At 41.1% G+C, this 808,869-nt stretch overlaps 2 protein-coding genes, 6 long non-coding RNA genes, 2 other non-coding genes and 5 pseudogenes across 41 annotated transcripts, besides 40 other annotated features; 7 read left to right on the forward strand and 8 right to left on the reverse strand.

Moving 5' to 3' along the window:
- Positions 1-1,085: 1,085 nt before the first annotated feature.
- On the reverse strand, positions 1,086-7,033 carry LINC02845 (long intergenic non-protein coding RNA 2845). The gene is made up of 3 exons (XR_928471.2): positions 6,873-7,033; positions 4,691-4,746; positions 1,086-1,336 (listed from the first exon to the last, which is right to left on the reverse strand). It is a non-coding gene; the product is annotated as a long intergenic non-protein coding RNA 2845 (long non-coding RNA).
- Positions 6,907-22,022, forward strand: LOC107986897 (uncharacterized). Its single transcript, XR_001745730.1, has 3 exons — positions 6,907-6,990; positions 16,468-16,562; positions 21,450-22,022. It is a non-coding gene; the product is annotated as an uncharacterized LOC107986897 (long non-coding RNA).
- RN7SL563P (RNA, 7SL, cytoplasmic 563, pseudogene) lies at positions 11,423-11,711 on the reverse strand (annotated as a pseudogene).
- Positions 73,815-74,315: an enhancer, noted in NCBI's record as "OCT4-NANOG-H3K4me1 hESC enhancer chr8:102472256-102472756 (GRCh37/hg19 assembly coordinates)". NCBI's record gives its function as "activates a minimal SCP1, AML or CMV promoter by ChIP-STARR-seq in naive H9 embryonic stem cells {active_cell/tissue: H9 hESC(naive)}" and the evidence as "EXISTENCE:reporter gene assay evidence [ECO:0000049][PMID:30033119]".
- Positions 74,468-74,762: a silencer, noted in NCBI's record as "tiled region #9085; K562 Repressive non-DNase unmatched - State 22:ReprW". NCBI's record gives its function as "represses a minimal TATA promoter and a strong SV40 promoter by Sharpr-MPRA in K562 cells {active_cell/tissue: K562}" and the evidence as "EXISTENCE:reporter gene assay evidence [ECO:0000049][PMID:27701403]".
- Positions 74,745-106,492, reverse strand: GRHL2-DT (GRHL2 divergent transcript). Of its 5 annotated transcripts, NR_186784.1 has the most exons (3): positions 106,435-106,492; positions 105,607-106,097; positions 105,044-105,417 (listed from the first exon to the last, which is right to left on the reverse strand). It is a non-coding gene; the product is annotated as a GRHL2 divergent transcript (long non-coding RNA). The 5 variants fall into 5 exon arrangements; NR_186782.1 differs by lacking the exons at positions 105,044-105,417; positions 105,607-106,097 and adding an exon at positions 74,745-75,404 and having other exon boundaries at positions 106,237-106,492; NR_186785.1 differs by lacking the exons at positions 105,044-105,417; positions 105,607-106,097 and adding an exon at positions 88,465-89,571.
- Positions 106,226-294,987, forward strand: GRHL2 (grainyhead like transcription factor 2). Of its 4 annotated transcripts, none has more exons than NM_001440447.1 (16): positions 106,226-106,576; positions 157,028-157,223; positions 166,502-166,569; positions 172,206-172,599; positions 184,126-184,181; positions 187,455-187,611; positions 191,195-191,306; positions 212,844-212,938; positions 233,326-233,484; positions 245,424-245,511; positions 246,013-246,152; positions 250,684-250,715; positions 257,918-258,012; positions 263,201-263,286; positions 278,241-278,305; positions 291,813-294,987. In NM_001440447.1, exons 1-16 carry the CDS (start codon positions 106,557-106,559, stop codon positions 291,823-291,825), a joined length of 1,776 nt encoding a protein of 591 aa, NP_001427376.1. In that variant the 5' UTR covers positions 106,226-106,556; the 3' UTR covers positions 291,826-294,987. The 4 variants fall into 4 exon arrangements, with proteins under 4 accessions (NP_001427376.1, NP_001317522.1, NP_079191.2 ...); NM_001330593.2 differs by lacking the exon at positions 291,813-294,987 and adding an exon at positions 280,376-283,513 and having other exon boundaries at positions 106,226-106,636; NM_024915.4 differs by lacking the exon at positions 291,813-294,987 and adding an exon at positions 280,376-283,513.
- Positions 106,244-106,772: an enhancer, noted in NCBI's record as "H3K27ac-H3K4me1 hESC enhancer chr8:102504685-102505213 (GRCh37/hg19 assembly coordinates)". NCBI's record gives its function as "activates a minimal SCP1, AML or CMV promoter by ChIP-STARR-seq in naive H9 embryonic stem cells {active_cell/tissue: H9 hESC(naive)}" and the evidence as "EXISTENCE:reporter gene assay evidence [ECO:0000049][PMID:30033119]".
- Positions 114,753-115,729: an enhancer, noted in NCBI's record as "OCT4-NANOG-H3K27ac-H3K4me1 hESC enhancer chr8:102513194-102514170 (GRCh37/hg19 assembly coordinates)". NCBI's record gives its function as "activates a minimal SCP1, AML or CMV promoter by ChIP-STARR-seq in naive H9 embryonic stem cells {active_cell/tissue: H9 hESC(naive)}" and the evidence as "EXISTENCE:reporter gene assay evidence [ECO:0000049][PMID:30033119]".
- Positions 115,045-115,214: an enhancer, noted in NCBI's record as "active region_27729". NCBI's record gives its function as "activates an Ori minimal core promoter by ATAC-STARR-seq in GM12878 lymphoblastoid cells {active_cell/tissue: GM12878}" and the evidence as "EXISTENCE:reporter gene assay evidence [ECO:0000049][PMID:35858748]".
- Positions 130,003-130,052: an enhancer, noted in NCBI's record as "active region_27730". NCBI's record gives its function as "activates an Ori minimal core promoter by ATAC-STARR-seq in GM12878 lymphoblastoid cells {active_cell/tissue: GM12878}" and the evidence as "EXISTENCE:reporter gene assay evidence [ECO:0000049][PMID:35858748]".
- LOC100131593 (SAP domain containing ribonucleoprotein pseudogene) lies at positions 142,204-143,378 on the reverse strand (annotated as a pseudogene).
- LOC124901995 (probable ribosome biogenesis protein RLP24) lies at positions 175,712-176,275 on the reverse strand (annotated as a pseudogene).
- Positions 248,108-248,402: a silencer, noted in NCBI's record as "tiled region #9664; K562 Repressive non-DNase unmatched - State 21:Repr". NCBI's record gives its function as "represses a minimal TATA promoter and a strong SV40 promoter by Sharpr-MPRA in K562 cells {active_cell/tissue: K562}" and the evidence as "EXISTENCE:reporter gene assay evidence [ECO:0000049][PMID:27701403]".
- Positions 257,088-258,287: an enhancer, noted in NCBI's record as "CDK7 strongly-dependent group 2 enhancer chr8:102655529-102656728 (GRCh37/hg19 assembly coordinates)". NCBI's record gives its function as "activates an origin of replication core promoter dependent on BRD2, BRD4, P300/CBP, MED14 and CDK7 cofactors, with strong dependence on CDK7, by STARR-seq in HCT116 cells {active_cell/tissue: HCT116}" and the evidence as "EXISTENCE:reporter gene assay evidence [ECO:0000049][PMID:35650434]".
- Positions 257,088-258,292: a biological region, named in NCBI's record as "CDK7 strongly-dependent group 2 enhancer GRCh37_chr8:102655529-102656728".
- Positions 257,464-257,963: an enhancer, noted in NCBI's record as "H3K4me1 hESC enhancer chr8:102655905-102656404 (GRCh37/hg19 assembly coordinates)". NCBI's record gives its function as "activates a minimal SCP1, AML or CMV promoter by ChIP-STARR-seq in naive H9 embryonic stem cells {active_cell/tissue: H9 hESC(naive)}" and the evidence as "EXISTENCE:reporter gene assay evidence [ECO:0000049][PMID:30033119]".
- Positions 258,213-258,292: an enhancer, noted in NCBI's record as "active region_27731". NCBI's record gives its function as "activates an Ori minimal core promoter by ATAC-STARR-seq in GM12878 lymphoblastoid cells {active_cell/tissue: GM12878}" and the evidence as "EXISTENCE:reporter gene assay evidence [ECO:0000049][PMID:35858748]".
- Positions 260,696-261,196: an enhancer, noted in NCBI's record as "H3K4me1 hESC enhancer chr8:102659137-102659637 (GRCh37/hg19 assembly coordinates)". NCBI's record gives its function as "activates a minimal SCP1, AML or CMV promoter by ChIP-STARR-seq in primed H9 embryonic stem cells {active_cell/tissue: H9 hESC(primed)}" and the evidence as "EXISTENCE:reporter gene assay evidence [ECO:0000049][PMID:30033119]".
- Positions 269,870-270,730: an enhancer, noted in NCBI's record as "OCT4-NANOG hESC enhancer chr8:102668311-102669171 (GRCh37/hg19 assembly coordinates)". NCBI's record gives its function as "activates a minimal SCP1, AML or CMV promoter by ChIP-STARR-seq in naive and primed H9 embryonic stem cells {active_cell/tissue: H9 hESC(naive and primed)}" and the evidence as "EXISTENCE:reporter gene assay evidence [ECO:0000049][PMID:30033119]".
- On the reverse strand, positions 300,329-738,694 carry NCALD (neurocalcin delta). 24 transcript variants are annotated; one of them, XM_047422316.1, is made up of 10 exons: positions 738,024-738,048; positions 642,797-642,883; positions 634,024-634,076; positions 529,596-529,645; positions 466,359-466,457; positions 359,618-359,780; positions 335,000-335,138; positions 333,039-333,435; positions 306,578-306,683; positions 300,329-303,193 (listed from the first exon to the last, which is right to left on the reverse strand). In XM_047422316.1, the coding sequence occupies exons 8-10, from the start codon at positions 333,414-333,416 to the stop codon at positions 303,096-303,098; spliced, it is 582 nt and encodes a 193-aa protein (XP_047278272.1). In that variant the 5' UTR covers positions 333,417-333,435; positions 335,000-335,138; positions 359,618-359,780; positions 466,359-466,457; positions 529,596-529,645; positions 634,024-634,076; positions 642,797-642,883; positions 738,024-738,048; the 3' UTR covers positions 300,329-303,095. The 24 variants fall into 24 exon arrangements, with proteins under 24 accessions (XP_047278272.1, XP_047278273.1, NP_001035718.1 ...); XM_047422317.1 differs by lacking the exons at positions 335,000-335,138; positions 359,618-359,780; positions 466,359-466,457; positions 642,797-642,883 and adding exons at positions 393,711-393,766; positions 500,928-501,014; NM_001040628.2 differs by lacking the exons at positions 335,000-335,138; positions 359,618-359,780; positions 466,359-466,457 and adding an exon at positions 393,711-393,766.
- Positions 314,721-314,800: an enhancer, noted in NCBI's record as "active region_27732". NCBI's record gives its function as "activates an Ori minimal core promoter by ATAC-STARR-seq in GM12878 lymphoblastoid cells {active_cell/tissue: GM12878}" and the evidence as "EXISTENCE:reporter gene assay evidence [ECO:0000049][PMID:35858748]".
- Positions 339,964-340,023: an enhancer, noted in NCBI's record as "active region_27733". NCBI's record gives its function as "activates an Ori minimal core promoter by ATAC-STARR-seq in GM12878 lymphoblastoid cells {active_cell/tissue: GM12878}" and the evidence as "EXISTENCE:reporter gene assay evidence [ECO:0000049][PMID:35858748]".
- Positions 363,861-365,060: an enhancer, noted in NCBI's record as "BRD4-independent group 4 enhancer chr8:102762302-102763501 (GRCh37/hg19 assembly coordinates)". NCBI's record gives its function as "activates an origin of replication core promoter dependent on BRD2, P300/CBP, MED14 and CDK7 cofactors, and independent of BRD4, by STARR-seq in HCT116 cells {active_cell/tissue: HCT116}" and the evidence as "EXISTENCE:reporter gene assay evidence [ECO:0000049][PMID:35650434]".
- Positions 379,591-379,680: an enhancer, noted in NCBI's record as "active region_27734". NCBI's record gives its function as "activates an Ori minimal core promoter by ATAC-STARR-seq in GM12878 lymphoblastoid cells {active_cell/tissue: GM12878}" and the evidence as "EXISTENCE:reporter gene assay evidence [ECO:0000049][PMID:35858748]".
- Positions 379,831-379,890: an enhancer, noted in NCBI's record as "active region_27735". NCBI's record gives its function as "activates an Ori minimal core promoter by ATAC-STARR-seq in GM12878 lymphoblastoid cells {active_cell/tissue: GM12878}" and the evidence as "EXISTENCE:reporter gene assay evidence [ECO:0000049][PMID:35858748]".
- Positions 400,819-401,365: an enhancer, noted in NCBI's record as "OCT4-NANOG hESC enhancer chr8:102799260-102799806 (GRCh37/hg19 assembly coordinates)". NCBI's record gives its function as "activates a minimal SCP1, AML or CMV promoter by ChIP-STARR-seq in naive H9 embryonic stem cells {active_cell/tissue: H9 hESC(naive)}" and the evidence as "EXISTENCE:reporter gene assay evidence [ECO:0000049][PMID:30033119]".
- Positions 401,366-401,912: an enhancer, noted in NCBI's record as "OCT4-NANOG hESC enhancer chr8:102799807-102800353 (GRCh37/hg19 assembly coordinates)". NCBI's record gives its function as "activates a minimal SCP1, AML or CMV promoter by ChIP-STARR-seq in naive H9 embryonic stem cells {active_cell/tissue: H9 hESC(naive)}" and the evidence as "EXISTENCE:reporter gene assay evidence [ECO:0000049][PMID:30033119]".
- Positions 455,212-455,301: an enhancer, noted in NCBI's record as "active region_27736". NCBI's record gives its function as "activates an Ori minimal core promoter by ATAC-STARR-seq in GM12878 lymphoblastoid cells {active_cell/tissue: GM12878}" and the evidence as "EXISTENCE:reporter gene assay evidence [ECO:0000049][PMID:35858748]".
- Positions 460,560-460,609: a silencer, noted in NCBI's record as "silent region_19433". NCBI's record gives its function as "represses an Ori minimal core promoter by ATAC-STARR-seq in GM12878 lymphoblastoid cells {active_cell/tissue: GM12878}" and the evidence as "EXISTENCE:reporter gene assay evidence [ECO:0000049][PMID:35858748]".
- Positions 461,043-461,147, reverse strand: LOC124902079 (small nucleolar RNA U13). The gene has a single exon (XR_007061210.1). It is a non-coding gene; the product is annotated as a small nucleolar RNA U13 (small nucleolar RNA).
- Positions 485,382-486,366, reverse strand: PDCL3P2 (PDCL3 pseudogene 2; annotated as a pseudogene).
- Positions 505,489-506,032: an enhancer, noted in NCBI's record as "NANOG-H3K27ac-H3K4me1 hESC enhancer chr8:102903930-102904473 (GRCh37/hg19 assembly coordinates)". NCBI's record gives its function as "activates a minimal SCP1, AML or CMV promoter by ChIP-STARR-seq in naive H9 embryonic stem cells {active_cell/tissue: H9 hESC(naive)}" and the evidence as "EXISTENCE:reporter gene assay evidence [ECO:0000049][PMID:30033119]".
- Positions 516,489-516,538: an enhancer, noted in NCBI's record as "active region_27737". NCBI's record gives its function as "activates an Ori minimal core promoter by ATAC-STARR-seq in GM12878 lymphoblastoid cells {active_cell/tissue: GM12878}" and the evidence as "EXISTENCE:reporter gene assay evidence [ECO:0000049][PMID:35858748]".
- Positions 516,549-516,598: an enhancer, noted in NCBI's record as "active region_27738". NCBI's record gives its function as "activates an Ori minimal core promoter by ATAC-STARR-seq in GM12878 lymphoblastoid cells {active_cell/tissue: GM12878}" and the evidence as "EXISTENCE:reporter gene assay evidence [ECO:0000049][PMID:35858748]".
- Positions 521,731-537,008, forward strand: LOC124901996 (uncharacterized). 2 transcript variants are annotated; one of them, XR_007061036.1, is made up of 3 exons: positions 521,731-525,421; positions 526,653-529,357; positions 536,921-537,008. It is a non-coding gene; the product is annotated as an uncharacterized LOC124901996 (long non-coding RNA). The 2 variants fall into 2 exon arrangements; XR_007061037.1 differs by having other exon boundaries at positions 525,377-525,421; positions 526,656-529,357.
- Positions 525,377-525,496: an enhancer, noted in NCBI's record as "active region_27739". NCBI's record gives its function as "activates an Ori minimal core promoter by ATAC-STARR-seq in GM12878 lymphoblastoid cells {active_cell/tissue: GM12878}" and the evidence as "EXISTENCE:reporter gene assay evidence [ECO:0000049][PMID:35858748]".
- Positions 549,606-550,107: an enhancer, noted in NCBI's record as "NANOG hESC enhancer chr8:102948047-102948548 (GRCh37/hg19 assembly coordinates)". NCBI's record gives its function as "activates a minimal SCP1, AML or CMV promoter by ChIP-STARR-seq in naive H9 embryonic stem cells {active_cell/tissue: H9 hESC(naive)}" and the evidence as "EXISTENCE:reporter gene assay evidence [ECO:0000049][PMID:30033119]".
- LOC104054148 (uncharacterized) lies at positions 598,219-608,637 on the forward strand. Its single transcript, NR_126152.1, has 5 exons — positions 598,219-599,163; positions 600,988-601,726; positions 605,822-605,992; positions 607,970-608,455; positions 608,515-608,637. It is a non-coding gene; the product is annotated as an uncharacterized LOC104054148 (long non-coding RNA).
- Positions 598,354-598,543: an enhancer, noted in NCBI's record as "active region_27740". NCBI's record gives its function as "activates an Ori minimal core promoter by ATAC-STARR-seq in GM12878 lymphoblastoid cells {active_cell/tissue: GM12878}" and the evidence as "EXISTENCE:reporter gene assay evidence [ECO:0000049][PMID:35858748]".
- Positions 677,582-691,177, forward strand: LOC124901997 (uncharacterized). Its single transcript, XR_007061038.1, has 3 exons — positions 677,582-677,667; positions 680,093-680,139; positions 691,095-691,177. It is a non-coding gene; the product is annotated as an uncharacterized LOC124901997 (long non-coding RNA).
- Positions 679,877-680,455: an enhancer, noted in NCBI's record as "OCT4-NANOG-H3K4me1 hESC enhancer chr8:103078318-103078896 (GRCh37/hg19 assembly coordinates)". NCBI's record gives its function as "activates a minimal SCP1, AML or CMV promoter by ChIP-STARR-seq in primed H9 embryonic stem cells {active_cell/tissue: H9 hESC(primed)}" and the evidence as "EXISTENCE:reporter gene assay evidence [ECO:0000049][PMID:30033119]".
- Positions 694,811-694,980: an enhancer, noted in NCBI's record as "experimental_100837 CRE fragment used in MPRA reporter constructs". NCBI's record gives its function as "activates a minimal promoter by MPRAs in K562 erythroleukemia cells, with activity observed for the non-introgressed 8:103093337 variant allele {active_cell/tissue: K562}" and the evidence as "EXISTENCE:reporter gene assay evidence [ECO:0000049][PMID:34662402]".
- Positions 711,608-711,767: an enhancer, noted in NCBI's record as "active region_27741". NCBI's record gives its function as "activates an Ori minimal core promoter by ATAC-STARR-seq in GM12878 lymphoblastoid cells {active_cell/tissue: GM12878}" and the evidence as "EXISTENCE:reporter gene assay evidence [ECO:0000049][PMID:35858748]".
- Positions 711,778-711,827: an enhancer, noted in NCBI's record as "active region_27742". NCBI's record gives its function as "activates an Ori minimal core promoter by ATAC-STARR-seq in GM12878 lymphoblastoid cells {active_cell/tissue: GM12878}" and the evidence as "EXISTENCE:reporter gene assay evidence [ECO:0000049][PMID:35858748]".
- Positions 721,680-721,899: an enhancer, noted in NCBI's record as "active region_27743". NCBI's record gives its function as "activates an Ori minimal core promoter by ATAC-STARR-seq in GM12878 lymphoblastoid cells {active_cell/tissue: GM12878}" and the evidence as "EXISTENCE:reporter gene assay evidence [ECO:0000049][PMID:35858748]".
- Positions 726,272-726,773: an enhancer, noted in NCBI's record as "NANOG hESC enhancer chr8:103124713-103125214 (GRCh37/hg19 assembly coordinates)". NCBI's record gives its function as "activates a minimal SCP1, AML or CMV promoter by ChIP-STARR-seq in naive H9 embryonic stem cells {active_cell/tissue: H9 hESC(naive)}" and the evidence as "EXISTENCE:reporter gene assay evidence [ECO:0000049][PMID:30033119]".
- Positions 737,504-737,693: a silencer, noted in NCBI's record as "silent region_19434". NCBI's record gives its function as "represses an Ori minimal core promoter by ATAC-STARR-seq in GM12878 lymphoblastoid cells {active_cell/tissue: GM12878}" and the evidence as "EXISTENCE:reporter gene assay evidence [ECO:0000049][PMID:35858748]".
- Positions 738,064-738,123: a silencer, noted in NCBI's record as "silent region_19435". NCBI's record gives its function as "represses an Ori minimal core promoter by ATAC-STARR-seq in GM12878 lymphoblastoid cells {active_cell/tissue: GM12878}" and the evidence as "EXISTENCE:reporter gene assay evidence [ECO:0000049][PMID:35858748]".
- Positions 738,695-739,218: 524 nt separating the features above from the next.
- Positions 739,219-739,302, forward strand: MIR5680 (microRNA 5680). The gene has a single exon (NR_049859.1). It is a non-coding gene; the product is annotated as a microRNA 5680 (primary transcript).
- Positions 746,438-746,939: an enhancer, noted in NCBI's record as "H3K4me1 hESC enhancer chr8:103144879-103145380 (GRCh37/hg19 assembly coordinates)". NCBI's record gives its function as "activates a minimal SCP1, AML or CMV promoter by ChIP-STARR-seq in primed H9 embryonic stem cells {active_cell/tissue: H9 hESC(primed)}" and the evidence as "EXISTENCE:reporter gene assay evidence [ECO:0000049][PMID:30033119]".
- Positions 746,940-747,439: an enhancer, noted in NCBI's record as "H3K4me1 hESC enhancer chr8:103145381-103145880 (GRCh37/hg19 assembly coordinates)". NCBI's record gives its function as "activates a minimal SCP1, AML or CMV promoter by ChIP-STARR-seq in primed H9 embryonic stem cells {active_cell/tissue: H9 hESC(primed)}" and the evidence as "EXISTENCE:reporter gene assay evidence [ECO:0000049][PMID:30033119]".
- On the forward strand, positions 768,337-768,519 carry LOC112268018 (ATP synthase subunit ATP5MJ, mitochondrial-like; annotated as a pseudogene).
- Positions 770,843-771,052: an enhancer, noted in NCBI's record as "active region_27744". NCBI's record gives its function as "activates an Ori minimal core promoter by ATAC-STARR-seq in GM12878 lymphoblastoid cells {active_cell/tissue: GM12878}" and the evidence as "EXISTENCE:reporter gene assay evidence [ECO:0000049][PMID:35858748]".
- Positions 804,622-805,239: an enhancer, noted in NCBI's record as "OCT4-NANOG-H3K27ac hESC enhancer chr8:103203063-103203680 (GRCh37/hg19 assembly coordinates)". NCBI's record gives its function as "activates a minimal SCP1, AML or CMV promoter by ChIP-STARR-seq in primed H9 embryonic stem cells {active_cell/tissue: H9 hESC(primed)}" and the evidence as "EXISTENCE:reporter gene assay evidence [ECO:0000049][PMID:30033119]".

The raw sequence follows: 808,869 nt of genomic DNA on the forward strand, positions 1-808,869 counted from the left end.
ACTTTACTTTGCTGTACGCCAATGTCTTTAACTTTTTACATTTTAGCACAACTTTGACTCTACAAGTTCCCCCAAAATGTTTTGAAACACAAAATAATGAAAAAAAAGACCCCAAAACCAGTCAAGTGGAAATACTGGCAACAATAGAAGAGCATGGGGTTGTGGGGTGGAGGCTGGCAGCTGAAAGAGCAGGGAAGGCTATGGAGGCTGTGACAGATGGGGGTGTCATGAGGTGGGAAGGAGAGGCAAGATGGAATGTAAGAATTACACGTGTTTTGCCACACACATACACATGTAACACACATACAAACAGATGAATCCACAAAACCCCACATAGAGCAACCCAGAATATGGTAGGCCCGGTTTGAGCCTTTGCTATTATCACTACAGAATTAATATGTATTAAAGACTCATAAGAAGATCCTTTGAATGAAGGAATAAGGAATAAGGAGTCTTGTAGGAAAACAGTCATCCAAAGAGAGGGAAGTTAGACTCTTCTAGAGTCAGAAAAGGAGAATGGTTTAAATGTAGCACATCTGTCATCAAGCTGTTCTTTCAGCTCAGGACTGAGTCTACGTTCTAAAGGAAGGGAACTGGGCAAAAACTGAATGACCTCTTCTCACAAAAGGTAATATGTGACAATGGGAGCACCATCCAGCTCTACATGGGAACCCTTGTAATGAACGAAGGTAAGGGACTTATCATAGCATGTAGGCTTAGATGCATCCATCTGCAGTGGGCATAGCTTCAGATCATCAGAGGGTTCTGGTATACCCTGGCTTCTGATACATCTGCAGAAAGTGGGTATCAGGGGCTCCACAAATAGAAGAAGAGGTGTTAGCATCAGTGGAGACCCCATGAAGCTTGGGAATATCAAAGACTGTGATGCAGGCATCTCTCCAGGAAGCTGGAGCAGCACAGGACGGGAGGAAGAGAGTGGATGTTGTGTAGCCCATGTTCATGAACACATGTGAGATGCTTGCTGGAAACAGCTGGGAATGTGGTGAAGCCTGACTTTAAAGGAGAGAAGTCTACAGTTTCTTGTGTTAGTTCAGGTCCCCCAAAAAGTAGACACTAAGTCAGGATTAGATGAGCAAAGCATTTATTGAGGGCACTGCCTGTGAAGGAGAAGAAGGAAGAAGCCAACAACGCTGGGAAAACCATCAGACCATGATGTAGGTCTGACCCCTGTGAAGGAGGATTAAGTAGGAAGAGTCTCAGACTGTAGCCTTATTCCAAGAAAGTTTCAGCCAGGCTTCTGGGGAGTTCTTGAGGCAGCATCTCCTGGTTGAGGAGACCCAGGTCCTGCAGGAACGCCACCATGTTCAATCATTGGCTGGGAAGAGAACATGAGAAATCTGGCCTTGGTACAACGTGCAGAGGGACAATGTTGGAGCCATCAGACAACATCCCACTGCAGGAGATGAAGCAGCTCCTCTTAATGTTCATCACAGTTTCATGCTAGCAGATGGGACCCAAACAGGGAAATACTTGTTATAGTTTGTGAAGCCATATTTTGAACCCTGGATCTGTGCTGATCTAGATGAAGAAACTTGGGTTGCAAAGGGTTAAACTTTTTGGAACTTAAATAATTATACTCTTAGCTTTCAGAAATCCTTCATCCAGAACTATAACCTTCTTCCTCTGTGATACCCTTCTTCCTTGTGATGCCTATAAACTGAGGCATGTCTAGAGTGGGGTATATTAGAACGCATCAAAGAGGTCCTGGAATTGCCAACAGCTTGTGCAGAGGTCATCAGAATGAAATTTTTCTGGTCTCGGTATATTGAAAGATAATAGATTGCTTAAATGTGTCTAAATGTACATATGTTGGCTAGCGAGACAGAGGTGAGGATATATGAAAGAACCCAGGTAACAGATGAGAAGCAATCAACACCCCCTACTCCAGCCACTCAGAAATGCCAAGGGTTTGAAAGTTGTCTGAGGATTCAAAAGTTGTCTAAATAATAGAAAAACTGCTCAGCATGTCCAAAATTCCAGAACATTGGTGGCCCCTCCCCTAGAAAGGATTTTAACGGACTGAAAATCTGGCCAATATGCATTTACGATGACACCATTTGTCTGGACTGTCAATTCAAGAATTATTTGTTAAACTAGTGCTTCAGCCACAGCAGGTTGAGCATGTTTACCAACACACAGCACCCCGGGGGTTACCCCTGGAAAGTGAGAGAGGTAAACATAGGGCAGGTAAAAGGAAGTGCCTAGGTGGTGGCAACTTACTGAACCTGTTATATCAAGAGGTAAAGACAGCCAAAAACATAAATAGCACCTCTATTAAAAAGCTGAGATAAGTTTATGCCTGATAGATCACTAGCTGTGATTTAAAGGTGTTCTTCTTTAATCTTTTGAGGGTGACATCAGAGAGATTATCCTGTTTGTCCCACAGCATAATCTACTGGGGCCTCTGTAAAAACCAGATTGCTGGATCAGATGTACAGTGGTTATAATTTAATGATTCTCAAGTGAATGAATGAATGTGAGGAAATTCTAAGGCAGCCATTTGTACTAGGCTTAGCTCATCACATTTTTATTTGTGGTGCAGGGCTCTTCAGACAAGAAGACAACTTCATGAGCACTGCCCACGCATCTTTACCTGCTTGGCTCTAGGGCAGTTCCCTTTTATGCAGGGTATTGAAGCAGAGGCTGGAGCTCCTGGAAGAACTGAGGTTGTCTAAACCCTATCCCAACTCAAAGAAACAGGTAGCTCTGGTTGGAGGGATGGGGGTTTGAGAGATGAGTGGAAACCGCAGGTGACCTGTGTCCATCCTCCTTCTCTGTCCCCATTGAAATCTCCAAGGCCCCAATTCAGGGCATGATGTGAGAACCACTGTGGCCAAGGAAATCAGTCTACTTAGAGTTGGACTAGATGACTAGTGGTGTCCTTCCAGCCCTAGGACTGCATAGTTGGCTGTGTGACTCATGCCACATATGTCAGTCTGAGTTCTCTGGTAAACACAGATTGACCTGTCTATAAGGCAGCATGGTGAGCTGGATAGAACATGAGCTGTGGAGTTAGAAGGCTTGGGCTCCTCTGGTCTTGACTCTGACATTTTCCAGGTGTGTGACTTTGGCAAATAACTTCTCCAAGACTCAGTTTTTTGGCCTTTGAAATGGGGAAAATAACATCTACCTCAAATAATTGCTGGGAAGCTTCAGTGAGATGCCCACATGGTCTTGGCAGAGACAGGACAGACCTGCACACACACACATTCTCTAGGAGCTCTTGTCTGGTTTCCGACACTCTTTTGTATCTTGGCTCCCCACATTCCCCTTAAGGCTTCTGCCTTTGGCCACCCACTTTGTTTATACCTTTGGAGCCCAATATCATTGGATCCTAGAGACACAAGCCTTATAGTCACCCTTTAACTCAACCTACAACCATGAGTGTAAGGCACCAGGACACTCCTCAGACTGTCCTTGCAGACTCTAGCTGCTGGAGAGGAGATTGGTTGGAGTCTCCAGGCCCCAAGGCCCTCTTGGTTTCTGGCCTAGCTCAGAGTTGGCTTTTCTGCTGGAACTTGGGTTCTGAGCCTTCCCAAAACTGAGAGAACATGTCGTGGCTTCACGCTCCACACTCCAAAGCTTTCTGCCATTTAGATCCAGGCAACTGAATTATTCATCCCAAATAAGCATTGGTTCCGACCACAAGCCACTGGGGGAAGTTTGCAGAGAATGGCATGTACAGAGAGGACCAGACATTAGCTGGGACCCAAGGGTAAGAAGACAGATTAGGCTCACCCCAAATGAGCCATGACTGCATAGAACAAAAGGAAAAGGCACAGAGGATCCACTCCTCTAGCTAGGCATGATGGCATGCATCTGTAGTCCTAGCTACTCAGGAGACTGAGGTGTAAAGATCCCTTGAGCCCAGAAGTTCAAGACTACAGTGAGCTATGATCGCACCATTACACTCCAACCTGGGTGACAGAGCAAGACGCTGTCTCTAAAAAATAAATTTTAAAAGAGAGTGAAAATCCACTCCAGCTATGAGCCTGGAAAGCAACAAAATTTTAAGGAGGAAAGAGCAGTGGCCCGAGAGTCGAGAGAGCTAAGCTCCTATCTGGCTTGACTAGAATCCAGCTGTGAGTTACAGCTTCTTGATTTCCTCATCAGTAAAATGAAGAGATTAGATGAAGCAATTCTTATAGGAATGAACCTAGGAATACAGGGCCCTGAATTTCCTGCATTATTTATTCTCTAGTGTCCCACCCATACAGGCACATGGGGAAATGGATGGAAAGCCAAGTCTACCAATCTGGCTTACTTGGCAGAAGAGATCCTCAGTTCTTAAATCTAGTGGAAAGAATACCTTGGACTTATCACAAAATGTGTGCTAAATAAGGCGCCACTGATACCTACAGTACATGTTTTTATAATTCCTTAATCTCAGGAGACTGGCTCCCTTCTCTTCATTGTGAAGGAGTCAGCAGGTGTGAAAGGGTGCAGGGTACCAAGTTATAGAGAGAGCAGGTTTGTCAAGCCCATCGGAGTGGAAACTGGGTAATTTGATCTGGGAATATTAGATAAGCAAACAGATCTGTTAATGGTAGAAAACAGTACTGGTTCCACAAACTAAGAAGGGAGATTGGACCAGACATAAAGTCACCCTTTCCTCCTCAGAGGCAATGGTTTCTACCTTATTATTGATAAATATGAGACTGGCATTTACCTCTTACGTGGAACATGAGGCAGTATGGTGGCAGTGAGTTCCACATGTCGAGAAGCCTGGCAGCAAACAAGAATAACAGAATTTAGCAGAAAGAAGGTGAGCAAACAAGAAGCAAGAACCCCAGTGATTCTGAAGTAGGGAATCCAGGGAGCACCTTCTGGGCTTGCCTGGAGGGTTTTGGGGCAGGCAGGATTGGCCCTGGAGTCCTTCTCACTGGCGTCTCACTTGGCCTTTCTAATGTGTATGAGGAACTTCACTGGATCAAATCACTTACGTAAAAACTTTTTATATTCTGTGTGCCACATAAGCATCTTATATCAGCCTTCCTGTGTTGAAGGCTGTCTTCAGAAGCTTTCTAAAGGCAGAACCAACCAATTAATGATGATGATGATGATGATGATGATGGTGATAATGATATCTAAGTGCTGGAAACTCTCCCAAGCACTGTAAGTATATTTTTTCATTTAATCCTCACAACAACTCCTTGAGGTAACTATTATTATCATTATTTTACAGTAGAGAAATTGAAGCTCAAAGAATTGAAGGAATTTACTCATGGTTACAAGGCTACTTGGTGGTGAAGCTGGGACTCCAACCCAGGATTATTTGCACCCAAATCCATGCTCTCAGTTAATATGCCATACAATGCAGCCAACAGTGAACAGAAGGCATTTGATGAACACTTACCAGTGACCAACATCTCTCAAGCACTTTACCTCTAAAATCTCATTTAAATACAGTAGTCCATAAAGTAGGTGCTATTATTATTGTTCTTATTGGCATTACAGGAGAAGACAAGGAGGCTTGACAGGTTTAGCAACCTGTCCAAAGTTACATGGGAACGCAAGCTTGTCGCATTGCATTCCCTAGATTTTGGATGCAACCCTGGGCAGCTTGTCACTGAGTTAAACTGAGACAGTAACGTCCTGACTCTCACTGACTCTGCAGCACCTGTATTGTGTGTTGTAAATAATCCAATTTTCCAGGGTAAATCCTATTTGGTAAGTTCAATTTTATTTCATTTTATTTATTTTATTTCATTTTATTTTTTTGAGATGGAGTCTCGTTGTGTTACCCAGGCTGGAGTGCAATGACGTGATCTTGGCTCACCGCAACCTCCGCCTCCCGACTTCAAGCGATTCTCCTGCCTCAGCCTCTGGAGCAGCTGGGATTACAGGTGCCCACCACCATGCCCGGCTAATTTTTTGTAGAGTATTTTTAGTAGAGAGAGGGTTTTACCATTTGGCCAGGCCGGTCCTGAACTCCTGACCTCAAGTGACCCGACCGCCTCGGCCTCTCAAAGTGCTGGGATTACAGGCATGAGCCACTGCGCCCAACTTTCAACTTTATACTTTAACTGCCTAAGGCCCTTCCCACAGGGGTAATGTTTGGTACGTAGTGGACTGCCAACAGTTTGGACATTGGAGCAGTTTCATCTCACCCCTACTTATGCTTGGGTTTGGAATATTTATTACGCGCTACCGGGAACTTCCCAGGCAAAGGCAATCTGCCCTGTGTAAATTGAAGGGGGAGGAGCTTTATCCCCACATGGAACTTTGTCTAAAGCTTTTCAAAACTGCTATGTTGCCAATGCAACATTTATTTTGCTCCTATTTAACCTCTTGCCAGGAGGTTAGTAGGGGCCAACCTCAGAACAATGCTGGCTCTTATAAGTTGAGCCTCTGTGTCATAAAGGGCTTTAGGATTTCCTAACACTAGACCTCCATCTGACGAAAGTTCTAGTCTAGTCCAGGCTTCCTGTCCCCAGACGTTGTATTGCCTCACCCCTTCCAGATCTGCACTTTTGAAAAGACCCACTAAAGCGTTTCTAATGTCCACCTCCATTTCCTTCAGCAATTGTGGATATAGGCTTCCTGGAGTGTTATCAGTATGAAGAATCTCGAGCAATTTCTGATGTAATCTACCCCTTCCCAAATCCTCCTCACCAGCCCATTGTCATTTGATTCCAGATTAAGAAAATATCAGTTCTTCCTCACAAATGGTGTGGGGTGCTGGAAGGGTTTCATGATATCTTTGTCCTTATCTGTTGTAGAACACATTATCCTTTGGCATTTGAGGAAGAAATTACTTTTGCATCCTTAATCGTGGCTTATTGTTAATTGTTTTTGTTCCTTTGTATGCTTCAAAATGGCTATTTGCCTCTTTCTTCCTATAACTATACCTTGTCTTTAAGAACCAGGACCTTGGCCAAGTCAGTTCACTCAGCATTAATGTCCTCATCTATCAAGCAGTTGGATGAGACCAGGGGCCAGCAACCTTTTACTGGAAACGGCCAGATTGTAAGTATTTTAGGCTTGTGGCCCATATTATAGGCTTGTCTCCATGGCAACTACTGAACACTGCCATTGTCGTGTGAAAGCAGCCGCAGACAATACACAAACAAGTGAGCCCGGCTGTGTTCCAGTTCAACTTTATTTATGGACACTGAAGTTTAAATTCCACATAATTTTCATGTTTCCCGAAATACTATATTTTTCCAACCACTAAAACTTGTAAAAAGCCATTCCTAGTGTGTGAGATACACAAAATCAGGCAGTGGTCCAGATTTGGCCCTGGACAAAATGATTTCCTCCTTATTCAAAGTATCATGACACCCCAGAGCCAGAGGGGGCCTTAGAAACAGACAAGCACGGTCACCTTGTGAGCTACAGAAGGAAACCGCAGCCCAGAAAGGTGAAGTGACTGACACACACCTATGTAGCTGGCAGGGCAGTAGAAGCTGAAGTCAGGCCAAGAGCCTGACAATAAAGTCTACGACAGTGCGTCCCTCCAGCATTGTCAACACATACGCTGGGCTCCATTTATTAGCAGAATGAGATCATTTTAGAGTTACAAGTTTGGGAATGACTCTTTACTCCTGCCTGGAAATAGCATTTTATATCTTTGTATTTCAGTAAAAACATGATTGTGAGCACTTTGTCTGAATGAACATAGAAACTCCTCACTTTGGTAAAACTCCAAAGAATTTTTGTTGTTTATGATTTTTTTGTTGTTATGATTAAGGCCAAATTAGACAACAGCTTAAATCAAGCCAGTGCAATTTACAGAAGCCCAGCATTTTTCAGGCTAGTCAAGTGATATAGAAAACCAACATTTGTGATACTTGAACTGAAAAGAATTTAAGTAAATTTATCTTGAAAATTTGGGGGGATGAATTGGACTAAAATATTAGATGGAAGAGTAATCACAGACACACACATACACACACACTCATACACACACATACACTGAAATACACACACACACACCTACACACATACACTCATGTACACACATACATTCATACACACACATACACACACGTACACACACTCACATACACACATACAGACTTACATACACACTCACATACACACACACACAGAAGGGAAAATTTTGGTTCATCCCCCTCCAAAGACTGGTAAAATTAGCAAGAATAAATTGAACACTAGGTGAGCGTGGTGTAGTGTATGCCACCTCTGTTCTCCCAGGAGCCCTACAAGGTATTAGTGATAAATAATTGTTTATTGCAACAAGATGGAGTCAATCACAGTGCAGGCACCTTAAACTATGAGGCTCCATTTTAACATCTGTCAGTCATCATCCAAATGGATTGACCAGGAAACAAGATAGATCACTGCAAAAGCCTGCTTTCTGCCCCACTCCCCTTTTGCTTGCTAAAAATGGAGAAAGTGTTTTGGAGGGCTGTGTGTGTGTGTGTGTGTTGCTGTGGGGGTCAGGCAGCTGCTTTAAAAATTCAGTGCTTTTCCTTCCATTTTGGTGACCAGAAGGGTGGGAAGCAGAAGTTGGAGACAAGAAGGAATTTCATAAAAACAGCCCATCAAAACAAGTTTTAGGATGGTAGTGGAGGGAGGAGATCACCCAGAAAAAGACGGTTCCAGGAATTCCCATCTGGAACTTGGTTTATACTTCTTGAATATTCACACTGTTTCTTAACTTCCAGGAAAGTCTCTGCATTAGCAGCCAACTCTGGCAAGCACTGTCTAGGGATCCAGGGAGATTTATTGCAAAGAGAGAGATGAGAGATGCCTTGTGTAGCTTTTCAGATGGACCACATCTTCTCATGTCATCATGCAGGCTCACTCTCCTTCCTGAACCCTTCCCTGAGCCTTTTGCACTCACACCTGGGAAGAAAGGGGATTAGAAGTTCCAGCAAAAACAGCCGCAAATGATGCGTGTTAAGGCCTCTATCTACCAGACAGGAAGGCGGCAGCATAACTAGTCAGGCCCTTGTGATTCGGGGATTCAGCAAGAGGCACTAAGGCTCCCAGACAAGAGTCTAAGATCCACTGTTATTTGTGGAACCCTGATCCTGCAGGTTGCTAAGCCATTTTCCCCCGTTCCCCAAACTTTGCAGGAGCTTAAGGCTTCATCACGCAAAAGGAAAGGATCCCTGCTTTACACTTTGCAGAGTAGGAAATAAATGGCTTAGCTTTCCTTCTAGGATAAAGAAGATTTGGACTTGGTCAGTCATCTCTAATATAATGGCATGCCTTCCCTGTTCCCTTAACTACACCCACCATGCAGTCCATTCCTGAAAAGGAGATTCTAGGCGTTCCACATCTATTGATACAGAAGTCCTGTGCTTTCTCACTTTCTGCTCGCCTAACTCTGTTCTTGGACGTACTGAATTCCTAACCTCTCGGTATTGTCTTCCTTTTCCTACCCACTTCTAATCTTTGGACCTTTATTCATGTTTGTTTATTCACTTATTATTGATTTCTACCAACAATATGAGTGCTGTCATGTGTAAATGCTGTGCCAAAGATGTATGTGATGGAGAACAAAACAAAGAAGGTTCCTGTGCTCTTATGATTTACAGCCTAGCAAGGAGGAAGACAGTCAATAAAGAATTATCCAAGCACTTACAGCCTTCTGAAGTGGTGAGTGCTGTGAAGGCTAGTGGCTCACTAAATATAAATAGAAAGCCTATTAGTGCCAGGCTGAGGACAAACAGGGAACAAGACAGAGCCCCTTCTCCCATCCCTATTTTCATGGAAACAGACCTTTAATCAAACAATCACACTCATGAATGGTACAATCTGAGTATCTAACAGGGGAGCTTAACATATGCCTGAGAGTGATTGGGTGACTTCTGGGAGGAAGTGGCACTGAAGCAGAGACCTGCAGGTCAGGTAAGAGGTGATGGAGCCCTGCTAACTCTCTTGGCTTCTCTGCCATGTACCCACCAGTAGGTGTGACTCCGGGCACCTCTCCACGGATGTGAATTCTGCACCTGCCTTTTGCCTTTATCTGGTCTTGCCAATAGACCACACAGACTAGTCCAAATGCTCCCTAGGACTACACCAATGCATGAGCCTACCTGACCAGCATCCCTGGCCCCTGACAGTGGGTATTGACATGTGGGACTGCCGTGGCTTTGCTTACCACCTAGCGTGGGCCCTGCACACAGTACCACTCACTAAATAGTAATATTGAATATAAAGTAATTAATTTCAGTTTATTTGATAACTGGCTCCAGTTGTTGATGGGTGGGGCCTCTTCTCAAATTATTCCCACATTCCTTTGCTCTCTAGGAAGAACTTCCTGCCAGCACGCTGCTACCTGCCTTAGTTATTACTATCCACAAACACAAGGCCAATCATTGTATTGTATTTTAGCTCTGGGGTGGGTGTCTCACTCATTTGGTGAACCTGAACCCCACAGCAGTCCACTCTTCCTTGGCCTCTGTTGAAGCTGGAGGAACAATAGGGCTCCATTAGTTTGTCTGTAACAGCAGAAAGGACAGGGAGTGAGCAGGTGCACAGAAGCATGGCTGCTTACTCAGGGCAGAGCTTGGGTGACAAGTCCTCCTTCCCCCATCACTGTTTATTCTTTTCAGTTCTCACTTGCCTGAAGCATTGGCTGGGCTCGGTGAGCTAAGAAAAGTATTGAGCCCAGAGGAACACAAAGTTCTTGCTCCAGTTGCCCCAGTGGGTCTCTGAGTAAGCCATTTAATGACCTGTTGTTCCTCACTGTGAAAGAAGAGTCATAGGACAACCTTTAAACTGGCCTCCCTGGGAGGTGGAGGGGAATCCTCATTAAGGTAATTTGAAAGTATTTAGCAAAGATGAAGTTCAGGGTCAGTGCTCAGTGTGGTTCCTAATAAAACCCTCGGTACTTTCAGAAAGAGCAATGCTGAGGGAGGTCCACGTGCCGAGAGAACAGGCACAAAAGAGGACCAGGAAGGGGCAGGGCCTGCCACAGGAGCCGGCCACATGTGCCCAGCCTTTTCTTACATTTCAGAGATTTCATGGCAGTGTTCCTGCAATGGGAACAGGCTGAAAAATCTGATCATGCTCAAGTAGTCACCCAGTTCTCATCTTGGGCTTTATTGTGGGACTGTAATTGGTGTCCCTGGCCAGAAGGTAGGTGTCCTCTTTGATTTTAACAACTACTTCCTCTGATGGCCTTCTTTGGCCCCAATTCTTGAGTGAGTATTTTCTTCCTTTTGGACATAAAATCTGTGATAACTTGGGAACATCCGGGAAACCACCCCAGCTGCTTGGGTGTGAGCTTCAGGAAGAAGAGTTGCATTAAATTGTCTACATGATATAGCCACATTTTAGAATTAAAATAGAGAAAATTAGGGGGAAACATACATGGTCCCATTAACCTAACACATTATTATTATTACCACTTTGGTGTATTTTTCCCATCTTATTCCCAAATGTGTTTTGGGTTTTTTTGTTGTTGTTTTTTTGTTTTTTAAGATATGGGCTCCCACTGTGTTGCCCAGGCTGGAGTGCAGTGGCTATTCCAGGTGCGATTGCATGACTGCTCAGCACGGGAGTTTTGACCTGCTCCGTTTCCAACCTGGACTGGTTCACCCCTCCTTAGACAATCTGGTGGTCCCTTGATGCTGGGAGGTCACCATATTGATGCCATGATTAATGCAGACACCAGGTAGACATAGCTCACGACAGTCCAGAGCACCTAGGCTCAAGCGCCCCTCTTGCTTCAGCCTCCTGAGTAGCTGGGACTACAGGTGCACACCACCAAACTCAGTCCAAATGCTTTTTTTTTTTTTTTTTTTTTTGAGACAGTCTCACTCTGTCACCAGGCTGGAGTGCAGTGGCGCGATCTTGGCTCACTGCAACCTCTGACTCACTGGTTCAAGTGATTCTCCTGCCTCAGCCTCCTGAGTAGCTGGGATCATAGGCACGTGCCACCATGTCCAGCTAATTTTGGTATTTTTAGTAGAGACAGAGTTTCACCATGTTGGCCAGGATGGTCTCGATTCCCTGACCTCATGATCTGCCTGCCTCGGCCTCCCAAACAAATGCATTTTTTTTACAGTGCTATCATAATGGGCATTAAAATCAGTGTTCTGTTTTACTTTATGTTTCTATCTAGTCATCATAGAATCTATTTGAAGTCTAGATATTATTTATTGAAAAATAGATTGGATTTATCTTAATTGTTCCTTAGATTTTGCATTTTCTTGCATCCAGTCTTTCACTAGTGGACTGGCACTGGACAGATCAGTGTTGTATGAGATCCATGGTATAGTTCTAGGAAAGGGCCTGAGTCACGTGGCAGGGTAGCTCTCTCTGCTGAAGCTGGCTCGTATCAAGGGTGTCTTCTTGGGCCTGAAGCTAATTGCATGTCAGTCAGGCAATGCTCCATATCATAGATAAGATTCTGGTTGCAAAAATCAGTATCTCAGTAGAGTTAAATTTACCAAGAAAGGGATGTTTGTAGTAAAGACAAAGAGGTATTTGATGGCATAGAAGAGGGTCTCCAGGCAGGCCTCAGGGAGGGCCTGGACTTGCAAAGCCATCAGAAGCCTGTCCCATTTCTCCTCTGTACACACATCTGCTTCATGCTCTCTCTATATATATAGTTATATGTATATACCTAGTATCTTCTGGAGGCCAACCCTGTTACTACTATGAATGATGTATCCCTCCCCCTGTCCAAGACCAGCCCCTCCAACTGTGCCCTGCATCCTATTCCTTCTCACCTTCTCAAGGACATGACTCCTGAAACTCTCCCCTCCCTCTCTTGCATCTCAATTTCCTCCATCATTCATGTCATTTTGCTTGTCGGCAAACACGTTCTAGTATCTTCCAACTTAAAGCAAATAACAAACTACCCTTAGCCCCATGCCCCTCTCCATTTAACATCCAATCTCTCTGCTCCTCTTGACTGACCTCAAAAATCTCAAGAGAATTGTCTGTACTGCTGTCTTCATTTCCCTATCCTTCCTTCTCTTCTCAGTCTTTCTAGTTGGATTTGCATCCTTCCAGTTCCACTAAAATTTCTCTGGTTAAGATCACGATGACCTACATCTGCCACGTCTGTATCCTCCTCTAACCCAGCCTTTCAGAAATATCCCATATGGCTGGCTCTTCCTTTCCTGAAACATTCTCTTCTCTTGGACTTGAGGATACCGTGTATACTAGATGCTCTGGTGTGCTACCGAGATCCCTGCTGCAGGACCAAGGAACTTGTTGCTCTGGCTGCCAGCTTTGTTGGTGACTGACAGCTCAGGGCTAAGTCTATCTCCAGGAATTGCCCTCAGATGGAGGAAGCTGACTTGACTAAACTTACTCCCCTGTTGCAAGAATAGCCTGCACCTAAGGACTGGTTGATACCGAGGTATGAGTTCCAGCTCCCCCATCTCAGTTTGGGACAATTCTAAAGGATCATGCCAGTTCCAGAGCTGCCCTTTGGATGGGCTGAGGCTCCACTGTAATGGGATCACATTTCAAGCCTCTCTCTGTCCCATCCTGCTCCCCTTACTTCCTTATAGGTGCTGTTCCTGTGGCTTTCCCAAATCTCTCTCTCTCTCTGTCTCTCAAACTTTGTTCCCAGGGACCTGCCCTAATATACCGAAGTCTCCTGGTTTTCTTACAATCTCATTTTCTGTTGCCTGAATGTCTCATAAGTTCATTTAACTGATTATTTTTTCTGTCTCAACAACTTTAAAATACCTCTTAAATTTTTTATTTGACTTTATATTTTGACCAGCTTAGGTTCATAGAAAAATTGAGCAGAAGGTACAGAGATACCCCGTCTACCCCTGCAGCCACACATGCTCAGCATCTCCCAATGTCAATATTCCTCACCAAGTGGTACATTTGTTGCAATCAATGAACCCGCATTGGCACATCATTATCACCCAGAGTCCCTAGTTTACATTAAGGCTTACTGTTGATGGGCAATCTCTGGGTTTGGGCAAAGGTACTATGGCATGTATCCACCATTACAGTATCATAAAAAGTATTTTCACTGCCCTAAAAATCCTCTGCACTCTGCCTATTCATCCCTCCCTCCCCTAACCTTTAGCAACCACTGTGACCTTCTCCAGACTGTTATACTATTGAAATTGTACAGTATATAGCTGTACAATTTCACATTGTCTTCTTTCCCTTAGTAATATGCATTTAAATTTCCTTCATGTCTTTTCATGAAAATACATTTTTCTTTCTCCCCCTCACTCCTTCTGTTCTCCACCTTCTTTTCTTTGTTTGTATTATCTGGCTGTTACACAGGTGCTAAATAGAGAGCTGATAAGATAGTGGTCCCACTCCCTAATGGTTTTTTTTAGTAACAACTACACTTGCCAATGACTGTGTTCAAGTTTTCTGAAATCTAAGGGAGAAGGAAATTACAGAATGGATTTTATCCACTGGGTCAAGTGAAATTAATGCAGCAGCAACTGACTCATTTATTCTTCCATAATTAAGTAAATAGAATTTACCCATGGGTGCAAGTCTGAAGACTTGATACACCAATCAAACCAGTAATTGTGAAATTATGTATGTACTTTGCTACTATTTTGTTGTAAGTACATTTCATTCTTTCTCTTGATTCAACTCAAAAATAAAGAAATAAAAGACCAAATGTTTGGATTTGCCACAGCTGTAAACTTCTCACTGCGGAAGGGGGTAGTAGAGCATTTTTTCACAAAGAGCTTCATCACCTGAGACATCAAGAAGAAACTGGATTCCTAGACAATTGCATCCAAATGAGATTACCTAGATAATCAGAAATTACATAATGTACATTTTGTATCCTGTTGCATATTAAATGTACATATACAACCAATGTTGGTCTCTTAGTTTGACAAACATACCGTGGATAGGTAAGATGCTAACATTAGGAGAAGCTGGATGAAGAGTATAGGAGACCTCCATGCATTATCTTTGTGACTTCTCTGCAAATCTAAAATTGAGAGTTTAAATAATACAGTTTCATAGGTAAGCTCAATTTGATTCGTCAGCTGTTGAGAGAACGTACCTCAGTGTTGTTGAAATTGGGTGTTTGGTGACTCCAGCCCTTCAGAGGTTAATGGTGAACACTGAAGTCAGAGAAAAGGTCTTTGAGCAGTTAATAGCTTTTGTAAACTTCTCATATATAAGGCAGAACTATCTTCAGGCCTGCTGGCAGCAGGTGTGCATGAAAATACTGAAAAACTGGAAACTGCTGAGAAACATGGACTACAGCAAGCAGGAAAGGAAACTACGAAAGGAGGCTACCAAAAAGTGCACAGCTGTTTGGGGGACATTTGGTATAGCGGAGAACGATTCTATACACTTTAAGAAGTGAGGCTGAATTGTAACACATATCTCAATGGAGGGCATTCATAATGATGTTCTTGGATGACAAAGAAAGGTTCAAGCTATTTTTGGCTTAAGCAGGAAATACTGCTTAAAATTTCTGCTCTTTTCTGCTCGGACACCTTCAGAAATGCAATGCAGATGGGAGAGAATGGGCTTTGCAGTTGACATCCCAGCCCATCTGACCTTGGGCAAATTCCTTAGTCTTTTGAGTCTTAGTCTCTCCATCTATTAAATAAAAATAATGATACATATCCTGTAAAGATTGCTGTGAAGATGCCATATTAGAATCTTTATAAAACAGCTAGCAAAAGCCTGGCACTCAGCAGGTGTGAAAGGTTCAGGGAGATAAAAAATGCACTATCTGAGATTAAGTCCAGCTGCTCAGATCACCTCTCTGGCTGCAGCACTTTAAGCCCCCCTCTGCATTCTGTCTCTGAGGACAGGATGGATCTATGTGGGTCAGGTCAATGACATTGACAGGTCACAGTGATCAGGATGAAAATTATCTGGTGAAAAGCCAATAGGTTATTAAAAGCTCTGGCATCTTTGTGGTCCTGCCTTTTAGGCTTGACTTTGTGTCATCTTCCCTCTGCCTCCTTTCTCCCTCCTGGAGACCCCATGAGGCTAGTAGAGTAGACAGGTCTGGGGCCCCCACTGGCCTCCAGCTCCAAGAAGGTTGCTCAGGCCAGCTCTGCTCTGAACCTTCAAGAGAAGCACTTTTTCAGTAGACAGAGTTTTCTTTTGAGTAATCTTTCCTGATTTTTCTTACCATAAAAGTAATAACCTCTAGAGGGCCAAGATCAGAGGTAAGGAAGCTATTAGCCTGGTCTCAACCTAGGCCCACTGGGCCTGCCTATTCTGGAAAAGAGATTCTTCTGCTCCATGAGGTCCATCCTCATCCAGGGCCAAAGGTCCCAGCTGGTCATCTGCACAGCTCCCAGAATCCTCAGTGTAGGCAGCTAGTGGAGGGTTCTCTCATGACTAAGGGTCCTTTAGGCCCCTCCTACCTGCAGTCATTACTTGACTCCCTAGAGGGTAATCTTTTACCTGCTCTGGCTTTTACGACCAGTCCATATCCCTGGTCTGGGCTGAGCCCTGGCTTCTCAGTGTCCCCATCCCCATACTGTCCTCTAAGCCATGCCTCCAAGGACCTGATATTGGCCTATTGCTTTGTGTCTGTTTCAGTTCCCTGGTGAGAAAAGCATACCCTACATCATAGAAAAGTCTCTGTTCAAAAGGACTCAAAGACAAGAAATGATGCTCAAACAAGAAGGTACCAGGTATCATTAAAAATCATAAGTATGGGCCAGGGATACAGTGGCTCATGCCTGTAATCCCAGCACTTTGGGAGGCTGAGGTGGGTGGATCATGAGGTCAGGAGTATGAGACCAACCTGGCCAACATAGTGAAACCCCATCTCTACTAAAAATAAAAAAATTAGCCGGGCATGGTGGCATGAACCTGTAGTCCCAGCTACTTGGGAAGCTGAGGCAAGAGAGTTGCTTGAACCAGAGAGGGAGAGGTTGTGGTGAGCCAAGATCATGCCACTGCACTCCAGCCTGGGCAACAGAGTGAGACTCCATCTCAAAAAAGAAAATCATAAATATGAGCTGTCATGTGAATCAAGACATAAATGATGACAGTAGTCACGCATATTTTTTCTGACTGTCCTTGCATGAGTTGGAGATTTAGAAAACAGAACTTTTTGAATTTGGCCTGTTTTCCTTGAAAGTGCCCATCTCATTCTAGCTCTTGCCTGGCTATTGATTTCCTGAGGCCCTGCTCATATGTCCCCACCTGCCTCATCCTGGGACTTAGATCTGAGGAGATCAGCCACTTCCCCACACACTTAAAACCAATTTGCGGCTGCCGGGCCCTCATTTGTGATCACAAATGTACTGTGTCCTTTCAAGTCTAAAAATAGGGTAATAATAACCCATAAGATTTTGTTGATAGCCAGTGTCCTGGTTTGAACTACTTATAAAACAGAAGGCAACATCCAAACAAACTGAGCCATGAAGTTGTGGGTCTCATCTCCTAAGGAACTGGTGACATTCAGCTCATCTCCTTTCTTGGAAGGAGGGACAGGTTCCCTCACGTCCTCCCCTCTCCCCTGTCAGTTCTCTTCCCATAGTTTAGTGGCTTCCTTACTCCTGACAGCCCCTTTCATTTGCCCCTTTCCTATCAGGTTCACCCTTCATGGTGTGACCTGTCCTCCCCTCCAAACGGTTGTTGAGCACTTTGGCCCCCAAGGGTACTCTTGCCAACATCCCAACATCTACCTCGCATTAATCAGAACCAGACTAGGCATGGTAACTAGTCCGGAAGGGGAGAGTGAATAGACATTTTTTTTTCATTTTCTCTTGAGGCCTAGTGTGGATAAATGATGCAGGAAGATGAGAATTCTGTCTCAGCCAAGCAGTGGGCAATTGTCAGTGCACATCGGAAAGGTGAACCCAATGAAAGGCTTTGGGACATCAAGCCCCACAAGCGAAATATGAACCTATAGGAGAAACTAACTAGAAACATGAAGAAATCACTGTGTACAGTTCAGATGCTAAAAAATAGGGCAAACCAAGGGGAGAACACATTTGTCTTCAGCATTCCTTTCTTCACCTTCCTCCATGCCTTCTTTACCAGGGCTCGAGCCCCTGCTTGGCTCTATTCCACTTGCCTGAAAGCTGGTCCCATAAGCTCGTTCTCACTATGGGAATAGAGAACCCCAAACATTTGGTAGTGCTTGAATCAGAGGAATGATTAATGGAGAATTGAAAAGATCCTTAGTGTTTATTTATTTAAATTGAACATGGCCCAGGGAGATGGAGAGTGGGACTTAGTTACTGCAGGCTGACTGCTGTTGGTTTATTCTGTGTACCTAGTTGGCCCAAAGAAAGGGGGCAGCCTAGACACTTGCAGAGACATTCTGGGCTGCCAAATCATGAGGGTGAGACTCTCTGAATCCTTAACCATCTTCTTTTCATCTTCAGATGCTTAGATGCCTGAATAAAGGCAAGGTTCGACATGGTGGAGATACCATCATGGCTAAGACTCTTCTCTGTCCTTGAGGATCTCATGGTCGAGCAGGAAGCAGACAGAGAGGTTCATTTTCTATGAATGGTTCAGCAGGACTAGCTCAAGATAGGACAATCATGGGAAGAATAGAAAGGGAGACAACCAGATGGAAAAGGACTATCGGAGGGTCCTCTTCTCCAAGTTATCCTGAGCCTGGCTCAAGAAGTCATAAGTCCTGCCCATCTGAGCCTCCAGAGCTCCACCCAGGTGGGAGGATGGAATAGGGCAGAAACCCAGCTGGTCCCCTTCACCTTTCTTGGGGAAGCATTCTTTTGGGAACGTCACCTTCCCTTCCCACAAGTCCCCCCTGCCTTTTCAGTACATAATCCTTAGGCTTCCTGGCCCTAAGGCCTGCTGTGATTCTGTTGAAGGCCAATTGACCCTCTCCTCGACACTTGAACTAGAATTCTTTAGGGAGACACCAGGGCATTTTATCAGAATGTTCTATACAAAGGCTGAGCAACAACTGTGTTTGGGTAACATTACCAGGCTGTCAGCACCAGCCAAATGCTTGGTCTATGGTGGCCAGAATTTGGAAGATGGATAAATCCATCATGCCTCCCTCCTTTGTCTACATTGGCCTCTGGACAAAATGCAAGATCCTGCAGTTCCTTGAACTGTTATCCTACAAATACTCCATGCTTTCTTCTTGATTCTTCCTTTCACTATCACTACTGACCTTCCTTTCATGTGCCTTTGGAAACATTTATTTATGGGGATCAAACTCTTCTGCATCCGCTACTTGATTTGCACAAAACTTCCTCTCCTTTCTTAGCTAAAACCTGGCTCTCTCCCAGGGACTACTTTTTGCTGTCCATTTAGGGGAAGATGGCTCCTCTGCCTCCCCCATTTGCTGCCTCAACACTCTCAAGCAAACCCCTCCTCCTTTCAGACTTGTGGCATTTGATCTGGCTCTCTGGGACTCATTGAGGTCATCTGTAGATTATCCACTCATTTCCTTCCAGTCATTGAGGACTTTGTCTTCTGGCTCACACTTTTCCTTTCCCCCTAAATTCTACCATCATCACAGGGAACTGCCACATCACATGTCTAAATAGCTTTGTAGACAACCCATTCAGCATCCTAGCATCCAGGTTTCCGACGTCCTCAGTCCCAGCAGTCTTTCCCGTACAGTTTTAGTAGCCTGCCTTCAGGACACACTGGAGAACTTCCATCCCTCTTCCCTCCTTCACTCCTTCCCTCTTCCCTCTCATCTCCCTCTCTCCCTCCTTTCTTTCCTTTCTTCCTGCCTTCCCAGATTTATTGAAAGTCTCTGCTGAGCACTGTGATCAGCATAAAACTCCAACAGCAGGAGACAAAAAGGCAAACTCATAGGTGTATCCAAGTGTTCTTGGTCTGGGATAGTAGCCCCTCAGTTGTTCTTCCTCATCTGTGTGGAGCCAGAGTGCCCACCCAAGTTCTAGCGTTCTTGTCCTCCCCTGCCCTCTCTATTATACTCACTTCCTGGTGCTATTATCTGGTCTGAAGGCTTTACGTATCACCTTATACTAACACCTCCCAAATTTGCATTTCCAGCCTGAACCTGTTCCCTAAGCTCCAGTCTTGTATGTACAATGGATGGCTTGACATCACCACATAACATATCTCAAAACAAATTCTTCATTCTCAACTTTCCCGTTTACCTCCCCATACCTCCAATGTGCTCCTCCTCCAGGTTTCAGCTCAGTAAAATGGCAACTCCCTCCTTCCAAGCTCAGGAGAGAACCTTGGGGTCATCCCTGTCTCCAATCCTTCTCTCACATCCACTTTCAATCCATCAGAAATCATGTCGATTCTACCTCCAAGATACATGCTGAATCTGACCACTTCTTTCCTTAGATTTACCACCTCCACCTTGCCCAAGTCACCTGCATCTCTCACTTGGATGTTTGCAGATGCCCCCTGACTGCTCTATGGCACCCATACTTGCCCTTCTGCAGTCTATTCTCAACACAGCAGTCAGAGGGATCCTGCTATGACCTGAGTCAGGTCCTCTCATTTTACTACAAATGCTCCCATGGTTTCCTGTCTCACTTGCTGCGGTGGCCTTCAGGTCATGATCAGCCCAACCCAACCTCACTGCCTTACTTCCTGCTGCTGCCTCCTCATGGCCTCACCAAGCATACTCCTGCCTCACAGCCTTTGCCCTTGCTCTTCTCTTGGGATAGGACACGCTTCCATCAGAAATTTACTCAGCTCCTCTTTCCATTCCTTCATGCTTTTACTCCAGCGTTGCCTTAGCAGGAAGGTCTGCCTTCATCACCTGATGAGACCAAACAACCAGCTGAGCCCACCTCCCAAAATGTCTCCTGCTTTATTGCTCTCCTTACCACCTATTGTTGTCTAAAATATGCACTTATTGGCTTGGTTTTGGTCTCATCCACTAGAATGCTAGCTCGATGAAGTCAGAGGCCATGTCCCCTTGATTTACAGCTGCACCTCCAGGGCCACGGACAGCAGGCACTCAGGGGATGTTTTTGAATGGCTCAGTGGATAGAAGTTAATTGGGGCACTGTAAGGAATCGTGAGGTGCAGTGGTCATCTAGATCTAAAATTCTCATTTTCAAGCCTTCCTTATCCATGGAATCCTTCATTTAAGTGAAACCAAAGAGTTGAAGGGGCAGAGGACAGTTGGGGAATCTGGAAGCCCATTCATTGGTTTCCCCTTTCATTTTGCAAGGAAGTCCCCAACATACCTTGGCTGAACCTGTAGGGTCTGAGGAGCACAATTTGAAGACCAGTGATCTAGGAGATAATATTGTGAGTTTATAGTGGTTTAGAGACTGTTTGTCCTTTGGCTATGATTTTAGACACATTATATGTGTTCTTTTACGACGTTCTCTAATTAAATACCTTTATCTCAAAAGAAGTTCACCCTCCTTCTGAGGAAATAGAATTTATTTTGTAACAGTCAACTTTATGATGTAGTTTTCTGGAACACAATGTAGTAAAAAGCAGGGACTTTTTTTGGCAAGGCATCATTAACAAGGATCAAGGAGAAATGCTTACATTTGACTTTTTGGTAATCGGTGAAGAATAAAAGAACTAGATATTCATTTTCCAACAAACATTTATGAGAGACTCTCTTGTGCCAGGTACCTGTGGGTGCTGGAGATTCCACTGAGAACAAGGATGGGAGTCATTGTTCCACGAAGCTTACATTTCAGAGGGCCAAGAAGATAGAAGACACTATATGAATACATGAATTATTTATTTTCAAATACTATTGTATTCTGTAAAGAAAGTAAATGAAGACTACGTCATAAAGACTGACTTTGGATTTGTCAAATAACCATAGACTTATTCACTGTTCATTGTCATAGAATGACATTGAACTTATTCCAGCTAATTTCCAGATCTCAAGGCTGAATAGTAAAATCCAGTGTTCGGGATGATTGTCTAGAGAAGCTGAAATATTACATTATATTCCCTATCCTCATTTTTGAGAAAGAAGGGAGTAAAAATAGGCAGGAGAGAGGAAAAAAGGAGGAAGGGAAAGATTAAGAAACTATGTTCTAGAAAAACATTTTACAGGGTAGAGAAAATCTCATCAACCAAAGCATGCCCCTACTAAAGAATTCCAGCTAGTCAAAAATTCACTGTCCATATTAAAGCTGTGTCTTATTGCTTTGACTATTTAGCTAGAAAAACTAGGAAATAGTGTTTATATTTAGAGTCTTTACTTTTTTTTTTTTTTTTTTTTGAGACAGGGTCTTGCTCTGCTACCCAGGCTGGTGTGTGGTGGTAAGATCATAGCTCACTAGAACCTCGAACCCCTGGGCTCAAATCAGTTCAGCCTCAAATCCTTCCACTTCAGCCTCCCAAGTAGTTGGAATTACAGGTATGACCCACCATGCCTGGCTAATTTTTAAAACATTTTTTGTAGCAACGAAGTCTTGCTATGTTGCCCAGGCTGGTCCTGAAATCCTGGTCTCAAACATTCATTCCACCTGGGGCCTCCCAAAGTGCTGGGATTACAGATGTGAGCCACTGTGCCCAGCTATTTATTGTATTTATTTTTCCTGATTTTAAAAACATTACCTTCCCTTTTTAATAGAGGAAATTCCACAGTGGTTTTTATAAATATTGTTTTGAATTCAAGTATATATCATTCCATAATCTAGTTCCTTTTGGATTCACAAATGACATCCTTATCATCTGTGGTCTTTATATAACTGGGAATATGTCTGTAAAAATGACATATTTGTAAAAATTACAAAATATTTTAGATCAAAGTGATCCAATTTATTTCAAATGGATTGAAATTATCAGTGACTTTAAAAAGAGTTCTGGGTACATCCTGGACCATATAAATTGCTTTGATTTTTCTGGATTGGCTAATAAGAGGAAAATGCTTCCTTCTCAGAGGAAATCCAATCATAGCACATGTGACCCAGGCAGGCCCCACAGGATTTCGATGCTATCTTCTTCCCATCCGTAAATACAGTTTTTAAAGTCAGGGATAAGGACATAAGCCTGAGCTTTAGGTGAAATTGAGGCTTCTCTAAAGCAAATTTCTATCATATTGGAGTCCATGATGAACACCAAGTAGTTTCTGGAATGTTCCTGATGTGGTGGCAGCAGTCTAGGCAGATATAAAATCAGAACAGTGTGACTAGTAAAATGCAGAGTTTTAAAATGTGGTTCCAGTGGAGATGCCTGAATGATGGTTGGGATTTGGTTCATCCTCTCCTCTACCATCAGACACTCACATAATAAACACCATACTATAAAGAACTCTGCTTTGATCTCATTGTATGTTGACATTTTTTGTATATTTTACCAAAAAAAAAAAAAAGTAGACAGATTACACTGTTAGAATACAGAACCCTCTCCTGGAGCAATCAGAACACCTCTATCTAGTATAGCTGTACGTTGGCAAGAAGAGTAAACTGTTATCTCCACAAAGAAGCTAAGTCTTGGTCATGGGGAATGGGCTTAGAGCTTCCCCACTGAGTCCACACCTGGGACAATAATAAAAATAAGAAGACAATGGCAACAATTGATGCCAACACCTATCGTGCATTGAGTGCTTGCTCTGTGCTAGGCATTAAGGTATTATGCTTAGCACATTACTGGATTATCTCCATGTATTCTTCCTCAAACCTGTGAGGTCAGTACTATTGTTATTCTGAAGTTTAAGATGAGGAAACTCAGAGTTAAACTATGTGTCTTGCCCAAGGTCATTTAGGACTCCTAAGTGACTGATATTTGAAACATAGTCTATCTGATTGCAGAGCCCAAGTCCTTAACCACTAACCTCTACACAGTCCAAGGTCAATGAATGTAACTGTCATGAGCAGTAGGGGTTGGGTTAACTGCCCGATTCAGAGTCAGAAATATCAGGTCTGCTAAGAAGACAGTGGACAAAGAATACAGCAATTTCGAATGTACTCATCAATTCATTAATGATCATTTTTACATGCTTGCTATTTGTTCAGCTAAGCTATCTCCTCTCATGAGCTCTTTAACTCATTCAGCAAACATTTGCTGAGTGCTTTATCCTGGGGATAAAAAGATAAGCAAGTCCCTGTCCCCAGAAGCTCCAGCCTAGTAGAGAAGTTGTGCTGATAGATATCAAAGAAAATCGTCACTAACCCAAGCAAACAAAGGAACAAATCAAACCCCACCAACCCTGGGGGCTAGTTTCTTTTGGATTCTTTGGACTGCTCCCTTACCACTTACAGAGCCTGGTGTGAGAGGGAGCTTGCCTACGCCTGTGTGAGGGAAACGGATTTCTAAGCTCCTGTTGTTGATGTGTGCTGCCAAATGGTGCAGATCTGCAGGAGACGGCACTTTATTATTTGTTAGCGAGTTGTGGTTATTCAAAGATAGACCCAGATCTTAGTTAGTGGAGGGAATGAAGACTGAAGCTGCTCTACACGAGTACTTAGCAGGAATTGGAGTTGGCAAGTGGAAAGAAGACAGGCATGTATTGACGGGCTTCCAGGTGAGACAAGCTCTGAGACAGCACAGAAATTTAAGGGGTTCTCTGGAGGGATAGAGCTGAAGGCAGGCAAAGGTTGATAGAATTTTTAGGACACTATTATTTCACACATGCTTTTAAATTACTTCCTGTATTATAATTGACTGCAATTGAATTTTTTCTCCCCGAATCTTTAGTAAATGTCTGACATGCTGGTGTTTCTTGAGGGAAGGATTGGGAAGAGCTGCTTTGAGCACCCAGGAAGCAGCAGGGAAGATGAATGCAGAAATGAGACCTGCAGCCCACATGTGGTCACAGAAACCTTGTAGAGGGGGGCTCAACTTGCCAGGCTACGATGGTGATAAGGTGTGTGGGGAGGACCAGGAGTCAGGCCAGAGCTGAGAGGGCGGAGTCACCTGCTGAAGCAGAAGCACTTCTGAAGTCTAGTTGACTGAGGTTACTCTAGAGACAACTTGGGGCAGAGGAGGCAATTTGAGCTGTAAACTAGGATCTGTGAAGCATCTGGCATGTGCCCGGCACATCAGTCACAGCAAAGTGGGAGAGAGGAACACAGATGCAGACCATTTCAGTGGGATCCAATAAGTGCAGAGAGCACAAAGGGGGTCCTTCAACAACTGCGAGGGCTCCCTGGATGAGACTGTGCCTAGGTTGGGCCTTGAAGGATGAGCCAGAGTAGCCCAACAGAGAAAAGGGGCAGAAGCATCCAGGCAAATGGAAGAGAGAAACAGAGCTACACGGGTGAGGAATAGCAAGGACTGTGGGAGGAATAGCCAGGAGCACTGCAGGGTTGAGAGTCAGCAGGGCTGTGGGAGAGATGGGAGGAGTGGGTAGAGGCCAGGTCATGGCAGGAAGGTGTGTCCTGGGGAGGTTGGCCTTCTCTCAGGCTCTGTCCCTGAACTCCCTGTAAGATGTTAAGAGCAGGACTGGGAATCTGCTACCCGGAATGCTGAGGATCATTTCCCTGTTTCTCTCTCTGGTTCTCTGCAAGTGTCCATTCCACTCTCTCCCACGATATCTGCATTCTCTGGTGTGCATTACATGCAGAAGGCAGAAGATTGCCAGCTAAATCTCTGTGTTTTTACCTTGGTCTCACCATCTGGCCATTGCTTGTCTCCTTTCCTCTTCTCCCCTCTCTCTGCTTCTCCTTTTCCTCATTCTCTTCCTCTTTTTCTCCTCCCTTCTCCTCCTCTTCTTTTTCTTCTTCTTCTTCTTCCTCCTCTTCTTCTTCTACGTCTTCTTCTTCTTCCTCTTCTTCTTCTCCTTCTCCTCCTCCCCTTCCTCCTCCTCCTCCTTCTCCTTCCTGTTCCTCTTCTGTCATTCTCTCTCCTTTCCTCCCCTCAACCCCACCCCACACCCTCCCTGGGAATAGGCTCTGATTGATTCTCTGTGGGTCAAATGGACATCTGTAGTCCAGTCGACCAGGCCCAGGGTGCAGGGTCATGACTGCCTCTGCCATGCGGTTGATGAGCATGACTGCCAGGAGCCCACTTCTTGTGAATGAATGTAGGGTGGGAAGTTAAGAGGGTGTCGCAAACTGGGCAAACTCCCCAGAGCAATCTCTTCTGGAAAGGGCTGTCTCTGTTACTCCTTTGTATCTGCACATTTCATATAGTGCTGAGCACCTCTGTGTGATTCTTAGAAGCTGCAGACTGGTTGATCGATTGCAGAAGCATCTTCACATCAGGAAAGAAAACCTACCAGAGCAAGGATAATAAAATCAGTTACAAGGCAGTATTTGAGGACCACGATTTCTCAGCATCCTCAGGTAGCCCTGGACACAGAGCAGGCTAATCGATGGATGGTCTCAATACTGCAGCTCCAGTGTTTTTCTGTCTTCATCCCTCCTGTTTTCCTGCCCTTTTACTTTCTACAGTTCAGAGTACAAACCTCCATTCTTCATTAGCACTTCACTCTGTCCCTTCCAGTCTCCCCATATCAGGGTCCTAGAGGGAAAGAAGAAAAGCAAGCAGTGGGCAGCACCACAAGACCTTAATCTGGTTTTGGCCTCAGCGCAATCTACCTCTGTGACCTTGGGCCAATTATTTGATCTCTCATAGCTTTTATTTTCTCAGCTATTAAAAAAAAAAGAGGCTATGATGGTTTGCAGTTGTTTCCAGGAGCCTTAGGAATCTGCAGAAGTGTTTGATGGGCAGCCACAGGTAGGAAGGTTCATGAGAGACTCATTCCTAACTTCAACTGACAGGGCACCTAAGATTTTACAGTAACAGGTTTAAGATTGAGAGCTCTACTGCAAAACAGGACCAGTGGATCTCTAAGGCTCTTTTTTAATATTCCTTAAGAATTTTGTTAGGCAGCAAGGAAAGTGTTAAAAGAAGCCTTTAAAAGAGAATGGTCTGCTTTTCTCTCATATAAAAGAAATATGGAGTTCAGGGTCAGGCTGGCTGCCCCATAATATCAGCAATGACCCTGGCCTCCCTCTTCCTTCTTAATCCACCATCTTTAGCCCTGGCTTAGCATTGGCTACTGGCTTCCATTCTCACACTTGCTATATATACATACATATTTTTGAGACAGGGCCTCGCTGTATTGTCCAGGCTGGAATACAGTGGTATTATCTCAGCTCACTGCAGCCTCTGCCTCCTGGGTTCAAGTGATTCTTTTGCCTCAGCTTCCCGAGTAGCTGGGACTAAAGGCATGAGCCACCAGGCCCGGCTAATTTTTGTATTTTTAGTAGAGTTGGGGTTTCACCATGTTGGCCAGGCTTGTCTTAAACTCCTGACCTCACGTGATCTGCCCACCTTGGCCTCCCAAAGTGCTGGGATTACAGGCGTGAGCCACTGTGCCCGGCCACCATGCTTGCTATATATTTACTGAACACTTATCTATATGTGCTTGAATGCCCACATACACAAAAATCCAGAGATCTCCAGGAATTTCTCCAAGCACCCTGTCCGTGAAGTTTTCTATAGGCAGAGTGAGAAATTCTCACCCCGGGGTACTTTCCTACTTTGTTTATATCTGTCAAGCATTATGTTTAGCACATTGTGTTATATGTCATCTCTCATGTGTCACGTGGACCTGGGCTCCATGACAGTGATACCGTGTCTCACTCCTCTTTGGGTTCCTGGTGCCTAACCCTGTGCTCAGCATCCAGCAGACATGGCTGGGTGGACGGGTGAGTGAACGGATGAGTCAATGCATCATTCCGTCTTCAACGTCCCACAGCCCGTCTCTAACAAATGAGAATTGGATTATTTGGTCACATTGGTTCCCAAGGAGGAACAGGACACAGCCGATTATCTATGGGTCTGGAGCTCCAGGAGAGGTCTGAGCTGGAGATCGATTTGGGAATCCTTGACTATATGTGCAAGTTAATTTCTGGGGCAGACTGAGATCACAGAGTGGGCCAATGGAGGAAGGGAAGGCTAGGGAACGCCTCTAGAAGTGAGTAGAGGCTGGGTGAGGTGGCTCACGCCTGTAATCCCAGAACTTTCGGAGGCTGAGGGAGGTGGATCACTTGAGATCAGGAGTTCGAGACCAGCCTGACCAACATGGTAAAACCCCGTCTCTACTAAAAATACAAAAATTAGCTGGGTGTGGTGGAGCACACCTGTAGCCCCAGCTACTCAGGAGGCTGAGGCAGGAGAATCACTTGAACCCGGGAGGCAGAGGTTGCAGTAAACCGAGATCGTGCCACTGCACTCCAGCCTGGCAACAGAGCAAGACTCCATCTCGGAAAAAAAAAAAAAAGTGAGTAGAAAAAGAGGATGATGCAAAGGAGGCTGAGAAGGAATGGAAAAATTGGAAGAGAACTGAGGCAGGAGAGGGCTTCAGAAGGCATCATGAGCAACAGCATCAGAGGCTGTGATGAGGGCAATGGGTCCACCTGCTCTTCCCTGCCCTGCCCTCCTGACCGGCTTCGAGAGCTAAAAGACACCAGCTGCACCCAGACACTGCTCCTCATGCTCAGCACCCGGAAGGAGCACATTTCCCAGAAGGCCAGAGATATCTATTCCCCCCACACAGCCACATTCAACTGTCACAACCACACCTCCTCCATTATAAGGTAATTTTGTATATAGCAAAAGAAATTACAACTAAAATATATAAATATATGTAAGGCATGGAAGGCACTCTTGCTTCCATGCTGGTGTAACCTCTTGGTTACACCAGTGTTAACCAAGTGTATGCCAAGAAGCACTGATTATAGGGATTGTTAATAAATATGCTGAGAAAAACAAAACAAAACAAGAGTCTTGTGGTTAAGTGAGAACCAGGAAGTCAGAAGCAGCTGGCTGAGCCAAGGGCTGGAAGATAGAAGCTCATAATCAAGAGCAGAAGAAGAAACTCTGGGATGCAGCCTCAGAGCATTAGAGCAGAACAGCAGCCCACAGTATAAAAACCACGACAGAGAGAAATAAGATGCTAAGAGAGCACTGGGGAGGGAGAGATGATTCACACCAGGGAGACGTAGGGCCGTTTCCCAGGTCTGCAAGCATGCCTAGCATACATTCATATGGCGTGAATGACTTAGAGGGGATTTGAGCTGCACTTGGAAGAATGGCAGATAGGAAGGTGGGAAGGTCATTCTGGGCAGAAGAAAACATTTGAACAATAGCTTGGAGTGTGGGGTTAGTTGTGGCCGCCAGTAGTTGGAAGTGGGAGTGTGAGGCTTTAGTCCTTGCACTCTCAGCCTCTCCCCAGGGAAGGAAGAACTACTTTTAGGCTTGTGCTGTTTCAGGGTGCAGCCCTGGAATGAAACTGGACCTGCTTCCCATATCAATGCCAGCTTTTGACTGAGAGTGGGCTGAGTCCTGGGCCAGGCAGCCCAAATTCCCACCTGGACAAAGCAGACACCCAAACTCTCCTGGCCCGGGCCACCTGCATGGGGCCTGCTGGGCAGAGCTCGGAAACTGTGTCTCCATTGCTCTCAGCTCAGACTGTCTCCATTACGTTAAGCTGCAGGCCCCCAGGCAGGGCCCCCGCTGCTTTGTCCCTGGCTGCTCCTCTGAGCCAAGAACGACAGTGATGCCAGTGTCTCCACTGCTGCAAAGGTTCTCATTTTGTTCTGAAGGACAGTACCCCCAACGACTGGCTGTGCGCTCTGTCACCTATCGGATGTCTTCCGCTCAGTCCACACTGCCAGGTCAAGGGAGCAGGAGCTGCTGTGTCCTTGGTTTACAAGACTTGAGAGCTCTTCAGTAGGAGGGAGTGTATGAAAAATACATAGTAAGGATGCCTAAGGAGAGTGCAGAAGCCCAGCACTGAGCGTCCTGGAAAGACTTCAAATAAATCTGCACATTCAACATAAAAAATAAAACAAAAATAGACAGCTTTTCTCCAGTTCCATAGTCACCTGTGAGAGACTGATGAAGGCTAGGAGACATTCATTAAAGAGTGAGAATCATTTTCTGGGTTCCTTCAGTGGTTAATCTTTCACTTTTTGGCAGTTTCTAAGTTCATAACAGTTTTTATGTCTATGAAATCAATTACCTCAGTCTGCAAGTCCCCGTGCACTTATTGTGAAATATAATGAAAGCGTTGATAAAGGTGTTCAGAGAAGATGAATACATCTGGTGAAATACAAATCTAGAGAAATAGGTTGGTGAACTCCTCCATCCCAGTTACTCCTTCCAGTGAGTGAATACTGCTCACGAGAGTGAATAGGTATTTCAGCAGCAAGACAAGAAGATTTCCCAGGCTGCAGTCTTGGCTCTGCTATCTATCTGATGATCATTATAGGTTGACCTATCTAACTCAGTTTCCTCATATGTCCAATGAAGACAATCACATATGCCTTAAGAGTAGTTGTGAAGATTCAGTGATATAATGGCTGTAAAGCACTTAGCACAGTGCCTGGCACAACTTATAACTCAATAACAAGAAGACAAGGAATCTAATTTTAAAATGACAAAACAGTCTGGGCAACATGGTGAAACCCCAACTGTACAAAAAAAATGCAAAAATTGGCTGGGCGTGGTGGCAAGTGGCTGTAGTCCCAGCTACTCAGGATGCTGAGGTGGAAGGATGCTTTGAGCCTGGGAGGTTGAGGCTGCAGTGAGCCAAGATTGCACCACTGCACTCCAGTCTGGGAGACAGAGTAAGACTCAGTGTCAAAAAAAAAAAAAAAAAAAAAAAAAGAAAGACTGGAATGGACATTTCACCGAAGCTACATGAAACTCTAATAGGTGCACAACAGATGTTTAACATTATTGGTTATTAGAAAAATGGAAACTGAAACCACATTAAATACCACTTTCTGCTCACTTTAAAGTCTATAATTTTAAAAATAGACAATAACGAGAGCTGGAGAGGATGTGGAGAAACTGGAACCTCCCTACATTGTTGGTGGGAATGTAAAATGGTATAGCCACCTAGGAAAGCAATTGGGAAGTTTCTTTAAAAGGTTAAGCAGAATTGCCAGCAGCATTTCCACTCCTAGTTATCTGGCCAAAAGAAATGAAAGGATATGTCCACACAAAGACATATGTTCATGACAGCATTATTCATAATAGCCACAAATTGCAAACAATCCAAATGTCCATCACTCAGTGACTGGATAAACAAAGTGTGGTAATTCATATAATGAAATATTACTCAGCAATTAAAAAGAGCAAACTACTGATACATACTACCGCATGCATGGACCTCAAAAAGATTTTGCCAAGTGAAATAAGCCAGAAATTCATTTACGTAGCATTTCTGGGAAATACAAATCTATAAAACAGAAAGCAGATCAGTGTTTGCCTGTGGCAGGTGGGTGAGACTGGAAATTCTAAGTGGACACGAGGCAGTTTTGAGGCTGATGGAAATGTTCTAAAACTGGATTTTAGTTATGGATGCACAACTCTTTAAATTTACTAAAAGTCACTGAATTAAACACTAAGATAGGCAACTTTTACAGCATATAAATTATACTTCCACATAACACTTTAAAAATTGTTACAAAGATTATATGGCAACTCAAAGAAATTGTGTGATATGTTAAGTAAAAGCAAAAAGTTAAGACAAAATACAGCAAAACCCGTAAGTATTTAAAATACAAAGTACATAAATGATTACAACCATGAATGAATCAGAATAAAGATGAGGGCTGGGTGCAAGGGCTCATGCCTGTAATCCCAGTACCTCGGGAGGCTGAGGTAGGAGGATCGCTTGAAGCCAGGAGTTTAAGACCAGCCTGGGCAACAAAGTGAGACACTGTCTCTATAAAAAAATTTTTTTAAATTTAGGCAGTCACGGTGGTTCATACCTGTAATCCCAGCACTTTGGGAGGCTGAGGCGAGAGGGAGGATTGCTTGAGCCCTGGAGTTTGAGGCTGCAGTGAATCATGATTGAGCCACTGCACTGCATTCCGGCCTGGGCAATAGAGCAAGAACTTGTCTCTTAAAAAAAAAAAAAAGAAAAAAGAAGAAGAATAAAAATGAAAGAACAATGGAGCCATAAAAGTTGCCATATCAGTAAAATGGAGAAATTTTTTGGTCTTTTAACAAAATATTATTTAATCATTTTATTATATTAAAAAAGATATACTGAGGCAGATTTTTTTTGTGTGTTCTGTCTTCTAGCTTGCAGGAAGTGGAGAAGGAGATAATTGCAGGTCCTTGTTTTTGAGTTCTTTTCTTCTACATTGCTAGAGAGCTTTACAGACATTAGCTCATTAATCCCCAACAATTCTTGAAGCAGACAGAGAATAATATCAGATCCCCACCTTGCTTATTCCAGCTCATTTAAAGGCATGTTGTTTTTGAATTTATTATGAGGATTTTATATGAAGGAGTTATAATCCTATTTTATGTATATACATTGTCATATATATATACACACACACCAAAAGAAATGGATTACACTTTAACTACCTCCTCTGAACTAGGTTATTTCTCCCCCTCTCCTATTGTTTTCTTAGCCCTTCCGAACTAAAGCTGAGGGGTCATGTTACCTTAGCCTCCAAACAACAAAAAAACAAACACCAAGCTTGCTAAGTGCCTCTGTTGGGCTGAAATGGGAATTTCTCTTTTTGAGGTATCCTTAAGTTATCTGGACAGTAGAAACGAATGTTTGGGCAGCAGCTTATCTAGCTGATCAATGGCATTTCACTTGGCATTGGTTAGGTTCTACTTTCTCTCCCTCACAAACAGGTGAAGTCCCATGTTATGGAACAAATGATTTCTAAATAACAAATTCTGAAGAAAGCCCTTGTCACACATGCATTCCACTTGTGCTGTCCCCTTGACTACAATTCCCTGTCCTACCTTATCTGACAAGTGACCTTTCTTGATCTTTTTAGACCTAGTATTTTTTATTTTTATTTTTTATTTTTTTAGGCGGAGTCTCGCTCTGTCGCCCAGGATGGAGTGCAGTGGCACGACGTCGGCTCACTGCAAGTTCCGCCTCCTGGGTTCATGCCATTCTCCTGCCTCAGCCTCCCGAGTAGCTGGGACTACAGGCATCTGCCACTATGCCCGGCTAATTTTTTTGTATTTTTAGTAGAGACGGGGTTTCACCGTGTTAGCCAGGATGGTCTCGATCTCCTGACCTTGTGATCCACCCGCCTCAGCGTCCCAAAGTGCTGGGATTACAGGCTTGAGCTACCGCGCCCGGCCTAGACCTAGCATCTTTTATAACCATTTACCTTTTTCTCCTTTACTTTTCTTTGAGTACTCCCCTTCCCTACATCGTAGAGCATCTTCCTTCCTGTGCTCTCATGGTACAGATTTCTATTTCCGTCAGTATCACCCTGTGTTGTAAAGAACATGGGCCTATGCGCTTGTCTCCTCCTCTTAGATGTGAGTTCACTGAAGAAGAGTTAAGTCATAATCGTCTTTGAATCCCAGCACATCCTGATGATGATGATGATGATGAATGTACAGGTTTGCTAGCGCTGCTGGAACAAACACAACAGACTGGGTGGCTTAAACAACAAATTTATTTTTTCACAGTTCTGGACGCTAAAAGTTCAAGAGCGGCACATTGGCAGGACTGATTTCATTCTGAGGCCCCTCCCCTTTGCTTGTAGATGGCAGTCTTTCCCACATGTTCTTCACATGGTCTTCCGTCTGTGTGCATCTGTGTCCTCATCTCCTCTTCTTACGTGACATTGGTCAGATTGGATTAGGATCCACCCACTTGACTGCATTTCACCTTGATTACCTCTTTAAAGGCCCTATTTCCAAATCTCCAAATACAGGCACATTCTGAGGTAGTGAGGATGAGGACTTCCACATATGGAAGTAATTTGGAGGGGAGGGGGCACAATTCAGCCCATCACAGTGGTGATGAAGATGATGATAGCATCTACGATTTATTGAGTGCTAGCTATACTCTGAGCATTTGACTTTCTACCTGCTATCTCTTTTAGTCTTCGATAACCCTAGGTTACAATCAATACTATTGTCATTTTTGGTTTATAGATAAAGAAGGAAAAAAAGGAAGGCTTACAGAGGTGAAGTCACTTATCTAAGGTCAAAGAGCTGATGTGTAGTGAAAATGGGATTCAATCCCAAGCTATTTTGCTTCCAGAGCTACCCTCTAAATCACTCTACTCTACTACCTGGGACATAATAGGTACATAGAGCATGTTTGAAGAAAGAATGAGCAAGGAAATGAATGAAATAATGAATACCACAGCCACGTAACATTTAGATTCAGTTGCACCACAGACTGTTGCATAGTTCTGAAAACCTACAAAAGATATACATGTAAAAGTTTGATAGATGATTATCCTATCCTGAAAGATAAGTTTATTCTTGTCTTCTTTTTTTTTTTTTCTTTTGGGATGGAGTCTCACTCTGTCACCCAGGCTGGAGAGCAGTGGTGCAATCTCGGCTTACTGCAACCTCCACCTCCCGGGTTCAAGCGATTCTGCTGCCTCAGCCTCCTGAGTAGCTAGGATTACAGGCGCACGCCACCACACCTGGCTAATTTTTTGTATTTTTAATAGAGACAGGGTTTCACCATGTTGGCCAGGCTGGTCTCGAACTCCTGATCTCAAGTGATTCACTCACCTTGGCTTCCCAAAGTGCTTGGATTACAGGCGTGAGCCACTGTGCCCAGCCCTATTCTTGTCTTCTAATACAGGCAGGTTAGAAGGGATTCTATCAAATTTAAAATTTAGCACTTTTTGTTTAAAAAAAATAAAATGCGATTATACAATCAAAGAACATTAAAGCTGGTAGAAGTTTCACAAATCATTTGTTTCAGGCCAGGCACAGTTGTGCACACCTGTAGTCCCAGCTACTCAGGAGGCTGGGGCGGAAGGATCGCTTGAGCCCAGGAGTTCATGGCTATAGTGCGCTATGATCATGCCTGTGAATAGCCGCTGTTCTCCAGCCTGGGCAACATAGTGAGACCTCATTTCTAATAATTTTTTAAAAAGGTATAATAAATTAAAATTTTAAATAAAGAAAAAATCATCTGGTTCAAACTCCTTTTTCTACAAATGAGGAAATAAAGGCACAGTGATAGTAGCTGGCTTGCCATTACTGTATTAGACTGGTGAAACATTATTAACTATGCATTATTATTCTCATTATTTATCCTCACTGTGCTCCTAGGTGTGGAGTAATCAAATTAGGTTTTTCTTTGCCCCAAGATCATTGTAGAGTAGTTGGGGTGTTAGACAAATGAGGAGACAAGAGAAGATATTAAATCAGCAGTCCTTCAAAGCAACCCACCAAGTTCCATTTTCCTATTTGTCATTTTTCCCCACTGCAACTCACCCAAAGTAGAGAAAGGAGTATTTTATTTCATAAACTGGCTGAGAGGAGTATTCCTTAACCATGGTTAAGGAAAAGCAAAATTCTGCAAAATTCCCAGGAAGATTAAGTATGTCACGGGATGGTGACAGGGAACTGACCTGTGTTCATAGCTACACAGCTTTTGGCATCATCTGCTGGGATGCTGGGCCCTGCAAGCAGAATCTTGGAAAATCACAAATAGAGACAAAAAGAAATTGTTTAGCCCAACTTCCTCAGATGAGAAAATGAAGTTGCAGTAGGTAAAGTGACTAACTCAGGATCAATCAGCCAATTAGTGAGAATATTGGAAACAATGGGCCTCTTCCACAGATAAATTGGGCAGGTTTTGTAAAGTTTCACTCACACCCAGCAACTTCCATAAAGTCAGGCAGTGTTTTCCAAAATGTACTCTGCATACCACTAATGGTTACACAAGACCTCTTTAGCTCTTTTTAAAAAGCAAGCCAACATTTTTTTCTTTTAATAGTTATGTATTGGCCAGGTGTGGTGGCTCATGCCTGTAATCCCAGCACTTTGGGAGGCTGAGGCAGGAGGATTACTTGAGCCCAGGAGTTCAAGACCAGCCCGGGCAACATGGAGAGACCCTGTCTCTACAAAAAGTTAAAAAGTTGGCCGGGCGCGATGGCTCACGCCTGTAATCCCAGCACTTTGGGAGGCCAAAGCGGGTGGGTCACGAGGTCAAGAGATAGAAACCATCCTGACTAACATGGTGAAACCGCTACTCTACTAAAAATACAAAATTAGCCAGGCATGGTGGCTTGTGCCTGTAGTCCCAGATACTTGGGAGGCTGAGGCAGAAGAATTGCTTGAACCCATGAGGCAGAGGTTGCAGTGAGCCGAGATCGTGCTACTGCACTCCAACCTTGCGACAGAGCAAGACTCCATTAAAAAAAAAAAAAAGTTAAAAAGTTAGCCAGGTATGGTGGTGCATGCCTGTAGCTCCAGCTACTCAGGAGGCTAAGATGGGAGGATTGCTTGAGACTGGGAGATCAAGGCTGTAGTGAGCTGTGATCATGCCACTGCACTCCTGCCTGTGACAAAGCAAAACCCCTGAAGAAGGAAGGAAGGAAGGAAAGAAGGAAGAAAGGAAGGAAGGAAGGAAAGAAAGAGAGAGAGAGAGAGAAAGAAAGAAAGAAAGAAAGAAAGAAAGAAAGAAAGAAAGAAAGAAAGAAGGAAAAAAAGAAAGAAAGAGAGAAAGGGTGAGTGAAAGGGAAAGAAGGATGGAAGGAAAGAAAGAAAGACAAAGAAAAAGAGAGAGAAAGGAAAAAGAAAGAAAGAAAAAAGAAAGGGAAGGAAGGTAGGAAAGAAGGAAGGCCAGTCAGGTGCGGTGGCTCATGCCTGTAATTCCAGCACTTTGAGAGGCTGAGGCAGGCAGATTGCTTGAGTCCAGGAATTTGAGACCAGCCTGGGAAACATGGCGAAACCTCATCTCTGCAAAAAATATAAAAATTAGCTGGGCGTGGTGTCAAGCACCTGTAGTCCAGCTACTTGGGAGGCTAAGAGGCTAAGGTGGGAGGATTGCTTGAGCCTAGGAGGTCAAGGCTGCAGTGAGCTGAGATTGCACCACTGCACTCCACCTGGGCGACAGATCCAGACCCAGTCTCAAAGAAAGAAAGAAAGAAAGAAAGAAAGAAAGAAAGAAAGAAAGAAGGAAAAAGAAAGAGAGTCTTAATAACAAATTTTATACAAAAATACTCTAGGTTAAAAAAACAGTGAGTTGATTTTTTAAAATACACTCAATAAATAATATTATAGACACAATGCTATGATAATATTGCAAAAAACATGAAGCGGTAGAATGCAAAATATTAAGGTGTGGGACACACTGAACAGGGATAATTCTCTCCTTTTTATAGATTCATGAATGGGTGGTGCATGGAGAGGACATGGGATTTGCTCATGAAGAGGATGAAAATATTTTTACATATAGTTCAGGGATTTGGCCTTACACTGTAGCAACCCTATTCCACAAACACTAGGCCTGCTTGCTGTTTGACTGGTCATGGAGTTTTGATGATTTTGGGGTTGCCATCAAACAGAGCTTTCTCCTCCTTTCAATAAATATTGTAAATACATTGTGAGAACAGCAGTTGTCTTAACATTTTATTGACGTACTTACATGTTTAGTGCTGAAATGATAAATCAGAAAATCAGAAAAAAATCCCACTGCAAATGTTCTCATGGTAATCTGTCACTTATCAGATCCTGGTCTTTTTTTTTTTTTTTTTTTTTTTGAGACAGAGTCTTGCTCTGTCACCAGGCTGGAGTACAGCAGTGTGATCTCGGCTCACTGCAACCTCTGCCTCCCAGGTTCAAGCGATTCCCCTGCCCCAGCCTCCCAAGTAGCTGGGACTACAGGCTCATGCCACCACATCCAGCTAATTTTTTTGTATTTCAGTAGAGATGGGGTTTCACCATGTTGGCCAGGATGGTCTCGATCTCCTGATTTCATGATCTGCCCACCTCAGCCTCCCAAAGTGCTGGAATTACAGGCGTGAGCCACCGTGCCCGGCCAGATCCTGGTCTTTTATCTGAAAATTGGCAGATTGGACAGCAACCAGTCTACACTTGTTCTCTAGAGCTGCTGTTCTGACATGTTTACTGCGAACAAATACATTTTGTTTTTATAGGGTGAATAATATCCTGAAATGGCACCTTAGGCTTCTCATTGCCCAATTTAAGCCAGTCCAACATATCCTCAGCCTTTAATTCCTTTCTTTATTTTAAATGTCTCATTAAGTCCTCAAAATTCACAAAGTTGAGTAATGAATGAAGGTAAGGCTTTTCATGGAGATTTTCTGTGGCTGTTGTTGTTGTTCACAGAGTTCTCACCTTAAAGATTTGTATCTGGAACATTTGTAATCAACTAGCAGAGGCTTAATCCCCCTTCAGAGGAGGATCAAGCATTAATCTTCAGATTTCAAGTGTGTGGGTCCCAAACTCTGGGCCCGGAATCCTTAGTCCAGTTGCCAGAGGTCCACGGGTAATCCATGAAACCTCCCACTCTTATAGCATGTAGTAATGTTTTCTCTGAGACACTCTGTCAAAGGAGAATTCCAAAACAAGTTGGAAAGATGTGAGCCCAGCCCTGGGGCCAGAGCTCTCAGCCATGTGAGTGGTAAGCAAGACTACAGTGAATTACAAGCAATCCCTGGACCGGCTTTCAAATCTTCCCAGGGAACAGCATGTCCCAAGGTCCTTTTAAGGCAGTCTACCCTCTCTTGTGTTAAATGCAGTTAAGACATCTTCCTGGTCTTAGAAATATATCCTCCTTCTTAACTCCTGAATCAGCCTTGGTCAGAGGCCATGAGACCATAGTAACAAAGAATTTACAAGTGTTCAAACTGAATGCAGGCTGCAGTTAGGGGCACCCAGGTAAATACAGCTCCAAGCTTGAGACAGATCTTATGTGCCTGCTACGTAGCAGGCACTCATCACAATCCTTGGTGTCTCATCCTCACCTAGCCCAGCGCTCTCATTATGCCCTGGCTCCCCATACTCTCTAGTTTCACATGAGATATTCTGGTTCCCAAAGTGGAAGTTGCAGTTTTTGTCTGTTTTCTGCTCCTGGATGACTCTCCTCCTGCTCTGATCTGTAGTTCCCAACAGGCCTTTGTTCCTCCTCACCTCTTTTGTTCAACTCTCTTCACTTCTACTGTCACCTTCTTCCCATCCCCATGGCCCAAAGTGCCCCTTTCACCTCTTCTTTAACTGGACACAGGGCTTTTCAGTTAAAACACTTCAGTGCTAGCTCAGGAATTCTACACAACACACTTGAAGATCCAGTTGCTTAAAGTTGACAAGTTGACATTCTGTGTTTACCACAGAAGGAAAACTTCCATATACTTGTAGGGGATCTTAGGGCAAGCCATTTCCATTTTTTTTTTTTTTTTTGAGACAGAGTCTCACTGTGTTGCCCAGGCTGGAGTGCAGTGGCACAATCTCGGCTCACTGCAACCTCTGCCTCCCGGATTCAAGCAATTCCCCTGCCTCAGCCTCCCAAGTAGTTAGGATTACAGGCACCTGCCACCATGCCCAGCTAATTTTTGTATTTTTAGTAGAGATGGGGTTTCACCATATTGGGCAGGCTGGTCTCAAACTCCTGACTTCAAATGATCTGCTCACCTCGAATGCCCAAAGTGCTGCGATTAGAGGTGTGAGCCACTGCGCCTGGCCCAGGGCAAGCCATTTCCTAATGAATTGTGGTTGGGGATATAGCCCTTGGAGAGTATCTTTAAAAACTGTAAGAAAGCCGGGTGCGGTGGCTCACACCTGTAATCCCAGAACGTTGGGAGACTGAGGTGGGCAGATCACCTGAGGTCAGGGGTTCGAGACCAGACTGACCAAAATGGAGAAACCCCATCTCTACCAAAAATACAAAATTAGCCGAGTGTGCTGGCTCATGCCTGTAATCCCAGCTACTAGGAGGCTGGGGCAGGAGAATCGCTTGAACTCAGTAGGCGGAGTTTGCGGTGAATGGCGATTGTGCCATTGCACTCCAGCCTGGGCAACAAGAGCAAAACTCTGTCTCAAAAAAAAAAAAAAAAAGGGGTGGAGCCAAGATGGCCGAATAGGAACAGCTCCAGTCTACAGCTCCCAGTGTGAGCAACGCAGAAGATGGGTGATTTCTGCATTTCCAACTGAGGTACCATGTTCATCTCACTGGGGAGTGTCGGAAAGTGGGTGCAGTGCACCGAGCATGAGCCAAAGCATGGCAAGGCATCACCCGGTAAGCGCAAGGGGTCAGGGAATTCCCTTTCCTAGTCAAAGAAAGGGGTGACAGATGGCACCTGGAAAATCGGGTCACTCCCACCCTAACACTGCACTTTTCCAATGGTCTTAGCAAACGGCACCCCAGGAGATTATATCCCATGCCTGGCTTGGAGGATCCTACACCCACGGAGCCTTGCTCATTGCTAGCACAGCAGTCTGAGATCAAACTGCAAGGCGGCAGCAAGGCTGGGGGAGGGGTGCCCGCCATTGCCGAGGCTTGAGTAGGTAAACAAAGCGGCCGGGAAGCTCGAACTGGGTGGAGCCCACCACAGCTCAAGGAGGCCTGCCTGCCTCTGTAGACTCCACCTCTGGGGGCAGGGCATAGCCAAACAAAAGGCAGCAGAAACCTCTGCAGACTTAAATGTCCCTGTCTGACAGCTTTGAAGAGAGTAGTGGTTCTCCCAGCACGCAGCTGGAGATCTGAGAACAGACAGACTGCCTCCTCAAGTGGGTCCCTGACCCCCGAGTAGCCTAACTGGGAGGCACCCCCCAGTAGGGGCAGACTGACACCTCACACAGCCGGGTATTCCTCTGAGACAAAACTTCCAGAGGAACAACCAGGCAGCAACATTTGCTGTTCACCAATATCCACTGTTCTGCAGCCTCCACTGCTGATACCTAGGCAAACAAGGTCTGGAGTGGACCTCCAGCAAACTCCAACAGACCTGCAGCTGAGAGTCCTGACTGTTAGAAGGAAAACTAACAAACAGAAAGGACACCCACACCAAAACCCCATCTGTGCATCACCATCATCAAAGACCAAAGGTAGATAAAACCACAAAGACTGGGAAAAAACAGAGCAGAAAAACTGGAAACTCTAAAAATCAGAGTGCCCCTCCTCCTCCAAAGGAACGTAGCTCCTCACCAGCAACGGAACAAAGCTGGATGGAGAATTACTTTGACGAGTTGACAGAAGAAGGATTCAGATGATCAAACTACTCCAAGCTAAAAGAGGAAGTTCGAACCCATGGCAAAGAAGTTAAAAACCTTGAAAGAAAATTAGATGAATGGCTAACTAGAATAACCAGCGCAGAGAAGTCCTTAAAGGACCTGATGGAGCTGAAAACCAAGGCATGAGAACTACGTGATGAATGAAAAAGCCTCAGTAGCTGATTCGATCAACTGGAAGAAAGGGTATCAGTGATGGAAGATCAAATGAATGAAATGAAGCAAGAAGAGAAGTTTAGAGAAAAAAGAATAAAAAGAAATGAACAAAGCCTCCAAGAAATATGGGACTATGTAAAAAGACCAAATCTACGTCTGATTGATGTACCTGAAAGTGACGGGGAGAATGGAACCAAGTTGGAAAACACTCTGCAGGATATTATCCAGGAGAACTTCCCCAATCTGGTAAGGCAGGGCAACATTCAAATTCAGGAAATACAGAGAATGCCACAAAGATACTCCTCAAGAAGAGCAACTCCAAGACACATTTAATTGTCAGATTCACCAAAGTCGAAATGAAGGAAAAAAATGTTAAGGGCAGCCAGAGAGAAAGGTCGGGTTACCCACAAAGGGAAGCCCATCAGACTAACAGCTGATCTCTTGGCAGAAACTCTACAAGCCAGAAGAGAGTGGGGGCCAATATTCAACATTCTTAAAGAAAAGAATTTTCAACCCAGAATTTCATATCCAGCCAAACTAAGCTTCATAACTGAAGGAGAAATAAAATACTTTTCAGACAAGCAAATGCTGAGAGATTTTGTCACCACCAGTCCTGCACTAAAAGAGCTCCTGAAGGAAGCACTAAACATGGAAAGGAACAACCGGTACCAGCCACTGCAAAAACATGCCAGATTGTAAAGACCATCGAGGCTAGTAAGAAACTGCACCAACTAATGAGCAAAATAACCAGCTAACATCATAATGACAGGATCAAATTCACACATAACAATATTAACCTTAAATGTAAATGGGCTAAATGCTCCAATTAAAAGACACAGACTGGCAAAATTGGATAAGAGTCAAGACCCATCAGTGTGCTGTATTCAGGAAACCCATCTCATGTGCAGAGACACACATAGGCTCAGAATAAAGGGATGGAGGAAGATCTACCAAGCAAATGGAAAACAAAAAAAGGCAGGGGTTGCAATCCTAGTCTCTGATAAAACAGACTTTAAACCAACAAAGATCAAAAGAGACAAAGAAGGCCATTATATAATGGTAAAGGGATCAATTCAACAAGAAGAGCTAACTATCCTAAATATATAGGCACCCAATACAGGAGCACCCAGATTCATAAAGCAAGTCCTTAGAGACCTACAAAGAGACTTAGACTCCCACACAACTTTAACACGCCACTGTCAACATTAGACAGATCAATGAGACAGAAAGTTAACAAGGATATCCAGGAATTGAACTCAGCTCTGCACCAAGCGGACCTAATAGACATCTACAGAACTCTCCACTCCAAATCAACAGAATATACATTCTTTTCAGCACCACACCACACCTCCTCCAAAATTGACCACCTAGTTGGAAATAAGGCACTCCTCAGCAAATGAAAAGAACAGAAATTATAACAAACTGTCTCTCAGACCACAGTGCAATCAAACTAGAACTCAGGATTAAGAAACTCACTCAAAACCGCTCAACTACATGGAAACTGAACAACCTGCTCCTGAATGACTACTGGGTACATAACAAAATGAAGGCAGAAATAAAGATGTTCTTTGAAACCAATGAGAATAAAGGCACAACATACCAGAATCTCTGGGACACATTCAAAGCAATTTAGAGCACTAAATGCCCACAAGAGAAAGCAGGAAAGATCTAAAATTGATGCCCTAACATCACAATTAAAAGAACTAGAGAAGCAAGAGCAAACACATTCAAAAGCTAGCAGAAGGCAAGAAATAACTAAGATCAGAGCAGAACTGAAGGAAATAGAGACACAAAAAACCCTTCAAAAAAATGAATCCAGGAGCTGGTTTTTTTAAAAGATCAACAAAATTGATAGACCGCTAGCAAGACTAATAAAGAAGAAAAGAGAGAAGAATCAAATAGATGCGATAAAAAATGATAAAGGGGATATCACCACCGATCTCACAGAAATACAAACTACCATCAGAGAATACTATAAACACCTCTATGTAAATAAACTAGAAGATCTAGAAGAAATGGACAAATTCCTTGACACATACACCCTCCCAAGACTAAACCAGGAAGAAGTTGAATCTCTGAATAGACCAATAACAGGCTCTGAAATTGAGGCAATAATTAATAGCTTACCAACCAAAAAAAGTCCAGGACCAGATGGATTCACAGCCGAATTCTACCAGAGGTACACGGAGAAGCTGGTACCATTCCTTTTGAAACTATTCCAATCAATAGAAAAAGAGGGAATACTCCCTAACTCATTTTATGAGGCCAGCATCATCCTGAAACCAAAGCCTGGCAGAGACACAACCAAAAAAGAGAATTTTAGACCAATATCCCTGATGAACATTGATGCAAAAATCCTCAATAAAATACTGGCAAACCGAATCCAGCAGCACATCAAAAGGCTTATCCACCATGATCAAGTGGGCTTCATCCCTGGGATGCAAGGCTGGTTCAACATATGCAAATCAATAAATATAATCCAGCATATAAACAGAACCAAAGACAAAAACCACATGATTATCTCAATAGATGCAGAAAAGGCCTTTGACAAAATTCAACAACCTTCATGCTAAAAACTCTCAATAAATTAGGTATTGATGAGATGTATCTCAAAATAATAAGAGCTATCTATGACAAACCCACAGCCAATATCATACTGAATGGGCAAAAACTGGAAGCATTCCCTCTGAAAACTGGCACAAGACAGGGATGCCCTCTCTCACCACTCCTATTCAACATAGTGTTGGAAGTTCTGGCCAGGGCAATTAGGCAGGAGAAGGAAATAAAGGGTATTCAATTAGGAAAAGAGGAAGTCAAATTGTCCCTCTTTGCAGATGACATGATTGTATACCTAGAAAACCACATTGTCTCAGCCCAAAATCTCCTTAAGCTGATAGGCAACTTCAGCAAAGTCTCAGGATACAAAATCAATGTGCAAAAATCACAAGCATTCTTATACACCAATAACAGACAAACACAGAGCCAAATCATGAGTGAACCCTCATTCACAATTGCTTCAAAGAGAATAAAATTCCTAGGAATCCAACTTACAAGGGATGTGAAGGACCTCTTCAAGGAGAACTACAAACCACTGCTCAATGAAATTAAAGAGGATACAAACAAATGGAAGAACATTCCATGCTCATGGGTAGGAAGAATCAATATCATGAAAATGGCCATACTGCCCAAGGTAATTTATAGATTCAATGCCATCCCCATCAAGCTACCAATGACTTTCTTCACAGAATTGGAAAAAACTACTTTAAAGTTCATATGGAACCAAAAAAGAGCCTGCATTGTGAAGTCAATCCTAAGCCAAAAGAACAAAGCTGGAGGCATCATGCTACCTGACTTCAAACTATACTACAAGGCTACAGTAACCAAAACAGCATGGTACTGGTACCAAAACAGAGATATAGACCAATGGAACAGAACAGAGACCTCAGAATAATGCCACATATCTACAACTATCTGATCTTTGACAACCCTGACAAAAACAAGAAATGGAGAAAGGATTCCCTATTTAATAAATGGTGCTGGGAAAACTGGCTAGCCATATGTAGAAAGCTGAAACTGGATCCTTTCCTTACACCTTATACAAAAATTAATTCAAGATGGATTAAAGACTTAAAAGTTAGGCCTAAAACCATAAAAACCCTAGAAGAAAACCTAGGCAATACCATTCAGGACATAGGCATGGGCAAGGACTTCATGTCTAAAACACCAAAAGCAATGGCAACAAAAGCCAAAATTGACAAATGGGATCTAATTAAACTAAAGAACTTCTGCACAGCAAAAGAAACTACCATCAGAGTGAACAGGCAACCTACAGAATGGGAGAAAATTTTTGCAATCTACTCACCTGACAAAGGGCCAATATCCAGAATCTATAACGAACTCAAACAAATTTACAAGAAAAAAACAAACAACCCCATCAAAAAGTGGGCAAAAGATATGAATAGACAATTCTCAAAAGAAGACATTTATGCAGCCAAAAGACACATGAAAAAATGCTCATCACTGGCCATCAGAGAAATGCAAATCAAAACCACAATGAGATACCATCTCACACCAGTTAGAATGGCGATCATTCAAAAGTCAGGAAACAACAGGTGCTGGAGAGGATGTGAAGAAATAGGAACACTTTTACACTGTTGGTGAGACTGTAAACTAGTTCAACCATTGTGGAAGTCAGTGTGGCGATTCCTCAGGGATCTAGAACTAGAAATACCATTTGACCCAGCCATCCCATTACTGGGTGTATACCCAAAGCATTATAAATCATACTGCTATAAAGACACACGCACACGTATGTTTATTGTGGCACTATTGACAATAGCAAAGACTTGGAACCAACCCAAATGTCCAACAATGATAGACTGGATTAAGAAAATGTGGCACATATACACCATGGAATACTATGCAGCCATAAAAAATGATGAGTTCATGTCCTTTGTAGGGACATGGATGAAGCTGGAAACCATCATTCTCAGCAAACTATCGCAAGGACAAAAAACCAAACACCGCATGTTCTCACTCATAGGTGGGAATTGAACAATGAGAACACATGGACACAGGAAGGGGAACATCACACAACAGGGCCTGTTGTGGGGCGGGGGGAGGGGGGAGGGATAGCATTAGGAGATATACCTAATGTTAAATGACGAGTTAATGGGTGCAGCACACCAACATGGCACATGTATATATGTGTAACTAACCTGCACGTTGTGCACATGTACCCTAAAACTTAAAGTATAGTAATAAAAAAAAGTAAGAAAATGGTGTGAAAATACATGTTTAATATATAAGAATGTATCTTGTGCTACGTTTTTGGTATCATCATTAAGAAGTAAGAAGCCTCTTAAGAGAGGCTTGTATGTTTCCTGACCAGTTCCAAGCTTCTGCTAAGTAGTCAACAGATCAGGTGAATTCATCTCCCCAGCTTAGCTCACTGTCCCTGGTAAGGACATGTGGCAGAGATAGCCCATCTGCAGGCCAGGGAACTGTGATGCAGTCTGGTTCAATGGCTAAGCCAGTCAAATCCTTTTCTTGGGGATTTAGCAAAGACATCCAGAGGGAAGTTAGTTCCAATGGCTGGACCCGGGAGATCACACAGATTTGGGTGCTGAACAGCCATTTTGGGCCATGTGTAGACAAATAACAAGAAATACTGAACTGGGAAGAAAGAGGATAAAAGAGGCAATGTACAGACAGCTACTTTGCTGTAAGCAGAGGAGTTGGAAATGTGAAAGAGTGTAGCATGGAGCTGCCTTGATTCCTGCTTTTCCTGAGGCTGGGTTTCTTAGCTTTTCCAGGGCTCCCAGGCATACATGTCCTTTCAATAAACCTTACTTTTTCTGTAACAATTTGAGTGAGTCTGTGTTCCTGATTAAAGCCACAGTAGATCCTCTGAGGAAGGTAGTCTTTATGGGCACTAAGCAGGGTGCCCATCAGAGCTCTCTCTAAGGGCAGATTGGTTAGTGACCACTTCTCAGTATTGGCTTGGACATCAGCCCAGGGGATGCAGCCCTCTTACTAGATATGTCTAATGTTACATGACCAGTTCCTGGATTCTGCTGTGGGAAGTTCCAACTTCCAGGGATAGGATCCACTACTGAGGTTGGTAAGGGGACTACTTAGGAAAGAATCAGTTCCAGCCATTTGTCTACCCTCAGGTTACTCCACTTAAAATAGGTCCTGGCAAAAGGAACCTGACTGGGCCAAGTTGGGTCTCATGCTCAACTCCTGGGGGGAGATCGGGTAGCACAACTTGATTGGCTTTCTCAGCAAGAAAGACTGCCCTCAATGGAAAAATGTAATTTCCCTAAAGGAAATCGAACCATTGCTTTCAGAATAAAGGGAAATGGACTCTAGCAAGTAAAACAACAAATGCTCACCACGGTGGTGGAACTGAGATTCAAACAGTCTTTCTACCACTTGCCAATCGGAGTAGTAACAAACGTGTCTTTATACAGAAACAAAATCCGTCTCCCTCCAACTTTGCCTTATTGGTCCTGGTTTTCCAGCTTGGAGTCCCACAGCACCAGCCTATTCTTTCTGCCCTCTGACTGTCCTTCAGTTACATGAAGGCAGTTAGCATACTCTCTCTCCTTGATCCCCCGGCCCTGGTCTCAACTCCTAGCTTTAAACATTCTGGTTCCTTAAACTCTTCCTCATGGAATGTGGTGTGAGTTAGCTTCTCCACTCTGGTTGTTCTTTTAAAAACCAGCTTCAGATTTTGAATTTTCCCACTTCAAATGTGGTGACCAGAGGAACCCAGGGGCAACACTTCAGGTATGTTTTGTCCCAAGTAGAGTAGAGCAGAGCATCTCAGAATCTTAAAACCCTAAAGATCAAACTGTCATTTGTTTCCACATCCTGTCTGACACAGGTGCTAGTGCTGATGGCTCCAGTTCTGTATCTTGGCATTGCCATTTGTTAGCTGCGTGACTCAGGTAAGTTATTTGACCTCTGCAAGCAGGTTTCTTTACCTGTTACCTGTAATCATAGTACATATTTATGGTCACTGTGCTTATTAAATGAGACAATGCCATGCAGAGTGTTGGGCACAGTGTGTAGCCCACTGAAGGCCCTCAATATACTTTTATTTTATTTTATTATTTTTGTGATGGAGTTTCGCTCTTGTCACCCAGGCTGGAGTGCAATGGCGTGATCTCCGCTCACTGCAACCTCCAGCTCCTGGGTTCAAGCGATTCTCTAGCCTCAGCCTCCCCAGTAGCTGGGATTACAGGCGCCCACTACCACGCCCAGCTAATTTTTGTATTTTTAGTAGAGACGGGGTTTCACCATGTTGGCTAGGCTGCTCTTGAAATCTTGACCTATCTGCCTTGGCCTCCCAAAGTGCTGAGATTACAGGTGTGAGCCACTGCACCGGGCCTCAATATACTTATTACAATTACCATTTATTATTATTCCTTTATAAAATCCACCCCAAGTAAGTGGCTATCCAGCCTGTCCATAACCACTGAAAGAGGATCAGCCAGAGGAGTCATGTCTGTCCTTTAGAGTTTGCACAAAGGCACACAAGGGATGGATCAGTCAAAGAACACAGCATTCAGGATTTATCTACACTACTAGAAGGAAATATTATCAGGGAAATGACAGCAGGACTTCGTGGGAAGATGTGGAACGCCACAGGGAAAGGAAAAGGCTTTGGGGTTCTTTCCTCTGGGAGGTAAAGTGCAAGCTAATTTTGCTTTGGTGTTTTTTTGGGATTTGCAGGAAGTAGTCATTATGTCAGAATCCATGAAGATTGAGTTCCAATTATCAAGGGGTGAAAATCGCCAAGCAAATATTTGTCATTGATAAGATACTTCATAATCAGAGTGGCTTCTCACACCCATAGTAAGCTCTGCTGGCAGGGCTTTCGAACTTGAATTCCCTGCTCCGACACTAATTAGACAAATAAAACAAAGCAGGCCTGGAGTAAATGTAGCATATGCCCTAGAAAATGCCCACTGTCCTTTGCCTCACTACAACATTGCTACTGAAGGTGTCTCAGCATGGCTGGGGAGTGGTAGAGGTTAAGGTCATTGTCTCTGGAATGATAATCAGTGAAATAAAAGACAAAGACATGATTTAAAGTGTGTGAACCACTGAGAGGTCATCAAGGAGATAGTTAAAAGAACAGATTTTGGAATCAAATATAATAATTAGACTTCATGAAGTCTAATCTGTCCATGAAGGACCAACTATACCTTGTCCATCATGGTATCGTAAACCCCTGGCGTTGTGCCTGAGTCAGAGCAGGAGTTCAAGAACTATCATTGATGGAATGAACTGTCTAGTTTCAGATCCTAGCTCTGCCACTTATAACAGTATGACTGTAGGCAGGTCCTGGAACTTCTCTCTGCCTCAGTGTCCTGGTTTGTAAAATGGGATCATGAAAACACCTGCCTCAGAATCGTTGTGAGACTCAAAGAGAAAATGCAGACAGTTCAGCATAGCACATAGTAAGAAGCCTGTAACCTCAAGTTGTTCTTGTTCTGACTTTACATTATTATTATTACTATTGATTTTTTTTTTTAAGAGTGACAAGGTCTTGCTCTGTTTTCTGGGCCAGAGTGCAACGGCATGCACACAGGTCACTGCAGCCTCAACCTCCTGGGCTCAAGCGATCCTCAGCCTCCCACGTAGCTGAGACTACAAGCACTTGCCACTGTGCCCAGCTCTAGTATTACTGATTTTTAAATAAATTCTGGTAAGTAGTCTGTAAAATAATAACCTTCGTATTACACAAATAAAGAGTTAAGTTGCCACAGCAACACCTGTTTTACCACTAGCAGTAATCAACAATGAGACTGCTAAGTTTTTGTTTGCTTGTTTGCTTTTTGCCAGTCAAATTTTAAGATCCTCTTCTTTGCTGTAATTAACTCTTCGGACTGGCGAGGTGCTTTCAGTGGAATCACCAGCTGCTAATTCTTCTTTGCCTCTCCCATCTCACTGCTGGGACTTCAGTGATGTGCACCCTGGACTGCGTCTTAGGGCCTCAGAGCCTTGAGAGGACACAGAAGAATGGAAAGTACCTACCATTTAATTGGAGCTGACAATTTCGGCTATGAAAAGAAACAATGTAAAAGAAGAGGGGGTTTTATTTTTTAGAAAACTAACTTGGTAAATTAAAGAAGAAAAGATTAATTACTTGGAAATTTTCAGAGTTTTGAGGATGTTTTAGCAGTGTTTCATATTACGTTATAATTTTCAAGTCCCAGTCTCCCTGAGTTTGACTTTTGTCTTCTCACCAACCATGAGTATGATATAGGGTAATTCAGCTGATACTATCAAAAAGCCCTTTGAATTTAAAAGGAAGTCACGTTAACAGAGGTGGGTCTGTGTCTATGTGTGTGTGTGTGTATATATATATACACACACACACACACACACATTTTATATATATATATATATATAATATTATCCTAATCTATTTTTTTTTGTTTTTGTTTTTTTTTTTGAGACAGAGTCTCACTCTCTTGTCCAGGCTAGAGTGCAGCCTCAGCTTCCCAAGTAGCTGGGATTACAGGCATGCACCGCCACACCTGGCTAATTTTTATATTTTTAGTAGAGATGGGGTTTCACATGTTGGCCAGGCTGGTCTCAAACTCCTGGCCTCAGGTGATTTGCTGGCCTTGGCCTCCCAAAGTGCTGGGATTACAGATGTGAGCCACCAAGCCAGGCCCCTAATCTATTCTTTTATACATGAAAAAAGAATCTGCTTATTTACAATCACTTACTTTTTAAAATTATGTTTTACCAAAATAGTACTTTTAATTTTTTTTTTTTTTTTTGATGGAGTCTTGCCCTGTCACCCAGGCTGGAGTGCAATGGTGCGATCTCTGCTCACTGCAACCTCCGCCTCCCGGGTTCAAACGATTCTCCTGCCTCAGCCTCCTGAGTAGCTGGGATTACAGGTGCATGCCACCATGCCCAGCCAGTATTTGTATTTTTAGTAAAGACAGGTTTTCACCATGTTGGTCAGGCTGGTCTCAAACTCCTGACCCCGTGATCCGCCCTCCTCAGCCTCCCAAAGTGCTGGGATTACAGGCTTGAGCCACCGCACCCGGCCAATAGTACTTTTAACTTTCAAAATGTACACATCATCTACAATTTATTGAGGAAAAAAAACCAGTATTTTGCCTTTTTCGGTGTCTTCTGCGGCAATGCTGAGAGAAACAGCCAATATTTCTGGACAATCTCAAGCAAGGCATCACCCTTCAAGAAGCCTGTCTTCTGCTCTCGACAATATTATGGCCTCTTTAAAAAGGAAAAGAAAAGAAAAGAAAAAAAGCTGTCCGAGGAGGAGAGGGATGACTTTTCACATCTATTATCTTTGGCATTTTGTACCAGTCTGGGGTTTCTCAAGTCTTGAGACAAAAAGCACACATTCATTTTAGACATTAAAAAAAAAGTTCTGAATGCCTTTGCAGTTTCTTCCTTGAGCTGTCTTCAGGGAACTATTTATTTTGCTTCTTTACCTTGCAAATAGCTAACGGCTTCCAGCCAGGGCTCAACCCAACCCTTTTGTGCCCTGAAGTCATCGGTGCGTCTTTAAAAGAAAACCGATTCTTTGGAATGCTGTGCGTGCACATGCCTGTCGGACCCAGCAGGCCCCACCTGCAGAGCAGGTAAACCAGACCCTCCTGCCGGCCTCTGCAGCCACATTCCAGCCAGGCAAGCTCTTACTCTCTAATTGTTACCTGTCAAACAGGTCACCCAGGCACTTGGGTCTGGTCCAAACATGCGCATGTTCCCACGAAACCCTAAACCTGCAAACCTTTGACCTTTCCATAGTTCCGAGTTCCCTCGATTATTTCAGCCAGGGCTGATTTAAATCCGAAAGATGACTTTTTAACAGCTTCTTTTTCCTCCCTCACCCTGGATGGTAAGGCTGATCGTGCGCTGTGTGGGGTTTCTGGACTAGCACACTGTGGCAATTCAAGATGGCGTGAAGGCAGAGGTTGGGGGAGTGAGGGCCCCTAAAATGAAATCCACTCAGGGAAGCCGTGAGCTGTCCACCCTGATCGCATGGAGAACAAATCCCCTAGGGTGGATAGAAACAGAAGTGACTCACAGTGAAAACTCTCTTCCTCCCCTTTCTGGCCCTGGGCTGGGCATGGCGACTGTGCTGTGAGCTCAGTCCAAAACTTGCTACAGGTAAGCCTGTGGGCAAGTCACATGGGTTGTCTGGGCCTTGGTTTCCCCTTTCGAGGAGGGAGAAGGAGGGAGGTCCCCTGTGTAAAGTCTCCCAGCACCAGTTCAATGTTCTTTTCTCCTATTCATGCCACCCAAAGTAGGGGGATCATGTCCCAGAAATGCTCGTGCCTTTCACCAGTGTTATAGGGGTCCTTTGCCAGGGGACCTTCAACCAGCTGAGGGCATGTGTCTAGGGACTGCCCTCAAGTGTGGAAAATACCTGGGCTTCCTTCCCCTTCCTAGGGACATGTTGGTAGAATACAGGCCCGCTTAACCACAGCTTCCCTTCTGGATTTCACCTCATGAGTTCATACTTTTTAATTGAGAGGCCATTTTTTTCAACTGTTCCAGCAGTGCTGTCTACCATGTTTATTCTACCCATAACAAATTCAGAATCAAAACTACAGGCTCACTGAATCGAAACACTTCATTTTACGAGCACAAAAACTGAGGCCTAGAGAGGAGGTATGAGTGGCCAGATGTCTCTCAGCTGGTCAGTCTCCTCGCTTAGCCGACCGTGGGAGGTGGTGAAAATTGCAGGCTAGCAAAATCATTGTCAGAGAAGTGCCATTGGAAGGTGCTTCCACGACTGCTCCGTTTAGGGAATTTCAAAAATCCAGGCAAAGAACCCAAGCCTCTCAAGCAGGTTTCTGACAGTGTGGGGCTGTCAGGCCAGTTTGCTGGGGATCTTTCTTCTCTTGGGCCGGACAGGTTATTCTACCAAGAGTTCAGGATCGCTCTGTGCAGAGCAGGAACTGGCACTTCCTACGCTGTTTGTCCAGCTGAGACTTGTCCGCCAGAGCCAAACTGGCCGGCTGGACTGGCTCCCGGGAGCGAAACTTCCTCGAGGCGCTGGGGTGGGGAGGCTGTAGGCTGCAGGCCTGCTTAGCGCCCTTCTCAACAACTGCTGTCATCAGGGAGAGCGAGCAGAGTGCGTGCACTCCGGGCGGCGAAGCCCCAGCAGAGGCCTGCCTGGCTGTGCTCTGGGTGCCACTCATTCATGAGGGCTGCGCTGCGCTGCGGGCACCACGATTCCCACGGAGGGGCTGTAGGTACTTAAGGGGCCCTCAGACGTCAGGACAAACGGACACTTCTCTTTGTGAAGTTGTCCAAGCACAAGAGGCCACAATGTGGTTACTACTTTTTTTTTTTTTTTTTTTTTTTGAGATGAAGTCTTGTTCTGTCGCCCAGGCTGGAGTACAGTGGTGCGATCTCGGCTCACTGCAAGCTCCGCCTCCCGGGTTCAAACGATTCTCCTCCCTCAGCCTCCTGAGTAGCTGGGATTACAGGCGCACACCACCACGGTGGTTACTACTGTTTATACAACATAACTAATTAGCATGATTTTCCTGCTTCTGAACACAAAATTTTCCACAAATACTAAACTGTTTTGCCGTCAACTTTGATTCAACCCCAAAGCTCCTCATTTTAATGCTTTTTTCTGGCTTACTGCACCATGGACTAGCTGTGAAACACAGAGCAAGTTACATCAACTCTCTAAGTCTAAGCTTCCTTATCTGCAAAAGGGGAACAATTGTCCTATTTCCCTAATAGCATCATTGTGTAGAATAAATGAGATAAAGTTCCCTGACTGGTATGGGGCCTCGCACATAAAAAGTCTTTAATAAATGTTAGCTATTTTTGCTCTTGTTGATATAAAACTTATTAAAATATTGACCCACCTGTCCCAGTTTCAGAATGGTATGTCTGACAATCAAAAAGTAACTTCAAAATAACTCAAAGTTGGCTGGGCGTGGTGGCTCATGCCTGTAGTCCCAGCTACTTGGGAGGCTGAGGTGTGAGGATCCCTTTAGGCCAGGAATTCGAGACCAACCTGGGCAGCATAGTGAGGACTCTGTCTCAAAAATAAAATTAAAATAAATAAATCAAAGTTAAATAAATCAAAGTGCTTTACTTGTCATTCTCCAACACCGTGAAGGGAAGGTTCTGATTTCCTCAGAGGCCATAGCAGTTCCCTGTCCATGCAACACCTTCAATTCTAGGCTGTTTTCCCTGCCATTCCTCACAGTACTTACTGCCTCTACTTGCCATTTGTTGGCATGGAATCAGGGATTTTAAATAGACTTTAGCATAAAAGAATACAAAGCGTGATTAGAAAAGGCTCTCTGAAGCCGGGCGTGGTAGCTCACGCCTGTAATCCCAGCACTTTGGGAGGCCGAAGCGGGCAGATCACCTGAGGTCAGGAGCTCAAAACCAGCATGGCCAACATGGTGAAATCCTGTCTCTACTAAAAATACAAAAATTAGCTGGACATGGTGGCATGCACCTGTAATCCCAGCTACTCAGAAGACTGAGACAGGAGACTCGCTTGAACCCAGAAGATGGATGTTGCGGTGAGCTGAGATCGCGCCACTGCACTCCAGCCTTGGGCAACAGAGAGAGACTCCTCCGTCTCAAAAAAACAAAAACAAAACAAAAAGCGAAAATGCTCTCCGAAGGAGAGAATACTTTTGGATTATGGTTTGAAGTCTTTTCTACCCTTGGCTCAGTGAGTTCAACTGCCTTCATAGCAGTGGCTGTGTCAGTAACTGCTCCTCTCTGACCTTTTTCTTAGCCCACCATGCTGATGACAAAGCAGGCTTTCAGAGACAGGCAAAGAATCCAAAGACGGACAGAATCCACTAACTAAGTGACCAACTCTCAAATCCTCAAATGGTGACAGTTCTTTTCAATGTCATGGCTTTTCTAGAATAGGAATGGCCCAAGGCCACCCACAGCCTACATCCTGGCCACTAGGGATGGGTAGGGATGCACTAGTCAAGTGAGAAATCCTGGACATCTGACCCAGGGGTTAGTAAGGAAGTAAATCAGTTAAGGTCCTGAGAGGTACAATGATATTAGGTTGATGCAAAAGTAATTGTGGTTTTGCACCAACCTAATATAACCAACAAATATTTGCTGAATCCATGCTGACTGAACTCACCACACCTAATAAATCACAAATCCCATCATCTCTACCTCCTAACTCCCTCTCAAATCCACTGACTGCTCTACATCCTCATTGCTTTGATCCCCATTTACGGCAGCAATATATTGCATTTGAATGAAGACAACAGCCTCCTACTTGGTCTTCTAGCAGTGGTTTACGTGGTTTTTGGTAGTCTCTGCTGAGGTTTATCTTGCCAGTCTCCCCTCTAGACTCTCCCCATCCCTGATCTAGGAATGCTGTAAATGCTGTTCCCTCTGCTTGGAAGACTTTCCTCCCCTAACCCCTACTCATCCATCAGGTCTCTCCTTAGCCATCTCTCTCTCTCTCTCTCTCTCCTTCATTCCTTCATTCCTCTCTCTCTTTCTTTCTCTCTCTCTCTTCCTTCCCTCCCTCCCTCCTTCTGTCCCTCTCTTTCTTTCTTTCTCCTTCTTTCTTTCTTTCTTTCTTTCTTTCTTTCTTTCTTTCTTTCTTTCTTTCTTTCCTTCTCTCTCTCTTTCTTTCTTTCTTTCTTTCCTTTTCTTTTCTTTTGAGACAAGGTCTTGCTTTGTAGCCCAGGCTGGAGTACAGTGACACGATCTTGGTTCACTGCAACATCCACCTGCTGGGCTGAAGCAATATATATATATTTTTTAGCAATATTTTCATCTCAGCCTCCCAAGTAGCTGGGACTACAGGCACTCACCAACACACCTGGCTAATTTTTTTTTAGTAGAGATGAGGTTTCACCATGTTGCCTAGGCTGGTCCCGAACTCCTTGGCTCAAGCGATCCGCCTGCCTTGGCCTCCTAAATTGTTGGGGTTACAGGTGTGAGCCACCACACCTGGCTGACATCACTTTCTACAGAATGTCTACACAGTACCAAAACTGGGATATGACCTTGTTCCCTCCAACCCAGTGTCTAAGCAGCAGGATGCCAGGCATGGCTTCCACCTGGTCACCGTGGCACACCATGCCTAGCATAGTGCTTGATCCATCATAGCTGCTCAACATGTGTTTTCTCACTTAATCAGTGTAACCATCCTAGAATATCAGCATGGCCATGCCCACTTGACAAATGAAGAAACAAGTTTAGAGACATGAAGTAACTCCCCCAAGGTCATCCAGCTAGTATAGGATAGAGCCCACATTTTAATCTGGGTCTCTGGGCTGCTGAACCCTGTGCTTTTAACTTCTACAAGATGCTGCCCCAAGAATATTCAATTCACTTCATAATTAAATGGAGGTCAGACAGTTAGTTAATGAGGGCCTGAGTCACTAATGAAAGAGATCAAAAGGTCTGGCTCCCCTGAAATTCAGATTCAAGCAACCGTCTGACTACCCTGTCAGTATTTTTGCTTTTAGTTTCGATGCTAGCATTTAGAAGGTTTCATGAGAGAATAGGGTCTAGGGGACACAGTCCTCCAGATGCAAGAATGCAGGGAGTAGCTTAGAGAGAATGCCATCCTGAGACGAGGAGGTAGAGCTCAGGGGAGGCAACCAAGAGAAGCAGCCCAGGTGTATGTTAAGGGAACAAGAGAATGTAATACCCCACCTCCCCTGGGACCCCAGACCTTGGAGCTCAGAGGAGAGAAGGTAAACTTGATGCCAAACAAGGACTGTCCTGGGCCCAGTGATGGTTAATGACATAGCAGAGGGGGCTTAAATTTGGGGTGCTGGAAAGGACATGGAATGAGTACAAACCAAATACTGTCTAGTGTTTCACTCACGTGTTCCTGAGAGGAATTCAGATTAAATGTTTGAGTTAGAGCAGAGAAGGACATGAGGACATCAGATGATCCTGTCCTGCCCCAGAAGAGAATGAGAGTCTACCTCATTTGGCCAAGGGCTTTGGTGGGGAGTGAGCATGAAGAAGTCTTCCCACCTCCCCTTTTCTCAAACTAGCTGTGCCCATCTGCACCCTCTTCCTGCAGGCCTCTCGCCATATCTCAAAAAATTGAGGAAATCAAAAACTTTCTGCTCTCGGCGGGGCAAAAGGACACCAAATCTGTCAAAATCAAGGGAAAGAAGAATAATGTGAAATTTAAAGTTTAACACAGCAGATACCTTGCTTATTACAAAGATGAAGCAGAGAAAATGAAGGAGTCTCTGCCTCTGGGGGTTTGGTAGTAAGGTGCTGAAATGAACCAGACACATTGATTTGAACTGTATTAACATTTTTAAAATCAAAAAGAAAAAAGTATGAATAGAAACAGACAATTAACACTAAGCATGGCCGGGCGCAGTGGCTCACGCCTGTAATCCCAGCACTCTGTGAGGCCGAGGTGGGCGGATCACTTGAGACCAGGAGTTTGAGACCAGCCTGACCAGCATGGTAAAATGCTGTCTCTATTAAAAATACAAAAAGTAGCTGGGCATGGTGGTGCACACCTGTAATCTCAGCTACTTGGGAGGCTGAAGCTCGAGAATCACTTGAACCCGGGAGGTGGAGGTTGCAATGAGCCAAGATTGTGCCACTGCACTCCAGTCTGGGTGACAGAGCAAGACTCTGTTTCAAAAGGAAAAAAAAAAAAAAGACTCTTAAGCATAACAGTAATCACTTGTGTTGTTTTGGGTCCTCCCTCTCCTGCCTTCTCTTTGCCCCACAACCATTGCCTCCTGGATCTTTGGTTTCTGCTGAAGATGAGATTCAAGGCCCTGGGCAAATAAATAAGATTAGAAACTTACAGAAGGTAGCAGGTTTATTGAACAAATGATATGAAAAAGGAACGTCTTCCTTAAACTAGTCATCGTAAGTCCTTTCTAGACAAAGCAAGGTAGGTAGAAAATAATGAAATAAAATAAAAATTAATATTGAAATTAAAAAGGGAAGGGTGATGATGCTGTTTATAAAAATTCTTTGAATATAGAAATATAGAACTTAAACCTACTGAGTCATCAGTAGCACCCATTGGGTCAGCTAAAGAAAAAAGCGTGTCAGCATATACACCATGGAATACCATGCAGCCATAAAAAATGATGAGTTCATGTCCTTTGTAGGGACGTGGATGAAATTGGAAATCATCATTCTCAGTAAACTATCGCAAGGACAAAAAACCAAACACCGCCTGTTCTCACTCATAGATGGGAATTGAACAAGGAGAACACATGGACACAGGAAGGGGAACGTCACACTCTGGGGACTGTTGTGGGGTGGGGGGAGAGGGGAGGGATAGCATTAGGAGATATACCTAATGTTAAATGATGAGTTAATGGGTGCAGCACACCAGCATGGCACATGTATACATATGTAACTAACCTGCACATTGTGCACATGTACCCTAAAACTTAAAGTAAAATAATAATAAAAAAAATAGCATGTCAGAAGGGGAAACATTCATTACAGAAAGAACAAATGATGATCTTCAGAAATCAGTTTGGCCTTTAAGAGTGAGCATTATATAAGAATGCAAAGGCCGTATCCCACGTGGAAATCATTGCTCCTGTTTGTGGAAGCAATGTGTTTAAACTTGAATGTCAGAAAACTACATGAATCAACAGTGACTGGGTGAAGCAATTGAAATGCATCCAACTTCCTACCTGTAAAAGGTAATAATGTTTCACAATTATGTATGATAATAACCTTTGATGGCATGAGAACACAGCAAGGCTGAAAAAATCGTGTAAAATGGAAGTGACTTTTTGAAACTGACTCTCCTGAAATTCAAATTCAAGCAAACGTCTGACCACCTTCTTAGGAGGTGGGGGCTCCTTGAGCGATTGCTGTTTGGACCACACTAGATTAGCCTTTTTTACTCAAAAGTAAAAAGTACTTAGCCATAAGTACTCAAAAGACATTTTGAACGCTGTGTTCTGAAAAATATTTTTACAATGATTAAAAAAGAAGTTCAGATGCAGATGCACATTTTTTATTTTAGTTTAGATGCTAGCCATTAGAAAGTCTTATGAGGGAATGGACACACACTCGTACACACACACACACACACACACACACACACACACACACACACACACACAACACAGAGGCTTTGTGCTGCTCAGTTACTTCAACTGAAAGTCCTTCCATGGAAAAAGTCATTGAAGATCCACCTGTGTTCAAAGCACAGGTATACCATGGGATAAAATTGACGAAAAATAGCCAAGAAAAAATAGCAGCTCAACTTCTCTTCAAAAGAGGGAATGAAAAGTTACGCTGTTCAGATTCCATTACTATATGTAAATATACAGAATAAATTCAGAGAGTATAATTCCTATGCTAGCAAAATTTCAAAGAAACTTTGTAAATTAATACCAAAGGAAACATTTTTTACCAGTCTATTGTGTGTTCTAGAACTTGCCGAGGGCTTTGTGAGATACAAAGGAAATAAGACATCGTCAAGTCCCTCCAATTTAAATCTAGTTGGGGCCGGGTGCGGTGGCTCATGCCTGTAATCCCAGCACTTTGGGAGGCCGAGGTGGGCGGATCACCTGAGGTCGGGAGTTCGAGACCAGCCTGGCCAATATGGTGAAATCCCGTCTCTACTAAAAATACAAAAATTAGCCAGGTGTGATGGCAGGCACCTGTAATCCCAGCTACTTGGGAGGCTGAGGCAGGAGAATTGCTTGAACCCAGGATGCAGAGGTTGCAGTGAGCTGAGACCGTGCCACTGCACTCCAGCCTAGGCAATAAGAACAAACTCCATTTCAAAAAAAAAAAAAAAATCTAGCGGGTAGACAAAACAAATGTACCTTAAAAGATGAACAGTTCAGGCCGGGCGTGATGGCTCACGCCTGTAATCCCAGCACTTTGGGAGGCCGAGGCGGGCGGATCACGAGGTCAGGATATCGAGACCACCCTGGCTAACACAGAAACCCCGTCTCTACTAAAAATACAAAAAAAAAAAAAAAAATTAACCGGGCTTGGTGGTGCATGCCTATAGTCCCGGGAGGCTGAGGCAGGAGAATGGCATGAACCCAGGAGGCGGAGCTTGCAGTGAGCCTAGTTAGCTCCACTGCCCTCCAGCCTGGGCGACAGAGCGAGACTCCGTCTCAAAAAAAAAAAAAAGATAAACAGTCCAAAGCAATGGGTGAGGGGGAAGGAGGGTTGTGTGGCTCAGATGCCGGGGGACAACATGTGCTATGGGACTAGACAGAGAAGGATTCACAAAGTAAGTGAATCTAAAGAAATTACCTGGGGTTATAATGTCCAGTTCTGGCCAGGATGCCCAAATAAATAATCATCACAAGGGTACTTGATGAATATCTCCAGAGCTTGTTACACTTTAGGGCTTACCATCTGCAAAGTGCCTTAGGTGTGTTATTCCATCTAACTCTTACACCAACACCAAAGGGGGTCCCTACTACCATCCCTGTTTTTCAGATGAAGAAGTGAGGCACAGAGAAGGTGCTCATCTTTCCTTAAGTGACAATATCACAAGCAGCCTGCAATATTAACTGCTATACTAGCCAGAGAGTAAATGCTCAGTAACTGCAGAGGCTTCTGGTCAAATGGAAAAACTATCACAAGTCTCAGTGTTAACCTACATATTTCTGCTATAGTAACAACTACTTTAAAACACAGAAATCTGGTTTGGAAATCTCGTAGATATCAGTGCATTATATAACGCAGCTATTGTACAAAGGATTTTCAATGAATTACTACCACTCAGGATGTTTGCCAATGAAATGTTGAGGTCTTCTCAGCATTCCATTCAGCTTATGATGCTGATTGTAACAAGCAGAGTTTTGGCAAAATGTCATTCTTTCCTAAATTGGAATGTCTGATTCTGCCTAGCTTTGTTAGTAGAGGTTAGGTTTAATGCATGCAACTGGATTTCATCTTTGGCCATATTTAGCCTGGAAGAAGATCTGTTAAGAGCCACCGAAGTTAGTAGTCTTTTACCTAATGGCATTTAAAACAAGCCAAGACATGGCTACATTTCACAGAGTTTTTGCTTGAGGTGACCCAGTGGTCCCTGCTAGTGACTGCCCTTCTGTTAAAATTCAGCCTGAAAGGGTATCAGGATTAAATGAAACTAAGATCCCAAGATTCCCAGCTTTTTTTGTAGCATTAGGAATCTGATTGTTTTCTTGCTGCCATTCGCACATATTGTTTGGGCTTATTATTATAGTCAAACAAATACAAAACACTTGGACTTTTTTGCGTATGTTGCATACATATGTTGGAGTACGTGTATCTATTATACAGAAACACATAAATAATGAGACATAAAATATATATCTTATAGGCCAGAGAGACGATTTTTATCGCAGATAAATTCTCATTCTGGTCCATAAGGAGACATAAGCAAGGATGATTACTGCAGAGCTGTAGTGTTGGGGAGCTGGAAGCAATGTGGGTGGATGTCACTGGGGGCATGCATGGAAAATGTGGGAGAGCACAGACTGGAATACTTTGCAGCAGTTAGGTGCAACTGACTGGACGTACTCACAGCAACATGGATGGAGTAAAACATTAACAATCAGAATGAGTCTTGAAGACAATATATCTACATAAATTAAAACTGCAGGTATAAAAAGTGGCAAAACAGGCCGGGCGTGGTGGCTCATACCTATAATCCCAGCACTTTGGGAGGCCAAGGTGGACAGATCACGTGAGGTCAGAAGTTCGAGACCAGCCTGGCCAACATGGTGAAACCCCATCTCTACTAAAAATACAAAAAATTAGCCAGGCATGGTGGCAGGTGCCTGTAATGTCAGCTCTTCAGGAGGCTGAGGCAGGAGAATCCCCTGAGTCTGGCAGGCAGAGGTTGCAGTGAGCCGAGATCGCACCACTGCACTCCAGCCTGGGTGACAGATCAAGAGTCTGTCTCAAAAAAAGAAAAAGCAGCAAAACATGTTTGTGTAAGAATGCATATAAACACATGTATGTACCATAATTCATCAAAGACATTAGAATGGTTGGTTGCCTCTGGAGGAGAAACAAGAATAAAGAGGCAATGTATAAAACCAGAAAAGAGTCTTGCATGGGCCAATGAAGCCACTGTGCTTGAACTGATGAAAAAGGCAGACTCAACTCTCTGCACCTGAGGTCCAAAAAGCAGAGAAGAAATGCATGCAACTCAAAAAGATTTTCATCTTGGGTGCTCAGCCCTGTGGCTCCTGAACGAAATGTTTGAGAGGGCAGTTAATGGTTACCAGGTGGGTTTCCTAAGCACTTTGGATGTGCTTGGATGCTCTTTAGGCCAGAGGTTCCCAGTCATGGCAGCACATTAGAGACGTGTGGGGACATAGTAAAAAATGCCACTGCCGGGCCCCACCCTCAGAGATTCTATTGTGCCTGGGCATCAGCATGTTTCAGAGCCTCCAGGTGATTCTAACGTGCTGCACCCAGGACTGAGAACCATTGATTAAATTTCTGCATTTTTTTCCTAGTGGCAAATGTTGCATTCTTTGGCATTTGAAAAGAGACTACTGAAATCAAGTTATTTTCCTTTAGCCAAACATTAATTTCATTATTAACAGAGAGCACCCAAAATAGCAAAATTAATTTATTCATTTGATCATACATCCAAAACTTTTTGCTGGGCCACTGTGTGTTTAGGCTGGGCACTGCATAATTCTATGAGGTGCTTCCACAGTGTAGTCTACGCAAATGGAGCCCCCTGGAGTTACTCAGTGCACAACCTGCCCCATAGTATGTAGCAGCCGGTCTGAGGGTCCACTGTGTGTCATGCATTGAACTCAGTGTCTTGACTATACTAGTGAACAAGATGATACAGTCCCTGCCCAATGGACCTTCCAGCTTCTAGGGAAGGCAGTCACACATGTGACTCTTGGGAAGTGTGACTGTGCTGTGGAGGGAGGGGTACTGCAGGAGCTCATGTTAGGGCTCCTCACACAGTCTGGAGGGGGCAGGGAGGGCTTGCTGGAGAAATTGAAATTTGAACCAAAACATGACAAATGAGTACTGGAGCTGGGGGAGAAGAACAGTGTTGTACACCCAGAGGAAGCATCCCTGACAAGACAGGGAGAGGTTACTGTGCTCCTAACACAGCAAAGCAGCTGCATGCAAAATGGGACTTCAAAGGAAGACAGGGCCTGCTGACACAGGGTCTAGTGGGCCAAGTTAAGAAGTGTGGACTTTATCTCATGGGCGATAAAAAAGGAAATAATCATAGATGAGGCTTGAAAGAACATTCTGGAAACAAGTGGAGTTGGGCGGCAGGGAGCTGAGAGTGGATGCGGGGGCTAGTTATGGGACTATTGTGCAGATCTGGGTAGGAGAGGGTGGTGGCTTGGATGAGAGCAGAGGTTTGGGGAGGGAAAGAGGTGGACACATGTGAAAGGTGTTTGGGAGAAACAGGACTGGAGAGTGCCTGGATCTGGGGCTGGGGGAGAGAGCTGGCACTAGACAGAGTCAGTTGGGCATTTGTTGAAAAAAGGCACAGAGAAGAGAGGAAGTCCTGGGTGGGAGGTCGGGGTGGGGAAGATGGTGACTTTGTTTTGGACATGTTGCTTTTGAGGGGCTGGTCTCACAGGCTGAGCTCCTGAGAAGTAGGTTCTGAGACAGAGTTTAGAGAGTAGGGTTATTTCTTAAAGTGCTCTCTCGAGGGCATCACAGAAAATGGGAGGAGGACACAGAAGTGCAAAGAGGGAGATGTTGAGCTGCAGGGCAGGCCTAATGACAGACTTGGCTCTGGCAGAGAGTACTCCTCAAAAACAGCCACATCAATGTGTGTTCTCACAGTGTAATGCTGGCTCTCCTCCATGGAGGGGTGGGGTTCAAGTTCCATACCTTTGAAACTGGGTGCAGTTTTGTGACTGTGTGACCAGTGTGATGTGGCATGACTTCTGAGGTCATATCATAGAAAGGAATAATAGCTTTCACCCAGCTCTCTCTCAGGTGCCTTTAGTCCACAAGTAAGAAGCCTGGCTGTCCTGAAGCCTCCATGCTGGAGAGGGCACATGGAGAAACCACACACACACACACACACGCGCGCGCACACACACACAAAGATGCCCAAGGAGCCCAGTGGCTCCAGCCCCAACAGTTTGTGTGCCCAGTCCAGGCACCAGACCTGTGAGTAGTTGGGTTTTAGATGCATCCAGCCCCAGCCTCCAAGCCATCCCAGCAGACACCAAGTGGAGCAGAGACAGACTAGCTCTTCGTTTTCTTCCCTCACCCCAACCCCTGTCCAGAATGCAGATTCATGAGCAAAGTAAATGTCATTGTTTTAAGCAGTTACATTTGGAGGTGGTTTGTTACACAGCTTTACATAACCAGCACATCAGCTCACCCTCAGGGAGCTCTGGAGCTAGGAGAGCCTTTCAGAGCTGTTCCAGGTTGAGCCAAGACGGCTGAGCTTCTATATTCCTGCACTGATCAGTGATTGAATATGAGCTTCCCTAAGAAGTGACATGACCTTGGACAAGGAGGTTGTTTCCAGTGGAGGCAATCCTGGATGATGACAGCACTTCCTGCATCTGGGGGCAAAAAGTCCCTTCCTGAAGGGGGAGTTGAGTGGCACATCACTGTGACTGCTATGGCCAAGGAGACAGCAAGTCAACTACGTAGCAGGAAAGTAGCTATTCAGGCCTGGAGTTTGGAAGGGCATGGTACTGGGAAATACCAGTTTGTATAGCTCGATGTGTTTCATCCTGTGGTCTGAGAACTGAGAGCAGCCTGCATCTGATCATCCTAATGCAGCCTCCCTGCCTGACCCAACAAATCAGTAGTCAGGATTATTGCCCAATCATCCTCATGCCCACTAACATTGAGAAACTCTGGATGAAGATGACATAAAAGCCAAGGGGGAGTAGATAAGGCATCCAAGGGAAACTACATAGGATGAAAAGAGAACCCCAGAGACACCACCATTTGGGAAGAAGATAGAAGTTGCAAAGGAGATGGGGTGAGAGTGAGGAACAGATGTGGCTTCCAGGGGGGGCAGTCAATAGTAGCAAGTGCAGAGAAGAGATCAAGTAGGGTGAGAATGCTGGAGTGTCTGTGGGATTTGGCAACAAGGAGGTTATTGTTGGCTCTAGCCAGGGCAGTTGGGGTGACTGTTGTAATTTCATGGTGCAGCCTTGGTGATATTTATCCTGAGCCTTTTGGCTGGGGCCTCTGGTGCAGAGGAAGGGACTAGAGCTGAGAAGGACCCCAGAGGACTTGATGGGATTGTTTAGGATGGGCACTCTGCTCAGAGTAAAAAGAAAGGGACTGACTAAGCAGAGGCAATGCAAAGTAAGATACAAGAAAGTAAACGAGTGATAAGTTAAAAGGAAAGGAAACAGCCCATCAGGGGAGACTAAGGACTAGCTAAAGGAGCTAAACCCAGAAGACTGTTTATTAAGCAAGTACCCATGAAGGTTTACACAACCAAAACAAGGCAACCCAGTGGAGGCCCTTACTAGAATAGTCACTTTAGTAGCCAGGAGAGCAAATGTGTTTGGAATCAACCAACTGGGATGTAGTTCCCAGCACCACAAGGCAGTATCTCCTAGGAAGCCATCTCATTTTGAGCATCCATTTCCTTATCTGTAAAATGGAGATGATCATGCCTAACTTGCTACTCTGCTGCAAGGACTGTAGCTCATTCATTTGTTCAATGAGCGTTTACTAAGCAATGCCACATGCCAGACACTACACTAGACACAGACTATATAACGGCAAACAGCAGAGACCAGGCCCACACCCTCCTGGAGTTTGTCATCTAGTGAGCAAGGTAAACATGAAATAGATTGTGACAATAGTAATGATGTCATGACATTTGTGATTAGTGCTATACGGAAGAAGAAAGACAAAGTATATTAGATGCCAAATAGTGCTTGGGACATGGTAGGTGCTCAGAAAATGGAATTTACAATCATCCTTACCATTGGGAGGATGTTTAATGGGACCATGTTCAGCAGAATTGTGAAAAGAGATACTTTATCTTTATCTTGTCTCTGCAGATTCTCTTTCTCTGCTGTTTTTCTCTTCTGAGGCAGTATGAAATTTCATTTTTGTCTTATTAAAATTTGTGGGTTTTTTTTAACACCATTAAATACTTGCAGGAAGAAGTGAACATAAAGGTGCTTTTCTTGTGAGGGTAATCGGTATAGTATATTGGTGCCTCTTTTTTTAAAAAAAATTTTGGAGCAAGGTTGACACAAAACTGACTCATTTGGCAGGAAAGTTTGCCAATATGAGTTAAGAGTGAGTCAGAGAGACATTTTACAACTTATCAGCCAGAAGAATCACTGATAATGACCTTTGTTGCCATAGCAAGTTCCTGTCAGCCATGGGATTTGATACTCTCTCCAACTCCATAACATATATTAGCTCCATTCTACAGCTGAGGAAATCAAGACTCAGAAGTTTTCAGCAGCTTATCCAAGGTCCCAGAACCGTGGCTTGCCCCAGGCCTTATTTTTCCCAAAGCCCTGTCCACCTCATCAAACTGTCTCCGGAAGAAGAAAGAGCCAGAGGGGTGCGAGATGCCAGTAGCCCCTGTGAGAGGCCAGCTATGGGGCCTGCATTTTACCCCGGTGACCACACAGTCAGAACAGTCACACTTACTTGCAGTGGCTTCGGGTCTCTCACACAGTCATCATTTGAAGTGCAGGACAGTGTGACCAGGCTCTGAGGGAAAGGTGAAGACAGCATGGCAGCCCGGTGAGCCAGGCCTGAGGATGCACAGGCTGGGGCTGGGCCCAGAAAGAGAACTGGGCAGGTATAATAGCCACAGGCTTGCCAGGAGCATGCATGTGCAGACAAGAGAGAGTAGGAGTGTGTGTATGTGTGTGAGGGAGAGAAAATGCGTGCCTGTGAATGTGTAAATGTGTGAGTGTAACGTGAGCTTGTGTTTTTGCACATGGATATGTCTGGGGGTGAATGTGTAAGAGAGCATGCATGTGTATGTGCGGGTACGTGTCTGAGAGTGCCTACATGTGTGCATGTGAAGAGTCCACCTGAAGAGGTTCAGAGTTAAGGTGATTTGCTGCCCTGGGTCACTCTGAAGTATATCTGTTCCCTGTTGACTAGGATGCTACAACCGCTTATAATGTTTTTTAGGGGGAGTCCGAAGAAACACAGTCCCAGAGTTACCCCGAGTCTCTAATCCCCCAGGAATGAAATCCCTGCACCCCAGCAGCTATCATTTAGAGCCTTTCTCAATTAGCAATCATAACGCCTAAAGCTTTGAACAGTTGTTGTATGTTTATCTTTCTCTTCAAGTTCACTCTGTTGGCTCTCATAACCAGCCAAGTTCAAACAACCTTCTGTCTGGCAGCCACGAAGACAGCTCCCCCAGCCCCCACCCCAAAGCAGTTATAACCAGACAGAGGTTGGAGCAGATTTCCATGATCTCTGTGTGTGTTCTGCTGCTTTTTTAAAAAACTGAGCTTTGTGATGTGCCTATCTTCATCAAGGATTTGCGGTGGCTTACAATATTAAAAATACACATCCAGCAGAAATACTTCAAAAACTCAGATCAAAACTCAATTCTAAAGAAGAGAAAGAGGTTCCATTGTGTGTGTTCTGTTGCTTCCCTTATGGTAAAATAAAGCCATGAGAGGTGCAACATTGGGTAATGGTTAAGAATATGCCTTGTCTGAGCAAGGTGGCTCATGCCTGTAATCCCAGCACTTTGGGAGGCTAAGGTGGGTGGATCACTGAGGTTAGGGGTTCGAGACCAGCCTGGCCAATGTGGCGAAATCCTACCTCTCCAAAAAAAAAAAGAGAGAGGAAAATATGCCTTTAGGAGTTACACACTCTGGCTTTTAATTATTGTACTGTTTGTTTTCTCTAAGCCTAAGTTTACTCATCAATAAAACAAAGACAATGATAGCCCTACCCTGTATGACTGAAGAATGGAATAAGATAATGTATATAAAGTGCTTAACACAGTGCCTGGAATACAGTGAGCAGTCAATTTAGCTAGGTGGTTGTTATTTTCACTGCCATGGTAGGATTTGAATGATATCCACGTTGCATCTCTTTTTGGTGGTATGCAGAGATCCAGGTGGAAATTCCCCCTCTCTTCTGGTCCGCTGGGAAGAGAGGTGAAATGAATACGGTACTAGAGCCCCATCATCCAGTAGCCAAGAGCAGATGTGTGGCCTGACTTTGTGTATGGCAGCAGGGTTGTTTAGGCTGCATGAGAGAGTACGTGATGGGATTTCCTTTAATTTTCTGTTTTTCAGTTTTGGTTTTGTTTGCAAGCTCTGCTGGGCATTTGCATGGGCTGGATTGGCTTGCAGGCTCTGTGATCACTAGGAATAGGGCTGAGCTGAGCCAAGGTGATGGCTTGTGTTCAACTGCAGGTCAGGTGTGGCTCCCTGGGGCATAGTCCTGGAAGACCTGTGGGCCTCCTTCTAAGGCCTCCTTGAGTTCTGTTGATCTTTGAGGAACAACAGATCTTAAGGGCAACTAATCTCAGAGAACATGGTAGCCTCTTCAACAGACCCAGCCTATAGCATAAACACCTCCATGTGGGTTTTTTACTCAACCCGAAATATCTAGACACACAGTCATCACATGCATACATTCCTGATGTCTCCATCAGGTGGGTGAGAGGTGATCTGTGATCTCTTTAAATGTAGTGAAGTGCTCAGGACAGTCCCACTGAGCCTTCCTACCCACTCAAGAACACTGCTACCTTCTATCTTCCCCTTGGCATTACCTCAGTTTCCCAGATTTCTGAGGCAAGCACCCTCTGTACAGGCCTGTGTGGGGAGTTACCCCAGGAGCTATCAATCAGATCCCACCCAGTAGTATTATCCATGTAGATGTCTGTCTCGCATTCTCACCCTCCACCCAACAAGTTGGATTCAAGGGTTGGAGCCGCCCATTGTCTATCTATGCATCCCCATCCCCACCTCCAACTCCAGGTCTCCTTTGTGCCTGGCACTGAGCAGGTGCTGTATAAATATTTGTTGAATCAGGGCATGAGTATGAAAGTAAGTGAGCAAAGGAAGGGCGCATTTCACAGAATGAGAAAATAGTAAAGCAGAAGTCAACCCTGCCAGTCTTTAGATTAAGCACCCATATAATACAGTCACGGACACAGAGGCCAGGACTCCCCTAAGCGGTGGAAGATCTCAGTGGCAGGACCAGAGTCCAGATGTCCCATTCTTGCTGTGACCCTGGGCTGCTGCGTGTTCCCTCTCTCAGTCTTCATCTGTCATTCTCAGAGAGAGACTCCAGAAAATGCCTGAGAAACAGCGGAGTCCACTTGGGTCTCTGTCAGCCCCACCTCTCATTGAAGTCAGTAGTTCATTAACCAGGATATAACTTGGGCTGGCCTCATTACAAAACCAAATCAATAAATATTGATTGAGTGCCCCCTATGTGGACAACCAGGTGAGAATGAGGGAAGACAGGAAACAAGAGAAGAGAGAAGCCTTGTGCATATCTGCCTTACAAATGGTTGGTCTGACACCGCAAGTCATGTCCCTAACACAGTCCAGAGGACATAGCAGGCATGCCTGTGGGCTTTCAGCACTAAAGATAAGGGGAGATGGTGTCTCTTCTGGCTCCAGAGAAAGCCCCTTTCCCCCTCAGGTGAGAGGGAGAGGAAAGAAAAATGTTATGTAAATAATGAGTCCACAACTACACCCTGTTCATGCACAAAATTCCAGGAATGATTAAACCTGACTGTGGCTCCAGGATAAATGAAATTTAGCGTTCCAATTGCCCTGTGCACTTACACGCACACTTTCTCTTTCTCTCTCTATGTCACACTGACACACACACAGTATGTTGGTGCGTGTCTATCAGCTTGTAACTGGCCCACAAGGAAGGCAGTTCTTCTGATGAGAAGGTGATACTGGGAGCCCTCAAAGACGCCCACTGTCCCTCCTCAGCCACTCTTTCATTGTGTCCTGGGCACATCGGTTAGCTGCTCCAGGCTTCTACTTGTCCATTTTAAAAAAGGGAATACTACCAGCCAGTCGTGGTGGCTCACACCTGTAATCCCAGCACTTTGAGAGGCCAAGGCAGGAGGATCACTGGATCACTTGAGGTCAGGAGTTCAAGACCAGCCTGACCAACATGGTGAAACTCCATCTCTACTGAAAAAAATACACACACACACACACACACACACACACACACACACACACACACACACAATTAGCCAACATGGTGGTGCTCACCTCTGTAATCCTAGCTACTCGGGAGTCTGAGGTGGGAGAATCGCTTGAGCCAGGTAGGCGGAGGTTGCAGTGAACTGAGATCATGTCACTGCACTCCAGCCTAGGTGACACAGTGAGACTCTGTCTCAAAAAATAAATAATGAAATAAATAAAATAAAAAAGAGAATACTCCTGAGACACATTCCTCCTGGGGAAAAAAGAAAAGAACTATAAATATCATTATTTATCTGCTTTACACTATGCTGTGACTATAATCGTGCTTCATAGATATAAATACTCCTTAGAAGTTGAAATACGGTATGCCTCACATAGTCCAAGTATTTTTCAAAGGCCAAGTCCATCCTTCAATATACCACTTTCAATGGTGGATAGACCAACTGGACAGATCAACAAGGAAATAAAAGACCTGAATAACATGTAAAACAACTAGGCCTAGCTGCCATTTGTGGAACCCTCCACCCAACAACAGAAGAATGCACATTCTTCTCAAGTGCAAATGGAACATTCTCCAGGATAAACCATGGGCTAGGCAACAAAACAAACCTCAATACATTTTAAAAGATAGAAATACGGGCCAGGCGCGGTGGCTCACGCCTGTAATCCCAGCACTTTGGGAGGCCGACACAGGCAGTTCAACTGAGGTTGGGAGTTCAAGCCTAGCCTGACCAACATGGAGAAACCCCAACTCTACTAGAAACACAAAATTAGCTGGGTGTGGTGGTGCATGCCTGTAATCCCAGCTACTCAGCAGGCTGAGGCAGGAGAATCGCTTGAACCCAGGAGGTAGAGTTTGCAGTGAGCCAAGTTCGCACCATTGCACTCCAGCCTGGGCAACAAGAGCAAAACTCCGTCTCAAAAAAAAAAAAAAAAAAAAAGGAAATACTACCAAGTGTGTTCTATGAACACAGTGGAATAAAATCAATAGTAGGAAAAAAGTTGGAAAACTCACAGAAAGAAATAGCCTGACATGAATGAAAATGAAGATGCAACATATGAGAACTTACGGGAAATATCTAGGGCAGTGACTAAAAGGAAATTTATAGCTCTGAATGTTGACATTAAGAAAGGACAAAAATTTCAGATCAGTAACCTAACCTTCCACCTTAAGAAACAGGAAGACAGCAAACTAAATCTAAGGCAAAAAGAAAGAAGAAAATTACAGAGACGAGAGCAGAAATTAATAAAATAGAGACTAGAAAAACAATAGAGAAAAATATCCATGAAACTGAAAGCTGGTTCTTTGAAAAGATCAACAAACTGACCAAAAGTCTGCCAGGTGCTGTAGCTCGCACCTGTAATCCCAAGACTTTGTGAGGCTGTGGAGGGAGGATTGCTTGAACCCAGGAGTTCAAGACCAGCCTAGGCAACAAAGGGAGACCCTGTCTCTACAAAAAAAAAAATACAAAAATTATCCAGGTCTGGTGGTACACACCAGTAGTCCCATCTACCTGGGAGGTTGGGGCAGGAGGATCCTTTGAGCCCAGGATGTCCAGGCTGCAGTGAGCCAAGATCGCATCACCACAGTCTAGCCTGGGTGACAGCGAGACTCCACCTCAAAAAATAAAAATAAAATAAATAAAATATATTGACCCAAAGTCATTCCTAAACAGAATTCACTGTGGATAGGGCCCTCAGACAACTTACTCATGCTTTACCATGGCCAAGGAGGTTGAGGCTTCGAGAGCTGGTGGTGTGGCCAAGGCAGAGGTAAGATTGGAAACCAAATGTCCTGATCTCCACCTGAGGCTTCTGACACTCTCCCTCCTCATTTAACACCTAATAGCAAATCAAATGCTTGTATGTCCACTTATATTTGAAATGCAACAGGAAAACCATTGGAGAGAATTTTACCATTATGTAAGATAATAAATATTCAAATAAGTCAAATCATTGTCTACTATTTTGTCTCCAACATAAATCAAAAAGTATTTATTTTTATTTGCTTGAAGTAGATTACTCTTCCAAGCAAGCTTGAAGTACATTACTCTTCCAAACGACCTATTTTCTCTGGTTGTTTAAGAACAACCGAGGACCGCAATAGATGTGGCAAAAGAGAATTTGAATAATGTGCCTATAAACAACTATTCTCCTGCAAATTCAGGTAGTTCAAGACCAGCCTGGCCAACATAGAAGTATTTTATATAAACTCAATTAATCTTCTAAAAAATTCTATGACATAGTTGCTATTACTGACTCCACTTTACAGACGAAAAAACTGAGATGGAGAAGTTAGGTAATATGTCCAAGGTCATAAGCAGCTGAGCTGAGCATCATTAAGTCTGTGTTCTTAACTATGCCACATAAACAGCCCCTTGAGAAACCCAGATTTAAGATCTGGCTCTATCAACTATTGTTTATGGTGATGATGATGATTTTAGCCTCTTTCTTTTAAATTCCTACTTATTTCCTCCAGCTGAAATCCTCTTCAGGAATTAGAGCAATTAGGAATCATAATATGATAAAATGTTAGAGCTGTGAGGGACCTTGGAAACCATATAAGCTAAGCCTCTATTTTACAGATGAGGAGACTAGGGTCTAGTGTATTTACATAGTTGTTGGGTGGTTGTTAATGATAGAAGAACGATTTACATATGGTACAATCAATCCAATAGCTCTGGTTTTGTAGTGACAGACCTCCAAACAACAAATTTATTTTCTAGATCTTTCTAAAATAAATTCTGGATCTTTCTGTAAAGGAAAGAGCCTAGCCCAAGTGTTCTGAACCCCGGCTGTCTATCAGAATCACCTGAAGAGCTTATAAAAGATACTCAGTGCCAGGCATGGTGGCTCACACCTGTAATCCCAGCACTTTGGGAGGCCGAGGTGGGCAGATCACTTGAGGTCAGGAGTTCAAGGCCAGCCTAGCCAACATGGTGAAACCCTGCCTCTACTAAAAATACAAAAAAAAAAAAAAAAAAAAAAAAAATTAGCCAGGCACAGTGGCACATGCCTATAATCCCAGCTACTTGGGAGGCTGAGGCAGGAGAATCACTTGAACCAAGGAGGCAGAGGTTGCAGTGAGCAGAGATCGCGCCACTGGACTCCAGACTGGGCAACAGAGCTAGACTCTGTCTCAAAAACAAAAACAAAAACAAAAAAAAACAGAAGACACTTAGGCCTAGGCTCATAGAACCAGAATCTCTGGGGGGACAGAATCTGAACTGCATGTTTTTTGACCACCCCAGGTAAATCCCATATACAGCAAAGGCGGAAAACTACTTGCTTAGCCCATATGTGATATACTCAGGTCGGGTGCGGTGGCTCAAGCCTGTAATCCCAGCACTTTGGGAGGCCAAGGCAGGTGGATCACGAGGTTAGGAGTTCGAGACCAGCCTGACCAAGATGGCGAAACACCAACTCTACTAAAAATACAAAAATTAGCCGGGCGTGTTGGCGCATGCCTGTAATCCCAGCTACTTAGGAGGCTGAAGGCAGGAGAATCGCTTGAACCTGGGAGGCGGAGGTTGCAGTGAGCCGAGATCACACCACTGCACTCCAGCCTGGGTGACAGAGTGAGACTCTTGTCTCAAAAACAAAAACAAAAACAAAAAAGTGATATACTTTTGCTGCTTGGCCAAACTAACACTTTATTTTGTCAAGGAGTCCGTTGGTGATTGTGGAACAGTTTTTCATTCCATAGGTAGTCCTTCCTAAGTAGGGTTTGGGCATCTCAGAAAAACAAAGTTAGTTAAGTGTTTTCTCAACCTACTGAAAAATAAAAGTAATTATAAAAGAAAAATTAGTGTGACTGTTGGTGTCTTGAACTCTTTTGTGAATAAAAAACCACTTCATGGCATGCAGCCACTTCCTGGTATTCCATAAACAAGACACTAAGTTTCAGAAGGTGAGGGTGGTAGAGGCAACACAAGCTTTTGGAAGTAATTGGCATGTGTCTGTCTAATCCAGTAAAGCCTTGCAGACCTACCTGATATCCACACTGATCTTGGCCTTGGCCTTCCCTCTCTCAACATGCAAAGCCATTCCTCTCCCAGGCCCACCATGTGGCCCCTAAGTTAAAACCAAGCTAAAATGGAAATATATTTAGTTGTTATAAAAAAATAAAATGTGGGCAGTCTCCCAACAGAAATAATCAGCCTGCTTGCCCAGAGGGCAAGTGCTAATGTATCAGAGCAGAGGAATGAAGTGGGGAGGAAACAGAAGGCTGTCTCCCAAGCCTGGTCCCTAACACCCTGTGCACTCAATAAACAAACAGCCATTTGAATCACTTTGGTTCTCCTTTTTTATTATTCTGCAGAATGATAAAGACCTAAAGCCTGTTTATATAGTGTTTTCATGGCTAGAGTTGTATAAAACTGCATTTTGTCAGTTTGAATAAGTCCATTTGAATGAGTCAAATTTTTTAAAAGCCTCGAGATCCAACAGAGCTGGAAGAAAGTAGGGGTGGGGGTTAAATGGTTCATTTGAGATGTTTGCCTTCAGTAACATGAGAGGGAAAGCAGAACAAATGGGCAGGACAGGCAAGGAGGGGCACGGGCTAACACCAACTCTGAAGGACACAGAGAACATGTTGGGATTCAACACCCACTCTAAGGCAGAACTCCCTGAAGCCTTGTGAGTTAATGAAAGCTCTTTGACAAACAACAATGGACAGGAACTAAAGCATCAGGATCCAAGGGAAACAATTATACATGGAAAACATAGTTGAAATGCTTCTTATACTTCTAAAGGAGAAACAAAGTGCGTGCTAAGAATATTGAATGTCTCAATGAGTTGTACCTAGGATCAGCTTGATATTGATGAGAAAATGTCAATAAAATGATCACAACATCACATTACGATCTTACCTTAGATTCTGAAATCTGTGAGTCTATATGAATTGTTACTCTACAGGCCCTGGTTCTCTCTTTTTTGCATATTTCATAGCACACAGGAAAACTCAGCTGTAACAACCTTCTATTCCCCCCACCCTCTCCACCTCTAGTCTTCCTTTCTAAGGTTTGGTCCTTCTGCTAATGACAAAGGGGGCACCAAGAGGGAGGGCTTTTCTCCCCAAGATCCTTTTGTTCCCAGCATGGGCTGGAGTCAGGGAAGGGGCAGGCTCACCCCTGTCAGAGACGGAGCATTGCAAACAGGAGCCTCTGCTGTTTTCCAAGTTGGAAAACCCTCCTGATGAGCCAGATCGTAAGCAGAGATAGGGATACCACTGGCCAAAGTTTCTCAACCACTCTTTATTTTTGGCTTGCATATTCACTGTCAAAGATTCTCATTGTTAAGAAGCAGTCTGAAGCCTTTTTATACGCATTTAAGCAAAGTGATGTGCTTTCCCTAATCCCTAGGAGAAGGGAGGAAAACCAATGTGTATTAAATTCTTAATACGTGCTAGGTCCCTTAAAAACACCATCATTTTAAACTCTGTCATTTGTGATGCAGTGAGGTCAGCATTATTAGTCCCCTTTACACAGATGGTTTCAAGCCCAACTGTGCCAGGCTTTTGAATTTTGCTCTTGTTCTCTGTAGCATGCAGCCTCTTTCTCTATTTTCTCCTTTTGGCCCATCATTCTCTTACTCAATTCTCTTGCCTTCTTTCCTAAGGGGAGGTTTTACCAAGGACAACATATTTCCCACACACTCTACTTATTCCCAATGACAGGGCAGTTGCCCCTGGATGAGGCTCCCTGAAGGCTTTATTAAAAGCTTGGGAATTTCTGATCTGAACAATTACAACCTGATGGTGTTTTACGACCAGAAGAGAGGATAAACCATAGTCCATTCCATGATATTTCAATCTTGCATCTCTCCTCTAGCTGTTCTTATGCTCCTTCTTGATAACAGGATGGCATTTCAGTTCCATCTTCGGTCATAAAGGCTCTGGAATGAAAGACAGCCAAGTCAAAATGCAGTGTGTGGCTTTTCATCGGTGACTTCAGTTTTCACATTTCTAAATTGAGGATAATCATGGATTGTTGTGAACAGTGCAAGAAGCAATGTAAGTAAAGAGCTTAGTATGGTGACTGCTCATAGAAGATGCCTCAGTAAGCATTTTCCCTCGTTTCCCTCCTTCTTCATCCCTGGAAATTGGAGACCAAGCGGGGGTGCAGAATCATATGTCTGCCAAGGGGATACAGTCGTGTTACAGGAAAGGGGTCCCGATCCAGACCTCAAAAGAGGGTTCTTGGATCTTGAGCAAGAAAGAATTCAGGGTGAGTCCATAGAGTAAAGTGAAAGAAAGTTTAAGAAAGTAAAGGAATAGGCTGGGTGTGGTGGCTCACGCCTGTAATCCCAGCACTTTGGGAGGCCGAGGCAGGCAGATCACGAGGTCAGGAGATCAAGACCATCCTGGCTAACATGGTGAAACCCCGTATCTACTAAAAATACAAAAAAAAGAAAAAAATTGGCTGGGCTTGGTGGCGGGCACCTGTAGTCCCAGCTACTTGGGAGGCTGAGGCAGAATGGCATGAACCCAGGAGGCCGAGTTTGCAGTGAGCCGAGATTGTGCCACTGCACTCCGGCCTGGGCAACACAGCGAGACTCCATCTCAAAAAAAAAAAAAAAAAGAAAAAAAGAAAAAAAAAGAAAGAAGAAATAAAGGAATAAAAGCTGGGCATGGTGGCTCATGCCTGTAATCCCAGCACTTTGGGATGCCGAGGTAGGCAGATCACCTGAGGTCAGAAGTTTGAGACCAGCCTGACCAACACGGAAAAACTCGTCTCTACTAAAAATACAAAATTAGCAGGGCGTGGTGGTGCATGCCTGTAATCCCAGCTACTTGAGAGGCTGAGGCAGGAGAATCACTTGAATCTGGGAGGTGGAGGTTGTGGTGAGCCGAGATTGCGCCATTGCACTCCAGCCTGGGCAACAAGAGCAAAACTCTGTGTCAAAAAAAAAAAAAAGTAAAGGAATAAAGAATGGCTACTACTCCATAGACAGAGCAGCCCCGAGGGCTGCTGGTTGCCCATTTTTATGGTTATTCCTTGATGATATGCTAAACAAGGGGCTGATTATTCATGCTTCCCCTATTTAGACCATATAGGGTAACTTCCTGATGTTGCCATGGCATTTGTAAACTGTCATGGCACTGGTGAGAGTGTATCCATGAGGAAGACCAGAGGCCACTCTCGTCACCATCTCGATTTGGGGGATTTTAGCCGGCTTCTTTACTGCAACCTGTTTTATCAGCAAGGTCTTTACGACCTGTATCTTGTGTCAACTTTGTATGTCATCCTGTGACTTAGAATGCCTTAACGGTCTGGGAATGCAGCCCGGTAGGTCTCAGCCTCATTTTACCCAGCTTCTACTCAAGATGGAATTGCTCTGGTTCACACAGTTTTGACAGTCTGGCCTCCAGTTCAGCCATCAGCAGGCTGTCGGGATGGTGAGGAAACTGAGCAGGTCAGTGGCTATGCATGTGAGGCAAGTCCTCTAGTCTTTGCCCTTTCCTCCAGCTCCAGTGGTATAGGCCCGGGATGACCACCTCACAGACTTCACTGATCATGTGACTAAGAACGGGCGGTAGACATTGGGGATTGTGGGAAGAGAGCTGTTGGGGCTACCAAGACTGGAGCTTGTATAAAATCCAACCATGGGAGTGAAATGGAAAGAATGTGGGTTTTGAATTCAACCAAAAATGCTGGTGTTTGTCTCCACTATGTATCAACTTTATCTTCAGACCTGTGATTTCACTTCTCCATCCCAACATTCACTGAGCTGCTAACACATGCCAGGCACCTTCTTACTCACTTTTTAAAGTTTTTTTATTTTTGTGGGTACATAGTAGGCATATATATTTATGAAGTACATAAGATGTTTTGATACAGGGCATGTGGTGTGAAATAAGCACATCATGGAGAATGGGGTATCCATCCCCTCAATAATTTATCCTTTGAGTTACAAACAATCCAATTGCACTCTTTAAGTTACTAAAAAATGTACAATTGAGTTATTATTAACTATATCAGGTACACTTTTCATATATAGTTTTTGTATATAGCAGGGCTTACATTCATAAACATTCTGGAAGATGTTGTCATATCCCAGTCTATTTTATGCCACTGCTTAGCATTTACTTGCTTAGCAAATAGCTGAGCCATATACTCACCCTCACATTGTTTATATTCCAGAGGTAATTTGAGGTGTAAGTGGGTTATCAAGCCTAGTATATATTGTCTTCAATAAATATCAGTTCCCTACTCCTTTAGCCTACGTCACTTTATTGTAGGCCATAGAGTTCAACTATTAAGTTGAATGACATAAAACTGACATTTAAAAAATCAAAAATGGTAAAATTATTGCAGAAATAGTAAAGCCCATACTAAAATTCATATGGAATCCCTAGGGACCTAAAATAGTCAAAAATCTTGAAAAAGAAAAACAAAGCTGAAGGACTCACACTTCCTGATTTCAAAACTTAGTACAAAGTTACAGTAATCAAAACAGTATGGTACTGGCATAAACACAAACATATAGGCCAATGGAACAAAATAAAGAGCCCAGAAGTAAACCTTTATATGTATATATGGTCAAACAATTTTTGAGAAGAGTGTCAAACCCATTCAATGGGAAAAGGACAGTTTTTCAACAGACGGTGCAGGGAAAAGTGGCATATCCACATGCAAAAGAGTGAAGTTGGACTCATCTAACACCATATAAAAAAGTCATTTCAAAATGGTTCAGAGACCTAAATGTAGAACTTAAAACTATGAAACTCTTAGAAGAAAACATAGGGCAAAAGCTTCATAGGCCATGTGCAGTGGGCTCACACTTGTAATCCCAGCACTTTGGGAGGCCAAGGTGGGTGGATCACCTGAGATCAAGAGTTTGAGGCCAGCGTGGCCAACATGGTGAAACCCCGTCTCTACTAAAAATACAAAAATAGGCCAGCGCGGTGGCTCACGCCTGTAATCCCAGCACTTTGGGAGGCTGAGGTGGGTGGATCACCTGAGGTCAGGAGTTCGAGACCAGCCTGACCAAAATGGTGAAATCCCGTCTCTACTAAAAATACAAAAATTAGCTGGGCATGGTGGGGGGCGCCTGTAATCCCAGCTACTCAGGAGGCTGAGGCAGGAGAATCGCTTGAACCTGGGAGGCAGAAGTTGCAGTGAGCTGAGATTGCGCTATTGCACTCCAGCCTGGGTGACAGAGTGAGACTCCATCTCAAAACAAAAATTAGCCAGGAGTGGTGCTGGGAACCTGTAGTCTCAGCTACTTGGGAGGCTGAGGCAGGAGAATCACTTGAACCTGGGAGGTGGAGGTTGCAGTGAGCTAAGATCACGCCACTGCACTCCAGCCTGGGCACAGAGTGAGACTCTGTCTCAAAAAAAAAAAAAAAAAAAAAAAAATAGCTTCATGACATTGGACTGGGCAGAGATTTTTTGGATACAACATCAAAGGCACAGACAAAAAAAGAAAAAAATAGATGAACTTCGCAAAAATTTTAAAATTTTGGGCATCAAAAGGCACTATCAACAGAGTAAAACAGAAACCCACAGAATGGGAGAAAATATTTGCAAATCATATATCTGATAAGGAATTGATACCCAGAAATCTTAAAAATTAATAACAACAACAAAAAACAACCAGATTCAAAAATGGAGAAAGGACTTGAACAGACATTTCTTTAAAGAAGACACACCAATGGCCAATAAGCAAATGAAAAGATGCTCAACATCACTAATCATTAGAAAAATGCAAGTTAAAACTATAGTGAGATACCACCTCACACCCATCAGGATGGCTAGTATCAAGAAAACAGAAAATAACAAATGTTGGCAAGGATACGGAAAAACAGAAACTCTTGTGTACTGTTGGTGGGAATGTAAAATGGTGCAGTCACTGTGGAAAACAGTTCCTCAAAAAATTAAAAATAGAATAACCATAGCCATTCTACTTCTGGGTATATACTCAAAAGAATTGAAAGCAGAGTCTCAAAGATGTATCTGTATATACCCACGTTCACAGCAGCATTATTCACATTGGCAAAAACATGGAAGCAACCCAAGTGTCTACCAACAGAGGAATGAATAAACAAAATGTGGTGTTTTCATATAATGGAATAGTATTCAGCCTTAAGAAAAAAAAAGTCTGACATGTGCTATAACTTGGATGAAACTTCAGGACACTATGCTAAGTGAAATCAGCCAGTCACAAAAGGATAAATACTGTATGATTCCACTTGTATGAAGAGGAGTAGTCAAAATCATGAAGACAGAAGCTAGTGTAGTGGTTGTCAGGGTTGAGGGGAAAGGACAATGAGAAGCTATGGTTTAATTTGTACAGAGTTTCAGTTTTACAAGATGAGAAGCGTTATAATGATGGGTGGTGGTGATGGTTGCACAACATTATGAATGTTTTTAATACCATTAAATCATATGCTTAAAAATGGTTAAGATGGTAAATGTTATGTGGTTTTTACCACAATTTAAAAAAAATACATTTAAAAGTGGTTAAATAGCAGCTATTGTATATGTCCTAACATAATATGGAAGGAAGAAGGCTTTCTTTAATATAATGCAGAAATAGCCGGATGTGGCGGCTCATGCCAGTTATTCCAACACTTTGGGAGGTCGATGTGAATGAATCACTTGAGGCCAGAAGCTCAAGACTAGTCTGGGCAACATGGCAAAACCCCTTCTCTACGAAAAATACAAAGATTAGCCAGGCACGGTGGTTGCACCTGTAGTCTCAGCTACTAGGGAGGCTGAGGTGGGAGGCTTGCTTGAGCTCAGGAGGATGAGGCTGAAAGTGAGCTGTGATTGTGCCACTGCACTCTAGCCTGGGTGACAGAGCGAGACTCTGTCTCAAAAAATAAGTGAATAAAAATAAAGCAGAAATAGTAACAATAACCTACCAGTGGAAGCTTGATTAGATTTGTTTTTCTTGACTTCCTAGGAAAATGATTCCATGCCTTGCTTTGTTAAACCTGGCTCTAAAAGCAAGGCGTCAAAACAGACTGTTGAACGCTCACTGAGGTAGAAAACCAAAGCCCACAGCAGTGTCCCACATTAGGAGCCAATGGGTGAAAATGAGGGATTGGAAAGGTGAAACAGCAAACGGAGGAAGGCTGACTGGCGCGCTGCCTGACTGGACAGCCTGACACAGCCACCAGCCTCAACCCGGGTCAGGGAGACCTGTGGGGCCCTGTCTCTTTCCCTGAAGCCAACAATAAAGTGACAGGCACCCAAGAGAATATACTGCCTGTCTGAACCCAGATGAAGCACCGTCAAGGGGGATTGCCAGAAAAACGTACTCTGTCCAAATGTAAGTTCCTTCCACAAAAATTGGGCAGCTTCTAGAATTTAACTCTATTAGCATCTCAATACCTCCAAACATTTGATTACCAGAGCTCATCAATAGCTGCTCTCAAGGGCAATTATCTATCATTATCAATGTATTGCCTTACCCTTTTAATTAGGATGTTAATGTCCAGTGTAAACAAAGCCTTCTTTGCTAATTTCAGCTGTGCACAATGAAAAGCCCTTTTTTCTTTTCCATCCCCTAGGGTTCTGTGGACTGAATTTACTCTAGTTCCTGAAGTGTGGAAAAAGTAAACAAGGTTTTGTTTGGATTCCAACCTTAAGTTTCTCTGGACTAAAACCCAGCAAAGTGGCAGAAAGTTATCCCAAAGAAAAAAAAATTGTCCCTGAGGTATGAAAATAATTTCAGAGAATGTTACGAAAACAAGCAAGAAAATCCCCACAAATCCAGAGGTTTTTTTAATAGTTAAAGAGATGAGAGGGGAAATGTTTGGCATATTTTCAATTGCTTTGTATTACCACAGAAAGGTAAACAATTTTAAAATCATGTTAAATTTTAGCTAAACAGGTATTCAGGTCATTAACAAAGGGTTCCTATCCAGATTAACTATTTCATACGGTTATATCAATTTCTGACACAGGGACTTAAAACAATCAATACAAAATTTCTGAAAGAAAGATGAGATGAAACAAATATCAGAAATTTAAAAATACATGCACATAAAGAAACAAAAATCATCTACATAAGTGATCTTAATATTTCTTTGTTGTCCTAGCGATCCATGGAGTGGTCTGGTTAGTGAAAATTGCCTTATCTCTGGGGAATGTGCTAAGCGTTCCCAAGGTACTGGTGTCCCTCACTGGACACAGCCAGCTTGACTCTGGAAGAACCGCCTGGCACAAAGCAATCAGGCAGTGGGCGTTCCCTTTGACAGGCTGGCTGTCTTTACATAGAACCTACTGGAAACATCACATCTGCCTGGCCTATTTTGAACATTGTTTTGAGGCTAAAATGGGGCAAGACTCATTCAATGGTTTGAAAGTTTAGGGGAGAAAATAATTTGAAACAAAAATGTCACAGTTCAGTGGTTAGATTGAGTGACTGTTGTATCCTTTCTCTCAATGTTGATTATTGAAATGAATTCTATTACATTTATAGTAGAAAAAATTAGTAAATGGAAAAACATATGATGCTACATAAGGTAACTTTATTTTTTATTTTTATCTATTTATTTTTTTGAGTCAGAGTCTCTCTCTGTCACCCAGGCTGAAGTGCAGTGGCACAATCTTGCTCACTGCAACCTCTGCCTCCCAGGTTCAAGTGATTCTCCTGTCTCAGCCTTCCAAGTAGCTGGGACTACAGGTGCCTGCCACCATGCCCGGCTAATTATTGTAGTTTTAGTAGAGACGGGGTTTCGCCACGTTGGCCAGGCTGGTCTCGAACTCCTGACCTCAGGTGATCCACCCGCCTTGTCTCCCAAAGTGCTGGGATTACAGGCATGAGCCACTCCGCCTGGTCCATAAAGTAACTTTTAAAAATCCTATCTTGGCCGGGCGTAGTGGCTCATACCTGTAATCCCAGCACTTTGGGAGGCCAAGGTGGGCGGATCACGAGGTCAGGAGATCGAGACCATCCTGGCTAACACGGTGAAACCCCATCTCTACTAAAAATACAAAAAATTAGCCGGGAGTAGTGGCAGGCGCCTGTAGTCCCAGCTACTCGGGAAGCTGAGGCAGGAGAATGGCATGAACCCAGGAGGTGGAGCTTGCAGTGAGCCGAGAGTGCGCCACTGCACTCCAGCCTGGGTGACAGAGCAAGACTCCATCTCAAACAAACAAACAAACAAACAAACAAAAATCCTATCTTGATTGCCCCACTCAAGGAGGTTTTTTTTTTACAATGGTTAATTCTTACTCCAATTTCCATTTGTAAATAGAGGTCTGGTTAATAAAGGGTAAACACATAAAGGCACTCAAAAAAATCTATAAAACCACTTCCATCTACCATCATCAAAAACTGATTGTTTTTTCCTTTTCTGTCTCTTATCAGCAAAATCCTTGAAAATTGTCTTTGATATATTTCTTATAAATGCCAAAAATACATTTGAATGTGCAAATATGTCTTTAAAAACACATTTTTCTTTGATTATAAAAAGTAATACAAGCCTACAGAAATTTTAGAGACTATAAAATAGTACCACCCCAAAGTATCACCCATAAACCTACAAACTGGAGTCAGCCATTGTCAATATTTCTGTGTAATAGGCAATTTGTCCCCAGACAGGGAGCCAGGATGGCTGGGAGAAACCTTGGCTTCCCAGGTTGAGGGGAATGCATGACAAAGCTCAGCTGAGTTTGCCACCAGACCTATTATGCTCCTTATAATGTAAGTGATTTACTTGAATATTACATAAACTAAAGGAATATGAGTGTGAAGACAAACAGAATTGTTCTTTTGCTTGTTTATTTATTTATTTAGAGATGGAATCTCACTCTGTCACCCAGGCTGGAGTGCAGTGGCACGATCTTGACTCACTGCAACCTCTGCCTTCCAGGTTCAAGCGATTCTCCTGCCTCAGCCTTCTAAGTAGATGGGATTATAGGCGCCCACGACCACACCAGTCTAATTTTTGTATTTTTAGTAGAGACGGGGTTTCACCAAGTTGGCCAGGCTGGTCTTGAACTCCTGACCTCAAATGATTCACCCACCTCGGCCTCCCGGAGTGCTGGGATTACAGGCTTGAACCACCATGCCCAGCCAGAATTGTTCCTTCTATGCAAACTAAATTGAATGCTTTAGAAAGACTCCATCAAGGTAAGATTTTTCGAATCAAAAGTGTTCTGCACTCAGTGGGCATTGCAATTGCCTGATTCCAGATCAAATGACACCCTTCCCAGGCACTACAGGCCAGTGTTCCAGGACGGTAGTGGGCAGGATTGGGGCAGGTGGCTGAGGCAGACACATGGGCCATCACAGATGCTCTCTTCAGCCCAGTAAATCAGGATCTGGAAATGAACACTGTGTGGACTTCAGCTCCCCACCATTTGAGATAAGATCACTCACTCATCTGGAGAATCTCCAAATCTAGAGGACTGAAGAGACTCCTAAGGGTGTCTGCTAGTTCCATACACTTTTGAGTCTACCCCGGATCTTTTAATTGAGGAATCTGTGGATGACATTGATTAATGCTTTAACTAAACACCAGCTTGTCTTCCCCTGCCACCCCCGGGAAAGTGCCCCACCTCTCTCCCCTACCCCACCATTGGCTTTTCCTTTTGGTTTTCCTGATTTGAAAAGTGCTGGAGGCAGTTTAGGAATGAGAGAAAAACCATCCACCAAAGCTGTGTTGGTCCAGGACCCCGAGGCAGAAATACTTCCAAGTGTGGGATGGAAGGGAACATTGAGACAGCATTCACAGATGGGGCTGCAGTGGGGTGCCAAGGCTGAGGGACATCTCCGTCTCTCCTGGGTGCCTGTATCAGAAGCTTCCGAGCTACTTTCCAGCAGGCAGAATGAAGGGGACAGGTAGCAGCCAGCTCACTTTCCATCGCGGTAACTGCCCCAGTGGTCTGAAGTGGCTCCTGCAGTAGACTCCACTACCTTTGCCTATCCAGACAATTTCCCTCTTCCCAGTCTTGATGTGGGGGCCCTACCCTTATTCCATTGGATGCCTTCTCCCTGGGCTCTGAGTATTGAACTAGGAGCAGAAAGTGGCGTGACAGTGCCCTGTGCCAACCATCAACTCATCCCCATGGAGAGCCAGAGGAACAGCCCCAGCTCCTGTTCCTCCTGAGCCCTGATATAAAGGTTCCCCTTTGATTCTGTCAGCTGCCCATATACTTCTATAGAAATCCATTTCTGGCCAGGCGCAGTGTCTCACACCTGTAATCCCAGCAATTTGGGAAGCCCAGGTGGGTGGATCATTTGAAGTCAGGAGTTCGAGACCATCCTGACCAACATGATGAGACCCTCGTCTCTACTAAAAATACAAAAGTCAGCCAGGCATGGTGACAGGCATCTGTAGTCCCAGCTACTTGGGAGGCAGAGGCTGCAGTGAACCAAGATTGCACCACTGCACTTTAGCCTAGGCGACAGAGCGAGACTCCTTCTCAAAAAAAAAAAAAAAGAAAGAAAAGAAAAGAAAAGAAAAGAAAAGAAATCCATTTCTGATTAAAGTAGCCAGAGCTATTTTTTTTTCTCTGATTGTAATTAAAAAATCCTAAAGGACACAGCTCACAGCAGTATGTGTATATATGTTTGTGTGTGTCTATGCATATGTGCATATACGCACAGTTTGTGTTTTGCCCTCAAAGCACAGCCTGGGTCTGTGCATTTTTACAGTCAATAACTCAATAAAAACATCAATTCAGTTTACTGCATACATTCCTTTCACTAACATGTAGGCTACTAAACTAGGTACAGAAAATACAAAAAGGAATAAGATGCAATTATACAAAAAGGCATAAGATGCAATTACCTTGCTTCAAAGCACCCCCTGCCCACGTTCGGCCAGGAGAAAAATCAGATACATTTATTACACTGTTTTAGTGAGCACCTAGTGAATTATCAGCCCAGCCCTTCTAAATTAGTGATCTTGGTGGTGGTGGTGGCAGTGAGGTGGGGGGGTTGTGGGGCAGGGACAACCTGTCCCATGGAATCAATACAATACCTTATGATGTATTGCCATTGTGATCAGCCCAAGTGGGTTTCTGTGTTTGCAATCCAGAGTTTTAACTTTATGCTTTTTTCAAAGCATAAATCCCAAGTGCCATGGGAATCCAACCTAGAGAATGACTAATTCTCTAGGGATGAGAAGAGGCCTTGTAAGGCTGCCCGTAGGAGGTGACATTTCATTCCTCTTTCATGCAGGACCACAGAATGTTCCTTTACCTTTCCTGTTGCTATCTCAGGTCTTATTCTTCATGCTGCGCTACTCCAAGTTTAGCATGGAATTCTCTAGGTGAGATTCTTTTAATTCTATTTCATAATAGAAAACAAATATGTGCAAATGTACGTACCTCTGTTTTTATAGGTAGGGTAACTTCTCCCAAGATACTTACAGAATTAGGTATTCCAGTATGGGCATGTTTTGCTTTTATGTGATACTGCATTCAGTAGCTTCCACTTCTACGTTCCATGAATGTAGAACATATTACCATCTTGGATTAGGATGTGAAGCAAGTCTGACATTCACAGTGTTCTTCATAGGAACATCCCCAGCGGTCACACTTAAAGAGTTTTACCAGTGCAGGCTTACACGACATACACAGTCATAAAGCCAAATCTTTTCCTGTCATGGTTGCCATGTCTAAGAATTCCGAGGTTCCCTCTAAATTCTCATTAACACCATTCATTCATAAAGCTAACTAGAGGATATTGTTTATATCTGAACTCTCATCAAAGAATAACACATCATTGGTAATTTTATTTTATTTTATTTATTTATTTTCTCGAGACAGAGTCTTGCTCTGTCACCCAGGCTGGAGTGCAGTGGCATGATCTTGGCTCACTGCAACCTCCATCTCCTGGGTTCAAGTGATTCTCCTGCCTCAGCCTCCTGAGTAGCTGGGACTACAGGCACCCACCACCACACCTGGCTTTTTATTTTTATTTTTATTTTTTATTTTTAGTAGAGACGGTGTTTCACCATGTTGGCCCCGCTGATCTCAAACTCCTGACCTCAAATGATGCACCCACTTCGGCTTCCAAAATTGCTGAGATTACAGGCGTGAGCCACCGCACCCAGCCCATCACTGGTGATTTTAGAGGACTTGTCTGATTTGAAAATTTAGGAAGGGAAACGGGACATACTTATGTTGGCTTCCAGCTTTCCTTCCTTCTTTTGAACAAAATCTGCCTATGGGTTTGGTCTCACATAGTGTCAGTTTGCAGGTTGGGGACTGGAATTCTGGACTTCAACATGCAGGCTCAATTCTGCTCTCTTATGAAGTCACAACCTCAACTGTACCTCTCTCAATTGTATTTGACATTTGTAATTGTCTTTTGTAGTTGACATTTTGGCCTCCACCTTTAATCTTTATTTTGTTTCTCACCATGTTAGAACATAGGTAGGAAAAAAAGAGTGCAATTTATTGGGGGTCCCCTTGGAGACTCCAACAAACTATTTCTCTAATTTTTCCAGCCCTGTCTTCAACATGCTGAGTTACATTGTTTCTCAATGCTGGTTGGGGAGGATATATTTTGTTTTCTATGGTCAATAGATACTTTTTTTATAAATTCACCATCTGTAACAGGCTTAAATGTCCTGACATCAAATTTATAACTACATTGTTGCAGCAACTTTGCTTGTAAAAACAAACTCTTGAAGTGGCTATCCTCTTTCAGTTTGGTAACATTTTCATTCTGTGTTGTTTCATTTATCCTACCTCTTAATGTAGTTTTAAAAATGGCAATTGTTCATTTGTGTTCTTTAAATACAGTGATTCTTTACATAATAAACACATAGCAATTTTCTTTATTTTCATAGAGAAAGAGGATCTCTTGTAATTTCTTAAAATAGGTGATCCTTTTAGTGTGGCCTTTTTCCCCATTAATGATAAAGACATAGCTCAGAAAAAAATGTTAGAAAAATAGTAGAAGAGTGATTTTAAATGGCAGCTGACACCCAGCCTGAAGATTGTGGAGATGCAGAGCGTGGTAGAGACGGAGCAAATAGGAGGTGTCTATCTTTGCTTAAGGCCATTATTGCCATGTGGGCCCAGTGTTGTCAGATCATGTGGTTTTTTTTTTTAAAGAAGATAAAATCAGACTTTTAAGTGACATTTTATTTTAAAAATACTGTCTCAATTTTAAAAAAAGAAATCACTAAAGATATCAACAAAGTACATTTTAGGGCAGAATTCCCTATTCCCTCCCCTACCCCCAGGCTGCCAGTTTGTCTTTTTTTTTTTTTTTTTTTTTTGAGACGGAGTCTTGCGTCTCGCTCTGTCGCCCAGGCTGGAGTGCAATGGCATGATCTCGGCTCACTGCAACCTCCGCCTCCTGGGTTCAAGCGATTCTCCTGCCTCAGCCTCCTGAGTAGCTGGGATTACAGGCACGCACCACCACGCCTGGCTAATTTTTGTATTTTTAGTAGAGATAAGGTTTCACCACGTTGGTCAGGCTGGTCTCGAACTCCTGACCTCAGGTGATCTGCCCTCCTTGGCCTCTCAAAGTGCTGGGATTACAGGCGTGAGCCACTGCGCCCAGCCTAGTTTGTCTATTATCAGAGACAACAGAGGGCCTCTAAGGTTGTTTGGCATAGGTGGCTGCCTATATCATAAAATCTGTGGCAGGGAGGGTTGGGGCCCCTCTTAGGGACAGGCTGTCTTCCTTTCAAAGAGCTGAGATGCCTGCAGCAGGGAACGGAGCGGGTGGGGACAGTGGGCAGATCCTGGCTAAGGACCCATTTTGCATTTTGCCTGGGGCAACTCAGGCAGCTGGTGACTCACTGGAGAATTTTACTCTCAGGCTGTTCTTTCTCTCCCTCCTAATCTGCCTGTTCTCGCTGATTCTATTTTTTAAACCAGAGAATTTCAGACTCAGTTGAGATTCTGTAGATTGGTAAATTGGTAAATTCCTACCAGCTGAAGGACACAGCTAGACAGCTGAGACAAGGACACAATCGATTTAACCAAAAAGGCAAAATGCCTTGGATGAAAATAGAGCAGCCAGGAAAAACAAGAAAGGATTGCATTTATTATGGAAACATATAATCATTAAAGCATACCAAATATCTTGTTCGAAGTAGCATGCACTAATAAAAATAAAAGGAAAAGATTAAAAAAAGGAAAAAAAATCCAAAATAAAAGACCTATGAAACACTTTAAGCTCTCCTGTTAAGACTGATTTGACGTTCTAACAGGATGCATACTTAGCTACATATTACACAATATCCTCACACCTATTTTATTTTTATAAGCATCTTGTTTGAATAAGGTGTATTTAAAACAAGTTTTTTTTTTAAGCTTTGGAAACTACCCATATTGGGTAGGCAGTCTTTAAGACAGCCCCTGAAGATTCTGTGTCTCTCGTACATTTTTTTCTTACACTGCACCAAGATTGGTCTATATGAACAATAGGAAACAGCAGAAAGAATAGTTTTTCACTTCCAAAATCAGGTTATGAAAGATGCTGTGACTTCTGTTTCTGTCTCTCTCTTTCTCTCTGTCACTTGCTTTAGGGGAAACCAGCTTTTGTATGTCGTGAGGATATTCAGACATCGATGTGGAGAGCTTCACAAGGCCTATAATTAAAGCGTGCCCAACAGTCTGTGGAACAACCATGCGATCCTCTGACCTTCAGATGACCACAGCCCCTGCTGGTAGCTTGACCATAAGTTCATGAGAGACCTTGAACCCTGGCTGAGCTGCTCCTGGATTGCTGACTCTTAGAAACTATGTGGTATGTTCAGTGTTTGTGTTTTAAGCTGCTAAATTTTGGGATAGTTTGTTACACAGCAACAGACAACAAACATACCATTGTTTCATTTTAAAAATGCTTACTTAGGCGGAGCACAGTGGCTCACGCCTATAATCCCAGCACTTTGGGAGGCCGAGGCACGTGGATCATGAGGTCAGGAGTTTGAGACCAGCCTGGCCAATATGGTGAAACCCCGTCTCTACTAAAAATACAAAAAAAAAATGAGTGGTGCGTGGTGATGGACGCCTGTAATCCCAGTTACTCGGGAGGCTAAGGCAGGAGAATTGCTTGAAACCAGAAGGTGGAGGTTGCAGTGAGCCGAGATCACGCCATTGCACTGCAGCCTGGGCAACAAGAGTGGACTCTGTTTCAAAATAAATAAATAAATAAATACAGTTAAAAAGAAATAAAATGCTTACTTAGTTACAAATACATACAGAACTCTTAAAATTGTTACTTTTGGTGGGGCGTGGAGGCTCACGCCTGTAATCCCGGCACTTTTGGAGGCCGAGGTGGGCAAATTACATGAGGCCAGGAGTTTGAGACCAGCTTGGCCAACATGGTGAAACCCATCTCTACTAAAAATACTGGGTGTGGTGGTGCACGTTTGTAATCTCAGCTACTCAGGAGGCTGAGGCACAAGAACTTCTTGAACCTGAAAGGTGGAGGTTACAGGGAGCTGAGATGGTTCCACTGCACTCCAGCCTGGGTGACAAAGAAAGACTCTGTCTCAAAACAAACAAACAAACAAACAAAAACAGCTGAAAAATGCAATATTTAATGTGCAGAGCAGAGCAGTTCAACTGGTGCACAGAATCAGTGAAGGGGAATATTGGGGAGTAAGATTGAGAAAGGTAAATTGATGTCCTTTTATTCTTGGCCCTTAGTGCTGGGACGAGCAACCAGTGAGCCAAGCACCAGGTGGTTGTTAATTGTCTAAATCAAGATCCAAACCAGGTCCACAGATTACATTTAGTTCTTTGCCTTTTAAATCCATTTTAATGTAGGTTCTTCCCCTCTCCAACCTTCACATATTTTCCCCCATGCCACTGACTTGTTGCAGTAACTAACTCTGCTGCCTGTAGGCTTCCCAACATTGGAGATTGTTTTCCCTTGGCTCTTTGGAGTGCCATTCAACTTGTTTTCTTATCTCCCTTATTTCCTGTAGGCATTAGCTCTAGAGGCTTGATTCAATTCATCTTACTTTTCAGACAAGAACACCTCAAAGGTAATGCCATGGGCTTGGCCATGTTGGTCCTTCAGGAGGCCCATCAGGTCTGGTGATGTTAAGATTGATCAACGGGTTTAGGTGGTGACCAACTCATAGCTCATTCTAAAGTTTCCCATCAACACTTCGCCATATTAATTTCATTCATTGATAATCACGGCTGATTTTTGAAGAGTAATCTCTGATACAACGATACACTTGGTCCATTGGTCACAATTTACCTACAAAAATTCATGTCATTCTTTGCCCTGAATCCCCAGAAGCTACAGCTTCCACTCATGGCTGTATCTCCAAGCCTTAGACAAGTGTTTCTCAAACTCTAATGTCCATACAAATCTTGTGAAACTGCAAGTTTGATTCAGGAGGTCTGAGGTGCAGCCTGAGATTCTGTACTTCTAGCCAGCTACCAGGTTATTCCAACAGCAAACTGGTCTGCTGCTGCACTCTAAGTAGCAAGCCTTTAGTGCGTCTCTAACATCTGACATCCAGGCAGGAGACAGAAGGAGCTGTAGGTCACTCTGAGAGATCCTCCCTCATGACTGAAAGGCCAACTGCCTAAGAATTAGAGAGGACACCTGAATTAGGTAACACTGTAGGGCTCTCTTCCTGGCAAATTTGCTGTCTCCCAACCTGGAAATCTACTACGTGGGACCAGTCATGGCCTCAGATGCCTCCTTCACTTGTCTTCTGCTGCTAATGCCCGAACACATGACAAGACCCCCCCCACCAACTGGGCTGGAACACCTAGATCTAGCCATGTCCTACTCCCCACCCCACAAATATCTCTGCCCAGATCTCTGCAACTAGAGATAGACAAAGTACAGTGGGAATGTACCGTGCTCTGGTTGTCTCCAAAACCTAGTATACTGAGAAGGGCATGAACCAGAAACTGTCACAGAGGCCTGTCTAATATCTCTGTAGTACCCTGAGAAATGTCAGGGCTTTTTGCCAGGACCATGTAGGAAGAGCTGACACCACCTTATGCAGGGGAGGGAGGGGCCGTGCTAAGACCAGGTCAGACAATAAAAGCAAATTATCCCATCAGCAAATGCTGCAGATGATTGTCCTAGGTTTTTCACTGTCTGAATCTTATGCTCCCATTTGGTTTTCACTCATTCACATCTCTTGGCTTGAGATCCTAGATTCCTGGTCCAGTTTTCTTTTTTCTTTTCTTTTCTCCTTCTCTTCCTCTTCCTCCTCCTCCTCCTCCTCTTCCTTCTGCTTCTTCTTCTTCCTCCTCCTCCTCCTCTTCTTCCTCTTCTTCTTCCTCTTCTTCTTCTTTCTTTTCTTTTCTTTTTTTTTTTTTTTTTTTGACCGTATCTCCCTCCATTACCCAGGCTGGAGTGCCGTGGTGTGATCACAGCTCACTGCAGCCCAGGCTGGCCTGGTTCTGTTTTGATGTCTCTTTTCAGCCTCCTTAAGTTTTCCCTCCAAATGTCCTTTCTGGTATTTTTGACCTGCTCTCCAAATGTTTAGACATGGCTTAGGTGGTCAAATTTGTGACTGGGGCAAGGGTTGGGAAGGGGTCCCAAGGCTTGGACAAGAATGATTCTCTTCAGTCTGTAGCTCTGCAGACCTCATATAAGGCTACACCCACCTCGATTCTTCTTATGTGGAAGACCGCTGGGGATGGGTTCAGGCAATTGGGGTTAGAGGAAGGTTGCAACTGGTATGTTAGGTTGCCACATGTGTACTGAGGAATTGCTGAAGGTTTTCAAATAGGGTGGAGGAAGTTTCATGATAATAGGTTATTTGAATATGTTTTTCCAGTTTGAGACATTTCCAAGATGTTGAGGCATCAACAATAAGCATATTTCATTAAAAATCTCAGAGGGAGCATTCTGTTCTGCTGTGGCCCCAGCCATGGTCTCTGGGTTCTCATTTTGGCATTTTCCCTTGGATAAATGTTATCTCAGTTTATTTATAGCTCATTTAGCCCATCAAAGCAATAATAATAATCCCCAAAATAGAGAGAGATGCTCTGATGATCAATAGGTTACATAAAAAACATTTTTGCGCAGAGTGAAAGTCAAGAGGGTGCTATTATTAATACAACCTCCCACAACCACCCTCTCATTCTCTGCATCTACCCAGTTTGTGTTATTTCCTTCAAGACCTTTCCTCAAGTATTTTTCCTCTCTGAAGCCATTCCTGACTCAATCTACCACATCTGTATACAGGAACAGGAACAACTTCATATTCAAGTCTAGGAGGTGGTGTGGTATAGGCTTTGAAAAAGGGCAGATCTAGGCTGGGCGCGGCGGCTCACGCCTGTGATCCCAGCACTTTGGGAGGCCGAGGTGGGTGGATCACGAGGTCAGGAGATCTAGACCATCCTGGCTAACACGGTGAAACCCCTACTAAAAATACAAAAAAATTAGCTGGGTGTGGTGGCGGGTGCCTGTAGTCCCAGCTACTCGGGAAGCTGAGGCAGCAGAATGGCGTGAACCTGGGAGGCAGAGCTTGCAGTGAGCCGAGATCGCACCACTGCACTCCAGCCTGGGCAACAGAGCGAGACTCCGTCTCAGAAAAAAAAAAAAAAAAAAAGAAAAAGGGCAGATCTAGATTTGAATTGTAGCTCTGCTACTTACATTATCCAAAGTGAAAGTCACATTTATTATCTGTACTATGAAACTATTAATATTGTGGTATCACTGTTGGGTTTGTAAACATTATTTCATTTTATTATACATAATTTTTTGAGGTGGGGTCTTGCTATGTTGCCCAGACTAGAGTGCAATGGTGTGATCACAGCTCACTGCAGAGCTCAAGCAATCCTCCCTCCTCAGCCTCCTGGGTAGCTGGGATTATAGGCATGCATCACCATGCCCGGCTAATTTTTTTTAAATTTATTTTTAGTAGAAACAGAGGTCTCGCTGTGTTGCTCATGATGGTTTCAAACTCCTGGCCTCAGGTGATCCTCCCACCTTGGCCTCCCAAAGTGCTGGGATTACAGACTGTGCTCAGCTGCTGTTGGTTTGCTTTTGTTTTTGTTTTGTTTTTTGAGATGGAGTCTCACTCTGTCACCCAGGCTGGAGTGCAGTGGTGTGATCTCAGCTCACTGCAACCTCTGCCTCCAGGGTTCAAGTGATTCTCCCTGCCTCAACCTCCTAAGTAGCTGGGACTACAGGCATGAGCACCTGACTAATTTTTTGTATTTTTAGTAGAAATGGGGTTTCACCACATTGACCAGGCTCGTCTCGAACTACTGACCTCAAGTGATCCACCCACCTCGACCTCCCAGGGTGCTGGGATTACAGGCGTGAGCCACCATGCCTGGCCCTGTTAAACACCTGTCTCTCACTTCTTTCTTGCTAAGATAACCCTGATTTGTTCAACTATTGGGTGGAGATTTTTTTTATCTCATGGACAGTGCTTCCAGCTCCTGAACCATTCTTGTCATGTGACCCAATTCTGGCCAATGAGATACAAGCGGAAGTCTGATGAGCGCTTCCGGGTAAAATGTTCATCCTGCACTGTCTACCTTCTTTATGCCTTTAAATTTGACTATGCAAGGACATGATATTTTCTACCATGAACAGTAGACTAGTGCAAAAACACTGATTCAGAGCTGTGAATTATGGAGTTGTTGATCTAATGTCAGCAATTGCCTCCCTCTGTCCCAGGCTCCAGATCTCTTACCGTGCAAGAGAAGTTAAACAGTCTTGGCAAAGGTCCTACTAGCCCTGCTAGCTGGCTGCTCTTTGGTTTGCTGTAGAAAGCATCCTTAACCCTTATAATTACCATCTAATAGAGTACTGTTGAGATTTAAATGAGGAAACCAGTTCACCTGGAGTATAGCAGAGGCTCCATAAACGTTTCTGGAATTTATCTGCTCGACAATGTTGATGAAGGTGCTCAATGTGATGCCTCACTCAGTTGAAGTTCCCCAACCATGGACTAGTTGTAGAATGGGAAGGGTACTTGTAATTGAGAGTGTTTGTCACTTATTCATTCATCAGATATTTACTACCTGCCAGCTATGCACTGGGGAGATGATGGTGAACCAATAATAGGCATGTTAGTTGCCTTCATGGAGCTTAGAGTCTAATGGTGGGAGATGGTTGGTGATCAAAGACCACACAAGTAAATGTTAAATTACAACTGTAATTCAAGAAGAAAGATGTTGCTCCATACATAAATTATGGAGAGATGTATCTTTCCAAAATACCTATCTCTCATCGGGAGAGTCAAAGAAGTTTCCCTGAGGAAGAGATGATTGAACACTGACGTGAAGGAAGGTTGGGAGCTAGTTGGATGAAGGAGGGAAGAAAGTAAGAGTTTTGAGGAAACAGATCTGTAAATGGGCAAAAGAGTGGATGGTATGTTTGCAATTTGTACTTTAATTTCTTAAATTAACTTTATCTTGATTAAAAGTGTGTGTATATGTATATATGTGTGTATAAACTATACATGTATATAAAACTATATATGTAGTTTAAAAGTCAAGTGATTACATTGATTAATAATACTGAAAATAATATTGTTTATAATGCATGCCTCACTCCTATCCATTTGCCAGTCCTGCTTCTTAGAGGCAATTCTTTCTTTCTTTTTCTCCCTTTCTTTCTTTCTTTTTCTCTCTTTCTTTCTTTCTTTCTTTCTTTCTTTCTTTCTTTCTTTCTGTCTGTCTGTCTTTCTTTCTTTCTTCTTCAATCCTCCCACCTTTGCCTGGGACTACAGATGCACGTCACCATGCCTGGCTAAAGGTTTGTATTTTTTTTGTAGAGACAGGGTTTCCCCATGTTGCCCAGGCTGGTCTTGAACTTCTGGGCTCAAGCAATCCTTCCACCTTGGCCTCCCAAAGTGCTGGGATGACAGGCGTGAGCCACTGTGCTTGGCAGCAATTCTTTTTCATCATTTGAACTTTCTCTTAAAAATTCTAACATTTACTCCTGCATTTCCAAATAATATGCTGATTTGCTAACCCAGAACACATTTCCAATTCCTTCTTTCTTGCCTGCCTTAGGGCTTGGAAAAGCTTGATATCCACTCTTCCAGCCACTCTTGCAGATAGGGGTGACTGTGTGATCCAGTCCTGGCCAATGGGACATCAGATGAAGATATGTTGGAAGCTTCTAATATCAATGCTGGTATTGCTTTTTTTTAATGAATACCATAGCTGAGGCTAGCATCACTCCTCCCTCCTTCTTGCTGCCTTAAACACAGATGTAATGGTTACAGTTGAAGGGATTATCTTTTGCCCATAGGGAAAAGGCCAAGAGAATCTTGGAGATACCAGAATTGACATCACTGAACATCAGTTCTGAAGCCAGTGTTGCTAACTTTGAGACCATCATTTATTCAAGTGAGAAAAACTAAATTATATTTTTCCTAAAAAACTCTTAGCCTTGATTTACTAGCAGCCCAACACATTCCTAACTAACACTAATGCTGCTACTTCATGATTTTTAAATTGCAGGCAGCAACTATGGACTTACTACTATGGCAGCTGGTTTAACTCTTCCACAACCCTCCACTTCCTTTTTATCCATACAACTTCAGTACCTTTCTCCCTTTACCTTTCCAATTGAGTTTTATCACCAATTTTAGCAAATTATCATTCAGTAATTCTATTACTATGACCATATGAATATTATTCAGTTGAGCCAAGTATGTATTAAGATTAATATGATTATATTTCCATTCTTGTACTTTTTTTTTTTCCTGGAGCTACTGAATGCTAAATATCTCCTTCATTTTCCCTGTACCTATTGATAATATTTTCTGTACTCACAAAGACTATCAATATAATTTCCTACAATCTTAAATTTAGTAGTTGGATTCTCCCCCTCTATTTCATCCAGAGACCTCTGTTAAAGGAGAAGTTTAGTTACTCTCTAAGCTGGCTACAAAGCCGTCGTTCTCTGACTTTCCTTTTTTTTTTTTTTTTTTTTTGAGACAGGGTCTCACTCTGTTGTGCAGGCTGGAGTGCAGTGGCACAATCTCAGCTCACTGCAGCCTCTGCCTCCTGTGTTCAAGTGATTCTCATGCCTCAGCCTCCCAAGTAGCTGGGATTATAGGGGTGCACCACCACACCTGGTTAACAGAGATGGGGTTTCACCAGTTTCAAGATGCAGCCTCAAACTCTTGGCCTCAAGTGATCCACCCACTTTGGCATCCCAAAGTGCTGGGATTACAGGCATGAGCCACTATGCCCGGCCCTTCCTCTTTTTCCGTTGGCTACCCTGTTTTCTGAGTCTTAAGACTATTCCTTTTTTTGGTGTTTTCCCATGTTTTAATGAAGGATATCATCCAACACCTTTCTGAGAAAGAGTGCATGACAGGCAATTTTTGACACCTTGTGCTTCTGAAATTAAATTTTATTCTACTTTTATACTTCACTGATAACTTGTTTAGGCATAGAATCCAGTATTTAAAGGCATTTTTCTAATCTCTTCAAGCTGGCAGTATTGCTAAAAAGTCTAATATATTCTGATTCTTGACCCTTCATGTGCAAGCAGTTTTTCTTTGCTTACTTCATTTTATTTTCACTCTCTGGAAAGTTCAGTCAAGAAGTTTAATAATCACTTCAATTTATGCCTTTCAGAATTCACTGGGCTGAGCATTAAGGGGGTCCTATCAATAAGAAACATAATGCTTTATTTAGTTCTTAAAAATCATATTTTATCTTTTCTTTAATAATTTTCTCCCATTATTTTTTTCTACTCTTTCTGAAACATCTGTTAGCCACATATTATTGTTTCTTAATTGACTGTACACTTTTCTTTTCTTTTTATTGTCCATTTTGCTGTCTTTTTGTTCTACTTTCTGGGAGATTTCCTAGATCCTGTCTTTAAACATTCCATTAAAGACTCTATTTCAGCTTTCCTATTTTTAATGTTCAGAAGCTCTTTTGACTCTCTGATATTTGTTTTTGTTGCATTTATTTATTTATTTATTTATTTATTTATTTATTTTGAGACCGTGTTTTGCTCTTGTTGCCTAGGCTGGAGTATGATGGCGTGATTTCGGCTCACCACAATCTCCGCCTCCCGGGTTCAAGCGATTCTCCTGCTTCAGCCTCCCAAGTAGCTGGGATTACAGGCATGCGCCACCACGCCTGGCTAATTTTTTGTGTTTTTAGTAAAGACGGGGTTTCTCCATGTTGGTCAGGCTGGTCTAGAACTCCTGACTTCAGGTGATCTGCCCGCCTCGGCCTCCCAAAGTGCTGGGATTACTGGTGTGAGCCACCACGCCCGGCCTTCATTTTTAGTTTTTTGAGACAGAGTCTCACTCTGTCACCCAGGCTGGAGTGCAGTGGTACGATCTGGGCTCACTGCAACCTCCGCCTCCTGGATTCAAACAATTCTTCTGCCTCAGCCTCCCAAGTAGCTGGATTGCAGGGGCCTGCTACCACGCCCAGCTACATTTTGTATATTTTGTACAGATGGGGTTTTGCCATGTTGGCCACGCTGGCCTCGAACTCCTGGCCTCAAGTGATCTGCCCACGTCGGCCTCCCAAAGTGCTGGGATTACAGGGGTGAGCCACTGCGCCTGGCCCTTTGTTGCTCTTAAATAGTACATTGTTCTTGTTTCATCGGTGTGTTATTTGTTTACGTATTAATTATATACTCTTTATTCCATCCCTGTACTATCAGTTTTTCTCAAAGTTATTCTTTTAGTTAGACTTTTGTTCTGGTGTTTTTACTTCCTTTTGGAGGCTTTTCTCAAACACTGATGATCTCTGACCTCATGTTTATATTTAAGTGTGGTATAAGAAGCTCATTAGAGGCTCTGTGTGAGGGTGGAACTGAACGACTTTTTTGAAGGGAGATATGGTAGACAGCAAGCATCTTTCTTCCTTTTTTTCTCATTCCTTTCCTTTTTTTTTTTTTTTTTGAGATGGAGTTTCACTCTTGTTGCCCAGGCTGGAGTGCAGTGGTGTGATCTCAGCTCACCACAACCTCCGCATGCCTGATTCAAGCGATTCTCCTGCCTCAGCCCACCGAGTAGCCGGGATTATAGGCATGTACCACCGCGCCTGGCTAATTTTCTATTTTTAGTAGAGACGGGGTTTCTCCATGTTGGTCAGTCTGGTCTCCAACTCCTGACCTCAGGTGACCCGGCTGCCTCGGCCTCCCAAAGTGCTGGGATTACAGGCATGAGCCACCGCACCCGGTTCCTTCCTTTCTTTTCTTTCTCCCTCCCTCCCTCCCTCCTTCCCTTCCTCCCTTCCTCCCTTCCTTCTTCCAGATTGGGGAACACCTACACATTCACATCTGTAGATCTTTTTCTAGGACCTTGTAATTTATTTAAAGAAACATCTTCTGATCTCTTGCCTTGGGGGAGAGGCATGGGTGGTGGTGGTATAAACTTGGCTCCTGGCTTACTAAGCTGGGTGGAGGAAACTATGAGATGATATCTCACTGATTAGCATACGATCTTTCACTTGCTCTCCTTCTTGTAGGTCCAGTGGCTCTCTCCTGATAGTTCCCCTGATGTACCCAAGTGGGAAGTCCTCCTGGTTCAATTTCACTACAGTACACTTTGTCTCCTGCTAGCATGGAGGAGGGATGGAGTTTTGGGCTGAACTGTATCTCCCTAAATTCAAGTGTTGAAGTCCTAACCCCCTCATACCCCAGAACGTGAGTGTATTTGGAGATAGGGCCTTTAAAGAGGTAAATAAGGTAAGATGGAGTCAAATGGGTGGGCCCTAATCCCATATGTTTATAAGAAAAGGAGATTAGAACACAGACATGTGGGCTCACAGTGAAATGACCATGTGAGGACCCGGTAAGATGGCTGTCTGCAAGCCAAGGAGAGAGGACTTCAAAAAAAGTATCTCTGCTGGCACCTTGATCTTGGACCTCTATCCTCCAGAACTGTGAGAAAATAAACTTTTGTTGTTTAAACCACACTATCTGTGGTATTTTGTTATGGCAGCCTGGAAAACTAATATGGATGGGAGCTTACTTGCACTGGGTGGAGGTGGTGGCCTAGGGGCCTAGGGGCCTAACAGCTTTGTATCTGGCTTTTGAATCAATCCCTCTGGCATCAGCCCTATCACTTACTCCCACCTTCAATGATAATCAGACACTTGATTTTCTAGGCCAAGCTTGTCCAGCCCTTGGCCTGTGGGCCACATGTGGCCCAGGATGGCTTTGAATGCAGCCCAACACAAATTTGTAAACTTTCTTAAAACGTTATGAGATTTTTTTTAAAGCTCATCAGCTATTGTTAGTGTTAGTGTATTTTATGTGTGGCCCAAGACAATTTTTCTTCTAATTTGGCCCAGAGCAGCCAAAAGATTGGACACCCCTGTTCTATGCCTTTCTGATGTTCTACAGGCTAAATGGTCATGATCCTCAGTGTCTGCATATGATTAAGCTCATCTGTCTCAATTCTGCTAAATCAGTTTTTACTCCTTCAGTCACTTTCCAATTTCCCAATTTTGTTGTCATCTTTAATACTTTCATCTCCTTCCTTACTCTTCTATCACTGAGGATTCAGGAAGGACTAGAGGGCCAGGATGTGGTGGCTCACGCCTATAATCCCAACACTTTGAGAGGCCAAGCATTGCTTGAGCCCAGGAGATTGAGGCAGCCTGCAGTGAGCTAGGATTGTACCACTGCACTCTAGCCTAGGTTATAGAGTGACTCCTTGTCTTAAAATTTAAAAAAAAAAAAAAAGATGAAGGAATAGAGATAAAGATACATGCTCAATGCTGTTTTAACAGGGTAGTGCTTTCTGTGAAAGGGTTACCTATGGCCAGTTCCAGCAACAGAAACACTTGCTATCCTTAATAAATATACAAACCTCAGCTGGCTGCTGGCTGAAAAAGAGGCTCCAAACTGCAAGGCAACTGCCATTGAATGTTCAGTTGGTTAAGTTATACATCCTTAGGTGGATTTCAAATTCAGGCATCCAGGTATATTTTATTCTTCTCCAGGTTCCTTCTTGGGGATAATAGTCAATTTAATAAATTAGTGTTTTTATAGTGCAAAACAACCTAGGAGGAGATAGTACCTGTCATGGCTTCACAACAGATTCAATGGCAGATCTGCTATACTGGCCCCGCATATGATGACATATGGTGGAAGACGGTCAGCAGGCAGACTTGTTCAACTAGATCTGCAGCCCTTTAAAACTGGATTCTGGCTGGGCGCGGTGGCTCATGCCTGTAATCCCAGCACTTTGGAAGGCCAAGGTGGATGGATCATTTGAGGCCAGGAGTTCCAGATCAGCCTGGCCAACATGGTGAAACCCCGTCTCTACTAAAAATACAAAAATTAGCCGGGCGTGGTGGCAGGCACCTGGTGGTGGGCACAGCTACTCAGGAGACTGAGGCAGAAGAATCACTTGAACCTGGGAAGTGGAGGTTGCAGTGAGCAGAGATCACACCACTGCACTCCAGCCTGGGCAACAGAGCAAGACTCTGTCTCAAAAAAACAAAAACAAAAACAAACAAAAAAACACAACTGAATTCTTCTGCCCAGATGCCATAGAATGGCATCGTTTTCCCCAAGTCTCACTATAATAAGAGATTCATCATAATGAAATGACAATTTAGCATCAAATTCTAAATACTTTTTACAATAAGAAAACGAGATTAGCCATCTTAATAGATGCTAAAGACCATTACTTAAATGATAATCAAAATAACACTATTTTTCCCCAGGAATTTAATTAGAATTTTTACCTCATAAATAAATAATTTCATTAGAAACAGCACTATCTTGTTACCAGTTTTTATATGAACATTTGCTTTGTTGCTGCCTCCTAAAATAACCATCAAACTCTAAACTGTGCTGAAACTTCCAAGTTCATGATGCATACTGCAGCAGATTCCAGGATCATTATTTTGAGGAGCTAACTACTCCAACTAAGGACAGTGGCCAACCATTAAATAAATAATCACTAGGTTGAGACTGGAAGAATCCACACAGGTAAAATCCATTATTTACTCTATGGCTGTCTATTGCAAAACTGCATGTTCAGCATAATTTAGGATGATGGTCTTCAATGGCTAAGGGTGTGCAACTTTATGCTGTCAGAATACTGTACTGTGTTTCTCAAATTTTAAGACGCATCAGAACCACCTATAGGCTTGTTAGAAACACAGGTTCTTTGAATTTCTGATTCCATGGGTCTGGAGTGAGTTGGTGAATCTGCATTCCTAACAATTTCCCAGGGGATCTGATGTTGACAGTCCATCCAGGGACCACACTTTGGGAACCACTGCTGTACTTAAGTGTTTATGAATAAAGATATTTGGAGACAGAGTAGTAGAGTCTCATGGTGAGCGTGGCAGAAACTTTCATATTTATATACTACTCTTCTGCCAAAGGAATCAAAATATTTGGGTAACAGGTAATTTCATGGTTGACAATTTAAAATGGTCCTTTCGAACATTTTCCTTTGCTAATCTAACCAATGAATACAGCAGTAGTTAGCCAGTAGGGGGACAACAAGCTATCTGAACAAAGTTGAGTTATTAGATACCAAAGAAGAAGAAAAGATTCTTGACTATCATAAACCAACAAAAGGAATGGTTTAACCATAAACACTGGGTTTCTTTGCACAGACAATTTGGGACAGTTTGGTAAAATCTTTTGTATAATTTTGGAAACGGACTTCAGATTAAACGATTAAACACACATATTTATCTTCATTCTCCCCTGAAAAGGATAGTAAAAGAACATGAAGGGATAAATCCAAAGGGGCAAAGAAGATAGAGGAGGAGTCATCAGCAAAAGCTATATTTCAACACAATTCTGAAGAATAGAGAGGGTCGATGGAGGAGTGAAAACTAGTTTAACAGAACAGTGAAAGCTACACTCTAATATGGCCATAGTGGTCAGTACAGAAAGAGCCCAATTCCCTACAAAACCCTAGAGTGGTCTGGGCCTTGGAGATGACAGAGATCACTAGAAGAAAATGCTGATGAGGGGCCCCAGGATCCCGGAAGGGTGAGGGAGAGGTGAGCAGCTAAAAGCAAGAGGCCAGGTCAATGTTGGCACTTGGAGTTGCTGGAGTCTCAGGTGCCCTGTCCCACTCCTCGCAGTCAGCATGAGAAAGAGGAGAGAGGCTTGTCCAGCAGGCACAAAGAAGGGCAGGAATAAGGCAACTGCCGGAAAGGAAAGAGTGTGAAAGATTGCACCCTAAGCAGTTACTCATCCAGACCTCTTCCCCTGAACTACTTCCAGAACACTGGCAGCCAAGTGAATGCCTCCTCAGGCAAGAGATTATAAGATATTTCTCATGAGAAACTGACAAGCCCCAAAGAAAAGACATCTAGCTTCTGACATTTGAGGTATCTTCCCATGAAAAAATGAGCTTTCATCTGATCACCATACAGCAAACCCACCAGTGAGCAAGCACATTTTTCTCACCCACATATAGAGTTTCTGGTGAGGTTTCTATTACCTCATTCCTACTTATGAAAGGAGAGGAAAAGGTTTGCAGACAGTTGATGAAAGCCTCTAACGTGATGGGACGAAAACAAATACATGAGAAGGGAAGCTAGAGAAAGCCAAGACAAGGCAGGAGGCAAAGAAAGCCCTACAGTAAGTAAATACTCTCAAAAGATAGAAAAAACTAGTGCGACTGTGACATAATCACTAAATTCTCTTTATAACAGACAGCATGAAATGAGCTCTTTAAATAGTTGAGGTAACAACTGCAGTAGAAAGTAAAGCAAGAAAATATCTTCCAAAATAGGACAAAAGGTGAAGACATGTGCAACAGGAAAAAAAAAAAAAAAAAGAACATTCTGAGATTAATCCAGTTTAAAAAATAAATAATAAGATTGAATAATAATTGAGAATTTAATAAGTGCCTGGTAATGTTCTAAGTGGTTCAGACATATTAGTGAGATAATTACTATTATAATCTCCATTTTATAGATGAGGAAACTGAAGCACAGCAAAATTAAGTGACATTCTCAATAGTAACACTGGAAGCTAGAAGATAAAAGAGCAATTTTTGCCTGTAATCCCAGCTACCTGGGAAGTTGAGTCAGGAGGATCACTTGAGTCCAGGATTTTGAGGCTGCAGAGAGCTATGACCATGTCACTGCACTCCAGGTGGTGTGACAGAGTAAGAACTTGTTTTTAAAAATTTAATTAATTAATTTTTTTAGAGACAAGGTTTTGCTCTGTAGCCCAGGCTGGAGTGCAGTGTCATGATCTTGACTCACTGCAGCCTTGACCTCCCTGGGGTCAGGCAATCTCCTCTCCTCAGCCCCCTGAGTAGCCGGGACTACAGGTGCACACCAGTATGCCTGGTTAATTTTTGTATTTTTTGTAGAGATGGGGTCTAGCTACATTGCCCATGCTGATCTTGAACTCCTGGACTCAAGTGATCCTCCTGCCTTGGCCTCCCAAAGTGCTGGGATTACAGGTGCAAGCCACTGTGCATGGCCTAAAAATTTTTTTTAATTAAAAAATTAAAATAAATAAGTGAAAAGCAATTTCTATAAAATTATGAATGAAGAAATTCTGGTAAGAATTCTACACTTGGTCAAACTCTAGTAAAAGTAAAAGTTGAATAAAGACATATTCAAGTATGTAATAACTCAAATTTTTACCTTCTGTACCCTTTCTTGGGCTGTTACTAAAACATGTGCCATGGAAAATGAAGCAGTAAACCAAGAAAGAAGGCACAAAACACAGAAATGGGGGTTCTCACACTACAGATTAAGGAGTGTCCCAGGCCGGGCACGGTGGCTCACACCTGTAATCCCAGCACTTTGGGAGGCTGAGGCAGGTGGATCACCTGAGGTTGGGAGTTCTAGACCAGCCTGACCAACATGGAGAAACCCCGTCTCTACTAAAAATACAAAATTAGCTGGACTTGGTGGTGCATGCCTGTAATCCCAGCTACTTGGGAGGCTGAGGCAGGAGAATCACTTGAACCCGGGAGGCAGAGGTTGTAGTGAGCTGAGATCACACCGTTGCACACTAGCCTGGGCAACAGAGAGAGACTCTGTCAAAAAAAAAAAAAAAAAAAAAAAAAGAGTGTCCCAGGATGACACTTGAGAAGCGGATCCATAGAGCAACTCATCTCCACTGAAACAGTAGAACAATGAATTTCTGGAGGAATTGTTTTCAGGGCAAAATTGGAATTGATTGTTTGATCATTTGGAAAATAAACATGATAGTCATTTGATAGATCAGTTGTAGAAAAATATCAGGATGGGGCATAACAAACTAAGTAAATAGATACAAGGTTTTATAAGGAAGAAAACAAGAATAGTACACTATTGGCTGTGTTGTCATTGCTATTGGCATAGTCACTTACTTAGCTCCTAAACTGTGAAAGTGCTGTGTTGGAAGGAGAAGTTGCTTGGCATGAAAGAGCTAAATCCTAATCTGAAGCAACAGGTAGTCAGAGCACAACATCTATTGGCAAATCAAGAGATGGCAGTACAAATTATTTAGAAATAGGGAGGTAAATGACAGAAGAGACAGATAAAAGCAGAATATGGCTGCCTCTAAAAAGGAGAGGAACATGATAGGTATTGCATTATCTTAAAATATTATATTAAAATAGTACCTGCATTGTCTTAAAATATATTATTTCTTTAAAGTGTGTGTTTATATTGTTTTTTAAAAATACAATTTTGAAATTTATTGTTGAAAATGGACACATGGAACAAACCAAACCTTGTTTTATCATGTAATTTTCAGAAAATATGTGATCCATAAAGATTAAAAGAAAGTTGTATTAAGTCTGGCAGCTTTAGTATTAACTTGAAATAAAATATGGCAAGCTTTCCACGTCCTCCTTTATTTCCACAATCCATATGTACGAGCTAGATTCCAGTCAGAACTTCCACAAATACTTCACTCTTTGGTAGCAGCGGTTATAAATTACGCCTTTGCTAATTTGCGTTGTTCCCAACCAGGAGAAACATTACCACAAAAAAAGTCAGTTTCATCCTGCAGTGTTCCCGCAGCAACCATATTAAGCTGGAAGAATAAAGCTCCTTTGTAGTAGTAGCGTCTATTGAATTACAATGTAAATGTTGATGCCTGCCTGGAAACGTCAAATGACAACAGGTTTACAGAACGAATTCAGTGGTTGTTTGCAGCTCTGGAATCCCAGGCTGCAGAGTTGAGATCGAAGAGGTGCGTCTGGCCATCTTAGCGTTCATTCAACCAAATCTCCTCACTCCATCAAAACCACGCCACTCCCCACCTGCCCAGCTCGTAAAAGGATGCTCACCTGTTTGAAAATCTGTAATATATCTGATGTCTTTTACACAGCAGGACACGAAAAAGTGTTTGTTGTGGATAAGAGTGTTAAAAATTCAATTACGCAACAGACCAAACTTTGTGCTTCTTTCCCCCTCTCAGCACAAAGTAACTTTAGTCCCGTCCTCTTCTGCCACTGTCAAACAGCCCTGTTACTGTGGGCATTAAATGCCTTGTGGCGTACTGCGCATTTGATTCTGGTTGACTTGGGATACCTGAGCTCGGCTCTCATTAGCTCTTCCGCTCGACCCACAATCCCTAGTGTTTGCAGGTGTTGCATTCCCCCAACCCCTTTCTTCTCTTCAACCAGTAGCCTCCACCTTCCCATCCCTGCTTTGGAGAAGGAGGAAAACGCAGCTTGAGATCTACTCGAAGAACTGACCCTCAGCTCTCACAGGCTGCCGCCGAGCTGCAAGCATGCCGCCGCTCCACTCGGGTAAACTTCGGAGTGAGTTACCTGCACTCGGAGAAGGGCCTTACCTGAGCGCGCCTCTGCCAATGGCAGCTCACCTGAGGGAGCTCCCCAGCCAATCATCGCGCAGCTCGTCCCTCGGGCTTGTACCCTTTAGTGAAAGAATTCAGCTCCTTGCGAGAAAGTTACCTGTGGCCGCCCAAGTCCGCCACTTTCTGCTCTGTGTCTGCCCATTGCCACGATCCAGGAGGACTCCGCGCCGCCCGGCCGCCTCCGAGCTCGGGCCCCATGTGAGGGGCCCCCCCTTATCCCACCTTTCCGGCTAGGTGAGGGCGCGAGCGGGCGAGCGAGCGAGAGTGGTGAGGGGGGACGGAAAAGCAGAATTACCTGTAGCTCTTGTTCTGCCATCTCGGGCGCTCTCACACACCTTCACCTGCACAGACTTGAAAGTCCAGTTTCACCAGAGGCTGAGGCTCCAGGAAAAGCGGAGCAAGTTCATTGGATCAAACATGTCACAAGAGTCGGACAAGTAAGTGGATCACACGCGCCGGCTGCTGCTACTACTACCACTTTGGGCTGATGGCAACTGGTTTGTTATGTTTTTGTTTTTAAGTTGCTATTGTTGGTATTTTTCTTTCTTTTTTCTTTTTCTTTTTGGTGGATCCAGACTTTTCCGCATTATGTTTCTACCCTGATTAAGGGGAGAAACCCTACAACAATGTGAATATTTAATATCCCCTTTGGGCCTTGATAGTAAAAGTGGGTTTTCCTTTTCCTTCTTCCCTTAGGAATGGTCTCAGCTCCCGCTCCTGGATGAATACTTGGATATTGCCAGAGGTTTTGGTAGATGGGCGCGGGAGGCCTGCTCTTCCCTCTCTGTTTTAGCTGCTCCCACCGATCTGGCGTTTAGGGCCATTTGGAAGTTCAGCTGAGTTCCTTCGATTTGTCCAAAGGGCCTACTGGAAAAGTGGGGCTTGGCCGCTTTTGTGTGACCGCAACAAAGAGCTTTTATATGAGGCAGAAACGGCCATCTTCTCGCACCGGGCAGGAGGGTGGGCGTGAGTGCGCGCCCGCGTGTGGCCCCGATGGGAGGCGAGGCGCTGGGAGGCCGGGGGGCGCGGGGGCGGCCGGCGCCGTCCCCCACTCCCTCGACATCCCGCCTTCCTCCCCCCTCCCCCGCCTCCCTCCCCCGGGTCCGCCCCCGCATTGTTTGGCCACCTTCCTCAGGTGCCCGGGGGGAAAGGACGGTTCGCGAACTGGGGGAACTCATGTGAGGCCTCGAGTTAGGGCCTCGGCGGGGCGCGAAGGGGCGCCTGCCACTGAGCGATTCACCCGCGCCCCCGACGGCGTCTGCACGCCCCTCGAGCTCGCGGCCCTCCACGCAGTTGGCCGCCACCTCGGACGCGGCAGGCGGGACTGCGTGGGGCGCGCCGAGCCTTCTCGGGGTGCTCTCGCCGTCAAGGCCGAGGGCTCGGGGCGGCGGGAACGCTGGGCTCGCGTCCTTCCCGTCCCGGACAGGCACTCCAGACGCGTCGGGGAGCCACAGCCTGCGCGGCCGGAGCCGCCCGCGGGTCACTGGGCCCGGTCCGGCCGCGTCCTGACGGCCTCCCCCCTGGCCGGCCCCCGCCCTCGGAAGGCTTTGTGCGAGCCGGGGGAGGTGGGGCCTGGGCGGGCGCGGGAGGGAGCCGGAGGTGGGTCCCGCGGCCTTTCTCGGGATTCGGCGGGGACACTCCCTTCCCCCTCCTCTCGGGCGCGTCCGGGCCTGGGAACTGGCTGCGTCCTATTGGAAGTGCGCGGGGCCGCCCTTTTGCTTTCCCCGGTAACTTTGCCGTGGCGTTGCGGCCACCCCGAGGGGACCTTCCTGAAGGTGTCTCGCCGGAGAGGGCCGGTGCCCCAAGGCCGCGGGCCGCTGGGCCTGTCATGGAGAAGTGGCGGGGACCCGTCCCAAGTTGAGGGACCACGAGGGAGGAGTGGGAAGGCCCTGCGGACCTGTTCAGGGGTGGAGGGGAAGGACTAGCCTCAACATAAAGCCGCTGGCAGGTTAGGCGAACCTAAGAAAATGCGCTGTCATACTTAAAAAGCAAAAAACTGCCAGATAGTTGTACCCCGTTAGCCACCGATGAGGAATTAACCGAGTACAGCATACCGGAGGGGAAGAACTAGCGTTACCAACACGGGAGCGGGTCAGAGGCAGGGTAGGAAGAGGAGAGTGTGTGGTTGTCTGAGAACACCCCCAGCTCCTCCCCATATCTCTCTAGTCTTCAAGGAAACACGACTCGAGTTTGAAATTTTCAGTAGCCAAATCCGGAGGCGACAGCAAGTTTTTGGGGTTTGTTTTGATCTTTGCCTGCGTCAAAGATGATTGCAAATCTAATTTAATTAATCGCGCAATTAACATTTAGTTTGCTTAGTTTTGTGATACAACAGAACTCGAATTCTGAATGAAAACGGGTCGGTCTTTATTTTCACCAGTTATACTTAGCAGCAATAAGAACAATGTGTTTACCATCAGAAATAAGTACTGAGCGCCCGCAATCTGGTTTCACCACACGCATCACCTGGTTTTTACAGGTGATAAGTATCTGGGATTACATATGCTTGCATTTAATGAACGTTGCTTTTATCTAGTCGTGGTTTCCAAGACGAAATTTTGTATCCTGGGAAAAGTAATCGTTACAATGGTGCAAGGAGATAATTCAACTGGTTTGTTTCTCTCTCATTGGGCTGTTGAAAATGCTTTAAGTCAATACATGACTTCTGGATCATTTTTGCGAATTCTAGCCTCGTTTTCTTAATATTCTAAGGGAGCCCCGGCAGGGGTGGGTCTGAAGCTTATGCAACTATGTGTGTGACATGGGGTGGGGACTGTAAGTAAACGGGCCCCTGGGTACAGCGTGGGGCTTCCTTCCTGAGCAAGTGAGAGGCTTCATCAGCCTCATGGAAAATCCACCTTACGAGGCCTGCCTGTAGTTTCTGGAAATAACATGAACGAACACACACTGGATGTTCTTTCATAATCCCATTGAGATTTAGGCAATCTTTGGGATTGCACAGGAAGATATTTCTGGTTAACAAGTCTGGACTGAAGTAGCATCGTCTTTTTTATGGTGTGGACTTTTCAGATTGAAACGTTCTGCTTTTGATGTTCTGCAGTGTTGATGCTATCGCCAATTAAAACAAAGTATTTTTAGGACATTTTGTCTTTGTACATATTTTAAAATTCTCTACTCCATCTTAAATTTTATGAAGATTTAAGATCTTTGTCAGCAAGCATGTGTACAAGTGAAGCAATGCTAGATTAAGAAACTCTTATTTTACTGCCAAAATGTATAAAATATATTTAGAGAACGTGTAGGTACTATGTGATTTGATACTCACAGGTGTTTTTCATTAGGTAAGTGTATTTTCTGGTTACCTACTATTTGTAACACATTCAGATAGGCGTAATAGAGGCATGCGAAGATGGATAAGATGAGCCCTGTTCTCAGGGGGCTTACACTGTAGTGGAAAGCAACTCATGGACAGACATACTTCTAATAAACACAATGCTTAATAGTCACAAAAAATACAACAGTTACAAAAATGTTTTTAAAAATACAATACAGGGGCCAGGCGCGGCGGCTCACACCTGTAATCCCAGCACTTTGGCAGGCCGAGGCAGGTGGATCACGAGGTCAGGAGTTCATGACCAGCCTGATCAACATAGTGAAACCCTGTCTCTACTAAATATACAAAAAATTAGCCAGGTGTGGTGGCAGGTGCCTGTAATCTCAGCTACTTGGGAGGCTGAGGCAGGAGAATCCCTTGAACCTGGGAGGCGGGGGTTGCAGTGAGCTGAGATCACACCACTGCACTCCAGCCTGGGTGACAGTGCGAGACTCCATCTCAAAAAAAAAAAAAAAAAATACAGGTCATGATAAACTGCCTCTCCCTACTCATCGCATTTTTGCTTATGATAATTTCAGTCATTTTGTGTGTTTTTTGTTAAGGAGTCCTGCTATTATTCAGAAAATGGCTGAAGTTATAGGTCTCTCATGTGGATAACATTTCAAGTAATGGGATGACTCTACATTTTAATTAAACTCTCTAGTCTTTAGTTTTATAAATGCATATGCTTGTTTACATTTGGCTATGCAAAATTTCTTTTAAGGTTAGAAACGTCAAGAATTTATCATATCTTTTTCAAACCAATACATATACCCATTCACTTTTTGAAAGAATATGCCTTGAATGCCACTATATACTTGGCATTGAGATTCACTGGTGAATAGAACTTAGTCCCTGCCTGCATGGTGCTTACTGTGTGTGTGTTGGGGGTGGGGGAAAAGGGGCAGGCTTGTTGACACTAAATCAACAAAAAAGTAAACATATATTTAATTAGATGATGATAAGTGCTATGAAGGAAAGCAAAACCAGCTGGAGGGATTGAGAATAATGGGGAGGTCTTTTGTATAGGGTGATCATGGACAGCTTCTCCAATGAGGTGAGCTTTGAGTGGAGGCCTGAGTGAAGTGAGGGATCAAGCCCTAAGATACCTGGGGTAAGAATGTTACAGGCAGGTGGAAGAGCAAGTGCCAGGGCCCTGAGGTGAGAGTGTGGTTAGCATGGTCTAGGACCAGAAAGGAGCTCTGTGTGGGTGAATCAGAGTCAGAGATAACGGCACCATCAAATAAATTAACATGATCAGTTCTCTACTTAATAATCTGGACAGTTGCACACTCAAAACAGTCAAAATTATTCTTGTAAGTGGTCTTGGTAATCAAGAGATAGTAATACCTAAGGAGTAAATGATGAACCTTCAGTCTTGTTTCTTTCCCTGAGTATCACCAGTTTAATGTTGAGGGGTCCAGAGTTCTGTTCCCTACAATGGATTAAATCTTGTACACTCCTTGATTCAGAGATGAATAAGTGCACACACTCTGGAGGATCCCTGGGGATTGAAACTAAAGAGAGACAAAGTACAGATAGTGTTTCCTCAGACACGCCCACCTCCCTAAAACTTGTAGTGTAACCTACTACCTTCAGCTACCATCTCCACTCCTTAACATTAGGCTTGTGCAAGGTAAAATTTGCCCTTGCTGCCTTCCTCTTGCTCTTGTTCAGTTTCTATAAACTATATCCATCAGAAAACATGGATTTGTCCACTGTGTCTGGAGGAACACTGCATAGCATGTGCTTTAGTGAGTTTCCCATTTTCAATGAAGTAAACTGACATACAGGCAAAGTTAACCTAACTGAAAAACAAGTTGTAGATGATGCACATGCTTAAAAATAGGAATCTCCACAGGAATTTCTAAAATCATTGCATCTCAAACTCACCTGAGTTTAAAACATATAAAATATCATCTGAGGCACCCTGGGTCCCAACCCAGCAGTGTTGAATCAGATTCTCCAGGCGAGAGCACAGGGAATTTCCATCTAAACAATGTTCCAGGCATTATAATTGCCTTAAATAGGGCAACACTGCTTCAAATTAAACTTAATGTTAGTTTACATAATAGATGCAATTTATATGCAACTTTTCAGGTGTATATCCAATGTGTAAGTGAAAGAAATCTGTGGACTTTTACTTTATGCTACCTTGGATGAACAGCTTCAGATATGATTTTAACATGGATATAAGACTTCTTAGGCCTGCCCTAGATGTTGTTTGCTTTCATTGTTTTGCTGAACTGCTGCTTCTGGAAGAAAGGGGTCTTTTTGAAGGGGAATATGTTTCCAGAGCTGCAAAAGAACTGATTTGAAGTGATGTCACCCACATGGGCCTCCATCAGGCCTGCCAAAGGTCTAGCTAGGGTTTCTGGCTGAATCCCACTCATGTGCGAGCTGGTGTTCAATTTTTATTTATTTACATTTTTATTTATTTATTTATTTTTGAGACAGAGTATTGCTCTGTTGCCCAGGCCGGAGTGCACTGGCACAATCTTGGCTCACTGCAACCTCCGCCTCCCAAGTTCAAGAGATTCTCCTGCCTCAGCCTCCCCAGTAGCTGGGATTACAGGTGTGTGCTGCCACGCTCGGCTGATTTTTTGTATTTTTAATAGAGATGGGGTTTCATCATGTTGGCCAGGCTGGTCTCAAACTCCTGACCTCAAGTGATCCACCCACCTTAGCCTCCCAAAGTGCTGAGATTGCAGGCATGAGCCGCCATGCTTGGTGTTCACTTTTTTGAGGACTGTTGTTTCACTGAATTCAGATTCTATTTTGTAGCGCAAAGTCAAAGGTAAAGAGCTCTAGTTTGATGCTGGTCTCTGGTGAAATGATTTGATAGGATGATGATTGCAGTTTCATTTCTAAGGCTCATGGTAGCTTGAAGTATTACTCTGATAAGATGGTACTAGATCTTCTGTTGGCCTACAGCGAGGGTCTGTTTTAAACTGACTGCAGGGTCTGGGCCATTCAAATGATCCCAGTGCCACCTGACTTAAGGGAGATTAGGAGTAAGTATTAGAGCAATCAATGAAAAGCTATGTCTAGCAATTTCTACTAGGCTCAGGAAAGTAAAAGGAGAATTTAGAAAAGTAGTTGGATAAAGCCGGGCGTGGTGGCTCATGCCTGTAATCCTAGCACTTTGGGAGGCCGAGGTGGGCGGATCACGAGGTCAGGAGATCGAGACCATCCTGGCTAACACAGTGAAACCCCGTCTCTACTAACAATACAAAAAATTAGCCAGGCATGGTGGCGGGCACCTGTAGTCCCAGCTACTTGGGAGGCTGAGGTGGGAGAATGGCGTGAACCCGGGAGGCAGAGCTTGCAGTGAGCTGAGATTGTGCCACTGCGCTCCAGCCTGGGAGACAGCAAGACTCCGTCTCAAAAAAAAAAAAAAAAGTACTTGGATAAATCAAACATACACAGAAGCATTTAAACAACATTAACAGTACCCAATCACCTGAAGAAGTGTTTGTTTCAAATGTACAGAAGATTCAAATCAGATTTTTTGGATGTTAGGTTGTTAAATTTACTTTTTAAAAAGTTTTAGATAATTCAGGCAACTGCCTCAGTTCCTCTTTATGGCTTATGGTCTAACTATAGACATACGTTTCTGGTTAAAAAATTAACTATGGTTACATAGTATTTTTCCCCTTCCTTACTTCCTCCCTTATTTAAACTAACATTTTCTTCTTGTTCCCTCCTTCCCTTCTTTCCTTCCTTGGTTTGTCTCCCTAATGTCACTTTCCTGGTTTTTTTTTCCTCCCATATTAACTTGGTGAGAACTGCACAGCTTCTGCGCATAGAGATAACGGTGAGTCTGATTTTAGGTGCTGCTATAGTTAGTGAACTTTGCTGCATTCTTTCAGTATTTACAGCATCAGCAGCCCATCCTTGTTACCTGGGCCAAGAGGTAAGATCATTGCAGCAGATGATGTCAACTAGGTTTAACCTTGGAAAAATTTGAAGTCATTTTTAGTATAAGAAAAGCCTTACCCTAAGTTAGAGTTCTCACTCATGATCCCTGGCATTCACTAGGGTACTGATACTCTCTTCCTTTTAAAGAGGTTTTCAATGACTCTTGTTCAATTATAAAAACTAGGCCTGGCCAGGCGCGGTGGCTCATGCCTGTAATCCCAGCACTTTGGGAAGCCGAGGCAGGCAGATCATGAGGTAAGGAGTTCGATATCAGTCTGGCCAATATGGTGAAACCCCGTCTTTAGTAATAACACAAAAATTAGCCAGGCATGGTGGCACGTGCCTGTACTCCCAGCTACTCAGGAGGCTGAGGCAGGAGAATCGCTTGAACACAGGAGGTGGAGGTTGCAGTGAACCAAGATCGCACCACTGCACTCCAGCCTCACTCCAGAGTGAGACTCTGTCTCAGAAAAAAACAACCAACCAACCAAACAAGAAATAAAAACAAACAAACAAAAAACAACAACAAAAAAAACTAGGCCTAACCTGATAAAGGGTAGTGATTGGTTTGGCAAACTTGTCCAGGGAAAATTCCTTAATGAGCAGCAACAGGCTGGATAGGAATTTTTGCTTTGGCCCAGGAGGACTGGTGGGTTGCTTAGTAACAACAACATGTACCTGGGAGTCCCTCAGATAGCTTCACTGGTCTTCAAATTTAGGCCTCCAAATTTCAGATTCACCCTACCATCTACCTGCCTGCATAGTTTCTTCCTTTGGATTAATTCAGGCTCTTCAGATCAGTTTTGTTTATTTTTCCATTACCAGGAGAGCACATTTTATGTTGTAAGTTTCTTATAATGGTAAATGGTAAACTGTATTATAATAGGTAATAACAAAAGTGTATATATATATTTTTTTGAGTTGGAGTTTTGCTCTTGTTGCCCAGGCTGGAGTACAATGGCACGATCTCGGCTCACTGCAACCTCCGCCTCCTAGGTTCAAGCAGTTCTCCTACCTCAGCCTCCTGAGTAGCTGGGACTATAGGTGTGCGCCACTATGCCCGGCTAATTTTTTGGTATTTTTAGTAGAGACGGAGTTTCGCCATTTTGGCCAGTCTTGTCTCGAACTCCTGACCTCAGGTGATCCATTCACCTTGGCCTCCCAAAGTGCTAGGATTACAGGCATGAACCACCACGCCCGACCGAAAGTGTGTTTTATGCTGTAAGTTTCTTACTGGAAATGGTAAAAAAAAAAAAAAGTACTGGATTATAATGGGTTAAGTGGGATAGAAATAAGAAAGCATTCCTTTGGGGATCTCTACCTCCCATCCCCAATTATACTGGGAAGAGAGAAGTGTTTCAGCTTCATGAGTTTTGGTGAGCAGTAGTAATATTATTTGTAAAAAGAGCACCTTTTGATTTGCCACATACAATACTAATCAAATAACACATTTTAAGAATTCTTATAGGAAGTGCTAGAAAAGCTGGTGCATTTCAGGAGATTTCAATGTATATTTTGAAAATAAGTCAGGGTTCTGGAGGTTGTTCATGCATTTGAATGGGCATTCAGTGGAAAGCAATCAATGCCTGTGGTAGATGAAGTACCTTATTTTACTTTGTAATGAACATGGCAATGAACTTTGTGGGGAGCACTTCACTTTCACTCCCAAGGAAATGCTTCCTTTACAAGTGTGAATGCAGATACCCTCCGGAACAGAAACGGAAAGCAAGAATTGCTTGTGGCTTCTCTTTATTTTGGCGCCAGCCTTTCATCTGAACTCTGAATATACAAATATAACTAACCCTGAGAGCCAGAGTCCCTTCTTTTTTAAGGCCCATGAATTTAGATCAGGGTTTTAGGAGACAAGGAAAGGCTGAAGTGAAGGAGAGAGGAGTGGAGAAAGGAGAGGACAGAAGGGAGCAGGAAGAAACTGCTTAACTACTGTTAAGTTGCCAGTGTTTTCTCAGTGGAGTGTGAGCGGCCAGCAGGGGCTGCTGCCGGGGCCTAGGGTGCGACAGCATGTGGCTGTTTGGCCTCCTAGATAATTGGTTTTGGTTTTAATTTGCAATCTAGAATCCTAGAGCTAGAAAGAGCCTTAGGGATCATCCAAATGCATCGTAGGGCATGTGAGTGAGCAAGTATAGGATTTTGATCTAAAAGCCTGGATTGAGAAGAAATGTAAGAAGAAATCTTACATTTTTTCTTCTGTGTTTCATTTTGGGATTCTAAGTATAAATTGAAAATTTGGAGTTTTGATTAGTTTGAAAAAACATGCTTTTTTTTTTTAAGAAAGATTGAGAGCAAGATTAGCACTGCATGTTTACTTCTTAAACCATGAACGTGAGTCTGTGAAATACCTGGTTAAGATTCTGATACCATTACTGGGGAGTTAAAATTGACTTTTCTTCCCACACTCACCCCAAATCATTGTTTTTTGGTTCTCAGTTCAGTGAGTCCCATAAAATAACTGCCTTCTGTACTTCTTGGATCTAACTTTTCAAAGAAACAAGGAACAAAGGTAGCTTTTGCCTCTTTCCTGCATTGCCAATAAGATAATTAACATAAGATCAGAAGATTCTTCTTTCATTATTTTTCATCTGTAAAATGGAATTGAACTAAATGATCTCCGTGAATAATTACCTGCTCCTATATTCTGTGTCTCATTTTCTCCCTCCAGAGGGGTCTGGGCTGGTGGTGGCTCACAGCAGGGGCCATGAACATTAGCAAGACAGGAGGTTACAGGCACAGTGGGACCTGCTTCTGCTCCCAAGCCCCCTCACCTCCTTCACCAAAATCAACGGTGGTCTGATTCAGATGGCAGACTTTTGGAAGGCAGGAGGAATTCAGAGGATCACATGGAATTCAGAAGGGCAGCAAGGCAGTGAAATCAATGGTTTAACTAGCGGACTCCCGCACAGCCTTGCTGGGATGGTAGAAAAGTGGTACAAGAAAATCAGATAAAATGGGCTGGCAGGGACGCTGAGAACTTCTTCCCAGAGACAGCCCAGGAAGTGTTCATTCTGGCAGGCTCATGGAGTGAGAGTGAGGCAATATAAGAATGAATGGAACATTGACTAAAATTTAGTAAGCTGAAAACCTTAAGTAGGTGAAAGGGATGACCTCCTCCTCCTCCTCCTCCTCCTCTTCCTCCTATTCTTTCTCCTCTTCCTCCTCTTCCTTTTCCTCATCCTCTTTCTTCTCCTTCTCTTCTTCTCTGTCCCCTTCTCCTTCTTTTTTTTCTTTCTCCCCCTTCTCCCTTTCCCTATTACTCCTTTTAATAAAATGTAATTCACAGACACCCACTGTCAAAAAATATTGCCAAGTGAATAGTTTAGTAAATGTTCAGAAGAGATTTCAAATAATATAAGGATAAGAATAGCAGCCGCAGTTTCACTTCAAGGATAAGGTAATATATTATTTCACTTCAGGGCACACAATGATCATTTATTTAGGTCGGGAATAAAATCTCCTCTGGTATCCTACTGTGTTATAGAATTTAAAAGTCTCTGAAGTCGACTTTTTCTGAAGTCAATTGCCCCTGAAAGGTTCTCATGTTGGAGGGAATTTTGATTAGGTCACAGGACATTTATGTTTCCTCTGCAAACTAGGATTTTTAAGTTGCTCTGGAGTCCTGGTGTATACTTTTAAGAATATGTGTATCTTACATATTTTGGAAAATAATTTTAAAAAGAACAAATACCTCAATAGAAAGGTGGTCAAAGAGCATGAGTAGACAATTAGTAAAAGCTGTATAAGTGGCTAATAAAGACAGAAAATAATATTAGCTGTAAGCTGTATTAGTGATAAGAAAATACAGATGATATAACAGAGATATTCTAAGTTTCTCTGTCAAAGTGGCTAAAATTAACAAAACCGGGTTCGGGTAAAATATATTTTTGGAGTATTATAATTTATCATAAACTTTCTGGAAGGCAGTTTGGCAAAACTGGTTGAAATGGGTCTACCCATTGATAACTAAATTCCAGTTTCAGGGATTTGTCTTAAAGACATAACTAAAGATATAAAGTGCCACATGATTTTTAAAAGTGAAAAATCAGTATAACCCTAAAAGCCTGGCTATCAAGGGTTGGTTTAGTAAATCATGGTTTAGTGAGATGATGGGACACTATGCAAGCATTACACATCACATTAATGAAAAAATCCTTAATGATAAGAGAAAGTGTTCATGATGTATTATATCAGAATGTTTATAGGCATAAAAAGATGAAGAATAAAGAATTCAGAAAAAACACAAAAAGTTAACAGTGGTTTTCTCTCTTAAGTATAAAATAAAGGTACTTTTTTGTCTGTTAGTGTTTCTCTGTGTTTTCCTATTGTGCTGATGTGAGCTTGCACTGCTTTTGTAATTAAGGATAAATTTTATTTATGCATTTATGTATTTATGTATGTATGTATTTAAAAAAATTAAAGGTTGTATATAAAAATAGTTATTAAGTGGAGACACTTAAGAATAATACACACTTCTCTAAATAAAACGGAAAAGCCTACTTGCTGCTTGCTTGTTGCAGGTAGAATTGACCCGATCCCCTGCAGAAATCCCTGCCCTCTCCTCTCTGTCCCAGGAATGCCACGCTGCCCTTCACGCTGGCATGCTGCCTGTCGGTTCTGTGCTATTCCTTAGTGACCTGTAGATTCATTATCTGTGTCTCCACAACCTTGTCCTTTTAGATTTGCATATGTGTTAAGTCCAATCATTAAATCCAGTGATTTTTCAAAATAGCAAAAGTAGGTGTATAAGTTTCCAACATGTGTATAATTTGAAGCTGAGGAATGACTAAGAATGAAAGAAACTCAGTTTGTTCCACTCAGTGGGCTGCATGTGCCTATGGAGTTTCACTTGAAGCAAACTCTCTCGAGGCAAACCTGCTGGCCTCACCACCTCAGACCCCGCCTGAATGTTCATGGGAGAGACTTGGTGTTGGGTCCAGTTTTGAGCTTTTTTGAAGGGACAGGGAGAGCCTGGAATATGACTTCCTTTAAAAACAAAAGGTAGTTGTAGGCAAGGTCGGGTTTTTTTTTTGTATTTTCTAGAATAAAAATTTATATTTTTTTTAGAGTATAGACTTGCTTCTCCCTGGAGGGCCACACAGTGACTCATCTGACTGCTTCTGCAAGCTGGTGCATAGATCATGCCAGACCAGCTTGGGTCTGCTAGTTAAGCTGCAGGAGATTGCATCATAGGATTTACTGCACGCGTCTTTAATGGAAGTGTTGTCGCCAACGTGAACTTCTTTGCTTATCAACCTATCCAAGAAGCATCCACAGCAGGGAACAAAAAGTACCTGATGGGAACTTGCTGGGGAAACTGGCCTCCCAGAGTCACTGAAGTTGCCAACATTGCATTAGGAAAAAAAAAAAAAAAAGAGGAGGCTAAAAATACAACAACAAAAAAAAGGTGGAAATGAACTTTTGTAAAATGTGAGCAAAACCAAAGCAATCTTCGGCTGCGGAATAAACACAGAGGTGGTGAAACAGGAACTAGTAGGTATACATTTTGGCCGTGTGCTCAAAAGTGAATTTGCAATTGCCCCTTCTCTCCCACTCCCAACTGGCCCTCCCCTCCCCCATCCTTTTCTTCATATTGTATAGAAATTCTTCAAACCTCAAATACTATATCTAATATTTTTAAAAAATCATGATGTTCTTCGGATGTTAAAAGTCTAAATGGGCCGGGCGTGGTGGCTCATGCCTATAATCCCAGCACTTAGGGAGGCCGAGGCGGGTGGATCACCTTAGGTCGGGAGTTTGAGACCAGCCTGACCAACATGAAGAAACCCCATCTCTATTAAAAATACAAAATTAGCCGGATGTGGTGGTCCATGCCTGTAATCCCAGCTACTCGGGAGGCTGAGTCAGGAGAATCTCTTGAACCTGGGACGCGGAGGTTGCAGTGAGCCGAGATTGCACCACTGTACTCCAGCCTGGGCAACAAGGGTGAAACTCTGTCTCAAAAAAAAAAAAAAAAAAAACAGTGTAAATAAAGGCACCTATCCTTACGGGGCTTGTGGGAGGGTTGAGGGAAGGACTACAGTCTCCTTTTATCTTGTGTTTATCTTTAGTTTTAGCAAACATTCTATAAGGTATGTTTTGTATCATATTCAGCCACATGAAAAACACAAATTTGCATTTCGATTTTGTTCACAAAATTTGGGACACAAGTCGTTTATCACTTTTAACATCCTGAAGTTGAACTGGTGCAGCAGTAGTATCGTTATGCTTGTTAGCCTTCATAATCCTTCCTAAGCAATAAAATACCCATGTGGTCGAATCCCAGGACACGTTGAATTACAAGCTCCAAGTTTTTCCGCTGCAGCGTATCCAAGTGTGCTTGGAAAGAAGAACAAAATTAAACATGCTATTTAGAGCTTTCAGGGCTAACTAGATTTTGATGTTGTCATTGTAGCAAATAGTTCTAGAGTGTGGAAGAAGTTGAAAATGTTTTTATGATACAGAGATTTTTATTGTACTGCATATTTAATGAATTATTTTATAAATTGCTGTTGTGAAGCATTTGTGAATGACCTGCCTCCTAGCTTTCAATGCTATTGCCCAGGCTGACTTTTATTGCAACTGTTTTATGATACAGTTTTGCATTGTATGTGTTTACTTTTTAAAGAAGCATTTCCTGGGAGGTTTCTTTTTCTGGTTATGAAAATAATATATGCTTATGGGGAAAAATTGGAAAATAGAAACAAGTATCTAGAAGAAAAATCACTCATAATTCCAGCACCCTGTTAATACTTTGTCTTTTCTTACAGTTTCTAATATGTGCATGCATAGTATATCAATGTGGTTTTACAAAGAGTGTGCAAATTATGATTCTCTTTTTTACATCATTCATGCCATTCTGCATTTTCCACTTAATACTATACTATTGGTACTTTACCAATCCCTTAAGTATTCTCGTACATAGCATTTAAAGGTGAAATCTACCACCTCCTATTTTTAATATTTATGTTGTTTTGACTTTTCAGTATAATAAATCATGTTTATATGTAAAGGTTTTTATCTCCGGTTATTACTGTAGAATAGATTTCTGGAAGTATAAGAACAGGAGACATAAATATTTTTAGGTCATTGATACATAATTTGAAAATGACTCCTAGAAAGATTTTAACAATTTGTGTTCTACCAACAGTGTTTGAGGGTGTCTTTTTCTCATTGTCTCACCAGTAAATGACAATTGTAATTTGTTTATTTGCAAGGCAAAAAAAAAAAAATTGCAATTTGATAGTTAAAGAGATTAAACATTTTCTCAGATTTTTATTTTGTAATTTGTATTTCTTTTTAGTGAAGCTCTTGCTTTTACCCTGGCTACTACCTATGATTGTGTTATGTTCTGGAGGAGAGGGAACTTGGCTGAGGGGGACTTTGGGGCTGAGATCCAGCTGTGCTCCCCTCTGGCGTCTACCCAAAGTTGTACCTTCCAACATTTGTACAGTTGCACCCTATGGGCTAACAGAGGCCTGTTCTTATTTTTCATTTATTCAAAAATAAATTGAGATACTCATATTTTTATCATTGACTTGTGAGAGCTCTTTTTGCACCTAAAACTATTAACCCTTTTGTTAAAATCCTGGCTATCATTTCAACTTGTTACTTTAATTTCAAGATTTAAAAATGTTCAGAGGTTTAAATTTTTAAATGTCAAATATTTTGGTCTTATGTATGTGTGAGTACTTTCATTCCTTTCACATATGGAAAGCTTGAGATTAATCTATGGATTTTACTCATTAAATTTTTTTCTTTCATTTTACCCTTTTTTTAGTGTTATTTAAAATATTCTATAAGAGGTAGTTAATTTATACTTAAATGTAAAAGTATCAGAAAATAACACTTTTCTACCACTCAGAGATGTTAATACTGTTAACAATTTGAAATCTATATTTTTACTCCCTTTTCTGTGCATGTATATACAATTACACTATGTATGAAAAGATAAGATAGTGATTTATATACTGTTTAGTAACATTTTTTAAATTGATACTTATTACAGATAGCTTTCCATGACAATAAATATTTTTAATGGCCCAATAGTTTTACACTGGGTAAAAATATCCAAATTAACCATTTCTCCTTTGTTGTATATTTAGATTTTTCCCTGTTTTTTACTACTAAGGTCAATACTTGAATGATTATCCCTTTTTTTTTTTTTTTTTTTTTTTTTAGACAAGAGTCTTACTCTGTCACTCAGGCTGGAGTGCAGTGGTGCAGTCTCAGCTCACTGCAACCTCCGTCTCCCGGGTTCAAGCAATTTTCGTGCCTTAGCCTCTTGAATCTCTTAGCTGAGATTACAGATGTGTGCCACCATGCCCAGCTAATTTTTGTATTTTCAGCAGGAATATTGGGGTTTTGCTATGTTGGCCAGGCTGGTCTCGAACTCCTGGTCTCAAGAGATCCACCCGCCTTGAACTCCCAAAGTGCTTGGATTACAGGCGTGAGCCACCGTGCTTGGCCTTGAATGATTATCCTTATCACTAAATTTTGCACACTTCTTAGTTATTTCTTTGAAATACATTCCAATGAATAGAAATTCCTAATCAAAAGGTACGCACTTTTTGAAGACATTTGGTTCATATTTCCAAATTGCCATCCATATATTTTCTCCTAATTAACACTCCCACCAATGGTGTATCTGAGAGTAGAATTCCACATTCCGTCTCTAACAATGCATATTATAATCCTCTCTTTAGTCTTTGCCAATTTGGTAGATTAAAAATGGTACTTGTTCTGAATTGCATTTCTTTCCATTTACTCAGGTTTTTTTTTTTTTTTCATCACGGGAGAGCTTTATCTTTGTTTGCTTTAAATATATAGAGAGTATTTTGAGATCTTGAAAGTGCTTAGGGTTTTGTACAGAGTTCAGCTGTAGAGCATTTATAGTCAGTAAAAAAGAGTTTGTTAGCAGAGTGTGGAGCCATGATCTCTTCTCTCAGTACGTCATTGGGTCTGAGAACAATCCCCAATTCACAGCCCTCATTCCTTTGCCAATGAAAGCAGTGACTCAGATCAGCATTTAAAGTCCCCTGATCAATGACCACAAATTCAAGGTACCTAGTCAAGGGTGAGTTCGGGATGAGTTCAGGATGAATACATCCAAACGACAACAAATGAGTGGCCACCACATAAGCCTATTTGACTATATGATTTATAGAGTGCCTATAGCCAGACACAAAGCTGGGCACCAAGCTAAATGCAGAGACCCCAAAGATGAGACAGTTAGGTCAAGGTTTAAGATTGTAATTAGAAAAAACATAATTTAGGAAAAAAAAGCAATTGCACATTTACCTTCCATTCTTCAGATAATTAGTTGTGGGAAATGTGGAGGCAGGTCCAGAATGAGGCAAGACAGTGTGAGTCTTCAAATTTTGTACTTTTATTTCGATTTCAAAGGTCTGCCACTATTTTTCATTTCTCAGGCTTGGTCAGGCTTTCATCCCTTCCCTGTTTGTTTGTTTTCCTTTCTTTCTTTCTTTCTCTCCTTCCTTCCTTCCTTCCTTCCTTCCTTCCTTCCTTCCTTCCTTCCTTCCTTTCTTTCTTTCTTTTTCTTTCTTTCTTTTCTCTCTTTCTTTCTTTCTTCTTGTGTGTGTGTGTGTGTGTGTGTGTGTGTGTGTGTGTTTTGGCCTATTAGTGGTTAAGAAACACTTTGGTTGTTTATCTAAATAGTAGGGCTATTTAAAATGAAGTCACTTTTCAAAGATAAGGCTCCAGGGCCCTGCAATTAAACTTCATATTAAAAACCTTTCCTAGAGCTGCGGGTTAAAACATCTGTCACATGCATGTTGCTTATAATGTTAAACATAACATCTGTGGAAAATGGCAATTTATGGAAGTAATTTGGTACTTTTCTAAACTGAGATACAACATTAAAACATGTAGGGCAATTAAGAATTTGTCTTAAAAGTGTTGATGGCATTAGAGCCAGCTGCTTTAATCAGGAGCTCATTATCTGGTTTGTGAATTATTGAGGCTATTTTCTTCAATTTTCCTCTTATGGTTAGCCTTTTAGATATATATATATTTTTTCCTCTACAAATCTTGCAGAGAGGGCATGAACAGAAAAATTCAGCTTAATTAGTTTGGCTACTGATTAAGGGGAAAACATACTTAATTCTAGTAGAAGGTTAAACTTACTATTTTAAATACATTCTTAGATTATCTAGGATTTCATGTGATCCAAGCTATATCTTCTCCTACTTTTTTTTACAAAATGTTCTTGAAGCTGTAAATATAAGAATTGCTTGATTAGGAAGTCAACCACTTGCAAGCAACAAATAATGGTTCTCCTCCATAAAACCTATAAAGCACTTAAGTAAATGAAGGGTAATCTTTAAGTAATTGGTTGTATTGCATATTTTTATTTATTTATTTATTTATTTTGAGACAGGGTCTTACTCTGTTGCCTAGAGCAGAGTGCAGTGGTGTGATTTCGGCTCACTGCAGCCTTGACCTCCCAGGCCCAGATGATCTTCCCACCTCAACCTCTTGAGTAGCTGTAGCTGGAACTACAGGCTCACACCACCATGCCCAGCTGAATTTTGTATTTTTTGTAGAGATGGTGTTTCACCATGTTGCCCAGGCTGGTCTCGAACTCCTGGGCTCGAGTGATCAGCCCACCTCTGCCACCCAAAGTGGTGGGATTACAGGCATGAGCCACTGCAACTAGCCATATTTTTAATTTTTTGCAAACTAACTCTATAAGTATTTGTCCATGAGTTTTATGACTTTTTCAGTAAATATTTTAATGTCAGCAGAGCATTATATACAGTGGATTTATCATCATTGACTTACATTTAGGTTACATGTAGGTTGTTGCTAGAGTTTTCACTATTATAAAGTCATAATTCTATACAAATCCTTAGGCATAAAATCTTTCAAGATTTTTATATTCCTGAATTAAGGGCCAGTGAGCGAACAAAAAAGATTTTTTGATCATTTCCTAGAATGAATTTCTACAAGTAGAATTTCCTAGCTTAAAATTTACAAATATTAAAAAATATATGTTATTACACAATAACTATCAATTTAGTGAGAAAAAAGATAAACTTCCCTTTTATATTTCTCTCCTACCACTTTCAATAGAACTTTAACAATTTTTGTGGATATTCTTCCAGATGTTTTTCTAGGCATTGTACCACATATAAGTGCGCATGCATTTGAGAGTTTTAAAATTTTTCACTTGTCGGCCGGGCGTGGTGGCTCATACCTGTAATCCCAGTACTTTGGGAGGCTGAGGCAGGTGGATTACTTGAGGCCAGGAGTTTGAGGCCAGCCTGCCTGGCCAACATGGCGAAACCCCGTCTCTACTAAAAATACAAAAAAATTAGCCAGGCATGGTGGTGCATGCCTGTAATCCCAGCCACTCAGGAGGCTGAGGCAAGAGAATCGCTTGAACCTGGGAGGTGGAGGTTGCAGTGAGTGGAGATCGTGCCACTGCACTCCGGCCTGGGCAACAGAACAAGACTCCGTCTCAAAAAAAAAAAATTTTTTTTCACTTGCCTTATTATTTACAAAAATAATTTTATACATGTTGTTTTATGATTTTGATAGTTCCATATCAATAATACAGTCACTTCATTTTTTGGGTTGCATGATATTTCACATGAAGAATATACAAGTGACTAAAGGACAAATTCATAGAAGCGGAACCTTTGGGGCAAAGGCTAAGCATATTGAAGCCTTTGATAGATTGCTCTCCAAAAATGCTACTTGAATTTATAATCCAATCAATAATGGTCAAATATGCTTATTGCTGCCTACCATCCCAGCAGTGCATCTTATCAGTCTTTTTCAACCTCCATCTCCTGGGTTCAAGTGATTCCTCAAGCGACGCCTCAGGCTCTCGAGTAGCTGGGACTACAGGCGTGTGCCACCACACCTGGCTAATTTTTGTATTTTTAATAGAGATGGGGTTTTGCCATGTTGGCCAAGCTGGTCTTGAACTCCTGACCTGGGGATCTGCCCGTTGCCTTGGCCTTCCAAAGTACTGGGATTATAGGCATGAGCCACTGTGCCCGGCCTCATCTTGTTTTTAGTTTTTTTTTTTTTAAATATCTTCTAGGTTTTATGCCTTGCTTAAGAAGGCTTTCTCTGCTCTAAAATTAAATACAGACAACTTTTCCCCCAAGCAAATTTCTCCTAAATTTTATTCTATCATTCTATTTATTTTATTCTTTTGTGGTTTCACATTTCCACTAAAAGCTTTGATCCACCTGAAATTTATTCAATGAAGAAATGAGGTGAGGTCTTTACATAATTGTTTTTCTAGATGGCCAAACTATTCTGCCAATGCCATTTATTAAGCAATACATAATATTTCCCTCACTTGTCTGAAATCCAGCCTTTATTATAGATTAAATTCCTTTGTGTATTTAAGACTATTTTTTAACTCTTCAGTGTGTTACATTGATCTATTTATGCCTATGAAGCAACTATTTATTTAAGTTTATACAATGTTTTAATATCTGGAAATGTTGTGCCATCTAATTAGTCTACTTTAAAAAAATCTCTCTGGTTATTTTGCCTTTTTTTTTTAATGCAAACTGGAATCAGCTTCTGTAGTTCTTAAGAAAACCTGATTTGAGAGTGAGGAGAAGGGAAGGGATTCATTAAACTTTATGAATAACTTTAGTATAGAGTTGATATCTTATTCACATCATGCATTCCTATAAAAACAAATACGTTTTGCTCTATTTATTTAAATCATCTTTGATGTTCCTCAGTATCATTAAACATTTTCTTCATTAGAACTTGCACTTTTATTATATTTACTTTTAAAAGTTTATCCAAAAATATGTTATCTTTTTGGTACTATTTTAAGAAGTATCTTTGCTTATTAAATATGTTTTATTTTATTTACATTTTGAGACACAGTGTCACTCTGTCACCCAGGCCCGAGTGCGGTGGCATGATCTCAGCTCACTGCAACCTCCGCCTCCCGGGTTCAAGCAATTCTCCGGCCTCAGCCACCCGAGTAGCTGGGATTACAGGTGTGCACCACGATGCCTGACTAATTTTTGTATTTTTAGTAGAGACGGGGTTTCACCATGTTGGCCAGGCTGTGTTTTGATTTCTTAAATCTTTCTCTTTTATTACGCTGGTCGGGATTGGCAGAGGATGCTTTCAGTATTTCACTGTTGAGCATAATGGTGCCGTTGGTTTCTTGGCTATTGTCTTAGTGCAATCAGACTGCTATAGCAAAGTACTGGGTGGCTTATAAACAACAGAAACTGATGTCTCACCGTTTCGTAGGCTAAAGGTCTGAGATCCGGGTGCCAGCACAGAGGGGCTCTGGTGAAGTCCTTCTTCTTAGCTGGCTAGTTTCCTGGCCTCTCCACCTCTAAATGCCATCACATTAGGGATAGTATTTCAACATATGAATTTTAGGGGTGTACAAACATTCAGTTTATTGCAGCTGTTAATAATTTTTATATTTTTTTCCCCTTGTTTTCTTAATATAGTGATATCAATCAATAAATTTCCTAATTTTTTTTGAGTAGTTTTGCATTCCTGGGATAAGCCTTACAGGGTCATGTTGTTGTTGTAGTAGTTGTTTAAATAATAGGTTCAGTTCATCAATATTTTTCTGAGGATTTTATGTCTGTATTCATCACGATCCCACTACTTACTGGGGTTGTGGCCTTGGGTAAATTACTTAATTTCTCTTAGTTTCTCATCTATAAGAAGGGAATAATAGTGAGAGATCTTGCCTCCCAGCATTATGGTGAGGTATATAACCCTTAGAACAGTCTGTGAGACATGGTAAACACTCAGTAAATGTTCTCATTGTTGTTATTGTAACTGACACGGGTCTCCTCTTTCCTGGGTGTGTGTATGTGTCTCTGTGTATGTGGGTGCAGGCTATCGTTGTGCTTTTTTTTTTGGAGATGGAGTTTTGCTCTTGTCACCTAGGCTGGAGTGCATTGGCTCGATCTCAGCTCACTGCAACCTCCACCTCCTGGGTTCAAATGATTCTCCTGTCTCAGCCTCCCTAGTAGCTGGGATTACAGGTGCCCGCCAACACACCCGGCTAATTTTTGTATTTTTAGTAAAGACAGGGGTTTCACCATGTTGGCCAGGCTGGTCTCAAACTCCTGACCTCAGGTGATCTTCCCACCTTGGCCTCCCAAAGTTCTGGGATTACACACGTGAGCTATCGCGCCTGGCCATTGTGCATTTTGATATCTGTGTTATACCAGCTGATTTTAATGAGCTGGGAAACTTTCCGTGCTTTATTATGCGCTGCAACAATTCAAACAATGTTGAAATTATCTATTCCTTGAAGGTTGCTGGGCCCATGAAAGTCCTTGACTAACCTTTCAATGTCTTCTATGCTCCCTTTGTGTATCTGCCGAGGCTTTCACACTAAGGCGAAGTTTCAGCATTTATGTTTTACAGGAAGTCATCAGCTTCAGGTCTCCCTTATCTCACTGGGTCTGTCTTCTCACCCTTTCTTCATCAGATTTTACCTCTCCTGCTATTCTCTTCACCCCAGCCCCACTCTTACACACATACACATACATTTACATGCTCATACCCATATGTGCACACACACAGGACAGTTCAGTGCTTTTATGAATACTTGGCTAGAAAAACTGGAGCCACAGTACATTAGACTTACACAGTGATTCCTGTGGATAGAACTGGGACCAATAAGTGAAAACAAAGAGACTTTGTCTCAGTTTATGTATGTGTTAGTCCAGATGCTCCAAGAAGCAGACACCATGATGAGGTTAAACATGCGAGGATCTTACTAAGGGAATGCACCTGTGAGGGAATGGAGTAGGGGAGCTACGCAAGGGAAGGAGAGCCCCCAGACTCTGAGGCAAGCCCAGCCCAAGGGCTGGAGAGGTACCCAGCAGTCTAAGAAAGCTTCCTCAAAGCCCTAGGAGTCCTTTATTTTGTGCCATCAGAGGAGTCCTGCATCTGCCATGGAATCTGGGTCAGTACAACCTCTGGCTGGGAGCAGCCCGTGGGAGGCCTGGCTGCAGCTGGGCCCATGGGCAGCTGCTCTCCCGGCAGCTGGAGTGCTGCAAGGTGCCTGCTAGTGGCTGCCACAAAGTGAAAGTTTCCTAACAACTCGAGCTTTCTGCCAGTGGAATGAAGAGCTTTTTCAGGTAGTGACTTATTTCCAGAGATGTTTAGGCAGACGAATGTTAGGATGGGGCTCTCTGTTTGAGGGAGAAAGTCTCAACCTTTAAGTTCCACTTCCATGCTCACTTTTCTCTCTCCTCCTCTTCTCCTTCCTCCTCTACTCTCTGTCCTTCCCCCTTTCTTCTCTTCCTCCTTGTTCTTTCTTCTTCTCCTTTTTTCTTCTTCCTTTCCTTTCCTTTCTTTCCCTTCCTTTTCTTCTTTCCTTCCTTTCCTGCTTCCTCCCTTCCTTCCCCCCTTCATTTTCCTTCCTTCCTTCCTTCCATCCTTCCTTCCTTCCTTCCCTTGTTCCTACCTCCCTCCCTCCCTCCTTATAGGGATCACTGCAATGAGGTCTTGAAGTAGGAAAGAGAGAATAGACTCAACTCCCTCTCTCTTTCTCTCTCTCTGTCTCTCTGCACACACACACACACACACACACACACACACACATTAATATTATATATGAGGTTGGGGTGTGGCCATCACTTTTCCTACTTCATCAGCTTTTCTTACAAATTTAAAAAATGTCTTATGATGCTTACATTCCACAGTTCAACATCCTCTTCCCCTCTCCCAGCCTGAGAATGTCTTTCTTCCCAGAGTCCTGTCTCATTGTTGACAAGTTCAGGAACTACAGGTTTACTTAAGTCACGGATTCTGTCCTTGTTACAATATAGTGAGGAAAAAGAAAATGTAAAATGGGACCAGGAAGCCTATGTCTCTCCTGCCATTTCTGCTCTTTCCACCCTTCAGAGTCTGTTGAAAACCAAGACGTGTTGCATGCTGGGCACTGCATTTTCATGTTTCAGTGAGAGGCAGCTTAAGTGTTTTCACATGGAAGCCTTTCTCCCGTGAGGCATGCCCGCAGTGCAGAGGTTGGATGGGGGGTGATTTCCAGGATCAAGGAGATAGGGTGTCCAGGAAAGCCTGGGGATTGCACCTAAGAGGTCAGCTTGACCTTCCTCTTCCCTTCCTCTCTGGCGAGTTTCCCATTACAAACTCCTCCTGTCTTTTGCCAGCTGACTGGTGTTGGGGCCACTGTAGTCTACCAAAGACAGCTTAAGAATATTGCACTTTACAATAATGTTAATATCAAGCTCTTTCATAGTTACTGTACGTAGTGTGTCACAGGCACCCCTCTAAGCACTGTCCATGGATAACTCAATTCTCGAATGACATCTGTGAGGGTTCATGAGAAAATGGGAGCGCAGGTTGGCTCAGTAGCTTGTCAGAGGTCACAGGGCTGACAGGCAGCAGAGATGGAACTTGAACCCTGTGGTCTGACTCTGTGGTCTATGAATGTAACCTCATGCTTCACTGCCTGTTTCCTGAAAAGGGACCAAATGGGGTTTTGATCTCCTGCTTCTCAGGAGGTCCGGTGCCCATTTGCCTACTGCCTCCCTCCAGAAACCTGGTGGTTTAGTGGTTGACAACTGACAACCACAGACTGCCTCTGGGCTGCAGACATGTTGCAAATGACCCACATAATATTTTCTTAAAATATAATTTTAATTTTTATCAAAGAAGTATATTTAGTTCAAAATATCAAATCATACTTAAAACAATCTGTAAAAAATAGTAGTTTCCCCTACTCTTCTCTCTGATTCTGATCTCCAGCAACTGTACTGGATTTCTTTTTACCTCTTTTCCTTTTTTTTTTTTTTTTTTTTTTGAGACAGGGTCTCCCTCTGTGGCCAGGCTGGAGGGAGTGCAATGGTGTGATTATGGCTTACTGCAACCTCGATCTCCCAGGCTCAAGGGACACTCCCACCTCAGCTTCCCAAGTAGCTGGGACTACAGGCACATGCCACCATGCCCAGCTAATTTGTAAAGACTGAGTCTTACTATGTTGCTCTGGCTGGTCTCAAACTCATGAGCTCAGGCAATCCTCCTGTCTTGGCCTCCCAAAGTGCTGGGATTACAGGCATGAGCCACCGCACCCGGACCTATTACTTCTTGTTTACCTCCATATGTCTCAGAAATAAATACTGCTATTTCTTGATCTATCATTTTACGTATTATCTATTCACTTCCAACCATGAAGATAAAGGTTTGGCTCTGCCACAACCCACTTGCATGAATCAATTGTTTCTTCACTTATTGCCACCATCTGAAACCTGCTTGCATGGACTTTTAAGGCCAGTGAAAAGCCTGGGCATTTGAAGGTGTGGCAGGGTGGAAAACTCACATACCTTGGTTAAATGTTCTGGATCAAGTTCACTCCATATCTGCAGGACAGCATCATCCTGTTCCTGTGGTGGGATGCCTTTGGGTTTTAGGTCAGTCCTCTGCTTGATCATGGAGTCCTGGGGCCTCTGCTTCGATTGAGGACCGTCGCTTTGGCTCTTCACATCTCCCCTTTCCACCTTCACATCTCCTAGTCACTAGGGCTAAAAGTAAAGGGAAGCTGGGGATACTGGAGCCATGTCAATAACTCACAGTGGAAAACTCTTATGGAACTTCATCCGGGGCTTTCAGCAGTCTTCTCCCTGCCCCCTTCCCAGTTTTCCTTCCTTCAAAGGGTCTTACTGCATTTATCTCCCATTTTGTTTTCAGTTTTGCTAAGTTCCTATTCTCTGCTGAGGATGATTCATGGACGCCTCCTTCCACTCAGCCTAACCCCTCTGGATGGACCAGTACCCCCAGGACAACAAAGAGTGCAGGGAAAGTGTCCAGGCAGCTGCCACAATAACATTAAGCAAGCCACTAATGGCCACCAGCGCAAAGGGCTGTGCTGTCAGTCTAGTGGACTCTTTCTGCTAACAAAATCAGGCTGCATTTTGTATTTGATTCAGCTCTGCAAGACACTTTCCTTGGGCAATATTCCAACAGTTGTTGGGGAGTCTGTGTAGTTAAAAAAATTCTCACTTTCCTCAGAGACAATGTAGACAAGATGAGGCTTTCATAGAGCATCAGACAATATAAAAAGTACAACACTGACCTTTGTTTTTTCTTCAGACTTTCATGTCCGTTTGCAGTCATTTGATGCAAGCATCACAAATGTAATTAAGCAGCTATAGTTCCTAGAAAGCTTTAAGGCTTTATGCTTCTTGCAACCCTACCTGACTTTCTAACAGGATTGCTTGGCTAGCACCTGCTTGATATGAGTGAACCTGGGAGAGAGAACTCCACATTTTTGTGCAGCAGTGACACCAGATAGAAGAGACAGGCAACTCGGGCTCACCAGCACCTCGCTTATTCCCACTACATCACATGGCCAGCAGGAGAGCCCATGTAACTGCAGGGTTCTAGAAGTTCTAGAGCTTTCAGGCTCCACACACTCTTCCCTCCTGTAACACAGCTCACCCTTCTGATCTGAGACTTCGTCCACAGTATAGCAGCCTTTTCCTAAACTCTTCTGTGAATCTTCCCCCATATCACATACTTCCCTGCCTCTAATAATCATATCCTCCACCTCCTTGTGACTTTCCCTATTAGAAAATCATTAATCCAGCCTGGTCAACGTGGCAAAAACCCGTTTCTACAAAAAATGCAAAAAATTAGCCGGGCGTGATGGTGCATGCACCTGTAATCCCAGCTACTTGGGAGGCTGAGGTAGGAGAATCACTTGAGGCCTGGAGATCGAGGCTGCAGTGAGCTGTGATTGTGCCACTGCACTCTGGCCTGGGCAGCAGAGTGAGACCGTGTCTCAAAGAAAGGAAAAAATAAATAAAATCCCTAGTATAGGGATGGGCAGCCATTTCCAGGGTACCAGGAGTAGTACCCATACAGGATCACCTCCTCACTTGTAGGAACTCCACTTGACTTCTGGTGTGTTTGGTTACAAGAATATAATACAACCATTCTGCAGTGCCTGGTCTTCAGCTATTTTTGCCATTGCCTCCCTGCTCATCACCCATGCCACATGTTTTCTTTCTATGCACTGATCAATGTCCCTTCAACAGAACGATTCACTCCAAGTCAATGAGTTAGCTCTGCAAGTATGAGATCGTTCTGTGCTGCTTCTCTTTTCTCCCATACTAGAAAGACCCCCAAGTTCTTTCCATCTCTGCTAAAGTCTGAAAGTGGAGGTAATGACATCTCAAAGAGTTTTCTAAGGTGTTGTCTACTCCTTTGGGCTTCTGTCCATGTTGGGAGGATATTAGCAAGCACTCTACGTAATTTGTTGATTTAACTTCTGTCTCCTGTGCTGCTGTTTGTGAGGCACATTGGTATGAAAATCTTCCATTTCCCCCACTGGCCTCGTCTGTTGGAATGTATGACATGGGGCTGTGCAGTTGACAAATTTTTGAGATGTCTGCACACTCACATACACACATACACAATTTCTGTCCATTTTTGTTAGGTTTTATGGGAGAGTGGGTTTGTAATGCAGCCCTACTCTAATGCCTTTCACCTGAAATCTCTACTCATTTTTAGGTGTTTCAAGTTTTGTAGTCAAAGTTATCACTTTTTCTTCATTGATTTTTTTTTTTTTAATTTTAAGAGATAGGGTCTTGCTATGTTGCCCAGGCTGATCTTGAACTCCTGGCCTCAAGTAATCCTCCCGCCTTGGCTTCCCAAAAGTGCTGGAATTACAGCTGTGAGCCACTGTACTTGGCCCTTCATTGATTCTTCTACTGTTTTTATGTTTACATAGCTATTCCCAAATCCAAGGTCAGATTAAATATTCATCACTTATTACTTGAATTTTTTTTTAAAGGGTCTTGCTCTGTTACCCAGGCTGGAGTCCAGTGGTGTGATCATAGCTCACTGCAGCCTCAGACTCCTGGGTTTAAGCAATCCTCCTGCCTCACCGCAGAGAAGCTGGGATTACAGGTGTGCCACCATGACCAGCTTTTTTTTTTTTTTTTTGTATGGTTGCATATGAAACAACAAAAAACAATTGTCTGGAATTTATTTAAATCATCTCAAGTAAAGGTTTAATTTAAATAAGCTAACATACAAATGACCTTCATCCACATCACACACACCCCACCCTAACCCTAAGTGTATTGCAAACACACATATGTACGTATATATGAAGATATATGTATATGTGCATGTATATTCACATAACATATGCATATACAGATAAAAGGCTTTCTCCCCCATCTACTCACTGCTAATAATCAATTTAAAAATGAGAATATTTTAAAATCCATGCACAGATCCAGGACTAGAGGACTTGAGTGCTTATAATTATTGTCTAATTATTGAAAAACAAATAATTAGTTCTTATTTTCCTAATAGTTCCATTAGAAGCCCATCTAAATTTTAATCAGGCAAACTCAAGTTTAATTGGCTTTTATTATTTCCAGCATTTTAATTTTAGATCAAACTTATCATAAAGTCAATTTGTTTGCCCTATCTCCTTTTCTAGAAGGGACATCTTGTGTAAGCAACATATTTTGTATGGATTTTATACAGACTTTCCCATTACTTTCTTGTGGAACACTTGTAAGTTTCTAATCTATTCTCTTAGCTTTAAAGACAGAGGTGGAGTCCAACATTTCTACCATAGAGTATCTCTGTTACACAACTTTGGAGGAGATTATAGACTGATTCACGTAGTATGTGAGGTTACAAATTGAGTGAGACATAATACCCACTTGCACAAAGATGTAAAATTTAAGACAGTTATCTGAATAAAGAAAATGGCAGAAAATAATGACTGCCTTGAAATAAAGAAAAGGGCTACAGAATCTTAAGGAAGACCTTATAAAGATGATTTTTCTCATTATGCAGAAAGTAATCCTTAGTTTATCCTTCCTGGGCCATTTCAGTAACTGCCTTGTTGGTCTCCTACAACCTCTTTTCTGTTCAATCCCACGCAGCAGACAGGGTGATCTTTTAAAGGTCACAAGAGAACATCTTGTGTTTTTAAAAGATCACCCTCTGTATGGATTGAACAGAAAAGAGTTTGATCAAGATGTTCCCTTCCTAAAGACCTCACATGAGTACCCTGTGCACTTAGCATACAAAATGTAAAATCCTAAAAGTGAATTACTAATCCTGGCATAATCTGGCCTCTGCTTATCTCTTAAGTTTCATCAGACACTGCCCTCTTCCTTCTTGAAACATTATGGTCCAGCTATACTGCCCTTCATTTAGTCCTTCGATTGGGAGAAGTTCCAACCTGCCTCAGGGACCTTGCACATGCTGTTCCTGTAATGACATTCCTTCCTCTTTTCCTTGAGAAATTCCTCCTCCTTCTGCAAGTCTCAATTTGTGTTTGAATACTTTCACAGTAACCCCATCCTAAGCAGCCCCATCTCAATCTAAATTAGATCCTCCATCAGTCTGAGTTCTTCGTGATGAATAATCTAAGATAGGATTACTCATGCAATACTTGTATTAGGGGAACCACCTGTGAGAAAAAAATACAGAGGGAGCTGGCAAAGTGGGGGAACTGTCAGACAACAATGTGAGTCTGACTTGGAGTGAAGAAGAGAGGGAGGAAATGTTGAGCAGAAGCTTCCAGGGCTGCTGTGCAGTCTAAAGAAGATGCAGCAGGGCCATGGGGTGGGGGTGAGGGTCTTTGAGTCAGAGCCAGCCATCAGAGGAGTCCCTGTTCCCCAAGAATGTGCCGCTTTGGTAGTCCTACCACACATGATCGCTGGCTGGAAGCAGCCCATGGCGAAGTGTGGTCTCCACACAAATGTGGTGATAAATTTCAGTGACGGGCAACAGGATCTTTGGCCCATGATGCTTTCTGTGGTTGGAGGTGTTGTGAGGTGCTCCTGGCTACCACATGGTCCCCATGATATTTTCTCTTGTAGCACCCTGTACTTTTCTTCATTAACACTCGTCACATCTGCAGTTGTATATTCTTCTGTCAGAGCTTCACCAGGGCAGAGACTGGGTCTGTCTTTTTCATCGCTGTATCCCAGTACTCAAAGCAGTACCAGCTCACAGTAGGTGCTCAGTTAAGACCTGTCGAATGAATGTGATCTTAACTTTCATGGTTTTTAAGTAGCAGTGTTTCCGTTATTTAACAAGACATAACTTCCATGATAAGATTTTTTATTACATCTTTATACTTGGACTTATATACCTAGGGATTAGGGCCGATTATAAAAAAAAGTTTTAAAAATGTAATTTTTTGTTAGCTTTTAGAGAACGCTGTGGTAATAAGCTGACTTGAACTAATCAGTTCGTAGATGAAATGCTCCTTAATAGGAGAGACTGTGTCTGGCTTGGTCAACACTGCCCCCTGCACCTAGCTCAGAGCCTGTAGTACAGCAGGAGCTCAATAAAGGTTTGTTCAATGAACTGAGTGGGAAATTTAGGGCAGGGGTGTGAATGGAGGAAGAAAACTTTGGTAGGAAGCTGTTTGTAATTTTGGTTTTGTCCTCATGGAAGAGTGCTTATATGTTTGCAAAGCACTAAAGATTTTTTTTAAATATATATTTTTATTATACTTTAAGTTCTAGGGTACATGGCCCAAGTGTGTGATGTTCCCCTTCCTGGCAAAGGACTAATGATTAACCAACAGTATGCAGTTGGTTCTTCATATCCAAGGTTCCAAAACTGTGGGTCTAACCAGCTGTATTTCAAAGATAGTCAGAAAAAAAATAATAACAATAATAACAATAAAAATAATACAAATGAAAACAATATAACAACTATTTTCCTAGCATTTACATTGTATTAGGTATTATAAGTAATCTAGAGGTGATCTAAAGTATATAGTAGGATGTGCATGGGTTATATACCTAAAATACCAGGCCATTTTATATACGACACTTGAGCATCTGTGGGCCTGGAACCAATCCCCTGTGGATATGTGTCCTCCAGCAATTTGTCCTTGAATTATTTCAGTGTTAACAAAATAACTGTGTAATCCCAGGGAAATGGTATAACCTCTCTGGACTTCAGTTTTCCTATTTGTAAAATGAGAAGTTTGGAGTGGATGATCATGAAGATTTCTTTGCAGCACTTGTGTGCTACAGGTCTATTCATAAACACAAAAATGAGTACCTCAGGCCATTGCCAAGCCTTACAAATACAAGTATGTTTATACATATACATATACATATATATATATACACACACATATACATATATATATATAAACATCTATATCTGAGTTGTTTTGGAATTGAAGTTGCATGAAATATAACTTGCTTTTTTTTTTAACTTTAATTTCTAAATAGGCCTTCTGTTCATATACTGATTGGGACCACAAAGTAGAAATCTATTATTCTTTGTTTCTTTTTTTTTTTAGATGGAATCTCGCTCTGTCACCCAGGCTGGAGTGCAGTGGTGCGATTTCTGCTCACTGCAACCTCCGCCTCCCTGGTTCAAGTGATTCTCGTGTCTCAGCCTCCTGAGTAGCTGGGATTACAGGCACCCGCCACCATGCCCCGCTAATTTTTTTTTTATTTTTCGTAAAGATGGGTTTCACCACATTGCCCAGGCTGGTCTCAAACTCCTGGCCTCAAGTGATCCACCCACCTCGGCCTCCCAAAGTGCTGGGATTACAGACTTAAGCCACTGCGCCCAGCCAACATCTATTATTCTTACAAGGAATGAAAGGGGATTTTTTTTTTTTCCATACAGGTGAAGAGAGAAAGGTGTACAATAAAAACCTCTTTCCTTGGAGAGGGGAACTGCATAAAGATGACTGTGACCATGCTTTTATGTATGAAGCAGAGGAAAGGAAATCAAGAATGTTGGATGCTATGGAGAGAAAACACCCAAAATTATTAGTTCCCCACTACCACCCGTCCCAGCTTGTTTCTTCAGTCCAGTACTTTTATATCCACTGAAAGTTTTTTTTTTTTTAAGGGGGGTGGGGTCTCACTGTGTCACCCAGGCTGGAGTGTGGTGGCACATCACGGCTCACTGCAACCTCAATCTCCAGGCCTCAAGTGATCCTTCCACCTCAGCCTCCCAAGTAGCTGGGACTACAAGCATGCACCACCATGTGTGGCTAATTTTTTAAATTATTATTTGTAAAGATGGGTTTTTGCCATGTTGTCTGCTTGGTCTTGAATTCCTGGGCTCAAACGATCCTCCCACCTCAGCCTCTCAAAATGTTAGAATTACAAGTGTGAGCCACTGGCCCAGCCTTCTTTTCCATTTATATTCAGTTGCATAAGCTATATATATATTTAAAACCACTAAATAAAGACAAATCACGCACCATCCCACCTCCAAAAGTTACTTGTTTTGCTTTCTTCTGGTTCATAACCTTATTTGTTTTGACTCACATACTTATTGGTTTAACGCAGTTGCTACCATAATCACCAATCATCAGGTGCGTAATAGAATGCCCCACCATTTGGATTTGTCTTATGTTTTCTCTTCAAGATGTGCCTCTCTCAGGGTATAACTTGGTTAAGGTAGTAGCTGCCAGGTTTCTGCACTGAAAAATCACTGTTTTTCTCTTTCCAAATAATTGAATCACTTTGGATTGTTTATATTTTTCCAGAAATGTTCCCATTTTGTCTGTTTTCAAATATTAGCATAAAGTGATTCACAAAATTGTCTTTTTTCAGAAGAGAATTGTCACATCTAAAATTGTCTTCCTTTTCTAATATTTGATTATCTTTGCCAGTTTGTTAGTTTTCTTTGCCATTTCAAAGAACCAATTTTCATCTTAAATTGTCCTTTCTGTCAAGTCTTTACTTCGTTAATTTGTTTTATCTTTATTACATCCATCTTTCTAAGTTCTTCAGGTTAATTCTTTTATTTTTTTCTAACACGTTACATGCTTAGCTCTTTAACTTTTTAGCCTTTGTTCCCATCTAACATAAGCAGTTAAAGTATGAAATTTGCCTCTAAGTGCTGATTTATCTATATCCCACAACATATAGTATTTTATCATGGAGTTCTAATTAAAAAAAAAGCTTCCTTTAAGAGCTGTTCTTTGACCTGTGAATATTTAGAAAACTATGTTATAATTTCAAAACATATAGTCTTTAAATTTCATCTTCTTTGCTGTTGGTTTAAAATTTAACTATGTTGTGGTCAGAGAATTTGGTTTGTATTATAAGAGTTCTTTGAAATGGGTAGAGTCTTGCTTAATGGCCTGATATTAGGTCAGTTTTCTTATGTATCATGGGTACTTAAAAAATAATACTGGCTTTAAAAAAAAAATCCAGTTTGAAAGTATTTATCTTTTGAAGGTAGGGTTAACCCATTTTCATATATTATAATTGCTGATATATAGAGTCTTGTTTTTTCTATGCCATACCATTATTTTTATTTTTGTTTATTTTTGTTGCATTGATCAACATATCTTTTTTTTTGAGATGGAGTTTTGCTCTTGTTGCCCAGGCTGGAGTGCAATGGCGCGATCTCGGCTCACCACAACCTCCGCCTCCCAGGTTCAAGCGATTCTCCTGCCTCAGCTTCCTGCGTAGCTGGGATTACAGGCACTGGCCACCAGGCCCAGCTAATTTTTGTATTTTTAGTAGAGACAGGGTTTCATCATGTTGGTCAGGCTGGTCTCGAACTCCTGACCTCAGGTGATCTGCCTGCCTTGGCCTCCCAAAGTGCTGGAATTACAGGTGTGAGCCACTGTGCCTGGCTAATATATCTTTTTTCATTATTTTTCTCTGGTTATTTTCTAGAGCAGTGCTTCTCAAATTTTTGTTCTCAGAATTTCTTTAATACTCTTAAATTATTGAAGTCCCAGAAGAGTTTGTATTTATGTGGGTTATATCTATTGATATATATCATATGAAAAATTAAAGACAGTAAATTTTAAAAAATACTTATTTATGGCTCAATTAAAATAATAATTGTAAACCATGTGATAGTTATAAAGCATATTAACATATTGTTTTATTTCATTATTATGCTTTTTAACCTTTTTTTTTTCTTTTTGAGATGATATCTTGATATATTGCCCAGGCTGGTCTTGAATTCCTGGATTCAAGCCATCTTCATGCCTCAGCCTCCCAAGTAGCTGGGATTCCAGGTGTGTACCACCACACCCGGCTTGAAATAACATTTTTGAAATGAAACATAACTGGTTGGGTGTGGTGGCTCATGCCTGTAATCCCAGCAGTTTGGGAGGCCGAGGTGGGTGGATCACTTGAGGTCAGGAGTTTGAGACCAGCCTGGCCAACATGGTAAAACCCCACCTCTACAAAAATTACCAAAAATTAGCTGGGTGTGGTGGCACATGTCTGTAATCCCAGCTACTCGGGAGGCTGAGGCAGAATGGCTTGAACCCAGGAGGTGGAGGTTACAGTGAGCTGAGATCATGCCCCTGCACTCCAGCTGGGCAAGAGAGCAAGACTCTGTTTCAGAAAAGTAAAACCCAAACTAAAATTTTCAAAACATACGAATTTAATGAGAAGAGTAGTGTTATTTCACATTTTTGCAACTTTCTTTAATGCCTGGCTTAGCAGATGACTGCTAGATTCTCACATCTGCCTCTTCATTCAATCTATTACAAAATGTTATTTTGGTTAGAGAATCCTGCTTCACACTGATAGTTGGAAAAGGAAAATATATTTTCATATAACTATATATTCTTTGATACCTCACCAAAATTCAAAACTGGTAGTTTTTAAAGGTTAATTGCAATGTGGAAACTGAAATCATACACTGAACTTTCTCTGTTACATTAAAATCTATAGGCTTGTCTTGCACTTTGAATAGAACTTATATTGTGTGTTATTCTATAACATCATGCATTGGCATTTGGAATTATTGGTTGACTGAGTTATTTGGATTTTCCAAATGTTAATGTGCTTCATGATACATTAGCAAAAAATTATATCCATTAACCTCATCAGAAAATAAAGTACTAGAAAGTTATCAGTAGTGGTGGATGCAAGTTTCCAAAAATTTTCTTTTTTTCCTTTTTTTTTTTTTTTTTTTTTGCTTGAAAGCTCAAATTTTACCATTGGCAACAAATACTGTCTGTTGTTTTCTGTGAAGTGATAGACTCTCGCTTGGTTTATTTTTGAGAAGACATCAGCCAAACACTCAAGTCTGAACACGTAGTTTGTCAATATGTCATTCTTTCAGGTAAAAATGGAATCCCTTAAAAAAAGCAGCTAGTTTCAACTCCTACTCAAAGCACTGCACGAGTGCTTTTCCTTGAGGCAATTGCTGTATTTCGGTATGCAGTCAAAGTGCTTTACACGTACTTCCTGCTTTGTCACACAGAATATTAAAAAGATTGGTACCCAAAGTGTGAGGTTAATAAAATTAATATTCTATACTGCTTCATGAAGGACATTCTCAAGTGAAACTAGCACGTATTTGCTTGTTTGTTTGCTTGTTTTGTTTTTATTGTATGTGATGATAAAAATATAATACCTCAAGTATAGTTTAATGCCGCTGTCTTTATTCATGTCAGAAGCTTGAACTTTTGCCCAACATTAGTTTTATACCATTACTACAAATGTCAACAGAGGGAATAAGGCACATATATCTCAGTATTATTAGGGAAATAGTTTTAAACTCATAAACCCTTGAAAGTATCTAAGTGATTTCTCTAGGTGTCTGCACACCATACTATGGAAATTGTTGCTCTTTAATTTCTATATCCTATCTTTATCCTAGTAATTGTTACCCTTGAACTTTTAATAAGCATAAACTTATCTTTTCTATCAATATCAGGAGTTAACCATTATGTATTACTCTCCTTACGTACAAAGCAAAATCAACATGCTTTTTATTTTACCTCATTATTACATAAAAAATTTTTTTGTAGAGACAGAGTCTTGCTTTGTTGCCCAGGCTGGTCTCAAACTCCTGGCCTCAAGCAATCCTCCCACCTTGGCCTCCCAAAGCACTGGAATTATAGCTATGAGCCACTGTGCTGGGCCCACTACACCTTTTAAACAACTCTTCTCCTGTCACCTCTCAGGTGTTTTATTTTAGTTTGGTATTATATTTAAGAATTCTTTCTTAGTGGCATACATTTCATTTCTGTGATCAGAAATCAGCTACAATTAATATTTTACTGACTTATTTGATATTCTCTGATGGCTGTATCAATTTTCTTCTTTATCCATGCATCTCTTTCTTTACTTTGGCTGAAGGGATAAAGTTTTCAAAAGGGATATATGAGTGGAATCGTTTTTGAATCTTTTCACGACTAAACAGGTATTTTATTTTGCCATCACACTTTATTGATCTTTTGCTCTGTTTAGACTTTCATGTTCAAATCCCTTTCCTCTTGTCTAGCAGCATTTAGTGATATGGATGAGAAGTTTATTGGCTGGCAGTTTCTAGTTCTGTTCTGTTGAATGTTACTTAAGTTTTTTCCCAGTATTTGTAGCATTTTTAAATTTAATCTTCAACCCAAAAATGTCACCAGGATATGAATAGAAGTGCCACTTTTTCATTATTCTTTCCAACACTTCGGTGCCTTGCCAATACTCAAGTTTTTTTTCAGCTGTAAGACATTATTATTCTACTCTATTCTAGTCTTCTTTTGTGTATTTGTTTCTTCCCTTTCATCCTCTTCACTGCTTTCTTCTGTAACTCTTGTTAAATTGAACTTTATACCTGTAATCATCCTGCATACCTTTTAACTTTGTCTTATGATTTTTTGTTTGTTTAAAAACTGGACAATGCTTTGATTGCTCAGTTTATTAATTCATTTTGTGCTGTCTTTCCTATTCAGTCCTCGTACAAACTTTTATTTTTATTCTAAAAATCATGTAACTTGTTTTGTGGTTCTTGGTTTCTAGTAGCCTGTGCTTGTGTTGTAGGTGCAGTAGCTTCTTTTTACCCCCGTCTCTTTTCAGATTTTTTTTTTTTTTAACTAACAAGCAAAAAATCAAAAACAAAAACACAACAGCTTTAAGTTGGAACATCAATAAGTCAAATTGCTGCTGGAGTTCCCACATGTAGCTGGGGAACATGTGCCCTCATTGCAAGGCAGGAGGTAGGTACGTGACTGTGCATTTAGGTATATTTGTGACCGAGAAGAATCACAGAAATGGAAACCACTGGAGAACAGAAAGCAGCATGAACTTTTCAGCAGGCAATCCCATAGCGCGAGGCTCTTTTCCTATTCTTTGCCTCTGTATCCTCTGTGTTCCTTCTGGTTCCAGCTGAACCAGTGATAATCCCAAATCAGTCCTTCCTCCTTTTCAGTTTCTCATCATCTTCAGACTTTCTGGAGATTGAAGAGCCATTCAAACCAAATCTTTGAGCTCTTTCCTTTAGCTTATCCAGGTTCATGATAGGTTTGTTGTTAGATGACAGACCTTTTGTTGAAACTGAAGAAGTCCCAAACCTAGCTGCCCGGGCAGTTTTCTTACTTTACAAGCTCACGGGTACATGGACTTGTTCAGCCCTCTTCTGCATTCTCTCTCCCTGTGGTATTTCAGATGTAATTTTTACCACTTTCTTCTCTGCTTCCACGTCAACAGTTTTTTCAGGGAGTTCTTCCTCTTTGACAGGGATTTCTATGGGGCTTTGTTTCTTCTTCCTCTGTTTCATCTCCCAGTACATCTTCATTTGCCTCTTCAGCATGCCCTGAAAAATATGCCTGGAGCCAGCACTTTGGGAGGCCAAGGTGGGCGGATCATGAGGTCAGGAGTTCGAGACCAGCCTGGCCAACATAGTGAAACCCCATCTCTACTAAAAATGCAAAAATTAGCCTGGCATGGTGGCATGTGCTTGTAGTCCCAGCTACTCGGGAGACTGAGGCAGGATAATCGCTTGAACCCGGGAGGCGGAGGTTGTGGTGAGCCAAGATTGAACCACTGCACTCCAGCCTGGGCAACAGAGTAAGACTCCCTCTCAAAAAAAAAAAAAAAGTGCCTGGAGCCTTTTGATGGCATCTTGTTTCATTTCCTTGGTCTCCAAACCACAAGGAAGACATTCTTGCTTTAGTTCAGCAATCTTCCACTTATGGTGCACCACCGTCTTGGTCGCCATCTTGTTACCCCTCACTCCAGTAGGCCCCCACCCACTGCCTCTCAAGTATCTTCCTTTTAACATTATTTTCTGTATTTAGCATTAATTATTTTCCTCATAAATAACCTTTTTTGCTCATCTTGGGGCTTCTCTTTTACTCATGTAAGGTTTCCTTAAATTTCCTTACATTCTCAGTTCTCATATTAAAAGTGAAGAGTTAGACTGAAGACCTTTCAGCCCTGGCAGGGGGCCGCTCTCTTGATGGAAGCTCTGGCCACAGGCTCTGAGGATGCCTGGAGGGTCCTTTGTATATATACAAGTGAGGCCCAGCAGGGTAAGCTGGGGGTTAGACACACGAAAGGACTTTCCTGTTGCTTTAAGCTCATGTTTTTTGTCTGTTGCCTTTGTGGCAGTTTGAAGTTACTCTAGGTGTTTTACCATGTTATTTCTCTCTCTGGCCCTAGGAACCCCAAAGGCGGACTCCTCTGTATTTAAGAAGCCAACTAATGTTGTAGTTAGTTCCATTGGGCACACTGTACAGGAACTGGCTTAGCCATAGGCACTGAAGACTTGAGTTTTCCAAGCTCAGAGAGAAAAACAGTCCTCAAGCACACATTAACCCCTCCTGCACCAAAGGTGGGGTGCAGCCTTCTCAACTCTGGCTTTTCCTTTATTCCAGTCTCTTCTGCTTTCTATCCCCTAGAATTGCATTAACATTTCTTTTCCATATTGGCTGTAAACATTAGAGGTAAACCCATGAAATGGTGTTTAAATGGAAATCGGTCCTGCAGGCTTGTAAAGTGCTTTTGTGCTTTCTCTCTTACTGCTAGAGATTCAACTGCTGTAATTTCCTCAGAAAAACTGACTCTCTCTTTAATTCTCAAAGCTAATTTGGTTATAACATAATTCTTTCCTTTAAAAATCATATTTTTGTTTGCTCTTAAATATAATAGTTCCCTTATTTCCCAATTCTTTAATCTATATTTCTGTTACATGAATCATTTGCTATCATTTTTCTGCAGGACATTTAAAAATAGATGACCTCTAGTTGTATTATACTAAAGATAAATTAGGACTTGCTACCCATCACCCCATTCAATTCATTCAATAAATATGTGTTGCCTGCTTTCCTGCCTGATATGTACTCTCTAGATTGTTCCAGGACCTTGGAATTCTACAAATAATGTAAACTTGTTGTCTTTCTTCAGGGAGCTTACAAACTCCGCTTTTGCATAATTTCTCTATTACTCTGAATTTGGATATCATCCTCTGTTATATTGGTCTTTTGTATCCTGTCTGTTTATGAGTTTTCCCTTTTCAACTAACTTTTTTCTAATTGTGAAAATAGAGCATGGTCAAGAGTAGGAAATAGAGAAGGATGCATAAGAACTCAGGCTCCGAGGTTGTGCGTGGTGGCTCACACCTGTAATCCCAGCACTTTGGGATGCTGAAGCAGGTGGATCACTTGAGCTCAGAAGTCCAAGACCAGCCTGGGCAATGTAGGGAGACCTTGTCTCTACAAAAATAAAAAAATTAGTCAGGCATGATGGACCACTCTGGAGGCTGAGGTGGGAGGATCACTTGAGCCTGGGAGGTTCAGGTTGCAGTGAGCCATGATTGTGCCACTGCACTCCTCTAGCCTTCTAGCCTGGAGGACAGAGCAAGACCTTATCTCAAAAAAAAAAAAAAAAAAGAGAACTCAGGCACTTGGATGCAATGCTGATCTAATGCTGACTGCTACCTGAACCTGGGCAAGTTACTTAACACTCTATTCTCAATTTACTCATCTGTATGAAGGGCATGATATCCATATCTGACTCTAAGTTTATTATTAACATAACGAATACATGAGTTAACCCATGTGAGGGGCTTAGAACATTAGCTGGCATATAGTGGATGCTCAATAAGTAGTATGATGGTATTGTTGAAGATTACTTGACAAGTCAAAAAGTAGAAAGGAGAAAATAAAAATTCACCTATAATCATTGTCAACATTTTAGATTTTGATTTACACACACACACACACCACACACACACACTAACCAATTTTAGTCATTTCATAAGTTGCCATCTCTACAAATTCTCTCCATTTTTAAATTCTTTTCTTGTCCTCTTCCTTTCACTTTCTATTGTTATATCCTTCTCATTGTTTCTAGAGCTCAGTGGGTTACCTTTCCTGTAGCTCTTTAGTTTTATTTCCAATCCTTTTACTTAATAGGTGAAGTAAGAGCATGCTTAGGGCACTACAAAGCTGGGGCTCCCGAGAGGGGGTGGGGGAGAGAGAGAGAGAGACCATGCTTCAAGTAGTAGATCAGTATATTTTGCAATCAGTATCTAAAACGAAACCATCTTAATTTCAATGGACATAAATTTTGTTTTACAGTTTATTGTTTTTAAAAACTATGCACTTTATGTGGTGGAGGGCATTATAATATTTTCACTGAATTAATTGAATCTTCTCTTTCCCGAGCATAGCCATCTTTAACGTGAAGCTATCAATATCGTCCTGGGCTTATGGATTCATTTCACTTCTAACATGGAAAGTATCTGTTATCTCTTGTGATTTGCCTCTAGCAAGCACTAAAAGGAGGGATATTGCTGAAAGCAACTAGCAGTCAAACAATCATTTGTGGCATTTAAATTGTGACATTAACCCTGGGTAGGAAAATTGGTTCATTAATTTCCATTTGAAAGTCTTATTCTGTTAATGGGAAAAAGGCCAATATTCCAAAAGAAAAAAGTAGTTATCACATTTTGAACCTTTGCTCTTTCATTTTTGGTCTGAATATGGTCATTTTTCTGCTAGGGAGATGAAGTGATTACTTAAGTCAGTAATCAGCCGTAGTGAATCAGCTACAAGAAAATGAGACCAATCTCAAGTGCTCAAGACTCAGAATATAAACTATTTAGAGAGTAGAATTCAGCTGGCCGCGGTGGCTCATGCCTGTTATCCCAGCACTTTAGGAGGCCAAGGTGGGCGGATCACGAGGTCAGGAGTTCAAGACTAGCCTGACCAACATGGTGAAACCCTGTCTCTACTAAAAATACAAAAATTAGCTGGGCGTGGTGGCATGCACCTGCAATCCCAGCTACTCGGCGGGGGGGCTGAGGCAGGAGAATTGCTTGAACCTGGGAGGTGAAGGTTGCAGTGAGCCGAGATCATGCCACTGCACTCCAGCCTGGGGGACAGAGCGAGACTCCATCTCACAAAAAAAAAAAAAAGAGAGAGTAGAATTCATGTGCTCTCAAGATAAAGGCTATGCTTGTGTGTGTGTGTGAGAGAGAGATAGAGAGAGAAAGAGAAAGAGGTGGGGGAGAGGACAGTTGAGACAGAGTACATAGCATGAAATCCTGGAAATTATATAAATGTTTCATTACTTCTTCTTAAGGAAAGGGTAGTGGGTAGAAATTTCTTTTTGCCCCAAGTCAAGTCAGTTTTGGGAATGATGGACAACAGGTAGACGAAAGGAATTCTTAATATCAGGCCTTTGCTGATTGAAGTTTAGCCTTCCCCTCCAGTTACCTCAGGTCCAAATGTAAATATCCTTGGTTTCCTAGGTCACATTTAAGGAGAATAGAAGAATGAATCTCCACTTTTTTTTTTAAATTTGAAGGGGAGAGTTAAGAGGGAGGAGAAAGATAGTTCAAATTGGATTGATGCTTATTAAATTAAATTTATAATTATGCTTCCTAAAATCAAGGCAACTTACATTTGCATAGCACTTTATAGCTCAAAACCAACTTTACAAATATGCTGTGAATTGATTTTATGAAAACCTGAAGAATGCAGCTCCTCCCATTCTCTTATTAATATTTTAAGCCATAACTTTTACTTCAATTCCTCAATGGCAATGGAGCTTTTATTCATTCATTTAACAGATGTTAATTGACTACCAAGTATGTCGCAGGCACTGTTCAAGGTGCTTGTGATATATTCATGAACAAAACAACCCCAGCCCTGTGGAACTTAGGTTCTAGCGGAGGTAGACACACAAGGAACATTGACCATAATAAAAAAGTAAGTTACATTGTGTTTAAGGAGGTGATGGCTGTTATGGAAAAAAGAAAGAGTCGAGAGCTGGGTAAGGGAGATAGAAAGTTTTAAAGGAATTGGAAATTCCAGCATGGGTGGAAGCAGGTTGCTGCATTAAATAGGGTAGTCAGGTTAAGTCTCATTAAGGTGAGATTTGGACAAAAGCTTAAAGGAGATGAGAGAGCTAGCCTTAGGTATTTGGGGGAAGAACATTCTGGGAAGATGAAACAGCTGAAGTCAAGGCCTTAAGGTGGGACCAGTGCAGCAAGATGAGAATGAGTGAGAAGGAGAGTATGGGGAGAATAGACTGTAGAAGTAAGGGACCCATGATCCTGGGGGACCTGGTAGGTCATTGTAACAACCATCACTTCTATTCTAAAGGAAAAGGGGAGTCATTACAGAATTGAGCACGAGAGGGCATGATGTGATTTTGTTTCAATGGGATTTCTCTAGATGCTGTTTTGTTGAGAATAGACTGGAAAGGAGGGAGCGGGTAATCATAAAAGCAGGGAAACCTATTAGGAAACTGTATTCATTTTCTATTCCTGTGTAACATACTATCTCAAAACTTAGCAGCTAAACTAGCATACATTCATGATCTCATGCACTTTCTGAGGAATCTGGGAGCAGCTTAGCTGTGAGGTTCCGGCTCAGGGTTTCATAAAGTGGCAGTCAAGTTGTCATCTGGGTTCATAATTGATTCAAGACTTGACTCAGACAGGAGAGTCTACTAGGCTCACTCACCTGGTTGTGGGCAGCCCTCAGTTCCTCACCGGCTGTTTGTCAAGGCTTCAGTTCCTTGCCAAAATATGCCATGATATGGTAGTTTGCTAGCACAAGGGGATGGGGTGGGAGTAGGGGAGAGACTTACAAAGATGGAAGCTGCAGAGTTTTATTATCTAACTCTGTGGTAATATAATATCACTTCTGCTATGTCCTATTGGTCATATAGACCAACCCTGGTCCAGTGTGGGAGAGGACTCACGAGGGTGTGAATTCTAGGAGTCAAGGATCAATGAGGGCCATATGGGAGGCTGGCTACCACAGAGACAGTGCAATAATCCAAGTGCAAGATGATGGTGGCTTGGACCAGGGTGCTAGCAGTGGAGGTAGTGAGAAGTGGTCAGAGTCTGGATATATTTTGAAAATAGAACCAATGGGATTTTCTAATGAAGTGGATGTAAGAAAATGAGGAATCAAGTATGACTTCAAGTATTGCAACTAGAAGGGTAGAGTTTTCACCAACAGAGACAGGAAAGGCTGAGGGCAGATAAGGATTTAAAGTGTTGTGTGGTGGTGATTGAAGAGCAGATGTTTGGCTTCCCTATATTATTTATCTTGCTCTTCTCTAATCCTCATCACGGCCCAATTAGAGGGCACTACTCTGTGTCTAGTGCTCTGCCAGGTACATCACATGCATTTCTCTCATTTAATTTATCAGCTCTTTCACAAATGCGAAAGCTAAGATCCAGACAGGTTGAATCACTTGTTCTATGTGATAGGGCTGGTAAAGTTCTATATGATAGGGATTTGACTCAACGACCATCTCCTGTGGTCACATTCTGGATGTATTTTGTAGCTGTGTTACCCTGGACAACTTAGTTAACCTTTGTGTGTGTTAACATTTTCTACAAACAATCTGACACACTTTAGATGTAAGAGCCTAAGGCCAGTCTGAGTGTGTAGGTGTGTTAATTTACTCAGGGAGATGTGTGTGTGTGTGTGAATGCACTTGGGGATGAAGTAGAGTTTCGTGCTTCTAGAAGAAAGCCAAAGACTAAGCTAGAGAAGAAGGTTTTCCAGATCCCAGGGTGAAGCCAGGCTGTTGTGAATCCAAGGCAGGACAAAGGCCAGTGACTGTGCATGGGAGCTGCCGGGCTTTTTATTTGATGGAATGCCACTGTTTTGGTGTCATTCTTGGATCTGACAGCTCAGTGACAGTTTTCCTTTTTCTCTTTCTTCTTTTTTCTTTTTTTTGAGACAGAGTTCACTCTGTTGCCCAGGCTGGAGTGCAGTGGCTTGATCTTGGCTCACTACAGCCTCCGCCTCCCAGGTTCAAGCAATTTTCCTGCCTCAGCCTCCCAAGTAGCTGGGATTACAGGCGCGCACCACCACACCTGGCTAATTTTTTGTATTTTTAGTAGAGACAGGGTTTCACCAAGTTGGCCAGGCTGGTCTCGAACTCCTGACCTCAGGTGATCCACCCGCCTTGGCCTCCCAAAGTGCTGGGATTACAGGCATGAGCCAGTGCACCTGGCCTTCAGTGACAGTTTTCTTTGCATAGTCAGTCATCTTTGCATGATACAAATTAAATGGTAGATTATGTAATAAATAACACATAGGCTGTGAAAATTTTTAGCAAAGGGAGGCCCTGAAAGATTAAAATAGGGAAAATCCTGGAAAATTTTCTGGAGGATGGGATGTTGCAGCTGGACTTTGATAAGAGCACAATTTAGACAGAGAAGCAGGAAGGGAATTTCAGGCAGGGGAACAGTCTGAGCAAAGGTATAGAAGTAAGAATGGGCATCTTTAGGAAGCTGCAGAGAAAATGGCTTAATTCCTTAAATTAAATAAGTACAAGGAAGTAAATTTTGAAAAGTAGGTTGGAACCAGATAATGGAAGACCTTAAATGTCAGACAGAGGATTTTGGACTTGATGTTATAGGCAGTAAAGAGTCATAGTATACTCTGAAAAAGTTATGTTCTATGAAGATTATTTCACTAGCCTTCAATATGGATCAAAGAGGGGAAAGTTGAAGGCATGAAGAGATAAGACTGGAGCTGTAATAATAAATACGGTGATTGACTTCATGTAAGGGATAAAGAGAAAGAATAATAGCTAGCATGTATGCAGCTTTTATAGTGTGTCAGTATATTTAATTCTGACAAAAATAGTAGGAAGTGAATATCATTATTCTGTCTACATTGGGATACTTCTCCATTTTATAGGTGAAGAAACTGATACACAGAAAGGTTAACTAAGTAATCCAGGGTAACACAGCCAATAAGTGGTGCAGCCAAGATTTGCACCCAGGCAGTCTGGCTTCAGAGTCTGAATATTAAAACGGTACATAAGGTTCAGCCTTGAGTGACTGGGGACAGATAATGATGAGGAGTGCCTGGTTGAGAACTGATGATTAGCTTAGTGTTGAAGACATTGATTTTAAATTGACAGCAAGATTCTTTTTTTCTTTTTAACTTTCATTTTACATTCAGGGGTACATGTGCAGGTCTGTTATATAGGTAAACTCATGTCACAAGAGTTTGATGTACAGCTTATTTCATCACCCAGGTACTAAGCCTAGTACCCAATAGTCATTTTTTATGCTCCTCTTCCTCCCCTCCCCTCACCCCCCGCCCTCTGGTAGGCACCAGTGTCTGTTGTTTGTCTCTTTGAGTCCATTTGTTCTCATCATTTGGCTCCCACTTATAAGTGAGAACATGCAGTATTTGGTTTTCTATTCCTGTGTTAGTTTAAGGATAATAACCTCTGGCTCCATCCATGTTCCTGCAAAGGACATGATCTTGTTCTTTTTTATGGCTGCATAGTATTCCATGATGTATATGTACCACATTTTCTTTATCCATTCTTCTATTGATGGGCATTTAGGTTGATTCCATGACAAAAGGATTCTATGTAGAAATACAGAAATGGTTCTCAGGTACTATATATCTGTTAGTCATTAAAGTAGAGCAATGAAAGCTGTAAGAACAATGATGTAGAGAAATAAGAAAAATACCAAGGAATGGTCAGAGTTAAAGAAAGAAGAGGAGAACAGGTAGAACAGAAATTAGGAAAGAATGGTTGGCTAAAGAGAAGAACCACCTTAGCATAGTGTCTCACAAGTAAAGCAGGATTTTACAAAAGCAAAAAAATGGCCAAGAAAATTCAAGGAGTTAAGACCTGAAAACAGTCCATTGGACTTTGAGCTGGTTATTAGTAGAATTAGTTCTATGGAGCGTACTACTACTATCTAACTATTATCTGTGGAAGATCTATAATGCACCAAGCACTTCAAATGTAAATATCTGAGTGATTCCTTTAGAATAATATTATAAAATATCATGATACAGAGGAAGAAATGGAAGCTCAAAGAGACACCTGCTCATCAAGGAGATGAGCAACTCATCTAAATTCACTCATTGATAGAGCTGAGATTTAAACCGAAGTTACCCAACTCCAAAAGCATCCTCCCCCTATATCAAGACAAAAATTCCATAAAACACAAACAAACCAATGTCCTTGTAGAAATGGATATGAGAAGTTGATTAAAAGTAATAATTTGTGTGCATACTTCACCATCCTAATTTTTTCCTTTGTTATTTTCTTTTTTAAAAAAATTTCTTTTCTTTCCTTTGTTTTTGTTCTCTACAAACCCTTGTGTCTAGGGCTGATTTTCAACAGATCACAGTGAGGGAGCTGCCCTGTTACATAAGAAGCCCTGACCCGGAAGCAGATCATCCACTAATGGTTTAGAACGGGGTTTCCCATGAACATGCATTGCGTGACGGGCACTGTCCTAGTTTTTGTTTTGGATCCCAAGTGTCTTTATAAGTGGATTTGTGTCTGGATCTGTTGACCATAACTGCACATATCTTTAGACGGGGAAAATGTTATGTGTTAAGCTTCCTCTGCTTCTCCCCAGCAAAGCATTCCTGCATTTGACTGCTATTATACTCAGGGGAGCATGGAGGGGGCTGTCCAGGCAGAATGATCTGGAGCCTTGGAGACTGGCTGGTCTTGGTCTCAGTGGCACAGCTGCATGGTCCCTTTCATCACTTCAGCTGATGACTCATCTCTCAGCCATCTCCCAGCATCCACACAGAGAAGTCATGGATTAAAGAAAACGAACAAGAAAAAAAAAAAGTTGTCTGTGTGACATGGCCTTAGCCTTGCTGTGATTGCTCTGGCGATCCCCAAAATTTTCCTCCAAAGCAGGACCTTGGGATCGAGTTTACAGTTGCTGTTTACCGTTCTGTGTTTGAGGCTACCCAGGACATAGCCCACCTAAAGCTTCACAAAGGATATTTAAGAAGCGGACCAGAGCAGAATTAGAATTGCCCTTCCAAAAGAGCAATGATAAAACAGCTTCAGAGTGTTCCTAACTGTGGTGAAAGTTGTTCTGTGAAACTTTCCTTTCTTTACAAGTCTACATTTTTGCTCAGTGTACCAGAGAGATTATTCTGTTTTTATTAAATTAAACTTCATTCAACAGTGCTGTGTACCAGAGAGATTATAATTTGTGAAGAGAAAACCAAATTCATTGCATAGTTAAAGGGAAGAGCATAAAAGGCCCCTGTGGCTGCCAAGAATGTGAAAAGAAACAGCTAATAATGTTGTGATTTCCCAAAATACTTTTTCCACTGATCACGTAAGGATTCATCAACAATTTCATTTTAGGGGAAAGGCTGATGGCGCTCTTAAATTTATGAGCAAAGCTTTGTGCTAGGAAAGATGAAATCAGCAAGCTAAGAGACTCAGCAGGAGGGAGTAGGGATTTCAAGAAGGAAGATTTAGGGAAAAATCCCTCCAGTGAATCAGGACACATCTTAGTGTAAATCGAGACTTGGCTCTGATCCTTCAGCTTGGTGCTTCCTGCTAAACTTTTGGAATTTAGCCAGTGTTATAATTAACACCTCACCCCACCTGCACTCCTCCACAGCAATGTGTGCGTCTCTGAGGCATGACAGAGTAAAATCCTCATCCTTTTCAATGGTGTGATCACTCCCAATAACATGAAGTCCTTCCTGCAGGACTGGGCATTTTTGGAAGTGTGCATGCCTGTGCCTTCATGGGCAACGACTGAGGTTCCAAATCCTCTGTTTTACTCTCCAAGTGGAGGCTGCAGACCAGGCACCGAGGGTGGCCCCAACTAATCAATCGTGGGGGGCCGGTGACATTGTCACAGCCAGGGCCCACCACCTCTGCTACCTTCTTAGTTCTTTCTGGAGGCCTCATTATAGAACCTCAGGAGTCCACCAGCATATCCTGTCTCCAAATCCAACCCTGCATATTTAGAAGTTTTCTACATGGAAATGCTATTTTATCATTAGATTAAATATGTAAATTTTTCTAATGGACTCTCCAAAATAAATACAAATATGCTCCTTTTGTAAGAAAATCCCATTATTCTGCACTACCAAAGTATCCTTCACTTTAAAAAGCATTTCCCACATCTCACCATCTCAGCATTGACCAGCACATTCCTACCTATGCTTCAGCTTTGTTTAGAAATGTTGGCCCCTTATTTGTCCTGTCATTAGGTTAGTCCCCTCTGTCGTGTGCCCTCACAGCACCACCCATGTCCTTTCTCACACGCATGGCCCTGTGATAGTGATATTCTCTCTCTCTGGCAGGTACGTGGGGTAAAGAACATTATGTCACGTGCCACTCCATCCTTAACAACCAGCACAATGTCTGGCAACTATTGGGCTCTCAATAAATATTTAAAGAATATTGTTGAATGAACAACTTCAATTTCCCTTCAATTAATGATTATCTTTAAGACTTTTAAATTATACTCAACTTTACCAAAAATTGATATATCCACAAATTTTATGGGAACATAAAACTGTGCAGTGATAGTCATACCTGTTATTTGCAAAGTACTATGCAGTTTGCAGAATCCTATTTTATCAATTATTTTATTTGATCTTCATAAGCACATTGTAAGGTAAGTAGGCACTGAATTATTTAAGAAAGTGAACGTTAGACATTACCCAGCTTCTCACCACTGTAAATGGTGAACAAATACTTACTTCTAAGGCCTATACTACTTCATGTCACCACAGTGCCTAACAGTATGGTAGTAAGCCTGCCAACCAGGGTGTTTTCTCATGTATTCCAAGAAGCCTGATTATACCCTTGTAATCTAACTCATTTGCAATTGAGTCAATGTTCTCTCTTTCCTTCCAATCAGTTTCACCAAACCACTGGCTCAAAGAGCCTGACTCAGAGGCCTAGCGACCGGAATTCCACTCTGCTAAACGTGCATTTCCCATCTGCCCCACCCCAAACATATCTTACCAATGTCAGTGTCTTTTTTTCTGACCTGACACAAAAGCATGCATCATGACAGCACACAAAGGGCCCTTGACACACTTTTCATTGTGAGTTCACGCCAGTTCTCCATCACAAAGTGAGCTGAGGAACCATCTACCATTAGGAGATCCCATAGGAATGTCAGCAAAAATAGACCTCTTTTTTTTAGTCTTTTTTTATTTTCCATTTTATTTTATTTTATTTCTATATTTTTCATTTCAATAGCTTTAGGGGTACAGGTGGTTTTTGGTTACGTGGATGCATTGTATAGTGATGAAGTCTAGGCTTTTAATGCACCTGTCACCTGAATAGTGTACATTGTACCAATGTTTATTATATCACTCTGTTTGCCTTTGCATACCCATAGCTGCTTAGCTCCCACTTATAAGTGAGAACATGTAGTATTTGTTTTTTGTTGTTGTTGTTCCTGAGCTACTTCACTTAGGATAGTGGCCTCCAGTTCCGTCACTGTTGCTGCAAAAGACCTCCTTTCATTCTTTTTTAATGGCTGAGTACTATTTCATGGTGTGTGTGTGTGTGTGTGTGTGTGTGTGTGTGTGTGTGTGTGTACACCATGTTTTCTTTAACCACTCATAGATTGATGGGTACATATGTTTTTTTCCATATCTTTGCCATTGTGAATTGTGCTGTAATAAACATACAAGTGGAGGTGTCTTTTTAATATAATGACTTATTTTCCTTTGGGTAAATACCTAGCGATGGGATTGCTGGAAGTAGTGGTAGATCTACTTTTGGTTCTTTGAAAAATCTCCATACTGTTTTCCATAGAGATTGTACTAATATACATTCCTATCAACAGTAAATAACTGTTCCCTTTCCCACATCTGCACCAACATATGTTGGTTCTTGGCAAAAAGGGACCTCTTTTATGACTGCATGATCATCAGAAGTCCTTGGCAGTTGAATTTCTATTGATTGATGTTGGTGTTGCCTTTGCCAGCCTTGTCACATGTCCCTGCCATGTTACGATGTGCTGACATAGGTGTTAACTGAAATACAATGTCTCATTGTTCCATGTTGGTTCCATTTCAATGAACAAGCATATGAGGGCTAGGAGAGAAGTGACCAAACCTCTGCAGGCTCTGTTATTTGATAGCCGAGCACCCAGCAGGGGAAATGCTGAGGACTGTCATGGTCTTTGGGTACTTGAGTCATCATACTCACCTGAAGACATTGCCTTGTTTGTCAATTGCTGCTTTATGCAAGGCTGGCTTGGTTAGGATTGATTGACTCCCACCCATTTCTGTTTCTACTGTAAATTCCCCGTATAGACTCCCTCACTTTCCATGATGGTCTTTGTAGCTTGTAGTTTTTATATCACCTAAATATTGTAGAATTCTGTTGTAGCACAGGATCTACAATAGAGTCCGTCTCATTACTGCTGTTCCATATCATTTTACACAGCATTACCTGAATACACTGTGTTTGCAAAGTAGCTTACATTGCCTTTTACATTGAGACATGGGTTGGTCTATAATTTGCTAGTAATTTCAAGTATAGATTAAACTAGATAAAACAGTTTTCAATAATCATTAGCATATTGATTACATTCAATGTCTTACACATATTTATAATGAGAACTCAGAGAATTAAATGAAACCTGCTCTCTCTTAGGGTTCCATTCTTGCATTCATTAATAAAGAATAATTAGGCCAGGCGTGGTGGCACATGCCTGTAATCCTTGCACTCTGGGAGGCCCAGGCACATGGATCACCTGAGGTCAGGAGTTTGAGAACAGCCGTCTCTACTAAAAATACAAAAATTAGCCAAGCAAGGTGGCAGGTGCCTGTAATCCCACTTACTTGGGAGGCTGAGGCAGAGAATCCTTGAACCTGGGAAGCGGAGGTTTCAGTGAGCCGAGATTGCACCATTGCACTCCAGCCTGGACAACAAGAGTGAAACTCCGTCTCAGAAAAAAAAAAAAAAGAATAAATAAATAAAATTACTTGGCCCCTAGAATGACTGGATACAGAGCTCTGAGTTTGAAGAGGACCAATTGTTTTAGTCAATTTTGTGCTGCTATAACAGAATACCTGACCCTGGGTAGAAATTTATTGGCTCACAATTCTGGAGGCCCAGAAGTCCAGGATCAAGGGGCAGCATCTGACCAAGGACTTCTTGCTGCATCATCTTATGGGGAAAGATGGAAGGGTAAAGAGAGAGTAAGATGGAAAGAGAGCAAGAGGGGGTGAAGCTATTTCAGTCACAATGAACCCACTCCTTTGATAATGGCATTGATCCATTCATGACCTAAACACCTCTTAAAGATGAGTGGGCTCAACACCATGTGGGAGCCCTACCTTCCAATACCATCACAATGTTGACTAAATTTTAACTTAGGTTTTGGAGGTGATGAACATTCAAACCATAATACCAACTTATACTACTGGTACTACTTTTTAAAGACTTATTACTTCTCATAGACAGTAAAAAAATAAATCAGTAGTTGTCACTTTAACTTTAAACTTCTTCCCTTCCTTCTCCCCCATTCTGGGGAAATAAAAATTAATGTTTGTAGTCATGTAATATGTATATTATTAGGGGTAAAAAATTTGCTCTCTCTGAAAATGAACCTCACATTTCTCTTGTTTTTACAGTAATAAAAGACTAGTGGCCTTAGTGCCCATGCCCAGTGACCCTCCATTCAATACCCGAAGAGCCTACACCAGTGAGGATGAAGCCTGGAAGTCATACTTGGAGAATCCCCTGACAGCAGCCACCAAGGCCATGATGAGCATTAATGGTGATGAGGACAGTGCTGCTGCCCTCGGCCTGCTCTATGACTACTACAAGGTAGGTCCCCAGCCTCCACTTTTCTCTTCTTCCTGCTCCAGGACAACCCTTTGCTGGTGGGAAGAAGGAACAGATTGTTTGTCCCAGGCCAGGGAACTAATAGCATTTCCAAAGTCAATATAGAATTCAGCCTCTTCCTGTTCTCCTTGCTCCCTGCTTCCCCATCTACAAAGCTCAACTTTATCACCCATCCAGAGGAAGTACTCATTTTGGGATAATATTTTTTGTGTTCCTTGTTCACATGCATAAATATTATTTGCATATTATTCTTACCATATTACAAATACTTCCTTGTTGCTATGTTTACTTTAGGATTATTATTTTTGCTGAATGAAGTATATTACATTGAGTGGCTTTATTAGTCCATTTTCACACTGCTGATAAAGACATACTGGAGACTGAGAAGAAAAAGCGGTTTAATTGGACTTACAGTTCCACATGGCTGGGGAGGCCTCAGAATCATGGCAGGAAGCAAAAGGCACTCCTTACACGGCAGTGGAAACAGAAAATGAAGAAGATGCAAAAGTGGAAACCCCTGATAAAACCATCAGATCTTGTGAGACTTATTCGCTATCACGAGAACAGTATGGGGGAAACTGCTCCCACAATTCAAATTATCTGCCACAGTGTCCCTCCCACAACACATGGGAATTATGGGAGTACAATTCAAGATGAGATTTGGGTGAGGACACAGAGCCAAACCATATCAGTGGCTGTACCATAATTTAGTTATTGCTCAGTGGTTGAACATTTAGGTTGCCTCTAGATTTTTCTATTTATTAGAAACATTCAGGGTTTCTAGATTTTTCAGTTTTATAAGGAACATTCCAGTGAACACTTTCGTGGAAGACTTTTGCAGGAATTTCAACACCTAATTTTGTTACAACCCTAACTTTCTCCATTTGTTTTGATGAGTAGTAAATTTTTATTTTGAAAAAGTCTTAAGGCAAAATAAATGTAATGCACTTATATTTCAAAAATATAATTGCCATATACTACCTATAAAATAGGAGTATTTCAGGAAATCAAACAAAAACAATGATTTTTCTCAAGCATAAAGAACTATGCCTGGTATGACCTGCTCCTTTTGAATTATTAAAGTATAAAAAGTTGACCAGTATTTACTGAATGAGATTTATTGCCTGCCTTGATTGTAAACACCTTTGGCTGATGCTGGGAATTGGCACAAATGTGAGGATGGCTGTGTTTATTTTGCTGGTTGGGCACAATGAACTCTTATTAACTCTTATTTTAGAATAAGAACTGAATCCCACCTTCCCTTCTCCCTCCATCATGGAAAAACCACAGAGTTCAGCAAAATCATGCAGGAAAGATAATTTCCCTTTTAGTAACCTTTGGTCTTGCTTCCTGTTTCTTTTCTGCTTCCTACTTCCTGTTAACTTCCAGCAGCCTCCACTTTGCAAGCTATTGTCTCCTGTCTCTCCCCTAGAACAGTTCTCATGCTTTCAAAAAATCTCCCACCACCACCTCTGGCATTGCCACCACACCTATTCTTCTGCCAGAGTTTTCTAAAATTACACATTCCTTTCCCACCTTCTTTCCCATTAAAACACTCAGGAGGGATTCCTTCTTGGGGAGATGATTGAAAACAAAGCGAGGCTTTATCTAAGATGAAGAGCAAGGTATGAGTGGCAGGTGCAAGTGACTGACAGGTAGGACCATCCAGGGTATTTTAAATAAGGATATTGCTAACTCAAATAAATGCATCCTTTATAGTTAAGAAGTGCTAGAGAAATATATGAAGGGCTTTCTATTGGTCTAGGCTTTCTCCAGTCTAGGCTGACTTTCCCACTTATCAAGAGAGCCAGCATTGGCAGATTGTGACCACCCTCTTATGAAGGCATAAAACTCCCAGCAGGACTCCTGACATAGCAAGAAGGACCTTAACTTTGGGGGACTTGGGCTCCAGATGAAAGGATGCTTTAAGGCCTAAACTACATTGCATGTAACTAAGGCTATTTTCTCTACAGTGAAGGGGAATTCCTGAAAAAAAAAAAAAAAAAAAAAAAAAAAAAGTCTGAAAACCAAAATGATTTCATGGTAGGCTTTTTATTCTTCTTCTTCTTTTCTGGCTGTGGTTGTTTTATAGTTTTCATTCTTTCTGATTGAGGATCTCATCTGAGAAATGCAAGGATAAATTCTAAATGTTTCAAATTGAAAATTTTCAAAATGTATTGAGGATAGTTGGGAAGCACAGAACTCATCAAATTAGGCTGCTTCGTGTACTGGGCCACTTCTTGAGGGCTTAACTGTTTTTGGTCTCATCCTTAGAAAGAAATTGAAAAGTGATTTTCTTCTATGATGAAAAAATAGTCAAAACTTGACAGTTGTATTGATCTTCAAAATCTATAAATATATCTTTAAAGTGACCCTGATTTGATTATTCAGATCATTACAACTTCTCTTTGTAACATTTTTTTTTTTTTTTTTTTTTTTTTTTTTTGAGATGGAGTCTTGCTCTGTCACCAGGCTGGAGTGCAGTGGCACGATCTTGGCTCACTGCAACCTCCACCTCCCGGGTTCAAGTGATTCTCCTGCCTCAGCCTCCCAAGTAGCTGGGATTACAGGCACACTCTACCATGACCAGCTAATTTTTGTATTTTTAGTAGAGATGGGGTTTCGCCATATTGGCCAGGATGGTCTCGATCTCTTGACCTCGTGATCTGCCCTCCTCAACCTCCCAAAGTGCTGGGATTATAGGCGTAAGCCACCGTGCCCAGCCTGTTTGAAACTTTTATAATGTTAAATTAATATGTCAGTTAATAGTTTTCATAAGGCTTTGAAGAAATATATTGATTATATTTAGGAGAAATATGTTGTTCCTATTCTTTAAAATATAGATTTTATTCTGTTATTGTGAAATGGATATAATTTCATATATCTGTATTTGATGACAATTCTTTTTTTGTGTTAGTGAGAAAGAGAAGCATATCCTGAAACAAACATAATTAGTAATTTTTTTTTTTTTTTTAGACAGAGTCTCGCTCTGTTGCCCAGGCTGGAGTGCAGTGGCATGATCTCAGCTCACTGTAACCTCTGTCTCCCGAGTTCAAACAATTTTCCTGCCTCAGCCACCCAGGTAGCTGGGATTAAGACATGCATCACCGCAACCGGCTAATTTTTGTATATGTATTTTTAGTAGAGACGGGATTTTGCACATGTTGGCCAGGCTGCTCTTGAACTCCTGGCTTCGAGTGATCCACCGGCCTTGACCTTCCAAAGTGCTGGGATTAGGCGTGAGTCACCAAGTCCAGTCCATAATTAGTAATTTATGAAGGCAATATATTTTATTTCCCACAGATGCAGAGGATAATTAAGTATTAGTAAATATGGGTGATTAAGTACTAGTAAATATGGTACCCAGATTACTTGTCCTCTTATGCTAGCATTTAAAGGAAAGTTGAAATATTGCTTTCTGTAACTATTCTGAGATACCAGGTAGGGAGTTTACATAAAACTCAAGTTGCAGCCAAGTCTAGAACTCCTTCTGTTGAATTAATATTTCCAAGACTGTGTGGACTACTAGAGTTACATAGCTTCTTTTATTTCACATGAGCTTTGCTATACTTTTGCTTGAAACATTTTAGTGTTTCTGGAAATAATTGGTCTTATTTTCAAACACTGTATGTTCAAATGATCATTTTGAAGCCCTTTTCAGTTGCCTGGGTGTTCACAGCTTATATATGTTGGTGTTAAAGTTATAACAAAGTTAAATGTCCCTTGAGGATAGACCTTTTTCTGTAGTCAAGTGAAATGTTAATGAAACACAGCAGTCTGTTTTTTTTTTTGGTTTAAATGCGTGTAAACTCTGGGAAGTTAAATTATTGTAAAAATTGCTGCCATGTTATCATTCACATTTTATAGACTTTGTATGCCTCTTCAGAGGATGAATTGATTCTATTTTTGTCAAAGAAACCATTTTTCCTCACTCCTGAAGTTGGAGTATATCACCCCTGTGGGGACAGTCATGGACTCTGTCCACAGGGAGGAGTTCATGAGCTACACGCAGGCACTCCAGAAATGGTGGTCCCTGTCCTGTGAACGTGGCAAAGGCATACCTTTGCATAATACTTCATAAATTTCAAGGTCTTTTCACCTACAGTTGATAACTGTCACCACAGATCATTGCAGTGAAGTCCATCAGGTTTTACATTTTATAGTTCATGCAACTCAGTGGGATTTACCCAAGATCACAGGACAATCCTGTATGTTTCCTAATAGCCATTGTTTTACAATGTCCACCATTTACAAAATGCCCTTTTTTGAATCCATTTAAAAATTTTAAAAGTATGCATTTGGAGCTTAATAAGTTGCTTACTCATAAAGTGGTGTTTATTTTTTAAAATCCAAATATATAGAATCAGTCATAATTTAGAGACTAAAATTCTAGCCCAGTTCTCTATCCAGTTTAAACTACTTACCAGTAATAGCTCCACAGTTGTGCGACCTTTCCATGAATTTCAGGCATGACAGAAAAATGTGACAGATTCAATTAGCCAGATATTTAAAAAATGTTTTGACTTACTTTATGTAACTTTATTTTCCTCTTGAAAGAGCTGGTTTATCATCATCTGGTTCCAGCTGTAGTGAAAAATAGGCTTCCCTGGTCAGTTGGTTTCTATCTGTTCTATTGACCAGTACTGCTGGAAACCAATTTGTTGGTTGATTTGTTTGTCCATCTATCCATCTATCCATCTATCCATCCATCCATCCACCCACCCACACACACACCCACCCAAAAAATATTCACTAAGTAGATATGACCTCCCAGTAATGGGGGTAAATATTGGATATCTAAAGGCAGATGATATTCGGTTGACCACCTCAGAGAGATCACCGACAATCACAGTCCAGGACAAACACATTGCTATAAACCTATAACCATGGTTTATGGAGGTCAATGCTCAAAAAGGGGCATGTTCCAAGAGCAGTGGGTTGACTGACAACCTCCCAGATAATTCACCAGCTTTCCAGAGGAAGCAATGCCTACTCTGCCACAGAGTAGAGGATGATCTGTCACATGCACAGACCAGGACAGAAAGAGAGAGAGACAGAGAGTTGGTGAGGGGAGTTCATAACAAGGGTAAGATGCCTAAGATGATTCCTGGATTAATCAAGGCAGAGAGTACAGAATAAAGGCTCTGAGGAGAACAATAATTAAGAGTTGAGTTTGATGTGCCTGCAGGATGTCCAGGTAGGGACATCTAGGACTCAAGGGAAGAGACCAAGTTCAGAGTTCTCAGTTTATCTAAAGATGGTTTGTAAAGCCAAAGTTTCAAAAAAGAGCATGGTTCAAAGAAGAGCAAACCCGCAGGTTAATAACCACCTTTATGGTATTGTGCCTAGCACCTTAAACCGAGCACAGCTGTCAGCACAGAGCTCACATCAGGGGCTCTTGGCAACAACAGCATTCACTTCCATGAATCTTTGGGAGTCGCTAACATGTTTCAGTGTTTGGAATCCCTATTCTTCTATTTCTTTGGTCCTGCCCTTTCCAGGCCATTTTCATTGATCAATTGATTCTTTCAATAAGTATTTAGTGAGGGCCTACTACATTCCAGGCATTGAGGACATAACCATGTACAAGGTAGGCATAGAGACTGCCATATCATGGACACAGAAAATTAGATGGGACTCAAAGTATGGGCACAAGTTAGCCTGGAGAAGGCATGGGTGGTAGTGTGGGGGTAGGAGGGGTGGGGCATGTTCTAGGCAGAGAGGACTTTGTGTCATGGCTCTTTTATGAGAAGGAGCATATGCATGGTCGTAGATATAGTTGGCCCAAGTGTGAGAAGCAAAAACAGGGGCTGCCTACATTGAGATGGGAGACGTATTTGAGACTACCTACCTGAGAGTAATGGGAAGCACTGATGGGTTTTAAGTATAATAGCAACACGACAAGATCAGACTGCATTTTAAGCAGACCACTCTGAGTCTTCCTAATGGATCCAGAAATAATTCACAGTTATGAAATGAAGGAGAGGAGAGACCAGTTAGCTGATTCAGCAGCCCAAGCAAGGGACCCTGGAGGCTGAGCCTGGAGGCTGGTGTCCAGGGGCAGGGGATGGGTTTCAGAAGCACAGGGGACTTTGTGCCACCTGGTTGGAAGGGGAGAGGGCGAGGGATGCTTGACAGTCCAGAAAAATGTGATGGTGCCATAGCACACAACAAAAGAAGTAAATCATCTGTCCCTGCTTCAGAGGCCTTTCCTCGTCTGGCCTTTGCTCATCTCTGAGGCCACATCTCCCCCAACTCATTCCTCACGTGGGACATGCCTTCCTTGTTCTGTCCTGCCCTCTAACCTTTTTATAAGCAGCCCTGGTGGCTAGAAAGCCTTCTCCATCCACCTGACAAATTCCTACCATGGCTCAGCCCCTCTGGGGAGCTCTGTCCTCTAGGCTTCCAGAGAACCCTGTCGGTAGCACAGTTTTATCTCGTATCATGGGGTATTAAATTTTTAAAACACTATAGGAATAACTATATTTTAGGAAAGAAACTAAGTGCTCTCTAGTGGGGTGGGCGAGTCATAAACTCAGGGTATAGTGGCAGGCAGAGCTGGGGAGGCAGGTCTCCTTTTTTCTATATATGTATAGTTTTCCAGTTTATTAAGTTTTTAATCTCAATGCCAGTGGAATTTCTTTCTCCTTTTTTCCCTCTTTTATTATTTATTTTTATTTTTTTTAATTATTATACTTTAAGTTCTGGGATACATATGCAGGTCTTTTTTTTTTTTAAAAAAATTATCATTTCAACTTTTGTTTTAGATTTGGGGATATGTGTGCAGGCTTGTTACATGGATATTTTGTGTGACACTGAGGTTTGGGATACGACTGTGCCCAGCACCCAGGTAGTGGGCATAGGACCCAAAAGATAGTTTTTCAGCCCTTGCCCTGCATCCCTGCCTTAGTAGTCCCGTGTCTGTTGTTCCCATCTTTATGTCAATGTGAACCCAATGTTTAGCTCCCATTTATAAGTCAGAACACGCGGTATTTGGTTTTCTGTTCCTGCATTTATTTGCTTAGGATTATGGCCTCCAGCTCCACCCATCTTGCTGCAAAGGACATGATTTCATTCTATTTTTACGTCTGTGGGGTCTCCTTAAATACTTACTTCTTCCTTAATGCCTTTAAAAAAATTGTCATAAAAGATATATAACATAAGATTTACCATTTTAACCATTATTAAGTGTCCAGTTCTGTGGCATTAAGTACATTCACACTGTTGTGCAAACATCGCCACCATCTATCTCCAGAGCCTTTTCATTTTCCCAAACAGAAAACTCTGTACTGTTTAAACAATAATTCCTTTCTTATCCTCCTACCTGCTGCTCCTCTCTGTTTTACCTTCTGTCTGTGAATTTGAGTCTTCTGGAGTAACTCATATAAGTGGAATCATATAATATTTGTCCTTTTGTATCTGGCTTAGTTTTTTTAGCATAGTGTCTTCAGGGTCCCTCCATTTTATAGCATGCACCTTAATTTCATTCTCTGTTAAGGCAGCATAGTATTCCGTTGTATGGCCATGTCCCATTTTGTTTTTCCATTCATCTGCTGTTGGACATTTGGGTGGTTTCCTCCTTCTGGCTACTGTGAATAGTGCTGCAATGAACACAGGTGTGTTGAGTATTGAAATTGTATGTTTATCTGTCATCTCCAATAGATGATGAGAACTATCATTTATCTCATTTCTATCCAGTGTTTAGCAATGCCTGGTATAGTATACACTCTGAAAGTTAACATGAATGATTTATAATTGATTTATTTTATTTTTTATTAACAAATATAAAGTACCAGACACTCCAAGTGCTTAGAAAATTAAATTAACTCATTTAATTTTACTAAAAACCTGTGAGATAAGGGACTATTGTTATGCCCATTTTTCAGATGAGGAAAGTGGGACAGAGTTTACTGAGTGGTAGAGATGAGATTTGAACCCAGGCAAGCAGGCTCTAGGTCTGGACTCTTGGTCACTCTGCTCTGTCCCCACACTAAGCCAGGTATCTGGGCTTGTGTACATAGTCAGGTAAGTGGAAATCACAGGAATTGCTAGAGGACTCCAGTAGAGGGATGATTTTCATGAATGTTCTTTCATCTCAAGAAAGCAAAGGCTGCTTTTTGGGTGCAAAGGAGTTTGGCTAGAAGGAAGATCTGGAGATAGAGCAAAAAAAAAGAAAGAAAGAAAGAAAGAAAAATACACAAACAAAAAATTCAATCAACCAACCCAATTGAAGCCTACTTATTCATGTGTTTGAAAACAATGGCAGAGTAAAGTATCTAGGATGCAGTAGACGATTAGATGATGGTCAGAGACAGAGCTGGTGGGATGGCCCTTCTTTCAATGAGCACTTTTTCAATATTTTTCAGGTAATATGTTGGCATTGGGAGTTTTTTTTTTTTGAGACTGAGTCTTGCTCTGTCGCCCAGGCTAGAGTGCAGTGGCGCGATCTCGGCTCACTGCAAGCTCCGCCTCCCAGGTTCACGCCATTCTCTGGCCTCAGCCTCCTGAGTAGCTGGGACTACAGGTGCCTGCCACCACGCCCAGCTAATTTTTTGTATTTTTAGTAGAGACGGGGTTTCACTGTGTTAGCCGGGATGGTCTCTACCTCCTGACCTCGTGATCCGCCCGCCTTGGCCTCCCAAAGGGCATTAGGAGTTTTAAGACAATAATGAAAGTGTATTTAGAAACAAAATTGTGGAAGCAAGTCCACAAGCTGTGTAGGAAGGTGGACAAAGGGGGGCCCAGGTATACTGGATGCTTCCCCCAGCTACTGGCTCAGTATGGCCCGCCCCGTGCCTAAGCACTCCCAACCACGTCAGCACTTAAAGTTCTCATCAGAGGGGAGGGTAGCTCCCTGTTCTTTATGGTGACACTTGTTGTAACTCTATTATGTTTTTGTCTGATCAAAGGCACCCAAGTCTAGATTCACCTCTGCTCACATTGCTCCTCTCCCCTCTTACACTCCCAAGGTGGGGAGCGCATGAGAGGTGCTCGGGTCCAGGGAGAGTCACCTAGGCCAGCAGTGAGCAGCCGAATCATGTCTGTTGTGGCCATATGTTTATCACCAACACTTTGTCTCTGGCTCCATAATCATTGTCACTCAGGCTACTAGCCTTTATCATCTCCTGGTGATAGCAACTTTTCCACCATTTCCTGGAGAACATTCCATTTTGGTTTCTTTGCTTATGCCGGTGTCCAGCTCTGAACATGGTCATGGTTGCCTCTGTGTATGTCTGACTGATGGTTGGTGATGTTTCCAGGTTCCTCGAGACAAGAGGCTGCTGTCTGTAAGCAAAGCAAGTGACAGCCAAGAAGACCAGGAGAAAAGGTAAAGGAATTTGCCTGGCCCCCAGAATAACTCTATGTTTTCTAAAAAACAATGTTATTAAACTGTATGTTTTGTTCTTGAGAGGAGATGGGGTCAAGAAGCTTAGCATCATCTATCTGTCTTTTGAGTCTGGACCAATGCTAGATCTCTCAATGAGGAGAGCAAATTGCATGTTTGGTTGTGCATCCAAAGGGTCTCTCCACCCTCTTCAGATACCCCTCTTCAGATTCCAAGGAGGCTTAAAATCCTGAGTCAGAGGTGAGATGCTGGTAAGATAGCCCATTGCTGGGATTAACTTTTCTGATCAATCCTATGGCATTATAACTGCAATTAGGCCCCTCAGGAAGTGAGACACTTGAAGGATTGCTTTTGATGATCAGGGAAGGGGAAAGAAAGGAGGTTGGGCTCTTTCTCAGCCAAGGGAGGCATAGGTGGAGGCGACTGTAAGGGCTATCGCTGTCAGGGTGAAGGGGCAGGACAGCTGCAGGAGATCACCATGGAACACCCCTTGTCTGCCCTCCTCAATCAAGAACCAGCTGAAAAGCAAGGCACAGTCAGATAAATTAAGATTCAAAAGGGGCAAAAAAATCAAAAGCAGCTTTATTTCTGATGAAGCCAATTGGAGAATGTGACTTGGAATCTGTAGCTTGTAACATTTCAGTCCTGACTTAGGTAAGTGTACCCATTCAGTCCCAGGCATGACTTTGTACCGTTTATGGCACAGCAGGGGTGACTGGAGGGTGAATCCCCTCTCTTTAGCCAGGATGATCCAGAAAAAGAGACAGGACCAGAAGGGACCGAATCACCCTGCTCAGCTACTTCTTTCAAACTCATCCACTTCTTTTTTTTTTTTTTTTTTTTTTTGAGACGGAGTCTCGCTCTGTCACCAGGCTGGAGTGTAGTGGCACCATCTTGGCTCACTGTAATCTCCGCCTCCCAGGTTCAAGCTATTTTCCTGCCTCAGCATCCTGAGTAGCTGGGACTGCAAGTGCGCACCACCATGCCAGGCTAATTTTTTGTATTTTGGTAGAGACAGAGTTTCACTATATTGGCCAGGATGGGCTCTATCTCCTGACCTTGTGATCTGCCCGCCTCAGCCTCCCAAAGTGCTGGGATTACAGGTGTGGGCCACCGCACCTGGCCCAAACTCACCCACTTCTTTCAAACTCACCCATCAATAAATCTCTTCCCCTGCAGTGGGATGGAGAGAAGCCATAGTGTTTTTCTATTGGAGGTTCTTCCATATGGAAGTAAAATCCCCTACTAGCACATGTGTCAGAATCTGACCTGGCCTTGATAGGAACTGCTTGTGACATTACAGTCTTCTGTGATTAGCAGCAGGGGCCTCTCCACCAACCAGCAGCCATATGCTGTGCAGCATCTCCAGGGCGCAACCCCAGCAGAACATGAAGGCTGCCTGCATCTGAGTCACTGTTCCATTAGGGATCTCCTGAAGCTCCACACTGCCCTGGAGTCCTGGGACCTCGCTGGAAGAAGAGGCTGACACTCTTCAGGCCCTAAAACTTTTCCTTGACCCAGCCAGTTTTATTGAGTTAAACTTGTGCTATCTGCTTAGTCCTGTGCCAGAATTATAGCAGGATCAGGGAAAAACAAGTTTAAGCCATGTGCTCTGTCTACCTTTCACATCACAGACAAGTGAGTATCTCTTAGGACAACATTACAAAGCAACAGCTGCTCATTGTATTTTAATGGTTACTTTTGTGATTTTCATAGAGCACTTTAAAAAAAAACTGCAGTGAAGTATAGACTAAACTACCTTATATAGATTAATTATGACTTAGAGTTTTCATTGAATATAATTTGGAAGGATGTCATTGTGATCTGCAGCATATTCATGAATTAAGTTGCTATATGTTAATATAGTATCATTACAACTGTTTGTATACAGAAGTTGCTACCTGGAAAAATAACAGAATCTCAATGACATGATCCGAATTTTCTAAAAAGTATGTTTAACACACCATTATTATCATTGCATTTTTCTTGTATTATAATATTTGGTTCAATTTTAAATTATATTGCAGGTAATTTCTGTCTCACAATAATTCTTAGTTTTAATTATTCATTTTTTAGATGTATTTGTGAAGTTCTCTGGTATTAGCTTCAAAAGCTAAAACTGTTTAACAGAGGCATAGTTACACATTTTAGGTTGGTGCTGAATCTGTTATTTTCTGGTGGTATGATAACAATATTCAACTAGATTTATACAATTCCATATCTTGCTTATTTGTTTATTAGGACACCAAATCCAAAAAATATTTTGACTTGTATTCTTTCTTTAGAATTCCTATGTTTTGCATGAATTAAAGAATTAAGAAACTTTGCCCCAAATGGACTCTAACTATACAGAAGTTGGTTAACTTTAAATATTTTGGCAAAGCCAATGAGACTGTGTGTGTGCAAAGCCTGGGGTGGAAACTGGGTAACAACTTTGTAGCCAATAAATGTAGACCAATTTATGTACTCCTAACCTGTAGGGGCTTATCCCCAAGTATTAATGGTTATTTCTTCACTCAAGGATCTGGGCTGACACGAGTTCGGGAAATCCTGGGTTTTGACTAAACAGGTGAAGGAATGCTGGAACCTTTACTGGGTTCATGATGTTTGCAACCCAGTCACGGTGGTCTCGTTATGGCAATTTTGTTTGTTTTTTATTACTGATTTCATGATGGACTCTTTTTTTGTGTGTATGTGAGGAATATCTATTAACATTCCATGCAATGTTTAAACAATGAGGTTTAGGACATGGTAATGTAAATGGGTGGTCTGGGTTTTGGCATCCTCCAACTAGCTGGATTCAGATGAAACATAAATTCTAAATTTTCACTCTTTCTTATATACAGGTTCACTCTATTGATTTGATCACGAAATCAGGTCATTACTTAAGGCTAGAAAGTGTGCAGACTTGTGATTTTACTCCTTAGGAAATTATTTTCTAGACTTATTTCTTCTACACATAAAGTTTTAGATATCTTAAATATTTTTCTATTTGCTGTGTTCATGTGGAGAAATTCTTTTTGCAAGTTTCACTTTGAAGTTTCATCTGAAAAATCAAAGCTGAAAATATCAAGTCCTGCTTGGTACTTAGGCAAGCTCAAAGGCTAATGGGCTTCCTTCTTTACACACAGGAGCCAGAAGAGCCCAGTTCTTGGAAGAACATTTTTTTTTTGAGATGGGGTTTTGCCCTTGTTGCCCAGGCTAGAATACAATGGCATGATCTCAGCTCACTGCAACCTCCGATCCCGGCAGGTTCAAGTGATTCTCCTGCCTCAGCCTCCTGAGTAGCTGGGATTACATGCATGTGCCACCACGCCTGGCTAATTTTGTATTTTTAGTAGAGATGGCGTTTCTCCATGGTGGTCAGGCTAGTCTCGAACTCCCGACCTCAGGTGATCCACCCACCTCGGCCTCCCAAAGTGCTGGGATTACAGGTGTGAGCCACCAAGCCCGGCCTCAGAAGAGCAAATTTTAAGAGAATAGCCCTCACAATGAGAGATGCCACAAAGCCCCAGAAAGCACATGCTAGATAAAAACAGAAACAAACAAACAACGCAGGCATCAGAGAGGGGGCAAAAGATGTATTTTCTCTCCACATTACTCAGAAGAATCCGTAAATTAGTGAGAGGTGGCCCCAAAATTGCACTGACCAGAGGGACTTGGCTAATAAAATCATTTTGCTGTCAACAATAATTTTCCATTAATGAGTTCTTATTTGTTTCTGCTCTCTCCCAGACTTCTTTAGTATAGATGAAAGTATTTTATTCTAGTCTGGCAAGAATTAATATTCTACATCCTCTCCTTTCTCTCTGTACCACCCAGGAGGTCTGAGATCTGGGAGATCTTGTTTTACATAAGCCAAGCTACACCACTTCCTTAAGCCCCCAAAGGAATTCAGTGCTAAGGACGTCAGTGAGCTCATGTTCTCTCTCAATTTGGTGAAAATACTTGAATGATAAATTCTCATTATTTTATTTCTCCTTTAAGGTGCCCACAGAATGGTAAAAAATATCCTCCCCACTCCCTAGTCCTTCAAATTACCATGTTTGTCCTAGTCCTTCAAATTACCATGTTTGTCCTCCTCCTGCTTTTTTCTTTTTGTGTTTTAAAACTAACTTTTTGGTAAAAATTTTCAAACACGTACAGAAGTACAGAGAATAGTGTAATAAACCCCCCAAATACCCATCCCATTCTCCAGTTCAGCAATGATAAATTTTTGCCACTGCTTAATATCTGCTTGATACTGACCTTTTCTCTCTTTCCTTTTCTTTTTTTTTTCAGATTGCAATAGTATTTAAATCCCTGTCATGTCATCATATTAGTTAACCTCTAACTAATTCTGATTTGTGTGTCTAAAAAATAAAAAAGGACATTTTATTACATAAGCTCAAAATCATTATCACCCCTAACTGAATTAACAATACTTTTTTTTTTTTTTTTTTGAGACAGAGTCTCGCTCTGTCCCCCAGGTTGGATTGCAGTGGTGTGATCTCGACTCACTGCAACCTCTGCCTCCTGGGTTCAAGTGATTCTCCCACCTCAGCCTCCCGAGTAGCTGGGACTACAGGCGCATGCCACTGTGCCTGGCTAATTTTGTGTTTTTAGTAGAGATGGGGTTTCACCATTTTGGCCAGGCTGGTCTGGAACTCCTGACCACAGGTGATTCGCCTGCCTTGGGCTCCCAAAGTTCTGGGATTACAGGCGTGAGTCACCGCACCTGACAACAATACTTCCTTAATATCGCCAAATCCCAGTCCATATTCAGTTGTCTCAAAATTCCCATTGCCTGATAATTGCCTTTTTGGTTTGTTCAGGTCAAGATCCAAACAAGAGCTGCTTCTCATACTTGATTTTTATGACTTTTAAGTCTCTTTTAATCTAGAACTTCTTCCACCCTTCCTCCTTTTTTCATGCCTTTGACTTGTTGACAAATTTAGGTCAGTAGGATGTGCTGCATTCTGGTTTGTCTGATCGCTTCTTTTTGATGTTGTTTAAGTCATTCTTTGTGTTCCTGTATTTCCTAAGAGGTGAAAGTTAGATATGAAGGTTTGATTAGATTTAGGGTTAGGTTTTGTTTTGTTTTGAGACAGTTTCATTCTTGTTGTCCAGTCTGGAGTGCAATGGCGCCATCTCGACTCACCACAACCTCTGCCTCCCGGGTTCAAGTGATTCTCCTGCCTCAGCCTCCCGAGTAGCTGGGATTACAGGCATGCGCCACCACTCCTGGCTAATTTTTTGTATTTTTTTGTTAGAGACGGGGTTTCACCATGTTAGCCAGGCTGGTCTTGAACTGACCTCAGGTGATCCATCCGCCTTGGCCTCCCAAAGTACTGGGATTACAGGCATGAGGCACCGCGCCTGGCCTCGTTTTGTTTTTGTTTTTTACAGTGAGACTGAGTGCTTCAGGTTGCATGATACCAGGGGGCGCATGGCTCACTCGTGGTCCTACTTCTAGTGACGCAAGGATCCCATTGCGTTTCGTTGTGAAGTTTGCCAGCCCCCTGTCCCTTAATGGCATTAACATCCAATGATTATTGCCTGCATTGGTTATTCTATTAGGCGTTGCCGAATGGTGATTTTTCTAATTCTATCATGTTGCGGGGGGTTTCAACACACAGAAACTGCCTTGGCACCAGTGAAGCCCAGAGTAATTTGAGTGGAGGAGAAAACCGAGTGCAAGTCCTAAAGACTGTTCCAGTGAACCTTTCCCTAAATCAAGATCACCTGGAGAATTCCAAGCGGGAACAGTACAGCATCAGCTTCCCCGAGAGCTCTGCCATCATCCCGGTGTCGGGAATCACGGTGGTGAAAGCTGAAGATTTCACACCAGTTTTCATGGCCCCACCTGTGCACTATCCCCGGGGAGATGGGGAAGAGCAACGAGTGGTTATCTTTGAACAGACTCAGTATGACGTGCCCTCGCTGGCCACCCACAGCGCCTATCTCAAAGACGACCAGCGCAGCACTCCGGACAGCACATACAGCGAGAGCTTCAAGGACGCAGCCACAGAGGTGAGTCCCAGGCTCCATCGACGGCCAGAACCCAAACCCAGAGCCCCTAGCTAATTTTTTTCTATTTCCTTTCAAAGTGTGATAAATGAATTAAACAGCAAGTTTTAGCTTCAATTAGTTTTTTAAAAGATGTGTTTGTTGGTAGTCTGGCATTCTTTCTAAACAGGTATTAATAAACCTGTCGATGTGTATGTGTATGGAGGAATATTTCTATTTTTCTTGGTTCTTAGATGATGGATTTCTTTGTTTTCATTTTAGTCTTAAGACTAAATATTTATGAGAAATTAAGAGATGTTTGTGTGGAAACTTCTGCTTTGTAAAGTTTTCACCTTGATCTTTTCTAGTTTGTAACCTTCCAAATGGTAGGTAGCTAAAGGTAGGGCTTGTCCATTCTTTTTTAAAAAACAATATAACTTTGGCTGGACGCGGTGGCTCATGCCTGTAATCCCAGCACTTTGGGAGGCCGAAGTGCGTGGATCGAGGCCAGGAGTTCAAGACCAGCCTGGCCAACATGGTGAACTCCTGTCTCTACTAAAAATACAAAAAAAAAAAAAAAAAAAAAAAAAAATTAGCCAGGCCTGGTGGCAGGCACCTGTAATTCCAGATACTTGGGAGGCTGAGGCGGGAGAATCGCTTCAACCCGGGAGGCGGAGGTTGCAGTGAGCCGAGATCATGCCACTGCACTCCAGCCTGGGTGACAAGAACGAAACTCCATCTCAAAACAAAGCAAAACAAACCAATAAAACTTTAAAAAACCTTGTCTGATGGAATACTCAAGAAGGAGAATTTGCGTTATCAATAATCAAGTGTGTGTATGTGTGCATTCTTTCTACTTTACAAATAGAGAATATGTATTCTTCTCAGGAGCTCATAGGACTAACTTTGCTTGTTTATTTTAAATTCAGAAGTTCTAAGTGCACAGTTGAGAATTTTGGTAATTGTATACAATTGTGAAACCAACATCAGAATCTAGGTATAGAAAGTTCCCTTGCCCTGAAAATTTCCTTGAAGCTCTTTGCATTTGAAGCCTTCCCTGCTCACCTTGCATTTGGCGAGCGTGGATCTGCCTACTGTCACTATAGTTTTACCTTATCTAAAATTTCATGTAAATGAAGTGATAGAGGATATAGTCTCCTATGTTGCCTTTTATTGCTTAGCATAGTTTTGAGACTCATTTATGTTCTTGCTTTTTTGTTTGTTTGTTTGTTTTTGAGGTGGAGTCTCACTGTGTGGCCCAGGCTGGAGTGCAGTGGTGAGATCTTGGCTCACTGCAACCTCTGCCTCCCCGGTTCAAGCGATTCTCCTGCCTCAGCCTCCCGAGTAGCTGGGATTACAGGTGTGCACCACCATGCCTGGCTAAATTTTGTGTGTGTGTGTGTGTGTGTGTGTGTGTTTTTAGTAGAGACAGGGTTTCACCATGTTGTCAGGCTGGTCTTGAACTCCTGACCTCAGGTGATCCGCCTGCTTCGGCCTCCCGAAGTGCTGGGATAGTGGTGTGAGCCACTACGCCCAGCCTTGTTGCTTGTTTTAGTAGTTGTTTTTTAAAGTTGCTGAGTAGTATTTCATAGTGAGTGTATACCACTATAGCTAGTCACTAGTTGATGGACATTTGGTTGCTTCCAGCTTTTGGCTATTATGAAAAATGCTGCTGTGGACATTCCTGTTTATATTTCAACATGGACATATGCTTTCATTTCTCTCGGGTAAATACCTAGAGCTGGAATTGCTAGGCCATGTGGCTCATGTATGTTTAACTTCATAAAGTACTACCACACGGTGCTTCAAAGTGGCTATACCATTTTGTTCCTACCAGCAACGTATGAGGATCCCTGTTTTCCACACCCTTGCCAAAATTTGGTAACTTTTAAACTTCAGCTCTTTTAGTGGATATGTGATGGTGTCTCATTGTGCTTTGAATTTGCATTTCTTTATGTGTAGTGAGGTTGAACATCATTTCATGTACTTATTTGGCCCTTCCTATAACTTCTTTTGTGAAGTGTCTATTCAAATTATTTGTCCAATTTTTAAATTGGGTTTTCTTCCTTTTATTAAGTTGTAAGAGTTCTTTATATAATGTGAATATAGGCCCTTCATTAGTCACATATTTTGCAGTCCATTAGCCTTTTTGTTTTTTTAACTATATCTTTCCATGAGCGACGGCATTTAATCTGATTAAGTCTACTTTATTAATGTTGTCTTTTATAGTTTATGCATTTGTTATATCATTTAAGAAATCTTTCCCTAACCCAATGTCACAAACTTTTTTTGTTTGTTTTTTGTTTTTCTTTAGATGTTTATTAGTTTCATGTCTTTCATGTAGGTTTCTGATTCATTTCGAAGTAATTTTTTTTTTTTTACTTTTTAAATGGTTTTATGTGCAAATAATGAACAGATGTTGTACCTATAAATTCTACTTTCCAAAAACAGGAGCTTTTTAAAAGAAAACCACATAATAACTTTTAAAAGGCACTGGGATTCCTCTGCTTCTAGATCATTGCTAGGCTAGAAAAATAAAGTTTGTTCTACCAGGAATCACAAGTTAGAACTAAGCATTCTTCAAAGTGGAAATTCTAGACTATAGTGTCATTCCAGGCAAAGATTATTCATTTCTCATCCCCAACATCCACAACTACCTATCAGAAGGGTTAAACCAGGTCAAAACAGTCCAGCATAATTAGGCTTCATCAAACAATGTCATTATGCTCTTCTAAGATGCAAATAAACCAAGCAGGAAATACTAAAATCAAAATAATATTTGACACTGTCATACAAATTGTTAGTTCCTTGTTGTATCCCCCTTCTATAACATTAATAAAGGGAACATTTTACTGCAAAGAATATTTTATTTTATACATCACTAGCCATGAATTTTTGCCATTAGTTATTGTACAAATGCTGTCTAGTGCCATTATCCAAATGGCATAACCATTTTACATCCACAATTCACTTCTATAGTTTTAAGTAGAATTTTCATGATTTATGTAAGTACATCTATCAGTAAAGATTTAACACTGAGATGCAATCTAACATCTGTAATATCTGATGTTTTGTAGATGGCAATGTAGGAAAGATATATTTTAATCACTTTTCATTTAAGTGACCTTATGTAAAAAATAATAATTTAGCAGTTCCAAGTCTCCAAAGGGCATTTTCAAATGTACATAAAAGAAATGGTTACAGAGATTTTTAAGAAGCATCTTCCATGTCCACATCCTCTTGTAACTGTTGTACCATTTTCTCTTCCAACTACTTCCCTTTGCCTGCAAGGGGGGCTCAGATAAGATGGATGTTTTGCTTTACTTCTTTGATATCCTGAACTTTTGTAGCTCTTTATTTTTCTTCGATCTGTTCATTATAAATTTAGCTTGGCGTTTCTGTTTGATTTCTTCAACTCTCTTCATTGAATCAATACTTTTATTCCATAGCTCTCACTGGTATTCGATAGGTTCATTTCTACATTTTTCAAATTCAAATGAATTATACGCCGTAAGCCCTTTACCAGCTGCTTTCAGGAATGCTTTGGTTCACCTAGCTTTGGAGGATTGTGCTTCTTTTTAAAGTTTTTATGACATTTAGATTTGCAAAATCTGAACACCTTGCAATTATTGTGGACAAACGTCATGCCGTGGCCAGGGTAGATGGGCCCTGAACAAATATAACACTTCTCAATATGCATATTGAACCCGTGTGGGTCCCCACCAACCAAACACCAAGCTTGAGAGGTGATGTAATTTTTATATATGGTGTGAGGTAAGGATTGAGACCCTTTTCTCCATACTGATATCCAGCCATACTGGTTTCGTTGTGGCACCATTTGTTAAAAAGATGATCTTGTATTCATTGAATTGCCTTGGGATCTTGGTAAAACAGCAATTTGTGATATAATTGTTGGTACCTTTTCCAACTTTTGATGTAGAATATGTAATGTGTATTTTTATTAGCTCAGATCAGCTTCTTCACTGTTTAGGAGCACTGCCTCTGCATTCAAGATGGGGGTCATTGGTTCTCTACTTTTCAGCCCACCTAGGCCAATAAAAGACAATGGCAGAAGGAGAGAATGTGTGGTTTTCCAGTTTCCTAAAGAGAAGTGAGTGTAGTGGCAGCATGATAATATCTTTAGCCTGCTGCCTATTTAATTTCCATTGGGAAAAATGCAGCTGCCTGAGCTTGAGATTTCATCTTTAAGTAATAATATTTGAAAATAATGAATATTTGATGGGTACTCACTATGTGCTGGGCATCATTCTAAGGATATATAAGCCTCACAAAAGCCCTATGTGGTAGGTACTATTATTGTCATCTCTATATTCTAAATGAGGAAACTGAGGGATAGAGAGCATAAGTATGCTCATGGTTATTTAGCAGTAAGTGGGAGGGATAGGACTCAACCTAAGCTGTCTGGCTTCAGGACCTAAATCCTTAACCATATGACTACACACTCAGAGAAGCCTGGGGCCTTCTAATTCTCAATAGTTCCATTGCTTAAGACAGTGATTCACCAAAATCTTTTTAAAAACATTTGACTGTCCTTGGTCCATCTCAGATTTTTTTTTTTTAATCTTTCAGGTGAGCAAAGAGTACAAAAGGTTGATGAGCAGGGACTGGCTCTCTGCAAAGTTGCAGAGAGCAACTGTTGTATACTAGGACATAGAAGTTGCACTAGCAGCCCTGCCACTCCTGGCACCAGTCATTTCTGAGTGCCTGCTGTATTCTGTGGAATCAGGGAGTGATGAAAGTGACATATGATAAATTCCTTGTCCTTAAGAGGCTGTCATATTTCTTGGGTTCTGGTAGCTTTACAATCAAACTTTCAATGCTCTTGAAATTTAAAAAATGGTCTTAAAATTATCTTTCTTAGCTTCCTGCATCATATTGCTTAAAATAGTTAGCAAACTTATTTTTTTTTTGTTTTTTTTTGTTTTTTTGTTTTTAAACTGAATGAAGGATCTTGTAGAGTCTTTGGTATTGTTGATTATTTGATTTGCTCTTAAGTAGTGAGGGGTGCTTCTGTAGAAGAAAATAACTGAAATTATCACTCCATGATCCCATGTGAGGTACATGTTTTTTCACCAAAAGATTGCCACTGATGTATTTTCTCACACAGTGTAGAAATATTCCATTAGTCACAGAAGAGTGTATGGATGTGGTCCAATGTCAACGGAATCATCATGCTATTTGGGGGATGTGTTATCAGTTATGTTTGTTGTTTGTATTGTAGATAAAGAGGCTTGTGAAAGGAAGCTATTGTATTTTGGGCTTTATTTTGAAGTAGATGAGAAAGTAAAGAAACTTACCAGAAACGAAATATAAAGACTATTCCCACTGATTTTGGTTGAGCTGCTGTCCTTGTCTTGGAAATCAGTGTTTACATGGCATGTTGTATTTCAGCCTGGTGTAAATTAAATTGAATATCCTACTATGATCTTTAGCTATTTCATTGTCAACTAGTTATAAGATTAAGTGATTTCAGAGTAATTTCACCAAGAAAATTTCATTAAGGAAAATTTGTCTAAACTCACTTATTCTAGGCAAACTATTAAAATATCTAGAACCCGGGTTGAATAATCAAATTTATTTTGCCATTTGAGACCAATTCTTCTGTGTGTATGTGCACGTGCATGTGTGCACAGTGGTAGCAGGGAAGGGAGTAGTTTGCTTTAACTCAGGCTGGGATTTTTGAAAAGACAGTGGTAGCATTAAAAAGTGCTTTAGACTGGGAGTGGTGGCTTGTGCCTGTAATCCCAGCACTTTGGGAGGCAGAGGCGGGAGGATCATTTGAGCCCATGAGTTCAAGACTAGCCTGGGCAACATAGTGAGACCCTGTCTCTACAAAAATACAAAATAAAAAAATTAGCTAGGTGTGGTGGCATGCACCTGTAGTCCGAGCTGCTTGGGAGGCTGAGGCGGGAGGATTGCTTCAGTCCAGGAAGTTCAGGCTGCAGGAAGCTATGATCATGCCACTGCACTCCAACTTGGGTGACAGAGCAAGGCCCTGTCTCCAAAAAAAAAAAAAAAAAACCACTTTAATGGATGAATTTTAGCTAATTTGATCTATATTTTATTCCACATCCTCTTTGTAATAACATTTGGCAAATATGTGTTGATTTATACTGGGTATTAGGCACTGTGGTGATGTGGAAGCTTAGGGCAAAATGCATACTGGTTTCTGCCTTCTAGAAGCTTACAATCTGTCTGTATGTGTGAAGGGAAATAATGCTAGATGCCATTTATTGAGTTCTACTCTGTGCCAGGCACCATGGCTTACTCATTTTACTTCTTATCCTTACTGTCATCCTGCAAGGAAGGTGCATTATTTTTTCCATTTTACAGATGAAGAGACAGAGGTTCAGAGAGGTTAAGAAACAAACCAAAGATCATGCCACTAATAAGCAAAGAGTATAGTTGATAAATATACAATGGAGTGGTATTTAAGACCAAAAATATTTTAAGAAACATTTAAAAATTAAAAGATGGAAGGATTTTTATCAAAAATCATATAGATATATAATCATAATAAATCAAAATGGAAGGAAGAATTTGTTTATTCTGTACTACAGTTTTCTATAAGTCAGTTAACAATAGTTTCTGGTTTAGGAACAAAGCAACATCAAGATCTCAGTGATTTAATACAATAAAATATTATTTCTTGCTAATAAAACACTGATGCATGTCTGTACAGTTCTCTTCCAATTAGTGACTCAGGAATCCAGGGTCCCTGCATCTTGTGACATTATCATCTCTATGTGTGGTTTCTAGTGTCTCCCCAGCAGAGGAAGGGAGGCCATGGAGATGGCATACTGACTTGTAAAGTCATACTTTACTGACTTTAGTCATATTGACTAGTTGACCTGGAAGTGGCGCAACTGCACCATCTCACATTTTGTTGGCTAGAACTAGCCACCTGATCAACATAACTGCAAGAGGGCCGAGAAGTTTAATTCTCCCATTAGTCCTCCCATGTGCTCAGGAATTGAGAAGAACTATTTATAAGTGAACATCGGACAGCTCTACTGTGTATTTCATAACTCAACTCCAGGCATGTTATTTGTAGAATTAACATAGTTTGCAGAGCATCTTGAAATGAAAGCAAGTAATGACTATTTGTCATTATCTGGATAGATGTATGATCATTAGTCCATTGATTTTATATTCATCTAGTCTGAAACTGGAAGTGATCCTGGATCTAAACCCTATCCAACTTAATTGATTGACAGCTGGTAGTCCATTATCCTCCACACATTTAAAGGACAAAATCTCAAAAATGTTGATTCATCTACTACATTGGAACATGGCCTCACTTTGGATTAATGCACACAGTTTTATTATGTTTATCTTAAACATATGATGCAGTGGCTATGGTAACACCAAATTTCTGTCACTTTGTTAATGTGTTTTAGCACCAAGTAAAATTTTAGAAATTCTCTGGGATACACATTTTATACCTTAGGAGGATTTAAATCTATATGTAGTCAAAGTTGATAAGACTAGATCACTCATTATTTATATTAACATGGCATTTACTCACCTCATGCACAGAATGTCTATGAATGTCCCAGTTCTGTTAAAGCTGTTATTTAACTTTGCAGCACCATTTGACACTGTTGATCACTCCTCCCTCTTGCAAATGCTCTTGGCTTCATGTCCACAGCTTCAGTTATCATCTGTGTCCAAAAGACCTTCCAATTTTACTCTCCAGCCCGGTCCTCTCTTCTGAACTAATATTTATTATAATGTAATAATATTTATGTTATAACTATAATAATATAAATATAATAATATTATTATATATATTATTATAATTAATATAATTATATTTATTATATCTAACTGCCCGATTGATTTTTTTTACTTATCCCAAGTCTAACTTATGATCCTCCCCCATACAACCTTATCCATGTTTCTCTGGAAACATTGCACTCTGTTAGGAACATTAAGGTTGACTGCCAGTGATGCCAATTTTCCCTTTCTCATAGCAGTGAATTTGATGAGCTCATATAGAACTTTTGCTCTTCTTCAGAATGCCTGCACACAGTTTGTAGTTTTTAAAATATTTGATTAGCGTTTTTTCCTACTTTACCAGAAGCTTCATGAGAGCAGGGACCTATTCTCCTTTTGTTCACCACTGTGTCTGTAGCACTGAGCACAGTGCCTGATATAAAGTAAATGTTCAATAAATATTTATTGAAAGAGTGAATGGGTAAATGATGGGACCTAAAAAATTGTGGCTAATCAAAGACAAGAAATGGTTTAGCAATTTATGATTTCCCTACAGTTAAAGAATCATTGTCTTTTTGAGACATATTCTTACCAGATATCTTGTCTTTGCAACCCAAGAGAAAGAACAGAATTCCAATATTTGAGATTTAAATATGTTTACTATTGCCTAATGTCTAAGGTCCTTTAAGAGTAATCTATCAAGTATATGTTAGCATACCTTCTTTACTATCATTTTTCTGAGTTCAAATTTACAGATGCACTGTATCAAATCACAGTAAACTACAGTGATGTTGGCTGTCTGACTGCCTTTTGGCATCCTACAAATTATATTAATAGGTCTCCGAGCAACTGTGGAAACTTGATAACTGTAGCCAGAATGACCTGAGCATTTTGATTCTAATTCCTAATACTAATTTACTTACAGCCATGTAACCCATCAATGTAATCAGGTCTCATCTAAAGGATGGTGATGTTTTCTAGGTACACTATCCATTTAATTCTTTTAAAATTATAAAGATAATGTAACAGAATTGAAGAAAAAATTTTAAGCTTAATGAAAAGTAATATCTATGTTTGTAACATGGTAACTACAGTAGTCACCACTACTATAACATGGAACTGTGAAAAATGTTTATTTCTTCACAGTTCTTGTCCTCATGCATTCATGCATTGAAGTGGGATTCTGTATTTCAGCCAGAATGTAGTTGAGTCTTTCTGAGTCTGAAGATTTGTAGTATCATACCTTCTCATGCCATCTGGGGGATTAGAACCACAGAATTTACAAGTCCAATATGCTTTAGGAGGTTAGCCTATCCTCAGGCTGCAGAAATCTATGGCATGGATGGTAATTCATTCTTGCCATGTTTACTAATGCTGATTCACCTGGTTTTTATGGATTACTGCATATTCCTTCAAGCAAACACTTTGGAAATGCATCTGTGTCTCCAATAGTTTTTTCATCATATTACCCTCCTACTCCAAAATTTTCTAATTCCTGACCATATTAAATGTAAATACATTTTCCTAAATCAGCCTGTCCAGTAGAGCTTTCTGCAATGATGGAAATTTTTTTTAATACTATCCAATGTTAGTCACTAGCCAATGTGTTAATGTAGTACTTGAAATGTGGCTAGTTGACTGAGGAATCAGATGTTTAAATTTATTTCAGTCTAATCCACTTAAATTTAAATAGCACATGGAGCTAGGGGCTATCATATTGGGCAGCAGGACCTACATTTTCAAGTCCCTGCTAAATAACCAGGCAAGGCCTGTGTCCTTGGCCTCATGTATGCACCACATTTGTACTCATCGTTTTTGTCTTGACTCATGGTGGCCCTCCCTTGCTTGGGTTACTTTCTCTCAGTTCCTTCAGTTAATCCAGGCTGTCTTTGACTTCCAAGGGTCAGAGCGAAGCTCACCAGCTCTATGAAATCCCCCTATAATTTTGCTGATCTTCCTTTCCTGGTAATGCCCAGTCCATGCTTTTCCAGTCAAGACACATGAAAGAATGAATGATTCAACATAGACTTTCATATATAGCCATTTTCTGTATTTTAGTTTTTTTTTTTTAATGTGAATTTATTCCATCCCCTCAACCAATTTTTATCTCTCTGAGGCCAGGGCAGTGTTATATATAATTTTGTGTTTCTTCTGGCACCAAAGCAGATTGTGAAGCCCCAGAAAATTCCCATTGAATGCTTTGCTGATTACCTAATTTATTGCAAAAGAAACACAAATCTGTACCTTTGATTCTCTGTCATGATTATTTATTCAGCCAACAATTATTTGGGCAATGTTCCTGGGATTCATGTGGGTAAAATTTGAAGGGAAGATAATCTTCTTGAATTCAAGAAGTAAGATTGGATAAAAAGAAGGATCATAAATATGTATGGAAACTGTGATATAAGGTATGCTGAGTTCCAGAGATGATGGTTAGGAGTTGTGAGGAAGTTTGGAAAATAGCTGTGGTAACATTTTTCCTTTAGAAGGAAACCCTTGAAATGCTGGTCAAAGAATGTAAGTTTATTGCACAGAAATGAGAGGCAGGAAGGTTATCTCTTAGGAAGAGACACTTGAAAAATGGTCATAGTGAAAAAACAAGATACGTGGTCAATGAAATGCTTTTTCATCAGTATTCTACAATATTCGCTTCCGATCAAGAATTAGGGCTTTTGGTCGTCTACTTTTGAAAAGGTTCTAAGATGCAGCAAAGCACATCCTATATGCACTGTACATACAATTGAACATCTTGAGACCCAAGCTTCTTTGTGTGTAATACTAAACTTAGTTTCCCCAGAAAACCTACTCTTAACAATATTGTGATAATGAAGATCCTTAGAGAAGGGCACTGAATAGGGTCAAATTATTACTTTATAATAGTATTTATACATGTACATAGTGCTCACTATGTACCAGGCTCTATTCTTAGTAACTTCACTTTTTTAAGAAAATAGGGTCTTAATAGGCACTCCAGCCTGTCGCTCAGGCTGATCTGAAGTGACGTGATCGTAGCTCACTGCAGCCTTGAACTCTTGGGCTCAAGCGATGCTTCCGCCTCAACTTTCTGGGTAGCTGGGACTACAGGGATGAGCCACCACACAAAGCTAATTTTATTTTATTTTTAGTCAAGACAGGTCTTGCTTTATTGTCCAGGCTGGTCTGAAACTCCTGGCTTCAAGCAATCCTCCTGCCTTGGCCTCCCAAAGTGCGGGATTACAGGCATGAGCCACCATGCCCAGCCTATTCTTAGTACTTTTTAAAACTTATTTAATTCTTCTAATTATTATAAATAGAAATTTTATAGATGAAGAAAATATAGCATTTGCCTCATTTTATATAGGTAACAGGTAAAAGAGCTAGAACTTGACCCTATACAATCTTGCTTCAGAAACTATGTTCTTAACCATTCTACTGTATTGCTTTTTGCTGCGCTATATGACCTCTGTGTAATTCGTGTTCTGTTACTTCAGAATTTATGACATTTGGAATAAGTGTTGGAGACAATAGCAAATGGAAGAGATGTATTATCTATTTGAGGAAACAGCTTCCAGTACCTCAAACTCTGTAGGAACACCTGCAGACACGTGAATAACATACAAAGCACAAATGTATTTTCTGTTGAGTGTAGCTCTCAGTGAGGAGGTGATAGGTGAGTTCTATGACTACTTTTGCTGTAGTTGAAAACATAATATCAAATACATAACTTTATTTTCTAATGAGAGAATAAAATAGTTTGGATACATTTATTATTATCATTTTTGCATAATGACTTACCTATTTGTTTTAATTCCGATGACTCATATTTTGCAGAAATTTCGGAGTGCTTCAGTTGGGGCTGAGGAGTACATGTATGATCAGACATCAAGGTGAGTTACCAGGAGATGCATCCTTAGAAACTGATTAACTGATAAACCTTTAAATGTACCTTCGAGTTATACCTTTAAACCTTTTTTCTTTGTAAACTTGTACAGAACAGTGTGATTTCCTTTGCCTCAGTGCTTTTTTCTTTATACAAAGGACTTCTATATCATTATTTCCAGTCTTGGACAATTTTCTGGGACCTACACCCCTTTTCTTCCTTCTGTTGGCTAGACATTCTTTTGTAGGTGTTCCTCTGAACCTCATACTCATGTGCTTCCAGCCCAACAAGTGTAATATGAAGCCCCATCTTTTTTCTTCTTTCCCTCCTTTTCCACTTGTTTCACACCTGGTGTTCTGCTTTTATTTCCTATTGTGGCTAATGATGTACCCATTCTCCAAGCCACCCCAGCTAGAGGTAAAGGATCTGGCTTCTTTCCTGTTGGACTTTCTCAGCACTTGCTAAATGCTGAATTGTCTGTTCCACCTGTCATCTCCTTTCCAAGTTACCCTTGTCAACTTTCTCCTGAGCTATTGCAATACATTGGATCTCCCTGCCAACACTTCTTTTTTATTCCACTGTGCACATAGCCAGCTACCAGCTATCATGCACTCAGGTGCCTTCCATGTGCAGCAGTGTGAGTAGGGTTGGGGATAAGATATAATCTCTCCTTACAAGAGGTCCACACTTTTGGAGGAGACAAATGTGATGACAGACAAATTGAAAAACATTTGCTAAGAGATGAGTCCTGCTACAGAGATATATAAAGAGCTAAATGGACCTATAGGCCTGCACATGTGTGTGGGAGTAGGAAGGTGTGTGGGGTTGAGGGCAAATATTCACAGGAAGTGGCATTTGAGCTGCATCTTGAAGGATTAATAGCAGGTGTTTTCTAAGGAAAGAAGGAAGATTAAGAACATTCCAGGTAAAAGAGTCATGTTTTAAGACCTTGGTTATGATCATGTCTGAAGACAGGAGAGAATGGCAGCTGGGCGTGGTGGCTCATGCCTGTAATCCAGCACTTTGGGAGGCCGAGGTGGGAGGATCACTTGAGCTCAGAAGTTCAAGACCAGCCTGGCCAACATAGTAAGACCCCATTACATAAAAAAAAAAAAAAAAGAGTGAGAGAGTGGCAAGAAATGAATTTATCTCCCCCATTTACAAAACTTACTGAAGATTTTATCATTTCAGGCAGAATTGAACTCAAATTCCTTATGAAGGTCATCAGGGCCCTCTATGTTTTGGTCCCTCTTTACTTAAAATCTCATCTCCCACTATGTTTCTTGCCCCTTTGCTTTTACACATATGGCCCTTTTCCATTCTCCTGGTTTCCTCTTAAAGTCCTCTGGTTCCAATCTCAGGCTCCCCACTCATCCTCCCCAGATCATCTTATTTAGAATTCCTGGGGGCAGGAAGCGGGAGGCAAGGAAGAATGGACTTGAAATTGCCTTCTAAAATGTGGGAATAGGAGTCTAATTTGCGTGCTGTAAATCCAAAGCACCATGTCAGCAGCTGCCAGGCCAGTGGGAAGAGCAAGGACCTACCAGTGACTTGACCTCGTTTCTCTTTCCGCTGCTGCCATGGTCCAGCAGAGCGAGCATGTCTCTTAGCCTCTCCTTAGCTGTGAAATGAGGAAGGTGGGCTGAATCTTGGGTTTTTATCCTGTGTTATGGGCAGGCTTGATGGACACAAATCCCTGAAATTATATTAAAAATCGTTTATGTTCATAAGTGCCTTTATCTGGGAAGGAAAATTCACTGCTTTCTTCATGTTTTCAAAGCAGTCTGTGCCCTAGACAAGACGCAAGCTAGTGGTCTAGGTGATTCCTAATATCCTGTCCAGGTCTAAAATGTTATGATTCAATGGTACTGTGTTGAAATTGCTTTTTCAGACAAAATGACAATGGAATCAGTTCTGTTTTGAATGATTTATTTCCCAACTTCTTTTAAGACACATATTCTGGAATTTGCTTAGTTTATTAGCTTAAGCCTAAGATTTTTTATCATAAAACAGGAATATTATTCTGCCCTTCAGATTTTCTTATTATAAAAGTTAAAAAATAAATAAAACATTACAGGAATATTTAACATAGAAAGCAAGAGCCCCCCATAATCCTGTCAGGAGGCCATTTTCAGAGATAAAGTTTGAGTCATCTTTGTGCCCAGCCTTCCAACGACTATGAAATAAAAGAGCTAAAAAAATAAACACAATGGAGAGTTTCTGATGATCTAGAAAATATGTGGTGTTTGTTATTGGATTGTCACTGTGAGCCGTCCTGCAGTATAGCAGAAATAAATATTTCTGAATGAATGTGTTAAACAAAAAATGATTGTGGTTCATACCTGTTGTGTTATTTTAAATAATTGATATACTCTTCGAAGTTGGGAAAAATCAGTGTTTTTCCTTTGTAAATTATATCATGTTTTTTAAAAAATGTGAGGGACACTATTTAGAGCAGGGATCTGCACACTTTTTCTGAAATGAACTAGAGAGTAAGAATTTTAGGTTTGGCAGGCTATCGTCTCTACCACAACGACTCAACCTTGCTGCTGTAGTACGAAAGCAGTCATAGACAGTATGTAAACAAATGAGTGCAGCTGTGTTCCAATAAACCTTTATTTACAAAAACAGGCAATGAGATGGATTTGGCCTATGGGCCATCATTTGCAAACTCCTGATTTAGAACAACCCTGCCATGAGTTCTTCCGCAGGCTTGAAAACAAGAAGCAAAATACAAAAAGTACTCCCTGTTATTAGGGAACTAGATTCTCAAGTGAATGTTTGAGTTTTGGATTTTCATGTTTTGAGATGTTTTATAGTAAGATACAGCTATCTGTAACACCTTGGTTAGACAAAAAAAAAAAAAAAAAGGTTAGGTATATACATGAATTGAACAAAATTATTTATTTAGTTGTTTTGTTGTTAGGGTAAAAATGGCAAATTCTATTAATTCTTAAGCTTCAAGCATTACCTAATTGCCAGCTAAGATCTACCAGGGGTTCTCCTGGTAGAGCTGTTTTTTGCACAATTGGCCAGGCACATCGTGGACTTTATCCCCTTCCAAACCATCTGGTTTATGGGCCACTGTTAGAAATGTTGTATACATTGTACTAGCAATGACCTTTGATCTGGTCTCATCTCTTTTGCCATATGCTGTGTTTTGTCTCTAAAACAGTAAACATTGGTTAATGTTCATGTGAAATGCTATGATGTGAAATTGGTCAAAAGAGCAGAAATGTCCAAGTGAGTGGATCTGACCGCTGTTTGTTTTCTTTCACAGTGGCACATTTCAGTACACCCTGGAAGCCACCAAATCTCTCCGTCAGAAGCAGGGGGAGGGCCCCATGACCTACCTCAACAAAGGACAGTTCTATGCCATAACACTCAGCGAGACCGGAGACAACAAATGCTTCCGACACCCCATCAGCAAAGTCAGGGTAGGGGCCACATTTCTCAGATAAAGTACAAAGGAATCCGATGAACGGAATGGCTACCTCACAGCCTTGTGGAATGGCATGGAAAAAAAATAAAACCTTCAACATAAATAATTCTAGAACGAATGTCAGAGAGTTGGGGCAAGAGCACTTATTGGCTCGTAGTTGATCATTGTAATCAGTAACCAGTAAACCCCAGGGAAGGGACATGGTTGGAACATGCTGTCTGACTGTATCCGAGGAATTTTCCCGCTTCACTCACTGCTTATGTGCTTCCTCGTTGTTGTTATTTTCAATCAATTGATCTTAATTTTTCAAGTAAGTAGCTGTAAGTCAGAACCCCTCTGTGGGTGAGAAAGAGCTTTGTTCTATTCTGTAAAGGAAAATGCAGTTCACTCTGAATCCCTGGGCCTGGTGGAACTTGGTTTCAAAGCCTTCTGCAGCCCAGGGCTTTCTCAGGGTTCCAGAGATGAGGCACGATCCCCACCAGGAGTCACTTGGGGGAGTTTTCAGATTCATGAGTATTATTTCTACTTGTGGGAAATGAAACTGGCTCTCCCTTCTCTGGAAGCCTGCCAGCTTCTGGCGTACTTGCTACTGCCAAGAAGGGAGAGGCCCGGTAATCCTTCTCTACTGAAAAGGAAAATTATAGCACAGCTCTGAAAAGAGGTGGAAGGACTTTCCTGATCTGTTGTAAAATGATTTATGGTGTTGGGTCCATGATGCCCAGCCCACCTTATTTTAGTCACAGCTCCCTCCTCCTACCACTTCAGAACACTTAAGAAGGGGGCACATGGTGTGCCTACAGCGCCACAACTCGGGCATGCCGCCAGTGCAGGTGGGGCGCAGGTTCCACGCAAGGCTGAGCTCACTGCAGTGAGAAAGCTGCTGGTGTGCTGTGTGCCCATCAGGAGAATTAGTAAATTCTAATGCTGTGGTCAAGACTGCGGTGAAGAATATGCCATCACAATAATAATAACAAGAGTCATAAAATAACAATTTATATTTATTATCTTCAAGCGCCAGGTATTGTATTAGGTGCCATCTGTCTAGTAACTCACTGAAACTGACAACAATCCTATGAAAAAGGCACTGCTGTTTTTATGATATTACAGATAAGGAAACTTGGTGATAAAGTTTCAGAAACTAGTAACCGGCCAAGGTTACATAGCTAAAAGGTGAGGGAACCAGGATCTACCCCAGGGCGTCGGACTCCTGAACCCAACTCTCTTTACTGTGAGGTTGTGCTGTGTTGAGCAGCATGGAGGGCTGAAGGCAGGGAAATGTTAGCCTGGATGTATTTCTCTCTGGATATATTTCCTATAAATTACATCCTCCCCCTCTTGTATATGAGCATCTGGTAAGAAGACACTGAATAAATTAGCTTTTTTTTTTTTAAGCCTTATAAATTCCAAGTGTTAGTATAACTCATATACACCCTCTTAACATCATTATCATCAACCTGGAAAAAATGGTGGGTGGTTAGTATTCTAAGGTCATGACAACAGTTTGGAGTACAGGGACTTTCCCAAGAATTCTACTTTGCTGAAATCATGAAAATAATTTAATAAGAAAATTTTATTTCTTTATGTTCCATTTTGGCTAAAGTGAAGAGTCCCCCCTTTCTTGGAAGGACTTCAACCTCCACCCTTGGAGACTAAGTTGGCGCCTCTCAGAGTGGCTCTTTCTTACTCCCCGGCTCTGGAGCAGGAAGGAGAAATGTGTTTGTCACCTATCAGCATTTATTTCTGAGAACAGTGTTTCATTCCAAGTCAAAGCATGTAGGGCGTGGTAACAACAGTTTCAAACTGCGTTTTCCTTTATCATTGAAGAAATGAATTTCCATACCAAGAATATGCCATTATTTATGCTAATTTAGACACTTGCCAGAAAAAATATTACTTTAAATTTTATTTTTATTTTGCGACAAATAAATACCAGGAAGCCACGCAGTAAACTTTGACACATAAATGGAAAAGTTTGAGGCGTGGCAGAGGGTAGAATGAAAAGCTGGCTGAGCTGGTAGTTGCACCAGCACAGAGAATGGTTTTCTTTGTTGTCATGTATCCAGTGCCTCTGAAGATCTCACTGCTTGTGAATTCGAAACGATATGGATACATATTTCTAAACAGTTTTCCTAACAAACATCTGCTTTCTTGTGTAAAAATTGTTTACACATACTTTAGGCAAGAGCCAGATTTCAAAGTGACAGCCAGCCACCGGCATGTATTTGCTGTCTGTTATTCGTCAGGTGCCAGGGTGAATGGCAGACACTGTTTCTGTCCTTGCTAAGTTTGATGTTAATTGGGAAGACATTGCCATTGGCTGAATAATGGTAAATAAGTAAATGACTACTAATGTGTAAACTGCTACAAAGGAGAAAGTTGTTTTGGTTTTGGTTTTGGTTTTTGAGACAGGGTCTCTCTCTGTCACCCAGGCTGGAGTACAGTGGCATGATCACTACTCATTGAAGCCTCAACCTCCCAAGCTCAAACGGATCCTCCTGTCTCAGCCTTCCAAGTAGCTGGGACTTCAGACGTGCACCACCATGCCTGGCTTTTTATTTTATTATTTTATTTGCAGACATAGGGTCTCACTATGTTCCCCAGGCTGGTCTTGAATTCCTGGACTCAAGAGATCTTCCCCCCTCAGTTTCCCAAAGTGTTGGGATTACAGGCATGAGTCACCCGGCCCAGCCCTAAGAAGTTCTTAAGGAATGAGAGTCCATGAAATATTTTTCAGGAATAGTAGGAAAGTGCCTAAGAAGTGTTTTGGATGTGGAGTGAGAGGAGGAGTATTCCTGATACTGTAATTAAAGGGTTTTTTTTTGGAAGAGGGTTGTTTTTGGTACTGTCTCCATTTCATAAGTGACGGTGAATTAATGTGTATTTAGTTTAATGAGGCTGTTTATAATTTAGAACTGAAAAGAGTTTTGAATTCTTATTTCTGCAAGATATAATTAGTTTCTCAAGCTCATTTTTAAAGTGCATCCACTTTAGATTTAAATAGATATCATAGTTGCTCTTGCGTTTTTCAGTGTATGAAATATCTGTAGTTTAGATCTATGTTCACCAATATGAATTTGTCTTTCAGCATTTTCCTCATTTCCTTAGTATTTTTCTCATTAATTTTGATATTCCAGCCTGAGCCACTTAATTAGACCACAAACAGATGTTTGCTTCTTTACAAATGGCATCACATTTTATGTTTAAGGAGTAGAAATTTCAAAAGAATGCTTGTTTCCAATACAAGAAAAAAAAATTTGGGGGGGGTTTCTGCTGACCTCACAAAATAATACATTTGCTGCTAATTGGTTAATCCAGTTGTTTATAACCTCCTGGTAAAACTGATGTAGGACTCTTTTTTTTTTCCTTCATGCTTCAAAATGAATTTGAAAGACAAATTCATTTTTTAAGTAGGTCCATTTTATAACAAAACGGACCATACAGCCAAGCTTGTCTGGGCTTTTCTAAAGCAAGAAAAGCAACATGACACAAACACACCTCTGGTAGAACTTCCAGAACTGGAGACTGAGGCAACAGAGGCACTGAACAAAAAGTAAGCTCCACGATTCTCCCCTCTGCAGAGTGTGGTGATGGTGGTCTTCAGTGAAGACAAAAACAGAGATGAACAGCTCAAATACTGGAAATACTGGCACTCTCGGCAGCATACGGCGAAGCAGAGGGTCCTTGACATTGGTAAGTTGACCTTGACTTCCCTGTATAGTCCTCGATAAACTGACATGTTGTCTCAATGCCAAGGGGAGCCTGGCGTAGTAATCACAGCTGGAGCCACAGAGCTCTTATGATGTGCCCGGCACTAGTCTATGTCAGGACATTTAGTGCAGATCAGACTGAGTAACCAAAATCAGGCTAAGCCGAGAGCAAAGCGTTTTCTATTCTATGAAAGTCAACTGTGTCTCATAAAATCATAGTCATATAGTTAGATTTGCAATGACCATTTCAATTCCTAAAACGTGTTTTCATGGCCTCCCCGTTTGAGCCTAGTAGGCAGTCAGCAGGTCAGATGAACTCTTATCCCTGTGACATAAATAAACTCAAGCTCGTGTGACCCTAAAGCCATTTGGCAAAGGTCATGTGACTACACATTAAGTTTCTAGTTCTCTGTCCAGTGTTCTTTCCATTTCAACACATGCCTAGTGTAAGCAATGCTAGGTGGTCACGCAAGTGAACCATTTAAAGAAGGAGTGAATCTGCCAGGAGTCTGTGTACCCCTAAACTTGAGGTCCGTTCTGTAGAGACCAGCAGCCCCCTGGATGGCACATCACTCGGGGTCCAGTCTGGAAGGCAACACTCATGCCCAATAATTCACTGGGCATGAATTCATTGCCAAGGTTGGAAAGGCTGAAGGCACAATGAGACAATCCAGCTATTACCTGCAGGGCTGGAGAATCAAAGGGAGGAGGAGGTGGGTGTTGGAGGAGCCACCCAGCAGGAGCTGGGACCACAGAGAGAGCTGTTTTCCAATGGGAGATGAAAGCACAGCAGAATTGCTGCCAGAGACATTCTCAGTGCCAAGAGGGAGGAGAAGAACTGTCCTGGCTTCTCTCTGCCTCGTGATCTCCTGCCAGTGCCTCCCATCGGCAGAATTTAACTCGGAGTCAGAGGGCACATTACCGTGGAAAGTGCAGTTTGCAGAATCAACCTCTGAGATGCAGAGCAAAGTAGGGGAAGTCAGGGAATAGATCTTAAAGCTTCCAAAAATTACTTAAAAACAGACAGTAATGTATGTGTTTCCAAATAATTTTACCACTGTTTCCATAAGAAGTAAGTCATTTCTCATTTGTAGACTTCATTACCCCATTTTGCTGACTAAGATGCTTCAGTCCAAATGAGTGTGGGCTAAGTGAAGGTTCCCATCCTGCTGGGTATGAAAAGGTATTACTGAGCCTTGCAAAGGACAATTACTTTGATTTCTTACACATTGCAATGAGGACTTTTCAGATCTTCCATTTCACCCTGGCTAGGACTTCTTGACCACACTGGCAGAGTTTAATGACTAGGATAGGGTGAGAGGCTCACTGTAGAAGACAATGAAACTAGTTACTGGTTTTTCTTGCAAAATAGTTAAGCCGCTCCTCACCTCCGCATCACACACATACACCTATTGTATTAACTAGTCAAACATATTTATCGAATAAACAAGGAAACTGAGGCCTAGGAAGTCTCACTGGCCCATATCACATGACTCCCCCTCAGATAATTAGTGCAAGAGCCGGGATAAGATCTGTGTTCCTGACCTGAGCTGATAAACTAAACCAAGACCTGGTGACTAGGACGGGGATTGGGGATACTTGCCTTAACCTGTTTAGTTAAATCTGCATAGAGCAGAGGAACAATTTTATTTTATTTGAAAAGTTAGCCTTATAATTATTACCCAAGAAAATGAAAGGAGCAATTAAAGAGAAATATGGAGTAGGTCCAAATAAGGCAAATAATAAAAGCATTTTACTGGCATACCTGTTGATCCAACTTTGATATTGTTACAGGGTTTACTTTTCTGAGACTAGAATGATTTCTCAGATCTTGTAAAACTTCAGATCTTCTTATCTTCTTTATCATCTCTTGCCTGCCTTCAGACTTTTCTTTCTGTATACACATGTGTCCCCATAGGCACACACATGCTTTATCTCTGAGATTTGTGACCTTTACTAAGTAGCTTCATGGGTAGCTGGGCTACTTGCTTCCAACCTGAGAACAAGGCATTAAATCCATCAGTTAGCTTCAATGAGACATGAATTTTCTGAGCACAGTCTCTACCCCAATCTCAACCTGACATCTGCTCACATAGAGAGAGAAAATATGCAAAAATCTCATACAATTCATTCTTCTGCTAGATTAAAAAAATCAAATCATGCATTTCTCTGCCAGTGGGTTGTAAACACTATTTCCCACATAAAGGAGCACCGATGGTGTCCTGGCACATATGTCTGCCTGTTGCACCGTCATCTGCTTTAACTCTGGAGTGTGATATTGAGAAGGTTTCTGAGGTCACTCTTTGTCTCCACTAGGACTATCATGGAGGGTTATCAGTGCCTGCAGAGGGTGAAGGAAGGCAGAGAGTGCGTGGGCCGTACATTTGCTAGTTTTGGTTAGGAACATTCTAATGGCCTAAAAAATAAAAAAGTATCCTGAATTATTTAATGCATTTCTTTTTTGAAACCCCCGTGAAACTGGAGGTTAAACTCAGGGCTCAAAAGTCTCAATTCCCAAATCTCCACCAGCATCTATGATCTGCAGGTTCAACCAAGTCAGCCAGGCAGTGACCCTGAGGCTGGAGTTAGAGACCGAGATGAGGGCCCCTTAGCTAAAGCAAGGGTTCTTTTTTTTAAATTGATACATAATAATTATATGTACTTATGGAGTACCTGTGATATTTTGATACAGGCATACAATATGCAATGATCAAATCAGGGCATTTGGGATATCCATCGCCTCAAACATTTACCATTTCTTTGTGTTCAGATTATCTCAAATCTTCTCTTCTAGCTATTTTGAAATATGCAATAAATTATTGCTAACTCTAATCACTCAGCTCTGCTATTGAATGCTGGAACTTATTCCTGCTCTCTAACTGTGTTTGTACCCATTAACCAACCTCTCTTCATCCCTCCCTCCCCGTCACTCTTCCCAGCCAGGGTGACCTCAAGTGATCTGCCTGCCTCGGCCTCCCAAAGTGCTGGGATTACAGGCGAGAGCCACTGCGCCTGGCCAAAATAACCCATTTTCTTGTTTAAAAGCCAAGATGCTAAGAGGGAAGAATTTTACGCAAGATCACACATGTGATAAGTGGTATGTAGGTGGGATAGAAACCCAAGAATGCCAAAATGTGCACCATTTTTATTTTTATTTATTTTATTTTATTTATTTATTTATTTTTGAGACGGCATCTTGCTCTGTCACCCAGGCTGGAGTGCGGTGGCATGATCTCGGCTCACTGCAGCCTCCGACTCCCTGGTTCAAGGGATTCTCCTGCCTCAACCTCCTGAGTAGCTGGGGCTACAGGCACACGCCACCACGCCCAGCTAATTTTTTGTATTTTTAGTAGAGACGGGGTTTCACTGTGTTAGCCAGGATGGTCTCGATCTCCTGACCTCGTGATCTGCCCGTCTCAGCCTCCCAAAGTGCTGGGATTATAGGCGTAAGCCACTGCGTGCCACCATTTTTTAAAAAACAATTATTCGAAGCCCTCTCTCCACCATATACTGCCTTTGTATTCCAGCCTCTAGCCAGTTCTTGGCACCCACCAGGCCCTGTCTACATGGAGAGAGACTGGTTCACAGACATCCTGATTCTTTGGTCTGTGCCTTCCTCTCCAGACATGGAGGACGTTTTGCAGTCTGAGTGGTGGACTTCTTGGCTGCTGCTAGTTCTGACATTGGTGGAAGCCAGTTTGATATGCGGTTCTTGTACATTGGGTCGTAAACTGTTTGGCAGGAGTTGGGGGCAGGGGAAGAAAACATTAGCAATGAGCTCTAACTTGAGGTAAGTAAACCAAACAAACCCAGGCCCAAGTAGATTCTGCTGCTTTTCAAAACACATAAGCAAAGTTCTCTGAGTCTCACAAGTTCACTCTTGTGAGCTCCTTGAATAACAACAATTATTCAAGGTCATAAATAAGTTTACATTCTGCAGTCCCAGGAGCATTCCTATGTCGGTTATACCTCTTGCGTGGAATCTCTGCTTAAATTAAATTTGTCATTTGATTTTCTCTGAGTGAGAAAGCCCCTTTAAAAGAAGACTTGGAGTTAGTGATGGCCCCATATTAGTTAGTTAACACCGGTTTGAGGAAAAGCACAGTTATTCCACATTCGTTCTGCAAAAGTTTACTGAACACCTACTATGTGCCAGACCCTTTGTTAGGCACTGGCAATACAAATGTAATTAAGGCAGAGCCCTGTACTCAAACTGCTCAAGACTAGGGGCAAGAAGATGACTAGCTAAGATATCACGTGGTAAGTGGCAGCATAGAAGAGCGCTTCCCAGAGAAGTTTCTGAGACTCATCTGAAAGGATAACTAGGGCATGTGAGGTCAAAAAGGTAGGAAGGGTGCTGCAAGTTGTGCAATAGCACATTCATAGATACAGTAATCAAGACAAAAAAAGTGGGACTGAAGCTGGGCGCAGTGGCTCACGCCTCTAATCTTAGCACTTTGGGAGGCCGTGGCAGGCAGATCACTTGAAGCAGAAAGTTCCAGACCAGCCTGGCCAACATGGTGAAACCCCATCTCTACTAAAAATATAAAAATTAGCCGGACGTGGTGGCGGGCACCTACAATTCCAGCTACCTGGGAGACTGAGGCAGGAGAATCCCTTGAACCCAGGAGGTGGAGGTTTCAGTGAGCCAAGATCACACCACTGCACTCCACCCTGAGCAACAGAGCAAGACTCCGTCTCAAAAAAAAAAAAAAATGGGACTGACAAATTATTTAATAAAGTCTGATAACACTATTAGCCAAGGTGGAAGGGGTGGATACTCTCATGCACGCTAGTGAGAGTGCTAGTTGATTTGTTGATTTGACCCATGCAGAGAGTAGGGTTAAGGAAGGGAGTCCTCAGTACATGGGGCTGTGGAAAGGCTTGTATTTTTTAAGGGCATCTTAGAATGGCAGGGAGATGAAGCATAGATGGAATTTTCTGGTCTCAAACTCTAAAAGAAACCCTGATTAAGCTGTTTCTATGTGTCACAGGCTGAAGCCTTGGGTCCCCAATGGAGGCTGACTGAGCCCAGGAAGGATTCTAGGGGTCCACAGACCCAGAAGGCTCTGAGTGTTAGAGGTTCATTGATTCTTGACACCTCAGTCCTGGTGGCAAACCTCAGAGCTGCAGGTAGAATGTTAGGGAAATGCTATTTGAGTTCCTCTGCGACCACCCACCTCAGCGTCTTTGCAGAGGAACGTCACTAAGCCAGAAGTGGAGCTCAGAGTTTCTTGCTCTTTGTTGCTTTAACAGTATCTTGGCTCCACAAAGTCTTGTTTTACAGTTTTATTGGGGAGATATTCAAGTGTGTGTGTGTATGTGTGTGTATTTATACTTTTTTATACTGAGGTTTAACATGAATATCTTGTTTAGCCATGTTTTTCTGTTGTTGAATGAAGCAGATTTTAGAGATCCAAGATGTGTAAGAGAGGGTAATAATAGAAATTGTACCTGCAAATTGCCATTCATCCAAGTGGCTGTGTTACATTTGCTCATCAGCCCTCCCAGAACTTTAATAAGGACAGACAGTGGAGAATGTGCGGAAGTAATAATCAAATAGAATACTGTGACAAAATGAACTTTCTCTTGAATGAGTTGCAGTGCTTGATGTTGGAGGCTTTAGATAACCACTGGGGATTTTTGGCAGGTTTGTAATGGGATATCTGTATTTCAGGGAGGTAATTCTGAGCCAGCATGTGGGATGGATGCAGTGAGGGATGGACTGGCAATGGAAAACCAGCAATAGCCAGGTGAAAGACTGGGATTGAAGGCATGAATTGCAAAGGAGAAATACAAAGTTAACCCAGGAGTGAGAGACAAACTGTCAAGCTGATAGAGCCTTGATGACTGATTGGCTGTGGGGGATACAGGGGAACAAAAGGATCATGAAGAAAAGCACAGCTTTGCTAACTGGTTGGATGCCCTCCCCAGAGGCAGGTGAGACAGAAGGAGCAGCAAGGCCAAGTGTTGAGGGAGTGGAGGTTGGCCAGGTACTGAGTTCAGCCAGGGGCATGTTGATTTTGAGGCACCGTCTACACATAGAACAGGCTGGGAGTTTCCCAGGACTTATTTGCACAGTGGAGTTATCCAGTTTTGCACAGTGTGTGAGCCATTTAAAAAATATTTAAAATGGATCACAAATAAAAAAAGTTAACTAGACTAGATATCAGTCCAAATCTCCTCAAATAGTGGATAATTCCAAAACCACGTTCTCGGGAAGGCATATTTTTCTATTTGTTACCTTTCAAACAGGGAAGGAAAATTAGAAGAGGTTCAACAACCAACATTAACTTCATAGAGTGAAAGCCAGAAGCTACAACAGTTAATTGGTAGCACACTCATATATAACTTCTCCCTACAGAAGAGAACTAAGAATTCCTTTACTACTTTCTGGTGCAGATGTTCCAAAATAATGCACATAACAGCTCTTGTGCTTTCAGAACGGGCAGTACAGGTTGTGATGTAGTGAGCCTGATTCCACAAACACATCCAAATAAACATCATTATAGTCACATCCAGTGTAAGCATTATTGACACAAGGTTGTAGTTAATTGTGAAATAAACTGTATGCTCTTTATTCAATCTCTGTCTTCAATGTTGGTTCACAGTAATCTTTCCTGTATCAGGATTTATTAGTTACATTATTAATATTAATCCTGTAGATTTCCATGGTAATTAGCAGGCAATTATAGTACAATTTCAGTTATTAGCATATGATTATAGGATTTTTGTCTGTGTCCTAATAGAAATCTATTTCTTAAGAGTCAATGTTTAAATTGTGCTCTGCTGAAAGTAGTTTTATATTAAAGTCACACTTTTTTGAAAACTTAAGTTTTCAAAATGAAATCAAAGCATTTCTTCACGTTTGATTCTCCATAGTTCTCTTTGAGGGCAAAGGAAGCCTCTTAAGAGACTCTTGATCACAGACTTTAGTTGACCTCTGTGGATGATTCAGCATGGCTATCCTGTTAAGGTCTAGAAGCTCTTTTTAATCTGGAGTCATGCTCCACTTTCAAACAAGAATCATAATTAAACAGTTTATTTAAACTGTTAAAAAAAAAGAGTTTTTTTTATTTGAGTTTTTTAGAGGAAGCTGGCTTTGGATGAGCCCTACAAGCATGCTTTCTCAGTTTTTATAGCCAGTCCTGGGCTGGGCTACTCTGAGAGCTATGCAGAAAAGTGGGAGGGTGGAGATTTAAGGTGGTGTGTAGGAAGAGGTGACGTCCACATGTTGGGAAGTCAGGTAGCCAGGTGGCTAGGTGGTCAGGTGGCTAGGTGGTCAGGTGGCTAGCTGGTCAGGTGGCTAGGTGGTCAAATGGCCAGGTGGTCAGGTGGCTAGGTGGTCAGATGGTCAGGTGGTCAAGTGGCCAGGTAGCTAGGTGACCAGGTAGCCAAGTGGTCAGGTAGTCAGGTGGTCAGTTGGCCAGGTAGCCAAGTGGTCAGGTAGTCAGGTAGCCAGGTGATCAGGTAGCCAGGTGGTCAGGTGGCTAGCTGGCCAGGTAGCTAGGTGGTCAGGCAGCCAGGTGGTCAGGTAGCCAAGTGGCCAGGTGGCCAGGTGATCACGTAGTGTGAATTTGTGGCCCAAACAGGCCTGGGAGACAAGAGCACCAGCAACTCCCCACTTTCTTCAGCAGGGCTTCCCACCATCCCACCTAGTTTAGTTCTCTGGTTCTCTGGAGGGCTGTCCTTTTCCCCAAATTATACAGATTTGCTCTCTCCCTACAGTCTGGAAAATGTAGGTCTTCCCTCCTTTAAAAATAACTCAAGTAAATAGGATTTCATTTTTTGATGTTTTTCTAGGCTGTTTCCATACTTCTGAATAGATATGAAAAATAAATTTGATTACAAACCAAACCAAACCTCTTGAGAGCTCCCAAATTAAAAAAACAAAATCCAAGGGCTGGTGAGAATTAAGGCTGTAGTTGGAGCTCAGTCAGAAGAGCGAGCTCCATCCCCACGTCCTCCATAGGACCAGATGAGAGGGGAACTCTGGGGTGTGAGCCAGCAACAGCCTCACTTGCAGCTCCAGATCCTTCCTCTGTTGCATCCGCCCTTGCTGTTATCACGAGTTCATGTGCAGTGTAAGACATGCTCTGTTTTCTAGAGACGTGCTAAAGCTGCAGTTATGGAAAACTCCTTTTCATCTCAACCTTGATTAGAAACAGTTATGTGATAAAAGTACGGTAGGCTGTGAAGGTTAATTAACTTAAAACACTGTAAATGCAAGTGTTCTCTAAAGTTTAATATTTGTTTAGGCAGAAAATAATTTTCAATCATAATTGAGCCACTGTGGGTTTTCAGTTACTGGATACCTGTCTCAGGATGAATCCTGGAAACTCATTCTGTTGAGGCTAGTATCTCGGGAAAATCCCTTCCGCTGTGTGTGTGATGGGGGTGGTCCTCGGGCTCCCTCTGGTTCCCTCCAGGGAAGGGTCAGGATTCTATCCCCAGCTCCAGTCCCTGATCCCTGCAGACTCTCTTTCAAGCTATTGCTGGGCCCTCTTCTTTCCTTCCACCTCATGTTTCTTTTTTTTTTTTTTTTTTTTTTTTTGAGACGGAGTCTCGCTCTGTCGCCCAGGTGGGACTGCGGACTGCAGTGGCGCAATCTCGGCTCACTGCAAGCTCCGCTTCCCGGGTTCACGCCATTCTCCTGCCTCAGCCTCCCGAGTAGCTGGGACTACAGGCACCTCATGTTTCTTAAAAGAGGAGCCTACACTTCCTGCCCGACATCTTAAACTGTCACCCATTTCTCAATCCAACATAATCTGTCTTTTATTAATATTTTAAAATGACAGATATCTTTTCACCCTTCACTATTTTTTCCTACTTACTTCCAACCTCTTGTTTGACCCATCTCTGGGGTTCTCCTTGCCTAGAATGGCCCTCTCTCGCTTCTTCACCTGGAAGACATCTCACACCTTGAGACCTTGTTCCCTGTCCCCACTTGGGTAAGATCTTCTTAATCTTCCCAGGTAGAGTCCACTGTTCCCTCTGCAGGCTTTGGTTTAGATCTAAACAATAGCACTTGGCAGTGTTTCACTTGGTTTATTCATTCATTCATTTATTCATCCTACTAGACGCTGAACTTTTTGAATGAAGAGAGGATTTTTTTAACCTTGAATCTTTGTATGCTTAGCAGCTGGTACAGAACCTGGCAGAGAACAGATGCTCAACCGATGTTGCATAATCGATGAGCACACTGCCATGTGTGGTTTTGTGCGTTTAGGTGACAGTGACAGTAAGCAGGCCTGTGCCTGGTTCACTGAGAAATCTGACTGGGGTTGGACTCTCCTCTTTCATGCTGAAAGAATCATTTCTGGTAGTATTTTTCTGATACTAGAAGACTAAATATGCCTTTAGTACTTCCATTTCTTATATTTAAATATATTTTATTGTACTATAAACATTTTGATATAACTTAAATACCTCTGAGACTTAATTGCTAGCCTACAAACATAATATATATACTCATAAACAAAGGTAAATGTCTCCTTTTAAACTTAACTAGAAATTATTTCTGTTTTCCTGAAACAGACGTGGAAAATTGTTGAAGGGCAAATTTTTTAAAACAAGTAGGTAGATGTGGAATTAAAACTTACAACGAATGTGTCCCTTCGTCATTTTCCTTCACTGCTCCTCGGAACTCAGTTTATCTGGTTCCAGCACATTATTGTTTAATAAGCCTTTTCTGATATTTCTCCTACTCCTGGAAATGTTAAAGCCATGAGCAGTTAACCAGAAGGAATGTTACAGAGAAGATAAAAGCAGACGATGGATGCTTGAAGAGACCTCTGAGAGTCTGTTTTAATGACAGGGTAAAGCTGTCCTATAGAGATACTGGTTTAGATGATGAGATTTCAAAATCAAAACACACACACATACTCACACGCACAGATAACTGAAACCACTGATAGACCTGCTGTGTTTAGTGCTATACAATGCTATATTTCCTATCTGTCATTTTTTTAAATACACATTTACTGGACATTGAGTTGTTTTTCCCCTAACCGGTGGGACTTTTGTTATATCCATAGCTATAACATCATTCTTTCATCTCCAATGTGGAATTTATACTTTTATTTGATTTCATGTTTTCTGTTTGGGACCTCATTATTTTCTTTTTCAGATGTGCATTTAAGGAAACTTCAGGCACTCTCATAGTATTATAGTTTTTAATATTATTGGATTGGCTTAAAAATGACCAAAAAAAAACCTAGAGATACAATTAGATAGTTCATGAAATCATATGTTTCATGAACAAAACTATAGAGCCGGTCTATTCAGCCACCCTCTAGCATTTGCTAGAAGTTTCTCTCCCTGTGGCCTTCAATAGAAACAAATATATGTCTTTGTAACATCCACAAGAGTGAAATTAGGCAAATTTAAAGTTTTTCTTCCTTGTTTACAAAACCTAAAACTTGCCAAGTTTTTTCAAAATTAAATTAAACTCTTTGAGGTTGTAGAAGCCAAAATAAGGTAAAGCTAATCTGAAGAAAACTCTTTGAACAGGCTTCAGGAATGTGGACCACCACTAGTTTCTCTGCTTTTGGAAAGACATGTGTTGAAATAATTGAGTGCTTAATAAATGAGAGTCTCGTCATTGTTTAACAATCCTGTGCCATAGGTGCTGTAGTGTCTCCATTTCGCAGATAAGGCAGCCAGCTTAATGAGGTCATGTAGTTCTCCAAAGGTTGCTGTGGACTCAAGTCCACTCACACATACAGTCTGGGGTCAGCATTAGAACAGTAAACTGTAACGGCAACAGCAGTTTCCCTCCCTAAGAGAACTCAAAATCCTATTTTGACATAATATCAAAATCCTCTAATAATTTCAGAATTGATGAAAAATAAGTAAAAGTACACAGGACTAGCAACATGAGTCATTCAAGTAGCAGTTAATGCAAAAATCATTCCTGCAACAAACTAGAATAGTGCATGAGCCACTTCCCAGTGGCTCCCCACCCCCTTAACACAGGTAAGAGGTTTACCTTCCTACGTCACTTAACTCATTCTGTGTATGTGATTTGGGCAGCCAGGGGTAAGTGGGAAGCTTGAAAATGAACATTTATCTTACTGTATTTTGAGTTGCTTAAGTAATTGGGCTTGTAGTTCAAATTTAGTGAAAGATAATCCACTTGAAGATTTATAGTCTTTCTTCTGCACTGCCAATTACCAAAAAGTTATTTCTAGTGTTTGAATCTATTCAGTCTGCAACTCTGAAGTACAACTATAAGTGTTTGAAAATTATTTCTCACACTGAGGGTTGTTAGACACTAGAATGAGGCTGTGGAATCTTATAGAACAGACATTCTTGAGTCTCTTGCCAATAATATAAAATACCACCACTTCAGAAACAGTTCAGTTTCCTTTTATAAATTATAGTCGGTTTAACCAAGTGTTATAGTTTCTGGATATGTCATCTGGGGTGGGAAAAGATTAGGGAGCTTTGTGGTAGAAGGGGCCCTGTTTGTCGGGGTGATTACTGCTGATTAACCACTTTGGGCAGTAACTTCTAATCCTACGTGCCTATAACTTCTTGTCTCCACATGTACTCCCAAGAGTGTCAGTATATTAGACAACAGCATGAAGAATGGAAAACTGGCATATGCTTGAGTAGTTCATGCAGTGTTTTAAGCATGTTACTTACCAAAGCACAGTTTGCATTTTCATTCATTCAGAAAACTGTCAGAAACTGCCAGGTACTTTTGTGTGATTTACAAATTAAATTTGTGGACAGAGACAAAATGGTTATAGTTAAAATCTCCCTGAGCCACATGGACTAATGAAATGAGTTGAATGTTAAGCCTGTCTGAGTTACTAAATCTGGAGCTATGTGCTGTGGTGCAAGCACGGGCACGCGTGCATGTGTGTTTATGTGTGTCTATGTACAGGATATGACCTATTGTCAGTTTGAAATCAAGTTTGTTAGTCAAGACCAACATTCTTAAAAAATGAAATCAGACAGAATAAAAAATACTAGCATACACAGAACATAGTAATAGGTTACAATGTCAAATGTTCATACTCTGTGCTTATGGTCAGTACAACTTGAAAGCTGTAACATTGTCTATATAATTCCTTCTCCACAAACAGGAGGGTGAATCAAGCACATGTAAAATATTAGATGTAGCCTAAAGAGAAAGTTCTAAGAAACACAAATGGTATCTGTGAGGGTATTATACTAAGCCATGGAGAGTAAATAGTAATAATATTACTAATAATTATGCCTTTAATGATATATTAATAGACGGGTCACTCTATGCTGGTCACATATGTTTTCATAATTTCAGTTGTTATTGTCCTGGATTATGTATGGAAAGGTGCTCATCTGGCTGTGTAGCAGAGGAGTCAAAGGCCTCTGGCATGTATGTAGATGAATTTCGTAAGTTCTAATCCCAGCCTGGCCCGTTACAAACTGACTGTGGGGGATGGGAGAGTACTTACATGCTTGCCTGTTTCCTATTCTATGAGGTGGGAATAATAATAATAAAAAGATACCAAGAAAAACTGTCTGAGGTAATACTTGTGAAGTATGTATGTTTAGCACAGGGCTCTCAAAAAATGGTGGCCATTATTATTATTTGCTCATGGACCAGTATTTCAATGATGGAAATACTTTAGTGCCTCTAAAAATCAGCTCTAGTGTTAACACACTTAAGGAAACCCAGTCAGGTCACCTCTGACTCTGTAAAGCATTATAAAGAAAATAATGAACTCATAAGTGAGTTCTTGTGAGTCATTCAGGTTTTAAGAAGCCACTGCTTTGATTTTGAAAACAGACAAAAAAATCTCAGAATCTACTTGGACTAGGGTTCATTTATTCTGCCTGTTTCAAGTCAGAGCAAATACTCCTGGAATGACCCTCTCCTGTTTCCTGAGTTTGAGCCGATCCTATTTGGCACTGCAGACAGGGAGAAGTGGATGTTTGAGGACAGATGGGAGGTGCAAAGTGGAGACAAGTATTGGTCCCACCTTCCACTATGAGACTAGCAGGGCCCAGTTCTCTTAGCTATTGTCTCTATTTTGTAGATTAGGAAATTTCAAGTTTAGAGAAGTTGAGTTAACTCACCGAAGGTCTCGGGGCTTGGTGGGAAGAGGGACGGAAAATTAAATTCAGGTCTGTGTGTCTCCACCACCATGTTCCTTCTCTTTATACCTTGATTGCCACCCTTAGAATTCTAAGCACCACGGCCCCAAATATATAAACTATGTCGAGCTCTCAGCTTTTGTTAAAAGCATCTTATTAGGCCATGGTGTATGTACCTTGAGTCGGCATTTGTGCCCAGAGCCATTTTCAGCATTCCAGCTTCATTATTTCACTAGTCCAGACAGAATCCGCACCTTTCAGAAGAGAAGCAATCTTTATATTAATTATGCCACTCCTTTTAATCTCCAAAAATATATACAAAAATAATTAAAAGGGGTAGTTATAATTTACCAAGCGTGTGAAGCTCAATTAAGGTGGAGGAATTAACACTGCCTTTGACGGGATTTCCAGAATCACACTTGCCCCTACAATCCATTTGAAGAAAGCTCAGCCTACAGAAGTCTGAATTTAAAAACCTATTAACAGGCCAGTGATTATATGCAAAAGATAAAAAATAAAAAAATAACAAAAGGATTCACCATAACAATTCAAATAGAATTGGATCCTATAATTTCTGTGCCAAATATAGCTTGCCAGAAACACAAACACAAAGCATTGCACTTTCACACATCCTCAGCAGCCCTTTGCAGAAGCACTGCAACGTTTATCATCATTTCCCCAACACTGACACCTCTTGTTTTCTTAGAAAGGCTAACTTTGGAATTTTTCTTTCGATCTTCACAGTGCTTGCAGTATGTGGAGATATTTTCTTGTTTGTCTCCTCTCTACTGAAGCACCCCAACCTTGTCCTTCTTGTCAAGGAATTTGCAATGATCCCAAAATGTCCAGTCTCTTTGCCTCATCAAGCTTACATTCCTTCAGTGCTTCCCAAGAAACTAGTAGCCATTGTAGGACATACTATGATCCCAATATCTGCTGACAATGTGTTGTTGAATTTGCAAGACAAATATGGGCAGTGGTTAAAAGTGTGGCTTTTTGCATCAAGCAGACCCGGATTCAAATCACAGGTTGGCTTGTTACCAGCTATGTGATTTTCCACAAACAGCTGAACTTCGCTGTGGGAGGAAGATGCTGATTCCTGCTTCATAGAGTGGTTGCCAGGATTAGCAGAGGTGATAAAGGCTTCACATAGGCTTGGCATGAGCTTGTAAGTTCTCTGTTTGTGGCAGTTATTATCCTAAGGGCATTTGCATTTTAATGCCAGGAGATGACAATGTCTTTATCCAAAGGATAGAGTGTTTCAGGATGAGCTTCCAGGCATAAGAATAAGTAGACATCCTGGAGCAGGTGGTGCTTGAATCTTACTGTGCAGGTAACTGCCTGTCCTCCCATATTGGTATTTAGTCCTCCTAAGAAGGGAAATCTGAGAAACGAAGGGGAACTGTCACATGGACTTCATTGACAGTTGACGTAGGACCTTAATGACAGGTACAGCACTTTCTTTCTTTCTTTTCTTTTTTTTTTTTTTTTTTTTTTGAGACAGAGTCTTGCTCTGTCGCCCAGGCTGGAGTGCAATGGCACAATCTCGGCTCACTGCAACCTCCGCCTCCCGGGTTCAAGCAATTCTCCTGCCTCAGCCTCCTGCATAGCTGGGATTACAGGTGCCCACAACCACGCCCGGCTAATTTTTGTATTTTCAGTAGAGATGGGGTTTCACCACGTTGGTCAGGCTGGTCTCAAAGTCCTGACCTCGTGATCCACCTGCCTTGGCCTCCCAAGTTGCTGGGATTACAGGCACGAGCCACCATGCCCGGCCAGATATAGCACTTTCTAATACTGTGTGGAGTGAACCAAAGGCACCAAAATAATCCAATAATGAAGTTGTTCCTTTTAATTATTTTGGCATTTCCATTTGCCATCGAACAATATTAAGTGTGGTCCCCAGACCAGCCACATCAGCTCTACCTGAGACCTTGCTAGAAATGCAAATTCTTGGCCACATTCTAGACCTATGGAATCGGAATCTCTGAGAGTGGACAGAGAATCTGCATTTTACCAAAGCCCTCCAGGTGATTCTGGTGCACTGCAACATTCGAGAAGCACCGTTATAGAATCCCTCAAGCCTGTAAGCCATGGGAATTTGGAAACACTTGTTCTGCTTTGGGAGGATCCTAGCAGACCCCAGAGAATTTCCATGTGTTCCCATACACTTCACTCTGAGATTCCAAGGACACACACAGACTTAGAGAGGACCTTGAACATTTTGGCTATATCTCTGGCAGCACATGACATTAACAATGAGATTAAGTTCATTCTTATTTCGTTAGAAAGACTCCCATTTTTTCTACCCATGGTTTTATTCTTTTTGTTGTTGTTGTTGTTGAGATGGAGTCTCTGTCACCCAAGCTGGAGTGCAATGGTGTGATCTCGGCTCACTGCAACCTGTGCCTCCCGAGTTCCAGTGATTCTCCTGCCTCAGCCTTCAGAGTAGCTGGGATTACAGACACTTGCCACCACGCCTGGCTAATTTTTGTATTTTAGTGGAGATGGGGTTTCCCCATGTTGGCCAGGCTGGTCTTGAACTCCTGACCTCAGATGATCCACCTGTCTCGGCCTCCCAAAGTGTTAGGATTACAGGCGTGAGCCACCACGCCTGGTTGGCATAATTTTTTTAAACCTGTTTCAGCCAATAATAATATTGTTGCATCATGCCTGTTTTGGGAAATATTAAGCCATTTTCCTATTTGTTCACTCATCCTCGCCAGGTAGATGTTAGTATTGTGTTTACAAACTAGTATTTAAAATATGTAGTTTTTATGTTGCCTTGTCACTTTTTTTAGGGGAAAAAAGTCCATTTGAAATTCAATATGTTCACAAAGATGTATTTTATAATTGTGTTTTATAATTCGTTTAAAGCGGGGTGATTATTTTTCAGCTATGGTAACTATCATTGCAAAAAGAAGCCATTCACTCAGATCACATGAGTTCTAATCACAGGAAGGAATCCCAGACGTAGGAGGTTGAGTGGGACCCTCAAAAATGATATGTCCTCGTCCTAACTCCCAGAACCTGTAAATATGACCTTATTTCAGAAAAAGATCTTTGCAGATTGTGATTAAGGATCTCAAGATAAGATCATCCTGGATTAAGGTGGGCCCTACATCCAATGACAAATCCTTAAAAGAGAAGGGGGAACAGGCTGGGCATGGTGGCTCACACCTGTAATCCCAGCACTTTGGGAGACCGAGGCAGGTGGATCACCTGAGGTCAGGAGTCCAAGACCAGCCTGGCCAACATGGTGAAACCCCATGTCTACTAAAAATATCAAAAAAATTAGCCAGGCATGGTGGCAGGTGCCTGTAATCCCAGCTACTCGGGAGGCTGAGGCAGAGGAATCGCTTGAACTCAGGAGGCAGAGATTGCAGTGAGCCAAGATTGCACCATCGCACTCCAGCCTGGACAATAAGAGTGAGAGTCTGTATCAAAAAAAAAAAAAAAAAAAAAAAAAAAAAGAGAGAGATAGTGAAGGGGGAACAGATGCAGAGACACAAAAGGGAAGGCCATGTGAAGACAGAAGCGGAGATCGGAGATCGGAGTCACACACCGCTGGCATGGCACAGCTTGATTTCAAACTCCTGGCCTCTGGAACTGTGAGCAAAAATATTCCTGTTGTTCAAAGCCACCATGTTTATGGTAATTAGTTATGACAGCTCAAGGAAATTGGCACAGCAGCTCATTACTATGCCTTTTCCTGACTACAGCTGTCAACATTTACAACATTCGGGTTTGAGAAACTTTCTTGAGGAAATAAGTTGAGGAAGGCTCAACACCAGGTTACTGAGTTTCCATTCCTACCGTGGGCCGTAAACTCTTAAGCATACAACACTCACCCAAGGACATTCACCCAGCTTTCAGAAACCAGAGGCACATCTGTTACCATTTTATTTGTCGGACAACTATGCATGTGGAAGAAGCCACATTGGTGTGCATCAGCTGTTTAGTCCCTTGGAAGACTTTGAGAGTCGTGAAGTGGGAGCAGAGCTATTGTACCACCTGTGGAGACTGAACACAAAGGGTAGAGATGAGCAGACATTTCTTGTATGGTATAAGGCTAGAGAGGAGTGCATGACATTAGTCTCTTAGTTATCTTTCTTGTTTAGAATGCCTAAGGATCCATCCATTCATTCACTCAACAAACTTATGGAGCACATCCTATGAGTATGATATTAAGAACTGAGAAAGCAGCAGTATTTAAGATAAGTTCCTTGCCCTCATATAACATATATAACTAATGAGAAATGTTGGTGATAAATAGTAAACGAATAAATAAAATACTTGTACATGCCATGAAGGACATATACAAGGTAATGGAACCACCCAATAAAAAGTAGTCTTACTATCCTTTTGTTTTGGGCATACAAAAGCAGATTAAGGATAATCGTCTTGTTCATTTATTTATCTATATACTTATTTATATTCTGTCTCTAGGACTGAAAAAGCCAAAAGATCAGGGACCTAGTTTTGTTTCTTGCTCTTTCTCAAGCATGAGGACACTGCCTGGCACATAGAGGGCTCACAGTAAATATTTCCTCAATACATTTGTTGATTAAGTGAAGGTGATAGAAACTGACAGGGACCTTGAACAAGATTAGAGTATTTTATCTGTATCTATATTGCATTTGTTTTTGAAATTCTTTCCTTATTTGAGCTAATACAATTTTAACAGAAGACATTTTTTATGTGGAGAAGCTATAGGAAATAAAACCTCATAATGTTGTAACTCATGAGAGCTAGGATACATGTTTGAACAAATTTTCTTGGTTTGTCTTTATTTCTAGATATGACATTTGCTTTCTTTTTTACAATTCACCTAAAGGCTGCTTATTTTTAAATGTGTATTTAAAACTTCAAAGTTGCGAGACTATCTTTTAGAATAATTAGCTATAAAGAATCAAGGACTTCAGTTGATCTAAATTCAACAGTCTTCTTTTCTCTTCAAAATTTTAAGAGTTTGGCTGGCCTGCTGGAAGCACAGGTTTATATTTAAAATCATCCCAAGTATAGTCGTATAACCTTATTCTAAATTTGAAAGATATAAAATTGTTTTTCTTTGTTTTTTGTTTTCTCTTTTAGCTTTAACTATTTATTTCAAAATCAGTAAGGAAACTGAATACCCTAAGAAAAAAAAAATGGGCAAAGGACAGAACAGGAAGTGTTTCAATAAATAAATGCATTTTTAAAACAAAGAAAAGGGCTGGGTGCCGTGGCTCACACCTGTAATCTCAGCACTTTGGGAGGCCGAGGCGGGTGGATCACGAGGTCAGGAGATCGAGACCATCCTGGCTAACACAGTGAAACCCCGTCTCTACTAAAAATACAAAAAATTAGCCTGGTGTGGTGGCAGGCACCTGTAGTCCCAGCTACTCAGGAGGCTGAGGCAGGAGAATCACTTGAACCTGGGAGGCAGAGCTTGCAGTGAGCTGAGATTGCACCACTGCACTCCAGCCTTGGTGACAGAGCAGGACTCCGTCTCAAAAAATAAAAATAAAAAAAATAAAATAAATAAATAAAACAGAGAAAAAAGTGAAGAAATACAAAGAGTCAAAAACAAAATGAAAGATGGTTCAACCTCTTTCACAATCAATAAATTACAAATTAAAATAATGAGTCACCATGTTTTGCATATCAATTTGGAAGGAAACATTTGGAGGAAACGAGAACACATGCATATGCGCTGTTACTGTGAACGTCAATTGTTTCAACTTTAGCAGGAACACTTTGACAAAATGAATTAAAAGCCTTAAAAATTTTTTTTCCTTTGACCTGCTACTTTCACTTCTAAGAATATATATTAACGAAATATAATTAAGCATATATGAATTTTTAGCTGTATAGATAATTAAAACATTATTTGAAATAGAAAACTATTGGACATCATCTGGCCAAGACAAGCAAAATAAAGTCCTGGCACATAATTCAATTTAGTAGTATTTGGCCATTAAAAGTAATTTTACACCAGTTTATTGACATGGGAAGATGCTGATGATGCATTAGGCAAAAATAAATAAAGAAATAATTGTTACAGTATTGTATAAAATATTTACATATTTTTGAGAAAGGTAGGCAGAGAGAAAGATAGGAAGGATGAAGTGTACCACAGATCTGTTTATAGTTGGTTATTTGTGGGTGAGAAAATTGTGATTGCTTTTAAATATTTTTCATATTTGTTCATGGTCTCTGACTTTCCTGTGGTGGCCACACACGCTTTTATATTGAAGTACGTGCTTTATTTAAAATGTAAACATGTAGTTTGGCTTTAAAATTTCCATAGGGGGAAACCATAGAAACACAGCAAAGGACATTAGTAAGCAGTTTCCATAAGGAGACACCTAGTTGGCTATCCTGTGTGAGAAGAGATGTTTGAACTTAAAAGCGGTAGAAGAAGTGCAAATATGTTGTCAGTGGAATGCTGCCTTGTGCTCATCAGATTAGCAAGAAAGTAGAGAGAAAAAGGGAAATAGAGTTCTGGTGGGAGGCTGCACTGGCTGATCCATCCTGGAGAGTGAATCTGGAGGGCTGTTCTGGAGAGCACATTTAGTAACTTTTTATGTGATCAGTCATCAGTTCAGCTCCCAGGAGTATGAATTTTTATCACAGAGATGTCTGTACCAGAGAGCAGAGACCACTGAAGGGTCCATCTCTGGGATGGGAGATAAGTAAACTGTGGCGACAGTCCCTGGAGCCACAGTTAGAAATAGGCATGCAACTATGCTGCTATAAAGACACATGCACACGTATGTTTATTGCGGCACTATTCACAATAGCAAAGACTTGGAACCAACCCAAATGTCCAACAATGATAGATTGGATTAAGAAAATGTGGCACATATACACCATGGAATACTATGCAGCCATAAAAAATGATGAGTTCATGTCCTTTGTAGGGACATGGATGAAGCTGGAAACCATCATTCTCAGCAAACTATCCCAAGGACAAAAAACAGAACACCGCATGTTCTCACTCATAGGTGGGAATTGAACAATGAGAACACATGGACTCAGGAAGGGGAACATCACACATCCGGGTCTGTTGTGGGGTGGAGGGAGGGGGGAGGGAGAACATTAGGAGATATACCTAATGCTAAATGACAAGTTAATGGGTGCAGCACACCAGCATGGCACATGTATACATATGTAACAAACCTGCACATTGTGCACATGTACCTTAAAACTTAAAGTATAATTTAAAAAAAAAAAGAAAAAAAGAAATAGGCATGCAACGAGCAGTGAGGTTAGATCCGAAAAGGTCTGTAGTCTGGATTGCCAGATGAAATACAGAGTGCCAGTTAAATTTGAATTTCTGATAAATAATGAATACATTTTGAAGATAAGTATATCCCAAATATTTGCCCAATCTGGCAACTTTAGTCATGGAACAACAGAATTTATGAAAATTAAAGCTATATACACAGGCAATTCAAACCAATATATTCCGTAAGAATATATATAAACACATTTATAGCTATTGCATTTGTGGGAAGGATAATAGGAAGAAAAAGAAATACATAGTAACCAAATAAAGTCATAAAATAAGAGAAGGCCTTGAATAGACCAACTATGATTAACTCAACTCTCCATACCTAAGTCCAAAAAGATTTTTTTTTTTTTTTTTGAGATGGAGTCTCACTCTGTCACCCAGGCTGGAGTACAGTGGCATGATCTCAGCTCACTGCAGCCTCTGCCTCCCAGTTCAAGGGATTCTCATGCCTCAGCCACCTAAGTAGCTAGGATTACAGGCATGTGCCACCATGCCCGGCTAATTTTTATATTTTTAGTAGAGACAGGGTTTCACCATGTTAGCCAGGCTGGTCTCAAGCTCCTGACCTCAGGTAATCCTCCTACCTCGGCCTCCCAAAGTTCTGGGATTACAGGCATGAGCCACCACACCCGGCCCCAAAAGGAAATTTTAAAAAAGCTTTACTGTGGTCTCCTGAATTTTTTTTTTTTTTTTTTTTTTTTTTTTTACTAAAGTACTGATGACACTGCCTGGCTGATAAACAGAATATTCTGTTCTACAAAAAATTCCATATGAAGTACCCTGGTACTTCTAGCAAAATTAAGTGGCAGAAAAGTGAGCAGGAGGGAGAGTGGGTAGGTGACGTAGGGCTTGGGAGAAAAAAGAAAACCTTAATAATCTTATAAAACTAGTAAAAAATGAAACTAATGAACAAATTAGCTAAGAACATTGGTTTGCTTAGTTTTACTCTTTTAATAGAGGAACACGCTTACATTCTTATAGAGTAAGTATTAGTAAAAGAACATCAGTGAGCACCAGTCCTTAACTGTTAGCATGGAGATAGCCTGAAAAATAAACGAAGTTTAAATTTACCCATTGGAAAATGATGGTTCAGTACATGTCACTGAGTCACTCTTACTCCTTTAAAAGCTTGTTCTTTTTTTAATGTTACAGCCGATTACAAGGAGAGCTTTAATACGATTGGAAACATTGAAGAGATTGCATATAATGCTGTTTCCTTTACCTGGGACGTGAATGAAGAGGCGAAGGTGAGTGACATTGATTCATTGTTTATACCTCTTAATATGTGCCCATCCTCAGCAGTTTATTCTTTTTTAAAAGCCTGTATCAGTAGCCTCCTATTAAAAAGAAATGAACCTTTCATCTTTTGCCTTTGTGGAGGGTAAGGGAGAAAAGGGAGTGTGCTCCTCTGTGGCTTCCTGTAGAATGTAATGAGCCAAGCTGCGTGTCCCACCCAAATCCTTCAGGCCCCAAGCTTCATTTTAGCACTTGGAGCTGGGAAGATGGGGCCTGAAAACCTTTTCCCTCTGCAGTGCAGATTCCCCCAAAGGCGTCTCTGTGCAGCCTCCTCTAGACACAGAGAGAGGAGCTCAGAGCTGATGTCTTCGTAGGTAAGCTACTGGGTAGACCCCTGACCCCATAGCCCCTTCCAGGCTTAAGCTGGTTGAAGGATGGAATACAGGAAGCAGGCTGCAGGTCCCTGAGCTCTACTGATGGAGGTGTGGTCACCACTGTGACCTTCAGCCACTTGTTTAATGTTGGCTGCTTAACTAACCTTTTTCTGTTTTTTGGAGTGCCCACATGGTTAAGAAGTACAAAGGTAAAATCTGTGGCGAAGTGAGCCCTGAGAAGAGACGTCCACCATTGCAACGGTTTGGATAAAAGAAGGCAGAGTCATTGATACCTAGATTTGCTTTCCAGCCACGAGTCTCTTTGATTTTATGAAAACCCCAAACCGTTCTGCTATGCCCACTCTCCTTTCTGTGTTCCTTAGCTTCTGATCCTTGATTCTTATTTTGCACTCATGGGAAGGTGCCAGATGAAACCTAAGCTTGTTTTTTGCTTTGGTTCTGGACCATCTAGGAGGGTGTTAGAAGAGTTTGTCTTCAAACTAATGAAAAGGTCAATGTACACTGCTCTGGTCGATGCTTTATTGTCTGCGAGCAGGGGGAAGGCTGGGTGAGAAAGGAAACGGGTTGGGAGTTTGCAGGCACGGCCACAGAAGAAGAATTGCCCAGTGTCTCATTTCACTCAAGTATAAAACAATGTAGAACAGGCCTGAGAAAGGCGGCCCAAATGGGCAAGTGGTGATAGAGTGCCCGTACAGCCTGGAGAAGTTTCCGTGGCTCAGTGCCTCCCAGAAAGGAAGCAGGCCTTGCCATGGGGTGTGAGGTTGGTCCCACACAGAACTGTAGGCAAATGTGTCTCTAAGGTCCACTCCTCCTTCATTTAAAGTTTCCTGCCCAAGCCATGTGCTTTCGGCACTTTGTTAACCTCCTCGGCTACCCGAGCCCCGTTCTCCCTGCCCCTGCCCTCTCCTGAGAACATCGTGCTCCTGTGCTTAGGGCTGTCTGCACCTTTCCCACATCCCTGCCTAGTGCCTCCTTATTCCAGCCAATTCCTTTCTCATCGTTCCCTGTTCTCTCAGAGGCTAGATTGCTGAACCTGATCGGTAAGAGGCAGTCTGTGTGACGGCACAGGACTAGGATGGCCACTGAGTCATCCTGAGCAAGTTATCTGACCTCTCTGGGCCTCGGTTCTGGCATGCAGACAAACACACAGATTTCCAAATGTCTCTGCTGCAGCCAGCATCATGCTGAGGGCATAAAGCATGATGATCCAATGCTCTGGGGAGGGAGGCCTGGAACCAGTAACTGAGCAACAGTGTGACCAGGGAGAGGCAGGGCCTATGTCAGAGTCCTTGGGAAGAAAATGGGATCGTGTAACTGGAAGTGTCTTATCAATGTTAAAGGACCAGGCATGGTGGCCGATGCCTGTAACCCCAGCACTTTGAGAGGCCAAGGTGGGAGGATCCTTGAGGCCAGAAGTTCAAAAGTAACCTGGGTAAAGTAGGGAGACCCCATGTCTACAAAATAAAAAATAAACATTAGCTGGGCAGGGTGGCATGCATCTGAAGTCCTAGCTACTCAAGAGGCAGAGGTGGGAGGATTGCTCAAGCCCAGGAGGCAGAGGCTGCAATGAGCCATGATCATGCCACTGTACTCTAGCCTGGGTAACAGTATGAGACTGTCTTAAACACACACACACACACACACACACACACACCCCACCACCACCACCACCACCACCACCAACAACAACAACAAAACAAATGTTAAGGCAAGCTATAACTATGAGCTGTAATCATTACCATAATTTTAATTATCATGCAATCTGTGATAATGAGTGCTAGTGGGTGAATGCTTTAACTGTTCTGCTTCAATAGGGACCTTTTATAGAAAATGCCTAACCTGGAAGGTACAGTTTAATGATGGAAGCTTCAGACTCTGCAGTAAACCAATGAGATAGTTAATGTGGAGTTGAGTTGATCTTCCAGCCCAGTTCATTCCATACCACTCATTCACCATAAGCAGGAGCTTACTTTCCTTGTCTAAATGTGTGTGCCTGTGCTTGTGGGTGTACATGTGAGTGTGCATGTGTATGAACATGCATGTTGCTCAGAGCAGTCAAGTTTAAGCTCACATACGCTTTGAAAAATGGCAGTGGAGGATATTTTATATTGCATTGTTTTATATTGCAAAATTTTTTTAACTTCATTAATAATATTTTAAGTGATTATTACTTGGTCGCAGCAATTGTTTGAGGTTTGGGTTAATCAATAAGTAATGAAAAAAGTTCCAAATATTTTTCTCCAGACTACTGAAGAGCATTTAATGTTTTATTTTACTTTAAGTTCCTGGATACAAGTGCAGAACGTGTAGGTTTGTTGCATAGGTATATGTGTGCCATGATGGTTTGCTGCCCCTATCAACCCATCATCTAGGTTTTCAACAAAGCAAGAAGTAAAAGCCTTGCATGCATTAGGTATTTGTCCTAAGGCTCTCCCTCCCCTAGGCCCCCACCCCTCGACAGGCCCTGGTGCGTAATGTTCCTCCTCTGTGTCCATGTGTTCTCATTGTTCAGCTCCCACTTATGAGTGAGAACATGAGGTGTTTGGTTTCCTGTTCCTGTGTTAGTTACTGAAGAGCTTTTAAAGAGAAATCATAAAAGTTAAATCTACTTCATTAGAAAGGCTGAGAGGATTTTTTTTGTCTGCGGAGCCTAAGGCATTTCTCTAAAATATCATTGATTTTATAATAAGCAGACTACAAAAGGCAAAATTGCATGATTGTTGACAGAAAGGTTTTCAACAAAGCAAGAAGTAAAAGGCATCCCTCTCACAGTGGAAGTGTTTGTGATGTTCATGTTGTGGACTTATCTATCAGGAGCAGTTGCATTTGCATTCAAATTCCCGTTGGTAACGTCTGCACAGAAACTTTCACAGGCTTCAGGGCAGCAGGCCCTTTCAGTATCACATGATATTTTGGTTTGTGTGGCCAGAGGACACAAACCTGTGGCCTACAGCCTTTTGATGGTCCACAGAATGCATATATGTATGTGTGTATTATGCATTTTTGTACTTCTGTTTAGAATTTTAACTTTTTTTTGCCCACATTAGATAATCAGAAGATTATTATTTTTAAAAATCCAGGTTTTTAAGTCTCTTGGATAATTAAAGATTCTGGCAACCATTAGGCCTGAGTGTTTGCAAGGCTCTAATGAGGTACTGGGCTCTTTCTTTATTGCTTTCTCTAGCATTCTGCATTCTGGAACTTTCCCTACCTAGCTTTGGCGAACATTTGAGTTTTCATGCCCAACTATGTCCCCCAGGCAACTGATATGCAGTTTAGCTCTTCACTGCCTTTCAGCATTCAGGAGGGTAGGCTGAAGCTGTAGGTAGGTTCAGTCTTTCTGCCCCGGAGCTCAGAGGAATGGGGCGAGTAAGGCCACCAGCATTCCCTGGCTCCCTGGCTCCTTTGGCCTGGTCCTCATGGGGCTGCAGTGGCAGCAGGCCAGACACTGATTTGTGTCCCCACTGTTGAAAACAGAATGTGTGACATTCTTCTGAATGCTCACAATAGTGGTAAATCTTGATCTTTCAAGATGTTTAAAAAAAAAACACCAGAAACCACCTTGATCCAAATGTGAATACATATCAACAAGCTGGATAATACCACTTGAGGATTAAGAATGAGGTTTTTTTTGCACCAAGTTTTATATATCATCTTTGAAGCTGGCCATATCAGAGGAGACCTTCTAAATATGCTTTAAAGCCATGGCAGCATCATTGGAGAAACCTGTATGTCTTCCCAAGATGATTATGTTAAAGGATAGCTTTTATTTGGATATTTAAGTTTTGATGCATTTATTTAAAAAACAAAAAACAAAAAACCAATCCGGTATTTGGTATTCTTGCCACAGATCTGTAATCAAGACCTGATAATAAGGTTTATGGATTTCTCCAAAGCATACATTTTCTTTCATTGCTGACTTACATTTTATTTCTACCTCTCATTTAGCATGAACAGAAAAAAAGGAAAGACATGAAACTCTAATCATTTAATTTAATTAAATTATAGGAAAACGTTTGGCCAGGGAAGGTGTTAAAGCTATTAGTTAAAATGAGGTTTGGGGATTAATTCCAGATTTGCAGTGTCCATTGCAGGCGGATTCTGGCAGAACTATTGCAGAGTTCTTCAACCCAAAACCCGTTTTGCTGGTTGTGAGACAGAGTCTTTCTGCACAATGACACATGCAGCAGGAATAGTCTCCAACAGGATCAGCTTTTGCCCTCAGGGTCTCTGCAGGCTGGAAGCCTGTGTAATGTGAACAGGCGTCCCTGGGCTTCTGATATCTAGGAGGACAAGGTTCTGAGTGTCCACACTGTCACTGCTTGGAAATTGATGGCGGGCAGGGCCCAGTGTGTGGCAGCAGAAAGAGCACTGAAATGGAGTTCAGACCTGAACTCCAGATTCTAGCTAGATTCTAGGCCAGATTCTAGCCCTGGCACTCGGGTAGCCAGCTTTTTACTTCCCCTGTTGAGTTTTTTTTTTGCAAAAAAAAAAAAAAAAGCCATAAAACAATGGGAAGTGTGTTTGTGTGTATGTGTGTGCATATGTGTATGTGTGTGTGTAGATTAAGATCCCATCCATATGATCCCAATGGGAGGACTTCTGTGTCATATTCTTTCACATGACTCCCATTTACAAGAATTTTTTAATTTTCTTTCTCTCCTTACCCAAACACCGATACCTAAGAAGTAGATTTGTTGGTCACTAATCCCTAAGATGAGGAATTCCCACGCAAGACCCTAGTGAGTTATTAAAGGGCTGTGAGCTCAGATTCCTGGCACCGAGCACTGCCTTTCTCTAAGTGATGACATCACCCCCAGAGCAGAGTGCAGCAAACCCTAATTACAGGCTTCCTTTCCTCCTAGATTTCTAAGGAGAGTCTTGAAACTGGGCCCCTTATTTTTGTCCAGGGCTGTTTTCTCTGTTCGCAGTGATTTTAAGATTAAACCAATCTTGGTGTGCTACAACGACCTCTGTCATGTGACCACAGAGAAGAATTACTTGAGCATTAAAGATGCTGCTTAGTGCTTTGTGCTGACTTTCAGGAACACTTTTCCTTTTTGGATCTTTTCACTGGAACACCGTAACAATTTGTCCATGTCTCTATGCTTCACCCTTCCTTGGTTTATTATACATAAGATTAAAAAAAGCCTTCTTTCCATGAAGCTTTTTTTAAATTGCTCTGCCTCCAAGCCTTTTAGAATGACCTTAGTTCAGGATTCAGTGAAAATGTTCACTACCATCACACTAATCATGCTGACAGATAAGTCTACTACTGGCCATCTCCGATCTTTATGATTTTTAGAAAAGTCTATTATAATTCAATAATATGAAACTCTGATCTCCCAGGGTTGTTCTTTGCTGCATTCTAGCCCAGTGCCTCTGCTTTCAGAAGCAGACTGATTACTTTCCTGAGTGATGTCTATCCTGCTCCTCCTTCCCGCTGTGTGTTGAGTTGCAGGAGAGGACTTAGGGGTATTGGTTTGTCTAGCCTTCTGCTTTGCCAGAGCATCAGCAAATGTTCTTCCTGCATTTTGGGATTAGGGAGGACCTTCCAGACAGGAAGTTGTTGCAGTTTTAGAAAGGGCCAAGGACACAAGTAAGGCATCTGTTTTTATCTCTGTTAACAAATTTTCCTAATGAGATTGGAGGTGGGCAGGGCTGAGACCCAATGGAGGTGGGGAAGGGAGCAAAGAGCCTAAGAGACATCATGGATAATCTTCTTGGGCCTTTTAGATTCTGATTCCACTAAATATTACCTCTCAACATATCAGGCCCTGCAAGATTGGGCAAATGGAAAAAGTTAATTTAGAACCCAGGGCCCTATGAGTCCAGAGCCCATGCTGTTGACTCTCCCAATAGAGAGAAATCTGATTTTTGTTTTAAGCCAAAGCAAGCTATGATTTTCCTTCTTTAAGCAATCTATAGGGTACAACCTGTTTGTATCCAGAAAGAAAGAAAATGAATGGCTGACTCCATTTCCTTGAGCAAAGCCGTTCAATCAGGCCACCCTGCTTTTGCCACCTGCCCTGTCCTCACGCCACACTTTCTCCTTCCCCACAAAGATGGGCCTGCTGGTGCAGCACTTCCAGCACATAGGGCTCTCTCTATCCACGTCTTCTGTTGCCCTGGTACATCACCTGTCCATATCGTGCATATCATTGACCGGAACTGATGTGGGAGTGAAAACTCCTTGCACTCTTCAACGGAGCATTTGCATGCTGATTAGCCTAACACTAGTGAGCTCCTCTGCATAATTCTTACCTCGCTCCAAAGATCAGTGCATGCTTTCAATTACAGTGCTGAGACATATCAGTGTTTTCTTCTCCATGCCTTTACACATCTATTCTTCATTTCCCCCATCTCTCTCTAGCTCCTTTCCCTGGCATCCTGAATTTCATTTTTATTCATTTACATGATCTCTGCACACCTTTCTTTAGTATATTTTTTCTGTTATGAATAGTGGAGGCAATTCCTTGTTCTTTTTTTGAAAAACCATGCAAGAAGCACAGCACTGAGAAATTTCCAAAGCAAGAATGAGGATTATGATCAGAGAAGATGAAGCTTGCAGGAGGCATACAGTGACCCTCCGCTCTACATGTGCAACTTAAGAAATTCAACAAACAAATCCTCACATTTACCAGGGTGGTAATTGGAAGTGACTACTTACACATAAGCCAATGTTCCTTTTATAGAGAGATTCCTCTAATCTTGGGTCTCTTTGGAATGCTTCAAATGCATTGGATTTACAAAAGAGATGTGCATGTAATTTTTGAAACTGTGGGAAAATGCAAAGTGAGGAGACATGTTGATATTTCCTCTGGGCCCTATTTGCATTAATAGTTTTGCCCCATTGCCTTCCTGTTGGATTTTGCTTTAATACTGACAAGGAGGTATCATCTAAGAACTGAGAGCCAGTCTCAGGGAGGTAAACAGGGATGTGCTAAGATGAGTTGGCTGGTGAGAAGAAACTAAAAGTGCAAGTTGAAAGTAAAATGTTCTCATCTATATTTGTAAATCCACTTTAAAGGGAGAAAATGAAGTTGATTTAATGTCCCAGCACTGCCTGACAGCTGCCCTGGACTTAAGAGTGCATTTGATGTGGCCTGGGTCATGGTGACTGCAGTGACTGGCTTCATGTTGTGAGATGTGACTAGAGCCATCATATAGGCTGACTTACTATTTCTATAGAAAACCCAGCTCTCTTCCTTCTCTCACTTCCTCCACTCACCTCCTCTCTCAGTGTTGTCTTTTCAAGGTGAGCAAGCCAAGCCTAGCTTTCTGCTCCAGCAGCTGCTACTAGAGAGGAAAAATAACTCTATGTCCTCATTATCTCAATTTTAGTAGCTTAAAAGATAAGATGGTGAGAACTGCAGGGCTTTGGCCATAGCTTATGAAAAAGGAGTAAATTGGAGAAAACATAGGTGTTCTCACTTCTCATACGCTGCAAATTATTCAGTCTCTTTGGGTGAAAAATGTTATGCTAATTGAAAGGCTGGCTTGTATTCGGTACCAAATCATGGCAAATCCATCAACTTGTCTCAAATGTGTTCTTTTTTCTCCTTTCCCCCTTCCCTCTATCTCTCTTCCGGTTCTTTTTGGTCTAAACTGCTTAACCAGTTTTTATTGAGCCTCCATTGTGTGCCAAGCACAGTTCTTTTGAAAATTAAAGTTTTGATAGTCTTAACGGATCATGCTTTCCAAAGGGCTGTTCCTAAATGGATGGCGTTCTTAATCTGCTGACCTCCACTGCTGGATACCAAAGGAGAAGGGAAGATGTGTAAACACTGTTTTTCAGGATGCAAATGGAAACCAAAGGACTGTCTGAAGGAGACTACACTCCTGAGTGCCCTGTGGGTTCATGACCTTGCTTATTCCACAGCCTGCACCCCTCAGCGGCCCAGTGCTTTTGTCTGGGGAGTTCTCTTTCTGCTTACAAGACAGTCTAGGATGATATGGGGTTGATAGATATTCATGATTAAGAAAAAGTTATACTCCAATTTTTTGCCTAAATTAATGTATTGGCTGATTTTAAACAGGCGATCTTGTGGAAAATTACAGAATATTACAGAACATATCTCATGGTCTGAAAAGTAAAAATAGGGCTGGGGGGCACTCCTGGGAGGGGTCTTGAAAGATTGAATTGCACACTGCAAAGCAGGGCAAATGGCATTTTTTTATGTGTTTGCTGAGGTGTGGTGTGAGTAAAGGAAGCCTTAAAGGAGAAAAGTAAACATTTGCTGGAGTCTTTGGTATTGAACTTAAACAAAGCCATGCCTTTGTTCCAGTTTTATAAGGTAATGGATGTTAGGAAAAGCTATAAAGCTGGAGTTAATTCATATATAAAAGGAATAATCTTTGGAAGGCATCTCACCAAAGGTATCAATGGCTAGATCTTTGTTAGAATGTGAAGTATCCATGGTTTCTGGACTGAATTTTGCTTAGGACTCTGTAATTAACATGTACAAACTATTGTATTGTGCAGAGAATTAGATTGCATACTTGGATTTCATAAAATGATTGTGTGTGCGTGTGTACACAATGACTAATATTTGTTCAGTGATTACCATATACCAGGCACTCTGCCAGGCAATCTATATGCATTATGCAATATTCATATTTTTAAGTAAATAGCAGTTTCCATTTAACTAATGAGGAATTTGAAGCCCAGAAAAGTTAACTAGCTTACCTGAGGTTGCACAGCTGGCGCCTGGTAGAGCTGGAATTCTAACCTTAGGCTGTCTGGTTCTGAAGCATGTGCTCTTTCCATGGCACCTTTTTGTTTTGGAAAGACCTAGTAGTAATATCTCCTTTATTATCTCTGACAAGGGAATAACCATTCCTGTGAAGCTGCGCACCCACTGCATATCAGGCACTGGGCCAGGCGGTGGAGGGTCCTGAACAAACAAGCCAGGCAGAATCCCTGCGCTCAGAGAATGTTTGGACTAGGCTAGCAACTGAGACACAGATGTAAATAATTGTAATACAAGGTAGGTAAGTGACAGTGGGTCTATGGGAGATAAAGTGCTAGAAGAGGTCTGAAGAGAGAGGCAGCTCCATTTTTTATTTTTCTACATTTTATTTTTTAAAATTTCAAGTGAAAAGTTGAAAGACTAATACATTTGATACCACTTACCCTTTACCTAGATTGACTCATTGTTAATATTTTGCCAGATTTGCTTTGTCTCTGCTCACTCTCTCACACACACACACACACACACACACACACACACACACACACACCTACACCTCATTTCTAAGTACTTCAGCATGTAGAGAGGTCCTCTTTCTGTGGGATCAGGAAGACACAAGGAAGGACGTGGCATGTAGGGTGTGTCTTCAGGGTCAGGTGGACTTAGACATAAGGAAGTTGGAAGAAGAGTGTATGGTAGGGAACAAGGGGGTGTCCAAAGGTGCAGAACCTGGAAAGCACAAGGAGAGAGGGCACTGTGCCACTCAGGAGAGTGTGACACTCAGGAGAGAAGTTAGTGTTAATTGTAAAGAGGGGATGATTGAAGTCATGAGAAAGGACGAGATTGCTGGGGAGAGAATTGGAGGGTGGGCAAAACAGGGTGAAGTATAGGACTTATACATTCTCCATTTAGAAAATGTAGAGGGAGGGGAGCTGGAGAAGGAAGGGGTGGTGAGTAAGAGCAGAGAAGAAGAACAGGGAAGGAAGGAAGGGGAAGGAGAACGAAGAGGACAAGGAGAGGGCCACCAAAGTCCAATGGTTTAGGCAGTGGTTGCTCAAACTGTGGTCCTCAACAAGCAGCATCAGTGCTGACTTCGTAGATTGTTAGAAACACAAATACTTGTCTCCCAACCCAGGTCCACTGAATTAGAAACTCTGGGGGTGAGGCCCTTTAACCTGTGTTTCAGCCAGGCCTCCTGGCGATTCTGATGCACGCTAAATTAGGAAACGCCTGATATAAAGATGCTGCTAAGAAGGCTGCCCTTGATTTAAAGAAAGCAATTTCAGAAGTAAATTTATACACGCACATGTGAACAAAAGCCACGTAGAAAGACATTCATTGCAGCATTATTTATGACAGGAAAACACTGGAAACAACCTAATGTTGAAGAAATTGTCATTCCATATTTCATACTTTTTTAAAGGGAGAGAGAAAGCGATCTTCGGACTTTATTGTTAAGTGAAAAAAAGCAAGATGCAGACCTGTGTGCATTTTATGCTACCATTTGTGTAAAATAGGAAATGAGGTGTATTTGTATTTGCATAACATGTTTCTAGAAGGATACTCAAGAAATTGTTGGTTGGCTGGGAAACAAGGAAGGGAGGTCATTTTCACAGTTTACCCTTCTGTGCCTTTTGGATTTTGCACCATATTCAGGTGTTAAAAACTCAAAACAAGTTTTAAGTATTAAACATGAACAGAAAAAGCTTCACATAACAAATGCCGAAAAAGTCGAGTGAATGAATCTTTCAGTCTGTACTTAAATTCTTCTTCTGCCTGGGAGCTCGTTATTTCACCAAGCAGCCCAATCTCTCATTATGCACATCCCTCATCCTGATGTGCTGCTTCGCAAGATCTGCTCGAGTGACAGAGCAGAGCAGGAGAAACTGTTGTAGTTTGAAGAGCAGTGAAGGTTTCTGCCTGAGAGACTTCCCCATGCTCTCCCCAGCAATACCTGGGATTCAACCCCTCCCAAAGTGCTGTGGGGAGAGAGATTTAATGTTTTCAAATCAATTCTCCTTAATTAAATGTTTGTTCCATTAATGCAAATCATAACTAATCTACCTTTGGATCATTTGAAGTTAGCTTCACAAAATCCCCAGGGAGAGAATCCAGCTGGAAGGTAGCAATAGAAGGAGGAAGTAGTAATCCTACAGGAAGGAGGGCTTGAACTGGGGGACCCTGGGAATGCTAAGGAGGCCACCCAGGCAGGAGCATTAGGGAGGTAAAATGGAGAGGGCTTTGTTGATTCTGTCATGGGGGTGAGAGCTTGGAGTTCAAGAACAGGACCAGCTGAGAGACTAGGTGTCTGAAAGGAGAGAGATAATGTTGACGATAGTAAAATTCTTTCGATTTTCATGACACTCTACCGTTTAAAAGTATTATTTCATATAAGTGTCACAGTACCAACGTAGGGGCTGTTATACCTATTTAAAAGAAGAAAGTGAGTCCCAGAAAGGTTAGACAATGAGTCCAAGGCTGTAGTGCTAGGGTTTGCACCAGGCACACCATTTTGAGCCTCTTGGCAGATGTTTTTTTCTGTCTTTGCTTTACTCTCGTTATAATCGAACCCAGGTTTGACTTCTCACCACTTGAAAGCCAGACTCAAGAGACAAGGGTTGGTGGAAGGAAAAGCAAGTTTATTCAGAAAGCCAACATAACCGAGAAGATGGTGAACTAATGTTCTAAGGTACCATCTTAAGTCAGTACAAACTTTAGGCTCTTTCGATATTAAGGGCAGAAGGATAAGAAGAGGATTGAGATCAAGAGGTAACCAGCGACTGCAGACATCTGGACAGCAGTGAGTGTCCGAGGAGGCTGGGAACTTCCTTGTCCTTGGTCAGGTCACAATGCTCCTAAAAATCTTTAACAAAACATAGTTAGTTGTTTACATACTTCCCCATTCATCCCGGGATTAGTTTTAAAAGCTACATGACTGCTGTTTTCACATATTATGTCAGTGCTCTGAAGTCGTCCTTGCCTATGTGCACGAATGGGTAAAGACTCCTTAAACAAAAATGGAGTTAGTTATGTTAGTTCTTTTGCTTTCTTATGTTACATCTTCTCACCCACCACCTTCAGAGAAAGCTCTTTCTTCCTCTCACAAAACTTCACTTGTGAGTTGATCTCCTTTATCCCCTGATTCTGAGGCTCTTGACTCCCACAGCCACTCCTCTCTGGAGCCTCTTACATACCTCATCTCTTGTCATGTGGACACCTCCTTCATCTCAGAAGTGCCCCGCTGCTTGGACAGCTGCCCACTCCCAGTACTCCCATCCCTCCCTTAGCTGAGGTGCTTCTTCTCCATCTCCTTGACCTGTCTCACTTGCCCAGCAATCACCTTCCTCTCCTCCCTTCCATTGGTCTGGCCTCTGGAAGTAGCATGGATGCTCTCTACTACTGAACACAATGGCCTTTTCTCAGTCCTCATGCCCCTGTCCTCTCTATAGCTTGGATGTCGGAGGCTGTGGCCACAGCTCTATCTGCCTTGGCCTCAGAGATGCACACTTGGCCTCATTCAGTGCTTATTACTGGATCACAGTGATAAAAGCAGATTGATTTGCCTTTTTCCTCACCACTCCCTGCCTTTCAGGTTCTTTCTTCACCTTCCAGATATAAACCCTCCTTTTCCATTAGGGTGATCTCTCCATTTTTTCAGAGGCAGCATGCGCTTTCTTTCTCTTCCATCTCTCTTTCTCCTGTCTCAAGACTCCTACAGGAAATCTTCCCTGGCTGCATTGTTGAGCTCTCTTCTTCTTCTTTCTCTTTTTTGAGATGGAGTCTCGCTCGCTCTGTCACCTAGGCTGGATGGAGTGCAATGGCGGGATCTCAGCTCACTAAAACCTCTGCCTCCCAGGTTCAAGCAATTCTCCTGCCTCAGCCTCCCCAGTAGCTGGGATTACAGGCATGTACCACCATGCCCGGCTTATTTTTGTATTTTTAATAGAGATGTGGTTTCACCATGTTGGCCAGGTTAGTCTCGAACTCCTGACCTCAGGTGATCCACCTGCCTCGGCCTCCCAAAGTGCTGGGATTATAGGCGTGAGCCACCATGCCTGGCCTTCTCTCTTACTTCTTAAAGCAAGCAGAGTCTGGAGTATTCAATTTAATATCTAATTACGTACCTTCTACAACAGTGAATACTGTTGGACCCCCACCATTTCCTTGAGGGCAGGGCCCTGCCATAGATAGACTTCTGTATTTCCCATGGCCTCTATATATAGCATCTTCAGAGTGTGGATGGATGGATGGATTAGATAGATAGATAGATAGATAGATAGATAGATAGATAGATACATACATACATACATACATACATACATACATAGATATTGATGAAGATATTCATGCTGAATATATAGTTGATGCTCAATTTATGATTGTTGATTGATAGATAACATCCAGTCAGAGCAGTTAACTCCACTATATTAAATTGACTTCAGCTACTCATATTAATCTCTGCTCTTAGGAGGTATTGTTTATGAAAGCAAGAGCATAGATAAAGTTGTATTTAGAAAAATAATTTATCTTCTCTTAAGTAGTTGGACAAATATTTGTTGACTGTCTACCATGGGCCTAGTACTGGGAATAGAGTGAGCTTGAGGAAGGCAAGTACCCTCCTCTTAAGGGCTTTTCAGAATCATGGAGCAAACAGACAATTAAACACTAAACAAATAAATAATAAGATAAATTCAAATAATTGTATGGGCGATGAAGAGAGGAGAAAAGAGAAATTTGACAGACTGTGCCACTGGTCAGGGGCCAAGGGTTTGAGAGGAGGAGGAAGAGGAGGTAAAAGGCAGCTCTCCATGGGATGGTCAAGGCAGGTATTTCCGAAGAGTTGACATTGGACTGAATCTGAATGAGAAGGAGCTGGCAGTGTGGTGATCTGCAGGGACAGCACAGAAGGCAGAGCACACAGCAGGCAGCGAAGCCTCTGAAAGGAGAACAAACAAAAAGTGAGCACTGGAAGAATATGGGGAACTACAGTAGAGTATGTGAGTCCACCAAGCATGCATCTGCGTGTATACATACATAACCGCAGAATTGAGAGGAAAACATAAATATTTTATCAGGAAGAAAGGAAGAAATGAAATAAAAAAATTTGAAGAGTACTTTCTAAAAGTGCTATATAATTGTACGTTTTATGAAATCTAGGCATTTCTTATGTCCTCAACAAAACATCAAGATCCCTGGGGGCGGGTAGTCTGTCTTGCATCCCGTATTCCCATCTCCCAGCACAATGCCAAGCACAGAGAGAAGATATTAAATCACTATTTGATGAATACATGCATAAAAAAATAGATGGTTACCCAAAGCTGAGATTTCACATTTTAATATTGTCTACTTTTAGTCTATCTTCCGTCTCAATTTGGCATTGCATCTGCACACAAATACAATCCTATCAAAGTGGAAGAAGAAAGGTAAAATGTGAGAAAGCTGTCTGTAGAAGTTCTAAAACCGAGAAAGGAACAGAGTGGAGAAACTGGCAAGAGCACATTTATATAGTTATATATTGTTTGTGAAAGGAAAATGTGTTCTAGTGTTAAAATGATTATTTCTTATGTATACCTTGTACCTGTAATTTAGAGGCTTCTCCTGTGCAATTTCTTGGAAAAGAATTTTTTTTTCAGTCTCGATTATCAGGATATAAGTAGCTTTCTTAGTCTTTAAAAAGAAACATCTTAAAAGTGCAAAATACAGTTGCTTAAAGAGGAAAATAAATACATTGTACCAAATCACAGACGTTACAATTTTTTGAATCCCAAATTGCTTTCTGAATCAAAGGTAGGCCCATTTATTTTAATGGAAAGCTCTCAGAAAAAGCTTTAGGAGTTAATAATCAAGTTAATGTAGCAATTCTAAAGCTCATTGATTTGTGCTTATTTTAATAAATCTTACTGTATGCATAATGTACAACTGAGGGGTATTATAATTTCAGCAAAGTCACTTGTCTTGGGTAGAAACCACAAAATGGGAATTGTAATTCATATGTAACAAATGATTTTGTAAAAAAATGCCAATGTTATGAGACTGCTTCTATTTCTGGGAAAGATCTTGGTACATTTAGAAACAATCTTTATCTGAATCAATCTTTGAACTGATGACAAAATTAAAATTGTATTTATTATCTGCCTAAATACACCTGATCTAATGAATTCTTTCTTAAAAAATAAATTGTGTGCTATTAGCATTATAGGAAAACAAGTAAGAGAGGTTTTAAAAATATTATATGAGCATTTGTAACTTTCTTAACGCTTGGGAGACAGATAGATTGTTCACGGCATTTATACATCCTTTACATAATCAAGGCTTCCACCGAAGTGAAAAATAACTTTCTGTGCTTGACATTTGGATGAACATTTGGTAGAGGAAATTATACCTTTTCCTTAAGCCCCTCTAATACATATTTACAAACAAGTGCTTTGTAGATACACTTCCAAGTAATTTGCTTTCACATTTGCCTGCTGTGCATGGAGCTGAGACATGGTTGGGTTTGCAAGATGAAACAAATGAATGCTTATCACTTTCCAAGCTAAGGCTTTAGTTAATGTCTTTCCATGATTTCCCAAACTCCTGCCCACCCCCAATTTCAGTTAAAGTTCAACCATTTGGGTTTTGAGTGCAGCACAGCGAGACTATGATTGATACCATCAAGGTACTGAAACTGTGCTTTGCCAGTGGGTCAGGCAGCTAGGCAAGAGGAAACAATGCCAACCCTATTATAAATTCCTTCCCTTATAGGTTCACTGGGAGCTGACAACACAATGTAGCAGAAAAGGCAGATTCTTGTGTTGTTTACTTTTAATGGAATTAGAGAGCCCATTAGAGCTTCTACTAAGGACCTCTCTCTATTGAGAGAACCTAGCCTAAGTGTCTCCCGGTGAAGTCTGATGTGTGGTAGCTCATTTGACCTTTAAAGACCATCTCTACTGGGTGGTTGGTTTTTATAACTCCTCCAGGGAAAATTTAGACTATGTATTATAGCATATTGCCAGTAAGCAGTTATTTCAGTGGATCTGGTGGGTCTGTCCCACTTAAATGGCCCTTGTAAATATTCACAATCCATCACGTCGGCTCTTAGTTGAGACTTGAGCTGATAAGGCCACATTTAATATTGCTTCCTGCCTGTCTGAGTGTATGTATGTCCACTGTGATTGACATGTGGTTAAATCACTGAGCCAACCATGAATCTCAATAGCTTAGGAAATATTCATCAGAACACTTTTCTCCTCTGGCTCCTGTAGTTCTAGGCAGGCTTTATGAGGGAGTGGAAAATAACCAGTCTGCGTTAAGACTCCTGTGATTATGGCCACCAGCAGGAAGATCTCTATGAAGCACATGGCCAAAACGATGAACAACTGCATAGCTCACCAGAGTGATCATTTGCTTTGCTGACATACAACTGCATTTTATACACTCTGGCCAAGATGTTTTTCAGGTGTTCCCTGAAAATTATACTTTTTTTTTAACCTAAAGTTTAGTGTTTGATGAAGCTGTTGTTATCTTTAGAGCACCATCGTATATTCTCTCTCAATCTTCCCTCTGACTTCTGTGATTGCAGGAACCATAACCAGTGCATCTATGCTAGTGCCTAGCACAGCTTCAGGAACTTGGTAGGCGCTTCAAAAATATTTGTTGCATAAATGACTGTTAAATAAAAATTCTCTGCCATTAGGGCTTCTCCAGGGACAGCAGACAGCATTTTCTGTCTCTGTGATTGTAGTGGGCAAAATACTTACACCATGGAAAATCAGTAGGAGAATCGGACATAGCATTTTTTCTTTCTTTCTTTCTATCTTTTCTTTCTTTCTTTCTCTTTCTCCCCTCCCCTCCCCTCCTCCTCCCTCCCTCCCTTTCTCTTTCTTTCTTCTTTCTTTCTTTCTTCCTCTTTCTTTCTTTTTCTTTCTTTCTTTCTCTCTCTCTTCTTCCTTCCTTTCTCTCTCTCTCTCTTTCTTTTTGACAGAGTTTCACTCTTGTTGCCCAGGCTGGAGTGCAATGGCATGATCTCGGCTCACTGCAAACTCCACCTCCCAGGTTCAAGAGATTCTCCTGCTTCAGCCTCCTGAGTAGCTGGGATTACAGGTGCCCACCACCATACCCAGCTAATTTTTGTATTTTTAGTAGAGATGGGGTTTCACCATGTTGGCCGGGCTGGTCTCGAACTCCTGACCTCTGGTGATCCACCCGCCTAAGCCTCTCAAAATGCTGGGATTACAGGTGTGAGCCACCACGCCCAGCCTGTGTGTTCTTTCTCAGTAGTCTTTGTCACTCAGTTCCTGTGAATCACCTGACATTTGCATCTTTAGTCATTCTCTTTTTCTTTACTGTTCCTCAGTCCTTGTCAGACCCCTGCTCTAAGCCCAGTGAATGTGTGGGTTTGTATTTCACTAGTGTTCTCCATGCCCAGGGCTCTGTTTTGTCTTCCTGGGGCCTCTGTGCACACCTGCCTCTCTGTACACACAACACAGAGGACCACCCTGTGTTGGTCACTGCTGGATCACTCGTCCATCTCCCTCTTGGACTGTCAGCTCCATGAAGCAGGGGTTTGAGTTTCTTTTCTATCCCCTATATCTAATGTTGTGTTTGACCCATTGTGGGCTTGTGTGGATGTTTACAGACTGAATGAATGAATACATGAATTAAAGAAATGAATGAAGGAAATGAATGTATTGGCAGTTAGATCATCTTTTTTTAAAAGCAACTTTTAATGGTATATATTTAAGACACACATCATGATGTTATGGAATACATGTAGATACTTTATCCATCATCTCACATCCAATGTCTCACACAATTACCCATTTCTTTTTGTTTTTGGTAAAAGCAGCTAAAATCTACTCATTTAGCATTGATTCCATATACAGTACCTTTTTTTTCTTTTTCCCCTGACTTCCCATCTACAGTACAATTTCATTACTGATGGTCCTCGTGTTGTACCTTAGTTTGCTAGATGTGTTGGCATAATTAGATCGTTGTTGGGCACTTGTTTTCAGGCAGTGGCTGGCAGCGTGAGAGCCCAGGGGTTAGGGCATAGGGTTTCTGTAATCAGCCTGTCACTAAGCCCTGTCATCTGGCCTGATTGGTGTGGATGTGGTACCCCACTAAGACATTCCTCAGTGCCAGTTGAGGAGCTCAAAAATAAAATAAAAATGAGGTTTATAGAGATGTAGCACTACAAATGAGATGCCTGGATTGCCAAAAGCCTACAGGCTTTGGGTTTGAAATGAACTAGATCAGGTCTAGTAGTTAAATCAAAAATTCAAAAGGCTTTTATTTTATTTATTTATTTTGAGATAGGATCTCTCTCTGTCACCCAGGTTGGGAGTGTAGTGGCGCAGTCTCAGCTCACTGCAGCTTCAACCTCCTGGGCTCAAGCAATCCTCCCATCTCAGCCTCCCAAGTAGCTGGGACTACAGGGATGCACCACCACACTCGGCTAATTTTTAAACTTTTTGTAGAGATGGGATCTCACTATGTTGCCCAGGCTGATCTCAAACTCCTAAGCTCAGGTGATCCCTCTGCCTCAGCCTTCCAAAGTGCTGGGATTACAGGCATGAGCCACCACGCCCGGCTGAAAAGCCTTTAACATGCAGTCCGTTTCTCATGGTTTTGCTTCCTTGAGGGCTGCTCTCCATAGTGTCGCTGTGGTGTGAGGGACTTCAGGTCCAAGGCTTAAAGGTGAATGGAAAACCCAGGGAATCAAATAAGATAAGCATTAAATAGTACATCTAATGAAATAGTTTTCAGAATACATAATTTTACAATTTTAAAGCAATGAATAGTTTAACATTTTATTTTAAATAAAAAGAATACATGTGGCATCAAATGAAAATAGTACCAAGAGTATAATATAGTGTGCCTGGATCTCCCCAGAAACCACCTCTTAATCATCAGTGTAGTTACCATGTAAACCTGGGTGCTACACTGATACCTCAATTCCGTGATAAATCACTCTTAAATGGTATCAATGGACTGCCATCCACTATTTAAAATGAGGAGAAATTTAGCTCATTTACACTCCTCCCTCTCTTCTTACCAATATTTTATAATAAAATAATTATTTTTAGTTCTTTTGTTGGTCAGCACTGTAATCTTAGTAATTTCCTGGAGTTTCCATTTTTTTGAATTCATGTGATTTCTCTTATATCTCTTGATGCGCTGTGCTGTAAGGTGAGGATGTTGATGCCTTCACTAATTCACTATATTTTCTCTCCTGTTTCAGATCTTACATTTAACAATCTTTTACTTTTTCACTAACCTGGAAGTATATTTGTATCTACATTTTGTCCTGCAGGGAGGGATCCTAAAGGGAAAATTGAAATCTGAAATTAAGTGACTTGTGTAAGGTTTCTTAGCTGGTTAATGTTACAGCTGGAGCTAAAACCTGGGGCATTTGACTCCCAATCTCGTAGGCTTTCTGCAGATAAACTCAGTGATTCGCTCATCTAATGTTTATTGAGTGCTTATTTTCCTCCAGGCACTAGGTACCAGTAATACAAAAATAATAAGTGGTCTCAAATTGCATGCTTCATAATCATGGAACAAAGACAGATATGTAAACAAATAACTAGTTTCAATGCAATAATGTGCAAAGGAAGGTGTTATCTGATTTTTTTTTTTATTCCACAGGCCAGAGATTAGAATAACTGGTATAACTATTAGAAGTGGCAACTTTGATATGTTGAGGAAACAGTGTTTTACCCAGGCCACTTATGCAGGTTTAAAAAATAAGTAAGACTTGGCCAGGCACGGTGGCTCACGCCTGTCATCCCAGCACTTTAGGAGGCTGAGGCAGGCGGATCACGAGGTCAGGAGACTGAGACCATCCTGGCTAACACAGTGAAACCCTGTCTCTACTAAAAATACAAAAAATTAGCCAGACGTGGTGGCAGGCTCCTGTAGTCCCAGCTACTCGGGAGGCTTAGGCAGGAGAATGGCGTGAACCTGGGAGGGGGAGGTTGCAGTGAGCTGAGATCACGCCACTGCACTCCAGCCTGGGCGACAGAGTGAGGCTCTGTCTCAAAAAAATAAAATAAAATAAAATAAGACTTTGCTGATATACTTCCAGGAAAGCAGTTTAAATGGTCTGTTTCAAGATTAAATATGAAAGCAGATTTTAAAAATAATGTATAATTATAAATTATATGTTTTATGCTCAGCATGTTTTTATGTGAAAAGAATATCAAAATATTCTTCAGTTGTCTTTATGGGGTTGTTTAGTATTTTGACTTAAAGTCTAAAGTTTATGCGTTTATTGTACATTCTTTTTATGTTGACTTGTGAACTTTTTCTTTCTCTTTCCCTCAGATTTTCATCACCGTGAATTGCTTGAGCACAGATTTCTCCTCCCAAAAAGGGGTGAAAGGACTTCCTTTGATGATTCAGATTGACACATACAGTTATAACAATCGTAGCAATAAACCCATTCATAGAGCTTATTGCCAGATCAAGGTCTTCTGTGACAAAGTGAGTAAAGATGACAGTTTTTTATAAAGGTATCTTTTTTATTAGATATTACTTTTAATGGCATTTCTTCCTTGTCACCTTTGCTTGTCTAGTGGTGTCAAAATATTCACTTTACTCATCACAGTGGGAGTGGTAATCTTCTATTCTCAGTTCCTGTTAGATATCTAGGAAGTCTTCAGTCAACTATTTTTTTTTTTTTTTTTTAGTTTATCATTTTTATCACTAATTTAATGACTGACTGTTTCTTAGTCAGCTCAGGCTGCTATAACAAAAAACCATAGACTGGATGGCTTAAACAACTGAAATGTATTCCTCAAAGTTCTAGAGGCTGGAAAGTCCAAGGTCAAGGTGTCAGCTAATTTGGATCTTAGTGAGGGCTCGCTTTCTGGCTTGCAGACAGCTGCCTTCTCACTGTGTCCTCACATGGCATAGAGAGAGAGCACGTGCACAAGCTCTCTGGTGTCTCTTTTTCTAAGGACACAAATTCTATCATAAAGACTCTACCCTCATGACCTCATCTAAACCCAATTACCTCCCCAAAATTTCATCTACAAATACCATCACATTGGGAATTGGGAGTCCAACATATGAATTTTGGGGGTACACAAACTTTAGTCCGTAATACATTGTGCTATAAGTTTGATCCAATTAGATAGCTCAAATAACAGATTAATATTCTTTACTGGGCATAGACCCTGTCCCAGAGCATATCAGGGCATCCGTTATTATTTTGTGGGTTAAATGGGACCTCATCTAGGACTTTTTGGAATGGAAATAGCACTTATAAAATAAGTTCATTAGTACATATGCACTTAGTAAACATGTACTTTGAATCTCCCTGAATCCCACCCCAAAAGAGTTGAAAAATGTGAACAGCAAAACTTAAAACCCTATGATTAGGTGACAGAAGATCCTCACAAATCCCAAATATGAATGGGACCAAGCATCAACAATTTCAAAACCTGTGTGATATCAGCATTTGTGAGGGAAAGTAATGGGGCCACCTGATAGCCAAAGAACAGGAAACCTACAAAGTTTTCCAAAGTACTCACTGGAAAGTGAAGTGGGCTGTCTCAGGAGAGCATGTGAGACTCGGGTGGGAGGGTACAGATCTAGTGGATTCTAATTTGCCAGTGAGTGCAAGAGGACTGAGCATTGAAATGTTTTAGGCTCTATGAATTCTGAGAAGTCAGAAACTAAAGTTCCCTTCTAAGACAAAATCCTGCTTTGGAGAAAAAAAAAAATTATCGGAGTAAAGTCTAAGCTGAGTTGAAAAAAAAAGGTGAAAAGGAAAGAGGTCAAAATAAAAATGAAGAGGAAGATGGGACGGGATACAGAGTAGGCAGATCTCAGAAAATCTGACTATATTTGTATCACTCTGTGAACACACCAGATGGGCATCCTGGGAGCCATGAAGCTAGAAGAAATCCTGGCTCACTCATTTCACTTGAAAATGACCAACAGAAAAGAAAAAGCAGTTGAATCCCATACAATGTTTCATGAAAAAAGAGATTAAGATCAGACTGACTTCCCCATGAATAATGAATGCCTATCAAAAAGGCCCACAAAACAGGTGAAAACTGTAGCCTAACATTTCAAAATAAGCTAAATGAAATTAAGGAAATAATGGAAGTTATGAAGATCAATGTAAATCACAATTTGAAAAAATCAACTTGAGATGTGTAGAAAATAGAATGACTTGAAAAGAGATGAGATGGAACTCAAGGAATTTAGAAATAAAAGATTAAAATAGATTAGAATTAAAAACTATGCTAGAAGCAACACAAGAGTAAATAAATATAAAAGATAATGCTCTAAGAAAACAAGCTGGAAAACAATAAAATTTTTAAAATCAGAGAAAATGAAAGAGGTGTGAGAGAAAATACAGATACAGAAGAAAGATAAAGATGTAATATAGGCCAGGTGCGTGGCTCACACCTGTAATTCCAGCACTTTGGGAGGCCAAGGTGGAAGGATCACATGAGTCCAGGAGTTCGAGACCAGCTTAGGCAACAAAGCGAGACCCCTGTCTCTACAAAAAAATGTAAAAATTAGCCAGGTTCAGTGATGCATGTCTGTAGTTCTAGGTACTCAGGAGGCTGAAGCAGGAGGATTTCTTGAGTCCAGGAGTTTGAGGTTACGGTGACCTATGCTCCAGCCTGGGTGACACAGCAAGACCCTATCTAAAAAAAATAAAATCCAATATACATATAATAGGAATCTTTGAGGAAAAAAAAGTAGGGGGATGGAATACTAAAAATACATTGCTTTAAATATGCATTTAAATACATATGCTCTAAGGAAAACTTTAAACAGAAAGCATATGTATTTAAACAGCCCACCACCCACTTGGGAAAATTGATCCAGTATAACCAATACAAAATAGTTAAGCTATTGGACTTTTTGAAAAAAGAAAATAATATTCTTTGGGCATCTAAGTAAATAAAATAAATATTAAATCACTTATAAGGAAAATTTGATTATCAAACTTTTCAACAGCAACACCTTGTCAGAAGACAATGATATTTAAGGTAATCAAGTAAAGAAAATGTGAGCCAAGGATTTTATATGTAGCCAAATTGACTTTGAAGTATAAAGACTGCAGGCAGAAACAAAATAAACAAACCCCCAAAATCCAGAGAATATTTCTTCTCGGGGACTCTAGTAGTCAACAAACTTTAGACAAGCAATATTACTGTAAAGACATTGATAAAACGATGGGTGGTGAGCATTCAGGATCTATTTACCTGTAGATCTAATTCTAAATGATGGTGGAGACAGTGTGACAGTATATTCTGACAAGGTATAGACATCGTACAATTATTTTAAAATTGGGAAGGATAGGAGGGGTATATGAGAAATAAGTTGACTAACTGCTTACAGAGATTAACTGTAAGTGAAAGGATAGTACTTCATATTAGATGCTGGGAAGAGAGAGGAACAGGGAGCAGATATTAGTAGCCAGTTCACTATTGCCCAACACTCTTTTTTAAAATTATTTTTCCGTAAGTTATTGGGATACAGGTAGTATTTGGTTACATGAGTAAGCTCTTTAGTGGTGATTTGTGAGATTTTGGTGTGCCCATCACCCGAGCAGTACACACTGCATGATATTTGTAGTCTTTTATCCCTCAACCCCCTCCCACTTTTCCCCAGAAGTCCCCAAAGTCCATTGTATCATTCTTATGCCTTTGGGTCATCATAGCTTACCTCCCACATATCAGTGAGAACATATGATGTTTGATTTTCCATTCCTGAGTTACATCACTTAGAGTAATAGTCTCCAATCTTATCCAGGTCACTGCAAATGCTGTTAATTCAGCCCATCACTCTTAAAGGTGCTGCAGTCAGTTGTATTAAAGGTGTATGTACTGTTAACATGTCCGAGAGTTCTGGTTTAGCAGTGGCAGGAGAAAGCAGAGATGGTAAGGAAAACAGAAAGAAAACGCATTAACAAGAACTGCACAGGGGTTAGGGACATGTGGCATAGCAGTAAATATCCCTAAAGTCTCAACGGCCTTTCAGGCCATGATGATTTCAGTTAATGCCAATCTTCCAGCCATCACAGCAGCACAGCAATCAATAGGACAGTTTCCATGACACTGGTAGGACAGTAGGACAGTACACAGTAGAACAGTTTAGGACAGTTCAGAGTACACAGTAGGACAGTTCACAGTAAGACAGTTCACGGTACCCAGTAGGACAGTACACAGTAGAACAGTTCACAGTGCACAGTAGGACAGTACACAGTAGGGCAGTTTACAGTACACAGTAGGACAGTTCACAGTAAGACAGTTCACAGTACACAGTAGGACAGTACACAATAGGACAGTTCACAGTAAGACAGTTCACGGTACCCAGTAGGACAGTACACAGTAGAACAGTTCACAGTGCACAGTAGGATAGTACACAGTAGGGCAGTTTACAGTACACAGTAGGACAGTTCACAGTAAGACAGTTCACAGTACACAGTAGGACAGTTTACAGTACACAGTAGGACAGAACACAGTAGGACAGTTTACAGTACACAGTAAAACAGTTCACAGTACACAGTATGACAGTACACAGTAGAACAGTTCACAGTACACAGTATGACAGTACACAGTAGGACAGTTTACAGTACACAGTAGGACAGTACACAGTAGGACAGTTTACAATACACAGTAGGACAGTACACAGTAGGACAGTTCACAGTACACAGTACACAGTAGGACAGTACACAGTAGAACAGGTCACAGTACACAGTAGGACAGTACGCAGTAGGACAGTACACAGTACACAGGACAGTTCACAGTAGGACAGTACACAGTAGGACAGTACACAGTAGGACAGTTCACAGTACACAGTACACAGTACACAGTAGAACAGTTCACAGTACACAGTAGGACAGTACACAGTAGGACAGTTTACAGTACACAGTAGGACAGTACACAGTAGGACAGTTCACAGTAGGACAGTGCACAGTAGGACAGTTCACAGTACACAGTACACAGTAGGACAGTACACAGTAGAACAGTTCACAGTATACAGTAGGACAGTACGCAGTAGGACAGTACACAGTACACAGTAGGACAGTACATAGTAGGACAGTTTCCATGACACAGCAATCAGTAGGACAGTTTCCATGACACTGGTAGGACAGTAGGACAGTACACAGTAGAACAGTGTAGGGCAGTTCAGAGTACACAGTAGGACAGTTCACAGTAAGACAGTTCACATTACACAGTAGGACAGTACACAGTAGGACAGTTTACAGTACACAGTAGGACAGTACACAGTAGAACAGTGTAGGACAGTTCAGAGTACACAGTAGGACAGTTCACAGTAAGACAGTTCAGAGTACACAGTAGGACAGTACACAGTAGGACAGTACACAGTAGAACAGTTCACAGTACACAGTAGGACAGTACACAGGACAGTTTACAGTACACAGTAGGACAGTACACAGTAGGACAGTTCACAGTAGGACAGTACATAGTAGGACAGTTTCCATGACACAGCAATTAGTAGGACAGTTTCCAAGACAGTAGAGAAGTTTCCATGACAGTTTCCAGAGGCCTGTTAACTCAATAGACACAGTTGAATAGAAATGGTGAAATATTGAAGGTACAGACAGCATAAGCAATTTGCCCAGAGACACACAGTGGGAATGCAGAGTAGTTAGATGGAAATCTAGGCCTGATTTCAAACTCATTCTCCTGGAATTGATAAATAACTTTATACATAAAATACCGAAATGACAACTGGCCATTCAAAACCTCAACAAAGAGCCAAGGTAGGCTTTAGAAACAAAACCGAACCAAAAAAATCAGCTTATGTCTTTAATTCAGCATATTAAATATTAAGAAAACATTTTCAAATGATGTATAACAGATAATTTTTTAAAGCACAAATAAGGAAGCATTTAAATAATTTGAATTCCCTTACTTTATTTCAGATATTCCAGGGGAGATTGTAGAATCCCCCTCCATGAATCCCCTTCTTGGAAATAAAGAATAAAGTTAGAGATGAAGAGAAAGAGGGGGAAGAATTGAATAGAGGAACCTGGCAATCCATTCATATTCACTTTGGTAGTTGGAAATGAAAGTGAGAGACAGGGATTAAGGATTCTCCTAAAATTATTTTACGTTATAGTGTTAATATAATAAATAATAAGAAAAACAAAGAATAAAAGCATGCAGAATATACAGAGGATGTTATATTGTTGTTCACCCATGTCCTAGAATGAGAGGGACTTTAAGACACTAAGAGGGCAGAGACAATTATTGATTGATTATACCTTTTGTTTGAAAATATTTTTATACATTTTCATTCAGTTATTTTAAATTATAAAAGGGAGAGGGCGAAAAAGAGGATTATATGGATTTTTCCAAAGCAGTTGTTTCCTGAAGTCATGTTAAGAGGGTAATCTGTGGCAAGGAGATAAATGGTTGGGAGAACCACTTATTTGTGTGAACATGTTTGTAAATATGCATAAAAACTGGGAAGGACTATGTCAACAAATACCTTGCCAATCAGAAAGTAGGTGGCATTTCCAATAGCTCCTATTTTACGTATCGGTCAGTAAATATCAGTGCTAAGTAAAAGAAAATGGTTGGAGAATGTTGGGTAAATGATAAGCATTTATTCCAAGTGAGTAGTGATGTCAAGAGGTTCTAGCAGGTAGTTACACATCCTGATATTAAGGGTTGGAGTCGGGGATGTCAGGAAAATCATAAGGAAGAAATCTCACGAGTCCTGCAGGGTGTATTCATCGTAATTACTGTCAATTTCTTTAACAAAGTAGACCTGAAATCTTTTGCTGTAATTTGTCATCATTTTTGAAGCTCTAATTTCAAAATCCAGGTAAAACTAATTCCTGGGAGATTAAAAAGAGATATTAAAGTTTAATTTTTATACTTTTCAAATGGGTGTGTAAATACAAATGCCCACTTTGACTTATCCTGTCAGGCAAAAGAGTTGAGGGCTATTCCATTTTAAAACCATACATTTTCTCATCACAGTCTATAGTTTTCAAGAGATGGAATTCTGCACTATTTACAGTTCTCCAGCTTGATTTCTAATTAATCAATCAATTAATCAATTCTAATTAATCTCACACCTGTGAGACTGCAGCTGAAAATAAAGGGCTTCCCTAATCATTCTTGGTATTAAGATACTTCTATTGAAATGCATGTGTTAATACATTTTAAAAATTCAGGATCTGTTTATATAGCTACATACATAGATACCTATGTGTGTATCTTTATGCTAACATTAAATTCTTTCACAATCTTTCGTGAAGGTTTTGTATTACTGCAAACAATAGCTACATATTGTGGAAATACGGAGAAATAAAGCCACATTCTTAAAATACATGTAGAGGAGCAACTTAAGTGTTAAATAAAAAACAAAGACAGCCATCACCTCTCAAGTGGTGGCAAAAATGATCACAATATTGGCAGGAATTTTCCAGATATATTTTCCAAATTTAACACTCTATAGTGAACATTTAGATGGAGGGAATTATTTTCAAATGACAAATTTAGTATCTGTAGCAAATTATTCTCCTCTGGAAGAACTAGACTTTTGCACTTTAATAACAGTAGAAAGAATATTTTCTAAAAGTCTGAGGTCACAAAGAATCATAGGAAGAGGTGGAATACTCGGAAGGTCTTGCTCAAGGAATGTTTTCTTTACTTTAATGGAATGTATCGAAGCTTCCCGGGGTCACTGTGAAGTCAAAAACTTTATTCTAGAAATAAGAATTGTGGTTCTCTTGAGTGGATACTATCAAAACTGTTTTGTCATGCTGATAGCTGGGCATTCTGGGCAGGAAATTTCTTTTGTAGAAGGGCCACCATCTGCTGTATAGATACTCTATGTTTTATGTTAATTCTTTGGGTTTGGCATATGAAAGAATGCCTGAAAAATAAGCAAGTGATTTTGCTAAAATTCTACATTGAACATACAGGCTTACCTCGTTTTATTGTGCTTTGCTTTATTATGTTTCACAGAAAACAAATTTTTACAAATGGAAGGTTTGTGACAACCCTGTATTGATCAAGTCTGTCAGCTCCATTTTGCCAACAGCATGTGTTCTTGTCTCCGTGTCACATTTTGGTGATTCTCTCAACATTTCAAACATTTTCATTATTATTATATCTGTCATGTTAATTTGTGATCAATGATCATTGGTGTTACTATTGTAATTGTTTTGGGGCACCTCCAACTGCACCCATATAAGATGGTGAACTTAATTGATCAGTGTTGTGTATGTTCTGATTGCTCCACCAACCAGCTGTTCCCTAGTCTCTCTCCCTCTCTTCCTTTGGTCTTCCTATTGCCTGAGAAACAACCATATGAAACCAAGCCAATGAATAAACCTACAACGGCCCCTGAGTGTTCAAGTGAAAGGAACAATTGCATCTCTTTCACTTTAATCAGAAGCTAGAAATAATTAAGCTTAGGGAGGAAGGCATATCAAAAGCTGACACAGGCCAAGAGCTGGGCCTCTTTTATCGGTTAGCCAACGTGCGAATGCAAAGGAAAGTTCTTGAAGGAAATTAAAAGTGCTACTCCAGTGAACACACAAATGATAAGAAAGTGAAACTGCCCTACTGCTGTTGTGGAGAAAGTTTTAGTGGTCTGGATAGAAGATTAAACCAGCCACAACATTCCCTTAGGCCAAAGCCTAATCCAGAGCAAGGCCCTAACTCTTTTCAACTCTATGAAGGCTGAGAGAGATGAGGAAGCTGCAGAAGAAAAGTTTGAAGCTAGCAGAGATGACTTCGTAACATTCAAGCAAAGAAACCATCTCCATAACATAAATGTGCAAGATTAAACTGCAAGTGCTGATGTAGAAGCTGCAGCAAGTTATGCAGAAGATGTAACTAAGATCATTGATGAAGGTGGCTATACTAAACAACAGATTTTCATTGTAGAACAAACAGCCTTCTATTGGGAGATGTCACCTAGGACTTTCATAGCTAGAGAGAAGTCAATGCCTGGCTTTGAAGCCTCAAAGGAGAGGCTGACTTTCTCGTTAGGGGCTAATGCAGCTGCTCTCTTAAAGTTGAAGTCAGTGCTCATGTACCATACCAAAAATCCTAGGGTCCCTAAGAATCTTGCTATATCTAGTCTGCTTGTGCTCTGTAAACAAAACTACAAAGCCTGGATGACAGCTTATGTGTTTTTGGTGGGCTTCATTTTAAGCCCACTGTTGAGACCCACTGCTCAGGAAAAAAAGATCCCTTTTAATTGACAATGTTCCCAGTCACCCAAGAGCTCTGATGGGGATGTACAAAAAGATTAATATTGTTTTCATGCCTGCTAACACAACAACATCCATTCTGCAGCCCATGGATCGAGGAATAATTCTGATTTTCCAGTCTTTTTATTTAAGAAATATGTTTTGTAAGGCTGTTGCTGGTGTAGATAGGGATTCCACTGATGGTTCTGGGCAAAGTAAGTTGAAGGCCTTTTGGAAAGAATTCACCATTTTAGATGCCATTAAAAACATTCATGATTCATGGGAGGAGGTCAAAATATTAAAATTAACAGGAGTTTGGAAGAAGTTGATTCCAGCCCTCACGGATGACTTTGAGGTGTTCAGTACTTCAGTAGAGGAAGTAACTGCAGATGTGATGGAAACAGCAAGACTAGAACTAGAAGTGGAGCCTAAAGATGTGATTGAATTGCTGCAATCTCATAAGAAAACTTGAACATATGAGGAGTTGCATCTTATGGATGTGCAAAGAAAGTGAGATAGAATCTACTACTGGTGAAGAGGCTGTGAACATTGTTGGAATGACAAAAAAGAATTTAGAATATTACATAAACTTAGTTGATAAAACAGCAGCAGTGCTTGGGAGGATTGATTCCGATTTTGAAAGAAGTCCTACTGTGGGTAAAGTGCTATCAAACAGCATCACGTGTTACAGAGAAATCTTTCCTGAAAGGAAGAGTTAATTCATGCATCAAACTTCATTTTTGCCTTATTGTAAGAAATTGTTACAGCCACCCCAACCTTCAGCAACCCTCACCCTGATCAGTCAGCAGCTATTAACATCAAGGTAAGACCATCTATTAGCAAAAAGAATACAACTTGCTAAAGCCTCAGTGTGTATTTTTTTTTTTTTAGCAATGAAGTATTTTTAAGTTAAGGTATGTACATTTTTTAGACATAACGCTATTGCACACTTGATATAGTATAGTGCAAACATAACCTCTCTATGCACTGGGGAACAAAAAAAGTGCGGCTCTTTTTATTTCAATATTTGTTTTTTTATGGGGGTCTGGAACTGAACCCACAGTACCTCTGAGGTATGCTTGTATATAAATCTTGAAACAGATTAATTCTTGTCCCTTTCCTCATAAATAGTACAAAATAAAACATTAACTCAGAAATCAAATTCCTTGACCCAACTTGGGGTGTTTCTGGGGGCAGCTATAATTTATACAGGTTAACAAATATCTAAATTTTATTTATATTAAATGTTATATTGTACAGAGTCCCTAGCACATAGAAAAATGCCTTACATGGACCCAAGAAAAAAATATTTCCTATCACAGACTTTAGTATTTTGAAGAACCCCTTTGCTTATGTTTCACATCCAATTGAAGATCGTATCTGCGCATTTAACACTTCATTTTTTGAAAATATGTTTTCTAGCACAAAACTGTATAAAACCTTTATATATCATGAAGAGACTTCCCAAGCAGATAGTTTTATATTTTATGCCTCTTTTGCTGTGAATTTCCATGATCTGCAAGTGTCAATGACAATTCAAAACTTCATATGAAGCACTATAAAATCCCCCCCTTTGGTAATAAGTAAGATAATTATTCCATTTGGTAGTTTTTAAAATATAAAAATGCATAATTAAATGATCTGGTTAAAATATTCAGCTATTTCAATTCTATTATGTAAAGCTCTTAGAAATTCCCTGGCACAGAGTTAGCTATTATTACTCATTCTCCAAAAATTAGTTTAAAAGCCATAAGGCATCTCTTTTGTGAAGCCTTCATTGACCATAAATTCTCACTGTGTCATGGCGTCATGCTGGCCAGAATTGGGAATCTGCTTTTCTACAAAAGCCAATTTGATAAACAAAAAATATATCTCATTGTTTTGTAATAATTCAAACCATTTGTGCGTCTTTTTCTGTGAATTGCCTATTTCATGACTCTTGTCCATTTTTCTATCAGTATGTTAGCTGTTTTTAAAATTTGAACCATTATTTATATATTAAGGATTTGATATTTTATGTGATATTTTATTGCAAGTATTTTCGCCAACTTGTCCTTTGTCTTTTGATTGATTTGTTTGCATACAGAAGGATTACATTTTTGTATTGTTAAATCTATCTGTTTTGTATGTGATGATTTGGGGACAATTTCGGAAGGGTGAAAGGTTGCTGGCCATTCTGTGCATTACTGCTCCCTAAATATGCCACCACAATGGGCAAGAACTGTAAATGTGAATCTGAAACTTAGGGAAGGAGTTTAGGTTGGAGATGTTGATCAGAGTGTCACCTGCCTAGTGCCTTGTGAAAACAAAGACACAGGTTAATTCTTCCACAGCAAGAGTAGAGATAGAGCAAGGAAAAGGAACCCACGTTGGAATGTCTATATTTGGGGGATAAGGAGAAGAAAATGAGTTCTCAAAGCTCATATAGAGAAATAACCAAAGAGAAAAGATAGGGCATCATTATAGGCCAGGAAGTAAAGAGATATAAGGTGGTGGTCAATTGGTTAAGTAGGGTGCGATTTGGCAATTTGGCAAGAGGTGCCCATGAAAAAGCCAAATTGCAAAAACAGAGGAGCAAAAAGGAGTTTAATAGACTAAACATTTTTCTATTTGGTTGAATGAGCACCATCTCTAAGAACATATGGAAATATTAAAACAAAAACAAAAACCATGCTTACATGTACAAAGTGGTCCTACATCTTGTGTGGTTTCCTTATGGCTTCTTTCATTTCCACCACTGTAATAATTTTTTAAAGCTTAAAAGGAAAGCAAAGGAAACATTTTATAGGGAATTCACACTTTAAAGCCCTCTCCATGCCTAGGAATAAATTTAATGGGTCAATGATTCATCTTCTGACATTTTATTATAATCACTAAAGTCACTTAATGGATTTCACTGGTTTAGGGAACTGGGTTGATTCTTTCCATATGGATTCAAAACTGAATTTCTTTAAATAGGAAAGATACCAAAAAAGGAGAGAAAATCTGGGAGAGGTGGGATCCCTCACAGGTCACAAATGTGGTATAGACTTATGAGTGGTCTTGGCTTTCAGAGCCAAACCCAACCTTGCCAGAGGAATGGAAATGGGGCTGCTTGGTTACCTCCTCCCCTGTATTGTTTCATATCCTCATGACTTATGTGTGACATGACTTTTGCATGCTCTGCTAATATGCCTGGCATTTTCTGTATTTGTTTTTTTCCTATCAGGGAGCAGAAAGAAAAATCCGAGATGAAGAGCGGAAGCAGAACAGGAAGAAAGGGAAAGGCCAGGCCTCCCAAACTCAATGCAACAGCTGTGAGTTTCACTGAGACTAATGTTGCTTTCTAAAGACTCCAGGTGGGCTGTGTCCACTGGGGGAACAGGTGGAAGAAGTGGGTTGCAGGTAAAACTGCATACATGCAAGGCATGGTTTGCTTTCCCCTGGCAGTGGAGACAGGGTGATTGATTATCCCTGTGAAAAGCAAATAGAATCACATGAGCACAGTGTGTTTGAGCTAGGAAGGACTTTGTAATAATGTGGAGACCAGCATCCTCCTTCTGCAGACAAGGAATCTTGGGTGCATGAAAGGACAGGAGGGTGTGAGGGGCCTCGAGCTTCACCTCAGCAGTGCTCACTTGAAGTCTACGCTCCTGTTTGTTTTGCTGGGATGAGGTGGTGGGAGGTGTTGAAGTGTGTTCACATCTATGGTATTCAGAAAGCTTCATATGAGAAAATCGTGGACTTTAGGACTTACAGTTGAGAGTTCTTAGTCATATATGACTCTCTCATTTATGAGTTTGTGTGATCCCATCCAGCCTCTGATGGGAAGTTGGCTGCCATACCTTTACAGAAGAAGAGTGACATCACCTACTTCAAAACCATGCCTGATCTCCACTCACAGCCAGTTCTCTTCATACCTGATGTTCACTTTGCAAACCTGCAGAGGACCGGACAGGTATGACCTACCAGCTAACGCCCACCTCCCATCCATCCACAGGGCAAGTAGGGCTTTAAGATAGAAGCATTTCAGACAGTGTTGACCTCAAAAATAACTTACCTTCCATTCACTAGAGAAAAAGTCAATGTCATTCCCTATAGTAAATGCATTTTTATAGAAAGGAATGTCTCAGGAGAGGAAACTAAGTCGAAGAGGAGAGTAAGCTGATATTAGTGAAGCCTTGACAAAGCGTGGAAGAGGAAGAAAGTGAGAAGGCTGATAACCTGTAAGAAGTTTTGTTCTGTCAACTTTGTCATGGCCAGGATTATCCTGAAACACAATAGAGCTCCACCTAATGGTGAGAAGTTGAACTGCACCTGTAACTGCATAAAGTTGCACAAGAGGGAAGTCTCCGCTTAAATAAAACTCATTCAACAAATTTTCGCTTAGTAAATAAAAAGTTCCCATTTAATAGGTAAATCATTTCACATCAAAAGAAAAATGAGGTTGTAGGCAAGCCCCCTTAAAAAAATTCCTGTCTTCTAGTTATATCTACAAGTGAAACGAAAGATCTCAAACTAACATAAATGTCCAATAATTAACTCATTATGGTAGCTCAAGTTGATGGAATATTATGCAGTCACTAAAATTTTAATTATGGAAACTACATAGCAACATGGGACCTAGTTATGATAATGTTCAGTGGAAAAAAATGTAGAATAGTAATTTGTGTTCATATTATGATCCCAAATATATAACTGAATTTGAAGGGAGCAAGAAAAATTGCAACACTTTTTACAGGGTTATGAGATATGGCTGATTTTTTCTTTTTATTTTTAGTATTATTTCTGTTATGTGATAAACAAAAAATTGTGTGAAAAAAGAAAAAATAATTATTTCCTTAGCATTAACCAGAATTGTTTTTCACCAAATCAATTGGGTTTTAATGAATTTTTGTATCAATTAGTTTTCTTTTAAACCCAAAGTCCTTTGAGGAAACATCTGTTTTGAGAAACAGGAGCATACTGACACATTTAAGTTTTTCTTGCATTCTAAGCATGCAAACACTCAATGGAATTGACCTTGGTGTAGAAAGAGAAATCCCTACTGGCTTTACTTTCTCTTTTGGATGTATTTTGTCCCCTAGTATTCTGTGTTCTTTTATTAGATTCATGAGACAGAGCAACTCTACAACCACGGCTTTTTTGTTGTTATTCATGACCCAACATGGTAATAAAATGCCTATAGCTGTTTCTTAAAACACATCAACACTAAAAACCCATTTAACATTTTCATCCAGTCTTACTTGTTGGATAAGAACAAGGACACAAAGTAGGGAGGAAGAATTTTATAATTTATCAAGATAAGCATGCCAGTACCTATTTTTTTTTTAATTCCCAAGACCATGGTGATGATTTGTGTCTGCACTGTCTGTGCCCCATGGGATTTTATGGGGCTAGGTTTCCACACCTTCCAGAAGAAGGGATAGTTGAGTTAAATTGTTCTTATTGTTTAGTTTACTGTCATAACTCTGGCCTCAGTTCCATGTCAAAGCTGGCAACCTGACCTGTTCTGTTGGCAAGATTTCTCCAAAATATACAAAGTGTAAATTAATCTGAAGAGGAAAAGTGGCCTTACCTAGCTGCTCCTGACTGTCAGTCCGCTGACCTCTCCTGCCCCCGGGTGTCATAAGCCCGGCTGTCAGCCTGAGGTGGAATCAGAAGGAAAAGTGCAGACTTTTCAGTCTGTTGGTTTCAGCATTTGCCAGGCAGTCCAATCAGCACCCCCCTGTATATCCTGCCTATATATCCCCCTGTATATCTGGAGGCCTTCCTCAGAGCTCTCAGGCTTCTCCCATGGCCTTGGATTTGGAGATGAGGGGGTCAATGAAGAAGCCTGCCCTGAGCTTCTGGCAAAAAAGGAACACACTCAGCTGTCCCTAGAACAACCTGTGACTATCCTGTGGTTGATCAGCTGGCTTAGCTGAAGGAAAGGAGCTTGGACAGTGGCTAGGGACTTTCAGACTGCCTTTTCTCAAAAAAGTTAGATGCCTGGGAGATCCTTCCAAAGACAGGAGGGAAGAGGCAGTGCCATGGCCTTAGATTTGGGGATGGAGCAGAGATTGGCTAACTTTGACCTGCAGAACAAGAGCCAGCAGTGGCAGGTCAATGGATATGGCTGGTTTCCCTTAAGTGGGTAGAAAGAGAAAGGGGAGCAAGAGAGACGCAAGGATTGGTGTCCATCTCAGAAACCGCCGCAGTCCTGAGACTTGCTAAAATTAGCTGCAATGCAGTTGTGCACAACTGCGGGGCCAGCAGCCCTGTGGTTCTCATGGCCAGTGAGGCACCCTCAAGCTATGCTGAAGCTATGGGGCAGCAGTCCTTGTTCACTCAAGGACATGACTTGGGGAGTGGGTATTTCACTCTCAGGCCACCTGCCCCCCACCCCACTGATGATCTCATTGATTCACTTGTGGATTGAAATATTCTTCAGACACTTATCAAAACTAGTATGAAGGAATAAATCCAATGTGCAGGTGCTATGGAGCCCTTCAGTCTCACTCGCCTGATACTGAAGCCCTGATATTCAGGCTGTTTATGTCTGGACGCCTTTAAAGGTCATGAGATTAGGCGAGATTGGGAAAAATGGTGGGATGCAGCGGCATCATCTTTTTAGATAATGTCTACTTTGCAGGCATTAGCCTTCCCCAAAGTACTTGAACCCAAGGAGGACTCCTCTCTCACACACTCAAAAACCATCTCTTGCACTGTTGTTTGTAAAAAAACTTTTCCCACATCACAGGAGTTCTTGATAAGGATTCGGATTCCTGAGTTCCATCCTTCATCTTTTGAGTTAAAATTCCCCAAGTAAGTTCCAGGAATTTTTATTTATGATAAAGTCTCCAGATATTTCTATGCACTCTAAAGTTTGAAAAACATGCTCTAAAAATTAAGTTAGTGCAATGGGCCCAACAGCTGACATGGAAGAAATAGTGGGTCTTTATGGGCAAGGAGGAGAAATGACAAAGAAGGGACAGTGATAGGACAGTGATGTAGAGGCCATTCAGGAGGGTGGGAAAACACCTAACAGAAGGCTGCTTCCATCTTTTAGTCACCAACCAACTTTGTAGAGGCCAGCAGTCAGGCCAGATAGATACACTATGCCATGTTTAAAGAAAGCAGCAAAACACAAGCCAACATGGGGAACTTTATCAAAATAATCCAGTTGCATGGCCAGTGGAATGCCCCAGCCTCCTTCACTTAGGTGGGTTACTCTATATTCATTAAATTAGGCAGTCCTATTCCTAGTACATCCCAATGACAGTTGCTCTGAATGCCACACTGAGACTTGTTGTGGGGAGAAAAAACTTACCTCCACTGTTTTCTGTTTAAGAAGAAACTAAATAAACAATACAACAACAGCCATTAAAAAATTAAGAGGAAAAATTCCTGTAGAAATCTGAGCTAATGACTAGAATGACTCATTCCCAGAGAGTTCCAGGTAACCAGTCTTGTTTTGTAACTAGGTCTAGGCTTGGCAGCATCCCAGGAACTGCCAAGAGCCTTTGAGAGAGTTTGCAGGGAGGTTGTCTATCTAGACACAGCTGTTTCTCACCCAGGCAGGGGCAGGGACAGTGACTAATATACTAGGATCAGAGGCTACTTTTGAGTTAATATGTAAATGTCTGATACTAACTCAGGTATTATTCTTCACTCAAAGGCAACAGTCCTGACACACACAGATAAAGATGACAAAAGACCCACAATTAGTGTTTACAGATAATTGGGTCAAGAGGACATATATGCACAGCAGATGCCCTCTGGGTTTCTCCCATGGTTCTATAAAATAATAAGGATGCTTCATAATTTCTTTAATCTGATTCTGCCTTCTGCCATGCCAACTACCTAAAGTCTGTCTTTGGAGATCTTCCTTCTGGCCAGGAACACCTTCCAGAGCTAAATGACCTTTCCTGGCCTGAAGACTGTTGACTCCCAAATTTCTGTGGTTGCGGGATGCCAGGATACCCCGGGCCCCTTTGGGGAGTAAGTAGACAGGCCTAGTTACTGTCACACTGCCCTCTTACCCCACTCTCCATCCCGCATTTGGTCCACAGACAAGCTGACTCCAGACACTGTGCTACACAGGGGGCAGGAAAGGACCCACCCTGCAAAGCCAGAGCCTTTGTAAACAATGGATTTTAGATCCCGCCAAAATGTCTCCTTAATGTCAAAAGGAAGATTTGGCTTAATGCCATAGTTAATCTAATCAGACTGACTTTAGCTAGAAATAATCAGATTTCCAATTTTATTTTATTAAAATCTAGGAATTAACCCCATGGAGATTATAAGGAACTTAAATATGCATTTCCTTAGAAATACACACACACACACACACACACACACACACACACACACACACTGTTATTAAACAGATTAGTCTTTTGCCTTTTTAAGAGACAGTTTATGCCTTAGGAAAGTCTGTACATCACGTAATATTTTTTCCATTTCTTGTCTCTGACCTACAGTAAGCCTATTGTTTTGTTCCACAGGTGTATTACAACACGGATGATGAACGAGAAGGGTAAGACACTCAGTTCTTTCATTTCAACACTCCAAGTCAGCTCATGTCAGTGGTAATGGCTCTTCCAGCACTTGGTAACCCTAGGCAGGAAGTGAAACCCTCCTCTCACCTCAGGACTCAGAGCTGAGAGACGCTTGATTCTGGGGACCATCTGGGAGGGAGGCTGGGGGCTGGAGGAATGAATAGCTTTCTACTTCCAGGATTCTTTCCCCACCCGCTTCCTCCCTAAGACCCACCCCTTTGAATAACTAGCTGTTTTTCTAAGGGACCGATCCCTTCCATTCCATCCTTTCATCAATAATCCAGTTGGTGAAATCTTCTCAGTAGTCCTTCTTACCTATTGTTTGGCCCCAACACAAGATCAAGATGAGCTTGAGGCAAGAGTCAAAGATGACAGCCTACCCTTCTTCCAGTACTGCCTGGGATGCACACACAACTCTCAAAGCCCTGTCCCTGAGAAGTTAGCCTGGCAGGCCAGTAGTGAGGCTGGTTTGAATACCAGTTGGACTGAGAGCCTTTTCAATCGTAGGTAAGAGACAGTCACAGAGACTCCCAATGTCTCCACATCCTGAATGTGGTCCTGCAGGCTTTTAGGAGCAGCCAGATCTTCAAAGTGCTTTCTATCCATTAATTCAGTTTGTAGACTCAGAATTTTAGGGCCAAAAAGAAACCTTAAGGTCATTTAGCTGACCTCCTCTCGTAGATCATGGTAATAGCTATACCACCTCTTTGACAAGCAGTCAGCCATTTTCTACATGAAAATTCCCAGTGATGGAGAGTTCATGTGTGTGAGATAGCTCATCACACTATTGGACGATTCCAGCTCGTAGGGAGTTCTTTTGTCTGTTGAGCTGATGTCTACCTTCTTTTGACTTCTACCCGTTGGCCTTAGTTCTGCTCTCTGGATAAGTCTCATCTTCCCTCGTCATTCAAACACCCCTTTCCTCCCTGCAACTGTTCTTGGTAAAATACAGTTTTACTTCTCAACATCTTAATTTCCCTCCAAGGTATAGTACTAAATTTGTTAGTAGTCTCCTTAAAATTGGCTGGGTCAGAATAAATATATGTTCTGAACCACATAAGTTGCAGATTATATTGGGAGATTTCTTCTTAGGACCTGGATGCTATTTTATACTCAAAGCAATCTAGAACTACATGCATTTTCAATAGCTACTTTATGTTCTTGGTTGCGTTACCTGTGTGTCACTAAAATCTTTAGATGTTTTTTCTTCAAACTACAGTCAAACCAGGGCTTCCCTATTCTTATATAATTAATATATTTACTTGCAAAACATTTCACAGTTGGCAAATTGGAGCAGATATTGCTGAGTTTATTCCTAGAGCAGAGGTTGGCAAACTATAGCCAGAGGACCAAATCAGGCCCACCGCCTATTTTAGTATAGTCTGCAAACTACAAATGGTTTTTACATTTTTTCAATGGTTGAAAAGAATTCAAAAGAAGAAGAATATTGCATGACATGTGAAAATTAAATAAAATCCAAGTGTCCTTAAGTAACGTGCTACTGGAAACAGCTGTGTCAATTTGTTTATGTATTGTCTGTGGCTTCTTTGCTGCTACAGCAGCAGAGTTGACTAGTTACAACAGAGACCATATGGCCTGCAAAGTCTAAATATTTACTGCCTGCCCCTTTACAGAAAAAGTTTGCCACCTTCTATCCTAAAAGATAGAAAATCTCAAAGGAGTCAAATGATTCCCTAGCTAATGAGGAGCAGAACCTCATCCAGCACTTAACCTCTAAATTCTGAGTTCTAAATTTTCTAAATGCCTAATTAGACTGTTCTTTTTATCTTGGCACATAGATAATACATTCCCAGCGGTTAGAATGAACATAAATGACTAGCACTGTCAATTCTAATCAGTAATTCCCATGTTTAATGAGGCACAATGTGGCGTCACAGAAACAACATTGACTCTGAGCTCAGGAAGCCCAAGTTCCACTCCTGGACTGCCGCCTACCAGTGTGAAGCCTTGGGCCAGCTCCTTGATCTCTGGGCTTTGGTTTCCTTAATTTGACATTGAGCATCTTGCGTAAGATCTCGAAGATTCCATCCAACACTAACATGCTATTGTTCTCATGGGAAAACTTAGTATTATGAGTGAGAAGGGCCTGAGATCCTGAATGCTCCTTGATGTGCAGGCCTCAGTTGTAAATCTGTCTCACCTCAAACTGTCCTTCCTTGCAAGCTGACTGCAGTTAGATGGCCATCGACCTACTTGTAACTCCATTGGTTTGACTTCTCTGTGTTGGCTCACCCTGTGTTATTGTACAAACTTGAGGCCCAAGGTCTGCATCTTTTGCTCTTACACATCTCACTAGAGTTTGAATGAGTGACATGAACAGCATTGGAACCAGAGTTAAGACATGGTAGGTGTGTAGCTATTGTGATGTGTAAAAGTAATAATTAACATTACTGGATACCTTGGCTAGGCACCGTGCTAAGTGCTTTATGCATGAACTCATTGAATTCCCCCAGATTTCCCATGACTCCCATTTTATAATGAGGACACTGAGGCTTCAAGAGATTAGGAGACTTGTTCAAAGACACACAGCTGGTAAGTGATGGAGGCAGGATTTAAACCTGGGTTTCACTGCATTTCCCATCACTGGCTTTTAGCCATGATGCTCTACTGTGTAACCCTCTTAATTCTTGACCTGTGGCTATAAAGTATGTATTGAGAGACAGGCCCTCCCTGAGATAACTTTCCAGCCTTGACAAAGGCACACCCTTGGTTCATTCCTTGGAGTGTAGGACCTAGATTGTGACAAGCCCAGATGAGTGTGTCTGGCAGAGGGGAGCAGATCTGAGGCCACCATATGTGTTCACCTAGCCCTAAGGAGTGCCAGCTTCGCTGGTATTTGTACAGCTTCCATCAGGACTGCTCATTGGCCACGTTCTTTCCTCTCCCTGCCACGTTGATTAATACTCACATAAATTAATGCTCACATTAGTGTTCAAGTATGCAAATGAGTGCTTAAAATCATCACTCACACAATGACCAGACTGAGGATATAACACACAAGAGCCCCTCTCCTGGTAACCCCACAATCATGCAGATGTGTTGACTTCTCTGCATTACCAGTCTGGTAGGCAGGGGATATGACAGTTAGAAACAGTCTTTCAGACAGCAGTTCTCAACACCAGGTCCCTTGCTGCACAATCGAATCACCTGGGGGTTTAAAAAATATCATGCCAGTCAGCCACAATTTGAATCTGGTTTTGATCTTAGAAGTTCTTAACTTAAAATAACAATCTTTTAGAGTCTCAGTTTTCTCATCTAAAAATAGCAGGATAATAATAGCCACCTGCTAGCGTTATTATAAGCATTAATGTATAGAATGTCCTGACACACAGAATTTGATTTTTTTTTAAATCATAGCTATTGTTATTGTTAAGATTCCTATTCAGACCATGAAAAAAATGATACTTAATTGAGAAATGGAAGAGAGGGAGATAGAGATGAAAAGAAAGAACAAGCCAAACAAATAATTTTCTGTAGAGAATGGTCCTTTAATGTGGAATTTATGGATGTCTCTTATGGAGAAAGAGGGGCAGGCTTTAAACTCCCCTGAAATAATATGCAAGTTGATATGCAAATAGCATGCATGATGATAAATTCTATTTCCATTATTTCTGGAGATCTGGTCTTCATCTACATCTGACCTCTGGTTTCTTGGAAACCCCTCTTGCCCTGATCCTCTGTCCCCAGTGGGCCCCGCTGAGGTCCTCTTTTTCCAGCTTGCAGCAAGGTCCCTTCAAGTCAAGCAGCTCTGTGGCTTCTACACTGCATTTGGGGCAGTAGTATCCTTGGTAGGGTTGGGTGATCATGTGTTCAGAGGTCAGTGGTTTCTCTTCAAGATCTTACCATTTCCAGGCTGCTTGGGATGCTCAGACCTCAACTCTCTCCAAGACTTTATTTTCTCCCATGCTTCTTAAAGGCACACCACATACCATGATCTCCCTTGGAACCACCATGTATAATCTCTTCAATGGTTTTTCAAGTCTTCTTGGCTGGAACATTGGTCTGCCACAAGCTATAACATTTTAGCAGGAAACAGAAATATCTGTATTACCTTTGAAAATGATTCCTCTGGGGCCTACTGACCTAGTCATGACTTGCAATTTTGAGCTCATAATTCAGTAACAGTTACTAAATCTATGTTGTGTGTTTTTTGTTTTTGGTTTTTTACTGATTCTCTCAAATGATTTATATTAAACATCTTAAACTAGCATTGATTAAAATCATTTTGGGCTAAGTTCTTCCCCAAAGAGTAATTCATTGAAAATAAATGGATTCAGACCCTACTTTATAATGTGAAAGACTTTGTGCAGATTTGAATATAAGATGACCTGTTTTCTGAGGATAACATGGGCAAGGGACTTCCATTTAGGTAGGGCATTCATGGTAACCGCATACATAGGCCACAAGCAGAATTGAGAAATAGGCAAACTACATCTCCGTGGTGCCTGCAACCCCATTCTTTCCTCTTCTTGAGCACCTCCTCAGTAGGCAAACAATGCCTAGTGAAGTTGACCCTGGAAGGTAGGCTGCAACATTGCCTTTTACAGGTATGGCCAGAGATCCATGGTTCAGACCTGACACCTTCCCACTGTTTTTCCAATGAAACTTAGCACTACCTTTATACCTCAGGGACTTGATTTCCCTGAGTTGATCCTACAAGGTAATGGCTGAATGTGCTGCCGGGCCTAGAATCATTCTACATAATAACCACCACATTGTGCCAGGGAGATGGAAATTGATGTCAGAGAAAGCACCCTTTTCTTGCTCTCCAGTCCTTTTGTGGTACATTTATCCCTCAGTATCTGTGGAAGATTGGCCTCAGGACCGCCCACGGATACCAAAATTTACAGACTGAAGAGTCTCTTTTATAAAATGGCATAGTATTTGTCTATAACTGACACACATCCTCCCTTAAATCATCTCTAGATTATTTATAATACCTAATCCTATGCAAATTCTGTGTAAGTAATTGATATACTGTATTGTTTTGGGACTAATGATAAGGAAAAGTCTGTACATGTCCAGTACAGATGCAAATTTTTTCTGAATTTTTTTATTGTGGTTGGTTGAAGCTATGGTTGTGAAACCCACAGCTACAGAGGGTGGGCTGCAGTTGGACTGGGCATCAGGAGACCTGAAATTTGCTTTCTACATCTGTCAAATGGGGCAGTCATATCTGCCCTTCTTTTCTTGCCTTGCTTTGAAAACAAATGAAACAGTTGAATTTGAGCCACATAAACTTATTCACTCCTACTGAGTTTATAGATTTGAAAGTGTGAAAAAGTATTTTTGAACTCCCAAAATAAATGTGGTTTATCCAAGATGTTATTTTAATGGCAGAGTTTGTCATGGTTCAGAACAGGGTGCTATCAAAAGTCAGCAGAACTGGAAAAATATAAATAAATCTTGCTTGGTGAAAAAGAAAGTCACTAGCTTAGGAACCCTCACACAGCATGATGGAGTGTCTGGTGGTATTTCAGGCTATTTACCTATGATTAACCTACTAGTCACTGACTGCTGTGAATGGGTTTTTTAATCTTCTAGCCCTGAGGCCATGGTCACTTTAGTTCCAAGACGTTACACAGTAACGTGACCTGCTTTTACGACAAGGTAGTAAGAGGAAGGCAGAGGGAACACTGCCCTAAAAACTTCAATAAGTTACCACCTTCAGCTGGGATCTGGGTTTTAAGTTTTTTCTCTAGTTGTTTCCATAGTTTGACTTACTAGGAAATAAATTCAGAGGATGCTGACACTGAAGAGCATTTCTCACACCCTTCCTCATTATCTCAGGGTTATTGAATAGCTTTATCATGAGGTTGCTCCCTCAAAGGTGCTTCTCTGAATAGCCTGTTTCACATATTAGTTGCATTGCCCTGCATTTGACACTTAACTCGTTGTACCTTTTGTCATCAATGAAATGGGATACAATTTTCTTAACAGCCTCCTTTTAAATATAAGGAGACTGAGGCCCAAGACAGTTGAGGAACTGGTCCGGGCTCCTACAGCAAATTGTAAGGCAGGGATTTAAACCAAGGTAATGTGGTCTCAGAATTCCTGTCTTAACAGTTCTGCTGAGCTACCCATCTGGCATTTCTTCACGTGCCTGGTCCCTGGAGGCTTGGCCCTTAATCCTGAATATTGAAATCTCAAAAGATCAAAAGCCCTGAAGTCTAAAATCCCTCATGTCATATTTTTGGGATTTCAACATTCAGGATCATGGCATCTGGGATTGTGTCTTTCGGGATTGTGATCAGCACCGGGTCCCAGGACTTCAGAGACACTAAAAATTTCTAAAAACCTGCATCTGTTCCCTTGAAGGTTTGAAAAACAGTAAGATTCCATTCGGGGACATTTTCTCAGTATCAATGACTTCTATCCTCTTAGTTTCTGTTTCTCTCAAAAAAAAAAAAAAAAAAAAAAAAAAATCCTCCCCTTGCTTAGGGCACCCGGGAGACTAAGGAAGGACAGTGACTGTGGGAGGAAATGCAGAAACATCAGAACCAGCCGAGCTGGGGACATGCAAGGCCTCAGCACCGCAGGCTTCTGGGAAAGGGGACTGCAAACCTCTCCCGAGAAGGAGCAAAGGCCTGGGCAGCCAAGGTCTGAGTGTGTAAGGAACTTCCACCACTGCAGTCTCATCTGCTGCGGCCAGAGGGAGAGGTGGAATGGCAGGAAAGCCACATCACAGAACTCATGTCAGGCTCACAGCATTTCCAGATTTCTCTGCTGTTCCCCCAAGGGGGCTGGCAAAAGGGGGCAGGCCACCCAGGCCTCAGCTGGTTGGGAGGGGACGATGTGACTTGGACACCATGTGGACACCAGGGATTTACTTCCCCCCAGCCCCGATCTTGAGCAGAAAGAAGGGATAGGTGTAGGACGGAGTGGGTAAAATCCACTTTTGAAGTCTCACCTTTGTGGATCCATATTCCGCAGTGGGAAGCACGTGTTAAGTCCATGCCCTAAAGATAGTGGTGTGTGTGCTGCTTCAGACAGGGATTGCTTGGGACCTGCAAGGGGAAGAAGGAGGTTGGTGAGTAGATCCAGTTACGGAGCATAGGGACGGTATAAGCAAAGGGAAAGACAGAAACGGACACACATGTGAACGTGTGTTTTGACACCTTGCTGGTTTTACTTAAGGATTTCTGCTTATCTTTTCTAGTGGCAGTGTCCTTGTTAAACGGATGTTCCGGCCCATGGAAGAGGAGTTTGGTCCAGTGCCTTCAAAGCAGATGAAAGAAGAAGGGACAAAGCGAGGTATCTCTCCTGCTGGGGCATGCCCTCTCAGAAGGGATGCGGGGTGTCTCTCCCAAGAAGAGCTTGCAGCCCTCTTGCCCAGGCCCCCATGGCTCTGTGCCAGCCTGGTGACTTTCTCTTCACACAGGAAGTCCACAGTCTTCTTCTTTGCTTTAAACTCTGTCCTTTCAACACCTTAAGAAAACATTTGTCATTCCTGGGTGCTGGTTCTTTCCTTTGCCTTGGGAGAACGTAATGAATAAACAGACTCATCCAGCAGCAAGGTACAAGGTTAAGAACGAAACTCTTGCTGCGTGTGTGGACAGTCATACCTCATAAGAACTAGTGATTGAGCCTCATTTGATACATGCAAACTATTCATCTCACCCAAATAAATGAGCCTCAGGTTTCTGTGGCATCACCACTTACTCATTTTCTCCCAGTCAAAGGTCTTATTCTGCTTCACCAAGAGGGTAAGAAACAAAGCTTGACTGTGCCCATGTCTTGCCCAGCATGTCAATGCCATACAGGATTCCATGCCCTTCCTCGGAGTAAGAGGAAAGTGTGTGGGTGCACATTCCCCTCAGTATCCTGCTGCAGCCAACACTGAGGCTTCTATAGACCCAAGACCTAGCCAGTACTGGATTTTTTTTTTTTTTTTGAGACAGGGTCTTGCTCTGTCACCCAGGAGGTAGTGCAGTAGCACGATCATGGCTCACTACAGCGTCTACCTGATGACTTTCAGCTATCCTCCCACCTCAGCCTCCTGAGCAGCTGGGACTACAGGCATGCACCACCATGTCTGGCTAATCTGTCTAATGTTTTATAGAGACGAGGTCTCAATATGTTGCCCAGGTCTCAAACTCCTGAGCTCAAGCTATCCTCTTGCCTCAGTCTGCCAGCAGTACAGAATTTTTTTTTTTTTTTTTTTTTTTTTTTTTTTTTTTTTGACAAAGTCTTGCTCTGTTGCCAGGCTAAAGTGCAGTGGCGTGATCTCAGCTCACTGCAACCTCCACCTCCTGGGTTCAAGTGATTCTCCTGCCTCAGCCTCCCAAGTAGCTGGGACTATAGGTGTGTGCCACCACGCCCAGCTAATTTTTGTATTTTTAGTAGAGACGGGGTTTCACAATGTTGGCCAGGATGGTCTCGATCTCTTGACCTTGTGATCCGGCCGCCTTGGCCTCCCGAAGTGCTGCATGGACTTTTAATGAGTCAGTTCACCATGTTAAATATGCCCGCCATCTGCATAGGCTTGAGTACTTTGTTATTGAGAAATTTTATTTTTTTCCTGTTTGTTGTAATGGGATTTGCACTGTGGTCAAGAGAACCCGTCTGTAGCCTGCCACAGCCACCTGCAGTTTTGTGACCTTGGAGAGGTTCCTCACACTTCTGCTCCTCGGCGTCCTCATCTGTAAAAAGGAGATGGCAGGAGTGCCTACCTCATAGAGCTGTGTGAGGACTGAGGAGTTAATACCTGGGAGACGCTTCAGGCAGGCACCTCCCACATAGGCAGCACTCCGTGTTCGCTGTTGTAACTGTTAGTTTTATTATTAGTAACTAGTTAAGTGATATTATCATAACTGTGGATAAGTAATTAGTGCTTCAGAATGGAAACAGCATAAATGCATAAATGCTACGTTAGAAACATTTAAAGGTTTACAAAAATTTCTTTAAAAAAAATTTTTTTTTGAGACAGAGTCTCATTGTCACTCAGGCTGGAGTGCAGTGGCGTGATTTCAGCTCACTGCAGCCTCTGCCTTCCATGCTCAGGCGATCCTCCCACCTCAGCCTCCTGAGTAGCTGGGACCACAGGCACATGCCACCATGCCTGGCTAATTTTTTGGTAGAGATGGGGTTTCACTATGTTGTCCAGGCTGGTCTCGAACTCCTGAGCTCAAGCAATCTGCCCGCCACAGCCTTCCAAAGTGCTGGGATTACAGGTATTAGCCACCATGCCTAGCCAAACCTTTAAAAAATTTTCTGATTTCACAAACTCACCATCAAATATTCCAGTACATTTGAACCTCATTCTTGGATGGCTTTTCTATAGAGTCAGGGCAGTAACATGGAAATCAAGAATCACGGAATCACACAGGCGAAACTAATTATGGCTAGCCTTCATACAGAGTGCTTGGAGGTTAATCCAAAGACTGTTTTTCAGATTATTTTGAGATTGTGAAACCAGCACAAAAATTGCCTCTAGAAATTGTACTGGGCTGTGGCCTTTGAAACATCTGAATCATAGACACATGAGGGCGCTGTAACCTTCCAGCAATAACGGGCACTTTCCTCGGGAGTGATTTTTCTTTGGAAAAGGTCAGTGGGGTTACTGGGCCCCTTGCTTGGAGCATCCACTGAGCTGGTCTTTGACAAATAGGGGAATAAGGCTCAATTACTTTGCCTATTTGTTTATTTGTTAGAAGTTCTCCAAGAGAGAGAATGAACATAATTATTACCAATGCCACGATTATTGGTTTTTGCCTTTGTGGCAGGGTGTCTGTGTGGGAGTCCCTTGGGGGCTGCCCATGTGGCCACCTGCCTTTGGCTGCACAATGCCTGGGATGCATGATGGTTGTTCTTGCGACTATCAGCAGAGTGATTACTTCAGTTGCTCTGCCACAGACACAGAGTAATGAAAGCTGGCTCCCTGGGAAAGCTGTGGGGGTGGACTGTGAGCCCAGCACACCTTGTGAGTTGCTGTCAACAGGCCCAGCAGGGGAACGGTGGAGCTGCCCTGCCTGGTGCCACTCCAAGGCCCATCAACGCGGCTCCCTTTAACACTTTCCAGCCACACCTGAAGCAAGAAGAGCAGCCATATCATTTCAAAGACCACGATTTCAAAAGAGGAGATTTGTAAATCCAGTGGAAGCAGTACTCATAATAGAAAATGGTTTGGGGGACCAGGCGTGGTGGCTCATGCCTATAATCCCAGCACTTTAGGAGGCTGAGGCGGGTGGATCACTTGAAGCCAGGAGTTCGAGAAACCCCCTCTCTACTAAAAATACAAAAACTTAGTCGGGTGTGATGGCACATGCCTGTAATCTCAGCCACTCAGGAGGCTGAGGCATGAGACTCACTTGAACCTGGGAGGCAGAGGTTGCAGTGAGCTGAGATCACGCCACTGCACTCCAGTCTGGGTGACAGCGAGACTCTGTCTCAAAGAAAAAGAATATAGTTTGGGGGTCAGCCTGCTGGAAATTCCTTTTTTTTTCCTGTTGGGGGCTGCAGAGAGAATTGTAGACTATTTATCTGCAGCAGCAATCAATGGCTTTTTTCCTTGACTTTAATTTTCCTTATCTGGATGTAACTAAGGTCCTGTATTCTAATTATTTTTCCTTGTACCGCTAACATTGAGTCCTCTTATAATAGCCATTAGGTCATTAGATTATTTTAGCTGAAATGAAGGCTATAAAATATTCCTTCCAAAGAACTAAATTTGGAAATCTTTGGAGACACATTCTATTTATTTAATTGGTGTTTTACTTTTATATTTGGTAAAAAGAAGAGACTCGGCAATACCTGTTCATTATTTTCTTTTTCTTTTTCTTTTTTTTTCATACACTAACTGAACATCCACTGGCTGCAGAAAGGAAATGCAGGCAGAAGCCACATGCACCCGTGTAGACTTGGCCTTTGTGAAGCAACCAGCTTTAATGAAGTCCCCCCAGGATTGGGAGGAGGGGGAGGAGGGGTGGGAGTTTGGATGAGAGCTGATTTCATTTTCTAGTTTCAACTTTGTTCTTCTGGTTGATGGCTCTGTTGGTGTCTGAGTGTCGCTGGTACCCAGAGTTGGCAGGGTTTTTTGCCTTGTGCATTTTCCCTAGATGGCCATGGAGCTTCAGCCTTAACCTTCTTCCTTCCCTCTGAAGGAAGAATCAGAGGCCACATCACTGGGAGGAGGGAGACCACTCAGTGGGGATGAGGGTGGCCTCTGAATGACAGTTCCAAGTTTATTCTGGGAGCTGAGCTGCAACACAACTGCTGTAAGGATGGGGACAGGCAGAAAGGGCAATGGTGGCAGAAGGAACATCAGCCAGCAGCTGTCACGTCTGTGGGACCCTGGGGGAGTGTCTCAGCCTCTCTGAGCCTCAGTGTGCACATCTTAAAAGATAGCCAAGACTTCCCTATCATCTCTCATACTCTCTACGTTCTGAAATTCAGAATGTTATTTTGCAGAGAAATAAATAGAAAAGCTGTACTCCACTTCACTGAGGGCACTAGAACCATGACAACTGCTTCCCCCACTGATCGAGGACGGGTGCTTGCTGTGTGCAGGCCCTGGGCTAAGCGTGCCACATGGCTTTTATTTCATTTAACCCTCACAGTAGCTCTGCGAGGCAGATGTTATTATCCATGTTTCGCAGAGAAGACCAAGGCTCGGAGAGTTTAAATGAACAAGGCCCACAGCAGGGGTTGCACTCTGGGGTCAAACCCAGCCCCGTGGGACTCCACATCCTAAGCCTGCTCCTCCCCTTGTCTCGGACAGTGCCCCGTCTCCCTCCCAGGCCTGTGCAAGTTTGTTATCTGCCTGGAGTTTGCTCTCCCTCTTCTCCCTTTCTCCCCACTGCCCCCATCTCATCACTTGCCTGCATTCACGCACACACAATTCACAACTTGGATCTCTCCTTCAAGGGACCCTTCCAGGAACTTCCCCCAACCCCTCCAGGTCACGGCCAGGCCCCTATAAGCACTGTTTCCTGACATTTTCCTCCATAACCCTGTGTCTAGTTGTCTGCTTATTTGAGGAAAGCCTGCTTCTCTAAATGGACTGCAAAATCCTTAAGGACAGGGGCTGTGATTTAACTAACACTGCCACAACCCCAACTCCTAGCACACATAGCCTATGGGCCCAGGTGGGCATTCAGTAATATTTGTCAAAGGAACAAATAACACAGAGGAAAAGAGGTTGCAAAAAGAGATGCGATGTACCCCTCAGGAGAAATTCCAATGGGAACATTTGTGTCAAAGCATCCTACGGCCGGGTTGTCGGTTTATCTCATCTAATCACTCCTTCACAGTCCCTAGCCACAGGTTGTTTATGGAGATGTCTCAGTCACCCTTGTTGAATGTTAGTTATCTGGACCAGGGTTCTGAGGCTTCGCAGGAGGTGCCACTCTCCAACACCTGTGTGACAGGAAACAGTCCCCTGGAGCAGCTGTGGAATTGTGCAGCCCCTCGGTCACGTGGCTCTCTTGCCCATCTCTTCCAGTGCTCTTGTACGTGAGGAAGGAGACTGACGATGTGTTCGATGCATTGATGTTGAAGTCTCCCACAGTGAAGGGCCTGATGGAAGCGGTAAGCCATATACTCCTTTCAGCCTCCAGGAAACCTGCTGTGTTCTCTCTCCTCTGGAATCCATGTACTAACGTGCAGCCACCGAGATGGCTTCAGAATGAGCTTTATACAGAACAAGAAAAACCTAAGATTTGTGGAGGCATTGATCTCGCTACTGTCAAGGCTTATTAGCATCTTGAGGAGAAGGAAACTGAAAAACTGCCAATTCCCTGTCAGTTTAAGGCTAATCACAGTTAGATGCTATGGAGGAAGGTGAAACTGAGTTCTCACTTGTCTCTCGGTATGAAACCGAATTAGATATGATTAACTCCCAAATATATACAAAACAAAAACAATTAACAAGTGTTTCACTGGCCGTGATGGTGTAGTCCAAAAGAAATATGATCTCTTGGTTAAGAAAAAAAAATAATGCAGAATTATAGTGATTTGCAGTAAGACTTTTCCCTTCCTACCCATGGTCTTGTCTAGTATTACCCAACTTGGGCTCACAAGAAGCTATTTTACATTTTGTTTGTATGTTATTCACCTGAATATAACCTCACTAGAACTCTACTTTGAATACACTCCCTTACTCCCTTCACTCCCAACTGCTCCCCCACTGGACCACTGCCCCATACAACTATATTGTAGAAGATTTGTTTTTTTATAGTGATAGAGACAACAGGACTGCCAGGAACACAGTTCAAAATTGTTGGTTGGTTTGGAAAACTGCTACATTGGAGCAGCATCTTGGGTTATGAAGCTAAATGTTAAACTATATGGGATAGTTCCTGTAAGTGGAATCATACCATTTCTTTCATTTGGGATACTCTTTTTTGAGCTTCCTTTGTGTTGTAGTAATCGGGACTTCACTCTTTTTATGATTAAATAGTATTCCGTTGTGTAAATATACCACATTTTGTATTTCCACTTATCAGTTGATGGACATTGGAATTTTTCTACCTTTTGGCTATTGTGAATACTGCTACTATGAACATTCATGGACAAGTTTTGTTTGAATACTTGTTTCCAGTTCTTTTGGGTATGTTCCAAGGTGTGGAATTGCTCAGCCAGATTCAAAAAGCCACATGTGGTATGATTCAATTTATAGGACATATTGAGAATAAGCAAATCCATAGAGACGAAAGGCAAGTTAGTGGTTGCCAGGGGATGGGGGTAGGAGGTGGAACAACTGCTTAATGGGTTTTCTTTGGGGGGGATGAAAATGTTTCGGAATTAGATAGAGGTGATGGTTGTACAGTATTGTGAATCTACTAAACAGCACTGAATTATACACTTTAAGATGGTTAAAATGGTGAATTGTGATATCTATCTATCTATCTATCTATCTAGTATTCATTGTTCACCAGAAATTTTTAAAAACTGTACCAATGTCATCACGCTGCCCTCTGTGATCTGTTATTAACAAGTCCCCAGGCAATTCCGAGTGGAGCATCAAGGACCTCCGTCTAAGAAACACACTGATGGAGGATTAGGTCATCTTTTTTCTTCTATAGGATTTTTCCATAGTATGGAGTTTGTTGTTACTGGATCTGCCTCACATTAAGGAAAAACAAAAACAGAAATCAATGCCACAAAAATATGATCTATATATATTGAAATAAACCAAGATTTTCAAAATGAGTCTAAGATTGCTAGGGGATAGACTAAGCTGGAAGCTCATAAGCTGGAAAAGCTCATAAAATATTCAGACCTCTCTGGACAACTTTGGATAATTTCATACTCCAATCTGGCCTTTAAGACTATATTACCAAAACTGACTTAATGGGGACAGTGATATTTGAAAACCACAGAAGCAGTTGCTTAAATGCATATTCTCTGACTTCAACTCTAGAGATTCTGATACTTCTGAATTGCAGGTAGATCAGGGAAGGGAGGAAGTGGGGATCAGGAACTTATATTTTTAACGAGCTCCTGAGGATATTCTGAGATGAGCTAGGTGTGAGAACCTCTGATCTAGACCATTTCTGAATGGATTCATTACACTCCGAGTCTTCCTTTTTCCTTGGTGTCTTTTCTTTACCTTCCATGGCATCTGACCAGTTCTATAAGTGTTCTGTGGATGCAGTTGGAATGGACCACAGTGGAACTCAATGTCACCTTCGATCCCACCTAAACAGCAGCTCAGCAACCTCTGCCTACCCTCCCCGCCTCAGCAGCATCTGGCTGTTGATCCCTTTTAGTGGGAGCTCATTACACCTGCCTCACTTTGGTTAGCTGAAGGTACAGTGTGAGGGGTGGGGATGTATCCTTTGACCCTGTAAGCCACAGAGAGGTCAGGTTCCCTAGGCTGGCTCTGGTCAGATGTCTTATGGCAATTCTGATTTCATCTCCCCTTTATGTCTAAAAAGAAAAGGTTTCATTGAAGCACCAACACAGGCTATCTCCTTGCTTCCTAAGTTATGCAAATGGGAAAGCTGTGCAAGAGAAGTTCCTCCAGGATCCTCGGGTGATGCAGTCTGGAATGACAAAGCAGCCCCGGCAACTTGGGGGCAGCCATGAAGGACAGCAGGCTCCGTGTAAGCAAGGGCATAAGCATGCTGTGAAATGAAGCGGTAGAATTGTCAAGAACAGTGGCTCCTGCTCACTGTAGTTGTACCCTAAGTTTATTTGGGATCTGGGTGGGGTAAGAAAGGGTTTCCTTTCAGGGTGTGGGTTCTCTTTAGACCAGGGCCTTACTAGTGCACGACACTTTACCATAGTGACACCAGTGCACCCTCGTATATTGGTAATATGCATGTGTATAATATAAATATACACAATATGACATATTATATATCTATATTGGTATATACAAATGTATATTGGTAGTGTGTGTGCGTGTGTGTGTGGTGTGTGTGTATGTGTGTGGTGTGTGTGGTGTGTGTGTGTCTGATGTGTGTGTGGTGTGTGTGTGTGTCTGGTGTGTGTGTGGTGTGTGTGTGTGGTGTGTGTGTCTGGTGTGTGTGGTGTGTGTCTGGTGTGTGTGGTGTGTGTGTGGTATGTGTGTATGTGTGTGGTGTGTGTGTGTGGTGTGTGTGTGGTGTGTGTGTGGTGTGTGTGTGTGTGGTGTGTATGTGTGGTGGTGTGTGTGTGGTGTGTGTGGTGTCTGTGTGTGTGTGGTGTGTGTGTGTGGTGTGTGTGTGTGTGTACTATACAGACAGTATAGCTTAGGGGTCGGCATATGGGCTTGGCCTCAGAAAACCTGTGTTCAAATTCTGGCTGTGCCTCTTGCTAGCTGGACAAGTTTCTTAACCTCTTCTTCATTGTTAAAATGGAAATAATAATACTACCTAGCTCGTGGGATTGTTGTGAGACAACAACAAATGAGACAACAGAGATCTGAAACTCTGCCTGGCCCCTGGTATATACCAAGTCCACAGTTAAATTAGCCTTTGTTACTAAATCATTGTTTGGGTAGAAATCCTCAGATTTTGGATTTCTCAAGTGCTCCTTTTCTACTGTCCAAAAGGCAGAATGTTATTTTTGCTCGATTCCATTATGTAATATCCTATGAATTTGAAATTTCGGAGGAGGCACAGCATGGGGCTGTGGAAATGGTGCAGGTATCTGCATCCGAAACTCCGAAGTTGTGTGGGGAGGTCCTCTCTCCTGAGCCCAGAGGCAAAAAGCTGCTCCCAAGAAATGATCTTTATGCCCCACAGTCCAAAGCCCCACATTAAACAAAGTCTCAAGACAAGAAGGCAATGTGACCCTGGCCCCCATGTTTTGTTTTGACTTTTAATTTCAAAATAATATCATTGTGGGGGGGCTTATAGTTTTTAACAGCTGAAAGTTATATAGACAGAAAAAATGCTCAGTGAGTAGAAAAGGGAAAAACCTTAACTTTTAAGAAAACGTGATTAATCAAGAGATATTATGCTTGACCTCAGGCCATCACTTTGAACTCTGTCACTGGTTGAAAATGGCTTCCCATAAACACAAACATAGTCCCCTACTCATTACTGTGGACCTAGGGCATTGCTTATCTAACTGGGCCCGTCAGAATCACCTGGGGTACCTTTCAAAGATGCCATCCCACAGATGGATCACTTGAGGTCAGGAGCTCAAGACCAGCCTGGCCAACGTGGTGAAACCCTGTCTCTACCAGAAAATTAGCTGAGTGTGCTGGCATGCGCTGTAGTCCCAGCCACTTAAGAGGCTGGGGCAAGAGAATCACTTGAACACAGGAGGCGGAGTTCGCAGTGAGCTGAGATTGTGCCACCACACTCCAGACTGGGAGAGAGTGACTCTGTCTCAAAAAAAAAACAAAAACAAAAACAAAGATGCCATCCCAGAACCCCACCCATGATCTTCAGAATCAGATTCTATAGGGGTAGGCCCGGGAATCAGCACTGATAACAAGCTTCCTGGTTGAATTGAAGCCCATTAATGTGAGAGCCACTAGCTGGTGTGTACCTTGGCGGGGAACTGGTATTAGAGTCTGATTCTGCCCTAAGGTCCTACATGCATTATTCACTTAGGATGGTAATAAGTCACCTTATGACACTCTTTTGGTTGCACATTCTGCGAAGGTAGTTTTAAACCAAGACGTGGCCCTACAGACTATTATTTCATAACCGCATCGCAGCGGATTTTAGGAATTGGCCTGGGTCTAGGCTACCACCTTCATCAAGGGCTTGGGAAGACTAAATGCTCTCTGTTGAGAAAGGAACTCATAGTCTTCCAGGGCCAGCAGAATTCACAACTCCAAATGTAAAAGTATGCCTTGTGTGAGTCTTGCAATTGTTTTGGAAATAGAAACACCTGCTTCATATCAATATTCACATTGTTTTGCTCTCATCCTGGACTAATTATTGAAAGGTTGATTGTGCCTCAACTTCCTTATCTATAAAATGAAGTCATCAACAGCATTAAATGAGCTTAACACATATAGTCAGTAGATCTTAGCTGAGCAGATGATGGCAATGATGTTGATGATGCAGCTATTTCCACATTAGGGATATTTGGATTGCTTCCCATTGGAGAACCTGCTGTTATTGCCCCTACTGAACACCCAACTCCCTATCCTCAGCCAGGTGTTATTTAGGTGTAAAAGAAAGTCTGAACTGGAGAATAAGGAGCCAAAAAACGAACAAAGAGTTTTCTTTAAAAAAAATAATTTTTGGCAATTGGTGGTGAAATGTGGATTTGTCATCTTGATAGAATAGTGTTGCCACCCTTCCTTCCGAGCAACTTAGGATTGAGTCAGAAGGTGTCACATCAGGCAGATTTGTTGAACAGTTTGGCAATGGTGACAGTGTTCCTACAGCCTACAAGGGTTTCCTGGAGTCTGTAATTTAAGCCACTTGATAGGTTGGAGTTCTGTTGTTTAAAAATTGGGCTGTTCTTATACTCAGCAGACATTATATTCTTCCTTGAGATAGTATTTTTGAGTTTGTCTTCATTAAAGAAGTCTCCAGGCCAGGGGTAGTGGCTCACACCTGTAATCCCAACACTTTGGGAGGTTGAGGCGGGCAGATCACCTGAGGTCGGGAGTTCGAGAACAGCCTGGCCAATATGGAGAAACCCCGTCTCTACTGAAAATACAAAATTAGCCAGGTGTGGTGGTGCATGCCTGTAATGCCAGCTACTCGGGAGGCTGAAGCAGGAGAATCCCTTGAACCTGGGAGGCGGAGGTTGCGGTGAGCCAAGATTGCGCCATTGCACTCCAGCCTGGGCAACAAGAGCGAAACTCCAATCCTAAAAAAAAAAAAAAGAAGAAGGAAGTCTCCCTGTAAGAGTGAGGTCAGGACACTGCCATAAATGCAAGTGCAGCAGCATGAGAGGAGAGGGTAGACTGGGGAACTTGACTGACTTGGTTCAAATCATAACTGTGTAGTCTTGAGTACGTCCATTTTTGAATGTTTGGTTTCCTTCCTTGCAACATGTGAAAAATGCCTACCATGAAGAATAGTTTTGTTTGTACTACCCTTGACCTCTTACTGTTTTGGAAAGAACTCTTGACCACAACAAAGAGGAATGTAATTATGGCTTAATCTATGCCAAGCTGAGTCACTTTTCTGGATTATTCTTCTTATTCAGTAGTCCTAAACCCCCCAGACCTTCATTTCACCTGCCAGAAAATCATTATCTCTACAGATCTATACACCCAGCTAGAACAAGAAAAAAAGTTCTCTATCATCAGCCAGATGTTACTAAATATTCCCATACTTGGTATCATTTGGAGAATATAGACTATTTTTCTTTTCATTTGCATATTTAGTATTACATCAATCAAGCCATCCACATAACTTTGATGATTCAATTTGGCTTCTTTATTGTTATAATTAGGTTTTAAACTGCCTTAAAGACAAGGAATTTGGTGGTGGTGATGGTGGTAGTGAGATGAGTTTCCAATTCTTTTTATCTGCATTTCTAGTGATTTTTACCTAGTAATCTTGCAAATAAAGCATCTCTGGCCACTGTAGCTTCTGGCTAATCCCCAAGGCCAGCAGGGCCACTCATACCTCAGGGCCTTTGCACTTGCTGTTCCCTCTGCCTGAAATGTCCTTCCTCCATATGGACAAGGCTCACTTCTTCCAGGCCGCTGCTCACATGTTGCTTTATCAGATGGGCCTTCCCAGCCCACCCACGTAAATAGCATCTTCATCGCTCTCTGTCATTCACAGCACTTATCACCACTTGACGTAGTTATATTTGTTCCATGTTTATTGTTTCTCTCTTCCCCAGTTGAATGTCAAGTTCATGAGATCAGGGGCTGTGTTTCTTTTCCGTGGTGTATTCCCAGAGCCTTCAGCATAAGTTTTGTTGACTGAATTGGGCATCTGCTGTATGTATACCCCTAGACTGAGTGCTGTGGGTGGTGTGATCTTCACATGCCCTGCTACATTGGATTTTTATAATATCCCCATGAACATGGCAGGTAAATAGCATCATCACTACTTTACAGATGTAGAAACTGAGGTCCAGAGGGGGTGGTTTCCAAAGGGCTGACAGCTCCACAAATTGATAGAGCCAACTTAAGTCCTCAAGCAACTTAAGCCCAATTAGGGAGACATTTACATCTGAAAAGTTATCACAAGAAGGATAAACATTCCCATTCACAGCTCACCACATCTAAAGAGATCAGGCAATACTAAGCCATCAGGCAAGAAGTAGTCTGTGTGGTGTTGATCCCATGTAGTCAGACAGCTGAGCTGGGCGAGTTACTCAACCTCTCTACACTCCAGTGTCATCACTTCTGAAATGAGAATAATAATATGAGATAATATTATGAGGATAATAAAATGGGATATAGGATTGTTGTGAGGATAAATGAGTGTGTATACATGGTGCTTAAAGTAACACACAGAAATTATAAATTAATATATACTGGGTGTGTGTTCATGTGTCTGTCTGTGTGTCTGTTAGTGTATTTTATGTGTCTAACAGACACACACACACACACACACACACACACACACAGGCAATGACCGTGAGTGCTATGAGGTGGAGAGGCAGACTGTGTTTCCCCTAAGGTGAAGAGGCTAGAGAAAGGGATAGGGATGTTCTCTCTCAATGAAGCTAGCTGATGTCTACAAAGAAAAAGGTCGCTCATGGCCTTAGTAGCACCCAGTTTTTGTCCAACTGTGTCATTCATGTGTGGAGGCGATTCATGGATCATACCTGGTTCTCCTGAAATGTCAAACACGGCCACCTAGGCAGCATTTACAAGCAAGAGTCCACTGCTTTTTTGATGTATATCTTAAGCGCCCCCAGTGAATGAACAGCATATAACTCCACATAAAAATCATTAAACGTAATTGACTTCCAGAGCAGGCAGTTCTGTTGTATGCCTCTGGAGAAGGCTGGCTGAATTGGAATTGGTCTGTACCTTCTGCCTATCATGTACATGAGGTTTTTGGGCAAAGAGAACTTTCCACAAAATAAGTCCAAAAATTATAGATCATCAGACAACCAATAACATATTGATGAGATATCTCCAAGATCTAGAATCATCCTGGGTGTCAAGGAAGTCTTTGGGGTTTTTACAAATATTGATAATGCACTTTTTATAAAATGCACTTTTTATAAAAATGCATGCTCAGTTGAGACAACTTGAAAAACACAAAGAAAAGGCCGGGCGTAGTGGCTCACGCCTGTAATCCCAGCACTCTGGGAGGCCGAGACGGGTGGATCACGAGGTCAGGAGATTGAGACCATCCTGGCTAACATGGTGAAACCCCGTCTCTACTAAAAATACAAAAAATTAGCAGGGTGTGGTGGCGGGCGCCTATAGTCCCAGCTACTCAGGAGGCTGAGGCAGGAGAATGGTGTGAACCCAGGAGACGGAGCTTGCAGTGAGCGGAGATCCCGCCACTGCACTCTAGCCTGGGCGACAGAGCGAAACAAAAAAAAAAAAGACAGAAAAAGAAAAAAAGAAAAACACAAAGAAAAAAACCCAAGCACTCCAAATCACCCTGTTCCGACAGAACGATCATGTGCCACACGTTTTCCATTCATAGAAGGAAGGATTGTTGTGTGGGTGATCTCATCCAGCCCCTGGGCAGAAGGAATTTTCTGCCACCCCTGACAGACAGCCAGCTTCCTCTGAATGATGATATCCTGCCTGGTCTCACTTTCCAGGGTTCTGAATTTGGCAAAGCGCATCTCCCTGACGTGCATGCAGGCAGGGAACACTGTCCCAGGGTGGCACATTTGCAAGCTGCCTTTGATGCTGAGAGTTGCACTGAGAGCAGGACTTTGCCCTCCTGGAGGCAGAGGTTTCTGCCAGTTGCTTCTTTGTACAGTTGCTTCTTTGTACTGGATGGGGTCTGTGAGTCTTGCCCCCAAACCATCTCAACATATGCCCATTTTCTCTAGCAGTTGAGAATCTAAAGCCATCTGCCAGGTTGTTCCCTTTCAAATTCTGTCTCTGCCACTTACTAGCTGAGGGATCCTGGGTGAGTTACTTACTGACTGGAAGCCTCAGTTCTCTAATCTGAGAGACAGCGCTCACAAAAGCACTTATTCCATTGTCATGATGTGAGGACTAAGCAAGTGAATAGATGCAAAGCTCCACATGCCTGTGTGCTGGGGACCCAGTGACTCAATAAATGCTAGCTATGGCTGGTGCCGCTGCTACCCTAGATTTTATGCCCTTACCCAGTTCTGACTTACATCAGTTGATTTGTGAGCCGAGGTGTTCCCTTTCATGCTTTGGGGAGCTGGGAATCAAACCCCCAAAAAGAGAAAACCCAAGCATCAGATTCACTTTTCTTTAGGAACAGGGGGAACTAACAGATATAAGCTGCTTGATGTTGAGTGGAAAAAAGTCCCTATTTTATTTTTCCATTTTATTTTAAAAAGAAGTTCCAAGTAACCCTAACCAAAGTTCAAAAAAAACCAACTCTTGAAGGGCAAGGAAGTCAGAATGGTAGTTAGGTACAAATAATGTAATCTATAGGACTTCCGAGTATGCAACAAGCTCTTATACACAGAAAAATGTTTATCGGGGTGCTTACCTTTTTGTGCCATGGATACCTTTGGCAGTCTGGTGAAATATATGGACCCTTTACAGAATAATGTTTTTAGATGTATAAAATAAAATACATAGGATTATAAAGGAAACTGGTTATATTGATATTTATCATCAAAATAATAAAAAACCATGCTTATGATATAGGAAACATGTGCTCCTTATTCATGCATTAAATATGATCTATGGGTGAGACTAATAACAACTGTAATTTCAAAGTATGATGAATGAATGTCATCAGCATTTTGGAACATCTGCAGGATTCTAATATGACATGAAATATCTGTGATTTCCGTTGTTAAAAAAGACACAGGTATTGCTAATGTTACTTTGTGTTCATACTTGAAGAAAATGCTACATTCCAGTTTGAGGTTAGTGAAAATAAAGATGAATGTTTTCCCCATCCAAGTTCATATATATACTGTTTGGGCATCTGTAGACCCCCAGGTTAAGATCAACCATGCTGAGGAAATGGCAGCTCTAGAAATGATGTGGAAGCAGGTTGTCCTTCAAGGATTTTTTCCAGTCACCAGCTCTGTTAACTGGGTCATTCTAGAATCCCAGGGAATGGGGAAGGTAGTGAGCTGACTCCTGAGAATTGGCTATGTCTGGGGTTCTTTTTCCTTCATCCCTTCAGCAAATCTTCGCTCAGAGCCCTCTGGATGCAGAACCAGCTCCCCTTGGCAATTCCCTTTTAATTTGCATGTGCAAGTATGGCCACCAGGAGACATGACAAACAGTGCAGATGCCAGGCATGGGAGGAAGAGAGAAAGAAAGCATAAATTCTTCAAAACGGCGTTTTGGGGGAGGAGTGATGAAAGCTATGTCAACTGTACATTATTGAGTGTCTCGCCAGATTTGGAAACAGCATTAACAGCATTAAGATGTTCAAGGAAACTTTCTAGTGTTCATTTAGACAGATACAATATCTTCTCAAGGAGTCGCTAAAGGAATTTGATATTCTAAAGAGATGGTGAGCTGCTATACAGCCAGGGTTACGTAGAAGTATTTCAAAGAGGTTAAACATTTCTGGAAACTTTTTTTTTTACCTAACCATCTACTAGATTTGTTCAATTCTTAAAAAGGTCTATTGAAATCTCTCACTATAATTGCATTGTTTCAAGGTTTTCAAGTGAATCTCCCACAATAATTGCATTTTCATTTTGCAATAGCAAAGCACTTAAGCAAAAGTTATTACATCTGTAACAATTACCTATAATAATTTTTGCTTAAGTGCCATGTTATCAGATGCATAAAGTTTTATGATTGCTGTAGCTTCTCCGTCAATAGTGCTTTTTATCATTATATCATATATCCATTCATATCCATATATCATATCATTATATCATATCCATTCTTAACCTCATCAACCTTAAATTATACCTTGTCACTCCTCTTTTGCCTTGTTTGCATTTGATTGGTATGGTCACCCATCAGTCATCCTTCACTCACCACATTGTCTTCAGTGCTTTTCTTTTAAACACCATATAGCTGGGCTTCTTTCTTTATCTTTCTCTTTATTTATTTATTTTCTTTTATACTCACTGAGACACTCTGGCTTTTGCTGGAAGAATGAAGTTTATTCTCATTTGGTGTAATAACTGATACACTTGATTGTATTTCTTCCATCTTTTTGTTTATTATTTCATTTTGTGGCTTCTTACTTTCTCTTTAGTTTTGCAGTCAGATTCTAAGTTGTTGTATTTCAACTTTTAAATTTGAAAATTATTATTTACGTTTCCTAAATTTTCCAAATTCCTGAAGTAATTCTTCACTACTATTTGAAAATAAACTTCCAACTATTTTCTCCACCAGTGCCTTCCAGCTCCGCTCCTCCCTCTGTGAGATGAGACTTCAGAGCTGTATTTTCTCCCTTGCCTTCCCTCCTCTCACTAAAATTAGCCAGTTGAAATGCCTACCCTCTCCCCATCAACTTCCAACTTCCAGATTTTGCAAAAATAGTTTAATGCTTTATTTCTAGAAAACAATTAGATTTTTCTTTGTCCTTTTTACTTCAAGAATATTTAGCACATACATTTCACATTTGCAGTCCACATAACCCTATGTGCCGAGCTTGTCCAACCCACGGCCTGCAAGCTGCATGTGGGCCAAGATAGCTTTGAATATGGCCCAACACAAATTCGTAAACTTTCTTAAAACATTATGAATATTTTTTTGCAATTTTTTTAAAAAGTCCATCAGCTATCATTAGTGTTAGTGTGTTTTATGTGTGGCCCAAGACAATTCTTCTTTCAATGTGGCCCAGAGAAGCCAAAAGATTGGACACCTCTGCTATATATACTCAAGTTTACAGCATGCCACTGGTGGCTTTTTTTCCTTCCCCTTTTCTCTAGTTTGGTGTCTCCATTTGGATGCATTTGCTATTTGGATGGAGCTCTTTTGTGAATCTAGTGGTCCCTTGAGGTCCTGGGGAGGACTAGTTCCAGGACACCTCCCCCAAACTCAAATCCACAGATGCTCAAGTCCCTCATGTAAAATGGCATAGATATTTGCCTGTAACACACACACATCCTCCCATGTACTTTAAATAATCTCTAGATTACTTATAATACGTAATACATTGTAAAGGCCATGCAAATAATTGTTATACTGTATTGTTTTGATTCATATTACTTTTTGCCATTGTACTTTTATTTTTCATTTTTTCTAATATTTTCAATCCATGGCTGATTGAATCCAAGAATGCAGAACCTGGAGATACTGAGGGCCGACTGTATTTTTTCAAATGAGATATTTGGGTGAAATACACTGCTCTTTCACCCTGATAAGTGAGAGATAGCTTGTTGGTGTATGGGATTTATGGAGTGAAATACTTTTTTCCTGTAGTCTGTAAGAGTTCCTGTCCACTGTCATTTGGTTTCTAGTGTTGAGATGAGAAGACTGAAGCCAGGCTTATCTTTTTTGGAGGTAACTTGCTATTTCTGTCCAGGAAGTTCCAGGATGTTTTCAAGTCTTTCTTCTTTTCCGTCATGATTTCCATCTATGCTCTATCCTTTTGCTTTGCGCTTTGAAATTGTTTTTGACTTGATATTTTCTGACACTATTGAGATTGCTAAATTGACCACCTATCCTTTCATTTGCTCAACTTCAAAAAATGTTTAGATCAATAATCATATTTGTATATCAGAATTTTGCATGCGTGTGCTCCACAAGTCTTCTGTTTTTCTTAAGTGCTCTTTTATGTTCTGTTCGAATTGATGCCTCCAACAGAAGTTCTGCCAATTTTCTTTGCAGTTCAAAGGCCCCCACTGGATGTGTTGTTTTTCATCCTTGGCTCGTTTGGCTCAGGTGTGACTGTGAGGTAATCTCATCAGTGATGGATTAGTGATGTCTGTCAGGCCCGCTACTTGGTCCCAGTCTCCTTCTGCTCGCCCAGCTCTCTGCTCACCTGTTCCATGCCTTTGGGCCTTATTAGGGGATGGGGAGTTCTTCCCGTGGGGTGAGATAGATGGAAGGGTGGGAATCTGTGAGTCTCTGTAGAGTGAACTCTTCTTAGGATCCAAAGCTCCTCCAGCTCTGCTCTAGACCTCTTCAGCCTCTCTTTCCAGCCTCTGCTAGACTTTCCAATAATCCACATTTCAAACTTCACCTTTCTCAGCTGCCTGTGAGCCCCACCAGCTGCTGGGCTCAGAAGGGGCAGACAGAGTTGATTTGGGAGTAGAGAGGGTATGAAAGACATTTAGGGCAGGGCTTTCCCGAATCCATCTGTAAACTGTTACTACTTTATATTTATAAAAGTGAAACACAATGATTGTAAAAATAAATAGAACAGAATTTTTCAAAATAAAAAGTAAAAGGATCTCCTTGTTTCTGTCCATTCTTCAGTGGTAGTCCCTGCTAATATGTTGGTGGGTCCTTCAAATATTCTCTATGTACTTACATATATATACATATATATATTTAAAAATACAAGTGGGATCACACCATAAACACAGTTTTGCAACTTGGTATTTTCTCCTCAATATGTTAAGAATATTTTTGTTAATGTGAATTCATGTAGGCTTTCCACATTTCTTTTGATGACTGCATGATTTTTAAGTGTGAATTATCAAAATGTGTTTAACGGATGTTTGTTATACGCAGTTTTCTCTATCCTAAACAGTGATGCTTTGAAAATCTTTGTGTGCATCTGAAGGTATTTCTGTAGACCTGATTACTAGATATGGAATATGTGGGTCAAAGGATATATGCATTAAAAATTTTAATAGCTTCTGCCAAATTTCTTTCCAAGAGGTTGAGCATGTTATTCTTGCATCTGAGAGTAACAATATGGAATATGAGAACTGCTGTTTCTCATACTCTGGCTGATGCTGTATTATCAAGTTTTAGTTTTTTGTTAGTTTGAAAAATAGGCCGGGTGTGGTGGCTCACGTCTGTAATCCCAGGACTTTGGGAGGCCGAGCTGGGTGGATCACGAGGTCAGGAGTTCGAGACCAGCCTGGCCAACATGATGAAACCCCATCTCTACTAAAAATACAAAAATTAGCCAGGTGTGGTGGCACTCACCTGTAGTCCCAGCTACTCAGGAGGCTGAGGCAGGAGAATCACTTGAACCTGGGAGGCAGAGGTTGCAGTGAGCCGAGATCATGCCACTGCACTCCAGCCTGGGAACCAGAGCAAGATTCCATCTCAAAAAATAAATAAATAAATAAATAAATAAATAAAAATAAAAGTAGTATCCTACTTTGCTTTAATTTGAAAATTTTAAATTATGACTGTGTGGTGCATTTTTTTATATGCTCATTGTCCAATTATTTTTCTTCCGTGAATTGCTTCTTCAGGATTTTTCTTCCTTTGCCCATTGAATTGCTGATCTTTTTCTTGATTTGCAGGAGTTCTTTTTAACTTAAGGAAGTTAGTTCCATGTCTGTCATTTCTGTTGCAAAAATGTTTCCCAGTGTATTTTTTTGTCTTTAGCATTTTAGTTTTTTTTTTTCTGTACTGCGTTTTTAAAGTTGTGTTGTTTTTATTAACCTTTCGACCTTTTTCTTTAGGTTTCATGTCTTGCTTAGAAAGATCTTCCTTACTTTAAGATGACAGCTGTCCAAAAAATTAACTCATGGTTTCTTCCTCTACTTTTATGGTTTCATCTTTCACATGTAAATCTTTGATCTGTATCAAATGTATTTTGGTGTAAGGAGTGGAGAAGGAATCCAATATAACTTGTTAAATTTTTTTCTAGATGGCTACTATTTCATCCAACATCATAGTTACAGTCCATCTTTTTCTGACTGACCTGGAACGCTACTTTTATCATAGATTGAATTCCCATGAGGCTGGGTTTTTTGTTGAATGATTTAAAGTCTATCCAAAGGGAGAGGCTCATAAATGAGTGTTTTGAGAGTTCGACTCATGAGTGAAGAGCACTCTATCCCTGGGAAAATGTCCAAGGGAGTGAAACTGGAACTTTCCCCCTTGCCTCCAGTTGGGCGTCCTTCTGTGCTCATCTGCCTTCTTGTTATTGGTATTACAGATATCTGAGAAATATGGGCTGCCCGTGGAGAAGATAGCAAAGCTTTACAAGAAAAGCAAAAAAGGGTAAGAAAGAAACTGAACTTAAATTGACTTTCAAATCAGATAAATCCACATGATGCCTTAAAAATAAAATGATGCCTGTCTTTTGTTAGGTCTGTTGCCCACTTTTCATAAAAATTGTGTCCTTCTTCCAGAGAATTGCAGAGGAGATTGCATTTGGAAGATCTTTAGGAGAGAGGGAGGGAGGGAGGCAGTGCACTGGCACTATGTCAACTGAGATGCCTATTTCAATGACAAGACAAGCAGGAAGACCACAGAGGTCTGGAGGTGCTGTGGACACTGGGGAGAATGGCAAAATCACCTTTCTGCAGGGAGTGGAGTTTATAGGGAATCACGTATGGCCCTTGGGGTTGGTTTCTGGGTGGCATACTAGGAACAAAAAATGGTTTGGAACATAGGGGATTCCTCTAAGGTAATTATCAAGAAAATGTTCTCAAATGATCATTGGACCTGTGTGTTCTCATTGTTAAGAACAACAGGTCATATTTACTGGGTGTTCAGTAGGTTTGGGGTCCCTTCCTAAGTACTTTACATGTATTCCTCTATTTAGTTCTCACCACTTTATGAGGTGGAATCTCTTATCGCTGATTTATTGATGAAGAAAGCAAGCCAGAGGGGGCTTAAGCATGTCGCCCAAGTCTCATGTTCAGTAGGTAGAGGACAGATTTGAACCCATCTGTGTCCTCAAAGCTCAAGTGCTTAGCTTCCACGTTCTGCCGTCTGACTTTCTGTGTGGGCTTCCTATGTGTGACGGTCTAAGAGTAGGGGCCACAGGAGCTAGTGGAAGTGCCAGGAGAGGGTATCTGTTGACTCAGCTTCTGGGGTATTTTCCTACAAAAGGCAGAAGATGAGTCAACTCTTCTCCGGATCACTTTCATAAAGGAAATTGGATTATCTGGGAAGCTCAGGCTTTCTGAGTGATGAGTCCTGTTGGTTGATTGGAGGATCTGACAGGAAACCCTTTCCACCTGAGCTCTTGTTGGAAGATTCACTAAAATGCACGTTATACTTCTTGCCGAGGTCAATGTAGTAGGCTGGGTGTATTACTGACAGTGAGATTTCAGTCGTGTCTCACAGTCTTATTGCCGAGCAGAAATCCTCAGTGCAGAGGTACATGCTGATGATAACATTTTGCTTTCATCAAGCTCTGTATCAGGTGTTGTGCTAAATGTTTTTATCATAAAAACAATCCGTTAAAGCTAAGTGACTGTTCTTATTTTTACAGGAGGATAAACTGAGGCTCTGAAAGGCTAAACAGCTTGCCTGCTGACACATAACTGTAAAATGATAGAGTCAGTCAGTGGTTCATTCTCAAACCAGCATCTGTCTGACTTCAAATCATGAAATTGGCTTAAGGAAATTATGGAAGTCTCTGGAAGCTGTTGGCTTTCTTAAAACTCTATCAGGGATAGTTAGCCACAGGAGTAGGTCACAGGTGGTAAAGTACAAGTGTCAGAATGAGGTAAAGCTAATTTCAAAATCAAGCTCAGCCATGTGCTAACTGAATGAACTTGGGGAAACAATTTAACCTTGTTGAGGTCAGTTTTCTCATTTGCAAAATGGCAATGACACCTACCTTCACAGTTGCTGTGAGAACTAAACACAAGGTCATATTACATGCTCAAAAAAGGGTAGCTGCAATTCTTGCTTGTTTTCCTCTTCCTCCTAAGAGCAGAGGCAATGCATTTTTAAAAATGCATTTTCAAGGGCAACATGGTTTACTGAAAAGAGTTAGAGAGAGAGCCTAATGATTTAGGTTCTGGCCCTGGTAATCAGTAACTGTGATTCTGGGCTTCCTAACTTCCCTGGGCCTCAGTTTACTCATCTATAATGCAAGCGGTTTGGGTTGAATGTTAGTTCTGAGAAATTGAGGCTTTGCTTTCCTCAAACTAGTTTTTGGGCAAAGAAAACAGAATGAGGGTCTTTCCCTGCCTTGTGTCCTCTCTCCTCCACTCCTCCCAGCCTCCACCACAAAAGAATGGCTACGAGAACCCCCAGCCTGGAGCTCCCCTTGCCCTGGGCACATTGTTCACGGCGTCTTTGTTTTTCACACCCCTCCCCCCTCCATGGCAGCATCTTGGTGAACATGGATGACAACATCATCGAGCACTACTCGAACGAGGACACCTTCATCCTCAACATGGAGAGCATGGTGGAGGGCTTCAAGGTCACGCTCATGGAAATCTAGCCCTGGGTTTGGCATCCGCTTTGGCTGGAGCTCTCAGTGCGTTCCTCCCTGAGAGAGACAGAAGCCCCAGCCCCAGAACCTGGAGACCCATCTCCCCCATCTCACAACTGCTGTTACAAGACCGTGCTGGGGAGTGGGGCAAGGGACAGGCCCCACTGTCGGTGTGCTTGGCCCATCCACTGGCACCTACCACGGAGCTGAAGCCTGAGCCCCTCAGGAAGGTGCCTTAGGCCTGTTGGATTCCTATTTATTGCCCACCTTTTCCTGGAGCCCAGGTCCAGGCCCGCCAGGACTCTGCAGGTCACTGCTAGCTCCAGATGAGACCGTCCAGCGTTCCCCCTTCAAGAGAAACACTCATCCCGAACAGCCTAAAAAATTCCCATCCCTTCTCTCTCACCCCTCCATATCTATCTCCCGAGTGGCTGGACAAAATGAGCTACGTCTGGGTGCAGTAGTTATAGGTGGGGCAAGAGGTGGATGCCCACTTTCTGGTCAGACACCTTTAGGTTGCTCTGGGGAAGGCTGTCTTGCTAAATACCTCCAGGGTTCCCAGCAAGTGGCCACCAGGCCTTGTACAGGAAGACATTCAGTCACCGTGTAATTAGTAACACAGAAAGTCTGCCTGTCTGCATTGTACATAGTGTTTATAATATTGTAATAATATATTTTACCTGTGGTATGTGGGCATGTTTACTGCCACTGGCCTAGAGGAGACACAGACCTGGAGACCGTTTTAATGGGGGTTTTTGCCTCTGTGCCTGTTCAAGAGACTTGCAGGGCTAGGTAGAGGGCCTTTGGGATGTTAAGGTGACTGCAGCTGATGCCAAGATGGACTCTGCAATGGGCATACCTGGGGGCTCGTTCCCTGTCCCCAGAGGAAGCCCCCTCTCCTTCTCCATGGGCATGACTCTCCTTCGAGGCCACCACGTTTATCTCACAATGATGTGTTTTGCTTGACTTTCCCTTTGCGCTGTCTCGTGGGAAAGGTCATTCTGTCTGAGACCCCAGCTCCTTCTCCAGCTTTGGCTGCGGGCATGGCCTGAGCTTTCTGGAGAGCCTCTGCAGGGGGTTTGCCATCAGGGCCCTGTGGCTGGGTCTGCTGCAGAGCTCCTTGGCTATCAGGAGAATCCTGGACACTGTACTGTGCCTCCCAGTTTACAAACACGCCCTTCATCTCAAGTGGCCCTTTAAAAGGCCTGCTGCCATGTGAGAGCTGTGAACAGCTCAGCTCTGAGTCGGCAGGCTGGGGCTTCCTCCTGGGCCACCAGATGGAAAGGGGGTATTGTTTGCCTCACTCCTGGATGCTGCGTTTTAAGGAAGTGAGTGAGAAAGAATGTGCCAAGATACCTGGCTCCTGTGAAACCAGCCTCAGGAGGGAAACTGGGAGAGAGAAGCTGTGGTCTCCTGCTACATGCCCTGGGAGCTGGAAGAGAAAAACACTCCCCTAAACAATCGCAAAATGATGAACCATCATGGGCCACTGTTCTCTTTGAGGGGACAGGTTTAGGGGTTTGCGTTCGCCCTTGTGGGCTGAAGCACTAGCTTTTTGGTAGCTAGACACATCCTGCACCCAAAGGTTCTCTACAAAGGCCCAGATTTGTTTGTAAAGCACTTTGACTCTTACCTGGAGGCCCGCTCTCTAAGGGCTTCCTGCGCTCCCACCTCATCTGTCCCTGAGATGCAGAGCAGGATGGAGGGTCTGCTTCTAGCTCAGCTGTTTCTCCTTGAGGTTGCGGAGGAATTGAATTGAATGGGACAGAGGGCAGGTGCTGTGGCCAAGAAGATCTCCGAGCAGCAGTGACGGGGCACCTTGCTGTGTGTCCTCTGGGCATGTTAACCCTTCTGTGGGGCCAAAGGTTTGCATCGTGGATCCAGCTGTGCTCCAGTCTGTCCCCTCCTCCTCCACTCTGACTGCCACGCCCCGGACCAGCAGCTTGGGGACCCTCCAGGGTACTAATGGGGCTCTGTTCTGAGATGGACAAATTCAGTGTTGGAAATACATGTTGTACTATGCACTTCCCATGCTCCTAGGGTTAGGAATAGTTTCAAACATGATTGGCAGACATAACAACGGCAAATACTCGGACTGGGGCATAGGACTCCAGAGTAGGAAAAAGACAAAAGATTTGGCAGCCTGACACAGGCAACCTACCCCTCTCTCTCCAGCCTCTTTATGAAACTGTTTGTTTGCCAGTCCTGCCCTAAGGCAGAAGATGAATTGAAGATGCTGTGCATGTTTCCTAAGTCCTTGAGCAATCATGGTGGTGACAATTGCCACAAGGGATATGAGGCCAGTGCCACCAGAGGGTGGTGCCAAGTGCCACATCCCTTCCGATCCATTCCCCTCTGCATCCTCGGAGCACCCCAGTTTGCCTTTGATGTGTCCGCTGTGTATGTTAGCTGAACTTTGATGAGCAAAATTTCCTGAGCGAAACACTCCAAAGAGATAGGAAAACTTGCCGCCTCTTCTTTTTTGTCCCTTAATCAAACTCAAATAAGCTTAAAAAAAATCCATGGAAGATCATGGACATGTGAAATGAGCATTTTTTTCTTTTTTTTTTTTAACAAAGTCTGAACTGAACAGAACAAGACTTTTTCCTCATACATCTCCAAATTGTTTAAACTTACTTTATGAGTGTTTGTTTAGAAGTTCGGACCAACAGAAAAATGCAGTCAGATGTCATCTTGGAATTGGTTTCTAAAAGAGTAAGGCATGTCCCTGCCCAGAAACTTAGGAAGCATGAAATAAATCAAATGTTTATTTTCCTTCTTATTTAAAATCATGCAAATGCAACAGAAATAGAGGGTTTGTGCCAAATGCTATGAACGGCCCTTTCTTAAAGACAAGCAAGGGAGATTGATATATGTACAATTTGCTCTCATGTTTTAAAAAAAAAAAGGTAAATGTAACTTAATAGTTTTGTAAATGGGAGAGGGGGAATCTATAAACTATAAATACAGTTATTTTATTTTTTGTACATTTTTAAGGAGAAAAAATAAATATTCATAACATAAGAGTAAAACAACAGTGTCTGGTGCTTTCTGTGCAGCCAGTGTTGGGGATTTTTACCTTGTTGGAGAGAGGTTTCCATGTGACGTGGGAAAATTCTAGCTGCCCACCCTGCCTTCAGGTCCTGGGCTTCAACAGAGCAGGGATTTCCTGGTAAAGTTACTTTGCTGTGCTTCACCCCAGTGTTAAATGTGAAGAGGGCTGAAGAACTTCCAGGGCTTGTGTGTGACCACGGCAGGCTCCCCAGGGTGGTTATTCTTGGCCAGTCCCTTTGGGCAGGGAGTTGGTTCTGTTCACTTGCTTCTGCCCATCCTCACTCCCAGGCCCACTCGCCCGCCCTTGAATTCCCACAAAAGCTTTCTGCTTCCTTAGTTCACCTGCACCAACCTCTGCATGGAGGCTGAAACCATGTGGCTCTAACTCCAGTTTTCTCACAATCTCTTGCCCTGGAACCCACAGGCTCCCTAAGATCTGTTGGCTCGAATGTGAACACCTGGATGCACTATCCCAGTATCTGCTGGGGTTTCCTTGGTGGGTACCACTCTGTGGAGCCACCCACACTCCTTTAACTGCTGTCCATGATTATCTCCCAAGAGCAGCTCTGTTCCAAACAAGTAGCATTTCTACATTCTTCTACATCTTCCCATCTCTCTGTCTATACATGTCCACAGCTTTCAAATCTTGGCTAAACATCATTTGCCTTCAGGAAGCCTCCCTTGACCAACTTCAACCCCAGCAGCATCTCCAGCAGCCTCTGTGCCTAGACCAGGGACTGGGAAGTGAGGGCATGGAGGAAGCGCTCATTGCAGAGTCTTCTGGAGAGATCCTGGGATTAGAAATGGGCTCCAAGGCTTGTTGTCATGACTGTGTTCCACAGCCTCATTAGGAGGTCTTGGTGCTCTCCCCAGCTGTCCAAGTAGGTCCAGCTGAGGATACGAGCTGGTCTCCACATCTCCTGAGGCAGCCTCCCCCTTGGCCTGTGGCAGCCACGGTCCTGCTGTTAGGTGCTCGCCATGTGTGCCAACCAGTTCCCTGGAATGAGACGCTGGTTGGATAGGCGATGACGGTTGTCAGTGTCGTGAAGTTCAGTACCAGCTCTTGTCTCCCACTCTCTACACTGATTCAGTTCGATTACTCTGGACCTGATGTTTTGCCGTGTGCTGGAGAGAGAGGCAAGTTAGACACAGTCTGCCCTCATAGGAGGTGGGGTGCAAAAGGATAGTGATCTGGAAACTTTGGGGACTCAGGAATTCTATAGTGGGGCCTCTGATCAGCCAGAAGCAGCAAGAAAGAGGAAGAGGATGGTGAAAAGGCACCAAGGGGGGTGGAGCCAAGATGGCTACATAGGAACAGCTCCGGTCTACAGCTCCCAGCATGAGCAATGCAGACGACGGTTGATTTCTGTATTTCCATCTGAGGTACCGGGTTCATCTCACTAGGGAGTGCCAGACAGTGGGTGCAGGACAGTAGGTGCAGTGCACCCTGCGCAAGCTGAAGCAGGGCGAGGCATTGCCTCACTCGGGAAGCGCAAGGGGTCAGGGAGTTCCCTTTCCTAGTCAAAGAAAGGGGTGACAGACGGCACCTGGAAAATCCCACCCTAATACTGTGCTTTTCCAATGGGCTTAAAAAATGGCACACCAGGAGATTATATCCCGCACGTGGCTCGGAGGGTCCTACGCGCATGGAGTCTCGCTGATTGCTAGCACAGCAGTCTGAGATCAAACTGCAAGGCGGCAGCGATGCTGGGGGAGGGGCACCTGCAAGCTGGGGGAGGGGCACCTGCAATTGCCCAGGCTTGATTAGGCAAACAAAGCAGCTGGGAAGCTCGAACTGGGTGGAGCCTACCACAGCTCAAGGAGACCTGCCTGCCTGCCTCTGTAGGCTCCACCTCTGGGGGCAGGGCACAGACAAACAAAAAGACAGCAGTAACCTCTGCAGACTTAAATGTCCCTGTCTGACAGCTTTGAAGAGAGCAGTGGTTCTCCCAGCACGCAGCTGGAGATCTGAGAACGGGCAGACTGCCTCCTCAAGCGGGTCCTTGACCCCCAAGCAGCCTAACTGGGAGGCATCCCCTAGTAGGGGCAGACTGACATCTCATATGTCCGGGTACTCCTCTGAGACAAAACTTTCAGAGGAACGATCACGCAGCAGCACTTGCAGTTCACCAATATCGACTGTTCTACAGCCACCGCTGTTCTGCAGCCACCGCTGCTGATACCCAGGCAAACAGGGTCTGGAGTGGACTTCTAGCAAACTCCAACAGACCTGCAGCTGAGGGTCCTATCTGTTAGAAGGAAAACTAACAAACAGAAAGGACATCCACACCAAAAACCCTTCTGTACGTCACCATCATCAAAGACCAAAAGTAGATAAAGCCACAAAGATGGGGAAAAAACAGAGCAGAAAAACTGGCAACTCTAAAAAGCAGAGCACCTCTCCTCCTCCAAAGGAATGCAGCTCCTCATCAGCAGCGGAACAAAGCTGGATGGGGAATGACTTTGACGAGCTGAGAGAAGAAGGCTTCAGACGATCAAACTACTCCGAGCTACAGGAGGAAATTCAAACCAATGGTAGAGAAGTTAAAAACTTTGAAAAAAAATTAGACGAATGGATAACTAGAATAACCAATGCAGAGAAGTCCTTAAAGGAGCTGATGGAGCTGAAAGCCAAGGCTCGAGAACTACGTGAAGAATGCAGAAGCCTCAGGAGCCAATGCAATCAACTGGAAGAAAGGGTATCAGCAATGGAAGATGAAATGAATGAAATGAAGCGAGAAGGGAAGTTTACAGAAAAAAGAATAAGAAGAAACAAACAAAGCCTCCAAGAAATATGGGACTATGTGAAAAGACCAAATCCATGTCTGATTGGTGTACCTGAAAGTGATGGGGAGAATGGAACCAAGTTGGAAAACACTCTGCAGGATATTATCCAGAGAACTTCCCCAATCTAGCAAGGCAGGCCAACGTTCAGATTCAGGAAATACAGAGAACGTCACAAAGATACTCCTCGAGAAGAGCAACTCCAAGACACATAATTGTCAGATTCACCAAAGTTGAAATGAAGGAAAAAATGTTAAGGGCAGCCAGAGAGAAAGGTCGGGTTACCCTCAAAGGGAAGCCCATCAGACTAACAGCTGATCTCTCGGCAGAAACCCTACAAGCCAGAAGAGAGTGGGGGCCAATATTCAACATTCTTAAAGAAAAGAATTTTCAACCCAGAATTTCATGTCCAGCCAAACTAAGCTTCATAAGTGAAGGAGAAATAAAATACTTTACAGACAAGCAAATGCTGAGAGATTTTGTCACCACCAGGCCTGCCCTAAAAGAGCTCCTGAAGGAAGCGCTAAACATGGAAAGGAACAACCGGTACCAGCCGCTGCAAAATCATGCCAAAATGTAAAGACCATCGAGACTAGGAAGAAACTGCATCAACTAATGAGCAAAATAACCAGCTAACATCATAAGGACAGGATCAAATTCACACATAACAATATTAACCTTAAATGTAAATGGGCTAAATGCTCCAATTAAAAGACACAGACTGGCAAATTGGATAGAGTCAAGACCCATCTGTGTGCTGTATTCAGGAAACCCATCTCACGTGCAGAGACACACATAGGCTCAAAATAAAGGGATGGAGGAAGATCTACCAAGCAATTGGAAAACAAAAAAAGGCAGGGGTTGCAATCCTAATCTCTGATAAAACAGACTTTAAACCAACAAACATCAAAAGAGACAAAGAAGGCCATTATATAATGGTAAAGGGATCAATTCAACAAGAAGAGCTAACTATCCTAAATATATATATTTAGGATATATATATTTGCTCCAATACAGGAGCACCCAGATTCATAAAGCAAGTCCTTAGAGACCTACAAAGAGACTTCGACTCCCACACAACTTTGACACCCCACTGTCAACATTAGACAGATCAACAAGACAGAAAGTTAACAAGGATACCCAGGAATTGAACTCAGCTCTGCACCAAGAGGACCTAATAGACCTCTACAGAACTCTCCACCCCAAATCAACAGAATATACATTTTTTTCAGCACCACACCACACCTATTCCAAAATTGACCACATAATTGGAAGTAAAGCACTCTTCAGCAAATGTAAAAGAACAGAAATTATAACAAACTGTCTCTCAGACCACAGTGCAATCAAACTAGAACTCAGGACTAAGAAACTCATTCAAAACCGCTTGACTACATGGAAACTGAGCAACCCGCTCCTGAATGGCTACTGGGTACATAACGAAATGTAGGCAGAAATAAAGATGTTCTTTGAAACCAACGAGAACAAAGACACAACATACCAGAATCTCTGGGACACATTCAAAGCAGTGTGTAGAGGGAAATTTATAGCACTAAATGCCCACAAGAGAAAGCAGGAAAGATCCAAAATTGACACCCTAACGTCACAATTAAAAGAATTAGAAAAGCAAGAGCAAACACATTCAAAAGCTAGCAGAAGGCAAGAAATAACTGAAATCAGAACAGAACTGAAGGAAATAGAGACACAAAAAACCCTTCAAAAAATTAATGAATCCAGGAGCTGGTCTTTTGAAAAGATCAACAATATCGATAGACCGCTAGCAAGACTAATAAAGAAGAAAAGAGAGAAGAATCAAAAAGATGTAATAAAAAATGATAAAGGGGATGTCACCACTGATCCCACAGAAATACAAACTACCATCAGAGAATACTACAAACACCTCTACGCAAATAAACTAGAAAATCTAGAAGAAATGGATAAATTCCTCGACACATACACCCTCCCAAGACTAAACCAGGAAGAAGTTGAATCTCTGAATAGACCAATAACAGGCTCTGAAATTGAGGCAGTAATCAATAGCTTACCAACCAAAAAAAGTCCAGGACCAGATGGATTCATAGCCGAATTCTACCAGAGGTAAAAGGAGGAGCTGGTACCATTTCTTCTGAAACTATTCCAATCAATAGAAAAAGAGGAAATCCTCCCTAACTCATTTTATGAGGCCAGCATCATCCTGATACAAAAGACTGGCAGAGACACAACCAAAAAAGGGAATTTTAGACCAATATCCTTGATGAACATTGATGCAAAAATCCTCAATAAAATACTGGCAAAACGAATCCAGCAGCACATCAAAAAGCTTATCCACCATGATCAAGTGGGCTTCATCCCTGGGATGCAAGGCTGGTTCAACACATGCAAATCAATAAATGTAATCCAGCATATAAACAGAACCAAGGACAAAAACCACATGATTATCTCAATAGATGCAGAAAAGGCCTTTGACAAAATTCAACAACCCTTCATGCTAAAAACTCTCAATCAATTAGCTATTGATGGGACGTATCTCAAAATAATAAGAGTTATCTATGACAAACCCACAGCCAATATCATACTGAATGGGCAAAAACTGGAAGCATTCCCTTTGAAAACTGGCACAAGACAGGGATGCCCTCTCTCACCACTCCTATTCAACATAGTGTTGGAAGTTCTGGCCAGGGCAATTAGGCAGAAGAAGGAAATGAAGGCTATTCAATTAGGAAAAGAGGAAGTCAAATTGCCCCTGTTTGCAGATGACATGATTGTATATCTAGAAAACCCCATCGTCTCAGCTCAAAATCTCCTAAAGCTGATGAGCAACCTCAGCAAAGTCTCAGGATACAAAATCAATGTGCAAAAATCACAAGCATTCTTATACACCAATAACAGACAAACACAGAGCCAAATCATGAGTGAACTCCCATTCACAACTGCTTCAGAGAGAATAAAATACTTAGGAATCCAACTTACAAGGGATGTGAAGGACCTCTTCAAGGAGAACTACAAACCACTGCTCAAGGAAATAAAAGAGGATACAAACAAATGGAAGAACATTCCATGCTCATGGGTAGGAAGAATCAATATCGTGAAAATGGCCATACTGCCCAAGGTAATTTATAGACTCAACGCCATCCCCAACAAGCTACCAATGACTTTCTTCACAGAATTGGAAAAAACTACTTTAAAGTTCATATGGAACCAAAAAAGAGCCCGCATTGCCAAGTCAATCCTAAGCCGAAAGAACAAAGCCGGAGGCATCACGCTACCTGACTTCAAACTATACTACAAGGCTACAGTAACCAAAACAGCATGGTACTGGTACCAAAACAGAGATATAGATCAATGGAACAGAACAGAGCCCTCAGAAATAATGTCACATATCTACAACCATCTGATCTTTGACAAACCTGAGAAAAACAAGCAATGGAGAAAGGATTCCCTATTTAACAAATGATGCTGGGAAAACTGGCTGGCCATATGTAGAAAGCTGAAACTGGATCCCTTCCTTACACCTTATACAAAAATTAATTCAAGATGGATTAAAGACTTAAACGTTAGACCTAAAACCATAAAAACCCTAGAAGAAAACCTAGGCATTACCATTCAGGACATAGGCATGGGCAAGGACTTCATGTCTAAAACACCAAAAGCAATGGCAACAAAAGCCAAAATTGACAAATGGGATCTAATGAAACTAAAGAGCTTCTGCACAGCAAAAGAAACTACCATCAGAGTGAACAGGCAACCTACAGAATGGGAGAAAATTTTTGCAACCTACTCATCTGACAAAGGGCTAATATCCAGAATCTACAATGAACTCAAACAAATTTACAAGAAAAAAACAAACAACCCCATCAAAAAGTGGGCGAAGGATATGAACAGACACTTCTCAAAAGAAGACATTTATGCAGCCAAAAAACACATGAAAAAATGCTCAACATCACTGGCCATCAGAGAAATGCACATCAAAACCACAATGAGATACCATCTCACACCAGTTAGAATGGCGATCATTCAAAAGTCAGGAAACAACAGGTGCTGGAGAGGATGTAGAGAAATAGGAACACTTTTACACTGTTTGTGGGACTGTAAACTAGTTCAACCATTGTGGAAGTCAGTGTGGCGATTCCTCAGGGATCTAGAACTAGAAATACCATTTGACCCAGCCATCCCATTACTGGGTATATACCCAAAGGATTATAAATCATGCTGCTATAAAGATACATGCACACATATGTTTATTGCGGTACTATTCACAATAGCAAAGACTTGGAACCAACCCAAATGTCCAACAACGATAGACTGGATTAAGAAAATGGGGCACATATACACCATGGAATACTATGCAGCTATAAAAAATGATGAGTTCATGTCCTTTGTAGGGACATGGATGAAACTGGAAACCATCATTCTCAGCAAACTGTTGCAAGGACAAAAAAACAAACACCACATATTCTCACTCATAGGTGGGAATTGAACAATGAGAACACATGGACACAGGAAGGGGAATATCACACTCCAGGGACTGTTGTGGGGTGGGGTGAGGGGGGGATAGATAGCATTAGGAAATATACCTAATGCTAAATGAGGAGTTAATGGGTGCAGCACACCAGCATGGCACATGTATACATATGTAACAAACTTGCACATTGTGCACATGTACCCTAAAACTTAAATAATAACAATAATAATAATAAAAATAAAGAAAAGGCACCAAGATGAACATCACCTGCTTGATCCCTGGCAGCAAACACCCCTCATAGACCACTGAGGAAAGAACTTGATGTCTGTTCTGCCATGGGTTGTAGGTGTAAGCTACTTTGTAATTGTTTTCAAGGCATTGGCTGTGAGCTTGGGTTTCCTACTTCTTTGCTAATAACCCCGACCATCTCCACCCCCACGCCTACCTCCAAGATTGTATATAGTGCTTGGTTCTATGTTCGGCTGCCACTAAACACTGAACAGGAACCAAATAAAGTGATTAAATACTGGTATTGGAAAAAAAAAATACATCTTGAGACAGTGTCTTTACCTGTCTGTCTTCATGAGGATTATGTATTGGTAGCAGAGGTGAGTATTTAATAAGAGTTAGAAGGCCCCACTACCCCTGCATTTTGAAGTATTTTCACCATTTCTTTTAAGGAACTATACAATGTCAGCCATTTCCTGGAAAAGTGTTAGAAAAAAAGTCATGAAATAAGGCTGGGATGCTCTCAGAATAATCATTGTGCGCATTCCCAAGGGTGTCTGGGACCATACATTTTATGTTAGCACCCAGTACAGCAAGTGCCCAGGACCTAAGTCCTGGACATGTGGTCAGCGTTCACTGTAGAGAACCCTGCTTGAAATGAATAGATCATTGGTGATACCCTCAGCCTGAACATCTTTCCCTATGCAATAATCTGTCTTAGGTGGATTTGACTGATATTCTACTGACTTACAAAACATAAGACTCAACATTTTTTTCTCTGTTTCTTCGGCCACCTCAAAAACCAGAAAATTTCAGTAAAGTGTTCAGCACACTTCCGGCGAAGACAAGCGAGGGAAGAGAAGGAGGTCCGGAATAGGAACAGCTCCAGTCTACAGCTCCCAGCGTGAGCGACGCAGAAGACGGGTGATTTCTGCATTTCCATCTGAGGTACTGGGTTCATCTCACTAGGGAGTGCCAGGCAGTGGGCGCAGGTCAGTGGGTGCGCGCACCGTGTGCGAGCCAAAGCAGGGCGAGGCATTGCCTCACTTGGGAAGCGCAAGGGGTCAGGGAGTTCCCTTTCCTAGTCAAAGAAAGGGGTGACGGAAGAACCTGGAAAATCGGGTCACTCCCACCCGAATACTGCGCTTTTCCGACGGGCTTAAAAAACGGCGCACCACGAGATTATATCCCGCACCTGGCTCGGAGGGTCCTACGCCCACGGAGTCTCGCTGATTGCTAGCACAGCAGTCTGAGATCAAACTGCAAGGTGGCAGCGAGGCTGGGGAGGGGCGCCCGCCATTGCCCAGGCTTGCTTAGGTAAACAAAGCAGCCGGGAAGCTCGAACTGGGTGGAGCCCACCACAGCTCAAGGAGGCCTGCCTGCCTCTGTAGGCTCCACCTCTGGGGGCAGGGCACAGACAAACAAAAAGACAGCAGTAACCTCTGCAGACTTAAATGTCCCTGTCTGACAGCTTTGAAGAGAGCAGTGGTTCTCCCAGCACGCAGCTGGAGATCTGAGAACGGGCAGACTGCCTCCTCAAGCGGGTCCTTGACCCCCAAGCAGCCTAACTGGGAGGCACCCCCCAGCAGGGGCACACTGACACCTCACATGGCAGGGTATTCCAACAGACCTGCAGCTGAGGGTCCTGTCTGTTAGAAGGAAAACTAACAAACAGAAAGGACATCCACACCAAAAACCCATCTGTACATCACCATCATCAAAGACCAAAAGTAGATAAAACCACAAAGATGGGGAAAAAACAGAACAGAAAAACTGGAAACTCTAAAAAGCAGAGCGCCTCTCCTCCTCCAAAGGAACGCAGTTCCTCACCAGCAACGGAACAAAGCTGGATGGAGAATGACTTTGACGAGCTGAGAGAAGAAGGCTTCAGACGATCAAATTACTCTGAGCTACGGGAGGACATTCAAACCAAAGGCAAAGAAGTGGAAAACTTTGAAAAAAATTTAGAAGAATGTATAACTAGAATAACCAATACAGAGAAGTGCTTAAAGGAGCTGATGGAGCTGAAAACCAAGGCTCGAGAACTACGTGAAGAATGCAGAAGCCTCAGGAGCCAATGCAATCAACTGGAAGAAAGGGTATCAGCAATGGAAGATGAAATGAATGAAATGAAGCGAGAAGGGAAGTTTAGAGAAAAAAGAATAAAAAGAAATGAGCAAAGCCTCCAAGAAATATGGGACTATGTGAAAAGACCAAATCTACTTCTGATTGGTGTACCTGAAAGTGATGGGGAGAATGGAACCAAGTTGGAAAACACTCTGCAGGATATTATCCAGGAGAACTTCCCCAATCTAGCAAGGCAGGCCAACGTTCAGATTCAGGAAATACAGAGAACGTCACAAAGATACTCCTCGAGAAGAGCAACTCCAAGACACATAATTGTCAGATTCACCAAAGTTGAAATGAAGGAAAAAATGTTAAGGACAGCCAGAGAACAAGGTCAGGTTACCCTCAAAGGGAAGTCCATCAGACTAACAGCTGATCTCTCGGCAGAAACCCTACAAGCCAGAAGAGAGTGGGGGCCAATATTCAACATTCTTAAAGAAAAGAATTTTCAACCCAGAATTTCATGTCCAGCCAAACTAAGCTTCATAAGTGAAGGAGAAATAAAATACTTTACAGACAAGCAAATGCTGAGAGATTTTGTCACCACCAGGCCTGCCCTAAAAGAGCTCCTGAAGGAAGCGCTAAACATGGAAAGGAACAACCGGTACCAGCCGCTGCAAAATCATGCCAAAATGTAAAGACCATCGAGACTAGGAAGAAACTGCATCAACTAACGAGCAAAATAACCAGCTATCATCATAATGACAGGATCAAATTCACACATAACAATATTAACCTTAAATGTAAATGGGCTAAATGCTCCAATTAAAAGACACAGACTGGCAAATTGGATAAAGAGTCAAGACCCATCAGTGTGCTGTATTCAGGAAACCCATCTCACGTGCAGAGACACACATAGGCTCAAAATAAAAGGATGGAGGAAGATCTACCAAGCAAATGGAAAACAAAAAAAGGCAGGGGTTGCAATCCTAGTCTCTGATAAAACAGACTTTAAACCAACAAACATCAAAAGAGACAAAGAAGGCCATTACATAATGGTAAAGGGATCAATTCAACAAGAAGAGCTAACTATCCTAAATATATATGCACCCAATACAGGAGCACCCAGATTCATAAAGCAAGTGCTTAGTGACCTACAAAGAGACTTAGACTCCCACACATTAATAATGGGAGACTTTAACACCCCACTGTCAACATTAGACAGATCAATGAGACAGAAAGTTAACAAGGATACCCAGGAATTGAACTCAGCTCTGCACCAAGTGGACCTAATAGACATCTACAGAACTCTCCACCCCAAATCAACAGAATATACATTTTTTTCAGCACCACACCACACCTATTCCAAAATTGACCACATACTTGGAAGTAAAGCTCTCCTCAGCAAATGTAAAAGAACAGAGATTATAATAAACTATCTCTCAGACCACAGTGCAATCAAACTAGAACTCAGGATTAAGAATCTCACTCAAAGCCGCTCAACTACATGGAAACTGAACAACCTGCTCCTGAATGACTACTGGGTACATAACGAAATGAAGGCAGAAATAAAGATGTTCTTTGAAACCAATGAGAACAAAGACACAACATACCAGAATCTCTGGGACGCATTCAAAGCAGTGTGTAGAGGGAAATTTATAGCACTAAATGCCCACAAGAGAAAGCAGGAAAGATCCAAAATTGACACCCTAACATCACAATTAAAAGAACTAGAAAAGCAAAAGCAAACACATTCAAAAGCTAGCAGAAGGCAAGAAATAACTAAAATCAGAGCAGAACTGAAGGAAATAGAGACACAAAAAACCCTTCAAAAAATTAATGAATCCAGGAGCTGGTTTTTTATAAGGATCAACAAAATTGATAGACCGCTAGCAAGACTAATAAAGAAGAAAAGAGAGAAGAATCAAATAGACACAATAAAAAATGATAAAGGGGATATCACCACTGATCCCACAGAAATACAAACTACCATCAGAGAATACCAGAAACACCTCTACGCAAATAAACTAGAAAATCTAGAAGAAATGGATAAATTCCTCAACACATACACTCTCCCAAGACTAAACCAGGGAGAAGTTGAATCTCTGAATAGACCAATAACAGGATCTGAAATTGTGGCAATAATCAATAGTTTACCAACCAAAAAGATTCCAGGACCAGATGGATTCACAGCCGAATTCTACCAGAGGTACAAGGAGGAACTGGTACCATTCCTTCTGAAACTATTCCAATCAATAGAAAAAGAGGGAATCCTCCCTAACTCATTTTATGAGGCCAGCATCATCCTGATACCAAAACCAGGCAGAGACACAACGAACAAAGAGAATTTTAGACCAATATCCTTGATGAACATCGATGCAAAAATCCTCAATAAAATACTGGCAAAACGAATCCAGCAGCACATCAACAAGCTTATCCACCATGATCAAGTGGGCTTCATCCCTGGGATGCAAGGCTGGTTCACTATACGCAAATCAATAAATGTAATCCAGCATATAAACAGAGCCAAAGACAGAAACCACATGATTATCTCAATAGATGCATAAAAAGCCTTTGACAAAATTCAACAACCCTTCATGCTAAAAACTCTCAATAAATTAGGTGTTGATGGGATGTATCTCAAAATAATAAGAGCTATCTATGACAAACCCACAGCCAATATCATACTGAATGGGCAAAAACTGGAAGCATTCCCTTTGAAAACTGGCACAAGACAGGGATGCCCTCTCTCACCACTCCTATTCAACATAGTGTTGGAAGTTCTGGCCAGGGCAATTAGGCAAGAGAAGGAAATAAAGGGTATTCAATTAGGAAAAGAGGAAGTCAAATTGTCCCTGTTTGCAGATGACATGTTTGTATATCTAGAAAACCCCATTGTCTCAGCCCAAAATCTCCTTAAGCTGATAAGCAACTTCAGCAAAGTCTCAGGATACAAAATCAATGTGCAAAAATCACAAGCATTCTTATACACCAACAACAGACAAAGAGAGAGCCAAATCATGAGTGAACTCCCATTCACAATTGCTTCAAAGAGAATAAAATACCTAGGAATCCAACTTACAAGGGATGTGAAGGACCTCTTCAAGGAGAACTACAAACCACTGCTCAAGGAAATAAAAGAGGATACAAACAAATGGAATAACATTCCATGCTCATGGGTAGGAAGAATCAATATCATGAAAATGGCCATACTGCCCAAGGTAATTTACAGATTCAATGCCAAGCCCATCAAGCTACCAATGACTTTCTTCACAGAATTGGAAAAAACTACTTGAAAGTTCATATGGAACCAAAAAAGAGCCCGCATTGCCAAGTCAATCCTAAGCCCAAAGAACAAAGCCAGAGGCATCACGCTACCTGACTTCAAACTATACTACAAGGCTACAGTAACCAAAACAGCATGGTACTGGTACCAAAACAGAGATATAGATCAATGGAACAGAACAGAGCCCTCAGAAATAACGCTGCATATCTACAACCATCTGATCTTTGACAAACCTGAGAAAAACAAGCAATGGGGAAAGGATTCCCTATTTAATAAATGGTGCTGGGAAAACTGGCTAGCCATATGTAGAAAGCTGAAACTGGATCCCTTCCTTACACCTTATACAAAAATCAATTCAAGATGGATTAAAGACTTAAACGTTAGACCTAAAACCATAAAAACCCTAGAAGAAAACCTAGGCATTACCATTCAGGACATAGGCATGGGCAAGGACTTCATGTCTAAAACACCAAAAGCAATGGCAACAAAAGCCAAAATTGACAAATGGGATCTAATGAAACTAAAGAGCTTCTGCACAGCAAAAGAAACTACCATCAGAGTGAACAGGCAACCCACAAAATGGGAGAAAATTTTCGCAACCTACTCACCTGACAAAGGGCTAATATCCAGAATCTACAATGAACTCAAACAAATTTACAAGAAAAAAACAAACAACCCCATCAAAAAGTGGGCGAAGGACATGAACAGACACTTCTCAAAAGAAGACATTTATGCAGCCAAAAAACACATGAAAAAATGCTCAACATCACTGGCCATCAGAGAAATGCAAATCAAAACCACAATGAGATACCATCTCACACCAGTTAGAATGGCAATCATTAAAAAGTCAGGAAACAACAGGTGCTGGAGAGGATGTGGAGAAATAGGAACACTTTTACACTGTTGGTGGGACTGAAAACTAGTTCAACCATTGTGGAAGTCAGTGTGGCGATTCCTCAGGGATCTAGAACTAGAAATACCATTTGACCCAGCCATCCCATTACTGGGTATATACCCAAAGGACTATAAATCATGCTGCTATAAAGACACATGCACACATATGTTTATTGCGGCATTATTCACAATAGCAAAGAGTTGGAACCAACCCAAATGTCCAACAATGATAGACTGGATTAAGAAAATGTGGCACATATACACCATGGAATACTATGCAGCCATAAAAAATGATGAGTTCATGTCCTTTGTAGGGACATGGATGAAATTGGAAATCATCATTCTCAGTAAACTATCGCAAGAACAAAAAACCAAACACCGCATATTCTCACTCATAGGTGGGAATTGAACAATGAGATCACATGGACACAGGAAGGGGAATATCACACTCTGGGGACTGTGGTGGGGTGGGGGGAGTGGGGAGGGATAGCATTAGGAGATATACCTAATGCTAGATGACGAGTTAGTGGGTGCAGCGCACCAGCATGGCACATGTATACATATGTAACTAACCTGCACAATGTGCACATGTACCCTAAAACTTAAAGTATAAAAAAAAAAAAAAAAGACCTTGTCTTATACCTTAGGATCATCACTGCAAAAATAATAAAATCAACTAACATTCAAAAAAAAAAAAGTCAACACATATATATATATGTGTGAGAGATATATATCATATCTCTCATATCACATATTACATATGTGAGAGATATATGATATATATATCATATATGTAAGAGATATGTATCATATTTCTCATATATATATATGATATACATGGTAAAGAGTGCTCTGCAATTGTTGGATATAATGTTCTATAAGCCAAATTAGGTCAGTTTGGTTAATGTCATTCTAAACTTCTGTATCCTTTTCTTTTGTATGCTTTTTCTATTAGTTATTGAAATTGGTCATAGCCTATGATTGTAGATTTGTATATGACTCCTTTAGTTCTTTCAACTTTTGCTTTATACAATTAAATTTTGTGCTAATTAGGTATTGAAAACTTTGTGATTTTATAGCTTGCTATGGACTTAACCCTTTTATGACTTTGAAATGTACATCTTTATATTTTGCACTTCTACTTAAGATCTACTTTTTTCACTATTAATTTAACCATATAATTTTTCTTTTTGTTAATATATGGTAGACTTATTTTTGTCTTTATACTTTTTAACTATGTATTCATACATATGCTTACAATGTTACTTCTGTAAACAGAATAAAACTGCATTTTTTTCAAAAAAAAAAAAAGACATTTATGCAGCCAAAAAACACATGAAAAAATGCTCATCATCACTGGCCATCAGAGAAATGCAAATCAAAACCACAATGAGATACCATCTCACACCAGTTAGAATGGCAATCATTAAGAAGTCAGGAAACAACAGGTGCTGGAGAGGATGTGGAGAAATAGGAACACTTTTACACTGTTGGTGGGACTGTAAACTAGTTCAACCATTGTGGAAGTCAGTGTGGCGATTCCTCAGGGATCTAGAACTAGAAATACCATTTGACCCAGCCATCCCATTACTGGGTATATACCCAATGGACTATAAATCATGCTGCTATAAGGACACATGCACACGTATGTTTATTGTGGCATTATTCACAATAGCAAAGACTTGGAACCAACCCAAATGTCCAACAATGATAGACTGGATTAAGAAAATGTGGCACATATACACCATTGAATACTATGCAGCCATAAAAAATGATGAGTTCATGTCCTTTGTAGGGACATGGATGAAACTGGAAACCATCATTCTCAGCAAACTATCGCAAGAACAAAAAACCAAACACTGCATATTCTCACTCATAGGTGGGAATTGAACAATGAGACCACATGGACACAGGAAGGGGAATATCACACTCTGGGGACTGTGGTGGGGTGGGGGGAGGGGGAAGGGATAGCATTGGGAGATATACCTAATGCTAGATGACGAGTTAGTGGGTGCAGCGCACCAGCATGGCACATGTATACATATGTAACTAACCTGCACAATGTACACATGTACCCTAAAACTTAAAGTATAATAATAAATAAATAAAAAAAAAAGAGAGAACCACCAAAGCAAAAAAAAAAAAAAAAAAAAAGGGAAGGAGGTCCATTCTTTCAAAGGCAGTTCTTATGCTCTCCTTTCTACCTTGACTGAGAGAACACTTGGACTCTTCCTCAGCTGGTGGGTACCGAACTAGGATGTGTGGGGACTCAGTTGGGTTGGGGCAGCAGAACAATGTCCTGAAAATAGGAGCCTCAGGTTTGGAAATTTGCTGAAAATTCCCAGGTTGCTGGTAGGCAGGCTCCTGATGAGATTGGAGACGCCCAGCCACCTTCTCAGGATCAGACTTGTGTTATTCATGCTCAGGACTCATGGTGTCAGGGCCATCACTGGTCCATAGTGGCCAACTGTGTGCAGTAGGAAGACTCCCTCGAGGGCAACTCTGCCCCCACACATGGTCTAGTTGGCCCGTGAAGTTCTCCCACAGCTAACACTCAAGTTAGCAAGATGGCAGCTCCTTTTCTCTACAGTAACGGCCTCCTGTGCTGGAGGCAAGGCCAATGACAGCAACAGCCAACACCATGATTGGAACTGGCTTTCAGAGTGTAGGCTCTGCCTCATGTCATCTTTTTCACTGAACCTTCTCAGGCTGAGAGGGGTGAAGAGGTTATTTATTTCCTGAAGCTTACCCAGATCCCATTGAAGGGGAGGTTGCCTCAGTTTCTCCCTTTATTGTACCTAACATTTGGACTCTAGTTTGAGGAAGGAGAGGATATGGGAAGGAAGTGTAGACCATGGAGGGAGGGATGTAAGGAAGCCCATATGAAGACCAAGGATGCCTTTGGACAGAACTTTGGGGTCAGCAGCCTCTCTCATCCCCCCTCACAAACCTTGGTTCCTTGTGTCACTCTAGGCAGGAAAAATACCCAGGAGGAGGCTAGTATCAGAAGCTAGAGCCTCAGTAAGGCACAGATTCAGCTGGGGCAGCAGTTTAGGCATGAAAATCTCATGAAAATCATGTTAAACCAAAAACATGCTTTAATGCCAGGCAAGAGCTACACAGTCAACTGATTTACGGGCCACTCCATAGGCTATGATTTATAAATTATATATTATTAAATCCACCGTGGGCATACAGATGGGATGGGACAGCACCCCCAGCTCCCTCCCACTCTGAATGATGTATGAACAGTTGAGCACTCTGTAGAATCCTTCAGGTCGTAAGCCACTTTATTCCAGTCCCTTGAACATCACAGGCTGGTTTTATTTGGGACAGAACAGGTTTTATTTCCAAAGGTCCCTGAACACAGCAATGACAATGAACAGCCCAGCAGAGGAGTGACATAAACCTTGAGGCATGCAGTCTTCTGGGTGCTGTGGAGTCCCTTGGCCAAACTTGAGTGCACTGGATTCGACATACAAAGACCTTCCTGGGAAGGAGAAGGAGAAAAACAACCTCCGAGAAAATACAGACAGGGTCAGTGGCAGGCCAGGACAGGGACTATTTCTATACATTCTGGAAGTGTCGGCATTCATCAGCCTGCATGTGGCTCACTTTTCTTTCTGGAATAGCCGGAGACCTCTACTCCTCACTCCAGCTCTAGGTTCCAAGGAACAGAGTGGGTCTGGCTCAGCGAGATGTCATGACTAAGGGCAGAGCCCAGGCAGGTTTCTCAAAACATTAACTGATTCCACCTACCAAAGGAGAATCAAAGGAAGGAACTAGGACTTCGATTCAGAGCAGGGAAAAGTGGGATGCAGCTCCTGAGCACTGCCAATAGGGCATGCTAGGTCTCCTCACCCAGTCTGCCTTCTGTGTCTTAGGTTAATTCGCTATTTTCCAAACACAGATTTTAACACTTGGCCATGGAGGAATTTGGCAAGTTTTGGTACAGAACCACTGTGAGGAACTGACCCCTGGAGGAAGACTAGGATTATTTTTACAGAGTCTAGGTCTCAAAATTTCACCCTATGGATTTGGTTCTTTTTGGTCTACCATACAAATTTGGATTTCTGCTGCCAATTACAGCAGACTCAAGTCATATATAAAAACCTGGAGGTTAGCATGTCTAGTCACATTTTTCTCCTGGTCATGATGTCTCTCTTTCTGTGGTTCCTCTTCTTTGGCAAGTGGCTTGGCAGCAAATATACCCACTAGGGACCTCTCTGCCTTCTCTTAGTGGCAAGTTCCCCATCAACAACCTTGAGAATTTGGGCCTCCCTTTGCTAACTACTTGCAAGAGTATGACTCGCCTGTAACCAGCAAATTTTTACTCTTAGCTTTCAATTCAAATTAGTGTGTCTGAGGTCACCAGACCAAACAGCAACTCAGACTTGTGCTGTCACTTCTGGAAATAGAAGTCTGCATTCAAAGAGCACGGCAATGGAAAATACTTTTGGATTCTCCATAGGGGGGCCTTGGAAACCACAGACACACTTGCCCATGTCTTTATGATGAATTTGATGACTGCCCAACCTCTGATTCTTTAACAGGGGCAGGGAAACTGAATATTCCAGACCTGGCTCCCTAACCATGCACATAGATTAAACCACTGGGAAGTTCCAAGAATGTATGTGATGTTTTTTCGAGTCTGCAGAGTATTGATCTGCTCAGAAAAGCACCATGCCGCCAGTCTAATGCTGTCAATGGGCTGCTGGGCCTGAGAGGGAAACCACCCTACTGGTCCCCTGTCATACATGTTAACATTCCTGTGCTCCAATTGTCCTGTCCCACTACCACCTGCTCTGCATCTGCCCTCTAGGCATGGCCACTCTGGAAATGCATTCAAAATTAAAGTTGGGCCCTAGTCAGGGTTACTTTGTATTTTTATGGAATATATAAAATATACTTGTCGATTGGTACATTTGTGCAAAGACAGATATGACTTCCAAACAAGACAGACATTCATTATAGTTGTCTTACTTCACAATAAGCTACTAAAAACAGTCTTCTGGAATAAGATTGTATTAGTGCTCACTAAACATGCATTTCATTTAAACAAGGCAAAACACTTAATTTGGTCTGCATTACCCAATATGTTATATACAGCCGTCTTTTTATTTTATCACAATAGGCAACAAGATGGGTCTGGTTTTGGAATATGTTACCATTTGTGTTTAATTTCCAAAGACACGCATATTAGCTCAACTAGTGTAAACCTGTGAAAAAATAGCTGAGCCATCTTTTTCCTCTCCTCTGTTAATTTATCTTGAAATGTTCACAGCTTAGAAACTACAGCCTGCTGGGGAAGAGAGGGGAGTGGGCCCCCATGGGGAAATGTCCCAGCTCGCTGGAATAGCCTCACCCCAGAGGGTAACTTGTTCTTGGGGAATCCAGCATCCGGTGCCATCCATCACCCCTACGGCACGTGTGACAACAGATTCAGGTGGGGAGTTTTGTCTTTCAAACAAAAGCCCCTTGAAGCTTGCAATAGAATCACAGGACTGGATGGGTTTCCCTTCTTTTGCCCCAACCCCCGAGTCTTACGTTTTAGAACAGAGACATTAGAATAAAAAAAAATAATAGTAACGATTAAAAATCATCAAACAATGAACACCACGAAGTCTGTCCATGCTCTCCACAAGCACACTGGGGCTCTGGGCATTCCCACGAAGCATCCACGACAAAAGAAGCTGAAGGCGTCACGGAGGAAGGCGCATCAGACCGCACAGGGGACGGCATCACCATTGATATTGTTTGGCAAAAAAAAAAAAAAATTGTTAAAAAGAAGAATCAAAAGGGAACACAAGCAGCTCTACAATTCGATTGGTGGGCGCAGGGCTCAGAACTGGCCGGCACTGCTCGGGTCGCACTGCAGGAGGCGCACAATGGACGGGTCGCTTTTGGCTCCTCGGATGAACTCTTCCAGGGAGAGTTTTCCTAGGAAGCAAGAGGACAGGTGAGTGGTGGCTGGTGGCAGCTGCATGAGCTTACACCCTTCCCACTACTGCGTGCTGGGCAGTGTCGATTCACCTGCCTGCAGCCTCACTGCCACTGTGACACACAGCACTCACCTGTCCCGGGGAAGAGCCCAGTGGAATCTCCAGGAACACTGCTGCCTCATTCACCATGGCATTGCCAGCACTTAGGACAGTACATGTGGCAATCAAACGCCGCTGCCTGAGAGCCCACTGTGTGCCCGGCCCTGGGCCCGGGACTGGGGAGAGGGTGGTGGATGATGCTGACTTGGTCCCTGACCTCCTGGCTCCAGGCGCCCTGGAGAGGCTCACTCAGCATTTGTAAAGCAAGTGGCCCTCCTGCATTTATGAGAATGAGCTGGGCCCTGGCAGCACCCGGTTGGTTCCCATAATGTTCCCTGGAGCCTTCTGAGCCACTTCGTGTTCTTCAGGCCACTCTGTGTTCTTAGGTTTGCTGCAAGAGCCCATCCTATCTTGGGGAAGAAGCCGTGGACGTAAGTGTTTGTTCATACACCACGGGAAGACAGCTGTGCCTCCATCTGAGGTCAGGGAAGAGCAGGGTATGTTCAAGGCAGAGGGTAACCCATGGGTTTCTGCCTCTCAGTTAGGGTGCTCTCCTGCTACCCTGATGTGCTGGAGGAGGGAGGCTCAGCAGCCTGGGCTCCCACTCCGACCCCGGTGACCTTTCCTTTCTGCTTACTCTGGAGCACGTACAGAATTCTCTTCCAGGAAGGCCTGTCACTTGTGGAGAGGAGGGGAGGGGGTGGGGTAGGAGTTGGGGGACTGCAAGGCTTTTCCCATTCCTGGTGCTTCCAGAAGGACCCTTCCTCTTTGTCTACCCCGCCCCTGGGAGTGAAGTGACATGCTCGATTGGTAAATTTGGGAGGAATTGCTGGGCATCTCCGCCCAGCTTTGCCCTCCCTTTTTCTCTTGAAAGGAGCTGCCCCAGAGAGGATTTATTTCCATCTGCTCCTCCAAGGGCAGCACCCGGCCTGCCTGGCTCTGCACGCCTGTGGGTTTTTCAGCACGTCCTTGGACTCTCACGCTAAGCCATAGCCTCCAGTATCTATCTTTTGACCTCTGTCCTCTTTTATTTCTCAACTTACTCCAAACCTGACAGGAGGGGGCCTCCCCCAACAGAAACACCAACAAACATATCTTCTCCTCAGCCACAACTCCCTCCCCGCCAGAACCTAGTTCTTGTTTAATGAAACCCACTTTATCTCCATGAAGGAAAAAGATAGGGATGCATTTATTAATTTATTTTTAATTTGTAGAGCTGATCCCCTCCAAGCTCTGTGTGCTGGCCATTTTTTATGAGCCCAGCCCTGCCCACATAGTAGTTACAATGGTAATGACTTCCTCCAGCTTGGCAAGGCATGAGGGAAGGGAGACAGGCGTGATCTCTGAACACTTTGCAGTCTCTCAGGGGTCGGCTCTGGGAGGCACCAGCTGGAGGTAGCAGGGGCAGACCTGGAGCTCGGCATGACGTCTGGCTTTCTTCACTTAACTGTCTGCATGATTCAGAGTTGGCTCCTAGGAGAACTTGCCTGAGGGCCCAGATTTTTCTTTTCAAATCGGAGGCCAGAAGTTAGATTCCAAGAGCAACAGGCAAGCTAAATCTAAGGGTAGGAGACTCTAGGTGAGGACTGCTCTGCTCTCGGCAGGGAGGGGTGCAGGTGTCCTCAATCCTGGGGTCCAGCAGCCAAGCACTGAGCTGAAGCACCCAGTCTCCTGGTTGAGCTAAGATTCCTCTGACAGCTGTGAACTTACAGCCCCTCTTCCTCCTTCCTTCTACAGCTCCCACCCCCCTCTCCCAACCCTAACCTTTGAAAATTTAATTTAATTTTAAACATGAGGTTTTCCTTTGGAAAGGCACAGGTCTTTAGCAGTAAGTTGTGCTCTGAGAATGCTAACTCAGTCAGGGCTCTGCAATCCCATAGCAGCAGAGTCCCAGTGGAAAGACCCTAATTCATTGCCTGTGATCAACACACAGTTAGGGCTTTAGGGCTTTATCCTGTGACATCTGATCTTCTCCCATCCTTCAGCCCTATCCTGAAGAGCTGTCTGGACCTAGAGCACAGCACAAACCCATTGTGCTCCCTTGAGTACCAGTAAAACCTGCAGTTTAACATCAGCAAGTTAATTAACTATTAAAATAATCCCGTGCTTGTTTAGTCACAACTATTCATTGTGAATCAAAGCAAATAAGGGGACATAGGATGTTTCCAAATGGAATGGCACCTTTGTGGAGGAAACAAGCAAGCAGACAGGCCCATACCACACAAACCCAGATTCTTAGGCAGCTGTACCTGGGCGGGGGATAAAAGGAGACAGAGGCTCTCTGTACTGCGAAGCCGCCTTCTGCTGTTCTATAGATCAGCGCCAGGTGGGGGACCCAAGTGCCTGTGCACATGGTTGACAAGAATTGCCGAGGCCTCTGAACAGATCGGGTGAGCTGATAATAACAGCAAGAGCTACAGAGCCGGGCCCTGAGCTGAGCTCTTTAAACTCAAGTATAACATTTAAATAGGGTTGCCAGATCTGGCAAATTAAATACATGATGCCCCGTTAACTTTGAATTTCAGATAAACAGCAAGTGACTTTTTTAGTTGGCTAAACAATTGTTAGGCTAATCCTAACAACTGTTGCTGTTTATCTGAAATTCCAGGATAATTGGGCCTCCTGTATTCTATCTGGCAATTTAAGATCTAAAATCCTTCTGTTCTTAAGTTGGAAATGCAACCTTCTTTTTCACTTCGTTGGGTTTGAATTGTGGGTAGCACCATCAGGGTGGGAACCTGCTGGGCACCTTACTCCCTCACCACTACCCCGGGCACCCCAGTGACTATGGGAGCCCACTGTCTCTGGGAAACACAACATCTCAGTGCATGCACAGGAGACCCCAACAAAACCCCTTTGGCAGGCTGGAGTGAAAGCTGTCGGCATCTGGGTAGGATCACAGAATAACAACCCTCTCCCCATTTTGATGAACTGGACTGCAGGGACCCAGCCTGCTATAGCCTAGGCCTGTCCCAAGGATGGGTCTGTGCTAACAATGGTTTCTTGGTTCCTTTCATTCTTGCCCCACAAGATCCATTCTGTTTTCTTGGAGGTAGAAGTTGACCTACAAGGAGGATAGAAAAAACTAGAAATAAGGCATTTCCCCCAATTCTGGGCTCAGCTCTCCTGTGGCCACCTGGTCCTCTCCCCTCCTACCCACCCAGGAGGCTTGGAGGATGAGCCGCTCACATTGAAGGGCCTCGAGTGGCACTTCCCAGTCTGGACTCTCCAGTCCTTCCAGCAGCCCCCATCTGAGCAAAGCAGTGTAGCCCCCGCCTCCTACCGTCTCTATTGGTGTCCATCTGGCGGAAGATCTTTTCTGTTCTTTTCTCTGGGGTTGACTCATCTTCAGGCATTTTCATTACAGAGGAAACCATCTTATAGATTGCCTGGGGACAGAAGCGACATGGTGGTAAGACAGAAAAACAGTATGGCACACAATAGACCTATCATTAAACCTCCCAAATGCGGGCTGAAGGGAATGTCCCCATCCGCATTGGACCTAGTCCTACCCCTATTGATTGGTATAAGATGTGGAGGCACAGGTAGAAGAAGCCGGGCCCACAAAGCTTGTTCTCCTCCAGTGAGGACCTTCAGGAGGGACAACCAGCAGGAAGACCCAGTAGACCCCTGTGTCTCCAATGTTTTTTGATTGTTTTTTGAGACAGGGTCTCATTCTGTCACCCAGGCTGGAGTGTAGTGGCACGCTTACGGCTCACTGCAGGCTCCATTTCATAGGCTCAAGCAATCCTCCCACCTCAGTCTCCTGAGCAGCAGCTGGGACTAGAGGTACTCCCCACCACACAGGGCGTTTTTTTTTTTTTTTTTTTTTTTTTTTTTTTTTCTGTACAGACAAGGTCTCATTATGTTGCCCAAGCTGGTCTCGAACTCCTGGGCTCAAGCTTCTCCTCCCTCAGCCTCCCAAAGTGCTGGGATTACAGACATGCGCCACCTCTCCTAGCCGTCTCCATTGTTTATGTGCATACAAATCCCCTGGGAATCTTGTTAAAATGCAGAATCTGATTGGGTAGTGTGGGGGAAAGGGGTGGGGCTGAGAGTCTGTATTTTTAATAAGCTCCGGTGTGATGCTGATGCTGCTGTTCTGAAGACGCTGCTTTGAAAAGCAAGGTTCCCACTTTGAGGAGCAAGGCTGCAGATGACATTCTTCAGGCTAGAGAGGCAAGTGGATGCCTATCATGGACCCTTGAGAGTCCACAATGACTCCTCAAGGATGACAGACATGTAACACTCTGTAAGTGCATGCCACATGTTTCCCCAGGCAGACTTCTAGTCCATTCCAGTGCTTTTCTCCCTGTGTGTGACAATGGTCTCAAGTTCCTTCTCAGCAAGCTTCCAGGCAGTCCTGAGATGGAAACCACCTGCCATCAGAGCTCTGAATTATTATGCATCCTCAGGCCTGAGCTAAACTGGGTACAGCTATGAGATCTGATGGGCGAAAGAGGATTCTGTGGAGTTTTGTAAGCACTACTGAAACTATCACCCCATGCCTGTGACCTCCACATGGGACTCAGTAAGGGCCCTTTGACCTCTGTGGTCAAAGGTAGTTTTTATTTGGGAAGAGGAATGAAAAGTCATTGTTTTTATCCCCAGATCATGACTTTGCTAATCAGAGTCACTTTGGGCATCTTGGCCCTGGGGACAATTTTTAGAAAAAATAGATTTTGCCAGGGAGTAGGCAGAAAATTTCAGAGAGTTCTGGAGCTCTAGGGGCAGCAAGGCAGGTGCAGAGGACAGAGAAAGGAAAGCAGCTGAGGGGAGTCGCCTCCAAATGGGAAAGGTGAGAGCAGAAAAAGACACTGAAGCTTCACCTGAGCTGCTTTACAGTCTTGCTCAGGACCAACCCTGCCAGAAGTTCCTAACATGTTCTGGATAAGGTAGGGTAAGTACTCTAATCTCAGTCAAAATAAGAATGAAAACAGACTCACCCAGTGTGCTGGCCCTTAGGCTGATCCCATCCCTCAGGGATGCTTCTGGACAGGCTCCCTGAGTCTGTCTCAAACCCACCCAATGTGCTTACTGAACTCCATAGCTGACTCTGCAGCGACTTGGTCTGGGAGGTAAAGCGCAGAGTTAGGGTGCTGTCTAGGATTATGGGTGTCCCTGGGGTAAGCTGAGCCATTTCATTCCCAAGAAATGCTCACTGAAGTGTGCTCTGGAGACAAGAGGGGAGCCATCGTCTGCCCTCCTCATCATGGTCCCCTGCCTGCTGTCATCCCAGCCCAGGTCTGCTCCACCAACTGTGCTGGGGCTGTAGTGCCATGTGCCTCACTGCCGGGGACACGTAAGTTCTTGGGGGAGCTAGGAAAGGCCGGAGAGATGGAGCTGTTTTTGCAAATGGGAGAAGAGAGGCCCTGAGATTTAACACGCCCAGGTGAATATTTAGTAACAGTAGACAGCAGGTGTCTTTTCACACCAGCAAAAGTCTTGAGGTCTAGCAACCTCTCCCCAGCTTGCTTTGCTCCCACAGTGGAAGCTTTTCGTAACTCTTGACATAGTCAAAATGGAATCGGCACCAACTATGAAAACATGCACACCCCTCACATACATTTCAAGCTCATATGATCTAAATATTTGGTGAATTCATAAGCCCAGGAATCTTAGGACAACAATAACACAACATTTAGAAATTGGCATCCCTGCAGATCACATTAGCACAACCTCCTTAAAGGAGAGCGCATGGAGCTGTTTCAGGAGTTGCAGAGGTGTTGCGGGGAAGAGCACTTACAGACAAGGGATAAGTTTATTTTTGCCAGAAGTTTTAAGGGGGCTGTGTATTTATTCATTATCAATCTTCTTTGGGGCTGGATTGTTCCTTCTCCAAGTCTGTTCTGGCCTCAGTAAGTTTGTCTCACGTGGTCCTTCTAGATGCCACTGGCTTTGTGCCTGTGACTGGCCATAGGAGGTGTCTCCCAGCTCAGATGCTCCACAAAGGCTGTTGTCAAGAGTCTGACAACATGATACGCTCCTTGGTGTCCTGGACCAGCAGCTTTGTTTATATTCTTCTCTCACCTGAGTGCTCACCTACCCCATCTCCCCTCCTCCTTGGACTCTTACCCATGTGTTAAGAGCAGATCAAAATGTTACCCTCCTCCAGGAAGCCTTCCATCATCTTCCCTTCTTCTATTGCTATGTGCAATCTCCCTCCCTCTGTGCTAGCAAGGGGCTCCAACCCAACCTCTCTCATATCACTTCCTTCCATTTACCTTGAATTCACACCCAGAATGTTCTCCTTTTAGATGTGAGGGTAGCAGTCACATCTATTTTTTGAATCCCTGATAGTACCTAACATAGGGTCTTGAATACAGTCAACTTCACTTAGTTTAAAGAATTTATTCAGGAATAACTGTCCCCCAGTTGCCCTCTCATTCTTTCCCTCTCTCACCTTTATTCTGCACTGCTCCAATTTATAAAGTTCCCCTTTATCCTTTTATATGTTTTTTTTAGTTTCCTCTTTTCTTTTTCTTCTCTCTCTCTTCACATAATTAAACATATTCATGTGAAACCCCTTAAAGACTTAATCTGTCAAAAGATTTGAGCTTTTCCCTTAGAAACCATGCAAACCCACCCACCATTGCAGACGATCTCAGAGGTTTGGGTATTTAGAAGCTGATCCATAGACCCCAGGTCATGGAAATCCCTGCTCTTAGGTGACTGCCTCTTCATCCATCCACTCACTCAGTCATTCATCAAATATGTATAAGCAACTAATGTGTACCAGGTATTGACATTGACCTAATCCTTTCCCTCATGGTTTTTGCTGTGAAATAAGGCAGACATTAGTAAAATAAAGAAATACATGTAAAACCATTGTTGAGAAAAGTGCTAGAAAGAAGAGTGCATGGCTTCTGTGATGATATAGTGGGAGAGTTAGGTTTTGCCAGGAGGGTTAGGGTAGGCTTCTCTGAGGAATGATGATTGCACAAAGACGTGAAGAAAGCATAGGGCTTAAATAAATCAGGGGTGAGCAAAACACCATGTGGAAGCCCAGAGTGGGAGCGTGGCAAGGAGGTCAACAGAGTGTGGGGGCGTTCAGTACACAATGTGGCTCTAGAGCAAGCAGGGAAAGACCACTGAGGCCTCACAGTGTTTAGGGATCTGTATTTCTCCAACGAGCAACAAAAGATGGAAGTGACATTAAATTTGATTTTCCTATTCACATTCATTTCCCAAATTTACCTCTCTTCCCTTCCTTACTTGCAGTCAGTGGTGTTCAGAGAATTGAAAAGTAGTCATTTGCAACATACCAGAATCTCTGGGAGACAGCTAAAGCTGTGTTAAGAGGGAAATTTATAGCACTAAATGCCCACATCAGAAAGCTAGAAGGATCTCAAATCGCCACTCTAACATCACAATTAAAAGAGCTAGGGAAGCAAGAGCAAACAAATCCAAAAGCTAGCAGAAGAGAAGAAATAACTAAGATTAGAGCAGAACAGAAGGAAACAGAGACACAAAAAACCCTTCAAAAATCAATGAATCCAGGAGCTGTTTTTTTGAAAAAATTAACAAAATAGACCACTAGCTAGACTAATAAAGAAGAAAAGAGAGAATAATCAAATAGACACAATAAAAAATGATAAAGGGTATATCACCACCGACACCACAGAAATATAAACTATCATCAGAGAATACTATAAACATCTCTATGCAAATAAACGGGAAAATCTAGAAGAAATGTATAAATTCCTGGACACATACACCCTCCCAAGACTAAACCAGAAAGAAGTTAAATCCCTGAATAGACCAATAACAAGTTCTGAAATTGAGGCAGTAATTAATAGCCTACCAACCTAAAAAAGCCCAGGACCAGATGGATTCACAGCCAAATTCTACCAGAGATACAAAGGGGAGCTGGTACGATTCCTTCTGAAACTATCCCAAACAATTGAAAAGGAAGGACTCCTCCCTAACTCATTTTATGAGGCTAGTATCATTTTGATACCAATGCCTGGCAGAGACACAACAAAAAAAGAAAATTTCAGGCCAATATCCTTGAAGAACATCGATGGAAGAATCCTCAATAAAATACTGACAAGCCAAATCCAGCAGCACATCAAAAAGCTTATCCACCATGATCAAGTTGGCTTCATCCCTGGGATGAAGGCTAGTTCAACATATGCAAATAAATAAACATAATCCATCATATAAACAGAAACATATAAATGACAAAAAACACATGATCATCTCAATAGATCAGAAAAGGCCTTTGATAAAGGCCTTCATGTTAAAAACTCTGAATAAACTAGGTATTGATGGAACATATCTTAAAATAATAAGAGCTATTTATGACAAACCCACAGCCAATATCATACTGAATGGGCAAAAGCTGGAGGCATTCCCTTTGAAAACTGGCACAAAACAAGTATGCCTTGTCTCACCACTCCTATTCAACATAGTTGGAAGTTCTGGCCAGGGCAATCAGGCAAGAGAAAGAAATAAAGCATATTCAAATAAGAAGAGAGGAAATCAAATTTTCTCTGCAGATGACATGATTCTATATTTAGAAAACCCCATCATCTCAGCCCCAAAACTCCTTAAGCTGATAAGCAACTTCACAAAGTCTCAGGATACAAAATCAATGTGGAAAAATCACAAGCATTTCTATACACCAACAATAGACAAGCAGAGATCCAAATAAAAATGAACTCCCATTCACAATTGCTACAAAGAGAATAAAATACCTAGGAACACAGCTAACAAGGGAGGTGAAAGATCTCTTCAAGGAGAATTACAGACCACTGCTCAAGTAAATAAGAGAGAACATAAACAAATGGAGAAACACTCCATCCTCACGGATAGGAAGAATCAATATTGTGAAAATGGCCATACTGCCCAAAGTAATTTAAAGATTCAATGTTATTCCCATCAAACTACCATTGACATTCTTCATAGAACCAGAAAAAAAAATTTAATTTCATATGGAACCAAAGAAGAGCCTGTATAGCCAAGACAATCGTAAGCAAAAAGAACAAAGCTGGAAGCATTACATTACCTGACTTCAAACAATATTACAAGGCTACAGTAACCAAAAGAGCATGGTACTGGTACCAAAACAGACATATAGACAAATGGAAGAGAACAGAGACCTCAGAAATAACACCACACATCTACAACCATCTGATCTTTGACAAACCTCACAAAACAAGTAATGGGGAAAGGATTCCCTATTTAATAAATGGTGCTGGAAAACTGGCTAGCTATATGCAGAAAACTGAAACTGCACCCCTTCCTTACACCTTATACAAAAATTAACTCAAGATAGATTAAAGACTTAACTGTAAAACCCAAAACCATAAAAACCCTAGAAGAAAACCTAGGCAATACCATTCAGGACACAGGCATGGGCAAAGACTTTATGATGAAAACGCCAAAAGCAAAAAAAGCCAAAACTGACAAATGGGACCTAATTAAACCAAAGAGCTTCTGCACAGCAAAAGAAACTATCATCAGAGTGAAGAGGCAACCTACAGAATGGGAGAAAATTTTTTTCAATCTACCCATCTGACAAAGGTCTAATATCCAGAATCTACAAGGAACTTAAACAATTTTACAGGAAAAAAAAAACCATCAAAAAGTGGGCAAAGGATATGAACAGACACTTCTCAAAAGAAGACATTTATGCAGCCTACAAACATATGAAAAAGCGTATGATCATTAGAGAAATGCGAATCAAAACCTCAATGAGATACCATCTCATGCCAGTCACAATGGTGATTATTAAAAAGTCAAGAAACAATAGATGCTGGTGAGGCTGTGGGGAAATAGGAATGCTTTTACACTGTTGGTGGGAACATAAATTAGTTCGACCATTGTGGAAGACAGTGTGGCGATTCCTCAAGGATCTAGAACCAGAAATACCATTTGACCCAGCAATCCCATTACTGGGTATATACCCAAAGGAATATAAATCATTCTACTATAAAGACACATGCACATGTATGTTTATTGCAGTACTATCTACAATAGCAAAGATATGTAATCAACCCAAATTCCCATCAATGATAGGCTGGATAAAGAAAATATGGCACATATACACCATGGAATACTATGCAGCTATAAAAAGGAATGAGATCATGTCCTTTGCAGGGACATGGATGAAGCTGGAATCCATCATCCTCAGCAAACTAACACAGGAACAGAAAACCAAACACCACATATTCTCACTCATAAGTGGGAGCTGAACAATGAGAACACATGGACACAGGGAGGGAACAACACACACTGGGGCCAGTTGTGGGGTGGGGGTCAAGGGGAGGGAGAGCATTAGGACAAATATCTAATGCATGCAGGGCTTAAAACCTAGTTGATGGGTTGATAGGTGCAGCAAACCACCATGGCACACGTATACAAACCAACACGTTCTGTGCGTGTATCCAAGAACCTAAAGTAAAATTTTAAAAAAAGAAAACTAGTCATTTGTAAATTATTTAATAATTATGTATTGTCCACTATGAGCTAAGCAGTGGAGATACAATTGTCAACAAGACTGATATGCTCTCTATTTTTATTTATTTATTTATTTATTTATTTATTCATTTATTTATTTATTTTTTGAGAAAAGGTCTCATTCTGTTGCCCAAGCTGGAGTGCAGTGATGCTATCATGGCTCACTGCAGCCTTGATCTCCTGGTCTCAGACAATCCTCCTGTCCCAGCCTCCTGAGTTGCTGGGACCAAAGGCATGCACCACCACGCCCAGTTAATTTTTTAAAAAATATTTGTAGAGATGGGGTTTCTCTATGTTGCCCAAGCTGGTCTCGAACTCCTGGGCTTCCTGCCTCAGTCTCCCAAAGTGCTGGAAATACAGGCGTGAGCCACTGTGCCTGGCCGCTCTCTCTTATTTCATGTCTCACAATCTTCTAGCACAGGACTTGGGAGGTCTCATATGTGGCACAAAAAGCACCTTATTTTTCAATGATCCCCATTTAGATGGGTATAGTCATCCCAGTAATGCCTTGATAGCTGTTATGAAAGCCCTTGCCTAGGCTACCTCTGGGTCCCCTGGTGGCAAGTAAAACCCACTGGTCTGGAGCACTCTTTGGACCTTTCAGCCTCTAAGGTTGTGGCCCACGAAATTCTTCTTCTTGGGATTCTGATGAAAAATCAACTGTGTAATAATCTAGGGGTTATTCCCTTAACACTCCTGAAGAAATGAATGAAAGCTCAAGCAAGCACATGAATGTATGTGAAGCTCTCACACTCAACGGAAAGTCTTCCAGTCTTGCTATTCAGTATTAGGCTAAAGGAGTGGGGTTGGCACAGAGAAACGAGAATCAGTTAATACAACAAACAACTCCCACTACTTCCCCCACAAAATGAACGGCGTCCGAAGTCCCCGATGTGAACATATGTGCAAGCAGGGCTTCTGGAATGGGGTGGGAGGCACCACGTCTGAGTGTGTTGTGGGTTTGAGGAGGAAGTGGGGTCTTCTTTAAGAGGCTCACAGATGACTCTTTCGTGACACTCAGATCAGATGGGAATTAGTGGGTTATTTACAAAGCCAGGCCTATGCCAGGGGTGGTACAAGAACGGTGAGCAGAGAGTCGAGGTGACGAGTCCCAATGGCCCCCAGAGTGAGTGGGTGACAGCCCTGCAGAGCCACAGTGGCAGGATTGTCTGTCCCTTTGCTCCCTTCCCACGGCATCAACAACCGAGAGCTGATTGTATCAGAACTTTAAAATCTGGGACTGCATAGCACAGAGGAGAAAAATACAACCCCAGACAGCCATCTGAGACAAATCATGTCTTTTACTAGCTTCAGTCCCCACCCCTTCTACATTTAATGGGATTAAACCGTGAAGAGACCAGGCTACTTCCCTACTTTATTTTTAGCAATGTCAATGAGAGGTCTAGCAGGGTCATCCTGTTTTCAATTAAACTTGAAAAGTCCTTTTCTTGTCTCTGGGTAAATGCAGAGCTTTGGGACACCCAGGAGCCCAGCCCTGACTCTGCCCCAGCCAGGCTTGAGACAGCTCCCCAGTGTGACCAGAGCCCCTATCAGCTTCCTTGTGGTCTACATATATTTATTTTTAATTTTTCTCTTTGAAGGAACAACCTCTTGGGATGTTGGAAAGAGAGGACTCAGGTCTGGGAAGGGAGGACTCAGGTCTGCATTGATCAAGGTTGTGCAATTAACTGAGGGCAGGCAAAATTCCAAGAGTTAACACTCAACCTGTTTTCTGAAGGAAACCAGATATTTCATCACAAAATGTAGGGTGTTCTAACAGGAAACCAGACACCCACGTCTCTCTGACAGCAGACTACGGACAACAGAAGTTTGGCAGCACCTGGTTGTCCTTAGACTTTCTCACCTTGCTTAGACTAAGCACCTTGCTTAGAAGGATATTACATATCAGGAAAGGAGAAGAATGAAAATATTTTCAGGAAATACTTTTAAAATAGAATGAACACCTATATATCTGGAATAGCATAAGTACTTTCTCATTTAGAGCTAGAAGAATCAATTAAATCAGTAATTGTCATATTTTTGTAGTATTCTTCCAAGGTGCTTTAAGCATTTTCACAGGCAGAGAGAGTGTGAGAGACAAGCAGGAGCCCCACGCCTTTTCAACCGAGCAGTTCCATGTAAGATTTCACGTAAGATTTTACTCAGAAAACGAAGCAAAACAAAACCATTTTTGCTGCTGAAAATGGAGTTTGAACCACTGAACCACTTTGTGTACTGGTCCCTTTGTGATAGTGTCATTCTTTTTTTTTTTTCTTTGAGACAGGGTCTCACTCTGTCTCCCAGGCTGGAATGCAGTGGCGTGATGATAGCTCACTGTAGCTTCGGACCTCCTGGGCTCAAACCATCCTCCCACCTCAGCCTCCCGAGTAGCTGTCTGAGACCACAGGCATGTGCCACCACACTGGGTAATTTTTTTTTGTAGAGACAGAGTCTCACTATGTTGCCCAGGCTGGTCTGAAACTCCTGGGCTCAAGAGATCTTCCTTCCTCAGCCTCCCAAAGTGTGGAAATTACAGGTGTGAGCCACCATGCCCAACTAGATACTATGATTCTTAAATGGAATGAGAATGTCCAAGATCTGTACACTGTACTCTCTGCACACTAGGGGAGCTTACTATTTAGAATAACCCAGCACTATGCCCTTTTATAACTTGAAGACTTATGGGAAGTTAGATGTAGCCTTAACATGGGAAGAACTTTATGTTCTGTGGTGCGCAACGGCAGAAGAGCAAGAGGCTGCTCCGCAGAAGTGGCCTCATGGATATTGGAGATACAGAAACAAACGCTGAACAATCACACATTGACGATGCTATAAAGGTGTCTCCCAATGTGCTTTCCAAGAAATGTCAGCCTTCCAAGATGTGTTAAGATCAGAGAGATCCCATCATCAAAACAGTATTGGGAAACACTGCTTATTTTATCCCCTTCTCAAAACATCACAATGCACACGAACATATTAAAGATTCTGGTAATTCCTGCAGTAAGAGGCGTGTTGAAATCTATTTAACCCAGGTTTTCTCAAACTGGTTTGACCAGAACCCTTTTGTTACAAAACATCTATGAACAGTTTATGAAAGTAGTGCCTCAAGAAAGTTCTATCTGTGCCAGGACTGACTCTTATTCTGACTCCCTCTTCATCTGGGCTGCGTTCTCTGTTCCTCTTTTTTTTTTTTTCCCCCAAAACAAGTAGCCTAGAATGCTTCTTCATGAGATTTGTCTTCCCAGTGGTTTCTAAGTTTTTTCAAGACAGAGATATTGTAGATATTGTCTTATTCATCTTTGTATGTTTTGGAGTCTAACACTTACTTTATTCAACAAACATTTGTGGACTTTATGAATAGCACAAAAATGGTGCTAAATCCCTTGGCATCAGCACAGCCCTGCCTTGAAGGAGCTCACAGGACAGGTGGCAGCAGGACAGGTCAACACAGAAAACATCAGCATGAGATTAGAGAGTGTGGCTTCTGGCCAAGATAGAGTCACAGGGATTGAATCTATCCCCTCCCACCCGAAGCAGCAGCAACCACAAACCCAAAAAACAATGGACATGAAACAACAGTTTACCAGACGCTGGGAATTGGGCAACGAAGGACAGTGATCCCTGAGAAAATGAAAACATGAGAGCTAAGTCCTATGTTGGCCCCAGCTTAATGCCTTGAGAGGGTTTCCAAGCCACAGTGCCAGGAGCAGGGACCTATGTGATACCTGGTGGACTCACTGATGGGCAGATGGCGCTGAGAGTTTGGAGACACTAAAGTGGCTAGTGATCACTGGACAGAATAAAAGAGAAGAGAGAGTGGCACAGAGAGAACTCCAGAGAGCTGTGGCAGGTCTCCCTCAAGTATTCAGCACAGTCAGTCTACACAAGACTGACTACACACAAGACAGTCTACACAAGTCCTGGGAAGAAACTACCCAGGACTGGGAAAAAAGAACCAAGTGAAAGGATTAGAGGAAAGACTGCCTGGCCCTCCCACAAGGTCAAGAACCGTGCCTGTTTCCATCAGCCAGAGGGAGAGCCTCATGATTTGTGGGGCACTGGCTAGTCAGAAAGGTCTGGCCTCAGTAGTGGGAATAATCAGTCCTAGCTGAGTGCTGCTCTCGTGTCAGCTAATGAATCTGAAAAGCAAGACCTGGAAAGTTCAAACTGTTTCCAAGTAATTTAACTGTGTCTCGGAAGAAAGTTTAAGAACATTTATAGAGCTATAAAAATATCCAGCACTCAACATGGTAAAATCCTGTTGAAGAGACCATAAAGTAATTATATCTTTTAGTGGAGTGGTTCATGATTAGAAAACAGCAATCTACTTGAAATTAACAACAACAAAAAAGAAAGCATTATTATGATGGAGATCAACAACAGAGTTAAATGCATAGGACTGGGGTGTGGGGGGCAGAGGAGACACCTCCACTGAGTGAGAGGGAAATGTGGTAAGAGTGTACTCTAGGATACCGCATGAGAAAAGGCTGTGGGATGTGAGAGGCCGCGGTGACTTCTGGTATCTGCCAGCTGACACGTAACTGAGGCATGGAGAATTCAAAGATCACAAATGCGAGATGAGTCTTGAGAGAGATGGGGACCCAGTCACAAAGGCTGTTGTATGCCTCGTTAAGAAATTTAGACATCATTTAAAGTGAATGGGGGCCGGGCGCGGTGGTTCATGCCTGTAATCCCAGCACTTTGGGAGGCTGAGGCAGGCGGGATCAGCTGAGGTCAGGAGTTCAAGACCAGCCTGGCCAACATGGTGAAACCCCATGTCTACTAAACATAAACAAAAATTAGCCGGGCATGGTATCGGGCACCTGTAATCCCAGCTACTCGGGAGGCTGAGGCAGAAGAATAGCTTGAACCAGGAGGCAGAGGTTGCAGTAAGCTGAGATCGCGCCATTGCTTTCCAGCCTAGGCGACAAGAGCGAAAACTCCGTGTCAAAAAAATAAAAAATAAAAAATAGGCCGGGCGCGGTGGCTCATGCCTGTAATCCCAGCACTTAGGGAGGCCGAGGTGGGCGGATCACAAGGTTAGGAGTTCGAGACGACCAGCCTGGCCAACATGATGAAACCCCGTCTCAACTAAAAATACAAAAATTAGCTGGGCATGGTGGTGCGCACCTGTAATCCCAGCTACTCAGGAGGCTGAGGCAGGAGAATCGCTGAAACTCAGGAGGCAGAGGTTGCAGTAAGCTGAGTGCAGTGAGCACTCCAGCCTGGGCAGCAGAGCAAGACTTCATCTCAAAATAAATAAATAAATAAATAAAATTAAAATAAAATTTAAAAATAAAAATAAATAAAGTGAATGAGGAGATACTCAAAGATTTTAGGCAGGAGAGAAACATGGTTAACATGATCATATTAGGTCTTGAAAGATTACTCTGGCATCAGTGGGGAAAACCGAATTGGGGAAGGACCTGATCGGAGGCAGGAAGAGCTGTTAGAAACATGTTGTGAAGATCGTATTTTCCAAAAACGGCCAGAACAGGCTTTCTAATCCCACACAATCCTCCAGAACCTCGCCACTGCCTTTCTCGAGGTAAACTCTAGGTCCCCTCCCCTTGAGCCTGGAGGTCTTGGTGAGCCATAGAGACCTCTGTGACTGCCTGGAGTAGGGGTGGACAGGAGAAGTGATGCTCTGTGACCTCCAAAGTCAGATCATAAAAGGAGATACAGCTCTGCCTGGTTCTCTTTCTTGGGACCTGCAGTTTTTAAGCCCTGAGCTGCCATGTGAGGAGTCTGGCCACCCCAAAGCCACCATGGAGGAGAGAGACTACACAGAGGCACAGAGGGAGGTCCCAGGTCCAAGAAGCCTCAGCTGCTCCAGCTCCCAGGCAATTTCGAGCCACCCCAGCTGATGCTGCATGGAACAGAAATGAGATCCCACTGTTCTGCCCAAGTATCAGATTCATGGGCTAAATAAATGATTGTTGTTTTAAGTCAGTAACTTTTGTGTTGGTTTCAATATGCAGAATAGATAACTGGGGAAAAGTTATAATAATATAGATTAGAAATGTGAAGCCTGAAACACAGTAACTCGAGAATGTCTGTTTAGGAGAGTAAAGGCCTCTTTGGAGGGAGTCATCTGAAACTGCCTTTTGCAGAGCACTTCACATAAGATTGGAAAACTATTAATTGCTCATATCTAAAAGTGAAGAGTACCACCACTGACTTGAAATGAGACAGTGGCAGAAGGAATGCACAGGAATGAAAAGGTTAAAAAATACCAAAGAGGCAAATTTAATAGCTCTGGTGACTGTCTAAATGTGGAGATAGATGGTGGAGGAGTGCCAAAGATGTCTCTGACTTGATTAGAGGATAGATAGTAAGACTATTTAAAAAAAAAAAAGGGAGTGGTGGGGAGGTTTGGGCAATGATGAATTTGTTTCTGGAATATTGGCTTTGTACCAGTGCAACATCTTAATAGAGAGGTCCATTAAGAGTTGGACACAGTAGAAATGAAGATCTGGAAGCAATTTGTTTCTTCATCCATAAAATTGGGCTAATATGGTTGTTGTGAGGATTAAATGAGATAGTGCCTTTGTACTAGGTTGAACAATGTCCTGCAAAAATCCTTGTCTATCTGAAACCTGTGAATGTGACCTTGTTTGGAAATAGGGTCTTTGCAGATGCAATCAAGTTAACATGAGATCATCACGAATTTGAGTGCTCCTTAATCCAACAACTAGTGTCTTTATAAGAAGAGGGAAAATTGGACACAGACACACAGGGATAACACCCTATGATGACGGAGGCAGAGAATACAGTGATGCAGCTACAAACCAGGGAATGTCAAGGATTGCCAATAAGCACGAGAAGCTAGGAAGCACTCATTCATGTTTGCCAGATACCATACTTGATTTGACTTAAACTTTTAAGCCATAGTGTGATTTGCAATAAGATAAATCCCCTGATAAGAAAGGGACAAACCCAAAACATCCAATAAGCAAGCACTAAAGTCAGTTCTTGGAGGAAGTCACTAGCCTAAGCAATTGCATTGAAGAGTTTCTTCCAGGAAAGAAATCTAAGTTGCATTCCAGAGCCACATCTGTGGCCCATGCTCATAATTGAGAATTACTCAGGGTTTGGAGCTGAATTCCCAGGGGGTAATGTAAGATGAACTAGAAACTCTTCCCCTGCCCCCTCCTTTTTTTCCCCCAGAATCAGAAGACCACAGTGTTTCAGGTCTCCAAGGCCCATATTAAAAGTGACAGAGTGTCTATTTAGAACAGTCTTTGGGGGAAAAAATGCAAATGGTACTCAGAATGTGCTTCTAAAAAGAATATAAGGAAGTCTCTCTGGCCCTTATTTTGATCCTCTGTGGCAGAACTACTAACAGCCTGGTTGTCTGAATTGGTCAGGTGGGCAGTCTGGAAATGAGTGTGGATTAGTCTGTGTGTTCATCTGGTGCCCGAGGAGGATAAGCTGTTTTTGCATGGCTACCCCCATCCCCATAGCTCCCCATCCTCATCTGGCTGCTGTATAGATATGTATGCCTTATTCATCACAGGGGTGAATCAGAAAATTTTTTTCCCATACTGCTAAAAGTAGCAAAACCAAACTTTCCTGTTGTGGGTTGCCAGTATATTTCCAAATGCCTTCCTTCAGGTTTCACTCATTTAAAAGGTGTGAAGTGTATACTGGGGTGTTTTTAAGTTCACCTTGCCTTCATCAGAAGATGTCAGTTAACCCTGAATCACAACTAGGAGAGAAAGTTTGACTCTAAAACAACAGATATGTAGCTGGGCATGGTAGCAGGTGCCTGCAATCCCAGCTACTTGGGAGGCTGAGGCAGGAGAATCTCTTGAACCCAGGAGACGGAGGTTGCGGTGAGCTGTGATTGCACTACTGCACTCCAGCCTGGACGACAGAGCAAAACTCCATCTCAAAAAATGGTAATAATAAATAAATAAATAAATAAATAATAAATAAATAAATAAAACAGGTATGTGGACTCCAAGATTTTTGAAACAATCATTATTCTAAGTAGTAAAAGTGCTGATTACAAATTATTCTAACCTCGTCTTTAAAGTCAGAGCCCTAAGGACTGCCAGGAGTAACGTGATGTCAGCCTTTGGATGCTTTTCGAAAGGCTCTAACTTGAACTTAAGAACAAACCCAGACAGACTGTCCCCCAAACAGTCTCAATGCATGATGTGTGACTGTGGGCTCAGATCAATAAGGTTTGGGGAATTCCTGGGGCCAACTACATTCTTTCCTGGAAACATGATTATTTCTTTAATCTGAGTCCTGTGAACATCATAGCTCAGAAGTTTTAGCTTGTTCCCAGAGGGGCTGATCTCTGCCGGTAAAGACAGCAGGTAGAGAAGCTAGGGGTCCTAAAGTCAAGAATATCTCTTCTGTGATTTCCACCAATTGGAGATTTAGTGGGACACCTCCCTTTTCTTTGTGAACAAACATGTTATAACAAAATTTAACTGAAAGCTTAATGGAAGATTCTATCCATTACTTTCTCCATTGAAGTGGAAGTGAACTCCCTTCATTTAGTAGGAAGACATCCTGTCCCAGCTCTGGAAATTGTGGCAATAATAATGGTAGCCAACAATTATTGAGTGATAGCCCATGCAGGTGCTGTTCTAGGCACCTTACTTGTAATGACTGATTTAACACTTACAATCATCCATGAGTTAGGTGTTTCGATTAGCTGCAATCCACAAATCCGGAAATGGATGCCAGAGATGTTCAGTAACTTGTACAAGGGCATGTAGGTACTAAGGGAGCAGAATCATGACTGGAAGCCAGGTACTCACCCTGGGGTCTCTACCCTTAATACATGGATCCCTCCACCCCTCAAGATCCCAGAGCACATCTAAGCACTCACAGCAGAATCAGTGACACCGCTGTGTTTGTAAAAGGAGAAGTTGAGCTTGCTGCTCAAGAATAGAAAATTGTGACTCAAGGAGATGGGAAATAAGGAAACGGGAAATTTTAAAAAGGAGAGGAAATATCAATCTGCTTTGTCCAAGATGGCTACTCTTTTTAAAAATGAAGGGTGTCCAGGTTCTTGGCATCTTAAACAAAGAATTGGATAAAACACACAAACAAAGCAAAGAAGGAATGAAGGGACTTATTGAAAATGAAAGTACACTCCACAGTGTGGGAGCGGGCCTGCGCATAGGGGCTCACAGGCCCCATTACAGAATTTTCGAGAGTTTAAATACCCGCTAGAGGATTCCACTGGTTACTTTGGGTACGCCCTACGTAAATGGAGAGGATGAAGTAAAGTTACAGTCATTTATGGTGTACACCCTACGGAGAGGATATTTCCTGTTACAGCTGAAGTGTGAATTGGCCTTATGTTCCCTGCCTCCAGACTCTATTTTCCTGCCTCACCCTCACATGCCTATTCTTCCTTTGGTTCCTTCTTTATCTTTGCTTCAGGTACAGATGGTCTAATGTTGTCTAAGCCTATCATTTTCATTGAGTTGTAAGGATAAAGAATGCAGCGTGTATACATATAGTCAATGAGAATCCTGTAGTTAAAATTTGGCCTTTCAAGGGTCTTAGTTACTTTTGAGAACAGAAGGGAGGCAAATGTAATTCCATTTTCTTCCTACATTAGCTCCCCGGGAGTGCTGTGGTCCCATTGATGGATCCATAAGGTCAACATTCCCTCCACCCCTCAAGATGCCAGAACACATCTAAGCATTTATGGTAGAATCAGTGATGCCACTTGCTTGCTTGGTTGATCCCTTCCTCAGACACACAGCCTGTGCTGTGATGGGTGTGGGTATTCACACCTGTCTCCAGCAGAGCTGAGGGACAGGAACTACGTTGGGCAGGAAGAATTCTTCCTCTTGAGTGGTGGGTTGACCTCAGCCACCAATGGGAGGAGAGAATCTGCTGTAAGATGAGGAAAGGTCAGGGTTCTGATCTGGCCTAAGATTCCTGAGAGATGATTTTTGATGTGATAATAAAATATTGAGCCTAAATCATGTTCCTAAATTTGTCACTTATAAATAAACACATGAGGTTCCTGGGCAAGACAGCCAAATAGGAACAGCTCCAGTCTGCAGCTCCCAGCAAGACCAACGCAGAAGATGGGTGATTTCTGAATTTCCAACTGAGGTACCCAGTTCATCTCATTGGGACTGGTTAGACAGTGAGTACAGCCCACGGAGGGTGAGCAGAAGCAGGGTGGGCTGTTGCTTCACCTGGGAAGTGCAAGGGGTTGGGGAACTCCCTCCCCTAGCCAAGGGAAGCCATGCTGTGAGGAATGGTGCACTCTGGCCCAGACAGTATGCTTTTTCATGGTCTTCACAACCCGCAGACTGGGAGATTCCTTCAGGTGCCTATGCCACCAGGGCCCTGGGTTTCAAGCACAAAACTGGAGGGCCATTTGGGCAGACAACACGCTAGCTGCAGATGTTTTTTTTTGTACTCCAGTGGTGCCTGGAACACCAGCGAGGCAGAGCCATTCACTCCCCTGGAAAGGGGGCTGAAGCCAGGGAGCCAAGTGGTCTTGCTCAGTGGGTCCCACCCCTAAGAATCCCTGCAAGCTAAGATCCACTAGCTTGAAATTCTTGCTGCCAACACAGCAGTCTGATGTTGACCTGGGATGCTCCAGCTTGGTGCAGGGAGGGGCGTCTGCCATTACTGAGGCCTGACTAGGTGGTTTTCCCCCTCACAGTGTAAACAAAGCCACTGGGAGGTTTGGACTGGGCAGAGCCCACCGCAGCACCACAAAGTTGCTGTTGCCAGATGCCTCTCTAGATTCTTCCTCTCTGGGCAGGGCATCTCTGAAAGAAAGGCAGCAGCCCCATTCAGGGGCTTATAGATAAAACTCTCATCTCCCTGGGACAGAGCACCTGGGGGAAGGAGCAGCTGTGGGTGCAGCTTCAGCAGACTTAAACATTCCTGCCTGACAGCTCTGAAGAGAGCAGCGATCTCCCAGCACAGTGCTCAAGCTCTGCTAAGGGACAGACTGCCTCCTCAAGTGGGTCCCTGACCCCCGAGGCTCCTGACTAGGAGATGCCTCCCAGCAGGGGTCGACAGACACCTTATACAGGAGAGCTTTGGCTGGCACCTGGCCAGGTGCCCCTCTGGGATAAAACTTCCAGAGGAAGGAGCAGGCAGCAATTTTTGCTATTCTGCAGCCTCTGCTGGTGATACCCAGGCAAACAGGATCTAGAGAGAACCCCCAGCAAACTCCAGCAGACCTGCAGAAGAGGGGCCTGCCTGCTAGAAGGAAAACCAACAAACAGAAAGCAATAGCATCAACATCACCAAAAAGGACAACCACACAAAAAACTCCAGCCGAAGGTCACCAACAGCAAAGATCAAAGGTAGGTAAATCCATGAAGATGAAGAAAAACCAGTGCAAAAAGCCTGAAAATTCCAAAAACCAGAATGCCTCTTATCCTTCAATGGATCACAACCCCTCGCGGGCAAGGGAATAAAACTGGACGGAGAATGAGTTTGACAAATTGACAGAAGTAGGCTTCAGAAGGTGGGTAATAACAAACTCTTCCGAGCTAAAGGAGCATGTTCTAACCCAATGCAAGGAAGCTAAGAACCTTGATAAAAAGTTAGAGGAGTTGCTAACTAGAATAACCAGTTTAGAGAAGAATATAAATGACCTGATGGAGCTGAAAAAGACAGCACGAGAACTTTGTGAAGCATACACAAGTATCAATACCCAAATCGATCAAGCAGAAGAAAGGGTATCAGAGATTAAGGGTCAACTTAATGAAATAAGGCATGAAGACAAGATTAGAGAAAAAAGAATGAAAAGGAACGAGCAAAGCCTCCAAGAAATACGGGACTATGTGAAAAGACCAAACTTAACGTTTGATTGGTGTACCTGAAAATGACAGAGAGAATGGAACCAAGTTGGTAACACACTTCAGAATATTATCCAGGAGAACGTCCCCAACCTAGCAAGACAGGCCAACATTCAAATTCAGGAAATACAGAGAACACCACAAAGATACTTCTCGAGAAGAGCAACCCCAAGGCACATAATCGTCAGATTCACCAAGGTTGAAATGAAGGAAAAAATATTAAGGGCAGCCAGAAAGAAAGGCTGGGTTACCCATAAAGGAAGCCCATCAGACTAACAGTGGCTCTCTCTGCAGAAACCTTACAAGCCAGTGAGGGTCAATATTCAACATTTTTAAAGAAAAGAATTTTCAGCCCAGAATTTCATATCCAGCCAAACTAAGCTTCATAAGTGAAGGAGAAATAAAATCCTTTACAGACAAGCAAATGCTAAGGGATTTTGTCACCACCAGCCATACAAGAGTTCCCAAAGGAAGCACTAAATATGGAAAGGAAAAACTGGTACCAACCACTGCAAAAACAAACCAAAATGCAAAGACCGTCAACACTATGAAGAAACTTCATCAACTAATGGGCAAAATAAACAGCTAGCATCATAATGACAGGATCAAATTCACATATAACAATAATAATCTTAAATTGTAAATAGGCTAAATGCCCCCAATTAAAAGGCACAGACTGGCAAATTGGATAAAGAGTCAAGACCCATCAGTGTGATGTATTCAGGAGACTCATCTCACATGCAAAGACACACATAGGCTCAAAATAAAGGGATGGAGGAAGATTTACCAAACAAATGGAAAGCAAAAAAAAAAAAAAAAAAAAAAAATAGCAGAGGTTGCAATCCTAATCTCTGATAAAACAGACTTTAAATCAACAAAGATCAAAAAAGACAAAGAAGGGCATTACATAATGGTAAAGGGATCAATGCAACAAGAAGAGCTAGCTATACTAAATATATATGCACCCAATACAGGAGCACCCAGATTCATAAACCAAGTTCTTAGAGACCTACAAAGAGACTTATACTCCCACACAATAATAGTGGGAGACTTTAACACTCCACTGCCAATATTAGACAGATCAACAAGACAGAAAATTAACCAGGATATTCAGGACTTGAACTCAGCTCTGGACCAAGCAGACCTAACAGACATCTACAGAACTCTACACCCCAAATCAACAGTGTATACATTCTTCTCAGCACCACATCACACTTATTCTAAAATTGAACACATAATTGAAAGTAAAACTCCTCAGCAAATAAAAAAGAATGGAAATCATAACAAACAGTCTCTCAGACCATAATGCAATCAACTTAGAACTCAGGATTAAGAAACTCACACAAAACTGCACAAGTACGTGGAAACTGAACAAGCTGCTCCTGAATGACTAGTGGGTAAATAATGAAATTAGGCAGAAATAAATAAGTCCTTTGAAACCAATGAAAACAAAGACACAATATATCAGAATCTCTGGGACACAGCTACAGCAGTGTTTAGAGGGAAATTTATAGCACTAAATGCCCACAGTAGAAAGCAGAAAATATCTAAAATTGACACCCTAACATCACAATTAAAAGAACTAGAGAAGGAAGAGCAAACAAATTCAAAAGCTAGCAGAAGACAAGAAATAACTAAGATCAGAGGAGAACTGAAGGAGATAGAGACACAAAAAAAAACCATAAAAAAATCAAGGAATCAAGGAACTGTTTTTTTTTGAAAAGATTAACAAAATAGATAGACCACTAGCCAGATTAATAAAGAAGAAAAGGGAGAAGAATCTAATTGACACAATAAAAAATGATAAGGGGGATATCCTCACTGATCCTACAGAAATACAAACTACCATCAGAGAATACTATAAACACCTCTACACAAATAAACTAAAAAATCAAGAAGAAATGGATAAATTCCTGGACACATACACCCTCCAAAGACTAAACCAGGAAGAAGTTGAATCCCTGAATAGACGAATAACACATTTTGAAATTGAGGCAATAATTGATAGCCTACCAACAAAAAAAAGCCCAGGACCGGATGGATTCACAGCCGAATTCTACCAGAGGTACAAAGAGGAGCTTGCACCATTCCTTCTGAAACTATTCCAAACAATAGAAAAAGAGAGACTCTGAAAAGGCCTTCAATAAAATTCAAAATCCCTTCATGCTAAAAACACTCAGTAAACTAGGTATTGATGGAACATACCTTAAAATAATAAGAGCTATTTATGACAAATCCACAGCCAATATCACACCGAATGGGCAAAAGCTGGAAGCATTCCCTTTGAAAATTGGCACAAGACAAGGATGCCCTCTCTCACCATTCCTGTTCAACATAGTATTGGAAGTTCTGGCCAGGGCAATCAGGAAAGAGAAAGAAATAAAGCGTATTCAAATAAGAAGAGAAGAAGTCAAATTTTCTCTGTTTGCAGATGACAGGATAATATATTTAGAAAACCCCATCATCTCAGCCCCAAAACTCCTTAAGCTGATAAGCAACTTCAGCAAAGTCTCAGGATACAAAATCAGTGTGCAAAAATCACAAGCTTTCCTATACACCAATAATACACAAACAGAGAGCCAAATCATGAGCAAACTCCCACTCACAATTGCTACAAAGAGAATAAAATACCTAGGAATACAACTTAGAAGGGACGTGAAGGACCTCTTCAAGGAGAACTACAAACCACTGCTCAAGGAAATAAGAGAGGACATAAACAAATGGAGAAACATTCCATGCTCATGGTAGGAAAAATCAATATCATGAAAACGGCCATATTGTCCAAAGTAATTTATAGATTCAATGCTCTTCACATCAAGCTACCATTGACTTTCTTCACAGAATTAGAAAAAAGTACTTTAAATTTCATATGAAACCAAAAAAGAGCCTGTATAGCCAAGACAATTCTAAGCAATAAGAACAAAGCTGGGGGCCGGGCACGGTGGCTCACGCCTGTAATCCCAGCACTTTGGGAGGCCGAGGCGGGTGGATCATGAGGTCAGGAGATCGAGACCATCCTGGCTAACAAGGTGAAACCCCATCTCTACTAAAAATACAAAAAAATTAGCCGGGCGCGGTGGCGGGCACCTGTAGTCCCAGCTACTCGGGAGGCTGAGGCAGGAGAATGGCGTGAACCCGGGAAGCGGAGCTTGCAGTGAGCCGAGATTGCGCCACTGCAGTCCACAGTCCGGCCTGGGCGACAGAGCGAGACTCCGTCTCAAAAAAAAAAAAAGAACAAAGCTGGAGGCATCATGCTACCTGACTTCAAACTATACTACAAGGCTACAGTAACCAAAACGGCATGGTACTAGTACCAAAACACCATGGTACTGGTACCAAAACAGATATATAGACCAATGGAACAGAACAGAGGCCTCAAAAATAACACCACACATCTACAACCATCTGATCTTTGACAAACCTCACAAAAACAAGAAATGGGGAAAGGATTCCCTATTTAATAAATGGTGTTAGGAAAACTGGCTAGCCATATGCAGAAAACTGAAACTGGACCCCTTTCTTACACCTTATACAAAAATTAACTCCAGATGGATTAAAGATTTAAACATAAAACCTAAAACCATAAAAACCCTAGAAGAAAACCTAGGCAATACCATTCAGGACATAGGCATGGGCAAAGACTTCATGACTAAAACACCAAAAGCAATGGTAACAAAAGCCAATGGGACCTAATTAAACTAAAGAGCTTCTGCACAGCAAAAGAAACTATCATCAGAGTGAACAGGCAACCTATAGAATGGGAGAAAAATTTTGCAATCTATCCATCTGACAAAGGGCTAATATCCAGAATCTACAAGAAACTTAAACAAATTTACAAGAAAAAAACAACCCCATCAAAAACTGGGCAAAGGATATGAACAGACACTTCTCAAAAGAAGACATTTATGTGGAAAAACAAAACATATGAAAAAAAGCTCATCATCACTGGTCATTAGAGAAATGCAAAGCAAAACCACAATGAGATACCATCTCATGCCAGTTAGAATGGTGATCATTAAAAAGTCAGGAAACAACAGATTCTGGAGAGGATGTGGAAAAATAGGAATCCTTTTACACTGTTGGTGGGAACATAAATTAGTTTAACCATTGTGGAACACAGTGTGGCGATTCCTCAAGGATCTAGAACTAGAAGTACCATTTGACCCAGCAATCCCATTACTGGGTATATACCCAAAGGATTATAAATCATTCTGCTGTAAAGACGCATGCACATATATGTTTATTGCAGCAATATTCACAATAGCAAAGACTTGGAACCAACCCAAATGCCCACCAATGTTAGACTGGATAAAGAAAATGTAGCACATATACACCATAGAATACTATGTAGCCACAAAAAAAGAATAAATTCATGTCCTTTGCTGGGACATGGATGAAGCTGGATACCATCATTCTCAGCAAACTAACACAGGAACAGAAAACCAAACAGCGCATGTTCTCACTCATAGGTGGGAGTTGAACAATGAGAATATATGGGCACAGGGAGGGAAGCAACACACACCGGGGCCTGTTGGGGGGTGGTGGGCAAGGGGAGGGATAGCATTAGGAGAAATACCTAATGTAAATGACGGGTTGATGGGTGCAGCAAAACACCATGGCACATGTATACCTATGTAACAAACCTGCACATTCTGCACATGTATTTCAGAACTTCAAGTATAATTTTTTAAAAAAGAAAAAATTATAAAAAAATAAACACATGAATGTAAAAATGTTCATTTGAGGTCCTAAAAATAAATCTGCATATGGTTTTGCTTATTCACCCAGATGTTGATCCAGCACAAAAATATTTTCTTTAAAAAGGAACGCAACTGCATTTTGGCATATGTGGTAGACTGAACGACGGCCCCCAAAGATGTCCACATCCAAGTCCCTGAAACCTGTGAATACGTTAACTTGCACAGGAAGACAAACTTTGCAGACGTGATTACATTAAGAATATTGAGATGGAAGGAAAAATTCCCCTAAATTATTCACATGGTCCCAGTGTAATCACAGGATCTTTTTAAGTGGAAGAGAAAAGCAGAGTAAAATACACAGAGGATGGCAGCCTGAGAAGGACTCAATCTGCTGTTGCTGCCTTTGAAGATGGATGAAGAGGGCCATCGGCCAAGGAACTCGGGAAGCTTCTAGAATCGGGGAAAGGCAGGGGAAAGGATTCTCCCCAACAGCCTCCAGAAGGAACACACCCCTGAGGAAACCTTAATTTTAGCCCAATGAAACTGATTTCAGACTTCTGACCTCAAGAACAATAGGATAATAAATTGTATTTTTAAGCTACTGGCTTTCTGAAACATTGTTATAGCCACCAGAGGGGAACTAATTTGGTATGATTCAGAGCTACACAGAATCCACAGTAGTCCCATAAATTTTAGAGTTTTTTCCTACCAATGTTATGAAATACAAAACAATTTCAGCTTGTCACTACAAACAATATTCTGTGGATACTAAAGCTAAACCACAGGAAGCGATGTCAGGGAAGAGCAACTAGAAAATTTATGACTTGGAGTCCTATACCCCATTCATTGTCAAGCTTAATTAATTATAAACTTGTTTTCACCCCAGTCTTCACCCTGACCAGTTACTGGTGTTTGTAGGTAAACAATCATAAATTTGTATTTTTCATTAAATTGCTTGAATTTCTGAGTCGTGGAGGGACGGGATTCAGCTAAGAATTTATGTATCAACACTTGTTATCAAGTTACAGGTGTTACTCATATTAACAAATAGAACTTTAATTTGTTGACGGTTCTCCTGGTCCACAGCTTGCCCCCAACTCATCACTTTCTAAGAGATATTTAGAAAGGCACAAAACAGAAACTTGACAGTGACTGCTCTGAAGCAAAGGAGCATTTTCCTGAGTGCTGCAGACCAGCTACAACAAAGAAAAGACGGCCAGACAAAGGCACAAAGCTTCCTGCGGCAGTGACAAGGCTTGAGGAGTGTGGGTTTTCAAAAAGGGAGGGAAAAAACAACAACAACAAAAAATAGAATGGGAAGCTCTGTGAGATCCTACAGTAAATTCCAGTTTATCCAGAATAATTGAAAGCAGGGAGATTAGCATAAGAATGTGGCAGAATACATGAATTGTCAGTTTGCAAAGTAGCAGAATAGAATAACATAGCCCTTAATATGAAAATGGTTCTAAGTTTAATTTAATCTCTTTGATGATTTGGAAGTCACCTCGGGATGCTACAATATTTCCTTTCTGTGATCATGAATATTAATCATCAGGACTTAGCACTCTAGGAAACAGTTTAAGAAATTCAAGCTTTCCTTTGCAGTCTTCTTAAGAGCCATGAGTGTCTGAGCATTTTGTAAGGAATGGGTGTCCTTACAATTATAGCCTGGAAACACTGTGGGCCTGTGAATGGACTGAGGTGCTTTACAGTGAAGAAAATGCCTCTGGGAGGCTGAGGCACCTTCCTTTTATTTATTTCATTTCATTTCATTTATTTATTTATTTTTCCAAAGGACATTGCCCCAAAGCACCTTCCTTTTAATGATCACTTTTTACATTCCTTAGCAAATGTGGTGGAGTGAAGTCAACAGGGGCTGGGTGGGGGTCAATTCATACCTTCTGCATATTCTCTGCAATTCTCTCTGTCTCTTTCACAAACTGGATTCCACAGAAAAGGGACAGTGTCCATTTTCCACCCTATACTATTTGTTCAGGGCTGAGTTCTTAGCAGGGAGTGTTGATTTCATCAGCCCACGAAGACTAAATGTTCCTCCCTGCCTCAGCGTCTGCATCTTCATCAGTACTGATCACAAAACCATTGACCAACAGCAGCCAGGACGACTGGGCAAAAGTGTTGAGCAGGAGCTAACATGGTGCTGTAAACCAAAAAATAAAATTCTAAGGCTCCCCCAATCATCTGAATGAACCACTCCTCTCAGCCAAGGGCATTCTAAAGTTAATCTGAAAAACATGCTCAGGCCATGATGGAAGGGGTGTTGGAGATGCCTCATTATACCCTCCTTCCTCTTGGAATTCAGGAAAAGCCCACCAGCATTAACAGCAACACAGATTTTACATCTGATAAGAAACATTTCCAAGCTATTTTCTCTGAAGCCTGCTACTTAAGAGTCTTCATCTGTATGGTAAAACCTTGGTCTCCACAACCACTAATCATAATCTAGACATTCCTTTTTATTGATCGTAACTCTTACAACCAATTGCCAATCAGAACATTTTTAAATGCACCTATGACCCGGGAGTCCCACTAGTCTAGTTTTTCAAGAGATGCCGACCAGTGTGGATTTTTATGTGCAGTCTCCCCACACTGTAATGCAGTTTAAACTGTTCAAACATGCAGGGTGGGCCAAATGAAGTGTCCTGGTGACTCACCAGTTTGCAACCTCTGCACCGTGCTATACTGTGCACCTTCCAATTCTTACTTGAGATACATGCCCTTCTTTTTTTAAAGGGCTCAGTCTACGTACCTGCACGATCTCTAGCATCTCTGCCTTGCTGATATAGCCATTTCCGTCCAGGTCGTACATGCTGAAGGCCCATTTCAGCTTCTGCTCCAGCTTCCCCCTCGAAGTTACACTCAAGGCGATGATGAATTCTCTAAAGTCTATTGTCCCATCTCCATTTGCATCGAAGGTGCGGAAGACATGCTCTGCAAATTTGGAAGCATCCCCATAAGGGAAAAAGTTCCCATATATTTTCTTAAACTCTTCCATTGACAAATGTCCACTGGGGCAGTCTCTCAAGAAGCCTTTATACCATTCCTGGATCTCATGCTCTGTAAAGTCTGTGCTTTCCAGCAAGTCCTGCATGACCTCCGGGCGCAGCTTGCTGTTCTGTTTCCCCATCCTGGCGGCAAGAATTCAGCTGCAGATAGAAAAGAAAACATATATAATTTGTAGAGCTGCTCTTTAGGGCTGCATTTTATAATTTGTAATTGTTCCTTTGGGAAGAAGAAAAAACAAACAAATAAACTCTATACGAGTCCAGTAACACTGTCTAGGTTTTGCAACACACTGGTCAGCCAAACAAAATAATAGAAAGATAGGCCAGTAGAGGATGCACAGCAGAATTATCACTGACCAGAAAATGAATACTTCTTTTATACAGAGCCATCCTGAAAGCAAAAGGTTCAGAGAGAGCGTGAGGTAGAGGGAAATGAGGGCAGGGAGAGAGGGAGAATTAATTGCTTAGTTAATTTTGACATCAATTTGCCAGAGGTTGAGCTTAAATTTAAGAAGGCTGGGGTTCTGATAGCTAATCCAAGTATTAGCAGGGAAAATTAAAGGAAAGGAGGAAGAGAGAGACCAAGGGAAAGAATTTAGCAGGTTTTATTGCTAGAATATTTCCAAGTAAAATGCTGCTTGGATACCTTCTGAATATTATAAACACAGACATAAAGACAGAAAATGGAAGCAAACCTAATACCACCAAACTCCAACATGCTAGTTCAGGGATTTAAACGCATGGAATAAATCACTGACAATGTTGGGTTTTGATAGTAAAGATGATGCTTCATAAAGTTATGTCATGATTTTGGCTTATAAAATAGGTCAAATGTTTCTCTTTAAAATACAAATAACTTTGCATTTTCTTATCATGGCAGTAGCACATAGTTATAGTAACATAGTAAAAGAGTGATACATAGGGAAAAAAAGCAGTATCACTTCAAATACTAACCCTGAGAGATAACAATTGCTAGCATGTTGATATGTGTTCTTCCAGACTTTTCGTATGTGTACTTAAATATGCTGTTAATATATGTTTCCATAACAAGAATGCACACCTTTTTGTTACCTATTTTTAAACTTAACATGGTGTGGAAAATAAAGGTAACTTTTACTAGGTGGGGAAATACCTGTAATTATTATTGGCCTTGGGGGAAAATGCCACTTTTATATTTAAAGCTACTCCCTTAAAGAATGATTTATTTTCCTGAGTATAGAAAGCACCATTTCTTCAAAACCAAACTGAAGTTATTTTCTCAATGTATAAAAAGTGCTTCTCATTTATAGTGCTTTTGCACTAGAGACAAACTGCCTCAACATTTGGCTCTCAATTACCAGTGTGTTTCTGGTTCTGTGGATGCAGAATAAGATGTGGCCCCTTTTCCCTAAGGGCACCTAGCTGTGTGTGCAGGGGATGGTGGTAACAGTGAGGGGACGATATGACAGATATGCTACAGAATAGAGAGTGGATTTGGTGAAAGTACCTGGAAAAATGCCCAACCCAAAGGGGGCATGGGTGCTCTCAGGGAAGCTTTCTTGGAGGAGGTGATATACGAGATTAGTTCCTAATTCCCAAGGTATATGATTGAAGTGTGGTCAAGATAAACCCCATCTCAAAAAAAAGTTCTGCACTTGTATTTTGCATTTTTCGTCTATTGGAAAAAAAAAACCTGAAAGCAAAGCTTAGAAAAATTACAGAATACCTGAAAGACAGCATATCCCCATTTTAATGATTGCCAATCTTCTTTGCGATTTCACGCATTCTGGGGTTTGTTTCTGTCTCCCTCCTGCTACACAGTCAGGCCCTTGAGGCAGAGTCTCCACTGGGGTTGCTTCGTCTTCCTAGAGCCCACCGCAAATGGCATTTGGTGAATGAATGAATGAAGGCATGACTGAGAAAAATGACTGATAGGAAGGTAACTACAAAGTGGAAACATGGAATAATTTTGGAAAAGGAGGCTCACTGCCAGAAGCACGGGGGCTTGGTTTTCAGAACGCTATTTTACACACTGAAAACTATCTGGTGGTTAAGACTTGAGCTTAGGATCTCTTATATTGAATTTAGTGAGGCCTGTCTGGTGGCCTCACTAAAAATAAACTTCTACGGGGTGGTGTTTGTATCTCACGCTACTCAAACTGCTTGCATAATACTCATGGTTCAGATAATGACCAGCAATCCTCATTCATTGCCAAGTTTATTGATTTTGTTTTCTGACTTCTGCACTGGAGGCAAAACCTGCCCTGCTCATATGCAGGTGTCCAAAGTGATGGGAGTATGGGGCACTTCACCTATGAGTATGGCCAACTGCTGTAGGAAGGAACTTACTTTTTGGGTTCCCCCTGCCTTTTTTTTTTTTTTTAAGACTCTGTCACTCAGGCTGCAATGTGCTGGTGCAATCATGGCCCACTGCAGCCTCAAACTCTTGAGTTTAAGCAATCCTCCTGCCTCAGCCTCCCAAATAGCTGGTATTACAGGTGTGTACCACCATGCCTGGCTAAATTTTTTATTTTTTGTAGAGATGGGGGTCTCACTTTGTTGCCTAGCCTGGTCTCAGACTCCTGGGCTCATGCCGTCTTCCAAATTGCTGGGATTGCAGGCATGAGCCACCACGCTTGGCCCAGAGTTCCCTCTTTAGGCAGAATCAAGCAAACACCATTTTATGCAAAAGCAAAATTCAACTGCAACTCAAATGGAGAACAAATGGAATTTATAAATTGAACAGTCTAATATCTTTCACTTCCCTCTGTGTCCTTTTTTTCCCCTGGAGATTAAAAAAACAGAGTTACAGAGGCTGGTTTGTATTAGAATTGTAAAGCTGTCATTTAGTTGCTAAGTTGGCAATTTGCCTGAGGCCAGAATTCAGAAACATCCGGTAATACATAATACCCGGCTTTCTAGAGCTCTGAGACATTTTATGGAATTTACAAGTAATTTCAAGTTTTCCTTTTGGGGAGTTCTTTAGAATATATCTCTTTGGTGTGGTTTTCAATCAAATCACCATTTTTACAGTTTGTGCAAATTGCTGCTTGCCTGGCCTTGGGGAAAAATGCCATTCTGATATTTAAATCTACTCTCTTAAAGAATGATTTATGTCTCCAATGTATAAAGCACTGTTTCTTCACAACCAAACTTAAGTGCCTTTCCCAGTGTTTAAAAAGTGCTTCAAATTTATTAGCTGCTTTTGCACTAGAAACAAATTGCCTCAACATTTTAGCTAAGTCTCCCACTGAGACTGATCTGTGTGCAGCTATTTTTTGGTAAACAGTAATTAAACCACATTTACAAATTCATCAGCACAGAAAGGCCATAACACAAACAAGTCAGAAAAGCATGGAATAAGTTATTGGGAAAACGAGTGTTCACAATTAAGCCTAGAATTCATCTACAAACACTTTACTAAGTATGAGGACTAAACTTGAGACACCATCTGGACTTGGTTAGATGGTACAACACAAATCTTAGGGGACATTTGACAGAGTTTCATTCCTTAGGTGGTGAGGAGGAAGACAGAGGGAAGCCTGACAATACCTTTTTCTTTGGGAAGACAGGAATTTCTGCCCGTTTGAGTCGAAGGGATGGGGCAGGATAACATTAGGGAAATGCTACAGTAATTGGCAGTTAAGAGAAAAACAGTTTGGAGACAAAAATTGCACCTTGGGTCAAATCGTTTTCATAACTCCAGTCAGTCATTAAAACATTTATTTTGTGCTAGTTGAACATAGGTATGACAGGCTGTCTTTTAATAATTTTTTCTCTATTAAGTTAATTGCAGTATTATTTCACCGTCGCCATTTACATTTACTTTTCAGGTATCAGAGACTTATTGCTTTAAGTAGCAAATTACCTAAATTATGAACACATATTTTCAAAACACAAAATTGAGTTCAAAATTACCAAGTGTATATATACTGTGCAGAAGATTAAAAAAACTGAATTAGCATATATTTCTTTTCTAAAGTTCCTATGAAGAACTTACACTCTCCTATACTATCAATCCATTCTGTATATTTAAAATAACATTTGTTTTTATTTAAATAGTCAAAAATATAATGGCTTACACTTTTGTAAGACTAACCAATAAAAAAAGGACTCCAATTTTAAACCAATCCCTGAAACCAAAGCATCAAATATTTTAATATTAGTTCAATATTTCTACATAGCACAATAAGGTTTTCGCAAACAGTAACTCAAAGTTTTGTCTTTATTTTTAATCACGGGAATGGCCTACAATTCAGATAAGCCCACAAATTCATACTATCTTATAAACAGCAGTAACATTAATATAAACAATGTTAATTCAGTTATCTTAGGGGCCTTACCATATCATTAACCTATTTACAGAACAAAAATGTTTCTATGAAAGCTAATATATCTTTTCATGTTTGTTTGTTGTTAAGTGTGCTACAACAGAAATAGAGGTAGAATCACATTTTTCTTAAGTAACACTCTATAAGCCAATTCTACACAATTAAGGCATTTTTGCAATCTAAAATAGTAATGCTAATACTGCTTCAGTAAACTAGATTTACTAATTTAAGAATCCTAAGAAATTACGTATATGTGACTTTCAGACATCCATGTTAAACTACCAACTAATCAAGTTGTGGAACTGTTGTTCTCTGCTCACACTTAACATTCTTGAATGACCATAAAGTGGATAATGCTAAAATTTTTTCTAATCACAGTTTTTCTTATAAGTGACTATATGATATTTTACCATTTCTAAGAGGAAAAAATGAGACCTACTTGGCAGTCTGCATAGGCTGGTGGAAACTATAATCAGAGTGTAAAGACAAATCTTCAAGTGACTCAAAAAAGTTTGTAGATAACTCAGAATATAATCTGTTGGGAACTATGACACGTTGGCCTCCTGGATGTCCTGTTGGATGAACACTGGAAAAACACTAGAATAAAAATGCTTGGCTTCAAAGCCTGGCTCTATTGTTTACTAGCTGGTGGGTAATTCACTTAACATTTTGGTTCTCCTCAGTTTTCTCATCTGTAAAATGAGTTTAATGATATGAGTTCATCTCTTATTGATTCCATGTGAGAGTTAAATGAGACAGTCAAACATGTAAAGCTCTGGCATTCAGTCAGGGCCAGACGCTGCCATAAATGAAAATGATGCCTTATCCTAGATGATCTTTCATGTGACATCCTATTAAACTTTCACAACCTGTGTGATAGGCAGGCAGGCTTTCTCTATCTCATAAGCAAATAAATGAAAACTCAGAGAGGCTAGGTGACTTATTCCAGGTGACACTGCTTGTGAATGAGAGAGCCTAACTGTGAGTGTGGGCTGCTGCTTGGTTGCCCAGTGGTTTTAGCCCTATGCTCTACTAGCCCCAAGGACAAAGCATTTATAGAGATTAAGACAACAATCCATAAAAAGTCAGAAAGAAGTAGTGAAGAAGAAGGAGACAACCTCCTTTTGGAACTCATTTATTCCACAAACAGGCACTAAGTGTCTACTGGGGGTGAGGCACTCCTAGGCACTGCGGAATTCAGCAGGGAGCAAACAGGCAAAGCCCCTGTTTTCATGGTGATGTGGACAGGAGGCAGGGAAATACTGGGTAGAAGAGGGTGGTTCCCTGGCAAAGGCCCCACCCTCAAGCCTGGAAACCATGACCCTAAATAAGAACAGTTATCCCTGTTTTCCCACCCAAATGTTACATTTTTGGCCTGCACTGCTGCCCATCCTGTGCCTATATAAACCCCAGATCTCAGCTGGCAGAGAGACAAGCGGCTGAACATCAAGGGAGAAGAAGCAACTGAGCATCACAGACTGTGGATAGACATGGCTTAACTTCAGACAGCATGACTTCAGAGAGAAGCCTGGCCAGAGATGGTGGGCTCCGAGGAAAGATCACCTTCTTCCTGCACCATCCCCTTTCCAGCTTCCCTTCTGGTGAGAGCTGCTTCTACTGCTTAATAAAATCCTCCACATTTATCACCTTTCAAACTGTTCATGTGACCTGATTCTTCCTGGATGCCAAACAAGAACCCGGGTACCAAGAGGGCAGGGTGTAAAAGGCTGTCACCCTGACTCTCCACTGAGCTGGTTAACACTTAGCCATCCGCAGACAGCAACTGCTAAAAGAGCATTAATTGTAACACACCACTAGACACTGCTGTGGGGCTGGAGCCCAAAAAGGCTCACTTCGGCCCCACACCTTCTTGCCTGCATGCTCCCCATCTCACAAGGGGTTTGAGCATGGCGTCCAAGTAAGCAAGCCACACCCCTGTTGCAAGTCCCACAGAGGGGTCAAGGGAGCTCTCCCATCTCCGTGGCACTTATAGTCTAGTGGCAATAGACACACAATACATAAAATAAGTAAGTGAAATGATAGATGAAGACGTGCCATGGAGAAGAGTAAAGAAGAGAAGGGAGTTGTGGAATGCCTGCAGTGGGTGAACGGGTGTTGGAATTTTGAATAAGAAGCCAGGGAAAGCCCCACTGAGAAAGCAACACTGGGAAAAGACCAGAGGAAGTGAGGCAGGTCGCCATGGAGATAACTGTAAGAAGACTCTTTGAAGAGCAAGAACAGTGAATGAGAGGGGTCTAAGCTGGGAGGCAAGCCTAGCAAGATCCAGGATGTGGCTGGAGTGGAGGGCATGAGGTGGGGGAGGAGATGACATCAGCACCATCATGAGGGACCAGGTGATGTGGAACCTGGAGGTGACTGTAGGGACTTTCTGCTTTCCCTCTGACTGAAGCTGAGCCAGTGTAGGGTTTTTATCAGAAATGTGATAAAGCTGATTTATATCCTAACAGGACCACTCTGGCTGCTGTGTTGAGAGTAAGCTAAAGAGGAAAAGGGCAGAGCCAGGAAGACCAGGTATGATGTCCATGCAATGATCCAGGCAAGAGGTGATGGTGGTGGGAACCAGGGTGGTATCAGCAGAAAAGGGGCACCTGGTTGTATTCCAGGTACTGCTTGAAGGTAGAGCCAACAGGCTTGGTTGATGGTTCATATGTAAGATGTGAAAAAAGAGAACAGTGCAGCATAGCTCCAAGGTTTGGGCCTAAGAAACTATAAGGATAAAGTTAACATTTATAGAAATGGGGAAAATGCAAGAGAAGCAGGGCTTTTGGATGAGGCATGAATATCATTATTTAGTTGTATACGTGTTAACCCTGAGATGCCTATTACACATCAGTTGGAGATGTCAAGCAGGCAGTTGAATATATAAGTCTATAGGTAGAGGAAGAGGTTCAGTGAGGCGATATAAATTTGGTAGTCATCAGTATATAGATAGAGTTTACAGCCAAGGACTGAATGAGTGCACCAGGGACGTGAATGTGGATAGAAAAGCACCAAGGAAGTGAATGTGTATACTGTTTCTACGCAAACACCAGATGACAGCACCAAAGAAGTCAATGTAGATCAAGGACTGAGCCTTTGATCACATGGCATTTAGGCTCTGGGAGATGAGAAGGAGCCAGTAAAGGAGAACAAAAAGGAATGACCAGCGAAGTAGGCAGACAAACACAAGGAAGCTAAAACCATGCCCTCTTCAGTGTTGTGTCCTTCATGCCCAGTTCAAGACTGGACATTGAAAGGTCTCAATATAACGAAACAAGTAAGAATTGGAGCTCTTGGTATTTTCTCTGAATCTTGTGCTCTCTTCAACCCCAACTTTCCTCATCTCAGTGAAGAATACCATCTTCCACCCAACTGCTCTCTCTAAAGCACTGAGGCTCATCTGAGATTTCTTCCATTTTTGTTCCATCAGCAAGCTGTTGGATCTGCATCCAAAATTTGTCTTAAATCCATTCACTTCTTGCCGTTTCCATTGTCAGCACCTCAATACAAACTATTATCTCCTACCTGATCTTCTACAACAACTCTCCTCACTGAAATCTTACTTTTCACTCATCTTCCCACTCCCTACTCCTTGCCCCAATCTATTCTCTACTCAGCCTCCAAGAGTAATGAGTAACCTTTTATAAAATATTTTCATTTTTTAGAGACAGGGTCTCGCAATGTCACCCAAGCTGGAGTGCAGTACCTATTCACAGGCAAGATTGTGGTGCACTAGCATGCTACAACCTCAATTTCTGGATCAAGGAATTCTCCTGCCTCAGCCTCCTGTGTAGCTGCGACTACAGATGCACATTACCATGCCCAGCATAAAAGTATCTTCTTAAAAACACTTATCAGACTATGTCAATCCTTTGCTTAAAGTTCTATGAAGTCTTCTCATGCACTTAGAATAAAGTTAGAATTCCCTCTTTGGCTCACAAGGCTCTGCGTGAGCTGGCCCTGGGCCATCTCTGACTTACCTCTCAGTTCTCTCTCTGCTCCAGGCACCTTGGCCTCCTGGATGTCCCATCTTTTACCTCTTAAGGGCCTTTGCTTTGATCCTGCATTTCCTTATGTGACTGCGCACCCTTTTCTATTAGACACTGGCATCCTGTTATTCAGTAGTTTACACTGGGAAGGGGAATGTGAAATCTCTCAACTTATTTTGGGTCACACCCAGTCTCCTAGAGATCAAAAAATAAATCTGGAGTTGATATTGACTGCAGATGAAAAAGGTAAAATATATCCAAAGAGAAGACACCAAATCACCAACAAGGAACTACTATCAGGAATCTAAAATAAGAACTTAAGTTTCCACTAAAAAAGAAAAATCAAGGAATGACAACTAAAAATGACGCCACAGCAAGAGGAAATGGTGGCTAGTGAACAGGCTTTCAGGATGAGCACGTTCCCTTCTTTACTTTGTGTATTCGTGGAGGGAAAGATTTGCAGCCTTGCATTTCTGCGATTCCTCATAAGGTTCTGAAAGCTCCATGACTTAATTCCTCAGAGCCCAGAGTTAGATTTTCCAGGGCAAAGGACACAACTCATCCTGGACAGCCTGATTAACTTCAGAGGAAAAGCCTCAATGCAAACTGCACCAAAGTCTCCTAAAATGGAATTTGCAAGAATCGAGCAGCTAAAGACAAGCTTGGCTGCAACAAGGAACCCAGTAACCACAGGGATTCCTGAAAGAGACCAGTTTCATTAAAATGTTTGCCTAGGGCGGGGCGTAGCTCATGCCTGTAATCCCAGCACTTTGGGAGGCCGAGGTGGGCAGATCACGAGGTCAGAAGATCGAGACCATCCTGGCTAACACGGTGAAACCCCATCTCTACTAAAAATACAAAAAATTAGCCAGGCATAGTGGCACCTGCCTGTAGTCCCAGCTCCTTGGGAGTCTGAGGCAGGAGAATCACGTGAACCAGGGAGTTGGAGGTTGCAGTGAGTCAAAATTGCACCACTGCACTCCAGTCTGGGCAACAGAGCGAGACTCCATCTCAAAACAAAACAAAACAAACAAACAAACAAAAAGCACGCAAAAAAAGTTTGCCTAATTTGGGGCATGTAATCTTGTCCACTAACAGTTGCTTTGAATTTTCAGCCAATGGAATGTCTAGATTGTGGAGACACAACTTAAAAAATGTTCTTAAAATATAAGGAAGAGAACTATCAAAGTTGTGGATGAAGAGGAGTATGTGTTCATTTACCATGACTTAGACATCAGATATTTTAGCTGCCTAAATTTTACTGGTGACTAAAATCCCACAAATTCATTTCTAGGTCAATTGTCTTTGATTTTCACTAAGGAAAAATAAGGAAGACTAAATAAAAACCCGAAGAGCACATTGCTTCAGAATTTTTCTTCAATGGAACCAGTGGGAATTTGAAAGAAGACTATACATACAAACTTCATATTTATATATAACAGGCAAATTAGGAAATAAAACAGAGTAGTACATCAGGAAAAAATTAAAAGAGGGAGAATTAAAGAGTTATATAATAATCTCACTAACTTAGTCTTTATCTTGACCAAAGAATATTCTCTCCTCTCGCCTCTGCTAAGATGAGCCAGTGTAAGGAAATGAGACCTATGCCCTATTTGGATCACAAAATGGCTTTGCTGGAATTGCCCGAAATATGTTACAAAGCCATTGCCCCCAGTGAGGCCTCTTCCCAGCGAGGCTGGGCATGTGAGCTCATATCTCCTATGTGAAGGGTCATGGCCTGGGGTTCCCAGCCACACACCTTGTTCTCATAACCCCTGCAGAGACGTGACTGGGTTTGAGATGAGAACTGAAATGGTACAAAAAAATCTGGTGAGCAAGAGGCTCACTAGAAACAAATGTACTCTTCTTTTGCATTCCCTACAGCATGAGATAAAGCCCAGGAAATCATCTTGTCTTCTCCAGGTGAGCAGAGGTTATAGTCTCCAAAATATCAGAGACCTTGCTCTACTAGAGTGTGCATTTCAGGCTGAAAGGGGCCTGGCCTGGGGGTTTTTCCAAGTTTTATTTTTCATAAAGTGCAACCACATTACTGCCAATAAAACATACTTCTGATAAGAATCTGAGCAGAACCTCGTCTAACAGCAACACTTTCCCCCTCCTCCAAATATGGAAATACCATTTTTTGTTTTGCGGATTACCAAAGTATTACATCATTATTGAAAAAATCTAAGTAATAAAGGGATGTAAAAATGAGAAAGTGAATATCTTCATTCCGATCCGATAGCACTCCATAAAAAGACACTATTAACAGTTTAAATCATACGTATCCCCTTAGACATTTAAATGCATATGTATGAAACCCATATACTCTAACTATAAACAGGATCATTCTATATTATTCTTTAACCTTCATTTTCACTTAAAAGAATATTGGCTGGGTCCGGTGGCTCATGCCTCTAATCTCAGCACTTTGGGAGGCCGAGGCGGGCAGATCACAAGGTCAGGAGTTCGAGACCAGCCTGGCCAACATGGTGAAACCCCGTCTCTACTAAAAATACAAAAATTAGCCAGGGGTGGTGGTGCAAGCCTGTAGTCCCAGCTACTCGGGAGGCTGAGGCAGGAGAATCACTTGAATCTGGGAGGTGGAGGTTGTGGTGATCCAAGATCGTGCCACTGCACTCCAGCCTGGGCAACAGAGCGAGACTCCATCTCAAAAAAAAAAAAAAAAAAAAAAAAAGAATACTGTGGAAATTCCTCCATGTTATACATATAGATGTAGCTCATTTACCCTTTCAAATTGCTAAATTTTCATTTATCGATGGATTCAACAAATAATCAATTGAGCACTGCCCTTGTGCTAAGCATCGAATTAGGTAACAGACACAATGGTTCATAATGTGAGGCTTACAGCCCTTTGCTATTCCATTATGTGGAATTTAGTTAACTAATTCCCCTTGATAGACATTTAGGTTGACTCCACTTTTCTTTTATTCACTTGGTCATGGTTCCCGTATCCCTTAGGTAGAATTTATTGCAAAGAGGTTCTTCATGTCATTGGCAAGAACTTATTCTTGTACATCTATTGCCACTAGACTGTAAGCACCTGTTTTAATGGTGCTTATGGTGTAGTGGCAATAGACATACAATAAACAAAATAAATAATTGAAATGGTAGATGAAGATGTGCCACGGAGAAGAGTAAAGAAGAGAAGGGAGTTGCAGAATACCAGCAGTCAGTGAACGGGTGTCGGAGTTTTGAATCAGAAGCCAGGGAAGACCCCACTGAGAAAGCAACATTGGAAAAAGACCAGAGGAAGTGAGGCAGGGCACCATGGAGGTAAGTGTGAGAAGACTCTTTCAGGAGTGAAAACAGTGAACGAGAGGGCTCTAAACTGGAGGCGTGCCTAGCGTGATCCAGGATGTGGCTAGAGTGGAGGGTATGAGGGTATGAAGGAGATGACGTCAGCACCATCATGCGGGGCCAGGTGATGTGGGGCCTGGACATGACTATAGGGACTTTCAGCTTTCACTCTGGACTGAGGCTGAGCCAGTGCAGGGTTTTTAGCAGATAGAGCTGATTTATATTGGCAAGAACTTATTCTTTCCAATGACATGAAGAACCTCTTTGCAGTAAATTCTCCAATAAGCCAGTTTCCTCTAAAGCCGTTATAACCCAACTACACATCTTGCAAGCTTACATACCCCCTAAGATGAGAATTAAATTGGAAATGGAGTTGGAATTCCACGCCTCACTCCCCGCCCCCCATGGTCTGCCTGAGTTATAGTGACAGACATGTGAGTTTGGCATTTGCTATTCGAGAGCTTAGGAGGGCACACCCACCCTGCTCTTAAAAGAGTGCACTGTTGTAACCATGTAAATACGCTCTCTCCTGTTTCAACCTAAAGACATATTTTACCTCAACAGCACCCTACATCTTCTATTGCTTGAAATTCAACTCCTGATGGCATCTCCTTTCCCAGCTACTCCAAGTCCATCTAATGTCTAAGTCTGCCTCCACTCCCTCCCAGGTTGCCAGCAATTGGAGGGGTACTTTCACTGCATGCTTAAAGGGCCCATGAGAAAGTGGACAGAGGCCTTACTAAATGGTCACATTCCAGGCCTACAGAAACTCCAAGGCTGTCCCAAACAAAGAAACTGTGGGAGTGTCTGAAGTCAAAGGCTTCAGATGAAGTCCACATGTCTCTTCACCATCAGACCACCTGGCCGTCAGACCATTGCAACAGAGCTGCCTGTTTTGGCTGCCTTGGGAGCCAGATGCTGGACCAGAGCAGGCTGCATCCAGGGAAGAGGAGGGTGCTCTGGGGCCTCAACAGCCCCTCAAGGCTGCCATAGGTTAAAACCTTACTCTGGGAAACTTCTGAGGAATTCCTTTTGCAATAAATGTCCGCTTAACTAGGGTACTAAATATTATCTTACTTAAAACTCATTATTACTACTTTGGGTTCTGATAAAACCATAAAACAAAACAGTCGGCCCTCATGGACTGGGGAGGCAAATAAATCCATCATGGTGATCCAGGGCTCATCACTTAACTTAGCAGAGGAGGTATAGGAGGAGCTCAAGTCCCCATTTTTAGATATCCTCTAGAGGCCACAAATTCATTCGGTAAATTGACTCAAGACCCTCCATAGACTCTAAGAATAGTTCATAATTTTTTTATTTATTTGGCACACATGTGTTTAACATCTACAGCTTCCTGGTTTAGAAAGAATCTTTTTGTAAAAATAGTATCCTACATAGGACAGGGAAATAACAGGAATCTGAGATTCTGGTTGCAATTCAGAGTATTTCTTTTTCTTTGCTTTTTTTTTTTTTTTTTTTTTTTTTTTTTTTGAGACAGGGTCTTGCTCTGTCTCCCAGACTGGAGTGCAGTGGCACGATCTCAGCTCACTGCAACCTCTGCCTCCCAGGTTCAAGCAATTCTTGTGGCTCAGCCTCTGGAGTAGCTGAGACTTCAGGCATACGCCGCCACACCCGGCTAATTTTTGTATTTTCAGTAGAGACGGGTTTTTGGCATGTTGACCAGGTTGGTCTCAAACTCCTGGCCTCAAGTGATCTGCCTGCTCCAGCCTCTCAAAGTGCTGGGATTACAGCCATGAGCCACCATGCCCAGTCTGGAGCATTTTCAATAATATTTTATCCTCATGATTTCACTGTAGAATTGATGTGAGATATGCTATATCTTGGTTTTTCTCCAAGGATAAGGGGTGTAGAGAAGCTAACTGCCATGATAAATTCATGCAACTCACGGTCCCAGGGGTGTAGAACCAGAACCATCCTCTTCACCCTCACCCCTTCCATGTCTCTGGCTGGATCACTTTCAGGGTTTCAGTGGCTGCTTCTGTTGGAAGGTACTATCCTGGCCAACATGGCTAAAAGTATTAATGTTTGTCTATCAAACTTACGAAAATATTAACGTTTATTCATCAAACATATGTACAAGTGAGAATCCCATTAATTGGTGAACAGAAAGAGAATATGCAATAATTTCTTAACCTCTTGCATCTTTTGCTCCCCCCAGCAAGGTGTGTAGAAAGAGAATTGGACTTGGTAGCAGAACAACTCCACTGAAGTTCTAAATATGGTGCTGTGTTATGTGACCTTGGGCAAGTCCTTGAACATCTCTTGGTCTCATTTGCTCTGCAGTAAAATAGGCACAATAGCACCCTTTCCATAGGGCTGTTTTGGAGGACCAAGTGAGAAAGGGGGGAAAATTCATTTTTCCCAATGAATAGGGAAAAGGTCAGCATCATGGCCGGCATCTAGCAGGTGCTCGCTAAACATGGACTATTCATCTGAATGAGATAAAGGTTCAGTTTGGTTGGGTTGTTTACAACGATGAGCCCTCCAGAGTTGGGGACATTCTCCCCATTGTTTTACTTCCACAGAGAACTAGAAAGAAAAAGAGCATGAAAGTGATAGATGCAAGAAAGAACGAGAGAACCACTGTTGGCTTCCAGCCCGACTCCCCTCCTCAGATTGCTAGCCAGGGGTGAAAGACATCTGTGGATGTGCACCCAGAGTGGACTGCCAGACCCCCACTGAGGGTTTTCCTGCATGGAAATCCTTATTCTAACCTGAAATTAAGCAAAGACCCATTAGAGAAGCAGTTGAAGGTGAGCTGAAGGCTGCTTTTTGTTTTGTTTTGTTGTCTTTTTTCCTGGGGCTGAGGAGGCTGTGGCTCTGTATACAGATCCCACGAGCCCCGCTTGAGTGTCACTCATCAGTCACAGCAACCGTGTGATGCTTGGCTGTGTTGATGGCCTTCTCCAGGAGGAGCCCCAGGGCTCTCTTATGTTAGCAGTGCCCCAGGAGCAGGGAGGAGTTGCTTGGATCACTGCCTCTAGTTGGTCTTGTGACCTCTGCCTCTGCTCCATCAGATCTGTTCTTCACTCGGCAGCCATTCTCAGGACCTGAAACGCCCTCCTTTCCAACTCAACCTCTCCCATTTTCTAAACGTTCTCATTGCCCTAATTCCTACACACTCACCCTGCAGATCTCACTGAACATGCCCTCCTTGGGGAGGCCTTCTCTGACCACCCGGAACATGACTTGCTCCAATCACATCTTGTGCTTAGGAAAAGCATTTACTACAATTGGAATTATTTGCACAGTTATATGCTTAAAATCTACATCTCCTGCCAGATGCTAAACTCCACTGTAGGGGGATTCTGTCTTGTTTCATATTGTATCCCTGGCACCTAACGCCATTCCTGACAGATGCTTAATAAGCATTTATTGTCATTGACAAATTGACAATTTGTTGCCATTGACGAGCATTTTATTTTGCTGTGGCGCCAGCATCCCACCTTCAGGCTTTTTGCTCTTCTGGATAAATGCAGGCACCTCTTCCTTGTTGGACACAGCTCTAGTTGCAAGGGATATATTCCCTAAATGACCCAGGCCATTCATTCAAGGAACTCCTGCTGCAGGAATCAATGCTTTGTGGTAAAAACCACACCACATTTCTTCAATTACCAGGCTAATAAATAAGGCAACAACAACAACAACCCACAGTGTTTTCTAACTCCATTCTGAATCTCAGTAAAGAAATCTGTGTCATTACCATGATGTTCCTTAAGCAGAATCTGCATTGATTAGATTATCTGCATTGTGAGTTTGCTCTGAATGGGTCCAAAGCAGCAAGAAAATACTGATTTTGGATAAAAGAGGACGTAGAACAACTGTTGCAGATTAGAAATTAGGAGGTGCCCCAAAAAGCCATTGAAGGAAGGGAAGAAGAACAAGAGGAAGGAAAACAAAAGGAAGGAAGCAAGGAAGGGAGAAAAGGTAGATGGGAGGATGGATGTTGGGGTGGAAAGCAGGATAAAATGATAGATTGAAGGGAGGATAGGAAGTAACAAAGACTGAGGAAAACATAAATCAGGTAATAAACAAAACCAATTAGTTATGTCTGTGATTACCAGCACAGGGAGCCGATCTATTAAACTGACAAGAGAGAAAAGAGCATGGAAAGTTATAAGCAACCAGTCCTCTGGCTAACCTTGCCAGCTGTATAAGAATCTGTATTAAAGGAAGCTTTGCTCCTACCACTTTACCAAGCCCGTAGAAAAAGCAGCACCCAACAGCATCCTCGGGACAAAGATGGGTGTGTCCTGAGATGGTGGCAGGAAGGTGCTACCAAAAGACAAATGTTCCACCATCCTCTTCTCTTCCCCAGCCTCCCCTCTCAGGTCTGCAGGGCTTTTAAGGGCTCATTAAAGTTGTCATATAAAAATGCAGGATATCCAGTTAAATTTGAACTTCAGATAAACAATGAATACTTTTTTAAGTATGTCCCAAATGTTGATGGGCATACTTACACAAAAAATCTGTGGTTTATCTGAAGTTAAAATTTAACTGAACATCCCGCATTTTTATTTGCTAACTCTAGTAATCCACATCACTGAGTATATTATCCCCTCCTTCAGATTCCTTTGTGTTCATGGCTGAAAGAAGGCCATGTGTTTATATTTCCACAGTCTAAGGATTCCATTTGCATCAGGATTATATTGATCTACGCTGTGGCCAGCGGAGGCTAATATTATGTCTGAGGTGAGGAGTGAGGCTCCTTCTTCTTCCTTCTGAGTCACCGTTGATTCTCACTTCCATCCAATCCTGTTCAAACATCAGGCCTCTTGTAATAAAAAGTTTGACTCAATTTTTTGATGCTTGACTGCTCACAGCTTTTGGACATCACCCGTTCCTCTTCCTCCTTGTGCCCTACACATCTGGGCTAGCTGATAAGAAAAGGTGCTCCTTCCTCGACACCAGCGGGAGACTCAAACCAGGCAAGCCCCCGTTCCTATGCAGGAGCCCTCATTCTGTATGTACCCCCTAATGGCAATAAAAACCCCGAGCTGTCTCTTTTCCTCTTCTCTCAAGCCATCTTGGGACTAGTTTGGTAGGCTTGTCCTGCTCTGCTGAGAAGCTCCCATTATGTAAGTAGAAAACCTGTTCGTATCCCTTTAGTGTATGTATAGCATCATCAATCTTGATATCTGAACTAAATTTTGGATAGTGGTCCATTCTGTCTAAAGAGTGGTCACAACACCTCTCAAAGTCTTTCCCTAGTTTATTCATGTCTCAGCAACCACACTGCAGGGACAGGAAAGGAACAGAATTCCTATTTGTGTTCCTACTGCATGCCAATTACACTGCTAAAAAGTATATATATTCCCTATTTATACAGCAGGTGTGGAGATGCCCTAACTATACCTGCTGGTGTTTCCACATCATCCTGGAGGCTCAGAGTGTTGTCTTAAGGGCACAGAGTTAAACCTGGCCATGTCCGACAAAAACACCACTTTCCAGGCCCAGCCAATAGGATACCCCGTGGTGAGTGGAAATGGTAGCTATGGCTCAGAGTTCAGGGAGTAAAGAGACTCCAAAGAGGTAAGAACCTCTGGGGTTTTCAAGGCCCATCAATCACTAAACAGACCAAACCAAGTGGGGTCTGGGCGGAATAAGAACAGACTCAGAGAAGCCCCACAGCAAATGGCCATCCAACTCTGGAAAGGTCTTAGTGCTGTTGAGGGCAACTTGTCACCCATTCCCAGGCTCTGGCTGGACAAGAATTATATTTTCAGAACAAATTGGATGCCACTGAGAAGTAACAAATACAGCATATTGACTGATTGAGTGCATTAATTCTTTCTTACCCAGGGGAAGAAATGATTCTCAGTTGTTTTATTGCTGTGTTTAAAATCAGCTTTTCACAAGAATGTAAGAGAGGTGAGAAAGAGGAATAAACTAATTTTTAAAAAACACAAAACCACCTTTATTTGTCATAAGGAAAAGAAATACAGCCACAAGGAAATCCTTGTCTCTCAACAGTTCTTTTTTTTTTAGACAGGGTCTCACTCTGTCACCCAGGCTGGAGTGCAGTGGCGCCATCGTGGCTCACCAGTGTCACCTCCTGAGTAGCTGGGACAACTGGCATGCACCACCACACCTGACTATAATTTTCTTCTACTTTGTGTAGAGACAGGGTCTATGTTGCCCATGCTGCTCTCAACTTCATTTCCTGTCACTGCTACCATTTCTTAATCCAAGCCTTCACTGTCTTCACTGTCTCCCATCTGAACTCAAAAATATTAACTGCTCAGCCTCTTTAAGGCTCCCCACCTGTTCAAGTCATGTCCTTTCTCAAAAATCTTCCACGGTTCCCTACTGATGACAGATTAAATGCCAAACCCCATAGCCTCGTACTCAGGGCCTCTCAAGGCCGCACCCCAACCTGATTGGAGTCACCAAACTCCTCACCCTAGCTTGACCTTGACAAGTGTTTTTATTGCCTCTCCAGCCCTATAAAGGAAGCTCGGAGGAGAATAAAAACAAAACATTTTGTAAACATGGATGTGTTTCCCAAAAGTTAACATTAAAATTCCAACTCTCTCCTTCTCCTTGGAGTCTTCCTTGGTGTTTAGGTGGAGATGGTCACTTCCATTCGGTGTCTTTCCTCTCCCCAGGGAGCACTGAGTGCACCTATGGAGTTTTGCTGTGCTTCCCTCTGTAGCACTGAGAAAGGCGCTGGCATGTGGTAAATGCTCAAGAAACGATGGCTCCATTCTATTGCATCTATTTCGTATTGACTGTAGATGCTGTTACATTGCTTTTGTCATTTTTAAGAATTCCATGAACCAGAGGGCAGCTGAACTATTCAAAAATATTGGTGTTAGGTGAATAGCAAGGTAGCTGGCAAGTATTCCTGGCAATCATTCAGTTGGTAATAATGAAAGATCGTACCTTTCCAAAGCTACTGTCTGTGGTCATCTTTTCAGAGAGTCTTCTTTCTGTATCTGGGAAACTGAGACTTTCTTTATACAGGTCCAAAGTTTATCAGCAATGGTACCGGTATTGGTTTTCTCCTTATGTTTTGTTTTTCCTAGGAAACTGAGAGTAGTCTCAAGGGACTTTTTTGGTGATAGTATACTCACTACAAAGCTGGCAAACAATAAGAAAAAGTCACCCAGCCGGGCGCAGTGGCTCCTGCCTGTAATCCCAGCACTTTGGGAGGCCAAGGTGGGTGGATCACCTGAGGTCAAGAGTTCGAGATCAGCCTGCCCAACATGGCGAAACCCCATCTCCACTCAAAATACAAAAATTAGCTGGGCGTGGTGGCAGGTGCCTGTAATCCCAGTTACTCGGGAAGGTGAGGCAGGAGAATCGCTTGAACCTGGGAGGCAGAGGTTGCAGTGAGCCAAGATTGCGCCACTGCACTCCAGCCTGAGTGACAAGAGCGAAACTCCATCTCAAAAAAACAAAAAAAAAAAAAAAAAAAAGAAGAAGAAGAAGAAAAAAAGAAAATATCACCTAGAACACGGAACGCCAAAAAACGCTATCTGCGGTTGGCTTGCTTACACAGGAGACATGATAAGGCACAATGGTTAAGGACAGGCTGTTGGCATCAGAGGACCCTGAATGCCAGTGCTGGCTTCAAGACCTCGTGGCTGTGTGACCCTGAGGAACTCATACTTCTCTGTGCATCAGTTTCCTCAACTGATGCATCGGGGTTTTTGTGTGGATCACGTGAGATAATGCAACAGTACTGGCAAAGTAAGCACTCAACAGTATCTTAATCACCTTCATCATCTTCATCATCATCATCATTCTTGTCTCTCTGACTCTATGTCCTTCTATTTCAAGTTACCTCCCTCCACTTGAGCTTCACTTGTCTCTTTCCTCAAACTTGCCTGGCATTATCCCCCCATTTAGGGTACACGTGCTGTTCTCTGTGCCTCAAATGCCTCCCTACTCCCATATCCTCATGGCTTGAATGTCTCCATCCCCAATATTCTCATGGATCCAGGATCCTCTCATATCTTCACGGCTTGAATATCACCCCCTATGTCCTCATAGTTTGGATGCCTCCCCTCGTGTCCCTGTGGCTCCAATTCTCCCCACCATGTCCTCATGGCTCCTTACCTCCTCATTACCTCCTTCAGGTCTACCCCAGTCTCCCCTTCTCAGTAGTGTCCTCTCTTACCCCCCCAGTTAAAAAAATAATACCTGATCCTCCTTCTCTACATTTTGGGTTGCCTTAACACTTGCAATTCTAATATACTAACAGTTTTATTTAGTTTAGTGTCTATCTTTCCCTGTGTGATGGTTAATATTGAGTGTCAACTTGATTGGATTGAAGGATGCAAAGTGTCATCTCTGGGTGTGCCTGTAATGGTGTTACTAAAGATTAACATTTGAGTCAGTGGACTGGGAGAGGCAGACCCATCCTCAATCTGGGTGGGCACCATCTAATCAACTGCCAGCATGGCTAGAATAAAGCAGGCAGAAGTTGGAAGGACTAGGCTTGATGAGTCTTCCGGCTTCCATCTTTCTCCCCTGCTGGATGCTTACTGCCCTGGAACATCACACTCCAAGTTGTTCAGCTTTTGGACTCTTGGACTTACACCAGTGATTTGCCAGGGTCTCTCAGGCCTTCAGCCACAGACTGAAGGGTGCACTGTCGGCTTCCCTACTTTTGAGGTTTTAGGGCTTGGACTGGCTTCTCTGTTCCTCAGCTTGCAGATGGCCTACTGTGGGACTTCACCTTGTGATTGTGTGAGTCGATTCTCCTAATAAACTCCCCTTCATATATGCATCTATCCTATTCGTTCTGTCTCTCTAGAGACCCCTGACTAATACACCCTGCTAAAATGGAGGCTTCATGAGGCCATTGATTTGGGTCTGTTTTGTTCACTGCTATAACCCCAGTGCCTAGAACAAGGCCTAGCAAGTAACAGTTGCTTAATAAAAATCTATTGCCTGAATGAAGAAATTATTAAAACCCAATTTTGTCTCAATTCTAATTTGACCCCTGTTCCCTCTACTCCTAATCTCACCATACAGATTATAAAAGAGTTAAATTAGCAGAGGACACTGCTTTTAGAATCATGTACAGGGTCTCTTTTAAACACTCACTGTTACCACTAACATCTGCTGAACTAAAAGTGTGTGCAGGCACTAGACCAGCTGCCCAGTGCTATGGACTGAAATAAAGGCCAGTCCCTTCTTGCATGAGTCCATAGGACTTTCACATACACTATTTCAGCAGATCCTTGAAATATCATGAGAAAGGAAGAAGGAAGATTAATTATCCCAATATTAACAAAGTGGAGGGTGAAGAATTACGGGCTTACCCAAGGTTTTATATGTATAGCCAATAAGTACCCAAGGTGGAGGAGAACACAGATCTCTGTACTCCTTCCACTCTGCAGGGTATCTCATGGTAGAAAGCAGAGCAGAGGCTCAGAAAGGATGTGTGTATATTTGTGTGCTTAAGGAAAAGCTTTCCTGTTTAGCTATTTACTATCTGGTTACTATTTCCATGTCTTGTTAAGAGAAAATGAAAATGGAAGCTTAATCTAAAGAGAGGAAAGATGAACATATATCCACAAAGTGGTTTAAAAAAACCCAAACAGACAGACAAAAAAACCAACAAAGCCTCCCCACATCTCTATAAGACAGGTTCTGTGTGCCAGTAGGCAAACCACCTTCTATCTAAAGCTGTCTGTGTGTGCCTGGCTGGGTTTACTCACATACCATGCTGCACACCCCCATCCATCCCCCTTCCCAGCAGGAACCACCTAAGATTTTTCCTGCTCATTCTAAATGCTAATAAGATAATTTAACTTCTATTCAACTATCTTTATTTTTTCTAGTCTAATTACAGCAAATACTGTAAAAACAAACAACTCTGTAGAATCAGTGTAAAAAAATTGTATTCCCCAAATATTCTAAAGTTGTTCAAAATAGCTTGTAGTATTTTCCTGGACTATCACTATTCAGGCTAGGGACAGCTGAAGCAAGGTCAGGTAGATCCTACTCCCTGCTAGCCAGGCCAGGCCAAGGAGAGGAGGCACCCGGAATTCTGCATCCTGTATCCCTGTGTACACACACAGTAAACCACTTAAAAATACACATGCTGCTGAATCGCAAGATGTGCTAACTCCATTAAAAGAAATTGCAAAGAAAATTACATTCTGCTTTTTCCTGAATAATGTGACTTCTGGCCTTATCTATTTAATCTTGCAGCACAGACAAGCTTATTAGTACACATAGCTCAGCAGTTATGATGTCAGCAAACACAGCTCCATAGAGGTGATCTAAGAAGAGGAGACTTTACAGCTATGCGTTTATCATGTGTAGCTAGCAAACACCTTAAATTTATACAAATGACATACAGTATATCATCAGAAGCACAAATATAGTCATGTAATAAATGGCTGGGACTGACAACCTAAGCCTTCCTCATTGAAGATACAGCTAAAGTTTCAAACATGCTTACTCCTATAATCAAATTCAGCTTTATGGATGGGATTGAAACAAAAATGATTACAGTGAAAGGAAAAAAAAAAAGGAGGGGCTAGGTATGGTGGCTCATTTTCCCAGCATTTTGGGAGGCTGAGGCAGGAGGATCACTTGAGTCCAGAAGTTCGAGACCAGCCTAAGCAGCATAGGGAGACCTCATCTCTACAAAAAAAAAAAAAAAAAAAAAAAATTAACCAAGCATGGTGGCATGCATCTGTGGTCTCAGCTACTCAGGAAGCTGAGGTGTGAGAATCACTTTAGCCCAGGAGGTCAAGGCTGCAGCAAGCCATGATGGCACCACTGCACTCCAGCCTTGGCAATACAGCGAAAGCCTGTCTCAAAAAAAAAAAAAAAAAGAAAAGAAAAAAAAAAAGGGCCGGGTGCGGTGGCTCACACCTGTAATCCCAGCACTTTGGGAGGCTGAGGTGGGAGGATCACGAGGTCAGGAGTTTGAGGCCAGCCTGGCCAACATAGCGAAACTCTGTCTCTACTGAAAAAAAAAAAAATTAGCTGGGCGTGGTGGTGGGCACCTGTAATCCCAGCTATGTGGGAGGCTGAGGCAGGAAAATCGCTTGAACCCCTGAAGTGGTGCACCACTGCACTCCAGCCTGGGAGTGAGACTCTGTCTCAAAGAAAAAAAAAAAGAAAGAAAGAAAAAGGAAATTCATCCACATAATTTTATTGAAGAAGAAAGCAATAAAGGAAGGATGCTATATGTAAGTATTCCATTTGAATAACTGTGAAGATAAATTTGCTAGTTTTCTCTTTCCATTCATCATGAATTATGATGTGCAACAATGTATAAAATGATACAGAGCACTATGCTAATCCTGAGTCAATTGCTTATTTCTTTAAGAATAGCTTTTTCCATTATAAGAAAATTATGCAAATATAGAATTTGACTGTATTCATAGAGAAGTGATAATAAAAGAACATAGAAGCACAGTAAAATACTAGAATTAACACAACAGTGATCAAATCTGAGTTGAATCCATTTTTGTTTCGTAGCAAAAAATAAAAATTTATGTATATAGTTTGATAAACTGATCCTCATTAGATTACAAGGATTTTTTTTTAAGTTTAGGTTCCAGGATACGGTACAGAACGTGCAGGTAGGTTTGTTACATAGGTAAATGTGTGCCATGGTGGTCTGCTGTGCCTGTCAACCTATTGCCTAGGTATTAAGCCCTGCATGCATTAGCTATTTGTCCTGATGCTCTCCCTCCATCCAACCCCTGGACAGGCCCCAATATGTGTTGTTCCCCCTCCCCTGTGTCCCTGTGTTCTCATTGTTCAGCTCCCACCTATGAGTTAGAACATGTGGTGTTTGGTTTTCTATTCCTGTGTTAGTTTGCTGAGGATGATGGCTTCCAGCTCCATCCACGTCCCTGCAAAGGACATGATCTCATTCCTTTTCATGGCTTACAAGGATTCTAAATATATATTTACATATGTATTAAAGAGTGTATTTTAAAATATTTAAATTTATTCCCAGTAGATCAAATAGCAGGATTGAAAAATTAGAATGAATATCATTCCTAGAATAAAGGCCATGAGCTATGCACTTTAGCACATGAGAGATGCTTGGAATAGTGTCTTTACTCAGGAAGATTCCATCTCCCTTTCAGTTATTTCACAAGAATTTCCTGAAAACTCAGTGTGTTCCTGGATATTACAGTAGGTCCAAAGCATGATATGGGATGGAATGGCAGGGGAGACTGGTCAGCTGGTAGAGCAGATAGAGGACTGCTTTATACAAAAGTTGTGATATCTATATTCAAATAGCATAATCTAGTTAAGGCAATAACACGTTACACATGAAACATTTAAGTCTACAACAAAGGTAGGAGTTCTCTTCACTATGAGATTGGGTTAAGGAGCAATTAGAATTGTTGGGTTTTGCCTTTAACCTAACCTATTAAGAAAGGTAAAGGTGGTTTTATGGGCACAGGGGGATGTTGACAGGTGAGTACAAAGGGAAAGTGATACTTTCCTCTTGAACTTTCCCTGCCTTTCATTCCCTGGACTACCTCAAATAACACTGAGCTGTGAGTGACACTATCAATTCTGAGGCTGTTTTCATTATTCACAGATGCCAGAAGAAATAGGATGACAATAAACCAATCTCTTCATGAATTTATGAGGACAGATATCAGAATCGAATTATAAAAATGTCCTGAGGATGAGGCACACAGCAAAGCTGTGACCAAGTTTTGTCTGAAATCTGCTCCTAATTGCTAAGGGAGCAAAGGACTGAGTAACCCCCAACACTTGAGTAACCACAGTAAGTGGGAAAGGATCCCTTCGGGCCAAGGCTCGGCTGGGAAATCACAGAGGTGGTTTGGACAGCGTGTGAACTCCTTTAAACCCGAGAGAAGTTAAGAAGGCACTGAGATGTAAACAGCCCAGAGCCTTGACTTGGAGAAGTGTCTTCCAAGGAGAATGCAATTTGTTGGTGGAACGAACCAAAGACAGATCGACAGATCAAGGCTCAGGCCCTGGGCCATCATGCTACCTCTGATAGCCCCTTTCTCCCTTCCTCAGCTCCTACCATCTTTGGCATTCAGGGTCCTCATGATCCTCCCCAAAGACTCCAGTCCAGCCCCCTCAGTCCCCTGGTGCTCATCTACTGCAGGCAGGGAAGCACAGTCTACCTGTATCAACCTAGATGGGAATCCCAGCTCTGTCTTCCCAGCAGACTATCCCTGACCTCCACCTCTTCCCAAAGCAAATATATTTTTAGCTTCTTGAAACCAGAGCATTTTAAACATCTCCAATTTCAAACAGAACCAAATCCTTACATGTGCATAATTCAAAGTTCACTTGGGTGATTATCATAGTCAAAGAAACAGTTCCAAAGTAACGGAGAAGTCTCCATCTCTAGCAAGACACGTAGTGCTGGCAGATCTTAAAATGAGTTTTTATCTTTTATCTTCTTTCTATCAAGTTTTAAAAGTCTTAGGATCTGAGTTTCAGGCTGTGCAGAGATCCAGTTTCACTTCTAGTTTATCTACCATATATCTTCATTGTCAAGATCAAGCTTAGTCAGGCAAACTACCTATGGAAATTTCTACTAAGCACGTGTCCCTGCCATGGGAGCAGGAAGCTATTACAATCGGCAGGCTGTTACAGCAGTGCTGCTTGGCCCTTTATACTTCCAGGCACACAGAGAAAATGACACTATGTATGCAGTACTCTGGTAAGTGGATGAGAATGCTGAAGGCTCCAGGAAGCCGGGTACTCCTGCTGCCTGGAAAGCCAAGGGATCAATAACACCTCATTCACAGCTCACCTGGGATGAGAAATCCTGACTTAAATAACCAAAATAAAATTTAATAATCGTATGGTGAGGAAAGACTGCTGGTGCCTTTGTAGGAATCAAAGCAGTGGCTTTGAAGCATTAGTCTTTGGATCTTCATGTCATCATCAAGCATTTCTGGGGGGTAGGGTGGGGGGGACTATTCATTTCACCGAGAACGTCCTTGATAAAGCAGTAAAAATTAAAATTTTATGAACTCTCAAAAAACGTAGTAATTGCAGAAAAAAGAAAATCCAACAAACCTATTATGCATGCTCCACCATTGATTCAGAATAACTCAATTGCTTTTTCTTAGATAATAGAGCCACTTTACCATTTTAGCCTGTCATCTCTTATTGTTTAAAATACACATAAACCCAGACGGGTGATGTTCAGTGCCCAGCCATCACGCCCTGGTGAGCAGCAGTTTTCATTATGTGGAAACGGGCTTTGAAATGCAATGACTGAGATGTAGGGGGAGAAAATCTGTCCACAGAAGATTTTCTTTTCATTTCCCAGCTTCCCTCATACTGTGTCAGGTTTTCTTTGAAGACAAAATTAGATGTACTAGAGCCAAAGAATATTGCACGGTGGTCTTTCCAAGCATTGTGGAGTGACTCGAGTTAATTAGAAAACTTTATAGACAGGACTTGGTTAAGACAGTTCTTTTCTGGGAAAAGACTTAATTACAAAGTGATGTCACAATGCAGTGAGTGGGCCCTGCTTCCCTAAGTCTGTTCTGTCCTGCTATTTGGCATCACCACAATCACCTGCAATGTGATACGTCTCTAACTCATCCAAGGGCCTCCTAGTGTGCCAGTCCTAATGTTCACCCTCACTTCATTACTGGTCACCTGCCTAGCAATATGCTAAATGTTTTTTGCACATTATCTCATTTAATCTCTGTAACAACTGTAAGAGAGAGTATCACTCACCTCACTTCACAGATGAGGACACTGAGGTTTAGGGAGATTAAATAATTTATCCAAGATCTGGCAGACAGTAAGTGGTGCAGTCAGATTTGAATACAGGCACACCAGACTCCAAGTCTCTGCTTCGATCATTACGCACCACCATATCTCATTTAAAGAAAGAGAGCTGGGAATGAACACACATTTGTGTAATAGTGTACAGTTTTACAAAGCACTTTCATACCCAGTGTCTTACTTAATCCTCCACAATCATTCTATGCACTAGTTATCATTATACCGCATGTTACAGATTAAAAAATATAGGCTTGGGGAGAGAAAGTCATTGAGCCAGAATTCAGGCCTCCAGTGAAAAGATGAAATTCGGAAATGCTAAAACATGCAATTAAGTTTCATAATGGTAAGGAATGAACATAGACATCAAGGTCCAATATCTGGATTTGAGTTCCTGTTCTGTCACTTACTAGTTAGGTGACCCTGGGCAAGTCATTTAATCTGCTGTAAAATGGGCAGAATAATACCTTATAAGGTATGGACCAAATGAGGTACTGCATGTACAAGTGTTGCAGAAATTATCCAGTGTAATACAAATACTAATAGCAATAGCAACAACAATGGTTATGATACATATATATATATATGTTAGTGCCATAATTTCATGTTCACTTCAGCCTCTTCAGGATGGAAACACAAGAACACATTCAAGGCAGAGCTTCATAGCTGCTCATATTGATTCAGATTCCTGTGTTGAGATTTGAAATTCAGGTCTTCAAATGTGAAGCAAAATATTTTCCTTCAATGTTTGCAAAATGAGCTTCCTTGTTTTTTCATCAACCAAAACCAGTACCCCAAATGATCATCACCATGCATCTCTGAAACGTAAATTTTATATTAATTATAATTATATAATAATATATTACATTTATGTCTTTAACTGGATAAATGTAAATTTTACATAGATAAATCTTTGAATAGTAATAATGATGACCTTATCGTTAGCTAAGGTTCATTTCTCACTTGGATCTTTCACTAAATTCCACCAAAAAGATGTCATATCTGGGATGCCATGCTACCCTGATGGAATTACAACCTGGAATTGTTCCTCTCATTCTCATGGTGTTAGGGCAAAGATGTTCCAATCAAATATGTGCTGAGTAAGAGATATGGCCCAATCTCAATTATGCCATCACCAACACTGCCCTCAAAGCAGCCAACTCTACGATATCCAGTATAAGTGGTTCCAACATGAAACCCAGTTTAGACACCTCTGCTTTGGAAAGTTCCCGTGGCACACAGTCTGTTGGACCCACACCCAGCAGCTCTTTTCCTGCCCCACACACACAGAGTCCTGATGTCCTTCTGGCGTCTTCTCCTCCTTCCCACTGTGACACAGGCAAAATCTGGTTGGTCTAAGCCAATGATAGTGGTTGCATCTTTTTGCCAAGAATTGGTTAGGGGAAGGCTAATGAATCAGGAAAGGACAGCTGCTAGAAGCCTTTGGGGAAAGAGTCTCCTTGCTAATAAGATGGAACACAAGGAAGCGAAACAGCCTTTTCCCGCAGTTTGATGATATGGCTAAAATTGTTATGGTCATCTTGTGACTGCAAAGCCTTAGGATGAAGTGCCCCTGAGGCTGTGAGAAAGACAGATAGAAAAATCATGATGATATCATTGAGCCACCAGTTGGGCTTCCTCCCATAACTTTCAGTAGTGTGAGATAGAGAATAAATTTTCTCTGTGGCAAGCCAAGGTTGGAGTTTTTCAGACTTGTACCTGGAAGCATCCCAACTGGGACACCATGGAAACAACCACAGTTGCACTTCCCTACAGATTATCTCCTCTTTAAGCCTACTTTCCAGGGTTCCCTTTTTACACTGAGCTTGAGGAAAAGTGATTTTTTTTTTTTTTTTGAGATGGAGTTTCACTCTTGTTGCCCAGGCTGGAGTGCAATGGCACGATCTCAGCTCACCGCAACCTCTCCCTCCTGGGTTCAAGTGATTCTCCTGCCTCAGCCTCCTGAGTAGCTGGGATTACAGGTGCCCGCCACAACACCTGGCTAATTTTTGCATTTTTAGTAGAGACGGGGTTTCACCATGTTGGCCAGGCTGGTCTCGAACTCCTGACATCAGGTGATCTGCCCGCCTCGGCCTCCCAAAGTGCTGGGATTACAGGCATGAACCACCGCACCCAGTGGGAAAAGTGATTATTATACACTAATAATGGAATGAGAAAAGCTCTGATTTGAGTGAATTGCCACCATGGACTCAGACCTTCCTCCTCTAATGAAATGAGACATTTTCCTTTCAGAAAATATCCCAAAGGCTCAGGTTTGATCCCAGAGTTCAAGGGAGGCCTGGTCACCTGTCTTTTTTTGTGTCCCCATGGCTTATTAAAAAGGGAGGAAAAACAGATTTATAAAAATGGTGATTTAATCTAAGCATTTACGTTTAGCAGATTTATGACACAAGTAAAAATTCAATGCACTACAATTAGAATATTCACAAGCAAATTGTAGGATCATAAAGAATATTAATTCACAGTGCACCCTAGGTGCTGTGGTCTAGGGACCCAAGTTTAAGTGGCTTGATTGTCAGCTCGTTCATCAATCTCACCAGTATAACTCTGAGTTGACATAAAAACTTAGTGGAGAAAGTGACAAAAGTGTGGTCCTTCGTGAATATGAGGCCTTTCTCCATCTGCCTCCCACCCTGCCCATGGTGGGCTTGGCTGGCCACTGTGGTTTTTTGTGATTGAGCATATTCCTATAAAAGCACTCCCCATGAACCAGTGCTTTACACACACTAACTCATTTAATCATCATAACAACACTCTGAAGATGGTCTTACCATCATCCTTATTTTACAGATGAAGGATGAGGCACAGAGAGGTTAAGTGAGTTATGCAAGATGACACAGCAAACAAGTGGTAGAGGCAGCATTAAAATGCAGGGCCATAACCACAGAACTCTCGTTCTAAACCAGTACATTATGCAGTCTCTGTGCTGATACAATCATAAAACTATGGGGATAAAGAGAAGCAGATCTGGAGAACAGAACCAGGTTAGGCTCTCTCAAGGCCAGGGGGTGTGTGAGGTTTGTTGGTGCCACAGGATAATCACTGTGCAATATGAGTGTGGTCTCTTTTGCTCTTCTTACCCTGGAGCATGTGTGCATGCGCGGTATGTGTGTGTGTTTTCCATATGTAATTGTGCAGCAGCATCTTGTCAGTTTCATGAGTTTAATTCTGTGTGCTTTAAAAACTCCTTCAACAAAACTTCCCGAAGCCAATGCTTTGCTTTCTAACACTTATTTCTAACCAGGGTTCCACAGTGGATTAGAAATAAATCCTTAACATAATTACATTAGCCTGAAATAAGTCCATTTGTCTTTTTCTTTTAAAACAATTTTGCTATAATCACTTCAATTGTTTCTAAATTAAGCCTCATAAATGGCTCTGCAGAATGGATAGTCTCCATGATCAGAAGTGCTTCTCCAAAGAAGCAAAAACTAATCCTGGAAGTGACCTCTCACAGAATTCCCATTCTACTTTTTGAATAGGATTTAAAAAAGGGCTGACTGCGGCAAGAGTTCTGGGGGCCTCTGGAACCCAGTCTGACAAGAAGACTATTACAGAATAATTAATCACAGACCAAGATGTACAGTAGATCTGGGTGAGAGCCCTGCTTTTCCACTAAGTATATGACAGGCTAGCTATATATACTCTTGGAGCCTCAGTAATCTCACCTGCAAAATAGGGATAATAATGAGTACATGATATACAAGGTTGTATAAAGAAACATTCATAAAACCCTTAGCTTGGTGTCTATGCATATACAGAGGAAGGAGGAAACTACTGCCCTTCCCCCTACCCTCTATTCAGGTCACTTTTCAAGAGGCACTGATATCACTGGGTGAGCCCTCCAGTCCACTGTTTGCCAGAGGTGAGAACTACAGGTTGTTAAAGTCAAATATATTCCCTCTATCTCTCTCTTTCATCTGGCTCTCAAGATATGCAGAAATCCGGCACCCTCTTCCTCATCCCTTTTACTTCCACATAGTACAGGGCTGCTGTCTCTTCTGGCATAGCAGCTGGATGGTGGTGTACTTGTCTGTTCTCATGCTGCTAATAAAGACATACTTGAGACTGGGTCATCTATAAAGGAAAGAGGTTTAATTGACTCACAGTTCAGCATGGCTGGGGAGGCCTCAGGAAACTTACAATCATGGTAGAAGGGGAAGCAAACATGCCCTTCTTCACATGATGGCAGGAAGGAGAAGTGCTGAGCAAAAGGGGTAAAAGCCCCTTACAAAACCATCAGATCTCATGAGAACTCACTCACTGTAACGAGAACAGAATGAAGAGTAACTGCCCTCATGATTAAATCACCTCCCACCGGGTCCCCCCCCCATGACACGTAGGGATTATGGGAACTACAATTCAAGAAGAGATTTGGGTGGGGACACAGCCAAACCATATCAGGTGGAAACACTGGAATTTAACCAAAAGGGTGGAAGAGGCCGCATCTGGGCCTTGAGTCCAAACCATCCTCTTGACTTGATCACCGGAGAGGCCCACCCTGGTTGTCCAACTGGTGATAAAAGGTACTTTGATTTCCCAAGGTCTGTATATTTGTAGCCCCCAGAGAAACCCCCAGGAGAGAAGGGCGACTGGCAGAGCAGGATTTGGATATTTCCAGGTCTCTGGCTACAACATGACTCAACCACTACATGGAATAAAATGGCAACAGGCACGCCAAAAAGAAGTGTCACTCACCTAAACAAAGACTCCACTCATTCCTCCAAGTTGCTTCAGTTCTAGAGACAAGGACACTTTCATTCTCCTTTTAAAAATTCCCTTTTCTCCCTTTAAAGCAAACAGACAACACTTGGCCTGGAGCTTTCTGTCAGACTCTCTGAAGTCCCTCCTGCCTAGGAATGTCCGGGGGAAGTGAGAAGCCCCTACCCTCATCTTCTGCCAGGTGATGAGCAGGCCTGCCTTCTCTGGGAGATGTTTGCACTTGGCCCTGGGAAATCAGAACTCTAAAGAGGTCTCCACCTCTGATGACATGCCTTCTGCAGAGTGGCTCTCGTTTTCAGCAAGGAAGTCACACTTGCTTTTAGGGTATATCGCCTAAAAGGTTTTAGGTATGATAACAGCTGGATTTCTCTTTTCCATCAGAAATACATCCAAGTGCAGAAATGACCAGTGTCATCACCTTTTATATCACTGTTACAAACCACACATAGCTCAAAGGTAGAAACAACCCAAAAGTTCATCAACAGATGAATGGATAAACAAATGCGGCAGATACATACAATGGAATACTATCCAGCCTTAAAAAATGAAGCTCTGACACATGCTACAACATGGGTGAACCTCGAAGATATTATGCTACATGAAAGAAGCGAGACATAGGAGGACAAATATTGCATCATTCTACTTATATGAGGTACCTAGAATGGGCAAATTCTTAGAAATGGAAAGTAGAACACAGGTTACCAGGGACTGGGATGTCGGGGCGTGGGGAAGGAGATGACTGGAGAGTTAGTGTTTCACAGGTACATAGTTTCTCTATGGAATGAAAAAAGTTCTGGAAATGGGTAATGGTGACAGTTATACAACATTTGAATATACTTAATGCCACTGAATTGTATGCCTAAAATTAGTTAAAATGGTAAATTTTTTGTTATGTTTACTTCACCATGGAAGGAAGGAAGGAAAGGAGGGAGGGAAATGAATCGCCCAGCTGTCCAGGGATAACATCTCCATGAAAGGGGAGGGCCCAGAATTCTACCCTGGCTTCCCAGCAGCCACATGTCACTGGGGCAGAACTTTCCTCAGTGACTGAGAAAAGATCAAAGACAAAGGAAACAATGATCTTCACAAGACCTGGCAAAGAGCACTTACTAAGTAGTCCTACTGAAAAATAATGGACTCCACAGTGATTTCTGCTTATTCGGGAGACAGCCTGCCCCAAAGGTGGGGGTCAGCCATGACTCAGCTTTCAAAGGCTGCCAGGCCCTTTGACCAGATGATAACCACATAATCCTGCTGTATTCTTCAGCACATGGTTTATGACCACGAATATTATTTATTTCCAAGTTAGAAGTATAAATTTATCAGGCATTTCCAGAAAAAGATTATTTCCCCCAAACAATGGCATGTTTTGGCTACTGTAAATATAAAACTTAATTCCATTACTTCTGCTCATTAAATATATATTTTAAAGTTTCCGATTTTATTATGCCATTAGAAACAGGTTTTCTCTTAAATATTTTGTATAATATGGTCATTTTCTTGGTCTTCTAAATGATCCTTGCTAAGAATACAATAAACAGTAAAATATATATAATTCATCCATAAAAAATGCAACTTCCAGCTATAATTCAGTGAAGTTGAATAGAAAGCATAACTTACATCTGCTTCTTTATTTCTAATAACTGTAAAAATAACTAAAATATTCTAGAGGTTATAGTCATGGAGACAGCACCACTACCTTAAAAAAGTAAAATATAATTTGTTGAGGAACATCTAAGTGGAAGAATTAAAAACTAACAGAGAAAAACAAACCTAACCAAAATAATTAAATTCTAGTTTCTCTCTTTTTTCAACTTGGATTAGTCCATAACAACTTAGTGGCCTGAAGTAACCACAACAAAGAGTGATTTCCAAACCTGGCAAATTTTAAAAGCTTAGATGAGTTGGAACACACAAAAGATAACCTATGTATCAGAAATCCAGGAGTGGTGGTCAAATAACATGAAATTATCTTGTGCTCTTTCATCCCCAAATTGAGTTTTCTTAAGCTTTATTTTCACCAAGTAAAGTGTTTGGACTAGGTTCCAATGCTAACGGACCATAAGGTAGAAAAAGAAAGCTGGTGTGATAAATAACGGATAAATAAGGTACAGCCCTGCTCTGCAAGAGCTAGCAATCTAGTGCTCAGCAATATAATGTGAGCTACAAATGTCAAATGATGTATGCAATTTGAAATATTTTAGTCACCACATTGAAAATTAAGAAGAAAACTTTATTTAACCAAAATGGAATTTCAACATGTAACAATTTTAAAAGTCACCAATGAAATATTTTACGATCCTCTTTTTTTGTTCTAAATCTCTGAAATTCAACATGTATTTTATTCTTACAAGCCATCCCAATTTGAATTTCAATGCTCAATTTCACGTGCTCAGTAGCCACATGTGGCCAATGGTACCATGTTGAACAGGAAAGATAGCGGGAGGCACAGAGAATATACAAATAATTCAAATGCATGACTGTCTCTTATTAGGGCTATAAAAGAGACATAAATAAAACATCCAGGGCACCTTCAAAGAGGTGGTTGCATCCGAATTGAGTCTTGAGAATCTTAAAGTTAAGAAATGGTATAATCGGGCTTGAATTGTATAAAGGGCTGACTGGTGGATGAAGGGAAGATCAGATGGGTGGGATAAGAAGAGAGAGAAGGAATCAAGAGCGTAGATGGGAGATATTGAGAACCTGGACAAAGGCCAATGTGAATTTAAGAGGTATTTTTAAGGTAGAATTAGGAACTGGACCTGTAGAGACAATATATGACACTGCTGGTGGTTACCCACAACCATTTCTCTTCACTTTCCTGTTAACAAAAACTTGATTTCGTTCAGGAATTTTACACCCTCTACAATGTCATGTTTTTAGGGAAGATGAAAAGATCCCCAGTCCCCAGAGAATAGATATTGATTAGCGTAAGGCAGTTACAATAACTTTATCTTACCATGGACTGGCTTGGGAAGGGACTTGGGATCCAATTTTGGCCAATAGGACAAGTCAGTCTGCAAGGGTAGGGGTGGGGTTCCAAGAAGGGCTTCTTAGATCTTAAGACACAAGGAAGGGATAGTCTCTTTCTGCGTCTAGTGCGTGGTGTGGTGAGGATGAAATGCCTGGAACTGATGCAGCCAATGTATCACTCTGAGGTGGGTGAGTCAACCAAGAACTGAGATTAGCAGAGTGGAATTATGGACTCCTGATGGCATTATTAAACCACAGAATTAGCCAATCCTGGAAGCACTCTACCTCTGGACTTCTTGTTCTGTGAGATAACATATGATTTAAGATATTTTGGGTTATCTCTTATTTACAGTTGACAGCATCCTAATAAATAGGAAAAGAGAAGGATCCAGACAATGCCCCAACCACTGGTAAGAACCGTGAGGTCTTTCCTTTGCACAGCATGTCAGAGCCTGTGAAGTGCTTTCACCTTATGTCCTCATTGGACCCTCCTAACAGCCCTGGGGGGTGTGTCGACAGGTACCACTCTCTGCTTTCACCTGCAAGGTAGAGCCCTCTCCCTAGCTTTCCTTTGCATTTCCAGCAACCAGTACAGTATCTGGAATAATAATTTTAGCTATCATTTAGCTATCATTTCTTGGGCTTTTTCTGTATGTTGGAAACTGTTGGATGTTTCCTATACAAAATCTGACTTTATTCTCTCATTTACAATATCTTACAACAGCTCTACAAGTTGGGTATTGTCTTAGTCTATTGGTGCTGCTATAACAAGATGTCATAAACTGGGGAACTTACAAACAGCAGAAATTTATTCCTCACAGTTCTGGAGACTGGGAAGTCCAAGATGAAGGTGGCAGCAGATTTGATATCTGATATGAGGGCTGGTTTCCTGCTTCATAGAGGGCAACTTCTTGCTGTGTCCTCATGTGGTGGAAGGGGCAGTGGTCTCTCTGGGGCCTCTTTTATAAGGGCACTAATCCCATTCATGACATAATCACTTCTCAAAGGTCTCACCTCCCAATACCATCACCTTAGGGGTTAGGATTTCAACATATGAGTTTGGGGGATGCAAACATTCAGACCATAGCAGGTGTTATCACCATCTAACAGATGAGGGAATTGAAGCTCAGGAGGGTTAAGTTCAAGGTCTCCAGGTAGTGACAGAGGTACAACCTGAACCCAGGTGTCTCTCTGTAAAGGCTGTGTTCTTTACCACCAAGATACACTCGGCACAGGGCCAGTCCATATGTTTATTGAATGAATGAATGAATGAATAAATGAATGAATGGATGGATGAATCAATCAGTCAAAAAATAAATGGATGTTCCAAGAGATTAAGTACCTTACACAAGGTCACTCTGCTAAAGAGCGATCCAGACAGGTCTTCTAACTCCAAGGCCAGTGCCCTTCCTAGCACATCCTATGACTATACTATCACTTATTTGGTACTTGGTTAGACACCACCTTGGATGGTGACTGATAATTTCTTTGTGTGTGAGTCTCATCTCTGCAACTAGACTGTCAATTCTTTGAGGTGGCACCATCTTATTTTGTTTGTAGCTAACATAGCAATCAGAATAATGCACTGTTCACAGTTAAAGTCTTGATTTTTAAAGAAACTACCTTCAAAATACAAATGACTCTAACTCCTGGTTTGCCCTCAACAGTCCCAGTTGATACCGCTGCCCCAACTTCAGTATTAGTAATGTTCCTTTTTACTCTCAGAAGTATTCCCGTTTGGACAATCAATTATATAGTCACCTTAATCATGGTAAACAAGAGTTCAATTTGGCCTGTTTCAGATATGCTCTGTCAACCACGCCCAGCACAGCTGTCTTTGCCTAAAGATGGATCCAACAGCCATCAGGGTTCATGATCAATGCTGGGACACAGATCATTTTCATGCTCATGACTCTTCCTTACCTCTTTCCTCCACCATTCACCCTATCTTCTCCTGTCTCTCAAAATATCTTCTTTTTTCTATTACTGCTTTACCCTCCAGCAGCTTTTCCAGCCCGCATCTCACATCCTAAGGCTTGCAGGCAGAAACCAGGGAATAGGTTTTAAAAAGCCAGGGAAATACATTGTAACATTGCTCCTACAGCCTCACTGCTGTTCTTGGCTGAAATCCTTTCCAACATAAGATAACACTCCTTTGTAAACAGCAAAATAGGAGAAAACAAACCTTTTGTGACTAACCATTTACTTTTGGCTTCCATGTCCTGTGTGAATATGTATGCATTGTGAATGTGGGGACACACAGTAAATCAGATGACTCTTTTACCAGTGAAAACATATAGTGGTGACAAGAGATTCTCAACAGGTTAAATGCTACTATGAGCTCACTTTGAACCACTTCAAGTTCTGGAATCATGACTGATGTGGGGAGAATAAGAAGCAGAACAATTCCTAAACACACACTGTGTGCTGAGCTGTCATCAGACGGGACCTGCCAGAGATTAAGTTTTTGTCCATCTCCCTTCCCCCACCTTTTTTTTTTTTAAATCAAGACAAATGTCAGAAAATCAGATCAGAAGTGGCCTCATTGATGAGTATAAATGTACCGCTAGTGGCTCCATTGTCTATGGAGATAAGTGTTTCAAGGTCCTTTATTTTGAGGATTTAACAGAAAAGCTGGTTCACTGTTTTGGTGAAGGACCTTGGGAGAAAGCTTCCATGAGGTGACAGATCATTAAGAGGACTTCACTCAGCACAACTGGGGCTGTCCTGAGACCCAAGATGTCACTGTATAGGTAAACTCTCCTGGCTGGCACATTCTCTTGGCCTGAATGGTCAGCACGACCAGCTAGGATTCCCTGCAACAATGGATAGGCAATGAGTATCAGACTGTACCTGGCCCGTGTTCAACAGCGCCACTGTGTGGCAGTGAAAAGCAAGTGCAGGGTAGACCAATGAGACCTCAGCAGTCTATGCTATGCATTTGGAAGTCAAGGGCCATCTTTGCACGGAATAAGCCCTGGAGATTTCAGGACAATTAAGAGGAGGAAAAAGAACAAGACAGAGATACTGGTTTGCCTGCTAATGAGGTATATTGGATTTCCGAAGAATTAACTAAAATAAGAGGGATGCAACTTTACCTGCACTGCCGTTTGTGAGTGGTTCTCACCAGTTACAAATGCACCTGACAAGAGAATCTGACTGGATGAGATTTTTCTGGTAAGAATATGGCTTGATATACATTGTATGTCTTGTTTTGCAATTATTAAATTTATCCTATTAGAATCTCTACTATGCAGTACATAAGGAATTGACTGACTTTTTCACCTGGCAATGAATAATGCCACAGTACCATGACCACCTTTCCAACATGGGTGTGGCTGAGAACTTCTGGAAGGATGAACACAATCAAAGACAATACTGGCTCCCTTCTTAGTCTCTTATGTCTCTGTCTTTTCTTTAAGATTTATTATTCTTTAGGAACAACATTTTTCCAATAAGCAAAAACTATTTCATGCCATAATCCTTTTTTCTTCCTCTTGCTTCCTCCTGAGTTCCATGTCAATATTTACACATCGCTGCTCACTCCTACTGTTTACCCACCATGGCCTTCAGATCCTGTCCTCAACCTCTCATCAAATAACCTCACATTTTCCATTATTCACTAGAACCTCTCATAACATTTCCATTTCAACAGAAAACAACTTTCTAAGGTCAAGTACTAGTTTCTCTTTTAAAAAGAAAAGTAACTGAACATTCAAGGTGCTATGGCAAGCCATGAGAATACTAGGTAAAGCTATGTGTTACTTTCCAACTGTTCGCTCCATTGTCCTTATCTCTCCGGAACTTAAAACAGAGCATGTCCTGACCTCTGAGGGCTGCAGAGACAACTACTCATAGAGGGCCAGTCATCTCTAGTTTCTGTGACTTTCCCCAATGAATAAGAAGGAGGTAGAGAAGAGCAAGAAGAAAAATGGCTGTCATTCTTTTTATTCCCAGGTCTAATGAAGTATTTTGAATTCCAATGTTCCAAAAATATTTCATTTTTTTCATGAATTTGTGAAATAATTTTTCACTTGGCCTTCTTCATCACCCCAGTTCTAGATGGTAGGGTTTTTTTTTAATATCAATTTTACCTAAAAATTTATTATAGTGTTTCCCCTTTCTCTATCCCTGTATTAATTAACCTTGCCTCCACTCTACCTTCATTTATACCTAGCAAAGTGCCTGGGACACAGTAGGCCTTCAACAAATATAGTGAAGTAAATGTGAACATAATTTCTTGTTTGCACTACTGTACTCATTTCCTAACCCAACCATCAGAGAGGCTATTTTAACAATTTTTTTAGAGCCTCCCACCTCCCAAGTAGCTAGGACTACAGTTGTGTGCTATCACACCCAGATAACTTTTTATTTTTTGTAGAAATGGGGTCTGGCCATGTTGCCCAGCTGGTCTCAAACTCCTGGCCTCAAACATTCCTCCTGCATCAGCCTCCCAAAGCACTGGAATTACAAGTGTGAACTACCATACTGCCTGATTTTTAAACTCACATCTCTTTATGCCACTTTCCTGCTCACCAATACCAATAAATCCCCACTGTCTTCAATGTCATGTCTGATCCTTCAGTCTAATACTACAAATGGCTTTGTAATCTGGCCCCAGCCTGCCTTGCCTAAAGCACTTGACCCTCTCTCCACCCGCTCCTGCTCCAACTCCACAGAAAGGCAGGCCCTTCTTAGCAGGCCCCAGCTCTCCCCCTCCATAGGCTGTCTCCTGCTGACATCCCAGTCTCCACTGTTCCTACTCATCCTGCCTGGATTCCCACCAAATAAAGCCTGAAACAAGTGCTTACTTTCCAATGACAAATCACCATTGATCCTGGGTGACAAATACTGTCTTGAGCACTTTATATAACACTGCAGTATTTCCTTGAATCCCAATACCAATAAAAGCTATGTATTAATTCATTCAGTAATCTGTTCCTCCCATGAATTATGGCAGATCCAGGATTTAACCCTATATGTCTGTCATCAAAGACCAGGTGCTCTTACTCACCACATCCACCACATGTCTTCTGTCCCCATGTGTCCTGACTCTAGGCATGCACCTCTCATACCTCTCGGACCTGTCTATGGTATTCATTACATTGCAAGAGAGTTCTGTCTACAGATTAGAGTTCCCTCACAGGATTATGAACACCTCAATAGCAGGCCTGGTGTTTATATATCTGTTCATCTCTAGTGTCTAGCATAGTGCTGGGACACAGGATGTGTAAAATACTTTTTTTTTGTAGTTTAATTTGAATCTGTGCATCCAATAATAAGAAAGATCCCAACCTACTTAAATTGGAGAGTTGCATCACATGTAGATCTTAGAGCTCTTTTACTACAAAGTACAAATCCAGTGGCCCAATTGGATAATAAGGATGCTGAATCTCCACTTGCCATCCCCAACTTACTTCATACATCAATATTTTTAACTCATTTATAGGAACCTGGCATTGTGATATTCGTGACAACCATCTATAATTCAACCAGCCAAGCACACCAGCAGAAACCGCCCACATTTTCAATAACAGCATTGCTTAATCCGAAATGCTTTTTGGAAGACAAAGAAGCATTCATAAAATGGAACAGTAGTGAATGTTGATAATGAGAAAGTTTTATAACAAAGTGTCTTGCTGATTTATATAGTACTTCCAAGCCAATGGCTAGAAGAAATTTTGATAAAGATTCACTCTCCTAAGCCTAGGCGACATGCCAGAAAGTTGTCAGTGTCTTCGAAGACAAAGAAACTGAGAGAGGGAGAGGGGGAAAAGGAGGGAAGGAAGAAGAGAGTCAGGGAAGAGGAGGAGGAGGAAAGAGAGAGACAGGGATTGCTTTTAATATCTTGATACACCAATGGGGAAAATTGTATGCAGTAAAATGAGGAAAACATCCCAGATTATTTTCTGGAAGGACTTGTCATCTGAATTCAAAGTGGGTCTTGAAGGTATCCCAGGGACCTGCCTGCTGTCAGGGCTAGGAGAGCAATGTTCTCTTTCCTGCAATTATTTCAATTCTGCCACACAATAAGGAGTCCTGGGGGCCAAGGAACAGGGAACTGCATTACTAGACATACATCCCTCAAAGAAGACCAGACAAAATTACCAAAGTTTCAGGTGACCAGACTGAATTTCCAGGAGCTACAGTCACTTCCTTTGTGCAAAAAATATAAAAATGTACAGCTACTCCCAAAACTTGACGAGAGTAGTAACATCTGTCATTCGGGGCATCAGATAAAAATGTATCATCAGTAAGGGCACATGGCAGGCTTAGGTAGAGGGAGAGACTGGGCTGATCCCTGATTAAACAATACCTAGCACTTACTCTCCCTTAGTAGTTCAATTAAGGGCAGTGGCGCTTGCATTTAGACACTGCGGTTCCCAAGGCCACACCAGACCCCAAGGGGTTGGTCAAGTCAAAGATGGTGGGCAATAAACAAGCTGACCCAAGGTTATGGCTCCAGTCCCATGAGCCTGGTTTTGACATGATTCTCCAAGGGCTACTGACTGATAATACACAGATTAGGTCTGGTTAGAGAACATCTCTTCCCATTTCCTCCAGCAGAACACCTCAGATATTGACAATTTGTCACGCCAAGAACACATAGACTGAATTTTCCACTCCTCCCACGCTGTTTGGCTGGCCTGGCTAGCAACGGGCTTTATTTTTACAATGCTTATCACTCTGCAGCTTTACCTCCAGGCCAGTGGGCTCTGAAGCAGCTGGAAACCAGAGCCAGCTGGGGGCCCTCCACTGAGCAGCCACCACTCAGAGCAAGCAAGAAGAAAAGGATTGCCACAGGCCATACTGCAAAATATTCTGGGAAGGACAGATGACAACAGGAGGGGGAAGGGACCTCCATTCATCCTAAAGTAAATGCAAACTGACGTCTGGATTAGGGGTGGCTGAGGTTCCCAGAGAGCGTCTGGCTGTCTTAACTAAATGCAGCAAACCTCTTGCTAATTCAGATAGATGAAGAAAAGCCAGCGTGCATTCGTGAAATTCCAGAACCACAGCGCATAGGCTGTTTCTGTCAAGTCCATACAGCAACTCAGCTTTAAGTTAAACATAAGTTTTCAAGTTGAGGTGTGGCTATAGCCTATGTTATTGAATCTATCTCACTTGCCATAAGCAGTAGTAATTTACATTCAAATAGTTAATGAAGTTAAGTCATGCAAAGGTTTGCTTTCATGAATATAATAACAGCACCCCTTATACTCTTGTTTATTATATTTATTTACCCAGTTTGGCCTTTCTTCAAAGGCATCATAGAGATAAAGCCAAAGCCAGGTCAGGTCAAATCATAAATTTCAAGTTAGTAGAGTGCAAATGGGTGAAGTTTTCCCTTTATAGTTAGAAGCCCTGTGTTCTATCCACTTCCTCCTGGGAGCTGTGAAAAGTTTGAACAGATGTTCACATTCGGGTGGGGGCGGGGGGAGGGATGCTTTACTGCTGCTCTATTGACTTCCTCCAGCAGGATCCGTTTCCATGTCCTTATGGACTAGAGAGAACAATTCCACCAGCTTAACTGCTACCTGGGGGAGGGGCAGCCTGAGATCCTGGTTCCCATGAATCATGATGAATTAAGAAAGGAATGTGGGATGCCATGAAAACACACTTAGCTCTGTCTTTTAGTTCTCAAAATTAGGTCAGCAACTTTGCCGGAGCAGTAGCTTCATCTTTGGGTGCTTTAACGAGGCATCCAATCATCTGGAACATGAAGCCATTTAGTCAAAGTTTATTTTTTGCATCTGTGTTACTACAGCAGCCTCCCCCAGCTTAGAATGAAGGGCGTGTGAGCATGGGGAGAACCCACTTATGACTATGTTGCCCTGTGACATTTTTTTTCCTGCAGTGTTTACCCTGGGATTGAATAGTGTTTGGTTTTGGCAGTATAATAAAAACTCTCCAGAAAATCTCTTGGATGAAAGTGCATTCACCAAATCACCCAATCAGGAAATATTTATTAAGAACTTATCATTTGAAGGCACTGAGAGTGTAAAATGCAGCCCTACCCTTTAAGACCTTATTATTTAGTTGGAGGTGACAGCAGTATTTACAGATATGGCTAATCAGGGACTTATTTGTTTCCCAGTATTCAATCTCCCCTTCTTCCTTTTAGTAATGGAATCCAGAGCTGCGCACGCAGCTACCCTACAGACTAGGTTTCACAGATTGGCTTAAGCATGGCCAGGTGACTAAGTTCTGGCCAATCAGTTGTGAGTAGAAGTGAAATGTACAACTTCTGGGTCATACCTTAAAAAGAAACCACTTACTCACTTTTTCTCTTCCCCCGTTTCGGGGCCTCGAATGTACATGTGGGAGTATAATCCAAATTCCACTATCTGAGGAGAACAACATAGTAGGGAATGGTGGAGCAAAACTATGGAAGGAGTTGGGCCCCTAATGACCTTGGGAGCATAAGGGCAATTCTTCTCCCTTAATTCTTCAGCTGAGATGAGAGACAGCAAGAGAAAGAACCCTTCTATCTTGTTTAAGCCACTATTACTTAGTCTCTGTTAAATCAGCTGAATCAATATCCCGACTAATATATATGCATTTTCCCTAAATAGACCAGGAGCTTCTGGATACCTCTTTATTTCCCCAACCCCCCCACAGAGCCTTCATAAAGTAGGTGCTCACCCCATATTTGTGGATCATAATACAAAGATCTAGCTAATAAAAATTCCATTTTGCTCTGGTGAGATAATTTAATACTATTATATGTACTATAAAAAGATAAAAGGGTTAACTGTAAGTTCCTTATAAAGGAAATCTCCAAAATGATGTCTGGCTTGGCTTAAGAGACTTAGGAAAAGGCAAGAGGAACATAATATTAATCTATTAATTTCTGAAAGGTGAAAATATTTCAAAACAAGGAGATTTTATCAGATGGCTGACACAGAGATAAGAGAATAAACCTTAGCTTATGGTCAAACATGATTATATAAATCAGCACTGGTCTACAGACACTGCTATCTGGACAAAGTCTACTTTTTTTTTTTTTTTTTCTGTCACCCAGGCTGGAGTACAGCGGTGTGATATCGACTCACTGCAACCTCCATCTCCCAGGTTCAAGCAGTTCTCTCCCTCAGCCTCCCAAGTAGCTGGGGTTATAGGCGCTTGCCACCACGCCTGGCTAATTTTTGTATTTTTAGTAGAGATGGGGTTTCGCCATGTTGACCAGGCTGGTCTTGAACTCCAGACCTTGTGATCCACCCGCCTTGGCCTCCCAAAGTGCTGGGATTACAGGCATGAGCCACCACGCCCAGCCAAGGCCTACTTTTAATAAAAAATGGACAATAGATGCTCAACTGAAGAAACTTACCTAATATCAGCACCTCTTGCCTATGATTCTGTTAGGTACTGTTTTAGGATAGCTTTACTACTTATTAACTGTGGGACCCTAGCAAATTACTTAATTCCTTTAAGTCCCAGTTTCTTTATCTCTACAATGGCAATTCATCCAACAAATATTTATCGAGTGTATGTATACTACATATCAGGCACTGTGCTAGGCATTCTGTCTCAGGCAAACAGAAAAATTAATAAAATTATATGGAATATTAAAAAACAATAAATACTATGGATAAAGTTAGAGTAAAGGAGACCAGGAATACCGGTGGCAGCAATTCAAATATGGTGTTCTGGAACAGGGCTCCTTGAGCAATGATTGTGGCTTAAATTAGGGTGGCAGCAATGCAAGTGGCAAGCTATGGTTGAAGTCTGGGTAGGTGTTGAAGGTAAACAAAATTTTCTGACAGGTTGTAACTGAGATATGAAAGGAGGAAATGACTCCAAGGTTTTTGGCTTGAGCTAAAACTGGAAGGGTGACGTTGGTAACCAATGACAGGGAAAGGTACAGAGTCACATTTGCCCAAAAGATCGACAGTCTAATTTTCAGACGTGCTGTGTGTGATCGTTCATCTTATGTGTCAACTTGATTGGGCCACAGGGTGTCGGATATTTGGTCAAATATTATCCTGGGTATTTTATGAGGGTGTTTTTGGATGAGATTACCATTTGAGTCAGCAGACTAAGTAAAGCAGTTGTCTTTCCTAATGTGAGTGGACCTCATTCAGTCAACTGAAGGCCTGAATGGAACAAAAATCTGACCCTCCTCCAAGTAACAGAGAATTTCTCCTGCCAAATTGCCTTCAAACCATGACATTGGCTTTTTTCTTGCCTTCAGACTTGAACTAAAACATTGGCTCTTCCTGGGTGTTGAGCCTGCTGGCCTTTGGAATGGAACTACACCATCACCTCTCCTGGGTCTCCCGCTTGCCAAGTCACCCTGCAGATCTTGGGACTTGCACACCTCCACAATCAGATGAGCCAATTCTTTATGACAAATTTCTCTCTCTCTCTCCACACACACACACACACACACACACACACACACACACACACACACACACCCCCTATTGGTCTGTCTCTCAAGAGAACCTTAAATAATGCACTGAGCTTGGGATGCCCATTAGATATTCTAGTCGAGTAGTAGGTGGACGGATCTGAGTCTGGAATTGGGACTGAGTTGAAAACTGGTACTATATATTTGGGAATCACTGGCACAAAAACTGTATTCAAAGCCATAAGACTGGATGTGCTCATTGAGGGAATCAGTATTGATAGGAAAGAGGAACAATTACTGAATCCTCCAACATCTAAAGATCAGAGACTTTGGCTGCAGACATTGAGAAGGAGCAGCTGTCGAGATAGGAGGAAGCCAAGAAAGTGTGGTGTCATGACCAAGGGGAGTATCACAGCAAGGAGGAAGGGGGGATCCCCTGTACCAAATGCTGCTGTTGGTCACTGCCACTGGAAAATGCCATTGCATTTTTAGCAATATAGTGGCCACTGGTGACCTTGACAAGAAAAATAACACTGGAGAAGTGGCACCAAAGTCCCATTGGAGTGGGTTTAGGATGAATATGAGGAGGGAAGTCAGAGGTAATGAGTACAGCCCCCTTTGAAAGACCTTTGCTTAAAAGGAGTGCAGGAAAATGGGATAGTTGTTGGCAGGGAAAAAGAGGTCAAGAGAAAGTGTTATTTTTGTTTTGTTTTTAAAGGGAGCACTACCAGCATGCTAATAATGTCATTAGCTGCCATTTATGGAGCACTTCACTGTGGTGGCAGGTGCTTTGCATGTGACACTCAATTTAATCCTCCTAATAGTTTTGCAATGTAGACATTAACATCTTTATCTTTCATGCAGGGAAACAGATGCTGAAAGAACATGAGAAACTTTACAAAACCACAGTCAGAAAGTGGCTGTGTCAGGATTTAAACTCATGTTGTTCTAACTTGAACACAGGGACTTTTTACTACTACAGTCTATTGGCTCCCATGATAGAGTCTGCTAATCATAGAGCCTGCCTCCTGCGGCAAGATCAGGCATGTGAAGGTACCAGGCAAATATGAATCTTCAGGATTCTCATCAGTATGTAGGAAGCTCCTAATCGTATAGAGCAGTATGCAAAGAGATTTGTATCCTTCTGTGGCCCCAACCTTTAGGAACAAGATGTATAATACAGTTATCCTAATATAGACTTCTATACACGGCACTCCAGGCAAACAGAACTTACATCACATCCAAGGAGGGGAACGAACAGTAGCATGCAAATTCTATTTTCAGATTAAGCAGGGGAGTGAAAAGAAGTCCTGTCCTTTTTTACCTAGCACACTGGTGTGGATCCAAGGAGCTTCATAAATATTTGCTGTTCCTGCAGTTGCTGCATTAAACTGAGCGGGGCAATGTTCCAGAGAGAGAATGCCTTGGGAAGGCTCATCACTATCCTTGGCAATGAGAACTACTGGGGTCTCCGGCTATTGTCAAACCCCGACATGTGCAAAAAACATCAGATTAAACCAAGAATAAATCCATCTGCAATATTACAGATTCCTTTAAAAAACATGCATAATTAAAAATTTTCTTCTTGGTGAAAAGTAAGATGCTCCTGGAATCTTTGTTCATGCTCAGAATAAGATTTGATTATCTAGCTTATGGGGACTCCTGGGCTGAAGACAGGTGGGTGTGTGTATGTTGGGGAGGAGTAGGAAGGGGGAGAGAAAGTATCTTCCAAACTCAAAGCAACTGGCAGGGACCGCAACAGCGAGCAGGTCAAGAGCATAAGGAAACTCCCTCGTTAAGCACCAGGGTGCCCTGGAAACAGCCATTTCAATTAGTGCCAGACTGAGCTGAAATGAAGATTAAGAGGTCATTTCAAACAATAGCTCAAGGATAATTTGCTTAGCATACAGATCTCTACTACCATATACTTCTGCTCTGCAATGCAGCATTAACCTCATTTACTGTTTAGTTCTACAGGGCACATATTACTAGTCAGAAAGCCCCCTTGTTTCTCATATAGAAAACTCTACTGAAAGTCTCACGTGCACATGTCATTCTCAGTGGAGGCCACTGATGATGTTGTCCCACATGCTCTTTATGGTCCCTTGCCCGCAACCCACCAACATCTCCTTATTTTCGTTATTCTTAACTTTTAGGGAAAGTTTCTTTTTGGACAAAATAGCTCACATTTAGTGTATTCACAAAAGTGTCCTTTGAATTTTTTCAGAGGTCCCCCAATCATATCTGAGTATGACATGGGAAAATGTTAGAAGCCTGCCCATCAGGAGAAAAAGAAGCAGTAAATTCCATTTTAAATTGGAAACAATTGGCCTTCATTTATAATCTTTAACATGTTTTTCTTGATTACAGGAATAATACAAGCTCATTGAAAACAAATTCGCCAGACAGAAAAACATAAAAAATACATGAAAAATGTCTTGAAATCTTATCCCTTAAAGGGGATGATTAACAATTTGGTGTATATCCTTCCAGATTTTTCTTATATATGATACATACATATCAGAGATCCCTAACCTGAGCTTCTAAGTTGTGTGTGAAATTTTGTGTGCATCTATACATAAGTGTTTTAAAAGGGACCATAACTTTCATCAGTTTCCAAAGAAGTTTCTTTGTTTGTTGTTTTTGTTTTTGTTTTTTGAGATGGGGTCTGTCTGTCACCCAGGCTGGAGTGATCTCAGCCCACTGCAACCTCTGAATCCTGGGTTCAAGCGATTCTCATGCCTCAGCCTCCCGAGTAGCTGGGATTACAGGCGCATGCCACCATGCCTGGCTAATTGTTTTGTATTTTTAGTAGAAATAGGGTATCATCATGTTGGCCAGGCTGGTCTCGAACTTCTGACCTCAGGTGATCCGCCCACCTGGGCCTCCCAAAGTGCTGGGATTACAAGCGTAAGTCACTGCGCCTGGCCCCGCAAAGAAGTTTTAAAACTATATATGTATACATACACATAATATACACACTCCTGTTTAATTTACAACAATTTAATCATACTCTATGTATAGTTCTGTAACTCATTTTTTTCCACTTATGGACATCTTTCCATTTTAGTAATAGTTGTTGTTCCTGCTATCATTTTATTCTCAGTTGAGTTTTCCCCCTTCAGGTACCAGAACCTAGAGCTTAGAGACAGGCAGACCTGGCTTGGCCTCCTGGTTCCACCACTTACAATCTCTGTAAGTTTGGCCAGTTACATAGACTTTAGCAGTCTCAGTTTGGTTATCTGTAAAGTCAAAATAATAATAGATGTACTAGAATTATAATAAAAATACTGCAAGTAATAAGTAACAAAATGTATTTTAGGCAGTCAGCACTTAAACAATAACTGGCATAGAGTAAATATTCAATAAATAAATACTAGTGTTTTTCATTGATAGAATCCATTGACTGAATGGAAACACACACATACACATAAAACAACATCTGGAGAAGGTTTTTAAAATCAGGTCTTAGGATGACAATAAAGTAGACTATTGAGAATGAAGCTGAAGCCACATTCTGGGATAAGACGGTATTTTCCATTCATTGGGAGTAAGCAAGCAAATGATGATTATACAGCTGCATATGTTCTAATGGATAAGGTGTCAGCCCTAACCATGATGGCTAAGGAAATTGCCTATGGACTCAACTGATCTGGACTTCTCTCCTCTGGACCCTAACCCTCTTCTACGATGTTGAGAAGGTCATGATCCTTACCATTCCATGTTGGGATTTGCCCAGGTTTTACTACAAGTTCTTAGACTTTGCATCTGCAAATGCTGCAAGTTCAATGTAAATGCAGAATTCCACTTTCCCTGCACAATGCTAGCTGTCAGCCTCATGGATTAACTGGGGAATGGCTTTGCCTGTGGCCTGACCCACAGCTTTCTCTGCCCTGCTTGTGGCCACTCTTCACTCCTGGTGTTTGTTCTCTGCAGGTTAGAGCAAGAGTAGGCCTGTTGAACTACTCTGCCCATAGTCAGTAACTGGGCAACAGCTATATGTCAGGCGTGTGCCAAAAACTTTGCATATTTTATTTTCCTAATCTCACAGCAATTCTGGAAGTTATCATCTCTGTTTTTCAGATACAGAAATTGAGGCATAATTAAAATAAGGAACTTGGGCAACATTTCACATGTAGTAAGGGGGAGACTCAGCATTTGAACTGCTTCAATCTAGAGCCCTGTTACCTATAAACTCTACCACAATCAGCTTTTGATTCTGAGTGGTGAGCTATAATACATGTTACATTTGCAAGACTCTGGTGGAAAAGAAGAAAATGTCAGTCTAGTGCCCACCAGAAATTTCCCTCAGACAGAGCAGAGTCCACAGCACCAGCAGATCTTATTCTCACAGGAAGTCTGGCTGCAGGATGGCATGGTCACACCAATAGTCTATATCTGCAGGTCACAGCTGTAATTAACTCCTTCAGAGTTGTAGGAGGGCGGCCAATGAGAAAACCAGTCAGAAAGGGTAAATTAGCCTGGTGCGGTGACTCAGGCCTGTAATCCCAGCACTTTCGGAAGTGGTGGCCGAAGGGCCACCTGAGGTGAGAAGTTCGAGACCAGCCTGGCCAACATGGTGAAGCCTCATCTCTACTAAAAATACAAAAATTAGCCAGGTGTGGTGGTGCATGCCTATAATCCCAGCTACTTGGGAGGCTGAGGCACGAGAATTGCTTGAACCCGGGAGGCGGAAGATGCAATGAACTGAGATCGTGCAACTGCACTCCAGGTTGGGTGACAGAGTGAGACTCCATCTCAAAAAACAAAAAAACAAAAAAAAAAAAAGAAAGAAAGCAAGAAAGAAAAAAGAAACTTTAAAAAAAGAAGGGGTAAATTAATTTATCTATGATCTCAATGTCTGTGGTAGGCAGAATAATGGTCTTCCAAAGATATTCACATCCTAATCCCTGAAACCTGTGAATGGGTTGCTTTGCAGGGAAAAAGGGATTTTTGCAGAACTGATTAAGAATCTTGAGGAGGGAAGGTTATTCTTATTCTGGATTATTCAGGTGTGTCCAGTGTTATCACAGGTTCTTTTAAGAGGGAGGCAGGAGCTTTGGAGTCAGAGGTGAGGTGATGGTGGAAGCAAGGTCTGAGTGCTGTGGGCTGTGAGCTAAAGGAAGGCAGTCAATGTCAAGAAGCTGGAAAAGTCAAGAAGACAGCTTCTCCCCTAGACCCTCAGAGGGAAAGGCTGCTCTGTTGACCTTTAGGCTTCTGACCTCCAGAACTGTAAAATAATCAATTTGTTGTTTTTAGGCCACTAAATTTGGGATGATTTGTTATAGCAGCAGTAGAAAACTAATACAATGTCTACTTCTTGTGTTCTATAACCATAGTGTCCAGTATTAAACTTGACGTTCTATGCTCAATTTATTTATATCCATATAATGTCTCCTAGTATTTCAAACAGCTCATTAGTGATGTCCTAATTGCTCTAGTTCTCCCTCTTCATAAAGAAAATGAATTATAATATACTACCTATAAGCTTTTAAGTGAACATACTCTAGATATTTCCAAACCTAATAGACCATATTCCTTTCCGTTGGAAAATAACCTAGGCGTGCCATCCTCGAAGTGGCTCACATTGATTCACTGACCCACAGCTTACAAAACTAAAACCAGCAGGCATGATTAGAAGTAAATGCACATTTATTTTCTTCTTTCTTTCTTCCTTTTTTTTTTTTCTTTTTGCTGAGACACTGGCGAACATTTCCAACACTTACCTGCAACGGCATCTTTCACCAGCTCAACTGTATGAAGGTTAAAAACTCTTCCTAATTTTGATTCTAATAAATGACTTGAAGAAAAGTGTGTCCCTGTTTGTTTACGTCTATAAATTTAGAAGCACTGTGAAATCTCAAACAAAATTAGCCTGGGGATGCGGAGAATCAGGTAACCTAATTAACAAAGGCTGAGCCACTTACATTCTCAGGACTCTGGATCAATGCTGGCCAGCCTAACTGAAGGGAGAGCAGACAAGCCCTGGATGGGAGAACCAACAGCTCAGAGACGGAATTCTAACATGAACAAAGATCATTCACAGATTGATGAAGCTTTTGTTGTTCTTGGCATTGAGCATAAAGAAAAGAAGAGGCCTATAGTTGTAAAAGTTTCCTAACACCATCATTATTATTTGAATAAGCCAGGAAACATCAGATCCCAGAAATGCATCCTTTGTGGCCATATATTTCAGGAAGAGAGCTTTGATTTTCAGAAATCCTGCTGCATGGCCCTGTGCTCTCCAACTGGATACCAAAATAACCAATGTTTTCATGCAGGTACTAGACTGGTTTGAAGAGCTAAGGAACATTAGTTGGTTCTCTTGTATTATTCATTTCTAAAAATCAAGAGCTCCAAGCAGCTGCATATGCTTGACATACTAGACTAACCCCTTAAAGAAATGTCAGCAAGAGATGATGTTATAATCAGTAGCAAGATTATTGTAAATTTTTTTTCTGGATTTTTCCCCATTATCTAAAATCTCCTTATAAACAGATTCCTTCTTACTCTCTGATGGTAATGCTTTAAACTGAATAAATGATTTCAAATGACAGATTGACTATGCAAACTCCTGGGGGGGCTTCCTGCAAAGAAGAAGCAGGCTGGCAAGTAGTTGCTACTTCTTTACCAGGAAAAAACAAAGTTAGAGCGAGTGGCTTGTCTGTGTGTGCCAGCTGTCATCTGGGACAAGCAGGACTCCTGACACACTTGGCAAGTAGCACAGACTTCCAAGTCTTTCTTTCTCTCTCAAGGCACAGGGCAGAGACAGCCACAGTCAAGATTTCCCAAAAGTCATGATTTCAAATGATTTTATTTTCAACACAGTGATTTTTTAAATTTAAAACTAAATGTGGTTTCATCTTTATGCGGGTTGAAGACTGTTTATATAAATACATTTTTTAAAAAATAGATAAAATCTTTAGGCCGTATTACAATGCAGGGTTAAGAAAATATGGCCATTGTATTTTATGCATTGTTATGTGTGATAATAAGGTTTAAATTTAATGCTTCAATTCAAACACATCTTGCAACTAAGAGGGTTCAGACAAAATTAGTTCACTTTCCTTGCTATTGTAGCTGTGGATCTAAGTTCCAATTCCCCACCCCTATATCAAAGTTACTTTCTTTTCTTTCTACCTACCCCCTCCAAAAAATAAAAATAAAAAAAGAACTGCTATCGGGTAGGTGCAGTTGGATGAAACCCACAAACAATAACAAGATATGGCGCCCACACAAGGCAGAGCCTTGGCTAGGACTGTGTCTGACATGACCCTCTGCAGAGCCTTGGCAGGGACCACTCCAGCTAGCATCATGGTACCTCCAGATCAGCAAGTTCAGGGTGGAGGTGGGGTGGACAAAAATTCCCACAAAATGCATCATTCCTAGGATGCAGGAGCATGAAGCATAGAAGAAAAGCTTTGCTTATTTAGAAAACTGCTCAAAATAAATATTACTCAAGATAAAACAGTCAAGGAAAATAGCCCATTCTTGTTTCATCTGTCTTCTCCATTTAAACTTGCAAAGTCTGTGGTTATAAAACATGCTTGGGGGCAGGCTTTACTGCCATATGCTTAGATATTCACAAAGGTTCAGACCAGGTACTACAGGGCCTACCAGGACATCAACAAATGCATCTAATGCCTAAGGAAATTATTAGGATTATATTTTATATTTGTGAAGAGTTTAATTTTGGCAAACCATTTTCATGACTGTTTTGAAGTGAAATGGGCAAGGTTATTATGAAGTCATTTTGGATCAGTGAGAAAAGAAAGGCACCAAATCAGGACAATTTATGCCTTATTATTCTTAGTTTCATACAAAATAGCCTAAGAAAACACATCTCCCCAACAAGTTCAGGTCAGTTGGGTACTTAACCCTGGATATACGCAAGGTACTATCTATGTCAGCAATTAGAGCTTGGCATGAACTAGGTTATCCCATTCATTCAATGAATAATTATTCCACAAATAGGCACTGAGTCGCAATTATGTGCCAGACAGAATATGATCAAGGCAGGCCTGGGCCTTCCACTCAGTTTACAGCTTCATCTTGTGCCTCTACCTGAGTGGTAGGGACCTGGGAATGAGGCCACATCCCACAGAGAGTTCTACACACCCCTGAGACTAGACTTGGGTCTAGCCTAAAGGCAGAAGCTTTGAGTTGAAATGGCAAAAACTGTAGGAGTTGGGGATTCTAATGCCAAGAAGGGTCCCATGGTCAAACTAGTTTGGGAAACGTGTCTTATCATATCCTCCTCTTAGAGGTTTACAAGCAAATTAAAAGGACTGAAAAGTCTTCCAATTAAGAAACATGCTAACTTTCATTCATCTAGCAAATATGTTTATCCTGGAACAACCCTAGAACCAGCCTTCTGTAGGATCCACTGTGGGAAATGCCGACAGGCCCACAGTCTTAGAGCAGAATCCAAGGACTCTGATTTAGAAATCGTATCTTCCTAGTGGCAAACACACTTGTCAGAATGGCCTGTTAAGATTTGGACTTCAGGGAACCCCTTGGCTTAGCGAACTCTCCAAGGAGGCAGAGAACAAAACAACTCTCTACCTGTTCTCTAGCATGCTATTCCTGAACCCACTGCCCTCAGCCCTGGACACCTTCCTTGGTTTCTGGGTTATCAATTCTCTTAGGACTTGGCTCCATAATTTCAGGCTTTGATTGCTTTCTGTGTTCTTTGACCCAAGTCTGGTCACAATGCCATTTGGCCTCCTGGTACCTGTTCTCATTCTTTGGTCCAAGGACATATCATGGGTCCCATGGCTCTACTCTACTATTCTGAAGCCAAGGGCCTCCCTTCTAAATTGTTTTCCATGAAATCTCTTGCTTCTGGGACAACATTTGGTTCACCATCTTAAATCTAACCTTATATTTCCTTGTGAGAATGGGTTACCTCAAAGGAGAGGGTCATGGTCCATCCCCATTTTAATAGAGAGAATTTAATGGTGATCCAGTGACCCCAGAAAGGGGTAGGAGTAGACCCTAGTATATTATATCATATATTATCTCATCTTATTGTCCCCAAAAATTATGAAGTAGTTGCAATTTTTTACTTCTGTTTTCCAAATCAGGAAATGAATCATTTGAGAGACTGTAACTTGCCCAAGCTTCAGTCACAAAGCTTTAGTGATTGAGCCAGGATTTGAACCCCGGCAGTCTGACTTCAAAGGGCATGCTGCTCTGAATCAAGAAGCCTCCCTTGATTTTCCATTCCATATCAGGGTCTACCAACTCATCTTCAAGAAGCCCTGCCTGGGAGCATGGCACTCTTGTCCAGTCATGATCCTGAGGCAGCCTAGGGTTCTCAGCTGCACCCCTCCCTCACCAGTCAGTTCAGCGCACAATACCGTGGGTTTGTTCTTCTCTCCCTGTTCCTCTGCCAGAGCAATCTAGCTCTACTACAGCTCAACTGCTAAACCACTCTGTGCAAATGTTCCCTCTCTGATAACAAAATGCTGTAAGCCAGGCTAATTGTATAAGTTTCCAGAAGGTTCCACATGCAGGGGCTCTAATAGTAGGATGGTGGAGACCATGGGTGAAACTGTGGGGTCAGATTTAGAATTTTGCCAGGACCAGGATTCACAACCCTCCCTGCACCTGAGCATCACCTAGGAAGCTTTTTCCCCGCCTAATTCAAAAGACCAATGCCCAGGCCTCATACTTGACCAAATGAATCAGAACTCCTGTGAGAGAGGCCCCAGCAGTGGCATTTTATTAAAGCTCTCTAGCTGATTCTTATGTGAGACTAGAGTTGAATATTCCTTTTCTAAACATAGGACTAGTTATATAAATAAAAACACATTTCCTAAATGTTGGCCTATGTACCTCCCATTGAGGCTATTTCCCGCTGAAAAACACGTGCTTTCTCAGAGTGAAGAGGTTTAAGAATCATGGACACGACTCTGATTATTATGTGCTCTTGGGCCAGAATCAACTTTACTAGGACTTTGTTTTCTCATTTATTAAAGAGGACTAATGTTAACATACCTTAAACGTAGGTAATGAAAAATGACTAATTCAGTGGTCATGGAGTACCGCTTATGCAAAGTTAAAATGCTGCTATGACAAGTAAGGGGATTTTGGTAATTTGTCTCTTAAGCATTGCCAAGAAATCTCCAATAATTATAAATAGGGATCTAGAATGGAATTCAATGAATCATACACCATAGACTCACTAATTACCTGTAAATGGCTGCTATTCTCTCCTTCTGCTAGTATATTTCCTCTGGAGAGCAACTTGGGAATATGAATCAAAAGAATACAATATCTTGAAATTTCTTTGGCACATTCCCACAAAGCCAATGCTGTCTTGTTGGCCAACTGTTTTCCTTGAAACAGGTGTGCTTCAGCTTAAAGAAGGCGGAGACCTACTATGAAAGAAATAACTGAACAAAGTATTCTTCCACTTCACACAGCTTTCTTAAAATAGAAACTTCCCTTGTGCATAGTTCATTAATTTATTACCCTTGAGGAGAAAAAAAAATCACAATGATGATGTAACTCTGAAATGATCAAGTTAACCATTGGGGAAATGTGATTTAATTTCTGAAAACTTTACATTAACTCATGTGTGATTAGAAGAGAGGTTTACTCCCATGAAGGTAGAAAGAGCAAAAGAAAGAGACATATTTAGGTTACAAGGCACAACTTTCAGCGCCTGCTTGTCACATCTTGTCTCACAAGTGATGGAGTGCATGGGCAGTGAGTCATGGCGGAGGCAATAGGCGCCATGAATGTGAGAAGATCTACCCAAGGCATGTCAGTCCCACTAGCTGGGCTCTCCGCTTCCACATTCCCACATGGCCCAGCACCTAGGTCAGCCTTGTTTGCATAAGAACCATTTAACAATGGCTCTCTCTATCTACTATAAGCTGAATGCTGCACTAGGTCTTCTAGGAAGACAAAGACAAAGGCAGCATGCTCTCTGCCCTTTAGACTTGTCAACTTAGGGTGCCCAGATATCCAGGTCTGACAGCCTCAATCTTTTGGGCAGCCCTACTAAGGGGATCTGTGCCAGTTCTGTTGGGAGCTTCGTGGATTAGTCCCATCCTTAGGTTGCTCCTCACAAATAGGAAACTTGCTCAGGGTTGTTTTCCCAGTTGTGTAGTGATCTGGACTGAGAACTTCCTACTGGCATCGGATCTCTTTGTCACCAATGGCATAAATCCACTACAGGAGTTGTTAGTGATGCTATATGGTTCATCACATTGGGCTCGGAGTACAGATTATGACTTCATAACTTACTGTCCCCTAAAGGCAAGAATTGCCATCAAGGCCTAACATAGTGCCTGTATTCCAGCACTACTTGTTAAATTCAAGGGCACAGAACTTGCCTCTCATGTTATGTGCCAACCGCACATGTGCTTGGCTAAAATTTCTGGTGCTTGGCAATCTGTCCACAGCTCGAGATACCTATAGAGATTAGGAGGTACAGGAGGCTCTCAACGTTTAGCTGGTGTGCGTTAAGAATCACCACAGGTTTTATAGAGGCAGATCCCAAGCCCCACCTCTGTAGATTCTGATTCAAAAGTTCTGAATTTGGCCTTAGGAATCTGCCTCTTTCAACCACACTGCTGTGGCTCTGATTCTGATGCCAGTGACTGGAGGGCCCTGTGTTTAGACATTATACCTCTCCCCTCAGGCTTCTGGGAAGATTCCAACCAAGAGCCCTGGGGGATCAGTTTGGGCTGGTGCTCCTCTCCACTGACCCAGCAGCTCAGATCCAGATGGAGGTTGGAGTAATATGAGAACCTTATCTTCTCTGCCTGTGCAACCTTCATGCAGCCATTTCTCTCCTGGTGTCCCTAGTCTTGACTTCATCAAGGGCTGCTGAGAACGTGTCCCTTTATGCCACTGACTTTACACTTAGCATTCCAAGACCTCACTAGCCTATTAGGATAACCTAGCATTTCACTGATGGTTGCCAAGGTGGCTCCTGAGTCATACAACTGAGAATATCCTGTCTTATACTGTCACACTTCTAATGCTAGTGGCTTCATTCTTAAACAAACCCAGTTTGATGCTGAGAAGTTGGGGATGTGATGGGTACGCCCTTGGAGTCAGGGTCTCTGCCTCATCAAGTGAGGAGTGAGATCCTTGGGAACAGCATGAACCCCAGACAATCCTGTTATAGACAAACAAAAGAACTCCACTGAGATGTCTTTAGTAATGTTCTAAAACCTGAAATTAATTATTCCCAAAGACAAGAGATGAATGATCAGACTGAAAATGGCTAAAATGGAAAGAACAAATGGCCTGTGATCAAAAGCACATCCCTGTGCTTACCTGGGATAATTCCCAGCAAATGTGCCCCTTAACTCCAATTTCAGGAAAGACAAACCCAGTCTTTCCTCTAATGTGTCATTCATTCTTTCACTCACTGACAAACACTTATCAGGTACCTGCTTTGTGAATAGAATAACACATCTAAAAATTACAAGACTAATTTCAATTAACCAGGAATTAACAGCCTGCTTCCTTTTGACAACCAGTAATTTTTTTTTTAATATTAAGTTTGCAGAAATAGGAGGCAAAGCACTCCAACCTCTGGGGAGGACTTTCAGATGGTGACTGGAGTCGGAGGCATTGGAGCAAGGAAGTTCTACCAAACATCACAACAAGCAGCAGAGCTTGTTGGCTGAGGGGGTCATGCTTTATCCATTCCAGCAGGCAACAGGGGCCCAAGGACAACTTGAAAGCTCCATTCTAAGCTGTCTGTGATTTCATAATGTCCCTGTGAAGTGAGGACTTAGTACAAGTAATGCTACTTAATACAAGTATAAGCAGATGCTTTAATGTACATTTGCAAAGAAGACTGATGTAGGTTTTAAATCATGATTATATAGAACCATGAAAGAGCATTTACTGACACCTATTGAACTGCGGACGCAACCTTTCTGCTAAAACAAAACAGCTCTATTTAGACCTGCACTCACTGAACTGGCAAAGATAAGAACCCTGTAGTCAGACTACCACTCTGCAGAAGAGGATACAACAGAGATTAGAGATTTTCTTTGGATGAATTAATAATCAACAGCCCTTTGGGAACAATTTCCACCAGTCTCCCCCCAAAAGACATGTCCCAGTTTGCCACTGGGCCTTCATCCATACTGCTCCTTCTGCCTGAAACACCCTCCTCCAAAGCTTCACATGACTAAAAAGGAGGTCACTAGCCCCATCAGCAAAGAAAGACAACACACCTGTTTCCCAGGTCAACATCAAGCTTGCTCATTTCTTTGTTCATTCATTCAGTCCCTGAGTTATTCAGTCTGTGTTGGGTACTTAATCCCAGTCCCCGTGGGGTGCACTGAGGACACAGATATGAAATGAGACACCATGTTTACATTCAGAAAGCTTGTAGCTTAATGGAGAAGACAGACAGAAAATTGTAGAACTGTATGGTTAGTGGTCTAATTTAGGTTTGTATTTGACAGGAGTACTGGGGAAGTTAGGAATGGGACTCAGTGGAGTCCTGAAGAATGATACAGTACCTGGTTGAGGCAGATATTGTGGATCTGATGAATGGAATTGGCTCATGTGACCCACCTATTTTCACTTTGTTCTCCTTGTATAAATGACCCATATTGATCATATGGTCAATCAGGGTTGGGGGTGCTGTCTGGGCCATGAAAGAAGGAGAAATAGCCTTATAAAAAGTAAGGCATGTACCATGGCCTCGTGCCAATCATACATCAGCACACTGGGGCAGCCACTCTGATGTTAATAAAATCTCTCTTCAAGATGGCAGACTAGACATGACAGTCTGCCTATTCTTCATTCAAAAATTCCAACTAAGTGGTGGAAAATGTGTATGAAAAAGAATAAATCAAGAACTGGGATGGAAATCAAGAAAAGTTACCATCAGCAGACAGAAATTTTAAGAAATTTATAGAAAATAGCCAACAGATATGTTTGGATTGAGCCAACAAAAACCACAATGTAAAAGAGATTTTAGAGAGAGCTAATGAAGAGATGAGAGCTGTTCTTCTCAACAGAACCCTGAAGAATTCAGGTCTGGAGCCATAGGGAGAAGGAACAGTCAAGGCAATTAATAAAAAGACTATGAAGAATGTTGTTTTCCATCTCTTTCTACTCCCCTTTAAGATTTGTACAGAAAGGCAGTACATAAAAGTAGTTCATCCCTAAAAATAAAGCCTTCCTGGTCCTGGCAGTCAGGACAGTCACAGGCTTGCCTGTCTGCTTCCCACTGTCACATGTGCCTCCTGTGAGCCGAACTGCCAGCCTTTCCATTCAGGAAGAGAAGTGTGGTGGAAAACCATTCCTACGTAACTGCCAAAGAAATCCCTCCAGTCACCTCTACTAGTCAGCACAGTCGTTCATTCATAAATATGATTGGGCCAGTCAACCCAGCCCTTCATTTATAAATATGATTGGGCCAGTCAAAAGTTACTGGTTATTGAAGGAAAACATAGAACATATGAAAGAAGGATCCAGAAGAGCAACAGAACATCTGATACTAAAGGAAATGGAGTTGGAACAAAGGACAAAGAAGGTAACTTTTTTTTTTAAAGTAATACTTTTAGGGATATTTGAGAGAAAAGTCTACATTCATAAATATAAAAAATGATTTTACAAAGATGCTCAGTGGAAAGTCTGAATAATTGAAATGAAATGACTCAAAAATAAATTTGAGATCCAGAAGACAAAATTGAGAAAATCCTCTGAATGCACATAAAAGGGAAGAAAGAAAATATGGGAAAAAAGTTAAGACCATAGAGGAGAGATCCAAGAGACCTAACATCTCCTAGAGCTAAGGGACCTAGTATCGTTTCCATAGTAAGAGCTACTAGAGGAGAAAACAAAGAAAATAGAGATGAACACTTCAAATAAATCATAGAAGAATATTTTTCTGGGCTGAATAAACCTTGAATCTTTGGATTTAAAAAACCTGAAGAGGAATAATAATTTAAAAAATATCTGGACACTTCCTGGTAAAATTTATTACCTCCAAGTACAACAAGAAAATCCTAAAAGTTCATGGGAGAGGGATGGGGGATGGAGCTACCTATAAAGGAATCAAAATCAAAATGGCAGCAGACTCTGCATCTGCTTTCCAGGTTGCTAGAAGACAGTGAAACAAAGTCCATAAAATTGTGATGGAAAGTAATTTGGCGTCTATTTTTCAATTATGAGGGCAAAATGAAGATCTACAAAGATACAGCCCTTCTTCTATTATTTTGAAAAAAATTAAAAATATGCTCTAGCAAAATTGAAAATGAGTCTAAGAAAGGGGTAGATGTGGAGACAATGAAAATAATCCAGTTGTGATGGAAAGAAATTCTAGTAGAAGAGCTTAAATCTAGTCCACATTAAATGGTAGCACAGAGGGCTTAGTAGAGAGCATCTTCAATAAGAAAGAGGTTACCATGACTAATAATTAAGCACCAACAATTAAACTATGACATGCCACATATGTACTGAAGATTTTAGTTTCTCCAGGTCAGAGAAGACAAAGATAATTAGAAACTTTAGAAAAATAAATATACATAAAGGGCAATTATGGCCCAAATATAGCAAACTAAAATGTAGTATGTGTTTAAACAATTTGTGGAATGTAAAAAACACTGGTATTAGAAGCAAACAAAGTTAAGCCTCTCTGGTCAAAGGGGAAGGTCACTAGATGCAGTGGTTTACGACTTCATGAACTATATTCCTTACGGATTGCCCTTTTTTATATAATTTTCACCAAGAGAACAATCCTAAAGGTGGGATTAGGTTTTGAATTCTGTTTTAAAACCCCTTCTCCCAACCAAGGGTATTTTTGTTTGATTATCTGCAGTCTTTTCTGTCTTCCTGAGACAGTTAACTAAGCTTTATTAACTAAAAATATAAGCCTGTACTCATTATGAAACAATGTTTTTTTAAGTTAATCCTCAATCTCTTAAAGTTTGATCTTTAATTTTTAATAAATTAAAATTAGTTAGAAACAGTAACTCTTACTTCAAACAGCTGTGTGAAGTTCAAATCCTCAATTTCATTTCAGAGTTCTTTTTCTTCTGTTGAAATAAAGTAAAATTAAACGTAATGCTTTTTAATTTTAAAATATTAGTAGTTGTTACTTTGGACAGTAAAACATTAAGAATGATGTTTCTTTTCTTTTTCATATTCTTCTGTGTTTTCCAAATGTCCAACCATAAACATATATTGATTCTATACTTAAGTTATTTAAAATGAATATGAATAGAAGACTAACATAAGACTATCTGGGTATATTACTAGGACTAGAAAGTCTCCCAGGTTGAATGGCTGGTTAGTTGAGTGATTATATAAAAATTGCACTGGGTTAAGTAAGTGATTTGGAACACATGCTTCAGCCTACCATCTCCTTTCCTTTAACATCAAGAACACATTCCCAGTGTTGTAGGTCTAAAACATCTGTCATGAAACAGATGTTTATTTTTTTGTGTACATTTTGCCCATGTGTTTAAACCTAAGAAACTTCCAATTAATTTAGGACTTTTAACAGATATTTTATTAGTTGAATAGCTTATGCAAGAGAAGAGGAAGGACAGGTTTATTTTAAATTCCCTCAAAATGTCCCTGTTTAAAAACAGAAGAACAGTGGTTGGCAGGGGCTGATGGGGAGGGGTGAATAGGGAGTGAGTTTAATGGGGTTGGAGTTTCAGCTTGGGAAGATGAAAAAGCTCTGGAGATGTACAATAGTAATGGTTGCACAACAATGCGAATGTACTTAGTGAACTGAAACGTACACATAAAGATGGCTAAAATGGTAAATTTTACACGCATATTTTACCACAACAAAAAAAGTCCCTGTTAATTTTAAATCCAGACATGATATAACATGATTTCAGTGAAAACTTTCCTTTTTTACAGTATTTCAAAATCAGTGTCTTTTAGTTAACCTGTAGCATAACTAAGTTTTGTGCTGTTTGTGACTCTAACAAAATACCCCTCCTGATGGGGATGCTGATGGAACAGTTAATAAACTCTTGGTTCATTAACAGTATAGTCCTTGGCTATAATCCGTAGGCTGTTTTGACAGTCTGAGGAGAAAGAGAGTTCTATTTCTAAATAGTAACAGATCGACCTTTAAAAATTGGAAGTTGATCAACATTTTTCAAGGTGGGCACAAACAGATCTAATGACAATTTCTTTTGCAAAGTGGAATTTGGACCAAAGATTGCATCTTTAATGGTTAAATAGCTTCTATTTTGTGAAATATATTCTGAATATACCAAAATATATATATATACCCTGAGAGAGAGAATGGTTTGCTTTAACTACCCCTGGCAGTTGGGCTTGTACCAAGGTTGGTACCACGTTGTCCCATTCAACCTGGGAGACTTTCTAGTCCTAGTAATATACTCAGATAGTCTTATGTTAGTCTTCTATTAATATTCATTTTAAATAACTTAAGTATACAGATCTTGTACCAAGAGCTCAGGGCTCACCAAGGGTTCCCTCACCATTCCCTCCTGAATAGCTGGGAGGTGACAAGGAGCACAACATGGGCAATGGCCTTGGGGCAAAGGCCTCTCGACACAAAAACCAATTTACAAACCTTCACAATTGCCAGCAGCAATAGCAAGTGATGTTTTGTAAGTGGAAAACATACCTTTCATTCACCATCAGAGACTGAAATAAATGACTCAACTGGTTTAAAATCTTTATGTGATCAAATAGTTAAAAAACATATCACCGATTCAATTTCTTCTGGTGTTGGACCTTAGGGACAGTACTAATCTGTGTGCTACTAGAGTGAAATTATCATCAATATCAACGCATTACTCTTCACTAGAATGATTAACAGATGGTGTTTTTGTTGGCTACCCAGGGATTTGTTTTCTATTATTCTTTGTATTGTACATATATGTTATATACACTTTTTTGCATGTATAATTTATAATATTTTTCTTAAAGATGGCATGCTCTGGTTAAGAACATTCTGATAGTTGCCAGACACTTATATTGATGATCAGTATTCAAAGATTTCAGGTGTAATGTAATGCAATGCACTCATAACTTACAACTAAAATTTCACTGAACACAACCTAATTTTTCATTGGTGACATGATTCAAAGATTTTTCAGAATAATGTGCAGTGTCTCAGGGGTTTCAGTATATATATATTGTATGTTTTATATATATATAAATATACATATAATATATATTTATATAAATTTTCATTGTATACTCATTATAGTATAGTTTTATAGAAAATGTTTTAAAGGCTTGACTTGTTCATTTGGTTTGGAACTTATATGAGTATGACTTTGATGAGTAATAGGTTATATGTTTAAAACTATGAAGTTACACAGCTTTGCCTACGGATATAACCCAGCTAAAGTTAAAATGGCTACTCACACCTACGGAGGGCAAAAGATAATTCACATTTCTTAAAATTTAAGAAGTTAAAACTTTTCTATGAGAAAAATGGACAAAAATACTTAGCACATATTCAGGGATTTAAATGAGCTGTGTAAAGAAACAGAGTCACTAAAATATTCTCACCCCACTTAACATGTACATCACTTCCCTGCTCCCAGCTTTCCCCAGCTTCCTAGTGTCTATCAGATCAAATCCAGCTTAAGTGGATAAATCCTAGATCCTCCATGGACCCACCATATAGATTATATATTTTTTCCTTTTCCCAACCATGTTCTTGACTCCAGGTGGGGAGGTGTCCTATTTCTGTCACTAGAATGTTCTCATCATGCTTCTCAATGAAGGATTATCCTTTCACTTTTGCTCCTCATGCCAGACGCTCTCTATCCTTTAGGCCCAACTCAAAGCTCACTTCCTCTCCAAAGTCATCTCAATGCCATATATCCTCTGGGGTTAATCTGTTCACTAATCACCTAACAGAGATGTAAAGAGGAGGCACTGTATGTCCTGCATGATGCTGGGCACTGTGGGAAGTTGTAGCCAGTGTGGAAGACGTAGCTCTGGCCCTCAAATGCAGATGCCATCCAGCCTTCCTAACTAGACTGTTACCTTTTCAAAGACTGGCTGGTCCTATATTACTCATGCAGTATCCTACTTAGCTGAAATATCTTGGATGAGATGGGATATATCCCGGTTATTGAAAAGTCTGGGTGATTGCACCACATCTGCCCTGTGTCTATGGTAAGCAAATGAGGAACAGCTGGAGAAACCTTAGCAGTCCTTGGACATGAAAGGAATATTTTCATAGGCACTTAACTCTAGGGCTCACTGTACAGAGTTAACAAATGCTGAATGAATAAATGAATGAGAGTCTTCTTAAGGGAAGAGGAGTAGACTATTAGGATGGGGTGAAGTTTAAGTAAGTGAGAAGAGAGTTGGGGCATTGATTTCTCTACAGCAGAAGGGAAAGGGATGCCTCTTTGAGTAAGGACACAAGGACCACATTTCTGAGGATTTCAAATGCTAGATTTGACCAACACATGGAGCCACAGACCAATGGGACAGCTGCCATTTTGGCAATTTTGTTAAGAGGCATAAGATTTTGTTGAATTAGCTAAATTTTACCTGGCTAAGGAGAATACCCTAGCTTTACTACAAACCAGTAGAGCAGAAAACATTGCCCTAGAAGCATAGGAAATGGGCCAAAATAGTGTCAAAGATACAGCAGTTTCTAACAATAGAAAAGTAGGCAGCAATTTAGACAGAGTAGGTATGGGAGAGGGAGACAAAGTGGACAAGGAGGACTGAGCATGTCCTATGATGGTCTAGGACAGATGATACGAGTACTGCCATCCACACTGCACTCTCCTGCAGGGAGGGTCCCAGTCAGTGGGGGCCAATGAGCGAGATCTTGCTAAGGCATGCAGTCTGGCCTCAGTGTAGCCCAAATCTTTTCCTAGAACCAGCAACAGCATTAACCTGTAGGACATTGTTCCAAATTTCCAAAAGCTCATTTGTAATTTGGTTGGTAACAGAAATATATTTTCCTCCAGAAATTAGGTTAGGTTAGGCCAAATCACAAAAGTCTATTTAATAATCCATATGTACCTGAAGTTTAGCCCTCTACACAGGCATTTCACTCATTTCTAATTACCCAAATGTCCCAGTTACTCTGATTGCCTAAGAAATTACCCCCCCACACCCCAAATCTTACGGGCTTAAAACAGTAACAACTTTTATTTTGTCCATGAAACTGCAACCTGGGGCAGAGCTCAGCAGGGATAGTGCATCTGTGATTCCCTGGCATCAGGAGGGGGAAGGAAGACCTGATGACCGGGCCTGGAGTCATCTGACAGCTTGCTCACTCACATGCCTGCCAGTTGATGCTGGATGTCGGCTGAGACTTTAGCAAGAGATGTTGGCTGAAATACCTACTCTTGGCCTCTCTATGTGGTCTGGGTTTCCTACAATATGGTGACTGGATTCTAAGGGAAAATGTCAAGAAGAAAAAGAATAGCAAGAGAGAAAAAAATTGTATTCTTTTTATGATCTATCCTTGGAAGTCACCTAGCATTATTTCCACTGTACTCTATCAGTTGGACCAATCATAAGCCCATTTAGGTTCAAAGGGAGGGGCAATAGACTTCACCTCCTGATGGAGAGGAGCAAGATTCTAGAAGAACATATGGTAATGCAGTGGCTCATGCCTGTAATCTCAGCCCTTTGGGAAGCCAAGGTGGGAGGATCTCTTGAGGACAGGAGTTCAAGACCAGCCTGGGCAACATAGTGAGACCCCAAGTCTATAAAAATAAAAACAAAAATTTAGCTGGGCATGGTGGCATACGCCTATAGTCCTGGCTACTCAAGCAGCTGAGGTGGGATGATTGCTTGAGCCCAGGTTTGAGGTTACAGTGAGCTATGATTACACCACTGCACTTCAGCCTGGGCAACAGAGTGAGAACCCATCTCTAAAAAAAAATTTTTTTAATGTGGTAATGGATTCAATTGTAAGGCTATTTTTGAATACAATCTGCCACAACATATAACATTAATTCTGGGGAAAATACAATATATAATAGTAAGTCCTCACAACATCATTGACAACAAAACCAATTATTTTTTCTCATTAACATTACAACAAAACGATGTTGAATGAAATGACGGTATTTGAGGCTCTGCTGTATATTCCAAGTTGAAAGGCAATATAGTATAGTGAATAAAGAGCCAGGACTCTGAAGCCAAATGCCTAGAGCTCTATTGTATACTTGTGTGACACTCAGCAATTTGTTTAAGCTCTCTGTGCCTCAATTTCCTCATTTATAAAACTAGAATGTTGTTAAAAAATAGTTACTTTGAAAAGAACTTTGAAGACTATCCAGCTTCCTAAGTGTTAGCTATTATTATAATACTCTTCCAATTCTGACGGATTCTTCCTGCCTCCTCGGGGGATGGTGGTGGCAGCACTACCAGAAGTAGAAGATTAATAACAGCAGTTCACATTATTGAGTACCTAATACCTGTCAGTTTCTATGCCAAGTAAATTGACTCAAAAATCCAAGAGGGATGCCCTAATATTATTCACATAAGAAAACTCTGATTTAGGTAACTTGCTCAGAGTATCACTAGCAAGTGGTAGAAACAGGCCCCTGATCAGTTTAACTAGATAGAAGGAGCCTGAGTCCCTGGAGGACTGTGTGGAGCAGAGCCCTTCGCCCAATCCTGATTTCTGGGTGAGTGAAAAATGAACAGTGTTGGATTATGCCATTAAGATTGGGGGCTATTTATTACAGCAGTGACCCTGTCCTGACTGGGTTAGTACAGGGAAGACGGGAGAGATATTTTTGGAAATATCACTAATTTAAAGACTCCTTTCATAAAATACAATGGTTTTCATTATTTGTATGAAACAGGGTATTTGCATAAAAGAAAATACTCTCTAGGTCGGTCCCTACCAGTCTCATTTGTCTTCTGAACTAGAGGACAAATAGCCTCTGGCCAACTGGGAATAGGACTGAGCATACCGACCTGGAATCCCTGACACTGATGGGAACAGATTGCTCACAAATGAGGCCGGCTGTTCACCAGCTGCAGAATGTCTCTTCTGGGGTTTCACTCTGGTGTAAAACCTAATGGTTCCCAGGTTGTTTGTCTGTTTTGTTTTGATGTTCTGTTTTGTACTGTTTCCTTTTAGAATTCTCTTTTGGACTGCAGTGGCCAGTGTGGCTGTGGGAAAGAGAACCCCAGTTAATAGTACATATAGGTCTCTGGGCAAGTTCTCTACATAGTTAGACTGCATATTCCATGATGGAAGGGACCTGCCCTGTCTTGTACCTTATAGCAACCCTGGGGTCTGGCTCAATGCCTGACACGTAGTATGTGCTCAAAATTTGCTGAATGCATGAAAGACTGAATGTTTGAATAAAAGCTCAAGCAAACAAAAGCCAGGGTCCATAAAGGCCCTTGGGTTCTCTATGCCAGCAGCATATCTCACTTGAGGATCCCATCAGGGGAGGACCTCACATGCCTACTATAATACTGTGAATGCAGTAGTCCGTTAATAAATGTTCGCCAATTGAGTGACTGTGCTGCACATGATCCATGATAAGATGTGGGAAGGTATAGGACGGGGAAACTTTTGTGAGATGCTATTTTTGATCTCCAACGATATTGTAAATATGGTCGTCACAAACCTGATCATGGTTTGAGTTATATGAATCATATCAAAGTCTGTGGGAGTCAGCAGAGCAGATAGCCAAAGAACACAACAGTTTTCTTGACATTTACCTCTAATAGATAGGGCTTAAATTCATTAAAGCAAACAAAATCCAAAATCATCTTTTAAAAAAATTCATCCTTGCATAAAAGCAATGTGCAGCCTTTGGTCTTCCTGCAGTCACTGGGAGAGATTCAGAAAATGTGAACAATCCTCCCATGAAGACAGGCAACAGCTGGAATGTCTTTCAGGCTAGAGATTTATTTCCTACAAATCAAATATAAAACTGCATTGTGACCTGAGAATATTCTGGTTTACATTAATGTAAACTAAATTTTAAAGGGATGCCGTGTCTTTATTTAAAGGCACTTATGAAAATACATGCAAAAAACCCCCTAAAGTTCACTACTGAGATAAAAAGGGCAGACTGTTTTTAGTTTGGCTCCAGTGAATTTCAATATTTATCATATAATTTTTATATCAAAATCTTAGTGAACATTAACTTTTATGGTATCACTTCTGAAAACAATAAAAAATACTACATTTTGGAATGCTATTTCTAGTTAGATTTCCATCATGAAGCACCAGTTAAATAAATGTGGATTTTATGAAAAATAATGGCACATTCCTTTTTGAAAAGTTTCAAACACCTGGCTTGAGAAGCAAACAGTACAGCCTGGAGTCAGAGATTTTAAACTTTTTCCAAGTTTCTTTATCAAGTTGCTAGAGACTCAAAGCTCCCAAGGCAAGTGTTCTTTTCTAATCCAAAGAATAAGAAACGTTTGAGAACATCTCTTTCGTAATTCCTTTGAGAACACACGAAGACAAATTGCTAAGCTTCCATTTCAAATGCGAGGGATTTGGATTGAATTTAAACAACAGCTTGTGCAAAATGTCATAGCTCCCATTCTCTTACGCGGAGACAGTGGGTGTTGATGTCATAGAAAGGATGACTTTGGACATTCTGAATATAGGGCTGTGACGGCAGCTGACCAACTGCAAAGTTACGCTGTTGGTTTGGAGAGGAATATCAGGCACTATTTTCTGCACATTTAAAGAAACATGTTGAATGAGACAACTACTTACATAAGTCACACTAAACAATACTATTAATACCCCCTGTATTGGTCTTAAATATCCAATAAGCCAAATAAGGTTCTGCATTCAGATACTTGGGAAGTGTCTCCACTTCCAGCTTAATTTCAAACATGCCTCATCCTAGAGACCTCTGTCAGATAAACCTTTAGGGCTCTCTCTTGAGTATCTGGAATTAACATGACAATTGATCAATTCACACGTGTATGTGCTTTACATTAAGCTGGAAAGCCACATGCATTCTTTAATGCTTGCTTCAAATGCTATGAGCACATGAACTACCTTCTGTGGCCCATGGTTTTAACTCGCATAACTTGTACTAACACTATGAGTTTTCCTCTTAACCCCTGTCTAACCAGGTAAGGGTTTCCCAATCCAGGGGACATAAGACTGTTGTTAATGGATCTCAAGGAGGAAAATAAAAGAAAGTTACAATTTGGTAGCTATGTGAACATATTATTCCTTTTCATGCAGAATTTAGAGAACATTGCAAAATTCACACACTCGAAGAATAAAATCCGATGCGGTGGAACCGAATGTGGAAATGGGGTGATGGGTTTTGTCCAGTGCAGTTCTATCACCTTTTGGCATCACTAACGTACATATCAATTGACTCAGGGGTGGATAAAATTCAAGAGGGCCTGGGGAACTTGGTTGGGAAAAATATTATATCTTTAGTTTCACTAACCTCAAACTGAAATTTAGTATTTCCTTCAATTAAAATGTAGGCCACAAGCCACAGCACCTGTGATATTGTTGCCAAGAGAAATCACAGATATTTTCACCTCATTTTACAGTTGTTGTAGATATCCTGAAATATCTTTTATGCTCACCATTACTTCAAAATTATGGTAGTTATGGTAGTTATTATAACTGCTGTTAGTTTGTATTATGTAATAATGTGTTACTAACAAAGCATGTATCACAATTTTGTAAAATTTAGTTAACGTTTTTCAATGAATGAAAGTGGTTTGATTTGTAAACCTGCATACTTTATTTTATGCATGTAAAAACATAATTCTGAGAAAAGTACATAGGCTTCACCAGGCTGCCAAAGAGGTCCACAGCACCAAACGGGTTAAGAATGTCCGAAACTATACACAAAATATTTAATAATGCAACAGCCAGGTTTCTAGAGTACCTCGTTCCTTGCCAGCATCTTTTGAAGCTGCAACAAACATGACCTTGAAATCAACATAGTCTCAATGCTGTAAAATGATTCTGATGACAGTCTTTTTTTCTCTTATTTTCCCATAGGAAAAGACCTGTAGATTCTAGAGCATCTCTGCTTTCACAGCATAGGTTGTTTTCTTTTAGTGATAAACTTCATCATTGAGATTTTGCCATCAACGCTGAATTATTCTCTTGTATTTCATACCGCTGAAATATAGTCTATTTTGAAAGAGCATTGAATACAATTATTATAAGACTTTAATTTAAAATGTCATAGAGACAGCACCAAGAAAATCTCTGCTACCTGGAAAAACTATAATGATAATTCCACATTTTGAGTAAAAGAAGTAAATGTCAAAGTGTACCTCATCAAAGATAGTGCTGTTAAATGACGGTGCTACTGGTCTTATCTGTGCTCAACTGAAATGTTACATATAAATTATCATTTTTCTAGGGGTGTTAAGAATATGGCCTCTGGGTTATTATAATTTTGAGATCAATTAAGTGATGAGATTATGTCTCAGTAGATGTGCCTGGAATGAAAGCACATTAGACTTTTGGAAAATCCTCCACGGAGACCCTGACCAAAAACAGACATGTCAAATGCCAGCAAGTTAAATGAATATTCACTCATTGAAAGCTACTGAGAAATTATTGATATACCCACAGTTATTCACTTATTACTGTAGCTAAATACTGTTCAAAATTTTTCACCTCCAAGAGTAAAATAAATGCTATTAGAATTCTGAAACTAATAAAGAACATAAAAATTAAAACAATATATTCTTGCACTAAATTACGATATAATTCACACACTGTGAATATATGGTATTCATATATACAGTTAAACCAGTTTCTTCTACTAATTAAAATACTAGCTGTATTACATGTAGTGCTCTAAAATTTGCCCCTTTTTCTGTTAAACTTGTAAGATTTAGACACCTGGTTATAAATCTAGACTTTGGCTAACTTCAGTACTACAGGTATTCTTTAAATTAGAAGCTCCAAAACAATTCAACCTGTATGTCATGAAAGAAAATCTGAAATTACTAAACTTGGGAAGGAAAGGAACTACAATACAAAGAAAACAATTTGTAGTAAATAGTATTATAGGAATAAAGAGATAAAAATTCTTATTAATCACAGTTATCAAATTATTCATTTAAGATCCAGAGCAAATTGTGAGTGACTACTTCTATCTGTGTTTGAGTTAAAGTAGAACTTGTGTCAATGATACTTTTCATTTTAGGGCTATTGTTTTTTTCTTTAGGTAATTATGACGATTTTTAAAAATAACAACAGCTTACATGACTCCTTAGTAAAGACCACCTCATGCCATTCTCTTCACAGCTGAATTTTCAGGGGAGGATACTGGAAATATGCACTTTGCTCTAACAACCAAAAAGCAATTGCATGCACACATGTAAAAGGTTCCACCCCAACTTCCTTGGCATATTCCCGATTATTTCTCTCTAAACAGGAAACTGTTGACAATTTTTCCTGGTACTTTCAGAATACCAAAGGTTTTACTTACAAGCAAAATCCCAACTTTTGTTTCAGTTATAATGTTATTTCCCGTGGTTCCTATTGTTGCTAAATATGAATGCTGCAAACAAGATAGAAACCAAATTCCAAACTATTTTAGGCTGATTCAGAATTGAGTAGCAATTGTAAAAAGAAAAGTTAGAAACACATTGCAAGGCTATGCTGGAGTTTTTAAACCCAAAACAATACTGAAGGGAGGATTCCTGGAATTCAAGAGAGAATATTTGGCTCAAGCTGCAAAATCCGTATGTCTAAATAATGTTATGTTAGCAAGTGTTGAGCAAGCAAGACGATTATATTTTAACCTACTTCACAAAACATTAATCCAAATTTAACCAAATTCCAGAGAACCTGCCTGAAATTCACAACTAGAAGCTGCTTCACATTTTCCCCTTGGTACAACAATAATTGCTCATGAATACAAACTTGTAGGAGGTAAGAGAGAGGGGAAAACCACAATGAGCTATAAAAACATCTAACTATTGTATATAAAGCAAACTAATTACCTCACTCAGAAGAAGTGCAAGATTTAACAGTCCATGCTCTGCAGCCCCTGGAAACAGCAGTAGCAGCAGCAGCAAGGTCCAGCATCCACCAGATTCTCACAAGCCTTTGACTGTGTGGACTCAGCCACAGACTCTGCCTCTAGCTGACGTCAAAGTCCCTGTCACATGGCCAGATGAAAGCCAAGAGATCATTGGTTGTCGTAGCAACCACAGACCGGCTCTGAAATTATTTCAATAGGTCATCTGTCACTGTGGTGTGTGTGTGTGAGAGAGAGAGTATGTGTGTACGCACACACCATAGAACCATCACGGACAGCTCCTTGACAACCTCAACCCCCGAAGTTGTGACTCCAGAATGCCTACAACTTTCCTCTTTAAGGCTTTGGTGTCTTTTCTCTACAGTTACTTGCAGGAAAATATATGCCACCCTGAAGTTCTCATTTGTTTCACTACCATCAGCATGAAGCATGTCTCTCTCTCTCTCTTTCTCTATAACAAAAGGAAAGAAACTGAAAAATTCTGGAGTAGTTTTCTTAGCCAATTAAACTTATTTGCAAGCAAATATATAAAAACAGAAGCTCAGGGGGAGGGGTTGGAAGAAAATGTATTTTAAAAACTATATCAGAGTCTACATGGATATACTGAGACCATGCTTGTGATGGAAAGAAAAATAAAAAACAGTGGCTTGGGTTCATGACAGTGGCTTATGACTCAGAGACAGGTAAGACAGTCTAATGATCCTGACACCAAGTAGGATGTAGACATCAGATAACATAAATTCAGGATTCCTGTACTGTAAAATGTCTAGGTAAAAATGAGGACCGAAGGAGTTTCAAAACAGTGTTACTTTAAAATAACCATGTGAGTAAGCTGAAAACTGTGCTTTGGGGCCATACGGGTGCCAAATGCTCCCCTCTTGAGTCCTCTCATCCACACCCCTTTGCTGAGACTCAACATTGAGTAAACAGGGCCAGTGTTCCACAAACACAAAGTGTAATGAAAGCCCAGAGCCATAGAATGAAAGGGTTATCTCACATGTTTTCTAACATCAGCTTTATTTCCTTTACGACGACCCTAGCTTACTTTTAACTCTGCACACGTGCCTATTTCCCAGTTAATTCTCTTTCTTAATTAATGGGAAGCCGATTAAACAAAATCAATGAAACTCACAAGAAGGTACTCTGAAAAAGACATTCAGAAAATGTATGCCCAAACAAAGGACAAGGAGTTAAAAGGCAGGGGAGAAGAGACTGCCCTCAAAACCCTAAGGACCTTTATATGCTAGGCTTATAACGACTTCTATTCTGTTTCTTAAAATAAATAAATAAATAAAAAAGAGTAGCTCTGGGGTGCTACAAAATATAAATGGAACCTAAGTCAGCCAGGCAGATTACATTTGTGTCACTGTAAAAGAATGAAATTTCTTTAGTAGAATCAGAAATTGCTTCTTTAATAATAAGACTAATGTTCAAATCACTTGGTCATAGAATCGTCCTACTCCATCCTCCTTTTCATCTTCCTTTATTTCTGTCCCAGCCCCAATTGGGAGAAAAGATAGATTTTTATTTAAAAAGTTATTTTCCTGATGCGATTAGCTGTGGCACTGCAAAACCGAAATCAAACTATAAGGAACTTTCCTCCTTTAATTTCAGATTAATGACAGCTGGGAATTTACCTGTTTGAACAAGGACAATGGAATCCAATGTCTACCTAAAGCCTCACTAGGGGCAGATTTCACCAACAGCCACAATTCATAAACTGACAATTTGTTCCAATTATTGTTCTGCTTTTATGTTCAGAAATGCACATCATACAAATGAGGGAACCGGAAGAGGCAGAGAAACATACCCTTCTAGCTTTCCCTGGACCCACGTTCTCTGAGCTGCTTAATTTACCATCTCTCTGGCTCTAATCCATAGCTGCCTAATTAATTCTTCCTCCTCTTTATGCAGCTTTAGCATTTAAGAGAGAAAAACTGCAGTGCCACATTCTGCTAATAGGTGATGTCTTCTGAAATAAGAAGTTCTCAGTTCTAAAAAAAAAAAAAAATGCCTAAAATTCAGGACTTTAAATGGATTAATTTGAAAATTAGCAAAAAACCAACACTTTTACTTTGACTGGTTTAGCATTTTTAAGACTAAGTATACTTTATACTGCCTTGGGCAGTATTAAAATATTCAGTGAACTATTAAAATATTCAGTGAACTGGCTGGGCATGGTGGCTCACGCCTGTAATACCAGCACTTTGGGAGGCTGAGGCCGGTGGATCACAAGGTCAGGAGATCAAGACCATCCTGGCTAACACGGTGAAACCCCGTCTCTATTAAAAATACAAAAAATTAGCCAGGCATGGTGGCACATGCCTGTATTCCCAGCTACTCAGGAGGCTGAGGCAGGAGGATCGCTTGAACCTGGGAGGTGGAGGTTGCAGTGAGCCAAGATCATGCCACTGCACTCCAGCCTGGGTGACAGAGTGAGACTCCGTCTCAAAAAAAAAAAAAAAAAATGCAGTGAACTGACCTTCAAAATGAAAAGTGGGTGCATGTAGCCCTTTTTTTCTACAACATGCTTCAACCAGAAACTGAAGAGAGAGATTAAGTAATTTGCCTACCTACTCATTTTCCTTTGCAAACTACCTAGGTTTAGAATTTCCTCTTAGAGTGAAGGAAGCTACCAGTCTTCTGTGAGGTTGAAGGCATGATGGTGATCTCTTTAGAGCTCAGATTCCTACCAATTTGGTTAATTAACCCAAATGTAGTTGAAAGTATCACAGGAAATACACATGAGAGCTTTCTCCAATCACAGCCCACTACACTGAAGAGAATATGTGCCATTTTATTTTCTAATTGACAAGTCATTTTTTAAGGTGAAAATGATTCACCAAATTTAAAAATATCCATTCAAAAATAGTTCTGCATCTTATTTTTCACTCTTTGTAAAAATGTCAAGGCTGCCTATTATTAGTTTGACCACTTTGCCAGAAATAACTGGTAAATGCCACTAAACAAGCAGTCTGACCTGGGCTCACACACCTGAACTAACAGGTGGTTTGGGTCATGCAATTCTAACCAGTCTTTTGTCGATGTTTGTACATAGGGATGTTGCTGTCTCCTCTGTCTTAACGTTAATGGGCAGGCCTGGACCTACTGTTTAGAGCTACTGGGTTCAAATTTCATCTTTTTATGGCTGGACCTTGAGCAAGCTACTTAAGTCCTCTGAGCTGCAGTACCTACATCTTAAGGTTGTTTGGAGGATAATAAAGTTAATATATTATAAAATTCTGACACCTTGCCACAGGGTAGATGGCTCAAGTGTGTATGTCATTTCTTCTTTATCTGTCTGACTCTGATAAGCCTACAAAGATCTTCAGGGAAAGGATGAAATCTTATTCATCTGTACAACACTACAGTTAGCACACAACCCAGAACACAGTGAATCCTCAATCCATGTTGAATGACTCAACTATTGGGAAATAAATGTTGAAGAGTAGAAAGAAATGGTTCCTTTTTCTTCCTACTAATAGGGAAGAGAGCCTCTCTCCAACCCCCAACCTCAAAAAAAGGAAAAGAAGAAAAAAGAAAGAACAAAAATGTTGAGTTATCATAAACTTTTCTAAAACTGGATGGCTCCAAGTAAATCAAACTTAACCCTACTCATACATAAATAAATAAATATTTGTTATGAGTACATGTAAGTTATATGTGGATGTATTTAACGGTTCTTGCTGTTGATGTTGGAAAATTTTTACATTAACTGACATCGAGTGCTTACTACATGTGGAACATTTTTCTAAGTACTATACATTTATTAAATCATTTACTATAATAATCCTATGAGGCAGGCACTATTCCATATTTCACAATTGAAGAAACTGAAGAGAGAGATGAAGTAATTTGCCTACCTACTGCATAGCAGAGCCAGGATTTATACTCAGGAAGCTTAGCTCTGTAAAATTTTGGAAATAATTTACATTTGATATGCTTTTAGAAAAAATTGAATTATTTCTCATGTTTGTTTTACACTGTAGGGTTGTTTTTATTTTTAAATTTTTTGTGAAAGGGAGAAGGCCAACTTGTCTTTTCTTCATCTTGGAACTCTAAAGATCTTAATCTATCTTTGGCCTACAAAGTTCTATGGCAAGAAAATAATCTAGTCAGAAAAATTTGAATCAAGGAAAATGGGCAAAGTAAACTAGAGAAAATGTCCTGAATACAACTATGCCTAAATTATTATAGTCTTAGCTGAAGCAATATTTAGAATGCACAGGCTTGGGTGAGTTCTGTTTCCCACTATGATGAAGTAGCATGTGTTCAAACCAATACTCTCACTGAAATAACAAAAATAGCTAGCTAGATATATATTTTTAATGGCTGGAAGACATCAAAGAGTGGCAGAGGCAGCAAAAATTTTAAGTGCCAGGGTCTCAGATAAAAGGAAAATATATTGAGCGTCTTATTCCATTTGGACTGCTATAACAAAATACCATTAACTAGGTAGCTTATAAACAACAGAAATGTATGTCTCATAGTTCTGGAGGCTGGGAAGTCCAAGATCAAGGCTCCTACAGATGTGGTCTCTTGTGAGAGCCCATTTCCTGCTTCCTAGATGGCGCCTTCAAGCTGAGTCTTCACATGGTAGGACAGGCACACAGGACGAAGACAGCTATTTAGGGCCTCTTTTATAAGGAAATTTATCCCATTTATGAGGGCACTACCCTTATGATCTAACAACCTCCCAAAAAGGCCCACCTCCTAACACCATCACTTTGTGGGTTAGGGTTTCAACATATGAATTTGGGGAAGACACAAACATTCAGTGAAGCACTGAGGTATAGACTCTGCATTTCCCACTGCTTTTCTTCTTAAATTATTGGATGATTCTTAAGTGGTGTGGGGCTTTTAGCATTCTCAGAAGCTGAAGAGAGAAAAATTGGAGTACAAATATTTAAATGCATTCAAGACTTGAGGGACTAAGATTGTAGACAGAGAGAAAAAAATGGAATCACAGAGAAGATATTCCAACAATCTGTACCGTTTTCCCCTTGAAGCATTTCCCAATTCCTAAACGGCATAAGACAAGAGGACAAGAAGTGAAGCACAAAATGCAGCAAAGAGGCTAAAACAGAAAGGCAGAGTTTGGCAGTCGTGTAGTGACAGGGAGACCAAAATTATAGTTCAGATTCTCCAAGGAGTTGGAACCTGGTAAACCTAAGTTTTCATATCTCAAAACTGAAAGGCTAAGTCCTAGAAGAAATGAAAAACAGGAAATAGATGAGGACTCACAAAAGCCAGGATCCACCCTAGAATCATTACACTCTCTAATTGGATCAAGATAATTTTCCCCCTTTCTGACTACCTTCCAGAAAAATCGACCCTCTTTAAAGGAAGATGACATCTTTCAGAACCTCTAAAATTTTTCATACACCATTTTCAATTCAATCCCAAATCACTAAGCATGCCAGGAAATAGGTCTAACTGACCACAATCTCTGAGGAAAAAATAGGCAATATAGGTAGACTCAAGTTATTCATTTTCTGTAATCATCAGACAGGGACTTTAAAATAACTCTAATTTGTATGTTCAAGAAAATATATGGCAAACTGGAGAATCCTCACGCAAAAATGAAATTTTAAAAAAGGAAAATATTAAAATTAAGTCACTAAAAAATACAATGGAAGGTAAAAGTACAATAGATGGGTTTAAGAGCAGAGAACATACACAAAAAAAGAAAACTAATGAAAGAGACAGATCAGCAGACAATATCTAGACTGAAGCATGATAAGAAGAATAGAAAATACAGAAAAATGTAAGAGACATTGGAATATGATGAAAGGCTAATGTGAATTTGAAAGATGAGAGAAAAGGAGCATAAAGAATAAGCAATATTTGAAGAGAATGAAGAAATTTTCAAAACTTACAAAAAGACACCGTGAAAGGAAAATATCTTGGGCCCCCAAAATCACGAAGCTGAAAGGAAAATTCAAGCTGGAAACTGCTCAGGCCAAACCTGTCTCCCATTTTATTCAAAGTCATCCCTCTGCTCACTGAGATAGATGCATTTTCTGATTGCCTCCTTCGGAAAGGCTTATCAAAAACCCAAAAGAATGCAACCATTTGTCTCTCTCCTACCTGTGACCTGGAAGCCCCTCCCTACTTTGAGTTATCCCCGCCTTTCTGGATGGAACCAATGTACTTCTTACATATATTGATTGATGTCTCATGTCTCCCTAAAATTTATAAAACTAGGCTGTGCCCTGATGTCCTTGGGCACATGTTATCAGGACTTCCTGAGGCTGTGTCATGGGCATGTGCCCTCAACCTTGGCAAAATAAACTTTCTAAATTAACTGAGACCTGTCTCAAATGTTTGGGGTTTGCAACGCAAAACAACAAATTTAAAAAGTTCTATATACCGCCAAAAGGATAAATAACTATAAAGAAAATCACACCTAGAAACCTCATAATCAACCTGCTAAAAACTAAAGACAATGCCAAAAATCTTAAAAACAGCAAGATAAAAACACCACATTAACTTTAAAGGAGCAACAAAAGACTTTTCAACAGAAACTGTCAAATCCAGAAGATAATGAAATAATAAACTTTGAAATGACAAAAGGAAAAAGTGCAAATTTTTTATTATATATACAGAGAAAATGTTCTTTAAAAATGAATGTGGAGGCCAAGTGTGGTGGCTCATGCCTGTAATCTAGCACTTTGGGTGGCCAAAGCAGGCAGATCACGAGGTCAAGAGATTGAGACCATCCTGGCCAACATGGTGAAACACTGTCTTTACTAAAAATACAAAAATTAGCTGGGTGTGGTGGCCTGCACCTGTAGTCCCAGCTAATCCGGAAGCTGAGGCAGGAGAATCGCTTGAACCTGGGAGGCAGAGGTAGCAGTGAGCCGAGATCATGCCACTGCACTCCAGCCTGGTGATACAGTGAGACTCCATCTCAAAAAAAAAAAAGAGGAGTGTCTTCTGTTCCCAAGAAGACTACAGACTGCAAAAAATAAATTAAATAAAATAAGAAACAGAGCTTCTGAGACCCATGGGACTATAAAAAAAAATCTTTTATGTCTTCAAAGTCCTAGAAGAAATTCAACACAATTCATGATAAAAACTCACAGAAAAATGAGTGAGAGGAATGTCCTTATCTTGATAAAAAGTATCTACCAAAAGTATACGGCTAATTTTATACTTAATAGTGAGAGTAAATATTTTCTCCTTAAGATTAGGAACCAGGTAAGGATGTACACTCTCACCACTGATTCAACAGCATGCCAAAAGTTCTAGCCATTTCAATAAGGTAAGGAAAAAACTTAAAGGCATACAGTTTGGAAAGGAAGAAATAAAACTGTTTCATTTGTGGATGAAATGATTATCTATATAGGAAACCCCAAGGAATCTGCAAAACAAACAAAACTTCCTGTAACTAATAGATGAGTTTGAAAAGATCACAGGATACAAGATAAACCTGAAAATCAATTGTATTTCTCTACACTAGTAATGAACATGTAGAGACTGAATTTTAAAATACAGTGCCATTTACAACTGCTCAAACCCAAATGAAATAAGTATAAATCTAACAAAACAGGTACAGGACTTGTATTCTGAAAACTACAAAATGCCAATGAAAGAAATCAAAGAAGGTTCAAATAAATGGAGACAGATGCCATGTTTATAGATTGAAAGATTCAACATAGCAAAGATATCAACTAACCTCTAACTGATTTACAGAATTAACACAATTCTAATCAAAATCTCAGCAAGATTTGTTACAGATATATATAAAATTATTCTGAAATTTATTTTGAAAAAGAAAGGAAATAAATAGCTGAAATAACTTTGAAAAAAAGGAATAAAATGGAAGCCATCAGTCTAGCTGATTTCAGAACATATTATATAGCTACGATGATCAAGACTGTGGGATACTGGCATAGGGACAGACATGTACATCAATGGAACAGAATGGAGAACCCAATAGCTCACCACATAAATATGACCAATGGATTTTTGACAAATCTGCAAAGGCAATTCAATGGAAGAAGAATATTTTTTTCAACATATGGTACTGGAACAACACCAAAATCATAATCTACAAAATAAGTAATTGATAATATAGACAAGGACCTGTTAAGAAGATGAAAAGACAAGCTACAGGCTGGTGGGGAAATATTTGCAAATCAAATATTTGACAAAGGACTCATATCTAGGACATATAAAGAACTCTCAAAACTCAACAGTAAAACACACAATCCAACTAGAGAATAGACAAAAGACATGAAGAGACATTTTATCAAAGAATATACACAGATAACAAACAAGTATAAAAAAAAATTTTCAACATCATTAACCATTAGGGAAATTCAAGTTAAAACCATAATGAGATCAGAATAGCTAAAATAAAAAATAGTGACACTACCAAATGCCAGCAAGGATGCAGAGAAACTTATTCATTCATTGCTGGTGGGAATGTAAACTAATAAAGATACTATGAAAAACAATTTGCCAGTTGCTTTGAAAAATTAAACAAGTTACTATCATGCAACTCAGCAATTGCACTTGGACATTCCAGAGAAACGAAGACACGCTAACACAAAAACCTGAACCTGCTTGCTTATAGCAGCTAGCTTTGTGACAGCCGAGAACTGGGAACCACCCAGAGGCTTTGGGTGGATGAATGAGTAAATGAACTGTACTATATCCACACAATGGAATACTACTTAGTACTAAAATTGAATGAACGACTTATGCATACAAAAGCCAGCATGAATATCTAGAGAATTTTACAGAGCAGAAAAACAAGTCTCAAAAGTTCACACACTGTATGAATCCACTTCCGTAACATTCTTGAAATGACAAAATTATCGAAATAAAAAATAGATGAGTAGTTGCAAGGGGTTAAGGAGCAGGTAGGGAAGCCAGGAAAGTACGCTGGCTATAAAGGGTGGCAAGTAGGACCCTTGTGCACTGGACACCTTCTGTATCTTGACTGTATCAATATCAATATCCTGATTGTAATTTTGCACTGCAGTTTTGCAAGATGTTACCTTTGGAAGAAAATGGGTAAAAGGCATATGGGTTCTCTCTGTATTATTCTTACAACTGTATGTGAATCTACATTTATTTCAAGATAAAAGTTTAATTAGAATTTTTAAAATGAAGGTGAGATAAAATATTTTCAGTAAAAAACTGAGAGAATTAATTCCAACAGAATCACACCAAATTTCTCAAGAGTCATTTAGGCATAAGAAAAATGATTCCAGATGGAAACACAGACATATAGAAAGGGTAAATATATAGATAAACCTAAAGAAATACTAATTTTATAAAATTAGAATGTTGTGTGGGATATAAAATAAATGTAGATTTCAAATATAGACTATTAGCACAAAAGTAAAAGAGAGGAATAGAATTAAAGTGTCCTAGGACTCTTGCATTCTTGTATAAGTACAAATAGTCCCTTATTAGGTACAATGTAATCCTTGCAGTAGCTACTAAAAATAAACAAACAAACAAAAAAACTAAAGAACATACTGCTAATAAGCTAATAGAGGAGAAAAAATAATTTTAAAAATTACTTGATTCCCAAAAGAAGGAGGAAAAAAGAGCAATAAATAATAATAGAAAGAAATGGTAAGATTAAAGATGTAATCTTAAACATATCAATAATTACCATAATATATAAACTGACCAAATATTGCAATTAAAAGAAAATAAACATCATACTGTATTAATAGATATATTCTAACTCTTTGCTGTATGCAAGAGACACACTTTGAAATCAAGAGTACAGAAAGGCTAAAAGTAAAAAGATAGATACATATATATCACACAAACTCTACCAAGACAAAGCTGGTGTAGCAATATTACTATCAATACATAATACTTTATAGCTACTAGAGGCTGAGACAAGAGGATCACTTGAACCCAGGAAGTTGAGGCAGCAGTGAGCTATGGTTGTGGAGGAGAGGAGAGGTGGGGAGGGGAGGGGAGGGGAGAGGGGAGGAGGAAAAAGGAGAGGGGAGGGGAGAGGGGAGGGGGAAAAAAGGGGAGGGGGGAGAGAAGGGGAGGGGAGAGGAAGGGAGAAGAGGGGAGGGGAGAAGAGGGGAGGGGAAAGGAGGGGAGAAGAGGAAGGAAAGAAAACAAGGAAGGAAAGGGAAAGGATGAAGGAAAGAAAAGGAAAGGAAAAAGGAAAAGGAAAAGGGAAAGGGAAAGAAAGAGGAAGGAAGGAGGAAAAAGAAAGAGAAAGAAACAAAGAAAGAAAGAGTATAGCTATAGTACTTTATAGAAATATAAGCAAGAAGTGCTACTAAAGATATAAATACTTCATAATTTACCTTTCCAAATATGTACACATTTAATAGCATCAAGATAAATTTTAAAAATCACAATCAAAGTCTTAATTTAAAACATCTTTCTTGGTAACTTACACAACCAGCAGAAAAAAGTAGAAATATAGATTTAAATTACAAAATTAACCAATTTGACCTAATTAATATATTAGTCAATATTTGAAAAACGGTGACCTCAAAAATTGCAAAATACACATTTTTTTTTCAAATGTATTCACCAAAATTGGCTACATGCTGGGCCACAAGTAAGGTCTTGACACATTATAAATGACTGAAATCACAGAGAATACTCTTTGCAAACAGTGGATTAAAGCTAGGAATCAATATTAGAAAGACAAATAGAAAATCCCTGAATGGAAATTAAGCAATGCATTTCTCAGTTGTCCATGGGTTAAAGCCACATCTCTATGATTTACAAGCACACTTACTTTTTTTTTTTTTTTTTTTTTTTTTTTTTTTTTTTTTTTTTGAGACGGAATCTCCCTCTGTCGCCCAGGCTGGAGTGCAGTGGCACTATCTCGGCTCACTGCAAGCTCCGCCTCCCGGGTTCACGCCATTCTCCTGCCTCAGCCTCCCAAGTAGCTGGGACTACAGGTGCCCGCCACCATGCCCAGCTAATTTTTTGTATTTTTAGTAGAGACGGGGTTTCACCCTGTTAGCCAGGATGGTCTCCATCTCCTGACCTCGTGATCCGCCCGCCTCGGCCTCCCAAAGTGCTGGGATTACAGGCGTGAACCACCGCGCCCGGCCAGCATACTTCCTCTTATTGTGCTTTGCTTTACTGTGCTTCACACATACTGTGATCTTTACAAACTGAACGTTTGTGGCAACCCTGCATCAAGCAAGGCTAGCCGTGCTGTTTCTCCAACAGCATGAGCTCAAATCATGTCTCTGTGTCACATCTGGGTAATTCTTGCAATGTTTTTAAACATTTTTCATCTGTTATGGTGATCAGTAATCAGTAATCAGTAATCTTTGACGTTACTTTTGTAATTGCTTTGGGGCACCACAAACCATGCCCATAAAATATGAAAAACTTAATTGATAGATGTGTGTGTTCTGACTGCTCCATTGATTGGCCTTCCCTCATCTCTCGCCCTCCCCTGGAGCTTCCCTATTCCCCGAGATACAACGTTAAATTAATAATCCCACAATGGCCTCTAAGAGTTCAAGTGAAAGGAAGAGTTGCATGTCTCTCACTTTAACTTAAAAGCTAGAAATGATTAGACTTAGTGAGAAAAGCGTGTTGAAAGCCAAGACAGGCTGAAAACTAAGCCTCTTGTGCCAAACAGCCAACTATACTGCAAAGAAAAAGATCGTGAAGGAAATTTAAAATGCTACTACAGTGAACACACGAATGATTAAAAAAAAAAAGCAAAACAGCTTTATGTTCATATGTAGAAAGTTTTAGTAGCCTGGAGAGAAGATCAAATTAGCCACAACATTTCCTTAAGCCAAAGTCTGTTCTTAAGCCAGTCCCTAACTCTCTTCAATTCTATAAAGGCTGAGAGAGGTAAAGAAAATGCAGAATAAAACTTTGAATCTAGCAAAGGTTCATGAAGTTTAAGGAAAGAAGCCATCTCCATAACATAAAAGTGCAAGATGAGGGCAACCCGCTCGGGTCCCCTTCCACGCTGTGGAAGCTTTGTTCTTTCGTTCTTTGCAATAAATCTTGCTGCTGCTCAAAAAAAAAAAAAAAAAAAAATGCAACATGAAGCAGCAAGTGCTGATGGAGAAGCTGCAGCAAGTTATGCAGAAGATCTAGCTAAGATCATTGATGAAGGTGACTATACTTCAAAACAGATTTTCAATGTGGATGAAATCGCCTCTGATTGGAAGAAGATGCCATCTAGAACTTTCATAGCTAGAGAGAAGTCAATGGCTGGCTTCAAGGCTTTAAAAAACAGGCTGACTCTTTGTTAGGAGCTAATGCAAGTGGTAACTTTAACTTGAAGTCAGTGCTCATTTACCATTCCAAAAAATTGTAGGGCTCTTAAGAATTATGCTAAGTCTACTCTGCCTGTGCTCCATAAATGGAACAACAAAGCCTGGATCACAGTACATCTGTTTACAGCATGGGTTACTATGTTAAGCCCATTGTTGAGACCTACTGCTCAGAAAAAAAGATCCCTTTCAAAATATTACTGGTAATTGACAATGCACCTGGTCACTCAAGAGCTCTGATGAAGATATACAAGGAGATTAATGTTGTTTTGATGCCTGGTAACACAACATCCATTCTGCAGCCCATGGATCAAGAAGTAATTTCAACCTTCAAGTCTTATTATTTAAGAAGTGCATTTCATAAGACCATAGCTCTTAAAGTATATAAATAGTGATTCCTCTGATGGATCTGGGCAAAGTAAATTGAAAACCTTCTGGATAAGAGTAATTATTCTAGATAACATTAAGAAGATTCATGATTCATGGGAGGAGGCCAAAATATCAATATTAACAGGAGTTTGGGAGAAGTTGAGTCTAACCTTCATGGATGACTTCCTATAGGGGTTGAAGACTTCAGTGGAGGAAGTAACTGCAGATGAAAGTGGTTTCTTGAGATGGAATCTACTTCTGGTGAAGATGCTGTGAATGTTGTTGAATGACAATAAAAGATTCAGAATATTACATAAAGTATGTTGACAAAGCAGCAGTAAGGTTTGAGAGGATTGATTCCAATTTTCTACTATGGGTAAATGCCATCAAACAGCACTGCATGCTACAGCAAAATCCATGATGAAAGGAAGAGCCAACCGATGTGGTAAACTTCACTGTTGTCTTATTTTAAGAAATAGCCATAGCCACCCCAACCTTCAGCAATCGCCAGCCTGATCAGTCAGCAGCCATCAATACTGGGGCAAGACACTCCACCAGCAAAAAGATTAGAACTTGCTGAAGGCTCAGACGATCATTAGTAATTTTTAGAAAATAATTTTTTATATCACAGTAATTTGTGAAAATGCATTATTAGCATTTTTAGAAAAATTATTTTCTAAAAATTAGCAATTTTAGAAAATAATATTTTATATTCCAATAACCTATAAAAATGCATTATCTCTAAATATATACTATTTATAACTATTATATATAATTATATCAATTATATATTATATATAATTATATCAATTATATATTATATATAATTATATCAATTATATATTATATGTTACTATATATAGAAATATATATATTTCTAAATATATACTATTTATAACTGTAATATATAATTGATATAATTAATTATATAATATATAACAAAGATTATTATATAATATATAATTAATATAATTAATTATATAATATATAACAAAGATTATATAATATATAATTAATATAATTGATTATATAATATATAATTAATATAATTAATTATATAATATATAATTAATATAATTAATTATATAATATATAATTAATATAATTAACTATTATATATTAGTATAATATAATTATCATATAATATAATTAATAAATTAATACCTAATTATATATAAATAATTATAATAAAATATAATGCTTTTAAAAACATAATGCCATTTCACACTTAATAGATTACTGTATAGTATAAACATAACTTTTATATGTACCGAGAAACCAAAACATTTGTGTGACTCACTTTATTGCAATGTTCACTTTCACTTTATTGCAGTGGGCTGGAATCAAACCTGCAATACCTCTGAGAAATGCCTGTACACTGCAACCTATAAACATTTTGAACTGAATGACAAAAATATATCAAAACTTACATGCAACACTACTTAATGACTCGGCATATATATGTTTATGTTAAAACTGAGGTTCTACTTTTGAAGTGGCACTTTGAAAAGCTCCATGGACCTGTTCCCCAATGACTTAAGTATAACTTGTGAAAATACTTTTTAAAATCATATATATAAAGTCCCTAATAATCCTTCTAAGGGCATATAGACAATGCAGAAACATTCATTCAAGAAAATATACTAAAACTCTGAAAGAACACTGAGGATCTGGAGCACTTGAATTAAGATCCAGTTCCTCCTTAACCCTCAGCTCAGTTTGATAAAAGCTCCTCCCTTGAGAAGATGTGGCCAATAAGTCTGGCCTCCTTTTCCCATTAGCTCTCAGTCAAGGAATATAATTATCTCCTTGGAAAGGTAGGACACCAGCCTTTCTTCAGCTCTAAGGTTAGTGAGTGCACCCAAGAGGTTGGAGACTCCCTTGTTCTATCTATCCTCCATTCATAAGGCAGAGACTCTACTCTAAGCACAGCAGATCAAAAATACCAGGGCTCGTATTGCCCTCAATGCAGCTTGCTTTTAGAGTAGAGGTTCTATGCCAGGGAAGGCAATTTGAGAAGACTAGAGTCTACTATCACTGCCTCATGCCTAAAGCAGTTATTCAGAAATTTTTCCCAGATGGAGAGGCCGTCCATAAGAACAGAGAGCTCTGAAGCTCTCCCCCAAAGGAGCTGACTTTATTTGTAATAGAGTGTGTAAAAGTTCAAGTTTAAGGGTGCTCTCAAAAACAATGGAGATTTTGATGGTAAACAATTGAGAGGAGGTGGATAACTATAGAAGAGCAAAAGCTAACCTGCAGACCAGCTAGTTTATCAAAGAGAACTAGGAAAGGAGATAGCTAAAAACATCATTCCTGGGATGAGAACAAGCCTCAAATATCAACCGCCAGAACTTCACTGGATGAATTTAATTGGATCAGACTTAAATAATTTATGCCCAAGAGCATTTAAGAAATACTAGAAAAATCAGCAAAAAATTAGTGGAGCCTAACAGCTGGGTGTGATATCAAATGAAGCAGACCATATAACAGAGAGACTGGGAAAGAGACGGCCAAATATAGCTCTACCAAAACCAGTCATTCCAGGGTGATGTGAGTATGCCCAAGGCTGTGCCCTCTGAAAATAAATAGTGAAGGCTTTGCAGTGTAGGGAAAATAGACCTCACTAAAATAGTTTAATCAAGTCATTAAAAACAACAACAAAAAACCCCCAAGCAAACAGCAACAGAAACTCCAGAGAAGAGAGAAGAATCAGAATCCCAAATTCCTATACTATATTACCTTAAAGGTCCAGCTTTTAATGAAAAGTCATGAGACATCCAAAGAAAAAGGAAAATGTAACTCATACACGGGAAAAAAAGCAGAGAAAGAAACTATCTGTGAGATGATTTAGATGTATTTTAGAAAGATTTCAAAGCAGCTATTATAAATATGTTAAAAGAACTAAAGAAAATCATACTTTATGAAGTAAAAGAGGCTACAATGACAATGCCTCATCAAATAGAGAATATCAATAAAGAGATAGAAATTATATTAAAAAACCAACTGGAAATGCCAGAGTTTAAAAGTAGAATAACTGAAATGAAAATTTCACTACAGAGAAATGATAGTAGATTTAAATGGGTGGAAAAAAGAATGAGTGAGGCTGAAAATAGTTTGGTAGAGAACATGCAATCTGAAGAGCAGAAAGAAAAAGAATGAAGAAAATGAACAGAGACAGCCTCAGAGAATTATTGGACATCAATATGTGTATAAAACACATGCACCTATGCACACAATTCCCAATTTAAATAAAAGCATTAATGTACACATTAAAGAAGCTAATGAACTCCAAACAGGATAAACACAAATAGATCCACACCCAGACATATCATAGTTAAAATGCTGAAAGACAAAGACAAAAAAAAAAAATTGAAAGCAGCAAGAGAAAAATGGCTCATTACATGTAAGGAAACCTTAATAAGATTAACAACTGACTTAGCAGAAACAATGGAGGCCAGAAGCCAGTGGGATTACATATTTAAAGTGCTGAAAGAAGACAGCTGTCAACCAAGAAGCCTATATCCAGCAAAACTATCTTTCAAAAATGAAGGCAAAAATAAAGATATTACTAGATAAACGAAAACAGACCAAATACATTGATAGTAGATCTACTTCACAAGAAATACTAATGGAAGTTCTTCATGCTTAAAGCAAGTGACCTCGGATAAAAAGAGTATCAGAAAAGGTAATTGTGTAATTATAAAAGATGTCACAAATGCATATTTCTTCTTCTTTCTTCTCTTGGCTCATTAAAAAAGCAATTGTATAAAACTATATATATAATTGTATATTGGAGTTGTAAAGTACAGAATTGTAAAATATTGTTGTAAAATATTCAACAACAACAGCACAAAGGAAAAGGGGGAAGAGCAAAGCTGTATTAGAGTAAGAAAATAACACCATATGGTAATTTGAATCCACAGGTATAAACAGAGAACCAGAAAAGATGCAGAAACATAGACCAGAAAAATTAAATCATTTGCCCAGGATCAAAAAGCCAAAGAATTTTGATACTAATTCAACACCTTATTAATAGGGTTATCTGGTTTTACAACCCAATAGACATAGCAAAGTAGAATAAAGCCAAGGTGCTCAAGAAAGCAAAACCAACATCTGAAAGGCACATACAAACTGTTAGAAGCAGACACAAAAATCTTCCAAATCACCATCACTTGCAGTCATAAAGGGTTACAGCAAAGTTACTGAAATACTGGTAAAAATAGCACCCTTGCATTGTGCTTTATAATTTACATAGCACTTTCACAATTCTATTTTCTTTGACCCTGAATTAATAAAAGCATTTAATTTTTAAAATGGCTGATAATCCATGATTTAAATTTCTATCTCATAGTTGGGAAAAGAAGAGCATCATAAAACTAAAGAAAGTAGAAAGAAGGAAATAATAAAATGAGAAGAAACTATGGAATGGAAAACAAGGTATAATAGAGAAAAATGAGAAGATAGAAGTTGGTACTTTGAACAAATTAATAAAAGTAATAACTCCTTAGAAGAGTGATCAAGAAAAAAAGAGAAGTCTCAAATTACCAATATCTGTAATAAAAAGGGAACATAATTACAGATCTTACAGCTGTTAAGAAATAACAGATTTCACAGGCTCTAGAAGATACCTTAGTGGTCACCCAGTCCTAACTACCTTTCAGTGAAGAAATCCCCTCTAGACTGTCACTAAGGAGTAGTAAGCACCTGCTGCTTGAATACTTTCCAGTAACAGTGAGCTCTCCATTACAAAATGTCAGGTCTTACAATTGTGGAACTACTCTAACTGTTAGAAGGTTCCTTATGATGAACCAAATGTCTCCTCCCTAAAACTTTACTATAAGATTTAAGTTTTTCTCTTTGATACTATGTTCACATGGCTGCCCTTCAGAGATCTCAAGGAGCGGCTATTACATCTGTGGCAGCAGTTGCTAATTGTCCTCTAATATCCATTTTCTCTTTCTTCCATAGATATAGAATCTTTAGCTTGTTAATAGCTGCAAAGAATAAAGACATTTCCTAACTCCCCTTCTAGCTCTGTGGCTTTATGATTAAGAACAGGCCAATGGGATGTAAATAGATATGTCATGTGGTAGCTTCCAGAATTTTCCTTAAAAACAAATAGGCAAACAAACTTGTCTAAGACTTTTGCCCCCTTTTTATGTTAATTCCTTTTACCATTCTACTGCTTGGGACCATGAGTATGGTGACTACCACTGTAGACCATAAGGAAGTGGGCTGTACACCCTAAAGATGGATGGCGGGGCTGTAAGCTGGAAGAAGCTTAGGTTCCTGAAGACTTCTTGGAGAAAAGCTGCCATTTCAAGGCTACATTGCTTTTCTATGGACTTTTACATGAAAGAGAGAGAGGGAGAGAGACAGAGAGAGAGAGGGAGAGACATAAAGAGGGAGATTTCCATTTTATTTAAGATACCACTATTACATGCCAAACCTATTCCCAACTGTTAGCATGTCCACCATCAAAAACATCTTGTGCAAGTGAAATATCACATGTTTAATAAGCTGTGGAATGTTATAAAATTTCCAGGAGTCCCTAAAGAAGAAAATAGAAGTGCGTTCTAAAAGCATTGCAGAAGAAATACTGGAAAACAGCTCTTTATTTCTCTGAGTATTAAATTAGTAAACTTTAATATTTGGTAATGTTCATGCAAAGACTGTTTAAAGTCTTCCTGGACATGGAAGAGTCATATGGATTGATGTCTAAGAAAAAGAAGAAAAGAGACATCAAAATCACTACAGGAGTAAAAATGGCCTCTTCTTTCACCCTGCCTGCCTGCCTTTTTGCAGTTTGAATGAGGTAAATAATTCTTTTCTCAGAGAGAAAGAGTTTCTCACAGGAAACTAAGGATTTTGTTTTCTAAGAAAATGGTCCACAAATCACCTCTTTATATTTAATCTCCCATATAAAAGGAAAGTTACAAAATATTATTTTTCCATCAACAGCATCCAGTACAATTAGCACAAATGTTATAATAGAATCTGTGTTTTTGCTCTTTTTTAATTTCTATTTATTTATTTGAGACAGAGTCTCACTCTGTTGTGCAGGCTGGAGTGCAGTGGCATGATCTCAGTTCACTGCAAACTTCATCCCCCGGGTTGCAGTGATTCTCCTGCCTCAGCCTCCTGTAGCTGGGATAACAGGCATGCGCCACCACACCCAGCTAATTTTTGTATTTTTAATAGAGACGGGGTTTCACCATGTTGGCCAGACTGGTCTTGAACTCCTGATCTCAAGTGATCTGCCTGCCTCAGCCTCCCAAAGTGCTGGGATTACAGGTGTGAACCACCGCACTTGGCCTGCTCTCTTTTTTTTAAAGATTGTTTCAAGACCATGAATCTCTCTTTGCTGTCAGGCTGACACTACTGTACATTTATAAATCTGACTTTTATGAATCATCACAAATTCTATTTCTCTCTGTTCCAAAGAATGAGGAAGTAGGGCTGAGCAGAGTGATAAATGTAGATTCTTTCCATGTGGTGCCTGTGTTGACAGTGCAACGCCTATAAACAAGAACAGAGAAGCAATTCTAAAATTGATCTCCAGCTTAAAGTCACACATTTTGTTGAGTTTCTGTGCAAAATGTTGGCACCAAGGACTCTTGCTGTGTTATAATAGAGAGAGTATAAACTTTGAAGTCAGGCACACTCTGAATTAAACATGGACTCCCCAAATATGACTTTTTATCTCTGTGACTTTAGGACAATTTACTTAACCCCTTTATGCCTTGATTGTATTGTCTGTAAGTTGGCAATATTTGTAACTACCTTGCACGGTGGTTATAAGGAGTAATGTTCAAATTTAGCAGTGTATCTCGTACAGTTAGACTGAAAGAGCTACTCTCTATAATTAAGGAGAATAATTAAGAAATGTGCTATTTAAGGTCCAGTTTACCCTAAGTTATGCTTTCTAAAAAATGGATCTGCTAGAAATGTGATTTTTCTGCTTCCACTCAATTCCTTAGTCAGTAAATTAAAACAGTTCTTAACATCAGGAGAATTATGAATTTATATTTATATTTTCATAGCCCAAATTTCCATTTAGTAGCATCTGATGACAGTATAAACCACAGCCTAGGATAATATTTAGCCTATTAAATTCATTTTTTTACAAGAGAGAGGAAATAGGACATTAGTTTATTACTTTGCTGATATTAGCATCTCTTCTAAAAAAGCTTTCCCTAAAAAAGCACACACCACATACTCCAAGAGCTGCTAATGCCTATTTCTTTTTTTAATGCAAAAGCTTTTCTATCATAACCCTTACACAGATTTATATAAATCAATGTTCTAACACTGTAATAGAGGTGAATCTTGCTTTAATAAAATCAAATATATAAAAATCCTAATGCAGAAAAATAATTAATTAGGACATTTAAAGCATAACTATCCGCTCCTGGGAATATTTTAAAAAATCAATTTCAGAAAAAAAATGTTTATTATGAATTATCAGAAAGTCACTTGAATAAAGGAAGCAGCCATCAATATTGTTCCAATAGTCAGACTACTGATTTCAGTTGTGTTTGGGCAATGTGATAAGCAGATTCATGCTCCCCTGTACCTGCCCCCCATGTGTCCTGTCCTAATCCCTGGAACCTGTGAGTATGTTATCTCACATGTCAAAGAGGAATTAAAGTTGCCAATCAGCTGACCTTAAAATAGAGAGATTATCCTGAATTATACAGTGAACCCAATGTAATCACAAGAGTTCTTTAAAGTAGAAGAAGAAGGTAGAAATAGGGCAGCATAAGAGGGTCTTGGACCACTGCAGTTGGCTAGGAAGATGGAGGAAGGGGCCATGAGCCAAAGATGTAGGCAGCCTCTAGAAGCTGGAAAAGGAAAGGAAGTTGATCCTCTCCTAGAGGCTACAGAATTGAACAAAGCCTGCCTACACCTTAGCCCAGTGAGACCATTTTGGAGCTCTGAACTCTAGTACTGTAATACACTAAATTTGCATTGTTTAAAGCCACCAAGTTTGTGATAATTTGTTATAACAGCAATAGGAAATTAATACAGGCAACAAATGCGTGCTGAGTGCATGGTCTGAGCAAGACTTTATGAAAGAAGCAAAGATAAGCACTTAAAACGGTAATAGGGAAGAAAATGGGAGAGAGTTTAAGTATCCCAAGAGAAGTACAGCAAAGTGCTGTGGGGCCTCAGGGGAGGGAGATGTTCCTTCCAGCTGGGAGTGAACCCATTACGGAAAAACCTACTGCAGGGTCTTCACAACAGGCCTCCCAGAGGTAAAAGGTTGCCTAGTTGGCTTTTGGTAGTTTCTGTCAAGTCCTCTGATTCTAGAATTTCTATTTACAAAAGGACTTAAATTGCATGGACAATTTTCAAGAACTAGCCCATGTGGCTTATATCAGAGAACGTGCTAAACACAAGCAAGAAAAGAAATCAAAGAACTGCACTGCTCTTTTTCTATCATCTACAATTCAAATCTAGCATTGCAGAAAAGATTTGTTCTCAGAATGGAGTGGGATGGTTAATTTACACAGCTATCCTGGGAACCTGTCCTGTTAAACCTGCCTTGAGGCTATGTTGCTTTTCCATACTCTTATCTGTGGAAAATGACAACATCGGTTTTCTAAGTAGTTATCAACCAAAGAACCAAATGCAAGTTCTCTCTTAAGAGGCAGTGTGGTCATTCAAAGGGCACTGGGTAGAGACTCAGGGATAAAATCCAGCCCCTTATTACTATCACCAAAGCAGTCTATGAATCAAGCTCATCACCAAAGCAGTCTATGAATCAAGCTCATCACTAAAGCTTTTAGGGCCTAAATTTTTCTACATCCAAAATGAGATGTTCAGTTATTGAGTTTTCCATAATGTAAAGTCAATATCCTCTGAGCTCAGCAACTTAACTAAAGAGAAGTGAGAGCCCAGACAGTCTGGATCCACTTTGTGTCATGGCTGGGAAGGACTAAAAAAAAATTTCCAGAACATCAAGACTTGACACTGGCTTTTTCTCCAAGCAATTTTTCATAAGAAACTTCACCGTGAAATCCTCAGTTGACAGTAAAGAGAGTCAAAACAAAAATGGGAACTGAGAGGCAATAGGGAGTTACCCTCATCAGAGGAAAAGAATAATGGATAAAACGAAGATGTATGACCCATGAAGTCTGTCCACTTGGGATTGAGTAACAATGGAACCTTCTAAAAGAATTAGGGGCTTGAAGTCAGATTCCTACGAGCAGGAGTTCCCAGTTACAGTCTCTGAACTCCTCAGGGCCTCTGTAGTTCCTACAATTCCTCTTTAGATTCTCTGAGCCACCTCAGTATCATACCAATAATTCCTCTTTTTTCCTAAGCCAGTTTGAGTGGGTGTTCTATCACTTGAAAGCAAATGAGCACATACAAACACAATCAGCACATCTTTGTTCTTTACTGAATTAATGCCACTGACTCCTGAAAATGGAAAAAAAACTTGGAGATTTTCCACCTCAGTTCATTTGTTCATTTTTTCCTTTGAAAATCTTCAATGGGTGCTTTCTGTGTGGCAGGCAATGTGCTAGGCTGGGGGAGATAGCAGTGAACAAGAAAGACACAGACCTTGGCCTCATGATACAGTTATTGAAGAATTTAAACATTTAATAAATAATGAGTGATACAGAAAGATAGCTACTGGTGCTTGTCCAGGAGGATCTAACTCAGTCTTGAGTTTTACAGAAGGGCTCCCTAAGGATATGACCTTTGAGTCAAGAAGAAAGAGGAATGAGCCAGATGAGGAGTTGGGAGAAGTGCTGAGCAGAGAAAAAGGTGTGATTAAAACCACTGCAGCATGGCATGTTAGAGGAATTGAAAAGGATACCAGAATTCCAGAATGCTAAGAAGAGTAAGGAGCACATGATGAACTGGGCAAACATGGGACAGCTTAGGGAGGGTTTTGTAAGCCAGTGTATCAAGGAGGTAACTGAGTTACTTGCTCAAGGATACACAGCTAGTCGGTGGCAGATTGAAACCTATGTCATTTGATTTCGAGACCAATTTAAAATATTTTAAGTAAAGTCCTTTAAAAATTTTCCCCCATTTCTAAAGGTAACACATACTCATTATAGAGTGAACATATTTTCTATTGGCACAAAAACCACTATGTAAATGCCCCCCAGGTTTTGCATTACACAGCTTGCACAATGTACATGGAAGGCTTGAATGACATCACATCATCACCCTCAGAAAATAGAACATCTGCAGAAACTAGACATCTTTAAAATGGCTTTTATTATAGGATTTGGTCCAGATTTTGCCAAAGAAAACTCTCAAGATTAGAATTCATGGTGAAAATCTGTCCATATACATAAAAGACCCCCTATCCTTCCCCACATGTCAGATGCTTGCCCATTTTTACTACATAAAACTGCAGACTTGAAGATAATCTGGTGATTATACTCGGAAAAGTATCTCTGGAAATGTTATCAAAATAAATAATCTGAATAGGCCTTTATATATTAAAGAAATTGAAACAATAATTAATACCCTTACAAAATAGAAAACACCAGGCCCAAATAGGTTCACTGGTGAATTCTACCAAACATTTAAGGAAGAAGTTATACCAATTCTCAATGATCTCATTCAGAGTACAGAAGAAAGCAGACTTCCTAACTCATTCTATGTGGCCAGCATTATCCTAGTACCAAACCCAAAGACATAACAAAAAAACTATGAACTAATATCTTTCATAAACATAGATGCAAAATCTTCAATAAAAAATTAGCAAATTGAATCCAACAATATATTTTTAAAATTATACTCCATAACCACATGGGATTTATGCCAGGTATGGTTTAACATTCAAAATCAATTAATGTAATTAATCGCATCAACAGGCTAAAAAAGAAATATCACACGATTATATCAAAAGATCAAAAAAGCATTTACAAAATTCAACACCTACTCATGATTAAAAACTCTCACTAAACTGGGAATAGAGGGGAATGTTCCTAACTTGACAAAGAATATCTACAAAAAACCTACAGCTAGCATCATACTTAAGATGATAAACTCACAGCTTCCCACTAAGAACAGGAATAAGGCAAGGGTGTCTCTACTCATTTGCAACATCATACTGGAATGACGCAATAAGAAAAAGAAACAAAAGGTAGACAGATTGGGAAGGATGAAATAAAACTTTGTTTGCAGGTGACATGATCATCTAGGTAGGAAAGCCAAAAGAATCAAAAAACTCCTGTACTAATAAGGGATTATAGCAAGGTTGCAGGATACAAAGTTAATTACTTTTTTATATACCACCAATGAACAAACAAAATTTGAAATTAAAAACACAATACCATTTACATTGGCATCCTCCAAAGTGAAATACTTAGGTATTTCTAACAAATATGAATGAGATCTAACATAAATCTAACAAATATATATGAGATCTTTATGAGGAAAACTATAAAACTTTGATGAACAAAATCAAAGAACTAAATAAATAAAGAGATATTCCATGTTTATGGATAGGAAGACTCAATATTGTCAAGATGTCAGTTCTTCCTAACTTGATCTATAGATTCAAAGCAATCCCAATTAAATTTCCAGCATGTTATTTAGTGGATATTGACAAACTTATTATAAAGTTTATATGGAGAGGCAAAAGACCCAGAATAGCCAGCCAACATTGAAGGAGAAGAACAGAGCTGGAGGACTGACATTACTTGACTTCAAGTCTTACTATAAAGCTACAGTAATAAGACAGTGTGGTACTGGTGAAAGTGGACAAATAGATCAATGGAACAGAATAGAGACCTCAAAAATAGACCCACATAAATACAGTCATCTGATTTTTGGCAAAGGAGAAAAGGCAATACAATAGAGCACAGATAGTCTTTTCAACAAATGGTGCTAGAACAATTGGATATCCACATACAAAAAATAAATCTAGAAAAAGGACTCTTAAAACTCAACAATAAGAAAAGAAACAACTTGATTAAAATGTGGCCCAAAGACTTTAACAGATATCTCACCAAACAAGATATGCAGACGGCAAGTAATCATATGAAAAGATGCTTCACATTAGATGTCATCAGGGGAATGTAAATTAAAATGAGATACTACAACACATCTATTAGAACGCCCAAAATATGGAACACTGACATCACCAAGTGCTGGTGAGAATGTGGAGCAACAGAAACTCTCATTCACTGCTGGAATGCAAAACAGTACAGCCACTTTGGAAGACAGTTTGACAGTTTCTTACAAAACTAAACATACTCTTAATATATGATCCAGCAATCACACTCCTTGGTATTTACCTAAATAAGCTGAAAACTGATGTCCAAACAAAAACCTGTACACAGGTGTTTATAGTAGCTTTATTCATAATTGCCAAAACTTGAAACAACCAAGATGTCCTTCAGTAGGTAAGTGGATAAACTGTGGTACATCCAGACAATACAATATTATTTAGTGCTAAAAAAGAATGAGCTACAAAACCACGAAAAGACAGGGAGGGTCCTTAAATACATATTACTAAATGAAAGAAGACAATATGAAAAGGCTACATACTGTATGATTCCAACTATAAGACGTTATTTTAAAAAGGCAAAACTATGGATACAATAAAAAGATAAGTGGTTTCCAGAGGGTCAGAGGGAGGCGGATTTACATAGATGGAGCAGAGTATTTTTATGGCAATGAAACTATGCATATGATACTGAAAGGTGGCAGAATATGCACCCCAAAATATTTCACTGTGGTATAAGGATTATTTTGAGAAAAACACACTTATAAAACAGTATGCAAGAAGGAGACTCTAATCTCCCTAATTTCTTCCTGAAAACAGGAGATAAAAACTACCATGTGAAAGACGTCCTCTCTGTACCAAAAGAAAAGAAACATTCTGTGGTGGAAAGTCATGGCTGGAAGAATTCTATACAAACAGGCCTTGTAAAAATAATTCACATCTTACTTTTGCTGTGCCCCCCGCCAACATAATTTAGTTACTTTTTCACAATTGCCTGTCTTTGTTCAACCTAATGTAGAAGCATTTATGTTTTGTCACTTCTTTGGGTCTTCATTTCCTTATGAGGAGGGCTCCTGTGTCATATAAAACTTGAATTAAATTTGTATGTTTTTCTCCTGTTGATCTGTCTTATGTCAATTTAATTCTTGGGACCAGCTAAAAAACCCTAAGAAGCAGAGGTAAAATGTCCCCGCTACAATACTATGATGGTGGATTCATGTCATTACACATTTGTCCAAACCCATAGAATGTACAACACCAGGGGTGAACTGTAATGCAAACTATGGACTTTGGGTGATTATGTGTCAAAGTAGGTTCATCAGTTGTAACAAATGTGCCACTGTGGATGTTGACAATGAAGGAGGTTATGCATGTTGTGGGGGCAGGGGTAAATGAGACATCTCTGCATCTTCCTCTTAACTTTGCTATAAACCTAAAACTACGCTTTAAAAAGTGTCTTTAAAAAAAAAACGAAATCAGCACATCCCCTGCTCTCTTCACGGCTTGCCCTTCAGAGTGTTTCTATCCATTTTAAGCCCAGAAGATGATATTTTCATCACACAAGCCACAGAAGCCATTTAGGATGTTCCTGCCTCTCTTTGCACTTCTGGCCAGTCCAATTCCTTGGTTGAACCCAAACCGAGCCCTTCTGAGAATGATTCTTGTGCCAGAATAGAAGCCCCTGTTCTTCCTTCTGGGAAGGTGCTCTACAAGGCTAACACAGAATCAACTTTCTCCTCCTACTTGGTGGAGCCAGCAGAAGAGCCTCAGGGAGCGCCTGGGAAGCAGATCAAGCGCTTGATTAGGATGCCATCCTCTTCACAGTTAATTGGCAGATGATTTTAAAAGTTCATGCCTTGGAGTTTGTTCTTTCCGGATTGTCATTTCATTTTCTTGTCACCCACATTAAAAGAAAGTCTCTTTTGCTTGTCCGCACAGTTTCCAAGCCTAATAATAAATCACGGTTTCAGCCTCTTGCCTAGAATTTCTGACAGCATAAATAATGCAGGTGCCCAGAATAAAATGTAGTTATGTTGGTTTTTGCTTCTTTAGCCAAGCAGCTACCAAAAAAAAAAGGAAAGAGACTGAATTGATAGATACATTTTACTGTCCAGCTGCCAAGAAGGCATTGCCGACAATGAGGATTTCAGAATAATAACCCTAAAGAGAGGAGTTCAGAGCATCCCATTCACTGCCCAGCAGCCTGAAAGATGCATTGTTCCCGACAGGTCAGGTGGAAGACCCCTCCCGTGAATGCAGCATTCTGAGGAAATGCTAAGCCATCCATTTTTTAAAGACCCTCTGACACCAGAGATTTCAAACATGATTTGGTTCTCAAGGAGCAATACTATATCCTCACAGGTGTGGAATAATCAGACATCTAAGAACAGCAGTTTCTCCCAAAACAGCTGCGGGAAGGATAAAGATACAATCAGTTCATTTTAAATCTGTACGGTGGACTCTGTAGTTTCGTATTTGCATTCTGAGCACTTGTGGTCGGGCTATGAAGTCAGGCTTTCCAGCTGCTCGAGAGATGAGGCCCTGGTATGAGGACTTTGCCCTGGGAAGTATTTGGGCTCAGAAATATATTCTTTAAAATGTCAACATTTAAAAATTATAAAACATTATAAAGGGAAATGCTTAAAAATAAAACTTCCATCCATTCCATTATCATGCACAGGACCTTTTCTCCATTTTTCTCAGGCTCTCTTCTAATCTTTAATTTGACAAAGAAAAAAATAAACACTGTTACAGTAATAATATTTAGGTAGCGATTTCCTTGGTTTGTTTTGCAATTGGCACTGCACTGAGTGTTTCATGCAAATGACCTCACTTGATCTTCACGCTAGCCCCTGGAGGTAAGTACCATGATTACAGACAGGAGAATGCTGTCTTAGGAGAGCACACGGCACTCACCTGAGACACTAGACTTCACAGGTGGAGTTACATATTCATGTAAGAGCTGACACTCAATTCCAGAACATTGAGAAGCCAAAAATTTTCCCTCTATTTTTCAATCAATGTGGGCTAATAAATATCTTCCACAAGACTTCAACACCTCCATGTTTCTCCTCTTCATCTCTTTTTCAGTTTCTAGCCAAATTCCAGTGAACTAATATATCATACTATTTTTACCCATTTTCTGATTGCCACAGAGTTCAGTTGCTTCTAGATTTTCCCTATTATAAATAACAATATATAAGCATCTTTAGGGCCAGACGCAGCGGCTCATGCCTGTAATCCCAGCACTTTGGGAGGCCAAGACAGGTGGATCACCTGAGGTCAGGAGTTCAAGACCAACTGGTTAACATGGTGAAACCCCATCTCTACTAAAAATACAAAAATTAGCCAGGCATGGTAGCACATGCCTGTAATCCCAGCTACTCGGGAGCTGAGGCAAGAGAATCTCTTGAATCTGGGAGGCAGAGGTTACAGTGAGGAGAGATTGTGCCACTGCATTCCAGCCTGGGCAACAGAGTGAGACTCCATCTCAAAAAATAAATAAATAAATAAAAATAAGCATCTTTATACATCACTTTTCTTCCTTCAAGTTTCTTCTTTGGGAATAATCCTAAAGAGAGTGATTACTTAGCTGTAGGTATGAAAATTGTTATGCTTGTTGACAGAATTTCTCTTCAGACTTTTAAATGAACTGTAATTGTTACTGACACTAACAAGAATTGAATATACCATTTTCCCACAGGCTTGTCAGCACTACATCACATATATTTGTTTACTTATAAATACATAACTTTATTTATTTATTTATTTATTTATTTATTTATTTATTTATTGTTCTTAGTTTAATAAATGCCAAATAGTAGCTTAACATCATTTGGGTTTTTATTTCTTGAGTTACTGGAAAGGTTGAACATTTTAAAGATGTATTTGTTTGCCATTTGTATTTTCTTTTCTGTAAATTGTATTATGACCATTACTCCTTTACTTATTGAGACCCAGTTTTCAATTCTTCACCAGACATAGCTTTGCACATTCTTTCCCCAATTCCCAATTTATCCCAGTGAGATTATTATTCCTTATTTTTTACTATATAAGCGCTACATTGCTCTCCCCTGTAAATCTCTTCCCACCCCTTGGGTTTTGCCAGAATTGTTTGTTTGACAGCACCAGGCCATTTTTGACACTCATCCCTCATATATATCTGTATATATTATTTAAAAGATTTGGGATCTTAAAGAAGGAATGAACTCATTTGCAGTTGCATTATTCTAATTCTTCATATGAATAACACTTAGCGAGATAAACAGCAGCAGCGGCGGTGGTACAGAGTGAAGAGGAAAGGAGAGAACCCACTGTCCTACTGCAAACACACTGCCAGGAGCACAGGAGCAAATGAGCTGGCGGACATTCCAGGAGAATTTCAGACAAATGGGGCTGAGGCCCTGTCACCTCCTGAACCTGTGGATGAAACAGTGCCTAAAGCCACTCTTCCTTTCAGTGTTTTGTTTTGTTAAACTCTCTTTATTGTCTAACCATTTTAAATTAGGTGAGCTCTTACTAGCCATAAGTATTCTAACTGATGTTCTCCTTTACAACTCTGAGGGTTAGATATTTTAATTTGTTTTATTATTAAGAGGGACTTCAGGAATGAAGCAGAGTTGGCTGTCTGGAAGACAATTCGCCCATCTCCTGCCTACTGACCTCCAGTGATTTTGTATACTTATATAATCTTGCCTTTAATAAAAATATAGCACCAAAATTTAAGGTGTCTTTTAGCTTTAACATTTTTAAACCAGGGACTTTGCCTATTTTGTTCACTATGTGTGTGTTCACAGCATTGAACAGTACCTGGCACATTGCAGGCACTCAAAATATATTTGATTAAATATATTTTTATTTGTTAAATAAATAAATGAGTAGATGAATTTTTAAATGTGTTTAATAAATAAACGAGTAGATGAATCGATTAATGAATGAATAAACATACATTTTGAGGGGAAAGACTCCCCAAACAGACAGAGTTATGATTTGAATTTAGAGAACTGTCTCAAGTGTGGTTTCTTAAACTTGGACTAGGGTTTTATACTGTAAAAAAATTAATACCGCTTTAGAATTTTCTGAAAATTGATATCCAGTCTCTATAGTTTTTGCCAAAGTAATATGTGCCCTGTTAAGGAAAGAATCCCTGCTGTAGATGGGATAGGCTGTAAAAAAAATTCTGGCTCCGTAATGGTGCATGACATGGCTAATTCCAAATTAGCTTTTCCAGGTTAAACCGAAGCTACAAATGCCAGGATATGCTGTCCCTTGACCCTTAACTTCTCCAAAACAATATACTTGGAAATATGCAGGCAATATTTGCGTTAGCTACATTGGCAACCATCTTCTAGTGCTTTCATAGCATGAAATGGCAAATAACCAGAAATTTGGGAAAGCAATCAGAGAGCAAGACCAAATGGGGACATTTTAATCATCAAGTATACAGAAAACTCATGGTAAGTAAATCAAAACATGAAGTTCCAAAGAATTGTTCTTCAAAAGAGAATAATGTCATAAAGACACCACATGCACAAGTACACACACGCATATACACAAGATTTGATTCATCCTCCTTTATCCAAAACTCAGGCCATTTCAAATTCAACCAGTTGATTTTCCCTGCAGAAAGCTTCCAGGCACTCAACATATAAAAGAAGCAAAGTTCATTTATATATAGATGGTCTCTTATTTACAAATATTTTCAAATCAGTGCATTGCTCATGAGTAGTGATCAAATTGATTTTTAATATATGTTAACTGCAGTAAGAAATGATACAATGGTAAACAGGTAGTTATTAAGCATTTATCATATGCTCACCATAATGTCCAGAACTTTATGTACATTAACCAACATATTCTTACAATGACCTTTGATAGGTAGGTATTATCTCCATTTTACAGAAGAGATTATAGAAAAAGTAGTAACTTTCTCAAGGTCACACAGCTAGTAAGTAGTGAGTCTGGATTTGAACCAAGTTGTCTCTGAAGATTATAGGTCCTGTGTGGTCCATGAAGGACGCAGAGCCTTCCAACACCCACAGTTAAATAGCTACACATTTGTTGAGCCTCTCTAGATGCCAGCCCTCCACGAGGTCCTGTTTAGGATTCAGAGATGAACATGACACTATGGAAGTCATCAAAGTGCTTCCAATCTATTGGAAGTAAATAAAAACTATAAAAGACAGACTGGAAGCTGTGCTGTCAAGAAATTCAAGCAAAGTCCTCTGCAAATTCAAGATTGGCACCTCTATCCACTGGAGTATACGTTGTTTCTTTGTAGCAGCACTACAAATTGGGGAAAAAAACCACTTTGGCAATCTACTCATAAATCCTATTCTTCCCATATCCAGGAACCTCTTGGGTTCTAAGTAAAAAAAAAAAAAAAAAAAAAAAAAATGTAATTTTTTTCCAGCATACCAGGCCCCCACATGCTGGCTGGATGGAAAGTGTTAGACAGAGGTCTCCTGGCTGTGGAGATGAAGAGCTTGTGAAACTTTCCTCGAGACACTCCTTTTTGGGGATAAAAGTTATTCTTACTGCATAAGGTTGTTGTAAGTATTAAATGAAAAATGTGTGTGTCACCTAACATCTTTGTAAAAGCATAAATCAATGTCAGTTGCCTTCCTTCCAAAACCTTCTAAAGAAACAAATTATGGAAGACAAATTATAGAATGTATTCCTCGATTTTTGTAGTCATAGTCTATCTTTAAATATTAAGTAAGTTGAAGCTACTCAAAATTAAAAATATTTTGGGGAATGAAAAGAAAGCCAAGTGAACATTTATTCATTCACAGAGCTGGCAAGGACATGTCACACATTGCCATATTCCATGGCAGGTTCATCCAGAACACATTCCACCTCTTCATGAAGGAGAGAAAGGAGCTGGTCGATTGCCTGTTTGGTTTCAATTCCATTCCTTCTCTTCCAGACTCAGCAAACCCTGCAAGCTACATTCCCCAGAATCCTGCCAACTGGCTTCCAATTAGATCCAAGCAGTGGGAGACATCGGTGGGCATGGAAAGGGCGAAGAGGGAGAAACCATTGTTCTTCTCTTTGCTCCAGCTACGTACCCAGTAGTGGCAGTCAGTTCTGGTAGTGGTGGCAGCCAGCAGTTCTGGGCTCCTGTGGTGCTGGCTGTTACAGCAGCAGCAGTAGCAGCAGCCTTGAACAGCTGTGAGCTCCTGCAGCCTTTGTAATTCCAGCAGGCAGAAACAGGAGGTTCCAAAAGATGCAACTCCAACAGTTCCAGTGAGCACAAGTCAGGGTGCTGGCCCCCCTCTGCCCTTCCATTCTTCCAGTGGTAGCAGCCTCACAGTCTAATTTCTGGGTTACCCAACACTCCCTCTTTTTTGTTCCTTCAGCTCTTACTTTTACAATCAGGTCCGTTTTAAACCTCCTTTGTTTGACATACCTAACATGGCTTCTGTTTTCCTGAGTAGACCCTTACTGATGCAATTAATCAAGGAGTGAATGAGAAATCCCTTTCTGATGATCAGAATCATATTCGACCCAAGCAAAACCCATAAAGTACAGTCTAATTGTTTTTATAAGCCTTGTCTGGATATAAAAATATCCTCTAATACTTTGCATTTATGTAGAGTTCAAAAGTTTTCTGATGACAAATGGCATCTCTTCATAGAATGCCAGAATAATTTTGGCAAGTAGTCACAGTTTTAGGCAATTAAAAATATCGTGAGCATGTAGAATGTAAAATTCTTTTGTTTTCCTCCCGCTATTAGCAAGGCCATTTTTTCTACATAATTGAAAAAGAAGCAAAAGAGAAATCTTAGAACTGGCTGAAAAACTAGGTCCTGGAACCTCTGTTTAAAAGGCTACAATTCTAACAGGCATCAATAGGAAAGACAAGAAGAATGCTTCAATGGTCTTCCTTCAAGTCTAAGTTTCTCTTTATAAGGGCTCCCATTGGTGAACTTCAGCCAACATGCTGAGTTTGGCCTACCTTGTAATTTCACAGAGCTTTTTAGGACAAAGGTTTTAAAACAATATTTTTGGACAATCCTGGCAAGACGTTGAGCAAATAAAAAAAATGTAAAAACCACCAGTCTCCTGGCTTCTTAATGTCAACAGTATGAAAAAAAAATTCTAAATAGGGAGAAGGAAGGAGCCAATGGACATTACAGGTCTGATGAGCTCTCAAAATATTAGAAAACTATCAAGACTATCCTCAGGATGTGCTGTTCTTTAACTGGGATTTAAGATCACAATGTAGCAAAGCTTTAGGAGGAAGCCACGCAATTCTCTGAGTATGGTGGAGGCTGACAACCACCCAGTGGCAGCACCATTGAAACAATTATATAGGGGAATGCCAACTGAGTCAACTGAAGAGGAAAATTCTGGAAAGACTCCTAAGTTTGCCTTCCAGAATCCTAGGATGAAAACTGAATGCACTAGCTTATTTATTGACCTACATGGGGACAGTTAGCCCTGTACATTTAAATTTCCTTTTGATCAACTGTCAAAAGGAAACAATGCAAACGCTACAATTATCCTGAACAAAATGTCATTTACTTGTCGTGAAACTTCTATATCCAGTCAATTGTTTCTTTGTTCTGATCTCAAAGAATAAGGGAAGAACAAAATACCTCCTGGAAGTAGCACAGAACCTATGCTCTATTCTAACTTCCATCCTGGCCCAGTCCCAACCTTTATATAGAAGCTGGAATATGCTATTATTACTGGCAGTATTTGTTACTATCAGTGCCAAGCTTCCTATCCATCGAGCCCTCTCAGCTTCCACTGGCCTTTTGTACCAGGGTCCTGATGGGGCCCAACGCTGTGTCCATAAATGAAACATTGTTATTGCTATTTTCTCAGGCTGACAACAGCTTCCAGGATTACAGAGAAAACCACCATACTGGGGTACAAATACACACAGAGCCTGCCTTCCCTTAATAACAACTGTAGATCTATCCTCATTACTTTATACTAATCTTTAAATTTTATTTTATTTTTTTTTTTGGCTGAACCAAAGCTCCTACCACCTCTTCAATAAAATGTGTTCAATAAATTTACAAATCTCCTTGGGAATTTTGTTTAGCTCAACAATAAGACAAGCTGAAAATGGCAAAGAATTGAGTGACTACTATTTTTTCCAGCAGCGTGGAAGTCTTTTCTATTAACTCTTTTACTTCATCTTGACAATAACATTATGAATCAAGAAACAGTATTCCCATCTTACAGGTGATAAAACTAAAGGTAATTAAATTGACCAAAGTGGCAAAGGCAGAATGAAGTAAGCCCAAAATCTGAATCCAGATCTGTCTGATGTGAAAAATTTGCTTTTCTGAGTGTCCCACATTTGGCTGGCAGGCAAACAGAGGCCATCATTCATTCTGTACAAACTAACAACCAACCACACACCATACTGAAGAGGAATCTGGACGCTATCATCCACCAAGGTCATTACATAGTGGACTATGTTTCTGTAACATGATAGGGAATCTTTTCCATGAGGCAATTATATAGGCATCATTTTGTTTCCCTCTTCTTTCTTTGTGAAGTGTCCCAATGTAGATACCCCCACAACTGACCCAGCTTGCAGAATTTGATATGTATATCCCACCCTGCAGTGATTCCTCCAGACCCACAGGTCACCGCTGTCTTCAAATGGCAATTCCAAAATGGCAATCATAGGACAACTTGCATCCATCTGTTGTCATCCTCTGAGCAGAAGGTTGGGTCTCGCAGTTAACATAGTATACAGTAGGGATACTCCTGCACCTCCAGTGTGCACAGCACAATATGCCAGTGGATCTTGAGGAAGAGCTCATTGTCTGGAAGGTCTGTCCTTCAGCATCTTCCAGTCTAGTTCGTCCACACATGAAGCAGCCTGAGGACTTGTGGAGAATGTGTGAGGAAACCCAAATGGACAGAGGGTACAGTCTCAACGGAAGCATCCTTGAACAATCCAGTTAGATCTGGCCTGCCTTGGAATGTGGGTAAATGGAGAGTGAGATCATCTTTGGGATGTGTGTTGCCACCATCCCTGCAGTAGCTCAAGAGCAAAGGGTCATTAGGAATTGGACAGAAATCATGTTGGGCCTCCAGTTAACTCAGACTTCCCACAACTTCTGGACCTAAGTGGCAGGATATCCTGTGGCAGTAATTCAGTCGGGTTCAGTCCTCTCAGTACCTTCCATCTCTGTTAAAAGATGATAATCAGACTCTGAGTTCCCTTGACTTAAAGCAGGGGTCTGTGAACTTTTTCTGTAAAGGGTCAGATATTAAACATTTTAGGCTTTGCAGGTCATACCATCTCCGTCTCAAGCACTCAACTCTGCCACTGTAGCACAAAAGCAGCTATAGACAATATATAAGTAAATAAGCATGGCTGTGTTTCAATAAAACTTTATTTTTTAAAAAAGAAAACAGGAGGCAGGCTGGATTTCGCCCACAGGCCATAGTTTTCTCACATCTGACTTAGAGGATTTAGATGGCAAGGCCAAAAAATGTTACCTGAAGGCTTGTCCCTTATGGCTTTTGTTGCTAGAATCAAAGTTCATTGAAAATATTTAGAGGAGAGGAGAGAATTGAGGGCTTTTGGAAGGTAGAGAAAAGCACTGAGTCACAGTGATACAATATTGCCATGGTTCATAGGTTCCATGAGTAGCTGGAGCCATACCTCCAGCACTCAAGATACTGGGGAAGACAGCAAGACTTCAGAGAAGAACAGCTTCATAGTCCACCTAAGAAGACTGGACCCTAGGCGGGAGTGTTTCCATCTTTGATAACAAATTCCACATCTAAATGGGGCAAATTAGCAAAGAATCACTCCCAGAGATTGTGGGAACTTAGGCAATAAGCCTCTCAGCTAAAATATCTTCAACATTCCTCAGTGTTTTAGTCTTCATGAGACTTCTAGAATCTTCCCATGATTCAGGGGTTAGAGGGTTGTGAGGTATCAAGATGAAGAAAGATCAAGTAAGATTGACTTTGGAGTCACATTTAACTAGGTTTTTAGCATCATGCATAGTGTAAACTCATCTGCTACATGTCCAACAGAGCTTCTACTCCAGATAAAAGCTTGCTCTCAGTTTTTTCAGGGAAAACAGAAAGATGGATATGTGTGTGGGTGATTTGAAATCTTTGAATAGATCGATTTTTAACCATTAAGTAAGTAAAATCATAAAGCAAGATGGCTCAGTCATATAATTTCCTTTCAACCATTATTTGCTATTTATAAAAATGTTATTTACCAAATAGACTTCTCATACCCTAAATTAGGAGGATCCTGGCTTAACAATTCGGCAGGCATTAGGATATTTCCTACCAGAGAGTGCTATAATCACCTTGCCTCCGCTTTAAAATCACTGTTGTGCATAGAGTCACTGATGAAATATTCATAGACAAATCTAAAGACAATGTAGTAGGTCTTTCAGAGGATAAATGACCACACAAGAAATAGATTAAAGCTACTACCATATTACTATATTTGTTTCCTGTGGCTGCTGTAACAATATTACCATAAACTTCCTGTCTGAAAACAACAAAAATTTATTATCTCACAGTTCTGGAGGCTAAAAGACAAAAAATCAGTACTGCTGGGTCAAAGATATGATGTTGGAGCTCCCTCCAAAAACTCCAGGGTAGAAGCCCTTCCTTGCCTCTTTCAGATTCTGGTGGCTGTCAGCATTCATTGGCTTATGGCTGCGTCACTACAGTCTCTGCCTGGGTGTCACATTGTCTTTTCCTCTTCTGTCCATGTCAAATCTCCCTCTGCCTTTTTCTTTTCAGGACACGTGATTGTATTTTGGGCCCACCCACATAATCCAGGATTATCTCTCCATCTCAAGATCCTTAATTTAATCGCCTCTGCAAAGACCCTTTTTCCACATATGGAAATATTTATAAGTACCAAGGATGAGGATCTGACATCTTTGGGAACCATTATTTAATCTACTATAACTATCCAAAGCCACAAGTCCCTGAACAAATAGTACGTGAGATCATGCCTTTTGCTTTGTTTCTGCAATTATGTGAATTTGAGACACCTCCCAATAGCTAGAGACTTCTCAAAGATATAGATAGATACATATCCATAAATCATCACTACATTGCACAACCTCAGGGATTCACACTGCATTCTGTGGGAAAGGCATGTCCTGGAATTGTGCTATGTGATGGTTCCAAGTTATTACATCAGATAGAAACAGTTTTCTGTCTTAGACCAAAACACACAAGGTTGTTAGGAAAGGAAGATTTTCCTTAAAATTAGTCTCTATGACAAAGAATATACTCCCCCAATCATCTGCTTTCTCTTAATAACCCACAATCAACCACTGATTTTTCCTTTAATCCTTAAGTAACTTTTTCTACCTCAATTGCCTTTGTAGATAGGTCAGCCACAAGGAAATGAGTTCTATACCACCCTCAAAATGGACGTGGTTCATTTCCAAAAAGGAGATAGTTTGTAATTTTGTAGGGCTGAGGCATTGTGGTAGGTGCTGGGAATGCACTATGTAGGTGGAGGATATAAAAAGTAAGTAGACAATTTTAATGTAACATAGCAATTGAGCATGCAAACACTTAGCATCTTCACTCTGTCCAGGCCACCTTGTGCCGTTTCTCACCTTGATCCCTGCCCTGTCTCCTTACAGCTCTCTACTTCTGCACTTGCCCCCATTCAGTCTGTCCTCCATAACGCAGCCAGAACAACCCTGTTAAAACATGAGGCAGACCATGTCATGGCCTCTGCATGGAAGGAACCCTCCAGGGACTTCCCATCTCACGTGGAATGAAAGCCCAAATCTTGCAAGACCGAGGCTCTGCCCAGCTTGCCAGCCCCGCTCCCGATTACTACCCCGATTCAATGCTTCCTCTCCCCGTCACTCATTCACCTAAAACTAAAACAGAAGCACAATCCCTCTAGGCTTTTGCACTTACTGTTCTCTTGCTCGGTAAACCCTTAACCCCCGAATCTGCAGTTCTCACTCTCTCACCTATTTGGGGTCTGTATTCTCAGTGATGCTCTCTCTGATGACTGAAGTTAAAATTGCAATGTATTCCTTGGCACTCCCTAATTTCCTTCTTTTTTTTTTTTGCCCATAATATTTATCACCACAAACTTATATAACTCATTTTTTTTTAAGAGACAGAGTCTCACTCTGTCACTAAGGCTAAAGTGTGGTGGCACAATCATAGCTCACTGCAGCCTCAAACTCTTGGGCTCAAGCAATCCTCCAGCCTCAGCCTCCCAGGTAGCTGGGATTACAGCTCAAGCCACCATGACCAGCTTCTTATTCATATTTTAAATGATCTGTGTCTCCTAGTTGGGATGTAAGTTTCATGAGAGCTGGGTTTTTCGACGGTTTTGTTTACTGTCTGTTTTGTATAACCACCATCTAGAACGCTGGTACCTAATAAGTGATCAATACATATTTGTAGTATGGGTGGGTAGGTGGGTGGGTGGGTGGACAGAAGGATGGGTGAGTGGGGTGGTGGGTGGGTAGGTGAATGAATGAATGTGTATACAGAGTGTTATAGGATTGCAGAGAGGAGGAGGGCATTTAATCTAGTCTGAGGTGATGGGTTTGAGGAAGACACCTTAGTCACAGCCTTCCTGGGTCAGTTAAGACAATGAAAATGTCTCCTTCTCACCTTCCTTCTTCATGATGATTTTACAGTGCTAGTATTTTTTTCACAACCTATTTTCCAGATAGAATATTTGTTATCAAAGAAAGGCCAGCATATTGAGGTCTCATCTTTTTCTGAGAGAAAAATGAATAACTGAATAACTCATCTTAAATTCAACAATCCCTTTAATATTTTGATAGAAAATAACTTACAAGGAACTTACAAAGAACCTGGTCTATGTATTACAAAAGGTTTTCATGATCACTACCCATCTCATTATACAGTGTTATAAAGACTCCACTATATTTTAAAGGTCTTGTTTTTATAAAGTTAACCCATATGGATGACATCCTGTAACATTTTGTGTACTTCTGGCATTAACTACTTTGTTATAAAAGCTTTCCTGTGAATAATTCATGGAATGACTTTTATCTGGCTCAATCTCTGCCTAGTGGGCACACTTAACCTAGGTTTTCCATAAAACATTTTTTTAATTAAAGAAGTAATTTAATTGTTGAGGAAATATCTTTTCTGGTACTTTTTCCCATACGTGGCACACACACACACACACATACAAATTTAAAGTAGTTTTTTAGGTTCTGAATTACTGAAACTGAACCTGACGAATACCCTAAACTGAAACATTGACAAGTATGCTTTCATACAACTAAACAGCAAACATCCTACACAGCATCATTTGTTCTCATCCTTGATTCTTCAGACATTCAGCAATATTTTCTCTCTCTATTCCAACAGTATTATGTGACTAATAAAGGCATTTGGCATTTTGTTTGTTATTATATCTATCTTTAAGTGTTATTTCCACCATTTTTAATAGCATCAGGAAGAACATTTACCCAGTCACATGGGTTTTTTTTTTTTTTTTTTTTGCTAACAAGTCTCAAAAGAAGCTGCTAAATATTTATCAATAAATTTTGCAAAATTTTAAAGTACTGTTGAGAATCTTATGTTTTTAATCACCACAGGGGTGGGATGGGGGAACTGCAGAGGTTTGTCTTTCCGTTTGGATGTCGTGAGGTTAAATGAATTGCTGATCTCAATGGAGTGTTAATATCCTTGGGCTTATAAGATACAATTGATACTTGGGTGACATTCATTATCAAGGATGGCAAAGATAATTCACATTTCAAATAACCTTCTTGAAAATGTTTTGGGCCAGGCATGGTGGCTCATGCCTGTAATCCCAGTACTTTGGGAGGCCGAGGCAGGCGGATCACCTGAGGTCAGGAGTTCGTGTCCAGCCTGGCCAACATAGTGAAACCCCGTCTGTATTAAAAATACAAAAGTTAGCTGGGTGTAGTGGTGCATGCCTGTCATCCCAGCTACTCGGGAGGCTGAGGCAGGAGAATCACTTGAACCCAGGAGGCAGAGGCTGCACGCACCACTGCACTCCAGCCTGGGTGACAGAGCGAGACTCCGTCTCAAAAAAAAAAAAGAAAGAAAATGTTTTGGCCACTTATTAGCTCAGATGACATTGTCATTGTTCTCAATCTCACATTATGGCTGACGAAGAGCATATAGGAATAACAGAAGTGTGGGGCTCCACTGCCTTTGGGGTTTGCTGTGTGCTTGCACCACTGTTATTACCCTCATTTGCATTTTTGGAGAGGAATACTTTTTTTTTTTTTTTTTTTAGACGGAGTCTGGCTCTGTCTCCCAGGCTGGAGTGCAGTGGTGCGATCTCGGCTCACTGCAAGCTCCGCCTCCCGGTTCACGCAATTCTTGGAGAGGAATACTTTTAAGTTGCTTGTCCATTCTGTCAGAGTAAGGAAGAGAATAAAATCAATAAATTCATGTCACATGCTGAGTGAAGGGCAACATGAGACAATATGCAGGAAGTGAAGAAGCAAGCTGAGGGCACTTGGATCCTCTGAAAAGTGCAAAGTCCCTCCATCCTCACCTGACCTGGCTTGAGTGTACATGATGTGGGGCTGTCTGACATAAAACAGACACGATATGGCAGCCTCAATCCATATTTTCAGTATTAGTAAAGTTTAATTTCTTCATTATTTTTAGAAAAAATTATCTAAATAGTGTTCTTTTGCAAGCAATAGATTCTCCTGTACACCCTACATGTATAGGCCACTGGTCTAGTGAAATAGCATGAACCCTGGGCTGTCTGGGCTAATGAGAGGGAAATTCCTCCTAAGGTTGCCATGAGGATCAAATAAGAATGGTCTATAAATCATGAAAAGCCATGCCAATGTCAGATATGATTATTACTGCTTGGGAAGATCTACCTGTGCCATTGGATTATCTTCACCTAGGTTCATTACCTTGCATGTACCCACTCTCAAATCCATCTCCAATTCACTGGTGAATCAGAATTGTAATAGTCTGATAAGTTAAACTCATCAAAGGGTATTTGAAATTCTGAGTAGGTCATCGTCTCTTTGCCCCCTCCCCATTTTTATACTTCTATATATTCTTTTGAAGAAAAACTGGGATCATGAGACAGACTTGCTTTCCCCTAAAAGGCTGTTTACTTTGTGAGCTCCTCTTAACCTTTCCCATGTACCCACAGTTCCTTGTGGCCCCTGAGAATCACCTGCTCAGGGCCCCTTTCCTGTGCCCCCAGCATCTTCCCTTCTACCCAGGGTCATCTCAGTGCAGCAGCCTAGATCAGAACCACCCTGTGCTCCCTCTGACCTCATCTAGACTATTCTAGATCTCAATGGCTCCTATCACTTCAGGGTGAGGCCACAGGAACCCTAGTTCTCATTAGGAAATCCAAATTCCCGATGCCCCCAGAGGCATGGAAACTCTGCACTGGCTGCTGCTGTTCCCACGAAGCAGCCATGATTCACAGAGCAGCTCTTTTCTTAGTAACAATGAAAACATTCTCCTTTGTGTTTTGCCAGTGCAGATAAAGGCCTCTTAAGCAAACCAAACCTGCCTCTGGGTTTTGCCTGGACTGTGCCATCAGCTTGACTCTTGGAGAGAAAAAGAGAAGACAGTAAGGAATGAGCATCTCTGGAGTGCTTCCTATATACCAGGCTTCGTGGTCTGGTGTGCATTTTAACTTACATTATATCTGACTTAGATGCTTCCAATCCTGTCACAAAGGAATGCAAATCTTCCTTTCTCTGTCTCCACCCGGGGAAAGAAACAACTCCCTCTCTCCCACTCTCTGTCTCTCTCTCTCTCTGCCATAAATCCATGGGACCTCCTCCTTGAGGCCTCTAACAGCCTGACCATTCTGCCCAAGGCAGGGAACTTAGACCCACACACTGGACGGAGCATTTGAACTTCTTCCTCTCCCATCAGAAATACATGGCATTTGATTCTCCCCATCTTGGCTTCTAAAATAATTATTTTCATTGCTTCCCAGGCACATAGCAAAGTTGGACAATCAAAAATGATTTCTTCTTTATAATGACAGTAACATGTTAGAATCTATGCATGGCTGACTAATTCTGTTGAATTTATAGTCTCATTTACAGTGAAAATAAAATCTAATACAGCCCCAAAGAGCTAGAGGTAGTTATTGCAACAAACCTGAAATATGAGAACTAGGTTATATTTATTTTTTTAAGCAAACACCTGATTTCAGGGACTTAATACACGTTTGAGATTAATGAAAATATTTCCTCATATAAATAGTGAAAATGCCAACATAAATATTGTGGGCTTTGCCCTCCAGCTTTCTTGTGGAGTGGACGACTGCCGTCTTGGCACCCCTGAGAAACTGCCCGCAGCAGTGATCCAAATAAATGGTGACTCATTATTCACCTGCCAGGTCTGAAATTACCATGTCAGCCCCTGTCTGTCCACCAGGCAAGTCTTTCCCAGTTATTTTTAGAAAAGTACCCACAGTAGAAGCAGCTCTAGAACATTTTCTTATATTGTGGCCATGTTTAAGTATGATTGAAAATGGATATCATGAAGCTTTCAGCCACACCCGGAGCCTGGATCTGAAGAGGCTATGAAGTTCATGGCAGCTTGCTTTTAAGGTGTCGCCCTTCTTCCTGAGCCACAGCTTCCCCTTCTGGAAACTTGCCTGGGCCTCACTTTCCTCGTATGATGGAGTCAGACTAGACCAGTGAGTCTCAAATTTTAATGTGTACACAGATCACCTCGGGATCTTGGTAAACTTCAGATTCTTATTCAATAGATTTTGGGAGAGGCCTAAAAGTCTACATTTCTAGCAAGCTCTCAGGTGATACCAGTGCTATGGATCCACAGACTTTGAGCACCAAGAGGCTAGATGACTTCCCAAGAAACTTTCAATACTGAAGTTTTATCCCATTCAAAGTGATGCAAAAAGGTTAAGTAACAAATGTTGCAACATAATATAGGAAAGCTGAACATCTAAGTTTTGAAGTCTCGTAACAATAACACAGTTCAGCAGACTGTCCAAACTGCCTTGGCTAGGACTGTTCATGGTTTAGTTTAATAAAGCATATAGGACCCCAAATGTCTACAGACTTCTTTACCTTTTTTTCCATGAGCAATTAAGATGAAATTACTGTTTTTTGTTTCTTGTTTTTTTTTTTTTTTTTTTTTTTGGTAACAATTTTGTTAGCTCAGGACAATTCAACAATTAACCCCCCAGCTCGGATATCCCCAAGGCCAAGGTTTAATTCCAAGAACTATTATCCAAACTGAAAAAAAAGAAAAAGAGAAAAAAGTGTGTAAAACTGGTGAAAATATGCCAGTTTAAAATACAATTTGTAATTCTCAAAGAATGAGGATAATTGTTCCCCTTCTCTCAACTTAAGTTTTGGCTGGAAGGAATAGTTAGCACAAGAGAAAAACAACGGCTCCAAATACACTTGGCAGTGGTAAGGCCAATGCTCAGCTTTCCCTGGTGGGTGAGAACCTGGCTTCTGCTACTTGTGAGAATTTATAGAAGCTTAACCACCTGGGACAGATGATCATTGTTTTATAATAGCCCTAGGGAAAGTTAAGTCCATTCTTTTCTCCATAACTGGCAACAAAGATCTAGAAAGAGAGTCCATGATGAGTGCCTTCTGGGGGGATTTGTAAATTCAGAAATGGCACAAAGGCTCACACATTCAGAGCTGGCTTGAGGGAGAAAGGGAGCATGAAACAGAAAAAGGAGGGTGTGAAATGTGTGCAAGGTACATCAGTCGATGCATTTACTTCACACCTTTTTCCAGAGGACACCACCATAACGTGTGAAGAGGTGCCGGTGTCCCCCTGCTGGGGCTGGCCTCACCCAGCTGCCCCAGGAATGGCCTGCAAGCTGAGCCCCACCCAGGGCCCAAGCCAATGCGAGCCAGGCTTCACGTGAAGCTGGAAACATCTTTTCCACTGGCGACTCAGCTATTCACTCCGTGCCCCTGCCAGGTGTGGCTAGGCCACCGGATGGGCCTTCAGTTTCCCTTGTTTCCTCGTTCCTCAGTCTTTTCCTCATCCCAATCAGAAGCCCATGCTGGCCCTATTTTGGGGACTGAGCTGCTCGGGACCTGATTTTTGGGCTCTCCCTGTTCTTCAGGGGTACCTGACCAATGTGGTAAAGGGATCTGTACTGCCAGGTAGCACATGTAGAAGTATGATTTTCCCCAGGAAATAACCTGGTTTTTAACAGGGTCTTTGACGAGTGAGGCAATGCCTTCCCCCTAAATAGTGACTCAGAAGATACAACACAATAAACAGGAGGAAGAAAGATGATGGGGTCAGGGGAGGAACTTAAGACACTTTATCAACCTATCCTACATGTAGGCCAACTTAAACTGTATCAAGTGTGGCTGGTTTTATCACTTCCATCTGTTCCTGCTTAGAGAAAGTTAAAGGTAAGTGGCTTCAGGGTAGGGCACAGGGTGAAGCACCTGAAGTCCTCAGTTCTGGACCTGCCTCTGCAGCTCCCTATCTGTGTGGTCTTAGACAAGTCACCTCACTTCTTTGTAACTGGTTCCTATCTGTAAAGGGAAGAGATTAACTGGGTCAAAAGTTTCCAAAGGTTATGTTTATTTCATTCTTTTTGAGGGATACACTTTCTTTAAAAGGAATCTTACATAGAAGTCCAATTTGTAAAGCAGATAAAAAGCAGTGTGCTTGGTTAGGTACCATCGGATGCTGTAACAAGTAAACCTCAACATTTCCATAGCTTCACAGCCCCGTGCAGTAAGTGCCACTTGGCTTTCTATCTCAGGTGGTGCAGGGCCCCTTGGCCCTTCCATCATATGGCTCTGCAATACTCTAGGCAATAGTTCTCAACCAGGGGTCATTTTGCCCCTCCCAACCCCGCTTCCCTCCACCTTCTGCCAAACCAGGAGATATCTGGCAATGCCTGGAGACATTTTAGACTGTTACAACAGGGGAGATGCCCCTGGTATGGAGTGGGCAGAAGCCAGGGATGTTGCTAAACCCTCTACAATGCACAGGACAAGTCCTCACAACCAAGAATTCTTCAGCCCCAAATGCTGATAGGCTGAGCTCAAGAAACATTGGTCTAGGTGCTTAAATTCTATGTATCCAGCCAACAAACAGGGAGAGAGCCCTGAGGAATGCTGCATGGGAGGGTTTGCTAGGGCAGGGCTAGAAATGACACACATCACTTCCATTCACATTTCATGAGCTAGAACTTGCTCATATGGTATACCTAGCTGTGTGTGTGAGTGTGTGTGCATGCGTGTGTGTGAGTGTGCATGTGGCCAGGGCAGAAGGGGAAGATAGGGGTGGTCCCTGACTCAGTAGCTACTTTGCAGAAACAAATCTACACCACCAAGGGGAGCATGCACAGCTGTGGACATATCTTAGAATAGAGGTTAAAAAGATGGAGCTAGATCACCTAAACAGTAGTAAAGCAGAATTGTGTAGGGCCTTGTTACCCAAAGACAACCCCTGGAAGTCTAGAAAAGATCTCCCTGTGCTCATAAGCTGACCTGCTCTAGCTACTAGATGCCAGAATCACACAGAAGCTCTCCAACAAAGATGCACATGGAAATCCATCATCATCTGTGGAACTACATTTCCCACTGAAGGGACGGGGCTGTGGCTGGGGTTTGCGGAGGCCTCTCTTTTCCAACTGAAGAGCCAGGATAAACACCATCAAATACAAGAAGGAGATAAAGACAGACAGTGGATTTAGCCCATTTCTCTCTTGGCTCAGGATATAGCAGTCACTCTTTTCCTCAGTTACAAACCAATCAGAAGCTTAACTTGGAAACTTGCCATTTGTAAACACAAATGAAAAGATATACAAATTGTGTTAGGTTTTCAGAAAAAAGCTCAATGAAATAAGCCAAAATAAGTCAAAAACCCTAGACCCTTTTCCGCCTCTAACAAGCAGTACTATGCAGAGACTCACTTACCCGTCCTGGGCCTTGGCACTCTCATTTATGAAATGTGGAAAATGACCCAGAGTTGCAGTTTTCTGTGTCTTGGGGAATCCCTGGGGACTCTGGGGGATCCCTTTGAGATTTGACTGGAGTAAATCAATAAGGATTAGCCCCCACACCCAACTCCACTTTTGTCTGTTTGACATACCACAGTTCAGTGTAAAACTTTGTTTAGACAAAGGATTTTATGGCTAAACAACATTTAAAACCCCCTAATAAAGATGATCACTCATTTCTAATTCTAACATGCTATCATTACTCCATAAGACTAGAACGATCTTAGTAAGAAGTCTGTGCATTCCTCAGTAAGACAATTTTTTACCAATAAATTTTAAATCACCATTAAAAAGGCAAAATGAGGTTGGCCCAATCCCCTAATTCTCTGTTTGTGATTGTCAGAAAGACTTTAAGTTTTTATGTTAGTCTCATTCATGTAGAAGAATACAAGAGGAAATTCCTTATGGCTTAAAGAGAATCTTGATAGATTCTAAATAAGTATTAGTTAAGTTGAATTATTCCATATTTAATGTAGGTAATCTTGATCTCAAAAATCTATAATAAATTTGATTTTTAATGTAACCTCTGACAGTTGTTCTTAAGCCCAGCACCAGCTAATATCAACCACCCTGCTTTGCTAGGGTTACAGGATTCTTCTTCCTGCTCTCAGACCTAGGGGAACTCTCCATTGCCAATCACTTCACTGGTATGAGTTTTTAAAACAGACCTACACAACACTCTTGTTTTCTCATTAGGAACCTAAATCTACTTCCATTCACAGCTGGCACTCTCCCTGTGACCTTGAACATGCATGCCCTGTGTCCTTGGTTGATGCCATTCCTGATCTGTAAACCCACTGAGACCAAAACAGAGTCCTCTCAGTGTCTAGTGCGGTTTTCTACAAATAACATATATCAAATAAATAGTGTAAGTGACATGTGACAAAGACCACATAGGCATAAATCAAACCATTTAATTCCGTTATTTACAACATTTGGATATCTACACAGTTCAATCATATTTTGATGAATAAGCAAAACGTGTTTCCAGAAAAGCTCCAAGTAGAAACTTCTGCTCCAACTTCCAGCAGCAGTAATTACTTCCCATGTTCTCTACTTAGACACAGTCTTTCCCACTGGGGCTACTGCTGGTGACTACCACCTACTACCACTGATAGGAATCACCATTATTCTCCACATACAGGCCACTGAGATTACAAATATAAATCTTATGAACCTTAGCCAGCCCTACAACCCTACCACAAAACACCAAAAATAACCATGCCCAGGGAAATTACTATGGACCTTTATTAAAATCCTGATTCCTGCCACCAGAGCAATACCCTGGGCCCTAGTCAAGGTTATGATGGTCTCTTGAACTGGTGATGAAAAGGTTGTAGGAATTTCAAGTGATGGTAAAGGTGGCCTATGTTTTATAGGCTGGTGAAAGTCTCAACATTGAAACATTCTATATTGCAATTCTATTTGTTGGTCTGTCCCTCCTCTTTAAACATGAAGACCCTGAGCAGGAATCATGTCTATCTTATATACCCCTACTCCCTCAGATCTTACTTAGCACAATACACAGCAAATTGTACTTGTTGAATGACAGGGTAGAGAAAAGACAGACAAAATCATTTAGTGTGCTATTATTAATACAGTGTATTAATATAACATTTTTGTTGTGACAACAACCTGATTCTCTAAAGGAGGTGAAAAATTATTTCATGACAAATATAATATAGATCAAGTTCATATAACCTTTCTGTAGTCATTGAATAGTTAAGTGTTTCTTTTATTTTCTTTTTTTTTGAGATGGATTCTTGCCCTGTCGCCAGCCTGGAGTGCAGTGGCACGAACTCAGCTCACTGCAGCCTCCACCTCCCAGGTTCAAGTGATTCTCCTGCCTCAGCCTCCCGAGTAGCTGGGACTACAGGTGTGCACCACAATGCCCAGCTAATTTTTGTATTTTTAGTAGAGATGGGGTTTCACCATGTTGGCCAGGATGGTCTCTATCTCTCGACCTCGTGATCTGCCTGCCTTGGCCTCCCAAAGTGCTGGGATTACAGGCATGAGCCACCGTGCCCAGCCCAGTTAAGTGTTTCCATCCTGAATATTAATACTTTCCAGAAACAGAAAACAGGGGTTTTCTAAGAAGTTCACAGTAAATAATCTGAAAAAAGAGAAATATATTCCAGCTGCCTTGTGAGCCAAGTAAACCTGCATTCAATCATTGAAATTGAAGTCTCATGAAATAAATTTTGGTGCTTCACTGGAAGGTCACTGGGTGGACTCATGCTTTTTGATTTTTGTCAGTGTGTATGTTTTATTTAAAGTTGCATTGGTTGACACCATTATTTCAGGGCACTTTCATAGGACGTGCAACACTGCTAATATCAGAGGTCAGTATCATAACCAATGTTCACAATGATATTCTTGAGTCTTGAAGTAAAACATATGTTAGATCTTGTTACTAAGGCAGAGACTTGAGATGTTTTTCATCCAGAAAGTGGTTCAGCATTTATAGGGTTATGTTTCAACTACCCATGTTATTGGGGAAACTCTCCTTCTCTTCTGCTGATAAAGACAGAATACCATAGTAACAATAAGAGCTTAACACAATACATTTTCATTGAGTGCCAGTCAAATGTCAGAACCCACCTGGGTACTCATGATGCCCAAGTGACTAAGATATGGGCCTTGCCTTCAAAGAGTTCACAGTCTGCACTGAGGAAAGCTGTATGTTGAACCACTGGAATTCCACACCCGACCTGTGATGGTAGTGGTGTGCAGGAAGTGTTGTTGGCATCGGGGAGAGAGGGCCAGATCTAGACCTTGGGGACACCAAAAAGTAACAGAAGAGGGAAAAAAAAAAGCTGTATGTCCTGTTCATGGAATTATTGCAGTTTGGCTGAGTGGGAGGTTGGGGTGGCAGGAGAGGTGGAACGTAAGGCTCAAGGGATTGGTTGATGTCATACTCCTTAAAGTCATACTAAGAGGTTTGGCTTTCAGTGGTGGCACCAAAAGGGGCTTTCCACAAAGAGAATAACCTGTGGCTCTGCCAAGGTGCAAAGGGTGACTTACGGAGCCTACACTCCCTGCCAGAACCAAATATCCATCAACCTCCTCACTAAAGAATACAATTAAAATGAAACAAAGTATGTTTTCCCTGCAAACATACATTCATTCAAGCCCCTGGCCTTCTATATTGCTACCCCTAAGCTCCTATATGGAAATTCAGGAGTCACCCCAAGGGCTTCCATATTCCACAGGGATGGGTATGGATAAAGTCAAATGTCTTTAGAATAAATCAAGCCGAGGAGGTGGTTTTGCCTTCCTTATGTCAATCATGGCACCAAATCAAAGATGGTCAGGGTAATGAGGAACGCTGAAGTCCCTGAGAGGGAAGCTGTCTGGGAAGCATGTGTTAGGTTCGGTCTCGGAGGGCAAGGATCTCACCAATTAGTTCCAGGCTCCCTGTGGCATTAGCTGTACATATTGGCAGTAAAGTAACTGAGAACCAATTGTGTCACCCCAGGCAGTGCTAAATTAGATGTATAGTGCATCTTCAACAGCTATTAATAGTAAGGAGCCTGGAGCCAATTAGAAATATGTCCATGTAATAAGGAAATGAAGTACTCTTAAATGTGTAAAAACATCATTATCTGTCATCCATAAGCAACAAAATAAAAAAAAAAAAACACAGCTGAAGAGCATGTTCAAATTGAACAAATATTCCTGTGAGGATCCTAGGTCTATAATAAGCCAGAGATTGAATTAAAGATGATGGTTCTTACTTCTAGACACTGGCTGATTGAAGAAAAGAAAATAGTGATAGAAATGTATGTGCACACACAGGAGCTGAATAAGTGAATACATTTGTGGTAATTCTTTAAGAAATGAAGAGTCCACTGCAAACTCTGACAATTAAGTACAGAACATTTAAGCAAGTATGCTGCTTGGTAGGTCTTGTAATATATAGCCTGAAAAACAGAAAATGCTTTGCAGTTTAAGCTACCTATGTGTTTTTTACTATATCAAAAGCTGATACATTACGTATATATAAAAGTAGGTGCATGAAAACTTGGAACCAATATCAAACATGATGAAACTGTTAGCCAATTTGGCCAAAGTCTTCTATGTCATTTTTAAATTTTTTATTTAAGGGGAAAATATGATGTTGCAAACAACAGCCATAAAGCAAGCAGGACAAGCTACATATTTGCAAAGGAAATTGCAGGTCATGGCATTAATTTTTTAAAATTTAGCCACCTTTGTAGATATGTGTGCCTATCACTCACATACATAAACTGTATTCAAGTTTTGCAAAGAAGTTTAAAAAGTGCTGAGGTATTATTTGAAGCGCAAAGACATTTTATTACACCATTTATTACTTATGGCAAAACATCAAGATAAGTGAATATAAAAAATCATTGATTCGAATACTTGAAGAGCTACTGTTTGAAATTATTAAATTTAAAATTTACCAACCTACCAAAGCAAGATTATTAATATCTTTTAAATATTAAAAAGCTTTAATTTAACACGGTGACTAAGGCCTTATTAGATTCAGAGCTAGTGAAATCTAGTGAATAGAATGACAGGGTACCATAATTTCATATTTTTAGTCTTATTTATATGTCAGACTGCAGTCTTGGAGGATCTAAATAGGCATATTCAAATTTATTTCCAAATAATCACTTTTCATCTCTTTTCTAATTTTAGTCTGCACAAATCTTTCTAATTCACTGGGTCTCTGACAGACAGTTGTAGACTGAGGGCTGGTTGGCCAATGTAATGAGACCAGCTTCTGTCACTCAGGGATGCTGTGGCCTGAAGCCAGTGAGACTCACAGGGAGGCTGTGAGAACATCACGTACATGTGTTTTTCCATCCATGACAAACACCCCTTGCTGTCCTCCTAATAGCCACCCCTTCTTCCCTTCCTCTAACACAGGGTTCCTCAATCCAGGCATGAGTGACAATTGTGCCAGATACTTCTTTGTTGTAGGGGACTTTCCTGTGTGTCGTAGCTTATTTAGTAGCATCTCTGGCCCCTACCCATTAGGTGCCAATAGCAACTCCCCTCTTCCCCCAGGTTGTGACAATCAAAAACATCTCCAGATATTACCCAAATGTCCTTTGAGTTGGGGAAAGGCAGATGCAAAATTGCCTTAGGCTGATAACCATTGTTCTTACAGAACCCTGCTTATAGTCTTGTTGTCCCCAAAGTTCTGTAAGCGTCTATAAGCTGTAAGAAAGGCAGCTTCCATTCCAGCCAAAGAGGGTGAATCTTGACTGGTTTAGATTAATTATGGTGGTTCCATTCCCCTTCTCAGATGTTGGTTTACATATGAGCATGCAACATAATTCTGGCCAAGGAGACATAAGAAGTCTGCTGAGGGGCCCTAATGAAGGGATTCCTCACTCTAGGCTACCCCTTGGAGATATATATATATCCACACAAATAAAGAAAAAGAAAGAATACGGGGGAAATGAAAGGCAGGAGAAAGAAGTATATTTGCTCAGCAGGGCTCCCATAACAAAGTACCACACACTAAGTGGCTAAAGCAACAGAAATTTATTTTCTCACAGTTATGGAGGCTAGAAGTCCAAAATCAAGGTGTCAACAGGGTTGGTTTTATCTGAGGTCTCTTTCCCTTGGCTTGTAGATGTCTGTCTTCTTCCTGTGTCTTCACATGGTCTTCCCTCTCTACATCTCTATGTCCAAATTTCCTCTTCTTTTAAGGATACGAGTCATACTGGATTAGGGCCCACCCTAATGACCTCATTTTAACGTAATCACCTCTTTAAAGACAGTCACATGCTGAGGCTTTGGAGGTTAGGACTTCAACTTATGAATTTGCAAGGAGGACACAATTCACACATACCAAGGAGAGAAGGAAAATAAAAAAGGAAAAAAAAACAAGAAGAGGAAGAAAGGGAGAATGGGATGCATCAGTTGGGAGTGATTTCCTCTGCAAGTGATAGAAATTAACAGTTCATTAAAATAGAGCTTTGCTTTTATCACTAACAAGTCTGAATATGGGTGGTGTGCTAACAATGTTGGTTGAATTGGTCAAAAATGTCATTAAAAGCCAGTCTCTGTCACTCTGCCCCCTTTGGAATTATCCTTATGTTAGTTGCCTCATGGTCACAAGATGGCTATTGCAGCCTTAAGGCAGGAAGACAGGGAAGGGGGCTGTGCCAGTGATCTTCCTCTTACCTCTGTCCTCTTGTATAGAAGCAAAATCTTTCCCAAAAGGCCCCCAACCTATTTCCATTTATATCTCATTAGCCAAAACTAGGGCATGTGGCCAGCCCCAGCTGCCAGTGAATCTGGCAGAGCAAATATCTGGCTTTTCAGAACCTCTGGTAACAGGCAGCAGCAAGGGGTGGCTTGAGATAGCTGTTGGATGAGCCCATCAACCATGTGTATCCCAGGGAGGGAGAGAGAGAGAAAGGAGAGAAAAAAATAGGAGGTGGTTGGGGGGAAGATGAGAAGAGAAAAAGAAAGTTATCTGTATTCATTATGAAATACCATACATAAAAAAGCAGTTTTTGTACACAGCCATCCCCATGGTGTTCCCCTATCCTACTGATTAGCTATTACAATACCCAACAGCTTGCTTAAGGGTTTAGATGATTGCTCACCTTTTGGCATAAACATATAATATGTATTTAACGATTGCCTCTAGATAAGGAGTTATATGTGCACAATAAACCATATATCCCTAGCATGTAACACAGTACTTGGCACATAGTAGGTAAGTACTAAAAATCTGTTGAATAAATGAGTCAAACTAGTCCAGGTAATTGTAGGAAGAGTACACAATATCTACTCAAAAAGATATCATGAGGATTTGCTGTGGGAACTTCTCAAAAATGCAAATTCTCAGGCCTCACGCTAGACCTACTGAATCAGAACTAGACGGAGTCAATACTCTGTGGTTTAAACACCCTCCAGGGGATTTTGATGCAAGCTAAAGCTTCTGAGTATGTGCATGTACATGTGCATGCACACACACACACACACACAACTAAACTATCTCTGCCCTTCATAATTTTAGGGCCATGAATATTTTATTTACTGCAGCTTCTCTTCTTCTGTGCTACATTGATCATCTGATCTGTTCTATGAATCTTTAAAAATTGTTTTTTTTTTTTTTGAGACAGTCTTGCTCTGTCACACAGGCTGGAGTGCAGTGGCACAATCTCAGCTCACAGCAACTTCCACCTCCTGGGTTCAAGCCATTCCTGTGTCTCAGCCTCTGGAGCAGAATAGCTGGGATTACAGGCGTGTGCCACCATACCCAGCTAATTTTTGTATTTTCTGTAGAGATGGGCTTTCACCATGCTGGCCAGGCTGGTCTCGAACTCCTGGCCTCAAGTTATCTACCCGACTCAGCCTCCCAAAGTGCTGGGATTACAGGCGCGAGCCACCATGCCCGGCTGAGGATCTTTTTAAAAATTTTAAATGTTAAATTATGAAATATTAAAACATAAAATAAAGTACAGAGAAAAAATAAAACACCCACATGCATACTCCTCAGATTTAACAAATGTTAACATTTGCCATACTGGCTTGCCAGTCTTTTTAAAGTCGCTAGGCCCAGCACAGTTCTCTTCCACCCTTCCATCCTTCTCTGACAGCACGTCCCTATTCCTGAACATCCTGACCTTTTCCTGTGGCTTCCTAAAGCCCTGGGCCAAGAGAATTCAAGCACCTGTGGAAGTGCATATTCTCACTGGCATCCCACTAGGGTCCAAGTTACTAGTAATTTTCATTACCTGCAGCTTTAGTCCACTTTCCCTTGAGTTCCGATGATATATGCTGAGATGGCTTTATGTTCAGACACCAATGAAAGAGGTTGGGAATGAACTGAATTGTCAATATCATGTGCTTCTCATCTGAAATGCAACTCTAAATTCTTTTTTTTTTTTTTCTTAGAGATGAGGGTCTGGCTCTTTGATACAGGCTGGAGTGCAGTGGCACAATCAGCTCACCACAGCTTCAACCCCTGGGCTCTAGCAATCCTTCTGCCTCATTTTCCCCTGAGTAGCTGAGATTACACACACACACCATCATGCCCAACTAATTTTTTTTATTTTTCGTAGAGACAGGGTCTCGCTGCGTTGCCACAGCTGGTCTCAAACTGCTGGCCTCAAGTGATCCTCTCACCTCAGCCTCCCAACGTGCTGGGATTACAGGTGTGAGCCACTGCACCTGACCCTCTAAATTCTTTTGCCTTCTTAAGCTCAAGAGCAATGTTCTTTCAGATGAGACCCCTATAGAGAGAGGAAAAAGTGAAGCAAATTCAGCTAGTGGCCAGAGAGCGGTGAGTTCTTATTCTAGCAATATTGTGCAGGGTGCTTATTCTCTTTGCACCTTTTATTCCATCTAAAGAAGGAAAGAGAATACTACCCAATTCTTAAGTATAATTAGGTTTATGAAGTACTTCCACACATACTGTCCCATCTGATACTGCCATTTGATGTCAACTTGTACCCTTACAGATTGTCTGTGCTATTGCCCACTGTGTTCCCAGCATCCCAACTGTGCTAGTATACCATAGACCTCAATTAATGTTTGTTAAAGAAATGAAGGACAGAAGGATGCTTAAAGTGGCAGCTACAGAATCTCCATGAAGGGCAGAGGTGACTGTCTAGTTGGAAGGGAGCCAGGGGCAGTGCCACTCGAAGGAGTCAGTCTATGAACGATTTGTTTCTTGTTGTGCACTAATTTCTTTGAGAAAGTCTTAGTTTGAAAAAATGTCAGCTGAACTAAAGAGTGAGCCCAGTAATGTATTTGATTTACATTTGGATTTAAGTTCTTTATCTCATTGCAGACCAGTAACAAAGAGTTCTCAGGCTGGATCTGCCTGTGGACCATGCTTGGAGGAGCCCTGGGCCAGAGGAGCCAACTTAAAGCTGCATGTGCTCTGTGTGCACTTTTTATTATACTTAATTGTACTGAGTTCATTATGGGTTACTTGGGGGAGAAGCAGATGGATATTATGGGATGACTACAACCCTCTCCACACAAGCCATCCCTATTGGTCCCATTGAAGCTCAAGGATTATACATTTCAAATACTCTTTCTTTTTCATTGATTGTGATTGTAATTGTAACTGTACATATTTATGGGGTCCAGGTAATATTTTGATACAGGCATACAACGTGTCATGGTAAAAGCTGGGTAATTGGGATGTCCGTCACCTCCAACATTTATCATTTCTTTGTGTTGGAACATTCCAAATCTTCTCTTCTAGCTATTTTGAAATATACAGTAGATTATTGTTAACTACAGTCACCCTACTGTGCTATTGAACAATATAGAACTTATTCTTTCCATCTAACTGCATTTTGTACCCATTAACCACCCTCTCTATATTTACCCTCTTCTGCCCCACCACTCCCAGTCTCTGGTAACTATCAGCCATTCCACTCTCTACCTTCATAAGATGACCTTTTATTAACTCCCACATAGGAGGGAGTATCTGTGATATTTGTCTTTCTGTGCCTGGATTATTTCACTAAACATAATGTTCTGCATCCATGTTGCTGCAAATGACAGAATTTTATTCTTTCTATGGCTAAATAATATTCCATTGTGTATATATACATTTTCTTTATCCATTCATCTGCTGAAGAACACTTAAGTTGATTCCATATCTTGGCTACTGTGAACAGTGCAGCAACAAACATGGGAGTGCAGATACCTCTTCAACTTACTGATTTCCTTTCTTTTGGATCAGCAGTGGGATTGCTAGATCAGATGGTATTATATTTCTATTTTTAGTTTTTTGAGGACTCTCCATACTTTTTTCCGTAATGGGTATGCCTATTTATATTCCCACTAATTGTATACAAGAGTTCCCCTTTCTCCACAATCTTGCCAACATCTCAGATAATCTTTAATTGCAAGATCCTAGAGTAATACTTTTTGTTTGGCAACTAAAGCCCTTCAACTGAGAAGAATGGAAGATAGTTTTGAGAGGAAGGAGCCTCTGGCATTTGTTGGCATGTTAAAGTTGGTTGGCCTGGTTCTACTTCCATGCCAGTTTTTCTTCAAGCTCCCCCTACACCCAGCAACATCAGGAACCTGGATCATTCTAGCTCTATTTGGGTGAACTTAAATTGCTTTGTAAAGATTATCTAGTGCCTATCTTGGCCACCAACACATCCCAGACCACTCTGGTGATGTCGAGACAAGCAGAGCATGAGAGTCTAGAACTTTCTGCATGATCATTCTAGGCCAGTGGTCCTCAGACTCTAGCAGCATTAAAATCCTCCTGTAGGGCATTTAAAATACAGATCACTGACTCCACCTACTTCTGACTCAAACTGTCTGGGCTGAGGCTGAAGAATTTGCATTTCTAACAAGTTCTCAGCTGATGCAGCTGGTCTGGGACCACATTTTGAGAACCACTCTTCCAGGTACTCAACACAGGCGATCATGGTGGGAGTGGACATTTCCCATTCCAGCCACAAGGAGTATTTTTGCATACTTATTCCAGTAGAGACTGCAGGTTGTCACCAAATATCTACTATCTCTTTCTTCTTTACCAACAGAACACCAATTTTATTAACAATATATCCAGCCTTAAAAACACTACATTTTCCAGACTTCTTTCAGCTAGAAGGGTCCCTGTGACACAGTTTTTATGAATAAAATGTAAGTACATGTCACCAAGTGGGACTTCTAGAAAGTCCGTTAAAGAAGCTTGCTTGACTATTGCTTTGCTGCTGTCTTTCACCAACAAATTTTCCACCACAAATGGCTCAATTCCTTTCCCTTCTTCTTCTTTTTTTTTTCCCCAAGTCAGGTCAGACAGGTAATGTGCCAATGTCGTAACAAGGTTCAGAGGGTGGCACATCTCACACACGCACATGAACACCCAATTATCACGCTCATGAGCTACAACAGGATCGCCCTTCCCTTCTTCTTTAGTGGGATATGGACATGATGCCTTCTAGAAGGGGTTCTTCCATCTTGAGACAACAGTTGACAAGCAAGTGCCAAGGACGCTTGAGAGGACAGAGGTGCCTGGGTCCCTTGTGGCATCATGGCTGTCATGTCAGCTCCAGACTCCCCATCTCTAGACCTCTGATTATATGAGAAAGGGAAAGCCCCTCATTTATTTATTTAAGCTATTGTTTGGGGGTCCATGTTATTTTTAGCCAATGAAATTCTTAACTAAGACACCTACCATGTTAAAAACCAGTGCTAGATGTGAAAATGGAAAATATATGTTTCCTACCCTCAAAGAGCTTTGGTGCAGCTTTGAAGACAGGAAAGAGACACAGCTCCTGGGTGAACATGGGACCCAAGGAGACTTAAGGTTTATGGCAGCCAGAACACCTCCCAGGTGTCCTGAGGAGCTGTTTTGAAAATATTCAGATCAGGGAAGAGAGTGTGGAGTTGAGGTATGAGGCTGAACTTAGGGATCTTAGATAAGACAGTTTAACTTCAGGCATTTACGCTCGTAAAAAACAGTGGCCCTTGAAAAGAAGATGCTGGGAAGCGTTCAGGTCTGTAGTAGGGATGGGGAATGGTACAAAAGGGAAAAGAGAAGGAACAAACCTTACAAAAGTTGATATAAAGAGACTTTGGGGGTTGAATGAGGAACACTGAATGAGACAAGCATGTGGTTTTGGTCGGGGAGAACAGTGGCTTGAAAACATTTTCAAGCCATGGAGCCCCTATCTCAGGAAAGCATCATAAGAAAAATAGCTAAAAATTGAGGTATTCTGGTTCAATAAGTTGTAGAGAGCTCAGAGGCTTAGCTAACAACCTTCCTTTTCCTATGGCACCTCAGGGTCTCCACGGAGCAGCAGGGAGTTACAGGGACCAATTTATGGGGAGAATAGGAAGGGAAAGGTGGAAAGTGAAGTGGCTTGGATACTATAAAATAATTTTAGAATGAGGAAACAAGAGAAAACTTGAAAAAAGTTTTGTCTGGAGATTTAGGAGATCTAAGTTCTAGGTGAGCTATTAACTCTCAAACAGATACAGCAAGAAGCTGTTGGACCCCTCAGAAGATCCATATCCAAGATGCTTTCCAGACCTAAAAGTGTTTGATACTAATTTTAGGGAAATTATATTTACAAAAGAAGAGGTCATGATTCCCATAATCTATGGGTTTTATATGGAGAGTCACATTGAAATGGTCCTAAGATTTTTAATGTTTGATTGCTTTCGGCTCTTGAAAGTTAAAGTTTCTCTAACTCAGTGCCTTCTCTGTTTTCCATTTAAAGGATAAGATTTACAATATTAACTTCAATTTTTTGCATGTATCTAGTAATAACAGAGAAAAGTGAAAGGTAAAATTCAGCCTGGAATATGTTGTTCTACAACATTGCTTCTAAGAATTTTAAGACAAATGAATAGAATTTGGTATCTGTTTGACCCAGCAATCCCATTACTGGGTATATACCCAAAGGAATATAAATAATTCTGTTATAAAGATACATGCACACGTATGTTCATTGCAGCACTATTCACAATAGCAAAGACATGGAATCAACCCAAATGCCCATCAATGACAGACTAAAGAAAATGTGGTACATATACACCATGGAATACTATGCAGCCATAAAAAGGAATGAGATTATGTCCTTTGTAGGAACATGCATGGAGTTGGAAGTCGTTTTCCTTAGCAAACGAATGCAGGAACAGAAAACCAAACACTGCATGTTCTACTTATAAGTGGGAGCTGAATGATGAGAACACATGGACACATTGTGGGGGGACCAACACACACTGGGGCCTGTGAGGGATGGGGAGGGAGAGCATCAGGAAGAACACCTAAAGGATGCTGGGCTTAATACATAGGTGATGGGATGATCTGTGCAGCAAACCACCATGGCACATGTTTAGCTATGTAACAAACCTGCACATCCTGCACATGTACCCCTGAACTTAAAATAAAAGTTGAAGAAAAAAATAGAATTTGGTATCTGATTTAAAAAGCACTAGGAATTTGTGACTACCTTGGTTATTTATAAGATAAAAATTACATGTTGATTCATAGCATAAATACGGAGCTATGAATTTGTAAAGTGGTCTGTAATCAATTTTTTTCCATTATTCCTAATGTCACTCTGTAAATGGTCTTCATTTCCCTGCCCATTTTTCCGATAGGAAACCAGAAAGACACAAAAGTAAAATTCAGTTAACACAGCCAGATGATGGTAGTAACTTGCCTGGCTGTATTAGCATAGGAACGGAAGTCTCCTGCATTCTAATCTTTCTAAAATTAGCCAACTGTGATGGAAAGAATCATTCATTCCATAAATCTGCCCTGAACAGAATTACGAGCAAGCAGAGACAAGCTAGCGCTAACTTCTTTTATCTTTGCTGCCATGACTGGCATTGAATTTGAAAGGAAGAGCTACAACAAAGGCAGGGGCTCTGAGCAAGGGAAGACAATGAATTCACACTGAAGACGGGGGCCCTTCCCTGTGTTTCCCCAGCCATTCACAGAATTCAGGAAGTTCTTCTACATTCAATAAAACCAATTTAAGAGGTGTTCCCCCACTCCCCAGACTGACTATTCATTCAAGGTACTTTCCACATCTGATTAGCCATTCCCTTGTCACATCTGAAGAGGGCTCTGGACTGAGCATGTACCTAAGTCTAGCTCTGCCGGGTGTTATCCAGAAAGATCAGTCACTGTGCTTTGGAGTCCATGTCACTGAAGAGGCCTCTGAAAGAGCCAAAGGAGTGTCACAGGCCCGGGCATCAGTCCCTACCCTGCAAAGGAAAATTCTCGCTTGATCTGGGATTGCCTCTCTCAGCTCTCTAATATCCTGAAGCACTCCTTAGATGAAGCAGAACCCAGATGACTCTTGTGTCAAGGCAATTCCAAGACACCATCTCCTGCTCGCCTGCTGTATAAACGAACCTAACATAGAACAAACTGCTTCTTAACAGGTTTTATTTTCTGTAAGTAAATGATGAGAGAAAAAGAGAACAAGTATGTGCAGAGCCTGTGAGGGAAAAAGATCGCTACACACTTATTTTAAAGAAGAACTTGTGTTAGGTTAATGTTTTCCTTGAATGCAAGTCTACCCAGGAAAGAAAAGGATCTGCAAATCTATAGGCTGTTGCGGGCTCTTGGATGTTTTCACAAAATAAAACAAAAACAATGATAAAACCCCACAAAAGTTACTATATCTTGAGCCATAATAAGGTAGAAGATATAGAACATTTTTAAATACTTGGAACAACTTTTACTGTGTTGTATGTTTACTTTCTCATGACGTATCCTTACACTTTCAATTACAGTATATATGAAGCAGAGGGTAGAAGATATGCTCTTCTGATTTTTTTTAAGTTAGGTCTTTGGGAGGAAGATAAATCTATAAATATAAAATGTAGCACCTTTAATGAAAGCAGCAGTAACAATAATCAGTCCAGTTCCAAGGTTAGAAAGTCATTTAATGAGAAGACCCAGATTGACAGTTGTCCAGTTGGATCCAGCAGGGTGTTAATAGGGTTTACTCAAGAAAGCAAAAGTTTCATGGCCAAATGCATTTGAGAAAATATTGGACTAAATGTTCTGTGTTTTTTGTTTTGGTTTTTGTTTTACTTCAAGGCAACTGAAAGCCTTATCAATGTTTCAACATGTTTAGTAAATCTTAAAGAAGAGATGAAATATAAAGCATTTCCTAAATTTATTTGATCACAAAAACCTGTTATCCCTGGAGAATCTTACGAGATTAGTGTTCTTTAGCTTACATTTTGGGAAATGCTGAACTAGATTATAAGACAAATCTATAAATTTCTGTAAGGAAGAAAGGGAGTGAGGGAGAAAAGAAGTGAAGAAATAACAAAATGCAAAATCTTAGCTCAACTGAAGTTGCAAGCATCTTATGAATTCATTGTTCATACAATATTTCTAGATGTAAAGAGAGAGGGAAGTGTATGGCATTCTCATTAAACTAAAAAAAAAAATACAAATAGTAAGTGTGATAAAAGCATTTAGCATTGTCACCCACAGCTCTCTTGCCTACCCTAGCTCTCTTGCCTACCCTAGCTCTCTTGCCTATCATATTTACTTTTGAAACTAAAAACTAAATATAAATAAATATACTGAAAATTAAAATAAATGATGGCAACACAATGTTAAGGTTATGAATAATCAAACTCTGTCTTGGATTTGCCCCCTGAGAACTGACTGGACCCCAGCTACTCCATACCTGCCTTTGCACACAGGCAGACTGCAAACACCCATTAGTATTCTTAGCAGCCACTCGAGACCTCCTGGATCCTTTGGGTTAGCATTGATCACACCAGGCATGCTAAGTACTTAGAGTACACTATCTCATTTAATCTTTACAACAGCTCCATGAAGCTGGGGTATTGATTTTATTGTACGGTACTATGGTCTCAATATGTCCTTCCAAAATTTATGTTAAACTCTAATTTCCATTATAGTGATATTAAGAGGTGGGGCTTTTCGAGAGGTGATTAAGTCATGAGGGCTCTGCCTTCATGAATGGGATTATTGCCCTTATAAAACTGGATGAAGGGTACATTCTTGCCCCTTCTACCATATGAGGACAATTCACCCCTTCCACCATGTGAGGATGCAGTGAGAATGAAGAACAGGCCTTCACCTCACTGAATCTTCTGGCATCTTGAACTGAACTTCCCAGCCTCCATAACCATGAGCAATAATTTTCTATTATCTGTAAATTACCCAGTCTAAGGGATTTTGTTACGGCAGCCTGAATGGACTGAGACACTTGGATAAGGAAGTGTGAATTCAGCAGACAGGCAGTAACTTTTCTCGAGGGAGTGATATTTGCCAGCCTGGAGCTCCTCCTCTGATACACTGTACTATGTTCTTTTCACTTCCTTATTCTCCTAACACCTTTTATGTCCACCTCTGAACTTCTGGCCTCTGTGAAGCCCTTGGTCCCTCAGACCTCAGGCTGGTCTTGGCCTTTCAACTTTGCCTTTCACTATTAGATGCAGGTGTGTCTGTCCTGCAACCCAGCTCTGGCTCTGGAAAACCAGCTGACATCAACCATGTGGCTGGAACCTTCTCCAGAACAATGGAGGCCAGGGCGAGTGACTCACTGCCATTCAGTCTCCATCTTTGGGGCAGATCCACCATGAGACATAACTTACCAGAAATCCAGTTACAAGGAGGAATAAGTATTGAAGACTAAGAAATGCATTTTGCAGCAGGTCCTCGCTGTACTGGGGCAGCGTCCATTCATAGAGCAGCTAGAATAGAGGTCACAAGCTCAGAAGCTTCTCTAAGGCAGGCAGGAAATTTAAGTCGATACTATGATCTGCATTGGTGGGGACTGTGGAAATTGGAGAGCGAGTGCCTAGTCTAAACAGCTGCTTGTTGCTCAGCTGTTGTTGCCGTATTGGGAATTCAAGCCTAATGATGTTTGGTATTCCCATTTTCAAAAGAAGTCAGGAAATGCAGATTTCTATGTAAATTTTTAAAACTTCTGAACTGTGTATGAGCCATACAAAATACATTTGCAGGCCAGTCGACATCCTCTGATCCAGAATATCAATTTGTGAGACAAGTTGTTGGTGAGGCAGCATTACATAGTAGTTAAAAGCATACATTTTAGAGCCAGACTGCCCATGTCCAAACCCTGGTCCCATCACTCACTACCTTTCATTTCACTTCTCTTTGCTTCACTTTCCTCATCAGTAAAATAAAAATAATATCAGTACCTACCTCATAGGGTTTCATGAGCATTAAATAAATTAAAACCCATAAAGTACTTTCAATGCTATCAGGCATTTAGTTACATGGTAAATAAGTGTTTAAAACATTTAAAACAAAAGTTCAAAGATAATAAACAAGGAAACAGAAAACCTGACAGGCCAGCTTTGGAACCTTCTTGATGGCAGATCTATCAACATTTCTCCCTTTGGCTGGGATGAAAAGGCATTTGGGAATAAAAGATCCCATAAAAATAAATGAGAAGAAGTGAAACACCTTCATTATGGCAATTTTGGTGTCAGAGCCTAAAAGACAGAGGGATCAAAATATTGCAGTACTAAAATCTGATGGTTTCATGTAGAAATGAGATTTAAGCTTATTAAAATGTATTTCTTTCTGGTGTTAATAACCCTTCACAAGACCTGGGCAATTTTGAAAGAAGGAAAGAAAATGGTTCTCCCTGTGGACAAGAAGAAACAAATGACTATTAAATTTTCTAATTTGGAGTGAACTAAGTTGATCCCTAGGTTTTTGTGGGGAGGCCGGGGTGGGGGAGTCCAGTGGAAAGCAATTGCTGGAGAGTAGTCCTTGTTCTTTGCTGACAGAACAGGAGCAGAGTGTGGAATGAAAACTCAATAGCCTCCTCTATTCTCAAGAGACAATTGACTTCCATCTGTTTAAACCTCCCCAGGGGACCCTGCTCCCCCCATTTCCATTTACTCTCCTTTCCACCAACCTAGGGTGACATTAAGAAAACCAAACCCATTTGAAACACAAGCTCTTACACATCAAAAGTCAGGGGAGAAGTCTGGTTGACCTGTAAGCCACTGCATGAGGCACAAAGATGCAAAAAGGAACTTTCAGGAACAACTGCTGCTCCGAGGACTCTATGTCAGATATAACATCCGCTTTGGCCCAAAAGTAGGCTTGAGCCCCAGAAGAGGAGGAATGTAAAGTATGTTTAAAATGTGAAACCTTTAGTTCTACTTGCTCTTTACTCAGAAAGGAGAGAGTATTCCCTTATGCCAACGAGGTCTCTCTGAGTTGTTTGCACTATTGGTAGCAGGTGCTGCCTGGGGTAGCTCTTATGGTCTGTGCTTGAAGTGTGCACCAGCTGCTGCCCTGGACATGACTGTTGGTCCCTGCATACAAGCAGCCACCTTTAAACAGATCAAATGACTCTTATGATGACAGCTGTCTCACTCTACTTTCAAACTGGTTTTAATTTGGTTACTTGCAACCTAAGACAGCAAACAGCATTTTAGGGATGAATTGCGTTCCTGAAGTGCATGGGTCAGAAAGCTCCTACATTCACTTTCTACTGTCCCTGCACTTTTTCTCTCCTACTTGCTGCCTTTCCACTTCCCCTCATTTCCTGCATTCTAATACTCTATTGTCAAATTTTCCTGGTCTTGACAGCAAATCTTTTCTTTTTCTTGATGCTTTATTCCTTCTAGCATAAGACCAGAAATTGATCAATAGTTTATTTAAGTTCCAAACTGTATTTTGCTGCTGAATAAACATATAGCTTTCCTAGACTCCCATGGAAAAAAATGGGACTTATGCTGAAATTCAGGGCTAACACACCGATTATCCTAAAGTATAACAACATATTTTGATATAACATCATATAGCTTTAAAAAATTTTCATAAAGTAACAGAGTAAGATTGGGCATCTGAATCACATGTTTAGGAATTTGCAACATTCATTCATCTTACACAATAAACCTCAATGAGTACCTACAAGTAGCATGCACTATTAGGTACTAGGGATACTGAGATCAATAATGCCATTGTGTTGGTCCAACTGGGGAAGACTGGCATGCCCACACAAATATAGCAGCAAGGGCAGGGTTGGGTTAGAAGTGAGCACAGTGCTTGGACACATGGGTCAGAGTCTCCTGATGAGGTTGCTGGGGAGGAAGAGGAGCGGAGGGAGGAAGAAGAGGAGTCAGAGAAGACACGTGGAAACAAGCATGAAGAATGAGCAAGTGTCAGGCAGTCAGATGGGACCAGTATCCCTAACAGGAAGAAGAGTAGTTGCAAGTAATGGAGAGGGAGTACACCCTCTTCTCTTCTAGACACTTAGGAGGATAATACCCCATCCCCTTGCTATTGGATAGGACTATATGACTAGCACTAGCCAATGAGTTGTGAGCAGAAGTGATATTTGTCACTTCTAGGCCAGAGCACTAGATTGCTCATGTGAGATCCCTCAGTCTTACCTTCTCCTGGAAGTGAATCATCATAAGATGAGAGGCAGCCTAGAATGTTGAGTGCACATCTAAATGAGCAACTCCAGAGAGCCATTTGTACCCATAGAGGATTTCATGTGAGTGAGAAATAAACTTTAGTTTCAATAAGCCACTGAGATTTGGGGGGCTGTTTGTTAGAGCAGCATAATATAGTCAATCCTGATAGAAATGGCTACATTTAAAGACATGGATATACTCAAGAAATTGAATCTCAAGTTTAGAGGGGATGATAATAAGAATTTGCAATGATCATCACACATCTTGACAGAGATGCATCAGGGCCTCAGATGGAAGGTAGAGTACAAGTGCATAGGTGGAAAATGACATTATGGGTGAAGAGAAAGCATGAAACATAAGACATAAATCAGAGGGAACAGGGATGATCCCCAGAACCAACAATGAGAAGCCAGAAAGACAGAAATAAAAAACAGTGGTGTCTTAGAAGCTCAATCTCTTAACATAGCAATTGTATTGTTGATGTCATGTTATTTGCTTCTAATTATAAGGTCTTAGTAATCATTTTCCCTTCCTTTATTTGAAGTCCAGAGACGATCAAATATAGATATCCTCATGAACACTCATACATCTTGCTGTGACACCCTCAGGGTTTAATCTCAGGCTGTTGGTGGGTTTCAGACTCACCTCTGCAGGACACCAGGGGTTCCCTGGAGGCAGCTTTGGAAGAGGAAAAGATGAAGAATGGGATCTAAGCCCCAACCCTGGATCAACTACAGCAGCTCTGATCTTACCTGTCTCTTGTTTCGTTTGTTTATTTTTGTTTGGTTTGGTTTGGTCCTTTTTAAGACAGGGTCTTGCTCTGTCACCCAGGCTGGAGTGCAATGGTGTAATCTTGACTCACTGCAACCTCCACCTCCCAGGCTCACGTAAATTCTCCCACTTCAGCCCCCAGAGTGACTTGGACCACAGGCGCACGCCACCATGCCTGGCTAACTTTTATATTTTTCTTTGAGATGAGGTTTCTCTATGTTGCCCAGGCTGGCCTTGAACTCTTGGCCTCAAGCCATCTGCCGACCTTGGCTTCTCAAAGTGCAAAGACTCCTTTACTGTCATTTTTCACATGTCCGAGCCACCACGCCCAGCCTGATCTTACATGTTTCTACATGGCCTTACGTGTAAGATTTTATTTGAAGAAATGGTGCTGCTATTAAGAAAAAAAAAGAAAACTGCTAGTCTAAGTGAACTAAAATATCAGAGCTTATTTATATGAATATGAAAACTTATGGTATACTTAATGAGCCAATAAAATATCCTCTATGGTAGAAAATCCTCCTCCTTAGCAAGGTATAAAGCAGCCCCTGGAAACCAGGCTCATCCTACTTACCCAGCCCCATAGCTTGCTGCTCTCCACAAAGCCAGATCCAGTCCTCAAACACATCATAGCCATTCACAGTGCCACGTCATGACACACACACAGGTTGCTTATGATGTCCTGACTCCTTCTGCTCCTGGCAAATTGCTGCCTCTCCATTAGGAGCCATTCAGATGCCCACCTCTGATACAGCCTTATCTACTTTGACTCTCTTCCCCACTCCTCAGGTAAACTAATTCCTTCCAGTGTAAATACACTCACAGCACTTCACTAATACCTCTAGTGTATTATATATGTGACTCTCTTCCCCACCGTGCTGTGAGCTCCTTTACCTCTAATCCCAAGTGTCCACTAAGTAAATAAATGAAGATAATTCCAGAATTGCTTATGAACCAAGCATTGCTACCATAAGGTTGTATAATAGAAACATAGTGAACAAATAATAGGATGTTAAGATTTGCTTCAGATTTTAACTTTCACTGAGCATATAACACTGTCCATCTTCCTCCTCCAACTCTGTCTCCTTTTAGATTCACAGTTCTTCTGACTGAGATAGTTTCAATAAGACCTATTTGGGAGCACAATTTCTCAGTTTCTCTTTGGCATGAATTTCCAGCATGGCTCCTATCCCAAACACAGTCTAATACTGACACAGCCAAAAAGGCACAGATGTGCATATCTACTCACTCAAAGGCATTCTGACTTCTCTCTCCCACAGAACTCTGACTTTTCACTGAGTTTAGTCTTCAAGCATAAAGCCCAAAGAAATAATATAATAGGGACTTCAGACTTCTTTGCTAATACCATTGATCCTGCTAGCACACCTCCAGACAGCACCTTTGATTTGCTCTGCTATTTCCAGAGGAAAAGAAGGCAGAGATTTGCATGCAGAAGAGGACAGGAAGTCAAAGTCTGGTGATTGTTGAAGCAGGGGGAGATGTCAAGTCAATGGAAGTAAAAGAAGGAGAACAAGATAGAGTTCTTTCTTCTTTCAGCATCAATGATTAATTCCGCTTTGGAGAGTTTTGGGGGAAATTATAAGTTAATTAAATTAAAGCAATGAATAAGGTGGCCAACCTGTTTTGGTTTGCCCAAGACTTTCTTGGATTTAGCACTGAATATTCCACATCCCAGAAAACTGTTAGCTCCAGGCAAACCAGTTCACCATAGCAATGAGATATAAAATATTTCCTGACAAATTAGCAAAGATACAAATATATACTTATAATACCTAGTGTTAGCAAGGATGCAGAGTAATGAGCACTGACATTGTCAATGGGATAGATATTGATTCAGTCTTTTTGGAGAGCAATTTGATTAAAACAACAAAACCCTTACCACCATATATACAAACTTCATGTTAAAAATGGCAAATTAAATAAACTCATTGGTATTGTTTTCCAGCCACAACTCTAATAAAATGACAGTAAAGGAATGTAAAAATTTACACACATAAAAGAGGATGAAGAAGAGATAACATGAGAAGAGAGATATCAACAAAATTTCAGAAAATGGAAAGCAGTTTCACACGTCATTGGATCTATAGAGTGGAGCAAAACTGAAATTAACCATCTGCAGCGATTGAAGTCAATGATTTGGCCTTCAAAAGCCAGAAAAAGCTCAGGAACTAGAGGCACCAGATACCTCTGAAAATAAAGGTGAGAGGTGGAACTGAAAACAAGAAGGGTGATAAAAAGGTAGTTAGAAAGCATTTTTGTTCCAACACACTCTTCTCTACCCCACAGCTAGGCAACTTCCTCCCCTATCCCAGCCTGATACTGGAGGTTTACTCACAAAAGACTGAACCGGAGATGTTCTGAACGAAAGGCACAGCAGGGAGTGGGAGTAAGACCAGAGGCTGAAAATGGGATTCACAGTTCCCATCCTGTACTCAGCATCTAGAATGTCAGCAGCCTGGCAAAATACTGGAGGATTTCTCTTGGAAGAAATAGAATAGCCCTAGGGAAAAGTCTACAGTACAGATATTTATGGGTTCCTCAACAAAATGAACAAGTGTCTGGATGATAGCCCCACGGAGAATCCCAAGGAGCTCCATTCCTGCACACACAGCTTCCAGCGAGCTTGTTAGTATAGTGCACTTAATTATGAATGGAAAACAGAATGACCAGATACTTGAGAACAATCTCCAAAGAAAAACATGCAACAAAACAAGAGGAGAAATGAACTTGGAAGAAACAAAAAATGTCAGAGGCAGAAAAAAATTCAACAATTGTGATGGTTAATATTGAGTGTCAACTTGATTGGATTGAAGGATGCAAAGTATCATTTCTGGGTATGGCTGTGAGGATGTTGCCAAAGGAGATTAACATTTGAGTTAGTGGACTGGGAGAGGCAGACCCACCCTCAATCTGGGTGGGCACCATCTAATCAGCTGCCAGCATGGCTAGAATAAAGCAGGCAGAAGTTGGAAGGACTGGGCTTGCTGAGTCTTCTGGCCTCCATCTTTCTCCCGTGCCAGATGCTTCCTGCCCTCGAACATCAGACTTCAAGTTGTTCAGCTTTCCGACTCTTAGACTTACACCAGTGATTTGCCAGGGCCTCTTGGGCCTTCAGCCACAGACTGACGGTTGCACTGCCAGCTTCCCTACTTTTAAGGTTTTGGGATTTGGACTGGTTTCGTTGCTCCTCGGCTTGCAGACTGCCTATTGTGGGACTTCACTTTGTGATCATGTGAGTCAATTCTCCTAATAAACTCCTCTTCACATATACATATATCCTTTTAGTTCTGTCCCTCTAGAGAACCCTGACTAATACAATGATCATTAATAGCCTCAGAAAGGCATAAGATACTATATCCATGACCAAGAATAGGAGGCTAGATAAAGACCCCTTAGCAAATTAACAAAGAGATTCTAGAAGCTAAACGTATGATAGCAGAGATTTTTTAAGTTTAATAAAGAATTTTGGAGACACAATTTAAGAAATTTTCCTACACATAGTATAAAAAGAAAGAAAAGAAGTGTGAGGAAGAAGAATAGAGAGAAAGGATAAGAAGAGTAGTGCATTAAACCAAGATGTCCTTGTTCTATTATGAACAATAGAAATTCTGGAAGAGAAACTATCAGCCTGTTCCCAAAACAGTAACATAAGAACATTTCCCAAAACAAAGGGTATGAGTTTCCAGACTGAATGTGCCCGTTTGCCCAAAGGCCTGGCACAATAAATTTTTTAAAGACCCCAATAGGGCATATCATTGTGAAATTTTTAGGATGTCAGAGATAAAGAGTAGATTCAAAAGTTTCTAGAGATACATGATAGGTTATTATTTTTTAAAGGCTTAGAAATCAGAATTGCATTTTTGAAACTTTTCAAAAGCAGCATTGTACTTAAGAAGACCATGGAACATTGTCTTCAAAATGTTAAGAGGAAATGATTTCCAGTGAAGAATTATATTCAAAGCTAATATTGAAATCAAGAACTGGACCATGACAAATATCTTTTCATACATGCAAGTATTAAAACTTACCTCCAATACATGCTTTCTTAAGCTGCTGCCTCAGGAAACTACCGGAGGTTAGGTTCTATAAAAACAAGGATTAAAACTTGGAAAGACAAGGACATGAAGGCCATGGAGGACATCCAACACAAGAAATAGGGGAATCCTCCCAAGATGATGATGAAGTGGATTCTCAGAACAAAAGTATGTAGTAGGTTTAGAGAATAATCACTCCTGATTGACACAGGAGAGCAGAGAGTTCCATAAAGACAGCTCCAAGAAACACATGAACAAGAAACCACTAGAGCACCAGAAATGTTGACCCTTACTGAGAAAATTGTTCTGCTCTCCTGGAGCTGTAGCCATTGGCAATTAAGTCCAGGAGAATAAAAAAGTTGTACAAGAAAGGAAATGTAATCATCACAAGTATCCATGTGGCTCATATGTTAGCTATAATGAGTCAACCATAATAACATAAACAGTGAAAATTGTTTTAACCCATAATTGTGATAGTATTATATTGGGAAGATGGGAGTAAGAGAAGGTGTGCACTGGAGAATTGAGGGAGAGCTGCGGAATGGGGGAATGAGAGGAGCTAAATCATCATCTTACACTATAAGGAGATTGTGTCAAAATTGAAAAATCGAGAAACAGCAGTATATGCAGACTGTTTAGAAATATGGAGGCAGTGGTGAGCTGTAATTGCCTGTACCGACCCCTGAAAGCTGAATGTTAAATTTTTAGAAATTTTGTAAGCTGGTTGTAAAATACAGTCAATATTTAGAATGAAATTATATAAGCTTATGGTTAAATAAATTATATCTAAAAGCCAAGGTAATATATTTAAAAACTCATCACTCCTCTAGAATTGGAAAAGCAAGGAAAGGATGCTCCCCTAGAGTCCCCAGAGGGAACCAGCCCTGCCTACATATTGATTTCAGCTCAGTGCGTCTGTTTAGACTTCTGACGCCCAGAATGGTAAGATAGTAAATCTGTGTTACTTTAAGTCATTAAGTTTGTAGTAATTTATTACACTAGCAAAAGAAAACTAATATGGGCAACTTTGTTCCTCTTGATTTGGGTTGTCGGTGGAGCTGAAGGGGAGGAAACTGAGAGATACCTGGACCACGGGAAGTTGACTGTGGAGCTCACTAAATTCTTGCCACCCTCCGAGTCAGTGGCGTTTCTCAGCTTATATTGGGAGAGACCGCTGTGGCTCTAGCTATCAGACCACACTATATACAGAACTGCTAAAAACATGGGTGGAACACACAGGTAGGAGGAGCAGAGGGAACAAAGACCTCATGAGAAACCTGGAAGACATAGTTTGAGCAAACCAAAATAAATATTTTAAGACCATATATGTGATATTAAAAAAAAAACCAAAAACAAAACAGCTCACCAAAGTATACAAGTGCCCTACCTCAAGAAAAGTAAACATGAAAATTACAATCTAAAAGAACAAATATATCCAATGGTAATGAATCATTAGACAGCTCTGTGTTGAGCACCTGCTATAAAAGATAACCTTAGGTTTCTATTGTGTTCTCTCACATGTTATTGCATTTCTCATATGTATGATTCCATTTGAGACCCTATGCATTTGTAAGATAGGAAGGCAGATGAGAAAATTAATGTTCACCAAAAGTAGGTGCCTTGTTGACATAAGTTAGCTGTTAAGGCTGCGTGTGTTCCTGGGTCTCGACTTCATGTCCAGGTACTGTTTATTTTTTCACTGTACAGTGCTGCAGTAAATAGAAGATACATTTCCTTGCCCTCAGGGAATTTGCAATCATTTATATTACAATTATATAACTGTCATTTAAAATAATCATAATAATTCCACAAATCTGCAAAAGGATTCATCACCAGGCTGCCCTTAAGTAGTAAACAAGACTGTTGCATTCCATGATACCACCAAGTATTCATGTACATGTTTTGAACTGTCATGTCTGACAAAGAATTAGAAGTTACTGTGACTTAAAATCAATCCAAAACAAAGGATTGACTTTCACAGACATTACAATATGTTAATAAAGAAATGAATAAAATTATAAAAATTTGTTTTAGTTGCAATTTTTCAGGAACACAGTTCCTATGTAAAGTAAATCTACACAATAATTAATAAACTACTTACGGCAATTGTGATATTTTCTAGGACTTACAGGATTTCCCTCAACCAAGTTTGAGGCCACAGGCACAACATTTTTTTTAGGAGCTGGTTCCAAATGAATGGTGTTTTAATTACGATCCATGAAGCCTCCTTAGTCTTAATCTTTCAAAGTCTTGGACAAAAGTTAGAAAATGTTTAGCATGTGCTTCACTTTGCTATGCTTTTTTCTAATAGCAAACTCTTCAAATTACAAGCAAATAGTAGCTAGTGATTAATATCTAATAGCATAATAAAGGAGGCACTCAATTTTAACTAAAATTTTCAAAAATGACAAATATCCAAGTACAGCTGTGTACATTTCTCACTGACTTTTATTGCTGCCATTTATCATTTAATCTCATGCTAGTTTTCTCTAACAGGGACAAATAGAAAATCCCTCCTTCATTTGGGGAAGAGTCAATGTTAGGTCACATGCCCTGTCCTCAGCTCCCTGGGATGAGTGCTATGTGACTAAAGAGAAATTTTTCCAGCTTTCTCTGACAGCTCACTCCCTTTTAAAAAGGCATTATTAATAAAATCCATTTGTTAAGCACTTACTGTCTTCCAAGTACTCTGCTACAAACTTTTACATATTATTTCATTTAATCTTCACAACAACCCAAATGAATCAGGAGTTTCTGTCATCTTCAGAAGTGAAGGCCCAAGAAGAAAAGTCAAGTGTGTAAGTCCTCACAGCTCCTGAGGTTAAATAAATTATATTTAAAAGCCAAGGTTCTGAAATGAAATCCAAGCAAGTTGACCCCAGAGCCTGTTTCTCCACACCGTGTGCTCACCTCCTCAGAACTCCCACCCAGCTCCCAAACCTCCTCCTCACTCCATCACCTCTCATTCTCTTTCATCTGGGAATCATTCTCATGGTGCAAGGTGTGGTATAGAGGAAGATTGGAGCCCATCTCATCTGTGACTATTTTCTTATCAACCTTGGGGTTTTTCTTTGACCAACTAGATTTACCCACTCAATCCGGATCTTGGTTCTGTAATTGCAGGGATGAGGTTTCTTTCCATTTGCCAACTTGGCCTCTGCCAAAGTCTTGCTTTCAATTTTTAAAAAAGACTGTATCACCTCTATCACCTCCCCTTTCTTTTTGAAATGTTTTAAACCATGTTTCTCACTTTTTTTTTTTTAACCCAGGCTTCCTCTATCATCAACTGCCTTCTCCCACCAGCTAGGGGGATTTAGGCTGGCATTCCATTCTGTGGTTGGTATTCTTAAAATAACAGGGGATTGGAAATTTAGAGATGCTTCTGTGGGAGGGCAGGTCTCCATTCCTGCACTGAATGAAATTCATTTCCTTATTATTCCACATATTAATATCATATCAGGTAACCATTAAATGCTTTGAAAAACACAAAAGCACTTTGAGAGGCTAGAAAGCTATGGGTGAGAGTGGGGAGGACTAATTCAGACAAAGGGGTAGAGGAAGGGCTCTCTGAGGCAGTGACATTTGACAAAGATCTGGATGAAATGCAGGAGTGAGTTGTGTGACCATTGGGGGAAGACTTACTTGGCAAGAAACAGCAAACCAGGGTTGTGGTTCACTTAGGGAGAGGAGCCTTTAAAAAATGCTGATGCCTGCTTTGCATCCCTGAGCAACGAACTCAGAATTCCAAGGGGATGGGGCCTGGGCATTAGAGATTTTTTAAATCTCCCCATGTGATTCTAACATGCAACAGAACAGAGAACTAAATAAACTACATTAACCAACAATCAGAACAGCACCTTGTAATCAGATAGTATTACATACTTTCCAAAGCATTTACATGTCCTGTGTATGATTTCAATTAAGCTCAATCAATCTATAAGACACTTAAAGCAAGTCTACTTCCTGCTATACGGTGGCTCAAAGAACACAAAACTTTCTGCTTCAAGTCACCTGTGGAGTTGTGAGTTCCAGTTTCCTTTCAAGAGGCTAACTGTGTGCAAATGTGTCTACTCGACACACAAGGATATCAACAACCAACAACAAAGCAGGACCATGACCTACAAAAGCCACAGTGCACACAGTGCATGTGAGTGATGGAATGCCAGTGCTGATGAGAGCTGGTGGGATTAATTACGGATGGCTCCATGGAAAAGTAGAATCTTAAATGCCAACGGAGTAAAGGAGAGAGATCTGGAGAGAGAGAGGTGAGACAGGCATTTTAAGGTAACAACAAAACAACAAACAGGATCTTCATAAAGACTCGACAAGAAAAGCCATATTTTATATGACCTGATAGGATTGTTCCAATTTTCTTTCCTTTCTTTTTTTTTTTTTTTTCTGAGACGGAGTTTCCCTTTTCTTGCCCAGGCTGGAGTGCAATGGCACGATCTTGACTCACTGCAACCTCCGCCTCCTGGGTTAAAGCGATTCTTCTGTCTCAGCCTCCTGAGTAGCTGGAATTACAGGTGCCCAACACTACGCCCAGCTAGTTTTTGGTATTTTTAGTAGAGACGGGGTTTCACCATGTTGGCTAGGCTGGTCTAGAACTCCTGACCTCAGGTGATCCGCCCATCTCAGCCTCCCAAAGTGCTGGGATTACAGGTGTGAGCCACCACGCCCAGCTGGATTGTTCCAATTTTCTAGAAGGACAAAGAGTACTTGTAATCTTTATCTGTCTTAAGGACTCAACACAGATTTGTTCACGAGTTTATAACAGATTGGTTAGAATGATATTTTCATTATAATAAGTGCTCTCATCAGCAGATGGGACAGTTCAAGGACTCAACAAGAAGTAAGGGGGTTCTAGTTTCTCCCTGATCATGGACAGACATGCACACATGCACATCTAAGATTATGTGCATAAATATTCTACATCCAGAATAAGAGAGATTTTGAATGATGAAAACTCACGTTTCTAATTTCATTGTAGCCAAAGACATATTTATCATTATTCTCAATCAATTTTATACCAAGGAACCAATCAAATAAAATGGTTTGAATTCCCTTTCCTGTTGTGTTTGTTGGAGTTTGAGGCACAGAAGTCAAATATTTTCCCTGAGTTTGTGTTTAGGAGGACTCCAGGAGGGCTATTGCTAGCCTCTCTCCTCCCTGCCTCACTGTCCTAGGGGAGAAGGAGTGTTTTCTCTAATCAGTCCTTTGGGAATAGAAACTAGGAATGTGGAGCCTCAGCCCTTCGTCACTCAATTTTTCTCTTTGGGGTGTCAACTGCCTGCAGGAAACATGAACACTTACATGGTCCCAGTCTGTGCTTTAGGGAGGCAGAGTTTATACTGTGTGGAAATCCTCTGGGGTTCCCTTTCTCCTCTCTCTCTCTTTCTCTCCTCTCTCTTTCTGGGTGGCTGCAGTGGTAGTGTTTGTGCATATGATATTTCTTCCATTTAGTGTGAATTCACAGGTCATGCTCTCCAGTATGGTAGGTTTACTGGATCCTGGTGTAACTGAAATCAAGATTTTCTCCACCTACCCTCCTTTACTCAGTGTCATTGTATTTCTGCTATTTGTATTTATTATATTTGACAATAATAAATAACTGGTTTGGGGAATATCCTTGTGCCTAAAATACTTTTTTAGGAGCCACAGACTGTCTTATTTTTAATTTCAAGTGGATGGGGATGGTTCTATAATAATCTTAGGTCAATTATCAACTCTTCAGACGTATTCAAAAGTGATCCACTTGGGTGATCTTGTGTCTCACTCTACTTCCTAGTGCTCCAGTACTTGAGAGAACTACATCCATTCCAGGATGATAGCCAGGCTAGAGTTGTTGAAGGAGCCTCAGCTGTACTCAGGCACAAGAGTGTCCATCAGTCTAGCTGAGTCTACTCATATCAAAGTCTCCATTAACTTCCATGTTGCTAAAGCCAATGGTCAATTCTCAGCCTCACCTCCCAGCATCATTTGACACAGCTGTTCAGTACCTTCACAAAATGATTTCTTCTTCCTACCTTCCCAAATGCTTGTTCTCATTTTCCTTTGCTGGTTCCCCCTCATCCTCCTGATCTCTACATTGGAGTCATCCAGGGCTTAGGTCTAGAAACTCTTCTTTTTTCTGTCCACACATACTTTCCAGGTGATCTTATCCAGTCCGATGGCTTTAGATAAAATCTACATGCTGACAATCACCAAATTTATATCTCCAGTCTGGCTCCTCTCCCCTGAACTGCAGATCTATACCTTCAAATACCTACTCATCTACTTTGCATGTCTAATAGATGTTTAGGACTTAATATGTCCCCAGATTGTCCCTTGATCTTTCCTTCAAACTCTGTTTCCTTCCCAGTCATTCCTATTCTCATAACGGCAATTCCATTCTGGTTGTTTAAACCAAAACCATGGTGCTATTCATGACTTCTCTTCTCCTTACACCCCAGCCAGATACATGAGAAAATCCTGTTATATGAACTATCAAAACTGATCCAGAATCCAACCTCTTCTCATTACCACCATTTCTACCTCCAAATTTTAACACTAACAGCCATTCCCAGGGGGTATTACGACGGCCTCCTAACTGGTGTCGCTAGTTCTGTCCTTACCCTCTTTAGCCTCTTCAGAATGCGGCAGCCAGAGAGGTCTGACTTAAAGAAGTCAGAGCATGTCACTTCTCTGCTCAAGATCTTTCAAGCACTCCCATCCTACTCAGAGTACATGCCAGAGTTCTTATCCTTAAGAACCCTCTATGCTCTGGCTCCCTTCTCTGCTCTGACCACCACCTTCTACTATCCCCCATCTCTGTTCTCTCTGCTCCAGCCACTCTGGCCTTCCACCGTTCCTCAAGCACACCAGGCCACACCCAACACAGGCCTTTGTACTTGGCACTCCCTCGTCCTGGCATGGTCTCCCACCAAGTATCTGCCAGGCTACCTCCCTCATTTCCTTCAGGCTTTTTCTCAAAAGTCACCTTCTCAATGGAACTATCCTTGGCCATTCTATCTAAAATTTCAAACCGCCCCTACCTTCAATTTTCCTAGTTTTTTTCCCCTTAGCAATCATCACTACCTAAAATACTACATATTTTACTTGCTTATGTTGTTCCCTACCTAAATATCAACTCCATAAGGACATGGTTGCCTCTTATTCACCGCTTTCCCCCCAGGACCTAGCACAGTGCCTGGTGCACAGTAGAAGCTCCATAAATAATTGTCAAATGACTAAATGATGATGAAGCAACTTCTTAGAAATTTCTGAAGTAATTTTGAACTTCAGCTTTGTGACTGGAAATTTGATTCCTTTGGATTTTTAGCTCCACAGAAAAGCTTCCAATTTTGGACTTTAATTCCTCTGGACTTTAACTTTGGAATTTTCACTGGCAAGGGGATTTAATTTGTAGGCTTTATTTTTTATCCGTGAAATTTATCATGGAAAAGGGTTTATACAAATTGAAGGCATTGCCATATCGTGGACATTTTATTAATATTTATCTTAAAGTTGTCATGTTATCTCCCTGCTGAATCTCTGATGAGCCTACTGAAAAATGTGACATAATTAGGGATGAATTTTTCGGCTTTGGGTAATTTACTTAATGCACCATCTCTGAATTTGACATTGAAGTTCATTGTTCACTCATTCAATAAAATGTCATCTATGCCTAGGTATGCTGTGCTCATTCATTTGAACCAGGGGTCAGTTGCAAATTGAAGGGCTAAGAGCCATATCTGGTCCCCGCCCCCCGCCAACCTTTTTTTTGGCTTGCACATTGTTTAAAACAAAATGAAAATAGGTTTTTAGTTTTGCTAAGATGTAGCAACACTGGGCCCCTTTCCCTGGCACTGTATTTCTACTGCCTCCTTTATTATGGACTGACAGTCTCCATTTGACCACAGCCCACCTCCAGGCATTCAATCATGCTGCTTGCCTGGCTGTTGGAGGAACACTGCTTGTAGACGCCAGCATCTGGCCCCTGCTCTGGGCCTCTAGACTTAGAGGGCCCCACTTTTGCCTTTTTTTGTGTGTGCTCCTCCTCATGCATCAAGGAGTCTGAGAGCCCTGTGCCCACACTGAGCTCGCACTGACCTTCTCCTAAACCCTGACAGCCTTCCAGGTACCAGGGATCCCGGAATTCCCTGTTCAATTGGTCTGAGCTGAAGCAGGAGAATAGGGTCGGAAGGCAGGACACCTAAGGCTGATTCACGCTGACTTCCTAGAACTAAATCAAAAGGAAAACCCCAACTTGTCACACCTAAGTAACAAAAGGACCAAAGGTTACTCCCTTTGCAAACCTCCCCCATTTCTGCCTGGCAGATGGAAAGTTGAAAGTACCTTTGATTAGTTGCTTTCTGCAACCAATCAGATGTTTGCATAGGAGCATAATTTTGTGACTTCACTTCAGCCTCTGATTGGTTGCAGAAGGCAACTCCTTGACGCATGAGGAGAAGCACAGACCAAAAACAAGGCTTTCTGCAACCAACCAGACTGATCACAGGCCACTACTTCATTTGCATGGGGTATATGCCAAGAGCTCGATGGAAAACCTCTAGAGGGTATTTGGACCTCAGAAGATCCTGTAACCAGGGTCCTTGAGCCACTGCATGGCCCGCTCCCACTCTGTGGAGTATACTTTCATTTTCAATAAATCTCTGCTTTCATTGCTTCATTCTTTCATTGCTTTGCTGTGTATTTTGTCTAATTCTTTGTTCAAAATGCCAAGAACCTGGACAAATTGCAGTCAAGACCCTCTGCTGGTAACAGAGCCACTCCTAGGACCTGTGTGAGCCCTTGCCTGGGGAGGTCCTCCCAAGGGCAGACAAAACAGTTCTAGTGTAGGGTGCAGTGATGGTAAAGGATGGAGCTGTAACAATGTGGGCCTGGAGAGTTCACACATGTGGTAGGCCTCCCAAAGACATCCACATCCTAGTTCCCAGGGCCTATGAATATGTTACCTTCTATGGTAAGGACACTTTACAAATGTGATTAAGTTAAGGATCTCAGGATGGGAAGTTTATCCTGGATGATCTGGACAGGCCCAATGTAATTACAAGAATCTTTCAAGAGAGAGGGAGGAGGATCAGAGTCAGGAGTAGGAGATGTGGTGATGGAAGTAAGAGGTTGGAGTGATGAGATAAAGGGGCTCTGAGCTAAGGAATGTAGGCAGCCTGGAGCAGAGGGAAAAAGCAAGGGAAGACATTCTCCCCATAGGGCATCCAGAAGGAATGCAGCCCTGCTGGGACCTTGATTTTAGACTCTGATCTTCAGAACCACAAGATAATAAATTGGCATGGTTTTAGGCCACTATATTTGTGGTTAATTTGTTACAGCAGCTACAGAAAACTAATACAGCTTGATTGCATGGGAGTCCTGCCACAAAGAGCCAGGGATGGGAAGGGAAGACAAGGTGCAGGGCTGCAGGTTCCATCTGCCTCTTGCCTCGGGCACCCTAAAATATTAATTGATAACAATAAAAGCTCAAAGTACTGTTTTAATAGAAGACTTAAACCAAAGTCTACACATGTATACTAATTTTTAAGTGTCACGTCTGTGCAATGACCAAAATTGTAGGTATTGTTAGCATAATGGCATTTAATTAATCCTCATATTTATGTATTTGTTATAAAATCATTCAGGAGTGTGTTACAAAGAATAATTTAATCCAATCATGATAAACTAGATGCAAGCAAGAAAAATATTTTATTGGGGCTTGATTTCATGTATCTTTTTGACAAGCTTCAAACCAAATTTCTGTCTCAAATTTCTCAAATACTTACATGTGTTTTCTGTTCCCAGGAAACAGACACCATAATATTTTATTTTACAGTTTGAAAATTGAGGAAATTAAAAACAGAAAATACACTAGTTCATGAGCATGGGCACAATACTAACTCACCAGACGAAGAGGGGACTCAATTAGGTGTTGTGTTCTTTCCAACTCAGCCTCCCATCACTCTCTTTACTTCACATACTTAAAAATTTCCCATCACAAATATAATGACTTCAATAGTCTAGATATAAAGAAAAATGACTTTTTTCCTTACTAAAGAGCAGTGTTAGAAACGAGTATTTCAGAGAATGGACAGAACAAATACCTAATAAGAAAACCTTTTCCCATAGTTTCTGTCTTATCTTAGGGGATTCTGTTAAAGTTTGATTTGGCTGTACAGGTACTCACCAAGATCCCTTTGTTCACATAAAGTTCATATGAAACAAATAAACAAGAATAAAAATCACATAAAAGAAAGTGCACTTAATAATCTTTTTTTTGTTGTTCTGGTGATTTAAGTTGTTACTTTGTTTGAACCATTTCAGGAACCAGGCAAGGGTAGCAAAGTGGGCTGTGAAACACTTTAACTCAGTGGCCCACACCCATGCAGTGAATTCCCTTCTGGAAGAGGCCAACTCATCACTGCTGCTGCTGAGACTCATGTATTCTACACAAAGGTCTGACTTACTCAAAGCATTGACATAGTCTTGAAAATTCTGAAAAGTGAAAGATGGTCTATTTGTTTTGTTTTACTGGGGGCAAAGATCTGCAGAAATAGGATTTGGCCCACAGGTCAGCCTCTACAGAGACTCGAGAATAGAGAAGAGAAAATAAAGAGGGAATGAGGAAACAAACAGTATCTACCAAAAAGGTTCAAAAAGGGTTCAAGGGACTATGCTCTACCACCGCCCCCACCCCCCCCCCCCAAAAAAAGAGAGAACGTTCATGAGTTATCTAAAGAACATCTGGTCGAAATTGACCTGAAAAAATGTAATTTTAGATGAATGTTCTCTCAAGTCTGGAAAGAAACCAAAACCTTATTATAAATATCCTAGTTGAGGTTCTAGAAAAACAGTGCATGAAACTGCAATTCATGTGCTCTGAGCGCAATTTAATTCTTAGGTTTTTCCTAAATTCATCCCAGGATACAGTAATTGATAGTATTCCTGGCGCAGCTTAACCAAGAGCTTCTTGTCTTTTGGCTGAATCTGTCCTATCTGCTGTATGGACCATACCTAGTTTCCTCAGAGCCTCCCAGTTCCTGCCCCCTTTTGGAGAGGATGGTAATGATATCAGCACTCCCTCTTAATGGGCACTATTTTTAAATAGAAAAATCTGGAAAGACACAAAACAATACAGAAGTTTTTTTCCAATCAGCCTTTGTGCAGCTGACTTGGCTCCTAACATACCTCCCTCCTCCTAATCAAAATTCTAGATTGGAACTCATCGGCTTTGACAGGGGCCCAGCACAATACATGCTAGAACCCAACACAGTTCCCCTCAACAGGGCTGGGACCATCTGCAGGCACTTACTTCAGCTGTGTGCCAGGGGAGATGTTCCCAAACAGAGATATTTTAATCCTCTGGAATTCAGATTTTCTTTTTTTTTTTTTTGCCATACCAATAGCTGGTTTTAATTTTTTTAGAGGAAATACTATAGTTTAAAAAAAGAGTTCCAAAATATTTAACAGAATTTCCAGCAATTATTATTTCTAAAATGTAAAGATTTGAAACATAATTTATACAAAACTAAAAACCAGAAGGATTCATTCTTGCTTTTCCTTTTCTTAAAGAAATCCAGACAATTTGTCACAAGAAAGTTCAGCATGTGATAGCAGCTGCAGCCTCAGTCACCCTTGGAATCGCTGTCCCTCCTCATGGGGACAGAGCTCTGCACTGAAGACAGCAATACACCTTCAATCGGCTTCTTAGGGTTTTCCTCCAAGTCCGTCTTAACTGCTCTAGATTCAGACAGTTTCCACCCCAACTCATCTCTGGTCAGGTTCATGCCGCCAAACACCAGAGGACCGATCAACTGAGCCTTGATGTCTCCTTCCAAGTAAACAAATACCATGGGCAGATTCCTATCAGGATAATTGGGTATGCAGGTGGTTGAATTGGCTTTGATAAATTTGACATCAGGAAACTTCCTGGCAAGTCCACTGAGGTGCTGATTTATCAGGGCACAGAGGGGAATTCCTCGTTTGCAAAGGTGCAAGATGACCCACAAGCCCTCACTGGCTTTGGTAACTTCTTGAACATAATACTTCCCTGAAATCTCCAAAACTTCTCCAAATTTATTCTTCAGTTTAATTGCTTTCCCCTCAGCGAGTCTCTGCCATCTGTACATTTCAATAGCATGTTCATCCTCCTCATTAAACTCGTCTTCATGATCCTCCAGCTCTTCCAAAGTCATATCTTCGTATGTTGTCACCACTGACTGCTGAAGGATGTGCTGCTCCTCTTCTGCCTTCTCTTCTGATTCTTTTATACTTTCCTTGGTGGGTAAGATGCCCTTCTTGTCTAAGATGTCATTCCACTCAGTGTCTGTGTTGGGGTCCTGCATCTTGTTTCCAATCGCTCAAGCCAATCGTGCTGGGGAATTCAGATTTTCTAAAAACATGTTTACAATTTAAATTTGGCTGACCCTTGCAGATATGTGGGCCTAAGTCAATCAAATCTATACCATGATAAAGGCTAAGTTCCTTCTCTTTCTTAATTAAGTATGAAAAGATGCTAGAGGAAGTCTACACTCATTTCTAACTCTTTCTCTCTGGTAGCCTTAGATCCACCTTTCATGCCAAAACTATATGTCATGGAGGAGCTAACCTGTTTAGAGCATGATCCCAATAGCAGGAAGTGTATTGAAGAATATCATACTTTGGGCCTCCAAGCTGAGCCCCTCTGTGTATCGAATCAGTTCTCACATCATATGAGAGAGAGACTCCGAAAGTCCAAAATGAGGAGGAAATGAGGATCTCTGCAAAGTCTCTTACCTTCCACTAATGCTTTGCTTCTGCAAGCAACTGCATTTCTCTGCAGTAGATTTCCCCACCACTCCTCTCACTTTTCTGCTGCTTTATTTTATTTCAGTTAATTGCTCTTTCCCTTCAGCGTGTTCCTTTGCCATTGACTTCTGTTTTTTAAGCCAGCAAAATACCTTTCTTTCTTCTTTCCAGCAGCCCTTGGCCTCTTGGGAAGGCTTAGTCATTTCTGCACTACATTCCAAATCAAAATAAAGTGAACAATCTCCAATGCCTTGGAAAGGGCTCCCTCAGATTTTCATTGAGAATGGCTTTTTCTTTCCTCCCAAGGTCTAAGATCACTGGAAGAAGGACACTCAAGGCGGTGAAAGCTCCAGAGCTCTGTCCCTCACCTTCATGGTGATGCTTCCCAAAGTGTGCAAGGCAAACCATTGGAATTACTCAAGACAGTTTTAGTGGTGCATAGTTATGGCGGATTATGGTTGTGTATTTATTTTCATGTGCTTTAGAAAAAAATATAGCTGGCATATCCAATTTCAAAGCTATTCACAGCTATAACTGCTGCTTAGGGCAAATGCAAGGTAAAATATAAAGAAGGAGTGGTTTAAAGAAAGACATTAAGTAAAAAATAATATAGATAGAATGTGATATAGTAAAAATCATGGAGATGGGACCTGAATGACAAAAGCCTGGGAAATGCTGCTTGATGGAAATGACTTGGACCTAGGAAGAATGGGACATGATGTCAGTTCTGGCTATACTGCCGCCCCCATTGCAAAGCCCTGAGCTTGGGGTAGATGGTGGGAAAGCAGCTGTTAGCCTATGAATCACCAGGCTAAGATTCACAATTTCACACCAGGGACCAAAAATACTCAGAAATGTTTCTGAATGGATAAATCAACTTCATATTATGCTACAACCAAGGATAGCATTGCCATTAAATTTACAATTAGAAGCACCCTGATCCAAAATTCTTTCAGTGTGGAGGCTAAAGCCTACAAAGGTCACATGATTTGGCCCAGTTTCACCCCAGGAAATAGTAGCAGAACTAGAACTTAGACCTCAAACATGATTCCTTCTAAATCTTTCTACATTTTGCTGCTAGATGTATTTCATATGCCCCAACAGTCTTATCTACTCCTGAATATATCTAGCTAGATTTCACAGACTAGTAGGAGATAAAATCAGAGAGGTAACTTGGGGTGGGGGAGATTGTGTCAGAACTTGAAGGCCCGTTTGAGGACTTTCAGGAGGTTCAGCCCAAAGGTGGAGCTGATAGCTGTATCTAGACACTAGAGAATTAGCAGTAAACAAAAGAGACAACAAACTTTTCCATTGTGAAGGTTTACATTTTAATGGAGGAGAAAATCTAGAATCTGAAATTGCAAATCACCTATGTCTAAATATCAAATAAGTAATGGCCCACGATAATAGGATCCACACTGGGAAGGGTTTCCATGGGTTATCTGGCCAGCTGGGCTGTGATGGCCTCTTTCAGCATTTCCCACACTTCTGCTATATCCCAACAACCAAAGGCCCCCAGTCGAACAGCTGCGTTTTTCTTAATCAAAAAAAAATTTTTTTTTCTGAGACAGGGTCTCCCTCTGTTGCCCAGGCTGGAGTGTAGTGGCACAATCATACCTCACTGTAACCTCCAACTCTTGGGCTCAAGTGATCCTCCTGAACAGCAAGGACTACAGGTGTGCACCACCACATCCAGCTAATTTTAAAAAATTTTTTTGTAGAGACGAGGTCTTACTATGTTGCCCAGGTTGGTCTCAAATTCCTGGCCTCAAGTGATCCTCTTGCCTCAGCCTCCCAAAGCACTGGGAATAGAGGTATGAGCCACTGTGCCCAGCGTCTTACCCAATTTTTAACTCCTCTCCTCTTCCTAAGTAGAACAGGAGGGAGGGGTATAAGCGGAAAAAACAAACTGGCCAGAAAGAGAAAGGAGAGGAATCAATGGAAACAATGATTCTCCTACAAAGTATTTTAAGTCCTGAGCTATGCAAGACTAAGTATGTTACCTATGTTAATATTTTATTATTACATCATTAAATTGACAACATAACTGCATAATAATAATGACTAGCCAGTACTGAGAGTTTGCTATGTGCCGGGAAGTAGTCTAGACAGTCTGACCAACTTGATCTCACTTATTCTTTACCACAACACTATAACACAAGTACTATTATTTTTCATTTCACAGATGAAGAACTGGATGATCAGAGAGGTAAAGTCATTTGTTCCACATCCCACAGCCAGTAAATGGCAGAGTCCAGACACAGATGTCAGGATGCTGGACTCCAAAGTCCTGGCTCTTCATCCTGTTCCGGGAGCTCCCCTCCTCAACAGGAGGCAACAGCTAGCTCAGGCTGTCCAGCCAATGCACCATTCACACAGGATTTCCCTCCTTGCAAGTATTCTTCTCAAGAATAGGCCCCCTCACTGACCCTGTCCCTTTCATCACTTCATTGTCCTTTTTTCTAACCTCTCTGCTCGGTGCTCCGTGTCCCCTGGTTACTGGGGTAACAGATATCTCGATGGTTTTTGCTAGATTTCCATGACCATTGTGGTCTGTCTCTCTTTCCTAGCACTTCTCAGCCTTTTAATTCTCTCCTCATTATTGAAGCCAGCATGGAGCAATTTTTCAAAACGTCCAATTAGCAAGTGCACAGAAGGAACTGGATCCATAATTAATTAATGATTCTAAGACGCAACAAAGCAAAAGCAAAGCCAAGGACGTGGAAGGCACCAAAAACCGAAACTGCATGAGGAAGATGTCCACATTCAGGACCCCTCCCTGGGAAGGACAAAGAATTAAACAAGCTGCTCACTGATTCAAATCCCTAAAGAACCTCCACATGTCCTGGAATTGAAAAGACATCAATCACTGGATAACAATCCCAAGTGGAACATCTCTCCTCTCCAGGATGAATGGCTGCCTCTGTTGTAGTAGTGAACTGATTCTTTCTCTATTGTTTTTATGAGAGAAGCTTGGCCTCTCTTTCCTCTCAAAATTGTTCAAATCTTTTAGAGACAGTCTTTCTAGCTAGATGGTCCTAACCTCTGGGATTTCTTGCTCTTCCCCAGGCAGAAGTCAAGTTAGAATACCAGGATTTAAGAGGTCAAGCTAGGATGACTGTGGAGAAAGAAAAAGGGAAAATAGTAGAGGAATGCCCAGATTCTCAGATGTATAGTTGCTATTCTAATTTGGAGAAGAAAGGAGGGCTTGGATGGGAGTCCACCCAGATCAAATTTTCTCAGACATCAACTCATTCTCCAACACACAGGGTGAAGCATAAATGACAAGGCAGTGCTAGCACAGTTATTAGTCAAAGTGCTGTCTTTTCATTAGGAGGAAATAGGGATTATGTTTGCTTTTGATTATTATGAACACTAGTTGCTGCCTGAAAGACTGGAGACAACAAAACAAATAGCCTGAACAGTATTATAGCAAGTTCCTGCATCTCACGGGACATCATGATATACTTGCTGGTAGTGAAAATTAGAAGACTTATATAGACCATGACAGTTGTAGGCATCCTTTACTACTTTTTCTTACCTGAAGCCTAATTTCCTTTTGGTTCTATATTGAGCCAATGCCAGCTTTCAGGGCTGATCTCTGTACTTAAGGGAGTGTATCTAAACCCACTCTGCCAAGCCACAGACTAAGCATTTTGCTTAATACCATGGCAATGGATACAAGTAATGTTAGATGAGAAAGAAAATAAAATGTCACCAGGACATTTACAAGACATAGTACTTATTGCTGCTGCTGCTCAAATAAAATAATAGTAAATACTGTTATGCATGTTGCTAAGCAATGTTGCATTTTCAGTCCTTAATAACTGCATTAGTAACACAAGATGGGAAAAACTACATTTTGATACCAATGAGACGTTTTGCTTTCTTTGAATAATCAGCCTCAGCAACCGATGACTTCCAGTACAAAGCAAAAGTGGTTATCTTTTCTCCCCTGGCTAGGATATATATGAGAACTCAGTGGTAAATTTCCTATTGGAAAGACTAAGGGTTCTCTCTGCTAACCCACTCCCCCACAAAGTCTTTAAGTCTTAAGTAAAAAATAAACGAATTAATAAATAACATTCTTTCCCTGAAATGTCTCCTCTCAGCTATTGTATATGTAGCAAGTGCTAGAAACCTGTGAATTTTAAACACAGTTAAAGATTTGAAGTAAAACGCATCTACAAATATATATCCTTCTGATTCAAAGATAATACTGATTTAAAGGATCTTATGTGAGGATAATCAACATTGCAGCAGTCCCAGATTCCGTATTAATAACAACCCTCTGGTTTACAGATACTAGAAGGTTGCTTAGGGTGAGCTGCTAACTAATGACTTCTTGTACCTCTCCCCAGGTTACCCAGCATTCCCTGACTACCCAGAATTCCCAATTACCCAGCATTCCCCTATTATCCAGCATTCCTAGTTACCCAGCATTCCCTGGTTCCTAGCATTTCCCCATTTATCCAGCATTCCTGGCTACCCAGCATTCCCCAGTCATTCTGCATTTCTCAGCTACTACCTAAGCATTAGTCAGAGATAGTCTGCAAGAAAATAACCTTTTCAACAGTATTTTACCAGTGGAATTCTGGAAGCCTTCATCTCCTTACAGGAACAGTATTGCATAAAAGATACTATGTATGCTATAACATGGACCCTGGAGCCAGACTCCCTAGGAGAAATCCTGACTATACAATTTCCCATTTAAGTGACTTTGGGCAAATGAATGTCTTTTTGCCCCTTTTTTTCTCACCTGTTACTGCAATGATTAAATAAGTTGATATATATAAAGTACTTAGAGCAGTGCCTCCCTCTGGTTCTGGGGAAGAGCTGTTTGAACACCTCCCCATCAAAACAAGCAAATACTGCAGTTAGCAAAGGAGTAAAAAAGCTGACTCCAGAATGTACCCTTAGGATCTGTATTTGTATTACGTATTTGTATAATGCTTTTATATTTCAGAGGAAGCCACTGATCTAATGAAGCTAGAAAATACTAAATTTTGAACTCCCATAACATCAAACTGTTACTAATTATGGTTCTGGGCACATGCTGTATGTCCCAGAAATAACAAATGTTCCACGGAAAACTAAGTGGCCAAGGGTGGGAAAAACATATAGTAAATGTCCTCGTTTTTTCTTGGCTGTTAACATTAATATAATGAAGCATTCAGTGAAAACTATGAACATTCAACTGCAACTTCCTACCACTTCAGAAGACATTCTTGAACCACTGAAAGTGAGAGCTGTTATGTTCAAACAGCACTGTCATGTAATTTATTAAGAATCTTACATTTTAAACTTTGAAAAATGTTACTCTGTCCCATAGAAATTACATTGGTAGATGCTAAACTAACTCCATGTGATTCTCATTTTCAGAAACACAATTTCAGACTGTTCAAGAGTTTCAATGTTTCTCCCTGAGCTGCATAATAGAAAGCCATTTGGGTTTTAAATATAATTTTGTTTTTTACAGGGGTTCCCTTGTACAAGGAACACATTTCTCTCATACAGTCTTGCTATTTAAGAGGCTAATTGTTTTAGATTTCTTTTAAGCTTCATTTTACTTAAGTGAACTTGAAGAGAATTTTTACATCTAGTGAAAGAAAATTAAATTATTAATCAAGTGATCTTTACTTATAAGGAGGTCATACCAGCACCAAGAAGCTAACATTATTTTTTTAGACTTTGTATTAAAGAGCATGTATTTTAAAAATAAATCAGACTGATGATCCCATTTATTCTTATTTTCTGTTATAAGTAAAGTATGATGATCCCACAGGTGCTAAACAGTGATCAAGATCTAATCCAAGCTACTTTGGAGGCAGAAACTGCTACTGACAGAACCTCTGCATGTAATCAATGTGCTGTTATGCGACGGTCAATGCCATGTCCTATGATTACGATGATGAAAAAAAGCAGCCCTAGGTTCTGTCCTCATGGAACTTAGAGTCTAAGACAGCACCACTTAAAATGTGGTCTACGGATCAGTCTTATCAGACTTCAATAATGCAAATACAGATATTGCAAGTAGTTGTCAATAAACTTCTACAGGAGCTGGACATTGCCACAGCATCCAAATGTGTAATCAAGTAAACTCATCTCATTGAATGGGGTATAGAATGGTTTGGAGACTGCCAAACTTCCACGGTGAGTTTCCTGGGGTAGATTCTAAGTACTGGTGTGTCCGGAATTGGTGGGTTCTTGGTCTCACTGACTTCAAGAATAAGGCCGTGGACCCTCATGGTGTTACAATTCCTAAAGATGGTGTGTCTGGAGTTTGTCCCTTCTGATGTTCAGACGTGTTCAGAGTTTGGTCCTTCTGCTGGGTTCGTGGTCTCACTGACTTCAGCAGTGAAGCTGCAGACCTTCGCGGGGAGTATTACAGCTCTTAAGGCCGCCAGTCTGGAGTCGTTCATTTCTCCCAGTGGCTTCGTGGTCTCGCTGGCCTCAAAAGTGAGGCTGCAGACCTTCACTGTGAGTGTTACAGCTCATAAAGACAGTACAGACCCAAAGAGCAAGCAACAGCAAGAGCTGCAAAAGGGAAAAACACAAAACCACCACTGTGTGGTGGGACCTCAACGGGTTACAACGGCTAGCTGGGACAGCCTGCTTTTATTCCCTTACCTGGCCCCACCCACATCCTGTTGATTGGTCCATTTTACAGAGAGCTGATTGGTCTGTTTTACAGAGCACTCATTGGTCCGTTTTGACAGGGTGCTGATTGGTGCATTTACAATCCCTGAGCTAGACACAAAAGTTTTCCAAGTCCCCACTAGATTAGCTAGACACAGAGCACTGATTGGTGCATTCACAAACCTTGAGCTAGACACAGGCTGCTGACTGGTGCATTTACAATCCTCCAACTAGACATAAAAGTCCTCCAAGTCCCCACCCAACTCAGGAAACCAGCTGGCTTCCTCTGGTGGATCACCCTGCTAGGGCCGCAGGGCAGAGCTGCCTGCCAGTCCTGTGCCGTGTGCCTGCACTCCTCAGCCCTTGGGCGGTGGATGGGACTGGGCGCCGTGGAGCAGAGGGCTGCGCTAGTCTGGGAGGCTGGGGCCTTGCAGGAGCCCATGGTGTGGGGGGGAGGGGGGGCGGTGAGGGAGGCTGGGGCATGGTGGGCTGCAGGTCCCGAGCCCTGCCCTGCTGGGAGGTAGCTGAGGCCCGGCGAGAATTCGAGAGCAGCGCTGGTGGGCCGGCACTGCTGTGGGACCTGGCGCACCCTCCACAGCTGCTGGCCCTGGTGCTAAGCCCCTTACTGCCCGGGGCCAGCAGCACTGGCCAGCCGCTCGGAGTGCGGGGCCCACTGAGCCCGAGCCCACGCCCACCCAGAACTCATGCTGGCCCACGATCGCCAGGTGCAGCAGCCCCGGTTCCCACTGGCGCCTCTCCCTCCACACCTCCCTGCAAGCAGAGGGAGCTGGCTCTGGCCTTGGCCAGCCCGGAGAGGGGCCCCCACAGCGCAGTGGCGGACTGAAGGGCTCCTGGAGCATGGCCAGAGCGGAGGCCGAGGCCAAGGAGGCGCTGAGAGTGAGTGAGGGCTGTGAGGGCTGCCAGCACGCTGTCACCTCTCACTGGTAGTCACAGACAGGACACCTATTGACTTGTGATGAATTGGAAAGTTTTTCAAAAATTGAATTCTCCCCCAGATAGTGTGAAAAGCACTAGTCTAGTGCTTCAAAGCATTATACAAAAAAAAGAAAGTTTAATTCCAACTAAGAAAATTTGAGAATGTTTTGTGAAATAAATGATTAAGAGTGGATTAGAATTTGAGGGGTAGAAATCACAACATGAGAAGTGCTATGGAGGCAGAAAAGTGCAAAGATGACCCGGGCCACCTCCTTCATTATGGCTGGAATAAGATATGGGGACAAGGCAAAGGGAGGTAATGGAGATAAATGTGAAAAGATTGATTGAAGCCAGTTACTAGAGGGCCTCGAATGTCATGAAAAGGACTTAGAACTTTATTTTTGAGATAATCAGAAGTCCTTAATATTTCTGAACAGCATCACGACACAAAAGAAACTCTATTTTACAAATAATATTGGCTCATTTGAACTACATGTGACACTTTAAGGCAGGAAGCCTTTAAGTGAGGTAAAAGATAACAGTAAAAAGGAATTTCACTTTCATAAAACCACCTAACGAAATATCTATTAAAATAAAAAAATACAAATAAAAAGGAATTTTATTTAAAAATAATCTCTTTAATGGTGTCATATATTACTACATGTCTAAGTACATTTTTGCAATTTGAAGTCTTCACTGCACCATAGCACAGTAAAATACCAGTTTAGAAGATCTAATCATGTATGATTGAAGTAATTTTGAAATACCATTTCTTAGCTTTACAGTGACAGAACACATTCTTCCCATTTTCAGGAACTTTGATTAAACCGCCGATAATATGGGAACATTAACCAGTATACTATTATAATAAATTACACTAAAATGTCAAACACCATCACCAAAGGACACAAGAGCAGCACTTTTTTTCTCTCTGTTATTCTCAGCTTCCTATAAAACTAGAATTGATTTCATTAAATGTGCCTCATTTATGTCTCATTTAAGTTTGGTGCCAAGGACCAAAAGGCCCTTAATTCTTGCAGCTGACTGAAGTGGAGTCTTTGTGGCATTAAGACTCTCATAAATGTATCTTCTTAAGAAACAATTAAACCACTAAGTTTTAAACTTTGAGGGTAAAATTTTCTAAGGCTTTAACAAATAAAACAAGGCTCCCAGAAAAACATATTATCACGTTAGAATTTCACATGCTTGGCTGAGTAAATATCTAATTATTTCATCTTATAATTCTGGTTTCATAATATCATCTTCAATTTGGATGTGAGAATTATAGAACTGCAAAGATACCATCCTGTTACAGCTACACATTTAGAATTGCACACATTTGTGATACAACTACAATACAAGGCTAAAACAGAGCAGTGTGAGTCATTGATTAAGATGCACTAAAGCAGGGGTGCTCAACTGAGGGTGATATTTGCCCTTCCCAGGAGACATTTGGCAATGTCTTCAGATGGTTGTCATGACTGGGGAATATACTACAGGCACCAGGATACTGCAATACATTCTATAGTGTGCAAGACACTCCCTTCCAGAAGAATTATCTGGTTCAAAATGACAATAGTGCTATGTTGAAAAAAACATACTGAAGGATCACGCTAACAACATGTCCATCATTCCTCCCAATTCTAAGATTCTTGGCATATGCTATGGTCTCAATGTTTGTGTCTGCCTCCCTCCCCACATTCATATGTTGAAGTCCTAACCCCCAAGGTGATTATATTAGGAGGTGGAGTTTGGGGCAGCTGATTAGGACATGAAGGTGGATTTAGTGTACTCATAAAAGAGACCCCAGGGTCTCTTTTCCCCTTCCACCATAGGAGGATACAGCGAGAAGGCACCATCTACGAACCAGGAAATAGGACCTCGACAGACACCGAATCTGCCAGCACCTTAATCTTGGACTTCCCGACCTCAAGAACTGTAGGAAATAAATTTCTGTTGTTTATAAGCCACCCAGTTTATGATATTTTGTTATAGCAGCCGAAGCAGACTAAGACAGCATATGTAGAAATAATCACTTTGATTCATACAGTAGGAAAGTCAGAAACAAGGAGGTTCCTGAAGATTAAAACAGATAATTATTATGCCTCCCTTTGATATAATGAATTACTTACATCAAACCCTCTGACTTTTGCAAACAAGACCTGAAGGTAATCCTCACTGGTGCCCTGGTGTAATTCCACTGATGTCAGTAATACTCTCTATGTAGCTATGCAAACATTGCATCAAGAAGTCTTCCAGCAGACCTTCATAAAAGACAGGCACAGTTGAAAACCTCAAATAAGTTTCCAGGCATGTATTGTTTTCTGTGTTGTAAGTCAGTAATGGCTTTAAGAAGCAATATGAAATAACAACTTTTGAGAATGTGAGAAAGAAATCCATCTCCTTAAATATGTACATTGATTCTAAGATGTGAAACTTTTCTAGATATGCTAAATGTGCAAAATGTATAAAGCATATTAAATATATAAGGTATAATAAGGTCTTTTTGTAAGAAGAAATAGAGGCCAGATGTGGTGGCTCACGTCTATAACTCCAACACTTAGGAAGGCCAAAACAGAAGGACTGCTTAAGGCCATGAGTTCTAGACTAGCCTGGGCAACACAGTGAGACACTCTGACTCGACAAAAAATACAAAAATTAGCTGGGCATGGTGGTGCGCACTTGTAGTCCCTGCTACTCAGGAGGCTGAGGCTTCAGTAAGCCAAGATTGCACCACTGTACTCCAGCCTGGGCAACAGAGTGAGATCCCATTTCAAAAACAAATAAAGAAAATAAAACCAAAGAAATAGACTCTGAAATGCTCTTCCGCTCAGCTCCTTCTCCATCAGTGTTAGACTCTGTGAGTTTCATTTAAGTCTTTGTATTGCTCCCTTCCTCCTCCCCTCACCACTCCAGAATGAGGCACAGGGAGGACAATGGGATCACTATTGTCTCAGAAACAAGAACAAATTAATACAAAGCCTGGTTTCCCTCTCGTTTTCCTCTCTTGAAATTTCTTCGAAGTCTTTGACCGTGATTTGGGTACTATGAAGGACATCTGTCCTAAGCATCCTCTTAGGTCTTCTAGAGTATATGCTGTTATTTAACTAAACAGAAGAATAACCACACTTACATGCAATACAATTTAGATTTGAAATCATGTTTAAATTCTATCTAAAGACCCATACTACTTACTTATAAGCAAAAACTTAGTATAAAACCTATATATTTCCTTATTGGCATATTATCTGCCTGTTCCACTAGAATTTCAGATCCATGGGAACAGGGATTTTGTCTTGGGTATATTGGCTGGGTGAGTAAATGAATATCTTCTCCCTATCAGCAGTGTCATTATACAATTGCAAACTCCTTTCATTTTTACAGAAGACCACAGGACTCATTTCCTGTTATAAACTACTCATGTTGGTTCATTCATTCATTCTCTACTAAAGTCTTTCATGATCTGGCTCCTGCCACCCCTCTAGCTTTCCCCCATAGGATGCCCGCCTTGCTCTCCAGCAATACTAGCTTTGGCTCAATTCTTAGTAAGCTGCATGTTCCCTTCTACCTTAGAACCTCTGCTCTGGCCTTTCTTCTGCCCATCTCCAACACCTTCAGATTTCTGCAGGGAAGCCTTCCCTGATCCCCACTGAGACTAGGTGTGGTACCTGCATTTTATAGTCTCATAGTTCCTTGTTTTTGCTGTTGTTGTTTTCTATCATAGTACTTAACACATTTGTAAAATGTATTTGTGTGATTATTTGATTAACTTCACTCCCAACCCCACTCTTCTCAGCCGCATGCCTTCCTATCCCTATTAATATCCCTGCCACCTAACACAGTGCCTGTCACATAGCAACTGCTCAATAAATATTTATTGAACAAATAAATGAATTATGCTTCTAGAAACATAATCTATTACCAAATATGTAAGTCCGTGTTATACCATATCATTCTTCTCTAGGGCTCAAGTTAGTAGGTACTTAGTCAACATTTGTTGGTTAATTGAAATCATCATTTATCTCCAGCAAACACCATTCTCCTATGTCTGTATGACACTAAACAATTTGTTGCAAAATTGCTGGGAAATAAACTACTCTCTATTTTTTTCTACATACTAATACAAAAGCAGTTTGTTTTTGTTTTTGTTTTTCACCGAATTTATTAGCTGTTTTGGCATTAAGAACGTGACTGGATGGAAAATAGTTGGCAGGGAATCAATTACTCGACTGATCAGTATTTGTCTCTGTGGCTATATTTGAAAACATCTGGAAGAACACTTTAATTATCCTCTGAATATTTGGTGTCTCGTGCTCTCAGCCTCTGAGATAATCTCTCTCCATATTATTCCTAAATGAAAGGTATTCTGTTGACAAAATCAATGTTTTTTGACAGAGGGGAATTTGTGGGACATTGAAAATACAGAATAATGGGCTCCCAGGCTAAAAGGGCTAAAACGCATTCATTCTTTTAAGAGGAGGAGCAAAGAAGTCTTTAGCTTAGAAAACTGCAGAAAAATGAAATTCCATGTAACATCCTATAACTAAGAAGCTAGTCACATAGGGAGCCTTGGGAAGAGTACAGATTTCTTGGGGACCCAGACAAAACCATCCTGACTTAAGGAGGCTAAAGAGCGATATCCAAACAACAGGAAATCAGTAATAATTATAAACCTAGAGTCTATTCATATACCTTGCTTTCAAATAATTTCTTTATATGTATTCTTCCCATCTATGGTTATCTGGATTTCTGCCACTAGGCAATTTTTACTAAATTGTCTGAAATTCTTGGACAAAATCCCAAACAGCCCAGGAAATTTGGGCAGTATTTGCTAAGTCAGGCCATTCTTATGGAAAGCCCCTGTTAGGAAGTTTAACCTCTGTTGAAGAAGCCATCCTCTTCCCTGCCTTGCCCACTACTCTCTCAAGCCCACTAGTAGTCAAGCAGGGAGTGGCTTCTTCACTGCCCCAAGAGCTTTTCTGTCAATTTCTCATCCAAATCATCCTCGTTTGGGTCTGGCAGATGCTGCAAACCTGCAGCATGAACTCTCGCAGTCTCCCTTTGCTCCATGTGAATGAGAGATGAAGTCTAGCTTATTTGGAGCTCACTCTAGCAAGGAATTACCTGCCCCTGAAACAATAAACACAGAGAAGGACCCAGGTGCTGCAGGAGGGACAGAAATGACTAGAAGCCAATAGCATCATAGTGATTATCCACACCTCCATGCCAAGGGGAAGTGTTCTTATGTTAAATCCTACTCAAGCTTTACTGTCTTTAGGCAAAAACACACATTTTCCTATTAGGCTTTAGCTTGATGTCAGAAAGAGCCAAGGAACTAAAGCAATGGCAACTGCCATGTCTCGGGTTGTGATATCCATAAATAGTTCAACCAAATTATCTCAAGAAGAAGGAGCTTCCCAGACTGCCTGATCATTACTAGTTACAATGCACAATTCTATCTTGGCCTCCAGGAGAAATGCAATAGGGCTGAGACTTAGTTCTCAATGCCATGAGGGAAAAAAAACATTAGATTTTGTTTAACGTGACTTCAAATATTTCATTACTCTTCTATAGATCTCATTAGAAGGACTGGACTACCAAATTTGGAATAAAAGCTTTTCACTTTCACTTTCTTGTTACATCCAGGTGAGTCATGTTGCTCAGGTAGTAATTAAACCATAAAGACTTAATGGGGGAAAAGGAAGTGGGATGAAAAGAGCTAAGTCTACTCAAGTTTCATTTGATATCAATGTATCTGCCCTGCCCCCATTTATTTTATTTTCTCCATTTGTTCCTCATACACAACTGTTTGACCAAGTAAATATCAGATTAATCTTCATGACTTTTTTCCAAACAGGCACAAAACATTACTGAGGTCTAAGCCATATGACTTTGCCTGCAATTCTTCACTAGCTCTCGTCTGGGGCCATTAACTTATTTTGAAAAGTTTCCAAGAAATTCAGTAGATTTCCCTTCCTGAAAAGCCAATTTCCTAACTGTTCAATGAGATGGCTTTTGAGACTCATATCAACAAATTAGGAAAGTAATAATGTTCCTATTCTAACAGGAAATTCACTATTGCTGGTGCTGCTGCCCTAATTATACTATAATAGAATTTCAAAAGAATCTTTTTTGAATTAGAAAACATCCCCTCTACTTGCTGCATAATATCCTCTTCGGTCCTCTATACTAAATGAGTCCATTTGGAAAGTAAGGAGGGGTATAAATTACCTTTTTTCCAGGAATCAACAAGCCAGGTTTTTACTCCATTATCATATGTCCTGTTTTGTTTTACTAAATCTCTTGTACTTAAATAAGGTTTCCGCTTAATCAGTCACCAGAAAAGAGAGCAGGATTTTTTTTTAATTAAAATGGGTGCATAGCTTTCTTTTCAGTAACATACACATTCATCAAGAGTTAAAAATGGAAATGGCTACCCCATGACAAAGCTTATTTTTCTACTTAGCAAATACAAATATATAAACACACACAAACCTACCTAGGATACAGCTTTGCATTTTGAATCGTAATTTACACAATTTAACCCTTTCAAGAGATTAAAAAACTAACTCACAGTATGCAGTCACTCAGTGCCTGGGATCTCGGGGCCTTCCTCGGTATCACGACAGATTTTAACACCAGGAGATCAGATGCCTTGCAACTGAGATCACTCATAATTAGCGAATATTGTACTTGAACATTTGACAGCTCTGTAAAAGTTTTGGTGAGACTGTCACTTTTATTTCTTTTGTAGTTGCCTTTGCAAACAGGAAACAGGAAACACACCTACAAGAACACTGACGTGTATCAGCCTAATTGGTTTTTGGTTCAAAGTACTCAGGAATGAGTCTTGTAACCCAGGAATAACAGGCACAGTCTCCAAAGAGTAGGAATCAGCTCTGAGCATCTCACAGTCCACTTCTCTGGACAGATGCTACGCAGGCAATTTATTACAGGGAGAAACAGGCATGCTGGGTAACATTCAGGCCTTATGGTCTTAATTCAGGAAGGATTATAAACATTAGAATAAATGAACTTAAATATAAATATATACATATACATATATATTAAATACATTATTTAAATATATATCAATTATTTAAAAGAATAATATGTTAAAATAATGTAATGTATGTAATTTTTCCTGGAATGTATATAGAAACTATCACTTAGGAATCATTTGGTTACAAGTAACAGAAAACCCAGCTCAAACTCACTTATACAAATAAATAACAAAATAAGGAAATGTTTGTTTCATTGAGCTGGGGAAAAAACCCAAAAGTAAGACTGGTTTTGGGAAACCATAAGTTTGTTGTATCATTTGATTCTAGACAATTCTCTTGGTACAGGTATTCTTTGTGAATTGGCTTCACCCTCAGGCTGCTCCCCTCCTGGCGCAATAAAAATGGCTGTAGCAGTTCAAGATCATATATCTATCATCCAAGAGGACAGTGTCAGCGTCATGGCAGTCCCAGTGAAAGTTCTGAGGTCATTCTGAGGGCCCATTGCTGAATCGGCCACTGTATTTTGGGGTCTCATATATCAAATGGCTTAAACTAGTCAAGGCTTATCCCTGGAGGTAAGAGTAGGGTCAATCCAAACAAACATCACACAGAGAGACATTGGGGTTAGAGGAAAGGGAAAGTGGGAAGTGGATCAGCAAATGTCCACCACAACAGTGCTTGACAATAATCTGAAGACTGATATTTGAGGATATGTGTCTATAAAAACCCTAGTACTCAGGTGATCTGCAGATGTCCAAAAGAGAATGAGTGGAAGTTCAATAGATATTGATGACCCAAGGCTCTATATTTAGCTGGACTTTCTTTTTTATTTATTTATTTATTTATTTATTTTTGCAGAGTTCGGGAGACAGAGTTTCACTCTGTCACCCAGATGGGAGTGCAGTAGAGCAATAATAGCTCAGTGTAACCTCAAACTTCTATGCTAAAGCAATCCTCCTGCCTCAGCCTCCAGAACAGCTGGGACTGCAGGGATGCCCCAACATGCCTGGCTAACCTTTTTTTTTTAATAGAGATGAGGGCTTGCTATGTTGCCCAGGCTGGTCTCAAACTCCAGGCCTCAAGTGATCCTACCACTTCAGTGTCTCAAAGTGCTGAGATAACAGGCACAAACCACCACACCCAGCCTGAACTTTCTATTAACATTGGATTTGCTCTCTGAGAAAATAGTTCAGAATATTTCCACTCTGTTTATTAAATACATTTTACAGTGTATGAAGCACTCTTCCATTTGATCTTCTATTTTGTCATGAAAACAACCCTGTCAGCAGTGGGCAGGCATCCCCACTGAAAGCTTAGACAGTGGGGAAGACATTGCCAGTTGCCTATCCAATAACAAGTCTACCCTTTTCCCTTACAGAATCTTGATTTTGTCCAGGGCAGGAATTTGCCATGTTATGATTCAGCTAAGAATGATGGCCAGGTGGAACAATTTTGTTCTGGAGATGCAAACAAGCTGAAGTTACTAGGTAGGGCTCCTGGAAAGGTACTTTCAAAGGACCCTGGCATTCACTTTTTGTTCTTTGCCCTTCTTCTTCATCATGCCTGCAACTCTGATGCAAAGCTGGAGGAAGATTTATCTCTTGCAGTCATGAAGTCACAAGCATGAAAACAAAAGCCACATGCTGTGAACGAAGCCTAAGCTGAAAGAAGGAGTCACTGCACTGGGCCTGGCTTGCCTGCTTCTAGGCTGTTACATGAGAAAAAGTAAATCCTATTTGGTTAAGCCACTGTAGAAGGATTCTTGTTACAGGCCACTGCACATAATCCTAACTGATAGGAAGAGGTTTCTCAACCAGGTGATGACAGATCAAGGCTTAAACACAAGCCTTTCGACTCCCTGTCCGGTGATATTTCCAATAAATTGCATTGCCTCTTTAAAAGCAGAACCCATACTCTGAATACTATACAAACAGGCATTTTAAATGTATGCTTTTTTTCTCAACAAATAGCTTATTTAAATGATCTGAGACATAGCTCAAATGGTGAGAGGAGATTCATTGCTTTTTGTTTGTTTTACTTTTTAACATGTAGCACTCAAACATTTGCAAAATTTCTAAATATCCTTGGCTACAGCAAAGGAAAGCTAGTTCATTTTACCAAAATTTATTTCGAGGCTACCTAAGGAAGAATTAGCCAGCTTCCCACATCTTGTTGTGAATGAGGGTTTTCTTCCTTGACTTTCTCATCCACCTGGCTATTACAAGATAACAGGGTTCTCATGAAGTGTGGAATAACTGAGCCAAAAGTAAAGGAGGAACTATACCCAAAGATTAATTCCAGAGGAATTAAAGATTTAGTTGTAAAAAGCAAAAGGTTTAAACTTTTAGAAGAAAATACAGGGAAACATCCTTCTGATCTTTAAATGGGAGAGAAGTTCTTAAGGCACAAAAGTGTTAACCATAAAAGGAAGGCAAAGTTGATAAATTTGCAGCCGTAATATGAAGAGCTTGCATTCATCCAAAGGTACAATGAAGAAGGCAAAAACACAAGCCAATATGTGAGACAAGTTTGCAACACTTGAAATGAACAAAAGACCAGTATTCAGGTTATAAAAAGAAATGTTATATATCAGTCATAAAAAGACAACACAATAGAAAAAACATAAGCAGAAGATCTGACAGGCACATCACAGAAGAGAAAAACATGAATGGTGAATGGATGTAGGAAAAGATGAGCAACCTCATCTTTAATTAAGAAAATGCAAATTAAACTGATAGTGGGGGTAGAAATTGATATAACCACTTGGAACAATTTAACCTTCTCTTATGAAGTAGAATGCTCTCATACCCTCCCTCTGAGCAAATCACTCCTATGTATATTCTCTAGTGCTATGGTTTGAATGACAGTGTCCCCTCTAAAATTTATATGAAAACTTAATCCCCAATGCAACAGTATTGAGAGATATGGCCTTGGGGGTGGTGATTAAGTCATGAGGGCTCCACCCTCACAACTGGGATTAGCACACTTATAAAAGGGCTCCAGGTTGAAGGGAGTGCCCTCTTGCCCCTCTGCCCTTCTGCCATGTTGAGGACATAGCATTTATCCACTCCTGAGAAGGCAACACTCTTGGAAGCAGAGACTAGGCTTCACGAGACATTAAACTTCCTGCATCTTAATCTTGGACTTCCCAGCCTCCAAAATGGTGAGAGATAAATTTCTATTAGTTATAAATTACCCAGTCTCAGGTATTTAGTTATAGCAGTACAGACAGACTGAGACATCCAGAGAAACTCTTGCACACTTTCCCAGAAGACATGCACAAACATGACTTTTTCGACATAGCAAAAAGCTAGATTTAACACAAATGTCCATCAACAAGAGAACAAGGAAATAACTTGAGTGATAGTCATTAAATGGAATATTAGATAACATGGAATATCGATAAACCACAGCAGCATGCAATAGCTTGGGTACACCTTAGAAACATAATGAATGAAAGAAAGCAAGTAACAGCCAACTACATACAAATGGTATCTTTTTCACATATAAATAAGCCCAAGAATAGCAAGAATGAACAATATTTGTGTTGAGGCAAACCCATATGTAATTTTTTTTTTACATTTCCACATTATTTTATCACATATGTACATCCATGTTACCACCACTACAATCAAGATAGAGAAGTGTTCCATCACCACACAGAACTCCATCCTACTACCATTTTATAGTTATACTCACCCCTTGTGCCCCCATTCCTCATCCTTGACAATCACTAATCTGTTCTCCATCTTTATAATTTTGTCATTCCTAGAATATTAGTAAATACAATCATACAGTATGTGACATTTGGATATTTTTCACTCAGCATAATGTCCTTTAAATTCATCTAAGTTGTTGCATGTATCAGTGGTGTTTGTTCCTTTTCATTGCTGAGTAGTATTCCATTGTATGAAAGTACTACAGTTTGCAGGGGAGGAGCCAAGATGGCCAAATAGGAACAGCTCCGGTCTACAGCTCCCAGCGTGAGCGACGCAGAAGACGGGTGATTTCTGCATTTCCATCTGAGGTATCGGGTTCATCTCACTAGGGAGTGCCAGACAGTGGGCGCAGGCCAGTGGGTGCGTGCACCGAGTGCGAGCCGAAGCAGGGCGAGGCATTGCCTCACTTGGGAAGCGCAAGGGGTCAGGGAGTTCCCTTTCCAAGTCAAAGAAAGGGGTGATGGACGTACCTGGAAAATCAGGTCACTCCCACCCAAATATTGCACTTTTCAGACCAGCTTAAAAAACGGAGCACCACGAGATTATATCCCACACCTGGCTCGGAGGGTCCTACGCCCACGGAATCTCGCTGATTCCTACCACAGCAGTCTGAGATCAAACTGCAAGGCGGCAGCGAGGCTGGGGGAGGGGCGCCCGCAATTGCCCAGGCTTGCTTAAGTAAACAAAGCAGCCAGGAAGCTCGAACTGGGTGGGGCCCACCACAGCTCAAGGAGGCCTGGCTGCCTCTGTAGGCTCCACCTCTGGGGGCAGGGCACAGACAAACAAAAAGACAGCAGTAACCTCTGCAGACTTAAATGTCCCTGTCTGACAGCTTTGAAGAGAGCAGTGGTTCTCCCAGCACACAGCTGGAGATCTGAGAACCGGCAGACTGCCTCCTCAAGTGGGTCCCTGACCCCTGACCCCCGAGCAGCCGAACTGGGAGGCACCCCCAAGCAGGGGCACACTGACACCTCACACGGCAGGGTATTCCAACAGACCTGCAGCTGAGGGTCCTGTCTGTTAGAAGGAAAACTAACAAACAGAAAGGACATCCACACCAAAAACCCATCTGTACATCACCATTATCAAAGACCAAAAGTAGATAAAACCACAAAGACGGGGAAAAAACAAAACAGAAAAACTGGAAACTCTAAAACGCAGAGTGCCTCTCCTCCTCCAAAGGAACGCAGTTCCTCACCAGCAACGGAACAAAGCTGGATGGAGAATGACTTTGACAAATTGAGAGAAGAAGGCTTCAGACGATCAAACTACTCCGAGCTACAGGAGGAAATTCAAACCAAAGGCAAAGAAGTTGAACACTTTGAAAAAAATATAGAAGAATGTATAACTAGAATAACCAATACAGAGAAGTGCTTAAAGGAGCTGATGAAGCTGAAAACCAAGGCTCGAGAACTACGTGAAGAATGCAGAAGCCTCAGGAGCTGATGCGATCAACTGGAAGAAAGGGTATCAGCAATGGAAGATGAAATGAATGGAATGAAGCGAGAAGGGAAGTTTAGAGAAAAAAGAATACAAAGAAATAAGCAAAGCCTCCAAGAAATATGGGACTATGTGAAAAAACCAAATCTACATCTGATTGGTGTACCAGAAAGTGATGGGGAGAATGGAACCAAGCTGGAAAACACTCTGCAGGATATTATCCAGGAGAACTTCCCCAATCTAGCAAGGCAGGCCAACATTCAGATTCAGGAAATACAGAGAACGCCACAAAGATACTCCTCGAGAAGAGCAACTCCAAGACACATAATTGTCAGATTCACCAAAGTTGAAATGAAGGAAAAAATGTTAAGGGCAGCCAGAGAGAAAGGTCAGGTTACCCACAAAGGGAAGCCCATCAGACTAACAGCGGATCTCTCAGCAGAAACCCTACAAGCCAGAAGAGAGTGGGGGCCAATATTCAACATTCTTAAAGAAAAGAATTGTCAACCCAGAATTTCATATCTAGCCAAACTAAGCTTCATAAGTGAAGGAGAAATAAAATACTTTACAGACAAGCAAATGCTGAGAGATTTTGTCACCACCAGGCCTGACCTAAAAGAGCTCCTGAAGGAAGCGCTAAACATGGAAAGGAACAACCAGTACCAGCCACTGCAAAATCATGCCAAAATGTAAAGACCATCGAGACTAGGAAGAAACTGCATCAACTAACGAGCAAAATAACCAGCTAACATCATAATGACAGGATCAAATTCACACATAACAATATTAACTTTAAATGTAAATGGACTAAATGCTCCAATTAAAAGACACAGACTGGCAAATTGGATAAAGAGTCAAGACCCATCAGTGTGCTGTATTCAGGAAACCCATCTCACGTGCAGAGACACACATAGGCTCAAAATAAAAGGATGGAGGAAGATCTACCAAGCAAATGGAAAACAAAAAAAGGCAGGGGTTGCAATCCTAGTCTCTGATAAAACAGACTTTAAACCAACAAACATCAAAAGAGACAAAGAAGGCCATTACATAATGGTAAAGGGATCAATTCAACAAGAAGAGCTAACTATCCTAAATATATATGCACCCAATACAGGAGCACCCAGATTCATAAAGCAAGTCCTGAGTGACCTACAAAGAGACGTAGACTCCCACACATTAATAATGGTAGACTTTAACACCCCACTGTCAACATTAGACAGATCAATGAGACAGAAAGTCAACAAGGATACCCAGGAATTGAACTAAGCTCTCCACCAAGTGGACCTAATAGACATCTACAGAACTCTCCACCCCAAATCAACAGAATATACATTTTTTTCAGCACCACCACACCTATTCCAAAATTGACCACATACTTGGAAGTAAAGCTCTCCTCAGCAAATGTAAAAGAACAGAAATTATAACAAACTATCTCTCAGACCACAGTGCAATCAAACTAGAACTCAGGATTAAGAATCTCACTCAAAGCCGCTCAACTACATGGAAACTGAACAACCTGCTCCTGAATGACTACTGGGTACATAACGAAATGAAGGCAGAAATAAAGATGTTCTTTGAAACCAACGAGAACAAAGACACAACATACCAGAATCTCTGGGACACATTCAAAGCAGTGTGTAGAGGGAAATTTATAGCACTAAATGCCCACAAGAGAAAGCAGGAAAGATCCAAAATTGACACCCTAACATCACAATTAAAAGAACTAGAAAAGCAAAAGCAAACACATTCAAAAGCTAGCAGAAGGCAAGAAATAACTAAAATCAGAGCAGAACTGAAGGAAATAGAGACACAAAAAACCCTTCAAAAAATCAAGGAATCCAGGAACTGGTTTTTTGAAAGGATCAACAAAATTGATAGACTGCTAGCAAAACTAATAAAGAAAAAAAGAGAGAAGAATCAAATAGACACAATAAAAAATGATAAAGGGGGTATCACCACAGATCCCACAGAAATACAAACTACCATCAGAGAATACTACAAACACCTCTACGGAAATAAACTAGAAAATCTAGAAGAAATGGATAAATTCCTCAACACATACACTCTCCCGAGACTAAACCAGGAAGAAGTTGAATCTCTGAATAGACCAATAACAGGATCTGAAATTGTGGCAATAATCAATAGTTTACCAACCAAAAAGATTCCAGGACCAGATGGATTCACAGCCGAATTCTACCAGAGGTACAAGGAGGAACTGGTACCATTCCTTCTGAAACTACTCCAATCAATAGAAAAAGAGGGAATCCTCCCTAACTCATTTTATGAGGCCAGCATCATTCTGATACCAAAGCCGGGCAGAGACACAACCAAAAAAGAGAATTTTATACCAATATCCTTGATGAACATTGATGCAAAAATCCTCAATAAAATACTAGCAAAACGAATCCAGCAGCACATCAACAAGCTTATCCACCATGATCAAGTGGGCTTCATCCCTGGGATGCAAGGCTGGTTCGATATACGCAAATCAATAAATGTAATCCAGCATATAAACAGAGCCAAAGACAAAAACCACATGATTATGTCAATAGATGGAGAAAAAGCCTTTGACAAAATTCAACAACCCTTCATGCTAAAAACTCTCAATAAATTAGGTATTGATGGGACATATTTCAAAATAATAAGAGCTATCTATGACAAACCCACAGCCAATATCATACTGAATGGGCAAAAACTGGAAGCATTCCCTTTGAAAACTGGCACAAGACAGGGATGCCCTCTCTCACCACTCCTGTTCAATATAGTGTTGGAAGTTCTGGCCAGGGCAATTAGGCAGGAGAAGGAAATAAAGGGTATTCAATTAGGAAAAGAGGAAGTCAAATTGTCCCTGTTTGCAGATGACATGATTGTATATCTAGAAAACCCCACTGTCTCAGCCCAAAATCTCCTTAAGCTGATAAGCAACTTCAGCAAAGTCTCAGGATACAAAATCAATGTGCAAAAATCACAAGCATTCTTATACACCAACAACAGACAAAGAGAGAGCCAAATCATGAGTGAACTCCCATTCACAACTGCTTCAAAGAGAACAAAATACTTAGGAATCCAACTTACAAGGGATGTGAAGGACCTCTTCAAGGCGAACTACAAACCACTGCTCAAGGAAATAAAAGAGGATACAAACAAATGGAAGAACATTCCATGCTCATGGGTAGGAAGAATCAATATCGTGAAAATGGCCATACTGCCCAAGGTAATTTATAGATTCAGTGCCATCCCCATCAAGCTACCAATGACTTTCTTCACAGAATTGGAAAAAACTACTTTAAAGTTCATATGGAACCAAAAAAGAGCCCGCATCGCCAAGTCAACCCTAAGCCAAAAGAACAAAGCTGGAGGCGTCACACTACCTGACTTCAAACTATACTACAAGGCTACAGTAACCAAAACAGCATGGTACTGGTACCAAAACAGAGATATAGATCAATGGAACAGAACAGAGGCCTCAGAAGTAATGCCACATATCTACAACCATCTGATCTTTGACAAACCTGAGAAAAACAAGCAATGGGGAAAGGATTCCCTATTTAATAAGTGGTGCTGGGAAAACTGGCTAGCCATATGTAGAAAGCTGAAACTGGATCCCTTCCTTACACCTTATACAAAAATCAATTCAAGATGGATTAAAGATTTAAACGTTAGACCTAAAACCATAAAAACCCTAGAAGAAAACCTAGGCATTGCCATTCAGGACATAGGCATGGGCAAGGACTTCATGTCTAAAACACCAAAAGCAATGGCAACAAAAGACAAAATTGACAAATGGGATCTAATGAAACTAAAGAGCTTCTGCACAGCAAAAGAAACTACCATCAGAGTAAACAGGCAACCTACAAAATGGGAGAAAATTTTTGCAACCTACTCACCTGACAAAGGGCTAATATCCAGAATCTACAATGAACTCAAACAAATTTACAACAGAAAAACAAACAACCCCATCAAAAAGTGGGTGAAGGACATGAACAGACGCTTCTCAAAAGAAGACATTTATGCAGCCAAAAAACACATGAAAAAATGCTCATCATCACTGGCCATCAGAGAAATGCAAATCAAAACCACAATGAGATACCATCTCACACCAGTTAGAATGGCAATCATTAAAAAGTCAGGAAACAACAGGTGCTGGAGAGGATGTGGAGAAATAGGAACACTTTTACACTGTTGGTGGGACTGTAAACTAGTTCAACCATTGTGGAAGTCAGTGTGGCGATTCCTCAGGGATCTAGAACTAGAAATACCATTTGACCCAGCCATCCCATTACTGGGTATATACCCAAAGGACTATAAATCATGCTGCTATAAAGACACATGCACACGTATGTTTATTGCGGCATTATTCACAATAGCAAAGACTTGGAACCAACCCAAATGTCCAACAATGATAGACTGGATTAAGAAAATGTGGCACATATACACCATGGAATACTATGCAGCCATAAAAAATGATGAGTTCATGTCCTTTGCAGGGACATGGATGAAATTGGAAATCATCATTCTCAGTAAACTATCGCAAGAACAAAAAACCAAACACCGCATATTCTCAGTAATAGGTGGGAATTTAACAATGAGATCACATGGACACAGGAAGCGGAATATCACACTCTGGGGACTGTGGTGGGGTGGGGGGAGGGGGGAGGGATAGCATTGGGAGATATACCTAATGCTAGATGACGAGTTAGTGGGTGCAGTGCACCAGCATGGCACATGTATACATATGTAACTAACCTGCACAATGTGCACATGTACCCTAAAACTTAAAGTATAATAAAAAAAAAAGAAAGTACTACAGTTTGCTTAACCACTCACCTATTGTAGGACATTTTGTTTGTTTCCAGTGTTGGGCTATTAAAAATAAAGCTGCTAGGAACAATTATGTACAGGCTTTGTGTAGATAAAGTTTTCACATTCCAAAGTTTATCTGGAATAAGTGTCCAGGAGAGTGTTTCTGGGTCACATGGTAAATGTATGTTTAGTTTTAAAGAAACCACTAAACTATTTTCCAGAGTGACTCTAGCATTTTAACCTCCAGCATTGCATGGTAATTCCATTTTTTTGCATCCTCACCAGCATTTGACATTGATATGGTTTGACTGTGTCCCACCCCAAATCTCATCTTGAATTGTAGTTCCCATAATTCCGTGTTGTAGGAGGGACCAGGTGGAAATAATCGAATCACAGGGGCGGTTCCCCCAATGTGTTCTCATGATAATGAGTGAGTTCTCACAAGATCTGATGGTTTTGTCAGGGGCTTCCCCCTTTGCTGAGCACATATTCTTCTCCTCGATGCCACCATGTGAAGAAGGACATGTTTGCTTCCCCTTCAGCCATGATTGGAAGTTTCCTGAGGCCTCCCCAGTCATGTTGAACTGTGAATCAATTAAACTTCTTTCCTTTATAAATTGCCCAGTCTCAGGTATGTCTTTATTAGCAGTGTGAGAACAGACTAATACAGGCATTATCACTATTTTTATTTTAGCTGTTCTAATAGGTGTGTGGTGCTATCTCATCATGGCATTCATTTGCATTTCCCCAGTAGCTAGGGATGCTGAACATCTTTTCATGAGCTTATTTGCCATCCAAATATCATTTACAATAAGATATCTCTTTTGCCCATTCCCTCATTGGATTTTTGTTTTTTTAAAAAAATGTTGAGTTTGGAGTTCTTTAATCTAGGTACGTGTTTTGCAAACATTTTCTCCTAGTCTATAGCTTCTTTTCATCCTTCTAACACAGTTCTTCATAGAACAAACATTTTAAATTTGGATGAAGTCCAATTTATTGACTTTTTTTCTTTTATAGATCATGCTGTTGATATCATGTTTAGGAACTCTTCAACAGTCCATAGGTATTGAAGATTTTCTGGTATGTTTTCTTTTACAAGTTTTCTAGTTTTATGTTTTATTTTAAGTGTATGATCTATTTTGAGTTGCTTTTTAAGTTGTGGGGTGATGAATATGTGACTGTTTTCAAGTTCTCTGTTCTGTCCTATGTATCACTCTCTTTGCTAATTCCACACAGTCTTGACTACGATAGCTATACTAATTTTGAAATTAGGTTCAGTGATTTCTCCTACTTTATTTTTCCTTTTTGAAATTATTTTAGACATTCTAGTTGCCTTACTTTTGCATATAAATTTTAGAATAATCTTATATATGTCTCCAAAATTCTTGTTGGAATTTTTATAAGAATTTCATTAAACTTGAATCTGAATATCATTTTGGGGAGAACTGACATCTTTACTAAGTTGACTCTTCCAATCCACAAACACAAATCCAATCCACATTTCTCTACTATGTAGATACTCTTTGATTACTTCTATTGGCATTTTGTAGTTTTCAGCATATAAATCCCATAAATGTTTCATTAGATATACACACATGTATTCCATGTTTTTGAGATTGTAAATGATATTGTATAATTAATTTTTATATTCATGTGTACATTGCTAGTATATAAAAGTGTAATTGATTTTGATATGTTTATCTTACATCCTGCAACCTAACTAAACTCATTTATTAGTTCTAAGAGGTTTTTTCTTTATAGATTCCATTGAATTTTTCTAGTAGACAATCGTGTTGCCTGCAAATAGGAATGGTTTTATTTCTTCCTTTTTCCTTTCTGATTTGTATGGATTTTATTTCCTCTTCTCTATTGCATGTCAAACTTTCAGTACTATATTGAATAGGAGTGGTGAGAGCAGTCATCCTTACCTGATCTTATGGAGAAAGAATTCAATCTTTTACTATTAAGTACAATGTTAGCTATAGGCGTTTTCATAGATACTCTTTATCAATTTGAGGGAGATTCCTTCTATTCTTATTTCTCTAAGTTTTTGCCATGAATGTTGTTTCATTTTGTCAAATGGGTTTCTGTACATCAATTAGTATGATTGTGATTTTTTCTTTAGACTGTTTATATAGTGAATTACATTGAGGATTTTCAAATATTGAACCATTCTTTTATCCCTAGAATAAATATATGGTTATGGCATATAATTACCTTTATATATTACTGAACACTATTTATCAATATTTTTAGGATTCTCACATCTATCTTTATAAGAGTAGTTAGTCTCTAGTTTTCTTTTATTGTGCTTTTTCTAGTTTTGGTATCAAAATAATTTCAGCTTCATAAAATGAATTGGGAAATATTTCCTCATCTTTTATTTTCTAGAAGAGGTTGTAGAGAATTGGTATTAATTATTCTTTAAATGTCTTATGGAATTTTCTAGAGAAACCATCTGGACCTGGAACTTTCTGTTTTGGGAGTTTCTAAATTACTAATTCAATTTCCTCAGTTACAAGACTATCAAAATTATCTATTTTATATTGTATGAATTGTGGTAGTTTGTGCTTTCTGGAAAATTGCTTAATTTCATATAAGTTGTCAAATGTGTAGAGTTATTTGTAGAATGTCCTTATTATTCTCTTTGATGTCTGCAGGTCTGTAGTGATGTCCCCTTTGTAATTCCAGATATTGGCAATATATATCTTCTTTTTTCTTTGTCAGTGTTGCTGAAGGTTTATCAATTTTCTTTTCAAAGAACTAGCCTGTTTATTTTCTTGTTTTTCTCCTTGTAGTTTTATTAATTTCTGCTTTTATCTTTATTATATCCTTTCTTATGCTTGCTTTGGGTATATTTGGCTCTTTTTCTAGTTTCTTAAAAAACTAGTTTCTTCAGATAGGAGCTCAGATTATCAATTTGAGACTTTCCTCTTTTCAAATGTAAGCATTATATTAGTGCTATAAATTTTCCTCTCAGAACTGCTTTAGCTGAGTCACATAAATTTTGATGTTGTATTTTCATTTTCATTCACTTTAACGTATTTTTTTATTTCTTTGAAACTTTCTTTTTGACCTACAGATTCTATTTGAAAGTTTGTTGTTTATTTCCAACTGTTTGGAGATTTTCCTGCCATCTTTCTGTTGGGGATATCTATCTTGATTTGATTATAGCCAGAGAATACACTTTGTATAATTTCAATTCTTTTAAATTTGTTGAGGTTTGTTTTATGGTTTATGGTATATTTTGGTATACATTTTGTTAGTCAATTCTTCTGTTGTTGGGTGGATTGTATAAATATAAATTAGATCTAGTTGATTGATAATGTTATGGTCTTCTCTATGTTTGCTGGTTTTCTGTCTAGTTGTTCTATCAGTTATTGAGAGAAGTGTGTTGAGGTTTTTAACTCTTATTATGAATTTGCCTATTTCTTTTTTCAGTTCTATCAGTTTTGTTTCACATACTTTGCAGTTCACTTTTTTGGGTATATATTTAGGGTTTGCATGCAAAATATGTATGTTTGCTATGTTGTTTTGGTAGATTGGCCCTTTTATCATTATATAATATCTCTCTCTGTCCTTGGTAATTTTCTTTTCTCTAAAGTCTCCTTTAACATTCATATAGCTATTCCTGCTTTTTAAAAAATTAATATTTACATTAAAACATTTTTTCATTCTGTAATTTTTACCCTCCTATATTGTTATATCTGACAGGAATTTCCTATAAACAGCATATAGTTGGGGTTTTTTAAAAATCCATCATGTCAAAAAAAAAATCCATTATGTCAATCATCTTTCATTTGTATATTTTCGCCACTTGTAGTCAATGTAATTGTTGATATACTTGGGCTAATATCTGCCATTTTTGTTGTTTCCTGTTTGTTCTCTACTTTTTTTCCTTTATTTTGATTTTCTAGACTTATTGTGGGTATTTAGGACTTTTTAAGAATTCCATTTTTATTTATCTATAGTGTTTTTAGGTATATCTCTTTATCTCACTTTTTCAATGGTTGCTCTCCTTATTATAATAAATATACACAACTTACCAGAGTGTATTGGTAGAATTCTTACCTCCCTTTACATTCCTTTACTTTTCCTCATCTATAAAATAATTTTCTTAAATATTTATCTACGTACATCAAGAACTACATCGGATAGTGTTATTTTTTGCTTTAACCATGAAATATAATTTAGAAAACTTAAGAGGAGAAGTAAACTTTATTGTACTTACCCCATTTTTATTCTTTGCATTACTCTTTTCTCTTCTTTTTTTTTTGAGATGGAGTCTCGACTTGTCACCCAGGTTAGTGTGCAGTGGCAGGATCTCGGCTCACTGCAACCTCTGCCTCCTGAGTTCAAGTGATTCTCCTGCCTCAGCCGCCCAAGTAGCTGGGGTTACTGGCATTCACCACCATACCCAGCTAAGTTTTGTATTTTTAGTAGAGATGGGGTTTCACCATATTGGCCAGGCTGGTCTCGAACTCCTGACCTCAAGTGATCCACCCACCTCAGCCTCCCAAAGTGCTGGGATTACAGGCGTGAGCCATCACACCCACTACATTCTTTTCTCTTGATAACACATGTTAGGTAGTTTTCATATTCCCATAGATCCGTGCCCTCTTTTTTTTCTTCAGCCTATTTGATCTATTGCTAAGATAGGGTAATTTCTACTATTCTACTTATAAGTTCACTGATTCTTTCCTCTGTCCACTCCATTCTCATGTTAGCCCATCCACTGAGTTTTTTTTTTTTTTTTTTTAACTTCATTTTCCTAGAAATTGGAAAAAATAATGAAGTAAGAAAAGAATGCAAAAAGGAAGCCAATACGTTTTTTGAAGTAGTAAAAAGAAACTTCTTTCTGCTTCCTAAGAAATGAATACACTCATGGGTTGGCCAGGGGTCCAGTGACCACGCAGGCTGATGTGACTCATATTTGGACTGGTCCTGCTCCTTTCAACAGCCCTCTGTTAGAACATGCCCTAGAGTTCCTCTACAGAGCAATGTGGCTGCTCTGGGCAAGGCTGCCTCCAGGTGACTGGACCGACAGCCAAGGCAGGAACAAGCAGTGTTGCAGCATTAAGCTGTAGCTTATCAGAGTGCTGCAGAGCTTTCCTCCTCTGGCCTTTTCAACGCCAGCCCTACTCATCTTACTGTCAACCTTCAGCTCCCTCAAATCCCGGACTGATGCCATGGCTTTTTTTACTTTTCTCTCCCCCAGCATGTGCTTCCTCCTAATTTCTGCTTGCTTACCTGGCCTCTGACCCATTTTTGCTTGCATTATGACATTGTGCACATGTGTGGATTCCCTGACCCAGCTCTTCAGCAGGGGCCCCTGACCTAACTAAATACCACCTAGACATTCTAATGGTTTCACTTTCACCAACAACTGTGTTGCTCTCCAAGGCTAACGGAATAGAGACCTTTCTTTCTTCTCTGCAAGGCAGGGGTGGAGAAGATCGATTTTAAAGGCTTACAGCCTCTACTCTCCAGGACATATTTCTGTGAGGTCACCAGCTGCTGCTTATGCGTGCTCCTTCCATCCCAAGCCCAGCACGTGGAGGCAGGAAAAGAAATGAGTGGGCAGACAAATTAACACTGAAAGGCTTGATAAATACTAACAGCAAATACTAAAAATAACTAGACAGCAGTGGTTTACTTTTAGGAATTTTTTTTTTTTTTTTTTGAGATGGAGTCTCACTCTATCACCAGGCTGGAGTGCAGTGGCGTGATCTCAGCTCACTGCAACCTCCGCCTCTCGGGTTCAAGTGATTCTCCTGCCTCAGCCTCCCGAGTAGCTGGGACTGCAAGTGTGTGCCACCATGCCCAGCTAATTTTTGTATTTTTAGTAGAGATGGAGTTTCACCGTGTTGGCCAGGATGGTCTCGATGTCTTGATCTCATGATCCGCCCACCTCAGCCTCCCAAAGTGCTGGGGATTACAGGCTTGAGCCACCACACCCAGGCTATGTTTAGGAATTTCATCTGTGCTTTTGTGTTGGGGCGAGAGCGAGGGAGAGAATGAGGACTGTAGAGAAGTTGGAAATGTTGCTGTTCTCTGGAGGTGGAGCCACTGAAGAGCTTCCCTGGGTAGACAGCACTCCTCCACCTCCTCCCTGAAATACCTCTCTCAGCCTTCCCAGGCTTCCTCAGTTCTACAAATGGCTCCTTCCTGTGCCACAAAGGCATCCCTGCTCTTACCAGCAGAGAGGAAAAGTGGCTAAGAGATTGTGGCTGTTTTCTTCCTCAGTCTCATCCTCTCCCATTTGCAGGAGAGCCTGGCTGCCTTTTGACCTCAGCTTCTAAAAGACAGAAGGGTGCCTGGGGTTAGTGTGTGTCTCCTGTATATCTGTGAGTCCCTGGTATGCTGGGTGTGACATGGCAAAGCCATTAACCCCACATGACACAATCTGCAGACACAGACTCCAGACTAGGAATCCCACACATTCCCCAAAATGCCCACTCCTGCGCTCCTGTAGGACTAGGGATGAGCATAAATGGCCCTGATCCTTTTAAGACCAGGGTCTCCTGGTTGAATAAAATGGAGGACAGTAAGCCTGTTCAGTTCTGTTTCTGTTATTTTCCCTTCCCTGGTGAGTAATTCAGCTATGCTGTGAATCGATAGGGATCTCTGGAGCTGGAAGAAGACACAAGAGGAGGGAAATAAATTGCTCCCAGTTGGATGAATTATAAGCACCTTTGAGTTCTTCATCAAATCTGTCCTGTGCAATCAGCAAAGAAGGAGTATTTTCAGCCTGAGTTCCCCCGCCCCCGCTCCCCTAATCCCTCCTTTATATCATGCACTCTCATAGCACAGTCTGAAAGCAAAAAGAAATAAAAGGTCTTCCTTCCCTACTCTCAAAATCACCACATCTTTTCCCATCTCCCCACTTCCTTCCTTTATGACTCCAATAAAGAGGGAGCATCCTTCATGGAAAGGTTAATCCCTCCGTTTATATCCTGGTCTCCCCTCCAGCATCATCCACATCTCACTCCATCCCTTCACCACCACCCCTCTTACATCTTCAGGATACCATCTCCTGGGCTCCTTCCCCAAGGCTGGAAAACAGCCTCCACCTCTGTGATTCTATAAGCCTTCCTTCTATTTTATTACCCTTTACAATTCTATCTCTCTCCTCTTCTCCATCATGCATCCCAAAAGAAGGGTCTGATTATTTTCATCACTCTTCCTATATTTACTCCAACTATTGCAGCCAGACCTCTCTCTGCTTCCTGCAAGGTGCCTACTGATTTCCAGGTTGCCAAACGCAATGGCTTTGAGCTTTCTGTTCTACCCTTCTGAAACCCACTCTGCCCTTTGATTCTGTGGTAGTGCAACATCCTGGTGCTCCTGGGACCAGGATGGTCTATCTGTCCATTCCTAGACCCTTCCAGTTTCCTCCTCTTTTGCCCATCCCATAAATGAGAGTAATCCCCACAATCAAAGGTGGCCACATTTAGCAAAAAAAGACAGAAAGCCCAATTAAATTTAAATTTCAGATCAATAGTTTTTATATTGCATGGAACATTCTTACACTAAAATTTTATTCTTTGTTGATCTGAAATTCAGTGTTAACTGAGCTTCCTATTTTTTAATCTGACAATCCTACCACAGTTGTTTCTTCAGAGCTCCTCTCCATTCTCTAACTTCTTCCCTTGTTGATGTTTTCTATGCCCATGGCTTCTATGATTATCTTTTCTCAGATAATTCCCAAATCTTTATTTCTAGCACCAATCTCTCTCCTCTCCTCTCTCTCTCTCTCTCTCTCTCTCTGGTGTATTTCTCTTTTCCCTGGGGGTATTTTTTTGACCCCCTACTTGCTTTTCTTCCCTTCTGGACTCTCTATTTCTTCCCTTCTCCAGCCTCCCAATCACTTCAACTCCAAAGTCAGGAGGCCGACCTCAGCAAGTGGCTGAGCACTTGTTGGTTTTACCCTAACCAACATTCTCTCAGATATGTCTTTCCTTCCATTTCCATAGATGCCACTGACTTGAGATCTTTGTCATTTCTGTATGTCTACAAACCATCCCACACTATTTAAATTGCCTTCTGACTAGTCCCCCAACTTCTACTTACATCCACCCTCTACCCCTCCACACACCACTCAATTAACATCCTAATTAAAGTGCAGATGTGGCCATGCCACTCCCTCGATAAAGGAAGCTTCTGACTGGCTACTGGTTAAAGTCGAAGCTCCCTAACCAGCATCCAGAACCTTCAATGAGCTTTCTTTCTCCAATTCTTTCCCTGTGGTCTCCTCTATGCACCCCAAATTCAAGGAGCATCAGAATATGATTCCAGGCCTCCCTATCTCTATTTGCTGACACTCAGACTTAGATGTAGACTACTTTGAAGGAGATTCATACAGTTTCTGCATAAATAGATGCTCCATAAATGCTTGCTGAATTAGTGAAGTAAGTCAATTTGAAATTGACCACATTAACAGAATGAAGTAATTAAATCCATGAATCATTTATGTGATTCATTTATGCAAATGAATGCAGTTTTTCACAAACTCATTGTTTGCTTACCATCAATTATGGGTGATGTCAAGTTCATGTAAGTATGTAATATGTCTATGATGTCAAATCACAGCTGGGCCCTGATGGAACTCCACAGGGCAGGGACAGACACAGACCACACCTGCTGCTTCTCTCGATTTACTTTTTGAACTCTAATCCCTTCCCCATTTCCCTCACTTCTTACAGATGATTCTTTGTAAACATCCTTGAATTTTCTGATATATAGTCTCCAAACAACTGGAAGTTCGAAATCACTGCCAAAACCACATTCTGATCCAAGAACATCTGAGTGCTTTAATAACCTAAATCAGAAGCCTGCAACCTCTTCCTGCAACACGCCACATGGTAAATATTTTTGGCTTTGCATACCGTTCGGTCTCCAGTTGCAATGATGACTCAACTTTGCCATTGAGGCACAGAAACGGCCATGGTTGACACAAAAACAAATGGGTGGGCCTGTGTGCCTATAAAACTTTACCTGCAAAGCAGCCAGCCAGGATGCCAGCCACCGTTTGCTGACCCCAGCCTAAACCAAGTTTCTAATGAATGATTTACTTTGTGTTCCTTCCAAACTATACCTTTCATTGCAGTCACTTGATTGGGAAAAACATCAGAATTTCAGTTGGTATAGTCTTTTCATGAGATCATAGTTAAACTAACTCAGGACTACAGAGTGGGTCAAGAGAAAATAAGGAGTGAATATTTGAAGGCCGCTTTGGGACTTTCCTCCCAGCCTGGTGGACATCACCCCAGAGCAAGGGCATGGAGAGGCCAGATAGGTGAGCAGCCCACTTTTAGGCGCAAGATTTAAGGTGGTGCCACAAAAGCATAAATCTACATAAGTAATATTTTAATGCAATGTTTTAAAGAAAATCAGAATGAATGAAGACATTCATGATGAATAAAATATCAACATTTTTAATTAAGACAGATTCGCTATTACTGATTTTTTCTCTTGCCCTGGGTTCCAGTGTGACTCTGCACAGCAATGTTATTGATCCTATTTTTATTTAAAATGTTGATCTTTGTCCATCATGGATGTTTTGCATTTGATTTTTGAAAAACATTGCGCTAAGTGCTATTTATTTTGATTATGGAGTTTTTGGCAACTTCTAATTTTGCACAAAAGCAAATGTCCTACTCACCTTCTCTAGTCTCAGCCCTGCAACAACCTCATCATCATCGTCAACATCTATGCCCATTATGGAGAATTACATGCAGCTATTTAATGTTCCCTTTGGACTAAATCTTTCCTCTTGGCTACTTTAATGCCATTTTCACTTACTTAGATCCACCCTATAAGCAGGTAAATTTGAAACATGTAGAAACTCTTGTGCCATACTCTCTAGAGCCACTTCTTAAAGGATATGTTAAAGAGAGAAATAATATGTTAAATGGAGACAATAAAATAAGAGGTTTATTAAATTTTATTATTTTATTTTATTAAATAATTTAATAAATTTTATTATTGTATTAAATATTTTATTAATTTCTTATTTAATAAAATAGTGGCACTTAGTATATTTTATTAAATTCCTACTAAGTGCCTAGTGGCTAAAGAACTTTGTATCCCTCATTTCATTTAATTATGACAACCCGCAGAGGGGACGGGACAGGAGGCAATATATCATTATTTCCAACCCAGTGCTAGGGAGAAGATAGCAAGTGCTCCACTTTGGAAAGAAACTACATTTCATGCTTCTCCAGGCAACTTCCAAGGAGTCATCAACCCATTTGAGAAGCATGTCTGGTATTACATTTCTGTAACAAGATGCACAGCAGGCACTTTCAAGCATTTAAAATACTTGAATGTGTAAAGTTTCACAGTTGGTCATAAGTTCATAATAGCTACGTGCCTCTTTTATTGGGGAGATGCCATGCCATGCTGGGATTCCACAAGGGAGTAGGGCTCCCCCCATTCTTTAAAATAGAGCAGCTCAAAAAACTCCTCTGGCAATTTTAACTACACAAGAATAGAAAACACCCAGGCAGAGTGTGAGAGATCAATCTTGTAAACAGCAGGATAAGCAAGGTGTAAACAAGAATGGAAAGAAAATATACAGCCTTTTAAAAAATCATTGCTTTTGACAAGGACAATAAGATAGGAATAAATTCAGCCCCGAATAGCATGGAAAAACAAAAGCTCAGAGAAGTGTTAAATCACATGCCAGGTGGCTGCAGGAATTCGCAATAATCCATTCCAATCTGCCAACCCGTCCCTTTTGGCATCCGGCTTGATTTTACACAGGCTCTTCTTCCAGTTTTATGTGCTTGGGAGTTTGTGGGGAGGGTGTTGTTTGGTTTTTTTCTCGTCAAGCAGCAAACCCAGCATTTTCAAGGCTGTTGCAACTTTCCTAAGTCACATATTTTTTCTCCTCTGACCCCACAAACAATGTTGTTTTGGAGAACCACAAACCACAATATTTCCATCTTTCATTTCACGGAACCATGTTCTTGCATGCAGTAAAAATATGTTCACATCCTTGTACTAAGTCTTAGTAAATGCATCATATGATCACGGGTGTTATTAGAAGACTTCATGCAATAAAACTCCTGCATCTTCTACCCTTTCAATAATTCTACCAAATATTAAGCACTGAGCATGTACTCATACTCATGACCTGAAGATAACAGGAATGAACTGTCAGATCCCTGCTTTGAGGACCACATAGTCCAATGGAGGAGAGAGACTTAGAAATAAACAGCTACAATAAGGGAGGAAGCTACCTTTATCCCTCAAGCTGTAAAGTGATAATGTGCATGGGTTTATTAAACAAAAATTTAGGGAAGGTCATTATTTTGGATTAGGCTCCTGCACTAGGCCCCAACAGACCAGACCAAATCAAAATGGAGTCACTTGTGCTAAGTGCCACATCATCACACTGAACTTTGAAATGGGCCAGTTTTCCAAAAATCAAGAGATTCATAGCAACCAATCAGAAGAGGCCCAGTTTACCTGAGCCAACATAATAAAGAAGTCCCCTCTGTTTTAACTCTATAAGGAAAGTGATCTTTTTCAAGGTGGTCTTTGAAATGACTGATCTGCTTTTTGTTCCCTGTTTCTGCTTTCTTCAGCCTTTTACTGCCTATAAGCCCCCTCTTGTTGAGCCCATCAGAGCACCCATTCTATTTTATAGAATGAGATGGTGCCTGAGTCTAAAATTACAAATAAAAGCCAATTCAATTTTTCGACCACATTTGTTGTAATTTTGTCTTTTGACAGGTTCCACTCATACTTTTCAGCACTCCTCAGCAGGTTGCTTCCAAGAATTGATCAAAGGATGAAGTATCCACCCTGTGCAGGTACAGATATTGGACAACACTCAGTGCTTCCCATGAAGCAAAGAAATGCCCTCCTGTGAAGCCCTTCAGCCTCCTCCACCTTCATCACTGCCTTGCTCCACACTCCTGTTCTCAGCCTCAGACTTCCACACTGCCTTCTTCAAGCTTACTGATGGCGCAAGTGTCATGCTATTTACTATATGCCAAGAATTGCATAAATTATCTCATATACTATCTCATATAATTATCTCATTGAATTTTCATAACCACCTCAGAATAGGCTTTGTTATCCCAGTGTTATTAATAAAGAAAATGAGCCTCTGAAATTTTCAGAAACTTCTGAAAAGTTCAGAAACTTGCCCAAGGCTAAACAGCTAGTATAGAGAAACTGAGGTGAGAACCCAGGATTATGTGATTAGAACACCTCTTAAACAGTACATTCATCTTTCTCCATGGGCATGTTTAATGTAACGCCCCTTAAGGTTATTTACACCTTAAGAACAGAGATTGACATTTCCGTTTTTTAATAGTTCCTAGACAGGGTAGACCCATAGCAAGCAACGTATGCATCTACCTATGTGATGTGATTTAAGGGAGGCTGGACAAGGATGGGTTAAAAATGTCTCCACTATTGCCTATCATGGTGCCTAGAATTTCACCATTGGGAGTGCATTATTTTGGGTGTGAAGTCTTTCTAGTCTTCAGGATCGCTCTCTTAGAACATGATTGCCCTAGGAGGGGCAATCCTACACTGAGACCTCAGTGAGGATAAAGATGTCAGAGAATGAGACACAGGAGAAATGCCCAGAAAGGAGCTAGGGACCTCTGAGATGGGAAAAGTGGTCCCAAGAAGAGGATGGGAGGTTCTAGGACAGGTGTGGAAGTTTTGTTTTGCTGGCCCCATCTCTGTGGCCCTGAGCACTGGGCAGGGCAAATGGAAGGTATGTAAGTTTTTATTTGACTTGAGGAAACAGTGTTTTGATCCGACATGAGAGGAGGAGGTATGAGGGATGGTGGCAGGTGGGCATTGAGTGCTGAGGTCGCCAGAAAAGGAGAGCTCAGAATGAGAGGAGGTAATTTTGGGGACACAGGGCCCCAAGAATAGTACCAAATAAAGAGAAATAACAAATGAGTTGGTGAATGTCTGTCTTCCCAGACTGCCACAGCCACGTGCTACCTAGGTACTCCCTAATAAGGAAATCCAATGTGGATTTAATCACCGTAATACAGAAAGGATGTTAGGATGATCTAGAAACAAAATGGAAAGACAGATATAATGTACAAAGATACTATTTATAAAATGCATTACTTCAAAATAAACCCAGCTCTTTTGACAAAAAGATCTAGTGGTTGTTCTATTCCCATAATAAATAGATCCAGAATTTTGGTAAAAGGTGAGTGTACCAGATTTCTATATTAAGGTACATGGCAAATATATCTGATAAAACCACTAGGCAAACCTAAATCCCTGGTGAAGCTCAGTTAAAACCATGAGAAAGAGCTCTGAAGACCACCACAGGGCAACGACCCTGAGAAATCCTAAGACTTTCCTAAGAATTTAGCCCTGATCAACAATCACTTTGCTCTATGACCTTCCAGCTAAAGATAAATGCACTTGCTCTGAGCTTTCACTGAATGCCTCCTTCACAAACAGGAAAGGTTACTTCTATTTACTCTAATCTACTTCCTATTTTCAAAAAAGACCCCTTTATTTAATTCCTACAAAGAAAACAACCCCAAGGAGGAAAGAAGGAAGCAGGTAAGCTCTGACCTTTATCTGCTAAATGAGTTATTTTACCAATAGTACAGGTGATCCTGTTCTCACAATGCTGAATAACAATTCTTTGTACCCCTTGGCATAAGAGGAACCAGTAGCTACAGCCTAAGGCTTATTGTGAATGAGTAGAGAAAAGAAAAATATAGGCATGTAGAGACTTGAAAAAAAAAAGAGGAGAAGGGGGGAGAAGGAGAAGGGGGCCACAGGAAATCCTTCCTCTTATGAATTTCTCTTTTCTTTTTTTTCTTTTCTTTTTTTTTTTTTTGAGACAGAGTCTCACTCTGTCGCCCAGGTTGGAGTGCAATGGCGCGATCTCGGCTCACTGCAACCTCTGCCTCCTGGATTCAAGTGATCCTCCCACTTCAGGCTCCCTAGTACCTGAGACTGCAGGCAGACACCACCATGCCCGGCGAATTTTTGTATTTTCAGTAGAGATGGGGTTTCGCCATGTTGGCCAGGCTGGTCTCGAACTCCTGACCACAAGTGATCTGCCACCTCGGCCTCCCAAAGCGCTGGGATTACAGGTATGAACCACCATGCCCAGCCCCTCTTGTGAGTTTCTTAATTAAATTACTGCAATATATATTTCCTTTTCATTTCATCTTGGCTACTAATGAGCTGCGTTTCCACGAATTACCTGCTTTCTTCATGGTGGCTGCATGTCTGAGACATAAATAGCAAAGGTTTCTGTTTCGGTCCCCTAAGAGGTTTGTAGTAACCTCTGTGGATATTCATAGACACAATGATGACATGATCCAAACCCACAGTTAGACACAAGGTCTAATAAGGGATCTTGTGCTTTATTTCCAGATGCAAGCAGAAACTTTGCAAATACACTTCAGATACCTAAATATAAGGGTTTCTAGACAGTTTAGTGTTATAAAGAACAATCAGGAAAAATATACATTTTTGAGGTCCTAAAAATCTGGGTGGTGATTACAATGCTGGAGCAAAACGGCCATGCCAGTATTTTTGTAATTCATATTTTATAAGAAAAGGATTCAGAACTCATAAAATTAGTGAAAATAAATATTGAATACATTTAAAATATAAAATTTACAAACATCATGTAAAATATAAAAAAACTAAACAGTATCACTGTATTAATAATTATTGGCAGGCAGAATTTTAAAACACAAGCATTAAAAAAACTAAGCCTGAAAAATGAAAAAAAAATTAAGTCATGAAAAGTTGAAAATGAGATCATGTTATTTGAACTTTTATAAAATGAGTTATTAAGGTGTACAGACATTGTTGCTATGGAGTTGAGAACATATTTTTGTGCAAATTTCCTCACTAAAAAAGAGAAAGTATTAGTCAGGGAAATGATGATGTATTTATGAGCAGTCTCCAAATCTTTTTCTCTGACTCCTCCATCTTCAGATAATCCTAATTCTCACTTGATAACTTTGAGGAGTATTTAGGAGTATTTTTTAACAACTTTGTTGGGGGCAAGAGGTGAAACCTATTTATTTACCTCGTGCTATAGTTTGCTTGAAAGCAAGAAGCAAGCATTTCTGATTTGCCTTTACTTTAGTTTGCTCATCTGTGGTGGAATCCCAATGCCCAGCCACTTGCATCTGTTTTGTAATTCTCCTATTGTAGAGGACACACCCTCAGGTGATCCCCACTGAGTCATGTCCTATGTAATCCCCTCCCACAGAGTGCAGGCACGACCTGTGACTTGATTTTCAGCAAACGAAATATGGCAAAGCCAATGCCTTCATTGAATATTTCACTACCTTGATGTCTTAGCAGGCTGCAATGGGAGTTTCTCCTGCAGACGTTGAAGGCATAAGCTGCCATGTTGTGACAAGCCTGTGAGATGCCACATGGGAAGAAGCTGTGGGTGATTCCTAGGACATGAGAGTGACCCAGGTGACTTCCAGAAATAAAGTGGGGACCTCAGTCCTACAATCTCAGCTGGATTCTGCCAACAACTGCATGAGCTTAGAAGAAAAAACTCAAGCTCCAGACAAGAACACAGCACAGTCAAGATCTTGATGACACCTTTCCAAGACCATAAGCAGAGGCCCAAGCTGTACTCAGACTCCTGACCCAAGAAGATGGAACACAATACTCATTGTTTTAAGTCACTATATTTGTGGCAATTTGTTATGTAGCAATACATAACTAACACATGTCATAATCCACTTTGAACTCAAATAACAGCCATTCTTGAAAAAAAGCTCTGATTTGCCAATTATTATTTTCTTTTGGCTGTTGAGGATAACAGAAATCTAGCAGAATGCTTTATACATGTGTATACCTTTATCCAATTCAAAACTTGAATGCAGAAAATCATTCTCCATGAGTGAGTCTTGAAACACAAATGAATCAGACTCAACATTTTTCAAAATATCAAAATTCTTTTATTTTGTTACTTAAAAATTGGAAGGTATACCTCCAAACCAGTTTTTTTGTTTGTTTTCATTTTTGTTGTTTTTGGTTTTGGTGTGTCTACTTAACTGTTTTGTTTTGCTTGTTTTGGGACAGAGTTTCGCTCTTGTTGCCCAGGCTGGAGTGCAAGGGCACAATCTCGGCTCACCACAACCTCCGCCTCCTGGATTCAAGCAACTCTCCTGCCTTAGCCTCCTGAGTAGCTGGGATTACAGGCATGCACCACCACGCCCAGCTAATTTTGTATTTTTAGTAGAGATGGGGCTTCTCCATGTTGGCCAGGCTGGTCTCAAACTCCCAACCTCACGTGATCTGCCTGCCTTGGCCTCCCAAAGTGCTAGGATTACAGGAGTGAGACACTGCGCCTGGCCTACTTAACTGTTTTTCAAATAAATGGTTTATTTTCAAAGTTTTAGATTTACAGGATTATAAAGATAATACAGAAAGTTCTTGTATACCCCATACCCAGTTTTCCCAAATATTAACATCTTACATTAGCATGGTACATTTATCACATTTGATGAACCAATGTTGATACATTATTGTGAACTAAACTCCATACTTTAATCAAACTTTCTTAGTTTTTACCTAACATCCTATTTTTGGTCCAGGATCCCACATTACATTGAGTCATCATGTCTCCTTAGGCTTCTCTTGATTGTGACTATCTCTCAGACTTGAGTTGTTTCTGATGACCTTCACAGCTTTGAGGGGTACTAGTCAGATATTTTGTAGCATGTCGCTCTACTGGAATTTGTCTTATGCTTTTCTCATAATTAGACTTAGATCAAGTATTTTGGGGAGGAAGATTACAAAGGCAAAGTGCCCTTCTCATCACATCATGTCAAGGGTACCTACTACCAATGTGACCTGCCACTGCTGATTTAACCTTAATCACCTGGCTTGAGATAGTGTTTGCTTGGGTTTCTCCATTGTGAAGTTACTTTTTCCCCTCCCTTTCTTTACTATACTCTTTGAAAGAAAGTCATTCTGTGCAGCCCCCAGGGAGGGTTATGCTTTACCCCCTGAAAGGCAGAGTATCTTACATACATTATTTGGAATTCTTCTACATTCTCTTCATTTATTTATTCATCATGTATTTATATCAGTATAGATATGTATTTTGTACTTTAAGTGATATCCTAATTCTAACTTCCTTTCTTTGCTCAAATTTTCCATCTTTGGACATTGAAAGTACTTTCGATTGGGTCCTGTATTCTTTTCACATACAACCATCATTGCGGATTTTTATTTTTTGCACTTCTTTACTTTATAGCACTACAAGATGCTCCAGGCTCATCTTGTATATTTGCTGCCACAGTCTTAAATCAGTCATTTCTCCAAGGAACCCTGGTTCATTTCATTGGAAAACAGTATTAGAAACCAAGATCTGGGAAACAGGTATGTATTGTTTGCTTCCAGACCAAACCAGTTTCTCAATCTCTAAATATGGGATCTTGGAATGTCCCTGTATTCTTAATTTATTTTAATTTATTTGACAAACATTTTTGCAGTGATTACCATGTGCCAGTCACTCTTTTAAGCACTTTGAAAATATTAACTCATTTAATCCTTGTAATAATCTCATAACAACAAAATATGGTATTAGTCCCATTTTATGGACAAAAAAAACAAGAAACAGATATTTGGATGTGTTCCATAGTCACCCAGATAGTAACTAACAGAGCCAAAATTGAACCCAAGTATCTGGATCCATATTTGGAGCTAACCACATTGGAGTTAGATTTGGAGCTAACTCCTACATTGCCTTGCAGTGGTGAGGACCTTGCAGAGCTGCCACACAAATTGATGAATTAATTCACCCACACGTTCATTCTCTAATACAAATCTGTTATGTGCCCATTAGGTGCCAGACTATCTGATATCTGTTAATTGGTGCTTAATGCCATTTGAGATACCTCTTGGAATATGACCCAATTTAACATAAAGGAGGATGCTGTTGTAATGTACCCCTTGAGAAGACTCTGGCAGCTGCCTGGGATGAAGATGTCATATAAAAACTACTCCACTGAGTGGTTGCAAATATACTTTATTATGCTGTAAGTAATATTCAAAGGTGATAAGCAGGCAGTACCTTATTTACTTCATTTCTATTTATTTATCATTTCCATAAATTTTTTAAATGGGCTTTAGTATCTTTTATATATACAAAACTCCCATTCATTATGCTACTATTCTTGATAAAACATTTGAACAGAACTGTCTCTTGTGAAAACTACTGAACAAAACTGAGATTTCCATTTATAGCTAAGAAGAACATTTTAAATATACACTTACTTTCTGACTGTCAGCAACGAGTGGTCCCAGGAGACCAAAGTTGAGATAATCTGAAAGAAAACATGCAAAACAATAATGGTAAATGCAAATATCTTAAAGGAATCTTTGTCCTGAGGTCATTATCCCACCTATTTTAACAGCAGAACACTGGGAGACTGACATCCCATGACATGATTTACTACTTGTTAATAATATGTTTTGGAAAAGAGAGTGCAGGTTGGGGTGGAGGTGAGGTTCAGCAAAATGGACTCCCTGAGAAAAGAAAGCAGAGACTGAAACAATGGGAAACCTGGAATGGACTTCTGGTTAATATTTATATCTCCTTGGAAGAGGATATGAGAGTTAAGTGAAGGAATACTCAAGAATGTGGGCCTTCATTTTCAGTTCAGAGCAAGCACCAGATGAGCTGCCTTCCAGATGTATCAAAGTTTAGGGATATTCAAAAAAGAACTATCCCACCAAATTAAGCTTCATAAAAGAAGGTTAAATAAAATATTTTCCAGACAAGCAAGTGCTAAGGGAATTCATTACCACTAGACCAGCCTTATGAGAGATCTTTAAGAAAGTTCTAAACATGGAAACAAAAGAATGATACTTGCTACCACAAAAGCACTGTTAAGTACATAGCCCACAGACTCTATAAAACAACTACAAAATAGAAACTACAAAGCAAACAGCTAACAACTTATGATAGGATCAAAACCTTACATATCACTATTACTTGAATGCAAGTGGTTTCAATGTTCCCACTTAAAAGGCAGAGAGTAGCAAGTTGGATAAAAGAATGAAGTCCAATTGTCTGCTGTCTTCAAGAGACCCATAGGCTCAAAGTAAAGGGTGGAAGAAAGATCTACCATGGAAACAGAAAACAAAACAAAAAAAGCAGGAGTTGCTGTTCTTTTATCTGATAAAACAGATTTTTAACACCAATAACAGTAAAAAAGGACAAAGAAGAGCATTATGTAATGATAAAAAGTTCAATTAAACAAGAAGACTTAACTATCCTAAATATATATGCACCCAACATCAGAGCACCCAGATTCATAAAACAAGTACTTCTAGACCTACAAAAAGACTCACACAGCCACACAATAATAGAAGGGAACTTTAACACCCCATTGTCAGATCATCAAGGCAGAAAACTAATAAAGAATATCTGGACTTAAATTTGACACTTGACCAATGAGAACTAACAGACATCTATAGAATACTCCATCCATCAAGTATAGAATATACCTTCTTCTCATCTGCACATGAAACATACTCTAAGATTAACCACATGCTCAACTGTAAAGCAAGTCTCAATAAATTTAAAAATATCAAAATCATACCAACCATACTCTCAGATTATAGTGCAATAAAAATAGAAATAAACTCCAAGATCTCTCAAAATTGCAAAATTACATGAAAATTTAACAACTTGTTTCTGAGTGGCTTTCAGTAAACAATAAAATTAGGGCAGAAATCAAGAAATTCTTTGAAATAAATGAAAACAGAGATTCAACACATCAACATCTCTGGGATTCTGCAAAAGCAGAGCAAAGTTATAGCACTAAACACCTACCTCCAAAATTTAAAAAGATCTCAAATTAGAAATCTAACATCAAACCTAGAGGATCTAGAAAAACAAGAGCAAAGTAACCCCAAATCTAGCAGAAGAAAATAAATAAAATCAGAGCAGAAATGAACAAAGTTGAGACCCAAAAATTCATACGAAGAAGCAACAAAACTAAAAGTTGGTTCTTTGAAAGGATAAACAAGATTGATAGACCATTAGCTAGATTAACAAAAAAAAAGATACAAATAAGCACAATCACAAATGACAAAGGTGATATTACAATGAATCCCACAGAAATACAAAAGATCCTCAGAGACTATTATGAACAATTCTATGCATACTAACTAGAAAATTTAGAGAAAATGGGTAAATTCCTGGAAACACACAACTTCCTAAGGCTGAATTAGAAGGAACTTGAAACCCTTAGCAGACCAATATCAAGTTTTGAACTTGAAGCAATAATTTTTTAAAAACCCTACCTATCAAAAAAACCTCAGGACTAGATGGATTCACAGCCAAATTCTAGCAGATGTACAAAGAAGAGCTGGTACCAATTTTATTGAAACTATTCCAAATAATCGAGGAGAAAGAACTCCTCCCTAACTCATTCTACAAAGCCAGCATCACTCTGATACCAAAACCTGGCAAAGACACAACAACCAAAAAAGAAAACTACCGGCTAATATCTCTGATAAACACAGAAGCAAAAATCCTTAACAAAATACTAGCAAACTAAATCCAACAGCACATCAAAAAGTTAATTCACCATGATCAAGTAGGCTTCATTCCTAAGGTGTAAGGTTCATTCAACACATGCAAATCAATAAATTTGAGTCACCACATAAACACAATTAAAAGCAAAAACCATATGATCATCTTGATAAACACAAAAAGTTTTTGATAAAATCCAACATCTCTTCATGATAAAACCCCTCAAGAAACTAGGCATTGAAAGAACATACCTCAAAATATTAAGAGCCATCTATGGTAAACCCACAGCGAATATCATACTGAAGGGGCAAAAACTAAAAGCCTTACCCTTGAGAACTGGAAAAAGACAAGTATGCCCACTCTCACCACTCCTATTCAATCTATTAATAATACTGGAAGTCCTAGCCAGAGCAATCAGGCAAGAGAAAGAACTAAAAGGCATCCGAATAGGAAAAGAAGAAATCAAACTATATCTCTTCACAGAGAATATGATTCTATACCTAGAAAACCCTAAAGACTCTGTCCAAAGGCTCCTGCAACTGATAAACTTCTTCAGTAAAGTTTTAGGATACAAAATCAATGTAAAAAATCAGTCACATTTCTATACACTAACAATGTTCAAGCTGAGGGCCAAATCAAGAACACAATCCCATTTACAATAGCCACACACACACACACACACACACACACACACACAGATACCTAGGAAAACATCTAACCAAGGAAGTGAAAGATCTCTACAAGGAAAACTACAAGACATTGCCAAAAGATATCAGAGGTGACACAAACAAATGTTAAAACATTCCATGCTCATGAATTAGGAGGATCAATGTTGTTACATTGGCCATATTACCCGAAGCAATCTAGAGATTCGATGCTATTCCTATCAAACTACCAACATCATTTTTCACAGAACGATAAATGAAATTCATATAGAACCAAATTCTATAATTCTAAAATTTATATAGAACCAAAAAGGAACCCAAATAGCCAAAGCAATCCTAAGCAAAAAGAACAAAGCTGGAGGCATCACGTTATCTGACTTCAAACTATACTATATGGCTATAGTCACCAAAACAGCATGGTACTAGTGCAAAAACAGGCACATAAACCAATGGAACAGAATAGAGAACACAGAAATAAAGCTGCACACCTACAGCTATCTGATCTTCAACAAAGTCAACAAAAAGAAGCATCGGGGAAAGGACTTCCTATTCAAAAAATGGTGCTCAGATAGCTGGCTAGCCACATGCAAAAGAATGAAACTGTACCCCTACCTTTCATCACATAAAAAAATTAACTCAAGATGGATTAAAGATTTAGATGTAAGACCTCAAACTATAAGAATCCTAGAAGAAAACCTAGAAAACACCATTCTGGACATTAGCCTTGGAAATGAATTTATGACTAGGCCCTCAAAAGCAATTGCAACAAAAACAAAAACTGACAAATAAGAACTAATTAAACTAAAGAGCTTCTGCACAGCAAAAGAAACTATCAACAGAGTAAACAGACAATCTACAGAATGGAAGAAAATATTTGCAAACTATGCATCCAACAAAGCTCTAATATCCAGAATCTATAAGGAGCTTAAACTCAGCAGGCAAGCAAAAGAAAAAAAAAAACAAAAAGGCAAAAAATGTGAACAGACATGTCCCAAAAGAAAACTACAAGCAGCCAACAAACATGCAAAAATGCTTCATATGCTTCAAATCACCAGTTATCAGAGAAATGCAAATCAAAACCACAATGGGATACCATCTCACACCAGTTAGAATGGCTATTATTAAGAAGTCAAAAAACAAAAGATGCTGGTGAGGCTACAAAGAAAAGGGAATGCTTACACACTGTTGGTGGGAATATAGATTAGTTCAACCCCCATAGAAAAGCAGTTTGGGGCTGGGCGTGGTGGCTCATGCCTGTAGCCCCAGCACTTCGGGAGGCCAAAGTGGGCAGATTACTTGAGCCCAGGAATTCAAGACCAGCCTGAACAACATGGCAAAACTCCACCTCTACAAAAAATACAAAAATTAGCTGAGTGTGGTGGTGCATGCCTGTAGTCCCAACTATTTGGGAGGCTGAAGTGGGAAGATCACTTGAGCCCAGGAGGTCCAGGCTATAGTGAGACATGATTGTGCCACTGCACTCCAGCCCGAGTGAAACAGTGAGACCTTGTCTCAAGGGGGAAAAAAAGAAAACAGTTTGGAGATTTCTCAAAGAAATATTCTTTAAGAATTAAAAACTTTAAGAAAGTTCTTAAAACAGAACTACCATTTTACCTAGCAATCCCATTACTGAGTATATATTCAAAAGAAAATAAATCATTCTACCAAAAAGACACATGAAGTCACATATTCATCACAACAGTATTCACAATAGCAAAGACATGGAATCAACCTAGGTGCCCATCAATGGTGAATTAGATTAAAACATATGTGGTACATATATACCATAGAATACTATGCAGTCATAAAAAAGAATGAAATCATGTTCTTTGCAGCAACATGGATACAGCTGGAGTCCATTATTCTAAGTGAATTAATACAGGAGCAGAAAACCAAATATCACATGTTCTCACTTATAAGTGGGAGCTAAACATTGGTACACATGGACATAAAAATGGGAACAACAGACAGCAGGGACTACTAGAGGAGAGAGGGAGAAATGGGGGAAGAGTTGAAGGACTAACCATTGGGTACTATGTTCAGTACCTGGGTGACAGAATCACTGATACCCCGAACCTCAGCATCATGCAATATACCAGGTAACAGACCTGCACATATACCCACTGAATCTAAAATAAAAGTTGGAAAAAAGGAACTAACTGACGCAGTCCATGTAATGTGACAATAGGAAATTACGATAAAATGAGTCAATAAATAGGAATATTATATTGGTTAGACTCATAGGGAAGGAGGGTATCAAAAGAACTGAATGATTAGTTAGCCTGCGAAAGGACTAACTCAGCATGTCCGATTGAGAAGGCTTCAAGGAAGTGGGTGTTATCTATTAGATCCCATTACTAATGGGCACAAGGAAGGAGTAGTCTCTCAGATTTTGTGTCTGACATAAAAAGTGCATTTAAGTACCTCTGAGAGTGCCAGTCTAAACAATCTAATTAGTCTGTCAAGTACAATTTCAAAGCTATTAAGAGGACCAAAGCCCTTTTCAGAAATGTGTAAAAAAAAAAAAAAATCTCAAATTATATTATTGAATTCTTAAATATCAAAGTATCACTTTTATTAGGAATAAAATATCAATAAATATGCAATTGTTTGGATTTCTAAAATCCTTTTTTATTAAAAAATTAATTATAATAATAAAAGAAGAAAAGGTATCCCAACTGACATGTTAGGAAAACATTAGAAAAAGACGTAACTACCAATTTCTGTATATTTGGTGATGTACCAATAACTACAAAATGCACCTCAGTCAATACACCAAGGACTCATATTCCTCTAAGCACTTAATGGAGAATTGAATACTGTTAAAGCAGAAATCAGGACTTTACCAAAGAGTTAGTAAAGGTGTCCCTTTAAACATAGACTAGAAGTGGTATATGTCAGTGGTAAGGACTTCATGCAAGCTATTGAACCTTGGAATGTTCCACAAATTATAGCTATTAATTTATTTCTAGTTCCAACAATCTAAGAATTCTTATCTAAGACAGATTCTTAATTTTTTCCTTACTTATAATAACCTGTACATTTTAATAATATAGATACTATAGAAGATGTTTGGTTTAATAAAATGTAATCTTTCCAAGTATGATTTTTTAACTGAGAAAAAATCTGTGAAATAATTTTTATGTATATTCCTTCATCTCAAAGTTATATTTTTGACACCCAAACATGATACAACTTGAAAAGTACATTTTTTTTTTTTTGAGACAGTCTCCCTCTATTGCCCAGGCTGGAATGCAGTGGCACAATCTCAGCTCACTGTAACCTCCACCTCTGGGGTTCAAGCAATTCTCCTGCCTCAGCCTCTAAGATGTGAAAACATGTTAAAGTGAATTTAAAGTGTTTTATGATTTAAAATATAATTAACTCAATTTTAGACTTTGAGATTTTACTGAAAAAAAAAAATGGTGTCTCTGGAAATGATGATGCTTCATGAAAAAAAAAAAGTGCTTGGTTAAATGACAAGATAAATAAATGAGCAGTGACTAGAGCTGACCTATGATAGAACCCTGACAGATTTCTGTAGCATCAGAATGGACAGCCCATTAAATACCAAGCTACTTGGTGATGTGTAAGACAACTGGGTGAGACCAAGAGAAGAAGAATTCTGTCTATTTTCTACATTATTGGACACGTTTCATTGACCTGCTCACAGAAGCACATTGAAACACATCCTATCTTACCTATTTGTTCCCAGCAATTAATGAGAAAATAGTGAAAATGGGATTGAAAGAGCAGGAACATGTAGGAGCACAAGAATAATAACAACAGAGTATATATTTCATTCTTCATATAATAGCTGCTTTCATTAAAATATATATGTAAACAAAACCATTCTACAGATTGCTGCCATGGCTTGAATTTTTGTGTCTTTACAGAATTTGTGTTGAAACGTAGTATCTCCAGTACAATACAGTTGTGCCCTATTATCCACAGGGAATATACATTCCAAGAACCCCAAGTGGATGCCTAAAACCTCAAATAGTACTGAATTTGATACATACTATGTTTTCTATATATACTATGTTTTTCTTCTATACATACATACCTATGATAAGGTTTAATTTAGAAATTACACACAGTAAGAGATTAACCACAACCAATAATAAAATAGAATAACTGTAACACTATACTGTATTAAAAATCACATGAATGTGGTCTCTATTTCTCTCTCTCTCAAAATATCTTATTGTAACTGTACCTAGGAAAGTGAAACTATGGACAAGGGGGGACTACTGTAGTATTAAAGGTGGGGCTTTAAGGGGTTGATTACATCATGAGGGCTCATCCCTCATGAATGGAATTAAGGCTCCTATAAAAGAGGGCTTCACATAGCATTTGGCCCTTTTTGTCCTTTTGTCCCTTTCACCAAGTGAGGACACAAGAAGAAGCACCATGTTGGAGGCAGACAGCAGCCCTCACCAGACACATTTGCTGGCATCTTGATCTTGGACTTTCCAGCCTCCAGAACTGCAAGAAATAAATTTCTGTACTTTATAAATTACCCACTTGTGAGTATTTTGTTATAGCAGCATGAAAAGACTAAGACAACTACAAATTTATCTTGCTAATCTATCTCACTCCCAGGAGGCAAGGAGGTAAGATAGAAAGAGCACAGAAATGGAAGTCTAGGGTCTAACCCCACCTTGGCCACTTATTAGCAGATAAGTGACCTTGGAGCAGTCACTCACTATCACTAGCTCTCTATACGCAGAAAATGATGTGTAATTGTTGTCAAGTCCCTTCCAGTTCTGACATCTATGTCAAGTTGGTCCTAACTTTTCCTTTAAGATCTCTATCAAGAAATGTATGGCTTATGAAAAAACAAATAAATGTAGCTGGCCGAATTTGCTTTCTCAGTAGCCTGGAGAGAATCCTTTTGTAATAGTGATAATGGTTACAATACTTTATATATTTTGGTTTAATTTCAAGGTTTTTTTAAAGGGACTTTGTACATAATTAAATGTTTAAAAATAAGTTCTTTCTCTTATATTTAGTGCTGGGGTTCTATTTGCATTATTAAAGGTATTGACTAGCATCCCATTTTTTCCTTTGTTTCAAATAGAATATGTAACATGGAATATTTGAGCTTGACTATTTTAAACCTTTATTAACATATTTATCAGGGCTGATAATGTTATTAGAAAGATAGTTTCTTTTTTATTTCAACTTGTATTATAGATTAAAGGATACATGTGCAGATTTGCTACATGGGTAAATTGTGTGATGCTGAGGCTTGGAGTCCCAACAATCCCATCATCCAGGCCATAAGCAGAGTACCCAATAGGCAGTTCTTCAGCCTAGGCCTCCCAACTTCTTTCCCCATCCATTGATCCCCAGGGTCTATTGTTCCCATCTTTACCATCATGTGTATTCTTGCATCCTTGGAGATATGAAACTCTGAGAACATTTAGATAAAAATGGCTTTGAAAAGTTTTAATATTATATAAAGATACTATATAGTCACCAATACCATTTAGCCATTATTTCTAACCATCCTATCAGTCAGCCATATCATCCATTCACGCTAATGGTGAATGAAATGGTTTCTGGTCTGTCAGCACTGGTATCTAATCTTTCACTCAAAACATGGCATTTTCATTGAGCGGCACAGTATATTCCGACAAGTGCTTGTAAATAGAGTCAACAGCACTTTACATTTGGTTTTAATTCGATTTAACAAGTTTGGCAATTTGCAGTTCAGAATCCAACCCTAACTTTCCTCAGGAAGTGGAAAAGGCTTAGTATATATTCATCTGGAAAAAATCTACCATGTTCCAAATCATAACTAAACTGGAAACAGATCATATTCATCCTCTCAGGGGCACTTAGCATAAGCTAAATATACACACAACACAGCTGACCATTTATAAACACAGCTACCATCGGGACCAGAGAGCTGTGTCAATGGCCGTCATTTGTTGGTCTGCAGTGAAAAACCAGAGATCTTGCTAAGATGGAGGCCATGTCTGAACAGCATGCAATCCACACTGCTCCATTTTACACAAATGTCGAAAAAATATTTTAAAGCATTCCATTGTCTTGTTGTCTACTTTTAGATTGAGTCTTTAAATAAGGATTCATCTAGTTCTTTCCATTTTCATAAACATAGACATTAAATATAGATTTAAGAGGATTCAGGCTTCCCTTAAAGGACCTTTGTTATTGCCGTTCTCCTGAGGTTCCTTCAGATGCTGTGATTCATTCCGATGTTGATTCTGTGACTTCAGTTGTGAGGGATGAATATTTTCCTCATTTATATCTCAGAGTTGGTTTTAAATTCAGAAAGCATGTATGACAAAAGAAAAAAAAATAACACAAAGAAACCAACCTCATTCCAGAGAAGAGAGATTGGCTAAATGAGGGTTAAGTCAATCAGCCAGCCAAAAACATTATAGAGTATCCAAGAGGGCAGAGCCAGGCATAATTCTCCCTTCTGTCCATGTCACCTGCGATGCTCCCCTTGGAAGAGTGGCTGGGTGCCTCACATGCAGAAAAATACAGACATCTGACAGCCAGACTATAAGGGGTGTATTTATCCATTCATTGAACAAACATTTATTCAGCATCCACCAAGAGGCAGGGGTAGGGTACTTTAAGGTGCTCACTTCAGAAGGCAGAAGCCAGCTAGTGATTTATGGCAGACAAGTAAAAATATAGTAATAAAACGGGATCAGTTGAAGGATAGACACATATAAACATGAATAACCAGTGTGAGCAATACCCCCTCACATTCTACACTCATTCCCCCTCTCATTAGCACTTGGCTCATTAGCACCATTGCCACTTCGGGTTATGTATTTATTTATTTATTTATGGCTGTCTCACAGACACATTATTTATATGTTAAATACATATATAACATCAAGTGGCAATGGTGCCAATGATGTCCTTGAGGGCATGGGATTTCTTTGAGTCATTGAGCTAAACCAGCCCCTAGAACAGAACCCCATACCTAATAGGTGCTCAATAAATATGTAATAAATATGTTCCTATAAAAGAAGCTTCACACAGCATTTGACTAAATGAATGCATGAGTGAATCAACATTATAGACATCATTCAAAAGAAGGAATGATTGATTGTCTGGAAAGACAGGAGGAAATGATGGTGGGCTATGATTAAAGGCAATTAAATGTTGATAAGTAAGAAGCTGAAAAATCAGGCAAGAGACGTTCACTGGGCAGGTCCTCAGGAGTCCCCTGCAATGGGTCTATGGAATCCAGGCAGTTGTGTCTACCCGGTGTCCCGTCCTTGTGGAACTGTCTTCCCAGCTCCATGTGGCTTTGGTGGGGCAACCAATCCCAGACTTCAACTCCTCTGACCACAGGGGAGAGCCCCAGCCCACTGCAGTCTGTCTGATTCTCCCTCCTGGGCATTTAAATCTGCAGCCAACAAGAACAAGAACACCAGCAGCAGAGCCATCAGCAGCGGCAGGACCTTGGAAAGATGGCTCATGAATTCCTGCTTCTGGGACCCCCCAGTTCCCTTGGTTCTCAACTTTCCCGAGGCCTGTTTGGTCAGCTCTTCCCTCAGTTCTTTAAGCTATTAATAGCCTTCCAATAAACTTTTCTTTTCTGGCTCCAGTAGTCTCAGTTTATTTCTGTTGATTACATGCTAAGCTTTCTACAACCACAGGGGCTGATTAGAAGATAATTGTGGCTTGGAAGGACTCAGGAATAAATTTTTATTTGACACTAACCATGTACAGGTACTGAGCTAAGCTCTTTATATGAGTTATCCAATTTAATCTTCAGAACCATCTCTATTAGTGACTATTTCCGTTTTAAATAAGTCTAAAAATTTAACCTCTTTAACTTAACTTAAATAAGTTAAATAATATGTCCAAGCTGACGATCTACCAGGTGGCAGAGCCAGCACTCAGCTTCAAAGACCACAGTCTTAACAATTTCCCCCCACTCTTCTCCCCACTTAGGCTCACTGAACCCCTGGGAAACACAAGTGTTAGCATGTCATAAACAACTAGAAATGCCACTTGTATCATGGCCAGGTAGGGTTAGGGTTAGGGATAAGGAGGTGGTGGGTCTCCCTAGGGAATAAGTGGCGTTAAGGGAAGTGGCAGTAGTTTCTGTGGCCACTTTCCAGGAATGCTTTTCTCATGTTCTGAATTGTGTTATGGGTTATTATTTTTTGTTCCTATACCATACAAAGAAATTAGAACATCACTGTCCTATTGAGAAGAGCTAAAACAGATGCCTGAAACAAGTGGCCCCAGAGTCTCTCTTCAATTAACAGACACTGGCCCTGTTCTCCCGTGGCTTCCTCCTTCACTCTGAGTATTGCTGGTTTGCAGTCACTTCCCACCAGGGACCAGATCCCAGCAAGTTTATTTACCCACTAGCATGATCCTCACCTTGCCATCCTCCATCACCCACCCTCACACCTCCTCCCACCTCATTTTACCTCTTCACCAGTTTATTATTCATTCATTATCAGTCATTCAGAAAACATCTCAGGGCCTGAATGTGTCAGCCTCTGTGCCAGGCACCAGGAGTGTCCCACCAACAGAAGAGCAAAGTCCCCGATCTGGTGGAGCGTACAGTCTAGATGGGGGGACGGATGGAATACAAGTAAACAAACATATCCATACAACAAGCCTGCACTGTTGTCAGGGAGCTGCAGCAGAGAAGTCAGACCTGAGATGCAGCGTAGCAGAGAAGGGTCTGCGTGTGATGAAGGTGTCTGAGCAAGGATCTGCTAAGTGCAGGAGTGAAGGGTAAGGAGGAGCCAACCTCGCCAAGAGTCAGGGAAGAGCAATCTAAGCAGAGGGAACAGCCCGTGCAAAGGCCCAGAGATGGGAAAGGGTGTGGCACGGTCCGACATCCGCGCAGTGGGTACAGAAGAAAGTGGCATGAGATGAGGCCCACTGAGGCAAGAAGTGGAAAAATTAGGCTAGAGAAGATTGCAAGGAGCTCCTTCCAATGGGTCTATGAAATTCAGGCAGTTGTGTCTACCCAGTGTCCTGTCCTTGTGGAAGTGTCCTCCCAGCTCCGTGTGGCTTTGGTGGGGCATCCAATCCCAGACTTCAGCTGCTCAGACCACAGGGGAGAGCCCAAACCCAAGCCAAAGTCAGGGCCTGGGTGGAATGTGGATTTCATTCTCAGTGCAACCTGTTCTCCTATTACTCTCAGGGAAAACATATTTTTAAAAAACCTAAAAATAACAGAAGAGAAAATATTTTAACAAATATTTTCATGTCTATTTAATGCCTAAATGACTGATGAAGTGCTAAACTCTTGCAACATTGGAAATCTGTCAGGACTGCAATTTGAATGACAAGCTGGGAACTAACTGAAAAATGATCCTGCAAAAAAGCCTCACACAGCAACTGTATTATAAATCCTTAACAGAACTTAATTAAATAACTAATTAAGATTGTCCAATCTCTCAATGATCGCGCGATGTAGAGATTATGATGCTCATCTTCTAGGAAAATGAAGCTTGAAAAGTTCCCACAGCTAACCCGGTAGAAGAACTAGGATTTATGGCCAGGCTTGTCCCACTCCATATTTAGTCTTAACTATTATGCTGTACTTTCCCCTAATTCCATTTAGTACAATACCATCTTGTTTGACTAATATTACTCAAAAATAATGTATGCTACAGAAGTAAGCCTCTTGGACCACAGAGATCCTGTTAAAATGAAACCTTTAAAACATACACCTCTTTGGATGATAATTTTTCAACTTTTTGCCTTTTATATACCAACTCCACACATTAACCATTATGAACATCAGAGATTCCATGATGCTGCCCTCAGGTACTCTGAAGTGCAAATACCTGCTCGCCTCTAAATCAAATGGGCTCAGGCTATGGACACTTTTTTTTTTTTTTAAGTTTTCTGTGTTTTATTTTTTTCCTTTCTCTTCATTAACTTTCAGGAGTTTTTTCCTTTATTGATCTCCTGTTTATTCATTTTCAGGACTTCTTACAACTTTCAGTGTGGTTGCCTCTTGCAACTTTTCTCTAAACGTTAATGCTCTAGTTGTTCTTTAGTTTAGATTGAGAAACCTGATGATTTAGCATTTTGCATTTATTAGCATTTGTAGTGAAAGATGAATAAAGAGAAGCTGAGTCAACAGTATTAGATACAAAAACACTGTGCTGTAAAATATATTGTGTACTGGGAGGACTGACTTGAAAGGGAGGCGTGCAGGGTGTCAGGGGAGGCGAGGGGTGAGCCTGAATGGTGAGGGGAGGCCAGATCAGGTAGAGACAGTGTTATCCAGAAGGCCTTCCAAGTGGGCAGCTCAGAACTCAGGACACACTCTTTTGTGGGTATTCCCATATTATGTGATAGTCGGGCTGTCAAATCATTCTGTAAAATCTTATTTAATCCATCATATACATAAAATGTTTTCCCCTCGATTCTGAGAATGTGAACAGGAGCAAGAAATCAAGAACCCAGGTGAATATTGCAAAGTTCTAGCCCCTAAAGAAGGGGAAGAAGGAGGAGGAGGAGGAGGAGGAGGAAGGGATGGAGGAAGGGATGGAGGGAGGGAGGGAGGGAGGGAGGGAGGAAGAAAGGAAGGAAGGAAGGAAGCAAGCAAGGAAGGAAGGGAGGGAGGAAGGAAAGGGAATGGAAGGGAGGAGGGAAGGGAGGAGGGAGGGAGGCATGGAGGGAGGGAGGGAGGAAGGGAGGGAGGAAGGAAGGAAGGAAAGGAGGGAGGGAGGGAGGAAGGAAGAAAAGAAGGAAGGAAGGGAGGGAGGGAAAGGAAAGGGAAGGGAAGGAGGGAGGGGGGAGGGAGGGAGGGAAAGGAAAGGGGAGGGGGGAGGGAGGAAGGAAGGGAAGGAGGGAGGGAAGGAAGGAGGCAGGGAGGGAGGGAGGAAGGAAGGAAAGGAGGGAGGGAAGGAAGGAGGCAGGGAGGGAGGGAGGAAGGAAGGAAAGGAAGGAGGGAGGGAGGGAAGGAGGCAGGGAGGGAGGGGGATGAGAGGGCAGATCCAGGTTTGTGGGGTCTGAGCTTATACAAATACAGACCTCTTTATTAAAAATACAAATTATGGCCTGTAATTCCAGTACTTTGGGAGGCCTAGGCAGGCAGATCACTTGAGGTCAGGTGTTCGAGACCAGCCTGACCAACATGGTAAAACCCCATCTCTACTAAAAATACAAAAATACAACCACATCGCCCAGTGTGGTGATGGGTGCCTGTAATCCCAACTGCTCAGGAGGCTGAGGCAGAAGAATCACTTGAGCCTGGGAGATGGAGGTTACAGTGAGCCAAGATCACACCACTGCACTCCAGCCTGGGTGACAGAGTGAGACTCCATCTCAAAAAATAAAAAACAAAAATATATAAAAATTATGCTTACAAAATTAGATACAAATATGAGTATTTTTTAAAATGAGAAAATTACAAAAATTATAAATTTTAAAAACTAAAGAATAGCTTAGCATCACAATAATCCAGAAAAATAACATATTTTTATTAACTACCAGATGCATGTATACATGGAAGTGACTGTAAATTACATAAATATATCTCATTAAACCCAAACAAAATGTATCCCCAATTCAGCTTCCCTTTAGTCTGATTCCCAAAATGCCTCTGGCTACTCCAACGCCATCTCCCTGCTGATCAATGCTACAGAGGGTAAGGGTAAGTCCTACAGGAAGAGACAATGATCTTAACCAATCATAGGCAAAATCTCTTTATTTTGAAAATTTTATAAAAATGTGGCTATGTGAGCTCAATGCCAGGGTGCCTTGAGCTCCTGAGCTCACAGTGCCTCCGGCGCAGCACTTTTCCCTCCTCCAGCTCCTTGACCACAGGGTCCTCTTCCTCCCTCGTCACCCTAAATGGCAAGCAGGAGAAGGCCTATGCTCCCAGTTTAATAAATTAGGAGAGCTCACATCTCCTGTTCCACACAACCCATCAACACAGAGCGCACACAATGGAAACTGCAGCAGAATGAGTAAGCAACATTCATCCCACTGGAATTGTATGGGGTCTTGGCTCTAAAATACTTCCCAGAGATAGCAATCCAGATAGCAGCATTCAAACCAATCCTTTGCCAGCATGAAGTGAGTGTGTGAAAGTTGTGGGGGAGTGTGTTCCTCTGCAGCCAGCACATCAAGTGCCTGGGTCATTACCTTGACCTTTTCTATTCCAGGGAAGTTGTGGCATTGCTAGTCTGTGAGTTGTTATTTGTTTCTATGGCAAGGCTTATACAATTCCTTTTTTGGAGGGGTTTGCTAGTGATTCTGCTTTCTGAACTAGAAGCTCCTTATCAGTACCATATAAGCAGAGGCGAAAGCTGTGTCACCAGCACCACTGTCCCTGGTGTCACTAAGCCTGATGTCCGCCAGCGTGGACCACTCCATTGACTTTCTTTATGGGCCTTGGGGTCACCAAGCCTATAGTGAATTAAGTACTCATTATCTGGGTTCCAAGAAGCAGGGAACAAGCAAACATCCACCCCAGGTGAAAAAGCCATTTGCTGCCAAATGGTGATTTGGACTTTACAAAAGAACATGGTTAATGATCTGAGGCAGTTCACTTATCATTCATTTGAGCAAGAAACCAAGGCTCCTCCAATAGACAAATGTCTGGCCTTTTTCACAAGGCTGGTGAGGACATACTGGTGGCCCTAAAATAACCCTGTTAACAACATCAGATATACTGTGTATCTGATGCCACAAATTCTACCAAGGCAATACCAAGGACACAGAGTTGGCAGAGCAGAAAGAAGCCTGGACTGGACACTCAAGTAAAACGTGTGCATGACTCCATGTCCTGAGCCCTGAAATAGTTGCAGACATCATTTAGAAAGAAATATGAACACAGGCGACATATTTCCTATAACAGATGTCTCAAGTGTCAATCACCTTCCTTTTTTTTTTCCTGTTTCTTTTCCTTTCTCGTATTTTCTTTGTTTGTTTGGGTTTGGTTTTGGTTTGTTTTGCTTTTGCTGTCCTTTTCATTTTCCTTTTAACACAACTACTCTCATGTATGGGTGTAGTCCTGTCCCAGTGGCCCTGCAAAGCACTCTATACACATTATCTCTTTTATTTCACAAAGCAGTCCTAAAAAGGAGATGCTGTTGTTCTCATTTTACATATGGAAAAACAGAGGCTTGGCTAGGGAGCAAATGTATTAATGGGGTGTCTCACTCATAGCCCAGGCCCTTAGGAGCCCATATCTGTCTTACTCATAGCCCAGGCCCTTAGGAGCACTTGTCATCTTTCCCTTCAGAAGCAGGTGGCCATCACAGCCCATCATTGCCACACTACCTACCATTAGAGAAGGGATTCTTCTGTAGCCCTCACCTTGAGCTCCCTAAGCTACATCCCACCTACCCCTCTGTTTTCAGTGGCAGTTGGAAGGCAGATCGAGGTGAGTGCAGGCTTCTCTAGGGCTGACAGTGCTCTGCCAGTTGTGTCCAGGGCATGTTCTGTCTTTCAGCCTCCAGGCCCCCTCCCCTGCCACAGGGACTTGCAGTCCACAGATGCAGCCAGGCAGCAGAGGAGTAAAGCCCCTGAGGACAGTCCTCAGCCAATGCTGAGTGGTAACTGATGGATAAATACCCACCTCCTAACCCCCAGATACAACTCTGGGAGACATTCTGCATGTCCCCCAAAATAATCACATCCCCATTCGCCTACCCAAATTCATTATTAAAAATCTGCTTCCTGGGGAAACCAAACTAAGCCATCTCCCAATAACCCTTTCCATTCCCCCTGCCTGTTTCAGCAGCACTTCTGCTTCAGGGTGTGTGTCTTTTATATGGCCAAGGCAAGCTGTGCAAATGAAGGACTTTCTTTCCATTTTTTTCCCTTAGCCAATTATTTCCCTTAACCACAGCTTTCTTTAAAGAAAAGAATACAAGAGTACACGAGAGAAAAAAAAGAAAGAAGCAAGGTCTAATCATTCTTCTCTTCCTTTGCGCAGAGTCCTTAAACCCAGCTGCCTCACATCTCCATTAAAAGGAGAGCTCATTAGAGGTACTGAGCACTGAACAAAGCCCCCTGCTTTGTTAAGGTGGGGAAAAGACTCCTGAGCACACTGTAATAAAACAAACTTAAATGACAACAATCTAACAAGTTAGTTAGCTAGAGAATATTATTTTGCTGTCAAGTATATATAAATTATAGGCAGTTCAGATAAATGACTTTAAAGTTTATTACTTTTACACACACACACAAAATTTAGAATTTTTCCCCTTCACATTGTTTGTTTTCTATTACCTAGAAATAGCATTGATAGCAACAATTTTTCTTCCCGGATGCACACATATGCACATATACACATACCTGCTAAAAATCAAATATTCTGGATCTCCTTTTGCTAAAAGTAGTTTGCTTGTGTTTCTACCCTGACCTAGGATCATGGTCTACCCTAACCTAGGATCGCTGTTGTAGGCTGAATAATGGCCTTTCAAATATGTCCATGTCCTAGTCCCCAGAATCTGTCAATGTTACCTTGTAGGAGAAAAGGGACATTGCAGATGTGATTAAGTTAAGGATCTTGAGATGGAGAGATTATCTGAAAGCACCCACTGTAATCACAATGTTCCCGAGTCAGGAGCCATCAGAGTCAGGGGAGAAAGCACTGGGATGATGGAAGCGGAGATTGGCAGGATGCAGCCAGGAGCTGAGGCATGCCAGCAGCCTCTAGAAGCTGACAAAGGCCAGGAAATGAATTCTCCCTTGAGAGCCTCCAGAAGAAACCAGCCCTGCCACCTTCATTTTAGCCCAGTAAGACTGATTTCAGACTTTTGACCTCCAGAACTGCAAGAGAATAAGTCTGTGCTGTTTGAAGCCTCTAAGTTTGTGGTGATTTGTTACAGCAGCAATAGGAAACTGATACAACTACCTCTCATCCTGCAACTGCCTTTCCATGCTGACCTCACCTCCACCCAACTTTGCTCTTCCCTGACAACCTACACATTATATTCAAATGAGGGATTTGGGAGTACCCAGTCCTCATCGATCCTAAAGGACCTGTCTTGGGGGTTGGAGGCCTCAAGGCAGCAGAATCTCTGTGCCATGAGGACAAGAAATGATTGCAAGCAATGGGATAGGATGTGCAGGAATAATCTGGAGTTCAGGACAGTGGTAGGGGCTACAGAAAAGGATTTTGGAATCATTAGCACGTAAGTGATGGTTGAAGTTAACCCACAGAGAGACTTCATAAATATATGATAGTGGCTTGGATAGGACTAGGAAGCAGATCAAGGGGATTTGATATGCAAATGACATGTATATCAGAGATACTACAGAAAGTGTGATCCAGAGCATAATTTTTAAAACTTTTTCTTGAGCTGAAATACAATCTCAGTTAGATGATGAAGAGGATTACATATCATTCAGAGGAAAGCAAGCCTCAAAAACAACCTCTTGAGTTCTGTACTAGGTGCAGGGATACAAAAATAGTCATGGTTTCTGTCCTTAAGAAGACTGCAGATAATTTTTATTACCACATAATGTGTGATATGACAATGGTGTCAACCAGTGTACTCAAGGGGCAAACAGAGGAGACAGTCCAACCTAAGGACTGAAGAAAACCTTCCTGGAGGGAGTAATAGCTAAATGGGTTTTGAAAAATGAGTGGGGAGAGCAAGAAAGGGAAGAATTCCAGGTACACGAAATAGCACAAAGTCAGAGGGGCTAGTGAGTGGATAAGCTCCCGCAAGAAGATTAGGCATAGTGAGAAGAATGGAGAAATAAAAACAGAGCCCTGGAGGAGAGTAAGGGTTAAAGAACAAGCAGAAGAAAAGAGACCCATAAATTAGTCCAGAAAGAAAAAGAGGAAAGTCTAGAGAAAATGGCATCATGGAATCTAAGAGTCGGGAGCTTCAGGAAGGAGGGAGTTCAGTAAGACAAGTACTGAAAGGGACAATAGAAAGAAAGCCATGAGTGAATTTCCTGAGAGCAGTTTTATTAGATATGACAGGAAAAAAAAACAGATTGCAAAAAACCTAGAACGAAATGGAAGTGAAGAAGTGGAGGCAGCGTGCTGCACTTTCAAGTACCTTGGTTGAGAAGGAAATAAGAACCATGCCTACTTGTCAGGTTTTTAAACTTTAAAGACAAAAATAGGTTTTACAAGCTGCCACTAAAAAGAAGAGATAAGATTTAAATACACAAAGAGAATATAAGAATCAACTTGGGCCATCCTCCTCAGACTTAGGCAAAACTAAAATAAGTGAAAATATCACCAAAGAACAGTGGGGTAAGCTGGCTGGGAAGAAGAAAAACATTGTAAAAGTAGGAGACTATATATAAAAAACTTGTCAAAGAAGTCTCAAATTAAAGATCACAAGAAGAATTAAAGACATCTGAAAGCAGATGCGCTAGAGAAAGAAGTGGGAATAGTCAGAAAAATTTAAGACGAAGGAGTAGCCTCTACATCAAAAAGGCAAAATTAATAAGAGAAAATGTGAAAATTACAAGGCAAAAAAAAAATATAGGTGAGAAATTTCAGACGATTAATATATAATGATGAAGTAGGAGACAGGGGAATAGGTACTCCAAAAACCTGGTTTCCACAGTTAATCCCGAATTTTCCAAACAATTCCTAAGCACTGACCTAAAGGATAAGATTTTATTTACATCATAAGGAAATTTGATAGCAATAGACATGAAAATGAAAGTTGAGTTTAAGTAAGATGTTAAAATATTCTTTTTATAAAATGAAGCAGCCAGATAAGATTTTGATGGCTCTATCCTATAACTAAAGAGTTTACAGTTTACAACAGAAAGCAAATGGTTAAAATGGTAAAGGCAAATAAAGAACAAAAAGGGAGTAATCCGTGATGTCCAAAGCTGTTGAAAAGTTCAGCAGGATGAGATCTAAGAACTGATCATTGGAGTTTGGTAATGTCAAGGTCACTGGGGGCCTTGACAAAGTCTTTGGTGGAGCAGTGGGGAGGTAATTCTGAGTGGAGTGGGTTGCAGAGAGAAAGTGGGGAGAGGAAGTGGATATGATGAGTCTGGACAACTCTTTTGCCATTAAGGGGAATAAGGAAATTAAGCTATAGCTTAGAGGATCAAGAGATTCTTTTTTTTTTTTTTTTTTTTTTAAAGATGGAAGACATTATACTATGTAAGATGATGGAAATGATGCAGGGAAGACAGGAAAATCAATGAAGCAGTGGTGATTGGCAGCCAATTGCAGAAGCCAAGTCCTAAGTAAGAGAACAGATGAGATGCGGAGCACACGATTAGTGCTGGCTTTAGTAAGAGCAGGGATGATTCATCCTAGTTAATAGGAGTGAAGAGTGCACAGGTCCAGATGCAGGGAGGTGAATAGATTTTGTAGCAGGAATCTGTGGAAGTTCTTTGATTGCCTCATCTCCATGAGGGAGGCAAGGCCATCAGCTGAGAGTGAGGAGGGGGTTGGTTTGAGGTTTGGTAGAGAAGAAGGGTGCAACAATTATCTATAAGAATGAGAGTAAATTGACTAAGGAGATTTAGTAGGATTCTAACATGGCATTTTCTACCTGACATTTGCAGTCATGAATTTTCAGTAAGACCAATCAGCAAGTTTGCATATTCTTCTCCAACCACATTCAGTCTCTCTTAGATTTAATAATCATGGTTAGGACTTGTCAGGTGAGGAGGCGAGGTACTGAAGGCATATGCAAAGCAGTGACTACTAGAATGGAACCATGAAGAGAAATGGGGAAATGAAGGGAGAAACAGCCAAGAGGTGGCAAAGTCAATGGATCAGAGGTCCTAGAAGGCAAAAAATGTTGCAGTGGAGTTATTTAGAAATATAGAAGGTAATAATCAGAAAGTAGAATGCTAGCAACAGATTATAGAAGGTATGTAGTTATTGGTAAGAGCAAAGTCAGGGTAGAGGTTCTTAACCCTATTAGATTTGCTAATATATTAGAATATTCAGATCCTTCCCAAAACAAACTGAGTCAAAATCTCTGATGGTGAGGTCTGGACATTAGTATGTTTTTATTTGCTTGTTTGTTTGTTTACCAGTGCTCTGGGAGATTCTAATATGCAGCCAAGGTTGAGAACCGCTGGTCTAGGGTAGGTTCATGTTTAAAAATCTACCACGATATAGTGTTTTAAGCTCAGAATATTGTGTGGCCAGTTAAAACCCAACTCTCTTCCACATGACCTCCTGCAGGACCTTGTCTCTTGTATCCTATCTGGGAAACTGAGTTTTAAAAATCTAATAAACATAGGCATTTAATTTTTTCCTCTTAATTCCTTCAATCTTACTGACTTAAAGTTTGGCTTATTGAGATAATTTTAAATTTTGTTTCATAATATTTGCTACATCTTCCAACTTCTGGCAATCACAGAGATGACTAGCAAGCTTTCTATGTTTTCTTGTGAATGAATAAACCATTAAATGATCCTAACCAAGAAGAACCTAACAAAGAAGTGATGCTTTAAAACAGACATCATTCTAGGGATCCAGTGCTCTTGGGGTCACATCTCTTTTTTAACTTTTATTTTAGGTTCGGGGGTAACATGTGAAGGTTTGTTATATAGGTAAACTCATGTCATGGGGGTTTGTTGTATAGATTATTTCATCACCCAGGTACTAAGCCCAGTAGCCAATAGTTATTTTTTCTGCTCCTCTCCCTCCTCCCACCCTCCACCCTCAAGTAGAACCCAGTGTCTGTTGTTCCTTTCCTTGTGTTCATGAGTTATCATAATTCAGCTCCACTTATAAGTAAAAATGTGGCATTTGTTTTTCTGTTACTGCATTAGTTTGCTAAGGATAATGGCCTCCAGGTCCATCCATGTTCCTGCAAAAAACATGACCTTGTTCTTTTTTGTGGCTGCATAGTATCCCATGGTGTATCACATTTTCTGTATCCAATCTGTCATTGATGGGCATATAGTTCATTTCCATTTCTTTGTTATTGTGAATGGTGCTGCAATGAAATTCACAGGGTCACACCTTTTGACCAGCCAAGAATTTTCTCATTTCTTATTCATTCCACAAATATTTGAGGATTGCTGGCGATGGGCTAGGTCCTGTATGAAGTCATGGGATGCAAATGTGATCAAGACAGGCATGGTTTCTGCCCTCATGGAGCTTACACTCTTGTAGGGAGACAGTCAATAAATAAACAAATGAATCAGCCAAATAATTAGATTAGTGGTATGTGATAAAGGAAAACAAACAGAATGTTGTCCTGGAGAATATTGAGAAAGATAACTGAAAGCTATGGTCTCCAAGTCACGTACTAGCCCCAAATTCTCAGTTGTCCATAGGTTACTATGAAAGACTTAGGAAAGATGTTTCTGAAATCCACAGACTCCAAGTCTAGTGCATGCTCCTGCTCTAACCATGATGCGCCATGACTTGTTCTTTATGAGCCCCTACTGCTTCTCTCTCTTTCCAAAAATTCCGATAAACCTTCTGCTTAATAATCCATCCTAAAATTTAATGAACTCAATAAGCAATTGTTTCAAGAATCCATTATTTTCTCATTTTGACATAATATTAGCCTCATTAGACTTCTGGTTGTAATGATAAATCACCACTGTTTATTTTATATGATACATATACATATTTAAAAACTCATTTTATGTGCTATATTGCATTTAACCTTTATAATACTCTTATGAATACACTCTTATGCCCACTTAAGAGATAGTGAAGCCATAGCTCAGAGGTTTGGAAGTCCTCCACGGTTACATAGTACTTCAGTGGAGCCATGGAGATGTGAATCCAGACAGTCTGACTCAGAGCCAGAGCTCTTAACAATTATGTTCTACAGAGTCTAGTAACAGTCTTGTTCTCCAAGATAAACAGCTACAGTTTTCAGATCACATATATCGGGATAATAATGCGAAGACAAGATCAAAATTGTAGCATCAGGATGGGTAGGATAATCTCAGTCTTATTATTTCTAATTATTTCTTAATAATGCAACAAACAAAGAAATAATGGTAAAAAAAAAAACTTGTAAGTGGCAATAGAAAGATGCAACAAATAATTTCATCCAAGAAAATGTTTTAATAATGATAATTACCTATGGTGTATCCTCAAGCCTGAAGCTGAGGTCAGACCCTCAACCTGTACTGAGCACAGGGACATGACCCCATGTATCCCTGATAATTGCAAAGTGATCACCAGCATCTGTCTGGTGTTGTCAAAGGGCTTGCCCTCCTTGTATTCACGTTTGGAAATCAAACAATTAACTTTTGCCTCATGTGTATTCATTCAAAGGATGGAATATAATGTGCAATAAATGTCATTATTAAATACCTTAAGTCTGAGATCTATCAGTGCTTGGATCTGATTGGAATTTCCATATAAAGGAAGAAAGCACATTTTCACTATTAGGAAAGGCAAGATTTATCGCTGTAGCCTGAGGCCAAAAGAAAAAGTCTTCTACTTTAGTCAATGAGTACCCACAGTCCTTGATGTCTTTCAATAAATGTCCAATAAATTAATGAAGGGATAGGAAATAGGAATTGCACTGATAGTATAAATTAGTACAAGTGAATGAAGATCTTTCCCACAGCTTTGGTGACCAATGGACAGCACTTTACCTCTATTCAATGCTCTATTTTTTCAATGCTAGAGAAATTCACAGATTCAGATTCATTGAATGAAAAGCATATCTTAATTGATAAGATGTCTGAAATATGGACTAGTTTTAATGAGGCACACCTTTGTAAATCACACAGAAGCCAATTGTACATGAACCCGTGGCAAGCATTACTAAGTAGGTTGTCTCCCCAATCCTTTCAATGACTTAGATAATGATTGTTTTTAATTAATTCTTTCTCTTTATCTGCAAATTGGAGTTTCTAAAAGCTTTAAGTAGCTTAACTTTTCTTCTTATCTCCATTCTGGTTGACAGAAAAATTTGCTTGGCTAATCCTTTCTTCTTAGTAAAAAAAATAAATAAATAAACTTCAGCTCAACCCTATCCAAATAGCTACAAATTCTGATGTAATTAATGAAACTTTATAATAATTGAATTCAGTGTACTGATCAACTTATTACATAACAGTCACATTGCATTGACAAACCTGGCTAAGAGAAATGAGCATTGCGGAATGCCTACCATTGGTGAGGTATTTCCCATCTGATAATGTCTTTTGATCCTCCCAACAATTCCATGAGGCCACTACTATTAAGAGATTCTGAGAAGTTAAATAATAGTCTTAAGATCAGACAGCTAGTAAGTGGCCATGTGATCATAGGTCAGTCTTCCTTTAAAGCCCATGGGTGCTTTTCTCATCATACTATAAAAGACCAAAATCTCTGAGAGCCAACTCAGCATATAAGAGCGGCTTTTAAGAGAGTGGCAATTAGCCTGCCTTTATTCCTATTTGTTTTTATCATGTATGTTCTTTTCAAGGTTAAAGTTGTACTTCTTTAAACATTTGTCCACATCTTGAGCATAGTGAATTTTGTTCCATTTGCAATCTTGAGAAGAGGAGTACCTAGAAGAATATTCTGCATGCAGCATGTAGAAATGAATCTCAAATACTTTTAGAAAGGTAATTATTAGAGCAAAAATTCAAGGAAAATTGATTCCCTTAGGTGGCAATAGGAAGAAACTGGGTTAGATATTGATAAGAACTTACTGACTAAGGGAGATAAACACTAAAGCAAACCAAGAAAATTTAGCGACACCCTTATGTGGACATATATAACAATCAGTAATTCATCATCCGTCAGAGGAAATGTGTATGGAAGCAAAAGAGGAGTCCATTTTAGATAGCCTCAACATGTCCCCATCAACTGATGACACCAACAGGTAAAGCAGAAATATACCAAACAGCACTAGATATTTGAATCTGGATAGAGCTCCCACATCTGTCTAATCTTCAGTGTGATGGCTTTTTTTCTCCCACTGAGCCTATACAAACAGCAGCTGGCACAGCAGGTTTTGGGAAACTCAGAGGGCAAACACAGTACAATGAACACAGCTGTTAAGCCAACAGACAACCTAAACCCAGAAGGAGACAAGCTCTAGGTTTGGACAAAAGACACTATAAAGCATCACAACATATTGGATAAACTGCACAGAGCCTAACTGGCCAGCCAATGAATGAAAAAAACAGAATAAAAATGAGTGGTTTCTAAGCTAAAGGTGCATCACACAGAACAGCTAAATCTGCCCTTGCTACAGCTAACACATTTAGATGGCTCCACAGGCTTCCAAACAGGACCTTGAGTTGATAGAACCCACCGTCAAAGCTATAAAATAATTTTAAGATAAAATTAAGAATGCTTATTAAAAGGATTTTTTAAAGAGGGTAAATACCAACTTTTCACCAAGGAACAAACCCAACACAGCTAAGATTTTAATCTAACCTGAAATAATAACAAATGTAATGGAGACATTTCATCAGATAAATTTCCCTCTGCAGTCTAGGCTATAAGACATTTTAAACAACAAAAGTAGTCTATGTTTCTCTATCATAGACCAGTGGTCCCCAACCTTTATGACACCAGGCACTTGTTTCCTGGAAGACAATTTTTCCATGGACCAGGGTGGGAGGACATGGTTTCGGGATGAAACTGTTCCACCTCAGATAATCAGATCATCAAGCATTAGATTCTCATAAGGAGCATTCAACCTAGATCCCTCGCATGCAAGTTCACAATAGAGCTCACGCTCCTATGAGAATCCAAGGCCACTGCGGATCTGACAGGAGGCAGAGCTCAGGTGGTAATGCTGGTTCACCTGCTGCTCACCTCTTCCTGGGCAACCTGGTTCCTAACAGGCCATGAACCAGTACCAGTACCAGCCCGGGACCCCTGACACAGACTACTTTGAATCAGAAATCTAATATAACATTCATTCATTCACTATATGTATATAAACTAGTGTTTATGATTCTTCTCATGCATAACAAACTTATGAACAAGATTCCAAAAATAACTTCTGTGCATCTTTCCAACTAATATGACAAACAAGGACTCATATTGGGTATTTTGTGGTACATTTGTCATATGTAGGCACCTGCAAAAATGTTTATGGGGGAGTAGGGATGACAGGCTGACATGGGGTATTAACTAAAAGCACCATCAGTCTTAACTACAGCAATTTCGAAAATAAGATTGTTTGATATCAGCTATTTTACAGTCATTAATATCTCACAAGCACAAGCCAAATGGCTTCAAATTAGAAAAAGGTATATGTCTGATTGCATAAGGAAAACCAAAACCAGTAAGTGGTAAATTATGATTTCTTTTCTTTTTCTTTTTTCCCCAGGATTTTGGTTAGCCATCACCTGAATGACTCATCTTTTTCTCAGAGGAAACAGTTCTTCATGGTGGTAGAATTCCATTTGGAGTCAAGGGTATGAAACCTACTTTGAAACCAAGCAAACACTTTATTTAAAGTGAAGTGAAAAGGAGAGAATCCAAGTCTCACTTAACATCATTCATTTCCAACACTGTATATAGCTTGTCTAGAGAATAGGTGACACCCATTCTCGGAACTAGAACTCATGTTCTGACTGCACTTGGTAACCCATATGAGACAATGAGGAGAGGCAGATGCACTGGAAGAGTCTTAACCCGTCTGCTGCTGGCCTCTCGCTGCACCAAGAACTTCACAGACAAGTTATTCAACACCAATCTTGAGGCCAAAAACCTTTCTGTGCTATGGCAACTTTTCATTTTAATGAATATCAAATATTTACTAATGATCTATTCTTGCCTGTGAAGAGATCACAGTCCAATAGAGAAAACAGAATCCAAACAATGATAATTCAGTATGAAAAATACTATTAGAGGTATAATCAATATACTAGGAGAACACAGAGGAGGCACAACCCCTCTCTGGCATGTTGGGCAATAACAAATAAAATGCAACAGAACATAAGAACTACCCCAATTACATAGGAAGAGCTGAGTTTGGGGCAAGCATAATCCCAGATGATTACGTGTTCTACCTAACTAATTCTTACAACTCAGTGAGATAGAGAATAATAAAGTATAACATTCATTAACTTATTTAATTCTCACAACAAATTTGTATACATCTTACTACCCCCATTTTATAAATGGAGAAACTGAGGCATTGAGAGGTTCATTAGCTTTCCCAAGGTCACATAGCAAGTAGGTGGTTGAGCCAGCATTTGAAACTTAACAATCTGGCTCTAACATTCACATGCTTACCCACTGTGACATACAGCTTCATCCAATTACCATCTCATATTTAAAGATGAAGAAGTTAAGAGCCAGCTGATGAGTGGTGGACTAGATATGACATGCAAGTGGCTGACTGCAGAGCCTCCTTCCCTAAGCACCACCTCATGAGAAGGGGCATTTGAGCTGGGACTGGAAAGATGAGAATTTTGCAAGATGAAGGCAAAGGGGAAGTGTGTTCTGGAGCGGGAAGCAAAGAGTGTGTACAGAGAACCAAACATTGTTGGGGGGTTCTGGCATTGAGAAATGGTTTGCAATGGCACAGTAAGTACTCTGGGGTTGCCGCACTCACTGCTCTTGAAGCAGGTGGCAAAAAAGAGACTCCCCATCCAGGGAGAACAGGCACTCGAAGAGAAAAGCATCCCTGCCACCCACCAAGGCTGCCATCCTAGAACTTTACCAACAACCAGTTGCTATCATTTTTTAAAACTCAACTTTTAGCATAATCTAAAATGCCAGAAAACAATCCTTTCCTATTTGCAGGAGGTTTTACAGGGCTGATTAGGACTAAAAAGGCATTATTCCCCGTTCCTCTTATCAGGAACCTCATTGACAGAGGCATTTACTTTCTATGAATACAAATGACTATGGCTATTGTGATTAGAAGCAGAAGAAAACCAGCTCATGAACCAGACCCTGAACACAATATCTGGGGGCATGACAGATATCCCAGTCACTCCTGGAGCAGGGGAGAGAGCTGAAGAGGCATCACGTTAAGAAGACGCACCAGTGCTGGGCACATTTGGTGAATCTAATTAACAGGGGCAACTTGTCGGCTGGGCGCCGTAGCTCACGCCTGTAATCCCAGCACTTTGGGAGGCCGAGGCGGGCGGATCGCAAGGTCAGGAGATCGAGACCATCCTGGCTAACATGATGAAACCCCGTCTCTACTAAAAATACAAAAAAATTAGCCAGGCATGGTGGCGGGCTCCTGTAGTCTCAGTTACTCGGGAGGCTGAGGCAGGAGAATCACTTGAACTAGGGAGGCGGAGGTTGCAGTGAGCCGAGATCACACCGCTGCACTCCAGCCTGGGCAACAGAGGGAGTCTGTGTCTCAAAAAAACAAAACAAAAAACAAAAAACAAACAAACAAACAAAAAAAAACAGAAAAAAACAGGGGCAACTTGTCCTGCTTACTCTAATAGTAAGCATTAGCTAGTCCCTTCCAGCAGCCTAGTATTGATATTATTATCCTTCATATGGGAGGATGGTCACCACTGGAGTGGAAGTGAGGATGACCATGTACCAGACAAGCCATGCAAGGTGGCTTCCAATCAGACTGTTTCCTCTGAGGAGTTCGTCTCCTATCACCCTTTTTGAGAGAGTCTTTGTCACGGGCAAGTCCAGCCTGCTTTGTAGCTAACTGGACCAAAGACAGGTGCCCCACCTAAAGGTAGTTTTCACAGGCTGCTTATGTGTACCCTGTCCAATATCAGAGGGTGACACCATCAGATTTTCTCTGGAAGAGTTTGAATGCAAGACCTATAAAGAACAGTAGAAAGGAGAGTGGCAGAGAAGCAAGAAAACAGAGAGATGCTGTAAACTGAAGTCAAGGAACAGCAGGTGCCTGCTCGACTGGAGTATGTGTGAGCAGCATGAACTTGATCACAAGTGCCTCTCTCTGCAAAGAGAAAATCACTAATAGTAATGGCACATGCTGGCTTTTCTCCTGCCTTCCAGTGCCCCAGAAGGCTGACCTCTATGCCCTATACCTGTATCACCTGAGATCCCTTTTCCCATTGGGCAGTGCCAATTGGAGACCATGCAGGAGATGAAAGAGCAGGAGGAGAGTTTACAGTATTTCTTCCTATTCCCTCTTTGCCTGACAATGCGCTTCCAATGGTGATGGCAGCCCTCTTTAACTATGGCTCCCATCCATGGCCCTGTCCACACCTCCATTCTCCCAGGCTCCAGCATTTCCTGTCAGGCCCAAGAGTAACAACAGCTTCTCACTATTGCTAGTCCCCGCGTGCTTCAGCAACCCATCTGGTTCTTCTGCTCTTGCCCACACCTCTATAAATAATCCCTTCATTAAATTATCTTTCAAATCCCAGCCTGTAGCCTTTCCTTTTAGTTGGGGCTGATGTGTGACACAACACAAAAGAGAGAGCAACTGACATAAAATCAGTGGAATGACAGCTGGCCTATCAGAGCAATGTTCGTGTCCTACGTGACATCTGTTAAGAGGCCTTCTTATTCTTCTTGTTCCTCTGTTACAATAAATCAGTAACCCCAGCAAGACTCTCTGGAGAGCCTCAGTAATGTATGCAAAAAGCCAGGGAGCCACTGCATGACTTTCCTCATTATGGTGTTCATTCAACCAGCCACTTTTCCAACAAGCATTTATTGAGCCTCTACTATGTGCCAGGCATCATGCTAGGCTCTGGGGATAGAAGATCAAAATAGACACAGTCCCTGCCCTCATGGACCTTACAATGGTGGGTGGAGATGAAGGTGGGGGACGAGGAGAGGAAGGGGCTAAAATGCGGAATGGAGCAGAGAGTAAACAAGTAAAGCAAACAAGCTTATAAACACAAACCGTGACAAGTTATTCAAAGGAAAATGGAAAAGAGGTAAGAGAATAATAGAAGGTCTCATGTAGAACTTCATCTCTATTTAATGACTGGAGTTGCTATCAGCCAAACTCTCCATCTTATGGATGAAGAGATTGATACAGAGGAAATTAAACCACAGTGAGTACGGAAAAGAGCATGAGATAAGCTGTTTAGGTAAAAATGCTTATGCTGGCACTGCGAACCCATGTCACCTCCAACAATGCATCTTCTACTGAAGACAGACAATGCTTGGTTTTGATAGATGTGTCACGTGGAAGACAAGTTTTATAATGGCCAACGTTAGTCCAGACATTGTCCTCAATCCCTGCTTTCAAAGGTTCCTAAGCTTCTAGAGAACCTATCTCCTGCCAGGCAAGAATTTTAGTGTTTGAAGAGTTGGTAAACGAGGCTAAATGGTGTGCCAGTCACACCCTTTGTTCCATTTAGAAAAAAGTTCTCAATGCTCTCCTTTTTCTGCAGGCACAAAGCATTTAGAAACGGGCTCCAGAAGCCCTCCCACCTCATCTATGATTGTCTCCTCACCATATTATCGCTTCCCTAGGAGTACAAGCATCCCAGTTAATAAATAGGGCATCAGAATTTCTGAAAAAGAGATGGAGGAAAATCTGCCTTTTACTTTCTTTTGGTTCCCAATGTCTTGAATAAAGCAAAGCTCCGTCTTCAGTTTGCCTTCTCACTTAGTGATCTATGAAAAAAAAGAGCATGAATTTTTGGGGGTCTTACTTTGAGAATGGGGTAATTTACAATCTTTGATGTTTTTATATAACATTATTTAAATATTCAAGAAATGATTATTGAACTCCTGTTATGTGCCAGGCATTGTGCTAATCTCAGGGGATACAGTGATGAGCTAGACCTACATGGAGCATGCCTTTAAGGAATTTACAATGTAGCCAGAGAGACAGGCAAGTAAGAAACCAATTGCAACAAATTATAGCCAGTGTCACATAAAGGTAAAACTGAGTCTTCAAAAAGTTTATGGAAAATGCATATTATTTTAAAAACTATAAATGGAGCTCAATTTTTTTGCACCAAAATAAACTCATACTAACTTTTTATAACATGTCAGAACGGTATCTAGTTTGAGTCACTAAAAAGGATAAGACATCATTTTCAATTGAGCCCTATCAGAGCAACAGGAATTCTACTAATATTGCAGCAAGAACAAACATCAAATTTATGATGAATCTTGGGTGGAGGAATGATGAAATCGTTCACACTTTATGAAAAGTTTATGGGGACAATGTCCCAAAGAAACCAGCAGTTTACAAATGAATAATACATTTTAAGAAGGAATGAAATAGCATTGAAAACAAAGCCCTCAGTGGAGACTATCCACATCAATTAGCAAAAAAAAAAAAAAAAAAAAAAAAAATCTTGTTTGTGCCCTAATTGAAGAGGACTGATAATTAATGACCCAAATAATAGCCAACACCATAGACATCTCAACTGGTTCAGCTTGCACAATTCTGATTAAAAAATTAAAGTTGAGCAAATTTTCCACTTAGTGGGTGCCAAAACTATTGCACCCAGGTCAGCTGCTGCAGAGAAGAGCAGAGCTTTCAATGGAAATTTTAAACAAGTGGGATCAAGATCTTGAAGCATTTCCTCAAAGAATTGTAACAGGAGATGGAACATGGCTTTATCAGCACAATCCTGAAGACAAAGCACAATCAAAGCAATGGCTACTGAGATGTGGAAGTGGTCCAGTCAAAACAAAAGTAGACCAGTCAAGAGCAAAAGTCATGGCAACAGTTTTTTGGGGATGCTTGAGGAATTTTGCTTGTTGACTTTCTGAAGGGCCAAAGAATGATAACATCTGCTTATTATGCGAGTGTTTTGAGAAAGTTAGCCAAAGCTTTGGCAGAAAAATGCCTGGGAAAACTTCACCAGAGAGTCCTCCATCATGACAATGTTCCCACCCATTTCTCTCATCAAATAAGGGCAATTTTGTGAGAGTTTTCATGTGAAATCATTAGGCATTCACCTTACAGTCATGATCTGGCTCCTTCTGACTTCTTTCTGTTCCCTAATTTAAAAAAATTATTAAAGAGAACCCATTTTCAGTTAATAATGTAAAAAAGACTGCATTGACATGGATAAATTCCCAGGATCCTCAGTTATTTGGGGATGGACTAAACAGCTGATATCATCACTTACAAAGTTGTATTGACCTTGATGAAGTTTATGCTGAGAAATCAAGTTTATATTTTTTATTTTTCTCTTTTAATTCCATTTTTCCATGAACTTTCTGAAGCCCTCTTGTATAAGGCACTTAACAAAGGCTAGAAAAATCAAGGAAGACTTCTCAGAAAAGGTTTCCACTTTCAGTTAATGCCTGAAGGATGACAAGGAGCTAGACATAAAAGTGTAGTGGGTGAGGGATTAAGACTGTTCTAGGCAAAAGCAACAGCTTCACGTGCAAAGGTCCTGAGGCAAGAGAGAGGTGCATAGAGATTCTGAAAGAAGTTTACAATGGCTGTAGAAAAAAGATGTAAGAAAAACTGTGTTGAAATCTGAGGGTAAGCAGTAGGATGTGGCCAGGTTATGGCCAGTCTTGGAAGCCAAGTTAAGGAAGCTGGCCATTATCTAAGGTCATTAGGAGTCCTTGAAGAGTTCTAAGCAGGAAAATATGTGATGGGTTTTATATCTTGAAAAAGTCCTGTTGACTGCAATGTGAGATAACTACTGAGGGAGGGAAACTGTTTGGGGAAGACGTTGCAATAATTTAGATAAGAGATGGCCCTGGCCTGGACTAAGGTATTGGCCCAAGATATAAAGAAACAGACAATGTTGAGCTATTTAGGTGACCAAGTTGACAGGACTTAGATATGAGCTGGATGGATATAGGAGGTGAAGAAGAAGGAGACCCAAGGATGATCTCAGGACTCTTCCTACCTACCTCGGTGAAGGGTGCTCAGAGACTGAGGAGAAGGCTTAGTGGATCGGAAGAAAAATCAGGAGTAAAACTTTAGATATGAGGAGTTGGAGGTGATTTTAATGTATCCAAGGCAAGACACTTAGTAAGCAGTTGAATAATCCCTCTGGGAACCAGGAGGGAGACCAGGGTTGGACACAGATGTGGAAGTCATTAGCATATAGATGGTGATTAAAACCATGGATAAGTAGCAACTGCTCAGGGAGAGGGTACTGAGATGAGAATAAAGCCTGAGTGAGAACCCAGAAGACATTAACATTTTGTGTCCCACCAAAGGAAGAAGAGCCTAGAAAGGAACAGTTGAAAAGAATAGGAAATGTGCATGGCGGCCATTTCACAACCCCAGAGTGCAGGGCGGAGGTTACCCTGAAGACCCGGAGCCAGGCTGCCTATGGGGAAGTCCTGGCTCCATTAGTAAGCAAGATGAGCTTCAGCAACTTACTTAGCTTCCTGGGCCTCAGTTTCCCTCATTTTAAAATGGTGATAACAACATCTGTAGAATCTGCCTTATAGAGTGGTTCTGAGGTTCAGATGACTTACTTTGTATACAGTGCTCAGAACAGGACCTGGCATGTACCAAGAGCCCATCAGGTGCTTCTTGTTAAGTGTACCTTACAGAAAACATCTTATAGAGTTCATTTAGTCTGCCAGGTGCCACGTGTTCCAAGTAATAAAAAGTGCATAAAAATGAACTGCTTACTACCTACCCACCTTGTATAAGCTACTTATATTCATAACTATCCCCAAATAAGACTTGTATTTGCATAGAACTTTCATTTAGCAAAAAGCTTTCATTGATCCTTTAATTTACCCCACAATCCTGTGAGGAAAGAGAGCTGTTTTCTTATCCAAGAGATCAAGAAAACTACCCAAGGTCATGCAGAATGTAAGACGCACACTCAGGATTTGAACCCTAGTTATCTGGTTGAAGGTTCACTAGTCGTCACAGGTCAGTCTCTCTTCTTTCTCTGCTTGGAAATACATTTGTAGGTCCTTGTCTCCATAGCACTCCAAAAATGTTTCCATTCATTTTCAAGATGGCTTTCACCTGCAGAACTCCTGCTATGCTAGCAGTACATATCTGGTACTGTTAGAGAGGCTGTGGGTCAAACGACATCAGGAAATAAATGTTAATAACTCGGCCTCCCCGTCTGTCATATGGTAAGCTCCAATGGTCAATCCACATTTGAAAGACACTAAACAGCTGATCAAACTCTCAGTTACAGAGTATCCTTCCCAGCCCCATCATTTCCAATGGGCTGATAGAAAATAACTGAAGGCCATCCAAATAGACCAAGTGGTTATGTTTTGTATTCTTTAGCAATTTAACTTAAGAAAATCCAGCAACTGAATGATCCTTATGCCCCAGGTTGAGACAAAAAAAAAAATCAGGTGATATTATGTATTCAAAACTCTGAAGAGGTGGTTGGTTTCTTAAAATCTGTGTTTGTGGACACAACATTGAGTCAGAAAGGGTTATTCTGCAGCTGACATTGTGTTCCAACAATCATCCAGACTGAGAGGTGAGTCACCATCCATCAGGCACTTCATCAAAGTTCTTCCACTTGGTTGTCACCAGGCAACAAGGGGCTCTGAGCAGCACGTAATTAAAGCCGGAGCAGCTGAGAGGGAAAGGCGGCTGATCATTTAGACGTCAAGAAAGAGCCAGGTTGACAGGATGATGGATTGAAAACATGCATTTAGCCTTGCTCTCTCCCCAAACCCCACAAAAATGACAGTAAAAGGATTTTATTACAGGCATAAACCCACAAGGACAAAGAAAATGTGAAAAGAGACAACAGTAATGAAATTTTGGAAGCTGGAAAGCAGATGGGCAAGTGGTGACTGACTCAACAAACCTGAAAATATGAATCCTAAGGCGGTAGCCGGAAAGCCAAGAAGCAACCAGATTTACGTTGCATAATCCCCAAATGGCTCAGGAATTAGCAGGACCAGGCATTTCTAAAAGTAGGAAATGTGAAAAGAGACAACAGTAATGAAATTTTGTTGGGACCAAAAGCAAGAAGATTCATTGGATGTCTTCTTAAGAGACCATCAGACCCTCAGAGAGCCTTCCTATGCAGCAGTATAATAGATTGCATTATCTTTCCATTTCGTCAGCCCTCCCTCTGCTGTGTGATTTGTAGTCACTCCCACTAAAAGCAGAATGTATATCTGTGCCTCAGTGAGGTTATGCTTGGCTAAGAGACTTCCTTGGCCCGTGGAATGTGGGCAGAGTACAGTGAACAAAGCCTGAGCTTGGGCTATAAAAGACATTGTGTCCCCCCACTTGTTCCTATTGAAGGTCTGACACTGCACTAGAAGAGAATTCCTGTGTAGCCTGTTGGTCCAAGAAGAATAAGCCACATGGAACAGACCTGATCTAAGCCCACAGCTTGAATCCAAGCCCAACCAAGCTCAGACGACCTGCAGTCCCATAAGCTAGAAACCAGCTCTTGTAGCTGTAACAGGCCACTGATATTTTGAGGTTATTTGTTCCACAGCAGAGTTGACTCAGATGGCAATAGGTACCTACAAGTACTAAACACTACAGTGTGTAGTTTTTATTATAGCAGCATTCCACTTCTAGGTACCCAACTTCCTCTTACCCTTTGGTTTTGGAGGCCGCAGGTGCTAGACCAAGCCATGCAGGCAATGCCAACCAGACACGTCTCAGCCAGCCCTCCTTCTGGGAGAATCATTTCCAATGTTGGTCTTGGTTTTGGGAATAGGTCACAGGTAGCAATATATTATAACTACAACCTGTTGCAATATATATGTTTTCAGAGGCTAGAAAAAACGATGAGGACAGTATTATAGGAGGCTAGAAAAATGGTACCCCATGTTTTTTAATGGCAAAACGTTTGGTATAATTGTTACCTACAGTAACTTGGAAGATTGAAAATATACCTAATGAACTCAAAGACTTGAGCAGGGAGGTGTACAGGCAGCATGCTGATGGAGGCAACTGGAGCACCTTCAGCAATCTTAGAGTGAAGACAGTGAGGAGCTGGCGAAGACGGAAGAATTTAGAGAAGAGGCCATGCTCCACAAATGTCAGGGAGGGAGCGTACCAGAGGCTGGACTAAAGCTGAGCACAGACTTCCTGCTCAACTCTGCCTCAGATGGGGCTTGATTTGGAGGCACCTGGGTTTGACGAGGCCCCGTGCCTGCCATCAGTCATGACTGGAGCCTTCTGGAGCAGGTGATTCCTAAAACACTTCATGTGTGTATCATATTTTAACATTCCTCCCAGTGCCTGGTACTCAGCAAATGTTTCTTGAACAAATAAATAAATGGTCTTAAGTCATTCAACCCCCTTACTTCAGTTTCCTGGGTCTCGTTCAGCAATAAGTTTCCACGATGGATATCCATCCTGATCCTCAAGCTACAGAGATGCCTGAGAACTTCTGTGGTCTGTTTGTCCTGCTTCAGACTGTCCCTCAGGCATCCACAGGTAGGACCAAGTGGCCAGCACCCTCCATGCTGAGCCCCTGGTCCTCTCCAGAGCATGGAGTCCAATGTCAGTCAAGGCACAGCCATGCCTGGACTAAGCGAGAGAGAGGAAGGGGTCATCTGGCTAAAGTATTGTTTAAACACCTTATTTCTCTGATTACTTTTTTATCATGTCAACAAAAAAAGGAGCAAGTTCTTCCTAGGGCAGTGTTAGACCCAAGCTCCTCTTGGAATCCCTGGAAGATGCCGGGCAGGAGGGCAAGTGGGAACCGACTGCTGAGTGTATCTGGGAGGAAGCCCCAGAGAGCTGCCCTCCTTGTCCTCTGTTCCTAAGGGAACTGAGAGTGCTGGGTCTTGTCCACGCAAAGAATGCAAGTACAGGACTCCAAGTCTGTCCCATGAAACAACTGACCACTCACATCTTCTTCCTCGGCTCCCTCTCACACCAGACCCCGCTGAAATCTACCAGCCTTACAAACTGCCTCTTCTCCGCCAAGCTCTGACATCTCTTCCTGATTCCAGCACCTCCTCTTCCTGTGGCCTCATCTGCCATCCATCCTTGGCTGGCAGAACCCCACTTCCTCTTACCCCTGGTTTTGGGGGCTGCAGGCACTAGGCAAAGCCATGTAGGCAATACCCACCAGACACATCTCAGCCCTCCTGGGAGAATCATTTCCAGTGTTGACACCCCCAGGCCTGTTGTCCCCTGCTCATCTCTGGTCACAGCTGAGAGCACCCGTGTTGTCAGCAGGCTCTTAATGGGGCTTTCCATCAGCTCCCAAAGCCCACAGGGCCTGAAGGCAAATTTCACACCTAACACACCCCAGCTAAGGAGAAAGATAGAAACACAGTGGGAAAGATTTGAATGTTGTGATGATCAGAGGCCCTTAAGTGTGGATGGCACTGCATAGTTCCCTGGGACTAATTTTTTCCAGGGTGCTAAGGGAGCACAGGAGATCTGCAGCTTGTGAAGATGAGAGCAGAGTTCTCTGCCCGGCTTGCCAACTGCCTGTGTGGCCACAAATGCAACTGACAGAGCTGGCTGTCAGAGGCAATAGCAAGACTTCTTTTTTTTTTTTAAGAAGTAACACTTTCTGTTTCCCAGTGTTTCCTTCTATCTCCCTCCTTTCCTTCATCCCCACGGGTTTTGAGGAGTTTGGGTGGCTGCACATCCTAGATCTCTGCTAACAAGCCCAGATTTCTCACAGGAATGCTTCTGGCGCTGGCCCAAGACTCCAGTCTCTCACAGAGTGGAGTAGCTGTCAGGACAATCACATTCACATTTGGGAGAATGACAGCAGCCCTTCCAACCTGGGGCAGATGGGGCAGTGGCTCACCCCCGTCACCCATTTCATCTGTCACCAGATGAAGACTAGCCGCTGCTGACGGTGGCTCCTCAACCTAAGAGTCTCTCATTGCTGGTGCTTCCCAACTTAAAGAATATTGTAGGAGGCACAAAGTTGCCACAGTCCCTCAGAGGTCTTCATGATGTGAACCGAGGGTCAGCTGATGGCTGTTAGGACCTGACCTTATGCCAATCATCTTTGTAATAGCTCTCTTGCCTCCAATCTGGAGAGACATTAAGAGTTGAGCAAAAATCTACCTTGCACTAAATGGTGTGTAAAACAAAGATGACAAGCAATTATCAAACTGCCCTTTCCAAGATCCAAGAAAATCTCCCTGCAAGGGCCAGGGTTTAAAATGAAGGATCAGAGATCTCAAGGGGGTCCTGCAATAAAACAGTTTAAAGAGAACCAGGGCTCAGCCAGAGCCTTGCTCATGACAGGCACTTGATAAACGCACACTGCATTCAGTGAGATGGAAGGAGAGTAACTTAGGCCAAGGTGCTATTATAAGATGATCATGTGGATTTTAGAGGGCACAGCCATCTCTGTCATACAGAATTGTGACTGCGTCACCTTTTGTTGAATGAAGTAAATTATCAAAACTGAGGGGGTAATGGGAATTCCCAAATTTGTAGCCAGTTGGTCAAAAGTGCAGGTGGCCTGTGGGCTTTGGGAGCTGATGGAAAACCGCCATCAATCCCAGAGCTTGTGGCTAGTGTCTGAAATAAGAGAAGTCTTGTAGAGGGCAGAGCCCTTGACCTAACTCCAGGTAGTCAGCAACAGAATTGCACTGCAACTCTCACAGACTCTGTAGACACCATGGTGAGAAAGAGAGACACAGTCCTGGCCTTCTAAGGGCTTAGCATCCAGCCGACATGGCAGACACTCATAGCAAGTACTGTGGGAGCTGCATTTGAAGTGCACTCCAGGGTATGGGCCGTCCTATGGCAGAAGGAGCCTCAGCACCTAGGGACCTCAGGAGCAAGCCTGTCTCTTACTCATCCATATTTTGGATGGCAACTCATGATGGTGACTTGGACATCAGTAGAATATGACAGGACTTTGTTCAGGCCAGAACGTTTTCTCCTTTGAAAGTTCCTCGGTGAGTGACCCCTTCTCCCTTGCCCAGATGGGTCATGCCACATGGAAAGCAGAAATATTCCCAGCCCTGAGCCCGAGGCCCTCCTCATTTCCCCTGACCTCTCCTGGCTTCCTGCTTTCTGCTTTTCTTTCCCTTCTGAACCCACCTCTCATACTTCTCCCCTCTCCCTGATTCATTCTCTCTACCTCTAATCAGAGAAAAATACTCTTACCATGAGGGAAACAATCGTCATCCTCTTTCAATCGAAAGGATGACTGCATTGTTCTGCAATAACAAACAAGAGCAATTTGGACATGAGGGCAAAAGAGGAGAGAGAGGAGAGGACAAAGGGAGGAGAAGAGAGGATTGAGGCCAGAGTTCTCTTTCCACAGCACTCCAGGCAGACCCTACAAAGTGATCCAGTTAGCACTCGAGACAAAACTGACTCGCCATTCCTGGCAGTGTAAATAGACTAGTAGACTATAACTTATGCTAAAGATAATATAGAAATAAGAATCATCATTATCATCATCATAAATGCCATGCATGATTCTAGAATCATAATATTTTCATGAACAAGTATTGCAGAGCTGGGACGAGGAGTCTTGCCTCTGATAGATGATCTATGGCTTCCCCCAAGTCCTTGATCCTCTCTGAGCCTCAGTTATTTATCTGCAAAATGGAGCTCTGACCCATTTTGGCACACAAACAGCCTATAAGAGAGCCAGGATTTGGCTTAGTTCATGTCACTCAGAACCCAGAGATCTTTCCTCCATCCCATAGCCGCCACTCTCCCCTTCAGATCACTGCTGTCTTGCCAAGTGAATAAATGGCAGAAGCAATGAATAAGGCGAGAGTGAAGAAGAAGCTTAAAGAGAAAGTATCGCCAAATGCCTCACAGTCTTAATTAAATGAGAATATAGGGATAGAACAATAAGTCCCTAGACCTAGTTTTATATTTTAGAAGGGGGGAGGACGTTGGCCCTAGGGAAACAAAAGGGAAGTGCCTTCCAGAGAGTCCACTAACTATTCTCTTTCGTAGAGAGGGCAAATGTGAATATATAAAATCTCACTAAAAAGTAGACTTACTGGGCCTATCTTGGAGCCTAGAACAAGGCAAAAGCTGAAGCCCAAGGACATGACTCTTCTGAAAAAATAAAAGTCACAGATCATTAATAATTAGGAAGCTGAGACATCTGGGGTCTAAAATGTGACTCTTACCCATTTGCTCATTTTGCAAAAACAGGCAGTAAGTTAAGGACTCTAGGAAATACAGTGTTTAACAACATAACAGACTCTGCCCTTAAGTGACTTGGGCTCACATATTTATAAAAGTTTCCAGTAAAACATAAATTAGTACTTTAGAAACAAGATAATTCTTAATCTATTTTCGGTTTAATTAAATACAATAAGGAGGGGAGAAATGGCTAAACACAGAGGTAGCAAAATCAAAACTCAGTGTTTTCAAACATAACTGATCTTAAAAATAGTTATAGAAGATATTGAGACAATTGACAAAATTTATATATAGACTGTAGCTTAGATACTAGTATTGTAGTATCTAATTTCCTAATATTGATCATGGTAATGTGGTTATGAAAGGAATATGCTCAATCTTAGGAATACACACTCAGGTATTTAAGGGTAATGGGATGTGGTATCTTCAAGTTACTTCCCAGTAGTTTAGAAAAAAACGTACAGAGAAAGAAAGCAACAGAAAATGATGGAAAGTAAACAAGCAAAAATGTGAACCCATAGGAGAATCTAGGTAAGGGAATTAGAATAAATATTTGTACTATTCTTGACATTTTTCTATAAGTTTGAAATTATAATTTAAAGTAACCCCATACTCTCATGATTGATATAATGAATAAATCATGGATGTAAAAGGAACATTGCTTATCCACCCCCAAAGAGACTTCATTTGGCCAGCACTGAATCTGAATCATGGTTTTCCTATCTTCTGCAGCCAAAACACAAGAAAATCTCAGGCTGGTTACATGCCAAGCATGGAAAGGTAACATGTTTTAGAATGTGAGGCCAATGACTATGTTTAAATGAATCAACTCAAACCAGTTTCTCCAAGTTTACCCAAACATAGCCGGCAGAAAGAGACACCTAATCAGAGTGAGACTATCCAAGTCACAGTAATCACTAATCCCCAACTGTCTCTAAGCCACAAATGCTACTGCAAACACACACCGAAGGCAAGTGCTTTGAAATTTTATAGCAATATAGGTACACGTAAGTATCTACATATATTCTGAGGAAGGAAGCGGTTAGGGGAGAGAGAAAGAGGGATAGGGAGAGGGAGGTGGAGAGAGAGAGAGACAGACACAGAGAGAGAGAGAGACAGACACACAGAGAGAGAGACTATCTACTCTGGACCATTAAATAATGCCTACTTGGATGACAGTCAAGAAATTATATGTACAACAAGGTAAAAGTCCCCTACATAACCTCACAAAACTGAGTAAGAAAAATGATTGAAAAAAGAACACCCTTCATAAGGCTGAAATCCCTTTTACCTAGCCCACACCATTGTGCCCAGCTGGAAGTATACAATCATGTAATGGTTGCACTTCACTTTCATTCTCAAAATGCATTCTACCTGAAGTTTACAATTTAATAAAATATAGAGATACCAATTAGGGAAAAGTTAAATTCTGAAAATGCCATATTTAAATGAAATGTTAATCCCCCCTCCCAAAGAAATAAATGAAAACAGGAAAGGTTTCTTCCTTAATGGAGCTCAGAGATAAATTCAGACCCTGTCATTAACCCACTGGGATGCTTGAAAGTAATTTTGATTCTTGCTTTGTTGAGAGGGATCTAGTTCTGGCATACCATAAATTCTAATTAAACAAAAAGGGAAAAACTTTAAAAATGAGCAATGCAATCAATTATAAACATTCTATTTAGAGTAATGTTAGCATAACAAGTAAGCTTAAAAAAGGAAAAAAGAAAATAATTATTAAACAGATGGGTAGTAAAAAGAAAAGTTGGGGTTTTTTTTTTTTTTTTTTTTTTTTTAGCACAAAGCCTTAATCTGAAGCCAAGCAGAGATGAAGATAAACAAGAAGTTGCCCTCCGCAGCCAAAGAGCATAATACCCAGGAAATCAAATGAAATCAGTCTAAAATACTGACTGCAGTTAACATGAACTTAGCATCCTGATGCCAAATGAAAGATTTAAGCAAGTTCCCTATTTTTAGGGCTTTGTATCTTGGTAGCTGTATAATGAATCAGGATGTGTCTTGGAAAACTCGCTGGCAGCCTGGAGGATATTTGTTTTCCTACCAAAAATAGTTGGAGTCTCCTAAAATGTGAAAGGGACACAAAGTGAACAGAGCACTTGAGGAATCTGGCTCAACCGTTGAATCAGAAGAGATCAGTCAGGAGTCCAATGCTAAGGCCTGACACCTTGTCTGGTTAAACAAGAGCCTGAAGGAACACAAGGATGGCAAGTAAAAGATGAGACAGTGCTTTGTCTATGGTGTGAGACATGTAATGCAGATCTCCTAAGAAAAACTGGGAGATTTCAGAGCTGAGACCCTACCAGGCTGTTGGAATGGAGCCCCCAGGCTGGGGTGTCATAGATCGAGGTACCCCACAGCAGAGGTCCCTTACTTGGAAACTAGTAAATTCCTACCACCACCATAAAAAGATGTGCACTTCTCCTCCAGAAACACTTTTTCTATTGGACCTCAGCATCGCCCATACTATTTTACTTCTGTGTCAGCGTAGCTCAGGGTTCAAACTCTGATGGTATGATCCCACCTGGGGCATCCTTCACCATGCAGGGTCTCAGTCCTCTCACCTATAAAATGAGAGGGTAGAACAAGTAATCACTGAGGTCCTTTCCAGTTCTAGAAATGGAATTATAATGAGCAATTCTAAATTCAGAGAAATTAACTTTTGGATCTCCATAGTCTTGGCTGTGGGCACTTGTAATCGACATGTTTTTGTCTGGTCAAATCACACAATTACATCTAGTTGGCCAAGGATGGACCAACAGGCTTCCTAAGAGCTTTTAGGAAAATCTTTAACCCTGTTACCTTAATCTCATAATGCTTGTAGGAATTTACTCGTACAGCATAATTGGTCACATAAACTGAAGCTTCGTTATTACATCACTGATGTAGGGAGGAATCGAGCCCAAGGAGAAAACTCCTTGGAGTTCGTTCAAGGGAGCTGTGTTATTAAAGGACTGAGGGGGCTACATTACATAGATGTTTTACCTGCTTACGAAATAATAAGAACAATATCTAAGAGATGTTGACTGTTTGCCATATGCCAGAACCTGTTCTAGGGTCTTTGTGTGATTGTCTCACTAAAATCTCCTATCAATCCTAAAAAATGGGTCATTATCCCTCAACTGCTCTAGCAGAAGAGAAAACTGAGGACAAGGAGGCTAAATAACTCACCCAAGGACACTCAGAAATAGGATTTGAACCTGGATACCTGGTTTCAGAGCTAGCATGCTTCACAAGGTTTCAGTATAAATACAACTGGACAGTATATGAATGATGCCAATTCCTTGAACTCCTAGCCCACTTTTATTTTATATTTTAAATGTATTATTTGGAAACAATTCCAAATATACAGAAAAGTTGCAGAAACAGCACATTTGAGCCGTTTGAAAGTAAGTTGCTGGTATTTTTCCTTATCATTCCATGAATGCTTTACTGTAGTAATCCTATAACCACAATATGAACATCAAAATTGTGAAACAAAATACTGAAGCAATACTACTATCTCATCCTCAGACCCCATTTATGTTCATCCACTAGTCCTAACAATGTCTTTTCTAGCAAAAGGAGGCAGTTCTGAGTCACTGGTTGCATTGAATTGTCATGGCTATTTATCTTCCTTCAATCTGCAACAGATTCTTGTCCTTGACATTCATGAACTTGGCATTTTTGAAGATTACAGGCTAGTTATTTTTTTTTAATGGCCCTCAATTTGAGTTTTTCTGATGTATTCTCACAATTAGGTTCAAGTTATGCATCTTTGGTGGTAACATCCCAGAAGTGATGCTGTGTCCTTCTATCTGGACTTTGCAGGTGGCACAAAATTTCAATTTGTCTCATTCAAGGTGATGTTAGCTGGAGAAACCTGGCAGACACACCAGAGTAAATTACTCATTTTTCTTTTGTAATATGTAGGTATTTCATAAGAAGGTACTTTGAGACTGCATAAATATCTCAGTCCTCAAAAAACTTTCCAGTTATTTGTTAATTTATTTATATTACTGTGAACTCAGATTCCTGTCTCATTCACTGAGTTATAATCTGTTATCACTCTTCTTGATATTCAGATTATTCCAGATTTAGCCAGTGGGAGGTCCATCCAGCAGGCTACTAGGTCCTACAGAAACATCCCCATCATTCTTTGAGGCTTACTTTTTGGCACAACATGTTGTTGCAGGCTCAACTTGTACTTTGCCTGCCCTAGTTCTGAAATCTGTAATTTCTCTAAAGATCACTAGTTTCTTTTAGTGGAAAATGGTATTTAGGAACCAACATCTGGGCACTAGGTGTGCTCATAGCGATGGCTCACTGCTGCTGATACCCACCCACCCTCCCTACTGCAGACACCTTTTCACCCCCTCAGGCTTCAATACCTTAGGATTGTACAGACACCTCTTCATCCCACTTGGGCTCCAACGTCCTTCCTGAACCACCAAAGCATCCCTCTCCTATTCCACAATACCTAGGCTGAGTGAACACCTACCTTCTTCAGCCCTATCTAATGGCTTTTGGGCTAACATGGTCCAGAAGGATAGAAGAGGACTGAGCCTGCCTTTAGATGATGCCATTTGCTAATTCTTTCAGGCTTGCAGGAAAGGACACTAAAGAGCTCCCACATTATTCGTTTCTATTTTCTATACATTTTCTGAGATGCACCAGAGCCCACCATACCATTCTGGTGCATTTGGCCAGTGTCCAAAAGATAATGGCAGCACCAATCAGACAAAAAACTCATTGAAGTAGCTGCTAGAGGACTTTTAAACATCAGAACTTACCCAGGGAAAAAATAAGTTCCCTCGGTAGAGTAGGATGCAGTGAAGAATGGAGTAGAATGCAGTGAAACACACTGCCCCCAACCCATTTTTCAGGAAAAAATAATTGTATCAAAAACTTCAAATCAAAAAATTTCATTTAACATGATGGCATTACTGTTTTACAAGTAGGAATAGTGTGGCTAGTGGAGGAGAAAACTGGTATCGGAAAAAATGGAAACAGCTCAGCATGGGATTTGGAGTTATTTGAATCAGATCTGGTGACACCTGTGCCACTTAACAGCTGGATGACCTTAGGCAAGTCACAGAACCTCTGTGAACCTAGACTTCTCACTTGTAAAATGAGGAAGTGATAGAAAAGGAACAATAATAACCATGAATTGGATCATTTTGCTCCTTTGCTTTCAAAACCCTCCATAGGCTTTCCACTCCCTTAGCAATTTGCCTTGGTTTTGAGGACCCTTTATTTCACTTTTACCCTCACCAATGTAGTCTGATCACTCTGATTGATTTCTATTCTTTGAATATACCGGCTCCTTCCCTCCGTGGGGCTTTGCATTTGCTGTTTCTTCTGCCTGAGACACTCTTCTTGTCACTTAGGTCTCTACCCAAATGTCACCTCCTTAATTTGAAGCCATTCTCTTACTCTTCAGGCACCCACCATCATCATAACAGCCTGTTTCATTTTCACCATAGCACTCATCACTATCTAAAGGATCACATTTTGGCTTATTTAATCATTGTCTACTGTTCTCATTAGAAAGAATATGAGTGCCGTAATGCTGATTGTATCCCTAGTACCTCGGACAGTGGCTGGCACATGGTAGGTGTGTAATAAATATGTATGGCATAAATGAATAAATGAATGCTAGCTATTACAGATGGTTTGATGAGAATCAAATGAGATAATATAAGTAAAATATTTAGCACAGAATCTGGTAGATAATAAGTCAATAACATTGTGGTATAATAAAAAATATCAGGGAAACTGAATTCTAGCCTTGGCTCTGTTTCCAGCAAGCAGGGTAACTTTGGGCAAGCCATAAAATTCTCTAAGCTTTAGTTTCCTCATCTATAAATCCTGCAATGTAAATTTGAGTATTTCTCAGGTATCTTCCAGGATTCAAGTTCAATAGTTTTTTTCTATCTCATGGTCAAAGTTTCCAGTCCTGTCCAACGATAAATTAGTCCTTTGTTGGTAAAAACTGAACTACTGTTGCCTAAGCAGCATCTCTGAAAGGCTGACTGTGGTACTGCTGGGGTATTTTGGATCTGGTGTCCATTTGCTAACTATACTTTTATTTTTTATTGACAGGGTGTCACTATGTTGTCCAGGCTGGTCTTGAAGTCCTGACCTCCAGATATCTTCCTGGCTCAGCCTCCCAAGTAGCTGGGATTATAGGTGTGAGCCACTGTGTCTAGCATGCTAACTACTACTTTTAATTCAAATTTACAAAGGACATTCTCGCCAACTCTACAGGGTCCCAGCATTTCCACTCTACCTCAACTCTCTCCCCTACTCTAATTTCCAAAGAAAAAACAGAGGCTGGCTTTAGCTTTACAGTCATTTGGCTTGGGCCACAGTGAAATATTTATCAAAACAGAATCCAGAGAAACCTCAGAAAAAGCAGTAAAATCTGGCATTTCACTCAGATATATTTAGTGAAATTTCAAAACCCTAGATGAAAATCTACAGTCCAAGAGACATCAGTTTATCTCAAAAGAGAGAGTTCCTAAAAACACTATTAAAGCAAAGGACCAAACTGTGGCTTATTCATTTTGTTATTTAAAAAAAAATGCAGAAGTCCATACTTAACCACTCAAAAACCCATAATAATCTCCTCAGTGACACCAAACTCAGTGACTTGGCAATAATTCACCCTTGAAAAATGACTCCTGGGCAACAAGTTTGAAAACAATGCAATGTGTCTTATAGACAAAGCTGTGTCATGGCACAGTCTGCCAAACTCCAGTTGCGAGTCTGTAATTCATCTTGTTACCTTGATAGTCCAATAAAATATATGATCTATCTACAAAGAAACAAACACAAAAGAAGGATAAACATCTCTTCCATTCAGCTTGCTTTCATTTCTTGATTTGCTAAAGCCATTCAAGCCAATCTGGCTGCTGGCCTATGCAGCACCTAGCTTCAGTCAAATTAGTTTTAATGCTTCCAACAGCCTGCTTCCTTTACCCTTTTCTCCTGCAACAGATTACAAATTCAGTGGCAGAAAGAGGTTTGGATCCTTGCTATTCAAAGTCCCTAGACCAGTAGCAATGGCATCACCTGGGATCTTGCTGGATATGCAAAATCTCAGACAACTCTTCAGATTTATTAAATCAGAATCTGCATTTATAGGATCCCCAGGTAATTAACATGCACACTAAAGTTTGAGAAGCACTAAGTTAGAGTTAAGCCTTTGAGGCATTTGAAATAAATAAACTTAGTCCATATTAATTTGGAATAAAGGAGAATAGATTATTAGGTTTGTTTCTCATAGAGCAATAACTTATAATTGACCCCATGGGGGTTTCTGTGATATTATTTTGGGCTTATAATTTATTTTTTCTTTCTATTTACTAGGATTTCTCATAATCCTGGGGCAGGTTAAAAACAAACAAAAAAAACAAAACAAAAAGATGTATTGCCAAATACCTGTGATGTAGTAGTAAATTGGCTTTATGAAGGGGAAGAGCCCTGATTCATACCTTTTGCCAATTTCCATGGTGTAAATACTTCTTCACAGTCCATTTCAGGCTGCCAACAGTTTAATAGCTGGCATACAAAATTCCTGAAAATTTAACAATTGGCTTTTATAAACTCTTATGAACTACTCTAACACATCACTGAAAGACCCTCAAAAAGGAAACCTCTTTTCAAGTCATGGCCACTTTTCACTAAAGCCTCTTCGAAATGAAATGGCACCAAGTTAGACCTTCTAAACATGATTTTCATTATGCCATACCTCTGCTCCAGAACCTAAGAAACTATTAATTACTGAGCACACATATCCAATCTCCTTTTCCTGGTTTTTTGACTTCCTCTCATCTCATTGCACCCCACTTATTCCACTTCCTTGTCTAGATCTCCTTAACATGGCACTAGACTTCCCACTTCTGTTTCCTGCAACCTATCAACTCCTGAAGTCATGACCAAGGAAGCATGTGACTCCAGTTGTTGCTGGCATCACTTTCCACAATGAGGGACAGAACTGCTGCCGGACAGAACTAGCACTGCAAATGGCAGATGACAGAATGGAAAGAATCTGGGTGTTGATAATATATTCGAGTTTCTGGATCTACCTTTTCCTGAAACTTGCTCTTCTTATGAGCTTTCTGTTATATGAGCCAATAAATATCCAATTTTTATACCTACAACTGAAAAACAAACCTAATAACAGTGGGTCTAGAAGGTAAGTTCCTTATTGGCACAACAAGCTACTGTAAATTCAAATGAGGGCATCACAAACACAGCCTATCAGCCCTGCAATCTCAGGAAGAGAGAAACCACCTGGAAAGATATTACTAAGAAGTCAATCATGATAATAGTGTGGTACAGTAGTTCACAGTCTCACTGATACGGAAAGGATCTTAATGGTCTCCTCTACTTCCACTGAAAAAAAATCCATGACAGGAAATGACCAGCCTCTTATACTTAATGGAACTTCATGTCCTTCCAAGGCAGTACATCCTATTATTTTAAATTATTTGTAATGAGCTAAAATATGCCTTTCTTTAATTTCCAGTCACTAGTTGTAATGATATTCTCTTAAGCCACGCATTTAAAAATCTTGAAATATACAAAAATATTGATCATGGCTCTCTTCTAACTATCTTATTCTCAAGTTTCCAGACTGCTCACCACCTCTCACCTATGAATAGAAGGACAGAACCCAATGGCTTGCCTCTAGACACACCCCCCGACTTTGACATCAGCTTATATTAATCTACTTTCTTTGCATATATCTATTACAAATCTAAAGTTTCTCTAACTTGACCACAAGAATATAGTATTAGTTAAGGTAACGCCAGTTTCTATAACCAATAACCCTCTGATTTCATTGGTGTAATCCAACAGAAATTTTTATTTCTCCCTTGCATAGATTCAAAGGCAAGGTTCTGATTGGTGACAATGCAGGGTCCCAGTAGCCTTCCATCTTGTGGCTCCACCAACTTCACTGCATGGTTTCCAAAGCCACCATGGAAACAGTATGAGGAGAGCACCTGGTGAAATGTGTGGTTTGGGCCAAATTTGGAATTGGTGCACATGACTTCTGCTCATACAGTCATTTTATTTCCCATAACCCAGAGACTTACCTGTGTAACCAGAAGGAAGAGGATAGAAGTTTGGTGAATAGTGAGCCAATCTCTGTCACAAATACCACATTAAAATGTCTAAACATCTGTCTAAATGTCTAAACATGTACAGAAATCCAAATTATCCATAAGGACAGTCAAGGATTCGCCTAATTTTGAAAGAAGAATGATATCGCACAGAAAATAGGTATGGCAGCACACATATTTCATAAAAACAGAAAATGTTTTGGTACAGAATGGGAAACACCAAAGGAAGAATGACTCCAAAAGGCTTCTTAAGGCGTGTGTTAGGAATGCCCACTTCTTCTCAAGCATAAGAAAGTGGGCGAAGGATATGAACAGACACTTCTCAAAAGAAGACATTTACGCAGCCAACAAACATATGAAAAAAAGCTCATCATCACTGGCCATTAGAGAAATGCACATCAAAACCGCAATGAGATACCATATCACACCAGTTAGAATAGCAATCATTAAAAAGTCAATAAACAACAGATGCTGGAGAGGATGTAGAGAAATAGGAACACTTTTACAGTGTTGGTGGGAGTATAAATTAGTTCAACCATTGTGGAAGACAGTGTGGCGATTCCTCAAGGATCTAGAACTAGAAATACCATTTGACCCAGCAATCCCATTACTGGGTATATATCCAAAGGATTATAAATCATACTACTGTAAAGATACATGCATACATATGTTTATTGCAGCACTGTTCACAATAGCAAAGACTTGGAACCAACCCAAATGCCCATCACTGACAGACTGGATAAAGAAAATGTGGCACATATATACCATGGAATACTATGCAGCCATAAAAAAGGATGAATTCATGTACTTTGCAGGGACATGGATGATGCTGGAAACCATCATTCTCAGCAAACTAACCCAAGGACAGAAAAGCAAACACCACATGTTCTCACTCATAAGTGGGAGTTGAACAATGAGAACACATGGACACAGGGAGGGGAACATCACACACCAGGACCTGTTGTGGGGTGGGGGGCCAGGGGAGGGATAGCATTAGGAGAAATATCTAATGTAGACAATGGGTTGATGGGTGCAGCAAACCACCATGGCATGCGTATACCTATGTAACAAACCTGCATGTTCTGCACATGTATCCCAGAACTTAGAGTATAATTTTAAAAAATGTTTAAAAAAGAAAAGAGCAACAGCAGATTGAAAGTAAAAACACTTATTTTTGGAAATGATTTTCTATTGCCTAAATAATTTGTAAGGAATAGCAATGCTGTGCTGTGTTATTCCCACATTACTCATAATTATTTGTCACTTAATAAATTGAAATAGATCAAAAAGGGTAAATTGATAGGTTTGACTGGATGAAAATAAAAGCTTTTGTATGTTAATAAACAACATAAATGTTTTAGGAACATTCTTGCCATGATTATGACGAAGAGCTAATATCCCTAAAATATAAAGAACACTTGCAAATAATGAAATAATAAAAAATACTCTGATAAAAAAAAGAACATTATTAGATATTTCACAAAATACAAAGTATCAGTAAAATAAAATAGTTTAACTCAATGGCAATCAAAGCAAAAAAAAAAGAGAAAGAGAAAAGTTACCCATTTTTTACAAATCAAGTTGGCAAAGCTTTTTTTAAAGGTTAAAATACATGTTGGAAAGAATGTGCTAAATGGAATACTATGCAGCCATAAAAAAGGATGAGTTCATGTCCTTTGTAGGGACATGGATGAAGCTGGAAACCATCATTCTCAGCAAACTATCGCAGGGACCAAAAAACCAAACACCACATGTTCTCACTCATAGGTGAGAATTGAACAATGAGAACACATGGACACAGGAAGGGGAACATCACACACTGGGGACTGTTGTGGGGTGGAGGGAGGGGGGAGGGATAGCATTAGGAGATATACCTAATGCTAAATGACGAGTTAATGGGTGCAGCACACCAACATGGCACATGTATACATATGTAACAAACCTGCACATTGTGCACATGTACCCTAAAACTTAAAGTATAATAATAATAAAATTAAAAAAAAAGAATGTGGTAAACTTAGCATTCTTATCTAGACCTTTTTGACATAGGTATGAAGAAGCTTAAACTTGCTCTCCAATCTAAAACTTTCATATTCAGGAGTCTACCTTAAAAGAATAATCAGAGAAGATCACAGAGATTCAGGTGCAAGGATGTTCATCACAGCATTATTTTTAATGATGAAGATGGAAATAACCATTGTGTCAAAAACATTGCATAATTAAACCATGGCACATTTATACAAGAGAATGCACCCATTAAAAGTCATGTTTTTGAAAAATAATAATGAAATAATGTATTATGGGGAACAAATTAGGATATAAAATAATATATATTCATGATGCTAATTTTAGAATATATACGTGTGTGTGTTCAGCAGTACATAACATGTCTATGATAAAAAGCAGTTGGAATGCTTGATGAAGGGAAAGAACTAGAGCTTTCAAAACAGCTGCCAAAAATTTTTGGAACAAACTAAATTCAAATTATTTTCATTTTTTACCTATCTGTTGGTGATAACATCGTGCTTACTATGCCCTTAAAGCCTGAAAATTTTAGCAGTTGATTCATGAACAGTGTTGTAAACCACAACGGAAGTTGCCAAGGAAGTGTGCTGGACTCCATTTCTCTTAAGATGAGGAAAGCAAACAGCATCAAATAATTCAAAGGAATGTTTTAAATCCAAGGACTTTTATTAGGGAACACAAGTTCATCTTCACCACATTTTGATGTAAAAGCAATATGAATCCAAGATCAATTCCTCTTTTGGTAAAGATGCCTTACTTCCTGAGAAACCCTTGTTCGGAAGGGACAGGAATCCTAGGGGCCCAATATTCAATCCAAGTAGTCAGATGTGGCTACTGTCTCTTTGCAGAGGAGAAGGTAGAAAGTCGAATCAATTGGTTAAGTGTCCCATACTCTGCCACTGAGACAACTACAGTTTTGCTGCTAAAAGCAGAACACAGACTTCCAGTGCCAGGGCCTGCCAACTAGCAGGCGTCTCAGAACCCAAGGCCTAATGGGTTATCAATGCCAGCAAGAGTTCTGGGAACCAAGGCCCCACACTGCCACCAGCAAGGCAGCAGAGGGTGAGGATTCTTCTCTCCCGGCCTCACTCTCTTGGACTCTCTACCCCAGAGTAGGCCTACGTTCCCAGCATCAGAGCAGCTTGTTGACACAGCTCTTAAAATTGACACACACACACACACACACACACACATGCACTCACCCTCAGTCATTTCATGCCAGATGCTCTGCCAAGGCACGTTAGCCAGAGGAGTTTCAACATCAGCAACCTCCCCTCTGACAACCCCAGTGTAGTGTGACACCCAGATCACTAGCCATGAGAACAAGTCAGAGCCTCAAAGAGAAACAGAATATGATTGGTTGCCCCTTAAGAGGTGTTAAGCAAATCTGCCCATCACTTTCAGCTTTGTATAATAATAAGTTTTGGAGAGCCTATGACCAATGTCACCCATCTACAGACCTCCAGGTTTCTCTAAGCCCCAAACTCTGGAGTCGGTAGGTATTGGCTTTATATCTACTTAGCTAAAAGAGGCTACTCAAGTGGGTCTTCCCAGAATAAAGAAGTTTTGCTCCAAGGTGAAGAAATCACAAAAACTGGAAATAAATGGCCAACTTTAAAGGGCAGTTTTTCTTAAAAGAAAAAAAAAAATAGATTTAACTTCCATTTCATATAGCCCCTTGTACCTTAAAGCAACTTTTCCAGATCAAACAAGCAGATCAATAGATAATTTTTGTGACAAATAGATTTTCCAGGCTGGAGTTTAATCATCTAGGACTAAGCCGTGGTAAACAAAAACTCATAAACTCATCTCTTTGAGGTCAGTGTTTGACACCAAGGTACTGCCTAGAGTGCTCTGCTGTCACACCTGAGTCTTTTTATCCCTAAGATGGGTCACAATGCTTCCTGACTCAGGACGCTGTGAAAAATGCTTGCTGTAATGCCTGCACTGTTATGGCCCAGTACCTGGCACAAGGAAAGGGCTTGTAGTTTCTTTCCCTACTTCCTGTGCCTGCCATCTAGCCACCCTCTTCCCAAAACCCTCCACATCACTCTCCTGTAAAAAAAAAATGCTGGTCCAAACAGCATATGCCTTCTTCACATTGTGTTCTTCAAATTCTATCATAAATTTTTCCCCTCCAAGTAAAATCCCAGCAAAGCCCCACAATGCATACCGAGCAAATTGGTGAATGTGTTCCTGAAAGAGCCTGCCTGAAGCCCCATTGCCTAGTGAAAAATAGTTGCTAGCAAAATGCAATCCAAGCATCTCTGAGGACCCCAGTTGCTTGAGACAGTCCTGAATGAATTGTGATTGGATTCTACTGTATTCACAGGAGGAGAAGCAGGTTGGAGCTTTCATTGGTTCAGCCTTAAACCATCTTGGAATTTGGCAACACAAGCAGTCTCTGCAAGTGAGGAAAGCCCCCAGGGCTGAGCCGAGCACACCACCTGTCTCCATTAAATCTGGTGACATACAGAACCATTTGTTCCTTGCAGTTCTCAGCACAAAGCTACAGTTATTTTTAATTCAAAAAAATACGGTACCATCCAAATGATGTCTCCATTTTTACCTAAGCCAAGCTCTGAAGGCCCAGTCTCACATTAAAGGGAGAAATCTCCTGCCTGTATTAGCTGGTGAATTCACTACTCAGAATGGACCAAGAAATCTGAGTGGGTTTCTATTATTCAAGATTCCATTCTCCTGTTTCTGAACAGCCCTCAGTCTATTACCCCACACTTCGTAATGATGATACTGTTACTTCAACATAATTTTTAGCTTTTCAAAGCCCTTCAACATTTATTTCATTTGACTAGAAGAAACTCTAAAAAACACATAGTTTGGGAGAGAGTATTATGTTAATTATCATATCTTTTAATGAAGACATAAGTAAAACCCAGGTCATCTGATTCTCAGACGGGGCCAATGGCTATGAGAGCCCAGGGTGGCTTCTGCCTGGCAAAAAAAGACACACCTCAGAAGGGCTTTTTAATTTCTTCCAGCATGAAACTTCGTCTTGGTAACTACTACCAGATAATGGATGACATTTCATTACATTTTGTGATACATCTAGAATTTCCCATATTGAATCATATGAAATAACTAATGTTTGGCTGTTTTTGACTTACAAAAACAATTTCATATGATTTGACCTAATACTTTACAACTTTCAGCCTTCTGCAGGCCAGACAGGCCCAAGCTCTTAGATTGATTTCAGGCCTGAAAAATGTAGAAAGTAGAAATAAATCTAAGTGTGTGTGTGTGTGCACACACATGTGTTTACAGATAATAGAGCATACATCATTTAGCTTAGCCATTTAGGTACAACCCTCAAAGTGCTCTCAGAGTAATACTACAAATAATAATAATGAAGAGAAGGAGAAGAAAGATGAGGAAAAGCCGCTCCATGAACATTAAGTAACTTACCTGTAACTTTCCAATCACTGATTTATCTCTGTAGTAACTTAGCTATCACAGATCATTTCTTAGCCCAAGTCCCTACTTATTTCAGTTTCTACTCTCCAGATTCTTAGAATGTAGCAAATAACCTCTTTAATGCCTTCTACTTTTTAATAAGGAAATATGGAGATTTTGTTCATGTATTTACATTGCTTCTGCTGGTTTCTACTTTTTCTTCCAACCTCTTTTCACCCATAATGATCTTTTAATTGCATTGTGTATTATTGCATTGTAATAGTGCTATAATAACAAAATATTTCCTTGCAAATTTTCCATCAATGGTACTGCCTGCCCCCTCCTGGAAGGCAGATTTCTACCATCAAAAGAGTCTGAATTTTTTGTAGAATTTTTGTGGCCCCAACCCAAAAAGCTCTATCTACTCCAAAAAATTGTTTTGGTTGTACAGGCTAACTATTTTCTAGCAGTATATTACTCTACACAGTTGTTAAGTTTCAGGGCTCAAAGCCTAACATGTGGTTTAACAGAAACTAGGCTGCTCCTAGGAAAGCATATGACAGAATTCTGCTTCTATCATTGTTGTAACAGAATTTTTTGAACTCAGAAAACCCCCATAAACCCACTAAGTTGCATCAACTGTGTTTGCTACAATGCTGTTCAAATCTGCCCCCTCACCCAATGCCAAAAATCTTTCCCTTGAGGTGTCCTAAAGATGTTGCCACAGTTTAAATATGGTTTTTCTGCTCCAATACTCAGGCTGAAATTTGATTATTGTTGTGGCAATGCTGCAAGGTAGGGCCTAATAGGAGGTATTTGGGTCATGGGGACAGGTCTCTTATGAGTATATTAATGCCATCTTACAGGAGGGAGTTCACTCTTGAAAGACTGGATTAGTTGTTATAAAGTGAGGTCCCTCCCTGTGTTTGCCTCCTTGCACATGCCCGTCTGCCTTTCTGCTTCTGCCATGTCTTGATGCAGCAGATGGCCCTCATCAGAAGCCAAAAAAATGCTGGAACCATACCCTGGGACTTTCCAGACATCAGAATCATGAGCTAACTAAACCTCTTTTCTTTATGAATTGTCCAGCCTCAGATACTCTGTTACAGCCACACAGAATGGACTAAGACAGATATGAAGCACGAGATGTCAGTGTGTATCGTGGTCTTCAGCTTGACTCCTCCTGTCTGCAGCATCATTCCTTCTCTCAGACAGTAAAGGTTACATGGTTGATATAGATTGGCTCTGTGTCCAAACCCAAATCTCATCTCAAATTGTAATCCCCATAATCCCCATGTGTCAAGGGCAGGACCTGGTGGGAGGTGATTGGATCATGGGGGCAGTTTCCCCCATTCTGTTCTCATGATAGTGAGTTCTCATGAGATCTGATGGTTTTATAAGGGGCTCTTCCCACTTTGCTCATTTGCTCTCTCTTGTCTGCTGCCATGTAAGACATGCCTTTGCTTCTCTCTCATCTTCCACCATGACTGGAAGTTTCCTGAGGCCTCCCTGGCAACGTGGAACTGTGAGTCAATTAAACCTCTTTCCTTTATAAATTTCCCAGCCTCAGGTATGTCTTTATAGCTGTGTGAGAATGGACTAATACAGTGATGGTCCAAAGTGGTACCAACTGGTTGCACAGAGGGCATCAACACAAAGTCATGCCTTCTGTTGATGGCTGACATGGCTTAATAAAAGACCCTGAGACCCCAGAAACACTGACCTGGCCTCTTGACTCTATTTTTATTTACCTGGCTGCCCACCTAACCCCAGTTATCCTCCCCTTTCCCTTCATCTTATGCCTGCCACATATGAGAAATCTGGAAAAGACATGAGAAAATATGTAATGACTTGTAGAAAGTCATGCCATCTTCTGCAGCTGGGAGGTTGGGCTCTTAGATTCATCTTGGGTTGGAAGAGAATTGGACCTGAACAGCCTTTCCATGTATTCTCACAAAACCTCTCACAGGAATCCACGGATTCACTAGAGGTATGTGAGGAGGAGGAGGATGTTGATGAGGATGAAAACTGACATGCATATTTAAACTTCTACCTCTAGAAAGCACTGGCAAAAAGTAAAGGCACAAGTCAAGAACACGGAAAAAAATCAAGTACTTCCAATGACATTGGCACCAGGACTTCTGGAAAAGCAGTGAGGAGACAGGGCTTTGAATAGAGCCCAAGCTTTGTGGTCAGGCACAGTTGGACTCTGGACGGGCCACTCATAGGCTATACCACTATGCACATCTCAGCTTCCTTGTCTCTAACTGGGACAAAAATAGCTATTTTAATATGTTGTTGTGGGGATTAAATGAGATAACCCATCTGCTACTCCAGAAAAGTGTAACTATTTTTTCCCTCTGTTCCCTTTATTTTTGTTAGGATGGCCTTGATGAGAATAACATGGCTCAGAACCCACTTTTCAACCTGAAGATAATTTCTGCAGGAACAATGATGTTTGAAAGCTTACCATGAAATCTGCCACTCAGTGAATTCAACTTCTTTCTAGAAGGTTCATTACTAAGGGCATTTTTGAGTATCCTCAGTGCCTGGCACTGAATTGGAAGTTACTTTTTCCCAACCTAAATACATAGTTTAGAAGTAGTTCAATGTCCATCGTGGGGAAAACATATAGTTAATATTGAGATAAAGCCTTGAAAGATGAGTAAACCCTTCTCTCCCTGATGGGCAATGCTCCAGTTGGTGCAATTCAGCTGTCCTGAGCTAGGCCACACTGAAAGATTATGATCCCAGAGTTCCCCAGAACTGCATAGGGTAAGCTGGATCTGGACTGAGGATCGGCTCACAACAAACAGTTTGTTCATTTGCAGTGGGAAGAGACAGTTGTCACTTTAAGAGGAATTGGATGAGCCAGGGTGAAACAAAGAGCCCCTAAAGTGCTCCATGAAAAAATTAATGGGGATGGGGGATATTGAGAGTTGCCCCAAAGCAGGAGTGGTATGAGGAAGAGAAGGGCAGTGATATGGATGGGGCAGGAGGCCAGGGCCAGCACTCTAACAAGGAAAGCAAGGGGGAAAATTTGCAGAAAGAAATTTTCTGTTCCAGGTATGAGAACAGAGGACCACACTTTGTTCAGATTTCCTTAGTGTTTACTTAATATCCTTTTTCCATCCCAGGATCCCATCTAGGATACCACATTACATTTATCATTATGTCTCCATAGGCTCCTCTTGGCTGTGACTGTTTCTCAGACTTGCCTCGCTTTTGATGACCTTGAGAGTTTTGGAAAGTCCTGCTAAGGCATATCATAGGACGGCCCTCTGTTGCAAGCTGTCTGATGTTTTTCTATACTTAGACTGAGGTTAGGGGTTTGAATGAAATAGACTTCAGAGGCAAAGTGCCATTTTCATCATGTCATATCAAAGGTGCATATTCCCCAGGATAATTTTTAAAAGAAAACTAATATTTAACCCTAAACTATCTATGTGCTACTGTCCCCCAACTGGTATCCACAAAGAACTAGGAATGTCCACTGCACACAAATGCCATGTATGAGAATTGTTTGGGGTAAACCAAGGAGAAGAAGCTGGTGGTGGGTTCACACAGAAAACAGAGGGGAAGAGCCACAGGTGAGACAGATGTGTGACCAAGAGTTCTGGAGCAACCAGAAATCAGAGCAAGAGTGGACCATGAGACCACAAGCTTCTAACGTTGCAGAGCACCTAGGATAGAGTTCAAGTCCTTTTTATATATCAAAGAATCAGGCAACCCCAGGTAACATCTGAGTTACAAATTCTTCTGCACTTCACGTATTTATTGAACAGCTACTATGAGTCACGCACTGTACCAGGTGCTGAGAGCTGGGGAAAGACATAAAGATGAATCAAATGCTTTTCCTTCTCTAAAGACCCTTAAGGAAATATAAACGCTACCAGCCTGATAATCCTTCTAGTCTTGCACTTGTTCCATTCTTTCATCAGTTTATTATCTTCACAAGATCCCAGGGTCACACAAGAGCTATGTTAACAAGTGGCCAGGGGCAAGAACTTTAGCTCTCCCTGCCCTCAATAATCCTCCCCCAAAGCCAGTCCAAATTTTATTTAAAAGTATTCCTTGATATAATTAATTTCCACTTTACCAATTTCCCATTTTATCAATTTTCATTTCATTGAAAGTAATGGCAAAACCCGCAATTACTTTTGCACCAACCTAATATAAATAAAAGCATATTTGGAAGACTTTTTAAATTTTATGATCTTTGATATATAAACTAAGAAAAGCTGTGTGTTTCCTTTGCAAATTTACCTTCATGAAAAGTCCCTGTCCCATTCTCTATCCCCAGCTAAAAGATTACTGCCCCAAACCCCCTTCTATGTGGAAATTCTGGAGCCACCCCATGTGACATAGGGAGGCAGTATATTATCATGGCCCTTTGACAAGAAAATACAAGCACAGAAAGGACAGGCACTTGCTCAAGCATGTGGGATGTCATGTAAGCCAAGTACACAACAGGGATCAGAACAACTTGGATCCTGCCTGCTGAAGCCGCTCCCTTAAAAAATATATAATAGCCTAAATGCTTACATGACTAGCTCTGACACATAAGCTGATACAAGCAAACATACAATGAAACTTTCTGCAATTTTTGTGTGTGTTCAAAACAGCAATAAAAGATACTAAAATAACTAACAACATGCCGACAAGGGGTAACTGCTATTCTAGAAATTATACATACATTCAGGGTAGAAAGATCTATGGGAAAACACCTTAGTTATGCCAGAAAGGACAGGAAATGGAAAAATAGCACCTCTGGGCATAAGCCAGTACTAATATTTTGAAATGAAACAAAATATGCCCCATCTATGTAAGCACTAAATACAGATACTACATATACTGAATCAACGCAATTGACACATATACAAAACACCATAGAACATTTGAGCAAGACAGAACCTTAGGTCATCTCAACCAGAGGTTTTTCAATGCTTCTTAAGTCTTAGAACCTTATGTACAAATGAAATATTATAAAGATAAACATTACATTGGTTGGGTGAATTGGCCCAGTGACCCCTTTGGCTCTAAGGGGATCAAATAAACTCTGTTTGAAAACCACTTCTCTAATCCAATCTCCTTATTTTACAGGACTATTTGAAAATATGCCAAGAGTAAGAAAAAATTGTGTGTACTGGTGCAGTGAGGGGTGTTTTACTCACAGCTTTATTTCTTCGTGTTCCAGAAGTTTGCCATAGCTGCAAAGGCAGTGCTTCTCAAACTTCAGTGTGTATAGGAATCACCTGGAGAGCTGTTGAACTATGGCTCTCTAAGCCCCACCCCCGGAGATGCTGATTTAGAAGGTTGGGGTGTGGTCATGGATTTGCATGTCTAATCAGCTCCCAGGTGCTACTGCTGGGGCCTCACTGTGAGTGTCACTGTACTTAAGAAAAGCCTACAGAAACGGCCTTGCTCTATTGGAAAATGGAGGCACCAAAAATAACCCTTGTAAGGCTCCTGTGTCCAACACACCAAGGTGCTTGCAACTACTAGCATTTGTTCAGGTGACTGAATTTGTGAGACCTCTACGATTTAAGGTTAGCTGCTGCAAGTGAGCAGCAACTTACATTGGCAATATCACTTCTCCTCCTTGGGACAGTGCAGAGGTTCACCTTCCAAAGCTCTCACATAAATGTCCTTATTTTAATATGGGATTTTCACACTTTCCAGGCTTTCTGTTCCTCTGGTGGGCTTCTGTGGAGAGTATGCAAGCTGTGTTTTCTATCTTCTTTTTTACCTTATATCTTCTCTTTGTATTTCACCTTCACTCTCCAACCTATTCTACCCTGCTCTGGGCCTTGTACAATTGACCCTTATGGACCAAAGCAATGGTTCCCTTATGTCTTGACTGCTGGTTGGGTTGTACTCATAGAAGGCATTGGCAGGAGATTGGGAGGTGGAAGAAAAGTATGCACTCCCCCAGCTTCCTCCCGCCAAGATGCCGTGGGTTCGCTATACTCCATTACCATTTTCACAGCTCCTTTTAAGTGGCCAACTCTTTACAGCTCTTCTCTGTGGGTTCTGGTAACTCTCCAGGCCTTACCCTTCAGGACTAGAGGGAGTAAAGGCTCTCAGCTGTAGCTAGCCCTGGGTGCTGCACTATCTCTAAATGATTTCTATAAACCCTGCCCTCACTTTCACAAGTCACCCCTTTGTTAAATTCTCCTCAAATTACCCATTTGAGAGTGCCTGCCACCTCCTGTTGTGACCTTGGCTGGTACACAAGCAATGTCTCTTTGAATGTTCTCCTGAGGGACCTGGGATTGGGGACCCCCCGACTAATAACGACCTACTCTCCCTGTGCTAACTTCAATTTAGCAAAACTTCCCTCCCCTTCCCTCACTCACACAGGGATGAAAAGATAAAATAATTTATTTGACCTCAATTTACACTTTTGGAAACTCCAATGTTCATATCCAGGCTAGTTGTAGCATTTGATGTATGCAATAGCTTAAATACCCAAAGGAATATACAAAATAAATTGTACACATAGATTCTTTTAGATTTTATTTGAAGCTTTTTTTATGGTTTGCCAAGTATTTTAAAGGCTGATTCTTTCATTAGGAGAATGCCTGTCATTGAATAAACATTATCTATTATTCAACAATATAAACTAAGCTCCTACTATGTGTCAGGCACTTGGTCAGACCCAGTGTATACCCAGGTGCACAGTCTACCCCCCTGCCCTCATGGACATTACAGTCTAGCAAAGAAGGGAAATACTTAAAAATGAATCACAAAGTTTATTCTTAAATTACTACTGTGGTAAGTGCTATGAAGGAGAAACACAGACACTATGAGAGCATCCAAGGCAAAGGGGCAGGAGTGAGGAAAGAGGAAGTGGGGGCCAGGGACAGTGCCAGGAAGTTAGGGAGGGCCCCTGACCATGCCTAGGAAATAGCAGGCTTACGTGGAGATACTTCATCTCACCATGATCTTTTCTGAATCTTCTCCTGATATAAATTTAAATTTAAAGAGAAACAAAGACATTAAAAATGTGAGTTCTTTGGCAAAGAAAAATGGTTATTTCTCCTTTCCATCTTTTCATTACCTCTCTCTCAGCAGGTAATGAAAAGATGGAAAGGAGAAATAACCATTTGCCCAGCATGAAGCATTACCCAGAATTTTTTTTTACAGTGAAAAAAAAAAGAAAAATATTGTGGTTATTACATGTGTTTTCGCACTAGGAGAACAAGTCTCCATTTTCTATTTTTGTCCTAAACTATATTTATTCAACATTCACACTCTATGTTTGGATACCTCTGCTGAAAAGTTAAAAGTATTCTAAGAGAATTGGGAGATTTTTTTCCATCCCTTAGGACATTTTTGTGGGAATTTTTGTTGTTAAGTTCCCCGAAGAAATTTTCTAAGTACTCAAATTGCTAAAAGGCATTTAAAAATGAACTAATTTTCAAATTAGCTGAATGTTCAAGCAGCAAACTTGTTATTAACATGGGGCTTGGCCCCTTAGACACTTCCTGCTCTTACTCTGTTTCAAGCAGACATCCCATTAAAGGCCACACAGTTGTGAACACTCAAGGACAACTCCACCATCCGTCCTTCCAGGTGCACCCACTCTGCCCTGAGCATTTCTGGGGGCTGCAATCCTTAGACAGCTCTCAACCAGACTCTGGCACCAGCACAGACAGGTATCTGCCCTTCCATTTTGTTGACAAATTCCTCCTTTATGACACACACAGCGATCCTTTCAGAGTGTTTAGATTTTTATCCTAGCTCAGACAGGCCACTGGGCATATTACTTACTTTCATGAAGGCCCTGATACTTAAGATGGTCTTCAATTATTTAAAGGCTGAAAGAACTCTAGGTAAGTCACGGTACATAGAGCAGGAAATGAGCAAGCCCAGGGGCTTTGTCTCCTCTCCTCTTCCTTCTCTCCGCCCTCAGTGCCCCCTCCCCAACAAGCCCCTTGTCCCCTCTCAGCAGCTTCTTTTTTAAGGTAGATGTGCCTCGTCCATACAGCAACCAGTGACCCGAATATAAATATTGTGCCCACCCCCGAGAAGTGCATATGCCTGCTTGTCAGTCACACTACGCAGGCTGATTTTTCAAGTTAAAAAAATATGATTACTGTACTTATGTATCCCAACTATGTTTACCTCTTTTTTCCCCTTTGCTAATTTAAACAGAACCTTTTATCCTTTAGTTAAGCAAATGGCAATTAAGAGCACTTGTATCATAATCAAGGTCGAACTATTTCCACATCCTTCATCCAGGCTCCCAGAGATTATCACCATCCTCACTCTCATTACTGACACGGATTAAGGGTCAGATCCTGTCCTAAGTGCTTTACATAAATTGTATTTCATTTTATCTTCCTATGAATTCTGCAAGGTGAAGACTATTATTCTCCACATTATACAACTGAGGAAACTGAAGCACTAAGAAAGTAAGTTACCTGGGTAATAAATGGAAGACCTGGGAGGTCAGCCCAGATCTGCCTGATTCTACAGCCCAGTCTCTACACCATGATGATATTTGTCAAAATGGAACTCAACCCTTCAACTGAAGCATGCATAATGTGTGCAGGTGGTGGTGGTGGTGGTGGTGAGGACACTGTTTTTATAGTAGCCTCTAACATGCATGAGGGGGCAGGCAGACTGCTTGTCTTATTCACCATGGATCCTCATCACTTAGCACAAGGGCTTGGCACAAAGTAGGAGATCAACAAATGTGTGCTGAGGAGAGGGAGGAAGAAAGCAAGAAACGAAGAAAGGAAGGCAGGCAAGCTCTCCAAAGGAAAACAGTGTTTGATAAAAATCAGTGTTGGGTAAAAAGCAGATAGCAATACATAACTGTCTGAAGCTCAATTCCTGGATCTGAATGCTATGGCCCTTTAAGAAACAAGGAAGCAGTTTTTCAGTAGTTCAGAGTAATGAACAAGATGGGGAGCAAACTATTAATCAAATGGTAGACTACTCAGATCAATCAGATCAGCCCACATACAAACAGGCAAGAAATGCTCAGAGAGCCAAACCCCAGAGAAGCAGAAGGCAGATTTTCATTCCAGAAGATTCCAAGAGTGGGGCTGGGCAGATGACCACTGGCAGGGGGACACTGGGAGCAACCCCAAAGACTAGTAAGTAATCAGGAGGGCATCTTTCAGGTAGCAGGCATTCTGGAGAAATTTCTTTTTGCTAAAACCTAACAAGGCTCATAAGGCCAGCCCTCAAAGTATGGCGAAGAATGCATTCTACACCAAGAATGACTTATCATTCATTACACTGTTCATTGCATGTCTACCACACTGGATGCTGGGGACAGAGTAATGAACAAAGACAACGTTCCTACTCTTAGGCAGCTTACAACAAATCGGCAAATATGCATGAGAAATATCAGGAAATAAGTGCTATGCAGAGAATAAAAATAGAGTCCTATAGCACTCTTGGAGCTTACAGCAAATCAACAAGTAACCATGAGAAATCTCAGGATGGGAAGAGGCATCTGCAGAGAAACCATGCTACTCACTTTAAAATAACACAGAAGAAAAACAAGAAGTCATTCTGAGTTTTCTCAGTAAAGCCAAAAGCTACAATCTCTTCTTCTTCCTGGAATTTATAGACATAGTTTTCCTTTCAGAATGCTGAAAGAAGTGTGATTGAGTTAGACTGTAACAGCTCAAATCATTATAAAACAGAGCAAGAGCAACAAATAGAAAAAAGTGAAGAAATCCCTATCGACAGTGTTAAGGATGGATTCTGCAAGCCTCGGTCATTCTGGCAACTAACCGACTTTCCCAGCCAGTCTAGATGCCCCAGAGACCCTGTTAGCTTCAAGGAAAGGTGAAAATCAGAAACTCAGCCAGGATAGTCCTTGTGTTACATCAGGGCCTGAGGGGCCTCATGAGCTCACTCACAGGAGGATAGGGTGGTGGTGGTCCTGTGAAGGCTTGGCAGCTCTGAGGGGCAAAAACACAGTGCTGAGCCAAGGCCAAAATGGGGGTGGGGGCAGGGGGCACTGGTTGATTCCACATCAGCCTTGGCATCCCTGGAAGCCATGTACAGTGGCCAGGACAACAAAAGTAGTGCCTACAGCACTCAGACAATGGCCTTGCTCTCTCACCAAAGGGGAAAATATACAACCCCAAAACCCCACTCCCCATCTTCTCCCTGCCCACTCAACAAGGAAAAGTGGAGGTGGGGCGCACATTAGATGCTGTGTCACAGTTATGCCATGTCTTCTGGCACAGGCGGCGTTTTACTGAAGGGGGAGGCATGCACAGTGCAAACCTTTTTTAGCCCCCAAAGAAGAACTATGTCACAGTTAAGCAAGGAGGCCGGATTTATTCTGTGGGCACTGCAGAGGGGCTGCAGGTTTTTAAAAGGGCTAGGATCAGACCCACGCTTCGCAAGAGAAAGACTATTGGCGAAGGGTCTCAGGATACATAGAGAAAACTGAACAAGAAGGCAAAGTATCTGGAAACAGTGAAAAATGAGGAATAGCCAAAAGGACTGGGGAAGAAAAGAAAACTTAGGGGACACAAAATAATCCTTTTCACGTATTTCAAGGGCTCATCTTTGGAAGACGGTTTTACATTTCTCTACAAGGAAAGAATTCAAATAGAAGCTCAAGGGGGCAGGGATAGATTTCACCTGAAGACTAAACAAAAGTACTTTCTGATGACTAATGCTGTGCAAAAATAGAGCAGGTTACCCATGAAAGCAGTGAGTCACTGGCGGTATTCATGTACCATCCAGATTGCATAGCCATGAAGATCCCAGGCCATTTTAAGCCCTATTATTTATTGCTTTTCTTCTGTCATCCCTAAGGCCCTTCTAAGTCTATCCAAGTCCTACTCCTCCTTAAAAACCCAATTCAAGTTCCATCTCCAACTTGCTGCATGCTTTTCCACAACCATCTCTCTCTTTTCCAAATAAAGCACTTATTACCAGTACCAATTATCTGGAAGATAAGTACAGTTTTGTGGCATTATTTCAATTAAACAGTCATTTAATTCTTGTATATCAATCACTTTTCATGGGTTTTATCTCTGCAATCAGATTAGCTCCTTGAAGGCAATAACCTCCTCTTATATTTCTCAAACTAGCTTTGCACATAGCAAATGGCCAACCCGTTGGTTTATTACCAGGTTTCCTTAGTGCCTATTCTGAAAAACTACAGGTCTCAGTATAAATTTCTTGTATGCATACCTACAAGAAACCTTGTGGGTTCCTTCAGATGTCCTATCTTGATTATTTCATTTCCTGATTATAGCCAGTTATATTTTAGTTTTATTGAGTTAAATATTTCTTCCAATTAAAATAGTATTCTTCCACAATGTATTTTTAGAGAAGGGGAAAAAAGATTAAAACTTTTAATTAAAAACATTTTATAACCTTTCTTTCCATCACAAAATAAAAGGAATGGTTCAGCAGCAGAATGTCATCCAGAAAACCAGCTGCTTATGAAAGGATTAATTTTTCTCATGGCTGAATTAAACAAGTGCAATTAACAGTACTGATTTATTCTCCTGCCCAAAGGTTACTTTTGTGAATATTTGAATTCAAGACCAATGACAAATTAAAGTGACCTTCAAATTAAATGGCCATAAGGAACTTCTCAGCTCCTGTGAATCTTTTTATGGCTACATCTGCTGAACCTGGCTTTTTAAGGAACTATAACCTATTTATGTGAACATTTCTTTTTCTAAACAGTCTTCAGTGTATATGAATTCCAAGTCTCAAAGGGTAGTTCACGTCCTTATTTTGGGAGAAGGAGCCAGATTCATTCTGATATGAACGTTTTGTCCCCTACCAATCTCATGCTGAAATGTCAATGTTGGAAGTGGGGTCTTCTGGGTGGTGTTTGGGTCATGGGGATGGATCCCTATGAATGGCTTGGTTCCCTCCTTGTGATAATGAGTGAGTTCTCCCGCTGAGTTCACGTGAGATCTGATTGTTGGAAAAAGTGTGGCACCTCCTCTGTCTCTTTCTTGCTCCCACTCTCATCATATGATGTGCTTGCTCCCCCTGTACCGTCCACCATCATTGTAAGCTTCCTGAGGCCTCATCAGAAGCCAAGCAGATGCTGGTGCCATGCTTGTACACCCTTCAGAAATGTGAGTCAAATAAACCTCTTTTCTTTATAAATTACCCAGTCTCAGGTATTCCCTTATAGCAACACAAAAACAGACTAACACACATTCTAAGCCAAAGAAATTGAAACTAGCTTAAGACACTGCTTTTAAGCAGGTGCCATGAGCTTGTCATATACCAACTCCTTTTGGATATTAGGAATTAAGGCAGACTGAATGGGAAGTAACTATAAACTATAAGTTTTACAGTTTACAAAGCACTTTATAACTATAAACTAACTATAAACTATAAAATACTATGAACCTACCTTGTATGTTGAAAGCCACTGTGCAAGAAGTTAGGCTTCTCATAAAAAAAGGGTATAGCCTTGAAAATTCCTATGATTTCTCATACATAAAAAATTCCATAGCTGGGCATGGTGGCTCATGCCTGTAATCCCAGCACTTTGAGAGGCCGAGGCTGGTGGATCAGGAGGTCAGGAGATCGAGACGATCCTGGCTAACATGGTGAAACTCCGTCTCCACCAAAAATACAAAAAAATTAGCTGGGTGTGGTGGCACACGCCTGTAGTCCCAGCTACTTGGGAGACTGAGGCAGGAGAATTGCTTGAACCCGGGAGGCAGAGGCTGTAGTGAGCCGTGATCACACCACTGCACTCCAGCCTGGGCGACAGAGCGAGACCCCATCTCAAAAAAAAAAAAAAAAATCCTTATACCATTGTCATGTAACATATGTTCTGTGACCTTGAATAAATTAGCATACACTGGAAACTGTGAAGGGTTTAGCAGACACATGCTCTTCCCTTCCATCTTGGGCAGCTTCAGCACCAAAAGGCAGCCTAAACCCACTGAGTATGCAGAGTCTAAACAATTCCATTTTTAAAGAAGAAATAAGCCACAGTGTGACTAGACCCCCAAGCGGCTACATTCTACCAGATACATATGCTTCTGAGATACAGGCTGAATGAGTCTCAGAACTGTCCTCCCTTTTGAGCACATTTATCACAGAAGTTCATCTACCTTTGGGGTTCTGTCCCTCTGCTACCAGGTAGTGAGGGCTGCTGTCACCTAATTGATGGGCATGTTTTCTCTTCTTCCCCACCCCTGGCTCATCTCAGGGGCTCTGCCGAGGGCTTATTTTCTGTTACAGAACTAAGATTTCCTTTTCTTTAGGAAAGGTTATTTCTAAATACCTTAGCCCTCCCCTGTTCCCTAACCCCAGGACTCCGTCCCTATGCCATGGCCTGAAGCAAGCCAGAAATATGAAGTTTCAAATTCTCTTTGTCCCAGAGCTAATGATATTTTGGGATGAATTTTATGCAATCTGAATTTTCACCCTTTTCTTAGTAGAGAGAAACTTATGTTAAATTCACCCATGCAACTTAGGCCTCCATGATGAGCTTGTCTTTGTGAAACAAACATTAACTAACCGAAACTGTAGGGTTGTGTGTATGTGTTGTGATGGATACTTTCCGCTGGCTCCTTCAAATCCACTCCCTACCCTTCTCCACACTGCTCTGTACCCCAGAAGGCTGAATTTTATGGAACGTAGCAATGGGCCTTCTGGCCTTTCTGGGCTTTGGTTGAGGTTTGCCAATGGAACTCCTTGGCAGGTGATCAGAAAGAAGAGGAACTGATGGGTTTACTCTTCCCACCATCTTCCTGGTGGGTGGATGTGCTCCTCTGTGAAAGGCACAGCCCCATGTCCAGTGGCACCTCCCACATCTGAGTTTGGTGCCCTACCCAGTCCCCTCCAGGCTTAGGGATTACAGTGGCTTCCCAGGGTGCTTTCGTCATCCTTTGTTAGTTTCTTTTAACCATGCTGACACTTTTGTAAATAGGTCTCTCCTGAATCACCTGCTCGAATATGCTATGTTTCCTGCCTGGACCCTGTGACATTATTTTCAGTCTAGCAATCTTCAGAAATGTCTCCACCTGAGGTTTCCACAAACCATGAGCACCTAAGGAACAGGATGTTTATAAAAATGGCTCACTCCTTATTACTTGGACAGTTCTCTGTTTCTAACTCTTTAACCTTCCTAAAGATTTTAATGCCAAAAACATCCTGTATTCAATTAAAATATTATATACCACAATTCCAGGTACTGCATCCAATGGAAAGAGCTCCTGCTTTCAAGACTAATTGTATAGACATAGACTTCTTCCAACATAGGGTTTCATTACATAGTCTTGATAAATACCAGTATAACAATATATATCATTGTGACATCAGATAGCATCACTTATAGAATAAATGGCCTGAGCTTTGAAGAATAAGGGCAAAAACCTGCTCTACAGGACAACTGACTAATAAATGTTGAAGCTCTGAAGCAAAAAGCATTTGCTTAACCCAGTTTAATTATTTCTAAATGACTCAAAAACAACTCTCAGAAACTTAGGAGGCCAATAAGCACTGAAACACGTTCTTTCCATCAGCAGAGAGGGCTTAGAGGACTCTCCAAACAACATCCTCTCTCACCCTACATTTGAAACTGAAGACAAGCCAAGAGCTACCAAATGTAACCTTAGCCACGCAGAACCCATTTGAAGCAAGCGGAGTACAGCAACATTCTCTTGATTAAGTTTCCTTTTGAGCAAGATCAAGGGAGTGGTGAAAACCCAGCACTTGACTTTTAAGTCACAGAGAATGGTATTTAATGATTGATTCTGTGCTTCTCCAAGACAACTCTACCCAGGGGGTACCCACCATCACCTCAGTTCACATCACTGTGACTCAACTTCCCATCTCTGCTGAGAACTTAGGCACCCCACACACTTTGGGAGCTGGAATACCTCCCATGGACACCAGCCCTTTAAGTAGCCTGTGACAGAGGACACCAGAGTCAGGGACATGGATTTTAAAGAACTATGTAGCTTAAGGGCCTACCCTTATCCCTTAATCAAAGGGTGAAAATTTTCAAAGCACAACCCAAGTTACTCACATAAAGCATATTACAACCCCTGATGTTCACCTTTGGAACTCCGCCGCCATGCTGCGTGGAAGCCAACAAGCCATGGAGGGGTGCACGTGGACAGAAGACAGGGCTCCCCTCACCCCGGGTCTTCTGATGACCCACCCCCAGCCCAAGCTCCCAGCTGCCAGTCATGTGAGTGAGCCGTCTTGAAGGTGGACCCCCCAGCCTCCACTCGACCCACCCCAGCTGATGGTATGCAGAACAGACCTGAGCCCTCCCACCTGGACCAGCTCAGATTAGAGATTTGTGAGGTATGGAAGTGATTGTTGTGTTAAGCCCCTAGACTCAAGGGTGATTTGTAATGCAGCCATAGACAGCCCAAACTTTCCTGGTAATTCCAATATGAAACCTGTTAAATATGTCCTCAGCCAGTGAGAGGATGGAGAAATGAGAGATGAGGCAGATTCTATAGCTTTTATATTTTTAAAAACTGTGAAAGGCTAAATATAACAAAGAAAAGCAGTTGTGGTCTTTCACAGTTTGACATTTTACTCTGTTTTAAGGGCTAGAAAAATTAAAGGAAGAAAGAGGATGAACATTAATGTTGCTGGGACCAGAAAACCAGCGGGCATTCCAAGCCCTGTCCCTTCACGTTAGGATCCCTCAAACATTTCGTTTTTCTTCCCAAGCTGCTTATATTGGCTGGAAAGACTATTTATACTCAACATTTCTTCCCAAAAGGATCTTCAGATCAAATTTTTAAAATACGCATTTAATAACATTCAAGGAGTAAGGGTTGGAACTTGGAAGCCTTAGGGACTCTTTCCTCTCAAAACTATCTTGCACACTCCCGCCACACAAAATTCCTCAAATTGCCATTGGTATATCACTCGCTTGTTCAAAAATAAATGATCATTCCTTTTTGTTTACTGAACTCAATCCAGTTTTCTTTCTTTCTTTTTTCCTTTCCTTTTCTTTTTTCTATTTTTTTGAGACAGAGTATCACTCTGTCGCCCAGGCAGTGGCGCGATCTTGGCTCACTGCAACCTCCGCCTCCCAGGTTCAAGCGATTCTCCTGCCTCAGCCTCCTGAGTAGCTGGGATTACAGGCAGGTGCCACCATGCCTGGCTAATTTTTGTATTTTTAGTAGAGATGGGGTTTCACCATGTTGGCCAGGCTGGTCTCGAATTCCTGAGCTCAGGTAATCTGCCTGCCTCAGCCTCCCAAAGTGCTGGGATTACAGGCGTGAGCCACCGCGCCCAGCCCACAACATTCTGATATTCTTTATCCATCTTTTATGGTACTATGGCTTCGCCTTGAACTGGTTCTGAACATGCCTTGGCTATTCCCACCTATAAGCTCTGATTCACGTCAAGCCATAGACTCTTACCTGTGTCTTTTGTTCAGTCAGCCATCTTGCAAAGTCATGTTCAAACCTGATCTCAATTTTAAAAAGGAGAAAATCCCTGCCCACCGCAGCTGCCAGCAATCCCGCTCTCCATTTAAACTCGTACAGCACTCAACACTTGCAGCTGTCATCTGACTCTATGCAGCTTTGCCCATTCTCCAGCATCAAGGGCAGGGCCATCTCTCTTGCATCTTTGCACTCCTCCTCACCCAACTCCACACACACCCAGAGCCCAACTCAGTATCTTTAATAGCTTATATACTGAATTAATGCTTATTAGATTAGTTAATAGAACTAAATAATTATAGCAAATGGCTAACAAGGATTCTTCCAGGAATATTTTTGTCTCACCCAGTGCTTAATCTTAAGGAAAGAATTGCTAATTAGGTAATTTTGAGCTTGAGCCAGCCAGCTGGGGTTGATAAGAATGTGAGGGGAGCGAAGACTCTCCAGCAGGGAGGTGCTGCTGATGCCCTGCTAGATATGCTGGGGGTCCCCGGAATCACACCTGCATAGGACAGATGGGATCTTAAAGGCCACCTACACAGAGGGTTTATCTTAAATTTATTATGTATGAAGAAAGGTATAGACAGTATTTAGTGCAAACCTTCATGTCACAGATGAAGACAGTAAAACTCAGAGGATAAGTGATAAGCCCCCCAAATCAGCAGAAATGGCCTCAACCTCAGATCTCCTCACTCCTATTCCAACATTCTTTCCACTACAGAAAACGGGGCGACTATTGCCTTTTCTCAACATGCACTCCTCTTTGAAGGGCAGACTAGCAGCAGTGTTTCAAAGTGCACGTTTGATTAATGTTTTTAAAGCCAATTTTTCCTGTGAAGAGTGACCTAAATTGCCAGACATTTTCTTCTTGAACAAAATCAAAAACTTCCTACTTTTGTCCTCTGACTGAGAAAGGTGTGTCCATGTATGTAATATCCAACCATTTTTTCCGAAGGAGAAGGGATATCTGATTTGAGCACTGCATCGTGCACGTCTCTGGGCGGAAAACAATGAACTGGGCCACCTAATTGGCATATCCAAAAGAAAAATATAAGTGATAAAAGCCAATGCATGAAAAACAAATCCAAGACAGAGGCAGGATGTGTACATTTACTTGAGAAATTGTTAAAAGCAACTTAAATTACAAACTCCTTTCCTTCAGAGCCTCAGCACCACCCCTGTCAGTATACTGCACATCCATTTTACTAGATGGATATTCCAGAGTCCAAGATGTATTACATCTTTCCACCGACCTTGTCAAAACACGCCTTTTCCATCACGAGAAGTAATAAAGTAACAGCATAACCTAGATCAACAAGATCTGACACACAGACTGACACAGTAGCACAAACTCACCTGGAAAAGGAATTTTTAATTAAAAGAAGCAACTCATGGCCGGGCGCGGTGGCTCATGCCTGTAATCCCAGCACTTTCGGAGGCCGAGGCGGGCGGATCACGAGGTCAGGAGATCGAGACCATCTTGGCTAACACGGTGAAACCCCGTCTCTACTAAAAACACAAAAAAATTAGCCGGGCGTAGTGGCGGGCGCCTGTAGTCCCAGCTACTCGGGAGGCTGAGGCAGGAGAATGGCGGGAATCCGGGAGGCGGAGCTTGCGGTGAGCCGAGATCGCGCCACTGCGGTCCGGCCTGGGCGAAACAGCGAGACTCCGTCTCAAAAAAAAAAAAAGAAAAAAAAAAAGAAAAGAAAAGAAAAAAAAAAGTAACTCCTAAGAAATGGGTACTCCATAGTGTTTTCAAGTTCTTGCTCTACATTTTGACAACATATGGAAAATCTGAAAAGTGTTATATACGTAATATACAACAGATTAACATATGCATGTATGCGTGCATGTATGTGTGTGTATGTATTTACACAGGCTGAAGCAGTAGAGTAGGGCAGTTAAGAACCCAGACTTTAGAGCCAGATCACCTAGTGAATATCCCAGCTCTGTCACTTACTGTATGACATCGAGAAACTTACTTGAAACATTATCTAGTTCAGTTTCTTCAACTAAAACATGGAGTTGATCATATTAGTTAATTCAAAAGGTTGTTATGAAGACTCAGTGACAATACACGTCAAGTGCTTAGAACAGTGCCTGGCCTGACTAAACATATAAGTGCTGTTGTTATTATTGCTGTTGTCGTTATCTGTGGTAGGGACAAAATTATTAATATGTGACTATCCATGGTCTTCCCCTATCCTTGTCTGCTTCTAATGAAGGTATATTCTTGCTTACCAAGTCAGCTTCAGGGTTTTTCCCTTGTTATATGAAGTCTGAGTCTGAGAGAGAAAATCCCCTAGAGGACATTTAGACTCTATTTCCCCAGAGAGGTTCTGTACAGCAAGAAGAGCCCTGTGGGTTGCATGGGCCTTGGGGAAGATGGCTGGATAAATGAGCTAGACAGCAGGTGCCAGCAGAAAAAAAAAAAAAAAAAAAAAACAGAGAAGCCAGTGAGAGGTGAGATAGCAATGGAAAGAGAGATGGAGAGGCGTCTAGCAAGTGCAGCCTGAGTCAGGATTGAAAAGGAGAGGACTGGAGTTTTAAGAATGTCCATTAGATTTCTTTGAGAGAAACAATAAAGATCAAAATTAAATATTTCTAATTAATTTTGAATTTGGTGCTCTACTGGGACTGAACCTCGTGGGAACCTGGCTTTTGTGTGGGCTGTGTGGCAAGTGATAAAGAGGGAGCAATGTGAAGTATACAGTTTCAGATTTATAACAAGTACAGGTGATCACAAAGCAGTGAATGTCAGTGAGCAGAGCACACAGTTTTCAAAAGGAGCTAAAATAGGCCCTGGATGTATTCACTACAGCCCTTTGAAAAATATTCTGGCAATGTGTATCCAGAGCCACAAAATTGTTTCTCACCCTTAATGCACTACTAATTCATCCTAAAGGAATAAAGAAACTTTATACATAAAAAGATGCTCATGGCAACATTACTTATTATAGTTTAAAAAAATTGGAAATAACCAACCAACCAAATTAGAGAAGATTGATTTAATAGGATGCTATGACTTTGTTTAAAATTATAATGTGGCAACTTGGAAAACAATTTTGTGATATAACATTCAATTATAAAAACCCAGAACACTGACTCTAATCCTGGAGCTGTCCATATGCAGTTTAAAGGAGACAGGAAATATCATGTTCTTAGATTGACGGACTATAGCCCTGTTTGCTGATGTTGTTCTGCTGACTCACTTGCTTCTCCTGGCTTTCAAAACTCCTTTAGTTTCCTTGGAATAAGTGACTTATGGACTAACCCTCATCTGATTAGAGCTGTGGTATCTGTAAGTGCCCACCTCACTTTAAAGAGATCTGGTCCTAGGCCCTCTCGTTCTCCTGGTTATAGTACAGAAATGATAAGAAAAAGAATTTGCATTCATTTTCAGGTTTTGAAGCTTTTACAATTTCAGATTCTCTGACAATTGGGTTTAGGGGGTTAACACAGCCTTTCACATCACATTTCTTTAAATAAAAGTCCCAGCATGCCTGGGTCAGTAAGTAGGATGCTTAGATAGTGCTTTTATTGAGAGCCTGCATGATCTTGCCACATCCCCTGGTAGAATTCGTCCTGGTTTTTTATTTAAGAAACTTGCTGAAAAAAGGAGAAACATAACATCTTAACACCATTCATTCATTCACTCATTCATTCCACAAGGAATCACCAATTATATGCCAGACACTGTTTTTGCTACTAATTATGTCACAGTCTCAACCTGTAAAAAGTGCACAGAACAGGTAATTCTTACAAAACGTGATGATAGCCTTGAGAGAGAAATTATGGGCAAGACCTAGGAGGTACAATGAACCCAGCTTTGAGGAAGCCAGGGAGGGAGATAGCATTCCACTGAAGTCCTGATTAATTCAAAGCAATCAGGTGGGAAAATGAAGAAATAGGCTCAATTCAGGTTCTGTATTCATGTTTCTAAGCCACTGATATGGTTTGGCCAGTGTCCCCACCCAAATCTCATCTTGAATTGTAGCTCCCACAATTCTCATGTGTTGTCGGGGGGACCCGGTAGGAGGTAATTGAATCATGGGGGTGTGTCTTTCCCTTGCTGTTCTCTGGATAGTGAATAAGTTTCATGACATCTGATGGTTTTATAAAGGGGAGTTTCCTGCACAAGTTTTCTTCTCTTGTCTGCCTCCAGGTGAGAGGTGTCTTTCACCTTCTGCCACGATTGTGAGGCCTCCATGCCACATGGAACTGTGAGTCCATTAAAGCTACTTCTTTTGTAAATTGCCCAGTCTAAGGTATATCTTTATCAGCAGCATAAAAATGGACTAATACAACCACATTCTCTCAGGCTCCCACAGCATTAGGGCAAGCAATATTCTCCTAAATATAGCCCCCTGCCAACCACCTATCTATTAGTAGATATCATAAAAGTAACTTGCAGAACAAAAATCCCCTGAGCACACAGCAGACGAACTAAAACCTGAATGCCCACTGTGGCTAGGCCCTTGTACTAACTGGTAATCTTGCCATTTTGATTTGCTTTGTCCCAGACAAAAATATTCTGCTCCATCTTAGCTAGGCTCTAATTTGGTTCTGTGAATGGCAGTTGCAGAAAGTAATTTATTTGGGTCTTAAGCAGAAACGAAGGCATACTTTGTTAGGGTGTAGAGGGCATGGTGACTCATTTTTTGACTGCATTGTATCGACAACATCCTATTTTTATATAAAAAATTCATCTCCTCCAATTCTGATGGTGCCCTGAGTCACCTCAGTGTGGCAATCAGAGAAACTATACAGCCTTGTCATAATTGCTATCAATCATCAGGTGCCCCTAACCTCTCATGGAAACGCCACCAATGCTACCTGTTCCTATGAGGCTGCTACCCTTAGAGCAGCAAGCAGGATGAGAATTTGAGGGAAAAGGAGTCATTATTGATCTGTCTCTATTGTAATCTCACTATCACAGAGACTTTAACCTTAAAATGAAAAACTTTCTTATTTTGGCCTCCTGAATGAAATTTGGGGAGGAAGAAAACTAATTTTGAAGGATTCAGAAGGTTACAAAAAGTTACCTGAGACATAAATAGTACCAATTCATGTGTCTGAGTTCTCCTCCCAGGCAAGTAAAAGGCAAGAAAGTTCGGGAAGGGCTGGGGGTCAGAGGTTTCTGGTGCCAATAGAGGAAGGCAATACAAGACCCTGAAAAGAGAGAGCAATACAGCTCAGCGAACCATCCTGTGCAAAAGGGGCTGGCTAGGTCAAGGAAGGACTCAGGTTGACAGTAGTAGAAAATAGAAGAATGGAACAAATCTGTTGGTGCTTTTCCTAGATCGTCTGTGGCCAAGGCAGGTGCCATGGAGGACCCAGAACCATTTCAGAAAACCACTGACCACCACGCAGAGCAAAAAATGGTCTTTTGAAGAGGATGGTCCTCTTGAAAATCCCTCAGAAAGGTGTCTCACTGGGGACTTGCCATGTCACTTGTCAACAATTCCAGCACAGCTAGTTTTTTCTTCTGATATTGGAGCAAACCCCTGCTTCTCTGGTTGAGCAGCAGCTAAAGTATCTGGCTTCATTTATAGGCTATGTTGTATGAAAAGTGCATTACTACACTCCATGTGGCAAGATGCCTGCATTATGAAAGTCGCATGGGAACTGACGCCATCTGAGCAAAGAACATGGGCTGCTGACATATCCTTCCCTGAAGCCAGATGGATGGGTGGATAGATGTGCTGGTACTACTCAAATGTCCGGTGGGCTTGTTTTCATTCTCTCTCTCCCCAGCCCCCATTTCCTCTTTCCTTTCTTCTGCCCTAATCACATATAGTTGAACTTGATAAGTAACAGTATATAACCTTTTCCCAAGGTCAAGTGAATTTATGAATTTCTATTATTAAACTGTAATTATATGTATTATTTAAGGCTAAAAATATAAATGCTTCTAAGAAATATTAAAATACACAAAGACAAGCCATGCATTATGGGTTAATAAAGAAAATCAAACTATTGAGGAGATCTTTCCTCCATTTTGTGTCTGACAGGAAAGAGGTCAACTGTGCTGGTCCACACCACAATAATATGAATGGCTCACACCCCAGCTTTGCCACTTACCAGCTGGCTAAACTTGAGCAAAGCCATTAACATCTCTCTGTCCCAATTATAAACGGGAATAATAATGGGTTGTTGTAAGGCTGAAAGAGCGAACACATGTGAAGCACTCACAGCAGTTTCTGGAATGGGGTCATTGCATTGCACAACTCCAGAGTCACATTCACATCGTTGTCCATGTGAAAGGCACCCCTGGGAGCTGTGCAGTGTTCAGCCCATGCCCAGGCCTGGCACACAACAGGTGCTCACTCAACATTTACTATTCTTATCCTTTACTGAGCTCTTACTATGTGCTGAGCAATGTGCTGAGTGATTTTCCAGGATTTTTTTTTACTTAATCTTTCGAACAACCCTATAAAGTAGAAACTCTTATTTCCATCTTCAAAATAAAAAAAGTAAGGCACAAAAAGTTTAAATAGCTCGTCCAAGATAAGCCGAGGAACCAGGATTCAGAAACTGGTGGTCTCATGCTTATTAGCCATACTAGATACCACGGATGGCAGGGGCATGCAAAGGGTCAAAGGGACAAGCCCTACTTAGAGTAAGTTAACAAACTAAAATAATTAATCCACAAGCTCACTCTACAGGAAAAAAAAAAAAAGATGGTAACAAACCATTCCTTCTATTTCCAGAATGTGTAGCCCTGGGCTCATTACCTACTGCCGCCACTTTTTCCCTGGTGCTACATAAATTTAGAATGCCGTACCCCAAATTACAAATATCATCAGTTTTCCAGAGTCATCAAAGACCTTGCTGTGCCCACAGCGCCTAACAAGGGCACCTGTCATTAGTTAAATAAGTAAACTACTAGGTTGGTAACAGAAGGGTCAACACAAATACATCTGCTAATTGGCTGTTGAACCAATGTCCCAGCAAAGGGAAGAGGAGCTCCACTGCCCACAGTAGGACCTGGAGTTTCAGTCTTTGGCTTTTGGACTAACTCTTGCTGTCTAAGGAGTAACACTGGGTGGGAAACTATTTTACACCAGGAAGTCCCAAGGATGGGAAGCAGGGGCAGGTCTGGCACAGAATGGGGAAGGGTAGGTGAAGCTCCAACAAGTTCCCTCCTCTTGGTCCTCCTACTACTGCCTCTCCCTACTACTCCAGGCTGCTCCTGCCTCTCCTGCTACTGACTCTCCATTGTGTTTGGGACATACTGCACTTTCACAAGCTAAAAGGACATAGACTTCTTGAAGCAATGTGGCAGAACAAACTCTGAAATCAAACCAGGTTGAAATCTTGACTTTACCACCTATCACTGTGCGACGTGCTAAACTCCTTGGAGTCCTCTGAGCCTCAGTTTCTTCATCTATACAACTGAGATATGAATAGCATCTTCCTTATAGAATTGATGTGAAGATTAAATGCAAGTCACCTCCCAGCACTGCATAAATAAAAGCTGCTCTTCCAGACTCTGGACTGATGAAAAGTAGTGACATTTTCTTTCTCTAACTTATGAGGAGGTAGACATTAAAATAAGTGTTATGTTCACCAAAGCAATTGCCATAAGAATATCTTTAGGCAGCATTTTTTCCTGAAGCTTCTTTTACTTAACACATTTCTAGAACTTCTTCTCTGGAACTGCCTTCAGTATGTATAACTTTGGTGATCTCTCTCCTTAGGGGATGAATTGAGACAAGAGTGACCATTCAGAGCCAAGGGAGGTATTGGGAAGAGAAGCATCCTGTTGGTCAAATGCAAGGGGCGACTGTGAAGTCCCAATCTGGTTCCAACACTATTACTCTAGTGATAGTGTCTCCAGCTCTATCACTGCCACCCACAGCTCTCTGATTCTACACACTCAAGCCTCACCCCACCCCTGGCCCAGCAGAGTTTTTCCCTGTTCCCAGGGCTCCTTGAGGGCTACTGTTCCTGAATGAAGTGTCACAGCCTTCTCTTCCTGATCCATCCAGAGATATCCTATTTATCTAGTAAACCCCAGCCCACAGGTCAACCCTTCTGTGAAGCTTCTCCTGTCTGTGAGCCACACTAGCACAGTGGTTAAAGACACAGACATGAAAGTCCAATGACAAGGGCTGAGGAGAAGCAGCAGGGCAAGGTTGCCATGTGCATGGCCCGGAGAGCCACATGGCTGGGGTCTGAATCCTGCCTCTACTACATGGTCATGAGCCTTGTGCCTTTAGACCAGTTCCTTCATATCCCCAAGGCTCATTACTCTCAATGATGAAATAGAATAGAGTAGTAGCTACTTCAGAGGTCTACTTTGGAGCTTATATAAAGCACCTAGAACAATACCCAGCAAGTATTTGTTTAATAAAGTCCTAAAACCATCTCTTAGCTGGGTGACCTTGAGTGGCCCATCTAACTTTTTTTGCATCTCACTTTTTTGTCTTTAAAATTTGAAAGAAAAATAACAGCTACTTTGTAGGATTGCTGAGGATCAAACAATGTATGGCACTTGAGCAGTGCCTAATTGTGTAGAGCCTTGTATATGGTAGGATTTCAACAAAGTTATAGTTTTTTTAAAAAGTTTGCTTCTTCTGAACTCAGTAACAGCTTATTTATTATCTCTATTATGGTACACATCAAATTATATTACAATAGCCCAGACTGGGGACTTCTTGAGAACAGGAACTCTGTCATTATCCTTCTGATGAAGGGAAAGCCAATTCAGCTGGCAACTAAGATGCGAGAAGGATCTGAAAATTCAAACCAAAACCATAACTTGCAAAATTAGATTATTATTCACAACATTGAAAACCTGTATAAGCCATGACATGCAAAACAAACTAAACCCGGACTCTATACCTGCTCATTCAGACACATATTTTATTCAGCCATTCTTGCACTGATATAAAGAAATACCTGAGCCTGGGTAATTTATAAGAAAAGAGATTTAATTGGCTCACGGTTCTGCAGGCTGTATAGGAAGCACAGTGGCATATGCTTCTGGGGAGGCCTCAGGAAGCTTCCAGTCATGGTGGAAGGCAAAGGGGTAGCAGGCACATCACATGGCGAAAACAGGAGCAAGAGAAAGGGGAGGTGCCACACACTTTTATACAACCAGATCTCCTGCGAACTCAGAGCAAGAGCTCACTCATCACCAAGAGGATGGCCAAAGCCATTCATGAGGGATTCACCCCCATGATCCAAACACCTCCCACCAGGCCCCACCTTCAACACTGGGGCTTACATTTCCCAAACATGAGATTTGGGTGGAGACATATATCCAAACTATATCACATATGTTCTAAATAAGGCCACAGACAAACTGATCTACCTATAACACCACAGAGTCACGTGTCCTCAAGATAAGAGCACCAATTGTTCCAGCAACTTCCTGGTTTATGAATTCCGAGCAATCTCTTCTAAGAGCATCCTATAACTAACTTCTGCCCTGCAAACTCTATAGATATTCTTCCCAAGCTTCCACCTGTTGAAATGCCCCACACCTCTCCACAGTGTGACTCTCTCTTACTGCAGCAGCAAGGTAATAAAGCTAAGTTTGTTTGCCTCTGGTGTGTTCCTGGCAGTCTGTTCTGTGGGCTTTCACACATTTTGGCATACCAAGGGCTTGGCATGGTGCCTGGTACTAAGCAGGCATTCAGTAAATTGTCTTGAACAAAAGGATGGAGTAACAAGACTCTTTTCATAACTCAGGAGACCTGAAGAGAATTCTAAATAGACAGTTTCAAAAATATTAGGAGCCACATCTAACAGCCTTGAGAGGACTACGTATATAAGTTTCCAGGCTGTATGCCTTAATGAGCTATCATCAACTGAAGCTATGTAATCAAGAATGCTGATGAAAAGCCAGTCTTGTTGCTGGGCACTTCTACACATCAAGTATAATTCCTGACCTACAGGAAATTATAAACTAACCAAGGACACAAGGTGAAGAAGCAAGTGGACATGATCTGGGTTCCTACAGCACCGAGCATTGGATCTTGCCCATAGCTGTTGCTCACAACAATATCTTCTTTGGTTACTGACAGGGGTTTTACTCTGCAGGTAACAACTGGCTGAGAGTTTTTAAGCAGAGGCAGATCCTGATAAATATGACCTAGGTCTAGGAAGCCTACTGTGGCAAGAGGAGGCAGACTTGTTGGAGGTCATCTTGACAAGTCAGGGCAGAAAGAAGGTCCTTGCCTATGAAACTAACGGTGGAAAAGGAAGGATGTATCTTTCAGAGCTAGAAGAGACAACCATGGCAACTAACGGTCCTCCAGGGACTATGGCAGGCAGCAGAGTTAAAGATGCATCAATGTTACAACCACGGTGATTTGGAAAATAATCCTGACACAGACAAGAATAGCTGCAAAGGACAGAGATTATCTTTACATCAGTGCTAATCCCCATTATCACGGGCTTCAGGTTCTTAACTTAGGTTAAAGCACAAGCTAGCATGGCGTTGCATTAACTACTACCTGCCTGCTCGAACACTTTGCACAGGTCAGATCAATAAGAGCAAGATAGGCCTTGGTATCTACTTAGAGTCAGTAACTATGAGCAGCTTATGGATTCCAGCTACTCAGAGTCATGACATTCCTTTCACAAGCCATGATAGACAGATTTGGCTTTTTAAGCTTTGCTCAAAATTTCCATTAAGCTCATTTAAGCTCTGAGAGTCAAAGACTCTCAAACTTTATTTAAGCCAATCAGCCACTAGAAAGAATAGCTTTTGACCACTTTTTGACGTTTTAACTTAACATTTTGTGATATAAAGAGAGCAGGCAATATGGCTGAGGACAAAGCCAGGCCGGACATTGTTCCAGGCTAGGGAACAAAGGAAACACAGTGTAAACTAATGAACAATGTAAATACATAAATAATATTTTTAAAGAGCATGCTTTTATTTTTTTTTTCCTGGAACCTTTTAGATGAAGGTAGCTTTGCCCAAGAACCCATCACCAATAGGGGAAGAAAAGGTTGGGTTAAATAAGACAAAAACATCACTGCAGATAGGAGGCTGAGAAGCTTTCACTGTATCATGTTTAAAGACTTGATGCAAAGTACTTCAGAGAGGTAGTCCACCGGAAAAGGAAAATCAAACACAAATTTCTTTTCCCAAGAATGTAATCTTCTCGGCATGGCGTTTTGTTGCTCACTAAAAACTCCCTGCTAAAGAAAACATTTTCAGGTCGCTCCACTGAATCTGCTGCAACTGGTCTATTTTCAGCTCTATTTCTCTGAGCCTCGCAGCAGAAGTTCTTAAATGATCCTGGGACCAGGTTTGGTTAAAGTTGCCAAGAGCATTTAAGATCGTGTTGTTTTGCTTTTGTTTTCCAATAATCTACAGCTGGGGGTATGAGAGGCTACAGTGGATGTTTTTCCCAGAAACATGCCTTTCTACCACTGGGTCATCTGAGTCTATTTTCATTAAATAATGTATGCACAAATAATCAACGAACAACTGGAAATGATTATTTAGTAATTACATTTCACTCCAACAGAAATAGCCCATTAGGACAATAAGAGCATTCAGGTAATGACAGCCATTTTTAACTCTGAAAATGCCAGCTGGGGCAACCAATAACAGCTGTGCCATCCCTCCAGGCCCCTTGAGGTCAAATGCAGGCTCCACATTCTTAAAGATCAACACCTTTTTCACCACCATAATGAGGCTAAGAAAACTCAGGCAAACAGGGTCTTTATGCACCAGAACTTCAGAACAGGCTAGGGGAATAGCAAGTCATTTTAAAACAATAAAACTGACTCTTTTTTAAAAGATGGATTTACTCGTTAATTTAATGCATCTGCTTTGCATTTCCTGCAAACCTAATGTCACAAGTAATAATTTGGGGGGCTCAATTGCAATGGGCGATTTTGCTGGTATTCCCTGTCTCTCCCCACCCCACAATTCTTCCAGCCATACTCCACCTCTCACTGTCCCAAAGTTATCTACACTGCCATGACCCCTGGCTTCTGTTAGGTTTGATGAAGGGTAGCACCAGCCAAAGGTGGGGAGTGGGAGCAGTGCAATGGGGTGCTGTTTCTCCTACCCTCTCCACTTCTCTGCAGTGTCCCACAATGGGTATGTCCCTTCACAGCTCTGGCTTCTGCTCAGTGGCCCTTCCATCATGATTACAACCCTCATGGGTCTCCACAATTTGCTCCTCTTGTTTCTGTGGCCCAAGGATGGCGATGGCTTACCCCTGCTGCTAGTTTTTGGGAGCCAGATCACCCTCTGTTTATCTCTATAATCCTCCCCAGGGGTCTGCAGTAGTCCCTTCATTAGACTCTCTTCATTCAAACCCTCGGAGGCAGATTCAGTTTCCAGCCAAGACCCCAGTGTAACCAGTTTTTAAAATAAAGATAAAGGTGTCCCTTTCCTGGCTAAGAATGATGAGCAAACACAAAAGACCTATACCTATGAAAAATATGCATGAGTAAAACAAACTTCCACTAGCCTTCTCTTTTAGCAAACTTAGTGTATTTAATGTCAAACTTAATGGCAAAAAATGCAAATTACAGCTAATATTCCTCTTTTCTAACTTCTACTCCTGGTTTGAAATGAGGGGGAAAAAATCATACCCACTCACACTCACCATCAAAAAAAAAAAAAAAAAAAAAAGCCCAAGAAAGTCCAGTTCTAAAGACTAGTGATTCCACATAAGTCCCATGGATGCTTGAATAATATGAGCTCTTTAGAAGTCGTTACATGAAAAAGATACTTGCACACATATGTTTATACCAGCACAATTCACAATTGCAAAAATATAGAACCAGCCCAAATGCCCAACAATCAATGAGAAGATAAAGAAATTGTGGTATATATATATATGCATACATACATACCATGGAATACTACCCAGCCATAAAAAAGAATGAAGTAATGGCATTCACAGCAACCTGGATGGAATTGGAGACCATTATTCTAAGTGAAGTAACTCAGGAATGGAAAACCAAACATCATATGTTCTCACGCGTAATTGGGAGCTAAGCTATGAGGATGCAAAGGCATAAGAATGATACAATGGACTTTGGGGACTCGGGGGAAAGGGTAGGGAGGTGAGGAATAAAAGACTACACCTTGGGTACAGTGTACACTGCTTGGGTGATGGGTGCACCAAAATCTCAGAAATCACCACGAAAGAACTTATCAATGTAACCAAACTCCACCTGTTCCCCCAAAACCTATTGAAATTCAATAAAATAAAAGCAGCTATATGTATGGAAAATAAAAAAATTAATAAAAAATAAAAGTAGGCTATTATTCTCTAAAAATAAAATAATAACATTCAAGTGCTTATTCCTTTGCAATTACAAAAAAAAAATCGAAAAACATTTTTCTGAATCTTTTTCTTTAGTTCCTAGAGTTTGATTCACTATACTGCAGAAAGGGTAATCATCTCTCCTTTCAAAAACTGGAGAGTTGGGGGTGGAACCAAGATGGCAGAATAGGAACAGCTCCAGTCTACAGCTCCCTGCATGAGCGACGCAGAAGACGAACGATTTCTGCAGTTCCAACTGAGGTACCGGGTGTATCTCACTGGGGATTGTCGGACAGTGGGTGCAGGACAGTGGGTCCAGCGCACCGAGCGTGAGCCGAAGCAGGGCGAGGCATTGCCTCACCCAGGAAGTGCAAGGGGTTGGGGAGTTCCCTTTCCTAGGGATGACGGATGGCACCTGGAAAATCGGGTCACTCCCACCCTAATACTGCGCTTTTCTCACAGTCTTAGCAAACAGCACACCAGGAGACCATATTCCGCGCCTGGCTCAGAGGGTCCTACACCCACGGAGCCGTGCTCATTGCTAGCACAGCAGTCTGAGATCAAACTGCAAGATGGCAGCGAGGCTGGGGGAGGGGTACCCGCCATTGCCGAGGGGTGCCCGCCATTCCCAGCCAAAGCAGCTGGGAAGCTCAATCTGGGTAGAGCCCACTGCAGCTCAAGGAGGCCTGCCTGCCTCTGTAGACTCCACTTCTGGGGGTGGGGCATAGCCAAACAAAAGGCAGCAGAAACCTCTGCAGACTTAAATGTCCCTGTCTGACAGCTTTGAAGAGAGTAGTGGTTCTCCCAGCACACAGCTTGAGATCTGAGAATGGATAGACTGCCTCAAGTGGGTCCCTGAACCCCGAATAGCCTAACTGGGAGGCATCCCCCAGTAGGAGCAGACTGACACCTCACACAGCTGGGTAGTCCTCTGAGACAAAACTTCCAGAGGAATGATCAGGCAACAACACTTGCTGTTCACCAATATCTGCTGTTCTGCAGCCTCTGCTGCTGATACCCAGGCAAACAGGGTCTGGAGTGGACCTCCGGCAAACTCCAACAGACATGCAGCTGAGGGTCCTGACTGTTAGAAGGAAAACTAACAAACAGAAAGGACAGCCACACCAAAACCCCATCTGTACGTCACCATCATCAAAGACCAAAGGTAGACAAAACCACAAAGATGGGGAAGAAACAGAGCAGAAAAACTGAAAAATCTAAAAATCAGAGTGCCTCTCCTCCTCCAAAGGAATACAGCTCCTCACCAGCAACGGAACAAAGCCAGACGGAGAATGACTTTGATGAGTAGAGAGAAGAAGGCTTCAGATGATCAAACTACTCTGAGCTAAAGGAGGAAGTTTGAACCCATGGCAAAGAAGTTAAAAACCTTGAAAAAAGATTAGATGAATGGCTAACTAGAATAACCAATGCAGAGAAGTCCTTAAAGGACCTGATGGAGCTGAAAACCATGGCACGAGAACTACGTGATGAACGCACAAGCCTCAGTAGCTGATTCGATCAACTGGAAGAAAGGGTATCAGTGATGGAAGATCAAATGAATGAAATGAAGTGAGAAGAGAAGTTTAGAGAAAAAAGAATAAAAAGAAATGAACAAAGTCTCCAAGAAATATGGGACTATGTGAAAAGACCAAATCTACGTCTGATTGGTGTACCTGAAAGTGATGGGGAGAATGGAACCAAGCTGGAAAACACTCTGCAGGATATTGTCCAGGAGAACTTCCCCAATCTGGCAAGGCAGGCCAACATTCAAATTCAGGAAATACAGAGAATGCCACAAAGATACTCCTCGAGAAGAGCAACTCCAAGACACATAATTGTCAGATTCACCAAAGTTGAAATGATGGAAAAAATGTTAAGGGCAGCCAGAGAAAAAGGTCGGGTTACCCACAAAGGGAAGCCCATCAGACTAACAGCTGATCTCTCAGCAGAAACTCTACAAGCCAGAAGAGAGTGGGGGTCAATATTCGACATTCTTAAAGAAAAGAATTTTCAACCCAGAATTTCATATCCAGCCAAACTAAGCTTCATAAGTGAAGGAGAAATAAAATACTTTACAGACAAGCAAATGCTGAGAGATTTTGTCACCACCAGGCCTAACCTAAAAGAGCTCCTGAGGGAAGCACTAAACCTGGAAAGGAACAACTGGTACCAGCCACTGCAAAAACATGCCAAATTGTAAAGACCATAGAGGCTAGGAAGAAACTACATCAACTAATGAGCAAAATAACCAGCTAACATCATAATGACAGGATCAAATTCACACATAACAATATTAACCTTAAATGTAAATGGGCTAAATGCTCCAATTAAAAGACACAGACTGGCAAATTGGATAAAGAGTCAAGACCCATCAGTGTGCTGTATTCAGGAAACCCATCTCACATGCAAAGACACACATAGGCTCAAAATAAAGGGATGGAGGAAGATCTACCAAGCAAATGGAAAACAAAAAAGGGCAGAGGTTGCAATCCTAGTCTCTAATAAAACAGAATTTAAACCAACAAAGATCAAAAGAGACAAAGAAGGCCATTACATAATGGTAAAGGGATCAATTCAACAAGAAGAGCTAACTATCCTAAATATATATGCACCCAATACAGGAGCACCCAGATTCATAAAGCAAGTTCTTAGAGACCTAGAAAGAGACTTAGACTCCCACACAATAATAATGGGAGACTTTAACACCCCACTGTCAACATTAGACAGATCAATGAGACAGAAAGTTAACAAGGATATCCAGGAATTGAACTCGGCTCTGCACCAAGCAGACCTAATAGACATCTAGAGAACTCTCCACCCCAAATCAACAGAATATACATTTTTTTCAGCACCACACCACACCTATTCCAAAACTGACCACATAGTTGGAAGTAAAGCACTCCTCAGCAAATGTAAAAGATCAGAAATTATAACCAACTGCCTCTCAGACCACAGTGCAATCAAACTAGAACTCAGGATTAAGAAACGCATTCAAAACCGCTCAACTACATGGAAACTGAACAACCTGCTCCTGAATGACTACTGTGTACATAACGAAATAAAGGCAGAAATAAAGATGTTCTTTGAAACCAACGAGAACAAAGACACAACATACCAGAATCTCTGGGACACATTCAAAGCAGTGTGTAGAGGGAAATTTAGAGCACTAAGGGCCCACAAGAGAAAGCAGGAAAGATCTAAAATTGACACCCTAACATCACAATTAAAAGAACTAGAGAAGCAAGAGCAAACACATTCAAAAGCTAGCAGAAGGCAAGAAGTAACTAAGATCAGAGCAGAACTGAAGGAAACAGAGACACAAAAAAAAACCTTCAAAAAATCAATGAATCCAGGAGCTGGTTTCTTGAAAAGATCAACAAAATTGATAGACCACTAGCAAGACTAATAAAGAAGACAAGAGAGAAGAATCAAACAGATGCAATAAAAAATGATAAAGGGGATATCACCACCGATCCCACAGAAATACAAACTACCATCAGAGAATACTATAAACACCTCTATGCAAATAAACTAGAAAATCTGGAAGAAATGGATAAATTCCTCGACATATACACTCTCCCAAGACTAAACCAGGAAGAAGTTGAATCTCTGAATAGTCCAATAACAGGCTCTGAAATTGAGGCAATAATTAATAGCTTAACAACCAAAAAGATTCCAGGACCAGATGGATTCACAGCCGAATTCTACCAGAGGTACAAGGAGGAGCAGGTACCATTCCTTCTGAAACTATTCCAATCAATAGAAAAAGAGGGAATCCTCCCTAACTCATTTTATGAGGCCAGCATCATCCTGATACCAAAGCCTGGCAGAGACACAACAAAAAGAGAATTTTAGACCAATATCCCTGATGAACATCGATGCAAAAATCCTCAATAAAATACTGGCAAACTGAATCTAGCAGCACATCAACAAGCTTATCCACCATGATCAAGTGGGCTTCATCCCTGGGATGCAAGACTGGTTCAACATACGCAAATCAATAAATGCAATCCAGCATATAAACAGAACCAATGACAAAAACCACATGATTATCTCAATAGATGCAGAAAAGGCCTTTGACAAAATTCAACAACCCTTCATGCTAAAACCTCTCAATAAATTCGGTATTGATGGGACGTATCTCAAAATAATAAGAGCTATTTATGACAAACGCACAGCCAATATCATACTGAATGGGCAAAAACTGGAAGCATTCCCTTTGAAAACTGGCACAAGACAGGGATGCCCTCTCTCACCACTCCTATTCAACATAGTGTTGGAAGTTCTGGCCAGGGCAATTAGGCAGGAGAAGGAAATAAAGGGTATTCAATTAGGAAAAGAGGAAGTCAAATTGTCCCTGTTTGCAGACGACATGATTGTATATCTAGAAAACCCCACTGTCTCAGCCCAAAATCTCCTTAAGCTGATAAGCAACTTCAGCAAAGTCTCAGGATACAAAATCAATGTACAAAAATCACAAGCATTCTTATACACCAACAACAGACAAAGAGAGAGCCAAATCATGAGTGAACTCCCATTCACAACTGCTTCAAAGAGAATAAAATACTTAGGAATCCAACTTACAAGGGATGTGAAGGACCTCTTCAAGGCGAACTACAAACCACTGCTCAAGGAAATAAAAGAGGATACAAACAAATGGAAGAACATTCCATGCTCATGGGTAGGAAGAATCAATATTGTGAAAATGGCCATACTGCCCAAGGTAATTTATAGATTCAGTGCCATCCCCATCAAGCTACCAATGACTTTCTTCACAGAATTGGAAAAAACTACTTTAAAGTTCATATGGAACCAAAAAAGAGCCCGCATCGCCAAGTCAATCCTAAGCCAAAAGAACAAAGCTGGAGGTGTCACACTACCTGACTTCAAACTATACTACAAGGCTACAGTAACCAAAACAGCATGGTACTGGTACCAAAACAGAGATACAGACCAATGGAACAGAACAGAGCCCTCAGAAATAATGCCACATATCTACAACTATCTGATCTTTGACAAATCTGACAAAAACAAGCAATGGGGAAAGGATTCCCTATTTAATAAATGGTGCTGGGAAAACTGGCTAGCCATATGTAGAAAGCTGAAACTGGATCCCTTCCTTACACCTTATACAAAAATCAATTCAAGATGGATTAAAGATTTAAACGTTAGACCTAAAACCATAAAAATCCTAGAAGAAAACCTAGGCAATACCATTCAGGACATAGTCGTGGGCAAGGACTTCATGTCTAAAACACCAAAAGCAATGGCAGCAAAAGCCAAAATTGACAAATGGGATCTAATGAAACTAAAGAGCTTCTGCACAGCCAAAGAAATTACCATCAGAGTGAACAGGCAACCTACAAAATGGGAGAAAATTTTTGCAATCTACTCATCTGACAAAGGGCTAATATCCAGAATCTACAATGAACTCAAACAAATTTACAAGAAAAAAACAACCCCATCAACAAGTGGGCGAAGGATATGAACAGACAATTCTCAAAAGAAGACATTTATGCAGCCAAAAGACACATGAAAAAATGCTCATCATTACTGGCCATCAGAGAAATGCAAATCAAAACCACAATGAGATACTATCTCACACCAGTTAGAATGGCGATCATTCAAAAGTCAGGAAACAACAGGTGCTGGAGAGGATGTGGAGAAATAGGAAGACTTTTACACTGTTGGTGGGACTGTAAACTAGTTCAACCATTGTGGAAGTCAGTGTGGTGATTCCTCAGGGATCTAGAACTAGAAATACCATTTGACCCAACCATCCCATTACTGGGTATATACCCAAAGGATTATAAATCATGCTGCTATAAAGACATATGCACACGTATGTTTATTGCGGCACTATTGACAATAGCAAAGACTTGGAACTAACCCAAATGTCCAACAATGATAGACTGGATTAAGAAAATGTGGCACATATACACCATGGAATACTATGCCTCCATAAAAAATGATGACTTCGTGTCCTTTGTAGGGACATGGATGAAGCTGGAAACCATCATTCTCAGCAAACTATCGCAAGGACAAAAAAACCAAACACCGCATGTTCTCACTCATAGGTGGGAATTGAACAATGAGAACACATGGACACAGGAAGGGGAACATCACACACTGGGGCCTGTTGTGGGGTGGGGGGGCAGGGGGGAGGGATAGCATTAGGAGATATACCTAATGTAAATGACGAGTTAATGGGTGCAGCACACCAACATGGCACATGTATATATATGTAACTAACCTGCACGTTGTGCACATGTACCCTAAAACTTAAAGTATAATAATAAAAAAAAAAAACTGGAGAGTTAACAAAATGGAAAAAAAAGCACTGTTTTATCCAAACCTTACAAGGTAGTATATGTCGCTCTCAAAATCCATGATCAATTCTAAGACTGTATCTCAGATGGCACTTCTTTTCTTCAGTTTGAATATTTACTTATTTAGCTGGAAGCTATGGTTTTTCCTCATATCATTAACCCACTAAAAGGATATTTGTTGAATTTGCAACAAGTTGACAAGCTGTACAGTTTCCAAGGCTAAACGTAATGTTTTCATTGGTTCTCTTTTTTTTTTTAAAGTAAGCAATGGGCCCCTAATAACATAGTAGCTATAAATTAATAAACAGAGCACAAGTTTTAATCCAGGCACAGTTAACTAGCCAGGCTATCTCTTCTGCATTCTACTTTAAAACAAATTCTGGTTATTGTCACTTCATCTCCTCCCTAGACCTAGCCTCTAGATCAGTTCTCCACCTTTCTCTCCCCTCTCTGTGCCCGGGAACAGTATGGTCCATTCCCTGCCCTCTGGCTTCTTGTTGAGTTCCTCTAACAGGAGGCACCAGTAGAAGATCCGAGCTAGAGGAGGTAAGTCCAGGGTCTGACCCCCTCCACTCCTCTGTACTTCAGAGTCTGGTGGTTCTGACAGAAGCTGGTTCTCCAATGGCACATCTCTTACTACTGCTCCCGCTGGGTGGCTCCAACTCCTCTTCCCGCTTCCCAAAGTGAATCAAAGCTTTTTACTGTAAATAGTTCCTGGTTGCCTTAACAACCCTTATTTGTTCGTTTATTTCTGTCTACACTTCTGTAAATAGTGCTTTGTTACATTTGTTAACTTCTCTCCAGAGTATGCCTTATGTGTCCTGCTGGGTCCCTCAGTGATACCGGCATGACTTGGGATGAAGAGCACAAGGCACCGCTCAGGCCAGGGAAGTCCCTTATCAGCACCTGTGAGGTGTGCCCTGGCTTTGAAAGAGCAATGGTGTTCACTTCTAGTGTCTGAGAACCACCTGGAGAGCTTATTAAAAATGCAGATTCAAGGAAAGACTAAAAAACTATCGCAGATCCAAGGAGACTAAGGAGATATGAGGACTAAATGTAATGTGATAGCCTGGATTAAACAGAAAAAAGGGCAGTAGTGGAAAAATTGGTGAAATCTGAATAGTCTGTAGCTTGGTTCGTATTACTATACCAATGTTTATTTATTAATTTTGACAAATTATTTGGTCTATAAGAAGTTAGAAAAAGCTGGGTGAAGGAAATACAGGAACTCTTTGTACTACATTTGCAACATTTTGTTTCAACATTTGCAATATTTCTGTAAATATAAAATTATTCCAAGATAAAATGTTTACTAAGGGGAAAAGAAGCAGATTCTCAGGTGCCTGAATCCGAATTTCATCAGTTGATACATAAGCATGTGGCTTGAGGACTGAACCTTGAAAAGTACAGCTCTAAAGGACTTGGAAAATGTTAGCTCTGGTAGGGATAAGGTTGGAAACAATTGTTTGCTGACGCTAAACTACAGCATGATTACTTGACTATTTAAAGAAAAATGCCAAATGCAGCTTTGTCAAGGATCACCTTCTATTCCAGTTAATTAGAATGATTCATCCCTCGACCAGTTGCTGAATTTATTTTCATCCATAAAAACACTTGTATGTAGGTGCAGGTAATTATAGAACCAAACAAAGACAATGACACTAGAGTCCTTCTACTTCCTCCTCCCTCTGAGATTAAGGTTTTTTGCAGTGCATGTCCACACCCTCCCCCAAACTTTGAGTTTCCAAGAAGGCAGGGCCAACCAAACAGACTGACAGTGACTTTACTCATCATTTTCATGGTGGGTGTTCTGTTTCTGAGTACACTTTGAGCTCCCTGAAGGCAGGAGCTAGATTTTCAGTTTCTTTTGTGCTTTTCTACAGCCATTCAGTGTCCTTTAGCCAGTGCTTTTGGCAAATCAGCAACCTAAGCTTCCCCCTCTATACCCATATTTTTGCCTATTTATTGTAGATATAATTCTTCCATTCAACATTTTCTATGCCTTTGGCATGTGTAAGAGGTGGGATAAGCAGAGGTGAAAATGTTGACATTATTACTTGTTTCTTAGCAATGTTAATCGAGCACCTATTATGTGCTGGCCATTATTCTAGTCACTGAGGATCCAAAAATAAATAAGAGGACCTCCACCTTCAAGGAGCTGAAAGTCAAATCAAGGAGACAGACAAGCAAGCAGACAATTCCCAAACAATCTATGAGCTCTCCGTTCCCATACTCATACTTGGCCCATCATGACTGAGCAACCCTTAGGGACAGGAATAGGTTCTAGTTCTAGGTCTGCCACTGGTAAGAACTGATTTTTTTAAAAGGCACAAACTCTAAAATAATTAAGAATGTGCCACTCCAAAATATGCTGTTCTGGCATATTGATGACTCTGAATTAAAGGCAGTTAAAAAAAAAAAAAAAAAAGACATGCAAGATCATTCTGGCCTTCCTTCTGTTTCTTAAAAGCAGGAGATAAAACTCCCAGGTGAAAAAAATGTCCTCCTTATACCAGAAGGAAAGCAACATTCCTAACATCAAGGAAAAGAAGTTGAGGCCAATAGAAATCTGTACAAACAAACCTTGATAAACTCACCCTTATTTTCCTAGTTGCTTCTCTACCCAATTAACTACCCCAGACCAAGCCCCTTTGCCTTGACACCGTTTCACAATTTACTAGTCTTTGTCCAATTCAGTGTAGAAGTAACTGATTCTTACTGCTTCTTTGGGTCTTCATTTCCTTGTAAGGGCCCCTAGGCCACATAAAACTTGTATTAAATAGATTTGGGTTTCTCCTGTTTATCTGAATTCCCAAGCCCAGCTACCACCCCCACCTCCACCCCCGCCCCCCTACACACACACACACACACACACACACACACACACACACACACACACACACAAGCCCTAAAAGGGAAGAGGAAAAGTTTTGTCTCTCCTATACCTTCAATCCTCTAATTCAAAAAATAAAAAAGTGGAGAAGGGTAATTTTTAAAAAATATCTGTCTCTCTGCCTCACGGCATTGTTACTCCATTGTGGCTCAAATAACAATGGATGTAAAAGTGTTTTGAATACTGCCAAGTGTTATACAAATCTCAAGCAATAGAAATTAATGACTTAGACAATCCCTACCTACCAACTCTAAGGCAAAAAGCTGGTGGTCCAATGACCTTTCTATTAAGCACAAATTTCAGACAATAAGATTGTATAAAAAGCAATCCTTTCAAAGATTTAAGCTCTGTTGCTTTAGAGTTAGCAATTAATGAGAATTAGATTAACATCAAAGACCTGTGTCAGAAGGGGAGAGGTTGCCTGTGCACAAAGTGGACCTGCCATTTTATTCAGGGTAGACCTGTTTTTGTTTCCGTCTCCCTGAATAAGGAGGAAAGCTCAAGGTAGTTCAACCCTTCTCTGAAATTGGAAGAGATTTCTTAGCTGGGGTCCTTCATATTTCTATTTTATTTGAAAAGAAGCTTCCAGGTCAGAGATGAAAGAAAAGCTGCTACAAGTCAGTGCTGGAGCATATAAACCAGTGAGCAATTTTCAGCAAATATCTCATAAAAGATTATGCTTAAGAGAAGTTTTGAAGATCAGATTTGCTGTTTCAGGTAAATATACTTTTTATTCTCAGCCTGCAAGGTAGAAAATGTTCTATTGGAGCAGTTTACCGTCTTTCTGTCTGGAGAAATCGATGAGCTTCTAAGGGCTCTCTTTAGATGCCATGGTAACCACATGATTCAGGTCAAGTCTTTCATGTCTGGGATACAGCTTAAGGAATTTTAAAATGCTACCTCAGGAAAAAAGCTCTTACAGTAGGCACTGCTGGTATGTTCGAGCTGTACATGAGACACATTCACTTCAGGGGCACAGGCAACTGTAAGGCCCCACTGTGTCCCCCAGTACTGGGGAGCACTTGGGTAGCCAAGATGAATAGAAGACACTATATCGAGGGACTTACAGTGGGTGTTGTGGAGTCCTGATAAGATAAGTAAGCAACAACGAGGAAGGGGCCCCAGGTTGGGGAGGGCCCCACTGTGGGGAGAGAAATGACCAACTGTTCTGAGAAATAGCTAATCACAAACACGTAGCACCCTCCAGCAAGATGTTATAAAACTTCCCTCCAACCCTTGCCTCTTTGCACACAGCCCTTTCTCTGCTGTGCTACCCATTGCATACTTGCAACATATTTGCATACTTTCTCTAACAAATCTGCCTTTCTTTACCTACAACTGTCTTGGTAAATTCCTTTACTGCCCTTGCCACTGACCCCAAATAGTTGCTACCCCCAACAGGTGTGGTGCCCAGGGATCAGCAATTATAAAATATCCAAGAATATAGAGTAATTATGACATCATAAAGTCTGAGCTTTTTAAATTTGGTTTTTTAATTAAAATTTTATTCTCTAGTTTTCACTGTGACTTCAACTATAAAAGTCTTTCATGAGGATTACATTGGTTAAATATAAACATGAGAATAAGTTGAGTGTTGAGCAGGAAAACAGTAACAGGATCAGAAAGAAGTTTAAGCTGTTCATTTGGGCCTTCAAATACACTTAGCCTGAAAAACCAGGAAGAGTAAAAGGAGAGCTGTCGGCCTGTGGGAAAGAACAGCAACTTTGGCTTTACTGGTAAGGCAAAATCACCTCCAGCCTGTGGGTCTCTCTGACGTTTCCCTAGAGATAACAATTTTCCTTTACTTAAAAGTAATGAACAATTATCAGGTGATGGGGACTTCCTCTTCTTCATTGTGTTTGTGGGTGTTTATACCACATAAGATTACATCAGGAAACACTTTGGAGGTCACCATACACACTAACCAATGAGCAACTCAATCATTTCTATATATGTACAAGAAAGTTGATAATTTCAACCAAATGATCTTCATATATCCCATGAATAAGCTGTGAATTTCTTCAGGGAAGGATACACAAGAGAAATGTCACGTCTGGTTCCTTTTTAATCATGTAGTTGAGGAGGCAAAGACAGACCCACAGGAAACATGGACAAGAGACATTGTTTGATCTCTCTTGAAACTTACCTACTCTTCATTTCTTTCTTGACCTCACGGAGTCCTCTTTGACTTCTACCCATCCACCATATCCATTAACCACTTTCTCCAACTTTATGGTCAACCCCTACTCCCCCAACACAGACACAAATACACCTTGGTCTCCTTCCTTCTGTGCCCAATCTGAGAACGTTATGAACTCTCCATAGATCCTCAATATTCTTCTCCTCTTATCTTTTCAACCCTGGATCAATCCTGCATTCTTTACTCTCTGTTCCAACACTGATAACTCCAGGAGAAAAGCTACATCTTCCTCAAAGATCCCTTCGAGGAAGTCACGAGGTCTCACTTGAGAATGTTAACTTCCCAGCTAGGCTGTAAGTTTCTTGAGGACAGAAACTGTGTCCCATACTTCTTTGTTAAGACCAAGGGTACCCCTGAAGGCTCAATAAATCTTTGATGCAATGAATTAATGTCAGAAATAAGGAACTAGAAAGGTCAGTGCTCATTTGACAATCTTATGTATAAAACTTTCCTACCTAGTTTATGTGTAAATAAACACATAAAGTAGGTATGTGCTATTCCAAAATAATTCAAATTATTGAATTGAATTATATTCAAATTATAGCCTCAGAAGGGACTGCTACCTAAAAATCAGCATGTAAAAATTATTCTGTGGATTTCAGAGTTGTAAAACTCTTCAAATTTATCTTATAACTCAAAATATTTTCTAATTTAAGATCATCCTTCCTGTTAGTTAAAGCAGTGTAGTGAGATCTTACTATACTATATGAGAAACCACATTTAAAGTTTCACCAAATGGAAATTCATCTTCAGGTCCTATTTGTATCTCTCCCATGGAAAAACAAAAGGGTCTTTCCATGTTCGTCAGAAAGGCAAATATCAAAGGAATCCTGAAATATCTCATTTCAGGGAGAAGAAAGTCAACATTCTAATGAGGCAATGGCCACTGTGAGGTGTAAAGTTTCAATGGGACATTGCCCCGAAGGAGTCCTGGGTACTTTGAGTCCACACTGGGAATGCAGAATGCTCTTCCCTTAAGTCAGTGGCAAACTGGTCTCAGCTGTTGTGGGGACAACTGCTCTGCCAAGCAAACTGTGCTGCAGGTCATCAACCTCATACCAGCTTGGCAGGAACAAGCCCGAATGTCACCTGATTCTCCTACAAATGTAATAATATCCAACAAGCAACTGATTGGACAGCACACGATGTCATTTTCTCTAATTAAGGAACTCTCAAGAAAAACCAAAATAGCCACAGAGCACTGTCAGCAAAGCAATCAGTGGCAACAATTAGCTGTCAACTCCAACTCCCGGGCTGAGCCTTGGGTAGGGAGCTGGGCTAATTGCTAAGAGTTTCCAAATCAGCATTACATCAGGAGTCAAAGACGACAAGGACGTAAGGAGAGGCCAGAGCCTGCTACACACCAACAGCGCCTGCCTCAAACACTCCTCTAGTGCGGGGAGTAGCGGGATGTGTAATCACAGGAGCTACTGCCCAGTCATCTGCATTTGCTTGTTTGTTTGTTTCTTGAGAAGCAATGCAGAGGGATCTAATGATGAATCATGCAGTGAGCTTCTGAAACAGCTGAAGGCCTAGTGGCTGTGGTCCTTGCTGTTTCTTTACCCTGAGTCACCCTTCCTCTTTACCTGAAACAAGTCTACCCATTCTTTAAGATCTATAAGCAGTTCATGCCCATCTCCTTTAAAAGGGCTTCAGGACTGCAAAACACACATGAATTTTCCCTTTTCTCAGCTCCCATAGCAGATCACCACATTGCAAGGTCATTAGTAGCAGGAGTTGAGTAAACATATAAAGCAACTAATATAATACAGTTGTCACAATATGTAATAATATATAACAATCAGATATTTTTATATATACACACATACACTCACACACACACACAAATATATACCCTCACACACATACATACATAAGTATTAGAGGAAGCATCATTCTCTCCTTCTCAACATTCCTACTACCTAGGCACATAAAACAAAAACGTTTATCTTCTTGAAACTACTAGAAGGTGATTCTTCTACCTCACTACATCCCTCCATGCTCCCTCAAGGGAGTGAATTGAATTGCTGGCCTGAGAGTGTATAAGCACATGGTGGTCTAGGTACCTCCCCTTTTCTCTATTTCTGGTCTCAGCAGCTCATATTTTTCTTTTCCATGAAAGAAGATCTCAGCAATCAAAGTAATAGGAGATGTCATTGTAGATGAACCTGTTCATAATTTAAGCTCATTCTCCAATACAGCAGCACTGGTCCTACTGCTAATCTTTACCTCCCTGTTGGTCTGATGTCTACATTTAGTTCTCCATCCATAGCAAGCCCAGCCCCAATGGATTTAGCAGAAAGAATATGCCCAACTTAAAGACACATTTCTCATCCTCCTTTGCAGCTAAGGGTGACCATTGAGATTGTGCTGGAATTCACTGGCCAGGGCAACCAGAACAACTCTTTACCTGGGCTGACTCCACTGGGAGGCATGACCTCGTGCCCTTCTCTGGCTACCTGCTTGGAACACATATGTAATGGTCCCAAATTGAACAAGATATGTTAAAAAAAAAATTAATGATGTTGCCAGATGTTTTGACTTCATGTCTCTCACTAAGTGGGGAAAGGAATGAGTTTAAAATACCTGAGTCCAAAAACAAAAGGAAAGACAAAAGGAGAGCAGGTGCTTTAATCCAGAAATCACGGCTAGCATTTTCTATGGAATTAAAGGAAAGAGAACAGCTTAAGAATTTGGATAAATGTAAAATTAACCTTTATCAAGATTTGAGAAAACTAGAATTTTGGCAGCACACTCCCTTCACTGAATAACAAGATACTCAAAGTCAGGAAGATTAAAAAGTTGAGAGCTCTTGGCAAGAAGCTTGTCAGAGGAATGGGTCCTTGCTATGACCCTGTGGGCCAGGTTTTTGAAGCATCAATAGCAACTTCATGCAGGAACCTGTTTCTTAATCTGAGACCAATATGGAGAGGGCAGAATTGCCCTAGGAAGCAGGCTTCATGTGAGTCTCTGTCCATTTGGGCTGCTATAATAAAATACCATAGACTGCATGGCTTATAAGCAACATTTATTGCTCACAGTTCTGGAGGCTGGGAAGTCTCAGATCAAAGTGCCAGCAGATTCGGAATCTGGTGAGGGTCCTATTCCTGATTTATAGAATGGTGCCTTCCTGCTATGTCCTCACATGATGGAAGGGGCAAAATTCCCATAGGTTTCTTTTATTAGGGCATGAATTCCATTCATGAGGGCCCCACTTTCATGATCTAATCACCTCCCAAAGGCTCTCCCTCTTAAAACCATCTCTTTGGGGGTTGGGTTTCAACATATGAATTCTGGGGGGTATACAAATGTTCCCATCACAGCAATAGGTCTAAAAAGAAATCTCTTTATGAGAGAAAGCACCAGAAAATTCCCTGCTACAAGAAAGAGTTAATGTTTTTAAATGCTAGGAGCACAGAGCTCAAAAAAAAAAGTTGAAAAGTAATAAGTTTTAAATAAGCATATCAATGATAATTGTTCAACTAAATTGATAATTTAACTAGAAAATGCATTTAAATGCCTTAATTCTGTGCACTATACCCCCCACCCCACCAGGTTTTCCTTACAGTAGAGTTACCTTCACAATATTTTGACTTTGAAAGTTTTTAATCTCATTAAATACAAAGTCGACTGCAAAAAAACACAGAAGCCATGATTACATAAAACACTGCATCTAGTGCATTCTAGACATTCTAGTACACAAGAATTACTCGGGGATCTTGTTCAAATGCAGATTCTGATTCATCAGGTCTGAGATGGGACCTGTGATTCTCCATTTCTAACAAGATCTCAGTGGGTGCAGATGCTGCTGGCCCCTGGACCACCCTTTGAATACCAAGGGTGTACATGGTTAATATAAGCAAGCTGAAAGTTGAGGTGATGCTCCCGAGATGGCTAGGAAATCAATAAGTTGTGGAATTAGAATGATGTACTTCTCGACCCATAGACATCAGTAGTCCTTCTTTAAGATCTTTCATTGTGTACTCCTCTTCTGAGAAGCTGCAAACTTCTCCAGAATGCCCATTCTACTGTCTCATTTTTGTATTTTTTTTCATTTTTCTCTCTTTCTCATCACCCTATCTTGAAGGTATTTATGGCAGGGAGAAGCCAATCTTCCTCTCCCCCTTACCCCAGACCTCAGAATAAAGCTATTCTATTGCAACATTCCTGCCATTGTAGCCATGTATTTCCTGCAAAGGAACAAAGAAAAATGCCCAACACAGCCAACCCAAGAAAAGAATAAAATTAAAGTCCTCTCAGTTTTCCTATTAAGTTTTAGATTGTGGTTTTATTGCCTTCTTTTGATTTGGTTTCCATTCATTTTTGACTGGCAATTGTATTTACAACCAAAATTTTCCTTTAAGCCAGTGACTCTTAAAAAGTTGCAACACAGTTCTACATCCATGTAAGATACAGAAAACCACAGAGAACATCACTCTCATCCTAACAACAAGAAAAGCTTCATAATCAACAAAATAATACTTGTATTGAACTCATTAGAGAGCTAAGGACACAAGGCAACGAAGTGAACTGAGTTTACCAAGAGTGGCATGCCCTTCCAAGGAGAAAGGGGTCACACAAACTGTCCCCTTTGGCAGGGCATAGTAGGAAGAGGCAGCCATCATGAAAGCAGGAATAAGAAAACAGCTAAAATGTTAATGAATTTCTAAAGGGCAAGTGTGGGCTAGTATGACAGTATCCCTGGGAGCCTCAGAAACATGAGATGAGCCCCAGCTCTCTCTCAAGCTTGTTCCCAGGGTTCTGCAATGAACACTCATTAAAAAGAAGAAGGGTGGGGCTGGAGACTGGGGAGTTCTCCTTTTAGTAGGGCACAGGCAAGAAACTCCATCTACCTCCCAAACTTCATTTCATATTAAGCAAAAGCTTTCAACAACTGGTAGAGAACCAAAACATCTTCCTAGCCCCAAGGTCCAAGCAAAAATCCACTGATTCTTGGAAAGGGGTACAAGCAAAAGCCTGCCATCTGCCCTAAGGGAAGGACAAGAAACTTGCAGGTCCAGGATCCTGTGCTGACACAAATAAGAGGTCTGTTACCAGTAAGGGAGGGGCAAGAAACTCTCTCCCACACAAAACACTCCACAGATACAAGGCAAAGGTTGGCTGCCTTGAAGAGAAGCAGGAACACTAACAAAGCCCCACTCCCAAGGCCCAGAAACATAAGGCCTACCTAAGACTGAGGCTAGCCCAGGTGAACTGAGAACTCACCACCACTACCACAGCTCTGCCTAGTACAATGAACAAGAGCAATCTACTGCTAGCAGACGAGCACAAACATGAAGAAAGAGGTCCCCTTTGTGGAGCAAGGATGAAGAGTTTGCTGAAAACTGAGGATGGAGCTTAGACATGGAGAAAAACCCTCTGGCATGCCAAGCATAAGGTCACTGCAGTCCACCACTGGAGAACTTTGGAGTCTGTTACACTGAAGGTAACTATGGCAATCACAAATTCAACTCCATCCAAACTCAATACTAATTACCAATCTTGTTAACTACTAATAAGATTGACTCAACCCTTCATATCAACAATCTTACAGAAGAAAAAATATACCCAATTCTGAGTAACAATATTATTTACTTTATTATCTACTGCTCTTCTACAAACACTGTCCAACATGCAATCAAAATTACAAGACACTCAAAAAAGCAAAAACAAAAACAAAAAAACCCTCACCTCATTGTCAAAATAAAGCAATCAACAGAGCTGGAAAGAGAGATGGCCTGGATGTGAGAACAATCAGAGACTTTAAAATAGCCATGATTAATATGTTAAAGGCTCTCATGGAAAAGGAAGATAAAATGCAAGAAAAGATAAAGGATCTTAGATGAGAGAGAGAAACTATAGAAAATAAACAAACTTAAAGATAGATTAATAGAAATTTTATCCAAATTGAAATCGAAAGAGAAAGAATTTTTTTAACAAAAAGATCATGCAAGAGCTGTCAAACAGTATAAAATGGTCTAATATGCGTATAATTGGAGTACCAAACAGGGGAGAGAAAGATAGAGGTGTCAAAGTAATTAAAATGGGAAAAGAGTAGCTTTTTCAATATGTGATGCTCAAAAATTTAGACATCCATATAAAAAGTTATTCTTGACCCTTATCTCACAAAAGACATAAAAATTACCTCAAAATGGATCATAAAACTAAATATAAAGCTTAAAGCTTTAAAATTTCTAAAAAAAAAAATAAGAAAATCTTTGCATCCTTCATTTTAGCAAAGATTTCCTAAATAGTACTTAAAACTACTCTTCCAGGCTGAGCGCGGTGGCTCACGCCTATAATACCAGCACTTTGGGAGGCCAAGGTGGGTGGATCACCTGAGGTCAGGTGTTTGAGACCAGCCCTGTCTCCACTAAAAATGCAAAAATTAGCCGGGTGTGGTGGTGGGCACCTGCAGTCCCAGCTACTCGGGAGGCTGACGCAGGAGAATTGCTTGAATCTGGGAGGCGGAGGTTGCAGTGAGCCAAGATAGCACCACTGCACTCCAGCCTGGGTGACAGAGCAAGACTCCGTCTCAAAAAACAAAACAAAACAAAACAAAGTACTCTTCCATTTTTAAAAATTGATAAACTGAAATTCACCAAAATGTAAAACTTTCTACTCTTTGAATGAGACTTTTAGGACTTTTAAAGAAACAAACTAGAGACTGAGAAAAAGTATTTGCAAAGCACATATTTAATAAAGAGTTTGTATCCAGAATATATTCTAATTAGCTACATATCATTAAGACAAATAATTTTTAAATGGGTGAATGATTTGAACAGACACTTTATCAAAGAAGATACGCAGATGGCAAAGTAGGACATGAAAAGGTGTTCAATGTCATTAGGGAAATGAAAATTAAAGCTACGATGAGATAATGTTATACGCTCAAATTGCTAAAATTACAAACAATGATAATACCAAGTGCTAGAGGAGCTGTGGAACAACTGAAACTTTCATATATTGCTGATTGGAATGTAAAATGGCACAGTCATTTTGGAAACAGTTTGGGGGATTTTTAAAAATAGTGTTTAACATATACTTGCTATGCTTTCCATATGATACAATAATCCCACTCCTAGTAATTTACCCAAGAGAAAGGAAAACATATGTCCACACAAAGGCCTGTTCATGAATGTTTGTAGCAGCTTTATTCCTAGTAGCTAAATACTATAAACAACCCAAATCTTCATCATTTGGGGAATGGATAAACTTGTGGTATACCACACAATGGAATTCTTCTACTCAACAATACAAAGGAACTAACCACTGATACTTATAACAGCATGGATGAATCTCAAAAAAAATGCGCCAAGTGAAAAAATCTGAAACAAAGGCCACGTAGTATGTGAGGCCATTTATATATTCTGGAAAAAAGAGAAACCAGAGAGCCACATCCAGATTGTGGTTGTCAAGGGCTAGAGGTAGAGGGAGTAGATTTACTATAAAGGTGCACACTTTCAAGTGTTAGATACATTCTACCTCTTGATTGTGAGGTAAAACAATGATTACATACATTTTTCAAAATGCATCAAACCATGTATTTTAAGAGAATGAATTTTACCATGTGTTAATCATACCTCAGTAACCCTAACCAAAATAGACACATAGTGCTATGGCAAAAGAATGGTGCTTGGTCAACTGGATCTTCACGTGGAAAAAAATTAACTTTGACCTTGTACTTCACACCATGTACAATGAAATCAATTCCAGACATATTATAGATTGAAATGTAAAGGTAAAATAATATATGAAATTCATAAAATAATGAACTTCTGTTCATAAAAAAGAGTAAAAAGGTAAACCACAGAAAAAGAGAAGATATTTGTAACACATACATCCTACCAAGGATATATCTAAAATATATATTATTAAAAATGCCTACAACTCAATAAGAAAGACAATTTAATTTTTAAAACAACCCAATTTTTTCACATTTTTAAGACCTGAAGGGGCTTCTCACAAAATAAGATACCCAAATGGCCAATTAATATATGAAATGGTGCCCCACCTCATTAGTCTATAAGGAAATGCAAATTTAAACAATATGATGTTACTACATACCCACCAGAAGAGCTTAACTAAAAAAACAAAAACAGAAAACACCTTGTTTTGGAAAATATGTGGACTAATTAGAACCCTCATACACTCCTGATTGTGGCATAAATTTTTAAATTGATACACCATTTTTGAAAACTGTTTGATAGTATCTACTAAAGCTGAACATATGCCTGCCTTATGATCCAGAAATTCCCCTCCTGCATATGTATTCAACAGAAATACGTATATGTAACTAAAAACATAACAAAACTGACTCAAGAAGAAATAGAAAACCTAAATAAATCAGAAACTAAATCAGTTAGTAAAATTTCTTTCCTCAAAGAAAACATCTGGCCCAAACTGTTTTACTGTCAAGTTCCACCATACATTTAAGTAGCAAGTAATTCCAGTATTTTGAAAACCATTCCTGACAAGGAATATCGCAGAAAGATTTTAGTCAATCTCATTTATGACTAAAACTTAGCAAATTAAATCTAGCTAAGTATAGAAAAGATAACACATCATTACGAAGTTGGTTTTATCTCAGCAATGCAAGGTAGCTTAACATTAGAAAATCCATTAATGTAAACTAAAATTAACAAATGAAAGCATAAAAATCATTTGATCATCTCAGTGGATATAGAAAAGCATTTAATAAAATTCAACATGTATTTATAATAGAGACTTTTAGCAAACTAGGAATAGAAGAGAACATCTTAAGGTGATAATGAATATTTTAAAACTACTTCCATCAAATGAATGTACCATAATTAATTTAATACAATTTGCCTAGTGTTGGATATTTATATTCTCTCCTTTTCATTTTGTATTATTTTACTATCATAATGTATGCTGTGATGAACATTTTTGTGCATGTCAAGTTGCCAGTGCCTCAATTTCCTCATGTATAAGATGGAAATAAGACTCATAAGGCTAAAATGAGGATTACATAGAATGTTAGGCTTATGTATGTCTTAGGGAATCTTGGAAGAAAAGTGTTGTTTACAAACCTAAGAAAAACTTGTTCTATACTTACCTAGTGGTAGATCTCTCACAGCACACTGCAGGCTCAAGTCAGAAGAAATCACTCTGTCAAAAATAAAAGTATTGTCTTAGCTTATCAGGAACTAGGAAGAATAATTAAAAAGTCTAAATACATCTAATAGATGTATTTATAGATCTGTTAATATACATAAAATACAAATTTTAAGTCTTAGCATTGTATCACACTTTAATATGCCACTATTTCTTTATTATTGGTTCTACATTGGTTCTGATTGTTTCTAAAATCGGAATATAATATCTGCAGAATGCAATCAGTGATGGGGATTATTGCTTGCTCCAGGATTCCCTTGTATCATTTGCTATTGTCCGCTTATCCCACTTCAATCCCACTAATCAAGTGAGTATGACTACTACCATGCTTGCTTCATCTGACTGTGATATACAGCACTTCAGTTTTGCACAGTAGTCAGAGTGATCATTCTAAAATCTAAGCATAACATTCTTCTCCTGGAACCCCTTCCACAACTTTCTCTTCCCTGTGGATAAAAGCCAAACTCCTTGCCATGACATCTAAGGCACTTCATCATTTAACATCTGCCTACTTTTCTAGCCTCATCTCTCATCTCTGTACCATTGCCTGAGCTCCAGCTACTTCACACTTCCTTCAGTTCCTCCTCACCCCTTGCCAGCTCCCAGCGTTCATACACACTGCTCCCTTGGCCAGGACCACCTTTCTTCCTTCCCCACTCACCTCCACCTGACTAACTCCTACTTGTCCTTCCATTCTCCACTTAAGTGTTGCTCCTCCAGTCAAGTCATCTGCTACACTTGACCATCTTAAGCTCATTTATTAACACTCCCAAAGAACACTGCATTTTTTCTTTTGTAACATCATATATACAAATATACATTCAGTATTTCTTGTCTTCCCTGTAAGTTCACAGATCATGTCTGTGTCTTTCACAGCTGGATCCTCAATGCCTAGACCAGGACTGGTCTCACAGAAGAAGTTTAATAAATATTTATTGAGCAAAAGAATTAATAGAGCTATCCTCAGTCCTTAGCTTTCCAATTCATCTTTTGATTCATATTGATAATTTAATAAGCTTCCTACCATATTTCATTAATCAGGACTCACTCATTGTAGAAACAATACTATTTTATATACCAATTATAAAGAAAGAAATGGCACATTATAGTGTGATACAATGCTAAGACTTAAAATTTTTATTTTATACATATTAAAAGAGCTCTATTGGACATTTTTGGATTTGTATGATGCCCATAAAAAAGGAAAATATAAAGGTATAAGTGAAATAAATTGGCTTACGTATTCACATCCAGAACCACAGTATTAACAGGGTACCAGGCTGAGGTGGGTGGGGGTCAATCAGCCCATAGGCCTCTAGCCACGCCCTGGCACCAGGTGCCTCCACCATGGTGGAAGAGACACTTTCTGACCTTCCACTAGCCCGGTGAATGACAGTGTACTCCCAGCAGAGACTCTTCTCCCTAACTACTTTTTTGTCCTATTAAAATACCATTTTTAAGGACACAGTTTTTTGATACATAGAAGTTTCTTAGGCATGAGCCGTCACATTGAAGTAGAGAGGATGGGAGTGCCAGAGGTCTCCTAATCCCCATCCAGCACTCTAGGACTCAGGATCTCAGGTTGGAAATACTCAACCATGTCTGGGAACATGAGGAGGAAAGAGACACAACCGGAAAAGCCATAGCCCTCTCTGTGACTCAGTTTCCTCATCTGTAAAATGGACATACAGAATTAGATGATGTATTTGTACAGGGTCCCAGCAGAAAAGAGATGATACACTCAAATTGGAGCTTCAGTGCAGGGGACTATTTACAGGGCGTGAACAGGGTTAAGGGAACCACCAAGAGGTGGTGATGCAGGTGCCTCCCATTGGCCAAATCCAAATAGAAACCAGAGGTCGGGGAGCCCATTGATGGGATCCATGGAGACCAGCCTCCCTGGATCCAGAACAGTATGGAAAAGGGGGAGGGTGGGTCTGAAAGAACAAATGGAGACTCCCCAGCACAGATCATCTCTGAGTCCCCACAGAACTGAATAATCCAGTATTCTATGATCATTTCAGTAAAGCATTAAGCTTTGCAATAGCAAGAAGAGATTTATGTTTATTCCAAATACTTGAGGAAAACCCACCAGGATGCAATTTTTCATCATTCCATGTGCTTAGCTCAGATGACTGCACTCTCTTGCAGTTCTTGGAAATGGTTCAGATTGAGAACACTGCACTATACAGACCCTGTTTTTCTCTAATTGAGCTCTTAAAATGTAGGGGGATTCTGTTTTGAGCTAGTATTGAGGTGTCCCCTCTGGTCTCATCCTCCAGATCCTTTTCTTTTCAGAAACAGGTTCCTGCAGTGTCCACTACCTTACAGAAAACAGGTTCCAGCAGGAGCAAAGCAAAGGCTTTGACTTTCTAAGCCAAGCCCTTAGAGTCTCAGAACATAATCAACATGATGAACTAGAGCAATACTTACCACCCTTCCCACACATCCAGACCAAAAACCATTCTTTTCTGCTGGAAGAAGGTATGGAGAGAAAGGTAGAACTGTGTAGTCATTGTGGTTCCCGAGAAAGAGGCTTCCAGTGAATCCATTTGCCCCCATCCAAGCCAGTAAATGGTAAGCACCACATGTGTTCTTGTCCTCTTTCCCCCTCACAACTCATTTTTAGAACTCTCATTCTTTCCCTTGACTGGGCCAGTGCTCCAGGTATCACCCACCCCATCTCACACCCTCCCTTCAGTGGCAACCAAGTCCCATCAGCACTCTCAAGTCATGGGGTGCTTGGTCCTAGAGCCAAGGTATGAGATTTGTCATTTCAAAAATCAAAGATCCTTTCAAAAATTTCATTTGAATAAATAGCTGCTTCTAAAGAAGTTCCAAGCATCACCCGCCCTGAAGGCCCAGGCAGTGACGCTGACCACAGTTTCTAGCATCTGTTCTTTCCTGAATTTAGAGATGATGCTATGCTCCAAAGCACAGAGGGTTTTGCTGTAACCATTATACTGAAGCCCAACTAGGCAACACTGGCCATTAGAGAGATGTCATACTGTGCCGTGAAAGCACTCTTAGAATAGAGAGGAATCACACTGGGTTTAGAACGAAAACTCATTTAGAATAAAACAAAAATAAGTTTTCAGAGAAAAACATCTCTTTTTTTCTTTCAAATGAGTCAGATGATTTTTACAAAGTGAATGAAGACTCTTTGATTTCTGGCAAAGACAAATAAATAAACAAAAATAAAAGGAGGAGAGAGGCTGCCCATTCCCAAGGGGGAATCTAGCAGGGGCAGGGAATTTGGTATATTGACCTTGACCAAATTGTGTAAACTCTCTGTCTCATTTTTCTCATCTGCAAAAGTGCCAGGGATTTGGATTAAAACAGTTATTGAGGTCCCTTCCAGTTCTAAGAATATATGGCCTTCAAGCTAGGAAAGGGGCTTTCCAGTTCCGAGACCAAGGATTTGCCATAGAAAAATGAAGTAAAGAAGGAAGGTCTGCCATTATCAGCCAACCAGGGCTCTAGTCTGACAAATAACAGAAAAGAAGTGTTGTGTGGATCTTGTCATCGTGGTGCCTTGACCCGTCCTAGCTGTGTTTCCGTCTCAATGATAGGATACAAATGGGCTATTCCAGGCATCTCAAGAATGCCCCAACCATAAAAGGAATTCTCCTAAGTGGCCCCTCTGTGACATTACACAGAACTCCTCTTTACATGGCAGTTTCACCCAGCTTCAGATTCAACTCTAGATGAAAATATTACAATTGGATGATTTGACAAGTGCTGAATCTAATCCTTGTTGCTCTTTTGCCAGAGTTCTTATAAAGAAGAATGCCAGATGTTGTACTTGTATATTTCATGCGTAACTGAATGGGAAAAAAACAGAACACAGCAAACCTAATTGTAATATTTAACTGTTTTTGACAACCCACAATATAAACATACCAGAAATACCATATTTTCAAAACTGTGGCAAAGTCAAATGTCTCTCAAACACACACAAAAAAGCCTGTCATGAGTAATTCCGAATAAAGCAATCTGTCAGTTGTAAAATGCAAGTACTCCTTTATAAATAGTTTGCATGCTTCCAACTTGCTTAATAAATACCATGTTAATAGATCAAAAATATTCAGAGAGAACTTCTTCAAGCCCAGGAAACATGAACTAATCAGTTGCTTATGTAACATCAGGCTGGATCTCCCTTACCATTTACTGGGTATAAATCAAACTTATCAAGGGCACTTATCAGGGGCAAATCAAAACACCATCGATTGTCCAAAACAATTCCTTCTCTTGCTATCCGTTTCCACTCATCACATAGCCAGGAGCCTGAACACCATTTAATACTCCACTTTCTCCTCCTCTCATCAATAACCAAATCCTGTAGATAGTGCCTACTGAGGAACTTTGTCTTCTGGTCTCCACCCCATTTCCATTGCCTTAATTAAGCCTTCGTCCTCTACCTATTGGACAACTGCAAGATCCTCCAGCCTTCAGCATCTTCAAGTAATTCGTTCATCTTTAAGATTTCTCTTTCTCAAATACACTTTTGATACATCACCCCTCTGATCATACTCACCCTTCAGTGGCTCCCTGCTGCTTCTAAGAAGAACTCAAAATTCAACACAATGTCCTCCCTCACACCCCATATTCCAGCCTTGTCAAGTTGCTTTGTTTTCCAATTATCAGGATACTTTGTTCTCCATGTCCTAACAAACCAATTGCTCCCCATCCCAACTCCAAAAGAGCCCATGTAACCATTATGTCTTTTTCAAGAGGAAAACTTCTTCCTTGGGCCCTGTATGACCTGTCCCCTGCCTCTCTCTCAACCTGACACTACCCTCCTCCTAGGCTCGGCTCTAGCTGTGCCAGCCCTCTATAGGTTCTGCTTCCTTCCTCAGTGGAGACATTTCAACATGGAGGCCCCTCGCTAGCTACTCTTCATTCACCTAACTTGAACTCATTCTTCAGGTTCATTATTTGGCTTAAGGTCAATGTGACTCTCTCAGTGAGACCTCCCATGATGCCCACCCCAGAAGGAAATTTGGTCTTTGCTACATGCTCTGCAGTTCACTATTCTTTTCCTTCATTGCATTTATCACAACTGATGGTTATATATTTAATATTGAGGTTATGACTTCAAAGCTCATCACCCACAATGAATACTCACTTCTGTGAAGTACAGATGGTTCAGGTTCAAAGTTCATCCCCAGACTCTAGCACAGTGCCTAGTACTCAATAAAAGTTTAAAAATCAATGAGTGGTAGCTCCAGCCTTACTCCTTCTGTACATAATATTCTGTTCTCCCCAGCCATGCAGGTAGAAAAGTCCACTGCCTCCCTTGCAACTCAGCTGTGCCCTGAACAGAATTAAATTGGAGCACCCATGATATATAACGCATTTCCATCTTATTCTTTTTTCTACTAGACTACAAACTCCTCGTGGGCAAAAATCATGTTATATCTTTGAGGCATGTGGATCCTTAAGTATAACAAAAGGTGTGCAGAGGAGGAACGTATGTCTACAGGTATACATTTTGGAGGGTGCCACAAGGACAGCAGTGTATTAGTCCATTCTGACACTGCTATAAGGACATACTTGAGACTAGGTAATTTATAAAGAAAAGAGGTTTAATTGACTCACATTTCCACAGGGCTGGGGAGGCTTCAGGAAACTTACAATCATGGTAGGGGAAGCAAACACATCCTTCTTCACACAGCAGCAGGAAGGAGAAGTATGAGCAAAAGCAGGGAAAGTCCCTTATAAAACCATCAGATATTGTAAGAACTCACTCACTGAGGGTAACTGCATCAATGATTCAGTTGCCTCCCACCAGATCCCACCTACAACACATGGGAACTACAGTTCAAGATGAGATTTAGGTGGGGACACAGCCAAACCATATATCATTCTGCCCCTGGCCCTTCCCAAATCTCATGTCCTCACAATTCAAAACACAATTATTCCTTTCCAACAGTACCCAAAAGTCTCAATTCATTCTAGCATTAACCCAAAAGTCCAAGTCCAAAGTCTCATCTGAGACAAGGCAAGTTCCTTCCACCTATGAGCCTGTAAAATCAAAAGCAAGTTATTACTTCCTAGATACAATAGAGGTACAGGAATTGGGTAAATGCACCCATTCCAAATGGGAGAAATTGGCCAAAACAAAGTGGTTACAGGCCCCATGCAAGTCTGAAATCTAACAAGGCAGTAATTAAATTTTAAAGCTCCAAAATAATCTCCCTTGACTCCATGTCTCACATCCAGGTCATGCTGATGCAAGAGGTGGGCTCCCATGGCCTTGGACAGCTCCACATCTGTAGCTTTGCAGGGTACAGCCACCCTGTCAGCTTCCTTCACAGGCTGGTGTTGAGTGCCTGTGGCTTTTTCAGGCACACAGTGCAAGCTGTCAGTGGACATACTATTCTAAGGTCTGAAGAATGGTGGCTCTCTTCTCACAGCTCCACTAGGCAGTGCCCCAGTGGAGGCTCTGACCCCACATTTCCCTTCTGCACTGCCCTAACAAAGGTTCTCCATGAGGGCTCTGCCCCAGCAGTAAACTTCTGCCTGGAGATCCAGGCATTTCCATACATCCTCTGAAATCTAGGCAGAGGTTCCCAAACCACAATTCTTGACTTCTGTGCACCCAAAGGCCCAATACCACATGAAAGCTGCCAAGGCCTGGGGCTTCCACCCTCTGAAACAACAGTCTGAGCTGTACGTTGGCTCCTTTTAGCCATGGCTGGAGCTGAAGCAGCTGAGATACAGGGCACTATGTCCCAAGGCTGCACAGGGCAGGGAGGCCCTGGGCTTGGCCCACAAAACCATTTTTCCCTCCTAGGCATCCAGGCCTTTGATGGCAGGGGCTGCTGTGAAGGTCTCTGACATGCCATGGAGACATTTCCCCATTGTCTTGGTGATTAACATTCAGCTCCTCGTTACTTATGCGAATTTCTGCAGCAGCCTTGAATTTCTTCCCAGAAAATAGTTCTTTTCTATTGCAGCATCAGGCTGCAAATTTTCCAAATTTTTATGATCTGTTTCCTCTGGAACACTTTGCCACTTAGAAATTTCTTCTGCCAGATACCCTATATCATCTCTCTCAAGTTCAAAGTTCCACAGATCTCTGGGACGGGGCAAAATGCCGCCAGTTTCTTTACATAGCAAGAATGACCTTTACTTCAGTTCCCAACCAGTTCCCCATCTCCATTTGAGACCACTTCAGCCTGGACTTCATTGTTTATATCACTATCAGCATTTTGGTTAAAGCCATTCAACAAGTCTCTAGGAAGTTTCAAACTTCCATATCTTCCTATCTTCTGAGCCCTCCAAACTGTTCCAACCTCTACCTGTTACCCATTTCCAAAGTGGTTCCCTCATTTTTGGGTATCTTTACAGCAGCGCCCTACACCCAGAACAAATTTACTGTATTAGTTGATTCTCATGGTGCTGTAAGGACATATCTGAACCAGGTAATTTAGAAAGGAAAGAGGTTTAATTGACTCACAGTTATGCAGGGCTGGGGAGGACTCAGGAAATTTACAATCATGGTAGAAGTGGAAGCAAACACACCCTTCTTCGCACAGTGGCAGGAAGGGGAAGTATGAGCAAAAGGTGGGAAAAGCCCCTGATAAATTCATCAGATCTTGTGAGAACTCACTCACTATCCAAAGACCAGCAGCATGGGGGTAATTGCCCCCATGATTCAATTACCTGACACAAAGGGATTATGGGAACTGTAATTCAAGATAAGATTTGGATTCTGGATCCCAAACAAGTTTGAGGAAATTTGAATATGGACTATATTTGAGATGATTCTGTGAAATTATTATCTTAGGTGTAATAATGATACTGTTTACACAGAAAAATGTCCTTATTTTGAGGAGCATGTAGAAGTATTCAAGGGTGAAGTATCATGATATCCTCAGTCTATATTCAAGTGGGTCAGGAAACGAATATGAACAGTTATGCATACATCTTACTTAAACACAAACTTGAGTCTATGTGTATATACAGGAAGAAAGCAAGAGAAAGAAAGCAAATGTAGCAAAATGAAGAGAGTATGACTACGTACTATTTTCTATCAACTTTTCTGTAGGTTAATTTTTTAAATAAAAAGGAATGCAAATAAATAAAGCAAGCCTCTTTCACATGTGAACTAAATATTCTACACAATGCCCAAGTATACTCCTTTGAAGCTCTAAATGCACTAGCCACTGAGGGGGAAACAATGCCTGCAGCCTTCATGTTGGAAAGGATTGTTTATCAAACCCTTGGGGAACCCAACCTTCTGATGGGAAAATAATAGCCCCTGGGCAGTGCCATTAGGAAGACTATCTCTGGGAGGAATCAAAACTAATCTGGTTAGCATTTCCTGATGACCCAGGCAAAGTGGTCCCTGCCCCAACACAAGCCAGTCTCTTTTCTACTAATTCCTTTGCCCGCCATATGTGAATTACACTGCTCCTTGTGCTAAGTGACCAGAAAGTAAAAGATGAGTATGATGCAGCCCCAACCTTCTGGTCATTTATTCCAAAGGTGACCATTTAATTCATTGCCCAAACCAAGATAATTTTGAGAGTAAAGGGGGGTACTAGCCAGACAAGGTGCTGAGACAACAGGTATAAACTGGGAGTGTCCCAGGAAAATTTGGATGTATGGTTGTCACCCCAGAGTGGTGACAAACACATAAATAATAGCAACAACAGCTAACCACATAACAAAATAATATAAAGAAACTGTCAAGAAGACATTACCTGGGAATTCGGAGGAGTGATATTTCTTTGAAGGAATCAGGAAGGACTTCGTGGAGGAGGAGGAATTTTAAAATAATGATAGGATCTCTGCAGATAGAGATAGAAGAGAAAGTCATTCTGGATAGAAGAAACTGTGTGAGCAAAGACCAAAGTAGTAAAATGTAGGGTGTACCAGGAAGTGGAGGCAACTAAAATAGCTGATCTGAAGAGATGTCCATAGGAAAGACAGGGAAATGGGCCTGGAGAGGTAAAAATGGAATCACAGTGAAAAGTGTATACTTAATCCAACAGGCAACAGGAAGTCACTAAGTGTTTTTGGGGAGGACAGGAATAAGTCTGTGGCGGGCCTTGAATGTCAGGCAAAAGACTGAAAGCCAGAGAATCAGATCTTTTACAGAGGGAAGGGTCTTCTACAATAGAACTCATAAGTGAAAATCGATATTACCTAGCCTGCAAACATGAATGCTATAAGCCAAAAGAAATTGTCACAGACATTGATGTCATAAGCTTTTCAAAATCGCCTTTATTCTTTCTTGTGGGTGATTCTGTTTCATGTGCTGGGCCAAGTATTATTTCTCCTGTCAACGTTTCATCATAAAAACCTTCACAGCCCTATTTCCATAAAGTCGCTGTCACAGTAACAAAAATGAGAGAGTTAAAATGTTCAGAACTATCCAAGCTAGAGGTGAAAACCAAAAACACAGCATTCGAGCTGAAGGAAAAGCAGGTCACTAAAAGGGGAGGGATGTGATAAGCTTGCGGTCAGGACGAGAAATTACATTTTGAAGGCACAGCTCGCTTTAATGCAAGTCCTTCTACTGCTCTCAAAGAAGCCTGAAGCACTCTCACATTTAATAAGATTAATTATATTATTCCTAAAGTTTATTTATAGATCTTTACTGGGTTGCATAGAAAATTTCAGGGGAAAATGTTAAAAGGCGGGTTTTCAACTATTTTCAGTTTTATTCCAGATACTTGTCTAGACAAGAGCACATGCCTCCTAAAAGAATAAGTTATTCTAGAGAAAACTATTAATATCAGATCTTTCCGGAAAAGGTGAACAACACTGGTGAGGCAATCTCATTTCCAGAGGAGAATGGTTCAACAGGAAGCCAGCGTTCTGGTCTCTAAAGACAAAGCCAGCAATATTTGTAAACAGAAACCATGTATTCCCTTTCTATAGAGGGTGTGCCCCACTCTTCAAAACATATTCCCTGGTCATTTAAGGCCATGAATGAATCAGAGAAAGGCCTGAGCTGGAGAAGTAGTTCTTGATTTTTCAGTTCACAAGAGTTTTATATCCACAAAGAACATCCAAGAATAACATCCAGGAAAAAACAAACAGAAGCCAACTTTCAAAGGCTTCCACTGGTCAAAGATGTAATAATTTGAGCTTTCAGAAAGATAACTGCAATTAAATGGAACCCATTAAAAATGCTTAAGTCCACAAGTTCATGTATGTATATAAACCTTTGGAGGATGAAACAGAACCAACTTATTATTTTGAAACGTGGTCGATAAAAAGAATCAAATATTTATCTTGTCTCTCTGTATGAACTACATCACTGGGTAACCAAAAAGTAAATAAGGGGCTGGGCACAGTGGCTCATGCCTGTAATCCCAGCACTTTCGGAGTTGGGCGGATCACTTGAGGTCAGGAATTCAAGACAAGCCTGGCCAACATGGCAAAACCCCATCTCTACTAAAAATACAAAAATTAGCTGGATGTGGTGGTGCACGCCTGTAATCCCAGCTACTTGGGAGGCTGAGGCATGAGAATCACTTGAACCCACGAGGTGGAGGTTGTAGTGAGCCACGATCACACCACTGCACTCCAGCCTGGGCAACAGAGTGAGACTCCATCACAAAAAATAAATAAATAAATAAATAAATAAAATATAAAGTAGATAAAGGGGAGCAATTCTTTGTATCCCAAGTGATAAATGATAAAAAAAAAAAGTCAAAATGGAATATCATGACCTTAGAAACCCCAATAACTAAATGAATCTAAGCATTAACCATTGTTAATATTACAAAAAGACAAACAACACAAATGTTATGTGCTTCCTGATGTAAAAACACACCTATAATCTTGCCAAAGGAATTGCACCTGAGTTTGATCAAACCTCAAATTCCAGCCACCATGCTGCAGGAAATACAGAGGAACACAATGAAATGTACCGTAAGATTGCAATCAGCAAAATCTAGTCTATGAGAAACTCTACAAGTCACAAGGCTGGGTTCATCCACAGATAAACGATAAGGAAAAATAAAGGGATGGAGCAGGAAGGTACAAATTAAAAGAAAGGTATACCAACGTTCATTAAATGAGCAGAACTAAGCTATAGTACCTAGAGATGCATAGCTGGGCAACTGATATAAAAGTCCAGGTAATGGTTATTTATGAAGTGAAGGGGGTTATGATGGAGATAGGTCACACAGAAGAGACTTCTAGGGAGGCTGGTGAAGTTCTCTTTCCTGGCCTGAACGGTAGTTACAAATGAGTTTGCCTTATGCTAATTCATGATGCTACATATTTGATGTGCAGTGGAGGTTATATCTGTGTTTTATTTTATAATGATGTAGTTTGATTTAAAAAGAGTAAAGAAAAATATCTCCATCAGGCTCCTTGAAAACGTGAAAAATCTGATCGTTTTCAGAAGTATAACAGGTAAATAAGGCAATAATAATTCCTATTGAAGGAAGGTGAGCAAAAATATATTCAATAAATTGCTATGATCAATATTAGAAAAAAGTTAGCTAGGAATAAATAGGATTTGAGTATGAAAACATGAAAGGAAAGATGTTCATTAATCATAGAACTCCGTGGCCTCTGATCTCCCTGTGATCCCTGGAGGTGTAGTTCATTTCCCCATGTACAAAAGGGGATTGTGTACAAGCCTAGAGTAAGCCCTATGTAAGAATCATGGCTTAGAGTACTAGAGTTTTGGAGCAAAACCAGCCTCTTCTGCTAATTTTCTCTCTCTGAGTAACAGCTGCTGATTTTTCCCCTTGAAAGTATATTCTCAGGCTCTTGTGGAGACAGAACTCCTGCCCTAGGACACTTGATGACCATATGAGCTGAGCTGCCCACCATAAACTAACTGGTCATCATTTAATCCACCAAACCATAAAATCAGCTAAGTGAAGTCACACTCCGTCACCAAGTGGAAGTGGTGTATAAGATGGGTCTGTAGCAAGTCCTATGGATACAAGTAAGCCATATGATTTGATGGCTCAGATTCCTACGGCCACCTACTCCTGATACATTGCTTCCTCTCTCTCAAACCACACTTACGGCTTCAAAAGGAGTTCCCTGTAACCAGATGATGATAGCGAAAAAAAAGACTTGGATATGTTTTGCATATGATACTCCATTGTATAGCAGCAACAGCTAGAACTAAGCTGTTGTATATCCACTCAGGGATGGCCCTGAAAGATAGCGTAGAGAGAAAATCCTCCCAGTTGGCAGAACTTCATAACACATCTGGATATCTGTTTTGGCTAGACTGAAAGATGGCCAGAAGTACAAATCTATACTAACTCATACATAATGGATAATGATTTGGCCAGATGGTCATCGACTTGGAAAGAACAGAATAGAAAAACTGCTAAAAAAAAAAAAAAAAAAAAGAGGACTGAGGAATAGGCAGATGGATGACCTCTTAGAAGGGGCAATGAGTGGGAAATATTTGTATCTCATGTGCATGCTCACAAAAGGACGTCCACTGCAGAGAAGGCTGTCAATAATCAGGGGGACAAGATAACATATTCTGAGGATGTCAGCCAGCCAGTTCTTCCCAGCCACCCTAGTAACTTCTCCATGGACTTATCTTCTGAGTGGTCATGACAGTAATCAATGAGTCTATGTGTAGGCTCACCAAGTGAATCTGGCTAGCACCATTACTGTGTGTTCACCCTGCGAACAGCAGGGGCCAGCAATGAGTCCAGGTGGACTAGTTAGTCATGCTATGGTGCGTGAATTACACTGGATTCTTTCCAGTATGAAGTGGGCAAAGATTTGTTCTTAGGGAAATAAACATTTCCTGTGGATATGGGTTTGCCTTTTGTAAGTACCACCGATAACATACTTAGAAAATGCCTTATTTACCATTGTGGCACCCCTCAAGACATCACTTCTGATCAAGGCGCTAATTTCACAACAAAATAAGTGCAGCAATTGACTTGCAGCCACGGAATTCTCTAGTCCTGCCATATACTCCATCATCCAGAAGCAGCTAACCTGGTAGAATGATGGAATCACCTACTGAAGGCTCAATTGTCACTAACTGAGAGATAACCTCTTGAAAGCTTATGGAACTATATCTTACAGGATGTAGTACATGCTTTGAATCAACAACCCCTAGAGAGTGGTATTCCTCCCATATCTATAATACATGGGTCAGAGAATCAAAAATTAAAATGGGATAGTCTATTCTAACTATTATGCCTAATAAGCTAGTCACAAAATTTTGCTACCTGTGCCTAAGATTTTGGGCTCTGCTGGTTTAAAGTTATTCATTTCCAAGAAAATAAAAGTCAGCAGCAGAAACAAGAATGGTTCCACTGAACTAAAATTTGAGATTACTACTTGGTCATTCAGACTCCTTAAGCCATTGTACAAACAAAAATTGTTCTACTGCACTAACTGGGGTCCCAATTACTAAGCTAAAATAAGATTGTTGCTGGATAATGGAGGCATTAAGAAAGATGTCTGTAATCCAGAGGATTCTCTGGGGTGCCTTATTACTTCCATATCCAGTAGTAAAGTTAATAAAAGATTTCACTACACCAACAAAGGAGGGATGTCTAAGGACACAGACTTTTCAGGAGTAAAGATTTGCATCAGCCCTTCAGAAAAAGAATCCTCACCAACCAAGGGATTAAAGAGAAAAGCATATGGGAGTTGATACGGGAAGAAAGAAGACATATAGATATAGATATATATAAATGTAAATCCTAGCTCTTTCTCTTTCTTTCTTGCTCTCTCTCTCCTCCCTCTAAATACACACACACACACACACACACACACACACACGCAGCTTTGTGATCAGTTACAGAAGTAAGGGCTATAGCAACTATGTGTATTTTCTTCCTTGTACAGATTTGTATATAGAACTCACTCTCCCCTTTTTCCTTTCCCCAAGTGTGTCTGTTATACAAGGAGTGTGTCACATAAGTTAACTACAAACTAGGTGGTTAACTTTACAATTTAGTCTTTTAAGTTACATGATAAATGAGATTTTGATTAACCTGTAAGGGGAATTAACATCATCAACATATAAATGTAAATGCACCAACTAATGGCACTTCTTATCCCCCTTATCAGGGAACTAGTGAGCATGCCTTCATTTGTGCAAGGGATAATTGCATCAACAGAAGCATTATAATGTTGCTGTTGTTGCTTTATCAAGTTTATATATGGGTGGAGGGCTGTGTATGGATGAAAAAGAGACAAAGGGGTGGACTGTGCCTAACAGTGTATCGCCAACACAAATTCATATTCATCCTTATACCTTCCTCTATAGTGATGGGGAAAGAAAGCAGCATGACACATTTCTCAGAATAACTCACCAATTGGCTTCTTATTGGGCTGTGTCATGGGGGCACTAGCAGGAAATTGTAAGACCGGAAGAAGGGAGGAGTGTTTTTGTTTCTTTGGGCTTCTGGCAGTGCCTTCAATGGCAGTGGCAGTGATGACATCATGGTTGGCTAGCGTGGGCTTCTGGGCTGCTGCTCAGGATCCTTGATTTAATAGCAGAAGTGGACCGTGACACAACTGAAAGCAGGGACTGTCTTAAACGTACGCGTCCCCTACAGTGCTTGGCCTAGGGCTAACCTCATAGTAGGCACATTTATAAGTGCACAGTAGTGTTCATTGTATTCACATTGTTGTGTAACAACCCTCTAGAACTTCTTCATCTTGCAAATCTGAAAGTCTATACCCAATAAACAACAACATCCCTTTTCCCCCTGCCCTTAGCCCCTGGTAACCACCATCCTATTTCCTATTTCTATGAATTTGACTACTTCAGATAAGTACGCACATGGTTTTTAAAAACTCACGTAAGTGTAGAATCTCCAAGAGTTGAAAACGATATTAGAAGTAATCTAGTGCAAGGTCTCGCCCAGTGCATGGGCCCCACCTTTTTCCTCTTAAATTCAGTAATGTACTTTTTGATCACCTGGTCTCTGCTGGAAGAATCTCGGTGACTGCTTCAAAAAGGTGAGCCATGCTATGGGTGGACTCTTCCTGTAATAACAAAGCTCTTCCTTATATTAACCCAAAATGGTGACCTTTTACCCATTGATATTGGTCTATTTTCCAGAACAGAACACATTCCCTCCCTCTTCCAAAGTTTAAATGTTTTTATGTTATTTTAAAAACATATTTTTATCACACTTGTTTTAGCCTGCCATGAGACAATGATTCACATGGAGAAAATCAGAAAACACAAAGAATATCAACTTCTGTTGAGATCCAACACTCAGCAACAGTGTACTATGTAGCCAGAGGTCTCCATAGTCCAGAGAAAGGCAGTAGAATCCAGGAACTAATTAAAACAGTGAATCAGCGTTTGTTCCTGAAGCCCTCTGCTTGACTAGGGTATTAAAAATGAATATTCTTCCACATGTCCATGAGATTACTGACAGTTTCTCATTAGGTAACTACTTGTCTCTTTAATGAACCAAAAGATTCTCTCCCAGGTAGTCACAATATTTACCACAATTGCAAAGATAAAAATTTTCACCAAAATTTCATTCGCAAAAGCCTCCTCATTCAAAATGATTTCTGAAGTTGCAGAGGCAGGACATAGTCATGTTCTTGCAGCATTTCTAGTGACATTCATGGCAACCCTTTCCCCAACTAACTGCATATGTTACTTATATCACAAAATTATATTGTCGCTATAGAAACATAGCCTAATAATAATACTAAACAGTTTGAAGAACACAGAGACTGTGACAAAATATCTCTAGTAGAAGATCAGAAGCTGGTCAGGAATGGTGGCTCACACCTGTAATCCCAGCACTTTGGGAGGCTAAGGTAGGAGGACTGCTTGAGGCCAGGAGTTCAAAACCAGTCTGGTCAACATAACAAGGCCCATCTCTACAAAAATAAATAAATAAATAAATTAATTAATTAATTAAATTAGCCAGGTGTAATCATGCCCACCTGTAGTCCCAGCTACTCAGGGGGCTGAGGCAGGAGGATCATTGAGCCCAGGAGTTTGAGGCTGCAGTGTGCAGTGTCCTGAGATCTAACCACTGCACTCCAGACTGGGTGACAGAAAAAAAATAAATAAATAATACTTAATATATATATCACTATATATATCTTTTTTCACTTAAAAGAGAAAAGTAAAAATAAGTAAAGTTCAGGAAGCAATAATTTATAAAGAATAAATGTAAACTGCTAAACATATGGAAAAATACACATCTAGTTTGCAATCAAAGAAATGCCAATCAAAACAACATAAGAGGCCGGGTATGGTGGCTCACGCCTGTAATCCCAGCACTTTGGGAGGCTGAGGCGGGAGGATCACCTGAGGTCAGGAGTTTGAGACCAGCTTGGCTAACATGGTGAAACCCCATTTCTACTAAAAATACAAAAATTAGCTGGGCGTGGTGGTGCATACCTGTAATCCCAGCTATTCAGGAGGCTGAGGCAAGAGAATCCCTTAAACCCTGGAGGCAGAGGCAGCAGTGAGCTGAGATCATGCCACTGCACTCCAGCCTGGGTGATATCTCAAAAAACAACAACAACAACAAAAAAATATAAAATATAAGATACTACCATTGCCTTGACACATGAGGATAAGGGGAAACAGACACTCAATACCACAGGTGGAAGTACAAATTGGTCAACATTTTATAAGATTAATTTGCCAAAAAAGTAACAGAAATTTGAAAAAGATTAATATATTTTGATCCAGAGGCTTTATTTCCTGGAATGTAACTTAAAGAAAAAAATTTTTAGTCGGCACACAAAAAAGCATGTGTAAGCGTTGTATAATCTGTAATAATAAAAATTGGGAACACCTAAATATCAAACAATGGATAAGTTAAATAAATTACATCTCCCTCAGAAGATAGAATTGTACGTAACCACTAACAAAAGCAAGCAGTTATATGGCACTATTAAATGGCAGGCTCTATTTTAAGCAACTTATAAATATATTAACTTACTTAAACTTTACTATAATTCTATTAGATAAGTACTATTATTGTCCCTATTTTACAGAGATAAAAGAAAGGCATAGAAAAGTTAAGTAACTTGCCCAAGGCCATGAAATCAAATAGTGTTAAGCCAGTATTCATTCAAACTCAGGCAATCAGGGCCCAGATTCCATGCTCTTAACCAACATACAATTATACTATAGAATATTTAAGAACATGTTAAAAATCTCAAAATATACCTGTAAAATGTTTTTAAATGAAGCTACCAAATTATAGTTCGTAGATGTTGTATACATTTAGTGTGTGTGTAGATAGACATAATACACATATCATACATGTATTATATATGTCAAAATATCAGGAGCTATCTCCTAGAGATATAAATAGCAGGAGCTATCTCTAGGTGTTGAGATTAAGGGCATTTTTTATTTTCTCCTTTCTTCTAATTTTCCAATTTTTTTTTTGATTAACATATATTACACTTACAATAACAAATACACAAATGCTCTTGGTACCAATTCTTAAGTATTCCTGATAGGCCACTGCCTTCAGCCTAGAACTTGAGAGGACCCAGTTCTTAGCATGCCCATCTAGGAACACACTGAAGCACACATTTTGGCATACCTCCTTTATTACCATGAGATGTAGGGTTTGCTTTCATGAAGAAAACAAAAGAGTAAACAATCCTGGATCTGAACTGATAGCACTTTATAAATAAAAGCATTTTACATCAATAAAAGATTTTTATTATTTCAATACCAGAGGTTTCAAAAAGCCCACCATGTATCCAAATAAGGTGTCTTTATTTCCCCCCTTTCACTCATAAGTCATCTCAGTTTATCAGTTTGCAGGAATGTAAGCTTCACACACAAAATTCCAGTCTGGGAAGAAGAATGCTGCTTATTACAGGGTTTTATGCCACATGACTCATTGGGATTTCCTGACGGCCTTTGCCTTACTATACCAAATTGACCCTGGAGCTCCTAATGGTGATTCCCAGCTGCATCAATTTTGAGATTTACATTGCCCCTAGGAAAAGGACAAGTGAGATGTGACAGAAATTAAACCAGTACCTTCCCACACAGACTCTGCCCACGCCACGGGGAAAGAAAACAATTGCTGATGGGTCAGCAAGACAGAGGCAATAATTATATTCTCTCAAAGAACAATCCCTGCTCTGGATAAGACAGGCTTATCACACAATGCTCTGCATGGGGCTTGCAGAGTCTATGAGAAACACAGCGAACCTGTAAGCCAGCAAGGATGCTGCATCAACTTTCATCAGGATCAAGTCCAGGAAGTGCTTTGGCAATTTACACCACCTGGCATTTGGTGGCCTTGATTATTCCCATAGCAGCAAAGTCCCTAGAAGCCCTAAGTGGCAGGGCTCCAGCTTCTGCAGCATTCACCAGAATAGCACATGAATACATTTCAGTGGCATATCCATATTCATTAGTAACCCATTCCACAATTTTCCCACAATTCACTTTAGCCATGTGGCTGAAACCCCCAGGAGCTTCAAAAACACAAGCACAGTGGGCAGAATTCTAGAATGGCCCTCTGAGGTACACATCATATATCATCACTTCCCCTTGAGTGTGGGTGGAATCTGTAAGAATGATAGGATGGTCACTTCCTCAATTAGGTTAAATTATATGGCAAATGGTGATGTGCTAGTCACTCCATACTAGCCAACTAGAGAGGGATCAGAAGTCAGAGAGACACACACCTGCTGGCCTGGAAGAAAGCAAACATCTGTGTTGCAACCTGCCTATGGGGACTACTTGGCAAGGAATCACAGGAGCCCTCTAAAAGCTAAGTGAGGACCCCAGCCAACAGCGTGCAAGAAAACAGGGACTTCAGGCCTACAACTTCAAGGAAATGAATTCTACCAACAACCAGTAAGTTGCAAAGAGGAACTTGAGCCTTGATGAGGATTCACAGGCCCTGCTACCTCCTTGATTTCTGCCTGGTGAGACTCTCAGCAGAGGACCTAGCTAGCCTGTGCTAGGTCCTCTGTACTTGGACTCCTGACCCCTGGGACCTCTGAGATAATAAATGCATATTGTTTAAGCCAAAGCCCCAAAATTGTGGTAATTTTCTTACACAGCAATAGAAAAGGAATATAATGATGATTGTTAGAATATGGGTTGCTGATGTTCTTTATCACACTTGCATTGTCTTCAGAAAGAAATAACACAGTTTAGAGGGAAGACATTTGTATCTATAACATTCACCCCAAGGAGCCTAAGAGAGAGCAATCACTGACATTTGTCTAATAGTTTGGAGTTTATTTAACTTTCATATACAATCTCATTTGAATTTTATATCATTAATATGATAGAGCTTGGGAAGTAGTGAATAGGAACTAAGATTCTGGAGCCAGACTGCCTGGGACTGGCTCCCTATTCTGCCACTTACTAGATGAGCTCAGTCCAGTTCCTTGACCTCTCTGTGCCTCAGTTTACTCATCTGTAAAACAGGTGCTATCATTTGAATGTTCATCCTCTCTAAACCTCATGTCAAAATGAAATCCCTAGTGTGGTGATGTTGGGAGGTGGGGCCTAGTGGGAGTGTTTGGAAAGGGGGTAGATCCCTCATTAATAGATTAATGCTCCCCCTCAGGTTGAGTTCTTACTCAGTTCCCACGTGACCTGGCACACTACCCACCCCCAAACACTTCCTCTCCCAACATGTGATATCTGTACATGCCTGATCCCCTTCACTTTCTACCATGAGTCTAAACAGCCTGAGACTCTCACCAGATGCCCAATCTTGAACTTTCCAGCCATCAGAATTGTAAGCCAAATAAACCATTTTTCTTTACATATTATGTAGCCTCAGGTATCCCTTTACAGCACACAAAAGGAACTAAGACAACAGGGATGCAATAACATGTACTTCCTAGGGGTTTGTGAGCATTAAATGAGTTTACATACATAAAGTCTAGCTTATAGTGAGGATTGGATACATGTTTATTGCTATTTTTATCAATGACATTATCTAAACAGACCAGCAAAGAAAAACTGGCTTTGCTCACTTCTTATTGTAACATGCTACTACAGTTGAAATCTAAGGTTTGAGACCAGCCTGGCCAACATGGTGAAACCCCATCTCTACTAAAAACACAAAAAATAGCCAGGCATGATGGTGCGTGCCTGTAATCCCAGCTACTTGGGAGGCTGAGGCAGAAGAATCACTTGAAACCGGGAAGTAGAGGTTGCTGTGAGCCAAGATTGCTCCATGGCACTCCAGCCTGGGTGATAGAGTGAGAATCCATCAAAAAAAAAAAAGAAAAGAAAAGAAAGAAATCTAAGGTTTCAACAGATACTGCAATAAAGAGCTTGTGTATCAACCTAGAGAAAGGTAACCTGTAGCTGGGAAAGAACACCCACTCAGCCTCTAGCTGTTATCCTGATTAGAATGGGGGAAAACAGGCAAGAATGAATGAGCTTGCTGCATACTCCAGAAAGGATCCTGGGATGAGCAGAACTATGGTTGCTTCCCAACAGGATTCTGGGTTTGAGATGAGGACACAGACCCAAGTGGGTTCCTACCACTATGATCAGCATTACATAGCCTCCATCACAGTCTTGAGCACAAACAGGCATCCATCTTCATAACAGAGCCAGACTCATAAAATGACACTTTCTAGTCAAAGATTACACCACCAAGCCAATGGGAAGCTCCCTATGCCAGGGTTGCTGTGGTCTGATGGGCGAGTTTTGGTTTCTGGGCGCTGATGTGGTTATACCCTGTAAAAGTTTAAGGGGTGGTTAGGTTACAGGTGTATTTTCCCAGTGCAATTTTCTGTCCTATTAAAGTACCATGGGCCAGAAGACCTTCTCAGTCATCTCTCACCTATTCTGCTAATTTCTCAATTCAGGTTTTAAAGAACAACTCTTACTGGTAGGAGAAAATAGCATATCTGAGCAAATATCTACTTATCTCCTTTCTTTTATTATCTGCACTCTTTTGTCTCTATTCCTCACCTTTGCAGCCTTTGTGCCACATAGTGACACATGCCCAATGTCCCCTTTCTATCTTATCAAGTATTTCCAAAAGTCACTCCTCCTCAACAACAACAAATCATGGATAAAAGGAAAGGAAAGTTACAACTAAAAACACTTGACCTTATCTCCCAATAACTCAAAGGCATGTTGGTTTATTTGAGACAGTTTACCTTAATTCACACTGGAAGATGTCCTAGAAGATCCAAGAAGTGAAGCCCAAATGCCTGCAGGATGTGTGCAGTTAGCATGCAGGAACTGCAGGATCTAAGGTGAACCAGAGGAGCTGAGATGACCTGCCTTTTAAAACTCTGTGCAGACCTAACAGAATGGCCCAACACAACCCCCACAGTGAACCACGTATGGCTGGGGCCACTCACTTGTAATGACCAAAGGCCTAGAGAGTAGGAGGCTCTTTCAAAGCCAGTTTGATACAGGGAATGCAGACACTGAACAAAGTCAGGAGGAGCTCAAGAGAAAGTCAAAGCAATCAGAACTGCTTTCTGAAAATTGCCATCCTAGTTGATTTTTGAGCTCAGAATTCTCCACTTGGCCTGTCCCAGTCCAAAAGGGAAGCTGGAACCACACAGCAGTCTGAATGCAAAGGCAACAATCAAGAGGAAATGCCTCAGCTGCTAGCACTCAATTAATGATCTTGGATATTTTGATCGAAGAAAAATGTTTTCTCTCTTTAACCAAAAAAGCGAAATCACCTACTATTATAGAGTGGGTTTTAAACCATTTGGCAGCAAGCTCCACCCATCAGAGCATTACCTATTGGGTAGAAGGTTTTTAAAACAGGCTTTTCCCCAAGGAAGAATTCCCTGCTAAAATCCCTTGAGAGCAAATGTTGCCCTAGCAAAGCTTGGTCTAGGCCTAACAGTACACACAGTCCTCAAAGAGTTTGGTGTACTTGTTATTTGTATAACAGGATGCCAAAATGGGAAATTTTTATATCTCAGTTTAGAGATTAATAGACTCCAAGGCAGAATTTCAAAGTTAATGAACAAGAACCAGTTAGAAGACAGAGACCTCTCAGCCACAACAAGAATATCAAAGTCAGAGACAAGAGAAAATCTACTAACAAAAGAATATGTGAGAAGGATTTCTTTGGAGAGAGCTGTACTTTAACCCTTGGGAAAGGTTTAGGGAGCGTCTATTCTCACTTCAAGCCAGGTGAAGGGGAATTCAGCGGGACCACTCAGAGAGCTTCACATGGGGCTCCTACAGTTTGGAAGACTTTGTGGATGCAGATCCTAAAGCAGGTGATACACTGCGGCTTCTGACATGAGCTCAAGGAGAGGTAGCTGTGTTGGAATCCAAGTTTCTGAGTGCAGAGGATGCCTGGATGTGTCCCACAGACCAGAAGTGAGCCACTCACAAGAGAGCTGGTGTGAGGTCACATCAGGTTATGTCTTGTCGGGTCTCCTGGACATTTCATGAGACCCCCAACTAATGAAAGCTAGAGGTGACTACCAACCAGACTCCTTGGGGTGAAGAAGGAATCAGTGAAGACAGAGGGCACATTATCTGCATCGCAGAAGCTAGAGATGAAAACACCCCATGATCAGGGTGGCAAAGGGTAAGGGCAGAAAGCAGAGGGGGTTGGGGGATGTTAGGGGGTGGGTAGTTTCTGAAAAATCCACAGAAACATCCAGAAGGAAAAATGTTACAGGCACCTGCCAGGCCCAGAGAGTTCAAGGCTATCTAACAACAGTGACACCAAATCAAAACTTCTGGCTCCCCTTATCTTTCCATTCCAATGTGGAAGAGCCAGATGCAGTCCAGTCTTGTATGTAAAAGGAAGAGGAGAACATGAAGAAAGTAGCCAACATACCACTCCAACCAGAACAGCTGAGATTTATCTTCAATCTGCTCTGTCGATGCATTAAGACCAAAGTATAACCTCACCTCTCACACAAGGAAGTCATTCGGTCACATGGGCTTATTCATATTTGAACTTCACCTAACAGTTATGAGCAGTTAACTGTATTTCCCAATTCATGCAGGGCTCATGTGTGTTCTTCACCCATTTCCATTTGAGGATGATAATTTGCTAAAGTTTAAGCTTTGGAAACTCTTCTTTAGCATGAAAGAGATTCGAGTTTTTAAAATTTGTTTAGTTTTTTGTTTTGTTTTGTTTTGTTTTTGGTGTTCTTCCTGCTGCCTTCTGTAATTGTTTCCATAGAGTTGACGGCTCTCTTGCCCTTAACACAGCAAGCTTCTGTATTCTTGACTAAACATTAATAGACTGACATTAATAGGTTGAAAATCTGGATGCAAGCAAAATGCTGTAACATAAAGGCTGTGGATTTGGGGGCATGGAGAAGGAAAGGTCAAAAGAATTGAGACTATTAAGGAGTGAACTAGAATGGGACTTGAAGTATAAAAGGTAAAATGTTAGGCGGTTAGTTAGGAGCTGTTCATCTCCATTACAGACAGGAAATGAAAAGAAGAGGAAGAAGAAGAGAAGGAGGAGGAAGACGAGGAGGAGGAGGAAGAGAAGGGGCAGGGGACAGGGAGGGGGAGGAGGAGGATGGGGAAAGGGAAGGGGAAGGGGAAGGGGAAGCAGCAGCAGAAGCAGCAGCAGCAGCTGTATGTGTTGTATTAAGTCAGGCTGGCGTTAGGGGGCTTGGAAGGAGAAAATTACATTACTGCTCGTTGTCTTTGCTTCCCTCTCCCTACCTGAAGTAAAGGCCAAGCCAGAAAGAAGATATCTTAAGCCCTGAGACAAGGACTCTGGTTACATTCTTACGGGGAAGAAAAACAATTTAAGCATTTTTTCAAAGACTCTAGTTTGCCTCAAATTCTTGAAATTCAAATGGTATTAGAATCTCTGAGCACCAACACATGAAATTTTAACATATGTTCACTTACTTGCAGCCAGTGATGACCTTCATTTTAAGCAGAATATGTTAAAACAACACTTGAAACATTACTACATGTATTATTTTTAAAAAGTTCTTTTTTGAGAATTTAAGTCTGATAAATTTAAGCCTAACAAAGACTGGAAGAAACAGAAGAAGAATTTGGAAAGATAATTGGAGATGCTGTAAAGTTATTATTTATGAATAAGCAAATAAAAATAGTTAATCCTTGCTAGGGAATGTGAGGACACACGGAAATGGGTTTAGGAAGAGAGGCACATTTGGGAAATTGCTTCTCTGGGCTGAGGGAAACCTTAGCATAACTTCTACAGGCATGAGAAGGGTGAGGCCATATTTCATTCCACAAATGGAGTTAGCAAGCAAGAAGAGAGATGGTATGACACTATTGAGCAGACATTTCTGCGTCGTTTCTACCAACCATTTCTAAAATCTCAAAGACAAAGTTCACCAGTGTTTATTGAGCCTATAACGCGGTAATCACTGAGCTAGAACCTGAATGCTAAGATAACTTTCCAGTTAGATAATACATTCCCCAAAATAATTTAGCATGTGATAAAAATTATTCCATGGAGAGTCAGAAGGGACTCAGAGAGGTGTCCAAAGGCTTGAGGGGGAGACTTTAAGAACTCCTTTAACATTTCTGGATGATCTTGTTTGTGCCACAGTTAAGAGCATATGGTTAAGAGCATAGCTCAGGAGCAGGTCTACATGGGATGAATTCCATGGTAGCTGTGTGAGCTTGGGCAAGTTACTGGTCCTCTCCAGGCTTCAGTTTGGACACCAGTAGAACAGGGATGCTAGCAGGACCACTAGGTGGAATCCTGTGAGGATTCAATGCATTAGTAGGTGGGAAGTGCACAGTAGGTGCATTTAAGTGCAATGGCCCCTGGCTGGACAACAGCTCTACAAAAAAAGAATAAAGGAAATCAAGAAGAAAGCCAAGACTAAAAAGGTTAGCAACTGCTCAACATCACCCTCAAACCTATTTCTAAACCCAGGGCTTTCTACAGTAATGCACTGCTGCCATGAGACCAGGGGCCCATAACTAGAAGGAATCAAGTTTAGTTTCATTTCCTCTTGCCATGCTCTATGACAGGGTCATTAAGCAGTAATCAAGTGGTTGAGAACTGCCTTGTTCTACAGGGTCTTAAAGTATAACATGGTGATTCTAGTCCATTAACCCTAGAGGCAGTCAGTTCAAATCACATCTCAACTTCTACCAGCTGTGTGACCTTGGGAACTGCACTTTAACCTCACTGAAATGCACATAGCTCACAAATAGACTAGGAATGTTATGCACCTACCATACCGGGTGCTTATGAAAATGAAATTAGAAAACGCTTACATTTTATTCTTTATTACATAACTGAATTATATAAAGCATTTTCCAAATAAAAAATAATTTGTATTTAAAAAAAGAAAAAGTACTGGTTTATGGTAAACAGTCAAGCTGTAGCTGTTTTTGTCATCATCACCATTATCATCACCAACACAGAGTTCAACTAGCCAATTGGTACTTGAATTTCCTCTACATCAGTTGCTTTTAAACATTTTTTTTAACACAATCCACGGAGAACAAAAAAATTCATTGTGACGCTGTATGCCCATACACGTATATTTAAAGCAGACATTTTATAACACAATATTTTCCCTTAATACATGCAATGTATTTTCCATTCTATTTCACTTCATTTCACTTTTTAAATGTTGGTCATGACCCACTAAACTGATTCCATAATCACCAATTGGTTGCCACCCACCATTTAAACAATGCTATGTTGCATCGCTTCTGCCAACCATTTCTAAAATCTCAAAGACAAAGTTCACCAATGTTTATTGAGCCTATAATGTGGCAATCACTGAGCTCGAAACTGAATGCTAAGATAACTTTCTAATTAGATAATACATTCCCCAAAATAATTTAGCATGTGATAAAAATTATTCCATGTACATTGTAAATAAGCAACAGTTATTAATTTTGCTTTTTCAGATCACAGTTAATGTTCACCAATTACATTAAAGTAATTCATTGTTGGCTGGATGTGGCCTGAAATTGCATCAAGTATCTATAAACTCCGCTTCACCAGTTGAGAACAATATATGATAAACTCTCCCAGGTCCTTAAATGGTCCCACTAGAAAAAAACTCAGCCTGTTGCCAAGATGATGCCAGGCTTTCCTTTCCTTTACCATATCTCACAATTCCATATATGTTTAAGCTTCTCTGGCAGAATCAGACATTCATGCTCATGTATGTACTCTCCATGCATATTCTGAGACAACTTCTACAAATTAGAAAAGCAATAGCAATGCATTTCACTGCCCAATTAATTTTACCAGCTAGATAAACATCTAATCTTCTAGTCATTTTTTATTATTATAGGTTTATCTTAATTCATCTCACAATCAGTATTTTTATTTTTATTTTATTTTTTTAGACATGGTCTCACTCTGTCACTCAGGCTGAAGTGTAGTGGTGAGAGCTAGGCTTGCTGCAACCTCTGCCTCCCAGGCTCAAGTGATCCTCCCGCCTCAGTCTCTCAAGTAGCTGGGACTATAGGTGTGCTCCACCATGCCCAGCTAATTTTTGTATTTTTTGTAGAGATGCGGTTTGCCATCCATCTCAAGCAATCTGCCCATCTCAGCCTCCGGAAGTACTGGGATAACAGGCTTGAGCCAGCATGCCTGGCTCACAATGAGTTTTTTTTCCTTTTTTTTTTTTTTGAACTTTTATTTTAGGTTTGGGGGCTACATATGAAGGTTTGTTACATAGTTGTTACATAGGTAAACTCATGTCCTGAGGGTCTGTTGTACACATTATTTCATCACCCAGGTGTTAAGCCCAGTACCCAAGAGTTAACCTTTTCCGCTCCTCTCCCTCCTCCCATTCTCCACGCTCAAATAGACCCCAGCGTCTGTTGTTTCCTTCTTTGCGTTCACAGGTTCTTATCATTTAGCTCCCACTTATAAGTGAGAACATGTAGTATTTGGTTTTCTGTTCCTGCATTAGTTTGCTGAGAATAATAGCAGCATTGGTGTTCCTGCAAAAGACATGATCTCGTTCTTTTTACATGGCTGCATAGTATTCCACGGTGTATAGGTACTGCGTTTTCTTTATCCAATCTGTCATTGATGGGCATTTAGGTTGATTTCATCTTCATTGCAGCACTAGCCATAATAGCACAATGAGTATTTTTTAAATGTTATAGAGGTGATATCTGACGTGATATTAGTTCATTAATTAGCTGATATTTGAAAGACACTCTTGGCTTATGAATTTCCAATGCCATTGATATACTCTAGAGCAGCACTGTCCATGAAAGCTTCCTGTGATGATGAAAAGGTTCTATATTTTCACCGCCTGGTATGGTAGCCGCTAGCCATGTGTGGTATTGAGCCCTTGAAATGTGGCTAATGCAACTGAGAAACTGAAATGTTAGCTTTGTTTTAGCTTAATTAATTTAAATTTCAATAGTCACATGGGCCCTGCAGCTATTTTATTACTGCAGATCTGCAGCATTTATCATAGAACATGCTAACGATCCTGGTGAAAGAAAATTACAATAAAAGGTACCGTTTATTGAGCATTTATCCGGGACCAAGCATTAGCCTAAGCCTTTTTTATACACTTTATGTAATTTACTTCTACGGACAATCTTACCTAGCAGGTACTATTATTATTCTTCCCATTTTTTCAGGAAAATCTGTAATACAGGACCCCTCCAGTTCTAAAACCAAATGTCTCTGTGATTTAAATAAAAGGGTTGAGATCAAGAGGTTTGGAGAATCTCTGTCCACTTGAGGATATGATGCTATTTTTACATTTACTTAAGATTTATTCTTACCAGCTTTTGAGAGGGTTTGAAGGGGCTTATAGACTAGATGGTGCTTAAGACATTTAAGAATCATAAAGAATAAAGATCACTTGGGGAAAAAATGATGGAAGAAAGGTCTTTAAGCACCCAATTTCTGAGTCAGAAGATTGATTAAAGCTTTCCATCTAAGGCAAAACATAAAAATATAATTAATTAACTAATTACTAAAAATATTGGAGCTTTAAGTTATACACAGAATCTGTTGTTATTTATTTCTTGACCAAGAAATCAATCAAACTGGTGTGGAGGCTTCACCAAAGATACGGGATTGCTCAAGTAATTCCTGTCTCTCTCTTCCTCCATAAAAGCAGACTATTGCCGGAAAATATAACTCAGTAAAGGCAATTCTCTGAAAAGTTCTATCACCCCAAGACTCACCTTTTGATAGCATATTAGTGTCCCTTTGTCCATCCAGCACTAACTCAGATGTGGCTTCCCTGACTGGTCCATGGGGAATGGCCTCTTGTGTCTACTGCTGCTGCTGACCACTCAGAGACTCTTTCTCTGTACTGGAATGGGGGTTCACAGCCTTCTTCACCAGCAGAACAGGAGAAGAGTAAATAACACAAGAGGCCATTTGGCTACGAGCAGGCTATTTCAGCCAACATGAGAAATATCTATAGGGGAGAACTGCATGTTTTCATTTACTTGCAATTGAGCTGAATTGCTGTGTATACATGACATGTATATGTGTGTGTGTCAGAGGTTTCATTAAATGTTTCGAATTTGTTTGTGGGTTTTGCCTCCTTATGTACTTTCTTCTATTTGAAGAAGAGAAATAAGCACCAAAAAATACATGCACACACTTCTACTTCAAAACAATGACTTCAGTGGGACTCTGTAAGGAGAGGTGCCTTGTTTTCACCAGCTCAAACAGAACTAAAGACTTAGTTGCCTCTTACCCTTCAGTACATAGCTGCCTCTAACTCAACTTTTCCTTACTACTTTCCTTAAACTTGTGGTAGTGGGAGAGTTAGGATAAGGAGTGCAAAGCCTGTAACAGCCTTAATGCTCCTCCAATTCCATAGGAAGAGAAAAGGAAAAGTTTATAATTTGTCTGCTTATCATATGTGAGGCACTTTATGTATCTTAATTTAATCCTCACAGATCTATTAATGGTAGGTATGGCCTTTTCCTCCATTTTAGAGATGAAAAACACTGAAGTAAATCACTCAGGATCCCACAGCCAGTAGCCATCTGTATCCATAGGTCCGCATCTGCAGTTTCAACTAACATCTGAGGAAAAAATAGTCTTTAAGGGACACGAAATCCGAGGATGCAGAGTGAAGGAGGCAACTTTCCACATGCACAGATTCCAAAGGGCCAACCGCATGGATCCAATCCCCCATGGATATCGAGGGACAGTGGTACGCATTTAAGTTTCCTCTATGTCTTTTCATGGCTTGATAGCTCACTTCCTTTTATCGCTGAAAAAATATTCCATTGTATGGATGTGCCGTTGTTTATTCATTCATCTACTGAAGGACATCTTGGTTGCTTCCAAGTTTTGGCAAGTATAAGCAACGTTGCTGTAAACATTCATGAGCAGGCTTTTTAATATGCTTCAGTTTTTGATTCATTTGGGCAAATACCAAGAAATATAATCGCTAGATTATATGGTTTGAGTATATTTAGTTTTGTAAGAAACAAGCATCCTGTCTTCCAAAGTGGCTGTACTATTTTGCATTCCCACCAGAAATGAATGAGAGTTCATGTTGTTCCACATCCTCACCAGCATTTGGTTGGTGTCCCGTGTACTGAATTGTAGATGTGCAGTGGTATCTCATTGCTGTTTTAATCTACAGTCCCTAATGATAGATTATGTTAACCATCTTTTCATGTTTGCCCTCTGTATCTCTTCTTTGGTGAGGTATCTTTTCAGACCTCTTGCCCATTTTTTAAAAATTGAGCTGTTTTCGGCCGGGCGCGGTGGCTCACGCCTGTAATCCCAGCACTTTGGGAGGCCGAGGCGGGTGGATCATGAGGTCAGGAGATCGAGACCATCCTGGCTAACAAGGTGAAACCCCGTCTCTACTAAAAATACAAAAAATTAGCCGGGCGCGGTGGCGGGCGCCTGTAGTCCCAGCTGCTCGGGAGGCTGAGGCAGGAGAATGGCGTGAACCCGGGAAGCGGAGCTTGCAGTGAGCCGAGATTGCGCCACTGCAGTCCGCAGTCCGGCCTGGGCGACAGAGCGAGACTCCGTCTCAAAAAAAAAAAAAAAAAAAAAAAAAAATTGAGCTGTTTTCTAATCATTGAGTTCTAAAAATTCTTTGTAGATTTTGGATATGAGTCCTTGATCAAATAAGTGTTTTTCGAAGATTTCTTCAAGTCTGTAACTTGTCTTTTCATTCTCTTAATAATCTCATTTTTGAGTAAAACAGTCAGGACATAGTCATGTATTTATTTTGGAATATTTTAAACGAACAGAATTAATGTTATGTAATTGATACTGCAAGGTGAAACACTAAAAAGTGAAATAACTACCCATTATGCAAGGTTGTTATTTACTATATGTATTAAATAATGATATTACTTCAATAATATGCTATAGGGCCTCTCAGGAGAAGACAGAAATGCAGCACTTCCAATTTTTTTAGGGTCTCATTCTATTAAACACACTAAAAAAGATGACAAAAATTATACTATATTTATATTTTTAATATAGTATATACTTTATATAGCATACATTATATGTTTGTATATATAGTATATTCTACCATTTATGTTTGTATATATAGCATATACTATATATTTTTGTATATATTTATATATGAATTTTATATAATTTATATATAAATATATAATTTTATTTTTAATTTAATTAACTAATTTTTAATTTAATTAATTTAATCATTTTTAATTTAATTAATTTAATCATTTTTAATTTAATTAATTAATTTAATTAATTTTTAATTTAATTGATTATTAATTTAATTTAATTTTATATATAAGTATATAATTTATATATAAATAAATTTTTGTATATAATTTATATATACAAAAATATCTAGCATATGCTATATATACAACATATATAAAGTAATTTTTTTATATAAAATCATCCAAAAAATGTCATACATGTTTATATACTCTCATTTGGAAGAAATGTCCAAAGCCTGAATGTGAGGTCCAGGCCAACTCTCTCTGCCCTGTCTCTCAACCCCCAATAGTGTCCTTTTTTCCCAGTCTTGTTTTGACCTGCTTGTAAATTTTAGTTGGCCTCACTGATTTTCTGGAGCCAGGTGCTAGGTTTGGATCCTGGCTCCACCCCTAGGATCGGTGTGACCCTAAGCAAGTCATCTAACCTCTTAGTGCCTGAGGTTCTATTTACAAAATGCAGCTAGTAACTCCTGCCTAGAGTGCCATAGGGAGGATCAATGAGCTAATGTGTGGAAAGGACATGGACAGGTCTCAGTACGTGGTACCTATTGAGAGCTCAGTATGGCTGGACCGCAGTAGCCTTTGCGCTCCCCAAAGCAATTCTCACAGTTTCTAATCCTGTCAATTTACCTATTCACCTCAACTGTTCTTAAAATTTTTTACTCATTTTTTTCATTGTTATAAAAATATAAAACTGCCTTTTCTGCACAATAATTCTTTTCTTTCGTCAACTGGTTTACAAAAGGTGAATGAATGAATCTCAAACTCATTTACATGGATGAATCTCAAATACATTCTGCTAATTCAACTGCTGCTGCTTTTCCAATGTTCCTGAGCTGACATTTGCGTTATTCAGCAGCACGGTACTCCGAAGGGCAATAGCCTTGAACCCTTTCAGCTCATGACCAAGCTATCAGAACACAGAAGTCCAAAATCACAGTGTGCCATGCAAAATCCAAACTACAATGTACCAAGTTTATCACGTTTCATTACTTCAGTATGTTTAAAACACAAGACTTCTGGAAGATATTCGTCTAAGGTATTTATTCTGAACAATAACAAGGAACTATGCTGAAAAAGAAATTTCAATAAAAACTAAAGTAGAACTTCAAATGGACAGAAGAATGCACATTTCCAAACAGCGACTTGCCCAGAGAATGAAACCCACCAGACTTTTTCCATCTACAAAGAAGCTGAATGTAATGTTCTTTGGGTTTTTATCAACAGCCAGGTAAATGGGAAGAATCTCTCAGAAGCACTTTATGAAGTTATACAAAGAACTACTTTTAAAGCATTTCATGGTTGGCAGCTTAAGATAATATTTTTTTTAATTTTTAAGGAAAGGCTTCTTAGTTCTTCTGATGTGTTGATAACATGTGCTGCAGATCTCAGTAATTGCAGCAGATCAATTTTGATGACACAGTTGAAAATATTACATCCTAAGAGCATGGAAATCCAAAGGAAAAACCCTCCCACTGGGTTAGGCACATTTTATCTAATGCATTAGGACCTAATGAAAATCACACATCACACAACTCCATTCACAGGCTCCCTCTTGACTGCCTGGACAGCAGACCCACCTGCCATGACAATGTTTTGGTGTCAACTCTGAAGGCATCTGCCTTTCTCTCATAGAGGACTTCTCCCTCTCAAAAGTATTTTCACTTATGTTATCTTAGAAGGTAAGGAGAGCTTGAAGTGGTTAAATCCACACATAATTCAGGAACTTTATTTTCCTTAAAGACTTCCATCTCTTCCCCAACCTGGTAACAGTTTCCAAAATGGACAAAGCTGAATCTCACCTCTTCGGCTTTGTTTTCCCACATTTGAAATGAAACAGGCATGAAACTGGCCAACTTTTCCCGTAAAGGCCAGAGAGTAAATATTTTAGGCTTTGCAGGCCATTCCGAGTCTGTTGAAATTACTCAGCTCTGCAGTTGTAGCACAAAAACAGCCACAGAGAAGACACAAATGAATCAGTGTGGCTGTGTTCCCACAAAATTTCATTTATGGACATTGAAATTTAAATTTCCTGTAATTTTTATGTATCATGAAATATTATCCATCTTTTGATTTTTTCCCCAGCCATTTAAAAATGTTAAAACCATTCTTAGCCTGAGGGTCATACAAAAACAAGTATTGGGCCAGACTGAGCCCACAGGCCAGAGTTTGCCCTAAAAGAAATCTCAAAACATTTCATAGTCACATATAAACAGGAGCCAGATCCTTCTACTGGAGTGAACTGTAGAATCCCACAAGGAGACAAGCTCCCAATTTGCAAATATAAAGAGCAATATGCCCAGAAACTCTTTGTCTGTATGTTTAAAAATTCACCATATGTCATAATCTCATTTCATGTCTTATGAAATTCAGACCTAATGAAGAAATCTTGATTTTTTTAAAATCTAATTTAATATGTCCTCTCAACATTAAGAGATGTTTAAATAGTATGTAAATACTGATATTAAATATGTATTTGGTATTTTAAATATAGATTTAAATAGTAAATATTTTTAATTGGAATATTTAAAAATGTCATTTCTATTCTTAACTGGCTATAAAAAGCAGTTAAGTAGGAAGAGAGGTGCTATGAGTAACACCGCTTGACCACGTACCATACATCAGGCACTGGATTCAGCATTTTCCGTGTGTGATTCATTTAATCCTCACAGCAGCTTTGTGAGGCCACTCATTGTTATTCTCATTTTACAGTGGAGCAAACCGAGACATGAAGCTAATACACAGTGGAGCCAGGATCCCAGACAATTCAGCTCCAAAGCTGGCAACGTTAACCACCTAGTAATACTAACATATACCAGAGGAATTAGATGTCATTTCTCTTTGACTTTGAATCAGTAATCTTTTAGGATTTCAATGGCCTCTCATTTTTTATGTATTTTTACTTTACTTTTACTGACACACAAATGCATATTTTTAAGGACTCTGAGTCTTAAAATTGATTTGCCAATTTAGATAAAATATATATAAGGAAGCTACCCAACTATGCACAAAAAATCTTAACTCTTTATTCACATATAAATCGAATGCTCTCCCAGTTCTATACATATGTGATTCTTACACAGTTTGAAATGCTTTACATCTTTCTTTCTAACGTAGTAGAATATGTCAATCTATACATATGTGATTCTTACACAGTTTGAAATCTTTCTTTCTAACATAGTAGAACATGTCAATGGTGATTTTCCTCACTGACCTTCATGGCATCCCATACAGGTAAAGAACTAAGATAAAAGCAGAGTCAAATCTTTCTTTCAGTCATTCACTCACACGTTCAGTCAGAAACACATGCACTGAATATGCTTACCATGTGCAAGCCATTGTCTCAGGGGCAGGGAGGTTTACAAAATGAATAGTGTCCCTTGATGGTTAATTTTACATGTCAACTTGACGAAGCCACCATACCCAGATATTTGGTCGAACGCCAGTCTAGATGTCACTGTAAAGGTTATTTTTTTGGATGGGATTAGCTTTTTAAATCCGTAAATTAGAGTAAAGCAGATTACCCTTGATAATGTGGGTGGCCAACTGCACCACTACACAGTATATTCAGGTAAGAAACTTGCACCTGTACCCCCTAAATATATAAAAATAAATGACTAAACAAGATAATGTGAATGAGCCTTGTCCAATTAGTTGAACTCCTTAGGCAGAAAAGATTGAGGTCCCCCGAGAAAGAATTCAGACCGCCTTTAGACTTTAGCTACATCAGCTTTTCTCTGGGTCTCCAGACTGCTGGTCTGCCCTACAGATCGCAGACTTGCTAGGCTCCATCTGATATGTCTCTCTCTTTCTCTTCCGATAGATAGATAGATAGATAGATAGATAGATAGATAGATAGATAGATAGATAGATAGATATCCTATAGATAGATAGATAGATCTATAGGATGATAGATATATATTGATAGATGATAGATGATAGATAAGCTCTATCTTTTTCTCTATATTTCTATCTCTATATTTCTTCCTCTGTCTCTATATCTCTGTCTCTATATCCACACACACGTCTTATTGATTCTGTTTCTCTGAAGAACACTGACTAATACAAGTCCCCTCAGAACCATCAGATAGGGTGTGGGGGTGGTATTCTTAAAATTCACCCAGTGTCGATGAGATGTGGACAGAGGGCACTCTCTCAGGCTGCTGGTGTGAGTAGAGATGGTGCAGCCACTGTGAGGAGCAATCTGTCAATATCCAGGTCACTCATCCTGTGACCTGGCCTCAGAAGAGCAACCCGGAAGGACTACAGAGCCAAACCCACTGGGAATCTGCTGAGTGGACCAAAATGATTGCCAAGTGCATTTACACAAAGGCGCCACTCGGTGAGACAATTTCAAAACTATCTCAAATCATTCAAGAATGAGAGACCTAAGTCACATTCATGATATGAAAAAAAAAAAAAAAGAAGAAGAAGCCGGTGGGGCCATGCCTAGTACTTTGGGACTCCATTGCCTCCTAGGGAGGTGCAGCCACTGCTCCTGCTTACCAGCCACCCCAAAATGACCTGTTGTCCTCACAGCCAGAGCAAAAAGCCTACGTTCACGACATAAAGAGAAGAAAGCCCCTAGAACAGTGTCTTCATATAAGTGCTTGACAAATATTAGCTATGATTAAGGACATAAAACTATACATTTCACTGTTTTTATTTTAAGCAACTTGCTACATAAAATGCCTGCCTTCTTTCTAGCACTTCTACCCTGCATATGGTGGTGCCAAATGAACCCTTTTGATGGAACTAGCCAGTTCTGTTGAATAGTCCATTGACTCAGACATAGCTTGATTTACTCTTTTTCCACCAAATTAACAAATGGTGGATATTTGTCAGTCATTAGGCAGTTGGTAAGAGGACCACTCTCACTCTTAAACACAAAACACACAATTGTGTGAAATTTCACAATGAACAGTTGATTACAACAGAAGTAAACTGAAATCGAATTTCTTCCTCAGCTTTCTTATTGTGTTCTTTTTATTTCCTAGTGGGTCTTGATGAACTAAACTACTTTTAAAGCCTCATTTTTCCTGCCTCCTACTATAGATCAAAACAGAGCCCTTCAAATTCATCACAGGGAGCTCATGGTCGGCACAAAACAAACACTGAGAGGTATGTTTCATTACATCCTTAGTGATCTTTTAGAGTGTCATATAATGAATAACATGGATTTCTGGAAGGTAACTTGGCACTCTTCCAGAGGTCAGCCCGCCAGATTCATTTCTAAAGCTTTAACATTTTCTATACCTTTGAACTAAACAATTCCACTTCTTAGAAATTATCCAAAAGGCAAAATAATATCATAAGACATATGGAATGATTTAACTGCATTATTTCTCAATTTTTGAGAAAGAATTTGTGTAACTTCTCTAGTAAGAACAATGGGGCTTATGTTTGTTTTTGCTTGTTTATGTGTGTGTTTTAAGAGCCTGAGCTTTAGGGAGAAGCAAACTCGAGTCAGAACTCTGAGCCTACCCTTTTAAATAGCCACAAGATATGAGGAAGTCACCTGGCTTCTCTGAGTGCCAGCTTTGGGATCTGCAAAATGGCGATAATATATGCCTCCCTCAATGCTCATTACAGACCCTTGCACACCTACATTTCAATAGTAATAACTAATACATGCAGTCAGTGTATTTTTGAAGGAATGGGTGGATACACGATTGAACAACTGAATAAACCATCCAGAGTCTCTCCATGGAGCTGGCTGGTCATGGTGAGGAGGCCAGGCTGTCCCATGGACTAGAGTCCTCCATCTTGGCCACAGGTTTCCTGAGCTGAGAGAAATCACAAGGAGCTATCACCCCTTCACCCTCCCTCACTGTCTGACCAAAGACTTGTTCCACTGTCCCATCCAGTTGATGAGACTTAAAGTCTCTTTAGAGAAAGAAGGCTAAGGCCGTACACCTACTGTGTCCAGGCAGTAGAGCTGGAGCACCTCAGTTAGTGAGCAATTCTCATGGCTCAGGACTTCACTCTGTTTCTTAAACACTGGATGAAAATAGGATTTACATCACTGAGTACTCATGCTGAGAAACAAGACCACAGGCTATGCAGCCATTATTTCAAGTGCTTATCTTATGTTAGAGATACAACCTCTGCATTTATTGAGAAGAAAGTGGAGTCTGACAGTAACTGCTACAAAGTTTTCACCAAGAGCCCTGACAGCTGTCCTTCAAACATTCCTAACAACCCTTATGATCAAGTGAAAACTCTTAAAGTGACCTGCAAAGCCTTTTGTAATCTGCCCCTGCTTACTCCTCTGGCCTCATTTGTGGGCACCTCATGGTAAGACACACCAAAAAGTCTGTAATTTCTCTACTCTTCGTGCTCCCCTTGCCTCTGGGCCTTCGCACATGGTTTTCCTTCTGCCTGGAACATTCTCCCTTCTACTTGGCTAGTTCATACACACACACACACACACACACACACACATATGTACATATAGATAGATAGATATTTCTCATCAGTCTGACTCCTGTATCTCTTTCTTAATTAGTTATAAACTCAAGCAGGAAAGAAGAGTGCTATTTATAGACTTCTTCAACTTACGACCTCAACATCTGTGAGTATACCAAAGAAGGTTTGTAATACACAACTAGGTATTTAATAGAAGTTGTCTCTGGGTATGTTTGGCTGTATTTTATAGTTTTCCTGTTAGAAATATATATTGCTAAAATTTTCATGCTCCAGTGTCTACTGAAAAATAACTGTTTCATTTTACATTTCCACCTGCCTTGATGAGCTAGGATTTAAATTCAAGTCAGTCTGCTTCCAAAGCCCATGCTTTCACTATGTGACCATATGATTTACTATTCTTCCCAGTTTGGGTTAAAATTACTTCTTTTAATTCCACACTCTCCACATTTATCTCTCAGATCCATCTTACATTCACTGCCTAACTTTCCTTTCCTCTTATCCTTTCCCAGGGGTGAAACTTTAAGGGAAAAATTTTTGAATAATAATAAACTACTCACATTCAAGGTACTTTTGAGGCATGAAGCACTTGAATACTAAGCTCTTAGAATCTGAGCTTTTAATACAATAAAATATTCGCTGGAGATTGGATCAGAAAAGGGTGTGTAGGTTACAGTCAATTTAAAGTCCACTATTGCTCAGAGAAAGTATTCAATAAATATCAGCTGATGAGCATTTGAAGATGCATTCCAGAGCACTAAGGAAGATAATTTTCCAGCTGAGAGACTTCAATGTTAGGAGACTTAAAACAGCCAGCAAGGTCTCCTTTTATGATATGTCATCTTTAACTGGGAAAGCAGCTAAAAGAATGAGGACACAGGTCAAACAATATGGTTAGAAAGGAAGGTGAGCAAGATTTACCATTATTTTACCGCACAGGGACACTGTGTCCATCCTGAATGCACCCCTCAGGCAATGAGAATATAAAGTTTTTTACTATAACAATTCAATGACTAGTTGTTTATTGAAAAGCGTATCTATTGCACCCAAACTCCTGTCATTCACAGTGGCTTACCCAATAAATTTCTGGGTCAGTGAGTTAGACAGATAAATAAAATAATAAAAACTAGGAAAAGAAGAAATGGAATGTTCCCACTTACCTATACCTGTCCCTGTGGGCACCATTCATTTTTCCCCCACAAAGAAAGAAATTCCTTCTCTAAAATAGTCAATCAACAGAATTAAGTCAGCTGCTGATATTTTTAAAACTCAGACCTCTGCTGAGAGCATCGCTGTTCCATTTTGCCACACACCGTTTCCATTTCTCAGCTGTACTCTCTCCCTCGCTCTTGGCCTTGGCACAGTTACACTGGGCTTTCTTTTTCTTTCTAAGACAGTCTACACTCTCAGGCATCCATGGTGGCTGCAGAATAATGGCCCCTGAAGATGCCCCATGGCCTAATTCTCAGAACATTGTGAGTATATTTCTCCACATGGCAAAAAAGGACTTTGCAGTTATAATTAAGATAAATGACTTTGAGATGGGTAGATTATCATAGGTTTTTCAGGGTGGTCCAACCTAATCACATGAGTCCAGAAAACCAAACAAAAGTCAGTGTGAGAAGCACTCTGTCCACCGTCACTGTCTTTGAAGATGGAGGAGGGGGCTACAAGGAAAGGAATGCAGACGGCCTTTCTTGGCTGAAAAAGGCACAAAAAGGGATTTTCCCCTAAAGTCTCCAGAAAGAAATGCACTCTGCCAACATCTTGATTTTAGCCCAGTGAGACCCATGTCAGACTTCTGATCTACAGTTATAAATTTGTATTGTTTAATCTACAAGTTTGTGGTAGTTTATTATAGCAAATATAGTTCCGTATGTATTCCCCTTTACCTAGAACATTCTCTCCTACCTCTACTACATGGTAAATGTTTCATTCCTTTCTGCTCCTCAGATATCATCTTCTCCATGAAGACTTTCCAAGGACATCCTCTTGTAAGGTTCTCTGATGGGCTATCCATCCTCTTTGCTCCCAAATCTTCATATATTCACCTCAAGTGGGTATATTGTGATTATTGTTATAAACAGAACTCCATCATCTCCCTGTACTACATATCTTTAATAGCAAAGACCATGTGTTCTCATCTAAGTTCAGGGTCTAGCACATAGCAGGCAGTCCCTGATATTTGAACGAACAAATGGATGAAAGGATGTTTATAACACTCCTAGCTACAGACTGGAATTCTGAAAGACGTCAAGGCAAACATGAACAAAATCAGGCTATAAACATGTAAAACCATTAGTAAAATATCAAAATAGGATCTAAACACTCATTTTTCTAGGTTTACAATACTGCATGAATCACTGCTATGCTACAGTAACATTTAGGAAAGGAAAAGATTGAGTATTTAATGATCTCATAAGAATTATCTGCTAAATTTGTTAACTATTAGGTAGGAGGGGAAAAGTCTTCTTTTCTTTGGTGAGCCCTGAACACCCCACTCCCTGTCCCAGTCTTAAGTGACAGATTTTGGGGTTCTTGGTGCCTTTTAACTATCTAAAGATAGGGCTGTGGTTCTCCAACTTTGCAGGCATCAGGATCCACCAGAGGGCCTGGTAAAACACAGCTGCCAGGGGGCCTACCCTCAGAGTGTCTGATGCAGCAGGTCTGGAGTACGGCCGTGAAGTTTTTTGTTTGCTTGTTTTTGTTTTTTTGTTTTTGTTTTTGTTTGAGATGGAGTCTCACTCTGTCGCCCAGGCTGGAGTGCAGTGGTGCAATCTCAGCTCACTGCAAGCTTCGCCTCCCAGGTTCAAGCGATTCTCCTGCCTCAGCCTCCCGAGTAGCTGGAACTACAGGCATGTGCCACCATGCCTGGCTAATTTTTTTGTATTTTCGGTACAGACAGGGTTTCACTGTGTTAGCCAGGATGGTCTTGATCTCCTGACCTTGTGATCTGCCCGCCTTGGCCTCCCAAAATGCTGGGATTACAGGCATGAGCCACTGCGCCCGGCCTGAAGTTGTATTTCTGACAAGTTCCAGTGATACAGAAGATGCTGGTTAGAGAACATACTTTGAGAATCAATGTTCTAGGGCATAGATCACCCTGGATCTCTGGTTGTGACCACTTCTGGCTTCTCTGGACAGCCAGTCTGAGACCTCACTTCTGAGTCCAGGCACTGGCTGGGCGAGGTAGGATTAGGTAAATACTAATTTCCTTCCTCCCTTCCCTGACCACACAGAACTATTTCTGATGGAACCAGACCCTCATTTAGCCTCAGGTTTCCCCATGCTTATTCCTTTTCCATTGACAATGGCAACACCTCTCCTTTGACTGAGCCCCAGAGCTTGATGATTAAAACAGATCAGCCACAGCATGTGGGCCTGGGAAGCACAGGGCTGCCAGGCAAGTACGGAAAATTCAACAGATTTGAGGGCAGATCTGACAAGATCGCATTACAATCGGTCATCTGTGTCCCGAGTACTTCAGGCTTTAACTCAATCAGACCAAAAAAAAAAATTCACTTCTTCACCAGAAGTAAAACATTGTTTCTAGGCAAGTGGGAAGGCAGCTAAAAGAATGAGGACACAGGTCAAACAATATGGTTAACACTTCCAAAACATACCTAAAATTCTCTTCCATCTCTGCATGGCTTGGCAGCATTATTTACATCTGGAAACAAAGCGACAAAAGCCGCTTTTCCTCATTTTCCACCATTTAGCTTGATCGTGCTCTTTCAGACTTAGAGATGTCCCAGACTCCCGCCCCCACAACACATCCCACACCCAAACAATCTATTCCTTTCTCCCCTCCCTAAAAGTGAAAACTCAGTGAGATAAAGCAGAGGTTCTGGAGAAAGAACAAGGAATCCCATCCAGAAGATTACAGTGGGTCAAGCTGAGTCTCTACAGAATGACCATCTGCAGAATGAGCAGGGAGAAAGCATCAGCTTCTCTCTGAGAACTGCAGACACCCACTTACGGGTAGGAGCCCCCCAGGGTGAATGGATAATCTCTTTTATGGCTCTGATGGACATCCAAGTACTTCATGACTGTGTCCATAGGGTTACCCCAGCAGCCCTGGACCACTGACATTTGGGACCTAAACAAAAGGGAGTTGGTCACCAAAGCAAAAATATTCCAAATTTCACTGCATTCCAGAGTGCAACAGATTATTTTTCAAACCGCCTGCTGTTTGTTACTGCCTACCCAGCACTGGCCTAGACAACTCCTTCAAGTTAAATCTGAAATGGGCTTTGCCGCTTTAAGGCCTCCGAGAACTGAATATAATATATGCAGCTGCATTTCAGCCCTGCTCTCCATGAAATAAGAAATGTGAAATTTTGCTGCTGATTCCCAATAGTCCTAAATTCATAAAAATGAACTTTTGCAGTCATTTGAATAATATTTTTAAATGTATTCAACACTGCTTTCAAATTCCCTTCCCAGGACTGTGTTTTCATTCCAGCCCAGCCGCCACAGACCTCCATACTCGGCAGAATTTTCAGCCGTGCATAAATATAAGCGCATCTACCCTGGTGAAATTTCACGTACACACGGAGATTATTTTTAGTTATGGAACCCAGTCAAAACTTTGTATAAAGCAAAATCAACCAAGAGCAAAATTGGTAGACAAAATGATGATGTTCTTATTTTTTCATCTATTTTTATATTCTTTCTAGACATTTCTAGACATGAGTCAAGAGAAGCAAATGCCTTAACGAAGGCAATTTTGATGATAATGGTGACAACATCACTAGCCAAGTTATTCCTTGACTTTTTGGTTAAATATAAAATCCATATGTAGATAAGATCACATCTACCTATATGTTTCACTTTTCAAAAATGTCGAAGTTGGCTGGGCACAGTGGCTCACGCCTGTAATCCCAACACTTTGAAAGGCTGAGGTGGGAGGATCACTTGAGGCCAGGAGAGGCTGAGAGGAGAAGATCCCTTGAGTCCAGGAGTTCAAGGTTACAGTGAGCTATGATCGCACCACTGCGCTCCAGCCTGTGTGACAGAGCAAGCTGCTGTCTCAAAAACAAACAACAAAAGTCAGAGTAGAGGTAGTCCGCCTTTTTGAAAAAAGGAAAAATAAAGCTTTCATCAGATAAATAGTCAAGCAAAAATTATTGAACACCCACCAGAATGGAAGCCCCCTAAGGGCTGAGACTTGGTCTTTGTTGTTCACTATTGTAGCCTCAGCACCCACCACAATGACTAGCACATAGTAAGTGCTCAGTAAATCCTGTGCTCACATGCTCCAGGGTGCGGCTACCTCATCAATCAGCCAGTTATTGCCACAACAATGCTGTGTGTCACACAACCACAGAATCTCAGTCTCACACAACAATAAACACTTATTTCTTGCTCACAGATCTGTCGGTTGGCTAGAGTTTAGCTGATCCAGGTTGACTGAGCTGGATTCAGATAGGCTCTACATGTCTGTCATCCTCTTTGAACCAACAGCATTTGAAACATGATCTTCTCCTAGAGAAAGAGAGGAGTACAAGGGGCCAAGCCAATCCACAAGCTCTTATAAAGCCTCTGCTTTCATGTCAGGTAATATCCCACTGGCCAAAGCAAGTCACATGGCCAAGCCCAGCATGTGTCCCCTCCCATAGAGGTGGGGTCAGAGAGGGTGCAAATATCTCCCATAGGCTAGCATTTCTAAAACTTGAATAAGGTACTTTCCTTTTAAAGAAAAAAAAATCCTCAAGGACCTCCAGGGTTGACCAGTTATTTTTATTATAACTCACTTAAATATATAGAAATACAAAATGATTTATATGCTTGTAGTCTCATACCACTATAAAATGAATGCACTAATTAAACCCAAAACTGCAAAGCCAATAAAACTCAAAATAACATTAGTGGCATGTAAAGGATTATATTGTTTTGCTGAAACTAAGTTGCTGCTTTCAATTTGAATACGGTGCCGACTGCAATGGCCCAGATTCCCTTGCATTCATCATGCCTGAGCTGCCACGTGCTACATAAAGACCCCATTTCCCGAACATTTTTCTCCCTTCTAAAAACAGCACTCTGTGATATCATTTGGCCTATACTTGACGCAGATGCATTTTTTTAATTAAGCCTATTTTTTCTCATTAGACCATGACAATTAATGAATTTCAACTCAGGACCGACCAATGCTCCAGAAAATCCAAATGCACTAAAAATGAATGAATAGAGGAATAGGTGCTTGTGGTATTAAGCATCATCCAGATGATCTGGAATAAGTAGATAAAGGGACATTTTTTTAAGATCATTATTTAAATGAAACTTCAAATTTTTCCATCTGTTGCCTCCATGCTGTTATGATTTCTTCCAGTCACAGTTGCCAACATGTCCACTACAGCCCCAAGGAATGCTCTAAAAGCTCAAAACTACTCTTGAAAGCCTGTCTCAAAGGAAATAGACCAGAAAGATTAGGAAGAGGGAGGCCTGAGAAAGCAAGCATCATTTCATAGGGTGGACAGCTGCCAGTTTCTGCCTTCCCAGCATTCACACCTGACTTCCTTTAGTGACCTAAAGGGATGGGCAGAATGACCCAGCCAACTTGCTCTTCCAGGAAAACTTCAGGATGGAAAACAGCTCCTGCTTCATCCTGAGGTGAGTCCCGAAAAGACTATCCCTAATTTCCCAGTATTTAGAACCCCAGAATTGCCCCACTTCCTTTTGAGACCAGGTCCATATACAATTCATGCTTTTCCCTCAATCCTGGGAACTGCTCCATGGCCTACCAGTGGATTCATTTTTGGCTTAAGTAGCCAGAGTTGGTTTCTGTGCCCCAACTGATAAATGTTCCAACATGAATTTCTAAACATAAACAACCTCAAACAAGGCAATGATTACACGAACAAATGCAACTGTGTTTGCCTTCAGGTTCCCAAAACAGAAGTGATCTCATCCCCAAATGCTGTTTATGCTGTATATTCAGCTGTCACCACCCTGGAGTTAACCCTTCCTCATCTATCCTCCAGCCCCAGAGCTCTGGGAATATCTACATCAAGAGGAGAGAGTACTAACACCCACTCCCCAACACTGCCAGGGCTCAGGGGAAGGGCCACTGGATGCTTGTACGAGTCAGGTACATGCTCCTTTAACCCAGCCCCATGTCCCTGAAACAGGTGCCACCAGGGCAAGGCAGGCTGAGGGAGAATGAATGGATGGCTCCCCACACCTCCACAACACCACTGGGCCCAAGTACACCAAATACAAATAAAACCTGCTGAATCACTTTCAGTTCTTTCGTTCTTTGTATGAACATCATTCACTCCCTTTCTCAGACACTTGTTGAGCCCCTTCTACTTCTACAAGTGATGCAGGTCCAAAACAAACAGCATTCCACGACAGAGAGCCCCTTGGGGATGGCAGCTAAAGCTTATTAACCTCTGAAAGCTCAGGGTCAAGTGCAGTGTCTACAGGTAGCAGCTGCTCCATGAACCTGGTGTTCTAATGATATGAAATGTACAAAAATCACATACCACACAGGAATGAAAACTTTCTTCACACCATGTTTGAGCCAGTGTGCAAAGTTGAGTGTTATCAGCGGGAAGCACCCTAGATGCTGTGCTTTATTCTTTGGCACTTTGCTCTTCCCTAGGTGTCTCCCCATCCACTCATGCCCTTGCTCATTCAACCAGGATTTATGGGAACCCCAGTCCTGCTTCTCTGACATGTCTTCAGTGGAGTCCAGCCTACAATAGAGTACGAGATTTGACAATTCTTCTCACTTTGGCAAAAAAAAAAAAAAAAAAAAAAATCAAGAAACCTCAGGCAATGGACTCTACAGCACAGGAGGAACCAAAAAGCTAAAAAGCAGTAGGGGCTTTGAGGGCTGAAGCAGGAGTGGAGAAAGAAGAAAGAAACAGTTGGAGAGATGTTCTCCAGGCTTGAAATAGAAATGCTGAGCGGCTGCAACAGATTTCGATCTGCTAATCTGAAAAGTCACATTACTTGGTCCTGATGTGAATCAGTGAAGGCTCTTTTTTTTTTCATATCTGCCCATATATTTCCACTGCTCCATACGCAGGCGCCACCACCCAAGGAAGCCGCTTGCCTGTTACCTCAGGGCAGAGTGACAGCGGGCAAAGCGGGGATGTGAACAACTCCAGGCACTCAGCCTTCTGTCCAAGCTACCAATAGATCCCCAGGAATGCTTGCTACAAACCTTTGGGAGGTTATTCCTCCATGAATGAATGCTTACAAATGAAACAGAGGCCTTTAATACATTGCAGCGAGAGACACAAAGGTCAGGGCATTGAGGCTGCACATTTTTAGAATTCAGCTTTCTTTGTTCTCTACCACCTGCATCCTCCATCCAACGTCATCCCAATTTTAAACTCCCCAGGGCTACAGGAATTTGCTATTGGAGGCATTAATATTACAAATATCACAGCTATGCTGCCTCAAAAGTAAAATTTTACTCTGGGCAAGGTGGTGTGTACCTGTAATCCCAGCACTTTGGGAGGCTGGGAGGATCGCTTGAGGCCAGGAGTTCAAGACCAGCCTGGGCAACATAGCGAGACCCTGTCTCCAGAATAAACATTAAAATAAAGTAATAAATAAATAAAATTCTTGCACATTTCCATACCACATTTCCAAGGAGACAAGAGTGGGTTGTGGGTTTCTTGACAATTTTTATAACTATATATGATTTTATAACTGTATATGATTTTATAACTATATATGGCTCTCAATTATTCATGAGAAGACAATAAGTAAGTCTTTAGAAAACCCTTAGGATTTTTTCAGCTATTAGTTTCACCCTCCTGGACCCAACTCACAGCGCTAACAAGTAGTAAAATGAGCCATTTCTTCATTCCCCACTTCCCCGGAAGGTGAGGCCAGTCAATACCGAACTGATGAAAAGGCAGGCAGGCAGGCAAAGCCTGGAGGGAAATGTCACAGGTCATGTGCTCCACAATTGTCACAATAACTTTGAACTAGAAATAATTTTTGTCCCCAAGAGAGCCACTCCCTCCTCACTCAGTCTTCCTGAAATATATTTTATGTTCTGGTTCTCATTTCCTAGGATCTTATTCATTTGCTACCAGGATCAGCATACGCTTTTTACCCAAGGTAAGAGAAGGTTTGTATCTCTAATACCATCTAGCAGTTATTCAAGCATTTGTTCAGTAATTCTAGAATCTTATTGCATTGCTCACAGTCGGCACTCACTGTGTGAGTGGCACGGTGCTGGGCCCAGACAATACACGAAGAACAAGATGATTGAGGCATAGCCTGGGAGGCAGCCATTCATGACACAAATAGCTATTTAGTGACCATTGTGATGTAGCTTTAAAAGAATACAACTTGTGAAATCCATTTCCTTTCAAGACCTGCCCTTAGAGAAGAGAGGGAAAACCCGCAGCAAGGCAGGTGTGTGCCCACAGGTTAACGTGACTTGGGGCACGTCTGAATAGGAAGCTTCCACCTAATTCTTTTTTGTACTCTGGGAAAGCAGCATGGGCTTTGCACCAAAATGCACTAATTTATGTTAAATCAAAATATTGGGGAAAACTCTTCAACTAAAGCACAACATTTCAGAAAGAGAGTGTGCACAGCCCCACTCATGAAGGAGGCAGTTGGCCTGACGTTGTCCTTGATGTCATCCTTCCATACCTCTGGTCACCTTCCAGCTTCCTCTAAGCTCTACCCATCTCCATTTGCCTCTGGACACCTACCTCCAAGCTCATTTCTACTAATTCTAACAGAGATATTGGGTGAAAATGGCCTGGTTCAGAATTGTTTGCATTTTAAAGGAAGATTCCAGAAGACTGAAAGAAATCTTTCAGATTCTAAAAATGGAAATGATAAAATTATCTCCTTGACCCATCAAACCACCTCCAATAGAGTCCCCCAAACCATTGCCCATTCCTAACCCATGGAGAGAAATGGGTCCACCTGTTATATGTGCAAACCCTGAGTCTGTGTCTTATTTCTATGTGTGCTCACTTCTAGCACGCTGGCCTCTGAAGCACCTGAGGTGACAGGGAAACATGTGAAGCCATTTTAAAACAACAACTGAATCCAAAGTGGCAGCCTGTGTCAAGATATCAAACTCAGATCAGTTATCACTGAAACAATGTTACTCAAACACTTAACCTTGCTGTTGTTGTTTACTCATCCTTCAACTGTATACTTTTAAAGTGATACAGAATCAGTCTTGTCCCAAACACACACACACACACACACACACAAAACTGTCCTTATATGACCTTGACATAATTTTAGCAAGGACTTTCCAGGAAGAGAATCTAGTAAAGCACCAGTAGGCATTATCTTTCTGAATCATCATAACTGCCTCTTGCTACCACAGAAAACGTAATTTTTGAAGAATGGGAGAATGTAAGCCAGATTCAGAAAGTTAAACATACACCTGTGGGGCAGCCTCAGCAGTATCATTTATACCCTCTGGAATTTGTAGCCCCAGAGTCCATTCCAGATATTATTGCAGTAACACACCTCACTATCCTGCAGCAGGAAGCAGGCACCCCACAAAAGTGGGAGCAGGTAGAGAATAAAGAACTAAACTGAATCACATCTAGCAAACAGACTTCCCCTGTCGTATTCTCCCAAGCCCTGTTTTTCCTGCCCTTCTCTCTTTCCTGGTCTAATACAATTATTTTCCAACTGGCTTCACAATGCCAGAACTCTTTTCTCACAGGCTCCCCCTTCGCTCTGTTCTGTTGAATTGCATTTCCATTTCCAGTCCTCCAGTTCTAACAGTCTGGGTCTACACAATTGGCTGTGTCTTCCAGTGTTTCACCCACAGACACATGAGAACTAGTTTTGCAACCTACCACCACCCAAAACCCAAAATATTTAAAGGAGAGTGAGAGAGAGAGAATACTTCGTGTATTTACATGCAGGAGTACACCACAGTAGAAGCATATCAGGAATCAAGAGGCTGGACACCGACTGACAGGCACCAGACCAGGAGTGATCAGGGAGATCTCGCGCTCCCCCACTTAACCCTCCTTGGCTGCCCAGTGCACCTGGAAAAAATTCCCCCTCCCTCCACGGCCTACTCTGGGTGTCCTGGCCTTTACCTCCATCTCCAGCCTCATTCACAGCATCCGCTATTTCTCTCCCCATGCTCACGCCACTCTGGCCTCTCTCCTGTTTCTTGCGTAGGCCACGCTCTATCCCACCTCACGGCCTCTGCACCTGCTGTTTTCTCTGCCTAGAATGTTCTTTCCTCTGTTCTTCACAAGGCTTGAGTTGCTATTGTCTCAGGTGTCAGCCTAGAAATCACCTTCTAATCCCCAGAAAGGCCACCCCTGGCTACCCAGTTTAAAGTTGCCTGCCTACCCCTGCCCACACCCTCTAGATTCCACCAGTCTGTTGATTTCCTCCATTCTAGCTCTTACTTCTGAAATAATCTAGCTTTTTAAAAAGCATTTCTGTCTTGAGCACTGCAATATTTCTTCTTTTTTTTCCTCTCTTGGGTAACACTTGAGGAAGAACACAGTTATATTTAAATGTCTAGCTCATAGTATTTGCTCAATAAATATTTGCACAACAGGATACTTAATATGTGATCTATATACACAGTGGAATACTGTTCAGCCTTAAAAAAGAAGAAAATTCTGTCATTGGCAGCACCATAAATGAACCTGGAAGACATTATGCTAAGTGAAATAAGCCAGGCACAGAAAGACATACACTGCATCATCTCACTTACATGTGGAATCTAAAAAAGTTAAATTCATAGAAGTAGAGAGTAGAATGGTGGTTACCAGAGGCTGGGTGAGGGGAGTGGAGGATGGGAGAATGGGGAGATGTTGTCCAAAGGGTGCAAAGTTTCAGTTAGAGAGAAGGAATAAGTTTTAGGGATCGATTGCACAGTATGGCTAATAGTTAATGATAATGTATCATATATTTAAAAATTGCTAAAAGAGACTTTAAATGTTCTCACCACAAAAAAAAAAATGATAAATATGTGAGGTGATGGATATGTTCATTAGTTATATTTAATTTTGCACAATGTAAACATATATCATATTGTATCCCATTATATAACATCACATTATATCCCATAAATATAAATAATTATTATTTGTCAATTAAAAATAAAATAAAATTTTTAAAGATGCACAACAAATAGTGTTGACAATGGAGCAGGTAAACAATACTCTTGATTTGATGCTGATGAGAGTATCAATTAATTTAGATTTTCTGCAGGAATGTTTTGCAATATGAATCAAAAAATAAAATGTACAATTTGAGTCCTAGAATTCCACTCCTAGGAGTTATCCTAAGGAACTAATCAGATAAATGCTCAATATTTATGTACAAGGATATCCATTGCAATATTGTTTATAATAGTAGGAAAAAACCCTAAACAAAAATATCTGTCAACAAAGAACTGGTTATTTTATGGGCATGTGTGTGCACACACACACAGAAATCCTAAGTAGCTATTAAATTAAAATAATGTAATTCTGTATTTCTTGACATGGACACATACCCATAACATAGATTGTTAAATGACAGAAGCAGATTTCCAAACAGGATATATAATATTTTTTTAAGTTTGGAAAGTAATTGTAATTAGGCCTGGTGCGGTGGCTCGTGCCTGTAATCCCAGCACTTTAGGAGGCCGAGGCAGGCAGGTCGCTTGAGGCCAGGAGTTCAAGATCAGCCTGGGCAACACGGTGAAACCCCATCTCTACTAAATTACAAAATTTAGCCAGATGTGGTGGCACTTGCCTGTAATCCCAGCTACTCAGGAGGCTGAGGCACCAGAATTGCTTGAACCCAGGAGATGGAGGCTGCAGTGAGCCAATATGGCACCACTGCACTCCAGCGTGGGTGAGAGAGCCAGACTCTGTCTCAAAAAAAAAAAAAGTAATTGTAATTATTTCATAACAATTATAATTATTTTATAACAAACAATTTTACTATTTCTAGATGGTAGGAGTTCAGGTGATTGGGGCAAATAGAAGCATTCCACTAATAATAGTCACAAAATTACTTCTAGAACACTGTTTTAATGTCAATATGTAAATATTTAAAAGAACGACATATATAAAGTATTTGAAAAATTCAAATATTTGAAAAAAGTTATCACTCTGCATTTATATTATTTAATCCAAATTTACAAGAGTATTCATTTTTGATTTTTCTCTTTTCTATTATTTTCTGTCACTTTCATTTTTTTCAAGATGATCCATATCTATTCAACAGCAAAAACATAATTAGCTCTTTCATGGGGACTGCTCCCTGGAAAAACCAGACAGCAATCCCTGTGGCCATGAAGTCAAAACTGCCTTAAATACTTTACAAATCTACTGTTTAAATGTCTAACAGCATATCTGCAGCTTGCAAAGAAACAATGGAATTACCTCCTTAGAAAATAACTCATCATGCATCTTTCAGCCATGTGGACAGTGAAATCTATAAAAAAGAAATAACTACTGCAACCAAATGCAAAAATAGGTATCAATGTCCAATCACTTATTTTCCTCCTACCTTGGGAGTTATCTTAGCTCATGGGCAGCCAGTTCACAGTCCCATGTGTCTTCAAAACTGGCAAGAATGGCTGCTTACCGGGAAAAGACCATCACCCATTCACATAAGCCCTCATCCTCACCCCTTAATACGACTTCACTCACAAACTCCTAGTGTATAATAGAAATCTAAAAATAACATTGCTTTTTGGAATTTAAAGACTCAAAGTTGAAAACTTCCCAGGCTTCACTCCAGCAATATTGAAAATGCAGATTTTTTTTCTACACCAACAGAAGCTTGGGGAATTGGGACCAAAGGCAATGAGGTTCAGGGATCCATCTGCTCTGTGCTATCCTGGGGAGAAGCAGTTACTGCTATTTTGGAATTCTCAGAATGCTTAGTAAGAGTCTTATAAAAGAACGCAATGAACACTAACATAACATCAGTGTAGGATCCAGGAACCAGGAACCACAAACCAAGCAGAATGGCCTGGGAGAGTCTTGAACACACCTGTGGCAATCCTTGCAAATAAAAATGTATCAACTCATAAAAATGGTTTTTAACCAGTATCCTTTTTCTTGGTATTGGTTCACTGATCATATACAATAGCAAATTAAGGCTTTAATGTCATTGTTTTCCCCTTCATCATTTACATAACCAACGAAAATTCTCTTAGCCTTTTCGATGTTTAAAGCACTATGCTAGGGTTTTGCCTCAAAGCATCTTGTCTCAGGCAGCTTACAGTCCGAAGGGGAGAAAAATGTATAGAAGTTATGCAATAAGGTTTAAAAAATGAAATAAAAGGCATACATATTAGAAAGGAAGAAGTAAACCTTTATTAGCAGGTTACATAATTATATATCTAGCAAATCTGAAGAAATCTATCTATAAACAACTACAAGAATATGTGAAGTAAGGAGAGAAACAAAATAGAGTTAGTATACCAAAACAAATTGTATTTCTATATACTAGCAATCAGCAATCAGAAAACGAAATTTTAAAACAATAAATACCATTTACAATGGCATAAAAAATCAAATACATAGGAATACATTTAACAGAAGATATGCAAGACCCCTACATTGAAAACATTGCTGAGATAATGAAAGAAGACCTACATAAATGGCAAGATATACAATGAACATGGATGAAGATAGCAATTCTCACAAACTGACCTATGGATTCAACACAGTCCCAGTCAAAACCCCAGCAGGTATTGTTTTGTAGAAATTGACAAGCTTATTCTGAAAATTATGTGGAAATTTAAAGGATCTGAAATAGCCAAGACAACTCTGAAAAAAGAAAAATAAAGTTGGAGGACTTAAACGGCCAGACTTCAAGACCTACTATAAAACTATAGTTGTTAAGACAATGGGCAAAAAACTTGAATAGGCACTTTATAAGAGCAGATATCCAAATAGAAATTAAACATATGAAAAGGCGCTCAATATTGTTATTCATCATGGAATTAAAACAACATGCCTCATTAAAATCACAATGAAATACCACTACACATATCATAGAATGAAAAAGATGCATACATCAAATGATGGTGAGGAATTTCCAGCTGGGGTGGATGGGAGGGGCAGCACTCAGCAAGAGAATCACATTTAAAACGACCCTTAAAAGAGGGGAAAGATTCGGCTGTAGGGAGAAAGGGAAATTAAATCAGATTTGTCAAGAGAAATATATCAGGTTTAACCACATGAAATTTCTGATAGTCAACCATTTTTCAACCTTCCAAAAATGACAGTATCATCTGGCTAAGTTTAACACAAAGACAACAACAGAGTTTGTGAAGGGCAGCTCTTTGGGCCCTCCGCTACTTAGAGAAAAGAAGAAAAGCCAGAGAGAGAGCAGACAGATGGAAGAAAGCAAAATAATAATAATAATAATAATACATTTAATAGGCTTTATGCACTTTGGGAAATGTAGTGCCTTAATTAAAAATCATCTAATTAAACACTCTTGCCCAAGGAGCTGACAATTTACATAAGCTATACAAAGCCAAAATACATACAAAAAGTTTTCAGTATCACAATCATCAGAGAAACAAGCATTAACCATGGGACACCATTCGAAAGATTTTTCTAAATAATTGTATATTTTTCTGGCAAGGGTTAGAAAAACACTCTCACACATTTTTTTCATAAGTGTAAATTCATACAGACTTTCTGGAGAACAACTTATCTGTATGTGTAAAATTCTTAACATTTTCTATATCTTGTGACTCAGTAATATCACTTCTAGGAATTTATCCTAGGAATGTATCATGTACATAATAAAAAGTGCACATAAATATGTATGTAGAAAGATATTTTCCACAACTTTATTTATAATATAAAAGATATTAAAATAACCTAAATGTCCAATAATAGGGAAATTTAGAATATTGCAAAGTTATTTTTTAAATCACCCTTTTATAGCTGGGCATGGTGGCACACGCCCATAATCCCGGCTACTCAGGAGGCTGAGGAAGGAGAATTGCTTGAAGCCGGGAGGCAGAGGTTGCAGTGAGCCAAGATCGCGTCACTGCATTGCAGCCTGGGCAACACAGTGAGACCCCGATTCAAAAAAATAAAATAAAATATCACCCTTTTATAAGAATATTTCATGACATATAATTATATAAAAGAAAGCTCACAATAAATCTCGTCTTTAAAATGACATTTGGAAGTTGTCCTGTTTTTGATGATGAGAATATAGAGATAGAGAGATATACCTATATACCTATATATAGATGTAACATGATCGGAAAGAAATTATATGAAATGGCAGAATTACAGTAAAAATATTTTATGCTTTTTTTTTTTACTATAGCATGGATTACCTAAAATTTAAAACAAAACAAAATATATATTATTTTTAAAGCTACTTGTCTCAAATTGTCAAGCAGCATACAAAGCAGTCCACAGGGTATCACATGGGCTGCTGGCACATCTCCTAAAAGGAGTGTACAAAGATGGGTTTGCCATAAAGCTTCAGGAGCTTAAGCTTCAGGACCCTTTCTGAGGGCACACAAGCCCCTTTGAAAGCCCTAGGCAGGGTCCTAATGCTGTACCTTCATGGTGATTTTTTAAAATGTTTGCATTAATAAGGTATTTCAACAGCGACTGGTTGAAATTGCTGTCTCTTTTCACCACAGGTTCTCCTTTGTTCTCACATAAGGTAGCCAGAGTTGCACTAGATGTTTTTGGAATCTGGCAGTTGAATTGGAACACCTCGAGTTAGAGGTTTTGCAGGACACCATTAATGAGTTTTGTGATCATTTCTATGTGTAGTTAAGTGATTGCTGTCTGTCCCATGGTATATAGGACTTTCAGGAACGTTCCTACCACCCACTGTGCTGATTCACCCAGTGACATTTACTGACGGTACAAGGCGAGAAGACATGAACAAGTCCTCAGGTGTCTAGCACTGAAGTGGCAAAGGAGAAACAAGGTTTGAAATGTACAGAGCCAGAAGCTAGTCTATGGGAAAAAATCACCCAATCATCAGATGTGGTACAGAAGGTCCAGCTTTCATCAACATCTGCTCTCATTTTTTCAGGATTTGATGGGACAAGTGGTACAAAGGCAGAGGGTTGGTTAAGCTATCAAGTGGACTAAGAAGGGGAAAATGGCACCAGAAGTACAGTCTGGTATCTGTGGGTTGCTTCTCTAATAGCAATCCACCCTCTGGGCAAACTCGCATTCTATTCTATAAAGTTCTCCCAGTCTTTATCTCAGAAGTTCCTGACATTGGTGTGACAGCTGATTCTGAACCCCTAGGAGACTGACCTAGCTTCCTGTTGGCCATATTCTCTTCAAGATCTTAATTTTTGTGCCCCAAACCCAGACTGATGACCTGTATACTTTTTGACTGGTTTTTGAGTCTCAGAAATTAGATTTATGGCCATCAACCCTGACTGCACTTGATCAGCAGCTCTCACGTCGGTTCCACAGGAAATCCTCCACCTCTTCCTGTGGGCATATTTACTTCCACACAATATTATTACTGATGTGTATACAGGTTTACATCTACTTTCTTCTATAAAGAACTTGAAGATGCTTGTAAAATATATGCAATAAACTAGAACAGTGGTTTTTTAATCAATTTAGGGTATATCAATTATGATTCCATTCAGCTGTGACTTTTTAATCAATTTTGGGTGGGGCCATTATGATTCCATTCAGCTGGGAACTTTGTTGTACTGCTCCATCATTTCTTCTCATGTATGGCTTCTTTTCCATAAGGTGATAACGTGGCTGCTACACCTCCATGCATCACAGCTGCATCCCAGGCAAAAGGAAGGAGGAAGGGGAAAAGACAACATCACAGACTTCTGCTTACTTTATATTGGTCAGAACTGTGTCCCCTGGCCAGTTAGCTGTAAGACACACTGAGAAACTGAATATTTAACGGGGCCTATTGCTCTGAAAAAACTCAGATTTCTCTTAGTAAGAAAGAAAGAGAACATATAACAAGTAGACAACTCACAGCAAGTGCCACACCAAGAAAAGTCTAAACCTCATAGATGTTACCAAAAGGAAATTTTTCCCTATGTGTCCATGAATATTTATGGAAACATAACTATAAAACTATAGGATTACATTTACATAATACTATAGGATCATAGTAATGTAACAGGAGGTTCAGCTCTCATTGAAATCTTCTCTCATTTTCTCAGGACTTGATGGGACAATAGTGGTACCAAGGCAGAGGATTGTCTAATACTATAATATTATACAATGTGTGCTTGTATAATACTATAGAATTATGTAGGTCTGATAAATTAGAATAATCTGGATAATTATTTATTGCATCTCTTAGGGTTTTCTTTTTCTCCTTTATAGTTCTCCCTTCTGAGGTTCCTTCTTATTTAAATCAATAGGAGAATCTTAATAATAAACTTAAGAGACATTGGCAAGATGAATCAAGACTCATGAAAATGTTTCCACGTTGGCTAGGTGCGGTAGCTCATGCCTGTAATCCCAGCATTTTGGGAGGCCAAGGCAGATGGATTACAAGGTCAGGAGTTCAAGACCAGCCTGGCCAAGATGGTGAAACTTTGTCTCTAAAATATACAAAAAAATTAGCCAAGCACGGGGGTGAGCACCTGTAATCCCAGCTACCCAGGAGGCTGAGGCAGAGAATTGCTTGAACCAGGGAGGCAGAGGTTGCAGTAAGCCGAGATTCCACCGTGGCACTCCAGCCTGGGTGACAGAGCGAGATTCTGTCTCAAAAAAAAAAACAAACAAAAAACTGGAAACAAAATAAATGTCCCCAAAGAGAATATCAAATAAATTATGGTCATTCTAATCTATGAAATAGTATGTAAAAAATAAAACTATTATGAAATATTATAAAGGAATATAAAACTTGTGTATGCTATCATTAAAATTCTAAAAATACATATAAATAGTATAAAGACCAAAAAGGAATAAAAAAATAACATGTTTATTATAAAACATGAAACGTGTTTATTAAGAAAATGTGTTATGAAGATTTTCCCTCTTTCTTTTCTCAACTTTTGAAATGTTTTTAAAATGTTTGTAAAATAGTCTGCTAAGAGAACACAGGTGACTTATTGTTAGTAACCAAGTCAAGCTAATGAGTGACACACACAGGCTTGCGGAGAAGAAAAATCAGTCTCATTCTCCCTGGGCAGATGCTGAACCACCTGCCTGTACCGGTTATAACAGAAAGCCTCCCTAAAAATAAAGCCAAGAGGTTGGGAACATAGAAATGGAATAAGATTTTAGCAGCTACATAAGATTTGCCACATCTCAAGGCCATTAAACTCAATCATGGGAGTGAAAAAGTCAACTCTATTTTCCACAGTTTATATGTGAGAAATAGAAGCTCAAAATGACTCTCCAGAGAGAATGCATCCTCTCACAGCAAAGAGGATCTAGGGAACCAACACAAAATAATACTTGTATTCACCTAAGAGGCTTCTGGATTGAATAAATCCTCTCTGGCTGCATCTTTAACCATGTACCCAAATGCTGGTGAACAGGTAACTATAATTACCTAAATAATTACAGGTAGCTATAATTACATAAATAATTACAGGTAAGTATAATTACCTAAAGCAAATAGCACGCCTTCCTTCTGAAATGACACACACTTGAAGTTGTTTTTCTAATGGTGATGGTAGACTTATACAATTGCCTACACTTGTGACCCTGCTGGCCCTGTGGCCCACCCGTGACTCACACCTGCACAGTGACCTGTGGCCTAGGATTGAGAATTCTGCTTGAGGCCAGAATGAAGCAATGCTATATCATCTTCCCCATTCACGCCCCTTCCCTTACAGGCCCTTCCTGAAATCATGTAGTCTCTCTTCATCAACAGCTAGTCACATAACTCCCCAAATTAAGTAATGTTCTCTATTCTTTCCCTGTCTCTCCTTTGCAGAGGCTGGTGGAGGGGGTGGGGTGGAATTGCTAGTATGAGCCTCCTGGGATGCCTTAGCACTACTTGGGTGAAAGGTTCATTCCAACAAAACTCATACCAGATTGAAAGGATCATTTCCCCACTGCCTGGAGAAGAACTGACTGTGATGATCACCCCATCCTATGGTTCCTCCACAGGGTTCAAAATACGGAGGCCGCATTGTGTCCATGGATGGGAGCATGGAAAGAAACCTTTAAAAGCTGGACCAAGAAAGGAAAGAAGACAGAAAAGTAGGAAGAAATCCTGATACTGGTGGTACCAAATGCCTCTGAAATTGTTTCGAAAGTAAAAGTTAAGAGGGAACTAATAAAAAGTCTGTAAAAATGAGATAAATTAAAAGAAAGATATGATAGAGAGAGAGAAATAATATCCCTTAACAGTCTGTCAGCAAAATTTAAATTATACTTTAGGCAAGTGTTAGAATGCCTGCCCGTCCTATCCCTTCCCCTTCTCATGAAATCTGGACTGCCCACAAACTTAGTAGACAGCAGGCCTCATACCCCCATTCCCTTTAGCGACTACTGATTGGGCCAAGGACAGACAGCAGACTGGAAGGGGCCCTACACCTTGGTGGGCCAGATATCAGTTGAATTCACTGTCTCTGGAATTTGACCTCTTACCTGACTGGCTGCTGCTCCTCGGTTCTCTTTGGTGGCTCTCCTCCTCATCTCCACCTCTAGATATCGGGGTACCCCAGAGATTAGCTCCAGGCCTCCTCTGCTCTATACACATTCTCTCTCTGGGTGATTCTAGCTACACCTCTGGCAAAATTTAGCTAATCTCCAGTCCTGACCTCTCCCCTGCTCCAGATTCAAATATCCAAGTAGCTGCTTGACAGATTCATTTGGAGACCAGGTAGGCACCTCAAAACTTAACGTGTCCAAAACATGAATTTATTTTCTCTCCTCCCTCACCCCCATCCTGACCCTTTCCCTGTCTTCCCTCATGTCTACAAATGGCCACCCCATGCAACCAGTTGCTCTGGCAAAACTTAGTCATCAACCTCAATTTATCTCTTCTTTTTATCACACCATGCCCAACTCACCTACAAATCCTGCAATATCCCTACACAGCCCCTTCTCGCCAGCTCCACTGCCACCACCCTAATCCCAGCTGCCATCACCTCTCAAGGGGATTACTGTAATAGTCAGCTACCTGGTCTCTTTGTTCCTACTCTTGCCCCTCTACATTCTATTTTTCACACAGCCACCACAGTGATCTTTTAAAAATGTGAATCATGATCAAATGTAACTCCTCAACTTAAGACCCTTCCAATCAATGGCTTTTTATTTCGCTTAGAAAAAAAGTCCAAATGTCTAACCATATTACAAGTCCCTTTGTGAGATGTCCCTACCTCTTGCCTCTCAGACCTCAAATCCCACTACTCACCCCTAATTCATTATGCTCCAGCCACTGTGACTTCTTGCTAATCTTTCAAAGCACCACCTTCACTCCTCACACACAACCTTGACTCATGCTGGCCTCTTTGCCTGGAATTGTCTTCCCCAGATCTTCGCATTGCAGGCTCTGCCCATGATTCAAGTCTATTCAAATGCTCCTTCGACCACTTTCTTTAAAGCAGCATGACATTCCCCCATCCAATTACCTTATTACCTTATTTTATTTTGCATTCACTCATCAGTATCTGAAAGTGCACTGTTTATTGATTGGTTTGCTTTTTATCTGATTATTGCCTGAATCTTCCACAGGAGACCAGGGCTTAAAACAGTGCCTGGAGCACTGTAGGCGCTTATTAATACTTGGTAAATGAAGGAATATGAGTCTTAGCATCTACAGGCAGTCAGTGGTGAGTTGTAGACTGCAGAGATCAGAAACATGCTTGAACCTAGTGGAAGAAGCTGGCTGAGAAGATACAGAGAAGCCAGAAAACTCCTGCCACTGGAGACCACCGCTTCATTTCTAGTCATTTCCTGCTGCAGTACCCATGAAGGCTGGCTGCATTGCAATATCTGTGTTTGGGAGTTCGCTGTGTCCTTTCCATGAAACCCCCTTTATCTCAGCTAGCTTCAGTGAGCTTTAGCTTTGTGCACACAAACAGCACTGAGTACCAACTTAGACCAGACACTGCAGAGCTACCAGCCGGCCTTGTTATTTGTTTCTTTTCTAACCCCAAACTAGCAAACGCATCCTGGCTATGTGAGCTGGACCAAAAAGGACACTCTGCACAACCACCGTATTTTCCCCGTTTTCTAGGGAGAGAAACTGAGACCCACAGTTGTGTGTGTCTTTCTCATGACATCTGCTAGCACCTGGCAAAGTCAGAATTTGCAAATAGGAAGGATGAGCACCTCCTGTCATGGAACATGATCTCTATACATGGAATCCACTCTTTTGGAAGGCACATGGCAGCCTTTGCTGTCTATAAAGGAGGAAATATAAACGACTCTGTTGCCCATAACCCAGTTTTTATTAACTACGGCTTTAAAGTGTCAATGTGCATTTCTTTAAGAGGTTATGGGCATAGCAACAAGGAGCCCTATGTATAGCAACAACTGCTGTCATTTTAACAGTCCTTTTCTCACGCACCTCCCACAGCTAATCACTTGACAGCTTTAAATGAATATGAACTGCAATGCATAATTAATAAATTCAATTATTTTCTCTTTGCACATCTGAACACATAAAGCAATCTGCCAACATTTAAGGAAGTCCCATCATGCTACAAAGCGTAAAGTCATATTTCAGGAAGTGAGAAATTAAGACACAAGGATAATGGCAAATTTGCCCAAATATTATAAAGCACATCCAGCAAAGTGCCACAGCAACGAGGCAGAACTACTGATTCTTCTGCCTCCAATTATTCAGGCCTTGTCAAATAACAGGGAAGACGTGATTGCAAACACACAGCCATTTCACTGCACTTCTCAAGCCTTTTTAATAAAAATAGATCCCTGCTGCCACTTACCTTCTTAAAAAAAAATCCGCCCAAGGAAATATAATTCAGTTATCTTCCAATGACTTCATATGAAAGGTTAATGGCACAGTGTGCTGTTGGCAGCCAGCGGTGTTTGCTATTTCGACTTCTCACTTAAGAGTTCCATTATTCCGTACAACCCCAAGCAAATGCCTTTATTTAAACCACCTCCAACCAACCTTTATAGCTTAATGCTAGGTTCATCTTGACAGCTTCCTACAAGCATTCATTTCAAGACTGGCCTGCAGAATTACCCAAAAACAATATACCACGGCACACCACATTTTTTCAGATAGCACAAAGGGAGCGGGAGGCAGGCCAAGTATTTTACTGCAGATTTTAAGTGCTGGCTCCTGGGCAAACTATTGTTCTGTTCCTGTCAGAGCTGGTCATAGAACTTCAGGGGACCTCAACCCTATGGGATTAACATATTCTTGTCAGGAGCTGGTTAGGGAGAAGGAATTTAACAGGTGTTCCCACTCATCAAAGAGAAAGCCTTAGGAGATTCATTTTACTCAGAAGGAAGGCTCTCAAACAAAAGTGTGGGCTCTGGGGAACCTCTGGGAACGCTAAATGTTCTATGAAAACTCTGCATGGTGGGCATGAGGGCTTGGGGCTCCCATAAAAACTGTGATTGCAAGGAGACAGAAGGGCTGGCGTGTGTCATACCTAATCAATGGTTCTTGAATTATACAAGACCAGTGGGCTCTGAGGCTCCAGCTGGTCTGGGTCTCCAGCCCACTCATTTAATAGTGAGGCAAAGCCTCTTAGAGTGTGCAAAGGCCTGAGGGTTTGAGACATGGGAGAAGTTTTGATGCCAAATAAGGTTTGAAGGAAACTTTTTGTTTGGTTGGTTGGGGTTTTTTCCCCCAAAGTGTGGTGTCCAGCCCATCTGCATCATAATCACCTGCAGCACTTTGTAAATGTTCCGATTCATGGACCCCTCTTTTTACCTTCTGAATCTAAATCTCTGGGAGGTGGCTTTGTATAAGTTCCCCAAGTTCGAGAACTACTCCCTTAAGAACAGAAGCAATAAAAGGGTTCTTTTATGACCCTTTCTGTTGGTGGCTCTTCTCTTATTGTGAAAAACAAAAACGAAAAGAACAAAATATTCAAGCTTTTAATAATGTTAGAAAACGTACTGTTTATCATAATGTCAAAAAATCACATGACCACAATATAACCAGCCTACAACTGGGTCTGCTTAGAATTCAAATATATTTACACATTATTTTTGAGGTTAAACCTCTTTAATGAGTCATTTTGTTTTCACTGTCTCAACAAAGCCCTTTTCATATAGAAAATTGATCCTTAATGTCGTTGGTAACACACTGATGGAAATAAAAGTATGCTGTGGCACAAACGGGCCCTGGGCTTCAAAACAGTTTAGCTCATTTACGCCTATTTCTGATTTAAGTCAAGGAGAATTCAAATAATGGTAAAAAAAAAAAAAAAAAAAAAAAAAAAAAAACCCCAAAAAAAACTGGCTTTGCGCATGCGCACTTTACCTCTTCCGAACTCTGCAATTCTCCCATTAGTTCAGTCCATCAGCCTGCGGACTTAAGCCAGACATCGTGCTGACATTTAAAGATGATTCCTCTTTCGTCATAAAAAGAAACACAGAACATCGTTTGATAAACATAAAAATTAAAGAGCTCTGCTGGCAGTCCCTTTACAAGGCACTGGAGAAACCCTGGGTTGGGCACGACTGGTGCTTTTACCAACACAAGCCTAAGGGACCCCTCTGGCTGCTGGATTAGCCCTAAAGGCAACCATTTGGTTTACCGGTGTAAATATGAGCTATTAGTGTCTGGTGGTGCATTAGAGTGGCCCCAACCTACTGCTTTGCCTCGTAACAAACTCACAATGAAAAGAGCAGAGTTGAGTGTTGTATTTACACTGCCTGACTAAATTTGGTTTCATAGCCCAACATCCCCCTCGCCCCTTCCACAAGGATACTCATTAATGCTGCCACAACCAAGTTAGTGGCTTGTTTTCTACCTCTAAGAGTGCAAAAAGCAATAAAAAGGTGTCAGTATTTGTCCTGAGAGACTTTCTTTTGGTGCTTATTATTCTCAAATAATAGCCCTTTCAATGGGCAGTTATTTGAGAAGCTCTCTCTTTTTTTTTTTTTTTTTTTTTTTTGAGAGGGAGTCTCGCTCTGTCGCCCAGGCTGGAGTGCAGTGGCGCAGTCTGGGCTCACTGCAAAGCTCCACCTCCCGGATTCACGCCATTCTCCTGCCTCAGCCTCCTGAGTAGCTGGGACTACAGGTGCCAGCCAAAAGCTCTCTTTAAAGGTATGATTGACACCTGAGCTCTCTGTCCCTGCCAGAAATTGATACAAATGAAAGGAGCTTCTTATTGCAAAATTTCCCAGGATCCTTCTCTAACTAAAATACATGTGGAGCATCCACAACCGGCCACCTCCAACTCCCATTCCAGATGGTCAAATATGCAGCATCCACAAATGCCCCACATAGAAAACTTACCCCTAGGCATTGTTTAACATTTGCAATTACTATTTCCTCAGTCATGGCTAGAATCATTATTTTTCTTTATGTTAGAGCATCAGGAAAGAAATCACCAGATTTTTAAAATTGAAAAAAAGAAACAGGAGCGAATTTTCAAGACCACATGGTGGTTAAATAGAAGCCTATTCACTTCAGAAGATTTCCTGGCCGTAAGAGGCTGAGCTCTCCCCCACCGCAGGGCGCAACTGTAATGGGGCTGCAAATTCAGGTTAGCATTAGGTCTGCCTCTCAGTCCCTGGCTAAGGCCATTCCTACCAGGGTTCTGACTCAAATAATTTGCCAGTCCACGGGTGAATAATGCAACAGAGAGCTCAGAACAAAAAGAAGAATTACTACTGAGATGCAAACGTCTCCTCTACCTAGTTCCAAAAGGGCAAAAGAAAAGTCAATTTGTTTCACTCCTTGTATTTATTAACAGTGATTTTTCCTTCAGTAGATAAGGAATGAGAAAATAACTACAGGAGGCAACACTCATAAAAGCAAAATATAACCTCAGTGTCTTCCCCATGGATGAGTTCATAAAACCTGACTCAACCCTAAAATGGTAACTGGCTCCATAACTTTGACTCTGAAATTGTCTAATTAAATCTACAAACTCAAGCCAAGAAGACCTTTTTCTTGAATTGAAATAATTTATAAATAGCAGACCAGTATTTCAAACCAGCTCGGCATGATTTTGGCTTATCTTTGGCAATAAGCAGACCATTCTAGAACACCCTATAAGCCTTCCCATAACCAATTAAAGCTTGATGGCTGCAATTATAAATATAAAAGAAAGGTGAAATGCCTCTGTGAATGGGGATAATGAATCTTTCCTGTGTAGAAGCTTAGATTACAACTGGGTGATCCAACACAAGGCTAAAGGGTTCCTTTATTCTTTTTATCTTTAACTTTTTAAAAAATTAGACTAACATGTATGTATTATCAAAGTCAAAAAGCACTCAGCCTGGAAACAAAAAGAGCAGCCAATTTTGCTCCATCCCTATCCCCTCCCAGTCTCATTCCCTCCAAGTAGGCACTCTCAACTCTTTTTAGCTATTCTCTATGATCATAATCCCCACATTTTTACATTAACTCTTTCATTGCTATTGTTTGTTTCCTTTTTCCATTTAGACAATATCTACTTCCTGCTGTCAAAGAGTTATCACCTAGCTGTTGCATAACTTTCTCCCATTTTCTGATCCCATCATCACCTCTATATAGTCACATCGCTATTTTGATTAAAGCAATACAGTATTTACATTGTTACGACTATGATTCCAGACAGCTTTGACCAAATTCTGCCTCCACCAGGCACTGGGTATGTAACCTTGTGCATCATTTTCAACAAATGTAAAATGACAAAAGTATCCACACCTACCTCATGGGCCTGCTGTGAGGATTAAATGAATAATTATGTGCCAACATTTACACAGTGCAGGTGCAGACTGAACACTCTCTAAATGCACAGTCAGAATAGATTTCCTTTCTTGTTCATGCCTTTTCTTTTGCCCTGGCCTCATTTTTCATTTGCTTAATTTTCTACATTACTTTCACTTATGTATCCTGAAAACAAAACCCTAAAATTTCTTTTATTACAGATGTTGTTACCACTAGGGAATGTATTCGAATCACACAGCACCAAAGTAGGTTAATGGCCGCGAATCTGTATGAGTCTGCAGCAACTTCACTTCTTGCCTCTTCAGAAGAAGTAATTTGACTGAGGGGCATAAGGCAAAGTGAGAGACTGGGGCAAGTTTTAGAGCAGGAATGAAAGCTTATTAAGAAGTTTAGAGCAGAAACGAAAGGAAGTCAAGTACACTTGGAAGAGGACCAAGGGGGCGACTTGAGAGAGTCAAATGCATGGCTTGAACTTTGACCTGGAGTTTTATATGCTGGCATGCTTCCAGGGTTTATGCCCCTTCTCCCCTGATTCTTCCCTTGATGGGGTGTTGTCTGCCTGCTCAGTGGCCTGCCAGCACTTGGGAGGGGCGCCACACGCAATGTGAAATTATACACAAGCTCACTTGAGGCGTTTTTCCCTTACCAGCAGAGTGTTCCCAGAAGAAGGTCATATACCAGATAAACTCCACCATTTGGCCTCTTAGTCCACAAGCTTGAACCCGCCCAACTCCGGAGATCTTATCAGGAAGCAGCTGATCACCACTTTCAGGTGTTTTCTATCTATTGGAAGACTGCCTTTCCCTGGTGCTGCCTGCAACCAATTACTATTTTAGTGAGACAGTTTAACAACTCCCTGACCATCACCTGATGGTCTCCTGACTTTCCCGGTTGGGTTGGTGGGGTGGGAAGAATAGAAGTTCTGGGAAAATGAGTAAAATTCACAATGGGTGATTGGCAGGAACTTGTCTTGTTAAGAAATCTGCAGGTGTCCGTATCTTTTGATTTGCTAGTCAATTTCCCCACAGAGCTATTCCCCCATTCCTGCAGGGTCTGTACATGCACACGCCTGGTTGGATGGAAGGCAGAAAGTCTCACCCTAGATCTTCACTTAACTTGGGGTGTCTCAACCTCAACACTATTAATATTTGGGGCCAGGTAATTGTTTGTTGTGGGGATGTCCTGTGCATTGTAAAATATTTAGCAGAACTCTGCCATCTACCCACTAGATGCCACTAGGAAACTGCCACCCAATTGTGAAACAACAAAAAATGTCCCCAAACATTGCCAAACGTCTTATTTGTCCCACATCTGGGAGTTCCCAGTCACCCTCTCTAGACAGTAAACTCCTATCTATGCAGCATAAACAGTACTTCCCTAGCATGATGATGGAAGAGAGGGGATCTTTTTTAAACAAATCTTCCTATCAACCCTACCTTTAGAAGTATCTAGTGCTGGCTAGGCATGGTGGCTCATGCCTGTAATCCCAGCAATTTGGGAGGCCGAGGCAGGCAGATCACCTGAGGTCAGGAGTTCAAGACCAGCCTGGCCACCATGGTGAAACCCAGTCTCTACTAAAAATAAAAAAAAATTAGCTGGGCATGGTGGCAGGTGCCTGTAATCCCAGCTATTCAGGAGGCTGAGGCAGGGAGAATTGCTTGAACCCAGGAGGTTGCAATGAGCTGAGATTGCGCCACTGTGCACTCCAGCCTGGGTGACAGCAAGACTCTGTCTTTAAAAAAAAAAAAAAAAGTATCTAGTGGCACCAATATTTGAGCCTGTCTGGAATTTTGTGGCAAAAATTAGCTTGCTTATAATTGGCTTTAGGCTTTTAACCAAGCAGAAAAAGCTAAAACTCAAGTCAATTACCATTCATCCAACTGCCTTCCATATTTCAAAATTTTGTTGACTCTCATATATGGTCATCTGATTTCCTATTTTCTTTGTCCTTATGAATTTATGCTGCTTAATCTTTTTTCCTGACATTTTTGCAGTGTTAAGGATGGGAAAGAGTCAGCAGTAAACATTGCATTTGGGTACCATGTTTAAAACATGTTTAAATTTGGGCACCTAAAATTTCTCAATTATTTCTCAAATTCTAAATTTGAGAAATTAAAAAAGCTAACAATTCTCATACAGTCAAGGAAAACATCACTTGAGCATTGCTCATCTGAGTGCACAAGACTGTACAGCTCTTTTGTGCACATTTTATCAAAATACCACAGTGTATGATTGGAAAAATATATGGAATTACAAATATTGCACTAAGACTAAACCAGGACAAAAATATCACAATCCAGGTCTGGTGATGTTGGGGTTATTTTGAGATTAAACAAACCTGTAGAACAGAGGCCTCTTATTCCCAATGAATCTAATGTAACCACTCTTTTTCCATATTAAAGATGAAGTTTTATATCTCAGAAAGACACATCTATACCATCATTATCTCCCAAAGTCAAGTGGCTCCAAGAATCTGTCCACCTAAATCCAGCCACTTCTCTCCATACCCATAATTACCCTCCTCTTGAATCAAGTCACTATCATCTCTTGCCTGGACTCCTGTCTAGTCTGCCACTATTCAGTCCAGTCCAATCCATCCTCTATAAGTGTAATTTTTTCAAAGAGCAAATACAATCATTTCTCATGCTCCCACACCTCAACCCTGTCAGAGGTGTTTGAACCAGAGCAAATCCTTCTTGAATAGGGGCTTGGTAAAAGGAGGCTGAGACCTACTAGGCTGCATTCCCAGACTGTTAAAGCATTCAAAGTCACAGGATGAGATAGGAGATCAGCACAAGATACAGGTCATAAATATATTGCTGATAAAACAGGTTGCAGTAAAGAAAAGCCAGCCAAAACCCACCAAACCAAGATGGCAATGAGAGTGACTTGGTCGTCCTCACTGCTACATTCCAACCAGTGCCATGACAGTTTACAGATGCCATGGCAACATCAGGAACTTACCCTATATGGTCTACAAAGGGGGAGATATGAATAACCCACCCCTTCCTTAGCATATAATCAAGAAATAACCATAAAAATGGGCAACCAGCAGCCCTCAGCGCTGCTCTGCCTATGGAGTAGCCATTCTTCATTTCTTTACTTTCCTAATAAACTTGCTTTCATTTTACTCTATGAACTCACCCTGAATTCTTTCTTGTGTGAGATCCAAGAACCCTCTCTCAGGATCTGGATTGGGACCCTTTCCAGTAACATCCTTCTGGCAAACCATGGAAGGGACTGTAGTGAAGAAACCCCCCAACCCAAAGGCTAATTTTGGGTAAGTGGTGGGGTCTGGTAACATCTTTCTGGCAAACCATGAAAGAGATGATACTGAAGAACCCCACACCCCCCAACCCAAAGGAAATAGACTGCAGCACTGATTGGCCGGCTTTGGGTAAGTGGTAGGGCACCCAGGTAAAGGATGGGATTGGGTTAGAGACCCAACTTAGGGGAGTTAGAGTCTCTCCTAAGACAGAATGGGTTAAAGGCCCCTCTTAATAAAAGGCAAGGACGCTTGACCAAACTTGGGTTTGAGGCCCAACTTAAGAAGGTTAGAATCCTTCTTAAGATTTAGAGGGTCAGTAAAGTTGCTTTCGACCAAGACCGGGTTTGGCACTATGGGATGTTAACTGCTATTCTCTTTGGATTAATCTGCCTTGCAGTCTTTGCTGACGGCTATGGGTGACAAAATTAGGGATGTACAAGACCATGGGACATGAGTTTTTTCCTTCCCAAAAGAGGAAACTTGAGAGCTGATGAGACTGCTGGAAAAGATCCCTTCACAACTGACAAGCAGCTGCCTGAACTTTTGAGAAATGGCTGGGTCTTTCTCTGGCCTCCCTGAGCTCTTCACCTTCCCCACCCTGCCTTAAGCAATGCTTTCCTCTCTCTCTCTCTCTCTCTCTGCAAACTGGTTAAATGAATGGTAAAAAATACTGTTTATCTCCTCTGTAAAGTTTTGATTAATGGGAAAAAAAAGGATTTGTGAGGCTAATCTTAAGCTGCAGCAAATCTTTTGCGCTTTGTGATATGAATTTGTCTTTCTGTATCTTTCTGTCATAGAGAGGGTTACCTTAGGATAGAACATGGGCTTAGAACCCCATAAGCCCTGCTTTCAAGATGGCCCAGGAAACTGGTCAGTCATGTCCTTGGGAGCTTGACCTTGTAACCATGTGGCCATGCTTTCTCTTTTCACAATGGTGGCCCAGTTTCAGGGTTCAATTCCTGGCTTAGGGAGTGAGTTATTCCTGATTTAATATCTGCATGACCTTTACCATTTTTTATTCTCTTCCCCTCCACAAACTGTCTTGAATTTCCTTTCTTAGAGTACCTGTGAGGTTACTTTTAGTAAAGTTTAAAAGCCAGAAATATTTGCCATTTGGCCAGGCTAAAGATGAATAATAAAAAATTCAAAAGGACGTTTTTAAAGACTGCTATGGTTAAAAGTCAGCTTAATTAAAAGTGGGTATTCAAGTTCTAACAGCCTGGAGTTCCTTGGGAAAAACACAGGAGGTGCCATAGATCCTGTTTTCGGGGAAAAAAAAAAAAAAGAACAACCTCTGTTTTCCTCATGGAACCCTAGAAATTAAAAGTAGATAGATCTCCAGGAATTAAAAGTAGATAGATCTCTTTCAAAATCTAAGGCTTTGTTCTGTTTTCCATTGCATTATCTGATGTTTTTGACTAAAACAAAAACAAAAACAAAAAACCTCTGTTTTCCTCATGGAACCCCAGGAATTAAAAGTAGATAGATCTCCAGGAATTAAAAATAGATAGATCTCTCTCAAAATCTAAGGCTTTGTTCTGTTTTGCATTGCATTATCTGACATTTTTGACTTTGGGGAGCATCAGAAATTACTTCAAATTATGAGACAGTTCTGGTGTGTAATAACTAGGTAGGAAATGTCCTTTTGGGGATGGGCTGATTCCCTCTTTTTAGGATCCAGAATCTGATATAAAACTGGGACCCTTAATTTTGGGGGAGCTATTTTGCCTTCCAACTGTGTTTGCTTATTAGGCCATAAAAACTACATGCTTTCCTGGCCCTGGGGTCCACCCTGAAGCCAGTAATTCAATTAAGAAACAGGCAAATAGGCCGGGTGCAGTGGCTCACGCTTGTAATCCCAGCACTTTGGGAGGCCAAGGTGGGTGGATCACAAGGTCAGGAGATGGAGACCATCCTGGTTAACATGGTGAAACCCCATCTCTACTAAAAACACAAAAAATTAGCCAGGCATGGCGGCAGGCACCTGTAATCCTAGCTACTTGGGAGTCTGAGGCAGAAGAATGGCATGAACCCGGGAGGCGGAGCTTGCAGTGAGCTGAGATCACGCCACTGCACTCCAGCCTGGGCAACAGAGCAAGACTTAGTCTCAAAGGAAAAAAAAAAAAGAAAGAAAAAAAGAAAAGAAACTGGCAAATGAAAAATATTACAACTACTAGATCTTCTTCTGTCTGTATATTTCTATATGTTGTGTGTGTGGTGTTTACATATGAAAGAGCTTTAATTGGCTTAAGAATAATAAGAGCTTAAATATTTTAAAAGTAAAAAGCGTAATGCCTTTTAGTTCACATGACTTTAGTAATCTTTGGAAAATAAAAACAGTTTTACATGGAAGGTGTGTAAAGAAAGTGAAAGGTGTTTTTGGTAAAAAAAAAAATTATAAAAAGTAATGGGAATGTGGATTTTTGGCCTAAACTAAAGGATTAAAGGGTTGTTTTAAGTTAGATAGGATAAAGCTGAAGGTTTAAACAAGTTGTAGAAGGTTTGTGAAAAATTTATCTCATAAAGGAAATTCTGTGTGTGAACTAAATTCTGTGTGTAGCTACAGTTAAAAGGGTATTCAGTTTTTCTGTAAATTAAACATTGGACTAAAAGCACAACAGGTTTTCCTTGAAGCACTAATCTAATCTGCTCTTTAACAAAAACTTGTAAAGGGTTATAAAAGGTTTATAAGAATCTTATCTTATGGTCAAACTGATTAAAATTGGATAGATTTGTCTATAAGGTTTTATTAAAAATTGGGGTTGACATTAACAGTACACTAATATAAAGGTGAAAATTGGCTTATTTGGTACAAAAAGCATATGGAAAGCATTGTGAAATATGAAATAGTGTTTGGCTTTCTTTGGGTTGTATTTGCATAAATGTGTTATTGGTATGTGTTCCAAAATTATGAGAAACTCCTATAATTCTGATATGACTTAGTGTATGTTATCAAAGTTATAATTGTTATGTGAAATTGTTATATACCACAGAAGTAACCAAATTTCCTTATTAATTGTGGCTTTAATAGTGGCTGTCCTAAAACTTTTTGCCATCCACAGATGATTATTGTCTTGTGTTGATCCTCTTCAAAAGGTGGTTTATAATCAGCTACAGGACTTTGACAGACATTCTTAAATGCAAGTTTCTGATAACTTCGGAGACTGTGAGATTAGAATAGAGGAAAAACTTTCAAGACTCTCATGGAGAGCTCAAACGTTCATGATAGAACAGGAGTTCTGTTCAAGCAGAACAGGAGTTAACGGCAGGGACTGAACTAATAAAAAACTGAAGTAATCTTTTTTTTACTTTTTTGCTTAAAACGTTGCTGAATCTTTTTGTTTTCCAGAGCCAAGAAAACTTTTCTTTTGAGCTATTTATAGCTTTTAACAACTGAGTAAAGTATACTTCTGTGAACAAAATTTGGATCATATTTGTTTCTCTCTACCCAATTTCTCCAGAATTTGGAAACTAGTTGTGAGTATTCTTAATTATGGCAATACAGTTATTTGCATAAGTACAATAAGAATCTTTTTTCTTTTGTAAGAGGACACAATTGGAGAAACTGGTTATTTTACCAAGGCGTTGTCTGGAATGGCGTGCTTTCCTTTAAGGAATCAAACTTGACTTGAGCCAACATAGAGCCATTAGAAGCCCCTTGGGAAAACTGGTCTCATTCCTTGTCTACAAACCGTGTACAGGGTTCCTGACCTGTGGTAAGTAAAGAATGTCACTTTCTAACAGGCCCAGGAGCCCCAATTTATCTTGGTACCTCAAGAGAAGAGGAGTTTACCCAACTCATAGGTATTTGAAGGTACAAACCCACAGCTGGGCTTGGCTTTAAAATAAAAAAAGTCTTATCTGAGATTCTGTCTATGGAACAGAGTTCCACTGAAGCCAATTTAAAGAGCTTATGTGAAAAATAATTATTCTTGCTGCACTTTATACAAGTAATCATGCCAAGTATAATAAAGCAAATCAGTCTTACCAGGATTTGTTGCTAGTAAAAATGGGAAACTGGAGAGAGAAAAAAAGAAAAATTATGTTTCAAGAACTATGGTACACCTGTTACTAGATTTTAGTCTTAGTTGTTTTTGAGTTTGTTTCTGCAACTTAGGCTAACCTTGCTTATTGCTGTGAACCAACCAATGATCTCTGACTGCTGCTCAGAATAAACAAGAGGGATGGGTAATGTAAAAATCTGAATCAATATTCTAATTCTAGGCACATTGTAATCATCTAGCAACCCCATATCAGCATGGTTTCAACAGTTGGCCAGTTCATGGAAAGCCTTCTTATTTAATTTACTTGGGATAATTTTACTTATTTTGCCTTACTGTTGTAGAATATAGTGCTGTTGTACAATATAGTGCTGTTGTACTCTGTGTAGGAATGCAGGATAAGCTTACTGAATGTTTTCTTAAATCGAACAATTATTAATCTTCCAGATATCACCTTTTGTTGAAACTTGGAGTTATGAATGGCCCTCACCATACTAATGCTTTCTGACTGAGCTTCTCTCTACCCCAAACACAAGAGACCCTAATAGTTAGGCAGGAATATCATTGCCCCTATTTAGCCTGAAGAAGTTACAGAAGATGACTCTTTGTCCATTTACAACTCTTAGGATTAAGGGTTCTTTTATAAAAGGGAGGGGGAAAATGTCAGAGGTGTTGGTACCAGAGCAAATTCATCTTGAATAGGGTCTGGGTAAAATGAGGCTGAGACGTACTGGGCTGCAATCCCAGACTGTTAAAGCATTTTAAGTCACAGGATGAGATAGGAGGTCAACACAAGATATAGGTCATAAAGACATTGCTGATAAAATGGATTGCAGTAAAAAAGCCGGCCAAAACCAAGATGGTGATGACAGTGACCTGGTCGTCCTCACTGCTACATTCCGACCAGGGCCATGACAGTTTGCAAATGCCATGGCAACATCAGGAACTTACTCTGTATGGTCTACAAAGGGAGGCATGAATGATCCACCCCTTATTTAGCATATAATCAAGAAATAACCATAAAAAGTGGGCAGCCAGCAGCCCTCGAGGCTGCTCTGCCTATGGAGTAGCCATTCTTTATTCCTTTACTTTCCTAATAAACTTGTTTTCACTTTACTCCGTGGATTAGCCCTGAACTCTTTCTTGTGTGAGATCTAAGAACCCTCTCTTGGGGTCTGGATCAGGACCCCTTTCTGGTAACACCCCCACCTTAAAACTCAGTGGCTTCCCACTGCTATTGGAAAGAAGACTGAAGTCCTTAATATGCCTAACATATCCCCACATGTCTGGTCCCTGCCTCATTTCATAATATGCTTCCTCTTGCTCCCTGTGATCCTGTCACAGCAACAAGCCTTTTTTCATGCTCCTCCCACATTGACCTTCCCTTTGTACTATTCCTTCTTCCTGGAATGCCTGGAATTACTAGAATGCTATTTACCCACACATCCCCTTCAACTACTTATTTCCTACCTATCCATCAAATCCCAACTCATCCATGGAGTCAACAGCCTTCCTTAGCTCTACAATTAAGACAGTTCCATTTTTCGCACCTCTCACATCATTCCTTGTTATCACAATAGGAATTCTTTATGTCTTCAAGCACTTCTTTGACTTATGCACCTCTACGCCTCCATTGGACTATAACTATATGAGAGCAGGGACTATGTCTGTCTCCCTCATTGCTCTAACCGTAGAGCTTTGCACATTGCCAGATATTTAGTAGGCACACAAAAGTCACTATTTACACCTGTAGATCCAGCTTCTCAGGAGGCTGAGGAGGGAGTATCACCTGAGCCCAGTGAGGTTGAGGCTGCAATGAGCCATGATCACACCACTGCACTCCAGCCAGAGCAACAGAGTGAGACCCTGTCTCCAAACAAAAAAAAAAAAGTCACCATTTGTTGTATAACTGAATGACTTCACTAAACGCTGAGGAATTAAAGAACTATCCTAGGTGCTCTACAAAGAACTACTCTTTTTGTTCTTTAAGAGTGACTGTTTTGGGGTCTGAATAATAGTTTGATTAGACAGTAGGAAATGCTTTTCATCATGAAGGGGGTTATCAAATGCATTGAGAGAACTGACTCAGAGATTGCTAGCTGCCAACATATCCCTTCTCTCCTATCTACATTATTGAGTAGCAAAGTGCCTAGCTAAAAATATTTACATTCCCTCAGCTTTCCTTAAAGGTAAGTAAGGTTGGTAAGATTAAAAAACAAATAAAGCAAAAACAGAAGGTAGGTTTTGGGTAAAGATCCTCAAGAGGATTGACTCAGCTAGGAGGGATGGCCCTTTGCCTCTTTCTTCTTTTCTCCATCTTTCTACCTGGGACATTGGCTTGAGCTCCAAAAGCCATCTTGGACTATAAAGCTGTCTTAAGAACAAAAATATGCAGTAAAAATGGAACAGAAAACCACAAGTTTCCTGGGTCCCCAGTGACCAAAACATAGCCATACATTCCTTGGTCTTACTACCTGCCAGTATTTTTTCTAAGAGCAAATAAAACACACCCTTGTGCTTTTGAGCCACTGAAGTCAGCTCTCCACCCTGCAATCAAACACAATTCCTAACTGATGTGACAGTTAATGAAAAGAAACAAACTCTGCCCTTAAATACCTTAATACCCTACAAATTCCTGAAGATAAGATAGATGAGCCCAGAGTGGCAAGAATTCATCAGGGTTAATCAATTCCAGTCACATCCCTAAGGCAATTATTTATAAATGAGCCAGGGTATTTGATTATCTATAAAGTATCCAGTGATGGACATTTCACCACCCCCTTCATGATGAAAGGCATTTCCTATTGTATATCCAAAATTATCAATCACACTCTAAAAGGATCACTCTTCAAATACAAAACTTAGATGATGTTCAGACTGGCTAATAACCTTAATATTAGCCAGAGAGTTTTTACTTCTAAATTCTATTAAGAATACTATGAAATTTGCAACTTTATTTACATGAAATCAGCTCAATTTAAAAGGGAAGTAGGAAATAGCATTAAATGAGCACTTAGTCTGTACCAGGCACTGTACCAGATGCTTTGTATAAATCGTCTTACGTGAACCTCCCAATAGCTCTGTAAGGTAGATACTGTACTCATTTTATAAATAAGGAAACTGAGGACCAGAAAAGGGAAGTGATCTGCCTAAGGTATCTCAAACAAGTACTAAGGCTGGGATTTAAACACATCTGCCTCCACATCCTGTACTATTTCCACTACTCCATTCTGCTTCGAAGCCAGCGATTGCTAGTATCTTGAGTGTGTGGTTGAGATCTCACTAAGTCCTTTTAATGAGCAAATGCTCTTCTTCATGGGATTTACAGTAAGACATTCTTATGGGCTGAATTTTATCTTCGAAAGTCCTAACCTCTAGTACCTGTAAATGTGACCTTATTTGGAAAGAAAGTCCTGATAGATGTAATCAATTAAGATGGGTTCATACTGGATTAGGGAAGTCTCTCATTCAATGATTGGTGTCCTTATAAAAGGGAAATCTGGACCCAGACATACAGAGATAAGAATGTCATAGGAAGATGGAGACAGAGATTGGAGTGATGTGTCCACACGACAGGGAACACAAACGATTGCTGGAAACCACAAGAAGCTAGGGAGATGCAAGAGAAGAGTCTCCCCTAGAGCCATTGGAGGGAACAGGGCCCAGCTGGCATCTTGATTGCAGGCTTCTAACCTCCAGAGAACTGTAAAGGAATACAATTCTGTTGTTTTATGCCACTCAATTTGTTCTAATTTGTTGCAGTAGCCCTGGAAAACTAACAGAAAAGTTAGCTTGGACTTCAGCCTGCCTTGGCTTTAGCAATAACGTATGTTTTGTTGAGTATAAAGTGAGGCCCATGTCACATGATATGGGGGTGGTACTATGGTCAAATGGAGCTGGGAATGTGTCCAATACTTCCTCCTGCCCCATCCAGGAAGACACTGAGAAGGGTGCGAGAGATAGAGGGTGGCAGATGGAGTGAGGGAGGCAGGACCACATGTGGTGGGTGGCTTGTGCTAAAGAACTGAGCTGGGCCAGTGAGATGTGAATAAAGAACACGTGTTCTGATGGTGAGGCAGGAGCCCTCATTACTTGATCTAAAGAACTGAACACCTCATTTTTTTCCAATTGCCCAAAATGAGGCCATAAAAGGTAAACCAACTTGGACCTGTGTTTTGATTTTGAGCATCTGTTAGGCTCGGACCAGCTAAAACCCATTGACTAGGGACTGGCTCCAATTTTATATTTTATACAATGCCAAGGACATTGTTAGTGGGTTCATTAAAAGGTTCAGTTAACTGACACGAATGCTTAGAAGCATTGGGGAGATAATTACTCAACGTGTACACCCTGAAATGTATGAAATTATTAATAATAGAAACCCAAGCCAAGACAGTATTCTTGTTAAAATGAAACTAAGTAGGAGATAATGGAAGTGAAAGGTATCTGAAGATGGTTTTTTCATTATTTGGCTTACCTCATGGTGGAAGCACCCATTTCAAAATAGTTTCTAAATGTATGTGTATAAACATTTCAAAGACAATAATTGTAACAATAGTTATAACATCCTGTTAGACTAGTCACCTTTCAACAAAGCCAGTAAGCCAAAATAAATAAATCTTGCCAAAGCTTCTCTCTTATCAAGGTGAACAACTCATTCCAGTTTACCTAGGAACATCCCAGGTTTAGCCCTAAAGGTCCTGCATCCCAGGAATCTCCCCAGGCCTGGGTAAACCTGAACATTTGTCCCCCTGCCTCTAATAATGAAGAGCATGGTCACATGAGCAGGCACTAAAGGGCAGAAAACTGATCCAAAGATCCAAAAGGTAAGTTCAAAGAAGAATCTTATAGGGTAAATACTGGTCCAAGGGATGAGGCTAAAACAAGGCCAGCAGGCTGAAGAGCAAAGATCAGTTTTCAAGAGCACTCACACTGGCTTCTCACAACCACAGGGTTGGTTTCTTCTAAGGCCTCTCTCTTGACTGTAGGTGGCCTTCCTCTCCCTGTGTCTTCACGTTGTCTCCCCTGTGTGTATCTGTGTCCTAATCTCCTCTTCCGATAAGGACACCAGTATTGGATCAGGGCCCACCAGGATTGAGGCAGGAAAATAGGGTCTGGAGGCAGGGAACCTAAGACCATTTCATGCTGACTTCCTAGAACTGAATTGAAAGGAAAATCCTAACTTTCCAGCCTAAGTAACAAAAGGACCAGAGACTACTCCCTTTGCAAACCCCCACCTTTTCTGCACAGCAGATGGGAAATTGAAAGTACCTCTGATTGGTTGATTTTTGCAACCAATCAGACATTTGCATAGGAGTGTGACCTTTGGAACTTCACTTCAGCCTCTGGTTGATTGCTTTCTGCAACCAATTAGACTGACGGCGGGCCACCACTTCATTTACATGAGGTGAGCACCAAGTGGTCAATGGGAAACCCCTAGAGGGTATTTGGACTCAGGAAGATTCTGTATCTGGGCTCTTGAGCCCCTGTGCTGGGGCCCACTCCCACCCTGTAGAGTGTGCTTTTGTTTTCAATAAATCTCTGCTTTTGTCGCTTCATTCTTTCCCTGCTTTGTGCATTTTGTCCAATTATTTGTTCAAAATGCCAAGAACCTGGACACCCTCCACTGGTAACAAGATGACCTCATTTTACCGTAATTACCTCTTTAAAGACCCTATCTTCAAATATAGTCACATTCTGAGGTACTGGGGGCCTAAGACTTCAACACAAGAATTTTAAGGGGAAAGATACTAAACATAGTGGATGACTTCTGGGAAATACAATTACAGCCCTGAAAACATGAGCATCACCAGAAGTCATGTATGTTAGAGGTTTAAGAAGACCACCAGTTCCCAGATAGCTTACCTACATTTCATAGTATTCGTTTACCTAAGTCCCACAGCCTAAACATTTTTAAAAAGTGAGACTAACAGTTAGGAACCACAGAGGAACTAGCACAGGAGAAAAAAAAATAGTGAAAGACAAAGAATCAGTTCATTCATGGCATCTAACATTCACACTGCACTTGATAGTCTGTGAGCATTTTCCACCTATTATTTCATGCATCTGCACAACAAGCCTGTGAGCCAGGGTCCTTACTCACAACCAAAGTCCCCCACACCCAGTTCCAACCACGCGGGTGCTTAAGTGCATGGTGACCATATTATTACTTGCTTTTGGCTTTGTGCTGTGTGGCTTGCTCTGTGGCTCATCATAAGATATTTATTCCAGATCCCTTCCCGGTGAGACATGTAGATGCTGTTTCATCAGAAGTTGCGTGGGTCATGAAGCCCAAGGCCAGCAGTTCTGGATGCCTCCATGAAGCTGGATATTGCTTACTTGTTAGCATCCCTCTCTGGCAATCATCAATAACCTCTTTTCAAAAGTACCTCCTTATACAAGACTCTTATCAACTGATTTCATCATTTTTAGCACTGAAACCTTGGTCTTCCTGCTCTCTGCTCTGACAGCATCTCTCTGATAACCTGAGAAATCAGAGTTTCACCCCTGAAACTAAACAGGCCATTATTTCCTAATTTTAAATGATGACATGACAAGCCTTCACCCTATCTGTTTCTTATTTCCTTGAACTCTCCCACCCTCACCAGCAGCCAACACAAATCACAACGCAATGCAAAGGCCAGGCCACAGAACACGCTGTGAATCGACAGTTTCAGAAGACGTCATTCACACAATGTGCAAGGCACTTCCTGCACAGCCATCTCTGTGCCCCTGCAAAGGGCATGTGGCATGAGGCAGTAAAATAAGTATAGTCTGTGTTTGGGTATGAAAGGTGGTGGGTGGGGCGTGAATACATCCAAGATATGCTTTAGGACTAAGTCAAAAGAGAACTGAGAGTGAGAAAGAAGATTGGGATGACCTCCAGTTGCCCATCCAGATCCCTGGAGACTGATCTTCATGTGCTAAATTAACTATGTCCCCTTACCTCTGGCTTCTAGATGGGCTGGGGTAATGGGAAGGACTGCAGAGGGTGGAGGGTGGGATGAGAGAGCAATTGGGGTATTTATCCTCCCCATTTCCTCCTCACCAGGCCCCAGTTTGACAATGGTGCATTCCTCTAACCCCAGGCTCAGCTCCTGCCAGTCTTCCCTCTCCAGCTAATCCTTTCTCAAGGAACTCTTCCTCCCCGGCCTCTTCTGGCCTGAGGATTCTAACAGCTTCCCAAGTTGCTGGCCCTGGGGGGCTGCATCATCCCTCACTGGTTTCCCTTAACCTTGCTGACCCCATAGAAATAATTCTTCAATTAAACTCTCTTAAATCACTCCTTATACATTCATTTAATCAGCAACCATAATTGAGCAACTTTGGTAGGCCTCGTGTCATTCACCCTAAAAGAAACAAGGATGAATAAAACTGGTCTTTCCCCTAAGAGAGTTTTGAAGCATCTTTTTTCTTCTTCAGACATCAGACCCTGCCTTCCCTATGAGGAGGGAGGGCACCAGACCCTGCCCTCCCAAACACTTGGAATTTAACCAGCCACTCCTCAGTTTCTTGTACCATGATGGCCACATGAACTAGGTTTGGCCACTTATGATACTCATCCCCTGCCACAGTGATTGGCTCAGGGATGAGCATGTAACCCAACACTGACTTCATCTCTCACTGGTAATTTTGTCAGAGCTACTATAGAAGTTTTTTTCCTTTTTCTAAGCTTGTTAATTGTGAGGGTGTTGTGAACCTGGAGCTGTTGATGGCCATGTTGGCTTCCCTATTGGAGAGAACCAACTGAGAATTCGGTCAACACAGATGAAAGCAGAGATGGGAGGTAGAAAGTGTGAGAAAGACAGGTTCCTAACATTCTTTGTATACCTTGATCCAAATGGATCTGAATTCCATCTCTGGAATGTTCAGTTATCCAAGCTATTTTGTCTAAGCAATTTGAGTTAGATATCTGTCTCCTGCAAACAAAACAGTCCTGAGTAGTAAAAATGGCCTCCTTTACTAATCCATGCTACACCAATAGTCCAAGGCACCAAAGACTTGTCAAGGGAAAGAATTCTTTCACACAGTCACTAACAGTATCTTTAGAGAATGGGGAGCAGGTGGAAAAGAACATTCCAAAGTGCAACACACTTAGATGAGACAAGAATGTTAGATCTTAACTTTAGGGATTTCCCCTACATGTCTTGAAATTTAAATGTATTCATTTTAACATAAGTAAACAGGGAGAGCCAAGTCCTTATCAAGAGACAATATGCCCATATCAAGATATACAATTGATCCTTAAATCTTGACATCAAGATTTTGTTCCCACAATAATGAAGTTGAATTGCCATGTGCTTCTGTCAGATAATGACATTTAGGTTGATGTTGTCATTAATAAAAAAAAAAAAAAATCAGAAATAGCAATCTCTCAGCTGGGCACCGTGGCTCACGCCTATAATCCCAGGATTTTCAGAGGCCAAGGTGGGTGGATTGCCTGAGGTCAGGAGTTTGAGACCAGCCTGGCCAACATGGTGAAACCCCATCTCTACTAAAATTACCCAAAAAAACCCTATCTCTACTAAAATTACCAAAAAAATTACCAAAGCAGTGCACACTTGTAATCCCAGCTACTCAGGAGGCTGAGACAGGAGAATCACTTGAACCCGGGAGACAGAGGTTGCAGTGAGCTGAGATTGCATCACTGCACTCCAGCCTGGACAACAGAGTAAGACAGAGCAAGACTCTGTCTCAAAAAAAAAAAAAAGAAGAAGAAGAAGAAAAAGAAATAGCAGTCTCTGAAAACTAAGAGCAAAAACTTTGTTTTGTCCTTTCCATTTAATACTCACTGAAAAAAAAATCACACTTTTCCTAGCTTAATGCAACATGAAAATTCAGAAATAAAACCTAAATTATTTTCATATTCCTCATTTATCAACACTTACAACAAAAGGCCTCTTCAGCATACATAGCACACAAACCAAGATGAACAAGTTTTGTTCAGATCAAAACAATCAAATATATTGCAAATTTCTTCCTCAAATAGGAGCTTTTCATAACTAAACTCAAGGAGGAATAAATCACAAAATGTTATATCCAGATTCTTTTATTAATGTGACATTAAATCTTGAAAATCCCACAGCAACTACTTTTAACAATTTTAAAGAATCCAAGTCATTTTCATGAGATGTCTTTTTCAATGTTTTTCAATGCTTCCTCAAAAGTTAATTATTTAAGCTGAAGTCCTGGAATGTTTAGGCTTTGGGGCACCACTGAGAGAAACAAAAGCTGGAGTTACAAGAGCAGAGCTGGGAAATTTTTGAGAAAATCGTCAAGAAACATAAATGCTTGAGGGACTCAGAGAGTTTACACACATGTTCACGGCAGCATTATTCACATTAGCCAATAGGTGGAAGGAACCCAAACGTTCACCAACAGATGAGTGGATAAACAAAACGAGGTATATACATACAGTGAGACATTATTCAACCTTAAAGAGAAAGGAAATTCTGACACATGCTACAACATGGGTGAACCTTGAGGACATTATGGTAAGTGAAATAAGCCAGTCATAGAAGGACAAATATTGTATGATTTCATTTATATGAGGTGCCTAGAGTAGTCAAATTCATAGAGCAGAACGGTGGTCGTCAGGGGCTGTGGGGAGGAGGAAGTGGGGAGTTGTTGTTTGATGGTAAGTTACAGAGTTTGAGTTGGGGAAGATGAAGAAGTTCTGGAGATGGATGGTGGTGATGGTTGCACAATAATGTGAATGTACTTAATGCCACTGAACTGTACATTTAAAAATGGTTAAAATGGTAAAGTTTATGTTTTGCATATTTTATACCACGACCAGCAACAAAAACCCTCAAAAATGCTTAAAGGAGCAGGCAGACATATGGGCACGTGAAGCCAGTCAGGATGTGTGACAGACAGAAGGGTGAGGACCAGTGTGCACGCGTCCTCTCTAAAGAGAACACGCATCACTCAGCTCTCCAATTGCTGTCAGGCAGGAACTGGACCCAGTATTATATGTGGATATTATGATTTTTCAGGAGAAGCCTGAAATCCGCATTTTTATAAAATATCCTCTTTTTTTTAAGTTAGCAACAAATTTTAAAAAGTTTTTAAAACACTGCAAGTCAAATAAAGGGTGTCTGCAGGCCTCTAGTGGACTACCTGGTTTAGTGGTGAATTAGCAGCCCTCTATAAACGAAGGCTGCATTGGATCCAGGGCAGAAAGCCGAGTCCTAACAGTATTAGCTTGTGCAGGCAATTATTTCCAGATTGTGTTGCTGTATGCATTCACAAAGGAAGGCCTAGGAATATATCGCAACCATAACCTTATTCTCGGAAGCTTTGAACAAGTGGAAATGGGGTGTTTTATGTGTGTGTTTTGTTTTCCTTTTGTGTGGCTAAAATGAGAGCCTTTGGAATTCTTGTATGTATAAGAACAGGCTGTTCATTTATTGACCAGTGTAATAGATTCCCACATTAGTCTCAGACTAGAAATGAATGCCCCTTTGAAGAAAGGGTAGAATAATAAAGATGTGAACAGCATTTATCCAAATTACATGAAGGGCAACTTAGCAGTATTAACACCTCTCACTCTTACAAATGGGGCTGTGTGGGAGCCTGAATTTTAAAACAAAATCAATGTTTTAATTTTCTATCTTATGGAGTTGAAGCTGGGGGTGGGAGAATGACTTCTAAATAATAAAGCATCTTATAACAAACTAACATGAGTTGTAACTAAGTAAATGCAACTCTGAAACAGAACTCATAGCTCTTAAAACTCATCCTCTATTCTTCAAAATAATCAATTTTATTTGTAGTGTTTTTCTTATTATTGCTATACTGTAAATGAAGCACATAATGTCTTTTGAGTAAGAATGTGATGTAATTCATTGATTGCTAGGCAATAATATTCAATTCATTTTAACAAATGTATATTGAGCACCTTTTCAATGCTCAGAATTGTGATGGGCACAGCAGGTAATACAAAAAAAAATTGTGTCCATCCTCCTGTCACAATTAACGCTCCACCCAACAACACAGCTCACATTTCAAATACGGCAACGAGGAAAGCAAACGTGAAGCAATTAGCGCAGAGACGGAGGCAGAAACTACCCTGCAGCTCCCCTTGAGTTCCACAGGGAGGAAACATTTTGTGCCCTAATACCCCTAACCCTTGCTGGGGGTCCCCTTGTTATGGCACATGCGTCAGAGCTGGCAGGGACACCAGAGGACATGGAGCAGTCTTCCGCCTTCAGATTTGGTATTTATTGCACAGATGAGGTATCTGAGGCTCAGTTAAGGGATTTTTCCAAAGGCACCTAGCAAGTGGAAAAAGGGAGCAGAACCCGGAGCCCAGCTTCCGAGGCATGACCCCCCAGCCCCGCTCCACTGCCCATTGCCTCAGCAGCAGCGAGCGTTCTTCCTCCACTGCCGAAGCACTTCCTGAGCTCCTCCTTCTGCACACCAGGCTCTGCCCAACCCCAGCGGATGTCTCGGATGCAGTTCGTTGCATTTATGAAAGTTTAATGGCAAGATCAAGGGAGAGGAGAGAGAGAGGGGTGGGTGAGCTCTCGGTTTCCAGCTGGGCCTCCCAATTCTTGTGCCCCTCAGGGGTCACTACAGGTCCAAGGCCTGGTCCTCAGCTCTGCACATGCAGGAATTTGATTTTATCAGTTCACTCGGGAGTGATGAGACCCTAGGGGACCAACTCATGCCAACTAAATGCTCAAGACGCTGATTGATAAACCAGAAGGCCACTTTACTTGAGTATCCTGGGAAACATATTGTCGGGTGGATCCAGATATGCTTCTCTTGGGTTTTGAAGTCCTTTTGGGGAAACCAGATGAGTAAGGGGAGACTCTGTGGAAAATACAGACTCAGAGGAAAGGAACCTTGGTGGACTCAGCTCCACGCCAACCTCCCAGCTGTCCCCGTGCCTTCCCTCCCCTCTACTGTACTTGCCAACGATTGCCACCTCTCTTCTCCCTAAACACACTCTACCCTTTCTCTGCCTGTTCAAATCCTATTAATAAGTTAACACCTAGTGAGTGTTTGCTTACTACAGGATGGGCACAGTTCTAATAGTTTTATATAATTTCCCTAACACCCAATTCTCTCTTAAAAGAGAGAATAATGACAGTCCATACCGCACAGTGTTAGGAAAATTATATAAAACTATTAGAGATAAAGGCTCAGGAGGGTTAAGTAACTTGCCCATAGTGACGCAGCTAGCAAGACACCACCAGGATTCAAACCCAGGCAGTCAGACCCTAGAGCCCATGTTGGTTGTTTTTGTTTTCTTTTCTTCTCTTTTCTTTCTTTTTTTTGAGACATGGTCTTACTATGCCACTCAGCCTGGAGGGTGGTGGTGCAGTCACAGCTCACTGCAGCCTTGACCTCATGGGCTCAAGCAATCCTACTGCCTCAGCCTCTAGAGTAGCTGGGAGGCACTCTGACCCCCTCAATGCCTATCTCACTGTTGTTTGCAATTGAAAAACCTCAAAACAGCATGCGAAGAAATAACAATTGTTAAATATGAAAGTCAACATTACATGAAAATCAACAGAAGAGAAACATTTTGGCATATGAGGGGACTTTTTTAATCCCTTAAATACAAGTTTTTAAATAAGTGAGAAGGCAACTGCCTGAAAAATTTGATAGGCAAAATAAGCTGATAATTTGTTCCAATGGACATCTGGGATCATTGTAGCAGGTGGAGTAAGCAAAGAGACACGGCAATTCTGTTAGTACAAAGTTATATCTACAAATACACACACGCATACGCATACAAACACATACACACAAACTGCTACTGAACATCTGAGGTCGCGTAGCCTCAAACTATATCCGCACGCGTGAAGACTTGCTGGTTTAACCTCCACACGACTTCAAGTCCCTGATTATATACTTGGTTCCTGATTATATAGTTAAAAACCAAGCAATTATTTCCCAGTGAGTATTAAGATCATCGATATATAAACTGGGGATTTTAATCATTAGCTAAATAAACTGGGTTTTAAATCCTAGGCACTGTGAAGGTTTACACAAAGCCTGTATGTAATTTACCAAAGTCATTTTAATGCCAGAACAGCTTAGATTTCAAATAGGGGGCACCTAGCAAGAGCCCTTCAAGTCTTATCCTTCTGCTTGATCAAAAAGTAAAGACAAAACCATCCTGTGATTGTTTTTCTCAAAAAGTTGCAAATCCAATAACCATTTTCTTTGACTTAATATCATCATCTTTCAGAATTATAACCTAAAAAAACCACAGAGGATGTAGGCCTACCCCTGCACTTGGGATTTCCTAGGTCTTTAAATTTGTCACATAAGAATCAGCCTGTGGTCCAGTCTGCTTTTCCTGGGCCCCAAAACCTTTATTACAGCTGTCCAGTTATTTGTAATAGACCTGCAAATGTTCAGTAGCGATGTGGGTTGTTTTTGCATGGACAGTATCCCTTCCCATTTCTTGTAATACTAACATGTCAATTGTCACGGGAGACCACACTCCCCCATTCCCAGTCCATGTGCTTCAATGCATGTGTGGGGAGTGGAAGGAGATTTAACCCCTTCCCAGGGATGGACAATGACCCAGGCCTGACCAATCAGCTTGCCTGCCATGTTTGGTTGAACAATAGGCATGAAACCAATTCAGGGCAATGAGAATCAAACCTGGGAACTTTGCAGTAACTATGGGGAAAGAGAAGCTCTCTGCTGGGATTGTTCAGCGAACAGATAAGCCTGGAGCTTCTGATGGTATCTCGATATAATGTAGAGAGGACGTGCCTGAGGATAAAATCAATCCAGAGGAACACAGAGCCAAGAGATAGATTTCTGATAATATTGCTTGAGACCTTGATACGGGCCAGCCTTTGCCTTTACAATCACATGAACCAATTAATTTGATTTTTTTTCTAAGCCGCTTTGAATCAGGTTTCTATCATTTGTAACCTAAAGAGATACAGACTGTATAGCTATAGATACATACAGATTCTTTTAAGTTGAAACTTTGTAAAGATAACAAAAAATGTTTATCACAGTATAAAATGAGTTTGTACCAGAGATGTTAATTTCCTGCTATGAACCACTTCCCATTCCAGTGTGCACTGCCTTTCCCACAATCCCCTGCTCAGGGAAATGGCCACCAATGAAACTAAGATAAACAGCAACACAAAGGCAGGTAATTATTTTGCTGCCCGGGCTCCAACAGCTTGTGTTGCCTTTCTCAGTGAGCTGGACTAATAGGAATCTCTTGCTTATAGATTTATGCCAGGACATGCTGAGGGAAATTGAAGTCTCATGGTACAGACTTATGGGTTTGGTTGACCCTTCAGGGGCCATACGTAAGATAAAGAAACAAGATAGGACAGAAGAAGAGGGGCTAATTGAGCAGAGACCACATGACCTCTGAGAAAGAAAATGGCTCCATTCCCGATTTTCCAGTCCCTTGTTTTGAACCCCATGAGGCCCAGCTGTACTTTGATTCACTGTCATGGAATCTATTCCAGGAACAGGTCTAGAATAGTGGTTAGAAATCATGGCTCCAGAGTGACCTGCTGGGTGCGACTCCTGACTCCCACTTCGCACACACCTGCCTTAGAGAACATCCTCTATGCCTGCTCCTCCATAGTAAAATGGGAATAATAACACACTACCTCCCAGGATGGGCGAGAAGATTCCGTGAGATAATATACTCGGAACAGTGTCTGGCACATAGTGAGGTCTGAATCAATGAGAGTAGTAGTCATTGCTACAAGAACCTCCGTTACTCAAATTAGTTTGAGTGACATCCTAGTCCTTTACCACCAAGAGGGCACATCTAGAACAACAATTTTTTTTTTTTTTGAGATGGAGTTTCACGCTGTCAACCAGGCTGGAGTGCAGTGGCGCAATCTCGGCTCAGTGCAACTTCTGCCTCCCAGGTTCAAGCAATTCTCCTGCCTCCGCCTCCCAAGTAGCTGGAATTACAGGTGTGCACCAGCATGCCTGGCTAATTTTTTTGGTATTTTTAGTAGGGGGGGTGGTTTCACCATGTTGGCCAGGCTGGTCTCAAACTCCTGACCTCATGTGATCCTCCAGCCTCAGCCTCCCAAAGTGCTGGGATTATAGGCGTGAGCCACCATACCTGGCGGAACAACAATTTTCTAAATAGTTAAGTATAAATATATTTTTACACAGTACGTGTAAAACTATTAGCATATAGTATATATATATATATATATATACACACACACACACACACACACACATATACTACAGCTGTGCGTAGCACAGGAAAGTGTCTCAGATGTGTGGACACATCCCTGTTCTCATCCTTATCCTGCAGCGTGCCCTGATCCTCTAGGGTCCTGCACTGAACCTTCAGGGCTGGTTAATTTCATATACAAGGGCTGACATGACAGCCTCTAAGAGTTCTCTCTTTGTCTGCAACTGCTGGAAGCTTGGCCTCCTCTTAAATTGCAGTCTATAGCTCTAGCTATTTCTGCAGCTTCTTGTTCTTGTAGGGGAGGTGTCCTGTGTGTAATGCATGCACTCTGCAAAAAAATGCAGAGGTTGTGGAATTAGGAGAGTTTCTATAGACCATTCTGTCTTTCGGTATGTAGACAACAGCTAAGCCCAATCCATAAGCTTTCTTTCATTACTCAAACCACTCTCCTATGACACTTCCTGTGTCAAGTGGGCCCACCCCTTCTGAGGTTGGAAAGAAAATTCACCTGAGGCTGGAGGGTTTTGATTCTTCTACTGCTTTGTCCCCTTCTGTGAAAACCACATAAGTAAGTTCACAGACTTTGTCCCTTTCCAAGTAAGTACTATTTAATCATTCTGAACTGCTGATGTATGCTTTCCAGCCCTTAAAAAAAAAACTGATTTTACTAAAGATGATATAAATCAACTTGCAAAGAAACTTTTTAATTTAAAAAATTATTTATCTACAGCCTATATATGTGTGTACATATATATATATATATATATATATATATATATATATATATATATACACATAGAAATATTCTTCAAATCTGTTCCCCAAAATGCATTATGAATAAGAGGCACACGAGAGTCCTAAAAAGGAACAAATTTGGATTTCTTAAGGAAAAAAGTAAGAGTCTTTAACAATGGCCCTGATACATTTTGTTTGGCATTCTTTTCTAAAAGGCAATAATCAAGGAATTAAATCTATATTCCTCAAGGCCTTTCCCCCACCCTTCTGGTAAAATCAAGGTATGAACTTTTTAGTATAATTGCTACTCTAAAAATCAGAGAACTAAAGTATTCTTACAGCTACAGAAGAGGGCTAAGGAAAGAAGGGCTGAGCTCATTCAGCACACTACCAAGTCCCAAGTAAAGGGACATTCTCATGTGGGAATAAGCCAATTTTTGACTTTAGAGACAGTCCCTTGAGTTACAAGCTGATCGTGTCCTAAGTTTCTTTCTAACCTGAAATGTTCAGAATTTAGAATGTATTCTCCTCTAACAGCAACATTGTAAGCACTGACTTATGTCACCCTAAAGAAAGCATTCCTGAGAAGTCACATAGTTTTGTCTTGAGGGTCCTGCCACAACTTGTGTCCTTCTTTTATGGAAATGCATTTAGAGTTCCAAATAAGACATAGCGTCTCAGTGCCTCTGACCCTACAGGACTGTCACCAATGCCAAGACGCCAGTGGTGGCCAAGGCCTGTGTCCTTCCCCTCACCCCACCCACACTGACCTGCAGAGGGAAATCTCAAAGGGCAAGAGTAGGGGCAGGAGGGGCCCTTCCTGCCCCTGCTCCTGGTCCCCACTTGGCCGCCAGCAGAGAAGGCAAAAAGCAGGAACTAGAGGCCAGCAAGGTACAGGATGGGGGAGGGAAGGAGACTTGGCTGAGACTTGGGCAGGCCAGCTCCCCCGCCTCAGCTGGGGACTGCCTGTGCTCTTAGCTTTCATTTCCACTGTGGGTTGCTAAGTGCTATACATAATGCAAAAGTAAATAGTTACACAGCACAGTTTGGCATACACAAAAACACACATCAATCAGCCAAGGGGGGAAAAATACTCTCAAAGTTTCTAGGTTTATTTTTAGATCCTGGTTGACCAGTCGAGTAACCTAAATGCCCAAAGGAAGAGAAGTTGGGGCTGAAAAGTGTAGTTATTTAGAAACAGAGGACACTGACACTGAAGATCTCTAAGACCATTTGAGCTTATCAAATATGCATCGGTCAAGTCCTCAGGTGTTTTAAATGCCTCACAGTAGTTCTCTGAATAGGAAACAGCACGCAATGCACTCGTGAGACTTGCTGGACAGAAAACATCCTCCGTCATTGCAACCAAGGCAGCCGAGTAGATGCAACACAAAATATTGATATCCTTTTGTAAAAGTCTAAGGACGATAGCAGGAGCTACAACAATACTAAAGTAATTAGTAAATTCTTCAAGGAGAGGAAAAGTGTTTTTTTCACCTTGTATTTCCCACATCTGACATAGTGCCTTGGACAGAGCAGGTTCACAATAAATGTTTGTTAAATAGGAATAATAATAATAATGCTCCTGGAAGAGCTCCCTTTTTAAGATTCTACTTATAGTGATCAAAGTAGCTAACCAAGATTACAGTTTCAAACACAGATTTATCACTAAGAAAGGGAATCAGAAGGACGACCAGAAAAACAGACAGAATTACATAATATAATGAACTATCGGATTGGAAAGCAGGAATAACCATGCGTGAATCATTGAGATTGGCTCAGCCTCGTCCCCTGTAAAATGAGATCGTATCTGTGGCCCTCCTACCTCACAGCAATGCAGGAGTGATGAAAATGTGAAATCGTTAGCAGAAGCACTCTGAGCTTCTCAGACCGCACACTCCCATGGCATCCTGATATTCAAGTTCAAGGCAAAGATCTGGGGCCTGAGAAATCAGGTTATTCTCAGTGTAACTACCTAATTCCAGGTAAATGCAAATTCTTCCCTCCCTTAGAAAAATACTCTCCTGATTATTTGGTTTATTAGCTATAAACCACTAGTTTATAGCTGAAAAAAATGTACACATAAAAGGTATAACTTGCTTTATGGAAATGAAAGGTTTTTTTTTTTTAAGCCTAATTCTATAAAGGGTGATGGGACAATTCATCAGTAAGTTAAAGGAGAAAAGCAATCAGTTTGGCCCCTTATTTCCTCCTCATCCTACACAAAAATAAATTATAGTTGGATTAAATAATGATTTTTTTGAAAGTTAAGAATTTTTTAAAACCAGCAGACAGCAAAGCTGAGTAGCAAACCCTGTCAAAGTGCAGAGCAGGCTGTCCCATCAGTGGAATAAATTTCAGGGAAACATTTGCCCACTCGCCAGTGTCAAACTATGTCAAATGGGCAAGTGATATACTAATATTTGGGGAAATATTTGTAACAAATGTGCCAAAGACATTTTATTATGATAAAGATCTTATGTCCACAATATATATTTTAAGCAAAAAATAAAGCAAGTTACAGAATAATATGTATACTATGACTCATAATATCAAGCCCCCTTTGTATCTTTGAAATGAAGTGTATTTGTGTGCACACATAAATACAAGATACTATAAAGTAAAATAAAATATGCACAATATAGAAAATTAGAAAGAAGAAAGAATCACTCTTATTTCAAACATTCAAAGGCATCCTGGAGTATTTATTATCATTACTTAATATAGAGTTTTTTTCTTAGTTATGTAGTCATATTTATCAATTTTCTAAATTATTTTTTCACTTAACCCTACGTCCCAAACATTTTATCTTTTATTCTGCAATCTTTGTAGACAATGTTTTATTGCATATATAATATTTCATCTGAATTACACCCAGATCTTGTAAAGGTCTCCTTGTGGAGAAAGGTAGGGAAACACCCAGACCTTTAACACTGGCTCCCTGGAAGAGGAAACGAGCCATCAGAGCTTTTTCTTTGTGGATCTTTGTCCTGAATTGTTTCTCTTGTTATCACAACCATATATTACTTTTAAAATTTGAAGGAAAATTTTTTTCATTTTAACTGATATGAAAAACATCAAATGGTAAAGAACATGTAACTGAAAATTAGGAAGAGAAGAAATGCAACTAGTATATAATAATATAAAAAAGAAATGTTCAGCCTCACTAGTCATCAAAGAAATACAAATGAAAAGAAAGTATTTTGGATTGCTTAGGACAGTCCCTATTTCTGCCTGTCGTTTTGCTGTAATTATTAGAAAGCACTCCACTTTCACTCTCAAAACTGTCCTGATGTGAACAATAAATTATATAGTCACCCTAGATTTAGCCAAGAAATATTTCTTGGCCAGTTATGATGTGCTACCTACTAGGCTGGGCACTTAGATTAGTTAGTGAAAGTATTTTGAAGTGATGATGGTCAATGCATGGTAAAAGAAGATGAAATCGACACAGTCTCACAACATGAATTGCTCTAACCCATTCGGAAAAGTAAATTGGCTTTTGCTAAAAATGTGTTAAGACTTTTTAAATGTTCAAACCTTCAATCTATTAAATTCACTAAAACTATATCCTAGGATATAATGTTAAAAGGAGAAAAAGGTTATCGTACAGAAATAATAATAGCAAAAAATGTATAATAAAATGTTGACCAAATGACCAAAAATAGAATGACTAAGTAAACTGAGGTATAATCCATTCAATGAAATATTACATATGCAATAAAACATTGTCTACAAAGATTGCAGAATAAAAGATAAAATGTTTGGGACGTATGGTTAAATGAAAAAAATAATTTAAAAAATAGATAAATATGACTACATAACTAAGAAAAAAACTCTATATTAAGTAATGATAATAAATACTCCAGGATGCCTTTGAATATTTGGAACAAGAGTGATTCTTTCTTCTTTCTAATTTTCTATATTGTGCATATTTTATTTTATTTTATAATATCTTACTTTGATAATTGTGAGGACAATGATACAGAGGGAACAGCACCAAAGGTCCAGGGAACATATTCTTTAAATGTCTTCCTGTTGCTTTCCCAAGAAACTTCAGAGGCTAGAATGGACTTCTGGTTCTCACTGCTTGTCCTTTGGCCTGGCATGGAAATGGTCATCATGGCTTCCAAAGGGTGAGGCGGTGGGAACTCAACATCACTGACTTCCCACATCCCCAGCCTCCACTTCCAACAACTGAGAAAATTTAGATCATATGTCTAAAGAGATGTGTGTGTGTGTGTGTGTGTGTGTGTGTGGTGTGCACATGTGTGTCTGAGTGTTGCTTCCTCTCTCCTTCCCCTATCCTCAAGGGCAGCAAGACAAACTCCAGAGCAATGGTGCAGCAATCTGCCTTTAAAAATACAATAACAACGCAAAAGAGTGAGAGCCAAAGGAACCCCAGCCAGAGCAACACCCCAATATTAAAAAGTTTTAAATAACAACACGTTAAAGTCCATCTCTCCTCTCAAACTTGCCATATAATCCAAATTACTCATCTCGGATCTCTAACTGCAGTATTTAAGGCCCTATCTCAAATATTGGAATTAGGCTAAATATCTCCCCTCCAAGCACATGCAACAGTCAAATAAATGTTCAAAATCTCTTACATAACACTACAGTTATGTATCACACATAAATGATACATACATCTTCACAAAAATCTTTACGTAAAAATAGGGGAAGAAAAGACCCCAAATATTAACTCTGGCTGCCTTTGAACATTTGAATTATGGGTGATAACACTACAGTTATGTGCCTAAAACTGCTAGGGTAAATTAGAACTTTTTAATTTCAATATTACTATAAACACACCCAAGGATGTTCACCACTGAAAGAAATTCTTTGAAATGTTTATAAAAACAAAAACATTTTAGTAAAGAAAATAATGATCTCCCTAATTTATCTCTTTAGGAAATTCAAATATTTGTGATACCTTGTATGAGATTATTTTCTGAAAGGTAGGGTGCACCTGTACCTCTGGTATTAAGAACAGCAGCATCAGCACTTCTATTGGTGAGATGCTGCATCTTCTCCTTGCATGTGTTATTCTACTTAACCCTCTCAACCCTCACAGTAACCCCATAAGGCAGGTACTATTATTGCTTCCGTTGTCACCTGAAGATACAAGCTCCAGGGGCCTCACAGCTAATAAGTGGCAATACTAAGACCAAAACCGGATTAATCCAGCTCCAGAAGGGATGTGCTTTTTCCAGCAGAGAACAACAGATTGCCTCCACATTCTTTTTTTATACCAAAAATATCCCTTGCCTAAGCTTGTTTTAGACAAACTGTGATAAAAAAAAAAATTGTTATCAACTAACCAAACAAATTGGCTATCAATACACATTTAGCTATTGTGAATGAAGAAGATACTGAATGACTACATCAGTTTTCAAAAAAGTTATCCAGTCCCCAAATTAGAACTACAGGAAGGAAGCTGCTATAGTTTAAATAAGGTTGTTTGTCTCCACCAAATCTTATGTTGAAATCTGATCCCCATTGTTGGAGGTGGGACTTAATGGAAGGTGCTTGGGTCGTGGGGGTGGGTGCCTCATGAATAGATTAATGCCCTCCCTGGGTGGAGGAGGGAGGTAAGTGAGTTCTCACTCTATTAGTTCAGTGGAGAGCTGATTATTAAGAGCCTGGCACCTCCCCCTCCCCTTGCTTCCTCTCTGGCCATGTGATCTCTGCACGTGCCAGCTCCTCTTCACTTTCCATCATGAATGGAAGCAGCCTGAGGCTCTCACCAGATGCCCAATCTTGAATTTTTACAGACATCAGAATTATAAGCCAAATAAACCTTTTTTCTTTATAAATTACCCAGTCTCACTTATTCCATTATAGCAACGCAAAATGGACCAAGACAGAAGCTATGAATGCCCTTCAAACAATGGAAACAGAAAAAAATAAACCAATTAAGTGGTCTAGGAGAGAAAAGGAAAGGTATAGACAGACCTAAAAATAGTTTCCACCTTATCTCTGTTTCAGTAATAGCAGATTAGCACATATTCTCTTGGAAATGTCACCCAGGCAACCAGAAATACAAAGACAAAGATGTTCCAAAAAACACATGTATATAAATCTATTTTTGCCATCTTTAAGCATAAATGATCACTATAGCAAGAAAGACAATAATTAGGAGATTATCTTTTTTAAAAGCAGGCACAGAAGAAAGTTTATAAATAGGTACCTAGTGTAAAGCAGGGTAACAAAGTGTAAAAGTAGGTCTCTATCTGATAAGAGGCCCTGGCCCATTGCCTCAAATTCAGGCCAAGAATCTATTAGAAGTGTTAAACATATTTTTGCCTATGTTTTTCAAATCTCATGTTTTTATTTCATAAACCAAAGGCAGACGAATACAAAATATGGTAGGCCGGCAAATTTTAAAAATGTATTTTGAAAACTGCCTTAAGTCCCACTTAAGTAGAATAACTATGTTTCTTTACCTGGATTGCCTAGGACAGTCCCCATTTGTGCCTGCTGTTTTGCTGTAATTACTGGAAAGTCCTCCCCTTTCACTCTCAAAAATGTCCCAATGTGAACAATAAATTATGTAGTCGTCTTATATTTAGCCAAGAAACATTTCTTGGCCAGTTATGATGTGCTACCTACTGGGTTGGGCACTTATATTAGTTTTTTAAAAGGTATGTAAGATAAGAACAATTTCAGAACAATCTACTTGAAAAGACAGAAATAGCACCCCAAACAACCGTGAATCAGTGAAAACTTGATAATCATTGGTGTAGTCTAGGCTGTCAGTGCCTTAGTTCAGATCAGAGAAGAGTAGCGAGTGTATCCCCTCAAGGGGGTCACTCCGTAGAACTAATGCTAAAAGCAGCAATGCTTCTCGAGCACTTCCTGTGTGCCAGGCACTATGACAAGCATGATGCCCACGTGATCTCGCTTCATGCTCAAAACAGCCCTGTAAGTGAAGGGCTGTCATTCGCTCATTTTATGGATGAGATGACTTCCCCAAAGTCAGGCCAGAGAATTCAAATGTCTAGCTCTCAAACATACGTTCTCCACCACTGTAGATGTGGAGGTACTGCCTTCTGATCACCCATCCCTACCAGGAGCTGGCCCAGCAGAGTCACGTGTTATCACAGCCATCAGCTTCTCTCTTTCTGCCCTGCAGCAGAGCAAGCTGTGGCCAAACTCTGTCCAAGGGTTACCAAATCAGTTAAAGCCCAACCAGAAAACTAAAGAGGCTGCTCTTGAATCCTACAGAGGAGTCCTACTGAAGAGGCTATTGAGAAGAAAGTCATACAGGGGTTCAGGAAAGCAATGAAGGATGATGCAGGACTCTAAGGCTAGTAATAGCAGGAAGCCATGACCACCCTAGGCCTGAAGGCATGAGGGGAGGAAGTGGCTGAAGGAACCCAAAGAGGGTGGCGATATGGAGAGGATAGCTGCAGGCGCTGTGGTCTTTAGCACACACACACCAAGCTGCAGCTTGCAACCCAGTGGAGGGACAGGGGAATAAATACCCTACCTCACTCTCCTCCCACCCTCCCGTCTCCTGCTGATTTCTGGCCAAATTATACCAGAAGTCAGAAGAAAAGATGGCCATTGACGCCAGTGGTAAAGATCACCTCTTGGGGCACAGAGCCAGGTGGAGAAGGGAGCCAGGGATGTGGAAGGGCCAACAGGAGATATCCAGGCCTCTTACTGCCCTTGCCCTACAGAAGAGCTGTGCTCCAACCAAGGCAGAGGAAACTGGCCTGGTCACTCTTTGGGAGTTAAGGTGCCAGGTAGGTAAAAGGACACCATCCTCAGCATATGCACAAAGCCAGGGCCAGTTTCATGAGCATGTGACCTGTGCCATCACACAGGCCCCATACTCAGCAGGGCCCCATGCTGGCATTAATCCTCCACTAGCACCATCTTCAAATTCTTAATTTTTTTAAACAAAGTTCCCACACTTTCATTTTGTTGTGAGCCCCACAAACTGTGTAGTTGGTCCCCTGCAAGGCAAACCTTTTCTTCAGGTAGTGAGACTAAATTCTGTAAGTATCACAGTATTCCGATACACTGTTAAAGCAAAAGGATCCAAAGTTAATATTAACCAGAGTAACAATGATACAGTAGGATAGGTAAGATGGTAACATGAAGGGGCACTTTACCTTTTTTTCTTTCCTTCCTCTCTTTTAAAGTCAAACTGTAAAGCAGCTGAGAAACCAAAATTAGCTGCCCCCTAGAGAGAAACTGACCTTAATTACACCTGCTACTCCATAGCACAGACTGAATGGATTTTGGCTCTTCCCCAGTTAATGCGATCAATGCAGACAATAAAACAGAATAATTGATGCCCTGGAGTGGACTTTTCTGATACACCTCATTTGATGGACTACAGTCATCGAATTCTCCAGGCCATTGCCAAAGCTACTCTTTACCTTGCCTTATGTGCCCGATGTACACAGGCCCTACTTTGGGGCTCACTGTTGAAAATACATAAATAAAAGACGTGCGGATGGGTCAATGGCATTCACAAACAATATTTGTAGTGGATGCTTCCTGAAGCATGGGCTTAGAAACTTGAGTCTCTGCTGCTTCTGCTTCCCTTTCCTGAAAGACTCCAGCATCCTTAGCCTTCCTCTGAGAAATTATATTTCTAAAAGCATCTGGGAAAGCCCCAGGTGAGAAGCCTGAACAGGACCAGTGGCAGCTCTTTTTCCCATTCATTTCCTTCAATGCCATCCAGCAAAGCAAAGCCCAGAAAACGTTTAGCTGAGACAGGGATCAAACTGGCTTCTGACAGCCTCTTTCACACCCCTTTATTTCAGAAGTAAAGGACGGTAGATTTTAAGTGTTTGTTTATTTTGTTGTTTAAAGTTAGAATAAAGTTGCAAATGATCAAATCAAAAGCATTTAGAAAACCTCTACTGTGTCAGAAGGGGAACATCACACACCGGGGCCTGTCGTAGGGTGGGGGGAGGCGGGAGGGATAGCATTAGGAGATATACCTAATGTAAATGATGAGTTAATGGGTGCAGCACAGCAACATGGCACATGTATACATATGTAACAAACCTGCACGTTGTGCACATGTACCCTAGAACTTAAAGTATAATAAACAAAAACAAAAACAAAAACAAACAAAAACAAAAACCTCTACTGTGTGTCAAGGAACCTAGAATCCAGACAGTAAATCAAATCTAGGGGCACCGTAACAGAGTCAGAGAATCCATAGTTGCCGTGTATCCTAACTACTGAGCTCTGTCATGGATTGAATGGTGGTGACCCCCAAAAAAAGTATGTCCAAGTGTCCAAGACTTTTTTGGGTTTCTTTTGTAGGGTGGTGGTGTTGTTGTTTTGAGACAAGGTATCGCTCTGTCACCCAGGCTGGAGTGCAGTGGGGTCAACATGGCTCACTGCCGCCTCCACCTCCCGGGCCCAAGAGATTCTCCTACCTCAGCCTCCCGAGTAGCTGGAACCACGGGTGCATGCCAAGAGGCCTAATTTTTTTTCTTTTACTTATTTTTATCTATTTATTTATTTTTTGGTAGAGATGGGGTCTCACCTTGTTGGCCAGGCTGTTTTTGAACTCCTGGGCTCAAGCAATCCTCCTGCCTCGACCTCCCAAAGTGCTGGGATTACAGACATGAGCCACTGGGCCTGGCCATAACCAAGCTTTAACCCCCGGAACCAGTGAATATGACCTTATTTGGAAAAAGGGTCTTTGCAGATGTCATAAAGGATCTTGAAATAAAATCATTCTGGATCACGCAGCTGGGTTCTAAATCCAGTGACAAATGTCTTTATAAAAGATGCGCAGAGGAGAGACACACAGAGAAGAGCAGGAAGCAATGTGACGTGCAGCGCAGCTCTAGTGATGCAACCTCATGCCCAAGAATGCTGCAGCTACCAGAAGCTAAAAGAGGCAAAGGATGAAGTCGCCCCTAGAATCCCTGGAGGAAGCACGGCATTTCGGCCTCAGACTTCTAGCCTCCGGAGCCGTGAGAGGATAAATATCTGTTGCATTCAACCACCATTTTGTGGTCATTTGTTTCAGCGGCCACAGGAAACAAATATAAGCTTACAGCCCCATCTCTCACCTGTGGCCTCAGCTTCACAATCTCCGGCCAGGGACTATATGAAGCCTTCCAAAGCAGCCCATTCCGTGTTCACAGTAGGCCTAGTTCTGGCCCCAGATGAGTCTAATCCCTTTCCCTCAGTACAGTGCTTTCATGTATGTGAAGAAAAGAATATAAAAGTCCCACAGAGCGATTCCAGGCCAGAGAGTCCCAGCTACTGTCCTCGGCATCCGCCAGCTCATGAGAAATCCCCTTAACTTGTACCAGTCAGGGCAGCACAGAGGGAACGATCCTCTCCCTTCCTTTGAACAGTATTCTCTTATTGCAGCCCAAGGTCTCACTAATGTTTAAACAGCCAGGTGACACTGTCAACTCCGTTGGCACTTTCAACTCAAAAAAAAAAAAAACGCAACTTACATCTTTTTCATGTGTAGCAAATGTGATTCAAGGACATGTTGTCACTCCCATCAAGTATATGGAAAATATTCTTTTTATCTAAACACAATGAATCAAGTATGAAATATGCCTGCAAAGTACATTATTTTTGTAAAAAGTGGGGGATCTGAGCAGGCACCCACACCACCTATTGACAGCCAAGCCAAGTTTGTACACATCAGATTATTTCCAAAGAACCAAAACACACAGGTTGGGGAAAACGTAACCTTCCAGATCCAGCTGCATATACAGAAGAAATGTGCTGATGATCTCTGATTATTTGTCAGTCTTCAGATTTCAGCTCCATAACCTGCACTAGCTCCCAATGTTGGTAAATCATTCAACCTCTCAATGCCTCGGTTCACTTACCTGTAAATTGGGGATAATTAGAACACTACTTTGTGTTGGCTACTATGGACTACAAGATAGTCCCACATCAACAGGCCTTCTTGCTGTCTGGCTGTGGCTAGTTTGGCCAATTGGGAGGCACCAGCACCAGATCAGAGAGTGGAAGAGAGTGGCTGGGGCCTTTATCCACCTGGATGCCTCCCCACCAGGCCACAATGGGCAGTAGTCATATTCCTCTACTGAAAACCACAGCTCCAGCCAGCAGCCCTGTCCCCTGAACAACTCCAGAAACTGCTCTCTCACCTCATGCTGTCAGGGCTGGGTAGTGAAGGCTTGCATGCACTGCTGGCCACTTCTGGTGGGTTCCCTGATCTTACCCGCACCTTTGTAAATAGTCCCTTCATTAACTTTCCTCAGTTACTGCCTTCTGAGCAGTTCATCCGCCTCCTTATGGGATGCTGGAGGAGGAATCTTTCATAGGATTTAGCAGAATTAATCAATACTTGAATCGCCTTTAGGCATTTGCTAGCATGAGTGCTATTATTAGCAACAGTAGTCTACTTCTGTGAGGAATCCTGGGCCATGAGATCTCTCGATGCCGTATTTACATTTCCTCCCCAAGTTCAGTACCATTTACTAGAGATAGACATATTTTCAGTTGTACAGATGTGGGGAAAACTATTATGTTCTCTCATCTAAATAATTAAAATAACTTCTCTGCTGCTTTCCTCTTCTCCCCACCCCCTCTCTAACGTCCAAACCTTCCGATCATGCCATTATCACAGGCAACAAATATCCAATGGTTCCCCATGACCCTAGAATGAAGTTTAAACTCTACCACTATTTCTCACAATTCAATTCCAACCTACCTTCAAGAATGTGTTCAACATTTCACACCTACTAGCATGGCTATTATATTAAAAGAAAAAACAGAAAATAACAAGTGTTGATGGAATCCTTGTGCATTGCTGGTGGGTATGTTAAATGGTACCACCGTGGAAAACAGTGGATGTTCCTCCAAAACTTAAACACAGAATTGCCATATAACTCAGCATTTCCACTTCTGGGTATATACCCAGAAGAACTGAAAACAGGGAGTTGAACATATCACTGTACACCCATATTCACAGCAGTGTTTTCACAGTAGCCAAAAGATGGAAGCAACCCAAACGTCCATCAGCAGATGCATGGATAAACAAAGTGTGGTACATACATACAATGGAACAGTATTCCACCTTAAAAAGGAAAGAAATTCTGCCCATGTTACAACACGGATGATCTCTGGGGACATTATTATAAGTGAAATAGGCCAGTCACAAAAAAGACAAATACCTTTTATATGAGGTACCTAGAGTAGTCAATTCATAGAGACAGAAAGTAGAATAGTGGTTGCCAGAGGTTGGAAGGGAGGAGGAGATAGGAAGTTAGTGTTTAGTGGAAACAGAGTTTCAGCTGGGCAGGATGAAGAAGTTCTGGAGATGGATGGTGGTGATGGTTGCACAATAATGTGAATGTATTTAAAGCCACTGAACTGTACGTTTAAGAATGGTTAAAATGGTCAATTTTATGTTATGTATATTTAACCACAGTTTTTTAAAAGGTTGTATTCAAGAAATATTTATTGCTTGCCTATGGCACAAAGCACTGTACTGGGGCTGCCTCAGGAAACAAAATGCAAGACCACCATCCCCAGGAAGGGAACTTACCTCCTGCACATTCCCCTACCTGCTCCAGATTCTAGTCAATCCCTTCCCTAATTATGTCTTGCACTTTCACATTAGAATATAAATTCCTAAAGACAGGGGACTAGATCTTATTCAGCCTGTATCCCTACAACCTAACAGAATGCTGAGCATGTAGAAACTGCTCAAGAATATTGGTCAAATAGTTGAGTAAAAATCCAGGCAGAGACGTCTATGTCATTTTTCTCATGTCTTCTAGCCAGTCAGAACTTAAAATTTCTTGAAGTTATATAGCTATACTTGCAGGAATAGAGAGGCTAGAGCTTCACACTAAGCTCACTAAACTCACTTTAAATACTCTGTTCACAAGTAATTCTACTAAGTGCATAAATTGTGGATTTCAGATGAGAACTCCACTATTTACTGACCATGTGACCTTGAGCAAATTATTGCGTGCTTCTAACGCTGTTTCTCTTATCTATGAAGAGGGAATGCTAACAGTCCTATAGTGAACATCTGTTGCTTTGCAATCCAAAATCCAGGGGCTCATCTCTTGGTGAGAGTATAACAATTTTCTGCTGAAGAAACACCCCTGCTCCTATTTCTCAGCCCGTCTCTAAGGATGAAACATGTGACATGTGATGAAGCCCAAGCCTAGTAACATGTGGCACCCTGGTCACAGGAATAGACACAGGACCCAATCAATGCTGACGAGCCAGAGTAAGTCATTGTGAGCAATGCCGGGATGGAGACTTCCACTTTCTGGCTGGATTTAAAGCCCAGACTATGTAAGGTCTGGAGCTCTTCCAGCCATCCTACAACGAGATGGGGCCTCAATGAGATGGTACTAAAAATGGTGCCGACTCCATGAAAGCAAGCTGAGAAAAATAGAGAAATGAGGTCCCGCTAACAATGTTTGAGGCCTGAATCAGGCCATATCCGAAATGTCTTCCTCTGGACTGAGGAGTTATCAGAGCCAAAATAACATTCCTTTTTTGCTAAAACAGTTTGAATGTTGGGGTTCCTGACACAACAGAATTGAGTCCTAAGTAAAATATCTCCTGAAAAATTATCATAAATGTTAAATGAGGTATTCCATGTAAACCAGGGCCACATAGTACACACTCAATAAATGCCAATATCAATGTTAACTGCAGTGATTGTTCATTGTTGTGGTAGAAAGTTCCTGCCTTCTAGGGACTTTTAACTCATGTGCTCTATCCCTGATTTCTGTCTTCATTATCCGCAAATGATATTCTCTAGGATAGGAATGGTAAAGACTATTCCCTAATCCCATTCCCTAGCAGACAGACATCACTAGTTGACCACAGCACACTTTCTTGCTGAGCCCAGACCCAGCCTTGGATTCCTACTGGACCCAGATTTCCAGGCAGCCAGTCAGATGATGTGCAATATGAAACCAATATGTCTCAGCTTCATTGCAACAGTTGGCAAAATTTTCCTATAAGGAGCTAAGTAGTAAGTATTTTAGACATGGTCCCTATCACATATTCTTCTCCGTGTTTTGTTGTGTTGTGTTGTGTTTTTGTTTACAACGCTTTAAAAATATAAAGCTCATTCTTTGCTCTCGGTTGTACAAAAATCCCTTCTCTAGAGCTTTGAAGCCAGACTCTGGGGCTGCCTCAGGGAAGCAGCAGCTCTTATCTTCCCGTGCAACTTCCTGGGACCCCAGGAGTTGGAGAGCTTGGAGTGGGTGCCTGAGTCAGAAAAGTACCCTCTGAACATACTGAATAGTCCAAAAAGTAACAAAAGAGCTTTGGTGACTGCAGATTTCCTGTTATCATACCAATACCAGGCAATCTGAAATTCACATTCTGAGGGATGCTATACATAATTCAAGGAAAAGCTATAAAACCCATGTGTGTTATAAACTTCACCTCTGCCTCCAGAACCAAATTCACTGCACAACCCTTTCAAAAAATTGGACCTCCATCCCCTACAGCCACATCTGAGATGCCTGACCTTTTCATGAGAGAAGTAAGGAAAGAGAAGGGTTCAGATCGTTACATTTCTTCATTGTTAGTCTGCCCCTCACCATTAAAAGGACACACCTCGAGGGCAAGGATCCCATCAGTTTCAAGACAGTATGCCACATTTCTTTTGACCAACTCTTGATTCCTTAGTATTTCCCAAGGTTTTTTATCGTAGAGTGTTAGATATAAAGCTTGGTTTGGTCCTCCTCTCTGTCTATTATTCTCTGTGTTTGATTCTGGCTTTAGTGAAAAGGACTGGATTTTGTTTGACTGATGTTTGTTTATTCATTCAACAAACATGTACCTACAATCAGAATCCATCTCTCAAGGCACATGCAGGTGCCTTGATACATAGATACATAGATAATGTACATAGAAAGATACATAGATAATGGTGCAGAATGATGCGAGGGCTACATCCAGGGTAGCATGGCACCTCTGGGAGGGGGAGTGCCATGCAGCCTGCTGGAAGGCAGTGTCGCAGCAGCTGAGCTGCCAAGAATGCATAGGAGTTGACCAGACAAGGAAGGTTGGGGAGATGATAGATGCTGCGACTCAGTGGCTTGAGCAGAGGCTACGTGGGGGGAGGCTTGGGAGATGAGGTTAATGAAGAGAGAAGGGTGGGACCGTGAAAGTCCCTGGAGTGTGAATTCTATCCTGAAAACCACAGAAAACCTCTAAAGGAAATTAAGCAGAATGACTGGCTTAGATTTTTGTTTTTGGAATGAGTGTCCACAGTTTGGAGAATGGACTGGAGTAAGACGGTCCTGATTGGGAACAACAAGCTCAAAAGCAATTGGAACAATTCAGGCAAGAAGTGCTGAGAATATGAACTAAGTCAGTGACAGCAGGAACTGAGAGAAGAGGGCGTATAGCAACAACAACAAAAATAATAAGAGCTCACATTTATGCAGCACTTACAACAAGGCATGATGCTTAGTGCTTTCTGGGTATTAACTCATTTTATCTTCACAGTAACCCTGAGATAGCTTTGTTATCTATTATCAACCTCATGCCTCACATCAGAAAACACAGTAGAGGTTAAGTAAGGACCCCAAGATCCAGGAGCTATTGACGAATGAGCCACAGCTCAAACCCGGCTGTCTGGCTGCAGAGCCCACACTCCTAATGTCCATATTGGCAACTCTCCTAATACAGTTACAGACAGAGGGTCTACAGGACTGGACACTGAATGGTTGAGACAGGGGAGACTCCAGGACAATTTCCAGAGATCTGGCTTGGGTAGGTAAACATGTGAATTTCAGTTTCTTGAGCCTCCTCCCCAGATCTGTCCTTGCCCCGCTACCGCAAGTACCCACACTCCCACCATCACACCACACCCCCTCTCCTTTGTAGTCTGCATCAAGGCCTTTGGCCATAAAACACGGGGATCTCCCAATTGGAGTGAAAAACCTCACAAGCATTTCCACTTAGGTCTGAGAAACCCCTGACAGCAAACTCTGCTCTTGGTAATACAGTGGCTTAGGTCTGTTATTTTCAAATCAGCCAGAAGTAGGAAAACTTTGAGCGAGCTTGTGTGGTTTCCTTCTGAGAGAGTGAGACCTTGGCTGCCTACTTCTGTGTTTCACCGTAGCTGCCCTACGGAACAGAACATAGACCTTCTTGCGGGGCTAGCGTGTAAGCACAGCAGCACACCAGCCGCCTCGCCTGCGGCCTCCGACAGACCCGCAGGAAGAAACTGACCCTGGCAGGAGCTCTGCAGAGCCAAATGGCATTCTTTCTCCATGCACAAAAGTTAAAGCAAGCATCTGCAGCATTAGAAAAAAAAAAAAAAAACTTGTGTATTTCCTGCGGACAGGGAGACCTCCTGCCCCTCCCGGGCTGATACAACCCACTTTGCACATCCTGCTTCTCTGGGAGCTAAAAATAAATCGGTATGCACTGAAAAACACTCAAACACATCTCCCCAGCACACCCTTCCCAAGTCCTCGAGCGCAAGGGACACGAATCTTTCAGGTCCTGAGTCCAAAATGCAGACCACTTCCTCGTCCGTGTTCAACCAGCGCCTTTCGGCCTCTCCCTTGGCCCCCTCCCCAGACGCCCACGCCCCGCACTCGCCTCCTGTGGCCTTTCCGGGCAGACTCCGCAGGCCCGGGATCCAGCGGGTGCCCCGGCCCCCGGCCCCGGCCCCGGCCCCCGGGGCGGGATGCTCCAGAGGTCCCCGGGCCGCCAGGCTCACCAACGCCCCCTTCTGCCCAGCGCGCCCCATCCCGCCGGCCCCACGCGCCTCTGCGCGGCCCTCTGCAAAGTTGCTCTCTCCTTTTCTGCCGCCCACCCTCAAGGTCTGTAATTTTGTTTTGTTTTCCCTCAGAGGCACTGGGGGAATGACAGAGGAATTGACAGGGTGAACTGCACCCAGGAGGGAGCTGCTGGAACCAGGTTCCCAGAACCGCGCGCTCCTCGAACCCACCCCTGCGCCCGCGGCGCACCGAGCGCACGGGTCCCCCCCAGCAGCCGCCCCCGGCACACCCGCCCCGGCTGCAACTCCGACTCCGCTCTGGCTCCCGAGAAGCGGAGGGAAGGCGCTGCGACTCACCGCCTCGGCCGCTCCCAGCGTCTGTGTCGCTTCGGGCGAGGCGGCGGCAGCAGCGGCAGCGCCTTCCCTCCGCCCGCCTCCCCCTGGACAGCACCGTCGCCAGCCGCGCCCCCCTCCCCAGCCTGGCTCGCCGCCTCCCTCCTCGCGGCCGCAGACCCCCTCTCCACTGCAGCCCCGCAGGCAGCCTCTCCGGCGTGGGCTTCACCGCGGGGTTGCAGGGGGGCCAAGATGAGGCGCGGGATTTGCAGGTGCAGTGGACGCCCCCCCCCTCCCCCGCTTGCCCTGGTGCAGCCTCCGGGCGTGTCCCCACGGTGCCCCATAGTCCTAGCTCACCGCCCAGGCCTCTAGCCAGCCTGCACTGCTACTTTCCAAGGGGTGCCATCTGCTTGCCTCCTCGGGTCCTGGGAGGTCAGATTCAGCCTAGAGCACCTCCTTCCAAGCTTCGATTTGAGGGGGGGTCTGGGGTCCCTGCTCTACCGCAGTGAAGTTCAAGGGAGCCTTGGAAGGCAGTTGAAAAGCTTCTCAGGTGGTGTCCTCTGGACTCTTCATGCCCACAAGGTGGGAGGGGGGCTGCTTTTGTCTAACTAGTGCTTTCTCTACCCAAAGCCTTCTGTAAACTGTCTAGGAAAAGCTTAACAAAAAATCCGGAGGAAGACATCTAAGGGGCCCCTCTCCTGCCCCTCCTTCCTCCCCTCAAATTTTTCATCTCGTGTGGAGATAATGAGAAGCAAAATGTCTTGTCAATTCATTCACCCAATATTTATCGAGTACCTGCTGGCTGCCAGCACCTGTTTCCTGTCTTGCTGTGTCGTCCACTCATGGCCTCTCAAAAAGCCACTGTAACTAACTCCTTGTGCTTGTCAACCCTGGTGACATTTCCAGAACCCGCAGAAGGTCTCAAGAGCAACTCAAATTCATCAATTTAAAAAGTTGCTGCTTAAAAATAACAAGGCTGCAAAGGCACCGTGACCTGGCCTTCCTCGTTGTAATGTTTGCAAAATCTTTTAACATGACTGGTTATAGAAAGGACAGTTACATTGAGGTCCAGACAGCTGCCAACTCTGATTTAAACACCAAGTAAAAGTTTCATCTAATCAAAAGCACCCTTTCCTAGCTCTACCGGTTGCCTTCAATTGTAAAACAAAAATTATCTAGGAGGCTGTTAAACCATCATCAAATACTAAAACCTTTGCTTGCATTGGGTTAGCAGGTTAGCCCAGCATTTCCCTTCCTGGACACACAGGAGGAGAAATGCTGGACTAATCTGCTAATCCAATGCAAGCAAAAATTTGCATTGGAAAGTTGGATTTTTTGGTTTTTGGTTTTTTCTTTTTTCTTAATACTAGGCCCGACCCCGAGAGAATCTAATCTAATTGTTAAAAAAAAAAAAAATCCGGGGTTCAGGGGTGTCCAGCTTTGTATGGGTATTTTTTTCACATGGGCCCCAGGAGACTCTGATGTGTGGCCAGGGTTGGAAACCACCATAGGATTAGCCAATCATCAAGCAGGGCCTAAGGGAACGTCCCGTTGATACAGCAAAAGGTCTGCACAGGTGTTGCAAACTCAAATGTCCCTGAAGGATAAAAGCAGGTGACAAAGAAGTAACTTAAGTGGTTATACAGGGACAAACTGAGAAGGGCACAATGGCCCTGAAAAAGGCAGCCTCATTTTTCTACGTGGGAAAAGAGGGTCCAGTGTGGCCATCAAGTCGGGGTATTTTATTTTATTTTGGTTTGGTTCCCCCTGCCCCCAAGAGAAGCCAGAAGTTCACGTTTAATGTGAACTCTTCTAATTTAAAAATATTAGTAACTTATTTTTTAAATATTTTAAAAAATTTTAAATATTTTTTAAATATTTCTCTATAAGCCAAGAAAATAAGAATTTGTAGGCCACAAGTGGTCCCCTGGTCATCGGTTCGTCACCTGTAGTCTGGACAGATTCTGTGCATAGGAAGCAGTTAGGAAGGTGCTTGGGGTGGGATTCCTCAGAGAGAGAGGTGATTTTAAAGTCCACTTTATCTACTTTTCTTTATTGATGTGATTTTTCTTTAATGATCTCTACTGTTAAAAAAAAAACAGTTTTGCTGAGGTATAATTCACACATCATACTATTCACTCAAAATATGCAATTTAATATTTTTTGCATATGCAGTTAGTTGTACAAACTATTACCATAGCCAATTTTAGAACTGATTTTCATCACCCCATAAAGAAATCCCACACCTATTAGCACTCATTCCCTTCTTTCCCCAACCCCCAACTTCCAGTGACCACTTATCTATTTTCTCTCTATGTAGATTTGCCAATTCTGGACATTTTATATAAATGGAATCATACAATTTGAGGACTTTGTGACTGGCTTCTTTCACTCAGCTTAATGTTATCAAGGCTGTCTCATGTTGTAGCATGCATCAGTACTTTGTTCCTCTTTATGAACAAACGATGTCATTGTATAGCTCTATCACATTTTGATTATCCATTTATCAGTTGACAGACATTTAGGTTGTTTCACTTTTTTACTATTGTGGATAATGCTACTATGAACATTTCTGTTCGAGTTTTTGTGTGGATGTACATTTTCATTTTTCTTGGGTATATATATAAATTGCCAGATCACATGGTAACTCCACGTTGAACATTTTGAGAAATTGCCATACCTTTTCCCAAACCAGCTGCACCATTCTACATTCCCACCAGCACTATATGAAGGTTCCAGATTTCTTCCATATCCTCGCCAACACTTGTTATTTGCCACTGAAAAAATCATACCATCCTAGTGGAGGTACAATGGTATCTCTTTTTTTAAATTTTTCTTTAAGTTCTGGGATACATGTGCAGAATGTGCAGGTTTGTTACATAGGTATACATGTGCCATGGTGGTTTGCTGCACCCATCAACCCATCATCTAGGTTTTAAGCCCCACATGCATTAGGTATTTGTCCTAATGCTCTCCATCCCCTTGCTCCCCAACCCCCACAACCGACAGGCCCTGGTGTGTGTTGTTCCCTCCCTGTGTCCGTGTGTTCCATGTGTTCTCATAGAGTGGTATCTTATAACATTTGATTTCCATTTTCCTAATGGCTCATGGTGTTGGTCATCTTCATGTGTGTATTGGCCATAACTTCTTCAGAGAAATGTCTATTCAGATCCTTTGCCCATTTTAAATTTGGTTATTTATCATTTTATTATCCAGGTGTGAGAATTTTTTTATATACTCTGGATATAAGTCCCTTATCAGATCTATGATTTGTCAGTATTTCCTCCATTTCTGTGGCTTGCCTTTTTATTTTCTTGGTGCTGTCCTTTGACGCATAAAAGTTTTCCATTTTGATGAAACACAAATTATCTGTCTTTTCTTTTGATGCTTGTACTTTTAGTGTCATACCTAAAAGGCTTTGCCTAATTCAAGAACATAAAGATTTATGTCTGAATGTTGGGCCCTGCTTTTTTTTTTTTAAGATGGAGTTTCACTCTTGTTGCCCAGGCTGGAGTGCAATGGCATGATCTCGGATCACTGCAACCTCCGCCTCCCAGGTTCAAGTGATTCTCCTGCCTCAGCTTCCTGAGTAGCTGGGATTACAGGTGCCCGCCACCATGCCCAGCTAATTTTTGTATTTTTAGTAGAGACAGGGTTTCACCATGTTGGCCAGGCTGGTCTTGAATTCCTGACCTCAGGTGATCCACCCGCCTTGGCCTCCCAAAGTGCTGGGATTACAGGAGTGAGCCACCCCTCCTGGCCGGGCCCTGCTTTTTTAAACGCTCTTTCAACAGTGTGGTATTGAAAACTGGGAACACTGAGACAACCGGCAGTAAGTCTACATTCAGAGCCTCCCACCTCAAGAGGTCTCATTTGCTGGGACAGTTCTCTCACCACCTCATTTGGTCAACTTTGGGCACTGACTGGCAAGTTTGTGTCAAGCAAGCAACTGAATGTATAGATTTTAGACTAGCCAGTCCAACAATGGCAAGTATTCATTCTAAGGGCCTCCTGTGTGCTTAGAGCTGCTCCAGGCTCTCAGGATATAGCACTAAACAAGACAGACAGGTTCATGCTCTTGTGGGCCTTAAAGTTTAATGAGAGAAAAATAAATAGAGCACATAAGACATATATTAGATGAGTGCCTATGTCAGTAATTCACATAGAATGATTGATGGAACAGCTGAGGAAGGAGCCAGGCAGGGGAAACACAGTGCAAAGGCTCTAACTTGGGGGTAGGTTGGGGGGAAATACACAGCTTATTCTGGAATCCAGGAAATCAGATGTGCTAGAGCTTGGTGGGGGTGCCTTTGGCTGAACTCCCCGCAAGCAGAGCCTGAGCAAAAGTTTAGGCATGAACAGTGCGTAAGGAAGTGAAATCACAGGGGAGTAGGACTGAGAGAAAAGGGAAGTGAGTCAGGAGAAGAGGGAGAGCAACTACAAGGAAGTGCATTCCGTGGCTGGGCATTGCCTCTCGAGTCTGCAGGAGCACCAAGGGTTGGTCAGGAGGCAGTATGGGGGCATTACTGAGAGTTTAGGAGGGATCCAAGAGAAAGGCACTGATCTATGGTCTTCAGAGAAACAATGTAATGCTTCTGAAGTTCCAAACATCTGTCGGCAGTGGAGGAAGACTACTGGTGTGGTTGGAAGAAAGAAAACTTACTAGCAGGCTCCCTTCTCCCGTTAGTCAATTTAGTCTCCCATTAGTTAACTTAGCCCTCCTAGGTTGCATTTGAGTGGCCACAAAGTAGCTGCCTGGACAACATCAGGGAAGTCCCAAGGTGGAAGGCAAGGCATATGACAGGAGGTGAGGCACTGCTGGGCTGGCTGTACCTGAGAGCGCCCTGAGGGACTGGGAGCAGCAGCCACAGTGAGCACCTCAATCCGAAGTAGTAGCAGAAGTAGCAGCAACCCGGCCCCCTGAACACAGTGATAGTACAGACCACTGCTGGGTTTGCTCTAGCAAATTGGTGCATTATCATCTATCTTAGAGGATGCATAAAATGAGCTTAATACAGTGGCCAGAAGGGAGAGTAAAAAACAAGGTCACAGAGTGCCAGGGCCAGACCATGGACTGTTTCGCAACCTGGGATCAAGAACATAAAATTTACTCTCAGTTGGAATTTATTCTAAGAACAATGCAAAGTCATTGAAGGCTCCTTTGAAATGTATTTTTTTTAATTGACAAACAATAAAATTCACTTTCTTAATAAGCAGTTCTGCTTGTTTTAATAAATGCACGGTTGAGTAGCCATCATTTCTATCAGAATTCAGAGCACTGTCACCCCTCCAAAAATGTTACTGCCCATTGTAGTGAAGCCTTTGCCCTAACCCTAGCCCCTGGCAATCACTGATGTGTTCTTTGCCTCCGTGGTTCTTTCTTTTCAAGAACGTCAGATCAATGAATCATATAGTATGTAGCCTTTCAAGTCTGGCTTCACTTAGCATGAAGCATGTGTTATTCATTTGTGTTGTTAAGTACATCAATGATTTATTCCTTTTTATGGTATGAATGTACCATAGGTTGTTATTCATTCACCAGTTGAAGGAAAGTTAGGTTATTTCCAGTTTGGGGCAATTATTAATAAAGCTACTAAAATAATTGCCTACAGTTTTTTCTGTGAATACAAGCTGTTATTCCATTTGGTCAAATATATAGGACTGGCATTGCTAGATCCCATGGTAAGTGTATAACTATGATATATATAGCTAAACTATATATATCAAAAAGACAGAAAATAACAGATGCTGGCAAGGATGGGGAGAAAAGGGGAATGCTAATACACTGCTGGTGGAAATATAAATTAGTACAACCACTATGGAAAACTGCATGGAGGTTCCTCAAAAAATGAAAAATAGAACTACTATATGATCCAGCTGCTGGGAACATATCCAAAAAAAAGGAAATCAGTAAATCAAAGAGATACTTACACTCCTATATTTACTGCAACACCATTTCACAATAGCCAAGGTATGGAATCGACCCAAGTGTCTGTCAATGGATCAATGAATAAAGAAAATGTGGTATATATACACAATAAAATATTATTCAGCCAAAAAAAAGAATGAAATATTGTCATTTGTAGCAATGTAGGTGGAATTGGAGAACATTATGCTAGGTGAACTAAGCCAGACACAGAAAGACAAATACCACATGTTCTCACTTATATGTGGAATCTAAAGCAATCAAACTCATAGAAGTGGAGAGTAGATGGTGGTTACCAGAGCTGGGAAGGGGAGGAGTATGAAAGGAGGCTGGTTAATAGGTACAAAAACACACTTAGATAGAAGTAATAAGTTCTAGTGTTCGATAGCACAGTAGGGTGACTATAGTTAACAATAATTTATTATATATTTCAAAATCATTAGAAGAGAAGATTTGAAATGTTCCCAACACAAAGAAATGATAAATGTTTGAGGTGATGAATATCCTAATTATTCTGGTTTGATCATTACACATCGTATACCCGTATCAAAATATCACATGTACCCCATAAATATTTAAAATTATTATGTATCAATAAAAAAGAAACTGACAAACTGTTTTCGAAATTGCATTTCAACAGCAATATATGAGAGTTGTGGTTATTCTTTTTAAAATTGTATTGTAAATTGATAAGTTATAATCATACATATCTATGGGATACAAAGTGATTAATGTATTATGATTTATGAATACAATGTAGAATATTAAATCAAACTAATTAGCATATCCATTACCTCAAATACTTATTTTTTGTGGTGAGAACATTTGAAATTTACTCTCTTAGCAATTTTGAAATGTATAATACACTATTATTAACTATATTTGCCTCAACATGCAACAATAGATCTCAAAAGGAAAACTTATTCCTCCTAAGACTTCATATTCTTTGATTGTCATTTCCCCATTCCCACCCCCAACCTTGATAACCACCATTCAGTTCTCTGCTTTTAGGAGTCTGATTGTTTTAGGTTCTAAATGTAAGTGAGAACATGCAGATTTTGTCCTTCTGTGCTTGGCATATTTCACTTAGCATAATGTTTTCCAAATCCATCCATGTTGTCACAAATGACAGGATTTCCTTCTTTTTAAAGGCTGTATAGTATCCTATTATGTATATACTTGTATAGCACATTTTCTTTATCCATCTCTGTTGATGGATGTTTTGGTTGATTTCATGTTTTGGCTATTGTGAATAGTGCTGCAATGAACATGGGGGTACAAACATCTCTTAAACAAGTTAATTTCAAATAGTTTGGGTAAATACCCAGAAGTGAGTTTGCTGGGCTATATGGTAATTCTATTTTTAGTTTTTAAAGGAAACTCCATATAGTTTTCCATGATTGTACTAATTTATATTCCCACCAACAATGTACAAGGGTCCCCTTTTTTTCACTTCTTTGCCAATATTTTTTTTTGTCTTTTTGATAATAGCCATTCTGATAGGTGTAAGGTGATACCTCACTGTGGTTTTAATTTGCATTTCCCTAATGATTAGCAATGTTGAACATTTTTTCATATTGCTATTGGCTATTTGTATGTCTTCTTTTGAGAAATGTCTATTCAGGCCCCTTGCTCATTTTAAAATCACATTATTTGTCTTCTTGCTATTGAGTTGTTTGAGTTCTTTATATATTTTAGATATTAATTTCTAATAGATGTACGGCTCTCAAATATTTTCTCCTAATCCATAGATTGTCTCTTCATACTGCTGTTTCCTGGGCTGTGTAGAAGCTTTATAGTTTGATGCAATCCCATTTCCTTATTTTTGCTTTTGTTGCCTGTACTTTGGGGGTCAAATCCAAAAACTCATTGACCAGACCAATGTCATGTAGTTTTTCTCCTATGTTTTCTTCTAGTAGTTTTATAGTTTCAAGACTTATGCTTAAGTCTTTAATTCCTTTTGAGCTGGTTTTTGTATATGGTATGAGATAAAGGTCCAATTTAATTCTTCTTTATGTGTATATCCATTTTTCCTAATACCATTTATTGAAGGGACTATCCTTTGCCTATTGTGTATTCTTAGCACCTTTGTCAAAAATCAATTGACGGTACATATATAGGTTCATTTTTGGCTCCCCATTCTGTTCCATTGATCAGTGTGTCTATTTTTATGCCAGTACCTTGCTGTTTGAATTATTACTTTGTGGCATAGATTGAAAGCAGATAGTGTGAAGCCTCTAGCTTTGTTCTTTTTGCTCATGATTGCCTTGCCTAGTCAGGGTTTTTTATTTGTGTGTGGTTGTAAATGAATTTTCTTTACCTTTGTGTTGTGCATTCTTCATTCTGAGACCCAAGTGTCCTTGTGATATGATTAGCCATCATCCAGAAAAACTTATAACCCTCATACATTACTAGTGAGATTGAAAAATGGTGTAGCCACTTTGCAAAAGTATTTATTAGTTCCTCAAAATGTTAAACATAGAGTTACGATATGACCCAGTATTCCACTCCTAGGTATATAAAAAGAAATGAAAGTATGTGTATTAATCAGGATCCACCAGAGGGACAGAACTAATCAGCTACATGAAAGGGAGTTTATTAAGAAAAATTGGCAGCTGGAGCCAAGATGGCCGAATAGGAACCGCTCCGGTCTACAGCTCCCAGTGTGAGCGACGCAGAAGACGGGTGATTTCTGTATTTCCATCTGAGGTACCGGGTTCATCTCACTAGGGAGTGCCAGACAGAAGGCGCAGGACAGTGGGTGCAGTGCACCAAACGCAAGCCGAAGCAGGGAGAGGCATTGCCTCACTCAGGAAGCACAAGGGGTCAGGGAGTTCCCTTTCCTAGTCAAGGAAAGGGGTGACAGACGGCACCTGGAAAATCGGGTCACTCCCACCCCAATACTGCGCTTTTCCCACGGGCTTAAAAAACGGCGCACCAGGAGATTATATCCTGCACCTGGCTTGGAGGGTCCTACGCCCACGGAGTCTCGCTGATTGTTAGCACAGCAGTCTGAGATCAAACTGCAAGGCAGCAGTGAGGCTGGGGGAGGGGCGCCCGCCATTGCCCAGGCTTGCTTAGGTAAACAAAGCAGCCAGGAAGCTCGAACTGGGTGGAGCCCACCACAGCTCAAGGAGGCCGGCCTGCCTCTGTAGGCTCCACCTCTGGGGGCAGGGCACAGACAAACAAAAAGACAGCAGTAACCTCTGCAGACTTAAATGTCCCTGTCTGACAGCTTTGAAGAGAGCAGTAGTTCTCCCAGAGCGCAGCTGGAGATTTGAGAACGGGCAGACTGCCTCCTCAAGTGGGCCCTGACCCCTGACCCCCAAGCAGCCTAACTGGGAGGCACCCCCCAGTAGGGGCAGACTGACACCTCACAGGGCCGGGTACTCCTCTGAGACAAAACTTCCAGAGGAACGTTCAGACAGCAGCATTCGCGGTTCACGAAAATCCACTGTTCTGCAGCCACTACTGCTGGTACCCAGGCAAACAGGGTCTGGAGTGGACCTCTAGCAAACTCCAACAGACCTGCAGCTGAGGGTCCTGTCTGTTAGAAGGAAAACTAACAAACAGAAAGGACATCCACACCAAAAACCCATCTGTACATCACCATCATCAAAGACCAAAAGTAGATAAAACCACAAAGATGGGGAAAAAGCAGAGCAGAAAAACTGGAAACTCTAAAAAGTAGAGCGCCTCTCCTCCTCCAAAGGAACGCAGCTCCTCACCAGCAATGGAACAAAGCTGGATGGAGAATGACTTTGACAAGTTGAGAGAAGAAGGCTTCAGACGATCAAACTACTCCGAGCTACAGGAGGAAATTCAAACCAAAGGCAAAGAAGTTGAAAACTTTGAAAAAAATTTAGACGAATGTATAACTAGAATAACCAATACAGAGAAGTGCTTAAAGGAGCTGATGGACCTGAAAGCCAAGGCTCGAGAACTACGTGAAGAATGCAGAAGCCTCAGGAGCCGATGCGATCAACTGGAATAAAGGGTATCAGTGATGGAAGATGAAATGAATGAAATGAAGTGAGAAGGGAAGTTTAGAGAAAAAAGAATAAAAAGAAACAAATAAAGTCTCCAAGAAATATGGGACTATGTGAAAAGACCAAATCTACATCTGATTGGTGTACCTGAAAGTGATGGGGAGAATGGAACCAAGTTGGAAAACACTCTGCAGGATATAATCCAGGGGAACTTCCCCAATCTAGCAAGGCAAGCCAACATTCAGATCCAGGAAATACAGAGACCACCACAAAGATACTCCTCGAGAAGAGCAACTCCAAGACACATAATTGTCAGATTCACCAAAGTTGAAATGAAGGAAAAAATGTTAAGGGCAGCGAGAGAGAAAGGTCGGGTTACCCACAAAGGGAAGCCCATCAGACTAACAGCTGATCTCTCGGCAGAAACTCTACAAGCCAGAAGAGAGTGGGGGCCAATATTCAACATTCTTAAAGAAAAAAATTTTCAACCCAGAATTTCATATCCAGCCAAACTAACCTTCATAAGTGAAGGAGAAATAAAATACTTTACAGACAAGCAAATGCTGAGAGATTTTGTCACCACCAGGCCTGCCCTAAAAGAGCTCCTGAAGGAAGCACTAAACATGGAAAGGAACAACCAGTACCAGCCACTGCAAAATCATGCCAAATTGTAAAGACCATCAAGGCGAGGAAGAAACTGCATCAACTAACGAGCAAAATAACCAGCTAACATCATAATGACAGGATCAAATTCACACATAACAATATTAACTTTAAATGTAAATGGACTAAATGCTCCAATTAAAAGGCATAGACTGGCAAATTGGATAAAGAGTGAAGACCCATCAGTGTGCTGTATTCAGGAAACTCATCTCACGTGCAGAGACACACATAGGCTCAAAATAAAAGGATGGAGGAAGATCTACCAAGCAAATGGAAAACAAAAAAAGGCAGGGGTTGCAATCCTAGTCTCTGATAAAACAGACTTTAAGCCAACAAAGATCAAAAGAGACAAAGAAGGCCATTACATAATGGTAAAGGGATCAATTCAACAAGAAGAGCTAACTATCCTAAATATATATGCACCCAATACAGGAGCACCCAGATTCATAAAGCAAGTCCTGAGTGACCTACAAAGAGACTTAGACTCCCACACAATAATAATGGGAGACTTTAACACCCCACTGTCAACATTAGACAGATCAACGAGACAGAAAGTTAACAAGGATACCCAGGAATTGAACTCGGCTCTGCACCAAGCAGACCTAATAGACATCTACAGAACTCTCCACCCCAAATCAACAGAATATACATTTTTTTCAGCACCACACCACACCTATTCCAAAATTGACCACATACTTGGAAGTAAAGCTCTCCTCAGCAAATGTAAAAGATCAGAAATTATAACAAACTGTCTCTCAGACCACAGTGCAATCAAACTAGAACTCAGGGTTAAGAAAATCACTCAAAACCGCTCAACTACATGGAAACTGAACAACCTGCTCCTGAATGACTACTGGGTACATAACGAAATGAAGGCAGAAATAAAGATGTTATTTGAAACCAACGGGAACAAAGACACAACATACCAGAATCTCTGGGACACATGCAAAGCAGTGTGTAGAGGGAAATTTAGAGCACTAAATGCCCACAAGAGAAAGCAGGAAAGATCCAAAATTGACACCCTAACATCACAATTAAAAGAACTAGAAAAGCAAGAGCAAACACATTCAAAAGCTAGCAGAAGGCAAGAAATAACTAAAATCAGAGCAGAATTGAAGGAAATAGAGACACAAAAAACCTTCAAAAAATTAATGAATCCAGGAGGTGGTTTTTTGAATGCATCAACAAAATTGATAGACTGCTAGCAAGACTAATAAAGAAGACAAGAGAGAAGAATCAAACAGACACAATAAAAAATGATAAAGGGGATATCACTGCCGATCCCACAGAAATACAAACTACCATCAGAGAATACTACAAACTCCTCTACGCAAATAATCTAGAAAATCTAGAAGAAATCGATAAATTCCTCGACACATACACCCTCCCAAGACTAAACCAGGAAGAAGTTGAATCTCTGAATAGACCAATAACAGGCTCTGAAATTGTGGCAATAATCAATAGCTTACCAACCAAAAAGAGTCCAGGACCAGATGGATTCACAGCCGAATTCTACCAGAGGTACAAGGAGGAACTGGTACCATTCCTTCTGAAACTATTCCAATGAATAGAAAAAGAGGGAATCCTCCCTAACTCATTTTATGAGGCCAGCATCATCCTGATGCAAAAGCCGACAGAGACACAACAAAAAAAGAGAATTTTATACCAATATCCTTGATGAACATTGATGCGAAATTCCTCAATAAAATACTGGCAAACTGAATCCAGCAGCACATCAAAAAGCTTATCCACAATGATCAAGTGGGCTTCATCCCTGGGATGCAAGGCTGGTTCAATATATGCAAATCAATAAATGTAATCCAGCATATAAACAGAACCAAAGACAAAAACCACATGATTATCTCAATAGATGCAGAAAAGGCCTTTGACAAAATTCAACAACACTTCATGCTAAAAACTCTCAATAAATTAGGTATTGATGGGATGTATCTCAAAATAATAAGAGCTATCTATGACAAACCCACAGCCAATATCATACTGAATGGGCAAAAACTGGAAGCATTCCCTTTGAAAACTGGCACAAGACAGGGATGCCCTCTCTCACCACTCCTATTCAACATAGTGTTGGAAGTTCTGGCCAGGGCAATTAGGCAGGAGAAGGAAATAAAGGGTATTCAATTAGGAAAAGAGGAAGTCAAATTGTCCCTCTTTGTAGATGACATGATTGTATACCTAGAAAACCCCATTGTCTCAACCCAAAATCTCCTTAAGCTGATAAGCAACTTCAGCAAAGTCTCAGGATACAAAATCAATGTACAAAAATCACAGGCATTCTTATACACCAATAACAGACAAACAGAGAGCCAAATCATGACTGAACTCCCATTCACAACTGCTTCAAAGAGAATAAAATACCTAGGAATCCAACTTACAAGGGACGTGAAGGACCTCTTCAAGGAGAACTACAAACCACTGCTCAATGAAATAAAAGAGGATACAAACAAATGGAAGAACATTCCATGCTCATAGGTAGGAAGAATCAATATCATGAAAATGGCCATACTGCCCAAGGTAATTTATAGATTCAACACCATCCCCATCAAGCTACCAATGACTTCACAGAATTGGAAAAAACTACTTTAAAGGTCATATGGAACCCAAAAAGAGCCCGCATCGCCAAGTCAATCCTAAGCCAAAAGAACAAAGCTGGAGGCATCATGCTACTTGACTTCAAACTATACTACAAGGTTACAGTAACCAAAACAGCATGGTACTGGTACCAAAACAGAGATAGAGACCAATGGAACAGAACAGGACCCTCAGAAATAATGCCACATATCTACGACTATCTGATCTTTGACAAACCTGAGAAAAACAAGCAATGGGGAAAGGATTCCCTATTTAATAAATGGTGCTGGGAAAACTGGCTAGCCATAAGTAGAAAGCTGAAACTGGATCCCTTCCTTACACCTTATACAAAAATTAATTCAAGATGGATTAAAGACTTAAACGTTAGACCTAAAACCATAAAAACCCTAGAAGAAAACCTAGGCATTACTATTCAGGACATAGGCATGTGCAAGGACTTCATGTCTAAAACACCAAAAGCAATGGCAACAAAAGCCAAAATTGACAAATGGGATCTAATCAAACTAAAGAGCTTCTGCACAGCAAAAGAAACTACCATCAGAGTGAACAGGCAAACTACAAAATGGGAGAAAATTTTTGCAACCTACTCATCTGACAAAGGGCTAATATCCAGAATCTACAATTAACTCAAACAAATTTACAAGAAAAAAACAAACAACCCCATCAAAAAGTGGGCAAAGGACATGAACAGACACTTCTCAAAAGAAGACATTTATGCAGCCAAAAAACACATGAAAAAATGCTCACCATCACTGGCCATCAGAGAAATGCAAATCAAAACCACAATGAGATACCATCTCACACCAGTTAGAATGGCAATCATTAAAAAGTCAGGAAACAACAGGTGCTGGAGAGGATGTGGAGAAATAGGAACACTTTTACACTGTTGGTGGGACTGTAAACTAGTTCAACCCTTGTGGAAGTCAGTGTGGCGATTCCTCAGGGATCTAGAACTAGAAATACCATTTGACCCAGCCATCCCATTACTGGGTATATACCCAAAGGACTATAAATCATGCTGCTATAAAGACACATGCACACGTATGTTTATTGCGGTACTATTGACAATAGCAAAGACTTGGAACCAACGCAAATGTCCAACAATGATAGACTGGATTAAGAAAATGTGGCACATATACACCATGGAATACTATGCAGCCATAAAAAAATGATGAGTTCATATCCTTTGTAGGGACATGGATGAAATTGGAAATCATCATTCTCAGTAAACTATCGCAAGAACAAAAAACCAAACACCGCATATTCTCACTCATAGGTGGGAATTGAACAGTGAGAACACATGGACACAGGAAGGGGAACATCACACTCTGGGGACTGTTGTGGGGTCGGGGGAGGGGGGAGGGATAGCTTTAGGAGATATAACTAATGCTAAATGACGAGTTAGTGGGTGCAGCACACCAGCATGGCATGCATGTATACATATGTAACTAACCTGCACATTGTGCACATGTACCCTAAAACTTAAAGTATAATAATAATAAAATAAAATAAAATAAAATAAAAATTGGCTCACATGAGCACAAGGAGAAGTCCTGCGATAGGCTGTCTGCAAGCTGGGGAAGAAGGCAGTAGAGGCTCAGTCTGAGTCCAAAAGCCTCAAAAGCAGGGAAGCTGACAGTGCAGCCTTCAGTCTCTGGCCGAAGGCCTGAGAGCCCCCGGCAAACCATTAATATCAATCCAAGAGCCCAAAGGCCAAAGAACCTGGAGTCTGATGTCTAAGGGCAGGAGGAAGGGAAGGAAGCACCCAGCACGGGGAAAAAGATGAAAGCCAGAAGACTCAGCAAGCCAGCTTATCCCACCTTCTTCCACCTGTTTTGTTTTAGCTGCACTGGTAGCGGATTGGATGGTGCCCGCCCACATTGCAGGTGGGTCTTCCTCTCCCAGTCCACTGACTCAAATGTCAATCTCCTCTGGCAACATCCTGAAAAACACACCCAGAAACAATACTTTATCAGCTATCTAGACATCCTTCAGTCCAATCAAGTTGACACCTAATATTAACCATCACAGCATATATCCACACAAAAACTTGAACGTAAGTGTTCACAACAACATTATTCATAATAGCCAAAAAGTGGAAACGAATTAAATTTCTATCAACTAACGTATGGATAAACAAAATGTGGTATATCCATACAATGGAATATAATCTGGCTATAAAAAAATGAAGTACTGATATATGCTACGATATGGATGAACCTTAAGAACATTATGCTAAGTGAAAGAAGCCAGTCACAAAACACCACATATTGTATGATTCCATTTATATGGATGGAATGTCTTGGACAGGCAAATCCATAGAGACAGAAAGTAAATTAGCAGTTTCCTAGGGATGAAGGGGAAATGGAGAATAACAGCTGTGGCTATTGGATTTCTTGTTGGGGAGATGAAAGTGTTCTAAAATGGACTGTGGTGATGATTGCACAACTCTGAATATATTAAAAACCACTGAATAACACACTTTAAGTGGGTGAATTGTTTGGTATGTGAAATATAGCTCAGTAATGCTGTTTTCAAAAAACATGTAAATAACTATAAAAAAGCATTTTCAAACTATACACTCCTGTTCACTCTAGCTTAAAACAACAATTCTCAGTCTTTAGATCCATAGAATCACCTGGGTGTCTTGTTATACTGCAGGTGGTAACTCCTTACCTCTGGATTTGGGCCTGATATTTTGCATTTCTAACAAGTTCCGAGGTAATGCTGGTATTTCTTGTCCAGGAATCACACTTAGAGTAGCAAAGGATGTTTGAGACATTTTCCTCTCAGGATGGCATACCAAAACCTCTGTAACAGGAGAAAAGGCTTAGGGAGGGGGGCTGATCAGTAGAGAAAGTTCCCAGCTGCTTTTCATATGCTCTCTAAATTGAACATGCCATTTATTAGAGGTTTGAAAACAGCTGGACTAAAATCTCATCAGAATCACCTGGGAGGATGGAGCTGTGGTGATGGTGAAGCAAGAGAGTTTTCCTGGGCCACAAAATTTCAGTTCCCTATACCAGAGATCTCTCCCTGGATACACGGGTTAGGAGGGTACTTTGAGTTGCCTCTCTTGAAGAGAGTAAGGGGATGTATCTTCTAGGTGTTTTAGAATTAGTATTCTTATTAATAAAAAGTACCCTCACCTACCCCATAGACAATTCTGTTGTTCAGATAGATTTGGAGCCCACCAGTGTAGAAGGCTTCTTTGCTCCCTTCTGGATCTTAAATTCTATGAGACAAGATCCTTTATTCAGCTCAAACATTTACTCTGTTTTCTGTATGACATGCATAATTTAGGGCCCTCTATCTATAGGAATCGAAGCTTAGTACATACTTCACCAATCATAAGGTCTACTGAGAGAGACTCACACATAAGCCTATGTTACATTGCAGGGAAAATGCTCTAATATTCGTATGAACTTGCTTCTACTTATTCTTAATTTCCTAATCCTTCAAGGAGAGGAGATCTGCACCCTGAGCTCTAGCTGAATCCATGGTGCCTTAGATCAAAGCTACATCCCTCATAGCCACATAAAAGCCAATCTTTGCTGAATTTTGCCCACAGAAGAGTCTTCCTCTTATGAAACCTCAGAATTTGTAGACTCCCTTTGAGATAATTTAAGCCTAACATCTTAATGAAGACTTTGGAATTTCCCTTTAGATCTCTTCTTTCCCCTTCAGTTTACAGGCTCTATAAAAGGAACCTATTGCTTTTAAATGTCTCTTCCTTTATCTCCATTCAAGGATGATCATATCTCTACATCCTACATCTAGATTATGTTTTTTTCCTACTACATGTGTATTTAATAATATCTCTTCGTCTGATTATAGCTCATGCTTGCTAGCTAAGGATACGCTGACATACCCCACCAAAGTCACAACTTCAGTATGTGGAGGGGAGTAGAGAGGTTTTCATTAAAATGGATTGTCCACTGTCATAGCACAGTACTACTTCAGTACTACTCTTCATCTCCAAAGTATGGATGTGAAGAAGCAGACCAGTAATGTTGGCAGTGACAGTTGATCAGTTATCTTCCAACTTCCAGTGTGTCCACTGATCATTTTATCATCTTTGCAGTTCATCTTACAAGCCTTCAAAACATTCTCTAGGTATCTTGTATGTGGCACTCAGAACAAAGTGCAGTTCTCTGCAAAGATCCTTCTGACAGGCAGCTGAAGGTCCTGGGCACCAACCTTGAGGCCATCGCAGTATGCTGGAGTCTTGAGAGCTGATTGTTGAGTAGTCAGGAATTTTGTGTCCAACTTTAAAAAAATTGAAATCATACAAAATATGTTCTCTGAGCATAAAACAGAATTAAACGAGAAGTCAATCACAGAAAAATCCCTAAATATTTGGATTTTTTTTTTTTTTTTTTTGAGACAGAATCTTGCTCTGTCGCCCAGGCTGGAGTGCTGTGGCATGATCTCGGCTCACTGCAACCTCTGCCTCCTGGGTTCAAGCGATTCTCCTGTCTCAGCCTCCCCAGTAGCTGGGATTACAGGTGCACACCAGCACACCTGGCTAATTTTTGTATTTTTTTAGTAGAGACAGGGTTTTGCCATGTTGGCCAGGCTGGTCTTGAACTCCTGACCTCAGGTGATCCACCCACCTCGGGATCCACCCACCTCCCAAAGTGCTGGGATTACAGGGGTGAGCCACCACACCTGGAAATATTTGGAATTTAAGTCTCCCAATATTCAGAAATTAAACAACACATTTATAAATTACCTATTGGTTAAAGAAGTTTAAAGGGAAGTTAGAAATGTTTTGAGGGAGGGGTATTGATATCTCTGACTGTAATTGTGAATTTGTCTATTTGTCCTTGAAGTTCTCTCATGTATTTTGCTTCATGCATTTTGAAGCTCTGTTATTAGGTGCATAGACATTTAAAATGTTTATGTTCTCTAATTGACCAGTGTGTCATGATGAAATGATCCTCATTACTCCTAGTAATAGTCTTTGCTCTGAATCTACTTTGTCCAATATTAATGTAGTCACTCCAGCTTTGTTTTATTAGTAGTAGCATCATATATTTTTAATCTTTTTACTTTTAGCAAATTTGTATTATTATATTTAAATTTGGTTTATTTTAAGCAGGATACCATTGAGTTTTGCCTTTTTATCCTGTCCGACAATCTCTGCCTTTTAATTAATGCTTAGATCATTTCCATTTAATATGATTACAGATATGTGTGGGTTTAAATCTACCATTTTGTTCCTTGTTTATTATTTGTCACCTCAGTTCCTATTTTGTTGTTTTCTGCCTCTTTATTTTTTATTATTCCATTTTATTTTCTTTGTTGACTCATTAGCTACACCTTCTTTTATTTTATATGATTGCTTTTGTGATTTTAGTGATGGCTTTAGTTATTTTGTTACTGAATGCCTTTTTTAGTGATGACTCTATCATAGTAATAATATGCCCTCAATTAATAATAATATACACTCAAGTAGTAATATACCACTTCACATATTGCGTAACATTACAACAATGCAGTTATATTTCCCCTTCTCAGCCTTTGTACTGTTTTTATACATTTTACTTTTACATATGTTATAAACCACACAACCTAATGGCATTATTTTTGTTTAAAATGGTCACTTATATTTTAAGATATTTAAAAAATAAGAAAAATATATCTGATATGTACCCACATATTTTCCATTTCTGGTATTCTTCAGTCCTTTAAATAGATCCAGATTTCCATTTGGTATCATTTGCCTTCACCTGAAGTACTTCCTTTAACACTTTCTGCAGCAAGTTTGCTATTAATACATTCTTTCACAGTTTATATGTCTGAAAAAGTCTTTATTTTGCTTTCATTTTTGACATTAATTTTTGCTATGTATAAAATTCTATTGTCAAAATGGTTGACAGTTTTTCTTTTAGTACTTTAAAGATGATCCACTGTCTTCTGCTTGCATTATTTCCAACAGGAAGTCTGCTCTCATACTTGTTCTATCCATTGTGTGTCTTTTTTTTTTCTGGCTAATTTTAAGGTATTTCTTTTAATCAGTAGTTTCAAGAAACTTAAGATGTGCCATCGTGTAGTTTTCCTCAGGTTTCTTGTATGTGAGGTTTATTTAGTTTTTTCAATCTGTAAGTTTTTCATCAAATTTGAAAAACTTTTAGTCATTAGTTTTTCAATATCGTACTCAACCACACACACACACCTCTACTTTGAGGACTCAAAATACACATGTATTAGGCTACTTAAAGTTGTCCCACAGTTCACTGATGGCTCTGTTTATTTATTTATTTATTTATTTATTTATTTATTTATTTATTTTGGTCAGTGTTTTTTCTGTGTTTTGCTTTATTTTCTATTGCTATGTCTTCAGGTTCAGTAATCTTTTCTTCTACAGTGTCTAATCTGTTTTAATCCTGTCCAATGTATCTCTCATCTCTAAAATTTCACTTTGAGTCTTCATATATTTTCTGTGTCTCTCCTTGACATGAATACTTTTCTTCTATATTCTTGAACATACTGGAATATATTTATAATGATTACTTCGATATACTTGTCTACTAATTCTATTACCTTCATCATTTCTAGGTCTGTTTGTATAGTTTAATTTTTATCCTCATTGTAAATTATGTTTTCCTTCTCCTTTGCATATGCCTGAAAATTTTTATTGGATGCCAGACATTGTGAATTTTACTATTCTGGGTTATAGGTATCTTTAAATTCCTTTAAATAGTCTGGAGTTTTAAGTAACTTGGTAACAGTTTGATCCTCTTAAGCTATGTTTGGCAGGACAAGAGAAGTATTTATTCCAGGCCTAATTTTTTCTCTACTACCAAGGCTAACACTTTTAACTACCCTGCCCAAAGCCCTGTGTATTGCAAGGTTTTTCCACCCTGGCTTGGGGCAACATGAATTATTTTCATCTCTGTGTGAACTCTAGGGATTGTTCCACCTGTTTTTCTTCTGGTGGTTCTTTCCCCAGCCTCGTTTTCTTCACATTCGTGCTGTAAGCAATACTTAGCTGAAGTCTCCAGAACTCCGGGAATCTCTTGAGCTCTCCTTCTGGGAAGCTCTCTTCCCTCAGGCATACTGCCTTAAAAATTCTAGTCGTGTTTTATCCCCTCCTCCCAAATTCTCAACTCTGTCTCTTCAAGTCAGAGAGAGCTTTGAGCTCCACTTGGGTTCCTCCTCCTTGAGCTTTGGTCTGGAGACTCTCCAGGCAGTAAGCTGGGGTAGATCATAGGTTCTTTTTGTTTGTTTATCTTCTCTGGGAGATCACTCTCCTGTGCTTTCTGTTCTGTATGTGATAACTGTCATTTTCATATACTTGTGCTTGTTTTTTAGACGATTGGGGCAAGAAGGTAAATTTAATCTCTGTTACTTGACTATGGCCAGAAGTGAGAGTCTCGTTTATTATTTCAAACTGAAAAAATACTTGCATATGGTTTTTAAAAAATTAGACAATACAAAAGGGAATATGTTAAAAAGTAGGTCTTCCTTATACCTTATGCCACTAATGCTCCCAATTCCCTAATCCCTTCCTTTTCAGATGCAGTAACACATTTCTTATAAAATGTTTCATAAATATTCTATGCATCTATTAGCATATGTATGAGAGAATACTATACACAACATTCTGTAGCCCCTACTTTCTTATGCTTAACAATATGTCTGGAGATGGTTCCATATGTGTGCACATGGTTCTCTTTATTTTTTATGGCTGCAGAGTCTTTCACTGTATGGCTATAATATGATTTATTTAACCAGTTCCTGATTGACGGATATTTAAATGAGTTTCCAGCCCTCTACTATTATAAGCAATGTTATAATGAATACTTTTGTACATAAATCTTGGGCACATATGACAATACCTTCTCTTAGTCCTTTTGGGCTACTACAACAAAATACCATGGACTGAGTAGCTTATAAACAACAGAAATTTATTTCTTACAGATCTGGAGATTAAGAGGTCTTGGATAAAACTGCCATTAAATTCAGTGTCTAGTGAGGGCCCATTTCCTGGTTCATAGATGACACTTACTTGCTGTGTCTTCACATGGTGCGGCAAGAGTTCTCTTATGAGTTCTTTCCATAAGAACATTAATTCCATTCTTGAGGGCTCCATTCTCATTACATAATCACCTCCCAAAGGCCCCACCTGCTACTACCATCACTTTGGGGATTCAGATTTTACCACATGAATTTTGAGGAGACACAAACATTCAGACCATAGCATACCTGTAAGATAAATTCATAGAATTAGAATTGCTGGATCAAAAGGACTATGCATTTTACAAATAGGATAAGCAGAGTTAAATTGTCCTCAAAAGAGACTGCACCAATTTACATTCCCATCAACAGTGTCATAAGAGAGAGGCTATTTAACTTGGATGTTGCATAAAATAGGAAACAAAAATAGTAAAGATTTGAGTAACGACAGGTTGAGCTCAGTGTTTCCACAAATCTTAGAAAGTAGGAAGGGGAAACAGAAAGAAAGGAAACAATGAATTTCAGGTTGTGCGATTTAAATCAGGTTATGTTTATGATAAAAATGTATAATAGATAATTTTCCCCTTTTAAGTGTTTTTAAAATATGCATGACTGTCAAAAGTAGAAACTATAACATTGTCTGGTAGGGTTTTCAATGTATATAGATTAATACATGTGAAAATTGTAACATAAATGGTGAAGAATAAAGGAAGCTATAAGGTTCAAAAGTCTCTATATTTTACCCAAAGTGATAAAATGTTAATTATTATTATAAAACAAAAGGTTAGAAATGTATATTGTAATTCTTAGAACAACCAGTTTTTATTTAAATGATACACAGAGATTTAGTCAAAAAGCCAATAGATAAACTTAAATGGAATACTAAAAAATTTCAAAAACTCCAAAAAAGACAGGAAAGAGGGAAGGAGAAAAAGAAAACAAACAATAAAATGGTAGAACCCAGCCAAATCAAGAATTACAAAATGCAAATCGTTTAACACACTAATTAAAAAACAGAGATTATCAGATTGGATAAAAAATAAGATCCAAGTAGATGTTCTTTACAAGAAACTCATTTTAATATAGTGACGTGGATACATTAAAAGAATGGAGCAGTTTTAGCTGTGACATATAAAGAAACTAGAAGTCATCACTCCTGTCTTTACAACAAGAAAAAAGTAGAACAAACTGAAAATCAATGACTTTTTTTTGACCCATCAAAGAACTGAGGTTGCAGGGCAAACCATCACCCCACAATTGATAGAGGCAAATATCAACAATCACAGCCCAGATCAGCTGACCCAAAGCAGAAGTTGCTGGAGACATAAACTACAAGAGCCTGATCTGATCAGGGAAAAAAAAAATTACTAAACAACATACCCCTTAGCCTTTTCTTCCTGCAGAGGAGTGGGAAAAGCTAAGAAACACTTTTGAGGCCACAGCCCAGGGACACAGGCCTACAAAAAAACCGAGACTTATTATAAGATTATAGAATGCTTCTTATTTCCACACCTTGCCACCTTATCAACAGAGTTCTAGTAGAATAAGAGTAGACTATAGTTGAAAGAGCTGCAAGGTGAGGACTCTATTTAAGGAGTTCTTGGAAAATTCCAAAGACAACAGGAGAGACAAAAACAAGAACACTAGAAGAAATTGAAGTCTCTGGCACTTACAGATTCAGCAAACATTAACATAAAACCTCATATTAAAACTTGTTTGCCCAAGATCTCATTATTCAATACATCATGTCTGGCTTTCAACAACAACAAAAAAAGTGCAAGCCATGTGAAAATGCAAGAAAAAACACAGTCAAAGCAAGCAACAGAACAAAGACTTACATCAAGATACTGGCAGGGTTGACTTCTGAGACCTCTCCTTTGAGCTTATAGATGGTCATCTTCCCTTTGTATCTCCACATAGTTTTCCCTCTGTGTGTGTGTCCCAATCTCTTTTTATAAGGATATCAGCCATATTAGAACAGGACTTGCCCTAATGACTTCATTTAACCTTAAGTATCTTTTTATCCGTATTGCCAAATATAGTCACATTCCAAGGTATAAGGGTTAAAACTTCCATGTATGAATTTTGGGGAGACACAATTCAACCCATAACAAGGGACATTCTACCAAATACCTGACCAGTATGTCTCAAAGCTGCCAAAGTTATGAAAAACAAGGGAAGTCTGAGAAAATGTCAGAGTTGACAGGAACCTATGGAAATGTAACAACTACATGTAACAGGGTATCCTAGATGAGATCCCGGAACCAAAAAAAGGACATTAGGTAAAAACTAAGGTTATCTGATTCTCATTAGTAATAATGTGTCAATACTGGCTCATTAATTGTAACAAATGTACCATACTAATGTAAGATACTAATAAAGGGGAAACTGGGTGAGGGATATATGGGAACTATCTGTACTATCTTCTCAATTTTTCTATAAATCTAAAACCATTCTAAAAACTAGAATACATTTTTTTAAGGATGGAAAAAGATATATTATGCTGGAACTATTTTCAGATATCCAACAAAGAGTTCTAGATAGAACATAAAAAGAACCATTATACTTCAATAAAAAGGAACTTCAACTTAAAATATAGATAGCTCTTCCTGGAACAGTCATGCTCTGCAGCTTCCCAGGCTGGGCTGCAAACATATTATAAAAAATAAAATAAAATAATAAAAAGTATATGGACAAAAGAGTTGGATTGGCATTTCACCAAAAGAATATATATATGGTAAATACATATATCATAAGATACTTAATATCATTAGTTATTACAGAAATGTAAACCAAGATTATATACCATGAGATACAACTACAAACTCACTAAAATGTTGTAAATTAATAAAACTGAACATATTAAATGTGAAGATGTAGATCAACTGGAACTCTCATTCATTGCTGGCAGGTACATAAAATGATACAACTGCTTTTTGACAGTTTCTTAAAATGTTAAATACATCCCAATTATATGTCCCAGACTTTCCACTCCAAAATATTTACTCAAGAAAAATAAAAACACGTGTCTACAGAAGGACTTATATGTAAATGTTCATAGCAGTTTGATTTGTAATATCCAAAAACTCAGAACAAACCAAGTGTCCATCAACAGGTGAGTGGATAAAGTATGATAAAGTATAACTAAGGAATAAAAACAAACTATGGATACATGCAACATGGATGAATCTCAGAATCATTATGCTGAGTGAAAGAAGGCATACCATCTAAAAAAAAAAGAGCTTATCTACATAAAATACTGGAAAATACAAACAACCTATAATGGCAGAAAGCATATCAGTGCTTGCCTGGAGATGGATAGGAGGAACAGGAAGGAGGAATGACAAAAAGGCACAAGAAAATTTTAGAAGATGGTGGTTCATTGTTTTGAGACAATAGTTTCACAGGTATATAAATATGTCAAAACTTCTCAAACTGCACACTTTGAATAGATGCAGTTTATTATACGTCAATTATGTCTCAAAGCTGTTAAAAAGTTTACTAATAAATCATCTTTGAAAAAAACAAACTAAATATATAAATAGATTTCCATAGCCGGGCGCGCTGGCGGGCGCCTGTAGTCCCAGCTACTCGGGAGGCTGAGGCAGGAGAATGGCGTGAACCCGGGAGGTGGAGCTTGCAGTGCGCCGAGATCGCGCCACTGCACTCCAGCCTGGGCGACACAGTGAGACTCCATCTCAAAAAATAAATAAATAAATTAATTAATTAATTAATTAAAAAAAAAAAGAATTCCAGTATCTAATTAGCAAGAGCCTTCAAAATACGACTATTTTCTGGGAAACAAAATCTGCCTTCAAGGCATGGCATTTCTTCCCATCGCATGGGTCTCCCCAGACACTCCTGGTAGCCCAGCTTCTTCACCCTAACCTTCACTCATCCCCTCCTGTTGTCCCTCCACCTAACCAGATCTCTCATCTTTCAATGCCCAACTGCCAATTGAGCTTGCTCCCTCTGAACTGCCTATAATTCTCATAGCCAGTCTCTCACATTATCTAATGTAACTGCTTCCTATCTTGCACTAAGCTCTAGATACAGTGAATGCTCAATATATATTGAATGGGAAAACGAGCTTGAATCATCAGTTACATGATTATTACTCTTATTTTTTTTATTAGATCATAAACTAATAGTGGCCTAGTGAAAAATAATTATTTTTCTGTATAAGGAAACTTTACACTATAAATGTGTTAAATCCTCCCAGATTCAATGCAATCCCAAGTTTTGAGAGTTTGATTAACTTAAATCTAACCGAAACACTTCGGGTAACAAGGATTTCTCTTTTTAATCCTTGGAACTAGGTTCTTCAAACTAGGATCTTAAAATGGAGAAATCAATGGTATCAATCAATTTAATGGAACTGGGTTCCTGAAACTAGGTTCTTAAAATGGAGAAAAGATTAGCGAGTAACCTGGGGCCAAAAGATGTAATAAAATAGCTAAGGAAAAGATGGCACAGAACCAAAACACAGCAGTGGCAGTGGGAAGAGAAATAAGAAAGTGAATTCAAGAGATAGAAGCTTTGAAACTAAATGGTGGATGGAGGCAAAAGGACGCATCAAGGAGAGCAGTTTGGGACACAATTGGTTCTCCATGTACATTACTTTATTGTATCCTCATAGCAACCCTGTGAAGTACTATTGTCTCCATTTCATAGATGGAGAAACTGAGGCACAGAAGCATTAAGAAACCTGCTAAGTCATACAACGAGTAAGATAAACAGGGCACTAGCATGATGAGAAAGGAACATAAGCAATATGGCAGACAACATAGATTGTTTTGGCTGCTCAGCACCTACCTCCCTGCTTCTGATAACAATTCTAAAAGAATTGCTATGGGGATGCTGCACCTTCTCTATTTATATCCCATGCACTTCATATGACCCAAAAGTGGACATGCTGGGTATCACCAGCATTTGCCTTGCAATCGTTTTTTGGCAAATAACCCAAGAATTGGCATGGATGGGGAAATGACCCAAGTTCTTTGAAATCTAAGAGATCTAGATTCAATTCTAGAATTTTCATTTGGACTATCAGGAAAGCAGGTACTCTTTTTCTGCAAGGAGGAACATTTGAACTGAAAAGCAGTTCTGAGTTCTGTGGTTGTCTTGCCCCATAAGAAGAAAGCCTAACAAAGAATGAAACCAACACAGTGGAAGTCAGATCTATGAGATGGAGAGAAACCAGATTCTAGTGACATTATCCAAGCCACTCTATCCAGCTTTCCTTGGAGCTAGATTAACCCTACACCTTCAACAATATTCGTAAGTTATTTTTTTAGTCAAGTAGTTAGAGTCGAGTTTTCTGTCTCAGCTTCAACTTTGACCTGAAAGAGCCCTACCTGATAGATAAGGGTTTCTCTCTCTGGATAGAAATGACTTGAACATGCTTTTAGGTTGAGAGGAGGCTAGTTGAGTAGGAAATTATTTAGAAAACAGTAATATAAGAAAAGCTTTATTTTACTTGCTTATATATTTATTTAGCTCTGGGTAGTACAGATTGTCTTATATTTTATTCCCACTATGTGTACATCCTATTATCATCCAAGGAAAGTGCCTCTGAGGCAAAATAAAAGCTCAATATCCAAAGAATGATTATACACCATGGTCTACTCACTAAAGGCAAAAATCATTTTAAAACATCTTTTTTAATTTCTAGGACTCCTTCATCTCATGTATTCACATGGCCAGCTCCCATTTAGCTTTGAAGAATTAGCTCAATGGTGTCAAACTCTGGAAAGATGCTCCTTTAATTTTCCTCAACCCTATCTTACGAGCTAAATTAGAGGCCTCTATTTGATGTCCCATGTCTAATGCTTATGAGGATCAGAGCAATTTTAACAACCACCATAGAATCACATGATTGCCAAACCTCCAGACTCGATGAGCCCCATTAAACCATGATGGAGACACAGTAAATGCAAGGAAATCAGAGTGGAGAAGAAACTGTGTTACCGTTACCCTCCCAGATAGCCTCTCTCAAACTCTAAGTATGCTAATGAAAGAACCTGTAATTTGCTCCTCCAAAATAACGAAGAGCATTAGAAGTAACTCACTTTCTCTTAATGTTTAGGGTCTGTTTTTATTAATGGCATTTTTGGTCTGACTATACTTATCAAGCTTTGAGGCTAAAGGGAAAATAAGTTGTGCCTAATTTACATGAAGATAGAGGCTTAGGGAGGAATGCTTTCATCTGACTGCATGCAGTATAGTGGAAAGAAAGGATCAGGCATGTACATGCAACCCTACATTTCTGAGTTTTTACTTCTACTCAGTGTGCTTTTGAAAATCAGAACTGGTTAGAGAAGGGAGTTAAACCAACTAACACTGGTCTCTGCCATTCTTTACGAGTTGCCCTTTCAACAAATCTCCTTATATTTTCAAGGGCCTGAAGAGCAATGGCAGAAATTGCAAGAAGCCTGGCAGGATGGTGACATGGGATGCAGGCAAAAGCAAAAGTAAAATTCATAATTGAGTTACACGTGGAAAGTTAGAAAATTGCCCACTTTTAAAAGTATTTTAACTCCCTCTGTCCAACCATTATGAAATCTAGGAGCCACCTGCAAACTATGTGTTCAATTGTTTCCTTCAAATTGACTGTTTCCTAAATCAGTCAGTTTTAACATCCATTACCATTAGCATAGAGTTTGAGAAACTTAGATGTCTTTGAGAAGACATCCAAAATGTGGCAGAATATGACACATGATAATATGTGACACTGACTATGTGAATTATCAAAGGTGAGTACAGTTCTATTTATTCTGCTAAAGTATACTCTGCAGAAATTGTTTATTGAGATGAACTTGGAAAGCAAAGATAAACTATGAGTGCCATCTCTCTAAGCCTAGGTCCTCTGGAAAGATGAGCCTGAGGCAAGGGTGAAGGTATAGATGCTTTCATTGAGAGGTGCAGGCCTAGGAGGAAGTGAAGGAGAAGAAAAGTGGGAGTGAGACAAAGAAAGATGTAAAGCAAGGCTGGATTACTGTGCTGGCTAATCCTTTACAATGAGTCACAAAGAGATGTAGCAGGTCATTGAGCAGGTTAATTTCCTGGAACTATGGGACTTTTCTGAAAGGGCTTCAAAGAAGAACTGTACTGCAGAGAAATCTATAGAAGGGAGAAAGGAAATAGAATCTATCTGCCCAGTTTCTGCATGGCTCCCATTTCCTATTGGTTAAGGTTTACCCCATAGGCAGCTAACTCCCCTACATTGCCAGGCCATGTCATCCAGCCACCTGGTGGCCACTGGAAAATCCAGATTCCACATCCTGCAAGACACCATTCCACTCAGGTCTAGAAAGAGAAGGAGTGACTTGTCGCATGTGAGCTGGTGGAGGGAAGGTACATGAAGCCCTGGGGCTCCAACTTAGGGGACCTGCAAAGGTTTTCGTATTCTCCCTTTAAGATGTGTCCCTGACCAAGGCTGCATTGGGGCAGTTCAAGTTGGAAAATATGTCAGACAACAAACACTAAAGGAACACTCATTAGAAATTTACTTAGTATTAACATAGGTTCTGTGCAGGATATTAAGATGTTTGTAACTCAACTTTTGCCCTTAAAATAACCAGACATGCATAGAGATCAGAGCTCTGGGCTACTAAAGCTATTAAGATTTCCAGGGCAGGATGCCTAAGAAGAGGCAGCTGCACATGGGAAGGGCCCCAGAAGTACGCATAGGATTCACTGCATCTCCTTAGTTATCTAGTGCTGCTCAACAAATTACCCAAAATGTAGCAGCTTAAAATAACACTCATTTATTATCTCCTGGCTTTTGTGGGTCAGGAATCCATTCATGGCTTACCTGAGTCCTCTTCTTCAGGAACTTCTACAAGGCTGAAATCTTCCAGGGCTAGGGTCTCACCTGAAAGCTCAACTGGGGAGGATTCTCTTCCAAATTCACTTTCTTATTGTTGGAAAGATTCAGTTCCTTGAGGGCTGTTGGACTAAGTGCTTGTTCCTTGTTAGCTGTTGGCTTGAGGCTACCCTCAGTTCCTTGCCATATAGGCTTCTTCAACATGGCAGCTTGCTCATCAAAGCCAACAAGTCTGCTAGCAAAACAGAAGCGATGATATGTTATAACCTAATTACAGAAGCAATATGCTATTACCTTTGTTGTATTCTGTTGATTAGAAACAAGTCGTTAGGTCCAGCCCATACTCAAAGGGAAAGGATTCTTTCTGTAAGGGCATGTAGATCAGGAGGTGGAAGGACCATTGAGAGCCACCTTAGAAGTCAGGCTACCATAGTTGGACTGCAAGACAAGATTACCCAGGGCCCTGCAAAGATCACATGTTATAGGGTTCAGAGCTAGGGAAGCCAGAATGAAAAGACGTCACTAATTGCTAGAAAAGCCCTGAATACTTCAAACTTAAACAATACACTTATAAATAACTCATAGATCAAATAAAAAATTACCAGGATAATTAGAAAATATTTTGAACAGAATAAAGTATATAAAAGTATAATATATAAAAATCTATGGGCTGTAACTAAAGTTATAATAAAGGAAAAGTAATAACCTTAACTGTTTATATGAGAGAAGAAGAAAGGTTTAAAATTAATGAAATAACTAAACACCTAGAGAAGTTAGAAAAAGATAAGCAAATTAAACCTAAAATAAGTGGAAAGATGAACATAATAAAGATACAACAGAAATCAATGAAATAAAAAACAGAAATACAGAAAATTAATAAGATCAAAAATTGACTCCTTGTGGCAGAATTCATAAACCCCTAGCAAACCTCAAGAGAAAAATAGAGAAAAGGCAAACTGCCAATATCAGTATTCAAAGAGGATGTCACTACAGAAACCATGGCATCAAAAGTATAGTATAGGAGCAATATGAACAACTTTGTGCCAATAAATTCAATAACTTAGATAAAATGAACAAATTCCTTGAAAAATTCAACTTATCAAGTAACGAATATGTTACATCACAGAAGATCCCCAGGGCCCTGTTTGGCACAAGGTCTGAAACAGGGAAGGGAAAACTGCAAAAAATGCTATAAAGCAAGCTCTTTAGAATAAAAAGAAATGGCATCATATGGTAATTCAGATATACTGGAAGGAATAAAGAGCACCAAAAATAGTAGCCTGTGGATGAATATAAAAACTATAGTCATTGGCTGTGGGGCTCAGGTGCAGCCTGAGCTGTTGGTTCTGCACTGAGATGTTCCAAAGCATTATTAAAAATGTTTGGATCCCCATGAAGCCCTCCTATACCCAAGCATGCCAGGAGATTTGGGTAGGAATGGGGTTGATAAGCATTATTGCTTATAAAATCAGAAGTGCTGATAAAAGAAGTAAAGCTTAGAAAGCATTGAGTCTTGCATCCGCTCATGGTCATTACTAACCAGTTTTACTTAGAGGAAACATCAGTCTGCCTGTAAATTTACACAAGCTGTGCCAGATAGGAACACAGAACATTGCTGTACACTTGCATAAGTGTGGTCTATTTCATGGCATGAGTAAGTGTATCTGTGAGATGCAACACTAAAACAGACTACATGTTTTTTCTTCTCTTAATTTATGTGAAAGACATTTGACCCTCTAAGGCAAACATCATTACACAGGTTGTTAGGTTTAAAATTTATGTCAAAATTATATGATTCCATTTGTATGAAATGTTCAGAATAGGCAAATCCATAGAGACAGAAAATAGATTAGTGGTTTCTAGGTGCTGGGGATAGAGAGGAATAGAGAGTGAGTACTAATGAGTATTGCCTTTCTTTTAGGAGTGAGAAAAATGTTCTGGATTAAATGTTCTGGTTTTGCAACTTTGTGAATATAATAAAAACCACTGAATTATATACTTTAAAGGGGTGAATCATATATATGGTATGTGAATTATATCTCCCAAAAATGTAAGTAGATGCAATATATATGAAAAAAAGCAAAAAGGATGAGAAAAAATTGCAACTACATTATTGCAAGTTTTCTGTATTTTTCCTGAAGTAATTCAGTATAACGTCTAAGAAGACTATAAGTTAATGATGCATATGTAATCCGTAGAGCAATCAATATAAAAATAAAAGTAACTATAGTTAAAAAGCCAAAGCAAAAACCTTCTGCTTCCAATTATGGTAGAGTAACAAGGACTAGACTTAAGCTTTTTTGGTTGGAAAACTGAACGTATGTAACAACTGTTTCAGACATTGGACAATTGACAACACAAGACAGTGATCCATGAAAAAACAGAAACAGACAACCGGGCCCCATACTGACTGCAGCATTTTGCTTGAAGTCAATTTCTAGGTTATGGGTACAGGTAGGAGGAGTCATGCAGAACCTGGTAGCCTCATGAAAATGAAGAGATGGAAATGAGAGTTTGGGGAGACTGAGCCAGTTGGAAGCTGTGGGCCAGGATCTGGATAGGAGGGAGCTAAGAAGATGAGAAGACCCGGAGATTTGCATATAGGTCTACTTGAGTCTGATGAGTGCTGGATTATGCAAAAGAGTGAAACATCACAAGACAAAGTAAAAAAGAACCAGGGAGTTGTAAACATAGAATTCCCCAGAGCTCTCACATGGTAAAAAGACAATAGCTCTGACCAGCCAGGGTGGAGAGTCCTCAGTGGTTACCCAGGGAATTCCTAATCACAATGCAATCTGATCGAAACTGTGGCATCTTGCTTAATATAACAAAATAATTAATAGCAGTGCAAACAAAATTCACCAGTCCATAAAAAAAACACAAATACACAGTGAACATGTGGCGTTTAAGAAAAGATCACTTATATTAGAAAATGTATTAATATAATTCACCATATTAAATAGATCAAAAAGAAAAATCACATAATTGATTCCATAGATGCTGAAAGGCTTTTACAAAATGTAAACTCCATTCTTGATATTCCAAAAAACTCTGGATAAAAATACATACATGCTTCCTAAACATGATAAAATATGATTTCAACTATAGTACCTTGCTTAATGAGGAAACACTAGATATATTTATATTAAAGACAGAAAGAAACAAAGACAGAAAAAAGACAATCATATCCTTTATAACTATCACTCTACATTGTTCTGAAAAATTAAACTAAAAAGGAGAAAAATACAAAAATGTACAATAAAGGAGGAAGTAAACGTATGAGAATTTATGGATGTGATATAGTTGTTCACCTAGAAAACTCAAAAAGAATTAACTGAAAATTTAAACTACAAGCTCAAATGGAAATATTTTTGCAGTTCCACAAGATATATTTTTTTACATTTTTTAGGATTCCATAGGAAGACTGGTAAAACATAGCAAAATATTTAGGGTTTTTAACTTATTTTAGTTATAATTTCATGCTCATTATATTTAGGTATCTCCCCAATATCTGCAAATAATTTCCAGCTATCTTTGACATATTCCTAAAATGAGAGAGAAAACATTTTAAAATCTCTTTTCTGTACCACTGAGCAGGTAAGAAAATAAAAGACCTTCTCAGAAGCCAAAAATAAGGAGAAAGCCACGAAGTGAAGGAAACCAGTGGCTGCCCTGGGGTATTCCCCAACAGTGGTGGCTTAGAGTTTCAGTTTTTTGTTTTTTGTTTTTGTTTTTTGGTTTTTGGTTGTTTTTTTTTTTTGAGATGGAGTCTGGCTCTGTCGCCCAGGCTGGAGTGCAGTGGCGCAATCTCGGCTCACTGCAACCTCCACCTCCGAGGTTCACACCATTCTCCTGCTTCAGCCTCCTGAGTAGCTGGGACTACAGGCGCCCACCACCACGCCTGGCTAATTTTTTGTATTTTTAGTAGAGATGAGGTTTCACCGTGTTAGCCAGGATGGTCTTGACCTCCTGACCTCGTGATCCACCTGCCTTGGCCTCCCAAAGTGCTGGGATTACAGGCATGAGCCACCATGCCCACCTGAGTTTCAGTTTTAATAGTTCACATGAAAATAAAGTCTACAGCCTGCACGAAGTGGAAAGAAATCAAATCAGACCTTTGTATCAAGTCAAGATCCCCAAAAGATGACATTCACTGTAGAAGAGTTGACTAGAAAAGAAAAAAAAAAGGTGTTCCACATAGGCAGATAAGAAAACTTGCTTGTTCTCTTAAGTCTTATTTTCTTAAGAGGTAAGTTTGACATCTTGCTTAAAAATTCATAACCACAAGTTACCCTGTCATAAGTTTGGGGCTGGAATCCAACCTACCTGTAAAGCCAGAAAAATCCAAGCTGAGAATGTATCATAGCATAGGTCCGGATTGTTAGTGCTGCCAGGTGTCTGGAGATAGCAAGCCCAGTTCCTCTGGGGAGAAATGTCCTGAATTCAGGCCTCAAAGAATAAAGTTCCGAGTTCAGTAAGTTTACACATAGACATGCACAATGGAAATAAGCCATCTTGAATGAGAGTCAGCCTAGGTAACAAATAGGGTGAAGACCACAGAGACCACAAACACTGAAATAATCACACAGTGAGGATAAAATTAGGATACTTAATGTGTGTAAAGAAAGAAAGGAGGGGATTGAAATTACGGTATTAGAACAAGAGTTTTTAAGTGACCAAACTGATCTGAGAAAAGAAATAAAACTTCTAAACATAAAAAATGTACTAATTGAATTTAGAAATCGCTTGGATAGTTTGAATCACCCATTAGGCACAACCAAAGAGTAAACTATTAAGCTGGCAATACCACTAAAAAAAAAAATAGGGTCTGGGATCCTTATATTAATTTCTAATTTAGACATGAAACTGTGTATTCACGACAATAGGACAATAGTGATGAAAAGATGACCACGGACTATGGTAAAGACAATTAGAGATCCACCAAAAAACTGTCCCCTTCTATTGAATGCAGGGGTGGTTGAGAGTCCACTGTTCAGATAAAGCTTAAATTTCTAAGTTTCTGCCCTGCAACTAGTTGTGTCCATGTGGCTAGTTCACTCTAAGAAAATACAAAACGAAATGACATGTAAAACTTCCAGACCAAGGCTTTTTTAAAGTGGAGGTACCCCCTCCATGTCCTCTTTTCGTTGCCTCCAGCTTGCAGGTGTAGATGCTGAGCTGTAGGAGATGGTGGAGCCAGAGATGGAAGCAGCTCCGCTTTATCCTGCTTTGTTTCCTCATAGCATTTGTGACCATATGACATGGGATATATTTATGTATTTATCACTTATATCCCCACATTCAAGTGTAAATTCCATGTGAGTCAGAACTTGATTTCGTTAATTGCTGTATCCCTGCATCTAGCATTCAGGTTAGTACTAGCACATGTTAGAGATATAATAAATATCTGAGTGGATACAATTGTTTATAAGCCCCCCGCAAGTGGGTCTTAGACAGCCAGGCTGGTGTGCAAACTACTGGTGAAGCTCATATGAAGTAAATTCTCCAATATTAAAATACGGGCTTGGTACAGCATTTCTCTGCATGAGCTCTGTTTGCAATGGCATCTGGGAAATAGACACCATGAAAGTCTACCCTTTCAAAGCCAGGGCACCAGCTCTGGGCACCTCAGGGAGAAGAACCCCTGTTCATTGTGTTCTCTGTCTGGTTTTTCAAGGCTACCACATACCCTGTTCTTGTCTGGGTGGGAATGTGACTGCAGCTTTGTAGCCTTTGTGAAGGGAGGTGTGCCACTTTGTCTCAGGAGCCAGAGTTTGAAGGAGAGTTCAGAGCTTGCTGTGTGCTACTTTCTTTGGTTGTGAAATTGGTCTCTTTTGATTTCTAATTTTCTAATTTGGTAGTCTTAAAATTTTAATGATGTACCAGAAGTAACAAAGAATGGAATCATGCTGAATAGCAGCTAGGAACAATCAGATAAATAATACTTTTTATGTGTTTGGAGCCTCATTGTTTACAAAAGGTTTTCTCATATTTCATTGTACCTAGAACTTCTCAACAGCCCTGTGTGAAGACAGTGACCCCATTTTGCAGATAAGGAAACTGAGGCTCACCAAAGTTGGTTGTCTTTTTTAAAATGGCACTGTTGATGAGTGGTAGTGTTGAGACTTAGCCCCTTCTGTTTCCAAATCTCAAGCTATCTCCATTACACCATTTAATAAGATTGAGGAGAATGAACTTGGATCTATGTCACACACCATATGACACAATGTCAGTACCATCATCATCCCTCTAATATCTATGGGACATTTATTTTGTGCCAGATTCATGCTAAGTGTTTTACGTGCATTATCCAACGTAATCCTCACAATGACCCAAAATGGAGAAACCATTATTTTCAAAGAGGAAACTGAGGCCAAGAGATTGAGGAATACTTGCCCAGGTTACAAAACCGGGTTGAGGCAAGAGTGAGTTATAAACTAAGTTCTAATTCCAGACCACAACCTCATCTTTTCTCTACTGAAAAGTTGGTGTCATAAAGACAAAACATTAATGTCACAGAGGTTCAAGTCCTCATCTTCTCTTTCTTATACTATTAGGAAAGTTCCTCTTCAAACTTTCTCCATATCTGAAGTCCCCTCCCTCAATTCTGTCTCCATACTAAAGTCTCAGTCATTCTTTCCAAAAGGCAACTGAACAGGGAGAATCTGCTATTTGAAAAACCTCCACTAATTCCAAATCATCTCCTGATGAAGATCAAACTCCATAATATCTTACTATATGCCTTTCACAAATGAGTCCTAACCTGCTCTTCCAGGTGCATTCTGGCAGCTTCACTCTGCTCAGCCTACATTTTCACCATGGTATTCTCAGATTTGTCTCTTTTTATACAGTGCTTTTTCTGCCCGAGATGCTCATATCTGTCTTCTCTATCTGGCAGACCTGTACTCACTTTCTTTTGGAGTAGAGATGTCTGTGGTGGTTATCCTGCACCTTTCTCACCACTGTATGTGTGATGTATGGATAACCATTTTAGTTCAAAGATCTCTCCACCCCTGGGAGCTGCACCAAAGAGACCACACCCAAGGAGCTCTTCATTTTGAATCAGACCTGCATGATAAGCCTCTGGACCTTGCAACAATGCCACAGTGGAACATGACTTTTGGGAAAGAGATGAGTATGACTTTGCATGTGGGAGAGACATTCACTGTTTTGGCCACAGGGCTGGCTATGGTACATATTTTCCAAAGATCATCATAATTGATTTCTCCTTGACTGGTGTGCACATTTCACTCCTCCATCAAAATGTGGAATTTCATTTCCCCTCTCCTTCTAACTTGGCTGGTTCTATGGCTCTTTTGACCAGTATAATGTGGCTTTTGACCAGTAGAATCTATTACTCCTGAGTCCAAGCCTTAAACTTCCATTTCACTCTTCTTATAGCCCAGCAGCTTTATTATGGAGGCTCAAGCCACATAAAGAGGCCACAAGGAGAAAAACTGAGGTATTCTATTTGATAGTCTCAGCTAGGATCCCAACCAATAGACAGTACTAACTGCCAGCCATGTGGGTGAGCCATCTTGGATGTTCCAGCCTAGTTGAGCACTAAGATAACTCAGCCACTGCCAACATTACAGGAAGAAACTTCCAGCTGAGCCCAGTCAACCTAAAGAATTATGGAATATAATAAAGGATTCTTGTTTTAAGCTACTAGGTATCGGGGTAGTTTGTGATGCAGCAATAGATACCTGAAACAAACCACGATGCCTAGAACAGTTCGTGGCACTTAGTAGATGCACAGAAATTAGCTGATAATGAATAAATGAATGACAGTAGTAAGTATATTTGATTTATTTCTAAGTAAAGGCTTCCAATGACCCTGTCACCCTAGCCACAGCTCATTAGGCCAGTCATGAACGACTGCCGTTATTGCAACTTCTGCAATGTCCAAGGAGAAGAGCTTAACCCAACATAGCCAATTGTGACAACTAAAGCAATCAGATCCTCTGTTGAAGAGTCATAATGTGAAATACACAAAAGAAGTCAGCAGTTTGTAGTAGGATGAAAAGCTGCAATTCTTGTACATGTGAGCAAAACCTTGAAGCCATAGAGGTCGGGAATCAATACAGGTCCTAAGGCAATGGGATCTATGAAGCAATGAAAGCATAAGACACATTTCTGAGATAGGAGGAAGAGTAAAGTATAGGCAATTGGTAACCTAGAGAAGTGGTAGAGATTACAGAGAGTAGCTGAGACACCATAACCGCAAAGCAGTAGAGTAGAAAGTAACAGATTTTGCTTCTTAGAGGAAAACCAAATAGGTCAGTTGCTAAAACCTAAATTATATTCTAAAGGATCAATTCCTCTTCTTCCAAAAGCCCTAGGCATGCAACTACTCTGTCTTTATTACTTCCATATGGAGTCATAAAATATAACCTTATCACATGAGGAAACCTATGCATATCATGGTTCTTTATAACTTGAAAGGATCTTTCCCAGGTGTTCTATATATGTTTGCTAAACTGAACTGGATGAATAAATGTTTTTCTGGGAAGCTATGGGATACGAAGAAATTTTTTTGAAATCCCATCTGCATGATGACACTCAATTTATGCTTTGTAATAATCAGTATTATACTATATTGTGCTGTGGTGACAAATACTCTCTCTCATCTCAGTGGCTTATGTCTCTCACAAAATCTGCTCCAGGTCTGGGTAATCATAGGGCAGCTACCCTCCATGATGGCTCAATATCTCCATATCAACTTGTACTTTCATGATAGCTGAAGCACTGCATAGCAGACACTGTTGAGGCCACACCCTCAGTGACATTCACTTTAACCTGCCAGTGGCCGCTTTCTTCAAACACCTATGACTCTTTGCTCTAATAAGTGGTTGTCTAGCTCCAAGAGCATGCTTACAGGGAAAACTGGAAGTGCTAGAGAATTATTATGCCCAGAAGCAGCTCTCAGCCAGCAACAGATAGGGAATCGGTGGATAAGTACCTGAGCCTCAATTGGAATAATTCTGCAGCAAGTTCTACCCTGACTCCAAGAGTTCCCCCGTAGTGTTGAAATCCAGTTGCCAATAGCAATTTCTGGCTTCATAAGGCACCCTTTGCTGGCTTCCTTTCCTTGCTTGTCTTACTTCCCTGTTCCCTTACTGGTGTTTCTTCCCAAACTATTTGCACTCAAATCCTTGCCTCAGGGTCAGCCTATGGAGGTACCAAACCAAGACATGGGAGAAGGAAGCCCTAGAAAATTGCACCAACTATTAAGAAGCTACCATCCAGAAGTGACACTTCTGCTTACCTATCTTTGGCCAAAACAAGTCATCTGACCATGCCTAACTGTAGGTGGGTGGGAAAGGCCACTCCTTCCTAGTATCTTCCAGAAGTAGGAGGGGCCAGTGATAGGTGAACCAGAGTTACTCTGCCACATACTTTTTGCAAGGTAGAGAGAACGTTCGAAAGGAGTTAGAACTTCTGTCTCATGACTTAGTTTCCTCAACTGACCTGACACTCTGAGAAGGAGGGTGAGGCTGTTTTTAACCCCTGGAGGGCTTACTTCCCCTTCTTAAAGAGAGCCCAAGCACATTTATTTTAGAACACAGGAAAGCAAGCTGAGAGGGCAGTTAAAAGAGAGACAATAGGTAGTAAAACAAGAACTTAACAAAGGTCTGGGCAGCATGCCCATAGCCATGACAGTATGTCCCTTTGGTTAAAGGCACAAGTGTAAATGTTGTCACCGTTCCATCCTGGCGAAAGACAGAGAGTGTCTTTTAACATCCACAATTATTTATTTTTTGAACATACTAAATAGTTTTGTGCCTGGCACAAGATTAAAACCTGGAGATGCAGAGATAAAAACCCAGTTCCCAGGGAATACACTCTTCTGCCTGAGAAAGGAGAGTAAACAACATCCAAACAGAAGATACGATAGATCTGAAAGTGTGGAAGTTTTAAGAAAAAATGTGTTGTAAATACTCTAAATTGCACTCCTTTTCTTTCCTTCCCTTTATGGCAAAACTTCTTGAATGCATTGTTTAAGTGTATTAGTTTTCTATTGCTGCTATAAAAAAATTACCATAAACACAATGACTTAAAACAATACAAATTTATCATTTTTTAGTTCTGTAGGTCAGAAGTCCAGCATGGGTCCCACTGAGTTAAAATCAGGGTGTTAGCAGGGCTGCGTTTTTGTTTGTTTGTTTGTTTGTTTGTTTGTTTTCTGGAGGCTCTAGGGGAGAATCTATTTCCTTGTCTTTTCCAAACTCGAAAGGCTACCCACATTCCTTGGTTCATGGCCCTCTCCTCCATCTTCAAAGCTAGTAATATTACAACTTTTTGAATATTCTTCTGTCATCGTTTTTCTCTCCAAACAGACTGAAAAGGTTCTCTGCTTTTAAACATGTATGTGATTAGATTCGGCCCATCCAGATAACCCAGGATCATTTCCCCTGTGCCCTAAATCACATCAACAAAGTCCCTTTTGTTATATAAGCTAACCTATTCACAGCTTCTGGGGTCTAGTGTGTGGATATCTTTGGGTGGCCATTGTTTTTCCTACCAGAATACACTAAACATTTTAAAAACACACCTTACTTACCACATTTAAGGAGAGAATACATGCACAAAGTCAACATTCAGAGTGTAAAGATGAACAATTCACAGACTTGGATTTACAGACAATGTGTCACCAGATGGAAGAAAGAACATTTTTGCTTGCAATTAAGGAAATGCACATTTAAAGCAACTTTAATGCCATTTTATACCTTATACACTAGCAAAAATAAATAATAATCTTAATAATCCAATGTGGCTTGATTAATACATTCCCTGAATGTGGCTTCAGGGAAACATATTGTTGATGATGCTGTAAATTGTTTTAATCTTTCTAAAAAGCAATTTGGCAATAAGTAACAAGTTGCTCATGTCTTTTTTCCAAATAATTCATCTTTAGAGATATTGACCTAACTAAATGACCTCAAAGAGAAAACTTTAGAAGCCATTGGTCTAAACAAGCCTTCACAGTCACATTATTTATAAGAGAAAGAAACTGGAAATAACCCAAATGTCCAAAAATAGAGCTACAGATGAGCAAACTGTGACATATTTACATGATGGATTGCTCTATAATCATTAAAAAGACAAGTTTATGGATTATGTTGACTCAAGATTATGTGGGCTTGAAATATTATTCATAAAAGGGCAGAGTACAAAATAGTAAGTGCATAGCTATTTCAACTATACAAAAATATAGTCTGTAAATTATAGTTAATAATAAATAGGGATGAAATAATTTAATATTTAGTATGTTTTAAAACTAAGTGCTCATATTCTAGTTTAAAAGGATGACGTGGATATTGTGGTGAATTACTAGACAAAAGTTATTTAAAGGAAGTTAGACCATACACATTTATGTATATGGACTATACCTATGAAGAAACATTGACAGGGACCTATAATGTATTCAGCCCTACTTACATGGTTCATAGCAAGTAGAAAAGAAGAGTGAGATATAGGGCCCTTGGGCATGATAAACATTCAAGAAACAAAAAGGGCACAAGAGATGACAATATAGACATTTTTTTGGTTCAATTCTATGGAAAAGACAAAATCTAAAGGGTTTTTAAATTGAGTTTTCAGAAACTCTAAATTTTACAAATACTAGAGTTCTCTGAGACATTCAGTGAATGGAATTAGGCTTTAGGTAATGATTAGGAATCACTGACATTTAACTATTTTATTTTTGTAAAAATGCTTATTTTTAACTACTGTTTTTATTTGACAATGCTCTTTTAAAATTATTGGACACCATGGAATAGAACAAAGAAGAAAGTAAAGGACATCTCCTAAAACTCAATCCCAGTCCCAAGAAATAATCCCTGTTAATATTTTATAAATGTCATTTTAGCCAGGCTCATTTAGTCAGGTTCAACCAGAGACACAGAACTGGTAGGAGATATATAGCAATAGATTTTATTGCAGGGAAATGGTTTACATAACTGTAGCAGCTGGCTAGATAAGCCGGAGATCCACAGGACAGGCCATCTAGAAGAGCAGAGCAGAACTCTAGGGCACAGGCAGAAGCAGCTGAACACGGGCAGAATTTCTTCTTTTTCAGGGAAACCTCAGCTCTGCTCTTAAAGGCCTTTCAGTAGAATCAGACCCACCCAGGTTACCTAGGAAAATCTCACTAACTTAAAGCTAACTGACTATGAATTTTAATCATATCTAAAGAAATACCTTCACAGCAATACCTAGATGAGTGTTTGATTAACCGGGAAGTCTAGCCAAGTGCAGTTGACACGTCAGAAAGATCATCTCAGTGCATCCCTTGTCAACTTGGCCCCCATACACATCTCCTCAAACCATGTTTAATCTCCAGATAGGGACAATAACAAAGTCATGCTCTGCTCCACATGATACAACTGTCTTTTGTACAACCAAAATCAAGCTAATCTTTTCCCCAAAAAAGGATGCAAAGTCCTCAGGCGATGTTCACTCCTCTATTTTGATAGCCTGTAACTTAAATACTGTGATACAAAGGTAACCATTACTAATACATCTTATGTGAGATGATAAGGGTATAATAATGAGAAGAAAACAAAAAAATATTGTTTTTATATATATATACATATATATGTGTATATATATGTATATATATGTGTGTATATATATGTATGTGTGTGTGTGTATATACATATATATATATATACACACACACACACACATACATATTCATAAAAAATAAGTAAGAAATACTCGTAACAACCACAGTCCTCATTTCTGCAACTGGTTACCTGGTCATAGTATTTATGACTGCATTCTTCCACTGCCCATTCCATATTCCTTTTGCCCTTAGCAAGCACCTGAGCTGGCTGTAGTTCTTTACCTGGTAGTGTGACCCAAGCCTTCATTCCTAAAGGATCTGAGACATTAGTAGTCCTGCCTGAATTGTGTTGTTGTAGTTTTCCATTGACTTCTAGTAATCACAAGGCACAGTAGTACTAAGAGGCATTCTAAGGAGTCTTCTGTATTCTAGACAAACTCTTCCTTACCTCCACTGTGTGCCCAATCACCCCAGCCAGTACAATAACTGTTTGCCTGTGGATTCATAGCCATGAGGAGCACAAAGTGACTGGGCGGCAGTCTCAACTTCCAGGTCCATGGATCATTGTTGTATCTCTTGGAAGAAGTATTTTTTCCTTTGAAACTAAAACCAATATAGATCATCAAAGCCTAAGTGCATGGGGACAGAAAACAAAAACTTTGCTAGTGGATCACCGACCATGCCCATTTTTACCCTTTGACTCCTGAACTCATGAATTCTGGCTATGAGAGCAACACCACCACAGATTAGATGTTGATTCAGAGCATATACAACAACCTGGAGGACACTATCCCCACCCTGCAAGGTATTGCCACTAGCTGGCTGTAATTGAGTCTTCAAAGGGCCATTCCATGATCTTATCAAGCCAACTGCTTCAGGTTGGTAGAAAACATGGAAGCCAAATGATGGCACTTAATTGCTAAAAGCAAGGTAGACATGGTTACCATACTGGATAATGGAGTCAAAAAAGTAATCAGAATAGTATGACTCACAGAGACCTGTGACTTTGGATAGTTGCTCATGGTGTCCTATGTGGCAGATGAGTGGTTGCCAGAGGCTGAGGGAGACTGAGGAAATAACTGCTAATGGTACAAGGTTTCCTTTGGGGAGTGAGGAAATGTCCCGGAATGATATAGTGGTAATAGTTGCAAACCTTTATGAATATACTAAAAGCTATTGAATCGTATACTTTAAAAGGGTGGATTTTATTGTATGGAATTAATGGTATGTGATAAATAATTTACAATGTTTCTACTTTTTAAAAATGCATGTAATATGTATTCATGTAGAAAAACAAGAAAGTACATACATACAACAATGAGGAAAATAAAATCACTTAAAATTCAAAAAAGGTGAAAAGAAAAGTAAAATACGATTTCAACTTTCACAGCACTCATCTTTTGGCACTTTATATCTACAGACTAAGAGCAATATGACATATAAAGTGCTATTAAAACTATGACCTGCATATGACAAGAATGAAATACTTCTAGACTATCTTTCCCAAGATATGCACAGATGTGACTATCTGCCTGCAAGCCTTACACCCTCACAAGCATTCATTATAATTAATGGAGAAGATTTCAACAGGGGCTCTGTCTCAAAAAGAAAAGAAGACCCACCCTCTGGTACTGGCCCATGCCTAGGTGAGCTCTCGAAGTGGTTGCTGAACTGTAGGTGATCTGGCAGTGAAGATTGAGCCAAACAATATTAAGGAATCTAACTCAAGTAGAATGATTTTGCTAAGAGTTTTTGCTTTCTGTAAATTTTCTTGCTTAAAGTACAGTGTTTAGCTATCCCCCTTATATGTGTTGGTTGCTCCTACACATGCTCTTCAGTCTCTGGGGGAATTCCAAAGAACAAAGTGTGGAGCTTGAAAGAACTCTCCACCTTCTAGGTATTTACAACACATCAAGGCCCACCTAGCAGCTCCTATGGTTGAAGGAACTTCATCAAGACCTGTCAAGTACGTCATTTTCTAAGAAATCTACCAACGTCTTTCATGGAACGGGCCATGTCCAGTGCTAGGTCACCTTGGTCTTTCTCCAGTATCAAAATGGGACATTCTGGAGCTTCAGAGCCTTTTGTCTCCAGAGAAGCTGAGAAATGATCACTTTCTCTGTTCATGCTCAGTGACCTCCCCTTCTATTTCTTCAGCCAGCTAGCACTACCCTGTCTGTGGGAGGCAGCTGGAAGGAGTGCTTTGGAGATAGCCTGTCTAATTACTTAATGGTACATTTCAATCAAGGATGTTGTGATCACAATTTTGTTTTTTGATACACCCCTCTTTCACTTTTGTGGTTTCAATAACATGATACAAGAGCCTGTCCCTTCCCCTGTTCCTTGAAACAGAATCTTGATGCTGATGGGCCAGCTAAGCACAGGAAGGACCAACTAGCTTCACATTGGGAAAGAATACCTTACAAAATCTTAACCAACTCTTTCCATTTGGTAGAGAGAAAGAAAAGGAGAGAGAATTGGTGTGGCAACAATTGTGGAAGGGAGCGGGAAGGGGCCAAACCTCCAGGCTACACAGTATTCTAGTATTCACTTCCCACTCATTGCTTTAAATACCTATTCTTTTATGTTTCCACATCCTTGTAATCAGTTCTTGTCAGTGGGAATTGTATTGTGAATTCACACCTTGAATTCCTTAGTTCTGTGACTAGATGAGTTCATAGAACCTAAAAGTTTGACCTGAATAAAGTCCTAAGAGCAGAGATGGGGATAAAGGGAAAGTAAGAGCCCACAGGTAGTTCTCTCAGAGGAGGGAGAGCTGGAAGACAGAATGCCACAGAAGGCCTAGGAGGGGGTGGAGTGCTCAGTCCTTTGAATAAAGTTAGCAAGTGAGGTTTTTGTGGAGGTCCTCAGTGACACACTGGGCCCATGGAATTAACAAGGCATTATGTTCAAGGCCAGGATATGGGCAGCAGAATCTGTTCCAGTCTCAGTTCAAGGAGTCCAGGGGTTTGTCTGGGCTGCATCAGAATCACCTGGGGGAGGTGATTTAAACTTTTCACATTCATAAATATGTGCATGCACACACACACACACACACACACACAGAGACAGGGAGGGAGAGAGGGAGGGAGGGAGAGAGGGAAGGAGGGAGAGAGAGAGAAAGAGAGGTGATTCTAGAATGGGCCCTGGTAGAGAAAGCGGGCAAGAGTAGTTTGAAAATGGCTGGGCACAGTGGCTTATGCCTGTAATTCCAGCATTTTGGGAAGCTAAGGCAGGCAGATTGCTTGAGGTCAGGCATTCAAGGCCAGCCTGGACATGGCAAAACCCTGTCTCTACTAAAATTAGCCTATAGTCCCAGCTACTCAGGTGGCTTGAACAGGAGAATCGCTTGAATCCAGGAGATGGAGGTTGCAGTGAGCTGAGATCGTGCCACTGCACTCCAGCCTGGGTGATAGAGCAAGACTCTGTCTCAAAAAAAAAAAAAAGAAAAGCTCCCTAGTTTATTCTGCCACATGACCTTATCCACAACCCAACCATTGCCCTAACTTAACATGAAAAAGTCACAGAAAACTCTTTTTTCCTTCTTGTTACAAATGCCCATTTCCCTCAATGTGCCAGGTAGGACAGTAAGCACAATCCAAACTGGATGAAGAATAGACTAGGGAATGTAGTGGCTCACTTCAGTGTGGCTTCAGGTGCAACTTGATGTAGGACTCAAGTTATGTCATCTAAATAAGATCCCCACTCCCTGCATTTCTCTGTCTCCACTTCATCAGTGTTGGTTCCATCCTCTGGTCTCATGTGGTCATAGATGACTGTGGCAGTTTGAGCTATTACATCCTCTCTCCTTCATGTCCAACAAGAAGAGAGTAAGAGTCTTTCCCAGGATTCCTGATGACTATCATTGCCTATCATTGGCCTATTCTTGAACTGTTCGTTGTACCCATGAGAATGTGACCCTGCAACACTGTAGCAAGTGTATTCAGTAGTAATTCCCGGATCTCTCCCCCAAAGGGATCTACTTCTATTTACTAGGATAGCTATACATTGGAGAAATGGGAATGCCCAGACTTTTCAAAGATTCCTATACTGAAATTGATACTCAGAAACCCTAGGCGCCCTCATAGCCTGGGACCAGGCAATAAATGGGGTCCTGGCCCAAGTCTGGCTCATAGTGGGCCCACTGGGTACAGACAGCTACCTGTTTTTCCAATCTTCACGTGAATAACTAGAATGGAGGTACCTGATAGTTGGTAGAATCAAATGCTTTACACTGGTTCCTTGACCTGTGAGGTAAGATATTCTAGGGAAAAAGGTCAAGTAGAAGTCTCTGAAACTGCCCCAAACCTCTGACTAAGAGAGTATATAAAAAATAGGGCTACTTCTAGGGGAAGTGACACAGATTAGCGCCACTTTCAAAAGCTTTTAACGAATTCAGGGTTGGTGGTCCTTCTATATCCTCCTTTAATTCGCCACATGGCCTCTACTAAAACAAGATGGGACATGGTAGATAAGAATAGACTACAGCAGACTCAACAAAGTAGTAGCCCCAATTGCAGCTGCTGTGTCCGACATGATATCTCTATCACAGCAGATTAACCATGGCCTCCAGCACGTTGTATGTGGCCACTGACCTGATATCTGTGTTCTTGTTCATTCCTACCAGGAAGAGGGATAAGTAGTTCACAATCGCACAGGACAGAAAACTCTACATGGTTATGTTCTGGCCCAGGGCTATGAAAACTCTATTACCTTCTGGCATAAGACAGTCTGAGGGCACCTGGATGGCCTGACACTCTGAAGAACATTGGTTTGGTCCACAACATCAGTAATGTCAGGTTAATCAGAACTGATCATCCAGGAGTAGGAAGTATGTTGGATCATGGAAGACATAAAGTCTCCAGGGGTGAGAGGTAAATTCTACAAAGATGCAGGGGACCACCATATAAGTGAAGATTCTAGATTGATCCAGGGCATGCTGGGACATCCTCTCCAAAATAAAATACAAATGTTTGCATCTCACACCTTCCATCATTAAGAAAGAAGCACATTTGGTAGGTGTTTTGGGGTTCTGGTACAGCACATTTGGAATATTGTTCCATCCCATCTATTGGATAGCCCAGAGGCTGCCAGCTTTAAGTGGGGCCCTGGGCAAGAAAAGACTCTGAAGTAGATTCAGGCTGAGGGCCAAGTAGCCCTGCTTCTTGAACCATACAACCCAGTAGTCCCTATGGTGCTTGAAGTATCTGTGGTAAGAAAAGATGCTGTGAGGTGTTTCATCACAAGCTATAATAGGAGCATTGCATTGTAGACCCCTAATATTTTTGAGCAGGGGCATGCCATCTGCAGCAGAGAACCACGCACTATGCATGACCCAAAAGCAGCTATTAGTACACTACTGAGCCTCAGTAGAGAAAACATATCTCATCTTAGTAAAAATAGAGCATGGACCATTAAGTGACCATGCAGTCAGAGCTGCCCATCAGGAGGCAGGTTCTGTCAAAGGTGAGCAATCCTTCATAAGATGGAAGTGGTGTGTCCAGGATCCGACACAACCAAGGCCAGAGGGCATAAGTAAGCAGCACATGGGGAAGGCCCAGAACCCCTCTGCTTCTGGGCCCCTGCTCACACCTAGGGCTACATGCAGGTGGGGAAGATTTTCAACGAGGATGAAAGTAGGCTAGTCCTGTTTCATGGATGGGTTGGCTTGGCATGATCAGGTGAGTCTGCTGCTGACTTTCACCACCACTTCGTTATGGCTCTGGAAGACAGGGAGGTCCTCCCAATGGGCAGAGTTCTAGGGAGTGCACCTAGCTACCCACTTTACGTGGAAAAAGAAGTGGCCTGCATTAAGAATATATGCAGGTTCATGCAGAGTGGCAATGGCTTGACAAGTTGGTCAGAAGCTTGGAAAGAGAAATGGAATATCAGGGTTAAAAAGATCTGAGAGGCTGGGTGCAGTGGCTCAGGCCTGTAATCCCAGCACTTTGGGAGGCCGAGGCGGGTGGATCACGAGGTCAGGAGATCGAGACCATCCTGGCTAACACAGTGAAACCCCGTCTCTACTGAAAATACAAAAAAAATTAACCAGGCGTGGTGGCGGGCACCTGTAGTCCCAGCTACTCGGGAGGCTGAGGCAGGAGAATGGCATGAATCCGGGAGTTGGAGCTTGCAGTGAGCCGAGATTGTGCCACTGTGCTCCAGCCTGGGCAACAGAGCGAGACTCCGTCTCAAAAAAAATAAATAAATAAAGATCTGAGAAAGGGACAAAAGGGACATATGGATTTATAGGATGGGCAAAAATCATGTAACAAAGTAAATATGATGGAAAAGAAAACAAGGAATTACTTTAATTTTAGGTTAGTACTGGGTACAATTAGACTTTCCTTTTGATTTTAGGCAACTTTGTTGTTTTTAAAGGAAAATATCATACATAGCAACGGGAATTCTCACAGCTACCTCCACCTGCTCTTCCTTGGCATATTAGGCACCCAAAAGTGTCTTCCAGACAGCCAAGAAACTGGTCTGCAGTGCTATCTGGAATGTCCTAGGATGGGAAAGAGGGATTGGTTCTAGCCAGCATGAAAGAAAAGAAGGTTGAGAGTTTTGTAATACACATGGGTTTTTATTATGTTAAATTCAAAGTCTACTATGTATCCCCACTAGAAATTTATTTTATGACTGACTTTTTCCCTGGGGGATTTGTGATGGCTAACAGGAGTGGATGAGTGCATCAGTCAGGATAAGCCAGGTTGCAGCAAAACATGACTCTACCTACCCGGTGGCTTATAATAACAGGGTTTGTTTCTCCCTCATTCTACTTATCCAGTGTGTTCGGCCGTTCTTTCATTGCTCTAAAGAAATACCAGAGACTGGGTACTTTATAAAGAAAAGAGGCTTAATTGGCTCATGGCTCTGCAGGCTGTACAAACATGGCACTGGCATCTGCTAAGCTTCTGGGGAGGCCTCAGGGAGATTTTACTCATGGTAGAAGCAGAAGCGGGAGTGGGCATCTTATGGCAGAGCAAGAGCAAGAGACAGTCAGGCAGGGAGGTGTCACATATTTCTACAAAACTAGATCTCCTGAGAACTCAAGCATCATTACAAGGACAGCATAAAGCCATGAGGGATCCACCTCCATTACCCAAACACCTCCCACCAGGCCCCACCTCCAACACTAAGGATTACAGTTCAACATGAGATTTGGTGAGGACATATATTCAAACCATATCATTCCTCCCCTGACCCTCCAAATCTCCTGTGCTCCTCACATTGCAAAATATAATCATGCCTTACCAACAGTCCCCTAGAGTCTTAATTCATTTCAGCATCAACTCAATCAAAAGACCCAAGTTCACAGTCTCATCTGGAAATGAGCCCCTTTCACCTATGAGCATGTAAAATCAAAATAAGTTAGTTACTTCCAAGATACAATGGGAGTACAGGCATTGGGTAAGCATTCCTGTTCCAAAAGAGAGAAATCAGCCGAAACAAAGAGGCTACAGGCCCCATGCAAGTTCAAAATTCAGTAGGGCAGTCATTAAATCCTAAAGCTCCAAAGTAATTTCTTTTGACTCTATGTCCCAGATCCAGGACACACTGCTTCAAGGAATCTTTGGGCAGCTCTGCCCCTTCAGCTTTGTAGGGTACATTCCCCCATGGCTTCTCTCAAAGGTTGTTGAGTGCCTGCAGCTTTTCCAGGTGCAGAGTGCAAGCTGCAGGTGGATCTACTTTCTGGGATCTGGAGGACAGCGGGCCCCTTCCCATAGCTCCACTAGGCAGTGCCCCAGTGGGCACTTCGTGTGGACCCTACAACCCCACATTTCCCCTCCACACTGCCCTAGCAGAGGTTCTCTGTGAGGGCTCTGCCTCTGTACCAGGCACCTAGGCTTTCTCATACATCCTCTGAAATACAGACAGAGGATGCCAAGCCTCCTTCATTCTTGCACTCTGTGTGCCTACAGGCTTCACACCATATGGAAGCCACCAAGGCTTACAGCTTGTGCCCTCTAGGGTAGCAGCCCATGTTGTACCTGGGGCCCTTTGAGCCATGGCTGGAGCCAGAGCAGCCAGGATGCAGGAAGCAGTGTCCCACAGCTGCCCAGGGCAGCGGGGCCCTGGGGCTGGCCCATGAAACCATTCTTCCCTCCTAGGCCTCTGTACCTGTGATGGGAGGGGCTACCTGGAAGGTCTCTGAAATGCCTTTGAGGATTTTTTTCCTGTTGTCTTGGCTATCAGCACCTGGCTCTTTTTCAGTCATGCAAATATATCTCGTAAGTGGTTGCTCTACAGCCTGCTTGAATTCCTCTATCCAAAAAGCTTTTTCTCTGTCTGGCACGTGGCCAGGCTGCAAATTCTCCAAACTTTTATCTCTACTTTCCTTTTAAATATAAATTCCAACTTTAAGTCATTTATTTGATCCTGCCTCTGAGTGTGGGTTATTAAAAGCAGCAGGTCACCTCTTGAACACATTGCTGCTTAGCAATTTCTTCCACCAGATTCCCTAAATCATTACTATTTAGTTCAGACCTCCGCAGACTTCCTAGGGCATGGACACAACACATCCAAGTTCCTTGCTAAGGCATAATAAAGGTGACCTTTGCTACAGTTCCCAATATGTTTCTCATTTCCATCTGAGACCTCTTCAGTCTGGCCTTCACTATTCATATTACTATCAACATTTTGGTTACAACCATTTAACCAGTATCTAAGAAGTTCCAAACTTTCCCTCATATTTCTCTCTTCTTCTGAGCCCTCCCAACTCTTCCAACTTCTGCCCATTGCCCAGTTCCAAGGGTGCTTCCTTATCTTTATAGCAATGCCCTACTCCTCAGTACTAATTTCTGTGTTAGGCTGTTCTCACATTGCTGTAAAGAAGTACTCAAGACTGGGTAATTTATAAAGAAAAGAAGTTTAATTGGCTCATGGTTCTACAGGCTGTACAAGCATGGTCCCACCATCTGCTTGGCTTCTGGGGAGGCCTCAGGGAGCTTTTACTCATGGTGGAAGGCAAAACAAGAGCAGATACTGTCTCACATGGCAGAGCAGGAACAAGGGGTGATGGCAGTCCCACACATTTCTAAAAATCAAGATCTCCTAAGAACTCACTCACTATCACAAGGCACCAAGCCATGAGCGCCCCCATGATCCAAACATCTCCCACCAAGCCCCACCACCAACATTGGGGATTTAAGTTCAACATGGGGTTTGGCAGGGACATATATTCAAACCGTATCATCCACTGAGAGTTAGCTGCTGCTCTGATTTGATTAATTTTCACTTTGGGACTCAGGCTAATGGAGCCACCTCAATCAGAAACGTTACCAGTCATTATGGCATTGTGAACCATATATGCTGGCTGTTAACACCTTCTGCTCAGAAGTGGCCCACATTTGTTTTGTTTTGTTTAGAATAAACACATCTGGAATGTTTCCCATACTTGATTGGTCAAAGCAAGTCACATGGCCACTTCTGGGTTCAACAGGGTAGGAATGCATAATCTTCCCATAGATAGAGACACCGTAGAGAGAAGCACCAAAATCATGGGTGAACCATAATATAGTTGACCACAGTGGGTTGTTATTTTACTCCTTAAAAAGTGGTCCTTATACTCAGAAATTCAACTAAAGTAGGCCTGTAACTACAGTACTTTTTGCCTATGTGGCTGGATTTAAAGATTAACAATACAAGGCATTCAATCTAAAGACATCAAATATTTTTATGTGTGGTAGATATTCTGTGATCTTTCTTATAAAAGGGTATTCTTTCATTGTTTTATCATGGATAAACATATAGCAATTTACAGTCATCAGAAAATTAGAATCTCAAAATCTAAATTATAAGGGTATAAGTGAGCTAGATACCTATACTTTTTCCTAATAGCTCTTATTCACAAATACATGACTGAAAGGATGGAAGAAGAGTGTGTGTGTGTGTGTGTGTGTGTGTGTGTGTGTGTGAGAGAGAGAGAGAGAGAGAGAGAGAGAGAGAGATTGAGAATTGAGGAGGAGGGCAGACCTACCTAGAAATTCAATACCTTGTCCAGAGAGAGAGAGAGATTGAAATTGAGAATTGAGGGGAAGGGGAGACCTACCTAGAAATTAAATACCTTGTCCAGCACTGGAAGTTCCTAATACAACTTGTTAGTTCTGCCAGGAACCACCATGGACAGTTCCCATGGCACGCCTTTGCTTCAGAGAGAATCACCACGTTCTTGGGGTAAGTACATTCTGCACAACCCATTAACTCCATGCAAAAGTGACCATATTTCTCATTGTTGAAAGGTGTGAAGTTCTAGGATAAACAGCTAGATTTATCATCTTTTCAAGTAAAAGGAATATTTGAGTCATGGAATGCCACTTGCAGTTTCTAATAATACAAATATACTTGGGATAAAAACAAGTATCTTCAATAAATAATCTTTATCTTTAATAAATAAGCATTTTAGTGAAATTACAGAGCTTTGACAGCCTAATAAAGATACTTCTGTATCATCAGATATCAGAGAAATGCCTAAAAGGTGATCTTGGCAAGGCAGAGAAGAATTAAAAGATCTTTGCCAGTGATCCTGTCTTGGCTGTATCCACCAGAATGAAGACATAAGATTCAGCCCTCAAACACTAATCCAAGCTTGTGGAGCTGGCATGACTTAGTCTAGCAAAGTAAGTGGTCTTCCAAGTCGAGCATACTGAGTCTGAATCCTATTTCTGCCACTCACCAACCATGTGACCTTGAACAAATTAATCTCTCTGAGCATTGATTTTCTCACCTGTAAAATGAGAATAACAGCCCTTATTATTATGGCTGTGGTGGAGATTAAATGAGATAATATTCGTGGCACATGGTAAGTCCTTAATAAAGCATAGCTGTCATCAATCAATCAGTCATCAGCAACTTCATCTTCATCTTCATCATCATGAGCCAATCTATAGAAGGAACTAGGGAGCTACAAAGGAAGCTCAATCATAAAACATTCCACAGGCTGATAGAGGTAATGTTTGTTTTCACAAATACATTTTTAATGTCACTACATATCCTAGATTTCTGATTTTTAAAACATCATGATTACTTTCATCAATTAACTGACTAGTGATTGATTTAATGCCTTATTTAAAAGGGTTTAGAAAATATGGGTATTACAGTCCTAATTGTTTTTCTCATTAAATTCAGCAGCAACCATAGTACCACAAAAATGAGTGTCTTCATAATTGAACTATTTCCATTCTCACTGAGAAGTGTCTGAAATTTGTAATTTTATTAACTGAAATGAGTCTTCATCCTCATGCAGAAAGAAAAAGCATCTGCTCCTAATAATAATGCCATGAAAAAATTATCACAAAAATCAGACATTTTGTATTTCCTCCTTGGATAAATTTGCAAAAAAACCTCATCACTTTGTAGGGTTCTCTTGAGGGTGAAACTTAAATCCATCCAAAAAGTGTTGCCTTCTGAACTTAATTGCTACCAAATTATTTTATTTGCATAAGCCAATTTTTACTGGGTGAAGCACAATTTGTAGGATGAAGTTTTTCTGAAAGGCATAATGGGGAAAAATTAATTATAGTGCTCTAGAGTTCACCCAAAAGCACAGAAAATACACATTAATAAATGACTTTGTGTGGATATCTGGAGCTCATAGAGGTATGGCTATTTCTCTCCCTGAGATAGGAATGACTTTTTCCCAGGTACTCTGGAAGCCATGGTAGCTTTGGTAGACATATTACTGAAATATAGCCCAAAAGTAGACAGGCACTTTAGGCTTGCCACTTCATTTCACCAAAATGCCGTTCTACATCAGGTCTCTGAATTGTCGTTTCACTCAGAGTTTATTAATCTAAAATTTGCTTTCTCGCTTGAAGAGATGAAAATTAGAGATGCTTTCCTCATGAGCTACCCTCTCTTACTATGAAACCCCAAGAGAGTACTGTTCATAAATGAACCATACATGAAAGAGGAACTATAGCTAGAGAACAAAAATATGAAGACATGTCCAAAGAAAGGCAAACTTTAGGAATTGTAAATTTATCATTTTTAAAACAAATAAATCAATATTGGGCAAGAACGTTGAGAAACAGATACTCTTATCCATTGTGGGTAAAACTATAAACTTAATATTAACTTTTTGAAAGTTGGTACTGTGTTTCCAAAACTAAGAATATGGAAATCTTATCAAAGGCAGGTGAAGACCATGGGGTTTAGAGTTGGAGGCCTGTCTTTAAATCCCTATCCATTACCTGCTATGTGACTCTAGACAGCTTTCTCAACTTCTCTGAACCTCAGAATCCTCATTTATAAACATTGGGATAATAATATCATCAACTCCTTAGAGCTGTTGTGAAAATCAATGGAGATAATATCTGCAAAGTATTTATCACAGAGCATGTTAATTTTCTATTGCTACATAGCACACAAATACCACAACTTTAGCAGCCTAAAACAATAAACATTTCTTATCTCACAGCATCTGTGGGTTGGGAGTCTGAACATGGACCACTGAAAAACGTGAGACAAATGGCCATCATTTAGGAAATGCAAACTCAATGTGGGTGAAGCATACTGTGAAGTGCAAGAGGGTAACTGAACTCCAAAACCAATAGAAACAAATCAGAATTCTTCTGGCTCCCTACTGATGCTTTCAGACCACAAAACTCATACGATTATCAGAGAGTTGACCTGAGTATAATGATAACAGAAGTGGTAAGCTTAGAAGCAATAATAGTAGTATAAAACAGCTCTTTTCAAGCTCCAGTCATTTGGCCACACCTGCCTCCTCCTCTCCTTACCTCTGGCATCTGATCTCTTTATTCCATTCCTTCATTCCTTGAGGATAATGTGAGGTACCAAAGTTCCACCCTCCAATTTCTGTACCATTATTATCTTTTGCTCCATCAAGGTCTAAGAAAACTACCATCAAATATTCTGGCTTTACAAATCCTTTGACTCTCACAACCCACTGCAGCCGTCCTTTACCTATGGCCAAGCTCTCAATTTTGACAGCATCTCAGAAATCTTAGATTCCATCTTCCCCCCGAGCACAGTGTTTGATCCTTTCTACTCTCTCAAATTTTCACTTCCATTTCATCAGCCTTCTCCCTCAGAAGAGCTTCCAGAGCCTGGAACTCTATTTTATCTCCCATTGCATCAGATACCTTCTATATCCATATCTCTTTTTTTTTTTTTTTTTTGAATGAGAGAGAATCTCACTCTGTTGCCCAGGCTGGAGTGCAGTGGCATGATCTCAGCTTACTGCAACTTCTGCCTCTCGGGTTCAAGCAATTCTCCTGCCTCAGCCTCCCAAGTAGCTAGGATTACAGACGCACAACACCACGCCTGGCTAATTTTTTATTTTCAGTAGAGATGGGGTTTCACTATGTTGACCAGGCTGCTCTTGAACTCCTGACCTCAAGTGATCTACCCGCCTCGGCCTCACAAAGTGCTGGGATTATAGGTGTGAGCCACTGTGTTTGGCCCTATATCCATATCTTTCCCAATGAGATCCAATGGCCCATCCCTTCAAACACTCTCTTACCTCTTGAATTTATTTTATTTTTACTTTAATATAATTATAAAATATGTATATGTGTGCTGGTTATTCTTCATTATTTCCTCTACCCCACATCCAATGCCCACTCTTCTCTGTCCTGCTCTTGCCCTGGGAGGCTAACCCCTGTGGATCACACACTTCAAGTTTCCGTGCCACATGGCTTCTGGTTGAATTCAATCAATAGGAAGCACCAGCAAGATATTAGTAGGAGGGAAGAAAAACAGGTCAGGGTGGCACTTACTTCCGTACACCAGCTCTGACACTCCGGCTGTGACACTGTGACTCAAACAGGAAAAACTTGAAACTCTATTTATACCTTTCTCCCTTCTCCTCTATAAAACAAAAGCCTTAAGTCACTAGTATGGGGCAGCAAATTCTGTCGCCCCAGGGAACAAATGAAGATCTACTGCAGCTGGGGACAGAATAAAAGAAAAAAGGGTGAAAAAAGGAAAGAAAGAGTAAAAGAAAAAACATAACAGTCCTGGGCCCAGAATACTGTACCAACACAATTAAAGGTCTCCTACCACTGGAGGACAACAGAAAACTCCCTCCATACAAGATCTGCTGCAAGTACAAAACAGAGTTTGGCTTCCATGGAGAGGAGGAACAGGATGACTGAGATGCCACACTAAAACTCTGGCACAAAAGACCTAAGACTCAGACTAGATCAGGATAACAGAAAAAATATCCTGACCTCTACCACCAGACTTAGCAAGTACCAAGTAAAAAGCAACAATAGACTACCTCTAGGGGAGGTGCAAGAGCATGGAGAGAGACCCCACTGCAGAATGATGCACAAGGAAAGCAGAAAGCTAAAACGAAAGCAGGAACATTGAGGAAAACTCTCCGGTACCACAGTCCCCATTCTAACAAAGTTAACACCAGAGGAATTTGAAGTTAGTGGTATACAAATATAACCATAACAACAACAGCATCCAAATCTAGCTCAACTCCTGACTCAATTGACTCAGCCCCTGTCATCTACCATTACCATCAAATATATACACTAATGGTCTTGCAGAAGAAATTGTGTGCCCATTTCCAGGCACAAATACTATATATCTCATGCTCTGCTATCCTACGTGCAATGGACAGCATTGTATTAAAAATTATAAGACACTCACACAAAGGCAAGGGAAAAACCCACTGTCAAAAGACAAAGCAATCAACATTACAAAACGAAGAGATGACCTAGGTGTTTGAACAATCTGACAGGAAATATATAATTACTATGATTAATATCTTAAAGGTTCTAGTGGAAAGGATGGATAACACATATGAACAAATGGAAAATTTCAGCAGAGAGAAAAATCCAATATAAATGCTTAGAAGTTTAAACACATTTAATAACAGAGATGAAGCATGTCTTCAATGTTATCATTAGTAGAATTGATGCAGTTGAGGAAAGAAAAAGTGAACTTTAATGGTAAGTCAATTACAATTATCTAAACTGAAATATAAAGAATAAAAAGAATAAAACAAACAGAACAGAGCATCCAAAAGCAGTGGGACAATATTCATGATCTAACATACATGCAATTAAAAATCCAAGAGAGGAGAAAGACAATGAGGCAGAAGAAGTATTTGAAGAGTATGGTTGAGAATTTTTCAAAAATAATGAAATACATCAAACTATAGATCCAAAAATCTTAGAGAGCCCCAAGTAAGATAGAAACCCCCCATAAAAAGCACATAGACACATCATATTTAAACTTCAATATGTAAACCAAAGAAGAAGAGAAAGCCCTGAAGGCAGCTAGAGGAAAAGAACATATTGCATCCAGAGAAACAAAGGTAAGAATTACAAAGACTTCTTGTCAAAAAATATACAAGCCCAAAGACAATGGAAAGAGATCTTTAAAGTGCTGCGGGTGGGAATGGGGAGGGGCGGGGAAGTTCAATCCAGATTTCTACACTTAGCAAAAATATCTTTCAAAAATGAAAGTAAAATTAAGACTTTTTTAAATAAAATCTGTTCTGAACAATTTTTAGGAGTCACCGATACATGGTTAGCAGTGTTTCAGGAAACCCTGAAATCACACTGGAAGAGTCTGTCAAGACAGAAGAGAGAGGAGGCGGTTCCAAGATGGAGCTGGAGAACACCAAGACTAAAAGACACAGAGAATGAGAACTGTGCTGGTCTCCAGGTTCATCTGCTTTCTTAAACTAACCATGAGCCAAGAAACAAGTGGAAGAGGCCAGATGAAAGGGAAAAGAAGAGCTAACACCATATGAGCTCTTAGTAACGCCAGGTATTGCTCTCAGCACTTTGCATTCTTATTCTTATCAATTTATTGTATTTAATTCTCACAGCAGCCCTGCCAGTCAGATGCTTTATCCCATTTAACAAATGTGAAAACTGAGGCACAGAGGTTAGACAATTCCCTTATGGTCACATAGTAAGTGGTAGAGCTGGGATCCTGATATGGTTTGGCTGTGTCCACACCCAAATCTCATCTTGAATTATAGTTCCCATAATCCCCACATGTCATAGGAGGAACCCAGTGAGAGGTCATAGAATCATGGGGGCAGTTACCCTCATGCTGTTCTCATGATAGTGAGTTCTCCTGAGATCTGATGGTCTTATAAGGGGCTTTTCCCCCTTTGCTCAACACTCATTCTCTCTCCTGCCACCCGTGAGGAGGTGCCTTCTGTCATGATTGTAAGTTTCCTGAGGCCTCCCTAGCCATGTGGAACTATGAGTCAATTAAACCTCTTTTCTTTGTAAATCACCAAGTCTCGGGTATTTCTTCATAGCAATGTGAGAATGGACTAATACAGATCCCAAGCCAGAGGTTTAACCCACACCCCTTTTCCTTCCCACTGTGCTATATAACCTCCAAAGGTGATAGGAAGGAAGCACTGCTATATTCATAGCCACACAACCCTCAGTCACAATGGAAGCCTAAAACCTAGAGGGGAAGTAGATATCCCAGCTTTTTCTAAGAGACTGACAGAGGTTCCTGATGAAGGATATCTGCCATTGACTTTCCGTGAGATACAGGGACTCATATACCCTGAAGGTGTCCAATCCAGACCTTGGATCCACATTTTGTTTCCTTCTAAATGGCAATGCTGGCCCTAAGGTCATACATATTTCCTCATTCAACAGAAGCCTGCTGCATATCTGTGGAACTCCCCTAACAAAATAGGACAAGTAACCCAGCCCTAGGAAGATGGGATTAATCATAGAATTTTTAAAAAATAATATAAGGTACTTCTTTAGTCATGAACATAATTTCTATTAGTCTGGGAGAGCAGAACTTGGCTCTAAAATGCTAGTTCTGCAAAGCCAGGGAAGAAACTTTATAAACTGAAACAGTACATTATAATAAATGAAGGGTCTGTTTGGTAGCAGGAGGGACAGTCTTTTTAGCAATGCTCTATCCCAGAGATATTTTTCCTGACAAAGATGGTAGAATCATTGTACTGAGAGTGTAGGACTAAAGAATAAACGGAGCTTTGTCTTGTGCTTTGGTTTTATTTTAACTACTATACGAGGGGGGAAAGAGAACTGGTATTTCACATACCAGAAATTAGAATGGAATTTTTAGAGTATTAGAACAGCAAGTTTAGCTTTTGGTAGAAACAGACTTTAAAGCTATGGTCTATTTTAAGTTCAGTTATATCTAAATTGACTAAGAAATGCAGTTTATAAACCATTATTACCTTCTATACTAGTCATGTTTTATGACTTTCTATAATTGTTTAAAACATATTCCATGGTTCTTGAAGGGCACAAATACATGGTAAGTTTACCTGTCACTTAGGCAAAAATGGCAAAGACCTTTACCACCAAGGATAGCAAGGCCAAGTTTACTTGGGACCTTGTCTCCATCTGATTAATGAGTAAATATTTAGCTCTTGAATGGCAAAAATATACTGAATTCTGTAGCTTTTCTCATCAGCAAATAGAAAAGAAGACAATTTACAAACAGCATGGAATTAATGGTTTCAGTGTCTCCTTGAGAACTTCCCTATAAAAACTTATTTGCTTCTTAAAGGAAGACTCACATTTCTGTTTCCTATTTTTCTTTCTCAGAGAGGGAACTTGTATTACTCTATTTCCAGAGAAGAAGAACACACCAACAGACTGATGGGGAAAGGCAATGAAAATAAACTGTAGGAATAGGACCAGAAGAGTTGAAATAAGAATGCAGAGCCCTAGGCTGTAGGTCTGTGTGGCCTAGGACTCTGCATTGCCAACCAGCTCCCAGGTGATGCTTATAGAGCTGGTCTGAGGACCACACTCAGGATAGCAAGGGTACAGGAAGCATCCCTACAAGTACACCCCAAGACATTGACTCTGGGTGGCTGGAGCCCTGAGCTGGTCACATTCAGCTTCTGCAGCTTCCCCTGGGGCTTCAAATCTTGCCAGTTTGTCACAGTGCGTAACAAAAGTATCTTCTCAGTGTGCCCTGATGGGTAAAAGGTTGAGAAACACTGCTTTAGAGGCCTGGAGGTGAAGATTTGCCTTTCAGGAGCAGGGGCCTAAGAAAATGTCTTTAGAAATCATGCAGAGGGCAAAACGTGGAAGAAAATTTGAGTAAAAACAAGCTCAACATGGGAATGCTCTGAGGCCAAGAGAAAGCAAGGCCAGAGTAGCTATATATGAATGCACTGTAGCATGGTGGCAAACACTCATGCCTTAAGAGACATTCAAATTTAAATTTAAAATTAAATTAAATACAATATAAAAAGAGATATTCAGGAGTAAGAGAGGTAAAGACCAATATGAAATTTTGCAGTAAACACAGGCCAGGGCCAGAAGGATGGAATTTGGAAAAAGTAGGCTAGAATCAGATTTGAGATTAGCCATTCCTGGAAGAGTTTGCCAAAATCTTGAGAAGGAATTGGAATTTAAGCAAGAACACATCTGTCATTATATTAGATGATGGACATGCATGTGACTGCTTCTTTTTTTTAATAGACTTTATATCATTCATCCGTGTTATATTTTTGTTCTCATCCCTTTTGTTTCCAATGATTGGAGCATTAAGGAATGTCTTCAGATATTGTAAATGAGTCCTGGGTGGTGAACCCTGGACATACTCAGCCAAGCATCTGGTCTTAATGCCTTATATAAGGACTTTTATATAAGGATGGAATTTGGAAAAAGTGGGCTAGAATCAGATTTGAGATTAGCCATTCCTGGAAGAGTTTAAGGCTGGCATTCCTTAACTAAATTAGTCCCATATCCAGTACTTACAAGAGATCTCAGTGCCTGGTTGCTTGCAGCAAAGAAACTCTGTGGTTAAGTCCTCCTGTCAGCCTTTCCCCAAAGTCCTGCACCAAACAGGACCTTTATCAATCCACTGGTTCCCACACTGAAGACCATGGCTGTGAGCTATGCTCTGTCTTCATCATGTTAGTGTCATAACATCATTCCCTGGAGAACTTTGTCTTCACTCTCCTAGCAACATTAGCTGGGCCCTTTCCAGGGGTTCAAGTTTATCTTCCTTCCTTGCCTGGAATGTTTCTTGAATGTTTGTAACTGTTTGACTTAAAGACGTCTCAATATATGAATTAAACCTATTTGCTGTTTGTTCCAATATGGTGAATAGTTCAGACCCGTAAGGTTGGGTCCATTCCGTCCAACCCACTTGACACCTCAGAGTTTCTCCTTTCTTCCTTGTGTGTTAAACAGGCACAAATTGAGTTGCAATCAAAGTGCAACTGGATTTTTATCACCCACTGACTTTTTAAAATCAACTCCCTGCCCTTGGATGAAAACTTGGTAGGTGCCATGGCCTCTTCTGTTCTTTCTTGGGTTGTAGACTCTCCTGGGGCCCATAAATTACAAAACAGATCAACTGAGTAATTTGAATGTTCAGTCCAAGACATTAGTCAAAACTTCGAATTTGATTTATTGTTAAATACACCATATATACTCTCCTCCTCCAGTTCGAATTTTCTTGCAGTGGCAAAAAGTGATGTGGTTGGTTTTGTCTCTTTTTTTTTTTTTTTTTTTTTTTTTTGAGACGGAGTTTCGCTCTGTCGCCCAGGCTGGAGCGCAGTGGCGCGATCTCGACTCACTGCAAGCTCCGCCTCCCGGGTTCACGCCATTCTCCTGCCTCAGCCTCCCAAGTAGCTGGGACTACAGGCGCGCGCCACCATGCCCGGCTAATTTTTGTATTTTTAGTAGAGATGGGGTTTCACCATGTCAGCCAGGATGGTCTCGATCTCCTGACCTCGTGATCCGCCCGTCTCGGCCTCCCAAAGTGCTGGGATTACAGGCGTGAGCCACCGCGCCCGGCCTGGTTTTGTCTCTTGACCATTGCTTAGAGTGGTGCAAGTTGGGCACTAGGCAACTCCAGGGAAGTGGGAAAGGGCCCACCATTCATACTCAGGCCTTTTCCTATGTGCACAAAGATGCCATTTGGTGAGACGCTTCTTGGCTTCTTCCCCTTCTCTCCCCCTGCTCTGGCTTGCCAGGTAAGGGACGGGAAATACCTTCTCCAAATTGGTGCCCCTCTCAGTTAGAGTTACACTGTCTGCTCTGGCCAAAGTTTAAGGCTGGCACTCTTTTGTAGGCTCTTCTGAAGATTTGGGGGGAATTCTCCTGCAGGCCAATCCAGCTGCGATTCAGTCATGGGGGTTGGGGAGCGACACCAGCTTTCCCATCTGGCAGCCTCCGGTCCCCCCCAGCTCTCCTTTCCTGGGAATTTACCCACACCTACTTGCACTGTTGGAATTCCCTTCTATCGGGTGAAGACCCTCTTGGTTAGGACTTAGTCAGGTCCAGGCCAGCTCTTTCTCTGTTATGTGGGAATTGCTGCAAGTCCACCCCAGCATGACCTGTTGCCACCATCTGTGAGTTCTCTCAGTTGTGAGCACAGGTCACCTGTGTTCTCAACTGCAGGGAGCACATGTCAGCTCTCCAGGAGGTCCCATGGCAGCCCTCTCACCAGACTTGAAATGGGGGTAGCCCTCACCTCTCACCAGAGGGGAGTGGGGCTTACAACCAGATGGCATTTCTCTCCAAAGAAATTCATTTATGCTGTGTCCTTGTTCCGTTCCAACCAATCTCTATTTCCTTAATCTGGCTGAAGGGCTCAACAATATGGAACAGTTCCACACAGTTTCCTATGTAAATGAAGGAATCCGTCTTACACTCGTTTTGGTACCTGTTGGTCATTGTACTGGGGCATCTTGAAATTAAACCCCAATTATATCCATTTTAGAGCCACTCCATTCTTCCTCTCCTAGTATTAACAAAGCATTAAGAGTAAACTTTCAGGGAAAACTGCAATTCTCCTTTTCAACTCAACAGGAAAGACAATAGCAGAGCTCATGGGGTAATAATCTCTGTCCAGCCCTAGGCAGCCAAGCTGAAGGTCTTCTTGGACTTCTCTCAGGCACAAGCTCCATGAGAGGCAGGCAGGCTTCTGGTCTAGCCTGTGATAGTATGATTCTTTGATTACCATCAATTTGGTAATTCTCTTAGGGCTAAAGAACCAAGTGTTAAATACATCAAGTTGAACAAAACACCCTGAGAGAGACACATATCCCAAAGTATTTGGCTTTTAAGATGAATGTGAATTCTTATATTTTTAAATATTGTATTTCACATTTTTGGGAAGTTCCTCTCAAACTCTCACTGCTAGCCACAGAACAATTCCAAAACGATGGCTCTTCTTTGATGGCCCAAAGAAACGGTTTCAGAGAAGCCCCCAGTGCTCAGAACTCCATAGTCAACATTTATGGGTGAAATTGAGCTTGCAGAGCAAATGTGCCAGCTGCTTATTATTGTGAGGAGGATGTATGGGAAGGAGGGTGATCTCTGTGGCTAATGGAGTCCCGGCTACACCACTGAACAATGGACTGGAAAACCTAAAATCAAAGTCTTTCTGTTCCTGCCCTGAAGGACTCCAATAAACTTGGTGTCCCAGGAAATCCTAGTCCAGTCCAGACTGGAATCTAGAGTCTGGCTGTTTGAAAAACTTGTGGGCTGGGGACTCCTCCAGGTGTCTATTTGCCCAGCGTGGTAGCCCTAAGGGGTGTGTGTTTGTGTGTATGTACATGCATATCCAGCCCCCTCGATTATTTTTGAATCTCTGAAGAAAAATTAGAGGCAGACACTGGAGTAACTGTTTTCATGAGGGAATGTGTACGACACTGAGCACTTGAGGTCCTGCTTTGGAACCTTGGAGATGAATGAGGTACAAAGTTAGAGATGGGACTACCCTCCCCACCTCTGCATTGAGTCTATGACCAGGAGATGACACCTCAACACAGACGCTGGTGTTCTCATGGGGCACAGCACAAGGTGCCACTTGGGTCTCTCAGGCTGTTCTGTGAATGGAAGACAGTGGCCAGGAAAGCCAGAGGAGATGGCAGCAGATCCCTTCAGCAGCTGTGCCAGATGGACTGGTCCCTGAGGCAGCCTCTCCCAGCCTCTCAAAATACCTAAGGCTGGGGTGATGTCACCTGAGTAGGTGAGGGCATGAATGGGAAATGTAGGAGACTGACTATAGCAGTGCTTCCTGTGGGTCCACAGACAGACTCAGCCTTGATTCCTGACATTCAGCCAAGAAGCAGAGTGTATACAATGGGAGCTCTTACAAAAAAACAGTTGAACCTGGTTATAACATGACTCACATTGCATGGGTTAGGGCTTATTCTGGGGCAAATGCAGACTGGAAACAAATCCAGCACCTACCCCAACCTTGGAGTGAATAGAATCATCTCCAAATTCCCTCTGAGTGTGCAAATGCAAATTCTGGGCTCATTTCTGGAAAGTCTGATTGAGCAGATGTGAGGTGAGGCCTGGTTATCTGCTATAAGCACCCTCGGGAGCTTCCAAGCAGTAAGCCAAGGCCCAAGCTTTGACAAACACTGTCTAACAGTAATAAACCACCCAGCTGACTCACATGGCCAAAAATTGGAAACATTTTAATTCCTGTAAGATTGAAGGTGAACATCTGTACACCAAGGGTTATTATCCTGGCCCCCCTCCTCAAATAAGTTGTTTCTGATAGCAGGAGAAGTCTTTAAAGATGGTCTTGCTGCTGAAGGTCTCAAAGGTGACAAAAGTGTCCACCTGGCTGCCAGGTGAAAAGCTAGACTTTGCAAACAGGAATTTCCCATCTGAGGACACCTGCAACTTCCACATGTTTGCCTTGTGATCAGAATAAGGTCAGTCGTGAAAGGACCCTTGAACAAATGAATGAGGCAGACAAACAAGGTGCCATGGCTTTGTTCTGTGGGTAGAATGAAGAAAATGTGTTAAGTTGTCCAATGAGAAAGAAGACACAAAGGAACCATCCCCAGTGAAGGAAACTGACGCAACTGTCTTCATGAGCTTGCAAGGGAGAACAAAATGTTCAGAAGCTGAGCCCCCAAAACTTCAGAGACCTGGAATGAAAAGTGTGGGTGGTAAGGGAGGTAATAGGCAGAGTAACACAGCCTTAGGGATGGCCCGGCCTGACCACGGTGATAAAGGAGCTGTCTACACAATAGTGTTACCAACTTGAGGGGAGTTGGTATCTGCCTTAGCCTGGGGAAAAGCAAGAGGGCATCAAGCAGGGGAAGAGGAAGAAGGTCTGAAGGGTAGGCTGAGAGAAACAGAAGCCCACAGAGAGGGCTAGAGAGGCAGGGGGCAGGGCAACAGCCTAGAAGGCAGCCCTTGCCAAAATACCAAGCTAAGCCAGCGGTAGTATTCTATGTAATGTGTTTAATTGTATTGCTGCTGACTTATTTCCAGCTGTTATTCAGTTAATGTCCCAACTTCCTTGGACAGGAATAAATTTCAGGTCTTATTTCATTCCACAGTTCACTGGTTCTCCAACTCTAGTGTGCATCAGAACCACGTGGAAGGCATGTCAAAATACAGATCTGTGGGCCCCAACCCAGGGCTTCTGACTCAGCTGGGCCAGGGCCTCAGAAATTGCATTCTCACCAACTCCACGGTGATGCTGATGCTGCTGGTCTGAGCACCACACTTTAAAAACCACTAATAAAGAGCATCCTTCCCTTAAACAGGTAAAAGAAGATGGGAGGAAGCTGGAGACAAAGAGAATAAAGGAGCCTGGTAGGAGGCAGTCTGCAACAATGTAGGTAGGGCAGGTTACTCTATGCAGACTGATTTCAGTGCTCATGGGAAAGTTAAGAATAAGAAGATGTTTATATCAGCAGATTGATGCAATAAGCTTCACATGCAGAATTTACTACCTTGATTTGAAAGCAAATACCCCTGGGGAGAAAATAAAATTTATCAGTCATTTACACCTTACTCTGAATGAGTTTTAAATTTCATATCTATATGTCAGATTGTCATCTGTGAATATAGATCATTTTACTTCTTCCTTTCCAATTTGGATGCCTTTTAGTTCTTTTTGTAGCTTGACTGCTCTGGCTGGAACTTCCAGTACAATGTTGATTAGCAGTGAAGAAAGTAGGCTTCCTTGGCTTGTTCCTGAGTTGAGTGGGAAAGCTTTCAGTCTCCCACCATTGAGTGTTAGGCCATTCTTGTGTTGCTATAAAGAGATACCTGAGGCTGGGCCATTTATAAAGAAAAGAGGCTTAATTGGCTCACAGTTCTGCAGGCTATACAGGAAGCATGGTGCTGGCATCTGCTCACCTTCTGGGGAGGCCACAGGGAGCTTTTACTCATGGCAAAAGGTAAAGTGGCAGCTTGTACATTACATGGTAGGAGCAGGAGCAAGGGGGTTGGGGAAGGTGCCACACTTTATAACAACCAGATGTCATGAGGACTCACTCACTATCAGGAGGATAACAGCAAGCCATGAGAGATCTGCCCCCATGAGCCAAACACCTCCCACCAGGCCCCACCTCCAACATCAGGGATTACAATTCAATATGAGATTTGGTGGGGACATATATTCAAACTATATCATTCTGCCCCTGGCCCCACAAATCTCATATGCTCCTCATAGTGCAAAATATAATCATGCCTTCCCAAGAGCACCCCAAGGTCTTAATTCATTCCAGCATGAACTCAGAAGTCCAAAGTCTCATCTGAGACAAGGCAAGTCCCTTCCGTCTATGATACTGTAAAATCAAAAGCAAGTTATTTACTTCCAAAGTACAATGAGGGTACAGGCATTGGGTAAACATTCCCATTCCAAAAGGGAAAAAATTGGCCAAAAGAAAGAGATGAGAGGTGCCGTGGAAGTTCAAAACCCAGCCAGGCAATCATTAAATCTTAAAGCTCCTGAATAATCTCCTTTGACTCCATGTCCCAGATCCAGGGCACATTGCTGCAACAAGTGGGCTCCTAAGGCCTTAGGCAACTCCACCCCCACCTGTGTCTCTGTGGTGTCTACTCACCATGGCTGTTTTCATGAATTAGAGTTGGTAGCCTGTGGCTTTTCCAGGTGCAGAGTGCAAGCTGCTGGTGGATCTACCATTCTGGGATCTGGAGGACAGTGGCCTTCTACCCACAGCTCCACTAGGCAGTGCCCCAGTAGGGACTCTGTGAAGGGCCTCCAACTCCACATTTCCTCTCTGCACTGCCCTAGTAGAGGTTATCTGTGAGGGCTCTGCCCCTACAGCAGGCTTCTGCCTGGGCACCCAAGCTTTTTCATACATCTTCTGAAATCTAGGGGTAACCTTCCAAGCCTTATTCACTCTTGCATTCTGTGGATCCACAGGCTTAACATCATGTGGAAGCTGCCAAGCCTTACTGCTTACACCCTCTGGAGCTAGAGCAGAGGCCCGAGTTGTACCTGGATCCCTTTGAATTGTGGCTGTAGCTGGAGCTGCCTAGGTGTAGGGAACAGTGTCCTGAGGCTGCACAGAGCAGCAGGGCCCTGGGCCTGGTCCCCAAAACCATTCTCTCCTAGGCCTTTGGACCTGTGATGGGAGGGGCTGCCTCTGAGATCTCCAAAATGCCTTCAAGGCCTTTTCTCCCATTGTCTTGGCTATCAGCACCTGGCTCTTTCTTAGTTATGCAAATCTCTCTAGCAAGTGATTGCTCCACAGCCTGCTTGGATTCTTCCCCTGAAAACAGGCTTTTCTTTTCTACCACATGTCCAGGCTGCAAATTTTCCATACCTCTACCCTCTGCTTCCCTTTTAAATATAAATTCCAACTTTAGGTTATTTATTTGCTCCCACATCTGAATGTAGGCTATTAGAAACAGCCAGATCATATCTTGAATATTTTGCTGCTTAGAAATTTCTTCTACCAGATACTCTAGGTCATCACTCTCAAGTTCAAACTTCCCTAGATCCCTAGAGCATGGACACAATACATCCAAATCTTTGCTAAGGCATAACAGGGTGACCTTTGCTCTATTTCCTAATAAGATCTTCATTTCCATCTGAGACCTCAGCAGCCTAGACTTCACTGTCCATATCACTATCAGCATTTTGGTCACAGTGAATTAACCAGTCTCTAAGAAATTCCAATCTTTCCCTCATATTCCTGCCTTCTTCTGAGCCCTCCAAACCCTTCCAACTTCTGCCTCTTATCTAGTTCTATAGCTGCTTCCACATTTTCAGGTATCTTCATAGCAATGCCCAACTCCCAGTACCAACTTTTTGTGTTAGGCCATTCTTGTGTTGCTATAAAGAAATACCTGAGACTTGGTAATTTATTTTAAAAAGAGGTTTATTTGGTTCACTGTTCTACAGGCTGTACAGGAAGCATGGTGCTGGCACTTGCTCAGCTTCTGGGGAGGACTCTGGGAGCTTTTACTTATAGCAGAAGGCAAAGCAGGAGCTTGCACATCACATTGTGGGAGCAGGAACAAGAGAGAGTTGGGGCCAGCTCTCATGAGAACTCACTCACTATCAGGAGGACAGCACCAAACCATGAGGGATCTTCCCCATGACCCAAACACCTCCCACTAGGCCTCACCTCCAACAGTGGGGATTACAATTCAACATGAGATTTGGTAGGGACATATAGTCAAACTATGTCACCAACTGTGAGTAAAACTCATATTTGAGGAGGTTCAGAGGGTAAGGAGAAAGGAAAGGCACAGAGACTGGATATGGCCTATAATTTATTCATTTTAACCTCATTTTACCCATGGCTAGTCTGAGGCTGAGAGATTGATTGATTGATTGATTGATTGAGAAAGGGTCTTACTCTGTTACTCAGGCTAGAGTGCAGCGGTGCAACCATGGCTCACTGCACCCTCAACCTCCTGGGCCCAAGCAATCCTCCTACCTCAGCCTCCTGAGTAGGTGGGACCACAGGTGTGTACCACCATATCTGTTAATTTTTGTAAAATTTTGTAGAGACAGGTTCTCCCTATGTTGCCTAGGCTGATTTTGAACTCCTGGGCTCAAGTGATCCTCCTGCCTTGGCCTCCCAAAGTGTTGGGATTATAGGCTTGAACCACCATGACCAGCTGAGAACAAGTTTTAAAAGCCAATTTATTAAGAAGGATTTAAGGTTAAAGCTGATAACCTAGTTCTAGTTCTAGTTACTGCTCTATATGGGACTTGGGCAAGGTTCTTGACTTTTTGGGACCTTAGTCTGCTCTTATAAAACAAGCATCCAGTGGCACCCTGAGAGTAACAGCTTTCAGGATACCTGGGCTGACCACAGGATTAAAACTCACCAAGACTAGTCCAACCACAAACTGGGATTTGATGCATCTCTTCTCTCTCCCAGCACTCTTCCCTTTCTACACTCAACTCAGATCCAGACTCTTGTCTATATTGCAACTCCTTCAAACCACAGATCAATATATATTCCCATTTTACAGATTAGAAAATTGAGGTTCAGAGGGGCTTAAGTAACTCATTCAAGGTCACATGGCTAATAAATGATAGAACTGAGATTCTTCTTCTGACTAAAGTATTTCATCTTTCCGCTTTGCTACTCTTTGTAACTCCTAACCTGGTACTCTTTTCCACACACCACACACTTTGAATCCTAGTCTCAGCCTAGCATACCTGGTAATACCTCCATTTGAGCCTGTGCCCCTCCTTTCATGCCCTCCTCAGTTATGAAACCCTAAAGCCAGGAAAGGGGCATTTCTTATCCTGCCTGCCTCTTCCCACTCCAGCCACCTGGCTTGATGAGCACATGGTCTCACTGTCTTCTGATGGGCTGTTTTGTGAAAGGTGTGAGCTACAGGATAGAATAAGCTCTGTAATTTATTCCTGTCACGGGGAACTTAAATATTAGCTAGATCACAACAGGAAACCAGCCATTCAAAAGTAATACAATCAAAGATGTTTTTCAGTCCAAACATACCTGCAGAAGGGAAAACAATCCCAGCTGTCTTCCAATCTGGAGGAGCCACAGAGTTTTTTGTAGTCCAGGCATGAGTACCTGATGTACTGTCTCCAGGACAAAGGTTTTGGTTTGAACATTAAGCATTCCTAACTTGGTCTCAGTTAAAAGGCAGTAGCACTCCTCCCTAGGAAAGAAGGGTGCTGGGGCACAGTCCTGAAATGAAAAGCAGGCAGGGCACCCCAATGGCAGAACCCAGGAGTGCCTTGGACACCTTCTTCTGTGAACTCACCACCGTTAGGGGATGAGGCCACCAGGAAGGCATCTGACTACTCAGGACCACCTTATCCCAACTGAAATGCAGAAAAGCCGTGCCAAATGAGGGCTGGGAAATGAATGTACATGAAGGATTCCAGCATTGCTGAGAAGTGGATATGAGTGTCCGTTTACAGTTTTAAATGTTTTGTAAGGAATGTAATCAGAATAGGAGTATTGAAACCACCCTATGGATGAGGGACACAGAAATGATAAGGAAGAAATAATGAACTCGCTTTGAATTGTTTTAAAAGGGGGAGGCTGGGCCAGGCATGGTGGCTCACACCTGTAATCTCAGAACTTTGGGTGGCTGAGGCAGGAGAATCACTTGAGGCCAGGAGTTCAAAACCAGCTTGGTCAACATAGTGAGACCCTGTCTCTACAAAATAAAAATTAAAAAATTAGCTGGGTGTGGTGGTACACAACTGTAGTCTCAGCCACTTGGGAAGCTGAGGTGGGAGGATTGCTTGAGCCCAGAAGGTCAAGGATGCAATGAGCTATGATTGTGCCACTGCACTCCAGCCTGGGTGATAGAGTAAGATCCTGTCTCTAAATTAATAAATAAACAAATAGGGGCCAGGCACAGTGGCTTACCCCTGTAATCCCAGCACTTTGGGAGGCTGAGGCAGGTGGATCACTTGAGGTCAGGAGTTCTAGACCAGCCTGGCCAACATGCTGAAATCTTGTCTTTACTGAAAAAATAACAAAAATTAGCCAGGCTTGGTGGTGAGCGCCTATAATCCCAGCTATTTGGGAGGCTGAGGCGGGAGAATCGCTTGAACCTGGGAGGCGGAGGTTGCAATGAGCTGAGATCGAGCCACTGCACTACAGCCTGGGTGACAGAGCAAGACCATGTCTCAAGAAAAAAAAAATAGGAGAGGCTGTTTAAATTAAGATGTATTTCTTATAAGTAATTGAAGCCATGAGTAAGAGTAGCTTAGGTAATTTTGTTATTTACTGTTTCACGGGAACAGGAAATGGGTGATAGGAGGTTTCAAGGCTGGTCCAGCCATGTAACAGTATATTCAAATCCCAAGCTTCTTTTTCCTTTTACCTCTTCCATTATCAGAATCTTGGCTTTTTGGTTCCTCCTTGTGTTTGTTGCCTCGTGGTCACAAGATGGCTGCCACTATTCCAAGGACCATATCCATACAGAACAGTTTGAAGGCAGGGCACAATGAGGTATGCCTGGCAGAGACATTCTTTTCACAAGCCTCACCCTTAGCAAGGAGGAAAAAGTATCCACAAGACTCCGACAGGCATTTCTTTGTTTCATTAGCTAAACTGGGCCATTTGGTCATTTCGAGCTGCAAGGGAGTCTGGGAAGCCAAGTATGTGGCTT

This window comes from Homo sapiens, chromosome 8 (assembly GCF_000001405.40).
Source record: "Homo sapiens chromosome 8, GRCh38.p14 Primary Assembly".
NCBI classification, from domain to species: Eukaryota; Metazoa; Chordata; class Mammalia; order Primates; family Hominidae; genus Homo; species Homo sapiens.

What these genes read in the sequence shown, in the direction of transcription:
- NCALD (NM_001040630.2), bottom strand. Translation starts at nt 333,416, where the DNA reads ATGGGGAAACAGAACAGCAAGCTGCGCCCGGAGGTCATGCAGGACTTG. An exon ending in AGATGCTAGAGATCGTGCAG is followed by an intron (nt 306,684 to 333,038) that starts GTACGTAGACTG and finishes TTCTGTCCCCAG; the next exon opens with GCAATCTATAAGATGGTTTC. An exon ending in GATGGACACCAATAGAGACG is followed by an intron (nt 303,194 to 306,577) that starts GTAGGAGGCGGG and finishes CTTGCTTCCTAG; the next exon opens with GAAAACTCTCCCTGGAAGAG.
- GRHL2 (NM_024915.4), top strand. Translation starts at nt 106,557, where the DNA reads ATGTCACAAGAGTCGGACAA. An exon ending in GCAGAGGGTCCTTGACATTG is followed by an intron (nt 191,307 to 212,843) that starts GTAAGTTGACCT and finishes TTAATGTTACAG; the next exon opens with CCGATTACAAGGAGAGCTTT. An exon ending in TCAAGGTCTTCTGTGACAAA is followed by an intron (nt 233,485 to 245,423) that starts GTGAGTAAAGAT and finishes TTTTCCTATCAG; the next exon opens with GGAGCAGAAAGAAAAATCCG.